Source organism: Podarcis erhardii (assembly GCF_964252035.2).
Source record: "Podarcis erhardii genome assembly, chromosome: 7".
Taxonomy (NCBI): domain Eukaryota; kingdom Metazoa; phylum Chordata; class Lepidosauria; order Squamata; family Lacertidae; genus Podarcis; species Podarcis erhardii.
In genome coordinates this window covers 61,761,689-62,915,121 of record NC_138511.1, presented here as the reverse complement: position 1 = coordinate 62,915,121, position 1,153,433 = coordinate 61,761,689, and the positions used below count along the sequence as shown (strand labels likewise).

The 1,153,433-nt window shown below is 43.6% G+C and overlaps 6 protein-coding genes and 2 long non-coding RNA genes across 24 annotated transcripts; 3 read left to right on the top strand and 5 right to left on the bottom strand.

Annotated features, from left to right (window-relative positions):
- Positions 1-280,517: 280,517 nt before the first annotated feature.
- Positions 280,518-304,924, bottom strand: LOC309347258 (uncharacterized protein C1orf94). Of its 2 annotated transcripts, none has more exons than XM_081871638.1 (6): positions 304,535-304,924; positions 292,299-292,972; positions 290,782-290,951; positions 283,556-283,630; positions 281,811-281,958; positions 280,518-280,949 (listed from the first exon to the last, which is right to left on the bottom strand). In XM_081871638.1, exons 1-6 carry the CDS (start codon positions 304,810-304,812, stop codon positions 280,921-280,923), a joined length of 1,374 nt encoding a protein of 457 aa, XP_081727764.1. In that variant the 5' UTR covers positions 304,813-304,924; the 3' UTR covers positions 280,518-280,920. The 2 variants fall into 2 exon arrangements, with proteins under 2 accessions (XP_081727764.1, XP_081727763.1); XM_081871637.1 differs by having other exon boundaries at positions 281,774-281,958; positions 304,535-304,923.
- An 83-nt stretch (positions 304,925-305,007) lies between these two features.
- Positions 305,008-324,931, bottom strand: LOC309347259. The gene is made up of 4 exons (XR_014158888.1): positions 324,807-324,931; positions 324,110-324,211; positions 322,733-322,924; positions 305,008-305,723 (listed from the first exon to the last, which is right to left on the bottom strand). It is a non-coding gene; the product is annotated as an uncharacterized lncRNA (long non-coding RNA).
- On the top strand, positions 312,247-818,680 carry CSMD2 (CUB and Sushi multiple domains 2). 10 transcript variants are annotated; one of them, XM_081871627.1, is made up of 71 exons: positions 312,247-312,667; positions 374,061-374,277; positions 407,241-407,353; positions 450,763-450,957; positions 466,613-466,820; positions 570,380-570,492; positions 573,305-573,382; positions 582,702-582,789; positions 594,633-594,757; positions 602,759-602,880; positions 614,574-614,677; positions 623,314-623,426; positions 641,730-641,912; positions 663,660-663,986; positions 673,310-673,504; positions 679,862-680,000; positions 680,539-680,726; positions 682,471-682,659; positions 683,641-683,757; positions 692,606-692,821; positions 693,257-693,445; positions 697,467-697,636; positions 699,150-699,306; positions 701,791-701,982; positions 703,625-703,751; positions 707,578-707,780; positions 710,262-710,453; positions 712,785-712,923; positions 716,505-716,692; positions 724,256-724,450; positions 725,328-725,444; positions 727,703-727,816; positions 730,461-730,556; positions 732,432-732,635; positions 733,860-733,984; positions 738,652-738,748; positions 741,740-741,844; positions 743,558-743,676; positions 745,043-745,112; positions 746,992-747,108; positions 750,533-750,742; positions 751,913-752,101; positions 754,316-754,493; positions 754,919-755,064; positions 756,103-756,183; positions 757,109-757,222; positions 758,084-758,272; positions 760,003-760,149; positions 763,995-764,183; positions 770,688-770,873; positions 771,687-771,881; positions 776,795-776,968; positions 778,261-778,434; positions 780,038-780,211; positions 781,950-782,138; positions 790,187-790,360; positions 792,977-793,162; positions 797,977-798,153; positions 799,094-799,273; positions 800,357-800,530; positions 801,661-801,834; positions 802,739-802,812; positions 804,230-804,341; positions 805,766-805,945; positions 807,130-807,195; positions 808,214-808,375; positions 809,632-809,744; positions 811,339-811,426; positions 811,869-812,001; positions 812,648-812,826; positions 813,690-818,680. In XM_081871627.1, the coding sequence occupies exons 1-70, from the start codon at positions 312,511-312,513 to the stop codon at positions 812,805-812,807; spliced, it is 10,791 nt and encodes a 3,596-aa protein (XP_081727753.1). In that variant the 5' UTR covers positions 312,247-312,510; the 3' UTR covers positions 812,808-812,826; positions 813,690-818,680. The 10 variants fall into 10 exon arrangements, with proteins under 10 accessions (XP_081727753.1, XP_081727755.1, XP_081727756.1 ...); XM_081871629.1 differs by lacking the exon at positions 663,660-663,986; XM_081871631.1 differs by lacking the exons at positions 312,247-312,667; positions 374,061-374,277; positions 407,241-407,353; ... (1 more) ...; positions 466,613-466,820; positions 570,380-570,492 and adding an exon at positions 572,496-572,626.
- A 96,604-nt stretch (positions 818,681-915,284) lies between these two features.
- On the bottom strand, positions 915,285-966,224 carry COL9A2 (collagen type IX alpha 2 chain; the record flags this gene model as incomplete). The annotated part of the gene is made up of 32 exons (XM_081870385.1): positions 966,013-966,224; positions 962,515-962,589; positions 959,399-959,434; positions 958,757-958,819; positions 955,831-955,884; positions 955,369-955,404; positions 954,266-954,289; positions 952,457-952,510; positions 949,855-949,908; positions 949,448-949,495; positions 948,177-948,233; positions 945,994-946,047; positions 944,866-944,919; positions 942,738-942,791; positions 942,532-942,585; positions 940,468-940,521; positions 938,167-938,220; positions 937,940-937,993; positions 936,170-936,223; positions 934,626-934,670; positions 934,356-934,409; positions 932,878-932,931; positions 932,392-932,445; positions 931,194-931,265; positions 930,295-930,330; positions 925,219-925,263; positions 923,012-923,044; positions 921,802-921,948; positions 920,097-920,151; positions 917,618-917,806; positions 916,782-916,859; positions 915,285-915,490 (listed from the first exon to the last, which is right to left on the bottom strand). The coding sequence occupies exons 1-32, from the start codon at positions 966,082-966,084 to the stop codon at positions 915,285-915,287; spliced, it is 2,073 nt and encodes a 690-aa protein (XP_081726511.1). The 5' UTR covers positions 966,085-966,224.
- A 3,136-nt stretch (positions 966,225-969,360) lies between these two features.
- SMAP2 (small ArfGAP2) lies at positions 969,361-1,000,125 on the top strand. Of its 3 annotated transcripts, none has more exons than XM_081870418.1 (11): positions 969,361-969,815; positions 970,608-970,726; positions 985,181-985,314; positions 986,568-986,653; positions 988,100-988,178; positions 989,004-989,084; positions 989,638-989,716; positions 992,649-992,743; positions 993,638-993,803; positions 996,525-996,844; positions 999,056-1,000,125. In XM_081870418.1, the coding sequence occupies exons 2-11, from the start codon at positions 970,624-970,626 to the stop codon at positions 999,179-999,181; spliced, it is 1,269 nt and encodes a 422-aa protein (XP_081726544.1). In that variant the 5' UTR covers positions 969,361-969,815; positions 970,608-970,623; the 3' UTR covers positions 999,182-1,000,125. The 3 variants fall into 3 exon arrangements, with proteins under 3 accessions (XP_081726544.1, XP_081726545.1, XP_081726546.1); XM_081870420.1 differs by having other exon boundaries at positions 969,752-969,770; XM_081870419.1 differs by having other exon boundaries at positions 969,361-970,726.
- On the bottom strand, positions 980,120-985,174 carry LOC309346591. The gene is made up of 2 exons (XR_014158699.1): positions 984,146-985,174; positions 980,120-983,977 (listed from the first exon to the last, which is right to left on the bottom strand). It is a non-coding gene; the product is annotated as an uncharacterized lncRNA (long non-coding RNA).
- Positions 1,000,126-1,003,809: 3,684 nt separating the features above from the next.
- Positions 1,003,810-1,067,008, bottom strand: RIMS3 (regulating synaptic membrane exocytosis 3). Of its 3 annotated transcripts, none has more exons than XM_081870426.1 (7): positions 1,066,691-1,067,008; positions 1,031,179-1,031,443; positions 1,016,720-1,016,861; positions 1,015,539-1,015,651; positions 1,012,694-1,012,795; positions 1,011,754-1,011,893; positions 1,003,810-1,009,325 (listed from the first exon to the last, which is right to left on the bottom strand). In XM_081870426.1, exons 1-7 carry the CDS (start codon positions 1,066,745-1,066,747, stop codon positions 1,009,113-1,009,115), a joined length of 1,032 nt encoding a protein of 343 aa, XP_081726552.1. In that variant the 5' UTR covers positions 1,066,748-1,067,008; the 3' UTR covers positions 1,003,810-1,009,112. The 3 variants fall into 3 exon arrangements, with proteins under 3 accessions (XP_081726552.1, XP_081726553.1, XP_081726554.1); XM_081870427.1 differs by lacking the exon at positions 1,066,691-1,067,008 and adding an exon at positions 1,045,678-1,045,930; XM_081870428.1 differs by having other exon boundaries at positions 1,009,218-1,009,325; positions 1,011,728-1,011,893.
- Positions 1,067,009-1,075,421: 8,413 nt separating this feature from the next.
- On the top strand, positions 1,075,422-1,131,179 carry NFYC (nuclear transcription factor Y subunit gamma). Of its 3 annotated transcripts, none has more exons than XM_081870430.1 (10): positions 1,075,422-1,075,606; positions 1,106,642-1,106,754; positions 1,111,877-1,111,948; positions 1,113,226-1,113,339; positions 1,115,502-1,115,597; positions 1,123,026-1,123,199; positions 1,124,270-1,124,428; positions 1,127,676-1,127,783; positions 1,129,232-1,129,291; positions 1,130,156-1,131,179. In XM_081870430.1, the coding sequence occupies exons 2-10, from the start codon at positions 1,106,650-1,106,652 to the stop codon at positions 1,130,270-1,130,272; spliced, it is 1,005 nt and encodes a 334-aa protein (XP_081726556.1). In that variant the 5' UTR covers positions 1,075,422-1,075,606; positions 1,106,642-1,106,649; the 3' UTR covers positions 1,130,273-1,131,179. The 3 variants fall into 3 exon arrangements, with proteins under 3 accessions (XP_081726556.1, XP_081726555.1, XP_081726557.1); XM_081870429.1 differs by lacking the exon at positions 1,075,422-1,075,606 and adding an exon at positions 1,077,026-1,077,055; XM_081870431.1 differs by lacking the exon at positions 1,075,422-1,075,606 and adding an exon at positions 1,089,458-1,089,701.
- The last annotated feature ends 22,254 nt before the right edge of the window (positions 1,131,180-1,153,433 follow it).

The window sequence follows — 1,153,433 nt, the reverse complement described above, 5'->3', positions numbered from 1 at the left end:
ATATAAGGACCTCTCTGTATGCCTCCACATCAGCTTTATTCAAACCTCTGCCATTATTTAAATCAGCCACTTTCCCCCTCTCAATGTCTCTTCTTTCTTGCTCCCATGCCATGACCACTGTTGTTGTTGTACAACCTGCCTTCACTATTGCTCCGCTGTTTCATCCTGACTTCATGCAAATCCAGGATTGTGATGAGGCACAACAAATCCTCCAATGGGGGTTGCATGATGACATTCTTACTTTTTTATTATATAAAGAGGCATATTGATACTGCTTCTCCTGTTTTATTTGTTGTATTTTCACTACTCTTAGCTGATTATTCTGTTGTAGTTGTTGTACATTCTTTTATTTTTATTTTTTGCTTTACTGCTACAGTTTAGTTAAACTGCTGTGGGATTTATTAAGTACTGCAATTTGAAGATTCAGCTGTTTGCTTATGTGTCTGGGTAGTGAAGATGGAGGGAAGGAGGTAACACATGCCATTTTTACAAGGAGACTGTAGATATTTTTATACGGGCCAGACATTTGTATAAACTTCTTTTAGTTGTGGGTTGACCAGTATTTTTTGCATTTGCATTGTTGCTGTTAGGAACATAAGAAGCTGCCTTCTACTGAGTCAGACAATTGACCTATCTGCATAGCTTAGCATTATCTACACTTACCTTACAGTACAGAATTTCAGACAGGGTTTTCTCCCTGTCTGAAATAAAGATACCAGGGATTGAACCTGGGACCTTCTACATGCAGAGCAGGAGCTCTACCACTAAGCCACACCCTTTCACCTCTTATGGCTTTATTACTACTACTATTACTGTTCATCTATTGGTTGTGAACTGATCTGAGCTCCAGATGGGAGATGGGTGGGACAGAACCCTCTTGAATAATGAAAAATAAAAAAGAAGCTGCTCTGAGCATCTACGTCAGGGAAAACGCAGCCCCATTTTTGTTTTTATTTTAAGCACAGTCGCTGAAAAAGTTACAAAGCCGTTCTTGCACATGATGGGTTTTCATTATCAAGACAATAGATTAAGATGGTGGCCGGGGCAGTGTCCTTCTGCTAGATTCAAAGTCAAAGCAGATGAGCTGAGAAGAAGCTCTGGAGAAGCAGAGTGCACACATTTTCCACCTGGTCAGCCAGAGAAGAGAGCAGATTCATTTCTCTTTGTCTCTGCAGCCAGTGGGTTTCCTTTCACGCCTTTGTGTGTGTGTGTAAAGCAGAACATCAAACACACTTATGTCACCCCCCCCTTCTCTTTCTGACCTTCATCTTCTTAGATGTCTCTCGGCAAAGAACAAAGTAGACAGAAAAAGCCAATTGAAATCTGTTATCATCCGTGCCTACTAATATCACACACACAAACGTTCTTGTTCCGTTGCAAAAACAAAGCCCAAAAGGAAATTGTATTTCCAGTTTCTTGTGGTTGGGCCATCCTTTCATCCGGTTAAGATATTCTTCATGAAAGAGGGCAGTGGTGCAGATACGATTCCAGAACAGAAAGCAGTAGGCCGGCCTCGTGTAATGGACAGCATGCCTTCTCTGTAGTTGTGTAGGAGAAAGAATTTCAGTAAGGACAACTTTTTCATCCCTTCAAGGACCAAAACAAAAGAGCCTTGCTGGATCAGATCAGTGGTCCACCTAGGCCAGATGTTTGTTCCCAAAAGTGGACAGACGCCCACCAAAAAGGACTGAGGGCAGCAGTTCTCTACTTTTATCATCATCATCACTCATCTGGTATCTTGAAGTATACATTCCCTCAGTTCCACCTAGCTTTGATGGCTACTAGCATCTGATGACATCCATGAATTTATCTAATCCCCTTTAAAATGGGGCTGGGTGAAAAAGTCCTCCCCAAATTCTCTCAATCCTATCTGTCGGTATCAGCCTATTTTCACTAGGTGGCAGTTTCACACATTTTCCCTCATAAATCTAACCAGTCTCCTGTAGATTGCCAGGAAAATATAAATGAAAAAACTGCTCATGAGTTGTGTGCATTTCCCCCTAATGCACAACATCTGCGAGTGCAGAGGCACCCACAGGACCCAATTTTCCCTACCTCCTCTCCACACTGAAAGAAGGAAGATGTCTATTGTAGCCAATAGAAGTCCCTTCCCCCACAAATAATAATAATTGCAGTGCATGAGGACAATGGGATGGGGTTACCATATACACTCCTAAGCTGTGGCACTTCCACAAAAACTAATGAAGCTGTGTTCAGATGTTATGCTTGAACTGGAAAAATTAACACAAGAAGAAGGCAATGAAGATGCATCGATAACATACCTGTTCCTGGCCACATAGTTCCCAACCATTCCATGTTGACTGGAATTTTCTATTTGCACTCAATTAAGTACAAAAGAGGAAGATGTTGTATCAGGCAAAAGGCCCATTTAGTGCAAAACTCTACTTTTACCGTGCCCCACCAGATGACCACGGGAGGCCTGCAAGTAGGACCTGTGTAATTCCCAGCAACTGGTATTCAGACTGGTATACTGATTCTGACAGTGGAGGTTGAACATATTTATCCTCCATGAGTCTGTCTAACATACTTTTAAATTCATCCAAACTGGTGGATATCACTGCTTCCTGTGGGAGTGAATTGCATAGTTTAACTACACACTCTGCGAAGAGTGCATAGTTAAACTTTTGTCTTCCAACATTCGGCTTTATTGAATGCCTACAGGTTCTAGTAGGAGGAGAGAGGTTGAGAAGCTTTTCCTTCCACTTCCTCCTTACTATGCATAATTTTATACACCTCTATCATGTCCCCTCTTACCTCCCCTTTTCTTTAAGCTAAACTGCCACACATGTTGTAAGCTTTCGTCATGGAGGGGGGATGGTCTCTCCATACCCTTGATCATTTTGTGATATGATTGTAACTGTACACAGTATATTCCAAGTAATGTCAGGCCATAGATGTGCATAATCCCATTATGATATTGGCAGTTTTCTATACACTGGGACTGTACTCTGGAACACAGAGGGAGGAAGGTCAGTTAATAAGCTGTATTGTGTGTTAATAAGAGTTGGTGCTCTTTTAAACTGCTTTACGGCTTTCCTCCTTTCCCCAATCTCCTCCTCAACTGGGCAAGGGCTGTAACTCAGTGGCATAGGACCAGCTTTGCATGAGGATTCAATCATCCTGGATTCAATCCCCAGCACCCCCAGGTACAGACAGGAATGTTCCCTCCCTCAAACCCTGAAGAGCTGCTGCCAGTCAGTGCAGACAGTTCTGAGCTAGATGAGCCAATGGGTTGATTCAGTGTAAGGCAGCTTCTGAAGACTCTTGCTCTTCTGGAACTCCCCCTGCCATCTGGAATATTTGCCACCTTGATAGGAATGCTTGAAGTAGAGAGCTAGCCCCCAAGGAGAATGCCTGTGCTAGCCTAGTTCATCACGGGACGGGACTAAAGCCCATTGCACCCTGGTTTCATGCAGAAGAAGTGCAGATTTAGAAGGATGGCTAGGTTTGCATTCACATATTGTGTTGGCAAGTAAGAATCAGGTCGGTTTGCATTGGAATTCAAACCTTATCAAATTTCTCCCCCCATGCTTACAGTCTAGGCTTATAACTGGGCCCTCTCCCACACTTGCTATTCAGTATTGGAGGCAGAGGTGGAGAAAGGTGGGTGCGGACCGCCCCGGGTGCCATCCCTGAGGGGGGGTGACATCGCCGTGCTGCCCCCGATGCATGCCATGGGCAGCGCACCCCCTGGGACATGAGCGGCGGCCGGAGCATCCTCTGGAATGCGTGCGGCAGCTGGAGCACCTCCTGGGACCCGTGCTCTGCCACTGCGGGCGGCTACCCCCCCTCTCGGGTGCATGTCGCTTCTGGCGCTGGAGCAGGTAGCTCCACCTCTGATTGGAGGGTCTAACAAATGGAGCAGGTTCACTCAGTGATGGAGTTTCATGATCAGGCATCGGGGGGGGGGGGGGCGGAGAGCAGGAAGGGGCCGGGCTAGTGCGTGTCCTGGGGGTGTGGTGCTCAGTAGCACTGGGCTTCTCTGCAGGATCCCACTCCTCCTCTTCAGATCTCTCCAAGCTAGTTTCGGCAGGATCCTGACAGATGCTAGTTCTTTAGACAGGTTGCATTTTGAAGGTAGAATGTATGAAAAGCATCATTTTCAAGGCAGTCCTCAGGCTATAACCTTAGCTTGACTGAAGCCAAAAGGTTCTCTCCTCTCCTTTTTATGAAAGAGCACTGGAATAGTGAGTCTTGCTGACAGATGTATTATTTTTTTTAAAGCTTAGCTTGAGGGGTGGAGGAAAGGAGCCATTTCAGATGTGTTGGATGAAAACTGTTATAAAATATCAATACAGTATAATTTTATCTACCTGGAGAACTGACAGGCATTTTTGACACCAGACTATTTTCAATTATCAGTCCCACAGCATATCTTCTCTTTTACAATTTCAGGGAAATCGCTTGTCAGGAGGATGGAAGGAAACCTCAGATCTTTTCCTGCAGACAGGCAGTCCCATTTGCTGAGCAATCTATCCTGACCTCTAGGAGCCACTTCATACAATCAGAATAATCAAGTGGAAACACTTCCCTTCTTCTTCAGTGGTCTCATTTCATAGAATTGTAGAAACCATTAAGTTGGAGGAGACCTCAGATATAATCTAGTCAACCCCCTGCCAGTACAGGAAAAAAAATTAAGATGCCAGAACTCTTGTGTAACACTATAATTTGTGGACAGCCAATGAAGTGGAATGTTGGAAGATTCAGGAATGAGAAAAGAAAGGACTTCTTCACACAGTGCATAGTTAAACCAAGGAATTTGCTTCTACAGGATGCAGCAATGACCCCCTACTTGGGATGGCTTTAAAAGGGGAGTAGTCTAAATCATAGAGGAGAAGACTGCCAATGGCTACTAGCTATGATGGCTGTGTTCTACCTTCACTGTTGGAGGCTCTGAATACTAGCTGCTGGGAGTCACAAGTTGAGAGAGTTGCTGTTGTGCTCAATTTCTGCTTGTGGCATCTGTCTGGCCACTGCAAGAATAGGAGGCTGAACAAGATGGGTCATTGGCCTGATCCAGCAAGCTCCTCTTATGTTAATAAACCCATTAATACAGCATTCTTTATCGGTGGCCATTGAGGGAGATTGTCGCTTCACGCTTGAGTATCCTCCTTTCCACTGAAAAGCAAAAAACTCTCCACACTAACTAGCATCACCTAATAGGGCTTTGCACAAGTTTTGACCCAGCTGAAACAGACATAATTGAAGAGCCTTGGACAAGTCAGGCACACACAGCGATGGATTGCTGCAAGTTGGTTTGGATTGACCCAGAGCAATCTGTTGCTGGGGGTGGGGGAAGGAAGTGGTCAAGCAAGAGGGAAAAGAGGGCAGGAAGGGTGGGAAAACCATGCAAGAAAACCTGATGGGCAGCTGCATCTTCCTGGAGTGCAGCACCAGATCCTTAACAGCTTGTAAGCAGGAGAATCCAATCCTGTGCAGTGCTGGCTCCTCCTCATTTGGGAGCAGCTTCCCTCGAATGCCACTCATGAAGGAATAGCAATCAGCACTATGCAGGATTAAAACAAAATAAAAAAATTCCTTCCAGTAGCACCTTAAAGACCAACTAAGTTAGTTCTAGGTATGAGCTTTCGTGTGCATGCACACTTCTTCAGATCTGAAGAAGTGTATCTGAAGAAGTGTGCATGCACACGAAAGCTCATACCTAGAACTAACTTACTTGGTCTTTAAGGTGCTACTGGAAGGAATTTTTTTATTTTGTTTTGACTATGGCAGACCAACACGGCTACCTATCTGTAACTGGAACTATGCAGGATTAGATCATCCTGCTTAATAGCTGTTAAGTGGTAAGAGCCAATCCTATGTGGTGCCATGCACTCCCCAACCTTTTAAAACCTGTATCTTAAAGGTCTTTCCCCAAATTATTGTAGGGATGGATCCATGGTGGGGTGGGTGGTTCCCCAGGACAGCACAGGGCGAACTGCCACAGGGTAGCCTAGGGAGTCTATGCACAGCCCTGTTTTCGGATGATGGCCAAGTCAAACCTTTGTACTTGACCTCCAAGCTTTCTAAGTGGAAGGGGTGTTTTTATAAGAGAGATGTTTTTATAAGGGGTGTTTTTATAAGAGAGGCCAAATGTGCTACAGTCCAGGAAAATATTGTCTCTGTAATGTAACCCTTGACTCTGTAAAGCAACTTCATACGTGCCTACTAAATCCTAAATACACTTGAATGGCGATTCATTTTTAAAGCACCTAAATATTTCTAAGTAGGGGTGTATATGAAATAAAGAACAAAATAATACATGGTGTCAGGTTTATAAACTGAAATACATGACACAAAAGGGAAGGGGGATGGTGAGGGGAGAGGGAAAACAGCAAGCTCAGGAGACACCAGTTCTTAAAGTTACCAGATTCTTATAGTAACCATATTGAATGGAAACCTTTCTGGGAAAGGAGGAGCCAAAAGGCAGCTAGTATCTCAGTCGAAATGATGGAGTGGGACCTGATGTCCCATTTCTGCTCCTGCTGCAGCCATGTGGAATTGTTGTTGACCACTGAGTGCAAAGGTGGCTTGATATTGTCTGCTTCAACAGCCCCTGAGGACAATAAACCAGCCCTTTAAAATTTCTGTGCAGAATTAAACCAGATTCTGCATTAAATGCAGCTTCCAAGAAACCTTCTAATAACAAGTTTGAAAGTAAGTGTTCTGTTAGTCAGGAGGAGGGGGAGTGTAGAATTTAGCAATCGTATAATAGATTTGTTCCCCCAAGATTCTGTTGAAGGCAACAAAGGATAATGTTTTCTAATGTTTTTTTCATTACAAATCTTCAGCTTCTTGTGTGCACAGACCTCTGGGTATTATAATGCCAGCTGCAATAATCACTTGCTGCTAGGGTATCCTTTATATTACTCTTCTCTCTCTCTCTCTCTCTCTCTCTCTCTCTCTCTCTCTCTTTCAAATATAGGAACTAACCCCCTACACACACACGCACACAGTAAAATGGCTTAATCAGTTTTGCTTTTGGAATTTCTTGAGATGTGCAATTCCAACTGACTTTACAATATAATGGTATGGGAGGCATTCTTGATATTCAGTGGAGGGGGAAGCATCCAGGGGCTATAATCATGGCAAGGTTTTCTCATACGCATTTGCATTAATTAAGTCATCGGTGGAAGCAGCAATTCCCTAATCCACATCCATGATTGTGCTTTTGGAGGAAGACTCAGACAATTTAGATTACAGGGACTTGGTAAAAACACACACAAAGAAACTCCCAAAATTATGGAAGATTATGACTGATAGTTATAACATCTTCCCCTTTAAAAGTTTGGAGGGAGAGGGACTGAGGCCAAGGGGGAGTGGCTTTCTTGACCCATTTCACAATCAGTTCATGACTCAGGTGTTATTTGAGTTGTGTTTTAGCTTGCACTCTTATTCCCTTGGTGTCTATTCAGAATCAACTTGGCAAATGGAGCTGTTTCCCAGGGAATGACTTGGTTTCCCCAATTCTGCAACTCCTTCACACTAGAAGGTAACATTGATCATTTCCCCATTAATGCAGGTGAGCATGGCTTGGATGAAATGACCTCGCAGGCCTAATAAGGAGGCTTTTCAGAGATTTTCACTGAAGCCTTGAGTTAGGTATGGGGCTCATTTGTCCTCATGCTAAATGGGTCTTTTATATATAAAAAACTCCTGTTCCCCCCTTTAAAACCTTATTTTTAAACATTGATTGATTAAGAGGTCCCATAGTATCTCCCTAGTTCTATCTGCAGAATATCTCCAGCTCCTAGGCTTCACATCTCTCTGTAAACTCATGACCTCCCTGACACCAATCTTCCTCTGCTATTGTTACTGAGCATCCCACAGTGATGGCTGGTGCCTCTTGGGACCAGTAGGGCAGAAAGCAGAGAGAGCAGCAGGAAGTAGTGCCAGAGCCAATTTCACGCAGAGCCAACTAATTCAAACTTTGCCTCCATCCTCCTCCTTACGTGGGCCGACACTGAGGCTAGGGAGGAGGAAGCTGACGGTCAGAGCCACCCCCTGGACAGGATGGAAATAAGAAGGCAGCCTGGTAGGGATTGGCTGAGGGCAGACTGAGCTTGCTGGAGCAGTGCCCATTTGTCCTAATGAGCCAGCTTCCACAGGCATCTCAGTTGTGCTTTGTTTTCCCTAGCACTGTGCACTTTCCACCACCATCACCACCTGACCCAGGGACTATCTGCCTCACCCCAGATCCAGCCCCAATGGGGTATTCCCCCCTCTTTAAACCAATTAAACATACAGTAAGGAGTGGGAAGGTGCTTGCACCCCACAGGACTCAGTCTCTTGGGGCTCTGCTTTCCCAGCACATTCCCTGTGGGGAACACACACTGGTGAAGCAGACCCCTGCAGCCTTTCTGCCCCCTGGCAGCCCTGGAACACCCTGGGCAACTCAGCCCAAGCTTGGATCCTCACAGAATTGGTCCAATCTAGTTCAGGCTGTGGCCAAAGCTGTTGACAGCCCTCGTTTTCTTTTCTTGTTCCTGGGAGATAGTTTTCTTGTTCCGTCATCCCTTTGCCCAGTGCATTCCTCTGTCTTGTTGCCCTGTCCTCCGATGCCAGCGATGAAAACTCTGCGTCTTCTTGCTTGCCCTCCCTTAAGCGTCATTCATTTGGACCACTACGGACAGCTCAGAGGGGATTGGTACGTCAGGACGAAGTGCTCTCACACAGCCTGTGTGTTTGAAGTACAGAATTGAAAGGTTGACTCAAGGTATCTTTGCCCACAGCTGGAACCCAGCATGAACATCTGGGAAGTGACAGAAATGGTTTGCGGTGAGGTTCGTTCCTGTAATGAGCATAAAGCAGGGAGTTGATTAAAAAAGGAGCTTCCTTTTACATCAAAGCAAACCTAAACCGTAGGGTGACCAAATGCAAATGAGGACAGGGTTCGCACACCTTTAATAGCGGTGAAGGAGAGGGAGTGAGGAATATCATAGGAAGTTTTCTTATACCCAGTCAGACCACTGATCATTCTATCCTAGTATTGTCTGTGCTAGCTAGCTGTGACTCTCTAGGCTTCAGGCAGGATTATTTCCCAGAGATGCTGGTGATTGCGTGTGGGACCTTCTGCATGCAGATCAGATGCTCTGCTTCAGAGATATGACCCTTCCCTTTTGGGGGGCAGATACAGGTTCTCTCAAGCAGCACTTATCAAAATTAGATGGTTCAATCTTTTAACTTGGCAAATTATAGGGAGCTCAGCCATTACCTTTGTGAGTGGGCAAAATCCCTTTCCACTCTAACTGTGATCTGCACAGCATGCAAATGCAAGAAATATATAGGGCTTGAATGTCCTTTCTATTCTGTCTGCCACTGATGTCTTTGTGCGTCAACCCAGCTATGCAGATCTGGACATGTATCAATTGCTGGATCAGTAAACATTGATGTAAACTGGTGCTGAGCTGAATGTCATCCAGGTTCAACTTTCACCTTGAAAGCAGTGGGGATTTTCACTGCATATTGATATTATTTTTAGTTTTTCACTATTCTCCCCATAATAGCCAAATTATAACAATAACAATTAATTCCAAAATTATACATTTATAAAAATGCCAATCAACTACCAGTTAATACATTTTAGTTAAAGTGGCTCCCTGCATGGTGGTTTGGGTGCATTTCTGATCTTAAATCACTGCATTCCCTAATCTTAATTAATATCAGTTACATTTCAGTTATAATAATAATCCCTTAGTCAAAAGCTACATAATTAATGATTTCCATTTGTGATGTTACAATATATAAATTTATAAAGCTTTAAGTGAAGAACTCAAACTATTATCTTTATTCTGCCCTGCGTGTGAAAACTTCTATATCCATGGAGATCCCTTCTGCCCATATATGGTGTTGTCTCTTTCAGTTCCCAGCTGTTGTTTTCTCCCACCGTGGCTTGGGACAGAACTGAATCTTGAAGTTTCTCAGCGGTGTCATCTCTCCATCCCTTGCTTTGATGTTTCGGAACAGGCAGCAGTCTGCTAGAAGCCATTCTGTCTCACTAGAAAAACATGTTGCAGATCTTCGCCATTTCCCCCAAGATCCAATTAAACCAAAAACCTCTGCTTCTTAATGGTGGCATAGGAGGGTTTTTGCCAGGCAAAGTGCTTTTGCACTCAATGCCTCCCTGCCACCCACATTCCATGCCAGAGTGAGAGCCAGGTACCGAGACGAACTGCAAGTGAAGCCCATCCCCCCTGTCCCTGAGGGGACTTTGCAAGGATGATTTACCCTCTGTCATCCTTGTTTTTCATTTACTGACGATCCCCCGCTGTCGTAGGGGCTACCTCCATTAAAGCAGGCAGGACCAGAAGCGCAGCTACACTGCACACCCATCATTTCCAGCACACAGAAACCTCTGCTGCTCAATTGGCAGCTGGTTTTTCTCAGTGTTATTCTCCATTTACTGATCACAACCAGTGAAGTTTCATGTACTGGCTGTGGAGGCATCGTGGCACTGGGTTGTTACTGTCTATTTGTAGGCCACCCTGAGAACTCTGTTATACAGCACCCAGTGAATGGATGAATGCAACCCATGAGATTAAGATACTTGTTGATGTCACTCATGGTTAACTCAAACATGTTAGACAGGTCAATGCTTTCTGTTTAAGCCACATCCTAGTCAATCACACATCACCATAATAACTGGGCAGTTGCTCAACACTTTTGGAATGATCTCTGGGACCAAGGTGCTGAAAGGAGATTCTGCCTCTCAGTTTTGCCTAGGGATGGGTGATTCTGTTAATTTTGGTTTCTGTGTTTTTATTTTTTCTATTCGTAAGTCTAATTCTCCACATTGCCATATCAGTTTGTGTGTGGTGTTGTTGTTTTTTAAAGTTCTCATGAAAATGCATCAACTGTTCAGTGCAAATTTCTCCTAATCTACACATTTTGTTATGCACTTTTCTCTAATGCACACAAGTGCAAGTGATTTGCTTGTAATTTTCACCAATGTATATATTTTATGCACACTTTACCCTTATACAGTGGTACCTCGGGTGAAGTACTTAATTCGTTCCGGAGGTCCGTTCTTAACCTGAAACTGTTCTTAACCAGAAGCACCACTTTAGCTAATGGGGCCTCCTGCTGCTACCGCGTCACCGGAGCACAATTTCTGTTATCATCCTGAAGCAAAGTTCTTAACCCAAGGTACTATTTGTGGGTTAGCGGAGTCTGTAACCTGAAGCGTATGTAACCCGAGGTACCACTGTATATACATTTTTGCCCACATTACATGGCTAGAAAACTGCACTGCAAAATTCAAAAGATGGTTGTGTTTTGGTTTGCATTCAGAAAAGGATTAATTAGATAGGTTCGCCTTTATATGCAAACTGAAATGACTTTCTTCCCCATCCCTAGCCTGATGCACATATTTATGAAAATGCCTTCCTGACTTTGGCTCAGCACTAGAAAATCAGAGGCCATCAGAGCACACATCCAGTTGTGGCTACCATATAACTTTTGCTTCAATAGGATGAACATTTGCATGCACATCAGAATAGATATTTGAGCTAGAAAAAAAATGCTTTATTGGGATATGCATTTGAATGTGCATTGCTATCCAGTTTTTGATGCAAGCTCTCAAGAGTACTTAACTTTTAAAAGAATTTCTGGAACTGGATTGGGGTAGTTATTTGCTGCATTTGTCTGTGCACAACCAGAAGAATTGAAGGCCAGGGCTTGTACAGTGGGTTTATTGTCTTCAGTCTGCAAAGCATCGGTGATGTCCTCAGTTGTTTTGACCTTTGCTCTATTGACTTAGCTCCATGTAGCCCCATGGAGAGAAGATTTCTTTATTCATGAGCTTTGTTGGGAGATGAGAGAAACGGGGGAGAAATGAAGGCTGTGACAATGACCTCCGGAAAATAAAATAAAATACAATGCTTGACATGGTTTGCCCAGAACTAAGGCCAAGGGACTGCGATCTTGTCAAGGACTCGAAACGATGTGAACGGCAGTGTGATTTCATTCACTGACATCTGATCACTACAGAGCCATCTCACATGCTGACAGGCATATGCGCGTGCATGCACACACACACACAAACACTGCCCAACAGTGAGGTGATGTCAACATGATGTGGCATTTGTTCAAGTAGGAATTCTATCTGTGTTTACAACTTTGTATAGATATATACAACAAAGTCAGAAAGTAGACTTTCCAATGGAAGAAGGTGAACATCCATTCAACTCATATGTGACAGATATGAGGCCCTTGAGAAGGTTCTTAAGAAGGCTTCAGTTGGGGTGGGGAGTATACCCCCTCCCCATTTCTCAAATGAGAGCACAGGGACTCGATCCTGTGGGGTGATGCTTCACAAGAAGCACACACACCTACTGCAGCTGCAGCTTATATGGGAGGAGGGGTGATGCCAGGAAATTGTAGCCTTGATGTCGGTGGCACCATGTCATCTCTTGCACAACCATGTTTACATCCGTCCGAGCCCATACAACAGCCTACTGCACAGCACAGAATTTTTTTTTTTAATTCTTGAAAATTGGCATCATGGATACATAATGAATACAATGTGGTGTAATGGTTAGAGTATTGGACTAGGACTTGGGAGACCAGGGTTCAAATCCCTACTCAGCCATGAACTTCACTGGGTGACCTTGTGCCAGTCCTCATCTCTTAGCCTAACCTACCTCACAGGATGAAATGGGAAGGAGGAGAACCATGTCCACCACCTTGAACTCTTTGGAAGAAAAAGGTGGTATATAAATGCAACATATAAATACAAATTTTTTTTGCTAAAACTAGAATGTGACTTTTGCCATTTGTGAATCGTTCTATTGGTGGCATTTGAAATCAGCATAATGGCAAGTTGCTCCCCATCATTCAAAAGTCAAGCAGTATAATGCTGCCCATCACACATGCAATAGGCTTGATTGTACAAGGTCTAGCATTCTGCAAGTCTGGGTTAAGGCTGGGTATTTTATATGTGGTTGGCTTCATTTGCACAACATCCCTCACTTTGCCAAAGGAAAAACAGAACTGGACTAGTAGCAGAGGATAAATTTTATTCTGTTCACATTTTAATGTGAACCTACCTAATTCACACCAATGAGTAAGCTGAATTGCAGAAAACCTTTGAAAGTTATAATTGTCCAAATTTTGTGATAGAGTTCTCCAAACAGAAAAAAGTGGGGGAATGCATATATTAAGGGAAGTTGTTTGTAAAGATTGCATATTAGGCAAAACTGGATACACAAATGTGTGTATCTGGAGAAATGTACATGAAATCTTTTTAAGTTGATGAAAAACAAATAAATCACAAACCAATGTGGAAATGGGATGAACCGAACTGAAGTTTGGAAAAATGAGAAGCCGAGTGAAACCCAAACTTGATGGTTATGTCCATCTCTAGTTAGGACTGGAATGGTGTGAAGGGAATGGTGAGGCATGAGAATGAAAAAAAAAGACAGAAGGAGGGGAAGACACAGGGGTGTTATAGAGCACATTGGGAGCAAGCTTTAAGTCAAGAGAACAGAATAAAATAGCTGAAGAAACTAGATAAAAAAAGCATTTTAAAAAATAATATTTTACAATGCAAGTCATTTTTAGTGGTTCACACAGCTTTTCATTCTTCACCAAATGAAGCCTGCAAGGAAGGGGTGGGGGCTCATCATTAATGCAGAGATGGGACCTTGAAAATCTCTATTACAGTTATGAGGTCTGGCAAGAGAAGCCGAGTTGGCAAATATTCCCATCTCAACTGTAAAGAAGCGCCTCATTGTGTTTCTAGTGTTGTACTTTTCAATTTGGACTAGATAGGGGTGATTTACAGTGGAGGAGGACGAGTCTGATGTCTCTTCCCCACCACATCTCCCTCAGTTCAACACCCACTGGTGTAAAGAACCAACAGAAACTGAATGCTGAGTTTAATGGCTCACGAATTTTGCTGTGATGTGATCCTGCGTGGGATTTTTTTATTTTTTATTTTTGGAGGGGCGAAACAATTTCACCTTCATTTTTAGAGATGAGGCAAGGTGAGGGACGTAGCAGTCAGAATTGGCTCCTCTGGTGGTCTGAGGCAAGTCCTTACCTGCTTAGACAAACAGGCAACAATCTGGATGATTTTTTAGGAGACAGGGCAGGGATGGGTGACTAAACTGTGGCCCTCCAGTTGTTTTCAGCCTGTGACACCCATCAGCCACAGGCAGAACAGCTAATGGTCAGAGATTATGGAAGTTGTCGCCCAATAGCACCTGGATGATTAACCACTTCTGGGTTAGACACTATCACCTGGCCCACTCAGGCCTATAAATGCAAGGAAGTTGTTTGGGCTGATGTGCGTAGTAGTTTCCCGCATCTACCATTCCTTCCTTTGTTCAGGCTCAAGTGGTGAGGCACACAAGTTGAATCCCTGCCTGAGCTCCAGTCTATGGTTCTACATAAGGTTGACTAGCCTCGTGCAGCCACCGTAACACCATTGCCACACAGTGGACAGGGTAGTGAATTAGGAGAGCTGCATTCAATCTCTAATTAGTCACTAAAACCACTGGATTATCTCGGCCAGCCATTATTTCTCAGCCTCTCCTACATCACTGTGTTGTTGTAAGGACAGAATGTGCAGGAGAACCATGCACACCACACTGAGCTTCTTGGAAGAAAGGCAGGGTAGAAAAAGCAGCAGCAAAGGACAGATCAATACATTAATGCCACTATGTGCAGCTGTGCTCATTCTGCGTGCCTATTTTATAGTTTGCTTCCCTTTTCTCATTTTCTTCTGTTGTTACAATTGTTCTCTCTGTGCTATATATATTACAAAATGAAATAAAAATCTTCACCTCCCCACAAAAATACACAAATGCCAAACTGAAACATCCTGCTTTATTTCAGTCATTTGAAGTGGAGGAGCCCTTGGAGATGGGGTAAGGGCAGATGAATGTCATTGAACCTTTCAGTTTAGGGAAGGGTTTAACTTATCCTGCCTCAGGGGTAGGGCGCCTGTGGCCCTCCAGATGTTGCTGGACTACAAATCCCAGCATCTCTAACCATGAATGATCCACTGGTGCAACTTGGAGGGTTGCAGGTGCCCCATCCCTTCCTTGCATAAATGGACATTTGGGGCCAACACCCAGTAGGAATCATATCAGGGGCAGAGGTTTCCAAAGTTGATTTGTACCTGTTCAGGGGAAAAAGTATATCAGCATCTCATTTAGGTAAATTAAGACTAATCCTCCCTTAACCCCCCCCCCAATAGTTCAGTGAACATTATCTCATCCCTGTGTTGCATCTCATTTTATAAGGCATGGACCATCTTCTTGAAAATGGGGTGTGAATTTCATTTTAGTACTGCGATAAACCAGCCATTGGAAACCTGATGCCTAGGTTGGTGAGGGGAGCAATAATTCATGCAATAATTTGTGCAGAAAGGTGCTGTTAAGAGAGTCAGTGTGGTGTTGCTGTTAGGGTGTCAGATTAGGACCTGGGAGACCAAAGTTCAAGTCCCCACTTGGTCATAAAGCTCAGTGGGGGACCTTGAGCCAGTCACTGCCTCTCAGCCTAATCACAGGGTCGCTGCAGGGATTAAATGGGGGTGAAATGAGTTCCTTGGAGAGAAAGATGGGGATATAAATACATTAAATAAATACTAATAAGGTGCCAACTTAAACGAAATGTTACCAAAATTCCACAACTGGTAAAAGCTGCAGCCTCTCCATGGAGGAATCACCCTGGTGTGTCATTCAAAAGAGAGACACTCTTAAAATGACAATAGCGCATCAAGAAGTCATCTGTGAATTGCTCCCTGGTTGATCAAAATAGGAAAAGGCTTATTGGCACATGGCTCACGCTGGAACCTCTTCAACAAATCATTTGCAACGAGGGTTGGAAGAGATGATGTGATCGCAAAGCCTGTACCAGTTGGAAACAATTGTTAAACATGATCCCCGTGGAGCAGAGGGTGTGCGCTTCATGATCCATCTCTTTCTCGGTGCATTGCCTTTGAGTTCATTTCACTGGGGTATGAGGAGGAATTCCTAGAGATAAGCAATTAAGCCTCTAATCAATAACTTTCACAGTTCTGGCTCCTTTGGGAGGCTTAATTGGCAACTCCAAGTCATATGGGAAGAGAGGCCAGACCTTTGAAGGGAAAGTAAGCATAATCCTTTGGCTTCAGAGTCAACATGGCAAACATCTTATGCCCAAATTAGGTGGTTTCTGTTCTGCTGGGGCAAAATTATTAAGTAAAGGGAAGATCTAGATGTGGTGTGATCAGCTCTGATTCACATTAGGACAAGTACATCAGCTAACAAACCCGTTTCATTTTTAATTCAACAACCAACTTGAGTAGCTCTCATATTAAATGAGGGGTGAAGCTAAGCTTCACAAAAAGTCAAAATCTTCAAAATTTAAACCCTTCAGTTTAGACTTTAATATTTGATTATCTCCTCAACCCAGGGGGAACTCCTGGCTCTTATGGCTGACTTGCAAAGAATTATCTGGCTTTTAAAGCACCGCATACAGCATAATGCCCTTGTAAACTACACGTAGAGCTGACCACTGGAATTTTGCTGAAATTAAATAGATATGTGGGGTTGGATCCAGAGAAGACATGAGAGAAACTGAACTAATGTGTTGGGGTTTTCCTGGCTTCAGCTCCCCCCACCCATGAGTGTGCAAGGCCCCTCTGGAAGGATGTAGGGCAGGGCTGTAGATCGGGGTGGGGAACAGGATCTGGCAAGTAGCTGGATCTTGGTGTTCCTGACCCATTCTCATCAGCTCTTTTGACAAGTGAATAGAAATTCCCATCTGTCAGTCACCTTATGTCACAATGATGTCAGGTTAACCAAAACAAAACAAAAAAAAACTGTTGAGGGTGTGGCTCAAGATACACCTACAGAAGAACATCCTTTACACTGCTGGCTTTTTCATTCCAGTAATGGGCAAATGTACTTGCACTTACAGAAAACCCCACTTTGTCAGTACAGATCAGCTGTCTGGCACTTAAAGCAAGGTAGCTTTGGGCAGGTGTTGGCTGTGCTACGAAGTTCCCCATCAGGAACTCTGAAGGGCAGCCAATCCCAGTGGACTTCCTGCGAGCACCAAGCTCAGTGCTTCCAGTTAGCCCACTGAACTTGGTTGCACTACAAAGTTCCTGGTGAGAAATTCCATAGTGCACTTGTTTGCTGCTGTGGTTTGCTCCCACTGTCAATCAGTTGGTTGACAGTCAGCTTCCCTGACCAAGGAACTATAAGGAAAAATGGCCTCATGGACCAAACTGGGACCTGTACTCGACTTAACTGGGGCTTGTGTTGAGGTGCATCCTGCAGATCAGGAAAGGTACCACAAGGACCAAGAGGATGCCTGGGTGGTTAATAAGCAGAGTCAAAGCAGCCGTTAGAGGTAAGAAGGCTTCCTTCAAAAAGCTGAAGTCTTGTCCAAATAAAGAGAACACCAGTTTTTGTTTTAAGGATCCAAGTTTGGAAATAACAGGCCAGTTAATTTATTGTCTGTCCTATGAAAACTGGTGGAAAGTATTAAAGATAAAATAAGCAAGCATGTAGAACAACAAGGCTTGTTGAAGCAGAGCCAGCATGGGCAAGTCTTGTCTCAAAAACCTATTAGAGTTCTTTGAGGGTGTCAACAAGCATATAGATAGAGGTAATTGACATAGCATATAAGCAGGAGACAAACAAAAATTTCTCCCCAGTAATGCAGAGTTTTGAAACAATACAAAATACTCTTCACCAAAGGAGAAAGCAGGCTGAGTTGACACAGTCTGGGCAGCCACCCTTCTTTCAAATTGCCTTCCACTCCAACCATCTGTTGTCATTTCTAACCATCTGTTGGGGAAGGGCCATGGCTCCATGGAAGAGCATTTGTTTTGCATGCAGAAGGTCCCAGTTTCAATCCTTGGCATTTCTAGGTATGGGTTGGAGATACCCTGGAAAGCCAATACCAGTCGGTATTAAAAAGGTAAAGGGACCCCTGACCATCAGGTCCAGTCGTGGCTGACTCTGGGTTTGCCGCACTCATCTTGCTTTATTGGCCAAGTGAGCCGGCGTACAGCTTCCAGGTCATGTGGCCAGCATGACTAAGCCATTTCTGGCGAACCAGAGCATCACATGGAAACGCCATTTACCTTCTTGCTGGAGCGGTACCTATTTATCTACTTGCACTTTTGATGTGCTTTCAAACTGCTAGGTTGGCAGGAGCAGGGACCGAGCAATGGGAGCTCACTCTGTCGTGGGGATCCAAACAGCCAACCTTCCGATCAGCAAGTCCTAGGCTCTGTGGTTTAACCCACAGCGCCACCCGCGTCCCTCCATAGACTAAATTACTAAATACTAAATTAGATGGACCAGTGGTCTGACTTGGTATAATGCATCTATTTATTTATTGGATCAGCAGGAGGTTAGACTAGAAGATTCTTGAGGTCTCTCACAACTATGCATTTGATTGTAGGTATAATTGTAATTTCAGTTCAAGAAGAAAGAAAGCAAAATAGGTACGCCTATGTCTCCTTCCAACTGAAATTTGAGCTGAATGTTCACTTTCAGCTCAGTCTTAGGCATGATACTAATGTCACAATCGGTTAAATAACAGTCCATGTTCTGGGTTCTAGGGGCCATGACTCTTTACGGAGCATCAAATAGCCTGATTCACAAAAAGTGTGTTCTGCTAAGCTGTCGCTTCCTCCTAATCGTGGTCTCCAGCAGACACAGAAATTTGTCAGTCCAAAAGTGATTTCTGTTTAAGTGTTTAGAGACAAGTGGCTTCATTTAGCTTGTCACTGCAGATTCCACCTGGGAGATAAATAGGCAGAAATGAAAAGCAGATTAAATGAGGGATGGGGCGGGGGAAGAAGAGAAATATATTAATATATCAGGTTGCCACAAGGGAGATAGCTTTGTAATGGGCCTGTGGAGACTGATTGTCATATACAGCCCCTGGGTAAACATATTCACTTCCACCACCACCCATCCCTATCACCAATAATTTGAAGGAGGCTTCTCTTGTATCTCTGGGCACAGCTGGGAAAGGGAATCCAAACAGCTGGTTTCAGCATGGCTATGTTGACTCTTCCATAATGAGAGAATAGAAACTAGAGAATGTTAATTGAGTGGGTGGAGAAAGCAGGGTCTGTTCTGGAAGGCAGGACACATTTGCCATGCTGCCTGGAAATAAATGGAAAAGGAATAAACTGGCAGAAAAGGAAGGGGAGCCCTTTGATTGGCAAGGAAAGCAAGACCCTTGTACAAGGCTACTGGGCTTTGGATTGCGCCACAGCTGTAAACCTGGGTTCATTTATAGGATTTATATACCACTCAGGGCAGATCCACACTATATATTCAAAGCACATTCACCACATGTTTAAAGCACATAACTTATGGGAACTCTTGTTTTGTTAAGGTTGCTGGAAATGGTAGCTCTGCGATGAGAAAACTGCAGTTCCCGGGATTCAGCGGGGGGGGGGGGGAGGCATTTCAACACACATTTCAACTACCATCAAACAATCCTGGGAACTGTAGCCTATATCAGTAGGCAGGGAGTTCCAAAGTGTAGGCAGTGCCACACTGAAATATTAATTCTTTGCAAGTGCGGAATGAACATTATAAAGCATTTGTAAAAGTGCCAGTACCCAAGGTTCTAGAGTCTAGGGGATGGAGATGGAGGTGAGGCTGTGATGCAGCAGGATAAGCAGAAGATTCTGTTCAGTTGGGCAGGCAAAGGGGCAGGGAGGCTATCTCCCACTGCCCTGAATACCCACACTATACCAGCCTTCCTTATTCTGGTGTGTCCCCCCCCCCATTGTTGCTGGATTACAACTCCCATAATCCATGAATGTTGGCCATGCTGGCTGAAGCTGGAGTTGTAGTTCAATGACAGCTGGATGGCACCAGGCTGGGCTATAAAATGACAGTTCAAGTATATATTTCCAAATATTCCAAGTTCACTCCAGAGAGCCTGTCTCTTTGTATAGAAGTCTTTAGCTTTTAGCTGTGATTCCTGCGTTGCAGTGGGTTGGACTAGATGACCCTTGGTGTTTCTTCCAATTCTAGAGCTCTATGATTCTGTTATACTAAGTATGGTGCCTTCTAGATGATTGGGACTGCAACTACCATCACATGTAACCAGAAAAGGGGGGGGGGGAATCAACTTGCTTATTTCCCCAAGTCAGTCTAAGGCTCTAAAAGACAGTCCCTTGGCAAGTAATGGAGAGATGCTTCCATAGCTTCATTAGGGGGGTCGTTGAAGGACTATATATATATATGTGTGTGTGTGTATGTGTGTGTGTGTGTGTGTAAGTGTGGGCTACAAAGGGGTCCAATTAGGTTGATCCTCATGGGGGGGGGGTGATCCTAGGGGTAAGAGGACCCTACATGGAGTAGGCTTTGCCCCGTCTGTTTTCCTGAAATCAACTCTTCCAACGCTCAACATGGAAATCTTCTCTGCTCAGATTTTAATCTAAGCCAGAGAAAAAAATTGGGAATTTTTGTAGGGGCATGTGGGGAGGGGGAGAATGTCTGCTTATTCTCCTTTTCCTGAAGAGATGGCCTCTGCTTATTCTCCTTTTCCTGAAGAGATGGCCTCTCACTGCCCTGCAGTTGCTCAAGATGGGACAGATACTAAGTCCCCAAAGCCCTCTTAAGAACAAGACTTGCACGTTTCACCCATCTCTGTACCTACCTGGAATTTTACATTGGGCATGTAAACAGTGTCCATTGAAGAGGACGATAAGAATCTGACTGGCATTTCCCATGTAATCCAGAGTCAGTCTGTGCCATTATGGTGTGGTACTCTGACCCATAATGGAAGCCCCACTGGGTCAGACCACAAGGTCTGTTCTGTTGCAAAAGGGCACTGTGACACTTGTTCCAAATGGAGGCAAAAGAGCAGAAGCCAGCCTTTTCAATAACACATTTTGCTTGTTTACAAGCGCAGACGCCCATTAAAGGAAAAGGCCAGGATGAATGCAAACAGAGTCTAGCAGAGAAATGAATAAATGCTAATACATACTCTCATGCTCCACATAAATGACTCTGCATACATTCAAAGCTGGTCCATTCATGTGCGTGCTCACATTGTGCCCCCTTCCCGTTATGCACACATATACAAAGAGAGACATGCTTACGTCAGTGGGCAATTCTTTGGCATGACTGCCGAGCCAAATTGTGATTTCGTTTTCAGATGAAATGCCACTCTGGAAACATCCAGTGCTGAAATGAATACAGTTTTGAGCAGGTTAGGGGGGGGAGGGAGGGAAAGGAACGTTTTACATGACTTCTCTGGAGAGTTAATTGAAGCCGTAGATCAAATTGCAATAATGAGGTTGGAAAGTTGCATCATCTTGTGAATAAACAATTGGGTAGCAATGTGGATGAGGGAGCGTCCAATAGGCAGGGCTGACCCAACCCAAGAGGCAGCAGAGACAGCTGCTTTGTGAAGCAGGATTCTAGGGGTTCCAGCTAATTTGGAAATCCCCCAAGGGAACCTCAATTCTTGACACATCACTTGGATCAACATGGCCTGATAGGGCAATCATTACTTATAATGCTGCCCATTTTCTTGACCATAAGTCCCTTTTACCTGCTCCTTTCAAATGGATGGAGTGAAAGCATATGTGCACTTTACAAGGAAAATGGGTTGCAGACTGGGAAAATTCCTTGCAGAGGGAACATACCCCTTTGTTTGCCCCAGACTTTGTTGCCCTAAAGATAACTTTGGACAAGAACAAAGGAAGGTCACTTTATAAATAAGCCACAACATTACTAAATGAAATAAGAAGGTAAGAAGAACCTCTCTAGACCAGCATCCTCTGCCGTTGGCCAAGCAGTTGCCCATGGAAAACCTGAAAGCAAGATTTTCCAGCACTTTCCCCATTTGAAATTCCCAACAACTGCTGATCGCTTGCCACAGACACTGCCGATCGCACACCTCACTGCAGCCACCAATTGTCTGCCTGCTCGCCACCACTAACAGCCCACCTGTCCAAATGCCGCAGCCACAGCCAATCTCCAGCAGGCCGTGCCACAGCCACCAATCACCTGCCCAATCATCGCTGCCAATCTCCTGCTTGCTGCTGCCATTAATCACACGTCCCCCCTCTGCATTCACTATGTGTATAAGACAACACCCAATTTTTGCCCCCCCCCCTTTTTAAGCAAAAAGCATCATCTTATACACTGAAAAATATGGTACATCTTGTGGGAGCAAATTCCATAGTTTTCCTTTTATGTGGCCCACTGGTCTTCAGAAAATGGCACTTTGACTTGGAGACTCCGCTCCCTCCTCAGTTTGTGCTGCTTTGAGACAAGTGCCTGATCTTACCACAGCTTTACATAAGAGGGCCTTCAACATTTCCCCATAAAAAGTATACATTTTATTAAGCATTTTCCCTTTTTGTGGAGCCGAGAACCACAAAATCCAGAGGAATCTGAAGGGCAACTGCATTCTGGTCTGCATAGTAGTTCATGCGGTACAAATTCGGTTGGCTCACTTCATCTCAACTCAAAAAAGATAGTGTTGGGAAAGATCCAGAAATGGGCAACCAAAATGACCAAAGGTATAGAGCAGCTCACCTAGGAGGAACAGTTGCAGCCTTTGGGACTTTTTGCATTGCTCTGAGGCAGCAGGGCTCTCTTTCAGTCCAATAGTCATCATTTCCACCTGCTCCCTGATTGGCACGCCCTTTCTCTTAAGTGGTAAATTATACTCCCCTTGCCACAAAAGGCTCCATCCTTGCTCAGCTGAACTCCAACAAGACTTAAACAATTTGAATGGGAAAGGGATTATTTATGGGGAAACCTATTGTTGGGTCTGGCTTGATTTATTTTAATGCTTGCCATTAAACATCAGAATGGTAGTCTGCTTCCCCCAGCCCTCATGCTGCGGTTCTAGCTGAGGAAATAATAACAGCCCTAGTTATTGGTGCTGTGAGACTGCAGCTGCCAATTACATTGAATTATACATTTCGGTTTGGGAATATAAAATAATTAGTTTCATAAGGTCGGAGAAAAATGGCTCATTCGGTAGGAAGAATCCTCTTTCTAAATGCCCAGGATGTTTGTTACGGTTGTAATAAAGGGGATCTATGTATAGTTTGGGGCCTGCATTAAAAAATGATTTCAGTGTCTTTCGTGATTGCCCTGGTAATATCTCAAGTGGGAGGCTGTTGTCACAGCTGGCTGAGACATGAAGCAAGAGACCTTTGCAAAACCAGGTTCAAGAAGCTAGGTTATTTTCCTTGTCGGTGTCACATTGCACCACCTAGAGAAGACAAGGGCTGAAGCTCTGTGGCAGAGAATCCGCCTTGCATGTAGAAGTTTCCAGGTTCAATCTGCAGGCACCCTGGAGAGCTACTTCCAGTCAGTGTGGACAATATTGAAGTAGATGGATCAATGGTCTGACTTGGTATAAGGCAGCTTCCTATGCTGTATGTTCCACTGTCCATTTCTTCACCCAGAAACATTCGATTTGAGGTTAAATGTTTGGCCCAATTGATTGACTGATTGGGTTTTATTCCCCAGCCATAATTACTATCTAGAGCAAATTGGGCTCTCAAGCCAGGTAACTGAAATAGTAGCATCCAGACCCAGAAGGGGAGATGTCAGAATGGCAGATGAGCTGGGTGACCAGAAGGGACAGCTGAAAACCTCGTATCATAGTCATGCTTGCACAATTAAACAATCCTTCACTTAAAAGAACCACAGAAAATGTTTCTCCCCCCCATAATCCCTTGTCTGAAACCTTTTCCAGCCTGAGGACTGCATTCCCTTCTGGACAACCTTCTGGGGGCCACATGCCTGAGGCAAGGCCTGAGGCAAATGTAAGTAGAGCAATGGCTGCAGCTATAATCTTGCGCTACAGGCTTCATTCCAGCTACAGAAAAATCAGAGTTTTCTGCATGTATATGTCTGCACATACATCTCACTATCCAGGCAAGAAAGGGGCATTAGGCCCAGTCCACCCATGAGGCAAAGTGAAGCGACTGCCTCAGGTGGCAGGATCTTTAGGGACAGCAGATCAGGTCTTCAAGGAATGCACTGCTTGTTGTTGCTGCTGGTGCCACTGTTGCAGTGCACTCCTTGGAGGCCAGATCTGTGGTGTGCTTGGCGGCGCCTCACCATGCTGCCTCTGTAGCAGCTTTTCGGTGAATAGGGCTCACTGCTGGTCTCCTCCTAAGGAGGAAGTGGCAGACCCTTCGGGGTCTCTTGGGCTCTGTGCTTGCTTATCGTGATCCAGAGTGATCTGGATCTTTCCCTCAGGTGAGTTTGGTTTGATCCCCCCATGTTTCCAATGTAGAGCTTCACTCACCCCTTCTTCCCTAGTGGGTGGAGAGAGCATGATTTTGGGGTTTGCTTCAGGTGCCAAAATGTCTTGGGCTTAACCCTGAGGGGCAAGGACACATTCCTCTGGGCTCCTTGGGGAGGAAAGGCAGGATATAAATTAAAGATAATAATAATTCCAGCCAAGCAAAGTACTTGAGGAGGTCTGGAGCAGGGCCAGTGAGAGGTGTGGCCTGATAAGAGGAAGTGTGACTTAGTGAGAGACCTGAGGACCAGATAAGTGAGAGACCTGAGGACCATTTAGCCCACAAGCCTGAGGTTCCCTGCCCAGGCCCTAGGACCTCCCTTTGATGGCATCTTCACAAGGCTTTATTGTCATTTGTCATCAACTCACCACTTGCCAGGTGTGTAGGTCTACTCTACAAATGGGGCAGGTGTGGTCAGGAGACTTTTTTGAGCATAATTGTTAATGTTATTACCTCTCCCCAGAACCGTTTGGAGGGGTATGGGAGTCAAATATTATTTAGAAACGAATGTGTAGGCACTCATTCCTGAGAGAAGCTCTTCAAAACAGAGAGGATATAATTACCACAATGTCTCAAGACAGCTGGCATAGTTTCCTTAGGGGGCTTTTTTGCCTCCTGAAATTAAAATGACTTTAATTGAAAGGAGTCCATGCTTTTGGATTTATATAGCTGTAACTATATAACTAGGGAAATCTTATGAAATGGGGGTGAGGATAATTCCTAGTCCCACACCATTTAATTCTGACATATTCCTTAAAATTAAAATGCTTTTAATTGAAGGGTATATTAAAAATAAATAAATCAGCGAGCCTCTCTCCTAACTCAAGCAATATTAATTGCATATCACTCTCTGATTTTCATTTTCTTAATTGACATTTTACTCACACACATTTACTTCCGAACTCCCTGAAAATTTCCCTGTACCTTAACCCCACCCACCTCTGCCCTGCTCAAAAGACCTAAGCAGTACAACATCCTTAATCTTAAAGGCAACTGAACATATGCTATTCTGAGCAAGTTCCATAATATCCAGTGTCCTTTCACAAAGTCCAAAGGATAAAAAGAATAATGGCAAGAGTTCTTTCAAGAACAGTTAGGATATTTTCCCATTAGTAAAAGGTATCTGCTGCTCCCAAGCTGTGAAATCAAGTACAGTATATTGTGAATATATCCATATGTGTAGCAACCAAAAGATTCACTTGTAGTTTTTCAGATGCAGATAGATCTGTTTCAGATTTTCTCCATGTCATTCTTTTTTGGATCCAAATCTGATCTGTTAAATCTAAAGCTCTGTTTATCTCCATCCCCTCTTGACTATCATGGAGAATCTAAAAACAGCTATAACTATTTCCCCCTTCTTCACTAAGTGGGTATATTGGATTTGATATTGTTGTTATACTTGCAGTGGTTTTAACTGTTTTTATTGTATTGTGAATTTGCTTTATAGGAAGCAATTTATAAATAATAAACTACTACTACTACTACTGATGATGATGATGATTACATCAAAGGAGCCCCTCCAGAGTGGATTCAGCCTGCCAAATTCCAAATCCACCTGGATGTTTTCATGTAGGGAACCTTTAATTTTTAATATATTTCTTTTTTTAAAAAAAGAACTGGTGCAAATTGGAGAGCCATTTGCCCTTCTGAGGGGAGGGGAGCTTGCTGAATTTCAGCCGGATAGCTGTAGCAGTTCTCCTTCAAGTGTGGAAAAATAGAAAAGATGTTCTCCCCCACCCCACCCCATATTTACTTACTTTTACTTATTTACCTATTTGGTGAGCAATCAGTTTGAAAACTGGAGGATTTGAAGAAGGTGCTCCTGGGTAAGAAGCTTGTCAAGGTTCAGACAAATAGTTCCTGGGGTTATCAGATGATTTTATTTTATGTTATATAAAGCTGGAAAAGTCACCATTTTCTCTCACCCCTCCCCATCCCAGAAAATCTGTCTGTGAAGAAGAGAGTGAGAGCTAGAGATTTGCAGGGGGGAGGGTCCGAGGGTGTGACTTTGGCAAGGTTTGAGCTGGGCTATGTGTCCTTAGCAGTGCCGGATTTACGTATAAGCTAAACAAGCTATAGCTTAGGGCCCCAAAAAAATTTAAGGGAAAAAAACCCTGGATGTATATTTCCAAAATATAAGATAAAAAACAAATAAAATAAAACCTGCATACAGCAACAGTGTTTTGTGTTGTGTAGGCTCCTCTGATGTAAGTAATGGGCCCCGCCTGCTAGCCTGCTCCTTATTCAACACAAAAAACAGTGACAATTTGTTGTTGTCAAAGGACAGCTGGACATATAAAGGGCCCCATTACCTTCAGTAGCTTAGGGCCTCATCAAACCTAAATTCGGTCCTGGTCCTTAGTTGCACCATCCGCATTCAGATGTTTGCATGATAAGTACAAAGCTTGGAAGTGGTCGTTTGTTTACTTATTGCATTTCTTAGTCAATTGTTTTTTAAGAGTTCAGGCAACTCTCAACTTGTGCTGGGGTTACATTCCAGGGATAGCAGGCAAAGCCAAAATTGTGTCTAGTTAAAACACTTTGGGTTCAATGGTGGGTGGAATTCCCAAAGGTTTCCCCCCCCCAATGCTTGCCCACTTTCCACCCCCTTTTGAGTTTTTATTTCTGCCAAGAAATGTAAGGCTGAATGTGCACAAGTTAAATGTGTGTTGTGAGTTACCTGTAAAAGTTGTGGGTTACCTGTAAATGACCCAAAGCTACTTATAGAATAATACCAAGATTAAAACCATTGTTTCAAGTTGTGTTAGTTATTATTAAGAGCCAGGCTGGAGTAATATAAGACAAATAACTTGCATTCTCTCTATTACTTGTGCTAAGTCAATTCCTGGTTCCCTTAATCTATGCTTCCCCTTTGCGTAACTAAGTTTATCTCCCCATCTTGTGTCCTAACCCTTTTACTTAGTTCCACATACATCTATAACAGCCATGGACAAAATTTTGAAAAGTGCCCTTAATCGAATATACACAGAAGCCTCCTTGAAAATGGCAAACTTTGGCTCATCAGGGTTTTCGTTCACAGGGTTAGTTTCTAAGCACCTTTAGGTGGATACTCCTTTAAAAAAACCTTCAGACCTTTGCGCTAAAAGTGCATTGGCCTGAACATGTGTTTAATGTTCTCTAAATACCAGGGCTATGAAGCTTTCCTGGGTGGGCAGACATGTGCCATTGCCAGTCCCCTCCCTCTCCTCCCCTCTTCCGCCTCCTCCACATCTCTATGGGCTGTGCGTAATTAGGCTCTGAGGGTCACATGGCTTTTGTTTTTCCAAATGTCATTTCCCCAAGCATTTTTAGGTAATTTCATGCCGTGTTGGTCATTTGTTCTGTTTTATGATCTTTTTAATTATCTTATCATTTTATGATGTTCTAATAATATTTTTGCAGACTGCTATGGTTTTTAAATGAACTGATGGTTTATAAATATTTTTATAAACAAACAAATGTGATCCACAAGCCTTAGTTCCCCAGCATGGTTATAAAGGGTTTTATTGATTTGTCTGGCATCTCTACTTCCTACCAAATTGGGCTAGCGTCTATGAACCAATCCTATGGCCATTTAAGGATTTAATTTTTATTCCCTTTTTTGTTTTGCTTTTCAAATGTTTTGGCACTTGATGGATAAAACCCCACCTTCCTGTTTTCCAGCTGTTTGCATTACCCTTGTCTCCTCCCATAAAACTTAAATGCTCTTCTCATTTTATTACAAAAAAAAAAAAAAAGGAGGAGGAGGATGGAAGTTTAATATTCTTTTCTCCCCCGAGAATTTGCTTCAGGGCTTTGTCACTCAGCCTTCCCTATGAGAATCTGATGAACTCTTTGGTTTAACAAACTTTTCACATTCTAATCATATTCCCCCCATACCAAGAAAAATAAGAAAATAACCAAAACATATTAAAGAGACAGATGGAAATCTTTGCAATGCCATTGCAGATACATAGGGGGAAGTAATAAAAGAAAGGATGAGAGGCATGGGAGTGAGGTTTTTATTATGACAATTATAACTCTAAAAACATTTGAATGAGCTGGCATACTAGCTTACTGTTTCTTTGCAAAACCAACTTTTTATTTGAACTGGCCAAGAATGGGTCTCTGACATTTTAAATCCCTGCCCCACCCCATCTCCCAAACCCCTTAAACCTATTTAACTTTAGGAACTGGTGCTTGAGGTTGCTTTCTTCCTCTTTCCTCCCTCTCACTTTTTTCCTTTTCCATAATTTATTTTAGATTGCAACCCTATGAGCAGTGAGTTCTGGTTTTAACTGACCATAAGGTAAGTAAGCTGCTGTAGGAAGCTTTGTGGCTGAAGAATGGATTGTAAATACTACAAACAAAATACAATACAATACAATGTATTGGTTTGCATTTTTAAGCAAACCATCCTAATTTGCTGGTTCCAATGTAAATCAGAATGCAGTTGACAAACTCTACACTTCTCTGAATTTTGCAATGCAGTTTTGTTTCAAAAATGTATAAAAATGTGAATCTTAGAGGGAAATGTGCTGAAAATTACACACATGCATATTTCAGGGGAAGGAATAATGCATATAGAATGAGTGCAATTCAAATGCCCATTTAACATGGCAGTGTATTTTTTAAAGTAGAGGTGATAAAGCATGTGGGAAATGGTGGGGGTGGAGTATTGTAATAGGAGGATGAAACTACTCACCCCATTTCATTCCATTTTTTTAAAAAACAGCATCCATTTCCTTTTTTTTGTTTTTATTTTTTGTTTTTACAATGTCTCTGGAAATGCTATGCAATTTTGTTTCAAACAAAACTAAAGCCAAAACTAGTCTTAAGGTTTCAGTCAGGTATTTTACACACAAAAACTTTCAGTGGATTCCTAATTTCAGTTGCTGCCTTGATACATACATGAGGAAAGCGACCCAGTTTATGAGAACAGCAGTTTTACTGGAGCAGTCAGTGTGTTCAAGCAATCAGAGGGACTGTCTCTGGAGTAAGGAGCTGAATTTGCACACACTGTGGCTCCTGCCATCAGCCAGGAGCTCAAGGGCCATAGGGAAGCTGCACCCTCAGCCTCCCAGGAAGAACATCATAGAAAGGAGGAGAACAGTCTGGCCCTGGCATGACCCTGGCATCAGAACCCCCTTCTTCAAGGAAAAAGACTCTTGAGGCAGAAGTTGGTGGCCATCACTGCCTCATGGGGAAGTGAGTTCCATAGTTTAACTAGGTGCTGCACAAAGTACTTTCCTTTATCAGTTCTGAATCTTCCAACCTTCAACTGCATTGGATGCCTAAAAGTTCTAGTGCTATGAGAGAGGAAGATTTTTTCTCTCTACATCCACTTTTTCTCTATGCATAATTTTATAAACTTCTGTCATGTCACACCTTGCTTGGCCTTTTCTCTAAACTAAAGGTAAAGGTCAAGGGACCCCTGACCATTAGGTCCACTCGCGGACAACTCTGGGGTTGTGGCGCTCATCTTGCTTTATTGGCAGAGGGAGCTTCCGGGTCATGTGGCCAGCATGACTAAGCCGCTTCTGGTGAACCACAGCAGCGTACAGAAACGCCATTTACCTTCTTGCCAGAGCGGTACCTATTTATCTACCTGCACTTCATGCTTTTGAACTGCTAGGTTGGCAGGAGCAGGAACCGAGCAACAAGAGCTCACCCCATCACGAAGATTTGAACTGCCAACCTTCTGATCGCCAAGCCCTAGGCTCTGTGGCTTAACCCACAGCGCCACCTGCGTCCCCAAATGCTTGCAAAGAAAATGCTGAACCCTCTCCTCATGGATGGGTTGCTCCATCCCCTTGATTATTTTGTCTGCCCTTGTGTGGACTTTCCTACCGCTACAAGATCCTTTCTGAGGGCTTCATTGAGGATCACTGCGTTTCCGACTAACCAGAAACTTCTCACCACCTTCCATCAACTCAAGCAGAATGAAAACATAATCAATATTAACATCTAATAATAAAATTGTCATGATGGAAGCAATACTCATGAAGTAGTATATGTGCAAGATTAGTATGTAGGAAGAAATGTAATATTTTCATGAATACAGCAATGAGAGTAGGATATTCAAAGTCTTATTATTGTTGCTAGGAGCTAGTGTGCTTGCTTTATGTCCCCAGCTACCATAAAATATAAAAATTTAGAACTGCTGATAGACCAGTTGGCTCCCCACCAAGAAATTTGTGTTGTAATATTCTTCTGGAAAAGTCCTCCATCTCCATGCGCTATAAATTCGCACATTCCACTTGGGGAAAGCAGAGAAAAATAGAATGATGTAAATTCTCAATTTTTATGTTGTTTTGCTTGGATCTCTCCCCTTGTTATTCCAATTCATCAAAAGGATTTTCAATTTCATATATATCTATATATCCTGATATGGGGGGGGGGGGGCTTGGCCTTGGGTGAATTGCTGTTGCGTTGCAGAATGTTCACAAACATTCTAACTGATGAATGCAGCAGCTGGAAAGGGTGAAATGAGCAACAGCGATGGACAGGAAGGAAATGAAGTTTGAACATGGAGATTTAGGACAGGATACTAAGAAGTCTCTCATATGTGTGTGTGTATATCTATAGCTATCTATCTATCTATCTATCTGTCTATCTATCTATCTATCTATCTATCTATCTATAATATTAATGCTATCTGAGACTCTGAACTTTGTCCATGTTTGGACAACTTCAGTATCTAGTGCAAATAAAATTTGGGGACCACTTTCCAGCTCAATATTCCGGCTTCTGCCACTGACCTCAGGGATCATGGGATGGAGAACACACTTGTCAGGTTTAGCTTGGCCATGGCACATGCAGAGATTTAAGAAGGCAGCACTGTTTCTATTCCACTGTAATCTGTCCTCTTCCCAAAATTACTTTACAGTGGTACCTCTACTTGCAGACATGATCCGTTTCGGGGTGCCATTTGCACCCCGAAAAGTCCACAACTAGAGCAACGCTTCTGCGTAAGCTCGGAGTGCTATAGAGCGCTTCTGCACATGTGTTTGCAGCGAAACCTGGAAGTATACACTTCCGGGTTTGCCGCGTTCACAACCCGAAAAGCCGCAACGTGAAGCAAACGCAACAAGAGATATGACTGTATTAATATTGCTGTGTACTGTAGGAAATTTACATAATTTATGTAATTAGTGGGTAAGTTATGCCAATTATGTTGGCATTATGTTATTTTGGTGCAAAGAAAACTCAGTGAAAATTAGGCAAAAAAGTGATTGATGATGTATTTTTGTGGACTGAAAGCAACAACATCAGTAAATACTGATTGTATTTGCTGGATTGATTTCCATTCTGAACATGGGATGCATAAGTCAAACACTGGCAAGGTCCGCTCCCATTTTCATTTGAGTCAGAATCCTCTGACATCCTTAGACAAATGTCACTTCTGGCCCCCATAGTTTAAACTGGTCTTAGTCCTGTTCTCATGTTCTATGCACTGTCAAAATGCCACCTCGTGCTTTTTCCGCAGCTTGATGCACAGTGCAATGAACATCGCCTAAGATTATAACCATGAGAACCTGGGAAGGCTTTCACTGTCCCATAAAGGTTGTCTATGATGATTACTGAGAATCAGAGTTTACTTTGGAGATTCAAATCGGAAGTGCAAAAGTGGCTTGATTTGGACCTAATTTGGGTCATATTCACAGGCGCCTCCCCAAGGAAGTATCACCTCGAGCCATAGGCAGGGGGAGACCAGATGTATTTCTGGAATTACTGATTGCCTTGCAGGAGGCCTCCCTCCCCGTGAGCCTTCCCCCCCTCAAGGATTTCATCATATGTAGGCATTGATTTCAATCACTAACCTATTTCCATGTATAACTCTCGCTATTTTTAAGCCTGAATAGTTCATAAATAGCATCACAATTTTTTTCCTTTGCTACCACTGGATGGGGAGGGCAGAAGGTGTGACATACTGGTGTCCTACTTTTCTCCTTTTTTAACTTTAGACTTCCCCAGGTGTTAAGCTTGCTGCAGCTTTCTCCTGCTTGCCTTGAAGAGACACCAAGGTCACAAAGTCGCTTATAAGATCCAGTGGTACAAGGTAATGTCATTTCAACAGAAAAACATCCTCTTGGGATAGCTTTTGCCTCACTGAGCCTGCGTGACCCATTGATACACTCAAGGCACAAACCCATGTTTCCACCAAGGGTTGTGAATCTAAATAAATAAATGTTGACTTCTTTGCTTAGCTTGTTCAGCTTCCAAGACACAGCACTTGAAAGATCAGTTGCAGAAGGATTGAGAAACAAAGATGGACAGAGGCGCATTAAGAAGCAGAGAAGCATAGATGGGATATTGCTTGTGCAAACAGGTGCTGAAATCTCCTCGGGCTCCATCTACATTAAAAGCTGGGATTCTTCCTGATTTGCTGTTTAGGATGGCCGGCAAGGGCTGGTTTTAGCACCCTTCTGATTCCCTTCCAAACAACCGATCTCTGGGCACAGTCCAGATTGTTAAAGAAGGGTCATGGTCATGCTGCTCTGCTTGATGTTTTGGAGCAGGGCCAGAAACTCAAAATGTGCATTTTAGTATGTCAGGCAATGTACTTGAAGGAGCCAAAGTGGCATTGGGGATGAATGAATCTGTCAATTTCATCATAGCTCATTTTCTCAGCTTTCCAATTTTAAGTTCAGTTTGTCACATCTCTGCATCAGTTTGGTGTTTTGTATTTTTTTTAAGTCTTTCTTCACACAAAAAATCACCAACAATTTAGTGTACATTTTTCTTAATACACATATTTTAAATCCCTCCCCCATCCCTGAGAATAAACCCTTATCCTGCTTCTAGTAGCAACTGATATGCCGTAATCATGAAAAGGAAATGTGGCCCAAGCTGCTACTTTATGATTCTCAGTGAGGAAGATCCAGCTGTCAGCAGACTGGAAGGATGCTTCCCTTTATAATTGCCAGTGTGGTTCCATGTTATAGACATCCTTTGGCCAATAGCATCTTAGTTGGCCCTGTGCAGTTGCCATTGCTGCTTTGCTTGCCTCTCCCTCTGGGCTCAGTCTACACTATGTCTCAAAGAAAAACGACAAGGCATGAGGGAGGTCCTCTTCCTTGCTACTCGTTTGGAGGGGGCAGCTGCACAGGCAGCAACAGGAAGAGGGGTGGGCCTCGACAGGGATCCAGTGTAGTCGTTTCCTGACTCAAGTTCTAATAATGGCTCAGGTGGGACTGATCAAAACCAGTAGGTAGAAAAGTAAGCCTTGTGTCCAAACCAAGAAGCAATGGAGCAAGGAGAAGAGGCAGCAATATCCAGGCCTGTGACCTCCAAGAGTTAAACATGAAGAAGAAGAAGAGGAGGAGGAGGAGGAGTTTGGACTTGATATCCTGCCTTTCACTCCCCTTAAGGAGTCTCAAAGTGGCTAACAATCTCCTTTTCCCTTTCTCCCTCACAACAAACACTCTGTGAGGTGAGTGAGGCTGAGAGACTTCAGAGAAGTGTGACTAGCTCAAGGTCATCCTGCAGCTGCATGTGGAGGAGCGGGGATGCGAACTTGGTTCACCAGATTACGAGTCTGCCCCTCTTAACCACTATACCACACTGGCTCTCATGAAGGATTGTTGGTCACATTGTAATTATAGCATGTGCCCAGGATCTCTGATAGGCTTGCTGGGCATCAAGGTCTGACTTGACCTTATAAGGGTTTTCGTCTCCTTCTCAGAGGCTTCAGGGGAAGGAGGGTAGAATGAAGAGGGGTAAGTCATTTCACACAGGGCTTCTCCTCAGCCTCCTCTCTCCATTTGAAAACTTAAACCAACTTCCCTTTTGCAGTACACACACTCAATCTTATTCCCAGGTAAGTGGGGTTAGAAATGCAACCTAAGTCTGCAATCTTAGTTACTGCCAGTCACTTTTCATCATATATCTAAGCTTGCTGTTAACATAGAATGAACACTTCTTCAAAATGAATGTTCCAAGCAAATTAAAAAGAGAGGAAAAAAATATGAGTCTTTTTCTTCACTTCTAAAGTTGGTTTTAAATTTAAAAAAAAAAAATAAACTTAATGTTAAATAGAAACATCCAAAATGTGTGTGAATGTGATTTGGTAACCAAAAGCTGCTGCTAATATGACATCTCCACTTAGCCATTCAGAGAAAGGTGATGTAGTAGTCAATAACTGCGACTCTTAGGTACAGGCAGCAGCACATCCGGTTCAACCTATTACTCCTGCTCAAGACTGGCAGCACAAAATGTTCAATGTGAAGTAGTAAAAATGCAATTCCTGTCCTCCTTTATGCATTTCTCAGCTTCAGCAGATTTATCGTTGCCATTGAGTAAATGAGTGGTGGAGAGATGTTTCCTTTAATAAACATGAGATGAATAATGTTCCTCGGGCTCACATCAGAGAAAGTCTTGAAATAAAGTCACCTGAATGAAACTCTTTGACAAGGAAGGCTGGATATTGTGTTTACTGTCCTCATGAATTGCAATGAAACGGACTTGTTGGTGTGCAATTACTGAAGTGCAAAGCTAGAGGAGACGTGAAAGTCATCGATGCCCAGCTTCTTTTCTTGGGAACCACCACATTTGTGAAATAGGCTATGGAGAAGCGAAAGCTATTGATTGCAGCTGAAGATCACAAAGGTTAAAATAAATGTATTGCCCTGTTTTTGTGATGGAATCTTGTATTCTGCATGCACTTATTCTGATGCATGCTTTTGCTTTGTTATCTGTGTATTACCAGTATGTGTGTGCATTGGCCTGGTTGGCCAAAGAGCAATAAACCATTCATCCATATATGCATTTTTGCAGAAATCTGGTTGCAGAAATCCACACCAGTATTTGGAGAAGTGTGAATTTCAAAGGGCAGCTGCGTTCCACTTGGCATACTGATTTGGGAAATGCGAATTAGGTAGGTTTGCAATAAAAAAAATGGACTGAACTTAGTTTCTCTCCCATCTCTGTTCCTAATATGGTGATAGCAGGGTGCTGTACAGGTGCTGTTGGACTCCAACTCCCATCAGCCTCAGCCAGCATGGCCAATGGCCAGGTATGATGGGAGTTGGAGTCTAGCAGCTTCTGAAAGTCACTGCATTGGCTACTCTTGATTGTTGGATGAATGGTACCCAGATGCACTCCAATATTCAGGCATTATGGCAGTTGTAATCTATCAACACCTGGAGATTTGCAGGTTCCCCATCCCTGAACTTGAAGTTAAATTGCTGAATGGGGCAGGGAGGTGCATTTTGCTTCTAGTCCATGTGGGTGGAGGGGAGGTATTGGGCTATATGGACCTTGTGGCTGATCCAATGAGGCTCTTTTAATGTTCTTATAGCAAATGTTTCTCAACGTATCTGGCATGCAACTGTTCTGTCACAATATAAACAAATCCATTATGAGATTAAACATTGTGTTAAACATTCACAAGCTACCGCAAAAAGGACATTTATGGCCACACTTATGCTACAGAAGCCAGTTTAGGATGGGATTGCAGTGTAAACAAAGACAGCATACAAAAGGGATGAAGTGTGGAGAAGGAGCACTTACAGCAACGTGTCACAGTAAAGAGGGAAGTTATACCTAGACAAGAGTGTTGCTCCCCTGTTTTCTTCTGAGGATGGCAAGAGGAACCTGGTGGCAAATTCCTGCTCCTCTTTGCATTTGTTCCCTGGGGCCCGAGACAGTCAAGGCTGCTGAGTAGGGGAGGGAAGAGCTATAATATCCTCTCAAGTCCCAGTATGGTGGCACTGTGATCTTAAGAACAGTCTGCTAGATCAGGCCAGTGGCTCATCTAACCTGTGGCTTCCAGCAGCTAGCATTCAGAAGCATGACTGCCTCTCGCCGTGGAGGCAGGAGATAACTCTTATGGTTTATAGCCATTGATAGTTTTATCCTCCATGAATTTGTCCAATCCTGCACCTAAGGCACTCCTGTGGGAGCAAGTTCCATAGTTTAACTAGGCATTGGGTGAAGAAGGACTTTCTTTTGTCAGTCCTGAATCTTCCAATATTCAACTTCAGCAGATGTCCATGAGTTCTAGTGCTTTGAGAGAGGAAGAAAGACTTTTCTCTATCCATTTTCTCTATGCCATGCATCATTTTATAGATGTCTCTCATGTAATCTCTTACTCACCTTTTCTTGAAACTAAAAAGCCCCAAATGCTGCAACCTTCCCTCCTAGATCCATTTGCTCCATCCACTTTATCATTTTGGTTGCCCTTTTGTGAACCTTTTCCAGCTCTACAATTTCCTTTTTGAGGTGAGGTGAAGTGAGCCAGCCAAATTTGCATCTCATGGTGTGATGTGGTTCTCAGCTCCAAAAACAGTGGAAATGCTTACTAAAATGGATGGGCTTTTTGTGTTTTTTTTTTTTTTTTTAAAATGGGGAAATGCTGAAGGCCCTCTTATGTAAAGCTGTCTTAAGATCAGACACTTGTTTCAGAACAGCGACAACTGAGGAAAGAGGAGAGTCTCAAAGAACAGTGGGCTATGCAAGAGAGCGGGCTATTTGTTCCCACAAGATATAATGGATGGCTTTGGACAATTTAATGGAGGATAAAGCTATCTATAATATCCTTTTTGAGGTGAGGCAACCAGAACTGTACACAGTATTGCAAATGTAGTGGTACCATAGTCATTGTGTTATGCTATCGGCAGTTTTATTTTCAATTTCTTTCCTAATGAATCACTAAGCTGAAATTTGCATATATATATTTTACATTTGCCACACACTAGTTCAAATCTTCATTGAGCTATCCACTATGACTCCAAGGTCTCATTCCTGGTCAGTCGCTGCCAGTTTAGACCCCATGTGAAAGTAGGATTTTTTGACCCAACATGTATCACTTTACCCTCATTTACACTGAATTGCATTTGGGTTTATATTGTTGTATCTAGCTCAGTACTGTATACACTGACTGGCAGTGGTTCTCCAGGGTTTTAGGCTCCCTGCCTGGAGATGCCAGGGATTGAACCTGGGACTTTCTGCATGCAAAGCAGATGCTCTGCCACTGAGCTATGTCCTTATGACAAGTCCACATATTTCTGAAACAGAAGATAAATATCTCCAGAGCTGACTCCAAGCTCTGAACTTCATGTGACCCTGGCACGTGCTCCTTCTTTTGGCTGCAGCTCCTCAAACAGTGAAATGGAGCACCTGGTCCTTCCAAGTGCAATGTTAATTGAAACACAGAGCTGTTTTTCCATGGTACAGCATATACAAATATTATTCCTCCTACTGGAACATTTGAACAACCGGAACAAGGGGGAAGATCGATAATTCTTCTATTAGATAATTGAAACATGCCACATGATTTACGCTAATGTACTTGTTAAGCAATAAGTAATCAGGCCCAAGCAAGCCTTGCATATGAGATGGAAATCTTTGATTTAACACTCTGTAGAAATGCCCAAAATGAGTTAGTCTGGGAACTGCATGTTAGAGATCCCACCAAATTTCACCTGAAGTGAAATTCAAGGAGAATTTGAGGTGGGGCTTCCTTCTCAGGAACAGCATCTGGGGGATTTTCAGGGAAGCTATATTGATTACCCCAGTGTGAATCCACCAGGGCATATATGCACACATCTGAAATTGAATGTCAGCAATAAAAGTTTGTTGACCCCTGGTTGAAGTGGTATATTAGTGCTTTAAATCTATGGTGTGGGCAAGCCTGGAGGGTGATGAATTCAAGGAATTAACACTTCTGAAGAAAGAGGGGAAAGGAGGACTCCCCCACACAAATGTTTGGATTAATTATATCTAGAACTTCAACATCACACCCCATTTTTGCTCCATTATAGAAACACATCAGGATATGCCATAGCTGTCAACGTTTCCCTTTTTTTAAGGGAAATTCCCTTATTCTGAATAGGATTCCTCGCAAAAAAAGGGAAAAGTTGACAGCTATGGGATATGCAGAGAGCTACAAACAGAACCACCATTGGAAGCTTTGAGGGCATAAGAATTTACATAAGGTTGAAAATGAATGGATCCAGGTGGCTATTTTGACCAGATGTGCTGACCCAGAGTTCCTTCTCCCCTTGTTTGTGCAGCTATTTGTCTCTAATCATATCAGATAATGGAGTAAGTCCCTTTTATGACTCTTGTTAGGAGGTTACACCAGTGACCCTGATGCATCACAGTTCTCTCTCTCTCTCTCTCTCTCTCTCTCTCTCTCTCTCTCTTCCCTGAGAAATAAATTCATTCCCCATCTATGGAACAGCAAGGAGGAGGGTGTGTTTTTTTAAAAAAAGACTGGTCGTGGCATGCAGCGCATGCACATCAAATGTGAGGCCAGTAATGAAGCTGGGCCTGGTGGGGCCAGGGAGTTAATTTCTGCTCTGCAACTAATGAGATGGCAGACAGGCGGCAAGGAAGACGCTGAGACCGTGGGACCCACACAGGCAGCATAATTAATCCTTGCCTCATTAAGAAGTGGTGGCACCTTCAGGACATGCTAATAGGATCCTCTGCTTCGGATTGCCCTGCATTTGTTTTGACCTGTGCTTTCAACACTAGATCTTATTAGCAAAGGGCTTCTGTCTTATATCTTACTTGTAAGACATGGCAATGTCAAAGGTGCTTTTTAGAGCAGAACACACAGTTCATATGAATGCCGCCAAGGCCTTGAAAAACACCTTCCCATTATTATTTTATTTATTTTATTTTATTTCTGACTTTTGTATACCACTTTTTTGTCATAACGACTCCCAAGTAGCTTTCATGTATCAATAAAAGCAACCACACATCCATATTAGTCAATGCACAGTTTCATTCCATTTCCTGATAAGAGCAACAATCCAGGTTGAAATTTTGTCTCCCTAAAGCTTTAGAAAATAGGTGGGTTTTCTCCATGTTGCAAAAACCCATAAAGGTTGCCAAGGGGAGGGAACTGCGTGATTGCAGTGCCACTGTGGAAAAGGTCCTGTTCTGGATCTGGAGCAGAATTGTTGGCAAGTCTGCCAATTTCTCTGTTTGGGTCAGGCTGTATGGATAGAGGCATTCCATCAAACACTAGGTCCCATGTCATGAAGAACCTTATTGTTTAATGTTTGCACCTCAAATTGGGCCTGGTAACATACAGGCTGCCAGGGCAGAGTCCTCAGAATAGGTGCTTATATAACACAACACCACAGTGCCGGTCAGTACTCTCAGGGCTGCATTCTGTAGTAGCTGTAGCTTTTAAAGGGCAGCCCAATTAGAGTACATTACATTAGCCTATACAGGAGGTAACCAGAGGGTCATAACTGAGACTTTTGGTTGAAGATGGAAATGGGTAAGGCTGTTCATCATTAAGCTTCGCGGCCTGTTTTAATTTGTTTTTATTTTGAATAGTTTTAAAGTCAGTTGGCTCAGCTGTTAATGTTAATATTAAACGCAGCATGCAGGCAAGGAGCATATCTGTTTTGTCTTTTTTAGTTTTATGTGGGCTTAAAAGCCATATTTTTAATTGGAGGGCAGGCGCTGGGAACGCATCTGTTTTGACTCAGCATTTAGTATTTAGCTGATAAGGAAAGATTAGAAGCTCATTAGAAGCATGTTTCTCATGAGTGGGTGTCACCATTAGCCGTGACAACAGGACATCTCCTTTCCTCCCCCACCCCCAAGGTTTCCCACCACCACCACTACTGAAAGTGAAAGCAGGAGGACCTGTACTGGCAGCCTAGAAATACTGGGTTGTACTCAACATAGTGCAAAGGTGAATGTTCCATTAACACAAGGATTTTTCCTGCACAAAGGAACATTATCTGCCTCTCCTCTCCCTGTGTGCCCCCTAAATCTATTCTGAGTTGTTCCCTCAACCCTGAAGCAGATTTGGGGATGGGGTGGGGTGTGCATGTAGGGGAGGGATAAATTCCCTTGTGCTGGTGCTCATTTTTGTGTGAGTGCAAGAACTTAGTTGAATACCACCTATCACCTTGAACCCAACCTCATTCTGGGGCATCAGAGTGGCATTGGGGAGGGGGAAGTGAATAGCAACCACCACCCAAAAGACAGATGGGAAACAGATGGGATAAAGAAAGTTGCCTTTCTTTAAAAATTAAAAATAAAATCTCAGCTATGTTCTCAGGAAAAGGTCTACTGAAAATTTTTGACTCAGCACAAGCTTGTGTGTTGGGTATCTTGCCAGAATACTGGGAATTAGATATCACCTTAGTTCATATAGTTTGTCAGCCAAACAAATAGCTGATTCTACAATTAAATGTGTCTCCAAGGCCCTCTACAGTCTAGCTTCTCCTTCCCCATCTCTCCCGTGCCAGCTGGGCATGGATGCTAACTTGATTATTGGGTTCTGTTTCCTAGACACTCCCTCTTAGAGCTATCACATCAATTCAGCCTAATGTGCCTTGTATTTGTACATCCTGGATGCTGTGCTTGCTTGTTAGAGGAACCCTAGTGGAAAATCAGCCCCTCCCTGCCAGCCAGCCACTTCCACCCACAAGCCTGGGGATTTGTGTTGTGATGTGTCTGATCTCCTAGCACTAAGATATCCACAGCTGGTGTGTGTGTGTGTGTGTGTGTGTGTGTGTAGGTTGGCATTTGGTGCTTATTTTTCTGTCTGAACATGTGAGTTGCTGCTCTGGATGCTCTGCCAGACAGAGAGAAAATCAGTAATGAGAACTGCAAAATAACTGAAGAGCGGGGGGATGTTGGATGGATGACAAATATCAGCAGAGCCAAATAGAGTGGAGATCTAGTGGTGCAGGGGCACAGGCAGAATTGGAGAGATACAGTAAATAATCCAGCAGGGGTTCTGGGGCTGAAATAGAGCAAGGCTGGGAGCCGGATCAGCACCTGGGACTGGCATTTTGGGGAGATGTCTAGGCCCGGGTATACTGAAAGGGCTCACAGCCCAGACTTTGCTTACATTTCCACTAATCCCCACCATCTCCCAGAAGGAGGGAGCAGAAGAGCAAGCATGTATTTGCTCCACTTCCTTGCTGCTATTGACTCACCCATTGGCTTTCTGAGTAACTAACTGAATGGTTGTCAAAAGCCACTGAAGCTTGACATCTCTATTTTGCTATGTCTATTTTGTATTGTTTTAGCTTTAAATGTATTGATTGAGTTTTGTTGTGATTTTAACTGTTGTTGTTTTTTTGCTAAGTTTTTTACACATTGCCCCGAGACAATTTTTGGGTTTTGTGCCGCTGAATTGTGCCTTGGCAATTTAGTACCCTCGTGACCTGGGCTGTCCCTGCTTACCCAGACTGGGTATTGGCTCCTCAAGGGCAGGAAGGGATAAGAGAAGTCTTCCTGTTCCAGGTGAGTCTTGCTTGAGAAACCAGGTCTTCCTGAGCTTTGGAGCTTTCCAGTGTCCTTGGTTGTCATTCGGTCCAAGCTTTTGGCTTCTTCTTCATTCCCTGACTTCTGGTTAGTCCTCCAGTTCTGACTTGCTCTTAGATACTGATTACTACTAACTGTTCCTCAATTCTTGACTAAACTCAGATTGCTTCGCATAGCTGAGCCCTGAGAAATGTCAATGCTACTGGGTCCCCTTACGCATATGTGACAACGGTACTTGTCAGATGCTTCATAGAATTATGGTGTATCCTCATTTACTCAACAGTGATGGTCTCCATCTTCACTAACCTCTCAAAATTCTCAACCCTTCAGTTGTCCTTTGGCCCTGATGCTCTGGCTTAATCCTCAATCCTGCCTCATGGTTTGATCTTGAATCATGGGGAACTATTTGATCCTTCCTACTGGCTTCATGCCACAGCTCCTGGTAAGGTCAGCCCTGAGAGTAGGATGGTGATGATGAGGGTGAACTGCTATCTGCTTGCTCAAGTCATCTGCCGTGGATGGGATAGGAGTTCACCAAGAGGTATCTTTCTGAGCACCTCCAGAATCAAGCATCTAGAATTTGAGGATGCTCAGAATGATTCTGCAGATTCTAGAGTTAGCCCTAACTGTGGGTAAGAAGCAGAATGCCCACCAACATTTTGATACGCCCAACAATTTTTGTGTGAGAGCATTTGTGTTCTTATTTGGAGGTTCTAGCAGGGGAGCGCAGCTATCGTATACCCTTGACCGAAGAACGGTACACTCCTTCTATCTGGGATGGTCGTCCTCTTCCACTGAGCGTGCAGCTTCGGGAGGGACACACATGGAGCGGTGAGGGAGGAAGGGGACACCCGCCTAGCCAGCCAGATCAGCCGAATCAACCCTGGCGATCAATGGGGTGACAGATGTCGCAGCCAGATCCCTTTTGGGTAGCCTGCCAAGGGCCACACAGCAGTGGTGGGTGGCACCAGAGGCAACAGGGGAAGGCACAAGGAAGGTAAATGTTACCTTTGTACAGTAGGCCAGTTTCTGCTTGCACACACAACGCCCCTCTACATCCTCCCTTTAGAGACACAGTCCAGCCAGGCAAAACATGCAAGGAGAGTGTGGAACATGGCTGGGGAGCAGCATTGCCTTGGTAGAGGGTGTGTGGTCAGGGAAAAGCTCCAAGAGCCAAAAGGGAAGCCCAGAAAATTGCATTTGACCCACAAGCCTGAGGTGTCCCTCCTCCCACATTACAGCATGATGTGGCAATGAGATCACTATAAGAAAGACTTCCTTCAGTTTGCCCAAGTATACCCTCAATATTCTAAAAAAGCTTTTGTCTTCTGGAAATTGTGTCATTTCACCTTTACATAGAATATTTTGCTATTGCACCTAACCACCACCTACATTTCTATCCCACCTTTCAAATACTTCCCAGGACAGCATTTTTCCTCCACAGAGCCATGGAGCTTTGACCAATCTCTCTGTCATGGCTCATCATGTTCAAACAGAGGCCTTCTCTTCCTGAGGCACCAGCCTTGGGCTGCCCTTAGCTAATGTCATTTTGTCAAAACAAGCTGATGGTCTCTGGATCCAACTCCTCCTTTTCCTCCATGTTGGACAGGGTGAGACTGGAGTAGTGAGAGTCATCTGGCAAAGAGCACATGTCCCTGGGGAAGACAAAGCATTGGCGATTAAGTCTCTCCATGTTACTGACACTTCCCTCTGTCTCATGACATGAGCCTTTATTATAGCCAGGAACCAGCTGATCCAATCTCCTCATTGCCCCTGTTCCAACATCTCTGTCCTGTCCTCCGTCTAGCGTTTTCCACAGGACAATTCAAGTGGACTGAGCAATGTAGATTTTAGACAGTAGCAGTGGGTGGAGTGGCAGCACTTGCCTGGCCTTCTGTTCTCATGATCAAAATGTATCTTTAAACACGGATTTAGTAAGCTGGCAACCTAATAAGCAGAAGCCCTAGGCCCAACTTGTGTATTTGTCAACCTGGCAAGTTAATATCTGTTAGTGATCAAGGCTGGGGGTTGGACTTGATGATCCTTGGGGTCTCTTCCAACTCTACAATACTATGATTCCGTGATCTATATGTTTGCACTGTGTTTACCTCACTGACACCTCTCCCTCCCAGTAAGTTACAGAAATGCTAGTGTTGGAGGTCAAGTAAGCACACATACCCCTCCTGCTACTGAGATTAGGATATGTGAAATTTCCCCCAGAAATGTCCTGTTGACACACTCCTCACCCAGCAGGAGTGGCTCTCCAAGCAGTTGTTCTTTGATCTGTGATGTGGAGACAAAAAAAGGAGGAAGAGCCTTGTGATGGGTGAATCTGCCCATTTTGCTTTCTCTCCATTCCTCAGTTTTTCATTCTGAAGTTCAGTTCTCCATGTTTCCACATCAATTTGTGATTATTATTACTATTTTTAAAAAGCCCTCATGAAAACTCATCAACACCTTAGTGATCCCCCCCCCCAATATACATGTCTTTGTAGGCAATTTTGCCTATTATACACATTTTGCAACAGAATTTATCCTTATATAATGCATTCAAAACACGATTTTCACTAATATATGCAATTTTATGCATACTTTACCCTAGTGTGTGCATTTTTGTATGCAGTTTGACTGGAGAAGTGTGCAATTTTAAGGATTACAGTGGGCCAATAGGCCTGACTCAGTACAAGGCATTTTCATGTTCATGCGATGACTCTAAAAGGGAAAGAAAACATAAAGGGGGAGGGAGAGAGAGAGAGAGAGAGAGAAGAGGAAGAATAATGAGAACACAGTCAATAGCTATAGTGGCAGGGAAAGTTGTATTCATTTGAAATCACCAACCAACCATTGGGCCGTAGGTACAGAGAAGGTATGGTTTACAGAGAAGGGAGCTTGTAGAGATGCACTGCCAGGGGGAAGAGAACTCTTCCCTGCCCTTTAAGGAGTCACACAACCCTGCTTATTTAGGCTCCCCCAATACAACAGGCTGACTTGGGCTTGGAACTACGATCGCTGCCACAAGCACATGTGCTAAATCAAAGACAGCCATTCCACTGAGACAGGAAGCTGACGCAGCATCTTCCTCCCGTCACTTGTGAAATGGGCTGAGTGACACGTTTACAAGGCCGAGTGCAGTCAGGTCACCCAGCCATGCTGAGGTATTGCTGAAAAGCTGCCCAGTTTGCATGGATGGAAAAGCTGTCCAACTTCAGTGCCCTGCCACTGCCTGACATGTGTTTACTTTATCTAGTTCCTTTCTCTGGCCATGTCCTTTGCGTCAAGAGTGATCGACACCCCTCCGGAATGAGGTCAGGGGGAGGCCAGCTAGATTAAACTCTGTAGGGAGAAGACAAACCTGTTTTCTGGGGGACGTGCTATGCAAAATGGGTTTCTTCCAGTGGGCAACCAGAGGAGTGCTATCAGGCAATCAGACTTTGAAACTATTTTAAGCAGACCCTGACCAGGGGCTTTGCATGTTTAGTTTATCCACTCATTTTTCATTATTGGAACCTCTTTCTTTAGTTGGTCATTCATTTAGCCAATCACACCCACCTTTATTATTAGATTTGATTTAATTGCTCCTGTTTCCCATTGCCTTCAATGGGTGACTCAGATGCTCTTCAGCTGCCTGCAACTTGTGTGTTTTTATTCAAATTAGTATGGCATATTCAGGCATGCCACTGCCTCTCCAAGGGATTGCTCTGCCAAATTTCAGACAGGTGTAAAACAAGGACTCTTCATTTTAAATTTAGTATTTGGGGGTGGGGGGAATCTACATGGACACATAGCCTAACAACTACCTAAAATCATTAGACTGGATTCAAAGTATAGCTGCTGGCCTTTGCAAACTTTCCCAGGACTAAGCTGCATTAAACTGCAATATACTAAACTGCAATAAACTGTAATATATGTGGAATATATTGTATGCCCAATACCACAAAGAGTAGCCCTGTCTCCAATACAGTGGTACCTTGGTTTACAACCATAATCTGTTCCGGAGGTCCATTTGTAAACCAAAACAGGTTGTAACTCAAGGCGCGCTTTCACCAATGGGGCTTCAAAAAAAAATTGTTCGTAAAAAAGAAAAGAAAAAAGGGTTGTAGTCCAAAAAAGGTTTGCAAACTGGGACACACACTTCTGGGTTTGATGTGTTTGCAATCCAAAATGTATGCAAACCAGACTGTTTGCAAACCAAGGTACCACTGTATTGCACCCTCCTCTTCCAATAAACATACATGCAAATGGTAACATTTATAGGGAAAGGGCCTCTGAATGCATACACACAAAGGCCCACTGCCTACAGACATTTCTGGTGTACTTGTCGATGTCAGGTGGAGGCCTAGTTGGGTGTGCATGATGTGAGGGTGGGGCCCCTCTTTTTGATCCCATGTTGATGAACACAGGAGTTATAATTCCTACATATGGCTTTAAATTGGCTCCAGACTGTCATTGTTTTGCAGGTGTGATTCATACTCATACCAGAAATGTTGGTTTGGCAATTAAAGTGGATTAAAGCCCTCTGCCACTCTGGTAAAACATATCTACTTAAAAAAACAACAACAACCCTGGGATTTTTCGGATTGCAAAAGCAATGGGGAAATGCACTCAAAAATGTGGGATGAATGAATGAGCAACAGAAAGATGTGGAAACATCATACAAGGAAATTGGGATGAATGTTTGTTGTTGTGTAACCTCCACACAAAAACCTCCAGCACCAATGCTCCAGACACCCTGTTTATTGAGCATTCATCCTGATTTGTTTGCAGGGAGATTGGGGAGAAGCAGCCTCTCTTTTCTTTGCTCTCTCCCTCTGCGTACAAATGGGACCCAAAGTGAGAGGCCAAACATATGAGAATTGGTGACATCCGTGAGAAGAGCAGGGCCCACTGATGACATCTTACAATGGGAAAGGACAATAGTGTTGCATGAAGAAGGCCTTATGTTCAATCCCAGGCATCTCCATTTTGGACTGGAAATATCCCCTACCTGTAACCTTGGAGAGCCGCTGCCTGTTGTGGTAGACAATACTAAGTCAGATGAACCAATGGTCTAAGTCAGTGATAATCCCTACCTGATGCTGCAAGGGCTGTGCTGCTGCTGCTGCTCCCTTGGGAGTGGCTGAGAAGCAGATGAAGCCTCCTCCTGGCTCCCGTTGCCCTTCCTTCTCCTCTTGCTTTGGCCTTGTTCCTTGGAGCCCACTAAGAGGAACAGCAGTGGGACCCAACTTTGCCTGGCTCCCCATCAATATGCTTTGCAGCACCACATTGTAATAGCTTTTACAATAGCACCGATATCAAACCCCACTGAAGGCGTCATCAGTTTGAGGAAGATGTGTTTCTCATTTGATTTTACATCTTGTACATGATTTCTTGCCATTGTGAGCACCTTCTCACTAACCTCCTCCTTCCACTCTTCTAACATGAATAATATTGACTTTTCTAAAAGAAAGTTCATCTTCATTGGTCTGTTGAAAATTAAATTTTGCTCTAACCACCTGCTGTTGGTTGCTGTTATCTGTCATATCCAGACTTCACTACTGGCCCTAAAATGTTTTGAAGTTCTGCTATGTAAAGATTGGGATCCAAGGGAATTAAAATACTTTATACAGTGAAGTGATGGCATTGCACTCAGAGAATCACCTCCTAGCCCAATATCTGCTCTTACTTTATTTTGAGCAACCAAGGACCCAAGCACCTTGCTGCAGTTCTTCCCTCCTTGAGAAAGATCATTTCCATCCAATGTATCCAGGCAGAGGTGACACTGCAAGTTCAAAGGAATTCACAGATATTGCTCAGGGACTCTGGGTAAGCTCTCTGAGGACTCTTGTCTCCCACAATCGCCTCCATAAAATGAAGAACAGAACAAAAAACTGCAAGCAAATAATAATAATAATAATAATAATAATAATAATAATAATAATAATAATACTATATTATTTATACCCCACCCATCTGGCTGAGTTTCCCCAGCCACTCTGGATGGCTCCCAACAGAATATTAATAATAGAATCAAACATTAAAACCTTCCCTAGACAGGGCTGCCTTCAGATGTCTCCTAAAAGTCAGGTAGTTGTTTATTTCCTTGACATCTGGTGGGAGGGTGTTCCACAGGGTGGGCATCACTACCGAGAAGGCCCTCTGCCTGGTTCCCTGTAACCTCACTTCTTGCAGTGAGGGAACCATTAGAAGGCCCTCGGAGCTGTCCTGGCTGAACGATGGGGATGGAAATGCTCCTTCAGGTATACTGGGCTGAGGCCGGTTAGGGCTTTAAAGGTCAGCACCAACACTTTGAATTGTGCTTGGAAACATACTGGGAGCCAATGTAGGTCTTTCAGGACCGGTCTTATGTGGTCTCAGCGGCCATTCACATTTACTTAGAATATAAAAAGAGCCTGCTGGATCAGTCCAGTATCCCATCAAGTCCACCACCATGTTATACTTGTGGCCAACCCACAAACAGGACCTGAGCACAAGATCACTCTCTTTTCATCTGGTTTCCAGCAACTGGTATTCAGAAGCATTTCTGCCTCCAACCATGGAGGCAGAACATAGCTATCATGGTTAGTAGATGTTGATAATCTTGTCCTCCATTCATCTGTCAAATCCTCATTTAAAGACCTCCATGTTGGTAGCCATCAGCCCCTCCTGTGGGAATGAGTTCCATCTGTCATGAATATGAATCTCTCTTGAAGTACAGCATTAGATTCAATGGTTGTTGCAGCTAGGAGTTGTGACATCAGAGGCAGGGCTGAAAGCACAACCTATTTAGGAACAAAGGAAGCTGCCTTCTACCAAGTCAGGCCAATCGTGCACCTATCTCAATATTGTCTATATTGATTGACAGTGACTCTCCAGGGTTTCATAGTGGGGTCTCTCTCAGTCCTATCTGGGATTAAAACTGGGACCTTCTGCATTCAAAGCTGATGCTCTGCCATTGAACTATGGTCTTTCCTCACTGAGTTGTGATCCTTTCACACATAGGGTTATAATCTAGGAAGTAGGGATGGGGGAGAAATTTGTTTTTCTTTTCAGATTAACGAGAAACCACCCAATTTGCACTTCTCGCAATAATATGCAAACCTAAACCCAGCTATCCATAAATTCTCCAGCTTTTATGCTGCAGTTCTCTAACCAAACAAGGCATTTATTGGAAGAAAGTGTGCATGGAAATGTATGTGAAAAAAATAAAACGAAAAATTATATGCAACAATGCATTCATTATACTGGGGGAAATGCTTACAAAAATGTGTTTAGTGGTCCAAAATGCAGACAAAATGCTCTTAATAGGAGAAATGTCCACTAAACTCCTGGTGAATTTTCATGAAGCTGTGTTTTTTAAAAGGGAATTGTTGCAGAAATGTGGGGAATGGAATTTAAGATTGGAAAAATGAGAAACACAGAGAGCAGATACTGACTGATTCATCCATTCATCCATTCTTATGCAGCGGTTATGTCCACACAAATGTCACGTGAATAGGGCTTATGTAATAACCCTTCAAATATTGGCAAGGTTAGAAACTGAACAACTTGTCTTTGCACTGGGTTGATTTCTTCAGGAGATGGAGGGTGGGATTTCACTTTGCTTCCTATAGGCATGAATTACCTGGGTGCGTAGTGTATATGAGTAGTCTTCAGCAATTTCAGAGCCAGGACCCACTTTGAATCCAAACGTGCATTTAGGGACCCATTTCTTAATCCTTTGCCATATATTTGTAAGGTAGTAGGGCTGCTGTGGTGACCCATCTTGGATCAAGCTGTGCCCCACGGTGGGTCCTGACCCACCAGTTGAAGACAAGTGGCATACATGGCAGTGTGCCTTCTGGGACGTTGTGGGGAAGAAAAAGGACTCTGCAGATCCTTAAACCAATCCTTTCCTGAGTATGTTGCTGTATCGTCTCTCCCTCTGCCTCCCTCTCTCACACACATACCCTGCTGGAGAATTTTAAATAACACCTCAACAAGTCATTCGTAAAATAAATGGAGACTGTTCAAGGGTGGAATCCAATCATTCTTCTTTTTCTCTATACACAATGATAAAACAGAATGCCAGCGGACTGATTCTCCAGAAAGGATTTTCTCCAGAACAGACACCACTAGCACTTTTCCTGCTGAACTCAGGGAAATGTTTTCAGCAGAGGTGGGGTTGGGGTGGGGTGGAAGAAATTGGCAAATAATAGAACTGCTATCGCATACATTTCAGGTCTCCTGTTGATTCATTAAACTCCATGGGAGTTTACATTCATTCCAGAGACCCAGGTGCAAGAGAGCTGAAAAAGTCAAAACAAAGCTCTCGAAAGGTAAAGGCAGAATCAGGCTCTTGTCAAAAGTCAGGCGGGATGAGAAATTTATTTGGAGTTGTACTCAACAAAAGTGTTGGAATTCATTAATTTATTAGCATTTATGGACCTCTATTGCCATTTATTCATTTTACTGGGTCTCCTCTGAGTAGGACTAGCATTGTTTACAACCCTGGACTGGAATTAAGAGGGATATGCATGCAAGGATAGGGGTACCATCTTGAATAAAATATTGTGTGTGTGTGTGTGTGTGTGTGCAATGATCTCTGGCAGGCAAGCAAGCCTCTGAAAAGAAGTAATGACTCTCGGAAAGTTTATGTACGTTTATTTACAAAAAGACACATCCCAAGCCCACCTTCTCGCCTGCTAAAATTTACATTTGTTGCGCAGTCTGAAGTTTTGCTGCTCCCACAGCAGGAAGGACACCAGACTCCTGCCTTTCACCTCTTGCCCTTCCGTTGCCATCTGATTTTATCCCAACGTCTAGATTGGGGACTGAGAGGCTGACATTCCATCTCCTCCCCACTCTCACTCGACCCAGCCTCAGATTCCTGCTTATCTGCTGATTGCCTAGCAAAACCCTGACTGCCTTCCAACTCTCCCTCTTCTTGAGAGCTAAAAGAGTCTTCCCCGTGAAGGGGGGCCAGACAACCCTTTATAGATTCTGTCAGGCAATTCTCATCTGCAGAGTCGATTCCTCGTTCACTCTCTGAGTCTAAATCATCCCCTGCACTCTAGGGGGCCATGTTCCTGATTGGGGGGACCCAGGTAAGCCCCACAGATATACAGATGTAAATATACAAATCTTATGCAAACCACTGACCTCTTTTGTCCTCTTTTCTGGTGACACTGCATCTCTGATGCTGGGGTTTAGAAGATGCCTCAGTGGCCATGCTAACCATAACTATCTGGCAGTGGGTTGACAGTCCTACTATGCCAGTGTCCTCTGCTGGTGCCTTGTAATCATCCCTCCTCCCGATCCTGCCCCGGTTAGCCTTCAGGAAGAAGGGGCAAAAAAACCCTTGGAGAGCCACTGCCTCCAAAGGCATTCAAGAGGTCAACTGATTTCCAATCTGCCCTTGATCAATCTCCAGGAATGTGAAAAACAAGCCCCTTCGAGGAGCATCTCCTCCATAGGCCATTTATCAGCCTTGGATCCGGCACTCTCTTTAGTCTTTTTATTAGTTCTGCTTGTGGGAGACATTCACACACAGAGGCCTTGCTTAATGCGGCGAGTGCAGTACATATTTCTGTGTTAGAGGTAGCCATTATTCACTAGGCGGTGGGGATGTGATGGGGAGTTAATGAAGCCCTACAACGAAAAAGAAAATGCCTCTTCTGTCTGCCTCCTCCCTGCCACCACCCCATCCCATGCCTACAGTTTCGTCCACAGCCTGAGTTTTCTTTCTAATCCTCTTTCTGCGGACTCCTCTTTCCCTTCAGATCAGGGATGGAGAACCTTTTCAGCCCAAAGGGAGGCGTTCCCTCCTAACTGAACTTCCAGGGGCCATTTGCCAAGGGCCAGAGGCAACTGTAGGCAGAGCAATGGAAGGGATTTGATACCTTTGCATCAGCAGGCTACCCTTCAGCTGTTCAAAAGTCAGAACTCACCCTTTCATATCCAGGCAAGTAGGAGGGATTATCATAATTCAAGGACACATCTCAGCCCGGCCAAAGCATTTGAGGAAGGTGTAGCTGCAAATAGCATTTACGACAATGAATTGGTCTGATCTCCCCTTTAAAAGTTGGAGGCCATCACTGCCTCCTGTGGGTATGTGTTCCACAGCTGAACTGTGTGCTGTGCAAAGTAAGTAGAATAATTTTGGTTTATTGTTTCTCAGAATTATTGTTATAAGACTGGATATAATATATCCTCTGTGTAAGCCTTCTGCAAGCAAATCAGGATAAATGCTCATCAAGAGGAGCTCCAAGACAGTTTTCTATGTTTCTATGTTCTTTTCACTGTTATACTGATGCAGCCTGAGCTCATTAGTACACAGGAATCTCAATACAACGGTACATTTGCCCCATCAGGGTTGCTTTTTAGCAGTTTCTTATCAACACATAGAGGCACATCAGCAAAGAAAAGAAGGTACATAAAGGCACAAATGAACTAAATGAAATGAAAGCTATGTACAGCAAAGCACAGGCACAAGTGCTCAGTACTTAAGTATGGAAAACAATGGGGGCTGGGAGTTTTCTAGTTCAGCCTTCTCCAACCTGGTGTCCTCTAGACTGGTCCTGATGGCTGGGGTTGATGGTTATTGGAGTTCCAAACCACTGGAGGACACCAAACTGAGAAAGGCTGACATATGCAATGGTTCCATTTCAAAAATGGATAGTTCAAAATCCAGGCATAAATGTGAACAAGGAGAATTTACAAGCATCCATAAAAAATAGTTGTGAGAAAACAAGGACTATTCCTGAAAAAGTTCCCATTTAAATATTTGCCATCGCAAAGGCATCTAAGCCAAACAAAACCACTAGTTTTGAAAGTGGTGCATAATCTTCATTTGAACTCAACCATGTAGGGAAAGATCACATTAATGGCAACACTGATTAGCTAAAGCAGATAAAGCAAGCTAAGTGATATAAATTGGTCACAAGGAAGCACACCTTCAATTGAATAATCAATAAACACTCAATTGAAGAGGTAACGGAACAGTGATGATCCCAAGATGCTTAAAATCCTCCCGGGGATGAATGTGCCTCTTGCATAAACCCCTCACAAGGCAGGTAGCAGCAAATGTCTAAGATGGCAGCAGTACACAAAGCATTTATATGCAATACGCACAGTGGATCGTTGCTGCTGCTTCTCCTGAGAAGAGAGACTGAGCCACTTAAAAAAAATACCACACTTTAATTAAAATCTGATGGGACTGCAGGAAGGGATGAATCTCACAGAAGGCAGTGATGGCCACTAACTTGGATGGAATTAAAAGAATAGATAAAGTCAAGGAGAAAAAGACTATAAATGGCTACTAAATGTGATGGATATGTTCTACCTCCACTGACTGCCAGTTGCTGAAAACTGTAGGAGAGAATTGTGGTGTTGCACTCAGGTCCTACTTTCATGTGGCTGCTGTGAGAGCAGGATGCTGAATTAGGTTGGCCACTGGCTTGATCCAGGAAGCTTGTCCTATGTTCTTATGTACTACTGAATGTGTATTTTAAAAGTAGGATGATTTCTAAATGTAATACCAGAATTGTAACTTCTTCTTCTTTACTCGTAGCTGAATAAGATGGTCTTCCATGAACATGGTTTTAACAGTGAGTCCATAAGTGACTGTGGAGGGCAATTCTGGATCCACACACCCTTCTGTGGTGCCACAAATCCAACTTAACATTGGAAAATGTTGATCACTTCTCCTACCTGTTATCTTTCCACAAGGTGCCGAAATCCAGCATCGCCTGTGCTCTGTGAGTGCAGCTTTCTCCCAATTGGAATTGTAAAATGCACATGACCTACATGACCTTTGCACACCCCTGGCCACACCTATATGAAGCTTTTGCTGGTCGGCTAACCCAGAACAATTTAACTCCTCAAGGTCAGCTAACCTCCTGCTGACTCATCTCATCTACGATCAGCAAGTTGCAGGGCTGAATTGCATGGCTCTTGCTCATGTTAAGTACGCTCTATATAACGTCAAGTTTATTTATCATTACCAGCATCGCAGCATCTGACATTTTGTAAGTGATGTACATATATTAAAAGATAAGCCCTTTCCGCGAGCTCACAATCTGATAAGGCATGATACAAAAGAAAAGATGGACAAAGAGGGAAAAGAAAAGCACGCGTTGCAGCAGCTGCTGCCTCACTGGCCAAAACTTATCCTATTGCGTGTGACAAGCTGTGGAGTACATTTATTAAGAAAGACTGTGCCAGAGAACCATATATTTGGATTATTTCTCCAAGGGTACAATACTTGCTCCTCACTTTAAATGAGTCTAGTAAATTGTGGATGCAATAATGAATAAGTAACATTTAAGGCAATTAGAACTGCATGTTGGCTATTCCAATTATTATTATGAATGACACTAACAGTTCTTAAATAATCCAGTGCAAAGTGAGATATTACAAAGGTATTGGCTCAGCTTAATTTATTTTAAATGATATTTAACAAGGAAAAATGGAAGGAAGATGGGCTGTGGGCACCAGCAATCTGTTTTGTGCAACTTGAACGCACCTGCCGTTTCGCTGCACAGATTCCCTGGCTCTGTATATTTTAAAAACCAAGTTTCAAGTCCTCATGAAGGGATGTGGGGGAAGTCAGACTGAAAGTGAGTGAGCTGTAGAGGAATTTCAGACCCAACTAAATTCTGGGGTTGTGCTCCCACAAATCTGAAAGTCAAGCCCCAGAGGAATTTTGCTAGAAGCTGCATAAAGAACCCATAAGCCTTCCTTCCATTACCAAGTTGGAACTAACTAGGCTTGCACTAAGCCCTGTAATGCTTACTAGAGACAGAGCAGTGTATTGAGTTTATACACTAAGACTCAGCCAAAATTCCTCACATGAAAACTTTGGATTCAAATAAGGAAGGTGAAAAGTGGGAAAGGCATCCCCTGGCTAGCTTACCTTTTCTTTCTCTCACGGCTGGTATATCAGCAGGTGGCAGCAAAGCTTTTTCTAGCTTCTTCTACCTGCCATTTTTATCATGCAGACCCCACCATTGCTACATCAAGGGGGCTTGGGGGGGGGGAATTGGGGTTGCCAGTAGGTGCCACTATTCCCACCTCCATGAAGCCCCTTTGGAATGATGCTACAGCATAAGAATGCCTCCTGTGGTGCAGTGGGTCTGGCTGTTAACCAGAAGGTTGGTGGTTCAAGCATACCTAGAGACTGCTGTGGGCAGGATTCCTGCATTGCTGAGGGCTGGACTCGATGACCCTCCAGATCCCTTCCAACTCTACAATTCTATGATTCTAGTCTAGCGTCTGGGCGACCAAGATCATCAAGGGCCTGGAAACCGAGGACTCAGCTATAGTGTGTTATAAAGTGCAATATACAAATGTGACACTAGATGGCAATGGTGAGCTATGGCAAATTCAAAATATTTTTTTCAAAACTTTTTTATTTATTTATAAAAAAAGCATTTTCATAGCGTTTTTTTAAATGTGTGTGTAGATTCTACCCGAGTCTTATGAGGAACAGTTGAGTGAGCTGAGTGTATTTCTAGCCTGGAAAAGAGAAGACTGAGAAGGGGTGTTGCAAGGAAGATGAAGCAAGCTTGTTATTCTGCTGCTTTGGAGGGTAGGACCTGTACCAATGGATTCAAATCACAAGAAAGGAAATTCTGACTAAACATTAGGAAGAACTTTCTGAGGGGAAGAGCTGTTTAACCGTGGAATGGACTCTCTTGGGAGGTTGTGGACTCTCCTTCACTGGAGGTATTAAAATGGAGTGGATGGCCATCTGTCAGGGATTCCATGGCTGTGATTCCTGCATTGCTGGGGGTTGAACTTGATGGTCTTTTGGGTTGCCTTTCAACTCTACAATTCTATGTTTCTATGGTTCTATAATTCACGCATGAAGTGGCTTATCTGCAATCTATTTTGTTTCTCTTCACAAATGTTTTATCGTCACCTACACGCTCACAAAAACTGGAGCCGCGTAAATCAGATTGGATGAGAGTAGCAGGTTTACCGTTGCCGTGATGTCCATAGCTGGAAGGTTTTATGGTGCGTTACTGAGGAAATGGCTACTTATATTTAATACGATGCTTTGCAAAGGACAACAGGACTCCATGAAACCCAGTCAACCACCAATGTTTTGCCTGAATGCTCCATGCTGGCCTAGGAGCAAAGGCAACTGCCTTTTACTAAGTCAGACCATGGACCATCTAAATCCATATTGCCTATACCCATTTTCCCCAGTGTGGAACTCATGAACATCTCCCCTGGGGCCCACAAGGGTCCCTGCCACCTCCCAATTAAAAAAATTTGATTTTTTTTTTATGTGGTTGGCTGGATGCAGTGCAAAGCAAATCACCACCACCCAACTAGCCACTATCTTCATTTCTTCAGAATACCTCTGGGTCCCACATTCCTCTGTCCCCTGCCCCAATACATGGACCTGCCTAGTCACTGAGGTTTTCCAGGTGGAGTCTCATGCTCCTGGGGTCTTCTGCGGAGGTCCCTAGAAAAAGACCTTCAGCATCATGGTTCTTCTTATAAAGAACATTCTCCCCACTGATATAAGACATGCACCATCAATAATGAGCTTCTGATATTATCTGAAAACCTTTTTTGTTTTATTTCTGTAAGCTTTCCCAGAGGACTGATGCCAGCCATTGACATTATTGTCACTGTAATGATACAGACTTGCTTTAAACATTGTTTTATTGCATATTGTTCATTTTTATTTTTTATTTTAGTGCACCACTTAGGGATCTTTTGACATGAAAGTGATTTATAAATATTTCAGATAAGGATTTGAACATTCTGTATTCAGAGTTGCATAAACTGATGCATCTGTGGACATACTTCTCAGACTTAGGGTTGCCTGAAGACTGCACATGCAGCTTGTAAGCTTCAGCCTAGCAGAAGAACTTAAACCATTCTGGCCAGAAGCAAATAGTCTAGATTAAAATCTTCCTAACCAGGCTCCCTAAGCAGGTGAGAAGCAAGGGTTCCTTCATTTCAGCTTCTGGGAACCCCCCAGGTATCTGAAGAAGTGTGCATGCACACAAAAGCTCATACCAATAACTAACTTAGTTGGTCTCTAAGGTGCTACTGGAAGGAACTTATTTTATTTTATTTTATTGTTTCGACTACGGCAGACCAACATGCTACCTACCTGTAACTGGGAACACCCCCTTTAGCTAAGGTTTCTGAATGTCCAACCAGTGGCATTTTTGCTTATTTTAAAAGCATTGTGTTTTTTTATTTGAACGATGTGCTCTTGGTGACTATGCTTAATGTATCCTGCTTAAGGATGTGACCAGGGCCTGACCACTGTGACTTCACCAGAGGCCTCCCTTGGTCTCAGGTTTGGGCCCTGAAATCTCAAGAATTAAGAAGCTCCGGAGCAAAAGAAAAGAAAAAGAAAAGAAAAGAGGGAGAACACTGAGCTTTAAAGCATGATTGTGCCTGGAAAGAGTGGAGGAAAGGTAAGTGTGGATAAGCCCTTTATTATCTTAGTGTATGTCTTTGTTGTGAGTAAATAGCTTGCCACAATCCGCTTCCCTGCTTTTGAGCTGCGGATTTTGGTGGGGAGGGGGCATGTGCCCTGCGGGTTTTATTTTTGACATTAGTTACCTTAACAACCTTTCCTTTAAGCCTCAGAACACCTCCAAGGAGATGGAATCGACATCCTCGGGCGATAAATAATGCCTGGATCATAGCAGCTCAGGACCTCACGGCAGTAATTTTGAGCAATGGCTTACAAGGTCGAAATGTTCCTTCAAAAGCCTCTCCTTCCCTGGGCTGGCACTACCACAACCCATTGGCTGCTGTATTTATGTGACAGCACACTCAGCCTGAGCAGGAAGCAGGTCTATCCCCGGTAATGAAAGGATCTTTCATGGGTGCTTCTCTCTGGCTTACTCTCCTTCCTCAACTGCTTTTCATCTTCACCCTTTTTGTCCTCGGGGAAATATGACAGATCTCCTTCTCTCCCGTTCCCCCTGCTGCCGCCACCTACATTGTGATGGATATGCCCCTGGAATGCGGCTGGAATATGTGGAGTCTTGCAATAAAAAATTAGTCTCTTCTTCCTCACCCTAAGCAGGGACCTTGTTGGTTCAGCAATGGTGGCTCCATTCCTCACGGATTTGACGGCTTAGGGCAGAAAGTTGCTTCACGCAGCCTGATTCTTTGTCATTGTGGTGCCTGCTGTGGTTACCATCACAATGGAGGACAAGTTCTCATCCTGCAGTAGTCCGGTGGTTTTCAAACTTACTACCTGTAGGAAATGTGTTGTTGTTTATTAATGGGGGGAGGTGAATGGAGTTGGAATCAAAGGAAGTTCCTGTTGATTTAATCACATGGAGATCAAGTTAGCATACCACCACTGACTTCAGTGTAATGTGACCACCTTCCTCTGGAACCATCCCATTTATTATAGCATATAGTGTGCAACTTTGGGTGTCTTTGGGTCAAAAAGTGCTATTTATTAATTATGATTATCATCATCATCATCATAAAAAGGTGCCATTACTCACAATGAAGTTGTTACAGTGCCACACTTTTAACATCCGAAAAAGCAAATGTCCTGGTACTTCATATCCTTCAGTACCTCCAGAAAAAAGCACTGATGGTGATGGTGACGATGATGATGATTTCTACACCAGCTTATCTCAGAAGAACTCTTATGGGTCTTGTTGCAGAAGTTTCCAGGGTAGGTTCTAGGTAAGTGACCCTGCCAAAGTTCTAAAACAGGGTTAGGGCACAATTTGCAGCCCATGCACTTCACAGTCCTGTGCATGGACCCTCCCAATCTGATTTGTGACTCTAATTTGTAATGTGGATTGAGCCCGATCCAGATGCAATCCAACTCAATGTAGATTCAAATCCACATCCGAATCCAGATTTTACAAATCTCTGTGTATCCCACTGACTTCCATTGCAAATTGAATATAGTTATTACCTTCTTGGTTGTTTTTTTTTAACATAGGGGTATGAAATTCATGGACATGTTAGCCCCTACAGTATTTCAGAAGTGTAGCTCCAGGGGTTTTCACCTTTCAAAGCACCTTTAAAGCTAAAAATGTTTTTGAAATTAAAATGGACATATCTTTTTTCCCCCACATAGGGATGTGAACTTTGTTGAAATGGTAGACCATACAGAGGGGAATTGACCCTGCCAAATTCAGGTGAGTTGCTCAAGGGGTTTCCATGCTAGTCACCTTTAAAGTTTGCTTTTGCAAAAAGTTTGTTCTCACCGTTCAAACTTTGCCAGTTCTCATTTTCCTGTGTTTACTCTGTTTCTTCCATCAAGATTTTTAAAACATTTGAGAGTTCTTAAAAAAAAAAAAAAAGGCTTGAGATGGCATTAGAGATGGTATAGGGAATTTCCCTAGCAAGTTCTTACCTAGGAGATTTGTATCTTGTCTCTCATAATGTCTTACAGGGAAGCATGAATTCTCCTGGAAGATGCTAACAACAACAACAACACCACCCACCTAAGAGGAGCCTGGCTGAATCAGCACAACACAGATCTCAGGGCAGAGTAGACAATGATCCAGGGAAAAGCACATTTTGTCTAGAAATACTTTTTCCCTCAATGCACACACCCCTCCAATTTTCCTCCTCTTGAATTTTTGCCTTACTTACCCGTTTCCAGAAATAGTCATCCAATTGGGTCTTATTAATATAGGCCCTTCATTAAGAAGCACATTTTCTTAATGAAAATATCTCAGTGTTGGATTTAATAAGCTCAGTGGAATCAGCATCCTATGAAAGCTGAAAGAGCTTCTGTAAACTGAAAAGTTAAGATTCCCTTGACTTCCCACCACAAGTTGGTAATTCCCCTCACACAGAGTGTCAGAAGAGGAGACAGTAGACAGGTAGACATTTTGTGTGCTTTTCAGAGTGTCCCCTCCTCTTTTAGTATTTTTGTATGCATTTCCCCATAAAATATACAGTTTTACACACCTTTTCCATCCCCAAATTCATTGCAAAATTCAGAGGAGTATCTAATCTGACCCCATCTATGTATAAGGTAAATACGGTTTTCTTCATATGTGGACTAATCAAATTCATCCTTCATTCTCTTTTTTACTTTTATTCTTCTTATTAAAAATGAAATATTGACCATAGCTGCACCACTGGACCCAGGAGTATCCAAAGCAGACACAGACCCTCCAAGTGTCCCTATTTTCCAGGGACAGTCCTGGATTTACAAAAGCTGCCCCAGTTTCTGATTTGATCTTGGAATGTCCCACTTTTCCTTAGGATGTCCCTAGTTTCACCAGAGAAATGTTGAAGGGTATGGTAGAACGTCCCTATTTTCATTGGAAGGTATATAGTTATGTGAGCCAGGGAGACAAGTAACTATGCAACCTTTAGAAGACACCTGGAGGCAGTCCTGCATAGGGAAGTTTTTAATGTTTTGTTATGTTTTTATATATGATAGAAGCCACCCAGGGTATAAATAATAAAATGATGATGATGATGTGATTGGACATCTCTATTTTCATGGGAGAAATGCTGGAGAGTATGCTGACAATGCATTGCCTCAAGATCAGCTGGACTCCAAACACCCAGCATCTCAATATTAGCTAAAATGTGTTCAGATTCATTGCCTCTCCTTGAGCCTACCGCTGCTGCTTCAGAGAATCCACTGCTACATCTCAATTCAGATGCAAAGGAGAAATAGAGGTAAGTGTCATCAGCATGCAGATGATACCTGGGCTCCATCACCCCCAGCACATCTGATGCCATGAGGGATCTAGCAAAGTCAAATTCAAACAAAGTGTTAAAAGAGACCTCCCTCAATTTTACTATATGTGACACTATAGTCCAATAGCCAAAAATACTGTAAAGCAGTGGTGGCCAAACTTGGCCCTCCAGCTGTTTTGAGACTACAATTCCCATCATCCCTCACCACTGGTCCTGCTAGCTAGGGATGATGGGTAGTCCAAAAACAGCTGGAGACCCATGGTTGGCCACCACTTCTGTAAAGGAAGAGATTGTGGGTGTTTTTTTCCATGAGAACCTTGTTAATTATTACCATGTTTGATACAGCATTATATTAAAATGAAAGCAGCATTGGAACAGATTAATACTCTTTTGCATCAAATTAGCAATTCTAGTTTGGATGCTCTTAGAAGGACTAACCTTTTCATCTTTCTTACAAAACTCTTGGGCAGGCATCTCTCCCTTGAATTCTGATATGATATCATTTGTTTAACTTACTGAGTAAAGTAATTAATACTACAGAGCCTTGGCTGCTTGGCAGAATACATTGTTACAGCTAACAAATTTTTATGTCTTTAGGCTTCACAGAAGAATTTGATTTAATTTGTCCCAAGGTTAAAATGGGGGGGGGAGCGAGGCAGGGGAAAGTCTCCACTTCTCCTTTAACTGTGCTCTTGGAATAATTTAAAATATATTATGTATCACATGGACAGCACTTACTGGACTAGTGACTGGGAGCGGCTGCCGAGACCACATAACACCGGTCTTGAAAGACCTACATTGGCTTCTAGTACATTTCCGAGCACAATTCAAAGTGTTGGTGTTGACCTTTAAAGCCCTAAATGGCCTCGGCCCAGTATACCTGAAGGAGCATTGCCACCCCAATCGTTCAGCCCAGACACTGGGGTCCAGCACCGAGGGCCTTCTGCAGTTCCCTCACTGCGAGAAGCAAAGTTACAGGGAACCAGGCAGAGGGCCTTTTGGTAGTGGCTACCGCCCTGTGGAATGCCCCCCCCCCATGAGATGTCAAAGGAATAAACAACTTTTTAGAGGACATCTGAAGGCAGCCCTGTTTCGGGAAGTCTCTAATGTCTGATGTGTTATTGTATTTTTAATATTTTGTTGGAAGCCGCCCAGAGTGGGCAGGGAAACCCAGCCAGATGGGCAGGGTATAAATAATAAATCTAAATCTATCCTATCCCAGGTTTAGATGTTTGCCTAGTGATATTTGTTTTGCCCTCAGGTGCATGTATATCTGATTTAACCATGTTCATCTGTACTTACACTGTCCAACACAGGTTTTGTGGGGTGTTCCCAGGCCCCAAAGATATAGATAGCAGCAGGGAGCATAAGACCATTATAGACCCAAGGTGATCTGTGGCATCAAGCCACACCCCACATGAGTTAGTAAAATGTGGTCAAAGCTAAGAAGTGATGCAAAGCATTTGACTTACAAAGGGTTGCTTTTGCATAGATATGTAAGGAAGAGCTCGCTGGATCGGGACATGGTTCCACCTGGTCCAGCATCCTTTTCTCACAGTGATCAACCACTGAAGCTGACAAAAAGAAGCTGAGTGTGACAGCAACTCTGCCCTTGTGATTCCCAGTAATGGGCATTCAGAAGCATTTGCTGTTGCCAACGGTACTTGTGGCTAGTGGTCCTTGATAGCTTTTCCCTCCAGGAATTTGTCCAATCCTCTCTTAAAACCATCTGTGTTGCTGGCCACCATTCCATGTTCTGGGAAGAAGATACACATTTTGGAGTGAAGTCCTTCTTTAGGAACTATAGACTGAAATAGACAATATTAGTGCCTCAGTTTTTTAAAAAAACATAGCACGTTGTATATGTTGAGTAGTATCCAATGCTAGAGCTACTCAGAGTAGACCCACAGAAACAAATGAGCCTGACTACCTTGGGTCTATTCATTTTAATGCTGTCTACTCTGTATAGTGGGACGCGGGTGGCGCTGTGGGTAAAAGCCTCAGTGCCTAGGACTTGCCGATCGAAAGGTCGGCGGTTCGAATCCCCGCGATGGGGTGAGGTCCCGTTGCTCGGTTCCAGCGCCTGCCAACCTAGCAGTTTGAAAGCACCTCAAAGTGCAAGTAGATAAATAGGGACCACTTACTGGCGGGAAGGTAAACGGCGTTTCCGTGCGCTGCGCTGGCTCGCCAGATGCAGCTTTGTCACGCTGGCCACGTGACCTGGAAGTGTCTCCGGACAGCGCTGGCCCCCGGCCTCTTAAGTGAGATGAGCGCACAACCCTAGAGTCGGACACGACTGGCCCAAACGGGCAGGGGTACCTTTACTTTTACTCTGTATAGTATGTCACTGGAAGCAACACATACAATAGAAAGTTACATAGTTCAAAAATCTATCTATCTGGGACCAGGGATGCAGGTGGCGCAGGTGGCGCTGGGGACTCAGGTGGTGCTGTGGGTTAAACCACAGAGCCTAGGACTTGCTGATCAGAAGGTCAGCGGTTCGAATCCCCGCAACAGGGTGAGCTCCCATTGCTCAGTCCCTGCTCCTGCCCACCTAGCATTTCGAAAGCATGTCAAAGTGCAAGTAGATAAATAGGTACCGCTCCGGCGGGAAGGTAAACGGCGTTTCCGTGCGCTGCTCTGGTTTGCCAGAAGCGGCTTAGTCATGCTGGCCACATGACCCGGAAGCTGTACGCCAGCTCCCTTGGCCAATAAAGTGAGATGAGCGCCGCAACCCCAGAGTCAGTCACGACTGGACCTAATGGTCAGGGGTCCCTTTACCTTTACCTTTACTCTGTATAGTATGTCATTGGAAGCAACCCATACAATAGAAAGTTTGCATGGTTCAAAAATCTATCTATCTGAAACAAGGTGTCCTGCAGATCATCAGTTTCCATCAACCCTTTTGACCACTGGCCATTTTTCTGCAGCTGTAGGAGTAGTAGTCTAAAACATCTGGAGGGCAGGCTGGTTTGTAGCACTGAAATATTTCAGCTTTAGCTTTAGCAGCGGCAGGGACGTAAAGGATCCATTAAGAGCATTCTATTGCCTTTCATTGTGAAACCATTCATAAGGTGGTTTACAATAATAAAACCAGTACAATAAAATAACACTAAAACATAAGCCACAACATCTAGAGTTTAGTAAAGCCAGTACTAATGACTAGAGAGTAGAGGTGCCTGCCTGTATGAACAGGTAAGTTTTTACCTCCTTGGAGTTCCTTAGTAGAGTGTATTCTTTGTGCCTGTTCTCTGCTTGTGGTTCAGATGATGACAGCTAATTAATGTGGAGCTGGTGAGCAGAAGATCCTGCTTTTGGGGAGAAGAAGCTGGACTTGATGACTACAGTTCCTTTGCTTGCACTGTAGCTAACTGAATCTGATCACACCATTACAGTGTCAGAATGTAGGGACTGTAAGGGTAGAGTGGATCTCTGTGACAGAGCTCCATTGTATTATTAATTCACTAGGTCTGCAGCAGAACTGTCCAGGGGAGAAAGGTTTTAGACTTTACAGGGCCTAGCAAGCAGAAATGAGGTCTTTACGTGAACTGAGATGAATCTACAGTTGAAATAACAGGTCACTGCAGTCTACTGCAGCACATATATTTAAAACTAGTCTTGTAACCCTGAGAGAAAGAGAGAGCTGATTTAGTTATGTAAAAGCTTCTTAACCATCTCTACATTTTAATTTAACAGGCATTCTTATATGCAGTACGATTTGGGCAAATCTCATTTGCAGCCTTTTATTTTAGATCATGTTCATTTTGCTCTAATTATACAAGGGCATTCTGTGTTTTGGAAATTTTTCAGCAAACTGTGAAAGTGTTATGCAGTGTATATTTCAGGGGGGGACATTAAGTGTAATGTATTATTCCTCTCTTTATGAACCTTGGGTTGTTGTTTTTCTACATTCTACAGATTTTTATCAATGAACAGCAAAATAAGCACCAAAAGTATTGGGGATTTTTGTGTCATCTTTTGACATAAATCTGCCTTTCCTCTTGATTCCACAATCAAGAATTCACCAAAATCCAAGTCAACTGTATTTTATCAGAAGTACTATAACCTTTTTTTTTTTCCTTGCAAGTCTGGGCTTTGGCTGGGGTGACAGTCTTGAAAACAGAGTCGCCAACTGACAGGGAAATATGATTTTTTTTAAAAAAGGCATTTGTGAAGGATGGCAGAAAAGAAAGGGGCAATGCCATGAATTCCTCTAGGGGAGGCTGCTTCACTGTCATTTTCCTCCCAGCTGGATCCTTCTTCATGGATTTGTCACGTGTATGGATGGTGCCAAAGTTTGTTAAGAGCAAGCAAAAGAACCCCATCAAAGCTCATTCCCTAACACAGAAACCAAGCAAAAGAACCCCATCAAAGCTCATTCCCTAACACAGAAACCAATCTCCGGCCTTACATGCAAGACTTAGCGAGCAGTCTTCGATACCGATCTTTTAATACTTTCATCCCGAATTTCATGTCACTGTTCTCAATCTCTGAACTAACTTGTAACTTTGCTCTCTGTTATTGTTTCTGTGTATTGGAACTGTCTGTGTCTCCTGCAGTAGCAATACACAAGAAACTTACAGAAGACCTTTTTTGAAAAATGTACCAGCAATGAGCAGCATGCTTTGCCAAAAGCAGAAAAAGAGAGGTATAAATTCATAATCATGTACCTGCATTCTATGAATCAGCGAATATGTAAAGATATTTTTTATTTTTAAAAAATCAAGGCTTTTGGCCAATAGTCTTATGAAGTTTTGACTCTACTTGTTTTAACTGTAATATGTTATAGTGTTGTTTTATATTGTTCTTTGGTGTGTGCGTGCATGTGTGTGTACACCAAACGTATTGAAATTATGAATAAGTGAATCAATCACAAAATCTTTGAAATCTCCAGTGAAGGAGAGTCCACCACCTTCTGATGTAATATATTCCACTGTCGAACAGCTTTTACCCTCAGAAAGTTCTTCGTAATGTTGAGTCAGAATGTTCTTGTAACGTGAATCCATTGGTTTGAGACCTACACCCTGGAGCAGCAGAAAACAAGCTTGTTCCACCTGACAGTCCTGCAGATATTTGAAGATGACTATCATATCATTTCTCAGTCTTCTTGAAGCTAAACATATCTAACTTATTGTCAATATTATTTTAAAACCGTGGTGCTTTGAACTGGGCAGAGTAGTCTAAGTGGGGTCTGACCAAGGCAGAATAGAGTAATACTATTACTTCCCTTGATCAGGACACTATACATTTTTTTGGTGCAATCTGGAATTGTGTTAGCTTTCTTTGGTGCTACATCACACTGCTGACTTATATTAAGCTTGTGGTCTACTAAGACCCCTAGATCCTTTTCACACGTACTACTGACAAGCCAGGTGTCCTCCATTCTTTATTTGTGTACCTGATTATTTCAGCCTAAGTATAGAATCTTACATTTGTCATTATTGAAATTCATTTTGTTAGAGCTGAAATCAGTCACAACATTAAGCTGGAGATCAACATTGTGGCTGACAGCAGAGTCAATATATCTGCTATGGGCCAAGTGAACTAAGTATTAGCATGAGCTGAGCTAGTGTGGTAAGAAGCACAACATGAAAGGGGCACAGACAAGCAGTGAACCCCATCCCTAGTCACATGGGTAAGCTATAGCAGACTGGACTTGCCCTACCATAAAGTAGAGTGAAACAGCTGCTGGGGGCCACACAAAGGAGAGAATGGTGTGTGCTTGCACTGCTGCCCTGGATTGTAGTGGATGGTGCTGTCCAATTGCCAGTGTCAAAGTAACAGTAGTCCATGGACTTGGGGTGGCCATCTTGTCCTTTGCCTCAGGTGGCAAAACATCTTGGACCAGCCCTGAAGCTCACCAGGGATTATATGGATGGTAAAGAGGATGATTTCACAAGGATTTACAGGTAAACAAAGTTGGCTATGTGATGACATCACTAAGGGCAAAGCCTTCTAGTCATATAGATGATCCTACCCAACCAGGGATTAGTCACTGAATGAGATATTATGAATCAAATATGGCTCTTCTTTCCAACACCGCCTGAGTTAGTCGTTTTCATCCAGTCTAGAGAGGCTCCTGTGCCTTTAAATTTTATCCACTTTGGCCAAAATGGAAAAACTTATCCATTTTAGTCTCTGCATTATAGTGGATAGAGGACAGAGACTTTTTAAAAATATTTTTGAAACATTTATATTTTTTACTTAGTATTCAAGAAAGACTGTGCTACAGTAGGGTTGTAAACCTCATTCTTGTGGTGAAGAGAATTTATTTCTGCAAAAGAGTTCAGATCAGGAACTTAGTTGCACAACTTGTAACACCATACAGACCCAGCTACAGCGGGGACTGAGACAAGTGTTTTCCCTCTGTGTATGTCAGTGGAGACGTAGTCTGGCTGCTGAAATATAGCCAGCAATGGAGAAACAGATATGAATATTGAAGCTAGCTGAGGAGAACTGCATGCTGTTTGCTTTTGGGAAAACAGAGTCTGCTTTTTGCACTATCTGCATCTGCATGCTTGCTTGCTTCATGCTATGACATTTGTAAATAAAGAGATACTACAAAAATACACAGACACAAAATCCTAGCCTTCTTTCTTCAGAAGGACACTGATCTTGTAGCAGCTGCCCCTTCAAGCTACCATTCAGGGAAGCCTGGAGTCCCTGGCACAGTATTGTTAACTGCTCCAAGCCCTGGGGTGAATGAAATATCAATACAATAAATAGTTACAAGGGCAGCAGGAAATAAAAACGCAGCTGCCCTTAAAAGAAAAGAAAAGCCTGCACCTAAAATGACAAAGTCATTTCTTGCTTTCTCTGCAACAGACTTGCCCAATAGACTATAACTTGCAAAGGGCTTTTGTGGAATACCGTTCTGCTCCAGCCTGTGTAGAGAGCAGTCAGCCGAAGGAATTAACCTTTTGAAAGAGCTCACAAGCAGGTGCCTTGTATCCCCACGGGCCTTGTGTAAATTATTGACAACATGACTAAAAGGACGCAGGATTTGCCTTAGAGATAGACCAGAGATGGGTTCTGCTGGGGGTTGCATGACGCATATCTAATGACATTTGGAAATCCAGGCAAGATGCTGTGTGCTGCCTGAGCCATCAGCTACTAAAGCTTAAACGGGATTACTATCAGAGGTGATCCAATTTCTCTAGGGGCATGGTCTATACTTACATATTTCATTCTGTTTACTAATCATGGCTTTCCACTCACCCCGACCCTGGCAATTGTATTTGCAAGAGGGGCTCATGGGAAACTTCATTATTATGATTATTTTTTTTATATTGTTGCAGGAAATTCCAGCAAGAGACTCGAGGACTTCCAGTGCTTATCCATCGTTTGGTTTCCTTGGAGACCTGAGTGTCTTTGGGATATATGGTTTTATTTGCACATACACACAATCAGAGTATGGGATGGAGGGGCTCACAACATTAGTAATACCCCTGTAGGTCTTTATCCCCATTGGAGTTTCCAGGGAAGCCCCGAACTCACAGCCTTGGGTCTAGCACAGAACAGATGTGTTCTTCAGCATCCAGCGTCAGCCCAACTCACACACATATCTGACATATACAGCTCCCTTTGGCCTATTGTCCTCCAGCCAGATGAGCCAGGAAAAGACCCACCCATTTCTCTCTATGGCAGCCTCTTAGCACATATAAATAGAAGTACTTAGCTGGTCAGTTTGGATGGTTCAGCAGGTTTCTTCTTATACATTCTTCCCTCACAGATAAAGGATCTCAGGTTTGGAAGGGACCCAGGGAATCATCCAGACTGAACCCCCACAGAAAGACATAACAATATATTTAGTGCATCCATAATAAATAAATGCTGTACATAAATCAAGTCTAGGGCTGTGCCCAACATTCTCCAGCTTTGATCTGCAGATCAAAAATACTAACTTCAAAGTGAAAGACACAGGGTAGACATGCAGCACAAAGCCCACAATTAAACTATGCAATTTGCTTCTACGAGATGTAGTGATGGCTACAGACTTGGGTGGCTTTAAAAGACAACTGGATAAGACTATCAAATGCCAGTAGCCACAATGGCTATGCTCTGCCATATAACCTCTGGTGTGGAGGAAGTATGCCTGGGCACCATAGTTTAAGAAATATATTAACAAGCCGGAATGTGTGGAGAGCCACCAACATTATTAAAAGTCTGGAAACAAAGCCATGTGAGAAATGACTGTAGTTGTATATGTTTAGCATGCAGAAAAGAAGACTGAAAGAAGACTGTCACATGAAAGACTGAACACACTTGTTTTCTGGTAGGACCAATGGATTCAAATTACAACAAAGAACCTTTTGATGGTATGAACTGTTTGACAGTGAAATAGACAGAAGGTGGTGGATTCTTCTTCACTGGAGTTTTTCAAGTAGAGGTTGGATGGCCATCTGTCAGGGATTATTCAGCTCTGATTCCTGCATTGCAGGGGGTTGGATTAGATGACCCTTGGTACCCCTTCAAAATATATGATTCTATGACTTAAAGAAGTAGTCTTCAGCTCAGTTCCCCTAGGATGATTGACTTAAGATCAAGTTGTTCCCTGACTCGGTGCCCTGTGTGCCATGCCACACCCCTTACAGTTTACCCTAGGGTCCCCCACCCAGGAACCAGCCACCTCCAGCATATTCACCACAGCAGGTCTAGGAGACTCTCATCAGTAGGGCCCCCTGTTAGGATGTGGGGCATTGGTAGAACACTCAATTGCCAGCAATGAATGAAGGGTAATGAGAACAGCCAACCCACAATGACTTAATGAATGCTGGGTGTTGTGTGTGTGTGAGGGAGGGAGGTCACCAGTGAGGGAGGGAGCACACCAGGGTGTGCTATGTGTCAAAGGTGGTGAAAATAGCCCCACTCTGATTGTATATTATACTTTTTCATAAAATCTTTAGAAGTTCAGGATCAAAAGGCCCGGTAGCAATCACATTTATTCATACATATCGCTGATGATAAAACATTGAGATAAAAACTATCTGGTGATAGGTTATCCTTCTGCTCCAACCCGGTCGTCTTGTCACACTATGAGATTTTCCCTTTCATGATGCTCTTTTTGGGTGATGTTTCAGCCTTAGAATGTTTGGAAATAGACATTGTAATAACGATTGCAATCAGCCCTTTGTTAATCAGCAAATTACAGGCTTGCCTTGTATTACAATGCATTTAAGCGCCAGCTGCTTATCAAAGCATATTTATGCGGTAACAAGTCTGCCAAGCCGATTCCCCGTCTATTACTGAGCTGTTAAGACTCGGCAAATGTGGTCTTAATGACTGGCTGCCATTTATTTAGGACACGGTAACCCGCCTGCTACAGCATATTGAAAAGAGACCCGCAGGTGAGTGCATTTAAGGGACCAAACTGGAGAGTCTATTATGGAAACAATGAATGGGTCTGAATGCAGACCAGACTAGTCTGACAGCTGTGCAAGGGGCAAGCAGGGAAATGGATAAGGCACTGCAGGGTTTGGGGGTTTTGCCTCTGGGGCACATCCAGCATGGAATAAATTACACACATACACACAGAGTGAGAAAATCACAGATATTTATAAGACTTTGACAAAACTGCTGAGTTATTTTTTAAAAAAAGGACAACAGTTTTCAGTTCTCTTTTTTTAAAATAACTCAATGTGGCATGTGAGTGTGTGTGTAATTTGTTCGTGCTAGATGTGTACCATAAGCAAACCCCAAACCCTGCAGAGCCTTCTCTATTTTCCCTCTTGCCCCGTGCACAACTGCGAAAGCAGCCCAGTCCACGTTCAGCCCCATTCATTGTTTCCATAATAGACTTTCCAGTGTGGTCCCTTAAATAGACTCACCTGCAGGTCTCTTTTCAATTTGCTGAAGCAGGTGGGTTACCATGTCCTCAATAAATGCCAGCCAGTCATTAAGACCACATTCACCAAGTTTTTAACAGCTCAGTTTTCAAAACTGTTTCAAAACAGTTCATCATGCTTTATAGGTTTTCCCACCGACACACACTCAGTTCATAGTTACTCTGGCTAGAGTATTGGATGCCTGAAAATTAATTTGGTCTACAGGCTTGGTTAAGCCATCACTTAATTTCTATTTTGTTTTTAGAATATCTGCAAGCAACCTTGTGATGCCAAGCCAAGTGCAGAGCAGCAATTGGAAAAAAAAGATGCACTGAAAAGCCAGGGGTTGTTAAGGATGCTGCCTGTGAGGAAGGGCTGTCACTCAGTGGCAGAGCATATGGCTTACATGCAGAAGGTCCTGGTTGCAATTCCTAGCATCTCCAGGTACAGCTGGGAGAGAACCCTTTCTGAAACCCTGGAGAGCCACTGCCAGTCAGGGGAGACAATACCTATGTTCTTACTAGGATTGGTGATGTAATCTCAGCTCCTGTACAACCAGGCTCTGTTAAATGCAGGGCAAGCAGGGTTGCCATTCCCCCCCTCCCCACTGCCAGTTCTCATTGCCAGGGGGCCTCTGATAGCACCTTGGTTTGTAGGCAATAACAAATGGTGACGTTTATATTTGTTCTGTAAAAACCTCCACATGCAAACCTCTTCAGTTCAAACTGCTAGGCTCAAGAGTAGGATATGTCTTGTTTAGTTGGCAACCCCTCGGCAGCCTAAGGGAAACTCTTGATTGGAAGGGAGAAAGTGCTGCTCTAACATTTATCTAGTGGGTACACCAGACTGAACAAAGGGCATAAACTGAGGAGTGAAACTGAAATTGCCCAAGTCATACATCTGGTAATTATTTTTCACCAGAAGGTGTGGGATTCCCCCCTCCCCCCTCAAAAAACAACAAGGGATGGTTTATTAATTTATTTATTTATTTTTAAAAATATTGCTTAATATAAAAAACCTCTATGCAGTTTACATAAAAACAATAAAAATGTGACATTCAATATACTTTTCTAAAAACTGGATAAAATCAAACCACATCTGCATATCACAAAGAAAAATGAGCAGTGTGCAAATTTACAAAATCCAAAGGAAAGCTTGGATAAGCATACATCTTTAAGAGACGTTCAGAAGGGAGGCAGTATGGTGCTGTGGTTAGAGTGCTGCATTAGGACATGCAACGCCGGGATTAAAATTCCCACTCAACCAAGTCCCTCAGCTCTAAGTAAGTCGGACAATTTGGCAGCAAATGGGTTTTGTGCCCTGCTAGCTGGGTCCTGTGGCCCTGAGTGCAATGTCTCAGAAATCCCCTCTGAAGCCTTGCCTTTGTTCTTTCCTGTCTGTGTTACATTTTCCTGTACCCCCCCCCCCCCGGCCATAATAGCCAAAACAACTTGCTTAATGTACCTTTAGATACATCCAAGGTACTAACACTGGGTGGACAGCATAGACTAGGTGAATTCACTGTTAAACTATGCCAATCTGGTAAGCAAACAACAACAACAACCCCCTACTAAGCTCATTTGCAATCAATTAATCCTATGCTGTAACCCTAGCCTGGAGTGTGGTTCTAAGAGAGCAGCAAAAGAGAGCTAGTTGTGGGTGCTTAAATATTCCACCGGCCTTCTCACCTCAACCATCATTTGTGTGAAATGTTTGTATACACATGCCTTGCCCATATCCCAGGTGGCCATAAGGACTGGCCCAGCCCAAATTAATTTGCATCAGGAGGAATAAAAAAAAGGGGGGAGGTAAAGGACCCCTGGATGGTTAGGTCTGGTCAAAGGCGACTATGGGGTTGCGGCACTCATCTTGCTTCAGGATGAGGGAGCTGGCATTTGTTCACAGACAGCTTTCCAGGTCATGTGGCCAGCAAGACTAAACTGCTTCTAGCACAACTGAACACCATGAGGGAAGCCAGTCCACACAGAAATGCTGTTTACTTTCCTGCCAGAGTGGTACCTATTTATCTACTTGTACAGGCATGCTTTCAAACTGCTAGGCGGGCAGGAGCTGGGACAGAGCAATGGGAGCTCACCCCATTGTGTGTATTCGAACCACCGACCTTCTGATCAGAAAGCCCAAGAGGCTCAGTGGTTTTGACCACAGCACTACACACGTCCCTTTTACCTTTTATCAGGAAGAATATGCAGGTGCCAGTGCCTCTTTCTTCTGTTTGTGCGTAGATTGTTTCTCCTCTGAATATGCATCCAGATCCATTATCCAATGCATTCCAGAAAAGTCGATCAATACGAAGTATTAAATGAACCTCCTTTCCTCTCAAGTGCCTTGAAGGGACAGATGAGATAATCCTCCTTTGGAAAACATAGCAATGGTTCCCACCCTGCTGTCAATAAACAGAAGAAAGGCAGAAAGATATGTGCCTGCTTCTCTCTCAGAAGCTACTTTCTCCCAGGAAAATCAATGGGAAAGTGTTTTCATTGGGTGTGAGCCTGAGCCTGATTTCCTAGGATCTGGCCCTTCTCATTAATTTCTATTGTATGGTTTGAGTTACAGCATCCTTCTCGTCATTGTTAGTTCTGCTGGGCTGCCAGGTCACTTGACCAAGCTGAATGGGGTTAGGATCCAGCATAAGTCTGTCCTGCTTGGTCCCACCCCCACCACTCCCCCAGGACACCCGGTTTTCAGGACCTACAGCAGTTTAAGATCCACTAGGATCAGCTGAGCCAGATATGTTCTGTCTGAACTGAGCTTGGAGACTTATTCTGGCATGGCCAGCTGAGCCAGGACCCAGCCGACTGAGCCAGAGATCTTCTGAATCCTAACTCATCCCAGTGGATCTAGGGATAGGGTTGCACTTTAAATTAGGTCCATTAATTTCAGTGTGTCTACTTGGAATAAAACCTAGTTGGCTGCAACCCTATATGTCCAAGAAAATGTATGTATAATCATGCTAATGTTTGTTAAAATAATAAAATTGCATATATCTGCTTTGTTCCTCTTTTAGAGAATATAAAGTACTCAAAAACCAAAAATGAGACTGATGACGACTGTGTTCCTGGAGACGGAAGAATGGCCATTATGTTCTGCTCTTAAAGCCATGAGAGCTAAATTGGCAATGCGGACCAAAATTGCAGGCATAACATTTGAAGATATTTATTTTTAAAAATGTGAGGGGTGGGGTGGTTACAGATGAAAATATTATTCTGAGCATGATGGAAAAGCTGCAGGATTTGGTGCTTTTTGATCAAGCCATGAAACATTTTCCTTCCGCTATTACTCACTTTTTGAAAGCTAAGCCTTTTTTTTTTTCCTCGCTATTTCATAAGGCAGGAAAATGCTTTACTATTAGCTCCCATTAGCCAACCATTCTGAGCCATTAAACAGCAATCTGCCTAACAGTGTAACAATACAAAGGGAGGGGGGCAAATCAAATGCATATTTGCATATGAACATGACAAGAACCTGTCGAATGACCCAATCAGGCCAGCATCCTGTTTTCACAGTGGCCAGCCAGATGCCTGTGGGAAACTCTCAAGGGGGACCTGAGCACAGTGATAAAGGTAAAGGTAAAGGGACCCCTGACCATTAGGTCCAGTCGTGACCGACTCTGGGGTTGCAGCGCTCATCTCGCTTTATTGGCCGAGGGAGCCGGCGTACAGCTTCTGGGTCGTGTGGCCAGCATGACCAAGCTGCTTCTGGCGAACCAGAGCAGTGCATGGAAATGCCGTTTACCTTCCCACTGGAGCAGTACCTATTTATCTACTTGCACTTTGACGTGCTTTCGAACTGCTAGGTTAGCAGGAGCAGGGACCGAGCAACAGGAGCTCTGTCGCAGTCTTTTTAATGTGAGCTATATACAAGTATTTACAAAAGCAGTTCATACAGAGTACCTGCACCTTAAGGCAAACGAATATTCTCCACCACAGCACCACCACACTACAGCACAACCACACCACAACCACACGTACTGTTGAACAGGCTTTCCTTTTAAAACAGGTGATAGCCAATCACATTCCTGCTGAGTCACTCTGACCCAGCACTTCACAGAGTATTGCATCAGCCTGTTGAAGCCTGCAGACTTACTCATCATCCTGCGAATCCCAACAAGCTCACCCCGTCGCGGGGAATCGAAGCACCAATCTTCTGATCGGCAAGTCCTAGGCTCTGTGGTTTAACCCACAGCACCACCCACGTCGAACACAGTGATACTCTCCCCATTTATTCAACCCCCCCTTTATTCCTGTTTCCCTCCCTGCTTTCTGTCTAGCTGCCCTACATCCATCATCAGACTGTAAGCTCTTAGGTAGGGCTATAGCTCAGTGACACATCATCTGCTTTGCATACAGGAAGTCCCAGGTTCAATTCCTGGAATGCCAATGTAGAACTGAGAGACATCGTGGTCTGAAATCCTGGAGAGTCACAGCCCGTCAGTGTGGACAATGCTAGGCTATGTGGACCAATGGTTCAATTCAGTATAAGACAGCCCCCTATGTTCTTATGGGTCTTGTTGCTAATAACAATGTACGAAGTTGCCAAACATATTTACATAATTCCTTTCTCCTCCATAGCTTCTAATTAGGGGGCAGGGACAGAAGTCAAATACCTGGGTTCAAATCGCAGCTCTGTTGAGGAATTTACTGGATAGCCTTGCCATCAACCACCTTCACTCATTCAACCATGTATCACAAGGTTTCCATGCATGGATAAAATTGCTTGGCTATATCTCCTGCCCGGAGATCACTTGAGGAAAATCTGGATATAGAAAGAGGAGAGAGAGAGAAAACCAAGCCCAATCATTCAAAATATTATGTCATTCCTAGGAGATTGCTGTGATTGTTAGCACTGAAACGCATCTGTTGTAAATTGACTGGCAGGGAAGAAAAAAGAAAGTCCTTTACACAATGCATAAATATCTCATGTGGCTTTCACTACTATAACTCCCAAACAGAGCAATGAGCTGTTAGCTCAGATAGCTTTTCTTAAAATATTAGATAAGTCTACCAATGACCACTGGCTGTGATGGGCATTTGGAACATCTGAGTCAGCCTTCCTCAGCCTGGGATGCTACAAATGTTGTTAGACTACAATTCCCTTCACCCCTGATGGCTGGGCAGGCTGGCTGAGCTAGATGAGCCTTCAGTCTCACTTAGGAAGGCAACTTTGCAAGAGAAACTTAGTTGGATGCATTTTCTTTCCCCATTGGCCCCACGAGATCTTGCTGAGCCTGTTGGAGCCTTTCTGAGTGAATCTTTGTGGAGGATGGGTGGAGGAAATCTATGTCTTCATCTTCCTGTGAGCGTTTGGCCACTTTGCCAGCCATAAATAATTGAGATAATACTTATTTTAATTATATCTGGATAGAATAAATTAGAAATTCAATTACTGTGCTGCGTGCTGAAGAGGCATTCAAAATGTTTGGGCTATTAGTTGAACAAATTATCGGTAAAAGACAACAGCATTTGTGGAGACTCACCCCAATGCCCTTATTTTAATGAGAGTGAGTCAAGGCAAAAAACATGACTAAGCAGATTTCTGTACAAGAGGACTCGGGTGCCCCTTCACCCAGGCTTTGTTGTGGGAGGGGGAAACCTAAGGATCTCGTGTCTACAGTTACCTTATTCCTTAGCTTGTAGTTTCACATTTGTGGTTGCTGCTGCTATGACCATAATGCAGGAAAGAAGAAGACAAAACAATGGGAAGTGGGTACAACATGGACTGCATTTTTAACTAGGGAGATTTGGAGGGTGACAATCTGTGCAGAAAGCTAAATACAGTTCAACTGCCATTTACTTGGTGAATTTGTCCCTTGTTCCTTGAACCCCACAACTCTGAGCAGGTTCAACAAGTTCACCCAAGAGATGATCCTTACCCTGGCCACAGACCCTGTGTGTTTATAATAATTGTCATTTTAATTACTGGATATTGAATTTGGTTGTCATAGAATCATTAAATTGTAGAGTTGGAAGGGACACTAAGGGTCATCTAGACAAAGTCTCTGCAATACAGGAATATCAACTAAAGCATCCATGACAGATTGCCATCCAACCTCTGCTTAAAAACCTTGAAGGAATGAGAGTCCACCACCTTAATGGCATAATGATGTAACTGCAATCTTCTTAACAGGGAGGAGGACAGCAGAGCCCCCTGTTCACTGAGAGGCCACTGTAGAGGTAGAAGATCTGGCCTCCAAAGAGTGTATTGCAGTCCTTGCTGCCACCACGTGGGCAACAGTGGGCAACACATTCCCTGGAGGCCAGATCTGCTGCCCCTGTGGATCCTGCCACTTGAGGCAGTTGCTTCACCTTGCCTCATGGGTGGGCTGGCCCTGTCTTGTTATATTTATCATTCTGAAATGTTGTTTTAGATATATGTTGTTATATTTGCTATCACGTGGCTCTTTTCTTATGTTATTCTTATGTTATTATTCTCATCATGTTTGATTTTGAGATGTATTCCTCTTTTCTTTGCTGTAAGACACTTTGAGCATGATTCGTGTGTGTGTGTGGGTGGGTGGGTGGGTGTAATAGAGGTGTAAAAATAAAATTATAAATGCATGAGAGCTTTAGGATGACGATTATGCTTTTCTGGCAAACCTGTAAGCAAAACACATACCTTTTGGGAAGGGGGCATGGTTGTTGCAGTGTAAATGCAAGGATAGGAACTGAAGAACCTACAGCAATGTGTTGAAGGAGATAGAGTTGGCAATGTATGGGATCAGGAGCATTAAATATGTATCCCGCTTTTCATCTGTGAAATTGTAGAGGGCATTCTTTACCAATATGGCCAGAATGTGCATTTCAGCTCCCTACTTGCTTAATTGCCTATGGTAGGGATGGGGAACCTGTGGCCACCCAGATGTTGTTTGACTCCAGCTCCTATCAGCCCTATCCAGCACAGCCAATGGTCGGAGATGATGGGAGTTGGGATACAGCAACATCTGTAGGGACACAGGATCCCCATCTTTGGCCTATGGCAAACCCTGAGCAACTTAAAATGGAGAGACGGGATTGACACTGAAGGTTCGAGAAGAAGGCAGTTGTCTACCATGTCCTCTGCACAATCTATTGCTTTAGCAGAGGCCAGCCCCAGGAGCTGTCATCTGCAGTGGTGGGCGAGGAGGTTTTTTCAGGTGGGATTCCTGGACTTTCCACTACTTGGGGCCCACAGCCAACTACTTGGAGGAAAATCACCCCAGTCAGACATTGTTTATTATCCCTTGCTCCTGACTGCTGTCGCATGCGGCCTTGCAAGTTTCTCTCTGGACCTGACCCAATGTGAATAATGCATGAACTACCCATTGTCTCGCTTGCTTGCTGAACTGTGGCTCTCTCTTTCCGCAGAGGCAATGTGGATGGCGTTGGTTTTAATATTTATTTCTTATCCTCCATAAATATTTAAATGCTCTGCCTTTTGGAGGCCAGCAGAGCTCATGAAGGGGAGGGAGGCAGGGAAGATGACCCATTTGTTCATACTAGTGACTGCCCAAGCAAAACCTCTGCTGCCTTAGGGCAGTAATATTCCTCAGTAAACATGGCTGAGGGGTGATGAGGGTTACATCTTCTGAGAAACCTATGCAACTCAGTTTGCCCCAGGCTGAGGAAGACAAACACATCAAGGAAGGTCTGGCAAATGGGGTGGGGGGTTGGTCTCCAAAGGCTTTAAAAGAATTCTCAACCAAAAACCACAGTCTGAATAGCAAATACGATTCCCTATGCATTTCAGTCCATCATTCACGATGCTCATTCAGCAATAAGCTATCTGCTTGTAGACTGAGGAGCTTTCTGAAAATAACTCTTTGAATATCTTTCACCAGATCTTAATTTAAACCATGGTCAAGTAGAACCTTATTTATGGTGCCAGGGCTTCAATTATAATGTGGAGTAAAAATTAGTGTTTTTCCTTAACCATTTAATAATGAGGGAGAGGGGGGGGATTTAGGATTGTGGGAAAGGGCAGCCAACTCAATCCATAAATTCCCCTAATTCCTCAGACTAATTCCTCTAATTTAGATTATGATAATGTTGAACATTAAGGATGGTGTGGTTCAGTATTCCATTTGGGAATTGTCAGGGACTGGGCAGAGGAGGAATGGTGGAAACCGCCTCCCCATCCTGACCCTTCCAGGGAGGAGGAAGGGGAAGACAGTATAGATTTAGAACAGGGATCTGAGGGAGGTAGCAGCTTAGAGGCAGATGAGGGGAAAAGCTGGGAAAGCATGGGACAGCTGGAACAATAGCCACCTGACACATTGTCATTAGAAAGCATTCCAGATCCTCCATCTCCCAGAACCCGATGAGCCTTAAAAGTAGGAAAGCAAAGAACTCAAAGACAGAGGGCCTGTAGAAGAGATGAAGAGAATAATGAATGAGGGAGTGGGAGAGACGGGAATGGGGTGGGGTGGAGATTCACTCGGTACAATGCCATTATCCAAGAGGCTGGGTTCTATAGCCTCTCTCTGTAAATGATGAAATAAAAAAGGATGGTAGTAAACTTTCCCTTGTCTTTATATTTTCCTGGGCAACAAGCTGGCACCCGCTGACAGCATCCTGACAGGTATCATGTTCTGGATGTTGTGTGTGCATTCAGATCTGCATATCCTTCAACATTTCTCTGATGAAAACAGGGACGTCCTCTATTCCATACTTGCCAATATTTCTCCTATGGAAATTGGGATGTCTTAAGGAAAAGCAGGACATTCCAGGATCAAATCAGAAATGGGGATGGCTTCTGTAAATCTGGGACTGTTCCTGGAAAATAGGGACAATTGGAGGGTCTGGACCTGGGGAATATTGCATTCGTTTTCCTGATTACAATGCTAGCATTTTTCTAATGTTCTTTGCATCCTGCAAATACCTGTTGTGCTATGGAACTGTGGCTTTTCCACTGATACACTGGCATGTTGTACTAAATGTCATTCATCAGTGTCTGCCGTGCCCTCCCATGTGTAACGACTGGAGAATTCCCCCTCCTCCTGGAGAAATGTGGTGAAATGTCCCCCCTCCCAGTTTGCATGCTAAGAAATAGGATGTAGAATTTCAAGAGGCCATTTGCACACAGCTCTAACTCTGAACCTACTGCTAAGTAATTTCACTGGGCCGTTCTGAGTTGCAGTACTATGAGAAAGGTATACAAATTCCTTCTACCTATGGAGTCTATGAACAAAATGTGTGTTGTGCTATAGTTAACTGAAATGAACAAGCAGAATTCTGACGAAGTCTAATAGCTGCTGGAGTTTATGGGTCTGGCGCAATGCAACTCGCCATGATCTGACAGGTTAAGTATGGCATTAAAGCTGAATCGTCACCATCTACTGCTTATGAGGCCATCTTCTGAATCCTGTCAATGTGGTGGTAGCAGCAGGATAATAGAAAATTAGTGAGCAATAAAAATATTCTGGGAGCCTGGACAGCTGCCATGTAACAGTTCCACTCCATGAATGAACTTTGCTAAATGTTTAGAAACCCAGATACACTATACAATTAATTGAGCATAGCACACAAAGCAAATATCACTGTGAAATGGGATAAAACAGAGACATAAAAATAAAAACAGCCAAATCAAGGCAATGTAACTGGTGCACAAAATAGCCAAGGAATGAGTGTGTTAATGGATACTGTAATAAATACGATGGATGACATAATAAAAATATACCTAGACATTTTCCACAGATGGCCAAATTGCAAGACAGGAGAGTAAAGGCCATACAATGGTTAGCCTGGAGGGTAGCAAGACCCCTCAGAAGTTCCAAGGTGCTTCTACTGACAGTGTTAACAGGTCCTAGTTTATGAATTCTTTTTGCTGCTGTCTGTGTCAGTTTGTATTTCTTAGCGCAGAAAGTATTGATCTGATGTGTAGAGATCTTTCCTATTCTACTTAATTCAAAAGGGTTCTGGAAGCTTCTCTGTGTGAAAGAAACAAGCAGAAGGTTCATGATGTTTGGGTTATACCTTCAGAGAAACTGAGTATAGCTGGCTTAAACTGGTTCTCTTATCTTCTTCTGTCAAGGTCATGCTGACTATAAAAGTAAGGTCAAAAAGAGCCTGGCTTTCACTTTCTCTTTCTATCTCTTTTCCTTCTGGTGTGGTGTTCTGTACATAGCATGCTTAGTGTTAAGGTTTAGACTTATTATATATTTTTTAAAATAATATTTATTCAAAGTTTAAGAGTTACAGAAAGAAAAAAAAGAAAAATACAAAATACAAAAAAAAAATACAGCAGCAACAAAAAAAGAAAATACACTCGCTTGAAAAAAAGAAAAAGAAAAAAGAACAGATTAAACCTTTGCAAAACTTTCTTCCTTTACTTATTTCCTTGACCTCCTCACACCTCCCATTTTTGTATTCTAGTTCAAATCGTTATTTCTGCAAATCCTTCCAACCTTATTTTCATTTAAGTAATTTAATTTATTTTAAAAACCACTTTTACTTTATCCAATCTTAACTCTCATCCAAACCCATATATCAATACTTATTCTTGAGACGTTTCTCTAAGGTCGAAAAAGATTCCCTTCCACGAATTTCCCAACTCTCATAAAAAACAAAAAAGCAAATTATATTGTATGCCCTTTGAGTTTCCAATTTCCATTCCACCCATACCCCCTTCCCGGTTTCAGTCCCCAACATAAGTCCATCAATCTCAAAAAACCATTAGCCCGGAGATCTTACATCCGAGGCTCTTAAGTCTCTCTCATGTCCCCTCTGCCAGTCTTTTTGATAGTCCTTAATATTGAAAGCCAAATCTCGGGGAAGCTCCAACCCAACAGCATCCACATTCCTTCCAGCCAAACCTCCGTACTTAAAAGTAAGGCCTATGGGGTATTCCAAATCTTGTTTCATTCTCCTTTCAAATCCAAATTTCCCCAAAGCTCCAACTTCCACCTGAATCAAATTTATAATCCTAGGGTCATCTGATCTCCACATAAGGAGATCTCTCCATCTTTCACTTTCCAATTCAGGCCAAGCTTCCATCTTCAAAAATTTATTTCCCCTTGTTGCCATCATGTCAGGCCTCAAATTGCAGCTCTCCTTTCGCATCTGCAGGGTTACGGCTCCCCCTTTCTTCTCTTCAGAGACAACATAATTCTCCTTCTCAAATTTCCCTGTTTGTTCAGTTGAATAAAATTCCTGTGCCGAGTTCTTATGAAGTTCAATGATGGAACTCAGTCTTGTGTCCAAAATTGTAACATTTGTAGTCAAAACACCAATTTGACCTTGCAACTTTCCCAAGAGAAAGAATGTCCTATTCAGTTCAGACTGGATTTCCTTTCCAACAGCCATTTTCTGCAACATCCCAAAGCGCCCTCTAGGGGAATTTAAGTTTCTTTTTACTCCTTTCAGCACAGATCCAGAAGTCCAGTTAAATTGTAACAGTCCTTCCTTCTTTTCAAAAGCAAGCTTGTAACAAATGTAAACAACAGAAACAAAGTCCTCTTTTTGCGTCTTGACAGTTAGCTTGACAGCTGTCAAATTGTTCTATACTTCATCTACGGGCTCTCATTGACCACTCCTGGGTCCGGGGGGGTGGGGGTGGTGGCACATCAATTCCCAAATTTAATTCTTTTCCTGCAGGCTCCCCTGCTTCCAAATAGAATTTCTTATAGTGTCAATCCGTAGAATTAAAGTCCTTTACAGAAAAAAAGAAAAAAAAATCTCTCCACGACCTTAGGTGACAGGTTCTTTGCTTTAAATTATTTACAGAAAGGGGAGGCGGACTTCCTGTTTGGACCTTCCCCGATCGTGCCGAATTTAAGAATATTTTTAAAAATCCAATTTCTATACTACTCACGGGTTGTTGTTTGAAATCCGAATGTCCACAAAAAGAAGTCAGCGCTCTCCGACAACGGCTGTGCGGCTTCACTCCGCAAAAATAGCAGTCGATTCGAGACACCGCGCCACTCACCCCGCGTCACTTCGGAACCCCCGAAAAGGGGTTTCCGTGTGAGTAGGGGGGGGCGCTCCTGGTGTGAGCCGAATCCCACGTTCCCAGGCTTCCTCCGCCTGGGATTTTTAGAGGGTCTCCGCCTTCGCCACGGCGGCCAGACCAGATTTTGGCGGAGCGGGTTCCTCTGAATCAGAGGAATTCCGCCATTGCCGATGGCGCTAACCCGGAAGTCCTCGGTTTAGACTTATTATAAGCTATTGTAAGTTTAAGTTAAGTCTGCTGAAACTGGATTTCCTATGGGCAGTGCCAATTCTGAATATATTGGATTTGTGAACATTATGTTCATTTGCCATCAGTAGCAGTAAAGCTCTACTGGATGAACTATAATTGCCTCTTGTCTATTTTTTGGGAATCCTGCAACGTGTTTAAGTTTTTATTCTTCCAGCTATACATTGGAATCTGCTCTGGATTGATATTGAGGAGAATTCCATGACAGCCTGTGGTGGTAGTGGGGTTAAAGATCCTTGTGGTAGCCATCATTCTTTTCCCCCCTCCAAAGCCTCTGGATGATGCAACAGCAACAGTTCTGGGGTGCTGCATTATTTCAACATCATTATCTTGAAATCATTCTCTCTTATTAGAAGCTAGACCTGTCAATCAGAGGAGCTCCCCGCTCCCCACAGCATGGGGTTTTTCCTTATATGTCATGCATGGGGAGAAATATTTCAATTTTTGCATGCACACGCTGTTGTTTTTTTTTTTAAACATCTGAATCTCTGAAACACTCCACAGCACTCCAGAGATTCGCACTTCAGCCTGGGATGCTTTGGAGAGATCTTGCTTCAGCTCTGACAAGCTCTGAATCTCTCCAAAGTGACTCTACTTTGGTTCTTGATTTGGGAGTTATCCAAACCTTTTGTATATCCTACTGGAAACCCTGAGATTTTGAACTGAACCAGCTTTGCAGATTGTGCACTGAATCTCAGCCAACAAAAATATTCTGCACTCAGACAGTTTCCCATAATATATTGCAGCATGGCTACATTTTGTCCATATGGCTTATTATATTAAAAGCTTATTACACAATCAGTACTGCAGGGAAGTTGCCCTTTGCGTATGTTTACTGTGTACTCGTAAATCCCCAGTGTCCATATGCTCAGCTCAGCCTAATGGCTCCAACAACAGACCCATCAAATACTGCTGTTTCCAACAATGTGTTCCGGGAACGGCTGTGACAAATGGAAATCGGAAGCTGCCTCCTTCTGGAAAACTCTTTCATCCGAGTGGTTGAGCATTAAGTACTATTCATCCAAAGCAGCCTACAAATCCCATGCATCTTATCAAACACAGTCTAAACAATCATACAATCACAATCTAGATCTACTTCAGCATGGAGTAGTCCCCAGGGCAACATCTACATAAGTTCAGGGGAGACAACAGTGCTTTCAAGGTGAGGACTAACCTGCCACACACTAAGTTGGAATGTGAGAGTGTGGCAGTCATTTAATCAGGGATGGAGAACCTCTGCCCTGATGTTGTTGTGCTCCAACTCCCATCAGCTGCAGCCAGTATAGTCCTTAGTCAGTGCTGATGGGAATTTTAGACCAGAAAAATCTGCTGGCCACAGATTCCGTGTCCCTGCATCCCAGGGTGGGTCTGTCCCCTGCCCATCTCCCTTGCATCCTTTGCATTGGAACAAATTTATTCTCTGACTGAAGCACTAAATATTTTTAAATCCTTTCATGCCCCCCCTCTCATAATTCCACCTCCTATAGTGCCGAATTTACTTGACAGATATAAGGGCATTTTCATTTGAGGATGGATTATAGAAAGACACACTCCAAGCCAAGCCCTGCTGTATTCAGAGAAGCCATTATCTGAAGGAACAGCTAAGCTTAATAAAAAGAAAGAAAGAAAATCTTCAGGAAATAAAAGTGTTCGTGGCGTATTTAACCATGATCTAGCCTCCGGTGTAAGTAAAGAGCAAGGCAATTAATAAGGTATATTTAGCATACAGCTGAGAAACATGGGTACCCAAGTGGATTGGTGGAGCAATTTAAATAATATTTATCTTTAAGATCATTCTAGCTGTGACTAGTTCAACTAGAACCTGTGATTCTGTACAAACCTGACTTTTCCAAACCCCCCCTCGAAAAGAAAAGAAATTGGAGCATGTCTCCACATGAGGATTAATATGAGGGCCCCATTGCCTTGCTCTGCCCCGCCCTGCCTTGCTTTTGAGTCTGTTAAGCATTCATCCAAATACTGGTGCTACTGACCTTCAGCTGGAGAAATGTAGCAGCATGCAATATGTTACAGGCAGAAGAGTTGGGGTAGAAGTTCTAGCTGCCACTAGGTGCTGCCTGTTTGGCACTGACTCATGGCAAACCCTTCTCAGGGGCAGTTCCCCATTTGTGGAATGTCATCTCTGGTGAGGTGTTTCTGTCTCCCATATTATTAACATTCAGGAGGAATTTAAATGCACTTCTGTTCACCCAGGCATTTGATGACAGTAAGACAAGGCTCCTGGCAACCTTGAAATTACTAGGTGTGAGGGTATGTGACTGCATTTACATGTTTTTAATTCTTCTAAAATGTCTTAAATATGTTATTTCATTTTTAATTGCATTGCCTTACCATTTTCCCTCCTGGGCTTCTTTGGGACGAGAAGTGTAGGGAAGTTAAAAAGGCTCTGCCTCTAAGCCTTGAGCTGTGGCATCATTTAATGGCCTTCAACTGCATCCTCACCCTGCTCCATCAAGGACCCATGGGAGACCAAGCTTCACTGGTTGGTAGGTTGCTTGCTTCAGAAGTCAAAAAATTGGAGCTCCTCCTATCAGGTTAGGAGCATAGTAACTTGTCTTCCAGTTCAGTCAGGTGTTTGGAAGGGTGTGGTATTCATTCATTCATTCATTCATTCATTCTATTTCCATCCTGCTTTTTATGGGGGGTGGGATGCTTTTCCAGTTGAATACAGTAATGGTGGCAAGCACAGGGCATAAGTAAGGCAGACGGACTGTCCTCAGCAGAAATGATAAGACACACAAATGAAGAGGACTAGAGGCATAGTACAATGCCAAAATGAAGTGACTTTCCCTCCTGCCAACACAGAAACATAAAAGCTGCCGGATACATGTAGCTCAACCTTGTTTGCACTGCATGGCAGCAGCTCCCCGGGGTTTCAGCCAAGGTTCTGTCCCAAACCTGGTGGGAGTTGCTGCAGACTGTGCCAGGGTCCCTTTGTATGCATGTCTGGGCAGAAGAGGTGCAACTGTTAGAGCCAGGTCAACTGTAAAAAGGTAAAGAAAAAGGACCTCTGGCAGTTAAGTCTAGTCGCAGACGACTCTGGGGTTGTGGTGCTCATCTCACTTTACAGGCTGAGGGAGCTGGTGTTTGTCCGTAGACAGTTTTTCCAGGTCATGTGGCCAGCATGACTAAGCCGCTTCTGGTGCAATGGAACACCGAAACCAGAGCAGAGCACGGAAACGCCATTTACCTTCATGCCGGAGCGGTACCTGTTTATCTACTTGCACTTTTTGGCGTGCTTTCAAACTGCTAGGTTGGCAGGACCTGGGACTGAACAATGGGAGCTCACCCTATTTCACGGATTCGAACTGCCAACCTTCTGATTGGAAAGCCCAAGAGGCTCAGTGGTTTAGACCACAGCGCCACCTGCGTCCCATTAGGTCAACAGTAACATGTTTTAAATGCCTGTTTAAGAAGATGTGTTTCCCTAAGCATCATGGGCTCTGAGGCTTGTCTCCAATGTAGCACAAAGTAACTGTTCCATCAGTGCAAGAGTTTACCCTTGTGCAATGGGGCTTCCCTGCCTTTCCTTTTCCTCCTCTTGTGTGGGGTTGATGAAAGTCACAGTTCAGAACATCTGGAGGGCACCACATTCGCAAAGGCTGCTCTAGAGCCCACTTGGCTCCCAGGTACCATTTACTGAGTCAGATTTTCACTTATTTTCCTTTCCCCCTTTTTATAAAAAGAAAAATAATAATAATCCCATGATAGGATGAATAGCCTCTTAAAATAATAACCAAATGGCTGGGCTGATTGACTTCTCACCCTGACCTTATCCACCAGTCATTTCCCAGCTTTCTTTATCTGCTGCAGGGATGCAGAGAGCTCTCCGTCTCGGCATGATTAAAGCTGGCCTATTTGCGGCTGGTAATAAAATCCTCCACACAAGGGCTTTATTACAACCCCACCAAATGGGAAAAGGATGGTTAAGAGATTTAGGAGTGGAAAAAACAGGAGGAGGAAAAAAGGCCTGATCTCAGCAAAATCTCTATGCAAATGAGCAGTTAAAACTTCCAAGACTTGACATTATGGACCTAGAAGCAAAACGTATGAGAGCCATTGTAAAGAGTTAAGCGTCTTTTCCCCAGTGAAGAAAGTGAAGTTTTGAAATGAACAGCACTGGGATGTTCTATTAACGATCTTTATTGCCTTGTAATTTATGGTGATCATCCCCCCCCCCTTGAGGAATTGTTTTGGAGGAAAAGGGACATCAGCCTTTCCTCTCTGCATGACATATGCCCAGCCCCTTGCGAGTCCAGAGGGTCAGACAGATAGACCTGAAGGGGTGCATTTGGTTACAGAAATGCAGCCCTTCAGGGCCCTTCCCAGGCTGCCACCACCCCTCACTCTGCTGCATGTCTGCTTTTGCCCAACTAACTAGCTACCCTGCTGTTAAGTATTTTTTTTAAAAGTAAACTCACAGGTGTCTCAAACATCCTTCTCTACCACATTGATGAACTGCTAGGACAGTAGCTTGATCACTTCCTTGGCTTGGTGGCAATTAAAAATATAATTTGGTAGCACAAGCGACATTGCCTCTCCACAAAACTCACCTTGCCTGCTTCCCTCCTGAAGCCAGTTCATAGACTGAAGGGGGAAGAACTAAGAAATGGATCTTCCTTTTCCACTTAGGTCAAAGTGTTGCCCTATTGCCCAGCACTGGCAACCCTGGGCAGCTGACAGAGCTCTCCTTCCTTGGCAGGTTTCACTGCTGATGAAGACCACACTCTGCCTTTTTGTTTTGCTGTTCTGGTAGTCCCAGCAGTCTCTTTTTTAAAAAAATTTTTTTTTTTATTAACAGGCCAATCGCATCACATTATTCAAATCACATTAGTTCCAAATTATACAGCCAAATTATAATTTTTTTTGAGGGTACCCATACATCAAGCTCCGCACGAGTCCAAAATTCCGGATAACGCCAGGCATCACATATTTTACTGCTTTAATTAGACAGTTCTATCCAGTTCGATCCGCATAGTCCTTTATTACTTTCTTTCTCATCTTGTTGTTATCATATATTCCTTTCTTTGCGATCTCTGATGATTCTCACAAGCAGACTGAAAACTGGCATCTCTGTGTGGGTTTTGTACTCTTCACAAACTATCTCATTCAGGGACAGCCTCTGTTCAACGTTTCCATAAACAAAGTTAACCTTCGGTCTGTCCTTTATTTTTTCTCAGGCTGGCCAAATAAATCAGACAAATCAGGGGGCTCTGTCAGGTCAAACTTGCATTCCAGCACTCCTTCTCTTTCGAACGATCCTGATTCTCCTCCCCGCTGTCCTTCTTTCTCCGGCAAGCCTGTCTTGGCGAGACGCCATTTTTTAACTGCGTCATAAAAATTTTCCTCTTTCTCACCGTTCACCAGTCTTCTCTCCTGTTGTAATCCTTCCCCACACAGTTCTTAAAATCCTGCTTATGATTAATAAAAACGCGATTGTCAGAGCCACCCGAGGTCCCAGCTCACAAGAGACCAAAGTCCAGTCCAAGTTATGTACAAAAGGATTTATTGAAGATCATTGTAGCCATTACATCCCAACTCCGTGGCTCCGCATCTGTTACCCTTAGATGTTAGAAGTCCCCTCTGAGTCCGTCCCTCCCCTGCACCAATTTAAGAGGCTTGTACTGCTCCACCTTTTCCTCTCTTTCCTTTTCCGCAGGGTCTTCCTGCCCCCCTGTCTTCCCTCTTTCCGGGACTCCCCAGAGGCTGAGTCTTCTCCCGCCTGCTCCCCCCTCCTTCGTGCTTTGGCACCAGGCTCCTCCTCAGAGCTCTCCTCATTTCCGCGCGCCTCTATATTTGAACTTGGCGCGCGTACGTTGCCTCTGACCTTCCTTTCTACAGTTACGCTGCTCTCGGTACTACACTCCTCCCTTTCAGGCAGGACGTCTTGCTCCGAACTCCTCCCCCTTCCTCCTTCCTGTCCTGCTCTTTCTGACACACTGGCAACTCCCCCCCCTCCACTCCATTCCGACGGGGAAGCTGGTCCCGCTTTGCCACTCCCACTGGGGATTCCCTCTTCGTTCCCCTCTTTCTGACTGCTTCCCTCTCTATTGCCCCTTGGCCTGACCAGGGGGGCTCCCTTCTGGGAATCCTCTGATTCGCTAGACGGACTTTGGGACAACCTCGGGTCGTTGTCGTCCTCTTCCTCGTCGCCCTCGCTCTCTGTCTCCTCTCTCCCTAAAACCCTGACAGCGATGATCTTATTTCTTTCTGGGGTGAAGGGTTATTAATATCACATCGTGTAAAGAAAAAAATGGTTTTTTCCTCCACCCCCCCTTCGTTCCAAACATACAGTCTCCTAGTGGTGATTCATCAGAAGATTTACTTATCCATCCGTCACTCCCGGTCACAGAGATCCATTAATCAGCAGCCTTATCTATCGAGCTTTACTTGATGTATATGCTTCAGCTTCCTTTCCAATCGTATGTTTCCAATTATAATTCCGAGCTGAAGCAACCAGCACGCGCTAATTGGAATCTGCGTCAGGAAGAGCTGACTTCACCGAGGGCTCGTGCCAAGTGTTCGGCACCCCCATCTCTCGGATCAGGGGGTGCATTGTGAACACCGCTGACAAGACAGGATCCCCCCACATCCTGGGGGGTAGGGAAGGCTGCATACTTCCCATAGCAGCCCCTTAATTACCTCGTATGTGAAAAATGTTGGTCTGAAATTAAGAGAGACTTGGACAGTTGGACAAAACTGAAGCTTTCTTTGTTAGGCCGAATTGCTGCTATTAAGATGAATGTATTGCCAAAAATGTTGTTTTTGTTTCAAACACTACAGATTGTGGACAAGACGGAGTGCTTCCGGAAGTGGCAGAAAGATATTTCTAAATTTGTCTGGCAGGGCAAAAAGCCCAGAATTAAGTTTAAGATATTAACTGATGCAAAAGAAAGAGGGGGCTTTGCCCTGCCAGACTTAAAGTTGTATCATGAAGCCGCAGCTTTCTGCTGGCTAAAAGACTGGCTACTTCTCGAGGACACTGATGTACTGGATTTGGAAGGTTTCAACAATGCTTTTGGTTGGCATGCATACTTATGGTACGACAAAGTTAAGATCAATAAGGCCTTTAAGAACCATATTGTTAGGAAAGCAGTATTTAATGTCTGGACAAAATACAAAGACTTATTGGAAAACAAGACTCCGAGGTGGCTTTCGCCTCTGGAAGCTAAGGCCCGAAAAAGACCCAATATGGAGGCCAAATGGCCAAAATATTGGGAAATATTAGAAAAAGATGGAGACAATTGGAAACTGCAGAGTTTGGAGAAAATGAAGGATAAAGTGCGAGACTGGTTACATTACGCTCAGATTAAAGAAGTTTTTAAAAATGACAAAAAGTTAGGGTTCCAGGTGGAGAAATCGAAATTAGAAACAGAATTGTTAGAACCAAAGACTAAGGTATTATCTAGAATGTATAACTTGCTGTTAAAATGGAATACACAAGATGAAATGGTTAAATCGGTTATGATAAAGTGGGCACAGGACATTGGGCATAACATCATGTTTGAGGACTGGGAAAGGTTATGGACCACTGGGTTGAACTTCACCGCATGTAATGCTCTGAAGGAAAATGTAATGAAAATGATATATACATGACCCCAGTTAAACTTGCCAAAATATACCATTCATCTGATAATAAATGTTGGAAATGTAAAGAAAATGAAGGAACATTCTTTCACCTCTGGTGGACATGCCCTAAGGTGAAGGCCTTCTGGGAAATGATATATAATGAACTGAAAAAGGTATTTAAGTATACCTTCACTAAGAAACCAGAGGCCTTCCTCCTGGGTATTGTCGGCCAGAAGGTGTTAAAGAAGGATCGAACATTTTTTATGTATGCAACAACGGCAGCAAGGATACTCATTGCTAAAAACTGGAAAACTCAAGATCTACCCACACTGGAAGAGTGGCAGATGCAGCTGATGGACTATATGCAACTGGCCGAGATGACTGGCAGAATCCGAGACCTGGGAGAAGATGGAGGATTGAAGAAGATTGGAAGAAATTTAAGATGTATCTACAAAAACATTGTAACTTGGTAGAAAGTTAAGAAGGATGCTAGATTATAAAAAAATTGGCCACCAGTAAACTAGATTTGAATTCGATGATAAGTGAGATTAAAGAAAATATAAATTTTTTGGAGAATTGCTAGATTATATTTAAATGAGTGGATATAAGACCGTAAACAAGTTGATAATTTGCTTGGAAAAACCTTTTACGATGAAAATGGGAGCGGGAGACGTGAGGGAGTCCAAAGAATTGATGAAATCACGTTATGATATAAGTAAGGTTGTTTATTATTTGTGCATTTGTATTCAAAAACTTTAATAAATATTTATATATGAAAAAAAAATTAATTACCTCGTATGGGTCAGAGAGATGTTATTGTCGGCCATCTTCCAACGCGCCACCTGGTGGCCCCTGGTAGTCCCAGCAGTCTCATATGTAGGGTTGCCACACTTCCGGAATTTCCCGGAGATATCTGTAGTTTTCACTGTTTGAAATATGGCAACCCTACTTGTGTGGTTGGATCTACCCATTCATTTAAAGCCTCTATTCTAGCATCACTCAGGGAAATTGTGGGTAATTAAAAGTGTAACTAGATCCACCTGTCTGGTGCTGCACATGCTGTCCAGTCAAAAAGAAATGAAGAATTGGGTAGGGCAGGCATCAGCAGTGATCCCTGACAGGATGCTGAAGGCCTGACAGCTGCCTGAGGATGCCAGGTGAACCTGTGCTATTATTATTTGCTTCCAGTATGTTCTGGTCCCTTTCTAAACCAGCGCTTTGCTCTCAAGCCAACAAGAATGAGCATCAACTTACAACTCAACTAGATGAGATACCATTAGTGCAATTAGCTGCTTGACATGCTGCCACCACAGCCAGGGGGTCCACAGCAGGGCACTTTGCCCAGGGCCCTCTGAAACAGGAAGCCATCCCTGCTGTCATCAGTCTCCTTACAAAAACTAGGATTAGGTCTCAATCATTGTAAGGGAAAGGTTCCAAATTATTTCAGCCACACAATAACAAAATTCGGTCAAACGATTTATCAAAACAAAGAATGTTTACAAGACAATAGAGGTGGTCTCACAGAAATCTTAACTGCAAAAGGTCAGTGTAAAGAGGTGCCTCTTTAGCAAATGAAAAACTTTATAATGAGGAGTGGAGAAGGAGTCCTGAGCATACAGGGGTTTAGCTCATGGGCACAGCCCACACACTTTAAACAGGTTTGTCTCCTTCAGAGTATATCATAGGAACGTAGGAAGTTGCCTTATACCAAGTCCATTTAGCTCTGCATTGTCTACACTGACCAGCAGTGTCTCTCCAGAGTTTCAAATGGGATATTTGCAACCCAACCTAGGGATGCCAGTGATTGAACCTGGAACCTTCTGCATGATTTGTTCTACCAGTGCCCTTCAAATGTGTGGTGGTGGTGCTGGGCAGGATAGGTGAGCATTAAGGAAATTTAGCCCACTGTGTCAAGGTAAAGGTCGCATCCATTACTCTGCCCACTTTTGCCTCTGGCCTCATCCATCCCCGGAAGTTTGCCGTGATGTTCGAAAGTATATGCAAATAATGTCATGTGTTAATGTAATGAGATATTAGAGTAATGAAGGTAAACTAATATGTGACAAATGTGTCGGTAAATATAATATGTAAATCATAGTGTTTGGTTGATATCAGTGAGGGAGTGTGCTTGGAATGCTGGAAGTCAATGGAAAATGGATAAGAGTTTGAAAGGGAGTTTGAATGTTTGTGGGAGACCATTTAGAGAGACAGTTGAGTTGAAGCTGGCGTGAGAGTTGTATGTGGAGAGAGTGTGTTTTGAGGGAGCAGGGTCAGCATTGTTATTAGTTGTTGCTTTATATGAACTAAAGTAACTGGTAAGGAAGTGCAAAACTGGAACAATATGCTTCTGTACTCTGAGTTACCTTAAAACCTTTTTATTGTTGTTGTTTAGTCATTTAGTCGTGTCCGACTCTTCGTGTCCCCATGGACCAGAGCACGCCAGGCACTCCTGTCTTCCACTGCCTCCCACAGTTTTTATTACTTCTGTTCTAATAAATTGCTGTATCATATTCTCATGCCTATTGACTGGTTGTATTAGAGGTAGGAGATATTCAGCTACTTGGTATCTGTGGTGGCAGTCGAAACAGAGTTTAAGAATACCTATTAACAAACCCAGCTCAGGACTGTACACCTTACAGAAAGAGGGAGAAGAATGATGGTACAAGGGAGCTGAGGTGATTCCATGGGTAGTGCCAGGGCACCCCATAGCTGGAGTGGGGGTGGCATGAGAGTTGCCTATGAAAGAATGCATGCTTCAGACTGTTCTAACCAATTTTTAAAAAAATCTTAAATACACGTTGAAAATGAATGTGGTATACTTTTGAGCCAAGAAGTATACTGCAAAATTCAGATGAGCATAAAGTACAGTGGTACCTCAGGTTACAAACACCTCGGGTTACAAACACTTTGGGTTACAGACTCCACTAACCCAGAAGTAGTACCTTGGGTTAAGAACTTTACCTCAGGATGAGAAGAGAAATCGTGCACCAGTTGTGTGGCAGTAATGGGAGGCCCCATTAGCTAAAGTGGTACCTCAGGTTAAGAACGGTTTCAGGTTAAGAACGGACCTCAGGAACAAATTAAGTTCGTAACCAGAGGTACAACTGTAATTAAGTTCTGATAGCCACATTAGCCTGAGAGGTACAGCTTTGCTCAGTTCACACAGGAATTCATAGAAATCAAATTCATCAGACATCCCTAGGTTGGATAAAAAAAAACAGATATTGTGTATAAAGAGATATCAGTGAAACAGCCCAACAGGATATGACTCTGTGGCAGTGCTTATAAACAGCTATTTTTGCTCCCTGTATGTTAAAATTTCTTTCTGCAGCTCTAGGGATGGCAGTCACCTTCTGCCCTCTCTTTCCCCCGATCTAGCAAGGCCATTAAGAGTTTCTCCTGGAATTGTACCAGAGTATTTGTCTCCTTTATAGCAACTGCCACCCAGAGTATACAACCTACACCAAAGCACTTCTGACCTGGCCTCTGTGAGTGAGAGGGGAAATGGTGGCACGTCGCATAGAGGCAATAACAATACTTCGTGGTGTTGCAACTCTGAGGGTTGTTGGAAGTGTTTTACAAGCCATAGATTTCAGAGGCTGAAAAACTACAAAGTATATAACATTTCTCTCTCTCTCTCTCTCTCTCTCTCTCTCTCTCTCTCTCTCTCTCTGGCATACACACTGGAAGCTATAACCAAGGCCATTCAGATCATGCAAGTATAAACATGCAAAATTAGCTATCTCTTTATCTGCAATAATTTTAACCCCTCTCCCTTCTGTCCTCACAACCACCCTGTGAGGTAGGTTGAGCAAATACTTCATGAGTGGCTCAGACATAAGCAGACTTTCAATGCAAGAGGAAGTCCATTGCCAGCATAGCTCATTTGAGTGGGGACAGCCATATTCTGTGTCTAAATCCATTTAAAATGGATTCCTCCTCCCTCCCTACAACAGACTGTAGGAGCCAAGCATTAGAGGACTCACACAATAGCCTAGAAAATTATCAGGATTCCCACCATCCTGCTTTTCTTTAAGCATTTCATTCTGCAGCACGGTCAAAGCTCATGAAGTATGGACCTGATTTGTGCTTAAACATGAGACCACTGGGAATCTAGCTAAATTGTGCAAGGACTTGTTTATTTCAAAATTACATTTGAGTTTTGTTGTTATTGTTATTAGAGATGCCATTCATTTTGTTATTCATTAAAATCATATTTGGTCTCTTACATGATAATTAAAGTCACGTTTGTTTCATTACATTCATTCTTCTTTCATATGTTGCTTCCCCCACTCCTCAACCCCCTTCTTTCGGCCAATTAAGGCAACATTGAAACTGATTCCATTACCTGCCCCTTGGAGGCCACCATTTTATTTTGCCAGATCCACCTGACATGACATTGTTATGGGGAAATCTGGGGGTGAAATGGTGGCCCCTACTGGTGGACACCATTCCCCCACCCCACAGAATGCCCCAGAATGATTCAACACAAAGGGCAGCTAGATAAAATAGAATGGTTGCCCTAAAGAGACAGCCAGTGAAATCAGTTCTACTGATCCTAGTGAAGAGATGCCACCAAATATGTTTTCTAAATAATCTACAGAATCTTTTAAAATCAGGGGTCAGCCTCCCAAAGTGGTCAATAACCAGGGATGATGGGAGTTGCAGTCCAGCAACATCTTGGAGGGCCACACATTCCCTATTCTGTCTCTTAAATAGTGGGCACCACATCAACATGGACCAGTTGCTCCTAGAGTGTTTGATCAGCTACTGCTGCCTGGGCCACCGTAACTCTCCTACAGTTTTTCTGGTGTAATGCCAATGTCAGTGAGATGAGGTGCAAATTCAGAAAGACTCTCCCCATTGCCACTCTTGATGGTGCAAAAACAGGGGGGGCATATTAGATTGGACTCTAAGCCACAAGCACTCCACGGAGATTGTACAAGACTGACATTAATGAAAATGAGATTGGATGCAAATGCAGAGAAAGTCCACGGGGGGCAGACCAGAGTGACACCACTATAAATAGGATGAGATGTAATTCTGGAGTAACTTTACCTTGGCTTACTATCGAGCGACATTAATGTTCGGGTTTTCAGATGGATACATGGGAGATCTTTTCTTCTTTACTCTTTTTCCAAGATGAGGTGAGATAAATCACCAGCCCTAACTTCACAGCTTCATTCATAATCTGCAAAATCTGCACTTTTTGTCAATTTTTGGGAAAGCTACAAAGATTGGTGAAGTTGTTCCATAAGAGCCTGCCTAAGCAAGTGGTCAAAGTTACCTTATTGTTATATTTTGCTTTTCCTCCAAGGAGCTCATGGTGGTAAACATGGAGGATAAAGTTACAGATAGGTAGCCGTGTTGGTCTGCCATAGTCAAAACAAAACAAATTCCTTCCAGTAGCACCTTAAAGACCAACTAAGTCAGTTCTTGGTATGAGCTTTCGTGTGCATGCACACTTCTTCAGATACACTGAAATAGAAGTTTCCAGACCCTTCTATATAGTGAGAAGGTGGGGAGGGGTATTACTCAGAAGGGTGGTGGGAATGGGTGATTGGCAGATAGCTGTGATGAGCCTGTTGACGACTCTTAACGACTGCAATAGGTCTTACAGGAAAAAGCAAGGGGTGAAAAGGTGAAAAATGGCTTTGTCATGTATAATGAGATAAGAATCCAAGGTCTTTGTTCAGACCAGGTTTCTCCATGGTTTTGAGTTTGGTGATAAGTTGTAATTCAGCAGCTTCTCTTTCCAGTCTATTTCTGAAATTCCTTTGTAGTAAAACAGCTACTTTGAGATCTTGTATAGAATGTCCCGGGAGATTGAAATGTTCTCCTACTGGTTTCTCTGTCTTGTGATTCCTGATGTCCGATTTATGTCCGTTTATTCTTTGGCGTAAGGTCTGGCCTGTTTGTCCAATATAGAGAGCTGAAGGACACTGTTGGCATTTTATGGCAGGATATTTTATGGAGGATAAAGCTATTAGTGTCTACTAGGCATGATGGCTATGCTCCGTCTCCATGGTTGGAAGACACAGGTGGCGAAGGTGCTCTTGTGCTTGGGGTCCTACTGTTGGATTTCCCACAGATGTATGGCTGGCCATTGTGAAAACAGGATAGTGGACTAGATGGGCTATTGGCCTGATCCAGCAGGCCCTTCTTATGTTCTTAAAGGGGTCAGGCTGGTGATTTACCAGCTTGTGTAAATAAAGGAAAAGAAAGGGAGGATGCTGGTCACTAGTCACTGTGGTTAGTTGGCCCCTCTGCTCTCATAATTGGCCTCATTACATGTTCCTGTGCTGCAGAGCTTCTAGACCAGGGGTTGCCAACATGGTGTCCACAATCCTCTGAGCCCCCCCAATCAGAGGGTGGCAAACTTTCAATCCCTTGAAAAGTACATCAAACTGAAAGAGGAAGTTGGAAAAGTTCAACAGGGGCAAACACTGAAACTTTGGAGGAGCAGGAAGCTTGGGGCCAGTCCCACCGTCTGGATGATTGCAAGTAAGATGGCAAGAAGGTAGGCACTGGCTGGGGCTAATGGGCATTGTAGTCCAAAACAGCTGGAGGGCACCAGGTTGGCAAAGGCTGGCATCACTCATCCCCTGAGTTGCCAGTGTCCAGCACTCATTTAACTGCAATTAAAAGGGGTGGAGTTTTGGTGTAAATGTTTGGCTTGCCTCTTTTCTAAAGCCTCCTCCACTAAAGGTCACTTGAGATGAGATAAACAGGTTGTCACCAAGCTGGACCAATTCTGTCTGAGTTTTGAGGGCAATGTAAGACATGGCTTAATGGAGCCAGACAGAGTAGGTGAATCACTGGAGCAGATAAGCCCCATCCATAATGAATTTTCTTCTTTGTGCCGAGCTCCTCTTCCCGCCAGGAGCCCCCTAACGCCTTTAATTTAAAAGCTCTGTAATCTATTCCCTTACCTGCTGCTTCTTAAACTTGTGTTGATTTCCTCCTCTGGGTCTCTCAGGCAGCCTGACATTCTCCACTGTCTTCTGCTTCTCCTTTTGTTTGCTTTCCCTTTCTTCCTGGTGAGTAGCCGCAGGCCGCCCTATTCCCTTTCTGTTGAGGTACTTACAACAGGCTCCCGTCCCTTCCTTTCCTTTTTCTTCATTCCTTTCTCTAATGCACAGAGACATGAAATCTGCTGTGAGTGTGTACATTAGGTTTGGGTTTTTTTGCATATTCCCGTCACACCAAGGCCACATTCACACCAGACATTTAAAACACTATTATATCACTTTAAACAGTTGTGCCAACCCCCAAAGAATTCTGGGAGCTGCAGTTTGTTAAGGGTGCTGTGAGGTGTTAGGAGACCCCTATTCTCAGAGCTCCCTGTGAAGAGGGATTGGTTGTTAAATTACCCTGAGAATAGTAGCTCTGGGAGCAGACTAGGGGTCTTCGTAACAAGAACCATGACTTTCAAGTGGTATGGTCCTATGGGTGTATAGAGCAGATGTGGTGTCAGTTGTTGTGAGGATAAAATTGGATAACTTAGGGGAAACGTGTAGAACCCCTGTCCTAAGTAATCTGTTTAGTCTCTGTAACCCTTTTTAAGTTTCTCTTAAGGTTCCTGAGACATTTTACTTTGGGATGCTCCCAAAATCACGTTAAATTTCATTCTTGCAAGAAACTGAGTTAACTCTAACCTCATGGGTGCTGCTGACTGCTTATAAGAACAGTGAACTACAAACTCCATGAAAACATAGCTGGTTGGGCTCCCAAAAAAAATCAGATGGGTGAAATCCTATAATGAAGAAACTGCCTTATACTGAATCAGAGCACTAATATGATGCTTAATATTTCAAAGAAAAAAAAATCTCAAAGCAGTTTACAACACACTAAAACATCAGATAAAACAATCCATAATAAAACATTATGGAAGAAAATCAAATATAAAGTTTATATTCAAAGCAACATAATTAACAGGAAACTAAAATATTATCTTAAAGATTTCAAAATAAAACATTATAAAGGAGATCAACTACAGAATGCATATTCAATACAGCAAAGTTTGCAACAAATATCTTAAACATTTCAAAAGAAAACATTACTAAAGGAAGTTAGATATCAAATGCACATTTAAAACAGAATAATTAACAAGAGAATAAAATATTATCATAAGCATAGAACACACAGTATCTGCTGATCTTGCTGCCAGTCCTGCCAGTGGTGGTTCATAGTGGGTGGTGGCTGTCAAAGCTAAGACTGCCAATATGGTCTTTGGCCTCCCTGCGGGGATGGGACCCTGACTGACTCCAACTACAAAAGCTAGGACTGCTGTAGTTGGAGTCAATCAGGGTCCCATCTCCCCAGGTCAGGTGGGAAAAGCCCTCAAGGCAGGAAGCAGGTTTTCCAGGACTCACAGCCAAGATGGTCCAGCTTATCAGATTCCAGCTGAGTGTCTGCCAAACCTCCCCATGCATAACTTCCTTGCATAGCTAACACGAAAAGGCCTATAAACAAGAGATGTTTTGTTTAAAAAGAATCTGAAAGTGAAACCTCTTCTTCTGTCTCAATGACCCATCCAAAATCTAAAGCTCTAATTGCTGGGTGGGCATCGCAGCTGGATACCGCTTAAATTGGTTATTATGCCAAGAGAGAGAATTGTTCCCTTTGATGCAGAATATGCAACCAGATGAGACAAACACTTTTGAGAAAGCAAAGCTTTCTTTTCTTTTCTTTCCTGCATGACAATCCATAACAATAAAAGAACATCAGGAGAAGATTGAGGCCTAAACCATCCAATTAGCTATATGGATGCCTTGTAACATCCGCAAGGAGACATCCCTTCTCTTTGTGTTTCCTTAAAGAGTCTCTTTGGTCATTTAAAAAAGCTGTGGCATTTCCATGCATTTGAATCATCTCGCCTTTGGGACCCAGAATTTGGTTTAGCTTCAGCCAGTTTGCTTCTGAAGCAAGAGTTTAAGGTGTTGAACAACTTGGGCTCTGGTTACCTGAGAGAGCACTTGTGCCTGACTATCAAGATCTCAGGGTGAGAATCTCTTGCTTGTGCTAGAGCCAGTGGATATACATCTGGCAGCTACCAACAAGAGGACCTTCTCTGTAGCAACACCCAGTTTATAGAACTATCGCTACCTAGAAATAAGGCAGGCATCACTGAGTTTCGGAACCTGCCAGAAAGCACATTAATCTATCCAGAACTATCTCCTCCAACATTTGGCTTATGAAAATTGGGACACCCATCTTTTGGTTCCCAGCACCAAAAGATGGGTGTTTTAATTATTATTTGATTTCCTCACCTCAGCTCTGGCCAACTCTGGCCTCTGAACTACAGGTTGTGGTGGCGGCAGCTTCTGCTGCTCCCGTTGAGGAGGAGGCAGCTCCAAGTCTTGGCTGGTCTACAAAGCATATGGCCAGAATCAGCGGACAAAGTGGCTGGAGCTGCACAGGGCCTGCCATTCCTGGTACTGAACTCAATGTGGCCTTCAGGCCCATTGCCAGGAGCACCCAAGACCAACACTCATGTCCCTCACCTTGGGATTCTTCTTAAGGAGACTCTGCATTAAGGATGTCTAGAGATCTTTCGCAAAGCCATTATTTTCTCCAGCCATGCAACAGAAGCCTTAAAGACGCCCTGCCCTCTTGCTCTGCATCCACCTCTTTGATTTGAAAATAGGGAGGCATGTCTTTTGGTGTTGCTGACTAATTTGCGGGGAGCAGGTGGCAATTGGAGGGCTCTACAATTCCAGGCTGTACAATTTCCTCCGGCAGAAAAACTACATTGATCAGCATTTGGATTTATGCAGGTAATTATAATTACCCTTACTGCCCCCTCATCTCAATGTCATTCGGAAAGTGGGAGTTCAGAAAGGCGATAATAGATCTCCTGCTCAATTCCTCTTCTAGTGTCAGTATGGAGTTTCAACATGCTACCACAACTAGTTCCCTGTGTGACAGAGACACCTTATGTGGCCCTCCTATGGATCCCTTGAACTAGCATTGCTATAAATCAGGGATGGAAAACCACTCTCAGTCTGAGGGCCATATACCCTCCTAGGAAACCTTCCGGGGGCCACATGCCAGTGATGGGCAGGCCTCACACACCTCTCCTCAATCTCACTCCATGCAAGTAAGAAGCATTATCAGAAGTCAAGGACACATTCCAGCCAGGCAAAAACATTCAAGGCATGGGTGGTGAGAGCTGTGACTGCAGAGCTTGTGTGACCTGGGGCCGGACAGAGAAGCCTGGAGGGCTGCATGTGGCCCCCAGGCTGGAGCATCCTCATCCCTGTTATAAATGCTTCTGGATAAAGCTTGGGGTTTCTTTGGGCAACAGTGAGCTTTGACCTTATCTGCCCACTGTTATCAAGGGCCCTTTGGGTAATTCCTTTGCCCTTGGGTGTTTGATGGGTGACACCCCAGGAGAGGGGATCCTCTATGGCAGCCCTCGAGTTGTGCAACTCCCTCTGGCTCCTTGTGTAGCTTTCATCACCTGTACCTCTTTACCCTGGCCTTTGACAGCTGAACGATATCTATAGGAGTCACCTTGTCCTTGTGATGTAAATTGTTTTAACAGATCTTAAAATTTTATTTTTTTAATTGTTGCAATCTACCTTGGGACCTAATGGTGAAGAAAGGAAGGTAGGAAATCCTATAATTAAATGAATGAATATCTGTCCTGGTTTGACTGAGGCTCTGGTCCCAGGCATCCCTACTCCTCACCCTGCAAATCTATAACCTGCCTACAGCCAGGAACATCATGACATGAAAACACAGTCTCTTCATTAAAGGAAAATGAAAGTTCTCTTTTGTTGAGCCATGGGCAGAAAATTGGGATATAGATGTATACAACAAATAAATGTGAAAGAAGCAATAGCTTCATTATTATTTTTTACTTACTATTTTTAACTGAATATTTGCAAGCAAGCCATGGAAGTCTGTCATCCCCTTGCTTTTTTATTTTATTTATTTTTAAAAATGGTCCCAGCACAATTAATTATATATAACATGGATGTATCTTATTAATTCTCAACAGGGCCTTAAATATCTTGTGTAACTGGGATAATTCAAGGTAATGAGCACCAATCTGTACCTATTGTGGCCTGTACCTGTAGGATGTTATTTGAAAGAGGACTTCATTATTGCTTTTGCTATCATCATTGGCTCTGTAGTATAGTAATTATTTGGAATGCAAGAGGTTCAAGTTCAATGCCTGCCATCTCCTGAAACCTGGAGAGACAGGGTAGGCAACACTGAGCTAGATGAGAAGGTCTGTAGTGCCTTTGCACAGAGAGGGTCTCCAGTTCAGTATTGTCTACACCCCTTTGCCTTCTAGATATTGCTGAACTACAGCTCCCACCAGCTCCAGGAAGCAGAACCAATGGTCATGGAAGATGTGAGTTGCAGTTCCACAACATCTGGAAGGCCATTGATAAGGTTGCCATGTGTCCTCTTTTTCCAGGACACGTCCTCTTTTTCAGGGATAAAATATGAGACAAATTGCATTTATTTGCTTTGAATGGCCATCATAGCGTCCTCTTTTTTGCTCTTCAAAATATGGTTTTGAACCTAAAAGTTTCCCTTTCCTGGCCACGTAACACTGAACTAAATGGACCAGGCTTCGTATAAAACAACTACCCATCCTGTAAAAATTAGGAGCCCTTAGAAGGGCTGTGACTCAGTGGTGGTGAAGCACGGGCTTTGCACACGAAAGGTCCCTGTTTCAATCCCAACATCTCCAGGCAGGACTGCAAAAGCAACATACCCTGCCCAAAATCTTGGAGAGCCCCTGCCACTCAGTGTAGTCAACACGGCACTGGATGCACCAACACTCTGACTCATTGCAAGGAAGCTTCCAGTGTTCCTGTGTGTGTGTCTGGAATGGTAAAAGGCTGGCATTATTAAGTGTCTTTAAGTGGACCAGGCCCAATAATGCTTGGATCTAATTAGTTACAAGCACTTCTACTTTGGTGACAAAGCTGGATTTTAACACATGGAATGCTCCATTCCTGGCATGGCGATGCATGCTAATTACTGGCAGCAGCTGCTGAACAGCAAAGCCTGGCGCAGTTGTGATAAAGGCGAGGTCTGTGTAAATCCAACCAGACTCATGCCACTCAGGCCTAAATACTTTGTTTTAATATCTGTAGCCAATCCCAGGGTTTTTTTGGCAAATAGTATTTTGTAAGACATAAACAGGGGGGGGGGTAGAAGGGAGGGAGGGAGGGAGGGAGGGATAGGGAGAGAGAGAGAGAGAGAGAGAGAGAGAGAGAGAGAGAGAGACTGTCCCAGAGCCTGTCCTCGCTGCATCTTGAAAAGAGGTAATAAAAATGAATAGACTTTATTCCCCTGGGGGGCTCATTCGATCTCAGCCTCCATTCTTCTCACACATGCTTTCTCGTCACATCTTTTCCCTGGCCTTGCAAAGATCAGGACTTGAGGAGAGGAAGAAGACAATTTACTGCGGAGGGAGCAGGAAGTTTTTACAATGGGCTGATTTGCAGGTCCAGAGGGCGGAGTGCAAGCCAGATTCTTTCAAGGTTTGATACTTAAGTCTGATTGGGTAGAGACTGAGCTGAAGCTGACACTGAAAAATGCTATAGAGAGAGAAACCAACTCCCAGTGTTTGTTATTTCTGCAGTGGCATCCTCATCCCCTGACTGTTGCTGCTGGCAGGAGGGGGTAAGGATATGGCCAAGGAAGTTCCTCTTCTGCAGAGGTCCCCGCCAAACCCAGCTTGGTGGGATGTCATTGTTGGCAGCAGAGAGAGCCTTTGGTCCATCTAGCTCAGTATTGTCTACATCGCCTGGGAATGACTGAACTCTCTGTCCCAACTGAAGAAGCCCATGGTTGAATTTGGGATCTTCCACATGAAAGCAATTTATTTATTTTAATTTTATATCCTGCTCTTCACATGTGTCTCACCACTGATTTACTAAATGTAGTGTTGCGCGCACCCTAATCTCCAAATGGTGAGAGACTCCAGGGGTTGCAATGCTTACCCAGGGTTTGATTTCCTTGGAATGAAGATCAACAGAGACTGTGGTGTCTTTAGGATATATGGTTTTGTCTACACATATACACACCCTGAGCATAGGATGGAGGAGCTCTCAGCTTTAACACCTCAACTGATCTTGCGTCCCCATTAAATTTCATAAGAAGCCCCAAGTCATTGCTCTTGAGTCCAGCACAGAGCATATCTCTGTGTCTGCAGCTTCCAACCTCAGCCCCAAAGCTTCTCACACACCCTACACTCCCATTCACAGCCCCTCTTGGCTTATTGTTCTCCATCCTAGGATGAAATGGCATCCATCCAGGTGAGCTGGGGAAAGGCCAGGACTCAAAACTTATTCCATAAGTTTAAGGATGGAGGAACAGACTTTCTCACTGTCAGGACTCTTCGGGTCAAACAGGGGGCTGCAGAGGGGACTCAAAGCCTCTTCCTTCAGATCATGGATGCCAAGCCAGTCACATGCATAGATTACATAGCACCCCCCAAAAAATCATTTTGTCATTGGGACCCCTAAGGTTCTGGGGCCACACAGAGGGCTGTGGAGACTTGAAATCTCACCCACATAGTCAGGAGCAATGAGACAATTGCATAAAGGAGCCACAACCCATCCCTAAAACCAAAACAGCACTTTCAGGGGAATTCTATAGCAGTTCTAAAAGAAAGTGAGACTTCTGGTGAAATGTGAGAGCGACACCTGCCTTTTTAAAGTCTGATGAATGGCAATTCTCTTCCTTTTTTCTGGTTCAGGAATGTCAGCACTGACTGGCAGTGGCTCTCCAGGGTTTCAGGCAAGAGATGACACCTGGAGATGTTACAGATTGAACCTGGACCTTCTACATGCAAAGCAAACCTTAATCCACTGACCTAAATCTCTTCCTCAAAGGTAAGAACATAAGAACACAGGACACTGCCCTATATTCTCCAGGATTTCAGACTGGTGTCTCTCCCAATTCTATTTGGAGTTGATGGGGATTGAACTTGGGACTTTTTGCATGCAAAGCAGATTATCTACCACTGAGCTATGGGCCTGTCCCAACTTCTGGAGGGCCACAGCTTCCTCACTCCTGTTCTAGAGGCAACTGATGGTCTGTTGATGTGAAAAGAATGACAGATTACATGTGTCTTAGTCTGGTCCAGCCAGGCATTTTGTATGTTCTTATGCCATGTGTGGCTGTCACTGGGCATCTGCCTGAATTTAAAGCAGGCTCTCGGGTCCTATGGCCTTTGGCTCAGTTCAGCAGCTCTAGGCATTGCCCTTCTGCCAATGGAGCAACACTGCAGGCGTCAAGGTCAGGGAAGACGTGAAGCTGCTTCCATGATATTAATATTACATTGAGAAGATGTAATGGAGAATGTGAATGAAGGCTATCAGTCACCAGCTCATAATCCATCACACAGAGGGTGGAAGGTGACAGTGACTTTTGTTTCTTGTACCAGCTCTCTATGGCAAGAAAAGCACAGGAAGAATTTCCCCAGAGTGAAGCCTGTTAACTAGTAAAGTGCAATCAATATAGGTGTGAGTCACCCCAAACTTTCCATCCACTGGTTTCAATCTGGTAAGGCTTAAGTATAATAGCAGCTGGAGGAGGAGAGGGCAAGAGGCTATGGAAAGAACTGTGAGTGGAGGGGTGTCCTTTCCCCCATCCTTGGGACCCCCTGGGAAACTCACCAAACCTGCTGAACCTGAAAGTGTGTGTGGAAAATGCAGCTGGCTGCTGAATTAGACTATTTGCTATTGTTGTAGCAAAGCAACGTAATTTTTTTTATTAAAAAATGTAAATGAAGCTTCATAAATAGTTTTTTTTTTTAATCTTTCCCTGTTGTGCTTTAACACCAACAAAAAATAAAGAGCTCTTCAGTGCTTTGCAGGCAATATTTTGGAAAGTCTCACTTTTTGTAAGCTAAAACCCATGGACCTAGAGAAACAGTTATGAGTGCCATATAGCTCTGCATTTCCTTATAAGTACAGCAATAGCAGAGTTCCACAATGCTCTATGGGGGCCCTATTCCACCTCAATTTGTATAAATGACATGGTGCTTTGACTCAGAAGGTGGGACAGACCCCCAAACAACCCCGATTTGCCTGATTATTTGGCCTACAGTCAGAGCTGATGCAGACTCCTAATGCATATTATTATTAGGAAAGAAAAGGGGAAAAATAGAAATTTAAAAGACTGTGCATTGTTTCCATTTACTGAAAACTGCATTCCATGTTTGGAAACAACTAACTCTTTCTGTTCCAAACAATAAACAACATCCATTTTTTTACCCAAAAAATAAATCTTACCTTAGTATCCTTTTGCCTTTGATCTCAAAAGGTGTGTAACATTTGCCACTGAAATGAATGCATTGCTATATTTAACTTTTAATATCATATTCATCACCTCATGATATAGATTTTCCAGGCAACATATACAAGAAGTTAAATGAAAACAACTTTATATTGTTATTTGTTTGGGAGTTCAATCTGGATGGTGCCCATGGGTTCCTTCCCAGGCCTGTTTATAATCTTCTAACAGAAGAAACCAGTTCCTTCGGCTGACTAGTTAAGTACTGCTATTTTCCTTATCCAAATAGATTGCTCTTTTGTCTATTGATACAAATGGGTGGACCTTTCCACACCTCACCTGGCTGGATGTCACCTCATCCTAGTTTGGAGAACAATAGAACAAGGGGAACTGTATATGGGACAGTTTTGAGTGAGAGTTTTGGCTGATGCTGGAAGTTGGATACAGAGACACCTTTTGCTCTTGCTAAACCCACAGTCAGCTTTGGGGTTTCCCTAGAAACATAATGAGGAAGCAAGGTCTACTGGAGTCTTAATGCTGTGAGCTCCTCCATCCTTTGTTCAGGTACTCTATCTGTGTAAATAAAAAGATATATCTACTACAGACTCTGTTGCCCTTCATTCCAAGGAAACTGAATCCTATGTTAAGTTCATGAACCCCTGGAGTCTCTTGCTACTCAGTGACCGGGACGCATGCAACAATATTTAAATATAAAGTTGCATTTGTTTAACTGTGTTGCATGTTGTCTAGAAAATCTATATTATGAGGTGACTTGTGCATCAAACAAACAAACAAACAAACAAACAAACAAACAAAGTCAATCCTACTTTGTCTTCCTTCTCCCAATGTACAATGACCACCCACTCCTCCCTCCCTCAGCCCAGGGGACTGCCCCAGATAGCGATCTCAAAATCTACAATTTGTGCAGATGGTTTTCCCATCACTGACAAACCTGCACACAGGAGCCCTGTTGCTTCGAATCCCTTAAATGCAATTACCACCAAACAGAGCCCAAGCCGCAAGAGTTCAGGCGGCTGCTACTCCTGTTGAATGTACAATTAACAAACTAATCTGAAGATGTGATAATTGATGTCACTTCATACCAAGCCTACGATAACAAAAGAAGCCTGAGAGATCTCTCTCCCGTCCTGCCAGTGACATGGAACTGGGAAATTTAATCGCATCAATACGGGGGGTCAGACACTTGGAAGCCATTTCCATATTTATTGACAAATTTAATTTACACCCTGAATTTTCACTTTGCCAAGTGTAATCTTTAACAGCAGAATGTATTGGTCTTTAGCAGCTGGCAACCCTCCCCCCTTTTGTCTTTCAGACTTTTTTCTTCTTTTTAACACAAAGGTGCTGATTTTTTTTATTTAAAAAATCCATATGGTTGTAACAATTTCAAAGAAAAAACCTTTAAGTGTCCATTTTAAGAACTGAGATGCAAATTAATTGCAGCACACAACAATCTGGGAAGGAAGCAGCAGAATAGGAAATTATATGGTTGTGAAGCACTCATACACATTCTTTGACTGAAAGAGGACTCTCAAGGCCTCTTTCTTATCAAGAACCGTGTGTGGTCCATGCTGGTTTCTCTGAAGCTGGAGATTTGATGATTTTCTGTTATTTTATTGCAGGGGTGGCCAATTAGGTGCCCTCCAGACTGTAGCTCCCATAATCCCTGATCATTGGCCATACTGGCCAAAGTTGATGGGAGTTGAAGTCCAATAATATCTAGAAAGTCACAGGTTCCTCATTTTGTGACCTAGACTGTGGAACTCATTCTTTGAAAGGACACGGCAACCATCTCCAAAACAGGCTATTTCAAAATTGGTTGGTATAAAAGTGCAATCCTGTTTTTTAAGCACCCTTATGGTGCTGGAGGAGACTCTTGAGAGTCCCATGGACTGCAAGAAGATCAAACCAATCCATTCTTTAGGAAATCAGCCCTGAGTGCTCACTGGAAGGACAGATCGTGAAGCTGAGGCTTCAATACTTTGGCCACTTCATGAGAAGAGAAGACTCCCTGGAAAAGACCCTGATGTTGGGAAAGATTGAGGGCACAAGGAGAAGGGGACGACAGAGGATGAGATGGTTGGGTAGTATTCTCAAAGCTACCAGCATGAGTTTGACCAAACTGCAGGAGGCAGTGGAAGACAGGAGTGCCTGGCGTGCTCTGGTCCATGGGGTCACGAAGAGTCGGACACGACTAAATTACTAAACAACAACAAAACAAACTATAGCTCCCAGAATTCTTTGAGGGAAGCCATGACTATTTGATACAGTGAAGGTTGAGGTGCCTTGTTGCTGTCCTTGGTCCTGCAGACCAAGTTGGAGTGTTGGTTACTATTTCCTCCAGTGGAGACTCCTCTATTGGGCAAAGTGGACTGTAACCTTTCCAAGATTCTTCTGCACATCTCCTCTGCTAGAGGGAATTATTATGAAATCACTCTGGGAATTGCAGCTCTGTGTGGGGAACTCCCTGCACTCTTAAAGAACCACAGCTCCCATAATTCCTAGTGGGAAGTCATGACTGTTTAGGATGGTATCATGGTGCTTAACTGTGTGGTGTGAATGTAGCCCACGAGTACTGAAATTCCTTGTTAGACAGATCAATCTGGAACAGATTACCAGAGGTTAGGATATTTTGAAAAAAGCATGTGTAAATCCACAACAGTCAAATGCTCTTTTCTGATAGATTTTTTTGAGGAACATTTTTCAGTTTTCATTTCCTATTCGCACACACTTGTTCTGTCACATTCTGCCATTAATCTCTTGTTAAGCTTTAGGTTTCTATTTCTTCTTGCCGTTCCACACACAACCATCAAAGAGACAACAAAATGGATCCTGATATGTAACAAATAGGAAGTGTTAAGGTTACCTGATAATTGCTTTCTTACTAAGACATGGTCCATGCATCTCCCTAGCTCTGAGAGGAGACTCTCGTTGAAACCTGTTGACAGCTATTTCTAACCACCTCAAAGGTGCTTTGAACCTGTCCGGAAAGTTCGGGGGGGGGGAGGAGAAGGACGGTCTTATTTCTAAATGTGATTTGCTCTTCTAGATAACTGAGTGACGAGCAGAAGATATAATGCAAGTCCAAAACTTGCTTTATGGCAGGTGTGAGGAACCCTTTTGGCCCACCTTGCAAGTCAATTTTGACAGGTGAGAGGGATAACCCCCCTGCCAATCAAATGATGCCATTATGACACCATGATTGACATCTGGCTGTTGGGCACTTGGGAACCACATTGCAAAGGGCATTGCCAGTCCTATATCCAGTGCTTTGGGAAGCTCTGAGCAAAGACCTGGCAAAGCACTCGCCTCACCCTCTTGCACATCAGCTGAGTTCATGAATGACAGCAGGGTATGGTTGGTTTGGGGGAAATGGTCACAAGGGCCAGATTGGATCCCCTTGTAGGCCAAGATTAGCCCTTGGGCCAGAGGTTCCCCACCTCTGCTTTATAGTGTTCCACTGGGCCATTCAACTCTGCACTGACTGGTAGTAGCTCTCAAAGGTTTCAGGCAGGGAACATTCTCAGCCCTACCTGGAGATGCTGAGGATTGAAGCTGATACCTTCTGGTTTCAAAGTGAGTGCTCTACCACTCAGATATGCCTCTTACTTTAAGAGGAAGTCCCTTAAGGTTACTCCCTTAAGGTAGGATGGCATTGGGGCAGGAGCAGAGCAAAGTTTTGCGGTGGTCCTCATTTGGATTTCCAGGACTGAACCCATCAGTAGTTCTGGTGCAGTGCTTTCTTTTTGGCTCCAGGAATAAATAAATTGCCTGCTATAAAGGGCATGCCACATAGGGCCATTGGGGTGCTTCCTTGGGATTGTGTAAGTGGAGATTACTATTTATTAAGATGTTTTTAAAAGGGAATTTCTCGTTCCTCTTCCTAGGCAACAAAACATGCTCTAGCCCATTACCTGAGCATTACCTTCCTTGAGACAGTCAATAATTATGGGACAATGTTAACAGCCAGGCTATTCCAAAGGATTTTAAAGATCAGCAATATGCCAATGGCCACTTTCTAACCCAAAATCCATTAAGACATTTCTGTTCTGCTGTCCCTAGGAATAAAATCCTCGAAGAAGAAATTGCATCTCCATTAAAGAGAAATAGAGGAGGGAGGGAAGGGGAGACTACTTATGATCAGTCCCTTTGCTTCCAGCTTAGAACAGTTATCGGCCTCTGCAGGCCGCTTTCATGTCAAGAAGGATGCTATAAGACATCAGTCTAGAAAGTAGACTGGGTCTGGTGAGGACTACATAACCTTTACTTTCCCTGTTGCACTTAACAGTTTTGACTTGTATTCTTCTTGCAGAAAGGAGATGACTATCGGCTACAATCCAGGACACAAGGTGAAACTGTCAGATGTTTTATATTGAGCCTATATTGAGCTCTGTGTGTGTAAGCAGGGAAGGAGTTGGGCTTCGGGGAAGACTTTCTTCATGAAGGAGGACCAGAGGGCCCTTCATTAGAATTCCCAACAATATTTCACCTAGGCAAACTTAGGTCTCTCTTTCTCTCTCTCACACAAACATATCAGAAGTGAAGGCATGGCGAGGGGAATTTCTCCATTGTGTTACATGCAACCCAAGGTGGTCTAACGTGAGAAGCAAATGTTTGAGGTTCTTCCTCAAGCAAAGCATTTGAAGAGATCTTGTAGAAGCCAAAAGTGTGCAGATAATGAAGCCTACTGAAAAGACAGGGTGGCTCACATGTCACTTTGACCTTGGCTAATCTGTGAAAAAGCTAATCCCTATGGTGGTAATTCAACTGTGGTTTGCTCAGAGTAGACCTGTTGAAATTAAAAGATGTCTCAGTCATGTGCATCAATTTCAATAGCTCTGCTTGAAGTAAGTATTCAACTAAAACCTCCCCCCATTTCTCTAGCATTCTCTGTGTTCATGCTATACAAAAGAGGTAAGGAACCAAATGTGGCAATTCAAGTCTCTCTTTCTGGCCCTTGGAAATCCCCCCCCCCCCAGGCCACACTGCTCACTTGCTCCCCACTTGCATGTTTTTGCCTGACTGGAATGTGTCCTTGAACTCTGATAATACATCTTGTCTGGTAGAAAGGAGTAGAAAGCAGGTAGAAAGGAGTCAGTGGGTGTGCGTAAAAGCTAGCCTGCTTTACAAAGGTGAAATTAGCATTTGTTGCCCCACATATTTTTGCCTCTGGTCCCACCCAGTGGCTCTCAGAAGGAAAAGTGACCCTTGCATTCAAAAAGTTTCCCTGCCCCTGCTATACAGAGGGAAAGAAGCCAAAATACAGGTTTTTGCCGCAAAATGAGTTGTGTGAAGGAAAGGAAGGGAAGCCAAGGGTAGCAAGGGTAGGAGGATGTTGGCAAATTATTATTATTGTTAATATCATTATTATTATCATTATTTTGGAGTTATCTGCACACATGGCTATGATAAAAATGGACAACGTCTGCATTCACTATGGATAACAGCTAAATGCACCCAAGCTTATTTTTTTCTTTTTAGGGAAGGGCATAGATAATAATAATAATAATAATAATAATAATAATAATAATAATAATAATAGAAGAAACAATAATAATGACAGATTTGTCCAGCTCTACTTTGTAATTCTGCCCCAGGAAGTCAGTATCAAAGCTAAGGGGCAGCGGGTGATTCTGAAATTCACATATTGAGATACCAGCCATATTTTTGCCTGCAGGGTTTTAGTTATTAATTGGTTTTTAACCACTGTAAGCCATGTTGAGCATTCAGAGACAGAGCAGGTTAAAAATACCCAATCAAATCAATCTATTGTCTGGGCAACCAGAAATGCATTGATTCCACATTCGTTATCATGCCTGCTGGGTGCAGCTTAAAATCATCGACTTCGGAGGCATTCCTGCTTTCAGCTGAGGATGTATTTCTCCCCCCCCCCCAACTTCTTGCTACTCAAATGCACCTTTTGGCAAACCTGAATGTTGACAGCTTGGTAAGCGAGTGAGCATCAAGAGAGGAAGAAATATGTGCGCAGTTGCTTTGTCTTGATTGGTGACTGAAATATGACACCCAAGGCTGCAGTCACAAACAACTGTGCACCTGAGTGATTTCTCTGGCTTTCTCTGCATAGAGGCCAGGCATTGTGAGAGGAGGTAGACCCTGGATTTTTCAGTTTCATTTTTTGATTCAGTTGCACAATGTGGACTCAGGCTCTGTTACTTCCACCCAGAGCTTTAGTGAAGTTTATTGAAGGGCCATAATTCACTCAAGGAAGATTCCAGGTTCAATTCCCAGTGTCTCCAGGAATAACTCCTGCCTGAAACCCTGGAGAACCACTGCCAGTCAGCGCAGACCTTACTGAGCTATATGGACCAACTTATTTGGAATAAGGCAGCTTAATTGAAGGGCTACAGCTGTGTGGTAGACCACAGGTTTGTATGCAAGAGGTCTCACTTTCAACACACAACATTTATGATTAAAAAGCAAACTGAGATTAATGCTCAATTAAAAAATGGAGGAGCTCTAATATGGCATGGTGGATTCATCACAGTGCATATTGCATCTCTGGACTGTTTTAAATCTGCTAGATTTTAGAATAAATTCCCGAATCTGTTTCAGAGTCATTCCATGATGGGCAAAGCTATAATTTGCCACTGACTTCTAGGTTTCCCAGTGGTAACCCAAGATTTTCTCCTAGAAATCTGTTCATCTCTAGTTCATTCATGACTGATTATCTCAGCAGCACTGGTTCAGGCACCAGGCATGACTCCTTCGCAAAGCTACTTGTCCTGGACAATGATGCTGATCCACCACACCATATCAGGTGCCATCAACAGCCAGCGGCGTAGCGTGGGTTGTCAGCACCCGGGGCAAGGCAAGTAATTTGCGCCCCCTAACCCGGGGCAAGGCAAGTAATTTGCGCCCCCTAACCCGGGGCAAGGCAAGTAATTTGCGCCCCCTAACCCGTGGATTTGCGCCCCCATACCCTACAAATCTATGCCTATGAATGATGGCCCCCCCCTCTCTCTCTTTCTCATATTCCAATTGATTCCCATTTCGGCCGATCGATCCCCCAAGCTCTCACCCAGCGAAATTCGTGCGTAATTACGCTTCGCCATCCCTAATCCTGCCGCTTCCACCGGGAAATCATGACGGTGCATTTCTCCTCTCCAAACTTTCCCCGGCCCTTTGCCGGCCGGCGCAGCCCTTTTGGCTACGAGCTCCCCTCCTTCTCTGCCCGCTTCCGACCCCACCTCCCCGTCCAGCCTCCTTACCTCCTGAAAAAAGGCGCCGGCGCCGAGCAGGACACCCCCGCGGCCATCGGAGAGAGGCGGGGCCGAGGGAAGCAAGCGAATGGGCGAGGCGGGGGTAGGTGGCCACGGGGGCGGGCGCTGCCGCAGTCCTCGGGTGGGCAAGGTAGGAGCAGGCGGAGGCTGGCCGGCCGCTCTGACAATAGGGGCGGGCCGAGGGCACGACGGGGCTGGGCCCTCTGGACTCGCGCCCCCCCCCAGATGTTGCGCCCGGTGCGGCTGGCACCCCCGGCACCCCCCACGCTACGCCACTGTCAACAGCAGCCACCTCACCTAGGAATACCAGGACACAGCTGGATGTATCTTTGTCCCTCCATTCTGCTCAGTGGGCTTTTACTTTGGTTGGCATGGCAATGAATCAAGCAGGGATTACTCCAGGAGTAGGAAAGATGAGCCCCCTCCAGATGTTGCTGGACTACAGTACCCATCATCCCTGAATAATGGCCTGGCAGGTGGAAGTTGTAGTCCAACAACATCTGGACAGCACCAGGTTCCCTATCCCTGAATTAGACCCATTTGTTATGTGCAAAAAAGGTCAACCAACCGGACCACTTGGAATTTCACCTGACGCAAAAGAGCCAGTGTGATGCAGTAAGACCTCAGAGGCCAGAATTCAAACCCCTACTCGGCCATGAAGCCCAGGGTGACATTGGACTAGTCACTCAGTCTTAACCTACCTCACAAGGTTGTTTTGTCAATAAAATGGGGAATGAGAAAACCAAGTATGTCACTTTGTGCTCCTTGGATGAATGGTGGGACATCACCACCACCACCACCATCCTATCCATGTCTGCTCAGAAGTAAATCCTGTTGAATTCATTGGAGCTTATTCACAGGTAAATGGAGTTAGGAATGCATTGATCTATTGCAGAATATGCTTTACTTGCAACCCCCCCAAAAAAAACTACAGGAGAAAAGGATTGAGAGGAATGTTAGACATTAGAATGCAGCCCTGTTTTGGGAAGCTTTTAATGGTTATGGTTGTTGTTGTTGCTGTTGTTGTGTCTTACCTGTACTTTTGTTGGAAGCTGCCAGAGTGGTGGGGACAACCCAGCCAGAAGGGTGGGGTATAAAAAATAAATAATTGTTGTTGTTGATATTGTTGTTGTTGTTATTACAAAGTTATCCTGCTTTTAAAAATGTTTATATAAACTGTATTCTTACAATATGCACTAACTCATACATAAAAATAATGTAAATGGAACTTTGATCTTTTCCCAGTATTTTGCCCAGCAAATCTTCATAGCCACAACCATTTACAAGATTGGTTCACGAGACTGTGTAGGAAAATCTTCAATAAAAGAGAAACAGATTCTGACGTCAGTATCAATATGGGTTTGAAAAGAATAGGGGTCTAGATACAACACTTAAATCTGTAGAGCAGAGAAAAAGAAGTTGTGTTCAAGGCAACTGTGTCTACCTACAGTACAACTTAATTTCATTTATTTTTGTCATTTAGATTGGCAGGTACTTTTTAGAACTACTGGGAATTCTTGTTGACAATAGTAAGAGGGGACAGGCTATAAGCACAGCAGGAAATGGGAATTCACAAGTCCTGTTTTCTGTTCTATCATTTACAGTAATGGACATGGCCAAGCTAGGCTATGTTCAATGTGATGCAGCAAGTAGTATTTAGTTAGAGCTGATGGATACCGCCAAGATGAAATTTCCTCCCAACGCATTTTGACACAAATCCCATTTTGCAATGACAAAAATCTACTCAGCCTTGTAAGATGCCCAAGGCTATTTGCTGGGACATGAAGATACAAGAGACCATCTTCCTATCTAGCATGTCAAAAGCATCAAAACCAGCTATGCTTCTGGGCATGCTGTGAATATGTTAAGAAATGCACACCCTGTCCCTTGAGGGCATGAAGAACACCTCTGTGAAATGTCGCTGGAAGAGTTTTGACACTCCTTCCAAAATTTGGTGGAATTTTTTTTTCAAAGAAGGTTCTCTGAAATTCACCTTGGGGTTTTGCATTAGGCTAGTATATGCCCAGATATCACCAACTAGATAGGAGAGACATTCCTCCACCCTGCACCAGCTCTTGTGGGATTGGTTCAGAAATAAGTCATTCCATTTCCCACTCAGCTTAAAGGTAAAGGTAAAGGGACCCCTGACCATTAGGTCCAGTCATGACGACTCTGCGGTTGTGGCGCTCATCTCGCTTTATTGGCCGAGGGAGCCAGCGTACAGCTTTCTGGTCATGTCACCAGCATGACTAAGCCGCTTCTGGCGAACCAGAGCAGCACACGGAAACGCCATTTACCTTCCCACCGGAACAATAATAAATTTATCTACTTGCACTTTGACGTGCTTTCGAACTGCTAGGTTGGCAGGAACAGGGACTGAGCAATGGGAGCTCACCCCGTCGCAGGGATTCGAACTTCCGACCTTCTGATCAGCAAATCATAGGTTCTGTGGTTTAACCCACAGCGCCACCCACGTCCCTCCCACTCAGCTTACTTTTAAGCAAATCTAAGTTGAGCTTCCAAAGTCATCCTCTATACAGAAGCCTCAGCTCTCAGCCATATCCACACACAGCTCCAAAGTCCTGGAAGACCTGCACCCTGCCTTGCTGGCCTTTCCCCATCTGGCCTGGGAGAGTGGAGTGCTGACTGACTCCAGCTACAAAAGCTGAGACTGTTGAACAGATTCTTGGGCTGGAGTATTGTTTAAGTGGGGTTGAGAGAGCTGGTTGCTGTTATTGATATTATTGTTGTATCTTTAGTTTTAGATCCTACGATTTACATGGAAATTGTTTCCATTTGGTTGTGTACTTTTTGATGTGTTTTATTTATTGTTTATGACTTCTGTTATGATTGTACTTATGTTAATCTTGTCATGTTGTAAGCTGCCTTGAGCATAGTTTCAACTTTGGAAAGGCGGCATACAAATAAAATGGTGGTGGTGGTGATGATGATGATGATGATGATGATGATGAAGTTCTCATTTGTAGCTAGCAGTCATGGAATAAGATGGGACAGGCTGAACTGTGAAAGAGAGTGGGGTAAAAGCCAGACCCTCCTCTAGTCCTCACTTATTGCCATAGGAGATGGGCACTGACATCTTTATTAGTTAATCACAAGACAGAAACAAAGCCTGCCCTGTCTTGTTCTACGCATTTTTAAAAAATTATAAAAATCACAAAAGGCCCAAACAGGGGTGGAGAACCTCAGACCCAGGGTCAAAAGGGCCCCCAGACCCTTCTATCTGACCCTTGGGACTCTCCCCAGGCCACACCCTTCACTGGCTCTTCACACCCTCCTTTTGCCTGGTTGGAATATGGATAAATTCATGAAAGTAACATATTAGATAAAACTGTTTTGCAAAAATGTGTATATTAGGCAAAATTTGCACACAAAATGCAGACATTCAGATAAATTCTCACAAAGATGCTAATGAATTTCCTTTAAATAAAAAATTGCAAATTAAGGTGGAAAGGTGGCAAACTGAACTTAAGACTAAAGAAACTGAAACTGAAATGTACAGATTTGAATATCCCTATCTGCAACCTTGCGCTAATATTTTCTGTGAGTCATTTGGTGGGATAGCTAGAGAAACCATTTAAGGAGTTCTTGGGATTAGAACAGGAGTGTGCAGCAAGCATGGCTATTGCATAGAGGATTAACTCGGTTGGAACAAGTTGCTGGAAATGTCAGGAAGCGAGAAGGGACTACATCTACATGTGGTGGAAGTATAAGATTTTCATATAATAAAAAACCAAATTATACAGATTTTAGGATATGAGATCCCACCACACCCTATATTCTTTTCGTTTAATTTCACAATTGGTGAAATTAGAAGACCAAGAGATGGTTTCTTAAATGCTCACTATAGCTAGAATTCTTTGTGCTGAATATTGAATATTCCAAACTATACCAACAGTCACTATACCAACAATCAAAGAATGGGTTGAGAAAACGGGATTAACAAACTTTCTAAAAGATCAAGAAAGAAGACAGAGTTGACGTAATTGTTTGGCAAAAGGGCAGAAATGTATGGGGTATCGATCCCAACCAATACTTATGGACTTAATGTGTATTAATAGTACTGTGGAAAAATGAATAGAAATACTATTAAAATTTTAAAATTAGTCCTATAGAAAGTAGATAAAGATATGATTTATATATTAAGAGATTAAGAAAATTATGGAAATGGTGCTTTATATTAATTTGAAAATCAAATGGGTAGGAAGATTAAAGTTTACCTTTTGGATAAGCTTTTGGTTATTAAAGGATTATTATTAAGGGATCAATGTTATATTGTTTTATCTGTTAGCACAGAGCTTTCCAAACTGTGTGTCGCGACACATTAGTGTGTTGGCTGCAGTATGTAGGTGTGTTGCACAAATGATCCCTGTGCTCCTCCCTGGGCTGGAAAGAGGTTAGTTTAACCTCCAGTTTGCTGGTAAACTGAATTGCTGTGTCGTGGAACGATGCACGTCTAAAAAGTGTGCCACCAACACAAAAAGTTTGGAAAGCTCTGTGTTAGCATGAACAATTTATTCATTTTGTGATATGATTATGTATGCTGTTATGATAATAAATTAACTGATAAATATATTTTGCTGTAGGTTGCAGGTAGGTATGTGTGGGGCACTCCCAATATGAGAAAAGTACCCCCTGAGGAACAAAGCCTACTGACAGGGTGGAGAACCTTTTCAAACTGAGGCATTCTCATCTGGGCAAATTTCCAGAAGTCGCATGCCTGTGGTGGGCAGGGCATGCGAGACAAAACTGAGGGGAGTAAAAAAAAAATGCAAATTTTGCTTTTCTACAGTAAACTAGTTTCTACACAGACTCATGCACCTCTTTCTATCCTGCCACCTAAATAAAAGAGGCAATATTGTTCAACTACTTATTTCAGACAGGTAAAAATAGTTAAGGAACATACTGGTGACAGGAGTGGCATGGGGGAATGGCAGATGCCCTGGAGAGAGACCTGAGGGCTGGACAGAGAGATCTGAAAGTCTGGATTTGTATCCTTGGGCCTAGGGGTATGAATTGTATCCAGCTATACACAATTATGGAGGGCCGCATATACATAATTATCAATTATTTCCAGTAGTTGGTGAAGGTAGCAAGAATAGCATGTTGACCACAGTAATTTGAGGATTTCACTTGGAGCCAGTTCCCAAGTTTGGGGAGCTGCCAAGTTTCAGATGAAGTACAAAGTCATGTTCCTGTCTGGTTCTCTGCTGTGTGTTCAGTTGAAACATATTTTCCAGCTAAGAAATTGCTTGGTGCCAGGATGCCAGATTCCTAGCCTGTTGTGTAGCAGCTGCTCTTATATGCCTTTTTCAACTCTTTGAACCAAGGACAAAAGTGGCAACCTTTGGTGAAGTGAATAGCACCTACAAATGAAGAAGGGAATCCCCATCAGAGATGCTACAGGGTGCTACATTGGCTATCCCAGAGGTATAGGGAGGATTACATTATTATTCATATGTTTGAAAACTTGGACTTAGCAAACAGATGGGGAATATCTGGACTGAGAACAGAGAGGGGAGTGTGAGTGTTTGTAGAAATCAGTGCAAAGGTTAGGGACAGGCATAATATTGGACGCAGTTTGCATTTAGAGGCAAACCTCATTAATTTGCACTTTTTAAAACAATAAGAAAACTGAAATGCAGCCATCCTTTGAATTTTGCAGCGCAATGCTCCAGCTCAGCACCAGGTACTAAAATTCATATACAGGTACTAGGATAAAGTGTGCATACAAATGCATGTATAGTAGCGAAAGCAGTGTACAAAGAAGCATTGTATTAAGCAAAACTTCTTAGCAAAAATGGTATTAGGCCAGTGTTTCCCAACCTTTTTTGGGCAAAGGCACACTTGTTTCATGAAAAAAATCTCGAGGCACACCACCATTAGAAAATGTTTAAAAAATTAACTCTGTGCCTATATTGACTATATATAAAGTAACTCTCTTTAATAGGAATCAAATAAACACAAAGAAAGTATTTTATAATTACTTTATTATGAAATAGTAAGTACCGTATTTTTCGTCCCATAGGATGCTCCATCCCATAGGACGCACCTACTTTTTTGAGGGGGGAAATAAAGGAATTTTTTTTTTCCTTTATTTCCCCCCCAAAAAACCAGGTCGGGGAACAGTGGGATGGCGGTGCTGCGCCTCCCCGCTGTCCCCCGAGCTTGTGGGGCTGGCCCATGTCTGCCTGGCGCGAGGGGCGCTCTGCTTCAGGGCGCCCCGCGCGTCCGGCGGCAGGCTACAGTCCACAGCATGGGGAACCCTCTGTTTCAGGGCGCCCCATGCGCCCCCCGGGTGCGCAAGGCTTGCCAACACGAGTGCGGAGCACGGGGCGTCCTCCGAAGGGCGCCCCGTGCTCCGCGCTGCCAGCTGCCGCCCGCAAGCCTTGCGCTCCTGGGGGGAGATCCCCCGGGTGCGCAAGGCTGGCCAACACCAGCGCGGAGCACGGGGCGTCCTCCGAAGGGTGCCCCGTGCTCCGCACTGCCAGCTGCCGCCCGCAAGCCTTGCGCTCCCGGGGGGAGATCCCCCGGGTGCGCAAGGCAGGCCAACACCAGCGCGGAGCACGGGGCATCCTCTGGAGGGCGCCCCGTGCTCCGCGCTGCAGGCTGCTGCCCGCAAGCCTTGCGCTCCCGGGGGGAGATCCCCCGGGTGCGCAAGGCTTGCGGACACCTGCGTGGAGCACGGGACGTCCTCTGGAGGGCGCCCCGTGCTCCGCGCTGCAGGCTGCTGCCCGCAAGCCTTGCGCTCCCGGGGGGAGATCCCCCGGGTGCGCAAGGCTTGCGGACACCAGCGCGGAGCACGGGGCGTCCTCCAAAGGGCGCCCCGTGCTCCGCGCTGCCAGCTGACGCCCGCAAGCCTTGCGCTCCTGGGGGGAGATCCCCCGGGTGCGCAAGGCTTGCGGACACCTGCGTGGAGCACGGGGCGTCCTCCGAAGGGCGCCCCGTGCTCCGCGCTGCCAGCTGACGCCCGCAAGCCTTGCGCTCTCAGGGGGAGGTCCCCCGGGTGCGCAGGGCTGGCCTACAACAGCGCGGAGCACGGGGCGATGGGATGTGGGAGGGAGCTCGCTCCCCGCCCCGCGTGTGCTCGCCGCCGCCGCCCCGCCTCTCGCCGCCCGACTCGCCCGCCTCCCTCCCACGGCACACCAGGCAATGTCTCGCGGCACACTAGTGTGCCGCGGAACACCGGTTGGGAAACACTGTATTAGGCAACACTGCATGCAAGCATGTATATATTAGAAATTCACAGTAAAATGCTGGTGAATATTCACGAGGAATTTTTAAATAACTTCATAAATTTCATGTGGAAATGTGGCAAAAAGAACAAGATTGGAAATGTGCAAAACAAAGAGAAACTGAAATAGATAGATTCAGCCACCCCTAACAATGTAACATTTACATCCATCACTCCAAATTTGCCCCAGGCCTCACCCACCACCATTACCTAGAAGGGAATGAGGTCTCCAGGTTGCAAAAAGTTCCCCACTTTTACCTTAGGGCACAGTGTCCCACCAAACTAAACACTGGGGATTTGCTGGCCACTTTGTGGACCACCACTGATATCTGTTCAACATCTTGCTTCTCACAGTAGCCAACCAGATGCTTCTGGGAAGTTCAAAAGCAAGGCACGAAAAAAGGCCATATTCTTCCCTGCAGTTCCTACCCAGAGGCAAACTGCTTTTGAACCTACAGGTTCCACTTTGCTATCATGGTGACTAGCCATTGACAGCCATTCCCTCCTCTGTGAACTTGTCTCATCCCCTTTTAATGCCATCTAAGCTATTAGCTATCACTGCATTTAGTAGCGATGAATTCCATAAATTATGTATTGCACAAAGAAATACTTTTCTTTTGTCTGTCCTGAATTTCCTGTCAATCATTTTAATTGGATGGTCCTGAATTTTAGTGTTACAAAACGGGAGGAAAGTTCCCATTTAGCCACTTCCTCGACACCATGAATTGTTTTTTTTTTTTTAAAAAAAAAAAAACTTCTGTCATGTTCCCCAGTACCACCACCTCCCTGCAGTTGTCAAAATGTCAACATTTGCTGCACACACAAACATGCAAAAAGAGAATGAGCAAGTGTGAGAAAGAGAATCCCATATACACAATTCTAGTAGGAACGGGGTCTGGCTGCTTTGGGAAACAGGAGTCCGGCCTGAAGACAGAGAGATCCCATTGCTTATGTTCCAAAATCGGGTTTCTAACAAGAATTAATCTGAGCTTGAACCAAGAGAACATCGGAATCTGAGAACGAAAACAGATTCATTAAACTCCTCACTGTTTAAAACCTGCTGACATGTTGATCAACAAAATTTTGAAAAATTGAGGTTTCTTGTTACTTCTTTAAAAAGGAACCCCCCCCCCCAAAAAAGAACCCCCACCACATTTATTTAGGAAATTAATTTTATTTAATTATATGAAGAGACCCTGTATGTTGATAGTGGAATTGTCGAACCACTTTATGTATTGGCCCACTGAATTAAAGCAGACGATTGAGGATTCCTGTTTCTTAAAGCCCACCTTCTAGGAAAGACCCCCTCTTAGTGCAGCTTCCAATATTATATTTTTTTGGTTAAAAACAAGAACAGGGCTTATGTGGTGATGGTGGTGATGATGCATTTTATGTGGGGCTACCTTTGAAAAGTGCTCAGAAACTCCAGCAGTCTCAAAGAGCTGCAACCAGACTGTTGACCAGGATCCTTATATAAATCCTCTGTTACAACTGCTTCAGTTTCCGGGCACAATTCAAAGCACTGGTTATGACCTGATATGGCTTGTGACGTGGGAGAGGGCCTTCTTGGTGGCTGCTCCCAAGCTTTGGAACTCCCTTTGTAGAGAAGTTAGGTTGGCTCCCTCCTTGCTCCCTTCCACTGGCAAGGGAATACATTTCTATTCCAACAGGCCTTTGGTGATTGACTTTTTGAGGAAAGGGCTGATGCAGTAATCGTTGTGTTTTTAATGGTTCTTTGATATTACTTTAATTTTATTAGTGTTTAATTAAATTTCCATGATTGTCTTTTGTATGTTTTTAGCTTGCTCTATTTCATCTGAGGGAAAGGTGGGATGTACTGTAAATATAACAATATAAATATATGAACATAATATATTATAATATAGTATATAGTATATAATATATAATTATATTATATTATATTATAAATATATATAATATAATAACAACAAATTATTTATACAACATATAATAAACACTTGATGGCAAAGCACTGATTTAACACCAAGCATGGAACCGCATAGGCATCTGTACCAGACACCATACAGCTATGTTCTGGTTTAGATTCTTTCTTTTATATTACTCTCTCTCCAGCCACCAGCTGCTTGGACATTTGTTCTCCTTCCCAACTGACAAGTCTCCAAGCGGCAGGAGAGCCACCATCTGGAAGGTCAGGAGAAAAGATAGTTTGGGAAGTGCAAATGAGCTGGCAGTCTTTCATCTGGTGCCTGGGAAATGGCAACCGCTCCCGACTCACTCAAGCAGGCCTGGGAAACAGGCCGTGCCACGTTGGGGGCCTGAGGCCTGAGGCCTGGTTGGAGAGAGAGAGGAGATGATAGGGAAGACGGGAGCCTATCAACATCCCCTTGCACTGAGGGATGTCTTGCCATCTGTGAGAGATGTCCTGCTAAGGGAAAAGGGGTTAATGAGGAAATGAGCAAGTTATTCATGTAGGACACAGTGGATGCAGGAAGCTCCATGGCAGTCATGTTTTGCCTGCAGGACAGAATCATCATTATTTATTTATTTTGCAAGAATATTTATATGCTACAAAATCATAAGAAAGGAATTGTCCTCCGTTCCCACTACTATTTGTTTTAATTTTTGAGCCTCTGGCACTGCACTTGAGGACTGTGGTGGGAACACAGGGGCTCCTGACTGGTGAAAAACTATACATTTTAGAGACGAACTCAGACAACATGTGCGGGTTACACTCATCCAATTCACACAGCTATGATTCTGAAAGAAAAATGAGGGGCGGGGGCAGGGATAGAGTATAATTTCTGGCTTGAAAGAGAATTTCCATAAACTAGGAGTTATGCTCATTAATATTCAACCATATATACAGACTCCCCTTTTCAAGCACTTCCAGTTTGGATACCCCCCCAAGACAATTGGCTTTATGGAAAAAGAAACGAAATAGCATACCCTGCAAGTGTCCTGGAAAACAGGGACATTCTGTTTTCTCGCACAAGAGCACAGAGGCCATTTTGGGTGCTGTAATCTCACACAATTTTGAGATGAGATCGCAAACTGAAAAAAAGCGGGGGTGGGGGGTGGATGTGTTTCCGGGGCTGCAATCTTGCATGCCACCCCAAAATGCACATCTTTTGGCACTTTGTAAGCATGGCCACCCCAAAATGCATGTCTCTTGGGCTCCGTGATCTTGTGTGGGAGCATGGATGGCAAGATGCATGTCCCAGTTTTGGAACTCAATGTGTTGGAGGGTATGAAATATGTTTATCTTTAAGTCTAGACCTTTTTTTTTTTTTTTTAAAGAGCTTTATACAAGACTATTGGCTGGTGACTGGGGAGTTCTGAACCTTGCCCATTACTATTATGCTTGACAATTAAGTCACATGTTTTCCCTGATAATAGAGAATGAAAGTGATCTATGGATGCAAATGGGAAATGTGAAACTGGAAGGTACCTTGCTCTATGTTTATCCATTCTGGAAATACAAATTTTGTTCTACAAATTGGTTAACTAATATATTTTCATAAACAATGTTTAGCCTCTGGATTAAATGGGTAGAACACCTGGCACCTGGCATGTTTCCAGTCATTTCATTGCAACATCACCCCTTGTTCAAAATTAAAAGTAGACCTTACAATACTGCTTCCTGGAAAATCAGCCACTTAGTTTGCTGGAGTTTTGTGCAGAGGGTGCCCCTTTTTCTATAGCAGGCATAAAATACCATATAGGTAATATGCAGGTCCCCCTATTTATTTTGGCCCACAAACAAAAAGGGATGCAACCAGTGTGGTGTGAGGGGGCGTGGGGAAGAGAGAGATGGAAATGGGAGTATGGATTGCCAACACCACAAGGGGAAGGCTGTGTCTGGAAATCTACTGAATTCCCTCAAAACCAGGAGGTTCACCAGCAAACTCAGCTGGTTGGTGGTGCCATAGCTTAGCCCCTGAGCCATGTTTTTACAATCCAGTTGAGTTTGCAGCTTCTTGTAGCTGAGGTTCACTGAAGGATGGAGGCTTTACGATAAACCATTCCATCACTTCTGCTATAAAAACTGGTTCCAGGTCACTAGAGCCTGCAATGAACTCAATTGCTGGAAAAGCTCACATTGAATTTATAAAGCTATTTTAGCTATTGACAAATGAAATTGTTTTCATAACAGGGGAAATGAGAGTCAGTTTATACCCTCCCCCCCAAAAAAAACTTTCACCATCGCCATCAACAACAACAACCTAAAAGATCATCTCACACCTTATATATCCAATTTAACACTGTGCTCTGCAGGTGGGGGTGTCTTGCAGATACCAACCTATCAGGAAGTCCATTCTACACAGTATAGGAATTGGGTCTTCCCAGTTTGTGTTAAATATTAGACAAGCGCAATCTTTGCTGTTGTTTTTGGTGCCTACTGAGATCTTTCCAAGTCTGCAGAGATCTTTCTCAGTCTGCATCTATATTGGATTTATTTTTAGAAGTTTATATGCCTGCTACCCTGACTCTTCTCGGAGGAAGGGTGGGATGGAAATTTAAGAGGAGGGACAATAATAAAAACAAAAGGCTCTTCCGGAACCTTACCACTTCCCTATGCACACTATTTTTCTATGTCCAGGGAATTTTATTTATTTTATTTTTACTCCCCTCTTCCTCTGTGGAAGCTTGCAACATGGGCCACATACACACCATACATTTAAAACACTATGATACCACTTTAAACACCCATGGCTTTTCCCAAAGAATTTTGGTAACTGTAGTTTGTTAAGGGTGCTGAGAATTGTTAGGAGACCCTTATTCCTCTTACAAATATTCACATTCAATATTCATATTCCCCATATGAATATCCATACTTGGATTGGACTTAGGCCACATTAAATGTGCGTTTTGTTGGTTTTTCAGACAGAATGATGGACCAGATGCATGTCTTGTATACCTTTGTCATGAACTGGCTGGATGCAAAGGAGTGGTGGGAGGCACCAGCTGGGGAACCCCCAAGGGAAGATGGCTCAGAACCAGGTGATTGGTGGTGGGATGACAATAAATGATCAGGTGGAGAAGAGGGAGCAGAGTGGGAGGAGGAGGTGTCAGGAGCTGAAGGGGTAACAGGGTTTGGTGAGCAGGAAGAGGCTGTGGCAGAGAGCAATTCAGAATCAAAGGCAAAAGCAGAGACTGGAGGAAAGGGGGCAAGAGGCAGATATGAGGCATTATGCTGAAGAAGCCAGGGGGTCTCACCCTCCTGCTGTGACCAGCTTCCATTTCCCACCCCAGAACACAGAGAGATATGAAAAGGGTGGAGCAAAGACAGGCAAGACAAAAAAGTCAAGTCTTGAGAAGGACCTGGGGGGGGGGGAGGAGAAGACTTAGGGAACAGTCCTCACAGCTGTCTCATTAGGACAAAACTTACTGAGAAGAGTTACTGTGCTCACTAGGCTTTTGTTTCTTTGAATAAAGAGTCAACTTCACTGGCACCTTGCGAGTTATTGCTGACTTGCACTCTGCTCTCGCCTCGACAACCATCCCACTATTGAAAAATCCAAAGAAGCTTTTCATCATTTGGGTACCTTCATCCTAGCCACTACAAGAAAGAATGTTAACAACACCTAGGGATGGGCGAGAAATGTTTTCAGTTTTAAAGGAAACCTACCTGGTTCATGCTTAGGAGAACAATGCACAAACTGAAACAAAGCTACCCTTCAAAAGTCACACACCTCCAAATGTTGTGATGTAATTCTCCAACCAAATAATGTGCACAGAAATGTATGTATTACAGGAAGGTTGCATAAACATGCATATAGGAGTGACAGTAACATAAAATTACGTCAAAACAAAACAAATTCCTTCCAAAGGAATTTGTTTTGTTTTGACTATGGCAGACCAACACGGCTACCTATCTGTAAATAAAATTACGTATAAGTGAAATTGCTTGCTAAACATGTATTGGAAAATTGCAAGCAAAATTGAGTATATTTGGATGAATTTGCACTAAAACGCTGACATGTTTTCATGAGGATCTTTTTGTTTTTGTTTTTAATGCAAACCAATGCAGAAATTTGCCTAAGGCTAAAAAGTAGAGAAACCGAGAGGAACCAAAACTGACAGATTCATCCATCCCTAGCAGGTCCTTAGGAACCATTATCCTAAGCATATATGGACAGGCGAGATCAATAAAGATGTTCTGTCTCTATCCTGTTCCAGGCAGGGTGCAAAGGGAGAACAGGGAGAACACAGCAAAAGTTCAGACAAAACAGTCAAGCTAAACAAACCACCGGCTGCTATTCTGTTCCACTGTCAAACAGCAGTTCCTAATGTTCAATCAGACTCTCATTTCTTATAATTTGAATCCCTTGGTTTGGGTCCTACACGCTGGAGCAGCAGAAAACAAGCTTGCTCCATCTTCCATGTGACAGCCCTTCAGATATTTGACAATGGTTATCATATCACCTCTCAGTCTTCTCTTCTCTAGGCTAAACATACCCAACTCCCTCAACCATTCCTCATAAGTCTTGGTTTCTGGACCCTTTATCATATTGGTCACCCTCTTCCGCACATCTTCCAGCTTGTCAATATCTTCTTTAAACTGTGGTGTCTAGAACTGTACACAGTACTCCAGGTGGGGTCTGACCACGGCAGAATACAGTGGTACTATTACTTCCCTTGGCATCGAGCCATTGGTGAGCACTCCTTGTGTTTGGACATTCAACCAGCTACAGACCTGCCTGAGAGTAACATCGTCTAGACCACATTTTACCAGCTTCTCCACAAGGATATCATGGGGGACTTTGTCAAAAGCCTTACTGAAATGAAGATACATTACAAGCTGTAACTTTGTTCAAAACCAAACATGGTAATCCCAGCATCCTTTTCTAAGTGTTCACAGATTGCCTCCTTAATTGTCTGTTTAGGCCCTTTCCTGGTATGGATGAAAGCTGGCCAGTCAGTAGTTGCCTGGGTCCCCTTCGCCCCACTTTTTGAAGGTGGGGACAATATTTGCCCAACTCCATTCTACAGTGGTCTCATGTGTTTTCCAAGAACAAGGCTCCCCCTCTCACCAGTAATTTTTGCAATGCCCAGAGATCTTGATTCCTGAGAAAATATATTTTCCCCATTTACAGATGACTTCTCTATTTACCAGAAGATATGACACTCTGTTAGCATGTGTGTGTGTGTAGTGGGGAGAGGGAATCAAAATTGGCTGTGGAGTGAAAACATATTTACATTTCATTCTACGGGAAATAAATCTAATGACCATGTAAGTGATTCAAAATTACATAAGCAATAAAAGCATAATTACCTTTGTATTAATGTCTCTACTAGAGTAGGGCCTCCCCCTCCCCCCGACAGCAAGTACCCGCTGGCGCTTGACCAGAGTGATATGGCGAGAAAGTGATTAGGAGCAGGTAATTGTTAACAGAGAGATGGGTAGGTATTAATTAATAATTAACTGAGTAAGTAGAATTCTATAGGAAAGTGTAATTAATTCCACCTGGGTTTTGTGGGACCAGCACTTATTAAAATGTAATAATGAGCTTCCAGAATGCCAGAGGCTCTTGCTCTGTGAATGTGTGTGTGTTTTAAAAAAATTCTGGACTAGTATCAAGAGAGCTGATGGAGGATTCAGCATCAAGCTTAGTTTTAATCCCACTAGTCTCAGAGCTAGAGCCGATACTAGCATCCAGCCAAACAGGAAGCAAAATTATGTTATATATTCTGTTGGCTAAAAAAACCCCCCATCCCTCACTTTTCAAATGTTCCATTCTGCCCTTCATTAAATTGTAGATGTTGTTTGAAAGATGAACTGCCCAATGATTCTTGGGTGTCGCCTGAAGCAAAGGACAAGATGCACACACACACACACACACACACACACACACACAAAATTCTATTTCAGAAGGTGACTGACAGTTGAATCTTCCTTCAATACTGCCAGCAAAAGGGTCCTGAGAGCAGGAGACTGGATACAGAGGAGCAAGACAGAGAATGTGGCACACACAGCCCTGTCTTCCACCCAATGGGTGTGGCCAGTAGACTCTGGAGGAACAACTATGGGAGTAGTTGCCTTACTGTGCCTAATGGTAGGGCCGGCCCTGACAATACTGTCACAGTTATCCAGGGCTGAACCTAGGGAAACTTTCAACAGGCAAAAGTTGTTCTCATCCAGCTCACCTTTTCAGACAATGACCACCAGTTTTGCTGTGGTGGCCACATTTCTTCTACAAGTACAGACACGCCACCTGTTTACCTGGACAGCGAGCAGCTGCCATCCCCTTCACACTTAAAAGTCACCAGTGAACAATACAGTGAAGGGGGAATCCTTTTTGCCCCCTGCTGGGCAACCTTCCAGGGGGCACATCCCAACAGTGAGCAGGGCCAGAGGCAAAAATGGGTAGAGCAATAAATGTGAATTTTACCACCTTTGTGCAGTAGGCTAGTTTCTTCACTTTCACACATTGCTCTCTATTCCCCATTCAGGGAACCAAGAAGCATGATCAGAGTTCAAAGACACATTCTAGCCAGGCACTCATGGAGGGTGCAAAAGAGGCGCATTTTGGGAGATTGTGTGGCCTAAGAGCCAGACTGAGAGGCCTGGAGGGTCACAGTTGGCCCGTGTGGCTGAGCTTCCCCATTCCTAGTGTACAGTCTTGACTCCCATGTTTGCCAGGCTTGGTATGAATGTATCACAAATAGATTTGCACTCTTGGACTCAGGGGCATATGAAGGGGGGTGCGGTGGGGGTGGTCCACCCCGGGTGCCATCCCAGAGAAGGGTGACAAAATCCCTCCTGGCGGATTGCGCCGCCTCGCTGCAATTGGCCCCCCGCCGGAAGAATCGTGCCACCACACTGCGTGCCACCACACCCCCGCTGGGAGGATCATGCCACCTCACCATGATTGGACCCCTGCCAGGAGGATTGCGCCACCTCGCTGCAATTGGCCTCCTGTCAGGAGGATCACACCCCCTCATCACGATCGGACCCCCTTCCCCAGGATCATGCCGTTGCCCCGATAGCCCCATGGGCAGATTGCCCCGCCTGTGAGCAGATTGCCCCACCCCGTGAACGGATCGCCCCACCTCACTGCTCCAGATGCAGGAGCAGCTAGCTCCGCCACTACTTGGACTAAGCAAAAACAAAAAAGCCCAGATAATTTCTGACTTTGGAGTGCTCTGGTGAATGACCTAGCTTTGTCCTTGAATTAAATTGATAAATAATGCACCGAGGACTAATGTTTTTCAAAGTGTTTTGCATGTAAAAATGAAACGCAACCTGGGATTGTGAGGAGCGGAGTGGGAAGAAAGAAACTATCGAGCTCTCTGGGCCTTTGTTTATGCATCTGTTGAATGTGTGGAATCAGATGCTCTTTAGGGAGGCTGTGGTGGGCTTAATTATTTTCTGTTTGCAAAGCTGTTTAAGATCCTAAGTGAGCAGCGACACAGGAGCAGAAGGTATTGTGGTGACATTAGAGCTGGCACTGCTGCTGTGCCAAGTTCACAATAAGGCACAAAACCAGGTCTGCAGTGGGAGAACAGAGAACCGTGGAGATATGCTAAGGAGGGATGCTGCCAAGTTTTGCAATTGTGGGGTTCAAAAACAAACAAGCACCCACCCACCCGTCCAGCAAAAAGAAGCTTTTTTACATTCCAAGTTAACACACACACCCTTTTGGATTTTAGCTCAGCTTGTAAAACAGTTTTGCCCATTCTAAGCTGTTCCTTTCCTTTCCCCAAAATTTACCTCCCAGCATTCTGTGGGGTGGTAGTGGTGGTGGTGGTATGGAGTTGTGATGAGGAAGGTTGTTCATGCCATTATTAGCCCCCAAAGCCCTACTAATAGGAAGACTAGGGATGCTCAAATATTTCATTCTGTCTGCATATTTAAATGATGCCACTTGAGGCATTCTTTCTGGACTGATACATTGTTCAAAACAGAGTAGAAGTGGCTCGCTGTTTGGGGTGGGGACACCATGCTAACTTCCCAGCAGGTGGGTTGCTGTTGCATACCAGGAGGGGTGAGGTGGTGGGAAGGTAAGAATAGTGCAAATGCACTGACAGGGCTGATCTGCCAGTGTGTCTGCACTGTGCCAACCTCCCTGCCATTTCCCCCTCCCTTCTGGCAAGCAGTCCATTCCCTCCCCACATGCCCTGTCTCTAGGTGGAAGGGAAGAGAAAATCTGCCCCCAATGAAAGCTAAGTGGATGGCATTGTGTGTGTTTTGTCAGTGATTTTGAACCATAGAGAAGTGGCATGAATTGTTAGTCAATGAAAATCTAAATGAATGCAAAACAAAATAAAAAGGCACAGCCCCTGCCCTCAGACTTCTAATATGAAAGGCTTGAAAGAGACAACAGAAGATGAATGCAGGGGGAAAGAAGACGATCAGTTTGAGAAGAACGTGAGTTTCACATCACAATCCCATGGCTGTTTACTAGGGCTCTGTGTGTCTTCCCCCAAATATGATCCAGAGCCCAATCTGAACTTTGGATCAGCCCCAACACAAGGTGATCCAGAGCCAACCCAGCCCATATCTGGGACCCTGAATCAATTTGGGGACAAGTGCTTTAATTAGGCTTTAATTGGGAGCAATCTGAGCTGTCTCATTTCAACCTGATTTGGCCAAAGAATTGATCCACCCAGAACTGTCTGAATTGGTTCGGGATCCAGGTTTGGACTGAATCCAGTGCACATCCCTACTGTTTACTCAGAAGAAATCCCATTGAGTTCAAGGGGACTTCCTCCTTAGTATGGTTAGCCAAAGGTTGTGGGGCCTTTTTGCTGCTCCAGCAGGGATCTTACATTCTTACATCCTATAAGCAAATTGAAGAAACAACTGGATACCCCAACAGCCCCCCCAAGTGCAGTGACTGAGTTTTGTTGATGTTTTTGTTTGTGTGTGTGAAGTTTTGCCACCAAGGATGAGTTGACCAAACAGAAAGATGTACACAACTATTCTGATTACCCAAGCTCCATAAAAATGTAAGAGCCTGATGGATCGGATCAATGGCCCATCTAGTCCAACGTCCTGTTGTCCCAGTGGCCAGGCATACCAATGGGAGACCAGCAAGCAGGCCCCAAGCACAAGAGCACTCTCCCCTCCTGTGACCTCCAGCAATTGGTCTTTAGAAACATTACGGCCTCCAGCTGTGGAGACATGATGATGGGTGTTAAAACTAGCAGTGGGGTGTGTGTGTGTCAGTGACAGCCAGTGGTTCTTTCCCTTTAGAAGGGAAATGATTCTCCTTTGCTAGAGCCATCCCTGGCTCTGTGCCGTAATGAAGGCATCCCTCTCCGGTGGTTGTCTTTTGAAGTGGCTAATTATGTGGCATGGCTGATGGGCCAACACGCCTCGCTTGCGTATTGAGTGGGCCACGCATATCGTACGGCGAATTACAGACTAAGATGAAGTGCCGGGAATCATTTGAAGATGAATGTCAGGATAAAGAGCTGAGTAGTGATCTCAATTAGGCAGCCCAAAGATCTCCTGAGGGATGTAAAGAACAAAAATCCATAGCTTGAACCATTTTAAATTGAAGAGGATGAAGGAAACCATGGGTGTGGAAGTCAGTATTTGGACATTTACTTATCTGTTTCCAAATTTCTGCATAAGCTGGTCAGCATTGCTTTAGTTCTGGGGGGAAAGTTTCCACCTCCTGTCCCTGTTCTCTCTTTATGTGACAACTATATTTTCTGCTGCCCTCCCATCCTGATTCACTTACCTCTCTTTTCTCTGCTTTTGCTCCTCCACTGCCCCATCAGACCCTCCCCAAGTTACTGAATCTCCGCTCTTTTATCAATCCAGTGTAGAGTACCTCCCACCCCTCAAAGGTGATAGCCTGTATATTTTTTCATCCCCTCACATACTGTTGGGACTCTACATGTATATATTGTCTCTTTGTCATAGTGTAGTGTGAGCAAGTCAGAAAAGCCAGAGTGAGACAATGGCGATGAAGCTGAGAGACTATATAAGCAGCAGCAGTCGGTGGGGTGGGACGGTGTGGTTTCCCTGGCTTCCTAGGAGAGACGTAACTACTGGCAACCAAAAGGGAGAGGGCCATTGTCCTGATCCAGCAGATTCTTGTTACATTATTATGTTCCTATGATTCCATTTACATGGAGTCTTGAGCTTGAGTTCATGAAAACATGGGTAGAATTCCCCCATCAAACCTTCTACCGTCAACATGGGAAAGTCAGATACTGAGGGGGCAAGGATAGACACACTGAGGTTGAAGGTGGCAGGCTCTTTCCTGTTCAGAACTGCAGTTCAGAAAATGCAGAGTTGGGCTGGTTCATCTAAAGACCCATCAGCATAGTGGCCAACCAGATGTTCCAGTGGGAAGCTTGCAAGCAGAACTTGAGCACAACAGCAACTCTCCCTACTTGTGAATCCAAGAAACTATTATTCAGAGGCATTCTGCCTTTGGCAGTGGAGGTAGAATGTAGGCTAGAAGCCAGGGATAGTATTTATGCAAACATTAGCTTGTTCCCATAGAATAAGTCTGAGCCTTGTGAAAACGTTTGGTCTGGAAGATGAAATCATGCTCTAGGAAGACCTTCCAGGTCTGGAGGGCAGCAAGAAAGAATGGATGGAGTTGGTTAAAAGTGGCAGCCCTAGACATGCTTACCTGGGAGGAAGTCCCATTGAAAGCATGTGGGATAGCTCAATTGGTGGAGCATGAAACCCTGAATCTCAGGGTCATGGGTCTGAGCGCCATGTTGAGCAAAAGATTCCTGCATTGCAGGGGTTGGACTAGATGACCCTCATGGTCCCTTCCAACTCTACAGTTCTATGATTCTGTGATTGTTCTAGGGTGGCCAAGACAGCAGCAAAGATCACTGGCCTGGATTTAACAGGAGGAGTCATAATAGATTGACTCTAGATGGCGCAACTGTCTGCACTCCCAGTGCAGTTAAAGAGCCATGAATGAAGTGAGGTTTAAAGCTTCCAATAAATGAGAAGAAAAAGACTGAGCACCGTAGTCTCTTCACTTCATTCTCCTATCATTAATAGCCTCTCAACAACCTTATTTGCATCCTCTTAAAAGGCAGCAGAGCGCATTAAGCCCCAAGGAACTGTGTGCTAATGTGTCAGGGTGTGAGCTAATGGAAAACTCAGGTGAGGTTTCAGTTGCAATCCTGTCTTAAGGGCAGCACTTTGAAAATAATTCTCAGTGCCATGTTTCTCCAGACTATCATCATAATACTACTTCTCTACCTACACCTCCCTCCCCTGCCTCTTCAGTGACATACCTTCCAAGATAACAGCAGGACTCTCGATCCCTGGCCCAATGGGCTTTCAGGAAGGGTTAGCTTCTGCTAGCCAACAGGCTCTCGGGAGCTCATTTTGACATTGCGGGTGGAGAGGAGGAAGGCACCATTCAATTATCTCAGGGCAACGTACAATAAAAACAGGAAAAATCTGTTGAATTTTTTTTTTGGGGGGGGGGACCTAGTAATTTTAAGTAGGGCATAATTTCTCCAAATAAACACAATGCAATCCTATATTCCATGGGTTAGGAACTTCAGATCTGGGGGCCAAATATGGCCCTCCAGGCTTCTCTATTTGGCCCTTGGGACTCTTCCTAGGCTGAACCAGTCACTTGCCCTACTTATAACTCCCTTTTCTTTCATCATGGAACTGAAGGTGACATACATGTGGCTCCCAGGGGGTCACTCATCCAGACCCAGGCTCAGACATGTTTAGCTGCAGGAAGGTGATGGACTCAGGTGATGCCTTCAGATACCTTAGGGTTATATTGGTAGGATGACAATCTGTTAGGGCAATGTATTTATTGAATTAAACATCTTTTGGTGTTGTTTTGAAATTGATGTTGTCTTGTATTAGTAAAGATGGAGGGTGAGCATGGCATTTTTCTACCTCTCTTATAAGACATAATACTCCTGGCAGATCATGTTATGAGTGGCTACTAGCAACAATGGTTATTGGCCAACATTGGAGACAAAATGCCTCTGAGCAACAGTTGCCAGGAATCACAATTAGCATGAGTGCTGTTGCACTCATTTCTTGCTTGTGGACTTCCCAGAGGCATCTAGTTGTCCACTGTAAGAATATTATGCTGGCCTGATCCTGCTGCAGGCCCCTTCATGTTATCCTGAGGGCAGCTAGTCTTGTCTCCTCCTTTCATAGTATTCTTGCAGGAAGTCAAACCTTCCTTTTCAGGAATGCTTGTGGGTCAGGAGTGCTCATCCTAACATTTGAATCGATTTCACTTGCTAAAAGCTGTCTGGTTAAAATTGTGTTTAAAGTCTGTCTGGTTTGTTTTTTTAAAAATACAATACAATAAAATAACTGGCTAAAGAACAACGATTGGAAGCTTGATGCAAGGACGCCCATTACCAGCAAGAGAACAGCCTGCTTTGCCCAGATTATTCAGAGCCCATGTGTCAATCCAGGGTTCAAGCTGGGATTTCATCCTAAAGCCACCACACATGACTGCTCAATATTAGCTCGACGGCTGGAGTCCTTGCTGCCAATTATTTAAAAAGCACTCTTCCACTCAGGCTCTTCGTTACTGCTCCTGCTCTCTGAGGCAGCAGATGTAACAAATGCCAGGGGGATTCTAGGCAGAGGCTGGACCGCGTGCCCTGAGGCAGACCCTAGAATGCATACAATAATTCCTCCATGATGTGGTCTGGTCCCTGCACTGCCACTAGGATGCACACTTGCATTAAAATGTAGTTCCAGAGGCAAAGTTGTCTCCAGCTGGGAATTTAATAAGCAGCTTCACCTTTTATTAAAACCTTCTTGAAGGTGAGCAGCTGGGGTGTGGGTGGGTGTGTTAATATGTGGGCCAGTTCATGCACAACTCCATGAAAAATGCTCTATACGGTGAGAAGCCTCTGAGTGACTGTAGCAGTTAGCGGTTCATATGTAAAACATTAAGATGGTATTTGGGAGCAGTTGGAGCACTTTTATCAATATCCTCGCAATCATCCTTACTCCAGCCTATGGTGAACCAGCGGGATGGGAATCCATTCTGCATCTGAGAGAGTGAGAGAACAGTGGTTTATCAAAAACCACCTAGTGAGCTCTAGCAATGGATCAGACTCCCAGATATTTGAAGGTTTGTTCCTAATATTCTGTGTTGGTGAGATGATCCATTTCCACCCAGGGGTGGAAACTGTAATTAGGAAGCGATACATTTTATTTTGCACGTGGGGGCCTTTCATAGTGCCTTGTGTTGGCTGGTCCTTTGCCTACATGGTTTCATTTCAAACTCTGTGTGTGGGGGGGGGACTTGTGGGGCCCCCCACCTGTCAGTGACCTGTCAATCTTGGCAGGGCCGAATTTAGGTTTGATGAGGCCCTAAGCTACTGAAGGTAATGGGGCCCTTTATATGTCCAACTGTCCTTTGTCAACAACAAATTGTCACTGTTTTTTGTGTTGAATATATGCTATATAGTAATTTATGGACCTAATAGGTATCTAAAGCCATTTGCCACTGTTGCTGTATGTCGGTTTTATTTTATTTGTTTTTTATCTTATATTTTGGAAATGTACATCCAATTTTTTCTCTCCTTTAATCTTTTGGGGGGCCTCCAAGAGAGTGGGACCCTAAGCTATAGCTTGTTTAGCTTATACGTAAATCCGGCACTGAATCTTGCCCACCACCCAATCCACATCCCTACTCCAGACCTAGTATTACAGAGTATAGGGGGCTATTGCCATTGTACAGTCAGTTTCCCGACCAACAACCAATGCAGTGGAGTAGAGACAGGGAACTCTCAACCACGCACCTCCCACGGCATCTAATTCTGGCTTCTGTATTGCTATATTTCCAGATGGCTTTACTGTTTCCTTCAGTTAGCTGATTCCTGGCAGGGTGCTTTGCTTCCTTATGCTTTGGTAGCTTTCGTAGGGTAGACAACTTCACAGACTCCCTGGAGGTTAGAGGATGCAAGAAAAACTGCCATTCCTTTTTGTCATTGTCTTTTCTTTGGGAAAAAACAAACTTACTGGGGGGAAACGAACCATTTTAAATGATGCATGCAAAGTGTGAGAGAAGGAGGCAAATCAAAAAAAGTGGATTCTAAATAGGTGAAACTGACAACTTTCCCCCCAGTCCTGCCATGTCCTAATAAGTTAACAGACCAGAGAAAGTTTGTCACCATCTCTTAAGAGAAGCAGGAAAGTGGAACTCTTGATATCTATCTTCTTGCCTTCACTCCTTCCAGGGAGAAGTATGCAAGCAGCATTGTAAAGATGCCATTTCTGAACTCCAATGGCGATGGTGAATTTTGGGGTGGAGGGGAATCAGAAAGAAAGATTGGGAATTGCGTCGCCCCCATGGAGCAAGCTGTGCTTGAGCAAATTGAAAACTATAGTTCCGTGGATTCCTGGTTGCAACTGAGGCTTTAGAATAATAATAATAATAATAATAATAATAATAATAATAATAATAATAATATATTTATACCCCACCCAGCCACTCTGGGCGGGGAAGGCACTCTGTGCTGAAAGGCCTTCATTGCTGCTAGAAACTCAAGGATGAGACTTCCTGTGTTTCTGGTTTTCCTCCTCCTAAGTTTTAGGAATGAGCGGATCAAGCAAGGAGTTCTGCAAGTCAGTGCCTGCCACCCTAAAGGCTCAGTCTGTGGTAAAGGCCAACCAAACCTCAGGGGCATAAGGAATCAGTGAAAGACAGTACAAAAATGCACATTTTCATCGATGCACACATTTCTAAATGTATTTAACCCTAAAAAAACATTTTTACACATTTTCAGTTCATACACATTTTTCTTCATTTTTTTGGAGCAAAACTCAAAGTGTGAAATCTGAATGGTCATTGGTATTAGTCTAGGAGGTGCAAATTGGGCCACTTTTGCTTAAAAGTAGAGACCAGACTAAATTCTCCTGGAACATGAGGCTGCCCTTGAAAACAACTCAGAAACTTCAGTTGGTCCAAAATGAAATAGCCAGATTACTGGTTGAGGTTCCCTTTAGATCTCACATGATCCCTTTTTAAAAACAGCTTCACTGGTTGCCAGTTCATTTCTGGGCCCAATTCAAGGTGTTCATATGAGAGTTTAAAGCTGTAAAATGGCTAGGGCCCCAAATACTTGAAAGCATCCCTATTATATTTATTTACTTGGAATATTTATGAACAACCCTTCCTCCAAAGGAGCTCAGGGTGATATATAACATGCACAGGAGCAAATTAAGTCAACATCAATAAAACATGTGCAAGTTGTTGTTTTTTAAAGCAAGTAACAAAAATGTATTTTAATTTTTTTTAAAGAAAAATTTCTATAGGGCAGCTTCCTCTGGGAGCCTCTCATAGATAGCTTCTTTATATCAGGTCTTTGGTCCATTTAGGTCAGTTTCGTGTACACTGACGAGCAGCAGCTTTCAGGCAGGAGTTTTCCCCACCCCTAACCTGATGATGTTGGGGACTGAAGGCAGAACCTTTTGCATGCAAAGCAACTGAGCTACAGCCGAACCTCCAAGGATAACTTGGCAACCGAATCTCCAGTCTGAGATGTACATTACTAGGAAAAACAAACCCCCGTGTTCTGCAGAGGGGAAGCAGAAGAACGGGGAAGTAATTCCTTTTGCAATCAGCTGCCCACATGAACTGAAACACATTCTCATCTTTCTCTCTCTCTTTTTAATAGTTTGGTAATATGTTTTCGGAGTCAGGTTTGGTGGTGGAGTGGAGGTTGGGAGACTGTGGGACTCCCAGAACTGTTATAAAAATAACAGTGTGATGAATGACCCCACACTCCATTAGATGGGAAGGAGGAGGGTTCCCCACCCCCCAGCACAAGATAAATTGTGCTTGTCATGGCAGGTACTGTACCGATTTACCTGCAGTATACCTAGGCCAGCTCACCAGTGACCTGGCTGTGCCAGCTTTTATCTCAGAAAGGGGTATCTTTATTGGTCTGGTTTGTAATGGAAATTAATATAGTTTGGAGATAGGAAGGCAGCTCTGTAGCAAGAGGTGCAAGGGCAAACCAGCTATTATGCCTCTCACACAGGGACCCTTGGCCAATCATTTGGCTGAGGTGAAGGAAATAGATGTCACTTCACCCCCATGTTCAGAAGCAGACCCCTTTAGCAAGTAAATCTCATCAACCTTTTCAAGTTCTTTGAGAGTGTCAGCAAGCATCTAGATAGAGACAGTCAAGTCAACATTGTGTAGGTAGGCTCTACACAACACACTGCTATAGTAATAATGGTAATAATTTATACCCCACCCATCTGGCTGGGTTTCTCCAGCCAAGAGAACATTAAAAACAGAATAAAACTTCAAACATTAAAAACCTCCCTAAACAGGGCTGCCTTCAGATGTCTTCTAAAAGTCAGGTAGTTGTTTATTTCCTTGACATCTGATGGGAGGGCATTCCACAGGGCGGGGGCCACTACCGAGAAGGCCCTCTGCCTGGTTCCCTGTAGCTTCACTTCTCGCAGTGAGGGAACCTCCAGAAAGCCCTTGGTGCTGGACCTCAGCATCCAGGGCAGAACGATGGGGATGGAGATGCTCCTTCAGGTATACTGGGTTGCGGGCAGGGGGACTTTCCACACATGCACTCTGGTATGTGACACTAGGATGTATAAGTTAAGTACCTATCCTTTCCATCTTAAAGATCAAGCTATGTTGCCATAGAGATAAATGGGTGGGCCTTTACCCACCTCACCTGGTTATATGTCATTCTAACCCTAGGATTAAGAATGATAGACCACCGGGGGGGGGGGGCTGTGTGTGTGTGATTTGTGAGAACAGAATGCTGGACTAGATGAGCATTTGGAGTGATCCAGCAGGACTCTTCCTATGTGCAGCCCTGAGCCACAAAACCATACCATTTTACATGAATTCATCCTTTTGGAAAACAGCAAGCATCAAACTGTATGCAACTCAATAGTCTTTGTAAAATGTTAGCCAGAATCAAGCCAACAGACTATTCAAGCCTTCTAAAGGATCATTATAAGGAATTCCACCACCCAGGAGCAACTGTAGCTTTGAAATGTTTTCTGTGAGCATGTCTTTAGGCATGAATGTTTTAAGGAAGTTTGAAGAATTGGATTTTTATGAATTTCTGGCATGAACTGGCCTAATTCTGCACATTCCAGGAAAATAAAGAGCAGATTGGAACCCAGTTATCTGAATTTTTCACTTTTCTGAAATTTGTGCTAACAATCTTTTGCTCAAAGAACGTACCAAAATACAAAATGTGTACTTTAGGATACAATATATCTGGAAATGTATAGATTGAGATAAAGTACATATTTAAAAATGTGCCTCATGAAACAACAATCAGATTAATGTAGCAACAGAATGGAAGGAGCACATGTGAAATTTATACGGAGCACAGAAATATATATCACCACTCCTAATTTTAGAGAACATTCCTTCCTTCCATGCAGAAGAAATCCATTTCATCACCTAACATGAAATTATAAAAATTCACAAGAGACATTATGGAGGCTTATTTTTTAATGTTGGAGTTCACCTGGTGGTGACATTTACATTGTAAAATACCCATTATGTAAACTCACACTAAGTCTCACTTTGTAGATTTTCAGCAGAGGAGGAAAAGCTCTGCATTAACCCATCATACCCACTGCATGAACCATACTCCATTCTTCCTCCTGGCTAAAATACAATGAGCAAGCCACTTGTATGCAAAAGGGAATGACATTTTTATGACAGAGTCTCTTCACATCTTGGCTGAGTAGGAAACAACAGCTGCACACAAGAGACATGAATAGCCTTCTTGCTTGACTCTATACAAATCCCCACCCTGAGTTTCCACTTTTGAATAGTTGCAAGGTTGGTCTTAGAATAACCATTATCTGTATCTGTACCTTTCCTTAGACAGCTGGCTCACAGCATGGCCTAATGGATGCAGATATTCTGGTTTCTAGCTAAGAGGCTCTTAACAGTGTTATTCCACCAGTGTGGTGTAGTGGTTAAGAGTGGTAGTCTCATAATCTGGGGAACCGGGTTCACATCTCCACTCCTCCACATGCAGCTGCTGGGTGGCCTTGGGCTAGTCACACTTCTCTGAAGTCTCTCAGCCTCTCACCTCACAGAGTGTTTGTTGTGGGGGAGGAAGGGAAAGGAGAATGTTAGCCGCTTTGAGACTCCTTCGGGTAGTGATAAAGCAGGATATCAAATCCAAACTCTTCTTCTTCTACACATGTTAGCTCAGAAGGGACTTACTCCTAGATAAGTGTGTATAGGATATTCAGTGGGACTTACTCCCAGGTAATTGTGCTTAGAACTGCAGGTTTAGTTTGTTCTCTTTGAGAACTTGAGTCAGCCACCTTCTATAACCAAGGATTTCATAGAATCATAAAGTTGGAAGAGACCACAAGGGCCGTCGAGTCCAACCCCCTGCCAAGCAGGAAACACCATCAGAGCACTCCTGACATATGGTTGTCAAGCCTCTGCTTAAAGACCAAAAAATGGGGGTTTTTTTGTTTTTTGTTTTTAAAAACCTATTGGAATCACTTCTGTCACAACTGACAGAGCCCTTCTCCCCTATTTGAGAGGGGGAGAGTTGGAAGAGTGGTGCTTACATGGTAGGTTTGCTGGGCTCCTTGGAAAAACTGAGTCAAATCTCAACAGGTTCTTTGTCTGTTTTTAGTTGTGCTGTACTGAAGTCTGCCCTGCAGTTTTGCAAAAAGTTAATTCCCCTGCGAAAGAGGCTTCCATGGCTCTGCCCAGTTCTTGAGTCACTTTAGAATTTTGTTTAGAATTTCAGACAGTGAGGGGTTTTGAGCTTAATTTATCATTGTGAGATGGCTGAAGGTGGCATGTGTGCTTTTCTTCCTAGTAAACATTTCTCCAGCACTCTGCAGTCTCCCTGACTGCAAATAGTTTCTTAACTGAAGAAGCCCTACGGAATAAAATATCTCATGATGCTTTCCCCTGGACTTCCCCTGGACTTCCCCTGGACTTCACCTCATCTCCGTATTACCTCACAACAACCCTGTGAAGTAGGTTAGGCTGAGACAGTAAATGACCCAAGGTCACGTCTTGAGCTTCATGGCCAAATGGGAATTTGAACTCTAGAGAAATGGGAATTTGAACTCTAGAGACTGAGGTCTTAGTCCAACACTAACTATTATATCACACTGCAAGTGAGTGTAGGCAAGGCACAGTTACAGTTGCTATTAAAGAGTTTGTCAGTGAAATAATGAATACTAGCAATGTTGGCCCTGAATATGAATCTTTCCTGGCAACAACAAGGTACAAAATGGCTAATAACAACACAGTTGTTTTTATCAACAGGTTTTACCTTGTGAGAGGCAGCATGGTCAATGCCATAGGCCTGGTTTGAATGATAACCAAGACTCTTCCTGAAACCCTTAATGCAAAACCACTTTCCTTCTAAACTTATTAAGTGGACTTGGTAAATTATGCAGAGACTTTGATGTGGGGAGGTTTTCTTTTGATCAGTACCTTGAAGGGTCACTCAATGAGGTAACCCATGCCAAAAGAACTGCTGAGATGAAGTCAGTGTATTGTTATGTAAATGATGTCAGACAGATAAAATCAGTGAAAGACATTCTGGCCAACATGAACACCAAAGCTGAACTAACTACTTCGTTAAGAAAGTCATCACCCATTTCCATAACAATCAACAGAAGATGCTGGCTGCTTATCAAACTGTCATAAGGGACAATAGCCGCCTTTCAGAAATTGTCAGAATGATAATTGTGGAAGGGTAATTGTCCTGGTGGGCCCATTGCTGAAGGATGCACATGAATCCTGAGCAATCAGTGAATATTACTCTGAATGTGACTCCAGATCAAGCTAACCTCACATCCATACAAATGCAGTGCAGATCACCCCAGAATGAAGACAAAAACCAGAAGTGGAATCATCAAAAGGTCACAGCTAACGTCACAAACCATTCTATTTCCAGTTTATGTTCCTTCTACATGAGTGCTCTCATAAGTCTATTCCATCCTGTTTCACATTAATCCACTTTAAAAAAACAACAACCTCCAAACCTCCACCCAAAATACATTTAAATACTAGGGGTATGCAAAAAAATCAGATAAATCCCAAATCAAGAACTTAAACAGGGTTGCTGTAGACCAGGCAGGTCCAGGGAGTGTCCCTGGTCGATTGCCTTAGTGTTCCAAAACCAGAAAGAAAGAAAGAAAGAAAGAAAGAAAGAAAGAAAGAAAGAAAGAAAGAAAGAAAGCTGAACAACTTTGGCAAAACCTCTCCTAAAAAAAGCTCAAGAACTTTGGTCAATCCTCCCCTAAAAAAACTCAACAGCTCCTGGCAATGACAATGGGTAGATCACAGCCAGTCTTTTTATACTGTGAGTAGATTGCAGTCTCTTGGGAGTTGGACATGCCTGCTGTAGACCAAATTGGCAATTGCTGAAGTCAATGGAGGAACTCCTCAATGTTTTGCCTAGCAAAGTGTGACCTCCAAAGTGTTTTGAGAAGCTTCAGAAAACCAGATTTATTTATTTATGCAAAACCCAAAACTTTTCTCCCAAAGCTTGCCATATAAGGAAAAATGCTAAGTTGAGGTGAAGGAGAAGGTGGAGCTTTTTTCTTTTGTGATGGATGGGTCTAATTTCTAGTTGGAGGGAATGATTTTACCAGGGCTCTGCACTCAAGGTGTTGAGAGAAGGATGTTGAAGCAACATATTACCTGGTGAACACAACTTTTCTCTGTACACTTTATTTACGCTGTGTGTTCATCTACCCATCTCTTATCAGAAGTCCCTCTATACCAGCTTTCTCTGTAAACTAAAATATACCAACTCTTTAGCTTGTTCTCATGGGGAAGATGCTCTGACCTTTTGATCATTTCCACAACCCAGGCGTGAAGAACATTGTTCAGACCAATTCCCATCTGGGCAAGCTTTTGTGAGCCACACAGCAGTGATGGAAGCAAAGAATGGAATTTTAACTTTATATGTTATGGTAGTTTCTACAAAGACTCATGGAATCTTCCCTATCCTCCATCCAGACAACTGGGAGACATTATGAAAGTTCAAGGATGCATTCAGGTCAGGCAAGACACTCAAAGAAGTTGTAACAAAGACTGGTAAGGGATGCAGCCTTTGGAGAAACCTGAGGGCCAGGCAGAGAGGACATTTGGCCTCCAGGCCCGAGGATGCTTGCTGCTGGTGTCACTCTTTCTAGATGCTTTTTACAAGCTCTGCAACAATCTTTTTGAGATGGAGGGAGAAGAACTGTGTTCCAAATGCTGCCACACCCAGGGAAGACTGAACAATCTGGTCATTGCAAATTCCTACATGAAATGGCTCGATTTGTATCTCTTGGGTTAATATGTCCAAACTTAGATTTCCATCAGTTTCTGCACTTCTTCAGATGTTTTGATGCTAGTCTGGGCAGTTTGAACATATCAAATTGATGCCTATTTTGAGAGAAAATATACATTTATAATATGTTTTTTGAGAATATTTGTTTTTTAAAAAAATTAAATTCAGATTAACCTGGAAACAGAAGAAGAAGAAGAAGAGTTTGGATTTGATATCCCACCTTTCACTCCCCTTCAGGAGTCTCAAAGCGGCTAACATTCTCCTTTCCCTTCCTCCCCCACAACAAACACTCTGTGAGGTGAGTGGGGCTGAGAGACTTCAAAGAAGTGTGACTGGCCCAAGGTCACCCAGCAGCTGCATGTGGAGGAGCGGAGACACGAACCCGGTTCCCCAGATTACGAGACTACCGCTCTTAACCACTACACCACACTTGCAATAAAATTATGGTAAAAATATGCTAAAGTGGTACAGACCAGAAATATATAGATTTATATGTTCCTAGACACTTTTTAAAAATAATAATAATAATAAATAAATAATCTGTCTATCCTAATACTCTCTAGTATAACAAGGAAAATCAATTCCATCTACTGGAATCCCAAGCTCACCCCCCCATACCCCTTATAAAAAGAAATTAACCACTGGGATTGCTTCCCTACCAGGTTCCTATCTAGAGTCATCATGTTATCTAGACATTGCAGGAGTTTCTTAGAATGTGGCATCCTCATCCTTGTTCACAAGCTCAGGACCATTTTTGAGGTTCTGCGGTTGCTATAGCAACTCAGCATCACTATCAATTGCAATAGGTCAAAATGCTGGGTAGCATCAGAAATGTAATTTTCCTGCCGCGCCTCTCTCTCTCTCTCTCTCTCTCTCTCTCTCTCTCTCTCTCTCTCTCTCTCTCTTGTGACTGTTTCAAAGGTTTCAGTACAGTGACAGCAACATCTGAACAAATTCGCATGTGGGTGGGGGAGTGGGGAGGAGACCTGGACTGTGTTGCTGTTAAACATTATCGATCAAAAGCACAGTTTGTCTCTGCACCTACCTTCATTTTTCATCTGCCCCTAAAGATGTTAAACCAAAACAGGGAAGCAGAGCAGAGGATGGGGCCATGTTGCAGTGTGCGCAAGGAGATGTAGGTAGGATCGTTAAGGACAAGCTAAGCACCTCTTATTCTAGGGATCCTTCTCCACAACACAGTGAGTCATCCTCGAGGCCAAATATACCTTTCAGAGAAGGCAGAGTTGACAAGAGCTTGTGCATTAAGGGGACACATCGCAAAATGGCATATGTTAAACACAAACTGCTTGGCACATATTGTAATAGTTTGAATTAATTCTGATGGGTTCTTAAGGTGGCTGCTGTTCCTGCTTGTGGAAAGGGGCATTATTCAGTGAAGGGCCATAGCTCAGTGACACAACACATGCTTTGTGTGCATGAGGTCCCAGGTTGAACCCCAGCTTCAGTTCCCAGCATGGCAGGGAAATGCCCCTGTCTGAGAAATCTAGTGAGTGCAGACCTCGGATGGCTAATCTGTGGTCCACCAAGTGTTGTTGGACTACAACTCCCATCACCCCTGACCATTGGTCACGCTGCCTGGGGCTGATGGGAGTTGCAGTCCAACAACAACTGGAGGACTATCAGTTCCAAGTCCTTTTATCCAGAGCGGATAAAACCTGCCAAGTTAGAGACAAATAGGTGCAGGATTTTTTTTTGTTCTGGGCACATTTAAAATTTGCTCTCTCTCTCTTTAAGTCTATTTCTTTTTTTGTTTTTGAACAGAATTTGATAAAATTTGTAGGCACATCAGTTCCTTCTGAGGAAATGGATTCTGACAAATTTTAAAATGGTTTCAACATAGTGACAGCTGCTACAGTTTAGGGATAGTTAAAAAATGAATCTCTCCCCTAGTGTTCTGTGGAGAATTGTCATAAAAATTGCAGAGCGCTGAATCCTTCAGTAAGAAGGCTGACAAATTGCAGACAAGCAAGTCCAGGGGCTTTTGTACTAGGCACTTTTAAAGTTTACTTGGGTGTTAAGAACTAAAGGGGGTGTGCCTTCTGGGTAAAATCATTCCCTCTGATTACAAGCTTGACCTGCGAGTCACCACAGAGTTCTCCCTCTGCCTCTCCCCATGCCAGTGTTTGCTCTCTCTTCTTCCAGAGTCTCCAGGCTGAGCCCTGCATGGAGCTGTCCATGGTGCAATTGAAGTCTTCCTTTGCCTTGCCCTGTTGAAACCATTGCTTGCTCAGAATTGGTCACTGAACTCCTTGATGCTATAGTTAGGATATAATTTTAAGAAAAGAAATACATAAGTGGACGAATCATTTGTTGAGAGGGGGAAGAGGGTCAGATTGGGAAGTGCCTAAACCCACCAGAGATTCCTTTATCCTACAGTAAGAATTAAGTGCAAACCAACAAGCACTCTAATCTTAGGACGTCTTTTCACAATATTTTGTGTTGATTCTAGCTATCTTCTCTATCTACCTATTTATCATCTATTTATCATCTATCTCTATCTATCTATCATCTATCTATCATCTATCTATCAATCTATCTATCTATCTAATCTATCTAATCTATCTAATCTATCTATATCTATCTATCTATCTATCTATCATCTATCTATCATCTATCTATCTATCATCTATCTATCTATCTATCATCTATCTATCTATCTATCATCTATCTATCTATCTATCTATCTATCTATCTATCTATCATCTATCTATCTATCTATCATCTATCTATCTATCTATCTATCTATCTATCTATCTATCTATCTATCATCTATGTATCTATCCATCGGTCTACACAATCTTTATTAGTTTTTTAAAAACAATCCTTCCCTTAACAGAAAACCCTCTTGACACAACAGCAATGCCATAACACAAGGTTATACTACTCCCAGGCCAGAATCCAGACTATGAAAAGAAAAGTCAGAGCAACCCTCCCAAATTTGAATGCCTTAGGGAGTGTATGGTTGACCTTATTTATGTAAGCAATAAAGCAATACCTGCTGGCTGTAAAAGAGTCTTCTCACAATATTTTGTACTTGGGTGCCGATTTCTAAGAACAAATGCCTGTACTGGATCCCGCTCGGTCAACAGGCAGGCTCTTTTGCTAGAAGTGCCTTTTACCAACTGCAATTGGTACAACAGGTATGATCATTCTTGGACCATGGAAGCTTGATGACAGTAGTTTGTGAATTGGTTAGCAATTAGCTCTGTTCGTGGCTTCCTTTGCACCCGATCCAGAAGCTGCAGTTAGTGCAGGATGCTGCAGCACCACTGCTGAGAGAAGCGAGAGCTTGTCAGCATATAATACGTGTGCTCGGGGATCAGCACTGATGACGGATTTGCTACCAAGACAGGTTCAAGGTGTTACTTTTAGTATATAAAGTCCAGTTTACCTACAAGATTGCCTTACCCCATATACACCCACCTGACTGCTTCGATCTGCAGAACTGGAATGCCACATGATATCTGTTCTACATTTGTAAGAAATCAATATTTTAGTGTGGCAGCATCTACACTCTGGAACTTCTTGCCTATTGACATCAGGCAGGCACTTTCACAGCATTCTTTTAGACACCTGCTAAAATCATTGTTGTTTAGACAAGCCAAACCAGACTTGTAGAATATTTATGTATGTTTTAATCTTCTCATTGCTAAGAACCACCACCACCACCATTATCATCTCCAGTTGCTAGTCACAAACTGCAAAAAAGGATGCTGTCAGAGTCACCCGTGGTCCCAGCTCACAAGAGACCAAAGTCCAGTCCGGCTTATGTACAAAAGTTTTTATTGAAGAACATTCTTAGCTTCACAGCCGAGCTCCGTGACTCTACGTCTGTTACGCTTAGACCGCTGAAGTCCCCTCTGAGTCAGTCCCGCCTCTACACCAGTTTAAGAGGCTTGTACTGGTCCACCTCTTCCTCTCTTTCCTTTTCCGCAGGGTCTTTCTGCCCCCCTGTGTTCTCTCCCTTCGGGACTCCCCAGAGGCTGAATCCTCTGGCGCCTCCTCCTCCCTCCTTCGGGCTTTGGGACCAGGCTCCTCCCCAGGACTCTCTTCACTTCCGCGCGCCTCCCATTTTGAACTTGGCGCGCGTACGTTGCTCCTGACCTTCCCTTCGACAGTTACACTGCCCTCGATACTACTTTCCTCCCCTTCCGGCAGGACGTCTTGCCCTGATCTCCTTCCCCTCTCTGCTTCCTGTTCTGCTCCTTCTGACACACTGGTCACTCCACCCCCTTCACTCCGTTCCGGCGGAGCAGCCGGTCCCGATCTCCAACTCCCACTGGGGGTTCCCCCTTCGTTTCCCTGCTCCTGACTGCTTCCCCCTCTAGCTCCCCTTGGCTTGACCAGAGGGGCTCCCTTTTGGGAGTCCTCCGATTCACTGGACGGACTCGTGGACAATCTTGGGTCATTGTCGTCCTCTTCCTCGTCACCCTGGAATCCTTCCCCCTCGCTCTCTGTCTCCTCCCTCATCTGCGCCTCTCTCCCTGAACCCCTGACAGATGCATTATGTGTTTTATAGCCAACGGGGGTTACACAATTTTATTATATTTTTTAAAGTCAGTTAAAGCTTGTGGGCATATCAATTAGCCACAGTCTTCTGAATTCAGGATGATGATCATAATGCACGAGAACTGGCATGACTGTACACTCATAATTTTTTTTTTTTAAGGTGGTTAGCATGAAAACCCCTGGAGCTACATATCTGCAATTTGGGAAGATTTAATCCCTCTACAGAGGCTACCATGTCTCCAAATTTCATGTCCCTGGGCTAAAAACAATAATGTTATGGCCATATTTTGTTTCTCAAAACATGTCAATGGGATTTCTGAAGATTTGTCAAATCCGGATCTGGATCCAGATCAAGTCAGACTTGATCAGGCCTAATCAGGTTTTACGAATTGGAGTCACAAATATGACCAGATGGCCTATACACAGCCCTAGTAAATTGAACTTGTTTTTTGCTGGACTCAGTTCTGAATTCACAAATCCTGCTATGTTTGTTACATATCCAGCAAGAATGTTGCCTCTCATATCCTCTTCTTCCTCTTGTGGCCTGGTGGAGCTCTGGAGGCCTCAGTAGTCTCTTCTGTCTTTCTGTGCCTCTTTTTACTCCTTCCTTCCTTCCTTCCTTCCTTCCTTCCTTCCTTCCTTCCTTCCTTTCCTACTTCCCCTTCTCTCTGCTATTAAGAATGTTAGTATCACAGAAACAAGGGACTTGTTTTCCCAGGGTACCAATGGGTATGTGTGGTGGGGCAACAGCCTACAACAAAGGGTAAATATCTTCTCCAGTTTGGGTTACGATCAAAGCCAGAGAATAACTATCAAATATTGATGATTGCCCCATAATGTATTTGAAGTTCTCTTCCAAGCCAGGGAATAAGCAAACTTCATTAGCCTCACTACACACAACACACAACGGAGTCACCTTTGCATCAGTATATGGTGACTGTTGTATGTTGGGAGGGGATCTAATGCCAGAGGACTGCTTGTCTAAAACCAGGTGGCCCTTTAGGCATTGATGACAACAAGTCCCATCATCCATGACCATTGGCAATGCTGGCTGGGCCTTGTGGGAGATGACATCCCACAACAACTGCTGCGCCACAGGTTGTGCAACCTTTGGTCTAAGTCACTAGTCCATAAGGTATTGCTCTTGACATATGGAGACATCTGAGCAAGTTTCATGACCTTCAAGGGTTTCCAGTTGGAGGCCTAGATACCCAAGTCCTCTAGACCTCTGTTGCTAGCTGTGTACTTCCTATTGCATTTTTTTAAATTCATCCTTCTCTCTCAAAAAGAGATATAGCTTCACAGCCTCCAGCACAGCATGACTCCATCAGACCAGAGCATTCATGAGCAACTTGGTTGTTCAGTTTGTTTTGAAACACATGTTCCCCAGGCCTCCTTAGGCTTCCTTTAACCCAGCAGGGTCAAGATGCTCCAGTTCTCTTTGGTGCAGTGGGAAGGCTTAAGCAATAAAAGCAAATCAATACACAGGATGAAGATACAAAGTGCCCCGATGCAGCTCAGAGTTGTGTCTGACACGCGTCATTCACAGGCAGAGAGAGAGGACTGGAGGGAAGAGTCAAGGAGCCGGGCCTCCATGAGAGAAAATTTCACAGCTTCCTTACACACACATACGCACACACTCCTTCGTTGCTTGCAACAGCTGTCAGAAGCATAAAGCCGTTTGATTTAAAATCAATTGCCCAGTCAAGACATACCCTTTCAGTTAGAGTGAAATATAACATTCAAAATGCAGAAGTGAAGGCAAAGGAGGCAAGGGAGCTTTTCTTTTTCATTGCTGAGGGCTCCTGCGGTTTGTGAAATGAGTGTAAAACCTCCCAGTTAATCTGATCATGCAAGTTGGGGTCAGCTTCAGCAAACAGAGTTCAGAAGAGTGCCAGAGTTCAAGCAAACAGATGATAATGCTGTACAGCAGACTTTGCGAAATGGACCCATTTGCTTATTTGGAATCATAGGAACCAACTCCTAGTGGCCGAGGTCCCTTCAGCCCCCCAATAAAACATTTGAGGGGGCCAGGCTCCCCCCAAGTTGATGTGCATTGCCATTCAAATGGTGTGTGTACACCTCGTCAAGTGACTGATTAAGCAGGGTGGTGCAGGGCTTACCTGCCCCCCTCCAATATTTTATTCAAATTGGCACCTCTGTTTGAGAGCCAGTGTGGTGTAGTGGTTAAGAGTGGTAGACTCGTAATCTGGTGAACCGGGTTCGCGTCTCTGCTCCTCCACATGCAGCTGCTGGGTGACCTTGGGCTAGTCACACTTCTCTGAAGTCTCTCAGCCTCATTCACCTCACAGAGTGTTTGTTGTGGGGGAGGAAGGGAAAGGAGAATGTTAGCCGCTTTGAGACTCCTTCGGGTAGTGATAAAGCGGGATATCAAATCCAAACTCCTCCTCCTCCTCCTCTTCTTCTTCTTCTTCTTCTTCTTCTTCTTCTTCTTCTTCTTCTTTGAGGGGTGGCTTGTAGTAGGTGGGTAAAACTGGGGGTGAAACCAAAGGACTTTTTGAGGGGGGGCAGAGCAAAAAATAAAAATTGGAGGTGAGTGTGTGGGGGCTTATGAATAAGGCTTGGGCAGTCTTGCTTCAAATATCTTTTAGATTTTTTTTTTAGGAAAGCCAGCTTGAAACAGTAACGGCCCAGCTGAGTTGCCACATCCTCCAAGCTTTTCCCTGACCCATATTAGTCACACTTCTCTGAAGTCTCTCAGCCCCACTCACCTCACAGGGTGTTTGTTGTGGGGGAGGAAGGGAAAGGAGAATGTTAGCTGCTTTGAGACTCCTTCGGGTAGTGATAAAGCGGGATATCAAATCCAAACTACTACTACTACTACTACTACTACTACTATCCTCCTCCTCCTCCTCCTCCTCCTCCTCCTCCTCCTCCTCCTCCTCCTCCTCCTCCTTCTTCTTCTTCTTCTTCTTCTTCTTCTTCTTCTTCTTCTTTTGCTCACAACATAAGGTAAGGCTGGAAGCCTGTGACTGGCCCATGGTCCGCACATGAACCTCATGGCTGAACCCTGGTCTTCCAGGCCCTAGTCCAACACTTTAACCATGACACTCTAGCCAATATAATCAGAAGATCCCAGGTTCAAACCTTCACATCTCCAGTCTTAGAGATCACTGCCAGAAAGCAGCTCCTCCTGAGTGCTGCTGCCAATCTGAGTAGATAATACTGACCCAGCAACTTCATATGTTTAGAAAAGAAAGCTGCAAGTGAATCAGTGGCCTGGTGATGCTTGAACTAATCAGCCTCTAAATCCCAAATATCTGTGTCTTTCATATTACTGTAACCTAGAGCACTGTGTGTATCGCTGCTGCCACAGTATACATAATAAGCTGCAGTAGAAATAATAGCATCAGTAACCCCGGGGAAAATTACCCCATATCAGATAATTTCACTTCCTAGGAATGAAGAGCCTGAGGTGCATGTTGGGTGGGGAGGATATTCCTGACAAGGTCAGCAAGGAAGAGAAAAGAATTGGCCACAAGCAAATCAGGGAAACTTGTGAGCAGCAGAAACCCAATAAAGGGTGGTGAATTACTTCCAGACACTCAAGTTAAAAATGAAGCCACATCCCCCCCCCAAATATGTCATGGCATTTGCACTCCTTCCCACCTCTTCCAAGAAAAAGGGGCAGGCCAAGACATTTTGCAAGGAGCATAGTATCCAAGGCTGGTCAACTAGTTCACTTCGCTAAACCTTTATTAGGCATTACAAGTACAGGCCATCATAAAGCATCCATATATAAACTTTTAAAAATGTATACAAATAAACAGGGCTGGTCAACTTACTTTGGCACCTTAGGTAGAAAATCCCACCACTGCCTATAAAAATACAACAATAATACATTAAGTCACCAACAATTTGCTGTCTTTTCATGACATCTCAAGTCTCTGCCTGAGAATGGTAGGGCTAACCCCATCAAAGAGCAGGAGTCAACTTGTCTCCATCCCTTTGAAGAGGGAAGATATGGAAGTGTGCCAGGTTTACTGCTTCGTGCCCACCATGTAACAGGAAATACCTGCTCTAGAAACAGGAACCATCCACTCTCTGTGTGGCTGCTCCCTGAGGTAAGCTACCAGTGAACGAGAATGTCTCAACTCCTATTATCTCTCTGTTAGAACTCCATTTTGTTTGTTAAAGCTCCATATTTGATATTAGAAGTGCTGTTTAACAACCCATGTATGAACTCTAAACCAACCCCTTCTAGTTAAAAAAAAGAGAGATTGTTTCAAGTACACCCTGTATTCTAATGTTAAAAACACCCTGTATTCTAATGCGAAAGAATGAAAAGTTGAGAATATATGAAAGGAGATTGGCTAGGCAGAACAGTATAATTGAATTTAAGTTAATGTAGAGAATGGATGTGTTAATCATTGATTATTAAGAATAGATGTTTGTAGACGTGCAAATAATAGAATAATTAATCAGAAATTAAATTAGACCTTGAAGGATGACAATGTGTGATCACACATTAATGAGAAAACTGTGGATGGCTAGTGAAAAGAGCTACTGATGACTATGGGTTGTAATTTCTATGGGAAAGTTGTAATCATTTGATGGGTTGTTTAGAAATCATGTGTGTAATCTGGAAGTGTACAAGAAACATTGCTTTGGATGTTTTTCTCAGCCTCCTCCTTATTTTTTAAGCTGTCCCTATTCACATTTGTATTTCAGGAAAGACCTATCTTTCCACTTGGAGCCTGCATCCTTTTCTTTTGAGTTTCTGGGTGGGATATCTTCAGTCTAGAATAAGGTTACCAGATTTTTTTCAATGAATCCGGGAACACTTTTCAACTTTCTACTAAATAGATGGATTTTGTCAGGGGACTGATTTGTAAATCCGGTGACTGTACTGGGAAATGGGGATATCTGGTAACCTTAGTCTAGGAACCCCTTTTCATTTTCTCCAACACTCCAACTGTGACTTGAGAGTATTGTCCTGGGCAGAATAGTGTCTGTGGGTTCTAGGATGGCTCCACCCACCCAGGCAAGCCATTGGGTGCTTTTAGACACAACTTTGGAATGTTGCCTGCAAACCAAAGGGCTTCCTCACTCTGGCGTGTTTTGGTTTCCTTTATTGGCTTTGACTCTTGATCTGCTGGCTTGAGCCCTCAACTCTGACACACCCTGCTGGCACAACTCCTGCTTGCTATCTCTCAGCTCAACCTGAACTACAGCTGAGCCTGGTGGTGGGAAAGTGGTGTGGCCCTTTTTTGTCTGGTGTAGCTCACCTGGTTAACACAAGGATATGACCAAATCCACCCTTTTCCCCACTTCTAATTTGTTTTAACAGCTTTTAATGTTGCATATTTATATTACTGTAACCTGTCCTGACACCTTATGGTGAAAGGGGGAGGGTAATGTTTGAAATCATCATAATCATCATCTGACTGTCACAGGTATATACATTAAACCTCTCTTTTTCCCTTCCCTTTCTGGAATTGACTGGAAAGGGGGGCAGTTTTGTTTTCTTTGCTTGACATTACAGATTAATTATTGGCTGTTTAACTGCATTAATTAAAGAGGTCACAAATGAAGCATGTGCATGTGTTTGTTGCTTTTTTATTCATGCTCAGTTGTTTTCCTCCTTGTTTTGGTTTACTTTTGCAATGTTGCATCCTCTTCTCTTCACTTTTAGGATACCTGGGATTTCATTACACTGAATTGTTGTTGTCCTTTGTTATTAATATATTAAGATTTTTTCCCCTTTTCCCTCTCCAGGATTGGTACTTTCCCTCCACTCAGCCAGGCCTGCCTGTCCCATAAATGAGCTCCCAGGTGTGTTGATCATTGCCAGCCTAATTACCCACCTACCCAGAGGCATCTCTCACGTCACCAGGTTTTCAGAATGATTGCCCACAAAACACATGGGGAGGTAAGAGATTTCTGTTTTACCAATTCTGCAATGCTAACTCCTGCTCTTGCAGGAAAACCACCACACTTATCATTCTGACATTTGTCAGGCTTCCTCCCCTCAGAAGAAGCAACCACATCTGCAAATTGCATCTATGTCTGGCAGAAAATAAAAAAAAGTTTTTATTTAATTTTTTTATATAAAGTCCTCCACATAAAAACTTGTGGAAGGGCCTGCCTGTAATTTGGAAGGTTCAACCACTCCATTGCCTAAAAATTTCATTTACATAATAATAATAATAATAATAATAATAATAATAATAATAAGCACATGAGTGAATACCCACCTTCTTGCATGCCACTTTCCCAATCAAGATCAGGTACCTATCCAGTTGCTATAAATTAATGGACAGGAAAAGAAGAGGAGGAAGAAGATGAAAAGGAAAAGACTGGCGTTAAGCACACTTTATTTTAAAAGTATTTAAAAGCCTTCATTTGACCTTTAGTGCATTCTAATAGGAGGAGCCCACTTGACAGCAGTGATGCTACTCCTGAAATATGGCAGCCACAGAGAGAAAGAACTAAAAGCCCTTTAAATGTGCTCATCATTTACACTACGTAGTAATGGGTCGGCTTTGTTTTCAGATCTAAAAAGTAATTTCTGAGACTGCTTCCTTGTGCCAGGAGTTCACATAAAATTGATCGGTGTCTCAGCCCAAGAAGCAACCTGGGTGTTAAAAATTCCAGAGATACAAAACAATCTGGTTATGAAATATTTTCTGGTTTGATTTTGAATCTCCTCTTCAGGTCTCATTAGTGTCCTTTGGAGGTCCAAAAGAATCATTTGACTGCAGAAGTGAGCCGGTTTGTGGGGGGTGCTGCTGCTGCTTCTTGCTCTCTTTCCAAATGTTTGCCGCATGCTGCGTACCCTTGGCTCCCTTGCCATGCAGGACATGCTGTTTCTATTTTTTTATCGGAAGGAATAAAAGGGCAATGGGAAACAGTGTGTTTCTCAGGGTAGTAACTGCCATTTTTGCAGTGCTGGACCAATAAAAGAAAGGGCCTTGAAGGGAGCCACAAGGGAGCTGGGAGGCCAAGCTCCCGTCCATGCTTTGTTTGCAGGAGGCTGAAATCCTTAATGACACACCAAAATAGAAAGGGCAACCATAAAGAATATGGGGCTGGAGAACTGTGCATATCAATTGGGATAGTGAATTGAGGACTTCTTGGTTTGGGGAAATGGTAGGTAACAACGGTAGGGACTTGTGGTAGAACCAGGAGAAGCGAGAGAAAGTTCTCAGCCCAAGGGCCATATTGATAACCTTCTAGGAGCTGCATGCGGTGGGGAGCATGGCCAGAAGCAAAAGTGAGTGGAGCAACAGATGTAGTTTTTCCCCTTTGTACAGTAGCTTACATACCCCTCTAAGCACACAAGCCAGAGGTTTCTACACACTCACACATTCTTCTCTCTCCACCTATTTAAGCCAGAGACATTATCAGAGTTTGACCTATTCCAGCAAGGCAATAACACTGAAAGAGTTACTAGAAACTTGGGCTCACCCAACCCAATGGGTTGGCAGGACATTCGGGGCAGAGAAAAGAAAGTATGTAATGCATCCTTGACTTAGGAAATTGACTTCCACAAAGTGTGCTGTTGGTACACTTAGATCATTTCAGAGGAGAAACAGAGGCAAAAGGTTTAATGTTAGCTAAACAGAAGCTCTAGATCCTGGCCCCATTCACACCATATATTGAAAGCACTTTGATACCATCATTACTCCCCCCAAAGAATTCTGTGAGTTGTAGTTTGCAAAGGGTGCTGAGAGTTGTTTAGGAAGCCACTATTCCCTCCACAATTCCCTGATTGATTTAACAATCAATCTCTCTTCTCAGGGGAATCTGTATGGTGTGGATGTGGCCCCAGAGCCATCTATTAAATTATCTTTGGGAATGCTTAGGTGTGTGGGGAGGGATCCTATTTCACTCCATAGTGATGGTCCCTGAAGAAGACACACTTCCAAGAGAGTGGAAGCTTAGTATGCTGTGAGAGGCATTTTACAGGTGAATCCAACTCCCAGCTACCTGCTAGCTCTTTTCCTTGTTGCTTCACAGGAAGGAGTTTTTCCACTGCCCTTCTCCTGGAGTTTGTACCTCCAAACCGCTCAAGCCCCCCCCCCCCGCCCATTTCCTCCAGGGTTGGATGAGCCTCTCTGCCACTGTGAGATCAACAGGCCACTGATAACTCTGCCTCTGGGGAAAAAAGTATTTGCTGCCAGACACTCTCTTTGCTCACCCACAGACTCATCATTCCTTGCTTCTCCTTCAGGACTTATATGCCTTTTAGAGGCACCACAGCTCATGCTACACCACCTCCTGACCCCTGGCACCCTTTTCCTGCTTAACATCTAACCTGAGTTTGCCATTAGAGGCAGTAATGTGTTTTGTATATTGCAAGCTGTTTCAAATGCAATCACTTTGGTTGGAAAGCAGCACAGAAATTAAAGCCTAATCTAAGTCTAATCTGGGACCTAAGAACATGCCCACCTGCTACCTAGTTGCTACATTCTCCTGTCATTTAACCCGGCAGCTGCTCAGTCTTAAACACCATCTGATTGTTAACACAGCAGGCTCAGAGCAAGGCAGAAGACTGCAGCCATGTGTGAATAAAAGGTCTGTCAAAGAACAAAAGGAAAAACCTGTCCATTGCCTAGAGGAGATACACCGCAGTGTAAACAGAGATGACACATTAGGTCCATCTGGAACCTCAGACAGGAGCACACACATATGCACGTATTTATCTTTGGCTGTATAGCAACTAATTCTGCCAGTCCTGCACAATGCTGTTTTGTTGGTTATTGGTAGGAATGCTGCAAATATTTGCACCTGTCAGGCCACTTGTCAGTGTAGCTCAGTATTCCCTACATTGACTGGAAGACAATCTTCAGGGCTTCAGGAAGAAGTCTTTCCCAAACCTGGCTGGACATGCTGGGAAGTGAACCCTAGGCCTTCTGCATGCAAATCTGATGCTCTACCACAGAGCTACATCTCTTTCTCCAACTGATGGTCTAAGCTCTGGCAACCTCATGCTTAGATGACAATGCACTTTACTTGATATATGTAATTAATTAGGAAAATAAGGTAAGTTACATAATTATGCTGCAGCAGACAGTGAGATGAACAACATGGATTTTGGCAGAAGCTGAACTGCAGTGGAATGGAAACAGTGCTGTATGAGACAACTACAGGGCAGAATGGGAAAACAGTGCCTTCTTACAGCCCTACCATAAAGTATCCAATAAAGTAGTGACATTCTTACAGAGAAGGGGGACAAAGTTCTCCACATTCCTAGGTTCCATCCAATCTTTAGTCCCCTCTTAACCTTTGGAGCCAACTCAAAAGTTCCTTGCCAAGCAAAACATCTGAGGAATTTTGGGAGATGTCAAAAGAGTTTTGGCAAGCCTAGCAAAATCCGCCTGTTGTACTGTGTTGATTCTCAGACACTGATTCAAAGCTGTCAACCAATTCTTTACATACCTGTCTTTACCATTTCATACCACATAATCAGCCACAGTGTAGTGCCTTGCAGGAGCGCAGAAACAAGGAACGCCCTGGTATACCTGCATCAGCACAACCGGACACCTTCATCTGTCCCAGTTGTACAAAACATGTCTTTCCCATATCGGTCTCTACAGCCACAGCAGACACTGTAACTCTCCAGTGGTTTGACTTCAGACCCGAAGGCACACTCTACCACTGTCTCCCAAGACAGACAGATGGTAAACAGTGCTTTGTATACAGAAGATCCCAGGTCAAATCCCAGTATCTCCAGGTAGGGCTCGGATTGTTCTCCAGCCTGAAGCCACGGAGAATCTCTGCCAGTCTGTCCCAAAACTCCCCACCCCCTTTTGACCACTTGAAAATTACTTGGTGGAACACTGAATCATTTTTATGCCTGTTGTTTAGAAATTGTAATGTGTTGTGCTACTACATCCTAAGTTTTTTTAAAAAAAGAAGTTTACTACAATCAATCATTTTATCTTTCCTAAGTTAAAACCATGCTCACTGCAGCTTACAACATGTAAAAAAAAACCTACAGTTACAAACATAACAGTAGTCATAAACAATAAATAAAACATCAAAAAACCCCACATTGAACAATTTCCCCACAAATCTTAAGAAGTTCTAAAATAAAGATACAACAAATTAATATCAATAACAGCAACAACAACACCCCCAAGAAGAAAAGAAATCCTAAACAATTCCCAAGCCCAGGACCACTTGAATAAAGTTCACTAACCACTGGTGGTCTGCAAACCAAATTTTGGGAACCCTGGTCTAGAAAGTACTGAGTTAGATGGACCAATGGACTGATTCAGAATAAGACAATTTCCTATGCTTCTATATCTATGTAGATCTGTTACACAATTCCCTTCTGGCCTATATTGAAATGTTACCCTTTTTTTGCTTTTGTGAGATTCTTCCAGCTGGTGTTTTTGCAGAGGAGGAAATGTTGGAAGGAGGAGGGGGAGACCACAACAACCTTCAATCACACGATAAGTATTGCCAAATGGGATCATAACCTTTCCCAAAGAGCTATAAAGAAAACATCCAGCTATAATTTATTTACACACAACTAGGGTGAATATGAAATTGTGTATTAATCACCATACAGAGGAACAAAAACTGGAAGGAGGTAGCTCATTACTGTGAAGGAGATACAATTCCATTACTTTTCCAGGCGCTGCCCCCTGCCTTCTGAAAGTAAGGTAATGTTTTGTCACTGCAATCAAGAATGAGTTCCCTATGCAAGTGAGGCCACAGGAGGGAGAGGAAAATATTGTTGCTCAGCAAGACCTATAGCCAGTCATCAACTTATTTTGCCCTTTGCACAGACAAGCTAAAATGTAATCCTATACATGCCTATTCATAAGCTCCATTGAGTTTGATATGACTTACCCTCAGGAACACATGCATAGGAGCGATGGGAAAATGTTTTCAGGCTGAAGGGGACAATGCCTTATGGTCAACCTCACAGGCGCCACCTGATAGTGGTGAGTGGAACAAGGGACAAAACGTGGGTGGAGCAAATGGTTGCAATGAGAAAGTAACTGTACTTACAGTATGTACAGTGGCCTACATTCCAGTCATGCAAAAGTCAATGGCTTGTGTGTGTGCGCACAGCCCCCCCCCCATTAGGGATGGAGGAGAAATTTGTTTGTTCACATTTAAAGGCAAAGCTACCCAATTTGCACTTCCCAAAATGGTAAGAGATCTGAAACTAAGCCGTCCTTTGAAACTTACATATCTCTGAATTTTGCAATGCTGTTCTCCAGCCAAGTAATTTGTACAGAAATGCATATTTATGGAAGTGAGTCATGGACAACTTACAACCATCCAGAGTGATATCTCAATACCTTCCAGATGTGCTGTGTCAGGAAGATTTTGGGCATCACATGGCAGGACAGTGTCTGAAACAAAGATATGCTCTCCCAAGCCCACGTTCCTAGCATGTTCACACTCCTGTCTATGCTGCCTTTGTCATGTCCACAAAATGGAAAATGGCAAGATCCCCAAAAACATGCTCCACAGGGAGCTGGCTTAAGGCACTAGGGCCCATTGACAGACTAACTCTGTGTGTCAAAGATGTGTGCAAAAGTGACTTGAAGGCTGGCAACATCAACCCCATCATGTGAGAATCCCTTGCAGATGACCACAGTGCCTGGAAACACATAGGTTTTGTATCCACAGCAGTGACGTGAGGAAGAATGACTGCTGGGAGGAGCACCGAGAGAAGAAATGCCATGGTGTATCTGCAGCGGCACAACTGGACACCTTCATCTGCCCCAGTTGCAACGAAACATCTCGCCTGTATCAGTAGAGTACAGCAGGCACTGTAACTCTCCAGCGGTTTGATTTTACCCCCGAAGGCACAGTCTTCTATTGTCTCCTGAGACAGACAAATGCATACCCTCCAATTGTCCCAATTTTCCATTGACCGTCCCAGAATTACAAAAGCCATTCAGGTTTCTGAATTGATCTGGGAATGTCCCTATTTCTCCTGCTAGTGCTGCTGCTACCAAGCTCAAGGAAGAGGAGGAGCCAGGGCTTGTCCCGAGCACTTGTCCTGCATCTGCAGCTGCAAAGGAGCATCCCATTACCTCTCCATGGCCGCTGCTGCCAGCCTCCTCCCTTGGGCGGCTCATAGCAGCTGCTGGATAGGAGGAGGAGAGGCTGCCGCCACCATGGCCCAGCCTTGCATGACATGCCAGCTCTGAGGGGCAGGCTGAGAGCAGGGCCACCCTGGGTGGGAAGAAAAGGGAAGCAGATCTCAAGGAGTTTTGTTTCTTTATCAGCGTCTAATCTTGCCCCTGTCTAAAATTTATTTTTTGGTATGTGTTTTTCTTTTTGGAAATCTACCAAAGAATAAAATAACATTGGGATTAAGGTGTTTTCACAGAACAGTGGAGGGCATGTGCGCCATGTCCCGTTGGGGTGGTGGCACACACCTTTCTTCTGACACGAAATGCTCTGTGGTGGGGGGCAAAAAATGGGGTCATTTGGAGGGAAGTGAGAACTCCTACTGGGGGCAGAAGCACAGACATTGAAGGGGCAGCTGCAGGGCAGAAGAGAGATGGATGCAGAGATACCCATCCACATGTCACATGATCCCATCTGTGGGATGAACAAAAGGGGTCCCATTCCCAGAAGTACCTGCTCTGGTAGTGAACGTGCTGAATCCCATTGGGTAATGATAGCACTTGCCCTTTCTCTAGTGGAAAATGTTCTGTGTGAAGGTTGGGGGGATCCAAAAAAGTGGGGGTCATTGAGGGCCAATTGGGGGGCAGTGAGAACTCCTGGGGAGTGGTGGCAGAAACACAGATGCCCAAGGGGCAGCATACCCCCCAACATTCCTCAAATGAAAATGTCCCTATTTCCATCTGAGGATTATTGGAGGGTATGTGAATGCCAACAAAAAGCATATTAGGAAGCAGGGGTGCGGGCTAAGGAGAGGGTGTGTGGTGAGGGAGCAGACACAGACTGAGAGAATCCTGAGAACTAGACAGAGGGGTTTCGAGCACCACATTCAGCCCCTCCTGCTCCCCACCCCATTCTTGGTTGTTGAGGATGGCAGGCTCAGGCTAGGATCCTTCACACACTTACCTGGGACTAAACCTCATGGAAGTGAACCTGGCTTATTTCTGAGTAGATGTGTACAGGACTGCACAATCAGTTTCCTAAGAATATCACATTTTTATTTTTATTTTTTTTAAATCAAGCTTTTAGTCTTCATGGTTGCAAAGATATGATGATCCCAGGAAATTCAGAACTTCAATATCCCAGGAAAAATTCAGGTAAGGAGGATTTCTCTTAAGAACTGTTGTTTTCTCTTCCATGTCCCAGCACTATTTTATTCACCTGGAAAAGGGATTTACAAGTGAGGTTCATGTTCCAAAGCATGCTTGTCAATAAATCTCATTGCGTGGAAATAAATCCAGAGAGATTAATCTCAGACAGTCTAATGAATGTTATCAAGATGGCTTTCTAAGAAGAATTTCAATGAGTGCTGGGAGGAAAGTGCACTTGTATTCATGGTGACTTGACAAACAGCTAATAGTGGGAGCCACAATGGACTTGAAAAGTTGTGCAATTTAGGGTTTGCAATCTGAAGTTTCAGACTTGCCTAACTCAAGAGTCACACTGCAGATTTATGTGTTTTCAACCTGAAAAAATTGCACTTTCTATTACTACTACTACAACTACTACTACATTCCTTTTCAGACTTTCCTACGAAGAGATCAAGGTGGAATTTATGTTTCTCTCCCATTTTATTTTTACAACAGCCCTTTGAGATAGGCTAGGTTGACTGGCATGCATATTTATGGTATGACAAGGTTAAGATTAATAAGAATTTCAAGAACCATATTGTCAGAAAAGCAGTGTTTAATGTCTGGACAAAATACAAAGACTTATTGGAAAATAAAACTCCAAGGTGGCTTTCACCATTGGAAGCTAAGGCCCGGAAAAGACTCAGTATGGAGGCCAAATGGCCGAAGTATTGGGAAATATTAGAAAAAGATGGAGATAACTGGAAATTGCAGAGTCAGGAGAAAATGAAAGACAAAGTGCGAGATTGGTTACATTATGCTCAGATTAAAGAAGTTTTTAAACTTGATAAAAAGTTAGGATTCCAGGTGGAAAAATCGAAGTTAGAAACGGAACTGCTAGAGCCTAAGACTAAGGTACTCTCAAGAATGTATAGCTTGCTGCTAAAATGGAAGACACAAGATGAAATGGTTAAATCGGCTATGATAAAGTGGGCACAGGACATTGGGTATAATATTATGTTTGAGGACTGGGAAAGGTTGTGGACCACTGGGTTGAACTTTACTGCATGTAATGCTTTGAAAGAAAATGTTATGAAAATGATATATAGATGGTACATGACCCCAGTCAAACTTGCAAAAATATACCACTTGTCTGATAATAAGTGTTGGAAATGTAAGGAAAATGAAGGAACGTTCTTTCACCTTTGGTGGACTTGCCCCAAAGTGAAGGCTTTCTGGGAAATGATATATAATGAGCTGAAAAAGGTATTTAAGTATACCTTCCTTAAGAAACCAGAGGCCTTCCTTTTGGGTATTGTTGGCCAAGGGGTGTTAAAGAAGGATCGAACATTTTTTATGTATGCAACAACAGCAGCAAGGATACTCGTTGCCAAGCATTGGAAAACTCAAGATATACCCACACTGGAAGAATGGCAGATGCAACTGATAGACTATATGGAATTGGCCGAGATGACGGGCAGAATCCGAGACCTGGGAGAGGAGACGGTGGAAGAAGACTGGAAAAAATTTAAGATTTATTTGCAAAAATATTGTAAATTGTATGAATGTTAAGCAGGATGCTTGATCATAAACAATTTGGCACCATCGGAACAGATGAAGTGAATTATGAAGATAAGTTAAATTTACGAAAAAATCAATTTTTTTTAGATAACTATTAGGCTAACTTATTGTTTTAAATAGAGTGAAATGAATATATCTAAAATTTAAGATATAATATTGGAAAACTAGATTGTAAGGTGGGGACAAGGTGATAAATTTGCTGGATTAATTTTTATAAATTTGGAACGCAGGAGCGGGAGATGTGAGGAAGTCCAAAGAGGATAAGAAAATATGTTATAAAATGTGGTATTTTTGTATGTTTTGTCTTGTGTGTTGTAACAAAAAAAACCCTTAATAAATATTATAAAAAAAGAAGAAGAGATAGGCTAGGTTGAGAGAGAGGCAATACCAGGTGCTAGAAAATGTATTTTATTGAAGACCCAGTGCATCTTGGAAAATTCCTTCTTCTTCCAACACAGTTTTTAGAAACAGCTATCTTATCTAAGTTATACTGCAATAATACAGGTATTTCCAGCAGCTGCAGTCGTCGTCTTCTTCTTCTTCTTCTTCTTCTTCTTCTTCTTCTTCTTCTTCTTCTTCTTCTTCTGACCTGGGATGATATTTGGGAGTGGATAAATATGGCACTTTCACTTTCTCTCAGTTTTAAGTTCCATTTGTTGTATTTCTGCATCAATTTCACAAAAGAAGGTAACAGGTTCCAAATCCTTGTGTTAGGAATTTTTTTTAGTAAAAAGTCCTCATTCTATTAATATTTTTCATAGCTTTTTAAAAGGCTTGTTTCCCAGGGCAGGATACTTGGAAGGAAGGATGCAATGATGGTTTTTATTTCCTGGAGGAAAAATAAATGTGTATATGTCACGATGTGAATATGATAAGGGTACTGAATTAAGCAAAATAATATAGGTGTACAACGGGGGGAACTATTTTGAGTTGTTTTCATTTTTTAAAGCCACATTCATCATCTTTTGTTTTTGTTTCATTGACTTCGTTTTTGTTTTGCTACTGATTTCAATGGAGGCCCATCCTTGTCTCCTGCTTCTTGATAACGTTTGCATTTTCCATTCAAATGGCACGAATTTTTCAGGCCTTCTGCTGTTCCCCCTCCCCAATCTCCGCCAGGCCATCAGAACTATTAAATTCCAGACAGATGGAACAAAAGGTCCTCATGTAAAATGAAGGTGAAAGGGAAAAGAACCACAAGTGAATGGAACCACATGTTGTTTCTCATTCATTCTTGAAAATGAATGCACACTAAAAGAATAGCATCCTGGACATTTTATTGCAGTTCCATGGTGGGAAATGCAACACTTTGTTGCACATCGAGACTGGCCCTTTGAGCAATAGCTGGCACCTGCTCAATAGCAGACCTGTCAGTCTTTTGAATGGGAAGCTGTGATGAGCTGTAACAAATTGGTCAGGATTCTCAATGGGTAACTAGATGAGTAATGGACAGTCAGTGCTGTAAATAAGAAGCATGCACAATTAAACAATTTCCCTTGCCCCCACGATCCAGAAGAGCATGTTAAATTTGTTTAAAAGGGTTGGATGTGCACACATACACTTATGGTTTTAAAATTAATCCATGTGCCTTTAGAACAGAGATAGAGGAACCTATTGCCCTCCATATGTTGCTGAACTACAACTCCCATCATCCCGACCATTGATCAGACTGAGTGGGTCTGGTTGGAGATAGAGTCCAACAACACCTACAAGGCCACAGGTTCCTTCCTCACCACTGCTTTGAAAGGATGGTAGACATTGCAAAGTAATGCTACCATCTGAAATTACATGCAAATGAACAACTAAAAACACACACACCTGTCCATGCATATATTGCAGCCTGTTTCAGCAGACCCAAATATGATGCCATTTTCTCACCACGTGGAAGCATCTGGAGAAATGACATGTGACAGGCCAACTCCATCAGGTCTTCTCTCTCGCACCTTTCACCAGAGAGCAGTCATTTAATCAGACTGCATCAGTGGAAGAGATGGGAAGCAAGATTCATTTCATGAGGCACCTCCTACTCCTACTCCTACTCCTACTCATGAGGCACCTCCTACTCCATGAGGCACCTCCTACTCCTGAGCAGTGTCACCTGGGCATTTATAAGAACACCTGTTTCAGAATTGGTGCCAGAGTTTGATTCCCTTACCCCATCCCTCACCCCTCTGTCATTTTCCCCTTGTCTTTTTTATTGCAAACTTTTATATTGTAAGCTAGCAGACAGGGACTGTCTTGTTTTAATTGAGTGGTGTACAAATGCAAATAATAATAATAATAAGCAGAGTTTGACACGTCACAAATTTGTCTTTGCCATCTTTGGGGGTGGAACTTTCTTCTGTGCCCCTTCAGGATTGTTATCAAGGAGAACAGAAAAGCAGAGCATTTGAGTAGAGGGTTTTTGTGGGTTATTTTAATGGTCCCTTCTGAGATATAAACTGCTTTCTAAGTGAATCAGCAGCTCTGAGTTCCCACAATCCTTTAATCCCCAGAGTAAGATCCCCCACTATCTCTCCAGTACAAGACACATTATTAATGGATTATGTTTGCTGCAGGTAAAGGTCATTTTTTTAATGCTTTTAATGATTTAAACCTGGATCTTCCTTTTTGGATTTACTGTATTCAAGTGGGCCAGCTGTGAAATCCCCACTGAATAATTATTTTTTTATTCAAAGGGTGGAGATGCCACCCTTTCTTAATTCTCCAGCAGAACCACTTGGAACAAAAAATACAGTATATGTCACAGCCAATTTACCCCCTTTCCCAACAGAAATGCTCCTCAGATAACAGTGTTGGAGAATTCAGTTTGGTCAAGACTGTAGACAGATAGCGTTGGAATAACTAAACCAGAAGACTGATAAGTAAACCAATTTCAAAATGATGCATTTTAAAAACATGATTGTGAACATGCTCCTTTATTTTGCAAAAGTCTTCTCTCCCCACCCCCCACTCCTCTCTTTCTGCTCTTCTATAGCAGATGTTTATGGACAATAAGATCTTCATTAATAGACTCTGATGGCTTGTAGCTCTTCCAAGCCCTTGGAACCTGTGTCCCATAGATACCAGTAGCAGATGTGCTGCTCTCCTGACTCTCTAGCTTCACTGCTGCCCACAAGGACCAAGAGTGGGGTGGTGGAGTGAGGCTGGTGCAATGCAAATGCATCACCAGAGACAATCTTACACTCTTCCCAGCGCATTTGCAACAAACTCACCTCTCTACCACCACACCCCTCCCTTTCTTTCTCTCTTTTTTAAATTTTATTTATGCTTTTCAGGTTTATACATTTCACTAATTTTACAATCATTTTCACATTTCAAAACTTGACTTCCTTCCCCCTCTTTCTGCGGTTCCTTAAATTTATTTTTAATATCTTCTGCATATCCAAATTGACTTAATTAGCTCATTTATTCATCTACTTTAAATGTACATGCTTATAAAACTGTAGGTTATTACAATAATCCTGCCAGTGTTCTTATCTGTTTACAATTTATCTGTAAATATTCAATAAAACATTTTCATTCTTTTATAAAAAATCTGTTATCTTGATTTCTTATTCTTCCGGTAAGTTTCGCCATTTCTGCATATTCTCCATAAGTTTTTGTATCCATGCTTCCTTTGCTGGGACTTCTGCTTCTTTTGATTTTGGGGCAAGTAACATTCTTGCCAGGGACGTGGGTGGTGCTGTGGGTTAAACCACAGAGCCTAGGACTTGCTGATCAGAAGGTCAACGGTTCAAATCCCCGCGACTGGGTGAGCTCCCATTGTTCGGTCCCTGCTCCTGCCAACCTAGCAGTTTGAAAGCATGTCAAAGTGCAAGCAGATAGGTACTGCTCCGGCAGGAAGGTAAACGGCATTGCCGTGCTCTGCTCTGGTTCACCAGAAGCGGCTTAGTCATGCTGGCCACATGATCCGGAAGCTGTACATGGCTCCCTCAGCCAATAAAGCAAGATGAACGCCGCAACCCCCGAGTCGGTCACAACTAGACCTAATGGTCAGGGGTCCCTTTACCTTTACCTTAACATTCTTGCCGCTGTAGTAGCATACATGAATAAATTTCTATACACTTTCGGTAGCCCCCCCTTTCCCTATCCCAGAATGCAGCAGGGACTCAGCGAAAGGAAGGTCAGGTGAGTGGTGTAGCCCCACCATGCTGTCTGCTACTGGCAGACAGTATAACTGCATTCACCCCATACACTATGATACCACTTTAAATAGTCATATAATATCCAAATAATTATGGGACATTATAATCTTTTAAGGGTGCTGAGACCCCTGCCCCCCAGCAACAATTCCATGAGTTTGCTGGGAAGAGGGTTTGCCTGTTAAACCACTCTAGAAACTGTAGCTCTATGTGGGGAATAAAGGGTCTCCCATACCCTCCAACATTCCTCTGATGAAAACTGGTGCTGTGCTTGCATGTGAGCCAGCTGAGAGCACAGCACCACTGAAAGTAGACATGGCTAGGGTGTCTCTGGGAAGCCCTGTCTGAATAAAAACAGACCCATCTAGTGGTACCGTATTTTTCCGTGTATTAGGCGAGGTTTTTTTTTACTCAAAAATCATGTCAAAAAACTGGGGTTGTCCAATACACGGATAGTGGCATGGGGGGGGGCGGGGGCGGAAGCAGCACACCTGTCAGCCAACCAGTTGGTGAGAGCACAACTTCCCCCAATGCCACTGTGCACGGGAAACGATCTAGGCAGTGTTTCCTGCCCGCAGCTGCGTGGGGGGAGAAGTTCAACAACTTGGGCCATCTCCCCTCATTTTCTTAAAATGGAGTCCCCCCAAATAGGGGGGTGTCTTATACATGGGGGCATCTTACAGACAGAAAAATACAGTAATTGTAAAGGAGTCCAAGTGTCTTTGTTTTAAAAATGTTTTAAACATTGCATTTTACTTATTGTAACCCACCTTGGTGAAGCACAGTTAATCAGTTGTAACAGTAATAAGTAATAATAAGTGTGTTCTGAGATGTTCCATAGAAGCAAGGAACATCTCAGAACACACTGGATCACAACTTCGCTGATGGGTCTGTGCTGGCTGTCAATATGGTGACAGGCCAGGTTTAAGGCTTCAGAGTTAGTAAATAAACTCCTTGTTATAGAAAGATCAATGTCCTTGAGAAACCACCTTATTCCACATACCCTTGCTTCTGTCCCCTGGTTCCTGGCTCCACTATTTACTGCTCAGCCATGACCCTATAGAATCACAGAATTGCAAAGTTGGAAGGGTCATCTAGTCCAGGGGTCAGCAAACTTTTTCAGCAGGGGGGTGGTCCACTGTCCCTCAGACTTTGTGGGGGGGCCAGACTATATTTTGAAGAGAAAAAAAATGAACGAATTCCTATGCCTCACAAATAACCCAGAAATACACTTTAAATAAAAGGACACATTCTACTCATGTGAAAACACGCTGATTCCCAGACTCTCCACGGGCCAGATTTAGAAGGCGATTGGGTCAGATCTGGCTCCCGGGCCTTAGTTTGCCTACCCATGATCTAGTCCCACCCCCTGCAATGCAGGAATCTTTTGCCCAATGTGGCACTTGAACCAGCCACCCTGAGATTAAGAGTCTCATGCTCTCCCAACTGAGCTTGCACTTTAGTCTTCCTAAAGTATACCTGTTTACTACAAATTCAAGTTTGTATCAAAGCACTGGGCTTTGGACTTCACTGAATCTTCCCCTATTCTACCCGATGGGAGACTGTCCAGAGTTTGTCAGTCATAATTCGCTGCCCTGAGGTTGGACTGCAATCCCAAGATAGAAAGAGAATGAAGCATGTGTCATGGACAATCACCACAGGAGATGTGAGCCTGTAGCCCTTCTCAAAGTTGCTGGACTCACGTGAGCTCTACTCAGCATGACCAGTGGCCAGGGTTGATGGAAGCTGTAGTCAAACAACATCTGGAGATCCACAGGTTCTGCATCCCTGCTGTGAAATAAACAGGCGTATGCTATATTATATGCAGGAGTGCTAGTTCTCCCTGGAACACAGGGAGTATAAATTTAAATGCTCTGACTGTGGTCAGTCTGTAGCATTGAACAGGGGCTGGACCATTTTCACCCCCTTCTCCATCAACATGCTCTTGGCAGCAGAGAGGGTGATAATCTCCCTTTCTTTGCCTGATGGAATCTTTAGCTAATAAATAATCATTAACAACATTTTTATAGCTTCTCTTTAAAAGGCTCTTTATTGCATTGAGAATTCGGGAGGATATATGTTAGTCCTCGCTTCCAGCTCCCCTTGTCTCCTTTCTCTCAGCCACCATCTCTTCCTCCCCCAACCCATCAACAATTACAAAGCTTCCTAGCATTAGCAAAGTCCTCATCTCAGAAAACCATATTGCCTGCTTTATTAATAATAAAGATATAGAAAATTAAAGTACTACATCATTAGGGGCCCATAGCTCTGATGGAGTGTGGCTACAATGCGTCATCCGGGAGGCTGGAAGCAGGCATCAGAATCCCAAGGAGACAGGCCTGTCCATTATGTAGGGGTGTAAATCTTTACATCTAGCCCCCATGTGCATGCTTGGGTGTTGCTGAAGAAGGAATGGAAGTCTGAGGTAGTGGGAAATGAATTTTGCAGGCAGGAAGCAGATATGGCACAATCAAGTTGCCGTTGCAAAGATACGAGACCCTTAGGGTAACTCATGCTGCTGTACAGCTTGAACTTGCCACAACGCTTAAAAGAACCATGAATGGATGCCTCAATAAGATGCTACCATAGTCAGGGTTAAGTGACTGCCGGCCAAACCAGGGCATTCATTTAAACACAGAGAATCATGATTTCCCACTAGCTTAGCAAAAAACCCCACACATTTGGTGGAGCAGATAAGGGCTCCAGCAAGGTAGTAGTTGTGTGGTGATTATCGTCACAACTTAGGGGAAGGGGTGGCTTGATAGCTCAAGGCTTGCACATAGAGCAAATTGTGTTTAGGGTGTTTCAGATCTGCAGTGATATACGCTGCTGCTCGTGTTTCTGAATGTACAATTCTGCCAGTAGGACATACAACTCAAAACAGTGGTCCTTATCTGTGTTTGCTGCCATGCTTTCAGATTGGGAATATGATAGGCAGATAGATGATAGATAGATAGATAGATAGATAGATAGATAGATAGATAGATAGATAGGCAGGCAGGCAGGCAGGCAGGCAGGCAGGCAGGCAGGCAGGTGGAGCAGCAATGATTTAGTGCAGCAATGATTTTGATCAGAACTGTGAAAACTACATACAGACACACACACACCCTGTTTATGTGGGGGTTACATTTCAAGGCACCACAAGAGTCAGTGTAATCACATATATTCGAAACACTACTGGAAAACCTCCTGCAAACACCTTGTTCTGTCCCCACCCAATTCTGCCCCTTTTTGTGACTTTTGGAGTCACTTCCAGGTTTGGCGTGATGTGTGTGTACATGGTCACACACATATTGAATGTGTATAAATTCAGGTGGGGTGTTGCCTGTATTTGTTCTTCTGTAGAGAGTAGGGCAATCCAAACCCTCAACTTGTCACTCTGGGGTGGAGGTGTTGGATAAAGTCGAAGGGTCCCTATTCCCAGCTCTGCAGAGGAGCAGCATGCTCATATAGGTCTGCCATCAAAGTGCTCCCTGCTTCACTCACCTCTGTCACCCTAGTAATAGGGTTGTCAAATTTGCAGATGACACAACCGTGATTGGGCTCATCTCTGAAAGGGAGGGTGAAACAGACTATAGAGATGAGGTGGAGCGGCTGACAGAGTGGTGCAGAGCTAACAACTTGCTCATAAATACAAGGAAGACAAAGAAGCTTGTGGTGGACTTCAGGAGACAGAAGAGCAATGTCTCCAGCCACTTTTGATTGATGGGGTCTGTGTGGAGAGGGTAACAACGTTCAGATTTTTGGGTATTGAATTACAAGAGGATCTGTCCTGGAGTGTCAACACAAGGGGGCTTGTGAAGAAGGCGCAGCAGAGACTGTACTTTTTGAGAATCCTAAGGAAAAACCATCTTCTGCAGAAAGTGCTGCTTGCCTTCTATCACTGTGCCATTGAGAGCGTGCTCACTTATGGCTTATGTGGTACGGAAGCTGTACTACCAAGGATAGGATGGGGTTGTGCAGAGTTGTGAAGGCAGCAGAGAGCATTGTTGGCTGCCCACTCTCCACCTTAGAGCAGATTTATGCCACAAGGTGCCATAGGAAGGCACTGGACATAGTAAAAGATCCATCGCATCCTGGTCACTGTCTCTTCGAGCTTCTGCCGTCGGGACGGAGATACAGGACGATGAGGACAAGAACGAGCCGTCTCAAGAACAGCTTCTTCTCCAGAGCGATCTCGGCCCTGAATGGGAAACCTGGACTTTGAAAGTCATCTAATCTTCCTTGCTGTATTATACTGTATTGTTTTAATTAGTGTTTTTATAGTTGTTCTGATTTTGTGTGGAGTGCCCTACCGGGTGGATGGAGCAGCCAAGTAATTTTCGTTGTCCCCAAGAGGGGGCAATGACAATAAAGATATTATTATTATTATTATTATTATTATTATTATTATTATTATTATAACTGCAGGTTGGTGGAAGCTACTGTTGATGATATCCCTGCAGATGGCAACCAGCTTTTCTGGATCAAAGATAAAATGATTATGGGAGTGGAGCTGGGCCAGACCAGGAACTGCTGAATCCTAAGTTGGTCAGGCCTAATATGGCTTCTCTGTTGATGCAGAAAACAAGCCCCACCTTCTACACTGACTGGTGAGCCCCTGGGTGCATGACCATATTTTAAGCAAGCAGGAAGATGTAAATATTTGGGAACAGATTTTGCATACTGCCAATCAAACATGTAAACCGGATCATGGAGGCTTAACAGGAATTACACCTGAAGCCAAGCCTGAATTTAGCACACCAAAGAAATGGTATCTGGTTAAGAAACCAAACTGCTGTTTCTTCCTCTTCCTCTTCTCATGACTATTTCTGGAAATAAGGTAAGCAAATCAAGTTTGGCCAGCTTAAATCTGGGCATGTAGCAATTCTGTTTCTGCCTCCGATTCCCTCTGCCCCCCAAAGCTATTTCGTTTGTATATTTCAAACTGTGACGGATTACACTCCAGGGAAAGCCAAGATTTTGTTAAACCCTCTCAACATAAATAACAATTAACAGCCATGTTTTGACTTGAAGGCACTTGTTGCTAAATATTGTTTGGAGAATCTCATTTAAAGGCTGGGCTCAGGCACCCAGGAAGCCAACCCAAAAGTAAGAAACATTTTCCGCTCCTTTCAGCCTTTCACGATGGGCTTTTCAGTATCAAGTAAAAGGCTTTGGGGGTGGGGGACCTGGCTCTTAAAACAAAATTTACATCTGGAGACAAATTTTACTGGTTCAAATGTTTTTTTCCCTTATTCATAAGAGTTCTTTCCCACTCAGTCGAAACGTTTGATGATAGGTTACAAAATATTTTATCTTATTTGCTTCCTCTATAAGCAACCTCATGCTCTCCCAAACACCAATCAGCCCCAGTCAATGAGTTAGAGTCCAAAAGGTCTGGAAGGGGAAGACTTCTCTATACCATAATTTCTAATGGAAAAACTTTGAAGCTAGATACAGTAATGCCCACATGGTCATTGTCACCAGTTTCTAATAGAAGGGCAGCCATGGGAAGCCTATTATGCCAGTGCTCTGAACTGACTGCTATTCACCTGTTTGGTGCAATTTTAAGGGACCTACAATCCTGATATTTTGTCATCTACTGAAAATGTTTCTGTTTCACCAAGTATTTAATTGTTCTTCGATAATAAATTAGATTCTTAGACAGCTAATTTGAATAGGTGTTGGTCATTTCTTCTGTACTTTATGATTTTATTACATTTTAATGACTTCATTGCACACTGCCTTAATACTGAAATGCTTTGATGAATAAATAACTTGAAAAATTGTATTATATTTGGAAAATTACATGCATTTTTAGGAGAAATATGCACAAATTTTCACACGGAATTTTTAGGGGCAAGGGTAGGGGGTTCATAAACTGATTCAGAAATGAGGTGAATGGAACTTAAAGCTGGGGAGAAATGAGAAAATGAAACAAACAAGTATGCTTAGTGACTGTCCATCTTCCCCAGGCAACTTGCCAAGCCTTTGCCTGCTCCAAAAGTAGTGTACATTCATACTGATTTCAGTCAAGTCTGGACTTAAGGAGCAATGAGGGTGCATGGTAGGAAGCCAATTGATCCTTACTTTAAACAGCTACCCTGTTCTCATGATTGTAATTTGCTTTAAGCTGCTTTTAATATTGCACTTCAAATTGTTGTGATCTGCCCTGGGACCTGAGGGTGCAGCGTGAGTTATGCACTGAAGAAGAAGAAGAAGAAGAAGAAGAAGAAGAAGAAGAAGAAGAAGAAGAAGAAGATTGGGGAGGGGAATCAAGCATTAGTGGGAAAACAAAGGTAGACTCTGGGTAAATTCAAATTAAGAGTGTCATTTTAAAAAATCATCATGATTATGCACTGTCAGCATGGAGAGAAATAAATTCTAGCTCAGGGAAGTGAGGAGATCTTGCTCGGAGTCTTGGCAAGGGAAGACCTGGAATTTTGCCTAATGCAAAAGTCTCATGAAAGTGGAGCCCGATTTCTCAGCATCCCTGAAACAGCTTGTTTATGGACAGTGCCAGCACAATTTCAATTTAATGCTATGATGAGCATTAAAGCAGAAGAAGTGCCCTGCCGGATCAGACCAAGAACCCATCTAATTCAGCATCTGTTTTCCAACAGTGGCCAAACAGATGCATTTTCTCGGGAGCTCACAAGCAGAGCATGAAGGCAAATGGTCCCACTCTGCCCGTGTTTTTCCCTGGCAGGTGGTACTCAGATGTACATTGCTTAGAAACTGTCACGTTCTGGTCCGATGACAGAACCTATGGAGAAAACAGCAAGGCTGGTTGCAAAGATGGTCAAAGGTCGCCTGCCCATGGATAGCTCCATGTGAGCAATTTGTCCAGCAAAGTTTGCAAGAGCTACTCTTTGGATTTCAAAAATTGGCACCTGAGTTTGTTTCCATTCATCTTCCCTCCTTGTCCCTTTTTTTCTTTTTGTGTTTTGTCTTTTTGATTGTAAGTCAACAGCCCAGGGATTATCTTACTTTAATTTATCGCATTTTTATTGTTTATTTTTTTTTTGCTGAAGGGCAAGGTATAAATGTGACTGACAAACAAGCAAACAAACAAACAAACAAACATCTGTTACCCCCACCCCCTAAAGTCTGAAATACCATGATCAGACTAATGAAGCTCCAGAGAAACTGGAAAACATCATGAATTAAGGGGAGAAGCTCCCCTATTAGATGGCAGTCTTTCCAGCCAAGTAAAATCGTAGTCTCTTTTCCTTGCAATGAACCACTAACACGTCTTTCCCCTGCCTTTGAAACACCTCACCTGTTTCTCTCAAGAAGGAACCTCCAGATTCCACTAAGCATTGAGCTTTAGCTGAAGGCTCATGGCAGTCCTACTTGACCTGTCCTGGCCTCTGCACTTTTGAGGAAAATCATGTATTGCAATCCTGTGTGCAATACTCTCACATTTTATCTGCAGCGTGCCGGCTGCTAATGTAACCCCAAATACCATTTTGCTTTTTAGCAAACGTAAGGAGATTAAAGTGGCTTGCTAAGGAAGATTTATGCCTCTGCTACCTTCATAAGTCTTGTGAGTAAAGGCATGTCAGGTTGTACAGAAACCCTCCATTATCCAACACAGCTCAGCCTATGGGGGCCAAATGGCATTTTAAACAGCTTGGGACATAAGTGAGTAACTGCGGTATTATTTGTAGCCGAGTGAGATTTAATTGCTCACCTTCAACGGATATGTTTTTTGTCTTGACAGAGGTGTCAAATTTAACTCAAGGCGTTCTGAGAGCATTTCTCTCCTCTGTCCTTGCTGAGGGGGAAAAGTGGGCAGGGGCAGAAGGAGAAAAGAGGCAGAAGGAAGAGCAAGAACACAAAGATGGTTAGGAAGCTTCAACTAAGGCAGAATGTGCAGCATGAATGTTTGTTAGAGGCAGGCATTCATTCTAGTTACATTATCTCTACTCTGCACATTGCATAGACTGCCGATTAACTTCTAAGCCCAGTTTAAGGCGCTGATACTGACTTTCCAAGCTCTAGTTACAGATAGGTAGCCGTGTTGGTCTGCCATAGTCAAAACAAAACAAATTCCTTCCAGTAGCACCTTAAAGACCAACTAAGTCAGTTCTTGGTATGAGCTTTCGTGTGCATGCACACTTCTTCAGATACACTGTGATTTTCACAGAGTAGGGCCAGACTATCTAAAGAAAGTGCTCTTCATCCTTGGGTGTCCCTTGGCTAAGCTGGCTGGGAATGATGGGAATTGTAGTCCAACAACACCTGGGAATCCAAGATTGAAGAACACTGATTCAAAGGACTATGTATAGACATATGTATGAACTAAGGGTGTGCACATGACCCAAGTTTCACCTTATGTCTGTGTGCTTTTTAAAATTGCCTTCTGTTTCTGGGTCTCTCTGTGCTCCCTCAAGCTTTGATCTTCAATTCAGTTCCTGAGTCGCTTCATATGAAACAAACCTCCCCATTGCTTATAATGGGGAATCTAAAGGTGGGCCAAAGTAGCTGAAAATCACAGGCATAGTTGTGTTGGTATGTTTTGATTCTATTCAATTCTCTGCATTCCTTTGTTGTTGTATACTGACCAGCAGAATAAGACAAACAGGTTCTCCATCAGCTGGATTTTAATAAAAGCCTATTGTATTTTAATATTTTGTTGGAAGCCACCCAGAGTGGCTGGGGAAACCCAGCCAGATGGGCGGGGTATAAATAATAATAATAATAATAATAATAATAATAATAATAATAATAATAATTAGGTGAGCTGGCCATGAAAGGCTCTCATCAATCTAACATCTGCTGGGTGGAACCTCAAGCCCAGTCTTAGCACTGCTCATCTGAAAAAAGAATGGGATTCTACCCCTCTGCTTACCTGGAAGGACACTGACACCCTGTCCCGTCACTTCAAGCTATTGGGTCGTGTGATGTGAGGGATTTCCCAGGGCAAATTTCCAGGTGGTCGTAGAAACAAATGTGAGAACATATGACGAACCTGCTGGATCATGCCAATGGCTCATCTGTTCCAGCATCTTGCTCACACAGTGGCCAGCCAGAGGCCTGTGGGGAATCCCTCAGACAGGAGCAACGCACAAGAGCACTGTCGCTTCCTGTGGTTTCCCAGGAACTGGTATTCAGAGGCATTTACTGGCTAGTAGCCTTCCACAACCCTCTCCTCCATGAATTTGTCTAATCATCTCTTAAAGCCCTCTAGGTTGCTGGCCATTGCTGTCTCCTGTGGGAATGAGTTCCATAGTTGAACTCTGCCCTGCATGAAGAAGTAGCTTCACAATCAGCTTCACTGGGTCTCCATGAGTTCTAATGTTATGAGGGAGGTGGGGGAGGGACTTTGCTCAATTCCCTTTCTCCATGCCATGCATAATTCCATAAACTTCTAATATGTCACCTCCTACGTGCTTTTTCTCTAAACTAAAAAGTCTGAAGCGCTGCAGATCAGGACAGGATCTGGGTGGGGGGATCTTGGAAAGAGCCACACTGAAATTATTCCCATTCATTGTTTTTATGCCCATTCATTGTTCTGATTTATGCAGTTGCTCAAGTCTTGCATTTTTAATATCAGATCTTTCCTCTGTGTTGCTTTTGCGTTTGGTTCAGTAGCACTGGGTTGGGGAGTCCATTATTAACAAGCTGGGTTTTCTAAGCGCCCTGCCATAATTTTAGCAAAGTGAGCCTTCTTGGTTAGGGAAAAAGGAGAAGCCCTGTTGTTTATGGGCCAATCCCATAGATTATTCATTGCAGGGTTGCCTGCCATATGCACCTTGTGTGATTTAAAACCTTTTCCCGTAGCCACTGTGGATGGAGTCACCCTGAGCGAAAGGAGAAGAAAAATAATGAGAGGTGGGGGAGGAGATACAGAGTGTGAGCGGGTATCAAACAGAAAAAAGAAAAGGTGCCATTTAGAAAGCGTATTAGCATTATGTACTAGAAGCTGATGTGGTGGGGCACACTGCTTAGCTAGATGGGGCTGGAGTGGGGGAGTACTGCTGCTTTTTATCTGGTTATTGGAACAGGGCTCAAATGGGGCATTTCTACAGCTTCCCTAGATGAGACTGGAGTGGGGCAATGCAGCAATTTATCTGGATGGGGCTACCACACGGCCCCCCTTGGGGAGCCAGTGTGGTGTAGTGGTTAAGAGCAGTAGTCTCGTAATCTGGGGATCCGGGTTCGCCTCTCCGCTCCTCCACATGCAGCTGCTGGGTGACCTTGGGCCAGTCACACTTCTTTGAAGTCTCTCAGCCCCACTCACCTCACAGAGTGTTTGTTGTGGGGGAGGAAGGGATAGGAGATTGTTAGCCGCTTTGAGACTCCTTAAAGGGAGTGAAAGGCGGGATATCAAATCCAAACTCTTCTTCTTCTTCACTTCAGTTTACATGGATGGGGCCAGAGTGGGTCATTATCTGGACAGGGTTGGAACAGGGGCAAACGAAGGCTAACCGACACCTGGGGCAGGGCAAACCGTCGGCTGCGCATGTGTTGTACTGCTACAAATGATGCATGTGCGGAGTCACTATGTACAGTGCATGTGTGCGACACCGTGCATGCATTATATGTAGCGGTTTGGCATAGGCGCTGCCCGAGCGCCATACGAACGGTGGCGGGATCCTTTGCTCGTGGCTGCAGCGGCTGCGAAGGGATCCTCCACTTGCGGCTGTAGTGGTGATGGAGGGATCCCACCGCCATCCATATGGTGCTCAGGCAGCACTGGTGGCAAACCGCTCTGTACAGCAAATGTGTGGTGTCGCTATGTACAGCGCATGCGTTGTACATAGTGGTTTGCCACCAGCACTGCTCAAACACCATACAGACAGCTGCAGCTGCAAATGGAGGATCCTCCACATGTGGCTGTGGTAGCGTGATGGCTTCTCACGCAGCCTTGCCCAAGGGCTGTGGGGTGAGCACCCCGTGGGGTGCCTTCTTGTCATACACACCCCAGACATGGCACCCGGGGCACCCCCCCTTGCAATGCCACTGGGTTGGAATGAGACACTGATATAGCTTCCCTAAATGGGGGTGAAGTGGGGCATTGCTGCAGTTTGACAGGATGGGGGGGGGGACTCTGTGGATGTACTAACAGGAGTGTTAGATTGCTTCTGCCAATGTACCCACACATCACCCCCAGCCCCACTTCCAGCCCCATCCAGGTAGGCTGCACCAATGCTGGTGAAGCTCTGTGCTACCAGATTGGCTACACTACCACAAAATGTTTTAAATTGTTTTTTAGTCTCTTTACTCATAAAAATGACTCAAAGCAACTTACAAACACAATAGAAATACTAAAAACTAATTACAACAAACAGAATCAATAAAAACTTAACAAACAAACACAACTATCCAAAGACAAGTCTAACAGATCCCACCCAAAGAAAATAGGTCATAAATACTTAAAATCCCTTCAAACTAATGGCCAGAGCCCTGGTAGAAAGGTTTTTTGTTGTTGTTGTTTTTTGCATGGTACCTAAAACTAAAAGACAGAGCATTCCACAAGTGCATAGCTAACAATGAAAACATGCTCCCCCAAGCCCACATTTCTAGCATGTTCCCACTCCTGTCTCAGTGATGTCTACATTGGCTTGGTCAGGTCCACCGAATGGAAGATGGCAGGATCCCCAAGGATGTCCTTTGTGGGGAGCTGGCTTCAGCCACCAGGCCAACTCTGTGTTACAAAGATGTCTGCAAGCATGACATGAAGGCTGGCAACATTGACGCTGCCCTATGGAAAACCATTGCAGACAACTGCTGTGCCTGGAGACAGACAGACAGGTTGTGTATCCACAGCAGTGACCTGAGGAAGAATAACTGCAGAGAGAAGAAATGTCATAGTGCAACTTGAAGTAGTACAATGGGACACACCCATCTGCTCCAGCTACAACCAAACATGTCTCTCCAGTCTCAATCTCTTCAGCCACAGCAAGCGCTGTAACCTTCCAGAGTTTGACTTCACCCCGAAAAGAGCACTCCCCACTGTCTCCCAAAATAGATGAATGCCAACAACAATCCGCATTTGTTCCACCACTAGAGGGCACTATTAAGATGGCAACACCGTGTGACTTAGAATTTGCAGCAGCAGAATATTGTTCCCCTAGCCCAGAGGTTTTCAATCTTTTAGAGTCCACAGCTCCCTTGACCAAGTACATTCTTTCTGCGGCACCCCTGTAGGGCAGTGGCATGTGGTCAGTGGACTAGGGGGACTAAGCTAGTCCTCTAAATGTTCCCAGTAAATTAAGAGTATTGAAATATAAAAACCTAGTGCCCCCTTTCTAAAGCCTGGGAAGCTTCTGCCTGGTTTAGGAGAGCACGATGCTATGTGAGTGACGTCCTGACGTCCCCCTACCCCGTAATCTCCCTCAAGCTGGTGCCTCTAGCCCTAACTGTTCCCTTACTGTGGGTCTCAGGAGCCCAGCTATGTCGCCCCTTGCCTGCAGAGCTGGCAGCCTCTCATCCTTTTTCAAACACCCTCCCTTGTGAACTATTCCCTCAGCCTCCTCTCCTCTCCCCTCTACTTGGGAGTTCTCTGTTGCTGCCCCTGGTCTCTGAGCTGCCCCCTCTGCCTCAAAGAGAGGTGCCTCCTTACATTGTCCACAGGGGCCTGGGACTTGTCTGTCCATTCCCAACAGCTAGGGCTGGGTGTGTTAGTTCTCTTGGCTGCTTGCTTGCTTGCTTGCTTGCTTACTCTGAGGCTGCCTCAGCTCCTGGCAACCAGCACCCCTTGGCCAGCCCCAGAGGCACCATTTGCCTGGGGAGCTTGTAGCCAGGGCTGCTGCAACAAACAGCTGTGCAAGCCTTTGGCAGGCAGAGATGCAAGAGGGCATCAGAGCAGGGAGGGAAGAAAAGAGGGGCAGAGGCCAGTGTTGCCCGTGGCACCCCTGACCATCATTCAAGGCACCCCAGGGTGCCCTGGCATACTGGTTGAAAATATGGGAATGTTCAGGGATGCAGGAGAGGATATATTGTTTGATTATAGCCTTTCCAACTTGTGTAAACAAGTTCACAATTTAGCAGAGTAACATTCCCCTTTTTAAACTCACAGCGGATGTGTTTGCTCAGGCTCGCTAAAGCCTCTATAATAACTGTTCTGGTATTTCCCTCTTATTCCCTCATAAAAGTTGAGACATGACACAGTCTTCTATAAAAGTATAAAAAGATTTTACTCACTCACATTCTGTTCACAATTGGATCCCAGAAGGCAGACTTAGCTTAGAAAAGTAACATACACCTGGAAACTATCCCATAAAGAGACAATCCCTTTGTCCTCTCTTGGCTGGAGGCCAAGAGAGCATCTTTGGCTAAGCAGATGTTGCTTCTTCTACGAAAGTAGTCATAGAGAGAGAGATGGCTGCCCTGCCCTGTGCTTTTGTCATTATCTGCACAGGTGAGGCCACACCCACCTCTAGTCACATACAGAGGATGTCTGTCCCAGCCCAGAAGGAAACAGGAAGTTTACCTGCTGGCTGGACAAACATTCCTCCCCATGTGTAAACATGTTCACTCTAGGAATGTTGTACTTGACTGTTCTTGTTGTGTTTCACATCTCACAGAAAACCACTGCCTTAGCTGATGTCCTGGTAGCAACCAGTATTTAGCAGGCTTTTACTTATGTGTCTCCCTTCATAAAAGGATGTCTGAGGGTTCCTTTTTCAACACGGCTCCCACTCATTGCTGGATCTAGTCCCTTCATGCTGAGGGGAAGTATCTTCAAGGCCTGGCTCAGCCTAGACATACAAAGTCTACGACACATTCTCAAGATGGAGAGTGAGGGAACAGCTGCAGTCACCTGCGGTTCCTGCACAATGTTTGCCATCTTGCCAAAGGTTGCAGGCAGCTTTACCTGCAGCAATTGCATGTTGATTGCATGTTGATTGCCCTCTTAAAAGACAAAGTCCAGCAACTGGAGGAACGTGTAGCTACGCTCCAAAGAATTAGAGAGCTGGAGCTCTTCTTGGAAGCAACAGAGCACACCATCTCCACCAAGGAGGAGACAGGGGACTCCCCTGAGAAGGAGGCTAGTTCACCAACACAGGAGCCAGATATATGGAGAAACGTGACTCAAAGAAGTAGGAAGCCCAGGGTTCGCTCTGATTGTTTAGAAATACACAATCGCTTTGAGGTCCTCTCCCCTAGCATGGAAGACGAAGAGCAGACTCCGTTTGAGAATCTCTCCCTCATTACAGTCGATCAGGTATATGAAGACGAGAAGCAAAGTCAGTCTTCAGGGAACGTGCAGGCGACCTTGGAACGGACAGCTCACGGAAGAACCCCGACCAAACCTAAGAGGAGGCGTGTAGTGGTGATAGGGGATTCCCTACTGAGGGGAACAGAAGCAGTGATCTGTGGGCCTGACAAGATGTCTCGGGAAGTGTGCTGTCTCCCCGGGGCTAAGATCCAAGATGTAACTGAACGACTGCAAGGAATCATAAAACCCACTGACAAATACCCCTTCCTCTTGGTTCATGTGGGAACCAATGACACTGCAAGCAATAGCCTCCAGAAGATCAAAAGAGACTATGAGGCTCTGGGCAGGAAATTGAAGCAATTAAATGCACAAATTGTCATCTCATCTGTCCTCCCAGTTGAACGACGTGGCCCAGGGAGAGAGAGAAAAATCGTGGAAGTGAACAGCTGGCTTCGCAAATGGTGTAAACAGGAACGTTTTGGATTCTTAGATCACGGACAGCAGTTTCTTGAAGATGGACTTCTGGCAAGCGATGGGCTGCACCTCACAATGGTTGGGCGGAATGTTTTTGCCAAAAATCTCAGAAACCTCATCAGGAGGGCTTTAAACTGACTAATGTGGGGGAGGGAGACAGTGCTCCTGAAGGTAGGAGTCCAAATGTCATAGACCAAATGGAGCAAACAGCACGCAGACCTAGTGATGGGAGGAAAAAATCCTTAAATAAGAGACACGGGGGAATGATTAATGGACTTCAATGTCTGTACACTAATGTGCAAAGCATGGGTAATAAACAAGACGAGCTTGAGCTCTTGGTACAGCAAACTAAATATGACATAATAGGCATCACTGAAACCTGGTGGGATAAGTCCCACGACTGGAATGTAATAATGGAGGGATACAATCTATTTCAGAGAAACAGACCAGACAAGAAAGGAGGAGGAGTGGCGTTATATGTCAGGGATGTGTATACCTGTGAAGAGATCCAAGATTTAGAACCTCAAAGCCAAAGTGAGAGCATTTGGGTCAAAATTAAGGGAGAGAAGAATAACAGGGACCTCATTGTGGGAGTTTACTATAGATCCCCAAGCCAAACGGAGGACATAGATGATGCCTTCCTGGAACAGATGGCCAAGCATGCAAAAGGAAGGGAGATAGTAGTAATGGGGGACTTCAATTACCCAGATATTTGCTGGATGTCAAACTCAGCCAAGAGCATAAGGTCAAACAGATTCCTCACTGGCCTTGCAAACAACTTCATTGTCCAGAAAGTGGGAGAAGCAACAAGAGGAACAGCCATTTTAGATCTGGTCCTAACCAATGTTGATGACCTGGTTAGTGGGGTAGAAGTGGAAGGATCATTAGGCGCGAGTGATCATGCTCTTCTGAAGTTTACTATACAGCGGAAAGGAGCAGCCAAGCATACTAGGACTCAATTTCTTGACTTTAAGAAAGCCGACTTCATAAAACTTAGGGAAGTGCTGGGTGAGATCCCATGGACAGTAATACTAAAAGGAAAGGGAGTTCATGATGGCTGGGAGTTTGTTAAGAGGGAGATAGTAAAAGCACAACTTCAGGCAATACCAATGAGACGGAAACATGGAAGGTGCCTAAAGAAGCCAGGGTGGCTATCTAAAGAACTTTTAACTGAGTTAAGATTAAAAAAGGATGTGTACAAAAAATGGAAAAGGGGGGAAACCACCAAAGAGGAATTCAAAGAAATAGCCAGCACGTGTAGACACAAAGTCAGAAAAGCTAAAGCACAGAATGAACTCAGGCTTGCTAGAGAGGTTAAAAGCAACAAAAAAGGCTTTTGTTTTTTTTTTTTAAAATAATTTTTATTGATTTTACAACATAAACAAAAAACAAATAAACATAACACGACTTCCCCAAACCTCCCCTTCCCTGCATCCAAATTTTAAAAATTTTTAGCAATTCTTCATCCCATTTTTATATTTAATTCTCTTTAAAAAAAAAATTCTATTTTATAAATTTCAATTTATAGCTGTAATTCTTTGTATCCAATCCCTTGACATCTTAACATTCCGAAATTTTACAACAATTTTTAAGATAGATTTTAAATTTTTTCCAGTCCTCCTCCACTGTCTCTTTCTTCTGGTCACGAATTCTGCCGGTCATCTCTGCCAATCCCATAAATTCAGTCACCTTGGTCTGCCATTCTTCCAGAGTAGGTAATTCTTTAGTCTTCCAATACTTCGCCAAAAGGATTCTTGCTGCTGTTGTTGCATACATAAAAAAGGTCCTATCTTTCTTTGGTACCAATTGGCCGACCATGCCCAGGAGAAAAGCCTCCGGTTTCTTTACAAATGTCCACTTAAGGATTTTCTTAATTTCATTATAGATCATTTCCCAGTAGGCCTTAATCTTTGGGCAGGTCCACCAAAGGTGATAAAAAGTTCCTTCACATTCATTGCACTTCCAACAATTGTTATTGGGCAAATGATATATCTTTGCAAGCTTGACTGGAGTCATGTACCACCTATAGATCATTTTCATTATGTTCTCTTTCAGGGCACTACATGCCGTAAATTTAATACCTGTGGTCCATAACTGCTCCCAGTCAGCAAACATAATATCATGACCAATATCCTGTGCCCACTTAATCATAGCTGATTTAACCGTTTCATCCTGTGTATTCCATTTTAGCAGCAGATTATACATTCTAGACAGATTCTTGGTATTGGGTTCTAGCAATTCTGTTTCTAACTTTGACCTCTCCTTCTGAAATCCTAGTTTTCTGTCCTGCTTAAAAGTTTCATTGATCTGGAAATAATGTAACCAATCTCGAACTTTGGGTTTCAATTTCTCAAAACTCTGTAGTTTCAACTTTTCACCATCATATTCTATAATTTCACAATATTTTGGCCACTCTGTATCCATGTTCAGTCTTTTTACCGCCTTAGCTTCCATTGGTGACAACCACCTGGGGGTTTTACTTTCAAGCAAATCTTTATATCGGTTCCATACATTATACAATGCTTTCCTAACAATATGGTTTTTAAAATTTCTATGTACCTTTACCTTGTCATACCATAAATATGCATGCCAACCAAAACTATTATCATAACCTTCCAGGTCCAGAATGTCTGTATTCTCAAGAAGTAGCCATGGTTTCAGCCAGCAAAAAGCCGCTGCTTCATAATAAAGTTTTAAGTCCGGCAGGGCAAAGCCCCCTCTATCCTTTGCATCAGTCAAAATCTTAAATTTTATTCTGGGTTTTTTGCCCTGCCAGACAAATTTAGATATATCTTTCTGCCACTTCTTGAAACAGTCCATCTTATCTAAAATTTGCAATGTCTGGAACAGAAATAACAATCTCGGCAATACATTCATCTTGATAACAGCAATTCGGCCTAACAAGGAAAGTCTCAATCTTGACCATATATCGAAATCTTTCTTCACTTCGGCCCAGCATTTCTCATAATTGTCTTTAAATAGGTTCACATTCTTAGATGTTAAATTCACCCCCAGATATTTTACCTTTTTAGTAATTTCCAAACCAGTTTCTCTTTGAAAACTATCTTTTTCCCCCACCGTGAGATTTTTTTCCAACACCTTTGTCTTATGTTTATTTAATTTAAAACCTGCTACCTGACCAAATATTTCAATAAGTTCCAAAACTCTTTTTGTACTGGTTTCTGGCTGTTGTAATGTCAAGACTAGATCATCTGCAAATGCTCTTAACTTATAATGTTTAGTTCCGACCTGTATACCTTTAACCAGCTGGTCTCTTCTAATCATATTTAGGAAAACCTCCAGTACCGATATAAACAATAGAGGGGAAATTGGGCATCCCTGTCGTGTCCCTTTCTCTATTGGAATTTCGTCCATAACCATACCATTTACAATTAGTTTGGCCTTTTGCTCAGAGTAAATTGCACTTATACCATTTTCAAAGTTTTTGCCTACCCCCATCCCTTGGAGATTCCTCTTCATAAAACTCCAACAAATATTGTCAAAGGCTTTCTCTGCATCCACAAAAATCAAAACAGCTTTTCTATTTATGTCAGTTTCCAGAAGTTCTAAAATGTCTATAATATTCCTCACATTGTCTGACAATTGCCTGCCTGGTAGAAAGCCAGTTTGGTCCCTGTGAATCTCCTCTAACAAAACTTTTTTAAATCTTTTTGCTAAAATGTCTGCAAAAATTTTATAATCCACATTCAAGAGTGATATAGGGCGGTAATTCTTAACTTGATGTTTCTCAGTTTCTGTCTTCGGTATAAGTGAGATGAATGCTTCCTTCCACGATTCGGGAGCCTTTTTCCCTTCCAAAATTTGATTGCAAACTTCTTTCAATGGTTGTATTAACCAATCCTTCAATGCTTTATAGTATCTCGCAGTTAGTCCATCTGGTCCTGGTGATTTTCCCAGCTGCATATCCTGAATGGCGCTCTCTATTTCTTGATCTGTAATTTTCTCATTTAAACTCCTTCTATTATTTTCAGAGATTTTTGGTAGGCCGTATTTTCCAATAAATTCTTCTATCTCCTGTTCGTTTTTTGGCCCTTGTCGCAACAAAAAAGGCTTTTGTGGGTATGTTCGTAGCAAAAGGAAGAACAAAGAAACAGTGGGGTCGCTCAGAGGAGAAGATGGTGAAATGCAAACAGGGGATACCGAAAGGGCTGAACTCCTCAATGCCTTCTTTGCCTCAGTCTTCTCTGATAAAGAAAACAATGCCCCTTCTGAAGAATTTGGAGCAAATGATTCAGCAGAGGAAACACTGCCCAGAATAACTAAGGAGATAGTACAAGAATACTTGGCTAGTTTAGATGTATTCAAGTTTCCAGGGCCAGAGGAACTGCATCCAAGAGTATTAAAAGAACTGGCAGATGTGATCTCAGAACCACTGGCAGTCATCTTTGAGAATTCCTGGAGAACAGGTGAAGTCCCGGCAGACTGGAGGAGGGCAAATGTTGTCCCTATTTTCAAAAAGGGGAAAAGAGAGGACCCAAATAATTACCGCCCAGTCAGTCTGACATCAATACCAGGGAAGATTCTGGAGCAGATCATTAAGCAAACAGTCTGTGAGCACCTAGAAAGGAATGCTGTGATCACCAATAGTCAGCATGGATTTCTGAAAAATAAGTCATGTCAGACTAACCTGATCTCGTTTTTTGACAGAATTACAAGCCTGGTAGATGAAGGGAACGCAGTGGATGTAGCCTACCTTGATTTCAGCAAGGCATTTGACAAGGTGCCCCATGATATTCTTGTAAAGAAGCTGGTAAAATGCGGACTTGACTATGCTACCACTCAGTGGATTTGTAACTGGCTGACTGACCGAACCCAAAGGGTGCTCATCAATGGTTCCTCTTCATCCTGGAGAAGAGTGACTAGTGGGGTGCCACAGGGTTCTGTCTTGGGCCCGGTCTTATTCAACATCTTTATCAACGACTTGGATGATGGACTCAAGGGCATCCTGATCAAATTTGCAGATGACACCAAACTGGGAGGGGTGGCTAACACCCCAGAGGACAGGATCACACTTCAAAACGACCTTGACAGATTAGAGAACTGGGCCAAAACAAACAAGATGAATTTTAACAGGGAGAAATGTAAAGTATTGCACTTGGGCAAAAAAAATGAGAGGCACAAATACAAGATGGGTGACACCTGGCTTGAGAGCAGTACATGTGAAAAGGATCTAGGAGTCTTGGTTGACCACAAACTTGATATGAGCCAACAGTGTGACGCGGCAGCTGAAAAAGCCAATGCAATTCTGGGCTGCATCAATAGGAGTATAGCATCTAGATCAAGGGAAGTAATAGTGCCACTGTATTCTGCTCTGGTCAGACCTCACCTGGAGTACTGTGTCCAGTTCTGGGCACCACAGTTCAAGAAGGACACTGACAAACTGGAACGTGTCCAGAGGAGGGCAACCAAAATGGTCAAAGGCCTGGAAACGATGCCTTATGAGGAACGGCTAAAGGAGCTGGGCATGTTTAGTCTGGAGAAGAGGAGGTTAAGGGGTGATATGATAGCCATGTTCAAATATATAAAAGGATGTCACATAGAGGAGGGAGAAAGGTTGTTTTCTGCTGCTCCAGAGAAGCGGACACGGAGCAATGGTTCCAAACTACAAGAAAAAAGATTCCACCTAAACATTAGGAGGAACTTCCTGACAGTGAGAGCTGTTCGACAGTGGAATTTGCTGCCAAGGAGTGTGGTGGAGTCTCCTTCTTTGGAGGTCTTTAAGCAGAGGCTTGACAACCATATGTCAGGAGTGCTCTGATGGTGATTCCTGCTTGGCAGGGGGTTGGACTCGATGGCCCTTGTGGTCTCTTCCAACTCTATGATTCTATGATTCTATTCTATGATTCTATGAAAGTCAGAGGTCTGGATACTGTAGCATATGATACAATGTCCAGTCCCAGCCCAGTCAAGTAAAATATTACTTGCACTCTGCAAAAACAACTAGACCCCACTGGAACCAGAAAGGAAACACAAAATCTAAGAAGTACCAGGGTGCAACCCCCCCCACACACACTTTGGGAATAGGGCAAACTGGAGAAACCGTCTCAAAGCACCTGGGTTGTTGTTCTTGTTTTTTGGAGGGGCAGCAGAGGCCCTCTTCCTCCATGAGGCACAAGCAAAGAATGTAACAGTTCTTGGCTGCACCTTGCAGAGGCTTGTGGCTCAAATTGCAAACAACACAGTGGTTTAGGTATGGCCCTCTCTTTTCTCCTGACATGCTTTCTTCATATTACATTCTGCCTCTGCTTTCCTGGAGGTGGTCTGACTCTGAGGGAGGGCCTGTGTCAGAGTAAGTGATTCTTAGATCAACTAACACTTGCTCAGCTTGCCTCTCATCACTAACTGTTAGAAACTTGCCTGCTCATGGCACAATGAGCTTGAAAGGGAACCGCCAGTGATAAGGGATTCTAGCTTTTTTCCAGCACTGTTGTGGAGGACATGAACGCTCACCTCCTCTTCAGAATTTCAAGGCAGCTATCCAGGAAAATCTCTCTTAATGGCTGCTTATAGTTTAGTTCCCTGAAGTTGCAGGGTGCCCTAAAAACAGAGTCCTTCTTACTGAATAATTATGTTGTAAGGGGAGCCATCACTATGGGCCCATGGACCCAACGCCCTATGGGCCCTCTCAAAATCATCAAGGGAAAAGGGGCGATCAAGATTCAGGCTTTTAAACCAGCCCACCAGGAAAGTGGCATATCTGTCCCCTTCCTCCCTCTTTCCCTTGGACCTCACTCACTCTAAAATTCCTTCCGTGCTCCTGTTTGGAGTGCTCCTCTAGCTTCAGCTCAATGTCAGCATTCACCATTTTTAATAGCTCCAATTCAGTTTGACTGTCTGAAGCCAGTAATGTTGCCTCATTAGCAGTTTTAGTGATTTCAGCCACCTGGGTTGAAACTGCTTTTATTTCTTCCTCTGACCATTGGAGGGCAGTGGCCCAATCAGCCCTTCAACCTCTTCTTATTTTTTGCACTTGCTCGTCCTGCTCTTCCCCTTCTTTTTTTATTTTTTTATTTTTTTATTTATTTTTTTATTAAGGATTTTCTTGTTTTACAGAAGGGTAGTGCCTCGTATTTTTTTTTTCTTCTTCTTCTTCCATGTAACGTTTTTACAAATCCGTTTCATTTGTTGAGGCATTAGGGGGAGAAGAAAACAGAAATAAAAAAGAAAGGGGGGGTGGGGAGAGGGGGGGATGGATGGGGGTGGGGTCGGGTGGCGGTGTTTCTATTATGTTTAATGTATGTAGAGTTTGGTGTCAGCGTTGCTTGTGTTGTTCACTTGTGTTCCTTTGGTGGTGAGAGAGGTTGGGGTTGGCTTAGGGTGTGATTGTTTGCTTGTGATTGGCTGTGGTGATCTTTGTTTTCGTGTGTGAGTGAGGTGGGTGGGTGTTTTGGATCAGGTTAGCCATATTGATTTGTATGCTGTTGGTGGATTATTGTCATTGTCCTGTTGGGCTGTGTATGTGATAAAGGGGAGCCATACCGGGGTGAAGGCATACCATACCCTTCTGTTAAGGCATTTGTCAATCCCACACCCGTAAGCGTCATTGAGGAGCCTCATGCCTTACTGTAGGCCTCCTCTTCATAAATCAGAGCATGAACACTCAGGTCAATTTCTCTCTCAGCAGATAACCTCAGCAACTTCACTTGCATTCCCTGGTTCCTTTGATTTATTACCTTCACAGAGCTTTGGAGAGGAGTGAAAAAGCTCAAGAACTCTGCTGTCCTAAGCTTCAAAGGCCCTGTGGGTGTGGGAAACTTAGATTTAAGCTTCCATTATGCTTATGTGCGAGCCAAACACCTCCATACAGTTCCAAGATCACCCAAAGATCAGCACTGATTAGGTGACAAGTTCTCAGCCTCTGCTTAAAACTGTCCAGTTTCAGGCCCAAACTCAAAACATATTTCTTATAGATTACAGGTCAGTTCCAGGAATAGCATAGCCTGGGAATGACCCCTAGGCATGGCATGGCTCTCCACTCATTAACTGGGCCATGGTGCAGGTTCACTTTCACCACTGACTCCACAGTGACCTGGGTAGCTCCACAAGCTACAAGCGCCAAATGGACTGCAACATTCACTCTCAATTTAGAAGTCCACTTCAGCAGTTTTTTAGCAAAATTGGATCTCTTTTGTTCTGCTAAACATTTATGAACTGAGCTTAGCAATTCTGCCTATCCTTAGACTATCCCATTTTTTATTTTTCACAAGAAGTTCAAAGATTTCATAAGTTATTGTTTGGTTTTTAAAAATATTTTTCCCCTACCTGGGAAAAATAACTTGAGAATGATCAATCCCAAGCTCCCCAATGCCTGTGGTGAAATAGCAGCATGCCTTATCATTTTGTCTTTGAAATCAAATATATTTATTTGTTCAATGTGGCCGAGAAAGTCTCTAAATGCCCTGTATAACTTTACAGTGTTCTGTAGTCATTGTGTGTGCTCAACGCTGCAGTAGGTGGGTTTTGTGTGCTTGTGTCTGTAAATATTTGTCTCTTGTTGGATATTAAGTTCTGCTGCACTGGACTTCACTAAACATTCCGATTCAGAAAGCTTCCTGGGCCATAACCGGGCTCTACACGTTCTATCAGAATGAGGACTATAAAAGGTAATGTTGGACGAGGGGATTTTATGAGCTGCCATTGGAGCTGGTGTAATGCACAAAGGTCAGCGTTTGAAAGAAAAGGGCCTTTCTCATATTGCCCATCAGTTCCAGATTCATACCTGCCAAGTGCATTTGGCAGTGTCAAGCAGGAATGCAGCCTTTGGCTGCTGCCGTCTCCATGAACCTAGCTATGACCTCCAAGGTTTGACCTTTTGATCCACTTCTTTATTTCTAATCTAGGAAGCACTGCCTATTTTATTTTATTTTTGTATTATTCAAACTATAAATCTCTTACCACTGTTATACTACCTTAACCATCTGAGCTCTCCAGGCTGATCAACTATATATTTGGCAGATATACTTCAATATAGGCACACAAAACCTGAAGATGTGCAGAAATGTAGCTCTGCTTCACAGATTCAGGTAAACCACGTGAGTACTAGGAACACAGGAAGCTGCCTTATACTATGACCACATTCACACCATACATTTTAAGCACTCTGCTACCAGTTTAAGCAGTCACACCTTCTCCCAAAGAATTCTGGGAATTGTAGTTTATTAAGGATGCTGAGAGTTCTTAAGAGACCCCTGCTCACCTTCCAGAACCACAATTCCCAGAGATCCCTGAGAAGAGGGATTGATTGTTAAACCACTCTGAGAATTGTAGCTCTGGAAATGGTAGGCAGCTAGCAAGAGAAGCTTGCCATGCCATAGGGCTAAATTTGTTTCTGACCTGGGCTAGGGGGCAAGCTGCCCTCATTAACACATGACACCACACTGGATTTTTATTTTTATTTTTGAAAACGTAAGCTGCCAGCAACATAATGGTATTCTTGGAATATTTGTTATTCAAAGAATAGTCAGTGACCTGACCAGCACACCAACCCAAATCTCTTGTGATTGCTTTTATGAATGGGTCACTCTGCTCTTACCTTGGATATAATTGAGATCTGCAAAGAAATATCACAGGCCACAATTCATGGTTTGCAGGCACCAGTATTTATAAGGCACTTTTCTCTGTGCCCATGTAATAACGTATGTGTGTGCATCTGTCTATTTGCCAACAGGTGATAACTCTGCAGGCATTTAATGAAGTGGACTCTGCCTTATAATTAGTCTTTAAAATGCTGCAGGATGCTTTAAAGCACAGACCTGTGCCTGGAAAGCAGAGGGCAAAAGGTTGGGTGTGGCCACTGAGGGCTCACCTACACTTATCTTCCTATTTCTACTTCAGGAGTAGCCAACATGGTGGTACCCTCCCAGTGTTGCTGGATTACAAATCCCATAATCCCTGACTATTGGCTATGCTGTCTAAGGCTGATGGGAACTGATATCTGAAAAAGCACCTCATTGGCTACTCTTGTTCTGTTTCATAACAGCTTTGAGAGAACTTCAGAAGTGGCATTGAGGAGAAAATAGATATAAAGTCCGAGGAGAGGATTATATAAAACAGGAGGCTGGGTAGCACAGAAATGCATGCCACAATTTTATGGAGAAAACAGATCATATATATGGTGTCACGTGTGCGTGCAGGAGCCAGGCCCTGTGACCAATAGGACTTTGCAGGACTGGGGCCTTCCTAAGTTTGTTCTGAAGAGGCAAGGCGCGGCCTTACAGGTGAGGCCGATTGGTAACTCACAGCACCTGGTGGCAAGAGCTGGGAAGTGTTATAAGGTCAGCATTTCCCTTCAGCTCTTTGCCACAACAACACATTTTCTGCCTTACTGCGTTTGGCTTCTTGCTTCCTGATCCTTGAACCTCGGCTTCTTGACTCCCTGCTTCTTGTTCCTCAGACCCCTGACTTTGTGATGCCTTGCTTCCTGACCCTCGGACCCTTGGCTTCCTGAATCCTGGCTTCTGGACCCCCGTTCCTGCTCTCACCCCGCCATCTTGCCCCCGGTCCTGACGTCCCCTGCCGGGACTTCAATCGCCTGTGAACTGGACCATGACATATGGGGTGTGTGGGGGGGGGTATAGGTGCACCATGCTTGGTGTGGAGAAAGTGGATAGGGTGGCAAAAGCACATAATATTAGAATTTAATGAAACTGGATATTGGGAGATGCAAATACTTCTGCACCCAGTGCATACTTAAAACTATGCAGTTCACTCCCCAAATATGTAGCGATGGCCACCAACTTGGATGGCTTTAAAAGAGAGTTAGACAAAACCATGGATGGCTGCATTCTACCTTCACTGTTGGAGGCAGTATGGCTGTGAATACTAGGAGCCACATGTGAGAAGGAGCACTGTTCCACTCAAGACCTGCCTGAGAGCTCCTCGTAGGCTTTTGGTTGACCACAGTGAGAACAGGATGCTAGGTTAGGTGGTTCTTTGGTCTAATTAAGCAAGGTTTTTATATCAGGGGCAAGAATTGAGGAGAGACCAGTTGCTTGTCCTCTTCAGCAAGGAGGGTGCACTGCCCCTCACTAGCCCCCCATTTTAACATGTCAGGGAAGATTGAGCAACTGTGTTCCTGCACCCCTCCTTCCCAGTGAACCTTGGAAATCGGTTGCATATTAATAAGCAGGTTGGATTTTTTTAAACACTGGCGACAGTTCACTGTATTCCTTTGACTGCCGGCTTCAGCCAGTTTATCATGCAAACCAAAGCCATGCAATCCAAAAAATTATCGATTGCTTTACCAGGCCTTGTACTACACAACCGGACAATTTAATTCATTTCTTTTCAATAAGTTACCTTGAGCTACCTCTTTGGCATAGCAGGGAGAAAGCTGACATGTTGTTCACAGAGTACATGATAATGATACAAAACATCCTATTTTTACATTTGTTTCCAACAGCTGCCAAAACCAGAAAGATCCTGATATTTATGAAAGCAACCCAAGGAGATGAAATAACTTTATCATCCATCCTTTGAAGAACAGGGTAGTATGAGGTTGCTTTTTTAAAAACACACACACACACACACACACACACACACACACACAAACCAAATATCTAGACAGCTTCTTCAGATGGCAAAAAAAGACTCTGTTGCTCCTGTCAAGTTTTGGACACAGCGATTTGATTACCACCCCCTTCTCCTATCCCTTCAGAAGCAATTCTTGTCTCTCTCTTTTTGATTTTATGGTGTTCACTGAAGGAAAAAGACGCATTATCAGTAATAGGGTCTGCCCATGATGAAATCTGATTGATGGACTGTACTAAAAGATATTATAATTCAACCGGTGGCTCTGAGAAAGCGACCAGATATATCAAAAAGGTGCAACAATAAAAATGGGGGGAATGTCTGCAGAAAAATGATTATAGCTTTTGGCTACGTAGCTATTTCTTTCCATCCACCTCATACAGAAAAAGGGAAGGCACCAGTGGGATAAAAGAGCAGAGCAAAAGGGCACATTGCTTACCAAAGGCAACTTTGCTTGTGCAAGTGAAGCTGGTGTTGTTAACAAGGCCATTATCATGGAAATCAGGAATCCACAAGAGCTGATGGGAGCTAATAAGTAGGGTTGCCACCTTTGTCCTAGCAAAATACAGGACAGGACTGCTGGGGGTGGGGGCACTGGGGTGATTTCTTTTTTCACCTGGTGCTGAAATGACTTCAAAACAATCTATTACAACCTATTGCAGCCTAACTGGGCAGCCCCTCTTGAAGTCCCCCCCAACACACACCAATTTGCAAATCCGTCTGTGCTTTACTACCCAGAGCTGAAATACACAGCCTTTCACACACAGGTAGTACTGTACAGCCCAGGGCAAAACTAAAACTAAATAAAGAGAGGCATATTCTGATGAGGGGAAGAGCTTTGTTCCACATGTTAAATTTCTGAAAGAGTGAAAAAATATTAGGCAAGCCTTGTGGGCAGCTACTTCTCCCCCACCCTCCTGTCTCAAATATCATGCAGATAACTCACAAGATAACAAATAGGTTGAAGGGGATTCTGCAAGCACTCAACCCTCACCCAGCAGAACTAAATACAGTGGTACCTTGGGGTTAAGAATTTAATTCATTCTGGAGGTCCGTTCTTAACCTGAAACTGTTCTTAACCTGAGGCACCACTTTAGCTAATGGGGCCTCCTGCTGCTGCCGTGCGATTTCTGTTCTCATCCTGAAGCAAAGTACTTAACCCGAGGTACTATTTCTGCATTAGCGGAGTCTGTAACCTGAAGCGTCTGTAACCTGAAGCATCTGTAACCCGAGGTACCACTGTAAGGATGAGGCACTTTTAATAAAAAACAGGAACTTTGTTTACACTCATAGACGTAGCTTATTGGTTACTTTTGCAAGGCACAATATTTTATTTTAAATATTCACTTTTAACAGAGATGTTTAATAACTGTCTTAACACTTTCAATCTGTCACTGAGCAGTGAAATTCTTTCTAGGATGGCTATTGGCTTATATTATCCCTAGAAACCTTCCAGCCCTTTCTACAGTGCTAGTAGCCTTTCCCTTAGGTGGTTAAACCCTTGTCTGGGCATAGATTGTTCCTAACTCTAACTGAGAGCCACTAAATGAACTGTTCCTTCTAACAGATAAATCCTACCCAAGTATGGTCAGATAACCAAATACCCCTTCTGCCCACCCAGACAGAAAATCCCTATTTTACCTACCTAATCCACAGACAATCCATGCTTCCACTCTCTCAGACAGTCCTTGTCCCTATCTGACTGCTAACTGTGAGCACCTAACTTAAATTCTACCCCTCCCCCCCTCTGGTTGGCTGATCTACTCACATGTTCCCACTGATTGTTGGGTCCCAAGGAGGGAGCTCCAAGGTCTGTCTGTCATGCACCTTGACTAATTGAGATCATGGGAGAAGGTGGTAGTATAACAATGAGGAAGGCAGAATATTTCAAGCAAATTTCTCTCTCTCTCTCTCTCTCTCTCTCTCTCTCTCATTTGAAAATCCACAGGTGTTTCCCCTATTGCGCGGACAGGCGGAGTCCCCAGATCCCAAGTGGTCCCCCCCGTCATGTGGAATAACGACTCTAGACAACGTGCTATGGGATTAAAATGGCCACAACTTTATTAAATTTCAAATGTGGGTAGACCTTGGCTCAGGCATTGGGCGTTCTCCCTCCCTAGTCCCCAGCCGGGGACCTAGGGAGCATCAGGGTTATCCAGTGTGTGGGGGGGGATGGGCCGGCTCTGGAGAACATATGTTCAAGCAGAGATAGCCGCCCCCATTACGCCGCCGCAGGGGAGAGCAATGACGACCTTTCGGCGTACGGCCAAAGCCTCCCTTCAAAAACCCCTTTAACGGGGAACCCTGGTATCGCCGCCGCAAAGAGGAAGATGGACTAAAGGATTCCGCCCAAGGCCTGATACCGCCAAAGTTGTGACGTTTTGCTACGGGAAAGGCGAAACCTGCCAATGCAGGGAAATTCCTTTCCGGCCCTTTAACAGCGACCTTATCGTAGCAGCGCCCGCATACCTGTGGAGACAGGTTAACCTGCAAAACCTATGAAGAAAAGTTAACCTGCAAAAGAAGACATTAACTGAGGGTGGGTAGGGTGGGAGAAGCTCTGGAGCCAAGTGAGGATTACCAATTAAGATCCACCCTCTATTGTGTGGGCAGGTAATCCCTCCCCTTACCTGGCCTGGTTTCCCTGGCAACGCTTCCCCCAGGTGGGATTGGACAACTCACTGGGGTAGGCGGGGACCTCCAGGTATCCCACCTGAGGGAAGGCAAAGCCTATGCTGATGGGGCCACTCCAGATCCAGGGCTGCACGCGTCCACGCAAAAGGCGCACCCCCGTTTTAAGTGGGGAGCGGTCATTGCAAAAACTTTTACATCCCCCTAAAACATTTGTTGCTCTAGGCAAACTTTGGTAGCAAGTCTGCTCCCAGTTCTGAGCCAGTGTGGTGTAGTGGTTAAGAGCGGTAGACTCATAATCTGGTGAACCGGGTTCGCTCACCTCACAGAGTGTTTGTTGTGGGGGAGGAAGGGAAAGGAGACTGTTAGCCACTTTGAGACTCCTTCGGGTAGTGATAAAGTGGGATATCAAATCCAAACTCTTCTCTTCTTGTTCTGTATTTCACAGAGATTATCACAGCTACATGCAAGGTCCAAACAGGAACCCAGTGCTAACGGCAGACAGTGAATGCAAACCTATGTAGTGCACACTTCCTGAAACAATACAGAAACTGAAGCAAAGCTGTTCTTCAAAATTCTTACTTCTTTGAATTTTGCAATGCAGTTTTCCATACAAATAATGTGCAAAAAAGTGTGCATATAAAACTGGGGAACAAGTTAATAAAATTGGATATATTAGTGAAAATGAAATACTAACATGCATCATATTAGGTAAAATGGCTTATAAACGTATGTATATTAGGCAAAATTACATTTTAAAAATAGTAGGAGAAATGCACAATGAATGAATTGCCAATGTTTTTTGTTTTTGTTTTACTCTAAAAATTTGTAAACAAAAATTTGTAAACTAGCAATTAAATTAATAAATAATAAACCATCCTTATTCTGTGGCGTGGCAGCAGAACTATTATTCTTTTTATTAAAAAATCAAAAAGAAAAAGGGATTGGGAAACCTTTTTTCAGCCAAGGGCTACATCTTACAAGGGCTGCATGCCAGGGTCGGGCACAGCAATAAATGCAAAGTGGCTGTGTGGTGCAGTGGTTAGAGTGTTGGACTAGGACCGGGAGACCCCGGTTCAAAGCCCCACTCAGCCATGAAGCTCATTGGGTGACCTTGGACCAGTCACTGTCTCTCAGCCTAATCTACCTCACAAGGTTGTTGTGGGGATTAATGAGGAGAGGGACTACCATGCATGCCACCTTGAGGTCCTTGGAGGAATTAATAATAATAATAATAATAATAATAATAATAATAATAATAATAGTTGCCTTTGTACAGTAGGCAACCCCTCTCTATCCTCATCTAGGGAAGAAAGAGGTATGATACATTCCAAGGAAGCAGAAACACACGCAGCAGGGCTAGTGAGGGACATTTGCTGGGGAAGAGTCCCAAGGGCCAGATGGAGGTGCTTAGAGGGCCACATTTGGCTCCCAAGCCATCCCTGTTTTATAGAATCATATCTCTCCCCCCCCCCCCCCAGTGCTGGAGGAGAAGAATCTTTTATTTTAGAGTCTCCTGTTCCACAGTGACAGACAATGGTGCATATGTGTATGTATAACCTGATATCTCATCTGCTAGTGTTGGGAAGGTTATTATTAACTTCATTATACTCCCACAACAGGGAACCCTCTTGCAAAATGATGCAGACAGAGAGAAACATAAGCAAAAGACTGCATTTCAGCACTTGCCCAATTGGGCTAGGAGGCAGGAGGCATAATTTGAAATACAGACACATCTCCCAATTCTTTTGCAATTTTAGAGGCCTCTCTTGCCTTGGTTTGTTGACAACAGCTCTGCCTGTCATGCATTTTTCTTACCATTCTCCCTTGAATTTTCTACTATACAGACTAATTGCATTGTCAGGACTCAGCAGCTAACAAGACATCATGGCTGCTGCCAGTCAGTGTAGAAAAGGCTGAACTAGATGGATCAATGGCCTGACACAATGAAAGGCAGCTTTCTGCGTTCCTAACTGTCTGCAATCAGGGCTCCTAATTCCATGAAGTGCCTGCATACATATAGCTGCACACACATAGGCATCCCTGTGCAGGTGTGCCCCGAAACATGTGGCTCTCAGGGACAGATAGGTGTGACAACATCCTAAGAACATAAGAAGAAACCAGTTGCATCTGGCCAAAGAAGAACTCAGTTGCATCTAGTCCAACTTCCTGTTCTCACAGTGTCCTACAAGTCAGACTTGAGCACAACAGCAGCTCTCCCCATTTGAGATTCCCAGCAGTTGGTATTAATAGACATGCTGCCTTCGACAGTGGAGACAGAATATAGCCATTGTGACCACAAGCTATTTTTACTATTGATGCCCTTATTTTCCATGAATTTGTCTTTCTTCTTGTGAACACAGAATCGAGACACTCCAAGTGTCCTTATTTTCCAGGGACAGTCCCAGATTTACCAAAGCTGTGCCAGTTTCTGATTTGATCCTGGAATGTTCTGCTTTTCCTTAGGACATCCCTGTTTTCATCAGAGAAATCTGGGAGGGTATGGAGTTATGCAACCCCCCGAGCCAAGGAGATAAGTAACTATACAACCTTTAGAAGATATCCTTGTACAGGGGACGCGTGGGTTGTGAACGTGATCCATGCAGGATGCATGCTCGCAACCCACAGCGTTCGCAACCCGCAGCGGCGCACGTGCGGGTTGTGATTTGGCACTTCTGCACATGCGCAAAGCGCAATTTAGTGCTTCTGCGCATGCGTGACTGCTGAAACCCGGAAGTAACCCATTCCGGTACTTCCGGGTTTTGGCGGTCCGTAACCTGAAAAAACACAACCTGAAGCATCTGTAACCCGAGGTATGACTGTATAGGGAAGTTTTAAAAAAATGTTTAATGTTCTGTAGTGTTTTTATATATGTTTGAAGGGCTTTTCCTTGCAGAGCCTCACCACTCCCCTCTCTCACCAATCTTGTCACAATGGCAGGGCATTTTGCCTTGTGTGCCAAAGTGTGTTGGCAGGGGTGGGGGGTGGGGGGGAAGCTGTTCCCTCAGACCAACCTTTCCCTCATCATTCTTGCCTTCACAACACTTCTTAAATAAAAAGGGATGCATCTAAAATGATCCAGATGCCACATCTTAAAAGAGAAAATAACTAACTTGAACAAGAAGGCTGTTTGAGAGACATCTGTTTGTTTCCAATATAAAAACAAAACCTCCACATTCCAGCTTTAGGATCAGGAGAGGCTATAACAGATGCCGTCGTCTGCCCTACAGCAGAGGCTGAGAGGACCATTTTTATAAAGTGCCTTTTTAATTATTAAAATCAGTAGCGTGGCATATTTATCATTGAAGCAGCCTGGGCAGCATCCAAAGGAAAAGAAGAAGAAAAAGGCTGCAGTATTTCTTGGAGTGGAGAGTGGTGGCAAATTCCAGGAATGCTTATATTGTTCCCAGTGGATTTATTGATTTATCTCATTGGCATCCCATGCTTCCTCTAAGGACTTCAGAGAGCAGCAGAAAATGGTGTTTTCTCCCTCACAATCCCCTGGGTGAGAAATGTTAGAGGAAGTGATGTAACCAATGCTCTCGCCATGTTTAGGAATAATGGCTGGTGTCTTCTTGGGGCAGAAGGCAGGGAAGACAACAGTGGGTGGAGCGAGAGCCAATGACAGGTGGAACCTGAACCAGTGGCAACACCAGAGGGGGGAGAAATCAGGAGAAGAAAAGGGGGCACAAACAGAGGCAGATTGAGAGGAGCGTGATTGGTTTGGTCACACTGGGTGTGGAGCCTGGGGGGCGCCACAGAGAGCTCTGCAACTACGAGATTAAAAAGGAAGACAAGTGGCAGGGGGCGCTGAATTCTGGTGTCACACAGACCCCAAGGTCCACTACTGGCACAAGCCTGGGCAATGTGTCTGTAGGTCCCGAGCTGCTCAGACAACAAGACCCCCCTCTCAGCTTCTCTGATGTGGTCCAAAGGAAAGGAAAGCAAAACAATTGGCACCAGCTTGGCTGCAAGAGTTGCCAGAAGGAGGCATAGAAGGCGCCAGCCAACTGCCTTAGGGACTCCACTTCAGATTTGTGTAGGTTGTGCTTAGAGAAACCTTTAGCTGAATGTAACCGATGCAGAAAAAAAGGGATGTGGGTGGCGCTGTGGTCTAAACCACTGAGCCTCTTGGGCTTGCCGATCAGAAGGTCGGTGGTTTGAAACCCCGCGATGGGGTGAGCTCCCGTTACTCGGTCCCAGCTCCTGCCAACCTAGCAGTTCGAAAGCATGCCAGTGCAAGTAGATAAATAGGTACCGCTACAGTGGGAAGGTAAATGGCGTTTCCATGCACTGTTCTGGTTTCACCAGAAACAGCTGAGTCATGCTGGCCACATGACCTGAAAAAACTGTCTGCGGACAAACGCCGGCTCCCTCGGCCTGTAAAGCGAGATGAGCGCCACAACCCCAGAGTTGTCTGTGACTGGACTTAACTGTCAGGGGTCCTTTACTTTTACCTTTTAACCAATGCAAAAAGGTATTATACATGTTGCTCTGCCCCCAGTGGCATGTAGTTCTTGGAAGGTTTTCCTTGGGCTGTAAAAGGTTCTGCATGCCACTTTGAAAAGAGATTAGCAATTTGCATACATAGGATGTTGTCTCATTAAGCAATGTTTTCCACCGTTTTTTCTGAATGGCAGGTTTATCACCGCATGGAGCAGACAGAGTTGGTGGGAGAGAAACTAGAGCAATGCCTCTTACTGCATGATGCTATCCCTGCTGCAGGATCCAAATGCTTTTTGAACAGCTCTGTGGCTGAACATGGCAGCCTTCTAAATGAATTCAGCATAAATATTTCACACGGTGCTATGATCAGCTTCATAGAAGGAGGGGGAAATTGGGTGGGAGATATTTGCCATAATCACTGAAAAATTGAATTGCATTTGATAACTTTGTACAGTCACGGCCACAAATGCTACTTTTTCCTGGCACCTTCTTTTGTTGTGGTGTTTTATTTTGTTTTTCAGTATACCGGTACTTGAGCTGCTAAGTTGTTGGAATGGAAACAGAGCTTGGCTGTTGGATGCAATGCAAGACAATCCATCCCTGCAAGGGTCAACAAGGGAAAATACGGTAGGTAGAGCTATTCACAGAGCTCAACATTGTATTCCAGCTGGGAGGTGGATTATATGGGTAGCACTGAAGATAAAGTTGCATGCTGGCTGAGCTGCCCAACCTTCTCTTCCACAAGATGTTGGGATGGCCACCAACTTGGATGGCTTCAGAAGAGAAGTAGACAAAGACATGGGAAACTGAGAGGTGAGAGCCATTCTGGCTCTGTTCTGCCTCTTTGATGTTTCTTCTACAAGGAAACAGTATATACATTTTATGAAATAGGTCAATTAAAAAAATTACCTCCGCTGTTGAGTCCCCACCTGGTTTTGCAGTCTTTGACTTCTGCAAGGCTAGGGAGACAGAGGTACTGCAAGAAACTCATCCTCTGAATAAAAAAAATAATATATAAATGGCCACAGGGCTGCCTTCTGCAACATACACAGTTGGTGGTGCATAATACTGAAAATATGAGACAATTGAGAAGTATCTAGAATTTTGCTAAGAATATCAACTCAGTTAAAGCATTTCTGAATGGGTTGTTGTTGTTTTGCTGGATGCTGTTTAATTTTCCCATGGCTATAGTTATAGTTTCTGTGCTATTATGTGTAAACAGCACAAGAAGAGGTTCCTGCTGGCAGGGATCTCACCAGCAACACTTCTGCCTGCTCCACATCAGCAGAGTAATGCGGATGTCACTCTATGCGCAGAAGCCAGTGGAGATTGTGAGAGCTGCAGGGGGTGTCTGCACCCAATCTTCCACCAGGCCAGCATATAGAAAATTTGAATTGCACTGCCAATCTGGATCCAACCCATTACTTGTTCATATTTTTTTACATTTATACCAAGCTTCTTACAAGCTCCACGACTACAGAAATTCGGAATTCTGATTATATTAAAAATGAAAACATGGCCTCTGAGACTGTATTGCAGAGCCTCTAAACAGATTCCCAAAGTTCAGTTTTCTCAATTAATTTGAACCACTCCCTTTAATAGCAGTAAAGCAAAAGAAAAAAATTGAGAATCAGACAATGAGATAGAAAACTCCCCAGTGAAGAGAAGTCTGCCTACCTTCCAATTTAATAAAACAACTTTTTTTTTTTTACTGCAAAGATTAAGAACAAAGAGAAAACAATTTATATCATTCCCTGGTTTCATGGCAACCTCTGGGATCAGTGTTAATGACCACATACCTCTCACTTACGATCTACTCACAAGCAGGAACACCTCATTCCCCACATTCATTGGGACTGGTGCTTGCAAAATTGAAAAAAAGATGCTCATAAAAGCATCATAATAGCCTATCATTTCTCAAATTCTTGAAAGGAGCATCCAGATGTTAGTTATACTGAGTCATGAGTTTTGGTATTTATCACATAGCCCATATGTAAATTCTCTCCACTTTATTTTTCATGGGATTTTATTAGCTTTCTGTTCTCCCTTCCTCACTCATTTCATTCTGTAATGTACCTCATAGACCAGGTATTTTCCAGCCCCCCCCCCGGCTGTTCTCCCTCAGAGAGGAGAAGGGTGAGCCACTTAACTTGAACACATGAGGTGGCTGTGGGTTGCTTCATTTTTTAAAAAAACCTTGAAAAGAAACATACTGCTCATAACAGTGTGAGCTCCTCTACACCAGCTCCTGTCATGGTCCCAAGAGTCCAGAAGCAGTAGAGACTCAGAGGCTGCAGAGTCTCAGCTAAGGAACCAGACCAGGAGCAGGACCCAAGTCTGCTGCTAGAGATCAGGAGACCACTGAGCCTGAAGCTGATGGACATGAGCCACCAGAAGAACCTGGACCCTCGTGGACAACTTCCCCTGGGCCTGAGGAGCCAAATGCCTCCCACAGGACCTCATTGTCTAGTAGCACACAGAGTGCACCAGGAAGGGGTCTACAGAACTGAGGAGGAGCGTCCTTCTTCAGGCCAGAGGATTGGTCCTTTAAGAATCCACAAGGAGGCAGAGCCTGAAAGAGGTAGTCTGCAGGTGTAGGCTTACAAAGGCTCAGTCTGGTCTCAGTGGTCGATGGAGCACCTAGCTCACTTGGCGCTATCCAACCATGATTCACTGAGTAGCTCTGGAGCTGAAGCCCTTCTAGGAAGCATGGGCAAAAGGAATGATGCTATTGTGAACATCACAAGCCCCTTCTTTGAATGCAGGTATGGCCAGCGTCCTAATTTGGCCTATAAGGCCATTTCCCACAAACCACACTTACCTGTCTCACATTTGGCATTATATGTGTTGCCAAGTGTAGAGCCGATAAAAACCTGGCTGCAAAGGAATAGTAGGGAGCCTGATCATTCCTTACTGCAATTGCCAAGTTCCTGATCAACCATTCCCAATTAGGAAATCTGTAATGCAACTGATTGCTGCCAAAAAGCAAGGTAAGGATGAGTGTACACTGTGGCTGAACTGTACAAATCAACATATGTGCACCCATTCTGACTAGGGTTGCCATGCATCCAGAATTCCTGGACTTACCTGGAATACTGCAGTTGGAAGAATGCCTGGCAACCCATGTCAGCAGCATGGTTTTTGCCAATAACTCCACCTCCACCTCCCCAATGCTCAAGAACACTGCCAAAAAAAGCTAAACAAGCCCCACATATTTCCTGATGCACATGGCTTCCCAGCACACTGCTTTTTTCCACAGGATTTTGGTCTATCATTGCCTCTCTTTCTACTCTCAGCTTAGTCAAGGCTCTCACATTCCTTATTACTTTTTATCTCCAAGTTAATAATCCCCTTCCTTAAGAATAATTCGTACAAGATTGTACACCAGCTGCCAGTATGTAAAATTCCTTAGGTTTCCTGCAGAGCCAACAGACCACCTACTTCTAAGTGAACAAATCATTCTTTTAATGGGTATTTGCCACATATTTCTTTTTGCCATCCCAAACTACCCTACTGGGCTCAGGATGCTGTCCTTGTAAAACACTTTCAATTTCAACTTTTGTTTGACGATGCAGGAGCTTTAGATGCAAGGCATTTATGAGCTCCACAGTTCACCCATTGGGTGGTAGCCCACTCATCTGAATTTTACTGTCTTAATTTAACTTGTATTACCATGACAGATTGTTTGCAAATTAGTGTTCCATTCTTTTTTGTCTTCTGCAAAAGATAATAAAGGATCTCCCTTGAGTCTAACAACTGGAGTAGTCTCAAACTTGCAGAAAGCCTTGCTCCTCCACGATCATCACTACAACATCATAAATTGGGTTTATTGATAGGAAATTGTGTTATAGAAAATAAAAAGAGAGAGGGAGAAGGAGTTGGAAGATTTATCACTGTTTTGCAAATGATCCCACAGCCCTGGGCTGCAACTGGTGGCTCAAGACAATAGTAAAAAAAATATTTTGAACTAAATATGCCAAGACTCAGTTGTTACTGTCACAGAGGTGCTTGGGGCTCTTACCATATCATATTGCAGACAGGGGTTCACATGGTTAAATATTCCTTTATTGGAGGCAGTTGGGGGAAGGGCAATTGGTCTTCAATTTACACAGACCCAGAGGCCAGATTCAACCTAATTAAGTCTAATGGGAAGAACTACGACCCAAATGATGTTTTACAGTTTCTTGATTTCTTTTGTGGGGGTAGAGTTAGGGCAGCATATAACAAAGGCTAGCAGATGAGCTGGCCAAGGAAAAGGCTTCACAGGAGGTGCTGTGATATGTGAGATTTTCTCTTTAGATGTATGAGCCAAATTATTATTATTTTAAATATGTCACTTAATTTATTGATACGTCAAGCCATTGGCAGTAAGTCACAGGCAATCACTTTCCCCAAAACAGATCCTTCATTCCTTTTTTAAAAACTTTTATTTATGCACTTTTAACAGCCTTTATACACGCATTGTACAGTATCCATCGCTTATCTCATTTCCTAAGACTTTCCAGTCGATCTCTCTGTGGCATTCTAGGGAAATCTTGATCTGCTGCATATCCTGATATTTCACCCATTATCATGTCAAGTCTTCCTTTTTTGTTGTTATCTGCTGCTCATATGTTAACTCCTACTTGTAGGTTCAATTGTATATTATACCCTCTAAGATAATCTCCAAAACACCTCCACTGTTCTCTTATCTTTAACTCATCCTTATTCCTTAGCTTCACGGTCATGGTTACTAATTCTATGCATTCTCTCAATTTGTTCTGCCAAATTTCCTTCATGGGTATCTCTTCTTCCTTCCCTTTTTTGATTTTTGTTTTTGCATATACTATTCTAGCTGCAGTGGTTACATACAGAAATATATTGCTTTTTTTGGAATGTCATCATTTATTATCCCTAATAGAAAGGCTTCTGGTCTTTTGGGAAATGTGAATTTTGGAATATTTTTTTTAATTCTGTGTGGATCATTTCCCAATACTCTCTAGCATATTTACACGGCCACCACATATGGATCAGGGTTCCCTCCCCCTCGTGGCACTTCCAGCATAAATTAGACCCCTTTTTTCTACATCTTCACTAATTTGCTGGAGATGTGTGAGACAAACATCCAGTAACAGGATGACCCACTTGCCAGAGTCCTGTAGTAAACATCGACACACGTCCGAAAGACATGTGCATGCTATGAGACACCAACAGAGTCAGCAGAAGCAAGATTGTGCAGGAATTGTGGCACCAAACATTTATTATTTACAGCAAAGAAAACAAAAGCAACATGGCATGCAGTGTGAGCTCCTTCTCACAAATCTTCTCTGTCCGGAGAGAGAGAACAAAGAGCGGACATTCGTCAGCCTAACTTCCGCTTATACGCAGAGTGAGAAGAAGTGGAAACATTCAATCATGTGACCCTCTGCAATAGTAGCAGTGAAAATACTAGTTACAGGTGGGTAGCCGTGTTGGTCTGCCATAGTTGAAACAAAATAAAAAAAATCCTTCTAGTAGCACCTTAGAGACCAACCAATTTGTTATTGGTATGTGCATGCACGTGAAAGCTCATACCAATAACAAACTTAGTTGGTCTCTATGGTGCTACTGGAAGTGAAAATACTGACACCCAGCACCTCTAAGAGGCATGGAGCCACAATATGCAAGTAGTCACTGTCAGAGCGAACAACTAGTTGCAGAGAAATGAATCTTGCTGAGGCACTTTCCTTATCTCTTACATGCACAGGCTGAGAAACCAGCATAAATGAGTAATTACTCTGCCTATCTGTGGTATTTATCAAACCATTAAATAATCAATAGTCATCTTGCATCAGAAGCTTTCTTATTAGACTTATACATCTGCATTCAAAAGGAGACTTGCTTTCCAAATGTCATAGGATGTACCTTTTTATTTGAAGAAGCTTCACAAGTCTCTCTTCCCCTTCCTAAGGAGACCCGTTGAAATTCAGCACCCACTCCCTAAACTTTTAATTCATTGCAGTGGGACAATAAATCTGATACTTCATTTTATAATGAGGAACTGGGGAGGAGGGAGGTTTACTAGGCCTTCAGAATCAAAGGGGAAGTGAAAGCAAGTATCTCATGTGGAACAATTAGGGCCCCTCCAGATGACCGATTTATTCAAGATTCATACTGATTTGCTTGCACATCAGTCTTTTTGGAGCACTCATTCTCATTTCTTTGCAGGACACTTATATGACAATGAACATTCATCCTTCCAGGGTATCATCCAATTAATCATTCATTCATCCTACACTTTTCAATGCATTTCTCCATCACTTTCAACCACAAAAGTATTTGTTTTTAAAATGGATCTGTTGTGTTAGGGTGACAGCATCCTCTAATTCACTTTAAATGTGCAAACTTAAAGTTCTGGTATGTACTTCAATCCTTCCACAAAATACAGGAAATCTGGAGGCATATTTTGTCACAGAAAGGTTATGTCAACAAGGAAGTACTCTTTTGAAAAGCTTCTGATTCCGAACTTCAAATGAAACAAGGGCAAGGGGTTTCAGCTGCGGCTTTGCCAGTTAGAGCTAACTGACCAGTAAGACGTGAAAGCACTTGATTCACTAGTACATATGGCAAGCTTGTGCAATTGGTAGGTGCCTCTGGGGTACCTGTTGCCCTTTGAAAGCAGGTGCAGCATTCCCTCTCAACTGTTTCAATTTGCTGTCCCTATTACAACATCACATCATCATAACCCATGGCCCAATTGGTGTATTGGTTAGTGAAATGAGAATATGCCACATCCATAGTTCTCTTTATATGCAGTTGCATGAAGAAACAAATACAGGTACAAAGGAGCTGTAGAGCCACACATTTAGTCCTGTCCCTGAAGTCAGATGGTTCCTCCAAAGTCAAGCTGTGCATTATAATAATACTACACCAGTGTGGTGTAGTGGTTAAGAGCAGTGGACTTGTAATCTGGTGAACCGGGTTCGATTCCCTGCTCCTCCACATGCAGCTGCTGGGTGACCTTAGGCTACTCACAATTCTTTGAAGTCTCTCAGCCTCACTCACCTCACAGAGTGTTTGTTGTGGGGGAGGAAGGGAAAGGAGAATGTTAGCCGCTTTGAGACTCCTTCAGGTAGCGATAAAGCAGGTTATCAAATTCAAACTCTTCTTCTTCTCTTCTTAATAATAATAATTTATTATTTCTACCCTGCCCATCTGGCTGGGTTTCCTCAGCCACTCTGAGAGGCTTTCAACAGAACATTAAAACCAGAATAAAACTTCAGACATTAAAAACTTCCCTAAACAGAGCTGCCTTCAGATATCTTCTAAAAGTCAGATAGTTGTTTATTTCCTTGACATCTGATGGGAGGGTGTTCCATAGGGTGGGTGCCACTACCAAGAAGGCCCTCTGCCTGGTTCCCTGTAACCTTACTTTTCACAGTGAGGGAACTGCCAGAAGGCCCTTGGAGCTGGACCTCAGTGTCCAGGCAGAACAACAGGGGTGGAGATGCTCCTTCAGGTATACTGGGCCGAGGCCGTTTATTTTGCAGTTATTTTGATGGTAACTCCAGGCAGGCCAGAACTCTGGACAGCTCCCTGTGGCTTTAAAAGATGTCTCAGCAGCAGGAGAGAGAAAGAAGGAAGAATTTTATAACCATGTAGCTCCCCACTCTATTGAGAAAGCTGAATGAAAAGGGTTGCCCACTTCACAAACTATCCCTCAACACACAAGGGGGTGGGAGGAGCTGTGAGACCTTGGGGTGGGGCTAAGGCTAAATGCATGGAGCTCTACTCCCTTTACATCCATATTGTGGGAGTCATGTGTAAGGAGGGCATCTTAGCCTGTGCATGTTTCAGCAAAGGAAACTGTGTTTTTCACCTTTCTCCCTGCCCAAGTAAAAGTCATGCTCTATCCAGGCTTCGTTGAACAGTCGGGCAAAATATGTGCAGTTGTAAAAGAGTTGGCAGTATCTTCGCTATCTCATAAGACATCATAGGCAAAGGAAGGAACCGAACAGATAGGGGTTATCTGTGAGTTAAGATAATGGTGGCTATCAGGCAGACACTTTCCTGACTCAGGAGCACTTTGAAGAGTTTATTAACCTCCCCAGTAACTATGCGGTTTCTCTTGTTGGCATTTTCAGCCCAGCAGAAGTTATAACAGCTGTCAGGCTCTGAAATAATACTAAATCTTGATTGATGCCCTCCTGCCTCCCATTGTATGCAGGAGCAATGGTCTGACACAGAACTGAAGGATAATGTTTGAGGTGCCAAAGGCATCATAAATGCCATTGAGTTAATACAGAGATTGGCAACAGGAGGCCACACCTCTATTAGCATCAAGAAGGATGAAATCACCATTGTATATTGGGGAAAAAATAGGCCAGAATCAAGGTATGTGTATTGAAGGAAGATGAATTATGCATGTATCTGGCTGGTCCACCCCCTTCCCCGAAAAAATCCCTTAGAAAGTTTCCAGGAGTCCAGCCCAGGTCAGTGCTGTTTGTTTGTTTGATCAACTGTTTTTCCCCAAATTCCTCACAGCAACCCTGTTAGGTAGGTTAGGCTGAGATGTGGTGATTGGCCCAAGGTTACCCAGTAAGCTTAATGCTGGGTGGAGATTTGAACCCGTCTTCTAAATCCTAGTCTAACCATCACACCATACTGGCTCTACTGCAGACAAGAAATAGAACCTGCCACCAAATTTCACTGAAAGCATGTGTGCATGCTGCATAGATAGGCAGATGAATTCAGGGCTTCCTCCTCAAGCAAAACTGAGTTTCAACAAGACTAGTGAAATTTATCAAAGGGTTGGACTGGAGATTCTTCACAGCTGATGAATATGTAGCTCGACGAGGCCCTGAGCAGGTGAGTAAACACTGACTGTTGTCAAAACAACCTAGCTGTGTGAATATATATTTTGTACAGCTGAAGGAACGGATCTCATTATGTGTCTAAAGGGGGGGGGGGACCTGAAATTGTCATTGACAGATTTTTGTTTTCCTAGAGCTTTAAGAACAACAGCATCATACATACTAGGGCTGTGCACCAGAATTGTCAAGGGCTCAAGCCAAGCAGAGCATATGCAGAATGACTTGGTCATCGGAAAAGTTGGGTACAAGAAGCCATGGATCACTATAGGTTGGATAGCCTAGAGCAAGCCATGGCTATAAGAAGGCAAGGCATCAGACAGGAAGCCCTATGAAAAGGCCCACACCTACCCTGACTGCCAGCTGCATCTTCATGGGAGAAGACAGAGTGGCTGGGGCAACCCAGTCAGATGGGCCGGGTACGAATGATAAAATTGTTGTCATTGTCATTGTCATCATTATTATAGGAGCCCACTGCCTGACTTGCCTTCTTTCTTGAGGCCAGTCCTGGAAGCAACACCATGCAGGATCAATGGCTCCAACAATGGAGGCAACATTCCTGCATGATGTGGGTTCTCCTTTGCATAGAAGCCACTGGCAAAGGAGCACCTTGCAGAATTGACCCCCACCTCGCTGCTCTCAGTTGGCAGTGAGGAAAATATAAACATTGGACCCAACTCAAAAGTAATCCAATATCAGATCCAGGGTGAGAGCTGGTGGTCCCCAGGGTAGTCCAGGATAGGTCAGCCTGCTTGGGGACCCCCAGATTGGGACCTTTGGGTTTACAGTGGGACCATGCACAGCCTAATATATGTGAATAGCAGTGTCATTCTCTGAGTGCCAGCCCTGATGTAGCTAGAAAGCCATGTCCATATCAAAAAGGAAGGTCTCAGTATGCTCAAGAGAACCCTCGCAGTTTGGGGACAGCCTTTTTTTTTTTAAAAAAAAAGAAAACATTCAGGAAGGAAAACTAAAAGGGGAAGAGCCCGGTGAGGATGAGCAGGCTCAGTAGTCACAGAATGCAGACTGGGAATGGATGGAATTGTCGGGATCTCCACTCGGCTAAGCTGATAAGGCTAATTTTCCTCCAGCCGAGTCCTCCGATGATAATTAATGACCTGAGCCTTTGATGTGGCCTCAGGAACATTCCCGTTCAGCAGAGTTTCCAGCACAGGGAAGTGATGAGATTTATGGCTACATCGCTATGCTTTATTTCTTACTACGCAGGCAGCAAAGAAATATACATCCTCTCTCTATGAAAGCAGAGAGCAACTGAAACAAACAAAGGAACAAAGGAACAGGAAACCAGTACGTCACATCCGTCTCCCGTCTCCCGTGAGACTTCCAACAGTATGGAATCCCCAGGAATGTAAACAGAGTCCTGTGACTCCAAGCACTGCATAGTGGCAACACACAGAAACCAACAGGAATACCATGTAAAGGATCCCTTTGCACTGCATCATTTTGTTGCAGGTCCTGCTTGTGAAGTTCTTAAATAAGTAATTTTTCCAAGCTATTTTCTGATTACCCTGTCTAGGCTGACAAGAGCCACCTGTGCATCTACCAATGAATCCCTGCATGCTGCAAGAGGATTTGGAGCAATTGTCTAGGGATACACACACACACACACACACACACACACACACACACACTCAATCCATGGAAGGCAATGAGCCAGGCCTATATCTAAAGCACACCCAACAATTCCACCAAGACTTCAAATTCTAGAGAGCGAACAGCAGCAGTGAACAAACTGTCTTTCAGGAAAGCTCAATCGTTATTACTGCTCTTATCATTAGGGAACCTCCTGAAGCTACTAACGAACCACAGGATTTCCTACGAACATACTTCTGAAAACCAGCTTTCTTAAATTCTTTCCAATTAATTGCATGATTTATATTCATAGTGCATATGAAGTGTGATTTAGTTACTAAGGTAACTAAACAAATATGAAATGATAGAATGAGCACCTTTGCTCACCCTATCTCTCTTTTAACTTACATGTTGCATTTTCAAAAATTATTTAAAAGCATTTGAATACTTCTTTTTTGTTTTGTTTCTAAAGAGAAAGAGCACTGAGAACCATGCTATGCTTCTGAATGAAAAACTGGAAGGAGATGAGCAAAAGTTGATTCTCCCTACCTTTCCAAATGTTTTGCCTCTGACAGTCCTCAGCTGCCTTGTTAGCAAATAATAATTGCAATTGGTATAATTTTTTAATTTCTACTATTGGCAAGGGAGCGACTCGAGGCAGAGGGAGGGGAAACAAGGAGGTGGCTGGGAGAGAGAGAGAGAGAGAGAGAGAGAGAGAGATTGCTGCCTGACATTGGGTGCAGCCAAGCTTAGAAGCCAAAGCGTGCTTCTTATTAAAGAGCTTGCTCTCAATTCTCCTCTGCCGAATTTTAGTCAATAAAGCCCTAACGATAACAAATGGCAACATGACATGTGTGTGGGACTTTTGCAGCTCTGTACGTGTTATGGAGCCAGCAGTGAACTCTATCAATGTTCCACTTTCTAATTGCAATGTGCCTGGCTCATATCTTTTCCTTCTGCTTCCTTGTTTCCAACACACACACACACACACACACACACACACACACACACACACACACCCTAGCATCATGGTCTATGGAACTGGAAGTGTTGCAGACACCACATATTACTTATGCATTTGTGAGAAATTACTCTTTTAGTGGGTAGCACCCACAATTTGGAACTCCCTCCATACTGACACTGGGCAGGCACCTTCACTGTATCCCTTTTTGGCACCTGATAAAAACAGTTTTGTTTCGGCAAGCCTACCCGGATATGTAGAACGTTAATATGTGTTTTAAGCTGGTTTTAATGTTCTGCAAATTGGGGTGGGTTTTTTTTTTTACTGTTTTTATTGATAATTTCATTATTTTATTAAACCACTTTTATGTGGTTGTTTTTACAATCAAGTGGTACATTCAATCTTAATGATAAAATAAATAAATAAAAATATTTTGGGAATGTTTGTCAACAAAGGTTGATAAGCAATTTTCACAGTTGGATCCCCCTACCCTGACCTACTAGTTCAGGGGTCTTCAACCCGCGGCTCCGGAGCCGCATGTGGCTCTTTTATACCTTTGCCACGGCTCCGGGGCAGATACTAGCGAGGGGAGGAGGCGCATTGTGCGCCCCGACACGCCCCACTGTGGTGGGCGCTGTACTGGCTATGACGTCGCATGGGGGCGGTGTGTGCATTAGTCACGCACCGTCCCGATGTCACCTTCCCGCCCGCCCGCCCGCTACATTGTAAGGGGCATGTACGCTGGTCACTGCATTGAAAGGGGGCATGTACGCTGGTCACTATTTTGAAGGGGAGTGAAGAACACACACACAAAAAAAGGTAACTTGTTAATTTAACGTTTATTTCTATGAGGAGGAGTAATTCTGAGGGGTCAAACAAAGAAATAATAATAAAAAGTGACAAAAAAGTTATTTTTATAATGACGAGTTTTGCGGCTCCCAGTTTTTTTCCCCTTCGGAAACGGGTCCAAGTGGCTCTTTTTGTCTTAAAGGTTGCAGACCCCTGAACTAGTTCATGTAGATTAGTATATAATCATCTTAATAACTGTGATCTAGAAGTGCCTTCTTCCATATGTGGTGGGAATGTGGGGAGATTTGGCATTTGCGGTCTTAAGTCTTTCCTCCATTATATGCTATTGCAGGTAAAACTCTTGTTTGAGGCCCCTCTTTAGCTCTGCTATCTCTGGAAATGACCTAGAATCCTGAAGTCAAACAGAAAACATTCGTATCTTTGCTCTTCGCAGCCACTAGAATGACAGTGGCTAGGCACTAGAAATATTCTACTCTTCCACTGCCAACAGGCAGGTTTCAAGCACTCTCAGAGCATCTCACCCACCATCCTAGAGTGCTTCTGGGGGGCACTAAAAGTACCATTTTGATTGTGTGCCGTATCAATTTATCACTTATATAAGCAAAATGGAAGAAGTGCCCTGTGCTCCAGCCACTCACGTGTCAAAGTGCAGAAGTTATTTTGGTGTACATTAAAAATATAAAGGGAATATGATCATCCCTTCCCTTCCCCCTCATTTGTTTATGATCTACTTACTTATATTGATCTGTTTTGTGCTACAAGTCTGTAAGCTCCACTGATGTTTTGGAAAGTGGTTACTTCCTCTCTTCTTTGTATGCTAAGAAAGAAAGATCATGTTGATCAACTTGCATGTGTGCACGGCTCCAGGTAGGCTTCATGTGGCATGTTGCTTACAAGTTTCCATTTTTGCAATCCACAGATGAATGAATCCCTCTCTTTCCAGATCCTGTCACAATCACAGCCCTAGCTTTCAGCTCAATAGTCAGGAGGAAAAGCTGGCCTCCTCATAATGCAAGAATCCATGACTTCCGGTCGGCGCCAGCGTTTGATGGCGGTCCTAGCCTCGAGCTTCGAGGCAGGACTGCTCCGTAAGTTCGGGTCTTACCCGCTACGGCAAGCGGGGGACCCTTAAAATCACAGGCGCTGAAGCCTGTGAGCAAGGAGATTCGGTGGGCACCTTTGCGCCCCCCCGGCATCGTGAAAGAGCCTTTTTAAAGGCTCCGGAGCGGCATCGGGGTGAGCGCGGTGCTGAGGATCGCTACCCAGCTTACGGAGTGAAGCCGCGTCGCCATTAACGGAGAGCGCCGATTCCTTTCTGAAACTAAAGATTGGCAACAACAATACCCGTGAGTAAGAACGCAAAATTAAAAACGGGACTTAAAAATCTAGAAGATTTGGCTGAAAACGGGAAGGCAAAAATTAAGGAAGTCAGCCTCCCGGATCTGCATGATTAACGGAGCAATGAAAGACTGAGCTGTGATTAAACGGACTTTCCTTTTAACTCTTATTAAACCAGACATCGAAAGGATCTCCCCCCTGTAGTGCAGGAGAAGGGGGGGAGGAAACAGAATTAATTTAACCTGCAAAAGAAAGGGATAAGGAATAAAAAACCTCTGCTGCTGACACTTCTGGTCAGGCTGCCGGAGCAGCGATCGCCTGAAAAAGGAACTGTCAAGTGAGCTGTCAAAAGACAGTGGTTACAAAATAAGACTTATTTGAAACATATTAACGGGACTTTGGTGGATTACAATTTTAACAGTAAAGTGCTACAAATTAAAGACTCTTAGTGGGACTTTTGCCTTTGGACTTTCTGTTTCTTTGTTGTGGGTGCCTTTGGATGGTTACAATTGCCTCCTCTAGAGGGCTTCAGTTGTATTACGGTGTATCCAGCGGGATTTTCCACTTGCAACTTTCCTGTGTGAATGACCTTGAGTTATGAGCAACCCGCCAGAAGAAATTTCAACAAGAAGTAAAACAAAGCAGGCTCAAAAACAAGCTCAAAAAAGAGGTTCTTTATCAGGAGCAGCAGCTGCACAAGAAAAAATAACAGCAGCATCAATGGAGTCAATGACACAGGCTCTGCTCAAAATAAATCAGTCATTAGAAGTACTCACCAAGCAATCTGCAGAACTTACTAAACAGTCTACAGAGAACTCTAAGAAACTGACGGAGCTGACAACAAGACTAGACCTGAACACAACAACAATCTCATCTAATACAGATTCTATAAACCGTTTGGTTCAAGAGTCTACGGAAACAAGGAGAATAGCTGAGAGTGCTAGGTCTACTGCCGAAGAAACCAAAGGAAAGTTTGCGCCTATTGCAAAAAAAGTACATGAACATGATACAGCATTAGCCCTACTAGAACTGGAAAGGAAAAGCAAGAACCTGAAATTAAGACTGGTTCCAGAAGAGGAAGAGGACAAGCTTGGGGAATTCCTCACAGATAAATTTCAAGATTTTTGGAATGATGAGTTAGATGGAGAAGAAGATGAATTTGTGATAACCTCAGCCTTTCGGATTGGCAGGAAGCAAGGGAAGAAGCCAAGAGACTGTTTAATTACCTTGGGATCAAAGGAACAAAGAGACAAAATACTGAACCTACATTTCCAGAAGGCCTTGGTCATTAAAAATTCTCAGATCCAGATTTTCAAGGATATTCCTAAATACTTTTTGGAGGTTAGATCTCAATTTAAAGAATTAGTTGATCTACTTAAACAGAATAATATCCCATTCAGGTGGGAATTTCCACAAGGGTTGTCCTTTAACTTTAAAGGGAAGAAAATTAAAATAAAAACAAACCAGGATAAAGAACTCTTTTTGGAAAGAAATCAAGAGGATCTTCAGAAAGGAACTGTTAGTGAGGGGGAAGTACCGGACATTTCAAATCTATCATTTGGACTGAACCGAGCACCGACCGAGGAGGAACAACAACTTGGTGCAGTCGGTGGAAGAGCTACCCAGTAACAAAAATGTCTCTGCAACTCTTCAGCTGGAATTGTAATGGTTTGAACCACCCTCGAAAAAGGGGTCAAGTATTCCATCTATTAAAGAAGGAACATCTAGATGTAATCTGTCTACAAGAAACTCACATTGCCAGGACACATAGAAAACTTTTAACAAATAAGAGATTAGGACAAGAATTTATTTCATCAGATAGAGTTAAGAAAAGAGGAGTTGTGATCTATGTCAAGGAAAAATTTGAACCAAAACTGATCTTTAAGGATGACCAAGGAAGATACCTGGCAGTGGAAATTCAAATTCATGGAGAAAAGATTTTGATTGTTGGAGTATATGCACCAAATGAGGGGAAGGCTGAATTCTTCAAGAAGTTGCATGAGACTTTAATGGACTTTTTGGACTTTAAAATTATAATGATGGGTGATATGAATGGAGTTGTCTCCACAAACATGGACAAGGCCCAAAGACAAACAATATCTAATGATGGAAGACTACCAAAGATATTCTTTGAACTGACTGACACTATGGACCTGATTGACATTTGGAGAACTAGGAACCCTCTGGAAAGGGAGGGGACCTTCTTCTCTGAAGCAAAAATGACATGGACTAGAATTGATCAAATATGGACTTCTAGTAATCTGGCATCAAAAGTTAAAAAAGTAGAAATCTGCCCAAAGACCTGTTCTGACCACAATGCTGTCAAGATGGAAATGAAACTGACAACAGCTGGAACCTTTAGATGGAGAATGAATGACACTCTCTTTGGAGATGAAGAAATTTGTAAAAAGGCTCAAAAGACACTTAAAGACTACTTCGAGATTAACCTGAGATCAGACACTGAAAAAAGAGTTATTTGGGATGCAAGTAAAGCCGTGATGCGTGGCTTCCTAATACAACAGAATTCAATAAAGAGGAAAAAACAGAATGAGAAGAAAGAGAAAATTTGGAATCTAATAAAAGAAGGGGAGAAGAAATTGAGATCTAAGCCTAAATCTCAAGAGATATTAAGAGAAATAAAATTTTATCAAACACAATACATGGAATTGATGAATCAGGAAATAGAATGGAAAATTAAACAAATGAGACAAAAGACTTTTGAGTCCGCAGATAAATGTGGGAAGCTACTGTCTTGGCAATTGAAAAAGAGGCAAAAATTGAATACAGTGACATCACTCGAAGTAGATGGGAAGTCTATTAATAAACCAAATGAGATAAGTAATTGTTTTCAAAGTTTCTTCAAGAAATTATACAGACAAGGGCCAAAAAACGAACAGGAGATAGAAGAATTTATTGGAAAATACGGCTTACCAAAAATCTCTGAAAATAATAGAAGGAGTTTAAATGAGAAAATTACAGATCAAGAAATAGAGAGCGCCATTCAGGATATGCAGCTGGGAAAATCACCAGGACCAGATGGACTAACTGCGAGATACTATAAAGCACTGAAGGATTGGTTAATACAACCATTGAAAGAAGTTTGCAATCAAATTTTGGAAGGGAAAAAGGCTCCCGAATCGTGGAAGGAAGCATTCATCTCACTTATACCGAAGACAGAAACTGAGAAACATCAAGTTAAGAATTACCGCCCTATATCACTCTTGAATGTGGATTATAAAATTTTTGCAGACATTTTAGCAAAAAGATTCAAAAAAGTTTTGTTAGAGGAGATTCACAGGGACCAAACTGGCTTTCTACCAGGCAGGCAATTGTCAGACAATGTGAGGAATATTATAGACATTTTAGAACTTCTGGAAACTGACATAAATAGAAAAGCTGTTTTGATTTTTGTGGATGCAGAGAAAGCCTTTGACAACATTTGTTGGAGCTTTATGAAGAGGAATCTCCAAGGGATGGGGGTAGGCAAAAACTTTGAAAATGGTATAAGTGCAATTTACTCTGAGCAAAAGGCCAAACTAATTGTAAATGGTATGGTTATGGACGAAATTCCAATAGAGAAAGGGACACGACAGGGATGCCCAATTTCCCCTCTATTGTTTATATCGGTACTGGAGGTTTTCCTAAATATGATTAGAAGAGACCAGCTGGTTAAAGGTATACAGGTCGGAACTAAACATTATAAGTTAAGAGCATTTGCAGATGATCTAGTCTTGACATTACAACAGCCAGAAACCAGTACAAAAAGAGTTTTGGAACTTATTGAAATATTTGGTCAGGTAGCAGGTTTTAAATTAAATAAACATAAGACAAAGGTGTTGGAAAAAAATCTCACGGTGGGGGAAAAAGATAGTTTTCAAAGAGAAACTGGTTTGGAAATTACTAAAAAGGTAAAATATCTGGGGGTGAATTTAACATCTAAGAATGTGAACCTATTTAAAGACAATTATGAGAAATGCTGGGCCGAAGTGAAGAAAGATTTCGATATATGGTCAAGATTGAGACTTTCCTTGTTAGGCCGAATTGCTGTTATCAAGATGAATGTATTGCCGAGATTGTTATTTCTGTTCCAGACATTGCAAATTTTAGATAAGATGGACTGTTTCAAGAAGTGGCAGAAAGATATATCTAAATTTGTCTGGCAGGGCAAAAAACCCAGAATAAAATTTAAGATTTTGACTGATGCAAAGGATAGAGGGGGCTTTGCCCTGCCGGACTTAAAACTTTATTATGAAGCAGCGGCTTTTTGCTGGCTGAAACCATGGCTACTTCTTGAGAATACAGACATTCTGGACCTGGAAGGTTATGATAATAGTTTTGGTTGGCATGCATATTTATGGTATGACAAGGTAAAGGTACATAGAAATTTTAAAAACCATATTGTTAGGAAAGCATTGTATAATGTATGGAATCGATATAAAGATTTGCTTGAAAGTAAAACCCCCAGGTGGTTGTCACCAATGGAAGCCAAGGCGGTAAAAAGACTGAACATGGATACAGAGTGGCCAAAATATTGTGAAATTATAGAATATGATGGTGAAAAGTTGAAACTACAGAGTTTTGAGAAATTGAAACCTAAAGTTCGAGATTGGTTACATTATTTCCAGATCAATGAAACTTTTAAGCAGGACAGAAAACTAGGATTTCAGAAGGAGAGGTCAAAGTTAGAAACAGAATTGCTAGAACCCAATACCAAGAATTTGTCTAGAATGTATAATCTGCTGCTAAAATGGAATACACAGGATGAAACGGTTAAATCAGCTATGATTAAGTGGGCACAGGATATTGGTCATGATATTATGTTTGCTGACTGGGAGCAGTTATGGACCACGGGTATTAAATTTACGGCATGCAGTGCCCTGAAAGAGAACATAATGAAAATGATCTATAGGTGGTACATGACTCCAGTCAAGCTTGCAAAGATATATCATTTGCCCAATAACAATTGTTGGAAGTGCAATGAATGTGAAGGAACTTTTTATCACCTTTGGTGGACCTGCCCAAAGATTAAGGCCTACTGGGAAATGATCTATAATGAAATTAAGAAAATCCTTAAGTGGACATTTGTAAAGAAACCGGAGGCTTTTCTCCTGGGCATGGTCGGCCAATTGGTATCAAAGAAAGATAGGACCTTTTTTATGTATGCAACAACAGCAGCAAGAATCCTTTTGGCGAAGTATTGGAAGACTAAAGAATTACCTACTCTGGAAGAATGGCAGACCAAGGTGATTGAATTTATGGGATTGGCAGAGATGACCGGCAGAATTCGTGACCAGAAGAAAGAGACAGTGGAGGAGGACTGGAAAAAATTTAAAATCTATCTTAAAAATTGTTGTAAAATTTCGGAATGTTAAGATGTCAAGGGATTGGATACAAAGAATTACAGCTATAAATTGAAATTTATAAAATAGAATTTTTTTAAAGAGAATTAAATATAAAAATGGGATGAAGAATTGCTAAAAAATTTTAAAATTTGGATGCAGGGAAGGGGAGGTTTGGGGAAGTCGTGTTATGTTTATTTGTTTTTTGTTTATGTTGTAAAATCAATAAAAATTATTTTAAAAAAAAAAAAAAACATAATGCAAGAATCCAGGGGAAGGGACAGAATCATCCAAGCAAGCTGCATGTTGGGAAATTCAAGGCAACATGAAGCATTTCTTTGCACAGTGCACAAATTATGGAAATCTTTTTCAGCCCAAAGGCCACATTCCCTTCCGGGCAACTTTCTGTGAGCCACATGCCTGTGGTGGGTGGGGCCAGAGGCACAAGCAGCTAAAGCAATTAATGTAAATTTTACCATTGTGCAGTTGGCTAGTTTCTACACACACTCATGTGCTCCTGTCTAGCTTCCATCCAGGCAAGCAAGAGGTTACATTGCAGCCAGGCAAAAACACTCGAAGGTTAATAGCAGGGCCATTATGAAATGTGCCTAGGAAGCAGGGTGTGTGTCTGAGGAAGAGTCCTGAGAGTGAGATATAGATGCTCAGAGGCTTCTCCCCTCCCACAGTAGATCCTAATCTGAGAAAGAGGTGGCCATCTCATTCTAGGTACTAAATTGCATCTTTGTTATTCTTGTTGCTTTGTGTTTACATTTAGTTCTTGGGAGTCACCCAGCTATCTCCATCATATAGAATTACCATAAATGCTATTGAAAAAATAGATTCATTCACTGCTGAGATAACTGAGCACCCAGCCTGTCTCACAGAGTCAGCAGCTGTTGAGGAAATAAAATGTAATTTAGTGTCGTTAGTTTAAAAATAACATTGTTATATCAGATTATAAGATAAAAAGGAAATGAAGAGAAATAAGAGTTCTTAATTGCGTTACAGTGCAGTCCTAACCCATGCTGTTGGGCATGGGTGGGGGAGACTAGTTAGAATTGTTGGAGGAACTGGACATGGAGGAAGGGGTTAATTTCCTTCATGAGCACAAATCACCTTATGGTTGAGATAAGACAACAGGTGCAAGGTCAACTAAGCCAGTTGCTAAGCCAGTGATGGTAATACAGGTGATTAAGGCACATCAGCTCATTAGGTCTGGGGGTCTTAGAATAATAGAATTGTAGAAATGTAGAAATGTAGAATTGGAAGAGACCCCAAGGGTCATCTAGTCCAATCACCTGCAATGCAGGAATCTCAGCTTAAACATCAATGGCAGATGGCCATCCAACCTCTGCTTTCAAACCTCCAATGAAGCAGAGTCCACAATGTCCCGAGGGAGACCATTCCAATGTCAAACAGCTCTTATTGTCAGAAAGTTCTCCCTGATGTTTAGTCGGAATCTCCTTTCTTGTAACCTGAAGCCATTGATTCAGGTCCTACCCTCTGGGGCAGGAGAAGACAAGCTTGCTAGGTTGAAATGGAGCCCCACACCCTTGTATTTAAATCAGCCTTCCCCAACAATATGCCCACCAGATGTTTTAGACTACAACTCCCAACATCCTTGACCACTGGCCATTCTTGCTAGAGCTGATGGGAGCTCTGTCCACACCACACCACAAGGTGTGGTGTGCTTCAGTATGCTGTGCTCCAAAACTGTGCCTTCAATGCTGTTTAGCTGAGTATTGCACAAATTGACTAAAACCTGGTAGCTCCATCAGTGCTTGCAAAGACAGCAGCTCGCAGTAGATCAGGTGTGGAGAACCTTTGGGCGTCCAGATGTGGCTGAACTACATCTCCCATCAGACCAGCAAGCATAGCCGGCTTCCTCCCACTTGCAGTAGACAATACTGAGCTAAATGAACCAATGATCTCACTCTATACGGCAGCTTCTTTTGTCCCTATGTACCTATTTCTCTGGCTTCACTTGCCCAGACTGGCTTTTGTTCAACAATGCAAACCTTTGTTGATATCACTGGAAGAGTTAAGCATTTGGTTCCATCACTCCCATGGAAATCAATAGAACTTCCAGGTGATCTGGTTAGGGGTTTGGGAGATGAGTTTTTAAATGCACATGCTAGTTTCCCACAAACAATTGCATTCTAAATGGCTCCGAATAAACGCACACAGAAACCCCGAAAGCAATAGCAATTTATTGAGGAAAATATATATCAGCATATCGGTAGACATTTTGAATCTAATTAATGTAGGAGCAATATAGCAATATAAGCAAAAGCAATAAAAAACAAAGAAATCTAATACCAGCAGGAGCCATAACAATAAAACCAACAAAGCATCAAATAGTAAGGAAGAATACAGATACCATCACAACACAAATACAGATGGCAACTAAAGAGCAAATTGTTGTTTCCTATCCCACTTGGAAGTCTGCACAGTTTGGGTCACTCGCATATCCAAAAATCCACACACACACACCTCATGCCAGTAGAATCCTTATCCCATTAGCCCACACTCTCCCATGAAACTGAGAGGCTATCATCCCAATCTCCAGATGTCCCTATAGGACCTACAGTATGTGCAAAAATCCAAATGTTCATATGCTCCTCATATACGATCCATGCCATCCATTCTGCAATGACACATTGCATGTCCAGAGCCTATGCTCATTAGGACTTCAACCCAATACCAGTGAGACCTCGGCCATCTGGAGGTTTGGGGTGAGGCTAGCAAGCATGTTCCTGACTCGCTATTTCCCAGCACATTCATTCATACACAATTTTGTCTCCACATGGCCAGCTTATATCCTTTTAATGTCCCCTGTTTCCTTCTGCATGCTTCAGTGGAATATAGTTTATTCTCTTGGCTCTGTTTATGACGAAATTTTGACTTAGGGACAGCATAATTTTGTACCAAGGGGAAAAAAAAAACTTCAATACATTTTGGTGGGTGGGGCAGGGAATAACAGGCCATCCATCCAATGGGCAGAGAAAAGAGACCACTATTGGAGAGGACCCACCCTTTCACTCTGGATCATAATCTGGCTTGGGAAGTCAGAAATTGGTAATGGGGTGGCCTCACCATCAACCAAGGGTGAACTTCTCAGTATGCTAAATTTTGGCTGGACCATGCCTTCTGGTTTTGCCTTGCTGTTTGGACAGGGAACACACCCTTTGAGTGTGCAGGTTGACTTTTATGGGTTTTTCTTTTTTTAATTCCACCCTCTGTTTTCTGAAAAACACAAACACCTCCTACAACAGGCACCATCTTTCCTTCCCACTTTGTCCTTGAGAGTAGATGCACAACTTCACCATTCTCCATTCCACCCATGAAACACACACACACACACACACACACACACACACACACACACACTTCAATACATTTCTGCCTCTGATAAATATTGGATATTATTATCGTGTCTCTGCTGAGATTTCAATACATCACTGAACAAATTATTAGCTGTAAGTTGTCTTGTGCTTTGATTATACCAATAAATAATGCCTCGTAAATTAAACAAAAGAAATTAGGGAGGGGGAGAAAAATACAAATCTTCCCAGTGGAGCCATTACAATTAAGCTATTTTGACAGCACAATTAGGGTTAATCGGTCTCTAAAAAAGAAAAAGAAAAAAAGAAAGCATGATTATGCATCTATTCCATATGCACTTCAACCAAACAATATCATTACCACCCAGGCATGCAGTTTCTCAAGAACTGAGATGTTTACCATGTAAATACAGTGTGCCACACATAAGGATCACTTCAAATGGAAGCCTTCTTGCAAGTAGGTCTACTCATGAGCAAGGCAGCTGAAGGGCATTCCAACATGGCCAGAGGGAGACATTGAGTTAAAGTTCCACTAATGCAGCAGGTGTCATGTGACATGTTTCTCCTGGCCCTACAAAGCCTCCCACTCCATCCTGGGTCTTCAGTCTGAGCAACTTGTCCTTAGGAAATAGTCCCTAGATGCTGCTAGATGGACAGGGTGTACCTGCTTGTAACTTTGTTTTGCCTAGCATCACAGCAGTGCATCCCGTCTTCCAACTGATTAACTGATGGCAATCACCCTTCTGTTGCTCAGCTCATCCATGTCTGAGCCTCCAGGCCACCAGACATGAGAACAAGTAAAGTTTTTTTTTTAAAAAAAGGCACACTAAGAAAAATCAAGAAACGTCCCCTCTGACCAGAGGGGAAATTTCTTCTACAAATATGACAGATGGCAGCCTATAGGGCACTTCCAGGGTGATGCCCTGGCATTTGAAAGCATTTCTGGAAGATGAGAGCTTTCTTATGTCTTAATTTACTTCTGTCTCTTTGCAGGCTATAAGTGGATGTTGCAGAGAGCTGGAGGTAATGATAGCTCAAGGTCATTGAAAAATGCCAGGTAGTCAGTTTTATTCCTCATTCTGCTATGGGTAAAATGCTACTAAAGCAAATAATTGACAAAGGGTTCCATAGCTCTTACACCTCCCTCCCCCCATACACATATATCTCTTCATCCATCGTGCATGTGTGAATACTTCTTCCTCCCTTTATCTAGCAAACATAATTATCTGCCTAATGTTTATTAAGTTTCAAGGTAATCATAAACTAGGTATCAATGTGGTGGCAAGTTGTCATGTCATGAGAATGGCAACAGAGGGAAGGAAATGGCAGGTATCCCAGCAGAGGCCTAGTTGTTTGAGCATAGCCTCTGTGCAAGTAGCAAGATTCTCAACAAGGTCAAGCCATTCCACTTCCTTTTTTCCTCCCGCTTCAAAACCACCTCACTGTCTTCAAACCATCCCACTTTCCCACTCCACCTTAGTCAAGCAGAGAATCACATCAATTCAGAATCAACAGGTGAAGGCATTGAGTGTCTCTCTCTCTCTCTCTCTCTCTGTGTGTGTGTGTGTGTATGAGAGAGATAATGATTCATACTATTCCTTAATCATAGCATTTGTTCATTTTTGGAAAACCAAAGAACTGAATTTTCAGAATTTTTGTTAGTCCTTGACAACCATCCATTGTTATCAGATAAATCTAACCTTTGCTGAGAAAAACAACAACATGAAATTCCACTTTCACTGCAAATCACTTTGATACTGTGATTCAGAAGTTTTCCTTTGATGTTCTGGAATCACCAGATCAAACCAGAAGAGAGAAGAGGGAAAAAAAATCTCTTTTAACAGCTAATAGTTTACACTAAAGAAAGTGCAGCTCCATGAACCAACTGATTTGGCTCTTTCCTACCCTCCAAACACTTTAAAGTTGAACTCTTTGTCCAATTCGAACCCTGATACATGGATTCATTCAAGGTGAGGTGACACCCGAAGTGTCAATTTTTAAAATGTGACTATGTTTGTGTGTGAAAGTACAGTTTAATAGGGACATTCCGCCCTCCAGAATTAAGACACAAAATATATTATATGGAATTATTGAGAGCAAATGTGGTCGTAGTGATCACAGTGTTGGACTAAGACCTGGGAGACCAGGGGTTTTGTTGGATCTTGACAATCATCCATTGAGAGCAGGTAAATTTAACCCTTGCTAGGAAAAAATATTAAAGGCTACTCTCACTTCAAATCCCCACTCAGCCATGAAGCTAAAGGAACAGTCACAGTTTCTCATCCTAACTTATCTGGAGGGAAGCAGAACCATGTATGCCAACATGAAAACTGGGATCTCAATGTAATAATAAATTTTAAAAATAAGCTGGGCACACTATGAAAACTCGGTCAAATATTCAAAAAAGGGGAAGAAACTCAAAAGATGCTGGATATCAAACCCTTTTACTAGACCCAGGAACCACCAACCCACAATACCTCCATCCTGTCAGGATTCAGTACTTTGAAATGTTCTTATAATCTGCTTTCCAAGATATATAATTGACTGATTAATATTCTAAGATGTTGCTTGGTGTACATAGCTAGCTGAGAGAATGACTGAAAACAGCAATTAGCAGGAAGATAGATAGATATGGACCCATATATCCAACTGTTTGCTATTTCCAGCAATTAAAGAATGGCAAATTAAATGACTTTATCAATCATGATTGACTCTAGAAAATAGCAAACAAACTGAGGGTTGCTGAATGGAGGAATTATGTTTGGTAGGAAATTTGCCAACAATTATTATGGAAATGGATTTATCATCATTGTACACTTCAGCCAAGAAGATATTTGTGCGAGAGAGACATATATGGGATTATTATATTCTATCCTCATGACAGACCATAACCACTTTATATTTCAAAAACAAAAACATCTTAAAGGCATTTATAACTTAACTTAAAGTATCAAACTGAGTGTTACAAGATACAGATTTCTCCCAGTAAATTTGTAGCCCACCTTTTCTATCTCCTGATGACAGTATCATGCTGGTTTATTGGTCCATCAAGGTCAACAGTGTGTGCTCTGAAGGGCAACATCTTAGACAAACTGAAGACTTTCTTTCATTTCTTATTTAAAATATATTTTATTGATTTTCATGAGAAAAATTGCCCCCTCACTCACCCACACAAGAAAAAGCAGCTGAATAGCTTTTGAGGCTATCCAAAGCAGAATAATTTAGAGTCCAAATGACAGAGGACATTTCAACCAGTGTTTCACAGTCTCAGGAAGGCAGCTAAGTGATGAAGACCCTGTATATGCCCCTTAATGTATTCCATGCTTGGGCTTTGGGTGGAGGGAGTCAAAAGGTTTTAGCTTTCCTTTGGCCAATTTTATACTGAACATCAGTTTTTCTGCAAGTGCGATATACAAAGGTCCATAGAGCCAGAACATACACAGATGTCTGAAAAACTATGTACTCATACACACCCCACCAAAAGACAACAACAACTCTTCTACATTTCACATTTGTATTTTTTCGTACTGCTTCAATGTCTGTCTGTGGCAAATAAGGTGATTTGGTTTGAGATACCCAACCTGACAAAGCCACATGGTAAGTGGGCTGCTGATCTACTGCAGCACTTAAGTGGTGATGTCATCAAATCACAGTAGGGCAAAAGAATTTCTGCCTTATCAACTCCAGTCTGCCATCAACCAGCCCCTATCTGCCTGCCTGCCTTGTTTACAGCCAGGCTGTAGGTGCTGGCAGTCAGCATTCTCCTCAGTCTCAATGTTGCCCTTGTAGAACTCAGCAGGACAAGGGTGGGGACAAAAATAAAAATAGCTAGCTCTGGCTCTCATGGGCTTTGTCTCCAGCTACTGCCTTCTGCCCTGCAAGCTTCAGTGGACACCAGCCACCACTGATCAGGGTCCAACAGAGAGCCATGAATGAGTGGAACCTTCTCCTCCTGTACAACTTTCCAGTATGTGCTGTTCTTTTGCTGGATCAACAGCTCTCATACCATTTCCCAAGCTTCAGCCTTCCTGACCTGAGGAAACGGACCCCCCCCCTTTTGTGTTGTGCTGTGATGCGGTTCACTGATTTTGGATGATTGGATGATGAGAAAACAGCTTGCCCAGAGATTTCTGTGTCCCTTCCCTCCTCTCCACTCCCCCTGCCTACCTCTATACATTTATCTATATGAAATCAATTCCCTTATTCAATGGACCATAATACCACTATCACCCGTAAAACGGAATGTATACAACTTTATATAGACATTTCTTGCCCCATTAAACCATTCTCTCAATGACAAGAGGCTATGAATAAGTTATAAGGTGTTTAAGGCAACGGCTGTTTTAGGACGTGGCTCCTTGTAATATAATAAAACTAAAGGAATATATAATATATCTGAACGCATCGCATCCCTCTAATCATGGGACGCAATAAAAAATATATGTAAACCAATTACCTCATACGTATTAAGAGGAGGTAGAATTATGTCGAGGGCCAGTGGCCAAAGGCCATGGGGGTGGGAGGGTTGCAGCATGAGGCAGAGAAACCAGGGGCCTGACTCTGTTCTCTCACAATACTAGAACCCAGGACTACCCAATGAAGCTCAGTGTTGGGATATTTGGGACAGACGATAGAGAGTACTTTTTCGGATGGCACATGGTTAAACTAGCCACATTCATGATAGACTATCAGTGGCTACTAGCCACGATGGCTATGTTTTAGACAGGCAAAGAATAAATCTATCTTAATTTAATATATTCGCTCATGGGGCCTGAAGTGGCAGTGACTGACGAGGAAGGAGATCTTAGGGTCATTAGGATATGAATTTAAAATAAAACTGCCAATATAATTCCACTACACAAATTGATTGTGCGACCACACTTGGAATACAAGGACAAGTAGGAGCAGAGGATACACAGGACATTTCCAGGTCAACAGTTTACAGATCATTAAGCCATATTTGATTGCGCAAAGTTTTCAGGGAGGTTATATGACAGCCACTATTTATTGTGCATTGATTCTGATTTGTTTGAGGGGAGCTAATACAACATTGCACCAAGCTTTTCCTGTCACTTTTCTTATTGCAGAAGGTCTGGGAGGGTTGGATTGTTGCACAACACCACCAAATCCACTTTAATTGTGTGCCCTGAATTTGCCAGTATGTGATAGAATCGAGCCTGGAAATAAGGACAGCCTGGAAACTCCCCAAACTTCTTGCATTGATTTGAAATAAATGGCGGCACTTTGGGCTGTAGGTTCCACTCCAGTTTCTAAAACTTTCCCTGATTCACGCTACAGATAACAATGGATAATTTAAAGCAGCAAATGTCAATCTGTTTGAATCAGTGCAGAACAAATACATCATCCCTTATTATAATAGCAGACGACAAGATGCTGATGAGAGTAAAAAGAGAAGCAAATACCTTTACATCCCAGTTTACCCACCAAGTAATCATCTAATCATTTCTTTAGAGAAATGGGAAATGCTTTGTGTTATTCTTCCACCCCCCTGCACAAACATACTCATTATCCTCATGTACAAAACACAAGTGCTACTTTGATGCTGTCATGTTAAATAAGAGGCCAAATAACACACTGTGACAGTTTCCTTTCCTTTCCCATGTGAGAGGCACATATTTTTAAACAACTATGTTTAAGGGTTTATCCACACTTCTTCTTGTCCCAGTGCTTTTCATCAGAGAAAAGCTCTCTTTAGTGCTCAATCGGAGCAAATGGCATTTCAGGTTTTCCCCGGATTGCCATTTGTTTTGAACTATGACTAGAGAGTGGGTTTTCCCTGGGAAAGGAGTGCGGCAATGGAAAAACTTCTCAGACCCATGCCTTGGGCTTTCTAGGCACAGAACAAGTGAAAGAGTGGGGGAGCCTTAAGTAGACCCTCCACCTTTCAAAAGAGGGACTTCCAACCATCTCTGTTGACTCCTCTTTGTGATAACAAAGCCAGCTTAAGGCCAGTCCTACATAATCTGACATAGGGAGAACTTGCCCTGCCATCTTAGACCAATTGGAAATGGACAATGTTATCCACCTCCTACAGAAATAAGGATGCAGGGGGAAATCCATCCAATCTGCATTTAAAGGGAAACTTACCCAATGCACTATTTTCTAAAACAACATGCAAAAAGAAACAGCCATTCTTTGAAATTCACACTTCATTGGTTTCTGTAATGCAGTTCTCCAGCTAAGATGGCTACAAAAATGAATATACTAAGATAAAGGATACAGATTGGGATAAATTTGTAGTAAAACACTGATGAATTTTCATGAGCACTTGCTTCTAAAAAGGAGGGAGGGAAAAACACTATGCAAACCGATGTGGAAATGTGGAGACCTAAGAATGGAAAAACGAGAAACCGAGGGAAACCAAAATGGACAGATTCACCTATCCCTACTACAAATGGAAATAGTGTGTGTCATATCTCAGAAGGTTCCACGTCAGTCTCTACGGCCACAGCAAACGCTGCAACCTTCCAACAGTTTGACTTCACCCTCAGAGGCACACCCTTCCATTGTCTCCCGAAACAGCCAAATGCCAAGAAAAACCAACGTTTCTCATTTCAACTGCAAAATCTCAGAAGGCACCTAGTTTCCGGTCTCTCTACTTTTGATTTGAAAATTACTCCCTACCAGCAGGAGCAGCAGCTGGAACCAGCCAAGGATGAATCAGGGGTGGAGTGGGGCAGGGCAGAATCTTTGGGTCAGGATGGAGTTAAAAAAGAGTCTAGTAAATCAAGGGTGTAGCCTTAGATTGAACTTGATAGGATCTGGAGCTTACTGTTTTTTTGCAGACTCCACTGCTGGTTATCTAACAGAACATGTTTTTACTGGTTGGGCCACTAAAATATTTGCTACAGGCATTCAACATGTCCATACTTTAATAGTATTATTATTATTGTTATTATTATTATTAATAATAATAATAGTTTTTATTTATATCCCGCCCTCCCCAGCCGAAGCCAAGCTCAGAGCGGCTAACAGTAAAAATAACACAGTTTACATAAGATCACAATCAATTAATTAAAATACATTCTAAAATCAATTCATTCTAAAATCAATTCAAAATCAAATTAATGGTAACCATTGGGCTAGAGTGCTATGAGGATTACAGAGGGAGAGGGTTCAGACTGCGCCTTGGCCAAAGGCCTGGTGGAACAGCTCTGTCTTGCAGGCCCTGCGGAAAGATGTCAAGTCCTGCAGGGCCCTAGCGTTCCACCAGAATTTAATACTCAAATTGTAATTGGTGGCCCCCTACCTTTTGTGTCTGCTATCCTAGATACTATTTTTAGAAGTTTTCTGTAGTGGAGGGTATTATTTTGTTAAAGGGGGCTGAGGGAATAAGTCACAACAGGGTCTAGAGATAACATGAAGAGCCCCCTACCACCTTGTGAGTCAAGTACTACCAAATGATCATGGCAAGTTTAGTTATGTCTTTTAAGACTTCCTTTTCGTGGCACAAATGTGTGTGTGTGTGTGTGAGAGAGTGAGTGAGAGAGAGAGAGAGACAGAGAGAGAGAGAGAGAGAGAAATACTACAGAGACAGAGTAATTGGAGCATTTTATGGCTGTGTGTAAAAAATGAGTAGAATGTACATAGCAATTGCTGTCATGTTTCTATTCCATACCAACTGTTTGAGGTGTACCTGAGCCAGACAAAGGTGTGTTAAATGGAAACAGTCAGTGCGTAAAAGCTGCAACAAAACCTGATCCCCCTCAAGAGATGCGCCTGAAACAGCATATTGTTTGAGAAGCTAAGGGATGGAAAATAAACAGAAGGCAACTGATTCCCACAATCTAATTAAATTCCCATTGGTCTTAGTAGAAGAAGCTTTTTCCACTTTGGAAGCATTGGGATAAAATATGTGGAAGAGACAGAACTGTTAGTAGCCACTAAAGACCAGGCAGAAGGGAGCCATTGTTTGATTTTTATGGAAATTTTGCCTAAAGCAAGAACTGAAGCAAACTGGGAGGTCCTTCTCAGCTGAGAAGTTGAGGACTTCTGGCAAACTAAACATAAACCTTGGGGGGAAATGAGAGAAACTGAAACTGTCAAATTTGCCCATCCGTCCCCCTGTCTTAGGGACAGGGGGGTATCTCTGTTTGAGGGGTATCAAAAGACTTTTGAAAAGCGAATTGCCTTTAGATTAAAACAGCCTAAAACAAAATTCAAAGCAAATTTGGGGGTTACTCTTTTGGGGGAAAATACAATGCGGGTGGCACTGTGGGTTAAACCACAGAGCCTAGGACTTGCCGATCAGAAGGTCGGCGGTTTGAATCCCCGTGACAGGGTGAGCTCCCGTTGCTCGGTCCCAGCTCCTGCCAACCTAGCAGTTTGAAAGCACGTCAAAGTGCAAGTAGATAAATAGGTACCACTCCAGCAGGAAGGTAAACGGCGTTTCCGTGTGCTGCTCTGGTTCCGTGTGCTGCTCTGGTTCGCCATAAGCGGCTTAGTCATGCTGGCCACATGACCCGGAAGCTGTACGCCAGCTCCCTCGGCCAATAAAGCGAGATGAGCGCCACAACCCCAGAGTCAGTCATGACTGGACCTAATGGTCAGGGGTCCCTTTACCTTTACTTACAATGGATTGCTGAGGAAAGTTAGATGAGTTTCAGGAAGATTGGTAGACTTTTCCCAATGGGCTTCAAAGCTCCATAATAATGATCTAACTTTTGGAGGATATAAAGTCTCTCCTGAATTAAATACTCTTCACTTGTACTTAATAGGGCCAGCTCATGTCTATGGAACAAAACCCTGCCAAGGTTGGTGGGCTCAGGTCTTGGGCATGTATTGGAACTGCAGTAAGAGGGCCCTTTCTCAACTCTGTTGATACAGGAACCTTGCTTGGTCCCAACAACTAGGTTCAGCAGCCAGGCCCAATTCCTGAACACCCGCTATGTAATGTGTCACACAAAAAACTGGCAGTCACTTCACTTCCTCTTGTCAGCAGGTTGCAGCAAACTGTCTAATTCAAACTTATTCAACTGGAAAAGAATGTAATGATATGATATTGAACAATGTATGTTTGGGGCCTCAGGCACAGATGCAAGTACCCCTTCCTATCCACACAGCACATATTGCAGTCAATCATACGAGTGTGGCTAAATCTATAGCTCTATTAAAGACCACTCTGTAAAATTCACATGCACAGTTCTTCCGCCCAAAGAAATAGTGCTTTTTTTGGTCTTTGTTTTGCAAAATGGGTATAAAACTGCCTAGAATATATATCCATAGTTGTACACGAATTGTCACTACCTCCTAAATTATTAAACAGCAATGAAAAAAACAAATAGGGAGAAAATTCAATTATGATAAAGAAATACATTTCCTTGGCTCATTTTGGTTCAATGGGAAGCTGCAAGTTTCCTTATTATGCCTTCATTCACAGCCTTTCCAGTGTTTGGGTAGGGAGCTGTGTGTGAACAGGCAGGAACTATGCACCACAAGGAGTTACACTAGGGATGGGGAACCTGTGGCTCTACAGACATTGCTGAACTATAATCCCCACCACCCCTGGACATTCTGGTCTGTGCTGATGGGAGTTGGAATCCAAAGACATCTAGGGGGACCATGAGTTCCCCATCCCTAGTTTATACCATGACGAAAATAACATTGTTATGAATTTGGGGGTTTGGATAACATCTGACATCCCTTTAAGACCTGTGATCTTGTGCCTGTAAGACAGAATCCAAAGGAGGAAATCAGCCAAATTAGTTCCTATGTTAAGGTAATGGCCTTGGCTGGTCAGCTAAGAGTTTGGATTTGATATCCCGCTTTATCACTACCCGAAGGAGTCTCAAAGCAGCTAACATTCTCCTTTCCCTTCCTCCCCCACAACAAACACTCTGTCAGGTGAGTGGGGCTGAGAGACTTCAGAGAAGTGTCACTGGCACAAGGTCACCCAGCAGCTGCATGTGGAGGAGCGGAGACGCGAACCCAGTTCACCAGATTACGAGACTACCGCTCTTAACCACTACACCACACTGGCTCTCAGCAGCTAAGTGCTGCTATTTAGGATATCCAAAGAAGCTGCTCTATTGTCATAGAATCAAATGGGTAGACTTATTCCTCTCTCACCTGGTTGGATACCACATCATCCTAGGATACAGGGAAAGCAGAAATGTGGTATTTACCTTATCTGCACAAGGGTGGGAGCATAAACCTTAAACTTTTTGCCACATCTCACTGACAAAGCCACACAATTTGAAATGCAGTGTGGAGAGGCTGGCTGCTTTTTCATAGACTCATTAGAGTTGATCTCCCAAATTCTGCTTAACGTGACATTTTAAATCATCTTTGTTCTGAAAGAGTCTTGCAGAGATGAGCAGAAATTCTCAAAGAGTTGATACGTCTCTATATTTCACACAAAGCACAAATTAAGAAATTCCTTTTCGGGCCAAACCTCTGACAAATTTCACAGGGAAAGCAAGAGTGAGATAGTGATCTGAGCCAATCTCATCTCAACATGGAAAACCCCAGAGTTTTCAGATCATCCCTCCTGTACACTTCTCCTGAGCTCAGATGTTTCATATGAAATTACTCTAGGCTCAGAGTACACAGGATGAAATGCAACTTCTTCATCTCTAACATACTAGGAGTCATGTTGTCTTTGCTGAAGTTGAATTGGGAAGAATTTGTGATGCTTTCCTGAAGGTAACTGAAGCACCTAAGCTCTAGAGGAGTCCACAGTACATAATAAATCAATGGTAAAGGGGAGTTCCCCAGATTCAATCAAAGTTGGTATCAATCTTGAGCTGACACTCACATGAAGCAAAGGCTTTAATTCCCTTGTCAATGTTGAAATGCTGTTTGTAGATTCTAAGCATCATATAATCTCTAAAGCTTCCCGAATGACTTTTTTTTTGTAATCCTAATATCTACACTGCTTTGTACTTTCTCAGTGGTGCAGAAAAAAGACTCTTGGATCTCAGAATCCTCTAGTAAGATTCCATTCCTGGCTCTGTGATCTCTCTTTCCCTCCCTCTTTCATAGACACAAACATTCACACAGACACCACAGAACTGAGTATATGTTTGTAACATAGCCTTTGTCTAAATCAGCTGATCATCAATGTTTGCAAAGGACTGTGCAAGTGGCTTTGCAGGTGTTGCCAGATAGACAGTGACTGCAAGCCCTCTTTGGGTCCAGCCAGGTCTTTACCTACCCCAAACCTGATGACATCAACTGTGTAGGGGAGGTAGCAATAGTTTGGCCAAAATAGCATTGTGGGCCAAATGGGGAAGCCTACCAGCCTGATTAGATCCACTGGATGATTCACACTGATTTAAGAGAGAAATGGTAGATGGTTGGGAATTTTCAGTGACATGAAGAATCAGATTTCACCATCATCCCTGTGTATCACAGTCCCTACCCTGGTTAGCAAGTGTGCACACACTTTCCCCTTTTTTTTAAAAAAAAGTATTGGGTAGGCAGTCACATGGCAAATGTATCATTTTTTCCAGGTCTAAGTGAATGTCCAAATAGAGAGTTAAACCTTTCGGCTTTTGCCTTCATCATTCACACAGTTGGGATTTCAAATGCACACATGCAGAAGATTCCCCCTCCCAAAGGAAATGGAAGTCAATCGGTTAAATAGAAATTGTGTCAACTTCCAGATTAAATCCATGCCCAACCCCCTGCAATGCAGACATCTCAACTAAAGCATCCATGATAGATGGCCATCCAACCTCTGCTTAAAAACTTCCAAGGAAGGAGAGTCCAACACATTCTGAGGGAGTCCATTCCACTGTCAATCAACTCTTACCATCACACAGAGCATCCTGACATTTAGTCAGAATCTGCTTTCTTGTAACTTGATTCTATTGGTTTGGGTCCTACCCTCTGGAGTAGCAGAAATCTGAAAGCCCTTTAGATATTTGAAGATGGCTCTCATATCTTAGTCACCTCTTTTACCCAACTTCCTCAACCATTTGCCATAAAGTTTGGTTTCCAGACCCTTGATCATCTTGGTCACTGTCCTCCATACATGCTCCAACTTGTCAATATCCTTTTTAAAATGTGGTGCCCATAACTGGACCCAGTACACAGTACAGGTGTGGTCTGGCCAAGGCAGATTAGAGCAAGACTATTACTTTCCTTGGTCAGGACACTATACATCTGTTGATGCAGCCTAGAATAGCATTAGCCTTTTTTGCTGCATCATCACACTGTTTACTCATGTTCAACATGTGGATCCTTTTCACATGTACTACTAGCAAGCCTGGTGTCACTCATCTTATATTTGTGCAACTGGTTCTTCCTGCCTAAGTGTAGAATCTTACATTTGTCCCTGTTGAAATTAATTTTGTTAGTAAGGTCCCAGCTTTTCAACCAGTTAAGATAATCTTGAATCCTGATGCTGTCTTCTATGGCATTAGCTACCCCTCCCAGTTTGGTGTCACCTGCAAATTGGATGAACATCTCCTCAATTCCTTCATCCAAGCCATTTATAAAGATGTTGAACAACAATGGGCCCAGGACAGAACCCTGTGATACTCCATTTGCCACTTTTACCCAGGATGATAATGAGCCATTACTGAGCACTCTTTGGGTTCAGTTAACCAGCTGCATATCCACCTAACAGTTACCTTGTCCATCCCACATTTTACCAACTTCTCCACAATAATATCATGAGAGACTTTGTCAAAAGCCTTAATGAAATCAAGATACACAAGATACACTACATCCACAGCATTCCCCTGATTCACCACGTTTGTAACTTTATATATAAAAAAGAATGAGATTTATCTGGCATGGCTTCTTTTTGAGAAACCCATGCTGGATCTTAGTAATCACAGCATAATTTTCTAAGTGCTCACAGACAGTTTATCTGTTCTAACACCTTTCCTGGTATCAGCATCAAGCTGATTGGTTGGTAGTTACCTGGTTATTTCCCACATGGCACTTTTTGAACATGGAGACAATATTTGTCCACCTCCAGTTCATAGGGACCTCACCTGTTCTCCAAGAATTCTCAAAGATTATAGACAGAGATCCACAAGCTCCTTTAGTACCCTTGGGTGCAGCTCATCAAGCCCTGGAGATCTGAGTCATATAAAGTAGCAAGGTGTTCCCTTACAACTTATTTTCCTATCTTGGGCTGCAGTTCCCTCCTTGCATCATTTATACTGTTATCACTAGGTTGGGCACTGCTTTCCTATTGGGTGAAGACAGGCAAAGTAGGCATTGAGCAGTTCTGCTTTATGTCTGTCACCCAATAGCATTTTTCTATCTTCTTCACACAGAGGACCTACTACTTGCTTGACCTTCCTCTTGCTTCAAACACAGATAAAGAAACTTTTAAAATTATTTTTAACCTCTCTTGCAACCCTGAACTCATTCTGAGCTTAGGCCTGCCTAACCTTCTCCCTGCAACTGTTGGCTACTCATGTATACTTTTCCTTCATGATTTCCCATTTCTTCCTTTTATTATACATGTCCTTCTTAAATCTCAGCCCATCTATATGTGAAATGCATGTGGTTGAATAAATATATTTCTATGTGCCTGGAGACTTCTTACTCTTGTTCCCTGGCACTTTTATGCACCAACTCCAGGAACTCTGTCTGTGGTGTAGATATTTGGCAGTAGACTTACCTCTGTCCACCCAAGTGGAGGAGGAGGCCAGCCAGGTATGGAGATATACCAGTGGAGGCTGCTTGATAGGGTGAAAGTCAATTGAAAATATGTGGAAGGAAACAGATGGTGGTGGACTCCCATCAGTCCCAGCCAGCATGACCAATTTGCATAATATGCAAATTAACTGATGAAGTGATTAACACATATTATTAACACCATTAGGTTCATAACTAACCTAGGGGCCAAGACTGTCACAAGGGTGGAGAAACTGAGGCCTGTGGGATGAATATGATCCTCCAGTCTTCTCTGTCAAGCTCTTAGGACTGTCCTCAGGCCATGCCCACCTTCTGCCCTGCTCCATGCCTTCATCAAGTGCTTTTGCCTGGCTAGAATCTGTCATTGAACTGCTTTTGCTTGGCAGGCAGAAGAGAAAGCTTCTCGCTTTTGAACTGCTGGAACATAGTCTACTGTACAACTGCTTTTGACACCGGCCATATCCACCACTGACATGCAGCCCTCAGACTGGAAAAGTTTGTCTTCACTTGGGCCAAGAACACGGCTGCATACTCTTAAATTGGAATCCTACATCTGCTTCCTCGAGTGTAAGTCCCATCAAACTCAGTGGGAATTTGCATGATGTAAAAGCCACTTCAGGAAATCCAGCAGAATATAGCGGATGTTTAGCACTCATTTCTATGTTAATTCATTCTGACAAAATTCATGTGCAACCCCATTAACTCAGAAAATTACAGGAGTAACGGGATGAAATTTGGAGTGGGATACCAACATACAGCTGTTTTAATGGATGAATCATGGGGAAGCAGGAACATACATGTGTGAATAGGGAGGGGGCGTAGCACGGCTGTCCAAAGAAGTTGGTTGCCATGTCCCACCACATCCACTGGATGTGAATAAATTTATGGAATGACATGCCAGTATTTTGCTCAAAATGCCATAGTTCCATAACACAAAGGGTACTGCAGAGTGAAAGGACTATTAGAAAACAGAAAATAAGTGCTAGCATTACAGTCAGGAAAACTAATGCAATATTGTCCATGTCTGAATGCACCCTTACGTCTACAAAAACACACATAGGTTGCACCATAAAGTTTCATTAAATTCATGATGAATCTCATTTCCATTCAGATTTCTCCACTTTTATCCTGTACTCTTGTGGCTGCGCTGACTGGGACTGTTAGGAGTTGGAGGATACCAGGTTGGTGAAGGCTGTTTTAATACAGCAAAATATGGCCTAACAAATAGATGGCCATTTTTGTCCTTTTTTAAAAAAAATGCCATGCACAGCAGATCTATGCTGTCTGGTTTACTTGGCTTCCATCCCCCCCCCTCGCCCCAGAGCCTTGACAGAAGCTGACATGTAAAGATGCACTGAGTTTGACATCCAGTATTTTTGAAAAAAAGATAAGTCCCGTCAAATAGCCTTACAGTCTCCGAGAGATGTGAAAAGGAAGAGTTAGAAGAGCAGCGATGGAACTCAGGAAAAGGCATCTGTATGTCATTTCCACAGCCCCAGCAACAAAGAGCTTTGAGCCACAACGTTCGACGGGTAGAGTTGCCAGCAAGGCATACTGAGGTGATTTGGAAGGCCTTCACATAAGGAATGGGCATGAAGCCTGCTCAGAAGAACCTAACCTGACATCTCCCATCTCAAACTATCATCTAAAATGCAGAGGTTTCCTCTTTAAAGGAAATGAAAATCTGGAGGTTCCTGTCTGGGCCAAACCTCTGGCAAATTTGCAAGCAGAACTTGGAAGGTGTTTCAAGAAGACAGCTTAGGGCCAGGTTACCTGAAAGACCGTCTGCCCCTGGGTAGACCTGTAAGATCACATCTAGGGAAATTCAACCCATGGTGCCATACCATGAAGAACAGCATAGGGTGGTGACCAGAAAATGGGCATTTTCTGCTATTGTTCCTGCACTGTGGAGTCCTTTTTTAAAGCCATCCAATTTGGTGTCATAGGGTTCTACCCAGTGTTAACCATACTTAGAGTATAATAAATGCACATGACTAACTTTAATCTCAGTAGATCTATGCTAAGTGGAACTTAGTTGGGTGCATTTCAAGGGGTGCAGGAGTTTGCAGGGAGAGGAGGGAGGGAGGGAAGGTAAAGGCAAAAACTCAGGGAACAATAGAAGGCAGAGAGGGGGCACTCTGCAGGTAACCATTTCATTCCCCTGGCAAGAGCAATCTGTGTTTCTCCTGTAAGCCCCTTGGATGAGGGAGGATGGGGAGAAAGCTTGGGCTGGAGAGGGAGAGAGAGAAGGGTGGCAGAAAGTAGAGGGAGGGTGAGGGAAGGAGAGATAAAAGGTGTGGCCTCACCCATCCTGACTCAGGTGCTGCCCACTTTTAGATCTGATCTACCTGCCAGGGTTTTTGACCCAACCTGTCATGAACATACACCCTCTGCATTTCCTCAGAATACCACTGAGGAAATGCAGCCCTAGGTCATATCCACACTGTCAGGGGCTCAGGAGCAGAGGCACAGGAGAGGGAGGAAATGGAGAGCGAGGGGGAGGAATCCGAGGGGAGCGTAGGCGGTGACAGTGGTCAGAGTGATTCCATGAGCCTCTCCAGCGAATCGGAAGATTCACAGAAGGGAGCGCCGATGGCCAGGGCAAGGGGGGTGCCAAGGGGGAAACACCAGAAGGAAGGGGCCAGCGGGGACTCCCAGAGCAGCAGTTGGAAATCAGGACCAGCTTCCCCACCAGAGCGCAGTGGGGGGGGAGGAGTCCCAGGCATCGGGACCAGTGTTCTCACCACCAGCGAGAGGAGATGAGTCAGGATTGACCACGCCTCCATCGGAGAGCGGGGAAACGGTCAAGAGGAAAGTTACCGGCTGGGCGCGCGCGCCAAGTTCAAATGTACAGGCGAGCGGCACAGCAGGTAGCCCGGATAGGGAGCCAGGTCCTAAAGCCCGCCGGAAGGAGGGGCAAGACTCAGGGGGGTCAGCGTCAGAAGAGTCCAGAAAGGAGGAAACCCCAGGGGGCAGAAGGACCCAGAGGAGGAAAGAACAACGGAAGAGGTGGAGTAAGGCTAGAGTCTTAAACTGGTGTCTAGGAGGCGGAGACTCAGATGGAGCTTCGCCGGTCTAGGTTCTAAGACGTGGAGTTGCACGCTGCGGTTTGGAAATGGAAACTAATCTTCAATAAAGACTTTTATAAGTTATTACTGACTAGCGTTGGTCCTCTGTGAGCTGGGACCTAGAGGCAACTCTGACACACACTTAAAGCACATTTGAAGTGCATGGCTTCCCCCAAATAATCCTGGTAATGGAACTTCGTTGAGGGTGCTGGGAATCATAGCTCCCAGCTACAGTTCCAAAGGTTCCCAAAGCCATGACTGTTAAAGTGGTATAAGCTGTTTTAAATGGATGGTAAGGATGTGACCCTTGATTGTGTGTGTGGGGGGGGGGGAGTTCCTCACCATGGCCGTAAATGAATGACTCATTGTATGAAGAAATTTGTGCTGCCCTGCATGTAAATGCCAATTAGCTTTTTGGGTGACTTCCAGTTTTCATATCATGTGGGCAGCAGACAAAGTCCCTTTCCTGCCACTCTCCCTTTCTCTCGGTGCTACACTTTTTTTAAAACCTCTGTCATCACTGCTTACTCTTGTCATGCATGAAGCCCAAGCCAGATTGTCACCATGGCCCTTTCCAGCTTCCCAAACTGTTAGCAATCTTATTGAGTAGCTAGGTCTTTATCCAGACCAATTGTTGCCAGTTTTTTTGGTTTTTTTGCAATAACCCAATTGAGGAGTAAATAAATAAATTACCTGAGGTGCAACAACCCCTTTTAAAATAAGGTTACAAAAGTTGAACGCAAAACAATTTGCAGCTCCTGTTGTACTCGAGTGATATTTGATTATATCCCCAATAGCTGAATGGGCAACAAAATCAAAAAGCAATTTCACAGAGCAAATGCTGCACTACTCATTTGCCATGATGGGTCGCCCTGGAAGTGAAAGGAAGGTCTTACGCTTTGCGAAATAAAATAAAAATAATTAGCCGGCCAGTTTCTGCAGTGCTAAAAGTGAGACCTATCACAGCTAGAAACTAGCAGACTGGATTGAATATTAGTTATTTAAAGCCATCAAGAATCTAGTAATATTTAGAAATATACGGATCATAGGAGCCAATAATAGCTGCAAAGCCTCTTCAGACTACTGCTACCAAGAAGGTCATTGCAAGATTTGCACCAGGAACCCTACAGGGTCAGGTAACCATTCCTCACTTCCTCCGGCAGCAGAGCTGATGGATGGGGAAGGGAACTGCCAGCAGATCATGCTTTAATGCTAACACCATAAACCAGAATGCTCCTTGTTCCAGGAGTTTGTTGATTCTTGAGCAGCCTTTGCCAACCTAGCATCCTCTAGATGTTTGGAACAACAACTCCCATCAGTCCAGCCAGCACACACAGGGACTTACTCCCCTGCCTCTCTCCTGATAAAGGGTGACCAAAACTGTTTAGGTGCAAAAAATAAGCCTTAAAGCAGACTGAAATGGATCTAGATAATCCAGAGCCAGGAAATATAGACCTAGCAAGCAGAAAGCTCTTGGTTGATCATGCAAGGAGAGGCATACTTCTTATATTGGGAAAACCCAGAGGTTTTGTACTCTCTGCCCATCACAAGGGTAAAAGTTGTCAGGTTAGGTCTCAACCCCAGATCCAGAATATCTCAGAAACTAACCAACGGCACCATGAGATATGTCATAGCTCAGCAGTAGAGTGAATGCTTTTGCATGCAAAAGGCCCCAGGTTCTATTCTGGGCATCACCAGGTAAGGCAGAGAAAGATGTTTGTCTGAACCCCTGGAGGGCTACTGCGGTTGCTGTATAGAATACTGAGCTAGGTGGACCAAATGTTTTGACTTAGTGAAGGATTAAAAAGGTCAAGGTAAAGGACCCCTGACAGTTAAGTCTAGTCGCAAACTACTCTGGGGTTGCGGTGCTCATCTCACTTTACTGGCCGAGGGAGCCGACGTTTGTCAGCAGACAGTTTTTCCGGGTCATGTGACCAGCATGACTAAGACTCTTCTGGTGAAACTAGAGCAGCACACAGAGACACTGTTTACCTTCCCAGCAGAGCAGTAACTATTTATCTACTTGCACTTTGACGTGCTTTCGAACTGCTAGGTTGGCAGGAGCTGGGACTGAGCAAAGGGAGCTCAGCACGTTGCGGGGATTCGAACTGCCAACCTTCCGATCAGCAAGCCCTAGACTCAGTGGTTTAGACCACAGCGCCACCTGCGTCCCTCCCATGTCAGCTTTGCTGGTGCTCAGTCATGAGTGCACTCAGTGCATTTTTTGAAAACCACATTTATGTGGCATAGAGCTAGTGTGGTGTAGGCATTAGAGTATTAGACAAGCACCTAAGAGGCCGGGATTCGAATAATAATCCTCACTGGGTGAACGAGGGTCAGTCACTGTCTCTCAGTCAAACCTACCTCACAGGGTTGCTATGAGGGTAAAATGGGGTGGAAGTAAAGAATGTGCACCACCTTGGGCTCCTTGGCTGAGATATATATGCAGTAAATAAAATAATTCTTTTTTTATTTATTGAGGGGAGGGGTGAAACTGCATCACACAAGATGAAGAAGTGATGTTCCAATATGCACATAATTTGAGGTACATTGAATTGGCTTGGTCTGCTGAAAAAAACCCACACAAATCATGCACAGTCCTCCTCCATCCCAAAATAAATCAGAACATGTGAGGTTCCAGCATACCAATCCTATGAGATGCCACTGCTCTTCTGTTGCCTCAAGTGATCATCCTTGCTCAACAAACTGAACACTAGTTATTGTCTCCCATGTTCAGTAAGGCAACTTATATGAGACAGGTCAAAAGGAATTGGCCAAAGACACTGGCCAATAGAAGCAGACCTACTGCTTTTGGTCTTAGAGCTCAATTGCACCAAATCTTTGCAAGTGGAAAAACCCAGTGTCAGTTTCCTAGGAACATTCCACCCCCCCCCACCCCTGTGGTTAAGATGGTGGGGTATATATATAATATTTTGTTTCTAGATTACCTACAGAATATTTCATTGCAGTCCCAAGCTTTCCAGCTGTCATTTCTGTCATTTTTAGCACCTTTGGACTTTTCGATGATATGCCCTTTTCTGACAAGGAAGCAGAAGGGCTGTCAGCCTCATACATCAAATTGGCTTCCCTGGAATTATTCAAAAATCAAGGTGCCTCTCCAAAAATAACAATACAAGAAAGACAAGTTTGAGCTGCTCTTTCTTTCTCCCGGTGCCTTTTAATTTCATGATAATGGGGACCAATTAGCTTATGGAAGCGCTCATCTTTGAAACGTTCCCCAGGCTGCTATAAAATAGGCTTCAGTTCATCTTGTCCATTTTTCTTCTGCAAAAAAAAAAGGAAAGGAGAAGAGGGAAAGAAAAATTGGGAAATGTTCTCTTCTTTTAAAAAAACAGGGGAGGGAGAGAAGGGTTGTGGACAAGTGGATGCTTTTATCCTGATAACATTTGGGTTGTTTCCCTCGCAGCAACGTCCATTCTTTAAAACAGAGAATGAATCAGGGTCTCTAGATTGTTCAACACCCAGATCAGATTTTCACATGATTTTATTGCTAATCCAGGTATTGACCTTGCACTGTGTTTAGATCTGTCACCTTGCCATGAACACCGCATATTTCAAGTTTCTCTGTTTCTGTCTCTTTTCTTCCTGTTTTGAGAAGTTGACTTTTATCTGGTCCCATTTGACACTTATGGAACTGATGTGAGTAACGTTCACTGGCAATTAAAGATTAGACCAGACAGATAGGCAACCATGCTGTCTGTGGGTTCTCCATCCCAATGGAGGCATTTTTCCTGGATCTGAAGATAGAAGCTGAGGCCTACAGTGCCTAGAATGCAGATAATCTAGAGACCTGGTTCATATTAAGACTCTGCACTGGATCACAAACAAGGGTTTGGGCAGATCAGTTTGAGGCAGCCCTGAATTGACCCAGCTCAGATTACCCAGACTAATCTGGGGCTATCAAAATGGGGTTGGCTTGATAATGAGGAGAGGGGAGGGACAGATGTGCAGGCAGCCTAGGCATATCTCCTCCTCCACCCACTTCACTGTGCAAGGCCCCCAAATCAGTTCAGAGGTCAGGTTGCCCCCAGATCATCCCAGGTTGGTTTGGGACCATTCCAAAGTGCCTGATCAGGCCCTGAATCAGATCAGGGACCCCAGTGCACAACCTTAGTCTCACACTGAGTGTGAATGAAGAGCTGACTGGGAGGTAATGGACTTCCAGCCTCAAGGGCAGAGGACTGCTTCTTAAAAGAGCACAGCTGTGAAAGGGAACCCTGTGGCCCTCCTGATGTTGTTGGGCTCCTGCTCCCATCGGCTCCAGCTAGCATGGCCAGCAGTCAGGGATGATGGGTATTGTAGTCCAGCAAAATCTGAAAGGTCACATGTTCTGTACCCCTGCCCAAGGGGGATAAAAGGTCTCAGTTGAGTATCAGATTAGAATTTCAGGACCTTGGGCAGCTCTAAGCAGACACCTTCCTCCCCTAAGGTCTGTTGCTCACTTGAAGCCTTGTATCCCTCTTGGGCCAGACCAGTGGAGGTTCGTGCAGACAAGACTTGGTGGGGGGGCGGGCTCCTAAGAGGTCACAGAAGCATAGCCAATAAGGTCACAGTGATGTGACCAAATTGTTTTGGTTTTCTCCCCAGCCTCCTCCCTTGCAAAAAATACTGTGAGAATTTAAGCATTACACTTTTAAAAATACTTATCAGTAAACTGAAAAGTGTCTTGCTTTGATTCAGCAGGGTTCCTGGTGTCGAGAGAAAGGTTGTGTGAGTCCAACCCTGTTCTGGTTCTCTTCCTATCCTCCTCCCTTGCAAAGAAACAGTGGGCACTTAAAACATTGCAGTTTTGTTCATACTTAGCATACAAGTACCATAGCTTGGTTCAGAAGAGGTCCCTGCTGCCACCGTTTCTAGTGTGGGTTCATGCCAAAGAAACTACATTTCTCAGAAGTAAGCCCCACTGAATTCCATGAGGATTGCTCCCTGATAAGTAAGTACAGGACGGCAGCCTGAATTGGTTAGTATTAAAGGTTCCACACAGGGTTGTTAACATGGGAATCCATACATTTTCAAATTATCTTGCTGTTTTAAATCATGATTTCAATTTGCTAAAGTGTTTTATAGTCTTTTTAGCCTCATAACAACCTGTAAATTGTAGGGAAACATCAACAGGTATAGTGCTAGCACCTTAAAGACTAACAAATTTCTTTTGACATAACCTTCATAAAATGTATCATTCTTGGCAATCATTTTATGTAATAATACCTTTATGAGCCTCTAAGGTAGTACTACTATTGTTTCATTTTTGCTTATACTAAGTCAGACCATTGTTCCATCTAGTTCAGTATCATCTAGACTGACAGCAGCTCTCCAGGGTTTCAGTCTGGGGTCTCTCCTCACCATGCAATTTCCAGAAATAATTGAGATCCACCTTGTGAAAAATCACATCTGCTTTTGTTGATAGGTCTCGGGCCAAGTCTGTACTTCCCCAGCCAGTTCTCTTCTTGGGATCTCACTAAGGCAAGGGAGAGTGTTTCTTTCCATTGCAGTTGCTGCATTGGCATCCAGGGATGCGTTCCTTGAGTAGATTATAGGCTTGTTAGTATTCACACGCCACAACGCCCTCTTCAAACAATGACCCCAAGCATTAATATGCAAAGTAAACAGCAAAATAGTTCCACATGGAACAGCTGGGATGCTCACTAACCAAGAACTTCCACAGTCAATGTTTGCCATTGGTACAATCTGCCAGCAATGCTGCCAGCCATTTTCAAATCAAATCAGTAAACAGGCGATGCAGCTGTTTATAATATGTGTAATGGTGAAAAATTGCTTTGGGTGAAATTGGGGGCACTTCTCATATTGTTGCTTTTCCTTTTTTGTTTTTGGTTTTGTTTATCATCTTTTCACCTAACCCTCTTTCCTTCCCCCTTTCATCCAAGCAGCTCAGGAACCACATAAATGGGTTTATCAGGTTTTAACCCTGCCATAATCCTGCGAGGTAGATTACACTGCAAGAAAAAGAAAAGCAATGTTCCCACAATCACCCAGTGAACTTTGTGGTTAAGCAATATTTGGATTTCCAGTTAGCACAGTCTCCAGAGTAGGCACAGGGGAGAAAAATTGACTCAGTTTGCGTTTAAAGGTGGTGTTAACTAATTCACACTTTACAAAACAATGTGCGAACTGAAACCCAGCCACACTTCTAAATTTGCATTTATCTAAGTTTGCAGTGTAGTTCTCCAGTCAAGTAATGCATACAAAAACACATACACTCAGGTATGTATGCATTAGTGAAAATACACACCATTAACATGGGAAATTGCTTCGCAAAAATGTGCATGTTATGAAAATTAACATACAAAAATGTGTCTAAAAAGAGAAATTTTCCCTACAGTGATAATTAATTTTCATGAGGGTTTTTTTCTTTTTTCTTTTTAATTGTGAACCAACATGGAAATGTGGAAAACTTAATTTAAGACTGAAAAAAAAAGAGAAACTGAAAAGAACCCAAATCTATATCAGCTCATCTGTACCCAAGTCTGCCTCCATAGATTGTACCCTGCTCTCACAGCCAAAGTGCTGAAACAACCCATATGAAGACCACCTTTCCTGTAAATCACTGCAACTGGAGTGCACTGAGACAGTAATTCACTGTGGTGAAATGCTAGCTCTCTTTGCCAAAATGAAATATTCCCCAAGTCTCCACCCCTCCCCTCTCAAGGTCTGGGCATTTCGCAGCTTGATTCTGTTTCTCATAAAATCAAAGGGTATGTGCTCGAAAAACAGAGGTAACAAAAGTATTGAGATGGTTGGAGACCGCCTTAACATGCTTTATTAACAGCATGATCCGACTGGGAAACATGATATTCTGCTCCAAATCACCCAATCTGCCCAGCGCTCATGTACATCATTATATATCCAATGCCCTATGGCCAAACCAAACCTCCCCAAAGCAGTTGCTGCTCACCTCTGCTGTAAAGTCACTTACTGGCAATGTTGAAATCATCCAAAAGGAGTGCTGGAAGAAAATGTCACAGTATTGCATCTTCAGAAACTGGCAGCTGCTTTGAATATGCAAATTGTTCTCCTAGCTACAATTCAGACCTGTGCTTCCACAAATCCAGCATAGGACATTTGACAGGACTGGGAAGAGGCTCCTAGACCACAACTCCTGAAAACGCCTCTTTGAGCAAATAAAGGTGATCGCTGAAACTGAAGAACTGTCACTGAAGGATGCTGGTGAATTGAGTGGGTCACAGCCTCTGACAAAACCACAGAAGCTGTAGGAACATAGGAAGCTGCTTTGTATGCCTTAGACCATTAGTCCATCTAACTCAGTATTTTCTACAATGGCTGGCAGCTTGTGAACAAACCTTATGTTGACCTGTGTAGTTGAGCTAAGTTCCCACCTGTCTGTCCAACATCTTGCTTCTCTGCCTTTGTCAGGTGGCAGCCATTGTCAGTGTCTGCAGCCTGAAATGAAGAAAACCATGCCAGGGAGCTTGGGCTATCAGCTCCTCAAGCGACAATCAGTCTTTCATGCTGTGTTTTGTAACCGTTCCAGGTTTGGTAGTGTGTTGTCCCCAGCAGATGTCTAACCTTGGTGCTGCATCTTTGCAACATTTATTTCTTTTAGTACTTAAAACTGTAATGCATCTTGGGTGACAACTGGCAAGGCAGAAGCTAGGGTTAGCACCCTTGCATTCAACAGTGCCAGAGTAGCATCTAGGCAGCAAAAGCACTACAAGAAGGAAAAGCAATTCAGAACTCCTCAGTGGGAGCTATTGTCAAAGTGGGGTAGTGGTTAGAGTGTTGGGCCATAAATGAATGGAGAAGAAACATATGAGAAATTGCACTGCTGGTTGTTGATTCATGGTTAAAGGTAAAAGGAAAAGGGACCCCTGACCATTAGGTCCAGTCGTGTCCGACTCTGGGGTTGCGGCACTCATCTCGCTTTACTGGCTGAGGGAGCCGGCATACAGCTTCCGGGTCATGTGGCCAGCATGACTAAGCCACTTCTGGCAAACCAGAGCAGTGCGCGGAAACGCCATTTACCTTCCCGCCGGAGCAGTACCTATTTATCTACTTGCACTTTGACATGCTTTCAAACTGCTAGGTTGACAGGAGCAGGGACCGAGCAATGGGAGCTTACCACGTCGCGGGGATTCGAACTGCCAACCTTCTGATTGACAAGTCCTAGGCTCTGTGGTTTAACCCACAGCACCACCCGTGTCCCTTCATGATTCATGGTTAATTATCAATAATTCAGACCACTGGTATTCCCATACATGGCACATCACCTTGCTTGAAAAAATCTCACATAAGCTGAATGTGTCTTGGCCAAAGTGCTTGAGATTTCTTCTTTGCCATGTGGTTTAATTTTATTTCATATAGAAACACAAGACGGTCAGGTCTGATAAGTCTGTGTGAATGTCTGGGTTTAGTACTGTTTAAGGTTACCTTTCATTTCTTTTTTGAAATAAAAATTTGTAGTTGATTTAGACTATGGAACCCTTTTTAATTATACACTACCCATGCTTTTCCTTTTGGTATGTTTTATTATTGACTCAGTAAATTGCATAGCTGTATCCTGTATTTCCTTTATTGGCAATTGTGGTAACTTATAATTTTTTTAATGAATTTTGTTTCATCCCAGCCCCCCGCAATCTGCCAGTTGTTATTAAAATTCAATGAAAAATATTTGAGGAACACAAAGACATGCAAAGAAATCACACTGTTAACCAAAATTGGATAGCAACCAGGAAGCTCTTTACATCTTGAACAACAACAAAGTGCGAGGACAGAATATGGCAACACATTCTGCTCCAACAAGCAATAACAAGCACCAATCCATTTTCAAAAAATGTGCATATTTTTGTATATGGGAAGGAAAGGTTTCCTTTTGGAGACTTCAGAGAACTAAAGGAAAGCAGATGTTTTTTGCTTTGGTTTACTTTGCCTAAGTGAATGAAATAATTGAGGAAAACATGGCTTGTGGAAATATCATGTGATATTTTGTTTTCCTTGCTTTCTCTGCAAACTAAAATTGTTAAGCAAGGTAATAAAGGACTATAATGCATATCACCCCCTTAGCTCCATCGCTCACAGGTTAGGTCACAGAAGTGCTTAGTATTTCAAAGGGAAATATAAACACTAATGGTGAAAACATGAATGCTGATTAGAAAAGAACTATTTCTCACTAGCTGGCATTTTTAACCTTGTTTCAAATGCCTATACTTAATAATTAAAATAATTACAATGATGTGACTAGAGACCAGTACTTATCCTCTAACAAAACACCCACCATTATGACAGGTGGGGGAGTGTTTTGGAAAGTAGAGAAACAGGAGGAAAAATAAGAGTAAAACACAGCTTGAATTTCTGGTGAAAATTGAAAGCCAGAGACCTAGTGGAGATGCCAGAAAATGCATATTCACCACCCTAAATGCAAACTCCATGATCATGCCTGTGGTGGAATTCAAGGCTACAGTTTCTCAATACATATAGTTGTCACTGCTTGAATGGCAGTGTCACATAGCTCACTTATTATTACAGTATTTAGGGTGGCATAACATCTGGATTTTTCTGGACATTACCGGGATTTCAATTGCATTTGTGACGTCTGGGGGTTCATCCTGGATTACTGGTAACATAACCAAAAAATCATGGTTATAAAAAAATAGCCCAACAACCCCCCCAAAAAAATAGCCCAACAACTCAGTTTATTTCTCAGAAAAAAAGCTCAACAAATTTGGGTCAACAATTTATTGAAATATGGCAACCTAATATTATTCATTACATTTATATATTTAAGGGGGGAAATCTCAAAACAGTTTACAATATATTAAAACATCAAATAAAACAATTCAGAATAAGACATTACTGATGAAATTCAAATATGAAATATACATTTGAACCAACTAATTAGCAGTAAACAAAAACATTCCAAAGGAGGTCAGCTACAGGTGGGATCCCAGAGCATCAGAAGAGTCAGGATCAGGCCAAGGCTCACATTCTCCAAGACCCTGTTTTCACAGTGGACAATCAGATGCCTGTAGAAGCCCACAAGCAGGACCTGAGGACAAGAGCACTCCCCTGAACTGCATTTCCCAGCACCTGGTATTCAGAAGCATTACTGCCTCCCTCTGGATCAGGCTACTCCTGATTAGAAGCCATCAATAAGCCTTATCCTTCATGCATCTGTCTAAATCATCTTTTGGGAATTGTGACAGCAAATTCCATATTTTAACAATACACGGTGCAAAGTACTTTTGTTAGTGCGTCCTGAATCTTCCAACATTCAGCCTAATAGGATATCTATGACTTCTATTGCTATGACATGGGGAAACACTTCTCTATCCACTTTTCCCATGCCTTGTATAATTTTATAAATCTTTATTGTGTCACCTCTTACGTGTTCTCTAAACTAAAAAGTCTCAAACGTGGCAACCTTTCCTCATAGGAGAGTTGCTCCCTCCCCATGATTACTTTGGTTGTTATTTTCTGAAACTTCTCCAACTCTGCAATATCCTTTTTGAGGTGAGGTGACCAAAATTGTACACCATATTCCTGCAGTCACATTTGAATGCATAAAAAGCCATTATGATATTGGTAGTTTTATTTTCAATTTCTTTCCTAATAATCCCTAGCATGGAATTTGCCTTTTTCCCCACAGCTGCCACACACTGAGTCTACATCTCCTTAGACCAATCCATTATGACTCCAAAATCTCATTCCTGGTCAATCATTGACAGTGTGAGCCTCATAAGCAAATCCATGAAATTAAGATTTTTTTGCTCCGATATGCATCAATTTACACTTGTTTACAATGAATTGCATTTGCCATTTTACTGCCCATCTACTCAGTTTGGAGAGCTCCTTTGGGAGTGCTTCACAATCTCTTTTTTGTTTTAGCAACCCTGAACAATTTAATATCATCAGCAAACTTGGCCACCTCACTGCTTTTCCTAGCTCTAGGTCATTTTTGAACAATTTAAAGAGCACAGGTCTTAATACTGATCCTTGAGGGACTCCATGTTCTGCATCCCTCCATATGAAGGACTATTTATTCCTGCTCTTTGCTTCCTGCTACTTAACCCGTTGCTGATCCACAAAAGTACTTCTCTTCTTGTTCAGCTCAGCTTACTCATGAATCTTGGGTGAGTTGCTTTTTCAAAGGCTTTTTCAAGTCCAAGTACACTATGTCAACTGGATCATGCCTTTCTATGTGGTTATTGACACTCTTAAAGAACTCTGATAGCTTTGTGAGACAGAACTTGCCCTTGAAGAAGTCATACCAGTTCTGCTTCAGCAATGCTTGTTTTTCTATATGCTTGGTTATTTCATCCTTAACTATACTTTCCACCACTTACAATCCTCAAGGGAATTTGTAATCATCAGACCTGGTCAATCCACTGTAAAAAAACAGAATGAACAAATTCTACCTCCATCCCTATCCCTGGTCAGAGAAATGGAAACAGAGCAATAGTCATAAATGAGATACTGCATGTTTAAATTCTTGTCTCTCACGCAATAATGCACATTTCATCCAGGCCACGAATTTTTTATGCCAGCAGATAGGGATGTAAAAAGGCATTGTTTTCTGTACTACCCTGCATTTGTAACAAGCAGCGCTGCTTTCATTCCTCTGTGGTTTCTCTTCACCAAAAAAAATACCTTCTTTGTCTCTTTGTTAGCTGCAGCAAAATTATGTACTCTATATACCTTATATAATTAAGGGTGTAAATTATATGTTACATTATCTTTGTTATTCCGCCCCATTCATTTCAGTGCAAAGGAAATGGAATGTAAATAGAAATGGGGAGTAATCAATGATGTATCATTTGTGAACTGAAAAACAAGTTTGCTTGTTTGCTGGATTATATTCCGTTTCAGATATAGGATGAATAGGTGAACACCAACAATTTCTGGTGATTTTGTTAGAATTCCCAGACACCCTTACTGCTTGCAAAATGGCACAAACCATTTAATCTCTCGGCAATATTTTGCACATTACATCCACACCACCATAAATGAAACCTCCAGGTGAAGGAAATTCCATAAATGAGGAGCACATTGAAGAACACTTTTTTATATAAATGCACGGCACTTGGAATCAGTGCACAGGATATATGATTGGTGGTATTGTTATCATTGTAATTTGGACTGATTTGATTTAATTTGTCATTAATTGGAAGATTGTGATTGAAAATGAATATTTTTTTTAAAAAAAAAAATCAATGCACAGGTGGTACGGTTAAGTGGACCTTCTCCATTAATCTCAGTGGTGTAACAAACTGGCCCTTTATTGCTTATTTCTGTAGTACATGGGGGGAGAGTAATCCATCGATCTGCCCCAGAATTAGCAGCTGCTAAAACACTGCCTTTGTGGCCTTGGTTATTTCCCTCTTCACAGCCTAGACTTCAGCTGCAAGGGCTAAATCGTTCTGTTGATGAAGACATTGAATACCACAAAAGCAATTAATAACAACCATGCCAAAGTGGTGCAGCCAGGCTAGCTAGAAATGCTGAGAAGGTCTCATGCAGGGCAAAAGGGAGGGTGGAAGTTGAGACTTAATTAATTTAGTTTCAGAACTCCAGCAATTTCTGGTCTTCAGGAGGTTTCATATAAATGTGACATGATTATTATGAGTGGCATTACTATGCATTGCTTATTCTATGCAGGATCAACAGGCCAGGAAAGCCAAGTCAGAGAGCCTCTTTCAAAAGAAGCAAGCAGGAGGCAGAATGATGTAACCTGAACAACAGTGAAACATCAGGGGTGGTCTCAGAGCCCCAGAGGGGCCCAGCATTGTACAGCAGCAGAAAGTCCTGGTGCTGGTCGCAATATGGCATGCTGTGCAAACACCAAAAGCAGTTAGAGAGAGAGATGGGTTTGATAATATTAAACTCTGCATGTGTACAGGGGATGGATCAATTTATCAGTTTCAGCTTCTCATTATTCTACTCTTATGTTCAGTTCTCCACATTTCCAAATTCAGTTCAATAAGTTTATTTTGCTAGCCAAAGGCCATAGCAACTGCATTATAGTGTACCAAAATACAAACATAATAGCAGTATAACAAACATCAACAATATAAAAGAACAGTCAGAAGTACCACCAACTAACTCACCTTCAGATTAAACTCCACAATCTCCAGAACAATTTATAGCTATATTAACTGACATTTCCATGACAGTTTGGGAACTTTAAGTCCTGGTGAAAATTCAACAGTGTAAAGTTATCCTAATATGAACAATTTTGTTTTAATTTTGCCCAATATACACATTATCCCTAATGTATTTTGGTGTTATTTTCATTAACATATGCATCCTTATGCTACTTGTCTCCAGTATATTCATTTTTATAGACATTATTTGGCGGGAGAACTACATTGCAAAATTCAGAAAAGGAGCATTTCAAAAGATGGCTGTGTTTCAGTTCACATATTGTTTTGGCAAGTGCAAATTAGACTGGTCTTCCTATAAATGCAAACTTAAATGGAATGTCTGCCCCATCTGACTTGAATGGCTTTAAAAGGGTCCATATGATTCAATAGCGCGCGCGCTCTCTCTCTCTCTCTCTCTCTCTCTCTCTCTTTATAAGGGACAATCCTGAATTTCCAGTAACTGTCCTCAGAAAATTCCTGCCTGTCTTGTGCCTATAAGGAGATTTGGGGTAGACTTTTACAAATGCTGTTAGAGTTGTCACTAGAGGTGCCATTTTCCAGGATTCTGCCCACCCTCGCTGGATTGAACCTGGACCCTTCTGTATACAAAGCCACTGAGCTATGGCCCTCTCCCAGACCTCTGAACCTGACAGGGCAATCCTATGCATGCTAACCTATTGAGTTCCCAAGTTGTATGTCGTAGGCATGGAGGAACCTTTTTCCTGTTGAGGACAATTTTGCTGTGAGGGTAAAAACCTTCCAGGGCGCATGCTGGCAATGGGTGCTGCCGGTGCCCAAAGTGCTCTTGATTAGCTAGTATGGTGTATTGCTGTGAGTATTTTGAGATTAGAACTTGGGAAACCAGGGTTCATATCCCCATGAAGCCATGAAGCCTACTGGGATGACTTTGGGTCACAGTCTCACAGAGCTACCACACAGGTGTGTTGTGGGGATAAAATGAAGAGGAAGAGAAGCAGGTATGCCAGCTTCAGCTTGGCGTATAAATATAGGAAGGCAGGAAGGAAGGAGTCTAGAATAAAGACAGCAGCCATCCTTCAATTTTTACTATAGCTTACTCTGATACTACAGTATTGTTAATGACTCCACCTTTGTATTTCTTATGTGGAGGGGGGTGCCTTCCACTTCCCCCATTCAGTCAGATAAAAGACCTCATCACCCTCCCGTGGTGCAGTGGCCTGCTTTCCACAGGCCTGGTACTTGACATGCAGCTGCTCTCCTGCCGCCTGCCTTTGTAGAAACCCCACCTGGACAATTGAACACTTCACAGAGGGTTCTGCATCCCTGCTGAGCCACTGCGTATGGACAGGGCTGTGGACCGCAGCTTCATATTATTTCTTTCCTAGTCGGTGCGCAGCCATTTAGTGGGCCCTCTGAGACTCGGACAGCTTCAGATCTCTCCCATTTCAAAGGGCAGCATCGTGGAGGGTGGGGGAGGGAAGGAAACTTTCCAGAGCTTTGTGGCAAGAGTGATCTGTAGAGTGGATAGGGCAGGGCCCCATGGCCGTAGCAAGACTGGATGTGGGCTGCTTAGCTGCTTTTGTGTTTTATTGCTCATCTTCCTGACAATAGCTCCATTTCAGATATGGAAATGGTGCTCACAGGAGGCGCATCCAAGCTTTTCGCCTCCCAGTCCAGCCACTTCCTCTCAGATTCTTCCTCTGTTACACTAAACAGACCAATAAAAACCTCTATATTTACTCTTATTTCTAGTAGTAATAAGTTCATTGTGTTTAATGTTAAGAATAATTTTAATTATTTAAAAATGTTTATGTACTGTACCACGTCCATTAAAACCATCGAAAGTGGAGTACAAAATAGGGCTAGATCAGCAATAAAACACCCAATGTCAGTGAAGTTAACTCTTTATTCAAAGAAACCAAAACACTGCAGGCCTAGTAATTAGAGCAACTCTTCCCAGTAGGTCTTACCCCAACGTGGCAGTTGCAAGGTCTGAAGGCCACCATTCTCTAAGGCTCCTTCCCCAGCAGCCTAAGGCTCCTTAATCCTTGTCTCTCTTTTCTCCACCCTTTTCATTTCTCTGCATGTTCTGGGAGACCAGGGAAGAGAGGAGCTGATCACAGGATGAGGGGGAGCTTCCCTGCTTATTCAGCAGCCTGCCTCCACTATGTCTCTTGACCCCCCTCCGATTCTGCCTCTGATTCTGAACTGCTCTCTGCCATAGCCTCTTCCTTCTCATGAAACCCACTTGCCCCTTCAACTTCCGACATCTCCTCCTCCCAGCCTGTTCCCTCTTCTCTCTCTGACCACTCATCATTGTCCCACCACCAATCCCCTGGCTCTGAGTCTTCTACCCCTGGGGGTTCCCTTGAGGGTTCCCCAGATGGTGTCTCCCACCACTTCTCTGCATCTAGCCAGTCCATGACAACAGCTGTCCTGATAATACAGAAGCAAGGGGAAAGGACATTCTGGCCCTACCTATCAGCCAGCAGCCAGACCTACTCTTAGCCAGAGCGAGGCAGCAGAATGCAACTTTATGTGTGCCAAAGGCCTGTCAAGCATCTCTAAGCCTGTTTCCACCCATGTCCCAGGCTGTTCTCACCCATGTCCTTCAGCAGGCCTCCTCTCCTGGGGTGCCTGGCTTCCATGGTGTTGACCTTGCCAGGCTAAATCCAAGACTTCTATGCCTCCCTGTGAAGGAAGTGGTGGGCATGCTTAAAGGGCAAGGTGTCAGCAAAGGACCAACAAGCCCCAGAGACCTATCACAAGATGGCAAGTAGATAGCTTGCATATTGCAAGTCAAGCTAGGGCAAAAATGGCTTCACACTGGCTCAATTCCCCAAACTTTTCTTTCTCTCCCCCACCCTGGACCCTCCCCCAATGTTGTGAAAGCAGCAGCAAAGGGTGGGAGTGGGAAGGGAGATTTTTCCTGCCTCAGTAATCAGATTGAAGAAGCAATAACCCCTCTCCACAGTGGATGTGCATGAAGAATCAGGGGATTCCTGCTCCCATTGGTGATCCCGTTATCTCCACAACCATATACTGGGCTCTGGCAGTGGATAGAAGGATAGATTGTTCAAAACAACAACAGCAAACACTATGGAAACAGCTTTGTGATAAGTATGAAGTTATTGAGAAGATGGAAATGAACACTCTGGTCAGTGAAGGCCACCAGATTCTTTGCATGAGTTAATAGTAGGAATAAATCTAATTCCTGAGGCAAATTTAATGAATGACTGTCATTTTAAAGAAGATTAAAGGAACAAGAAGGGCTCAGGCTACTCTTAAGTGGTTTAAAGTCAAAGCAAATGTTCTGACATGTTGGAAATATGTAGAGGCCAAAGCCTTTGAAGAAAAAACTGGAGGGATCACCGATAGTTTAATTACAGAAACGCAGAAGGGGCTTTGCTACAAGTGAGGTTAGCTCCAGGCCTTTCCTGTTTTAAACCTTCCTAGTGCAAGTTCAGGTGGAGGTAGCTCTAAGTACACCAGATCTTTTAAATGAGTCTGGGATTAGAAAGTCTAATTTTCTCTCATTCAAGAGAGGCTAAAAGGTCACAGATAGGTTATGAATTCTGATAGATGGACAATTCTTCTGCATGCAGTAATTTAGGAAAGAGGGAGGACTCTATATATGCTTTGGAACATCAGGAAGGATTCAGTTGTATGAGGTTGAACTCAATAACTTTAGCAGTCATATATTGTTAGCAGGAGGCATTCATAGCTGCTGTTTAGCAGTATTGCACGGACATTAATTTATATTGGTTGGTAAGGTTGTCAGCATCACCCCATATAATGGGGTTTGGGTTTCCAACCACAGTTTGTCGTATCCCATTTAACAGTTACTGTTACATGTTGGTTATCAAGTAACTGGCAAATTTCAAATGCCATTGAAGGTCAATTATCACATACTTTCAGAAAGTAAATTCATTTATTTCCATCTAGAACTCACATGACCCTTGTTTTAAAACAGCTGCACTGGTTGCTAATTGGTTTCTGAGATGAATTCAAGGTATCAGTTTTTAAAGCCCTAAACGACTTAGGCCCCAAATATATGAAAGACTACCAACTTTCCTACATACAATATCAGGTGTAAAGAGTGTCAGAGTGTTCTTTGTGGCAGCCCCTAAGCTGTGGAATTCCCTCCTCAAAGAGGTGTGTCTGGTACCCTGCAGATGCACCCTGGCTTTTAACACCTGAGAGGCCCATCTTAGGCCCATCCTATTCTCTTGACTGTAATCTTTTTTCATTTGTCTTAATGTTGTTGTTGTTGTTACTACCCACTGTTGGAACCTCATAGTGAAGGACAGGTAAGGAACATAAATAATACCTTTCCCAATTCCTGACCCCACCCACCACTTACTTGTAACCCTCAGAAGGTTTTCCCACAACGGAATGTGGTCCTCAGGTGCAGGGCCATTTTTAGCAGATGTAGCGCCGGGGTGCAAATAGCCACCCAGTACCCCCAAATTACCACAAATAGTGTTGGGGTGGATGTAGCTGCGCACTGCCAGCCATCAGGGAGCCGCAACTCTCCCCATGCTGCTGCGGGAGAGCGGTCCCCACAGAGGCTTGGGAGTGAAGTTGCGCCCCTCCCAAGCCTCCGTGGGAGGAGAGTGCAGTTTCCGTCCCAAGCCTCCTCGGGAGGAGAGCGATCCCCACAGAGGCTTGGGAGGCTTGGGAGGCTTGGGAGGGAAGCTGCATACCCGCCAGCCATATGGTTGGTGAGGCGCAGCTTCTATCCTAAGCTTCTGCAGGGATTGCTCTCCTCCTGAGGAGGCTTGGGAGTGAAGCTGCACTCTCCTCCCGCTGAGGCTTAGGAGGGGTGCAACTTCACTCCCTCTGTGAGGATCGCTCTCCTCCCGAGGAGGCTTGGGAGGGAAGCTGCATGGCCGCCAGCCTTATGGTTGCTTGGGTGCAGCTGGCAGGCATTCAGGGAAAGGGGAGGCCTCCGGTAAAGCTTCACAGCTCCCCTACTTGCTGGGGTGCCCCTAAGAGGCTGGTGCCCTGGCACGATGCACTACTAAGCCATATGGGAAAGATGGCTCCGTTCAGGTGGCAAAAAGTTTTCCCTTCACTGTGTTACAAAGACTCACAGGCTTTCAATTTCTTTCCTTCTCTGTAATTGTTCTCATCAAACGTTCAATGTCCTTCATGCCTTCATTTGTTCTGAGGAGAGGGCATGTCCCTGACTGTCCTTCATGTAGAGAGCTTCTATCCCTCATTTTGATGTCCAGGGGTTGAGAGGTATCCCCATATGGACTCGATTTTGGCACACTTTGTCAAGATTGTTGGCTGAATGCTAAAAGAGCCAACTCCAAAACTCTCTCTCTATTTGCTAAATCCTCTTTCCAAGGGTCTTGCTCCAAACATGACGGTTCAGCATGAAAGAGTCCTTAATTTCTGTGTACGTTTGCTGTGGCCCGCCATAAATCATTTGGGAAAGTTACTGGGAACGAGCACAAAAGAAATGGACTCAGCAGCCTTTGAAAACCGTCTTTCACAAGAGGCCTTTTGATTTCTCTGTGTGGGTTAGAACATGTTTCCATCAGCCCAAATCCAAACCTGAGTCTGTCGACAGTTTGAACCATCTTAATGAGTGCTACTCATCAAAATTGTGCAGGAGATCAAAGTGATCCCCACCAGCCCCACTTTCATTGGGGAAAGGGAATGCATCAAGGTCCCTGTTATCCAAAGGTTAGATTAACTGAATTGATATTTTCCTTCCCACAATAAAAAGCCATGATATGATTTATAACAAGAATGACATAGAGTGATAAAAAATACATCCATGTTTTAAAAGCATAATGAGAGTAAAAACCTCCAATCACTAAAGCTGCCCAGATGTGTAAAGGAGGCTATATCTGGAATTGAATTTTCTTTGTAAAACACCTTTGTGTTTCTGCAGGCAGGTATTTGCACCAAACAGAAGGCCAAATTGGAGTGATATATTCCTCACAAGGAAAGTACGATGCAATCCCTTTCATTTATTTCTTACAAATTCTTGTTCCATGCAGGTGTCTGGCATATAGCTTACAGCATTGTCAGTAAAAACTCGGCACTGTGACTGTGGCATGCAGGGAACTAAGGGCTATATTTAGAAGTCATTTACACTTTCATCAGTTAAAGGGGAGACATGATTATTTATGTACAGGAGGCATCCTCCATTACTATGGAAGAAGAAGAAGAAAACAACCCATGCATCTGTTTCCTAGTCAATTCCTCCTGCTTTGGACCCCAAATATCAGCTAAAGTGGAGTTTGCAGCAAATGCTGATGTTTCTTTTTTATCTAATAGCCAAGGAATTAGTGGGGAGGGGGACAAAAGTATTTCAATATTAGGCAAATTTGGGGTAATGAGCATAGCACCAGTAATGGATCATTATGTGATCTTGCAATCTAAACTTTGCATTTTTAGCTGCTGTTTCACTTAAGAACACAAGATGAGCCACACTAGATCTCACTGATGGTCTATCTAGTGCAGGAATGGAGAAACTTATTTGGCCCAAGGGCAGTATTCTCTTGTTGGCAACCTTCCAGGGGTAACATGCCAGTGGCTGGTAGGGCAGGAGACAAGGGTGGACAGAACAACTTTACCTTTGTACAGTATGCTACTTCCTACACACATCTACCAATCCTCCAGCCAGCCAGGCAAGAGGCGTTATTTGTCAGGCTTTGAGGAATCAGCTTCTCTCCCCCACCCCCCACCCCGGCAGTATATAAGAAGATCAAATGAAAAGGAACGTCTTACCAGTTAGAATCTTTAATAATCACAGTGAGAGGACAAAGAACACGTCTCCTAGAAATGGCGGTGCTCCCAATTAAGGGTAACCCCACGGTCCCTATTAATCTATGTCACTCCTTTGTTTTGTAATCTGAGTTTGTACCCTCTGCACTTTCTGTTCTAACACTTTCCGAGCTCTCCGTGACTTTGGAGAAGGGGGGGTGAATGCTGTCCAGAGACTGTGAATCTGTTAACCCTCTCTCTTCTAGTGTTTCTTCTCCTAGCTGTTCCCCAACCAGTATTTCCCAGCTTCTGCCTTCTGAACTATGCCCCTCTGCAAACCACTATTCCAAATCTATACTGTCCTCCTGCTCCTGGGAAGATTCACTATTCTTCCTCAGTGCAGCCCTCCTCAGCACAGTCCCTGACATTATTAGAGTCCTCCTTTCCAGCCAGGCAAAAGCAAAGGCACAAAAGAAGGTCTGGTGAGGGATGTGACCATGGGAGAAGGTGTGTTTCCTGTGGAGACTTCTGATGGCAAGATGGAGAAGCCTGGACCATTTGACCCTTCCCCAAGGTCCCCCTTCTCTGAACTAGTGACTAGATTCTAGTTCATCATGTTTCTTTCCAACAATGGGCAAACAAATGTTTCAAGGAAACCCACAATACACGAGGGCCACCATCTTCTTTACTGTTTGTTCACTGAATACTCTCTCTGTTCCATTTTAATTCCATGGACAGTAGCTGCTAATAGTCCTATCCTCTCCATGTGTGTCTTAATTCCTTTTAAAGTCATCTAAACAAATGATTATCAACACATCTTATTCATTCTGTGCAAAAAATATTTGGAGAGAGGGGTGGGTCTAAAAATGCTCTGCTTTTTGACATTCCTTGAGAAATATCCCCTTCCTATTAATTTACATTGCCATGGTTTTCTCCCCCTCCTCCCTCACTGGGCACCATCAGCCCAGTGATACCAGCCCCAATGTCAGCTTCACTGCACATCCATGTCATCTCATTCATGCATGGTGCCTGACTGATTGGGTTGAACTCTGCGACTGATCCTACAAAGAGAAAGCAGTGGCAGGAACCAGAGGGATTCACTGTGAGGGATACTCACAGTGTTTAATATTCACATTAGGTAAATATTTCATTGGAAGGGGGTATATGCTATATTCCTCTGCCCCACTAAAATCTCTACTACTAAGCCAAAAATCCAGACTTGTGAATATTCAGCAGAGGCATTTGAATAGATAAACATTTCTGCTCCAGTAAGAATGCATAAATGAAGGAGCCCTGCTGTTTTGCATGCAAAGACCTCTTGCTTACTCCTGTCACTGCAAAGGTAGGTTGATTCTCTCAATTAAGAGCCTTTTATTTTATTTATTGGTAGACGTTTGCAGTTGATGAATGCCAGTTGGTAATTAATAGCACTGAAAGAAGGTCACACTCAAGGACATTCCCCAGCAAAGGTCACTTTCCCCAAAGTCAGTACTGGCATAAAGTTGGCTCTAACCTCAACAGAGGATGGGAGAAAATAATATCAAGGAAACTGGCAACAAGCTGTTTGAATTGTGCAAATTCTCAGGTGACTGTAGGCTTTGACCTTTCATTAAAAATAAAAAAATAAAAAAATTGCACCTTTAATTTAGGATTCAAGGCATCATTCTGTCTAAATAGCTGCCAAGTCAACTTAGATGCTTATTACTCTAATTGAAGGCTGTTACATTCAATCTGGTTGGAGCTGAGGAGACAGCAATGCCATTTGGTAAGTGTGGATCTCAGGTAGCTACTGGAATGCTTTGTGGTGGAGGATTTGCTGCTGAGCAGTTTGTGAAGATATCACTGTGCTGAAGTATACAGTTACAGATAGGTAGCCGTGTTGGTCTGCCATGGTCAAAACAAAATAAAATAAAAAAATTCCTTCCAGTAGCACCTTAAAGACCAACTGAGTTAGTTCTAGGTATGAGCTGGTTATAGCATTATAACCAGAGCTGGTTATAGCATTATAACCAGACACTGGTTATAATGCTATAACCAGACTTAACACAGACACTGGCACCAGAGCCTGCAATAAACCCAGATGCCAACTTTGCTGCCACATACACCCGGACAACACCATTACTGGCCCCAACAACATCACACATACCATCTCGGGACTATTTAATTGCTCATCGTCTAACATTGTGTATGCCATCAAATGCCAACAGTGTCCTTCAGCTCTCTATATTGGACAAACAGGCCAGACCTTACGCCAAAGAATAAACGGACATAAATCCGACATCAGGAACCACAAGACAGAAAAACCAGTAGGAGAACACTTCAATCTCCCAGGACATTCTATACAAGATCTCAAAGTAGCTGTTCTATTACAAAGGAATTTCAGAAATAGACTGGAAAGAGAAGCTGCTGAATTGCAACTTATCACCAAACTTAAAACTATGGAGAGACCTGGTTTGAACAAAGACATTGGATTCTTATCTCATTATACATGACAAAGCCATTTTTCACCTTCTCACCCCTTGCTTTTTCCTGTTAGACCTATTGCAGTCGTTAAGAGTCGTCAACAGGCTCATCGCAGCTATCTGCCAATCACCCATTCCCACCACCCTTCTGAGTAATACCCCTCCCCACCTTCTCACTATATAGAAAGGTCCGGTGACTTCTGTTTCAGTGTATCTGAAGAAGTGTGCATGCACACGAAAGCTCATACCTAGAACTAACTCAGTTGGTCTTTAAGGTGCTACTGGAAGGAATTTTTTTATTTTATTTTGTTCTGAAGTATACAGTGTTACCTTAGTTTAAGAACAGCCCTGTTTGCGAACGATTCGGTTTATGTACTTCGCAAAACCAGAAGTAATGTCTCCTGGTTTGTGAACTTTACCTCGGTCTAAGAACGGAATCTGAACAGTGGAAGGGCACCGGCAGTGGGAGGCCTCATTAGGGAAAGCGCACCTCGGCTTAAGAATGGTTTCAGTGTAAGAACGGACTTCTGGAATGGATTAAGTTCGTAAACCAAGGTACCACTGTATTGTACTGTGGGATCTTCAGCAAGATCAAGGTGAAAAGCAATCAGTTTCTGTGGTCTATTGACACAACATCAATACTTGAACTTGGATGCCACTATGACCAGATCAGCTGGAATTTGGCCCAGGAGCTTCCTGGAGAGCCGCCAGAGGTCACAAAAAGGGAAAGAACGGTCAATATTGCCTCTTTCCAGGTGTCTGCATGGCTCCATTCTCCACCACACCCAAGAGGAAGCCACTGGTTCCTTCTGAACTAAAGTTGATGAGATATTAAATGCCAGATAAAAGCAGTCAGGTGGACCCCGTAATACATCACAAAGGTACGGGGAAAATTGGAGTGTGGTTGTATCTTAGTAGCACTGCCTATGTTCCAACACTCACATATCCACCTTATTGTCCTCAAATGTTTCTCCCCTACCCCACCCAAGTACATCTACTTGCTAAGTCATTTTGAAGATATTAAGAACATAAATGTTGCACAGACCATACAGCTTCTAATTAGGTCAGCAAAGAGGAGAAAGAGTTCATTTTGCTTTGCCTTGAGTCCCTGACTGGCAAATAATACCTGTCTAGGGGCATGTATGCGAATTGATGAAATGAGAGTAGAGGGCGGAAACACCAAGGGAGGGCATGGGCTTAATCTAGAGTCAGAATAACAACAAAGAGAAGAACAAGAGCAAAGATAATGAGCCATATTGACACTTCCCATCCCGCTTTCAGAGTGAACAACTTAGCCTTAGGGTAGCAGAGTTAAGAGGCAGCACCCAAAGAGAGGCAAAAGTAGAAAAGGAATTTGAAGAGTGGTGCCATTTTTGCTATGAAAGCAGCAGCAGACCAGCAAAAATACTGCCCTCACCCTAGACAAGATAATAAGGGAACAAGAAATTGAGACCGAAGAATGAGGGCAAATATATATAGCAGGAGATTAGTAGGTAGAACACAGAGTTAATGACATGCCTGGGTGTCGTGGCTGGTTGGACTCTACTAAACTTGCTTAAATGGGGGGCATTTTATGGGAGATGCAAATGTTTCTGAGCTCTCTCCCATTTCAGCTCATCCCAGCTTCTAATGCTTCCCAGCCTCCCCGTCTAACTTAATATTTAAATAGTTTCAACAGCCTCAATATTTGAGTCATTAAAGAAAAAGTGACTTCTTGCATCATGTGGAAATCGGCTCAGATTTTCTAAGGCCTTAATATGTACATCTTTTCCTACCTCACAACCACTTTTCTCTGCTCACTCTCCGTTTAAAAAGTTACTTGCTTCACTCTTGATTTTTCGTCTCTAGGGACATTACTTGAGGCACACACACAAAAAGGGTGAATTCAGCTGTGCTGAATAATGAATATTATATTATCTAAAGTGAAAATGAAATACAGTCAAAAAAAGATTCAGTATTTCACAGTAAAATGTTTTCATGTTGACAAAGCCATGGATTGCACTGGGATTTGTAAATATTGATTTATCTGTTTAATGTAGTGCAGAACATGTGGCATGGATGTGGAGTTGGAATTCATGATTCACAGAATTGTAGAGTGGGAAGGGACCACAAAGGTTCATCTAGTCCAACCCCCCACAATGCAGGAATCACAGCTAAAGAATCACTGACAGATGGCCCTCCAACCTCTGTTTTAAAAAACCTAATGAAGGACAGTCTACCACGGTAACTGCTTTTAGATGTTCTTCATTGTGATTGGTTTTATAATGCTTTTGCAGAAGTTTTCTGCCCTGGGCTCCTTGAGGAGGAAGGGCAGTGTATAAATGCAATAAATAAATGATTATAATTCTATACTTCTTTCTGTTGACACCCCAGAGTAGTTTCCAAAATAGTCAGAGTAATACCAGTACAGTTATTAAAACAAATGGAAATAAAATCACAATGTAACAATAATCAGTGTGGTATATAGTGTTTACGGGACGCGGGTGGAGCTGTGGGGAAAAACCACAGAGCCTAGGACTTGCCGATCAGAAGGTCGGCGGTTTGAATTCCCTTGATGGGGTACGCTTCCTTTGCTCTGTCCCTGCTCCTGCCAACCTAGCAGTTCGAAAGCACGTCAAAGTGCAAGTAGATAAATAGGTACCGCTTCGGCAGGTAGGTAAACGGCGTTTCCGTGCGCTGCTCTGGTTCGCCAAAAGCAGCTTAGTCATGCTGGCCACATGACCCAGAAGCTGTACGCCAGCTCTCTCAGACAATAAAGCGAGATGAGCGCTGCAACCCCAGAGTCAGTCATGACTGGACCTAATGGCCAGGGGTCCATTTACCTTTACCTATATAGTGTTTAGACTAGGACTTGGAAGATGTGGGTTCAAAACCCCACTCAGCCATGAAGCTCCCTGTGTAACTTTGAGGCAGACATTGCCTCTCAGTCTAACCAACCTCATAGGGCTGTTGTGAGGAGAGCCCTATATGCCACTTTTCCTTGGAGAAAAGGTGGGGTAAAAAAGGTAACAGTAAAAGAAAATAAGCAATGAGACAGTAGCAACAGAGCAGCTTAAAAGGGCTCCTGAAAAGCCCAGGGCAAACTGACCAGCTCCTCTAAAGGCCTAGGAGAAAATATAAGTCAACAGCATCTGTGACTCTGAGGAGGAAGAAGTTCCTAAGCCAAAGCACAACTACTCATAAGCCCTGTCCTGCATTCCCACATGATGAAATACATTTGCTGATGGGACCACAAGTGCACACTCCTCAAATTGATCTCAGAGCCAGAATTGGCTGATCTGGAGAAAGTGGTGGTCCACCAAAAACCCAGGTCCCAGGTAAATCGGCATTTTAAATGCAAACAGTAACACCTTGCATTGGACCCAGTAACATATCGGCAGCCAGTGAAGATCCCACACCTTTGGAGCATCTGTTGACACCACATTTTATTTCCATCCTTGACCAAAAAGCAAACAAACAGACAGGCAAGATTTTCCTTGCTGGCAGGCTTTTGTCCACAGAGCAAAATGTGTTGTTTTACTTGCTGTTGTTGTGTTTTTTTGTTTTTTTTAAAAGGTATCGTTTATAATGTGTACACACACACTCTCCTGGTTTTCTAGAAGGGATTTGTTACAATGCCGAGGTAAACAACGGCTGCTTCCGATGAGACCGGCTTGAATGAATAAATAGCATGTCATTTTATTTGTGTCTCCCATCACTTGCTTGATTTCCATGCTGTGCATGTTCTTCCATGCCATAGCAACATCCATTCTGTTTGCTGGATGAGTAAGTCCTTATCCACCGTGTAAGGTATTTGCTAGAGCAAACGGGCTGGCAGTAATAACCAGCCAACCCCACTGCTGCTGCTTGCATAGATCTGTGATCATTTCATGTCAATAGCTGGGGTTGCAGTTTAGGGCTATGTAGCCTCAAGGTGGGAAACGCCCTGGAATAGAGGAGTGTAACATTGACCCCTACGATAGGCAAGCCCTGCCATTTTCCATTAGGGATGGAGACAGTGTGAACCTTCAAATGTCTCTGGATTCCAGCTCTCATCAGCCCCTGCAGTAACTGCTGGTGAGTTGGAGCATCATTGCTCACCTGGTTTTCCAACATGGAAGTCACAGATGATAACTGTCAGGCAGCAAAGGAACCAACCCGCACGGCAGGTTGCCAGGAACAGATAAGACAAGGAATCTGCATTTATTCAATTATTACCATCTGCATTTATTCAATATTTACAGAGATAGGCTTGAGAATGCAGCTTCTTGGAATAATGGTGTTGTCCCAAATAAATCTCCACCCCACTTTTCTCCCACTTCTCATTCGTCAACAGTTGCCGCTTAGGGTCATCTGTCTCCGAGCTCTTTGCTCTCCTACTTTTAAGGCTCACCAGGTTCTGGGAGATGGTGGGTCTGGAATGCTTTCTAGTGATAACGTGTCAGCCAGCTGCTCCGGCTCTGCCTCCTCCTCCTCCTCTCCCATTATTTCCCAACTCCCCCCCCATCTTCCTCTGAGCTGTGACCTTCCTCAAACCCCTGTTGTAATTCTGAACTGTCTTCTTCTTCTCTGGAAGGGTCAGGCTGGGGAGGCAGTCTCCACCATTCCTCCTCTGCCCAGTCCCTGGCAATAACTGAGAAAGAGATGGACATGGAGGTTGGCGCAGTGCAGGCATAGTGGCAGGAGTGCTGGATTGGCTCCATTGCTGCACCTGCACTTCTTTCCCTGCCACCTTACCCCTCTCCCTCTTGGTTGCCTCTGTGTTGGGAAGCCAGGTGAGCCACACTACCCTGCTCTGAACTGCCACTCACTATGGAGCCCCAGCCAGTTTGATTAATGATCAGGGGGTGATGGGAATTGCAGTCCAGTAACGTCTAGAAGGCCACTGGTTTCCCACTGCTGCCCTAACCTGTTGGATCATCCAAGGTAAGGGTGACTGCATCACTCCATGGGAGGTGTGGTGCAAAAGAGAGCTGGTGTTGAATCATGGCCTTGTTACATCAGACCCAAGGAAAGGAATTTGCACACAAGGCTGACCAGCTAGGCAACAAAGCAAAACTGTTTGATTTCTTTGTGCCAGACTTCTCTTAAGGATATAGGAGTACAGCTTGCTTAAAAATATGGTAATCCTAATCAGATAGATCGGCCAGAAGGGCCAATGGTCAGGGATGGAGAGAGTTTAGATCCAACAACATCTGGAAAGCCAAATGGTCCCCAACCCTGTTTTAAATCATAAGCTTGTGGCTAAGGGCCATTGCATTGTATTGCTGTACAACAGTGACTAGTATATTTCTGGAGCTTTTTAAAACAATCAGTTGTTTCTCGTTGCAAAAAATAAAATAAAATGTATATATTTAAAAGGTATCCCACTGTTCCTCAAAAAAAGCCAGAGCATATGATATAATTGAATGGCATCAACTCAACATATAAACCAAAGAAAAACAAAACAGAAAGAAACAGAAACAAATCAAAAGCACTGGAGGGTAAAGTTCCAAGATAATGCTCAACCTAATCCTTCATATGATTTTGCTAACAAGTTATGAGTATCATTGAGAGTCAGCATCTGCTTATGTTTTTGGTATATGTCATGGGACTATATGCAGGTGTGTGTATAGATAGATGACAGATAGACAGATATCCCTTATACATGTATCTTTCCTTTTCTGTTATTCTTTGCCTTTTTCTTGTGTTCTTGTGTTCTCAATAGGAATATCAATAGGAGTATTGCATCTAGATCAAGGGAAGTAATAGTGCCACTGTATTCTGCTCTGGTCAGACCTCACCTGGAGTACTGTGTCCAGTTCTGGGCACCACAGTTCAAGAAGGACACTGACAAACTGGAACGTGTCCAGAGGAGGGCAACCAAAATGGTCAAAGGCCTGGAAACGATGCCTTATGAGGAACGGCTAAGGGAGCTGGGCATGTTTAGCCTGGAGAAGAGGAGGTTAAGGGGTGATATGATAGCCATGTTCAAATATATAAAAGGATGTCACATAGAGGAGGGAGAAAGGTTGTTTTCTGCTGCTCCAGAGAAGCGGACACGGAGCAATGGTTCCAAACTACAAGAAAAAAGATTCCACCTAAACATTAGGAAGAACTTCCTGACAGTAAGAGCTGTTCGAGAGTGGAATTTGCTGCCAAGGAGTGTGGTGGAGTCTCCTTCTTTGGAGGTCTTTAAGCAGAGGCTTGACAACCATATGTCAGGAGTGCTCTGATGGTGTTTCCTGCTTGGCAGGGGGTTGGACTCGATGGCCCTTGTGGTCTCTTCCAACTCTATGATTCTATGACTCTATGATTCTATGATTCAGTATGATTTTGCTAATCTCATTCTTTATTCTGTGATATGATTTGGCATGTTTTATACCGTAAACCTTTGCATTTTCTCAAGTCCAGGTTTTTCTTAGAAAAACCAAGAGCAGCATAAATAAAAAAAAATAACCACTAAAAAAAATCAGCAGGTCAACAATAAAGAGGGAAACATAATCCCAAGGCAGCAACAAAAAGAAAACAAAAGTAAAACAGCCTGCAGTCTCCATCAAAGACCTCTCTCTCTAAAGAAGTCTCTGCCTGATGTTTAGAAGCAGGGCTGACCCTACTATTAGGCAAAGTCGGATGACGGCATCAGGGGGCAAAAGCTGGGTGGTGGCAGTTCCCAGCTGTTTGTCCTGAGGTCCCAGTCTATTTCCTTCTGTTGCCACTTGGTCTGTTCTCAGAATCCTAATTTGTCCTATTCATCAGATGTGGTAGAGGATGAAATCCCATCGACAAGACTTGAAGTAAGGGTGAACTGCCAGTCCATTCAGCTTCTTTACATGGAATGGTGAGGGGGTTGGGCATCTTGTACTTTGCCTTGTGCCCCAGCAATAAAAGTAGACACCCACAGCAGAGACCTATTTATCCAGCTGGGAAAGCTTGTCAGGACAGAAATGTCTTGTATCATTTCTGGAAAGTGCAGATAGTGTGCACTGGTCACATCCCAACAGAAATGATGATCCATAGAAGAGGGGCACCAGAAAGGAAGCTCTGATCCATGTTACGGTGGAGTGGGCACCTGGTATTTTGGAACTTGGAGGAAAAGCTCACCCACAGACCACTGTGAAGCAGTGGCAGAGCTTCATGCTCCGACACCGGGGGGGGGAGAGCAGGTGGGGCTGGCGCATGTTCCGGGGTGGGGAGCACGTCCTGGGGGTGGGGCACACTGCAGGGGCAGGGCGCTCAGCGTGGGCGGGGGGGCAGGCGTGATGGCACCATACTGGAATCGCGCTGCCGGGGGCGGTGGGCTCCCCCCGCACTCCTGTTCCTCCGCCACTGCTGTGAAGTACTGGGTATATATTTATGCCTGCTTAGAACATGTTCCTGATTCCTCCTTTGGAATTTTGTATTGTAGCTTCGCCAGTCCATCATATGACACCATAAGACATCACATAATGGAATGGGCAGGTGGTTATGGGTTTTCTAATCAAAACCACTTGATGGGTTAAATAAGGATATCTAGTGGGCCAAAACAGGAGTAAGGCTTCCCACAGCTCCCTAGTTTGAGGGCAGATGTTTTACTCTGCAATATAATTTAACCATAGTTCCAAGGATAAAAGACTAATCCAATCTCCCACAGGAACCAGCAAAATGTTTCTGGAAAGGTCAGGAGCAGGGCATGATATTAAGAGTATTTATTTCTCACATTCATGTACTTTCTTTCTTCCAAGATGGATCTCAGTGCAGCTTTCCCCAGTGGTCTCCTAAATGAAAACGGACTAGACTTGAGACTGTGGTTTGACCTCAGTATCTATATACTCAAGTATATTGCCCTGTACATACAGGTTAGTTGCCACAGCAAGTTCAACCAGCAACAAAATATTGCAGCATATCCTCACTCCCTCAGCAGTTGTGGCTGATGTCCTTTGGGGCTAGCAGGGAGGTCAACAGCAGGTGGAGTCAGAGTCAATGACAGGCAGAAGCAGAGCCAACTAATTCTAGTTTTGTCCCCATTCTCTTCCCTGTTGAGTTCTACAAGGGCAACACTGAGACTAATGAGGAAGAAGATGATCACCAGGGTTGGTGGGGCAATGCTCCCTTCACAGTTCCCAGGCTACTACCCCAACAAATGAAATGTTCCCCACCCCTGCTTTTTTTGAAAAGGGATCAATTATTGCAAAAACACTCTTTGTTTTCCAGCAACTTCTCCAAAACTCAGGTAGTTCTGCCACTGGAACATCAGGGACGTGGGGAGTAGGGATTGGGGAGAGATTCAGTTCACAGTTAATGGTGAATTTACCAAATTTGCACTTTTTGAAAAAAACTGATACACAACCACCATTCAAAATTTGCACTGATCTGAAATTTTCCATGCAGTTTTCCAATGAAAAAAGTATTACAAAAATGCATGTATTCGGGGAAAGTCTGCATAAAACCAAATACTGTATATTATTAGTATTATTAGTGAAGATAACAGACCAAAATGCATTCTATTAGGAGAAGCTGCTTGCAAAAATGTGTTCATTAGTCAAAACTGCAAACAGAAATGTATTCGTTGGGAGAAATTCATTCTAAAATGCTAAAGAATTCTCATGAGGATTAAAAAAATAATAATTTGCACAAATTGCTGCAGAAACATGGAGAGTTGAATTTAAGATTGAAAACAAAGAAAAGAAACTGAGAGACACGAAACTGGCAGATCCTTCCATACCTAGTGGGGAGTGTTGGTGTTAAAAGTATAGCTACAGCAGCTAACTAAAATGTTGGCAACCTTAGAGTGAATTGGGAATGGGTGCACATCCTCGTGGTGGCCAACAAAGGAACAAATAAATCTAATCCACCACCAAACCTCTGTGCCTGCAAGAAAATCCCCACTTCCTTCCATACATGGCTTATCTGTGTATTCCTTTTCTAAAATAAAAGCTTTAATTCTCAAGTCAGGTTTTAGCTTGTGCCGGTTGAGTGGAAGTATAAATGTTGCACCATATCTTATTATACATTCCAGCTCCCTCCTCCCCTTGCATCTATTACTTGGGAAGCAGGGCCCTCACAGAATGTATGCTGCTATGTCCACGGGCACAACAACACGGATGCTGGTGTAGCCTATGGGTGCAAGACAGGTCTGTAAACCAAGACAGGGACTTGGACAAGAGTCTTCCTCAGTCTCAACTCTCCATCTGCAACTGGTGGCCAATTATACTGACCTGCCATACAGGGTTGGTTGGTTGGTTGGTTGGTTGTTTGTTAGCTAGCTGCAACACTAAGTTACAGATAAGCAGGCAGAGGGCCTTCTGGGTAGTGGTGCCCATCCTGTGGAACATCTTCCCATCAGATGTCAGAGAGATAAACAGCTACACGACTTTCCAAAAACATCTGAAGGCAGCCCTGTATTAGGAAATTTTTTATGTCTGACATTTTGCTGTGCTTTTATTATGCTGGCGATTGTCCAGAGTGGCTGGGGCAACCCAGTCAGATGGGTGGGGGATGAGTACAGTGGTACCTTGGTTCTCAAACGCTTGGTACTCAAACAACTAGGAACCCAAACACTGCAAACCCGGAAGTAAGAGTTCCGGTTTGCAAACTTTTTTTTTGAAGCTGAATGTGCTCCGTTTTGAGTGTTAGGCTTCTGATTTGAGTGCCACACTTCCATTTTGAGTGTTATGCTGAGGTCTGTCTGTTTTTGATATTTATTTTGCGTTTTTGTTTATGCGGCTCTTTTTGTGTGTGACACTGTGGAACCCAGTTCAGCTACTGATTGGTCAGTTGTGTGACTGCAGTGCATTGTTTATTGCTTCATTTTATGGATCAATGGTCTCATTAGATAGTAAAATTCATGTTAAATTGCTGTTTTAGGGGTTGTTTTAAAAGTCTGGAACAAATTAACCCATTTTGCATTACTTTCTATGGGAAAACGTGCCTTGGTTTTGGAACGCTTTGGTTTTGGAACAGACTTCCAGAACGGATTAAGTTTGAGAACCAAGGTACCACTGTAATACATTATTATTATTACTATCATCATCGTCATCATCATCATTCCACAATGGTTAACTGATGTTATAGTTTTACATTTTTATTGCTATAAACCGCTTTGATACATTTTTTACTACACAGTATACACATATACACAGTATACACATATTTTATCAATAAGTTAATAAAAATGCTGGCACTGATGTTGCCTCATTATTATTATTATTACTGCTGCTACTACTACTCTAGTTTCTTTTCAAGTTATTATTATACATTTATATTTCAATTTCCCAGTATTCTTTTCTTTTTCTTCTTCCCACTGTTCTGATTTACCAGATACAGGACACTGGATAGACTCCAAAATCTACTTAGGGAGGGGTGGATGGGAAACTTTCCCATTCCGAAACCATAAAGTACTACCACCACTTCATCTCTATAGATCCTTTTCTTTCCAGACTCTCCAATTGTATCCTCCGAGACAATGTGAAAAAGAACAGGGGGGGAAATTTCCCCAATTAATAATTTAGGCTTTTGTTTAAACATTTATCAGTAAAAAATGAACAGTCCTCTATCTGAACAGAATTGATTGCCTAAGCTGATATTGGAGTCTGTCTGGGGGATGGAAAAAAAGACGAGTGATAGTAATGCAATTGCAGAAATATTTGGCTGGTTATAAAACTTGAAGGATTGGAGGAAGAGAGGTTCTGGGAGAAGCATGGAAAATAAGACAATGAGGATCCTGGAGGCTGAATTATACTTTTGAAGACTGATTGAGCTGGCCAGAGTTTTCTGGGTTTCTGGGCATAGCTGTACTTCAGTAATCCAACATTATTCTTTAACTTTTATACAGTGGTACCTCGGTTTACAAACTTAATCCATTCTGGAAGTCCGTTCTTAAACCAAAACCGTTCTTAAACTGAGGTTGCACTTTCCCTAATGAGGCCTCCTGCCGCCGGTGCCCTTCCACTGTTCGGATTCCGTTCTTCGACCGAGGTAAAATTCTCAAACCGGGACACTATTTCTGGTTTCACGGAGTTTGTAAACCGAATCGTTCTTAAACCGGACTGTTCTTAAACCGAGGTACCACTGTACTTGCTGCACACCCTGCTCATTGCTAGCCACTTCATAACAGATCAGCAGTTCCCTGCTTGTTAGGAACTGGATGGTTAGATGAGTTTGAAACCCATTTAATCTACAGTAGCCATGGTTTTTCACATTGCAGTTGCACTGATATGGTAAGCCTCCTTGTGCAGTGGCGTAGCGTGGGGGGTGCAGGGGGGCCGGCCGCACCGGGCGCAATATCTGGGGGGGGGGCGCTCGCCGCCTCCAGAGTCGCCGAAGAGCCTCAGTCGCGGGCTGTAGCAGAGCCCCATGTCTCGCAGAACCAATGAGCTGTGCGCGCGTCTGGGCTGAAGGCGTCCGGCAGGCAGCGGCTCTCAGTGCTCACCGTGGTCCCCGCGCGTCAGGGCCGCAAAGGGCGCGCCAGGCAGCCCCTCCTCACAGCCCCGCCGCCGCTGCTGCTGCTGCAGCGGCTGGGCCATGTTGCATTTTCCTCGCCTCTCTGCCCTCCTCCTCCGGGCAAGCGGCGTCGTTTGGGCGGCAGCCCCAGCCCCAGCGCCAGCAGCAACTCGCCTCAGATCACCTGACACGGACCCGCCACCGCTGCCATGGCTACCTTACCGTAAATACCCCAGCCCAGGCAGCAGCAAGAAGAAGCTGGCAGCAGCGGAAGGTTAGGGGTTAGGGGCGCAAATTACTTGCCTTGCCCCGGGTTAGGGGGCGCAAATTACTTGCCTTGCCCTGCGTTAGGGGGCGCAAATTACTTGCCTTGCCCTGGGTGCTGACAACCCACGCTACGCCGCTGTCCTTATGTAGCCAATGTTGCTGCAGGCTTCTGTTCCTATGACCTTAACAGTGGCTTGATCTGTAATGCTGCTCTGCTCAACTCCATAAAGCTGTGCCTGGTGTTTCCTGCTAATAGAAATAGAATAGAAATACTTTATTGTCACTTTATCACTTGTTTACAATGAGATTAAATGAGCCCTCCCTCCCCCCCCAATCTCTCAGTCCTTGTTACACTCTGTGTGCTGTCGTACGATCACCAACCCCGAACGTCATCTGCAATGTTGCTGTCTTCCATTCAGTAGCCTCACAGCCCACAGGTAGAAACTGTTCTTTAATCTGTTGGTGCAGCTTATCATGCTTCTATATCTCCTGCCCGAGGGCAGGAGATTAAAAAGGTGCTGGCAAGGTTGTGAGTCATCCCTGAGAATGTTCCTCGCTCTTCTGAGGCAATGGTCTCCTGCCGCTGCTAAAGGCAAGGGAGCAGGCCAGGACATCCCCACCCAACCCCACCATTCACTTCGCAAACCTGTTCCAGGCTTTTTGAAAAGGAATATTTGAAAATGGTGACTAGAAGAAGGCAAGTGGATTTATATCACTGCGCAATCTGATGAACACACCTTGGACTGAGAACCTCTCAAGAGAAATGCATGCCATGGTAACAGTCTAAGAGCAGAAGGGGGTGGGGAAGAAAACAACAGACATATAGAGGTTCCAGCACAAACAGAACCATTCATATAACCATTCAATGAAAGCTGCCTGATTTTGTGCTTGTGTCAGAGCGATGCCGAAGCATGAAGCAAGAACAAAATCTACCTCAAAACATTAATGGTGTCATTTCTACTCCTAGTTTAGCAAGGGGTCAAAAATAGGATGCAATGCCCACCACCCATCTAAACGCAGGGTGGACATGTGCTCCAACCATTATTGTTTATTGGGAACTGCCCCAATAAACAGATACCCTTTCCAGAAATCTGTTTGGTGATCTAGATTGTGTGTTTAGCTTTTCCTTCTGTTTATCAACATATTACAATGTCTTTCTTTTTTCCTATGTTGGTTAAATAAAAACAACAACAACAACAATATTTTTTTAAAAAAAGTTTTCCAAAACATCCCAGTCCCAAATTGCCCACCCAGTCTCTGACAGCAAAAGTTGCCAATTGTCTTTTGAGGTTTGGGTACCAACCCAAATCCTGTGCTTTTTCACAGCAGCCAGATATGCAGTGGTCAAGGGGCTTCATCTGCTCAACTCCTTCGTATTACTTGTCCTTCGGATCAGGCTGGTGGTGAGACACAGGAGAAGGCCAGTAAGAAAGAAGAAGTTAGCAAGCCTTCCAAGAGTCTAAAGGAAATATAAGTGTTCAAAGTCCATTTTAAGAGAAATGTAACATGATATAAATACTTAAGGTAGCTGCTTCGCAATCTGGATATGATTGCTGAAAGCAGAGGTGGCTGGAAAAATGTATATCCTTAAGTCCAAATTCTTGGCACGGATTTTCATTCCCTCCCACCCACCCAGCTGTGTGCTTTGCAGAGCTCCCCCCTTCTCGTCTGCAGCCTGTCCCTGTCTCCTTCCATCCTTCTTTACTTGTTACAAAAGATTCGTTGAAGTTGCCAACAGCAAGCAAATATATAAAGGCCCCAAGTGGTCAGAAGCACACACACACACACACACACACCCCAGCCTCCCAGAGCTTATCAGTCCATGCCTCCTCTCTCCAGTCACAGAGATTGTGAAGACCTTGACAGCAAATCATTGTTGTTCATCTCTTCCAGACTAGGAGAAAGCTGATGGGTCAGAATGATTGCATTTGGACTCCTATCTGTGTGTGACATTGATGGATAGCTGGAAGGTGCTGATGGAGAGATGGAGACCGAATGGCAACCATTCCTAATCAACACAGGCGGGGGGGGGGGGAGGAATATGCAAACTTTCCGCCCTCCTCAATAAGATCTCACACAAATAATTTCTTCTGGATGCACTTTGCTTCTTCTTCACCTCCAATGAGAGGTGAGCCTGGGACTGCAAGAAGTAAGAACACACAGGTTTCTGGTCCACAGTGTTTTCAAGTAGCCCACATGGCACTTAGTTATTTGTGGGTGCTCTCTCTGTGTGTGGGGTATGTGGGGGGGGGGGGTGAGAGAGAGAATGATAATGAATTAGTAATAGGCGCAAAATTCAACTTAGTTTGCATGAAAAGGTGAATGTTCCCAATTTGCACTTTGCAAAGCAATATGCGAATTGAAACACAGCCATCCTTTGAAAATTACATGCAAAAACACATTCTGATCTAGGAAATTGCTTTGCAAAAATGTGTATACAAAAATGTGCCTATTATGAGCAATTCATACTAAATGTTGATTTTTATTTTTTTTAAATCACAAGCTGATGTATACTTAAGACTGGAAAGGTCAGAGAAATTGAAATCATAGCTTGTGATCAAAGTCAGAAGACCATGTGTCACTGGCTTTGAAACCACTGCACTGGCTGACAGAAAGCAAGCACCCAAGTCAATGTATTAGTACTGGTATATAAAGCCCTAAATGGCTCAAGACCCAACTACCTAAAACAGCACCTTCCTGACTACTAACCATTTCGGACCCTTCAGTCAGCAGTTGGGACTCTTTTAGTGCCACCCTGGAGCAGTCCACTTGGCATTGACCCATGACAGAGTCTTTTCAGTAACAATTCCCCACTTGTTGAATCCTAGTAAGGTGCAACTTCTCTCTCTCATTATTGACTTTTAGGAGGAATCTAAAAACATCCCTGTTTACCCAGATCTTTGATGACTGAAGAATACTGCTCCTGGAAACCCTGAAATCATGTTTCAGACTGTTTATGGAATGCTTTAAAAATGTTTTTAGTGCCGATGTGTTTCCCTGAGCTCCTTCAGGAGGAGGGGTGAGATATAATTTAATAATAATAATAATAATAATAATAATAATAATAATAATAATAATGGAATAGGGTTTAAACTAGATCTGAAGTCAGCAGCACCAACTTGAGCCCAAGTTAAGCAAATGCCAGTTTGACTTCCTGTTCTGAATGCAATCTGCTGAAAATCACAGCAGATTTGCCATTTGCTCATCTGTGCTGGATGCCCCAGTCTCCCAGGAGGCACAATCTGAACCGTGAGGTGAGGGTTGAGCACCAATTCAAGGAGACACTTAATTTCTGATCAGCCTCTTTGCATAAGCATCCCAGGAAGATTAACTTGCAGGCATGTTCATAAAAAAGTGACTATGCATATGGAATTAGATTTTTATATCAAGGTGTCGGATGCTATTCCTGAGCATCTTTTACTCTCCTCTAACCATTGCCATTCCCTAATGACAGCTTTTCTCTTATGCTTCAGTCACAAAGATGGATTTAGCCATTCAATTCCATTGACAGCCCCCTTTCTTCCCCTCCCCTTTCTAAGAAGAGTAATTATGCACAGAGATTGATAAATACCTCCTCAGCATCTACAAGGTTTCAGTCCCTGAGGCCTGTTAACAGTACAATATGCTTATTACCTGTGTCTATCATAGCATGATCGAGTGTTAAGAGGTTAATCTGCAAAGTACTGCTAAGAGTCAGAAAGAATTAAAGGCATGAAACTTGGTTTCTGATTTATCAACACACAAACAAATGAGCTTCGCCTTAGTTACGAGACTGACTAGCATGGTACTCCAAGTGTGTGGAAATGTGTGTGGACAGGCTGTGGATGCAATGCTGATCAGGTCTCATTTCTTATCCCTCTTTCCTGTTCTCATTTGTTTCTGCTTCTCTTCTAGGCCCTGTGAGTCTCTTCCCTGGTTCTCTAGTATGCATCAGCCCTACTTCCTCCATTCCTACACCCTGACTTGACCCAACTGCCATCGTTGGCTTCTGACCTCACCATGCCTCTTTCCCCAAACTTCTCATTTTGATCCAGGTTCACCTTTCCTTGCTACAAGAGGCCCCCTGTTGCCACAGTGGGTGATAGCGCCAGCCAAGCCAAAATACCTCAACCCAAGATTGTAGTTGCTTACATCAACTCAGGTGCATCTACCCCACGTGATGGCCACCAAATGTAGTCTGGAATAGGGTTCTTCTGAAGCTTATCTGGCATACCTCAATGAGAAGATGGTTATGGATGGGCAAATCTGTTCCAGTTTCTCCTAGTTTTTCATTTTTCCAATCTTAAATTCAGTTCTCTGCATCAGTTTGTATTTTTTATTTTTTTACTTGTCAGCATTTTAGTGCACGTTTCTCCTAATACACACTTTTTGTGTGCCATTTTGCCTCTTGTTATTGCAAAACAATTTCCCCATATAGAATGCATTTGTATATCTTCTTTTCACTAGTATATGCATTTCATCAGCATATATTATGCTAATATATGTGTTTTTGTACACAAGACTTGACTGGAGAAGTGCATTACAAAATTCAGGGCAGTGTGAAATTCAAAAGATGGCTGTGCTCCAGTTCACATATTGTTCTGGGAAGTGCAAAATTTCAAAGTGTGAAGGTTCACCTTTCGTTTATATATAATTTTTATTAACTTTTCTGTTTTACAATTTAAAGCACTCATTTTTACATCCTTAAGATATCAATGACTTCCATTCTTCTCTTTCCATGGTTCATTTTGCATATCATAAATCCCTGCATATTTTACAAAAACTATACCATTCAATATTCCATTGTTACCTCCATCAAAATTTATTTACACTGTTGAATTTATCTTAATGCTGCCAGCATTTTCAGCTGCACACAGTTATTTCCCATATATTCAATAAACTTTTTCCAGTCTTCTCTAAACGTATGTCCTTCTTGAATTCTTATTCTATATGTTAAGTCTGCAAGCTTTACTTTTCAACACAAACTGAATTGAATTTCTCCTCTATCTCTGAATTGGCAGGCAAGCTCTCCTGAATAACCATTTATGGCACCTGGTATCCTTTGTTGCAATGTGCAACTGTGCTGCAATTGGGTGCACTCTCAGTAAATGTTGGGTGATGAAACTGATGTGGTGCCTTCCAGATACTGCTGGGCCATTAACCATGCTGTCTGGGGCTGATGAGAGTTGGAGTCCGGCATTATCTGAAGGGCACCACCACACTGCTGGTCCGTGTTATAATGTGAGATGGTGATAGGGAAGGGCTGTGGCCCAGCGATAGAGCACATGATTTGTGTGCAGAGTCAATCCTCAGAAAGTCTAAGGAGGAGTGGCTCCTGCCTAAAACCCTGGAGAGCTGCTGCAAGCTAGTATGGACAATACTGGGCTAGATGGACCAATGGTCTGACTTGGTATTAGTTAAGATTCCTATGTTCCTTACAGTGCAGTCTGAGCCTGAGTGAACAGGCGATACCCCAGAATGCTAAACAGTGTGATTGGAGGCTCTGTGGTTGCTCAGCAAATAAGTAGGCACAGAGAGGCAATAGAGCATTTGAAAGCTGCAGCTTTGAACAAATGCTCTCCTTATCCCACTCTTACCGCTCCTTGAGATAAAAGCTCCTGAATCTTGACTGTTTAAACAAGCAATCTGCAGTGGTAAATGAGATTCAAAAATAATAAGGTGATAGCTAGAAAGTAGGTTCCCAACTATTACTGGTGGTGTCTTTAAAATTCATCCATTTTCACATTCCCTCTAAAATAGCATTTTTATGCAGTCTGAAATTGCATTTTTTTTTCTTTTATTTTAAACAGGACACTGGTCTAGATAGAGCATGGGCCTGATCCAGCAGGGATCTTCTCCTTACATATGTTATGCCTGTGACAGGGCCCTGGGTGGCATCCTGTCCAAGACAGACTCTCAAGTCAGTCCTGGCTGCTATAGACACCTGTCCTAAAGGATGCAGCGGTGTAATAGGATCCTGCCAGAGTCCCAAGCTTACATCTTTGCAGGCTTGATGCACCCTAAGTTCTCATGACTGTGGGCCAGAAAGCGAGCCATGTGACCACAGAAGGAAATGTGGAAATGAACACGGCTCTGCTAAGTGGTTTTCAGTCTGTCCTGCCGTTTGATAGATGAGAGTTTTTATTGGACGCTCTAACTTAATGAACTCCTATGTGGTAAAAGTAATTCAATAACAAATCAGATTCCTAGTTTGTCATCAGCCCTTCGCTAAAGGAGAAGCCGAGGTGGAGGAGGGATGTAATTTGACTTGATGATTGCTTTATCTCATTACTTAAATTGTGTTAGGAATCCCGGAGAATAATGGGTAGTTGTGAAAAATTCCCCCAGTATTTTGAAGCAAAACCCAGTCATCATCTCCTTCATAACCTCCACACCAGCACACATTACAGAAACATCAGCCTCTGGTTCCACTGTGTTCCTTGGACATTTGTCCGCAACAGTGACTTATAGGCAGCAAGACCAAGGAGCATTTGGACATGGGCAGGGCCGGCCCAAGACATTTTGGCACCTGAGGCAAACCACAAAATGGTGCTGCCCTCCCTGCCAGGGAAGAAGGGGTGAGTGAAGATCTATATCTTGGGGCTCGGGGTTAAAGGTCTACATCAGGATCTGCTACCCCTGTGGATCCTGCTGCCTGAGACCACCTCACCTAGCCTCATGGGTGGGCTGGCCCTGGACATAGGGAATACTGCATTCATTTATAATAATAATAGTAATTTTATTATTTGTAACCTGCTCATCCGACTGGTGTTGCTCCAACCACTCAAAATAATGCCTCAAAATCCACACTTTTCCAAATTTTGTGATGCAGCTCTCCAGTAAAGCCAAATGTAAACAAAAACACATGCATTATGATAAAGTGTGCATAAAAGTACAATATTAGTGAAAATTACATACAAAAATGCATTATATTAGGGGAAATCACTTTGCAAATTGTGTACATTTACTAAAATGCACACCCCATATTTGTCAAAGTCTTTTCCTATATCAACCCTTCTAGGCACTGTGTTTGGTGTGTGTGTTGGGGGGATGGTCTTCTCACCATCCCTCCACTGGGTTTTGCCTGCTGAGTGGTGACACAGGATAGGGCCTTCTCTGATGTGGCTCCCCAGCTTTTGAATTCCTTTCTCTTGGAGAGAACGACAGCAGAGACCTTAACCGATTTCCACCACCAAAAAAAAATAATTTACATTCTCCCAGGCACTGATGGTTAACCAGCGAGAGCTGCCATTGTTATTGGTCATTGAACTGCTACAGCAATGTTTCAATTTTTATTGTTTGTTCCATTTAAAAGTCATTTTAATTCGGTTGCTTCTGTGTTGGAAACTGTCCTGGGGTTTACTGATGTAATGGACAATGGTCGATAAAAACTGGCAAATAAAAAAAAAATGCAGACAAATTTTTGTGAGGACTAAAAAAAATAATCAAACTGGTGTGGCAGTGTGGCAAATTAAATTAAAGACTGGAAAAAAAGAAACTAAGAATAATTAAAGTTAGCAGATATTACTCTGAAGTTCCCTTGTTTGGCATGAGATGGTCACCCACAGATTGACTTTCAGCCTAATATTTGTCAGCTCAGCAACTAAAGAGCTGCTGTATGTTCCAGTGCTGACAGAAACACAGAATGCCATGCCAAAGACAAAACAAAGAACCAGGGGATCACCCCCCCCCCGGTAAACAAGCATTAAAACAAAACAAAACTGTTTTTTCTCAGCCCTCATTTTTTTCTTTGAAGGTGAGGCTTGGGTGTCAAAGACATGTCTGCCCACCATGCACAACTTTTAAAAGTTACAAAAATGGGAAAAAGGGAAGAAGCCCTCCTACCTCCATTGTTACATCTTTCCTTTAAAAGTGTTTTAAGATAATGTCATCAAAAGCCCTGAAATGGCACAAATTCCCTTTCTCTCCATTTCAGGATTTACCCTAAATCTGGAATGGGGAACCCTGCAGCCCTCCAGATGTTCCTTAGACTTCAACTCCCATCAGCCCCAGTCAGAATAGCCAATGGTCAGAGATGATGGGACTTGTAACCCACCAATATGAGAGGGCCTGCAAGTTCCCTAGCTCTGCTGCAAATGATAACCCATAAATTCAGGTCAGCAGTCAAACAGTTAATCTCACTTTGAACATTGGCTAAAAGATATCACTTCTATTTAAAACAAAAACAAAACACAATGGGATCCTTTCTTCATCAGCCATCTTTATTACAGCAAAATTCAACTTTAAACAGTTTCAATAAACTTTTTATTATTATTATGCCTCTCTCTTTCATTTCAAAAAATAAAAAACAAGTTTCTTAAAAGTACCTGAGTGTTTCATCCATTTCTGCTAAACAAATTTCTGGGTTTTTTTTTTTTCCAGATGAACTTGCTAGCCTATTTGCCCTGAATTTACACTGTTTGCTGTTTGGAATCAAATTATTTTAACTTTGTTCCAAAATGTTCAAACAGAAATAAAAAACCCCAAGGATTTCATACTGCTCCCAAAATGTTCCTTTCTCAAAAAAAACCTCACCCTAAAAACAGTGCTGGCGGATCTAAAAACTGTTGCCACCTCCATTGGAAGAGAAGTAAGGATTGGTCCTTACAGGTCCAGCAGTAGTAGATGTGAACCTGAGAGTAAAATAAACAGATTGAGCTCAGCCTCCCTGAATAACAACCACTATTTTATTTTTTCTATTGTATGCTGCCCCCTCTTCCAATTCATGAACATGTCTGGATCCTGAAATCATCACCTATGAGGATTCCAAAGATACAGATAGGGCTCTGTTTCTTCAGCAATTCTAGGGAATGCAGATTTGCCATTGGTATAGATTTTCCCGCCAAATCTTGCGGTGATGGCCGCTGCCCTCCTTTCCTTCTCCAGCATACTTTCCCAAAGTACTCTGATAATGAAAGGGTGATAATGAAAGGGTGGCAAGGGAGCCAGGGAGCCACACGGTGCCCTCCAGATGTTGCTTGACACCCCAACTCCCACCAGCATAGCCAACAGTCAGGGTCCATGGATGATGGGAGTTGTAGTCCAACAATATCTGGAGAGTGCCACATTATGCTTTAAAAGTTACCCAAAAGCGTGGAAATGTAAAAAAAAACCTCCCTGTCCATTTTAAGCCCCCTTCACTATTTCCCAAAATGTGTTTAAGAAAGGAAGAAGCCCGTCTGTCATCAAAATCCTCTTTCCAAAATTGGCATGAATTACTTTATGCCACCCTCTTCTCCCCATTTCAGGATTTTCCCTACATGTATCTTCATAATTCATCCTAAACGCACCCCTGACCCCCAAAGAGGAAGAGGAAGAGGAAGAGGAAGAAGAAGAAGAAGAAGAGGAGGAGGAGGAGGAGAGTGAATCCTGAAACAGAGAGGAAACTATCCCTAAACATGCAAATTGATTTCCACCTTTGACTATTCTGCACAGCCACTACAAAGCACAGACTCACCCATAGGAAGGAGAAAATGGATACTGTGGACCATCACCTGCCATTGCTGGGGGATCACGTACGCTGCTGGATGGCTTGGTCGGGTTCCTCTGCTGATATGAGTAACCTGGCTGAACCAGTGGGATGTAGCTGAGCACAGGTGTGTAAGGTGAGCGGAAGATTTGCTGCGGATTGTAAGGAGTGACCTAAAGAATCAGGAGGGAAAGAGGAATGGAAAGGGATGATGCTTTGAGGGAAGTGGAAATTTTTTAGAGTTCACAATGGCTTGAATAGACACACCAGCATTAATGGGCATGACTGACTTAGGCCATTGATTTCAATGGGTCTACTCTGAGTAGAATTTACTTGGCTACAACTCAATGTCTTAAATTGTTATACCTGTTCAAAATGGGGCTGGGATCACAAAAATCAGCATTATTTATGGAGGGGCATGTCCGAGGCAACAGCCACTACATAAAGGGGTGGCATATCTTGGTTCACCACCTGAGAGATCTCACCAGAAGCCACTGCCACTTCTCCTACAGTGGCAGAGGCAGCAAGGTAGGCAAGGTGTTCATGGGGCTGCTGCCTCTTGGGTTTCTGCCACGCAAGGTATATTTATGCTGCCTCTTGATTGCCTAACTTGGCCTTGATCTTCCCACTTTGAGAAAGCTCCCTTCTCTCCCTCATCATCCTCTCCCTCTCAACTTACCTAGAAAATCCATATGGATTCTAAACTTGCCAAACATCTTGAGCCCCTGCTTTTTGCCCTACTCCAGCAGAATAGTCTGCAAACTATGTACAACTCAGTCTCTCTTACTGATAAAAAATCATCTTCCCAGGCTGGCCATACTTGATCTCCTCCACTTGTTAATATTGCCTAGGTAAAGGTAAAGGGATCCCTGACCATTAGGTCCAGTTGTGACCGACTCTGGGGTTGCAGTGCTCATCTCGCTTTATTGGCCGAGGGAGTCGGAGTACAGCTTCCGGGTCATGTGGCCAGCATGACTAAGCCGTTTCTGGCGAACCAGAGCAGCGCACGGAAACGCCGTTTACCTTCCTGCCAGAGCGGTACCTATTTATCTACTTGCACTTTGACATGCTTTCGAACTGCTAGGTTGGCAGGAGCAGGGACCGAGCAATGGGAGCTCACCCTGTCGCAGGGATTTGAACCTCCAACCTTCTGATCAGCAAGTCCTAGGCTTCGTGGTTTAACCCACAGCACCACCCTAGGTCTACTTTAGAGAGAATTCACTGCAGGAGGAGCCCAGAATTGGATTCCTAGCCATGTCACTGAGGTGGGCAGAGGAAAATGGAGGAGGAAGAGAAATGGCCTGCTTAAGCCCCTATCAATGTATAGTATTTTGGAAGGGGGATTAAACCATTAACTCCATGTGACAATTCCAGAGAACAAATATGGGACTTAGGTCAATCCTTCTGCCCTTGACAGCCATCTAGCTCCAAGGTAGCAGTGAAGCTTGGACTAACCAAGGCCAGATGACGTTATGCCAAAGCATAATAACCCCACACTTTCCACGGCATATCCCCATCACTTTCCTTATTGCAAAAAGTCTAACCATTTGGGGAAGCAGTTTTGTTGCACAAGACCTCCCAACCAAGTATAACTGCGCAACCCAAATTTGCTGTTATGTGATTGAATCCCACCCCATTCTGGAATCACCAAAAGGCTGCAAGAGATGGACTTGCTTAAAGCCACTGAAAGCTGAAACCATATTCTTCCTCCCCATGCCCAGCAAATCAACAGCCTCTATACTGATTCATGCTAGAGTACTTATGCCATACCTGTCTAGAATAGCATCCCAACTGAGGATGTAGCGTCTGCTGGTATGGGATCCGTGCTCTTTGCTGATACAAACTCTGTTAAAAATACACAAGGCAGGAAGTGACCATTGTAGGCCTCAACTTATTATTCTTATGATTATGATTAACCAATTAATTTTGGATCTCACTCCAGTGGTGATCTGTGTTCCGATATCACATGCTGTTCTGAGGACCTCACCGTCATATCTTATAGGAGTGGGCAATTTTTTTGCTTTTTAATTTGCTACTCATACAAATTTGAATAAATCTGCATCTTGCCAGACTCTAAGACAGGTCCTTTTTTAAGAAACTGAGGGAATCATAGAATCATAGAATTATAGAATTGGGTTATCTAGTCCAACCCTCTGCAATGCAGGAATCACAACTGGTAAAGGTTGGTCTATTGGAATCCTTGTGCCCTCATCCCTGACTCACAGTGCAAATCTATACATATTTACTCAAAAGTAAGCTTCACTATGTTTAATGGTCCTTACTCCTAAGTAGGGATCATGGAGATATTTAATTATGTTTGCATTTACAGACAAACTAACCTAATTTGAGCTTTTCAAAACCACACAAGAACTGAACATAGCCATCGTTTGACATTTCCACTTTTCCGAATTTTACCATGTTCCCCAGTTAAGTCATGTGCCCCAAAATGCATATACTGGAGTAAAATGTCCAGTAAAATTAGTAAAAATAGCATACAGAATTACATTTTATTAGGGGGCATTGTGCTGCAAAAAATGTGTATATCAGGCAAAAATGCATACAGATGTGTATATTAGGAGAGATTCACATTGAAATGCTGACGAATTCTCATGAGGATGCATTTTTTAAAAATCTCAAACTGATGTGGAAATATGGAAAACTGAGCTTCCGACTGGGAAAAGAAGAAACTAGAGAAACTGAAATTGACATATTCACCCATTCCTACTTCTAGGTAAGCATGTATAGGATTGCAGAAGGTACCACCTTAATAGTAAGGATGGGCAGATCAGTCTGTTTTTAGTCTGTGTCAATTTTGCACCTATTTATTCATAAATCCATTCTGTCCTGTTTTTGCATTAATCTGTGATTCCGCCCCCCACCTCCAAATCAACATGACGATTTAAATAGGTCATATTACAAACTTATTTAGCTACGTATTCTATCTTAACATAGACATTTTAAAGTGTGTTTTATCCTAAAATATGCATTGTGGGGAAATTTTTGGTCTTTCTTTTGAGCTAAAAATATTCAGTGCAATCCTAACCATGTCTACTCAGAAGTAAGGCCTACTCAGTTCAGTGGGGCTTACTCCCAGGTTAGTTGGGTTAGGATTTGCAGCCTGTATCACAAAATTCAGAGAAGTGATCTGTACGTTCCCAATCCACACACGAGTCTGGCAGGTGTGAGTCAGGTTAGTTCACAAGGGAATGCATAGATATCATATTCAAGAAGCTTCACCAGCTGCTAGATGGAAAAGACATCTTTTCTTCCCCATTCTGTACAACAGTAACACACCAAAACCACAATAGCTCCCAAATGTGAGCAACGTGCCCTTAACCTCCAATTATCCAAGATAAATTTTCCCCTCTGATTAAACCAAAGCTTTAATTAATATATAAATGGAAGGAATTAAGGATTTTACCTATTATTATGGCTACTGCTGCTATCCTTTCCCCCCAGCTGTGGCTGTTGCCCATTGGGACTGGTAGCACAGTAGGCAGAGAGGACAATAGCAGATGGAGTCAGAACCAATGATAGGCAAAGTCCACTATTTCTAATTTTGTCCCCATCCTCTTCCCTGCTGAGTTCTCCAAGGGCAACACTGGGTCTAAGATGGAGGAAGCTGAGAGAGGGCCATCTGAGGTGCATTGGGCAGTGCCCCATTAGCCTTAACAGATCAGCCTCTGCTGCTTCTTTCTGTGCTATGTATAGAAAATTAAATAAACATGGCAGTGATTTATATTTCTCAAGTCATGTTGACTTTTAATTTGGGAGGGATCATCAGTAGACACATTGGGAAATCATTATGTAGACATGAGATAATAGGAATCATTATTATTGTCATTGCAGTAATTGCTGGGGCTCCCCAGGTTGCTGCAGCTTGGATCTCTGCCCTGTATTTTCTGCAGTGCTAAATTGAGAGGGAGAATAGACATGGCATTCTCCTGTCCATTTTCTCCTTGCCTAGAGAGCTTCAGGGAACAACAGGAGCTTTAAAGATAGCGGGGGAAGGTCCATGTTGCATTGTGCCATCACACAAGTTACTGTCATGATGTTGTTGTTTAGTCGTTTAGTTGTGTCTGACTCTTCATGACCCCATGGACCAGAGCACGCCAGGCACTCCTGTCTTCCAGTGCCTCCCGCAATTTGGTCAAACTCATGCTGGTAGCTTCGAGAACACTGTCCAACCATCTCGTCCTCTGTCGTCCCCTTCTCCTTGTGCCCTCCATCTTTACCAACATCAGGGTCTTTTCCAGGGAGTCTTCTCCTCTCATGAGGTGGCCAAAGTATTGGAGCCTCAGCTTCACGATCTGTCCTTCCAGTAAGCACTCAGGGCTGATTTCCTTCAGAATGGATAGGTTTGATCTTCTTGCAGTCCATGGGACTCTCTAAAGTCTCCTCTGGCACCATGGTATTATGATATTTATATGGAATTCTATCTTCCCTTCTATAGACACTCCAATCCAGGGCACATACATTCCCCACTGGATCGGGAATCAAACCTGTACATCTCCTCTTTCTTTCTTTCTTATTTATTTTCCATAATTTAAAAACATCAACCATAAAAACATTTACAGATGTAGAGGTGCTACCATGCTAAACCCTGACCCCTACACTGAACATAAGGATCTCCTGATGAGATGGTATCTGCAGGAGGTCTTCTACCACAGAGCACAGTGGTTGATTGGGTATATAAGGGGTAATTTGATCATTAGGTGTCCTGGTGCCAAGTTGTATAGGGCTTTGTACACTAGTACTAACACCTTGAACTTAGCCTGGCAGCTAATTCGCAGCTAGTGTAATTCTTTTAGCAGCAGTCTGATATGATGGTTTATAGTCTGCCCCAGTGAGAAGTTGAGCCGCTACTTTCTGCACTAGCTGCAGCTACAGGGCCAACCGCAGGGGCAGCCTTGTATACAGCACATTGCACCATTCCAACCTGGAGGTTATAGTGCCAAGTCAACAGTGTTCAAGCAGGCTATCCCCATGTAGAAACAGCTGTAGTTGTCTTACCAACCAAAGCTGATAAAAGGCATGGTTCACCACTGAAGTCACATTAGCCTCTGGTGCCAGAGATGGTAAACAAGTCAAGGATGGGAATTTTTGGAAGTTGAATCACCACCTCTTTCAAGATGGCCAGAACTACTCCATGGTGCAAGAGTGTGCTAGCCATGCACTGGATCCATTGATTTCTGAAAACTACCACCCAGTGTCAAATACCTCATTTGGGGAAGTTGATCAAGAGGACCATGTTAGGACAATTGCAAACACACCTGGATAAAACAGAAAATCTTTACCCAATCTGGGTTCTGGCCTGGTTCTGTGGCTGAATCAGCCTTGGTCATGCTGATGGATGAATTTTATCAAAAGGATGTGTGTGTGGTGCTGTTATTATTACTTAATCTCTCAATGGCTTTTGATACCATTGCCCACGGTATCCTCCTGAGCTACCTTGATGAGACAGGTATTGAAGGGTATTGAAACCATGATGTTACAGTGGGTGTTGCCCTGGACATCTCAATGCTGTAAATGTGAGGCCAAGATCGCTACAGAGATGAGAGACAGGACCCTCAAAGTGCCTTTCAAATAACACACAATAGGCTTCCAATTGGTCTAAAACTCTATTCACTGGAGATGATGTTTATAGGCCCTGGACAATACAGAAAAGCTCCGCGGGATGGCTACTTGAGGATGTGATGAAAGCAGAGAAGTGACCCATCTTCCCTGTCCTCAATACCATGTGATAAACATGATTGTGCTGTTTAACTCATGTTGGGTCAGCTTCCCAGTGCATCTTTTGCTACTTGCACTCAGTTGTCCAGCCTGTTTCATCATCCTTAGTGCTCTGATATGCAAAGGTGCAGAACTGGTTCTGCAGTGCTAGAGGAGACACTTGGGTACCCCCTGTCAAGAGCTCAATGCATCTCCCCATTCTACAGTGAAACAAGGGTCTCAAAAGGATTGCGTGTTCACTGGAAAAACTCTGAGAGCATTCAGGAATCCTTCCATGTCTAGACCACACCTTCCTGCAATTGTAGCAAAAGACTTAACTGAAGACACCCAATTATTCCTGCTTTTTCACACAAGGTGTGTCGCCAAGGTCCTCTGTTATTATTAGTGGCCTCCTCTGAATCCGTTCCCCTATCAACATACACCATGAATGGGCATCTTCATGATTTTCAGGTCCTCTCCAGCATCCTGAAAACTTGAACACGTGGAGATCAGGAACTGCTTCAGTGTTCCCTGTGCCACTGAGACTCCTGCCCTCTCTGACTTACTGCCTCTTATGCTTCACACAGCCTCCCACAATGCCTATCTGGTGCTACTAAAGATGGAGGAGAAATTTGGTTTGCATTTTAATGCGAACCTACCTAGTTCGCGCTTCCTGCAAAACTGCTGTCCTTCACTTCAGTTTGAACTTCTCTTGAATTTTGTAATACAGTTCACCAACCAAAAAATGGGCACAAAAACACATGTTTTAGGGAGGAGTATGCATAAATATGCATATATTAGTGAAAATTACATATAAAATACATTATACTACAGGAAATTGCTTGCATTGCAGAGTAGCATGTGTATATGAGAAATGAGCACTAAAATGCCAATGAATATCCATTAAGATTTCTTTCTTTTCTTTTTTACATTGCAAACTGATGTAGAAATATGATGAACTGAACTTAAGATTGGGAAAATGAGAGAAACTGAAACTGGCAGATCCATCCACCCCTAGATGCTACCTCTTGTACTTCACATTACTCTAAAAATGCCCATAATGTCCCACAATTCCCCACAATGTATTGGGCACAACTCTCCAAATTCCCATGCCTTGATGCAAATATGTCTACAACTAAAGCCAAATTCACACCATACATTTACAGCACCATGACACCAGTTTAAACAGTCATGGGTTTCCCCAAAGAATTCTGGGAGCTGTAATTTGTTAAGGGTGCTAAGAGTTGTTAAGGGTCCCCTATTCCCCTCACAGAGCTACAATTCCCAGAGTTCCCTGAGAAGAGGGATTACCGTATTTTTTGCTCTATAACATGCACCCGACCATAACACACACATAGTTTTTAGAGGAGGAACACAAGAAAAAAAATATTCTAAACGAAACAGTGGATGTATGATTTTTGTGGTTCATGCTGTGGCCACAGACATGTGATCTGACAGTGAGTTTGGAGTAGCCCAATGCAAAAATCCTGAGGATCCATGTGGATCCATGCTTTGTAACTACGTTTTGCACCACTGCGATCCCAGGCAACAATGGGTGCATGATTTTTTTGGTGCAAGATGTAGCCATGGACATGCTATGTGATCTGATGGTGAATTTGGGGTGACCCAGTGCAAAAATCCTGAGGATCCATGTGGATCCGTGCTTTGTAACCACGTTTTAAGTAGGGAGGGAAGGAAAAGCACTCAAGGGACAAGGAGCACGCGTGGGGTGGGTAGAGAAGGATGCTGCTAATAATGAAGAAGAGGGGTATAAGGGGAGAAGGCTCCTCTCCTCTCCCCTCCCCCTTTGCTCCATTAAAGCAAGCAGGCTCTGCTTTTCTTCCTCCTCCCCGCTCATCCCCGGTTTAGCGAGCTGAAAAACTTTGCTGCTATGTAGCGAGCTGAGTGGGGAGGGGAGAGGGACAGAGAGCCTGCTTGCTTTAAAGGAACCAACCGGACAGGAGCCGCTTACACTCTCTCCTCTCCTGCTTTGCTCCTTTAAAGAAGCAGGCTCTCTGTCCCTCTCTCCTCCCCACTCAGCGGCTCTTCTTCCACTTTGCTGTTTCAAAGCGAGCCACGGAGGAGGGAAGGAAGGGGAACCAGGGATCCTCTGCTCACGACTGCAGCAGGTCCCCCCCGCCACCCGTAGGCATTCCCTCCATAACACGCACAGACATTTCCCCTTACTTTCTAGGAGGAAAAAAGTGAGTGTTATGGTGCAAAAAATACGGTAATTGTAAACCACTTGGGAAATGGCAGTTCTGGGGAAAGGGATAGGGGACAACTTTCTGCACCCTTAATGAGCTACAGCTCCCAGTGTTATTTGGGGGAAGCCTTGGCTGCTTAAGGTATATGGTGTGGATGTGGCCTAAATCTAAATAAGCTGATAACCAAAACCCTATTTAGGCACTCAGAAATTGTGGTGGCAAAAAGCACGCAGGGGCTGAGGGCACATAAACTCTGGTCTGAAGGGGTTTTGGAATTGCAATGTTTTCCCCAAATTCACTATAAAACCTCCAACCAGGTGGGAACCCTAATAAAGTTCCTGATTGTGGGAAGGTTTCTAAACATTTCCAACTGAGCGTGCATAGAAGCCTCCTTCAGACCCTCACACTCAGCATCGCGTTGGAGCAGGCATACCTGGCACATATGGGGACACTGGGGGCAGGGTGGGTGTACATGCCCTCGACCCTATACCTGCTTGATCTCCTCATGCTTCCAGAAGGAACACAGAGTTGGGCTCCAAATTAAATATGTGATGAAATCAAATATTCTTTCCCTGTTAACCACTGCCTCTCCTTCCCTCCCTGTTGTCTCTTGTGTGTCAAATTTTATACTGTAAATTCCTTGAGGGAGGGACCTTTCTTCTTGCACTAGGGAACTGATGGCAGCAGCAGCAACCGGGGAGGAGATACCACAAACTAGAATTCATCTGGTCATGAAAATCAGATGAGCATGGATGAGCCAATCCCAGGCCACGGCCTGCCTTATGACTGAAACATTTGTTGCACATGCCTTCAATCTGGATTCTTCATTGAAGGAATCCATAGTTAGGTTTTCTGGGCTTCCAGAATGTCTAGAAGCCCTCTTAATTTATATTAATTGCCACCCTTCCAGATTTGGTCTTGGTCTGAATCTTGACACTTCAGGCTTGGTTGCCTGTCGGTGTTTCTAAATCTGAGTTATGCAACCTCATAGCTCTTTCTTTCTTCCTCACTGCCAGCCTCATTCAGTTTTGGAGCTCTTTCCACACACCATTCATATGGGCTTGTGTCATTCATTACCTGATACTGTGGGAAGCTGGAGTGGTTTGGGAAAACAGGAGGTGGAGGGTAGTTAAGGCTAAGCCACATTGGCTGTTTTAATGAGGTGGCCGTCGAGTTCGTCGGGAATCGTGGGGTGAAAACATTCCCACTGTATTTAAGGTTGTTCTTATCAATGGCTGTAGAGGTTGCTGTGGAAAATACAAAACAGAGTTAGGCACCATCAATGGGGGCTGTTTGATAGAACTCTTAACATTTTAATTATATGAATATTTGCCTCATATCTGGCATTAGTCAGGAATTCTAGGAAACCAAAGCAATTAGCACAGTTTTGAAATCAATGCTTCAAATCAGTGCACAGTTGAAAGGTTGAGTCCGCTATCTTGATCCCAATGGCATTCAGTTGTATCCTGTACAAAACCAGTTGTATCCTGAACAAAAACCTGTTCTTTGATCTCAGGAGCCATCAGTGCAAAATTTGATTATGGTAGCTTAAGAGGTGTCCAAATGTATAGTGAGCAAGCAACTTTCTAAAATAGATAATAGACCTCTATGAAACAGAGCATTTTTGCAGCTGAAAGAGAGGGCCACTGTTGTTGTAATAAATAATAAGAAGAACAATAACAGTAGTAGTAGTAGTCAGAACACTGCTCTACCAAGTTCACTACTGTGTTCTCTGACTGCTAGTGGTTCTCCAGGGGGTCTTTCTCAGCCATCCTTGGAGATGCCAGAGATTGAACTCAAGACCTTTTGCATACAAAACTTGTGCTTTGCCAATGAGTTACTGCAGTTGCTCTGAACCAAAGGAACAATAAAAGGAACAATAAAAGAAGGTAATTGATGAGGATCCTCTATCAACCCTAATCCCTGACCCCACGGTGTTATCCAAGCCTGGCTCTGCCTTTCCTGTCCACAGCTCAGAGCTGACAACCCCCCTACTAGAAGTGACCCACCTGTAAAACTGAAGATTGAGCAAGGATGGGCACCTATTTCATATAGACTTTGACTGCAAAACAAACGGGAACTCCTGGGATGCCAAAGGAAAGAGGATAACAGGAGGAGTGGGTAACAGGAGTTCTCTCAACTGACTCGTCTGTTTTAACCAGAATGCTACATAATAATATAAGAAGGGCCCCACTGAATCAGAACTATGGCTCATCTAGTTTAGCATCTTGTTTCCTACTGTGATCAATCAGAGGCTTTTGGAAGCCCTCTGGCAGGACAACTAATATTCAGTAGCATTCTGCCTTGGAACATGCAGGCTTTATATAGCCAGCATGAGCTGTAGCCATTTATAGACTGATCTTTCTCCATATACTTGTCTAATACCCTTTTAAAGCCATCACTACATCTTTTGGCAGAGAATTCTGTAGATGAATATATGTGAACATGTCTTTCCTGAATCTCCTATCAATCAGTTTCATAAAACAATGATGATAAGGAAAGCATTTTTCTCTGCACATGTTCACCACACACCTTGGGTTCCTTTCCCTTCATAATTCCCGAATAATCATCACTAGTTAGCCCACAACCCTTACCATTATTTTGACAGAGCCCATCAGCAACTAGTTCAGGGTCAGTTTTTGAGCAGATCTTGGCAAATACTGGGAGCTGTTTCTTTTGCACAGATCCTTGACTTTCCATGACCGCCATTATTGGGGATGGCCTTGTTACATTGTCTTTGTGGGCTGCAGATCCAAAGACATTGTTCTGCAGTAGTAGGTCCTTGATAAACTTGGTTTCTTCTGTCACCGTTTTGGTGTCCAGAGTCTTGGTGGCCTCAACACGTTTGAGTGGGAACTGCGCCAAAAGCTTGGCAATCTGAGTGTTGGAACCCATCATATTACTGTTTCCACTTTCTGTACTTTTGGCATTCTTGTAGATTAATTTTGCAGGGAGCAAGATCCCTGTGACAGTGGACTTAGTGGACAGCTGGACATCGCATATGGACCTCAGTTTCACTTCCCTTTTGTTTCCAGTGAGTGCTCTGTAGACATTTTCCATTGCATCCCTCTCATTTAACATCTGGTCTCCATCAGAGGGCATTGTGAGGTGGTTGTTTGCTGGGGCCTGACATGAAGCAGCTGGGGTGGCCTTCTCATCTTCAGATCTTTGCATCTCTAGTTCAGTTGCATTCTCTTGTGTAAGGCTCAAATACTCTTGCTCAACCAGCATGGATATTTCATCTTTACAAATGCTGTTTTCCAAAGATCTATGCGAAACAGGGAAAGAACCATTTATGTAGGATTGCACAAATTGGATAAGAGGAAGGGCTGTTGCCTAGTGATAGAGCACATGCATTTCATGAAAATCCTTGACATCAGTATGTGGGTCTAGGAAAGACCCCTCTCTGAAACCTTGAAAGCTACTGGCTTTTGTCAGCTTTTGTCAGCATGGACAATACTGAGCTAGGTAGACCAGCTCCCTTTGATCATAGAAAAGGCAACTACCAGTGTAGTTAAATAGAAAACAAATCCTTCCTTCAGCCAAGTTTGATTGGGGGAAGTATAAAATGTTAAAAGAAAACAAACAAAAATATTCTACATATTATATTTATACATCACCATTCAGCCATATAGGATCCTAAAGAGGCTTGTCCAGAAATGCAAGACTATTCACATCAATTAAAATACTAAAGTAAGGGCCCCTTCAGACATCCTTTTATTGAGCATTCACGATAATTTCTGCTCATTGTGGTATTGAAACAGTTATTTGCAAGGGGGGGGGGAGAGTGTGTGTGAAAAACTAATACTCAATGGAAAAGGCTGATTTGTTGGTCACCAATTCCCACCTGCATTTTTCCTAAAGAACTGTTCTGGTCCTGCAATCATTCCTTGATAATACTTGAAAAGCCTCCATGGGCTTGGTGACTACTTGCAAGGAATGTTTACCAAACCCAGATGGCAGACCTCCTCTCCTGCTCATCATTCTACCCCCTTTGCAACTAACCTTTGTAAAAGGCAGCAAAGTTACTGGTGGTAGGAGAAAGCCTTTGACTATGATCCAGACAGGCCTGTTACCCTGGCTGCCCAATGGATCTAAAAGTTGAAGCATCATTTTCTCTTGGGATCAGCAGATTTGTAGGAAATATTGCTACCCCCTCAACTCGCACTACTATTAGGGATTAAAGAAGACATTGTTTCCCATTCTATCCTGTATTTGTTGCATGCAGCACTGTCTCCATGCTGCTGCAGTTTGCCTTCTGCCCAAAATTACATCCATTATCTTACTTTCTGCTGTGGTGAAATTACAAAAATCACATAATTAAATACACAAATACCAGAAGTCTCATTGTCATTAAGTTGTTCCATCGCATTCATTTCAATGCAGAGGAAACACAAGGCAAAGTGTGGGAGGATGTAATCAATTACATATCCTTTGCAAACTGAAAGCAACAACAGTGAATACCAATCATATATGCTGGACTGATTCCCATTCTAGACAAGGGATGAATAAGCAAACATCAACAATTTCTTCTCTCGCTGCTTTTGTCAGAATTCTCTGACATCGCTAGTTACTCCAGAGCTCTGATATTATTTGGAAATATAACAAAAAGGGGTGAAAAGAATGATGTGGCAAGTGAAGTGAAGGTGCACTGTGGAAAAGAGACAAAAGAATAACTAAAGCAAGGGAGTCCATTTCCATACTACAAAAGAGGGCCACAAAGATTAAGCCTTTGCTTTTATGCTGTCTGAAAAACGAGGAAGAAGCCACAGTAAGAGTTTGTACAACTGCACCATCTGGCAACACAAACAAGAACTTTGTTTGGATTGCCAATCCAGCTTGATCACTCATTACCGATTGCCATTAACAGCATAAATGTAGTTTGTTTGTTTTTTACTTACTTTGTTACAGGCTCTGAGGATGGAACAGCTGGTGCTATAAACATGCACTATGTATGTACTTATCTATACATATAAATATTGTGTCAAAATTCTTTGTAAACTGCATATTACTTAATTATCCTCTAATTATGGCATCACTGTGTAATTAGAGCAGCCTTTATTATTTTATAAATTGAACCAATCTTCCATTCCATTTCCTTTAGAGCATCTCTGAAATGTTGCTGGGTTGTTGTTTTTTAATTCAGCGATCTTTTCTCGGTATATATCTCCTGAAATTGATGCAAAAGACTGAAATACACCCCTAATCGTTAACCAGAGAAATTAACCCACCAGACTCCTGGGTGGTCTGATGTGACTGTCAAAAGGGCTAGTTGTCTCCATTCCTCCTTTGCCTCTTGGGATGTGATGATAGTGGGGTAAATGTCAGTACATAGGAAACTGGAATTGGCCAAGGGACACTGTCAGGGAACTGCCATCGGAGAGAGAGGTGGTGGATAAGTTCCATGAGAATAGGAGAGAATCTGCAGCAGAAGGAACCAGCAGGGGGAGTGCAGGAGTCACAGCGGAGGGGAGGCTCTGGGATACTTCCAGTGACGACAGCGAAGAGGTAACAAGACCCCCGTTAGGAACTCCCACCCTGCGCCGGAAACTGTCACGCAGAGAGTCACGAAAGCGCATGTCTGTCAAACAGCTTTTATGTTGGCGTAGGTTCCGTAGACGCCCACTGTCAGATTCTACCAGCGACTAACGGAGTCATGCTTTGGGGAGCTCCGTTAGTGCCTAGGTTGGGATGACCAACCAAACCCCAGAGGGATCAAGCTTTACGCACAAGCAGCTCATTATCCCATCACAGCAATCTGACAGTCTCTGAAAGCAGCTTGTGCAAGCAGAGGGCATCATGAGCGAACCAGCTGGAACCGGAGGTGCAGGAGCTGGGGCTGGAGGAGGTCCAAGCCTGGAAGACAGGTACAGGGCGTTGGAGGTCCAGCTCGCGCTGCAAACGGCGAGGCTCGAGGAGAGGAGGGCTCAAGATGCGGATAAAGGGAAACCCACCCCACTTGCCAGAAAGGTGCCTGGATTGGTGCAGAAATTTGGGGGGGATCCCAGGAACTATCAAGCCTTTAGGACAGAGATGCAATATGCTCTTAACCTACTGTTTGATGACTTCCCTGATGAGAACTCTAGAGTGGCATACGTGATCGGCCATCTAGAGGGAGGGGCGAGGGACTGGGTGCGGCCCCTGATGGCAGCCAATAATGAAATCTTAAAGGACACTATGAAGTTTTTTCGCGCCATGGACTTGATGTTTTCCAGTGAGATTGAGCAAGGGGTGGTGCGGAGGCAGTTAATGGCGTGTAAACAGGGGAGCCGATCTGTACGTGAGTACTGGACTGAGTTCAGCATGCTGATTCATAGACTGGGGTGGGACCTTGCGAGTGAACCTATTCAAATGCTGTTTGAAGAAGGGCTCTCTCCGGCAGTGAAAGATGAACTTTCCCGGGCGCCCAGGGCGGAGTCTATGGATCATCTGACTAAATCAGCGCTGTCCATAGGAGCGCGCCAGGAGGCAAGGGCTTTGGAAAAGCGGGAAGGAAAAGGGGAACGTTGGAAGGATTTCCGCATTCCAGAGATTCCGGAGCAGCCTTTCCCGCCAGCAGAGCCGATGGAAATTGGAACAGCGCGCGCGCGCGCAGTTTCAAACACCAGTGAAGGGCGGAAGAAGGAGGGGAAGGGCGCCAAGAGATGTTATCTCTGCCAACAGCCAGGTCACTTTGCCAGAGTCTGTCCGCAAAGGAAGGAATGGCAAGGAATGGCGGGAACTGTTGGGGGGAAGGAGGAAGGAGAAACAAGCAGCGAGCAAGTAAAAGCCAACGCCTGGCTGCCAGCATCAGGGCACCGCAGTCAGGCAGAGGAGAAGTGAATGTGCCCACGCCGGAACCTCCAAGACCAGCGCTTGTGATAGAGGTGTTGCTGGAACTGTCCAATGGACACCCACTAAAGATAAAAGCGCTATTGGATTCAGGCAGCTCCTGTAATTTCATGAGTAAGGAGTTTGCAGCTGAACACCAGATACAGACTATCCCATTAAGTAAGCCTTTGCAGGTTACCACGATTGATGGGAGGGAACTGTTGGGAGGAGAAGTGAGCCAGCAGACTGTTCCAATGGTAATGAGGGTGGCAAGACACACAGAACTGATAGCGTTTAACGTAGCCACTTTGGGAGGAGCTCCCATTATTTTGGGAATGAGCTGGCTAGCACTACACGATCCTCTAGTAGGCTGGCATCAGAGAGTGGTTTCCTTTGGATCAGCACATTGCCTAGAACACTGCAAAGAGGGAGAGGTTCAGGCAGGGGCCAGGGCCACTCTAGCAGGGGTGGAAGTGATGGGCAAGGGCAAGGTGCCACCACAATATGCTGACTTGATTGACGTCTTTAGCGAAAAGGAAGCAGATAGACTGCCCCCGCACAGACCCTTTGACTGTCAAATTAACTTACTCCCAGGAGCACAATTGCCAGTGGGCAAGCTGTATGCAATGTCAGACAGTGAAATGCAGGAGTTAAGGGAGTTCATTGACAAGAATCTCAAGCGAGGTTTCATCAGAGAGTCACGAGCGGTGGGGGGCAGCCCAGTGTTCTTTGTGGACAAAAAACACACGGGCAAACCGAGGCTTGTATGTGACTTCAGAAGCCTAAATGCAGTGTCAGAACCAGTGACTTTCCCTATGCCTAGAATTGATGACATTCTGACACAGGTGAGAAAAGGGAAAATTTTTACCAAGCTGGACCTTAGGGGGGCATATAACTTGATACGTGTGAGAAAGGGGGATGAGTGGAAGACCACTATGTTCACCCCCTTGGGGGCTTTTGAGTATTTAGTTATGCCTTTCGGATTACAAGCGGGCTCCGCCTGCTTTCAATCATTCATGAATCACGTCCTGGGGCCACTGCTCTACAAGAACTGCGTAGCGTTCTTAGATGACGTCCTGGTGTACTCAGCGAATGAGGAGCAGCATGTGCGAGATGTAAGAGAGGTACTGAGCAAGTTGCGAGAAAATCGGCTGTGGGTGAAACTGGAGAAGTGTCAGTTTCATACCAGGGAGGTGGAATTCCTGGGGTACCGGTTGTCTGACAAGGGGTTGGCCATGGATCCCAGCAAGGTTCAAGCGGTACTGGAATGGAAAACACCAAAGACCAAGAAGGACGTGCAAAGGTTCCTGGGCTTCGGAAACTTCTATAGGAAGTTCATCAAGAACTTTGCCCATTTGACAGCGCCTATCACGGATTGTCTTAGTAGCAAAAAGAAATTTGTTTGGACGGAAGAAGCGCAGCGGGCGTTCGAACGCTTAAAGCAGGCGTTTGCGTCGGAAGAGCAACTGTTGCATGTGGATCTACAACAACCAATGAGAGTGGAGACTGACGCGTCAGACCGAGCGGTGGGGGCCGTTCTTCTCCAGCCGGGAAAAGATACGTCTGAATGGAGACCGTGTGCATTCTTCTCGCGGAAGTTGAACAAATCCGAGAGGAACTACACAGTATACGACCGAGAACTGCTCGCCATTCATGAAGCCTTCCGGAAATGGCGGCACTTGCTGATTGGGGCGCAGCACAAGGTTCAAGTCCGAACTGACCACAAAAATCTGGAATATTGGAGAACAGCCCGAGTGCTGAACCAGAGACAAGTACGATGGGCCCAGGAGTTCTCCAAATTCCACTTTGAGATTCGTTACGTGCCCGGATCCGAGAACGTGAGGGCGGACGCTCTTTCCAGGAAACCTGAGTACTTAGAGGGGGAGGGAGCGCCCGAGGCAAGGCATGTAATCCCTGAAGACCGCTGGGTGTGTGGGGCGGCATTGGTGGGGCAGAGGGAACTGATAGAGGGTACTGAGAACGATGAATACGCCCAAGGGAAACTCAGAGAGCTCCGGAGGGCAGAGGAGAACACAGGGGGGTTTGAAGAAAAGAACGGGGCGTTGTATTACAAAGGGGCACTGTACATACCCGACGGGGAACTGAGGGGCAGAGTACTCAAGCAGTTGCATGACAGCCCCACCGCGGGACATTTTGGACAGCACAAAACCATGTGGTTGGTTACCAGGGAGTTTTGGTGGCCCAAGGTGAGGGAGGACGTACGGGAATATGTCAGGGGTTGCGTCAGGTGCCAGCGAGCAAAAGGAGAGAGGGTGGCGCCAGCGGGGCTATTACAACCCTTACCCACGCCCGAAAGGCCATGGGAGGCAGTATCCATAGATTTTATGACGGACCTGCCAAAATCCAAAGGCAAAACAGCTGTCATGGTGGTGGTAGATCTATTAACCAAGATGTGTCATTTTATAGCTTGTTCACATGCAGTCACAGCGGAGGAAACCGCCAAGTTGTTTGTAGAACATATTTTTAGGTTGCATGGCGCCCCCTTGAGGGTTTTGAGCGACAGAGGGAAACAATTTACTTCCAGGTTCTGGAGGAAACTGATGAGCTTATTACACGTAGAACTCAATTTCTCAACTGCTCGGCACCCAGAAACCAATGGGCAAGCGGAAAGGGCAAATGGGATTTTACAACAATACCTGAGGTGTTATGTAAAAGACAGAGAAAATGATTGGGTGGATAAGTTACCTCTAGCAGAATTTGCCTACAACAACGCGGAGAACGTGTCCACAGGGATGAGTCCCTTTCTGGCAAATTATGGGTGTCACCCCCGGGCATTCCCAGGAGAGGGAGGGGAGAGGTGGAGCGTGCCGGCGGCGGAATATTTTTTTGAAGAGATGGAAGCGATCCACCGTCAGCTTCAACTTAACTTAGAGAAAGCCAAGGAAGAATATAAGAAGCAAGCAGACAAAAATAGGAGGGAAGGTGAAACCATAAGGGTGGGGGACCGGGTGTGGTTATCCACCCAAGGACTACCGTTCAAAGGAGGGTGTAAGAAATTGAGACCCAAAAGATTGGGACCCTTTGAGGTCATACAGCAGGTCAACCCAGTAGCATTCAAACTCAGGCTGCCCAGTCACATGAAGTTACACCCAGTATTTCACAGGTCATTACTGTCGCCGTACCGAGAGGGACGTGAGTGGGGGGAGCATGAGAGAGAGGCCACCCAAACGCCCGTGATAGAAGAGAGAGAGCGCGACATGAACGTGGCAGGAATCATTGATTCCAGGTGGAAGGGGAATCAGGTGGAATATCTGGTAGAATGGGAGGGGGAAGTAGAGTCGGAAAACACTTGGGTACCAGCAGAGGTAGTCAATGACGAGGTTTTAATAGAAACATTTCATCAGCGTTTCCCAAGAAAACCGCAACCCGTGGCACGATTTAGAAGGGAACACTTTGGTACCACCGATGAGGAAGGAGAGTTTGAAGGGTTCCCTGAGTCAGGGGTGGGTGAGGAAGCCGACTCAGACGAAGAAGAGGAAGACGGGGAGAGAGACGGTACGCCGTGGCTAGAAGTGTTTGAATCCTCGGACGACGAGGAGAGTTCCTTCAGGGGCTTTCCGTCCTCACCGCCAGTGGGAGAGGAGGCGGGAGGGGGTGAAGGGGGCCCTGGGGGGGAGGTGGATGTCAGGGAACTGCCATCGGAGAGAGAGGTGGTGGATAAGTTCCATGAGAATAGGAGAGAATCTGCAGCAGAAGGAACCAGCAGGGGGAGTGCAGGAGTCACAGCGGAGGGGAGGCTCTGGGATACTTCCAGTGACGACAGCGAAGAGGTAACAAGACCCCCGTTAGGAACTCCCACCCTGCGCCGGAAACTGTCACGCAGAGAGTCACGAAAGCGCATGTCTGTCAAACAGCTTTTATGTTGGCGTAGGTTCCGTAGACGCCCACTGTCAGATTCTACCAGCGACTAACGGAGTCATGCTTTGGGGAGCTCCGTTAGTGCCTAGGTTGGGATGACCAACCAAACCCCAGAGGGATCAAGCTTTACGCACAAGCAGCTCATTATCCCATCACAGACACCAATTGTTGAATCGCTGCTCAAATTGCAAGGGCATGGTGAGGATGTCTGAGAACGCCAGGGAAAATGGAAACAAAGGTGGAAATTGCTGGTGTTTGTTCATTTGTTCCATGTCTGGAACGGGAATCAATCCAGTCAATATGAGCGATATTTGGTGTACTTGTTACTTTCAGCCTGCAGACAACAAATAATTGATCGTGTTCCTCCTTCCCCATTCACATTGTTTCCTTGGTATTGAAATGAATGGGGTGGTATAACATAACGACAATGTATTTTATGTAGTTAATTACTCAAGTTACATAATTTTGCCATAAAAATAGACAGTGAGACATATAATGCAGTTTGTAAGAACATAGGAAGAGCCTGCTGGATCAGGCCAATGGCTTATCTAGTCCAGCTTCCTGTTCTTGCAATGGCCAACCAAATGCCTGTGGGAAAACAGCAAGCAAAACATGAGCACAAGAGCATTTGCCCCCTCACAGTTTCCAGCAGCTGACACTTGGAAGCATTGTTGCTTCCACTGCTGGTAGTAGCCATTGATAGCCCTCTCCTCCATGAATTTGTCTAAACCCCTTTTAAGGCCATCCAAGTTGGTGGCTAAACCCAGATACACTATGTCAACAGCTTGTAACTCTATCAAAATAAATAAATAAATGAGATTTGTGTAGCATGGCTTGTTTTTGAGAAGCCCATGCTGGGTCTTAGTGATCCTAGCATCTGTCTCTAAGTGCTCACAGATTGACTGCTTAATTATCTGTTCTCAGACTTTTCCTGGTATTGACATTAAGCTGACCAGTTGGTGGTTGCTTCGGTCTTCTGCCTCCCCTTTTGGAAAATGGGGACAACATCTGCCTGACTTGTCTATTCAAGTCAACACCTGACTAAAATCCTTATACAGCTAATAGATAGTAACAAAATTGATGAAAGCCAGTACTCAAAATGGATAAAATTGCAAAAAAATAGTATAATATCAATTTCACTTCTCTAGTAACATCAAAGTCTGATCAAAATCCAATAAACAACAACAAATACACACACACACACACACACACACACACACACCCCTTGGGTTAAGAAGTTTGCTTCAGGATGAGAACAGAAATTGTGCGGCGGTAGCAGGGCAGCAGCAGTGGGAGGCCCCATTAGCTAAAGTGGTACCTCAGGTTAAGAACAGTTTCAGGTTAAGAACGGACCTCCAGAATGAATTAAGTTCTTAACCCAAGGTACCACTGTATATGCGGCTTTCATTATTTGACGTTTCAAAATACTTTTTGTTTAAAATTATTTGATATTAACACTATCACTCTGGATATTATTATTTTTATTTGAAATTGAAAAGTGAGCTCCAAGTAGCCTAGATAAATCAACTCAATTTGGGACTGCCGTTCTCTGCTACTAGCACCTATATCTCTCAGTGCCTCATTTTGTCCTGAAAACCTCCAGAAGGAGACACAACCCAGAAGACTAGCCTGGTTCTCCCTCCTCATGTGACTTCTGCAAGGCAGTGGGGCTTGTCTTGAAACTGCAGAAACTTGAGAAATTTCATATCACCTTTCGGGGACTGTTTCTGATGAGGGAGAAAAAATTCGGCATGACACAAGCCAAACTGTGTGTGTGGTGTGTGTGAATTCTGGTCAGCTTCTACTGAGGCATGTGATTAAATCTCACTGAATAAAGTGAAGAGAATTTTGATCTTGTCATTTTAAATTCTCTTGACCATGGAAGCAGAAGCCTCCATGACAAACACCTTTGATTCATTAGAGTCTTCCTAAAGGGCACAGTTTTGTTGTTGTTCTTTGCATCCTGCCACTGTCCTGTTTAGATCTCTGCCTACACTTGCCTGCCAAGGATGGAAGGTGTCTGTTCAATTTGTCATCTGCTGCAACATTTTGGGCCAAGATTATACCTTCTGCCCTTTTGCTTGATCCACGGCCTTTAATTATTTTAACATATTGACTTATGCAAATAGGATGCTCCAAGTCCAATTTGAAAGCGCTCTGGAATCTTTTGAACAAACAACAAAGATTTGCCTTCCTAGTCTGGGGTATTTTCTTTTACTTAGTGTTATTTTGTAACCACAAAGGGATGAGAATTAGGAGAATTCTATCACAGTGTCAACATTATGGCATCTCTCAGCCTTAATGTAATGAAAAATAATTTAACATCATGAATCCCTTCTGTCCCCAATTTGTTATCCCTTCCTCACTGAGACTGAAGTACAACCTTTCCCAAAACTTTTGATATTGAGGACACAGTTTAAAACTAGAGGCACACACTCAAAAAAAGATGTATGTACCTCTGCACTCATCTTCCTTGTAACTGAATGGCAGCCTAGTTATTGTTGCCCCACTCTTTGTTCAGTCAGTGAGAGTTCAGTGGTGGACAATACTTTCTGGGCAGTGAGGCTCCTACTTCTGGGCAGGGCTAGTGTCCAAGCTGATGGGCCCCATGGCACTGACCATCCTGCAAGACCTGGTCCCTGATTTGTCTGGTGTATTTTCAAACCAGGACAGTTGCTAGTTGCCACTAATCAATTCACATGCTTACAAAATTGCCTATAATCTTCCTACTTTGGCAGCATCCTAGAGAATGAAAATATAAATATAAATTCCTCCTTCTCCCTTTCTCTTTTCTACCTTCCCCCTTGACATCTCCTCACCAATGGAGGCTTTGGTAAAACACCCCCTTGCCAAATCTGGCATTTCAGAAAAGTAGATCTTTTTAGCCACTACCTTTGAAACTCATTTTTGTTTTTAACTTCTGAATGCTTCCTTTCAACTTTCCCCTTGAAATATTTCAATTTTAAAAATATAAATGCACAAGCAACTATGGGGACTTGTGGTTGTTTCCAGTATCACAGATGTAGGTTTATATCACAAGGAGCCAATTTTTACAGTGGGGAAAATTATTCTGCACCTTCTCTTTTAATATGGCATTGAAGCCCTCTCATAGTGTGGTCAGATTTCACCCTAAAAAAGATTTGAGTCTAAATGTGCAGCCAATCTGAATTCCACACCCCTACTTTTGAAATCCTCTTGGGGTTTGACTGTTTTAGATCTCTGGAGGAGAGTTCTAAAGTTGAGGATTAGCAGCTAAGAATATCTTTCCACATGCATAGGAACATAGGAAGTAGTTTTATACTGAGTAGGACCACTGGTCCTTCTAGCTCACTATTGTCTATGCTGACTTGCAGTGGCTCTCCAGGGTTTCCCAGCCAGGGAGTCTCTCCCAGACTGACCTGGAGATGCCAAGGATTGAATCTGGGATGTTCTGCATTCAAGACAGATGCTCTACCACAGATCTATGGTCCTTCTTACATGCCTTTGCCACATGGCAGTGGTGGCCAACTGTCAAATCTCAGCAGCCCCAGCTAACATGGCCTCCAAGGAAGATGGCAGTTGTATTCCAACAACTTCTGGAGACCCAACATTAACCACCCCTGTTGTATGGTCTTGGCAGATGGAGCACATGGAACACTTAATGTCCAAAAATATGAGAATGTGTGGCATCCTTCCTACAGCCATAATTTTGGGCTAAGAAGTGTTACTGGTCCAGGGTGCCTGTGGTTATGACAAGGCACTCAACAGATGCTCAATATTTACTTTCCACTCTGTTATTAATGCATGGTTCTCTGGCATTCAAAGAGGTCCTTGAATTGAATGCTCACAGGTCCAGGCTCAAAGTTAGACTGAGAACAATTTGAAGAGGGTTTGACCACAAAAATTGCAGTTGGGTGCATGGAAGAAGATTGTCCTTGGAGCATGTGAAGCCCATGGGGACTGATTAGGGCATTATACAATTAAATAAATGAATTACATAAACACTTTCCCATTATTTCAGATTAACCGCTATGAAATATATTCTCCAAGACTCCAGTTTCAGCTAGATAGGTAGAGCTTCTATTGATCTGTGAGTTAAGTAAGATTCCTCCTCTCCTTTTTGTTTTGTTTTGTTGAGGTGTTTTGTTTTTTAAACACTCACTCTTTTTGGGAGCTGCTGGTGGTACTACTGCTATCTTCTCTGAGAGCCTCTGAAGATGTGACAGGATGACAGCTAAGTTGGAGAAGCGGTGATGAGGATCTTGGTTGGAGTTCCTCAGGGAGGCCTTGGACCCTTTTCCAGATCTCATGGCAGGCTTTGTCCAAGCTGTCCTGGGGAGTGTTGTGATGGATCCAGATGTGTCTTGGAAAAGGGCCTAGGGGGAAAGGACCTTTAGGGTTGACTGTTGAACACTGAAGGCTGCTCCTACCAGTCAGCATCCTGCCTTGTACAATAAAGAACAGGGGAATTAAAAATTAAAAACAGGAGAGCTGCCTAGACACCTTTGGGTAGTGTGTTTTATTTATTTTTATTTTTTTAAAAGGTGGCATAGAATGAACTAGATGGCAACAAACTGTGGTAGCCAAGTAACCGTAGAACCCTTGTGGCATAGCAACTGTTATGAAGGATAACAACTGGATGGAGCTATACTGAGTCCCAAAGACCCAGCAGCAGCTGAAGGAAGATGGCACATAAATAAATTTAAAGGAGCTCAGTGTCTCAAAGTGATATGTCTGGAACATATAATCTGGGATGCTGCTTTCAGTCTTGCTGGCTGGGACTGATACAATCAGCTCCACTTGTAGTCCAACAACATCTGGAGGGAGGGCACCACATTGGGAAACAGTGTTCTAAGCCCAAACACATAGAAGCACATTTGGGCAAGCAAATCCATCCCTTGATGCTCTCTTTTCTCCTCCCTGCATTCTACAGTTGGTTTCTTCTGTCAAAATTAAGTTGTAAGCTTTTGCCTGTTCTTGCTAAAAACAAACAGGTATGTTATTCTGTTGAGTACAGTGTGCAAAGGTGGTACAATATTTATTATAGTAAACAACAATAGATGGAATGTTTGTCTCATTGGATGCTGCCCTACTAATCCTATCAATATATATCAACAAAGATAAATACCTGTGTTAAACCAAAGTTTCCACAGAAGAGATCCAGAGAAGCAGTTTGAAGGGTGGAAGCTTGCAGCAGCTCTCCATGTAAAACTTTTCAACAGATCCCATATCTGTGCCTTTAAGAGGCATTTGACCGACAGGCAAGTGATAGGTAGCTTCATAAGAGACGGGGAGCAGTCATTGCTTCTTTATCCCAGAGTCCCAGATGTATAGCCTGGTATCTTTAGTTCCTGGAATTGGAGGGGTTTATTCAGCCTTCAATTGCTGTATTGTTTTGGGTAGGAGTTTCAAAACAGGAGGAATCCTTTTCCACTTGCTTGTTCCCGTTATTATCTTTTGACTGTAGGTGGCACTGCAGAGTGATCTTGTTTTCTTTTTTCTTTTTACAACTAGTCAAAATGGTTATGAGCTTTTAAATATATTTCTTAGCAAAGTAAAACACTTACCAATTAGGGTTCAGGACAGAGAGATCTAATATGGATTAACCAAAAGAGAGAAAAAAGAGAGAGTGTTTGTGTGTTATTTGGGATGTATGCAACCATTTCCCTGGGAAAACATTCACTTTCATAAAGAAATTGAAATTAAGTAGGCAGGGGTTTGTTGAAAGTTAATTTCAAATGCTGGACCCATAACCATAGTGTTATATTGAAAGGAACAAAGGACAGGCAGCAAGTAATGAAAGTCTACCCCCCTCCAAGGAACAGGTAAGGGCTTAACCACACTTCTCATTCTGCTGCTTCTCACCCCGCCCCACATCCCAGGGGAAACCACTCTTTAGCATTCAGTCAGAGCAAACAGTGATTTGGGTTTTCTCTGGATTGATGTTTGCCCTGAATTTTGCCCTGATTTAGCACTAAAGAGCAGGGTTTTTTGTGAGAAAGGAGTGGGGCAAGTAGAAAACCACTCAGACCCATTCTTCCTAGGCATGGGACAAGCGGAAGTAAGGACAAACCCCACCCCCTCATTGGCACTGGCTTTGCATTTACAGCAATGTCATGGCTTCTGTTCTCCCCACCCATAAATTTGTTCAGGCTTGTTTTCTTTCGCTGAAAATCTCAGATCAGGTTCCATTTTTAAAAAATAAAATAAAATAAAGCACATAGCCATTGCATTTGCAAAAGACAGGAAAGTCACGAATCCTGTGCATGCATGCATGCTCTGGCAAGAGTCCAGACATGCATTCCAATAGAAAGTAAGCAGCCTGTTGAATTAACTTGTTTAAGTGCCAGTAGCAAGGCCCATTCAAGTCTGTAGGATGCATTTCTGAGTTAAATGTACACAGGGGCTAATGGGAGGAAATCCCACAAACCAGTCCCTATACAGTGGTACATCTGGTTACGTACTTAATTCGTTCCGGAGGTCCATTCTTAACCTGAAACGGTTCTTAACCTGAAGCACCACTTTAGCTAATGGGGCCTCCCGCTGCTGCCACGCCGCCGCCGCCGCCGCATGATTTCTGTTTTCATCCTGAAGCAAAGTTCTTAACCCAAGGTACTATTTCTGGGTTAGCTGAGTCTGTAACCTGAAGCATATGTAACCTGAGGTACCACTGTATTTAGAACTTGCTACTAGAAGCCCCTGCCTCCAGCTGCTAGCCTTTTCCTAGTTCTCTCACTACATGACCATGTTCTACCTTCTTTGCCGGAGGCAGTATGCCTCTGAATATCAGTTTCTGGGATTCACAAGCGCAAAGAGTGCTCTCATAATCAGGTCCTGCTTGTGGGCTTCTGATGAGTGCATCTGGTTGGCCACTGTGAGAACAGGATGCTAGATTAGATGAGCCTTTGGCTCAACCCAGTACCAAGGGATGTTCTTATATGAGTTGCTTTGTTACCCAGTGTGAATATATGATCTAATTCCAGGTCTGGCTGCTCACAATCCGAGACTTGTTGGATTTTGGTATATATTGCAGCAGAGTGCAGAAATGAAAAAATCTGGGAGAACTGCTGGTTGAAAGACTCAAGGAACATTTGCATTAGGCATGGGAGGTTTCACTCTGGCAAATGCAGCAGAAAAGGGTGGATGTTTCTGTTTCAGTTAGGATAATTGATTGCACATCCTGGAAATCTGATATGCAGATCTCTCACAGTAGGAAAGTGGAACCTGAGAAAGAGATGATGGAGCCAGTAGCAGTAGTGGCTCAGTTCCTCAATGGTGATATACCTAAGCATATTGCTTATGCACGCTCTCTCTACCTAAGCTCTTACCTAAACTCTTATTTCCATATGGAGCTTGGAGATGGAGCAGAGACAAAGGTAGGGAAGCTTTTTATGTTGGGTTGCACCCCTTTGTGGGTAATCTTTTGGGAGCCTCTTAGCTGTGGTGGGTGGGGCTGAACACAAAGTGGGCAGAACCACCCCTTCTCTCTTTCCTTATCTCATATGAGGGTGAGCAGAGATCCCAATGACCAGCAAAGCCAGCTCATTCTGGTTTCGTCCCCACCCTCTCCCCTGATGATTTCTACAAAGTCAGCAATGAGACTACAAGGAAGAAGCCAACAGCCAAGACCACTCCTTGGACTAGTTGTAACTAAAGAGGCAGGCAGGTGGTGGTCAGCAGAGGGGAGACAAAGGCTGGTGGGGCAGTGCCCTGTTCACCCTAATGGAGCAGCATTCACTGGCGAGGAAAAAGAAACTTGCCTCTGCTTTGCTCAGTGCTCTGCCTAACACTTGCTCACTCAAACAATTGCTGCAATGCAGCAGTGGTGGCACCAGTATGTGGCACATGATCAGAACAATGCATGTGCATGCACAATGCCTGCTGGAGTACATGGGCTGGGATGGCTCTCTGCCTATTCAGTGATGGGCCATTCCAAGCAGTGCTGTTGGTGAGACACTGGGAGAAGACAACTCAAATCACTTACAGGCATGCATGGCACCGAAATCACTTACAGGCATGCATGGCACCGAATCAGGACAATGGGAATTGGGGGAGGGCAGGAGAGAGTACAGGAGCAGCACCTGAGAACAGGAATTGATACCTTTCACTCCCACCATAGCATCTGCTGCCTCACTTTGCTTAATGATAGGCCTGGCCCTGGCCCTGTGCTTAGTTTTGCACATACAGTACAATTGCATCATGCAGGGGTTTGGTTCCAAGGGTTCCACCTATATACAAAAACATGTATAGTCAAGCACGACCATCTCTAGCCTTTTGGAGATGGTGTGCTGAGCGGTCCTTGCAAGGAAAGCAAGGCTTAAAAGCTCTTTTCACACTGGGTAACCTAAGTGAACCTAGTACAAAAAGCTTTTAAGCTCTCTGCCTTGCCTGTCAGGTGAGGCCCGCTCAGCACACTAGCTCCAGAAGGCTCACAGAGGAACTCAAATGGTGACATGAGATCTCATGAGAGCTTTCACTGGTGCACCCCAAGAAAGACAGGTTTTTTCCCCCCAGAGAAAAAAAGAGCTCTTAAGCTCCCCTGCCTTGCTTGCATTTAACTTGCAGAATTTCAGCCAGCTGGCCTTCAACAAGGTGTGGTTGAAATTGTGCAAGTTAAATGTGTGTAAGATGTGGTTGTACTGTATGTATGTATGTATGTATGTATGTATGTATGTGTATTGTAATTAAATGTGAAAGGTACAGTCCTTATCTCCCTTCCTTGCAGTGGTGTAGCATTTGGGGGGGGGGGACACAGGGGCAGTTGCCCCAGGTGGAAAATTCTTAGGGGTACAAAATTTCAACACCCGTTGCTGCCTCAATACAACTGTGCTCTTCTGTCACTGGGCTCCTATGGAAATGGCTTCTCTGAGAGAAGAAGAAGAAGAAGAAGAAGAGTTTGGATTTGATATCCCGCCTTTCACTCCCCTTCAGGAGTCTCAAAGCGGCTAACATTCTCCTTTCCCTTCCTCCCCCACAACAAACACTCTGTGAGGTGAGTGGGGCTGAGAGACTTCAAAAAAGTGTGACTGGCCCAAGGTCACCCAGCAGCTGCATGTGGAGGAGCGGAGACACGAACCCGGTTCCCCAGATTACAAGACTACTGCTCTTAACCACTACACCACACTGGCTCTCAAGAGAACCAGGAGGTAACCTCTGCAGACAACAGATCAACTCTTCTTTTCTTATCTCTGCAGCTGCGATCTCCTGGGTGACACAGAGGCCATTACAAAGTTGGAGGCACACCCCTACTCCATCCGTTCCCCTCCCTCCCACCCCCCTTCATGTGGCTCCAGGCTCTGGCAACCCACACTATGCTATTGCTTCCTTGCATGTAGAAGGGAGGCGGGAAAATCATATTTGAGGATGATGGAAAGCTGGATGTAAGCGCCAAAAGTGGAAACTTCACCATATGGCTGGTTCTTTTCCTGAGGTTCAGACCTTGAGATAGAAGGTGGGGCTTGGGAGCTCAGGGGTGGTGTTTTAGAGATTAGGGAATGGATCTTGGTAGGGCAGGAAATGGAGTGCACTGAAGGCACCTAAGTCATTAGCAGCAGAGCCTGGTGGAAGGTAATGGACTGATAGGCAAAAAGCTCAAGGCAGCAGTTCCGTTCACACACAAACTTTCTGGAAGCCTAAGCTTTAAAACAGTGGCAAATGGATTGGTCCAGGGCAAAACTGCTTACTTACAGCACAATACTTGCTGGCTACAATGGCTATGCTCTATGTCCACAGCAAACTGAAAGCTGTTTCCTGGAAAGAGAATAGTGCTCAGGTCCTGCTTGTGGGCTTCCCAGAAGCATCTGGTTAGCCATTGTAAGAACAAAATCCTGGATTAGATGGGTATTTTGTTTAATCCAGCAGATTGTTCTTATGTTCAGACCTAGCCATGTCTGCTCAGAAGCAAGCTCTATTGCATTCAGTGGTGCTTACTCCCAGGTAAGAGATTAGAAATCCATTAAAATGACTGGCTAATCAAGAAAGTTTAAACAGCTGCAGAAGGCCTGTCATCACAAAGAGGTCTTCAAGAGACACCTGGAAGTCAATAGTGAGGATTCCTGCTGAATCTCTGCTTGAAGAGGAGCAAACTGTGTGTGACCAGTGACCTGAAATACCCAACTTCTAGTCAGGTCTTTGTAACAGAAGAAGGGACAGTTACTCTCTCTGGGAAACAGTCCTTGCCCTCCAACCCCAAACAAAGCGAGGTAACTTTTACATTTAATGCAATAGGCTTGCAAGCCTAGAACGTGTGCAGAATACATGCTTCCTCGGAAGTAATCGCTCCTTTGATTTTTGCTGGCATTTACTTCCTCGAGCATAAGAGGGCTGCACTGCAGCCACGCGTTTACTCAGGAGTAAGCTGCACTGAGTTAAGTGTTACTTAAGAAAAAAAAAGTGTGCATAGTACAGTATTGCAAGCCAGACCTTGTTGTTTGCCTTGATTCTCGCTGGCGCATTGTCTGGAGAGGCATCTTTGCACCTCAAGCGCGTTTCCCACCCGAATCTCCGCGCGCGCGCGCATACACTACACAATTTCTCATTCATATTCTTTCTCCTGGTTTGTATTTTTGAATCTGATCTAATATTACTCCCCACAGCACCAGTACACTTCTCAGATAAATAAGAGGGTGTCTTCCCTCTTATCTCTTGTCGGAGAGGGGACACTGGGTTCGAAATGGTCAATGGAAAAGCCGTGTGTCTGTCTGTGTTGTGTGTGTGATGTCTGTGTGATGCCTTTTGGAACGAATCCGGAAGCTTTTGGAGTGTGGGGGGAATTGACAGCCTGACCATTTCCAGCCTCCTCCGAAAGCTAATCAAGCCCCCCACTGTTTCTTTAATTTCCTTTACGTTCGTCCTTTTGCATTGCATAGGTGCGCCATCTGAGGGGGGCGGGAGGGGGGGGGGAGGGAGAGAGAGAGAGAGAGAGAGGGAGGGAGGGAACCTCCCCTCCTCTTTCCCCAGCAAGCCGTTCTCCTCTCTGCAAAAGGACACTAGTACCCGAGCCCAGCATCATTTAAGGAGTACTCGGCAGGGTAATGGCCGAGATTTCTGAATCCCCTTTCCGTCCCACTCAAAGCCCTTCCAAGAGCAGACAAAGTCGCCTGCGAAGGCGGGGGGGGGGGGCGGGGAGGCTCCGATTCTTTGTTGCGGGGGGGGGGGAGAATTACCTTGTAATTCCTCGCTAGCTCTTGCAACATCCTACAAATGGTTTACAAATGCAGACATCTCGCCCTCGCCCTCCCGAGCGAAAGGGGTGATTTTCTCCCCACCTTCCCATCAATGCAGGGCTTGAACCTTGTCAATTCAACTCAAGGGTCTGTGGATTGTTCCCTGGAAGAAATGGTGGCGTGAAACTGGCACGCTTCCCCGGCGCCCCCCTTTCTCCTTAAAGGTGGTGATGAGGAAGAGATTTTGCAGGGAATTTTATTCTCATCAAATCAAGCTAATGCAAGCTGGATTGGAGGGTTTTCCTTCCCCGCACGATGCGGAAAGCGCTGGGAAGTTAACGAACCTTTCAGTGGCCCATCCAGACTTGAGTCCCCCTCCTCAATCTTCCCAACCCCCAGTATTTAGTGTTTGTTTTAAAGGTAAGAGACCATTAAAACTAAATCCCCAGCGATGTAGCGGTGATTAATCACCTGGAATTTAAAAGAATAATTCCCTGGGGAGCTTCAGCTGTTAATCCTGAAAAGCTTGATCCAAGATAGGCATAAAAAAAAAGACCGAGGAAGAAGAGAAGGGAGGGTGGAAAAGGGGGAGAGAGAAAGAGATAGCCAGTTCTCTCCCCAAGCTACGGTGTGAGTTGGTTTAGCCCAGCTGCAGCAGCTGGGAGGAGAGAGAAAAAAAGCTCTCTGTGCATTCGGATCTTTTTTTTCTTTATGAGCAAATATGTATGTATGTATATATGTATATAAGATTAAATAAGCGCCATCCTGACCCCCCCTTTAAAAGAAGCCTCCCTTTCCTCCTATCCTAATTATCCCATTGAGCAAAGGAAGGGGGGGTTAAGACGAAAATTTCAAACCAATCACCCATCTCTCTCTTCTCCTCCCCCCTTTCCTCCTCTTCCACCTCCTCCTCCTCCTCCTCCCCGTCTTCCCTCCTCCTCCAAGCAAATCAACCCCCCAACCCCTCTTTGACATGCAACCCTCTTTCGGTTGGGACAAGCCGGCATGCCACTGCAGCTTTAAACGGAATTGGGGAAAATTGGGGATTTTTGCTCTCATGACGGTGGAGGTGAGCTACTGGAGCCGGATTCTTCTGCTTTCGGTGGGGGTTTTGGCAACATCAGCCGCCGGTAAGTGGGACCAGAGGAGGGTGGCTAAGTTTGGGAAGACCTTTCGAGGTGTGGGTGGCGGGTGACTTTGGGCTGAGGCTGGGGGTTCCCCCAGTCCATGGAGCCACCTAAATTCTCATGCATTTTTCAGCTGTGTGTGTCGGGGCGGGGGGGGGGGTAACCTCAGTGCTTAAGGAAAGCCTTCCTAGGATCTCTGCTTTGCAGTTGTTGTTTTTACAGCAGGATGTTAAAGTTTGCAGGGATCTGGTTGTGAGAGCAACGCTCCTCCAAGGGAGATTTGCTTTTGGGGGTGGATGGGTGGGTGAGATGGGACGGAAATGGACAACTCCTCTTTTCAGAATGTCAAATAAGCCTACAAACCCCCCCCCCCGCCCCTTGCAAGGCAGGGTGATAGCTCCATCAAGGTGGGTAATTGAACATGTTTCATGGCTTTTTCCACCCGCCACCCCTCTTGATGATCCCTCGCCAAATGTTGTGTCTGTAAACCTGTAGTTCTTGAATGATGATAGAACCACTGTGTGACACATCACACCTCCTCTCCCCACATTATAAGGACAGAAGGGTTAAGGATGGGCTCCTTCCTATTTTGGCCCTGGTATTTTTGATAACCCAGTCTACCAGAAGAGGTAAAAGAGTAGTCTGATATCACAAATGCCCCCCTTTTCCATCCTAGCCCCTGACTGCTTCTCCTGTAAGTGCCCTTGCTGCAGAAACCAAGCAAAGAAATCTATTGCTGAAGTTTCATTTCTTGATGGAGTGGGATTGAGGGAAGGAAGAAGTGGTGGTCAGTTTTCTTCCCTAAGAGGGCTTCCCTAAAATTTTCTGTTACTGTCTGGAATAATGAGGATGTCTTCATAGATGGCTGCTTTTGGCACTCTTCCCTACCAGAATCATGAAGGTATTCCTCCCTTCTCTCCCCCCACCCTACTTTTTAAAGTGGTGGGCCACAATCCTAAACATACCTTACAAGGGTGAACATAATGAGGATTACTTCTGCAGAAAGAAAAAATAACAATGTAGGATTGCTCTGTGGATAGATTTATATGGTTGGTCAACTTTGTGGTTGTAATTGAAATTCAGCACCGAGGTCTTTCCATAGGGAGAGTCTCTCGGAGAGGACATTGGCTGACAATTAACTGTTTGTCTGAGAGTATCTTTTGGAAACTCATATATGGATGGGGGTTGAGATGGAGGGGGTGCAGAGAGAGTCAACTAACTGAGTACGGGTAGAATATTCCTTTTCACTTGCTGCAGGCACTTTTTCTTCTTTGCAAAACCTTTGTGGGTCTGTGATGGTGAAAGGGAAGAAAGCAGTCAGATCTGGTTTATCCTACAAGTGGGACATTGGTTAGCCATGGCTGATGGATTGTCATATGGGTCTACTATTCTCCTCCCTTGATCTCCATTGTTTCTTCGCACTGGCTATTTCCAGTTTTAACTTCTGTGATCACTTGATGTTCCCAATTTTGCCTATTCATGTGCCTTTTTAATTTATTTATAAATGGATGCTTGCTTTGAAGTCAAACAATACTTTGGATTGTGTCCAGAGGTACAGTCTGTACTACTGTCTCTTGGTTCTCCCTTATGCTCTCCTGCCACCTCCTCAGTCCGTGGTCTCCGTGGACTTCAGTGAGTTTCAGTTGGGTTCCTTAAATCCACACCTATTGAATCCACCGGTCTGGTATTTTTAAAAGAAAAAAAAAATCTATCCTAGATTTTAGGAAGAAAAATGATATTCCTTCCCCAAGGGAACAAGTTATTACTGCCTAAATAGATATATAAATGAACACAGCGATTATTTCATGCTTGCTCCCTTGCTCCTTTGTTGCACAGATGTTACTGTTGCCATCAAACTGTTGGCATTTTTCAAGGCTGCGGTGTGATGCCGGCTGGTTAGTCAAAGGATTAGGCACTATAATGGAGCAAAATTGGAACCTCAGTGGTTTGACATCTACCTGGTTCTTTTTCCATGGAAAAAGGTGCTTTATTAGAGAGTAATGACCAGGAGTGCCCAAAGTGTGGCACTACAGTTGTGTGAATAAAACTACCAGGAAGTAGTTGTAGCCTGTATTAAATATATAAATTCAGTTGTGTATCTAAACCCACCCACCTTACTAGTGTTGCGTTAACCTTCTTCTAATTATTGAAACCTGTCAATATTTTGAATTGCTTTTGGAGTTTTGTAAATGTGCATTACAAAAAAAGGGGCAAATACACCAATTCTCTCTGCAGATGTTAATGGCTGGAGGTGATCATGAGTACAGCCAAATCCTGAGATGCATAGATAGCTTATTCTATGTAAGGTTACCTCTGATTTGGATTGTCTGTCAAAATAGCTTGCTTCTTTTGCATACAGATATTTTGGAATAAAGCATTCAAGGGGGGAAAATACAGTTACAAGCTGTAAGAAGGGACAGAGTTTTCCTAGGGTTGAAATTTTTCATTTTAACCTAATACTCTGCTCTAAAACAGGATATTCTATACCTAATTTATTTGTGTCTTTCCAGTCTTTACTTGCAAATCAATACAGGAGAAAATGATAGCATATTTCATTGCTTCTGACAGGGTGTAGTCCACAGGAAACTGCATTTATGAACTTATCCTGTTATCAAAACAACCCTGTGAGGTAGGCTAGGCTGAGAGTATAGCAACTCAACCAGAGTCACACAGGGAGTTTCATACCTGAGTATGGATTTGAACCCAACTCTTGATGGTTCTTATCCAAACATTCTGTCCGTCACACCAGGCTACCCTCTTTCAACCCAAGGATACGTGAAAGGCTGGTGAGTTGCATATGGCTCCGTGGGCTTCAAAAGCATGGGGCCATGCTCTCCCACCATATACATCCAGCCCTTCAGGGTGGTGGGAATGTTGCTAGTTTCTATAAAGGTCACTTGCTGGATTCTACTCCTTGGTCATGCTACAGAGCAATGGAGTAACTGAACTTTGGGATATGCAGGTACGGAAAGATTTACTTCTCAAACCAAGGCAGATGTATTGGGCCAGTGGCACATCTAGTCTAGCATCCTGTTCTCACAGTGGCCAGCAAGGTGACTGTGGGTAACCTGCAGACCAGGACCTGGTTGAAAGGGTGAGGAAAACCTGCCTAATGTAATTCTGCCAGAAGCCCCTAATGCCTAATATACCACCATAGAATTGCAGAGCTGAAAGGAACCCTAAGGATCATCAAGTCCAACTCCATGTAATTGCAGGAATATGAGCTGTCCCATACATGGATTGAACCTGCAACTTTAGCATTATCAGCACCACACTCTAACCAACTGAGCTATCCAGGCTGGATTGTATCCTTACATGTTTCTATTAGCCTTTCAGATTGTAGGACTATTTAAAATTTTGTTATGTCTTCTAATTGTTAATGAAATATCTTACATAAACTTCCTGATGCTGTGAGCCACTTTGAGCATGGTTTACCATGGAAAAGCAAGATACAAGTAAACAATGATGGTGGGTATTTTGTTAGTCTCATCATAATTCTTTTCAGCCGTTACTCGTGAATTCTGCTTTTCCCATACAGACCATTGTCGTGTGTTGTGGCTTTGAAGTGGGTATTTCGTTTTTGTTTTTATCAAATTATGCAAATAATATGCTGGTTTCAATCTGTGCATAAGGGATATGAGAGAGCTGACTGATTGGGGAAACGTGTCTTTAGTCTGATACATCTTAGATCCATGCATGATTGAAACAAATTATTTACATGATTCAGGGATAAATCTGAAGTAGAAAGGAGGAGTCAAGAAAAGAGCTCCTGAATAATTAGGGGTGTTGGAGTCATCTTTCTTACCAGTTGTCTAAATCATCATTTGGCCACAACACAGTTGGTGATGAGACCAGAATTTGCAGAGATCCTGATAGCAGGTCCTGTTGTTTCAGTTTTAACAACTGCTTGATAATTTAACAGCACATTGGATATAAGGAAGCAGGACCAACTAAAGGGGGGTGGTGAGACATTTGGCCTGGACATCAAGTGCAAAGGGAATGGCAATGAAACAGCCCAATTTGTACTTTGTATGTGTGTGCCTGTGCATGTGTGTGTTTAATTGTAGTTTTCATTTGATTCTCTGTTGTTTTTCTTTTGTGTTACCTGTTTTTGTGTTGTTGAATTATATATATATATATATATAAAATGCACTTCTTGATCTTTTGGCATTCGATAAGCTTACTGCCTTTCATTTACTTATATCTGGCCAAAATGTGGCACACACTCTCAGTTTAGAGCAGCAAATTTAAACAAATAAGAGATGTGATTTGGAGATAGATCAATATGCTAACCAATGCAGATTTTGTCATATTACAAGAGGTCAATTAATATTCATGAACATTTTAAAATACATCCATTCTGATGGCACAAGATTAGACCATGATAATTGTGTCCTCTCTGATCAGCTGATTATATAAACCAGTGGTTCCCAATTAGCTAATTACTGAGGAACCCCTATTTTTCAAAAGCTAAGCCACGGACCCCATACTTTTGAAAATTTTGATAACTCTATGGTAGTTACCTGAGCAAAGCAGTTTTCTGAAGAAAATGTGGGGTGGTCCCTAAAAAGCAAAGGGTTTTAGGTATACAGTGGTACCTTGGTTTGCAAACAGTCTGATTTGCATATGTTTTGGATTGCAAACACATCAGACCCAGAAGTGCGTGTCCCGGTTTGCAAACTTTTTTTTGGATTACAACCCATTTTTTTGGATTATGAACAAAAAAATTGGAGGCCCCATTGGCGAAAGCGCGCCTTGGGTTACAACCTGTTTTGGTTTACAAACGGACCTCCAGAATGGATTATGGTTGTAAACCAAGGTAAACGGTAAAGGGACCCCTGACCATTAGGTCCAGTCGTGACCAACTCTGGGGTTGCGGCGCTTATCTCACTTTATTGGCCGAGGGAGCTGGCGTACAGCTTCTGGGTCATGTGGCCAACATGACTAAGCCACTTCTGGCAAACCAGAGCAGCGCATGGAAACACTGTTTACCTTCCTGCCGGAGCGGTACCTATTTATCTACTTGCACTTTGATGTGCTTTCAAACTGCTAGGTTGGCAGGAGCAGGGACCAAGCAACGGGAGCTCACCCGCTGGGGATTAAATCCTGCGGGGATTAAAACCGCCGACCTTCTGATCGGCAAGTCCTAGCTGTGGTTTAACCCACAGCGCCACCTGCATCCCATGTAAGTACCACTGTACTAAAAAACAAACCGTAAAATTTGTGCTATTACCACAAATTGCCTATCCCCAGACAGTAGGAAAAACTTGTCTCCATTACTCCACTACAACTTAATTTTTAAAAAAACAATTATGTCCCTAACTTGCAAGTGTTCTATATGCAGAAGTCTTTTTACATGAAAGAGTATTCAAACATGCTATTCCTTACTTGTAATCTAAGATGGTACATCTTAGCAAAACTTTAGAAACATATGATTCTGCTAACTGAGGGATCTTGCACCTTCAAGTCATAAGTGATGGCTTCGTCAGGGATTGATAAAATATTGCTGAAGACTGAGTAGAAAACAGCTGGAATTTTGTAATGTTCGTATTATTATTATTATTAGTAGTAGTATGCTCAAAGTGGCTCACGACATCAGGAAGTTTATGTAAGATATTTCACTAACAATTAGAAGACATAACAAAATTTAAACAGTCCAACAAACTGAAAGGCTAATAGAAACATATCATAAATATAAGAATATAACCCAGCCTGGATTGTTCAGTTCGTTAGAGTGTGGTGCTGATAATGCTAAGGTTGAAGGTTCAGTCCCCATATGGGACAGGTATATATACCTGCATTACACGGGGTTGGACTAGATGATCCTCAGGGTTCCTTCCAGCTCTACAATTCTGAGGCCTCTTCCATCCCCCAGCTGAGCAGTTTAGCAAAGCCCCAGTGCTCCTCAACTCACACGTGAGCCCTGAGAGGCATCAGGACTTGCTCACTGTGTAGAGCTGGGCCATGTATTTCTGCTGCTGCTTCCTTCACTAAGGAAGGCCTGCCCTAGGGGAGGAAGAAGCAGCCGAAATAAATTCCAGTCATTGTGATATATCAGCATATACCAGCATTTAGCTGCTGATATATCACGATGTTGAAACGAAAGTGTCACCCAGCCTGAGCACTAAACTAAATCATCAGAGGGTGAGCTGTTGTGCTAATCATTGTGGCAATTTGCTTAGCTATTTCCTCTGTTGGGAACATGAAGCCCAAACTCATGAGGCAAGATTCAGTGAAAACCGTACTGGTAGAGTGCTCAAAGCTTGATAGTTGTTGAAAGCAATGAAAGTTCTTTTCAGTTAAAAAGTAGAGAGCAAGGGGAAGGAATCCCTTACATTTTTTTTTAACGATAAGCATGTGAACTGTTTGGAATCTCTTCCCCCACCCCTCCAATTGCAAGAGCGAGCCTTAAGAAACTGCATCAGAGTTTGTTCCCAATCCCAGCTCACTTGACATCCAGCAACTCTTTCACAAGTTTTTTCCCTGCAAGAAAGCAGGCTCTAATCATGAGCAGTGTCTGGATGATCTGTGGAAGGCTTTCAATGTGCAATTAACAAGGCCAGGGACCCCCAGTGGTCCCCAGGCCCCTAACTGGAACCACTGATATAAACAAACCACTACAAGAGTTTTTATGATGGTTAGAGGCCTTAAAAGCTGGACCTGGAGTTGGTGTTGGCTGTAAGCAAGTCTAATCTTCAGCTTCAAATGAATGTGGGAAACTTGGTTCCCAAACGCCTTGCGAGTCAAACATTTTGGCTCCTGAACGCATCAAACCTGGAAGTGAGTGTTCTGGTTTGTGAAAATTCTTTGGAACCTGAATGTCTGACACGGCTTCTGTGGCTTCCAATTGGCTGTAGGAGCTTCCTGCAGCCAATCAGAAGCCACATCTTAGTTTCTGAACGTTTTAGATGTCGAACAGACTTCCAGAATGGATTTCGTTTGACTTTCGAGGTACCACTGTATTAGACTTCACTTCGATGCAGGGTAAGGCCCGAGGCCCAGTCCTGATACCATGCCTTGTACAGATAAGGAAGAGAGGTAATGTTCAAACCATCTTGAGGGAGGAAGTTAAAAGTGATGGAGGAATATGAAGTCTGCTTTAAAGTGAAATATGTGGCCCTGTTTCTCAAGGGAAGAATTCAGGGTCCCCAATCCGCAGAATGAGCCCCCTCAAATGCATTGCACATGACCATCTAAAGAAGGAGGCCATTAGACCACCAAAGGTCTAAAATGGCCTGCCTGAGCCGCTTTATTGCAACTGTGAATGCAGCTTCTTCTGTCTCTAAAGGAAAGAACTATTTCTTCATATAAATAGCCAAGGTACCTTTTGAAAATAGTCAGTGTAAATATATTTCCTTTTTTAACCTGGTATTTCTACCAGCAGTGATTCTGTGATTTGATTTCTTCCTCAGGTTTCTGATTTATTGTGCTCGGTGTCCTCTTTGACATGTAGGGCAACACGATTGCCGGCATGACCTACTCTCTTTTATGTAGAGATTTTATATCCAGAGATAACTGCATCGCATTGATTATCGCCATTCCACCAGGCATCTTACATTCCCACTATATCAGCAGGTGCTCTTAAGTCACCCATCTTGGCTTTGAAGATTCTGGTATGAAATGTGTTTCCCCTTTCATCTGGAATCTTCCTTTCCTTTTGCTCTCCCTCCCGCCACCTGCTCTTTTCTCAAGGGTAGGGGTCAGCTACTGCAGGCCCCTGTCAGTGCACCTCCATTATCTCCTCACTGCCCACCCAGAGGTGGATGAAATAAAAGAAAAGAAAAAAGGCTGTGGTGCTTGCGGCAATAGGATCTGGCAGCAGCTGTTTGGATTGGGTGGGGTTGCAGCCCTGGCCTTCCGTTTCTTATTCCAGGCTTCACCAACCATGTGCCCTCCAGATGTTTTGGAGTAGAACTCCCACCAGCCCTGGCCAACACAGTTGATAAGAGTTGTTGTCCCAAACATCTGGAGGGTGCCAGGTTGGTGAAGACTCCATTCTCAAAACTGTTTGCTAGGGAACCTGATTGATGACCATAGTTTCTAAGACTTCGGAGCACATCCAGCATCAGCACGCAGCTTCCAGGATGCTGTGAGATATTAAAATGGCCAATAAGCTATTGCTGCCACCAAATTAGCTTAGGAGGTGTTTCACCAGAGTGCCTTTGGCCAAGGGCCCCCTCAGGCCTGGATGGATTTAGGGACTGGTATGACCAGGAAATCAGCCCTGAGTGTTCACTGGAAGGACAGATCCTGAAACTGAGGCTCCAATACTTTGGCCACCTCATGAGAAGAGAAGACTCCCTGGAAAAGACCCTGATGTTGGGAAAGATTGAGGGCACAAGGAGAAGGGGTGACAGAGGATGAGATGGTTGGACCGTGTTCTCAAAGCTACCAGCATGAGTTTGACCAAACTGCAGGAGGCAGTGGAAGACAGAAGTGCCTGGCGTGCTCTGGTCCAGGGGTCACGAAGAGTCAGACACAACTAAACGACTAAACAATGACCAGGCTAGGAAAGATGAGTGTTCATCCCAGTAGAGGTCATCCCCAAATAGTCTCCTTATGAGGAAATGGTGGGTGGAAAACCATTCTCCTTATGTTGGGACAGGAAAGAGATTCCCTAAGACCTAATAGGTGACCCTGGTTTTTTTTTTTTTTTGTGTGTGTGTGTGTGTCTGTGTTTTAAAAAGGGCCATAGTTCAGTTGGTAAAGCAGCAATTTTGAAAGTAAGAGGTTCCTTGGTATCTCCCGTTAAAAGTATCAGCTGATTACAGTCAATTATTATTGCTTCATTTTTTTTATTAAAAAAGAATATTCAAAATGGCTGATAAGAAAAACACGACTGATTGACCACTGTGAAAGACCTTTGCCTGAAATCTTTCAAAGCTACCAGTAGTACACAATACTGGGATGGGCCAATGTTTTGACTTGGTAAAAGAGACAGAAATACTTTTGGAAAGCAAATAAATATATTTGGAGGGAAGGTATGACACAGTCCTATATGGTCTGCATGTGACTAGGCTCACTTACTAGAGCTATCTTGTGCTAGAACTAATGAACATTTCTGCTCCTTTGGTGTTGTGATTTTATTTTATTCCTACTCCTTGCTTATACTCTGAATTAGTTCACTTAATCTGTAATAAGGTTGAAAGTGCAGTGTCCTACTCTTGGGGGGGGGGTAAACTGGCTGACCTTCCCATTAATTCCAGTGCTAAGATTAGAATCTGGGGGTGGAAAAGAAGTATACAGATGTCCCAGTTGCTGAATGCTAAGATTGAGAGGGGAAAGAAAGCCAACTGAGGTTCAGATCCACTCTGAACATCTTGAAACAAGTAGAACTTGCCTCTTGGTAGACTGTAAAAGCATGAGAATTGCCTCAGTAGCTTTTCTAGTTCAGCATTTTGTTTCCAAGAGGTAGCATACATTTGCCTCTTTGGGGTTATAAGCAAGATGTGAAGGTGATAGCATTCCCTCATTATTTGTGCCCAGAGTATGAGATGTAGGTGTTCTACCTCTGTATTTGAAGGCTTAACTTTGCTTCAATGGCCAATGGCAATGGATAGGTTATCCTCCATGAAGTGGTTCACTCTTTTTTTATTACAACACCCTGTGGCATCACAACAGTGTTATGCCCTGGGTTAATTCTGTGTGTGTCAGGTACCATTTTAGTTTATGAAACAGTGCAACTCAAGAGCATCTCAAAAAGGGCTGTGGTGGAACCTGCTGTTCTAAATTGGGATTTGGGAAATGTCGAGGAAAGTCTTCCCTAGCCTTTCCAATCCCCACACCAGTACATGGCAAGTAAACACTGGGAGTTTGGGGGTAAATAAATCTGTTCCACAGAAAGTTGTAGTGAAGATATACACAGTTTAATTTCCAGACTATGCCCCTACAGTTTATTTTATATCTCTGTGTTAAAATAAGGGGACTCTTCCCCCCCATCCCCCCCTCCCGAGCTCAGGTTTGGGAATTCATTGTCACATTAGTACCACAAAGGCTGGATTATTAATATTTTAAATAATAGCAGAAATAGCAATAGCAGTGGCAAATGCCACTGTCCAAACAGCATACCTTGGTATTTGATTCTTCTGGTGGTCAGGCTCACACATCCTGGTGTTTCAGTAGTACAAACCTCGTCAAGGGACACCCTGGTCTCAGGATTGTTCAGTCTGCCTGCTGAGCTTTTTCTGCAGAGCCACTGATGGGAAGGAAGGAAGGCGAGAGGTAACCTTGTGTTGCCGTCTTCCAGTTGTCTGGGAGGTTCTGTCAGAAGGAGACACGTATCAAAATGGGTGCATGGAATATGATCCAGGCACTCTGCCATGGGATCTCGGTCATTCATGTTCACTGTCAGGTTGATTCACTGTTGAGAGTATCACTAAGCAATTTGCCAGGATGATGTCCCCCTCTTCTCTTCCCTCCCTCTATCTTGCATCGAGCTCTTTCTTACAGTCATTGGTTTAGACGCTCTAAAGGAGCCTGACATTTGATGGGGCTCCTCCTCAGCCATTATTTATCAATTAATTAAAACAATTGATTAAATGGCTAATTAAAGGAGCCAGTGTTGTATAGTTTTCAGCCATGAAATTCTCTGGGTGACCTTGGGCCGGTCACTTTCTATTCTACCTCACAGAGTTGCTGTGAAAGTTAAAATAGGGGAGGCAGGAGAGCCATGTACATCACATTAAACTTCTCAGAGGAAAAGTGGGGTGCAACCGTCATGATTGATATATCACAACAAGTTGTGACAATCTATCTCTTATGCACAGGAGGGCTCATATTCAGGGTTTCTGTTCAGCAGTGCTCTTTCAAGATACAGTGGTACCTCACATTAAGAACTTAATTCGTTCTGGAGGTCCGTTCTTAATCTGAAACTGTTCTTAACCTGAGGTACCACTTTAGCTAATGGGGCCTCCTGCTGCCGCCGTGCGATTTCTGTTCTCATCCTGAAGCAAAGTTCTTAACCCGAGGTACTATTTCTGGGTTAGCGGAGTCTGTAACCTCAAGCATCTGTAATCCAAGCTAGCACTGTAATTGAAATAGAGAGCCAATGTGGTGCCCTCCAGAGGTTGTTAGACTACATCTCTCATCAATCATGGCTATTGGCTTTCCAGCTGGAGCTCATGGGAATTGAAGTCCACAAACATATTGAGAGTGCCACATTTGCTATACCTGCTAGACAAGGCATCCCCAACCTTTGGCCCCCCAGATGTTTTGGACTACAATTCCCATCATCCCTGACCTGGTCCTGTTAGCTAGGGATCATGGGAGTTGTAGGCCAAAACATCTGGAAGGCCGCAGTTTGGGGGTGCCTGTGCTAGACTGCAAAGAGTTCAATCAAGGCATTCCACCCTCCACTACTTTTCTTTCCCATCTGATGCTCAGCATTCTGTGGATTGGTTTTTTGTTAGTTTGTTTGTTGGGGTTTATTTGTAGACTTAAACAGACCTTTATTTCAGCAGACCTTGAAGTCTCCCTGAGTATGCTGGATTCTTGTTCTGCAGTTACTCTGTTTTGGGTTCACATTCTGTTGACACTCACCACCTGAGTCTGCAGTTAGAAGGAATGATAAGTGGGTGAGAAATTGGATCCTCAAAGGCGTGGTGGTTTCAGAGAAGAATAAAATATAAATGGAAGCCTGTCCTGCAGTCACACTCCGGTGTGAAAAGTAATGGAGCTCTGGGTGGAGCTGTGCAAATGAAAGGTCAGGGCTATGCAAATCTCATGTGTTATATTTCTTAGCTCTTAAGGTGTTGTTGTTGGGGTTTTGTTGGGTTTTATTCCCTATACTGGAGAACCTTGAAGGAAAGTGATTTTTCACAGTCTTATTTTGTGTCGTATAAGACAGTACGGGAAACGAATACCTTTTTCTAAATGTTGTGCCAAAATTGATCCAAAAACGGATGTCCTCTCTTGAGGAAGTTTTGCAACTCCATACCCAGCACTAAATGAAAAGTATCTGCATTTAAAGATTTGTACAAAGTCTTAGGTGTGTGATAATGCCAGCCAAGCCATTGTTTCATGCATCACAGCACAGAGCATCCGTTGAATTGCTGTGTCTCTTAAAAGGCTTTCTAGAAAACATGATAGTAATGCCTCCCCGCTCCCCGCACCCCCCCCCGCCCTGCAAGACCCTTTGTCACACCTTTGCTTAAATCAGCCATTTATATCCAGGCAGGGAGAAGAGGGTTCCTTGGCTGAAATTAAAGCCTAGGCTGCTACTTTTGACCGAACATAGCTTGTGCGCCTTTAAAAACTGTCAGTTCAAGGGCAGTTCTGGACAAAAAAAAAATAATTCCGATTACTTCAGTTGTTTCCTGAGAAACTCTTTACCAGTTGATGTAATATTAAACACACAGAAGATTGTGCTGGATTCATTGGTGGATGAATTATGGTCTTGGGCTGATTTATTACGCCTTACATAGCCAGCACCCACAAACATAGGTTTAGGGGGCTGGTGTCACAAAGTGGAATGAGAGGCTTTTGAGCAAATGTGAGAACTCTCAGTCTTGGATTTAGAGAAGTTCAAAGCATGTGCAAAGACTGTTTCCTGTAGTGAAAAACAGCTGTAACCAGTACCAGAAAATCTGGTCATCTTGTGGTCAATAAGATTGCATACAAACAAACAAATATACCTTCCTCCAGGACCAAGTGTGCGTTTTTCCATTGTGCTTCCTCCTGCTCTCACTCTTCTATCCTTGGCTCAGATGACAGTGCAGGCATTTATGCTCACCTCCATAAGTCTCTTGGCTATTTTTAGCTCCCCCTAGGTGCTGGACATGTTTTTATTTCAAACATTTATTTGGTGTGATCATTGATATTATTTGAAGCCAGCACATTTTTTAAAAGACTTGAAACATTGCTCTTGATGGAGCAGAGGGGGTTTGGAAGGGGTTTCATGATTGTGGTCTGCACATTTCCGGGGGAGGGGCAGTTTTGTGTTCCCCACAAGGGCCAGACAATTGGTGTTCTGAACATTTGGCTTCTCCTGGCAACAGGAAAAAGCAGTTACTCCTGAGCTCAATTCAGTCTGGAAGTTTGTATGTACATCCCAGGTGTGGTGACTGTGGCTCTTCAGTGACGTCTCTGCTTAAGCGGTGAACGACTTAAAAAGTTCAGGACTTTTCATTCAAAGGAATAGCAGCATGAGCAACTCCTATAGAATGTGGATATTAGGACTTGATTTTTGGTGGAAATTCTCAGCTCCTGATGTGGGAACAAGCAATGGGATTTCCTGAAGAGGTTCAGCAGTTCTCTTTTCACCCACCCACCCACACAGAGTTTAGATTTTAAAATACCAAACTGGCTTCCTGTTGTGTTGTTGCCTCTTCTGTCTTTGTTGACTAGATAAAACACGATTCTCTCTCTCTCCCCCCCCCCAATATCCTTGTAAATACTTGACTAGCACTGGCCATGTAGAAGAGTGCTATGGCTGTTGGACTCTCTGTCTTCAGGGAGTCATTTCCATTGTGATTTGTGTGCTGAATTACCCCTGCTTATTTGCCATGGAATCCCAGTGCAACAACAGTAAATTCTAAGTGATGTTCAAGGGTGCATGTTGAATTTGTGTGGAGCACAGGCTAAGCCTGGTGGGCTTTGTCAGGAGTGGGGAACTGGCTCCAGCCTGTGTGCTGAACGCTTACCTCATCTATCTCATGGGACACATTTAACAGGCTGGTAGGGCCACCCGCCTGCAAATGCCTGGCATCGTTGTAAAGGGCCTCACTCTCAGTGCTGATCAATGCTGAGTGCAAGGTCCATGTGCTGCATTAGGGAGTTACCCATTAGAAATCCTGGTGCAGCCAATCTCAAGTGGTCAGTCAATGAGTCCTGCTTGGCAAGGAACAATTAGGAATACACTTTAGAGACTTACGGTTGATCTTTTCCAGCCGTGTCTTTACCTGCCATCACATATGTTGTGATGTCATAAACCAAATTGGAGCTATTGAGGAGCCTAATGGGTCTAATGAGGAGTTTCTGCACCACTGAAATATGTAAACAAAGTGCAATTTTAAACACTCTTAATATTCATTGGTAGTTGCGTATTATTGGGAAGATAGTGTTGGGCAAGCTTCCTTTCAGAGATGCTTGCTTTCCATGGAAGATCTGATTGAATAACTCTTGAGATGCTTCCAAAGCTGAAGTAAAGAGTCAGCATTGTCAAGCATCTACAGAGCCCAACTGGGTGCCCAACAAGAGTCTTCTAGACATGCTGCAAGGAGGAGGTGGACTCACTGAGAGAGAAAGGCCCATGGAGGGTGACTTGCCAAAAGACCCTTCAAAAGCTGGAGTTCACTCTGTAAATCTCTGTGTAACTTTGTAAGACTCCTGCAAGCACATCTTTGAAGCCATAACAGAGTGTTGAAATTGCAGTGGGCGTGCCTTGGATTCAGAATCCTGCTTAGTGACAAATGGCATTGGTCTAAACTTTTTCTTTCAGCCTGCCTACCATGCAGGATTGTTGTGGTGCTAAAGTCAGGCAGGGGGTGGTGGTGGAATCCCATGTATCCTGTCCTTAATTACTTGGAGAAAGCCTGGAGAAAGTTTTAAGGTTTGAAGCTTTATTCTGTTCTTAGTGTTCTGTTGGGAGCTGCCCAGAGTGGCTGGGGAAACCCAGCCAGATGTGTGGGGTATAAATAATAAAATTATTATTATTATTCCAAATGCAATAAATAAAAACAAGCATCTGTGGGATTAAATTCCAGTGTGGTTTAAATAGCCTAACCCTTAAGCCTTTTCTTCTCATAGCTTTCCAGAAGCATGGACTGATTGCTTCTGGATAGAACTGTGTTTTCTTCTCTGCAATGAAAAATAAATCTCCATGCATTTTAGTTGATGGAGTCATAAATATTCATAACCTGCCACAATAACATGTGACCTGTGGTGTCCTTGACCTCAAAAGTCAGATACGGTTCTCTTATGGCTCTTCCTATTACATAATAAAGCAGGTTTTAAGTTGGTGCTGCAGTTTCTGTTTTAAGAGATTGTGAGTACAGGTGTCAGGCTCTGCAACTGAAATCACTTTCAAGCAAGTGAATGTTATTTGTAAAAGAGACACTTAATATAACTGACTTAAATGCAAGCACACACATATTGTAAAGCACCCAGTTTTAGCCTCCCTCCATGCAGGACAACACCACTTGATGGGCTGTCACAGCATCCACCAGCCTGGAACTGTCCAGATGTTTTGGACTCCAACACCCATCAGCCCCAGTTGGAGTCAGAAAGAACTGGAGGGCACCAAGTTGGAGAGGGATGGGCTATTAAAATCTGCAGGAGCTCCTTGTCCATTTACTGTCTCTGGCATTTAGAATTGCTGCTGAGCCCTGCTTGTTGTCACATCAACAGGTATGACCCATTTGAATAGCAGGGCCTTCTTTGTGGTGACGCCTGGAATGCGGAACTCCCTCCCCATTGAGTTGCAGCTGTTCCCCACATTGTTATCTTTCTGTCAACAGTTAAAAACATACTCAAGTGTCTGGGGAATGGTGATTGGGAACGATTGCCCATTATTTATTTCTACTGTATACAGCATGGCAGATTCTTACTGTTTTTAATATTAGTTTTATACTATGACATTTAAGGATTTTAATTGGATTGATTTGGTTTGTAGTATGCAACCCTAAGCTGTGGCAGAGAAGGGTGGGGTAAAACTGTAACAAATAAATAACACCCATGTGTGAACCAGTCCTGAACTGGGTGGATAAGGAGAGCCTAATGACACAGTGTGCTATATTTATTTACCCCAACCGTTCGTTTCTGACAAAATATGAGCATGCTTATAATATGTTCATGCATACACAAGCAAAACCCTAGTTATGAGAACAGTCTACTTGTGTGAGCAGTGTAACATCATAAGTAAGAACCACATGTGTTTGTGTCTCTGCTGTTTTACCATTCATGTGACTAGAGTGCTTTATGGTTGCTGGTGCATCCTTGGGTCTTTGCTGTCAGAAGCGTTCATGTGTCCTTGCTTTGTACTGGCTGTGCCTGGCTCGAAACAGTTAAGACAGCATGTGAGGATGTTGCCTAGCAACAGCACCACTGGTTCCCTCATTATCTCCTCCGTTTCCCATGGATAGCGGTTCCATCAGAGCTATGGGAGAAGGAAGAGGGATGCATTGAGGGAGAGAATTGTGGGAGGCAAGTTGTCTAGGAGGAACTTCTGACTGCTTTCCTCTTTTTCTTGCTCACCTCACTCTCTGTCCCTTGGTCATGTACGGTTGCGGTTGGTGAACACAGGGAACTGTTAAATTCCAATTTGGATCATTGGCTCCTCTTGTTCAATATTGTCTGCACTGGCTGGCAGTAGTTCTCCAAGGTCCTAAACAGCATCTTTGTCAGCCCTATCTGGCACCCTCTGCATACAAAGCTCTTTCCACTTAGCCCCCTTTCCATTTGATTACAGAGGACTGTGGCACCTAACAGACAGTGTCTGTAAGTTCTTTTGCACCTGCACCTTCCAATTTGTTGGGTGCAGGTGCAAAGTGCTTCCCTTGCTTGAGGCAGCATGAGTAGCAGCACATACATTAAGCTGGATAGGTCTCTTCATCCCACCTACACCAGGTTTTTGCCCCTGTATTCTATTGCACTAACACAGGTGGTGCTTCTGACATGACAGCTATGGCTCAGTCAGTAGAGTATGAGACTCTTAATCTTAAGGTTGGTGGGTTTGAGCTCCACATTGGGCAAAAAGTTTTCTTCATTGCAGGTGGTTGGACTAGATGAGCTTTGCGGACCCTGCAACTCTATGATTCTATGACTGGCATGCAAAATCTTCCTTTCTACAAACTCATATTATCAAGAAAGTGACTTGGCACTTCTTAAGACACTTTTGTGCAAAAGCAAATTTTTATGAGGGTTGGATTTTTTTATATGGTTTCTTGAGATGCTGTTTTCGGGTGGGAAAAAGGCAAAGTCTACTTCAATCTCCCTGTAAATTACTGTTTCACAAAGTTCTGGCTGTATTTAAGTGTCTTAAATATAGTCATAGTTTTCCAAACACTTATTTGAAACTCAAAAGATGTGATTTTTCTTGAAAGCAAAGAGTGTAATTCTTCACTTGAGACAGCAAAAGACTGGGACAAATATTTTATTTATTTCATAAGTGCTCCCCTTCCCCCTTATATGATGACAAACACCAGATTGGCTTGCTAGTAAAAATCAATAAAAAACCTCACAGAAATAAGATACCACAAAATGCAACAACAGCAACAACAACCCACAGATTTACCATAACCACAAGCACTACAATACATCAGGTTGAAAATCTGAAGGGAAGAATCAAATTAATCAAAAACATGCTGAAAAAAACTAAGGCTTATTCAATATACATCTTATACCCCACCTCCCACAAAAATCCCCAGAAATGTTAAGATCAACTCTTTCTAGCCTGTATGCTGAGCTGGTGCAGATCACACAAGATTGGAGTCACATGCACCTTAATTTTAGATGTCCTCAAGGTATATGTGCCTTTGCCTTCCCCTTTAGGCAGTTGTGAAAAAGGCAGGTGCTAGGGATCATTAGGAAAGGAATTGAAAATAAAACTGCTAGTATCATACCTTTATACAACTCTATGGTGACACCACAGTTTGAATACTGTGTATAGTTCTGGTCACCTCACCTCAAAAAGGATAGTGTAGAGTTGGAAAAGGTTCTGAAAAGGACCTTTTCAGATGAAGACATCTAGATGTCTGAAGACACTAGATGACTCACAGGGTCCCTTCCAACTCTACAATTCTGTGATTCTACGGACACTTCTGCAAGCAATTTCCCCATATATAATCCATTTTTGTATGCTGTTTTCACTAACATATGTGAGTGTTTCCCTAGTTTTTGGTTGGCGAAATACACAGGAAAATTCAGTGAAATACAAAAGTCAAAGGACAGCTGCATGTTGGGTCACATTTTGGATGGAATTTAACGTTGAGCGGACACAATTGTTCCCTCAGTGCAAGCGTTTCTGCTTCCAGGAGGACTGATCTCCCTTCCTCCCCCTGCGTACTGTTCCACGGGTTCTCCTGTCCTTCTAACATGGATTTGGGGGAGGCGGGGGGGTGGGGTGGAGAAACTCTCAAGGTTGCAGTGTTCAGTGTTTTTATATAAAGAAAAGGCAAGTAAGAGATGACATGGCAGAAGTTTATAAAAATACCGAACTCCCTCAACCATTCCTCATAAGGCTCAGTTTCCCAACCCCTCATCATCTTCGTTGCCCTCCTTTGCACATGTTCCAGCTTGTCAATATCCTTCTCAAACTGTGGTGCCCAGAATTGGATACAGTACTCCAGGTGGGGCTTGATCAAGGCTGAATAGAGCAGTACTATTACTTCTCTTGAGCTGGACACTATACTTCTGTTGTGCAGCATACAACAACATTAGCTTTTTCTTCTTCTATTGCTGCTGCATCACACTGTTGACTCATGTTAAACTTGTGGTCTACTAAGACCCCTAAATCCTTTGCACATGTACAGCTGTCAAGACAGGTGTTCCTCAACCTATTCAGATTCATTTTGTTAATTCTTGCCTAGTTCTCCAATCTGTTAAGGTTATCGTGAATCCTGATTCTATCTTCTGCGGTATTCACTACCCCATCCAGTTTGGTGTCATCTGCAAATTTGATTAGCAACCCCTCAATTCATTTGTCCACATAATATATAAAGATGTTGAACAACATTAGGCCTGGGACAGAACCCCACATCACCTTTTTCCAGAATGACCAGGGACTATTGGTGAGCACTGTTTGGGTTTGGCCAGTCAACCAACTACAAATCCACCTAACAGCCCACATCTGTGATACAACTCATTTGTGGTATTCTCTCACTGTTAGACTTATTCATGTGGCTGCCTTCACACATTTAATCTATGTGTGGAGGGGTAACAGGCACACAGTTGCTGGTCATCATCTCCCAACACCACATACATGCTGCTGCCATCATGCACACATCAGGCAAAATGTATCTGTTGTATACATATGGACTTGGCACATCATGGAGAAGCCAATCAGCAAGAGAGGCTGTGCCCATACAGCACACTGAGCATGTGGGTGTTGGGGCTGGGCCAAAGGAGCACATGACAATCAGGTGTGGGACTAGAATGAATGGTTGCTGTCTTCACCTCCACATACAGACTAATCATAAGGAGGTGATGGGGTCAGGGTTGCGCCTTTGAAGGTAGTCAAAGGTGAGACAAGAAACAGAAGCTGTGGGGCAAGTCAGAAGTCAGGACCAAAGTACCAGTGCACACTAGACCAACCCTGCTGGATCAGGCCACAGGTCCAGTTAGTCCAGCATCCTGTTCTCACAGTGGATAGCAAGATGCTTGTGGTAAGCCTGCAAGCCAGACATGAGCACATAGAAGAAGAGGTGGAGGTGGAAGAAGAAGGCCTTAGAATGTGATCTGAAGGTACACGATGCAGCAGCCTTCCAAAAGACAAGCAGGTCTAGCTGGTCAGTGCCTGGATGGAAAATCACCCAAGAGCCATTGCATATGAAAGGCTGGCTATACATGTAAAAATAAACTCTCTTATTTTCTGAAAAAAATGAACTTACTGCTGTCTTAGAAGGGCAAGGAACGACCCTGGTGGGGATGAATGAAGCAGGCTTGGCTGCCTGTCTCTTAGGGTTTAATGTCCTTGTTAAAAATGGACACCTTTCTCTGAATTGATATGATGAGTGTAACGAGAAAAACAAAATCTGCCTGCATGTTTTTCTTTCTTTCCGATCACTGTTTGTTCTCGCACAGTGTGAGCTGCTGCTCTGTGGCAAGCCTCATTCCTTTGGTAAATGTTGCTGCTGTGTTGTTTGGAGATGGTGGAGAATGATTGTTACGGGTTGTCAAGGTTTTCCAACAGTCCCAGTTGCTGTAACATGGGAAATGGGTAATTATTACCTGGTGCTTTGCGGTGCTGTCTGATGTGGGGTTAGGAAGGAAGCTAGTTCAGTGGATGGCTTTGGTTTTGTTTTTTTAAAAGAAGCAATTAAATGAGGTTACCACTCTAGCTGTACCTTCTATTTATACAACTTTCGTTTCTTTTCTTTTTTAAAAAAGAATTGAAATTCAACACATTTACGTAATTCAGTGAACTTGGCTTACGATAAACACTGCATGGTAATGTGAAACCCATATCTATACTGCAGCAGCCTGATCTGATGGTGTTTAATGTGTAATTGGGAAAATCCCGTTGACTAACAGAATTGTTTTAGCACTCTTTTACTGTTGATGATCTGTTACTCTGGGCATATTGCTGGATTGGGCAAAGATACTCTGCTGCTGTTTAAGGTAGTGCATATATTTTATGTGAGCCTGCCAGCCTGCAAATGGAAAGAAGCAAATCCAAATGGGACATTTGGTTCACATGGTTACTATTGCCATGAGACTATTAATATAGATACAGGAATGGGCAAATAGTTTGTTTTTGGTGCATGCCATTTTTTGCACATGTTCACTCTATAAGTCTGCTCCATCCCGTGTTCCTATTGATCTGCCGTTATTTATTTAATCTGCATGAAGATGTCTGGCAGATACAGTTCAGAATTCACAGAAACTGAATTCCCTAGGACCTGTCTTTGGGTAGATACAGATATCTACACTTAAACCTGGTTACTGGTTACCTGCAGTGTCTTCTCCCAATCTCCTTCCTGAGTTATAATAGTATTACAGAATGAATAGTTTAATTAATAAGGAGGAAGGGTCAGTCAGTGTTGGCAATTAGTGCTGCTGTGAGGGAAACTTAATTGGTGGGTATGTTAGGGCCAAGGGTCAAGCAATCCCATCGGCTGCTTAGGGAGTAGAGAAGCTAAACATGGGGGAGGGGTTCAGTGCTGGGGTTAAGGTGCTTAGGAATTGAAGGGTGTGTCAGTGGTGTGTGAATAGGGTCTGCATGGTGCCCCCCACTTGGGGGTCCTATGGGCAATACGCACTGTGGACCACTGAGCTTTCTGATCAACTTCCTGGTGTTCATGATGAGATTATCAGAAATAGTGAACCAAGTTTCCCTGAAAGATTATTTGTCCCCAGCTTCTCCAGCAAATATACCTCCACAGGTGAATGGTAGGGGTGCTCCAGGGCTCATCCTCCTCTGTTTTCTTGGAGCAATGGTAAAGCTTCATGGTCTTCAACAGGATTCCCACGTGTCTTGAGTGTGTTCTTTGTCCCAGATCATGACTCAGAGTCCTCTACAACAGGAGGGGTTCCATCACAGAAAGGGCTAATCATTTGACTGCCCCCAAAGGAAAAAAAAGATGTAGCTAATTGACCAATCAACTATTTTTAATGCATTAGTGTTATGGGCACAACAAAGTTTTGTTTGATATCTATGCTAATCATAACAAATGAGAGAGCTATTGTGAAACAATTACATTGGATTGCATCCAACTAACTTTTACTCAGAGTTGAAATTAATAGACCTAAGTTAATCATATCCAGTCATTTCATTGGGTCTACTCTTATTAAACATTAGTTCACTGTAATCCACTAATTGTAATGAATTGCTCGTTTTTATTTTATTACATATTTTACAGCACCATCTCTCCTCTACTCCCCAGAACTCAAGCTAGTTCCCTGTCCCCCTTTTGATCCTCACAATAGCCCCATGGAGTAGGCTAGTCTGAATGTGTGCAACTGGCCTTTAGAAGCTTTGTGGCTGTGTGAAGATTTGGACCTGGCTCTCTCAGCTCCTAATCCATTACTTTTCCCACTAGGACAGTCTTGCTTAACCTGGTGCCCTCCAGGTATTTTGCATTGTAACTACCATCAGCTCCAGATAGCATGGGCAGTGATCAATGATGATGGAAGTGGAAGCCCAGGGTTCTGTCCCAGGCAGTGGTCCCTGCCACAGGACAGTGCTTACACACAATCCAGAGACACCAGTTCAAATACCACCAGCACCAGTTCTAAATCTAAGAAGCAGAATCAGGCCAAGCATAGTTCAGGTTCCAGCAAGGCAAGGTCAAACACAGCAGAGTGTAAGTGCAGATAAGCAAGAGGACAAAGTCCAAAAGGCAAGCAAAGAAGCAAGATAATTAGCACCCTGGATAGCTCCAAGAGTTTCCTCAGCTGCTGGTGAGATGAAGCAGACTTGGATATTGCTCCAACAGCCCACAAATTCTGCCTGACCCACAAATAGACCTTCAGCTTCCCTTGAGCGACTGCTGTCACCTCTGATGAGTGGAGCCTCTTCTCTTTTAGGGTCATGGACTCCAGCAGCACTGGATGAGCCATGGTTCTACTATGGCTTCTGAGGCCTCTGAGTCTGATTTCTTTAGGTTGGAGAAATGCTGGTATTCCTCAGGTGCTGGAACTTCTAAGAAGGAAGGGGTATCAAAGGCTGAGGTTCAGAGGGTGCATCCTCCTCCCAGGGAGAGATGTCCTTTGAGTCTATGACCTCTTCTCCAGATAATGGAAATTCAGAATTATGACATTTGGCAACAAATGGAAGGCACCAGGTTGGCGAAGGTTGCACCTAGGTATTTTCCACTGGTATCTGTGTTATTGCTTGGAAATGTGTTCATTTCTAGCAAGTGGCCAGCAGGAGAAGCCCTTCCTCACTGCTGGAAGGTCAGGGGCAACACTGTCTTGATTTCTGCCCTTCCTAACAAATGACAACAAAATACAACACGAAAGATCAGCTGCCATCTTGTACAGACATTTGCAGAATATTTTGACCATTGTCAAGTAATGGCTTTTACTCAACCACTTGACAGATAAATGGACTGACAGTCCTTGTTGCAGATGATCAGTAGTATGTTGGCAGACAATTGGATGTGGATATTCAAAAGCTGCTGGGCCAGGGAGATGCCTCAATTTGGAGAGCTCAATTTCATACACCAATTAGAGGTAACCAGCCAGATCTTCCAGCTTTTGTCTCATTTATTCTCTTGGTGCCAGTTAGTGTACCGAATGCAGAGGTAACAGTTCATCTTCCACGTTAGACGAGCAGCAATATCTTGTCAAGAAACTTTCATAGACAGTTCTTGCTTCTGAACCGTCCATACATAAAAGTGCTGTTAGTACACAGCCCCCTTCTTGAGATGCTTCTGGCCACCATAGATTACATGAATAATCCTGATCTAATTTGCAGGAACCTATTTGCCCCCATTTTTTATGTCTACAGACTCTGTCCCTGTAATGCTGACAAGGTGAACCCAGAAGTATAGGAAGCTTTGCCTGAAACTAGGAAGGAAATTTCATTTATAACCCCACCCCCCACACTTTCTCTAAGGAGCTCAGGGTGCTTTATATGATTTCCTTTCCAACTTTCTCCTCACAGCAACCCTATTTTTGGTAATTTAAATAGTATTGGAAATGGTAACTAGTTTAAGGTTACCCACTGAACTTAATGACAGAATGAGGATTTTAACCTGAGTCTCTCTGGCTTTAGTTTGACATTCTAGTTGGGGTAGCCAACACAGTGCCTTCGGTATTTCATTGAACTACAATAGCCCCTATCCCTTCTCATTGGTCATTCTGGCTAGGATTGATGGAGTCTTGTAGAGAACAGGGGCAGCTGTGTTTCCCCTCTGTCTAATTTTTCCTGAGAGTGATGGAAGGTCATTAAATCCCATTGCTCCCCAGAGACTTTATGTATTGTATTCAATGTATGTGGTGGCAAGAAGTTCCATATGCTGGCTACTGTAGGCAGCTGGATTGCTTGATTTTTGTTTTGTTTTTGTTTTTAAATGAGGAAATATATTTTAGATTAATGTAAAGGGATCTGTGGATTTGGAAGAGGACCCTTGATCTGATCTGCCAAAATTAAATCAGATGAGTCTGCTTTGGAATTGTGAGTTTGGTGGATCCCTTCCTCACTGTCAGCTAGAAATTTGTTCTCTTTCATTTAAGTATTATGTTTTGTGTGTGTACAGAATTTTGCAATGCATGCTGCCTGCCTGTTAGCATTTTGTGGAAGAAAGCAAGTTACAACCTTAGTGCAAAACTGTTGCAATCGTGGGCTTTGGGCTCTCAGATTTCAACAGCCTCCTGTGTGACACTGTGTGCCCACTTTGAAATTTGCAGAAGTACATAACATCTATAGGGGGGGGGGAAGTATAAGGGGTGGGAACACCTAACACCACCGGATAGTTCAGTGACAACTTTGCATTCTCATTGAACATGGAATGTTGACTGACTTACTGTCTGTGGAGTAAGGATGACGGAATGCCAAGGGAGTATGGAATGGAGTATCCTGGAAAAGGGCATGGCTGGCTAGCTGGTATACAGACCTGCAGCACTCCGTACTACCACATTTGTTGCAGATATCACTGGTTGTTGATCTATAAGTGTTATATAATTTTTACTTTGATCAATAGCAGACTTTTCTGACTGATCATTGTTCCCATTCAGCATTAAAGAATGGGTTTCCCTGGAGAAAGTGGCAGGGTACAAAAATTGAAAATAATTCGGACACAGAGCTTAGACATGGACTTTTGCCTAGTAAGTGCAGGGTGGGGCAAAATGAGCCCTTAATGACATTCAAAAGCCACTTATGTTGAGGTTCAGAGAACCATGCAGATTGAAATTAGCCCAGGGCAGAAGAGTTTTCAGTTTAATAAATAATATTTCATTGGTGGACAATCCCAGCCTCTAAAGACTGTGTGGATTTAGCAGAAAAACATTAGCTACCCACTGAAGTATCTGTGTATATATGTGGAGTAGAGAAAAGGTAAATTGGCTTTCTTCCTAAACAGAATCTTAAATTACCTTAAATATCATGTGGTGGAAACTACAGGGGGAAAATGGACAGAGCAGCTTAAACCTGTTAAGGAAATGTGTAGTAACTAGTGCTTGCTTTATGACTGTGGCATGTGAAATGACAGTCATCAGCAGAAGTTCTTTCCAACTGGCCTGTTCAAGAAAATGACTTTGCATCCCTGTGAAAATGAAGGAGGGCACTGAAGAGAACTTTGAGCAGCTGGAGAGACAGAGCAGCTGTGAGGAAAATTATGTAGACAAAGATTTAAATAAATGCAGTGGCTCTTCTGAAGTAGTTCAGGTCTGGAGGGACATGATAGAGGTTTATGAAATTTCGAATGGCAAGAACGGAATGAGAGGAAATTTCCCAGCTCTCTTAAGGATCAGCCAAGTTGATTTGCAGCAGGGTCTGCTGGGTAAAGAGAAGAAAATGCTTCTAGGTGCAATGTGTTGAACAGAGGCTTAATCTGGTTCAAAATGCACTTGCCAAGTTATTATCTAGGATAGGGGTGAGGAGCCTGGGGGACTTTTACCTCATAGGCAATGTACCAAGGGTCACAAACCGGTGGGGGTGGGGAGAAAAGGTAAAGTAGATGGAGCAATAGAATAGACTTCCAGAGGTTTCTACCCTCTCACACACCCACCTCCTGATTTAGGGCTAGTAGGCCAAGCCATATTTCTCCAGTATTAAGTCATCTCCATTGGTAACTAGTGTGTTTCTGGGCCCAATTCAAAGTGCTAGTTCAGACCTTTATTTATCTGTAGCCCAACTCTCATGATCTTGAAGTAGATACAACCAGTGCTTGGGTATGTGCGTAAATATGAGGTGCTGGTACTCAGATCCCAAATAAAATGCTGTGGGTACCAGCACTCAATGGCTGCCACTGGCAGCAAAAAAAGAAAAGAACTGCCAGTATTTTGTACCTATGAGCACCATCAGAAAAAGCATTGGGTACAACGCAATCAGAATCCAACAAATACATTAAAACAAACACAAACCAAAAAACTAAAACAAAACTGTCAACAATAAGACCAAGTGAAGACAGTACTGTATTTTCTGGCGTATAAGACTACTTTTTAACCCAGGAAAATCTTCTCAAAAGTCAGGGGTCGTCTTATACGCCGGCTACAGCAGCAGCTCCTGCAGCAACTCCCCACCAAATGACAAAATGACAGCAAATTAAATCAGAGGACACCAAGCAGAAATACGCTTGAAAATTGGCCCCAGAAGCCCCCCCCCATCACCAGCAACAGAATGACCCTAATCGCACCCCGTAGTAAACCACGTGATCCAAAATGGCAGCCTTGCCCTAGCAACTAGACACGTGGCCGCTGCCTCAGCCCAAGCAGCCCCTGCAGTAAAAGAAAAGGAAAGGCTCACAACAAAGGCAGGGAACCAACAACAGCATTAAGCGCACACCCAGCCACTGGGAAGTGGAGCTGATTTCCGAGCCGGACTGGAGACAGGTTGTTTTTTTTAAAAAAATGATTTGGTGTGTGTTGGAAGAGGGATAGTCTTATACGGCGAGTATATCCCAAACTCTATATTTTAACTGGAAATGTTGGGGGTAGTCTTAAACGCCCAGTCGTCTTATACACCGGAAAATATGGTAATTTGAACCACAAATCCTTAAAAATACTGATCCTTAAAATTTCAAAGTAGGCTGCAAATGAAGAGTAGGGCCTTTTTTGCTGTGGTGCCAAGAATTTGAAATGATCTGTGGAGGAGAGCCCACCAGGCTCCACTCCTTAGTGGCCTTCAAGCATGTGGTGGAAGATAATTTTATTTCAATAGGTCTTTATTGATTCTTATTGATGATCATTGTACTGCATATGTTTTATCTGCAATTTTATTACATTGTATTTATTATGTACCTTAAATTTTGTAAGCTGATCTGAGTACCTATGGAAGAAGAACAGGGTGAAAATATTAAGAATAAGTAAGTTCCAAGGGGATTGGATGACAGATGCATGCAACTGAAAATCCAAGGCAGGTTAGCGAGAGTGTTGGAAAAATGGGTGTTAATTGGTTAATGCTTGTGTAGTGCATTAGAAGTGAGAAATAGCTGAGTAATGCCTGGGGTTATCATTATGCTGACAATGATTATGCAATGTACTAAGGGACCCAATGGAACCGATTAAGAGATGGTTAAGAGGAGGAAAGTTTTTAAAAGGTAAATTATGTCCCCAGAGAAGAGGCTGTGGTGGTCAAAGCTTGATAAGTTCTGTGATGTTTGCCAGTTCTTCATCTGAATTCTTACATCAACCAAAAGTGTGCAATAACTTATGGTATGTGTTGCTTGGCATCCACCACATAGGTTTGCTCATTTTGTTCATTTTTTTATGAGTTACATCTCACCTTTTGATCACATTATTATTAAGGCTGCTTACAGTGGGTTGTAATCTGATTTGATTTAATATTTGTCTGTCATTTTCCAACAATGATGCAAAGCGTCAAGTGGCTCACAAAGAATTCCTAATTTGCAAACGTTTCTATCAATATAATCATTTTTTTAATAAAATACCAACAATACCATATAAGTAAAGGGGGGGACACACACAAGCAATTAAGTAACCAACTGGTGCAATTTAATACAAAGTCAGAATAATTCCAAAATAGTTTTTCAGAAATGGTTGCTAAGCACCAGGTCAGCACCAGTTGACATATTCCCTCTGGGAAGGGGGCTTCTTCACCCAATGCAAAAGCAGTCCCAGGCAGAAGGTTTTTTCATAATTCTAGTCACAAGGAAGGTGGGGCTGGTCTCTCAGCCTTGGAATGGACAAACACTCTTCTAATAATGCAACCCCAGTTCCCAAAGTACACATATAAACACAACCCAGCAGCCCTTAGTCTGCTGCTTGATGGATGGAGCCAGAGCCTGTTTCCTTTGGGTTCTGCAGTGCCAGAACAACTAGCAAGTGAATTCGACCTGCAAGCTCTCTAAAGTTTGCTGTGTTAGTTTTCCTTATTTTAGCTAAGCAAAAGAGGGTGCATGTACTACCTGTGGACTAATTTAAGTGTGTTTTCTTGGGCTCTTTCTGAACAAGAGGGAAAGGGGGCCTTATTCCACATATGATTCCAGGAGGTGTCATCAATGGATTTGCCTGAGTCTTGTTCCCAGCAGGCCTTTAGTGGTTAAAGGTTTTAAGGAAAACTGAAACAAGGACTTGTAGATCAATGAGGTTAAAAGTTTCCCCAAAGGGTGGGTGGAATATACTATACGTTCAAAGGAAGTCAACAGGTGACTGATAAGAGTCCACCAGTTCCAGACCCATTTGGGTCTTGGAAATTACTACAATAGCTGTAGTTTTCCAGGTGTTCAGGACTCAGCCACTTTCCTGAATATCTAGGAATAATTTTAATAAGAAGGGAATGTATGGATTGCCAATGGCTTTATAGAAGCTTACAGTGTAGCCATCAGGGTGGGTGGATTTCAATGATTTCAATTTTTTAAATTAAGTTTTTTAATTTTTTAATTTTTTAATTTTTTTTTAAAAAAATCTATGGAGAAGGCCTGATTCAGAAAATTATTGTGGTCAGATATCAATTTGGGTTTATTGAGTTTCTCAAGATGGTATTCTACTTTTAGTGTTGCCTTTTTATTTGTGGAGTGGGAAGGAGCCGGGGGTTAAGGCACCATCTTATTTAGAGATATAAAGCTTTAAGTTATTTTTATGTGACTGAAATTTAGACTTGCACAACCCCTCCTTTTTTCTTCTCTGATGTGGTCACAAATAGGATATGGGAAGTGGCCACTTTCATTTTCAACTAAACATAGTTTGTTGCTTGGTCTGAACTGGGTGGTTGTGGTGGTTAGTTTCAACTATAGCTTATCTGAGCTTACCATTATTATTTTTTTAAAAAAACTTGTAGATGTGAACAAACTCCAACCAGTGGTTTGTGATATTGGCTTATTGAATAAACAATAGCTAAAACTAACCACGGTTTCCAGTTTGGACAAAGTGACAAACTGTGGATAGTTTAAAATGGAAGCAGATGTTTCCAGCCAGGTAGGCTTAGGAGGGGAGGGGAGCAGACTTTTGCAGATGGCACTTATCTGTGCTTTAGTGTGTCTCCAAGCTAGGTCAGTACCAGGGACTGTACCAGGAAAATAGGGAGTGTGCCATTTTAATAAGAGTTGTTCAAATGTATGCATTCCCCTCTGTGCATTAGTTCTGTTCTGCTCATATTTGTACCTCCAATACCCTGAACTCCTGGTTGACCACGCCAGAACACACAAGGTTGCATCCCTTCTGGCATTTTCATGTAATCTTCAGGGAAAATTGCTTGCAAATTGAAGGAAAGCCCTAGGCATACAGTCAAACTTGAAAGCCCAATAGGTTTGTAAAGCAACACTGTGTCCTGCTGAACACCCTCTTAATCAAGGTACATTGTGTGATTTTGGTTTTGTGAATTGTTGCCGCTGCTGCCTTTTGTTTTTATTCGTATTTGTATTCATGGCACTTACAAATAACAGATATGACAGGTCACAACCCCCAAAGCGTTTACAATTTAAAAAAACAAACAGAGAGAATCAACGGAGGAAGGAGGGAAGGGAAGCTGGACGGGGACAGAATATGATATTATTTTAATTCCATGTGCTTTGCCCTTAGTTGCAACAGGAATCTTCTGAAGCATCTGGTATGACTAGGGCTTTCTCACTTTGATCCCAGTTTTGCTACAATGAGGGGTGCAAATCAAACTGATCTCCCTTTAAGACACCATGATAACAAAATAAATAAATACTTGTCAGAGCAATTAAAGATAACCTTGGAGAAATTCAAAGGAGTTTCTCTTATGGGCCACCTGTAAATGGAGGCAGTGATCCATTCTTCCTTGAAAATCACAGAAGTGTAGAGTTGGAAGGGACACGGGGGGACATCTGATTCAACCCTCTGCAATGCAGGAATCTCAGGTACACCATACATGACAGATGACCACCTCTGCTTAAAAATCTCCAAGGAAGGAGAGTCTACCACCTCCTGAGGGAGACTGTTTCACTGTTGAACAGTTTTTACTTCCAGAAAGTTATTCCTGGTGTTTAGTTGGAATCTCCTTTCTTGTTTTCCACATACTGTCCATTTAGGAACCTCGATAAGCTCAGTGAATTTTACCCTTTGTTCCTGGAAGGCACAATGTTTGGTTTGTTCTAGACACTTCCCTTATCCATTCACCTCTCAGGTGGTGAATCGTCATAGTTTTCCCCGTCCCACTCCATCTTTCCTCACTTGGCTGTGCTTGTGGCCAAGGGTGGGACAGAGAGACCTTTTCCTGCCTTCTAAGCTTTATGTGCTTGCTTTATACGCCTTGTGTTCTGCAATGCTACTGTTGTGAAGGACAAGGTCTGTTGCACCTTGTGTCACATGGGTCTCTTGTTTGCTGCAATCTGAAATGATAGTCCAATTTGGTATTGATAAGGCTGCATTATTCTTCTGCACTCACCCACCTGCCCTTAGCCTTGACTGTGTTCATTGTTAGTAGCCTTGAAATCCAGTGATCATTGCCAGGCTGTCTCTTGTGACATCCGTTCTGTTTTTAAGTTCAGAGTTTAACTGAATTTGGGCTTATTGGTGATAGCCACAGCTCTGCTGATCTGCATTTGTGACACAGGAAGTGAAGCAGGGCTGGCCCTAGGCTTTGGGGGTGGGGGAGGTCCTGGACAAACAGTGTGTCCTCTGGTGGCTTCCCTTCCTCTCTGAGTGGTTTATTTGCCTGTGATGGAAGTGCCCTGAACAATTCTGGCTGGCTGGCACTAGCCATCTTTTTTATTTCCTACAATGCCCCACAGAGATACTAATGCAAAAGAATTAAATGCATGACTAAATCTAGCAACCTGGATGGCTCAGAGTGCTGGACTGGTGTTTCTTCTTCGACTCTGGTCAGCCATTGGCAATGGGCACTGGTTGGGGATGTTGGAGAGTCCCAGCAAAAACAGAAACAGGAATGGAAATTGCTGATGTTTACTTATTGACCATTGACAATGCTGGCTGGACCGGATGGGAAGTGTGGTCCAAAACGTCTTGAGGCTCCAGATTAGAGATACATTTTCATGCTGATATTAGCTGTTATATTCTGTGTTATTGTGAGCCTCTTTAAGGATAGTTTTCTGTGGAAAATCAGCATATAAATTAATCTGATCTCCTGGGCCAGATGAAGCAGGGGTCTGACTCAATATTAGGCAGCTTTATGTTTCTCTTTCCCCTGTAGTTTTTGAACAAGAAATTAATCTCCCAAAGATTGAAACTCTTATCGGGCTAAAAATCCAGTTTAGAGTTTAGCTCTTCATTCCATAGCTAGGTGGCTTATACCGGGGTACAGAACCATTTTCAGCCTGAGGGCCTTGTTCCCTTCTTGGCAACCTTCCAAGGGCCACATGTCAGTAGTGGGCAGTGCCACAGGCAAAAATGAGTGGGGAAATTGTATTTATTTTACCTTCATATAGTAGACTAGTTTCTACACCTACACACCCACACACACACCCCTACACCTACACCTCTATCCTCAATCCAGACAAGTAAGAGGCATTATTAGAGTCCAAGAACACATTAAAGCCAGGGGAAAATATTCAAGGAGGTATTCAAGGCAGGCCTAGTGAGGGGCATGGCTTTGGAGGGTCAAACAGAGGACTGAATTTAGCACCTAGGCTTGAGGTTCCTGACCCCCATTTTGTCCTTTCCTTGCCCTACTCCTGTTCTGTATTTGCCTCTCTCTACATGGTCAGAATCCATTGGAGTTGGATCTGGGAACTCTTGGATCGGGTTTCCAGCTCCCTGTGGCTACTTAGCCCCTGACACACTCTCGTCTCTCTTTGCAAAAGGCCTTCTGTCCTGTGATATACCAGACTGCACTTAGTGCTGCTGAATATTGATGATCTGGGTGCTGCAAAGGCAAAGAGGCAACAGACCTGAGTTGTGGCGACCTCTCGGAATGCAAGCCTGAATTCGCCAGGGATTGTTTATAAGCTGGTCACTGGTTAAGTCGGGGTTCTCCTCCCCTTCCCGTCCTCCAGAAAGCCTTTGTTGTTTATTTAATCACCCAGGCCCGGCTTTCATTTTTATTTTATTTTATTTCAAAGCCCGTCCTGCCATGGAACAGCTCAGCAGTTTCCTGTGTGCCTTTGCCTAGCAACTGTGCCTACCAACGTCATAGCGTCACAGCAAAGAATCCATCACAAGGGGATGAACCAGGCTGGCTGTCAGGGAGCTGGTTAGAATGGTAATTTGTAATGAAAGATATTCAGGCCTCCTGCGCTGGGCTCCCGTTTCTTGATCTTCAGTCCTCCTTGAGTGCTTGCAGAAGACTCACTGCTCTCACGCTGTGACTTGCCTGGCAGAATCGGAGGATGGGGCCGCCCCCACCTATGCAACCCTCCTGAATAGACTTGAGTTGCTTTAATAACAAAATAAAGCAAAAGGAGGGCCATCTGCGGACCTTCGGCTCTTTTCAATGCAGCCATGTTACTACGTGAGAGAAAAGGCCACTTGTAGCATGGAGATGTTTTAAAAAATAAAGCTCTGTTTTGGCTAGTTTATTCATTGCTGTGTAAGTTGTGCCAAGTGGGTGGGGTGTATAGGAGTGATGTAAAGGAGGGGCATGTAGAGTTCAGTGGGCATGCAGAGCACGTGCCTTGCATGCAGAATGACCCTTTGTGAAATCCCTGGCATTGCCAGGTAGGGCTGGGAAAGACTCCTGTCTGAAACTCTGGAGAGCCAGTGCTCATCAATGCTGAGCTAAATGGACCCAATGGTCTGATATGAGATAAGGCAACTTCTGGCCCTTCCCTTCCAATGTGAATGCTGGAATGCTTCATTTGTTCCAGGTTTTTATTTTGCCTTTTCTCTCCAAAAGGCTAAGGATGGGGGAGAAATTCATTTGGCCTGCTTTTTACAGCAGACCAGCTAGACCCAAAGCTCGCAAACTTGCTTGAAGATTGGAACGCAACTCCCCACCCAGATGCTGTATTTATCTGGATTTTGCCATGCAGTTTTAGTGCGTAAGAAATAATGCATTTTACATTAAACATGTATATAAAATGTATATTGTACAGAAAAAATGTGTATTTTTTGAAAAATGCATTTTATGAAAAAAATTGTATAATTCCCAGTCAGAGATGAAATATAAAATAGTTTTGCTTTGCCTTTTAATGCAAGTCCACCTGATTTGCCTTTCCTGAACCAACAGCAGAACTGAAATGGAGTTATCCTTCAAAAGTCACATTCCTCTAAATTTTGTAATGCAGTTCACTAAGCAAAATGCATACAGGCCCTCCACCCAAAAATCCCCTTACATGTGATCAACTCGCACATGACCACCCATACATGAAGTGCCGGGAAACAGATAAATAATTCAATTCAAACCCAGAAATGGCAGGAGAGAGCTGGAAAGTCCCCATGGCTCGTGAGGAGACCCTCTCCAGATGTCAGTGGAGTGGAGCAAGCCTCAAAGAGGTGATAGGGAAATACCTTACTCTGCCTGAAACCTAAGGGAACATCTGCAACTTGATGTTCTCTAGATCAGTGTTTCCCAACCTCCAGTCTCCAGCTGTTTTCAGACCACAATTCCCATCATCCCTGACCACTGGTCTTGCTAGCTAGGGATGATGGGAGTTGTAGTCTAAAAACAGCTGGAGACCCAAGGTTGGGAAACACTGCTCTAGATGATGTTGGACTCCAACTCCCATCAGCCCCAGCCAGCATGGCCAATGGCATAGGATGATGGAGTTTGTAACGCAGCAACGTCTAGAGGGCACCAGGTAGGGGAAGGCTGGAGTAGACAATGGTGAGCCAGATTGGCAAATCATGTGACATGGTATAAGACAGCTTACTTTGTTCCTAAATGAGTTATGTTAGCTGGGGCTGATGGGAATTGCCATCCCAAACATTTGAAGGGCACCAGGTTGGCAAATGCTGCTCTGGACATTTTGAAAAATACTTTCCAGTGTAAATTATTCTGATGTTCTTCCATAATCACTAGCACTAGATTATTACTATTTTTAAGGTGAGTTTTTCATTCATTTGTACTGCATGGAAATGCAAAGTGGCCAGCTTGTATGCAAACACACTAGTAAAGAGGAGTTGCTAAGGCTCCAAACGCAATGTCTCCTTCCTTCCAAATGCTGGCAGAATCACAGTGATTCTGAATGTAGAAATTGGGCTGAATGGTTTTCCTTCTTTACTCTAGAAATCTTGCTAAATGATGCTTAAGCCTGGATTTCTCTTATGATCTGACTGACCTGTGACATGTGTCCTCCTAACTGGTGCAAAGTCTTCAGAGTGCTGTTTTGCAGTCAGCGTCAAGCATGTGTGTCCCCTGCTTTCCCCCTTGTTTTATGGGGCAGAGGGGAGGGGAGAGAGAGGTGTGGGTGCTGTGTTGTCATGACAACCGTGCCTGAGGTTCTCTCAATGTCACACTGAGCATCTTTTATCCAAAGGCTGCCTTTAAATGCTGCACCCTCCCCACCCCCATACACCCAATTTGACAGCGGGGATTGTTGCTCTGTTGTGAATGTGTGCAACACTCTTCTCTATCATCCTCCTTTTGTAATCATCCCAGTTTCCTTCTCACCAGTGTGGCTCTGGTGGCTCTGCAGGCTCTCCAGACAGCCCCCCAATCTTAAACAACTCCTAACCCACAATAATACTATAACCAGACTTAACACGGACACTGGCACCAGAGCCTGCAATAAACCCAGATGCCAACTTTGCTGCCACATACACCCGGACAACACCATTACTGGCCCCAACAACATCACACATACCATCTCGGGACTATTTAATTGCTCATCGTCTAACATTGTGTATGCCATAAAATGCCAACAGTGTCCTTCAGCTCTCTATATTGGACAAACAGGCCAGACCTTACGCCAAAGAATAAATGGACATAAATCCGACATCAGGAACCACAAGACAGAAAAACCAGTAGGAGAACACTTCAATCTCCCAGGACATTCTATACAAGATCTCAAAGTAGCTGTTCTATTACAAAGGAATTTCAGAAATAGACTGGAAAGAGAAGCTGCTGAATTGCAACTTATCACCAAACTTAAAACTATGGAGAGACCTGGTTTGAATAAAGACATTGGATTCTTATCTCATTATACATGACAAAGCCATTTTTCACCTTCTCACCCCTTGCTTTTTCCTGTTAGACCTATTGCAGTCGTTAAGAGTCGTCAACAGGCTCATCGCAGCTATCTGCCAATCACCCATTCCCACCACCCTTCTGAGTAATACCCCTCCCCACCTTCTCACTATATAGAAAGGTCCGGTGACTTCTGTTTCAGTGTATCTGAAGAAGTGTGCATGCACACGAAAGCTCATACCTAGAACTAACTCAGTTGGTCTTTAAGGTGCTACTGGAAGGAATTTTTTTATTTTGTTTTAAACTAAGAGAGTACACTGTAGTCTCTGTCAGGAGGCATTCAGGGCCAGTGTTAGGGGCTGGCATCCTCAGGCAGCTGCCAAGGCCCATCATCCAGGGAGATGCGTCAACTGCTGTTGTTTGCTTGCAGACACAGGAGAGTTGTATGCCAGCCAGTGCAGACCAGGAGTGGGGAAATTCTGGTCCACGGGTCTAGTGAGGCCCAGCAGGGGACCTAATTTGTCACACAGGGCCATTTTCCCCAAACCACGCCCACCTACCCCAACCCTGAAGTTGGGTGGTGAAGCAAGTAAAGGTGTGGCTACCATCCCTTTGAAGTTACTTTCCAAGTAGTTTGCATAGAAATTGAAATGACTTTGAAGGTGATGTCTCTTAGTGCTGATTAGCTGATGGGCACCAGGAGACATCACACTGAAGTCTTTTTGCAAACGGCTTGTATTGCGAAAGTGTTTGGAAATGGACTTTGAATGCGAGTCCCATTCAGGTTGTCAGCAGACGTGACAATGCCATCAGGTGACTGTTGGGTGGGTGGCCTCACCCACCTATCCAAGTTGCCCAGGGTGGGGTGGTCATGCTAGCTGGATCAGTCCCCCAACACTGGTGTGGACAGTACTGAGCAAAATTGACTTACTTGAAATAAGCCACATTTTCATGCTTCAACATGAATCTCTCCATTCCTGTTAAGGCTAATCCCACTCCTATCTGGAAGGAGAGTGAAGGTGGCAAATATACCTGACTCTCCTTGCTGCCATTACTATTCACCTGGGAGAGCAAGGAGGTGATGATGGCTATATGCAGCAGCCTGCTGTCTCATTTCTGGTACTGGATTGGGCCAAGAGGATGAAGAAGAGTACATGCCATGGACAGTGGTGAGAAATGGCGGGGCACCGGAAAGCATCCAATAATCTGATGGCATTTCTGCCCCTTCAGGTAGAAGAGTGGTGTGCGTGGTTGACCTTCCAAAACTGCTGTTCCAAAATATCAATCAGAAATGTGCTGGAAGGATCCCCTGGCTGTGAAATAGTTGCTGTGCTTGGATGTTATGCTATATCACAGGTGTGGAACATCTGTGTGTGGCAACAGGTGCATTCCCTAGGGTGGCAATTTGTCAGTGGCCATATGTCAGTGGTGAGTGAGGCTTTAGGAAGGGGGTGGGGTTAGGTCCAAAAGTGGATATGGGACCTCTCCTCTCTTTCTTTGCCTACTACTTCCCCTCCCCCCTCCTCCTCACCCCCATGAAATTAGGACCAGGGCTGCATCAGCCCCATGCTAAGCCATAGTTCAGCACGATGTGAATGAACCTAGGTGACATTCAGGTTTGTATGATATCCCTGTCCTCTCTCCTGCTCTGGCATCCCTGCAAAGAGTCTGGAAGATTTGCTTCCATCTTTGCTCAGCCGCAGCTTGGCTTGTTGTCTGAACCAATATACTGTGGCTTATGTTTAACCATGGTTCCAAGTTGGCTGGCTTAAATGAAAGCGCAGACAACGTGTTTGGTCGATCAGGATTACACAATAAACTGTAGTTAATAAAAATTGGAAGTGTAAATGTTTCAACTTCTCACAGCCATGCAAGAAGAAGAGAGGATGCATATTAAAGCTTGTTCACATAGGACTAAACTATGGTTTACCCTAACATTAAATGTAGCTTGTGTGCTCTTTTTAAAGACTATCTTTTTGAGAGTTTGTATGGAAATCCAGAGCAAATCAAGGAGTTAATATTAGTTGCCAGTTAATGTTGTTTGTTCTCTTTTTTGGGGGGGGGGTTCAGTATAGCAGATTACACCCTACCCCTCCTCTGCTTTTTGCTTTTCTCTTTCTCTTCTACCTTTAGGCTTCTTATTCACAGAGCAAATCATTGCCTTTGAACGATGCATTCCTATACTTAGATTCCTCCTTGGATCTTTGCCAGCCACAGGCATTGCTGTGGAGACGTTGCTGCTTTTTGAAACCCAGTGATAACAGAACTGAATCTGTATCATTTTCTCCAAAGCACCGCAGACCTCTTTTGATGTTTTTGAAGCCAGATTTTGCAGGAAACTAGGAAGGGAGACTTGTGTGTGAACACTGAGCTGCTTCAGCTGCATTCTGAAGCCCATTTACCCGGGAGTAAGCAGCATTGAATTCAATAGGACTTTTTGGACTGCATTTTTCATTTCTTATGGTTTGTTTGCTGGCCAAAACATGAGCAGCAAGATAATCTGTAGACTCACAATGGTTCAAGGATTACTAGGATCATAAACACCAGAGGATAGGAAGGAATGGTTTCTGCAGTATCTGAGCTTGGAATTTTTAGATGTTACAGGTAAGGTAGAGGGAGAGGATTGGTCTACAGGTTGCTGATGTCACAGCAGTCCAAAACTCATGTGAGTGAGACATTACTGTTGATCCTAGAGGGCTGAGACACTTGGGAGGAGGGTGCTCTCTCTCCCAGATGAAGATTCAAGTAAAGCATTTATAACTATAGCATGTTGATTTCAACAGAAATCCTCAAATGACCCTCTGAGATAGCTCAGGTTGCGAGTGTGTCACTGTTCAAGCATGATAAGTGGACCTCCACTACCACCCTCAAAAAAGCAAGCAATCCTTCAAGAGAATGAGAGCCTAGTGACTTGCTTTGGCTTAAAAATAAATGAAACGAGTGCAAAGGTCATTGAGAATCCTTGTGTCGTGGAAAGGTTTGCAGACAAAATTCTGTACTGGCAGGTGCAGAAGTCTGCCTCGGGTCTGCCCAGACCCCAGTTGACTAAAGGTCCAGTTGGAGAGATAGCTCTCTGCCGTCCAACCAGAGGAAGGAGAGTTAAAGACATAGGACGTCATTTTATACTAAGTCATGCCATAGGCCCATCTAACACAGTATTGTTTATGCTGATTGGCAGAGGCTTTCAGACAGAAGTCCTTCCCAGCTGATGGGGAGCCTGGGGGGAGCTGGCTGGATAAGGGAAGAAGCTAGTGGAGTAGTGATGTTATCTTCCTTGAGGTCAAAGGCACTTTTCAGATGTCCGGGGAATGGCTGAAGTAGAATTCTAACAGCCCACGTCTTAGGATCATAGCCTGTGAACTGGGACAAGCGTTTAAACAGCATGAGGGGAGCAATGATAGTTATGTAGAAAGCACTGACCATTGTTGTACTTTTCTCTAGCTGATTAAAAACCCCAATTTGTGCAGCATGAGAATTAAATTAAAGGCTCCAATAATATTCACCAACAATATTGCCCATTGCTTCTCTGCATGATTTGCAGCTCTAGCCTTTCCTCCTTCTAGTCAGTTTTTTTAGTTAGTTCATCTGCTTTACTCCTAATTTTAGAGTTGCAGCAAACTCTGTCCATCTTTGGTGGGAACTGCCTGTTGCAGGTGTGAGGAACCTGTGGCCCTTCAGATGCCATTGAACTACAGCTCCCATAATCCCAGCCAAAGTAGGGTGCCTCAGAGGGGCCAATGGAAGCAAAGGCTTTGAAAAGACTCAATATGGAGGTCAAATGGCTGAAATATTGGGAAATATTGGAACAAGAAGGAGATAAATTGAAATTGCAGAGTTATGAGAAACTAAAAGATAAAGTGCGAGACTGGCTTCATTATTACCAGATAATGGAGGCTTTTAAATTAGATAGGAAAATCAGCTTCCAGATGGAAAAATCAAAATTGGAAACAGAATTGTTAGATCCTAAAACTAAGAATTTGTCAAGGATGTATAACTTGCTGTTGAAATGGAATACTCAAGATGAAACGGTGAAGTCTGTTATGATTAAATGGGCACAAGATGTTGGACATAACATTATGTTTGCTGACTGGGAACAGTTGTGGACCACAGGTATGAAATTTACGGCATGTAATGCCTTAAGAGAGAATATTATGGAAATGATATACAGGTGGTACATAACCCCAGTCAAGCTTGCAAAAATTTATCACTTGCCCGACAATAAATGTTGGAAATGTAAAGAAACTGAAGGAACATTCTTTCACCTTTGGTGGACGTGCCCAAGGATTAAGGCTTTCTGGGAAATGATCTATAATGAACTGAAAAAGGTATTTAAATATACCTTCCTGAAGAAACCAGAGGCCTTTCTCCTGGGCATGGTCGGCCAATTGGTGCCAAAGAAGGATAGAACATTTTTTATGTATGCAACAACAGCAGCAAGAATACTCATTGCGAAGTATTGGAAGACACAAGAACTACCCACTCTGGAAGAATGGCAGATGAAGGTGATAGACTATATGGGACTAGCAGAAATGACCGGAAGAATCCGAGACCAGGGAAAAGAGTCAGCGGACGAAGACTGGAAGAAATTTAAAGACTACTTACAGAAGCATTGTAAAATTAATGGATGCTAGAATGATGTTGGATAGAATTTAAGTGGTTACCAGCTGTAATGTAAAGGCTGAGAAATAAGCTATAATAAGCTATAATAAGTTATAATAAGTTACAATAAGGATTTGCTGAGCTAATAATTTGAACTGGAATACAAAAAGGGGAGGTGAGAGCAGTGGCGTAGCGTGGGGGGTGCAGGGGGGGCCGGCCGCACCGGGCGCAACATCTGGGGGTTAGGGAAATCCACGGGTTAGGGGGCGCAAATCCACGGGTTAGGGGGCACAAATCCATGGGTTAGGGGGTGCAAATTACTTGCCTTGCCCCGGGTGCTGATAACCCACGCTACGCCACTGGGTGAGAGGATGTCTGGGAAACAAGTTAATAGAAAATAAGTAATGGAAATTGTATCTGTTTTTAATTGTTTTCAATTTTGTATTTTTGTATTTTTGTATTTTTGTTATTTTTTGTTATTTTTTGTTTTTGTATTATTTTGGAAATGCTAATAAATATTCTTTGAAAAACAACAACAACAAAGTAGGGTGCCTCAGAGGGATTTGTGGCTTGTCTGAGGCAAAGTGGGATTCACAGGCCGGAACAAGGACCCCTGAAGCTCTCTGTGACATCTCAGAGATCCAGGCATTAAAAAATTGCATGCAAAGTTTGCTAAAAGTGGAACTATACACCTAAACGTACATAGTAAGGGAACCATCAAAGCGGGTGGGTGTGAGTGAGGTAGCAGCTTATTGAAAACAAAACTTGTTTAAAAAAGGCATCAGGATGGGGGAGAGGGAACTGCTTTGTAACTGACAGGTCTAGATTGTAATCTGAGGTAGCTTTAAATCAGTAGTGAGGAACCTGTGACCTAGTTTACTTGAGTGAAGAAATGAAGTTTTCCTTCTGATTTTAATTCTGGAAAAAAGTATGTGTTGGGTATCAGGACCAAGAAACACTACTCCAGCTACACCTCTTTTGCTGTTCCTATGCAGAACCAAACACCAAGACCAAAGACACCCATCCATGCTACAACCCCCGTTAATGCTCATTTCTCCTTCCAGACATAGACACGCACAGAGCGCGCGCGGGGGGGGGGGGGGGGAGAGAGAGAGAGAGAGAGAGAGAGAATAGAGAAAAGGTGTCTGTATGCCAGCAGGTGTTACGATTCAGCAGCCTTGTGGTGCATTGTGATGAGTACTATCCTTTGTGTTTGCTTGACATCTTGAGACCTCATGTTTCTGTTGCTGAAGAAAGTGGGAATCTGAGCTGTTCAAAATAGCAACAGCGATGACAAAAATAAAATAAGAAAAACGCTGCCATTATTAAAAGCTTCTCTTGGAGAGGCTTCTTTTGGGAACTGCTCTCTCTTTTGTCTGGCTACGCTGGGTCAATTTATCTGCTTGTTTGTGTGCCTGAGAATAGACTGGTTTAATACAAGAAGGATAGGGGGGTGGGGGCTCAATAGGATAATGAAATTACCGATGAGTTTCTGGCTGCTTCTGAGTTGCTCGTTTAATTCTCTTAGCCAGGCCGCCTTAGCTGGGGAATTTGCCTCCTGACAAAAGAAGCGCAATTCTTGCCTATTGGAATGATTGAAAATGCTGGGCACCTGAACCCTTCTTAGAGCTATTGACCGTGAAAACATTACAAGCTTCATCAATTATTTGTTGTCATAAAATGAGGACTTACGTGGCCAAGCTTTGTGGATGACTAATTGTGAGCTTCAGTCATGCTGTGGTTTATCTGCAGATTACGCCATCAAAACCAAATGGGAATCTTCCGGAGTGAAGTTTTGAGTGATTTTATTTTAGTTTAAAAACAAACAAACCCCAAACTTATTTTTAAAATAGCAGACCTGACAGTTTTATGAGGCATATGAGGGCATATGAAACTCACTGGGTTGTGAATGCTTTATGGCTGCCTTCTCCAACCTATGTCCTCCAGATGTTTTTGACTACAACTCACATCATCCATCACGGTTGGGATTGGGTGAGGGCTCATTTATGGATATGACTTCATCCTTTGACAATGAAGTATTACTGTTGCATTCTGTGTACTATGAGGCTCTTTAGGGACATTTTCCTATGGAGAATGACCTGCCCCACTCCAGACAACCCACTGTGTGGGAATGAAGAGAGCTCAAGAGATGGAGGTGGCAAAAAGAGGGAGATAAAAGAGATGACCACAACCACTGCTGGTTTTGTTCCAACCCTCTGCTGCTATGTGGTCCCCAATAGATTAAAGGTAAAGGACCCCTGACAGTTAAGTCCAGTCGCAGATGACTCTGGCATTGTGGTGCTCATTTCGCTTTACAGGCTGAGGGAGCTGGCATTTGTCTGTAGACAGTTTTTCCGGGTCATGTGGCCAGCATGACTAAGCTGCTTCTGGCGCAATGCAACACCGAAACCAGAGCAGCGCATGTAAATGCTGTTTACCTTCCTGCCGGAGCAGTACCTATTTATCTACTTGCACTTTTGGGTGTGCTTTTGAACTGCTAGGTTGGCAGGAGCTGGGACCAAGCAATGGGAGCTCACCCTGTCACGGGGATTTGAACCACCCACCTTCTGATTGGCAAGCCCAAGAGGCTTAGTGGTTTAGACCACAGCACCCTTCCCCAATAGATTACTCCTGAGCTAATATGGCCCTCAAGCTAATATGGCCCTCAACAACAACAAGAAGAAAAGGTTCTCCACACCTGTACTAGAGTAACTAGATGGAGCTTTGGTCTGATCCGGGTGGACTGGTCTTATGTATTGAATTTTGAAAAAAAGCTGAAACCCTGAAGAAAAGCACCTTGCAGCTGCAGTGACAAGCAGTGGCACAGGTATGCATAAATAAGACACAGGGATTAAGTCTCAAACTGATGCTATTATGAACTTCCATTCCATCCTGAAAAGACTCAGTGCAAGTTTTCCCAGTTCTTGGAAAGACTATCAGTCAATGAAACATTGATTCACCCCCATTTAATGTCACCAAGGAAAGACTCTCAGCATCAAAGCACACATATCTGTCAAAGTTGGTTTCTGTCGGTTTCTCATTTTCCCCAAAACCTAAAGTAAATACTCCACATTTCCACAGAAATCCCTGTGTGTTTTTTAAAAAACCATCATGAAAATTTGGAAGCAATGTAGTGTGAATTTCTCCTAATATGGACATTATTGTTTGCAGTTTTGGCACTATACACACCTTTTTGCAAGCACTTGCCCCATTATATGCTGCATTTTTTTTTTATATTTTCCCCACTGATATATGCAGTTTTTTGACCACTTTCCCCTAATATGTGCACTTCTGTGCACACTAAGGAACCACATCACAAAATTTGAAGAAGTGTGAATTTTGAATGAAGCTTTGTTTGAGTCACATATTGGTTTGAAATCTGATTTGTGTAGTTTCTCATTAGAATGCAAACAGAACTGAATTCTACCTGCCAACCTTAGTTTAAATACTTGAACATGCATATCTCAGTGACTCCAAGGAGTGAGACTAAGACCATGTGGGGTAGACCTGCTGGTTCCTGGATGTGTTCCCAAGAATTCACTGGCATTTTTCCTGGAATGCTGTGGGGTGTATATTAGGACTGTGGCAAAATCCCTGAAATGAAGTATTTTCTCTAAGGAGGGGCATTTGGAGGTTTCCTGAAATGGGAACTATGATTTTCAATGGTGTATATGTCTCGGGTGTGGGCAAAACAATTCAGCTGGTTTTAAGAGGGAAAGGAGAGATATCTTATTAATATGGTGACACTGTTTTTAACTTCTTTTCAACTTAAAACTCACTTGATTTTGAGTTTTTTAAAGCCTGAGAACCTTATTGGACTCTACCTCTCATCACCCAAAGCCAGAATTACCAATGATCTGTGAAGCTGGGAGTTCTAGTCAGGGCTAATGGGTCACATTCCTGATTTAAACCATGGAGTCCAGAGCAGATTCATTTGCTATGTACCCCTTCCCATGGTTGCTGCTATTCCAAAAGGAGAAAAGCATGGCATCTGAACAAATGAACAAAAAATCCCCCCCAAGGGCTCTCAAACTTCTAAGGAAATTGGGTCCTTCCTTAAAGAGGGCACATGTTGCGGTGAGACCTGGCAACCAAACCCTGTGTTGTGGGTGGGTTTGATTGAATAGCCACAACACCCAATTGGTAGGTCCCTTGATGCTGGGTTTAATCAGGCCAATGGGACGCATGCTAAATGGATCAAGGGACCTATATATACCTATGCACGTGACCCAGAGCTTCCTCTTTTGGTGTGTGCATCGGAACACCTGCCCACCTCTCCCTATATTTAGGGCTTGTGTGCTTGACCTTGCTATGTCGTCATGTGTCGCCTGTCATTGAGACAGGGGCACAGCAGGAATTTTCCCACTTGGCGGATTGGCTGTTGCCATTTGGGTTTCGCCTGCCGCGTAGCAAATTGTCACAACTTGTAAGGTTGCGGATAGGCTCTGGTTCAGGTGATAGGGATGGGAGAACGCTCTCGCCATCCCTATGTGTATTCTGTTAAAGGAATCCAGGGACTCAATGGTTTGGTCAACCCCTGTGAGGGGGTTGTGCCCGTGCCTGAATCCAGGGGGGCATTTGGGTGGCGGAGATAGCCTGTTCCCGGCTTTCCGCTTATCCAGATGTTCACCCTAGGCTGCCCTATGTTGGTGCCCTGGGTCAGTGCTACCTGCAACGGTGCAGGGAGCTAGTCGAACCAGAGTCTATGCAACCAGTCACTTTCTGTAATCAATAAAGTTGTGTTCTAAATTCTGCCAAAAACCAAACCAAAATTTGAGTCTTGTCTGAATTTATTTAAGGGGGAGGTTTAAAGGTCGGAATACGCAAATGTTTAAAATGAGGAAGCTGCCACTAGCACGGCAACAATGTGCACCCCCCCCATACCATCTGAATCATTTAGCCCCCCCTTCTTCTGAAAAAGTAACAAAATGCCCTCCCTCAATTTGCCACCTGCCATGCCTCAACGTTTCATTGGCTGTATACCAGTTTAACTGTCAGGGCTGTCTCACACTCCCAAAGAATCCTTGTTATTTTAGTTGCATAAGAGTCATGACAATTTTCTGTTATAGGTCCCTATGCTTGACCCCTCCCTACAATTCCCACAATTCCCTGAAGATAAATAAATATTTGTTAAACCAGTTTAACAAATCTCCACACAGTTTGTCTCCACACAGAAGTGACCACATATGGATGGGCAGGTCTGTCAATTGCAGTTTCTCTTGGTTTTTGCCGTCTTATATTTCGTTTGCCACATTCTGACATCATTTTGCTGTTTATTTATTTTACAAGTCCTTACAAAAATAACTAGCATTTTAGAGTGAATTTATCTGGATATGAATATTTTTATGTTATTTTCCCTAATACACATACTTTTGCAAGCTATTTCCTCTAGGATAATTATTTTTCTTTGCTATTTTCACTAATATATGCATTTTCATCCACACTTTACCTAGCACATGCAGGGGTTTTTTGCACATTAAAAGGTAAAGGGACCCCTGACCATTAGGTCCAGTCATGGACGACTCTGGGGTTGTGGCGCTCATCTCGCTTTATTGACCGAGGGAGCCAGTGTACAGCTTCCAGGTCATGTGGCCAGCATGACTAAGCCACTTCTGGCGAACCGGAGCAGCACACAGAAACGCCGTTACCTTCCCACCAGAGTGGTACCTATTCATCTACTTGCACTTTGATGTGCTTTTGAACTGCTAGGTTGGCAGGAGCAGGGACCCAGCAATGGGAGCTCACCCCGTCGCGGGGATTCGAACCACCAACCTTGTGATCAGCAAGCCCTAGGCTCTGTGGTTTAACCCACAGTGCCACCCGCGTCCCTTTTTTGCACATTACTTGGTGGAAAACTCCATTGCATAATATGGAGAAGTGCAAAGTTGTGGCTACACTTCGATTTATGTCTTGTACTGGGAAGTATGAATTAGGTGGGGTCGCCTTTAAATGGGAACTAAAGTGGATGTTACCCCCATCCCTAATTGTACCTGATATTTCTTGGGCAGGTGACCTTGGAAAAGCTATGGAAAAGCTATGTATGTTGTGAGTTGCCTTCCGGCGAGAAACAAAGAAATTCCTGGCTTAGGACTGATGCATACCACTGAATGTTTTACATGTGTTTTCCTTAAGAGATAGGGAAGTACTGAACAGGCGAAATGACAACCGCTTTCCCCTTGATGTTCTTCTCTCTGTACTGGTGAATTTTGATTAAAAGTTATAGCAAATGGAATTGTCCTGCATTATTCATTACCCAGAAGGCTCCTGCTATGAGATTGTGGGCTAAGTAGAAAGAGCAGCAAAAAGTCGAAAGCTTTAGGAGAAAGGAGCCGTGAAGAAGCCCCAGCAGAAGGGCTGTTGGCTGTGATATGGTGTGCCTGAACTAGGTCTAATCATATGCAGAGTATGGAAATAAAGACCGTAGATTTACTAGAAGTCACAAAACCAACATTTGTGCGCATGTGTGTACACACACATATTGTGCACACACACGCATTGTGCGCGCGCACACACACAGGGCAACGTTTGCAAGCAGGCTTTGTGATTGCTATAGCAGAAACATAGGCGAGTTGTTGCCAGATATGCGTTGAGCTTCAGGGCTTGAAATCCTGCTGAAGCACAGCATGCTTTTTGTGGTTCTCCTGTTCTGAAGTTTGTACCTTCTAAATATACATTCCCTTTCTTAGCCTTTGGTGAGCATGATGCTGAGCGTAACAGGGACAAGCTCCTGGCTGCCATCCTTGCCACCAATGTAGTTAGGTGATTTTAGACTCTGGGCTGGGGACAGATGAATTGGTCAATTTGAGTTTCTCATTTTTCCAATTTTAAGTTCACTTCTCAAAATTTCGATATCAGTTTGTTTAAAGACCCCATGGAAAATGATCAAAATTTTCATGATTTTTCCTAACATGCTCATGTTTGTATGCAATTTTGCTTAATATACACATTTCTGAAAAGCGCTGTCCCAAAATAGAATGCCTTTTAATGCTGTTTTCATGATTACAAGCATTTACCACTGTGCATGCAAAGCACTTGCTGTGTCATCAAGTTATGGCTCTTTCCCCAGTAAAAGAGAGGGGGAGGTGCAATAAACCAGCTAAAACCTATGGACCCTTATCACTATATCCTTGATAAAGAAACTGAAATCTTAATATCTGTAATATCTGATGCAGACTGTTTCGATTGTGTGGACAAAGCTCTCCCTGATGTTTGTGGTGAATGTCATTGCCACATGACTGAGTTCAGAGGTAGCAAAGTGATCCATTGCAGTCCTAATTTGTCAGGCTGGAACCTGGTCATCCAGTTTAAAATCCCATCATAGATGGGCTAATAGGAAGGAGGGTGGAAGAGTCATACAAAGCTGAATGTCTGAATTCCATCCTACATTTTTTTTGAGTTTTGCAACTGTCCCTGTTCTGGAATTTTGGAGGTTCCTATCAGCAGAGGACGCATTGACTGTTCTTGTGTATAACACTTAAGTCATGGTTTGTTCAACCACAGACAAGCGAACTGCTGTGGCTTCTTTCTCCAAAACTTTGTTTGTGTTCCAGTTGCTGTTGCATTATGCCTCTATAGCTTCTATAGATTGGCAAGTGTTTGGGGTGGGGTGAGACTACTGGGTTTGAACAGAACTCTAAACAGCAGTTAAAGCCACCATCCAACCATAGCATCACATCAAAAACAAATCATGGCTTCACACTGCAGATTGTTGCTAGAGAACAAACCGTGGTTAGTTTACTGCCTGGGTTTGTATATTCAAGTAATAATAATAATAATAATAATAATAATATTTTTTATTATTATTAAACCAAATTTGGATAAACAAACTGTGACTTGGCATCATGTGCAAATAAGGTAACTGAGTGAAGAATAAAATTGGGTGGGGTGGGGAGTTTGGCACAGATGAGGACCATCAATGCATGACCTGAATATTCCTTTGCCCCGTGATATGGAGCTTGTGTCATGTAAAGTTCTCCCCACCACACTATGTGTAATTATTACTTCTCTTTGCCTCTTACCTGGATGATGTAGATTAATCTGCAGGTGGCTGGCAAATGGGTGATTAGTGATAAATACTTGGACCTGGTGGGACTTCTGCCCCCTTCCTAACTGTTCGATCTGACTTCCATGCATATAAACTCTGTGCAGCTCCTGTTTCTTTCCCCACCTCTTTGCCAGGCCTGCTGCCTGCCCCCACCAGCCAAGAGTCCCCGCTGCTCTAGGAAATTGCATTTTGCAATCGCATTGGTTCTGTCTGCCCTAGTGTTTTGCTGGCATCTGCTGTGACGATGATTTAGCTTGATCAGGCAGCTCTGAGACGATTTGTGGGGACAGTGTAGGGACACGCTGGATTTATGACAGGCATTCAGTTTGGCCTAAACTGTAAATGGCACAAACAAACTCTTGCTTCAGAGTTTCTTACAAGGCATTTTCAGACAGGTTTAATTCTCTGTGGATGTATTCACTTGATACTTGTGCAGAGGTTATTAAGGAGACCATGCCTTACGACTATGTTGTGTGCACATCAGTTATAGGCCTATGCTCTCCACCATTGCATGGTGGATCATGCTCAGTGAAGTAATGATGTCTGGGATACCTCAGGACTTGAGCCACAGTGAGCACTCACACTTTACATTGTGGGTGCCCTTTGCAGGATCACACGTGGTGCTGCAGTTCCCAGGGAACATTATGGCAAACAGGGACTGGCCTGCCTCTCAGTGTTATTATTTGGAGGTTTACACCCAGCCTCAGTAGTCAAGTTTCATTGCTGGCAGGTGGGGCCAGTCCCATTTATATACAGTGGTACCTCAGGTTACAAACGCTTCGGGTTACAAACACTTCAGCTTACAGACTCTTCTAACCCGGAAGTAGTACCTTGGGTTAAGAACTTTACCTCAGGTTGAGAACAGAAATCGCACGGTGGCGGCGCAGCAGCAGCGGGAGGCCCCATTAGCTAAAGTGGTACCTCAGGTTAAGAACAGTTTCTGGTTAAGAACGGACCTCCGGAATGAATTAAGCTCTTAACCAGAGGTACCACTGTATAGGGGTTGGAGCTGACAGTAGCCAGGCAGTTGGCTCAGCAGATTCACCCACCCTCCCCTCTCTTAGTTTAATGTTTTCTTGTTTGCATGTTAACTTTTTTTTCCTGTTTAGTGGGCGCTGCTGTGGTCTTTGGTTGCTGTTGAAGGACCAGGATGAAATTTTCCTACATTGGCAGGATTTGTCTTCCCCGTAGCAATTCATCACAACTTTGGCGGCTATGGCGTTGGGTGGAATCCTTTTGTCTTTTCTTCCCTATATGGGGGGGGGGGGCATGAAGTGGTGACTCACCCTCTGTGGCATCAATTCCAGAGTCCCCTCTTAAAAGGGGTTATATAATGGGCATCACTGGCCATACACCGAAAGGGCAATTTGAAGGAGCTGTAACTGTAGAAGCTTATGAGTGTGTGTGTGTGGGGGACTCCTTGGAGACTGCCCTCTTGTCCCTAAATTCTCTCTTTGTGGGAATCTCCCCAAAAAGTGTTTATAGGTGCAGCCCTGGGGAGCTTGCAAGTGATCCCTGACTGCTGTTCGTGTGAGAGGGGGTGGGGGTGGTCAGATTCAGAGTGGCTTGGAAATAGCTGTTCCTCATCTATCATAGTTGTTTAAAAGTGACTTAGCACATTTCTGATCCCGTCTGATGTGAGCCCTGGGTGGTTTGTCCATTTCTAGTTCCAAACACATTATGAGAGCAGACTCAGCATGGAAGTGGGTAGGACTGGGGTGCGGAATCAAGTCCTTAGGCATAAACTTCTGGTGATTAAAAAGTGAAATGAGATTTATTCATGGCAATCAGGGTTTATAGGCTTCAAACAGATGGAGGGAAAGATGGGGGGAAAGATCAACAAGTAACATGAAAACGGTCCGTGCTTAAATACTAGCTTATTTCTGAACATTTGGCAGAGGGGCAGAGCAGGAAGTTTCATTTCTCAATTGGAAAAGGTCATTTCAAAAGTTTTAAAGCCCATCCTTAAAAGAAAAATAGTTGTGGACACATTCGAGAGGAGAGTGAGGAGTTCTATGTGATATTCTCTAGCAGCCTTCTCCAACCTGGTGCCCTCCAGAACTTTTGGATCACAACTCCCATCATTCCTGGCAATTGTTCATGCTACTTGGGGCTGATGGGGATTATCTAATGCTTTCCCCCCCTAAATTGATTTTTAAATTTTATTGTTATTCATGTTTTGATACTGTATTTTATGTTGCTTTTATAATTAAGTGTTTTAAATTTGTTGTTAGCTGTCCTGAGCCTGGTTTTTGAACCGGGAAGGGCGGGGTATAAATAAATAATTGTTGTTGTTGTTGTTGTTGTTAGGGGACCTGCTTGCATGTGGACGATGCCTGGTTCATTCCCTTCCATCTCCGTGTAGGGCTGAAGAGGACTCCCTATCTGAAAGCCCTGGGATCCTGCTAGTCAGTGTAAACAGGGATAAACTAGGTGGACCAGTGGTCTGGCTCTGTATAAGGCAGCTTCCTACATCATCCAAAAATAACAAAGTATCAAAACAACTCCCAACTTATTATAGCAAAACAGTGTAACAGAAAAAGCAGGGAGAAAAATATGTTTTGGAAATAACATAAATGCTGTGAAGCTTTATTGGTTTTGACTGAAAAACAGAGGAAGGTGGACATTGCCCATCAAGAGGAAAATGTACAAAGCTCCCTTCACCATTTTGAAAGTATTTAAGTATACTTAGGCCATCGGAGAAGAAATTGAAAATATTTGAATGGGCAACTGATTCAACTTCACACAGGGATGATAATTGAGCTACACAGAGAAAGAGAGAGACCAGGCCTGAGCAAGTGATAGGTTTGGAAGAAGGCTGGTTGGCTTTCCAAAATAAAGGTTTCCGTCCAAACCTTTAAAGTTGTACCTTAGGTTTTCTGCATTCTCCTGATGCCTGTGGATGCTTCCAGGTTAGGCTTGCTCATCATCTGGGCAACAAAGAGCTGTTGTTCTCTGCAGTAGACCCACCTCTGTTTCCGCCCTGCCCTGCCTTTGCCTTGCCCTCTCCAGCATGGGGAGGAGCAGCTTCTGACAGTGAGATGGGAGGTGTACAGTTCTGTTGCTGCAGTGATGCTCTTCAGAGGCTTGCAAGGAATGTGTCCTTCGGTTGCTAGGCAACTGCTTTCTGCATCCTCCTCTCCCCTCCCTGCACCTGGCCTGCCTTAAGAGCTGAAGCATGCTGGTCACCCAGCAGGTGGGGAAAAACATGTACATCTCGTAACCTGACAGCTCTCAAAAGGAACTGCTGAGTTCCCCCCAAGATCTGGGGGCTGAAGTTGTATCTGGTATTCTCCCTCCCCCCCATATATTCTCAGAACAGTCACAAGAGGAGCAACAGCCATACATTGTCATGTGCAGTCATTGTGGGAGTCCAGGGATGCATGCTGAATGTGTGGCCTGCAGGTCTCCAAGGTGCTGGTCTGGGATTTGCTAAAATATAAATTCCTTTCTGTATTTAACAAAGGCCGCTGGAGAGGAATAGTGGGGAGAATCGTGATGAACCTTCACAACTCTTCCCTCCAACCCTCTCCTTCCCTCCCTGCTTTGAAATGCAGAATTTTAAATTGAGGATGGCTGATCAAACTCAGACTGAGCAACCACCAACCCAAACCAGATTATTTAGTGTGAATGAAGTCTCCTGTGGCTCCTTCGTCTCTTTCCCATGCCTTCTGACTGGTCTCATCACCATCCAATATAATCCAAGCTCCTGCCTATTACAGCTGATGAAGAATTTATTGCCTTCTAGGTTGTCAGCTTTGGGGAAAATCTATTTTCCCTCTCCCCCCCTTTTTTCTATTTTCCTCTGCAGTAAGAAATTCTTCTTATGGACAGATCCATCTGCAAAGTGCTTCTTAGCCAGGATTGTGAATGCAAAATTATTTTTAGTGGATTGATTGGAAAAGTAAGGTGCTCTGTTTTTCTTTTCCTGTTCTTAGACACTGTGCCCTCGTGTGTTTATTGTTTTCCATCCCCAGTGGCAGCGGCTGTTTATATCCCTCCCACTTTATATCACCAGAGGATACACAAAGGAGCTTTACAAGAATTACAAAAAAATGCCCAAGTATGAAAATCAAATGCATGATACAAAACTATTGTAAAACCACAATAAAAGCAGGCAGTATGAAATCGACTTGTAAATATCCCCACCAATTTACTAGCCTACATATTCTTTATTAGTTTGCTAAGAGGAGGGAAGTACCCACCTGCAAGGACCAGGCTCCTAGTCTCTTATTATGCTGATAAAACATTTGCTTTCTACCAGTTGGACTGGTGCAGGGAAGATGAGATTATCCACAACCCACTGTGCTTCTGTGCTGGTTGTGGTGAAAGAGGCTTTTCTTTCCTGAAAGAAAGTCCACATATCAACTAAACAGGCTGGTGGAAGAGAGAGTGGTCTGTTCTTTCTTCATCAGCTCCAGACTGGTTTATAAAGCCAGCAACCAAACTAAAACCAGGAAACAGCCATTCTAATACTAAAAACAAGCAAAAGTACACCATGTAGAACCTTGTGTCCTCCAGATGTTTTAGACTACAACTCTGTCACCCTGTTCGGGACTGATGGGAGCTGTACTCCAAAACATCTAGAGGGTACCAGGTTGGGGAAGGCTGAAATAGCCCTTCTGCCACTTGGGTGATCGTGTGTCCTGCTTTCCAGAAGGAAGCTGTCTATTTGAATAGCTGTCCATTCCAAGTCCACTATAAAGATAAAGGACTCTAAAGAAGGGAGAACAGGGGCCTTGAAGTAGTTTCCTGTCAACAGCGAGCATCTGGAGAACAGACTGAGCAGGCACGCGGGTCATCTAGTCTTCCTCACTCTGGTGAGATGCACTTCTTATTCTAGTAATTCTAAATTTGCATCTATGCCTTGCATAATGCCAATGCACAGTGGTACCTCGGGTTACATACGCTTCAGGTTACATACGCTTCTGGTTACAGACTCCGCTAACCCAGAAATATTACCTCGGGTTAAGAACTTTCCTTTAGGATGAGAACAGAAATCGTGCTTTGGCAGCGTGGCAGCAGCAGGAGGCCCCATTAGCTAAAGTGGTGCTTCAGGTTAAGAACAGTTTCAGGTTAAGTACGGACCTCCGGAATGAATTAAGTGCTTAACCTGAGGTACCACTGTATATCTTCTTTTTTGGGTGGTGCATAATTAGGCACCCTGCTTGGAGTAACTGTTCCCCAACACTTTGCAGATGCAAAGGAGAAATAAAAATTATTTGCTGCTGCCACATAGTAGACTCCAGTGGAGGGGTGGGCCATATTGCCAAAAATGGATGTGGTCAGAGCAACCAATGCTCCCCACATCTTGCAAAAGCTCAGCAGGGTCCAGTATGGTTTCAAACTGGATGGGGGACCATGTGTTGAGATTTCCTGCATTGCAGGGGGTTGGACTTGATGACCCTCAGGATCCCTTCCAACTGTACAGTTCTATGCTTCTATCATCCTTCTGTATTTACCACTTTTCAGAGAGAACATTGTATCAAGAAATTTTCTTCCAACAATTAGCTCCCCAAAGAGGCATAAACTAGCCTTACAGGCCGATTAAGAAATAGTAACATTCCTTTGTCTATTCCCAGGCTCTGCTCAGGTATTGCATTAGAGCAAGAGCATGGTAACAGTCTCATTTGCAATAACCAGACAGTAAGCCCAAAACAATATAATGTAGTATAAGATTATGAAAACAACCACTGAAGAGAAAAAGCACAAAATACATGGACACAAATTGTGTCTTTAAAATAATCTATAACAAAAACTGAAAACAATCAGATATAGAAATTACTGGCAATTTTGACTCAGAACTTATGTTCCCTTCATTTTTTGAAAACATGGTTTTTTATTATTTTTCTCCTTAAACAATATTTTCAACAATACAATAAAATACACATTTACTTTCAGCTCTGCCGAGCCTGTGGCTTCCCTCCCTCCCTTCAGCAGGTTTTCCACTTTCAAGTCCTATCTCACACTTTAGCTCTTTAACCTTTTGTCCACGTTGTAGGATTTATTTCAGTCCTGCTAGTGTCTTCAGATTTTTGCAATTATTATTCAAATGTACAATAAATTTACTCCAGTCCCTTTGAAATTTTTGATAATCCTGGTCTTGAATCCTGCAGGTCAGTTTGGCCAATTCTGCAAAGTCCATCATCTTTGCCTGCCACTCCGCAATCGTTGGTAATTCCTGTAACTTCAACTTTGGGGCCATTAAAGTTCTTGCTGCTACTGTGGCATACATAAATAGTCTTTGGTCTATCTTTGCAATTTCCATTCCCATCAAACCTAGCAAAAATGTTTCAGGTTTTTTGGGAAAGGTATATCTAAATATCTTTTTAAATTAATTATAGATCAGTTTCCAAAATGTTTTCACTTTGTCACACATCCGCCACATATGGTAAAAGTCTCTGTCTGCTTCTTTACATTTCCAGGATGTTTTATCTCTCATCCTATACATTTTAGCTAACTTTACTGGTGTCAAATACCATCTATACATCATCTTCATTACATTTTCTTTTAATTTCATACAAGCTGTGAATTTCAAGTTTTCATTCCACAATAAAACTCAGTACTGTGCCCAAAATCTATTGCCCATTTTATCACCACTTCTTTGATTTCCTCATCTTTTGTATACCATTCTAACAACAAATTGTACAACTTAGATAATAATTTACCTCTGCTTTCCAGCAGATCGATTTGAAATCTTGATTTTTTTATTTTCAAAACCAACCTTCCTCTTATCAACGTTAAAAATATTGTTGATGATATTGCACCCAACCTGTAAAAAAACCTTCAATTTGATCATATGGTTTAAGTTTTAGACTCTTATCGGGTCTATATTCCTTTCAATAATGGTGGTCCAGTTTTGAGGGCTACAGTGAAGAACCTGCCTATGTTATCTGCAAACTTTTGTTGAAGTCTGCTATTAAAATTAAAGCATGGAATTCATCTGTATTCCCCACATGTCAAGAAAGTTCTAGAGAGATAACTTGGAATATTTTATCCCCATAAATGTTGCATTATAGAAGAACATGGGCTAACATTTCAAATGAGCTGCTTTACAAGGACAAACTCTCCAATGGCAAGTAAACCTGATAACCAATATTTTAAATATTGTCTTCTCATGAACATTTTAATATATTTTAAATATTTTAATATCTTTTAAATATTGCCTTTTCCTGAATCTATTCTATTTGTATTGAATGTTACATGTTGGGACCCCCCTCCCCCAATTTTATCTTTGCAGAAAGTCTGAGAGGAAGGTTTTTCTGAGGTACAGGGGCTGACTCAAGGTCATCCAGCAAACTTCAAAGCTTGGGATGTGATTACTGGTCTTCCCATGAGTCCAAACTGACTTCCTTTACGTTTCCTCTGAAAGTCTGAGGAAAAGAGTCCAAGTAGCAGAAAGTTTAGGATTTAGTGCTATTCTGAGGAAATCCAGCTTCACATCCTCAAGATAAGACCAATCCCCCAGTATACAGTAGTTTGGTTGTCTGTGGTGTTTATGTCTAAACCCACAGCCTTGAAATTGCAGAGTTAACGCCATGCCGGCATCTGACAGACTTCTCAGCAGCTCCTCTGGTGACGCGGCCTTTGTAAATTGCTACTTTCTTAACATCTTTTTGACATTTCCTGATGATTGAAATTAAAAGTATGCTGTAGAGTCAAATGGCTTCGTTCGACTTCGCTCGCTGAACCCTTGCGCTGCCGTCGCGGATGTGACAGGGATGGGAATGTGATTTGACAGTGAGGCTGGAAAATTGAGGGAGGGGGTGGCGGCTCCCAGGCCTGTTTGTGAGGCCCTGAGGAAAAGAACGTACATGTTGTCTATTTGCTTGAAGTGATATCTGGCAGAAGGGCGGGGGCACCCCTTTGAAACCATCACCAAGGCATCACAGACAGGTCTGTGAGCCCTGTGAAATAGTAGCACACTCCCTCCTGCTCCTTCTTTTTTTTTTGTAGTCTTATCAAAACTTGTTTAATTTTTCTTGACAGTCATCAGCTGTTTTTCCCAAGCAGGAACTTCCAAACTTCTTCTCAGAATTTTGCTGTAGGTGGAAGTTGAAGGGAACTGAATTCTTTCCCTTTGAGAATTTGTTGTTCCTTAACTCTTGGCTATAGAATCGTAGAATCGAAGCGCACCCGAAGGGCCATCTAGTCCAACCCCCTGCAATGTAGGAATCTCAGCTGAAGCATCCACGACATATAGCCATCCAACCTCTGCTTAAAAACCTCCAATGAAGAAGAGTCCACAATCTCCCGAGGGAGACCATTCCAATGTCAACAGCTCTTACTGTCAGAAAGTTTTTCCTGATGGTCATTTCAACACTCTTCTACCCTCCTATCCTGCTGTTCTTCTTGCTGGAAGAGGGGCCTCTAAATTTGCCACAGATTGCTCTTCAGGTGAAATTAGCCTTTCATTTCAGTTTTAAAGAAAAATGTCATCTCAGTCTGTCCAAGGGCCCCAGGAGCTCAAAAGTGCCTTGAATTGACTCTGCTGTCAACTCACTGTTCCTCTCCGCTGGCCATTTTAGTGGTGGGCAAGTGCCTGTGTTGGCTCCCATTCACAGTGGCCTCTTGCCAGCTTAATTTATCCAAAATGCAATGCCCCAGTGTGTGTGTGTGTGTGTGTGTGTATACACACACACACACACACACACATATATATATATATATATATATATATATATATATATACGGAGCAATGGTTCCAAACTACAAGAAAAAAGATTCCACCTAAACATTAGGAAGAACTTCCTGACAGTAAGAGCTGTTCGACAGTGGAATTTGCTGCCAAGGAGTGTGGTGGAGTCTCCTTCTTTGGAGGTCTTTAAGCAGAGGCTTAAAGGTGTGCTCTGATGATGTTTCCTGCTTGGCAGGGGGTTGGACTCGATGGCCCTTGTGGTCTCTTCCAACTCTATGATTCTATGATTCTATGATTATATATATATATATATATATATATATATATATAACCCAGCCTATAGATCTCTAAAATCTATAGACCTATACAATCTAGCATTTGGGGTAAATACTGTGCACTTGAGGTTGTGTCATAATAATAATAATAATAATAATAATAATAATAATAATAATAATAATAATTTATTATTTATACCCCGCCCATCTGGCTGGGTTTCCCATCTGTCATGGGGTGGTGGGGGTTTAGCCCATCACTGATACTGTGCCAAGGGCCCCTTAATATCCGAATAGACTTTCGGCAGCCTGATGCAGCAGTCTCTTGCTGATTTCTGTTACAGAGAATCCGAGCTAAGTGAGCTAATGTCCTTCTAATGTAACTTTGTAACTTTGCCTGGATATGTGAAGGCACATGCTCAGAAGTGCTCCTTTATTTTTACTCCACAAGACTGAGTCCCCATTTAGCTAAATGCATATTAAAGCATTAGGCTTTAGCTTAATGGACTTTTGGTAGACTTTGGTGGGTGACTATGACAATTCACCCCCCCCCCATTTCCAGAACACCCTTCTCTCCACGTGGATTGAGGACTAAAGCAAGGGCATGGTCCCGATCTGTGTGTTGTACTGATGACCATTTGAGAAAGGCCCATCATTGCTATGGAGGCCATGAATTCCCAAGCCAGACCTGAGGCATCCTCAGCATGGATGTAGAAGTCACCCAAGACCACAGTTCTGGGTTCCTTCAACGCAACACCCAAGACAGCCTCAGCCAGCTCAGTCAGTCAAATACTAACCTGTCTCTCTGGCCCCAACGCCAGATGCAAGCCCTCCAGTTCCACACCAAGAGAGAGGGGTTTCCTGATGGTATGAAGTGAACTCCTATGGATTACAATAACACAACCTGCACCACCACCACAACCCCATTCCAGGCTGGGCTTTGGTTGCACTGAGTAACTGGGTGGGAAGAGCTGAGTCAGATTTGGCCCACCAGGTTCCCCCACCCAGATCTTGGTGATGCACACCAGGTCACCAGGTCAAATCATGTATCAGCATGTTTTTTATTATAGACTGGCCAGTTATTCAGCAGCAGGACCACCCAACTGTTACGGGCAGTGTTAGAGCATCTATTGCATGCCCAGGTGGAGACCCTCAACCCCAAGAGCCACCTGGAAGAAATGAATGACTCGTGACAATGTGTTGTGGGATTAAATTGGCCACAACTTTATTTAAACTTTCCTTGGCTTATGAATTGGGCATGTATCCCTCCCAGTCCCCAGCCGGGGATCTGAGGCACATCAGGGTAATCAGGTCTGTCTGGGAAGTGGGCTGGCGTCTGGAATGTCTGGAAGACATTTGTTTACTCAGAGCGCCCGCCCCCATTTCACCGCAGCACTGGGGAGTGCACTGACCACCTTTCAGTGTATGGTCAGTGACCCCCCCCCCCACTGACTCAGCCCCTTTAATGGGGAACCCTGGGATCGCTGCCGTGGGGGGGGGGAGGCATCACCACTTCACCCCTCCCCCACATTTAGGGAAGATAGACTATGATTCCACCTGAGGCCTAAAACCGCCACAGTTGTGACATCTGCTATGGGGAAGGCGAAACCTGCCAATGCAGGGAAATTCTTTCCCTGTCCCTTAACAGCAACCATCCTAAGACCGTAGCAGCACCTGCATACCTGTGGTGGGGGATATAAGGCACAAACACCAATTGTCATCCCTTCAATGTCTTCCTCTGTAATGCCTACCCACTTAGACTCAGTATGACCCATGCAACTGTTTGGCACAGGATGCCATTATGGCCACTCACATAAAATGGTTTTAGAAAAAAATGAGATTGATTAGAGAAGGACGGGACTTCTTTATGGCTGCCAGTCAGGAACTCCAGAAACACACCTTCCACTTTCAGCCACAGTATGGATCTAACTTGGGAATGCTTGAGGAATGCAATCTTGCAAATTGTGACATGGACTGACCTAATCTGCACCTTCCAAACTAATGTGCAGATCTGAACATAGCTGTCACCAACTTTCATACTCATCCAAATGCTGCGACTCAGTTCTTGGCTCACAAAAAGCATCAAAATGTGTTTAGAAATGCATATTCAAATGTGGGTTTTCATGTGAGTTTTATTTAAAATGCAAATTATCGTGGAAAAGGAACAGAACAGGTTTATGAGTGAACACATTTACGAGTGACAGACGGATTGGAAAGAAACTGATCCTGTGCCTAATCTGATTTAGGGGAGGGATCGATGATACCATTGTGTGCTTCTCAGCGGCTTGTGGTTGGCTGTTGTCAGCAGATAGAATGCTGAGAAAAATAAAGATTTCTTTTTATTGGAACAGCATCTAGCAAGCTATTTATATATCGGTCACCTTGGTACATTTCTGTTGTAAAGGCACTGTAATTTCGCTTTGCTGATCTGACTTAACTGTGTGACTCATTAGTGTCTTGCCCCTCTGGAGCAATCCTAATAAATATGATCATTTGCCTAATCCAACTACAGACAGGCTCCCTCCTTGGGATAAATATGGCAACTGAAGATCTATGGAGGGGAGCAATGGAAGTCGAGCAAGCAGACAGTCACGGAACTGGAGTCAAAGCTTTCAAAAGACAAATATGCACCCTCCCCACCAAAAGGGACATAAAGCTATGGGTTTCTTTTTGTGGTGCCAAAGCAGGTCAATCAAATTATGTCTGGTTCTAATGAATGCTCACATTTAGTTAAGTTCCTTGGTGTGTTTGTGTGTGTTTTGGACGTGGTGTAGTCAATCAGCCTGGTGTTCGTAACTCCACTGGCAATGTTTATGAAAAGCAGCAGCAGTAAGCAGAAAGAAATATTTTAAAAAATGCCATCACTGCCACAGATCAATGCATTTTAAAATTAAAATGGCTCAGCATTTATCATGTGCAAGGAGTGAACCAAGCCAGACTCATGGGTGAAGGGGAGACAGTAGTTATTGCATCAGGACAAAGCCTCACTGTGGCTTTGGTTTTTTTAATGTGGTTAATTTTTACAATGTGTCTGTTTCACTATTTATATGCTGCCTTTCAGTGTGCATTTTGTTCAATGGCAGAGATCCTGGTTTTGTTCCTGTTGGCAGGAGTATTCCCTGCACAGATTTACACTCATATGCAGCGATGCCAACAGGATTTCCTGGGCCCAGTACACTGTGTGTGGATTGGGCCTCCGGCATTCCACCCCCTCCCCACATCCGTTAAGAATTGCTACATATGTACACGTAACAACTTAACCTAGCCTACCTCACAGGGCTGTTGCAAATTTAAAAGGGGGGGGAGGAGGAAAACATCCACAACCTTGAGCTGCTGGGTGGAAAATCAAGATACAGATCTATGCCCCGCTTGGCAGCTTATGCTCACTAGACCTGTTGGGCTGCTAGGTGGTTACAGGGATGTGGCTAATGATAAATTTTAAAATGCTAATAATAAAAAGTCTGTTTCCTGCCTGCCTTTCTCTGATTTTGAATGGGTGTGTGGGATGGGAGGCAGGTTTGGAATTAGGAAAAAAAAGCCCTAAAAATCAAGGAAAAGGGAATCTGGGACACAACCAGACATTACATGTAGATCCGCAGCAGATCTAATGTGTAACTGCCTGCTGGGACTAGCTTGTATGAGTGAGGCGTTCAGGCAGGTGCAATTCATGCTCCCCTGCTGCATGTAGTCTTTGCACACTTGAGTTCTCCTTTGAACTATCCTCTTTTTTCTAAGAGCGTTTTAAATTTACCATATTGTTTTATAGTCTCTTATCCTTTCTTTGGCGATCACTCGTAGCTGAGTAAAATTGTCTTCCATAAACACGGTTTATCCTTACAGCAGCCCTGTAAAGTAGAATGTAGTGCAGCTTTAGCAAAACAAAAGGAACTGTGACTTAAAGGCTAATAAATGGATAAATATTGTGGCATAAGCTTTATTTGGCTATTGGATGACTCATTCCTCATAATCTATGTATGTTTATGTAATTATACATTTGCTCACCTTCAAATTACTACCGGGCTATTGCTTTATTTCTGCTATCCCTTTGGCTGATAGGGTGCCAGAGCAATGTAACAATGAGTAATGCATAATGAGCCTGTGGCAGCAGAAATGTTTAATTAGGTCTCTGGATCTGATGGGCTGACTTAAAAAAAGTTTAAAGACAAGACTCTTGCCAATTGGCTTATTGAGAAAATTGATAGGGCTCATGAGCAAGATAGCGCTATTACACTCATGCTCTGCTTGTTAGCTTCCTATAGGCACCTGGCTGTCCACAGTGAGAAGAGAATGCTGGACTGTAGAGGTCTTTGTCTGATCCAGCAAGGCTGCTCTTATGTTTCTGTGTTCAGAAAGCAGTGAAACAAACAAAGGCATTTATGATGGCTGCTCTCCTCTTATAGCACTCTCACTCCAGAGTCTCCCAAATTCAATCCAAGTCCACAACTTCCTTGTGAAACTTACATCTTTAGGAGTGGTCCACATTCCTTCCTCTGATTGCTTCGCAACAGCAGTGGATGTTAGCAGAAGTTAAGAACTGCCTTCATGCTTTGTTTTCCAACATTCTTTAGAAACAACCAAATGATTTTTGAAATTGAGACCTAAGAGTCTGGGGCTTCTGCTGGCCTTGGACGCCCCCAAAGTGTGACCTCTTTTTCACATCTGTCAGTGGTCCTGCTCATGTGGTTCCCATACCAGTGAAGGATGGGGGCGGGGAGAGATGACTGTTGTTGATTCCCTTTTCAGCCCCTTGCATTTCCACAGATTAGAGAGAGGTGGCACAAGGAGCTGAATGAACAGGGGGGAAATTGCCCCTCAACAAGACTTTTGTCAGCAGGATCTCCTGCTCAGTATGTTCATGAACAAAAGAAACACTTGCCTTCATGATAGTCTAGTTCAGATCAAACCCATTGAAATCAATTAGTTGTTTTGTGGCCTTTGAGTTTATGGGGGAGCTAGTCATTACTATGATTGGGCTATAATCTCCTAATGATTCAGTGATGGCTCTTGTGTTGCCCAGCTAAAATCCTGCAGCAATAATGCAGCTTCTGTCATATTTTCTCCTTTCCTCTTCTCCCCAGCCCAGAACTGCAGTTACGTTTTGCGAGGTCCAAACGGGACAATACAAAGTCCAGGATTCCCGTACGGCTATCCAAATTATGCAAACTGTACATGGACAATCACCGCCAAGGAGCAGAACAGAGTGCAGCTTGTATTCCAGTCCTTTGCGCTAGAGGAAGATTTTGATGTGCTGTCTGTCTACGATGGGTTGCCTCAGCAGGGAAATCTAAGAACGAGGTATGAAAAAGGAGGGTTTTAAAAAAATATCTGTCATTCAGAGAAGGGAAATGTTCACAAGCACATTAAGATGTCTGTTGGTTGGATTAGAACACTTTGAATGAAGGTTTTATGTTTCAATAAAAGCAGGTCCTAGCTCTATTTCTGTAAAGTTATCTCAGCTGTCTGGATTTCACACACTTGATAAGGCCTCAAAAATATTGCTAAGCATGTTCGATGGCATAGTGTTATCAGTGCAGTTGCTGCCTGAGACATCTGGAAAAGTTAATTAGAAGTTGTTGCTAGAGGAACTGAGCTTGGAGAGGAAGCTTTCTAAAAGTCAAGTCCCTCCCCTCCCTGCAACCCCATCTTTAGGGATAGCAGATAAATAATTGGCAATTTGTGAAACTCTTAAAATTGAGAGGTTTTGCACCCCCTCTCCAGTCTTTGAAGTCTCCCTCTTCAAAACCTTGTACTGTTCATTTTATATAGTATTTCTGTAGCAATATATCATAAAATATCAGGGTGCTTTGCAGTTAAAATATAAAACATAGAAACACAGTGTTGTTTTTTTAAAAAAATAAAATACAGATAATAGTTAAGATGATTGGGAAATCATTTTTTAAAAAATAAAAATAATAAAATCCACAAAGGTGTGTCACCATAAAATGGTTTTCAAGAGATGCCTGAAAGTCAAAAGCAAGGATGCCTGTGAAATCTCTGCTGGAAGAATGTTACCCAAGAATGGGGCTAACAGCACTAAATCCCTGATTTCTACTTGAAGTCTGCCCCCCTGTAACAACTAGCAATGCTTCAGATGGTCTAAGCGATCAAACTGGAATATAAGAGGTCATGCTGGGATATATCAAGCTGAGATGTATGTAGTCAGGAAAGGTTTGGCTTCTTGGACTTTGGTTTCCACTTCCTGGAGGAAGGACTTCTGGCTAGAGATGGGCTGCATGCTGCATCTCAAAGCAGCTGGCAATAATGTGTTTGCTAGGAGTCTCATGAACCTGATTAGGAGAGCCATAAACTAAATCCTGAGGGGGAGGGAGACAATATTATAGATAATAGGGGAACACATGGTACTGGAGATAATAGCTTCATTGTTGCACAGGAAACTGAGATGGTGGTACAGAAACTTGCCAAAGGGCAGGAAACTATAAGAAGGAAGCAGCTTGTGGTGTTAGTTTTCTCTGTACTAATGCACAGAGTATGGGAAACAAGCAAGAAGAATTGGCGCTTTTAATGCAGGATGGCAAATATGACCTGGTAGACACCACTGAAACCTGGTGGGATGAGACTCATGACTGGAATATATGAATTGAGGGGTATAACCTGTTTAAAAGGAAGAGACCAAACAAGAAGGAAGGAGGAGTAGCATTATATGTAAAGGATGTGCACACTTGTGAAAAGATCCATGACCTGGAGCACAGAAGGCAGATTGACAGTATATGGAGGAAAATTGTAGGAGATGGAAACATTACTGTGTCACCTCCAAGCCAGACTGAAGAATTAGATATTGCCTTCCTAGGGCAGATTATCAGACTTTCAAAACGGAGAAATATAGTAGTCATAGGAGACTTCAATAAACCTGATATCTGTTGGAACTCAAACTCTGCCAAGAATGTTAGATCCAACAAATTCCTAAATTTCCCCACTGACAGTTTCATTTACCAGAAGGTGGAAGAAGCAACAAAGGGAACATCTATCTTGGACTTGGTCCTCACTAAAAGGGAGGGTCCTCAACAAAAGAGAGAAACTGATCGATGAAGTGGAAGTACTGCAAACTGTGGGAAGAACTGATCATGTACTCTTGGGTGTCATGATACAGAGGAAAGAGAAAGCTGAGTGTAATTGGATGTGCACTCTTGTCTTTAAAAAGCTTCAAAAAGCTGAAAGAACTACTGGGTAAGATCCCATGATCAAAAATACTACCAGCCACATGATCCTCAGTGGGCAATGATTCCACACAGGCCATTTGCTACTGAGTGTGCAACCACTTGGGGAAGAAGGGGCCAGGGGAAAAAGAGTGTTGGCTAAATTAAATTAAGCTTTCTAAGTGCTTGTACTGAACACATGAAAATCCCTCAGAGCGGTTTTGAGCATGGAGTATGGATCACTTGAAGAGAACAGTTTGTTGTTTGGGACAAGCAGCAGGATGCTCACACATTCCTTGTCAGTACACCAGCCCCCTACTTTGTTTCTTGGTTCTTTCCTCAGAGTTTAACAAAAGAACGTTAATAAATAATAATAATAATAATAATAATAATAATAATAATAATAATAATAATTTTTATTTATATCCTGCCCTCCCCAGCCGAAGCCGGGCTCAGGGCGGCTAACAACAATAAAATAATACAACATTCTAAAATCATTTCATTATAAAATTAATTCAAATCAAATTGATGGCAACCATTGGGCTAGAGTTCTGTGAAGATTGCCAAAGGAGGGAGTCAGGCTGTGCCCTGACCAAAGGCCTGGTGGAACAGCACTGTCTTGCAGGCCCTGCAGAAAGATGTCAAGTCCCGCAGGGCCCTAGTCTCTTGTGACAGAGCATTTCACCAGATCGGAGCCACAGCCGAAAAAGCCCTGGCTCTAGTTGAGGCCAGCCTAACCTCTCTGTGGCCTGGGACCTTCAAGATGTTTTTGTTTGAAGACCGTTTATGCCAAGTTTATTACACAACTGCATTTGATTTGCATTTCATTCAGCTTGCAGAGTTTCCTAGTGTGAGACTCCATGTATAGTCCAGCAGATGATTTCCAAATATGTGTGGCTGTAGCTCAGTAGTGAATCCCATGCTTTATGTGCAGAAGTTCCAGCCCCAGTCTTTGACACCCCTGTCTACATGGACCTCAGGCAGCAGAGCTGGAAGACTGCCTGACAACTTTGATAATTGCTGCCTATCAATAGTTTGACAGTGTTGGTGTGAGATGGGCCACATGTCCACTTTGTACAGTAATCTGAGGAGCAGCATCCTGAAAAGGTCCAGGTGGAAGCTGCAGACTGCCTTTAGCAGGAAAATTTCATTGAAGAACTGAGTATTTTCAGTCCTCTTGGCACATCCTCATGCCTTGGCTCCCTAGCCGATGGAGATCTCACTATGACAAAAACTTCAGAACCAAGCAAAAGCTATGATAATGGAGGGCCATGATCTCCCATCATTGATTTGAGGCAGGAATTAACTGGGTGGATTTCTGTGTGACCCAATTATGTGCACAAGGTCAGATGTTGACAACTTTTAATGGTCCCCTCTGGCCTTGAAGTACTTTGAAAGTTATCATGTGTTACATTATACAGTAAGCCATTTGCTCTCTGGTGTAACTTCAGAACAAGTCCCACAACCTTTGAGTGTCTCTGTTAGCTCAACCGGAAGAATCTGGGTTAAAGAAGCAGAAGTTACAGTGGAAACCAGCTGCTCTGCTGGTGTGAGAGATGAGCAGAGCAGTGCCAGTAAATAAATTATACCTTTTGCTTATGACAATGGAGCATTCACTTCCATTCTTTTTATTATCTTTAAGATCAAGTTTGTGCAAATTTCTTACTTTATTACTTAATTCCTAAAAGAGAAGGGCTGTAGCGCAGTTTTACAGCATCTGCTTTGCATGCAGGAAGTCTCAGGTTTAATCCCCAACATCTCCAGTTAGGGCTGGGAAAGCCCCTGTCTGAAATCCTTGAGGGCCACAGCCAGTAAATGTACTAGACCAGGCATCCCCAAACTCGGCCCTCCAGATGTTTTGGGACTACAATTCCTATCATCCCTGACCACTGGTCCTGTTAGTTAGGGATCATGGGAGTTGAGGTCCCAAAACATCTGGAGGGCCAAGTTTGGGGATGCCAGTACTAGAGAATACTGAGCTAGATGGACCAATGGTCTGATTTGGTTTAAAGCATCTTCTTTGTCCATGTAGGTGGTGGCACCTTATTCTAAGAAGGCCTTTGGTGGTATTCAACACTGACAATAATAATAATAATAATGGAATTTATATATCACCCTAGACTCTCAGGGCGGTTCACAGAACAAAATCAAAATAGAAAACCACAAAATATATAATCAAAATAAAAACAACAACCCACATCCCCCAACAATGAAGTCTAGTTTCCTTTTGAGTGAGGTACAGTAATGAAGAGGGACGCGGGTGGCGCTGTGGGTTAAACCACAGAGCCTAGGACTTGCCCATCAGAAGGTCGGCGGTTCGAATCCCCGCAACGGGGTGAGCTCCTGTTGCTCGGTCCCTGCTCCTGCCAACCTAGCAGTTCGAAAGCACATCAAAGTGCAAGTAGATAAATAGGTACCACTTGAGCGGGAAGGTAAACGGCGTTTCCGTCCGCTACTCTGGTTAGCCAGAAGCAGCTTAGTCATGCTGGCCACATGACCCGGAAGCTATACGCCGGCTCCCTCAGCTAATAAAGCAAGATGAGTGCCGCAACCCCAGAGTCGGCCACGACTGGACCTAATGGTCAGGGGTCCCTTTACCTTTACCTTACAGTAATGAAGATGCCCGGTGTCTTTTTGCTACATTTCTTACTTTCAGATATACAAGCAGATTGGAAGTAAGGGGACTCATAAAAACAAAGTGGAAACCCACCAAATCTTACATTGGATTCTCATCATCAACAACTAATAATCAGCTCCCAGTCAGTGAACATAAACTCATCAGCACTGAGCATTAGCAACTAATCAGCAGGAATACCTGGTCATCCTTGTTCTTCAGCAAACGTTTTGACTGATTCTCTTGAAGAACATTAGCAATGAGAGTCTCCCAAGCATTGAAGAGGACAGATGGGAAGTAAAGATGCTCATTCAAAAGAGGCATTCTTGAATATGTGCTTTCAGTGACCCTCGTTAGTATGGAACTGATTGGACTTTGAAACTCACTTGGGGTTATGTAGTTGGGTTTAGTTATTCCCTTGTTTTATTGAACCAACCATAACCAAGCTGTGAAGTTGTTTATGGTATGTGAGTTTCCATATTAACAAAATGAGCATGGCCTCCTAATTTTTCACCTGTTTTGGTGACAGGGAGCCCCGTGCACTAGCTGGCTGCTTGTAGGTGACTTAAATCACTTTTAAAGAACAACAAGAGTAACATGCACTGCCCCCAGCCCCATCCTGCAAAACCACTGAGGTGAATGTCAGTGATGGTGCTACCAGAAGACCAGCCCCTTAGTGCCACGCCAATCACTCCTGAAGAGAAGGCAGGCAGGCAGAGTTTAGCTAAGCACACAAACTTCAAATTAACTTGCAATCAATCATGGTTTGAATTACAATAATATTAGCTAGGGGCCATGTAAGGCTTGGTGCACATCCAGTCTTTTCAAACCCATCAGGTTCACTTTCTAAACTGTTATATATTTGTGACAGCACTACTTAAAGCAAAATGTATTTTAAAATATCTCTTTGGGTTTTTTTTCCCCCCTGAAGGGGGAAACCTTTGTGTATCCCCATGTTAACCCTAATCCTCTATGTGGTTACCTGGAAGTTCCATTAGCTTAAATGAAACAGACAGAGCAATCGAAACTATAGGCATGATTTATGTCTTCTGGCAACATCCCAACTTAAAAACTTCATTCAAACCCCGTTCAGAATCATCTGGGAGGGTCTGATGCCAGCAGAAATCACCTGAGCCCAGTGGAGGAAACACAAAGATTAATACAGCACCCACAGCAACACCACTGATGTCACAGAATCAGCACACACTGCTCACTCGGCATGCACAGCACCCCCACCACACACAATCATGAATGAACATGGACAAACACCCTCCCCATGTACAGGCAAACAGGTACAAACAGGTATATATGGCACAGCCAGAACACATATACAAACAGCAAGACCAAGCAGAACATTAAACAGACACAGACCTGCCCAAAGTCCCTAGTGCCCAGTGATGGCAGTCTCTCGCACACAGGCCAAGGAACAAACACCACAGATGGGGAGCCATTAAAGTAAGGTTTGCTGCAAGCATGGAAGGCGATGCAGCCCCCAAATGGCACAGCAGCTCAGAGCAGAGACAGGCAAATCAAACACCCTCTCTCACAGCAAGTCTTGACAAACATTCATCAAATTCTGCTGCAGGGGACCAGAATGGCTGCAAGAGGCAGTGACTGTGCTGCAAACCCTCTGTAAGAAGGTTGCTATTGTCTGCAGCTGTATCTTCCCAACGCCCCCCACAGTGTGTTGTCAGTGCCAAGTTTAAGTGGTCAATCTCCCCACTCCCCCCTCTTCCTTTTTGAGGGTATGGTGATGCTGAGAAGATCCCATGGGCGCTGACAGCATACATCTATGCCAGCATTGGTTTTCCTCTGCTGGATGGGTGATCTCTCTCTCTCTCATATATATATAGATACACACACCAGCATACCTGGGGCTTTAGTTTCCTAGTAAATATACGTAAGATTGCAGCTTTAGTTGATGTCCCATCCTGAAAAATGAATTTTAAAAAGAGTTTAACCCATGTCTCATTGTTCTGTGCTTTATCAGCATTTTGATTTTGGTTCTACTAATATTTTTTTCTACATCCTTTCTTTATAAAACTTTTTTTTAAAAAAGAAAAAAAACTCACTGCTGTTGCCAGTACAGAATTTTTGTTTCTTTTCTAAGCTATCAATTTTACGTGCCCCCCCCAACTTCCTCTCTCTGCTTTCCAAATGTACTCCATTCATCATCTGCCTGCTAGCCTTGAAGATGGATGACTGTACATCATTTATCAAAGCTCATGCCACCAACTTGCTGGCCAGAAAAGGGGAGCAGGGGAGGACTATAGAGGAAAGTTTCTGGAAGGAAAGATGAACAGGTCCATCGATGAAACATGCTCCAGTCAAGTGTATAGGATGAAGCCCCATCTGCATTTGATTTCTTCTTTTTAATGGAGAAGGTTGCTCTTTGGAGCAGAAATGTGGCAGAAGGGAGAAAGTGCATATCCCTTTTCAAAGATTGTTTTTCTGGTTATAATTTCCCTGCCCCAAATGCTTTCCCTCTGTGCATCTCCTTTTCTTGCATAGGGATGGGGGAGAAATTTGATGTAATTTGCATTTAAAGGTGAACTTACCTAATTTATACTTTGAATTGAAACATAGGCAACTTTTGAAATTCACGCTTCTCTGAATTTTGCAATGCCATTCTTAAGCATTGTGTACAAAAGTGCATATACATTGCTGGTAAAGTGCACATAAAAATGCATGTTATAGCAAAAAGATGCAAAATGTGTTATGTTATGGGAAATGGGCAAAAATGTGTATATTAAGCAAAATTTCCTATGTAAAATTAGGAGAAATAAGCACTAAAATGCAGATTGTTCTTGATGAGAACTGAATTCAGGATTGGAAAAATGAGAAACTGAGAATCTGAAATTGGCTCAGGGGAAGATGTCATGAGGTAACTCTCCTCCAAGAGAATCTTTTTTGGGTTAGGAAGAAAACAAGAGAGACAGTCTGGGTAGGTTGCAAAGCACTGGATACATTTTAACGAGGAAACACACACACAAAGACACACACACACAACATTGTCAACCACCGTGCAGCCATATGGTAAACTCAATTCTGCACACACCAAGATTCTAAAGAATTTCTAAAGTCCCCTGTACACAAGGCAGAAAAACATAAGCCTCTACATATGAGGTCCACTCAGCTCTTTAAATGACAAATATTAGTAAATGTTGCAGATTTAGTTTCTAACAGGAGCGCACCTTCTCAGAGTGCCAGCCAGCCAGCCATTCCCTCTTCCAGGTTACTCCACTCTGTTCTTCACACCCCTTCCCCATTTTTCTTTTCCAATTGACTTTCCACATCATGTCCATGGCTACTTAGCATGCTCCATCCTCCTTGGACTGTTTGAGGGCATAGTTCCTCCTTACACACTTAAGATTAATTGTTCTTTTTTCATTTGTGGTACGTTTGCAGCCTCAGCTTCCCCAGGCATGCATTTACCTCCTCTCGTTCCCTTGTTTCCCTGCTTTGGTTTTTTTCCGTTGCCAATCACCACCTGACACCTGAAGAAGGAAATGATGGAGCCATATAAATTGAGGTTGGAACAAGAGCCTATGTTTTGATATCCCTTCTCCCTTGTTGTCCATGTTCTGATTATGGACCCTGACATCAAAGAGGAAACATTTGCTAGCACTGCTACTGTAAGATTAGAGGAAACAGTAAAATCTCTTATCCATTATTCAGTGAGCATCTGTTGGCATTCGTGTGCTGTTCAATGGCAGCCGCTGAGCCTGGTGCCAGAAACATACATCATTTGTTAATGGAGAAATGCCCTCGTCAGATCTGCGAATGAGTGCTATTGGCTTTAGAAGTGTCTTAAATGCTTTTGCAGCTGTAAAACTTGGCCTCCTCAGCAGTGTGATCAACCGACGAGAGACATAATTTTATTATTGTTGTCATTATTGTTAAACAAAACTTTTATTGTGTGATTGTGTGAAGGGAGGATCAATTATTAACCAGGTTGGTCAGTGTAAAGATCATTGGCAAATTACCTGTTTACTTGTTTGATTAATCTTGTAGTTATTCTTGCAAGAGAATTGGGCTTCAATGATTTTCAGTTGTATGTGCTGAAACCTTGAAAGTTTTCAAGGATAGCCCCAGATAGAGTCCACTGGAATCATATAATCAAGAGGTTAGTAGAGGATGCACGACTGTAACTAAGCCATTTCAGGAACGGCAGTAGCTACTGAACCAGCCATAGCTGGGTAAAGGTGCTTCAAGACATTGGAGACAGCTGGGCTCCAAAAAACACCAGTGACTCCAAGAGCACCTGCAAGCTATAAACCTGCTTGCTCAGCAGGAGTGCAACACTATCCATAGCAGGCTGTCTACCCAATGCATGTACTTTTTAGTTTGGAGAAAAAGGTGAGTAAGAGGCAACATGATAGATGTTGTAAAATTAAGCATGAGGTGGAGAAAGCAGAGAAAAGCTTTTCTCCCACTCAGTGATGAAATTTGTGTACCTATAGTGAAACTGAATGTTGGAAGATTTGGGACAGATAAAAGAAAGTACTCCTTCATGCAGGTCATAGTTAATCAACTTGGATGGCTTTAAAAGAGGATTAGACCAATTGATGGCAAGTAACCATGGTGACTAAAGGGACACAGGTGGCGCTGTGGTCTAAACCACAGAGCCTAGGGCTTGCCGATCAGAAGGTCAGCGGTTCGAATCCCTGTGACGGGGTGAGCTCCCGTTGTTCGGTCCCTGCTCCTGCCCACCTAGCAGTTTGAAAGCATGTCAAAGTGCAAGTAGATAAATAGGTACTGCTCCGGCGGGATGGTAAACGGTGTTTCCATGCACTGCTCTGGCTTGCCAGAAGTGGCTTAGTCATGCTGGCCACACGACCCAGAAAAAACTGTCTGCGGACAAACGCCTGCTCCCTTGGCCTATAGAGTGAGATGAGCGCTGCCACCCCAGTGTCGTCTGCAACTTGACCTAACGGTCAGGGGTATCTTTACCTTTACCTTTAACCGTGATGTCTATGCTCTGCCTCCATGGTTAGAGGCGAAAATGCTTTTGAATGCCAGTTGTTGGTATCATTTGCACTTCCATTTTTGAAAAGGTTTTAAAGGCTGCAAGATCCATGATGGATCTTGCACACCATGTCTGTTTTGGCTTTTAGGTACTGCAGGATCTGGGAAAGCTCCCAGGAACAGTAGGAGTTGACTCAACAAAGCCCAGCTGAGTCCTTTTATCCACAAGCAGGGCTGCACTCTTAGAATTCTGGGTCCATGCTGCGTGCTTTGTCACCAGGGAATCCCTTGGATTGTGTGCTCTCTGCCTTCATCTTTGGGAACTTTGAAGAAACAGTCGTGCTTCTTGAATGGTCAGTTGTTGCTGCCAAGTTTGCCCTCCACAGAATGCTGCTGCTCTAATAGTGTGTTTGGGTTCTTCAGGGGCTATGAGACCTCTTCAGCAGATGATGTGAATCTGGGTCTGAATCAGAGAGGTCTGGGTTGTAATCCTGTGAAATTTCCCCACTATAGATTTGGAATGACATCATGGTCAGCCATCAGTAGCCCATGTGGATGTAGATTCATGATGAGCAAGGGGGCCTGGGTTCAGCACAGTTCATCTGGCAATCCTTTAAGTTCCTTGCTAAGCTGGAGACTGAATCTTTACCTCTCCAGTTAAAATGAATCTTTCTGTGCTATGGATCACTTAATTACTTAACTTGGCTTGCAACCTCTGCAGAATATACAAAATAGCTGTATTCAGGGAAATTATATGTGTCTGCATTAGCTTTTCTGAAATACCAATCTTGCTGTGCTGGAGGGATGTGGGGAGTTTATTGTTTGTCATGTTGCATTGGCTTGCCGGGAGTTAAATGCACTTAACATCTGTGTGCTGCTGTTGGAAAATAATAAACTATGCACTGTTTGTCTCCCGCACATATTCACCTGAGAAAGGTCAGGTAATCAGAGGTCCTGTCATATCACCTTAGGGAGGTTCTGAATATTTATATATGACTTTGACTCCTGCTACTGCACAAGGCAAGAGACAGGAAGGACAGTCAATGTTGGTCTGGGGAAAATGATTCGGCACTTTTCTGCAATGGTGAAAAATGTGAGAGTGCATGAAATCAGGCTTTATTTTTCTTATTTGTATAAAAGGTGTTTAGCACCCCCACTTTAGCCAAAGCTTCCAAGGTAGCTGACACTTTTCAAGAACAATTTAGCACAACAGAACTGCAATTAAAGTCATAGTGGGAGAACCACGAAATGAACATAAACCCAGCATAAAAATATGAAAATTAAAACCAGAAGCTCTCAAAAGTTATATATTAAATGTATGGGGAAAAGGTTGTCACCTAGCTCTGAAAAGATAGCAAAGGTAGCTAGATACCAGCTGAGTGTTCCTAGAGTGAGCATTCTACAGCTGGGGCACTACCACAGAGAAGGCTCTGTCTCTGTAGCCATGCACCACACAATAACAGGTAACAGTAAGGCTGCATAGGACTCTGAATTGTACCTGGAAGCAACTTGAAAGCTAATGAAAGATCTCTCTCAATTAGTTCCAGCCACCTGGAATATATCTAAAAGTAACTCTAAATTTGTTTGATGTATTCTGATCCAACTATAGCCACTTGGTAGGCTCGACACTGAGCTCTAACCTGTGTCTGGTCGGATTCAGAATGAGTTTTCCACCACCAATGCTCTAGCCGTCTCAGCAATTGTTTCATCGCCCTCAGCCCTGGAGAAAACCATGGGGCTGTCCAGGCTCAATGCAATCGGAGAGGGCGCTTCAGTAGCCCTGGTTAACTCCGCATTCCAGTGGGCCACCAGGGAAACTGCAAACAGTTACAATTAGCAGCATCAGCACTGGTGTTGCCCTTGGCCACCACGTCACATCCTTTGCAATGCCCAGGACGTAGCATCCATCTGGGCCAGTGTGTATGTGTGTGGCAGTGGCTGCCACCAAAAAACCGTGGAGAATATTTATAGAAAATTCTGTAAAGTGGTCTTTTTTTTCCTGGGAGGAAAGGGACTGAATAACTGCTCAGAAGTCCAGCCCCACTCAAACACATGTGTTTCATGACATTTTTGGCTCAGCTCCAGTCACAACTATGCCCAAGGTGTAACATGACAGCTTAAGGATGGTGAAAGGTAGCAGAATCACAAGTTTTTGTTTATTAGATTTCTGTACCTCAGCACTGATTACCTGGCAGAACACAGTTTTACTGGTTGTGCCAGTCAAATGCTGGCTGGCAACCCTAATTATTTTTGTCAGTTGTCTGGGAGCAAAATCTCCCCTCCTCCAAACATTCAGATTTGTAATTTATCTTCATCTGCCCCTGCCTCTAGCCTTTGTTAGCCATTTAACCTTCCAGTACCATATTTTTCCTCATCAGTCAATGGAAGCACCCGGCTCCCGAACTCTGAGGTGTCACTGTGCTTGAAGGTTTGCAAAAAAACCAAAGACCCTCAAAGTGGTATGAATAGGATGTATTTTTAGCTTCTCCCTTCTCCCATTTGAAAGGAAGGGTCTCCCTAATGCTGACCCCAAATGCTTGCTGCTAGCAGATTTTGCAAATTGCTGCTTCCACACTTAAAAAAGAGAGAGAAAAAGCTGAACAGCTACTCTGTTGCTGTGAATGAATGGGGATTTAGATCATTTTATAAATGTCTCTGTTCCTCTTACAGCCATAAAAATGAATTGTGTTATATAAACACACATACCTGATGATCATTTTGACCTTCAATTAGTGTGGTTAATGAGAGAGACGGCTTGTTGGAGGAGAAAAATAGAACAGGAGATGCAAAATTACTGTTAAAAAGGTCTTGAGAGGAATTATGTAGATGGTTAATGGAAATGGAAGCATAGACTGTAACACAGGCTGTGTATGCTAGAAAAACTGGAATTCTGCACTAAGCAGGGCACAATTCTGCAACTTGACTTGGCCATGGTGCCCAAAATGCTGGTAAATTCCAGATTGGATTATTGCAATGTACTCTACTTGGCCCTTGAAGACGACCCAGAAACTTCAACAGATCCAAAATGCGGCAGCAAAATTATTGGCAGAGGTTGCTTTTAGAACTCATATAGCCCCTTGTTCTAAAACAGCCACATTGGCTGCTAGCTCATTTTTGGGCCCAGTTCAAGGCGTTGACATTAGTGTTCAAAGCCTTAAATGACTTAGGCCCCAGATATCTGAAAGACCACCTCCTTCCATACAAACTCAAATAGGATCATTTTTTATTCTGAAAAGATGGAGATACCGGGGAGTGGGAGTAGATGTAGACCCCTCCCCAATAGTATTCAGAACTGCACCATTTGTAAGGCTGTTGCAGAGCTAGTCCTGAAACTGGCGAAGGGGGTGGGGTCGGGAGCAAGTAGGTAGTCCAGGTCAGGTGAAAGTTAAGATCCAGAGCACCAACCAAATTTCTGAGGGGGCAGTGGCTGGTTCATAGTCAAGCTCAGACAGTTGGTCAGATGGTATGACAAGGCACAGGAGTCTAGAACAGCTACAACTTCTGACAAGTTACGTAAACTGAGGAATCAAACCCAAGGCAATGTTTATATAAGGCCAGCTGGACTCCTATTTGCTCCCCAGATCACCTGGTCTGGCTGGGCCAATGAGTAGCAGTACCCCCCTCCGACCATTACCTAGGTGGCACAACAATGTCCCAAAGATCATGTCAATAGCTTCTTTCACCTGACAATTGGCCTGGTGGTACAGGGGATAAGGAACCTGGCTCTTGCTGCCAGAGTCTCTGATGTGAGCTCCCTGGAAACTTACATCGCCTTAGTTTCTCCTATATAAGTGAATGGAAGCCAATCCTTCCTTTGGGGAATGGCAGAATGGAGGCATTAGGTCACAACATGACTACCGCCCCTGACAGTGGATGGTCTGACCAACAGGTACCCATTTGGAGGTGCAGGCTAAGACCCTGTATATCATACTGCAGGCATCTAGCATTTATTGACAGTCTTAAATGTTGTGGGAGGCATGTGTAGGCCTGCTTTTGGGGGAAGAATTGTAGCTCACTGGTAGAGTACATGCTTTCTGTGCAGAAAGCCCCAGGTCCCAGTCCCTGCCATCTGCTGGTAGGGCTTGGGATAGGAGAGACTCCTGTCTTGAAACCTTGTACAGCTGTTGCCAATCAGTGTGGATCAGATTAAGCAAGATGCACCCATTGGATTGACTTGGAATAAAGCAGCTCCCTATGTTCTGTTGCAGGATGATGGTGACCGGCTCTGAATTTCTCCCTCTCCCTTTCTTTGCCTGCCAAACATAAAGGGTCTCTAGCTGGTAAATAATATGTGCTATTCCCCAGTGATGTAATTGCTTCTTAAATGGAGAAACATGAGCATAGATGCAATGGGGTTTCTGAATGGGCATCACTAAAGTAAAAGGGGTGAGGTTACAAGGGCAAAACCAACTGTCCGTGTAAGAGATGATTTGATTTCCCTCCCACTACTGACACCACTCCTTTGGCTTTTAAGCAATACAGATGGTTAATATTGTACTATCATTGCATATAACTGGAGTTCTATAATATATCAGAGACAGAGACTGTGTAATAGAGAAGTTCAGTTATTTCTCAATAAATGATTATACCAGCATAGATGTATGCATATTTTTGTTTCATATATTATGTGGGGAGAATGGGAGTGTATGCAGGGACGTACACACACAGTAGTCGTGACTTTCAGAGTTTCCCAAGGGAGGCACCTCTTTAGCTGCTATATTTCCCTTTTATCAAAATTAATGGCCGCCTACGAGAAGCAATGCAATCTTAGTAGATCATTGGAGATACAATGAAATTGTGGAGTGCTATTGCTAGAGATATCAAATTGCTAGAGATATCAAATGGAGAACTGACAAATCTTTTGCACCCATTGACTTTAATTCATTGCTGCTGCTGGGCTCTCTAAGGGGAGGGAAGAACAATGCAGCTTTGAGAAGCAGCTTAAGAATTGGAAAATAGTGCTCAGAGAGGCAAGCTTCAAACAACCTTTTCTTTATTCAGTATAGAAAACAATCGTTGGGTTTTCAGAGCTTTGAAGAAATGTGTTAGCAGCCTCAACTGATGAATGCTTTCTTCCCCGATCCCCAGAAGGTAGAAGGAAGGTGTCTGTACCTTGAGACCTCAGGTGGAGCTGGTAATGGGTTTGGAGTTTTCACAGAAAACCTATGGGAACCATTTGGTTTCATTTTTATTTAAACATTTATACCATGCTTTTTGGGGAACTGCCTCCACAAAGGAGCTTGCAATCTCAAATAAAAGCCAACTCCATCTGAAAATAAAATATAAACAATACAAGATACAATTAAACAATAAACCAGCATAAAATGTGAAGGACAGGGAAAAAATGTAAAGCAAAATACAGATTATAGAAACAACATGAGAACTAACTTTTTTTTTTTTAACACTGTACAAATAAATAGGCTTATCTGGGAAGGCTTGGCAGAAAAATGATTTTCTATAAACACCAAAACCACAAGAAAGTTGGGTCTTGCTGCTCTTCTTAGGGAAGAGAAATCCAGAACTGGTGCCACAATGCTAAAAGTTTGTCTTTGAGTCACAACATGCCTTTCCTATGGCACCTGCACCATTAAGCCTAAGTATTGGTCACTCCATCCCTTCATGATTTACAGCTAGGTTCTGGTCCAGCTGTGCACTGGTACTGGCTTCCCCCTCCTGCCAATTAATACAATGCAAGGGGCAGCCACATGCAGTCAAGTGGGCTATTTGGTGTTTCCTCTGAGTCTTTCCCTTGTTTGGTGTCATCTCTGCTCCTGATATCCCAGGAGAGAGAAGGGAGAGCCAGAGTTGGACTCAGGAAGGCAGCTCTGAGGTCAGCTGATTCCTGACAGTGACCCACTATGCTGAGGATGGAATGACACATGGCAAAGAGTCCAAGCTGTCATTGAAAATGGCAGCTCCATGTCCAGTCACCTCCCATGCCCTGCTTCACAGTGTCTACTTCAGTTTGCCTTAGACTAAGTATGAGAGAAGCGCTGAGTTAGGCACATTCAGTGGCAATTGTATTCTTTTCTCGACTTCCTTTCCTGTCTCCTTGTCCTGGTCCAGCCTTGAGAAGGAGATTGTTGCATCTGCTTTTAGAATAATAATAGTTTATTGTTTCACCTGACATGGAGGAACTCTAGTTAGCTGAAACTATGATTCATTAACAAATTGGAATGAAAAATCATGGAAACAAAAGCTTGTATCTCCTAATGACCATGTCAGAGGAGGAAAGGGGACAAGTGAGCAGCTGAACCTGAGGGTCACTGCTTTTTGTTCTTGTAATCCTAAACCATCATTAAGTGTAGGGATGGTGAATCTGTTGCCCTCAAGATGTTGCTGGACTACAGCTCCAATCATCCCTAGTATTAGCTGGGGCTGATGAAGGTTGGAGCCAAACAACAGCTGGAAGGTCACAGGTTTCCCACCTTTGTCTTAGCTCGGGTGCAAAACAGGCCATCCTTTCTGGCTTCTTTCTTAAAGTTTCCTGATACATATCCGATTCCTTGGAACATCTGCATGGTGTCACTGATCTCTCTTGAAATGCCTCTTCAAAGCCCACCTTTTCTATGAAGTCTTTGGCTAAACCTCTGTTTCTATTCATAACCAAAACAAATCCCAAGGAAACACAACTGTGTGTCCATCCTTTCCTCCTTTTATTCTGTCTTCCAATCCCAAAGGAGACGCTAGACAACCATTCCAAGAATGATATAACAATTAAAATAATTATTTAAAACACACAAGCAGAAACAGCAGTATGAAGCATAAGAAAGATGCCAAACGGATTTTTAAATACCTAACAGCATAATAATAATAATAATAATAATAATAATAATAATAATAATTTATTACTTATACCCTGCCCATCTGGCTGGGTTTCCCCAGTCACTCTGGGAAGCTTCTAACAGGAGATTAAAATACATTAAAATATCAATCATTAAAAAACTTCCCTAAACAGGGCTGCCTTCAGATGACGTTTAGATGACGTCATCTAAACGTCAGATAGTTGTTTATTCCTTTGACATCTGATGGGAGGGCGTTCCACAGGGTGGTAGCCACTACCGAGAAGGCCCTCTGCCTGGTTCCCTGTAACTTTGCTTCTCACAGTGCAGCCAGAAGGCCCTCAGTGCTGGACCTCAGTGTCTGGGCCGAACGATGGGAATGGAGATGCTCCTTCAGGTATACTGGGCCGATGGTGTTTAGGGCTTTAAAGGTCAGCACCAACACTTTGAATTGTGCTTGGAAACATACTGGGAGCCAATGTAGGTCTTTCAAAACCAGTGTTAAGTGGTCTTCAGTCCAGCTGCTGCATTCAGGATTAATTGTAGTTTCCGGGTCACCTTCAAAGGTAGCCCCACATAGACCGCATTGCAGTAGTCCAAGCAGGAGATAACTAGAGCATGCACCACTCTGGCGAGACAGTCCACAGGCAGGTAGGGATGGAGCTGATAGACAGCTGCCCTGGACACATAATTGACCTGTGCCTCAATGGACAGCTGTGAGTCCAAAACAACTCCCAGGCTGCGCACCTTACACAGGACCTTCACAGCCTTCACTGGTTCTGAATTGAAAGAGAGGTAGAGCTGGGTATCATCTGCATACTGATGAACACCCAGCCGAAACCCCCTGATGATCTCTCCCAGCAGCTTCATATAGATGTTAAAAAGCATGGGGGAGAGGATGGAACTCTGAGGCACCCCAAAAGTGAGAGCCCAGGGGTCCGAACACTTGTCCCCCAACACCACTTTCTGATCACAGCCCAGGAAGATGGAGCGGAACCACTGTATAACAGTGCCCCCAGGTCCAGAAGGATGTTATGGTCGGTGGTGTCAAAGGCCACTGAGAGATCCAGCAGAACTAGGAAACAGCTTTCACCTTTGTCTCTAGCTCTCCAGAGATCATCAACCAGTGTGACCAAGGCAGTTTCAGTCCCATGATGAGGCCTGAATACCCTAATTACTTCTTAAAATCAGCCATCATGTTTTAATCAGTAATGGGACCAAGTGGGTTCTTCCTTGGGAGGACTTGCTGGAAAAAATACCATGGCCCAAAGGGCATTGCCCTGCGTGCTCACCTGTCCCATCTCTGAGCATAGCAAACTCCAGAGCAAGGCCTCAGATGTTCACCTGACAATATCGGTAGGCACAGATGACACAAAATGTCTCTTCATGTATTTTTTTCCCCTAAATCATTTTTACTTTGCTTAATTTTGCCTCTGTTGTCTTCCCACACTCTGACTAAATTTAGATTGTAAGGTTTTTATTGGGGGGGGGCAGGCAGCTGTCATTTGCTTTTATTACTCTGCAAAAGGCATCTACACAAATGGTGCATGTTAAATAAAAATGAGATGATGATTGATATTATTAATAACAATAATAATTATTCCATCTCCTCTGCTGAGAGAACAGCTGTCTTCAGCTCTCCCTTAGTCATTACCTAGTGGCAGTCTCCCATCAGGCTACCTGAACTGTTTCCATCCCAGCTGGTAGTTATGAGAAGTGGAACTGTAACTGGTGTCTGAGCTTGATTTTTTTCACTCTTCCCTTCCCATCCCCATTTTTCCTTTTATGTTGTTAAGATGATAACCCCAAGGCTGGTACTGATTTTTTATTTATTTTAAAGCTTTTATTATAAGAAACAGATAATATTCCAAAACAACATATACAGCATAAACAAATCTAAGCAGTATATATAACGACAACATCAAATCCTGAGTGCAGGTGGGAGGATTTCTATATTTTCTCTCTCTTAACTTTAGGCTCTTTTGGGGACTATCCTTAAAAGTAGCATCTCCCAGCTCTGGACTTTTGTTACAAAATTTAATGAACCTTTTAAGAACTCCAAATCAGTGCATGCTTGCTATTTTTGTAAAAGGCTCTGGGGTACTTTTTGGATGAAGAGTGGGGCAAGAATGACTGGACAGAAGAAAGAGAGGGAACTGTATGGTGTGGGCCAGAGCTACATTCACCCTTCATTAGCAGGCCGAGCCATGGTCTTCTCCCATTGCTCCAATCTTTTTCAGGCATAGAAGTTTATTTACTGTGGATCATATGCAGTGCTGACAGAAGTGAAGCATCTGACAGCAGAGCTACGCCTACACCAGTCACATATTTATGGAGGAAGCCCGTAATAGCTGGCAAAATCCTTGTTTGCTGTGTCGATTTGCACTGTCTATCCATATTTATTTCAGCCATCAGCTGCTGTTCATCACAGCGAGATAGGATGCTGTTGTCTTAATCCTGAGTCTATGGTTAATGGCCTGTGTGCATGTTTTTCTATCAAGCTTAGAAACTGAGTAAACATACATTTCTCAATTTTGGTTCTTAATCACCCTGGTGCCCATGAATCACAAATACCCTCCATATGGGAAGAATGGTGCATGGTTCATACTATTTTTAAGAGTACTGCTTCTGCTTTAGCGCTTTCTTATGACTTTTTAGTCACCTTGCTAGGATCTCTGGCTGTTCACACCTGTCTAAACAGAAGTCCTCAACTTCTGTAGTGTGCAGGTGACACCAGAAGTTATGTAAGAGCCACTCAGTGGTAGTGCAGATGAGAGGCAGGAGTGTTTTTCAGGGCTGAATTCAGATTCAAAAGCTGAAAGAAAGGAACTGGATGGGAGAGAACATCTATACATCATTGCCCATGACTACATGTTGGTATTTTCTATCTCCAAGTAGCTCCCTCATATTCTTGAACCACCATTGGGAAGTGTCAGCTAGGAATGATTGGAGTGGTGTTTTTCCTGGCACAGTGGACAGCTCCACAGAGTGTTTCACTTACACTAATTAGACTGGTTATGTGTTGGGTGTTGCGCTATTTTCCTCTAATCCAGGGCTGGGAGACCTTTTTCAGCTTGAGGGCCACGTTTGCTTCTTGATGACCTTCTGAGGGTCACATGCCAGTGGTGAGTGAAGCCAGAGGCAAAGGTGGATGGGGCAACACATGTAAATCTTACGTTCGTACAGTAAGCTGGTTTCTACACACAATCACGTTATTGGGGTGGGTTGGTAGAAGAGTCTGCTGCATCAGGCCAGTGGCCCATCTAGTCCAGCATCCTCTTCATGTGGCCAACAAGATGCCTATGGGAAGCAGGACCTGAGCATAACAGCTCTTTCCCCTTCTGTGATTTCCAGCAACTGGTATTCAGAAGCATTTTGTCTTTTATGGTGGAGGTAGAGGCTGGTAAGGAGTCTGTTGAGCTAAGATGCCACAATTCTCATTGGTTCAGGAAAAGTAGAAGCAGACCTCCTATCCCCCCCTGCCAGTGCAAAATGAGACGTTCTGTTCCACCCTCAGCATAGGTGCCAAGTGTCTGGGGCCCTGGGTGTTCCAGACCTCCCAACATTCCACATGAAGGGGCCAGGCACCCACAATTTTTTGTGTTGGGGCTGTGTGTGCCATGGGTGTGCAAACATCAGACACCCACCCACCCGTGGCATGCATAGCCCCAGGCACTCATGGCCCCGGTGCCAAGTTGGCAGGCGTGACTCTCAGTAAGGTGCTAAGGAAATACAGGCCATGTGAAAGAGTAGGGGCACAATTCAAGAGCATTGGGGATATTCTGTGCATCTTGCTTCCTCATTGGACAATGAGGAGCACTGATAGTCCCTTGTCCAGGCTTTCAAATCCTGCAGTAGACCCTGCCACTGTTCCAGTTCTAAGGGGTCGGGACAGTGGTGTACAAAAATATGTGACCCTTGCTAATCTATGTCCTTTCTTGCTTAGATTGCTGCTATCTCTTTGGGTTCTCTTTTGACATTAGCAGGTGTAGTTTGATGACATTTTCACCCCATCTGTTAATCTAGGAGAGTGCTCTTTTGCTCAAGTCCTGCATCCAGGTTTCCCACAGGTATCCTGTTGGCCACTATGAGAAAAGGGTGTCAGACTAGATAGGTCATTGGCCTGATCCGGCATTCATTATTCTACCAGGACTTCCTTCCTTCCTTCCTTCCTTGACAATAGTCATTCAGCCCCCAATCCAAGCATTAGAACACAAGAATGCATGGTAATTTGGACAAATTGGTAAACAAAGGTGTTTTCGGGAGGGGGAAAATAATTCTAAATGGAACTGTTACAAAGCTATTACGGAGGGAAAGGCAAAGAAGGGGGAGAAAGGAGTAAAACAAAACAAAACCCTGAGAATCCTTGAGTAGTCTTGAGTGGGGGTAAAAAAAAAAAAAAAAAACCCACAAAAATGGCACAGCATGGCTGTCATTTATCCCAAACTGCTTTAAATTGTTGATTGGAAGGATTTAATGAAAAATACCAAATCATAAATGAAACCATTTCATTGAAAAATGAAGAGAGAGATTGAGGGAAAGTGAGCCATTTTGTGGCAATGGCCCGTAGGTAGTAATATCCCCCCCCCCCCTTGACATTATTGATTGTATGCCGCATATTCTCCTGGCAAGAAACATAATTAACCATTCTGTCAGGCTCACTACATGGAACCGCTTGTCAAAATTTGTCAGATTGATGTTTTTGTTGCTTAGGAGAAGCAGAAATAGAGCCGAAATAGCCAGAGACATCTTTAAAAATAAATAAATAAACAAAACAAAATAATACCTTTTGCACGCTTGGACTCCGCAAGCAAATTCTTAAATGGGGGGGGGGGGGAAGCATTCCATGGAGGTGTGTCTCAGTTCTTGAGGCTTGGCCTGCCAGGTGCTAATTTTTAACAGTGGCCAGAATTTTTATCCATTTAACAGAAGCCCGCACCAGAAAACATAACGATGACTAACTTGGATGGCTTTAAAACAGTCATTTAGAAAAATTCGTGGAGAGCATAAGAAAAGCCTTGCTGAATCAGACCAGAGACCCATTTAATTCAGCATTCTGATTCCACAGTGGCTCACCAAGTGCCTGTAGGAAGCCTGCAAGCAGCACATGCTTGCAGTAGCCTTTCCATGCATGTTTCCAAGCAACTGGCACCCAGAGACTTGATGCCTCTATTACTGGAGATAGTAGCCAGTAGCTAATTCATCTTACTCCTCTTTAAACCATCCAAGTTGGTGGCCATTGCAAAAGCTTCTGGTAGTGCCTTCCATAGTTTAACTGTGGGTGAACATGTACTTCCTTTTGTCTGTCCTGGATTTTTCAATATTTGGCTTCACTGAATGGTTCTAGTACTATGAGAACAGGGTGAAGGCAGGATGACTAGTCCCTGTCCACTTACTTTAGAGTATTTCCCCATTCCCAGGGATTTGTTCATCTGCTTGGCATAGCCAAAACCATTTATTTTTCTCCCTTAATAGAGCAGTTGTTCCAGCCCGATTATCATTCTGGATTTTCTTGTCCAATATCCTTTTTTACAATATCATTTTCGAGGCACAGCATCCAGTTCAGTGTGTAATATTCCAAGTGAATACACACTGTAGATTTGTGTGATGCCGTTATGATATTGGCAGTTTTATGGATAGTAAGTTCATCAATGGGTGTGAGCCATGATAGCTGGAAAGGAAACCTCCATAGGCAGAGGCAATATGTTGCTGATTAATTTGTGGTAGGGCCAAGTGTGCTGGGCTTATACATTTTTCAAAGTTTATAGCTTTTCCATGTTAAGTAATATTAAATGTTTCCTACTTTTAAGTATAGGTATTCCTTGATCAGACCCAAATCCACCCAATCCATCAGTTTTTGTATGAATACCAAGCTAGTCTGCATATTATTAAACCATGGTGCTATTGTCGTGTGCTAACACAGCCACACATGGTGGAAGTGTTGCCAGTTCTGATGTGTCTTTGCCCAGCCTGGATTTAATCATGACAAATTCTCCCCCTTGTCTCAATTTCTGTCCCTAGGGCACCTTGTTTAGGATGTCAATCCATGTGGGGGCAAAATTTGTCAGATCCTATCAGATTTATTTGTCGCTTCATAATGCTCAACAAAAACCTTGGTTAGTTAGCCATTTTGGGGTTATGGTCACATGTTCTTTTTGCATAAACCTGCCTTTGATCATCATGATTTGAACTGAGGAAGCAACCTAGTACTCTGTATGGTGGAAAAGTGATAGGCATCAGAGGCAGTGCATGCTTTTTAACTTCCCTGATTATGCAATAATGTGGTTTATTGATATTCAGAGTATTCAGAATATGTGAAGACTTTACTTGTGTAGTCTGAGATCCCTGGCTGAGGGTGCTGTCTTGTCTAGGAAGGATATCCCCCCAGATACAATTAAACTGAATGCAAAGATCCATCCACTATGAAATGTAAGACTGTCCCAAGAGACAAGACCATGTTATTTGGTTAATGGAGTGTTTATTATCAATGTCAGACTAATAAGCAAGAGGGCAGTTTGATACATTGCTTTTGGTACATGGAAAAACAAGGTGGGGGTTAAAGGGGGTTATCTGCAATATTGACATTCAGGTGCTTTATTTATCCCATTCCATATTTGCTTCGGGGTTTGATGCAAAGAACACACTGGGAACCAGTGTGGTGTAGTGGTTAAGAGTGGTAGACTCGAACCGAGTTTGCGTCTCCGCTCCTCCACATGCAGCTGCTGGGTGACCTTGGGCCAGTCACACTTCTTTGAAGTCTCTCAGCCCCACTCACCTCACAGAGTGTTTGTTGTGGGGGAGGAAGGGAAAAGAGAATGTTAGCCGCTTTGAGACTCCTTAGGGTAGTGATAAAGCGGGATATCAAGTCCAAATCCAAATCCAAAAAGAAAGGAGGAAAAAATGACAAATAAGCAAATAATGCAGAATAAACAAATCACACCTAAAATTAGAGAAGAGATTAAGGCATGAGGTGGGGATGTGATATGTGTTGTTGACTTCTGTCTTGTGCTTCCTTTCTCACTTCTCTGTATTTTCACATCACTGCTGTGGTCATACATGGAAAGATAGGAATCAAACTTCTGTTCCACATTCCTAGGTTCTTTATGTGTAATAGATAGATATAAGGGATCAGTTCAAATTGAATTTATGTTTGTTTGTTTGTTTGTTTAGAGTACTTAGGGTCAGTTACCTTGTAGAGAGTTGCATTCAAAGGGGAGTATGTGTAGAATAATTACAACAGTGGCAGCAACTGATGTGGGGAAAGGTGTCACCAAAGTAATCATGACCTGCCACCAAAATTGCACCTAAGGCAAAATGAAACTATGAAGAAAGCCAAAAGAGTTTCATGGGAAATGATTAAAATGCTTTGGGGCAAGTTCTGTACGTTGTTCATTCAAGTGGATTTTCCAGGAAGGATATGGAAATTCTCAAAACGGTCCAGATAATATCCAATTCCGCCATAACAGGATTGTTTTGCATGCATGTCTTCCTTTATGGGATTCATTCCAGAAACACTCCCTTAGTAACAAACTTCATGTAAGAAGAGGGTCTCAAGTCAAGCTTTCGGGAAGTGAAGTGGAAGGTTGAGAGATGAGCATAGGATGAAAGAGGATTAACTTGGCTCACATTAGCAACTACATTGACTCACAGTTGTACATTCTCTGTGTGTACTGAAAGGAACAAGTATATGGCTTGCTGTGTTTTTCTTGCAACGTGTCCATGATGGAAGGTGTTGGTTCAGAGATCTCTGTGCAGCTTGACTTGAAATTAAAGGAGGCCTGATTTTGGTCATAAATCATTCCAATACGCTGGGCTTCCACCATCTCTCATTTCTACTATGAGTGCAATGAGCCTGTTTCCTCCCTAACTTGTAGAATTAATAGGTTCTTAAATTAATAAAGGAAAGGAAGAGATGACTATATGTTTGTTTGTTTGTTTTTGCATTGGAAACCTGAAAATATGTGGGTGAGTGTCCTATAGGGATATGCAAATCCTTTCCCTTCATTTTCATGAAGTTTCTCCCCTATGGCCTGAAATATCAATGGAAACTCTACAGAGTGTCTTAGAAATCCATACTTGTGTGTAAATAGGAAGGGCTATGGGAATGCACATTGATATCTCAATGGTGCCCATTGCTTTTAGTGCACATCTGGATGCACATCTAAATGTAGATGCATTTCTTTGCTTTGAGTAAGAGGCCCAATTGGATGTGAACCCCTATTCATAAATTCCTCTGTGTGCAGTTGCACATTCAACCGCTGATAATTTCCCTACCCCACAATTGTCTTCAGAAGTGGAATTACTGTGCCCAGGTTGTAAATCAGGCCTTCCAGATTACTGACATCTGCAATGGTTAGTAAGATCTGCTCTAATTAGTTAATCTATAGTTTACCAGTGAAAACACTTGATTGTCTGTTGTGGCAGGGGACACATATCACTGGCACTTGCGCAAGTGGTTTCAGGTGCTTGAGAGCAGGCAAGATCATCCTTTGTCCTTTAGGTAGAATGTGACCCTGTGATCCTGGTGGCTGCCTTTGGCTCTCTGGATACGGTTGGACTCCCAACTCCCTTTAGCCCAGGCTCACACCACTAATGGGCAGAGATGACGGGAGTTGTAATCTAACAGCATCTGAAGGGCCACAGGTTTGACGCATCTCTGCCAGGACAATGACTTTCAAGCTTTCTACATGTGTGGATCCCTTTCCACATTCTGAGGAACTCCTATGTATTACACAGAATTCTTGATTATACTCTAGCCATAGGCGCCGACTCCATGGGGCCTGAGGGGGCCCGAGCCCCCTCAAAAATTCGTTTGGGGGGGCTCTGCCCCCCAATAATTTAAGAAAATTATTAGTTATATTATGCTTTGTAAAATCACAAAATTATGTTGGTATTTTTTATTTTCCTTGTTTGACGATAGCTACGTTTTAAAATACATTCAGTAATGAGTTAAAACAAAGCCACTCCCGATCTAGAGAGGGGGTGGGGTTGCGGGCTCTCGACCCATCAACAATCTCGCGGGGCTGGCGTCAGCCCCGTGAGAAGCGGGGATTCCCCCTAGCTCATTAATATTCACCGCCCACGGCGGCAGCCAATCGGCTGCCGCAAAGGGCAGGCCCTCACAGGTTCACTTAAGCTCGGGGCAGCCCGGGGCTCGCCCCTTTCATTCCCCCAGCAGCAGCAGTTTGGAGGTCTTGGCCCCCCCCCCAATATTTTTTATAAGTCGGCGCCCCTGACTCTAGTCCCATGTTTGGCTCTCTCTTTCATTTGTTTGTCTTTTGCGTGGAAAATCAACTGGAGGGATTAGCCTAATCATTGGGACAGGGAATGAATGCCATCAAATAAAGACAAATGGCTTCAAAAATCTACACAAAGCCTTTGCCTTAGTGTGTCATAACAATATAATTTGAAGTTGGCTGAGCTTTGTGTGGCCCAGAGCACCGTGTCTGCCTCCTGGGAGCAGAGATTTAAAGGACAACCATCCGTGTAGCGCTCCTAAGCTCAGCCTGGCAGACAGCACTGCCCTTTAACTGATTCCATATAAGGCAGTGCGGCAGAATTTTGCTTCGTTTCCGCACTGAGCTAATTTTCCTTCTTGATTAATGAGGTTATTTAAGATATCAATTATTATTCTGCCAATATAAAATAATGTCACTCTACAAATCTCATTGTAATGGCTTGTAGTATTAAAAATTCAAAGTAACAACTAGGGGGCAAAAAAAAAAAAAAAACTTTGAGAAAAATGGAAGTCATCAAAACTTACAGTGAAAACTTTTGGCTGTGCTACAAAAGGCTACTCCTGACATGAGGTTTTCCTCAATTTCACCACTGGCGGCCAGTGCATTGGCAATCTGTGTGCCATCTCTTTATGGAGGGAAGCGGAGTTGCATTTAAAGCAGGGATGGGGAGCCTTTTTCAGCCAAAGGGACACATTCCCTTTTCTACAGCCTTCCAAGGAACACATGAGCAGGGTTAGAAGCAAAAGCAGGTAGAACAATCGATGCCAATTTTACTTTTGCACAGTAGGCTGGTTCACGCTCATCACATACCTCTTTTTGCTCTCCATAGGGACAAGCAAATTACATAATCAGAGTAAAAATACACGAGAAAAGCACGAGAGGGGAAGCAGTGGGGCCTGGAGCAGGGCTGGACTTTGGAATTTCAAATTTCAGCAGCACCCTGTGCAAAGGCAAAATTTGGTGCCTCCCCTTCTGCCTCTCACCTTCCATTCTGTTTAATTCACTACATCATAGTTGTGACTCCCTTAGGCGCTCCTAGACTTAGCACCCAGTGTAGCAGAACCAGATGGGGAACTGTGACCCTCCAGATGTCCTGTCACCTCTGGCACTTGGTTGTTGCTGGCTAGGACTGATGGGAGTCAGAGTCCCACAACCACAGGTTCCCCATCTTTGGGACAAAGCTTTGAAGTGCCCTCGGAGTATCACTTTGAGTGCAGCTGTACAGGCCCAGTCTCTGTTAGGCTATAACAACACCCATATGATGGCTAGAGCTGGATCTGCAGTCCTACAGCTCAGCCAGGGCCAAGTTACTTGAAGAGTCAATATGGGCTGGCTGGCTCTGTATAACTCTATATAACTTATGCTCCAAATCATGTTAGTCTGAGTAACTCATCTTTATGCATAGTAGTAGCAATCTCCTGCTGCCTTCCCTTCCCTCATACCTGTTATCCAGCCTATATCTGACGTCATTCCTGCCTCCAGCTCTTTAGCTTTTGTTTAACCAACCATCAGCCTGTCTTTTGACTACATTTTCTGTAAATGGCTCTGACCCAGCAGCTTTTCTTCTCATCCCCATTTTTTTCTGGGTGCAGATCTTCAGCTTCTAACAAACTAATATTGGATAACACTGTTTCCAATATGCACCCTGCCCCTTGGGAAATGGGAGGGTAACATTCCACCGGATGGGATTGTCTGGCCAAGAGAGTCTCTTGTAGGGGTAGGCTTTGTCCTACACTCAGATTTTGTGTGTAAGTGTGTGAGCTTTTCAAAGCAGGTCCCTGAGAAAGCAACAAGACATATCTCTGCCAATTAGCTCTTGGTCTAAGTTCATGGTGCTGATTTTGCTCTATGAAGCTGTAAATTGCTTGGGGCTGGATCACCTGAAAGGTCATCTCACCCCTTATATACCCAATTCATCACTGTGATCTGCAGGTGAAGACCTCTCCTTAACCAGGAGCTCTGTTCTGCACCATGCAGGAACCAAACCTTTATTGCACCAACCCTTTGGGATTCCCTCCTTTAAAATATTAGGTGTTGCCTCTGTTTTCTTTTTGGCACCTTCTGTAGACCTTCCAACAAAATGTTTAGGTAGAGCTCTTTCCCAGCCTGTGTCTATATTGGGATTATTTTAAATATGTTTTTATTGTTGTATTGCTTGTTATTTGCTGTCCTGGACTCCTTTGGGAGGAAGAGTGGGAAATAAGTTTCATAATTATCATTACATAGTATAATACATACAAGACAAAGGTAGATAATATAATATTATATAAATATTTGCTTGGCTATAGGCAGATTTGAAGAGCTGCCCTGGGGAGATGGGAATGAGTCCAATGGTCTTAGTCCAATGGTCCTCTGAGGGGTGCTGGCTTTTGCTTTTGCTCTTGCTCCCAGTTTTACTGGGGGCAGCTCTACAATTCTGCTTCTAAGCCAACAATGGAGAAAAGGGGACATGATGACTGGAACAGTCACCAAAAACAAATACACCAAGGTACAAGTGGTTTTCAGGGGAAATTACAGCTCCCTTTCCAAAGCACATCTTTCATCCTGAAGACTGAAATGGGCAAACATTTGGCACAGCCATAGTTCTGCTGTATGCAGTTCACAGATAGTGAGACGTGAATTGCAAATTAATGAAGGAAAAACTCAGAAAATTTATTTTGCTGTTCATTTCTGGAAAGGATCTCTGGTTAGTCTTCATTACTGAATGAATGCTGAGAGGTCTGCTGCCTAATTAATATGTGGATTATAAATGTTTCAAAACATTTAGTATCTGTTTTGCTTCTCTTTAAAAAGATGTTTTCTTCCAACTTTGCAGTTTTTCCTAGAGTAGGTAGCCTTGTTCTGCTTTCCCCCACAAGACCCCATATCATATTAACTGCATATGGCTAAAAGCAAAAGAAAAGCTAATTTGATGGGGAAATTCTCATTAATAGGCAACATTTAAATTTGGTGCGAGTAAATGCACTGGACTATGAGGTAGAGTAATTTAATGCCAGGTTAAATGGTGCATTCCACTGGATTTTCATTAGAGGAAGTCGGAAAAGTTTGGAGAGAGCTCCCTGGCCTTCTGGCTTTTAATAGGTTAGTCACCAGGAGCAGTAACTGTTTGTTGTTGATTGAATTGATGATGAGAACCGTATCAGAAAAAGGGGTAATGGATTCCGTGTTATCACAGAGAAGTTTTAGACTTAGAGGAAGGAAAAGGGGGCACTTATGCTTATATTATATTTTGTGATATGACAGGATATCTCTCTATATTAAAGTTTCTGGGAAACTTTGCTAGACTTAATTAGAACTCTTGATTTCCCTTGGAATTATCCATATGCATAATATAAGAGAGAACCTTCGAATATGTCTCATATTTAACTATAGACATAATTCAGTAATATATTTTTTAAAAATTACTCCTGGATTTTTTTAATAGCTGTGACAAAACTCCCTCAAAATTTCTCAAGCGTTTTGCTTCAAGCAGAACCCACAGGTTTGCTTCAATTTCCACTTTAGGCAAAACGTTAATTGCCTTCTACCATGATGCCTTCTTCACCAACAGTACAGAACAGTGTGTGTGTGTGTGTGTGTGTGTGTGTGTGTGTGTGTGTGTCTGTAACATCTTTATTGAAAGTTCAGAATGTACATAGTTATATGTGCACTAAACATGGTAAGCTGTAAATAAAAGAGAGAGAAAGAAAAAGAGAAACAGCACCCGTATAGAAGGAAAAATAAAGGGGGGGGGAACCCAAAACTATATACTTTACAAAGTTGTTATTGTACTTCACCAGATCTTAACCTATTACAGTATTTGTAAGAATGGACAAATATAATAATGGAAGTTAAACAGACCACAGCCGTTGCACAGAGATCAAACCAATGGCACAAGAGAATGCCAGCCAGGCACCTGAACTGCCACACTCTGACCAGATGGTTGCCTAAACACCTCCACCAGACCTGCTCAGCTGTGGCATCAAGTTTGGAATGGGTGAGATGGACTTTACTTGAAAGTTTTTGCAAAACTCTTACAATGCGCTGCAGAGCTGGGTGCATTGGAGACTTGGGGTGCACTGGAGACAGAGAAGTAAGCTTTCTTTGCTGCCGCATAGCAAACATGACTATGTGCTCTGTTCTGTCACACTCACCATGAGATTTGAACCACTTGTGCTGTAGCTGTCTGCTATATAGTCCAATTGTAATCACTACTACAATGCTCATTGCAATGGGAAGTGAGCATACTGCATAATGCTTTTCTCAAGTTGTTTGAAGGATGTATGAGGGGTGATGACAATATGACATAGATGTTACTAAGAAACCCACTTTATTGACAAGAATGTTTTCCCACTTACAATATTCTTGAATCTACAAGTGTGTACCTGTGTGTTGCTTTAGCAACTAACAGAGGTCAATGTGCTCGCCCTTATTTCACCTGTGATATGAGTTGATGTGTGTATCTGGAGGGTGAAAATTTGAGAATGGAGGATGTGAGCACTGGTAGACTCTCATACTCCATGCTATTATGTGATGCATTTGTGGCAGTTGGTCATATCTTTATCTAATTAAGAGCTTAGTAAAAAGGTAAAAAGGTAAAGGACGGTTAAATCCAGTCCCCTGGATGGTTAAGTCCAGTCAAAGGCGACTATGGGGTTGTGGTGCTCATCTCGCTTCAGGCTGAAGGAGCTGGCATTTGTCCACAGACAGCTTTCCGGGTCATGTGGCCAGCATGACCAAACTGCTTCTGACGCAACAGGACACTGTGACGGAAGCCAGAGTGCTTGGAAATGCCATTTACCTTCCCGCCACAGCAGTACCTATTTATCTACTTGCACTGGTGTGCTTTCGAACTGCCACGTTGGCAGAAGCTGGAACAGAGCAATGGGAGCTCACTCCATTGCGGGGAATTGAACCACTGACCTTCTTGAGCTCGGTGGTTTAGACCACAGTGCCACCCGCTCCCCTAAGAGCTTGATATTGGGAACTGGGCTTCAGGCAGCCTTAACAGAACCTGTTACAGATAGGTAGCCGTGTTGGTCTGCCATAGTCAAAACAAAATAAAAAAATTCCTTCCAGTAGCACCTTAAAGACCAACTAAGTTAATTCTAGGTATGAGCTTTCGTGTGCATGCACACTTGGTATCTGAAGAAGTGTGCATGCACACGAAAGCTCATACCTAGAACTAACTTAGTTGGTCTTTAAGGTGCTACTGGAAGGAATTTTTTTATTTTGTTTTAACAGAACCTGTCAGGGAGTACTCTAGTTTAGGAAGGTCATGTGTACCCCAAAGTCCAACTTTGGTACAATGGAGACTTTGTTACAATCCAGCAAACTTTTATTAAGTGTAAATGGCAGCAAGTGAGAAGTCTGGGGGTGCTGTGGTATTCGCAGGCACTGCCTTGCCAACTGTAGACACATATGATATATATTGCATTGCCAGGGTGGTGCTCGTGGGCACACCTGTGACCTCAGAGGCCTTCTCTGCAGCCACAGCCCCCTGCTGAATTAGGCTTGAAATATGCAGCAGGTTGTGGTGTGTCCTTGATTGTGGGGGAGGACATAACAGTTTCTGTGGTTTGTATATGTGCCCATGGGCCTAAAATAGTTGACAAACCCTGGACTATATGACTACAGGAATATAACTTTAAATGAGAGCTATGGTTCTGAAGCTGTAGTCAAAATGAGAGAGCTAACTTTTTTAAAAAAAGAAAAAAGAAAACACCACACAATTTAAACAGCAGAACAAAATATAATAGAAAAAACAACAATAGCAGAAAAAAAAATAAACTCCTCTTCTCCCAGGCCTTTGACTAATTAGCACTCTACAGCTTTTCAAACTGAGGGGGGGGGGGTGTTGCTTTGTTTGCTATTATGTTATGTATTTTTGTGTTTCATACTGCAAAACCACCCTGTGATCCTTGAATGCAGGGTGGTATATAAATGTAATAAACCAACCAACAGACCTAGGGAACTGCTTTATTCTAGGTAGGCGGTGAACAGAACAAGTAATTCTGTCCTTTGTCAGTTTCCATGATTCTTAACCTCAATTTGTGTGGACTTTTTGAAGGAACACATTAAAAGTGTGGACATAAATTGCCTGTACAGCTCCTTTTACATAAAAAACACACAATTTTCAGTTTTTTGTGTGCATCTTTTATTTAGCATGGGGTACACACATTTTTCACACCGAAGCTGCATCATGAAATATGCTGAAGAGGGTTATCCGACCAAGAGTCATGTTCCAGTCCAGAAAGAAGTTTGGTACCATTGTGTTGGGTCAGCCCACTGGGAAAAGTGGACCAAATGAATTTTCCCCTCGTTCCCACATCTGAGTCCAGTTATGGGTCCTTTTATCCTGGTGTTGCTTACACTGGCTGGCAGAGTCTTCAGTGCCTTCCTCCAGCCCTGCTTGTTGTGGACTGGACCTGGAAACTTCTGTGTTCAAAGCTCTGCCACTGAGTTATTGCCTATATCCAATGTTTTTATGTAGTATAATTTTAGGTGTTAAGCTGATGAAAGCAAAGAGAGAGAGAGAGAGAGCACTTTAAATTAAAATCCACATTTAAAGCTTTTTTAAAAAAATAAATTGCCTTAACCAGGTGAGAGGCAATAGGATTGGAAGATAAAACTGTAATTGTTCGTCAGAAATGTACATCAGCTATTTCCCAGCTGTGTCAATAGAACAGCTGGGAATTAATACCTGGGATATCGTAATGCCAGTTCAGAAATGATTGCTGAACAAACCTGTGTTAATAAAATTAACAATTGCCATCTAGCTGCGGAAGAAAAGTCATTCAGGGATGGAACCTAGGAGGGCTGCAGAATGCCACCAGCTATTATCTTTAATTCACATATCGAGTCAGCCTTTGTCAAGCTCATTGAGCCTGCCCTATGAGTTACTTTGACGGCAAAGACATAAGTGTTGCTTTTTTTATCAGCGTGAATGAACATATGAAGCTGCTGTAATTGTCAACCATTTTGTTCATCTACTATAGCTCTTGGGTAGGCAATCTTTTTTTCATTCTGAGAGGTAGATTCCCTTCTGGGCCTCTTTCTGGGGCCAAATGCCAGTGGGAGGGGAGGGCAAGGGCAAAAGTGGATGGAACAATAAATGTAATTTTTGCCTTGTTTCTACACACACTTGCACAAACCCCTCCCCCCCTCCTTCCAGGCAAGCAAGAAACATGATCAGAGTTCAAGGGCACATTCCATCCAGGCAAAAGCATCCACAGAGAGTGCAAAGTAGGGGCTACTGAGGGATGTGGCCTGGGGAGAGTTATGGTCTGGGGAGAGTTTAAAGGGGACCCAACCATTGTGGGTGGCAGTCATGTTGCACAGGTAGTGCAAAGACAAGAGGTCAGGCTGTGCCACAATCTGAGTAATCCCCGTTTTACAGTATTACACCTTCACTTAAAAGGAAGGCAGGAGATGGTTGGGCAGGTTGGTAACAGGATGGTTCTGTGTTACATGTTTAATAGGAAGTGCCTGGTGTGATTCTTCCCATTGTGATCTCTTTCAGGTTAACAGGATTCCAACTGCCTCCTCCCATCGTGAGTACTGGGGTGGTGCTGTCCTTGTGGCTTGTAAGCGATTATGCTGTCAGTGCTCAAGGATTTCAGGCAAACTATGAAGGTAGGTCAGCTTTCGGTGTCCAGCCTTTGCTTCTGTACAGGAGGTCAAGATCCATTTGGGTTTTCTGGGACAAATTATGTTTTGCAACTCAAAACCATTGTCTTTTTTCTTAAGGGTAATTCTGTGAATTATGTACTTTGTCCTGTATTTTGCTGCAGTTCTGTCCTGGTTTTAATTGTGGTTTTTTTTGTTTTTACATTACTGTTCACAACCCTAATATGCTTTTTTTGGGGGGGATATATAACTATATTTTTGCTTTGAATCTAAAATTGGACCAATACAACAACAAAGAAACTCCATCTACTGTGTATGTTTATCTATCAGTCTACACACACACACACAGAGAGAGAGAGAGAACAATGGCTAAATTGACAAATTATGTGTATGTGTAAGAAAGAATCAAAATGTTGAGTAATTCCATGGAAATGTCAACCCATTTTTCATTTTCATCTATTGTTAATATGCTCTGTAACATTTTAAATACAATTTTCCGAAGTTTCATTATCTGGCAACAATTTTTCAAAATGGAACTTTACATGTGAGTAAAATAACTAGAAGCGTGACATCCAAGATGACAAGACAATAATTTTCTTCTAATCTTCAGTTAAAGGTATCTCCAAGCAAATAGGCAATAGATTAATGATCCTTTATTATATTTATAGCTTTGTTTTTTATTTGGTAACAGAGAAGAAGTTTTATGTTAGTAATAAGATCAGAGGAGCTTAGGGCAATCAAAAATATGTTGGCTGAGTGTGTTATGTTGGTCACAAAAGCACATGGAGTGTGAGAGGTGTAGGGGCACCAAATTCTGGTGTTGAGGGAGCTGCTGAAATTTGAGACCCTAAGGTCCACCACTGTTAAATATGCCACTGAACAGGTTCATCCCACTTGCAGGAAAGCCTACTTGCTTGCACAATCCCATCTCTTAAGATGTGAATCATGCCCTGTGCCCACCCCGCTCTTCAAAAGAGAAGCCCAAGGGGCATGTCCAGTGAGGAGACAAAGGTTTCAGCTTGTGCCTATCAGTGTATCTTAGAGTTATGTTTAAACCATGCCCTAATTCTTGGGTAGGCAAACTAAGGCCCGGGGGCCGGATCTGGCCCAATCACCTTCTAAATCCGGCCCGCAGACGGCCTATTAATTAGCATGCTTTTACATGAGTAGAATGTTTCCTTTTATTGAAAATGCATCTCTGGGTTATTTGTGGGGCCTGCCTGGTGTTTTTACATGAGTAGAATGTGTGCTTTTATTGAAAATGCATCTCTGGGTTATTTGTGGGGCATGGGAATTTGTTCTTTTTTCCCTTCAAAATATAGTCCTGCCCCCTACAAGATCTGAGGAACAGTGGACCAGCCTTCTGAAAAAGTTTGCTGACCCCTGTGCTTAACTTATGGAATAAAGTCTTTGGGAATAATCGAGTTGAGAGTCAAAGTGCCATGAATGAGAGTGGGAGCCTGGACAATATGCTCTAACTATATGCTCCCGGTGGTCAGGGATGATGGGAGCTGTAGTCCCAAAACATCTGGAGGGCCGAGTTTGCCTATGCCTGATATAGAGAAACATGGATTGCATCTCTGTCTGTCTCTATATCTTTTTTAAAAAAATAATATTTATTAAAGTTTTAAATGTTACAAAAAGAGAAAGAGATAACTCCAAGTTAAACAAAAACTTGACAACACATCACAATAAAGAAAGAAGAGAATAGAATTTTTTTTATAAAAAACAGAAAAACAGAAAAATAGAAACAATTAAAAAACACAACGAACCTTCCCATAACTTATCTTTCATTTACTTGTTTCCTTGACCTCCTCACACTTCCCTTTTTTGTATTCTAGTTCGGTTAGCTATTTCAGCAAATCCTTTCCATCTTTCCCAATTTTTATCCTATAATTTATCTTAATATAATGTAACTTTACCTTTCCTCCTTTCATCCATTAACAATCTATTTTTACTTAATCCTTTATAATATTTCTGCTAAAGCCACATAACTTCATTCCAGCCTCCTTCTAACATTCCTTAATTTTACAGTGTTTCTGTAAATAAACTTTAAATTTCTTCCAATCTTCTTCCACCTATATCTTTCTATCCATCACAGAGAGGCTGCACTTGCTTGCAGACAAGCAAGTGCTCTTAATACCCTTCCCTGAGGATTACGTATGCTAGCCATGTCGGTACGATGTGAAATTAATTACAATCACCTCTACAGCATACCTGATGAATATATGGTGAAGTGACATTTAAAATAAATTGAGGGAGTGTTTTGCAGTAAATGGGAAATCAGTATGAATTCCGCACCACATCCTGGTTAATACCAACAACAGTTCATCATAGCAGAGGACGAGGTTTTTTGTTTTTTTAAAATAATCACATTAATACCGTGTGCATGACAGAATTGCATTATAATTTATAAACCGCTGCCTCTTGGCTGTGCTGTTGTTTGCGTGGAGGGCATGAGTAACAAGTCAGGGAAAGCTAAATGCAGTGATGGGAAGGTTTGTTCTTTATCATAAGGCAAATAAAGAAGGAGCAGTTCTATAAAACAACAAGCTGGGCTTAATAAAGTTTCAGAGCTTTTTGTGCTGATTTCTGGTTCAATGTTTTGAAGCACTAAGCTGGGCAACATGCTGTCTACCATGACTGTCTGGTGCTCTGATGGTTGATGGTGGTCTGTCCATTGGATAAAGAAAGTAGCAGCTATACTGTACCTTTGATGTGTTAATGAACCAGTCCATCCCACTTACTGATAAACTAAGCATAATGATGGGTTTTTTTAAAGAAAGAAAAAAAACACCAAGAAGAATTTGGTGTTAGAATTCTCTTTAGGACTAGGAACCAATTCATTTCAAACATCCTCAGATGTTGAAGGAGGTGTGAAGTGGAGGGGGTGACTTGAAAGATTTGGGAATTGATCCCACCTAGGCTTGGACCTTTCTGTGGTCTCCTAATGCTTTTTCAGACGTCCCCTTTGCACCAGGATGAAAATCATATGTAAAATGATGATGACATTGAGATCTCTTTGGAGTTCCCAGTACGGTGCATCTTAGGGACAATTCAAATTGCAGTTTCAGTTTTAAAACTCACATTTGCACAGCAGTTGTATCTGCTTTTCCTTCCTGTGTGTTCACTGTAAAAGAGAGACACATACTTACTCCTCGTTCCAATACTGGCTCAGTTGTCTCTTGCACATTATCCCTACATCATTCTGACAGGCTGTCCACCTTTTTTAATGTCAACCTTTTTAAAAAACAAATGCATGCTGTATTCAGTTTAATGCTCGTTTAGCAGGCTATGTCTGGGGAAAAAAGTTAGAGTGTTTAATCGGTTAATCCATGAGTAGGATACCTTTGGCCCTCCAGATGATGTTGGATCTCAGGCCCAGTCAGCATGGCCAATGCTCAGGGGTAGTGGAAGCTGGAGTCCAACAACATCTGGAGGCAGAGTGAGGCCTACTATGAGCTTCATTGAGCCACTTGACTGAGGTGGCAGACAGGAAAGGGTATGCTCCCCATTCAATGCTCACTGGTGGAAGCATGAGATACAGTTGAGTTGACTCCTTCTCATCCATGGTTGCTTCAGTCCCACCAGTCCCTCATAGCCCACTCACTGAGTACATACCCTCCAACATTTCTCAGATGAAAATAGGGACGTTAATCACTCCTCCCCCAACTGACCCTCCTTGACTCCCCATTTTTTGTGTCCCCTGCCCCACAGAACATTTCCTATCAGAAGAAGGGCAAGTGCCTGTCTGGAGCTTGTCCTACACTCGAGTAGGACCCTGGCAGAGACACATGCCCGACTGTGATGTTCTCTCCCTCCTGGTCGTTCACTCGGGAGCTTCAAAAGCTTTCTTCTGCCCAAACATCACAGCGACCAATGCCAACAGACATCGGCACACTTAGGGATCCGCAGAGTGTTCACAGTTTGTGTGACAGACCTCAGCAACTCAGCATTTGGGGTAATCTACTCTATTTACATATAAATACACACAGTGCACTGCAACATGGCTCCCTCTCTCTCTAGCATCAGACAGCAAAGAGAAAAAGAGCAAAGGACAATAGGCCCACTTCACGGAACACAGGAACACAAACATCCTGTCTCCTTCACTTCCCACTCTGTGGAGTCAAAACATATACCGTCATGTGATAGACAAAAATCCCATGACTGCAATCATGGAGCAGGAATTCTAACAGTGCCACCACCACTATACCAATGGGACAGAGCAGACATGTCTTCCACCATCTTGAGAAAACCCCTTAACCCTGATTTTATTTTTTTCTTTGGTGGATTTACAAAACAAAAACACAAACCAATGAATGAATTTTAGAAAGGGCAAGATTAGACAAGGACACACAAAACATTCCCCCACCCCAATCAAGACAAGTTATGCTCTGCTCCCCCTTTCTTCCCACCAAGGGCAGCTCTGCCCTCTGCCTGCCCCCTCAGAGCTGGCATGTCATGTGGGCCTTTGCCTTGGCGATGGCCCACTCTCCAGCAGCTGCCATGAGCTTCGAAGGGAGGAGGCCAGCTGCTGCGGTCATGGAGAGACAACAGGGTGTTCCTTCTTAGCCGTGGCCATTATCATCATTCGGGACAAACTCTGGCTCATCTTCCTCCCCAAGCTTGGCAGTGATGCTGCTGGTGGGGAAAAAGTTACATTCTGGGATCAAGTCAAATGGTTTTCATAATTCTGAGACTGTCCCTGGAAAATCAGGAGGGTGTGTGAATATGTGAGTATCTCCAGCGCCTTCTGCTAGTGCACCCACTGCTGACAAAACAGAAGTGACACTGATCTTCCGTGACTCAGTATGAGGAGTCCTTTGTGGATGCGCTTGTCCAAAAAGCACCTGCGCTACTGAAGGTCTGCCACAATGGCTGCAAAGTACTATTTAAAGATAACTAGCTTTCTAAAAAGGACACGGGTGGCGCTGTGGTCTAAACCACAGAGCCTAGGGCTTGCCAATCAGAAGGTCGGCAGTTCGAATCCCCGCGATGGGGTGAGCTCCCGTTGCTTGTTCCCTGCTCCTGCCAACCTAGCAGTTCGAAAGCATGTCAAAGTGCAAGTAGATAAATAGGTACCGCTCTGGCAGGAACATAAAGGGTGTTTCCATGTGCTGCTCTGGTTTTACCAGAAGCAGCTTAGTCATGCTGGCCACATGACCCGGAAACTGAACGCCAGCTCCCTTGGCCAGTAAAGCGAGATGAGCGCTGCAACCCCAGAGTCGTCCGTGACTGGACCTAACTGTCAGGTCCCTTTACCTTTACCTAGCCTTCTAAAAGAATGTCTGCTTACATTGAAAAAGGGTGCTTCTTGATTCAGAAATATTGTTTCAACCCATATGCTAATCTAACTGATATATCAATCAGCCACTCAACCAAATGCATATGATTAATCAATTTCACATTTCTTTATTCAGGTTGCAGCCACAACATTCATACTGAAGGGAAATCAAAGAATGAAACAACTAAAACATGACCAATTTAATTTTAAGAGGTTGAAAAACTGGTGGGAGGACAAGGATAAGAAGGTGGTATTCTGTTGTCAAAGCTGCCAGTCAGTCAGAGCAACATGCAGCTGAGTCATGCTACAAACGAGCAAAACTTGCATTTCTTCAGTTTAACCCCAGAGATTGTCAGAAAGCAATGTGTGACCTTCCAAAGTGCAGCAACTGCTGTTTTGATGTAAAAACAGCCTGCCTCTTCAGCAGTCCAGGAGGCAGCAGTGGATTGCTCAAGGAAAGTAGAAGGTTTCAGATGAAACTCCCTTCTGTGTCACAGTGAGTGAGACAGAGTTCTGGGTACATCCTCTGGGTCATGTGGAATGTATGTGGTGATGGGGAACAGTAGTATTATTATCATGCTCCTTCTGGGGTAGTTTGTTCACCTTTGGTCCCCACCCTGCATCCAGCTCTCATGTGTGGCTCCTAGAAGCTGTCAGCATGTGACAGCAGCCACACCTTAGGAAACAGCTTCTACTGGCTGGCTAAACTAGGTGGAGGTAGTCAGTGGGTCTCAAACCCTTGGTGGGTTAGGGACTTTCCTTGTCTTTTGAAGACAGGCTCCAGCAGTTTGAATGAATGAGTCCAATAGTGGGTCCAATGGTCAAGAAGGTGGTTTCTGCCAAACATGCCAAACATATTGCTCTGCTTTCCTTTAGACCACATCAGTGAGGCTGGGGGCAGGGGCAGGTCTTGTTGCCTGGGCAGCTCAGGACTTCCATATACATTGCCCAGGCCTGTGCCCCAGAGGGGTCACTTTGGTGCTGCTAATGTATCAAAAATCATGCAGGAGGCAGCAGTGATGAGTTACCAGTCTCCACAGCCACAGCGATTCTGCACTGGTTTGACTTCACCCGGAGTCAAACCAGTTGTCTCTCCATTGTCTCTCAAGGCAGACGAATGCCAGCAACAATGTGGGGAGGGGATTCCTAGCAGAGCTGTGTGGCTACCAGGTGGGGCAGCAGTGGTAAGCATGGCTGGCTCACATGGCAACATGAGCCTCCCACCCCTGAATGAGTGGGGGATTATCCGAACCTCCCTACTCTCAGCTGCATATGTAGTGCTTTGACATGCAAACACCTAGCTTTATTAGAATGTGGCTGTGGGTTATTTTCACAAGGACTGATCAGATTTGACATTTATTTGCTTCCATTTTTTAAAAGTCCAAACTGCATTTTAAGATTTTCTAAGGCCAGTCCTAAAGGGCATCTGGATGAAATTTACATTTCCTTTGTTTAAGCCTCTCTAATCTACACATGGAGTAAGTTTGGACCTTCTGAAGACTCTTATTTTAAATGTTAATAACTCTGTTAGTAGGCATAGGTCGAGATGAGGCGACAAAGCTCTGGTGCATATCTGTATCCATGACTTCCCCCATTCTAATTGGTTCAGGGACCTAGAGGCATGGAGACCTGGTCCCCTTATGTGGAACTTTGTTAGTTTAAAAATATGGTGGGACTAGTTCTCTTTGGCTTCCTTCCTCTTGCTACTTTCTGCCTGCATATGAGAGTCTTTACCAAGTCAAGCAATTAGTCTATAAGAAGCAGATCTCAGGCAGAGCTATTCCATTAGGGGATGGCGTAGTCGTGATATGGCCACAGATATGGACATCATTAAGTGTTCTGAACAAAATTAAACTGCTACAAGCCGAATAACTAAAGCATGTATCTAAGGCAGCGTGTACCAACTTTTCGTACCAAGTGGGCTGCAAGAGTATTTCAACACAGAACTCACAGGCCACACACTGTCTTGGTGGGGGGGGGAGGAGGAGGGAGGCCAGCCTTCTTTTAAAGCCATCCAAGTAGGCGGCCATCACTGCCTCCTGGGAGAGTGTGTTTCAAAGTTTAACAATGCACTCTACTTCCTTTTATCTGTCCTGAATCTTCCAACATTTAGCTGCATTTGATATTCACGAGTTCTGGTGTTGTATATGTGTGTGTGAGAGAGAGAGAGGGAGAGAGAGGGAGAACGTTCTTTTGCATTGTTCTTATCAGGGAAATCATAGCATTGAAAGGGACCTTGGCGGTCTCTTTGTCGAACCTCCTGTTCAATGCTGGGCTTGAAATCTGTCATGCCATGGTTCAAGCTCATTTCCTTAGGTGGTTTGTGATGGTTGTGTACTATAGCATTCAATCGAGAAAAGTGTGGTGCTTTGTTATCCTGCTCCATAGAGGCGCTCTGTTCTGAAAGTAGGTGAGGATTCATTTTCTTGTGTTGTGATTCCAGCTGTGACAAATTTGATGGCCACAAACATCAACACTGAAAAGCTTATTTTAAGAAATTTGAAGCATTTACATACAGAGAGAAGCAGCCTTAAATAAATGACAGTCTCTCTCTCTCTCTCTCTCTCTCTCTCTCTCTCTCTCTCTTTCTGTATGTGTGTCCCTCCCTCCATCTCTCGTTCTGTTCCCCTCCCCCAAGCTTTCCTTTCCTTTCCTTTCCTTTTTTGCACAAAATGTTTTATTTGTATTTTTAACAAGCTGGTTCTGTAGCACTATTCAAATTGTCTTCATCCCCCACAAGTGTTCCTGAAGCCACTCTGCTTTCTGCTCTCTTGCGTACCCATCAGTTTGATTTGCAAGCCTATCTGATTTTGCATGCCTTCTAAGACTGCATTATTTTAACTTTAGGAACACATGGTTCAGTTACTAGATCACTTTACCATCTCTCACAATATTAGAACTCAGGGTCATCTGGCGAAGTCGATTAGCAGTACGTGTGAGGGACAAACTGACATGACACAAAATTCACACATAGAATTTGCTACCGTGAAATTGTGGTGGCAGCCTCTAGATTATATTGACTTTCCTTTTAAGGACCAGATATATTCATGGACCATAGGTGTATTGACAATCAGTCATGATAGCTTGGTGGAACCTTTATGTTCAGAAGTGTTATATAAGCAATGCACCTTTATTATTTATTATTTATTACCTTTGAATTATAGATCCTGGGGGAAGATCCCAGGGACAGATCATCACTTGCATACTTTGTCTCCAAGTGTCCTCAGAGCACATGATATTTCACAATTGGAAACAGAGTGCTGGGTGAAATGTTCTTAACCTTACCCACATGTGCCCACTCAAAAGCTTCAGCAGAATTGGCACTACTACAGAACTCAGTTGTTTGGTGTGGCAGCATCTGCACTTTGGAACTTCCTGCCTATTGAGATCACTCTTTTCTGTGCCTGCTGAAAACATTCTTGTTTAGACAAAGTCTAAAAGGAAATTTTAATCAGTTTTAGTATTTTAACTTTTGTATGTTTTAAAGTCTGTTCGTGATTTTTTCTTGATTTTCTTCTTTTATCTTTTTTTTTGTAAACCACTTTGAGGTTTTTTAACAATCAAGCAGTGTGTGTGTGTGTAGAATTTTTATGAAATAAATAACCTGGCTGTATTACTCCTACACATGTGCGCTCTGCTGGATGAACTTTGAAGTCTTTTCCATAATAGTTATCTTATAAGAACATCTGCATCTTTCACAAATTTAATGCATTTAAATGCAGGCAGATTTAACACCAAACATTGTTGGTTGTACAGTTTCTACCTGGTGGAGAGGAGATAAATTATGAGGCTGGTTAAAAAATAACAATATGCAATCCAAACAGCTATCTTGATTTATGACAATAGAGATAGCACAATGTGAAAGTGAATCTGTCACGAGGTTCAAATCGGGAGCCTTGTGGGCAAGGTACCAGTTCTTGCACTGCTAGGGTTTATGCTTGAAGTAGAAAACTATAATACTATAGAGCAGAGTTGGAAGCTCTAGGAGAGCAAGTCCCTTACCACTACCAGCTATATAAATCTTTGTGTCAAACTCCTTCCTTCAGTAGTATTTACTGCCATGAGTTTAGGTACACTTTGGCTTCCAGGTGTTCTACCTGCTGCCTACTCAGTGGCAGACCTACATTTTGGGAGCCCTGAAGCTTGAACTGTTATGGGGGCCCCTTTGCAACCAGCAGCGAGGTCTGGTTAACCACTGTCATCTTCTACAATGGGATTGTTCCATGACTTATTGCCACATATTTACAATTTACTGACTCTCAAACTTTGGGATTGTTGAAATATATACATCAACAAAAAAAATAATCATTTTGAGTCATGCGAATCAAATTGGGTCTACAGTGGTACCTTAATTTGTTCCGGAGGTCTGTACTTAACCTGAAACTGTTCTTAACCTGAAGCACCACTTTAGCTAATGGGGCCTCCTGCTGCTGCCACACCACCGGAGCACGATTTCTGTTCTCATCCTGAAGCAAAGTTCTTAACCTGAGGTACTATTTATGGGTTAGCAGAGTCTGTAACCCGAAGCGTATGTAACGTGAAGTGTATGTAACCCGAGGTACCACTGTACTAGACCAAAAAAAATTATGCAGTGTAGACCAAAGTCGTTTGGGGGCTCTCTCCGGGATTAGGGGTCCTGAAGTTTAAGCTTCATTAGTTTCACAGTAGATCCGCCCCTGTGCCTCCAAGTTGTTGCTGTCTACAGTTGCCCCCTAGTCAATTCCTTTACCTATGCAATCCTGTCATCTGTTTCTGGTCCTGAGAACCTTAGGAATTGCTGTCTGGGCACAGCCCAGTCTCCTCTGCAGCCTAATCAGTCCCTTGAACTAATTTTCCCAGCGCTCTGTACTTGGCATCTAAAAATGTAGACCCTTCCATGTCTTATAAACCAGAAGGTAGATCAGAATCTACAGGTAGATCTCATGGCTCCCTGCAGAAGACCAGCAAATGTTTCTGATTTGCAATAATCTAGTCATAGAAAGTAATATTACGAATTATATATTTTTTAAATTAAAAAACAACCACACCCATTATCTGCCATAGCTGGCCTTGTGCTAATCATTTACCTCTTAGGCCACTTCCAGATGTTCTGGAATTATTATCCCAAGCATACCAGTGAATATTTTTGTAAATTTTCTTATTGAAAATAATTATGATTTGGGGAGGACAAAGTGGGTTTGCTGCACAAGAGTGCCAAATAAATGTTCTGTGTGCAACATCAATTTGCCAGATTGTTGGAAATAGTAATAATCTGGAAGCACCTTTAATCTCACCAAGCTGTAAAATAAGGGTATTGATTGGTGCCTCTGGCCAAGTTTTTTATGTAGTTGTCCTGGTCAAATTTTAGTGTCTTTTTCCTCAATTCTCTGACCAGTAGCAACATATGGTGGGGGCGGGGAAGTAAAATGAGAGGTCGAGTTTCCTGCGCCTTCAACAGTAGGGTCATGGAAGCTGCAACTATAGAATTTCCCCTCTTCCACACAACTATTAAATGTGCACAACTATTAAATGTGTCATTTTTTTTCAGCTAGCTAACCTTCAATCTAATAAGAGATTTGTATTTGTATATGCAGGTTACCCTACCATAAGACTTGATGGATGCCATATGCAATTGGTCCTGCATGTGGAGCTACCATTTTACATTTAGCTACAGGAGGTGGTGCTGTGGCAAAAGAAAAAGAAAGAAAGAAGGCAGGAAAGTGTATCCTATTAGCTTCACATCTGCCAACCTCTGTTTGAAATCCACCTTCCACCTGACAGTGGCAAACACCCAAGACCTCTAGGCAACCAGCACTGACCATCCTATTAAAAAGCTCCTCTTGCTGCTGTTGTGTTAGGTTAGGAGAGGAAAAACCCCTCTCTCTCCTTATCAGTGCCCCAAGACCATTTCATTTGCCTGATCGGCTGCAGCCTGTTAGGAAGCAGCTTAATGTGCTTAAAATAACAAATGACCTGCACTCAGCTGCATCCCTCTTAATGCCTTAAATTATTGATCAGCCTCTAAAGAGCGCCTCTTTCTTTTCAACTTACCTTCCAGATGGCTTGAGCCTTTTAGGACCTAGAATATGTCATCAGTGATTTTCATAAGAATATAAGAAAAGCCCAGCTACTGGATCAGACCAAAAGTCCTTCTTCCCCAGAATCCTGTTCTCACACTGGCCAACCAGATGCCTCTTGGGAATTCTATAAACAGGATCCCCCCCCCCATTTACTGGAGCATGCAATGTTCAATCCCTAAGAATTTGAGTACATGTCTCAAGTTTTTGAACTTTTCCACCCTGTGTACAGACAGATAAATTGCAGGGACCATTTCTCTGAATTTCTCCATGGGGAGGTCAGATTATCCACCAGTTTCTCCGTAATAGGGCTCAACATTGGCAGAAGCAGAGCTCCTTAGTCTTTTTCCTAATGCCCCCCAACCACACACACAGAGAGCAAGTAGTAGTGGTAGTAGAAGAAGCTTGTCCATCATTTTGCATCCTCCACAATACCCTGGAGCTAGTAGTGTTCTGGACTTTGCAGATGAGTCAGTAGGAGGGTTGTGGAGGGGAAGAAACAGAAAAATCTTAGATTTGTTTTATGCCAGTTAGCCCTCTGAGAGTTTCTCCACTTCCGAAGCCATTGCCGGTGATTAAATACATCAGCATAGGTGGGGCCTGTTCAGGCAATTCCTGGGTCTCCTTGTCTCCTGTATACATAAGAAATACAAATGGGCCTGTAGCTTTTTTTGTTTAAGCAATGACCGTTCTCAGCCTTCAATACTTAGAAATTCCCTAGCTGATGAGCAATTTCAGTTTGCATCTATGCCTGAGGTAATTTAAATCCGCATAAACAGCATTCAGATCCTCAGGGATGTTTTAATCTCTCTTTCTGAATTTTCATATTCTAGATTTTTTAAAAAAACCATTACACACCGTACAACCAGCCCTCACCTAGTCTTGCTTTGTTTGTTTTATCCTGTCTACAGATAAATCTTGTGCAGGTTGATTGCATTTCCCCCACTGATGTGCTGAAATATTTATATTTAAAAGGTGTTCTTCGGTTCTTTAATGCAGCACGAATTTTCATATCTTGGTGCCCAGCTTCTTCTATGTGTCATAGTGCAATCCCTCACATCACCAGAGAGTACTACTGTAATAATACCATATGTGTGTTTTTTGAAAGTCAAGGACAGAGAGAGAGAGAGAGAGAGAGGGAGAGGGAGAGAGAATGGTACTCTGAGCTAGGAAAGAGGCAGACATTTTATTTGGATCACATTAAAACACTCATAGGTTTCATTTCTTATTAAGATTCTGCCAAATAAATAATAAATACATTTAAAGGCACACCAAAACAATATAGAACCAAAACACAACATTTTTTTTTAAAAAAAGTTTGCACTTCTCTGAATTTTGCAATGCAGTTCTCTAGCCAGGTAATGTGTACACAAATATCTATCCATCTATCTGTTAGGCAGTCGTTGCCAACCTTTTATTGGTCCACAGACAAATATGGGATTTGGAATAGGTGCCAATGGCACAAGTCACAAAATGGCTGCTGCCAGGGGTGTGGTCTGACACAAAATGGCTGCTGCCTCCAAAAGAAAACAGAAAGAAAAAAGTTGTTCTTGCTGACAACTAATGAATGAAAAACTTTGTTCTTTTCCAGACACTGTTAAGCTTTGGTTGTTATGTTGTCTGTTGCTAGTGTGCTGCTGTAGATCGGAGCTGGGAAATAAAAGATACTTGAAACTAGAGATAATTTTCAGTTACTGCAACCAGCCATACACATCCACAGTAACAAATAAAAGTAAATATATTAAGGAATAGAAAAGGATAGAAATACAAAGAAAATAAGCAGAAAATACATCATCATCATCAATTTCTTGTTGCAGATTTACTGTACAGTTGTCCTGAAACACATGCAGTTTATTCATGTGATCACAGGTTTGCAGGTGTTGCTGAAACATAGATAGATAGATAGATAGATGATAGATAGATAGATAGATAGATAGATAGATAGATAGATAGATAAGGGGCAGGAGACGGGGGGAAATGTCAAAACGGGTTGTGAGAGATCTTACAATAGCCTTCAAAGCTTGGAAAGCAAGTTGGAAGGCTTCAAAAGTTCCTTCCACAGCAGGAAATTTTTAAGCCTTCCACCTTGCTTACTGGCCTCTAGGAAGGTCCTATGGTGCTCCCAAGATCTCACCCGCTCAACGCTTTAGCTTTGGACAGATAGATATGGTCATGGAGGAAGGAGTGGCAGTTCCAGGGGTCTTCCCAACTTTATGTGATCTTGCTTTTGTGCACTAACTCCACCCCACCCCAGAATGTAACCCTCGCATAAGTTTCAGGCCTACTGCAGAGACAACAGAAACCATGAGTCTTTGTCTACAGCTGCTTCCTTATTTTTCCCTGCCCATTAGCAGGTTCCTGTACCCCCCATCCCACCCCTAGTGAACCCTATTACACCTTTGGGGCCTGTATGCTTACTGCTGTGTTCCTTTGATCCCTCTCTGCTATCTTCCTTCACCTTCAATAAGTTGCACAGAGGATAGATAGGTGCTAGCTACAGACCTTCAGAGAACCCCATGATTAGGACTAAGACTGACAGGGATCCAGTTTGGATCAGCCTGGATTATGGATGGGTGAGATCTGAAATGTATCCTGGCCGGAAACCCTTCCTTCAGTTTGGCATTTGCTAAAAACATCTTGAGATGTAGGTTGCTGCATTTCCAGACTTTGATCCTGGCTGATGTGTGACTCAACTTGATGGGTAGCAAGCAAGGATAAGCTGGATGGGCAGGGAAGAGGAAAAAACAGGCTCCTGCTCTTATGTTTCCGGTTACTTGGTCAACTGGACGACTTCAGTTGCTGATCACCCATCATTTTGTTAATTAAAAAAATAAAAACACAAAAAATTATTTCACTCTGATGAGTGGACCTTGTCTCTCTCCCACCTGTCTCTCTGCATCTCCTAAGAGGGTTAACATATCTTTTAAAGTCTTTACGGGTAAACAGGCATGTTGTATTTTGTTCCAAGAGACAAAGATCTGTTTGCCAGAAGAGTGGGCATTTCCCGCTTATCTCTGCCATTATGTCCTGTGTGCTGGGTAATACTGTTAGTGTTAGCATCCCATTTCAATAAGCAATTCAAGCAGATGCCCTGATTTCCCCCTTCCTTTTTCTTTTCCATTACAACTTCAGATTAAAACAACTCCTGGGGGGCACTTGGAATCCAGCCTCATCCACGTGCATTTTCTTCTCCTCCTCCTTCCACTTTGTTAAGCTACACAAAAACGATTTTTATTACTTAAATGAGCTCCCAGTCAGTGTGGCTTAATATACTAACTAATTGATTTTTAAGGCTGGGAAAGCAGTGAAGTTTAATGGCATTTGCCGAGTCAGCTAGAAAATAGAGAGAGAGACTTTGCTTGCAGACATGAGTGAGAGAAACCCATTTGCAGCAAATGCAGCACATGGCCTCCAAGCACTGGGCCAGCTTTCCTTTCTTACTTCTCCAGAAAAAAAATTCTATCCCTTTCCCCAGTAAGCTATCTTGCAACAGTTAAGCCAGCTAATTGAAGTGTATTGGTAGCAGATTGCACCTGCAGCCTCACCATTGTTTTTGTTCAGGGATGTGGGGAACCTGTGGCTGTCTAGATGTTGATGCACTCCAACTCCCATTCTCCCTAATTAGCATTCCCACCATATTTATATCCCATAATGTTAATTCCCACAATGATTATATCGCCATCTCAAGTCCAAAGACAGGAAACACAACCAAGTCTTTGTCTTGCCACCTCTACAGATACATACTTACATATCCTATGTTGTTTTATGGATATTGCTGGATTCACCCAAGTCGCTGCTCTGCCCACCTCATAGCACATTGGCTGAAAAAGCCGTGGTTGCGGATCAGGGACGTTGGAAGTTGTAGTCCAGCAAAATCTAGTAGGACACAGTTTCCATGTCCTTCTTTAGACAATCAGGAGTCAATTGCGGGAAAAAGATGGTATCTTTCTCACTCTGTGGCTCTGAAGTGCTTTTACAATTCAGGACTGATATTCTAATTTGTCTGCACTATCAGATACCCATTTTGCAGATACTCTCATGGAGCATATTTGAGTGGCAGATGAAATAATTCCATTTCTCCTCTGTGGTCTTGCTTTGTGGAACTATATTTATGCACAGGTGAGATTGTCCCCTGCCTTGGATGAACAAACTATCCTTTGCTCTTTTTGGACTGGACTGAAAATGGACCCAAACAAACAGAAATGGGTGGGGGGCATGTAGTGCATAAACCATGGAACTCAATCCTGCAGGAGCCAGTGATGAACACCAAGTTAGATGGCTTTAAAAGAGGATTAGATAAATTAATAGCTACATTCTACCTACACTGCCAGATACATCATGCTGGGGATCACAGGTGGGGAGTGCTGTTATGCTCATGTCCAGCTAGCATACTTCTCATGGGCATCTGGTTGGTCGCCGTAAAAACAGAATGCTGTCATATCATGTCATAGTCTAAAGATCATTTCCTGAGCCAGTTGGCGGTGGGGTTCAGGAGATGTCCACCAACCTGCAAACTTAACTACAAGGAGGGAGTGGAGACTTTGGTGGTAGCAGCAGCATGGAGAAGGCTAGTTTTCCTCCGTAACAAACTGGGCAGCACATCTGGACCAAATGAGCCGCACTTGATCAAAGTCATTGCAAAAGCTATGACAGGTAGATCTTGAGAGGTCTCCAGTTTACAAGTGCAACTGCTCTTCCATTCCTGATGCACATTGGAGCATTTTAGGATGGCCAGGAGGGAGTAGGTGCAAGGATAAACATGCAGGGAGGATTGTTGTGAATCCTTTTCTGGCTTGGGTATTGATTCAAGCCAAAAAGCTTTTGGGGGGTGGGTTCTTCTTTTTTTAAAAAATGCAAACATTACAGAAAGAAAAAGATAGAAACATTGTCAGTTGACATGAAGAATAAATATATGCTATTGATTCTGGCTTAAGCATCTAAAATAAGAACCACCTTCCAGATTAGGCCAATGGCTTATCTAGTTCAGCATCCTGTTCTCACAAGAGCACTCTCTCCTTGTGCGGTTTCCATTAACTGACATTCAGAACTTCACTGTGCTCTAAGGTGGCAATGTGCACACTCCCTAAGTCTCTGCAACCCTAAGGGCTTTCAGAGTCCACTTTTGTGATGCCATCTGCGTCTTTGCAGGACTTAGAAGCACACTTTTCTTTCAAGGAGCCCTTTTAAGAACAATCACTCAGGTGAACTTCTCTCTGGTACCCACAACATGGGTCGTTCTTTGTATGTTCGCCACAAGCCCTTTCCTTGCGGAAGAGGCAAGCTGGAGAATTATTTTTTTTTAATGAAGATGTAAATGGGCTGATTCTTCAGCAAGTTGTGAAATCTTCTTAAAAAAAACCCTCTCTGTCTTCAGTATTTCTATCATGATCTCAAGAGCCAGGGGCAACAGATTATAGTTCCCAGATTGCAGTTTAAGAACAAGAGGTGACTATTAGTATGAACTAGCCCAAAGCAAGGGATATCTGAACAGTAATACACTGTTGTGAACCAGAGATGGAAGTGCCCGGTCTTAGTTAATTTTGCCCCCAAGTATTTCCCTCCCCCTTTGTCTTTCACACAACCCTACTCTTTGTTCACTCTTGAGTTTATTTTTTCAGATCATACAATCATTAAATGTGTTTGAATCTGGTAGAAAAGGCAAACTCTCCAATATTGGTTACCAATTAACTGTGATAAAACATCAGATTCTCTGCCAAGACAATTTGTTTATAAGGCTCCTCCCTCCTTCAGTACCAACTGGCTTGTGCAATGAGGAAACAGGTGTAAATCACAGAGACTGGAGAAAAGTAAAGGATGACATCCCATGATATCAAATCTTTGGAAGAATGTGCCCCCTCCCTGGTGGATGCTGTACAGCTGCTCCCCTCCTTTTAATTTTTACTTCATTTTTGAGTTTTATTTTTATCCTCCATATGTTGGGTTCCCGGCTATATTTCATCAATGGAACTGAGCCATCAAAATTAGGAACGGAGCTGCTGGTGTTTCCATCCACATGGCGAGTTGGCTGAAGCTCTCCCCCTCCTCCTGCTTCTAATTTTATCCAGTCTTATGTTGTGTGTGTGTGTGTGTCTGTCTCTCTCTGTGTGTGTTTAAGTATAAAACATGGTAATGTCTTTTGCAGAACAGCCACTTGCCCACTAAGCTCTGGCAGATATCAATTGTCTCCAGCTAGAAGCGAGTTGGCTTGTGTGTAGCCTTTCAGGCTGTTGATCTATTGTCAATGACTTGCACTGCTTTGCATGAGCAGATGGGCTAATAACTGTGGTGGATTTATCTGGTCTTTTTATTTCACCTCCCTCCCAACTTTATATCCATTGACATAGCATTTTCTTTTTATATGCAAGCACTCCTGACCACCCTTGAATGTGTCTCTGTACAGGGAATGTAATATATGACCTGGGTATACCACAGCTACAGCACTTCCTGGGACCATGAGGGTTGTCCGATTAGAGCTGAGGCAAAAGAGCTCTCTGAAGACCTGTTGCCTTGAAAGTGTTTGTGTGTGTGTGTGTGTATGAGAGAGAGAGAGAGAGAGAGAGAGAGATATGCGGGGATGGGGAAGAAGGAAGTAAATGGGCAGCCTCCATCAAATTGTGTGGGTCAGATCTGAGATGGGTGGGGGAAACTCACCAGGCAGAACACTTACTCTGGGGGTTGCTAAGTTTAACACCAAAGTTCCCATAAAGGAAATTTGAGACTCATAACTTGATCTCTCCCCATCTTGGTTATTGAAAGCCGTCAGAGTTGGGACTTTGACTTCTGTGCTTGTGAATGCCTTCATGGGTGGGGTGGGGTAGGGGGCAAGTTTTTTTTTTTTTAATGAAGCAGTATTGTGTGACCTTTGCTTAAATAAATTATAAAAATCTACAAGTTCTATGAACTTGAACAACTACCATCATGCGAAGTCTAATATTAACTTTTGGGTGTTGGAGAGGGTGATGGCAAAGTATCATACAGTGGTGCCCCGCAAGACGAATGCCTCACAAGACGAAAAACCCGCTAGACGAAAGGGTTTTCCGTTTTTCGAGGCAGTTCACAAGACGAATTTCCCTATGGGCTTGCTTCGCAAGACGAAAACGTCTTGCGAGTCCTGCGAGTTTTTTCCCCTTTTTTCCCTTTTTCTAAGCTGCTAAGCCGCTAATAGCCGCTTAGCCACTAAGCCACTAAGCCGCCAATAGCCGCTAAGCCGCTAAGCCGCTAATAGGGATGCTTCGCAAGACGAAAAAACCGCTAGACGAAGAAACTTGCGGAACGGATTATTTTCATCTTGCGAGGCACCACGGTAAATCAACATGAGAACATTGCTACAATTTCAAGTAAGAGACCCTCCCAGATTACATACCTGCTCCTTCAAGGGGAGCTCAACCCCACCCAGAGCAGGCTGAACTGTCATTTCCTGCACCACAAGAACCAACCATCATCAGCGCTTCAGTCTTGATGGGATTCACCTTGAGAATCTTAATGTGATCCTGAACAATCAGGTCTGGATTGGTAGTGTTTTATGCAAATGAAAGGAAGGAGTTGCATTCCCCAGTTTTAGAAATTGTCCTATTTCGTTCAAAATTCAGGAGGAGTAAAATCCAGGGCACAGTGAACTAGAGGAAAGGGGTGAGGGAAATTATTTTAACCCTACTCACAAACCACTCTCATTGTAGCCTGATTGTGCCCTTAATTCACTAGTTCTGCTTTTCCTAACTCTGTCCCCTGGCATCACCAAGGAAGTCCACAATTATTTTTATTTCTTTAACTGAAAGTTGTCAAATCCAGCAAGAGCTGCTTGCACTGAGAGTGAAACAGCTCTGGAAAAGGTAGCCTTGGAAAGGCTTTCTAGGAGAAACCTAGAGCTTGGTCCAGACCAACCAGCCTGCGTGGTGTGAAGTTTGCAATCTCATAAGTGCTAGCCTTCTTTTAAAAAGGAATGCCTCAGATGGATTCCATGTTTATTACCTTGATCTCCTTGTGTTTTTACTTTTGTATCCTCTCCGGTACTTCACCATTATTTCTTTTGAAATGTCAAGTGGGTGTTTTCTATAACTATGTTTTAATTGGGTTCTTTTGTTTTAGTTTTTTACAATATTGCTTTTATGGTGCTCCTCCCCGTCCTTAACCTACTCTCTTCACTTCAGTGTGTAAAGTCATTTTCTTTTTATAACATTGGCTATTATTGCTTTGGCCTTGTAAAGCGACCAAGGAGCCACAAAGTGCTTTGTGATGCTCATCCTTCAGGGGTCAGTAAACATTTTCAGCAGGGGGATGGTCCACTGTCCCTCAGACCTTGTGGGGGGGGCGGACTATATGGGGGGGTGGAAATGATGCAACAGCAACACGAGCCCCGGTGGCTGCTTACCTGTGTCTTGCGAGTGGCAGGGACTGGCAGTGGTGGAGGGATGATGTGAAAGGGCTCCAGAGAGGGGCTGCTTAATATGGCGGCCACTCAAGTGCTGCTGCTGCTGGCACCAACAAAGCCCAGCCCCCTTCCTCCTCTAGGCAGGGCGGGGAGAAGCCAGGAGGAGGGAGGGTGAAGGTTGCGGTGGCTGCGTGTGAGGGAGAGAGAGGGAGAAGGAAAGAATTTGTGCACTGACGATCCACGCGGCAATTCCCAGACTGTCTGTGGGCTGGATCCAGAAGGCTATTGGGCCTGATCTGGCCCGTGGTCCTTATTTTGCCTACCCATGCTGTACATCCTGTTCCCACTTTCTTGGGGTGGTGTGCGGATTTGGTAAAGGAGAATAGAAGAAGCAAATATTGCTTGAAAGACATGCTCAAATCCTTCTGCTGGTACTTGTGGAGCAAGGGAAAATGCAGCTGCAGAAAATCCACTTCTGCCAGCTGATTTGGATCTAAGCTACTTGTAAAACATCTCATCTCAATCCGCTCAAATCCGCCTGGCCCCTGACTGGTACTTTTCTCTCCTCTTCTTCACCTGGTGGTGTTTCTTTCCATTTTCATGATTAAACTGTCAACCACTCCAGCAGAGCCTGACTGTAAAGGAGCCATGAACTTCAAAGCAGTTTGTCCAATATGTGCTTTCCTAGCCAAAGGATTAGATATAGTTTCATTTTGCAGTCCTTTCAGCTGGTTTGATGTTAGTAAAACAAAATAAGGGGGTGGGGCGGGAAATCATTCCCTATCATGTTTCCTCTGCAGAGTATGATGTGGGGAATCTCCTATCTTCCCCTGAAGAGGTGCATCTAAATTTGCATGGGATGACCATGGTTTCATGTTCTAATGTTACCACGGAACCCCTACATCAATGGTAGCCAATGTGGTGCCCTCCAGATGTTGCTGGACTACAACTCCTATAATCTAGCTGGACCTGCTGAAGAGTTGATGTCCACCAAAATCTAGAGGGCAGCACATTGTCTACACCTGCCCTCTGCAATTAAGTGCCCAAACCAATACAGGCCAGCCCCTCTGGACATATAAGAACCCAAGCTGATGACAATAAAAGGAATCAGATTGTACCTGGGGCCAAAGACTTATTGTGGCATCAAGAGGTGGGACAAGGGAAGTAAACAAAGCTGCACAGTGTGAGGCAATACAGTTCTATGATGCTTATGGCTTTTTTCAGTTGGGCCATTTATAAATAGAAGGGAATGAAAGCCACACTCTTAGATGATGGTGGTGGAATCGCATGCATTTGGGCAAAAATCTACATTGTATTCCTTTTGGAAAAAATAATGTTGGAGGATGGCAGCTACTGAGGGTGACTGCAGAGTGAATCCATCTTAATTCAAATTAAATGACTTTAATTAACATAATCTCCACTTCCAGAAGCAAGTTTGTGCACCACATGTTTATCTGTGTGTGTCTGATTATGCTGCATTTCACCTTGAACAAAATTTTATTAAGAATTGCAGGACGATTAGCCGTACTCGGTTTAAGATAAAGTCTGGGCCAAAGGAATTGTAGTGGAGGTGGGAAGAGAGTGGGGGAATCTTCTATTCATCCAGGATGTGTTTTACATATCCTACATACTAATAGTAAACTTGTTCTCCAAATGCTGTCTTTATGTAGTCATATTATGTAGCCAATCAGACACCACCCACACTTGTGAGAGAAGTATCTGAGCACTTGAGGAAATCCCAAGATTTGCAGAAGAAGAAAGAAACTCTACACACACCAGTCCAATGAAGACCCAGCATGCTCAGTGGCCACTCACACACTCAACAGTATTACAACCCAAATACAAAGGGTCACTGCCAAGCACACAGAAATAAGATACACTCCAAATATATGAAAGAACAATGGACTTATGCTCCACCCCCACTGGATCACCTAATACTCCTCTCCCATTTCTCACCTGAGAATGACCCCGATCTGTACCATAACAGGCTCGCACCGTAGAGGGCGTTGAACTACTTCCAGGTATGGAATCATAACATACATGGTACCACATAACCCCAGCACCTGTTAAAGGTCAACCAGTCAATCATCTGTTGAACTTAGGTAGTTGAGGGCCTCACTTTTTTGAGCATAACTGGAGTGGCAGTTGCTTGAGGAGTAATTCTCCCCCCACCATATACTCAGCAAACAAAGCTTAATGGATCCCAAAATTCATCTGTAGAAGATATTGGTGGACCAGAGGGAGAGGTGCACATTATGACCAGCAAATCAGGTGGTGTGAACCTATCTAGAGCTCACATCCAACTGAAATATGACCTGTGAAATATTGGAATGAATTTTATAATTGTTAGAAAAGCCAGAGTGTCACATAGCTCAGTGTTGTTGTTGTTTTAAACTGTGTTCTAGAGGACTCCGGAGCTCCTTGAAAGCTTTACAAGGGTTTTTCAGTTACGGAATCAGAAACTGTATTTTTAAAAAAAATTCATCTAGTTAATCATTGACATTTCTAACCAGTTTACATAAATATTACAGAAAGCATACAGTAGGTAAAAACAGTTGGAATTCATAAGGAAAATAGAAAACTTCCTTAAAATATCTGCTAAAATAGATAGGTCTTTGTCAAGATACTGAAATTCAACAGATAGAGGGTTTTCTGATCTCAGCCAGGAGGAAGTTTCAAAGAATTGGGACCATAATACTGAATGCACAGCTCCTGGTAGATACAAGTCATGCATCTGAGGCATAGGTGACACTAACAGCGACCCTCTCAAATATCTCAGTAATCAGACAGAGATACAAGGAATCGGGCAGTCCTTAAGGTATTCTGGACTCAAGTTGTTAAGGGGCCTTGCAAATTGATATGAGAACCTTAAACTTGACCTGGTGGCATATGGGCAGTCAGTGCAAGCCTTTCAGCACTGGAGTTAAGTGCTGGTATTGGAAGCTGCATTGTACCCAGCCTCCTTGTTGTTCCATCTCACTCATTTACACTGACTGGCAGGGGCTTTCTGATATTTCAGACGGGTCTTCTTCCTCAGTCCTAACTGAAGAGGCCAGGGATTGATTCTGGGACTTTTGTGTGCAGGGCATGTGATCTACAATTGAGCCATGACCATGATCCTTTCAGTGGCAGATCTGCCATTTATAAATGCAAGAAAGTTGAGATAGCTCTATGTTGTGTTATTCTAGATCATGTAAAGTGATGCCCAGTGGGTCTCAGCAACAAACGGCATAAACTGGGCACACAACCTAAAATGGATGTCTGATTACTGAGATACTGAGTTGGCCACTGCGAGTACAGAATGCCGGTCAAAATGGGGTTTTGGTCTGATTTAACAGGATGCTTCATGGTCTACTTGTATGATCCACTTATGAGTTTAAATGTAGAGTTTGTGGTCAGCATCTCCTAAGAGCTTTGGACAGGCATAATAAATCTATGTTCTGTGCATCCTGATAATAGCCCCCCTCCTTAAGTACACAAATGCCATGCTGGATCAACCCCTCTAGTCCAGCATTCAGTGCAAGAATAACAACAACCAGTATTTAGTCCACCATTGTTTGACCACAGTGTACACCTTGCCAACCCATACCCTGGAGTGTGCTCCCATATCTTCTCAGCACGGTGCTTTCTGTGGCAGATGTTGTGGGAGGAAGTGGACAACAGAACATGTCTGGTGAAAAAGAGTGTTTGACTAGGGTTCAAGTTTCCACTCAGGCATGAAGCTCACTAGATGACCTTGGGACAGTCATCCATCAGCCTAGCTCAGTTCATGGGATTGTTGTGTTGTGAGGATAAAATGGGGAGTGGGGAAGCAATGTACACTCCCTTGAACTCCTGGGATATAAATGTATTAATAATAATTGTGGGAAATGCTCCTTTCTAGTACTTAGTGGCCAATGTGCTCCTTGGGTACCTCAGGTAGCACAATTAGAACCACAGAAACATGGAATTGCAGACTTGGAAGGCGCCCAAAGAGTCATATAGTCCAGCTCTCTGCAGCTGTGAGTTTGTGGCATGCCTAGACAAGGCAGTGAGACCCAGTAGCCTAGAGTTTGCAATTAAGCATGTTCTGGGTCTGTTTTCTTTCTGGAATGATTATTGGCATATGCACATGAAAAAGCAGCAGCTTTAGTCACACACACACACACACACACACACACACACACACACACCACTTCCCCGTGAGTCTTGGCTCCTGCTGCTGAAGAAGACTGTTCTTTTCTCTGCTTTTTCTGGTCCTACATTGTTCTGTTATTTATTGTGCTTGCTGGCACTGGAAGGATGAAATTACCTTTAAGAAAAGATAATTAATGCTTTTAAGGTTTGAACCTGAGACCGTAAGTGTGTGTATTTGTTTTCAAAACATCTTGCAATTTCTCACACAAAAGATGGAAGGAGGGGAAGGAACCTTTTCCGACAGCCTCTTCCCATGCCCACCAACATGAAAGCAGTCACACAGCTCCCTTCCCCGCCCCTTTCACATTCTGAGAGCTGGATCACAGTCAATGCGGCGCAGAGTTGAATTCGGATGTTGTTTTTCTGGGTTGTATCCAGTTGGGTCCTGCCTATTAAAATAACTGGGCCTAAGCTAGTCACATCCATTATGTTTAATGTGTCTACTCTGAGTAGGACCAATTTTACTTATTTATTCCATAAAACTTATGCAATGTTCATTGTAAAACAATCAAACCCTTAAAGCAGTTTACCAAAAAGGTAAAACAACAAAATGACCAATAATAGTTAATAACAATTCAAGACTTTCGAGAAGTTGAAATAACAATAGGCTAAAAACAGATTAAAACTTTCTAATGTTAGATACACCCCTCTGTGTTTGAAACTCTTCATTAAATTTTATTTGTTATTTTTTGGTTTTCGTCTACTCAGTTTACTGTTGCACAACAACTCTGTGAGGTAGTTTAGACTGTGAGACAGTGACTGGGCCAAGATTGTTCAGTGCCTGATTTGACTTTCCAGGATAGAGCTGTTCCCTAAACAAAGATGGCCACTGCCAGATTGTGGAAGATGAGAAGGCTATTAGCTGGCAAGTATTTTGGGGGAAGCCTCTCTCTCTCTCTGTGTGTGTGTGTGTGTGAAAGTGACAACACCTGGACCATTTAGAGAGGTCTTGATCACTAAGTAAGAAACTGAACATTTAATACACCAATGAAGCATTTGACCACAGAGCCTAGGACTTGCTGATCAGAAGGTCGGTGGTTCGAATCCCCGCAACGGGGTGAGCTCCTGTTGTTCAGTCCCAGCTCCTGCCAACCTAGCAGTTTGAAAGCACGTCAAAGTGCAAGTAGAAAAATAGGAAGGTAGGAAGGTAAATGGCATTTCTGTGCGCTGCTCTGGTTCGCCAGAAGCAGCTTAGTCATGCTGGCCACATGATCCGGAAGCTGTATGCCGGCTCCCTCGGCCAATAAAGCGAGTTGAGCGCCGCAACCCCAGAGTTGGTCACGACTGGACCTAATGGTCAGGGGTCCCTTTACCTTTATCTTTAATTAGCAGGAAATGCTTACAGTAATAATGAGCACTGTTTGCTGTGGTGGTCAGTGTTTTTGTACTCTCCATTCTCCAAATGCACTGCAACTTTTGACATAATGTTTATATAAATATGTTTTGTTCCATAATTTGAGACTCAGTGGTAGATATTTGTCCCAAACCTGTCAGAGAGCTTCGTGGTTGAACGTGAAGCTGAACTTGAATTTGTCTTGTATGAATCTGCACTCCTTTCAGCTTGAACAAATCATTATTAACATTATCATCAATATTATCTACTATATATTTTGGGAAGTTGTTCCTGTCCTCTTTCTTTGCAATTCTTTTTGATTGTTTTTTCATATTTTAACCAATTACAGTGGTACCTCGGGTTACAGATGCTTTAGGTTACAGACTCCACGAATCCAGAATTAGTTAAGAACTTTGCTTCAGGATAAACCTTGGGTTAAGAACTTTGCTTCAGGATGAGAACAGAAATCATGGGGTGGCAACAGGAGGCCCCACTAGCTAAAGTGGTACCTCAGGTTAAGAACACTTTCAGGTTAAGAACGGACCTCCAGAACGAATTAAGTTATTAACGTGAAGTACCACTGTATATAAATGTTTCTGTCTGTTCTCTATGCATTTGGACACCTCTTGTTAGCAAATTTGTTTGATGGAACCTGAGATATATATTTTTTGCTCAATGGGTGGGGAAGAAGGGGAAAGGGGTTGGGTTAGGATTTCCCCCCTATGTACTATCTGAATTTTGTACTCCTATGTTATCTTTCACATTGTATCTTTCACCATGATTCTTCAACAGCTTTTGTTCTATGTTGGAGAAATAAGATGTCCTTTGAGCCATCTCTATTGCTGTTGTTGAAATGGGAATAAATACAACCTTCTTCCCAGGCTTGTTATGTGAAAGGTTATGAGGAGCTTTTGTAGGTGGGCAGACCAGAATTCAACATTGTGTGCAATTAGTCCCACATCACCAAGGCAGTTTCAGCAGCCTGCCCTCGAAGCAGAATGTTATATATTTTTATTTGATATTCTATTGTATCTTTTTCATGGCTTTTTTCCTTCAATGGAAGTGATGCATGTGTATGCATATATAATACAGAAAGTTGCTTTGTTTACAGTGGCTGCTTTTAACATTGGGGGTGACTTTGTTAAAGACCACACGGCTGTGGGGATTTGGGTAGGTGGATTTTTTTTTTATTAATGGTGGCTTCATTCATTCATTTATAAAACATATTTATATGCCTCTATTTATTTAAAGAAACAGAATGGTTTAGAACAATTGTACACAAAACCGTCAAAGCATTAAAAACAGTAAAATCAAAAATCCGATAACTATTGTGGAAAGATTTACTGTCAGCGAAAGCCTGATGGAATAGAAAAGTTTTCAGCAGCCGTTTAAAAGTCAAAACAGAAGGTGCATGCTGAATCTCTATTGGGATAGTATTCCAGAGGCTTGGGCTAATGACCCTCAGTTTCTTCTTGTTGTCAAATGAACCTTGCCAACGTAGGGAATGACTAATGATGTTCCTGCAAATGCTCTCGGTGATCGAGTTCAGGCAGTCCCTGAGGTACCCTTTACCCAAGTTGCCCATGGCTTTGTAAATTAATGCCAGGACCTTGAGCCTTTGCAGTAATGGACAGTTGTGTAAAGAATACATGTCCACAGAAAGTGAGATGTGCATATATATATTTTTGTCCTCATCCCACATATAGCTGCCTACTGAGGGCATGATACACCTCCTGCTGCTGCATTTTTTTACCAGATTAAGCTGTGACACCTTATGGACAGAGGGGATCTGGCCATCATTATCCCTGCACAAGTAACCTTGAGGCTGTTTATCTGCTTGTGATTTCACTGGTGGTTATTTTTTTGTAAATATTTTTATTGATTTTCAAAAGTACAAGAAAACAAACAAGACTTGAGTAATATCAGTTAATGTTCAACAAAGTTAGCGTATGCTGAGCAAAATACAGATATAGTACTGTTTAAAGTTTAAGAAATGAACCAAGTTGCTCAAGTTTTTTGGACATATCTGCTCCATAATGTAGCACGCAACATTGGTAGGAAAGTATTAGTTCCACGCCAAATTATGTAGCTGAGAAAGGGAGCAAGCCCCATTGAATCTGTCATGTTTTGAAATATCTTTGACTACCCATTGGTGTTCCATCAAGCATTCAGATAGCCATATCTCCCTTAAAATCCACATAAAACAGAATGGCAATAATGGGGTGTGTGGAGAGGCTGATCTGTCCATCCCAAGTGTTGTCCACATGCTTTCAGTGTGGCTGAAGGCTAGAAACTTATTATTTTTTTAGAAATGAAAGAATACAGATTCTCATGAAGTCAAATTCTGTAATCTTTGCTTCAGTGGAATTGTGACACCCATGTGCCCCCTCCCCTTTCTATTAAACCAGCTGAAATTTTAATAAGATGGGGAAAGAAGGTCAAAGAATCCATACACTCAATTCAGAATAATATTGTCCTCAGGCTCAGAAATCAGACGAGATAAAGAAAATCTTTATTAAAAAGGGGGAGGGGGTATTTTCACAGTAATTTCATCTTCTTGTCATTGTTGTATAAACAGCTCCATCCTTTCCTTAACACAAAAGATCTTCGTGTTTTGTTTTGTTATGCCTTAGGGAACAGCAAATGCATTTTCCTTGTATTTTAGTGCTGACAAAGATTAATTGGATAAAAATAAAACACACACTGATGGGTGCACAAATGCATATATTTGTAGGTCCTCAGATATCTAAATCTGCACAATCTTATCACAAACCCTAATTTCCATTTTCTCATGTACAACATGATTGACCAAGATTCGCCACCACTAACTTGCTGATTCTTATTGACTGAAAGTGCTGGTTTTTGTTTAGTTTTTAAAATTCCACATCATCAATGTGTTGGATTTGTTTAGGTTGCACCCATCTTTGTTCGCTAGCTAGCTTGGTGCTTGACTTATGAGAAGCGGTAGGGAAGGTCTTAATAAAACTCACCCCTGCCTCACCCCCCCCATTCCATTAAGGATTCCTAAAGTAGTGGTTTCTGCATTGCCAAATAAGAAGAAAAGGCACCACACACAAAAATGCCGAAGGAAGAATTGTTTCCACAAAGATAAACACAGATTTAGAAATAAGTACTGTAATTGAAACAGAAATGCAGCACATCTCACCATAGTGACCTTTTGAACATAGGTTTGCATGTTATTTTAGTTAATGGCTTTGCCTTTAAGGTCAATTCACCATGTCCTCCCATCCCCAGGGCATCTGTAATGGTGCTCAGGAGGCAACAAAATGGTGATGCTTTGTTTCGGTGGAAGTGCAGGAGCAAACAAGGAACTGGGTGTGTGAGAGTTGACAGCGCAAAAAGGTGCAACCACTGGAACTGGAATTAAGAGTCCCATAAAGGGAAGCCATCATTCAGTTTTGGGGCCCAGTCATGTGAAACACTGTGGAGTCAATAGGACCATTCAAGGGCAGTAAAATAATATGCTTGATGGCAGTTTGCAAGTAATTGAGCCTTAAATCAGATTTGTTTTGTTTCTCCTTGTCTTCTAGTCTTTCTTTCTCTATGTTGAAATGCTTCTGATGATGAAAATCATTTAAACTGTAAACACAAGAAATTTTCCTGGTGCAAAGTTGGCAACATCCCTAGCTAGGAGCTATTTCTATGTGTGTCTTCCTTTCTTGAAAACATTTATGCTAGTGCTGAATATAATATCCTGCAGCGGTAGGTTCCACTGTTGAATTGTTTGAGTTACAAAGGAAGAATTAATTGCATCTCAGAAACACATATATTGGAAAAATTAAATGGGCACCATGGATTGATTTTTGTATTGGACATTTCTCCTTCTGCTGACTTTGTTGGGTTTGGTAAATATCTTTCTGTCTCTGCGGCAAATTGGATGTTTAGTCATCTGTTAAGTGCTCCCTTTTGACACAAAAGTTGATGTCTGTAATCATGGTGAACTTGGTGAATAGCCATGCCTAGAATTTTTTCATCTCCTTATGTTTCTTTTAAATATTGTGCTGTGAGTTTCATAGGTTATTTACAAGTTGTACTAGCCTTGGAATATGAACAAATCCTAATGAGCCTTGAGTAAAACTTCAGTTTGAATCTCAGAATCTCAGATCTTGCTGTTAACTCAGGGCTTAACACATTTAACTTTCCTCTGTGCTTTCCAGGCACGGTCCACACTTTAAAGCTCTGTGTCCAATCACTTTTTCTTCTTCTTTTGCTCCACAGCTTTCCCTTAGAAAACCCACTCTGAATCAAATAATGCCAATGCCTGTGGGTTTTCACGGGGAAAGCTCTGGGGTGCAAAAAAGAGCACTTGGACAGAGCTTTAAAGCTTGGACCTGTGCCTGAAAAGTGTGGCGCAAAAGGTAAATGTGGATAAGCCCTCGATCTGTCCATGGCCAGCTTATATAAAGCAGCCTTAGTCACAAACCACTGTGATTCTACCACTGCACAGGAAGAGCATCTGAGCAACTCTTCCACGTTTCAGTGGATGATGTTTCTAAAACATCATGGGGAGATATATTGCAGCAGTGACAACAGAAGGTGGCCTTGGGCTATAGCTCTTGCCCTGGAGAAATGTCCATCAAAATGGAATAGGAGGATGATAGATAGATAGCAGAAGTGCATAGCAAGCATCATTAGGTACACATTTTGGGCTATTGTGGTTCATTTTCTAGCATACAGCCTACTGCTGACTTGTTGATTTAAGACTATATGCTTTTTCCAAGAGAGAAGTCTGAAGCATGGTTCTCCTCACAAGAAGCTTAGGCAGTTTATTTAGAAGTATGAGCATGTCCCTGGTCCGTTCTTTTGTACCTTGTCTGCATGTCACTAGGAACATCTGGACAGGGTATAAATAACAAATTATTATTATTATTATTATTATTATTATTATTATCGGAAGAATTAGATTTTTGAAATGAATGGTCTGCTCAGAACCCTTTGCATTAATATGCACATTGGAATTTCACTGTCCACCAGATTGAAGATAGGTTATAGTTGAATTTAAGTATATCAAAATATACTGTACTTCTAAAATATATCTTTTTTCTGGGAGAGAGACAGCTCATATTTAAATAAACATCTTAAAAGGGATCCTTTTTTTTTTTTTTAAAAAAAATGCAGATTAATGCATCAGTGGAGTGGAATGATGGTTAAAAATATGTGCGAGTGCCATGGCCACTGGAACGTTGTGTGCCTACCGTGGGTCACAGGGGAGGGGTTTTGGGGTAGTTTTGCATAATGGCATTATAATATTGCTTTACAAACCTATGATGTAACTACATTTGGAATACAGTGTACTATTACAGTTGGTGCACCTCCAAAATGGCTATGTAGAGTTGGAAAATGTGCAGAAAAAGCAAGCAAAATGACCAAGCAACTCTCCTATGACAACACCTGGAGCTAAAAGGCGAGTAAGTGAGGACATAGAAGCATAAAATTGTAAGGTTGGAAGGGACCTCAAGAGTCATGTAGTCCAACCCTCTGCAGTGCTTGAGTCACAGCTGAAGAATCCCCCACAGATGGTCACCCAACCTATGTTTTAAAACCGCAAATGAAGAAGAGCCCACCATCTTCTATTAGATCATATCTTCACATGTGATGGGGATGTCATAGGGTTCAAGAGTTTGGGAATTTGTTTTTGTTTTTGTTTTTTGTCAATGAGCATCATTAGATAATGCTCCAAGACCTAGGAATGGGTTTTTGCCTATTTCTGGAGGAGGGTGTGGAATATAAAATGCTTTATGGAGCAGGGCTGAGCAAGAGATATCAAAAGTGCTGTAAGAATTTGCATTAGCACAATCAAGGCTGAAGAAGGAAAGTGGGGGGTGGAAAGGTTAGAGAAGAGTTAATCAGCTCCGTTCTATTCCGGGTTGAGCTGCAGCCTCTTTCTTCCCACCCTTATACGTACAATTCTCTTTTAAAGGCCTTTAAGTGGAGAAGATGTTCTGTTTCCATGACAATGTTTATGAAATAGCCTTTCTATTTTTTCCCCACCTCCCTCATTTCTACCCCCTCCCCTGTTTTTGCAACAATTCCATGTGGCTTTCTTCTTTTTTTGGAATGCCAGCAATGCCCTTGTCTGTGGAACACTACTGAAGGGCCCTCGGGAGCTCCTCTTGAAACTGAGTAGGGTACGACAGTGCGTAGATATTGGGGAAACTAGTGCCAGCTTAGATAATTGATTTACTTTCCACATGTCTCTCTCTCCTTTAAGAACACAAGAAAGGCCCTCCTGGAGCAGGCCATGGCCCATCATTCAGCATCCTATTCTTCACAGTGGCCAGCCAGATGCCTGTGGGAAGCCCCAAAGCAGAACTTGAGTGAAACATGTGTGATTCCCAGCAACAGACGTTGAAAGGCACAATGCCTTTGACAGTGGGAGTAGAACATAATAAGAGTCATGTTGGATCAGACCTCCTTACCAGGGACTTATGAGTTCAGCTGAAGGGAGCTATGATTTCTTTGCCATCTCCTATACCTAAGACTGGGGCTAGAAGCATATTTATCTGTTTATTTAATTGATTTCTACCCTACCATTCTGTTTATAGAATGTATAAAGTGCCTTGCAATAAAACTGCAAAACAACATATGTTCATCCATACGAACAGCATAGGAAACTGCCTTCTACCAAGTCAGACCATTGGTCTATGTAGCACGGTGTTATCAGCACTGACTGGCAGGGACTGTAGGGTTTCAAGCAGGGATCTCCTAATTGGAAATGTTGGACAATGAACCTGGGACTTTATTCATGCAATGGAGGTGCTTTACCACTGACCTATGGCCCTTCCATCTATCCATGCACTCTAAAAACCAAGCATGTGATGAAACCAACAACTCAAAGGTGGCATAAAAGCATGATGCCCATAAAAACTGAAGCAATGCTTAGTAGGATAGGACAGTCCTGGAGTGATGCCTGAAGGTGTCTGCTGAACTGCCTAAGGGATGTACAGTCTCCCCAGTAGCCATCCCTTACAAACTTCTGATGGAAAAGGGTCTCACTGCACATCTTAAATAATGGACAAGTTAATATGATGGTCCTGTACGTCTGTGGTCAAAGGCCATTTAGGACTATTTAGGTAAGATCTAGCACCTTGAATTCTGCAGTTAATGTGGAACATACATCTCTGGTCTGTCTGTGCGTGAAGAGACTTTGAACATGGATTGTTTCAGGTAGCTCAGTAGGCTACACCTGAGTGGCAGGCCAAGCAGTTCCCACTTGAAGCCTCAAGAGTCCCTAACAACATGGAGCCTGGAAACTGCCACTTCCTCTTGTTCTCTACCCCACCCCACTCCTCTGACCACCTTTGGCGTGTAGGCCCCCATGAATAACCCTAGTAGTGAGATGCAGAGCCCTTAGGCATGTTTTTATGGCACAGTTATGCCATTTCAGCTTTGTTTGCAGTACAGCATAATAGGATTTCTTCTTGAACTTCATACTCTCCTATTTGATGATCGTTTATGACTGCATATTATGTCATCAATCTCCCAGACTCCGTGAGAAAACACCATAATCATTACAACAATGCAATGGTCTGGCGGCCTATTCAGGGGAAATTTATGTGACCTTTTTGCATTGTAGCATAAGCTGACTTGAACTATGAGCTCAGCATTTCTGGTGCACCTTATTAATGAGTCTCTAAGAGAGAACCCACAACACACACAAACCCTTCCATACAAACACACACTTTTCCTTTAGTGCTTGCAGGCTCCCTGCTGTAAGGTTTTGGTTCATGGACTGGAAATGTCAAAAAGGTCATGTTTTCTATTACAGTCTGATCAAATGCTGTCTGAGATTCCACAATAATAACCTTGTGAGGATTGCCTCCTTTGTATACCCCACTCAGACAAATGAGGCTTACTTGAGACCATGTTTTGGAGCGGGCAAATTTTGCAATAGTGTGATGCTGGAAGTGGTGGGGCGTGATGCAGCCAAAGTTAAGGACTTTGCTTCCACTCCACACCCCCAGCAAGGGGGATTTAAGCATATTCTTAATTTCCCCACTGAAATCAATGTGACTCCAAAGTTCTTGGCTGGTTCATACCCATAATGTATGAGTATACGATGTATAATGTATAATGTATAAATGAAATTCCCACCTGGAAAACATTCAGATTAATTCACATGCATATGATATGCAAGTGTATATGTACATTTCAGACTCGAATAGTATGCTTTATATTATTTTGGAGACTTAAGATGCAATCCAAGCCCACCTTGCACTGGATTGTGGGGGATTTGGATTGAGTGGAAGCACACACACACCCCGCTTGCTTCGGCTGACTTACCTAGGCATTCTGAGGGTGGCGGTGTTGGCTATTTGCAGTTTAGTAGCGCTGCAGAGAGCTTGCTGGGGAGACCATGCATTAAAAAGGGACTCAAAAATAACTTAAACAAGGTTTTAATAAGAAAAACAAAAACTCCATTTACACTAAATACATCAATAAACCAGACCCAACCACCAACCCACCCCCCAGGGTAATGGGAGAGCTAGGTGCTGCTCCTTATATACTACACCCAAATGCTGACACAGCTTAATCAATACAACTCAGCAGCACCTGCTATGTTTCACAGCTGTAAAGCTGGGTCTTGTTAGTTTGCTCTGGCCCCTTAAAGACATACACATCGGGTGGAACAATGATGAACCTTTACATTTAAAGAAACCATTCAACAGGCGGGTCTGCTGGGTTCTGAGCCACTATCGCAGCTGGCACCTGCCAGCATCAGGCCTGAACCTGGCTCAATCCCTGCACCAGCCCGGAGCTGCTATGGAGGCCAGGACCAATCTCCCTGCCCTTGCTGCGCTTCCACTGCTGCTGCCATGAGTGACCTGTCTACCAATGCAGCAGGGTTGCAGTGCACTGCAAGAGCCCCCACTGCAGCTGCAACTGAGTGTTAGGACTGATCTGTTAAGCTGAGAAAGTGAGATGCTGGCTGTGGGTATGTTTACATCCAGCTCAGTGAGTCCCATGATGAGAGTCCCAAGAGAAGTTGCATTATGTGCCTTGAAAAAACCTCTAAGGCACCATATTGTATGTCTGCTTGAGCAGGGAGGCACTGTGCAGTGTTCCTCACCCCTTTTCTGTCACTATTTGGGGATGGTGATCACACAGGGATTCATTTAGTCAGCCTGAATTGCAGTTTACACTTATCAGGAATGACTGAAAGCACCACCATTTCCCACAAAGCCCAATTCCAGCAATGAGCTCTGAATAACCACGTAAAGGAGTGTTGGGAGGCACACCTGGAGAATGTTGTAGTCGCAAGGAAGATGGCTGCCCATTATTTGGGGAGCTGCTGATTCAGAAAATATTTATGTAACATTTCACATGTGAGAGTAACATGTGTCTCCCATTTTAACCAGTGTGGTGGTGATGGTGGAGGAACCCAAGGAACAAAAAAGTATATTGAAACACTGGTCTAAATGATCAAAACTGATTGGTGAGTTATCTATGTGCAGCACATAATGTTGAAAAGGTATTGATATTTTCAAAGGAAATATAGGGAGGCGGGAAGGAATTTATCTGTACTCTAGTCATACTTTCATCTTCTTTGCCTGTGTGCAGATGTTGTGCATGAAATAGGGCCTTCTTGGTGGTTGCACCACAGCTGTGGAACACTCTCCCCGGAGAGGCTTACCAAGCAAGGTACTTCATCGGATAGCGTCTGATGACATTGCAAGGCTCTTCTATTCACAGGAGGCCATTATAAATTATTTTTGAAGGGTAGTTTTTACAATCTGCTTTCACTGTTTTTTCCATAGTTGGTTCATCTAACAGTTAATTTAAGGAAGGGGATGTCATGTGGATTTTTCTTCCAAGCCATCCAAATATCTTGGGCCCAGGATGCCTTCACCCTACCCTCTTGCTATCTCACAGCTTTTACCTTTTGAGAGAGAAATGAAAGAGGGGAAATCCACATAGCAAATTACATCTTCACTCAGTTTGATGAATGCTCCCAGCCATGTTCTTGGCAAGATGTTTTGTTCTTCCTAGCCAAGCAGTAGCGAGGGAAGGTCAGTGAGACTGCAAAGTTTTCTGACTCCCATAAAGTTGTAAGCTTCTGAGTATTTTCATGATCAACAAACAAAACCTCTTGGACAAAGGAGGAATCTCCAGCATATTATATACAGTGTAGATCAACACTGGCCCCCAGTGTTTGGATGAAATAATTTCAGATCTGAACCTCTGTCTCTCTGTCTTCCCCCTGCTGGCAAATCAAGGTGTAAAATGTTCTGATCATGTCCGATAGCTAGAATCTTAGAAGGCAATGTTTGTTGACCCATGCGGCTATTTGCTTGCCATGATGCTAGCCCATTTGGGGGCAGATATAGAGGTTCTGACTCAGGCAATATAACTGAGAAAAGCATCCTCAGGAAAATCATCTGAAGATTTTAAATGAACCTAAGAATTTGATGAGCAAAGTTTCTCAGGAAAATTTACTTTTGCCAGAAAAGAGGATTTTCACCAGTAAAGGACAAAAAAATGTTTATGGTAATTAATATGTATAGACACATATTTAGTAGTAATTAGTGTAATTTAAATAGAAACACAGTACATCTCACTCCAGTGGCGAAGACACCAGGTGGCTTGTGTGGCTGCAAGTGCTGCTAGCCATTGTTGGGTGACTCCTGTTTCTTTCTTTTGATGGTTCTTTCCCTTTAAACCAGCCTTGGACTGGACAGCCCACAAATAGAGGACACCTTTAAATAGCAAGCTATCCTCTGAAAGCTCATGAGTAAATGCAGGCTTAGGGCAGACTTTTGCAATAGACTGTCCCAGGCTGCTGGGACCCTGACATCTGCCCATAGATGCCGAGTTCTGCCTGGGAGGAATTCCTCTGAACACATTGCTCAAATTTATTTAAACATCCTGAAGTTTCTGTATGCCTGTCACTGTGTTTGTTAAGGAGGAACATCTGTGCTGCAGTGGCAACTACCAGGGTCCTAGGCTGCAGGAACATCCCTAGTCCCCTCCAAGCATTCAGGTTCTCCATGGTAAAGAACATGGTGGCCTGGTGTGTGTGTGTTACTCTTAATGGAGAAGGTATCCTGGAGGTCATGGCCATGGACTAGAAGGAAGGAAGGCTATTTCTGTGAGAAATCATTGTGGCGGCAGTTCTAAATACATGCATTAGGGAGTAGGGATGTAAGAAGGCATTGCCTTCCATCCCCCGCGGTATTTGTTGCATGCAGCACTATTTCCATTCCGTTGCAGTTCATCTTCTGCCAAAATTTACAATATTCGCCTGGCTGTCTGCTCTGGAGAAATTACATAACTTAGATACGTTATCTAATTACATTATGTATTTTGGCTTTGTCTTACTCCACTGCATTGATTTCAGTGCAAAGGTAACACAATGCAAATGCAGAAAAGGTAATCAGTTGCATATTATCTGCAAAATGAAAACAACCATGAATACTGATGATTTGGGCTGGAACGAATAAGCGAACACTGCTAATTTCTGCTCCTGTTTCTGTTTTCGTTGGAATTTTCTGACATCTCAATTAGCGAGTAATCCCCATCAAATGCAGTAGGGCTGTGTTCCAAGTAACCATGCCTAGGATTTTGTTCGATTTGTACTTTCAATTTCCTCTCCTGTGCTGGTAGATTCCAGAAGTGGAAAATTGGAAAAAGTGGGTTTTTTCACATACCCCCCCTTCCCTCCCCATATCTACAAGATGGATGATGTCACATTCAAAACCATTACATTTGAGGGTGGGGGTGGAGAGAGAGGGAGAGGGGAGAAAGTATCTTTCTGGTTGTTGTTTTTAGTGAACAAAGAAATAGAGAAGAGCGAGAAAATAGTTTCCATTTAGCTTTAGCTTTCTTGGCCATACTGGAAATGAATCATGACATAAAAGGGGGATAAAATGAAATGAAAAAAGATACCATTTATTTCCTCTTCTGTAGAGCTCGCTGGACACTTATTCTGAAGGTTAAAAAACTTTGCTTTGGCACTGAAACACATCACATGAAGATCAAGATAAAAGGCTCTCAAACAGCCACAGCCTTACTTAGCCAAGAATTATGGCCACAGATTGGGGAAAACAAATTTATCTGCCGACAAAGCTAGTATGGCTTAAGTGTTTTTAGAGGTGGTAGCTTTTTTGTACAGAGGTCATCGTAGATGAATGGCCATGCATGTTTGCATGCAGAAAGCTCTGGGTTCAATGATAGGCACCTCCCATTAAAATTTTTCATAGCCACTTTGCATAGTAGTAGGTGGAGGAATAACACTTGCAAAGGAAGGCTCTATCCATCCTACCCTTCAATATCAAGATGCTCAGCTTCCAAATGCATATCCATTTGTGTGTATTGCTCAGGAAACCTGTACGGTCTTGGCATAAGGTTACCTATTCCTTAGGTGCTGGAGAACCAGTGTACTCACAGTGACAGTTGTTGGGGGACCAATGGTCTGACTTTCCCTCAAGCCCAAATGTCCTCCCCCAAGTATTTATGATTTAGAGCACCTTTATCCCATGCTTTAGCCAAAAAGGTTCCCGCCAGAGCATCTTGCAAACACCAGTAATAAGAATGTTATTTCTTATTTAGGCTTACAGTCTTGATTGAAGACATGACACAAGGGGGAAAGGATGGGGAGGGAGAAGGCAAGGAGGCAAGTCAGCTCAGGCAACAGTTATTGTAACAACCAACTTGGAACCCAGGGCATCTGATGGAATGACTCTTTCTAGGTGGCAGCTCATGGAGGCCTAAAGACAGCTAGTCTCTCAGCAGTAGGGATAGGATAGCCTTTCCTCTCCTCTCCCCTCCCCCTCTGTTCTGCAGCCTCGTTATCATACATATATATTACATATTACATTTTATATCTGGTTCAGCAAAAAAAAAAAAAGAAGAAGAAGAAGAAGCTGAAAAAACCGGGTCTTGCTATATAAATTGTCCTATTCGGTATCACATCCACCATTAATGATAATGCATCTTTCTCTAGAGAATCAGACCAGTTTTTATTTTTTTAAACTTAATAATTATTAAAACATTGCACTTTTTAAAGGGCAAATGTGTTGAAAGATTCGCCTCTTCCTCTCTTGGCATACAGATTTTATGCTATCCAAACAGCTTGGCTTTCCTTTCCTTTTTGGTCAGGGTGCGGAGTTGAAGAAGACTGTTAAAGCAGCAAAGAACACTCCTTTCCTTATATGCATAAGTCCTTGGTTTTTTCCTTTGAATTATCATTAATTATTATTAAAGTTAATCTGATGTTTCAGTATTTTGACCTGACCTAAGTCCTTAACTGTGAGAGTACGTTGAATGAATGAATGAATGAATGAATGAATTTCAGGAAGCTTCATCCACCCCCGCTCTTCGAAAGTGAATTGGCTGATGATTGAGGAAGTTGTGTGGGAACCTTATTTCCTAAAGGCAAAGGATGTTTCTCTCATTGATAAAGCTTCAAGGTTGGAGCCACAATGGTGTTTAAAATATAGCTGTCTTAGGCTGCCACAAGTAATTCAGGCAATAAAGTATTTCTTTTAGCCATGTAAATAAGGCAATAGGCAAGGCTGAGGAATGGATATCTATGTGCAAGCTGTGCAGAAGAGGATGGAGACAGAACTGTAGATTGATCTGGAGAGAAACTGGGGAAGACATTTAATCGGAATGGTAAATGAGCAGGGGGTAGTTTTCTCCCACTGAAAATTATCTGAGATGGTGCTGTTCTTGCCAGATTTGTTTATGTGAGAAACACGGGAGGAAGCATCTTTCTCAGCTATGTAAGGAAACCAGCTTCAAGCTTCTAGTATCAAAAATGGCCAGGCATATGTGCCCTTTGGGCTGCTTCTGGCTGGAGTTTAGATTCCATCTGACAGCCACTGTTCCACCTGCTGTGGCAGAGGGAGAGGTGAAAAAACAGGGCTCGCCTCCATAAGCTCGGAGGGCACCCTGAATAGCCACCCTGCTAGAAAGTTTTAGTGCCTGAATTTTCTTGTTCCTGTTTGCCTTTCTCCTCTCCCTTCCCTGTTTATATGTGAACATGAGGTCTTTGTCATTTTGAGGGGGGGGGGAGCAGAGGAGAAATAAATAATATGTCCCAAAGCGTAGGTGGTGCCACACTAAAGATCAATTTCTTACAAGTGTGGAACAAATATTATGTGGCACCTGTAACAGTTTGATCGAAGCAGTGAATTGGGCTAAAGATGGGGAAGGCACCTTTACACATAAACTGGTTCCAAGCTCTTGGGGACTTTATACACTAATAATAACACCTTGAACTTCGCCTGGGAGAAAATCAACAAGCTGTCCTGGTGTCTGAGCAGAGCTGTTATATGCTGACAAGGTCTCATTCCTCTCAGCAGTTGTGGCCATTCAGACATTACAGAGACAGGTGTGTAAGCATTTTCATCTTTCCCCATCTTTTTTTAAACATCCAAAGTGGTCCTTTTCCCCTCCCCCCCTCCAACTGTTCTAGGAGACATCACTGAGCAAATATCTGCACGTATACCCCTTTGCTCCCTGCTTTTAAAACATTCAGCAAATCTTTTGACAACTCCCAAAGGTTTTCTTCTTTTCTACATCCATTAATTTGATGCATCAGGCAGAGAACTGGATTTTTATTTGCGAGCCAATAAACAGGGCTTTTATGCAGCTGTATCTATCTCTGTCTTTTGCCTGCCTTGGCTTCCATATAATTACGGGAAGGGAGACTCTTTGGTTGGTTGTTAGCAGAAAAGCTTTTATGGAGGGGGACCTGTTTCCAAAGGCTGTAGAGGAATTGGAAATTGGCTGGATCCAAAGGCTTGATGTTATTATTACACTGCACAGCATCTGATATAATAAATAATATCTATGCCTTAATCTCAGCAGCAGCTGAAAAGGGGACAGCTCTGACAATCAGGCAAACGTAAGCAATAATATTAGTTCAGAGGACATTTGTGGTGGTGGAATTTTTATGTATTTAAGTTTATATGCTGCTGTATCCCAGGAACTCTTGGTGTGATTTACACTGCATTATAAAACATGAAAATATACTGTTCCTTGGCCCGAAAGCTCACCATCACTGAGAGAGCATGTGGAATTATGAAAGCAGGGAAGGAAAGAAGAGGGGAGAGAGGATGGGCATGCACAAAGGGCCCGTTACATTTTTGCATGTGCTCCAAGCAAGGCACATGCAGGAACACAGGAAGCTGCCTTATACCAAGTTGATCTATCTATCTCAGCATTGTCTACATTGACTGGCAGTGGCTCTCCAGGGTTTCAGATAGGGGGCATCCCCAGTCCTCCCTTGAGATGTTGGGGATTGAACCTGGGACCTTCTGTATACAAAGCAGATGCTCTACCACTGAGCCATGGTCCTTCATGTAAAACAAGACCCTTCAAAGAAGGCACCTTTCCCACTGCCTTCTCTCTCTTATCCTGCCCACTTCCTGGGTATGTTTCTGGATCTGTGAAGGTGGATGTGATGGCAAGCACACATGCAGTGTGGGTTGAACAGGGCCCCATTTGAACACACCTCAACAAAAGTATGAACCAGGGTGGAGATTTTGTGGAAGTTCCTGTATGATTTCTCATGTCATCCCCATTCCCCTGTCACTCAGCGCTGTTTTCATGTGAGTCACTTCTTCTGAATATGCCTGTGAAAACTGAAGGAAAGACATCTTTACTTCATTAATCCAGAGCAGTTCTTCTCTGGGTTTGCTGCTGGCAGATGCCCTCAAAAAAATGTGGTTCTCAAAAGAAGAAGAAGAAGAAGAAGAAGAAGAAGAAGAAGAAGAAGGTGGTCAACGCCTGCTGTAAACACATTCCTAGAGACAGGGAAGGGTAAGCAGGGGTTAATTCCAATTTGCCTCTAATCCAGAGGTGGACAGTTCATGACCTTCCAAATCTTATTGGAACATTGACTGTCTTGGTTGAGACTGAAGGGAGTTGGGGTACTACAACATCCCAAGGACCACAGACACTCCCCACCTGCTTAACCCAAAGGAAAGACATACTGAGTATAACCATCATGGGATACAGGGCTAAACCTAACAGCGTAAGGCTGGGTCCTAGCCTAATGAGCTAGCCAGAAGTGGCCTATGAACCCTGGAGTAGTATCAGCACCTGTGATTGGCAGACAATATAAAATCCCAGGATTGGCTATGCTTGCTGAAAATAAGAGGAACATGGTCTTCTGATCTGGTCAACTGAACAGAACTTTCTGTCTTCTGGGTCTCAGATTCCTGCATAAGCCGATGTTCTCAGTTAGGGAATACACTTACTAGGCAAGGCTATATCTGTCTGCAGCCCCAGCCCTGCCCATAGCCATCTTACACTGATGTGCATTTTACAACGTTGTAATGTGCACCCAAGCCCTCAGGATGTGCATGTTGTCTAGAAGTGAATATCACATTTGCTAAAAGAGGCAAATGAGGCGGAATTTGTAAACGAGATTCTAGTTTTCCAAATATTATGTGTAAAGAAGCAAGCAGCCTCAACCTGCGTCTTATCTTAACAGTTCATTAAGTAAAGAGCAGAGAGTGTTCAGTGGTGACCTTTTTTAAGAAAAAAAAAGAAGATAGATTTTTACTTGGAGTGACGTTTCGGTCATTAATTTCAAGCGAAGAAGGCTCAAAAGCCGGGAACAGGTTCAATTTTTGTTGCTGCTGTTTTAAAAATGACATCAATGATATAATTAAATTGGGTACTGGAGTGTCAGTGCAGAAAATGAAGTGCTCATTTTGTGCTGCTCCTCAAACCATTTGTTCATTTTAAATGGTGCCCCTATTTGTGGGAGCACTGGAGGATTCTTGCCTCATTTCCCATGTGATGGGGTGCCACAGTAATGCAGTCATTCTTGGTGGTATCTCTGTATCATGGACTGGCAGAACTACAGGGAGGAGGAAGAGAATCCCAGTGAGGGGTGTAGCTGGGACTGGGACACACAGGGGTAAGCTGGGGAAGGAGAGGTTGGTGTAGGAAGTACTCATAGGGTGACAGAACTAGAGCAGCAGGACCCATCACCAGAGTCAAAGGGGAACGTCTTCATGAACATGGCTGGTGCTAATGTATAGGAAGCAATGGGCTGGGCATTCCAGGAGGCTAAGGCAGGCAAGGGCTCAAAACCCAGCTCAGTAGCTGACCGGGTGGGGCTCGCTAGCTCTGGGAGGAGGAGTATAATTTCTCAGCTGAAGTAGGCTTGGAACAGGTGAATGTCACCTGCCTCATCAAGTCCAGATGCTGCAGTCAGCATGCAAAGTATAGAAGGGCAGCAGAGTTGTGTCTACTCAATTACCCATGTTGATGGACCTCAGCTTGGATGCTCCAGGATCTCTGTGGGACTGTGCTTCAGTTTGGACTTTGGATGTATGGATTGACCCTGGACTGGGGGCTTGACATACTGACTTGCTGCCAGGTAGGCCAGGTGTTCAGGACACTCTAGTGGGCATCCGTCTGCCTCTGCAGATGGTGGAGGAGTGTGCCTTTGGGGGTGAAGTCAAACCACTAGAGAGTCATAGTGCCTGCTGTGTCTGTAGAGGCTGAGGAGCACATTTAAACAATTGGGCTATTATAGGACGTTGAGCAGAGGTGCAATTAGCCACAACAGCATACATTAGGTGCTTGGGAATTGCCCCGCAGAACTGCTTCCAGGGCTGGTGTCAGCACTTGACAACCATGGGAACTACCAGAGACACATCACCCTGGTGGAACCAATTGTGGATGACTGCCCCACCCCCATTTCTTATTTTCATCACTATGAACTGTGCCAAGCAATTGGATTTAGCCATCCTTTTAACTCCCTACAATGCGGCAACTAAACTCCATCTTGGGGCATTCTGAGACATTTATAGACACAGCCACCCACTGCATCATCACTGCAGTCAGACTGAGACATGAAGTGTGAACCATGGGGAAATCACCCCTGTACTCATTTCCACCAATTCCCTGGGCCCGGAGCTCGGAGCTATTACAGCTTATCAAGGAAGAAGTTGTCATGTCACAATTCCCATTGTTTGATGCTTTGCATGGCCTGACCTGAAAGGTCTGGAAGAGGAAGACAAGACACTGCTCCTGTACTCTGAGTCTTTTCAGTGATGTGGAATAATGGGAAGGCAAGCGAGAGGGTGGTGGAAGAGGGCAGAGCAGTAAATGAAGCCTGTGTTTGCAGAAGGGACTGAACATTTGATTGATTATAGCTTGGTGCTTTTGACTAACCAAGTGTCATTCCTTCTTCCCCTGCTCTCCACTCAGTTCTGCCAAGTCACACATGTGGAAATCCAGGAAGGCTGCAGAATGGAATCCAGCAGGGGACGACATTCAGTGTTGGCGACAAAGTGCGTTACAGCTGTAACCCGGGCTTCTTTCTGGAGGGTCATGCACTGCTCACTTGTCACTCCAGTTCAGAAAACACTGCCTCCTGGGACTTCCCTCTGCCCTTCTGTCGAGGTAAGTATGCTTCCCTTCCATTTATTCTGGGGAAGGGATGGTGTGTTAAATTCAGTTCTCCATATTTCCACATCAGGTTTTTTTTTTCCTTTCATGAAAATTGGTCAGCATGTTTGTTTGAATTGCTCCTAAAATGGACACTTTTGTTGCAATTTTGTCTAATATACACACCTCTGCAAGTAATTTCCCAGAATGCTTCTTATGCACACTTCACATGGCATATGCATTCTTGTATGCATTACATGGCTGGAGAATTGCGTTGCAAAATTCAGAGAAGTGAGAATTTTGAAGGATGATTAAATTTCAGTCTGCATATTGTTTTTGGAAAGCAGGAATTATGTAGATTCATCTTTAAAGGCAAACTGGGTCATTCCCCCCCCCCCCAGTCACTATTGTTGGGTCATTCCAGTGTCTAGGTTCCGACTAACACTGTAAACATTTCGAAGTTGTTCTGTAGGGAGGGGACAATACTCAGACTGCATTTTAATGGGATGTTTGGTTTTTGGTGGGGGGGGGGGGAGAGAATCTGTGTCATTCAGTCCAAATTCTGCACCAAGCAAAGCTGAATTGTGAGGCCTGCATATATAAACTAAGCTGGGAATATTTGAGTATTTTATTATGTATAATTTATTATGTTTCTGCTGAGCAGGGGGAGGAAGGGAAGTCCTCCTTATTAAAACCACTAGAAATTCTAATATCCAGTCATCTTACTTGCTTCCACAACTTCAGCTGACACTGGGCACGTAAATATAATTTGGTACCCATAATGGCATGAAACTTGGTTTTAAGTAAAAGGGAGAATGCATAAGAACCTAAATACTACATTTTGCATTTCCCCCCATGCACTTCCACAGAATTGTGACATAAAAATAGTCCGCTTATACTATGGAATGTATAAGGAGGGTTGAGGGGGTATGTCTATTTTCATTTCTTTTATGCATCTATAGAAAAGCTGTGGGTACAATTGTTTGAGAAGAATATTGATAAGCTGAAAGGTGTGCAGAGGAGGGCTCCCAATATGATGAAGGGTCTGGAAGCCAAGCCTTATGAGGAATGGTTGAGGGAGTTGGGTATGTTTAGCCTGGAGAAGAGAAGACTGAGAGGTGATATGATAGCCATCTTCAAATATCTCAAAGGCTGAACTAGATGATGCTTTGGGGTCCCTTCCAACTCTGATTATATGAAAGCTTCCCAATACCCCCCACCTCACATTTGGGACTAGCCAATCAATCTATAAGTAGAAGCATTTGAATTGATACACAGTAATAAATGTCGTGAGAATTCTGCCTCTCTCCTCCATTCTATCATGTATCCTATGCGCCCTTCACTCAATTATCTCATATTGATTCCTTTATTGATTCTTTGTTCATGTAATCAATTAGCAATCCTGAGCTGGAACATACATCTTATATTTAAATTGAGCAAAGATGGTTTGCCTAGCGATGCATAATTCCCGGTGCTTTCCTTAGTTTAATTCTGATATATGCAGCTGGCTGCATTTTTGTCTTGCATTTATCCATTCCTACCCATTTTTGTTGCCAGTGCTCTGAGTACGGCTAGTGCAGCTGGGGTGATACCAGAGAGGGACCATTCTGCCTCCTTCATTTTTCTTCTCTGAAGTTAGCATCATCCATCTTGACTCCTTAGTGGAACTTCATGCTGAGTTGGTGCTTCCACCGAGAAACCTTATTTTTCAACTTGGCTGTAGGAAATAATCATTTTATCTCGGTGCTCTGCTCTGCATCATGTTTTATTTTCTTGCAAGAATAAGGAGGAGAACACTGCACTGGCAGAGACCAGTGTTGTATGTAGGACTGAGCCAAACCTACTTGCTGGACCCACAAAGTTCATAGAATTGTAGAGTTGGAAGGGACCCCAAGGGTCATCTAGTCCAACCCACTGCAACACAGTGGTACCTCGGGTTAAGTACTTAATTCGTTCCGGAGGTCCGTACTTAACCTGAAACTGTTCTTAACCTGAAGCACCACTTTAGCTAATGGGGCCTCCTGCTGCTGCTGCACCACCGGAGCACAGTTTCTGTTCTCATCCTGAAGCAAAGTTCTTAACCTGAAGCAGTATTTCTGGGTTAGCGGAGGCTGTAACCTGAAGCGTATGTAACCCGAGGTACCACTATACAGGAATCTCAACTAAAGCATCTGACAGAAAACAACACACCATCGAGGACTAATGTTGCAGACACAATTGCCTAGGTGCAATTCAGCCTCTTGATAATCATGAAAGCCCTGGCCTCACTATGGTTCATCTCCCCGTGGAAGGCAGACCTGATATTGTCACTGCTGAAGAGATGCTTAACTGATCTGTTGACCCAGCACTCTATGATGACGTCTTTGATGAACCTGGGCAACACCAAGCCTCGCAAGTGAAAACTACACTGCCAACAGGCAAAGATGCCCCCATCACAGAAATGCAGCCACCAGGTGAAAGTGGGGTCTCTGAACTGTGGGAGACCCTTTTGGGACCACTGTCTTCTATCTCACCGCATTGTGGAATGAATTTTTTAGAAGCGTGGACTCACTTCGCAAGGAGGTAACGGGTCTCAAGGCCACTACTGAGAGACCCTTGTGGGACTTGTTGAAAATGGCATCTTGATTGCAGCCCCTCCTTCCAACCATGAGAACACGGAATCTGGAGCCTTAAATGACCTGTCACTGCATTATATTGTGGATGAGCAAATGCTGTTTGAGGCGTTTCCCAATGCGGGGTTGCTGGCAACCAAGGATTCAGGGCAAGCTGGGAGCCCTTGACTAAACATTATACATATTCAGCAGCCCTTGCTGCATGCTGTTGCTGCTCTCTAATGGCTTTTAACCCACCTGTTAGGGCATAGGTGGCAAACCCATGGGTAGAATCTGACCTGTCAAGCTGTGGGAAATGGTCTGCCAGGCCACACAGCTTTTATCTTCTGATCCTAGAGCGGTGGTGCTCAGTAATGAGATCCAGAGATAAGGCACTCTGCCTGCTCTTTAGATAGGAAAAAGAAAATGAAGCATTTCACCCCACCCCAGAGCCATGTGGTGGTGCGGGTCCTTTAAACACTGCAGTCACAGATCGTATTGTGAAGACTAAAAAGCAGCATCTCCCAGCACTCAGAGAATGCTGTGTATGTGTGTGTGTGCATGTGAGTTTCTGTCCATGTATACAATCAAGCGTTAAGGCTGCATATGTGCAATGAGTGTGTGTGCTGTGTATGTGGATTTGTGTGTACTCTCTTTCTCTTTTTTTAGCCACTCTGGGCAACAATGGGAGCGTCAATTATGCACTGCCACCTGCAGCCCATTAGAGGCAGAATTGCCCAGAGAATACTCATCCCATTCTGAAAATTCAGATCACGTCCCTGCATAGCCAGCTCTGAATCTGTGGTTCTCTTATGGCTGTTGATTATTTTTTCACAGTGATCACGTTCCTTTATCTCTTTTGCCTGTTCCAATTAGCTTTAGTCAAATTTATCTTCTGCGCCAGCATTATACTAACTTTCCTCACTTATTAGTTTGCACACCAGTGGGAGGAATGGCAGTGTGCAGGCATTTGTGCCTATTAGGGGAGCAGCCACAAGAAGAACCTCAAAATCACACACACACCCCAGCATCATGCATTGTGACAAATTAGACTTGCAGAGATGAGACAGTAAAAACAAATACCCATCTCTGGCAGAAGTGAAGAATGTGGCCTTCCAGATGTCTATGGGCTATAGCTCCCATCATCTCTGGCTGTTCACATGCTGACTGGGGCTAACTGGAACAGCTGGAGGGCTGCAGGTTCACCATATCGGATCTATAGCATCTACACTGTTTTCATACTTGTTTCTAAGTTGACTCGTTTGCCAAGGAGTTCCTGCTCCTGTGTCATGGGGAAAAGTGAAAGGATACCTGTTGCAGCCAAAGGAAGATTCACAGCATTTTGAAAAACTGTTGCTGTTGGAGTTGCCACAACCCAGGGTTCCAATCCCCCCTTTCTCAATGGAAAAGGTCCCAGAAAGTGTGCATGGACAAAAACAGATCACCTGCTGTCATTTTGCTGTGCAAACACCAGTGATCAGCTGATTGTCTGGGCTTTCAAAGCCCTACACACAACACTTGTAAGCCCCCGTGATTGGCCAAAAACCTATTTAGAGTTTGCTATCAGTCCAGTTAAGCCTCTCTGGTTTCCATCTCCATTCTGAGCTGTGCATGGTGCTGCCAACTTCCTTGGGTTCTGCCCATCGGAGACCTAACCTCTGCTTAGTCTGACTACATTTCTAGAACCCCCTCCTTTCTGGCCATCCTAGAACTTGACCTTTTGCTGTGTCTGCCTGTGCATATTGGAACTGGACTCCTGTTTGCTGACCTGCCCTTCCAGACATCAACCTAAAATTAAATGACTCTGCTTACTGCACCCTGGGCATGGAACCCATTGTTATTTCTCCCACTGTAGCTGTGCCACCACAGACCCTTTCCCCAACAGAGACTGCTGCCTCAAATAAAACAAGAGTGCAATCCAGTTCTTCCTTGGAGGCACTCTTGCTGGGAAAACCTGGGGTTCCTCAGACCATGTCAGGGGTTATTTAATTAGAAGATCAGTAATGGTAGACAAGCTTCCCTGAAAGACAGCTCCCCCCACCTCCCGCGTTGTGTGAAAGTAGGTGTAGGGAGTGCCAGGTGTGTTTTAGGATGGGAATTTAGTTAATACAGGGTGGCAATGAAGCCAACTGTCCTAATCCCCATGTTGTGTGAAGTAGGGTATGAGTGGAACGTTTCTGGAATCCTCTGCAGCTCTCAAGAGTCTTCAGATGTGGAAAGAATTCTCTTAAGATTTAAAGTTTGAAAGCTCCTGCCTTGGAGGAAGACTCTACTGACGTGGGGAACAGGGCTGTTAAAGAAAAGAATAATGGAGATCCTAATAAACTGCTGGTCAATTGTTAAAAGGGCCAAGCAGGTCAATAAGTTGATAGTAACAACCTATCATGCCTTTCACTGAGCGAGTCCAGAATTGTCTTGTCATTGACATGGTCTGCAATTTACAGCACAAGCTGATGCGTGCTTCCTTAAAAACGCATTGGGCTGCTGTGTCTTGTAGGGCTTTCTCCCAGGAAAGTGTGCATATGATTGAAGCTTCAGTAGCATGAGAATCATCATATAGGGAGAAAGACAGATCCAGTGTCCTGCTGCCTATGGTCATTCAGCTGGAAGCCTCAATACATAAATAAAAATGGATAGAGATGTGGCACCTAGCTGTAACCAGCGCAGGTCTTGCTGAAAGTGGCTTCACTGTATACAGAGGCCCAACGTTTCCCAGGAGGCGCATTTTCGTGGGTGCAGCTGCTGCAGCATTGTCAGCTCTGGCGTGGAAGCCCCATTATGCCACAATTGATTCTTGAGCTCTGAGCTAAAAGAAGTAATAAATCCCTCAACTGCACAGACTCCCTGGTTGAGTTATGGCTATCATTTGTTTCGTAGTGGAAGGAGGTTTTTTTTTTTTAAAAAAAAAAAAGCAGGGCAAGAAATGCGCCAAAAAATGAAAGAGGGTTGCTCCTTTGGTCCACAGCAGTGACAGCTGGCACAAAGGGCTGGAGCATGGGACATCTTCCATTGCACAGTTTGAGAAGTGGTGGGTTGGTAGCTCCTCCTCCCTCTCCAGGGGAAACCCTGTTCATGTTATTTTCAGAGCTGCTGTGTTAATGGATATGACTCTATGATTTTGCAAAAACAAATCAAAAAACAAACCCACAAAATAGATAAAAGGGTGAGGGCAAGGAGCAAATAACTACGCTGGAAGCAACCTGTCCTGATCCCCACTGAGCTAAAATAACATCATGTAAAATATTTCTCTTTTAACCAATTTTATTGTAAGACCTCCTCTAAAAGCACCTTCTGTCACCTTCTTGCTTTCTGCAACTTTCACCACCTTTCTTTCTCTACCTCAGGCCTCCTCAGACTCAGCCCTCCAGATGTTTTTGGCTTACAACTCCCATGATCCCTAGTATTCAGGGATGATGGGAATTGTAGTCTCAAAACATCTGGAGGGCCGAGTTTGAGGAAGCCTGATCTACCTCCTGCTGGTGCCCATTTCTCCATCTACCTTCTTTTTCCCCCCCTCCTCCTGCCCCCAACCCCCCGCTCAGCCAGATGGTGGTTGCCCCCCCAATCTACCTTCTTGAAGTATTTGTCCTCTGTTACCTGTTTTGCCTTTGTTTTTCCCTTCCTCTCACCTTCCTCTCCTTTGCCTCTTTGCATGTTCTCAGTTCTTCCTCTGCTATATTTACTGTTGCCTCCCCACCCCACAACCCTTTCTATCATCAGCTGTCTGCCTCTAGCTTTTTTCCTTGCGCCTTCTTCCATATTCTCTTTACCTTTTTGAACATTTCTCTCCTTTCTTTTTTCACCTTCCGCTTCCTTTTACCTGTCAGCAATGTCTTTACGTCTCCCTCTCATTTTTCTTTTATACTCTGCTCACTTTAATTCACCTTATCTGCTACTTCAGTTCACCTCTCTGTGATCCTTGGCCCCTCCTAATGTCAGCTTGCCTGGAAAAAAAAAAATCAACAGGATTTCTTGGGGAGGTCACTCTCTTAACTTAACATAGGCAGCAGCTGTTCTTTGTTGCCTCTTTGCGGGATGCTCATGTTTGAAGAAACTTGTTTCTCCCACTCTGAAGCAACACATCGTTGTTCCAAAACAAGAAGTTTCTTTTCTTCTAGTTTGCAAAGTCTTTTCATTTTACAGTTCTTTTTTAAAAGCAACTAAATATTAATGCTCCCAAATCAGTGCTGAAATATTAAAGATGCAGTCCTGTGTATACTTGAGTGAGCCCTTTAAAAATAAATGGGCCTTACTTCTGAGTAGACTTGCAGAGGATTTGCTTAGGAATTCAATTAAGGTTAAGTAAGAGTCTCCCTTCCTAAGGAGCCAAATCTCCCCTACCTTTCCTGCATTCCCCCCCCCCCCATCTTTTATGGATGCCCTTCCATCTGCACTTTTCTTGTGTCAGCCTACCTAAAATCAAATGTATCAAAAATAAATCTGGAAAAGTTTCAATACCCTCATAACCTATTATAGGCAGCAACTGTTTGCTGCTGTCTAACACCACTTGCCAGTAATTTTGAGTTATGTCCCACATTCATTTAAGGCCCAGTTCTTTCAGTGGAGTGCCCATTTGCTTTCCCAGTCTAAAGGCACTGTGCCCATCCCATTCTTTAGAAGCAAAGAAAAAGGGGTGTTCTGTTCACTGGGTCACCGTCTTAGCTTGCATAGCTATGTTGTTCTGCTGTGCCTTCAACCCTTCACCTTGCTGATCTGCACTGTACTTATCTGAGCATGAAAGATGCTGGCAGAAACCATAATCCAAGTTCAAGTTCTTCATCTAGCAAGATCCAGGACAGTACAGTGGTACCTTGGTTTTTGAATGTCTCCATTGACAAACATTTCAGTTTTTGAACACTGTAAGCCCAGAAGTAAATGCTTCAGTTTTCAAACACACCTCGGCAGTTGAACATACCACACGGCTTCCATTGAGTGCAAGATCCTGAGGCCTAACTGTCAGCTGTTGAGTTTTTGGTTTTCAAATGTTTCAGAACTTGACCCGTCTTCCAGAATGGATTACATTCGAAAACCAAGGTACCACTGTATTGAGCTATATGAACAAGTATAAGACAAGTAGCAACTTGTCTTCCTAAGGTCCTGGAAACAGAATTCTAAAATCAAGTGTGGCTGATATGATTGCTTTGCCACCTTCAGTTCAGTTTAACTTAGCCATAGGTAATAGTGATCAGCACAAAAGAGCTGACATACGCAGATGAGACAGCATCCGAAGTTACAAGCATCCAAGGGGAAAACACCAGAGTAAAACCATAATTAAAATATTATGTCTGTCAACCTGTTGCAGGGTGATCGTGCATATAATTGCAAAGCATTAGGAGGAGAAGTAGTCAACAAAAAATGGATACAGAACCAGCCCAATAACAAATATATCTGTTTTGCCGAACCTCTACAAAATTTACCCACTCTCTCCAAATACCTGTACTTTCCAAAGATCTTCAGCTCTTGAGAGGTGTGTCATTTGAATCCTCTCATGGCTCATTGCCCTCATGGTTGAATAGAGATGCCACCACACCATCTTCCATGCTCTAGGAGGAATAATAATAATAATAATAAAACCTTCCTCCCGCCACATAGGCAAAGCTTGCTAAGTGAAAAACACCCCAAACCCTTTGTTAGTTAGTTTGCTGAATTTAAGCAGAGCTGATGGGTTTATGACTCCACTTGGCAGCTGAGCACAGATTCAGGAAGCCAGCCGAAGGAGTTGAGAACATTTGTAATGCTGCTTTTTAAGCATATCAAATACGCATTATCTCATTAAATGTGCCCTGGCCTATTAGAACTCAAACAGTTGCTTGGAATGCGCTGTGCACAAAGTGTGTGTTTATGTTTTGTTTTTATTTATTTATTAATCCTGGGCTCTTGACAGGCACTTTGATATGTTGTAATAATAAGTTAAAAATAAGCTCATCAAATTAGGGGAAATATTAACAAGTAGTGCTGGAAGCTCTTAATATTTTAAAAGGATTTTTTAATTAAAGTTTCAAGAACAAAGGGGATAATTCTCCAGAAAAGGAACCAGCTGGTTTATACTGTTTTGGTATCGGGTCTGACATAATGGTTTTATTCAGAGAGAGTACCGTGGGATGATTTCCATGAAGAATTTAACGGAGAAATGATTTTCAGGATGGAAAATCGACTCTTTAATTGGGGCCTTAAAAAAAAGAAATATCCACATTGTCTCTGTCATCAGTATTCCTACTGTCCTGTTTCTTAAATTGTCTGTCAACAGTCATGTCATCCAGGCCTCAGGAACTTGAACTACAAAACTCATAGCCTTGGGCTGTGACCTATCTTGGTGCGTTACCTGGGACCATGTGTGCTTAGACCTCAAAGCACTCTTCAGTTGTGGAAAGGAATGCTGCTGCACAACAACTGCTACTGTCTAAAACATATTGATTCACAAGCACTGGGAAGCCTCTGGATTGGGCAGGCCTACTATGTGGACTGATAACCTGACTTTCTGCTCTTTACTGGTCAGCACAACAGAAGGAGATGGGGCTGTGTGTAGCATCCACCTCTGTGAATATGGCAGGCAGCAAGAGGCCTCTGGTTTGGCCAATCAAATATACTATAAACTCTAGAAGTTGCCCCAGCCTGTCTGGAAGAGCAATGCCTTATGCCAGCTGAAACCCAGCTGTTCTGGCTCCAGCAACTGACCTTAGGGATCCTAAGATGGAGAGAACACACTCTAGTTCTGGATTATGAGGATGATCACCACACAACTTTGGCCTGATCATGATATCACGAGTACCAGAAACTTAGTCTGATTTACCCAGATGAGGATGCTGGAAATGGTTCAATGAATGCAGCGTGTTATCTGGAAAGCCCCTGGTTTTGAAGAAGATTGCCTCAGCCACAAACTAACCACTATTCCTCTCAGCTTCAGTGTCTCCCTTCCTAATTATGGAGAGAATACCACTGGCCTGCCTTAGAAGGCTGTTGGAAGGGTTCCTGAGGTACTTTATGATAAGCACTTGAGCATTAGACATATATACAGTAAATACTTAAAACTAATTCTGTTATTACTCATTCTGTTCTAAATGGAACTTGGGCTTTTGGAAGGCCAGTAAAGGATCGTGGTTGTCACAGTTGAACTCTGCCTAGACCTTGAACTTGAACTGTCCTCAGAGGAGGAGCAAGAGGAGCAGGACTCTCCAGCAATCTCCATAATGCCAATGTTCCTGAGGAGACCTTGTCCTAAGGAAGCCTTGCCTCACATCAGCTGCCTGGATTCCTGGACTACTCTCGTCTCATCCAGAACCACAGGGATAGAGGAGGCAATAAGCCAGGCAGAAACTTCAGAGCCGAAGTGCCCTGCTAGTTGCCTGCAAGGCTACTTGGGAGGAGGCTGAAGGTCACTGAAGCACCTGTTTGGATCAGGGCCTGTCAGCAAAAGCACCTTCACTGCTGAACCTCTAGCCTTCCTCACATGGGGAAATGCATAATGGACTCCACAGAAGTGATTAAGAAACTCGCATGTCCATGGCTTTCAGACACTGTTCCTGTCCCCCAAGTGGCTGTAGCAATTATTTGCCAGTTTGGCTTGTTCCTTTTCAAAATGCAGACAGAATTGTGGTTTGGGTTATTTCTGCCCCGAGTACCAGCTGTCACACACAGGGATGCAATTTGTACTTACGCAATGTGTTTGCCTCACCGGCTTGACACAGTTGGGCAACAGATGGTCATAAGAAATCTGAGTTGGCGTGAAGGGGAGCTTCTTTCCTCCTGGAGTTTACAGCAGTCATTTCAGGCCCTGCTCATTGAGATGGTGGCTGAATTGTTCAGAAACCAAGATTCTACCAAGCCATATCATAACTCGGGCTCAAAGTGTGTTAAAGATCGCTTCCTTCCGCTGGATACCGTTATAATATTTTAAGGTGCACAGAGAGATTCCTCTTAATGATGCTATCCATGTACTAGATTCAGGCAGCAAATGTGGGGAAAGAGATGTTCTCAGTGGATCCCACCCCCTTGGGAATCTCCCTTGCTGGAGCATTTAAGTTTGTGTCCAGCTTTTATGCACACCCAGTACCTTGCTCCAAGCGTAGCCTCAATTCCAGATGACAAATGATGATCTGCAAGCTTTATTAAGGCTTCTGATTTCTATTTGTGGCTCCCCCTCTTTTTAAGACTGTTTGAAGTATTGGGGATAAGATACTGATGCAAGAATTCTCCTGCACAATGTGGCCTAGTGCTTCACTATAAACTTCTGTATACCTACTAATATTACAATTCCAGAGATGCCAAATCCTGAGCACCTTTTGGACCAAGTGTCTTAAATTGTACCTGTTTGGACTGGCCTTTGGGGCTGTGGATTAGCTCAGACCAAAGCCTTTGGCACAGATTATGCAGGAAATAATCAAGATAACATTGTGACAATATGCCTTGGTGGTAAATATTCCAAGACCAAGCCAGCTGTCTCATATTGTGAAAAGGAGAGTTCTGCTGATTTGACCAAGGATCAGTATAGAGCAGGGGTAGCCAACATACTGCTCTCCAGAGATTGTTTTCCTACAACACTCAAGCTTCCTGACCATTGGCCATTGTGTCTGGAGCTGATGGGAACTGTAGTCCAGCAAACACTAGAGGGCACCATGTTGGATATCTCTGGTCTAGAGAAGAAAAAACTGGCAGAACCAAAGAAGCAGATAGAAGCTTGTCAAGTCATTGTGGGATAAGGTAAGGACAGTGCAGGTTTACAGGTACATTTTTAAATCCCTCTGCTGGGTCTGACTGAAGGCCCATGTAGTCTGGATCCTGTTTCCTGCTTGTTCTCCAGTAGTTGATGTTCAGCAGCAGGCTGCCTTGACTCATGGTGAACCTAGGTATTGTGGTTAGTAGCCAATAATGCTTGCCTACTTCATGAACATGTTTACTCACTTTTTAAAGATGTACAGTAAGCTTGCAACTTACATCCGGGGATCATGCCTAAAGCCAAAATCGTGCATAGTCAAAAACATATTGGGTGCAATGCATGTGGGATTGCTGAAGTCTTTTTTCCTGGATGCCCGGCCCCTTTCCACCCCCTTTTAATTTATTGAGAATATTTTGCCAAGAGCCTAAAGCTGAATGTACACAAGTTAAATTCACATAAGTTGCAAGCTTGCAGCATATGACATCACAACAGCTTCACCTAAAGTAGGAAGGCAATCTGATGAGCTGCTTCAATACCCTAATGAGAAGTGTATAGGGCTTAGCCTATAAGAGACTGATGTATACCTAAGATGGCATTGGGCCTTGCAAATATTTTCCACTCTTCAGTTTGAAGAGGACACCCAGGGAGTAGATGTGTTGGGGGGGGGGGGAGTTAAGAGGCTGTTTTGCTGCTGGCATAGTATTGTGTGACCCAAAGTTTCCAGATATAGGACTGATGAGTTTGACGCAACAGTGCTGTAAATGTTCAAGTGGAGATGACCTGTGCCTTCAACCAGAAGTCTTTTGAAAATATAATGACAATATTTATCCTTGGGTTTTAAAGCTGCTTGAGACAAATAGGTGTTCACCATGTAAAGCTGGAGAGAGCCCCTTGACGAACGCATCTGCAATGCTGTTCTGTAGTGTGCATTGTAAAGTTAACAGGCTTTTGTTGGCGCCTTCTCAATAAATAGTGCCGCCTTTTGATGGCACTCCAACATCCTAAAGTGACACACTACCACAATGCAAGTCAAATTAATTCTTCACTTCCCTTTATCTTCTTCCCCATGTTTTTCGTCCTTGATCCTCCTACTTTATTTGCTCTAATAGCTTTGCGTTAATAGAGTCAGCTTGTACAGGAAGATAACCTGTGGCAAGCCATGGATCCCGTTCTCTTTCTGCACAGTAAATGCTGTCAGCTTTACTGAATGACTCTGTGTGTGTGTGTGTGTGTGTTGCTTATTTAGAGGTGGGCGGGACCTGCAGCAAAACATTGCAGTGTGGAGTACAGTACTTTTGTTTAGGATTCCAACTACTCCAGTCCATGAAAAACCCTCAATTCAGGTTTTTCATGCCTCTGTCCTCATTTCAAGTCAAGTTTTGCAAGTCAAGTCAAACAAATTGGCCTAAACCCTGAAAATCTTCTTATTGGAACTCTGAACAAGGCTAAAGTAATTATCACTCAGAGACTCTACGATGTCGAATTACAACAAGAAGACGCCCTACTCCCGGAGACGTATAGATCTTTAAAAGCTTGGTCCTCATTTCACTGTTTTTGGGTCTGGTTATTTCCCCTTCAGTATTTCTGTCCTTCTGCAAACCTTGGGATTCCCCCAGCCTGCTGATACCTTTCTTTTATGTGTGGGCAGTGCTGATTTGGCTACACAAGCAGCAATAATCACAGACTGAACTTGGAACTAGAGGAAACCCACCCAATATTAATAGTGGTTTAATAGCAAAGGTGAGCAAATGCACCCATTCCGTTCCTACATCATCCTTTACTATTCAGCCCTCCCTTACTGCATTCATTGCCAAACTCCTAATGCTTTGGGGATGAGGCCTTCGATATTGAAGAGATGATGGAGTTTGGGAGGAAGGGAGAGAATAATTTCCCTTGCACCAGCCTTGGATAACCCCACTTCCCACCCCTCGAGCCCACCCCTCAAGCAGGAGCCCACCCAGTGCCAGCGGCATGGACAAGAAGCAGTGAGAAGGGCGCCAATCTCTGTCCCCTGCTCGGATCACCATGGGACCCAGGGCCACCCACCAAAGAAGCGGACTTCTTAGACAGGAAAATGGCAATAAAGTGTTTATTGTTTGGGCTGAGAGTTTGCGTGAGCAGCAATGGTGCTGCTAGTTCTGCACCAGATGATCTCCATGGTCTCTTCCAGCTCTGCAATTTTATGATATGTTTTTCAGCTCTGGTTCTTTGTTTTGATGCTCAGCTCTAACTTGTTTGCAAAACTCCCATCTTCCTGCTCCCAGTCCCTGTTTCAGCCCTCAAAGACCGAGGAAAATGCTGCAACTCCTATCTCTGGGGACTGGAGAGCCTTTGCTGTGAGATACTTACAGAACAAGAACCCAATTAATATTTTTCAACAATTGTTATCAACTGATGGCAATGAAGACATTATTTTTGGTTGCTAACATAATATATTTCTGAAATATGGAAAGGGGGGAGACTTGTGGTATTTTCTCTTTTTTAATATGCATGTTAAGCAACGGAAAGGATTACATTAATGAATCAGTCATTTTTAAGTCGTTTTTAGCCATGAGCTATTACAAATAATTGCCAGTCATATATGCCACTTGGCACATGCACACACTCTATGGCATAAGCAACAATAAACTAAATAGAACCAAATATTTGACTGTGACTTGTCAAAAATTTAAATAGATTAAGTTTTAAAAATGAAAATGTCCAACATGTCAACAAGAGATAACTCAAATTACCAAATTCTTCTGAAATGCTGTGGAATACAAGATTACTGTATATAGAATTCAGCTTGCAGATAGCTAAATCAATCATTTGTCTATTCTTCTGTTTTCATTAAAGCTACTGCTGCCTTAGTATTTTTGCGTTTTGCCACCTTGATAGAATACTTGTGAACTGTTTCCTTCAAGCTATGTTCAAGCGCACTCCAGATTTCATTGCACTCCTATTTGTTGTTAGTTTTGTGAGCTTGTGGCTGAGAAGGGGTTTCAGCCAAGGACAGTAGGCTTACATTATAGACAGTAAAATGAGCATTGCATCCAACTCCACAACCGGCGTGATGAAAAACAAGGACAAAGCAAGCCATTTCATGGAGAAAGCTGCCTTGGGTGCTGTTTATGTTGAATGTCAGAATATAAGCTATTGCAAAAAGAACAATAGTGGTGAATTTTTTTCCAAAGCAGAATTGGTTTTTTGCCCCAGTGGAGGGTGGTGCCCCACTAACGCACTAATGCTCAAAGCCCCATGCCCGAGTAGAGGGTCCTAATGCCCAGTGGCGAAGCACATTCTTTTCTTGCAGAAGATCTACAGTTCAGTCTCCAGTGTATTCCATTAGAAGAATCAGGTTCTCGTTGGTGATATGAAAGGACTTCTTACTTTAAACTCTGAAGAGCTGCTGCCTGTCAATACTGGACTCGGTGGACAAATAGTCTGACCTGCTATAAGACAGATTTCTATGTTCCTGATTCCACCCACCTTCCAGATTTGCCCGGTCTCTTCTATCTGTTCTATTGCTCCCTTCCAAGCTGCATTCCCTCCCCCTTGCTATCACCTCCAAGGAGTTTTACATTAAAAACAAACCACTATATCAGGGCGAAAGGTCACTCACATTTCTGCCATGTATCGTTTGAGCCTGAACTGCCTTGTGCTAAATGACTGTGTGTCGGAAAGAACCATATAGACATAATATTTCAGCTTTGGCAAACTGTCATCACTTTGCTGTGCCCTCCCATGGGGATGAGGGATATACTTTCTTGATGGCATTTACAACAAAGCCCCCAACCTTGTAGAAGCCAGAAACACAAATAAGCAGACTAAGGACTCATCCAGCCCTTGCCCTGCAGCTTTCCCCCGCAAGGAAACCTGATCTTTACTGCTGAACTGGAGCAAATGTCAACTGAGTTTGAACGGGATTTCCAGGGGAAAGTGGAGAGGCAAGGGAAAACTAATCAGACCTGTGCTTTCTAGGCAAGGGACAAGCACAAGTTTGTATGAGCCCTAAAGTTGGATCGTGGAATATGCGTGAAGAAATATAAAATTTGCTTCTAAGCATGCACAGACTGCCTTCCCCACACGATGAAGCACCTCCAGCCACACTGTTTTAGAGCAGGTCTTCCGAGACCTTACGAAGCTAGAGCCTGGAGTTTGTCCTTAAGTTGTGGGTGCCTAGGGATGGTGGTGGGGCAGTTCAGTTTGACCCATTTCCACATCCATTTGCATACATCATCATCATCATCCTCTTCCTCCATGCAAAAATTGGTCTAGGTAACCACCCACTAAGAGTGCCTCAGTATTATATGTACTTCTGTGCAAACCATTTTGGTTGGAGAACTACATCACAAAATCTGTAAGGAAGTGAGAATGACATAGGTTTGCCTGAAAATGCAAACTGAATACATCTTACTTCTAATTCAACTTCATATTTTGCCTTCAGCTGATGATGCCTGTGGTGGAACACTTCGGGGGCAGAGTGGGATTATTTCAACCCCCCATTATCCTTCGGAGTACAGCAACAATGCAGACTGCACATGGACCATTCTAGCAGAGCCTGGGGACACCATCGCTTTGGTATTCCTGGATTTCCAGCTAGAAGATGAATACGACTTTTTAGAGGTTACTGGAACTGAAGGGTCCTCCCTATGGTAAGATGATGGCTATGCTTTCTTATATCTGTGGGTTATCTGCCAGTATATCTCTCAACTTTGGTGAATCTGTGGGGAAAGAAAGCTCCAAGCCTCTACGTGTGTGTCCTTGCAGACTTAAATCAGACATATCTCTCAAGGCTTCCAAAATTAGTCTATTTTTAATGCAGTCTTTCATTCTCATTGGTTGTTTTCTTTTAACACTGCTTTGTGACCTGTATTATGTTTTATATTCTATTTCTGCACACCACTCGCGTACACTTTGATGTAGAACAGCAGATGAGTTCTGAAATAAAATAAATAAATAAAAGTAGAGGTATTTAAAAAGGGCACTGCGAGTCTTAAAAGCTGCAATATATCATAGGGGTTGAGGCAGCCTCTTTGATAGTCTGGGTCCAGATTTTTTTAAGGATTTGTGGGATGTATCTCACAGTAGTTACACTCAGAGTAGACCCACTGAAATTAATGAACATGACTAATTTAGATTTATTTCAGTGGGTCTTCTTTTAGCATAGCTGATGTTGGATACAACCCTTTGCTGTTAGTTTTTGTGGAGTGCAGTTAAGTTCTGATTTTCTGTACTGCTCACATTGGCATACAGATTTAATTGTATCTGTGCATTTATGATTTTAACTCTGAAATGAAATGCAGGGTGTCATCTATGATGCACTAAAGTTTTGCACTTAAAGGGAAGATTTCATGATCAGGATTTGCAGCTTGTTATAGTCACTATTAAGAGCTTTTTAAAGCATGCAGTAATGAGAAATATCTAGATATTTTTGATAGCTTGGTTAAGCTTTGCAGCAATGGGTTTCTGTCTTTGATACATGTCCTTGCTGATGATTTCCATAGAATTTAAAGTGTAGGATGTAACGGTCCGTAACCTTGCTTTTTAGAATGGTGTGATTATTTTAAAATGGGTTGCTGTCTCTGTTATGGGAACAGTGGTGATCTTGCTAAAATTAGGTTTGCTCTGAACTGTGGCTTGGGATGAACCTCAGGCTCCTGTAGACCAGTGAATCTCCCTTCCCTTTGGAACGCCACCATTGCCTCTGTCCATTTGTCTCTGTAACCATTGGTGGCGCTAGTTAAGCAATTAGGGTACACAATCCCTTGTTGACTTGGTGAAACTCTGAACTTCTGCCATGGCACCTCATCCTCACCCCCAGAAATTGTGAAGGGGAAGAAGATATTTGTGCTGCTGGAAATGTCCCACTGTTTTAGATTAAGATGTACCAGCAGTAAGAGGAGCCATAAGACTTTTGAAGCCAGGTGGTCTCAGTGTTCATATGATGCTGTAACCGAGGTGCATCTTGGAGGTTTCCCATAGTCATCTGGTTAGCCGCTATGAGCACAGGATGGTGGGCTAGAATGTTGTTACGTTCAAGTAAAATGGGGGTTCTTGGAAAGGCAATACAAATGTGTTTTGGAGAGGAACTCAAAGCAGTTTTTTGTTTTCTAACTGCTCTGGAGGATTCTAGGGTGGGGAAATAGAATGAGACATGGAAACTTTAATTGCAATGAAATAATATTTAATCAAATATTAAATGGGAAGATGAAAGGAAGATACGTGAAGCAATTGGAAGCAGCCATGTGTCTTTTGTAGTATATTGCTTTTGCCTTAATTTCTAATGTGTAAGTGTACCCTGGGCCCGTGTGACATTGACAAAGTATTTTTTATCAAGGCCCCCACTTGGGCTGCAGCGGCTGCTGACTCCAGGGCTTTACATTGCAGGATGGGAATGCAGTCTCTTCAAAGACAAGGTCTTCCTTTTGGGCTCTGATGGCAGGATTAGCATTTTGTCACCTATCTCTCCGCTCTCCCCTCCTGCTGTGTTACAAGACACTGTGACTGAGAGATACCCAGAATAAAAGATGCAGAGAATCATTCATGAAGGAGTCTTAAAATAACACAGGCTCCATCTGCTTAGAGCAAAATAAATCAATCTTCTCTTGTAATCACAGTTGTGTTTCTTTTTTATTTCCTGTGGTAAATAATTCTCAGTGGGGAAAAAGAGAGCAACCTTTGCATTTGGGGCTGGACCCGTGCTTTCTTTCTGAAAGGAAGGAGGACACAGAGGGCATGTCTTGAGGTCCAAGACAGGGTGCTTGTGAAGTATCTGAAGAAGAGAAACCAACTTGGGTGGAGTTTAGTGGCTGCCCAAATAAAATGCCACCATGACAGTGGAAATGACCACCACCACAATAAGCAGCCAGTATGTTGGACTGAAACAAATCTACAGGTGGCTAAATTGGAGAAGGAAGATGTTTTGTAAATTGGGGTGGGTGTGATGGAGGGAGGTCTTATTAGTGCCAGCAGCATTGGATGTCCAGTAGCCACCAACCCCAACCCGCCCCCCAAAAAAATGACTTGGAATGATGCCGAATCATGGCAGCCACCCACTGTCTGCCATTGGCAGAAGAACCTGCTTCCACCACAGATAGGCTTGGTGCACATTCACACATTTCTTGAAATTTTGCAGGTTTGGCAGCCCAGAGGTTTCACTTACTTCTAATATTTCAAGTTCCAAAGTCCTGTTGAACATTACTGCTGCATTGATAAAAAGAGAGTATAAGTTCTGGCCCTTTGGTAGCTGTGGAATGAGCATCAAGAGCTGGGAGCCACACACAGTAGAGTAGACACTTGTGTTGCCCAGGAAAAATCCCAGCCTGATCCAAAAGCCAGATCAGAGAGCCAGTGGTCAACTTGGGTCAATCACTCCAGAGCCTACGAGCACTTTACCATCCAGGGAATGCTCCAACCTACAGCCTCAGTGGTTCACCAGATAGGACAGGAGAACACAGGCCTGCAGGTCCCCTGTTCTAGACCTGAAATCTCCATTAACTGCAAACATTCTTTTTCTCAAACATAATGCTGTAAGTGATTTGTGGTAGTTAGATGGTGAAAAGGAGGTGGTGGTGGAGAGGAACTCTTTTCTAATTGACCAGATCATCCTTTCCTTGCCTTGTCACTCATAACCAATCCTTAGTCATCATAGGTGACCAGGCAATTTACACGATGTTTGGGGGGGGGGGGGAGGCCATTATTTCTACACTCCAAATCCTCTCAGGAAGGGGAAAGGTTGTCAACTGCTGACATAATTAGAGATATTGCTGGGTATTAAATTAAAAGGTAATGTGTTTACCACAGTTGTGTCACCATCAGAAGTAAAGACGTATTCATGTAGCTAATTTTATACTTGCCTGACAAGCTGTTTGGGGGGAATTATAGTCTGAGTTGTTGCAAAGCTATTAATCTGGGATAGCTGCCATTTAACTCGTACCCAATTGTTTAATGTTCCTGGAGCTTGCATGAAAATTAGATGTTGCTCTTTTTAATGCAGAAATGGCATTTATTAGTGTACGTTAATACTTTAGGGGGCAGTCACTTTCATCAGGTGCTAGCAAACTTCACAAGCTATGAAGCTTCTGAGACTATTCAGGCCTTTGGCTTGTCTTGGTGTAATGCTGGCAGCAAGTGTCTGTTGCAGGTAGGAGGGAGGTGAGCTTCTCCCAACAGCCTTTCTGTCCTGTTTCTCTTCCCTAAGGACAGAGAAGAGCCCAAGTTTGCAGCTGGTCCTGAATATGGGGTGGTATTATGCTACCATCAGGGGAAGGGCTGTAGCTGTGCTGTAGAGCATCTGCTTTGCATGTGAAGGTCTCTGGTTTGATCCCTGGTATCTCCAGGTAGGGCTGGAAAAGACTGCTGCCTAAAACCTTAGAAAGCTGCTTCTAGCCATTGCAGTCAGTATTGAGTTAGGTGGACCAATGGTCTGACACAGTATAATGCAGCTTGCTATGTTCCTGGGCAGAGATTTCTCCTGGGTATTTTGGATCTGCAAAATCTTGGTTAACAGTGATTAAGACCACATCAAGTCATGTGACCAGTTCTGATCTCTATAAGAGCTTTCAGATTATATCCAGTGAAGTGAAGTAGGGATGGGGAACCTGTGGCCCTCCAGATTTTTTGGGGTACAATTGGCCAATGGTACGCTGTCTGTGACAGATGGGTGTTGAACAGCATAAATGAGTCAAGGAGAAGACTAGCAGACCATCTTTCTGTTATGCTTATGAAGGACTTCTTCCTGGTGCATTATGCTATGTTAGTGGATACTGTGTGGATCCCCCCCCCCTCCCCAGGGACTAGCTGCCTTGGGCTGCCTTTGGCAAACCTCATTATTTGTAAGAGTCCCTTTTCAGAAAAGGGCCAGGTCTCTGTTGTCTAAAGTAAGCCAGAGGGCTTCTCTTTCCAGTCTACTGGCCTGGAGAACTCCCCATGATTTCAGCATAATTTAATTTTGTATTCATAAGAAACTAACTTCTCAAGTTCTAGGCACAGACTTGGAAAAGGCTTTTCAAATTTTACTTTTGAAAGCTGCCAAAGAATACCCAGAGGTTGGTAATTAAATTCAAATGATTCATTTCCCCCCTTCTTTTTGTAAGTAATTTTTGCCAGTGGGGGTGGGGGTGGAGTGGGCTGAGAGAGAGAAGAAATCTGGTGTTTTGTTTAAAATATGTTTATGATTCTGTTTCACAATACTGCTAGAAATCATTTCCCCTTTTGCCTTTTAATTTCCTTTATTAAAACAAAATAAGAGCCATGATTTTAATTATTAGCAACATGCCAGATAGACTCAAGGCCAAATTATGCATTCTGACTCAAATATTTAATAAGAATTATAAACAGCTATAATTAGGTCAAAAAACTCATAGAAAACACACAGAAAAATTTGAACCATCCATGTAGCAAACTTGTGTTGGATGTGGTGCCATGCTTCAGGATGGAAGAGGCACAACCATAACTGGAGGCAGCATAAAATCAAAGAATTGGAGGGTTGGAGGAATCACAACAGAAAAAAATTCCTGACTGATAGCCACCCAACCTCTATTTAAAAACTTCTAAAAAATGAGTCCTCCACCCTCTGAGGTTGTCCGTCCCACCGTGGAACAGCTGTTACCATCAGAAAGTTCTTCCTAAAATTTTGTCAGAATATCATTTCCTGTCATTTTAATCCATTTGTTTGGGTCCCACATTCTGGAGCAGCAGAAAACAAACTTGCTCCATCTTCTATGTGACAGCCCTTCAGATATTTGAAGATGGATAGCATATCACCTCTCAGTCTTCTCTTCTCCAGTCTAAATGTACCCAACTATGTCAATGATTCCTCATAAGTCTTGGTTTCCAGACTCTTGAACATCCTGGTCACCCTCCTCTGTACATGTTCCAGCTTGCCAGTATTATCCTTAAAATGTGTTGCCCAGAACTGGACACAGTACTTCAGGTGTGGTCTGACAGAGGCAGAATAGAGCAGTGCTATTACTTCCCTTGATCAGGGTACTATACTTCTGTTGATGCAGCCTAGAGTGGCATTAGCCTTTTTTCTTCTGCTGCTTCACACAGTTGACTCATGCTAAACTTGTGGTCTCTTAAAAACCCCATATTCTTTCCGCATGCATTGTTGTCAAGTCATATTTTTCCTGCACAAGTTGAGAACCTTACATTTGTTCCTAATGGAATTTGTTTTGTTAGTTTTGGCCCAGTTCTTTTGTCTTGAATCCCAATTCTGCCTTCTGCAGCATTAGCTACCTCTCCCTGGTTGGTGTCATCCTGTATCCAAGTCATTTATAAAGATGTTGAACAACATTGAGTCCTGGAAAAAACCCTGCGGCATCCCACTTGTCACTCTTTTCCAGAAAGAGGAGGAAGCATCTGTACGCAAAACAGCTTGACAGAAGTTTTTAAGCCTGGAGACAACAAGAAAGAATTGGCAGCGTGCTAGTAGCTCATTCTCGAGCTAGGACAATTTTACAGTGCCAGGTGGGATGTGTTTTGTCTCTGCCCCTCCTCATCTTTCCAAAGGCATGAGCTGCTTTAGTAGTCTCCTTATGTGACAGTCCAGTGGTGATCAAGCAAGGCCCTCCAGCTGCCAATTTCCTTCTGGTAGAAAAAACCAATGTGCCTGGGCTGCATGGCCAAAGTTCCAAGTCTGAGATCCCAGCTACCTTAAATCTTTCAGAATTCACGTCCAGAATAACCCCCTCCCTCAAAAAGAAGGGCTTGCCTAATGAGACTCCATCACACACAAAAAAGTCTTGCCTTAACTCACTTTTGTGTCACGACTCACAACTGACAGAGCAGGGCATCACATCAATACTTGCCTTGGGAACCAAGGTTTGGAAGAAAAATGGGCACTTGCAGGCAAGTCTTACAGCTTCTACATTTCCCATTTATATAAAGAAATTAGTGTTGTTGTTGTTGTTTTCAAGGCTGCTACTAGCAGATTAGTAGTGACTAAATCATGTACCCTGCTAAGTCATTAGTGAACTATTTCTTCCCTCTTGTTTCTATATAAAAAACCTGTTTCTGGCTTAAGACTAGAAAGTTACCTTTTTAAAGAAATTAACCAGTTTAAAATTTATTCAGCCAGGCTTAAGATATTCACTCCTAATGCCTGGGATGGTGTGAGGGAGAAATGGTCTCGATACATAATAACAGTGTATTGTGGCTGTTCCTAACACAAAATTGGGGTGCCATTTTGGAGGAGTAATTGCTGCCCCCTCTGTTTATGTCTGTATACAATTATGTCTCAGGATAACCTATACATGCCAGCGGTCTGGTTCTACATACCAAGTGCTAAGAGACTGAGTTATGAACCAGGTGCCCTCTTGTCTGAATATCACTTCTACCATGAACTCAGTAGACAAGCCTCTCTCTCTCTGCTTCATTCTTTCCCATCCACTAAAACTGAGGATAATAATAGTGACTTGCCTTACAGGATTATTAGAATTAGGACCAGATAATGTGAAAAAGTTAGAACACTAAAACACTATACAAATGTTAACTACTAACAGCAACAAATATTAAGTAGCAGTCATAGTCATAGTTGTTGCGAAGTTTAGGTTCATTAAATTTATGTATCACTTCCCACTAAAAAGTCCTTAAGTGATATATAAGCAAGTAAATAAATGCATGTCAAAGGCACAAATCGATTTCTCCCCTATATGCATAAAAATATCAGACTGTCACCATGCTGCAGTTAGTGTGGCTGCCAGTAGGTGGCCTCACACCTGCAGTGAGGTTTAATGAAGGGGGAGGCACTTCACGTAGCAGTTTAGCAAGCTGCTGTACAAAGCACCTCTCCAATTCCATTAAAATGGGGTAGGGATGAGCTGGGAGGGCAGGGGGCAGGTGGTGAGCTTGTGGGTATAGGCAAGGGGGTGGATGAAGTGGAAAGTGAGAAGGTTTGCTTAGGTGTGGAGGAAGAGTGGTTGGCAAGGTAGGGTTTGCAAGTGGAGAAAGTAGAGCAGCAATCCTTTAATAAAAAGGATGATAGTTTGACCTGCATTAGATTTAATCCCAAGAGTGAGCTTTTGAGCCTTGTTGCAAATTTTGTTCCTCGGCTCTACTCCAGAGTGAGTTTCTCTATACATCAGGACAGCTTTGTTGTTCTTCTGCAGATGAAATGAGAATGCCATAGATGGGTCATGCAGCTATTGCTTCAGTTGCGAGAAAGCAGGATTTTGCTAAACTTCTTTCTGAGCTTGACATGTGCTAGGGCATTTGTTTGCTTCCTGCATTTGACCTCCTGGCTTTTGGCTCTTATCTGCATCAGGCTCACATGGATATCATGTTACCAGGTGGGTGTGAAACAGGCAGTCCAGGAGTGGTTCACCACATGCGGATCACCTAACAATGACACTTCACACAGCTCATGAAACAACACTTTTTACAGCCCCTTTAATGGCAATTGCACTGTTTCTGGTGAGATCTTGGGCCCTCCTGTTTTCCTGAAAAGTGTGAAATGAAGCTGTAATGGAGATGGAATAAAAGTAGGAGAGAAGCAGTGAGGGGGAATGAAAAGCCTTCTAGCCAATTAGAAATGACAGTTCTGGGTTTTCTCGCCTGGTAGGGAAATGTTGGCAACATATTCTAGTTCAGTGGGCCTTCCCTAATTGTGTTTTCTCTTGTAGGGAACGGGTGAACAGGCTTTATAGAAGAATAGAAAACAAAAATACCATATATATTTTCTGCCATATTGACCCTCTCATTTTCTAAAGCTATTGTTTCCATCTCTCAGCCATCACCAGAACACAGGGATATAAACAGGCATCAACATTCACCTCTCCTAGATTTCTTGTTGGTTTAGACCAAATTATTGTCAAGCTGGAAAGATGAAGCGGGAAAGGTAGAAGGAGGCTTCACAATAGTAAGGAGAGCAAGTCTTCAAGTTGCTTTAACTGTTGCACTGCACTGCTCAGCACAGATGGATGCTCAGGTCAAATGTATTCTGGTCTGCAGAATTTTCATGTGTTCCCCCATTAGTTGGTTCCTTCTTGCATCTGCAATAAGTTTGCCATAAAAAAGAACCTGCTTGAAAATTCATATTAAAAACAGATTTATTTATTTTTTTAAAAAAAATCCTCTCCAATTTATGCATTTAAAAACGTATTTTGATATACTTGTGAGTTGAGAAATTACTTGAACATCCTTAAAGGTAAAGGGACCCCTGACCGTTAGGTCCAGTCACGGACGACTCTGGGGTTGCGGCACTCATCTCACTTTACTGGCCGAGGGAGCCGGTGTACAGCTTCCGGGTCATGTGGCCAGCATGACTAAGCCGCTTTTGGCAAACCAGAGCAGCTAATGGAAACGCCGTGCATCCTTCTTAGCTACATCCTTACTTAGGCTAAATGTCTCTTATTAGGATTTAAGAGATATAGCCTATAATGCCCCATATGAGTTTCTCTGGCCAGCATTCTTCTTATTCTGAATTCTGGTATAGTTAGGAGAATTTCTAGAATTAATTCCAGCACTGAAGTATGTGCAGTTTGCTGCAGTTTTGGCTTCCTCAGTTCATTTGCATCTCTTCCCTAAATACAGTTTTCTGTATTTAGAAATTTTGGTAGTTGGGCCACGGTAGGCCATCACTGAGGCATATAGATTGAAATGGATTATAGAACAATGCTATTGTCCCTGGGAGCTCTCCCTGGTCCTGTAGTACCTAAACTGGCCAGTTGCTGTAACCAACTCTCTAGCATCTGAGACCTGCTCCTTGTTGCTTCATCCTAATGCTGATTTCTCAATAGATCATCTCTCCTCACCTTATCCATCAAATAAAATCTGGAGTCCAATACATGATTTAGACTTTAACCCTTGGGGCCAAGTGTGCTCCAGTATCAAAAGTTTAATCTAACAAGATATCTGAATTTGCCATGAACTGCAAGCATAGAGATATTTTGCTTTGGCTTTTCCCTTGGAGGTGAATTTAACCTGGAATAATTTCAGGCACTTGAAATAAGGTTGGGTTATTCATTAATTGATAGCCTCTCCATCAAAATGCTGTCAATGCAAGCCATAAAACCAAACTGCAATAGCTTGCAGTTTCTTAAGGCAAGTGTTCTTAGATATTGCAATGATGAATATGGAAGTTAAAAGTGTAATATCATTTAATTGATTTTTATAACTTTTGGCCAATTGTCATTAAACATTTAGCTTTCAGGGGGAGTGTAGGGAAAGAGGCTCTGGTGGTTAAATGACACATTTTTACAACTGTTCTGTCCCCAGAATATGAACAGCTTCCTCATCATAGTTAATTATTGCTTTGCCACTGAACAGTGTCTTCTGTAATGATGATGAACAGCTTTTGATTTTAGTACTGTTTAAGGACATATAGTTGGAAGATAAAATTGGAGACCAGCTTTGAAATGTACTTTGCAAAGAAAAGGGAAGAACTTACAAAGTGATCCTTATGGGAAGCTAAGTGGTAGAGCAGCTGTTTTAAATGCAGAATGTCCCAGGTTCAATCCCTGGTGTCCCTGGGTAGGGCTGGGAGTATCCCCTGCCTGAAACTTTGGAGAGCTGCTGCCAGTCAGTGTAAGCAGTACTGAGCTAGGTGGACCAACGATCGATCACACCCTGAGTGTTCTCAGGTAGCTTCCTGTGCTCCCATTCTGGTAAGCAGTATTGATTTGTGAACTAGTAGATTATAACAAAAGTCATTCTAACAGAAATCCTTTCAGAGGGTTAGGCCCAAAGAACATTGCAAAAGTGTCTGTGTCACTCTGTAATAGATGTGTTCCACATCAGTTTTGTGTGTGAGGTTGTGCAAATGGTAGAACACCTTGCACAACTTTCTAGTGTGAGGTGCAAAACAACCCTTCCGTGAGCAAGCAGAATAAGATACTATGTGATCAGGGCACATTGATGATGTTGATTTAAAAAGCACAAACACTGAAAACAATTTGTACAACATGTCCTCAGAAATAAAGAGCAGCTGTGAAACTAAAGGATTTCTGCAAGATCCACAAGTGCCTTGACCAGAGAGAGCCTAGCTGGTGTCCTCCATATGCTATTTTACGACATCTGTAACTGTTGGAGCTGGGGTTGATGGAAGATGGAGCCAAGAACACACTGCCTATCCCCAGCCTAAGGTCTTGCTGTATAGTTTTTTGTTTTTTAAAAAATAATATTTATTAACATTTTAAAGACTACAAAAGAAAGACTACAAAAGAAAGAAAAAAATTAAACAAAACAATACAATACAAAAACAAAAACACCACACAACACCAACCCCAAAACATTAAATTAACAAAACCAAACACAATTTAAAACACATCTAATAAGTTCAGTATCTTAACTTTCATTTACTTGTTTCAACGACCTCCTCACACCTCCCTTTTTGTATTCCACTTTAATTAACTGTTTCAGCAATTCCCTTCCATCTTCCTCTGTTTTCTGTCCTGTAATTTATCTTAACATATTCTAACCTTATTTTCCCCTTTAATATATAATTGTCTTAACATATTTTAATCTTATTTTCCCTTTAATACTCTAATAATCTATTTGTACTTAATTCCTTATAACATTTCTACTAAAGCCATATAACTCCTTTCCAACATTTTTCTAACACTCATTAATTTTACAATATTCTTAGTTGGTCTTTAAGGTGCTACTGGAAGGAATTTGTTTTGTTTTGAATATTCTTATAAATAGTCTTTAAACTTTTTCCAATCTTCTTCCACCGACTCTTCTCCCTGGTCCCGGATTCTGCCAGTCATATCCGCCAATTCCCTATAGTCCATCAACCTGGTGATCTTCTGTCCGATGCTCTTAACTCTTTTCCAAGTCCCTTCTGCGAGTCTTCTTCATATTTATACATGAGCTTTACTTTGTCTTCCACTGATCTTATTTTCATTTTCCTTCCTTTGAGGCTAAAGAGTAGATCTCGGGGAAACTCCCACCTAAAGATGATTTTATTCCTTCTCGACAGGGCAACCAAATCTCCGTAGTTAAATCTAAGATCCAAAAGGTATTTCGGGACGTCTTTCAAAATTTCCACTCTTGACTGTTGTTCTTCTAAGTTCTTCTGGTAGTTCCAACAGTCTCTTATCTTGTTCTTCTCTTTTTTCCCTCCTCTTCCAAGTCCGAAGGCCCTCACAGTTTTAATCTCTTCTTGACCCAAGTCCCGGTCCCAAAAATCATCAAATTCCTGTGTGAGGAAATCTATCAAACTTTCCTTCTCCAGTTCAGGCAAGGCTCCGATCCTCAAAATCTGATTCTCTTCAAACTCAATCATAGCAGACATCAACTTATGGTCATCAAATTGCATCTGTAAGGCTGGGACTCTCTCTCTCTCCAATTGTGTTACTTTAGGTTCAACGGCAATAACTTTCTCCCTAGCCTTCTCCGCAGTTTGCCATGTCAAAGTAGATTCCTGTGTCAGTTTCTGAATAGTTTCTGTATTGGTGTTCACTTTTTGTCCCAAATTGTCAATTTTGGTAATTACCACATCCACCTTTTTGTGAAGCTGTTCCAATGAGTCACTTATCTTACATAATACATCCATTAAGGCCTCTTCTGTCAACATTCTTAACCGATTCAAGGTCCCCAGAATCTCACAGGTTTTTATCTTGCAGCTGGGAATTCCCACAGCTCAACTCTTGTGACAGTTTCAAAGGCTTCCTCTAGAGGGAAACAGTTCCTCTAGAGGGAAACAGTTTCTATTTGTATTAGTCCTTTTAAACTCAATTCAAACAATAAAGTTAGTTTCAATTTTCTGTTACTTTTACTCCTTTTTAAACGCAGACGGAGACAGTGGAAACAATGTATTCCTTATTTAACTAACTGTAAGTGAACGTTCTAATCACGATCAATAAGCATTCCAGAACACGTCAGTCCTGTTGGCAGCCCGTTTCCAGGATCGGAGCGGTGGTATTTTAACTCTGTTCGCTCTCTCCTGCAGGTATACTCAGTCCAAAACTTTCCCCCCTCTTCTCCTGCCACCAAGGGGGGTTTAGTATTTTTTACCGATGGAAATTTAGTCCTTTACAATAGGCTTTCCGAGGCTTCAGCTTGCATCCTCATTGCTTCAATCTATTTACAAAAGGGGAAGGTGGACTTCCTGTTTTAGACCTCCCCGTTTCGACACCAAATTAAGACGTTTAAAAATCCAATTCTCCGCTCTACTCACGGGTAGTTGCTTTAAGATCAAATTGTCCACAGGAAAAAGCCAGCGTTCTCCGGCAACAGCTATGCGGCTTCGCTCCGTGGAAGAAGCAGTCAACTCGAAGCACCGCGCCGCTCACCCCACGTCGCTCCGGATCCCTGAAACTGGGTTTCCCCGTGAGTAGGGGAGGCGCAAAAGGTGCCAGCCGAATCCCACGTTCACAGGATTCACCCGCCTGTGATTTTTAGTGGGTTTCCGCCTTCACCGTGGTGGCCAGACCCAGATTTCCACGAGGCAAATTCCTCCCGATCAGAGGAATTCAGCCATTGCCGGAGGCGCCAACCCGGAAGTCCGGTCTTGCTGTATAGTTTTTGTCAGCTACTGAGAGGCTAGAGCTAACAGCACTGTAGGACTTGTATTGCTATCCTGATGAAATTGCAGGCAGTTCCCACCAGACCTGCTGCACTTCTGTAGCTTGGACAATGGGTTGCTATTCCTCTGCATGGGCATCCTTGCCTCTGGTCTTTCCATCCCAAATACTTGCCCAGACTTTGATTTGAGAGTCTGACAGCTCTCACCAAAAAGTGCTGGAAAGTGAGTTGTAGGTTGACCCTATCCACATGATCAGTTCTTGGTCTTTATCCCAACTGGGGTCAAGCAAATCAGTTGTTAGAAACTTTTCTTTAAACACACAGGTTTTCTCTCTGTTGCTGCTTGAATGTTAATTACCATCTCGTAACTGTGTGGAAGTCAGTTCAGTATGTATGATGTATCTTTAAAATAACAGTGCAAAATTAGATCCTAAAGCCAGTGATTATTTCCCTGGCTCCCATAGCCTTGCCTGTGCTCTTTTGAAATTTGTCCTATTCCCAGGTAAGAGTTGTGATCTGAGAAAGAGCTTCGTTTGCCCAGGGTTGTCTGATCCCGGTCATGGTTGCCTTCTTTCATTTCTAGTGCTGTGAACACTTTACTTAGATTAAGAACTGGATAAAGCTATTACATAGGTGGTACCTCACACTGCTTAGGTTGTCTGCTTAAGTTAAAACACTAAAAAAAGGATTAATATCTCAACTTTCTAAGCATCTAGGTAGGCATGTCTAAACAGGAATGTTTTGAGCAGGTGCTGAAAGCAGTACACCGAAGGCGCCTGCTTGGTCTCAATAAGCAGGGAGTTCCAAATTTTTGGTGCAGCCACACTAAATGATCAAGTTCTTAAAATGAGGAAGGGGTGTCATGTGGCACCTGTAGTAGTATTTGAAGCAGTTGTGTAGGCACATCTGGGATAAAGCAATCTCGTAGGTACAGAGGTACCTCGGGTTATATATACTTCAGGTTACATACGCTTCAGGTTACAGACTCCGCTAACCCAGAAATAGTACCTCGGGTTAAGAACTTTGCTTCAGGATGAGAACAGAAATCGTGCTCTGGCAGTGCGGCGGCAGCAGGAGGCCCCATTAGCTAAAGTGGTGCTTCAGGTTAAGAACAGTTTCAGGTTAAGAACGGACCTCCGGAACGAATTAAGTATTTGACCCGAGGTACCACTGTAAACTGGTCCCAATATGTTAAGGGCTTTCTATACTAATAGTAACACCTTGAACCTCGCCCAGCAGCGAATCTGCAAACAGTGCAGATCTCTGAGCACAGGTGTTTTATGCTGACGAGACCTCAATCCTTCTGGTTCAAGTGTGAGGAAACCCAACATAAGGAAAATTATATGGACTGGACAATTGCCTGTCTCTAGAAATATTGTGTCACTAAACTGCCACTTTTTTTTTAACTCTTCTTTGGTGAAGTTTGTCGCACATGGAAGGGTCAGAATTTTGTGCAAGGAACCATCTCCAGCAAGGTTTGCAAAGGAGCTCTGAATGGGAGTCTCTGGAGGGTCTCTGGGCATGTAAGTGGCTTTGAAGATGCTATTAGCTACTCACTCGATCTTCCTTTTCCTCCTCCCAAGGGTGTGCACAAAGGCTGCCTTCAGGTGCCTCTAGCCCCTTCAGTAGGTTTCAGAACTGTGTTCTTCCGATTGACATTACAATAGCAAATTGCAAGTCAGTGAGCTGAATACTGCCTGATGGGAAACAGCTGACCAAGTTCCCTTTCCATGTTTTGCTTCACTGTCTGCTGTTTTAACAACTTGAGTTCATCGACAGTGCCATCAGAAAGCCTTGCCTCTGGCACTGAGGGACTTGTCTTACTAAATGTGTATATACTAGACACTCTGTGTATATGCTACAGTATATAGACAGGAACCCTGGAAATCAGGAATCAGTACCAGGAATCAGTTTTGCCTAGAAACCATATTGGGGTGGGGCAGGGAGGGGAGAGAGATGAATTTGGTTATTCAAGAATGGGTGCCCTCTAAAGGGACCCAGGTGGCACTGTGGTCTAAACCACAGAGCCTAGGGCTTTCTGATCAGAAGACTGCGACAGGGTGAGCTTCTGTTCCTCGGTCCCTGCTCCTGCCAGTCTAGCAGTTCAAAAGCATGTCAAAGTGCAAGTAGATAAATAGGTACCGCTCTGGCGGGAAGGTAAACGGCGGTTCCGTGTGCTGCTGTGGTTTGCCAGAAGTGGCTTAGTCATGCTGGCTACATGACCCGGCTCCCTCAGCGAGTAAAGCAAGATGAGTGCCACAACCCCAGAGTCGTCCATGACTGGACCTAACGGTCAGGGATCCCTTTACTAAACATGCTCAGAGACACCCACATTATTATTGCATTGTATTTTAGAGTAAAAGTCTCAAGATGAGAGGCAATTGCTGGAGGCAAATTCTGGTTAGCCATCACAAAAGATTTTATCTCCAATGCTTCTCTCCCCAATGTCTTTCACTGGAAAGGGCATTTCTGACGTGTCAGGAAATGTGATGTTGATGTAGTCTACCTGGAATCAAAGGCCTCAGATGAAGGAAATAATGTCTGCTATCACCTGATTCCTCCTCTTGGTTCTTTCCAATGCTACCCTAAGGCATTTTGTTGTACATGACTTTGCAAGGACCACTTGTGAAAATACTTGTACCATTCAGTCATCAATTCCTGCCTTCATCTTCCCCCTCCCCCCACAGTGGTGTTTCCTGTGGTACCTATTTATCTACTTGCACTGGTATGTTTTTGAACTGCTAGGTTGGCAGGAGCTGGGGCAGAGCAATGGGAGCTCACCCTGTCTTGCAGATTCAAACTCTTGACCTTATAATCTGCAAGCCCCAGAGGCTTGGTGGTTTAAACCACAATGCTACCTGTGTTCCCAATGGCGTTTTCCTGTGCTCTGGCTTCTGTCAAGGTGTCCTGTTGCACCAGAAGCAGTTTAGTCATGTTGGCCACATGACCCGGAAAAACTGACTGTGGACAAACACCGGCTCCCTCAGCCTGAAAGCGGATATGAGTGCTGCACCCCATAGTCAAATTCGACTGGACTTAACCATCTGTCCAGGTGTTTCCTGAAACAGACTGCTTCACCCTGTATCATAGGTGGGTTGCTCCTGGTTTTCCCATCTATTATAATGGAGCCTTTGGGGATGGCTCCTTGGCTGTCCTCTGTCTGTCTGCCTCTTTTGCTAATTGCCAGTCACACATGGTTCCTATGTCTCGCCTGAAGCCTTATGAAACTTGCAGGATCCACCTTTGTTTGCTGGAGGCTGTGGCTGTTTCTCTGTGCATCAACAGATCATGCCAGCTTCCACCTTCCGCCTAGGGTGAAGCTCACTCCACCACTTGATTGACTGATTGACTGACTGACTGACTGATTGAGTGATTGATTTAGGATATATTGGATTTCTTTTACAACCCCCTCCAGAGCTTAATTGTAACACCCCAGAAGCCTGACTTTTGCACATTGTTTTTGAATTCTGCATCATGCCACACTGGGTTGCAGGTGGAGGAGCCCAGGGTGTCATGGATGGGGTGCTGCATGTTCCATTACTGTTGAATCCTCATGTGCACCATCAAACTTGCATTCATTCTGAAGCTTGAAATCCAGTTTGTTGGCAGGAGCTGCCCTTCCAGACAGCTGTCTTGGAGAGAAGCCACAATCCTGCTTATTAAAGTCTTAGCATGGCCTTCCCTTTTTCATTCTGGTATGGCTGGAGGGTGCATTACACTTCTGCAGTTGGGCCGCGGGTTCTTTTCCCATCCCCCTTCCCTCTGGCTGTCTTCGCTCCCCTTCTGCAGCAAGGCAGTTAAGAAAAAGAATTCACAACACATTACAGTGCAGAGACCCTTTGACCTTTCCTGCTTTGTTTCATTCAATAAAACATGATTAGATTTTATAAAGTGTTTCCTGACTAATCTGATTTCCTTCACCTCCCCTGCTCCTCAGCATACTTGAAATATGATTAATTTAGCTTGCTAGATAGGCCAGGGTGTTTTCCCCATGAACACATACACCAGCCTTCCCCAACTTGGTGCTGTCGAGATGTTTTGGACTACATCCCCCATCAACTCCAGCCAACAATGTTGTGGAGTTGACTTACTGGGGTGATGTTGTGGTGCAATGTCACCACAGTGCCATATTTTTATCTCTATTTCCTGATCCTACACACTTACAGTGGTATCTCAGGTTAAGTACTTAATTCGTTCTGGAGGCCCATTCTTAACCTGAAACTGTTCTTAACCTGAAGCACCACTTTAGCTAATGGGGCCTCCTGCTGCCGCCGTGCCGCCGGAGCACGATTTCTATTCTTATCCTGAAGCAAAGTTCTTAACGCGAGGTAATATTTCTGGGTTAGTGGAGTCTATAACCTGAAGCGTATGTAACCCGAGGTACCACTGTACTCTCCCATGTATATAGCAAGCTGCCTTGTACCAAGTCAGACTGTTGTTCCACCTAGCTCAAGATTGTAGCAGTGGCTTTGCAAGGTTTCCACTGGGTTTCTCCAGGGTTTCAGGAAAGAGACATTCCCAGCCCCACATGGAGTTGCCAGGAATTGAACCTGGAATGTTCTGCATGCAAAGTGAATGTTATGGGACTGAGCTTATAGCCCTTCGACAATTCTGGGACAATTGCTATGGTCCCAGTTCATGCCATTCTTTTTGCTATTGGTGCTAGGTACATGGCACCCTTTATAGGACAAATTCCCCAGGAAACACTGGCTGCTGATAGCATCATTATAATTTTATTTTCAAATACACTGGTTGAGCAGGCATTATCAGGGTCGAGGAGCAAGCTTACAGGCTAGCAGTGCTAGTCCCAATACAGCATTAGTTCATTGCTGTTGCTGTTGTTGATGATGATGGTGAAGATTTTAAAAAGAAATTATCAAAGACATGACCTCAGTGAGCTGAAAAATAGACAGACGTGTTGTTCATAGTATGTTGTGGATTGTTGTTGTTGTTTAGTCATTTAGTCGTGTCCGACTCTTCTTGACCCTGTGGACCAGAGCACGTCAGGCACTCCTGTCTTCTACTGCCTCCCACAGTTTGGTCAAACTCATGTTGGTAGCTTCGAGAACACTGTCCAACCATCTCGTCCTCTGTCTTCCCCTTCTCCTTGTGCCCTTCATCTTTCCCAACATCAGGGTCTTTTCCAGGGAGTCTTCTCTTCTCATGATGTGGCGAAAGTATTGGAGCCTCAGCTTCAGGATCTGTCCTTCCAGTGAGCACTCAGGGCTGATTTCCTTCAGAATGGGTAGGTTTGATCTTCTTGCAGTCCATGGGACTCTCAAGAGTCTCCTCCAGCACCATAATTCGAAAGCATCAATTCTTTGGCGATCAGCCTTCTTTATGGTCCGGATTACCACTGCTCCTAATTTCGCATTAGCGTCCTTGGTCTCCATCAATAGACATAAAGAGGATGGCTTGTTATCAATACACTAACTTAATTTCTAATTTACATAGTTTATGGTTTGTCGGCTCTGTCTCCAAATCCATGGCATTGTGAGAGTGTACAATGTTGAGAGTATAACAATAAGAATGTCAAGCTGGAGGAGAAGTATTTAAACATTCCCATTTGCTGGTTCTCCACCCCTCATCCTTCTGAATCTTACCCTTGCTTCCAAAAATAAATTTTTACCTGCAGGCTAAAAAAGAAATTATTGGCAGGTTATGCAAATGTAGCTCCGAGAGAGAGAGAGAGAGAGAGAGAGAGAGAGAGAGAGAGAGAAATTGGATGGAAATACTGCTTAAAGATGAATAGCAAAATGAAATCCTATAGACATGTGGAGCTAGAAAGTGGGGAACTGGAAGTCTACCCTCCCTAAGAATTCAGTAAAATTCATAGTGAGGTGTGCCCAATGTCAAGTAGTAGTAGGAATATGTCTATCAAATCCAAGGCTATTGTGGTTGAGCCATGGGTCTATGGAGATGTGGTTTAGGACATGTTCATAAAAGGACATGGGAACATAACCCAATGCATAACCTGTTGTTTTTCTCCCCTCTCTCTGAACATTGAGAAACTTAATGAGGTCAATGACACATGGCTTGCCATGTACATGTGAAGAGGATCTAGGGGTCTTTAGCAGACTACAAGCTTAACAAGAGTCAACAGTGTGATGCAGCAGCATCAGCAACAACAAAAACTACCGCTATTCTAGGCTGCATCAACAGAAGTATAATGTCTGGATCAAGGGAAGAATAGTACCACACTCTTCTGCCTTGGTCAGACCACACCTGGAATGCAGTGTCCAGTTCTGTGCACCACAGTTTAAGAAGGGTTTTGACAAGCATGAACACGTGCAGAGGAGGATGACCAAGTTGATCAAGGATCTGGAAACCAAACCTTATGGGAAAGGGTTGAGGAAGTTCATTGTGTTTAGTCTGGAAAAGAGGAGATTGAGAGGAGATATCCATCTTCAAATATCTAAACGGCTATCACATGGAAGATGGTACAAGCTTGTTTTCTCCTGCTCCGCAGGGTAGGACTCGAACCAGTGACTTCAAGTTACAAGAAAGGATATTCAGACTAAACATCAGGAAGAACTTTCTGGCCGTAAGAGCTGTTTGACAGTGGAACAGTTTCCCTTGGGAAGTTGTGGACTTCCTTTCCTTGGAGGCTTTTAAGAAGACGTTGAATGGCCATCTGTTATGGATGTTTTAGCTGTGATTATTGCATTGCAAGGGTTTAGACTAGATGGCCCTTGGGGTCCCTTCCAACTCTACAATTATGGGATTCTACGACCCCTCGCCACCCCTGTGCCCCATCCCAAGAGTCAGCAAAACAGCATCTTAAGCACACAGTGCCTAACAGGGCCCTTACAACTTATCACTGTCACTTTACTTTGGTCAAGAATTGCAAGTCAGTTGGCTCAATAAGGCCACCACACCATTGCTTTAAAATTCATTTTGGATTTCAAGATGCTAATGCTTCTCTTGTTCCACAATTAAGTCCCATCTCAGACTTCCTCCCTTGTGGAAGGTAAGGTGAGAGAAAGAAAGAGAGAGAAAAAGAGAGGGACACACACACACAGAGAGAGAGAGAGAGAAAGAGAGAGAGAGAGAGAATGAGAATTGTTTCTGAAAACAAATCTGAAGCTCAGGTGAGGCAGATGTATATGAATGAGGAATGAGGCTGGAAAAAAATGTACCAGAAGATTAATGGCATGTCTCTACAATTTCAGCCTGAACACACCATGAAATGAAACTCTTCCTTCTTCCATACTTGCAATTTATTCTTTTTCTTATATATGTATTAAACTCCCTACATATGATTTTCCACATACGCTTTTAGAATGGCTCTTCTCCACAATCAGTGTCTCACACAGTTGGACATTTCCTGAAGCCCAGAGACTGTTGTGGGATCTTCGCCCGGTCCTCAGATACTTCAGTGCTAGCAGGGTGTATATTTGATTCTGCTGGAGTGTCTGTCATTTTATTTGGGTGTTTTGCTTAGCTGGGATTTGAGACTTGGTTGTGCTGCCACCAAACTCCATTATGTGAAACTAGAGGTTCTGGGGTTCATGCCTACCTGTAAGTTATTGTCTTTACCCCAAAAGTCTGTTCTCCCTATCTCAGATGTTTTGAGGCTGGCTGCAGGCAAAGAAGTATAATGTACTTTATTTCATATTTTTTTTATTCTAATGTTTTAACATCAAAATAGGCCTAATGTCAGGGGGTGGGCATTGACAGCCTTTTGTCCAAGGGCCCACAGAAACCTGGGTGTGTATCACCTTAGAAATTCTGCTTTAACTATCAACACACTCCAGGCTGAGCCTTATCTACAAATTACATGTGCCACCATGCTGTTGCCATCCTAGTATTACTCCTCAATGGCAGGCACTTGTATCAGTAATGGTAAGAGTTCTACATTGTATGAGTCTACTGGATGATGTACACACTTCCTCCATCAGCATTAGCAGTTTGAAGGAGGTGCATCACTTCTGTTGTTTAGATGTATGTATGGTGTGTGTAGATGGCCACTTTCAAATTGCCAAGAAAGAGAAAATGCATAACCAAGAGGGCTAAAAGAGGACACAGATTTAAATTAAATGTGCATAGTCTAATGCATATGTATAGATGCAAATTTAGAAATAATTACTGTAATGCTAATGGAAATAGAATACTGTTATAGGCTTGGTGTCAGACTGGATGATACCCATGGGTACCTTCTAGGCCTGTTCATAATCTATTAGAAGAGGATGCTGAACAAGCCAAACCAGTTTCTTTGTTAAGGTAATATCTTTAGCTGGCCAGTTAAGTACTTATGTTTACCATATCCAAAGAGGATGCTATAGAGATAAATGGGTGTGCTTTTCCCCACATCACCTGGCTGGATGCTGCAACATCCTAGGATGGAAGGCAACAAGCCAAGGAGACCTGTGTATGTGAGAGTTATTTGACTGATGCTAGAAGCTGGAGACACAGGGGCATATCTTGCCCTGTGCTGGACCCAAAGCTGTGGCTGCGGCTTCCCTGAGAACTTAAAGGCTAAGCAAGATCTGTTGGAGTATTAATGTTGTGAGCCCTTCCATCTTATCCTCAGGTTGTATATATGTGCAAATAAAACCATATATCCTAAAGACACCACAGTCTCTTTCATTCCAAGGAAACCTAACCCTGAGAAAGCGCAGCCACCCCTGGAGTCTCTCACCATCCAGAGTTAAGCATTGCACACAGCAGTGCATATCACCACCATATGACCAGCTAATCTGTGTGGCTACTCAGTCTACTATCCAGGCAGGTGCTAACTTTTGATTGACAACTGACTGGGAGCCCTCCCCCATCTCCTTTCTTTCTTTGATCAGGCAGCTCCTGAAACTGAGGACTATCCTCTGTGAATGGGACACATGATCACCGTTTATGTGTACACTCAGTGCTCTGGCTTCTGATCTGTTCATTAGCTGCCTGTTTGGTTTTAATTTAGCAAGAGGGAACAGGGAATTTGTTGCTCTGTGCCAGTCAGTCCATGCAGGAGACATATCTGCCTTTTGACTTGAAAAGGGTTGAGAGTCAAGGCACTGAAGATAGAAAGATGCTCCCTACTGTGGGAGGCCACTGGTTCCTCTGGCTCAGCAATTGGCAGTGGCTCCCCAGTACCTCATGCAGGGCTCCCCACCCCACCCCTCCTATTGGAGAGCTTTTTAACTAGATAGAAACTGTGACCTCATGCAAAGCTGCATGCCCTGGTTTGGGTGAAGAGATTGGGGGACCATTGCAGGTAGTTCTTGCTATAGGGTATATCTTATTGACTCTTCCATATGGTTGTGGTGTCTGATCAATTTAAAAGAAGATGAGAAGGAAAACAGACCATGATGACCCAACTGGATCTTCATGATCATGAACAGTATGTAGCTGAATACCACTTCCTGTAAAGGAGCTGACAGCAGGAAATGGCTGTAACTTTCATGCTCTGTTTGGTGGCTTCCTTGGGGCCTCCGATGTAAACTGTATGTTGGACTGGATGGATCCGCAAAGCTTCTTCTTACATTCTTTTTGCATGTTTGGTGGAAGGAGCTGCCATCTGTAGAGGTTGTGGGTAGTATTCAGCTAATGAATTGCATCAGCACAAAGATTTATGCCTGTGCAATAGGACTTTCTCCTCCCATGCACCCTGCACCCTCCTCAAATCTGCTCTGGGAAATCTGCTGTAGAACAATTTTAGAGGATGCATGGGGGAAGGTGAAGGTCCCATTACCAAAGTGGAAACCCTTGTGCTGATGGAGGTGTTATTTAATGCAACTTTGGATAGAACCCTATAATTTGGAATCTGGGGGGTGGCTTTTAACTGGAAATGCAACTTTATTATGAAATAAAAAGATTCCCTTAAAAAGAGGTTGTGGGTTTTTTTGGGGGGGTGGACTCTTCTGTGCAACCTTTTCCTTGTGACGCTACAGTAAATCTTCAGATTCTTTTATTTACACTGAGGCAAAATCAACCCTCTACAAGTGTGTTAAGTGCCCAACCATTTCATCTGCACAGATACTGTAGGTATGCCTTTGTAACCATCCCCACTACCCTGAATTAATTACTCTTTTTTCATGTGAAATCCTCACTTCAAATGAGAGAAAGTGATTATCTTTGTTTTCCCCCCAAAGACAAAGCCAGATACCTTTCCCATTCATAAAGCTCCCTTTCTGGAGACAGGAAGCTAGAATGAAACAATGCCTGAGTAATCTGGCAAAGGATGAGCTACAAAAGCATTAATTAACTGTGCAGAGTGGAGGCCAAGCTTCATGTGTCAAGAGAGGTGAAACAAAAGGAACAGCATATCCTAGTCATCTCTCTGCCACAGCACAAAAAAAGGACTTTTAAGATGAAGGATTAGAAAATATTTGGAGCTAGTCCATTGCTGCTCCTTACTTCACCACATTTTAATAGGTTGTGTTTTCCCCTCTTGCCAGCCTTCTGAAGTTCAGCTTGACAAGGCCACTGCAAATTAGGAGGGGCTGTTGTCCTTGAGTGGCTTCCTCTAAAATGCACCAGGTTGAGTTATTCAGAAGCTTTTTGGGGTTGTTGCCTTAGTTCCATACCAGGGGTATTATTCTTTAGGAGGGTACATTCTTGTGAGCATCAGTTTACCATCCTCCCAGAATGCAGACGCTAGATAAAGATTCCCAGCAGAAACTGGTTGCAAGTAACATTAAATAAAGATAAGGTGAAGGAGAGGTTAAACCTCTCCTCTCTGATAAAATAATACATGGAAGTGGCTGGCAATGAAAAAAAAAAAAAATCAAATATAAAGATATTGTGTTCCATGTTCAATATAGCAATAATACTACCAAGCTGCTGCTAATCCTGCTATCTGCAGCAGGGCATACAGTTTCTGGTACTCTTACTTGGATCCTCTGAAGGATCATCTCAAAGGGTTGCTTTCGCTTACGCATCTTCCTCAAGGCAGTCTGTAGACATGAATGATGACAGTCTCTATCTGTGGTATCATTGGCTTATATTTCGTTGTGTAAGGCCAGCCTTGGGAGTGCTGTTTCTAAACAAGTCCTTCCCTTTGCCCTTTCAATCCACCTCTTCAGTTTTTCACCACGGGTGCTGTGCCACGGGCCACGGGCCAAAGGGCCAAGGGTCCTTTGGTTCTTGCCTTTTGGATTGCACCAAAAAGGTCCCCTGCCAAAATACCTGCTTTCTACGTCCATAACTTGAATGGAGGCTCCTCACCCCTGCTATAGAACAAGGAGGAATTTCCGGAGAGGGAGTTGGGTGCTGTGTGGAACAGGGGCATAGTGTGGGAGGGGCCAGGGGAACGTAGCCCAGGCCACACGGTTTTGGGGAGGTGTGAATCATAATCCCTTTGCCTCAGTTTGGTTGACATAGGAGTGTGTGTTTGTGTGTTGTTGTTTGTTTGTTTGTTGTTGTTTTTTTTGTGTGTGTGTGTAGTATCTGTGTGGCTAGGTAAAGGTAAAGGGACCCCTGACTATTAGGTCCAGTCATGACCGACTCTGGGGTTGCGGCGCTCATCTTGCTTTACTGGCCAAGGAAGACGGCATACAGCTTCCGGGTCATGTGGCCAGCATGACTAAGCCACTTCTGGCGAACCAGAGCAGCACACGGAAACACCGTTTACCTTCCCGCTAGAGCGGTACCTATTTATCTACTTGCACTTTGACATGCTTTCGAACTGCTAGGTTGTCAGGAGCAGGGACCGAGCAACGGGAGTTCACCCCGTCGCAGGGTTTCAAACCGCCAACCTTCTGATCGGCAAGTCCTAGGCTCTGTGGTTTAACCCACAGCGCTACCCATGTCCCTATCTGTGTGGCTATTGAATGCTAAATAGGCCTGAATTTTTGCCTTATTCGCCACCTGCACCCCTAGATGCAGTGGGTGCATCAAAATCCTACCCTGGTTCCCCAAACTATGCTGCAGCAGGCTGTATCTTGATCTTTCCACATCTGATGCAGCTTATGTTGACATGATGAACTGCAAGTTTGGAGACAGCAAGTATTAATCTGCTAGGCAGCAAACAGAGATTTTTTTTTTGGAGGTTGAAGTGACTGGGTGCCCCGAGGGACTGAACTCTGCCAACTCTTTGCAGCTGACAGTCTAGGAAAAAAGAGGCATTGTAACATTGTTGGAAATGGGCATTCTTCAGAATTAATGTTATGACTAGTGTTTTGGGGAGTGACAGGTAAGAATTTTCTGCCTTTTGGTCAACCTTCCTGGGACCACCTGCCAATAGTGAGTGGGGCCAGAGGCAAAAGTATTATCATTGTATTGACATAATTCTTTTGATGTTTATGCTGAGTTGTGTGTTGTAAACTGCCTTGTGGTCTTCTGATGAAGAGCAGTAGATAAGTATAATTAATAAATTAATCAACAGTACTAATAATAATAAATTGTGTGCCAACTATGTGCATTCCATCACGTCAACTTTTAGCAACTTTTTAGTTTATTTTTTCAGTTTTTTATTCATTTGACAATCATACAGATTAGTTAGATTTTCCAGTAAAAAATATACAGTTTGACCTCCCTCCTCCTTCTGTAGTTTCATATGTTTTAATTTTCATTACTGCATCTCCCACTTAATTCTATTTATTAGTTATTCCCTATGTTTTCCTTAAAAATATGTTTAACTGCTTGTTTTAAATTAATCCTACTAATGAAGCCCAGCCAGATGGGCATGGTATAAATAAATTATTATTATTATTATTGATGTTGTTGTTGTTTGTTTACAATAATTTTTCAAATAATCTATGAATCTTCCCCATAGCTTTGAGCATCAGTTCTGTGTAAAAGATTGAATATTAATGACCTCAACTCCCAAGGTTGCTCTGAAAGCAAGACAATTAGCTATTTCAAAGCACCTTGTGAATGTGTGTGATTTTGCTGGGATATCACAGCACTTCATTGCAGTGTTTGTTGAGCCCTTTAGCCTTCGCACACTAGAGAATTTGCTAACATTCAAGATTCTCCTTTAATGCCATTTTTGCTGCTTCCTCTACTGTAATGGGCACCACTTTAAGATCCCTATGAATGTCAAACTGTGCCTGGGAAGCTTGTCCGTCTTTTCTTTCCTGGGCTTTAAACTTTGAGTGCTTTTGTCATTTTGAGGGCAGCTCCATGAGCATCTCTCTCTTTATAATTCTCCATCCCCAGAGAGCCTTGGCAGCTGGGGAAAGAGCACTAGCTAACAGCAGGAGAGCTCTATGAAGGTTACATCCAGTTTTCAAAAATAATTGCTGGCAAGCATCAGACCCAGGAGGTTGCAACTGAAGTTCACAGGCATCATCATAGGTCAGGGCATATGCTGTGGCATCTAGCTCACATTGGCAAAATAAGGCTTATTGCCCAAGGAGCTGGCAGGCCGAGGCTTAATATAACACAAATCTGGACAGGGAGATATAAAAATAGTATACATGTTAAAATAGGTGGGGAACCTCAGACCTGATGGCCAAATGTGATCCTCTAGGCCTCTCTATTTTGCTCTTGGGACTTTTCCCAGGCCACACTCCATCTCCCCTCTCCCTTGTCTTGCTTTCTGAATTGTATGCTCATTTGGGACAGAGACCCCTCTTCCCATTCTTCATGTTTGACACACTATACATTCTTTGTTGTTGTTGTTGTTGTTATCAACACCACAAGCAAGCTCTCATGTCACCTTAAGAACAGTGCCTTCATGGGAAATTAGTTCACACATTCAGCTTCAACTTATCAACAGCTGACTCCTTCAGTAATAAGCATGCACGAGATGTGCATGAATGTGTGAACTGGCTGCTAGCTGACTTCGTGTCAGGAAGAGCTTATCATGTGGATAAAAGTAAAGGGACCCCTGACCATTAGGTCCAGTCGCGGATGACTCTGGGGTTGTGGCGCTCATCTCGTTTTACAGGCCAAGGGAGCTGGCGTTCGTCTGCTTCCGCAGACAGTTTTTCCAGGTCATGTGGCCGGCATGACTAAGCCACTTCTGGGGAAACCAGAGCAGCGCACAGAAACGCCGTTTACCTTCCTGTCGCAGTGGTACCTATTTATTTACTTGCACTGCGTGCTTTCGAACTGCTAGGTTGGCAGGAGCAGGGACCGAACAATGGGACTTCACCCCGTCATGGGGCCTCGAGCCACCAACCTTCCGATCAGCAAGTCCAAGAAGCACAGTGGTTTAAACCACAACACCACCCATGTCCCCCTATCATGTGGATACTTAATGCAAAATTCAACTAGTTAATAAGAAGGAAGAATCACCTGTATACATTTCCCTCTTTCCCCTTGCTGAATTTTTTTTAAAAAAATGCATTCTGCTGATTGTCTTTTAGGTAATGAAAGGATTCAAATTAACTCTTTTGGCAAGCATTCCTTGCATATTAAGAAACCCTTTTAAAAAAGCATAAATGTAATTAATTGCATCAATTATAATAATGTGGCTGGGCCCCTGTTAGTTTTCTCATTATGAAGCACAGTTTATTTAATGTCAGCTTTTTTTTCAAAGGAAAGGAAGGGAAAATAGCTCTAGGCAAGGTGTGTGTCTGTGCATAAGATGGTTTGGTGTAGACACTTTGAATATGTTTATTAATGGGGTGTTCTAGACAAATGGCTTTACTACAGTTGCTGAGGCAGAGGTATAAGAAGTTGGACGAATACCTTTGGCAATAATTAGACCACTCTTATTAGAGACTGGCTACTGCAGTAACATTAATTGGGCATTGTAGAATGCTGAGATCCCCAACCTTCAACAGGGATCTGTGAAAAAATATAATGGGAGTTTCATGCATAAAAGCAATAAGTCTTGTTCTTGTTGAATCCAAAACATGCCTGTTCCCCTCCCAAGTCAGTGTCATGGACTTGCTGGATGCCACAGGGGAAGAAGGCTCAGAGCCAGGGGATTGGTGGTGGGACAATGATGAGTGGTCAGAGGGAGAAGAGGGAGCATACTGGGAAGGGGGGTCGAAAGCTGAAGAGGTAAAGGGGTTTAGGCAGAAGTGGGGACTGGAGAGGAGGGGGGCCAAGAGGCAGAGTATAGGCAGGCTGATTAAGAAGCCAGGGAGTCTCCCCCTCCTGCTGTGACCAGCTCCCTTCCCTCCTGGTCTCTCAGAACATGAAGAGGAATGAAGAGGGTGGAGCAAAGAGAGACAAGACAAAGGAGCCATGGGTTGCTGGAGAAGGAGCTGGGTGAGGACAAGACTTAGAGAACTGTGGGAAGGCAAGGACCTTCAGTCCTCACAACTGCCTCATTGGGGCAAGACCTACTAGGAAGAGTTGTTGTGGTCATTCTGCCTGAGCTGTTTCGGTTTCAAATTACAGTCGTACCTTGGAAGTCACATGGAATCTATTCGACTTCCAAAGCATTCAACTTCCAAAGTGCAGCTTCTGATTGGCTGCAGAAGCCATGCTGGAGGTTTGGCTTCCAAAAATCATTTCAAAACTGGAACACTCACTTCTTGTTTTCGATCATTCGGGAGCCAAAACATTTGAGTTCAAAGGCGTTTGGCTTCTGAGGTTCCACTGTATTAGAAAGAACTTTCTGACAAACAGAGTTGCTTGACAGTGGAACAGACTACCGTATTTTTCGCTCTATAACACGCACCTGACCATAACACGCACATCGTTTTTAGAGGAGGAAAACAAGGGAAAAAACATTCTGAATGAAACAGTGGATGTATCATTTTTGGGCTTCATGCTGTGGCCACAGACATGTGATCTGATGGTGAATTTGGGGTGACCCAATGCAAAAATCCTGAGAATTCCTGTGGATCCATGCTTTGTAACCACGTTTTTGCACCATTGCAGCCCCAGGCAACAGTGGGTGCGTGATTTTTTTGTTGCAGGCTGTAGCCATGGACATGCTATGTGATCTGATGGTGAATTTGGGGTGACCCAATGCAAAGATCCTGAGAATCCCTGTGGATCCATGCTTTGTAACCACGTTTTTGCACCATTGCAGCCCCAGGCAACAGTGGGTGCGTGATTTTTTTGGTGCAGGCTGTAGCCATGGACATGCTATGTGATCTGATGGTGAATTTGGGGTGACCCAATGCAAAAATCCTGAGGATCCATGTGGATCTGTGCTTTGTAACCATGTTTTTGCACCATTGTGGCCCCAGGCCACAGTGGGTGCGTGATTTTTTTGGTGCAGGCTGTAGCCATGGACATGCTATGTGATCTGATGGTGAATTTCGGGTGACCCAATGCAAAAATCCTGAGGATCCATGTGGATCTGTGCTTTGTAACCACGTTTTTGCACCATTGTGGCCCCAGGCCACAGTGGGTGCGTGATTTTTTGGTGCAGGCTGTAGCCATGGACATGCTATGTTATCTGATGGTGAATTTGGGGTGACCCAGTGCAAAGATCCTGTGGATCCATGCTTTGTAACCACGTTTTTGCACCATTGCAGCCCCAGGCAACAGTGGGTGCGTGATTTTTTTGGTACAGACTGTAGCCATGGACATGTAATGTGATCTGATGGTGAATTTGGGGTGACCCAATGCAAAAATCCTGAGGATCCATGTGGATCCGTGCTTTGTCATCACGTTTTAAATGGGGAGGGAAGGAAAAACACAGAAGGGACAAGAAGCACAAGAGGGGTGTGCGGAGAAGCAGCTGGCTAAGAATGCAGGGGAGGAGTTTAACGGGGTGGGGGGGAGGAAAGGAAGGCAAAAGTCCCCCCCCCCAAGCCAGCCCTCTCTCTCTCTCTCCCACCTGCGAGTCCCTAGAGCACGGAGAGGAGGAGGTGGTGGGCTGGAGCCTGCACGCAGTGTTACTAGGAAAGAATTAGAAGGAAGGACTCGATCCTTTCCTTAACCCTCTGCTTGCCAGGAGGGCAGGGGATTCCCTGCTCTTTGTTGAGTTTGAGCAAACGCAGCAACAGAAGCGGGTGGGCAGTAAGACCCTGAGGCAGAATGCAGGAAAGCAGCAGCTTCCGCCTTTCCTCCGCCCGACCGCCCGATCTTATTTTTGCCTGATTTTTGCCTATTTTTGCCCCTGCGCTCCGGCGAGTCAGCTCCAGGGACCACACATTCGCTCAATAACACACACAGACATTTCCCCTTACTTTTTAGGAGAAAAAATCTGCGTGTTATAGAGCGAAATTTACGGTATTTCCTTCACTAAAGGATTTTAAACAGAGTTTGGGTGGGCATTTGTCAAGGATTCTTTAGCCGTGATTCCTGAATTGCCCTTGGTATCTCTTCCAACCCTACAATTCTATGGTTCTATGGAGGTGTCATATGGAAAGAATAGAGAAAGAAGGAAGGAGACAGAAAACAGGAAATTGGATGTCCAGAGTGTGTGCAAGCACAAGTAGGGTAGAAGTGGAATAATTTTTATAATCTGTTATGTCGTGAAAAATGTTACATCCTTGAAATCTGAGCTTGTTAAAGCTATGTGAGCTTATTAAGGAATTGTTAAGGCATTTTCTCAGGCTGGGCCTATAGTCCTTATTGGGATTTCTCTCCCCAGTTTACAAGACAAGACCCTCCTTCCTTTTTGCCAGACTGATGCAGAACTTTTCTTGGCCGTTTGCCTAGGTGATATGCAAAACCTATCATTTTCTTTCCACAGGCATGGCTTGGGACAGTTATTTGCAAGAACAGTTTTTGCTATTCTTGCATTGCAGATCCAAATAACTGTTGTGTGTTTCATGTGCATTAATAACCTCAGTGCCCCATCCAAATGTACTCAACTCTCTCTCAGGGCAGTATTATGCAGATTTGAATAATATTTGTGTACTGCATATACCATTGGCTTAATTGGGCATCCTGTCTTTCTTCCTCTGGGTAAATCTGATCATAACATTCTCAAAACTGCTGCTTGTTCAGGATGTTCACCAGGCACATCAAATCTGCTGGTTTTGTTCTCTTTCTTCTTGCTCTTGTTTACATTGGTAGTTGAAAGAAAAAGAAGTATTTTGGATATCCCAGTATTTTTACTCATTGTTTCTTTGTAGTGAATAAGAAATCCTGTTAAGGCACTTGTAAAATCTACACTGACAGGATTGTGCACTCCATTTCTCTACAAGAGTCTTCCTTCTGTTAATAGCATCTGCAAGCTCCAAGTGCTATCAGAGGTGAATCAAAAGTGTTTTTCAAAGGCTCACACATACAAACTCTTTTGCACTCTCAGTTTCCCTGCCCTAAGCCTCCAGACCCAGACCATTGCCGCTGCTTCCTCTGTAAATGCAGTTGTTTTTGTTCACATTTGGCCTTGCTTTGGTATTCTTCATTTTGCAAAACTGTGACAGTGACGAAGACTCTGAGGCAGATCCTATTGCATACGGTCCCAGGAGGGATAACTGCAAAGCAGGCTGCCTCCCATGAGGATGGCAGAAGCCTTATCCACACACACGCCCTTCCATCCTTGAGAGCTCTCTTGTTGCCAACCAGCATGTGTCCAGGGAGAAGAACTTGTTTCATAGCACTTAGATCTACAGAGACCTTGAAGAGCTTAAATTCCCAAGGAAGCGTAAGATGTCAAGCCATGCCCTTTGCAGTTGAGAGAATTGGCAAGTGAGAAGGGAGTACATTACCTCTCCTCTACCGCCACCAATAGCCTAGTAATGTCTCCCTGACATCCATTTTCTACCTTTAAGAGAGCAAGAGAGTGAGTGATGATCACCAAGGAATGAGGGTTGCAAGGAGAAAGTGATGAGTCTGGCAGAGGTAAACACAGACACACACATGCACAAAACGGTGCTTCTCAATGAACGCCTTACTCTGTATTCATGTTATTCAGCAAATATGAGAACAGGTGCCCATTAGACTATCACTATAACAGATCCATTATGATGTAGTGGTTTGAATGTTGGACTCTAGCCAGGGAAACAAGAAGTCGAAACCTCACTCAGTCATGAAGCTGACTGGGTGACTTTGAGATAGTTGCTATCCCTTGGCATAACCTATATCATAGGGTTGTTATGCTTCTAGACTCCATTTACCATCCCGAGTTCAGTGAAGGAACAGTGTGATAAAACTGTGCTGGAGCAATTAAAAAGCAAATGTATTCTAGTCTTCCTCCAAAGATCTCAGAGTCAGCGTATGGAGTCTTCTCGTGATAGCCTCACAACAGCCTAATGGTGGCAGGTTAGACTGAAAAAGATAGTGGCTGTCCCCAGATCTTCCAGGGACCTTCTTGGCTGAGTGATTACTTGAACCTAGCGCTCACTGTCCCAAACCTGTGCTTGCCAGTTTCACTTACCCCCTGCTTTGAATTGCTATACAACCTTGCTCGAGTGTATCTTGAGGGAGTGGTCTCTCTGCTTCCGATTCAGAAGGTTCCAAGTTCAATCCCTGGCATTGCCAAGCAGGACTGGGAATCTCCTGCCTGAAACCATAGAGAGCCGCTGCCAGCCAGCATAGACCAGGGTCGGCCAACATTGTCCCCTCCACATATTGAACTACAACCCCCATCATCTCTGACCATTCATTCTGGCTGGGGCTGTTGGCAGTTTAGCAACTTCTGGAAAGTACCATGTTGCCTACCATGTGTGAAGACAGTACCAAACTAGGTGGACCCAAAAGTTTCACTTGGTATAAGGCAGCTCTCTATGTTCCTAGTTTTAGTTAATGGGATATCTGAGATGTCTTGTACAACATCAAATAATTTATTTATTTATTAAATTCAGTGGACCTGTAGAATGAGTAATTTCCAACATGATGTTAGTTTAAGCCAGGGGAAATAGAAGCTGCCTTTGATGAGCTTTCAAAATTTGTTGCACCAACCTTCCTTTTGTGTGAAAGTGATGGGGAGAGAGGGGTTAATAGGGAAACAGCTGTGCTGATGATAAAAGTGAAGTGATCAAATGGTGGATTAATAACATTTAGAACTTAATGGCAGTTGGCACATACAAAAAGCTCTTCCAACACCAGCTAATCACTTCTCCTCCCTCCCTGTTGTTTTCCTCCCCAGCCACTGCCCAACTAGCTCAGTAGACACAAACCTGAGGCAAAATGCTTCAGAAATGTACAGAGCACTTCATATCCATGAGATTTTTTAAATCCTTACAATCCTCTTTTTCAAATGTATTTTTATTCATTAACTGATATACAGAACACCGTTTAGAGCACAAATGTTCACTTTGTAGTGCTGAATAAGGGTTCATAGAAGCAGAGCAATAATTACAAAGTATCATGCAAGTAAAACTACCTTACACTTTCTTAATATTGAGCAGTGCCAATACAGTGGCACCTCAGGTTAAGTACTTAATTCGTTCCAGAGGTCCGTTCTTAACCTGAAACTGTTCTTAACCTGAAGCACCACTTTAGCTAATGGGGCCTCCCGCTGCTGCCGCGCTGCTGCTGCTGCAGCACAATTCTGTTCTCATACTGAAGCAAAGTTCTTAACCCAAGGTACTATTTCTGGGTTAGCGTAGTCTGTAACTTGAAGCGTCTGTAACCTGAAGTGTCTGTAACCCGAGGTACCACTGTAAATAGATCAGCAGCAATATTGAAAATGACATAAAAAGATTGAAGTAGAAATGTCTACTTGTATTTCTTACATCTTATAATGTGTATTCTCATCACAAAAGCTTATGCAATAGCAAAATACGTTGGTCTTTAAGGTGCCACAAGACTCTTGGTTGTTTATATAAAGTAGGTTAGCATCACTATGATTTCATTATAGATGAGATTTGGACTTTTAAATATACTGCATCAGAACTAGATTTTTTATTTCATTTCTGCATTGCAACTCACATCTGACTGGTTTGCTGTTGTGCACTTGTCCTCATTAGGCAAGAATGCATTCTAGTGGCCTGCACATGGCAGCCCTCTTAAATATGGCAGGGTGCCCCTGTGCCCCTGCCCTGATTGGCCTTGTGGGTGAGGCCCACCCCAAATGGAGCATCTGGCATGACTGGAGTTGTGTGGCACCAAGTGACCATCCCCTCCCCTGTCAGCACAAGAAGATGCCCCACCCCCTCACTGCCCCAGGATCAGCCAAGTGGCAAATGCTCTCTGGTGAGTGGATATTTTGAGCTAGGTAGCTGATGGCCTGACTTGGTATAAGGCAGCTTCCTAAGTTTTTGTTTTTTAAGTCTAAATAACTGCCAAGTGCTGCACATATGTTATCAACAACAGACTGAACCTTAAGTGGTAGAGCATCTGCTTTGCATACAGAATGTCCAATCCCTGCCTGGCATCTCCAAGAAGGGCTGGGGAGTTCCCCTGCCTGAAAACTTGGAGGGCCAGTGCCAGTCAGTGAAGCTGCGTAGATAGACCAGCGGTCTGATTCAGTATAAGGCAACTTCCTCTGTTCCAATAGCAGTATGGTGGGTATTTAAAACTTCATTTTTTCTTGCAGATCTTCCAATACTTTCTTTTTGGAAAACATTAGCTATTCTAGAGCATCCATTCTGTTAGCTTTTGGGGTGTGATTCTTTGCTTCCTGGAGGGTTTCTGAATAGTTTACATGTGGTTGGCCTATTGTAAGCTGCTGTTCTTCTGCTCTTCATTTGCCACATGTTAGATACCTATTTTGAGACAGCCCCGTTGTGGGTAAGAGACTCGGCTGGCATTCTGGTATTGCACACTGATGAGGGCCTGAGCATGAAGCATAAAGAACTGAAGGGTAATGTGGATATTTGAAGGTTGCCCAGGGGCAGATAAAACATCCTGTTAAATGCCTTGAACAAAAGGCAGCCTACAAAGAGAGTCAATGAGTCAGACAACTCACCCAGTGAATGCGGGGAAATTGGCAACAGTGTCATTGCTCAGCACTTAATCGTAGTAAGTGCTTTTACTACATCCAAGCACTGTGCGCAAGTGTTTGTTAATCATTGAGTAATACAGTGGGATGCTGATGCATCAGGCAAATTGCAATGTCTGAGAAAGAGGGGAGGAGAGAACTACTCCACATATTTTTCTGAGTCTTCCATTAAAGTCATTGGGCAAGGATCTCTCTCTCTCTCTCTCACACACACACACAGAGAGAGAGAGAGAGAGAGAGAGAGAGAGAGAGAGAGAGAATGACCACCAGTTTACATGAGTTTCCTCTGTGGTCTTGCTTAAGCAACTCTGTTCAAACAATGCACTGGCCAGCACTCTCTAAGAACTTGTTTATACAATCAGTTGTCCTGAGAAAATAACCTTTTTCATGTCATTTTAACATTTCATTAGTTTACATGACCTTGGAGATGAATCAGAAGATGAAGAACAGTTGTGATGGCAAGCTCAGGAGGCCCTGACTCATCTCTTTTCGGTTGTGACCCATAACTCGAAATTTATCCCTTTATTCTCATGGTGGCTGGTCCCCTTGGGAACTTCCTGCAGAAGGCAGGGAGACCAACAGTAAGAGAAGCCAGGGCCAACTGATTTTAGTTTTGCCCCCATCTTCCTTCTCCCTGCTGATTTCTGCAAGCGCAACGTTGATATTAAGGTGGATGAAACTGGTAGGCAGTGCTATCACTGGACTGGCAGGCAGGTGGGAAATGGTTGATGGCAGACTGAGGTTGCTGGGGCAGTGGCCTGTTTGCTGTGATGGACCAGCCTCCCTCCACTTCTTTATTCCAGTTTCTATTTTTGAAGGCAGTTGAATGCCTTATGCATACTCAGTGCTTTTTTTCTTAAAAAAAATATGTTTAGGGGTACTTTCATTTTCCTACTCATATTGAAATACTGCCCCTCAATGAGGCCAAACTTAGATTCACAAAATGTTTAGGGGTATGCATACCCCTGCATCCCCCCAGAAAACCCCCCACTGTGCATCCACTCTGGCCCATAGGCAGCCCATACAACATGAAGGGTGAGTCACCAAATTTGCCAGAAACCCAGAACCTGAAGTGGAAGTCATCACTCAGAAGCAGTTGTACAGAGAGAGGTATCAGGACTGAAGCCAAGATTTCAGTCTGAAGGGAGTGGAAGAGAGACATGTATAAGTCAGCCTAGTTGAGAACGGCAAGAGATAGAGAGCAAGAGGGCAATGGTGGGTCAGACAGAAGAAGCCAAAAATAAGGGACAGGGCAAAGCTGGCAGGACCTAGAAGCAATTTATTAGCCAGGCCACAGGTTAGGGAGAGCCAATGAGCTGCTGTGGGGCTGGATCCATATTGGACCCCGAAGAAGGTTATTCCTTCCTCTACCCCACCTCAATTTTGATGCCTTGTTTTGGCTGCAAAGGGCCACAACCCAGCAGAGTTATGGAGCGGCAACATATCCGTAGCCCTAGTACACATGGTAGCCAAGGTGGATGGAGTAGGGGGATAGGCAGATTACAACAATGGCCCCAGATTGGTCCTGGCTCAGGATCCAATGGGCCCCATGCTATCTCAGCCCTGCATCTGCCTTGCCTTCTTCCCAGGGGGAGCTGCATGTAAGTGGGCTGACACTGGCGTCCTCTCTACACAGCCTGGGATGAGCTGAGGGACTTCTCTGTCCCAAACACACTCACCACTTCCATCTCCTCACAATGCAGATTTGGATTACTCTGTTAGCTTTCACACTTCCCAAACATCCTGGCACAACTCTTAGCTCAGTAATGTACCCAAATGCATTTTGAAACATGCATTTTGATGGGAAAATATGCCTAAAATATTATATTTCGAGAGAATTTTTTTAGCAATATGCACTTAAATATGAATTTTCATGTTCATTAAAATATCTGACATGCTAACGTGGAACCAGGCAGAATAGGCTAAGGAGTGAACATATGTAAAATTGACATGAGCCAGTCTTGGCCTGATTTGTCCATCCTTGCTGCTACTTGACAGTGATGCTTTGCTGGGCGTAAAGACCACAATCCTAGGCTTTATAGATATTGACTTTGTATCATTGTTAAGCTATCATACAGTGATATATATGTGGAATTGTGAGAATGGCTGGGCGTCCAAAGATGCCCCTAAGGAGCCTTATCCTTTTAATGACAAAGGGCTCAGTTTAATGCTTGCCAGGAGTTTACTGAGGTTTTTCTGACCATCCTAGAAGCTAAAAGAATGCAACTTTCAAGTCATGTTAATTGTTTTTAATTACAGCGAGACATGCCCCTAGGCAAAAGCACAGAAACTCAACCTAGAACTAAATCATGTGGCATTTAGTTCTGAACATTAGCGCCCCCCACAATGCCCATTGGGCTTCCTCCCAACTCTCTCTCTCTCCCTCCCTCCCTCTCTGTACTTTGTACACATATAAATGATTGCTTGTTTGTGCTGCTGCTGTCGCTAGTCTATAGGAATTTTGCCACAAATGATGAAGTCTTCAAGCGAACATGCTTATTTCAAAGATTTGCCAGCATGTCCCTCCCTTATTTGAAGATGTGCAGGGGTGCTCTCTTGATGCTTTGTTTACCCCCTTACAAAATGGGCAGATTTTAGCATTGGGGGGTGGGCTGCGTAATTGCCTTTTCTTGTGAAAATGTGTGTGAGAAATAAAGCCATCATACAAATTATGCCACCCTGGAATTTCTGCAAACCTTGAAGGCTTGCAATTAACACTTGTTTTTGAAGTAAGTGGAAGGAAGATTTGTTAATGCTTAACACAGCTTTATTGGTGTCATTCTTTACAAATTTGGAATAATTAAGTCCAAGGGGACAATATGATAGATTATGCACGTTGCTGGGTAACAGGGTTTATTATGCTGGCAATCAATTAGTTGTTGGCATGTGCCTCTCTTTCCTTTCAGAGGAAGATTTTTTTTTGTGTGTGTGTGTGTGTGGAGGGAGGGAGGGAGGGAGGGAGAGAGAGAGAGAGAGAGAGAGAGAGAGAGAGAGAGATTTTCAGACATTTCCCACCTCCCAAACAATTAACAACTTAAATATTATTTCCAGTTGCCAGAACTACATATGTTTTCAGTCAGGGCAGTCAGGTGCTTTGACTTACTCAACCTTTGATGAGAGTTTCAGCTTTAGCTGCTGTTGGGGTCAGCATTAGCAGTTTTTCCTCCGCAAAGAAAAATAACAACTTCCTCAGCACAGACTTACATTCATGTATAGCACTGTGCAATATGGCTGGGTCCCTGGTTCAGTCCCAAACATCTCTAGTTAAAAGAAGAAGAAGAATTTATTATTTATACCCCACCCTTAGGAGGCCTAGCTTCTCTTCTGGGGACCCTGGGGAGATGTTGCCAGACAGAGTGCATTGCAGTAGAATGGTCTGACTCGGTTTAAGTAAGCTTTTGTTCCTGTTTGTCTGATCAAAATGGTGGCCCTTTGCAAACTCAAGTGAGTCCACAGCAATGGGCACATTCAAATGTTCCAGAGGTCAGCCAGGGCTTCAACAGGAGCTCCAGTCTCATCAGCCAGGAAATCTCCAAGAGCTGACTGGAAACCCATTGGATCTATCAGCCTCCAAGGGCAGACCATTTTAATAGTTCCCCCAACTCTGCAGAGGGGGAAAGGTGCTGAAAGCCTGAATCTCAACACAAAGTGATCTGACTTTAACAAGGAAGTGATGTCAGTATCCCCCACTTTCGGATTACCCTCTTCCTGCTCATGTGAGAAGACAATATCCAAAGTGCGGCCTGCCATATGCGCTGGGCCAATGACATGTTGGGACAGCCCCATGGTTGTCATGGCAGCCATGAAGTCCTGAGACACCCCAGAGCCAGTTGCCTTGGCCTGGATGTTGAAGTCCCCACAAACTGGGAGTCCTCAACACTGCCTACTAGACCAGCTCTGTCAGCTCAGTCAGGGAGACTGTAGGGCTACAAGGCAGGTGGTAAACCAGCAGAATCCTTAATCTGCCCTGATAACCCAGTGCCCAAATTAGGCACATTTGTATTCAAAGAATTGTATATTAGGGTAAGTTTCCACTAAAATGCTGCTGAATTTTCATGATGACTTTTTTTTTTAAGAAACAAAAAGCTGACTGATATGGAAATGTGGAGAACTGAACTGGGAGAAACTGAAATGAACAGATTTGCCCTTCCTCAGGCTTGAATAGTTCTCCTTTTTTCAATATCAAGATTCACACTGTTACTGACCTGCCCAGACCCCAGTTATGAGCTGTTCTGCTCATTGCTGAATCAAATTCTCTGCCTAGTAGCTTAAATGGCTTTTTAAAATAAAATAAAAATTAGATAACCTGATGATGGAACCTCAATGTCCAGGGGCAATATATCTCTGAGTACTGAGTGTTGGGACAAACTTCAGGGGAAGGTTGTAGCCTTCATGCCTGCTTTTGAGCTTCCTGTCAAGCCACTGTTGGAATCTGAGTGCTGGATTTGTCCTTGATTGAGACGATGCAGTTTTTATGAATTTGGTTCTCATCTCTTGCTAGTCTTTTGGAATGTAGGGATTTTCTGTCTGCACAACCACCCGTAAAATAAAATGATAAAGATTGCACTAATTCTTTTGCATTAAAGTGGCACTTAACCACCCACAAACACTTGCTCCCCAGCTGCAAAATGTGCTCTTTTAGTGTTTAATGCAATTTAACTGGGAATATTGCTAATACATTACAGGCAATTGTGGTGGAGAGCTTGTGTGTGGTGTGTGTGTGTAATCTCTGGCATGAAACACAAGGCTTGAACTCTGAGAGAATTTTTAATGGCCTTTTATTGATGGATAGAGGGGGGAAAGTTCATCTACGCTGTGGCTAATTTTGGCCATTTTCTTGAAAATTTGACTGTGGCATAGCAGTAATCACAGCTGGGGAGCTATGGAATGGCTTATAAGTAATGCCACTAATAAACCGATTAGCATATTGTGCCTGTTTCTGCATGGTAAAAAACTGCATTGTAAGGCTGCTTGGCAAGCCTGTTGTCTCGGGCTAATTGGCCAAAGGATGACATCAAATCACTTTGAGGGGAGCTCATTTACTCCTTGTAGGCAAAATTGGCTTTTTAATATGCATATTTTTCGAGATGACCCCCTCCTCTGGAGCTGAAGACTCTATAAACATTTGCTCCAGCTTTTTAAGAAAACAAACCACAGCAAATTGTCTTCCAGAACCCTTTTGATAAACATTCCTTTTGGCAAAATAGCCTCTGTTTTTCCAGAGGAGCAGATGGACTCTGCAACTGAGTTATGTGGAAATGAAACAGATGGGGCTGGGGGATCTGTATGAAGCAGGGGCAGGCAGGTGGGTGCAGGGCTTAACAGTAGAACACACACAATGCTTGTAAGACATTTTTGCGCTGTGTTACCGACTGTCCTTTTGAAGGATGTTGGATGGCAAACTTGATCTCTGCTCACAAAGGTTTAGAAAATTGATAGTTTTCACGTTTTGCATGCAGATAGTCTCAGCTTCAAGGGACGCGGGTGGCGCTGTGGGTTAAACCACAGAGCCTAGGACTTGCTGCTCAGAAGGTCGGTGGTTCGAATCCCCACAACGGGGTGAGCTCCCGTTGCTCGGTCCCTGCTCCTGCCAACCTAGCAGTTCGAAAGCACGTCATGTGCAAGTAGATAAATAGGTACCACTCCGGCAGGAAGGTAAACAGCTTTTTTGTGTGCTGCTCTGGTTCACCAGAAGCGGCTTAGTCATGCTGGCCACATGATCTGGAAGCTGTACGCCGGCTCCCTCAGCCAATAAAGCAAGATGAGCACTGCAACCCCAGGGCCGGCCATGACTAGACATAATGGTCAGGGGTCCATTTACCTTTACCTTAGTCTCAGCTTCAATTCCTGGCATCTTAAGCTAGGGCTGGGAATGACTCCTTCCTGGAACCCTGGGGAGCTGCTGCCAGTCGGTGTTGACAGTACTGACCTAGATGGACCAGTGGTCTGATTCAGCATGTATGTTCATAACAGCTGAGAGGGAAAAGACTCAAGGTCTTCAGTCAAGGGAGGAAGTTGTCATATCAGCCGAGACATTACGGCAGTGTCCCACACACTTGTTCCATTAACTCGGGGATTTCCATTTGAGTAATGGAGCTCCTGAAACTGCTCTGGAAGGTTGAGAAAAACCCCAGAACAGTTTTACGGGGTGCAAGAGCACGAGAAGATGAGAGGGTGAGGAAGTCCTTGCACTGATAGGCCTCTGTTCAACTGATTTGTTGTATGAGAAGGCCTCTATTTTGCCACATTGACTAAACATGACTCGTGTATGCTGGTAATCAACATGTCATGTCTTTCCTTGCCCTTGGCAATGGCTGCCAATTACATGGGAATAGCACTTGGAAATTCTCCAGATGAAATATATACAAATACACAGAGAGGGGATAAGTGAAACTCAACACAGGCATGCTGGTAGCTATGGGCTGCATAGGAGGAACTCTAGAGGAACAGCCAAATTTAAATACAAATTTGACCCACAGCTGTGAGGCATTTGCGAACTTTTTTTGCGGAGAAAGTCTTGCTGTTCTGCCGTGACCTCCCTGCCAATTTGGATACAGTAACAGAACTGGAGGCCCCTCAACTGTCCTCAGGTCCAGTATTGGACCACTTTGATCAAATACTCCCTGCCAATGTAGCCAGATTCCTCCGAGCTGGAAGGCCCACCACTTGCCCCCTTGACCTGTGCCTGTCTTGGCTGATTAGAGTGTGTCCAGATGAGGTGCGTCCCCCCCCCAGTGAGATCATCAGTCAGTCCCTTGCACGGGGGCTTTCCCAAGGGAGCTGAAGGAAGCAGTGGTACATCCGCTCTTAAAGAAAAAATCTCTAGATCCTTCAGATCTATCCAATTACCGCCTGGTTTCAAATCTTCCGTACCTGGGTAAGGTATTTGAGAGAGAGGTTGCCAAACAGTTTGGTAGGTTTCTGGATGAAACATCGGCTCTGGACCCATTTCAGTCCAGCTTTCGCCCTGGTTACTTTGGTCGCCCAAACAGATTATCTCTGTAAACAGCTGGATCAAGGCGGATTAGGACTGCTGATTCTCTTAGATCTGTCAGCAGCCTTTGACATGATCGATCATAAGCTTTTGGACCACCACCTTGCCGACGTGGGGATTCAGGGCACAGTCCGACAATGGCTGCGCTCCTTTATCTCAGGTCGGGGACAGAGGGTGGCACTAGGGAGGGAGTTGTCACCACGGCACTCCTTGGTGTGTGGAGTCCCACAGGGTGCAATCCTTTCCCCGATGCTTTTCAATATCTTTATGCGCCCCCTTGCCCACATTGTTCAGAGCTTTGGGCTGGGTTGTCATCAATATGCTGATGACACCCAGTTTTATGGACGGCCACCCTGACTCGGCCCTGGACACGCTGACCAGATGCTTGGAAGTTGTGGCTGGATGGCTGCATGGGAGCCAGTTGAAGTTAAATCCTTCGAAGACAGAAGTCCTCTGGTTGGGTTGGGACAACACGGGGTTGGGGAGCCAACTCCCATCGCTTGCGGGGGCTCAATTAGTGCCAATGCCTTCTGTCAAGAGCATGGGTGTAACCTTTGATGCCTCCCTTTCCATGGAGGTGCAGGTTGCAGCCACAGCAAAGGTGTCATTTTTCCATCTCCGCCGTATTAAGCAGTTAGTCCCTTACCTTTCTCGCCCTGATCTGGCCACAGTGATCCATGCGACGGTCACCTCCAGGCTTGATTATTGTAACTAGCTCTACATGGGGCTGCCCTTGAAGCTGACCCAGAAATTCCAGCGCGTGCAGAATGCCATGGCGAGGCTCCTTACGGGGTCCTTGCCATGGGATCACATTCATCCATTGCTTTACCAACTGCACTGGCACCCGGTGGAGAACAGGGTCAGGTTTAAGGTGCTGGTTTTGACCTTTAAAGCCCTATGTGGCCTAGGATCCACATACCTACGGGACTGCCTCTCCTGGTATGTCCCGCGGGGGACCTTAAGGTCCACAAATGACAACTTTTTGGAGGTCCCAGGTCGCAAGGTGGTTAGATTGGTCTCAACTAGGGCCAGGGCCTTTTCAGTACTGGCCCCAACTTGGTGGAATGCTCTGTCACAAGAGACTAGGGCCTTGCGAGACTTGGCATCTTTCCAGAGGGCCTGCAAGACAGAGCTGTTCCGCCTGGCCTTTGGTTTGGACTCAGTCTGACCCTTATGTTTCCCTCTGCTTATGGTTTTGATCTATGGGCTACTTTTAAAATGAGGCTTCATTTTAAATTGCATTTTAACCTGTATTTTAAATTGTTTCCCCCCCCCCCCTTATTGTGTTTTTACTGTAATTTTACTGGTGTTAGCCGCCCTGAGTGGGGAGGGCGGGGTATAAATTATTATTATTATTATTATTGTTATCATTATTATTATCATCACTCCTCCCCACTCTCTCCCAATTTTGCATCAAATTTCACAAAGCACCCTCCATGTGGATTCCAACCTATAGTAACACTGGTGTGGAGAGGAGCCACAGTCAAAGAGAGGGGCAGTGTTCTATTGTCCAAAGCTTTTGGCTTGGTGATCTGAATTTGTGGAACCCTTTATGTTTTGCACCAGGAAATAAAATAAAGTCCTATTTCAAAGCTCGAATCATTTCATATTATTGACCATGCTGACTTGGGACTGATGGGAACTGTAAGCCAAAATATCTGGAGCGCATTGATTGATGAAGACTTAGCAGTGAGCTAGGTCTTTCAGTAGCCGCAGGATAGGAATTTGTGATTCTGCATGACAAAGTGAGAAGTTGCAGTGGCCTAAGTGTTTTTTTTGTGACAGTCCTGGCATTTTGGGGGCAGTTGGAGACTATGCATGGAAGGCTGGAGGAGAAACTTGCTTCAGTTCACATTCAAAGTTGAACCTGCCTAATTCACACTTTCTGAAACAATAGGAGAACTGAATGATATCTATCATCAAATAACAAACAAAAATGCTTCATATTGGGGAAAATGCTTTACAAGCAAAAATTGCATTCAATTCAAAATCCTTTATTAGACATAGCACACCACACATTGACAAACAACATATACAAACTGTATAAAATACGGGTACAGCAAACACAATTTATCCTAGTCCTATTCTTAACTCCCAGAAATTAATGTACATGAATAATATAATACAATTTAATATGAAATAAAAATACAACACAGCAACGTCACCTACCATTAGAAACCACTAAATCTCTTTATCATGGCCCATTCTTTCATCATGGACAGCTCTCAAAAATTCGGCCACTATTAAAGTAACTTGATCATCGCCATCCGCCAGCATGTCCTGGACCGTTGGTTGAGTACAAATCTGTTTTTTGAATTTTAGGGCCTCATATAATTGTATTCTGGCATAACTACCAAAATCACAGGAGAAGAATATATGCTCCAGAGTATCGAGTTCCCTTTTCCCGCACCTGCAGAGACGCTCAGACTCTGGGATAGCTAAATATCTTCCTCTCACTACCACCGAGGGAAAGATGTTGAATCTGGCCAACATAAACAGCCTACACGATTCATGATTCTTCAGATTTGTCATGTATCCCTTTTGGAAATCTCTACACAAAGGGAGATTTAAGTGAATGGGAGAGCAGGTGCTGTGCTTTGCAACCTCAAGCATGGCAAGAGCACTTTTTTCTGTGAGAGTCTTCCTAATAATTTCCCATGTATCTTTGGGATCAGAGATTTCAAAGTCAGTTAGAATGAGCCCTATAGAATCCAGTTTTCTCCTACATATCAGTGATAGATTGTAGATTGCACTATCACTTAAGAGATCGTAAAGTAGAGAATTAGGGGATAGGGCTCTATAATGGAGGAAGATCCAATATTTCAAGGTCCTCAGCCATGCTCTAACTGATAAAGGCAATATTCCCAGCTCACAACATATTGTTTCATATTTTGCTGAGTTTGCAAGTCCTAATAATGACCTCAGAAGGGAAGCGTGAAATTTATCCAACCTCTTGAGGTCACCTGAAATCCACACTGGTGTGCCGTAAAGAAGTTGGGCACACAGTTTCATATCAATCACTTGCAATACAGCTGGGATGAATCTGTTTCCTACTGGAGGAAAAAAAAAAGGATTTTATATGGTGGGCTGTCACTTTGGCCTTAGCTATAGCAGCACATATATGTGTATTCCAATTCATATTATTTTTGAATGTGATTCCCAGATAATTGAAGTGCTTAACTTCCTGTATTAGATGTCCATTAATTATACATCCTTTTGGGTTCCCTCTCTTTCTGAATTGCATAATCTTTGTCTTCTCATAATTAATTTTGAGATTATTAAGAGAGCAGTAGTTTGAGAAACTCTTAAATAATTTTTTTAAACCCAAAACAGAGAGTGAAATAATTACAGCATCATCTGCATAAAGTAGTAGAAAGAGTGGGCAATTGTTTAAATAAGGAGTATGAGTGGTTGCGTTTTGAAGGAATAATGGTAGGTCAGATAAAAAAAGATTAAATAGGGTAGGGGCCAATATACAGCCTTGCCTAACTCCACGATTATTCAGAATAGGACCTGCAAGTCTACCATCTTTAGATACTTTAACATATATTTGGTTATTAGAATGTAAACTTTGAATCAGTGTAAGTAAATGTGGGTCAATACCAAGGTGTTCTAGTTTAGTCCATAGTTTGTTGCGGTCAACCGAATCAAAGGCACTTTTTAAATCCACAAATGCCACAAAGAGTTTCCGTTTATTTCTCATGACATATTTATCCACAAGATGACTTAACACTAGACACTGGTCAAGAGTTGACGAGCCTGCCTTAAAACCAGCCTGCTCTTTACCAGGTAGGCCTTTTGTCAGCATCCATTCTTCCAATTTAATAAGCAGAGATTTGGCATAGATTTTGCTTGTGCATGGTAGCAAACTTATAGGCCTGTAATTCTCTTGGCAATTCCTATCACCTTTTTAAAAAATCGGTACCACTATTGAGTTGTTCCACGACTTAGGTACAAGGGCTGATTGATAGATAGAATTAAAAAGCGGCACAAGTTTAATGGCCCACCATTCTATATCTAATCTCAACAGATCTATTGGGATGCCATCCATGCCTGGTGATTTCCCTTGCTTAAACGAAAAGATTATCCTTTTCATCTCCTCAACAGTAATTTGGAATTGTGTGGTTTTTGCCAAAGAAACTTTAAAATTTTCCTTTTTACAAACTTGGTGATCATAAAAAACAGCAATAAAATGTGAAATCCAAACCTCATCACTTATATTAGGGAGCTCAGTGGTATCTTTTATTGAGAGAAGTGACCAAAAAGTTTTAGTATCTTTAATTTCTAATGCAGTAACAATTTTAGACCATTTGGCTAGTGCAAACTCAGATTTTTTTCCAGGAGTACGTTCTTAAAAGCATTTTTCATTTCAAAATAAGTCTTCCAGAGACCTTGAAAGTTGGTAATGTAGGCTTCTTTTAGACAAGTTCTAAGTTCTTTCTTATAGTTAATACAATCTTTATCGAACCAGTTATACTTATTTAAAGGTTTGTTGCTGGACTGAGAGTCTAAAAAAGAAGAAAATAATTCCTGGATAGTCTTATAGTAACGATCATTATCCTCCAAGGGCAACAAATTTTGGTTAGCCACAGGTTCTGGAAGAACTGGGTTATTTTCAAATACTGCTAATAGATCCTCCCTATTTTTATCACTTATATAAATTCTTTTGGCATAAATAGTCTTATCAATACTAATAGGAGGTCTAATATCATTATTTCTAGGATTCCTGTACATCTCTAAAACTATTGGGAAATGGTCACTCTCTGAGCGAGGTACAACTGTAAAAGAGGCAATTTCATTTAACATTTCAACGGAAACTAGAGAATAGTCGATGACGCTCCTACCCCTTTTGGAGCTAAAAGTAAAATTTCCTGGAATATCCGGCCACATTGAGCCATTCAAAAATGAGAGTTTCAATTCTAAAACCAATTGTAGAAGTTTTCCTCCCGCTTTATTAATAATGATATCCTTAGAATTCCTCCCTATTCTCAATGGGAGAGGGGCATCTTCAGCTAGATTTGAGCCATAGCGTTTATAGAGAGCTGTATAGTCTGCTCCAATTCGAGCATTGGTGTCTCCCATTACAATCAGGGGAATATTTGGAAATTTACTACGTATTAAATACAACTCTTCAGAGACCAAATTCCAACCATAATCTGGTCTGATTTCCAACTCTATGGGAGGAAAATATATATTTAAAAGAAAAATTTCCCTGTATACAATAGTAAGTGATAACAGTTGTGCATACTGTCCAATATTTCTGGTATAATTAATTTTAAGGTTAGAAGACTGTTTAATACCACAGATCAAACCAGCTTTAGGGCGACCTTTTGTTGACATTTTAGTAGCGGGTAAATTATAGGTAATAAAATTAGGAATATTTAAAGGTTTAAGAGACCAGGTTTCCTGCAGAAGTATTATATCATAAGGTTCAAGAAAATTTAAAAAATCAGGATCAGCTAGTTTACTTGAAAGTCCAGCTACATTCCAGGACATAATAGAAAGAGTTTGGAGAGAACTTTGATTTAAGGGTGCTAGTGAGGTATGCGTGGTGCATTCCGAATGTCACACCAAATTCCTCTGGTTCTTACTATTATCTGGTTCAAATGCTAATTCAATGATATTTGAAGATGTATTCAGAATGCTCACATTTGAGGAGGGTGGAATGCTAGGGTTGCAACCTGGTGCACCCATGCTGGGCACTTTATTTGGGGAGCCCAATTCAGTCTCATTTAATTCTCTCATTTTATCCCAAGCTAATGTAGTGACCAGGTTTGCCTCTGGGATGGATTGCATGCGAGCTGGGTTATGGGAGGGGCATTTCAGCTCCAGGATCTGAGAGGATGGATTCATCTCTGCAGCAACCACTAGACCTGGGGTAACAGAGGGTTTCTCGGCCCATAAGTCCAGCTCGTGACGATAGAGGCATGAAGCCTGATCTGAGACATACTCAGATATGTTTTGATTATATAGTCCCGGTTGGTCCTTCGTCAGATTTGTCAAGCAAGAGCGAAGGTTATTCAGTCTATAAAGTATTTTGTTCTGAGTTTCTTGGGGTAGTGCGCAGTAGGAGTAAAATAAATTATTTTCAAAACTTTCGAACCCATTACCTTGGCTCGCCTCATATAAAGTCCCGGGCGAGTCTGGTCTTTGAAGATCATTAATAAGTAACTCTGGGTGGTGATTAGGCGAGTCCTCGGTGTCTTTTATATCAATTAAAGTGTGGTGTTCAGCCATTTGATGAGGTGTTACAGTCGAGGTCGCAGGACTGGTGAATAGTGGGATAGGAGAGGCCTCATTTTTAAAGTACCTTGATATTTTTACACCACTTGTTTTCAGGTGTTCTCTCTGTTTATATATCAGTTTTGCCATTCTCCGATCATGGAATGTGACCACCGCCCTGGCAAGCAAGCCATCAAAATATAGATATTCCACTTGATCCAGCTCCGAGGTATTACTCAAAGTACCTGGCATATACGCCTTAATGAAGTTCAGTAAATGGACTTTGCGATCCCCTTGAGATAAAAATCCTGGAGGCTTAGGATAGCTTGAGAAAACAAGCTTGTTTTGAAGCAACACCAGCTTCCAGTTCTTATTTGTTGGAATGCTCTCCTTATTTGATTTGGAGTTGTCTATAGTTAAAACGTAGGACCATGGATCTTGGGGCAACAAATCTTGCTTCGAGCCTGGGGGTGGAGTAATCATTGATGGTTTTAGACAATCCAGAGCTTTGTCATCACAACCGTTTGGGGGCAAATCCTGTTTAACTGACTTCTTGGCTGAAGACTTCACCAGGTTCCCTCTAATCCCAGAGGCTGTTGTGCTCTCTAGTAGGTTAAAAAGCTTTTTAAAAACCATTTTTTTATAATGCACTATCTTAAATTTTTTTATGTTTTTACTTTTTTTAACATTTTTTACAACTATGGATCTCCTTTTACAAGCATTAGCTCTGCAGGCTTTCTTACCCTTCCTTAAAGGGCCACTCCTACAGAGGGTGGGGGCGAGGCCATGATTACTTTCCAATTTTGCAGGCATTCCGACGGGTTTTCTCCAAAGAGTTTTACAGGAGTCAGCCATGATGCTAAGAATTTTTGTGCAAATGTCCAAGTAGGACTTTATGGATTGCATTAAAATGAGTATATAAGGAGAATTTACACACTAAAATTCGGATGAATTTTCATTAAGGATATGGAAAAGCTGAGAACTGAACTTAAAATTAGAAAAATGAGAAACTGAGAGAAACCTCCCTTTTTATAGATTTGATTCTGTAGAACTTTTGGTGCTGTGGCTTAAAGGTGTAGAAGAGAAAGATGTTGTTAATAGAAAGCGCTGATGCAGCCATAACTCTGCCGGTTAAAATGAGTATAGCTACAAATAACCTCCATTAGAGGAGTGGCAGGGGGCTCACTTGGAGAGGCATTTTAAGGTTAGCTCACCTCTCCTTCCATAGTAATTCACTTCTTCTTTCAACAATTCAGGCTGCTTGGGGTGTGTGTGTGTGTGTGTGTGTGTGTGTGTTTAATTTGACCTTGTTGTTTCCCCATATTTTTTTGAAGACATACATAGCTCCCTTTTTTGGAAATACCACTAAAGTTAATAATAGACCTTTGTCTAAAATTTAATACATCTGCCAAGGGAATCTTAATCGTGTAAAGTCTTCCTTGCAAGGGATGCTTTTGACCTTCAAAAATGGTGTGTGCGTGTCAGTCATACATAGCTTCCAGAAATGCATTAGGTTTGTCAGCATCTCACAATCTCATCTAAGATTCTCAGTGCCCCTCCCAGAGAGTTTCAGATTGGTTTTGTTTCAGATCAAGTACTTCTATGCTTTGTGATGGGGTTGGGGGCTACTTTGGGGGTTACCATTTTTGGGTTGGCCTCCAGGGACAGATGTGCCTTTCTGCTCTTTCTAAAGGTCCAGTCTGGCTAGCAGCTTGATCCCTGGTTCAGGAGTTGATCAACCCAACAGGTAGAAGAAGCCATAGCTTCATGGTTTGCATGCAGAAGATCCCAGATTTAATTATTGGCACCCTTAGATAAATGAAGAGGAAATGCCACTGGCTGAGGTTCCACAAGCCCCAACTTCTCAGAGTAGATAAATCGGGGAGTGGATGGGACCAATGTTCTGGCTTTGTCTAAAGCAACCTAATATGATCAGAATTATAGATTTCTTTCAGCTCTGTGAATGTATTGCTTTCAGATTTGGGGTACAGGGACCAAACTGACTCTTTGTCTTTTTTAAATGCCAACATGACCTTCACATGAATTCACAGGACCTATTTTAAAAGCACTTCTCGGGAGGGAATTGTTACATCAAAATAGCAAACTTGTTTCAGATCCAGGTTGTATTGTGTACAGGTTATCCGGTGCCTAATAAAACTTTAGTGCTTTCCTAGTGACGCTGTGAATTGGGGAAGTGGAACGCAGCTTTACAGTGGAGAACAGAACCTTTCTGAAGCATTTTGCTAGTTTTAGGGACATTTACCTGATTTTGCATTCATTGTGCTGGGTGTTTTGTTTTATGCAAATAGCTTGAGAGATGTGTATGTGTGTGCAAAGTTCAGATCAGCACCCTGATGCTGGGGGAAGCGGGATTTAGCCATTTCCTCTGCACTATTTTCCTGATGAATAAAGGTAAAGGGACCCCTGACCATTAGGTCCAGTCGTGACCGACTCTGGGGTTGTGGTACTCATTTCGCTTTATTGGCCGAGGGAGCCAGCGTACAGCTTCCGGGTCATGTGGCCAGCATGACTAAGCCGCTTTTGGCGAACCAGAGCAGCGCACAGAAACACCGCTTACCTTCCCGCCGGAGTGGTACCTATTTATCTACTTGCACTTTGACGTACTTTCAAACTGCTAGATTGGCAGGAGCAGGGACCAAGCAGTGGGAGCTCACCCCGTCGTGGGGATTCGAACCGCCAACCTTCTGATCAGCAAGTCCTAGGGTTAGACTTCCGGTCGGCGCCAGCGTTTGATGGCGGTCCTAGCCTCGAGCTCCGAGGCAGGACTGCTCCGTAAGTTCGGGTCTTACCCGCTACGGCAAGCGGGGGACCCCTAAAATCACAGGCGCTGAAGCCTGTGAGCAAGGAGATTCGGTGGGCACCTTTGCGCCCCCCCGGCATCGTGAAAGAGCCTTTTTAAAGGCTCCGGAGCGGCATCGGGGTGAGCGCGGTGCTGAGGATCGCTACCCAGCTTACGGAGTGAAGCCGCGTCGCCATTAACGGAGAGCGCCGATTCCTTTCTGAAATCAACGATTGGCAACAACAATACCCGTGAGTAAGATCGCAAAAGTAAAACGGGACTTAAAAAATTCAGAAGATTTGGCTGAAAACGGGAAGGCAAAAATTAAGGAAGTCAGCCTCCCGGAACTGCATGATTAACGGAGCAATGAAAAGACTAAGCTGTGTTTAAATGGACTTTCCTTTTAACTCTTATTAAACCAGACATCGAAAGGATCTCCCCCCTGTTGTGCAGGAGAAGGGGGGGAGGAAACAGAACTAATTTAACCTGCAAAAGAAAGGGATAAGGAATAAAAAACCTCTGCTGCCGATACTTCTGGCCAGGCTGCCGGAGCAGCGATCGCCTGAAAAAAGGAACTGTCAAGTGAGCTGTCAAAGGACAGCGGCTACAAAATAAGACTTATTTTGAAACATACTCGGGACTTTGGTGGATTACAATTCTAACAGTAAAGTGCTACAAACTAAAGACTTTTAATGGGACTTTTGCCTTTGGACTTTCTGTTTCTTTGTTCTGGGTGCCTTTGGATGGTTACAATTTCCTCCTCTAGAGGGCTTTAGTTACATTACGGTGTATCCAGTGGGATTTTCCACTTGCAACTTTCCTGTGTGAATGACCTTGAGTTATGAGCAACCCGCCAGAAGAGATTTCAACAAGAAGTAAAACAAAGCAGGCTCAAAAACAAGCTCAAAAAAGAGGCTCCTTATCAGGAGCAGCAGCTGCACAAGAAAAAATAACAGCAGCATCAATGGAGTCAATGACACAGGCCCTGCTTAAAATAAATCAGTCACTAGAAGTACTCACTAAGCAATCTGCAGAACTTACCAAACAGTCTACAGAGAACTCTAAGAAACTGACGGAGTTGACAACAAGACTAGACCTGAATACAACAATAATTTCATCTAATACAGATTCTATAAACCGTTTGGTTCAAGAATCTACGGAAACAAGGAGAATAGCTGAGAGTGCTAGGTCCACTGCTGAAGAAACCAAAGGAAAGTTTGCGCCTATTGTAAAAAAAGTACATGAACATGATTCAGCATTAGCCCTACTAGAACTGGAAAGGAAAAGTAAGAATCTGAAATTAAGACTGGTTCCAGAAGAGGAAGAGGACAAGCTTGGGGAATTCCTCACAGATAAATTTCAAGACTTCTGGAATGATGAGCTAGATGGAGAGGAAGATGAATTTATGATAACTTCAGCCTTTCGGATTGGCAGGAAGCAAGGGAAGAAGCCAAGAGATTGTTTAATTACCTTAGGATCAAAGGAACAAAGAGACAAAATATTGAACCTACACTTCCAGAAGGCCTTGGTCATTAAAAATTCTCAGATTCAAATCTTCAAGGATATTCCTAAATATTTTTTGGAGGTTAGATCTCAATTTAAAGAACTAGTTGATTTACTTAAGAAGAATAATATCCCATTCAGGTGGGAATTTCCACAAGGGCTGTCCTTTAGCTTCAAAGGGAAGAAAATTAAAATAAAAACAAACCAGGATAAAGAGTTCTTTTTGGAAAGAAATCAAGAGGATCTTCAGAAAGGAACTGTCAGTGAGGAGGAAGTACCGGACATCTCAAATCTATCTTTTGGACTGAACCGAGCACCGACCGAGGAGGAACAACAACTTGGTGCAGTCGGTGGAAGATCTACCCAGTAACCAAAATGTCTCTGCAACTCTTCAGTTGGAACTGCAATGGTTTGAACCACCCTCGAAAAAGGGGCCAAGTATTTCATTTATTAAAGAAGGAACATCTAGATGTAATCTGTTTACAAGAAACCCACATTGCCAGGATACATAGAAAACTTTTAACAAACAAGAGATTAGGACAAGAATTTATATCATCAGATAGAGTCAAGAAAAGAGGAGTTGTGATTTATGTCAAGGAAAAATTTGAACCAAAATTGATCTTTAAGGATGACCAAGGAAGATACCTGGCAGTGGAAATCCAAATTCATGGAGAAAAAATATTGATTGTTGGAGTTTATGCACCAAATGAGGGGAAGGCTGAATTCTTCAAGAAGTTGCATGAGACTTTAATGGACTTTTTGGACTTTAAAATTATAATGATGGGTGACATGAATGGAGTCGTCTCTACAAATATGGATAAGGCCCAAAGACAAACAATATCTAATGATGGAAGACTACCAAAGACTTTTTTTGACCTGACTGACACTATGGATCTGATTGATATTTGGAGAACTAGGAACCCTCTGGAAAGGGAGGGGACCTTCTTCTCTGAAGCAAAAATGACATGGACTAGAATTGATCAAATATGGATTTCTAGTAATCTGGCATCAAAGGTTAAAAAAACAGAAATCTGCCCAAAGACCTGCTCTGACCACAATGCTGTCAAGATGGAAATGAAACTGACAACAGCTGGAACCTTTAGATGGAGAATGAATGACACCCTCTTTGGAGATGAGGAAATTTGCAAAAAGGCCCAAAAAACACTTAAAGACTACTTCGAGATCAATTTGAGATCAGACACAGAAAAAAGAATCATTTGGGACGCAAGTAAAGCCGTGATGCGTGGCTTCCTAATACAACAGAATTCAATAAAGAGGAAAAAACAGAATGAGAAGAAAGAGAAAATTTGGAATCTAATAAAAGAAGGGGAGAAGAAACTGAGATCTAAGCCTAAATCCCAGGAGATATTAAGAGAAATAAAATTCTATCAAACACAATATATGGAATTGATGAACCAGGAAATAGAATGGAAAATTAAACAAATGAGACAAAAGACTTTTGAGTCTGCAGATAAATGTGGGAAGCTACTGTCTTGGCAACTGAAAAAGAGACAAAAACTGAATACAGTGACATCACTCGAAGTAGATGGGAAGTCTATTAATAAACCAAATGAGATAAGTAATTGTTTTCAAAGTTTCTTTAAGAAATTATACAAACAAGGGCCAAAAAATGAACAGGAGATAGAAGAATTTATTGGAAAATACGGACTATCAAAAATCTCTGAAAACAACAGAAGGAGTTTAAATGAGAAAATTACAGATCAAGAAATAGAGAGTGCCATCCAGGATATGAAGCTGGGAAAATCACCAGGACCAGATGGACTAACTGCGAGATATTATAAAGTATTGAAGGATTGGTTAATACAACCACTGAAAGAAGTCTGCAATCAAATTTTGGAGGGGAAAAAGGCTCCCGAATCGTGGAAGGAAGCATTCATCTCACTTATACCAAAGACAGAAACTGAGAAACATCAAGTTAAGAATTACCGCCCTATATCACTTTTGAATGTGGATTATAAAATTTTTGCAGACATTCTAGCAAAAAGATTCAAAAAGGTTTTGTTAGAGGAGATTCACAGGGACCAAACAGGCTTTCTACCAGGCAGGCAATTGTCAGACAATGTGAGGAATATTATAGATATTCTAGAACTTTTGGAAACTGATATAAATAGAAAAGCTGTTTTGATTTTTGTGGATGCAGAGAAAGCCTTTGACAATATTTGTTGGAGCTTTATGAAGAGGAATCTCCAAGGAATGGGGGTAGGCAAGAACTTTGAAAATGGTATAAGTGCAATTTATTCTGAGCAAAAGGCCAAACTTATTGTAAATGGTATGGTTATGGATGAAATTCCAATAGAGAAAGGGACACGACAGGGATGCCCAATTTCCCCTCTATTGTTTATATCGGTACTGGAGGTTTTCCTTAATATGATTAGAAGAGACCAGCTGGTTAAAGGTATACAGGTCGGAACTAAACATTATAAGCTAAGAGCATTTGCAGATGACTTAGTTTTGACATTACAACAGCCAGAAACTAGTACAAAAAGAGTTCTGGAACTTATTGAAATATTTGGTCAGGTAGCAGGTTTTAAATTGAATAAACACAAGACAAAGGTGTTGGAAAAAAATCTTACGGTGGGGGAAAAAGACAGTTTTCAAAGAGAAACTGGTTTGGAAATTACTAAAAAGGTAAAATATCTGGGGGTGAATTTAACATCTAAGAATGTGAACCTATTTAAAGATAACTATGAGAAATGCTGGGCTGAAGTGAAGAAAGATTTCGATATATGGTCAAGATTGAGACTTTCCTTGTTAGGCCGAATTGCTGTAATTAAGATGAATGTATTGCCGAGATTGTTGTTTTTGTTCCAGACATTGCAAATTTTAGATAAGATGGACTGTTTCAAGAAGTGGCAGAAAGATATATCTAAATTTGTCTGGCAGGGCAAAAAACCCAGAATTAAATTTAAGATTTTGACTGATGCAAAGGATAGAGGGGGCTTTGCCCTGCCGGACTTAAAACTTTATTATGAAGCAGCAGCTTTTTGCTGGCTGAAACCATGGCTACTTCTTGAGAATACAGACATTCTGGACTTGGAAGGTTATGATAATAGTTTTGGTTGGCATGCATATTTATGGTATGACAAGGTAAAGGTACATAGAAATTTTAAAAATCATATTATTAGGAAAGCATTGTATAATGTATGGAATCGATATAAAGATTTGTTTGAAAGTAAAACCCCCAGGTGGCTGTCACCAATGGAAGCTAAGGCGGTAAAAAGATTGAACATGGATACAGACTGGCCAAAATATTGTGAAATTATAGAATATGATGGTGAAAAGTTGAAACTACAGAGTTTTGAGAAATTGAAACCTAAAGTCCGAGATTGGTTACATTACTACCAGATTAATGAAACTTTTAAGCAGGACAGAAAACTAGGATTTCAGAAGGAGAGGTCAAAGTTAGAAACAGAATTGCTAGAACCCAATACTAAGAATTTGTCTAGAATGTATAATCTGCTGCTAAAATGGAACACACAAGATGAAACGGTTAAATCAGCCATGATTAAGTGGGCACAAGATATTGGTCATGATATTATGTTTGCTGACTGGGAGCAGTTATGGACCACAGGTATTAAATTTACGGCATGTAGTGCCCTGAAAGAGAACATAATGAAAATGATCTATAGGTGGTACATGACCCCAGTCAAGCTTGCAAAGATATATCATTTGCCCAATAACAATTGCTGGAAGTGTAATGAATGTGAAGGAACCTTTTATCACCTTTGGTGGACCTGCCCAAAGATTAAGGCCTACTGGGAAATGATCTATAATGAAATTAAGAAAATCCTTAAGTGGACATTTGTAAAGAAACCGGAGGCTTTTCTCCTGGGCATGGTCGGCCAATTGGTACCAAAGAAAGATAGGACCTTTTTTATGTACGCAACAACAGCAGCAAGAATCCTTTTGGCGAAGTATTGGAAGACTGAAGAATTACCTACTCTGGAAGAATGGCAGACCAAGGTGACTGAATTTATGGGACTGGCAGAGATGACCGGCAGAATCCGTGACCAGAGGAAAGAGACAATGGAGGAGGACTGGAAAAAATTTAAAATCTATCTTAAAAATTGTTGTAAAATTTCGGAATGTTAAGATGTCAGGGTATTGGACACAAAGAATTACAGCTATAAATCGAAATTTATAAAGCAGAAACTCTTTTTAAAGAGAATTAAATATAAAAATGGGATGAAGAATTGCTAAAAATTTTGAAATCTGGATGCAGTGAAGGGGAGGTTTGGGGAAGTCGTATTATGTTTGTTTGTTTTTTGTTTATGTTGTAAAATCAATAAAAATTATTATAAAAAAAAAGCAAGTCCTAGGGTTAAACCACAGAGCCATCCCCTCAAAAGTGTCATTTGGCCCTAAGGCACTTTTTGGTGGGTGGCAGGATGGTGGTGGTTAGATCAAGAAAATGGCTCAGGAGGAAATGGCTGGCACCTCCACTGCCCACCAGTATCTTAGTCCCTGTCTTGATTTCTGTGAGCCCTTAAAAATAAGGGGATATCCTTTCCTGGATCAGTGGATTAAGCATACTGAAACACCAGTATTTTCTTCGGCTGTGTCAGGTAGCCATCAAAATTAATCCATTCTCTACTCCACTCCCCACATACGCACACCACCACTCATTTATCTGCCAGTGATCCAAATTAATCCATTTAGCCTGTCTCGCTAAATTTAAAGTGGCATTGCTGCTGATTTTCTTCGGCAGAACTTAAAAGGTATTCTCTTTAGTCATCTCCTGCCTCTTAGCAACGGTAACAAAGGCCGCATTAAGCTGTATAAAAATGATATTACAAGATCTATTATAATGTCATTTTCATTAGTTTGGAGCATATGAAAAATATGTAAAGTGTCTCTCCCTGCTGAAGGCTGTGCATGTGAGAAGGAGCGATGGTCCCAGATTGAACCAATATACATTGAATTCGGAGTCTGCAAGTGTGCAGGGGAGCCTTATTATCATCATCATCCTGTTGTGTTGTTCGTAAGATGTTGAGTGGTGTTGTGGGGAGGATGTAGCCCTGCATATGTTGCTGGGCTCCCAACTCCCATCAAACCCCAGCCAGAATAGCAAATGGCCTCTAATAATAGGAGCTGTAGTTTAGCAACTGCTGGAGAGCTGCAGTTTATCCACCCTGATGTAGACAGTGACTAAGTTCCAGGTTTTTGATGAGAGCTCTGTGAGAGCAGAATGTGATAATTTGTCCCTTTCTTGAGAGTGCCCTAGGGGCACCTCTTTTTCTTCATGATGCAGGTACTAAGGGTTAGAAGGGGCCCTGAGGGTCATCTAATCCAAACCACCTGTAATGCAGGACCATGCAGCTGTCACATACAGGGATCAAACCTCAACTTGTTGTGTAGTACTTTCAAATGAGACTCAATAGGCAGGAAGTAGGTGGGCATTAATTCTTGTCCTTTCTGCCAATCTTGCCCAGCAAATCCTCTCACCAGTTTGTAAACTTGTCTGCCAAGCCTGGCTCAGAAAATAGAAGTGAGCCTGTCTGGGAGTAGGGATTTCCAGAGGAGATTTGCCTTGTTCAAAAGAAGAAGAAGAAGAAGAAGAGTAGTCTGGATTTGATATTCCGCTTTATCACTACCCTAAGGAGTCTCAAAGCGGCTAACATTCTCCTTTCCCTTCCTCCCCCACAACAAACACTCTGTGCCATGAGTGAGGCTGAGAGACTTCAAAGAAGTGTGATTAGCCCAAGGTCACCCAGCAGCTGCATGTGGAGGAGCAGGCAATTGAACCCGGTTCACTCCTCCCAACCCATTCCATTCTTCTCCTGAAAGCAGACCCCCTTCAGTGTTTGGTGTTTTCTCTGCAAACAGGAGGATGGGACTGTGCATTTGCCCATATAATGGTTGCTTTGGTGCTTAGGGTTAAGTTCTTGTAGGATCAGGGAACAGTTAGAGGCTTAGCTCAACCTTAGCTAGAGAGAGAGAAATTGCAGCTGAAATAGGACGGAGTAGGCAGAGGAGTCCCAAAAGATCTATACATTGTTAGAAGTTATGGTTGCTGTCAAAGGGGCTTACATTAAGTGAGGTTGTCAGGACTGATGGAATTAAGACCCCTTGATACCCAGTGGCATAACCTCAGAGCTCCTAGAGATAAAAGCCTGGGCACAGGGATTCACTCTGCAAAACTCCTATTTGAAACCACCTGATCCACATCTCTAAGATTTATGAATGGATCAGAACTCACTTGAAACAACCTGTTCCACATCTCTGAGAATACCAAGCGGATCATAGGAACATAAGGAAGCTGCCTTGTACTGAGTCAGACCATTGACCCATCTACACTGACTTGCAGCGACTCTCCAGGGTTTCAGATAGAAGTGTTCCCCAGCCCTACCTGGAAATGTCAGGGACTGAACCTGACACTTTCTGCATGCAAAGCAGATGCTCCACCACTGAGTTTTATCCCTTCCCCAAAGAAGCGGAGCCACCTACCTGATTTTGCACTTCTCCAAATGCTGTAAGACAGTCTCAGCAGTTTATCAGAATGTGCATTGGAAACCATATGTTGGGGGAAAATACGCATTACCATATGTAGTATAATTAGGGATGGACAGATCGGCCTCAATATGGTCTGTGCCCGTTCCACACGTGACCAATATTAAGTCCTTTGGGTCTAGTTTGAAACAGCAAGTATAGGGCCCTCCCCCCTGTAAAAATGCACTTTGTAACAAACACAGATTCCGCCAATATACTCACAAAACATTTATAAGGTGGTCTGAGGGCTGTATTTACATCTTTCTAGATACCACAGCATCTGCCGCACAATTTGAAGTGGGCTGTGAGGGACAGAAGGTGATGCCATTGTCTCTCACGGGGCAGCCATCTCCCCTATAGTGTCTCTGTGAAGGGCCAGATCCTGCTTTTAAAAGAAGGGAAGAGTTTAAGATGTAGCCCTTCGACTAGTACTACCTCACAGATCTCTTTGGGAGGAATACAGATTCTGATGCACACCACATTCCAGTCTACACATTGATTTGGTTGTTGTAGATCAGATGAGTTATCTCTAGAAGATGGAACTCCCCCACCCAAAGTCTTCCCCCACTCCTAATTTATAACTTTAAAACAACAGAACGATGGGCAAAATCCTGCAAAAGTGGCAAAGACTAGAAATAGACAGATTTCTCTATCCTGAGTATGGCAGCCCAGCCCATTTTTTCCTGCTGCTGTTCAAGAGCTGCAGCAGCAGCCCCAAGGAAAAATAATACCATATCCTCCTGCTTAAGGTGCACACTTGCCTGCTGAGGTATCCATCCACATCTGCCAGAGGACCCTTTCCTGCTTCTGGGGAATCTGTAGAATGTTCCAGGTTGTAATCCTAGTTGACAGTGGTTGTGTGACTGTTAGGCTTCATTATTACACTGAGTGAGCTGAGATTTGTGTGGACAGGCGGAGTCCCCAGATCCCGCGCAGTCCCCCCAGTCATGTGGAATAACGATTCAAGACAACGTGCTATGGGATTAAATTGGCCACAACTTTATTAAATTTCAAATGTGGGTAGACCTTGGCTCAGGCATTGGGCGTTCTCCCTCCCCAGTCCCCAGCCGGGGACCTAGGGAGGATCAGGGTTATCCAGTGGGGGGGGGGATGGGCCGGCTCTGGAGAACATATGTTCAAGCAGAGATAGCCGCCCCCGTTACGCCGCCGCCGCAGGGGAGAGCAATGACAACCTTTCGGCGTATGGTCAAAGCCTCCCTTCAGAAACCCCTTTAACGGGGAACCCTGGTATCACCGCCGCAAAGAGGAAGATGGACTAAAGGATTCCACCCAAGGCCTGATACCGCCAAAGTTGTGACGTTTTGCTACGGGAAAGGCGAAACCTGCCAATGCAGGGAAATTCCTTTCCGGCCCTTTAACAGTGACCTTAACGTAGCAGCGCCCGCATACCTGTGAAGAAAAGTTAACCTGCAAAATAAGACATTAACTGAGGGTGGGTAGGGTGGGAGAAGCTCTGGAGCCAAGTGAGGATTCCCAGGTAAGATCCTCCCTCTATTGTGTGGGCAGGTAATCCCTCCTCTACCTGGCCTGGTCTCCTTGGCAACACTTCCCCCAGGTGGGATTGGACAATTGACTGAGGTAGGCAGAGACCTCCAGGTATCCCACCTGAGGGAAGGCAAAGCCAAGCCTATGCTGTTGGAGCCACTCCAGATCTAGGGGCTGCGTGCGTCCCCACAAAGGGTGCCCCCCCGTTTTAAGCGGGGAGTGGTCATTGCCCAACACTCCCTTGAGAGTATGCCTTGCAGGGGGGAGCATTCCGAGTGATGCGGACTCTGCCTGTTAGTAAAACTTTCCTGACATCATTGATCTTCTATATGCTTCAAAGCATCTAGGTTCCCTTGAACATAGACTGCCATTAAACTGATCAAACATATGTTACTTCCATATCCATTTGCTGAGTGCTTGTGAGCCACACCTTAAAAGAATATAATTCTAATTATATTAATTTGCATTATTTCCTCCCATTACCACATTTAGGGGAGCACAATGCAGTTTTAAAACATGCATTTTTTAAAAAAATAAAATAAAACAAAACTTAATAGTCTTTCAAACATTTTTAGCAGTATCAGTGAAAAATAACCCAAGCAGTTACCCTTCTGGAGTATGGCTAGAAATAGATTTTAATGAATGGAGACTGTCAAGATGCTGGTGTCCCATTAGGGTGATATTTCCTTGTCCCTGCTCAGTTAAATACTCTGCCACGAAGTCATAGAATAGAATAGAATTGGGTGGTGGTTGTTTTTCGCTCAAGATGACAGTGGCATCTGCAACAACAAACTGTTGTTGCTTCTTAAATTCTCTCTAAGGCAAAATTGTGTCCATCAGAATTATTCTCTTGGCATCAGAGCAGATGGTGTCAAGTTTGTTCTTTTGAGGGGGGCAGGACTGACAATGGGGAAAAGGGGAGAAAGTCATATGTGGTGTATTAGCTAATTTCCAGGGAAACCTAAGTCAGTAAACTAGTTTAGAATCCTATCCCTCTCTGCTCAGTCCTAATGGGCCAGACCTCAGGCAGAGCTCACCTGACAGATGAATGGGAGGCTGAGGGAGGCACAGTTCATAAATGCAGTCCTGGAGACTCTGAGATACCAGGCTCCAAAGTGAGATCAGGAAGCAGAATCGAGTGGTGGGTTTGCAGAACCAAGGGCAGCTCCCAGGTAACAGACAAGTTGCTCTGATTGAGCCCTTGTTTCCTCCATCATAGCCCATCTTACTAGTAGGGGCTGTAGGTAAACCTGTTTGTTACAGGGATCTTCACACAACAATGCTCCCTCCCAAAACATTCACTGGATGTGCAAAGGGGATCAGGATTGTGCATGCCAGCCTTACCCTAAATTCTGCTGGCCATGCTGCTCCCCAATGCCCCACTATTCCTGCAAATTCAGTATCTGCAATGGTGTGTGTGCATGGGCACACCCCTTTTGATCTGTTCTGGTGTGCATGTTGGAATATAAGCCAAGGTCTAATCCATCCACTGGGGGTTATGTTTGCAGTGTGCAGCATCAGACCACTGAGTCATACAGCTCAGTGGCAGTGCACATGCTTAGTATTTGGATGGTTGTAAGTTTGATTCCTGGTATCACCAGTTAAAAGGTGATGATAAGGGCCCTCTTCTCTGCCCAAGACCCATGAAGAGCTATATCCAGTCAGAGTAGCCAGTACTGGGTTAGACTGAGCAAATGTTCTGACCTGATATAAGGGAGCTTCATGTCTTTGACTGCATATTTTATGTATTTAGAACAGCCATTGCACCTCGCCTTTCTCTGTAAACAGCAGATAAAAATGAAGCAATCCAAAACAACAACACTTCATTGAAAATGGAGCAGACAGTTAAAGCTCCACTAAGTAGAATCAGAGTTTATCTGGTCTTAAAAACTGCTGGCTTCTATAGCTGGAATTGACCTAATGTGAGCATATAAGGCAGTCACCTCATGTTGTCTAATGGTAGGGCCAGTCCTGTATATAAATCCTCAGTTGCCACTGGTGTAGCATCCTCTGCAGGCCTGCTTCTACTCAGGTCTTTTTGGACGGCTTTCCCGTGTAGCACTAGATCCTCTCTCTGCCAGACGACACACCCCAACCCCACCCCAAATTTACCACCTTGTTTGGGAGATCAAATTGGGAAATCTGGAGTTCTGAATCACCTTAAACCTTATAGCCATCGCTAGAAGAAGTTGCATACCTGGCTAAGCAAAATCATCCCCTCCCCCCGCCAACAGCTTATTTCTTTTGTAGAAAATAATTCCACTCATAAATCAGTACACTAGCTAGGGATGTGCCCTTAGTTTTACTCAAGCGTTAACAGAAGCTCTGGACATGGTGGGTGAGGAGCTGTCTTAAAATGGCTTCCCAGACTTAGCAACAGCCCAGGCGTTCCAAGTCTCTCATAAATCCGGAGCACCTGCCTGACTTCTTCTTCTTCTGATTCTTGGTGCAGTTGCCCTTGCCCTTGCCCTTATGGTACTGGCTCCACAGCTGAGCTGCTTTTTTCTTGTACTTTTCTTTGTCAGCAGTGGACTGCTGGTGCCACATAGTCCCCAACCGTTTGGCCATCTGGACCACAGTCCAGTTTGGATGATCACACCTGAGCGAGGGACGTTTGTCTGCCATGAAGAGGAAGAAAGCAGGTAACGGCCTCCGTCTTTTGGAGTGATGTTTCCTCCTCTTTGATCTTGTTCGATGTCTCCTGTGTGACTTTGTCACACTTCTCAGCCGACTGGATCTTTGCCTTTTCTTTGAGCAGTGGGTCCTGTATCCCTTGGCCATGTTGTCATACTTTCCTTTTCTCACACGTTTCTCGGGCAATTTTCTCTGCTGTTTTCAGCACCTCTAGAAACAGCTCAATGAAGTTCAGCCTGTTGGACTGCTCCTTGAAGATGATTTAAAAAGCCGCCTATGATGAGACTATGCCCCTTGATTCCGACATGCTATACCGGACTGTGTCTATAAAGGGGTGTTAACGCATGATGGCGGTCATCTTGGAGGTGTCTTCCTGGTTGCACACACACCCCTGCTACTGTGGGCCTTCAAGGCCTTCCCTAGACCAGCTTGTGCATTTGGATGATATACCATTGTTCCATAAGAGAGTGTGATTGTGTCTTCAACTTCAAAGTGAACCAATAAGGACAAAGCCTGACTTTAACCATTTGCATACCTCAGGCCTATTGGCCCATTGCAAAGTCATAGTTACAAGCAGGAATGTACCAACTCATTACTGATATAAGCCATGTTTTATTTGCCAGTATAGCCACATACCCTCAAAAGGTAGCTTAAGTCCTTCCAGGCTTTTCTTTGCAGGCCAAGGGTCTGCTAACTGTAGCTAGTTTCCCTAGGGAAATGTAACCAATCTGGTATTCCCCAGATGTTCTGGACTACAATTCCCATCAGCCCCAGCCAGCTTTGCCAATAGTAAGGGATGGTGAGTGTTGTAGTCTAAAACATCTGGAACATGCACAGTTGGCTACCCCTTCCCTAGGGTTCGAGAAAGCAAAGAATAAAATTTGCTTTATCTTTGGAGGCTGCAAATGTCACTGCAGCCTTTTTTTGCACTGTAACCTAAACTGCGTCTAAAGTTGAGATGGAACAGGAAGGGTGAGATATTTTCCATTGACTTTTTTCCTGCTGTGCAAACTCCCACCTATTTTGGCAATTGGGATGTGTGTGTGAAAACGTTCACCTGTTGTGAGGTGGGAGCAGACTATGAAGGTATTGATCTTACTATGCACGTGGTGGAAGCATGCAAAAAGTGGAGCCAGTGGTGCCTGGTGCCTGTTGGGAATGGTAGGCTGGAAGACCAGGAGCCCAATAGCAGGAGTAGCCAGAATCAGTGAGAGACAACTCATTCTATTTTTGGTCCATCCTCCCAGCTGAGTTCTACAAGGGCAGGACTGAGGAGGAGAAAGGTGACAGCAAGTTCCGGCCCCTGGAATGGTTGAAAGTAAGAAGCAAGCAGGTGGGGGCTATCTGAGGGGTAGCTGAGGTTGGTGGAGCAGAGCCACATATGCCCTATTGAATCAACCTTCACTATGTAGAGCCACTGCCAGGCCACAATGAGCAGGAATGGTCAGGTATTGATCTCAATGGGCACATGATGGAGGGCAAGCATGCAAGAGGTGAAACCGTTAACATTAAGCAGGTTAGTGTTTGTGGCTACAGCAGTGGTCTCATCCTTCCTCTGATAGCCACTTAGACTACATCTACAGTCCCCAGCTAGAGAGTGACGGCAATATTTCCCACCCTCGCTCTGAACTGGCTTCATTGAATCATCACAAAGACCTAATCTGCTTTGCTCTGTGGTGTTATTATGCTCACAACTTGGTCCATCTTACTGTGAGAAGGAAGCAACCCTAGTTGGGGGAGAGAGGGAACCCACAACAACATCTTGCTATCAAAGCAACTGCTGTGATCTGTAGGAAAAGAGGCATGAAGAAGGGGAACCTTTTTGAGAGGTCATTCAGGGAATATTCCTGCTTTCTGAAAGAGCCCTTTGCACACCAAGCGTGTTCTCATTCACCCTCTCTCAATACATTCCTATAGGACCTGTGGTTGTCACTGTTTTCATTTTGAACTTTTCTGACATCCCTCCCCTGCCCCTGAGTTGGGAACTTATTTCTTCTTTTTTATCTAGGGATGAGCAAACCAGTCTATTTCTGATTTGTGCCCCTTTCACATCTGCTCAGCCATAAGTCTGTGCTGTCACATTTCTATATTATAAATAAAAATCTGCATGCAAATTTATATTTAAATACATGTTTTAAAATGTGTATTTTCTCTTAAAATAAACATCTTTTAAAAAGTGTGAAAGCCAGTGGAAAACCAACAGCACAATCTTAACCACGTCTTTTCAAATGTAAGCCCTATTGAAATCAGTGGAGCTTACTCACAGGTAAATGGGTTAGGCTTGCAGCCCAAGTTCCCATCTGCACATTAGTGTAGGTGGTGAAGTTCAGATCTATTCATATCAGATTTTGCAAAGATCATTTCTCCCCCCAAGCACCCTTGCTTTTATCACAAACCTAAATAGCCTCTTTTACCTTCTCTTCATATGTTTTAAACTTCATCTCATTTATAAAGAACTGCACAAGAAGACCCGTTTATTCAGCATTCATCTTGTTTTGCTTGGAGAAAGCTTATGTGGTTGGTAGACCATGTTCAGTCTTTGAAGAGCATTTGCTCTGATTTGTTTACAGGGCAGTTGTATGACAATGAGCATCAACCTGCAGTCATCCTGATTTCCATATGGAGTGTTTTTTACAAGTCTTCCATTATTCATTTCAATGCATTTCCCCACCACATTCCAAACTGCAAAAAGTCTATTTGCTGCAGATGGCCATCACATTGATGGAGTATTGGTGGTGGCAGTAAACATGCGGGTGGGCCTTTATGGCATCCAGCAAGGAAGACCTGCTGGTGGAGGACTAGGAGGCAGGTTGAGCACCATAGGCCACATCCTACTAGAAGGCACCCATGGCTAAGTAGCACAAGCCCAGGAGACCTTCTGGAGCAGAATTCCTCAAACTTGCCTCTACTGCTTTTTTAAGACTACAACTCCCATCATCCCTAGCTAGCAGGACCAGTGTCAGGGATGATGGGAACTGTAGTCCAAAACCAGTTGGAAACCCTGTTCTAGAGCATGGGGATGACCCTGTGGGCAGGGATCTGAGTTTGCAGGTGGGGAGCCAGCATCAGGCAAAGCTTCTTGATGGGCTCCTTGTCCAGCTAGAAGTACGGACAGGACTCCAGGTTGGCCAGGAAGAACTCACCTAAGCAGGTAGACCCACAACAATGCATTCTGCTTTTCACATGGGCAAGCAGGCAGACAGCAAGGGAGGCTACATACAAGTCACACAAGTGCAACAAGGGATGTGGCAACAGAAGATACAGGTGCTGGTTGGGCCTCTTGCCCCTAATATGTGAAACTGTGGAAAGGGATGGCACTGTGAGTGGTTTAAAGACACCTCCTCCCTGCCCCTGCCGTCAGCCCAGGTGAGCCATCTTCTAAAAGGCTCTGTGCTTTGGTACAGTCCCAGGGAGCTGCTTGCCTGTGCAGCTAATGGTGCCTTCCTTGTGGGGTGTGCCCCACTCGTCTCCCCCTACTGTTGTCCCCTGCTTCTCTGGCTAGTGTACCTTTGGGGGAAAAACAAACAAAACAACCTTCTTTATCTTTACAGATTTGTTTACATACAAAAGCGAAAGATTGTGTCAGCAGTATAGCAGCTCCCCTCAATTTTGAATTCCCTGGGGCTAAATATTGTATTCCATAATAATTATGTGGGAGACGTCTTGTGTTCCGTTACGGATTTCTTGATGGGGAAAAAAATGAGAGTAGTCCTTTTGAATTAAATCATAAACTATCTGCCTTTTAATTGGACTACCCAGGGTATAAATTTTAATAGCATTAGTTGTGAGTAACACATAAAAAAGGCATCAGGAGGAGAATTGAAATAGAATCATAGAATCATAGAATCATAGAATCATAGAGTTGGAAGAGACCACAAGGGCCATCGAGTCCAACCCCCTGCCAAGCAGGAAACACCATCAGAGCACTCCTGACATATGGTTGTCAAGCCTCTGCTTAAAGACCTCCAAAGAAGGAGACTCCACCACACTCCTTGGCAGCAAATTCCACTGTCGAACAGCTCTTACTGTCAGGAAGTTCTTCCTAATGTTTAGGTGGAATCTTTTTTCTTGTAGTTTGGAACCATTGCTCCGTGTCCGCTTCTCTGGAGCAGCAGAAAACAACCTTTCTCCCTCCTCTATGTGACATCCTTTTATATATTTGAACATGGCTATCATATCACCCCTTAACCTCCTCTTCTCCAGGCTAAACATGCCCAGCTCCCTTAGCCGTTCTACATAAGGCATCGTTTCCAGGCCTTTGACCATTTTGGTTGCCCTCCTCTGGACACGTTCCAGTTTGTCAGTGTCCTTCTTGAACTGTGGTGCCCAGAACTGGACACAGTACTCCAGGTGAGGTCTGACCAGAGCAGAATACAGTGGCACTATTACTTCCCTTGATCTAGATGCAATACTCCTATTGATGCAGCCCAGAATTGCATTGGCTTTTTTAGCTGCCGCGTCACACTGTTGGCTCATGTCAAGTTTGTGGTCAACCAAGACTCCTAGATCCTTTTCACATGTACTGCTCTCAAGCCAGGTGTCACCCATCTTGTATTTGTGCCTCTCATTTTTTTTGCCCAAGTGCAATACTTTACATTTCTCCCTATTAAAATTCATCTTGTTTGTTTTGGCCCAGTTCTCTAATCTGTCAAAGTCGTTTTGAAGTGTGATCCTGTCCTCTGGGGTGTTAGCCACCTCTCCCAGTTTGGTGTCATCTGCAAATTTGATCAGGATGCCCTTGAGTCCATCATCCAAGTCGTTGATAAAGATGTTGAATAAGACCGGGCCCAAGACAGAACCCTGTGGCACCCCACTAGTCACTCTTCTCCAGGATGAAGAGGAACCATTGATGAGCACCCTTTGGGTTCGGTCAGTCAGCCAGTTACAAATCCACTGAGTGGTAGCATAGTCAAGACCGCATTTTACCAGCTTCTTTACAAGAATATCATGGGGCACCTTGTCAAATGCCTTGCTGAAATCAAGGTAGGCTACATCCACTGCGTTCCCTTCATCTACCAGGCTTGTAATTCTGTCAAAAAACGAGATCAGGTTAGTCTGACACGATTTTTCAGAAATCCATGCTGACTATTGGTGATCACAGTATTCCTTTCTAGGTGCTCACAGACTGTTTGCTTAATGATCTGCTCCAGAATCTTCCCTGGTATTGATGTCAGACTGACTGGGCAGTAATTATTTGGGTCCTCTCTTTTCCCCTTTTTGAAAATAGGGACAACATTTGCCCTCCTCCAGTCTGCCGGGACTTCGCCTGTTCTCCAGGAATTCTCAAAGATGACTGCCAGTGGTTCTGAGATCACATCTGCCAGTTCTTTTAATACTCTTGGATGCAGTTCATCTGGCCCTGGAGACTTGAATACATCTAAACTAGCCAAGTATTCTTGTACTATCTCCTTAGTTATTCTGGGCTGTGTTTCCTCTGCTGAATCATTTGCTCCAAATTCTTCAGGTCGGGCATTGTTTTCTTTATCGGAGAAGACTGAGGCAAAGAAGGCATTGAGGAGTTCAGCCCTTTCTGTGTCCCCTGTTTGCATTTCACCATCTTCTCCTCTGAGTGACCCCACTGTTTCTTTGTTCTTCCTTTTGCTACGAACATACCCATAAAAGCCTTTTTTGTTGCTTTTAACCTCTCTAGCAAGCCTGAGTTCATTCTTTGGGATAAATCTCTCCCCTGATATATATCAACCAACATTACCCATCTCCAGAATCGTGCTGACTGTATAGGATAATCCATATACTCTTGTGGCTCTCAGTAACTCCAGAAAAACAAACAAACAGAAACTTCATGCCTAAAGCAGAACCCTACTCCTTTCATGTGCTTCTAAGCCACATCCATTTGGATGTGTTATCTTGCATAGGCATATTATAAACTGCAGGGAAAGAAACTTGAAAACTGTATTGAGAAAATTCCTCCCCCAGGTCTAGATATACCCCAGTTAGTATTTAAGATTAGTAAGGTTCCTTAACAGGATAGTGTCAATACAATTGTACCTGTCTAAACAAAATCAGGGAAACATAAAAACCTGCATCTGCATGTCCAGTAATGAAAATGCCCCAAAGACAGTATTAAAGCAGCTAGTAATATAGTCATATATATAGCAAACAAAGGAGTAGCCCAAAGATAATGAGTGCATTAGATTTCACTGTAATGTCCCTTCTGTGAGTAGAGAAAGAGCATGGTGGCCTCATAGATTTCTGTGCTTCTCCTTGCTTGTTAAAGCATGGACACCTTTCTCTAGGTGTCACTGTTTTCCAGTCTCTAGAGTCTTGCAAGTCCATAAGTCATCATCTCCACTAAGTTCTCTGTCAGCTTTCAGGAAAAAAAACACCACCCTGGATTATTGGAGAGGGCGTTATTCCTAGGTGTAGAGCTGTGTCATCAGTTGCTTCCACTGCCTGTGGTTTTTTTGTGATAGTTTCTCCAGCTGATCTTTTAGCAGCTCAAAGGCATTCTGACGTTCTGAAATTAGAGAGGCAGTAAGTTGTTTTACTTGCCCTGTGACTGCTCCCATCATAGCCATTGCTGATGGTGCCATGTTTCCCTGACCAGCCTTTGTATTTCTAGCTGCCGTTTTGGAATCACTTGGTTTAAAATATTTACAAAGCACAAAGCTAAGATAAACCCCAAAAAAGTGCTTTAGATTGTCTTTAACGTTATAAAATATGCAGCGGGGTTGGAGCTGCTGCCTCAAGCGTCATTCCTGCTTTGTGTGCACATACACCTGTCTTGTTAGTTTTGATACATTTCAAGCACTGGCAGTATTGTGAAGTGGAGACAAACCCCCTCCCCACCTGAATATTTATCATACCCCAGTGAGCAAATGGAGGAAGCTAGAAGTCCAAGCACACTTACTTGGCATGGTAAAACATGAAGTCTTACTGTTAGCCCTTGAGAAGTGGCAGCTGATAATGTAAGAACTGGTTGCTGCCCTAAAAATAATTGTATGTGACAACTGTTCTTGGTTGCTGTCAGCCTAACTACTGTAATTTAAATCTCTAGCACTTGGACTACAAGTCTAATTTACTTGGGTGGACTTTTCATTAATTTGAAAGGTTCTTGGGGCTTAAAAGCCTTCATTAATTACATTTTAGTAAATGAAAATGTAATAAGGTTCAAAAGGGAGCACAACTATCTCCCCACCCCCACTGTAGTATTTGTGTGTGTGTGTATGTGTGTGTGTGTGTGTGTGTGTGTGTTTCAATTAAGACAATTTGCCTCCTGGGAAAATACAGATGTTTCTCTTCTCCCTTTGACGTCATGGTTTCCTTGAGTGATTTTGTATTGCAGGGAGATGTGTGGTGTGATGCAATGAACAGTGTTGGGCCTGTATGTAGTATTGGGATTTCAGCTCCAGTCCTCGGAGCTGATAAGGCTCATCTTCCTCTGAGCCCTCCCAGCAGAGCATTAAAACAACACCACAGTGGAAGGATGAGATAGGTATGGGCTACATTTTTATGCTTTATTACTAAGCTATGCAGAGAGCAAAGAAAATATACATCCTCTCCCTGTGAGAGCAGAGAGCAACTGAACAAAGAAAACAAAGGAACAAAGGAAACAGGAAACCAGTAACATCACATCCCGTCTCCCTTTCCTGTGAGACTCCAATAGTATCTGGACTCTTTGGAATGTAAACACAAGCAGCTGCACAGTGAGAAACAGAAACTAACATGTAGGAGGCCCAAGTTCAAATTTCTGCTCAGCCATGAATCTCATGGGATAGTTTTGAGCAAAACCAACGTTGGGGGTGGGGTGTTGCACCTTCATCTTCCTGCCAGTGTTGCCATGGCTGCTGGATAGGGATGAGGCAGCATCACTCCTTCTGGTGCAACTGCATTCGCTCAACCTCCCCACCACCCAACTCCATCCAGGTAAGCAGCGATGATGTCAGTGTCAGGAGGGCAGTTCTGCCCCACCACATGAACCACTACTGCTACAGTCCCTTTATCAGCCTCATACATCTCAAGTTGCCAGCAAGCTGTGAGTTTGAAACAGCAAAGTTTGTAGAGACTCCGTCAACAGTGATTAAAATAAATCTCTACGAAACATTGCAAGGGACCATTTGCAAGAAACAGTGTTCAAGTGAACATAAAGGGCCTTCTCTTGTTTGGTGGGATAATACCTTGGCTCACCAATCACATACTTAGAATGAAGCTGGGCCTGCACTTTCCCTCTTTTGCCTTTTCAAGGCTGGAACATGCCATTTTTGACAGGTGAAACTCTCCATAGCTTCTGCAATTCTGATCAGTTGGCAGCCACTATTTTGTTGCAGCTACCATTTCATTTCCAACCCAAAAAGGAAAAAAGAAGAAGGAAAGAATGCCTTGCAGAACAGATCATTCTGGGAAAATCCAAATGCGGTACAGCAGTCAACTGGCGGGGGATATTGTTTTTGTTTGTTGCTGTGGTATGTATTTTCATCTTTTATATTGCAAACTGCCCTGTGATCCTTGGATGAAGGGTGGCATAGAAATATAATATATTATACAGTCATATATCAGCTACCAAATGCCTTGGGAGTCGAACATTCCAGCTCCTGAAAATTGAAATAAGTATTCTGGTTTATAAACGTTCTTTTGGAAGCCAAACATCTGACAGGGCTTCCACAGCTTCTGATTGGCTGCAGGAGCTTTCGAATGTTTCGGAAGTCGAACAGACTTCCGGAACAGATTCCATTCAATTTCCAAGGTACAACTGTAATAGTAATAATTTTCAGATGCTCTGTTGATCTACCCATCCCTGAAAACTGTGTGCCCTGTGACCCTGAAAAAATGCCCTACTCTAGTTTTGCAGCCTGCGAGTGAGGTAGCTAAAGGGGGCACATTTCAGAGCAGTCCTGGAATTGCATTATTCTTTAAGTGGTAATTGAGAGTCCCGAAGGAAGAGCCAAGTCCCAACGCATCAGCTTTGTTTGCGGGTTGCCAAGTTGCAGTACATTTGCATTTTGTAGCGGCTGCTACACAATGTGTGTGTGTGCACTTGAGCATGTGTGTGTGTGTGTGTTGGGACTAATTCACAAATTGAATTTAGAGGTGTCCATGTTTAATTGCCTTGCATGCACATCTAAAATGTAAAATGTGGCTGTGTTAACTAACTGTGTGTTTGAAATCAAGTGTATTATGAAGGTCTTGTCCTCAAGGAGCTGTGATTAGTAGGAGCTTCTTGCTGAGCTTTCACTTAGCAAATGTACAACTCAGGTTTCCCATTATGTAGTTTGTGAAGGGCCCTGGAGATTTGATTCATCCTTTGGGAAATGCAGGGAATGTGGTGGTATCCATATCAAATTTAAACTTGGTGAACACCACACATTCAAGATAGTGAAATGCAGACATAATAATTGAAATAATACAGGGGTGGGAACCTCCAACATCTGGGCAAACGTTGGCCCACAAGGGTGTCCAATTTGGCCCCCAAAACCATTTCCCTCAAATCACATCCATCCACCCACCCATCAGCTGACATCACTGGTGATAGGCAGAAGGACAGGATTTAATCCTGCATTGGCTGTGTGCCCAGTTCCCAGAAGGGAACAGGATTGCACAACTAAAGCAGCAGGATTTAATCTCTGCTCATCAACTGATGAGTGCAGGTTAAAGCCTTCTCACAAGCATAGCTCCTGCACTTGTGCAAGTGGGTAAAAGTGGGGTGGAGGGGGCAAGAGTCTCCCATGCCTAGTGGCAGACAAGATTTTGGGGGCCCTGAACTTGAACTTTGATGGGGGGCCCTTTGCAACCAGCAACAAGGTCTGGGTAACTGCTGTTATCTACTTCAATGGGGATGTTCCATGACAAATCACCACCTTTTTAAAAAAATACTACTACTACTCAAAAGCACTTTAAGCCTTAGCCCTAAAACTGTGCTGACTTCCATTAATATCCTTCAAATGTTTTCCTTGATGAGAAACCATGAAATTTACTTGGAATAATGTCACTATGAGCAAAATTTCAGTCTCTAGCTGCATTGCCATTGTGGATTTGGAATAATCCAGTCTGCAAGAATCAAGATGTTTTCTTCCCAGTTGTGAACTTTGTGAAACCAAGCAGACAATCCCCTGTTGACCTATAGTACACATGTCCCAAAGGTGCCTTTTAGTAATGACCTCACAACAAACAATAAAATGTCTGATAACCCACTCAGCCCAAACTACTTCAATAACAGAACACATTTCTCTGCTGTGATTCTTGCATGTTGGGATGTGTTGGGTCATATATATATTCCTTTGTTTTGTCCTTTTGTCATGCTGCCCCCTCTTCCTGCCATTCTTCAGAGAACGAAATAAGCATATTTGATTATTCTGAGGCAGCAAAATAATTTGATTACGGTCCCTTAAACAGGTGTTTTATTATCTCACTAATTCAGCCTCAACAATGTTTCCAAATTCCCTGTTTCTCAAGAGTTCTAGGTAGCTTCTTCACCTCTCACTCCCACTGCCCCCCTCAGTTTCTTCAACCCCTGATTAAGCTCATTTAGCCTCATTTTCTTGGAGTCATTTCCACTCTTTCCCCAGGAACCTGCAGCATTTGTAGTGATGATCTTAGGGAACGAGAGAAATGGAACCATTTGATAGAGGTCATGTCTAAAACGGCTTTGGAGATGCAGCTCTTAATCTCATCTTCAGCAGAGCACTTCCCATTGTCCCCAGATTTAAGTAAATAATTTAGCAAAACAGGCAACCTCTGTTCAGAAGAGACTCGTGCCCAGAATAATAGAGCTCAGAAGCACTGACTGCAGACATTGCTACTTCAGACTGCATGTGGGGACTTGAATAAGGTGAATGTTCCTCCATCCACACACATGCGCACAGAAGAGGGGAAAGGGAAATCCCACACATAGCAAAGCAGCGTATATCAGAGAGAAAACTAAGCAAAGACCTTTCCCCTGCCATCTAGTTTTCTATGTGCAGTATTGGAAGGGATCCAAGGTTCATCTAGTTCAACCCTCTGCAATGCAGGAATCACAGCCAAAGAATCCCTGACAGATTGCCAACTTCTGTTTAACAACCTCCAATGAAGGAAAGTCCACTACTTTCTGAGGGAGTCCATGCCACTGTCACCCCTTAATACCAGAGAGTGATTTCTAATGTTTAGTCAGATTCTCATTCCTTGTAATTTGAATCCACTGAATCTGATCTTACCCTCTGGAACAGCAGAAAGCAACATGGCTCCACCTTCCATGTAACATCCCTTGAAATATTTGAAGATGGCTATCATACACTCCTCAGTCTTCTCCAAGATAAACATACCCAGTTCCCTCAACTGTTCCTCATAAGGTATGGTTTCTAGACCCTTGATCATGTTAGTTGCTCTCCTCTTCACAAGTACCAACTTGTCAATAGCCTTCTTAAATTGTGGTGCCCAGAACTGGACATACTACTCCAGATGTGGTCAGACCAAGGCAGAATGGAGTGGTACTATAACTTCCCTTGATCTGGATGCTATACTTCTGTTGTTGCAGCGTATAATGTCCCATTGAAATCAGTGGGACTTAAACACAGTGAGAGTTTTTGGGATCACATCCATTACAATGAGATGTCTTGGCGATAATAAACTATGACATTCCTTTATGGATTGGTTTGCTTCAATAGCGTCAATATGGTCACCATGGGACTTCACCAGAAAGACTGTTTATTGAGCATTCATCCTGATTTGCTTGCACTAAACTTACACAGAAATTAGACGATGACTAGAGATGGGCAAATCTGACAATTCTGGTTTCTCCCAGTTTCTCCCAGCTTATTTCCCGATCTTACATTCAGCTCTCCACATTTCTACATCAGTCTGTGAATTTCTTTTTTCTTTTTAAGTCCTAATATAAATTCACCAGCATTTTACTGCAAAGTTATCCTAATATGCACATTTCCACAAAACAATATTTCCCCTAATATAAGGTGTTTTTTGTACAGTATGTTGCTTTCACCAATAAATGCATTCTATATGCATTTTGTAAAATTTACTTGGCTGGAGGACTGCACTGCAAAATTTGGAGAACTGCAAACTTAGAAGGATAACTGGGTTTCCGTTTGTGTACCATTTTTAAATGGTACCTTGGGCAGTGCCATAGCTACAGGGGGACTAGCCAGGTTTATTGCCCCAGATGAAGCCTCCAGAGGGGCACCATTGAGGCTCCCAGCCTGTTTGTGTATGTGTGTGTGTATGCAAATGTGTGTGAGTGGGTTTACCAAACTGGATGTTTGACCTGGGTGAAATAAAGCCTAGCTTTGCCCCTGCCTTGGGTAGGTTTGCCTTTAAGTTGGAGCCAAATTGAATTTCTCCTCCATCCCTGTGACCTGTCTTTCCAAAACATTTGTTCAGATTCATTTATGGTAAGGTCATACAACAATGACCATTCAACCAGAATTCATCCTGATTTGCTTGTGGCGTGTTATACACCTTCCCGTTAATCATTTGTTTATCCCACACTTTTCATTGCATTTCTCATCAATTTCCTAACCACAGAAAATCTGTTGGTTTTTTTAAGTGGATTTGTTGAGATGGAGTGCTTTAATCCCTTTTAATTGTACAAACCTACATTTTGGGTATGCGCTTGACTCCCTTCTGCAATATACCAAAGGTCGGGAGGTGACCTTGATGGTTCTTACAGTCATCCAGATGAGGACAAGGTACTGCCTCTTGAAGTTCATAACATATTGCTCTGTTTTGGACCATGTCTCATCACCTTTCCATTGTCTTTTGTCAACAAAGCTGCTGGCTCTCTAGGTGAATGACATTGATGTCAACCCTTTTACATCATGCATACTGCCTTGGTTTTGTTTTTTCCCCTTTCCCCTCCCCACTACAGGTTTTATATTGATGTCCACAGTTCAGTCTGAGTCTCTCTTTCTTTTTCTTTCCATCGTAGGAATGGCATTTCATACTTGTCTTAGCACCTGACAGCCTATCTTTTGCTAGGAAAACTTTTGGCATTGGGTTGTTGTTGTTTTGCTTGCTTGTTTGTTTTCCCTGTCAAATATGATAAGTCAGTAACATCACAATAAAATGGAACAAGGAGTTATCTGATAGCGGTTTATAAGGCGCTATAATTTTAAAATGACTGGCTCTGCCCGAATACAAAAACAAGGTACATTGAGCTTGCTGTATATACTGATAGAAGAAACTGGATAAGGAGAAACCTCAGCTCCTTAATATGTTTCTGTCTGCTTTTCTCCCGGTTCCCCACTCTCCTTTTTCACTGCTGACTTAAAAGCTTAGCTGTATCTCCTTGGAGAATCTGGCCTCTTATTTCTTTACAGAATAAATGTCTCTGAGCTTTTTTATAAGGGGGTTATTCCAGCTTCTTCCTATCTGTTGTTTAGCTGGCAAGAGCCAGTGCATGATGGGATCCCTGGTATTTATGCTGAGGAATGATGAAAGGTTTCTCAAGCTTTGAATTTCAGGGGAAATTTCACTTCCTCGTTGAATTTTATTTTCGACATACTGTAATTGCTTGAGCTGAGTGGTGATCAGTTTCTGAACAAATGCAGAGCTCTTTTTGTAGGGGTGAGTGGGATGGGATGTTAAATCATCTTCAGTCAGTTTCACCAGGTAGTCAGACTTCTAGGTTTGTTTGTTTTGAGCTATGTGGCAACCAAGAATAGGTCCTCTGCATATACTATACTTGTTCAGACAAGTCTGAGTACTGGGAAGTGTGGGATAATGTTTTTGGAAGAGCTAGACTGAAAATAGTAAGTGGCTATTATTATTATTATTATTATTATTATTATTATTATTATTATTATTAAAAATTAGCATTTTGGAACCACTTTTTTCAGTGTTTGGAGCCTTAGTTTAGAACATTTCACATTAATCTTCTAAGAGATCTTACAGAAAAAATATGTAAGATGGTAATCATTGCTATTAAAGATGTGCTGAATATTATACACATGCAGTTTTGTGGGGCCATTCACCCCCAATTATCATAATTAAAGTATTGATGAATATTTTGGTTATTTTCAGGGGACAGGTGAGTTAAATCTTACCACTAAACCAGAGATGGGGAATCTGTGGCTCTCCAGATATTTCAGAACTTTGGTTTCCATCATCTCAGATACTTCACCATCCTGGATGGGGCAGGTGGGCATTGGTGGGCCACAAGTTTCCTATCCCTCTTCTAAATACAAGGTGGTTGAGGAAGTACTTTCTGATGGTGTGTGGACAATGCAACAATGAAAAAGACTGTTTTGGGAGGTGGTGCTCTTCAGCAATCTTTTTTCAGCCTCTCTTCTCAATCTGCAACACAGGGGTAGTGGTATTGGTCTCCCTTTCATGGTTAGCTTTTGGAAAAGTCAGAAAAGGTACTGTGGAGGTCTTTGCATGTTCAAAAAAAACGGGAAATATTAAGTATTCTTAGCCACTCTAACACAAGGGATAATGCCCTTCTATTTTACAAATGTGGCAGATTGTCTTAAAGAGCAATTCTCATCCACTGACACTTACCAAGGTAAACAGTCTTGTGCCACAAACTAATGTCATTCAGCAGCCTGTCTCTGCTTGTGATAGTCCCTGGCGCTCAAAATAAAGGTGGAAGGACTGCACAAAAGATAATATATGAGGAACAGCAAAACCCATCCTTCTTGACCCTAAAAGATAACAGCTTTCACATAGCAAACGGCTATGACTCTGGGGAAACAGAGCCTGGCTTGGCCACATGGACTTTCCAAGCAGCTTCTTTTGAGCAACATCTTGACAGTTAGGGCCAGCTCAGAATGAATTACCTTGCATTATCATTATGGATGATGCAATTAATTAAAGAAAAGTTAACAGCAATGTTTAGCCAACCTTGACGAGTGTCCTTTTGTTAATGTTGGACAGTTTTTCAGTTTTCAAGACTTTTGTATGTCAGCCGCATGAGACAACATCTTGTAGTTGTTAGACCACAATTACTATATAAGACTGCAGTGGCGAGCCCTACCTTCATCACTTGAATCAGACATGTATCCTACATGGGCATTAGTATTCTAGCTACTATGCCCTCTTAGGATGACTGCAAATATGTATCATTTTAAAATTCTAAATACATTTAGAGGGTCTAATTCAGGAGTTGCCAGTGTGGTGCTGACAGGCTCCAGTTTGCTCACCAGTGCCTCTTAGGGTGTCTGTGAAGGGTGTAAGCAAATATCCTCTCAAAAATCAACAGTACATGCAAAACTGTTGGCGTTTCCTGCTCTGTTACTTTTTGCACTGGTTCAGACTTTTCTATGCTGAGCATGCCAACCCATCATTGGATTGGATGCCTGATCCAGTGGGTCAAGATTGGATGCCAATCTGTTTTGAATAGAGGAGAGGTACAAATAAGTTTTCTCTTTGAACAACTGTGGAGGCAGCTGATGTATATACCCTTTCCTACATCACAGGGATATGCTCACACCATTCTCTGATCCTGTCTCTTTCTCTGCTCTTTTTTAAAGATGTAGCAACCATTATCTCATGCTCCCACAGCATCCCTTTTGTAATATTGCATACCTTCACAGCAGCCATTTTGTTTTATGCCATGCCCACCCCTGCTTCTCACACTCACTTAATGTGTCCTTGAACTATGAGAATGGTTCCTGCTTTGTCTAGAGAGTGATGTGGGACCATGAAGAAACTAGCCCAAGGTATAATAAGTCCAAGGTATAATGTCTGTCCACCCCGGCATGTGCCCCCTGGAAGGTTGCCCTGTAGAGAATATAGTCCTCAGGATGAAAAATGTTCTGCACCCCTGATCTCAAGTGAAACTACTGAACTGAGCTGAATTATAAGGGAGGGTGCTCCAGCCCCCGGAGCAGCATATGAACCAGGCTTTAGGGTAGATTAAGATGGCTTGTTAAAAACATAAAACTAGCCCTACTGAATCATCCCAGTGGCCCATCTAGTCCAGCATCCCATGCAACAGCCTCCTCCCCTCCAGCAATTTTCAGCACCTGGCATTCAGCAGCATTAATGCCTCTGGCAGTGGAGGCAGTTAGCTTCATCACATAGATGCCATCTGATGAAGACTATTCTTCTAGGGTTGCCTCACTTTGGCACACATTTGGATTTAAGCTCCAGCCTACCAGGAAGCACTGTGATAATTGCAATCATCTTGTGACTACACAGCCATCTAAATCCACCCTAAATTTGTATACATAAAATCCCCTTCCTTAGGCACTTTTATTTTAATTTATTTTACTGCCTATACTTGTTAGAAAAGAACCAAGCTATCTGCAGGTATCCAGTGATCTGGCTGCATGTTTGCATGGAATGGCCTCCTTACTTTAAATATGCACATTTTCATTTTTTTATTTTTTATTTTTTGCAAGAGAGACCACAGTAAAACCCGTCTGTTCCTGTTTGGTGTGCTAACACATTACAGCAAATATATCAGTGTCTACTTCTCAGGGAGTGGAAGATGCTCCCGACCCTTTGAGATGAGATGGTTTATTTACCGTGAAGTCACAGAGTGCTCCGTCAACACGAAACCGTTTTGTTGCACCAGTCTTTGAAGAATGGGTTGCTTAAATAATTCACTCAGGTGATAGGACCCAGGCTTGTTCCGTATTCTTCTGCTCTAATTATTCATCTGCTTGCTCAGTAAATATACATGATCTTACAAGCACAACTTCAGGGTGCTGCTTTGGTCTCTTGAAGAAGATCTGAGCCCATTAACATTGCCCTCAACAGCAGGGAGGGTATCTGAGAGATCAAAGAAGGACCAAGGCAGACCCTGCCACAACCCGGGTGACCTCTTATTGAAACTCTTATTGCAAGAGTGGTAGTATTGCTACTGAAATACAACATTGTTGAAATTAATCAACTGAATTTTTAGGCCTGCTAGTGTCAAGAAGTAACCTGTAATGTCTTGGTTTATAAAATCCCATCATTTTGTCTGTCTGTCTGTTTAACGACTCTCTTACTGAAGATCAGTAGTGACCTATATTCTTGCAAGTGTAGTATTATTGCTCTTAAAGTTCACCGTTATTGAATATGTTGAATTTTTTGATCTGCATGCATTGAAAAATAGCCTGACATTTCTTGTTGCTTTATAAGGTAAAAAGGTTAAGTCCAGTCAAAGACGAATATAGGGTGCGATACTCGTATCGCTTTTCAGGGCAAGGGAGCCGGCGTTTGTCCACAGACAGCTTTCCGGGTCATGTAGCCAGCATGACTAAACTGCTACTGGTGCACAGAGGACTGTGATGAGTGCCAGAGTGCACAGAAATGCCATTTACCTTCCCCCCACAGCTGTACCTATTTATCTACTTGCACCAATATGCTTTCGAACTTCTAGGTTGGCAGAAACTGGGACAGAGCAATGGGAGCTCACTCCATTGTGCAGATTCAAACTGCTGAACTTCTGATGGGCAAGCCCAAACAGGCTCAGTGGTTCAGACCACAGTGCCACCCACGTCCCTCTGTGTGGGGAACCTTTACAAACCAAGGGCTATCATGGACAACCTCATCATTTGTACAATGAACTAGTTTCTACGTAGACACTCACACCTCTGTCTATCACCTATCCTGGTAAACAAGAGACATTCTCAGAGTTCATATGACACATTCCAGCCAGGCAATGTCATTCAAGGCAAGGCTGGTGAGGGTCATTGTGGGTGTATGAATACTGATAAGAAAATGGTTGTTTTAAACAATGACAGAGTTTTGAGTAGAGCCAGCAAGGGGAAGCACTGAGGGGTGGAAAGTGGCAGTTTATAACATTGGTTATAATAATAAAGGGTTGGGAAAGGCTGTGTTGTGTTAGCTTTTTGGTTTTAAATTTTGTTTTGTACCCCTCTACTATTTTTCCTTGTCAAAACTGGTTTGTTTGTTTTCGTAAAAAAGCAACCACTCCGTCTCTTCCCATTGGCTTTAAAACTTTCATTTTCCTCTCAGTGTCCCTCCACTTTACTTGGACTTCTGTCATTGTTTTAAGCAGCCACTTTTCCCCCTTCAGTGTTTCTCTGCATAGCTAGGAATAACTCAACCCCTTGTGAGTAGAAAAGAAAGTTTACTCAGAATGGTCACTGTCCTCCCCAATTATTATTTTAGTATCCCCGGGACATCTTTATGGCTAACATAATCTTAAAGTTAAACTATTGTGTTCTACTTCAAATGGGTTTACCATTGATGACACTCTGAAAGTTCAGATTGATGCCCACTGCAGTGATCCATATTGCCCCAGTCTTCTCTGTCTGCTTTGGCTCAGAATTTCCTTGAGGCATAATTCAGCATGCTACTTCTGGTCTATAATACCTACTCATCTTTTCTCTTGTGTAAGGAAAATCTGCCTCAGTGCATCACTGTTGCATTGAATTTAATATATTGACAATTTACCAAGAACCCTTAAAAAATAAACAAAAATAAACCGGGACTTATGTTAAGAATAACAGAGCTTTAAATGCCTGAGCCTAACCGTGTGAGGAATCTGCTGGGTTATAAAATAGTTCCTGGCAATGAAGCTATAGATCACATCCCTATAGCTGTTGCAGAAATTACCACGGGGACCAATGCACGTTGCCTCCTGCCTCTTCAACATCATCGTTACTGTATCTTCACACCTTCATAAGCATCCTTCTTTGTCATAGTGCTGCTAATTTTGCTGCCACAGCCTGCTTTTCCATGTATGTATTACCCTAATAAAGCAGCATTATTAATGTGGCTCTTTAAAGAGGTCTTCGTCGATACTGCCTTCATCAGGCTGCTCACAGAGGGTGGAGAATGAGGCTGTAGGCTGCAGGGGGTCAACAAATCGCTCCAAAATTCTTAGGAGTTGTTCAAAAACACAATATTAGAAGCACAACTGGAGGTATGCAGGGGATCAGGAAAAAGTACTATGAGGGACAGGCAGGTGTCAGCATGATTAACAAACAGTCAAAGAAGCTATTAAAAAAACAAAAGTCATAAAAGTCTCTCTTCACTTTCCTTCTCTAGCCATTTCTTCCCTCCCTAGCCCACCTTAATCTATTAATCTCTTTTCTGTCTATCCATGCTGCTAGCCAACAGGGGCTCCAACATGCAGCAGGCTGGGTGGGGGCTTGCCAATAACCTGAACTCCATTCTGCTTCACAGCAGCGAGGTGGCTTGGCTTGGCTGAGGCCTTAGCCAGCTTCTTAAGGGGAGCAACCTTGCAAGCAGCGGTGGCTGTGAGACGTATCACTGCCTCTTTCCGCAGCTCCCAGAGGGGAGTGTTTGTAGCAACAGCGGCTGCCACATGTGATATAAATAACTTTTTGTCCAAGTGCACGTATGTGTATTAATAGCTGGCATGGTGCTGGTGCTGCTGCTGTTGGTCTGTTTCTTTTCTCTGCTCTCCATTAGCCCCTGTTTTGGAGGCTATCCAGAATCCCAGCCTTCGTTCAGGGTGTCCTGCCTTTTATAGATTTTGCTCAGATGTTTAATAATATTTGATCTTTTATATTTTAATATATAGCACGCAAGTATTTCACTTTTATGAATCCTTGGGGAGGCCTCATTTACCGAGTGCCGGGCAAAGATGACCTTGGAGGGCAATTTAATTCTTTCTTCCCGCTACCTGCCTGAAGTCATAAAAAGCTGATGATAGTTCTCGCTAGGTCTTGGAAGCTGCTTATTAGGAGTGAAAGGGAGCTCATGTTTAGTGTTGTGATTGCATTTTTTCTTAATGCTGATTTAGAAATCATATCAAGCCACAAACAGGGGGAGTTCCCTGACTTCTGTGGGGCGAAGGGCTCTAGGTTTGCTTTGTTTTTAAGTATACTTTGGCTTCTGCTATTTGTTTGATTTTTTTTGTTTGCCATAGGACTCAGGGGAAGGAGATTGGGGTGTGTGTGTGTGTGTCTTAAACATGTTTGTGAATTGGATTTCATTGGGATTCTTCCCTTTCTTTGCGATCTCAATATCCAAAATCCCTATGCATACACTGACAATTCATGTGCATCTAGGGATGTACCAAAATGGCCCCTTTCCAGTTTTACCACTTTGTTTGTAAACTATAAAGATGGGGATATTTGGGCAAGTTTCTGGCAGGACCTGTAAACAGGGTTATAGTACTGTAGTGGGTAAACTTAAATGCAGCAGCATTCACATGGAACCCATAATCAGGGAGCATGGCTACCACTATCAATATAGCACAGAACAGACTTTGGCAGTGAAAAAGGGGAATATGGGGCAGGTCTTTGTGAAGCGTCTCACTCTCTCAACCCCCCTCACTCCTACATTCTCCTTTTAGCAAAAAGGTTTGTTCACTAATTTTGATGAATACGTTTGTACATGGACTTAACATTTGTATTACAATAGCTTCACTTTCATCCTTCACCCACAATCAGCACCAATATAGTAAATATTGCTGAATACATGTAAATAACAGCTATTTCATAATAACTGCAGCCAAATCCATTGTGAGATTGAGATTCCATTTGTCAGCTCGTATTGCCAGAATGCTTAACACAGTCTGCTTCAGAAGCCCACACAGACTTATAGCAGAGTCAATGAATGCATCATTCAGTAGGTGGAGAAGAAACTTCAGCAATATATAGTGGGAATATAATAAAGGATTCAGCCACAGAGGGCTTATCCACACTTACCTTTTTGCCCCACTCTTTTCAGGGGCAGGTCTGTGCTTGAAATCTGTGCCTGAGCATTTTTTTGCTTTGCCTCAGAGCTTTCCGTATGAGATTTGCTCTTTAGTGCTTAATCAGAGCAAACATCCATTCAGGTTTTACACGGATTGTTGTTTCCTCCAAATGAGCTTTAAAGAGCATGTTTTCATGGAGAAAACTGTATCAGTAACAACAAAAAGTGCTTGAATGTGTGGAATGTGCCTGGAAAGAACAGAGGAAAGGTGAGTGTAGCTAAGCCCTGAGTCTTGACATGAGACATCTCAGCAGCAGAAAACACATGATTCCCAGCTCATAGCCATTAAAGGTTGGAAAGAATGTGGTTTTCTTTATTGCTGTCTCCACTTTATGGGGTACGTGTAAGTTTTGATTAGCACTGGAATAGAATTTGTATAACTGTTCCAGATTTTATTTTTTTTCAAATGGAGAACCTCCATTGCTTCCCTGTCCCAGACAAAATAAAAAAATCCTTCCAGTAGCACCTTAAAGACCAACTAAGTTAGTTCTAGGTATGAGCTTTCGTGTGCATGCACACTTCTTCAGGTATCTGAAGAAGTGTGCATGCACACGAAAGCTCATACCTAGAACTAACTTAGTTGGTCTTTAAGGTGCTACTGGAAGGAATTTTTTATTTCGTCTTGACTATGGCAGACCAACATGGCTACCTATCTGTAACTCTTCCCTGTCCCAGTGTGCCTCTGCATGACCCAAAATCTTTGGGATCATCTGCATATAACACAGGTCTTACAGTCTGTAAAGGGTTTCTTCCATTACTCTCTTAATACTGAAACAAAATGCTCCTCATAAAGGCATTATTTTAGAATCTTTGTGAATTGTACTTGTAAGTGAATAAATTGTTAGTTAGTTATTTTCCCTAGCACCTCCCAAATCTACCAACCATAGGCAGGTTAGAATGGAAGAAACTAGGAGAGGACTGTGGATCAGCGGTGTAGCTAGCTGCTTGGGTGCCTGGTGCGGAGGCATGTCCTGCAGCCGTGGGCCGCGCAATCCGTGCCCACAGGGGCAGGGCGATCCACCCATGGGAACGGGGCGAGCCTCTCCAGTGCTTGGAGCCTCTCCGCCACCTCCCCCTCAGCTGTAGGGCCGCTGAGGGAGAGGCAGTAGTCAGACGCAAGTCGCACACTGCCGTTTCAGGCGGCGCGGAACCTGCAGGTGCCTAAGCCACTATGTCACTACTAAAAGGCTTCATGAGCCCTTTTTTTTTTTAAAAAAAAAAAACAACCTCATTTTGTCACCCCACTCAGTGATGACACACAGGGTGGGCCGCACTCCCCGCTCCCTCTTTCCTCCGCTACTGCTGTGGACTTGGTGGTTAAAGTATCAAGCGGAGTTGTAAATTGATTTGGATCCTTTTTTTCTCTTTATAGTAAGTAATTAATGGGTGATAGCCAACTAAGTCAGAGTATGCCCAGTGATTTCAGTGGATCTGCTTCAAGCACCTCTAACATTGGATCTCACCCATAGTGTTATAGGTTAATTGAGGGAGGGAGGGATTCTATACCGTCCTTTAACAAACAGTCATAGGGCAGTTTACAAATTTATTTCCAGCAGGTTGTGAGGCAGCTCGAATAACTGTCCAAATACCTGTTACAGATAGGTAGCCGTGTTGGTCTGCCATAGTCATCTGAAGAAGTGTGCATGCACACGAAAGCTCATACCAAGAACTGACTTAGTTGGTCTTTAAGGTGCTACTGGAAGGAATTTTTTTTATTTTGTCCAAATGCCTGTCTCTGGGATTTGGTGACTTTGGGTTTGGGGTGGTTCCCCCAACTCCTCCAACTCCTTAACCATTTACTAGCTTCATTACAGTGTAGAATATTGTTGGCTCATTCTCTCCACTAGACGGCAAAGAGCCGGCAACTTTTTTCTTTTTCCTTTGCATCCTGCAGCTTTTGAATGTAAGTATCCAAACCAGGAACCTTGTTCCTTTCAGTGGGTTTAGCTTTCCAAGCCCCCTAAGTATCTTGGCTGCTGACCTCCTTTGTCTTCAGTTCCTGAAGCCTGCCAGGAGCCAGAGGAGATAATGCCTCATTAAGCTTGACGTGTGTGCACAAGAGAGAGGGAAGAGAGCACAAGCATGCAAGGATGTGCATGCATGTGCAGGTTGAGCAGGAAAGAGTAGCAGCGAGGGAATGGCAAAGAAGGGTATGGGAATGCTTAATGCATATTCCCACTGCAGCTGGACTTTGAACAGTCACTGATTATAATTAAATCACTCTTTTTCCTTGGCAAGTTAACCATTTCTGAAATTGGCTCAGACGACACTGCTGTCTTACATGGTGACCTGTTCAAGGGATTCTAGACAAATGGGAGTGCCGAACAAGGAAGGGCACCTCAAAGTACCTCAGGGAAGGTGGTCTTGCCTGTCGTGAGAAGTAAAAGCTTTAGCTTGCATGCTCTGTGGGTCTTGAAGTGGACACTCTGACAAAAAGAGCCAGAGTCCCCAGACCCTCCAGCTTATGCTATAGAATTGGTTACATGAAAATACAATCAATAAGATACAATAAATAATAATAATAATAATAATAATAATAATAATAATAATAATTTATATTCCACCCATCTGGCTGGGTATTCCCAGCCACTCTGGGTGGCTCCCAATCGAATATTAAAATACAATAATTCATCAAATATTAAAAGCTTCCGTAAACAGGGCTGCCTTCAGATGTCTTTTAAAAGTCAGATAGTTATTTATTTCCTTGACATCTGGTGGGAGGAAGTTCTACAGGGCAGGCGCCACTACTGAGAAGGCCCTCTGCCTGGTTCCCTGTAACCTCACTTTTCACAGTGAGGGAACCTCCAGAAGCCCCTCGGCACTGGACCTCAGTGTCTGGGCTGAACAATGGGGGTGGAGATGCTCCTTCAGGTATACAGGACACCTATGCTCTTTTATTTTATTTTATCATATCTTGCCATAGCTCTGTTCATATGGTGTACACATAAGGAAGCATAGGAATTAAGATCAACATTTTTGTTTGATCCACCATGCATTCCACATAATGGTATTTCCCCCTCCGAAATATGTTGATATATTTGTTAAACCACAACAATATTTGTGCTGTATTCATGTTCTTTGCCTGGGTTGATGCTGCAGAATGCTTTTTTCCCTAGTATCTTCTCTCTCTCTCCTCTTTTTTCTTTTTCCTTCTCTTATATTTTTAAAACTTTAATAAAAATTCTATGAAACACAATAAAAAAATGCATTGGATGAGTAAAACTCTTTAATGGCTGCCCTTCTGCACTGTGAGTTGTTCTTTACTCCCTTAGTTCATCCTCTGCATACTCAGGAGTGGGAATAGGTTCACTATGTGAGCTGGAAATCCCCTGAGAGGTGAGGTGGTAGACAGACTAATATTTCCAGATAGCACAAGTGGTAGCACTCTGATAGCTACTGGGATAAGCGTGGCTAAAGATAGCAAATAGGGTGGACACTCCTGAGCAACCTCAACACCTCAATTAAGTTGTCATCTCAAATGGACAGATCCCTTCAGAGATTAAAGGGGTGGCACTCTGATCCACGGTGTCTCTTTCCTAGCACAAACTGTCTTCAGTTACCTTCCTGTAGAGCAAGAAATTGGTGCCTGACCTAGAATGTTGACAAGCCCAAATGAGCTCTTTGTGGCAGTGATGCCATTTGAGGTCATTACTTCATTCAGCCTACAGATTTGCCTGGTTCAGAACTGTCAGATGAATTGGGCCCCAGATATTTGTTGGACAACTTTCTCCTGCCTTAACTCACCTGCCCACTGAGATGGTCTTCTGAAACTTATTTTTCCTGGATGGCTCCTTGTCTTTGGAATGCCCTCCCTAAGGTGGCCTGCCTAGATATCTCATTACCTGGCAAAACGTGCTGGGCAAAACTTCCCGTGCCCCAGGCTTAAAAAAATTGCCAATTTAAGCCTTTTAAATCTTAGATCAGTTTCATTTTAGCACAGCTGTTGCTGTTCTAGTTTGTTGCTTTAAAAATTCTGTGTTACTTTGTATGTATTGCTGTTTTTATATTTGTTCCTTCTTGCAACTTTTTTAGCCTCCTTGGGAACATAAACATGTGTTAAAGGTGTGACGTATAAATCTATATGTAAGAAAGCAAAGCTGAATTGAGTTTTGTGGACCCTCCCTCTGAAACAAAAAGGTTATGTGTGCTCTGCATTTCATGCAAACATGCAAGCTCTTTGATTTTAGTCCCTCACTCCTGATGAAAGTCTGACTGACTGCAGTTGTGCAGGGTTTGGAAGGAGAAACATTGAGTTTCCAAAGGCCTCTCACCATGGCTGGGTGTTGTAGTTGTGACCATAGAGCTGGTGAAACCAACTACAGTTCCCAGGGTGCAATGCAGCATTGTGCATGTGCATGCACAGCCACATCAACATTTATGCACCCACACTTTGGAACTCCCTGCATAATGACACCAAGCAGGGGCCTTCAATGAACTCTTTCCAGAGGCTGCTAAAATATTTTTGTTTAGGCAGGTGGCTTGCCACAAGCCTATCCAGACAGGTGGAATATTGACCTAGGTTTTCATGTACTACTAATTTTAATCGTTGTTTGAATGTTTTAAATAGTTTTTTTTTTAACTGTGGTGGGGTTTTGTTTTTTTACCTGATAATTTTATTGCTTTATTCTTCTTGTAAATTGCTATGAGATTTTATTACTATCCAGCAGTATATAAATCTTGTGAAATACGTGCATACATAAATCCATATAGTCAGCTCAAGGAGAAGCTCAGAACCCTCGTTCTGATTGCTTGTTTTAAGCCGATTCTGACTGAAGTGCTGGGAACTTTACCCAGTGTTAATGTGCAAGTGTTTCAGTAATCAATTTCATATATATATTTTCTACCAATAAAGTCAGGTTCTGATGAGCTGAATGAGTTGGGCATATACTAAACATAGCTGCACACATTTGTTTTCTCTCTCCATTAATCATTGAGATCCCACCCCACCCACTGCTTGAGCTTCTGTGGGATGACAGAAAATGTCCACCCACACTAAAGGAAATTTGGCAAAAATTTAATGATTGCAGCATATTAGTCACAGTGTGAAAGACACATAATGTTCAATAATCTCTCTTTTCTAGCTTCCTGCCTTTGGCAAAATGGGGGCTCACATGAAGTAAATCAGGGACACAGCTTATTGCAAAAGACCTGCTGGAATGTGGAAATAAGCAAACCAGCCCTCCCCCTACAGGCAAATATCCAATAGGTTTAGAAGGGAATTTCAAAACAGGCAGTTCTAGAAATGTATTCCGAAGTGAGCCCTCTGAGGAGATGAATGTAAAAGATGAAGTTGGATGTTATAACTATAAAAGCATGTGTGAATATACCGGAAAGGAAGGGAGGAGGCTTATTCTTAGTGGTAACCGAAGGTAGAACAAGAAGCCAATTTTATAGCTGTCGGGACGATTATTAGACAATAGAGTAAGCTGCCAAAGGGCCAGCTTGAATCACCATCACCAGAAACATTCAGAGGCTTAAACATAGGAAGGAAATGAGAATAACTTCCCATTCTTTCTGATCTGGTGTGAGCAGGAAGGCCATGTGTACAAATAGTCAGCTATTAGATTAGCTTGAGGAGATGGCTAGGAGAAAACACAGCTGTGGCATTTTGGGTCAGGGAAGGAGTGGATCTTTTTGGTGATTCCTGAAATGTTTCTCCTTCTTACACCAGGACAAGGGAAACTTTTTCAGCCTGAGGGTTGTATTCCTGCAAGAGCAGTTTTCCAGGGATTGCATGCCAGTGGTGGGCAGGGCCATAGATAGGCAAGAAGTGACCAGAATGTCAGTCTTGCTTTTTTACAGCATATTACATGCAGAAGGAACTAAAAAAAGATGCTTAAGTGCACCCCCCCCAAAAAAAGAAAAAATCTCCTAGAAGCATTCCTGTTAGCAGTAGTAGGTCAGGAAATACCAAAGAAAATTAAAAACTTGTTTCTGTATGCAACGGTAGCTGCAAGAATACTATACGCAGAAATGTGGAAAGAGAAGTCAAGTCCAACAAAAGATCAATGGCTGCATAAACTAATAGGATATGTCGAACTAGGAAGTATGACAGCCAAAATAAGAAATATAGATGGAAAGACAGTAATAAGTGAGTGGGAACAACTTGAAGATAAATCTACAAGCAGGGTTGACCCTATGAACAGCAGTAGATAAAACAAATGATTATGAATGGAGGGAGAAAACAATAGACAATAAAGGAAGATGTGGCAAGCCAACAGAATGTACAATAGGATGTCAAGGAAAGAGTGTGGAAAAAACATGCAAAAATGTAATAGAAAAAAAGTGAATGACAAAAGTTTTATTATGTCAAAGGTAAATAATATGTTAAGGGTATTTAAATATAAGGAGGAAAGATGGGAGATATAATAGAGTGATTTTAATAATTAGAAATGATTTCTGAAAGAGGGTTAGAATTTGCTGTATTTGATTGGGTAAAGAGGAACACAAAAAAGGGAGGCGTGAGGAAGTCAAGAAATAAAGTTATTCAAGTATGAATTTAAAAGCTGGAGTTTTTACTTCTTTTTTATTATTGTTAATTTTATTTTTCCTGTATGTTGTCTTTTTTCTTTGGTTCTGTTTTATGTGTATAAAAACTTAATAAATATATTTAAAAAAGGATGTCAAGGAAAGATAGGTTGGGAAGTATATATATATACACACACACATACACATGATAGGATGAAAAACAAAAGTACGTATAATATATATGGAAAGTGCAACAACAACAACAACAGATTACTGTACATCCAAAAGTCAGAGATTTCTACAAACACACATACCCTCAGGCAAACAAGGGACAACATCACAGTTCAAGGATACATTCCAGCCAGGCAAATTCCCCCAGGAGGGTGCAAAGCTGGGCTAGTGACCTATGAAGAGTTGTTAGAGCCAGACAGAGAAGTCTGGGGCTTCCCAATACAGTTTGGCACGTTCACGTTGTGTCAGTTGATGGATCCTGAGACTACCCATCCATTCTCCTTAATAAGACCTCATTTGAAAAGTGTAGCAGTTTATGTGGTAAATGTTCAGACATGGAATGGGGTCTGCACAGGGAGTTTCCTAGGGCAGGGCTCTTGATGAGCTATTCCCACCCATGTCATCCCTACTCCCATTTCACTACCATCATCCCTTCCAATAAAACAAAACATTTTTTTTCCCCTGCAACTGGAATGCTGTTCATTAAGGAAATATCTGTATGGCTAAAGTACATTATTTATATAGCAGTATGCTTTATGCTGCAAAAAATGTAGGCTTGTTGAATTCCAGGCTTTGGTTACAATTATTTTTTTTAATGCACCTACCTTGCATGCAGAAAGGTTTGGTCCCTGGTTTGATCCCCCACATCTCCAGATGGGGCTAGGAAAGGCCCCTTCATGAAATCCCAGAGAGCCACAGCAGCCCATCACTGTAGTAGACAACTAGATAAACAAGTGATCAGACTATTTGGAATACCCAAATTGCCATTTGTTCCAATTCAACGTTAAAGAACGGTTTTTCCTGGGGCAAGTGGTAGGGCCAGAGAATCCACAGACCTGTTTCTAGAAAGTTCAGGGAGGGAGAAGGTAAGTGTGGATGAGCCCTTAGGATAAGGCAGCTTCCTGTGTTACATCCTCAGCTAGTCATAAAGGATACACAAAGTTAATTTACATTGAATCAGACAATTGGTTTGTCTGGACTAAACCCAGGCTCTTGTGAATGCAAACCACTATGGTCCTGCAATCCCTTCTGGGTCATGGGAACGTGCAAAAAAGGATGTGTTTTCTGGTATGGTGCTAGAAAATGCTAATGCAGAACATACCTTAGGCTCATTCAGGCATTTGCCTGCATATATAAAGGTAAAGGGACCCCTGACCATTAGGTCCAGTCATGACCGACTCTGGGGTTGCAGCGCTCATCTTGCTTTATTGGCCGAGGGAGCCAGCGTACATGTGGCCAGCATGACTAAGCCACTTCTGGTGAACCAGAACAGCACACGGAAAAGTTGTTTACCTTCCCGCCAGAGCGGTACCTATTTATCTACTTGCACTTTGACGTGCTTTCAAACTGCTTGGTTGGCAGGAGCAGGGACTGAGCAATGGGAGCTTACCCCGTCGCGGGGATTCGAACCGCCGACCTTCTGATCGGCAAGTCCTAGGCTCTGTGGTTTAACCCACAGGGCCACCCATGTCCCTTTGCCTGGATATAGGTGTGCTCAAATAGAATATGGGAACAGGGGTGCACATACACATCACCCCATCCCCAACCACCCCATCTGGCATGGGGCATCTCTTGAATGCCAGCATGAGGAAGGGCAGGGAGTAGAACAGGGCAGGGGTGCCCATGAGGATGTTGGGGGCAGGGCAGGCATCCCTATCCCTTCCCACACTGTGAGTGTTCATGAACACTCTTGAACTAAGTGTAAACTAGCTTTGTTCCACTTTTGTTGTTTAAAGAGGCAGCTGGTGTTTGCAGATGCTTGCCACATTGAGAAATCCGAGGGAGTTCAAATTGCATCTTTTCTTCTTTAAATTAAAAAAGCATGAATTAAGAATATCACTGTAAATCTTTTGCAATGGAAAAAAAATTGATTGGTTTCTTTCTCTGTTTTTTGCTTTGTTTTGTTTTTGGCCAGCCAGTGTAATGCGAGAGTGGATGGTAATTAAAGCTGACAGCCCCGGCTGATTCTCCTTGTTCTGTGCAAGCCTTTGCATCTTTTATGGGAACTAACTCCCCCAAAGTGGTCGAGATAATGATAAACACTATCTCAGGTCACCTCTAGTAAGAAAGGGCCTTTGTTCCAAAAGATGCCTTTTAAGAACAAGGTGCTGCTGACTTAGAAGACTTTTGATTTGCAGGTGCTGGGGGAATTGCTCTGCTGGGTGCTTGCTTGTTCAGTAAAGATACAGGGGTCATCCTCTTGAATTGGTTTCCTCGCAGACAAATAAAGCCCTGAAGTACCGACCACATCTCCTTTCAGACAACTAGAAGTTCTACCTTCATGAGTTAGGTGGCTTCATGTCTCATCAATAAATTACCTATTTCTACCTTCAGTTCGATCATGCAGCTATTGTTCCATCCCCTCCAAGTGACGCAAGACTCCAGGGGTACCGGCATGTACCCAGGGTTTGTTTTCTTGAGGATGAAGATTGACAGAAACTGTGGTGTCTTTTGGATACATGGTTTTATTTGCACATATATGCAACCTGAGCATAGGTTGGAGGGACTCTCAGCATTAACACCCCAACAGATCTTGCTTCCCCATTAGGGGTCTAGTGAACTCAAAACCACAGGTCTTGGGTCTAGCTCAGAGCAGACATGTCTCTGTGTCTCCCCAGTTTGTAGCAGCAGCCTAGTTCACCCACCCACACCTCTTGGCCTGTTGTTCTCCAGCCTAGGATGATGTACTATCAAGCCAGGTGAGGTGGGCTAATGCTCACCCATTTGTTTCTGTGGCAACAGAGCTCACTTTTTAAGATGCAGGTGATGGGCACTTAACTGAGACCATAACCTTGGCAGTGGTCTCTTCTAAGCTGCCTTGAGACAGACTCATGGGCCTGGAAGGGATTTATGGATATCATTCAAACTGACCCCCCATAAACCTGTAGTGCTATAAATGCTCTGAATGTCCAAATCTGCAGAACAGGCTTGAAAATGCCTAGGATTGGTGAGAAGGAGTGAATTACGCTTCAAATATTGTCATGAATGGTGACTTCTAATAGGAAATTCAGATTAACACAGCCTTCCCTAGTCTGGTGTCCTCCAGATGTTTTGGAAAACAACTGCCATCAGCCTCGGCCAGCACATGCTGCAAAAACTCCTGCAGCAAAAACCATAAAAAAGACTTATGGCACCTTAAATACTAACAAATTCATTATGGAAAAAAATCTTGTGGACTCAGCCCCACTTTGTCAGATACATGAATGCAAAAGCTTAGTTGGCAGATTATAATGTACAGTATAATGGAGAAAATTGTAAGGTGGGAGTTGAATGGCAGTGAGATGCCAGAATTACAGTCGGTGATAATTAGATTTCAAACGTATGCTAAATGGGCACACCTTTATTTTTTCATAGTAGAAGATTGGTTTTTTTTATAAATATTTTATTAAGTTTTAGGAAAGACAACAAACATAAGAAAAAACAAGAACAAATACACAAAAATACAAAATTATAAAATACATAAGAAAAAAGAGAAAATAGTTTCAAAAAAGAAAAGAAAAAACACATTTTAAGAAAAAACGAAGAAAAAACACAAAAATCCCTCTTTTTACTTCTCATCTTTGATTCACTTATTTTCTTGACTTCCTCACATCTCCCTTTTTTGTATCCCTATTGAGAATTAATTCAGCAAATTCATATCCAATTTGTCTAATTATCCATCCAATCTTATTTTTAACCTCGTTGCTAGAACCCCTTCAGTTCATTTCAATGCCATTAACATTCAAAAATTTTACAATATTTCTGTAAGTAGATTTTAAATTTCTTCCAATCTTCTTCCACCGACTCTTCTCCCTGGTCTCGGATTCTGCCAGTCATTTCCGCCATCTCCATATATTCTATTACTTGCATCTGCCATTCTTCCAGAGTGGGTAGGTCTTGTGTCTTCCAATGCTTTGTGATGAGTATTCTTGCTGCTGCTGTTGCGTACATAAAAAAAATTCTATCCTTCTTTAACACCAATTGGCCGACTATGCCCAGGAGAAAGGCCTCTGGTTTCTTAGGGAAAGTGTACTTGAGTACCTTTTTTAGTTCATTATATATCGTCTCCCAGAAAGCCTTAATCCTTGGGCACGTCCACCAAAGGTGAAAGAATGTACCTTCTGTTTCTTTACATTTCCAACATTTGTTATCAGGCAAATGATATATTTTTGCAAGCTTGACTGGGGTCATGTACCACCTATACATCATTTTTATAATGTTCTCTCTTAGGGCATTACATGCCGTAAATTTAATCCCAGTGGTCCACAACTTCTCCCAGTCAGCAAACATAATGTTATATCCTATATCTTGTGCCCATTTCATCATAGCAGATTTTACCTTTTCTTCCTCAGTGTTCCATTTCAACAGCAAGATAGTAGAAGATTGGTTTTGAATGCTTAACTACTACACAACATACCCTCTCTTGCACTGAATTTGTGCAACTTATAGATGAAACTGGTTATGAGATGTTTTGATTATATTACACAGTGATAGCTCATGTACACTTGTAAGATTTGTTAAATGGCCAAGGTGTAATATGGAGCACAATTAAGCTACCATTGTTAAGGGGCAAAGCATAAGGAGCAAATGCCCCAGCATATACACTGAAACGTTTATTGGGGGGGGGGTGTCATTGCCTGTGCAAATGGCTTGAATGGTTTCTGGACTGCAACCTGAAACCATAATCCCTGAATCAGTGACAGCCCCCCCCCCCATGCCCTTCAACCACTGGAACTCTGGCTTCATCAATTCCTGTTTGGAAACAAGATGGATCTATTTGGAGAAGTGCTCTTGCTCTTTACTCCTGTGGCTTTTAATCTTGAAGAACAACTTGACCTAATTACTTGTTTTCCTTGCAGAAGTCCAGCCCTGGCGGGAATTTTCTCATCCTGCTGGTAAAATAAAATGGGAGGTTGGGTGGGGGCTTTGCCCGTGTGCTTTATTAAAGAGAATCGCCTAAAATAACGTGCTTTTAAATTAAGGGCCATCTCTTCACCTCTTCAGATAATTAGACTGGAAGTTCGGAGGGAAAGGTTAAGGGGTAAAAAAAAGTGAATACAGTAATAAATAATGATGTAGAGTTTGTGAAACACTGTCTCTTCTGCTTACTGAAAGATCGGCACCCTCTCTTTCCCTCTCTTTTCTGTAGGTGAATTGCTTAATGGTGTGGTTTTCATATTTAATAAGCTTTGCAGCCATCAGGTGCGATAGCCATTGCAGGCGTTCCTCACCAAGACAAGTTTGTTCTTAGAAACATGAAATGTGTTCCCCTTTCCCCAGTTTTGTTCATTACGATTGTTGTAGAACTATTTCAGATGTATGCTGTACTGTGCATACATCTCAAATCTAATGTATAACTGATAAAATAAAAACTCCCCCAGAGAAAGAAACATGAAATGTGAAGACAGTAAAATATTGAGTCTAATGTAATATCTATTTTTCTTTTTTCTTTTAAGAAAAAAAGGGGGAAGTCTGCACTATTATTATTTGTTTTTGTTATTTTACCCCTGTCACCTGCCTCTCAGCTGTGACCCACTTCTTCTCCCTTCCCTTTTTTATCCTCAGGAGAACTCTGTGAGGTAACTTAGGTTGAAAGACCGGCCCAAGGCCACCCAATGTGCCTTATGGCCAAGGAGGATTTGAACCCAGGTCTCTCTCCAACATTAGATCCAAGCTTAGATTGCTACATCACACTGACTCTTGAAGTGCATGCTTGTTCAAGCCCCTCTATCCACTACCTAGAAATGTGTGTTATCTCTGAAGACCTACTTAAACATAAGGACCAGGAACTTGAAGCTGACATGAAAAGATCTTGTGTTGCTCCCTTTTGTTTCAGTTGGTCTTATGCAAAGGTACTGTGAATTGCTTCATTCATCCTTGGAACGACACCATATTGTAAAATCACTGTTCTGCTTGACTGAGTGCTGGCAATAATCTACCATCCCATGCCTTGAGAAGTGGTGTGAACCTGGAGCAGAGGAAGCAACTGGAAGGCAGGCAGCTTGGGAATGAAAAGTGAAGGCCTCATGGCTTCTTGCAGCAAGGAGTTGCTCAGAGTGAGGGAGCTCACCAGAGCTTTATATTAGGCTCTTATGAACCTGGAGGTGGATCCTTTGTCTTCAGGGGACAGGGGTGAGGACTCTGAAGCAGAAGGGGAAAGGCAGTCGAGGTTAGCTCCAGGTGGGCTTTCACCAGATGAGCCTGTAGTGCCAGCACCCTTCTGGCTTGAGGCTGAGGTGTTGCTGTCCTCACACTCAGAGGGCTCTGCCACTGAACTCACCCCATAACTCTTCCCTGATCTACCAGATTAGAAGACTGATGGAGCGAGTGATGGCACCTTCCATGGGCAGCCAGGCTAGTGATTGGGATGCAGATGCTGTTGCTGTTGCTGCTGCTGCTGCTGCATCATAGCTCAACTCTCTTATAGCACATCTGGAACCCTGTCTGGACTTGCATCCAGACTGAGCCTGGCCTTACACCAAGCCTCGCCTGAGCTCAGCACTCTGCTCACAACAGATTGGCTCCCTTGGGTCACCTGATCCCCAGGACCAGGACAATTGCTCCAGGGTGACCCTCTTGAGATCTCCAAGCAGTGTTCCTAGTGGGAAATTGGTTGGGAATTATTGCTGGGCTTCTCATTGGAATCCCATTGTGAACACAACACTTCGTTTTTTGTTTTCTTGTTTCTGATGGCTTTATTGTTGGAAGCAATTTAGTACATGAAAGCAAACAAACTCACATCTACAAAAGTAAGTCTAAAGAGACTGGGACCTCAGCCCAAGGTCAACAGAAATATCTTGGAGTCTCTTTAAATTGTTGGAGCATCATGAATTGGCCACTGAATTAGAGCTGCACTGAAAATTACTCTCTTTTTTTCATCCATCTGATGGATGGGGATAAAAGAAAACCCTCCTGAGGGATGGTGAAGGGGTGTTTGTGTGTATTTCTCAATTGTGTAGGAACGGGTTAGAGCTTTTGTTGTTTAAACTTATGAAGCAGCCAAGTGCTTTCCAGTCCGCGCCCCTCCCCATCCTATTTAAGATAAAAGCCCCATATTGCTCATAACAGCAGAAAGCTAAATTCACAGCTTCCTGCTTGCATCACTTCTTAGAACACCTTTGGAGCCATGTAACATCATGTCTCCTTGTGTTACTTGAAGGCATCCTGGGAAATGTTACTGACAGGAAGCAGTGCAAGGCTGAAGAATTGCCTCCTGAACATTTAGGAGCCTACCCCCAATGTTTGCATGGAGAGAATATTTTTGAGACCCTGGGGCTGAGGATTTTGGGCCAGCATTACACTGAACATATCTGGATAGATAGGAAATAGAGATATGGTTGAAGTTTCCTCCTCTCTCCCAGGTTATTCCTCCTCCCGTGGAACATCACACCCTTGTTTGGGGAGTGGGGCTAAGATGCATTGGCCTTATTTGGAAACAAGAACCATCTAAGTACATCTTCAACTTCCTAAAGATTGCAATATACTAATTGGATATCCTCATGGGTTTGGATGACTAGCCGCCTATTAAGATTAAAGTAAAAAATCAATAATCATTACTCACTAGTGGAAGTTCAATAGCCATTCTAAATTAAGGCCTCTCTGGGGGTGCAGGGTTAGAGAGAAAGAAATAAGCTGTTTAGATCATCCTTCCCCAACCTGGTACTTGCCAGCTATTGTGGGCAACAAACCCTGAGTTCAGGAGTTGTGGTCCAAAACATCTGGAAGGTACCAGGTTAGGGCAAGTAAGCACATAGCTTAAGGCAAAACACAAGGACCAAGTGCATTTAAGCCACTAAGCCACTGAGTTGTAAGTTTGCTGAGGAAGCAGTTTGGCCAATGAACAACAAACAAGCCTAGAAATTGCCTGGAATTTTGATGAAATATTTTTGGTCAGCGTGTGTGGAGATTTTAGCATGAACCACAAAGATTTGAGACTAATATTTAAAGCCATGCCAGGTGATGACAGAGGTAAAGCATACCATATATATAATTGTAGCAGTTAAAGGTAAAGGTAAGGTAAAGGACCTCTGGATGGCTAAGTCCGGTCAAAGGCGACTTTGAGGTGTGGCACTCATCTCGCTTCAGGCCCAGGGAGCCAGGGTTTGTCCACAGACAGCTTTCCAGGTCATGTGGCCAGCATGACTAAACCGCTTCTGTGGGTAATGATCATAGTAAATAATTCTATAAAGTCTGTATATATCATAGGAGCCAACTCCTAGGAGCCGTGGGGGCTTCGGGCCCCATAATAAAATATGGCATTGCCATTAAATGGCATTTGAATAGTATGTGTGCACCATGTCATGTGTTAGATTACTTGGGCCCCCGCAATATTTCATTCAAGTTGGCATCCCTGGTATATATTAATACTTCATCTTGGAAAGTAGACCCAGATCTTTTCAGTCTGCCCGGAGCTTGGCAGGGTTATGTGGGGTGATAGGATGTCATCATATTGGGTGTCAAGCATCCTTGTTATCTTTGATTGACAGTGATTGGGAGATGCACAGACTGATGACATGTCGCCATTTATAGTATTAATAGGGCACATTAGCAGAGCATTTAACCCATCATAGGATGGTTATATGGCTTCAATTTTAATGCTTTATAAATAACATCAATGAACTGCATAAGACCCAGATAACGTATGCCCCTATGAGACAATGCTACCTAAAAATATGCGACTCTTACTTCCGTTTGCAAGATCTATTTTATTTTGACATCTGAAAAAGTGTACTAAACCTTCTGTTCATATTCCAATTGCAGTATGTGCTCCACACATCCATTTTTATTTGTTACTTTAAACTTGTTTTGTCAGTATATTGTTATTTCTGAAAGCTCAACAAACCCATCTTTTTAAAAATATACAGGTCACATTGTGAGGAAGCGAGGGCAAAGGGCCATGGAGTGGTGGTTCCTCCATGTGTTTTACAGTGCCCAGTTCCTTCCTGAGGGTGGGAGCACTTGCCTCCTGTTGCACTGGAAACTTGTATTATGTTAAGCAGCAAGAGAGACTTTTCTCCCCTAAAGTACGCCCTTGAGCTAAGCAGCTACTTGAGTTCTGTGTGTCTTTACCTATAATTAAATAGCCCATTATGTTAGGCATTAAAGCTTCATCACCATTCTTTTTAGCCCTATGGAGATCACAGTCTTTTGTTGTAAAAATTAACAGTTATCAATCAATGGACTCATTTAAGATATGTATCTCATAGTGATCTTCTTGCTCATCGTATTCAAGTCGTGTCCTCCATTGCCTCTTTCTCCATGCAGCAATTGATTCTTTCTTAGCTGTGGCTGAGATGGCCATTAGGGCTCTATGCTTCACCCAGCCTCTCTAAACTGGAATCTGTAGAATCACAACTGGGTTGAACATGAATGAAAGGATGGGTGTTCAATCAGCTGCTGAGCAAACTATTCAGGAAGGAGAAGCTTCTGGTAGGACTTCAGCTGCCTTGGGAGGCCTGCATAAGGATGTGTGAATTCCCAAGAAATTTCCCTTCTCTCATCTAACTACTCTAACTTCCCTTGAAATTCCTCAGGCCTTCCCCACCAAGTGGACACAACCCTATGGGGAATAAAGCAGAACATAAATTTCAGATAGGTGTGGGTACATGCACCAAAACGCACACACACACACACACGCGCGCACACACACACACACACACTAAAGAGGTATTAAAGCAGATTGAGCAACTAGATCAAGACGTGAGAAGTTATGCAATTTCTAGTCACACAACAAAGTTTTCAGGCATCAATTCCCGACATGCATAGTTTTCAGCGCAGATCAATAGCAGACAGCCACTGCCACAAACATTCCTTTGCATCGCGTATTAATTTATCCCCCTGGGTCTTTGCATTGGGTTCTGAGATCAGCACAGATGCATCATCTGCCAGAGATTGCCTTCTAAGCAATTAGTCTAATTAAAAGGCAAAGTGTTTCTTTTACTAGTTTTATATCACCCCTACCCAAGCCAGAAGCCCCACCCACACAGAATAGTTCTAGATTTATTTTGGGTCGGGGAACGTAATGATTTAAAGGCTCTTTGTGTCATTCTTAAGGGAGGATTAGTGAAGTCTTGCATTGTGACAGAAAGGTGGCATTACCCTGTTTGAACATATGAAGCTGCCTTCAGCAGAATCAGACCATTAGTCCATCTCAACCAATACCTGCCTGGCTCAGATAATCTACACCATGGTATTTTCATGAATGAGCTGTACTTTGGGTTCCTCTTTCCATTCTCCATGCGTGAGGAAAGGAGAGTAAAATCACCCATTTGCACTTCACACTAAACTAATTTTAATTTACATATGCAGGTGGGAAATTGCAGTTTATGAGTTTTAAATGTTGAGAAAGGGCAGACCGTGGGTACCAAAATAGACCCAGGCAAAAGGTTGCAGTGTGTTCCTGCCAGGGGTAGAGGAAAGGGGGTGCAGTGGGGGCGGTCTGACCCAGGTATCACTACCAAGGGGGGTGAAAAAATGCTGGGCGGCAGTCACTGCTGGGCCTGCAGCATGCCCGAGCCACATGTCTTTCCTGGGAGTGACATGGTGGCTTGGGCACCTGCAGGCTCAGCGCTGCCCCAAACAGTCCGCCTGCCACCTCCCCCTCAACTGTAGGGTGGCTGAGTGGGAGGAGGCAGGCAAAGCATCCTGCCCTGGCTGGCCCCACCCTGTGGTGGCTGGCCCCGCCCCCACAGGCATCTGGCTCCACCCCCAGGCGCAGGGCACACATGCCGCCCCAGGCACCTGATCGGCTTGCTCTGCAGCTGGTTCCTGCATACTGGGGAATGTCTGCAACATGCAGGGAATTACTGAGGACCTCCCCACCCCACCCCAATGGCTGTTCATGTGGCATGCAAAGAGGCAGGAGAGTGCAGGTGCCATTTCTCAGTACTCTACTTACGTTATTTCGTTAGCCCAGAGGTGGGGAATCTTTTTTCAGCCCAGGGGTTCATTCCCCTCTAGGTATCCTTCTTCATGCCATTGTTGGGCAGGGTCAGAGCAAGGAATGCACATTTTGCCTTTGAGCAATAGGCTCGTCTATATGCACACCTACCATTGTATCCTCCATCCAGTCAATTAAGATGCATTGTCAGAATCCAAGGAAACATTCCAGCTTGGCAAAAACACTCAAGGAGGATGCAGAGCAAGACCGTTGGGAGGCAGGGCATGGAGAAAGGGTGTGTGTTGTGGGAGAGTCCTAAGCACCAGTTAGAGTAGCCTAGAGGACTGCATTTGTCCCCTGGTCCTGAGGTTCTTTACATCTGGCATTAGCTCTATCCACACATTAGCTCAGCCTTTCTCAAGCTTGGGTCTGCAGATGTTGCAGAACAACAACTCCCATCATCCATAGGCAGCAGGGCAGCAGTCAAGGGTGATGGGAGTGGTAGTCCAACAACATATGGGAACCCAAGGTTAAGAAGCCTGCATTAGCCAGATGAAGGGTGGGAGTATAAGGGATCCCCACTCCAAAGTTCAACCTACACAGCTGGTATCACCCATCTGACCATACATTCAGCAAAGGTATGGAGGGTGAGTTAGCTGGACTGGGGTAGACTCATCCACTCAGTTAGGAAACCTGAATTATTAGAGCTCCGGGTCACCTATGCAAGGTTCTGAACCTCTAAACACATGAGTATGGTGAGGTGGGTGGGGTAGGGGCAGTGCCAGGATGCATGGTACACCTTCCCATCCATATGTTACTTCTTCATGCAGAGGGTTAACTGCTGAATTGGTCTATTATCTCAGACGCATCCTCAGTAGATTATTCTGGTGATTGTACTTGGTTGCATATTGATTTGGTGATTTGTTCTTGCAATGAGAGCCGAAAACCACAGTCTCTTCAAGGGCAGAATATGTGGGGTTTCTTGTCATTGCCTTCTTCTTTTTTACGCTGTTCTTGAAACACGGAATTGGTCTTAGAATGCCAATAGCATATAACTAATGTGACACTGTCTCTAATAAAATGTCTGAAATGGACTTTGGTTAAAAGTAATTGGATTCTGTAATAGCTCTTATCGCATTAATGTTGTTTGCACTGTTCTGGTTAAGGCCATTAATTTTGCTCTCATATACCCCAATTTTCAAGGGTGCTTGTGACTATTAGGTAAACATTTGTTTCCGACAGAATCCTTGATGGCTTGGCCAAGAGTTCCCTCATTATTATTAATTCCCTATCCCCCTCCAAGAAAAAATATTCATTGCAATTCTTTTTTTCTCTCCTTTTGTTAAAAAGCGAATATATAGTATTGAATAAGTGAGTAGAGAGTTGTGTGGTTTCATGTTTAATTGGATCATCAATAGGATGCTTAATGCTGTATGGAAATACCAGTGCCATTTTAGTGCTCCCAAAAGTGAGCCATGGATAATGTCTCTGTGTGTTTTTTCATGGCCTATCTCAATATGTTTTTGTTTCTTTTTCTTGTTGACTTCAGCCGCATTCACACCATATAGTTTGAGCACTACAATGCCACCTTGAGAAGAGATTGCTTCCCACAAAGAATTTTTGGGTCCATGATTTAATGGTGAATGCCTTTGCACAGGGAACTCTGGGAATTGCAGCTCTGTGAGGGGAATAGGGGGTCTCCTAACAACTCTCAGCACCCTTAACGAACTACAACTCCCAGAGTTCTTTGATATGAATATATGGTGTGAATATGGTCTTAGTCAAGAGGAACCATAACTGCTCAAAGTATCTGCCTCTAAGAGCAGTGATACCATTGAGCAGTATTTTCCTGCATTCAGAACTGGATTCAGGCTCTGCCTCTGCTAAACATATAAACAACTTTATTTATTTATTTTTTAAAATGTATGGACTCCTGACCAGTAGATGGAATCGTTCCCTGCATGTTGATATCATTATGATTTCAAATTTACAATGCAACCTTCCTCCCCAAAGGAGTCAAGGGCAGCTCCTGATAATAAAATGTCATAGAAACAATTTAATACATCACAACAACATGATACATATATTAGTTAAAACCAGGTATGTAAAAATGATGAGGTGTGAGGAGGAAGGTCGGTGGGGTATTTTTCCTTTTACTGATTTCTATATGTTTTGGAATGTGCTTTGTCTGTCTGTTCTCTCTGCATTTGGACCCCTCTTGAGAAGGTTCCCAAGATGGAGGAGCTGTCTTTCATCCATGTTTCGATGCCACTGGATGCCATTTTGAATCAGGATGGCAGACAAAATCATTCCAAACAGCACTGATTAGAATAGCTCTGAAGGTGTTGTCAACCAATTAGGTGTGACAGTTCCTGAGATTGAATCTGTATGAAAGGATACATCCTCATGCTATATTGAATCAAGATGGCAGAACTTTTAGGAATTCTTGAGCAATGCTGAATCATTCTACTACTGTAGTATATTTTGTCCCTCTCCCTTAAAATTCTCTGAAATGGGTTGGGAAGCTGTGGAAGGGTAGCATTTTCCCTTGTTACAGAGATTCAGCTCCTGGTGATACTCTATGATGTATTCATTTCAACTTCCTTGCCTTCACTGGGGTGGAGAGAGACCATCTGAAGGCAAGGAAATAGCCACACAAATCCACTGACTATGGGTGTGGGTGGAATTTGAAAGACACTGTTACAACAGGAACTTCCTCTACATCTTCAAAGAATACTTTTAAAATATATATAGTAATAATCCACAGAATTTTGACCTTTGCTGTCTTTGTTTTGTCTTCCTTTTTTGCAGGTTTACGGGAACAAACCTTCCTGCCCCTGTAATCAGCAGCAAAAACTGGCTTCGCATGCACTTTATGTCAGATGGCAACCACAGGCAGAAGGGCTTCAGTGCTCAGTACCAAGGTATTGGCAGTCTCCTGATTTATTCTGCCCAGTCCCCTGCTCCTCCTGAATGACCAATGAACAGTGGGGATCCCTAAAACCAACTTGAGAATTGGAGTATGCATTGTTTGCTGCAGCTTTCAGTTTCTCTTGTCCATTTTTCCATCCTATTTAAATAGACTTTTAATCAAAATGCAGATATCTAAACATAGTGCTTTTTTTTAGTTTTTGCTGATTTTTTGAGCTGAGAATTTTGTCAGAATATTCAGGAAACGTGCAAGCTGGCAGGTAGCCAAATCTAATCCATAAATTAGTCTGGGAGGGGAGGATTAAGTCAGCTCTTATTGATATTCACCAATACTGGAATCCCTCAAACACCTAGCGGGCATTTGCTTGCTCATAACCACCTCAGTGGGCTGCATTCCAGAGCAGATCCTGCAGCATTCCTTGGGTTTATCCATTTCTGTCCCCACCCTGCTGATCAACTCTTTGCAATTATTTTGAAACAGGAGACAAAATTATAGCTTAACACAGAGCTACAAATATTGTATTGAAATATTCTTTTCCACACTGCCATGGCTAGCAATGGGAACTGCTGTCCACAAATAGGGCAAGGCTGGTGACTCTTGCACAGCCTGCAGACCTCAAATTTGTCTGGCATTTGCCAGGAAGGAAAGTTATGCCAATGTGACCATAGCTCAGTGATGGAGCTGCCTCTTCGCATGCAGATGGTCCAAAGTTCAACTCCTGGCATCTCCAGTTAAAAGTATCAGCTGGCAGATGATGTAAATCCTTTGCCAGAGACACTGAAGGGTGGCTGTGAGTCAAAACAGACAATACTGGGCTTGATTGACAAATAGCATGAAACAGCTTCCTGTGTTCTTCACATCAGAACTTTTTGGGGAAGGTGGATTGTGTCTACAACTCAGCAGTGTAGATTTTCTGGCCCACAGGACTACTTTGCCTTCCAGGGTCTTAATTTCATTCAGGAAACCATTTCCCCCAAATCATACCCATCTTGCTCTATACCTGCAATTGTGTTAAATATGCAGCCTCCTACTGAAATCGGGGTTTGCAGGTACTGCGGATATCAAATTACTCGGGCAAAGGAAAGCACTTCACCTGTGATGAAGTCAGGTGATTGGCAGGTGGGTGCCCCTGTTCACTAGTCAAAATGGCATGCAGGTTTTGTGGGAGGTCAGAATCCAGAGCACCAGCAGGATCCGGTCTCAAACCTCTGCCATGGTGTGTCTGAGATGCATGGTGCTTTCAGAATAAGGCGTCATATGTGTTAATTCAGACTGGGTTCTCCTCCCCTCCCACCACTGTGTTCTGCGGTTAAGAAACTCAGGTTGTGATCTTTATGAATCATCTTTCAGATTTAATACCTGAAGCTGTTTAGTCATAATTTTAAATTGCCCTGATGCTGATTTTTTTTTAAAAAAAAAAGGAAGAGAAAAGGGAAATCAAAGTCATGATTGCTGCTTTGCTTATTAAAAATACACCTGCCTGAATCATACCTTTTTTTTCCTTTTTTGCAAAAATAGTCAAGTAAAGATTAATGTTATAATTTCCTCTCTGATTAAGGGAAATGTCAGGGGCTTCTAATCCAGTAAGCTTGGTTAAAAAACCCAAAAAAAACCTTAGACATAATAGTCTGAGTGTTTGCATGTTGAGTGCTTTAAAAGATAAATTTCCAAGAAGCCATTGCTCATATGGAAGAGACACTAGGGGGTTCCGAACCAATTTCTTGTGTTACTTTTTAGAGACAGGTTTATGTTTAGACAGATGACAGAAGATGCTTGCAAAGGACAGAGAGAGCTAAATTAAACCTTACTATTTCCCTTACCCTTTCCTTTATATTTGTAAGGCTATAGCTGTGGGTGGAAGGTGTATCTTAACCTTTTCCCATCCCTCTATTTATCTACTCAAAACACCACATCCATCTGCTTTCCTCCCAGCAAGAGAAAGTGGATGGAATTCTCAGTTCCCAGAGTTCCTGGTCTTCTAACTGCTTTGAGTACCCTTAACAAACTACAGTTCTCACAATTCTTTGGGGGAAAGATGCTGGCAAGGCATGCACTAAGTATGTACAGTCCAATGAAGATTCTATTGCCTGCTGTTTCAAGGGGATCTTTGAGAGGGTGAGAGACAGGTGAGGTTCAGGAACTGAGTGGCAAAGAAGGAAACAGGGGGTAATTTTACTGATGTGGGTCATTCATCCTGCTGAGAGCCAGTGTGGTGTAGTGGTTAAGAGCGGTAGTCTCGTAATCTGGGGAACCGGGTTCATGTCTCCACTCCTCCACATGCAGCTGCTGGGTGACCCTGGGCTAGTCACACTTCTTCGAAATCTCTCAGCCCCCTCACCTCAAAGAGTGTTTGTTGTGGGGAAGGAAGGGAAAGGAGAATGTTAGCCGCTTTGAGACTCCTTCGGGTAGTGATAAAGCGGGATGTCAAATCCAGTCCAAACTCTTCTTCATGATCTGGCGCTTCTGGAGAAAATTATTCCAACTGAACTGAGAGCAATTTACATGTAAAAGTCTGCAAGAATAGCAGTCTTGTGTTACCTTAAAGGCAGAGACATTTTGTTATAAGCTTTAAAAGATAAAGTCCATTTTATCAGGTGCATATGGTGTAATCCTCAGGGGTGAGGAACTGAAGAAGGCTGTAAACATTGTGGGTGAAATTCCTTTGGGAGATTGAATTGTTCTTCCACTAATTTGCATGTTTGATTTGCATCCATTGCAAATGGACTGAGCTGCATAAAGTCTGTTTCTTGGCAGGTTGCAGTCCATCTTTTGCTGATCTATCTTCCATTTTGTTACCTCTCTAGTCAAAAAACAAATGGAGATGAAGTCCCGGGGAGTGAAATTGATGCCGAGTAAGGACACAAACCAGAAGACATCTGTGTGTAAGTTTCACCCACCGTTGCACGTTCAGTGAGAACTAGCGCCTTAAGCATTCCATGACTCTACAGCAATCTCCAGAACGTTGCCACTCTTTCTCCCAAGTTTTAATGCTTGTTACCCCCACCTCCTACCCTGCATTATCGCCTCACCTCCTTCTTCTGGTGCTCTGTTTGCAAGCACCTACTAACTGTCAAGATGCGGCCTGGATGGGTGGGAAGGGGAAAGCCATGTGTGTGCAATCTATAGTGTTAGCAAGCCTGTGGAGGGCTTTGGGAGACTCGGATATCTCTGCTTTTTGTCACATACTCTATAGAGTCATCACGATGCAAACACATTTTTTGACAACCAGATGTATTTGTCTAGCATGAATGTAAGAGGACTTGGATCAGCGGTGAGGAAGCAAGCAACAAAAAAAGCTGCAGTAACTCCACTGATAATCTGAAATGAGATCTTTCCTCTCTCCCATTCCTGGTCATTGAATTTCACTGTGCCTAACTTAAAGAAAAAGACAAAAGGAGAAAATAGTAATATTCACCACACTTATTCTGGATGTGCTTTTTAGTTTTTCACTAACTTTGCCTTTCTTTAAACAAACAACTTGCTAGAAACAGACCTAGAATAGACAGTTTGTTTTGTCCTGGGATTGTTCCTTTACTGGTGTTAGCAGACTCCTTTGGGTATTTTGTGTGTGTGCGCGTGATCTTTTGTTTGTACATGTGATCCCTTATACACACAAAAAGCATTAGATGCACTCCTTTGATAGGTGTGTGATTTTGAAGTGGAGCGATCCTTGGGTGTGGATTCCCTCCATAGAATTGCATTGGAATGGAAACTGAGCTGGGATTTTGCAGTTGGATGTCAAAGGTAGATTTAGAGGAGTGTGATCAGTTTGCCTGCATTGGGCATTGAGCCAAGAGGGTGCCACAGGGGGCGCTGCAACAGTGATGAACAATGGAAGACGAGCGAGCCTGGAGGCAGCCAAATTTTGGCATTACACAGAGCATCACTGAAATTTTAAAGCACAAAGTCTACCCCTGCTGGATGTGGATAGAAACAGTGCAAGAGTGGGCATCTGGTGGTGTGAATGGCTGTGCAGTAAAGGTTTGTGTCATTCCTAGACAGCGCAGAAGTGCCTCTAGGCTTACCTTTAACGTAGGATCAGAACTAAAAACTCACTTGGTTCCTTGGGTCAATATACTAAACACTGACATCTTTCAAAGCGGTATGGGGAAAGGTTACTTGTGCTATTTGTGTGGTTCCGTAGCATTATGGGATGCAGACTGCTTTAAAGTAATTCCATTTGGGCATTTGTATCAGAAAGAAAGACAGCAGGAAAAAACCAGAGTGGTTTTGAATTGCTCTTTCAAAGGGCATTCTACTCTTCTGCTCATTTCTGGCATCCGAGCTGCGATTGCACAAACTGACTGTAGTTTGGCTAGTGGATGAAAAACAGGATGTAGAGTTAAAGGAACATTCTCAAGGTGAAGGGGTAATAATACCTGATTCAGATGGTGACATAAAATTTGATTTTGATCTAGTCCAACTTATTTGGCTGGGAATATTGCTATTAACTACTCATCCCCACCTGTGCTCTGTTATGTGTTATCTATTTCACATGGTTGTCTGTGTGGATAGTGGGACTCTTAAGAGATTGATGAGCAAGGAGAGACAGCAGCTGAGAGATAAGCTACAGTTGTGACAGATTGTGTGTGTTTAACATGGCAGAGTAAGTCACAGTGCCCATTTCTTCAACACAAATTCATCTGAAGCAGCACAGTAGTTTATATTGGGGCGCATTCGCTTTCCCTCTGCTTTGGCAATACAAAGCAAAAATAAATAATAATTTGTGTTCTTAATCGTGTTGTAAGACACTGGTTGGGCATCCTGCAACCAAGTGACTCTTAAATCAGATATTTAGTTCAGTGACACACCATGTTCTCAACATGGCATGGGTCTTTCTAAAAATGTAGGAAGTTTAAGAATAAAAATATAATATGCTTGATCTTCTCAGCCCAGATTGTATCAGGAGCCAAAATGTCAAACTATTTCTTCCCAAATAGATGTGAAGGTGATTGTCCATTACTTCAATATAGTTTTTGCAATGGCTGCTAATGCAAGGTGCAATCAGATCTTGGCTTTCTGGGTCCTCTCCTCACTAGCAGCAATGATTCCTGCAGACATATTTCTAGTGGCAAGAGAGTTTGTTTCACATGTCCACATAGGCAGTTCCTGCATCTGTCTCCTTAGAAGGACCACATCTTGTCTACAAGCAGCTGTCTATCCTGACTCCCAGCTTAAGAAGAACAAAAACTCAGAGAATGATTCTTTCCAAAGGCTTTAATATTGAGATTGGTGTGATACCTATGCAAATCTCTGGTTTGTGGCGCAGCAGGCAATACACATAGTTAATCCAAGGCACACAGGTATTCTAAGCACTCAAAGGTTAGACTGTTGATCCAACACTGGCACACCCCTTGCTGTATTTTATAGAGGAATGGTGTGGGCTCAACATAATGCAGTGAGTGGTTCTGCTCCTTAGCAAGCAATCTAGCAAGAACCAGCCTGTAGCCATAATGAGCTGAAGACTAAGATTGTCTAGCACCTGGATGTGCAAAGGGCCTCTCCAAGATTTTGTTGAGTAAGATGGGGTCCACTTCCATGTACACTTCCATGTGCAGAAGCTGAATGAAGTGGCAATTGAATGGTCTAATTTAGTGTATGTGTGGCATACACAACTCTGTCCACTTCACTACTAGCTGCTCCCCATTCCCCAGCATCTGCAGCCCAAGGTGGCTGCCTGACTCTGCCTAATAATAGGACCAGCTTTGAATGGATATGTACAAAGAGTAGTTTGCATGTAAAGCAAAGAATGGATTTGTTTAAATAGAACTGTGAAATGGCATTTTTAAAATTAAGACATGAATTATAAGTATATGGGAGGCGAAAAGGCCTCCTAGCGACAACCAGGCTTTGATCTCATGCTTCTCAAAAAGTGCCTTGCCACATGGTGAGGCATTTTTTTGCAATTTAAGAGAGTCGCTGGTGATTTGTATGTCTGCTGTTTAAGGGGAGGGTGGTTAGCAATCCTTCTGAGCTCATCCGTCCAACCATACTAAGAACCTGTGGGGCACCAAGCTAAGTTTCAGTTCATACATAACAACAAATTGCTTGTTGTTGCCAAAGGCATGAACCTCAGGCTCACATATACCCCCTTCCTCCTTTCTTCACATACAGGTGGAGAAAACGTAAAGCATTTCATCAAAGTTCATTAGAAAAAGGCATTTGCAATCTGAAAATAGAAGACTGTGTTCTATACAAAGCACAGCAAGTTAACAAACCAGAAAAGAAAACACTTTGATCCTGGTTTAGTACTTTACTTGGTTAATTGAGTTTGTACAAACCACAGTTTCCTTGTTTGGATGCAACAGAAACTTCAGGTTGTTACAAACTGTGATGAGCAGCATTAAATCTTCTGCACATGTATGTAAGGTGAGGAGGAGGAGCACACAAACCTAAAATACATTGTGTTGTCATGACATGAAACAATGATTTATTGGTACAACTGAATCAGTCTAAACCAGGGATGGGAAATGAGTTGCCCTCTGGATATTGTTAGACTACAATGTACAGTTACAGGTAATATGCAGCAAACTCCAGGACTTGAGCAAGCTTCCAAGGAAAGCAGATTGCAACCAACAGATTTTAGTGTTCACAACTGAGCTATTCTATACTCATGCAGGGCCTGATGACTGCCAGAATTTCAAGGGCCATTTCAGAAAATTTAAAAGACCAGTTTTCTCGCTGTTGAATGGCCTTGGGTTATCGGCCTTTGCCAGGGTGAATCTCTAGAAGAGAGAACAGAGGTGGGTGGAGCAATTCAAATTTTGGAAAGACTTTCTCAGTCTGGTGGATTTCATGTCTATCGATCCTCCCAGTCGGATGGTCATGGCTCTGTGTTAAGATGAACAATTCATGCAGTGTGTGTGTGTGTGTGTGTCACGTTGGTAGTGCTCTTTGGACCCTGACAGTTGTGTTCCTACACTCTTGTTTGGTTGTGTACACACTCCTGAGAAGGGTTAAGACCAATAGTCCTATCTTCTGACCTCCACACAGGCAGCCTTCCCCCCCAGCACCCAGCTGTGTATGTGAAACTTTAGGATAGTTTATCATGGAATCAGTTGAGGCCCTTAACATGAATGTCCTCTGTTTGTTCACAGCCATGTCCTTTTGTGTTTTCTAAGTGTTTTATTGTACATCTGCCAGACCATACAAAACAAAACAACAGAGTCTTTGAGGAATAACAGGCCAAAGCTAAGCTTTTTTAATGGGAGGGCCAGTTTTCTTTTAACTAAAGATCCTGCTTCCCCAGACAATATGAAACTCATTTATCTTCTAGCTGATATTAAAAGACAACCCCACCCCCAAGGAAAAAACGGATCAATTATCCCTTTATTAATGCTGTGTACAGAGGGAGGGAGGATTGACGAGGGTTTGCCTGGCCTTTGAGTAGCTGAAGTAAATTATCACAGCAAACAATGAAACCATAATTGGATACATTTAACACAGAACTGTGGATTGGCAAATTGTATTTATTTATTTTGCAGAGGAGAGATTGGCTAGCTAGGATCTAGAAGGAAAAGACACCTCCAGCCCCCCCCCCCCCCATCTGCATGCACTTTGGACTGTCCTTCAGGCTGATGCAGATGGTTGGTCCAAGAGGCGAGGACAGGATACACGTCAGTGTCTAGGCAGAGTGGGGAACCCTTTTCCAGCCTGAAGGCTGCTTTCCCTTCTGGGTAACTTTCTGAGGGTCATCCATTCCAATCGCCTGCAGTGCAGGAATCTTTAACCCAATGTTTGTCTTGAACCCACAACCCTGAGAATCAGGGTCTCATGCTCTACCGACTGAGCTATCCCAGCTCATAGTCTGACTTAGAGTCACTTCTGAACCTAGGCTTCTGGCTTGTTTCCTCTCTATTTAATTTATTTATTATTACAGTCATATCCCATCTTTTCTCCAAGGAGCTCAACTATGGTGTACACAGTTATCTCCCCTCCATTTTATCCTCATAACGACCCTGTGAGGTAGTTTAGGCTGTGACTGGCCCAAGGTGACCCAGTGAACTTCATGGTCAGGTGGGGACTAGAACCCTAGTCTCCCAGGTCCTAGTCCGACACTCTTAACCACTAAACCACACTTGCTCCTAAACAAACCATGAGTGATAACCAAAGCTTGTTCTAGACTTATCACTCATGGTTTGTTTGAAGAAAACAAATCATGGACATAACATTAGGCCAGAGCATGACTTGTTTCCTGACAACATGGCAGCATCAGAAGGACCGAGAAGGAGCAAAGCATCCACAATTTAGGAGTAAGGCACCAGCACACTCTGCATTTACATTATGCCATAGTTTATTTTAACTATGGTATAATGTGACATGCAAACAGAGCCACAGTGTCTTGACTGCCTTGATTTCCAACCATCCTTAAAACCACTTCTTGGTTCCGAGGAACCAATGTGTTCTGTGACCGTGACTAGCATCCAGCATAGGAACTGGATCTGAGCCAAGTGATTAAAATGCTCAATAAGTTGAGCCAAGTGAGGATTAAAGAGTTCAATAAGTTGCTGCTAACTCAACAAGGGTCCAGAAGAGATGGAGAGAATTATTATTATTATTATTATTATTATTATTATTATTATTGCTGCTGCTGCTGCTGCTATTATTGCTATTATTACTATTAATTACATTTCTATACCACCCTTCATCTGAGGATCACAGGGTGGTTTACAATATAAAAACAAAACTGCATAACATAGTAACTAACAAAAACACACACCCCACCCCCACAAACTGTCAGCTTCTGCTCTTCATCGTCAACTGCATTGTTCTCAGCTGGATCTTCTCCCTTCTGCCAAGGAGTCATCTAGTGACTTCTGGCAGCCAAATCTGCATTCCTACAGTGACTCTGAGCTGCCACCTTTGCTTTTGAGGAGCAATCCTAGGGAGAACAAGGGATCAAGGCAGGTTGGAAGGGTTAATGGCGGTGAGTCTGGATCAAGTAAAATCCTGACACCTTCTCATGGTTATTGTGATCTATATTCTTTTGTTTACAGTCTCAGGACTCTCTAAAGTGCCATACACACTGACAGTGATGCAGTAGTAGTAGTAGTAGTAGTAGTAGTATTGGGTTACATTGGTGTTCTCTTGTTTCCCTGACAATATGATGATTGCTTCACCATCACAAGACCTTGGGATCTTACCCAAGTGCCCACAAAGCCTCTAGATTGCTCCCTCCTGCACTGCCACATTGGTCATAAGGTGGTGAAGATGGTTACTTTTTCCTCCTTTATAAGGTACATGGAGTTGAAGGAGGAAGTTGGAAGAGTGCTGCTCTTTCCCACTTTCTCTTTCAGCTCTATGTGCTTTTGAAGGCTCAGATAAATTCTGCTGAATCTGGCTTTTTCCCAAATTCCCTGGAAAAGCTAAATGTGTATCTGCATGCATTCTCTCTTTTTTGGGGGGGGGGGGTGGCTGATACAGGGAGGGGAGAGAAAGCAGTGGCCAGAGAGGGTGGCACTCACTCAAAAATCTAAATGTGTCCATGGGCCTAAGAAAGGTTGGTGACTGGAACCAAATGGGTGGACCAAGCATGTGATCAGTGGCTTCTAAATAATATAGCTGATGGTTATGGTGCTTCCACAGAAAAAAAGTGTTGCATCCATATGTAGTAGCTGCAAGGAAATTGTCTCCCACTTGGATGATGAGCCCATCCTTGTATATGGATGCGGCATTCCGAATCTGCCTTTCATCTTCTGTAGCAATTGTTTTGGTTCATGTATACAGAAATGGTTTGTGGACTGGGCCTTCCATGCAATGTGCTTGAAAAGAAGGCCCAGAGAGGTGATACTGGGTTCATAAAATGTTGTGGTTCATAGGACGACCTGCAGGTTGGTTGTATGAATGGTTCATTCCTTAGGGAAATGTCTGTGTAGGCAATGCACAGAACTGAATAGCCCTCCTTTAAGAGTTTCAAGATGGAGTGATGGATCGGTGCCAAAAAGGCAGGAATTGCGGAGGATGGATGATAGGATTTGCTAAGGGAGGTGGTGGGGGTGAGCCTCCTATTACAGAAGTGAAGAAAGAGGCAACATAAACACTCTTTTAGAATATCAGCTATAAAGGGATGTTACCTAATTATTTATTTTTTTAAAAAAGATTGCATTGAGTTGTTGAGGTCTTTTTTCATATGTGTGCTCTTGGGGCTTGCGTCTTGTTTCTGAGAATACAAATGCATTCACAATACAAGGATGAATGCTGATAATACTGCTTCAGTCTTTATCCCACCATAGCAACTGGGGGTTGCTCCACACACCATGATCATCATCATCATCATTGTTACTAGTGTGCATTCAGAAAACATTGCGCACCCCTCAGAGTGAAATGTGTGAATGTGTCAAGGTCTTCTAGGCTGAGTCAGGAAAGCAGTTCATCCAAGTCAGCAAAATTGAAAGTCAGGGTCTCTCAGTCAAGGTGGGAGCTATCTATCAGTACCAGCAGAGTTACTGGAAGTCAGCGGCCTTGAGGGACAAGTTTTGAACACAATGGGGTGGAGTTTCCCAAATGTTGCTAGGGTTAAAAACCTGGAAGTGAGATAGATAGATGATAGATAGATAGATAGACAGATAGATAGATAGATAGATAATAGATAGATAGATAGATAGATAGATAGATAGATAGATAGAAAGATAATAGATAGATAGATAGATAGATAGATAGATAGATAGATAGATAGATAGATGATAGAGGATAGATAGATGAGAGAGAGAGAGAGAGAGAGAGAGAGAGATATGATAGATAGATGATAGATAGATAGATAGATAGATAGATAGATAGATAGATGATAATAGATAGATGTTTTGTGACCTCAGTGTCATTCTAAGGATGACCTGATCCCAGCCTCTCCCAGTCTCACTATGTGCTGGGGTCTGTGATATGGCTGTCCTCTAAAGAGATCCTGTCTGGTTCTGAGTGCAGGCACAGCCTATCAGAAACATATGTGGTTGCAAGCTTATGTATCTTGCCGAGTACTGTTGTCCCAAAGCCAACATTGACCATGGCTCCCTGTTGAGGGCTCACTCTGTGGCATATCTCAGTTCTATGTGCAAAATTGATATACCTGTACTTTTCATCATTGTTATTACCGTTGGCACCCAGTCTTCTCCAGTGATCTTCGGCGATCTGCTGAGACAAATGGACACATAGTGTAGATGTGTGTGTATGTGTGTGTGTGATTTAGTTAGCCACTCAGCAGTGGGAACTGGGCATGCTTATTCGTTTTTTCATGCTCTGTGGCTTATCCATTCATTGCTAAAGAACTTTCACATTCTTCTTCATCCACCCACCCACCCACCCACCCACCCACCCACCCAGTGCAATGTCAGAAAATTAAGCTGCATCAAATAACAGAAGGGTTGGAGGAAATAAAGCAATGACGATTAAGATGCATGACATTTATGCAGTAGAAACTATTTGTTTCTTTGTTTATTACTTGGGGGGGGGGTTAAAAAAAGAAGCTGGTGTACAGTTGAAAGACCAACATATTTTCTCTTAATCTCATTTCATCCTGGTTTGATCCCTGCTGTGTGTGTTTGTGGCCAAGAGGAGTGCAAGACTGCAGTGGGTGGGATGGAGTTAATCTTGGTCCAGTTGACTTTTCTTAATCTTCTGCTAATAGGAAGAGGCTTGCTCTGTTGCAGATTGCCCCACATTCAAACTAAATCACCAACTTTGGAACACTGAAACCAGCTTCTGACCTCTTCTCCCTTCATATCTCTGCACACTTTTGATGTCACACTATACAACTTATTTATTCATTATTTATTTATTTAAGCTGTGTCTTTTTCATTCACATCTGTGTCTTGGTGATGGTGGGCTTTTTACAGATATTCTGAATCATTCCACAGGTGTCCTTTTAAATAGCTGGTTCTGGAAATGTGCCCTTTAATTTGTGTGTATGTGTGTGAGAGATAGGCAAAAACATGCTCCGCATCAGGGCGGGGGGGGGGGGGCAGTGATGGGTGGATCTCAGAGGCTGCTGCATAGACTGAGCTAAATTAAGTCTTTCCATTGCACTTATTCCCTTAGTAGACATGTAAAGATTTTGTTGCTTTTTTAAAAAAGGGAAAACATACAAATTAAATGCATTCCAATTTGTAATTTTCCATTTTCTCTTCACATTCACCAACAGAGTTGATTTTTTTTTTTTTAATGATTCTGTCTTCTATTCTATCTCTGTATATGCTGTTTTTTGCTTTGTAGTAACACAGGTTGGTGTGTCCCAGGGACATAACATGTGTCCGGACCCTGGGATTCCAGACCAAGGCAAAAGGATAGGCAATGATTTCAGGTAAGAATTTGTTTATCTGTCCCCCAACTCCACTGGTGTGTGTGTGTGTGTGTGTGCTTCAGTCTTCATCAGCCCCTGCAGATGTTTCAGCAAAGTACTGCTCTTGATTCTTTGAAAGTCTGTTCAGAGCAGATCAGAGGTAGAAGCTTCTTCACCCTATGCACAGTTAGCTTCTGTTATTGGATGCAGCAAGGGTGGTTACAGATATGGTCTAGCAGGCTTTTAAAAAGGAATTAGACAAATTTGTGGAGGGGAGTTTTACTGACAGCCATTAAGCATGATTATTACATAGAATCCTTACAAGAAGAGGCAATTTGCTTTGAATATCAGTTGCAATGGGCAAGGGCATGGCTAGGGAATGCTGTTGCCTTCGTGCCCAGCTTTTCCTGAGAGAAATTAGCTGGCTGGTGTTGGAAACAGTATGGAGTGTGTACTGGCAGTGACTGACCTAAAAATGAGATGTTGGGAGATGTCTAGCTCCTGTCCCAGAACACAATGATGGTGGCACTAATGTCAAAGTAAGAGATTTTTATTCAAGTTTACCCACCCCCTTAAAGTCCTTTATTGGGTTTTTACATATTACAAAGGAGAAAACGTTGATTTTTCTGTGAACCGCCCTGAGACCTCCTGGTATAGGGTGGAATATAAATTCAACAAATAATAATAAATAATGATAAGACAAAAAAAGAAAAAAAGAAAACTACCCAAAAACTCAAACACCCACCCACTTACAGAGATAAATAGGATCCAGATGCAATCCAAGGTGCAATGTAAACATGACAACACAATTAATATAAACTTAACAAACTGTCAAAAGCAGTGCTTGAATATTTAGATACTTTCTTCCCCTTCTGTTACCTTTTTACAAAATACAAAATTTCTAACTAGCAACTACAGGGGAAAAAGAGATTAAATATTTTCCCTTCCAAAATTTTACTTTTCTCCACCTAGCCACGATAAGATCAACAAGAAGCTCCTTGTTCTTTTAAAATTTATTTGGGCCATCAAAGAGTTTCAATAATGCCAAGCTTGTGGTAAGCATATAGGTTCAGCAGCAAGCACAAGGTCCAGGAGTCAAGAGTTCAGAGTACATGAGCAAGGCGAGAGATTCAGAACCAAACAGAAGCTACGGAGATGTCCCAACAGTTTGACGTGCCCCTCCCTCCAAGCTTTCAAAATTGAGGTAGGGCTTGCTCACTCATAAGACCTTCACATAAGACCTATGGAGCTTCCATGCATGCACTTGCCCACTCCTCCTGGGTGAACACAGCTGATCCCACTTATAAAAGCAGCACCGGGCACAATACCCTGCCCCTTTACATTCAACTCTTCTTCAGTTCCTCCCTCTGGCTGGTAGAGTCCTCCCTTGCTGCCTAATAAGTCTCTGTAGTCCACGTGAGGGCGGGTGGCAAGAGCAGGCAGCTCTGCTCCCCCCCCCCTGTTGTCTAGAGTTACAAGGGACTCCCATCTGCTCTCTCTTGGTCCTTCTTCTCTTCTGTCTGGGGCTGCCATAATCATGGGGCTTGTGACAGAAGATCACAGTGGAGAGCATGGAGAAGATGCTGACCCTGTGGGCAGCAGCTATCAAAAAGGTAAAAATTGTATGCCAGGGTTAATTAGGAAAGGGATTGAAAATGGAATTGTCCCTATCATAATGCCATTAAGCAAATCTGTGGTGTGACCACCGTTGGAATACTGTGTACATTTCTGGTTAACTCAATTCACAAAGGATATTGTAGAGCTGGGGGGAAACTCAGAAAAGTACATTCAAAAATATCAAGGGGCTGGAGCAACTCCCCTTTGAGGAAAGGTTACAGCAATAGGGACCTGGTATAAAAAAGTGAGTAAGAACATGATCAAGATGTATATGAATGTTGAAGAGAATTCCTCCCCCCCCCCCGCACTCTCATAAGACTATATAATTCATGGATATCCCATGAAGCTGAATGCTGGGAGATCCAGGACTTCTTCACACAGCACATAGTTAAATGTAAAAAAAATAGCTTCTGTAAGATGTTGTGATGGCCACAAACTTGCATGGCTTTAAATTCACGGAGGAAAAATCTGTGAATGGTTACTAGTCACAGTGGCTATGTTCTTCTCACATGGTTGGAGGCAATATGCCTCTGAAGCTAGCTGAGAAGAATTATAAGTGGTGAGAGGGCTGGTTGGCAACTGTGAGAACATTTGGGCTGATCTAGCAGGACTCTTCTTTTGTTCTTAAGGAGTCAACAACATACTTCATAATGTTCTTTTTCTGCACACACACACACACACACACACACACACACAATATTTCTGTTATCAGCTGCCCATGCGAAATGGGTGGAAAACAAAGCTCATTCAGTTGGACAAAGTGGATTATTCCATAAGGAGTGATTCACAGATGGATCTGTTGAAAAAGTGATTAAGGTAACCCAAGAATGTGCTATTTCATGATGGGATGAGAGTCTACACTATTATTAACATGGTGAGCTCTTCCAATCTGAATTGAGCCTTGCAACCTCATTGCAGCCATGTTTCCTTCAAGCGCAAGCATAGTTGATCTCATCTGCAGTCACTTTCAAGAAACTGCTTAGGATTGCAGCTCAACATGGGGGCCACACTAGCTTGAATCCATAGGTCGGATATGTAGGCACCTACAATCAGATATGTGGTGTGTCTCAGCCCACGCCGAGGCCCCACTGATCTACACAGCTCTCTTAATTGCTTGGGAGTGTCACAGGAGAAATGTTATATTTGTTTTCCTCCCACTCAAACTCTCTGATGAGTCTTTCCACATTGCTGTATCTGCTAAATGGCCTCTGTGAGGTGCAGAGGACTTTGGGATATGTTCAAGGCCAGCCCCATAGGGTGAAGGTCTTCAGGATTGGTGAGGTCTGTTATAAAGCTGGGGGAGAAATTAGTTTGGTTCAATTTTTTATGTTAACCTGCGTAGTTTGTACTTCCCAAACCACTACACAAACCAAAACGTAGCCATTTTCTGGATTATGTGTTATTTTAAAAGTGTTATTAAAATGTGTGTAATGAAAGTGTGTACTGAAATGTGTACATTAGTGAATAAAAAGTACAAAAAATCATAATACTAGGGGAACCTTTGTAAAAATGGGCAAATGTGTATTAGAAAAAATGTGCACAAAAATGCATATATGAGCTGATAAAAAAAAATACATCCTTAACTGGTGTGAACTGAATATGGGGGTGTAGGGGGGACTGAGAGTCTGAGAAAGTTGGAATCGACAGAATTTTCTTTTTTGAGTGCCCCAGAGTTCCCTCACTTCAAAATGCAAGTGCACTCTAGAATGTGGCAACACACTCCAGCACCCTACAGGGTATTGCAGCAGATGGGTGGTGGTCTTAAGTTGTAGTTTTCTGGGAGCTGTCCACTGTCAATGATCATCTCATTGGTCAATTCCTAATAGCATTCTGTGGAGCTGCAGTGTTCCCCAGAACAGAGTGTGAAAACCAGTGCATTATAAAATAAAAAAATTCCTTCCAGTAGCACCTTAAAGGCCAACTGAGTTAGTTCTAGGTATGAGCTTTCGTGTGCATGCACACTTCTTCAGATACACTGAAACAGAAGTCACCGGACCTTTCTATATAGTGAGAAGGTGGGGAGGGGTATTACTCAGAAGGGTGGTGGGAATGGGTGATTGGCAGATAGCTGCGATGAGCCTGTTGACGACTCTTAACGACTGCAATAGGTCTAACAGGAAAAAGCAAGGGGTGAGAAGGTGAAAAATGGCTTTGTCATGTATAATGAGATAAGAATCCAATGTCTTTGTTCAAACCAGGTCTCTCCATAGTTTTAAGTTTGGTGATAAGTTGCAATTCAGCAGCTTCTCTTTCCAGTCTATTTCTGAAATTCCTTTGTAATAGAACAGCTACTTTGAGATCTTGTATAGAATGTCCTGGGAGATTGAAGTGTTCTCCTACTGGTTTTTCTGTCTTGTGGTTCCTGATGTCGGATTTATGTCCGTTTATTCTTTGGCGTAAGGTCTGGCCTGTTTGTCCAATATAGAGAGCTGAAGGACACTGTTGGCATTTTATGGCATACACAATGTTAGACGATGAGCAATTAAATAGTCCCGAGATGGTATGTGTGATGTTGTTGGGGCCAGTAATGGTGTTGTCCGGGTGTATGTGGCAGCAAAGTTGGCATCTGGGTTTATTGCAGGCTCTGGTGCCAGTGTCCGTGTTAGGTCTGGTTGTAGTATTATTGTGGGTTAGGAGTTGTTTAAGACTGGGTGGCTGTCTGTAGGCAATGAAAGGTCTTCCTCCCAGAGCTTGAGAAAGAGAACTGTCATTGTCCAGGAGAGGTTGTAGATCTCTGATGATGCGTTGTACTGTTTTAACTTGGGAGCTGTATGTGATGACTAGAGGTGTTCTGTTATTTTCTTTTTTGGGTCTGTCTTGCAGCAAGTTCTCTCTGGGTATCAGTCTGGCTCTGTTGATCTGTTGTCTAACTTCATCTGCTGGGTATTTTAGTTCTAAAAAGGTTTGCTGTAGATCTCTTAGGTGAGAGTCTCTGTCTGTAGAATTGGAGCAGATGCGGCTGTAACGTAGTGCCTGGCTATATACAATGGACTGTTTGGTATGTTTGGGATGGTAGCTAGAGGCATGTAGATATGTTTGTCGGTCAGTTGGTTTACGGTATAAGGTGGTGTCTATGCGCCCATCCTGTATTTTTATAGTAGTGTCCAAAAAATGTATTTCTTGCATAGATTGATTCATTGTTAGGTTGATGGTGGGGTGAAAATCATTGAATTTCTGGTGGAAGGTGTCCAGGGTCTGTTGACCATGTGTCCAGATGATAAAAATATCATCAATGTATCGCAGGTACAAGAGAGGTTTGAGTGGGTAGGAGTTTAGGAAACGTTGTTCTAAATCCGCCATGAAGATGTTGGCATACACTCAGCCCAGCTGAGGAATCAGTCCTTTCACGTGGACTGTCATTCTGCCCTGCCAAATCCCCACACATGATCCAGTTCTGCGGGGACTTGGAAGCATTTTTCCGCCGTTTACGCCTGAAGGAGTATTTTCAACACACACAACAACAAGACAAAGCAGAACAAGCAACAACTTCACAACCCACTGCAGAACAACAACCACCCTCCCAACAGAACACTGACCACCAACTACCACCGAAAAAGTGTTACACAAAAAGGGACTCCACATGGACCCCTCCTGATGGACGCAATACCACACTGGACTTGTACATTGACTGCTTCCGCCACAGAATCCAAACAGATGTGACCAGAAAACACCATCGCTTACAACAAAATCTAAACCATGCCGAAAGGAGAGCCATAGATAATCTCAGAAACAACCCAGACATTCTAATTAAAGAAGCGGACAAAGGTGGAGCGGTCGTCATCATGAACAAAACTGACTACATTCAGGAGGCTCACAGACAACTTTCTAATACCACCTTTTACATAAAATTGGACTCAGACCCCACACAAGAATACAAAAAAGAACTGAACAAGATTGTTAAGGAGCTACCCCCACACATCCAAGTACAGATCCTCACAAACACACCAACAGAACCTCGACCAGGAACTTTCTATCTTCTACCTAAAATACACAAACCAGGAAATCCAGGACGCCCCATCATTTCAGGTATTGGCACTATTACAGTGGGTGTCTCCGGTTATATGGACTCTGTTCTGAAACCATATGCCATCAGTGCTCCCAGCTATGTACGTGACACCACAGATTTTCTGAGGAAAATACAATCTTTAAATAATCTTCCCAACAATACTATACTAGCTACTATGGATGTGGAATCTCTGTATACCAACATCCCACACAACGATGGTTTACAAGCTATAAGGAATACCATTTCAGATAAAACCACAGCGGACTTTGCTACCAAACTCTGCCAATTTGTCCTTACCCACAACAACTTCAAATTCGGTGATGACCTGTTCCTTCAGATCAGCGGCACAGCAATGGGCACCCGCATGGCCCCACAGTATGCCAACATCTTCATGGCGGATTTAGAACAACGTTTCCTAAACTCCTACCCACTCAAACCTCTCTTGTACCTGCGATACATTGATGATATTTTTATCATCTGGACACATGGTCAACAGACCCTGGACACCTTCCACCAGAAATTCAATGATTTTCACCCCACCATCAACCTAACAATGAATCAATCTATGCAAGAAATACATTTTTTGGACACTACTATAAAAATACAGGATGGGCGCATAGACACCACCTTATACCGTAAACCAACTGACCGACAAACATATCTACATGCCTCTAGCTACCATCCCAAACATACCAAACAGTCCATTGTATATAGCCAGGCACTACGTTACAGCCGCATCTGCTCCAATTCTACAGACAGAGACTCTCACCTAAGAGATCTACAGCAAACCTTTTTAGAACTAAAATACCCAGCAGATGAAGTTAGACAACAGATCAACAGAGCCAGACTGATACCCAGAGAGAACTTGCTGCAAGACAGACCCAAAAAAGAAAATAACAGAACACCTCTAGTCATCACATACAGCTCCCAAGTTAAAACAGTACAACGCATCATCAGAGATCTACAACCTCTCCTGGACAATGACAGTTCTCTTTCTCAAGCTCTGGGAGGAAGACCTTTCATTGCCTACAGACAGCCACCCAGTCTTAAACAACTCCTAACCCACAATAATACTACAACCAGACCTAACACGGACACTGGCACCAGAGCCTGCAATAAACCCAGATGCCAACTTTGCTGCCACATACACCCGGACAACACCATTACTGGCCCCAACAACATCACACATACCATCTCGGGACTATTTAATTGCTCATCGTCTAACATTGTGTATGCCATAAAATGCCAACAGTGTCCTTCAGCTCTCTATATTGGACAAACAGGCCAGACCTTACGCCAAAGAATAAACGGACATAAATCCGACATCAGGAACCACAAGACAGAAAAACCAGTAGGAGAACACTTCAATCTCCCAGGACATTCTATACAAGATCTCAAAGTAGCTGTTCTATTACAAAGGAATTTCAGAAATAGACTGGAAAGAGAAGCTGCTGAATTGCAACTTATCACCAAACTTAAAACTATGGAGAGACCTGGTTTGAACAAAGACATTGGATTCTTATCTCATTATACATGACAAAGCCATTTTTCACCTTCTCACCCCTTGCTTTTTCCTGTTAGACCTATTGCAGTCGTTAAGAGTCGTCAACAGGCTCATCGCAGCTATCTGCCAATCACCCATTCCCACCACCCTTCTGAGTAATACCCCTCCCCACCTTCTCACTATATAGAAAGGTCCGGTGACTTCTGTTTCAGTGTATCTGAAGAAGTGTGCATGCACACGAAAGCTCATACCTAGAACTAACTCAGTTGGTCTTTAAGGTGCTACTGGAAGGAATTTTTTTATTTTGTTTTGACCATGGCAGACCAACACGGCTACCTATCTGTAACCAGTGCATTATAGTTCTGTTCTTCATGTGATTTGTCCCAAGCATCCTCTCATCTGTCCACTTATGGGTTTGCTTGTTTGCCTTCAGAACACACAGTTGTCTACTCCCTATGGATCACATTCCATGGTAGTCCCAGCTATAGATCACTCTACCAAGCCCTGAGCTGGTTGAGGCTCTGACATTTGAAATGGGAACCTCAGAAATCTGGGATTGTGGATCCTGAATTGAAGAACACTCCTCCTGGGTATCTTTCTTGGAATGGCTGCCTATAGCTCAAATGCTATCCTGGTTATTTGCTGCAGGGTGTGGGGAACTTCCTGATGCCCTTCAGATGTTTTGGACTGCAACTCCTATCGTAGTTGCAGAAGTTATGGTCCAAAACATCTAAAGGGCACCAGGTTGGCAAAGGCTGGTGTAACAATATCCCTGTGTTGTGTTTAGGGCCTTGCCATGTCCACAGGTAAGCAGGGTTGTGCTTTCAGCATCACCCCCAAGGTCCCTACTCCTTTCTCCAACCACCACATGAAATTATAACACCTGCAGGGGCTTTGCAAAATCAGGAGACCTACACTACCAGATGTTCCTATGCTAGTGTCTTGTGGAAGCCAGTTGTTAGTCCACCACACCTCAACCCGTGTGATGTATCAGAAGGGTCTGCAGAGATTTCCTGCTCCCAGAAAAACAGCTTCTTCCAGAGTCTCCAGTTAAGGGAAAAACTCCTCTCCCACACAGTTCAAAGTAACAATGTGTTTATTGTCTCCAGATACAAAACAAAGCTAATATACTATACAGTGGTGCCCCGCAAGACGAATGCCTCGCAAGACGAAAAACTCGCTAGACGAAAGAGTTTTCCGTTTTTTGAGGTGCTTCGCAAGATGAATTTCCCTATGGGCTTGCTTTGCAAGACGAAACATCTTGCAAGTTCTTGCGAGTTTGTTTCCTTTTTCTTAAAGCCGCTAAGCCGTTAATAGCTGCTAAGCCGCTAAGCCGCTAAGCCGTTAATAGCCACTAAGCCACTAATAGCCGTGCTTCGCAAGACAAAAAAAACGCAAGACGAAGAGACTCGCGGAACGGATTAATTTCGTCTTGCGAGGCACCACTGTATGCAGTTACAGTATTCTGGTCTTTGAAGTAAAGATACTTATGTACAGTTCCACTAACAGTACCACCATGCTAGCTAATGCTGCTGTGTAAAACCCACAGCCTCTTCCTCTGACTCTCACAGATTCAGAACCTGACAGCAAATAGGACAGAGGACATGAGAAAGGAAACGCCCTAGAGACTGGTGTTGCTATGGTAACCCAGTGCATCTCAGAACATGCAGACATGGGGTGTGTGCCACTCAGTACATGAGACCAATCGCTGTGTAATTTAGCCTGTTGTTCACATTACACCAACACCCTCCTTATGACCTCCAGCAGATACTTCCATGTTGAAATTTCACTGTGCACAACACACGTGGTTGTTGCAGAAAGTAATAGTGAAATGGGGTGGGCATCTCAACATGGCAAGCTCAGCACATGAGTAACGTGTGAATGGGGCCTCTCTCTCTCTCTCTCTCAACATGGTGAGGGAAAAGAAAGGGAAATACTGACAAGTCACCACAGTGGGGTCTGTGCTAAAGTTTCCTACTGACTGGATGTGTCCCTAGAGATAGTAGTTTCTATGTAAATTTTTTAGTATGGCCACAACTGTTTACAGAGAGTTATCCCATATCATGTAATTATCACTTCTTTTCGAAATCACTCTTCTCCTTCCCCCCTTCCCCCCTTTTGTTTCAGAGTCCCTTGAAAAGGAGTTATTCCTGTATGGAGGAGCCCTCAGTGAAGGGTTGATGTGGGATTTGAACCCACAGCTGCATACACACTATATAGTTAAAAGCACCCCCCCCAAAAAAAAGAATACTGGGAGCTGTAGTTTGATAAGGGTGCTGTGAATTATGCTTCTGCAAGGGGTAAACTAAAGTTCCCATGATCCTTTGGGCAGGAGATTATGTGTAGGATGAGTACACAGCCCAAGTCACTCTCACACACCTGAATTCCTGACGACTGCACAGCTAATTTTCCCCAGGCCACAAACACTCAGGCTGTTTCACACATTCTCATGCACATTAAAAAGGTAAAGGTAAAGGTGGTGCTGTGGGTTAAACCACAGAGCCTAGGGCTTGCCAATCAGAAGGTTGGCAGTTTGAATCCCTGCGATGGGGTGAGCTCCCGTTGCTCGGTCCCTGCTCCTGCCAACCTAGCAGTTCAAAAGCATGTTAAAGTGCAAGTAGATAAATAGGTACCGCTCCGGCGGGAAGGTAAACGGCATTTCCGTGCGCTGCTCTGGTTTCACCAGAAGCGGCTTAGTCATGCTGGCCACATGACCCGGAAGCTGTACGCCGGCTCCCTTGGCCAATAAAGCGAGATGAGCGCCGCAACCCCAGAGTCAGTCACGATTGGACCTAATGGTCAGGGGTCCCTTTACCTTTACCTTTTTAATGTGCATGAGAATGTGTGAAACAGCCTGAGTGTTTGTGGCCTGGGAAAAATTAGCTGTGCAGTCATCAGGAATTCAGGTTAGATGGTGGCTAAAATATAAAGTGCCAATGTCTGTCCTTGTGTAAATTGAAAAGCTGCATGGATTTAACAATCACAGATCAAATACCACAATCAGTCAGAGCTTACATCCCAACCCCAGCAAAGTGCTTCTCAATCCAGACAAGTGGCTGGCACCAATAGTTGTCAAGCTACAAATGTGTGTGTGTGAACCAACCCCTTTGATGGACTTCTCCAGCCTGGTGCCCTCCAGATGTTTTGGACTAAAACTCACATCAGCCCCAGCCAGCACAGGCAAAACATCTGAAGGATACCATGTTGGGGGAGACTACCCCATGAGGTTGTTTGAATTGCATGAGTGGCTTCCCATTGCTGTGTTGCCATCTCTTCCCTTTGGCTTAAAATAAGCCAGTCAAGCTCTTCACATTGTGTGTGTGAAGGGTGTGGGGGGGGGGGTGGATCAATATTTAATCTAACTTCTCTGCCAAGTCCTGATTTGTTCTCTAAAAATGCCTTTCAATTTTCACCCCAAGCCTCTGTCCATATTCTCCTGGAATCTGGGTCAGAACCAAAGAAATAATGATGTCCACTGAGGGATATGATGGGGCAGAGAGGGAGCAAACACACAATCCCATCTAAGAGTATTTGGAGACACTATAAGACCTGCAATCTATATGCTACATCAAACGTAAGATGCACACTCAGACCAGCTGCTCTCCAGGACCTCAACAGAGGCTTCTCCCTGTTCCATCAATGACATCCTCTCCCCATTGAACCAGAACATAAGTCCTTAGGATGTGGTGAGCTGATTGCTGTGTCAGTGAAGTGCCAGTTGCCAAGACACACCATATGCTATGCTGATATTTGAGGCAGGTTAAAAAGTGCAGGTACAGTGGCACCTTGGTTTGCATATGTCTTGGTTTGCATACATTTTGGATTACAAACTCATCAAACCAGGAAGTGTAAACCTTTTTTTGGATTACTAACAAAAAAATTTTTGGAGGCCCCATTTGCAAAAGCGTGCCTTGGGTTACAACCTGTTTGGGTTTACAAACGGTCCTCTGGAACAGATTATGGTTGTAAACCAAGGTACCACTCTGTTTAATATGTGTTGAAAATGCCCCTTTGAAATGTCCCTGGTGGAATCGTGAATAAACCTTAGAATAATAAAAAATTGATATATATCATAGAGCAGGGGATGGGGGACAGGATTTGACTGGCAGACCAGATCCTTAGCTCCATCACTCCTGGCAAGCCACTCAGACAGTTGGATGGGGCCAACCACCTGTCAGTCACCTGACATCACAATGATGTCAGGTGACCCATTTTTCCTCTGCAGTTCAGCTTGAGTTCAAGCGCCAGTGCAAAGGAAGATCCCTGTTGATCCAAACCACCTGTAAAGTCACCACCAATCATTTGGTCAGTGCTGTTTTCACTGTCCACTTTTGGCAGGGATCAGCTGCACTCATGAGCTCCAAGTGGCAGTCTCTATTAGTAGTCTCCCATGGCCCAAAGGCATAGCTTGTAGCTACCACAAGCCATGCATTCAGTATTGTGGACCCAATCCTGTGGACTCCTTTCTGAACTCCCTCCTGAATTTCAGGCACTTTACAAAAACTTCCATATTTCAGCAGGCTTCTTAAATTGTTCTTATTCTTTGTATGCTTTTTTATAATGAAGTACTCTGCTTAGAAAGTCTGGATGTTGAGGAGCAAATAAATAGATAAATGGCCAGTCAGCTGCCGCAATGACTTCCTGACTGGAAACCAGAATGCACGAAGAACAGCTTTTAGTTCTTATTGCTGATCCATTTTCCCAGAAGCTGAAAGCAATGCCATTTCTATCTTTCAGGTTAGGATCCAGCATCCAGTTCACTTGCAACGAAGGCTACGATTTGCAAGGTTCCAAAAGCATCACCTGTAAGAAGCTAAGTGGTATGATAGCAGCCTGGAGTGACCAGAGGCCAGTTTGTAGAGGTGAGGCAAGTAACTGTGCAGTGCCAAACACTCCAAATTGGGCAGGAAACTGGTTTCAATTTCCACCTTCTTGGGGGTTCATTATAAGCAGGGAAGGGGGGGAAATATGATGCTGTGAACTGTATCAAGTTCACTCGGTAGGGGTCTCTTTTCAGGGTAGCATCCAATAACATCCTTGCTGAGAGCCTTGGTTGGCCCATTAATCCTGCAGCATGTGTAGCCTGCAGTGGGGCTGGGAATGGTTTAATTGCTTCTCCTTGTTTAATCTTCTAAACACACGTTTCCCTAATTGTAAGGTGGGGCTCAGCTAAAGAGGTGCAGTCACTGAGTTCTTCCTCCAGCTGTCAAACTTACCTCTTTGGCTGGGACAGGTGTGAGCAACATTAGGCACCAAAGCCCATTTTCTAAGTGTTTTAGTGTCCCAAATCAGCAGGAATTGGGATGGTGGGGTCAGAGTGTCCTTCAAGATCCAAACAGTCAACAGGTGTGATCTCCCAAATCCTTTATGCTTAGGCTAAAAGCAAGGAAAGGTGACAGTCGCTGGTTCATGGGGGTTTTCCATAGATGTTTAAAAGTGCAGTTTGAACATTCCATGTTGTCATGATGATGCTATACTGACTAGCCTACACAGAACTGCCACGTGCCATGTTTACTGAACGTAACAGGGAAACTTGCTTGAGGTTAATATATTTATGTACTTATTTATTTCATGGAATCATAGAATTGCAGTGGAAGGGACCCCAAAAGTAATGTAGTCCAACCCATTGCAATGCAGGAATCACAGATTGCAGGAATGACAGAGGACCACCCAACCTCTCTTTAACAGCCTCCAGTGCAGGAGAGAGTCTACTATCTTCATTTCTAAAGAAACAGTACATGTAATGAACATAAACTAAGGGCGATTAAACTGTGAACTTCAGATGTTGTCAGACTCCAACTCCCATCAGTCCCAACCTGCAATAGCGAATGGTCAATGGGGGTAGAGTGAAGTTGTAGTTCAGCAACATCTGGAAGACCACAGGTTAGCCACCCCTGGCATAAGCAATCAACGGGGTGGGGGGGACATACGCCAGAGGATCAGTGCTAATAACGCTTAGGGCTCATCCACAATTCCACTCCTGAAAAGCATGGGTCCAAGCAGTTTTCCTCTTGCCCCACTCCTTTCTAAGGGAAAATTCACTCTTTAGTGATAGATCGGAACAAATGGCAAACTAGGGGAAACCAGAATTGCTGTTTGCTCTGACTGAGTGCTAAAGAGCACACCCCCCCCCCCCAGGAAATGTGGATAAGCTCTTAATGTCATCACCAAATAGGGACTCCAAGGGCTCGTCCACACTTCTGCTTGCCTTGCACTTTCTCCTGGAGAAACCTGTTGTTTACTGCTGAATCAGAACAAACATCTATCGTGTTTTTTCCTGCAGATTGATGTTTGTTTTCCGATTCAGTGTTAAACAGTGGGTATTCCTGGGGAAAGCATTGGAACAAATGAGAAAACACTCAGACCCATGCCTAGAAAGGGCAAATGGAAAGCCTCTCTGATCCATGCTTTCTGGGCATGGGACAAGTGGAAGTGTGGAATAGCCCTAAGCAATTGGAAGGAGAGGATGTATGGTGTACTGGAGATTTCTGTGCCCCATGGGGCACATACAAGGTATTTCTCTGGGCTTACAAGACATTCAAGAAGGAAAGAGATGAGGCAAGTTTGTGCCAGAGATGTCCTGGAGATGGAAGTTGAGAGTCCTGTCTCTTTCTCTATCTGCTGTAATATTTAGTCAATAGGGAACATCACACTTTCCACTTCACTGGATCTCTCCGTCACAAGTCTTTTTGAACTATCACTGCACAGCTTGTGCATTTCTGCTCTTTCCTTTTTTTTCTTGGTACTTGCTTGGCACTGCAAAATCCCGGCTAATTCCCTGATGTGTGGATGAATTAAATCAACATAAGAGGATATTTGGCATAAATATCTGACTCTGCAAATGAATTCTATAGCAACCTTTCATTTGAAATAAGGGAGGACTTGCCAGTGCCATTGTGACAGTGTTAATCATTAATTTTATATACAGTCACAAACTCCTTCCTTTTAAAATTTAGACTTTTCTTATCCCTGTAACTATTTTTTTTATACTGTATTTTGGGTTTGTTAGGTTTTTTATTTTTAAAAAAAATAAATTTCAAATGTTGAAGTCTTGCCTTTTTGATGAATTGCATTAAGAAGTGAGTTTGGAGTCATGGAGTTACCTGTCCTTGAAATATCTTGGTCCACAAGTACCTCATGGTCATAGCAGATGCTCAACTGGGGACCTAAGGAATGTTAGCTGGGTAGTCATCAGGGCTTCCAAAAACCTACTTTAGTCATTTGGGGCAGGGGAACTACAGGGGACCAGTGAGGAAGGCTCTTGAGAATGATTGTCCATAACAGTACATACTGTGGAACACCCTGAGTGCTATAAAAATGCAAGTCTGACCAGCTAGAAGGGCTCTGATCAATGGTGGCTAGTGTCCATTGTAGAGCCAAAGGCAATGACAGGTAGAGCCACTCCCTGACTGGTTGGAAGGAAGAAGGCAAGCAGATAGGAGATTTCTAGGGGGTTGGTGGGGCAGAACCCCTTTCACCCTAGTGACTCTGCTAGACTAGGGAAGTTCAAGCAACACCTCCCCATGTGTTCACTGACTACACTGGGGAGGGGGCAGTCAGATTGCATTCACTGTCTATGCCCCATGGCCCTAAATCTGACAGAACTTACTTACTTACTTACTCACTTACTTATACATACCCCATCCATCAGGCTGGGTTTCCCCAGCCACTCTGGGCAGCTTCCAACAGAATATTAAAAATATGATAAAGCATCAACCATTAAAAACTTCCCTAAACAGGGTTGCCTATTATTCACTTGACATCTGATGGGAGGACATCAGTTTGTAGAGACAGTTGTTTGCTTGTATGAGCTCCTCTGGTCAAGTGAGAAAGCAGATTAGCCAGGGATCTGGCTTATCCAGCAAATAAACCTGTATACACTTTGGATCCATTCGCATTTAGGGGTATGCTTGTGCCCCTCCTGCACACTTTTACGGAATACTTGCTGGGGATCTTTTCAGCATCTTAGACACTGCAGTATACTTTCTAGGTCTTGACTCCCTACCCCCAAATTTTGCAGAAACTGGATCTGATGACTCGCTTCCCCCATGGCCAAACTCCCTGGGTGAACGCCGTGTGCATAGGTGTGTTCTCAAATATGCCATAACATCTTCCCCCTGCCCTGCCCATTTCCCAGTTAGATACATTTACTTTTCACTCATTGGATGCCCTTCACATTTGACATTCATTTTTTTCTTAAATACACACAGGCACCTACCTTTTGTCCCTTGCTTTACGTTGGCCATATTCTTGTCATACATTAAAATTGCTATGATACCATGTTAAACAGTCAGGGCTTCGCCAAAGAATTCTGGGAGCTGTCGTTTGTTAAGTTCTCTGGGAAGAGGGATCCATTGTTAAGGCACTATGAGAAGTGTAGTTGTGTGAAAGGAATGGGTTTCCTAGCAACTGTCAGTGTTCTGAACAAACTACAGCTCCCATAATTGTTTGGGGAGGGAGCATGACTATTTAAAGTAATATCATCATACTTTAAATGCATGTAGCCAGTTCTCTTGTTCCTCATTTTCTCTTTTTGCTTCTCCTGCTCTGCCCTTCTACATTCAGTCCCTTCTTCCCCACGTCATGCCTGAGATGTCTTCCTCTGTCTCCTATCTCCATCTTTTTTTTGCTAAATGAACCATTCCTGTGGGATGTCTTGGCTCCTGACATACAGACATCTCCATCTGTCTCTGTATTCAAACAGCTGCTGAAGACACTCTTCTTTGCTCAGGCAACTCCTCTGTGGTCATTTCTTCTTTCGTATCACCCTCATATTATGTTGCCCTTGTTTCATCTGTAATGTGTGCAAGAAGGCCGGACCTGTGCTTTCCTTTCATTTAGGGGGAAAAAAAAAATCTGTGTAAATTTAATAGATTCTTCAAAACTGCTTTTATTATTACCAGTAGCAGCAATTAGTCATTATTATTTATAAGAGTAAATATTGTTAGCATTTTGAGGATGGATCCAATTTAGTGTGTGTGCAACACTTGATTTGTTTGGTTGGGGCAAAAGTAAGGATAGCACAATAGGCTTCCAGGAATTGCTTCAGAGAAGGGATTTATCTCAGTGATGTGGCACACAATTTGCATGGCGAAAGTCGCCGGACATCTCCAGGTAGAGCTGTAAAAGACTTCTATCTGAAACCAAGAGATCTGTTTCAGAATAAAGCAGCTTAATAGTTTGGCGAAGGGATGTAGTTCAGTGGTAGAGCACACAGAAAGAAGTCCCAAATTTAAGTCAATTCAACTTCGATCCCCAGCAGCTCCAAGTACCGTATTTTTCCCTCTATAACACACAGATTTTTTCTCCTAAAAAGGAAGGGGAAATGTCTGTGCGTGTTATAGAGCGAATGTGTGGTCCCTGGAGCCGAAAAATCAGGAAAAAATCAAATCGCCAGGCAAAAATCAAATCGCGGCGCTTCACAGAGAAGGGAAAACTGAAAAGAGGAAGCGGCTGCTTTCCTGCATTCTGCCTCAGGGTCTTACTGCCCACCCTCCTCTGTTTCGTTGCTGTGTTTGCTGAAACGGAACAAAGAGCAGGGAAAGCCCCTCCCCTCCAGGCAAGCTCCGGTGCTGCTGGGGGAGAGGGAGAGAGAGGGGGGAGGGAGAGAGAGGGGGGAGGGGGAGGGAGAGAGAGAGGGGGAGGGAGGGAGGGAGGGAGGGAGGGAGGGAGAGAGAGAGAGAGAGAGAGAGAGAGAGAGAGAGAGAGAGAGATATGGCTGGCTGGCTGGCTGGCTGGCTGGCTGGCTTGGGTGGGGGAAAACTTTTGCCTTTCTTTCCTCCAACCGGTTAAATCCCTCTCCTGCATTCTTAGCCAGCTGCTTCTCTGCACACCCCTCTAATGTCCCTTCTTTGTTTTTCCTTCGCTCCCCACTTAAAATGTGGTTACAAAGCATAGATCCACATGGATCCTCAGGATCTTTGCATTGGGTCACCCCAAATTCACCATCAGATCACATAGCATGTCCATGGCTACAGCCTGCCCCCCCAAAATCACGCACCCACTGTTGCCTGGGGCTGCAATGGTGCAAAAACGTGGTTAAAAAGCATGGATCCACATGGATCCTCAGGATCTTTGCATTGGGTCACCCCAAATTCACCATCAGATCACATAGCATGTCCATGGCTACAGCCTGCACCAAAAAAATCACGCACCCACTGTTGCCTGGGGCTGCAATGGTGCAAAAACGTGGTTACAAAGCATGGATCCACAGGAATTCTCAGGATTTTGGCATTGGGTCACCCCAAATTCACCATCAGATCACATGTCTGTGGCCACAGCATGAAGCCCAAAAATGATACATCCACTGTTTCATTCAGAATGTTTTTTCCCTTGTTTTCCTCCTCTAAAAACAATGTGCGTGTTATGGTCAGGTGCGTGTTATAGAGCGAAAAATACGGTAGGTCTGGGAGAGATTCCTGTCTGTAACCCTGAGCAGGTGATGCCAGTCAGTGTAGACAATGCTGAGCTGGAAGGACCAATGGTCTGACTTGATATGAGGCAGCTTCCTCTGTTCCTGCTCAGTTCTAAGAGACACTTACAAGAAATTCCTCGTATGTTGCCTCCCAAAGTGGTGTTCAGAGCATTTAAGGTCTAAAACTGAGCCTTTCATGAATCTGAATCCTAATCAGAAATGAATTTTGATGCTGGCATCCAAACTTATGGATTTCCCCATGAACCCAGAGAGAGACACTTTGTGTCCACCTTTTCTTCTTAAATCTTGCCTTTTTATCCTCTCTTTCATCCAAAGTGTTCTTCAGAAATATTCTCCATCATCCCAGAACCTGTGGAAAAGCCAAACTTAATTTGACTGCCTTCTATTAAATATTTACAGAGCTGGGATTTGATTAGGCCTTCAGGCTGAGCGTGGGTGAAGGAAGTTAAAGCCCACCTTACTCTCTATCAGGAAGCCATACTGCAAAACAAATTTGATAGTGTTGCCAATAGTCTGCTTAGCTGCCAGGTATGGCCTCTTCTCCCTGCTCTTTTTTGAAATAAATTGATTGCATCTTGAGATATCTATGCCAAACCACCTTCTCAGTTTCATAAGTGCAGAGTTATATGCACAATTTGGTAAGGTGCTCTGCATCTTTTGAATCCCAGCTTTATTTCATTTTTATTTCGTTTTTCTTCTTGTAAAAACAAGAAATATAAAATAAGTTTCTAGCTCTCATTGGTGGTGGAGCTAGAGTTTGTAAATGAACTATGAAGGGTAAATAATTTATAATGTTATTGCCTTAGAATTCGGCCACAAGACTTTAAGGTATGTTTTGCTTCTTTGTTTGTTTTGTATAACTCAAGTCTTACAAACCAACACTTGAACATTTTTTTAAAAAAAAACTATTTTAAAAAATGCACAGGGCAGTCCTCGTCATGTCTATTCAGAAGTAAATCCAATAAAATTTGATGGAGCTTACTCTCAGGTAAATGGGTATAGGTCTGTAGATTAGATTTGTGGGGGCAAAAGACGAAAACACTCAGCTTTATAAACACCCCCTCCCCATAAGTACAGTTTGGGTTTGTTATTTTTGTGTTAGGGAGGGGGTTGGTTTTATTATTATTATTATTATTATTGAGTTAATATCCCACCCCACCCCCTTTCTGCTACTGTACTTGTGTGATTACTCAAGATCCAAAATGCATTCAAGATCCAAAATGTGGGATGATCCTGCCTTTGGGCAACCTGTTTACAGTAGCCCAGGCCCACACAAGCTGTGACCCAATAAACCAGCTGGGGCTGATGGGAGTTATAGGGGACTGGGAAAGGAACTCTGGAATCAGCTAGATGCAATGCTTGGGTCAGATTTTGAAGGACTCACTCCTGCGCTTCGCTCAGTGTGGCATCCCTGCCACTGTGTCCTAATACTACTGCAAAGGTGGAAAGTTGGGGATAGCCCTCAGGTTGGCTAGCACATAATTCATATGCAGAAGGTTTGATCCACTGGCACCTCTGAGTAAAATGATTTCAAACAGTCTGGCTTGGAAACACAATGGAGAGCTGGCACCCATTGGAATAGGCCCAGCTTTTCCAGCTGTTCTTCTTCCAGGTGTTTTGGACTACAACTCCCATCAGCCCTGGCACCATATGTCTGGGATGGTTGAGGCAGGTGAGAGTTGTGGTTCAACACATCAGGAGGGCACATAGTTGACAAAGTGCTGGGCTAGATGGACCAATGAACCCATTTGTGGAATACTCTCCCCAAGGAGGCCCATCTGGCACCTTCATTGCATATTTTTAGGTGACAAGCAAAATCATTCCTCTTCTCCCAGGCCTTTGGCTAATTAAACAATCTATGGCCTTTTAAACTCGGGGGGGGGGTATTGTTTTGTTTGTTAATATGCTATACATTTGTGCTTTTATACTATAAAAGCTCTGTGATCCTTGGATGAGGGGCCATATATAAATTTAATTAATAGTAATAATAACCCGAAATATCTGGAGGGTACCAGGTTGGCACAGTCTGCAATCAACTGAACACAGGCCACCAGCCTTGCATTGAAGTCTGCCAGGTTCTTGATAATCCCATCCCCCTTACAGAGTCAAAGGCAGGCAGCAGAAGCTGAGCCCTTGTGTATTTCCATACATGACTAGTGGGATGCATTCAGCTTGGTGGTCTTGTGATGTGTGGGCTGGGAGCAGATGATCTTCAGGTGCTTTTTCAGTTTGTTCCTTTTGTGATTCTATGACTTGGTGGGTGGAAAGCAGAGTGGTGGGGTGGGATGAGGAAACAGCAGATAAAAGATGACACCTAATTTGCAGCCTGTGCATTCCTGGCCTCTTAACAAAGGGGCCACCCCAAGCTTAAATATTCCCTCCACACATACTCCTTGCTTTTTGTTTTCCTTTCCCCCCACCCCCACAGCTAGGATGTGTGATACGTACCTCCGAGGCCCCAGCGGCATTATCACATCTCCAAACTATCCTGTCCAGTACGATAACAATGCCTACTGCGTGTGGGTGATAACAGCAGTCAATCCAGCCAAGGTAGGTCTTGCAGATGCATTGCTGGGGGGGGGGATTGGGTGTGTGCCCTTTTTGGGAAACCTGAGCAGCGTGTTTGCAAAGTTGGGCTCATAATTCAGCAGCAAACCTGGTAAAGGGCAGGAAGTTGCATCAGCAGCAGGTGAGAGGCATACGAAAGTAAGGCGAGTCAATCATGTTCCAAACTAAATGGCTAAAATGTAGCTACAGGCTCAGCCATGGGACAATCCAGCTAATGCTGTCTTCCCCAATCTGCTACCCACCTGATGTTTCGGGCTGCAGCTGCTACAACAAAATACAGCAATGCTGGCTGGGGCTGATGAGGGTTGTAGTCCAAAACATCTGGAAGGCACCAGGTTGGTAAAGGCTGAGCTAATGCAACCAAGGAAAGGTGTGTTGCTTTGTAATGTGATGCAGATATGCCCTACACAGGTCAAGAAGGCCTTCAACTGGCAACAGGGAGGTGGGATGGATGCAACAAGGTCTAGAGTTTCTGTCTGGCTGTTCAGACAGACCTTTAGCATTTAGCTTTTGGTCCCAGCAAATGGTCTGAAGGCACTCAAGCTAAACAAGCCTGAGTCTAGTTAGTCCCCAGAGAGGGAAATGCTTGGGAACATCATGAATGCTGCCTTGGGTTCCATGATGGAAGAATGGTGGGATATAAATGCAAGGAAATGGTACTTAAATGAATAAATCTAACCTGGAAGCATTTATAGAACTTGCTGGCAGTGTGAATATATGCATGAAAACTTTTGTTATGTCATTTATTCTTACTTGTTGTTGTTGTGGCCCATCCTGAAAATTAGAACTCTATTTAAGTAAATCAACATAGCTGAAAAGGGATGCCCATTTTTTTGAACCAGTGGGGTTATGGTTCCCTGTGTATTCATTATGTATTTATAGCACTTTACCCTGAAAAAAGCCCCCCACAGCAGCTTACAGATTTATATATATATATATATATATATATATATATATATATGCAGGTTTTGGTGTCCTCGGGTGTCTTCCCGTGTAAAAGTTGGGGTGTCTAGGCGACGTTTCGACGAGGTCTCACTCGTCATCTTCAGGCTGGTGCTTTCGGCTTCTTGTTACTGGAACAGAGCAGGATCTCAGTGTTTGAGTTCCTATAAATACTGTAGAGGGGGTGTGGTGTATAGCCTCCAATGTTCTGGGCAGAGAGGAAATTCCCAGGCTAGTGTGCCTTTTCTTCTTTTGTTCCTTAATTACTTGAGAGATATCTTGAGTGATTTCTTGAGTGATATCCTGAGTACCACTTAGGTGGGTCATTAGGTGTGGATTAGTTGTTAAAGTCTTTGTGTCTTGACCTCTTGAACTTTGTGAAGAGTTTTCCTGAGAAGATGGCTGTACTGTACTTAGTTGTGCTCTGGCTTGGCTTCGTGTATAGGGGCGAGCTGTGGTTTTGTGGCTTGTGTCAGCCAGATCTGTGTAGGGATTGCAGGGTGGTGCAGCATCCGGAGGTGCCACCATGGATTGGCTACTGGATGGTGTCTGTAATTCATCTGTGGAGAGGGTCTGGGTTTGGGTCTGGTGTGGTTGATTGGTGTTGGCGTTCTGTGTGCCTCTGGATCTGGTGTCAGTTTTTGTGGGGAGGGCTAATTTCCAGATGTCTGGCAAGCGGGATGTGTCGTCACGCTTGTTCATGTTGTGAGGGTGTTTCTCTATCTCGATGGCTTCCATGATTATTCTCTTGTGGTGATGTTCCGTGTTAAAGAGCAATTTGGAATCTGCAAAATTAATTTCGTGTCCTGTTTCTTTCATGTGTTGGAAAAGAGAGGAAGTTTTTTCTTCTTTTTTGACGGCATTCTTGTGTTCTGCGATACGTGCATTTATTCGTCTGTTTGTTTGTCCAATGTACGTGGCTGGGCAGACTTTGCAGGGTATTTCATAGATCCCTTGGTTTTCCAACTGGATTTTATCCTTGGGGTTTCTGAGGATATTGGCTATTTTTTGGTTGGTGCAAAAGGCTGTTTTGATATTGTGTTTATGGAGGATTTTGCTAATTTTATCTGTAGTGCCCTTGATATAAGGAAGGAGGGCCATGCCATTGTTTTCTTCTGTGTCTTGGTTTTTGGGGGGTGTTTCCTTTTGGATTAGCTTAGAAACACCCTCACAACATGAACAAGCGTGACGACACATCCCGCTTGCCAGACATCTGGAAATTAGCCCTCCCCACAAAAACTGACACCAGATCCAGAGGCACACAGAACGCCAACACCAATCAACCACACCAGACCCAAACCCAGACCCTCTCCACAGATGAATTACAGACACCATCCAGTAGCCAATCCATGGTGGCACCTCCGGATGCTGCACCCCCCTGCAATCCCTACACAGATCTGGCTGACACAAGCCACAAAACCACAGCTCGCCCCTATACACGAAGCCAAGCCAGAGCACAACTAAGTACAGTACAGCCATCTTCTCAGGAAAACTCTTCACAAAGTTCAAGAGGTCAAGACACAAAGACTTTAACAACTAATCCACACCTAATGACCCACCTAAGTGGTACTCAGGATATCACTCAAGAAATCACTCAAGATATCTCTCAAGTAATTAAGGAACAAAAGAAGAAAAGGCACACTAGCCTGGGAACTTCCTCTCTGCCCAGAACATTGGAGGCTATACACCACACCCCCTCTACAGTATTTATAGGAACTCAAACACTGAGATCCTGCTCTGTTCCAGTAACAAGAAGCCGAAAGCACCAGCCTGAAGATGACGAGTGAGACCTCGTCGAAACGTCGCCTAGACACCCCAACTTTTACACGGGAAGACACCCGAGGACACCAAAACCTGCATATATATATATATATATATATATATATTAAAGTGATTTACATACCACAGTTAATTTAGAGAATCCCATAGCGGTATCAGCAGATACTCAACCATAAGACACTCCTGCCTTCACTTATAATATAAAATATCACAATATAAAAGGAAAGAAGATCAAGGAGCAAATTTGCACACAGGCTCCTACATGCAGAGTTCTTGTAATGACCAGCTGGTTTGAAAAGATTTCAAGGAGAGGAGGGTTTGAAAGTTGCTGGTTTCTCAGTGGAGCCTATTGGGGGGGGGGCTGCAATCATTTCCATATTCCTCTCTTTCCTGGGGGACAGGCTACCAATGGCTGTTAGCTATGATGGCTAATCACGCTTCTGAGTAATGCTTCTGAGTACCAGTTGCTAGAAACTGCTGGTGGACAGTTGTGCTCCGGTCCTGTTTGTGGATTTCCCATGGGGATCTGGATGGTCACTGTGAGCACAGGGGGCTGGGCTAGATGGAGTGTTCATAGAATCATAAAATTGTAGAGTTGGAAGTTACCCCAAAGGTCATCTCTTTCAACCCCCTGCATTGCAGTAATCTCAACTAAAGCATCCATGAGAGATGGCTTTTGCTTAAAAACCTCCAATGAAGGATAGTCTACAATCTCCCTAGGGAGTCTGTTCCACTGTCAAACAGCTTTTACCCTTAGAAAGTAATACCTGATGTTTAGTCAGAATCTTATTTCTTGTAGCTTGAAGCAATTGGTTTGTGTCCTAACCTCCAGAACAGGAGAAAATAAGCTTGCTACATCTTCCACGTGACAGCCCTTAAGATATTTGAAGATGGCTATCATATCTCTTCTGAGTCTCCTCTTTTCCAGACTAAACATACCCAACTCCCTCAACCATTCTTCATAAGACTTGGTTTCCAGACTCTTAATAATCTTGGTTGCCCTCCTCTGCACATGTTCTAGCTTGTCAATATCCTTCTTAAGTTGTGGTGCCCAGAACTGGACACAGTATTCCAGGTGCGGTCTGACCAAACAGAATAGAGTGGTACTATTACTTCCCTTCAGGTGAACATTAGACTCATGTTGATGCAGCCTAGAAAAGCATTAGGTATTTTTGCTGCTGCATCACACTCGACTCATGTTAAGCTTGTGGTCTACTAAAACCCCTCGATCCTTTTCCCATGTACTACTTGCAAGCCAGTTTTCCTTCATCTTATAATTGTGCAGCTGTTTATTCCTACTTAAGTGTAGAACCTTACATCTGTCCCTATTGAAATTTATTTTGTTAGTTTTGGCCCAGTTTTTCGATCTGTTAAGGTTATCTTGAATCCTGATTCTGTCTTCTGTGGCATTATTACCCCTCCCAGTTTGGTGTCATCTGCAAATTTGATGAACAACCCCTCAGTTTTTTTTCATCCAAGTAATTTATAAAGATGTAGAACAACAACTGGCCCAGGACAGTACCCTGTGGCAGCCCATTTATCTCTTTCCCCCAAAAATGATGAGGTACCATTAGTGAGCACTCTTTGGCTTGGGTCAGTCAATCAGCTACAAATCCACCTAGCAGTAACCTCATCCATTAGCCTGATCCAATAGGCTCTTATGTTCTTATAGCCTAGTGGAATGGTGGCACCAGGTGACAGTTGATGGAGGACTCTGGTGGAGCTGACATTTTTCCAGAGCCAGCAGAGTCCCATTTCTTCCTCTGCTATAGCTTGCTGTGATAGTTCCTTCCCCTTGCCTATGACTAACAAAAGGAAAGTGAATTCTGTAAAAATATACATCATCCATTGCACAATATAGGGAAAATTATGCAAATGGACACTGATCTCAGAATTGCATTGAGTATATGCAGCCCCAACTATATGGGTCTAAATTGTCTTGTGCAGAACAAATACTTGATCAGTAGAAGGGTTGTATCTCAGTGGTTCGAGATGTCGGAGAATTCCATCAGAAACAGAAATCCCTGCAATTTGTTCATCTGAGATCAGGAATGAAAAATCATACTACTGAATATGAACATTATTCATTTTTGTTAGTTTTTAGTACATAAATATTACACAAATAATTGCATTATTTTCTGCATTGTTTTTGATGTTTCCCTTCTATTGAAATGAGTTGAAATTAATTACACAACTAATTATGCTACTAATTGCATAGGTGTTAACCATAGCAGTGAGTGATACAAATAATGTAGAGTTTAGTAGAAACCGAACTATAGGAAAATGGAAATAGTGTGGTGATGAACCTGGGCCCTGATAGAAACCACTGCCTCCTTGCATGCCTATCAGTGGCACAATATCTGTTTTGGATGCAGAGGTCTTCAAATTCAATGCCTGGCATCTCCAGATAGGGCTGTCAGAAACTCTGGAGAGTTGTTGCTAGTCAGTGTAAATGGAACAATAGTCTGAATCAGCTCCAGGATTGTGGTAGTTATTAGATCAAGGCAGGGTTATAAAGTAGCATTCATGAAGCTGGTGCTCTTCAGATGTTCTGGACTACAACTCCCATCAGCCCCAACAAATACAGCTGTGTTGGCTCTGATGATGAGAGTTGTAGCTGAAAACTTCTGGAGAACACCAGGCTGTTAAAGGTTTTAATAAATAATATTTGGAGTATCCCTGGTTCCCCCCCTTTCTTTGAAGTAGCCTCTGCTCCCTTGTGTTTATATCTCTCTCCACCTTCAGAACTTGTTGAATGTGGGCATCTCTTTTTGTGCTAGTAGAGTGGCTGCAGAAAGGTTGAGTGCTTTTTCTCCAGTTCTGGTGTGGGTGAGAGAAAGAGGGAGAGAGAGCATATACAGGCCCCAGAGAGAGGGGGAGATATTGAGCATTTACAGGACCCACTTTTCAAGAGAGAGAGAGAAATCCAGTCACTGGCCACCCACAGGTTTCAGGGGTATTGCTACTGCCACTATAGTGTTGTTGTTGTTGTTGTTGTTGTTTAGTCGTTTAGTCGTGTCTGACTCTTCGTGACCCCGTGGACCAGAGCACGCCAGGCACTCCTGTCTTCCACTGCCTCCCGCAGTTTGGTCAGACTCATGTTTGTAGCTTCGAGAACACTGTCCAACCATCTCGTCCTCTGTCATCCCCTTCTCCTTGTGCCCTCCATCTTTTCCAACATCAGGGTCTTTTCCAGGGAGTCTTCTCTTCTCATGAGGTGGCCAAAGTATTGGAGCCTCAGCTTCAGGATGTGTCCTTCCAGTGAGCACTCTGGGCTGATTTCCTTCAGAATGGATAGGTTTGATCTTGCAGTCGATGGGACTCTCAAGAGTCTCCTCCAGCACCATAATTCAAAAGCATCAATTCTTCAGCGAGCCTTCTTTATGGTCCAGCTCTCACTTGCCACTATAGTAGATTAAGCTAAAAAACACTCAAGCACTCTGACATGGAGTTTTAAAGTAAGAACCCGTGCCTAGAAAGAACAGGACAAATGGTAAGTTAGAATAAGCCCTCATTGAGGGATAGCCTGTCCAAGCAGACCAAGGAAAGAGCTCTTTTCTTGCGTGGCTGTTGATCCAAGAGGGAGAATGGTCCAGGTGGCAGTTGGGCCAGGCAGATGAATGGAAAGACCCTCTCCATTGACTTTTGTCATGCTGTATGTTTAATGTGGGGTAGGGGCTGTAGGGCTGTAGCCCTACAGATGTTAATGGACTACAAGTCCCATCTTTGACCTTGCTGGCTGATGGGAGTCCAACAACATCTGGACGGCCACAAGTTCCTCACCTCTAGTTTAAGCATGAAGTGTGACGTGTGGAGAGTTGTACCCCGTGTAAGGAACATGAAGGATTACAAGGAGAAGATGCTGTCATCTTTTGTTGGGACCCTTTCGCATTCCTGACAACTAGCAGACAGCACAGGAAACTTTCCCTGGATGTGTTCCAAGGCCCTCCTTTAATCCTCACTGTCCTTGTTCCTGAGAATCAGATGACTGGCCAGAACTTGTATTGATGGATTTTGAAAAAGTGCAGCTATGCTCATTTGTTACCACTCAGCTTGTTGCTATTAGTTTGAGAAGTTGTTCCACAACTGATGACTGATATCTTCCATGTGTTTAAATAGCTGAGGATATTCCTTACAGTCCTGTGGGCTTCTCTTGTCAGGCGCATGAGGGGGAAGAGAGAGAGAGAGAGAGAGAAGGTGGAAAACAAATCAATTCCTTTTAGCATTTGAGTGCTGTCACCAGAATCTGCAGCAATTGCAGAAAACACAGCTGAACGAGTTTAGAGTGTGTCAGAAAAGCAAATTGTGTGTGTGTTGAAGATGTGGGTGGCAGGGTGATCTAGAGAGAAATCTCCCACATGTGGGTAGCTGGAGACTTCTTCTGATGGGTTACATTACTGGACTAAAAATCACCCTCTCTTGTAGTCAGATAAACAGATATACCCTGAAACAGTAAAAATGCTGATGACAACTCATTAATAGGGATGCATTGTATATAAAATGTCCCAGGTTCAATCCTGAATATTTCTAGTTAGAATAACCCCAGGTGGCTGGTGCTGGGAATCTTCTCTCCACCTGAGACCATGGGAGAGCCACCGAACAATGGTCAGACAAAGACCAGTGGTCTAACTCCATGTAAGCTACCTCCTGTGTTCAAAGGCTAGCAAATTGTGTAGCCCTAAAACAGGAGTGGGGAACCTCTGACCTTCCAGATGTTGTAGGACTCCAACTCCTATCATCACTGCCCATTAGCCATACTAATTTTGGTTGAAAGGTCCTGGATTCCAGCACTATCTGGAGGGTCACTTGGCCCTAGCAGATTGTGGTTTGTGGAAATATTCCTAGATATGGAATTGTAAGGATATGGAATTTCTATGGCCTGCATATGCATGGACACACACACCAGCAGATCTGCTAAGCTGAAATCTTATCCTTGGTTGTCAATAACCAGCCAACTAGTCTGAAGTAAAGTGAGCCATAATGACTATTGACAAGCCTTAATAGCTGGGCCCATTGAAAACTGCTCAGCAGATCTCACCACATCTCATGTTTTTTTGCTACTTGTTTTAGTGACTTTTGAAAGGCGGGCTTTATGCCATCCATTTATCTATATTTTCTAGGAGGTCTCTTGTTATTTAATGACTCATTAAATAATTTTCAATTTTTAACTAAGAGCAAAAGCAAAACTAGGGCAAGGAAGAGAGTGGAAAGGTAGGCGGAGGAAAGAATACATAAATAATTCTTGGACTCCAGAAACTTGTGTCTCTGCAACAAGGTTATGGTCCACAGTGTACTACAATGTAATTAGCTATTTAATTAGGGTCAGACTTGTTAAAATGTAGTTTACTTGAATGGCTGCTTTAACTAATGATGTGTGTCACTTAACAACCCTTTGTTCTTTGCATTAATTACATTATTCAATCATTACATGGTTTTTAATAATATTTTTTTTTTTTAGTACAGGTTCATACTAGGTGGAGGTTTAATGCAACAGTGTAGGGAGAATAGTAAAAATAATTTGACAAAGCCTCTTGGGGGCCAAATGCATAAAGCAGGGAGTGGAATTGTATGTATTTATTTGTTTGCTGCATTTATATACCACCTTTCTACCAAGGAACCCAAGGCGCTTGACAATTTTAAAATATTATAATAAATAAAGCAGGCCCTGGTGTAGTCTTTGCCTGCTGCTCTCACTCAGTTCTTCCTTGCCAGAGGGCAGAATGTGCCCGCTCCCTGTGCCCCCTGCAGGTTGACATGAGTGACAGCCATGTCCTTGGGTTTGCCAGCAGTGTGGGAGGGGTCTCATGCAATAGGAGCCTTTGACATGCACACCGAATGCATGACCATTCAGTGGCATGACTAGCATGTAAAGTGTGTGGCTTGCTGGATCCTATGACACTTTTCTCTTGCATGTGTGGTACCCATATGAACAGGATGCATGAATGGGCTACAGCCATCTTTGAGAAGGATTGCGCTCTTTTCCTCCCATGTACAAATGCAAACCCTTTTACCTTCACTTTGAAAAAAGTGTAAGAACTTTCACTTGGTGGCTGAGGAGTGTGGGGAGTGCTTAATCAAATGTACCACATTATATTTGTTTGCCATTTTTCCAGTGATATATTATTACTTGGGCAGGATTGAATTTTTTTGTTTGTTTTGATTTCCACATTGAGAGTTGCTCTTTCAGTGAAGTGTAGCTTTTTCATCCTGACATATGCAACCTGGTGGGACAACCATGGAAATCTTGAGTTTGTGGGAGCAAGTTGCTGGCCTCCCACCTCCTCTCTGAGACTCCACATGATGCCCACAGAGGAGTTCACCAGCTCAGAGACATAGAGGCTTCAAGTCTGAATTTGGGCTGGTAATGCTGATGCAGCTGTGGAGCTCTCTCCTCCTGCATTTTTAAAAAATATCTTGCAGAAGTGGTGGTGTTAAATTTTGTGCTGGATCCCCAGATTAAGCTGTTTACAGGATTGTGTTTTCCAAAGTGGCATATAGCAAGTGAAGTGCTGGGCCATACATTCAGTAAGATAATTAAAAAAACCCCACAAATTTGCAGCCTAGACCTTCAGGCGGTGAGCAAGTCTGGGCTAAAGGTTTCTGTTGTTTCCCTGAAGGTTTCTCTTCTCCTGCCCTTTATCTATTTTATTGGTTATCAATAAATGTGAAATAGTGTTCCCAGGGGTCTGCTATCCAAGGGACTGATCAAGTACACATCTGCTGAGTTTCAGCAATGCTGGGACTACCAGCACAGTGTTCATGATCCTGAATAAAGACAACAACAGCAACAAAAACCAATAAACCAGCTTTCCCCAACCTTGTACCCTCAAGTTGTGTTGGACTACAATTCCCATTATCTCTAAGCATTGGGCATGTTTGCTGGGGGCTGATGGGAGTTGGAGTCCAGCAGGATGTGGAGGTCATCAGGTTGGAGAAGGTTGATTTAGACAGTGCCTATTGCATGATACTTTTCTTATTCCCATAAATACAGTCAGATACTTTGAAGAACATCCTGTGGTGAGTGTTCACCATGCCTTCTCTTCCAAAAAGACACAAACATATTTCTCCCACTTTTAAAAACTTATTTTTATTTCTCTCTTCTTTAAATCAAAGTTCTGAGGAACCAGGGGCAAGTGTGTAATTAAGGTCAGCTTCGAAAATGCAGCAAGGGCACAGGACTAGCCGGTACAGCTGCTTCATTCAACAAGTTGGTCTGGCTGGGGAACAAAGTTTAACACAGCAGTTAAAAATAGCCAGTTGGCTCTTTATATCATGTCACCCAACTGGACTCTGTATATCATGTGACCCAATAGGACCTGTGGTGTCCTATTTTGGTCTTACAGAGGCACCCATAGAACATGGCAGATCAGGTGTCAAGTCAGCACGAAGGAGAGTTCCTAATGAGCTACTTACTTCAAGGGTTAGAAGTGAACTGGCCCCTCTTGAACCTCTGCCTCCAGCCCACATTTCCTAGGTTTTGTCCTATTCTAGGGTCTCTTAAGGGCCAGCCCTCTTACCTGAAGAAAGGCACTTCTGCTCCATGGCCTCCCTCCTGATGTGCTCTTCCTCCGCCACTGGACTGGCAAGATACTGTGGGAGGAACTTAGCTCCTTAGACCCAGGGAATGTGCCTGTGAGTCCTGGTCCCAGTTCTTCATTCCTTGGTGATGTGGGAGCTGGTTCAATGGATTCCTGCTAGCCAACCTCAAGTTCAGTGGTCCCATAATCATCAGCATCAGGCTCAGAACCAGAGACCAAATCTGATTCTTTAGCTCATAGCACTGCAGCCTCTGACTTGGTGCCATGATCTCTGCTAGGCTGTAGGGTTGCGGCATGCAGAGCAACAAGGTTGATGCCAGTCTACCTGAGAGCTTCCCAGATAGTGCAGAGATTAAGGTGCCTAGTTCCTGCTGCCAGAATACCCTGTTTGGATTCAATGATTTACACTTGCTTAAAGCAGTCAGTGATGCTATTTTTTGGTCAGCTGTACCAAAGCTGCAGTATTGTCAAACAAGCACTGTCATTTCCCAAGATCTAGGGAATGTTAGACAGCCTGGTACTGTACAGATTTGCAGCTCCCATCAGCCTAAACCAGAATGGCTAATGGTCACAGATTATGAGAGGTGTAGCTCAACAAGAACTGGCTTCCCCTGAAAAACTGACATGGATGCAAGCAAATTCATTCTCCTCCTCTCTCAGCCCTCCCCCCGCTTGACATTCAGCCTTCCTAAGTGTGCACTGAGTATGCTCTGTCTTCACAGGGCTTTATGGGGTGGGGGGCTGCCTCCTTTAAAAAAAAAAAAAATTCTAGTTCTACATCCTTGGGGGATACTCATCCTCACCTTCTTTCCCAGTGGCTTAATTTAGGCTCCCTTTTCTGTTGACCCACAAGCCCTGAGATTGCTTTTAGGGGGAGCAATCTCACCCTTTCTTCAAGGAGCCCAGGGCAGCATATATACTCACAACACTGCTGTGAGGTAAATTAGGCTGATTGGTCCATGGTTACTCAGTAAGTTTCATGACTGAGTAATAAATTGAACCCAGTCTTCATCTGATGCTGTAAGCACTACACCATGCTGATGCTCTTGATGTTACTGTGAGCAATATGGCTGATTTACATGATTGCACAGCTTGAATATAGTTGGGGGTAGAATCACTAAAGTTGGCTTCCTGATCATTCATTGTATCACTTCTATAACACTGGCTGTTACCCCAGATGTTCAGTGTTGCAACAACCTTTAGAAGTGGGATAGACTGAAAGATTGTCGCTTTCCAAGACCCACCCAGTTTCCTTTATGGCTCAGTGGGGATATGAACCTTGGTATAATGCACCCCAGCTCAGCACGCTAGTCACTACTCCATATTAGCCCCAGTTTGTTCGATCCACTCCTTCTGTTAACCTGGTTCCTCCCTGACATTTCAACCATTTGTTCTAACACCATGTGTCTTTGGTAGGTCATCAAACTCAACTTTGAAGAATTCGACTTGGAGAGAGGTTATGATACGCTAACTGTGGGGGACGGTGGTCAGGTCGGAGACCAGAAGAGTGTACTCTATGTGTAAGTAGGCTTTTCTTCATGTGATTCTGATTGGGTTTTCCTGGAGTGTGCATGTCTTCATCACTGTAGGCAGCTTAGACTTCTTTGGCAGAATGCACATGCTCACTTTTGTATATTAAATAATTTTCTGGGGTGGCCTGGAACAGAGAAGCAAATGTGTGTTACTGGAATGGTCACTCTGGTGGGAGAGAGTTGCTGGTGTTGGATTGTGGCAAGGGTCTCAGGCAGGTAGCAAGTGATAACGGACCTAGATTAAAGAGCTTATTCTCTACAGCAATAAGTTATTTGTTTTGCTAGGCCTTGCAGAAATGGTAGCTTACACCACTTCTTCTGCCTCAGCTCTGTAACCACTTCCTCTGCTGAGATGCCACAGGTCTCTCCAGAGACCCACACCAATGAGTCTGGGTGGCTGCCTGTTCTGTATCACCTATTAATTTTCAGTATATTGAAAGCCTGTATACATAGGAAGCTGCCTTATATTTGGTCCATCTAGTTCAGCATTGCCTACACTGACTGGCAGCAGCTGCCCAGGGTTTCAGGCAAGGGTGTTTTCCAGCCCTTCCTGGAGATGTTGAGGATTGACCTGGAAACTTTCACATGTGAAGCACATGCTGTTCCCTGAGCTACTGCCTTTCCCACTGGGCTTGATATTATCTTGATATATGTGACGTGGGGCATTCTTAGAATTTGAAATATCTGTCTTGGGGAAATAGGCAGAACAGTGTCCATGGCCACATACTATGGGTTGAGAGAACCAAGAAGAAATGGAAAGATGGTGGCTTCTTCCATTTACACAGCTGGTGGTAGAGGGCAGCCATTTATCAAGCTGAACCCTGCATTTGGTGTGCCATGGATTGGAGGCAAATCAGAGTCAACAGTGGCAGTCTTCCCTCCCCACACCTACCATCAAGTTGTGAAGTGGGTTTTGAGGAAGAGACATTTGGTGGTTCAGGTTTGGAGCTATCCAGTTGTCATTTTCCGAATGCAGCTATTGGACTAGTTAATGTAGCCACTGGGGTAGCTAGTACATCTGTAGGATTTGGTGGCATGGGTTGTTATGGAAATGTTTTGATATAATTGTGAGTGATTGCAGCTAGAGACAAGGCAAAATAGATTCCCCCACTCACCCACCCCAAATATAGCACCCTCAGTGGATGGGGTAGTACTGAACATTTTAGGGTATTGAACCCAAATTCCATATTACATGGAAAAGCAGGAATGCTGCTGAACAGTGTGTCCCTGGTAATGTGTTGATGAAAAGAAGTCTGTTCTGACATCATCACGTTCCCATTTTCTTCTCCCCTTCAGCTTCATTGGCTGTCAGGAGGGGAAATACTGGCACAAATGATGTCAAATCGAACACACTGAGGAAACACAGGGCATTTTCCAAAAAGCGTCTTGGCCATATTTGGAGCTGTGAAAGAGTTTTCCCCAGCTCCCAATTGCAAATTGCTCATCAAAGGTTTGGCGTCTAGTTATTTGGATCCTGTTTCATCCTTTGATCTATGTGGCTTAACATAACTCTAAGCAATAAAAGCAATTCAAGTTCTAAAGTATGCAAAACTATAACAAATAAAACAAAGCTGTGCTTGGAACAACAGACAGTTTAAAGAACTTTCTACACTTAAGTGGAGGATAGAAATCAAATAAGCCTTTTCACAGAGTTCCTGTTTCTACCAGTCACGTTGAATTCCTCTTGGTTCTTATGGAAAAGTTAGAGTGATTGTCAAGGAAAGGAGGTCACCCCCATAGTGTTCCCCAGTCCCCTTCTGCTAAACAGAAGCTCAAGTTGACCTTGAGGCTATAAATGCATTTAGTAAGTGATCATTCAAACCACATTACACTAACTGCCTGGGAAAACAAGTGCATTAGATTGTGCCAGCACTGAATTATGGGGGAAGCTAATGCCATTACTGATTTCACTCTCAGCACAAAGGAGTAAGCAGACTTGGTCTTTATTTGAAGATGGGTGGACAGATGGACAGATGAATTATGCATTGAGAGAAGCATGGGGACAAGACACACAGAATCTGGGAGAGGGAAATATTTTCCTTCTTCCAACAGGTTAACTAGTTCCAGTTCAGATGACCCTGCAACAAAATTTCTGCTGGGAATTAAGTTTGGACAAATGAAGAGATTCCGCTGTAACTTGGAAGTGTCAAGACAGACACTGTGCAAACAGATGATTTAGCTAAGTGCACTGAAGGTGTCAGTTTATTGTGGTACTCCAGAGGAAATGACAGCTTTCATGCCATTTACATTTCCCGTAGGAAATTAGAGAGCTGAAAAAGGTGGAGGAAAGGGCAAACAGAAGTACTGCAAGATGCAGTGATGGCCACCAATTCAGATGCATTTAAAAGGGAATTAGGCAAATTCATGGAGCATAAGGCAACAAGCGATAATGGCCATGTACTTCTTTCAATGCTGGAGGTAGTATGCCTCTGAATACCAGCTGCTGTGAATCAAAAGCAGGGCAAGTGGACAGCATTCAGGACAAGTAGTCCTTCACAGTCAGCTACCGACTAGTAGAATTTGCTACTGAAAAGAGGATGCATGATACAGTTATCAGTGGCCACTAGCCATGATGACTAAATGTTCCCCCCAGATTCAGAGGCACCACCATGCCTCTGTATTACCAGTTGCTGAAGAACAATCATGGGAGAGGGCTGTTGTTTTCAGGTCCTGTGTATGGGTTTCCTAAAGGCATCCAGCTGGCCAGTATGGGAAGTGTGATGGTGGACTAGATTGCTCTGACCCACCCAACAGGGTACTTCTGATGTACCAAACTTGAAGGTCCATCTCATAGATTTCTTCAGTTCCATAACATGTGGCCCTTAGAGCATATCTGTGAGAACAGATGCTGGGCTAGATGGGTCATTGGCCTGATCTAGCAGGCTATTATTATTATTATTATTATTATTATTATTATTATTAAGATTTGTTAGTCGCTTTATCTTGCCCAAGGCAACCCAAAGCAAATTAAGTTCTCTTAAATTTGTTAAAAGCCTCTGTTGTCCTCTAAAAGGTTGATTACTGAATTTTATATGAAGCACTTATATGCAAGATTCACTACTGCTTTTAGCTCCTTTTGCATCTTCTCTTCCCACCCCCCTTTCATTCCTGCCATGTGCACATTTTGAAATCTACTATATAGCTTGGAAAGTGGTTTGACTGTCTCTTCGTTATGCATTGGGACATCTCTTAAGATATTGTAACCAAATTTTGCATGATGATTCCTGAGATCAAGGAGCATGTTTTCCTGTGAATGCCATTTTGAATCAGTAGAGTACTGAACCTTGCAAAACTGACTTCAAATCTGCAATGATTTTGGGGTTTATTAGAATTCCTGAGTGTTACCAGGTACAAAACTGCTAGTAAATAAATATAATAAAATCCTGACCTTCTCTGTCTCTCTAGATATATACAATAATATGAATATTGTTTTTCTTATCAGGTGCCTTACCAATACACTTGAGCATATGCACGTGTCAGTAAAATGCATAAGATTAATTATCGAATTAGAATATCCACAAATTTCCACCACTTTCAGCATTGAAAAGCAATCTTGATGGGTTCATTTGTACCGTCAAAATATTCTCCTCGTGTAGATCAGATTTCAGGGCAAAGTGATATTCTGAAACAATAAATGGACAAAGAAGAGGAAATTATCCTCCTCCTCCCCTTCTTCTTTGTTATTCCTTCAGAAACTCCAGGTCTGAGTCACAGGTCCCCGGGGAATCTTGGCTGAAACAAAGCCTGAGTTCTGGACTCTGGTTTTGGGCACATATTTTAAATGTTGCCCCACTGTTAATATTTTGCACTGGCTACTAGATTGTTTACACAAACAAGATTTAGAGGATTTATCTCAGAGTTGCTTTCCTCCATTTAAAACAAGAACGAAATTCAGGTTGGTTCAGCTACATCATCCTTCAGGTTGTCTTGAGCCATTTACTGGTTGCTGTGACTGAATCTTCACACGCAACAGAATGAGATGGTCATCCTCAGGTGGTAGAGTGAGCCATAACAGTTCAGATTGCAGGTGAGGGAGATCAGTTCACCCAATGCGACTGTATAAAAAACAAACCAGAACACACACACACCCCCGCCCACCAATAGAAGGCTAGTATGGCCTGGGACCTTTCTCCTCATTGTGTCGCTTTATTTGCTTGTGGGGAGTTTTTACTAGGGGATAATTAAAAAGTACACTTCTGCATTGAAATGGTACAGGCCATTCTACCCCCCCCCCCAAAAAAAATTCTTCTTAGTTAGGTCTGAATTTACCTTCCAAACCTATGGCCTCCTCTCACCAGAAAGAGCCTCACAGCCATGCCAAGGTTAATATGATAAGTTGCTTTAAGACAAGAGATTGTTTTTACAGCAGAGTCAGTATACCCAGAAATTACAAGAGAATATAAAGAGGTGGGAAAGAGGACCCTGACCAAAGGTCTCACAGTCTAAAGAATCTTGAGAAGTGGTGTAGCTCAGTAACAGAACATGTGCTTTCATTCAAAAGGTTCCAAGTTCAACCCCTGGTAGAGCTGGGACAGACTCACTTTCTGAAACTAGTAGTGAACACTATAGAGCCAGGTGGATCTGAGTTGTTTAGCTCCCTGGGTTCCTGTAAGTCTGATTGTGCTAGAGACACTCTCTCTTCCCTTTCGATACCTAAGTCAGAAGCTGAAGTGAGTTCAGGGGCTCTCTTCACAAAACAACATTTTCTAAATGGAGTGAGAAGCACTTGTAAGTAAAGTGTCCAGGGAAGTTGCAGAGCAAATCCTCCTGGACTTTCATATTGGAGTATTTCATATTGGCCAGGAATAACTTCCTCAGTGGTCCTGTACCTCATCTTTCTTTTGACAATTGTTGTTCAAGAGTACTCAAGCACTGTAAGGACTGTGAGTCCAGCACCTCTTGGGACATGTATGTGCTTTTGCTGGGAGAGAGACTAGAAGGATCTGGACCCTCTTGTTCTGTAGCAGCATAGTCGGGCCCCTGCTTCAGATTGAGGGCAAGATGAAATAGCCGTTCAAAAGACTTCAGGTTAATTCTGGAAAGGCTTTCCAAGTAGAAGTTCCCAGTGAAAGGATAGAAGCAAGTGCTGGGGTTTTGCTGACAACAGCCAAGGGGCAAGGCATGCAAAGATTGGGAACTGTGAGCTGTACATGGAGTTGTTCATTTGCTGGTCGAAATGTGCAGTACAGGGGTCAGTAGAATTAACAGCGAACTGTTTCAGGCAGTAACTGGGATATTGACAGTCTGAAGCTGTCTAGATAAGGCAGAAATGTTTTTGGTCTGGAGGTCTGAAAACTGTACCAGGATTGGATGTTAGAACATCAGAAGAGCCTGCTGGATCAGGCCAGTGGCCCCTCTAGTCCAACATCCTGTTCTCATGGTGGACTATCAGAAATCTGCAAAAAAGACCCAAGCACAAGAGTACTACTCCCTTCCTCATGGTTTCCTTAAACTGGTATTTGGAAGCATTATTGTCTCCAGCCATGGAGGCAGAGCGAATGCATCAAGGCAAGTTCCCAGGTATGCTAGCATGCATCACGACTCATTCCCAGGTGCCATCCCCTCAGGCACTAACCAGACCCAGACCTGTTTAGCTTCATCAAGGTGATGGCTTCATGTACCTTTAGGATCTAAACTGGGACCAGGCTACAGCGACTGGCCCAAAGGTTATCCAGTGTGCTTTGGGTTGGGGGATTTAAACGTGAGTCACCTCAGTCCAAACCTGAGGCTTTGTCAACTGCTCCACAATTGCCTTACTTGCACCTGCTGTTTGACTCGCACATAGTGTGGGACTTTTGCTTGAATTGATTGGAGAGATTTTCCTTCTCTTTACTTTTCTAAAAAAGTTTAGGCTGCTTTTCCACAATTCAATGCACAGGAGCCAGTAAAGGAAACCAAAGGAACAATAAACCAACGCTACAAATATAAAAGCATTGAAATCAATAAAACAACCATCAAGCAATCACAAGACTATCATAAAAACAACATCAAAATAATATATTACAAAATCCACAGGAGTGCAACAACAACCAGACTATTATCAATCAAGATAGCAGCAACATAATTGGTTCAAATCTGCTTCCCCATAAACCTGGCGGGAGACAGAGATTTTCACTAACCACCTAAACTTCACTGTGTTATAACTGCAAGAGGTTCCCTGAGGAATGGATGCTATGGAATTCCAGGGGCATGAACCCCATCCCTTACCATGCTGGGTAATCTTTGCTTGTGCTTCCTGCTTGTAGGGCACTCTAATCTAGGTTAACAGTAAACAGATTGAGATCTATGGGTTTTTACAGGTCAAAAGAGATTACTGACGCAGTTTAGTTGTTGCTATTGCTAAACAACTGAGTTCTCCATCCACTCTACAAAAAAAGGGGGGGGGGACACTTGGAGACAGTACCAGAGTTGATGATGTGGTGTTTCTCATGTAGTTTGCCTCCTGTGACTCTTTTAAACCCACCCACACCTTGAAAAGAAAACCCAGCAACTAGTTGGGAGGGGTTAAAGATAGATCAGGACCATGTCACATGGTGAAAGGGATTTAACCTTTCGTCTCCCGGCATAGACACTGTCATTTGGTCAAGGGATAAATGCATCTATATATGGTGCCATGAGTATTTTCTTCTCATTGCAAATAACAGGTGCAAGGGGGAGGTTTTAATATGGGGACAAAGCATTAAATCCCCCTAACACACACAATGCTCCAAATCCACCCCACAGCTTTTTCTTCTTTTCTTTTTTAATGATCGGTTAAGCAAGGGCAAACCAGTCACACATTTAGTTCCCACCTTGGGTCTAGAGTTATACTTTAGTGTCTTCCCCTCAGTGCTCATTTTGCAGGGTTTTAGTCTCAAATCTGCTCATCCTTTATCTTCTTGTTAGATGTGTCAGATTAGTTAATCTGGCATGAGTCAGCCTAACCTTGAAGCTAGGGATTGGATGATGATCCCTTGATTTATGATTCTGTGAACTCCCTGGGAATTACTTTGTTGCTCCTTGGTGGATCATGAATCCATTGACATGGAATCAGGCAGCATAGCCACATCCCTGGGTCTTTGGTCCTGACTGAGCTAGGAAATACATCTGTTTGATGTCCCTCATTCCCACAACAGTGAAAATTCCAAATGTTTAAGAGTTCTTCTTTTGATGTCAACAGAGGCTTGTCTTTTGGAGAGTTATGCCATAACATTTATCTGGAATGACCAAATTGACAGGGATTGATTTCAGGGCATTTGTAGGCACAGACTGGACAGAAATGAGGGACAGCAGTGTGTAAGATACTTGAGATAATGCCTGTATTTTAAACTAAGGATTTACAGCGCAATCCTAATCATGTCCACTCAGAAGTAAGTCCTATTGAATTCAATGGGGCTTATTCTTAGGTGAGTAGAGGAGTTAGGAGTGAAGCCGTAGAGGCGGTTGGTCTGGTGGGTTTGGTTTGAGTATTATTTTAACCTAACGTGTTAGATTGGGTTACATTCCCCATGTTGACTAAGATCTGTACCTGCAGAAAATATTGATGCAGGCCGTCTTTGGCAAGGAAATTATATTTTGCGCTCTGAAGAGACTGCATTAGTTTGTGAAAAGCATAGGGTTGCCAACGCTCAATTTTGAGAGTTCTGTTACTTGGATGAGGCCAGTGGAAATGGGGGAAGGTTTAGGGGCAAGACAATCTGGGGAAGGGGATGTGATAAGAATCTCCCCAGGTGCTGTTGCCATATTGCCATACTACACTGCCACAAACCATACAGCCTTTCTTGACTCAACAGATTAGGAGCAGGGCAGTTAGGAAGCACCCATACATTCCTGTTCCTACTGTGATATTGTACACAGCAGTGTATGAGTAGTGTATAGCAGCCAAGTTTGGTGGCCTTGCTTGTTCAAGAGTTGGCTACACAATTCATGTATGCACAGTAAGGAGAAGGGACGCGGCTTGCTTTTACTGAAAATCTCTGGCAACTGAGCCAACCTTACTAAATAAAATCCAGCTAGGTCATGCTCCCTCATCCCCAACTGGGTCCTGTCCTGGTCTTGAAAGGGTGCCCAACAAAGGAGGAGAGCAAGGTAGTTCAGGTGCTGCAGCACAACAGAGTGAACAACTTGCTCCACTGAAGGCTAGAGGTGAACCAAGGCCTTTTTGAGCCTGTCTCCAGTCCATCTCTTCTAGGTTCCACCCCCTTCTTGAGTACTACAGTCCTTAAAGGGTTAACACTCTGGCCTGCAGATGGGAACCTCTTTTGCAATCCTTGGCCTCCTAGTGCATTTTCTGTACCCTTGGACTGTGAGGTAGGTCAGGAAGCATTTCTCAGCCCCAGGGGCTCTGAATCTGTGGTGCTGGTGCTGTTGGATCTATTCCAGAAGGCTGCTACCTTGGGTTACCAGAAGTTCAGGAACCTGGTCTGGCTCCTTAGCTATTGACCCTGAAACCTCTGCTTCTGTGTCTGCTGGAATCTGTGGTCAGGACAAATCAGTTGCCCTAGTAAAATCTTTGCTCCTTGCATTTTTATTTTTATTTTATTTTATGCCTCAGGAGGAACTCCCACCCCAAAATTCAGTTAAATTGTTGCCTTCAGTTGATGTTACTGTTGCTATTACCATTCCTTTGTCTTCTTTGTTGACAGTTTAACAGGCACAACAGTCCCTGATCTGATTGTCAGCACCCAACATCAGATGTGGCTTCTGTTCCAGACAGACAGTGTGAGGAACTTACTGGGATTCAAAGCAACATATGAAGGTAATCCAGGTTAATATGTTGATTAATCCCCTCCTGCAACTTCCCTGAAGTTTTCTTGTCCAGGTGAATCAAGGGTTACAAACATAACACAGGGCAGTGCATACAATTGTACCTTTTATGCAGTTCTTGCAAAAGTACTGCATATTCTTCTCAATTCTTAGAGGTTCAGAGTTAAATAACTAGATATGTGGCTTCCAAACTTTCCACCTTCAGAGTCCCTTTTCCCCATTGACTTGCCTGCAGTGGAAACCAGGGCTATTGGGACCCACAATCATGCTGTGTGAATTAAAAGAGCAACCTAGAACACACTCAATATTATAAAATGAGAAGAGAAGAAATAAGTACGGTCATACCTTTAAAGTCGAATGGAGTATCCTATAATTAACCTTTGACAAAAGAAAACTAAAAGATTAAATTTGAGATTTGAATATTGGGAAACTTTAATTAGATAAACTAAATTAAGTTAATAATTTGCTGGTAAAACTTATGAGTCTAGAGAGTAGGAACAAGAGGCATGAGGAAGTCCAAGGATGTTTATGAAATGATGATATCTGAAATTGATATGTTTTTATATATATTTATTGTCAAACAAAATTTAATAAATATTATTTAAAAAAATAAATAAATAAAGTCGAATGGAATCCATTCCAGAAGTCTGTTCGACTTCCAAAATGTTCGAAAACCAAATTGCTCCCTACAGCCAATCAGAAGCCGCGGAAGCCCCGTTAGACGTTCGGGTTCTAACAGAACGTTCACAAACCAGAACAATCAATTCTGGGTTTGCAGCGTTTGGGAGCCAAAATGTCCGAGTTCCAGGGCGTTCGGGATCCAAGGTATGACCTTATGCCACTTTGAGTTGCTTGGGGGAAAGGCAGGATATAAATATAACAAATAAATGCTCCTCGGCATTACAGGGGCACATCAGTAGTGGTGTTCCAGATAGTGGCTTCAGCCAGATGAGGATGTAGCCCAAGGTGGGGCAAGATGCTAGGTACAAGTATGTACAAGCCTTATGTTCATGTTCTAGTCAGGCAACATCATGCAAAGTATAGATCATGTTCCAAGAAAAGCAGGCAGCACCTTGGACAGCACCCTGTGAAACACGAGCTGAAATGTTGCTTCAGTAGCAACCAAAACTAGACTAAGACTTAAATGGAATTGCAGCTCCATAGATGATTAGGTCCACCTCTGAAGTGATGGAGTTTAGGCTGCTTTGGTAGCCATTGCCTCCAGTAGCACAAGGATTTCTGCTGGGGCTTCTGAGCAAGAATCTAAGGAAGGCACCATGAGCTTCTAAGGCCAGAGAAATTCTGGCAAAAGAGGCTCCTCTTGCAGTGGAGTTTCAAGACAGCGGGAATGTCTGGGGCTAGTTCTGAGGGAAAATCCCGCTCCCTATCCCTCTTCAATATTTCCTCCAAATTTTTGGCCACATCTCCTAAAGGTGGGGAGTCAGACCACACATTCATGGAAAATGATAAGCGGCTTTTCAGGGCAACTTCCTGCCATCACTGTTTCTTTTGGTGAAGTACTGCCAATGGAGTCTACAGCTGTCTCCATTCACCATGTGAAAACCAGTGGCCTCAATGAATGGCTGGGTGCTAAGAATACACAGTTTAAGGGGGATTTCCAGTGCATACAAATGTATACGAGGTATTCAAAGGAAGGCACCTGCAGGGTGACACTTTAGTATTCAGCGACTATTAAAAAAAATCAAAGAGTGTCTTTGTGCTTGACTATGCTAATATGTTCCTTAGCACAATGGGAAACAAGGCAAGACAAAAGAAAATTTAACATGGAACAATTAACCACTGAGAGAGAACTTGTCAGGAGGTTTGCTGAGGACTATGCCACACAATCCAACATTTCTTAAGGGAAAGTTTCTTACAATTTTTGGGTTGTGTTTTTCTTTTCTTTATAAAAAAATTGCTTCTGTTCCTTTCCCTTTTGTCATGGTAATACTGATCTCCCATCATGTATCTTCTGAGTGGTAGGAGCTGGCCAAAGTCTTGGGAAAAAGTCTTCCCCAGCCTAGCTACTTGAGTTTCTTTAAATGGGTATTAGGGATTGAACCTAGGACCTTCTAAATGCAAAATGTGTACTCTATCACTGAGCTCTGAGACCTCCCTAACATAAGGAGAGCCAGGTCAAAGGCACCCTATCTAATCCCTGTCTATTCCAGCAGCCTGTTCTCACAGTGGATAAGCAGATGCACATTGGAAGCTTGTCAGCAGAACCTTAGTGCAATAGCACTCTCCTCCCTTGTGATACCCAGCAGCTGGTACCAGCGGGATACAGCCTCCAGCTGTGGAAGCAGAATGTAAACATTGTGGCTAGCAGCCACTGATAGCTGAGTATGCAAACCTATGCAGCTTCATTATACTGTTGGTCCATTTAAATCAGTACTGTTGGTCCATTTAAATCAGTATTTTAGGGCCAGCTCTAAATATGGGATTATGCACCAAAATGTATATTTTGATGAAGATAATATGCATAATAATTTTTATGAGGATTTCTCCCCCCCCCCTTTTTAAAAAAAAGTTCAAAAATTGATACAGAAATGGGGCATACGGAAGAGTGGAAAAATGAGAAACTCATATATATAGAAGTTATCAGATTCCTCCATCCCCAATGACCAAACAGCAGACTGTTGTTGTTGTTGTCCACTTGTTTGTTTTAGTTTGTTTGGATGCCAAGTATCCTGCTTTGTTTAACAAAGCAAAGTACAAGGCTCAGAACTGATACTGTGTAAGTGGAGAGGAGACGGCTTCTCAGAGCATAGGCTAGGTCATCTTGACCTGCTATTTCGGGCGATCACCTGTTCCTTGTGCCTGCTGCTTATTGTTGCTGCTGACAATCTGGTCCAGGTATCTGGCTCCACTTTCTGTGCAGAATTGAAAGAAAACATAATGGCAGAGAGTGTGTGTGCTGAGAGTTGGTGTAAACAGCTGAAAAGGTTGTAGGGAGCAATGGGACCATAGTTCACTAGTACAGTCTATGAGAGCCAGTGTGGTGTAGTGGTTAAGAGCGGTAGTCTCCTAATCTGGGGAACCGGGTTCGCGTCTCCGCTCCTCCACATGCAGCTGCTGGGTGACCTTGGGCCAGTCACACTTCTTTGAAGTCTCTCAGCCCCACTCACCCCACAGAGTGTTTGTTGTGGGGGAGGAAGGGAAAGGAGAATGTTAGCCGCTTTGAGACTCCTTAAAGGGAGTGAAAGGCGGGATATCAAATCCAAACTCTTCTTCTTCTTCTTCTGTGTATGCAGAAGTTTTCAGGGAGTTTCATCCCCTGGCATCTCCAGATTTCCTGGCATCTTCTATTAGAGACCCTGGAGAGCTACTAGTAGTATAAGGAACATAAAAAGCTGCCTTTACTGAGTCAGTCCATTGGTGCACTGAACTTGGTGTGCTGACTTGCTGTGGTTCTCTAGGGTTCAGGCCCTTGAACCAGGAGATGTGCCTAGCATGTACTATGCCACATCCTGTATAAATAGCCACTCAATTGGCTCCTGTACTGAGTAAGAAAATCACCTCTAGGAGACCAGAAAATAAGTTGTTTTTGCAACTTATATGGGTTTATTCCATCCCCTATTAGTCTGTCAGTGTATGCTACACATAATTGACAGAGCCTTTCCACCCACACAAATTTAACAAAACAAACAACATGTTGACCAACAACTTCTGTAGAATTATTTGCAAAATAGCACAGCTTGAAACATAAATGGGTTTTTCATCTTGCTGTGAGACTTCAGAAATCACACATCCCTCCTACCCTGGGAGGAGGGGACCAGAATTAGTGTTGCTATGCATTGTTTTGAGTTTATGTTTTGGCTCTGGAAGTTGTTGTTCAGGTGCACATGGGCACAAACATGTTTATCATCCTTCCACTGTTTTGTGTGCTTTTCCATGCTTGTGTGTAGTTATAAGGTTGTAGCCAGTGTTAGTCCTACTCGGAGTAGACTCATTGAAATTAATGAGCATGACTGACATGGGACTACTCTTGAGTAGAACTTGGTTGGATACAGCTCATAGTTTGCAAAGACTGTGGCTGTGATGCAACCACCGCCACAAGGAATTCTATCCAGTCGGTCATAGTACCACAAAGTTGTCCATGCAGTCCAACCTTTTACTACAGAAAGTTTCCAACTACCTCCAGCAAGGGAAAGCCCATCCACCCTTGGCCCCATTGCTGGAATGCGCTTACCATGAAGAGATGCTGCCTAACGCTCAATCAAAATTTACCCTCCCTTAATTTAAGGCCACTAGATCTAGTCTTGCCCTCTGGGGCAGCAACAGAGAACAAGTCTCTAAACCTAATTCCAGTTAGTCCTCATTGTTCTGACTTAAAAGGGCTTTGCCCAAATCTAGACATGATGCTGAACCATTCAATCAGGGATTGTATATTGATCACAATGATAAAAGTACCATGCAGTTAATCAGATTAGTTTTGATGCTGCTAAGTGCAAATGAGGTCCACCAAATTGTCCTTGCTCTGTGTGTAGAGAATGCATCCACACTGTCTCATCACCAATATTAGTGTCCCCTGTTTCATCAAGCTTCAAGACTTTCAGCCTCATCCAACTCTGCTTGCACTTATTTATATGTGGACTAGCTCGGGGTTGGAGATGCACATCAAGATGCAGACACCATCCTTGGGATGACCATTCAAATGTCCATCCACATTCTGCTCAAATGAGTCAATTATGTGTGACTGGATTGGGGTGAAAGAGAGTTAGCCCAGTTGTCTTAGCATAGGTGTGGCCACCCTTCAGTCTGGGAACCAAATGGGGCTCTCTAGGGCTCTATGTTTCCTGTGGGACTCTTCCCAGGCCACATCCCTTCCCAGTCCTACATCCTCCATTCCCTGGCTCCACACCCCCTGTGGTCCTGCACTGCACTATCCTGGAATGATTTTGCCTGGCTGAACTGTGATAATGCCTCTTGCTTGTCTGGATGAATGATAGAGACTTAGGGTGGTATTCAACTAAGTTCTACTCAACATAGACCCATTGAAATTAATGGACCTAACTTGGTCATGTTCATTAATTTCAATGGGTCTCTGCTGAGTAAAACTTAGTTTTACTGTACATGCCTATCAGTCCACCTCTTCTGCCTTCACCCACTGCTGACATGAGGCCTCTTGGAGGATGTCCTTGAGGGAGTGTCACCCTTGGACCAAATATATACATGTATCCAGTCAACACATCTTCTACTCTACTTGCAAACAGCTTTGCACTGTTCTGCAAAAGGGGAGGGCACACAGCAGTGAGCAACGTGTTTGTGAAACATGCCCCCTCCTTCAGCTCTAGTGTGAATAGCAAAAATACAGAAAGCATCACATGTAACCTGCTGGGAGCCTTCCCTTGGGGGTAGCCTGCTGCTAATTGAACCAGCTGTGTGCAAGGCAGTGGGGAGTGTAGTGGGGATGCATCCTGCCTTGAAAGCGTTTTTGAGTTGGAGCACAGAATGAGAAATTTGTAGAGGAAAGCAGCAATTAGAGGGCTGCCAATTAGGTGATGAAATTATGTGCAACATACTTGCAAACTGGATGTAGTTTTACAGCCAGCTTGTCTGAAAAAAAGTACAGCTAATGGATCCTTGTTAAACCTAGATGGAAACGGGGGTGGGGGGAACCTCACCAGAAATTAGCTGGGAGAAAGGAGAGATATTGGCTTCTGTAGCATGTTTAAATAGCTATATATCCTGGCAAGGTTCTCCATCCTGGAGCACCAGTCTGGAAATGTAAGTGTTAATTTTATTCCTGATAATAAGGTAGCAAAGGAGAAGAAAGACACCCAAGGGTAAAATGGTGAGGAATGGGGGGGGGGGGTGGAGGAAACACACTGGTCCAGCAATAGTATTGCTTACTGTTGTCCAGAAAATAGAATGTTGGCCTCAGATTTAAGTATCTCCCATTGCCAAAAAATCAATTTGTTACACCTACTGTGGGTTAAGGATTGGGGAAACATTCAATTCAGTTCACATTTGAAGGCAAACCTACCTAATTTGCACTTTTCACAACAATAAGCAAACGGAAACACAGCCGTTCTTTAAAATTCACACCTCTCTGAATTTTGCAATGCCATTCTCCAGTGAAGTAATAGGGGCAAGAATTCATTTACTAGAGTCAAGTGTGCATTAAAAATTCATATATCACGAAAACAAAACAAAGAAGTATATATTAGGAGAATTAGCATGAAGATACAGCTGAATTTTCATGAGAACTTTGGAAAACTAACATGGAAATGTGGAGAACTGAACTCAGGGAAGGCAGGATGGTTATATATATATATATACACGTATTTCACAGCGGCCTTGTATATCCTGACAATGGCATGAATCATCTTTCAACTTACAGAGTGTCTCTCAGTTGGTGAGCAATACAGTCTGCTCACCCTGAGGCAAAACTTGCAACCAATTTTACTCAAACCAGTGACTCCAGATTCCTAGATTCATAGCAAGCTGGTTTTCACTGACCTAAAGTCTGATGCAGGTTATGTGAGTCTATGATTGCCCTGACAACAGGCCATCTTTATACTGGAGCAGTGTGTGGCTTTAGAAATAAAAACAAAGATCCACATGCAGTGGGGCTCATGATCAAGGTCTTGCCTGAGTCACAATGAGGTGTGGAGGTTTCCCCCATGCGTGGAAACCCTTTCTCTCTCCCCACCCACAAATTTACCACCAGCTGGGCAAGGATTACAAGCAATATGCTTTTGGAGATTGGTCAGTAGTTGAGCTCACTGCATGGGAGCCAGTGTGGTGTAGTGGTTAAGAGCGGTAGACTCGAAATCTGGTGAACCGGGTTCGCTTCCCCGCTCCTCCACATGCAGCTACTGGGTGGCCTTGGGCTAGTCACACTTCTTTGAAGTCTCTCAGCCCCACTCACCTCATAGAGTGTTTGTTGTGGGGGAGGAAGGGAAAGGAGAATGTTAGCAGCTTTGAGACTCCTTCGGGTAGTGATAAAGCGGGATATCAAATCCGAACTCTTCTTCTTCTGAAGATGATTCCCCCCCCCCCCATTTTGAGGATAAGGAGGGAAAGTCTTCTCATGACACCACCAGGATGTCAGACATAGATGTGAAATGGGATCTCAGGAAAGCTATGATCTACCACCAGTGGCAGACTTTGGGCTTTCAAATTTAAGTGGCAGCCCTTCCTCCTGCCGCCTCTTGCCTTCCATTCTACATCATTGTTGCAGGGCCCCTGCAGGGCCCTCTTGGCTTGGCACTCAATGTGGGCGAACCGGTATCAGTTTTCCTCTGGTACCGCAGTGTGAGAACCTGTGACAAAAGTGGGTCATATAAGAGTGTAGGAGTTGCCTCAGGCAGTTTGTAGGTTTCTGCTTGGGTGAGCTACCTGAGGAAGCAAAATGTATTGCTAAGGTTAGCAGCATATCACACATGGAGGGAAGGGGTGTTGGCACAGCCCTAAGTCCCCACTGAGGTTTTCCTAAAGCAACGTCTTCCAAGTTTAATCTGGATGTTCCTGTTCAGGCACATTTGTGGGATTTCAAGAGAAGCAAAACTAGTATAATTGTTAATATGTTTTCAAAAGCCATAGCCCACCGCTTTATCAATAAATTGAGTGTGTTTATTACACTTATATTACATCTTTCCTCCAAGGAGCTCAAGGCAGTGTACATGGTTCTCCTCCCCACAGCATTGTCACACAAAAAACCTGTGAGGTAGGTTAAGCTGAATGATAGTAAATGTTCCAAAGTCACCCAGCAAGCTCTGTGGTTGAGCAGGGTTTCATACTTGGGTCTCCCTAGCAACTAGCTGCTATCCTGCAGCAGCTTCTCAAAGTGGCTTACAACTCCCCCCCCCACACACACATTACAAGAACTGCAGAATATCTCAAGTGTTGGAGTGGCTTTCACACAGACCCACCAAAAGTTCATCGCACCTTGCTTAACAAAGTCTCCTGAATACAATACCTTGATCTTATACCAATGTAACATGACTATCCAGCACACCTGTCTGGAGGTGGGTGGAAGAGAAGAAAGTAGTGAGCATGAGGTGTATGGGAGGGGTGAGCATGAGGTGTATGTCAGCTTGACTCCCCCTTTCATAATCCATTAAGATTGGCCCTCTCGGCTGGACTTCATTATAGTAGCCGAGTACCTTATTTAATCCGCTAATTAAAGTCTTTAGCGGAGCTGAATTTTCATATTGAAATGTAATTGGATAAATAATAGACTTAAATAAGCAAGTCTCTGAGGGGGAAACTGTGTGTGTGCGTGTGCGCACGTGCACGTGTGTGTGTTGGGTTGGGTTTTTTTTTTTACAAAAATACTTTCTCCTATTCTGTTATGTTTTCCAATTCTTTGGTCATGTAAAGCCAATGAATTTCCAAAATTCTCAAAGTTCTTGAATTCACTACAGTTACAGATTATTTGGTTACTAGGGGCTGTGCCCCTGCTTGTTTTGCTTGCCAGCACCTCTGCCATTCCCCCTAGAGCTTCCCTTTCCAACCACGTGCAACTACTATGCTCATTTTTCACTTTCCCTCACTGATTTGTTGTTGTTGTCTTCTTTAGAGTACCACCCTCCTTAATTTTTAGCCACCACTCATTTATCACATTTGTATCCTGGCTTTTGTCCAGGAACTCAGCGCAGTGTACATCAGGGTCTTTTCATTTCTCTCATTACCAGCAAAGAAAGAGTTATTGCTCAATGCTATCCACTGAATATTATGGGGGAATAGGTGGGAATTTGAGGCCGAGCTCAACACACATTCCACTGCATCACACAGACTCATCACCCACCCATTGATCCATTTTTTAATGCAAGCTCTTCCAGTTCTGGCATAGCCATCCTAGCCACAGCAAGGACATACAGACACCTTCCCATCTGCCCACCTCTCTGGCAAACACAGCAGGGAAGACCTGGATTCATGGATAGTTCTCCCCCAGCCCTTCTTTCCTCTCACTGTAAATTCGCACCCCCCCCCATTTGCTGTACGTATATATTCCTTTTAAAAAATGAAAATGAAAAGCTTGGTTCCTGCAGTGTTTGAATGTCATCTATACTGTATTTCCACCCCCAATACCTATCAGGAAAGCTCTTGTTAGCATCCTTTCCCCCATTCTTTTATTGTGCTGACTCTTGAAACAAATATAACCCCCCTCCTCAGTATTTAAAGAGCACTGAATCAATTGAACACACCAGTCTTTCTGTTTTCTGCTACAGCTGCTATGGAGGTTCTCCTGTGTCTTATTTAACTTAAAGGACAATAATTTAACTAAGTGAGAGCTCCTGTGGATTATTCCTCAAGAGGGATGAGCTGCATTAGCAATTTAGCACAACCATAACTGGACCATCTTGCAATGACAGAGTATTTGCTTTGCATGCAAAAGGTCCTCTGTTCGGTTCCCTGCAAATCCAAGCAGTGCTAGGAGAGTCCCCTACTTGAAACCATGGAGAGCTGCTGCCCAGTGTTGGTGTAGTACTGAGCTAGAGAGATGGGTCATTGGTCTGGCTTGGTATAAGGCAGTTTTCTATGTTCCTATTTTCTCAGTCTTTTTTTTTTGGCAGGGTGGTGGTGGTGTTAAAAATTAAAATGTTTCTTATAGCAAAATGCAGATGCACTCCTTCCCACTGTTACCACCTGGGACTCTGGGAGTGCAGCCAGATCTGGGAATGCTTGCACACACAGACACACACAGACACACACACACAGAGAGAGAGAGAGAGAATCTGTAGACCTGCTCAGAGGAGCAGGGACATCTGGCATCGCCTGCTCACCAGTCCCTCAATATGAGCTCCACCCAATCTGCCACCATCACCTCTGTTCATGTGCCATCAACCCGGGGCATCGACCTGCCCATTATAGTTCTGGGGCATCAGCTTGCACATTATATTAGAATAAGATAAAAGGGAAGTGAAAAGGTGGAAGATCAGGATACTTCAATGAATGTGACTGTTTAGGGAAGTTTTTAATGTTTGAAGTTTTATTCTGTTTTTAATGTTCTGTTGGGAGCTGCCCAGAATGGCTGGGGAAACCCAGCGAGATGGGTGGGGTATTATTATTATTATTATTATTATTATTACAGTCATACCTCGGGTTATAGACGCTTTGGGTTGCGTGATTTCAGGTTGTGCACTGCGTCGAACCCGGAAGTACCGGAATGGGTTACTTCCAGGTTTTGGCGCTTGCGCATGCACAGAAGCGCTAAATCACGCTTTGCACATGTGCAGAAGCACCAAATCGTGACCCGCACATGTGCGGGAAGCACATTCGCAACCCGAGCATCCACTGTATTACTGTTGCACTAAAGGCAGGTCCCAAATTCTAATTCTCCCGTATGTTCATACTGAGCCATGCCATCCAGAAGGTACTCCTACTGGAGTCAGTAGGACTCAACATGCTTAAAAAGTTTTAGAGGTTTGGTGCAAGATAGTTTCAGTGTAAGAAGATGGGGAGGACCAAAACTCAGTGGTAGAAAACATGTTTTGTATGTTGAGGGTTCCAAGTTGGATCCCTGGCATTGCCAGGTAGGACCAGGAAAGACTTTGGTCTGAAACATAGGAGCATAAGAAGACCTGGCTGGATTAGGCCAGTGGCCCATCTAGTTCAGCTTCCTGTTCTCACCGTGGTGATTCAGATGCTGGTGGGAAACCAGCAAGCAGGATAACAGCACTCTCCTCTCCTGTAGTTTTCAGAAACTAGTATTTGGAAGTATACTGTCTCCTTCACAGACTGTCAGTAGTGCTTCAAAGTACTGAGCTAAAGCTGCTCCCTATTTTCCTATCCTTAAGGGGGTCTGTGGATTGTTCTGTCTGTCTCAATGCAGGGTTGGCTGGCAAATATTAATGAAGAATAGGAATGCAGATATCACTGTATAGCATGAAAAGAGACTCCTGCCCAGCCCTCTTCTCATGCAGCTGGAAGTACTGTGGCTGTTTAGCAACCTGTGGGTCTGGAGCTAGGGATGAGTCACTGAATGAGGCGCTGCAGTGTACAGAAAGTGAACACACTGGCCGCACTGCTATGTGTCCAGCAGGACAGTAGTGCATTCAGCACCATGGACAGGGCAGGGGAGACTATAGTGGGCCTCTGTGATCCACACCCAAGCCCTGCTCTCTGCAGGTTAAGTCAGCAGAATAATGCCCATATACTTGCAGATGTATTGCGCTGCAGATATTCGACTAGCCTTCTTGCTGTATCAGATGATTTCATCATCTAGTTTTCAAAAGTAGGTCAGAACAAATTGTTTTCTCTGAGTGCTACATATTCCACACACACACACACACACCCTTGTTGGCTCTCTGCCAAAACAGCTTTATGAGTTCGCCGACCTTTGTAATGGATGTTTGCTGAATATTCAAGGGATGTTTATTTTTTAATGTACTTCTCTCCCCACACTCGCCCCTTTCTGTCGCTCCGCCTCCAGACTGACTGCTATTGACCCCTCTTAACGACTTTAAAGCTTAATGGAGTGAAGACTAAAAGGGGGGCAACATTTCACGTTGCCAGTTGACATTTTGCTTAAGCCATCTGGAGTTCGCTTTTGCTAAACTTTTCTTCAATGCCTTCCCCTTCATTGTGCTTAATTTGCATATCAGTTACTGGAAACCACAGGAGGGGAGATTGCCCTTGTGGTTGTGGCCTGTTTGCGGGTTTCCCACAGGCATCTGGTGGGTCACTGTGAGAACAGGATGCTGGACTAGAGGGGCCATTGACCTCATCCATCAGGCTTTTTTATGTACTTACATTAATATTGCAGGTCCCAAATTAATATTGCAGGTCCCAATTAATATTGCCTACAAGTCATACACCCCTGATCTGCCAACCCCACAGTGCAATCTAATGCTTGCTTACTTTCCTTTCTGTTACTTGAGGCTGTCAGTAGTTGTTTCAGCTCAAATCCACCTACTGTTGATGCTGTGAGTCTGCACTTACCCACCCCTTCTGCTGGGTGGAAGAGCATTTTTGAAAGGTTGCAGGCACTCCTGAAATGGTTTGGAAACCTGTCAAGGGTTCCTAAATGAGAAGATAAGTCATGGCAGGCAAACCTTTTTCCTAAAACAAAGCATGTGCCCTCCATTGCCTCTTGCAAGTATGCAGTTGTTGTGGGGTGCTGATGTGTTTCAGTTCATGGGAGTCAGCAATCCCAACAAGACTGGCTGGTGTCCTACAATAAGGTTAGCAGATGTCCCTATTTCCCGGGGACATTTCCTGGGTTCACTGAAAAAATCTGGTAACCTTATCCTACAAGGGGCTCCATTATACTCTGCAGTGTGCATAGCTTTCATCAGTTGACTCCAGATCGTCCTATCCATACACCCAGAACTGTCATTGGAGTCCTACCCTTAGCTTTCCTCACCAACAGGGGCAAGTGGGGATAGGGCATTCAAATGTTTGCCCCCTCCCACATTTATGGAGCTCTGACCCTAGGGAGGGCCTTTCCAATGGCAGACTGAGTGCTGTTTATTTCCCCAGACTTTTCCTTCTTAACCATTATGCTTCCCCCCCCACCCTCTGCAATAACTCTATGAAGGGTTTTATTTTGTTCCTTGTATATTTTGTTCTTCAGTGTTTTTAATGAGCCACCCTGAGAATATTTATGGTGAAGGGTGACAAATGTTTATTTATTTAGGAAATATATAAAAATTGAACAGTCAAATACAGTCAAATAATGGTCAAGCCTCTTTAAAAGCATTGACTTTATTAAAACCAGAGCACTTAACAATAGCTTTTATACACATTGTTTACAAATACAAATTAATTAAACTAGTGTTGTATACAACATTTAAAAATTGCACTGGATTATTACAAGAGTTTTGAAATTGTGTTTCTATTTTTATGCACTGGAATGGAAATTGGATAACATCAATCCTTACTTCTTCTTTTTTTACAAAAGAGCATTACATCATCAACTACAATCACGTTAAATAGAATTTGATCAACTTGAATGGAATTCCTGTATTATGGAATGCCCTTTCCTCTGCTGGACATGAAGCCGCAACCAGTTGCTTCAGATGTCTTTTAAATCCCTCCTTTTTTTATAAGCACAGGCTTTGCCTGACCAATGAGATTGGGCCCTGTTTTTATTGGTTTGAATTCCCTGAATTTCTGCTTTCATTTGTTTTTCTATGTTTTATACTACTGTTTTACTGGTTTTATGTTGTTCATATTGGACTGTGTCCACTGTAACATGAAGTAACTTGTACCTTCAGCGCCAGGATTTACACTTGCGCAACAGACCATTCCCCTCTCTTGTCCTCCTATGTGCCGATCTGTTCTGTGGGATCTCCCAACCCTCTGGAAGAGATTTGAGGGGTGTGTTGTGTGTGCATGAGGGGAAGATGGGGGTAGTTTTGTTGCACAAGCATAAATCCCTGAACTGACAGAACAAGTGTGTAGGATACCACTCTACGTTTGCTGTTTTTATGTGTTGCACGGCTTAGAGGTTATTTTTATTATTTTAAAACATTAAGTTGCTTATAAATGCTTTTAAACAAATAAGCAGGAGAAGAGTGTAATCCTGCAAAAAGTCTTTTGGCCAGAAGCATGTGTGCTGTTCTTCCAGAGAAGAGGGAAACTCTTCTCTGATCATAAGGTTGGTGGTTTGAATCCGCACAACGGGGTGAGCTCCCATTGCTCTGTCCCAGCTCCTGCCAGCCTAGCAGTTTGAAAGCATATCAGCGCAAGTAGATAAATAGGTACTGCTGTGGTGGGGAGGTAAATGGCATTTCCATGTGCTATGTCTTCTGTTACGGTTGTGCCAGAAGCTGTTTAGTTATACTGGCCACATGATCTGGAAAGCTGTCTGAGGACAAACACCACAACCCTTTGACTGGACTTAACCATCCAGCGGTCCTTTACCTTTACTTTTCTGTTCTGTGCTGTTCTGTCAGAGAAGAGGGAAACTCTGGTAGGACAGCACTCAGGGAAGTCTCATCAGCAGTGTTCCATTAGTAACAGAGACTAAAACAAGGTGTTCCAAGAGAGGCTGAGCATCCAGGTACACCCTCAAAAATAACCTGAAACTAGGGGCATTCCAGAGCTCACAATTGGGAACTCCAGAGTGTAGCCAATACCAGCAGTGCTTGAAGTCAGGGCTGATCAGCACTGACGTCAAACCCTGCTTTAATTTTTACCTGTCCCACACCTGTAGTCACATTTGATGTGAGGTGTGGAGCAGATGTATTGGGGAAAACAGCCTCACAGGCCCATTTAGTCCCAGAGTCCCCCCCCCCCTTTGCTGGCTTAGGAGATCATGGTGTTGTTTGGTGATTGCCAGTTGGGTAACCCTGACCACTTATCAAAGTTTCCCACAGGAGTTGGGGGGAGTTCTTCAGCATTAAGTAGCTCAGAGTTCCTGATGAATAAACAGTTAATCATTTTTTTTAATGTCCTGCGTTTGGTTTTTAGCTATGGTGGGGCAGGGGCAGGTCAGAATCCAGCCTGTTTGAGAACCTGTGTCCTTGACATATTATCAGCAGTGACAAAATTGAAAACAACAAATTGTTCTATTTTCACCACCTATGAAGCATGTCTCCATCTTAGTTATTTGGCAGAGAGTCCAACCTGCATCACTGCCTTTCCAGAGACAGTTCAGCAGTGGGAAAATCTCATTGCTGTTCAGCCTGCATCAAAACAGGAGCTGGATTAATGCAAATCATGGATTATGTAATTTTCTCTGTAAGGAAGGTGTCACAAAAGATGTTTCAAATTTGCTATCAAAAACTGAAGGAGGAGGAGGAGGAGAAAACAAAGAGAAACATTTAGTTTAGTTTAGTTTTTAAAAGAAAGGGCAATGAAAGCAAGGTGGTTGATCACAGATGAAGGGGATAAAAAATGGCCAGAGAAAGTGGAAAATGGGAATAATGTGACACAGATTAATAACAGGAAAGTACTGGAGAAGGTATGAAAGGGAGAAACTGCTGGTGTTAATAGCAAGAGGGAGAAATGAAATTCTTTAGAAATGAAATGGTGTGTAAGCAGATAACTGGGACTGGGGGATGACTGCACACAGGCAATATTCCTGGATTCAGAATGCTATTTATCTCCCCAAGGCTTGTATATCTCTGCAGAAACACAAAAGGGTGTTTTGCCTTGGTTTTAGAAATGAGAGAATATTTTACGCTAGGTTTGGGGTTGGTTTGTTTTTTTACAATCAATCAGTATATAAACTTTATGAAATAAATAAAATAAATGAGATGATCCTGCGATGGTCATGCAACACAAAACACACATACACACACATACACTTTTTCTCTCTTCCATCATGATTCTGCAAAAGAGCTGACACCCTGCATCTCTTCACACTTTGATTTGACATTTAATTTAGTAAAAATGAGCCAGCCAGCTCCTCAGATCTGTTTGAGATTTTTCAGGGGGCAGGGTGTGTGTGTACAAGAAGTCATGGGGGGGGGGGGAATCTTTAAGTCAATCCAGGAGCTCAGAGACCCAGCAGATGACATGCTCAGCCCACCAGCCATCTTCCCACCCCTCAATCCATCATATTCAGCAATACAACACATTAATCAAAAGAGTTCCCTTCCCCATCTGCCTCTTGCTTTCCCCCTTCCTCCTGTAGTTATTTTAATCAGTGGGACCGCATTCGGAATACTGTGTGCAGTTCTGGTTACCTCAGTGCAGAAACGATATTGCAGGGTTGGGTAAGGTTCAGAAAAAGGGCATGCATAATGAACAAGGAGCAACACTCCTATGAGCAAATATTACAGCATTTGGGACTTTTTAGTGGTGACATGATAGAAAATTATGCATGGCGCAAAGAAAGTGGAAGGAGGAATGTTTCTCTCCTTCTCTCATAACACTAACTCATGGACATCCAGGGAAACTGAATGTTGGGAGTTTCACGCAGAGTTAAACTATGGAACTAGCTCCCACAAGAGGCAGTGTTGGCCAACTTGAATGTCTTTAAAAGAGGATTTGATGAAGTCATGGAGGATAAGGCTATCAATGGCTGCTAGCCATGATGGCTGTGCACTGCCTCCACAACCAGAGGTAATAATGCTTCCAAATCCATTTGCTAGAAACCACGGGAGGAGAGAGTTTTGTTGTTCTTAGATCCTGCTTGTAGGTTTCCCAGAGATGGCTGGTTGGCCACTATGAGAGCAGGAGGCTGGACTAGATGGACCATTGCCCTCATCCAGCAGGGTCTTATGTTCTTGCGATTGCAGGAACCCTTTGAGAAATCACAGCTCTGATGGTTCTGCAAGCCTGTCCTAGTAGGGGTGTTCACATATTACGTTCTGTGTATATACAGTAGGTGTACACAGTCGTTGAACTGTAGAAACCAAGAAGTGCACACTCACACAAACCTTTTTACTTGGATATGCTTGTGTACAAGCTGTTATCAAGGCATGAGGGCTGGGGGGACCTCTCTGTTTGATTTGAAAAGTTCAAGTTTGACAGACACTTTCAGTTCAATGCTGAGTACCAGCTTGGACAGCGCCAGTGGCATCACTATTGCTTAGCCTCATCGGTGTGTGAAACTCTGCAGGATCCGAAGCTCTTCCATGTTAGGTGAGCAGAGCAGGGAGAGTGGAAGAGACACAGAATTTACACTGAGCAATCAAGACTGGATGAGAGAGGGTTAGGTGGGATTAATCAGAGGAGCGTTGGGAGTGCTTTACAAAAAGTGTTGCTGAAGACGAGGGATGTAAGAAGGCAGCCGTTTCCATTCCCACCTGTATTTCATAATGGTTGTTGCTGTTTCCACTCTGCTGCCATTCTCTTTCCACAGGAAGACACTTTATCTGGCTTACTGTTCGCTATGGCAAACTTTAATGTAATTAATAACTTAAAGGCACCTGCATGGGAGTCAGTTCCTGGGGCTGAGGTTCCTTCCCACACACCCAATAAAATATTTGAGGGGCCAGCCCCACCCCAGTTGATGGGCATTGCCATTCAAATGGTGTGTGCTGTGTCATGTGATCAATTATGTGGGACAGGGCTTACCTCCCCTCCCCCAAAATATTTTATTCAAGTTGGCACCCCGGGGCACCTGGTAAAGGGAATTGCCTTGATTAGCAGAACCAGGTATGCTACTTTAAGCCAGTTCACACAACCATAATTTTTAAGGTGGAAAAGTCACCGCAAGAGAAATCCACCAGTGCCTCAGTTCCCTGTATTTACATGATAAAAGTTACTCAATGGAAAAACTGGGACAGAGGAAGCATAAGTGACTTGCACTTCCTCACCATTACTCCTGTGCTGCTTATTTTCATCCTCAAAATGGCTCTGAGCTTTGGAAAATTCTCTTAGCAAAGTGACTTTTCACATTGTTCATACAGCCATGTTCACAAAATGAAATAAATATTCAGTTCCCCTGCAGGGAGTACAAAAACGCTGCCTAGGAAATGTTTCCTCCCTCTCTAATTAAACATCCAAATGCATTTGAGGTGATGACAATAGTGGCTTAAAGTGGGCCAGTTAGGAAGGCAGATAGAATGAGATGAACTCTGAAAATAGATCCAAATGTATTTTTAGCAATTAATCTGGCAAAATACCACTTACACTATTTGGCCCAGTTTTATAGGTGTTCTGGTCCTAGCCATTCTCTCTCTCTCTCTCTCTCTCTCTCTCTCTCTCTCTCTCTCTGTGTGTGTGTGTGTGTGTGTGCTGGGCTGAGGATTAGCAAACAGCTCATTCACTCTTTCAGATGTTGGCATTTCTCTCTTTGCTGCTATCCCACCCCCACCCCCATTCTGTATCTAAAAGAAAAACTTACAGGAAAGACTGGGAAACAGCCTGTACATGATTGCAGGTAACTTCCCCTTCATCCTACACTTTGAGCTGCATTGTTTCAGAGAAGGCTTGAGCCACTCCCCCCCCCCCACACAAAAACCTTTAGATCTAAAAACTTGCTTTTTATACCAAGGAGTGGCAAGCCAGAAGCCCAGAGGCTGCCAAGATCACATCACTCTTGGCTTTTCTCAGCTCCCAAAGTTGCCTTCCACATCAGATTGGAAACATGAGGTTCTGCAATACTTCTGAATTGCCAGACTCATTTCCCAGGAAGGGGAGCAATGAAGCCAGAAGGGGGCAACAAGGTCATGGAACTGCAGGAGTCAAGCACATTCTTCTATAGAAGTGTTGACTGCCACTGGAAAATTAGAAGTGTCCCCCAAATTATTATTTAAACAAGGAAAACAAGCCAGAGTTCCCTAGTTTAATCACAAGTGGTGGTGTTCTTTGTTGTGTTTTAAAAAAAACGTTCCTAGCTTTACAAGAATAAAATCCAGGGATTGTAAAAAGAAGTTGCACCCAGGTCTCCTTTTGCCCTCCCCACTTCTCTTCCTGTCTCTTTCTTTTTGTGTTTTTTCAGAAATCGACCAGGGGAGTTGTGGAGATCCAGGAGTGCCAGCCTACGGCAAGAGACAAGGGTCAACCTTTCGCCACGGGGACTCGTTGACGTTTGAATGCCAGCCTGCATTTGAACTGAAAGGACAGAAAACAATCACTTGTCAAAAGAGTAGCCAGTGGTCCTCTCAGAAACCAATCTGTGTTTGTAAGTCAGAGAGAAGGAATGCAGCCTTGAGCCATTTGTGAGGGATGGCAAAGGAGCTGTCGACATTGCACATTTTGGAAATGGGTTATTATGTGGGATATTGAGAAATGGAGGTTTTGGTTCTTTGTTTAATCCAATAACTCTGGAAACATTTTTGAGCAGGTTGAGGGAGGGAGTGAACCTGCAGGCTGCATCCTGAACAAGTAGGTCAACTGGGGGGCGGGGGCGGGGAATGCTTCAAAGTCTCAGCAGTTTAGATTCTCAGCAGCCCATGCATAGATTGTCTGTGGGGGTGTCAAAACCTCAAAGTTCAACAATGACACAGACATGGAGGGTGAGTGGGTCTGGGGAGGGAGTGGACCCAAGCCCACCATCCAGACTGAGCCACCTTGATAATAAGAAACAATGCTACTATGTGGAGGGGCCATTTCATACAACATGTAATCCTTGTCATGTCGTAAGACCATCAACCCCATTTGCTCCTGAGACAATCAGGTGTCCTGGTCTGAGTCTGAATCACACATGAGAGCCTGGTTGAATGTTGCATTCATGTCAACAGAGGCCGCTTGTTGAAAACAGATAAGATTGAACAACAATCTGCTTGCCCTTAATATGAGTTGGAATCTCTCAGACACTGAAACTCCTGAGGAAAGTGATTGATAGTCATTGGGAATGCTGATTCCTTCCTTATTCCAACCCACCCCATGCCTGCTTACTTCTTCTTTCTCCCCCACTGCCCCCAGTCTGTCCTTGTCCAAGGCTTGGCATGGGGACCATATTGGAGGCCAGGCAGGTGTCATCTCCTTGGATGGATCATACCCACTGCATGTATGAGCTTGCAGGCTTCCCATAGGCATTTGGTTGTCCACTATGAGAACAGCATGCTGCACTAGACTGGCCCCCTTTGGCTTGATCCATGCAGCTGGGCTCTTCTTGCATTCTTATGTCCACCTGGCTTCCTTCTTCCATTCTTCCTCCCAGAGTGGTAGAAGATGCAGCTGGCATCCTGATGTGGTGGCAGCTACTTATACCCTGGATTTGGGACATTGATCTCCCCATCTCTGGCCATTAACATTTTGTGCTGGGTGTGTGTGATAGGAATTGTGATCCCAAGCAGAAGTAGACTCCACAACACCAAGATCCTTGCTATATTTCAAAGCAAGAATTTCATAGAATTGTAGAGCTGGAAGGAACCACATGGGTCATTAGCCCAACTGCATGGTCACAAGGCCAGGCAGCCCCATTGCATCCAAAGAGCTGCCTGGCCCCTAAGGTAAGCATTTGACCATGGAGTGGGGGAAGTGCAATAGACTAGTATTAAGACTGTGTGAGAGTAGAATTAGGTCAGGCAGAGCACTTGTAGTGGGCTTTACTTTCCATCTTGATTCTCCTTTTAGGGGCTGAGTTGAGGCATTCACCTAACGTAAGACCTGCCTTGGTTTCTTGTGAAATCCTTAGCTGAAATTTCTGAGCTTTCCCTCAAAAAATAGGCAAAGTATTTTTATTTATGCAGCTTAATTTTGGGACATAGCATATCACTGATGCTCACAATTATTGATTGTTAAACATTGTAGAGAACAGGGCATTATATTGGGGAGGGGAGGCTGAATCTATTAACATGTTGCATCTAAAACTGCTCTGGAAACTTTCTGTTAGCATTTGGGGCTGTCTTCAGGGCATGTTTCCATACCAGAAAAACTGGTGGGCACCACAAAAATGTGCACACCCCACAACCAAACAAGTCTAGCCACCTATTCAATTGGCTTGAATTGTATGCAACTTTCAAGCCTAGTTTCAGTAGAAAGAGGAGACCCTTTGGGCTCCTGTAAAGGCCTCTGTGCTTGGGGTGGGTGACAGGTTGGTGACCCCTAGTTTAATTTATTCATTTAACTAGTACAGTTGAAATCTGTGTGTGCTTTTAGATCCAGAGTTGGTGGGGTTTGTTTTGGTATGTTTTGGTTTGGTTTCCAGATAATCCTGGATTATTTTCTGATGGTTCAGTAGCTGGATATGAAGCAGTTCAGGGGGAGGCTTAGAGATGGTAGGAAGGCGTCCATGCAAATGTTTGATCAGGAATTGCAGCAAAATTGGTCAACGTATTAATGAAGAAATCAAGTGTGTCTTTCTCTGCTCTTGATACCCTTTTGCATGAGATGCCACCAGTGAAGGTTTGTTCATAGTTCTAAATGGCCATTGCTAGAATGGGGCACTGCCCAACCAAACTCAGTCTGTTCCCAGTTAACCCCCACCCGCCTGTCTTCTTTCTTATGGTCAATCCAGGGGGTAGAGCTGACTGTCAGCTTCCTCCTCCTCAGTCTCAGTATTGCCTTTGTGAGATTCAATGGGCAGGACAACTAAAGCTAGAATTAGTTGTCTGTACCTGCCATTGGTTCTGGCTCTGCCACTCATTTGCTCTGGCTCCACCCACCGTTGGCCTGACTGCCTTGTCCCCCACCAGTCCCAATGTTAGCAGCCACCACTGCACATGATACCTGATTGTACATGAGGCTGACCTGTAGCTCTGTAGTTGTGATTCAATATTATTTGAGAATAAGAAGTAGAAGTAGATTAGTGGTGATGGGAATCTGGAGGAGGAACAAAGAGAGTGAAATGTTTAAAAGTGTAAATAAATGCATATGTGTGTGTTATAACATTTTGCCATATGTAGCTTCTCCATATTTTATCATCTGAATAGCTCTGGAACAGTTTGTGGACTGCTTTGGGCTATGTTTGTTCCACAAACCTTCTAAAGTTCATGAGCAGGATTGGATCTGGGCCAAGGAGTGTCACAAATGATCTGGTTCTTTACAGGCTGAAGATTTGGGGAAAGCTTCCATGACATTCCATGGACCCTTAATGTCTTGGGAAATGTGCTGAGTAGAACTATGGGTTTCTTTCAAGCCCACACATGGGATCAGAAGGTCAGCCAGATAACCAGGAAGCCTGTGATACCTTCAGTAACAGCTTTGAGCACCCTGCTGTGTCTTGCTTAGTGCCCACCCCCAGTTACTCTACTGTCCAGGCATCTGTAGTCACTTCCCAGGACTGGCAAGACAGTGGCGTCTTGATCAGGTGGGGAGTGGTAGTTCAGTCCATCTGGACTTCCAACCCAAACTTACTCACAAAGCTATGAGTGGCAGTCTTACAACTTGGGGGCTGCATGGGTGTGTTGCGATCATATGCAGCTGACTTGGGGGGGGAGGGTAAAACACATTACGATTGTGAGGAAGAGGTCCAGGGTCTCAGCTGGCAAGGGGGGCAGCATGTGCTAGGGCTGGTGGCATTGTCTGTGGGCCTGCAGTTCCCTGCCACTGGGAATGGCAGGGGAAAGGGGAGGGTCTTCCTAGTATTAAACACTGTGGTGTTATCTGCCTCTCATTTTATGTGCATATTGCAAGGGAATGTGAGTGGGAAGCAGCGTGTGTGTGTGTGTGTGTGTGTGTGTTTTCAGCCACTAACTCCCAAATTGCAATGAACTTGTCTCAGCTGAGAGGGAAGGTGGGGTGACAGCTAGAAGGTCTGGAGCCTCAGTAGAGTTGTGAGCCCCACTGTCAGTGTCTTGCCCAGGTGGTCACAAGTCTGCTTTTCCTTGTTGCCATGTTCTCTTATGCAATCAGCAAATATTAATGAATCAAAAGAAAGGTAGTGATCACTTCATCCTTCTGTGGTGGAACTGCATTTGACTGATTTGTCCATGATTAATGCTCTACGTTTGGCCGCATGATAGGCTACAACTATCTCATGCCTGCACACTCAACAAGAAATAAGCTTGGTTGTCTTAATTGGCTAAGATCCTTGTTTAGGTCTTTAAGTCGTTGTTGTTCTGCTAGAATTTGTAGTCTGTTGGAATTTGTGCATCTACTTAACTTTGCAACCCGAAGTGGAAACTAGCATTTCCAATCCAAAATGTGGCTCTTGTGATATAGCATTATGATTGTAATTTTTATTTTATTTTATTTTTTATTTTATTGGTATTCTGTGAATAGCTGTGATGTGAAAGGTACATATGATGTTGCTTTCTACTTTGAGCTGACATAGCATTCTGGCTTTCATGGGAGGATATTGTCTCTGGGTTAACTGCACGTTACATGAAGCCTATGGCTCTCACTGCTCTGCGTCCCTTTGCTCCCTGGCTTCTTTGTAACCTCTTTGTGAATGAGTATAATGTGTGATGTAACACCAATTGCTGAGCACAGATGCTGAGAAACAACCCATAAAGACAAGCAGCAAAGTGTAATGATGCCACACAATGTGTTGATGTTTCCCTAGAGATTATAAGGCATACTGCTTCTGAACATGGAGTTTCTAGAGGGATTCACATGTCAGGATCACTGATTTGGTCAACAAACCCTTATACAGTGGTACCTCTGGTTACGTACTTAATTCGTTCCGGAGGTCCGTTCTTAACCTGAAACTGTTCTTAACCTGAAGCACCGCTTTAGCTAATGGGGCCTCCTGCTGCTGCTGTGCCGCCGGAGCACGATTTCTGTTCTCATCCTGAAGCAAAGTTCTTAACCCGAGGTACTATTTCTGGGTTAGCGGAATCTGTAACCTGAAGCGTATGTAACCTGAAGCATATGTAACCCAAGGTACCACTGTATGATGTTTGTGTTTAGTTACTTTGGTGATGCAACTTGGGGACTGGCGTGGAGTTTTTTCCACTATTGACCCCATCTATTGATCTCTGAGGGGAGGTTCCTTAATTTGTTCTGTTTCCATCTACTGTATTTTAATTTTGGTTGGCTGCCCTCACTGTAATTGTTCTTTCTTTTTTACCTCACGATTATTTTGAAGCCTTTATGAGGACTAATTAGTTAGAAACTGAATACATAAATATGGAAATGTGTGGTGAATGTGAATGGTTAGGAACCTGGGATGAACAGCATTCAAGAAATGGAAGAAGCTATATTACCTATCTCTGAAATGGAACTAAAATGTCAGCAAAATCAGAGTTTGACATACAGCTCTAATCCTGGTCATTTGCAGCTTAGGGAAAAACCATTAACTTGTTGATGCTTGGACCTGCTGTTCAGATTAGAGTTGCCCCCAGACTGTCACTGTTTGGTAGGAAGGATTAAATAGTATACTTGGAAATTTAGGTTTGTGCAATTAAAGTGGATTAAACTGCTCAGGCACAGCAAATTTACTAATGGTGTCCAGTTACAATGGGACATCTAAGGCAACATGGCATTTATTTCCACTTTCCCATTTCAAAAACTACATTCCCAGCAAGGTGATGTTAGAGACTGTGTGTCCCCAAATGTATGCTAGATAAACTTGACTTACAGGAAGAAGTTGTGGGAGACTACTCAGAGCTGTCAGATAAGGCCTCTTGACTCCGACATGAAGAGCAGAGGTTGCCACTCACAAAAGAGCACAAAAGAATCCTCACAATGGAGGAGGCCCAAGAAGCAGATGAATATGTCATTAAAATTAGCAAAAACTTTTCCTTGGACTGGGCAACTACCTTGTTATCACTCAAGTAAGAAAATAAAATAAAAATGGAAACACTGAAGAATCTGATTTTGAACATTTCCAAAATGGCAAATGAGACTCTTAGTCAGTCAGTTGGAGACAAGTCCTGCAAATGGCAACTGATGACCTGGCATTAAAATTTATTTGCACCCTTGTAATTGTCAGACAGTCTGGGATCAGTGTAACATAAATACATACCTTTCCAAGGTTAAATTAAAGGAGCTGCCTGACAAGCAGATAGAACTTTTGAGCTGCCCTGTAACTTGGGAGGAGGTGTTGGAAGTGATCCAAAAGCTCAAATCTGGGAAATCCCCAGAGACTGATGACTTCATGGTGGAATACTCCAAAGCTTAAGAAGAAGAACTCTTGTCATGCTTGATTAAACTGTTTTATTTTATTTTGGATGGGAGCAAAAATCCACTGATGTGGCACAACTCCAGACTGTTGTTATTGTTCAAACCCAGAGCTCTGGGCTCCTATCACCTCATCACCCTCATAAATGTGGCTGTGAATTTACTTACTTCCATTATGTTAAAGTGCCCTACCAAACTGGCTTCATGCCCCACAGGAACATTTAGTAAGGTAATAAACTTTATCAATGAAGTCAACTCTACCCGCTTCTCTGCAGTGTTGGCCTCATGGGGCACCAAATTCTGAATTTGACAGAATTCAGTGGAACTTCCTAAGTCTACTACTTTCCAAAATGTGGTTGTGGTTGATGTTCCTCCATGTGATACAATTATTCCACTCCACATCCCATGCAGTGATCTCCATTAATGGGACGATGCTTCAGCAATCAGCCTTCTGAGGAGCAGTAAACAAGGTAGCCCTCTCTCACCCTTGCCATTTGCTCTGGAGGGGGTGATGCTTTGTGGAGCAGAACATTGTGGGGAAACCCAGCCAGATGGGTGGGGTATAAATAATAAATTATTATTATTATTATTATTATTATTATTATTATTATTATTATTATTATTATTACATAAGGTAAATATGTTTGTGACTAACATGCTATTAATGTTGCAAAAGCCCAGACAAGCCCTGAAACCACTAAAATCACAGCTCAGTATGTTTTATCATATAGCAGGACTGGAATCCAATACACTAAATGTGTTGTTCTCCCAATTAACATGTCCCTGGCCATTCACTGCATCTGCTTTTACTCCAACCCATTTTTTTGTGTTGTTCTTGTTGTTTTTAAAAAATACTTAGGTCTAATTCTTATGTCAGACCCTAATCAATTGTCAGAGCCAAAGTTTGGCCACCTGTGTAGATAAATCTTGGCAGAATTAAAAAGGTGGAGCCGTCTTAATTTGCCTCAGCTGCATCACAGCAGTAAAAATGTCTATTTTGCCAGATTTCTGGATGTATTCCAAGTGATTCCCATCCCTGCTCCCATTGCAAGTCTTAAACATTGCCAAAAACTGTTAAACAATTTGTGTCCCAGGGAAAGAGATGGAGAGTAAGCCTCACTACGCTTTATGGACCCAGCGTGGAGGGGGGGCGGGCTGGGTGTTCCCCATTGAAGTCCTACTATAATGCATTCCAAGTCAAACACTTAATTCCACTCATCAGAGTCTCTCTGGAGACCCCTTGGGTACAGCTTGAGCTCTCTCCCTCCTCGCCATCCATTAGAGCACTTCTCTTTCTGTGGTTCTCCAGGGGAGCAGTGAGGAAAATGAATAACTCTTAACAACTTTCTACCTTGGAGGGAGCGGGGCTCCGTGTTGGTCCTGGGTGTATCCTCCCTTTACCCTGTTGTTTGAACATCCCACATTTAGTCATTTAGATAAATATCAGCAATTTTGGGCCTGAGAATCCATTGAGGTATATAGAATTCATGATTTAATACATAGAGGCCAAGCCACCAAGAAGGAGGCTCTTAGAGGACAGCTAGAAGGGCTGCATGGTTCCAGCTGACCCAGGCATGCTAATTTCCAGTCTACCTCTCTTACGCTATTTGACTCCCTATGCACTAGATCAAATTTAAGAAATAGAGAAGTGGCCTCAGTGATATAATGTATACTCATAGATCACACCTTGGGCACCTCTGATGATTTTCACCAGGTCTGGGAAGGATACCTTGAGATACAAATTGATGGACATAAGTGGGAAAGGGTGTGGTCCTCCCCCCCCCCACATGGTTAGGATAACCTTTGTGTACCTGCAGTTGGTGCCCCTCAAGGTCCTTCACCGACGGCACTGGACCACAGTGTGGCTCTCCAAATTAAACAAAACCCTATCCCCTTTGTGCTGGAAGGACTGCAGGGGACATGCTTCATTTTTTTATATATGTTGTGGACCTGCAACAAAGCGCAAAAAAGTGAAGCATGGATTTTTGCCATTGCCTCTTCCATTATGGCCAAAGTATTGAAACTAGCCCTGCTATCACTGCAAAATGACAAAAATCCAGAGATCAAGCACAGAGACCTGGTGTTCTTTTTTGTTAACAGTGCAATTGGTTGTTGCCTATCACTGGAAATCTAACTCAGAGCTCCTGATGGAAGCTTGGATAAATAGCATCTCAGACGTAGCTCTTTTGAATAGCCTCATGCAGCACAGAAGGATGACAAGAGGATTATCTAAGAGGAATAGGTTTGAGGAGATTTTGTTTCCATTACTCTCTGTATCCCCTGGCTTCCCAAGCCACCGTGTGGAGAGGTTGTTTAAGTAGCCCACTGGCTATGATGACCTGACCTTCAGGTATTTAGGGCAAGATTAATATTTCCATGTTTATGAGCAGATCATTTTTGCTATCACCTTAATTAATGCTTCCCTTCTTCCTATGCTGGGCTTCACCCAATATATCCATAAAACTGGAAAAACTTCGTATAGTTTCACGTGTTGTTTGCATTGTTGTGTTAAAATAATAATAAAAAATGCTGGGGGGTGGGAATGCAGTGACAGGTAGATTCACTAAAATATGTGGTATAAATACTGATTGACAGGAAGATGTATAATCATCATTTAAAGAAAACAGAATGGATGCTCAGTAAAGAGCAGACATTGTGTAACCTCCATGCAAGCTTTGTTCAAGTGGGCAGCCAGATTAATTCTTCTTGGTTTGTTGATTTTGGTTTCCCTGCTGTTGCTGTATGCTTCTGTTGTATTATCTTCTTTGGCTATTGTATTGGTTTTATTTCTGAGCCATCATATAGATTTTTCGGATCAATAGGCAGGATATTAACTTTCTTTTTTGTAAAAACAAAAGAGGAGAGGATATCCACCGAGAATACTGACAGCCTCTGCATATTATTTGTGTCTAGAATTATCTGTTTCATTTACAGTTAACTCTCTGTGTCCAGATGTTGCCTGGTGTTTTACCTCCATGGAAAACAGGAGCGCCTCATGTTCATTCCACCCTCTAAGGGCATTTTCACACCTGAGTTTTTAAATTTGCTTGGGCTTCAATAATGTTGCGTGAATTTACAATATCTGTCAGCTAGCACAGCACTGGGGAACCCTTGGTTCTCTAGATGTTGCTAAAGTACAACTCCCAACAGCCCTCACAACCATGGCCAGGGATGATGGGATTTGTAGCTCAGCAACACCTGGAGACCACAGGTTTCCCACACCTGAGCTAGAAACTTCACTTTCCTGTTTCATTTTGCATTAGTCACAGTTACCCATGATGCAGTAGGCACCTGAGAGGCCTAAATTCACTTTTTAGATCTAAGTGGGGGACTATTTTTAATTGCCATTTTTTTAACAGCTGCAAAAGTTTTTCTCCCCTTCTGAAGTCTCGTTTCTCTGCTAATCCTCCTCTTAGCCCTTCCTCCTGTGTGCCAAAATGGATTCTTTCTCGTGCATTAATTTTGCAACCCTTAGTAGTAATTACCTGTTCTTGTTAATCCCATATTGCCTTATTATACCTGCTGAATGATCCCAGGCCCCCATAATAAACAGGCTGCTTTCTGAATGTCTAGCCTCTTGTGCTCACTGCCCCATGTATGCTTTCAGGATTATAAGAGGGGAATTCAAACTGTGATCAATGGCTTTCTCCTCACAATGTTTCCAGAGTCACTATATAATTTCATGTTAACTATGATGAGCTTTACATTCAGCTAAAAATTAACCTGTCTCTTGACTATTACTTTCTTTCCCAACTTTCCTTCTCTCTCTTCTTCCTTCCCATAATGCACAACTTCATACAGAGCCCCAGAATGGCAAATTGGAGAAATGAGTGATGGGAAACAAAACAGTGGTGGTTATGCTCTGCCTCCACAGCTGGGAGGCAATAATGCTTCTGAATACCACTTTCTGGAGTTTTGCTCCTGTGCTTGGGTGCTGCTTTGGGGCTTTCCAGAGGCATTTGGTTGGCCACTGTGACAACAGGATGGTGGACTAGATGGGACATTGGCCTCATCCAGCCACTCTTCTTACATTCTTCACATATCTTCTCTTGGGTTTTGGTAACAGGCATGGCATGTTGTTTGGCAAAGGAACCAAGATAATGGAATTGTCTCCAAAGCCAACTCAGTTATGTTTGATCAGCATATGCTGGAGCCTAGTTTCAGCCTCCTCTTGATTTACCTTGAGTTTGCGGGAAAGGTGTAGCCGTTGCTAGAGCTGTGGGGTCACAACCTGGAATCAGAAGTCAGAGTCAGTCACAGGAGAAGCTGCTGTTGCCCAGAATAAATCTGAGCTTGACATGGATGCTTTTCTAGCCTTTCCAGTTTAAGGGGAGCCAGTGACTAGACTGGATGAGTTGAATTGCACCAAAATGTGGTAACGTTTTGCCTGTCCATGAAACACTCTGATCTGTAGTTTCTTACTCCAAAGGGACAGAGGCAGACAGATCCTGGTTCTATGTCAACATAAGTTTCTGCTTTTCCACAGTCTGGCTGTGTACAGTCAGGGTATTTTTCTGTCAGCAATGGCAGATATGGGGATGCCCAAGCCACAGCCATTCCATCAGGCTGCAGCAGAGGAAGAGATGGGCCTGCAGACCCCAGTGCACTGGCCCTACTGAGAGTTCAGCTCTTTTTGGCTCCTCTTTCTGAGCAGTTTCCATCCCAGCTTGTCACTACCAGTGCCTGAGTTTGCTTTTTTCCTTCTCCAGCCTCATCCCTTCATCCTTTTGTATTGTGTCTTTTAGATTGTAAGCCTGAGGGCAGGAACTATCTTGGTTTAGAAGAAGAAGAAAGATTGAATTGAAAGGTTATGCTACTACTGTATTAACAAATATGCTAAGTGTGTGTGTGTGTGTGTGTGTGTGTGTGTGTGTTGTGGTTTCCCTCGGGAGCAGAAAAATGGTGGATGCTCACAACACCTGTGTGTAACATCTGTTAATTTGGGAAATCTCTTTGTAGGAATCTGTTGAGTACAAATATTACATAACATTGTGCTGAGGTTGTTTATCTGTTTATTTATTTCCATTTCTGAATTGCATCCTATGAAACATCTCAAAACAATTAAACAATAAAAAACCTTTCCTTGTAATTTGCCAACTTCCACTAAGGAATTGAGGAGTAATTGCCTGCCTGTTGTTTTATGGGTTGCGGTATTTTAAAAAGAGTTTGTGGATTCTGCTTTGAACTTCAGGAGAGAACTGCAGAAGGAATATGTAGTGGATTAACCTCCCGCAGGTTTGTGCCAAATCCCCTTAAGCCTAGTTACATTTGCTGATGTCCTGAAAAATAAACTGCCTGCTGCAAAGAGCAGTCCAATAAATTGTAAGCAGAGCATTTCTAGAATGAGTGGGTGGGTATGTGAATATATTTGCAACCACATGCATGCCCAACAAATTCTTCTGTTTACTGCACAAGTTCAAACATCGGGTCTGTTCAGACTTCATCATCTTGAGAATCTTGTCTTTCATTGGTTTATTGGAATGCAGATTATAAATCCTAATTGTTGCAAAGGTAATCTTGACCTTTCCCCTCTCCCCTTCTCACTTTCTTCTCCACCCCCCTTGTAAATCAATTATTTCATTTTATTGCAGTTTTGTGTATTATGCTTCCTCTTTTCGGCTGAAGATTGTGTACATGAGCTTTCCCTATTTTATCATCACAACAGCTCTGGAAAGTAGGTTATTCTGTACTATGAGCCGCATACATTGAAGGTATAAATTAACAAAACCTGGGTTAGTCTGATAGTAACTGGCCCAAAGACACACACACACAGACACACACACACAAAAAGAGAACTTCATACAGGAGTTTGAACTCATATCTCAACAACCTCAGAGTACAAGCATTTTATCAACTAATCTCCAACAGCAGTGGCAGACTGGTGCCCTGTGCGATGCTTAAATTTGGTGACCTTCCCCATCCCACAACACTGCTGTGGTGCCCCCTGCAGCACAGTACCCAGTGCTGCCACACCAGTCATGCCACCCTAAAACCGCCTCTGCCAACAGGATAAAACAGCTGAATCTTGCCTAGGAACCACCTTGGCCTGCACATGGAGGTGGGTTTTAGAATGGCTAATCAGAAAAGGGTTAGAGACCAGGTGGCTTAGCTTTGACCCTTCAAATGTTGCTGGACTATAACTCCCACCACTCATGATTATTAACCATGCTGGCTGAGGCTGATGGGAGTTGGAGACCAACAACTCCTTTAGGGCCACAGCTTAATCACCGCTAAGTAAGAGGTTTTGGGTTATCGAGCTGGGATTGGAGGGGAGAAGGTGCAGACAAGTGTGCTCTACTCCGCATGTGTTCTTCAGTGTTACCTCATGAAAGGATGGTCTTGGGGATATGTATTGCATTGTCACCTTTTATCTGTTGGTCCCTTCATAAGACTGTCCTCCATCAGAATCACACCACAGAGTCACTGCAGATATCATGTTTGTGTCAAAGCTTTGTGAATTTACTTGAATTTCAGGCCGCAATGCACATCTTCTCCGAGCTTTGGCTTTATGCTAACCCAGGGATGGATCAACCCTTCTGGGGATTCATGTCAAAGTGAGTGTGGCCAAAATGCAAAAGCAGGCTAACCCATGCTGACCTAAACAACCCCACAGTGAAGTGGTTCACATGGATTTATGATTCAGTACACTTCTGCTCAGGGGTGAGCTGGGTTTGCTTCTTTCCAAACTTCATGAGTAGTGGAACACATACTCACAGTTAAACAATTGGGTCTTAATGCTGGATAGTCCTTGGGCTATGATAATTCCTCTTGTTTGCCTGGATCCAAAATTGAAGGTGGGTGTGCAGAAGCCTCTGGCTTTCGTCTCTCTATATAATGAAAATGCATGCATGTCATCACGCAGCCCCCAATGGAGGATTTGTAGTGCCACATCACAATCCTTGATTTGCACAAAGTATATTTCCATGGATATTTATCTGTGTGGTTGTGTATTAAAGCGGTTTTGTGATGGTGGTGTTCACAAAACAATTGGCACTAAGTGGCTGAACTTCTCTAATGTCATGGCAGGGGAACAAGGCAGACAGTGTGAGAGTCTCTAGCAATGAAGTTGCCTCTGATTCTAGAGATGATCAGGGCAAGCAAGAGCATGAAGGGGGAGGAAACTGCAGAATGTGTAGAGAGGAGAGGTGCATGTGCCAAGAACTAAAGGCATTTAAAGCCAGAGGTTGGCTGTAGGTTTGTTGTTGTTGTTTAGTCGTTTAGTTGTGTCCGACTCTTTGTGACCACATGGACCAGAGCACGCCAGGCACTTCTGTCTTCCACTGCCTCCTGCAGTTTGGTCAAACTCATGCTGGTAGCTTCGAGAAAACTATCCAACCATCTCGTCCTCTGTCATCCCCTTCTCCTCGTGCCCTCAATCTTTCCCAACATCATGGTCTTTGCCATGGCTGTAGGTAGTTCATTGCATTTATTTTACATCCATATCCATGTGATCAATTCTCTGTTTCTAAATCAAACACTAGTTTCATCCTTGTACTACTTTCCTGTCAACTGCTATTATTTCCTCAAGAGAGTTTAAGTGTAACTCATTCTGATTGTGGACTAGTATATTTTCTTGTAGTGCAGGGGTGGGAAATCTCAGGGCTGAGTGCCAAATGCAGCTTTCCAGGTCTCTCTAACTGGCCCTTGTGACTCTTCCCAGGTCATACCCCTCACCAGTCCTATTTCATACCCTGCATGAGTGTTTTTTGCCTGGCTAGAATGTGTTCTTAAGCTCTGATCATGCCTGTTGCTTGCCTGGGTAGAGGACACAGAGGGGTGCATGTAGAAGCCAGCCTACTGTACAAAGGGGAAAAAAATTCTCTGCCCCCTTTTGCTTCTGGTTTTTCCAACCACTGGCATGTGGCCTCCAGAAGGCAGTCCAGAATGGAATGCAGCCCTTGGTATGAAAAAAGATTTTCCAACCCTGTTGTAATGAAAGGGGCAGGCTGAATAATTCCTTGACCTTACTGTCATTTGGGTATATGTAAGAGCTGAACTGTTTAAAGTTTAGGTGTCATTTTGGCTCCTTGCCTCCCCCTCCACAAAAGTCCTTTTCTAGCATTGTGTTTCCATGAAGTGTCATTCAGCCATCATACCGTAAAAATTAAACCTTGGCCTGGCATTGGCAACTGGCACCTTTGAACAACTGCTTCTGTTCAATGCTCACCAGCACTGATGACTGCCCTGCTCCCTTCCACTAGGCAGTCAAGTGTGAAAGCTGCCATTTTTAAGTTCTCACAATTCCCCCAGACATACTCCTTCTCCACAAATATAAAATAGCAGCCACTGGGCTCCATCTCAAACCTGAACACAGTTCTGAAAAATCCCTTTCTTAATATATAATAAAATTGTAATGGCGTTGTCATGCAGCTGTTGCTCATGCAGAAAGGGGGAGTGAGTGGACAGAGAGAACAAGCAGTGCAGGTGGTGGGCAGCCCAGGTAAGCCACACAGGGACAGACTGGGGCAGCTACTCTACAACCATCCTGCTATGCTATGCTGCTGCTTCCCCTGTTAGTGCCACCACTAGTGGGTGGGAGGGAAATGAAGAGGAGAAAATCCTTGTCCCCTTTGTAAACCACCCCCATGCTTCTGATACTGTTGTGATGGCTGCTCTGGAAAGGAGAAAGTCACGTTCACCACTAGTTTTGGGGAAGGGAATGAAGTGTAAAATTGGTGGAGAGCTGTAATGGTGGGGGGTTGGTCAAGTGTAAAGGGAGTGGGGTTGGCAAGAATATAGGGGTTGCAAAGGGTGGCAAGTAGGTGGGCTTACTGAGCAACATGAATAGGGGTACAGCTCCTAGTCTCCAGTAAGATTGCATGAGTTTCCAAAGGCCTACGATCAAGTTTCATGTCTGGAGGGGTGATGCATAAAGTGGTATTTTTTTGGGGGGGGGTGTCAATGTGTGCAGAAGCTTTGGAGGAGAGTTTGTATTACTAAGGTGGGTGTGGAGATGTGTTGTGCACGTACATATGTCTTCTGTTACCTTAAATTTTATTCTTTATTTACTGTGTTTCAAGACAGAGATGTGTAAATGTCTAACTTGGAGAACTTTTTTCAGTAAATAAGTTGCCTTTGTCTATACGTTCAACCACTTTTCAGGTCTTTTAGGTGGTATGGAAGTTCACCAGCAATTTGGATACTGTTGTGAATTATTTGGTCCTGGAAGCCTTTATAAATAGAATTGCTTGCCTCTGCCAGTGTAGGACAACTAGTTTAACACTTTTCAGGGGCCTCTCTTCCTGACCTTCATAACTCTCTGTTGGCCACTCAGCTGCACCACCACCCTTATCCCTGTCCCCTGTCATTCTCAAGTTCTTTTGCCTGGCAGTAAAGTGTTGTTGGCCTGTGATAATGCATCTTGCTTGCCTGGATGCAAGCTGAGGGTGTGTGTGCAGAAACCTCTGACTTTTGTCTCTCTCTATGATAAAAAGGTAAGAATGTCATCACACAGCTCTCACTGGAGGATTTGTAGTGCCTTGTCATAATCCTGCAATTATTTGAAGTGAAGTAGGGAAACAAAAGTGAAGGCCAGTTGCAAAATAGCAGTGGCCCTGGCATGGGAGTGAGAAAGGAGGAGCACTGGGGGAGGAAAACTGGTGTCTTAAAACACTGGCAGAAATTTTAGTAAAGCAGAGATGGGGAAAACGGAGAGGAAAATAGCAGTTTTAAACAATGGCAGGGGTTTGAGTAAAGTTCCTTCATTCTAGGAAGGTACTACAAAATATTTGAAGGATCTACATCCCTATCTCTTTCACATGTGCCAGTTGAGGAAAGGAAGTGGGAAGCATTTGAGTTCAGTGAGAAGGGAGGAAAACTGAAAAGAAAAAAGTGGTTGTTTTAAACAGTGTCAGAGGTTTGAGTAAACTGGAGCGGAGGGATACTGGGAGAAAAAGAGGTGGCCATTGTAAACAACAATAGAGGTTTGAGAAGAAGAAGCAGAAAGTAACACAGAGGGAGCAAAGTGACAGTTGAAAACGAAGTTTGGGTAAAGCAAGGAGATTGGAAAAGCCCTGTTGTATTAACATATTTTGGAATGTAGCCTATAGTACAAAGATGGGAGGTGCATCTATTTCTCTGCCCAACCTTTGCTTCTGGCCCTGCCCATCACTGGAATGTGGCCGCTTGAAGGTTCACTATCAGGGAATCTGGCCCTTGGGCTGAAAAAGATTTTTCACCCATGACTTAATTGCACCACCAAGTTCTTTTGTCCTTGTAATAGAACTGCTTCCCATTTCCTCTCTCATTTCAGAAAATGGCTAGACCAGCAGAAGCCCTTATAGATTAAAAAATATTATCATGGCATTATAAGCTTTGGTGAGAGGTGTGGGAAGGTGGAAAAGCAACGGCATAAATAATAATACAGTTCTGTCTTTGGGAAAATATGCTTGATGAGCCTTTCCTTCTGGCCGGCAATTAACATGAAAAGGTTTTACATACTAGGTGGAAGGGGGGGGCGGGTCCAGAGGGTATCCAGGAGTAGGAGGTGAAGCGTCGCAAGCCAGTTTGGATGTGTATGTGGTGTTGGTGGGGGCATTATTAAATCAGTAATGTGTTAGACAAGTAGTAGACAGTACCAATTAAACAGCCTCCTTACTATGGGAAGCAAATGGACCCTGTCAGCTGCAATGTGGAGGGGGGGGGAATCCCTCTAGACAGCTAAAGGGCTCCATGTTCATTGTTGTGCTTTAAACATTTTCCTTAATTGCCTTTACTTTTCCAGCATCTGGCTTCACACCTGGTTAGCTCAGGCCCCTGGCCTGCTCATAAAGGGAGAGGATGACAGGCAGGGTGGCAAATAGTTGCTCCGTAGCGCTTCAAAAGTCTGCATGTTGTGAGTTGGAATTCTGTGGTTCACCCGTTGCTTAGAATATAAGAAGGAGCTGCTGAATCAGGCCAGGAGCTCATTTAGTTCAGCATCCTGTTCCCACAGCGGACAACCAGATTCCTGTGGGAAACAGCCTCCAAGTGGCAGCTTCTGCACACTACTTCCACAGTGTGCAATGCTCCCCCTGTCCACTGTTTTCTGATGTCTTGTGTGAAGCATTTCCACCCACAACTGTGCGCTGTCTACAGTGATGTGTAGAATGCACTGGCAAGGAAATAATTCATACCCTGTACAGTGGTACCTCGGGTTAAGTACTTAATTCGTTCCGGAGGTCCATACTTAACCTGAAACTGTTCTTAACCTGAAGCACCACTTTAGCTAATTGGGCCTCCTGCTGCTGCCGCGCTGCTGGAGCCCGATTTCTGTTCTCAACCTGAAGCAAAGTTCTTAACCTGAAGCACTATATTCTGGGTTAGCGGAGTCTGAAACCTGAAGCGTATGTAACCTGAAGCATGTGTAACCTGAGGTACCACTGTAATAATCTTACGGCAAGTGTCTTAGATGTAGCTAAAATGGACATGTGAACACTGACAGTCCCAGATTAATGACTGAAGATGCATATATGCCCCCCAAAAAAAACTTTTTGGGAGACACTGCAATTAGGCCTCATGCATTGGGTGATTTTTGAGTTCTGCTTGCCCCAATTTAAGCAAGGAGGTGTTCCAGGGATGTCATGCTTCCCTGATATTAGTTTCCTTTGGAAGGTGGTCAGTGGAGGCTTGTGGCATTTTGAGCTTATTGACCAATACAGTTGACTCACAACTTACACACATTTAACTTGTGCAAATTCAGCCTTGCGTGTCGAGACCCCGAAGCCACCCCCTCATTGAGAAATAGCACACACAAGGACACAGATATTAGGTTAATGTTATTGGGCAAATTTTGGTCACAACTTTATTGATTACAGAATGTGAGCAGTATTGGCTTAGGCATTGAATGGACCTGACTATATCTGACTCCTACCCGATGTGCAGGGAGTCCGGTAAGGGTAAACCACCAGAAGGGGAAGCCCTGTTGATGCATACCAACTCGAGCTCCCCCTGGTGTTCCCGTTGGGATTGTGTCATGGCCCTAGCCCCCAACCGGGCTTCGGACAAGATCAATACCCCCGGATTCCCTTAACAGAATACCCTTAAGCTTGGAGGAGCAAGTGATGGCCACACCTCCCCTCCCCCATTACAAGGTCAAACAATGCCTAACCACAACCCTAACAAAGTTGTGATGATTACTACGAGATAGGCGAAAACCAAATGACCTGTACCAATCCGCCAAGTGGAAAAATTCCTACAAGGCTGCTCAACGGCGATCAACCAAGGTCCATAGCAAGGCCAATGACTAAAACCTGCAAATAGGGAGGGAGGGCGGGTGATTGAGGAAGCAAGCCAAAGAGGAAGCCCTCCGGCTCACACCTCTGCTTAAATGGCCCCAGTCACACACCCCGGCCAGCGGATTGGCTGGACAGTCGCTGATGTGGCAGGGATCCCCCAGGCAACAGGGGACTAAGTCCCCCGCCCCCGGAGGAGAGTGGGTGGCCACGCAGTCCACCGCAACTCCTCCCCACGGGGAAGTGGAGTGGATTTACATACTTGGCCCAAAAACATAAAAATAAAAAGGGGTCTGGCATCCTGGGGGAGGGGACAACAGCAATCTCACCTGCCACTGCATTCACCTTGGGAGAGCATTTGCAGGTGCAGGGAGAGTGTTTAGTGGCCTTGAAAGAACATTCGGAGGTGGAGGTGGAGTGTGATTTGACTATACACAATTTTGGCTTCATGTGCTATCCCTGGAACGTAAACCCTATGTAAGCGGAGAGTTGGTTATGCCAGGGGGAGAGGCTGTGGCTCAGTGGTAGAACATCTGCTTCACATGCAAAATGTATTGCGTTCAATCCCCAACATCCCCAGGAAGGACTGATGAAAACCCTGAAGAGCTGCCACCAGTTAGTATAGATAGTTCTGATCCAGATGAGCCAGTTGTTTGATTCAGTATGAGACAGTGTCCTTAGGAAGGGACTGCATGCAGATGTTCCCAAGTTCAGTCCACACCATCCACAGCTAGGACTGAGAAACACTCCATGGGAAACTCTGCAGAGCCACTGCACACAATATTTACAGCTTGTCTGAACCACCTCCTGTCCCCTTACAGCTCGACTGACAGTAGGTGTGAGGAGGGCAGCAGCAGCAGCAGTGCAGGACAGATGTTGGGGAGCTGCTTCAGTCTGTCCTGACTGCTCCTCTGTGGCTTGCCTGGGGCCACCTACCCTAACCGCTTACCTGGGCAACCAGCTTGCGAGCCTGGACCGCCCATTCACTCACTCACCCCGGCTGTCCCTCCTCACTCTCCAACACTGCTGAAATAGCACAGCAGCTCTGAGAGCTCAGTTTGTTGTCACGCCATAGTTTGAGGCAGCACCACCTGTTGTCAGCTACGCAAACTGCAGCATGGCAACGCTGTTACATACTTACTACAGTGGTGCCTCTGGTTAAGAACTGAATTCGTTCTGGAGGTCCGTTCTTAAGCTGAAACTGTTCTTAACTTGAAGCACCACTTTAGCTAATGGGGCCTCCTGCTGCCGCTGCGCTGCTACCGTGTGATTTCTGTTCTCATCCTGAAGCAAAGTTCTTAACCCGAGGTACTATTTCTAGGTTAGGGGAGTCTATAACCTGAAGCATATGTAACTTGAAGCATCTGTAACCTGAGGTACCACTGTATATGTAAGAATAGGTGAAATTGCATACAAACATATGCATACTGGCAAAAATGAACACTAAAATGTTGGTGATTTGTCAAGAAGACTTTTTATTGAAAGATGATGTCAAAGTGTGGATAACTGAACTTAAGATAGGAAAAATGAGAAACTGAGAGAACCCAAAACTGACAGATTCACCCATTCCTACTGACTTGGTCAAGGAAGCTTGTATGTTGCTATGAGCTAAGGTAGCAGCACAACTTAGTACTACAACTGGCAGCTAAATACACTGCCACACATCACACACACACACACACACAGACACACACACACACACACACACAGAGAGAGAGAGAGAGAGAGAGAGAGAGAGAGATACGTAGTTCTGCATTGCCTAATGCCGTTAGTTTAAGGACACTGCCCCTAAACCCTGTCATCTGCCCCTCTCCCAGACTGCCCTCTTCAAAAAAGATATTGATAAAGATATACGTTTCTTTTGTTTCAATCTCCAGCTACCTTGCCCTCTCCCTCTGGAGGGGGTTGGAAGGAAAAGGTCTCCAACCATCTTCCAGCCTCCTCAGGCCTTTTATCTGTTGCTCCCCTGGCAGAAAATGGTTTTTATCAGAACCACATGATGGGTTCCCAAACACCTTACAATATGTAAACAAACAAACACATACATTAAAATGACATAAAAGGAAAACAAAGATAAATCTGAAATACTTTTTTTTAAAAAAAAAAGGAAAAAAAGAAGGCAGGTTTAAACGTCCCACCCGCTAAAAGAGTTTATAGATAATTAATAGCAAAAGGCCTGGTGAAAAAATAAATGTTTTTGTTGGGCATCTAAAGCTATGCAATGATGGCACCAGGTGAGCTTCCCTGGGAAGAGCATACCACAAATGGGGAACCACCTCTGAAAAAGCCTGTTCTCTTGTTGTCCACCCTCCAGACCTCTCAAGGAAGGGGACACATGAAGAAGAGCCTCAGATGAAGATTACAGCATCTGGGTCCATTCAAATGGGGAGTCATTGGGGTATTGGGGTCCTGAGCCACAAAAGGCTCAATAAGTCAAAAACAGCACTTTGAACTTGGCTCAGAAAATGAAAGGTTCTCTCTCTCTCTCTCTCTCTCTCTCTCTCTCTCTCTCTCTCACACACACACACACACACACACACACGTTATAACTTTATTTATATATTTTTAAAGACCTAGCTGCAAGACAGAAGTCTAGCAGCATAGCTAATGAGGTACATAGGAGAGAGGGGGGATAAGTGAATAATAATATTGCCACATTTTCCTTCATTTCATTTTATTTTATTTTTAATTTCTAAGCTGCTTATTGTGTTGATGCAGAGGCAGCCAATTTTCATCTGTCCCCCCTTTCTTTTCCCCTTTCCTTGTATTGCCTTTGAAATACTGAGAGATTATTAGTTTGCATGACTCCCCCTCTTTCTCTCCTCCCCAAAATCTCACATTCAGAAGTCTGTCCCCTGTTTAGCTGAGCTGCCTTCTGTTTCTGCAAGGCAGAGGGTATTTTTCGCTATGGCTCCCCAGCTTTGGAATCCCTTCCCTGAGTATTTATGCTGGCACCAGTACTCCAAGGTTTTCAGTGCAATATCAATACCTTCCCAAAATAATTTTTGTTTGTTTCAATTTGTGCTTTGGTTGCTTCGGTTCTACATTTGTCCCCCCCACCCCCTTATATTTTGTTACAGGTGTTTTCCTGGTTTAAAATTGGAACTTGAATTGGTTTCTATTTACACTTTTGTACAAAACTCTGAGATCTTTAGATAAAGGGCAACTAACAAATATTTTAAATTTTTTAAAAAATTAAATTAAAAATAAATCAAACCAGTTTGATGCATTATGGCTTGTCTGACATTAGGAACGGGGGGTGGGGGAGTGGGGTGGGATTTGTTAAAGTGCACTTTCTAAAACAATACATGAACTAAAAAAACACACCCATCATTCAAAATCCACCCTCCTCCTAATTTTGCAGTGCTGTCTTCCAGCCAAGTGATTTGTACCAGAATGCATGAACTAGGCTAAGGTGTGCAGTAAAATGCATATATTATCAAAAATACAAAAATTAATTGCATTAGAGGAAATTTATTTGCAGATTTCCACAGCAGGAGAAATTGCATACAAATGCATGCATCATAGGACAAACTCATACTAAAATGCTGATGAATTTTTACAGCAGAACATTTTTTCCAAAAAATCTCAAACTGATGTGGAAATATGGAGAACTGAAATTAAGACTGGAAAACTGCAGGAAACTGAAATTGACATATTTGCCAATGCTTAACTGACACCAACCTTCACTCGCACTCTCGTTGCAGTTTCCTGCTTCTTCAACTTCACCACGTCATCTGGCATCGTGCTCTCTCCAAACTACCCAGAGGAATACGGCAGCAGCCTGCACTGCGTTTGGTTAATCATTGCAAAACCTGAAAGCCGGATCCATTTGGCCTTTAATGATTTTGACGTGGAGCCCCAGTTTGACTTCCTGGCTATCAAGGATGGCGGGACAGCTGAATCACCTGTCTTGGGAACATTCTCTGGGAGTCAGCTGCCATCTTCTCTGACCAGCAGCGGCCATGTCGCCAGGCTGGAATTTCAGACTGACCACTCCACCGAAAAGCGAGGCTTCAATATCACATTTACCAGTAAGTGGGCAAACATGTTCATGTTGCATGGACTTAAGGTGAAGGTCCTGTGTGAGTGCCTGGAGGCGGTTGGAGGATGGATGGCGGCTAATGGATTGAGGTTGAATCCTGACAAGACAGAAGTACTGTTTTTGGGGGACAGGGGGCGGGCTGGTGTGGAGGACTCCCTGGTCCTGAATGGGGTAACTGTGCCCCTGAAGGACCAGGTGCGCAGCCTGGGAGTCATTTTGGACTCACAGCTGTCCATGGAGGCGCAGGTCAATTCTGTATCCAGGGCAGCTGTCTACCAACTCTACCTGGTACGCAGGCTGAGACCCTACCTGCCCGCGGACTGTCTCGCCAGAGTGGTGCATGCTCTAGTTATCTCCCGCTTGGACTACTGCAATGCGCTCTACGTGGGGCTACCTTTGAAGGTGACTCGGAAACTACAACTAATCCAGAATGCGGCAGCTAGACTGGTGACTGGGGGCAGCCGCCGAGACCACATAACACCGGTCTTGAAAGACCTACATTGGCTCCCAGTACGTTTCCGAGCACAATTCAAAGTGCTGGTGTTGACCTTTAAAGCCCTAAACGGCCTCGGCCCAGTATACCTGAAGGAGCGTCTCCACCCCCATCATTCTGCCCGGACGCTGAGGTCCAGCGCCGAGGGCCTTCTGGCGGTTCCCTCATTACGAGAAGCAAAGCTACAGGGAACCAGGCAGAGGGCCTTCTCGGTAGTGGCACCCGCCTTGTGGAACGCCCTCCCATCAGATGTCAAAGCGATAAATAACTACCTGACATTCAGAAGACATCTTAAGGCAGCCCTGTTCAGGGAAGTTTTTAATCTGTGATATTTTAGTGTATTTCTGGTTTTTATGGAAGCCGCCCAGAGTGGCTGGGGAAGCCCAGCCAGATGGGCGGGGTACAAATAAATTATTATTATTATTATTATTATTATTAAGGGTCATTTCCACACACACCCACCCTTTATTCAGGGTTGCAGCCTTTGGTGTTTTTTTAATTGTTTCTATTAGGTTTTCATTTTTACATCTCAAAATAAACATCGTACATAGAACCATACATTCAGTGACCTCCTTCTCCTTCCTTATCCACCATTCCTGCATATTTTACTATAACCATTTTATTCAGGGTCTCCAATCTTACATCACTCAAGTGTTTTATACTGTTGAATTTACCTTAATGCTGCCAGCATTTTCAACTATGCACAATTATTTTCCATATACTCAGTTTTTCACTCTTTAAATACATGTTCTTTTTGCTCTCTTATTCTATATGTTGGACCAGCTAATTTTGCATATTCTATCATCTTAAATTGCCAATTCTCTTTACCTGGGACCTCCCTCACTTTCCATTTTTGGGCTAACAAAACCCAGACTGCCAATGTTGCATACATAAATAAGTTTTTCTGGCACCTGGGAACCTCTGTCTGAACTATTCCTAACAGAAATTTCTCCACTCTTTTTGGGAAAGTTGTTTTAAACATTTTTTTTTCATTTCATTATAAAACATTTCCCAATAGTCTTTAACTTTTTTACCTGCCCACCACATATGAAAAAAGGTTCCCACCATTTCTTTACACTTCCAACACAAATCTGATTCTACTTTATACATCTTAGCCAGTCTGCTTGGGGTTAAATACCATCTATGAATCATTTTCATTTATTTCTCTTTCAGTGTGTAGCATGCAGTAAATTTCAAATCATTCTTCCTAAGTTTCTCCCAAAGATTTAGATCTATGTTATGCCCTATGTCCATTGCCCAGTGTGTCATTGATGCTTTAACTAGTTTGTCCTTTGTTTCCCATTCCAATAATAATTTATACATTTTAGAGAGTAATGTGTCCTTATTCTGTAATAACTCTCTTTCAGATTGTGAGTTTTGGTCCAAAACCCCATTTTCTTATCTTGTTTAAACATATCATATACTGGTAACTGGTGATACTGTAACCAATCTGTAACGTGGTTCCTTAAATCCTCCATTGATTTCAGTCTGGGTTCACTTCCTGAAAGGTTCAACAAGTCTCTGTAGGTTACCCACTGTCTATCCATATTAATTCTCTTGATTGTAATTGCTTCAGGGGGGGATAGCCATAGAGGTGTTTTTCTTTTCAACATTTTTTTCTTTTTTTGGTATTTCTTCCAGACTTTGTACACATTTCTCTTAATAATGTGGTTTATAAGGGTTGCAGCCTTTGAATACTTAAGGCCAGTACTTAGAAGCCTGTTTGAGAGGCAGAGGAACTAGAGACCAAATTTCAAACCTGTGCTGGATTATGGAGAAAGCTAAAGAGTTCCAGAAAAACATCTACTTCTGCTTCATTGACTACTCAAAAGCCTTTGACTGTGTTGACCACAGCAAACTATGGCAAGTTCTTAAAGAAATGGGAGTGCCTGATCACGGGAAGCAGTGGAAGACAGGAGTGCCAGGTGTGCTCTGGTCCATGGGGTCATGAAGAGTTGGACATGACTAAACGACTAAACAACAACAAAGCTTGTTTGAGTTAGAACTGGTTCATTTTTCTTTCTGAATAAGTAGTTTTGCCCCTGAATGATATTTTTCTCTTCAGCATGTATGTTTAGGGAGGCAATGGTCACCTCCAAGCTGTCATTAATTTGCAGGAGGGATCAAGTGTATACCAGGAATTTAAGTTTGCACAGTTAAAGTGGGTTTGACCTAGCACAACAAATCCATTTCTAAAGGACTTTTTGCATTTAGGAAAGTGATGGGAAAATGCACTGGTATGTGTAAAATGAATGAATGATTAACAGGAAGACCATGAAACTATTTCACATGGTACTAGATGGTTGCTTGAAATACTGGCCTATTCTACATTCTTCCTTGTCCTAGCTTCAGGCACAGTATCTTATGCAATGATTTTGGTAATATTCACACCATACATTTAAAGCACTGTGATACCATTTTAAACAGTCATAGCTTCCCCCAGAGAATTCTGGGAGCTGTAGTTTGTTAAGGGCCCTGAGAGATGTTGTTGTTGTTGTTGTTTAGTCATTTAGTTGTGTCTGACTCATCATAACCCCATGGACCAGAGCACACTAGGCACTCCTGTCTTCTATCGCCTCCCACAGTTTGGTCAAACTCATGTTAGTAGCTTCGAGAACACTATCCAACCATCTCGTCTTCTGTCGTCCCTTTCTCCTTGTGCCCTCCATCTTTCCCAACATCAGGGTCTTTTCCAGGGCGTCTTCTCTTCTCATGAGGCAGCCAAAGTATTGGAGCCTCAGCTTCAGGATCTGTCCTTCCAGTGAGCACTCAGGGCTGATTTCCTTAAGAATGGATAGATTTGATCTTCTTGCAGTCCATGGGACCCTCAAGAGTCTCCTCCAGCATCATAATTCAAAAGCACCCATTCTTTGGCAGTCAGCATTATTTATGGTCCAGCTCTCACTTCCATACATCACTACTGGGAAAACCATAGCTTTAACTATACGGACCTTTGTCGGCAAGGTGATGTCTCTGCTATTTCAGATGCTGTCTAGGTTTGTCATCGCTTTTCTCCCAAGAAGCATGTTAGGATTCGCCTATTCCCCTCCCAGAGCTAAATTTCTCAGGGTGGTTTAATAATCAGTCCCCCTTCCCTGGGAATTCTGAGAGTTGCAGTTATGGGAGGAGAATAGGACCTTCCTAACAACTCTCAGCACCCTTAACAAACTACAGCTCCCCAAAAAATGTTGTGGGGATGCCGTGGCTGCTTAAAGTGGCTTCAGGTTGCTTTAAATGTGTGTTGTGAATGTGACCTCAGCTTCCTTTCTTCTTTTTCTTCATTTTTGCGTGTGGATCCATAAATGTTTGGAAACCTGTCACTTTATTAAAGAATACTTAGCAACAGTCTGCAAATATGTGATTTTTCACTTCTGGAGACCCTGGATATTCATTGCATATTTATTTAGTGCCCCAAATATTACTGTTTGAATTAACATGGCCCCAATGTACTGTGCTTTCTTTGAGTATACCCTCAGAACCGCCAGGCACTGCATAAATGAAAGGATAAACTTCGTTGCATAGAATAACAGAGCAGGAAATATTTTTGGGTCCTCTTAAATTTGAGCCATGAATGCCAGCTTCCCATAGCAATGTGCTCTCACGCGCTCTCCTATAATTTTCTAAAGAACACGATTACATTGGCTTGGCAGGAGTGATGAACGACCTTTGTTATAACAGTGGTTAACAGCTCTGCAAAATTAATGGTATTTCTGGTTGGCAACTGCAAACCGGCTATTATTAAAAATAATTTGCTGGGCTAGATTAGGGGACAGGTTCATCAAAGTCACCTAACCTGTTGGGGAGTTTTGTGGGGGGAGGTTGCCAGGGGCTTAATGCCTAGTGTTTAGAAGTATGGATGTGGAATTTGTTCACCCCACTGGGAACAGAGGGGTAATTCTGGGTCACATCATGGATTGAGCGGTTGCTCTCTGGGTGTTAGTCAGCAAAGCAGTTGCCGTTGCAAATTTAGAGAGGTGGAGAAATGGTTTGGTAATGTATTAACGGAGGATGCATATGCACTATACATTTTTATATGTTCTTTAAATGTATGGTGCATAGACAGTCTCTGTTAATTGGGACTGCAGTGTGCCCCTCACAGAACTACAATTCCCAGCACTAAAGTCAGTTTCCTAAGCATCTACAGTCATACCTTGGTTCTCGAACCCCTTGTGACTCAAAAGTTTTGGCTTCTGAACGCCACAAACCCGGAAGTGGGTGTTCTGGTTTGCGAATGTTTCTTGGAAGCCCAACATCCAACGTGGGTTCCACGGGTTCCAATTGAGTGCAGAAAGCCCCTGCAGCCAATTGGAAGCCACTCCTTGGTTTTCAAACATTTTTGGAAGTTGAATGGCCTTTCAGAACTGATTCCATTTGAGAACCAAGGTACGACTGTATATAGGAAGCCAGGTGAAAAGTCTGTGAATTTTTCAGGGAAGTCAGCAAAGCTATGCTAAGCCCAGTAAAATTTACAAGGGAGGAGGGTTAGGCCTGCACATTTCCATCCAAAACATACAGAAAATGTGAATGTAGTTTGCTGTTTGAGCTGTGTTATAGGGGTCATTTCTGGAATTGTTCCCAGATTAGATGACTGTAACAAACTCTGCATGGGGCTGCCCTTGAAAACCATTCAGTTAATGCTCCGACCATAACGCTGTAAAGATGGAAATGAAATTGACAACAGCCGGTTCCTTTAGATGGAGAATGAATGACACCCTATTTAGAGATGATGAGATTTACAAAAAGGCCCAAAAAACCTTGAAGGACTATTTTGAGATAAATCTGAGGACAGACGTTGAAAAAAGAGTGATTTGGGACGCAAGCAAGGCCGTGATGTGAGGTTTCCTAATACAACAGAATTCTTTAAAGAGGAAAAAACAAAATGAGAAGAAAGATAAGATTTTGGAAAGAATAAAAGAAGGAGAAAAGAAACTGAGGTCTAAACCAAAGTCTCATGAGATTTTGAGAGAAATTAAGTTTTACCAGATGCAGTATATGGAACTGATGAATCAAGAGATAGAATGGAAGATCAAGCAAATGAGACAAAGGACATTCGAATCAGCAGATAAATGTGGGAAACTTCTATCATGGCAACTGAAGAAGAGACAAAAGTTGAACACAGTCACAAGTTTGGTGGTTGAAGGAAAGAATGTTACCAAACCAAATGAGATTAGTAATTGCTTCCAGAGTTATTTCAGAAGGCTATATGCACAAGGGCCGGAAAACGAAGGAGATATAGAAGATTTTCTTACGAAATATGGATTACAAAAAATTTCGCAACAAAGTATATTAGTTTTAAATGAGAAAATAACAGACCAAGAAATAGAGGGTGCCATTCAAAATATGCAATTAGGTAAATCTCCAGGACCAGATGGACTAACCTCCAGATACTACAAAGCTTTGAAGGAATGGTTAATACAGCCGCTGAAGGAGGTTTGTAACGAAATATTAGAGGGGAAAAAGGCTCCTGAATCGTGGAAAGAAGCTTTTATCACACTTATACCAAAGTCTGAAACTGAAAAAAACCAGATTAAGAACTACCGCCCTATATCATTACTTAATGTGGATTATAAAATATTTGCTGACATTTTAGCAAAAAGACTGAAGAGGGTGCTGGTGGAGGAGATTCACAAGGATCAGGCAGGCTTTCTCCCGGGAAGACACTTATCAGATAATGTTAGGAACATAATTGACATTATGGAAATGTTGACAGTAAATATTAATACAAAGGCAGTTTTGATATTTGTGGACGCAGAGAAAGCTTTTGACAATATTTCTTGGAACTTCATGAAGAAGAATCTCCATGGGATGGGGGTAGGCCAAAGGTTTGAAAATGGTATAGGTGCAATATATTCTGAACAAAAGGCAAAGCTAATTGTAAACAATGTGGTTACTGATGAACTTCCTATAGAAAAAGGGACACGACAGGGGTGCCCAATATCCCCACTACTTTTTATATCAGTCCTGGAGGTGTTGTTAAATATGATTAGGGGGGACCAGCTGGTAAAAGGAATTCGGGTCGGAGCTAAACAATATAAATTGAAGGCATTTGCAGATGACTTAATATTGACTTTACAAGAGCCAGACACTAGTACGAAAAGAGTTTTAGAACTAATTCAATTCTTTGGCCAGGTTGCAGGATTCAAGCTGAATAAACAAAAAACTAAAGTCTTGGAAAAAAATCTAACAAATGTTGAAAGGGAGAAGTTTCAAAGTGAAACTGGGTTAATGGTGGCGAAGAAAGTGAAATATTTGGGGATTAATATGACATCCAAAAATGTGAATTTATTTAAAGATAATTATGACAAATGTTGGACAGAGGTAAAGAAAGATCTAGAAATATGGTCGAACTTGAAGCTTTCCTTGTTAGGCCGAATTGCTGTGATTAAAATGAATGTTTTGCCAAGAATGTTATTTTTGTTTCAGACATTACAAATAGTGGACAAACTAGACTGTTTCAAGAAGTGGCAGAAAGATATATCTAGATTTGTCTGGCAGGGCAAAAAGCCCAGAATAAAATTTAAGATATTAACTGATACAAAAGACAGAGGGGGGTTTGCCCTGCCGGACTTAAGACTGTATTATGAATCAGCAGCTTTTTGCTGGTTGAAGGATTGGCTACTTCTTGAGAACACAGACACCTTGGATTTGGAAGGTTTTGACAATAGGTTTGGTTGGCATGCTTATATATGGTATGACAAGGTTAAAGTCCATAAAGGCTTTAAAAACCATGTTGTTAGGAAAGCATTATACAATGTTTGGATTCGATATAAGGACTTGTTGGAAAGTAAAACTCCTAGGTGGCTATCACCAATGGAGGCTAAGGAGGTGAAGAAACTCAATATGGAATCTAAATGGCCAAAATATTCTGAAATCTTAGAGCAAGAAAGTGGCAAGTTTAAACTACAGAGTTTTGAGAAAATAAAGTCCAAGGTACGAGATTGGCTCCATTATTATCAAATAATGGAGACTTTTAAACAAGACAGGAAAATTGGCTTCCAGGTGGAGAAATCGAAACTAGAAACAGAATTGTTAGAACCCAATACTAAGAATTTATCAAGAATGTACAATTTGTTGCTGAAGTGGAATACAATAGATGAGACAGTCAAATCAGCAATGATTTAATGGGCACAGGATATTGGTCATGACATTATGTTTGCTGACTGGGAACAGTTATGGACCACCGGTATTAAATTTACGGCATGTAATGCCTTAAGAGAAAATATTATGAAAATGATTTATAGGTGGTACATGACCCCAGTTAAGCTTGCGAAGATTTACCATTTGCCCAATAATAAATGTTGGAAATGTAATGAAATTGAAGGTACCTTTTTTCACCTGTGGTGGACCTGCCCAAAGATTAAAGCCTTTTGGGAAATGAGTTATAATGAAATTAAGAAGGTACTTAAATGTACTTTTCATAAGAAACCAGAGGCATTTCTCTTGGGCATGGTTGGCCAATTGGTGTCAAGAAAGGATAAGACTTTTTTTTGTATGCTACCACAGCAGCAAGGATACTTTTAGCAAAGTACTGGAAGACGCAAGAATTGCCTACACTGGAAGAATGGCAGGCGAAAGTGATTGACTTTATGGGATTGGCAGAAATGACCGGCAGAATCCGTGACCAAGAGAAAGAGACGGTGGAGGAAGATTGGAAGAAATTTAAAGTTTATCTTAAGAACTGTTGTAAAATTGATGAATGCTAAAATGCCAAGGGAAAGGAAGATGCAGAATTGCAGCGGAAATTACTTGATGAATTAAGATGAAATAGAGAAAGAATAAGTTATAAATAGAATTGGACTAAGGGGTTGCTGAAAAACTGTAAAATAAGGATGCGGAGAGGGTGAGGTATGGGGAAGTCGGGGAAAGAAGGTTTATGAAAATGAGGATATGAAATTACACTTGTTTGTATGTTTTTGTTTGTTGATGTTTTGTTTGTTTTTAAAATTGAAAATCAATAAAAAAATTTATAAAAAAGAAAAGAAAACCATTCAGTTAACACAGATGTGGCTAAACCAGTGCCTTCCAGTTGTTTTGAACTCCCATCAGCTGGCCAATATTCCCATGGCCAACATTCAGGGCTGGTGGGAGCCTAGATTCAACAACAGGACATTTTGGAAGTAAGAGTCAAATATTGATAAGGTAGCCTTGCCTCATAGAAGCATGTGTGATGCAGCCTTCTATTTTAATTTATAAAGCATATACAGTAGTACCTTGAAAGTCAAACGGAATCCATTCCAGAAGTCCATTTGACTTCCAAGATGTTCAGAAACGAAGGCGCAGCAGGAATCTCCTGCAGCCAGTCGGAAGCCATGGAACCTGCATCAGACATTTGGGTTCCAAAGAACGTTTGTAAACTGGAACACTCACTTCTGGGTTTGCGGCGTTCGGGAGTCAAAACGTTCAACTTGCAAGGCGTTCAACTTCCGAGGTACCACTGTAAACAGAAACCCTACATCATCAAAATGGTCTTGCTTTACCACCACTCTTAGAACCCTCGTGTGATGAGTTAAACACTCAAACAAGTCAGCATCCCACACCCTCTCAAACCATCCTAGATGAACCTAATGCAGACTTTCACTGTTTGGTGATTTCAAGTCTGGCTGTAGCCAGCAGCAGAGCTAGCAGCTCCTTGTGAACAAGGATGGGATGTACATCTCTTTCAGTGGCCAGAAGAGTTAGTGTTGGGTCCAGGATTACAGACTGGTTTGTTACTGCAGAAAGATCCATGAATGTAGACTGCCTATAAGCTGTTGGTTATTTGCACTTCCACCGGAAGGGAAATGCTTTTGTTCATCTGCCATCTTGTTGCTTCCTTCCAGCCTTCAGACACAACGAGTGCCCTGATCCAGGTGTGCCAGTTAACGGCAAGCGTTTCGGTGACAGTCTGCAGCTTGGCAGTTCAGTGTCCTTCCTGTGTGATGAGGGATTCATCAGGACACATGGCTCGGAGACCATCACCTGCGTCTTGAAGGAAGGCAACGTGGTGTGGGACAACTCCGTGCTGAGATGTGAAGGTGAGCTGCCAAACTGGCATGCCATGTTCTTGATTGGGGTACAGACAAGGTAGGGGGCCTGGAGGAGTTTGATATTTGCCTCTTCCAGTACAGACTCGCCTGGGTGTGGATTTGAACTTGTTTCTCTGATGGCTTTCACACTTCTCAAGTGGTTTTTCCCCCCTCAAAAGGCTTTTCAACATACAATTCAAAATGTGTGTTTTGAAATAAAATGTGTATAAATATGCGTACTTTGAGGAGAAGATACATTTGGAAATGTGTATTTTGGGAGAAATTGCATTTAAAATATGGATTTATTTTAAATGCACCCATGCATGTGATTCCCCCCCCCTTCATGCGGCAAATGAGTAAAACAAATTGTAAGAGGCATATGGAAGTGGGAAGAGAAAACTATAAAAGAAAACAGACGTCTCTATTTATAGCAAATTCTAAGTGGGAAGGTTGTGAGACCATCTCCAGAACAGATGTATTTACTTCATATGACAGAAACAGAGCTATGCAGCTCTTTGCCACAAGAAAACAAGGAAATTTAGCCATTCCCAAAGATGGATCAGTAGAAAATGACAGCAGTACAGGTGTCCTCAAACTTTCTACCCTCAGGGCCCACTTGAGATTGCTAACAATTAGAGGCCTAGCAGTCACAAAGGGACACAGGTGGCACTGTGGGTTAAACCACAAAGCCTAGGACTTGCCAATCAAAAAGTCGGTGGTTCGAGTCCCCGCAACGGGATGAGCTCCCGTTGCTCAGTCCCTGCTCCTGCTGACCTAGCAGTTCAAAAGCATATCAAAGTTCAAGTAGATAAATAGGTACCGCTCCGGCGGAAAGGTAAATGGTGTTTCCGTGCACTGCTCTGATTCACCAGAAGTGGCTTAGTCATGCTGGCCACATGACTCGGAAGCTGTATGCTGGCTCCCTCGGCCAATAAAGTGAGATGAATGCCGCAACCCCAGAGTCAGCCACAACTGGACCTAATGGTCAAGGGTCCCTTTACCTTTACCTTTTAGCAATCACAAAAGGTTGACACAGGGGCAGAGATAGGCCAAAATGGAGGCAGATGCAGCAAGTTTGGCATAATCAGCTGGCAATTACCGATATCTAATCCATCTTTGAAAATTGCATGTTGGATATTCTAACATATGCACGTAGAACATCCTATATAGTAATAGTGAATTCCTTCTCCGAGTGTAGCTCCTTATGCAGCTAAAAGAGCCCCACCCACACTTTAGAGGGCAGCATAGGGAAGCTCCATTCCTGGTCCACAGTGCAAATAATAATAATAATAATAATAATAATAATTTATTTATACCCCGCCCATCTGGCTGGGCCTCCCCAGCCACTCTGGGCGGCTTCCAAAAGAATATTAAAATACTATGATACATCAAACATTAAAAGCATCCCTAAACAGGGCTGCCTTCAGATGTCTTCTAAAAGTCTGGTAGTTGTTGTTCTCTTTGACATCTGGTGGGAGGGCATTCCACAGGGAGGGCGCCACTACCGAGAAGGCCCTCTGCCTGGTTCCCTGTAACTTGACTTCTCGCAGTGAGGGAACCGCCAGAAGGCCCTCGGTGCTGGACCTCAGTGTCCGGGTAGAATGATGGGGGTGGAGACGCTCCTTCAGGTATACTGGACCGAAGCCTTTGCAGTGGTAGTATACAGAAAGTCTTAGTCTTCACATTAATAAACTGTTGGGGTGTATGTACCCTTTTCTTATCTTTCTGGTTAATTGAATAAGAGTGTTTACCTTCTGACCCTTTAAGAATAGTTGTGCATTATTCCAGAGCTTGATATTCACACCAACACACAGAGTGTGGAAATTAATAGACCTAACTTATTCATGTTCATTCATTTCAGTGGGTCTACTCTGAGTAGGAAGGGCATTGGATACAACCCTCAGTGTCTGGATGTACATGGCTGCCGCTACCAGAGTAAAGTTTTCAGGGATTTGTTCAAGGGATGGATCTGAAGCTTATCAATGGCCTTAGGACATATCTGAAGCTCATAGCTTTTGGCATGCTGACGTTAGATATCTTGTGATCCATCACTCTGCATTGCGGGCATACAATTTAGGAAAGAAAGAAAGAAAAAAAGAAAGAAAGAAAGAAAGAAAGAGCAGTTAAAGTGATAGCAAATTAAAGTCTCTGATAGAACATATCCCCGCTCCAGCAAGCTGCTTTGCGAGCCTTAACATTTTCTGTTACAGGAAAACCAAGTGAAATGAAAATAAGTTGTTACAAATTTAAAGGCTTTCGCCTGCCCTTTATTCTCTGAGAAAGATGCCAGTGCATGATATCTTTGCAATCGTTTGAATACAGATGTGCCAAATTCTTGAGAAATAATTCTAGTAATTGGTTCTCCGAGTCTTTAATGTCAATGGGCAACATCACAAAGTGTGGGACGCTCATTAGGAACCATACCCTGATGCATGGAGGGATCTGTCCTTGCTTCATAGTACCAGAACAAGTCAGTAACTAAAGGGGGTGCAACAGCAGCAGCAGCAAAAAAAAAAAATTTAAAAAAATTACTACAAAGGCCCACCCAAACCATCTGTGTTGCTGCCCATTAGCACACATTTTAGAAACACAGAAACTTTCCTGCAATTGACCCTTGCTTAGCTGGTCACCTGTATTCATCTTATGTAAGCTGATTTAACCTTCCTACATAATTAGTGCACCTTATACCCGTGGTCCTCCAGACACCCATCAGCCCCAGCCAGCATGGTTTGTGGTTGCGGATTAGGGCAGTTGTGGTCCAGCAACATTGGGAGGGCCCCATGTTGCCCATGCCTGATTTAATGAGAACAGAGCTGGCCCTACCATTTGGCAGGATGAAGTAGACATGCTCTACCTTCCACATTTTGGAATGCTAGGAAGCACCAGACAATTAACTGAGGTATCAGATGATGAACTGCATCAGTGGGTCATACTGTGATAGCTTGCCAGAGAGGCGGTAGTTCTCATCCAGTTACTGGAATGATGGAATTTGTTGTTTTGCTCTCTTCTCTTTCATTTCTATTCCAGAATACCATCAATACTGTCAGAAAATGCCTGTGGCTTTATTTGTTTACTCATTTTAATTACTTTAATTCACTTAATGTGAATTTTTACTCCCCCTCCTCCCATCACTGCCTTTGGTATAATATTGCATACACCTACCTCCTCACTTTCTCTTTAAGTGGTGGGGGGAAATGAATAATATATTTCGAAAAAATTAAAACTGCTTTTCATCTCTGGGAAGCTTTGATAACCCCACCAATATTAACGTGTACTCCTTTATCGCCCATCTCATTGACTCGCCTTTGACTCGCCCTCCAGTGTGAGCTCAATTAAATGTGAGTCCTAATTAGCTTCCTTTTTTTAATTAAGTAAGAGGGGAGAAGTCTGTCTAGAATATTTAAAGTGCTGTTTGACATTTGAATAAAAAAAATCAGCAGAGAGAACCAGCAAGGTTGATTGAGATTCCGTCGGGAGAGAGGATAGCGTAGCCACCAAAAATTATCCCGGGTTTCTACAAAAGCTAAAAGGAAACCTGTATAGAATTTGGAAGCTGTTCCTTACACCACCCATCTGGGAATTTCAGTAGAGGCTAGAGGATCTTCAATAAGATGAGTGATTCCCCACCCCTCATAGATATTCTAGGCACCCCCCAACTTGTCATCTGATTCCATGCACATCCTGCCAGCCAATAAAATTTGAATTACATTTAGACTGTCCTCATCATGTGAAAAATCAAGATCAGCCAAAATGTTAAGATTACTGAAATGTCTCTGGTGTGGTTTCACAAAGCTGCAGGTGGGACAGAATCACTTAGGTGGGCCCACCTCAAAGTTTATAGGTTTCTGCCTTTGGGGAAAGACTAACTTTGCATGCAGGAGTTCCCAGCTGCAATCTCTGGTATCTCCAGGTAGGTCTGGGAGAGAGACCTATTGACTGAAACCCTGGAAAGCTGCTGCCAGTCAGTGCAGACAGTGCTGAGCTAGATGGGCCAATAGTCTGGCTTAGGATAAGATACCGTAGTTTCTTATGTCCTTAATATGGGGAAGCTATTTATTTATTGATTTATTTAGTCATCTGTATCCCACATTCTTCTTCAAAGAGCTCAAGGTTGCATGTATGGTTCTCCCTCTCCTCATTTAAACACCACAACAGCCCTGTGAGGCAGGCTAGTCTGAGAGGCAGTGACTGTCCCAAGGCCACCCATCAGCTTCATGGTCAAGTGGGGATTTGAACCCTGGCCTCCCAGGTCCTAATCTGACACACTAACCACTACATCACACTATAAGGACACCATGCTTCTCTGAAACTATATGAACACTCTTATAGGGATATTTCCTAAATCCTTCACATGTACACCTCACTGGCTCTCTGCAGGTAGAACAAGGAATGTTCTCTTTCTGAAACCCTGGAAAACTCTCTGCCACTCAGCATAGATAATAATGAACTCGATGGACCCATGGTCTGGCTCAGTGTACAGCTGCTTCCTGTTTTCTTATATTGGGAAGAGAAGCATCCTTTTGTGGGCTCACTATGTGGCAGAGGTGCTCCCTTTCCAACTGTTCCATTCCTGACAGAATAGTTAAAGCAGGAGCAACAATCTGGTGCCCTCCAGGGGTGTCTGGACTACAACTCCCATCATCCCTCACCATTGCCAATGCTTACTAGAGCAAATGGGACATCTAGAGCAGTGTTTCCCAACCTTGTGCCTCCAGCTGTTTTTGAACTACAACTCCCATCATCCCTGACTAGCAAGACCAGTGGCAAGGGATGATGGGAATTGTAGTCCAAAAACAGCTGGAGGCACAAGGTTGGGAAACACTGATCTAGAGGGCACCAGGTCTCCAGTCCTGAGCCACTGGACAGTTTTGAGCCATGTAGCTGTGAGGAGCTCAGCCTACACTTGAGTAGGACCCTGGCAGAGACACATGCCAGACTGCCATTTTCTCTCCCTCCTGGTCTTTTGTTCAGGAGCTTCAAAAGCTTTCTTCTGCCCAAACATCACAGCGACTGATGCCAACAGACACGGCACACTTAGGGATCTGCAGAGTTTGCGCAACTTGCATAACAGACCACAGCAACTCAGCATCTTGGCTAATCTACTTTATTTACATATAAACACACATGGAGCACTGCAACATGGCTCCCTCTCTCTCTGCCATCAGACAGCAAAGAGAAAAAGGACAAAGGACAATAGTCCCACTTCACGGAACACAGTAACACGAACATCCTGTCTCCATCACTTCTCACTCTGTCATGTGAAAGACAAAAATCCCATGACTGCAATCATGGAGCAGGAATTCTAACAATAGCATGGTAAATAAGGTGTGAATCAGTAGACCCAGGAACCACTCATAAGATCAACCTATAACACATCTGCAGTTCTGCAGTTCTGCTAACCATGCCAGATGGGGGCAGAAGGCAGGGGGAGGGAGCTCCAGCTGGAGCTAGTACAACAACCATAGCTGATGCCATCATGTGACAGGAGCGGGGTCAACTCAAGATCCAATGGATCACCTTCTCCCTATGCCTGGAATGCCCCATTTGGCAAATGAAAGGGAGAGCTCTGCTCTGGTGGAGTGACACTTCTGCTCAATCCATGCACAAACCAGCCTGGCACAAAGAGAGTTTGGATTGCTCTATTACTGTTTTTAGGTTTTTCTGTTGTAACCCAATACTCATGATTGATTGTGAGCTTAAAATGGGGTGGCCCACCTCCAACACCCCTCTGTTTACCAACTCCACTTCTGATCTTTGCATATGGAGTGACATTGGGGGTGAGTCTTGCATGCCCCCCATATTAAGCCCCCACATGTTTAATTAGATACTTTGTATAAGGGTTACCCTTCTTCTGAAGTGTTAGGATGATCAGATGAAGATGGGTCCCTGTCTTTTAACACAAGCATGAAAGGGGAGACTTTGGAGGAAATACAGCTTGTCAGATGTGGGGTAAGAGGTTGCTCCAGCAGAAGTTCCCTCCTCTTCAGAACAATTCAAACTAAATGACTTTGGTGTAGTTTTGTACACACTGTGTGTATAATGTGTGGTTCCTATTTTACCGCACCATTGCAGGCCATGCAACTGTGAGGGAGAATTTAAGCAATTCTCAAGGTGTGGCCTTACTTCTGCCAAGGTTATTCTGAGAGGCAGCCTGTTGACAGCCACCACTTTTCCTCTCCAGAATCCCCTTTGGTATGGTGGTATATAAAAATGTGGGGCTGTTCTGGACATTTGGGGTTGAAAGTGAATAGTGGTTATTGGGAGCCTTCTGTGAAGTGGGGGAGGGGCATAAATGTGAGTGTGCGGCTGGCACTGATCTATTGGCCTAACATTTGTATTTTTGCTCCCCTCCCCACACACGGACAGCTCCATGTGGTGGTCATCTGACCTCTCCAAGTGGAATGATCTTGTCTCCTGGCTGGCCTGGATTCTACAAGGATTCTCTGAACTGTGCGTGGGTCATAGAAGCTCAGCCAGGATACCCTATCAAAATTACATTTGACAGGTGGGTGCTATTATGATTTATTCCAACCAAATCACTTTAAAAATGCAAAAAATAAATTTTAGAATAAACTAAAACAGTGTGGTTGCCAGAAACCTGAGAACTGTGTGTACCTGGCAAGCTTGAGATCCTTGGACTATTCTGTTTCAAATGAACTTTTGCCCCTTTAAGAACATACAAAGCTTCCTTATTCCAAGTCAGACCATAGTTCCATTTAGGTCAGTGGTTCTCCAGCATTTCAAATGGGTTTCTTTCGCTGCCCAACCTGGAGATGCCAGGGATCAAGCCTGGTATGGTATGTGTGCGAACACCTGCCTTTTGTGGGGTTGGAATGCAGCCTACTGTACAGGATTTGTATCTGTGGGTCCTCCCACTTTCGTCTTTGGCCCTTGCCCCTACTGGCACACAGGCCCCAGAAAGCAGCTCACGAGGCTCCACCAGCTGAAAAATATTCCGCAACCCTGGTTTAAAAGAAAGGGACGGGCAAATGGGGACACAGGGAGTTGTTGTTTTTACAGGCACGTCTCTCGCCCCATTGCAGATTTAAAACGGAGGTGAATTACGACACACTGGAAGTGCGCGATGGCAAGTCCTACTCGTCACCCTTGATAGGCGTCTATGACGGCACTCAGGTCCCCCAGTTCCTCATTAGCACCAGCAACTTCCTTTACCTCCTCTTCACAACTGACAAGAGCCACTCTGATGTCGGCTTTCAAATCCGCTATGAAAGTAAGTCAGGAAATGCAGGCAATTACACCCTCACCAGTGTCATAAAATTACTCCTTATAGCTGTCTGGAATATGCCCCCCCCCCATTCATCTTCTTTGCTTGGTTTGCACTATTGATACCAAATGTTAGAAGACCTTGAAATTCTTTAGTGTCAGTCACAGCCTGTATATGGGGGACTCAGAAATGAAGCTTGATGTAGGGTGGGGACTTAGTGTTGAATGGAAATGAGAGTGTGATGGAAATATTTTATAGATTCTTTGGCTCCTGGGTCCAGTCATGTGGTGATGATATCATCCTTCATCATAGCTTTCTAGATCAGTCTTCCCTAGCCAGATGCCCTCCTTTTTTTCTTTCTTGGACTACAATTCCCATCATCCCTGACCATTGGCCATGTCAGCTGGGATGATGGGACGCTGTAGTTCATAATATCTGGTGAGTTCCAGGCTGGGGAAAACTGATTCCAAACCAGATTCAGTCTATATTATTTTGAGGATCTCAAGTAAGCATTTTACAAAAATAATCTTTCCTGATCAAACTTACATCAGGAACGATCCATCTCTCACTAGCTGGCTCCCCTGTTTGATTTAAGTTTCAACACTCTCCCCAACACAAGAGCAACATTTTGCAGAATCTTGAAATGAAATGTCAGGACAGCTTTATATATAAACCTATATCTAAAGATGTTGGAGAATTTTGGCAGAAACAGAAATGAAAGAATGAAATTCCCAATGTTTGCTTCTGGAGCAGAAATCAACCCAGCAAATGTGATCATAGAGTTGTAAAGCTGGTAGGGACCCCAAGAGTCATTTAGGTCAACCCCCTGCAATGCAGGAATTGCAGCTAATCATAATTCACAATTATTGTTGTTTTCAGCCCTTAAATGCTATGCAATGATATGTAATTGATCACTGCTCCCACCCCAATTTGCATTGTATTTCCCTTGCATAGTTTCAGGCCTTTTTTCCATTTCATGTTATATTACCAGATCAGAATGAAAGCAACCTCATATCCAAAGTGCACCCCTGTCCCATTAAAGATCGGCTGGCAGCCCAACATGATGCATATTTACTCAAAATTAAATCCGTTGAGTTCAATGGGATTTAATCCCAAGTAAATGTACAGAGGATTGCAGCCCAAGACAGAATCCTAAAATCATTACCTATTGACAAAGCCAGCCCACCCATGACACAGGGTGTAAGCTCCCACCTCAGGTGGCAGAAGTGCAAGAGTCAGCACTCTGCCCACCCCAACACTTCCACCAACTAGAGGGAGGGGTTCCAGCATGTAGCATTTCTGCTCATCTTCCCTGCCCTCAGACGGAGAAGCCGAGAGAACAGCCATACTTTGAGGAGGACCCAGGTTCCCGCCAAGTACTGTGGAACTGGGGTGCAGCAGGGCAGCCCAGGAGGCAGCAATCCCTATTTTGCTTCAGGTGGTGAAACAGGGTGGGCTATCCCTGCTTATTGTGCAGAGTTATATCTATCTCTGAGGTGTGATTCTCTCCCCACCCCCACTTCTGCCTCCAAATACCTTGAAGCTGAGTCAATGTGATAAGCAAGTAAATTTAAGACAATGTGATATCCAATTAAACTTAAGTGTTTCTCTTATTTTGTTATCACTCTGGTATTTTTTGGTTGTGAAGTGGCTTATAAATCTGCAAATAAATAAGTATAAATGTTGCGTTCAATGGCCAAATATGTGCCCAGGACCAGCAGCCAAACCTCTCCCTCTGTGTTCTTTGCAGCAGTAAAACTCCAATCGGACCACTGCCTGGACCCTGGGATTCCTGTCAGTGGGCAACGACATGGGGACGATTTCTATGTGGGGGCCTTGGTGACCTTCAGCTGTGACGCAGGCTACACCTTGAGTGACAGTGAAGCTTTGGAGTGCGAACCTAATTTTCAGTGGAGCAGGCCTCTTCCTAGCTGTGAGGGTAAGAGCTGAGTGTTGGAAAGCTAAAAAGTCTGGGCTTGAAGAATAATAACAACAGAGCACTATGCCATTGGTCCCATCCATCCATCTCTCCTGCTCACCATGAAGTAAAATGGCTCATAGTCTTGTTTCCAAAATAGCTTCTATGTTTCTCTTCTTTTTTGCTGTTTTCTTCATTCTGCTTGTTACCATAACTAATTCTTATTTGTGTAAACCCTAGGGAATTAGGATTATCTAATTCAAGTATCCTGACTCTTCAGGGGATGAGGCCAGGGTTCAGAGTGGAGCAGAGTATTGCCATCAGGCCCAGTCATGGATTATACGTACTAAACCAGAAGCACTTGCGTCAGAGAAGGTGCCAGCACTCTCTTGACTCTCTGTTGCTTTCCTCTCTGACTTGGAGGCCACAAAACAACAAAATGATCAGTAGAAGCAGTATTTAAAACATTGAAAAATAAATAAATTAAATGATGAGCTAAAAAACAGATTAAAACACCGGCCAGCTTTCGGCATACCTAGGTAGACGTGTGTAAACAAAACAAAAAAAATGTTTTTAGCCGGTGCTGTAAAGAGTGCAGAGAAGGTGCCTGCCTGATATGAATAGAAAATTGGGGTAAGTGGACACTTTAAAACTTCATGAAAGTAAGGTGGAAGTAAACCAAAATTAACTGAGAGAGGATGGAAAAACAGGGCAGTGTCAGGGGCCACCTATGAGATCGCCTTACCTCACATGTGCCCACGACAACAACTTCAGTCAGTGGAACAACTTCAGTCAGTGGAACAATTCAAGCAGGTGCCTTCAGTACTGCTAAATTGGCATAAAGGCTGTCCAATAGCATCAGGCTGCCTAGCCCAAGCAAGGCTGAAAACCAGGCAGTGGCTGGGAAAGTGCTTGGGTCTTTGCTAAGCAACTGCTCCTCCCTCCCCACCTCTGAGAGCTCTGGCTTTTAATGTCTCTTCTTCTTCTCTTGCTTGATCACAGCTCTCTGTGGAGGCTACGTCCGTGGTTCCAGTGGCACTGTGCTTTCTCCAGGCTTCCCGGATTTCTACCCCAACAATTTGAACTGCACTTGGATTATAGAAGCTTCTCACGGCAAAGGTAACTCACGTGACATGCTCCCACCTTTCATCCCACGGGGGGTGGAAAGAAAGGATCTAGCTTTGTGGGTCTCCAGTTGATCCTCAGAGCAGGGAGGTGTCCCTCCACCACATTTTCTGAGGTTACCATGAAGTGGAGGGACTAAAAACTTACTCTGGAGTAACATAGTGCAAAAGGTAAATCCCTCTGTGGTTTAAGTCCCAGAGCAGCCTACTGCCTACTTCTGCAGTATGGAAATACCAATAAAACAATGCTGTTGTAATAGGTGTCAGATAATGTATTGGCTTTGAAATGCACTGTAGCATTTATAAATACGGTGATATTGATAGTAGCTCCATGAATGATAAAACTGAAAGGATAGTAGTTTCCCTTGTTTTATAAGAAAATGAAAGGATGTACTCAAAGACAGCATGAAGCAAGGAGCTCTGTACCTGCTCCCTGTCTTTTGTGGCATGCCCCTCAATCAAGAATCATCTCTCTCTTATTTCCTAGTTCCTCAGTTTTTCACCGTGCTGAAGTGGAATGGAATGTGGAACTGCAATAGATAGGCAGGAAATTCCTGCTTTTTTAAATTTTTGCAATCTTCCAACACTGTTTTCATGACCTCCTCACTGCTTTGCTTCTAATCATCTTTCCCCTGTGATGGGGTGCAGTCCTGGGCTACGTAACCTCTGCCACACCCTTTCACCTGTACCCCTCTGGCTGTGGTATTAATCTGCTGCAGGCCACACTAGCACACCCTGCCCTCAATGCAGTTCCTCAGCTGCACAGGATTTGCTGGTTCCTCTGCTAATTCATGCTGATTTGGGACAAAGTTGGGACTTGAAGAAATGCTGCCGCAAACAGCCAGATTTTTTAAAGGGGGAAGAGAGAGGAAATCAGGCACATAAGTGCACATTAATTTTGAGCTGCATTCAGCAGCTCTGCTCTTTGAGTTCTGCTAGATACCAGCACAATGGGAGCCACTATCAATCAGTTCTGTGATGCCAATTGTATTAAGGCAGATAAACCAGTCACTGAAAAGCACAACGCATTAGTGCAGGCGTTACACACTGTGCAAGGTACCCCACAGAGCAGGAGCAATCCACTCTTCATTAATCCACTCAGCCCTGGATTCTCTCTTCTGATGAGAGGCTTCCCATTATCCTACCGCTATGCTTAACGTGCAGCACACAGAGCCTGACACTCTCCCGTAAGATGTAATCCGTGCAGCTCCTTGTTTTCCTGAAGATCAAAGAGCGGCTTCCGACCACCCTATGTGAGCAGCGTCTGCAAGCCATGTGGGGCCATGTGATGTGGATCCCAGGACACCTTTGCTTGAAATTGTTCATTTTGGGAAAGGCTGTGGGGCCTTTTGTATCAGCCTTAGGGGGCTAGAGTGAATTATGAATAGTGGAGCCGATATGGTTGGTGTAAGCTGTCGTGTCCCAAGGACCATTCAAAAGCCCTTGGGAGGCAGATGGAATCAGAAGTTCACGAAGGGGGCAGAAACTGGCAGTGCAGGCAAGAGTCCAGTTTGTTACTCAAATCCAGGAGCACGAACACAGGATAAATATTGAAGGCAGACAGATAGAGAGTTTTCAGGACCTTGGACAGGTCAATGGAAAGTTGATCACTTGTTCCAAGGACATGTGAGCTCAAAACTGACCCAAACCAGCTTTCCATGGCCCCAACTCCATCCCTGACTTGGGAGAGGAGGACCTTTAAGGGCCAGTCCTTGATCCTGAATCCAAGTACTCTTTCACCTATCCACCTGCCCTCACTTGGAGCACTACCTGCATTGAAGAGCAGGAACGGGAGCCCATGACATACCTAGCAGGGAAGGTTCTCATCCCATGGAAAAGTTTGGCTTAAGCAGTTTCTGGGGTGTCCTTGTTCAAGGGTCTTGTGCCTTTTGGTACCTTCCAGTGCATGAGTCTGTGCTAAGGAGTATAAAGGCCCATCAGAATTGGGAAGGGACAGCTCACCTTAATCCAGGGGTGTGGAACCTGTGACCCTCAAACTGTTGTTGGCTTCCTGTTCCCATGTGCCACAGGTAGAATGGCCAGTGGTCTTGGATGATGAGAGTTATAGCCTGACCACATCTGGAGGGCCACAGGTTCCACATCCCTCCCTGAATCCCATTGTTGGGGCAGAGCAGATCATACCATGAAGTGCAGCAACCAGAAGGTCCTGCTCTGTTGACAGGGCCATGGGAGAAAGCCAGTCTCCTGGAATTATTCATATCAGGCCAGCTAATCCTGAAGCTTTGTACTGCCAGACAATCTGTCAGAGCTGAGCTGCAGGCAGCCATTGAGCAGGAGCCAGGAGTTCACACCAAGGTCAGAGACGGGTGTCAAGAGGGAAAGCAGAATCCAGTAGCAAGAGGCCAGCAATGATGATTGCTGCTCAGGCAATGTCTCAGCCTGAAGAGGAAGGTTTTATTAGTCCCTCTTGTTGAGGAGAGCCAGGCCCTGGGGGGAGGGGCAGGATAGAGAGAATGTAGGCAATTAACTTGGACCTCACCCATGAAGAGGGTGAAATAAAGTGCAATGTTGCTGTTTCCCTCCCAAAAAAACAATCAGAACATTTTCCCCACTCCCAATGTAATAATATGGGTCAGTGTTTCACCCAGTTGCAGAAGTAATTTCAGTGTTTTGAGTTTTCCCCCACAGCTCCATTTGCTGTGCTGTTGACATGAGGATCTGTCCACTGGCCTGTTGTTCCACCAGCAAACATAATCAACATTTAGTCCAATACACTCCATCCCTCCTCTCCTCTGCTGATTGACTGATACCTCCATTGACCTGTCCTCCAGCCAGGCTGTCACCCCAGCCAAGAACAGCAAGGGACGCTTCCTGGCTCTGCCACAACTCTTGACTTTGTATCTGATGTGTTTATTAGTTGATGAAACATGATCCCAGATGTGGGAGAAATCCTGCTATTTGCAAGGGACATTTTCTGCTTTTCTCTTCCAGTTTTTGAGACATTCGGTTCTTATTCAAGCATTCTACTCATCAATTCACCCAGGACACAAAGGGGGTGGGAGGGAAGAGGGGTGGGCTATGTAGTCTCTCCTCCCATGCTGCAAATGTCAGCCTCCCTCCCTCTAGTGTTTCTGCATGCAGTGCAGATGTCTGTGGGCATGAGGCCTTTGTTCACACGGATGCACTTGCTAAGGCTTTCATGCAGTTGCAGCTGGTGGGCCTTCATGACACCCTCTCTTCTGTTTTCAATAGTGTGTGTTGCTGCCGATTACTTTTTAAAGAAGTGTTTATTGCGTTTTCAGAAATAACAATACCTGTCTATCTAGGTGTGCTTGTTTTCCTGAGAAAATAACATGATTTTGACAAACAATGCAATGAGAAGGAATTAGTGCAGGGTGGGGCCTTTAGCCTTCAGGCGGATTCTCAGGGCCTTAAAAGGGCCAGAGATACACTAGCCAATCTGGATGGACAGACTCATTCTAGTACCTGGAAACGCTTTACCTACTAGGGAGATATTAAAAACTGCAATCCTGCCTGCTCACCATACAGGGGAGCTGTGCACCAACCTCCACAGGCTTCCACTGCCCAGTTCTCAAAACAGAGGCATGTATTCTCCTTTTCCCCTCTGTGTCTTAAGAAGGAACTAACACATAGCTCCCCTCCCCTCCCGCACACATTTTCCTAGGGCCATAGTCTTGCTTTTTTCACTTGGGGTTTTTACCTGCTTGCTTAGTCTTTCTGTCTCCCCATCTGTCTCCCCCCCCCCCAGCTTGACTTGCACAGACTGTCAGAGAGGTTTGATGTCTCATGGTCTCCGGGAGGTACAGCAGAATCATGCCCATTTGCATATCAAGGATCTTGACGTCTCTGATCCAACCTTGCAAATGTAGCCATGGCTGCCTTTGAAAACTAAGAAAGCAAACTCTCCTTCTTACCAACCTAAAGCTAAGCACGGTGCTTTCTGTTATCCATTGGAATTAAGTTGCTAGCCTTTTAAATCCTGTGCTATCAAAGCTTTGAGGCTGCCAGCTTTTCTTCCTATACATGGTTGCTTTACAGTTAGCTGCCCCCTCCTCCTTGCTACTGCTGAATGGTTTTTTTGATCACAACGGTCCCCAGGCACTGATCAATCCCTAAGAAGGATTGCAGCCCTTCATAGGGAGCCACTATTGGAAGACAGAACACTGCTGGTTTCAACCCAATATGATAAGAAACAGGTTTTTATCCCCAGGCAAGGAATCTTCACCCTTAAGTAGTGTTCTGCTTTGAGTGATGTCCTCAGCAATAGGGAAGGCAAGGCTATGTAGCACCCTGGACAGCTCCATGCAGGGCTCTGGCTGGAAGCTTCATGAGCACAAAGCTCAGAGGTTGCTTCAGCAGGGATCATCCTCAAAACTGAGCTTTCAACAGAAGTTGCAGCTCTATCTCAGTTACTAACTCATCTGCCCTTGATGAAAAGAGCCTCTTCATTTGCAAGGGCCCAGTTTCCTTTAATAGTCCTTGACTTTAATGGAGCAGAGGAGAATGTGGTTTCACTAAGACTTCTGAACTGGAGTCTTCTGTTAGTGGAGGACAGCATAGCAAGCTGGTGGTACTGGCACAAGGACACTTCTTCCAGATGTGCTTTTAGTTCGCTATGTATATCTGGGGCTGGCCATGATGGCAGTTTCAAGGCTGAATGCATCATTAATATCAGACAGGAAGAACCCACATGATTAGCTGGGCCTAGGTGATTCAGACACTTGGCACAGCCAAATGGAAACCCCACTTCACCGGAAAGCAGTTCTCCAAATTGATTGGCAAGGTGAATCAGTGGAAGCAGATAATTAAGTAGTATTACCCTAAAATAGGGGTCATGGCTCTCACTCAAGTGGCTTTTTTTAAGGATCAGAAAAATTAATACATTGATCTATTAGCAATTAATTCATGGAGCTTCCATTTTCATAGGTAGTATACCTTTGAATACCAGGTAACATAAGAGAATTGACAAGGGCAGGCTATTGCTTTCATACCTCATGAGCTTCCCAAAACCATCTGGCTGGCAGCAGTTAGAATGATGGATGAAATCGACCCTTGGTATCTTGATCCCCCAAGTCAATTATAAGCATGAAGTTCTTGCAAAGGAGTGATGGGAGAATAGCATAGATGCATTCTTGTAGGGCTCGGACAGGACAATTATTCATCAAAGGTTCCTAGTCCTCATGGCTATATATTACCTCCAGAATTAGAGGCAATATGCCACTGAATGCCACCTGTTGAGGGGCAAAGAGCAGGACAGCACTATGCCATTGGCTACACCTCATTGTTAATGAAGAGAGAGCTGAACCACAAGTTCTAGTTTGGATAGCATGCTGATATTGGCTTAGCACAGTGTGGTATGGGAGTGAAAAGAGAGAGAGAGACCAGGGAGGTGCAAAGTATTTGCAAGCTCCTCTCCCAGAGCTTACGTTTTCACACTGTCCTGGTAAGCCATAACTTTCTTTTGCAAGCTTCTGCTTTAGCACTGGTAGCCTCCACCCACAACTGCTCTTCTCTCCCTTTCCCAATCACAAGTCACATATTTTGTAGTGACTGAGGTACCATCATAGCACTCCCTAGCCTATCAGATCCTGCTTCACAGTGTTGTCAGTGAGGGTAAATGTGGGCAGTATGAGTAAGAGCAATGCTTCCTAGAGCAGTCATGCAGGTGATCCAAGCCAGTCAGATACATAGTGAATATGAGGATGTCGCTGTACTGCATAACCAATCAGATATTTCTACATGCTATCATGGAGGGCACCGACAACAAGTGACAATCTCAGTATGCAGATGGATAATTCTTAAGGAGTGTTGGGGCGGGGGAGATGTATTTGGCACAGTTGATCATTTTTTGTACCGACCGTGAGTGGCTTTGGCTCAGTCCAAGGTTTTACTCATGTTTTAGCACCGTAGAGATAAGACTTTCCCCCATGTTCGCCTCCCAGCTGTGATTCTCTGTGCTTTTAATCTCTTTTCTGTGTGGCCAAGAGAACTTATCTGCATTATGGACTAATGAGCTGTAAAATTACAGTTTAAAAATAAATCTATTTTTAAGACATTAAAATGCATCAGAAAGAAAGAAAGAAATCCCAGTATATTTGTAAGAGATTAGATAGCTAAGAATCCAGCTCGACCAATTTGTCTGGCAGGACCCGGGTTTGCTAAGAATAAAAAGCAAAGCTCAGTTTCAGCAAGGAATGTTGGACCTGTTTTTAATGCCAATGGCCGCTCTCTGAACATGTGAAATATAAGTAAATAAAGAAGGGAATGCCTTGGGTCATGTGCAGAGTGCTTTTGTCTCCACCCTTCACCACAGTGTATGTTCAGAATGATGTACCTTACAGTATTGTTCAGTTTTTACTTCCCTGTATATCACTTCTATGACAAGCTGCTAAGTGTGTCAGCCAACTCCACAGCCCTGGTGTGTGACCAGAATACCCTTTTCAGCATGCTTTGATCTGTGATGAATGGGTGTTTAAGGGAATAAGCTGCAAATCAGGACATCCCTAGTTCAAATGTTGATATGATCCTAAACTCACTCAGGGCCTTAGGCAAGCCACAACCTCTCCCCAAGCCTTCCAACTGCAGGATTGTTGTAAGAATGAGTGATATAATGTAGGTACAGCAGTTGTGAAGTATTACTAATTACGTTTCTATCACGCATCTAAGTTGCCATGATGATGCACTGGCAATATCATAGAGCATTTCTTCCAGCAGCCTTTGAGCTCAGGGACCTCTCTCTGTGGGGTTTCCCAAAGAGAAGCACACTGCCTAATCCAGGGCATATTTACCCAGAAAGAAGCCTCAGTTAGATTAATACTAGAGATGTCAAGAGGATTTTTCTAGATCCAATACACTGAATGCAATTCCCACCCCCACCCCACGTCATTCGCAAAAGCGGATGCAAATTTGCATAACATTTTCATATGTTGTGTGCCGTGTGTGCATTTGTACCCTTTTTCACAGATGGCTGGAAGGCCCCAAAATATATCGGCAACTACATGCAAATAACGTGTCTGACAGACTGAATCTCAGGAGGTGAAGCTTTCCCCCATAACTGTACCTCCATACTAAAAAAGAAAGAAAGAAAAAAGGCTTCGTCTGTTGAATTTCTGCCCGATGCACAGCTATTAAAGGCACATGGCCAGGCATGGCATTTGCCATATTCAAAGGTGGCAGGCGTATATGTCAAAAGAGATTTCAGATTTACAGCAACTAAGGTTCAGATGGCCGTGCTTGGATAAATTGAAGCATAAATTGTTAAAAAGCAAACAGTGTATCCTAAGAGCATTTGTAGTGGTTATTTATTTATAATGGGTAATTACAGCGATGTTATGAGCATGGGTCAAACAGCCACCCTTCCCTTTGCTTTGCTTTTTTTCTCCTTTTTCTAGCAATAAAAAAATAATAAAAATCTGGGGCCTTTGAAATGGGCATACTCACTTAGGCATTTATACCAGCAGCACCAATCCACCCCCAAGGAGCCCCTTGTTTTTCCCAGGGGTGGGAAAGCAGTAAATCACTCCTCCCACATTGCTGCTATAATCTGTTTAATATCTCCCCAGCTGCCTCACCCCCCCCCAAAAAAAAAACCTAATTTGACATGAGACCAGATAGAAACACTGAACTATACTGCAGGGGTTTTTTCTCTCTCTCAGCCCTCAACCAGCAACACTGGACAATTTTGCAGGGCTGATGCAACCAACTCTTTCTCAACCGCAGCTGCCTCTGCTTGCAACATGGAGGTCCTAATGGTGGGCTTTATTTGCATTAGAATTTTTTTTTTTAAAAAAAAATGTTTGCACACTCAGGACAGAAGTAAAATTGAACCTTAGTTGGAAGGAGCGCGTGTTCCTGTCTGTGCTGCTACCTTTTGCTTTCTCTACCAGGGAAGATAAAAATGCAGTTTCTGTCTGTGGAGTCCCTTCACAGGGAGCCAGACGACCTCTTTTCTAATGTCTACTTCTAGAGAAAAGTCATAGAGTGACACATGCATCAAGGCAGACCAAAATATAGCCTTCAAAAAAGGAGTCAGGGAGTCTGAACTCTAGAGATGGGACTTCCTGGGTAAGGCCTAGAGACTTGCTTTTTTTAAAAAAAGACCTTTTTAGGAAAGAAGTGAGAATGAAATCTCAGAGTCTGAGCCATCTTCTGACTCTGGGCCCAGTGCAGTAGTGCTTCTTCACTGTATCTCCTCTCAAGCCCCAAGGCTTTTACTCACATGCAAATCCCACCCCTGACAAAGCATAGCTGCATCTGGGTTCAGGGCTCTGTGTGAGCTGTGATTCCACACATGAGAGTAGAAAAGGAGTGCAGGTTCCACATTATGTTATATAAAGTGCATAGTTCATGAGTATCTCATTATTATCATTTGTTATTTGTTTAGAAGTCAAGTTTCTAATCCGTATGACTGAAAGCAAAAAGTGAGAAAGGCCCCTAAATAAGGAACAAAGAGGATGAAATGTCCCCATTTATTTTTATTTTTATTTTTGTTATTTATTAACTTTAATGCAAGCACTGCTCCAATCAAATCAGCAGCTCCAACCTGCAGCTGCTTCAACTTCCTTTACATATCCCCGATATCCCATTTAGGTTTCCAGTGTTTGAGGCCAGCTCCTTGTCCTGTTCCATAACAAGAATAAAATATGCAAAACAATAAAATAGAAAAGCAAACTTTCCTTAGACTGTCTTGGCTGTCGTCTTTTCGGAGTGAAAAGCTGGTTCTTTGAAAAACGCTGTGTACCATGGAACTCAGTGGCTCAGTGAATGGTGAATTCAAATGCTGCTGCTGCTGCTGCTCAACCATGTTTCTCGACACATATATTTGAACTGGGGTGCCTCCCTGCATTTGTGTCACTCCACAGGTGTCTTCTTCACCTTCCACACCTTCCACTTGGAGAGTGGCCATGATTACCTGCTGATCACGGAGAATGGCAGTTTCAGCCAGCCACTGAAACAGCTCACTGGCTCCCACCTGCCTGCTCCTTTCAGCGCTGGCCTCTTCGGGAACTTCTCTGCTCAAATCCGCTTCATTTCAGACTTCTCCATTTCTTATGAGGGCTTCAACATCACCTTTTCAGGTAGGCACTGTTTTTCCTAAGGGTAGCTAACCTACAGCATTTATCTACCTTCCTAAATATTTTGTTGTAGCTGTCACACACACACACACACACACACACACACTTTTCTGCTTCCTTCTCAACTCCACAATCCTTACAACTTTATTTGTGTGTGTGTGTGTGTGTGTGTGTGTGTGTCCAAAATGCCTCCAGTCACCAAAAATCAGGCAACTAGTCTTTCAAAGGAACATTTGTTGCCCCTGCAGCTCTGATGTGACATGAAGGTGTTAAGTTAAAAGCTCAGGAAGCAGGAAAAGCCTTGTGGGAATGGGCGATGCTGGATCCTTATGGAGAATAAAGCAATGCGCTCTACATGGGGCTGCCCTTGAATCATGGGAGAAGAAAAACTCTTGGCTTGCTCAGTAATGCCATGCCTGCTTTTTGTCTGTCTGTCAGAATATGACCTAGAGCCTTGTGACGAGCCAGAAGTCCCGGTCTACAGCATCCGCAAAGGCCTTCAGTTTGGTGTGGGGGATGTCTTAACTTTCTCCTGCTTCCCTGGGTACCGGCTGGAGGGCGTCTCGCGCATTACCTGCCTGGGCGGTAGACGGCGTGTGTGGAGTTCGCCTCTGCCAAGGTGTGTTGGTAGGTGGTCACGTGCTTTAATTTTGCTTGGGCAATCTACCATATCATAATGTTACACGGGCAAATAGCTAGTCCTCTGTGGGGTTGTGGGCTTTCTCAGTGCCAACAGGCAGGAAGCGTTGGAGGGACAAGGTGGGGCAAGGCAAGTGAAAGACGTATTGGAGGATCTGTCTTGCATTCTGTTGCGCCACCCACATGTGGATTTTCTCTGACAACAGGGAGCTGGAACATGTGCAGAGGAAGGTGACCAAGATGATCAAGGGTCTGGAAACCATGCTTTATGAGGAATGGTTAAGGGAGTTGGGTATGCTTAGCCTGAAAAGAGGAGTCTGAGACGGGGTATGATAGCCATCTTCAAATAGCTAAAGGGCTGTCACATGGAAGATGGAGCAAGCTTGTGTTCTCCTGCCCTGGAGGATAGAATCCAAACCAATGGCTTCAAGTTACAAGAAAGGAGATTCCAACTAAACATTAGGAAGAACTTTCTGACAGCAAGAGCTGCCAGAAAGTGGAATGGACTCCCTTGGAAGGTGGTAGATTTTCCATCAAATGTTTTAAGCAGAGGTTATGCACATCTGTGGTGTATGCTTTAGCTGAGATTCCTGCAATGGAAGGGGTTGGTCTAGATGACCCTCAGGATCCCTTCTACAATTCTATGTATCTATGGACAAGGAAATACCTGGAGAAAGCTGGGTCGTCACATGCAGTTAAAACATTAGAACAGCTTTCCATCTGCACTGTCATTCCTCCTAAGCATAGGCAGGTGAAATCAGGACTTGGAAAGCATAGGTAGCTCAAACCATATTGGCAAAACTCAGCAAATTCTTGTGATCAAATCCTGACTTAATAATCCAGAACATGAACAAGTGGTGTGCACCTGGTCCAAGCCGCTTTCTGGAAGATTCGTTCCTTCCATCATGGAAGCAGGTGAACAAGCCAGAGCTTTATCAGAGCTGCCTGTTCTGTGCAAACCTAAAAACTATGGTTAATGGTCTACAACAGAGCTCTTTTTTTCCAGATGAAGGGCTTCGTTATCTAATAATCAACTCTCTGGGTGTGACAAACCTGTGGTGGGCAGGATCAGAGGCAAAAGATGGGTGAGACTAGAGGCTGAAATGAGTGGTGCAAAATATGTGGGTTACTTTCTACAGGAGGCTACAATCCAGCCACACAGTTCTTCTCCTTCCGCAGCTCTAGTGTTTTCCTGCTCATTAATTGAGGCCTATTCAATTGTTAGTTTGCTTATCTGCATCTTCTTTAGACTCTGACTTCAGACACAATAGCCTCTGGATTCCCCTCCCTGCCATCCTTTTGCTCAGTACAGCTAAGTCTTTTCAAACTGCTAGTAGTTAGCTCTCAGTGGGAGGTTAGCCAGTTTTCCCAAAATTTTTTTTGTTAATGATCAGCTAACAATGGATTTGTTCAAAGGGCTTCTTTGCCTGTACTTAAATAGGAAGAGGGGGGAATCCACACACCCCCAGCGAATTGCAGCAGCAAAATTGCAGCCTGTAAAGACATTAGACATTGTCTCTGCACCAGCCACCCCACATTCAATGGCAGCACCTGCCACTTTCAGCTCAGTTATGGCAGATCTTCCCAGTTGGCCAGCTTCTCCTGCATCTCAGAGCCAGATCAGGTGGGCCCATGAATTCCCCTCCTTCTGGAAGTACTCTACTTAAAGGGGATGTTACAATGGAAGGTCAGCAGGAGGCTCTGCTTTTGCTTTGGTTGAGGAGCGCTCACTACACAGGGAGAGGAGGACAACAGAATATCTCCCTGATGAAGGAGAGCAAGCAGTTCACCAGCTCAATATCTCACAGGGAAGATCTTCCTCAGCAGAATTTAGAGGAATTCTTCATTCTCTGGAAACCTCTCTCTGAGCTACGGTGTTCATGCAGCTCACTCTAGCATGAATTCGGTGTTTCAACCTCATTACACAGCTATCCAAAAGCAGCCTCTACTTCAGAAGACAGCATTGTTAATTCCTGAATTTCCTCCAGATATACTGCAGCTTCTCAAGGAGGCTCTATTAGTAGAACTAGCTAAGGAAGTAATTCTTCCCTCGGCTACCTCTCAGTCTCCAGGTGTTCTTCACCAACAATCTCTATTTGCTGCCCCCACTCCTCCACTTCTAGGAGGCAGCCTAGAGTGTGACCTTCATGCAGGGGTCCTGGTCCCACCTCAGGTGCTCTGTTTCCCTTGAAGACCTTGACTCATATCATCATCATGATGGTGATTATGATGATGAATGCAGTGATGAATCAATGCCATGTCTACTAGGTATAAGTAGAGCAATTAGGAGACTGAGACCCCTGTAGACATGCCAGAACATTTACTGTGAGCACTGGAAAATATGTGTGAATGTATCTGTGGACTGTGAAGCCTCAGAACACAAGTCTGTTCAGGACCTGGAGGTTTTCTTTTGCTGAAGATTCATTTTCCTGAATTAAATATGCTGAAGTGCTCCCTCGGTAATTTTGCCACTCTCAATAACCAGGAGCCTAATGAGTTCCATAAAGACACATGTCCTAATTGCACTTCTTAAAAGGTTGTGTTACACCAGATGCTAGCAATCCCTGGGTTGGCTGTAACATTGGGTGACTGTAGGAGACTTACACAAGGCAGCACATTGAAACGGCCAATGAAATGCTTTGCCCGCAGTAAGTGGCAGATGCAGATCTCTGTTCCCACTTTGGTATATGCCTTCCACAATCTGGTGCTCTCCAAGCATTTTGGACTACAGTTCCCATCAGCACAACTCTTCCTGAGGCCTTGGAACGTCAATGCCAATCTGAGGTAACAATTCTGAGTCGCATAGTCTGACCTGGAAGAAGAAGGTGTCTTCCTATGCTGTCAGTGGTGAAACTGTGGGGAACTATCAGGACCACTGTCTTCCTGTTGCCTTCCCTGGTCACCTTGGCTGTTTGCAAGGGAATCTTGAGATTGGCTTTGCTTTTACTGGAGCTGGGGGATATGGCTGGTTGGATATTTCAGTCAAGGTGAGGTTGTTTCCAGTCCCTCTGCTGGGCAGCAGGCTGGTCTGCTATAACTTTGAGTGCTATAACTTTGAGTCCTGAGTTCCTCAATGTGTTTGTCATGGCCGGAAGGAGTTAAATGGTGTTATGGGAACTTCCCTGCAGAAGCCAGTTCTGAAACATGCAAATGCTGTGTGCATCAGTCTCCTTTCTGTGTTCCCAACCTCCTCATGTTGAATGAGGTCTGCAGGTCTAGTTACAGGTAGGTAGCTGTGTTGGTCTGCCGTAGTCGATACAAAAAAAATAAAATTCCTTCCAGTAGAACCTTAGAGACCAACTAAGTTTGGTTTTGGTATGAGCTTTTGTGTGCATGCACACTTCAGATACAAGTGTGCATGCACATGAAAGCTCATACCAAAACCAAACTTAGTTGGTCTCTAAGGTGCTACTGGAAGGGGGGGGGGGAAATATTTTGTTTTGAGGTCTGCAGGGTTGGGGTTTTTGTTCTTGTTTTTTACTCACATTTGCCTGAGCTCAAATGGAAACCTTCTCATGAGCAGATACTGTGCTTTATCAGTATCCTTTGCACAGATAGTTCTGCCTCTGTTCAAGTAAACACAAGAACCCCCTGCAGATCTCCCCCACTCAGTGGGGACGTTTGGGGCAGGGTTTGCATGTGCACCTCTTCCACTGGGTTTTCATGCTCAGGGAAGTGCCTGAACGTGCCCTTGCTTACTTTAAAATGTGGTAAGCTGGTCCTCTTGGGAATGGAGGAAACACCATCCCTGCTTACCCTGCTGTGGGTGGGATCCTGAACTTCTTTTCCAAAGTCCTGCCCCAATGGCAGTGCTTTCTTTTCTGTGGTTCATGGGAGTTTTAGCATGTGTTTGTGTTGGATCTAGAATTCTGTGTATGTGTGTAGATAGGAGAATTTGTGCACATCCCAACATAGATAGGGAACATACCAAAGGTGTGTGTGCTCATGCTTTATACTAGTGGCCTGTTCTGGAAATATTAAAACCCAACCACTCTGCATCTCTCTGTAGCTGAATGCGGCTCCTCTGTAACTGGCACTCAAGGCGTCCTGCTGTCCCCAAACTACCCTCTGAACTACAACAACAACCACGAATGTATCTACTCCATCCAGACACAGCCAGGGAAAGGAATTCAACTCAAAGCCAGGACTTTCAGCCTGGAGGCCCGGGATGTCTTGAAGGTAATGGCTAAATCTGGTGGGCAGATGAAAGGCTTACAATGAGGCTTACAATCCAAATGGATTAATCCTGAGCAGAATTTTCAACCCTGCCAAGCAGGAACCAGCTGTCAGAGTACAATTGCTTCCCAAATGTTGACAGCCTAGATTTTCTCAAACTTTTGTCAGAGAAAACATCTTCAAAATGGTGGTTGATGTTTCAATGAAAAGTTCTTGGGAAAGCATATCTGCCACTTGAAGAGGACGGGATGATGTTGGTGACTGGGCTTTGGGTTTCTGTCTTTTTCCCCAAAGCGCTATCCATCTATCATTTTATTTCATTTCATATTTTTTTATAAAGTGCTTAGTACTAAGGACTCATCTTTACCTCCATTTGCCCTGCCTCTTTCATCTGGGAAAGTGAGTTTTCTTTGTATTGCCATCTGTTCCAGTTTAATGCCAAAGAGCTAAATTCCCTTCAGTACATCCTGATTCACAATATACAACACTTTTCTTGGATTTGGGGTGAAGAGTGGGGCAGGGATGGCTTCTTATGAGGTGGTTTACCACACAGCGAAATACAGAGCACCTTTAACACGACCTGAGGCCCCGGGCACTCTTTTTCCTTAGTTTCCACCTTACATGTTCATCTTTCTCCTCACTTCTCATTCTCTTCCTGTCTTCTTTCTCCTCTTCTGCCTCTCCCTTTCTGCTTCTTAAAAGACCAAGCAAAACCCTCCAACAGAAAAATAATGTAGCCACCAGGGGAGTTCCAGTGAACACTATCTAATACACTTCTGGGCCATTCACTGCAGCTTTTCATTGATTTATCAGTTTGATTGATTGGATGAAACTTTTTATTTGACTGAAAAGCTGCCCCCCTCCCAGTTAATCACCCTTTTTATGCAAACATTTTATACATGCATTTAATTGTGCTGTTTTAGTACTGACATGTTTGCTGACCTGGAAGGGCAGGATATGAATTTAATAAATAATAATATAAGCTGCAGCAGCTTCTCATTTCACCCTTATCCCAGAAAGAATGTCACTTTTAATATTGTGATTCCTGTGAGATATATTTATTTCCTCAATCATATGCAAATTTATGCTAATTTAACAAATAATCTGATTAATCCATTAAAATGCCATTAATTGGGTGATGAGGGGTATTATTTCAACACCCCATGATGACATCCAATTTCCCACAAAAAGAGTGGGGCATTGTGGGAACTCTGCACTAGACACAGCTTAGCAGAACTTTGAAATCCTCTGGGAAATCTCACTTCTCCAGCAGCCCCTGAAAACCACAAAAAAAAATCTCCCATTTCACAATTAATGGGACTAAGAAATTAAGGAGGGGCATTCATTCAACTCTAATTGATATAATGCCATCAGTGTTTATAGGTAAGAAAAGCAGAAAATGAGCAGAATTATTATCCAGAAGGAGGCATTGGGTCAAGACAATGCAAAGGCTGGGGGTGGGCAGAATTGTGGGGAGGAGCCCATCCTCAGTTGCAGTTATTTTTCCCTTTTCCAGATCTATGATGGCAACAATAACTCTGCCCGCCTCCTGGGCACCTTCAGCCGGACAGAGATGTTGGGCCTCAGTGTCAACAGCACCTCCAGCTCCATGTGGCTCGAATTCATCTCAGATGGCAACAGCACAAGTCAAGGATTCGAACTGCAGTTTTCTAGTAAGTCCATAGACAACCTTGCTGTGACACAAGGCATAAAAGCTGGGTCATCATCATATGGGACTCCTACGTTTCATGCAGAGGCAGGAAACTGTTTCCAGCCAGTGGACCGCATGTCTTGTTCCCTAAACCCTGTAGGACATTTTGACAGGTGGGGGGGCTGCCCACTAGGTACATTCAACTAGCAGCCCGATGTTCCAGCCTCTGAGCACAGCCCCTAGTTCCCTCGAAGGCCCCCCCCCAGGTGTTATTTTGTAGTGCTTTCTCTCGATATGTGATCCCAAGCACATCTTGGGATCTTTAAACACCTGGTATGAATATCAACAAAGCTTCTGGCCATAGTTCTTCCCCTTACTGGCCTCAGCTTCAGCCTTGCTTGTGTTAGCTAACAAATAGGAATGGGGCTCTTCCCCCTGGGGAGAAGCTGGTTAATACACTCTGGTTAATAAGGTCTTTTGTCTGTATCCTGACTTAAGCACAGGACAACTTGATAGGCAGAGCTAGCATGGTTGAGGCTGCTGATCAGTGAAGCAGCATTGCACTTGGAGTGGATAAATGTGTGGTTTAGTGGGCAATGCAGCCTGTGCTTTGGGAGCAGATTTTCTTCTCTCCCGAAAGCAGCTGTGAGGAACCAGAAGGCTGCATTTGAGAGCTTGTAGGTCACATTCAGCTCAAGGGCTGCCAGTTGCCCATCACTATTTTGGGTCCTTCAGCAAATAGCAAGGTTGTGTGATGTGGTGGATCACCAGTGCTTTATTTTCTAAAATAGGAGATGGTTACCCAGAAATTGGCCTGTCACCTACTCCAGATCTATTGCTGTTGCAATATTTATGTACTCAGCTGCAAACTCTTCTTTATTATTACTTGCCTGTTATTGCTCTGCTTTCCTTTGGACCACATCAGTGAAACTGAGAGAGGGGTCTTGTTGTCCGGGCATCCCAGGACTTCCATACACACTGCCCAGGAATGTTCCCTGGGGAGGTTGCTTTGGTGCTGCTAAGACAGCGGTTGGACTTTACTCCCAAAGGTGCCCTCCATTGTCCCTAATAATAATAATAATAATAATAATAATAATAATAATAATAATAATTTATTTATACCCCGCCCATCTGGCTGGACTTCCCCAGCCACTCTGGGCGGCTTCCAAAAGAATATTAAAATACTATGATACATCAAACATTAAAAGCTTCCCTAAACAGGGCTGCCTTCAGATGTCTTCTAAAAGTCTGGTAGTTGTTGTTCTCTTTGACATCTGGTGGGAGGGCGTTCCACAGGGAGGGCGCCACTACTGAGAAGGCCCTCTGCCTGGTTCCCTGTAATTTGGCTTCTCGCAGTGAGGGAACTGCCAGAAGGCCCTCGGTGCTGGACCTCAGTGTCCGGGTAGAATGATGGGGGTGGAGACGCTCCTTCAGGTATACTGGACCGAGGCCGTTTAGGGCTTTAAAGGTCAGCATCAACACTTTGAATTGTGCTCGGAAACGTACTGGGAGCCAATGTAGGTCTTTCAAGATCGGTGTTATATGGTCTCGGCGGCCACTCCCAGTCACCAGTCTGGCTGCTGCGTTCTGGATTAGTTGTAGTTTCTGGGTCACCTTCAAAGGTAGCCCCACGTAGAGCGCATTGCAGTAGTCCAAGCGGGAGATAACCAGAGCATGCACCACTCTGGCGAGGCAGTCCGCAGGCAGATAGGGTCTCAGCCTGCGTACCAGGTGGAGCTGGTACACAGCTGCCCTGGACACAGATTTCACCTGTGCCTCCATGGACAGCTGTGAGTCCAAAATGACTCCCAGGCTGTGCACCTGGTCCTTCAGGGGCACAGTTACCCCATTCAGGACCAGGGAATCCTCCACACCTGCCCGCCTCCTGCCCCCCAGAAACAGTACTTCTGTCTTGTCAGGATTCAATCTCAATCTGTTAGCCGCCATCTATCCTCCAACCGCCTCCAGACACTCACACAGGACCGTCACCGCCTTCACTGGTTCTGATTTGAAAGAGAGGTAGAGCTGGGTATCATCCGCATGCTGATGAACACCCAGCCCAACCCCCCTGATGATCTCTCCCAGCGGCTGCATGTAGATGTTGAAAAGCATGGGGGAGAGGACAGAACCCTGAGGCACCCCACAAGTGAGAGCCCAGGGGTCTGAACACTCATCCCCACCACCACTTTCTGAACACGGCCCAGGAGGAAGGAGCGGAACCACTGTTTGACAGTGCCCCCAGCTCCCAGCCCCTCAAGATGGTCCAGAAGGATGTTATGGTCGATGCTCTTTACTATGGAGAGCATTCTGCAAATGTGGAACCACTACTGAAAAGGCCCTGTCATGGGTCAGTGCCAATTGGGCAGGCCCTGGTGATAGTTCTACCAACAAGGCCTCATCTGCCAGTGGAAGTTGCAGTTGTGAGCAGGTTCTGCTGATGCAGTGGCATGGATTGGGCCAGGCAAGGTCTCCAAAATAACAAGTTTCTTCTCTCTTCTGCTTTGAGGTTTTGAGCTGATCAAGTGTGAGGACCCCGGCATCCCGCAGTTTGGCTACAAAGTCCACGACGAGGGGCACTTTGCGGGCAGCTCGGTCTCTTTCAACTGTGACCCCGGCTACACGTTGCGAGGGAGCCGGGTGCTGGCTTGCTTGACTGGGGAGCGGCGAGCCTGGGATCAGCCACTCCCCATCTGCGTAGGTATGACTCCTCCCTTTGGTGTGACCACCCACCCACTTGGGTCACTTTTAGCATGACTGCTGTGGGGCTATTGTCTGAGGAGCTGGATGATTTTGACAGTGGTGACTGGTGCCATTTGGGGCTGCTGCGGTGGAAGGCAAGGAGCCCAGACAGTAGGAGGTAGGTAGAGCTAATGACAAACAGAGCCAATTAATTTTAGCTTTGTCCCTGTTCTCCCTACTGAGTTCTGCAAGGTCTGCACCTGGGACTAAGGAGCAGGGGGGAGTTGATCAGTAGAGCCATCTCCTGTATTGGTTGTAAGTAGGAAGGCAGTCAGGTAAGGAAAGTTTGTATGGCAACACCCCTTTATGAACCAGTCTCCACTGAATTCAGAACAAGGGTAGCCAGTGATGTTTTTGACTACAGCTCTCAGAATCCCTGACCATTGGAGTTGTACTTCAAAACATCTGGAGGACACCAAGCTGATCTGCCCCTCATTTAGAACAATGACTTGCCCACTACAAAACAGTTCTACAGATTACCTGTCCTGAGTGTCAGGGTCTCTGGGGTTCACATGTTTTTGCTTGGTTATCAGAGTAGGCGCTCCTGATAGCACCTTCTTCAGCTCAGTCTGCTGAACTCATGGAGCTTGAACTGCAGAGCAACATTTCCAAGTCTGGATTTGAGTGCCGCTCTGACGCTCAGTCTGAAATCAGCTCTGAATGAGCCAAGTGCAATAGGAGCTGAGCCCCAGCTCTAATAGTGGGAACCAATCAATGGAAGGGCTGTTCCAGAAGATTTACTCACTTGTGCTTCATCCAGTTCAGTTTTAAATGCTGGCAGTAGTTTTAATTGCTGCTGTTTCCATTCCAGGTTTCGCACCAGCCATTTTCCAATAACCTTCAGGTTAACTAGCCAATCAATAGGAGCGGGGCTGTTTGTCTCCTTGAGTATACAATGAGGATATAAATCAAGCCCTCCACTTGTTGCAATATCTTGTTTTAATAGTTTGGCTACATCTGTCCACATAAGAAAATCTGTCCTTTTAGTTTCCAGCCACACAAGAGAGGAATTAGTGTCCATTCATTTGTGGAAGACAAAAGATAATTAATTCATAGAGGGTGTTCCTTTTTTAAAAAAAAAAAAAAAAACAGAAAAATAAATAAGGGTTACATAGAAATCTGCCTTCTGCCATCAGGCCACTGCCCTGTCTAGTTCAGTACCGTGGTCAATGACTAGCAGTAGCTGATGAGGGTTTCAAGCAGTATCTGTCTCAGCACTAAGTGGGGACACTCAGGACCGAATATCTGAACTTTTAGATGCAAAGCATGTGCCCTGCCACTAAGTTGCAGCCCTTCTCTTTAGAAGGTTGCCCTCGCCCTGAATGAAGTGGAGGCAGAGGACGGTGGCCCCTTCAATATGGGGGGGGCACAGCCCTCTACCCACAAATATTGAGGGCGTGAAGCCCCTTCTCCCCCCTATAGTTGGTGCCCCTGTTCTCTATTATCACCTCCCTTGTATTTTTGTCTATGTACTGTATGCAGTTACTATGATCCCTTGCCTCTTGAACTCAAAGGGTTATATGGGAGAGGTGGGGGTAGTTGCCAAAGACTACTAAGCAACTGCAGAGCAGCAATAGAACCCCAGTGTTGCTATTTTTCAGCGGAGTGTGGGGGCAGTATCAAAGATGAGCCTTCGGGAAGGATCCTGTCTCCCGGCTACCCAACGCCCTATGACCACAACCTCAACTGTGTCTGGACTATTGAAGCAGAAGCTGGTTGCACAATAGGGTGAGTTCATGGAAGAAAAGCGCTTCTTCACACCAAATTCTGCTCCCATAAAAGGCATTGATGACCACCAACTTGGGTGGCTTTAAAAGAGGATTAGACGTATACATGGGGGAGAAAGAAACAATCATTGGCTACCAGCCACAATGGCTATGTTCTAACTCCCCTGTTGGAGGTGCCATGCCTCCCAATACCAGTTGCTGGGCTTCATAAACAGGGAGAGAATGGTGCTGCATTCAGGTCCTGCTTGTGGGCTTCCCATGGGCATCTGGTTGGCCACTATGAGATTAGGATGCTGGACTAGATGGATCTTTAGCCTGATTCAGCAACATGGCTTTTATTAATTATAGAGCTGGAATAGACTAGATTAGATTAGATTAGATTCACACTTCTCTAATCTAAATAGATTAGATTAGATTAGATTCACACTTCTCTAAAACAGGCTCACAACATGAGATAGGGCAACCCACTCAACTCCCCTTCCCATGTCCCCTGGTGATCTAAATCACATCATGCTATATGCAGGGAACAGGTGCCCCTGTGTAGACCTGTTTGTGCTCTGCAATTAAACATAAATAAATAGATGAAAAAGCCTGTGCCAAAATAACCCAAAATCTCTGGCAAGAGTAGCTGGGTTGTGCAATGTGTGTGAATTATGCAAATTGACCATATTTGCATGATTTCTCTTACTTTGCATAATTTATTTTGCAGTGTTTACTATTTTGCATAGGCAGAAGGTTAAAAAATAGGACCTCAAGCTTCATAATCAGTAAATTAATCAACTATTTTGTTTCTAAAAAATCTAGTTGATTAATCAGTGGCGGGTGGGCTAGCTTTACTCATAGAGGCAGAGAGTTAATGCCATACCTATTGATTCTTTTGAGGTTAGCTTATCTTTGTGCCTGTTGCTGTAATAGGCACTGGGAAAAGAAAAGAAAAAGGTACCAGATTCCCAACCCTGCAAAAAAAAACTGGTTGTCATGGTGGGTGGCATGCAATTAAGTTTTATTCAGAGAGGACCCACTGAAATTAATAGACCTAAGTCATGTTCATTAATTTCAGTAGATCTACTCTGAAAAGAGTCCTTCCATCCAGGCACCAATCAGTTTTATATATTCTGCAGAGTTTATAGCAAGGATTACTTCTGGAAAGATCTATGTTCCTAACTGCAGTGTCTGCAGCCCAGAGGCTGAACATACTCTAAATTGTGATTCTGGCCTAGGTGCTACAGTAAGGTTACCAGATTTTTTTCAGCGAATCCAGGGACACTTTTCAACTTCACTGGATTTTGTATGGGGATTGATTTGTAAATCCGGGAACTGTCCCTGGGAAACGGGGACGTCTGGTAACCTTACGTTACTAGCAAAAGGAAGTCTTTGAGTGCCCCAAACAGGAATTCAAAATACCAAAAAGAGGTTTGGGCAAAGAATGCTGAATCCTTCCTTGTCTGCCCTCCCATCATTTCCTCTGCAGTTTCACCCCTTCCACTCAATGTTTTCCCAGTCTACACTTACTTCTAATATTAAAACCTAGCTGGTGGGGTCAGGGTATGAGTGTCATGACACTAAACCAGGGTGCCACAGTGGAAGGGCCCATAGAGCCCAAACCCTCACAGGCACCTTTCCCTGGACGCAAGGAACTGAGGGCTTCTCACATCACTTTGCTAGACCAACAGCACACGGAGTGCACCAGATGTGGGGGCATGTGGAGAAGTGCTTGTTTTCAGGCCAGAGGGATGGCCCTTTTAGAGTTTACAGTCCTCCAACATAAGGGGTGGAACTGGAGGCAGAAGTTCAAAAGACTTCACATCCAGCCCTCCACAGGTGTAGTTGCCCTATTGGGAGCTCTCCATGGTGCTGCCTTGCCATGAGGTCACCACCTTGGGACCAGAAAAGGGAAGGAGGGGGGAGGGCTTCAGCAAATGGACAGCAGGGGTTTCAAATGGGGTTAAGGAGCTCTGTGCACCCTTTTGGTGATGTAAATGATCAGCTCCCTGTCTATGCTGAATAAAAATCCATTGATCCCAATATACTACTGTAACATTGCTATTAGCCAAAATCACTGTTAGTATTTTGCACCTACGTTAATCAAAGCAATCAGCCTATCATTTTCAGCCCCTGGATCTCTTGCCTCGCCCATAGATCTGTGTGCATCTGGTGTCAGAGGAGGGTCTCATCAAGAGGGCTCTGCTGCATAATCTCATCCCACCTGCCATTCAGATTCCTCTTCCTCAGGTGGCTCCCACTCTTTGTCTGAATCAGAGTGCTTAGAAGGAACCATGACAGGACGGTTGATATATGTATCATAGTATTTTAATATTCTTTTGGAAGCCGCCCAGAGTGGCTGGGGAGGCCCAGCCAGATGGGCGGGGTATAAATAATAAATTATGATTATGATTATGATTATGATTATGATTATGATTATGATTATGATTATGATTATGATTATGATTATTATCATCATCATCATCATCATCATTATTATGTCAAAGGATGCCCCGTGTGCAAATCATGGCTGGCAGATTCTCCTATTGTGACATCACGAAAGTGGGTCTTCTCTGTAGTGACACTGACCCCTTAGAACGTCTCTTCCCTATGCAAACCAGAAGGTGCTCACTGTGGCAGGCTTTAAACAGCTACTGAAAACTTACTTATTTTGTCAGGCTTTCCCTAGGACTTGGTTTTCTGAACTCACTGCTCAATATCTGGAGAAGTTGTTGGACTACAGTTCTCATCTTCCCATACCATCCATGATAGTGGCTGGGGCTGATGGAGTCCAACAACAGCTGGAGGGCTGCAAGTTCCCCATCCCTGTATTAAGTAGGACAAGTGTGTATGAGAGAGAGAGAATAGATACATACTGATGGATAAACAGATTCAGTCACTGTGAGCAAGCTGTGAGTCCCCTGTAAGTTCCCTCAGCGGGAGGAAGGATGGGGTTCTTATCTTTTAAGACGTTTCAGAGGAGTGCCAAACAATAGTGATGGGACCTTCTTCAAAGCCTCACATCTTCCTTCACTGCTTTTCCTCAACGTTTTATTGCATCTCGAGTACAAACGTTGGCGAAAATACAGATATAACAAGCATATTCAATAAAAAGTCAGAGAGGTTTGGGCCGCCTGAAAAAGCAGTCAATTAATAACCATGCAGTTGTCTGACATATATAATGCATTGCCACAGTACCCATTATCTCGAAGATGGAATTAAAATATTGAAAGTGCCGTGCCGCTGCGGCCGCCGCCTAACAAGGTGGAAAAGAACACCAATAATAAAGAAAACAGAAGTGGTTGTTAAACTTGGCTTGAAGTGTGTAGAGACATTTGGAAAAGGCAGCTCCTTTTCTCCTTGTTCTTTTCTGCTTTCTGTAATGAGCTTATCTTGAATTGAATCTTTTTGTGACTGTCCAGTTATCCCTCTTTCTTCGTAGCAAATACCCAATTTCCTGTCACCGTGAACTGTGCTCCTGTTTGTGTTCCTTTTAACCAGCAATCTCATATTATTTTTCCACCCTAGTGACTTGTTTAATGCCAATTCCTCCCCAACAACCCAGGAATCCTGAGGACAACTGTGCAGTGAAGGGAGTGGGAGGAGATATGTAACAAAGTTTTGGGGGCATTCTGATCAGGCTAGAGTTGACCACTGTGAGAGCAGAATACTGGACTGAATGGGCCAATGGCCTGATTCAGCAGACTCTTCCTATCTCCTTAGAGTTCCCAGGGCTCTCTGGGGGAGCCAAGGTAGTTGCAGTTTTGAAACTTACAACAAGTCTATAGTGCAGATATAGCCTTATTGTATCTGTTCTCTCCTCCACCTCTCACTTTGCATGGCAGCCTCCATTTCATGGTTTTCCACACAGAGGAGTTCCATGATGTTCTGAGGATCTGGGATGGGCCTGTGGAGAAAGGGATTCTCCTGAAGGAAGTCAGCGGTTCCACTCTGCCCAGTGACGTCCACAGCACCTTCAACTCCGTGGTCCTCCAGTTCAACACAGACTTTTTCACCAGCAAGCAGGGTTTTGCCATTCAGTTTTCGGGTAGGTCTGATAAACAGTACTAATCATTTGAGAGTGTGAGGAGGGCAAGAATCAGATGGAAGCACCTTTCCTCATCCTGTCATGGGCTTTAGACCAGGTGTCCTTAGGTGCAGAATCTTGAGCACTAGCAGCACACCAGTAGCCCTTTTTTAATTTGTACCATACTCTGCACTCTGCACCTCAGACCCATCAGAGGCTCAGGAATGTCCTGAGGAGTGCCTCCCCTGCAAAAAAACCCATGAACACAAAGAATCAAACATCAGCATAGAAAAACACTGGTCCTTTAACTCCCCAGGTGCAACTCTTGAGCAGCGTGGCAAGACAGGGGATGTTGGCCTAGCTGCCTCAGCAAAGGGAATGTGTTCCCTTCTTCCCACCCTCCCATTTGAAGTGAGGGCAACACAAGGGCCTCAGTTGCCCTCAGTCATGTCACCAGGAAGCTAAATCTGGATATACTGTGCTGTGATGTTATTTGCAAACAGGTATGAAAAAATAAAAAACCTCTAAGATAGTAGAGAACATTTAATGACCTTTGAAAGCTCATTTCCACAATGAAAATTGCATTCTGAGATAGTGTCTTACAAACCAAGTAAGCAGAAACACATTTGCACAGGAGAGGATATTGAGAAGTTTATTTGGTGCACACCCAAGGGTGCATGGGTCCCCAGCTATGCCTCTTGGGCTCCAGGATCAGCCCAAGTGTGTCATAAATGCTTTCTAAACCCTCAGCACTTTTCCTCCACATTGCAGCGAATCGTCAGAAGACTTGTATAAGGCGCTGAATGATCTTATTTGAGTAACCCCTGAGAAGCACCTGGGGACCCTCAGTGTTCCTCCAAACAAAGCCATTGCTTTGTTTTATTTTTAATAAGCGTACTTTGGAGTCCCTCTTTTCAAGGGGTTGCTTGCTGCTTTCAGCACCCCCTCCAATTAAGAGGTATTCTGTCTGTTTTTAAAGCCTTGGGCACTGGAAAGAACAAGAGTGGGTTTTCACTTAACATAACATCAGATTTCCCAAGTTCCTTCCATAAAAAGGTCAGGCCCATGACTACCTCTGAAAGCTGGCGGCAAAATTCCTCTCCATCACTTAGTAGGAGCATCTTTTTGCAGTACAGTTTATTTGAGAGCATATGGTTGACATAAGATTGTAACAAAATGCCATGTAGGATTAGCAGATGCCCAGGCTTATTAAGTAAACATGAGCGAGTGCAAATGTACATCAGGCTGAACTCCATGGAGCACACTTGAACTTGTCATCCCCTGCAGCTTTTTCCCAGCTGCAGAGGCAGATGTCATCTGTGAAACGAGTGATATTGTGTGCTTGAGCACGCATCCCTGTGCAAGCTCACACACGTGCACACCAGAGTTTGACGTGAGGATGTGCAGAGTCAGCAAAGCCTGTTGTCAGTACCAGGCTTTATGCCTTACACTGAAACAGTGACAGCGCATCTAAGCATGTGCAGAGTGTACTTCATTGCCACCGAGAAACCAAAAACAGAACATCTAGGCTGGGAGGAAGGGCTGTCTGCAGTTTCAGGCAGTGTTGTGGAATGGGAACACCAAAGGGGACCATGTAGCATAGATGGCCTGGCATTGTTGTTGTCCTCAATCAGCAGGAGGCAAACGTGTGCAGAACTTTTGAAGTGTAGGAATGCTGATGTCGCCTAGTGGCTAACTATGGTGACAAAGGGAGCCAGTGTGGTGGAGAGGTTAGAATATTGGACTAGGAGTGTGGATATCTTGCACCACACTTTTCTTCCATTGAGCAGGATGCAGGGAAACCTTGCAGCCTCATCCTTCTAAGTCCGGAAAGTGGCAGGCAGTATAAATACCCCCAGATTGGCTAAGACTGGTATGCACTCTAGGAACTTCCCTTGAATGACAAGTGACACGTTCAGTGTCTGAGATGCGCTGTTCAACAATGTCAGACTATGGGTGGAGGTACCTGAAAGGAGAGTCATGTTCTCCAGCTCAGGATCCCCCACATCTGGACTAGAATGGAAACAGAACCAGGGAAAGCTACGGTGAGTGGAAGCCTCTGTTCTGTTGACTAGGCAAGAATAGAAGCCTGTGTCCCTGGTATACACTGGTATTAGTCAATATTGCCTGACAATCACATGTGCTCTTATTTTGATGGCCCTTCTCCCTTTGCTGCCTGCAGGGAACCTTGAGCACCTCCAGTCCACAGTACCTCACTTGGCCTTTCTAGGTTTAAGCCATGGGTGGGAAACCTTTTTCAGATCAAGGGCTGCATGCAAGTGTAGGATGGGGCCCGAAGCATAAGAGAACAGGGCAACAAATGTGAATTTTGCCCTTGAACGGTAGTCTTTTTTCTACACACACTTGCACACACCTCTCTAACCTCCCTCCAGCCAAGAGGTTCTCGACCCATGGTTTGAACTGTGGAATCATTGAGAACTGGTTAATATATGAGAAACGCTGTTGCCTTAGTTCACTCACTTTTTCCCTTCTTGTTTTCAGTGTCCACTGCCACCTCCTGCAATGACCCGGGTGTCCCACAGAACGGGAGCCGCAGTGGCGACAGCAAGGAGGCAGGAGACTCCATCATTTTCCAGTGTGATCCTGGTTACGCCCTGCAGGGGGACGCCAAGATCAGCTGCGTGCAGATTGAGAACAGGTTTTTCTGGCAACCTGACCCCCCCACTTGCATAGGTAGAGGCTTCAACTTGGCTCCCTCTGAAGTTGCCCAGCAGCTAGAGACAGTCACAGTAGAACCAGCAGGAAAAGGAAGTGCTTAGCCCAGCTTGGATCGCTTCTCTGCTTCATGAGAACTTAGTGTGGAGCAGGGCCAGAGCTGCAAGTGAAGTGATCTTTCAATCTAGTGTAGTAGTAGTAATAATAAATGAATAGATAAATTATTATTATTATTATTATTGTACATTGTAGCACATTATTGTGTGAAACAGAATATTCTTAATCCTACCTGTAGAATATACAGTGGTACCTCGGGTTACATATGCTTCAGGTTATATACGCTTCAGGTTACAAACTCCGCTAACCCAGAAATAGTGCTTCAGATTAAGAACTTTGCTTCAGGATGAGAACAGAAATCGTGCTCCGGTAGCGTGGCAGCAGCAGGAGGCCCCATTAGCTAAAATGGTGCTTCAGGTTAAGAACAGTTTCAGGTTAAGAACGGACCTCCAGAATGAATTAAGTACTTAACCCGAGGTACCACTATATTGTGGTTTAAACAAATACAAGCTGAATCTTGAAATGCATTTCATGGGGAGGGGGGAGGATAATCTATATTTATATTTACTTTTGTAATACAGTTTGGTATGATTTTTATTTTTATTTTTTAAAAAAGATGTTTCACAGAGGTCTTTCCCCTTTGAGCTGGCAAGTCAAATGAGTTGGGAGGAGAGGACCCAGTAACTCTGGCAGTGCTGAAGCTGCAATTCCCTCTCATCTTCCAGGATTTTGTGTTGCAAAGAGATGATTGTAGTTGGTGGAGGGGGAGCATTTTCAGTGACTGGAGGGAGTAAATATTGTGAGGAGCGGGATGAAGAGCACAAGAGCTTTTGTCAACTGCCAGTCACTATTATTTTCTTCACCAGAATGGCCCAGTATGATGCTGTGTCGTGAGGTGGCATCATTCTGGGGCATTCTCCAGAAAAGAAAATGGTGGGAGCAGTTTGGGTGAATTCCACATCACCCAAATTCACTGAATTTCGAAACAGTGAAAGAGGAAAGAGCAGTGTTACCCCTCTTTTTTCACCAAACCTGCCTCCCCGTCCCCAGCCAAAAGTTAAATGCATGCACACACAGGTCCACACTGTATTAAAATTGTCATGCCAAGTACACCGAAGCAATAAATGTTCAATTAATGGCCTAATTAAATGTTAGCTGTCTGTGTCATCCTCTTGTACTTAATTTGTATTTATAAAATATAATCCCAAGCAAGGGAAATTAATTAATACCCTTTCATTCTAAAACTAATTTAAAAAGAAGGTCAGGAGTTTTCTGTTTCTTTTCTTTCTTTCTCTGTTTTCACTGGAGGGCAGCTTATGGGTTTCATTCCTTTGTGAGTGACTAACTTGATAATTTGATACCCAACCCAACCAATCGTAGCCAGATAAACCACTGCTTTGGAAAGTTTTGGAAAGGTGAAACTATACATTATTTTGGCAAACGTGCGCCAAAAAGCATGGAAATGCCTTATGGGTTGGTTCAGGACCCTGGACCCTCCAGATGTTGTCATGGGAATTGGCATCTGTCAACATCTGCAGGGCCCATCTCAGCCTTATAAGGAAAAGAACTGTAAGCAGGGAGAAGGGCCACATAACCATTCCTATGAAAATCCCTCTTGCCGAGACCAACTCACCCCACAAAACCTCAACTGAGCTCTGCTTTTTTCTGTGTTTTGAGCCTGGCTGATTGTAAATTATTTCAAGTCATGTTGTTGGAGGGAAAAATGTCATTAGCAGCAAACCTAGGAAGATACAGGGGTTGTAGAGGAGGAAGCTGCTCCTAAAGTTGTTAGGTAATACTCAGGTCCTTAAAAAGGTAAAGGTAAAGGACCCCTGACAGTTAAGTCCAATCATGAATGACTGGGGTTGCTGCGCTCATCTCGCTTTACGGGCCAAGGGAGACGGCCTTTGTCCACAGAGTTTTTCCGGGTCATGATGCCAGCATAACTAAACTGCTTCTGGCAAAACCAGAACAGCGCACGGAAATGCCATTTAGCTTCCCGCCGGAGCGGTACCTATTTATCTAATTGCACTTTGACGTGCTTTCGAACTGCTAGGTTGGCAGGAGCTGGGACCAAGCAATGGGAGCTCACCCCATCACGGGGTTTTGAACCGCCGACCTTCTGATTGACAAGCCCAAGAGGCTCAGTGGTTTAGACCACAGTGCCACCCGCGTCCCTACTCAGGTCCTTAGACTGCTCCTAAGTTTTCTAGTACCTGAAACAGATGCATTGCATGTGTGTATGAGAAAGAGACTCTGAAATATAAGCCTCATGTATGCCTTCTCTTATAGCTCCCTGTGGTGGGATCCTGACTGGACCTTCAGGAGTGATCTTGTCACCAAACTACCCAGAGCCTTACCCCCCAGGAAAGGAGTGTGACTGGAAGCTGACTGTCTCTCCCGATTATGTCATTGCCTTGGTATTTCACACGTAAGTTCTCCAAGTTTCTCCTTCTTACCAGGTAAGGATGGGAGGGGGGTGCCTTCTTCAGTTTGCTGCTATGCTTTGAAATTCACGCTTCACCAAACTACGTGATGCAGCAGCTTTCTCGTGTATATGAGGAGAAAGCACTCACAAAATCTGAATATTAGAAGAAAACAATTTACAAAAATGCATTACAGGAGAGGGAAATTGCTTGCAAATATGCAGACACTTGGCAAAATTAAGTACAAAAAATTAGAAGAAATACACGTGGAAATAAGAATTTCATGTGAAGTTCTTTTTTTAAAAAAAAATGCAAACGTATTTGATAAATTGGGGGGAAATGGAAAGAAAATCATTTGGAAAAATGAAAAAAAAGGAGCAGCCCCCTCTGTGTTAATCACTATGTATTTTCTCTTTTCTTCTGCAGGCAGAGTTTTAGGGTGCCTGGGGCACCACCGGTGCTTTAGTGATCTTACATGATTCTGTATTCAATTTCCAGACTTGGTTCTGACCATAGTGCAAGTTCAGTTTGACATATTTTTTCAATGTGCATATTTCCTTTCCTTTTTCAGGTGTGCATGAGTGCATATGCAGATTGAGGAACACATCAGACGTAAAGGAGTCTTGATGTGATTATGTGCTCACATCAGGAATCTGTCTTGTGTGGTGGTTTTAATCTATGTGCTCATGCACATCTCTTACCTGTGTAGGGAGGGAAAGACACAGGTTGAAAACTGTGCATGAACCAATTCCAAAATACATTTTGAAAGGAATTGCAAAAGGGGGAGGGGAGGGGGGAGGGGTGTCATTAACATCAGCAGTCCTCCTTAAAACAATTGGACATCTGCATTTCTGCATTGGCCCCTTAGCTACAAGTATGATATTCTCAGTCACTGACTTCTCCCCACTTAGATAGATGCATTTTTTCTGTTACTGTTTTTTGCAAATTTGAGCAAGGAGGAAAACTGGAATGAAGCTTGGGGTTGTTCTTACCTTCTTGTAGATAGAACATTGAAATAAATCAAAGATGGGTGTCCTCTGCAACACCCACACTGAAAACTGAACGCCTTTGATCATATGAGATGTTTTTTTAGCCACCATCCAAAATGGCTGCAGGCATTTGCTGGAACTTCAGCTGTTAGAAAACCTCCTTACTGACAAGGCTCTGAGATCAGACAAAGAGCTTTTGTAACATTGGTCAGATTTTAATTCTGCTTTTGGCAGGGTGAAGATTTTGTCAACAATGATAAATCTTTTTGGGTGGGAACATTCCTCATTGTCACGGTGCAGATTTTTGTCAACAGTGATAAATCTTTCTGGGCAGAAACATTTCTCAGCCTAACTTTTGAGTTCAGTTTCAGCTGCTGCAAACTTGGAAATGGAGGTGGGAAATAACCAAAGGGTTGTAAACGTTGTTACACAGATATGCTTTGCTTTTTCTTGGAGTATTTGTTAACCAGTGTGTTGCCAGCGTGATAAACACATTAGACCAAGTTGAAACCCCAGCTTGTATTATCCCTATTTGTTAAGGCCCTAAAGATGCTATTTTGCTCCCCGTCTCTCCTCACCACCTCATTTCCTGAAGTGAGAACAATGGGATGGGAGGCACAGTGTAGATCCTGCTTTGCAGTAGTAGCACTTTACAGATCCACCAGGAAGCCTTTTCTGCTGCCTTTTTGCTGGCAAGTGACAACTCATATTTTTCCTACAAGTATTCTGAACCAGTGGATAATACATTTGTTTACATATATATCTCTCATATATATATATATATATATATATATATATATATATATATATATGAGAAATTGGAGATATATATATATATATTTGTTGTTGTTGTTGTTTAGTCTTTTAGTCATGTCCACCTCTTCGTGACCCCATGGACCAGAGCACGCCATATAATTGTTTATTAAATCAGTATCCTGTCACTCTTCCAAATGAATCCCAAGGAAGCATTCTTTGTATTTTCCTTCATGCTGCTTTTATTGTGCATCAGTATAGTGTTGTTTTAATGTGAGAGCCCTTTTTATGTAAGTGGCCACATGAAGGGCCAACACTATAATGAAGCAGGGGATGAAGTGCTTTGCCACTGGCCTCATCTCCAACCTTCCATGTCTCCTTGACTTCAGTGCATTGGGGGACGAAAGTCTGAAAGGGGAGGTGGCTCTACCTAGGGAGGCTCCACAGCATGATTTGGAGCCTTGCACAAATTAGAGTTCCATATTGTGTGGAGGAGCCTTTGCAAGGACGTCTGCCTCCCCTTTAAACTTTTGCCAAACACGTGGAGCTCAAAGGAGCAGGGCAGGGCAGATGCATGACATTGGGGTGTGGTTCAGGAGGCACAATCCTATTCCTCTTCCCCACGGTATGCCTCCACATAGAGGGCCAATGACTGTAGACTCCATCTCAGTTCCAGCAGATCTTCAGGCCCTTTCTGAAGCTGGTGTTTACATTCTGAGGCTGCATTTTTTAAAATCAAAACATTCTATTTGATGGGCATTTTTTTTTTTTCTATCGAGTGTTGTAAATCTTAGCATGACCATAATAGAACCTCCTACCAGCTACCGTTCCATTTTGCAGGCTCTGAGAAACCTTCACAACCATTCACTTTTAAGCCATGCCAGCAGATCCCACCAGGTTCCATTGGCACAATGAGTTTGTATTTCTGGAGCTTCTGCATTGGAAGACCTTCCACATTAATGCAGTTCCCCTTTTTCTATCTTGAGTCACACGCTCCAGTTTCAAAGAGCTATTTTATCCTACTTCCAATTTCTCTGTTTAAAAAAAAGTTAAGTTACCTCTTGTATGACGCAAACTCTTATGTGACCCATGGGGTTTCTCTCTACACTCAAGAATCCAAGTAAAAGGGTAGTTAATTGCCATGGTGATGTTTCAGTCATTGGTATATTGAGTCATTGGTATCAGACTTGGTAGTTAATTGCCATGGTGATGTTTCAGTCATTGGTATATTTGGATTTGATGCTATTTCGAGCAAAACTGAAATTAAGTTTCAATTTTTAGTTGCTGTTGTTTTCTTCTCCCCTATTTTGAACTTGAATTTTTATTTATGATGTTTATCTTATGGCTGCTGGCTGAAAACGATAAAGGTTTGCTGTGCTGAAGCCTGTCGTTATTTTCTGTTTTGCTTGGTGGGTGAACCTAGGCCAAGGGGCCAAATGCAGCCCCTTCTCTTTGCTTCTCAGGACTCTGAGCTACACCCTGTCCTGGCCCTGATTTGTGCCCTCCATGAGTACTTTGCCTGGCTGGAATGTGACCCTATACTTTGATTATCCCATTTCCTTGCCTGAATAAATGATGGAGAGATATATGGGGTGGGGGTGGGTGTAGAATTCTCTGGCTTCTGCATGGCCAAAATGTAGCCTTCTATACATGCAGCGCCCCGCAGAAGGTTGTGCTCAGACAGAAAAATATTTCCCAACTCCATTTTAGTTTATCACTAAATTCTAGTGTCATTTTAATAGAGGGACAACTAACTGAGAAATATACTTGGTGGCAGTGGTGGAAATGGTAATAAATCTAACACAGATGGGTGTGGTTTTTCCCCCTCCTACTTTCTTCATCAGCTTCAATTTGGAACCAGGATACGATTTTTTGCACATCTATGATGGTCCCAGCTCGCTCAGCCCCCTTATTGGGAGTTTCTACGACACTCAGCTACCAGAGAGGATTGAGAGCAGCAGCAATAACCTCTTCCTGGCCTTCCGGAGTGACGCCTCCGTCAGCAACATGGGATTTGTAATCTATTACACAGGTGTGTGTCAAATTCTAGGAGATAGTTCCGTTGTTATTATCTCTACCATTTTTTTTATCCTGCCCTATCTTTTGCTACCAGTCCCTAGTCGCATTTAATTCAGCAGACATCTATGTTATATTACCATTGTGGCAGCGAAGACTTGTCATGAGCATTGCATGGGGGGGGCAGGGGGTGAGAGAGACAGGCGTGCGGGAGAGAGTGAGAGAAGAATGGGAGCTTGCGCCATGACTGAGGGAAGCAACAGAAAGCAGTGGGGCAGAGGAAGCTGAGCTAATCCATTGGTCCAGCCAGCTCAGTTTTGCCTATACTGTTTGGCAGTGGCTGCCCAGGGTTTCAGGCAAGCGTGTCTTCCCGACACTACCTGGAAATGACATGGATTGAGCTTCTAGTCTCATGTAAAGGCAGTGTGGTGCACATTTAGAAGGAAAGCCATCAGAATTTCAAAACCAGGAATGATTGCAGCTCCATGAGCAGTTTTTGTTTTAAAGGAAATATTAAACACTGCTGATTTTCATGTATAAACCTGCTGCCATTTAGCTGAGAATCACACCGTCTAACATTTTCAAAGGGGACAAGGGAGCAATTTATTTTTTTAAACAAAAGCATAATCTCCTAAGTGGATGCCTGGTGAGGAACATCTGCAGAGGGAACGAAGTGGGATTGTACAGGTGTAATATATTCCATCTTCTTTCCCCTTCCATTTCTTCTCTGCATTTGACTAATCCCATCCCACATTTGCAATCCTTCAAAGAGCAGAGTGTGCCCTTTGCAACTTCCTCTCAGCTTTCAGCCTCCAGAGTACTTGGAGAGCACTGGGGGGTTAACCAGGTGCACCTCTCTGTGTATTGCAGCAGGATTAAAGATTTCTTCACATGGGTTGTTAGCTCTCTCTGGAGGGAAAGGGTGGGGGAGGGGGTAACCTCTCTTGACTTAATGCCTAATGCATGGATGTCATTCTTAAAAAGGAATTTGGATGCTCTGCCCCCTCTCTCTCTCCCCTTCAACTCTGGCTTGTTCAAAGGGAAAAATTAACAAGAAACTTTGCTCCAGAGTCAGACCTCTCTGTGGTGAAGTTAGTTCCATTTGAGAATTAATGCAGTGTGGCTGTTGAGAGAATGAACTGTAATCTTGGGAGTCCCGATTTCAAGTCTCACCTGAGCCCCATCACTCCCTCTAATAGCAAACTGAGTTGTTGCGTGCTGACAAGACTGAGAACCAAGAAGGAATTTAAGAAGACCCCAGCTGCATTAGAGACTGCTCCATTAGGGCAAATGGGGCATTGTCCAACCAAGCTCAGACAGTCCCCAGGGCTGCCCAGGATGTTTTGCCTCTTGAGGATGGTGATTCGTTTCCAGAGAATCTGTAGCTCTGTCTTACTCCCAAAATCAGTTATGCTTCTCAGGTTTCACCAGGGCAGAAAGGATGACTGTTAAATTCACTGGACTTAAGCCAGTTTAAATACGTCCTGTGTGTTTCTGTATCAAACTCCACCCAGCAGAAGTCTCATTATTCACGCCATAACTTACTCTAGGGTGAAAGAGAGTGACCCCTGTCTCCCCACCCCACTGCCCCATCTATGCCACCTGTTGCCGATTCTGTTTTAACACACTGTCAGTCTCTCTTTCACTTCTTGAACATGAGCCTTATGTGAGTTTGGGGGCTGTTAATCTCAGGATAAACTAATCTGTCAGCAAGCCCCAGGTTAGTAAGCCATGTATTAAAATACACTGCCTGCCCCCTCCCCATCTCCAGACCTAGCAATAACAAAAAAAATGGGGGGGGGGTTAAAATAAAAAAACTCAATTATTGATTATTTACATCCAGCCAATTAAACCTGTTTAGCTGTTGCACCTTTTAGGCATTCACTTAGCTCTAATTTTAAAAAAGGCACCCAAAATGATTACAAGGTTGAAGCTCCTTCAAAATGAGAAAAAAGTGTGTGGCCACTAGTGCTGGTGCTAGGAGTGCTTGTGATGTCCTGACCCAGGATGTTGGTCTTCATAAAACTGAAGGTGAGGCTGAACTCCCTGCATGCTTGTGCAAAATGGTTTATGAGTCGCTGTAGAGCAGCGGTTCTCAACCTGTGGGTCCCCAGATGTTGTTGGACTACAACTCCCATCATCCCTGAGCTCTGGCCTTGCTAGATAAGGGTGATGGGAGTTGTAGTTCAACAACATCTGGGGACCCACAGGTTGAGAAAGGCTGCTGTAGAGCTTCCTCTGAGTGCGCTGTCCAGGCTGACCACGGCGATCTCTCCCACCAACAAAGACAACCCATAGCACACGTACCATATGCCAATCAGGTAGAGATTATAACTCATGACTGCTGGCTCTCGCATTGTTTTCGCTACTTTTGCAGCACTGAAGTGACCTCTCCCAGGCACAAGCCTGGGTGGTGTGTCTGGAAGTCCTGGGGTGCCCAGCCAACAAGATCCTCCTCTTCTTGGCCTCACTGATGTGGTCCAAAGGAAAGGAAAGCAATACAATACATCAAATTTGCAGATGACACCAAACTGGGAGGGGTGGCTAACACCCCAGAGGACAGGATCACACTTCAAAACGACCTTGACAGATTAGAGAACTGGGCCAAAACAAACAAGATGAATTTTAACAGGGAGAAATGTAAAGTATTGCACTTGGGCAAAAATAATGAGAGGCACAAATACAAGATGGGTGACACCTGGCTTGAGAGCAGTACATGTGAAAAGGATCTAGGAGTCTTGGTTGACCACAAACTTGACATGAGCCAACAGTGTGACGCGGCAGCTAAAAAAGCCAATGCAATTCTGGGCTGCATCAATAGGAGTATAGCATCTAGATCAAGGGAAGTAATAGTGCCACTGTATTCTGCTCTGGTCAGACCTCACCTGGAGTAATGTGTCCAGTTCTGGGCACCACAGTTCCAGAAGGACACTGATAAACTGGAACGTGTCCAGAGTAGGGCAACCAAAGTGGTCAAAGGCCTGGAAACGATGCCTTATGAGGAACGGCTAAGGGAGCTGGGCATGTTTAGCCTGGAGAAGAGGAGGTTAAGGGGTGATATGATAGCCATGTTCAAATATATAAAAGGATGTCACATAGAGGAGGGAGAAAGGTTGTTTTCTGCTGCTCCAGAGAAGCGGACACGGAGCAATGGATCCAAACTACAAGAAAGAAGATTCCACCTAAACATTAGGAAGAACTTCCTGACAGTAAGAGCTGTTCGACAGTGGAATTTGCTGCCAAGGGGTGTGGTGGAGTCTCCTTCTTTGGAGGTCTTTAAGCAGAGGCTTGACAACCATATGTCAGGAGTGCTCTGATGGTGTTTCCTGCTTGGCAGGGGGTTGGACTCGATGGCCCTTGTGGTCTCTTCCCACTCTATGATTCTATGATTCTACAATTAGCACCTGCTTGGCTGCAGGAGTTGCTGGAAGGAGGCATGCAAGATTCCAGCCGCTTTAGGGACTCAACTCTGGATTTATGAATGTAATGGAGCAATGTCACTTCATTTCATCCAGTGAGGGGAAATTAAAGACTGCAGGAGCTAAAATCGAGGGTTGTGAGCGGCAGAGACATAGCTCAGTGGTAGAGCATCTGCTTGCATGCGGAGGCTCCGAAGTTCAATCCTCAACATCCCCAAGTAGGGATGGGAAATATTTTGAACTGAAATCCGGGAGAACTGTTGCCCCTGATTGCAGATGAAAATGATAGCAAAGGTGACGGGAAGAGTCAGAGGCCAAACAAAACAAAAAGTCCACAAGGAATGGAGAATATTTAAAGAATATTTGAAGAACCATGGTATAAAGGGTAATCTCCTGACAGACCTAGACTGAGCCTTGTAGTATGTAAAGGTAATTGACAATTTACATAGAAATATGATAAAAATTAGAAGAAATAAGTAACTGTGCCATAAAAGTGTATTTAACAGATAATATACAATGAAAATGTTTGGAAGTCTTTTTTGAAACCTCAACTACTTTTTCTTCTCCTTTTTATTTATTATTTATTTATTTATTATTTATTATTTTTTCATAAATTGTACTGTCATGTGTATTGTGAGGTATACAAAACATCTTTGCTTCAGTTGCCATCATTCTCTTTTTTGTTACAAACAAAAACAGAGTGTTGTATAAATGCTGTATAAATGTATATTTTTAAAAAATGATAAAGATTGAATAAAAGAAAAAAAGAAAAAAAGAAAATGAGAGGATGGACCAATGACCTGACTCATAATAAGGCAGCTTCCATTGTTCCTAAGATATGAGGGGGGTTGCTGTTCTTTTTTGTGATTCTTTTTAATGTGTAATTCATATATACATAGTACTTAGATAAGTTTTTTTTATCACAAAATGCTCAATTAAACATGCATTTTATCTCAGTGTGCACATTTCTCAACATATTATAAACACTTTTGAGCCACAAACTGTATCTCAACATTCAGACCAGTGCAAAATCCTGAAGGATAATTACTGTCTGATCTGCGTATTGGTTCAGGAGTTTGCAAATTAGGTCAGTTTGCTTCAAATGCAGATCAATTGACATTCTCCTCCATCTCCAAGCTAAAGAAGGAATGAAAGTGAAGAGAGAAGACATCTCCATGAGAAAGCTAAGGGGGTGGGAGGACAGTTGGTCAAGGAATATCCCCCTCCCCACCTCTTTTTCCAGCAACAAAGCACAACATTGTGCAGTATGGTTTCATTTCATTTTTTTCTCAAAGGGAGCGCAGAGGCAGAGATCAAGAGGAAGACCTAAGATGCCTGACAGCTGAGTGGGAGGCAGAGTGTCAAGCGGTAGCTGCTTCAGCTCCTTACATGAAAGGCACCACGGCTCTTCAGAATAACAAGTGGGGAGGGGAGGAGTGAGAAATAGAGGCACTGAATGGTGGCAGGAAGCCTGTAGGGGTGAGAGTTTCTTTAGCGTGGAGAAAGGGCCTGATAATAATATCCCTTAGAAGTCAACACTGCAGACAAGAAAGGCAACATTTTTATTTTTACTTTGTGGCTTGGGTCTCTCTCTCTCTCTCTCTCTCTCTCTCTCTCTCTCTCTCTCTCTCTCTCTCTCTCGTAGTCAGAGGAGGCTGCTCCACTGGGGCAATGGGGTGCCATCCCACCAGCTACAGTCTTCCCTCAGCTATTCTCCACTCGCCACCTTCTTTCTTACTGTGGCAATTAGAGACCTGCAGCTAATCTTGCACCAAAGAGTTGCCCCTTTGTATCAGGAAACATTAGGGATGTGGGTGGCGCTGTGGTCTAAACCATAGAGCCCAGGGCTTGCCGATCAGAAGGTCGGCGGTTCGAATCCCTGTGATGGGGTGAGCTCCCGTTGCTCGGTCCCTGCTCCTGCCAACCTAGCAGTTCGAAAGCACATCAAAGTGCAAGTAGATAAATAGGTACCACTCCGGCGGGAAGGTAAAGGTGTTTCCGTGTGCTGCTCTGGTTTGCCAGAAGTGGCTTAGTCATGCTGGCCACATGACCTGGAAGCTGTACTCAGGCTCCCTTGGCCAATAAAGCGAGATGAGCGATGCAACCCCAGAGTCGTCCGCGGCTGGACGTAATGGTCAGGGGTCCCTTTACCTTTATCAGGAAACATTCTGTCCTCAAGGTACCAGGAAAGGCCTTACTTCTTATCTTGTTACCACATACCATATATGTATGCACAATACAGAAGAGGCCCACGTGCTGCATGAAGGTGCTCAGAGAGTCCTTTGTTCGCTTGCTTAATTAATATACAATTAACCAGAGTCCTTATAGTAGGGTGTTATCCCAAATGATTGGAAGGTACTCCATGCATATGTATAGTCTTAACTGATAAGGGGAAAGTATATTAAGAAGCCCCCTTCTTCAGGAGGGTGCTAAGTCCTTTTGGATGTTAATCCACTGAGCCTGTCTGTCTGGCCAGCAAAGACAATAAATGTTCCTTTGTTCTTTCATGCAACAGCAGTGGTATTTTCCTTTCAGCCTGTTAATTTGCAACATTACAACCATTCCAAAGGGTCGCTCTGGCTGTCAGCTTCCTCCTCTTCCTTGTCAGTGTTTCCTCTTGTAGAACTCAGCAGGGATGGGGATGGGGACAAAACAAGACTTAGTTGTTTTTGCCACTCGTTGGCTCTCTGGCTCCACCTTCTGCCTTCTGCCCTTCCAGTCCCAAGGGGATGGAGCTGCTCCTGGTCACAGGCTATATCCGAGCGATGCCCTTCTCATTCACGTCATACAGCAGCTCCACCTGATGCCATCGTCATGGCTCGGGTGCTGAACCCTGTCTCAGTGAATGAACAGGAAGCCATTGCTTCTTCAGATATCCTGGCCCCAAACCATATAGGACTTAATAGGCATGTGAAAAGCTGTTTGCAGACATCCCATATGGATCTGGTCAGCTGCTGTGAAAACAGGATACTGGACTAGATGTGTCTTTTGGTTGATGCCACAGGGCTCTCTTATCTTCTTTAGTTTGAGACGGGATAGACTCCTTTTTGAAACCCTGGAAAGCCACTGCCAGCCAGTGTTGCCAATACTGAACTGGATGGGTTGTCTGACTTGGCACAAGGCAGCTCCCTACATTCCTGAGCCATCTGATATATCCAGTTCTCACTTTCTTGTCTAATGCCAGTGGTTGTTATCCAGATCCAGAGCCCCTTGCATGCAACTGGTTGAATGAATATGACTGTATGCATGGATCTCTCCACATCCACCTTGGAACAGGTGGTTGCTGCCAGCTTGTGAGGGCTGAGCTCAACAAATTTAGACGGTCAAATGGTTTTGAGGAAACACTGCCTTAGAGGTTTCCTATTTGGGGAATATGGTTTCTGTTTGTAGTTATTGGAAACTCAGTTGAGGCTGTAAATAAGCAGAATGAGCTTAGCTAAGGGAACAGAAGCAAGGGGCAAAGAAGATGAGGTGACAATACAGTATCCGACTTTTTATACCTAATGAGGACATAAGATCTTGGATCTTTTGTGGGAGAATAGGTGAGGTATGGGGGGAAGTGGTGGGTTTTGTGTGTGTTTTTTCAAGAACCATGACAATCTGATTTCAGGGCACATTTTCTTATTGTTCCAGGGCCACAATATTCACAATTAAAATAAAATACAATAAAAAGCCCTGGGCTTTTAATGAGCAATTTTCAAAAGACAAAAGCTATGGATTAATCAAAGCCCCTAATTATATTTCATGCATACAAAAATCAGGAGGAGATGAGGGGAGAATAGAGAAAAGGAGCACACTTTTTCTGGATTCATTTCCCCCCTGAATTATTTATCTATAAATTGAGACATATTTCAATCCTATGGAGGTCTCTTCAGAAGGAAAGCCTGATGGAATTCCATAGGGCATGTTTCTCATTAAGTGTGTATAGCAGTGTGTATTCCCTAGTGGAATAGAAAAGTTTTCAACAGGGATTCAAAAGCTGAAGCCTGCTGAATCCCTGTTCCATAGGTAGTCAATAGGTGCTCCAGAATATGTTTTCCATAAGCCATCCTGCATTCTTTCCTGAGAGGATCCTTTGGCACTTTGTTTTATTCAGAAAGACAAACCAGGGGTGGTCACTAGCAGTAAACAGTTAACATCCTGGCAATTTATTGTTCCAGAAAACCCCAGAGAATCTTGCTTCGATCCTGGTTCAATTAAGAATGGCACCCGGGCTGGTAGCGAGTTGAAACTGGGATCCACTATCACCTACTACTGTGGCAGTGGCTACGTGATTGATGGGGTGTCTACCTTGACATGCATTATGGGAGGAGATGGAAAACCTGTGTGGAACAAACCAAGACCTACGTGTACAGGTGAGCAGGGTAGAGTGGAAGCGGACTTCTTTCCGTTTAGTTAGTTATCACCTTCTGCACACGTGTCTCAAGGCAACGTGCAATAAAAACAGCTTGAAAACAGTTGTAGATAGCTGGTATATTTTAAATAAAACAATAGATACAAAATAGACACTTATGGCAGAGACCCATTCATGCAGTTGGGAAAGGCTGTCAGAACAAAAAACGTATATGTTTGTTTACAAAAAGTGCAAATACTGGGTGCCTGTTGTATCTCTACTGGAGTGCAGTTTCACAGAGTGGGCAGCCACACTATGAAAGCCCTGCTCCAAGTTACTGTGGGACTGGATTCTGAAATCTCTGAAACTTGCAGGAGGAGCTCTCACACAGACCTCAGTGACCTACTAGATATATAAGGAAAAATTATATATAAGGAAAAATTATCCCAAAGCTGACCAGGGCTGCTTCAAATTGCATCATGTGAGCATTGATGTTCCACGGGTACAGATAGTTATGCATCCAAAATCATAGCAGAGCAGTTCAAGCAGTTACCACCCATGCGTATCCCACTCCACTTCTCAACAACCCACATAGTTCAAGATGGTGCTCACACCAGCTTTTGAGATCAAACAGGCCCTACATCATGGTGATAAACCTTCCAGTTGATGGCACAGAGTTTGTAATGAAATATGTATCAGGCACAAGTTCTGCTTAGGGTGGATTCCTTTTTTTCCTCAGTGAGATACTACAGGGTTCCTACCGCTTGCTGGACATTGTATTAAGAGAATGCATTGTCTGACATCTTTAAAAACAAAAGGGGGGAGGAAAGAGAAAAGCACGTACTGCAGGACAGACAGACAAATTGATTGTTGCTGTTGTTGTTTTTCACCCATTCCAGCACCATGTGGCGGTCAGTACACAGGATCAGATGGTGTCGTCCTGTCTCCAAACTATCCTCAGAACTATACCAGTGGACAAGTGTGCCTGTATTTCATCGTTGTGCCCAAAGACTATGGTATATTCTTGGTGTTCACAACCCCTGATGGTTAGATTGTTGTTACATTGTTACAGTTCTGCCCGGCAGATGACATATTTGTTTCCTGAGACAGGAAATAAAAGTGCCACTTGATAGGAGAAGTACAATAAAAGAAGCAACATGGCTGGCAATTTTCCCTCCAGAAGAATATATTCCACTGGTCCCTAAGGCTGTTGGAAGGAGTAGTCTGAAACACCTTGAGGCCACCAAGTTGTTGAGGACTGGTCCAGTGGAATATTTTAATCTGCATGCAGCAGTGTATACACTTTATATTGGAGAGACCCAAGGATTAATTTTACATGTGTGGGAGCAGTGTGGCCATTCACTGATGACAAAATGGCACTCATCAGTTCAAAAGTTCAAAATGTTGTGTTGTTTTTCTCTGACAGAAAAGGATTGCCATATTGTCAAGATTAGTTTTGCTTTAAAGGCCAAGAGGGATGAGGAGTGTGGTTTGAGAGGAAAGCAAGGGAAGAAGGAGCCCACTAAAATCCTGTGCCCCCAGAAACCTGGAACCAATCCTGGAGATTCAGCTCCCTTCCCCAGTGGTCCAAACTTTTCAGCCAAAAGTATTCAGTGGAGAACTAATGCAGAGGTCTAAAGCCTCGACTCTTTGAGCTCTAGAAATCTTACAATTGTCCCCTGCAGCCACACTTTGTTGGGGAAGATTGATACTTCCAGGGTTCCACAGAACAAGGGTCACCAGTGTGGTGCCCTCTAGATGTTGCTGAGCTACATCTCCAATCATACTTCACTGCTGCCGGCTATGGGTGTTGGGAGGTGGGGTCCAACACCAACATCTGGAAGGCACTAGGTTAGCTACCCTTGCAGCGTGAAATCAGGACTAGCAACTGCATGTGGCATCCTTGGGTGGTTTCAGGTACTTCAGCATCCCAATGGGGCCTACCTGTGATTGAGAGATGCTGTGATGGGCCTACTGTGGAAAATTAAAAAGGTGTCTTTTCTCTTGACACTTACTGGAGACTGCTGCCACCCACCACCACCAGATAGGCCTGCAAATGTGGCCCAATGGCTTAGGAAGCAGCCCACCAAGGATTGCAATTCCCATTGCCCCCAGCCAGCCTGGCCATATGATGCAGGGCCTGGTGGGAGTAGTAATCTAGCAAGCTCAGAAGGACACCAGCTTGGACCTATTGGATATAGCATTATCCAGGCTTTACAAGTTGTGCCACAAAGTCTGACAAGAAAGGAGTGTGGAGAAGCTTCCTTGGAGGATTACCTGAGGGGGCATCAGAGAAGATTGGGGCTCCCTGCAGCATTTCAGCACAACATCTGATTTTGCAAAGTTCACAAACATTGCCGCTGGCTTCACTGCTAAAATTTCCTAACAAGAGAGCGAGGCACTTGTGAATCTGTAAATGGGCATTTACAAGCTGCAAATAACAAATCTAGCATGCAAAAAAAAACAAGCGACAACAACAAGAACTTGAGCCTCAGGGTTTTGAGTCAGAAAACCGCTGTTATGCTTTGGAAAAAAAATAGATATGCATAAATAACCCAAAGCCCTCAGAAGGTAGTATTTTGAAAAGAAATAAATAAAATGGACTAATGAGCTGCCTGTTATTTATTTCCCTCTCATTTTTGGAGGGGGAGGAATCTGCTAGATGTATTTACAATGAAAGCATTTGGGGGAGCTGATGGGACTAAACATTGACTGCCTTTTTCTGGGAACAATCCAGACAAGTGCTGCTTCTGTGCAGCTTCCATTCATTTCCAGTGGGGCTTCTGGATCTTAATTTTGGGCATATTGAGCACCCATAGCTCCTCCAATCCACAATCTGTGTTCTTGCACGTCAAGATTGATTTTAAATATTTATAGTGTGCCCTTCATCTGTGTAGATAGAAAAGGGCAGAGTTATACAATACATAATACACACCAGCCATACAGTAAAATATAAAATAATAAAGCCCTACATCATGGTCAGGGGTCCCTTTACCTTTACCTTTATATCAGTATGGACAGTGGTAGCTGAAACCACAAAGGGTTTTATCCAACTAAGGCTCCATCTGTGGTATACATTCAAAGCAGTACCACATTAAATAGTTATGGCTTCCCCTAAATAATCATTGTTAGTTGTTGATTTTTTGTTGCGATTCTACATACTTTGGGGTATGCCAATACTACTCTGTTGTGTCTCTGTTGCTTCATTGGCGTGATGGTAAATGTTTGCTCTTTAATCTGCTGTTTAATTGCGCCAAATGTGCTTCATCGACAGTGGTGTTTGGTCAGTTTGCCTTCTTCCAGACCGCTCTCCATGATATCATCGAAGTGCATGATGGACCCAACCAGCATTCCCGTCTCCTCAGCTCTCTCTCTGGTTCTCACACAGGTAAGAGTATGTTCCCCCTCTCACCCATCTCCCTTTTGGAGATAGAAAGGCTCCCTAAGATCCTAAGCTTGCTTGGGCCATACATACTGCTCAGGCATCATTCAGTAGCGTGGAGAGAAAACTGAGGGCCACAGCAACAGGTAGCCCTGAGGAGATGCCCTAACTAAGTGATTTTGACATATGCAGCTGAATTCCAGTTGTTGGGGGAAACGAGCGGGAGAGTGATATTGCCCTCCTGTCCTGCTAGTGTGCCTTTCAGAGCAGAATGCTCGACTGGATGGGCTTTTAGTCTGATCCAGCAGATCAGTTGCTTTGTTCTTGTGAGGGAGTTTGTTCCATTTTATGTTGCTTCCCACTCAAACACCCTGAAGCAATTTACAACCAACGTATTTAAACCCCCGCACGCAATAAAAATCACATAAACATTAAAAACAGATTTAACGGTACAGTATCCTAATATCTTATCGGTGGCCTCCAGAAAAAGAAAAAGAACATCTTTGCCTGTTGCCGAAGCAATGATAAGAGGCTTGTTCATGCAGTGCACTGAGCGCAGGTACAAGCTGTCTCTACACATGTGCAAGTGTTTGTGTAAAAGTGTACGCTTGTTGGTTTGCACTCTGTAAAGTGGGGTGAGGGGGAGAACGAGTAGCTGCTATAGACAAGGCCTTTTGTAGAGGATGCCTGGTACATTCGTGCCTAGCATAACTGAAATCTGGGCTACACTTCCCTGGGGTAGACATGGAAGGCATATATGGAAGCTTGACTTGTGGGAAAGTCCTGAAACTAGAGGGGAGATGAGAATAGGATGGATGTGGGACAGGGTGTATGGCCTACATAGCTTAGTGGGCAGTCAGGAGAAGGTCCATAACATACTTGCCCTGCAGTAGAGAGTTGTGAAGCTCCATGCTTGATGTTTAAGCGCTGTGCCAATAGGAAACAGAAATATATAACGTTGTGAATGCTTCCAGCTGCATCATCTGTCAGGGAAATTGCATCCTCTGTGAGAATGGCTGAGCCCTGGAACCTTTGCACAAGTAGTTGCTCTTGCAAAAGGCTTCCTTTATTTGTTGTTGTTGTTTAGTCATTTAGTTGTGTCTGACTCTTCGTGACCTCATGGACCAGAGCACGCCAGGCACTCCTGTCTTCCACTGCCTCCCGCAGTTTGGTCAAACTCATGTTCGTAGCTTCGAGAACACTGTCCAACCATCTCATCCTCTGTCTTCCCCTTCTCCTTGTGCCCTCCATCTTTCCCAACATCAGGGTCTTTTCCAGGGAGTCTTCTCTTCTCATGAGGTGGCCAAAGTATTGGAGCCTCAGCTTCATGATCTGTCCTTCCAGTGAGCACTCAGGGCTGATTTCCGTAAGAATGGATAGGTTTGATCTTCTTGCAGTCCATGGGACTCTCAAGAGTCTCCTCCAGCACCTTACTTAAGGTGCAGAGGTCAGAGCAGCAACATTGCGGCAGGATTAGAAGTGTGACCCCACTTCCAGTAGTTCATGAAGGTGCCCTACACCTGTGTGAACATGTGACTATGGCACAACTTCTTAGTATTTTGTTGATCAACCCCATTGCCATATGGGAAGTAGCCTCTTGCCATATGGGAAGTAGCGTCCCACTGGTACCTATATTGGAAGCCCAATAAGACACAGACCTTTATCCCTCGCAATACAGGAATGGGGATACATTGCAATCCTTTCTTTGTGTTTTGGGCTCTGCACACCCATGCGACAAAAGATATCTGAATTACACAGGGACATGTCAGCTGTGTAGTGTGATCCCACCAAATGGGGGCCAAACATTTTCATAGTTTATGACCCATAGGCTTGCAGCAAGTAGAGACTTCCTGTATAACTCACTCCCCCTCCCAGCCTGAGTTGCAAGAGGGAGGGGAATCAAAACACCTGGAGCCACCCTCCACCTTGCTCCTCAGGTGCTTACCTCCACTCTTCTTGCTGGGCTGGTAGAGAGCTCTGGGGCTGGGCCAGCATCTGAACAGTTGACTACAGGCTTGGCAGACCCCTGCCCCCTGACCACATCCAAGCTTCCAAGCAAGGAGGAAGCACTCTGTGCAGAGAGTATTATCAGGAGCTCCTCCAGCAATGGAGCAGCATGGTCCTACAGCTTTCCCATCCAGGTAACTTTCCAGATGCCACATCACCATCATCATATTTATATCCTGCCTTTTTTCCTGACAAGGGAGTCAAGGCAGCTTTTAGATATAATAAATACAGTCAATGCCAGTGCTGGATGCGGTCAAAAGTGGGTGGAGCAAAGACTTAAGATTTGACATTTTGCATAAGCTGCTTTCTATTCGGACACACCTCTATCCTCCATCTAGGCAAGCAAGGATATGTTCCAGCCAAGCAAAAACACTCAATGAGGGTGCAAAACCAGACCAGCAAGGAATGTAGCTGGGGAGAGAGTGTGGCCTCAAGGGAATCTGACAAGCAGGATAAAGAGGCTTGGAGGACCTCCTTTGGCCTCCAAGCCTGAGGTTCCCCTCTCCTGCCCTACAAAATTCAAATTGCCACCTTATTGGCTTGCTGCACCAGACCAATCCTGGCTTCACTTAGGTGAGAATTGTGCTTTATTGTATTTTCTTTTGGAGTTGTTATTTTTGTTGTGTGCTTTCTCCTTCCCTAGGTGAATCTTTGCCTTTGGCCACCACCAACCAAATCCTCATCAAGTTCAGTGCTAAAGGTCAAGCCACAGCCAAAGGTTTCCATTTTGTCTACCAAGGTAGGCAGAGATATCAATAAGCAAACTGGAATGGAGGCATGTGTTGGGTGGTGTGGAAGCCATCAAGGGAGGGTCACTCGGGAGAGTGTTATTTGGGAGGATCATAGCCTAAATCTCACCAAGCAAAGAGGAACATGGTTGTGCAGTATATTACAAGGAGCAGTTTTAAATCCAGAACTAATCTGGGCTGAGTGCTCTAGTGTTAATGCATTTATGCCAGTCACTCCTGCTGTCCCCATCTCTCCTCAGGTGTGCCCTGATGAGAAGACCACTCACTTGTAATTGTTCTTCATCATTCCCTCTAGTAGTGAGCTCAGCTTGTGAGTGTTAGCAGAATTGTAGCTCAGACAAGGAAGGCCAGGGAAATAGAGAAAGTGACCAGCATACTCAAGGGAATGAGGAGGACAGAACACAGTCAGCTGAGGACCAAGTATGCTCAGTGGCCAGAAAATGCTAGCTGTCTGTTGAGTAGGGATACAGAAAACCAGAGAAGGAAGTGAATGGAGCATCCTGGAAGAGAGGATATGGCTGGCTGGAACCCTGAAGAGGAGCGCTCCACATTGAAACATTTTGTTGCAGGTCTCACTTGTCTATTTTTCTTTTGAAATGCCCACTCCCTTTCCACTAAAATATGCTCAAAGCTATATATATATATATATAGCTACCCCTGACTAGTCACAAATTTCTGCCTCATTCTGAGCGTAACCAAGAAACAATAAGCTACCTTGCATCCCAGTTTGGAAGAAAAGCAAGGTATTCTAGCTATGTATCTCCATATCCAGGAGGGACAGGAAAAGCCTACTGCCTGAAACCCTTGAGAGCTTCTGCCAAGTCAGTGCAGGCCATACTGAGCTAGGTAGACAGAGACTCTGACTTGGTTGCTTTGTTTCAGCCATGGCTTCCCTCCGCAGAGAACAGCAGGGTTAGGAAGGTGCCCAGTTGTATGTGCCTCTGTGGAGAGGAGACTGCCTCTGTGTGCTTGCCTTCTGGCTTTGGTCTAGCTACCTCTCTTATTGCGAGTCAAAACACTGCTTTTATATTCTTTTGACAATTTTACTCTAAGGGAAGGAAAAATAAATCTTTCCCTGTGGTGTTTTTCAAAAGCTTAATTGGGAGCCCATAATTAATGACAATTCTGGTGTGCATGATTTATCCCAGTAGGGAAAGCATACAAAGTCATCAGATGTTCCTCCCTCAGGAGGGCTTCATAATTTTTGATAGCCCCTAGATATCCTGGGTAGCTCAGCTTAGTTGCAAGCTTGAGCCTCCGCAGGAAGGCTCGACCCTGATTTCTTTTGATGCTTTTTTGCACTAATCAGAGAACCTTTCAGTTGACTCTCGTACCTAATTATGGGGGAAGAGATTTTGATAGCAATTGTTAATGATTTAACCGAATCAAAGACTCTGATGAAGTCAAATAAAAATTGCCGCCTTCCCTCCAGAGAGTTAATTGCAGCCTCTCCTGGGCTGCACAATCGTTTCTGATTGCCTTTTGGAGAGGAATAGCAATGGGAGCAATCCCCACCCAGCATCTGACCTCTCTTAAGTCCACATCAAACACCTTTCCATTTGGACGCTGTCTGCTTTGATGGCTAGTTCTTGCCTCCTTTTGCTGGCCACATGCAGGAGTGGGTGGATGGCTTTAGCTGTATCAGTGTGGCACGTATGAGAAGTTTTCAACAGCTGAGGATTAACTCCAACAGCAAGGCAGGGAGTGAATTTCTTGTGTCTGTCTAATGTGTGTGGAGGGGTGAATCAACCTGAGGAGCCACATTCATTCGAGAGGCAACCTTCCAGGATTATTGCTTTAAGGATTTGCTCATCTTAGGCATGTATTCTGCTCTGTAACTTTCTCCCCCTGTCTGTTTGTTGAAGCTGTCCCACGAACTAGCGCCACGCAGTGCAGCTCTGTGCCTGAACCCCGCTATGGGAGGCGGATAGGCAGTGATTTCTCCGTGGGGGCTGTGATCCGGTTTGAGTGCACTGCTGGTTATGCCCTCCAAGGATCCCACAGCATTGAGTGCCTGACAATGCCTGGAGCCCTCGCGCAGTGGAATTCCTCTGTGCCTACTTGTGTTGGTATGTACCTATAAAATCTGGAACAGCACTGAACATGACTACAGATTTGTAATCTGCTCAGTTCCAAGATTCCTGGAGGGTCTTGGGCTTAAGCTAGGATTTGAGCTGGTGCTGCTAGCACAAAGGAACAGGAGGCAGGGACCCCTGCTTTCATTAACCACGCAAGGGAGCAAGGCTAGGCACACCATGCTGATAAACAGACATATCCTAACCTTTATGTGTAAGATTGAAGGGGAAGTTGGGCTGCTTACTCTTCTTTGGCATTTTCTCCGCTGTTTCTGATGTGAATTCCATTCCTCCAAAAGCACCTGTGCTCTTGACAAGATACTTTTCGGAAACCAATAATTCTGAAGGCTTGGTTTCTTGTTGATCATATTGCCCCTGTCATTAGAACTGGCTTCTAGCCCATTTCCAAGTGCAATTCAAGATTCTGGTACAACCCTAAAAATCCTAACTGCCTTGAAGACATGTTACCTGAAGGTTGGCTTCCTCTCACAAATACCTATTCAGGCCTTAGAACAATCTTCAAAGGCCCTTCTCCAATAGCTCATGCCAAATGAAGAGCGAGAACTTTTTCTGATACATAATGAATGGCTATATCTCAGGAGTACAGAATTTTCTTTGCATGAAGGAGGTCCCAAGCTTAACTCCCAGTATTTCCTGGTAAGACTGGGAGTGAACTGTGCCTGAAACCTGGGTAAGCTGCTGCCAGTAAGTGTAGACAATATTGAGCAAGACTGACCATTTTTATTACTTAGGATAAGACAGCTTAATTGTCCCAAGGGAAGGATGCACAGCATAGCTGTCAACCTTTCCCTTTTCTTGCGAGGGATTCTATTTGGAATAAGGGAATTTCCCTTTAAAAAAGGGAAACGTTGACAGCTATGATGCACAGCTCAGTGCTTTGCATGCAAAAGGCCCTAGGTTCTATTGTAGAAATTCTGGTGTTGCTTTAAGCTTTGTTGCATGGATGTTATCTGCGGCTGCAGGCACCACACTGCATTAGATTTTATGGTTTTATGGTCTAATTATTTTTTAAATCTTTTTGTAAGTGTCCCAGAGAACCATTATTGTTGGGCTGCACATGAATATTATGAATAAATCTTAGGACTTAGGGGAAAGTGAAAGCCGATAACAGTGTTGATAGAGAGTAGTAGCAGCCTGCTAGCAATTAGGAAGCCTCATATGGAATAGACCTGTAACAGCCTCTCTTCTATGTTTCAGTGCCCTGCGGTGGAAACTTAACTGAGCGAAAAGGCACCATTTTGTCCCCTGGGTTCCCTGAGCCCTACTTGAACAGCCTCAACTGTGTATGGAAAATAACCGTCCCTGAAGGAGCAGGAATACAGGTAAAACATTAGAGGAATGCCCTGTTTGGTAAGCTCACTTGAAGGACTTGTACAGCAGTCCCAGCCCAAATATCCCAAGAGCAATAAAAACTCCCTCCTGATGTAGCCAGATATGTCAGGATGCTAAATGGGACCAGGAGCTGAGAACTTCTGAGGCCTTCATGTAATGAGCTCCGCTGACTGCTTGTCCACTTCCAGGTGCAATGCAAAAGGTAGTCAGCAATGCAGGGGGGGGGGACCCAGAACAGGTCTAGGGTTGCATAGGGGAAGGGGGTATGTTGTACAAGGGTGAATCATTGCACTAATATAATGAGAGACTTCACTCTTGGCCAGAGTACAGCTGCTTACTTTTAATGGTCTAAACAGCAGTGGGCCCAGGTATCTGGAGTGACAGTTGGAGTAGTGTGCATTCTCCAGCCCAGGGTCTCTGGAGTCAGTTGCTGAAGATGCTGGGGCCAGAGTTAAGGTGTGAATTTGAGCACAGGTGAGGGCAAGGAGCAAACTGCAGAAGGCAGAAGATGCTGGCTGTGCTCTGCCCCACAGTCAGAGGCAGCAATATTTGTGAATACCTCTTGCTGGAAGACACAGGAGAAGAAAATGATCTCATGCTCAGGTCCTGCTTGCCAGTTTCCCACAGGTATGTGGTTGGACACTGTGAGAACAGATGCTGAACTAGATGGGTCATTGGTCTCATCCAGCAGGCTCTTCCTATGTTCTTATCTTGACAAGGAAAAGTCAGAAGGCCAGTGTCTTTATGATAGGCCTGGCCAACACAGAAGTCCATTTTGCCAGCTGTCAAATTTGGTGCATGAGGCTGATCTTGATATCTGGCCTGTGGAGCCAAAAAGGTTCCTCACTCCCGGCTTAGGAGAAGAATGAATCAGTCTGATCAAAGCTATCTAAGGCCCTGTTTTTATCTGCTTTCTGCTTTGAGTCCGACTTTGATTGAACAATGGTTGGGCACTGCCTGCTTCCACTATGAGCCTTGGGACTCATCTACATTAGTTACACCAGATGGCGCTGTGGAGTTCTGTCTTTCATCAACTTGATTTCCCCCTTTGAGGTTTACAACGCATTTTTCTCAAACACTTTTCTGATGTGTCTAGATCCATAGAACTGCACTGGAGTTACTCCACAAGCTACATAACTTTTCACATTTATTTCAGTGGGACTTAGATGCAACTAATTTAACCTAGATCCAGTGCATTATGATGCCGCTATACTTGTTTGCAATATTCTTAATAATAAAAAATGTATTATTATTATTTCTTTATTTATAGCAACTGCTCTGCTTTGGTAGGCAGGGAAAGGGAGGCAGAGGAACAATTAGTGCCAGCAAGTGAAGCTTTTTACAACTGCCGAACTAGCAACTGGCATGTCTTTCTGTGGGTGCTCCAGCTAATTAACAGATCGGTTTTGTTCTGGGTTTGTTTCCCCTCCTGCTATGTTTAATTTTGCCCTGGATATCTTGTGACTTGTTTGCATTGTTATCAGTATTTCCCACAGGCATTGCAAAGGGGAAAGAGAGAGGTGGGGGGATACTCACTTTAGCAGAGCAAAACTGTTGGAACAGTTGAGGTGGAGTTGCAAAGCATTTGGCACTTGCAATTTCAAAAGGTGATCATTCATTCATTAATTTAAGCAGGGAGGGAAAGAAAATGAGGAGGAGAGAGAGCAATATCCACTAATGAAGCACTTCTTTTTCTTTGCGCCTTTTGTTTGAAATGCAGTGGAGAATTTTGAGATTATCCTCAGCGAAGCTGCTAATGGATTTTTGGAATATATGCAAAAAGAAAAAGCAGGGCTGGATTAAGAACTTTAGAGGCCCTAAAAATTTAGAAGATTGTGGTGCCCCCATAATTCAAATTCTATTTAAAAAACAACAACACAATAATAAATGGTAAAATAAACTTTTATTTTTGAAAATGAAACAAAACCTATAGTAAGATGGAAGGGAATGTCTATTTTTTGTATACGTCCACTTTATTTATATTTGAATTTTTTTCTCTTACCTTTTCTAATTGCAAAGTATTTGATCAGATCCTCAAACCTAATCTTATGTAACATGTCTGCTTCTATACTTAGTAGAGATAAGGCACCTGAACTGCCTTGTTGCATAGTAGTTCTGTTGGGATTTTCAACTGAGAAAAGGAACATTCAGCTGAGTGATTTATGATGATTAATGTTAAAAATCTGGCAATGGAAAATTTCTGTGGTGGCCCCCTTCCCTTGATGCCCTAAGCACATGCTTATTTCGCTTAATGGTTAATCCAGACCTGGGGAAAAGTGAAACATTTAAGCATAACATGACTTTATTCATACAATAGAACTCTCTTCCCACTTCCTGCAATACCACTGCAGCGATTTTCAAGTTTTCTCCTGGAGAAAGCTACCTAGTGTTTTTCAGAAGCTTATTAAGGGCTCCTAAATGAGCAGATCAGTCGTGACAGATACGATCTCCTAAAAGACAGCTCGATCACTGCTGCTGATCCTCCTCTGCCATGTGTAACCAAAGGGGAATGTTGAATGTGTTCTTGGAAACAGTTCACAGAGTGCAGTGGTGAGGCCCAGAAGTCCTGGCCAGCCAGTCTTCTGTGTGACCTGAGTGTGGACTCTTGAATATGCTTAACTATCCATTTCTTCTGTGCAGGGCTCCTTCAGCTGCCTAGCTGAAGTGCTCCTCAGAGGTAGAAAGTACAAAAGCTGCCACAATCATCAAACCCTCTTATAGCAAAGTCAAGTCACTTTGGAAGCTAAATGGCTGTTGCTTCTGCATATTTGGGGGTGCCCTAGATAGGAAGAAGTACAGAAGTTTGAAAGCTGAAAGGGAAAGGATTGGTTCCTTTTGAAACAACTCGCTTGATAGCTTGTGAGCTTACGAGATGTTTATGGCAGCTGAGCCTATAGAGATATCGGACGGGGGGAATAGTCTGCAGAAGCTAGAATCCAGCTTGACTTCATGAGCCTTGTCAGGTTGAGAGCAACTGAGACCCAAAATGTTTTGAGTTTCACTCGCCCAGAGAATAGGCATGTAAGAGGCGACATGACAGGAGTTTATAAAATTATGCATGGCATGGGGAAAGTAGGTAGAGAAAAGTCTCTTCCCCTCTCATAACACTAGAACCTATGGACTATCAAAGAAACCGAATGTTGAAAGATTCAAAAGAAAGCCCTTCTTGGCACAGCACATGGTTAAACTATGGAATTCATTCCCATGGGAGGCAGTGAGGGCCACCAACCTCTCCCTTATACCAGTAAAATGTTCTGGTTTAGGGCTGGCAGACTTCCAGTGCCATCAAATGCAGAGGGTTGTTCTGTGCTTTGAATGGGTGCTGGTTTGGAGACTCGCAGAACATGCAGCCAGTGTCTAGGACGAGGCCCAGCTCCATCGGTGCCCATCCCTTTAGACAGCTGTTAACCCCTGTTTTGTACCGCAGGTATAGGTTAAGTGGTGACAAAACAAGAGGAGGCATTGGAGATGAAAGCATTCTTGATAGCACAACAGAGGCAGTGTCAGGCCAGTGAGGATTTTATGTAATCATCCTGCTCACTAGCACTTCTGGTATGAATTATTCATCCCAAAGGCAGCTCTTCCCGGGTGAATTAATTTAGATCCCTGGCAGAAAATACAGGCTGATCCTTCGTGAAATCCTGCACATGAGCGTCAAATTAGAAGCTTACAATGTTCGTGCCCTTCCAGTGTGGGGAGGGGAGCTTTGGGGGTCAGATGGGATGGTGAGAGGGAAACCCCCCAAGTCTTGTTTCTGTAACGCATGAAATTATTATTAGGGGGATAATTATGCAGATGCTGATTTGGCTGGAGCAATTGGTAAAGACTCGGTGGAGGTCATTAGCATTTCAGTGAGATGGATTCTAAAGGTTTTCATGTTTTTGCTTTTGCTTTAAAGTCCCTGCAAAGTTGTTATTCAGGATAAGCAAGCTAGAATGTCAGAGATAATGGTTTATTATCACTCTTGTGACACACACCTTTTCCCTCCGTGGCTTTTGGCAGAAGAGGAGGAACTTTGCACAGCTGTAGCATGGATCAAGCACTTCCTAGAGAATGTCCAGGAAAGGCTGAGAGAGACCAAGTTGGGGCTGGTGTATACTATCGTCAGAATCAAGTGGTGAAAATTAACCTGGACTTGTACCACACGAGGCTCCTAGGGGAGCATGTCTAGTATCCTGTTCTCGCAGTAGCCAGCCAGATGCACACAGGAAGCATGCAAGTGTTTCAGGGAACCCTGAGTATCTTGGGCATTTAACACGGTTTCCTCAAACAGAACATCACTAACGGCAGGCAAGCTTCCCTGGGAAAAAACACCACTGGCAACTGCAGGGGCCTGCTTAAGAGCATGCTGTCAGCTTTGGTCTGACAACAGGGAAGCCCAAATGACCACATGCTAATCAAGTCTGTGCCCTAGAACGTACACTTGCTAGTCAAGGCTGTGCTCGACAGCAAAGCTTTTCAATGCACTTCAGAGTGCCCATCAGGATCCTGACAGATAGTTCAACATGGAAAGGATTCTCTGTAGGCAGAAAAGTATGCCAATGGCTACCTCAAATGTTTTGTTTTGTTTTTACAAAATTTAATTTGGTTTACTAATTAAAAGGCAACCCATATCATATTTTTTCAGTTCTTTTCTTTTCTCCCTCCCTCTTCCCAGATTCAAGTGATCAGTTTTGTGACAGAACAGAACTGGGATTCCCTAGAAGTCTTTGACGGTGGGGATAACACAGCCACTATGCTGGGCAGCTTCTCAGGTGAGTTCTGAAGTGGACACAGAATGGGCCTTCACTAACCTGGTGCCTTCCAGATGTTTTGGACTACAACTCCCAGCAGCCCCAGCCAGTTTGACTTCAGTCCAGAACATCTAGAGAGCATCAGGTTAGACTTTGCAGCTCCAGTGTTGACCATTCACCAGGCTTGCCACCTCCAAAGTAATGAAAGAACACCCAAGACAGACAGAGGACAGAAATATTCCACTTTCCCTCCATTGCAACTTCTCCTCCAGCTGGGCTTTGAGACTTGCTTCCACGGTCAAGCACAGAAAAGCCTTTTCTTTGGCGGCTCCCTGCTTGTGGAATTCTGTACATAGGGAAGCATGCTTTTTGTAAACATCGCTCTTTTTTTAAGGCACCCAGGCCGCTGGTCCTTCATTGGGAGGGCAACTAGTTACACCTGTGAACTCTTTTTGTGTTCATGCTTTTAAGTGGGGTGTGGCTAGGATTGTGTTCCTTTTCTATGTATGTATATATAAATATATATATATTTGGGTGAGCAGTTTAGGTCTAATTTTACTGCTGTTTTTGTATGTTTCTTGTTTTCGCTATTTATTGAACCCTTTGATTCCATTGAGACGAATTATGTTAAAAAAGGATGAACAAATATAATAATCTATTAATTAATGACAAAAGTACAAGGCAGCACTTGCACAGTCAAGGCGAAGAACAGGTTGAACACTCTTACCCCCATGCACAGCCTCCTCACTGCCACATACACAAACAAGTTTCTCCCTCCCATGCTTTGCATGTTAGAAGCAAGCACAAACTTGGAAATACTACATTTCACTCCAAATACTGAATTCCAGCCCAACTTTATGGCTGCTTGAGAAGGGAAGCCTTTTTGTCATTACTCTTGCCAACACAAACTAGCTAGCATCCTGTGGTCTGGTTTAGGCTTGGAGCAGTGCCAACATTTCCAAATTTAATACCCCTTATTTTGAAGGGGTCAGTTGTGCTAATATTCCCCATCTTGTTCCCTACCTGACTTCTGTGAATGATGTAACTTGGGTGAAGGACAAGAACTTCCTGACAGTAAGAGCTGTTCGACAGTGGAATTTGCTGCCAAGGAGTGTGGTGGAGTCTTCTTCTTTGGAGGTCTTTAAGCAGAGGCTTGACAACCGTATGTCAGGAGTGCTCTGGTGGTGTTTCCTGCTTGGCAGGGGGTTGGACTCGATGGCCCTTGTGGTCTCTTCCAACTCTATGATTCTATGATTCTATGACAGTGTCGTGTTCACTTGAGAGCAGGGTCACACTTTTTGCCCTACTTCCAACATCACATTTGCCACCTTCAACAATGGTGTGTTGTTTGTACCAGTTGTGTGAACTCTTGTTTGCACATAAAGGCGCCACATGATCAGGACACCTGTACAGCTGGGTCTCTCAGTTTTGTAGGGCAACTGCACATGATGAAGAGTTTGTGCCTTGAAGTTGTTTTGCAGGCATCCATGTGCAGTACATGGTTCTTGGAGGAAGCAGATGTGATGTTGGATATAGGGCTTAAAGAATTGTGTTGTCCTATATGTCAGTAATGCATGAACAGTGCTTATGTGGAGTAAGAAACTAAGTGGGCAGTGGATTTTTTCAAAACAGGAAAGTGCATCAAAGAAGCAAAGCTGAGAGTGAATCCGTTTGCATTCCTAAACCACAGTTGGAGTCTCTTGTCAAAGCTTTCTGAGCCATTTTTCCACAGAGTTGCATCCATTCCCCTCCAGAGCTGCCTTATTCCTTTCATTTCAGGACCCCAAGCTGTTATTCAGCCAGCAAAGAGGGGAGAACAGTGCCATGAGGGGTCCTCTGTGACTCCCCCCCCCCGGTAACTTCTCATCTCCAAATCCTTTTCTATATCTGTTAGTCCAACCGGATAATGCTTTCTGTGATGAGAAATGTGTCTCTGCGCTTTGAAAACTACATTTCTGAGTATCCCTCTGCTGGCCTCTGTGGAGCTTGATCAAAAATGAACCATGCTGCCAAAGTTAAAGGCTGCCTTCTCAGACACACAGATGCAATCTCTGATGTGTTCTCAGATAAGAGTCAGGCTTTGCCCTGCAGTTCTTCAAGACCAATGGGATAGAAGGGTGTGTGCAGAGCAGCCCCCTAAGTCTAATTCATTCTTCATCCTTTTAATACAGATCTATTATGGGGACATCTGCTGGTAGTGTGAAACGATTGTTTTACTGGCTCAGTAATGAGCTGTTGAAGCGCTAACCTTCAGGATGCTCACACCTTTATAATTGTGTGTGCACATTAGGGATGTTGGAGAAATTTGGTTCAGTTCACTTTTTAAGGTGAGCCTACCTAATTTGCACTTCCCGAAACAAAACACAAACTGTAATGTAGCTAGCCATCAAAATTTGCACTTCTCTGAATTTTGCAGTTCTCCAACCGACCGACCAAGCAAAATGTGGTACAAAAAGGCATGTGTGTGTGTGTGTGTGTGTGTGTGCGCGCACACACACACACACACACACACACACACACACACTGTATATGGAAAGTGTGGCTAGAAATGCATATATTAGTGAAAACAAAATACAAAATGCCTTATATTCGGGGAAGTTGCTTGCAAAACTGTATAGGGCAAAATTGCAAGTCTATTAAGAGAATGTGCACTAAAATGCTACTGGTGTGAGGACCATAAAAAGAGAATTGCAAATTGGTGCAGAATTATGGCAAACTGAAGCTAAGATTGGAAATAATGAGAAACTGAGAGAAACCAGAAATGACAGATTTGTCTCTTCCTAATGCACAAAAGACCTGCCTGCCTCCTGTGCTAGATGGGGCCCCACCGCCGCCGCCAAATCCCCTCTTCTAGCCTTACTTTCCAGGGTTTAGGGGTGGCTGGAAGGAGTGGAGGGAGGACACCTCCCCAGATATGGTGAGTGGTTCTGGAAATGGTCCAGATCCTCTCCAACATTTCTGAAACACCCTGGTAACGTCTCTGCCTCTTGTGTGCATGTGTTTCTCCCCTAGGAACCACAGTCCCTGCACTGCTGAACAGCACCTCCAACCAACTCTATTTGCATTTCTACTCCGACATCAGTGTCTCTGCTGCAGGATTTCACCTTGAGTACAAAAGTAAGGATTCTTCTTGATGATGCTGTTCCAAGATGTCCAGGTTGTAGCTTCTGCTGCGAGAGCAATTACTTTCAGGGTTGTGCACACTTTGTCGCAGTGATCATGCAAATACAAGATTGAGAAAGGGTATATGATGTGGAATTTAATATAATTTGAAACTTCAGTGTATAAAAGTTAAAATAAAGCCAAGCTTCCAGATCTCATGACTAAAGAAAGGGGCTGGGGGATATGCAGGTGGTGACTGGGGAATGCTCAGAAATCAGAGAAGATCATTGGGTGGAAACTAGAATGGCCATTGCATAAGAGTAGTCGATTTCAACCACTGAGCCTTCGATAATGTGCTACCAAAATGAACATATTTTTTTAAAAAAGGAAATAAAGTAGCCTTCATAAATAAAATGGAAAGGTAGGCCAGTAGCCAAGATGAAGAGCATGGTGAAAATGCTAGCAGCCTTCCCCAAAATGATGATATTCCAAGTTCTAATATTTCTGAATTAAAATTGGGGGCATTCTTCTTTGATTCCTGCAATGTTTTATTTCTTAGGTGCTCCAGGCAGGAATGAGAGATGTGGCTTGTTAGCTGGAGATGGCAGGGAATGTGTTTTATGCACATGCTTCTTTATGTGTTTTAATGCATGCATAAACCACCCTTGATCCAAAAGAAGCAAGAAAATGGATTTCAAAGTGGTCAACAGGAAAATTTCAAGATTCCAAAAATGTAACACAAACCAGCAACACAATGCAGCTAACAAGTGGTGCAAAAATCACCTGGTGCAGACAGCACAACTCCATGAGGCTTTAAAGCTCTTGCCAGTTCCCTGGCTGATGCACCATTGATCACAAAGACGTTAAGTCCTGCAACTCAGCTGCTACTTTCACAGCCAAACGTCTGGCTGAGAACAGCAGAGCAGCTAGACTGTGCCTGCTGCGCCCGTCATAGTGGCTGAAAAGTAAAGTGCCAGTGCCAACCGCTGGAGGGAGTCCCAAGGGAGAGGTCACTTTCAGAAACGAGAGCAGCGTTCTGTTACTTTTCATTCACCAAACGGAGATCAACAGCAGACATGATACACACAGTTCCATATGGAATGTGTACAGGCTTAGTACATCTGGTGGTGCTTTAGAACTGGAGGCTCACTTCACTTAAGCCTGGTGGGGGAGTTCTTTTTAGGGCCAAACTGGACACAACGCTATCACGTCAATGCAGTTAGTGTGTCTAGTTTGTAAAATGCAATAGCTGCTGCAGGGTCCTGCTTGAAACTTTCCCACAGGCATCTGGTTGGCTGCTGTGAGAACAGGATGCTGGACTAGATGGGCCGCTGGCTTGATCCAGCTGCCAGTTCTTAGGTTCTTATGAGCAGCACCACTCTAGACTTAGCTGATTAATCAGCTGTGTGCCAGTAGGGATGGAGGAGAAATTTGTGCATTTAATGCAGACCTATCAAATGTGCACTTCTCAGACCAATGCATGAAGCAAAGCACAGCTTCCTCAGTGGCAGCTAGGTCTCTGTTGTCAGGTTGGTGTGATTTGGGGGTAATGGCCTCATGGGCCAAATTGAGACTCATGCTGGGACTGGTAAGGCCAGAGGTTCTCCAAGCCCCAATCTACATCCTGATTTGTACACTTCTGGCAGAATTATTGCACACACACACACACACACACACACACACACACACACCAGCTACCCCCATTCACCTCTTCTTGCTTTCTTGCAGCTGTAGGCCTCTCCAGCTGCCCAGAACCCACTGTCCCCAGCAGTGGTCTGAAGATCGGGGAGCGATACTTGGTGAATGATGTTGTCTCCTTTCAGTGTGAGCCAGGCTACGCACTCCAGGTAATGAGTGTTATTGAGTCTGTGAAGTGTTTCACTTTGCAGTGAAAACTGTGGATATGTGAGCTGCCCATGTGTGAGTTGACAGAGCTGACTGAAAGAGATACACAGGGATCTGTGATGTGACAGATTCAGGGGGAAACAGGATGGTTAAGGCATTTGAGCATTGCAAATTCTTATATGAAGTGACCCCAGCTTTGGTTTGAATGTTATAAAGCATGAGTGTCCTGGGCTGCAGTAATCAGCTTGATTAAATAAATATTCCAATCTAACGTTCCATTAGATGCTGTGATGTACCTCTTGAGATTAAGACAATATATTTCACTCAAACATTATATACTATAACTATGGGCAGAGTTTTATATGCCAGATCATGGGAAAGTACCCATAAACCAATGGGTGGATTTGATATAGTTGGGCAAATCTGGAAACAGCCGAATATAATGAATTATAATGAAAGTAGCAGTGTTCCTTAAAGACGGTGAAATATATAGTGAGTCAATGAATAGATGGGTTTAAGTAACACGATACTTTAAGAAGGATTTGGGGGGTCTAAGGAAGGCTGATGAAGTTCTAGGCCTAATAGACAAAACAAAAACTCACTGGATGGCATCCACCTGAGAGTTCTCAAACAACTCAAATGTGAAATTGCTGATCTTCTAGTAAACATACGTAACTTGTTCCTCAGATCAGGTTCCATACCTGAGAACTGACTTCTTCATTCAGTGCATAGTTAAACTGTGGAATTTATGCCTACAGGTAGCAGTGATGGCCACCAACCTAGATGGCTTTAAAAGATGATTAGACCAATTCATGGATGGCAAGGTTATCAATGGTTACTAGCCACAATGGTTATGTCCCACCTCCACTAACAGAGGCAACATGCTCAGGTCCTGTTTGCACTCGGTTCCTGTTTGAGGGCTTCCCACAGGCATCTGGCTGGTTGTTGTGAGAATGGGATGCTGGACTAGATGGGCCTTTGGCTTGATCCAGCAGGCTCTTCTTATGTGATAGATTATATGACACAGATTAGGAAATTCCAGATTAATCTGACAACTAAATTTTATTTTTGGGAAAGAAATTGAACTGGATTATTTAACCATCCTTTTAGCTGCCTAATGTATTCATGTTTATATATTGTTTTGGTCTTTAATGTGGTTTTGTACAATTTATAAATACGTGATTTATTTTTTAAAAACACACACCATGTAAATTAACTTAATTTAGGATTCAAGTCTGTGTATATATCTTTTTTGTTTTGGTAGTGCAAAATATAAACTTGCTTTGGTGCTCTCACTTCTCATTAGGACTTTTTTCAGTTCTTTCTCTATCCCACCATCTCATAGTCTGCTTTCCTTCCTTGATTCAGGGACATTCTCACATTTCCTGCATGCCAGGGACTGTCCGGCGCTGGAACTACCCTCCTCCACTTTGCATCGGTAGGAAAAGTCCACCATGAAATTTATTTTAAGACCATCTCATCCTAGAGGGACACCCTTGTAGCCTCCTCACTATTTACTATTTGTTTTTATTTCATTTAAAGGGAGCTTGGTGATGTCCTGGCTGCTTAAGGAATCCCTTGGGGGAACCTAAACTGATAATCTGTTCTGCTTGTTGATTCTGTTATAATGTTGGGGGACCTCTGGCCCTTTGGTCCAATTAGGCTCACCAGGCCTCCCTGTTTTGGCCAAGCGACACACACTGCTCTATGCCTGACATCATATATCACAGGTCTGGGCTGAAATATTGTTTGTAGGCACCACCAATCAGCTGGCGGACACTTGCAAAGCCTTTTCCACAGTGCTTCGCAGGCTGAATGCAGAATTTCCTCCCAATGTAAATAGCAGCTTCAGAGGAATGGTTTTCTCAGGCCCACTGGGGAGAATAAAGGGTTATAAGCTCTTTTCCCCATTCAACCTTCCCATTCAGCACAGCTACACTGGGGTGCAGAAGGAGCAGAGTTTTAACCCAAAAGCCTGATAAGTAGGTTCCCATTTGCAAAACCACAATGTAAGAAGGTCCGATGGTCTGCAAACCAATATTGCAAACTAGAATATTGGTCTGCAATGTAATTGAGTTAGGCAATTCGGCTTTATAACAGCTGAAATCAGAAGCCCATTTTCCCACGAGAGTTTATCTTTCATTGCTCCTTTTGAAAATCAGGATGCTTAATTTGGTGCATAAATATGCATTTGAATCTCAATCTGTTAGCTGCAGATCCCGAATGAGAAATTGCCTTTGACAGCTACATACACAAAGGCGCACACCATTTCATAGCAGAGAAACTAGATTGGAGATTTTTCAAATATTTTTTTATGCCACACTTAGAAAGGCAGAAGCGATCACACTTTGGTGAAATGTTCATGAGTCCCTACAAGCTCGACTGGCTGTTTCTTCTTCTTCTTCTTTAATCCAGATGTTATCCTTTTTTAATAATTGAGGAGGAGTTCCATTTAAGTAGACATCAAGAGGGTGGGGAGTTAGAGACTAGCAAAGTCAGCAGAAAAAAAAATACATATAATGAGCCATTAAATGGAGGGAAATCTGTGTTGTCAGTGTCAGCATAGATTAAAAGCACAGGCCTCCATGTTCTATTTTAGACTGTGCAAGGGGGGGGACCCAAGAGGATTTGCGGAGACTTTCATAGGTGAATGAATATAGAGGAATTAGGAACAGAGAGAGCCCTGAATTTAGGTTTGGGAAATGAAAACTGGACTCTGCGGTTCAGGTGAGAAGGGTTATGGTGGTGGAGCTAAATCTCCCGAAATTACCCACCTCCCAAAAATCAGTAGTGAAATTGGGAGGGTAGGGGCATTATGCCATATATTCTCTCAGAGGGCTGGATTTTACAGTAGTCTGAAGTACGGTGCAGAAGAAAATAATTTGAAATGGAGATGTTGGGGATTGATCCTGAGACATTCTTCACACAAAGCATGTGTTCCACTGCTGAGCTGTGATCCCTTTGCCTGTGTCCTCAGGATAAAGGGCAAACAATATTGTAATAGGTTTATTTTTAAGTGGCAGCCTTGTGCCTGGTGTTGCTGGGGATTCCAAGAAACGAAATAGTGTAGTTTTGGAATTGGTGGTTAAAATCAGCGCTGTTTTAAAAGGTTCAGTCTGCCATCTTGATTCCGAATGGCATCCAGCTGTACCCAAAAATATATGAAAACCTGCTCCTTGATCTCAGGAATCAGGAATCATCATGCAAAATTATGTTACAATGCCTTAAGATGTTTCCAAGGGTTTTGCAAACAGATAAACAGCTTTCCAAAATGCAGATATTTGTTCCTGGCCACCTTCTTCTTGCTTATCTAACAGCTCAGTGTGGTGGGACCATGGAAGAGATGGAAGGTGTAATTCTGAGTCCCGGCTTCCCAGGAAACTATCCTAGCAACAGCGACTGTACGTGGAGGATATCCCTTCCGGTGGGGTTTGGTAAGAGAGTGCCCTGTGCTGTTTGCATCTCATCAAGAGCCTAATGAATAAATCTATTTGCACTTACTGTTGTTAGGCTGGCCTCAGGTTGAACAGGTTTAGGTCTTGTCTACACAAGGCTTATCCAAGCTGACCTTTTCCACCACTCTTTCCAGGCACAGGTCTCTGCTTAAAAGCGCCATGACTGAGGGTTTTTTTTTGGGGGGGGATGTTGCCCTTGGGGGGGGGGATGTTGCCCCAGAACTTTCCCTATGAAAATCTGCTCTTTAGCACTCAATCAGAGCAAATGTCTATGGGTTTTAATGGGGAAAACTGGAGCAAAAAAGGGGGGTGCTCAGAAATGGAGCTTTCAAACACAGGCCATGCCTGGAATAAGCAGAAGAAAGTAAGTGGAGATAAGCAATAGTCTGAAGTTGTAGAATGGGTTGTACCACTTAAGAGAGCAAGGTGGGGGGTGCCATTTTTAAATGCTCATCCTTTTATATAAAAACCCTGTGCAAGCAACTGCTGTGCAATTAAAAAATGAATAAATTAAATAATAGAAGAAAATCATAATGGTATGGAGAAATCATTCTAACCATTCTAGCCCATCCTCCCTATCTGAATCTTTTAAATTTTCTTATGCAGGGAAGCATCCAGAAATGGAATTCTCCACCTGCAGTTTGACATGGTGCAGTCCATTATATCATCTCAGGACTCCTCTACCTTCTTTCTTCTGCATTATGTAGAACTTGATGGCTTAAACCCAACCTTTGCCAGACTGGTTTCCCCCAGATGTTTTGGACTACAGCTCCCATCAGCCTCAACCAGCACTGTGCTTGCTGATAGGCTCTGTAGTCTAAAACATCTGGGGAAACCAGGTTGATGAAGGCTGCTTTAAACGCCCCCCCCCCCATTCTTAGAAACTGTCCTCCCTTCCTTGAGGGTTTCTTTTAAAAATGTAGTGGCTGTTACATGCTATAATTTACATGTGATCTCTGAAGCTAGAGAAAATCATCCGCTCTAAGGGCAGGGCATGCCTTTGTCCCATATAAATCAACTTTTTAGAAACAAAACAAAAAACTCATGATCAGTTAGCCAAACTTGGCTAGACTTAGCCATTGTTTTATGAATGCTGTATGTTTGTTTATGTGTCTGTTTACTTACTTATTTATTTTATTCTTCAAATTTTGGGCCTATCATTTACCTTAAGGTCCCAGGGCAGGTTGTAAGGAAACTATGGTACAATTTAAAATCAAATAAAACCAATAGTTAATACAACACCAAAACTACAATTAAAAGGAAGAGAATAAAGGTAGTGTCCGAAGCATATATCTCAGCTATCAAAAGGCCAGGGTAAAGAGGTACACATGTGTAATCAGAGTGGGTAGGTGACAAATTGTGGTAAAAATAAGAACATTTTCAGTTGGATGCAAAAGTTTCTTATAATTAGCTATCTACAATATGAGCACCAAAGGGGATTGTGCATCCCTCGACCCAACCCCAAATGCTAAGGAAGCTCCAACAATCTATATTCAGAGGAGGCAACAGATAGAAAGCAGGAAAAGAATATGGAAGTTCAAAGTAAGGGTCTAGTGCAGTGTTGGCCAAACTTGGTCCTCCACCTGTTTTGGGACTACAATTCCCATCATCCCTGACCACTGGTCCTGTTAGCTAGGGATGGTGGGAGTTGTAGTCCAAAAACAGCTGGAGGGCCAAGTTTGGCCAACCCTGGTCTAGTGGCTTCCCTCAATGACAGACTGCCCAAGACTTGAGGGAGAGCAATCATCAGAGAGGCAGCCTCTCCAGAAACATCTGGTTCCCAGGATCCAAGATGATAATGTTCTCTGACAGTGCTTCCCTTTTCACTCTTTTAACCATAAACCTTTTGGACTTGTGCCTATATTTTTAACTGTGCATCCATTATGCTCATCACATTTGCAAATGACACCAAACTGGGAGGGGTAGCTTATGCTGCAGAAGACAGAATCAGGATTCAAAATGACTTTAACAGACTGGAGAACTGGGCACAAGCTAACAAAATGAATTTCAATAGGGACAAATGTAAGGGTCTGCAGTTAGGCAGGAGGAACCAGCTGCACAAATATAAGATGGGGGACACCTGGCTTGCCACTAGTACATGTGAAAAGGATCTAGGGATCTTGGTGGACCACAAGCTTAACATGAGTCAACAGTGTGATGCAGCAACAAAAAAAGGCTAATGCTATTCTAGGCTGCATCATCAGTAGTGTCTGGTTCAAAGGAAGTAATAGTACCACTCCATACTGCCTTTGTCATACCACACCTGGACTACTGTGTCCAGTTCTGGGCACCACAATTTAAGAAAAGATATTGACAGGTTGGAATGTGTGCAGAGGAGGGCAACCAATATGACTAAGGGTCTAGAAACCAAACCTTATGAGGAACTGTTGAAGGAGCTGGGTATGTTTGGGGGATTACAGCCAAATTATATACAGTTTTCACAAGATCTACCCACCCGGGAAGAATGGCAGATGAAGGTGATGGACTACATGGAACTGGCGGAAATGACTGGCAGAATCCGAGACTAGGGAGAAGAGTCGGTGGAAGAAGATTGGAAGAAATTTAAAGTTTATTTACAGAAACATTGTAAAATTAAGGAATGTTAGAAGGAGGCTGGAATGAAGTTATGTGGCTTTAGCAGAAATTTTATAAAGGACTAAGTAAGAATAGACTGTTAATGGATGAAAGGAAGAAAGGTAAAGTTACATTATATAAAGATAAATTATAGGATAAAAATTGGGAAGGATGGAAAGGATTTGCTGAAACAGCTAACTGAACTAGAATACAAAAAAGGGAGGTGCGAGGAGGTCAAGGAAACAAGCAAATGAATGATAAGTTATTGGAAGGTTCGTTGTGGTTTTTTTTTTAATTGTTTCTATTTTTCTATTTTTCTGTTTTCTAAGTTTGTGTTTAACTTGGTGTTTTTTCTTTTTCTTTTTGTAAACTTTAAAACTTTAATAAATATTTTTTAAAAAACAAACAAACACAAATTATATACAGTTTTGTTGAGCCCAGGGATAGTTGAGGAATTTGATCTTTGCAAATCTTTCTGAAGTGAGCTGATCTAAACTGCACTTCCCATACTAACATGCAGATCTGGACATAGCTATCTGTTGAATTTTTGTTACTTTTCTGAATGTCACGACACAGTCCTCATTTCAAAAAAGTACTGAAATACATTAAAAATGTGTATTGAGGGGCACTTGAAAATAAGTACTGTATTTAAATGTGAATTTTTATGCATATTTTAAAAATAACCATTGCAAATTAATGTGGAAATGATCTTAAAGTTGGGCACATGTGAACATGAGAGTGGCCTGTACTCCTAGTTGAGCCACAGTCCACTTTCTGGCTGGGACCCTGGAATATACCTCCTTTCTCCCTCTTTCCCCTTGTCATACAGGTGCCCACCTCCAATTTTTGAACTTTTCCACCGAGCCTAACCATGACTTCGTTGAAATCCGTAATGGACCATATGACACCAGCAACATCATCAGCCGGTTTAGCGGGAGTGACCTCCCAGGCTCTCTCCTTTCCACATCCCATGAAACCACCATGTATTTCCACAGCGACCACTCACAGAACAAGCCTGGCTTTAAGGTAGAATACCAAGGTAAGGAGGAGGGAGCCAATGAAGCTGTGGATGATGCAGCCAGATTGCCCTTGAGGCTCGTGGAAAGAGTGCTCAGAATGCGAGAGCCACTTCTCTAATTTTGAAGTCATATCTCGAGGCTTTAATCCAAGCAACTATAAAAGGGTTACACAGTAGCCTGGCTTAATCCTAATAGCCAGGGCCTGTTCACCCTGCCGACACAGACAAGTTAATTCACAATGTGTTTTCCTGGAGGGCTTCTGCACTCTGCCTGGGGTTTCAACCTGACCTGAATTTCTTAGGTGCTTGGAGACCTCATAATTGTTGCATCAGAGGAATGCTCTGTCCCAGTGGTCTTTTGTCCAGGCTTTTTCCTGCCGCTCTTATTCTGGTTCTAATTAGAAGCACAGAAAGCTTTGGTGTCTGTCTACAAGTTTTTAGAATTATTGTTGCTCCTTTCTAAAGAGCCACTACCCCAAAAGTAAGCACCCACGCACACCCCAAAAGATTGCAAACTAAATTTTTGACACTGGGAGAGAAAAGAGGGGAGTAGAGAGGAAGGGGGAAAGATAATAAGGGGGAGATATATGTGAGCCTATGCAGTTATATGCCCTAAAGCACGGATTTGATTGGGAGTGAGACCAGGAGATTTAAACCCAAGAGAAAAGGTGGGTCTTGAAAAGGGACTTAGGTTGCAGTTCAAACCTAAGATCTTCCAGGATGAGTGGAGTTTGTAATAAGTGGATCTTCCACTGAACCAGCTATTCAACCAGGGCTATGCCAACTGATGTCCCCCATCCAAGCTCACCAGAGATACGCTGGTGTAAGTCCTCCATCCCAGCTCAGTTGAGGCAAGTCTCCAATAAAGGGCATTCCAGGGGAGTGCCAGGGGTGGGATGGGACAGTGGGGTGAGGAAGGCATTCAGAGGGTACATGCTACCATGGATGACTTACTGTCTTCTGACACACTCAACAGTTCACTGCATTATTAGCAAGGTTTCTTCTAGTGATCTTAGTGTACTACAGAGCCATTGTAAAGGGAAGTTGGTCCTTCAGCATCCCTGACACCAGAGACTCCGCAAAATAGACTGTGTGTCCCAGAGTTGCTTGTGCCCCAGATGCCTCTTATGAAGCCATGCTAATAAATGCTTAACTTAAAATATTTCACCTCTTGTCTCATTTGATTTCCAGCTTATGAGCTACAGGAATGTCCTGACCCTGAGCCCTTTGCCAATGGCATTGTGAGAGGAGCCGGTTACAGTGTGGGCCAGTCCATCTCCTTTGAGTGTCTCCCTGGCTATCAGCTCATTGGCCACCCAGTATTGACCTGTCAACATGGAACCAATAGAAACTGGGACCACCCATTGCCCAGGTGTGAAGGTATGGCTTTATTGAGTCACTTCCCAAAAAGGAAAACACTAAGTAGAATAATAGAAGCATAGCCACACCACCACACCCACCACTCCCGTCCCCCTCTTCCCCCCTTTTCTTCTTCTTCTTCTTCTTCTTCTTCTTCTTCTTCTTCTTCTTCTTCTTCTTCTTCTTCCTAATTGTTTAAACCAATTCATAAACCAAGAACCCATACATTGACCACTAATATTGAAACATATGTTGTAGGTATTTTCCCACATTTCTTATGCTATTTTTGTGATATACATATGACATGAGAAAACTTGGTATACTTATTTGTATAACATTATTATTTTTGTTTATAAAACCCATTTTTTAAAAAAGGAAATTCCTTGAGTGGGCACAAAGGAAGAAAGCTATGTCTCTCCCCCCTTCGCCAGCAACGTTTTATCTCAGTATTTGACTACAAGGAGAGCCCTGCTGGATCAGGCTAGAGGACCATCTAGCCCAACACCCAATCCTCACACTGGCTAACTAGACGCCTATGGGAAGCCCAGAAGCAGGACACAAAATATAGCCGTCCTGACTATGAGACTTCTGATGTTCAAAGTGTGGGGAAACTGGTTGGTTTAAACTCTGGTTTGTAGAAACAAGCTAGGTCATGCCATGGTTTATGATCCCATCTCCTGTTACAAACCAGAGTTTCAACTAACCAGAGTTTTACTCCATTTGAACAAAACCAAAAATGCTGGTTATTTTAAAACAGGAAATTGATCCTTCCAATCTTCTTCTTGTGGCCACACTGTGGAGGTGAGAGGAACAGAGAAAACACAAGCGGAAGGCTTGCTTCTGCTCATACATGTAACACTAAGCTATGGTTTAGCATCAAGTTTGGCCCTACCATTAGGCAGAGTCAGGTGGCAGATGCTGGGAGGGGGGCAGTGGTTGGTAAAGTATTGGAGGGTGAAAATTTTTGTTCCCTTGATCCCCTAAACTAACCTACTTCTTTCAGGTGTGGTAGAAATTGGCTTTCCAGTCACCAATGTAGAAGCAATATTAATCTGCCATCCCAATTGGCTTCTCTACATAACATGGAGTGGGCACCATCTTGATCTGGCCCTTGGGCAGCAAAATGCCTTGAGCTGACCTTGTTTCACATTACATCTGAAATAAGCCATTATATTTTTCCCCGAGATACAACTGCTGAACCCTTCCCCTCTCCCCTATGAAGGCAGCCTTTCCTTCCTGATCTCTCTCCCTTCTTCTCCTTTTGGACACCCCCACCTCCATTAGGATGATTAGAGTGGAGTTTTATTGTTCTAAGTGAGCTTTTGCCTTTTCACATTCAATCAGCCATCAAAGTCTGAGCAGAACTAGAAGCCAAGCAGCAGTATAAATAAGGTGGAAGGAACGGGGCTTTGATCACCTTCTTGCTTTGTGCCTTTGACATCCATCTTGCTGTGCTGGAGTAAGTTTAATGACTAACTCCTTGCTGCTCCACTTGCTGAGAAATGGCTTTCCAGCAGTCAAACCCCATGGATTCGGGGATGGCTTGTCAGCACACGCTTCTCAACCACCCAGCGTGGGTGACTGCCATGATTCCAAAACACTGCTAACTTTTTGGTTTTATGAGCAACATATCCTTCGGACAATCTTTTGATTAAGGAACTTCAAGGAACTGCACAGGGAATTTGTCCCCCTCAGCCACTGGGATGACCATACCTCCCCTGTAAAGTTGGAGAGTCGTACCTAGGATGGTGAGCTATCCCTAAATATAGGGATATTCCGGGACATCCCTTTAACAAGGTTTAATGTTCTCCCTTCTTATTCATTAGAAGACAGATACAATGAAGCCCAGTAACAATAGTGACAGTACTGAAATGGAATCTGTCTTGCATCCCCTTTTTACTGTGGTTTCTCTCAAGGTCTAATATATCCCATTATACAATCCCTTCCTAGCTGCTCTTTTGATCACTTTGCTTCAGTAAGTCAGCCACAGGGCAAGAGGCAAAGTTTTTGAATATGACCATTCTTATTAGACATGATCCTGACTAATGAGTTGAAAGTTCATGGAGAGAAAAGGTAGATGATGCTGTACCAAAATCAGGCCACTCCTGATTTGGAAGGTTATTTATTTATAGAATTGTAGAGTTGGAAGGACCCCTGGTGGTTGTCTCGTCCAACCCGCTGCGACGCAGGAATTTACTAGACTTCTTTTTCTGTTTCCTGTCAATCAACATGCAGTTCCTTGTGGAGGAAACATCACTGCACACAATGGCACTATCTACTCTCCAGGCTTTCCCAATCAGTATCCCAGTTCCCAGGACTGCACATGGCTTCTTACGGTGTCGGCTGGATATGGCATCTACCTCAACTTCACCTTGCTGCAAACGGAACCATATAATGACTTCATCACCGTCTGGTAAGAAGGACATGCGGACTGAGAAAGCCCAACAATGGTAGTTCAACTTGAGTAGAGGTCACATGAGTGTGGAAGAGTCAAAACCATGGTTGATGTGTTTCATCAACACAAGGACTTCTGCTTGTGCAGTGGAAACCCACACCCTACACAAACTCCATGCCCTCTCCAAATCTGCTCTAGAGGTATGGAAGGAGGAAAAGGGCAGGAAGCCTGCATTATTGTGACCCTGCACAGTTACAGTTCCCACATCCTCTTAGAAGGCCCTAATCCTGCTGACAGTCATTCAAAGCTGCAATAAATAAGGCATCTGGAGCTTTTGGGTGGGAGGCACAGGGAGCCAGCCTCTGATGCACAACATTCTCACTTTGACCCATGCAGTTGCTGTGCACTTGTTTTTTCCATTCATCTTTCTTCTTTCTCTTTAGGGATGGTCCTCAGCAGACAGCCCCACAACTGGGTGTTTTTACAGGAAACTCTGCTAAGAAAGCCACCCAAAGCTCTTCCAACCAGGTCCTCCTAAAATTCTATAGTGACGTGGCCAACGGAGGAGTCTTTGCGATTCACTATTACGGTCTGTACAGCTCACTGACATGCTGACATCTGCTATGATATATATGTCTTTTTAAACCATTGCATGCAACATTTTGTCGGGCACAGTGTCATTTACATATTTATTTAAGCATTGATATTTTTTTTAAAAAAATGATATTTATTAAAGTTTTGAATAAACACATATAAACACAAAAAACAATAAAGACATAAATGAACAAACAAACAAATCAAAAACAAGTATAAGTTCAAACCATATTTTCTAAACCTAATTTCGCCGACCTCCTCACACCTCCCCCTTCTGTATTCTAATCTCATTTATCTTGTCAGCAAATCCATTCCCACATTTCCCATAGTTTTTATTAATTCTATTCTTTTTCCTTAATCAATGCCCCTGCAAACCACTAATTTTTAAACCCATATCTTTTTAGCCTTCATTAATTTTGTAATGTTTATTAAGATAGTCTTTAAACTTCTTCCAATCTTCTTCCACTGTCTCTTTCTCCTGGTCTCGGATTCTGCCAGTCATCTCTGCCAGTACCATGTATTCTGTCATCTTCATCTGCCATTCTTCCAGAGTGGGTAGATCTGGTGTCTTCCAATACTTTGCGATGAGAATCCTTGCTGCTGTATTTAAGCATTGATAAGCTGCATTCCTCATTGAAAAGTATCCGCGGCCAGAGCATACAAAAGCCCACCCTTTGCTAAACTTTATCAGCATGCCCAGTTGTCAGGGATGATGGGAATTATAATGCACCAAACTTCTGAGGGGCACAGGTTTCACATGCCTGGCATGACTTGTTTCTATAGTGCTACAAACCTACTTTTTTTAAAAAAAATGTTTTGTCCTTGCACAGCAGCAGCAACAACAAAAAGATGAAGCAGGTTGCATTTGGAGGTGGGGATGGGTAGGATCTGTCTCAGGTAGGTTGGATGGTGATAGATCTTCAGACCTATGGTTTCTGGTTTCCTTGCATTTAAACAGAAAAGGCACATGCAAATCCATATAGCTAGCAATCTGGAATTGCGACATATCTTGTTCATTCCCCTCTCTTCTCAGCCTATCAGCTTTCTAGATGCCAACCTCCAACCATGGTCCCCAATGCTGAGATCATCACAGAGAATGAGGATTACAACATAGGTATTGACTGCATGACTTGCATCTCTGGCACTTGCTCTGTGGTGTTTTCTGTATTTTCCTTAACAGAATACAATTCCCAAGATACTTTGGGGGAAGACATGGCTGTTAACGTGATATATGAGTATTTTAAATGTACGGGGTGAATGTGGCATTTGTCATTAATTAACTCAGGTTGAGTTGCCTAGTTGCTGTCCTTGGTCCTGCAAACCAAGTTGGCAGGTTTTTCAGCATGTCAGGTTGTGCTGAGAGTTGTTAGGCAACTCCATAATAGTGTTTTGCATGCAAGGTAAAAGTGATTTACATGTTTGGACCATTCTAGCAAGCCAGGACTCACCCACCTCATTCAGCTGTTGATTTAGAACCAGGCTTGGGGGATGGATCTCCATCGTTGCAGCAGTGGCGGGATTTGGAAGATAAATGGGGCTGGGGTTGAAGGAAGGTGAGGGGAAACCTCACCAGATGAAGACACAGAGAGCAATGAGGCTTGACTAGTGAATGTTTGGTTGCCGCAGACAGCTGGGGAAGCCATTGCAAAGTAGCTCAATAAATGTTACGTTGCTGCCTTTTGTGGCAGTACTCTCTAAGGGCACAACTGTGGGGCAAGGATTTCTTGCATTAAAAAAGGTGAGGAAGCAATAATGCAGGAGGACTTTTTTGCTTGCAAAAATGTCTATATTAGGCAAAAATGCATGCCAGTATGTGGAGAAATTTGCACTAAAATGCTGATGAATTTTCATGAGGACTGTTGTGGAAATGTAGAGAACTGAACTTAACACTGTAAAAACTAAGTTGAAACCAGAATTTACAGATTTGTCCTTCAGTAAGTCATTCTTTCTAGTTTGACCACAATCTGATTTTCTTCATTGGGGGATTTGCCCCTTCTGCTGTTGAAATGCATTTTGAACTCCCTTGTCTCCTTCCCCAGGTGATATCATTAGGTATCGGTGTCTTCCTGGCTTCACCTTGGTTGGAAATGAGATCCTGACTTGCAGGCTTGGTACTCACCTCCAGTTTGAAGGGCCTCCCCCAACTTGCGAAGGTAAGTCTTTTAGAGGTTACTGTGGCTCTTCGAAGGGCCCTGGGGGAGACAGGACCTACCAGGCAGCACATGGGGTTCAGTGGATTTTTTTGTTAGTTTTAAAATCTTTTCTAAGTGTACTAAAGGCAAAACAAACAACAGCTATATTAAACACATAAAAATATCAAAAGATACAGCAGTTATACAGAAGCTCGACAGAAGAGATTGATGATACCTTAATTACAGTGTTCCTAAAACTTGCAGACTAATATTCTCTTGTGGAAATTAGGAATAAAAAGAAATTTGGTATAATTTTATACATGATCCTTCCAAAGTAGGAAGGGCCCATGAAGTAGTGATGGGAGAGATATTTGATTCAGATTGCACTAGGGATGAACCTAACTGATTAGCATTTTCCGAAGCAACGTGCAAACCAAAATACAGTTGTCCTTCAAAATGTGAATTTCTCTGAATTTTACAGTGCAGTTATTTAGCATAGTAATGTGTACAAAGCTGTATATAGTTGGATAAAGTGTGCATAAGATTGAATATGTACTTTTTATACATTTCTGAAAACTAAATAAAAAAATACTTGGGGAAATTGCATTGCAAAATGTATATTAGGCAAAATTGCATACAAAAGGAGAAATCCACACTAAAGTGCTGATGAATTTTCATGAGCAATCCCCCACACAAATATTTTATTGTTTTCACTACTTGCTTTGCATACAGAATTCCCTTGTTCCAGTCTAGGTAGACCAAGGATTTGACTTCCTATGTCCCTATAAGACCCTTGAAGGCATATTTACTGTCCTGCTGCTGTTTCTCTGTAGCACTGGCATAAAGCCACATTCTGTGTTTGCTTTCTTTTGCACCAATCAGTTCATTGCCCAATGAATGAGGTCCGCACAGACTCCATGGGGGTGATCCTGAGTCCGACCTTCACAGGCAGCTACCCTCACTTTCAGACTTGCTCTTGGGTGGTCAAGGTGGAGCCAGAATACAACATCACCTTCACTGTCGAGTATTTCTTGAGTGAGAAGCAGTATGATGAGTTTGGCATCTTTGATGGTGAGTCACCAGGTTGACTGGGAAATTTTGAGCTGTTCAGGTCATTGAAAGAAAAATAACTTACAAAGTAGAAGGTATACAGCCTTATAAAATCTAAGAATTGTGTTGAGAGAATAGCTGGCAGAGGCATGTGTATTTGCCTCTGTGTACTTTCTGATTTACAATGCAAGCAGGGGTGCTTTGGGTAAGTCATTCACATTCCTGAGTTGGATTGCATTGTTAATAAGGCATTTCAAGTTGGATCAGGGACTCCCTAAAGTCCCATGCTGCTCTGTGGACTTGGGCACCCTCCCCCCACCCAAAAAAGCTACATTTTTAAAGTGACTGCTGCATTTTTGTTTTTATTTTAAAGCAAAACCAAGCTGACTAAGGAAGTAATTGCGTGGGGAGGGAGCAGAGAGTGGCATGCAGGTGCACAGCAGAAGAGGAGGCGGCAGCCGACAAGCGCAGGAGATGGAAAGTGGCATTCTCAAAGGCTGGATCTGCCCTCTATCAGCTGCCCAGAGCCTGCTATGCTGAGGCCACTGCCTCAACTTGCCTCATGGGCAGGCTGGCCCTATGTGTCTTTCATTTTGACATATAGGTCTAATCTCAGTGAATGATTTTCCCAAGGCACTCCAATCACAGTGTTTTGGGGGAGGGAATAAGACTGCCATCTAAAATACCCAAGATCTTCACCAAAACCCATTATCTTAGTCATGTCTAAGCAAATGCTACACATAAGCAAAGATCTAACAGTTCTCAGCAAGATTCACAACCCAATTTTCCTTCCTTTCTGATGAGCATCTGTGATTACCTCATTTTATTAAGACTAATTCCGTACTGTTAAATCTCAGTGCCGATTCTCTATTGAGACAGCCTTTATGTATATATATAAATTGGTCAAGCTTTAGTTAGTCCTGGTTTGGGGCTTTTCAGGAAGCATCTGCCATGTCTTCCTTTTTTCCCCCTCCTTACTCTTCTAGCTCAGTGAGATCATTTTGCAATACAGCCTTCTTATTTGAAAGTACTCAAAGTTGTAAGCACATAAAGCAGCCTTATCCCCATTGGCCAGCCCTCCTAAAACAGTCAGTGCTCTTGGTCACACTTCCCCTCTCTTTGTGACATTCCCCATGCATAAGGTATATATGTGCCTATGAGCCTACTGTACTTTGTGCTATGCACAACATAAACACATCTGTGAAAGTGTCTGTTTACCTAATAATAATAATAATAATCTCCAATTCTGTCACATTTAAGTCCTTTTTCCTCACCAATTTGCTGGGCTTAATCCACTCTGCAAATGTCATCTAAATTACCAGCAGTTTTTAGGTTCCCTAAAGAACGTTTGTAGTTCTGCAAAACTTGAGGATCCCCTCAAGCATGCTGATACCTCCCCCTTGCTTTCAATGGCCATGTTTGGGCTTCAAATTAGTTGGCCCTCACCATATGAGTTTGCTATTAGAAGGAGAAATTAAATTAATTCATGGAGGAAGATGGGTCTATCAATCAGCATTAGCTATGGTAGCTAAGTGAAGCACCCACTTTTGGAGGCTTCCTACTCCTGACTACCAAGTCCTAGAGACAAACAAGAGGAGACAGCTGTTTCATTAGGTACAGTTTCTGAGCTTCAAGAGGCACTGGCTGACCAAGCTTGAAACAAAATGCAGCTAAACTATATGCATCCATGGCTTGATGTGGAAGGGCTTATTATATATTATTATGTTTTGTTTGTCTGATCTTTCTTCAAGGTCCTTCAGGCCATAGTCCATTATTGCTGTCCCTAAGTGGGAATTACTCTGCTCCCCTAACGGTAACCAGTTCTGGCAACAGAGTCTATCTCCACTGGTCCTCTGACCACGCCTATAGCAGAAAGGGCTTCAGAATCCGCTATTCAGGTTAGTAAAAAGCAGGGATAGAAATGGCATGTGTATTGATGCATAAAGTAGTGATAACGAGCTGAGAAATTTATGCTCAGTTTTGTTTGGGGCTTTTTTTGCAATCTGAAGTTATTAATAGAACTCCAGTATCCTGTTCTCGTGCACAAAAATAGCTCAACCCATTTTCTTTAGTTAAATGATTCCCCATGTAACTGAGACTGCAAATCCTATACATACTGTCTTGAATAAACCTTGAGGCTGGATCACTACAATGTGCTCTATTCGGGGATGCCCTTGGGCCTGGTTTGGATGCTCCAGCTGGTGCAAAATGCAGTGGCCAGATTGTTGGGGGGGCGGCACCTGGCCAATAACATGTTAAAGCATGGGTAGACGAACTAAGGCCCCGGGGCCAGATCCAACCCGATTACCTTCTAAATCCAGCCGGCAGACGGTCCAGGAATCAGCGTGTTTTTACATGAGTAGAATGTGTCCTGTTATTTAAAATGCATCTCTGGGTTATTTGTGGGGCATAGGAATTCATTCATCCCACCCCTCACCCCCACCCCCGAAAAAAATCCAGCCTTCCACAAGGTCTGAGGCACAGTGGACCGGCCCGCTGCTGAAAAAGTTTGCTGACCCCTGTGTTAAGGCATCTGCACAGACTGCCCATCTACCACCAAGCCCATCTTCAAAGGCAGGCATCCCCAAACTCGGCCCTCCAGATGTTTTGGGACTACAGTCCCCATCATCCCTGACCACTAGTCCTGTTTAGCTAGGGATGTTGGGAGCTGTAGTCCCAAAACATCTGGAGGGCCAAGTTTGGGGATGCCTGTTCAAAGCCCTTGTATTAATTCACAAATCCCTGAACAACTTAGGTCCAGGGTACCTTTGGGGCCACCTGAACCCTTATATCCCAGCCCAGTCACCTGGATCAAGCCTGATGTAATGTGTTTACGGGATGGGAGCTATTAGTTTGTTTGTTTTTATTATTATGTATTTTGTGTTCTCATTTTGAAATTTTATGTTATGAAACACTCTGTGATCTTCAGATGAAGGTCAGCATACAAATTTAATATTAAAATATATATATATGAGAATTATAGCTTGTTGGGGAGAATAGGTGGTTTCTCAGCCATTCCCAGTACCCTGAACAAACTACAGCTCTCAAAATTGCTTCGGGGAAAGTCATGGCTTTTTAAAGTGGCTACATGGTGCTTTAAATATGTGGTGTGAGTATGGTCCCACTCTCATTGTTTACAGGTTATTATAAACCTGTTGTATATTTTAAGATCCTACATTTTCTTGTTCTCAAACTTGGGGCCACTTTCTGCCTCTTATCCCCCCTTCCTCTGCTTTGAGCCTTTGAGGTGCACAGAAATACTCTGTTTGGGACTCTAAATGGCAGCCAGGAGATGAAAAGTAACACACAGCAATCTCGGAGGAACAAAGCTTCTGTGTTCATTCAGCAACGCAACCAAAACATAATTTCTGCCAATTAAATATTAATTCATTCATTTATGGAATAACAGTATTAACTTATTTATGACACATTTATACGTGTCCCTGCGCCGAGTTTGATTGCTTTTCATTAAGTAATTAAAATATGCTTCATTCCAAGACTGGGTTGTTTAATTTTAAAGGGACTCTTTGCCAAACACCCGGTAATTGCTTTTATACAGGCGGAGTAATTAAACTTCATATGAAACCAAGACCAGTGTAAAAAAACACCCACATTGAAAATGTTAATGGTGAAACTAGCTGCTGTTTCTCTTTTGGGAATCCAATTCCTTTCCTTTCCTTTCCTTTTTAATTGGCAATTTATCATGGCATTTCACCCCTCCCCCACAACACAACACAACACAACACAGAGGCACAAAAGCAAATTCAAGCAGAAATATATCGGATGCCATCTCAGGCCTGTTTATGTTATATAGCCGTGTCTGTTCTAATATTGTCTTTCTAGACTGGGGCTGGGGACATTTATTTCCGTCCAATGGCCACATTCTCTTTGGGGAGCCACATACCATAGGTGGTCAAGGTCAAAGGTAAAAATGGGCACAGCAACAGATGCCCATTGTACAGTAGGCTAGATTCCAGGCACATACACCCTCTCCAGTAGAAGCTGGTGCATGAAGGAAAAAGGGGTTGTGCTCGACCAACCTCAGGATGCCCTTAACCTGAGTCCCTTCCCTGCCATATTACTTAAAACCAGCCAGGAGGTGGCTCTGCCTGTCAAACACTATTATGCCTCTCTGTCCCCCATCCAAGCAAGCAAGAGGCATTATCAGAATTCGAGAGCAGATTCCTACCAGGCAAAAGCACTCAAGAAAGGGTGTGAAGGCAGTGAGGTGTCTGGCCTGAGAAGAGAATGTGTGGTGGGGAATGGCCTGTGGTCTGGACAGAGTCCCGAGGGGAAGATGGCTGGAGGGTCACATTTGGCCCCTGGGCTTGAGGTTTCCCACCCCTGTTCTAGACCTTTTGCTGGGCACTAGTTATTGAAGCTAATAACTAAATGCTAGCTAGCTAACCAGTACATTTCTCATTTCCTTCTCCTTTCTCTTCCTCTCATTGTGGTGTCTGTTGAAACAAACAATGAAGCCCAAGCTACATGTTACAGGGAGATGTGCTGGGAGAAGTGAAAATCAGAAATCAACTAACTATAATGTGGAAAGATCTATCCCATATTCCTCCTCTCTTCATACTCCACACCTTTCCCTTCCTTACATTGCACCAGTCCAGATTAATCTGGTGATCTTAACATACACTTTTGACTTCCTTGCTCCAAAATGTTCAGCATACATCTCACAGGCGGGGAATCTTTTTCAGCCCTCGTTCTTCATGGGACGGAGGAACGGGACATGGCAGTAGTAGGTGGGGCCAGGGCAAAAAAAAGGCAGATCAAGGAATGTGACATACCTTTGTACAATGAGCTACATTTCGCCATGCAAAAATCAAAGGTTTCTCCAGACCCACACCAATCTTTCCATCCTCCATCAAGGCATGATGCAAGAGGCATGTTCAGAGTTCAAGGACACATTCCATCCAGGAAAAAGAACTCAGTGAGGGCTAATTAGAGAGGTCTAGAGAGCTGCATTTAGCCCCCACACCTGAGGATCTCCTCTACTGGTACATTTCCTGACATTTATAATAAATGTTCAGCCGCAGTTGTAATTTGTGCTGCCACACTTCCTAACATCATTGCATTGTTGATACAGATGCCAGATATCCGCATTTTTATTTTTTACTGGTTTTATGGTTGATACAGTGACTTTAATTGCTTGAATTTAATGGTCTGAGCAGTTGTTAATTTTATTTTTATTACCTCTTGTAAACAAGCTGGGGGTTCCTTTCTGACTGGAGGGTGGGGCAGAAATAAATACATATCTGGATGTGTTGGGTACAGTTCAGTGACAAGCAATCAAGATACTAAAGGGCTTTGAAAACTAAACTAAACTAAACTAAACTAAACTAAACTAAACTAAACTAAACTAAACTAAACTAAACTAAAGAAATTGTTCTGGACAACACAGTTATGTGTGTTCCAAGGGTTCAGGGGGTTGTGTGACCCCATGAGCTATGCTATTCCCTGACCCCAAGGCATCCAGTGACCACACCCTCTGCCATCAGCATGTTTGGCAACCATCAAAAGGAGATCTATGTGTGTACCAATGTACAGAGACCTTTCACACACCAGCTGAATACATAGGAGGCAGGGCCAGCCTGTGGCATTTTTTCACTGCCTGCAGGTGGGGTCATCTGAATCCAGCTTCTGTGTAGCAATATTGATGTATATGTGAGCAAGAGCAATTCATGTTTTTCTCACGCTCTTGTGGGTGTGTTTTCTTCCTTTCCCCCTTGTCTAGCCCCTTATTGCAGCCTCCCTCCACCTCCTGCCCATGGTTCCATCCTCAGCCACACTGGTTTGCAGCCAGGAAGCACCATCCAATTTGGTTGTGATGCCGGCTACCGCCTTGTTGGTCACAGCTTTGCGACGTGTTCAAGGCACCCACAGGGTTACTTCCACTGGAATGAAGCCATTCCTCTGTGCCAAGGTAGGCAAGGGAGAAGCTGTGAAATGAACACATTATTTCTATTGTTTATTTAGGCTTATGATTTACCCTGCTCTACATACGGTATATTTTTGGAGTGGGGAAAAATAGGCTGTTATATTGCATATATTAGAGGTCTGAAGCACAAGAGTTATCTTGCTGAAGGTGTCCAAAGGTTCACGACCACATCTCTTTTTCTTGGACTTGCAATTCAAGTAAAATGATGGTTTTCACTTTTCGTCTTCCCATTTTTTTTCTTCTTGTTGCAATATTGTTATTAATATTCTGCTCTTACACTCCAAGTTGCCACCTACCCAGGGGATCCTTCAGATCCACAGCTGCTTAGCTTCAGCAGTGATCCAGCCTCAGGTGTTATGAGACCATTTGCTTCAGCCTACCATCCCATTTTCTCTGCCACAATTGCTGTGTTTGTGTGTAACACTAAGCCATGCTTTGTTTAAGTTGTGGTTTGTTTAGTCATGGGTTAATAATGAGTTGTCCTAAACGTGACTAAACAAAACATGGTTTCTTCTCTAAAGCTTGGCTTGTTCTTGCTCCATGCTTTTATAGTTTAAAGACCATTGGGGTGGGGTCGCCAAACAAGCCATGTTTAAGGAAATGTCCTAGGTTCACATGTAACACTAAGCTATAGTTAAAACAAACCCCGGTTCATAAGCCTCCAACAAACTATGGCTTCAGCCTGTGGTTTGTTGACAGTAAACAAACCATAGTTAAGCTACTGGATAGGGTCCAGAAGATCAAACAAATATTGGTTTAATAAACCATGGTTTGGCTGACTAAACTTAAAGCCAGAAGTAAAAACAACAACAACAACCAGGAGACAGGAGAGTGATATTTCTCAAGGCTGTCCCAAGTTCTCACCAGTCTCTCAAGTTACAATCCCAATCTAAAGCAAACTTCGGTTGTTTTCCTCACATGAAACATTTTGAGGGAAGCCCCCCAAAAGGAGCAATCAGCCTAATGGAATTTTCCAGGAGGAAGAAAGATCCAACCACCTCTCAGTCATCCGCAGCTTCCCCCAGCCCCCTAAATGGGAGTCAACATGAATTTGAAAGTTCCTCCTTGAGCAAAATCTACAGGGAAGTTCAAGGGAATTCAAAAAGAGTTTCTGCTAGATCAGCAAAATCCATTGTCACACAAGAACAACTGGATTATCAGATCTTTAATCAAGTGTTTCTGACTAAACATCCACGAGTAGTCTAAGTAGGGCATCGCTGCAAGAATCTTACAGTACCCTCCTTCTCACTGAAAAAGGAGAGAGCCCAGTCTAACAGAAGTGGGATGAAAGCAGCTAGTTTTGAGTGGAGCAGCAGAATTGGGCGGTGCGGCCTACTCAGCACTAGGCTGGGGTTACCATGGTAACTGCAACTCTTTCAAATCCCACTGGGAGCAACATGTTAAAAAACCCACCGGTGCGAGCACATCTCCACCTGTGAAAGCAGGAATTAATTATCAGTGTCTTCTGAAATGAAGAGCCAGCTGATTTTTAGCTGCTGGAACCCAGGGCAGCCAAGTGATAATGTGCAGCAATTATCATCCCACCATCCCCAAAGCACTGACTGCCCTGAAAGGGCATATTCAATTGAATAATGCCAGCTCCTGAGAGGTTATAAAAAGATTTTTTAAAAAAATCAAGTGGCAATGTGTGCCACTTTTGAGGAATGAAGAAAGTTCCAGCTGAGCTTCCTACAGTTATAGTTCACACAGCAGCACATGAAATATCAGAGAGAAAATTATTATTATTATTCTCAGACTAGGTCAAGCTGTTGCCAGTGGTCACTTTTGCTGCTTACTGAAAACTCTTTCCAGGTTTCTCTGGACTTGTGATTTACCTTGGCAGTTTTGCTGTGAAGTGTGTACTTCACTGTCACAGCACAGTAAAGTCACAAGGCATTGCATTTGGTTGTGGCTAAATGATCTACATGCAAGGAAGTGCTTGGGATTTGATGTGAGTGAATGTGCTGTCTTGGAGGAAGGAAGGAAGGAAGGAAGGAAGGAAGGAAGGAAGGAAGGAAGGAAGGAAGGAAGGAAGGAAGGTTGTTTAGTCACCAGCCAACTTGCTTTCTAGGGTAGCAATGGAGGAAAAAAAGCCCCTTTCCCCAGAACCAGCATGAAAACACAGGTGGACTCCCTCCCTCTTCCAGACCAAGGAGGACTGAGTTTCCCCTCTGCCATAGCCAGCATGCTAGCTACTAGCCTCTTGGTGGGCTAGTAATTTGCAGGCTTCTTTCTAAGTCTCTATCAATTGCTACATTTAAAAAAACCATTTCAAAATCTGTATTTAAATGTGTATTTTCTCTCAAAATACATATTTATATGTGATGGGCCTCTTCTACTTCTTTGGCGATCATTTGTAGCCAAGTAAGATTGTCTTCCATAAACATGGTTTTAACAATGAGACTGTAAGTGACTGTGGAGACCAATTCTGGATCCACACGTCCTTCCACAGTGGGGACCCAAAGCAACTACTCTATTCTGATAGACCTCAGCTTCCCCAGAGCCTGATGCCTTCCATCATATCTGACCATTGGCCATGCTGACTGGGGCTGATGGAAGTTGGTGTCCAACAACCTCTGGAGGGCTCCAGGTTTGAAAGCAGGTTGATGTAGCCCAAGGAACAAATAGACACCACTTGCCATGGAATATAAATTCATGCACTCTCAGTGTTGAATAGACAGAAACCTTTCCCATTTTTCTTTTGAGAGTCAGTGTGCTTCATTCTGGTGTGGAGTAGGATCAGTGAGGGCTGAGCTCCTTGGCTCCATGGAGCCTGAATTATCTATTTAACCCACACTTGGTTTGAAATGAGCCAAGAGAAGCTGCCTGCCGCCAGCCAGCCCACTTACCCTTCCTAGCAGTTCCCTTATGTCTTTTTCAAGAGCTTACACTGCACATGGAAAAGTAGTTGAAACATGGAAAACATAGAAGCCAGTGCCTCCTGGCTCAACAACCTCCTCTGGTTTTTTGGAGTTTGCTAGTGGCTTATTGGCACTTCCAAATCTGTGTCCTGATTCCTGATCCATTTCCTTAGCACATCACAGTTAAAAATATCACTATGCCAGCAGGTGTCTCCCAGCTGAAGACTGTAGGATCTCTTTCTGAGGGAAATACCCACTCTAGCTTCTCCCCTCAAAAAGCCATATATTTTGGTCTGCTTTTACATCACTCCCGGAGAGCAGTACTCTCTGCTGGGTATCGTGGAGGAGCAGATGGGAAATTTATTACCATCCTGAAAAACCAGGTTTCTCTGCTGCATGTAAGCAAAGACTCTTCATACCACATTCTGCCAAATTTTGCAAACTGGGATGTCATTTTGATGCCAAAGGGGTGCCTCCACCTTCTCTGACGAACCAGTAGCAGAGTCCATTTCTGCCTGACCATCTGTGGTAGAAATGAAGTGGATGGAAGTCAAGGGCCGCCTTTAGTGGCTTAATGAACTTTTTGGTGAGCTGCAGCTGGTCTGGACAGGCCTGCGCTCAGACTAACTAGGTTGTATATTGACATAGAATTAGTGGAGATCATCCAACTGGAAGCTATGCAGGGCAATAGAAGCAAGCATGCCAGATGTTAAAAGATGGTTAATTAAAGTGTGGAATATCACAGTTATGGAGCAGATAACTCAAGAGGGGCCAAAATGTCTGCAGTCAAGTAAAATTGTGATCATTCATTCTGACTTTTGGTGGGGTGGGGGAGCGGGGAATGGTTTGGAATTCAGATTTCAGAACACCGTTGCTGGGGTTTTTTTTAAAAAAAAGAAAAAGCTTTTGGGCTGCTGTAACAACTTGAGGAAAGCCTTTATTATAACAAGCTAATAGTATTCTCATTCTCTCTCTCTCTGTCTCTCTCTATATATAATGCACCACAATATTTATACCATTTATATATCTAAAGCATTTTACCTTTGCTCTTAAGGTGAAAATGTGCTTTCCAAAGCCGCTTACAAATATCAGTGATAAGACAGCCCATGCCCTCAGGGACTGGAAGGGAGGAGGAAAAAAGGGGGGGAAAGAGGGGGGGAAGGGGGGAGAGAAGGAAAAAGCAAGCTCAGGCACTAATTTCTAGTTATGAAGTTCAAGCTGAGAGACCAAGCTGAGCAGCATCATCCTGATAGTTTTGCACTATGGTTTCATGTATGTATATTAAACAGCATACACAAATACCTGGGCTGTCCACTTATACAGATATTTGCATGTAGTGTTCAACACCTGTATAGCTTGTGTACAGAAAGGAAGAAGGGTGGGTGTTGATGGCCCCTGACTTTGGCCAGTGCTGTTAGGGATGGGGGAGAAATTTGATACAGTTTGCATTTAAAAGCTTCTTTAATTCACGCCAGTCTGCTGCCCTTGCATGAATAACAAAATGGTCTGCTGCAATTTGGGCTTCAAGCTTTGAGTGTTAGCAACTGACTGAGGGGTGCTGAGCTGGAGAATATATGTTCCAAGTCTGGGTTCAGGTACAGCCGCCGCCGCCACCATCCGGCCCTGACACTAGTGTTTCCTTGATTTATACGGATGAGGCAAATTCCCCTCTGCCTGCTGAGCAGATGGCCTGAGGGACAGCGTAAGCTGTCTACTGTGTGAGCTCTGAGAAGATATTTCAGAACACAGAAAGCTGCCATATGCTGAGTCTGACCACTGGTCCATCTAGCTCAGAATTGTCTACACTAACCTCCCCATGGTTTCAGGCAAAAGGTGCCCTTGGGTATTGAACCTAAGACCTGCTGCATGCAAAGCAGATGCTGTACCACTGAGCTACAGCCCTTCGCCTGGGCCAGCTCCACAGTTGTCCTGCCCTGCAATCGGAAAATGGCCCTCTTGGTTTGCATGGACAGGATGTACAAAATGAGTATCTAAAAAAGAGAGAGAAAAGAGTCTGTGTGCAGAAGTCCAGAAGAATGAGGCAGAAAAGTGATTTGAAAGAAAAGAAAAGGAATAGACTGTATGGGGAGGTGGGGATAAGCTGCATACCAGGCCCTCCTGATTGTTTTGATCAGATAACACCTGAAGGTTAAAGAGATTACAGCACTGGAGCTGGAAGGGGCAAGGATTCCCAGGCGCCTGTTGCTGTGCTTGCTGCTGTTCCTGCTGCTGCTGTGTGAAATTGGTATTCATCACAAGCAGCCGTCTAGACGCCTGGCCTTGCCAAAGGATTTGCTGAGCTCCTTAGTGGCTCAGATGACATGCACACAATTATCATTGCAAAGCCAGAATGCGACTGATGACCCTTGTGCTGGCCAGTGAGATCCGTTTGTGCAGGCCTCTCCCCCCCCCCCCATCCCAGCTGCCACTTCATTTCATCCTAAGTTTAAACAACTCTCGTTCTTCTTATGCCAAGGAAGAGTGGGGCATTTGGCACTGTTTCAAGTGGATGGGGTGGTTCTAGGGGCCCCACTGTAGGGAATGAGACCCCAGGGGTGAAAAAACTGGGCTTTATTTCAACCTGGTCAGAGACGCAGTTTGGCACACATACACATGCATGCATTTGTGTACACACATACACAGCCTGAGAACCTCAAAGCCACTCATCTGGAGGTTTATCCCAGGGCAAAAATCCCCCAGCTAGCATCCCTCACCCCCATAGCTATGGCACTGTGAGATCCTTACAGTGTACTTTCGCTACCTATATGACACTCCCCACTGAGGCGCTTATGAGAATTCTTCCTCAGATGTCCATTCCTGTCTACGGTCTGTTGTCCATTTGAACTCGGTCTGGATTTTTGTGTCATGCACTTGAACTCTCTTTTTTGCCTTCATTTGCCTTTGAGACCAGATACTTAAACATCATACAAGCAGGTGTAGTTCTGCCAACGCCACTTCCAGATCTGGAATAGTACAGATCTTCTTTCACTTCATTTTGGGCATTTGGATGTGGGTTTGGGGGGTGGCAGGGGAAACCCACAAAGCAAAATTAAAAAATGGGGCAAAATGATTTGAGCAGCAATAGGACTAGGGTGGGAATTAATTCCAGCTTACTTTTAAAGATGGACCTACTTAATGCGTACTTTCCTTGTTTGAAGGGAGGGACTTGTAATTATGGAGAGTTCCTTTTTTCCTTTTGAAAAAGAAAAGAAGAAAGAAAAACTCCTTCTGCACTGTAGCTGCAAGTTCCCTCTTCCCCCAAGCCCCCAAATTGTTTCATGGTTGAATCATGACCAACACAGCTGCCCCCTAATTTTTATTTGCCTGCAAATAAGGTGCTGAAGTGGGGCCAGCTGTTTCAGACCCCACCCCTTTCTTTGGAACCACTGCTTAATCGTTGGTCAAAGTTGTTGGGGAGGCAAGGAGAAGGAGCGGATTACCTCTACCACTTGCATTGATCTATATTTTTATTCCAAATTTTGTAATCACAGCATTGCTGTTTCATGTACTTCTGGGGTGGGAGGTTTGTGGATAGGCAAGAAGGGCTACTTTTGGAATAACCCAATTAGAGAAGCAAAAAACTTGTGTAAGGTGCAAATGATGGCACACCTCACCATTTCCTTCCCAGCCCTCTCCTGCGGAGTTCCCAAAGCGCCAAAGAATGGGGTTGTTTTTGGCAAGGAGTATACAGTGGGCACCAAAGCAGTGTTCCAGTGCAAGCAGGGTTTCCACCTTCAAGCCCAGGAAGCATCCAGCATTGAGTGCCTGACAAACGGGCAGTGGAGTAATGGCAATAACCCTCTTCCATGCGTAGGTAAGTCCCCTTTTATGTAATGTTTCCCTTTTGAGAGTTATATGTTTGTTGAACTAAACATCTGGCATTATTTAAGAAGAATACAAGAGCTCTGCTGAATCAGACAAACGGTCTGTGTAGTTCAACATTCTGTTTCCATCAATGGCCAGTCATTCCTCTGGGAAGACTTGAAGAAGGACATGAAAGCATAAAACTTCCTTTGTAGTCTGTTCCTATCATCTGGTGCGCAAGAATAAGGAGATTCCCTTTTCAGTTTGCATGGCTAATTACCTCTGATAGACCTGCCCTTCCTTGCCATTTGTCCTCCTCAGCATCTGGTCTGGATGTATATTTCCTCCGATCACAGAGTTTCCAATAAACTGTTCATCCATTTAGCTATTTCATCTTCCTTCCTTCCTTCCTTGTTTGTTTGTTTGTTTGTTTGTTTGTTTGTTTTAGAACTTAAAAAGAAACAAACCCAAACTTCAGGCAGAAAAAGGTTCCCAGTGCATCTTACAAACCATTAAACAATGACAAACTATGTAGTGTCACTACATAGCATTAAACGGTTGGAATGAGGGTGCAGTATCCTAACTGTGATGTGCTGCCTTTTGCTCCCTCCAAGCATCCCTCTCTGTGACCAACTCACTTTCATGCATTGCCAAATATTTGAGCTTAGTAACGGTGGCAGAAGCAGCCATTTTGCCTTACTTGTAAGCTTCATCAAGTCACACAATAGGTCAACGTTCAGCTGTGGTGGTGGATCTTTGGTCTGGTTTCTTGCAGGTAATTTTGTTAATTTTGTTTTCTTCTCTTTCCATGGCTGGTGCTCAGCGGTTAGCTGCCCTGATATTGGCAGCATTGCTGTGGAGCATGGTAGATGGAGGCTGATCTACGAGACCCAGTACCAGTACAATGCACAACTAATGTTGATCTGCGACCCTGGGTACTACTACACAGGTTACCGTGTCATCCACTGTCAAGCCAATGAAACCTGGAGCATAAGAGAGCCCAAGCCAACCTGCAGAAGTAAGCTAGCTGCCACCTTGGCATTTTAGCTGCTCAGAAATGAGAAGATAAAGATGATGAGGGATGGACCAATATGCTGCAATGTGTTCCAATATTCATTTGCACTTTCATCTGGTATATCCTGTTTTGCAGCACATAGTTGATCTCACTCAGTTGTTCCGTTTCATTCACTAATGCAGAAATCTATGTTATGTAACACACAATGGATATTCATATTTCATAGAATCATGGAACTGTAGAGTTGGAAGGGACCCCAAGGGTCATCAAGTCCAATGTCCTGTAATGCAGGAATGTCAACTAAAGCGTCCATGACAGATGGCCATCTAACCTCTGCTTAAAAACCTCCCATGGGAACCCATTCCACGGTCAAACAGCTTTTACTGTCAGAAAGTTCTTCTGGATCTCCTTTCTTGTGACTTGAATCCATTGTATTGTGTCCTACCCTCCAGAGCTTGTTCCATTTTCCAAGTGAAAGCCCTTAAGATATTTGAAGACGGCTGTCATTTCTCCTCTCTCATCTATTCCTCATAAGACTAGTTTTCCAGACCCTTGAACATATTGGTTGCCCTTCTCTGAACACATTCCAGCTTGTCAATATCCTTCTTAAATTGTAGAGGCCAGAACCATAAACATTATTCCATGTGTGGTCTGGCCAAGGCAGAATAGAGCAGAACTATTACTCCCCTTTCAGCCATCAATAGATATTTGCAAATCAATTATCTCCCCTCCATGTTCCCTTTCATAGCTAATAACCATGAAACCTAACCGTGTCTAGTCAGAAATAAGCCTCTTTGAATTCAGTGATGCTTACTCCCAGGTAAGTGAGGTTAATATTGTAGCCACTCTCTCTAACTTAGTTTCACAATCTCATTCCCCTCATTCAGGCATCAGGGAAGGGTGGGAGGAGAAGAAAAGGAGAAGTTTAATTTTAAAATGAGTTTTTAGAATTAGCAGTCAAATTCAGATGGTTCTCCCCACTTTGACAACAGGCTAGGACTTTGAGGAGCAGAGATAAAATCTACAGCTAACAAGGGATAATTTATTTTCATATGTAAAGAACAATAATGAGTGATGCATTCTACTGGTTTTTTGAAATTCACAGTAAGAAGCAGAAAAAGACCATCATCCTAACCCCACTTACCTGGGAGTAAGCTTCACTAAATTCAATGGAATTTACTGCTGAGGAGACATGCTTAGGAGTGCAGTCTTAAGTGCACATCAGCTGCTTTTGGCAGCAACCTTCAGAAACTGGAAGAGTGTAAATAACATACACTGCAAATTAGTTTAAATATCTATTTACCTGTAGGCCTAGCAGGGGTTTCTAATACAGCCCACAGTGTCATTTCCCCCAAAATCACCCCCAGCTACTCCATGATATATCTTAGGTGGGGCAAGGAAAATTGGTGGCTGCAAAGGAATAATCAGGACCCCTGAAGTGCACTCCTGGTTGTTCCTTGGCAAGCAAGATGTGCTGTCAGTACTGAACACATTTTCTTGACACATACAGCAAATCATTTGCCTGCATGGTTGGATTGCATACAGGCAAAGAAAGCAGTAGCCATTGAGTATCTGATCAGCATCTGCTGCAAACCCCATTCATTTGCCCCTGCGGTTTGATTTCAAACCACACAGACAAAAGAAGCATAAGAGAAACACTTCCTTTGCCTGTGCAGTTTGAAAGCAACCTCCCTGCTTTCATTAGTCTGCACAATTTGATTTCAAACCACAAGAGCAAAGGAGAATGCTTCACCTCATGTCATTGTGATGCTCTGCCCACATGTCAAACTAGCCCATAGGAATTGGGAGAGGTCTGGATTAAGCCTGCTGGGCAGATCCAGTTCCCATTCCTGTTCTAAGCAATAATTCTGGGAGTGGTTGGTCAAGCTGGAGTTCCTGAGCAATTGCATAAGTGAGAACAAGCGTTGACCATTCAGAGCAACTTTCATTTTATAGTTACAGATAGGTAGCCGTGTTGGTCTGCCATAGTCAAAACAAAACAAATTCCTTCCAGTAGCACCTTAAAGACCAACTAAGTCAGTTCTTGGTATGAGCTTTCGTGTGCATGTGTATCTGTGTATCTGTGTATCTGAAGAAGTGTGCATGCACACGAAAGCTCATACCAAGAACTGACTTAGTTGGTCTTTAAGGTGCTACTGGAAGGAATTTGTTTTGTTTCATTTTATAGACAGATATCCCCCCCCACACACACACACCTGCCTTTCACATTGATCCATGTTTGGGCAAGGGATGCCTTTCACTGCTGACAGAACTGGTCACTAAAAGCGCCCCAGCTCAGTCTTCTATAAGCACTGCTTTTAAAAACAAATCAGAGGGTGTAGTCTGTCACTCACACCAAGCTAACAAGAGCAAAAGCTGTGACAGCTGTCTTGTAAGCCCTGACAAAAGTGTTGTGTTTTAAGCTCAGCATTTATGAAAAGTGTTGTCATCCCCTCTCCCCACTGCCCTCCCGTAAAAAAGGCTTCATATATATATAAAAGAACATTTTCTCACTTTTGCAAGGACATATACTGTACTGCATAGCTATTCTAGCTTCTCCATTTTGTGGTGGGATAAATGAAGCCAAACCAAACTGTCAAGTAGAAATTGCTACTTAAATTAAAAAATCAGTTTACTATCCCAATCCCCATGAGAATCTGCACAGAAGCATAGCTGAGTGACAGGTGAGCTTTTGTGTAATGAGTAGGAATTGGGGGTGGGGAAGATTTGGTTCAATCGGCATTTTAACTGTGAATTAAAACACAGCTAGTCTTTGAAACTCTCACTTCTCCAAATGTTGCAGTGCAATTCTCCAACCAAAAATTGTGTACAGAAATTCACATTGCCCTTTAATATTTAGGGGAAAGTATGCATTAAAGTACACACATTAGTGAAAAGAATGCATTATATTGGGGAGAAATTGCTTTGCAAAAGTCTGTTTATTATGAAAAATGCATACTAAAATCCTGATAGTTTTTTTGTGGGGACTTTTTAAAAAAGCAAATTAGTGAGTGAACTGAATTTCAAATTAGAAAAATGAGAACCTGAAAGGAACAAAAATTAGCAGGTGCATCCATCCTTAATAGTGAGCAGGGTTCATCACTCCTTTGCCAGTTGCTGTGGCATAGATCTTGAAGAATATGCCTCTTTTTCTTTGAGGTCTTCACTCTACTTGCTCTACTCAACTCACTCTACTCACAGGTGCCCAAATCTGTCATATTAAAACTGTTCAGTAAGTTTTTGCCAGACAGATCTGTTTGTTGCTTTCAAAAAATTACCAAACTATAAATACAAGAATTCTTGATAAGAGAATGCTCTCATTTGTAGGAAATTCATGTCATAAGATGAAATGGAAGTCTTACAAAAGTATTTTGCACTCTGGATAACACATTTTCCATATAATTACTGCTGAGACGAGGGGGGGGGGAGAGATTTTGGCAATTGGATGGTGTGTGCACATTTTTGTCCTCCTTCCCTTTGTCTCCCCAATCCTCAGCTCTGAAACAACAATATTCCACAAGCTTATTTGGTTTCTGGTCCACAGGGCATCTACAACCATTAGATCATCCAGAATGTGATCTGTTGATCTCATGGGCACATGGACCAAGTCAGTAGTTTAGAAAATGTGCATCTAGTAGCAATTTTTTGCCGCTTTTGAACTCTGTATATACTAGGCAGAAATGTGGACATCACCACTATGGATTCATGTGGTCAGCAAGCCAGGAGCTGTGCTATGACAGCCTCCACTAACTTGGTGCCTTCTAGATGTTTTCTAGTAAAACTCTCACCAAAAAGAACAACTGGCTGGAGATTGTAGGAATTATAGTCCAAATAACCAGAGAGCAACAGGATGCTGATGGCAGTGCTATGATAACACTAAGATATCTTCTTTGCCAGCTTTTCATAGCAATGGAGTATTTTTTTGAGGAAAATATAGGGCTAAGGGAAATTATTTTCACGTAACAAGTTATAAAATGGCATGTAATGTTGGTTGTGCTATATTAGATTGGCTTCAGTTTTAATTTGGGGTTTTTTGTATTCCTAGCTATATGCTGCACTGCTCCTTAATCCTAAAGATTATGAGCATTGCTGGGGGTTACTACCAGTGTATGGAGCCTTAAGGGAGAGAGAGAGAGAGAGAGAGAGAGAGAGAGAGAGAGAGAGAGAGAGAGAGAGAGAGAGACTCTTTGGATTGTCTGATTAGCTCTATGTGAACACTAATTGATTCCAAAACACAGACTAAAAATAGCTGCGTATGCAGTGTCTCATTTTGTAATCTGAGCTGTAGAAGAACTTTGGAGGGAAATAACCTTTGATCTGTATGATGGGACTGGCAGAACAAGATTATAATTAAGTGTTTTGGTGGCATCAATAGCAGTTTCTGTTTTGGTGTACAAGCCTAAGGTTGCTCTGGCTCTTTTAAACTTCTGCTGCAAATTGACAGCTACCTGCAACTCATTTTATTTGTTTTCCTGTTCTACATACCTGTGTATGTGTATGTAAAAAAACAATGTGAGCTTCTTCGGAGATCATAGGTGATGAATCCATTAAGTGTAAATTGTGGACCACAGCACACCGCACCAGATAATTTACCTATTCTGTCAAGAGCTTCACACCACACGTGGACATTTGTGCACACACACAAAACCCATTTGTGGTGCCTGCCTTGGTCTGCAAGAAGCAGTATATAATTGTTCTGTTAATTAGATTTTTTTAAAAAAAAACTTGTGGATGCCTTGAGTGAAGCATTCTCCAATGTTCAATATGGTAGAAACTTCCTCCAGAAAATGAACTCTTTATGTAAGTGATCATTAATCCAGCTTTGTGAGCAGAGTATTCCTAGCAGGAGACCATTGCTTATTCTTTCTACCCAAGTTGCTTTGTCCTTCACTCGGATGTTTCTCCTCTCCCTCCAGTTATCTCCTGTGGAGATCTGCCTGTACCACCCAATGGGAACAAGATTGGGACCCTAACCATTTATGGTGCTACTGCCATCTTCTCCTGCAATACCGGTTACACCTTGGTGGGCTCACGTGTGCGGGAGTGCATGGCAAACGGCCTCTGGAGTGGATTGGAAGTGACATGCCTAGGTAGGTGCTTGAGTAATGTTTTGCTGCTTTTGAGCCGCTAAACTGCACGTTGTTTGTAACTCTGATGAACACCATTAAAGCTGTATTTCTGCAGCATGTAGATTTAGAATGGAGGCTGCAAGCTTAAATCAAGCCAATAGATGAATCAACTGAAGCATTGGTTGATTAATCTCTGGTTGCCATTGCTAACCAGCTGGTATCTAAAATGCTAGATTAGCATGCACAGTAAAAGAAAATATGTGTGGTTTTTCTTACTTGCTTTACAGTATTTAGTTTGTTTATTTGTTTGTTAGATTGAAACGTACCTTGAACTTCCTTTATTATCTCTCCCTGCTGGGAAAAGCCAATGAATGATCTTAATAAAGCAACTAAGAGAATTGTCACAAATCCCTGCAGTCCTTCTGACTACCTGATTGGGATATTTCTAACATTCTTGTGAAAGAACGGTTGCTTTGAGCATTTCTCCCCAGATGTTGGGGTTACCTGATATTTATCCTTGGAGTGGGATCAATTTATTAATGATAAGTTAATGATATCAGTCAGATTCTTATTGTTTCTAGCCAATAGCCATTATAATAAAAATTTAAAAAGCAAGGCAATCCTGGAGTAAGTTCAACATAACAAGTTTTGGAACTGCAAATAATCTAAATTTAAAATGAGAAAGTTCCCCAAATCATTTAGACTTTTAAAAAATCAATCAATCAATCAATTTGACACTGATTTGGGGAAAAGAAAAAGTATGCTTTATGTTTCTCACTGCTAGCATTACCCTATATGTAACAAACTACCCTACATCTGCCACAGATGTATTAGAAATGACCTATTCTTCTAATTCTTTTTATTTCCAACCTTTTGTCTGATTTGCAGGTGCCTATCCTTCTAGTATTTTTTTCTCTTAGGGGTAGGTAACCATTGTAGCGTCCTCTAGATATTTTGCAGTCCCATTGCCATTATCCCTGATCACAGCCTACACTGGTTGGGACTGATGAGAGTTGGGAGTCAGGAGTCAAGCAACATCTGGAAGGCACCACAACTGGGTACCCACACTAGTTTAGCACTTTATGGTCTGCCTCTGCAAAATAAGCTCAAGTTCTTTTTCAAAACATACCCCAGGATTGCAATTATTTATACATTTTTACCTCTTGATTGTAGTAAAAAAGGAAGCAGTTTACAAAGAGATATTAAAATTATTAATAAAAACATCAAGTATAGGTTCAGAGGACCATATTCTGTTCTTAGGGTAAACCAGTAGCTCTGGCTGATTTTTCCCCCCTGGTTTGGTCTCTGCCTAGCGGGTCACTGTGGTGAACCTGGCCCCATCGTCAATGGCCAAATAAATGGTGAGAACTACAACTACCGGGGCAGTGTGGTGTACCAGTGCAACCCTGGCTTCCGACTCATTGGGATGTCTGTCCGGATCTGCCAGCAAGACCACCACTGGTCTGGAAAGACTCCTGTCTGTGTGCGTAAGTATGTTGCTATCTTTACTATAGAGTTGTGTGTGGTGCAGTGCATTTCCCATTAGAAAGGGGCAACAGGCAGGGTCAGCAGTGTTGGGCAACCAGTGGGCCCACTAGCAGGGGCCCTGATGGACCTGCATTTTGAAGGGGCAGAAAACTGTTCAGGATTTTGTGAGGCGGGGTAGGTTTACCATTGTAGGGATGGGGAAGAAATTTGGGTTTACTTTTCATCATGGGGTAAACCTACCTAATTCACACTTCAAACATGAACCAAAATGCAGAAGTCTTTCTAAATGTGCACCTCTCCAAATTTTGCAATTGCATTTCTCCAACCAAAAAACTACAGAACAACGCAGGTATTTGGGGAAAGAGTGCATAAAGTTGCATGCACTCATAGAAATATTAGGAAAAAACAGGAATATGTTAAGATAAATTGCTCCCTAAAAATTGTAGCATACAAAAGAAGTGTAGCAAAACGTATATGTTAGGAAAAATGCACACCAAGGCGTTGGACAAGTGGACTTTAAAAAAAATAGCGTGCTGATGCAGAAACATTGAAAACTGAACTTAAGATTGGAAAAATGAGAAACAGAAGAGAAACCACAGTTGGCACATCTGTGCATCCCTGCTGGCAGCAGTGGTGGCAGCAGAATAATTTCTTTCCCTTTTATATTTATATTTTTTAAAATATCAATTTTGGTTTAAACTCTGTCACTGCTCAAGTGCTGCTCAGAGTAGAGCCATAAAAAATAATGGAACTAACTAAGCCAAGTTCATTAATTTAAATGAATCTACTCTGAGTAGGAGGGATGCGGGTGGCGCTGTGGGTTAAACCACAGAGCCTAGGACTTGCCGATCAGAAGTTTGGCGGTTCGAATCCCCGCGACAGGGTGAGCTCCCATTACTCAGTCCCTGCTCCTGCCAACCTAGCAGTTCGAAAGCACGTGAAAGTAGATAAATAGGTACTGCTCTGGCAGGAAGGTAAACGGCGTTTCCATGCGCTGCTCTGGTTTGCCAGAAGCGGCTTAGTCATGCTGGCCACATGACCCAGAAGCTGTACGCCAGCTCCCTCGGCCAGTAAAGCGAGATGAGCGTGCAACCCCAGAGTCGGTCACAACTGGACCTAATGATCAGGGGTCCCTTTACCTTTACCTTGCTCTGAGTAGGACTGACATTGGATAAGTTATGTTATGCTACTGTTTATTTGCATGCTACTTTTTGGCTGAAAAATCCCCCCGAGGCAGCTCACAAAGAATAATTGCAAATAACAAACAATGCAAATGTTAAAAATTAAAAAAATGAAACCTTAACATTTCAAAAGTATTAGAAAACCAAATACATTCCGTTCCTACCAAAAGGGCAAAGAACATTCCCTATTTATAAATGTTAAGAAAGAGCAAAAGTAAATACTTAAGCATTAGTGGTGGGGCAAAGAAGGGGGAAGAACTTGCCCCTTGATGGTTCCAGGGGTCTCTCCCCTGCAGCAATCCTCTGTGCTTGAAAAAGTTTGTGCATAGCACCTCATTTCGTTCTGTCCCTGTCCAAAAGCACCCATACTTCAGCCACACAGCAAGGGGGACTGGCTAACATCTCAGCTTTCTCACGGCAGCCATAACCTGCGGTCACCCGGGAAATCCAACGAATGGCCTGACGCAAGGCAACCAGTTCAACCTGAATGATGTGGCCAAGTTTGTCTGCAACATTGGGTACCGCCTGGAAGGGACATCCAAGTCCCAATGCCTGGCAAATGGCCAGTGGAGTAATGCCCTTCCCATCTGCCGCAGTAAGTCAACCTTCTCTTCTTCTTTTCATATTCTGTCTTTGTGTCTGCATTTGTTAAACGTGTAAATTGATGTCAGGGCAAAAACATTTAATTTCACATATCCACTCATGAGGTCTGGACTGTTGGCGACAGACCAGGATCAAGAACTTGGGGCAGTAGTGGACCCAGCTGTGAAAGAGGAACTGAAAATAAAACTGCCAATATATCAAAATGCCATTTTACAGATCTATGGTGTGACTGCATTTGGAGTACTGTGAACAGTGCGGTTCACCTCGCCTCCAAAAGGCTATTCTAGATTTGGAAAAGATTCAGAAAAAGGACAACCAATATAATTCATGAGAAGGAATAAAAAGCAGATCAGGGTGTGATAGGGGACACTTCATCCTGGTATCTCAGGGGCCTGGAGTCTTGTCCCCCCAGACTGCGCAAAGGAGAAGGCGGACAGGGAGGCCAAAAGAATGCAGGATAGTAAGGTCTCACGTCTGAAGCTGGGAAGCATCAATGTATTTCATAAAGAATATGCAGTGCCTTTTTCTCACAGGAGCACAAAAATGAGTGAAGTATATTTAAAAATGGATATTAAAACCAACTGAAAGTGCCAAAGCAAATACTGAATAGCTGACTTTTGAAAGAATATATAAATGATGCAGTATGTAACTATGGTGAAAATTGCTTTACCCTTCCAGGTTGTGAAATGTACATATTATCACTTACATGATGTTGCATGAATGTTGATCAGTAAATAGCTTGAGTTGTTCATGACATTTTAAATAATTTATACTTTCTATTTAAAAATCTGATATTTATGGTGTGCCCATCCCTTCCTTCCTTCCATCCTCCCTCTGGACCAACTTCTTGAAGAGGTGCACAGCCCCCGACCCCCAACCCTGGTGATTTTCAGGAAGGGCTGAGAGTTGTTCTTTTTTAATTGGGGGGTGAGTTTTGCAGATGGTTAAGAGATCGGGAGGGATGCTTTTGCATTTTAATACGTTGCTGACCAGTGTTTAATCTACTGATTATATCATTTTTCTATTGAAATTTGAATTGTTTTGGCAGCTTGATTTGTAAGCCACCTTGATGGTATTTGGATAAAGGGATGTGTAAAAAAAAAATGAGTGCAGGAGGAATGAGTGCACATTTTCAAAGGTCATGTCAGCCAGGCACAAGTGGAGATATTTCCTATCTCAAGGTCCCTCAATGTTGTTCCTGTTATTCAGCCCTCCAGGGCTATTCTATCAGCTTGTAGCATTATATATTTTATTAAAGTTCACTTCTCGAATTCCCACCCTTTTGCCTTTCCCCCATCTTGGGCACACACACCCTTCCCTTCCTTTCTCTCCTTCCTTCCATATCCTTGTCAAATATTTTCCCCCACACACATCTTGACAAGGTCTTTTCTCTTGATTGGGGTTGAGGTTGGACCCCAATCCTGGAACAATCCCACTGGCAATGTATATTATAACCCTCCATTTCTTTTCAGGATTGGGAGCCCTCTCCCCTGTGAATGACCGTATTTACTTAATAAAAAAAATCACATTATAATTAAACATTTTTCAAAAAAAACACAAAAAACAAACCATGACAACATTAATTTCAATGCATTGTGGAAAAGAAACCAAATTTTGGAAAAGTATTATGTAAGAATTTAACACCCTTTTTTAGTTTTGAAAGAATATTTCCCCCTTTGTTATACCCTCTGTTTTTCGTTTTATTTATTTTTTCTGTGATTTGCTTGCAGTTGTAAACTGTACTGACCCTGGGCACCTGGAAAACAGCGTCCGACAAGTGCAACCGAGTGGGCCTCACAGATACAGCTTTGGAACAACTGTCTCATATCAGTGCAACCATGGATTTTACTTGCTGGGCACCCATGTTCTTACCTGTCAAGGGGATGGCACTTGGGATCGGCCCCTCCCAGTGTGTCATTGTAAGTTCTTCAGTTTCCTTTAGAGGCTGAGTTCCCTTATGGTGGTACATGTTCTGAAAATGTCCCCCCCCCCTTTTTTTCTGAGATGGTGATCTCCCACTGCCACATACACATCATGTTACAGCTGACCAATTGAAATGTAGATGCCACCAAACAACCCAAATCTTGCTAAGGAAATTGGAGTTATTTGCTTAGTTGGGTCAAAGCCTGCAATGCACATTGGAAGGTTTTGACCAAACTTTCTCTGATGGATCTACTTGGAACACAGTGTTTGAGATTTTATCCAATTAAGATTCATGAATAATAAGAATGGTGAGCGGAGGAATATTTAGCTGTTTGGTTTCAAGTAGTTAAACCTTTCTTAAAGTGAAGCTGACATCATAGAATCTATACATTAAAATGGTTTAGGGTGAGTAAAGAGATAAGTAAGGTGATGCACAACTGAGTGGTGAACGTTTAAGGTGGTTTGCAACAAACTCAGATAAGCAATCATTTAGGATTCTCTACCTATCCCATTTTGTTTGTTTGTGTTTGGCCCCAGCTTTGGGCAGCATATACAACTTCTCTTGGTGGAATTCCTCTTCATTATCCCTCACTTCTGAGGGTTACTTGGCCTCCACCCGTGTCAGTCATTTTGCAGGCCCAAGGGAGGGAGAATTTCAATCTCCTCTAATATTTCCTGAAAGTTACTAGGACAAGGAATAATTAGCCACTGAAGATGATGACCAGAGATAAAATCATAAAATTGCAGCATTGGAAAGGAGCCATATAGTCCAACTCCTTGGAATGCAGGAATCAATGTCTGTATGGCATTAGAGAAGTTTGTGTGTTTGATAACTTAATAGCAACAGCAACAGATGGTGGAGAAAAGGCAACTAGCACCTTACGTTTCTCTGTGTGCTTGCCTGGCAGGGGCAGAGGGCTACTTTTGATGCCCAGGCTTTTGAGACTTCTCAGCCTCCTCCTCTTGCCTACTAGAGCTAAAATCAGGTGTAGTTGCACATAGTTGTAGAAGGTGTGTAGAAGGTGAAAGCTGAAAGTATCTCCAAAATTTAATGGATGGAACCCACGTATACATATAAACCCCTGAAAAACTGGACCAGTGGATAGGATTTAGGAATGGATAAATCTGTCTTTTTTCAGTCTGTATCATGTTCGCATGTTTCCCCTGTCCCATTCCATTTCTGCTCATTTTTTTAAAAAAGTATATCCATACATATTCTTAAATGTGTAATATCTACCAAAAATGCAGTTTTAGATGTGTATTTCAGTACAGATAAACTTTTGAGTGAAGCACTGCAAAATAGCAAAGTTCAAATTTGAACATTTGTCTAATAGGTCCATATCTTGTCATTTATTTCACAAAAATCCAGGTCCTCAGCCATCATCCCTAGTAGAATTAGGGGGCAATGGAGACAAGAGCAGCCCTGCTTAGACAATATTTTTCTTCTTAGGACAGACACTGGTTGCACCAACAAATTAGAAAATCATTACTGCCTGAGAAAAGATACCAACCAGGACAGCCCAACAGCTTTACATTTCATAAAGCTGAGATGGTCCAAAGTCTCACCCCTTTTGAACAAGTTTTAGGGTTTTTTTTAGTTTTATTTTTTCCTCTCCCTTCTTCCCCTCACATTAAGCAGTCTTTTTAAACACACGCACACACATTTTTGCACCTTTTGTTTCCCCCATGTTATCAGCATGCTACCTTGCCACTGTGTGCAAACCATGGGAAATTGATAAGTGAATCCCACATTGGTATTCTTAAGGGTGATGGGTAAATATTGGACAAATGGCGTTAAACAACTGCTCTTTGTAAGCAACCAGCAAGCAACATTTCTGGGGAAATGTGAAGATTCCTACACATCTGAGAAATTTCAATGAAGTGAAAGGAGTTTTGATGAAACTGGAGCAACCTCTCAGAGGTTACTGTATACCTGAGACCTGCAGAAAACACTAAAGCAGGCTATTAGACAAGTCCTGCCTCTCACCAGCAACATATATGGCCTTTTGGGAAGCCTGGAATTGGTGAAGAATATCTCCACACAGTGGGGGAATTTCAGAAGATCTGAAAGTAGAACCACTCAACAATTTTACCTAAGGCAAAATTCTGAGGTGAATGGAGTTTTGTGCTTGGCATTTTATATGCAGGGTGTTAAAGTGATTGATGGAATTATAAGCAATCAATAGGTAAGACTAACAATATTTATCAGGGCCTTGATGGGTGGGCGAAGGGATTGCACAATCCCATTCTGGGATACTGCTGGGGAAGGGAGTGTTGCCTTGAAAGTTCATCAGAGGCTATATCCTGTTCCGGGCGAAGTCTATTGAGAAAGCAGGAAAAGTGGAGGAGGCTTTGAGGCAGGGGAGTGGAGCCACAGACAGCTTCAAGAGGAGCTGGGAGAAATTCAAGTTCGAGCCTGCCCTGTTCTGAGGAAGTATACAGGGAGGACTGGGAAGGCAGAACCAGTGGTGTAGCATAGTGGGGGCCACAGGGGCAGTTGCCTCAGGGGCAAAATTTCAACACCAAGTGCTGCCTCAATACTGCTGCATGCTTCCCTTGCTGGGTTCCATTGAAAATGGCTTCTCCATGCAAACCAGGATGTGACCTCTCCAGACAATAGAATGACTCTTCTTTTCTTACCTCTGTAGCTGGGTGATGCGGATGCTGTTAGGCAGTTGAATGTGCATGTGTATTCTGTGCCTCCCTCCCACCCGCACCCGCCATGCAGCCTCGGACACTGGCAGCCCACACTACACCACTGGGCAGAACAAGAGTTCAGGCACAGAAGCAGAACCATGGATAGCTTTGAACAAAGCAAAGCACTTTTTAGGGTTGTTACAGGCACTGAATGGCAACAGATGAGGATGCCAGTCCAGCAAAGGTCAATAGCTACCTGGAAGGAATACACTGCAGGCATGTCATGACTTCTAAGGCTACCTGCAAACAGAGAGCCATTAGTACTTAAAGTGGCTGCACTTGATTCTTCAGATTGACTGAGGTGAAGCTGGGGGTTCTTTGGCTCTGCTGTAGGTTTGGAAATGGAGTCCTCAGAGCCTTCTCTTGATTGTAGTGGTCTTGACCTACCATCATGACAAGAGCCCTAGCTTGAGCATATTTTGAAAGTGATGCCTCTGGGAGTTTCACAACAGATTGAGGAAGCCAGCAAAGCAAAAAGGTCCTTTCCCTACTGTAGCAAACGTAAGAACCAGACTCGCCTACCCTAACAGCCCAGAACATCATTTTAAAAAAACAACCCTTAAATGCAAACAAAAGCAAACACCCTAAAAAAATTAGAAAGCTGGAAATTCAGAAGGTACTTATTTATGTTTTCATACCAGCACTTTTCAGTGGCTTGTGTGTATGTGTTGATAGATTAGATTGAGAGAGAGAGAGAGAGAGAGAGAGAGAGAGAGAGAGAGAGAGAGAGCGCCTCTGCCCTCCGGCTTAAGGTTGCTGTCTTAGAAAAGCAGAGAGAGAAAAGGCTGTGTAGACGAGGCCCTCAGAGACCTGCTAGGGAGATTCCACTCCCATCATGATAGTTCCATTGCTATTACAGCAAATGAAGAACCCAGAAGAAGAAGGTGTTGTTGCGGAAGAGAGAAATAGTCACTTGGAAGGGACTCATTTTTTATATCCTGATATTCTCCCCATTTCTCAAGTGGGGAGCCTTCTCCTACTTAGGATACACCTCCAAAGAAATTGCTGGGAATTCTAGTAGGACCTGTAAGAAAATGTCACAGTGTTGGTTTTTAAAGGAACCTTTATTCTATTTTTAACAGAAAATAGCAGCAAGTAGGCAACAATAAAGAAAAGAAAAACATACAGGGAAAAGGGGGGAGGAGAAAACAACAGTAACCTGTGCATTGTTCCAAGCTTGGGTGTTTTCTGAAAGAAAAGGTACAGAGACAGCATATGGCAGTCAGCTATAGGTATCAAACATCCCAAACTTGTAAAGGTTATTGTTGAGAGAAGGTGGTGCTTGTTGTGTAGGATATGAAAGAATGTCATACCATATAAAAAGAATTTAGAGATTCTGGTCCCTGCCTAAATTTCAGATTATGAGTGATTTTCCTCCCATCTGTCCAATATGAGACCCTAAGCCATTTTCCACTGGGTTGCGAAAACAAGGTGAGCTGCTAATATCATATAAGTCATGAATTCCTTTCATAATGTGCTAGCATTTTCATCATCAAATACATTTAATACCATCAGTTGAGAGCAACCAATAAGCCATCCCACAGAAATTGTACACATTTCAATGTGAACCTGAGCCCAAAACTGTTTTACCAGATCACAGTCCCACCACAGGGGCAAAATGGTGGGCAAGACCACCGTCAGAGTAACTGCAGCATGTGTCCTCTAATAAAGCTGGATCCAATTTTTAGTGGGTGAGTTTCCCCTATTTTGTTCTTGTCTTGACTCCAGATTGTTTTACCTACATCTGACTTTTACATAATCACATGTAAAAAAAAACCAACAACGACCCCAACAACTTTGATTAAGGAGCAACCAATTTATCTGATTGTTATTAAAGAGTAGCTTTAATTATTAGTGGTTGAGTAGCAGAGTAGAAATCCTATAAAGGGGTAGAGACCTTTGACTTTCCAGTTCTTAAATTGTGCTTCTCTACCTGATTGAGAAAAGAGCAGATGGTATGCTATCGGAATTACCGTAGAAATAATCTATGCCAATTTAATCTGCCATTTTTTCCCAGACTTGTACTGTGCTCTCTGGAAATGGGCTTGATAAAATTATTTAGCCTTTTTGAGTGTATCAGTTGAAAAGGTAGTGCTTGAAATGAGGTATTGATAATTAATTTTCTAATCTACCCATTGCCTGTCCCATTCACCTTAAGCAGTTGTAGAATGCGATTTGCTGCTTTTTTTTTTTTTTAGTGGTAGCCAAGTGTAGGATACCATCAATTTTCATACATAAACAAAAGGGCCATATTGTATTTTATCTGCTTGTAACTTATCAGTGGCAGGTCATGTTTCTGTCTCAGAATCTTGGCGATCAGAGTGCTAAGATTCATTTTTTTGTCACAAATTTATCTCTGGTAAGAGAGACCCCCACCCAAAAAACCCCCAAACTATAATAGCCCTAGATACTGCTGCCTTTTTGGTTTGGGCTTCAGTGTGCTTTCTCTATGTCAGAATGATTGACAGGGACATCAGGTAAATCTGTTGCCCACCAGGTTATCAGAAAATTCACATAGCCAGGCAGATCTGAACAGAGGAACACCACCTCATCCATCCATACCCCTGGAGTTTGGATTTCTCTACTCATCTATTAGGCTGGGGAATATTTCAGGGTTCCATTGCTCAGGCATGGTTTGAGCATAGAGTAAGGCTTAGTTGGAGGAAGACCCTGTCTAAGGTCATGGGGAGAGGCATTTGTAGTGACTGGCCTCACATCTACCAGGAAGAGCAAAAAATGTACAAGTAAGGCAAAATTCCTGTTTAAAACCAGTTGGTTCCAACAGCATCAGTTAATGGCTGGCATCCACATGTTTATATAAGGCATTCCAAATGGAGTTAATATATCTAATTTTTGTGGTAAGGGAGAGATTATTGCTACATTCCAGCAATTTCTAGTTTTAAAAGACCCTGCTCAGGAAGGTGAATTATGCATTTGTGAAATCTGGCACATTGTACATTGTTAATCCTTAGAAGTGCTGTCGCTGAAGCAGGTTTTTAGCTTAGATGTAATTCCTGGAGGATCAGTTATTAAATTATTTGCTACAGCCTGATTTCTTGCGTTGGCTGTCAGAGCATTGGTCTGGAAATCTTGGCACGGTCTCACTCACAGCTCAGTGCCAGGGTCTTAAAAGACAAAACCAAAAATGCTCATGTAGGCAAACACATTAGTTCAATCTTTTATTTGTTATTAAAAAGTACATTTTGCATATTCCATCTGGATGTTGCCAATAACATTTTTAGAACCCATCAAAAATGGGAGAGGGGTTGGGGGAGGCTTCCATGGCTAATATTCCTTTCATGTTAAGAACCCTTCAACTTGAGAACAGATTCATTGACTCTTGCAGAAGTTAGGATGTTTGTCAATAGCCAGCCTACCACCCTCTAATTGCTGAGATAATATGGTGGTGCTGCATGGCTTTTTAAAAGCAGTTTTAGACTAGGCAGCACTTGGGACCTGCCTCTGTTAATTTCTTCAAGAACAGCAATCTAACTGGACAAGTGCAAATGAGTTCACACAATCACGTATGAACATAGGGAGCTGACTTATACTGGGTCAGAATTGGTTCATCTAGCTCAGTATTGTCAGCACGGAAAGGCAGCAGCTCTCCAGGGACTCCAGCTTTCTCAACCTTACCTAGAGATACTGGGGATTGAACCTGGGACCTTCTGCATGCGAAGCACGTAAGTTGTCACGCCGTGTTGGTGATTGGAAAGTTTGGGACCAGACCAAAAGGAAGCAGGCTTGCACCTAGCCCAGGACTGATGAGAGATAGACCCAAATCTCTTCCTTGTTGTGACATTAAAGCAGGCCTTAGGCTTCAGCTCCCTGATGATGCCCCCATTTCCATATTGTTTTCCCTAAACCAGAATGAGATGCTAGTGTTGACTTCACCATTTCAAATTATAGGTCAAGGGAAGGGTGCCAAGTACCATCCTGTACAAGTAGCTTGCCAGCCGCTGAATCCCTGTGGTTACTTTTCATATTCAAACTATTTTAAATTGTTTTATCAAACATATAATACATGAGACCAAGGGACAGACAATAGAAGGAAATTCTAATTAGAAAAGTTCATGAATCTGCTTAACAGAGAAAGTTTAATTAATAATTATCTCAACAATAAACTAAGTAGTTGTAATCTAACACTTAAAAATACAATTTAAAATTGTTAGGATTAAAATGTTACATTTCTTTAAAAGGAGTTATTTTAATCTTTTGTTCATACATACAGAAATTCAATGTACAAACTCTAAGGGAATCATAAACTGGAGATTAAAACAAAGCTGCAACCCTAAGCACCCTTACTTGTAGTTTAACTCCGTCAAAATCAATAGGATTTTCTTCAGAGAAAGTATGTTTAGGATGGGAGTGTTAATGTGAAATGTACCATTATTTCTCTCTTAGAAATAAAAATCTATTTCCACCCAGTGCATTTTGCCTTCCTTTACCCAATAGCTTCTGGTGCTTGTACTGGTGTTGCCAGTGGCATAGACTAGGCTGAAGGGTAGTCATGGCATTAACACTTGGCAACCTGGAATAGCTGCCAGGGACCAACTGCCCCAGCAGGACCCACCAGAGTTCACATCTGATGTGGACCCTCCATGCTCTGCAGCTAGGCTGTGAGCTACCATTTTAATTTCCCAGAATTCTGCAGCATTCCCCCTCAAACTTAGAGCCAGCTGTGTCTGAGAGCTAAGACAGGACAAACTGAAACTCCTCCAAGACATAGCCTTCTTGGTGTGCTAGTTTTGCATATGTAGGGAATAAGTATCCATACATAACTACACACACAAACACACACCTGCAGTCTAAAATGGCACAGACCACCAGCAGATATATCACCTTCAGTTTATGCTCATGGCTTTAAGGACTAATAACACCATCACATCTTTTTCTTACTTTGTATATTGAACTATGGTCAAATCAGTTTTAATTCCCATATTCACTGAACTTCAGGATGTTGGTATGGCCTTCTAGGTGGCCTGCATGGACTTCTGAGTTTCTGTTTCCACTGGGTTGAACTAGATGATCCTTTGGGTCCCTTCCAATGCTACAATTCTATGAGTCTATGTTATCAGTCCATATTAGGAAGATGTGTTGGGCGATGTTGAGGGAGGCATGAGCTGGATTTCCCTTTGAAACACAAATTGAAATCCACCGGAAATGTCAGGTCAGGTTGGGCTTACCTTATGAGAAATGGTTCTATCAATTGACTACTTTTGGGTTAGGACCAAAACTGCCAACACTATTGACGAGGTGGCTTTCCAGTTTGTGCCCTTTGAATGTGCTGGAAGGCTAATGCTGTGTCTGCTCAAAACCTTCTTGTCCCCCTCCCACCTTGTTTCAGTGGTCTCCTGTGGTCATCCTGGATCCCCGCCCCATGCCCAGATCTTGGGTGACGTCTACACAGTTGGCTCTGTGGTGCGTTACAGTTGCCTGGAAAGGAGAAGCTTGATTGGCAATTCCACCCGTATGTGTCAGCTTGATGGGCGCTGGAGTGGGTCTCTCCCTCACTGCTCAGGTGGGAAGACTTGGCCACAAGGCACAGTTGATGCTAATGATGGTTTTATTTATTGCCTCCATAATTCGCAAGGTCACCAACTGCAGTTGTTTATTTCCTTCCTGCTTTTTTATCCAAGTTGGCCTTTAGAAAAAAAAATAATTAGGACGGTTGTAGACAAATAGATGGATGACTTTGAAATTGGATGTTGACAGAAGAAAAAAATCATCCATCTGCCATCTGAAAAAAAAAATGAGGTGGTTGCACAGAGGTGTTGTGTGAGGCAGTTCAAAGTAGAAAGAGCAGCAAAGGGGAATGGGCAGGGCAACAGACCATTGGAAAGTGGGCTGAGCCATTTGCTAAATGTGAGAGCAAAATAATTGCCCTTTAGCTCAGACCTGTGCTTCACCTAGCCCTGCATTCTATTTCCCACAGTGGCCTGCCAGCTCATAGAAACAACGTGTTGCCTTTGGCCTGTAGCAGCTGGTACTCAGAGGTCCATCTAAACAAGGAGGGGAGCCATCAGTTCAGATGGGCCTTCTGGGGCTTGGTTTCCAGTGCCTCTGGGAAGCTTGTAAGCAGTGTACAAAGAACATGGCATTGCCACCCCAGCAGCTGGTAAACATGTTGTAGGATGTCCTACATGTTGTAGGATGCAGTGAAGACAATTGTGATGAAAGGGGAGATGTTCATTCCAATACAGCTTTCCCCCAACCTGGTGCCCTGCAGATGTTTTGGACCACAACTTGTGTCAGCCCCAGTCAGCACAGAAAAATGGGGAGGAGAGTCATGTGATAGAATATATTGTTAGTGCAATTACACATACATACAGATTAGTTACAACAGGGACTAGGGGGGATTATTCAGATGCTTCCCAGAAAATGAGAGTTTCCAGGAGGGACTTGTATGGGTCATGGGTTGGGAGCTTGTATTCCTCCCATCAGTCCCAGCCTTAGGCAGCAACATGCGGAGGGGCACAGGTTTGCCAAGTCTGATTTAGATGCAACTTGTGTAAAAAGAGAAAAAAAATGAAAAGCCTCCCTGCTTGTGGCTCACTGTGATCTTTATTCTGGCAACGGCAAGCGAAAGGCCTAGCCTCACAGCACAGCTTGGGGAGTTGTGGGCCTTCAGATCACTTTCTGATTCTGTGAGCTCCCACACCAGAGGATGCTTTTATTCCTTGTTTGCAAACAAGTCATTTTACAAAAGATTTTAAAAGTTCCCATTAGGTGTTTACATGAGACACGGATAGTGCAAAGCTGCTAGGGAGGGTCTTGTAGCCCAGTCACTGAGCTGTGCCTTCAGAAGATCCCTGTTCAGGCCTTGAAAGGGATGGTGGCTTTCACATGAGAAGCACAGTGTTCATGCTTTGCTGACTTTTGTGTTTGTAAAGCTAGTTGGTGGAAAGAGCCAATAACAGATGGTTGCCATGCCACAAAAGGAACAGGCACATCTCCATCTCTCAAGGCAATCCCGCAAGGTGGCCTCCTTGGCCTCCTTGCATACCTCTGTACTCTGCGAGCAAATGACTCGCTGGCTCAGTGGTATGTCTTTTTTCTTCACTGGATTCCCAATAAAGACAGCAGCTCTGAGTCAGTGAGGACAACAGGTGGCTTTGAAGCATCTTGTCATTTTCAGTTTGAGGAGACCAGAGCTGGCAAACCAAATGAAAAAATACCCAAACAGCAACAGCTGTTGCTGTGTACATCTGGCTGGGATTGTACTCAGAGCTACCCAAGGGTGTTCTTACACCTGGTGATTCAACCATTGGTGTGTCATTTCCATCCTTGTGTATGTACCATGTGAGCATATAAGACTATCATAGAATTCTATCAAAAACAGAAGTGGAAGTTTCCACTATTTGTGTTTTTGTTGCTGGTCTGGAACAGAAATCAGTATTCACTCACAACCCTTTTTTAAAAGCCCACAATTGATATGTAATTAATGGCTTTTTTGCATTGTTTTATGTTTTATTTACATTGAAATGAATGTAATGATGTTAAATAATCGTATAAATTAATAGCTTCAATAAATAATAACGTAAATTACATTAAACAGAGGGCAACAGTATGACTTACATAGTATGTGGCAGAAACCACATTCTGGCAGAATGGAAACAGTATGGAATGGAATGAAGACAGGCTGAAATGGAAATCATCTTCTTACAACCCTACAAACTCAGAAGCAACTTTGCACAATGCAGTTTTGGGCACAGAATTCAGCTCTCTCAGAATACCGGCTTCCACATTTGTTTGATATTATTATTGATATTATTACTGTTCAGATTTCTAGCCCTCACAGCTGCAAAAGCAGGCTTTAAAGTTTGTGGGCAATGCCTGCTGAAGTTAAGAGAGGTGACCCATTGATAGCCTATGTTCTACCTCTGAATACCAGTTTCTGAGAATAGCAAGTGGGACAAATGCTATAGCATCCTGCTCCGGCTTTCAGACTGCTCACGAGCATCTGGTTGTTCATTGTACTAACAAGATGCTGGACTGGGTGAGCCTTGGCATGATCCAAGAGGTCTCTGGTAGCTTTCTCCTAGGACTTTCTGCTTTATAGCATCAGCTAGACGTGGAAAGAGAAATGAAAATGGGGACTACCTGAATGACAGTACTTCTGCTTTCCTCTTGCCAGGAAGCCTTGAGGGACTGTGTGGCGACCCAGGAATACCTTCCCATGGCATTCGGCATGGCGGTAACGAGTTAAGTGTGGAGAGTACCGTCTGGTTCAGCTGCGAGCCAGGCTACACCCTCCGGGGTTCACTGCAGAGAATCTGCCAAGCCAACGGTTCTTGGAGTGGGACTCAGCCAGAATGCGAAGGTCAGTGCAGCGAATGAGCCACATAGAGCACTACAAGCACAGAGGATTTGGGGGCGAGCTGCTGGTGGAGCAAATTATTTGGACAGACTACATACCCTTGTTCACCTCCAGGACATTTTTATATTAAAAGCAGTTTATTAATTATTAGTATTATTATTAAAAATGTTGAGGGAAGCAACTCCATTAGAGGCTTCTGTGTCACTTCATACCCACCAAGGGCACAGCAGCAGTCTAGGGCAGTGGAGCCTCTTTTCTGTCAAAGGCCTCATGGCCCTTGGGGTAAATGTTTCTGCCATTCCCTTTTTTTCTGCCTTCTCTGCCCCCACCCTTCTCTTTTTGCCCCCTTCTCTTTACCCTTCCCTCCACCCCAGCCCACCCCCCCCCCCCCCAATGCCGATTAGGTTTTAGATTAGGTAAAATCCTCGGAAACCTAATTGCTGTGTGGGGCAGGGCAATTTGGCAATTGTGGCATCAATTAGAAAAATAGGCCCATTCTCACAAATGCAACTATTCTGTTTAAGCCTAGTTGCTGCAGTAGGGAAAGGATTAGAGGCAGCACAGCTCCACTCCCCCAACTGTCCCCCCCCTCCCCAATGTGGCCTCCAGAAAGGTCACAAAAGGCCATAAGGCCACAGCCCACCGAAGAGGATGCTGGACTAAATGGGCCACTGGCCTGATTCCTCAAGATCTTCCTATGTCTTTAAAAATGCTGCATTGATTGATTTATAACACATACACAAAATGAGTCATTTCTAGAAATCTATGAATTCTTTCCTCGGTTTAGGCAGGCAGGAAGAAATTCAGTCAAAAGAAGGCTTTTGCATTTCCCCACTGCCATCTCACACCAGACTAATTTACATTAAACGTCCTGTTAGAAGCCTCCTAAACATTTATATGCAGATACTTATTTTTTTTTAAAAAAAAATCATTTTGTGTCGACTGTTGTTACATATAGAAAAGAAGAAGTAAAATCAGGTAATCCGGTGTGATAAACCTCAGGCAACCTTTTCAGGCAGATGCTGTTATAGAAATACTTAAAAATCAATCAGCAGAAGCCACAAAAGCCGGAGAGAGGCAGGGAAACGACACGCAAGAAGACCCAAGCGAGCTCATGCGTCTCCCTGGCTGATCAGAAAGCCGAGCACTTTGCAAATGAGTTGGAAATTTATTCTGAATTGATGTAGCCAATGACGCTGTGTCCCATTTATTAATATACTGGGGTCTGAAGGGTTTGATTCCTCCCCGTGCTATCAAAAATGTTCTTTAAAAAAAATTGCTTGAGCTAGGGAGGAGTTATGTACATTAATCCCAGGATAAATAACTTGTCAAGTTCAAAAGCAAGCAGGAATACAGATCCCAGGCAAGACTTTTTAATCACAGCTTTATGAATAATAGGAATATTATGCCCCTAATGCGGATCCTTTAATGTTAGGCGCTTACCGATCAGGGGACAGAAAGTAATTCATAGTGATGTGTAGTTCACGGGCTCTTCTGATTTGTATTCAGGACAAAGAGAGCGGAAGGAGAAGGTATTCAAAGGGCTGATGTCCAAATGTGAATCACAGAAGGATGCTGTTAGCAGGGAACCCCAAAGAAAACCACCTAGACCAGCTCTCTGCCTTTACTTTCCTAGGCCTGACCTGCTTTAAGCAACTCAGAGCTCCACAATGGCCATGACCTCCCTCTCTTCAGCACCTCATTCTTTATGGGCTGGAAACAGGGGTGGGGAAGGCAGAGAGGTTGGCACGGCACAAATGCACTGGCAGGAGTGGCAGAGGGGCTTCCCCTGGTGCTTCCACCCCACGCCAGCCTCCCCAATGTCTCACTCTTCCCTCTCTTCCTCCCAGTATCCACAGTGGCTCACCTGCCAGGAAGCTAGTTTCTGTGTCAAGTACTGGCTGGCCTCAGGTCCAGTGGAGGGCTATGGCCTGTCCGCAGCACTGAAGTCAGATTCAACTGTTAGTAAGAAAAAAAGAGCATGAATTACATGCTATTCTTGTTTTGCGTAGGAGTTACATTCAAGAACCATATGCACATTAGCAGAGCACACCTAAGCCTGCTCTGCCCTGTTCCGCCCCCCACCCTGTTCCACCCCTTTTTCATGACATCTTTATGACATTTTGGGGCTACTTCTGGGCTCAGTGCTGTGCCTAAATTGCCTGTACTCCTAACTCACACAGTTTTGTAGGCTATTCAGCCTAATATACACATTTTGGCAAACCAATTTTGCGTAACAAAATACATGAGTGCATGTTATTTTCATTACTACAGTGTATTTCAATGCACATTTTACCCTGTTTATAAACACTTGTATACACATTACTTGGCTTGGGAACAGCATTGCAAAATTCAGAGTAGTGTAAATTTTGAAGGATGGTCGTGTTTTGGTTTGCGTTGTGCTTCACGGAACTCGGATTAGGTAGTTCCAAACTGGGTTTCTTGTCCATCCATGCTTCTGCATAGACATGGTTAGGATTCAATTGTAAACCCCCAGACTTGTAGCAGTCTGGCATCAACCCCTATGACTTTAAAGCCCTGAACGGCCTCAGCCCAGTATACCTGAAGGAGCGTCTCCACCCCCATCATTCTGCCCAGACACTGAGGTCCAGTGCCAAGGGCCTTCTGGTGGTTCCCTCACTGCAAGAAGCGAGGTTACAGGGAACCAGGCAGAGGGCCTTCTCGGTAGTGGCACCTGCCCTGTGGAACGCCCTCCCAATGGATGTCAAAGAAATAAACAACTATCGGAAATAAAGAAATAAACAACTTTCAGAAGGCATCTGAAGGCATCCCTGTTTAGGGAAGCTTTTAATATTTGATGAATCATTGTATTTTAGTATTTTGTTGGGAGCAGCCCAGAGTTGGTGGAGTATAAAGCAGTTGGTGGGGAGATGCAGCTTCCCCTAGACCAACATCTCCTGCTGCCCCAAACCCTCTGCCTCCAAGTCATAGTGAAATGGCAGGGATGGAGAAGGGGCCGTAGCTCAGTGGTATGCAGAAGGTCCCAGGTTCGATCCTGAATGGCATCTCCAGGTAGAGCTGGGAGAGCTACTGCCAGACTTGGTAGACCACGTTGAGCAAGATGCTCCAATAGCCTCACTGAGCATAAGGCAGCTTCCTACATAGGGATAGGCTTCCTTCTGGTCTAGTTCATCTGCAGTGAAAAGAACAGCACTTACTCTCTTGTGGGATTATTAATTTGAAGTCTTTTTTCTATAATTATAAAAATTCACAGGGAAAAAAGGATTTCTTTTTTTAAGGTGGGGGGGAATCCCAATCAGTATTTCAAAGGCCACAAATGGTTTGAAATGAAGCGAGTTAATTAATCGCTCTGCATTAGAAGTCTGCTGTATTATCTTCTCTGCTTTATGAGACAGAGACTGCCTTGTATCCCAGACCCATTTTCCGTGCGCAAGTGTCAGGCTTCATTTAACTTTAATTTCCAGCAATTTTTAAACATGGAAATGGACATTTTCCTTTTTAAAACAAAAAACGAGTCAGCCAGCCAAAGCTGTCCCCTGTCCTTCTCCCAGTTTCTTTCATCTGAGCATGGGACCAACTGGGCCAGTGGTGTGGGGACAAATGGACATCACGGGATCTCACAAAAATAGTTTTCAATCGCTGCTGCTGCTGTTTTCATCGTTGATTTGCACATTCATACCCCCGACTGGATTTTCAAAGCAGACTTTTGTTCAAAATCAAACCCCTTGAATGCCACAAAAAGCTGAACACATTTTGAAATCAATGCTGCTGTGTTCTCTTTCAATTGGCAAATGTCTCCCTGCTCCGTATTCTGATATGACCGTCAAAGGTACATTTACATTGCCCGAGTGTGTTGCTGTTGTTGTTGCCATCCCTCTCCCCCATGCCGGCATGTCTTGCTTTGCATTTCAAGCAAAATGTAAGTTAATGTTTAATTTTAAAAGCGTGTGAAATAGCCAGCTCCAAGCAAGGACTTTAAAGGGCGCTGAAGGCTTTCAACAGCATTTTGTTCCAAAGCAGGCTTTCAGCAAATGCATTGTAGTGTCTTGTTAGGGAGCAATTGCAGGCTGTTGTTTCAGCAGCAAGGAAAACATAAAGGGGAGCGTGTGGGATCAAAAATCCTGAATAAGGATCAGGTAGAAGGCCAGATTTCATGTTCCTGAGCCTTCTAGGTTGATAATCTTTAATACATATGTTTAACTGAGGAGGAGATGAAGGTCATATTTTCCACAACTCCTGTGCAGAAGCTCATATTCTTTAAAAGTCATCTGATCTGGAGGAAGCAGCATTTGGAACCTTCAACAGGAGTTCTAAAGCCAAACTTCTCAGTACCAAAATGTGGCTGGACTGGCTATGTCACCTTCTTGCTCTATTGAAAAGGATGTTGGCATGTTGAGGAAACTTAACTGGGCAGTTACTATATATAAAGGAGAGAGGGAACCTGATTCCTTTGGGAAATAAAGGAGACTCTTGTTGTACACAGCTGTTCATTTATTTGTGTTTTCCTATACATTTTTACAGCTGTTTGGTCCTACACATCTTGTGCGCAGATGCAGGACTCATCCAGACTTCATTTTGCACCATGCTTTCCAGGCACAGGTCCAAGTGGTTTATTTTCCTGTTTTTGGACCTCAACTGTCATCGTCAATGGCTAGCAGGACCAGTGGTCAGGGATGAAGGGATTATGGGAATTGCAATGCAAAAACAACTGGAGACCCAAGTTTGGGGAACCTTGTCCTAAGTCAACTACATACGCCAATCCAAATGCTTTTGGACTGTAGCTTTCATAAGTAACCTTTGACACTTCTTGTTTGACCTTTATTTGCTCATTGCAGTTATATCTTGTGGAAACCCTGGGACTCCCAGCAATGCAATAGTGACATTTAATGATGGCCTGGTGTTTTCAAGCTCCATCATTTACAAGTGTCGGGATGGCTACTACTCTACGGGGGTGCTCAGCAGGCATTGTACGGTCAATGGGACCTGGACTGGAAGTACCCCAGAGTGTACCGGTGAGTAGCTCGAGCAGCTGTGAGAAATCCAGTAAGGCATTGTATATATACACTGACCAAAATTTCATCCACCTTGCCTAGTCCTCCCTCTTCTTCAACACCAGTTAGCCAGATGCCATTGGAAGAGTCCAGATCAGGCTCTTAATCTTAATGATGAACAATTGAATAGCCGCTCTGCAGTTTATTTGCATCCACCACTCCCATTTGGTCCCTTCTTTTTCTATATCAGCCCTCTCCAACCTAGTGCCTTTCAGATGCTTTGGAATGCCATCAGCCCCAGGCGGCATGTACTCAAATGGGGGGGTGGAGTTTGAATCATAAGAGGGGGTGAAACTCTACCCCCTCTCTCTTGTTTTTTTTTTGGGGGGGGATCACTGCGGCTCCTTTGAAGATCTAGTTGGCTGGCAGCTGCAACCTTCACACATACAGAGATACAAAGTGCCCCCGTTTTAAAGGACTTTGGGGGCAGCTGCCACTAAAATATGGCCACTTTTTCCTGGCAACCACAATTTCCTCCTAGAATACTCCCTGCAATTAGACTTTTTTTTAGTGAGGGGGCCAGGGGGGATGGCAGACACCAGCTAATCAGAACCATAAGAGAGCTTCAGTGATTTTCATCTGCTAAAAATCACATAGGCACCCAAAAATCAGTGAAATGCTTCCTTTCATTTTTGCAGTCTGTGAATAGGGCCACAAATTATTTAGGTGTATGTGGCATTTTAGCTTAGCCTTACCCAGCACATCATTTAGGAATTAGGCAAATGACCATTCTCTGCTTTCACCCACCCAAATCTGCAATCTGGAGAAAATACAGATTTATATTTAGAATTGAAGTGAAGATTTGCTCATTATCTCTCATTATTCAGAAGCCAGCTTTGCAACTTTGCTTTGGAGACATTCTGATAATGTAACCACTTTATGTGTTTTTCTTCCCGCCCAGTTATTAACTGTGGGGATCCTGGAGTGCCAGCCAATGGCATTCGGTTGGGCAATGACTTCACCTACAATAAGACTGTCACGTTTCTGTGCATGCCTGGCTACATGATGGAGACAGACAGAGCCTCTGCTTTGACCTGCACCAAGGACCGGACATGGAATGGAACAAAACCTGTCTGCAAAGGTAAGGCCTATTTGTTCAGCATCTTCAGGATTTGTTTTTAAGACACATTGCCTAGGAATATGCCTAGGAATGTAATCTGAGATTTTCCAAAGAAATTTAGATTGCAGCCCTTGATACAGACAACCATTTACCATGGTTGCACACACAGTAAATAGGACAAGGAGAATATTACTATTCCTTCCATGAGTTTCTGACTGGGTGTGCATGTGTGTTGAAGTCCACTTTACCATACAACAGGTGTTCCAGATGGCCATCTTACAGTATGGCTGGTTGCATGTATGCTGTGGTCATCTTGTCCCCTTGTTAATGGGGGCCATCTGTATCCATGCAGTGTTTGACAATCCCCTTTCCCAAGTGGAAAGGGCAGGCTGGCATTTGTGAAGTCAATTTCCTTTGGAGGAGAGAGACCTGGTGGGTTTTTGCTCTTCTCTTTTAAACCAATGAATGTCTATTTGCGAGGGCCGCCAAATGAAGCAGTGCTGGTTTTGATGGTTAAAGCTCCAAACAGTTTGGGGCCATGTTATCTGAAAGATCACCTCCACTAGTATGATCCTGCCCCAGGCACTAAGTTCAACCTCATTGGGCCTGCTTGCCTCCCTTACTTTTTTCCTCATGGACAAATTTCTGGGGACTGTGTACCAATGATGGCTGAGGCCAAAGATAAAAGTAAATTGAGCAGTGAACGTGATTGTTGTACAATAGGCGGCATCCCAGTCATGCTAAACTTTGAGGTTTCAATGCATGGACACCCCTTTCTCTATTTAGGCAAGCAAGAAACATTACTGCAGCCCTTTCAGCCAACCAAAAGTATTTAGAGAAGGCATGGAGCAGGAAAGGTGAAGGATGCTGCCTGGGGGGGGGGGGGAGCCATGGTTTGGGGAGAGAGTCCCAAGGGCCTGACAGAAGCCTGGATATGACCCCTAGTGTACTTTCCCACCCCTGGCATTATTCATTCTGGATGCTGAGATCTAATCTGGATCCATTCCATTGTCTGCCATAACATTAGGGAGTTGAACCACTGGATTCTGCTCATCCCTGATGGTTACGTGGGACTGAATGTGCCCTTTTGTTCTCTCTGCCCAGCTATCATCTGCAAACCTCCTCAGGTTGTCCCCAATGGAAAAGTTGTGGGGTCAGATTTCAGCTGGGGATCAAGCGTGAGCTACAGCTGCCTGGAAGGATATCAGCTATCCCTGCCTGCAATTCTGACCTGCGAAGGGAATGGATCATGGAGCGGAGAACTCCCGCAGTGTTTTCGTAAGCATGCAATCTCAACTGTGCTGTAGGGGAAAATTGGAAGTGGAATAGGTGGGACATATTTCACTCCAGACATTACCTGCTTTGGGCTAAGGCCAGGACCCAGAGGCCTGTGGAAGGACCACTGAAGTAACTTGAGCCCAGACTTCATGCCATTTCCCAAATGTCTCTGTCTATCACAGGCAAAGGGGGTAAGGTTACTTGCTTTCCCAAAAGGGAATCAAGGCAGGGTTCAGGCTCTTGCAGCAGAGTGGGGGAACATGTAAGTACTCCCTTGGTTCAAGTGGCCAAGCCTCAGCCCACCCCACTCTTCTTGTGAGTCCTACTTAACACACAAACCGCTGATCCAAAGGTGTCATCAAATCCACAATTTACAACCCATCCTCTTCGTTCTTGCACCAGAGGGAAATGTTGGGTGGCACTTGCTGACCCCTTTTCAAACCTGCCTTTCATTTAGACAGAAAATGAGAAGCTAAGCTCTGTTTGCAGACTTGGCCCTTGATGTTGAGGAAGTGTTTGAAGGCTTGCTAGATGCTAAATCCTTCTCCAAGAGCAAACTGTGTGTGATTGAACAAGCTTTGATTGTTTCTGTGCAGAGAGAGTTTCATCGGCCCACACCGCCGCTGCATTGGGTTCTCTTAAAATAACTTGCCACGGCAAAGCTTGACATTAAGGTGCCTTCTTCCCACCTCCCTCCCCGGACAATGGCCATCAAAAGATTGAGGGTGGGGGAGCTCATGTTCTGCACACCTCCCCTCACCTGTTGTAGAACAAAACAAGATTTCTTGTTTAATGTGGTGCCACATGGTGACTTTCCACTGTACAATTGAAGATACATTTTAAATGTAAACCAAAGCAGGGGTGAAAAATAGAAGCTTACCTTTCATTCTCCCTCAACCCTTCTGCTAGGAGATGGTGGGTAGAAGGAAACTAATTAAACAGTAATTGGTGACAAGGCAGAAGTGTGCTGAATGATGCTCGCCTACCCCTCATGCCGGAAGCTGGTTTTTCTTTAAAATTGCAGCTCTACGTGGGATGTGTCTATAATCGGAGGATTCATTTGAGTTGGGAAGTGTTTACCTTACTGAACTGGTGGCCTTTGTTAAGGTAGCCTAACTGCTCTTTTACAGCCGTTTTCTGTGGTGACCCGGGAATCCCAGCTGAAGGGAGGCGTGAAGACCGGGGCTTCACGTATCGCTCCTCTGTCTCGTATTCCTGTTTGCCTCCACTGGTTCTGGTGGGATCAGCAAGGAGGTTCTGTCAATCTGATGGATCGTGGAGCGGAACACAGCCAAGCTGCATAGGTAAGAGGGCATTTTGGTGGGGCATTTCACCAATGAAAGCTATGAGCCAGTGAGTGCTGAAAGTCTATTATAGACAACAAAATGTCTAGGTGTGCGGGGAGAGAGTGAGAGAGAAGAGGGAGAGTGATTGGTATGGTTGCTAGACCAGGGTATGAGACACTTGACTCCTTGTGTGCCTCCCCTACTGCAGTTGGTGGGATCTTCAGTCCTCTCCCTTTCCCAGCCAACACCTGAGATAAGATCTCTGTTTCAGGCTACTACTTTAAATATCCAGACACACAAGATTGGGGGATGGCTCATGGAGCCTTGTAGTGCAAAACTGTCAGCCCAGAAGTTCCCAGTGCAACATTCATCAGAACCATAGGGAAGAATAGCAAACCAAATTCAGTTTGGTTTGGATTTAATGGGAATCTACCTATTTTGCACTTCCCATAACCATCATTGAACAAAATCAAAGCTATCGTTCATGACTCATACTTCCTTGAATTTAATGATCCAGTTATCTAAATAAACATTGTGTGCAAAATTGTGTGTATTAGGGGGAAATGTGCTTTTTATTATTAGTGAAAATAGCATAAAATTGCATTCTGTTAGGGGAAATTGCTTGCAAAAATGCACATATTAGGCAACTTTGTGTATAGGAGAAAGTCACACCAAAATGCTGGTGGATTTTCATGAGGGCTTCTTTAAATAAATCACAAACTGATGTGGAGAGCTGAACTTACAACTAGAAGGATGAGAAGCTGAAAAAATCTGAAATTGACAGATTCACCCATCCCTTTGCCACAGCTCACTTGTTGGAATTAAGCAAGATAAATGGAGATAAATAATGCTAGATTAATAGTGCCATTAACTCTTCCTTGCTCTTCAATCTTTTACCACATTTCTGTCTGCTTCTAATCAGACTCAACACACACAACATGTATAGATCCTGGTGTGCCCCTTTATGGAATGCAAAACAACTCCCAAGGTTATCAGGTAATTATTATTGCCTCTTTATTGATCTAATTTTATTCCCTCCTTTCTCTAAATGAACTCCTTTATCTGCCTGATGCATAGTATCTCTCGATCCTTCCATCCATCTAATCTAGTCTCCCTTCCTCCCTCCCTTCCACGTAACATTTCCCAGACACAGAATGATTCCTTTGATTGAACTGAAGTGCAAATATGTTGCATAAGAAGACCCTACTGAATCCAAACGAAAGGCTTACCTCATGCAGCATCCTGCTGCCCACAGTGGTCAGCGAAATGTCTCTGAGAAGCACATGAGGAGCAATAATTGTTCCCAGCAACTGGTGATTCACAGAGATGTTGACTCTTTGTGACTAGTGGCCGTCACTACCATTATCATTCAGGGATTTGTCTCACCCTTCTTTTGAAACTGTTAGCTGTCAATATATACTGTGGCAGCAGATTCCATAGGCTAGCCAGGTACTGTGTGCAGAAGTACTCCCTACTGGTCATGGTGGTCACCTGTGATCTCCAGGATCAGAGGCAGCATCCCAGTTGCTGAAGAACAACAGTGGGAGGCGGGGCAATTGTGGTCCTGTTCTGCTTTGTGGATTTTCCAGAGGCAGCTGGTTGTCCATTGTGGGGAAACGGGGTGCTGCGTACTAGGTAGGCCTTTAGTTTGATGTTGTGGGGCTCCTCGGGTCCCCTGAACTGAGGTAGGGTTTAAACCAACCCCTGCATCTAATGACTCCTATTCGCTCAGAATCAAATCCCCTCCTCTCCTCCTCCCTTGACAGTGGGATGCAGGCGCTGGTTCTCACAACTTCCTATTTCTGTTGCCCTTCCCTTCATGTGCTGAGCACCATCCTGGTATATATACCTGTTTGTTGATTATTACATCTTTATCCAAGGAACTTAGAGCAGCAAGCACTAGACACACAATCCAAGGCTGAGATAGAATGAGTGGCTCAAGGTCACCCAGTGAACTTCACGGCTGACTGGGGGATTGAATCCACATCTCTGCAGTCCAACATTCTGGCTACCGCTATGCATGGCCTTTCGTAAACTGGGCTGGCACAATATATTGTGCTGCTACCACTGCCCCCGCCCCCCTCCTCCTCTTCGTTTTAGCCCACTTTCCCCCTGCTTAGGTTATTTCTTTCACCCTACCTTTAACAGTAGAGTCCCTGCTGCACTCTAAAAAGCACCAATTATTATTATTAGTTATTTGGAATACATATATCCTTCTCAATAGCCCAGAAAGGCTCCCAAAGCATCATTCTGTGAAGGGTGGCTGCGAGAGTGCCTGAGCTGCCTAAAGATGCTGCCTGAAGTTTATTGGGCCACATCTCACAGCTTGGAATTGCAGGCAGGTTCCAAGGCTGTAAAGGCTGTAAACCCCTTTTCTTTCCACCGCTCAGTCTCTGTTTCTCCATCCCAACAGATCGGGAGCATCGTCTATTTCAAGTGCCACAAAGGATACCTGTTGCAGGGCTCCACCACACGGGCTTGTCTCCCAAACCTGACATGGAGTGGAATGCAGCCTGATTGCATCCGTGAGTCTTGCAGCCTGATGTGAAGCAGAATGTCTTGGCTGGCTTTTGGGGTGCAGCCTGCACTAAAATCCTGGGGTTTGGGGTGTGCAGTGAAGCAAGTCTCCTAAACTGCCTTCAGATTTTATAATGGCCCCATGGAAAGTGTACGGGTTGGTTGGTCTGGAAACAATGGCTTCCATCCAGGCAGGGAGTCCAGCTGGGAAGAAGATGGGCCAGAAAATGGTGAAGCAGGGATTGGCATTCTGAAAGCCGTGCATAGGAAACTGCCTTGCTTAGATTCAAGAGTACGCTGTCTACACTGGCTGGCAACTGCTCTCCATAAACCCAGGCAGATGTCTTTCACAGCCCTACTGCTGGAGAAGCTGGGGGGTCAAACTTTGGAGCCTTTATATGCAAAGCATGTGCTCTGCTACTGAGTTCTGCAGCCCGTCTCCTTATCTTCCTCTCATGGTTAGTGAGCCTAGTGCTCAGAGTAGCAGCACAATAGCAAGGGGAGCTTATGACACTTTTGCCCTTGTGACATCTTCCACTTCCACTCTGGCAAGCAGCTAAGCTTTGATACAGCAATAAGGTCTGGGGGATAAACAAAATTCGCACTGGCCATTCTTAGTTTAAGTGCTCATCCACACTTACCTTTTGCCGCACACTTTCTAGGGACATGTCCACGTGTTCCATGTCCAAGCACCTTCCTTCCTTCCTTCCTTCCTTCCTTCCTTCCTTCCTTCCTTGGATTTTCATGTGGAAAGCACTGGGGCAAAAAAAAGTGCTCAGACACAGAGCTCTGAAGCACAAATTTGTGTCTAAAGACATGGCACAAAAGGAAATAGGGGTGAGATCTAAGAGGTTGCATTTATCAGAGGGTGTGCTTTAAGCCAAAGTCTTAAAGCCCATGTGCTTTGTGGCTGAGCAACACATTGCTCTGGCTGAGGCGGTAGGCCAGAGGCAGCAGCTTTAACCCCAGAGCTTACAGAGATTTTTGCTGCAATACCACTCTCTGGCCATCCACACTGGCGGCGCTGAGGTGCAGCTGCTCCCTTACCTGCTAAGCTGCCATGATGGTTCAAAGAGTAAAGCTATTGTACCCTGCTCAGAAACGACATCATTAAGTGGTATATAAATAATTAAAATAAACAAATAAGTTTCTGAACCCCACTACCAGAGACTCCTGGCATCTTACAATGAGCACCTCTGCCTGACTGATCTTAATAGGACCGGCTTAAGCAGCTAAATCATTTTTTGGTAAGGGGGGAAGCTCTAACCAGTGGGTCATTTGCAGCTCACAGGACCTTCCCATCCAGCCCAGCAGCCTCTCCTACTGGGCCCTCCTGCTCCTTAGAAATAATGCCCATCTCCATAACTGTGTAGAGTTTATGTAGGTGTAAAGTGTGTTGAGTTTTCAAGGTACTCTCTTTGTATAACTCTAGCTCACACTTGCAAGGAGCCAGAAACCCCATCCCATGCCAACGTGGGCGCTCTGGACCTGCCCTCCCTCGGATACACCCTGATCTACTCTTGCCAGAGTGGCTTTTACCTCACCGGAGGATCAGAACACAGGACCTGTAAAGCAGATGGCAGTTGGACAGGGAAGCCCCCTATTTGCCTTGGTAAGCATTCTGTGATGAGGCTGAAATTTGTCCTTTGCCTGCAGACTCAGAGAGAGAGAGAGAGATCGCAAGATCGCATTTACATCCTTCACTATCCTGGCCATTCATTTATTCACTCTTCTCCCCCCCCACACACTCATTACACCACCCATTCTTGCCTCTGGCTCCACCCAGTGCTGGGCCATGCGTCCCCTGACCTGCAGGTTCCTCAAAAGATATGGGCATCCATGGTCCGGAAAAGCTTCCTTACTCCTCCCATAAATTGATCTCTCCTCTGTGGATTTGGCTAGTCCTTTTAAAAAAAGTGATTTAAGAAAGGCCATGTCTTCTGACATAATTGAATTATGCACTACAGAAAGAGTTACTTCCTATTGCCTGTCATACACATATCACCACAGGGGAAGAAAATCCTCTGTCTTGTCTCTCCCCATTCAGTGTTGCTTGCGTCCCAATCGCCAAGAGGTGAGAGACACTAGGTGTTCCACTGCTTTCCCAGGGTTCAGTTTTCTTGGAATGATGGTCAGTGAAGACTGTAGTGTCTGTAGGATATATGCTTTCATATACACGTAAATATAGCTTGAGCATAAGATAGAAGGGCTCACAACATTAATGCCTCAGCAGATCTTGCTTCCACATTAGATTTCCAGGGAAGCCCCATGTCACAGCTTTGGGTCCAGCACAGAGTAGATAGGCCTCTGTGTCTCCAGCTTCCAGCACCAGCCGAAACTCACAAACCAAAAACTAACTCCTAGGATGACTTGATGCCCAACAAGGTGTGTACAGAGGACATGGCTATCCCCCTCCTGGAAGCATATTCAGTTGTCACTATGGCAACAACTCTTCTTAACTAACTTAGCTGATGAGGCCGGTCAAGACCACCTTGAAAAAGGAACTACTTTTACTGATTCAGCAAGCTCCCTCTTATATATTCTAGACCTCACTGGATTACAGAATCACAGGCCTGGAAAGGTACCCAGAGTCATCATCAAGACTGACCCCAAAACCTATAACAACAATTTTATAGACCTTTACCAAGAAAGCCCCTGTAGTCTTTCACCTAACCCTTCCCACCCAACAATGTTCCCCTTTATTCGGAAAGGTCCCCTCGTATCCTCACATGTTATGGCAGACCTGTGTGTTGCGCTGCTTAGAGAACTGACCTATGTTTGTCTCTTTTTTTATAGCGGACATCCGTCCCAGTGGGAGACCAGTGGGCACTGCGAGGGACCTGCCTCTTCCCAAGGTGTCAGGTACTGCTTCCCTTTATTAAAACCTTAGTACCAAATTTAGAAAATCAGCTCAAACAAGAAACGGCACAGAACCCATTCCACTCACCCACACCCCCAACAGAATCAGTGCTTGCAAATTTATGCAAGTGGAATCAAATAATTAACTGATTAATAGATCAAAACTCATTCCATTAATCAACTAAAATACTTTAAATGAGTGCTCTTAATTGAAAGTAAAGGAAGATAAATTCACAGATAAATGAAGCTTTTTTTGCCCCATATGCGCATTAAAGTTGTAAGCACCAGTATAAAGTCTGTGTGCTCGGTGTACTGAATGATCTCAATGTAAGAGGACCAGGTAGCTTTAGTGAGCAATGCAGAATTAAAGGGTAAGCCATCCCTTCTGCTATCCTGAACCATATCCGAAAGCTTGAGTCCTATTTGCCCCATATCAATATGCCTTATAATAATTCCTCTAAGTTATGTCTCTGCAGATTTCCTAGCAACTTTGAACCCAAGTGGTGAGCAAAACCCTTTGTTTATGCTCATAGATATAGCTCTGAAGGGATGTGTCATCTGCACCCTTTGCTAGGCTGCCAACATTTTATAAAGTCCTGCTTGCCTATCCTTGTGCTCCTACTTCACTTAGTTCACTTCACTGGGAAGGGCTGGCCTAGGGGTGCTAACCAAATTCTCTTTAAGAACATAGGAGGCTGCATTTGTCAGAGCATTGGTCCACCTAGCTCAATATTTTCCACACTGAGCAGCAGAGACTCTTGAGGATTTCAGACAGGGGTATGTCCTAGCCTTACCTTGAGATGTCAAAGATTGACCTTGGAACCTTCTGCATGCAAAGCAGGTGCTCTACCACTGAGTGGTGCCTCTTGTCCTAGTTGCAATGCGCTCTGCATTCACACACCAAACCACAGTTCCATGGAAACTCCATGGACAGCTTCAATTAGTATGAAACTGAATGTCAGGCAATTTTGGCCAACTGTTGACATCTTCTTGCAAATGTTCTGCCTTGCATTGTTCCTAGTTCCCGCTGACGTCTTTGCAAAGAACTCCTTTTGGAAAGGCTCTTACGAGTACATGGGCAAGAAGCAGCTGACTATGCTCTCTGTCACAAGTTTTGACCCAGTCACCAGTAAAGTCAATGCCACCCTGAAAGACCACAGTGGTGTGGAGCTACAACTGTCTGGTAGGTCAGCTTCTGTATATCCTCATTTGCCACAGGTGATGCAGTCAGTTGCCCATCCGTGTTGGGTAATAAAGAAGTGGAAAAAATTCCATATTTCACTTAATTAGCACAATATGCAGTGTCCTACAGATTTGGTTGTAGTGCAACTCACAGCATCCCTGACCATTGGCCATCTGGCTGTGGATAATGGGAGCTGCAGTCTAATAAAGCCTGGAGAGCACCACATTGGCTACCCTGCAGTATACAGTACAGCGAATTAATAGTGTATTAATGGTGCCAGGTTATGGCTAAAAGTGTAGGTAGCTATCTCCCTGCCAAAATAAGGGCAGCATTTGGCCAAGGCTAGGGAACCTGCAGCCTTCCAGATGTTGCTGCACTCAACTCCCATCATCCATTGGTCATGCTGGCTGTGGCTGATGGGAGTTGCAGTCCAGTTGGAGGGTCCACAGGTTTCTCATTCCTGCATCAGACCAATGAGGACCCAGAAACTGCCGTTTCCTTGGGTCCCTTGCAATAAAGTGTGTAGAGTCATGAACTGCCGTGATCCTTAGTCCTCACTGCTCAGGCATCTAACCAACAGTCAAGGCAAAACAAGTGATCAAAGAGGCAAGCTGAGGTCAGCTTCCAGATAATCCACTGAAACTCTATTCATGGTTAGGATTTTTTTGCCTCCATCGCTGCACACTTACTTGCACTTACCTTTGTCTAATGTTTCATCACTCATCCACCTTGTTTGGAGTGAGCTTTTTGGAGCTCTTAGGAATTTCACCATCCTGAATAATTCAGTGATGCCTGAAGACAGGAACATCTGAAATAAAATGCATCTTAACTCTAGCATTGTGCAACAGGAGAGTGCAGGTCCAGTGTGTGAAAGAGCTTGCAAGTCTTCTTCTCCAATATCACTGGGATATTACCCACCGCTGTCACTTTCATTCTGTCTCTCTCAGGGCTTGTCCACACTTTGGCTCATCCTCTGTCCAGAAAGCATGGGTCCAAGTTTTCCCCTTGCCCCACTCCTTTTCCAGGGAAAGCCCACGCCTTAGTGTTAAATCAAAGGAAACGGAAATCTGGAGGAAACCCAAATTGTTGTTTGTTCCAAATGAGCACTAAGAGTGATTTTCCCCAAGGAAAAGCAATGAGACAAGAGGAAGTGTGAATAAGCCCCCCCCCCAACACACACACACACACTTTTCTTTTTGCTAAGAGAAGCCACAAGCTCTTGAAGGACCAACCTTCTTATTGTATTCTCTTTACAGGTATTTACAAAAGAGAAGATGTCCATCTGCTCCTCCAGGTGTACCAGATTACAGGGCCGGTGGAGATCTTCATGAACAAATTCAAGAATGAAAAGTGGGCTTTAGATGGTCATGTAAGTATTAGCACAGCCCAGTATTGTCTTGTTCATTTGGCCCATCCACACATTACGCTTTCACAATTTGTCTGAAGTGTTCCAATGCCAAATGTATAGAGCTGCGGAGGGCGGGGGGGGAGTAGGGATGGGAACAAGAAACAGCAGGAGCCATTGCACTGGGAGTCTGAAGAAGCAAAAGTCAACATAAGATTACTAATTGGAGTAGTGACCTCCCCCTGGTTACTATAGTTATGGAATATCCTCTCCAACACGACTCGCTGGATTCTATTCCACTTCACCAGATTTTTAGCTCCTAATCTAGTATGATCACCAATGGTTTCCCATCATCTTGGAAAAAAAGTGATGTGGGATGCTGCAGGGTTCTGTCCTGGGCCCGGTGTTGTTCAGCATCTTTATAAATGACTTGGATGAAGGAATAGAGGAGGCACTCATCAAATTTTCAGATGACACCAAACTGGAAGGGTCAGCTAATACCTCAAAAGATAGAATCAGGATTCAATATGACCTTAGCAGATTGGAGAACAGGACCAAAATTAACAAAATGAATTTCAGTAGGTACAAAGATAAGGATATACACTCAGGCAGAAATAATCAGATCCACAAATATAGGATGGGGGACACCTGGGTTGACACCAGTAAATGTAAAAAAAAGAAGATGATCTAGGGATCTTAGTAGACTACAAGCTTCAGATGAGTCAACAGTATGATGCAGCAGCAAAAAAATAATGAATGCAATTCTAGGCTGCATCAACAGAAGTGCCCAGATCAAGGCAAGTAATAGCTCTGTTCTATTCTGCCTCGGTCAGACCACACCTAGAATACTATGCCCAGTTCTGGGCTCCACGGTGGAAGCCAGGCTTTCTGAGGAACGGTGGAGGGAGCTAGATGTGTTTAACCTGGAGAAGAGGAGACTGAGTGGTGATATGATAGCAGTCTTCAAATATCTGAAGGGCTGTCACATGGAAGGCAGAGCAAGCTTGTTTTCTGCTGCCCCAGAGGGCAGGACCCAAACCAATGAATTTAAATTACAAGAAAGGAGATTCCAACAAAACATTAGGAAGAATAGTCTGACGGTTAGAGCTGTTCAACAGTGGCGATCTGCAGGGACTCTTTAGCTCTGGTTCCGACATTTGTCTCTCTGACCAGCATAAGCATGAAGCACATTGACAGAGGAGAATCATGCATACTCAGTTTCTGTGCTGGTCAGAGACTAGGAGAAGTACCCACCTATCCAACCAGCATGAGCTGAATCAGTGCCCTTTGGGTGGCTGATTGAGCACCCAGACCCAACACTACACTTGAGCAGTTTCAACATTTGAAGAGACTACTCAGGAGGGCTGGATTTGCTTTCGGGATGAGCAACCTGCTGTGCGTGATCAGTTCTCTTTGCTGTGGGCTCCATATCTTTGCTGTCAAAAGCTGTACTTTCATCATTTTTGTACTGTTACATTGTTTCATTGAATAATTATTTGGGGGCTTTTGGAGAAATAGTCTAGCAATCTATGCTAAACCACCCTGCCGCCAAAGCCAAAAATCTTTATGCAATCAGAAACATGGGATTCTGCAGTTTGTTCCTCCTTCCCATACACAGGTCACTCCAGAATCATCGAGTGGGACGTTTGTCTACCAGGGGTTTGTGCATGGCAAAGGCTTTGGGCAGTTTGGCCTGCAGAGGCTAGGTAAGTTATCCTGCCTTCATGCAAAAATCCTATTCTTTAAATTTTTTTACTTGTACATTATTTTAATACCAGTATAACTATTTTTTCTGTAATTTTTATACAGCAATGCAGTGGGGAAATTTTCAGTTCAAGCTGTAATGTATAAAAGGTTTGATTCTGATTGGCTAATAGAGGGAGTCTAGGCTGAGACAAACATGGGTGCTTTCTGCTTGCCATAGTCTTTACCTACCTAACCTTAGCTTTGGCATTTATTCCCCTTTCTCTTACATATAAGAGTTTCCAGTTATCTGCCAATATTTTCTGCATAAGTTATGCGAATTGAGCAAATATCTATGCAGCAGTGGGCACATGACGAGGGATGGACCATCCAGACTCAGAACCCCCAGCCTCTGTCTCCCAGCAAAGCATGGCATGCGATTTAATGCCACATCTTCCTTTTCAGACATCATTGAACGAGATGCCGAGTCTATAGGACATCCATTTGCATCCAACAGCAGTTCAGTGGCAGCTGCTATCCTTGTGCCTTTCATTGCCCTGATTATTGCAGGGTTTGTGCTCTATCTCTACAAACACAGGTGAGCAAACCTGGGAGCAAACGGAGGGAGGCAAGAAAGCAAAATACAAATTTTGTATTGCTTTCCTATCTCTGTGTTTGTGTATGTTCTTAACCAGTCTGCCAGTCCGAGTGGAGGGGAGAAAAGCAGAGAGAGGCTGCATAACCTTCTTATTTATTAATTGCTTAAATGGGCTTCGAAATCGCTTCCCGCCAAACTCTGTCCCTTCCTGCTGGGGAAAAGATATGGGCACCAGTCCATGGAGAGCCAGTGTGGTGTAGTGGTTAAGAGTGGTAGTCTCGTAATCTGGTGAACTGGGTTCGTGTCTCCGCTCCTCCACATGCAGCTGCTGGGTGACCTTGGGCTACTCACACTTCTTTGAAGTCTCTCAGCCCCACTCACCTCACAGAGTGTTTGTTGTGGGGGAGGAAGGGAAAGGAGAATGTTAGCCACTTTGAGACTCCTTAAAGGGAGTGAAAGGCGGGATATCAAATCCAAACCCTTCTTCTTTTTACTCTGATCTGGGGCGGGAGGGACGCTTGCCTAAAGGAACTCCCCATGAAGAATAAGCAATATCTGATCAACCATGCTCAATCAAAGTAGCCTCTCTGCTGGCATGCCCTGCAGGGCCATCTCTGACTCCTCTTTTTGGTCTTGTCTGGTACAGAAGGAGACCGAAGGTGCCATTCAATGGTTACGCTGGGCATGAAAACACCAATGTTCGTGGAACGTTTGAAAACCCCATGTATGATCGCAACTTGCAGCCGACGGATATCATGGCCAACGAGGCAGAGTTTACAGTCAGCACCGTGTGCACTGCGGTATAGCACTTAACAAACCTGCGCAGTAAGTGCCGTGCTGTTCAGCTGTTCCCAGGTCACAAGTGATCTAGCGTTTTTAATTTGCAAAGTATTTGCTGGAGTTTCCCAACCTTGTTATTGGTGACTCAACACAGGCCAAAGGCTTCCTATATCTGGGCCTGTGCAGTAGGACATAAATTTCAAATAAATAGGGACGGGATGCCCAGTAGTGACTGGCAGGCCGGTGCAGGTGGATTGCTGCATTGCCGACCTGCTTTCCTAACATCGTGCCTTGTTGCTGCTTATCCAGAGGGAGAGGGAGAGGGGCGCAAGGCCGCAGGAGCTCAGCGTGGTGTGCCTGCAGCAGCAAAGCCAATACAATGCTCCTGCCCACACTGTGCCAAGAGGGAATGATGTAGGGTGTTGGGAAAGCAGAGCAGCAATGTGGCCACACACAAATCCCACCAACTATTACTGGCTATACCATAAATCACTCTACTTCTTAAGCTTCCTCACAATCCCCATTTAGGTTATTTTTGTCTCCAGATGACTATGCTTGGTGCTTGATGGAGTCCACATTTGGTGTTACTTTTATGATGGTTTGTAGACACCTCAAGGTCTCCTTTCTATGGTAATATAGATGCAACATAAATATTTTCATAAAGAAACGGCTGTTTTGGGTAAAATTACTTGGTTTATTTAGGTTCCACAAGGAAAAAACGGTAATCAGATTTGGACATGACTGGACATAATTCACACCACTTTGGAATAATAAGCAGGCAAGGATTAGTTATAACCCTTTCTCAATTTTAGAAACGTAGAGGGAATTAACAGCTAGCCCATTGATAGCGGGTTAACTCTTTTGTGCTGTGGATCCAGCCTTGCTTCTTGTTTTCTCTTCCTCTGCAGCATTCTCCAGGGACGGGAGTCTCACCAGTGCCCGATGTTCCTCCTGGTTCATCTTTGCCCATGATCATCCCTCCCAGAAATGTTGGGGCTGTGGAGTTGATATGGTGCCTTTGAGTTGATCCAGAGAGAGAAAGAGAAAGAGAGTGACTGCCTTGCTGTTTATCACCGCTCCACATCCTCATTGCCTTCCGTTCCGCCCTGCAGCCGATAGTCAAATCAACCAAAGCACCCACTCCAGCCCTTGTGTTACGACTACATGGGAGTGGATCCACCAACACGTCCCCCACCTCTGAGCCTTTTTCTAGCTGATTCTGGCCAATTTTACAACCCAGAGACCAGAGTTGTCCAGCTGCTTGTTTTTGGTTGATTATCGCCTTCTGGGGAATACATCGTGAGCTGGTAGGGAAATCTAAGGGCATTAAATTACCAGAGGAAGTGAAAGACATGTAAGATGAAGTGGCTGCATTGGGGCTGACGAGACTTCCTGGATGCAGAGAGTATGGGGCACAAAAGCACCCATCACATTGAACTAAAGCAGCAGGTTTAGCAAATGGAGAAATGGTTGCTTCATATGTGTTCATTCTCTCCTTCCTCCCCCATCTCATGTAGGTACTTCATGCTAATAGCCTACTTCAAGGACTGGAGGTTTCTGTAAAACCTGACACACACACACACACCCAGACCCAACCCACTTCATTCTGTACTTTAAAATAACCTCTGCTTTATTCTGTCAAGGTCAGCTGCTTGTCTTTGTTCCAGGTATAAGGCCAATTCGAACCCTGCCTTTTAAACCACAGCTGCCATTGTTGCTTTGTCCTTGCTAGCGTTGACAGGATTGTTAGAGAGTAAGGACCATGCCAAGGACCTTTCTTGGCATAGGGGATGGGCAGCCTTATTTGCACAGTTGTCAAAGTTGAAATCAAAGCATCTTTCCCTAGCTAACACATTCATTGCAGGTCGGTCGCATTTTGCCAGCCCTTGAACTACAACATTTTGTCGCTGGGGAACAATTTCTCACAAATGCACTTCCCCTGCTTTTTTGAATAATGCCCTGAGGAATATGGTAACATGAGAGTCATTAAGTCCTTTTGGTTACTGTATGTGGCCTCACCAGTGTCTAACGAGACTAATTCATTTTGTTCTGACCCCCTCCCTCCTCATTTAGATTTCTTTTAGGGAAAAAGAGGCTGAGCCCCCACCCCACCCCCAAAATCTGTACCACCATAGTAGGGTTGCTCACATTTCTTTTACATTTATTTCAAAAAATATGGCAAATACGTTTGCCTGCAGCGTTGTGAAACAGCTCTCTTCTCCATTTTATTACATTCTGTGCTTCCTGCTGGAGTGCACAACTGCTCTACTGAAGTGAGAAACTGAACGAACCCACTCAGCCCCCATCTCTTGCTACAAGGACAGAATCTTGCACTACTAGTCTAGATTGGATTTTTACTCTTGGCAATAGACTAGAGACTTTGCATTGTCTAGAGCAGTCCATTTGTCACATGCAGTCAGATCCATCTAGCTCAGTGCTGGTTACAGTAGTAGTCTGCCAAGAAGAGAGTTGGTTGAAAATATTCTCTTTGACATCTATTCACCTCACCCCCACACACATGCAGGAAATTTTAGACAGTAGAGGGATAGGTATAAATACAGCCCTGCAATGCCCCACCTGCAGTCTGAAGTGGTACAATCGAGAACACATGTTTGATGTGCCTCATCTACTGAGCAGCCATCAACAAGCGATCAAAGGTATATTACAGTTACCATTTGTGTAAACTAGGGTGGATGGGCCCCATATTTTCCCAGACAAAACAAAATTGGGATTTGTGTAGGCATTTGGGGGATGGTTTAAAACTGGACTTTACTCTGCTTAACAAACTTGAGGCAAAAATCTGATTAAACTGGAGCATGCTTAAGTCATGTCCAGAAGATTCTAGATGTAATCCTGGATCCACCTGAAAGCATAGAACCATAAAATTGCAGCACTGGAAGGGATCCTGGGGGTCATCCACTTCAACCCCCTGCAATGCAGGAATATCACCTAAGCAAAACTTCACTTAGCATCCATGACAAGTGGCCATTCAACCTCTGCAAAAAACCTCCAAGGAAGGAGACTCCACCACCTTCCTATGGAGTCCATTCCACTGTCAAGCAGATCTTACCATCAGGAAACTCTTCCTGATGTTTAGTGGGAATCACCTTTCTTACCAGCCTTTCAGGAGATTTTTGCAGTAGGAACTTTTGAACAGCAACCCCATGATAAGAACTCTTTGACCTTTCCCCCAAATAACGTCTTATATAATTTCTATGCCAAACGGCTTTAGAATCCCAGAGGAAATTCAAAGTGCAGGATTGTTTTACTGTGTGCAAATACCATTACATTTTTAATCCCTACAAAGGAGCACAGGTGTTTGCATTCTTTGCCATCCACCCCAATAAAAGGGAGAAACCGGCAGTGTTGACTTTCACCAGTATTGTTGGGTTTGGTTCATGCTTTCAACCTGGAAAGCATGCTTTCGTTGGAAGACGCCATTTGGTGATAGTTGAGGTTTTTTAGCTGAGACTCACAGCAAGGGGGAAGACATACTGGTGCCTTAACACACACAACCAGGTTTGGGCAGAACCAGGGACAGTAAAATCACAATCATGCCTTACCCCCCCCTTTTTTTTTTTTTTTTTGCAGGGAACAAGTAGATTTTGAGTAAATTTTCAGAGAGCTAGTATTGAGGACTCCAAATTACTTTTCAGCCTTTTTATGTCAACAGAAAATATATGCTTTGAGCAGGAATGTAGCCTAATCAGGGTGAATGTGCACCTTCAACCCTTGTATACTTCTTAGCAGTCTAGCATTCTCCAAACACTGATTTGGTGATATATTTTTGTAGTAGTGCTGATTTCTCTGAGCTGTTTAGAACCGAGAGTGTGGGCAGTTCAGGAAGAGTAGAGTCAGTGTAACTACTTTGGGCATTCTGTGTAGAAGCTCCCATCAGCTGGGGACAGAGCAGAAAGGAGCAGCTTTCATCATAAGAAAGAAACAATTTGCACATAGAAAAGTACTATAGTGAGTGTCAAGAGAGAGAGCGCCAGGCTAGGGATCTTTCCCCTAATGCATAGGTTTCTACATGCAGGGCAGTTTGCTTGGTTTTAAACCAAGTAGTGAAATATTTTCATAACCCTGGGAGGTAACACAGTACAGCTTGTTTAAAAGGGCAAATTTGGACACTCATTCTGCCATATTGAGCTATAACAAACCTTCAAATTTCACTAACTTTTCATGCTAAAACCCAAAGTCCCCTGCTTCCCCAACTGAAGCCCTAAATTAATGGTGATTCGTAGAACAGAATCATAGGGTTGGAAGGGGCCTTGTAGATCATCTAGTCCAAATCTCCTAATCTGCAAGGCAGGCTATAGATACAACATCATTCACAGATGGCTGTCCATTCTCCTTAAATTCCTCCAGTGAAAAGAGACCCCAACACCTCCTGAAGCAGTCTGTTCCACTCTGGCTTGTTACCATTTTTCTCCAGAGGACAATGAGTTAAAACTTCAGGGATTCTGGCTAAACTTTTGACATGGGTAACAGAGGGCTAATAATTGCATGTGGCAGTACGAATGCTTCCAAACCCATCCAGCACCATGCAGCAATACCCCTGAAGTAGCATGTTTAAATTATTGTCTTGAAGGAACTTTGTTCCACTCGCCACTGTTGCCATCATGGGTTTGCTTCAGAACTTGCCTCTCCTTTCCCTGGCTTTTGGGTGACTCGGGAGCTACTTGGCCAAAAGCTGTGTTCTCTTTTACAAATTCACCTGCTCGCTGAACAGCATGGCCCGGGATCAGGGAGGATGGAAGCTGTTGTCCACCAACATCTGGAGAGTACCAGCTTCCCCTGCAATCATCATCTTGCATTCTCATAGGGATTAAAAGCAGGGGACCTTCTCAGCCTAGCCTGCACTACACTTCTGAAACTTGCTGAGATAATGCAATAGAACATGGTTTCCAAACCGCTCTTCAGGACTTCTCCAAAGTTCCTCAGGAAGATCAGCAATGGTGAGCAGCTTGCCCACAATTACTGATCTCTGGTGTGTACTAAAGGCATAGTCTCAGTTTAAGTGGTCAACAGGCCCTTATGGACTGAGCTTAGGCCCCAGAACCCATTGCCACATGCAGTTGAGGGGAACTTAACAGAGCAGCCACTGTGAAAAGTTACCTTAAGGTAGAAAACTATGAAAACCACTGCCCTGGGAGGCTGGCTAGTATAAAGCTGCAATGTCAATGTTATTTCTTCAAACCCTAGGGCAGCCTTCACTAGCCTGGTGCCCTATGGATGTTATGGACTAAAACTCCCAACTGATGGGAGTTGCAGCCAAAAACATATTCCAGGCACTACGTTGGTAAAGGCTGACCCAGAGCAAGGGGGCCCCTGCTGCTGAGTATTCTCCCACTGAAAGCTTGATTCTTTTTTATGAATTCCTTTTCTCTTATCAACGTGGGGGGGGAGGGGGCAGAGACAGATACTTTTATGTCCCTGTTGCCTTTTTGAAAGCTGGACAAGGATCTTTTCATTTTCAGTGCCCATTGGACTTGCATCACACAGTTTAACAGAAAAAAATGAAGAAAAAAAAGAAAAAAACTTTTTTGTACAGAGATATATTTTTATGAAATAAAGGTTTGTACAGTGGAGAAAAAGACACAATGTAAATTTTCTTTTTTCATTATTGTAGTAAAAAGTAGTGGAAGATTCAGCTTTTTTTGTAAATGTAATAAAATGTATAAATATGGTTTCCATTTAAAAAAAAGAAAAAGAAGGAAAAAAAGAAAACCAACTGTAAATATGTATTCTACATAAAGCTGGCTTGTCTGCAGTATATAACATTTTAAGTTATCCCGTCTCTGTATATGAGGCTTATCCTTTGTGTCTCAGCATACTTTACTGAATTTGAGAGCTATTTTAAATTTTTGAATTAAAATAAAATATAAATTTTTGCATTGCTTTTCTTACATGGTGTATTTTTTCTTCCTCGTTCTTTTATGCAGCAAATATTCAGGGGTGGGCAGAAGTTAGACCTAGCCGCAGTCTGCAGGTTGACCACCTGATGCTTGTGGGCTGTTGGAATTCTTCCTAAGATTGCTGAATTAGCTAAACCATGGCCTGATCCAGCAAATACATCTCATGCTTTCAACAAAGGGCTTTTTGATGGACTCCTGCCTATGGAAGCCCATTAGATAGCAACCTCCACTGTGCCTGTGGCAACAGGCTAGTTTAGAGTCACCAAGACACAGTCACACAGATGTACTTGGTGGTGGGCTTCTTTTGGCTTGATGAGCACAAAGGACTTTTTTTCAGCCTGAACTTGCTGGGACTCAGTTCCAGCACCTCTCAGATGGGCTGCATTCTAAGAGAACAAGGGAGGTGTTCATTGTGAGTTCCAGCACCATTTTTTCTAGAAAAATAGCACTGGGTCTATCAAGCATCAAAGAGGATGCTTGACATGTACACAAGTTGAGCACATTATGGCTGCACTTCCTTTATAAATTGGAGATTATTATATTATATTATATTATATTATATTATATTATATTATATTATATTAATAATGGCACTCATCCCATTAAAATTCTCACAAGGTGGGAAGTTAAGAAGAGAGCTGATCCCTTCCAGTTTGCCAATCTTGCCCTTTTGCAGGTTCTAATTCAGCAGCCCACAGTAGGCATTTACCCAGCTAATTAACAGCAATTTATATACTAGTTCTTTGTAAATTGGCGATTAACTCCCAGGGTATCCTACACATCCAGCCCTCCCACTCCTTCATTCTCTGCTGCTTTTATAGAGTTTAAGCATTTATGCAAGGGAAGCATTTGTTGTTCTTTGTTCAAATCATTTTTTAAAAATTGCTTCATAGCTTCCTTCCGTGATCTAATTTTGCTTCCTGAATTCATCAAGAGCAAACAAAACTCATGTCTATTCATTGTTTCTGCCTTTATCCCCAAATGGCTAGACTATCTCATCACTTCTGCTATCTTCTTGCCTGTTTCCCCTGACCAAAATACATTTCCCATTGTGGTGGGTTAACTACCTTGCCAATCCAAATTTCCATGGCAAGGAGTGGTAGAAGCCACCAACAGTCAAGAGCTAGACCTCATGTGTTTATATGTACTGAGCTTACACTACAGAGATTCAGTCTTTAGAGCATGGATGGCCAGTGGCTTCCTGGCCCCCTATTGTTGACTGCATTCTCTTGAGGGTAATCTTCTCAGAACCACATGTCATCATTGGGCAGAGCCAGGGCTGATTATGATGGAGCCTGATTAAGTGTACTGGATTAACTAATTCAAAATAAAATCAGCCTTCTTACAATTTTCATCACTGGTATCTTAGATTAGAATTCCCAGTCCTGTGCTGGTCTACTCAGTAATTCTTTTCAAACTGTAGTTTCCTACATATCTGAAGCCTACCAATTTATTCTCAGAAAATGCAGGGCAGATGTCTTTCCCAGTCATGTAACCAGAAATAAAAAGGTTAGAAACATATCTAGCCAATACAGTATTGTCCCAATTGTTAAGAAAGTCTATAGAAATGGAGAAACTACTTTTAAACGCCAGGAAAAATAAGGAGATAGGAAATGAGAAAGAATCATTGTGGGAGATTGGAGTCACTTCTGGGTGCATTGGAGGGCCACATAAACTGAAGTCATGGGCCACAGGTTTGCCCATTTCCCATGCTTTAAACCACAAATAGATGCCAACATTCCACACGCCAGTTTGAAAGGTGGGTCAGTCACCTGATGTCAAATGCAGAGGAAGAATTAAGAATGTTCTCCAGGTGCACTCATGAGCTTTCTTTTACAGCCAAAACTTGACACTTTTTGAATTTGATGTTTTTGTTGTGCTTTTGGCACCTTACCAAATTCAAAATGTACCAATTTTTTTCTGCAAAAAGGGCGGGGGTGAATCAGGAGCATACTTAGAATGCATTCTTCTTTCTTCTTTTGCAGCTGTGGCTTCAACCTATAATACACGATCAGACCCAGGAAAATAGGATGTAAGTCTCACAAAATGTCCTCGTAGGCTAACTCTCAAAGCCTAATTAAGGTCCACAGGCCAGAGATTCCCCACCAGCATTTTTAAACCATGTCCACTGGTTACTAGAAACAAATGGGTCACCCACAGACATGGCTGAAAATAACTCTCAAGCTGTTCTATACTTCCATGGACGGCGGAGTCTTTTTAAAATGAACCTCAAGCCCTTTCACACAGACTTCAATTAGAGTGCAATATTTTCCTAGAAGGGACCTTGGAATAAATCTACTACACTCCAGCTGGTGCCAGGCGTTTTCTGGACATAGCAATTCTATCCCCTGAGGGAAATAATCCAAACCTTGTGCCCTCAAGATGCAGTTGATAATCAGCCCTGCTCAACATGGTCTATGGCTGTTCTGAATTAACTATGTGATCTACACAGAAGTGAGATGCTTTACTACTGAAATAACATGGGCCTAAACTTCTGCCTTTTTGAAATGATTACCTAGTGTGTTATCAGACATTGCATCAACTCAATGGAAACTATCCAACCCCCCCTTTTTAATAATATTTAATATACAAGTTTTATTTTTGTCCCCTTTAAATCCAGAAAGCAAATAAGGCCAAATTTATCCATTTCAGTTTCTCTTTCTTTTCTTTTTTTTCAATCTTAAATTCTGTTTACTACATTTCTGCAGCAGTGAAATAGATAGATAGATAGATAGATAGATAGATAGATAGATAGATGAAAGATGAGAGATATGCTCACAAAAATTCATCAGCATTTTAGGATGCATTTCTCCTAATATACAAACATCACTGGGATGGTTGGGGAAACTATTTCATTTTTATTTTTTTTGAATAATATTTATTAAAGTTTTCCAATTAATTACAAATTAATAAAACATCCAATTTCAAATCTTTTTCCAATTACATCCTTTCAGGACTTCCCCTTCCCTCCCCCCCTTGTATTCCAAATCTCTCAAATGATCTCAACAAGTTCTTCTCCTCAATTCAGACTTGTTATCCTTAACCCAATTTTTTTTTTAAAAAAAAAAACAACATTATTTTCCATTCCCCTAAAATCGGCTTATTCCCACCACGAGTTCCCCACTTTAGAATACCATGTAGATGTATATAGCCTAAATAAAACATAGTTTACGCCCTTTGGATTCCACATTTCCCACCCCCCCCTTTTCCCGGTTGCGTTCCCAATGTTCCTCAATGTCCGATATTTCCACGTCTCTCTAAGTCATAGTCCTTTGCCAGTCCTCTTTAGTTTCGAATGTCCAATCATGGAAGGATTCTGTCTCAAAGAAAGGCCCATTTTTTCCATCCAGATTTTTATATCCAGGAGTGAAAAACTCCAAATTATAATCCTTAAGCTTGTCAAATCTGGATGTCCCAAACGTCCCCACTTTTGACTTGGTCCAATTCTTGTTATTTTGTTGTTCTTATTGATCACACTCCTCTTTCTATTTCTTTCTGTCCCTGTTTTCCTGCACAAATGTCCTAATTCCAAAAGTTAGTTCCTTTACAGAGGCTTGTTATTCAGAAACAAAACATTACGTCAAGTTCCTTTCATTCCACAACAGATGATTCCATTGTCTTCTTCGGTGTAGTGGCCTCTGTAGTCATAATAATGTTCCATTTCTGCAGTTTCCCAGGAGATAAACAGTTCTGTTCCAATTTCCAGCTAAAACCACTTGTAATATCCCTCGGCTCCTCTAGGTGGATTGCAAAAACTGAGTTCTCTTCCAGATCGCGTCCATTAGCCCTAGTAACTTTATAATCCTTATTTAAAACAATTTATATCCAATTTATAACAAATATAACCAGCAAAGTCCTTGTAACATAGTCTCTATCTTATTTTCCGCTTTGACAGCTCTTTGACAGCTGTCAAAACTTGCCTTTCTCCTCTCCAAATTCCGTCATCGATCGCTCCCGGGGTTCCAGGGGGGGTTGTTTTTAAGTCCGAATTCTACTTTCCTCCTCCAGCTCAATCTCATATTCTTCACTCGTGAGGTTAAAAACTTGCCAAAATGATGTTACTCCGATCTTAGTTATCAGATCCTTTGCTTTGACCCTTCTACAATGGAGGGGGTGGCTGACTTCCTTTTTTGCGCCTCCCCCGCTCGCTCCGAAATTTTTAAAATTTTTGTCCCTCTTTTTAGTCCAAGTTCCAATTACTTACGGGTTGTTCTTTTAGGTCCGAATTTTCAAAGGAAAAAGCCAGCGCTCTCCGCCGAATGGCATGCGGCTTCGCACGGCAGGGATAGCAGAGGACTCAAAACACCACGCTTCTCCCCGGCACCCGATCCGTAGCCTTTAAAAAGGCTCCTTCACGAGTCGGGAGGGCGCTAACGGTGTCAGCCGAGTCTCCATGTCCACGGCCCCCGTGGCCGTGGTTTTTAAGGGTCCCCGCATCGCCGGTGCGGTAGGACCCAGCCCCTGCCGTGCAGGCTCCCTCCGGAGCTCGGAGGGAGTCCGCCATTCGGCGATGGCGCCGACCCGGAAGTCCCGGTTGGGGAAACTATTTCAACCTAGTAGGAGACTCTGAATGTGACGGGGAGCAAAACAATTTCATTAGGAGTCTGCAATGTGAAACCTGTGCATTTCAATACATTGGGAAGTTCAGTGCTATCACTTGTTAACTGAACGGATACAAAGGATTTCCCCCCTAATCGCATTGTGTGTGTTAATTGGCTTTCCAATGCAAGATGTCTGTGTTTTCAACAACTATTTTCTTAATTACTATGGTTAATTACATAATTATCACTGTGCTTTTCTGCATTTCATATCCCTTTGAAAATGTTTACAACCCCCGCTTCCAATTCACGTTTGTACCTGCGGCTCAAAGATAGCACTTCATGCACCTGATGAGAAGGGCTGTAGTCTTTCCAGCACCACAATACTCTTTCTTACAATGCTTACCTTGTATTTGAAGTTAGAGGTGTGAAACTTCAAGGTTTGCATACAAATACAACAGCATGGGCTGCAGTCTGCACCGTGATAGGGAAGGGAAGCAAGCTAACTAGCCAAACCAACCCTGGCTGCCTTCTCTGGCTGCTTTCACTAATCAGACCTTTAGCTTTCTGGATTAGACTGACCTATTCTCATTACCGGGTAGAGCAGAGTGTCATCCGGGCATGTGGTGAATAACAAGGCATCAGACCATTTCTCCCCCAAAACAAATTATGCTGAATGCATATATCCTGTATTTGCTTTCACATTTTAAGTTCTCTGACTGTAAAACTAGATGCAGCAGAAGCCAAGAAATACCAAAAAGGACCCAGGAGCTGAAGGGTGGATATTAATGAGAAGTATTGGCTTTATTAGGAAAACCATCTAAGACAGGAATAAATGGATGCATTTACCTTGTAAAGTGTTTAAACCCTTTCCTTCTCTTACAGCTCTTCGCCTCTTCAAGTTACTGGTTTCTGAACTTCCAGACTTACTTATTTTCTAGCTTGACTTGTATACAATAGTTTTACTTTCCCTTCTAACCTTTTGGCGAATCAGGAAGTGAGTAGAGTTTTGACTACATTTCTGTTTCCCCTTAACTGCAAGGTTTCTAGGATAAATCTCTGACTCTCCTGTTCAAAACATTCTGAGCAAAACAGCTGCTTTTAAACTTTTGGCCCTCCTGTGTGGGAGAACCTTTAAGGCCAAATGCAACCTTTCAAAAACAAAGTTTCCATCACACAAAACAATGGAAAGCCCGGTTTCTTTGCATTATTCAACTCTCTCCTCCCTCCAAGGGCACTTGATGCTGGTACAGTATCAAGCCCAGAGCCAAATCCAGTGCCGGATTTACATATAAACTAAACAAGCTATACCTTAGGGCCCCACTCTCTTGGGCCCCCCCAAAAAATTCACTATTAATATACTTCTTTTTAATTGTATTTCAGTTCAACAATTACTTTGATAAAATACATATTTTGTTATGTGCAAATGGTTTTAGATACCTATTAGGTCCATAAATTACCACATGGAAAATATTCAACAAAAAACAGCGACAATTTGTTGTTGACAAAGGACAACTGGATGTATAAAGGGCCCCAGTACCTTCAGTAGCTTAGGGCCTCATCAAACCTAAATCCAGCCCTGGCCAAGTCCTATGTCAGGAGGAGGAGAAACATGATTTCATTCCTCAGCCCCATCACTGTTGCTTCTGATGGAGTTATATCTCAAGGTAAGTGGGCAACTTAGAAGGAGGTGGGAGGGGTTGGAAGCTTTCAGTTACATGGGGTGGGGGGGGCAAAGAGGTCCAAAGGAGGGAGAGGGAAAGGGGGTGGTGGTCACCATGGAGGCATGGGGAGATATCAGATATTGTGGTCTCAATAAGCGGCTTGAACAAGTCATATTTGACCTGAATTTTCCTGAACAGAGCCATGCTGGCTGGCAATGATGGAAGTTGCAATTCCCAGCATCAGACTGAGGGAGGCTGCTGTAGTGCTGGATACACTCATATTCTTTGTGCCTCTGCCCAAACTGCTTTTACAAGCTTGCCAATAACATTACACTGCAAAAACCTGCTTGGAAGACATGCTAGCGAGTCACAAACAATGTTTCCATCATGCCTCATCAGCTCTTGGGTGCAAGAGAACTTCTCCCAAAGCTCCAGCCACTAAGCAGAAAATTATGAAGAGTTTTATAAATTAAAGCTGAGTGATGTGTGTTACTTACCCTACTTTTCTCTCCACAAATTCCATCATCCCTTCTCATCAGCAAGTCTGCTTGCCAAGGTGGGAGTAGCCGTCAGATGGTAGCATGCATAATCTGCCTTCTGAGAAGCTTGTTCAAGGTGACCATGATGCTCCAGGAACAAAATTGCAGCTGCCCACTTGAGTGGTGCCTGTTCAGTGTACCTGCTCAGAAGAAAGAAATGGTGATCAGGGAAAGGCAAGGCAGCTGCAGTTTCCTCACTGCTCCTTGCAATTGGGGGAGCTAACTTAGGTGGACACCTGAGAAATCAGGATTGGGGGAAGAAAGCCTCTGGGAAAGGATGTTCAGATGTCTACTACTGATGTAGTAGCAGGGTGAGCCTGGGATGTACCAGGAAGAACAGGAGTCTGATAAACACTGTGCAGAATCCTGAGCCAAATGTCCGAAGGGCTGTATCTCCTCCTACATCAGACCATAAGAAGAGGGTGCTGGATTAGCCCAAAGGCTCATCATTCTCACAGTGGCCAACCATATGCCTATGGGAAGCCTGCAAGCAGGACCTGACCACAAGAGGACTCTCCACTCTCCAAGGGTTCCAGTAATGGTTATTCAGGTGTATTCCTGCCTCTGATTGTGGAGACAGAGCATAAGCATCATGGCCAATAACCTTCGATAGTCCTCTCCTCCATGATAGTGTCCAATCCTCTTTTAAAACTTTTCTAGGTAGGAGCCATCACTGCCTCCTGTGGGAGCCAAGTTCCATAGTTTAACTATGCACTGTGTGAAGGAGTACTTTCTTTTATCTGTCCTGAATTGTGTGGTTGTCTGTGAGTTCTAGTGTTATGAAAGAGGAAGTAAAGCTTTTCTCTGGCCAGTAACTGATGCAACACATGGAGAATACGTGGGAAAGTCAGAAAGAGTCAGAAAGGTTACTGGAGGGGTATGGAACCATTTCCAGCCCATCTGGGGTGGGGGCAGCAGCAAAAGTGAGCAGGACAACAAATATAAATCTTGCCTTTGTGCACTGGGTTCATTTCTACCCATATTCTCACACCCCTCCAGGCAAGCAGGAGATATGATTCAAACATACATCCTAGGCAGGCAAAAACACTCAAGGAAGGCATGAAGCAGAACTGATGAAGGGCATGGCTGGGAGGGAGCCCAGAGGGCCAGTGAGAGAGGCTTAGAGGGCCACACTTGGTCCCTGGACCTGAGTTCCCCATCTTCCTATGGGGTATCATAACAAGAGATGGCACAAACAGCCCTCCCTGTGGCTCCATCATCATGACACACTTCCACGAGAGCTGGATGAACAGACTCTGGGCCCATGTGTCTAGGTCAATAGCGTTGCTCTAGAAAATGCTTCGTAAATTTGTTTCTCTTCCTGAGGGGCCTTTCCCCACTTTCCGTTCCGGTCTGTTCCCTCCTCCCTGCCACGGTGTCCCTTTTCTCCTCCATGTGCCTTAATCATGTGAGTTGCAGCTTCTGCTTGTATCTCCTAATTGCAAAATTAAGGCTGAACTTGGAGAATGGCGCTGTGATGGCAAAATTACATTATTCAAATAACGCCAGGCTATTAATTATGCATGTCCTTCAAATCTTTCATCTCCTGATAAGCTTCTGCTGCTGTGGGGGGAGGTGAGTGGGGAAATAGAGCAAAAAACAAAAAACAAAAACCTACACAACCTCCTAAAAATAAAAAAACACAAACAAAAGGGGGGGACAAGGGGAGTCTGCAGAATTTAATGAGGCAGAAGCAAGCCCAGAGAAGGGGTGTCAGGGGGACACAGATGCTGTTGACGCAGTTTTCAACAGAGGCAAAGTGTGTGCAATTTGGCTTATGTCTGAGATGCGCAATACGCTTACAATGGGAGCCATCAAGTCAATATGAACGTGGTTTTCCCCCCAAAGCAGCATTGAAGTCAATGGCTGAGCATTTGCACTTTCTCTCTTATGATCTGGAGACAGGGAACCTTTGTTCAGCCCAAAGGTCACACTCCCTTGGAGCAAACCTGGGTGCTGCATGCCAGTAGTGGGCATGTGCAGAGGCAAAGGTGATCCAAGTACCTCTTGACCCTAATAAAGGTAAAGGGACCCCTGACCATAGATCCAGTCGCGGACGACTCTGGGGTTGCGGCGCTCATCTCACTTTATTGGCCAAGGGAGCCGGCGTACAGCTTCCCGGTCATGTGGCCAGCATGACTAAGCTGCTTCTGGTGAACCAGAGCAGCACACGGAAATGCTGTTTACCTTCCCGCTGGAACAGTACCTATTTACCTACAGTGGTACCTCGGGTTACATACACTTCAGGTTGCAGACTCCGCTAACGCAGAATAGTACCTCGGGTTAAGAACTTTGCTTCAGGATGAGAACAGAAATCATGCTCTGGCGGTGCAACAGCAGCAGGAGGCCCCATTAGCTAAAGTTGTGCTTCAGGTTAAGAACAGTTTCAGGTTAAGAACGGACCTCCAGAACGAATTAAGTATTTAACCCAAGGTACCACTGTACTTGCACTTTGGCGTGCTTTCAAACTGCTAGGTGGGACCAAGCAACGGAAGCTCACCCTGTCGCGGGGATTCAAATCGCTGAACTTCTGATCGGCAAGCCCTAGGCTCTGTGGTTTAACCCACAGCGCCACCCACGTCCCTTGATCCTAGTACCCTGGTAAGATGCACAAAGATTCAGAGGTTTCTGCACACACATCTCACAATTCTCCACCCAGCCAAACAAGAGAAATTATTCTCTTATTTTATTCTCTTATTCTCTTGTTTATTATTCTTACATTTGCACCCCATCTTTCCTGTGACAGGATTCACAGGGCATGATGTGGGGCAGATGAGGGGCATAGAGATGGCTGCATTCAGCTCCAGACCTGAAGTCCCCACCCTGTGCCTGGCCACCAGTAGCTATATGGCTGCATCAACATCTGTTATTTACCCTGGAATCCCAACCACCTTGGCTTAGGATAATATAGATTGGTTAGAGGACACACTCAGTGTCAGAAGCATCTCACGCAGTCAACAGAATTGCCGCCCATCAATCGCCACGCAGATCATGGGGGACTTGAGCCTAAATCAAAGTCTCAGGTAGTAAAGACAAAGAAAAGAAGCATTTCTAGCCAGACATTTTTGTTACCAAGAAACACAGCAATTAAAGATGCATTGCAAAGCAATATGTGTATAGTGAGGGGGAAAGCAAATGTCAGTACTTTATTCATCTATTAAAACACTCAGCATTCTGCACATGTGTACACCTGATGGCACATGTGTGTTGGGAAGTGTGTAAAGTCTCAGCAGATCGCTCGAATTGTGAGCTACCCGGCATCTTGGCTGGATGGACACAGCAGTTTCCCCAACTGCAGAGGTGAGCTTTTCCTTTCACCCTGGCGTTAAGGGTGAATGGCCATCATTTAAAGGTAAGAGGTAAAGGATGTGCTTGGAAACAGATGAGAGCTAAACTTGTTGATGGTGGTCACAGCCTTTGAGAATCAGGTCCGCAAAGCCACGTTCCTTCATCTGCATAGTCTCAGCAGCATGTATCAGGGTAAACTGAAGAATACAGATGCAGATTTTAAGCTAAATAATGCAGACACAGAAATTGTTTGCATAACTGTAGCAACAGATAAAATGAAAAAAAGAAGGGAATCTGTTGGTTATCATTTGTTAAGACTATTATGCCTAAGTAAATTGTTATTTTTCCACATTACACACCCTTTCTTACATCTTTCTTTATTCACATATTCTTTATTATGGTCCAAAGACAATTTTTGTATTTCTGCTGAGACGCTTAAATTTATTCAATACAGACTTAACTTGGGATGGACCTGGACTCAATAACCTTTATCATAAATCCAAATCTTTATAAGTTACTGTATCAAAAATATTCTTATTAAGTTTAATCTTTTTATTACCTCAAAGTAATTTCTGCAGTGAAAATTCTATGATATTATATTTGAATATTGAGATACCCAAATATATTCACAGTTCATAAACCATGTTATACAGTCTGTAACATATAATAATTTTAAATTAGGAACTAGAAGTCCTCTCCTCTTCCTTTCTTATCACACAAAATTGTTGTTTTCAACCTTGATCTTTTATTCCATATAATTTTTCTTATGCCTTGTTGACACATCTTCAACTAGTTTGTTGGTAGTTTAAGTAGTAGAGGTTGGAATATATAAAAAAAGATTTTTTTGGTATTGTAATCATTTTAACTTCTGCTATTCTGACTGAGAATGATGTTAATTTCTGCCACCCTGCCCTAAGTAATTGGCAATCCTTAACTAACACCCCATAATTATTTTCATACAGATCTTGTAAGTTCTCAATTACCTTTATCACCAGCTCACAAATTTTCTTTGAACATGAGCATAAGGGGAAACTGGTTTAGAGTATGAGCAGATGGCATATTACTCCAAGATAAATAAAATTAGCAAGAACTACTCACCCTTCTGCTAGAAATGTCAAGATGAGTTGGGAGATTTTTTAAATATATCTATTTTCAATAAATACTGGATGATTCTAAAATATGAAGTTATAAAGGTTTTAGGCTAGGAAAGCCCTTTAATATAATATAATAATAATAAGGTACATGGTAAACAATTAGAGAGGTCGAAAGACATGCTAACAGCAGCTAAAATTCTCTATGCAAAACACTAGAGATAAAAAATGATATCCAAAAGACTCAGAGCGTGGTGTGAAAAAATTAGGGATTTTGCCATCTTAGCCAAACTGGTGCTCTTAGCTTGAGAAATAAAACAGAGGCAAGTTTTTATTGTTGCCAGCGATATCTACTGAGAGTCTATTTCTTATGGATACTTTCTATCAGCCTCTTTTTATGAATCAGATACCTATTTTGTAATGAAATATCACTTTATTCAATTAAACCCAGGCATGGGGTAGCCAAGTGGGGCAGAAAGGGACAGCTGCCCCCCAGATCAAGAAAAACAATAGAAATACTTAACTGACCAATCACATTAGTTCTGCCCCCCAACAAAAGTCCTGCCCTCTCCCCAAAAAATCCTGGCCATGCCCATGATTTCAGGCCAAAATAGTACACAGAGCAATACCTAGTCCTTATTTCCCCCTAGTCTACCTCAGAGACCATCTCAAGTCACAAAGCAGGACATTCCTGACAAGTATATGTTTTCTAGCCAAGCAAACCTGCCTAAAGGGAATGAATGAAAACAGGCCTGTGACAATGGATTGTGGAGTCAAGGTATTCACCATTTCAAAAATATGTCTCCTTTCATTTAATAGTAATCATCATCATCAACATCTTCATCATCATCATCTTGCATTTAAAAGATATCTTAAAAGGAAAGGAAGGGAAGGAAAATGCATTTCACACTTAGATTTAGCAGTAATTAATTGAGTCAAAGTCATGAGATTTATTAAGATATCTTTGAATGTGCAACGGACAAAGGGTTTTTATTATTATTAAATCCTTTTTGAAAGCAAATTATGCTAGGGGCTCTTTAGACATCAAGATGTGGCCAACTCTGACAAATTAACTTTTCTTCAGCACAATGTGCAGAATGCACCTATTGCTCTTTCTCTTGCCTGTAGCTGTCATTAGGTGTGTCCTCCTCGGTTGCCTTTTCGCTTCCCAGGAGTCTTGGGAATAGATTCGTTTCCTTAATGAGTTTATCTAAGTGGCACTCCGTGGGAGCTAGCAGTGTGCAGAGTGTAGCTCCTCTTTGTGCATCTGATGTTTTTTTGAAACAACGCAACAAAACATACATTTAGTGCTGGAGCAACTGAGTGCCAATTACTTAATAAGAGCCATTATGCTCTGCCTCAGGTAAAATACCATCAAGCTAGAATGAGGTGAAGACTTGAGGGGAAAGGGAGCAATATCTTTGGCTTCCTGGAATTTCTCTCTTGCACTTAAAAAAGGGTTTGCTACCATGTTGAAATAAATTGGGGGTTTGATTTGGGTTTTTTTATTTTATTTTATAGTTAACGATTACTTGTAGTTTAATGGTGAATGTTGGACATAATGGAGATGTAAAAGATTTGGATTATCATAAAAGATGCAGGAGGAAATGATTAACAATAGGACCCACAAAGGGGAGGAGGGAAGTCCAGGAGATTCTTTGGAATCTTGTCTTTATGTTGTATGTTGGATATGTGATTGAAAAACTTTAATCTGAAAACCAAATAAATAAATTAGAGAGAGAGATAGAGAGAGAGAGAATGATTACTGTTGTTGTTGTTAAGCAACAATATTAACAAAAGCGCATTCTAAAATGTTAAAGAGGCAGTTATCATTACATCCTTTTGTCACATGCAGACATCAACACTTAGAACTAATGTTAATAAAATACACAACAAACCCATAACTATTTGCTGTAGTCTCATCAAACAAAGGACTCTTTAATCTTCTTGATGTCTTCATGCATTACAAGACTTAAGCCCATCATTTCAACCTTCATTAGTCATTCTCATAATGAACCCAATATATCAACATGTTGACATCCGATTTGCATTAATCATAGAATTGTAGAGTTGGAAGGGACCATGAGTGTCATCTCGTCCCACCGCCTGCAATGCAGGAATCTCAACGAGATCATACACCACATATGGTCATCCAAGCTCTGCTTAAAAACCTCCAAGGAAACAGAGTCCAGACCACATTCTGAGGGAGTCGGCTCAACTGGCACACAGTTGCATGCCCAGACACTGTCTGCCCACTGCCCTGATTGTGTCATGCATGCAAACATAGAAAGGACCACAGACAACATTATTGGGTTCAAATGAGGCAGCAACTTAGTTGATTACAGATATAAGTGAGATTTGTCTTGGCATTGGGTATCACCTGGCTCACCGACTGGACAATTACCCGTGGTCAGACCTAATATAGGGCTGATTCTTAACACACATCAATTAGGTATAATCCTGACAGGATCACTGTGTAGAGGAGTGCTATGGCCCCCAGCCCTTGCATGGGCATATGGACAGAAGCACCTCTTCCGGGATCCCTTTAATGGGCTACCCGACAGCCTTGGAGGGGAAGGACATCTCCTTGCATCTCCCCCTCTGGCAATGACAAAGGACCACACCCAGTGGCATATCTGCCAAAGTGGTGATAATTGCTGTCGACTCAGGTTAAGCTTGTGTTTTGCTAAGACCCCCAGATCCTATTCACATGTATTAGTAGCAAGCTATATCCTTCATCTTATATTTGTTCAACTGGTTCTTCCTGCCTACGGGCAGAACATGACATTTGTCCCTATTGAAATTCATTTTGTTAGTTTTGGCTCAGTTCTCCAACCTTCTAAGGTCTTTTAAGGTCATCTAGAATCCCGTTTCTGTCTTCTGGGGCCTGTCTTCTGCAACATTAGCCAGTTTGGTGTCATCTGCAGATTTGATGAGCATCCCCTCAATTCTTCAATCCAAACAGCTGGTTTGAGGATAGCGAAGGAATGGGGATGAGGTGCTAGAAGTTCTGAATTGCAATCCAAACCTAAATCATTTTGATTTTTTAGGAGTATAAACTGCCAATTTTTTTAACCCAGTGTCTAATGAAATCATTAAGACACATTAAAATTATCAAATCATAAAATGTGTTTGGTGCAAACCCCTGTTATTTATGAGCAAAGAAAGATTACAGCCAGTGGCGTTTGATCACCCCAGAAGCCTACTGCTAAAGCTATTTTGACTCAATGTGTGAAATTTGACTCTCTTCGCCTTTCCATCCAAGCTTTGTACTTTCCCCCCAACCATCTGCTTCTCTTCTCCCCAACCCTTTCCAGATCCATTTGCCTCAATAGCTGCTCTGTGACATCATAGTATCCAGCCAATTACTGCCAGGCAAGATCAGTTTGTGCTGGTCTGCAACAGCCCAGAATGAAAGCTGCAAAGACTATCATTATGCCCCACGATGCATCCCCTCACTTCTATCAGATGCTGGGGGCCAAAGAGCAGCCAACCAACAGGCGCCCTACTTCAAGCTCTATTTTTGTACATCCCTGCAGCATCTGGTTGGCCACAGAATGCTGAGCTGGACAAATTTGTCTGGCAATTCTGAAGAGTTTTTATCCAGGCAGATTTAAATAGCTACTCTGGCCTCTGGATTTATTCACCCTGCACTTTGCTGTTCTTTCTTTGGAACTAGAAATGGGCGAGCTTTCAAAAGATCCTCTCAGATTAATTTGGAAATCATCTTGAGTGCTTGATGGCAGAGAAATAGATGGGGGGGGGGAATGAGCAATGTCTCCAAATTAAACCAAGATTTTGGAAAACCTCACAGCACCACCACCCTTCTCTCTCAAGCAAAGTGAGAGAGACTCTTTCTTCCCAAAGTTGCTGACCTACAGGTGTTTTTGGACTACAACTATCAGCCCCACCCAGAGCATCCCTTTGGACTATGGCTTCCAGTTGCCAGCTATGCTGGCTAAAACTGCTGGGAGTTGCAGCTCAAAACACTTTGAATGGCATCAGGTTGTGGAATAAAGGGTGGGAGGAGTTGTATTACCCTGTACTTGAGCGACTAAAAGAGGCTGTTGAAGCAAAATCAGAAAGGAGAGAGAGGAATTCCGGGGCTTGTCAAGCTCTCCTCTCCTTTGAAGGGGGATTTAGTAAGAGGCTGAAATCATTCCCTACGTCTGACTGCCTCGTATGGGATATCCCAGCAATATCTGAACAAGTGAGGGCCCCTGAATTGCAGATCTAGTAGTGTCAGATGTGAAAAGGTAAATCAAGAGCAAAACTACTAATAGAAACTCAGGGACTAGGGCAGGAAGATAATTCAAATTCTATTTACCAGGCCAAATGCCTTTTTCAAGACACTCTTCCATTTTCTGTCAAGTTGCTCCACATAGAATGGCTAACTGCTACTTTTTTCTGCTTTGCTACTTTTCAGCAAGTCACTAGTTCCTCTTGGGAGGTCTTGTTAGAGTCCTTTGGGAGTGGCAGGGGAGGGGAGCAGAGAAAGCATCTCCATGCTACAGTGCAGACATCCATCAGCTGCCCTGCTTTTTATTCCCCAAAGTCTCCACTGGGATTCTGTTCTCCCCTGCTGTCTCACTGAGAGCTAACATAAAAGTTGCAGGTGCTCTGTGCTTTAACAAGACTGGGAAGATGGGGAGGGACAGCCACACAGAACTAAGAGACACACAGGCTCCAACCTTTGGACCAAGGTGTCCTTTTTGTTTATCTACACTCCTTGAACTTAGAAGGCTATTTAAATATTAAAGTACATATCAGGCTAAGAAAGTTTGCCTAGAGGTTTGAGGAACTAGGAGAGGCATACAACAACTTTTGCTTCCAATCTCTGAAAACTAATATTTTGCTTTACAGGATTTGCAATGGCTGTATATACATTGTCTTTAGAAGGCATCAGTTTTCATTCTGACCCTTGCTTGTTGCATGCAACATGGTTTCCATTCAGCTGCAGTTCAGCTCCCAGCAAAAACTAAATTGTTCATCTTGATATCCACTGTAGTGGACTCCTACATAGTTAAACAGCCATGCTATCACCATGTTATTCCACACAATTCATTTCAATGCAAAGGAAAGGAAATGCAGTGCAAATTTTAAAAACAGCAATAGTGATGCCTATCATATTTGGTGGATCAATTTCCATTCCAGGCACCGGATGAACAAGAGAACATTGGTAGTTTCTGTCATAATTCTGAAAACATTCCTAGTTACAGTTTCAATGATGATGTTTACATGTAATAGCTGGGGACCCAGGTATCCAATAGAGAGCCTCTGTCGGCACCAGGCTTTGAGATCAGAAGAGGGTGCCCTACTTGTCCCACCAGCAAATGTTGCTAGGTTTTGGGGATGTGAGATGGGATGCCACTATTGAGTGGGCCTAAACTATAGAACTCCCTTTCCTTACTGGAATAGACAGCCACATTCCTGCCCTATCTCACAGACATTTGTGGTGTTTTTGTGGTGCGGCTCTGTCTGCCTCCTGAATTAGAATGACACACCTAATGAGTCAGCCTCTGCCACCATTGCCTAAATGCCACTCAAGCAACTTACCTAGTTACCTAGAGCTTGGTTCCCTTGTTGACCGATGCCAATAATTAAGTGCAAGGGAACAAAGGCTGGCAGAGCCTTCAGCCTCATGGAGATAAGGGTTGCACAGGCATGGGCTTTAATGGCCTCTAATGAATTGCCATGTAGTTGTGGTAATGGAAACAAATTGGTGTCAGGTTAAGGAAATGCAAAAGTGACCTCTAGCTGCTGCCTTAATTGCTTCTCATTTTTGCTGACTGGTGGATATATATGAGCTTGTCATAACACAGCCTGTGCTTCAGAAAAGTCCCTTTGTTCCAATGAAAATCAATTTTGCTGTGATATACCACAGGCTCAGTCTGTGCAAAAGTATACTGGCAAGGAGAGGCAGTTGCTTCTTGCTACACTACACTAATACAAGGGGAGTCAATGACTCTGTGGTCAAATGCATGCTGGGAAAGATGGACCAGTGTACAGGGGTGGGGAACCTGTGACCCTCCAAATGTTGTTCTACCTAGGATCTGTCTTTTTCTGTTAACACACTGTTCTTCAACCTGGGATCCCTACCTGGTGGAGTACAACTTGCACTCTCCCTAGCCAATTTAAACAAAGGTACCATGCATATGGATGATGTTATATAAATAAAAATAAGTGAGACCTGCAAAAAAATGTTGCAGCATAGAGTTCTCTAGTTCGGGGTCCACTGAGCCATAACCCTCTGCAAATATTCCATTCCATGCCCACCCACTCTCAATTACCTAAATGTTTCCATCTCAGGATCTCAGTCAGCATTCTTTGGCTACTGAGCAAGTTTAGTATTCCTTGGGATGTGCTCCCCCACCTTAACTGTCAATTACTAAATATTTCTTGTAATTCTACAATTTATTACCTAAATATTTTGTGTGCCTTTCTTGTTTGTAGATTACCCCTATATAAGTACCCACGCTTGGCAAATGAGTTTGCTATTAGTATAGCAAATAGTAATATAATTGTGGTCATGATGGTGCTATGCGCTAGTGCAGGAAACAATATATATGCCAGTTTTTTAGTCTGCATATGGTATTATACAATCATAAAAGAAAATAGAACAATAAAGAGATGCAAATGCTCCCTTCACTTTACTTGTTTGGAAATGTATTACTTCTCTGTCAGGAAAGCAGTGTTTAACGTCTGGACAAAATATAAAGACTTATTGGAAAATAAAACTCCAAGGTGGCTCTCACCTCTGGAAGCTAAGGCCCGAAAAAGACCCAATATGGAGGCCAAATGGCCAAAATATTGGGAAATATTAGAAAAAGATGGAGACAATTGGAAATTGCAGAGTTTGGAGAAAATGAAGGATAAGGTGCGAGACTGGTTACATTATGCTCAGATTAAAGAAGTTTTTAAAAATGACAAAAAGTTAGGGTTCCAGGTGGAGAAATCGAAGTTAGAAACAGAATTGTTAGAACCAAAGACTAAGGTACTATCTAGAATGTATAACTTGCTGTTAGAATGGAATACACAAGACGAAATGGTTAAATCAGCTATGATAAAGTGGGCACAGGACATTGGGCATAACATTATGTTTGAGGACTGGGAAAGGTTGTGGACCACTGGGCTGAACTTCACCGCATGTAATGCTCTGATGGAAAATGTAATGAAAATGATATATAGATGGTACATGACCCCAGTTAAACTTGCCAAAATATACCATTCGTCTGATAATAAATGTTGGAAATGTAAAGAAAATGAAGGAACATTCTTTCACCTCTGGTGGACATGCCCTAGGGTGAAGGTCTTCTGGGAAATGATATATAATGAGCTGAAAAAGGTATTTAAATATACCTTCACTAAGAAACCAGAGTCCTTCCTTCTGGGTATTGTCGGCCAGAAGGTGTTAAAGAAGGACCGAACATTCTTTATGTATGCAACAACGGCAGCAAGGATACTCATCGCAAAAAACTGGAAAACTCAAGATCTACCCACACTGGAAGAGTGGCAGATGCAGCTGATGGACTATATGCAACTGGCCGAGATGACTGGCAGAATCCGTGATCTGGGAGAAGAGAAGATGGAGGAAGACTGGAAGAAATTCAAGATGTATCTACAAAAACATTGTAATTTGGTTGAATGTTAAGAAGGATGCTAGATTATAAAAAAATTGGCCACCACTAAATTAGATTTAAATTTGATGACAAGTGAGACTAAAGAAAATATAAAAATTTTTGGAAGAAGTGCTAGATTATATTTGATTGAGTGGACATGAGATTGTAAACAAGTTGATAATTTGTTTGGAAAAAACTTTTAACGATGTAAATGGGAGCGGGAGACGTGAGGGAGTCCAAAGAAGTGATGAAATTATGTTTGTGACAAAAGTAAGACTGTTTATTATTCGTGCATTGATATTTAAAAAACTTTAATAAATATTTATTTAAAAAAAAGGAAATGTATTACTTCTCTATTCATCCATCTATTCAGATGATACAATATACAAACAAAAGTAAAATATCCGGCAGATTTTTTTATATATTAAAAAAAAAAAACCTAAAATGCACTGCTAGTCCTAATTAGAGTGCATCTATTGAAATGAATAAACATGTTTTTAATAAATTTTCACAGTGCTTGGTTGTTAAAAAAAACCCTGTAAATAGTTTGCAAAAAGCACAAAACAATAAAATTATTGGTATAAACAGATATTTAAGACATTTTTTTAAACCCAGAATCTGCAATAAATTAAAGCAAATTAAAACACTTATCAACATTCTACATGTCTAGGTAAACAAATAAACAATAAATGGTTAAGTCCAGTCAAAGGCGACTATAGGGTGTGGCGCTCATCTTGCTTTCAGGTTGAGGGAGCCAGCATTTGCCCACAGACAGCTTTCTGGGTCATGTGACAGCATGACAAAACCACCTCTGGTGCAACAAGACACCTTGATGAATGCCAGAAAGCACGGAAATGCTGTTTACGTTACAGTCACAGTGGTACCTATTTATCTACTTGCACTGGTATGCTTTCAAACTGCTAGATTGGCAGAAGCTGGGACAGAGCAACGGGAGCTCACCCCATCATGCAGATTAAAACCACCCGCCAACCTTCCGATCAGGAAGCCCAAGAGGCTCAGTGGTTTAGACCACAGTGCCACCTACGTCCCTTCCAATATCTGGGTAGGCTTGTTTGAACAATGTTTTTATCAGGTGATGAAATAAATATGGTTTATTTCTAATACTTCTAGTTCCTGCACTAGAAGATAGATTCCTTGCAGATATGGAACAAATATTATGTGGCAACTGCAACAGTGCCAATTCCTCCAATCAAATGTCCCCCTCTCCTTGAAATATTTCCATTCTAGCTGGGGTTTCATTCTGCCTCCTCCCTTCCAATTGCTTCTCTTTTTGTGCTGTGTCTTTTTTATTCTGTGCCCGAGGGCTTTGATTGTCTTATCATGGACATTTGTAAGCCACTCTGGGAGCCTTGTTTGACTGAAGAGTAAGGGTAAAAGTGCTTTGCATAAGTAACTAACTAGCTAGCTAAATAAATAAATAAATAAATAACTGTTGTGAATTGTCCTTCCTCCTTTGGCACCAATTGGCCAACCATGCCTAGGAGAAAGGCCTCTGGTTTCTTCAGGAAGGTATATTTAAATACCTTTTTCATTTCATTATAAATCATTTCCCAGAAAGCCTTAATGTGAATTGAAGTGTTGTTGTTAGAATGATTTTACTAGTTTTAATCTCAGCACAAGTCAACTAACCAGGAACTTCAAGATCAGAGGACTGGGAAGAAAGGAGACCTTCCAATATGGATAGCAACATATCTGAAGCATTCACTGCCTGATCATCTTCAAACTATTCTCTATGGAGATTTAAAACCAGACCCTCTCCTGGACTCAAGGTCCAGCAACTGCACACTACTGCCCTTCTTTCTGGAAATAATTTGCACAGAACAACTGTGCAGTATTCCAGCACTAGCTACCATTGTCTGGCTGCTTCACGCTCACAGGAGGGAAGTCAAGTCACTCTGGACATTTTTTCCCCTCCCTTTCTCCTTATCTTGCTCTGTGTCATTCAAAAACAGAAGACATCAGCAACTTATTTGGAAATGGAGATGCAATTGTGAGTGTAGTATGCTGGGATTAATTGCTGCACTGATTAACTATCTTTTCCATTAGCCTTTCTTCTTTTGCAGACTTTCTGCTATAAAACAATGCATCTGCCCTTAGAATAGGCTGTTGTTTGGTCCAGATGGTTCGTTAATTAAAAGATGCTGACTGGACTTCTCAGAGGGGTGATGACATATTGACACAGCAGCCCTTTGGGGCTACCTGGGCTCCATGGTAGAGAGGCTGGACTTACAAACCTTTATAAATACAAGCCCCCGGAGTGGTTGTTTTCTTCTCGCATTATTCCTTTCTGCTTCCAGGATTACAGCAAGGTAGAAGGAACTAGTACCATGGACAGCAACAGGTGAAACGTTAGTTTTTCAAAATAGAGCTGGAAACTGATAGTAGTCAAGACAAGTTGAGGGGGAAACAGATGTTAATCTAAGCATGCAGCTGGATGAGTAAAACAGCAAGATATATCTGCTATCATATCTCACACAGTATTCAAAAGTGTAAATGCACTTTTGGATCATGGCATTGGGGAATAGGAGCTGAATGCTTTCCACACATACCATGTCTCCAGTCTCAATTGCCCCCTCCAAAAGCTAATTGAATATTAGCAGCATGTGTGACAGTGATTCAGATTAAGAAGATGGAGCAGGAGGAAAAAGCAGCTGCCAGCCCATAGTACCTCAAACCAAATCAAGACCCCAAGCAGCTGCATTTAGTCCAGGAGGGGCTTGCTGTGACCCTCCTTGCTGGACCATGATTCTCATCATCCTCAGGTCACTATAGCCAACAGTCACGGTGATGGGAGCCATAGTCTAACAACTTTTGGAGGACCACAAGTTAACCACCCCAATTTAGTCATTTAAAAATACAGAGGCCCATCCATTCATAGATCTCTGAGTGACACGTCTAGTTTGACTTCAAACAGCTGGTGACTGCTGAAACCAGGGCCACTTGTCCAGCTCTGCTCTCCCACTTCAATGCCCAGCATTTAGCACAGGCATAGGCAAACTCAGTCCTCCAGATGTTTTGAGACTACAATTCCCATCATCCCTGACCACTGGTCCTGCTAGCTAAGGATGATAGGAGTTGTAGCCCCAAAACATCCGGAGGTCCGAGTTTGCCTATGCCTGATTTAGCACCTGCTAATCATGTAGGGAAGTGTGGAAGACCCATAGATTGGTGGCAGAACATCTGCCCTACATTTGGAAGGTAACAGATCAAATCCCTAACATCTCCTGATAGGGCTGGGGGGGGGCTGAGACCCTGGAGAGCCACTATGAGGCACTGTAGACCAATGACCTGCCTAATGCCACATTCACACCACACTTTTAAAGCAACATGAGACCACTGCAAACTGAGGCTTTCCCCAAAGAATTCTGAAAGCTGTAGTTTGTTAAGGGTGCTGAGACCGCTATTGCCCTCACCATGATTCTCATCATCCCCAGGTCACTATAGCCAACAGTCACGGTGATGGGAGCCATAGTCTAACAACTTTTGGAGGACCACAAGTTAACCACCCCAATTTAGTCATTTAAAAATACAGAGGCCCATCCATTCATAGATCTCTGAGTGACACGTCTAGTTTGACTTCAAACAGCTGGTGACTGCTGAAACCAGGGCCACTTGTCCAGCTCTGCTCTCCCACTTCAATGCCCAGCATTTAGCACAGGCATAGGCAAACTCAGTCCTCCAGATGTTTTGAGACTACAATTCCCATCATCCCTGACCACTGGTCCTGTTAGCTAAGGATGATAGGAGTTGTAGCCCCAAAACATCCGGAGGTCCGAGTTTGCCTATGCCTGATTTAGCACCTGCTAATCATGTAGGGAAGTGTGGAAGACCCATAGATTGGTGGCAGAACATCTGCCCTACATTTGGAAGGTAACAGATCAAATCCCTAACATCTCCTGATAGGGCTGGGGGGGGGGCTGAGACCCTGGAGAGCCACTATGAGGCACTGTAGACCAATGACCTGCCTAATGCCACATTCACACCACACTTTTAAAGCAACATGAGACCACTGCCAACTGAGGCTTTCCCCAAAGAATTCTGAAAGCTGTAGTTTGTTAAGGGTGCTGAGACCGCTATTGCCCTCACAGAGCTACAATTCCCAGAGTTTCCTGAGAAGGGAGGTTGACTGTGAAACCACACTAGGAACTGTAGTTCTGGGAGAAGAATAACAACTCTCAGCACTCTTAAACGACACCTCCTGGAATACATCAAAGATGTAGGATGCTCCTGGATTTCTCTAGCTAAAGGCCAAACAACATGTTTTCCTCCACGTTTTGTTGGCATTACAATACCAATCCAGCCTGACCATTGGCCATGCCAGCTGGGACTGGTGCTAGTTGAAGTCCAATGATATATAGAGGGCACCACATTGCTTGCCCATCCTCTAGTTCTTAACAGTGGTTCAGCTGAAAACCGTAGCAAAGCACTTTAGCGCTTCTTTACCTGCCTCTTGGCTTTCTCTAATGTGTCTGCCAAACCCTTAATGCTTTAAATTATTGCTTGCTCTGCATGCTGTCAGCCTGTCTCCCCAACCCCCACAAACAGCTTCCCAGAAACACCTCAAACACACTCCCTTCCTCCTGCCTCACTCAGAGCAAGGCCATTAGAGCACAGAGACACAATTTCTCTTCCCATCAGCAGGAGAACTCGCCAGATATTATCATGTGCCATTTCAATTCCAGTAAAATGCAACAAGACTTCCAGGTCCTATAACAAGGAGGTAACACTGGTGCTGAATTTAAAAGTGAAAGCATAGCCTAACTATGGGCAGAGGTTTGGGGAGCTAAATCAAAGACCATGTTGAATGCAAAAAAATATTATTACAGAGAGGATTGGCTTTCTTGACCTCTTCACATTCTAGATTTTTAGTATGCACCTAAAAATACATGAGCCAACCTGGTGCCATCCAGATGTTTTGAATGAAAAAGCCCATCAGTACACTTCTGTATAGTGTGTGAAAAGGCCCTTTGATCTTTGGTGAAAGGTGGTTTACCATGTTAGTGGTGGGGTTTGGATGAGCTCGCATGATTCAAACTGACACCCAAAGCAGAGTTTCAATCATTGCTATGATAACATTTCAGCTTAACACATCAGTGATGAGCTGCACTCAAGGGTACTAAAGGAGCTTACTGATGTAATCTCAGAGCCACTGTCTACAATCTTTAAAACTATTGGAGAACAAATGAAGTTCCTGCAGACCCAGCATAGATTCCTCAAAGAAGTCATGCCAGATGAACATCATTTCTTTTCTTTTTTACACAGAATTGCCAGCTTCATGGATGAGGGGAATGCTGTGGATGTACTGTATCTTGAAATCAGTAAAGCTTTTGACAAAGTCCCCCATGATGTTCTTGAGAAGCTGGCAAAATGTGTGCTGGATGAGGTGACTGTTAGGTGGATTTGTAGCTGGTTGACTAAGTGTCTTAGTAGGGATCTATCTAGGGGTCGTAATAGTGCATAATGGGTCCAGTGGGCAAGAAGGTGGTTTCTGCACATACTGCAGAGGGAAGTGAGGGGCAGATGGGGCTCATCAACCTTGGAAAGTATTCCATCTAGTAGAAGGAAAACTCTCATCCTAAACCTCCAATGCCTTGCAGGATATCTTCAGGAGAAGAAAAGGCTATGGAGTAAACTCTGCATAAATCCAGAGTGGAGTCCCTAAGATGGCTGGATGGTGCCTTTTACACCTCCTTCCAGCATCTCCTGCAACCAAGCTGGTGCTAAATGGATATCTCTTCTTTGCTTTGAACCACAGGATGGAGAGAAAGTGGCAGCGCAGGGTTTAGAAAGTGAGGTCTGTGGAAAGGAGAGGGCAGGATGATGCGAGGGCTCCAGAGCCAGGACCTCTTCCAATCTGACAGGGATCCTGATATTCCTCTCCCTGCACCCAAACAGGACCACAGCTGCAGTCTATCTCAGAGCAAGGCCAAGATGTGAATTGAATGAAATAACAGCAAGATCACAAAGTGATTCCTTACTGGGTGAGAGAACTAACTGAACTAATTCTGGACAGAAGCAGCAGCAGGCATTTTGGATGCTTTCCCTCAAATTTGAAGGGAAGTAAATCTTCAACTGACCTGGGGTGCATTGAAATGGCTCACAGGATTCAGCTACTTTTAGCCGTCATCTTGGGCAGGCTGAAGGTGACAGAATAATGAAGGCAGAACATTCCAAACATATTACAGTTCCTTGTGTGAACCTTAGCATGTAGATACTATTCAATTCCTTTCCCTCATGGAAGAGCCTTTCCCCCTTTTGACAATCTCCCCCCACCCCCCAAAAAGCCCCTCCTCAGAAAATAATAATCTAAAAACTCCACCTCTTATCTTCTGCTCATAGGTGGGAGGCTGCAGATATTTAAGAGAGAAATAATTGTCTCCAATACAAAGCTTGCTTGTCCCCCCGCCCTTTCTAACATGGAGCCAGGTCTGCACAGTGAGTTATTACTGCCATTAAAACTAATGAGATCCCTTGTGGTATGAGCTTTTCATCCCACCGCATTCCCCACCTTATTGATTGCAATTGTACAAAAGGCATAACCATATATCAGCTCATTGGAAACAAAGCTCGCTTGCATTTTTTTTAACTGTTCACTCCTTTGCGGTTGTAAAGAAAACATCCTCCATGTAAAACAGTTTTCCCTTTCATGTGATTTTTTTTTCAGCATTCCTTCTGAAAACATTCACTTACCTGTTTAAGTTGCCCTTACGCCTCAATCCCCTCATTTGCTCTCAATGATGTCATCACTTTACCAGATTTAATTGGTTGTTTCGATCCATGTAATTCTATTTACTGGCATTCAGATGACCTCTCAGTGGCAGGCAACTTGCTGTGACCTCATTCTATTCACTATGAGATCCCAGATTGTATGGGACTAATTCTAGGATGAGGAAGGAGCAGAAACAAGTGGGGAAATATACCCACACACTTTCGAAAATGTCAATAGCCATGCATTCTGTGTCAGGGATGGGGAACCTGTGACTTTCAAGATGTTGCTAGACTACAATGCCCATTACCCCTGGCCCATGTGTGTGAGACCTGAGCCACTGTCCATCTTTATTTTGCCTGAGGAGAAAAGCCGTATTAGATCTTGAACAAGACTGGTTTTCATTTTAACATGTACACAAGCAGCAGTTATTGGTGGGGTAGAAGAGCCAATCCAAATATAGGTGTTTATCCACTGCAGTGCTAAGTATGTGTCCCATTAGTGCAGAGGTTCCCACGCATGCGATGGGGCTTTCTCCCTCTTCCCCACTCACCCAAACCCTAAATCTGTTCTGGGTTTCCCCCAAACCGTCTGGAACAGATTTGGCAAGGGTATAGAGGGAGGAGACATGGGAATCTTTGCATTGACAGGATGTTGACTTAGTGCTTCATTGCATACGAGACACAATGTACAGCACTCATCAAATCTTGTAGGCATCCCATAGCTTCACAGGTGGCTGGTGCCCCTTGGGTGGAAATCAGGAAGCCCAACATTGGGTGGTACTAGAGCCAATGACAGGCAGAGCCAACTAATTCTAGTTTCATCCCCATCCTCCTCCAGTTGAGTTTCATAAGGGCAACACTCCAATTAAAGAGAAGTGAGCTGACAGCCAATGCCACCCCTTGGACTGGTTGTAAGTAGGAAGGAGGGCAGGTGACAGCTCTCTGAGGGGCAGGCTGAGGTTGGTGGGGGAGCAACCCATTTGCCCAGATAGACAAGAGTAAGACCTAACAGCAAGAGTTAGAGTTATTCCCCTCCCCCCAAAAGTCTACTAATTTTACATCTATGCATATAAATCAGTATGTGCCGGTTTTATTTGGCGTTTTGCCGCAGGTGTCTGCCCCAAGTCTTTTATTTACCTAGGAGTGCTCCTGGTGGCACCCCACATGCTGCTTCTCTCCAGGTTGATGAGGAGCCATTCGTTAACACACTTTAGGTACGGTTCATCAATCGGCAACAAATCCACTTAAAAAGTAGCATCAGCTTGCCCACATGGTATCAGCTTGCCAACAAAAATTTCATGGGGGACCTTACTGAAAGCATTGCTGTAAATCAAGGTATGCTTATGTCCACAGCATCTTCCCCTGATCTCTCAAGCTCATCATTTTGCCCCAAAGGGAGATGTTATTCTGGCACGACTTGTTCTTAAAGAACCCATTTTGCATCTTCATGATCACAATGTTCTAAAACTTTTCAAGACATTGTTGACCAACCTCCTTCATTGGAGGTTTGTAAACAGAGGTTGGATGGCCATTTGCCAGGGATGGATTCTTTAGCTATGATTCCTGCATTGCAGGGGGTTGTAGTAGATGACCCATTGGGCCCCTTCCAGATACTATGCCATTGCATAGTTACCCTTTTCTCCTCTTTTCAAAGATGGGGAAATTTCTTAACTACCAGCCTTTCAGCTCTGCACCTGTTCTCCAAGAATTTTCACTCAGCACTATTCCTGTTCTTTAGCTCAGGTGTATCAATTACTTGTGTCTCCACGGCAGACAGAAAGCAAAACCATCCTGAACTATCAGGCCCAGCTGCCTTTATCAGAAGGGGTGGCACGGCTGGTTCTTGGGTTGCTTTCCATGACACCAATCTAGTTAAGCTCATGGCTGTTGATTCAAGGCTGTTTGCTCAAGGCTGTCAGCTTTCAGAGCCCATCTATTATGAAAGATTTAAACATTGGGGAAGATCAATCTGCTGGCAATCACAGTTGCAACGCCTGCTACAATTCTCCAAGTATCCCAACATAAAATAGTTTCCCCTCAAATCTATTTCTTCCTTCCATTGTCTCCGGGGTAGGGTTGGGGATTGCTCTAGAAATTGGTGCAGGCCAAAGACATTTCCTCACGACTTGCAGCCCATCTCCAAATACTGGGGACGCAGGGGAGTTGAACAACAAGGCAAATAGTGGTAATACAGGAGTATTCCCCCTTCCAGATGTCCTTAGAATTGTAGAGTTGGAAGGGGTCCAGAGAGTCATCTTGTCCAATCCCCTACAAGTTGGATCAAAGCCCCCACTCTGATGCTCTGTTTTTCTCTATAGAATAGTTGCCTGTGTCCATATACCCCTGTGTTTCTTTAGGTCCCTTCTTTTGCAGGAAGTGAAGCTGCCCAACAGGATGAAGAAGTGAGCACCAGAAATTTCTGATGTTCTGAATTCTCTGACATTCCTCCTGCCCATATGGCAACATTTTGCCGCGGAGCTCTCTGCTAATAGCCATTGATATAGCTGTCCTACATGAATTTGTCTCCATATATGTTATTGGCTCCATCAACTTTTTTTTCAAGTCATACCAACCCACCGCAAATACTGTATTTAGTTTGGTAGCAGCCAGTGAGGTAAGGAAGAACTATGGAACCACTCTCCTTTCATTGGCATTGCTACAGCTTACTTGCATGGCATGGGGGCAGGGCAACAGCAGGGGGTTAAGCCTGTGTAGATGCTATGCTGGGCATGCATCCATAGAGCCCCAACCTCATCACATCTCCCTGCTGCACCCCAGCACAGAAACATAGGGAGCATTCTTATACTTGGTCCATTTAGGTCAAGGAAGATCCCATTGGGTTTGAACCTGGGACCTTCTCATTTCCTTTCATTTCCATCTCACTTTTAATTTGTGTGCCGCTTTTCTGTATTGCTAAACACACAGCAGCTTACAAGCCATAGAAACCAACAAAATGTACAACGAAGTCCACATGTCCTATAACAATCTGATCCAATGCAAATAATTTTTTTAAAAACTGACTTTAAAATAAGCAACTTTATATCAAATAAAGCAATGTTCAATAATCCAATTGGACTAAAACATTGCACAGTAAAATTAACTCACAAAATAACAACAAATAACAGACAACGATTACAATATATCATCACCAGGCTATAATCAATGAAAATAACAGCTAAGTCACAATGCATCCAACACCACGATACACAGAAGGCCATCTAAAAAGATTGAACTGAGTCACACAGCTTATAAAATTACAAAGTCAATTAACATAACTGGCAACCTGGTCACAAAGCAGACCCAGTTTCTTTCACACTCAGTGGATTCAAAGCAAAGCTCACCCCTCACCATCACCTTCCTCGTAGTCCTAACTGGCAAGAAGAAAAGAAATCACCAAACCCCTCACAATCCCATTTTAATGATGAGCGGCCGCATTCCATTAGGGAAAGCTGGGACTTAGTGGTCCTTTTGTGTTCTGCTGACAGGCCACTCCACTCCAGCAGATGCATATAACAACACCAACAGTAATGAGGCTTTCGGGGGTGGCTGTGTGGGTTTCTCCTCTTTTTAAAGGCAAGTACTAGGCTGCTTTCGGGGGAGGGGGGAAGGTTTGGCCATTTTCAATGCAGCCAGCCGAGATGTTCCTGAGTCTGTCGTGAGCCCAGTCCCATGAAGAATCTCCCTCCACAAAAGTATCTGACAAGAAACCCAAGGTTGGGGAGAGAAATTTGCTTTCCAAACCTACCTGGTTCACACTTCCCAGAACAATAAGGTAAAAGCTAAAGGACTCCTGGACGGTTAAGTCCAGTCAAAGGCGACTATGGGAGGGCAGCTCTCATCTCACTTTCAGGCAGAGGAAGCCAGCATTTGTCCATGACTAAACTGCTTCTGGTGCAACGGAACACGATGATGGAAACCAGAGTGCATGGAAACACTGTTTACCTTCCCGCCACAACAGTACCTATTTATCTACTTGCACTGTCATGCTTTTGAACTGCTAGGTTGGCAGGAGCTGGGACAGAGCAACAGGAGCTCACCCTGTCACGGGGATTTGAACCGCTGACCTTCTGATCAATATGCACATGTGAAATGCGCAAAGCATGGGAAATAAACAAGATGAAATAAACAAGAAATAAACAAGATGAGCTTGAGCTCTTGGTACAGCAAACTAAATATGACATAATAGGCATCACTGAAACCTGGTGGGATAAGTCCCACGACTGGAATGTAATAATGGAGGGATACAATCTATTTCAGAGAAACAGACCAGACAAGAAAGGAGAAGGAGTGGCATTATATGTCAGGGATGTGTATACCTGTGAAGAGATCCAAGATTTAGAACCTCAAAGCCAAAGTGAGAGCATTTGGGTCAAAATTAAGGGAGAGAAGAATAACAGTGACCTCATTGTGGGAGTTTACTATAGATCCCCAAGCCAAACGGAGGACATAGATGATGCCTTCCTGGAACAGATGGTCAAGCATGCAAAAGGAAGGGAGATAGTAGTAATGGGGGACTTCAATTACCCGGATATTTGCTGGATGTCAAACTCAGCCAAGAGCATAAGGTCAAATAAATTCCTCACTGGCCTTGCAGACAACTTCGTTGTCCAGAAAGTGGGAGAAGCAACAAGAGGAACAGCCATTTTAGATCTGGTCCTAACCAATGTTGATGACCTGGTTAGTGGGGTAGAAGTGGAAGGATCATTAGGCGCGAGTGATCATGCTCTTCTGAAGTTTACTATACAGCGGAAAGGAGCAGCCAAGCATACTAGGACTCAATTTCTTGACTTTAAGAAAGCCAACTTCATAAAACTTAGGGAAGTGCTGGGTGAGATCCCACGGACAGTAATACTAAAAGGAAAGGGAGTTCATGATGGCTGGGAGTTTGTTAAGAGGGAGATAGTAAAAGCACAACTTCAGGCAATACCAATGAGACGGAAACATGGAAGGTGCCTAAAGAAGCCAGGGTGGCTATCTAAAGAACTTTTAACTGAGTTAAGATTAAAAAAGGATGTGTACAAAAAATGGAAAAGGGGGAAACCACCAAAGAGGAATTCAAACAAATAGCCAGCACGTGTAGACACAAAGTCAGAAAAGCTAAAGCACAGAATGAACTCAGAATGAACTTGCTAGAGAGGTTAAAAGCAACAAAAAAGGCTTTTATGGGTATGTTCGTAGCAAAAGGAAGAACAAAGAAACAGTGGGATCACTCAGAGGAAAAGATGGTGAAATGCAAACAGGGGACACGGAAAGGGCTGAACTCCTCAATGCCTTCTTTGCCTCAGTCTTCTCCGATAAAGAAAACAATGCCCGACCTGAAGAATTTGGAGCAAATGATTCAGCAGAGGAAACACAGCCCAGAATAACTAAGGAGATAGTACAATAATACTTGGCTAGTTTAGATGTATTCAAGTCTCCAGGGCCAGATGAACTGCATCCAAGAGTATTAAAAGAACTGGCAGATGTGATCTCAGAACCACTGGCAGTCATCTTTGAGAATTCCTGGAGAACAGGCGAAGTCCCGGCAGACTGGAGGAGGGCAAATGTTGTCCCTATTTTCAAAAAGGGGAAAAGAGAGGACCCGAATAACTACTGCCCAGTCAGTCTGACATCAATACCAGGGAAGATTCTGGAGCAGATCATTAAGCAAACAGTCTGTGAGCACCTAGAAAGGAATACTGTGATCACCAATAGTCAGCATGGATTTCTGAAAAATAAGTCATGTCAGACTAACCTGATCTCGTTTTTTGACAGAATTACAAGCCTGGTAGATGAAGGGATTAGAGATTAGAGAACTGGGCCAAAACAAACAAGATGAATTTTAACAGGGAGAAATGTAAAGTATTGCACTTGGGCAAAAAAAATGAGAGGCACAAATACAAGATGGGTGACACCTGGCTTGAGAGCAGTACATGTGAAAAGGATCTAGGAGTCTTGGTTGACCACAAACTTGACATGAGCCAACAGTGTGACGCGGCAGCTAAAAAAGCCAATGCAATTCTGGGCTGCATCAATAGGAGTATAGCATCTAGATCAAGGGAAGTAATAGTGCCACTGTATTCTGCTCTGGTCAGACCTCACCTGGAGTACTGTGTCCAGTTCTGGGCACCACAGTTCAAGAAGGACACTGACAAACTGGAACGTGTCCAGAGGAGGGCAACCAAAATGGTCAAAGGCCTGGAAACGATGCCTTATGAGGAACGGCTAAGGGAGCTGGGCATGTTTAGCCTGGAGAAGAGGAGGTTAAGGGGTGATATGATAGCCATGTTCAAATATATAAAAGGATGTCACATAGAGGAGAGAGAAAGGTTGTTTTCTGCTGCTCTAGAGAAGCGGACACAGAGCAATGGTTCCAAACTACAAGAAAGAAGATTCCACCTAAACATTAGGAAGAACTTCCTGACAGTAAGAGCTGTTCGACAGTGGAATTTGCTGCCAAGGAGTGTGGTGGAGTCTCCTTCTTTGGAGGTCTTTAAGCAGAGGCTTGACAACCATATGTCAGGAGTGCTCTGATGGTGTTTCCTGCTTGGCAGGGGGTTGGACTCGATGGCCCTTGTGGTCTCTTCCAACTCTATGATTCTATGATTCTATGAAATGCAGCGAAACTTTTCAGAATGTACACAACTCCAAACGTTGCAATACATTTCTCCAGCCAAGAAATAAGGGACAAAAAGGCATTATGCTAGCAGGGGGAAATGCTTGCAGAAATGTGTGTGTTAGGAGAAATGTGTGCTACGTGTGATAGAAATGTGTAAAAGGAAATGTGTTTTTCCTTCTCTCTTTAGAACTCATGTTCATCCCTTGAAGCTGAATGTTGGACGATTCAGGGCAGATAAAGCAAAGTCCTTCTTCACACAGCGCACAATCAAACTATGGATCTCAAACCCCCAGGAGGCAGAGAGGGCCACCAACCTGGATGGCTTTAAAACGAGGATTAGACAGATTCATGGAGGAAAGGGCTACTAGCCATGAGGGCTCAGCTGTGCCTCCACAGCTGGATGCCATAATGCTTCTGAATGCCAGCTGCTGGAAACCACAGGAGAGGGAGAGGCTTCTTGTGCTCATATTTTGCTCACTGGTTTCCCTCAGGCATCTGGTCGGCCACTGTGAGAACAGGATGCTGGACTAGATGGGCCATTGACCCAATCCAGCAAGCTTCTCTTATGTTCTTAAAATGCTGACAATCTTTTTGTGAGGAAATATTATTATTATTATTATTATTAGAGGCAGCAGAATTTAAATTGAATTTACCTGATGCGGGGAGTCTTGAGGCGATATGCACACATTTTTAAATAATAATAATAAAGCTTACAAACGGATGCACAATGCAGCAGTTGAAACTTAAGCTTAGAAAAACGAGAAACTGAGATAAACTCATGTGTGCATCCCTACAAGACATGGGTTCAGTTGGCTGGGGCTAATGGTCCTGGTTTTGATCTGAAACATCTGAAGGGCATCGGGCTGTGGAAAGATGGTCTAGATATTTCTTTTTAAAAATAAAATGGGGTGAGGCAGCAAATTCACAGGCAAAAGTGAAACTGTGCAAAACATTTGCCTCGTAACATTTTATGTAGTTAAAATGTAAGCCTTTTCTTCTTCTTTTTAACCCTCCCCCATGCAGATAATTCATTGTCCCCAAACATTTACTAAAAGCTGGGGGTGGGGGAATGGATCTGGATGCAGCAGGAGACAAATAGCTCCCTAGGAATAAATTTTCTCCCTTGCGGTTAATGAGGAACACAGTAGATGAGATTAGATGTACTTACACTGTTGCTTTCTCTGAATTTTTCTTGGCGGCACATCTTGTTCCGCTGGCAAGACCCTGTCAGATAACATGCAAACAAACATTTGACATATTCGCATCCAAAAGGAAACAATTGCTACAAAATACACATTATGGTAAATGTGCTAGCTACTGACAGATAGGCATACACACATGATTGGTGGCGGGGAATGGGACCTGGGCCACTTTTTCTTCTGTTTTGTATGTCAGGGAGAACGGGGGACGAGGCTCTGGCACTTATGCGCCACTAATGTAGACTTAGGAAGATACAACCAAGAGAACATTTGTAGAAACGGCAAAAGTGGCCCTTCTTCAAAGCTACCATGTTTTTTTGTATTATTCTGGGTGAATAAAATGGTTTGCATAAAAACTAGTTCCCCACCCTGGCATTAAGTCTTAATGATTTATGTGAGGCCAGGTGTTGGAAAGAGTTTAAATGCAGGCCCAATGGTCATGTGTGGGCCTTGATAGTGATGTCAACCCCTGGTGCCAGGCTCACCAAGGACTCAGTTCTGATAGCTACCACATATTCCAGCTACTGTAACTTTTGTATTTGCATTTCTGAAGTAGTTTTTTTTTAAAGCTATATTCTCTTTCCTTTCCATCGTACTGTCAAGTTCCATTACGGAGTGTCTTGTTAACGTCAACGAAAGGTATTTTTACACCTTCCAAATGGTAAACGAGGTATAAGTTAATTGAATCTAGACTCTAAATAACTCACTGGCCTGTGATAATAATACTTCTTCATCTGCTGTTACATGCAGAAGGATCTGTAATCATTATTTAGGGCGGCAAGATTTTTTTAAAGTGAGGTTTGTTCATTTTCACTCTCCCCATCCCCTCTCTTCAAAAGGAAAGAAAGGGCTTTAGAAAGGGCTGGATCAGCACTTATGTGCTCTCATGGAAAATGGAAATACGGGTCTGAATTGTACAGAGCTGGGGATGAAGAATCCAGAATGTAGTCCTTTGGTCCTAGCTTCAACACTGCCTTATGGGTTTGTTTGCACTTATTTCTAGGCAAGATGGCCTGATTACAAAAAACAGAGTGATTCACATAAGCACTCCATCTCGTAGGCTCACCTTAGAAGCATTTATATATGTAACTCCCTTTCTGCAATTTGCCTTTAATACAGAATATGCTGTGTGCATAGTTCTGTTACTGTTTACATGGTTATATGTTAGTTTGCACATCTCTTTAAGACAAATCAATTAAAATCTTTTTAAAGAGGGCCTGACCATAGGCACCCACAGGGCAATGGGGGGGGCAGCCCCCACCTCACCCAGGTAAACCGTAATCTCTGGATTCCCAGCTTTCATTTTTTAAATAAAATATTTCTTTATGCTTTCATAATTGAAGAAATCTGTAACAAGTAGTGAAGAACCAGAGGTGGACATCACAATATGAAATAAGGACGGGGAAACATGCTACACAATAACAATTATCAGATTATGCCCTGCCTACAGACAGAGAAACAATGAGGGGGACAAATGTCACAGATACCCTTTGCTGTACATTCACTGAAACTTGCATGACTGTAGGGCAAAATCAAGGTAAAGCTGTATTAATGTATCAAGGGGAACCAAAGATGATCAATTTTATCTTTCCTAGACTGCCCCTGTATCACCCTACTAAGTTGCATAAGGTTTTTTTTTCCCCCTGACAGGGCTATTTCCCACACGCTATCTAAGCCCTCTCTTAATCAATAAATCTCCTACAGTTTTTCCACTGAAAGGCAATCTCTACATGGGCTGCTGCTCCCAACTTTCTTTCTTTTTCTTAAGAAAGGGGGGAAGTCTGTAGCATTTATAGAAAGTGAGATATGAGGCAAAATATGCAGGCGTCGTTCATCTCATGTTTTTGCAAGGAACAAGTGCTTTACTTCCTAATCCTCCCCTGGGCCTGACACGCCTACTCTGCCAAAATGCTTAATTCTATGTTTGTTCACAAAGAGCTGAAGTCCACCCTAATTCGCCATTTCTGAAGCAACAGCCAAACTGAAACACAACAAACTTTCAAAATTTGAAATACTCAGAATATTGCAATGCAGTTTGTCAGGTAGGTAGGGTGTACAAATATGCATGTGTGTGTGTGTGTGTGTGTGTGTGTGTGTGTGTGTATTTAAGTAACATGGAAATGCATCAGATTGGGGATATTTGCTTTGCAAAAATGTGTATATTAGGAGAAATTCACACTATGAATTTTCATGATGACTTTTTGAAAAAACAAAAGCACTGCAAAGTGATGTGGAAATGTGGAGAACTGAATTTAAGACTGGAACAATGAGAAAGGCAGAGAAACTGAAGCTGACAAATTTGCCCATCCCTACCAAGCAGCAGCAGCAGCTTAAAGCTGAGGAAGCAAGATGAGGTGGCCCGTTGTGATGCTTAACTTAATCCCCCTTCCACCAACTCTGTTATTTAAGAATAAGAACAATTGGACAGGGCAGGCACTTCCCTCGGGCACCACTCTCTCCAAGATGCTATCTTCATTTGCCGGTGCAGCTGATCAATCGTTCCCATTTGACACACTTTTTTAAAAGCTACTGCAAAATCCTGGTGAATTATGATTGCTGACAGACAAGCTGCAGAGCCCTGTCTAGCATGTCACCATGGGGCAGCTGCTTGATGAGACGTCACAGCCCTCATCCCTGCAGCTTTCGCTTTGCTGCCTGCTTTTGAATGAGCCCTTTGCTGTGATTAAGGGGGGGGGAATCCACATGTACATGGCAGCGAGAGACCTAACACCTACTTTCTAAAAGTCCTCTCCTTGTTCTGGGGACAATTTAAATACAGTTGTCTACAGAAGACACTTTCTTGCCTAGACTTTGCCAGGATGGGGACATTTTGCTGGGTATAAGCAACCTTCCATGCTTCCAGTCACTAGAGGGCTGAGTTGAGACAACAGATAGCAAGGGAAAATACACTTTTGGTTTCACAGTAAACCCCTCAGCCAGAGCTTTCCAGACTTCTCAGGCTGGTGACACACTTTTTAGACATGCATCATTTCGCGACACAGTCATTCAGTTTTACTCGCAAACCAGAGGTTAAACTAATCCCTTTCCAGCCCCAGGAGGCAAATGGGGAGAAGTTGCACGACACACCTGCACACTGCAGCTGACACACTCATGCAAGGGCCAGCAACCTTTTTCAGCCATGGGCCGGACCACCACCCCTCAGACCATGTGGTGGGCCAGACTATATTTGGGGGGGGGGATGAACAAATTCCTATGCCCCAGAGATGCATTTTAAATAAAAGGACACATTCTGCTCATGTAAAAACACACTGATTCCTGGACCATCCACGGGCCAGATTTAGAAGGCGATTGGGCCGGATCCAGCCCACGGTCCTTAGGTTGCCTACCCCTGCACTAATATGTCATGACATACAGTTTGGAAAGCTGCCCCTTGCTCTCTTTCTCTTCCCCTTCTCTCTTGCACGAGGATGCATTGCCAGGAAACCAGTTTGGTCATGTTTAGAATCTTAGCTCATCCTTGTGAAGTAACTGGAGTAACTGTAAGTCAGTAACTTTTTTCTTTTTAACCACTGGGACTTGTGTAAGTTTTATTTTTGCCTTTTAAGCAATGCCGGTGATGTGTGAAAAAGAGACAGAACAGGAAGGATATTTTGTTTTCCTGGTTTGATCCTGGAGGGCCAAGAAGTGGTCACCCAGAACCCAAATCTCTGAAGGATGCAGCATTCTCTGTAGAGCAGTTGTGCCTGGGCCTCTGGGGCAAATGGGGCACTGCCCCACCAACTTCAGTCTGCCATCAGCCAGCTCCATCCTGCCTGCCTTATTACTCCCAACCAGTCCTTGGGGTGGCCCTGCCTGTCTTCCTCCTCCCCCTTAGTTTCAGTGTTGTCCCTTGTAAAACTCCGAAGGGAGGGTGATGGGGGAACTGCCTGTCATTGCCTGTGTACTGCAGAGCAGCTATTAGGCCAATCACTAAACCATCTTGTTCTCTTCTTATAAGATAGGATGTGCCTGTGTACACACACAGACACAGAGAACAACTTGTTGAACTTGTGTTGCTGTTCAGTTGTATTCAATATTTATTTTATTCTAGTTACAGATAGGTAGCCGTGTTGGTCTGCCATAGTCAAAACAAAAAATTCCTTCCAGTAGCACCTTAAAGACCAACTAAGTTAGTTCTAGGTATGAGCTTTCGTGTATCTGAAGAAGTGTGCATGCACACGAAAGCTCATACCTAGAACTAACTTAGTTGGTCTTTAAGGTGCTACTGGAAGGAATTTTTTGTTTTTATTTTATTCTATTTATTTATATTTTCGGGGAAATATTTCAAAGTCCATATTATTGTGCACATATATCCAATGTGATATCCCTCCATTGGAAAACAGACACTTTTTTAAAGCCAGTAGATAGAATAAGATCTGTTTTGTATTAGAGATTGTAAGGATCAATTTATGCACAAAATATATTAAAGTTCAGGGGTGGGGGGTGGGGGGGAATGTGGCAGCCAAAAGGAAAATGTGCCTAATGTCTTCTTTGGAGATCACTTGTAGCCAAGTAAGATTGTCTTCCATAAACACGGTTTTAACAATGAGCCCATAAGTCCATAAGTGACTGTGGAGGGCAATTCTGGATCCACACGTCCTTACACAGTGGGGACATCGGTTTCCGGGCAGGAGTTGATCACGGTGTGGATTTGCCAAGTGTGCCTTCCTCTTAGCACATTTCCCCCTTGCATCCTGAGTTCAAGTGTCTTCAAAGCCCATGACACCTTTGGTAAAGGCTGCACATAAACACCCTGATGCCACCATAGGTGCAAATAACCATGAATGCACAATAATAATAATAAACCAGTGTCCATAGGAATCAGAACTCTGAGAAGAGAGAGACTGAGATGAAGAAACCTCAGGTCAAACCCTGGAAACCTGATGTTGTTCCGAGAGCTTATCAAGAAAAATCCATAACCATTTTCCTCAGAGCAAGCTTGAAGAACTGGGGCTTTTCCAGAGAACCAATTTAGAGGACATCCATCTGGACTTGTTTGCGAGGAGGGGAGGTGCCATTGCTTTAGACAAATGTTATCCTGCACTTTGCCCATCATTTTCCTTCTCACAAAAACTCTGATCTTTCAGGGAAGCAGGTTTGTTGCAAGGACTTCTCAATCAGCCATAATTGCATAACATGAATTTGCCTGTATATTGTTGAATTCTGCCCCAAAATAGTGGCAGTTTGGACACACCTTGGATTAGAAGGTGAGGAGGAGGAAGGAGGCAGTCCATAGAATGAAGGCATTAATTATTATTATTATTATTATTATTATTATTATTATTATTATTATTCTACCATCTCAGCTCTCAGTGTGAAGACAGCACCAGAGCTAAATATGGAAAAAATATTTTTAATATAAAAGAAAGAATATATATCCATTGAGTTAGCATTGGCATTGTGGCTGACAGTGATCTGGGAGGATGGGAAGCCAAAGAATGTTTGGAGCATCTCGCTTTCTCTCTGACAAGGGAACTGGGGGTGGAGTGGGATAAGGGGAAGAGAAGCTGGGAAAGGAACTTTGAACCAGAGCTGTTTGGTAGGCAGAGAATCAAAAGGTCTCTGGGCAACTTTGCAAATTTAACTGGTCTCAGTTCAGAGTCCACCTATCAAAAACCTCTACAGTTGTTGGGTGTTTGTTTTTTTACTTTTTAATGAGACATTTTCATACTTTAACAGTTCATTACATCCACAGCCATGAAAACCAGAGACCAGTCCAGTCTTCGACTTCTGGAGATAACCATTGGCACAAGTCATGGATGCCAGCTGACCCTCATGCTGGAGGGCAAACACAAAGCACCATCTCTGAGAAGGATATAGTGCAGGCACGGCCAAACTTGGCCCACCAGCTGTTTTGGGACTACAATTCCCATCATCCCTGACCACTGGTCCTGTTAGCTAGGGATGATGGGAGTTGTAGTCCCAAAACAGCTGGAGGGCTGAGTGGGCCTATGCCTGATATAGAGAGAGCTCCTGCAACTTTCCCGTCACCAAAAGAAGGCTATGCAAGACCAGGTGCTGGAGAAGCCTGGCTTCCTACAGTTTACGAAGGGGCAAACCTACCAGTTTCAAATTCTCATTTTTTGAACCTTAATTTCAATTCTCCACATCAGTTTGTAGCTATTGGTTTGGTTTTTTAACTCATCAGAATTTTACTTTGAATTTCTCCTAAGTTGCACCTATTTGCAAACCAGCTCCCTCCCCCAATATAATGCACTTTGTGTGTTATTTTCACATGGTTGGCACTGCAAAATTCAAAGAAGGATGGCCACATATCGGTTTCTGTACTGTTTCAGAAAGTTGTGGATGAGGTCCGTTGCTGTAGTCTCATTGCTGAGAAACAACAAGCAGAGCTCAGTGGCCAACCAACCAGAAGAGTCTATGAGATGTACTTGCCTGGAGGCAGAGTCAGCATCCCAAGTCAGGTCCAGTCCCAGGCTCAGGAGAACAGCAGTCCACTTGGTCAGGCAGCCCAGGGGTCAGGGAATCCAACGATCATAGGGGTCAAGGATCAAAACAAGCAGGAAGCATCAAAGTAGGACCAGGAACTACAAACATTGTTACCAGCCTCTGACTGCTGCTGAGAGCTCTGTTTAAGAAGGCTGGAGCCAGCTGGTTCTCATCAGTGCCTTCTTTGTGTCCTTGAAGGCTGATCAGCCGCAGGTGGAGTCACTTCACCTTCTCCCCCTTCAGGCTGCTGTTCAGCTGGCAAACCCTGACACTGGTTCACATTTAAATGTGAAATGAATCAAATTTCTCCCATCACTCCTAGCTTCTTATCGGCATACGTGTAATTCAAATCATGATGGCTGACTCCTGCCCAGGTCCCCATATATATTTTTTAAAATTGTGCAGATTATTATGCATAGCTGTAACTCCTTGACAAGCTGAATAGGTTGGGGGGAACCCTGGGGGCAAAAAGAATGAAGCGGGTGGAGAAAAGAAAGGGATTTATACCTTGCAATGTTGAGAATAAACAGCTTAGGAGCAGGGGATGTGGACTGTCTGGAGCCAATTCTATGATTCTATGTGGTTTGTCTGATGAGGCCACCATAGGTCACAGTTAAAAGACTAAAGTGGCACACCTGAAAGATCACCTTGCATCTTATATACCAAATCCATCATTGTGCTTTGCAGGAGAGGGCACCCTGCAGATATCATCCCACCAGGAGGTCCAGTCCACATGATGTGGGAATCAAGCATTGAGTGGAACTCTCATTACATATGGAACTCTCATTACATATCAGACATGTACCATCTCTGTTGTCTTTTTGGTGCCTACTGAAAACCATCCTTTTCTCACCCGTCTTTGAAGATTCATATCCCAGACTACATCTGTACTGGGTATTTAAAATTGTGTGTGTGTGTGTGTGTGTGTGTGTGTGTGTGTACGTGTGTGGTATATTTTCATGTGTGTAGATATAGTTTCATTGTCAAGCACCTCAGGATGTTTCAGACGAAGTGATTCATAAATGAAGTGAGAAGAAATAAATACAACCCTTGAACTTCTGGCAACCTCCATTTTTGGTGGCGACATCCAGACTTAAAGATGATCGTCAAAACTAGAGTGATGTGCAAGCTCTTCTGGGACTTCTGGGAATGGCTAGAAATGGCTGTCACCTGGGCTGCTGAAGGCTGCAACTTCTAGGTATTCGTTAGTCACATCTCAACAATGCTTGTTAAGGCAGGAGTGGACATTTTACTTTGCTGCATGTTTTGTGATCTTAAATCTCTGCTGAGGTTCGCTCACCAAAGAATACTTGCCCCAAACCTGGATCTTAATCACCCAGGGAATTCTCTTTTTATTTACTTTATTTACTATTTATTTTATTATTATTATTTTACTTTATTTACGTTCCCAGCCAACAAAACATTGGTTGGGAGATCATCCAGCTCATGGTTAGTCCATCTGCCTCTTGTAAGTGTCCTGTCTGTGTTTGCTTTGACCCCAAAGGAAAAAAAGTGATTTCTGTTGATCCTCCTACTCTGCAGCTGGCAAGATTATCCATTCCGCCTCTGCCAGCTACGACTCCTGCAGAGGCATAGCACAGTTTATGCAGCAGCCCCTTTTAAAATCCAGTTGGGACATTTATTATAAATCCAAGTTAAAATAGGTGAAGGATTGAAGCTGCTGTTTTTCTGCAGGAATGGCGTTTGTCAGCTAATGGCACGGGGTGGAGGCGGGGGAGAGATGAGGCACTGAGCATTTATTTGGAAGGCTGAGCACAAACCTTATCATTGGCTTCTGCTGCCCCCTGCTGGTTGTTGCCTGTGCCTGCTGGGACTCCAGTTGCAACAAGGAACTGTAAAAAAAAAGACCACTCCTGCCTGGCACTGTATGAAAAAAACACATTGCTTTTCACTTGCTCTCTTATATTTTTTTGGATGAACCATGTGAAATTTATACTGATCAGATGATTTTTGCATGGCTAACATCCAGCTTTCTTCTAAGTGGCAGTAAAATTGGTAAGGTTTCAGAACAGATTGCATGGTAATTTGCCTGGCGACGTGCATTTGCCATATCACAGTTTGGGGGCTATCCTATTTTGTTCCCTTTCTCTACCATCCTGCTCTGAGCTACTGCTGCCAGCACCCACTGCAGCCAGTCTCAGCCTGCTTCTTTGTTGTTGCTGCTGTTCATTCCCGGGTACAACATCCTCTCTTTCCTGGGTGGATTTACCTGTGAGGAAGTCCCTTTGCCTTTAATCATAAAATCATAGAATTGTAGAGTTGGAAGGGATCCAAAGTGTCATCTAGCCCAGCCCTCTGCAATGCAGGACATACTTCTGAGTAGGAGCGCCTGAGACTAAGGAACACAGGCTGGGTTGTCCTCGGTTCATTTGTAAGGTTACCGGTAGTTCTAAGGACACAAAGTTTAGTTTTTTCTTGTGACGCTGATCAGTGAAACACATCGTTAGCTGGATGCGAAAACGTTTAGTTGGCGCATCTTTGCAATCTAAAAATGTCCCCAAAATACCAGCAAGGGGGGGGGAGCAAGCAGAGCACCTGCGTTTTCTCTATTGCTACTGGAAACAGCAATAGAAGGGAGTGGCAGTGGGTCTGAAGGGATGCCCATGGGCAGAGTTGTTGCTGTTTTTTAATGAGCAACAGAATAGCTCAGTCAGTAGAGCATGAGACTCTTAACCTCAGGGTCGTGGGTTTGAGCCCCATGTTGAGCAAAATATTCCTGCATTGTGGGGTTGGACTAGATGACCTCTGGGGTCCCTTCCAACCCTACAATTCTACTATTCTATTGAGCTAGATCCATAATACAAATAGGCAGGGTGTCTGGCCCTGGTACAATGATATGTAGGAACAGTGAGCAAACTGGATAAGTGATGTGCCCAAGGTATGTGTGCTTGTGTGTCCGTCTTCCAATCTCTGAAATATGAGCAGGCCTGCCCCAGTGATTCTGTCTCTGTCTCTCTCTCTCTCTCTCTCTCTCTCTCATGAGCAGGCCATGGTAATTCTTCATAATTTTCTAGCTGCCAAAGGGAAATTACCAAGCAGTAGGGGCTGAGTAGACAGGCCCAAAGCCGATGGTTCTGGATGTGGAGTTAACTTGGCAGGAGGCTCAGGAGAAGAGAAGAGGTGAAGGATTTCCTTATCCACTCAGCATGTCCTGAGCAGGACTTAATGTGTGCAAAGCTTTGCAAACCATGGGAAGCTCCTCTGTTAGTCCCACCAAACTCAGCCTGCCCTCAGTCTGCTACCAGTTCCTGCCTTCTTTCTTACAACCAGTCTGGAAGGGGCTGCTGGTTGCCTTCCTCCTCCTCTGTCATCTCTGTGTTGCCCTTTCAGAATTCAGCAGGCAGGAAGAGGATGGGGAGCAAGACTAGAAACAGTGGGCTCCACCTATCATTGGCTCTGGCGCCACCTACTGTTGGCCTCCGTCCCCACTGTCCTATCCCCCCCCCTTCATTATCATTGATTTGAAGTGTTGCAAGGTCAAGAGGTGAGGAATTGAATCTGTATGTTTATTCTATTTCTTCTAAACGCCTCTGGACTGAGCCAGATTTTTTTCTACCTCAAGAGGAGCAGCTGTGCCTTTAGGACAACAAGGAGGCATGTGGCAAGCCAAATACATTTGACTGCCTGAAGCAAAGTGCATGACACTACTTTCCTCTTGCACCTACAGAAGCCAACTGGACTGGCAATGAATCTTACTCCAACAATGAAATATTCTCCACCACACAGGGATGTCAGAAGGCATTGATTTCCATTCCTCGCTGTATTCATCACATGCAACGCTGGTTCCTTTCTGCTACGGTTCGTCTTCCACACAAAACTACATTGTTTGTCACGCTGTCCACTGTGGTAAAATTGCATTAATTACATTGTTACTACATTACATTTCAATGCAAACAAAACACAATGCAATTGGGGGTGGGGGAGGTAATCAATTACATATTTTTTGTGAACTGAAAAGAAGAAGAACAACCAGTCGTATTCATAGGATGAATATGGTGAGAACCGGCAATTTCCACTCCTGCTTCCATTCCCGTTGTAGTTCTCCAGCCTCCATACCACCAGGCAGGAAGAGGCCTCAAGAGAGGGAGACAGGCAGCAAAAAGCAACAGCGAACATCACGTAAGTGGAGTCAAGAGGCGTTCTGGAAGAGTATAGCATCCCCCACCCAGCACCCCTCCCTTGCATCCCTGGATAAATGGGTTCCACTGACAGGTGATTGACTAGAGGCTTAGAGAAAGCTGAAGGTTATATTACTACTGCAGTATTGATGATCCTTCTCTGAGGATCGTGGCTCTATGTCTGCATCTTGCTGGCAAGGAATGATTGAGCAGCCTGAAACCCAGCCTGCGAGGAGAATAACTCTCTTTGAGCTGGGCCCTAAAGTGAACTGGTGACTAAGTGTGTGCCTGCAAGAAAAATCCTAACTCCCCCCCGGACTTTGACGCTCCATAAAACTTTAGCGGTGGCATCAAGTCACCTCCTGTATTTAAGGGACGATTCACTCAGCTATTTCTCAAGTGGTGGAGACTTAGTGCCAGACCTGATTGCCATTCAAGGGAAGGGGGAGCAAAGAAAGCCTTCAAGCTGCAAGAGCAAACTTCTGAGTTGCCGAGAAGATGGGGCAGATCTGCTGTGGAAGTCGAGGAGGAATCACCTGACCTGTAGAAACCAATCAGCATTGAGAGTCTTCCTTGGCCAATCTGCATCTTCTTCTCCCCTACTCCCAATTCTCATTAAACACTGTGCAATTCAGTTTGAAGCCCAGATCCAGTTCGATCAGGGTCACTCCAATTCAGAAGAATTGTCCTTTTAGCTCATATTGTTTACACTGATGGGCAGTGGCTCTCCAGCATTTCAGAGGTTATCTCCCAGCCTTTACCTGGAGATACCAGAAATTGAACCTGGGACCTTCTGCATGCAGGGCAAATGCTCTGTCAGTGAGCTATGGCCCTTCCCTAAGTGAATTTCCAATGCACTGGCACTCTGCCTTGCCAATAGTCCTCCAACCCACCAGTTGCTTGGCAATAGCATTCGCAGTGATGGGAAGTTGTTGTTGCATGATTGGTGACTCTGCTGCAGAACTGATCTAATGAGCTGGGATTTACTGATGTGCCACTCGGAGCCAGAAGCCTCAAAGGCATCTCCCTTAGCAGTTCGTTGTCAGGCCAGGATGGCTTTCTGCCTGCTAGCGACTGGCCAACAGTTTGGATCAATGCACTCCAGCTGGGCACCCACACTGGATTAAAATGCTTAGCTGTTTTCACACACACACACACACACACACACACACACACACACACACACACACAAAAGCACTTATGATGATATAAGAAGAGCGGACAGGCAGAGCCAGTCTATTGGCTGAGATAGGGGGAAATCCATACAGCAGCTTCTATAAAACTGAGTTCATGGGTGCAGTTAAAGAAAGGCTTGTAGATTTCGACCCATTGATTAGTGCCTGCTGCTTTGTGAATTGCAAAATCTATAACAATGTACACACTTGGTGTGTATGAAAGAGAGTGAGAGCTGCACTCCTGAACCCCATTATCGGGGGGGGGGGGTGAGAGAGATTTGCCAGTGTGACTGGTGCTCACTAGACTGGATGAAGCTGCAAGGAGTTCTTGAGTGCCTGGCCAACAAGGTTGCAGGGGTGTGGCCACGCCTGGTTTTTCACCATTTTCATCCCTTTCAAACACACTTTGGACACTTAAGCACTGCAGTTTCACAAACAGCACCTAACTAAACTATTTTGGTTCAGAAGTGGTTGCTGCTATCACCGTTCCTTTTCCAGGATAGGAGAAATGCTGTGTGGTCTCTCTCTGTTCTGGTTCTTTCCTTCCCCTCTCCTCCCCTAAAAAGAAACAATGGATTCTTAAGCATTGGAGTTTTATTAATTCTTAGCAACTAACAGAGCTTTAGGCCAATGCTGACTCTCATGAGCATGCACACAAATAAGGCATCCTTCCTCAGTAGCCAACAGAAACGCAGATCTCTGCTCTCAGTCCTGTTTAAACACACACACAGAGTGAGCAAGCTGTTGGACACTCACATTTTGTAGCCCTACACAAAAAAGCTCAACAACTTTGAACCCCTAAAGGGGGGGGTGGTAGATCACTGCCAGATTTTAATTCTGAAAGTAGATCACAGTCCCTCAGGAGTTGGCCACCCCTGGTTTAGACCACAGCGCCATGCGCGTCCCCCTCAGAATATAGTGGGGCTTATTTACTTCTGGATAAACTGAATAGCATTGTGTTAGTAGCCCCCAGCGATTGGAAAGTTACCTTTTAAAAGGAATAGAGTTCAAGTTCATCCAAATGCACATTTTCCCTCACCATAATTTCAGCCAGCCACACAGCTGTTAAAGTGCCTAAACCACGCAAAGAGCTCAAATTTAGGGTAAAAATAAAAGGACGTACCTTTTATATCTCCTCCTCAGTGTAGTTAACCATTGCATATGTTAGACTATATCACCCAAAATAGGTCTGCTCCCAAGTGGACTACTGCAATGCGCTCTACATGGGACTGCCCTTGGTCTCTAGAAACTGCAGCTGGTGCAAAATGCAGCTACAGTGGTACCTCGGGTTCAGTACTTGATTCGTTCCAGAGGTCCATTCTTAACCTGAAACTGTTCTTAACCTGAAGCACCACTTTAGCTAATGGGGCCTCCTGCTGCCGCCGCGCCGCCAAATCACGATTTCTGTTCTCATCCTGAAGCAAAGTTCTTAACCTGAAGCACTATTTCTGGGTTAGCGGAGTCTGTAACCTGAAGCGTATGTAACCTGAAGCGTATGTAACCCGAGGTACCACTGTATTAGGTTGGAATGTGGGCAACCCAACTGGACCGTGAGTTGCCAGTCATGAAAGAACTGCACAGGCTTCCAGTGAGCTACCAGGCCCAAGTCAAAGTGTTGACCCTGGTGCAACAAGCCCTAAATGGCTTGGGATCCATTTGGTACTTGGGTACTGGCCTAAAAGAGCACCTTCCCCCAATATTTGCTCTCTCGGGTCCACTGCTGGCTGGGGCTGGTGGGAGCTGTAGACCAAAACATCTGGAGGGCACCAGTTTGGGGAAGGCTCCTTTCAGTATGCAACCTCACCTCCTTCTCTGTGCATCAATGATGTGACTGCAGCATGATTCCTCCAAGATGCCACCCCTTCGGATACGTTGCACTCATCATGGTATTTACTATAAAACAGGAGAGAGATTTGCAAGTGGATGTGTGCACCAGAGAAAGAAAAATGAGACGAACTCCACCTTGGGCATCAATTACTTGCTGCTGGCCCACTTATTTCTGAACAATCCCCTCCCCTGGCAGGCACCAGTAATATATGGCCAGGAGCACTGCACCATCCAGCCAATAACACGCCTATGAGAGCTCCATGCCCTGGTGCAAATTGCTGCCGACAGTGATGTATAGCTGAGTTCAGTTCCTATACCAGCATTTGCCTGTTTTTTCCTCTCCTCTGGTGGGAGAGGCTTGCCTCAGTGCTTAGGCAAAAGGCCACACACTCCTTCAGTGTCACATGTTGCCCTCATCCGCAAGAAACAGGAGATTGCCATCCTACTTCAGAAACCCAGTAGGTTTTCTTGGTTAACCCACTGGGTTAAACTGGGACTTAACTATGTGGGTCTTTGCCAGCCTGTGCTAATTGTTTATCAGTATAATTATCAATACCAAAGTAGTCTTCTCAGTGGTTTTAAAGTATAAAAATCCTATTGTGCAGAGCATAACCACCCATAATTAAAATACACAGTAAAACAATCTCATAAAAGTACTTAAAATATAAAGATCCATAGTTAACACACACACAAAAAGGCAATTGCATTAAAACACAGTAATGAAAACAGGAGAAATCAAAGGAATACCTGTGTAAACAGGTGCATCTTCAAAAGCCAGCAGAATGCCAATACAGATGGGGCTCTCATATCTCAGCTTGGAGACACTGGGGTCTCCCCTCCCTCTTTAATAATGTTAATAATTAGCACAGAGAAATCACTTTTTAAAACGTGTTTACTAAAACAGGGTTTGGTTTAGATAGAATGTATGTGTATGTGGGGTCATGTAAATTTGAAATATTAAGTATCAGTTGGTGGCTGACAGATAGCTGTTATTTACTAACAGAAGACTGGTCTGAGGAAAACTGGGTTCTTTAAAATACTGAGAGGATTCTAAAATCACACCTGATTGGCTTACTGGGTAGCAATTCATGGTCACTCACTGGATGGGAGAAGTGGAGGGGGAGCATTCTATGCCAATTCAAAGCTGATTGGTTGAAGGATAGGCTTGCTAGTAGGCGTATTATGTTGAGAGACTTTGGAAGAGAAGAGGAAACAAGAATGAAGAAGATGACAGAGAAACACTGGCTGAGAAGGAGATGAGAGAGAAGTCTGGCGCAGAAGCAAGATAGACAAGAAACTATTGAGGTTAGGGAAAGCCTGGTGGTATGATCTGTCACGATAACCCGAATCATCAGTTTAAGATGAATATTGGCAGTGTGGCCACATAAGGGTGTTGAGCAGTAAGGAGAATTCAGCAGTGAGCTTCTGGAGCAGACCAGAATGAAAATTGCTTGCAAGCCTGGCTTTTTAAACTGGCAAGTGAATATTTATATTACAATATAGTTTTAGGAACACTTGTGATCTGCGTCTTGTTTTGCTTTTGTTGGCATCTGTCTGTCTTGAGAAACCATGGAGTGCACCTCTGGGGGTGAAGTCAAACCATTGTGTTACCACCACTAAAGTGACCTCCATGGGACACAAGCCTGGCCAGTGTATGGAGGTCTTGGGCACCCAGGCAACGAGACCCTCTCTTGGCCTCACTGATATGGTCCAAAGGAAAGCACAGCAATGTGTTTGCACTAGCTTGGCTGCAGGAGTTGCCTGAAGGAGGCGTACAAGGCACCACTCCAAATTTGTGTAGGATGTACTCCTTAGCTTTTCCTTCTCCCAAAGGTATCATGCAAAGTGTGGAGGTTGAGGATGAGAGTTTGATGGACTACCTTCCAAGGTTGGTGAGCTTATTGTCCTTTGGATCCACTATTGGTCTTATCTGCTCAATCCACTCAAATGTGTCTTTGCATGCAAAGGAAATCCCTAACTTACTGAGGATTTGAGACCCATCGGCTACCCACATCTGGTTTAGCTGGCCAGTCAAAGCGGTTTCCCAGAGTGTGGCTGCTGTCGCACTCTGACAGCTTCCAGGAGCCACAAGTGAGAGTTGATTGCCAGGTGGGAACCAAAGGTGGACAAATTCCCCCAGAAGGGGCATGACATTTCCCCCACCAGAGGTACTGCCGCCTTTTTTTGATTCCTATGGCCCTCCTAACCTCATCTCTCACAATTTTTAAAAAGTGTTTTACCCTCTTCCCCAACAATAATTTCACTTCAACTCCCTTGTGCTGTGAATGTTTGAAATAAAGACCATTTGGCACAGCACTGATGCCTAAATTTCCTCCCCGCTCCACCCCAATCTCTTTCCCTTTCCTGTTGTGTCTCTTAGATTATAAACCTGAGAGCAGGGGCTACATTGATACATTAAATAAAATAAAAGATTGATTTGGTGATTTATTAATTCATAGTGAAGAATGTTTTGATGTTCTTGGCTTGAAAGCACTTGTAATGTATATAAGTGCATATCTTCTCTCTCACTCCAAACATTTGTCAGGGGTTAATATGGGAAGGATGCTCCAGATCTTTAAACTGCTGTGTAATTGTTGTTGGGGTTTTTAAAAAAAATAAAATAAATAAATTTGGCACACTGTTTTATTGGCCTTGCTAGTAGCCTGTAAAACAGTGAAGAGAGGCATATTGCTGGTTTTATACATTTTTAATAGCTTTGTTGTCTCACGTCTCTGCTAATGAGCTGGTGATGGCAAGTTGTTAATAGACTCTTAATAAAATTTGACTTTGAGCTTTTTTTTCTGTAAGTGCCCATTTAAAGCATCCTGGCTCTCTACTGTTGATGATGCTATAATTTTGCAATGTCGGCAGCACATGTGACACTGGATAAGTTAGTTTATAGCGCAAGCCTAACTCATGTCTACTCGAGGGGAAGTCCCGTGGAATTCAGTGGGGCTAGTTCATGTATGTGGGGTTAGATTTGGAGTTATAGAGTTGCATTCAACAAAGTTCTCCTCAGAGTAGACCCACTTAAATGAACGAACCTATACTAGTCATGTGCATTACATTCAGTGGGTCCACTCCCAGTATGACTGTTGTCTGCAACCACTTCATACCCTCCAACATTCCTCAGATGAAAATAGGGACATTCTATTCTACATCAGTATCACTGCTTGAACATTTTCAAGCAAATGGTCAAATTCAAAAGTTATTAGAGAAAACACAAAAAACTGAAGTATTTTGAGCACAGAAATCTTTGAACTTATGTAGAGTGTTGCATTTAGAGAAGCCTGAGGGGGGAAGAAAACCCCAAATGAATAAATACAACTCTCTCTCTGTGTGTATAGACCAGGCATAGGCAAACTCTGGCCCTCCAGATGTTTGGGACTACAATTCCCATCATCCCTGACCACTGGTCTTGTTAGCTAGGGATGATGGGAATTGTAGTCCCAAACATCTGGAGGGCTGGAGTTTGTCCATGCCTGGTGTAGAAAATGCAATGTCATATGCATTTATTCTGGAAGCATAATAACTTTATACAACCATTATTGTTACGATTGTGCAGGTGTAGGATATGGAGTATCCCAATGTTTATTTTGGTGTCCGGGGACATATAAACTCAGCACATTAGGAATATGCAAGCAACTGCAGCACCCTAGTGCCATGGTGTATTCTGGATGGCTTAGATGCAAGGACATAGCTCCCCCCCCCCGCCTCAGCCCCCAGGATCCCTTTCCCCATCTGCACTGGAACTCCCCTTCATACAAATGCAGAAAATGGGGAGATTCAACAGATTTCAGAAGGCATCACCAATTTGGCTCATGGGAGACATCTACATGCTTTGGACTTCAAATCTAATCAGCCCTGACCACTGAGAATGCTGGTTGAGGTTGATGCGAGTTGGAGTCCAAAGCACTGGGATGCTGGTCTGGCATCTGATGAAAAACAAATGTATTTGGGGTGGCAAACACTTAAAATCCAGTGTCCCGGCCCTCCACATCAGAGGTTTTCATTTTCCTTTTCGTTATATTTATTTTCCATACCAAACTGTTTTACAACAGTAATATTGATTGAAGTAGAAATACTCCATCAACAGTACAGGTATTTCAAAATTCAGGTTACATTTAAAGCACAATATATTCTACAAGTAGAATTAAGAATCTTTTATTTAATTTAATGTTTGAACTACTATAATAGATCATACTATTTTTTCCCCTTTACAGCGTTGATGGTTTACTATAACCTTAACTCCATTAAAAAGATTCGCATTTTGTTGTCCTTAATTCATCTCACCCTTCTTCAACTGATGCTATTTCCCTTAAAAAGAACAAACAATTTTATATGCAGTTGGAACTGATCTCCCAGATTCCTGGCTACTTATAATATTAGTAGTCAAATGCCTGCCTTCCAAAAACTTGTCTGTGTTTCTTTGACCTCTGCCTTACTCGAAGTTTGCGAGACAATCTTTCCAGGACAGCTATTGGCCCAAACTTTCCTGTAACGATATTCTAGATTCATGACCTTAACATTTTCCCCCCTCTAATGTTTAGCTATTGTCGCCCTTGCTGCAAAAAGGAAGTGAGTAATCAGTTCCCTCTCCTTCAGATCTTTATAATTATTCCTCAAAGAAGTTCAGCAAGGCATGTCAGAGTTCAGCACGTTACTATGCGACCGGGAAGGATAGATGGATTGGCGCCTCCTAAACACAAGTGGAATTAGAAGTCATCACAATGCAGCTCAGCGATGTGTCAGCCTGCCCTGGTTATGCGCTCCTTGTCTTTGTGCTCAGGGTATAAACCGCATGCCATCAGAAGAAATTGGCCTCCATGTCACGTGCTGCATGTTTCTATCCTCTGTCCCCCGGAGGCCCACTTTAAATACACTTGGAAGAAGCAAGCAGGGCTAGAATATATATATATATATTCTATATATATAGTACGAAAGCATATATATATATATATATATATATATATATATATATCTCCTCTGGATGTGGTTCCACTGGCACTTTTCTCTTTTCTTCTTCCTTGTTCTGCCTTCAATCAAGAATAAAGTGAAAAGCTGCCAATTGATCAAAAGAGCAGGTGATTTTTCCCTCCCTTCCCTCGCAGAAAGGACAATCTGAATCATGCAGGGTTGTGTTCCTTTAAAAAAAGAAAGAACCTAAATGGCTGTATATTTCAGCTGCCTTAAGCCACCATGATTAGAAGTATTCTTACACCAGGGACAGCCAAAATGAATAGCACCGGCACTCCTGCTACCCCTTTCAGAGTAGTGTCAGTGAGGGAATATTGACGAGCACAGACTTGTCATATCACTGTGCCGCAGGCAGGGGGGGTGGAGAATTTCTCTCCAGTCCACATTTTAAAGCAAAACTTACTGGCGGTAGGGTCTCCGTGCTTTCAGACTGTCCTACCTGGAGAGGCCAGGGATGTAACCAGCTGCCCAGAACAGGCCATGGCTGAGAACTAGGACAGTGTGGAACCTCCAGCTCTCACTGGACTGACCCGATTCGAGATTGGGACAATCATTTCCTTCAAGCTATTTCTGAATGGTGTGATGGACAACTGTGCCCTTTCAAGCTCTGATGGATTTCTTAGGGTTTGAGCTAATCCTCTCTTGCCAATGCAAAATTACTGATCCTCCACTTTCCCATTTCCTGACATTTTTGTTTGTGGGGTGGGTTGCTCTCCTTGGGGAAAAAATGGATCAAATTCTTGCCATGCTATTAAAGTGCTGCAGCACAAAGTGGACTCAGGTTAACTCCTAATGAATAAACACCATCTGCATTGCTGAGCAGATTCCAAATGGTCTTTTTCTGGTTCCCTACTTCTTCTTTCCCCTGCTCTCAAACATACCCCATTTTGAAACCCTCATAGAATGCAACATCTTGTTGGGGTTGCAGGGACATTGGTTTGGTTTGGAAGCTGACACCCACCCCCCGCCCGCCACCCCTTGGAACTGAGTTCCTTTCCCTATGGAAGAGAAAGGCTGCCAGTGAAGACTAATGAGATGAGCAAAAAAGCACAGGCCACCCACTGCCTTTTTTCATTCTCCTCTGGAAGTGTTAATATTAACACAATGTGAACATTATGCTCTGCTGGTCTGAGTTAAGCTTCATTCTCCTCCATCGCTTCTGACACTTTGAAAGCGTACCAACTGCTCACAGCCCGTTCCAATCATCTGCCGTGGCAACTCTATGAAATTAGACTTGTATCAAGGGGTTGGGGGAGCGGAGGAGAAGGGCAGTTTGGCATCTGTCTCTGGACACACAGCGCTAGCAAGCTGGAGGGCGCTTAGAACAGGGAACTAAGAACAGGGAACTAGATGGGCACTAGGAAGCCAGAGACACTGGCAATATGGCCACTCAAAAACAGAAATTGCAAGGAATGGTGATATTGGTGCACGCATCCCAGTTTTGAGGAGTGCCTTCATTTTCCTTGGAATGAAGGTCAATGGAGATCTTAATATGTGGGACAAAACTTGCCCACCTAGAAAAATACTCTCCCCCTTCTGTACTCCCTCCTGAATTTTTTTTCTGGTGTTGCCACTGCATTGTAAGACAACCAGGTGAATGAAGCTCTGATGTTGTGGATAACGTTATTAATTCCTGTAATAGTGGTGCCAGGGTAGAGATGGGGCTAGAGTTGGCATCTGAGTCTACTGTTGAATGGCCTGTTGTTTCTAGTAATTAGCTCTTTTATGTTCTGTTCCATCAGGTTACAGGAGAGGGAGAGATATGGGACTGCAGGGCACCATTACAGGAACTAATAATGCCATTCACAACATCATTCCCCTGCCTGTCTTTCCAATATAATACATCAACCAACAGTGGCCTTTCTGCATTCTCCACAAGACAAACAGGACAGTCTCTATGCAAAAGAACAAATGGGCACAAATCTGAGATCAGAAATATAGAGAAAAGCCTGTGGGGTAACGTTTTAGCCTCCCAGGATACTCCTCAGCTGACTTTAAGCTGCCCATCCTTGAACAAAGAAAACTCAAAGGGAGGCTGGAACCAAGAATATGTTGAATTGCAGAGCATCCAGAGGCACTGAATCAGCACACTGGGTTTTAATCACACTACATGTGTTAATTGGCTTACCAATGGCAGAATGCCTGTGTTATTAACTGTTGTGTCTTCGTTTTGAATGCAGGAGGGTGAATGTTAACAAGGCAATACTTGCCAATCTGTCTAAAACTCTGGAGAACTGAGAGCAGCCTGTCATGAGCTAGATGGCCCAGTGCCCAGGCTCAACATCCCATGGTCCAATGGCCATGACTAAGCAGGGATTTGAACCCAGGTCTCCATGGTTCCTCCAAACCACACTGGCTCAAATATTCAGGGAATATGTCACATCAAAAAGCACATGTGGGAGAGAATTGTTGGTTTCAGCTTCACACAATATTTCTCTTAACCACCCACACACCAACCCGGTCCCAAATCTACAGTTTCTTGTGACTCAAATAACAGTTTAATAAGACAATCTGAACTTCATCCCATGGCTGGTTAGCAGGAAGGTCATTCTAAGTCAAAAGGATGCGAGTGCAAATTGTATACCCCTCCAAGAGAATTCTATCGGTCCTTTGGGCATTAAAACACATCAAGATTAAATATGTTCTATTTGACCCCTTAATTTAATTAGAGTTTTCAGTCTTTGCTCATCCATGCCGTGCTTGTTAGTTCAAAGAATCAGCTCCCTGTCCCTTCCTGCAAAGGTGCTTAAATCTTAATTATGACCTCTGTTCCAGATCCTGACTACGATACCTCTAAGAGGGCCATTTGAACCCTGCCATAGATGATGCTCAAGACGTCCCATCTACGTTAGCAGAGGCAATCTTCAGCGATCTTTTAATTGAATGCTCAAACTGCAGGGTCACGTAAGGCAGCCTGACACTGCCAAGAGCAACAGCAGCTGCTTAAACACTCACACAAGCCCCATGTAGGCTTTGTGGTTTTTAAAGAGGACGTTGTCCAAAATATTCTACTGGTTGAGCAGAATGCATTGAGCAACGTTCTGACATTCTCCTATTGTTCATTAGCAACTTGTTGGGGTGGGTGGGTTTTGCAACCCTTCTCCATCAACTGAAGTGAAAAGAAATTGCATTTTGGAATTGTTTAAAAGGAGATGGAAAAAATGGTAAAATTCTCATAGGTGCACTGCAGGGTTTTATTTGCTTTCTTTCTTACTTGTTTCGTAAAAGATAGATACCACTTGATTGTAAGAACATGCAAACCAGTTTACAAAAAGAAATGAAACAATAAAATTATCGGTAGAAATGATTAAAAACAGCTATTTAACACCCACAATAATAATTAAAATCAACATGAAGATTCAAAAACGCATTGACATTCTACATATCTGGGTAGGCTTGTCTAAATAAAAATGTTTTTAAAAGCTAAAGGGAAAGGGACTCTGGGGTTGCGGCGCTCATCTCGCTTTATTGGCCAAGGGAGCCGGCGTACAGCTTCCGGGTCATGTGGCCAGCATGACTAAGCCGCTTCTGGCGAACCAGAGCAGTGCACGGAAATGCCGTTTACCTTCCCGCCAGAGCAGTACCTATTTATCTACTTGCACTTTGACGTGCTTTCGAACTGCTAGGTTGGCAGGAGCTGGGACCGAGCAACGAGAGCTCACCCCGTCGTGGGGATTCAAACCTCCGGCCTTCTGATTGGCAAGTCCTACACTGTGGTTTAACCCACAGCGCCACCCGCATCAAAAAGATTGCAGTGAAGGCATTTGCCCAATGTCAAAAGGCAGGGAGTTCCAAAGGGCAGGTGCTGCCACACTAAATGGCCAATTTTGACAAATGCAGAATAGGTCTTGTGTAGTTTAGTTGTGGTTGCCTTACTTTTGAGGTGGCTGACAAGGTGTTTGTGGTAATCTTTTCTTTCCACAGAGATTTACACTGAAATAATGAGGTGGTATAAGAAAAAAAATAAATGAATAAATAATCTTGGGTGTGGATGGGGCAAGAGATGAGGCTTTTGCCTTTGTACAACAGGTTTCTGTGCACAGATCTCTTCCATCCAGGGAGGTAGGAGGCGTCATCAAACTCCCATGACACAAGCCACCCAGGCAAAAGCACTGGGGTGGGGTGGGGCAGGTTCATTTAGGGGTGTGGCCTGCAGAGAGAGAGCCAAGGGGGACATATAGAGAGGTTATATTAGCTATTAGGTTCCCTACTTCTGCACAATACCCTGACTAAAGCTGAGGAGTTTGTGCAGGGGGTACTCAACTGCTTCTTCCCTCCACAGCTGCTCTTATATCTGCAAAGCACCAGATGTATCTTCGCTCTTGTTGCTAAGGCAAGCTCCTACAATGAAGTCACACACCTGGAGTTGCCAACGTGGTGCTCTTGGGCTCACTGGTGCCCTTGAGGTCTTCCCCTGGCACCCATGAACCCTCTGAGCCCCCCTTTTTCTCTCTTGGGCATGAGGTAGTGAGGGTACTTACCTTTCTCATCCTTGCAAAATAACATAGCAGAGAAGGTTGGCGGAGTGATGCTCTTCCCACTTCCTCTGTCAACTCTTATGTCCTTTTAAAAAACAAATGGTATTTACTGAATATTTTTTTTTTAGCAGAGTCACCCATATGGAAAAAAGAAAATGGAGACAATGCACGGGAATCCAAGAAAACAGGAAATGTAACACCAGTCCATTCAACTGCAGAACCAAATTATCCACCATGTTCCAGTAAGTGCAAAGGTTTAACCCGAAATATTCTTCCACAAATCACCCTGAGTGATCGGAAGATGGCCATGGTGTTCTTTGATGGCAGCATAAAGTTAAATCATGCCAAAGGGATTCTGCCTTCCTGGTTGTTCTTTCTCCATAAAGGTTTGTCAGCTTCTTCATAAGAACAATGGACCATAATTGTCTGAGTCACCCATCATGGGAATTCATTCATTCATTCATACAACTTCAGCACATGCTGAAAACACATTTTTGCACATAGACTTTTGTTGTCCATTAATACCAACAGAGGTGGATTTGGGGAAAGTTTGACTGATTCAATTGCACTGGGCACAGAGAATCAGGGGCACCACAACTATGATTTAGAATGGTGCATGAGAGATTGGGAGATGCTGAATTTTGGCATCACACAGGACATCACTGAAATTTGAGACCCCGAGATCCGCCACTGATACCTATTGGATTCTTTTAGCTACCTGTGTTTGTTCTGGCAGTGGCTGTTTTATTCTGAACATTGTCACTTTATTGCCCTCTTGCTTTCCTGCACCACTTTGTTATGCCTAAAAGTCAGTCAGTAAATCTTTCAGTTCATTAACACAAAGCATATCTGTCAAATTCACTCTGTGTTCACCCATCATCTTCCGCCTTCGCCAGAGGATCCTCTGAACACCAGGATACTTTTACTTCACAGTGTGCTGGGTTGGGACCATTGCTACAGAAGCTCAAATGCTACAAATTTCCTTTTCATCACTGAACTCCTCCCAATAGCATGAGCTTTATCTTGCTTCCTATCTCTACTTTCTTATTTTCCACCCATCTCCTGTTATAGGTTCACCACTAGGACTCCCCCCCCCCAAATCCTGACTCTGTTTCTTGTTGCTTTCTTATTTGTTCAAAGTCATTTTTCTACTCTGCTCTTTCTTTCAGTGCTGCTTTAGAGGGCTCCACACAGGGCCATCTGAACCCGGGCGTGCAAGGGGTGCAGGGCACCTGGGTGCTGAATTATGGGGAGCACCCGGCGCCCACCACTAAAGACGCCTAAGCTCTTAACTATCTACCTGTTATGAAAGAATAAATAATTTTGATCAAGCTAGAAAAACAAAATACATATATACCTAGGTAATACCAAGGTAATACCTGTTGTTGTTTAGTCGTTTAGTCGTGTCCAACTCTTCATGACCCCATGGACCAGAGCACGCCAGGCACCCCTGTCTTCCACTGCCTCCCACAGTTTGGTCAAACTCATGTTGGTAGCTTGGAGAACACTGTCCAACCATCTTGTCCTTTGTCGTCCCCTTCTCCTTGTGCCCTCAATCTTTCCCAACATTAGGGTCTTTTCCAGGGAGTCCTCTCTTCTCATGAGGTGGCCAAAGTATTGGAGCCTCAGCTTCATGATCTGTCTTTCCAGTGAGCACTCAGGGCTGATTTCCTTAAGAATGGAGAGGTTTGATCTTCTTGCAGTCCATGGGACTTTCAAGAGTCTCCTCCAGCACCATAATTCAAAAAGGTAATACCAAAATGTATACCTACTGTTTCACTAAAAGACTGTCAACTTTGTGTGCTCATTTACCAAAGGCACGCTGTGCTTGTCAGACTTAACAACGGCGCTTGTCATTGACAACTGTGCCATGCACGTGAAATTAACTCTCACATCAAAATATTATGTTACGTATTGTACTGAGCTGCTATGCGGCAGTGGGGTCAGTGGCACCTTTGACACGACTGATGTTTCTCCTAAGTAGGTGCCTAAACAATACTTATAAGTTTAAGTGTGGCGGTGTTGTTGTATACTTAAGTATAAGTGTGTTGCAAATAAATGAGAAAATAAAAAAGTTTGTTTCTTTTTCATCTCTTCTTTCATAAACAAGAGATAAGGCATAAGTGTGGTGTCTGACATAAGCATAATAAAAGTTAATTTGGGGGCACTGGGAAGATCTTTGCGTCCTGGCGGCGCATATGCTAAAGGCTTTGCTGGCTCCACCCTCTTATCTCTGTTCCCCCAAACTACTCACTCTGCAAGTGGCATGAAATGCACCCTGCCAACTCCTTTCCTTCTTTCCACTGTCCTCCCTCTCTCAATTTTCTAATCCCATGCTGCCACAGCACCCCAAGTGAGTCTGCATTATCTCTGCATGCTGAGAGGAGAAGCATGATCTCTAGCCTGACCTGATGGGTTGCTGTTGGGGGCTTCCTGCAAAGAAGCATACAGACACAGCAGCATTGCTGCCTCCTCCTCACAATGTGCAATAAGTTAATTAACTAATGTGTACTTACATAGGAAACAGCTTAGGAGTGTGCAATTAAACAAACAAAAACAAAACAAAACAGTGAGTTGTGGAAGGGTTAAGCATTTCTTCCCCACCCACCCAAGATTTGCTCTTTTCCAAAGTGGCTTGTTTTGAAACAAAAAGCATCCATCAGGGCTTCACTGAACACATTTACACATCCCATGCAGTTTCAGGATAGTTAATGCCATAATTGCCTGAGCTTTTCCACCCCATTGCTAGTGAAGATTCCTGCATTCCTCTCCATCCCCTCTCCATCTATTCTGACATAGCCTGGCCAGATCTGACTTCTGAAGTACAGGCGGGTGGAAATGCCCACAACAGTTTCCTTTGAAAGAATGAAGCCTTGAATATTTAATTTCACAATGATCTGATCATACTTATTACAGAACAGATGCAGCTCAAATGCATTCAGACAGATTTACTCTCTGGATAGGCAGTCGCAGAGGATGGGAAAGGAATCACAGCTCATTTTGAGCCCATCTGCAGGCATTCTTCAGTATGAACATGTAAAGCTATTAATTATAGAGCAATCTGGCGACTCAGAGGTTAATCTCCGTTTGCAAATCCAGGCACTTATTCCAAAAATTAACACATTTTACCCATGGTAGGGAAAGGGCTGTATGGTTGGGGTGTGGGGGGGACAGAATGCAGCATTTGTGTGAAAGGGAAGTGCTATTAATTCTTTCTTCAATTGATGCATATTCAGATTTCATAAGTGGAGCCCTCGCTGTTTCAATTAGCATTAATGCACCATTATATTTTTCCCCGCCCTCTATATTTATGTCACTCTAGCAGAGACACAGGCCACCTCCTTCCCTTTTTACATTTGTATGTTAATTTGATGTTTAAAATAGCCTTCTTTCTAAAACTGGTTTCCCTGAGCAGTAATGTGGGGAGAAGGAAAAGGAGGAAATATGGGTTGAGGTTTCATGACCTTGCAGACCATGGTTCCATCGTGCACTGAAATTACTTCTGGGGTGAGGAAAAGAATTCATTCTGTTGGGTGCAGCTGGGTGCAAGGGAGGACAAGGAGGAGGTCATGGTTGGTAGGCAACAAAAGGATGTCCTCTGAACTACTGGGAGTGCAGGGAGTTTGCAAGAGCATGGGCTGGTGGAAGATCCTGTAGTGAGCTCCGGATTTAGAGAATTGTAGAGTTGGAAGGGACCCAGAGGCTCATGCAATTCAACCCTCTGCAATACAGGAACCTCAACATGCAGTCCCCCATCCAAATGTATCCACAATTTTATTGTTGCACCACTAGGAGAAGGGGGATAGAGAGAGATAGAGAGAGATAGAGATAGATAGATAGAGAGAGAGAGAGAGAGAGAGAGAGAGAGAGAGAGAGAGAGAGAAATGAGATGTGGGGGAATGGAAAAGAAAGGGCATGTTTTCTCCATCTCTCATAATACTAGAACTCATGAACATCCAACGAAGCTGAATGTTGAAAGATTCAGGACAGGTAAAAGCAAGCCCTTCTTCATAAAGTGCATGAATGGAACTTGCTCCCACAGGAGGCAGCAATGGATGGCTTCAAAAGAGGCATAGTGACAATGGCTATACACCATGGAGGCAGTCATGCTTCTGAATACAAGTTGCTAAAACCAACAGGAGGGGAGGGTGCTTTACTGTTTGGGTCCCGATTTAGTTTCCCACAGGCATTTGGTCAACCACTGTGAGAACAGGATCCAGGACTACATGAGTGACTGGCTTGATCCAGCAGGCTCTTCTTATCTTATTTTTTTAGGGTTCTGACTCACCGTAAGGCAGCTTCTTGTCATTCCATTCCATGTGCAAAGAGGCCTTCTCACCTGTTTTGTGCCTATCTTGTGCTGCTTGGTAGGTGGCAAGCTACATAAATTGGGCTTAGTGATGCCCATAAAATCCATCCTAGAAAATAACTGGCACAGGAATGTCACCCACTAGCTAAGGGACCACGGGGGGTGGGGCAGCCTGCTGCCTTCAGGTTTGACTGCTCACTGTGAGATTAGATGAGCCTTTGGTCTGATGAACTTATGTCCTTATATGTTTTGCCTAAAACGCAAGATAATGGAATGGAGCCTCCATGTTCAGAAACAGAATATGCTTCTGAACCAGGTGCTGAGGATGAACAAGGGGTTGGTATCCTAATCACCACCATGATATTTACAGGAGTTTACCAGAACTTACTTTACTGGGCTTCTGCTTCTAATGTTGTGCTGATCCCCACTCCTGCATTTTCCCCAAACTCTGTTCCAAACACACACACACAAAGAGAGAGAGAGAGAGAGAGAGAGAGAGAGAGAGAGAGAGAGAGTTTAAAAATAATCATAATGAAATGTTGGAAAAAGAACTCGCTCTTCAGAGCCTTTTCCCAAGAGATGTTTTTAAAAGTTGCAGGGCCGTTAAGGCAGGTGGTGTTACTGCTTCCTCTCTTTTTTTGCACTGGCAAAATTATAACTGAACAGGTGTGTGATAAATGAATCCTTGGTTATTTATTATATTTTCATGGTCGATGGGTTCTGGAGATGAGAATGTACCAGGAGGGAGCAGGATGGCTCACAAAACTACATCTGCTGAAAGTGTTTGGGGAATGCAAGACTTTCAACTGCCCCGCCGGGATGTAAACAACTTCTGAGTCTTCCCCAATCCCTTAAACTAAGCCTGAGTCAGAGTGGCCTCCCAAATTCTACATCCTCCCGCAGGTGGAAAAATCAGGTAGGAGACATTTCTCCAAAAAGTCTCCTTGGGGCCTTGTTCTCCAAGGGTTTATGGAGGACACAGAAGAACATTTGAAGAACAGTTCTCAGAAGAATGATCTTCTGAAAATAAAAATAGGCTCAGTTGTAATATGCACTACAATGAAGTTGATTGAGATGTAGTGATTACGCTATGTCACAAGTCCTGAAGAGACATTGTGGAGGGACTGGTCAGATCAGGGTGGGGGGGCGAGTGGCCTGTTGACAACCCTGGGGGGTTGTGTGAGGGTCCTAAGAGACAGAGGAGTCATCTCTAATAATATTGCTTGTGGATCTGTTTATTTAAACTTTCGTAATGTTTTTAATGGAATTGTTACTTTTTGTGAAAGTTGTCAGCCATGCTGGGGATTCCTGTAAAAAAATAGTGGGACACAAACCTACTTTATCATTAAATAATAAAGAAGCTGTTAATGGTGCAACCTTTGGAAAGTGTTGGGAACTGTAACCAATGGTATTTTTGTAAGTCTTCTCATCCAAATTTCTCTCTGGATTTTGGAGTCCCGAATTAATTAGGCATGTTTCCAAAAACAGAGCTGATGCATTAGGAATGCTACTTCATTCTAAAACAAGCAAACAAATAAATTCAGTTGTTGCACAAAGGACTCTGAATGAACACCACCACTTTTAATTTCTTCATGTTGCTCCCCCTCACTTTACATATATATGTCTGTATACTGTATAGCATAATAAAATACACACACGTACAAGCAATCCTGATGGCTTCTGCACATGATTGCTGCCCTGGGCTCCTTTTGGAGGATGGGAGGGATATACATTTAATAAATAAAATAAATAATACATTGTTACATAAAGGTTCATTTGGTTTCGCAGTTTCCCAGTGTACATCTTCACTTCTGCTCACTGATAACGCTATGCAAAGAAGAAGAGGAAGCTTGACCTGACTGCAGATTTAGTTGTATCAAAGTTACTTCACTGCAGTTGTTTTACCAAATGTACAAAAGCACATTTGAGTAACAATGAACCACTGGAACTTGGTGCAATCATATACATGGTCACATTTTGAAAGATCTTTTTTGAAGCGTTTTATCCATGCACCTTAGTAACCCAGAGGGAGATGGCAATGTCAATGAGATGCTAACAAAATGAAAGCTGCAGCTGAATATTCCACACCCGGAATCCCCTTTTAGAGGGTTATCAAAATATTTGGTTGTCTAGACTATAGTGTAATACATTGCACACCATTTCCACATTTGCCATGCAGCTCCAGCTCTTAATTTAAAGGTGCTTCACCTATGTGCCTCCAGATATTGGTGGACTCCCATTAATCTTAGCCAGCCTGGCCAATGGTAAGGGATGATGGGAGTTGATTACCAGGATAGGAAAATATTCCTTCTTTTCCACCTTACATTTCCCCCTTTTGGCCAGCCCTCATCTCTGACATGAAAGCATTCTCTTACTAGGACAACCACAGCATTATTTTGTATATATAGACAAGAAAATGACATCAATTTTTTGATCTTGTTGGAAGCATTTGTGTGTGGTGGTGGGTTTGCTTTTTTAAAAAAGTCTGAATAGTAGTTAAACAGCTTCCCCCACCTCTGGCACACCAACTGGGAAATGATTGCCTCCCTGTAGGTTCTTGTACATGGAATGTATCAGCTCCAGGATGACCTGCTTTCAATTCTTTCCATACAGAACTAACATAAATCAGATATTGATTTTAAGAAGCCTTTGAAATAGATGCCAAGAGAGCTGGTTGTAGAATAAGCACAGCGGGAGAAATGTCTCTCACAAAAGAACGTCCCTCTTCAAATTAGACCCCACTGGAAATATATGCTAAGACCATTGCAGCCCATTGTTGCCTTTGCGAAACAACAGCATCTCAGTAGGGTCTCAGACAAGTGTTTCGCCCATCTGGAGACGCCAAACATTGAACTTGCACCTTCTACGTACAAAGCAAAAATTCTGCTATTGACTTTCTCCAAGGGAAAAGTGTAGCGTTTAGTTTAACCCACTAGCTTGAAAGTCTCCTATTGGATCTCTTGCACAAAGCTCTGTCAGCCCTGATTCCTGAGAATGCTGGCTGCTGAGGAGTCCAAGTAAGAAGTTGTTTTATACTGAGACAGACTGTTGCTCTGTCTAGTTCAGTATTGGCTACAGAGACTGGCAGCAGATTTCCAGGATTTCAGACAGGGAACTTTCCCAATCCTACCTGGATTGGATTTGGGACCTTCTGTATGCAAAGCCGATGCTCCACCATTCGGCTACAACCCTTCCTGCATTGTGGTTCCTGCATTGCTGGGGGCTGGGCTAGATGACCCCCACTAAAGCATCCCTGAAGATGTCCATACAACCTCTGTTTAAAAATTCCATGGATGGAGAGTCCGCCACTTTCTGAGGGAGAGAGACCAGTTGACTCGCAAGTGCCAGCACCACCAAAAGAAATGTGTCCCAATTTTAATCAGCAGAATTTTGGAGCTTATACAGTTTTCTCTGCTGTTTAGCAAGACGCACTCCTGTTTACATTACAGAAACTTTCCAAATATGCAAGTATACCTAAAAGAGTGCCCCCACACCCAGTATCAGTCATGACTGGGAGGGGAGGTCCTGTTGTTGGTTACCCTGTTGGGCATTCTTGGTGGCTGTTCCTCATTTGTGCAATTTGTTCCCTGGTGACATGTGTCTGTCTCCCTCATGATTAGTGTTCAGGAGGAATGTAAACACATTCCCATTCACCTGGGCATCTAATGGCTGAAAGGGGCTGTTCCTGGTAAGCTTGCGGTTATCAGGGTATGCGATTGTCTTTAGACGTTTTTGGCACTTTTTGTTGCTTTTGACTGTTTTAAATACGCTTTTATTTTGGTTTTAATTGTGTTTATATGTTGGTCTTTGCTGCCCTGAGCTCCTTTGGGAGGAAGGGTGAGGTAGAAATGTCATAAATAATAACACAGAATAATATGCAGTTAAATTAAAACATACAAATTTGTCCTTGTCTTTCGGTGATACATTTCCTTTCTTTCTTTTTTGCAGTGCCTTTTGAACCCTCCTTCCTTCCTGTCTTGCTTCCTTGCTTACAAATAGGCCCTTAATTATGGGCAGACAAGCCCTCTGGGGCAGGTTGGGTAGGCGGAGGGGTTTGGACACAGCCTCCATGGTGGGGTTGCTGTTTTCCCTTCTCAGCCTTCCCTCTTCCCTCGGCAAAGCATTCCTCAGTCCTTTCCAGTATGTTTTCCAGATGTTTTTCTGCCCAGGTAATACACCCCCCCCTTCTCTCCTTGAATTGTGAACTGATTAGATTTTTCACTTGACTGATCAGCGTCTTTGTTATTAGCTGAGTAATTGTGGCAAATAAAATTTAACAGCATAATACAATAGAGTCAGTTTGGTGCATTGAGAGAGCAGAGACCCCCTAGAGCAAGAAACTTACTTAAAGCTATGAAGTTAGTCTATGACAGGGGTGGGACTTTGAATCTGGGTTTTCCAGCTCCCTATTTGCCTGTCTGTAGTAGTCAGAGGCTCCTTCATGGGTCAGTGCCTTGACGTGGCGAAGGGACTTGAATAACTCAGAGAAGCTATGAGCTATGTCATGCAGGGCCACCCAAGACGGACAGGTCATAGTGGAGAGTTTTAACTAAACGTGATCCACCTGGAGCAGGAAGCGGCAAGCCACTCCAGTATCCCTGCCAAGAAAACTCCATGGACAAAAGCAGCAGGCATATAAAAGTTATGACACTGGAAGATGAGCCCCTCAGGTCGGAAGGCATCCAACATGCTACTGAGGAAGAGTGGAGGACAAGTATAAGTAGATTCAGAGCTGATGAAGCGGTTGGGCCAAAGCAGAAAGGTCGCTCAGTTGTGGATGTGCCTGGAAGTGAAAGGAAAGTCCAATGCTGTAAAGACAAATATTGCATAGGAACCTGGAATGTAAGATCCATGAACCATGGTAAGCTGGATGTGGTCAAAAATAAGATGGCAAGAATAAATATTGACATCATATCTACTGCTGTGGGCAAGACTCCCATAGAAGAAATGGAGTGGCCCTCATAGTCAACAAAAGAGTGGCAAAAGCTGTACTGGGATGCAATCTCAAAAATGATAGAATGAACTCGATACAAATCCAAGGCAAACCTTTTAACATCACAGTAATCCAAGTTTATGCACCAAATACTGGTGCTGAAGAAACTGAAATTGACCAATTCTATGAAGACTTACAACACCTTCTAGAAATGACACCAAAGAAGGATGTTCTTCTCATTATAGGGGATTGGAATGCTAAAGTAGGGAGTCAAGAGATAAAAGGAACAACTGGCAAGTTTGGCCTTGGAGTTCAAAATGAAGCAGGGCAAAGGCTAATAGAGTTCTGTCAAGAGAACAAGCTGGTCATCACAAACACTCTTTTCCAACAACACAAGAGACGACTCTACACATGGACATCACCAGATTGGCAGCACCTAAATCAGATTGATTATATTCTCTGCAGCCAAAGATGGAGAAGCTCTATACAGTCAGCAAAAAGAAGACCTGGAGCTGACTGTGGCTCAGATCATCAGCTTCTTATAGCAAAATTCAAGCTTAAACTGAAGAAAGTAGGGAAAACCACTGGACCAGTAAGATACAATCTAAATCAAATTCCTTATGAATACACAGTGGAAGTGAGGAACAGTTTTAAGGATTTAGATTTGGTGGACAGAGTGCCTGAAGAACTATGGATGGAGGCTTGTAACATTATACAGGAGGCAGCAACGAAAACCATCCCAATGAAAAGGAAATGCAAGAAAGCAAAGTGGCTGTCCAACGAGGCCATACAAATAGCGGGGGGGGGGGGGGAGAGAAGGCAAGCAAAATGCGAAGGAGATAGTGAAAGATACAGGAAATTGAATGCAGATTCCCAAAGAATAGCAAGGAGAGACAAGAAGGCCTTCTTAAACGAGCAATGCAAAGAAATAGAGGAAAACAATAGAATGGGGAAAACTAGAGATCTGTTCAACAAAATTGGAGATATGAAAGGAATGTTTCATGCAAAGATTACCATAATAAAGGACAAAAGTGGTAAGGAACTAACAGAAGCAGAAGACATCAAGAAGAGGTGGCAAGAATACACAGAGGAATTATACCAGAAAGATATGGATGTCTCGTACACCCCAGGGTAGTGTGGTTGCTGACCTTGAGCCAGACATCCTGGAGAGTGAAGTCAAATGGGCCTTAGAAAGCACTGCTAATGACAAGGCCAGTGGAAGTGATGATATTCCAGCTGAACTATTTAAAATTTTAAAAGATGATGCTGTTAAGGTGCTACATTCAATATGCCAGCAAATTTGGAAAACCCAGCAGTGGCCAGAGGATTGAAGAAGATCAGTCTACATCCCAATTCCAAAGATGGGCAGTGCCAAAGAATGCTCCAACTACTGCACAATTGCATTCATTTCACACGCTAGCAAGGTTATGCTTAAAATTCTACAAGGCAGGCTAAAGCAGTATGTGGACCGAGAACTCCCAGAAGCGCAAGCTGGATTTCGAAGGGGCAGAGGAACCAGAGATCAAATTGCAAACATACGCTGGATTATGGAGAAAGCTAGAGAGTTCCAGAAAGACATCTACTTCTGCTTCACTGACTACGCAAAAGCCTTTGACTGTGTCGACCACAGCAAACTATGGCAAGTTCTTAAAGAAATGGGAGTGCCTGATCACCTCATCTGTCTGCTGAGAAATTCTATGTGGGACAAGAAGCTACAGTTAGAACTGGATATGGAACAACTAATTGGTTCAAAATTGGGAAAGGAGTATGACAAGACTGTATATTGTCTCCCTGCTTATTTAATTTATATGCAGAATTCATCATGCAAAAGGCTGGGCTGGATTAATGCCAAAACAGAATTAAGATTGCTGGAAGAAATATCAACAACCTCAGATATGCAGATGACACAACTTTGATGGCAGAAAGTGGGGAGGAAGTAAAGAACCTCTTAATATGGGTGAAAGAGGAAAGTGCAAAATATGGTCTGAAGCTCAACATAAAAAAAAACTAAGATCATGGCCACTGGTCCCATCACCTCCTGGCAAATAGAAGGGGAAGAAATGGAGGCAGTGAGAGATTTTACTTTCTTGGGCTCCATGATCACTGCAGATGGTGGCAGCAGTCACAAAATTAAAAGACGCCTGCTTCTTGGGAGAAAAGTGATGACAAACCTAGACAGCATCTTAAAAAGCAGAGACATCACCTTGCTGACAAAGGTCCGTATAGTTAAAGCTATGGTTTTCCCAGTAGTGATGTATGGAAGTGAGAGCTGGACCATAAAGAAGGCTGATCTCCAAAGAATTGATGCTTTTGAATTATGGTGCTGGAGGAGACTCTTGAGAGACCCATGGACTGCAAGAAGATCAAACCTATCCATTCTTAAGGAAATCAGCCCTGAGTGCTCACTGGAAGGACAGATCCTGAAGCTGAGGCTCCAGTACTTTGGCCACCTCATGAGAGGAGAAAACTCCCTGGGAAAGACCCTGATGCTGGGAAAGATTGAGGGCACAAGGAGAAGGGGACGACAGAGGACGAGATGGTTGGGCGGTGTTCTCAAAGCTGCCAACATGAGTCTGACCAAACTGCGGGAGACAGGGAAGACAAGAGTGCCTGGCGTGCTCTGGCTTCATGGAGTCATGAAGAGTCAGACCCGACTAAACGACTAAACAACAACAACAAAAGTAGTGAGAGGAAGTATAGTTTTCCTTTTTTTTTTTAACATTCCCCCCATTTTCAGTCCTATCGTTGTGCCTTTGCAAATCAAATGACCAGGGAGATAACAAGGGCTAGAAACATGTCTTTAAAAACTGAAAACTTTTTTTTTTACTGATACCAGATGTGCATTGTGGGGGAAAATTGAAGGGATTCATTTAAATATAAAGGCGCACACATTTCTTGGGATCTGCATGGTGCCATTTCTCTGCTACCATATTTATTCTGGGGCTGTGCAAAAAAAAAGAAGCGCCTATCAGTCTAGCACAGGCAGCTGTCTTTCCATTTGCTAGACCCACAATACTAAAAGAGGAAGGAGGGAAAGGATATGGTAGCTTAGGTAACCTATCTCTTGACAAACAGCAGCTATGCTTTCCTATCTAATGAAATGGAAATAACACCCTAATAGCACCCTGTGTGGAGCTGGGGGTATGTAATTTGCTGGGCAAATGTGTGCAAGAAAACTCGGTGGCCAGTAAACATCCCCTTTCTGCATCATTTCTCCAACCACCAAATTATACGTTGCCGGAATGATCTTTTTAGACAAATGGGCAGGTTAACGGTCAGGAGAAATAGAACCGGCAATGCACCAGTCCTGCCTGTTGTGATTATGTAAGCAGACTCATTCTAGTTGCCATTCCCCCCTCCCAAACACCCCCTCCCCTGGCAAATGTTTTTTGAGAGAGAGTTTAAGGACATCTGGAAGGGCATGGGAAGGAGGCTCCCAATTGATGGTGTTTCTTTCTCAATCAAAAAGTAGCACTCACCAAGCGATAGGTGGGTCGAATGGAACATTAGTGCCAGGTGCCAGATCAAAACCCCAGAGAGAACACCTGTGTGACGGCAAATGCCAGCTCTCAAGCCAACTTGGTACACGAATTCAGTTTCCATTCAAGTATAAGACAGAGAAAGCAAATAATATACAGGTACGTGTCAACCAGTTCTTATATGAGGTGTGGCTGGGTGAGAGGCAGTTCCAGTGAGTGCAGGAACATAGTACAAAAATGTAGCATTTGTGTTTAGGCTGATAGCTTGCTAATAGTCCAGAATAATTGACTGATATTTCATCACTGGGAGCTAAATTTCTGGATGCAGTATCTATTGGGGGAGGTAATTACAAGCATTCAGTTACTCTTACAAGGGAGAGTGAAAACAGTTTGGAAGGCCATTTTCCAGCGCTGTCTTCTCTAGCCCTCCTCTGCCATAGGTGAGATTTTACACCAATTGCAGAGAGAATTCAGTATTTCAGAAGTAGGAAGGCCCCAACTATGGAATGACCTCCACAAGGAGGTCTTGTGCCAGTATTGCTGATCATGTCACCAGGCTAAAACCTTTTTGTTTTCTGTCGGTTTTGATCTGTGCCCATTTTATTATTAATGTTGCATTATTTCATTTTGTCGTGTCTTGAAGGTTGTCAGCTGCTTTGACCACTTTCTCTTAAATGGAAAAGAGGATATCTTGTGCGTATGCTGGATTATGAGGAGAATCTGGGTGATTCAGGGAAGGTTTTCATCTTTGGGGAGGGGGTCAGATTGCACCCTTAACAAGGCACCTCTGGAATATTTTTATCTACAGAAAGGAGAACTGTTGCCTTGGCCAGGCTCATTTCACAACTTGAGTTGTATCCTCTACTGGTCATTTCAGAAAGACCACAGGTGTTACTATTGGTATATCAAGCCCTTAACAGATTGGGACCAGTTTCATGTAGGATCGCCTTACTCTAATCTGCACACATGGCACTCTTTGCAAGTGCCACATAATGCTCATTCTGCACTAGTAAGAAATCAATCTTTGTTTAGGTAAGCTTGTCTCGGCACGTTGGGGCATTTTAAGCTTTCACAGTTAATTTTAATTATCTTTTAAATATTTTTATTTGCTTGTTTTAAACTGCTGAGTTGTTTTTCTAACTAATAATTTGAATATTTCTTGTAAACCACCTTGAGGTTATATTACAATCAAGCAGCAGTATATAAATCTAGTTTAAATAAATAAATCATATACATGAGATAGTTCTGTATTTTTCATCTCTCTCTCTCTCTAGATATATGTATATATAGAGAGAGAGATTTAGATATATCTGCAAGAGGAGTCCAGAATTCCCCTCCTGACAAAGTCACCAGCTGCAACCGATCTTATATATCTGCCAAGGCAAGGAGAAGGCGGTGCATCATCCGAATTAGTTCCCTTGTGTTCTGTGACTTGGCAGCCCCACAACATGTCGGGTTTTTTACATGCCCCAAAGAATTCTTCAGTTGCCATGGATTCAGCAATTATTATTTTTTAAATGACACCAATGTTATTTGTGGGTACTGCAGCCTCTTGTTTTTATATTTAGGTACTTCTTGGCTTGAGGAGAGCTAAAATTGCCCTTAATTTGATGTCAGGTTGGAGAAGTCATTCTAACTTTTATGCTGGTCACCACTTAGAAAAAGAAAGTTGTCATTAGATTTCTACCAATTTTCACAAAAGAATTGAATTTGTAAATTTATGGGATTGCTGCTGAGTAAGTAACATCTCCTTATTATTCATTGTGTAGATTGCTGCTTACAGTTGAGAGGAATTCCCTTGCGATCGTCCAGTCTGGCCCATACAGAAAGGTAGCTGCTGACAGGGGCATTGCTGGATATTTAAAACACTCGGTCAAAGGCCCATGGTACAAATGAGCATAAAATGTGCACATGCTACTTTATATGTATTGGTGCATAATTTAATATGACTCTCAAAATTCAAAATGTGCCCACTAGTCTAAAAAGGTTGGCAACCTCTGACAAAAAGGTTTGGTATTGAGAGGAATTTGACTTTAATATCTCAAATCACTTAGGGAAATAGCAAAATAGATAAAGCAGTAGATATACATGGGGCTACTTCATCAGATATATTGGTTTTCTAGATCTCTCCTTCCTTGCCTGCAGACACATTGAGGAGGACAAACAGAGAAAATAGCATTATAGCTGCTTCCCAAGCATGTCAAACAATAACCAACAGCTGTTCATTTTTGTGTGCTTGCATTGATTTCCCAGAGGGCCTAAAACCAAAACAAAACAAAACCGGTGGTTCAAGCTACCATCTGTAGGTGAAATTCCATCACAGGGGCCTTGGGGCAACTGTTCTGCAATGGTGGATATATTTTGACCAGGGGAAGGGCTGTAGCTCAGTGGTAAAGCAACTGATCTGCATGCAAAAACTCGCAGGTTCAATGTTCAGCATCTCCAGTTATGGCTGGGAATTTCTCCAGTCCACAACCCTGAATAACAACCTCCTGTCAATACTGAACGTGAAGCCATCAATTCTATCCACTACACCACAATGGCTCACAGGTTCATAAACCATGGGTCACCAACCATATTGGACCTGCACAAAATGGTTGCAATGAAGGGCATGGCATAACACAACATTAGAAAGAATGGAACTTTTCCTATAGTTGGTGATGCTTTTACCATAATCTTATGTCCATGCTGGAAAAGGTTTATCCTGCCTGCCATGCTGTTAAATGCAACAACTTTTATCCAATGCCAACAACAAACCAAAGTCTGGGCTGCCCATGAAGGCCTCTACTGGCACCAGTGAACCTACAGGTGCCCTGTCCAAAACTATAGCTTTGGTTTGGTTTTGGTTTGGTTTATATCAACAACCTCAGATATGCAGATGACACAACCTTGATGGCAGAAAGTGGGGAGGAAGTAAAGAACCTCTTAATGTGGGTGAAAGAGGAGAGTGCAAAATATGGTCTGAAGCTCAACATCAAAAAAAACGAAGATCATGGCCACTGGTCCCATCACCTCCTGGCAAATAGAAGGGGAAGAAATGGAGGCAGTGAGAGATTTTACTTTCTTGGGCTCCATGATCACTGCAGATGGCGACAGCAGCCACGAAATTAAATGAACGCCTGCTTCTTGGGAGAAAAGCAATGACAAACCTAGACAGCATCTTAAAAAGTAGAGACATCACCTTGCCAACAAAGGTCCGTATAGTAAAAACTATGGTTTTCCCAGTAGTGATGTATGGAAGTGAGAGCTGGACCATAAAGAAGGCTGATTGCCAAAGAATTAATGCTTTTGATTTATGGTCTGGAGGAAACTCTTGAGAGTCCCATGGACTGCAAGAAGATCAAACCTATCCATTCTGAAGGAAATCAGCCCTGAGTGCTCCATGGAAGGACAGTTCCTGAAGCTGAGGCTCCAATACTTTGGCCACCTCATGAGAAGAGAAGACTCCCTGGAAAAGACCCTGATGTTGGGAAAGATGGAGGGCACAAGGAGAAGGGGGTGACAGAGGACGAGATGGTTGGATAGTGTTCTCGAAGCTACCAGCATGAGTTTGACCAAATTGCGGGAGGCACTGGAAGACAGGAGTGCCTGGTGTGCTCTGGTCCATGGGGTCACGAAGAGTTGAACACAACTAAACGACTAAACAACAAATCCTGATTTTATCATTTATGTTTCAGAACATAAGGAGAGCCTGCTGGATCAGAGTATGCCCTGTCTAGTTCAGCATCCTGTTCTCACAGTGGCCAGCCGAATGCTCCCATAGGAAGGACCTGAGCACAACAGCCCACTCCCAAGCATCCTTGGCTAAATGGGCAGAGAGGAATGGTAAGAATCTTGGGATCTTCTCCCACATAAGTGTCGTCAAATTTCCATTTGACTGGAAGCCATCAGCAGAATGGAACTGGCAGGGGAAAGAAATGGAAAATTTAGAGGTGTAATTAACTCATTCAAAAAAGAAATGTTGGTATCATTTCAAATCTGTCTCTCTGGAGAATCTTAACATGGCAGACAATTGGCTGAAATTGCCCAGCCTGTTGTTTATTCAGACCCTGGAATCTCATTGTACAGTTTTTTTTATATTGATCTGCTCATGTCAAACATGACTCTGCAAAGCAACAAATCTTCTGGGCCTCCCCCACTTCCTTTTCTTCTACAACACTTGTTGTTTTTAAGTGGCAGGTGGGGGTGGGGTGGGATGCTGAGAGACGATGTCAAGGAACAGGCATATTTTGGAGAGTGTTGGGACCTTCCAAGGTCAGGAAAGGCCTGCAAGCAGTCAATCAGAAGGACCAGACAGAGACAAGTAGAAAACAGCAGTCCAGAGGAAGGAAAGCAAGGCGCAGGCATCTGTAGGGATAGGGGGAGGAATTCATTTCAGATCACATTTAAAGGCAAACTTACATAATTCACATGTTCTAAAGCAATATGTGAACACAGCCACACACTGAAATCCGAACTTCTCAAAATTTCGCAGTAAAGGAAATCAAGTAATGTGCACCAAAACACGTACACCAGGATAAATTGTGTGTTTGAATGCATAAATTTGTGCAAATAACCTTCAAGAATGCACTCCATCAGGGGGAATTTGTTGGGTTCCCATAGGCATCTAGCTGGCCGCTGTGAGAACAGGATAAATGGACTAGATGTGCCACTGGCCTGATCCAGCAGGGTCTTCTTATGAAACTAGGGCCTCAGCAGGATCACCTGCTCTGGCCACTGGAAAACCCCTCAGAGTAGTCAAGGAATTTATCAGATTCCATCAGTCTCCAGGGGTGGACCATCCTAACTCGTCCCCCAGACTTGCAGGGGAGAATTGTCACAGTGAAATCCAGAGTCTGTGATTTGTGTCGCCACTTCCCCTCCAGGAAAGCCTGCTCTGTACTGTTGAATTAGAGCAAATGCCAGTTCTGAGGATGGATGTCTGCCATGATTCAGCGACAGGGAAACAGCTCAGACCAGCGCTTTCTGGGCCTGGAACAAGCAGAAGTGTGGACAAGCCCTGAGTCAGCCTGGCTGAGAGAAATGATGGGGCCAGGAGACCAGGGCCTTGTGTCACAGCCACCTGAGAAGATGAAGTTTGGAGTCTCTCATACCTGAAACTTTATCTGAATCAGAAGAGCTGTTTGTAGATATACAACTAATTTCACCAACATTTTCTCTCTCCTCTGATGATTTTTGAATACAGCTCTTTCCCCCAACAATTCTCAGTCATCGCTGTTCCCTTATTACTTGTAGATTTGGCACAGCAATAAATATTACTGAAGACAGGTGATGGGGGTCTGGAAGGGCTAAAAATGGAGGCCTGGAGACAACAGAGGAAACTTGAATGCAAATGGCAGGAGTCTGGGCCATGCAAGTATAGAATATGATTTGTTCCAGGTGGGTATAAGGAATAAAAATCAATCAAGTGCCTCTTTCCTCAGGCATAATCCCTGCAACCTTTAGTGCTGAGAGGTTTTCATGAGTGGAAGAGAAGCCTGAAGTGGGGAAGTTAATTATGAGAACACTGTTGGCCTGACCTCCAATGGTGTCTCACCTCAAGCCAAAGAGGAATCCTTTGTCTTCCAAATTGCAGCCAGTTCCACAGAAGTGACATTGCCTCTTAAAGGACAAATTACTGGCTGCTGCTCCGAGGTAAGGGCATCATATATGCACCAGAGGACAATTGACTGGCTGTCATGTCCTCCTTGAGCTCTGCTAGCTTTTGTTGTCAATTCCCATCAAGACAGGCGTCCATCAACAGCCCTTCTTTGCAGGGACTTCATTACCCACACATTATTAAGAATTGACCTTAGGTTTGTTTGAGGGTTTGGGGTGTGTGTGTGTGTGTATGCTTTTTTAAAAAAAGAAAAAGGGGGAAAGGAAGAGCACTGCAGCGAGAAATAATCTCAAAGATCAGGTAGGTCGAGTAAAGCCTTTCCCAGTTGCAAGATGACAGAATGTACTAGAATATCTTAACATACCTGGGTGTCCTGATGCAAGAGATATTTCTGAGATGATTAAATTGCCTCTGAATAAGTTGATAATGGAGGTTTGTAGTGGTTTGGAACAACAGGCATTACTTATATATAGTGTCTGGGAGTAAAGTTACTGTAATACTCTAAAGATTAATATATTTCAACAGGTAATATATGTACTGCATGGTGTTTCATTATATATTCTCCAATATATACACACACACACTTAAGAGAATGCCAGTATCTGAAAGGTGCTTTTAATTTTCCAGATATTAGCCTATATTGTAAGTCGGATTTGTTAGCACATAAAAATGACTGCCAAGTTTATTCTTCCTTCAGTATCCCAGCTTGGTTTATTTTAGAGATGGTTTATTTAACACCTCTCTTTGGATGGTTAGTGATGGGGTCTAACAATTGTAAAAAGGAAGGACCTAGACTACCTTCAATTTTAGCAACGAGAGAGATAGTGCAGCTTGACATGTCAGCTACAATTGGACACATATGCTCATGTTAAATTAGCTTCATGGGGTAATCCAGTTCTGGAGACAGAGAGGCAATCCTTTTTGTAGAAGAAATGGGTGGAATGCAGGATATATATGTTAAGGGAAATGCAAGTTGAGTGATTAATGTGCATAATAACTGGCTATTGTGCACAATCACCAAGCCTCATGGAGAATGAACACATGAAGTGGGAACTGTTAACATTTCCTAGTCTATGTATTCCCCAACAGGTATTGGGGAATATGCATAGAGTGACTGAATGAATTTTGTACATTATGGCCATTATGTATAATCTCCAGCAGGCTTTGGGTGGTGCACATCTCTCATCTCTATTTTGTACATTCTCTGTGTAATATGCACATTCTCTGGTCAGTATGCATAGTCGTCAAGAAACATGCTCTTTAATTTCTTAAGGGTTCTAGAGTTAGGAGTAACCCATTTTGCTGATGAAACTAAATTATCCAGGGTCATTAAAACAAAAAAGAGAATGTGAAGAATTCCAAAAGGACCTCTCCAAACTGAGTGAATGGGCAGTGACATGGCAAATGCAATTCAATGTAAACAAGTGTAAAGTCATGAATGTTGGGGAGATATCTTAATTTCACATCATTAATTTCACTCATGAGGTTTGAACTGGTAGTGACAGACGAAGAACAAGACCTTGTGGTTTTACTGGGTAGTTCAATGAAGATGTTGCCCCAGCGTGGGGCAGCTGTGAAAAAGGCAAATTCCATGATAGAGATTGTTGGGAAAGGAATTGAGATTAAAACTGTCTAGATTATCCTTGGGGGTCCTTTCCGACTCTGTGATTCTATGGTTTTATGTGTATAAAATTATGCATAGCATAGAGAAAGATTTTTCTCCCTCTTTCAGAGCACTGGAACTCATGGACAACCAAGGAAGCTGAATGTTGGAAGAGTCAGGACAGAGCAAAGCAAGTACTTCTTCTCACAGTGGATAGTTAGTCTATGGAACTCACTGCCACAGGAGGTAGCGAGAGCCACCAACTGGGGTGGCTTTAAAAGATGATTTGACAAATTCATGGAGGATATGATTATCAGTGGTTACTAGCCAGAATGACTATGCTCTGCCTCAACAGTCTTCTGAATATCAGTTGAGGGAAACCACAGGAGGGGAGAGGGCTCTTGTTCTTGGGGCATCTCATTGGTCAGTGTCAGAACAAGATGCTGGACTAGATGAGCAAGTGTCTTGATCCAGCAGGCCTTTCTTCTGCTTTTATGTTCTTCTTTCCTTTTGAATGGTGTCCTTTAGGACAGGGACTGTTTTGCTATTGTTCATGGTGAGCTTTGTCAGGAGCCTTTTTTGACTGAAGCTCAGGGTGATGAAAGACTGTCATAAATAAAACTGATCAAGGTGAGTCTGTCCAGGTCAGCCTCCTGCTTCCCACAATAGCCAGAGGTCAGCTTGCTTTCGCCTTTCAAGCCCTCCAAGGTCATAGCCAGGGCTCCATCTTCTGACAGTGAATTCCATAGCTTGATGCCACCCTGCAGGAACAATAACTGGCCAAGAAAAGAACTGCTGCTTTCTTCCTGCTGAAGACCAAAGCAATATTTATTAGAATAGTTTCCTCCATTTTCTCCTTCCTTCCTTCCTTCTTCTTTTTTGCATCTCCACCACCAAACTGTAACACTTTGGTGACCTGGGCAGTCTTCGCCATCACAACATTTTGCCTGACAGCTGTGAGCTACACTGGAGCTTTAGACGCGGGTGGCTTTTGCAATGGGCTGGGGACTCTGGCTGCAAATTAGCTCTGCTAATGAAATGTCAGGATGAGTTTGTGAGCCCTTGTTTCACAAAGGGGTCAGGGTTGGCGGTGCTTGAGAGAGGCTCATCAGTCCCTCTATGCAGAATCTTGCTGAATTATAAAACTGGAGGAGTAGAGGAAAGGAGAGGTGATTTATAGGATATCCTGCCTTGCAACCTCTTGTGTCCAGACTTTTCAGAAGATCTAGGGATGGACGAATCTGTCAATTTCAGTTTCTCTCAGGTCACAGCCACGCTATACACTTTTTAAAAAAATCACTTTAACATTCATGGGTTGGGGAAGGACTGTAGCTCAGTGGCAAAGAGTCTGCTTGTATGCAGAAGACTCCAGGTTCAATCCCTGGCATCTCCAGGTGGGCTTCTCAGCCACGTGACTGTCATTGCATGTTTGGCTTGATCTAGCAGCAAGGCTACTATGTTCTTAACAGAGCCTATGGAGACAATACATAGCAAGAGTCACAAGTTGTACTGGGAGCCTCTAGCTTAGATGGCTTCAAAAGAGCATCAGACAGATCCATGGGGGAAGGACAGGCCTATCCATGGGTATTAGGTGAATGGGACATGGATGGTGCTGTGGTCTAAACCACTAAGCCCCTTGGCTTACCTCTCTCACCCTGACCTAGCCACTGTGATCCACGCGACGGTCACCTCCAGACTGGATTATTGTAACTCGCTCTACATGAGGCTGCCCTTGAGACTGACCCAGAAACTCCAGCGGGTGCAGAATGCCGCAGCGAGACTCCTTATGGGGTCTTCGCTGCGAGATCACATTCATCCGGTGCTATACCAGCTGCACTGGCTCCCGGTGGAGTACAGGATCAGGTTTAAGGTGCTGCTTTTAACCTTCAAAGCCCTATACGGCCTAGGACCCTCATACCTACGGGACCGCCTCTCCTGGTATGCCCCACAGAGGAACTTACGGTCTTCAAATAAAAACATCTTGAAGGTCCCAGGCCACAGAGAGGTTAGGCTGGCCTCAACTAGAGCCAGGGCTTTTTCGGCTGCGGCTCCAACCCGGTGGAACGCTCTGTCACAAGAGACAAGGGCCCTGCAGGACTTGAAATCTTTCTGCAGGGCCTGCAAGACAGAGCTGTTCCACCAGGCCTTTGGTCAGGGCGCAGCCTGACTCCCTCCTTTGGCAATCTTTACAAAACTTTAGTTTATGGTTGCCATCAATTTTGATTTTAATTAATTTTAATAATGTTTTTATAATGTTGCACTGTTTTAGTGTTGTTAGCCGCCCTGAGCCCGGCTTCAGCTGGGGAGGGCGGGATATAAATAAATTTTTTATTATTATTATTATTATTATTATTATTATTATTATTGGGCTTCCCAGTTGGAAGGTTGGTGGTTCAAGTCTCCACAATGGAGTGAGCTCCCATTGCTCTGTCCCTGCTCCTGCCAAACTAGCAGTTCGAAAGCATGCCAGTGCAAGTAGATAAATAGGCACCGCTGTGGCAGGAAGGTTAACAGCTTTTCTATGCACTCTGGCTTACGTCACAGTGTTTTCTTGCACCAGAAGCAGTTTAGTCATGCTGGCCACATGACCTGGAAAGCTGTCTGTGGACAAACGCCAGCTCCCTCAGCCTGAAAGCGAAATGAGCGCCACAACCCCATAGTCACCCTTGACTGGGCTTAACCCTCCAGGGGTACTTTACTATTTGTTTGTTTGTTTGTTTTTGTTTGTTTACCTAGATATGTAGAATGTTGATAAGTGTTTTAATTTGCTTTAATTTATTGCAGATTCTGGGTTTAACCTTTATTAGGTGAATGGAGCATCCCTGTCCAGAGGCAGTGTACCACTGAATACCAAGTGTTGGGAGCAAACAACAGAGAAATGCATCACCGTCATAGCCTAACTGTTAGCCTCTCGGGGCTTCTAGTTGGTCACTTGCTGGAAAGAGAATGCTAAACTAGATGGTCTGTGTCAGTAGGAACCATCTTAGTTTGAATGGCATCTCACAGCGCAAGCACAGGGAATGTGCATAAATGAAGATAACCTTTGCATATAAAAGAAGTCTTTAATCCTCAGATAAAAAGGAGGTCTGGATTTATTAGCACTAAGGCATCCCTGTTGGAAATGATCATGAGTTGCCAGCCTGTTTTCCCCTTCAAGTACCACCCTCTTAAATCTAAAGCACCCCCCCCCAGCCCCACAACCCCAGTTGCCCTCTCCCCAATCGCTCTCTATCTGCACAAACCAATTAAGTTCCTAAGGCATCAGACGATCAGCTGGCGGCCCACAAGTCATTGTGTTTAATCATGTACTAATGGTGGTTTCTTGGCAATAATTACAAGATAACAGTGTTTGCAGGCTGTAATCAGAATGATTTCCATAATTAAGACAGCCTTTTCGCAGTGCATTCTGTATCATACTCCCCCCCCTCCCCGCCCCACTTTTATCACATTGATGGCAGCAAGCATCAGAGGGCCCTCTTCAAAGAGGGAACAAGCAAGCTCTTAAAAGCTCCCTCTACTAGGACAGGGGGTCACTTCCCTGTGGTTGATGTGGCTAATTAAAGCACGATGAAGGTGACACTTGGAAGATGTGCCGGAGGTTGCTGGGGGGCCTCGTGAGTGAAAAGGATTTCAGCTTTTGCCTGCAAAGACTGGGGTTGTTGATGAAAGGCCATAGCTCAGTGGCATAGCAGTTGCTTTGTACCACGTTCAATCTCTGGCATCTCTAGGTAGGGCTCAAAATCTCTCCTGCCTGAAACCTGGAGAGCCACTGGACCAGTCAGTGTAGGCAGCACAGAGCTAGATGGACCATTGGTCTTGTTGGGGAAATATTGGGGTTGGCCCACAAAACTGCAGGCAAGGAGACATATTCTGGTGCCAACCCTCAACTACCTGTTGGTTGAGGTTGTGTCACACTGGCCTTGCTGTTTGACCAACCGTTGGAGATTGGGTCTTATTGGCCATTCAGCCTGGAACCACAGAGTATTGAACATTGAATCCCAATATTTCCCTAACCATCTGACAGTCTCCTGTGTTCTTAGGATCCTATGTGTGGAATCAGGGCCAGCTTTGTCCTTAGGCAAGCTGAGGCGGCTGCCTCAGGTGGCCTAACCCCCAAGGCAGCAGCCGGGCAAGTGCTCCACCTTCCCTTCCACAACTGCCACAGAAGTGACGCCAGTATCAGCTGAAATCACATCCAAAATCTCACAAGATCTTGAAAACGGGCAAGATCTCACCCGAAATCTGTGCCAAGGCACTGCCACTTCTTCGCCAGTGGTCGAGGTGGTAGGACAGGTGAAGAAATGGTGCCAGCAGTCACAGGTATGGTGGTAGCAACAGCAGAGCAAGGAATGGCAGCACTTCCCATTTTGCCTCAACTGGCAAAGCAGAACATGCCACCCTTGTGTGGGAGGATAAAGTAGAGATGAACAATTCTTTTCCTTGGGGTGGATCTTGGAATATGCTAAGTTAACTGAACGGTTTTCTTGAAAGCTCAGAAAAAGACCTGTTTTTCTAAAACCCTTTTAAAAATCAATTTCTATTTTCTGAAATTGAATTTTAAAAACAGGGTTCAAGTCCCTAGTTAACCCTCAAATACTGACCCTGCCCAACCTTGCCCTGTCTTCTGAGCCCTTCCATGTTCCTCAGCACTGGGGGTTGTAATTACACCCACCCCGTAGGGATGGGGAGCTGGGGAGAGAAATTGGTTCAGGTCATATTTTAATGAGACTGTATCTGGAACTTTCGCTTCCAGAAAAAAATATGCAAATCAAAATGCAGCTGAGATTCACACTTCTCGCAGTTTTGCAGTGCAGTTCTCCAACCAGATTACATGCATGAAAATGCATATTTTAGTGAAAATAACATGCAGAAATACATTATATTAGGGGGAAATGCATACAAACATTTGAACAATAGGAGAGATTCATAGTAAAATGCTAGTAATTTTTTATGAGTGCTCTTCAAAAATGACAAACTGATGTGGAAATGTAGAGAACTGAATTTATGATTGGAAAAAATGAGAAATGGAGAGAAACCAAAACTGGCAGATTCCCCCCCACCCCATGGTCCCTGGTGCATGTTTTAGGGAGGGGAATAAAATCTCCCAGCCTCCTGCTGCAGCCACCACCAGGACAGGTGAGTGGGAAGGCCAGCGATGGAGGGTGCAACTGGGTGGGGGCTGAAATATGAAGCTTCTGCTTCAGCTTGGGGGGAAGAGGTCCCAGAAAAGGGCCATGGAAATCCAGAACTGCAGATTACTTGGAAAATAACTTGACATGTGGTGAAGGGATGAGTATGGTAAGGGATTACTGGGACACAGACTTTGCAGAAATCTCTGCTACTACAGGGCAAGTGATGCCCCCTTGACCTGCCTTTCTATGATCAAGTGGTCAGAGGATACTAAATTCAGGCACTGGTGCTTCTCTTGGTCACAGGTGTGTGCCTGAAGCTCGCCAGTCATTAGATGACACCCTCGTTTTCTGAGAAATGCTGACTGGGTGGGAATTGGGAAATTGCACTCTCAGAGCACTTGAGGTATCATAATAAATTTCTAAGGGGTTTTGCCAAAAAGAAAAGGAAAAACCTGGAGAAGGACATGTTCAAGATAATTTCAATGCCTTTCTTGGCTTGTGTGAAATGGAATAGATGGCTATTACAACCCTGAGTGGCTCAAGCAAAACTGCAGAGAGGTTTCATACAAAACAAGACCCTCTAATGTTCATAAAAGGATAAATAACAACTCATAATTGGACTTGCATTCTTTGCTCTGTTTCAATTATCTGTTGTCAAGCATGTACTCTGTGCATTAGGTGTATTGCTCTCTAGTAGAGTTTCGAAAAATAATTATTATTGTACATATTATTTTAAAATCCCACACCTCTCTGGTTTCCTTGAAACTCATTCTCATATCATAAACTAGAGAGCAGAGCTCTAACACTGAACATACGCTTGGGGGCTAAGCCACAGCTGATAGACTCAGGCTCAAATCAGGCCATCGCTGCCTCACGTCAGGATGTTCTAATGCCCTCCAGGGATGCTGAGCATATCACTTTCCAGGTGCATGGATCAAATCTGATTACATCCTTGGCTATGAAGCAATATTCAATCTGTCTCTTGGAGAACATGAATTAATTCAAACAATCACAAACTCAAGGGCAAAAAGGTGAACAGTTAAGGTCCAGTTAAGAAAGACATGGGGTCCTGCATCATTAAGCCTATAAAGTCAAGAAAGATACAAGTCAGTGATATCAGGTATCAACAACCACTGCCCAAGTCACGTTGGCGGAGGACAAGGGCAAACAGCTGGAGAGGGTGAATGGCTGCAAGGATACTGGGCAACTTAGTTCCTCTCTCCCATTTAGATCCTCTCCTTTCTCATCCTCCAAGGAGAGCAAGCTGGCATCTATGGGGAGTCATTCCATTTCATCCCCACAATGACCTGTGAGGTTAGTTTGACTGAGAAAATGACTTTACTTGCTACACCAGGAGTGTGAAACCTGTGGCCCTCCAGATGTTTCTTTATTTTATCTAAACTTCCCTGGGAGGGAGGGAAGGAAGGAAGGAAGGAAGGAAATCAAACTAAGTTGTTGAAAGGTTTTTTGTTTGTTTTCCCTATACAGCCTTGTGCAAATTAATTGAAACAAACAATGAATTTAGTAGTTTATTGTACAAAATTCACATGTACATGTACAAAACTCACATATACGTACATTAGTAACGGATATGACCACTGCTATTTTTAAGCAGCATTTGAACACGGTTTGGCATGGCGTCTACTAGTTTCAGACATTCACTGTTGATTTTCGGATCCCTGTACCACACTTGAATCAGCGCCTGAATGAGCTTCTCCAAAGCTGTACAGTCTACAGCATGGAGGCAACTTTTGCATATAGCCCACAAATTCTTTTCTCCACTGGTCTTTCATCCATTCCTTGTACTTTTTTGCCCATGTATACCACTTTTCTGTCTTTCTTTCTTTCTTTCTTTCTTTTGGTTAAAAGCTGTTTATTGACAGGTCTTCTGGGTTTTTGTCTGACTGCAATAAGGCGCCTGCGAACTGTAGAGGAACTGATTTGGATTCCTTTCTCCTTCCAATCCATATTCAGTGTGTTACTCATCTTGCGGGGATCCTTTTTGCTTTGCCGAAGCAAGAAAGCATCATCTCTAGGAGTGGTTTTCTTCTTACAACCACACTTTCCTTTATGTCTAGGAGAAACCGATCCGAAACTTGATGACACGGCTGACAGTTGCTAAACTCACACCAAGCACTGAAGCAATCTCTCGATATGTCTTAGCTGTGTGTTCGTGCAGAGGTACGATCTTCGTACATTTCCTAGGTGTCACATCCATCTCAAACAGCGGTCGAATCAAAAGCTGATGAAATACTGTAGCTGCTGATGTAATGATTGCATCATACACTACGGCGGTCAGACAGGATTCTATACTCTGATGCACTACAGTAGCAGCTGACATAATGATTGCATCATTAAAAAGTAAAAAAATTGATCAAACTGACTTTTCGTCTTTGTTTTGAGTACAGGATTACGAGTAAGATAGAAAACATGCTTTGTTTCAATTAATTCACACAAGGGTGTAGGTACCCGACTGTTTTCTAAGATTAGTTTAAACTACAACTTCTTAATAATCAATGTATCTGAAGTAGGTTTGCCACTCTGTTCTGGAAAACTGACCCTATTCCCAGAATCCTTTATGGAAAATTCTATACTCTTCTGATCCACAAAGGGACTAAAAGGTAGAACTTTAAATAAGTCCTCTATATTGATATAGACCACTAGCACCATCTAGAGTGCTTGGGAACAAATATCCTTGGTTTTATCTCCAATCCACTTTCCCAATTTAGTCCCTCTTTTTCTCTCCCCCCCCCCCTTTGCAGTAGCCCAGCTATCTTTTTTGTAAAGGAAGTTCGAAACTATTAAGAAGGTGGAATGATCCTCTAAGTAAATTTCTGATTGGTTACTGTGATTCCACTTACATGGAACTTGGTTTGGCATTGGTCCAACCCCTTTCCATCTGAGGTGGGATGCCAGCTTTCATTGGCTTTAAATTCCCATAAATGTGTGGAGTATTGCTCCAGTGCTTGGTCCTCTATGGGGAACCACATGTTCTGAGACAATTTTTCAACCAGGAAAAGACACTTTCAGCCAGGATAATGTTTTTTTCCAATCCTGTTAGCTGGATCAGTTATCACAACTCTCAGTTGGAGCAGAAGAATTGCTGGACCCTACTTCTGCCACAAACTGGACCACTATATTCATAACCCTTCTTCTTCTTTTTCATCGTGGAAAAGCGAGTGAGGGATACCAACTCACCAAACACCTCCTTGCATTAACAAAGAGTAAGGCGACAGGATGTAGACTTTCGTTTGCACATCTAGACCCTGGGTGGAAAGAACTTTGGGATATCCTTGTCTATGCTACATTTTTGTTGTTGCTGGCATTGTCAATTTGAATAAATAAGGTAGTTTAACCATCACTCAGGTGTGTATGGCGGGTGCGGGGAGAGACAGCTACCTTGTCATTCAAGTTGGGCTTCTGGTGGAGGCTCAGATAAGAACCAAATATAACAGAAATAAAATATAGACATGCCCCCCCCACGTCTTTTTATTCTACAATTTTATTAACTCTGTACAGTACTTGGAAAATTTCATACATGAAGCAGTATACAGTGGTATCTCGGGTTACATACACTTCAGGTTACAGACGCTTCAGGTTACAGACTCCGCTAACCCAGAAATAGTACCTCGGGTTAAGAACTTTGCTTCAGGATGAGAACAGAAATCACGTGGCGGCGACGCGGCAGCAGCAGGAGGCCCCATTAGCTAAAGTGGTGCTTCAGGTTAAGAACAGTTTCAGGTTAAGAACGGACCTCCGGAACGAATTAAGTACTTAATCTGAGGTACCACTGTATAAGTGTTGTCAATGTAAATAAAAAAAAAACTTTTTCTTTTTCTTTTTTGTTTTGCTTTTTTAAAAAGGGGGGAGGGGGGGACAGGGACAGATCTAAGACCCAACACAAAAGTCTCACTGTTTATCAGTGTCCCAGATTCCACTCCTGAACTCTAGGAAACCCTGGGCTGAAAGGTAGCTATGCTGCACATTTGATGAGAATAAATGCAACCCAGCCAGGAAGGCAAAACATTTAAAAATGCATTTCCAATTTAAGAAGCTGAGGCGTGACGGTCTCATTTCTCTCCCAGCTTCTCATTACAGAAATGGAGGAGAAGAAGAAAAGACAACCCACTCCTAAATTGAATGTAACAGGCAATATGATGTGATGCAGTCCACACGGTCAGCAGCAAGTTCAGCTAACAGTCATTTAAATTTTAAAATTGTGTGTGTCTATGTGTGTGTTTGAGCTCAGTAAAAGACTGTTATGGAGAGAATTGACTGGAATATTGTTTTTATTTGTTTTGTTTTGTTTTTGAGGGGGTGGATGCAGCTTTCCCTGTGTTAAAAGTTGAGCTGAACACCCCATCTTTATATAATGGAATGCAACAACTTTGTATGGATCTACACAAGCCCTTCATTGGCTACACAAAGCCTTTGTTGGATGCCCTGGCAAGTGCAGCCTTCCTTAACCTGGTTGCATCTAGCAGTTCCCATCAGCCCGTCAGTATGGGTGGCAGGCCAGGAACTGTAGCTCCCAAAATCTGGTTGGGGGAGGCTTGTCTAGCAGTTAGAGCAACACAACTGTCAGTGGATTCAGTTGCTATTTGTGGGCCTTTTTGCAGTTTGCTTTCATTTCTCTCCCCCAGGACCTCTTCACAGCATAAAGAAAATGCTAAAGTTTTTCCCAACCTCCCTGCAGTCCCCCAGAGTGTGGAAAACAACAACAGGCTTCTTCTCCTGACTACATGCGTGTTTATTAGAATGTGTTCAGATTTTCTAATGAATGTGTATAGGGTGGGAGCACAGCCAGACCCTCACTCCCCCCCCCCCCATATACACAGGCTCTGGAATATAATATTTGAGGCTGCAGCTGGGGTGCATATTTGAAAACTCCACAATTAAAATTAAAGGACTAGCATGTCAGGAGGAAAGGTGGGCTGGTCCTTTCTCCCGCACTTGATGATTTTCATTCTGCAGGGAATTTTTCAGTGAGATAGGATTCCATAAATAGACACACATCCCTCCCCTACCCACAGCCTACAGACGAATATGGTTGATATAGAATGACTTTGGGCATTTGAATATTCCAATTACTTTCCCTTGGTGTAATAGGGCTGTTGTTTTGTCTAACCATTATGACTGTGGTATATACAGTTTTAGTTGCTACCTTCCACGCATTCACTTACCTTATTTGCTTTCATGCCCGTATTTGTTCAACAGTGATTTGTCATTGTATATGGACTGTGTATACTGCCATCAGATCCTGTTTGATAACACTGTGTTTTGCAGAATTTTGTACAATATTTTTTTTTTGAAAATTTATAACAACAACAATGTCTAGCTCAGGCCCTGAGACATGGATACAATGATGTCCTGATAAGTCTTTGAGCATTGGTATGCATTACAATGGCATCCGCTGCCCTCCCCCCCTTTCTTCTTTTCCTTCTGGTTGTTCCAAGAAAAGAAACGAAACAGGGCTCTTTTTGTATTTCTGTGTGCGAAGCAGGAAGCAATTATTTTGCCTGGTGCCCCAGAAAGAAGACCATTGCATCCACAGCCCCTTGAGTCAAAACATGTCTGAACATGAAGTGGATGGAGTGTGGGGCTTCTGCCAATGCAAACTGCAGCCTGCCACCCGTCCTGGAACACCCCCCTGCTGGTAAATGCTCACAACTGGGTGCCTTTAATTACAGAACACTTCAGCATCCCCAGTTCCTATGGCTTTCAAGAGAGAGTACAGAAATAATTAATAATCATGAGCGCGTGCACACACACAGAGAGAGAGAGAGAGAGAGAGAGAGAGAGAAGGGAATTGGAAGAAAACTGTAATCCAGGGCAGGAAGATCACTCCCAACAGACTGTTAATCCTTTAGGTTCTGTACTGGAGGTGATGGGGCCACATGTCCCTTGGGGGGCCTAGATCTGCTAGGCCTCCCAGCTGTCACCAGTCTGCTGCCTGAGGCAACTGCCTCACCAAGGCTAATGTGTGGGCTGGATCTGCCTCCTTTGTTTGGTTAAATGTTCTTCGATATTTTCCAGACAAAATAAATAAAAAATTGTCCAGGAGCTCAGCACAAACTTAGCTGGTCTCTAAGGTGCTACTGGACCATTTTTTATTTATTTAGACTGTGTCATACCAACACAGCTACCTACCTGAATCTTTTCCAGACAGATTGTGGAACTCTGGAAGAAGAGAGACTCCGAGTGCTTTATATGCAAGTTTACTCAGAGGAAAGTCCCACACACTGTGTACAACCTTCAGGTAATTAATGTTCCTCCTAACGTGAGCCTGGGTGAGAGGGTCAATGTCATTCCAGAGCTTGAAAGCTCTCAGTGCTCATTAGTTTGTACATCAGAAGTTTTATAATAGACCTGCTATAGTTGGTATGTTTTTAAAATTAGCTTCTATATATGCCATGAATTTAGTCCAGTCGTTAATAACTAATAACCAATATCAGTGGTAAAAGTGATATTTTAAAAATTAGAAATCCGAAATCAGAAGGGAAGGAAGTCAGATAGTGTGTGATATGTATTGGTCTAATTTTTATTTTTTATTTTTTTGACCTATCCCCTTTTTTCTTTTTGTGATGGTGCCCTTTTACCTTTTATTCAATGTTCTGTGTTTTACTTTTTTGTGGGTATGTGAAGAATGAAACTCAATAAAAAGAATTTTTTAAAAAAAGAAAGCTCTCAGTGCTCCACAACATGCCTTTCTCGTGGCCCATTTCAGCTCTGTGCTGAATGAGTCTGATGCCTGAGTTCAGTCAGCAGCTGCAAATCCAAGAACGAAAAGGGAAACCTCGAAGACGAGGGCAGTGGAAGATATCAGCTGGGTCCTTTTGCATCCTGGGATATCCCTGCAATATCAAGGTTTGGCGAGTCCCATTTGGTCTGCATCAGTGAAGTGACTCAAGCCAAGCTAAGACATGCACTGGCAAAGGGAAAGGAAGAAAGACATTGAGGCCTCGGCAGCTACTTTAATTAAAACATAATCTTTCTTAATCTGCTCAGGCACTGTCCTTCCAAATCAATGCCTTGTTAAAGTTGTGGGGAAAGCTCTTTAATCATATCAGCTCGGTAGCCTTCCATGAGCTGGGGCCTCTGAAGATTGGGCCAGGCCTCCAAAGGGTAAGCTTTGCATTTTCATTAATCATAAGCTTGTGGAAGGGTTTTCTCCTACTCCTTCTTTCTCTGCCATGCATTTTGTTAAGCCTGGGAGGGTCTATGAACACAAACATCCTCCCAGGCATCTGAAGTGGATTCCTTAAGTTAATTCTGCATTGCATGAAGGAGGACATGCTTTGGTCTCTCTTGAAGCTGCAGGCAGTCAGTTTCATCAAGTGATCTCTCCCATCCTCCATACTAGTTATGGTATCAAAGGTCCAGAAAAGGAAAACCGAAATCATCAACAGGTGACTCCCCCACAAAGGTTGCAGCGTAAGTTTATAAAATTATGAATGGTATGGAGAAAGTATATAGGCTAAAGCTCTCTCTCCCCCCCCCCCCCGATATAACACTAGAACTCATGGACATCCAATGACATAAAAGAAAAGACTTCTTCATGCAACACTTTGGTTAAACTATGGAATACTCTGCCACAAGATGTAGTGATGGCCACCAACTTGAATGGCCTTGAAAGAGAACTGGATGAATTCATGGAGGATAAAAATATCAATAGCTGATTGGCACGATGGGTGTGCTTAGGAATACGAGTTGCTGGAAGCCACAAGAGGGGACAGGGCTCTTGTGCTTGCGTTCTGCTTGCAAATTTTCTGCAGGCATCTGGCTGGCCACTGTAGAACAGGATGCTGGACTAGATGTTCTTATCATGAAGTGGGAGTTGGGAGGGAGAGAAGAAATCTCTCCAATTCCTCTGGCCCATGTGCAATTTTATAAATGTCAATCAGGTTCCCCCCTTAATCCTTTTCCTGCCTTCTTCAGCAAAATGCTCCAAAGCATTTTGCCTTTCTTCATAAGGATCCGGTGCCTTGATCTGTTTTATTTCAGCTTTACTGAGGACACTTATAAGAGTCATGTCTTATAGCAGAGGCTGCCAAGAGACCCAATGCTGCTGGACTACAACTCACATCATCCCTCATGGTGGCTGAGGCTGATGGGAGTTGGAGTCCAACAACACCTGAAGAGCTATAGGTTAACCACCCATTGGACAATTTATTCATTTATAAGTGGTAGCTTATGATAGGCGGATGAACAGAAGTCAGATAGTCAAATACATAAGCTAAATAATCAAAAATATTTCTAATCTCGTTTCTGTATAGCTCATTCCAATAATCCTCCAAACAGTTCCATCTCTCTGCAGCTATTGAAATCCATTTCGTGCCTTCTCTTTTCTGAATTGCATCTGTTAGTTTATCCATCGTTGCCAGTTCAACACATTTCATTAGCCATTCCCAAACGGGTGGTAAATTCCGGTCCTTCCATTTTCTTGCCTGCATGATTTTTGCAGCCATTAATAAGATAAAACTAAAAATATTACAGTCTTCTCCACCTCATTTCTTTCCAATGACACTGAACAGGACCAGCAAAAAAAAGTAGCTCCTATTGTAATGTCCATGATGTCTGGCATACATTGAAAAATTGTTCTCCAGTAACATGTAGCAGTCCAACAGCCCCACCACATATGACGAAAGTGAGCACAATCAGCTTGGCACTCTCAGCATTTAAAATAATTAGCCCTGTAGAGTCTATTTAATCTTTCTAGTGCTATGCGTTAGGTACCATCTGAAGAGCAATTTATATTGCTCCTCTTTTATGGATACACTATATGACAGCTTGTCAAACTGGTTCCACACTTATCTCCAAAATTGCTCCGTTGCATCCCTGCCTAATTCTCTTCCTCATCTCATTCTACACACTATTTACTTTCACAATTTTGTTTATTTATGTTTATCCCGTTGCATATGTATATCCCACCTTTCTTCCACCCCAACACCCAAGGCAGTGTAAATGTGGCTCCCATACAGCCTCTCATCCAAGCACTGACCAGACCCAGACCTGCTCAGTCTCAGTAAAATGATATCATCTGCCTACAAAGCACATAGCCTTCACTGCCTACTCTGTGAGGCCTCATCATCTGCCACCTGATCCTTTTGCTTGCAATGCCAAATACTGAACCAGGACCTTCTATACTGAAAGCACAGGCTCTACCTGTGGGTTACATCTCAGTAAGCTAAGTAGCTTCAGATCCATACAAACGTTTGGGGTTGTCACAACACCCAGGGGGTGGCCACCACCCTCCTTAGGCCCTGCTTATGAACTCCCAACAACATCTAGCTGTCCACTGTTAGAAGCAGAAAGCTGGGCTAGACGTATCTGTAGCCTGAAACAGCAAAGACATTCTTATGTTCATCGGCTGGACTGTTTGTGTATGTCTTTCCCACTTTGATATACTCTGCTACTGAAAGCAGGTCTCCGATTTAAAGACCTGTCCATAACCCACGCGGTGTCGATATTTGAGAATCTTTGAGCAGCAATCTAATCTGAAAGTGGGAGAATTTCAGGGGCACTCGTACACCTTGCTCCCTTCCCCCATTTTACTAGTGCTCTGTTCACTCAACCAGTCTGATCTTGGTCTTTTTATTTTTCATGCCACACAAACTCTTATGCTTTGCAGTTCATCTTTGGAAAGCAAACAGTGCCCCCTGGTGAAAGAACGAAAGAACGAAAGAAAGGAAGGAAGGAAGGAAGAAAGAAAGGAAGAAAAAGAGAGAGAGAAACCAATGACTGCAAACATTAAAACTTGTCTGTTTGGGGCTGGGCTGTAGTGCAGGAGCAGAACCTATTCTTTTCTTGCAGATGGTCTGAGATTCAAACCATGCCCCTCTGTTCAGGATGATATGGGAAAGAATCCTGCTGGAAACTCTGCAAATTGCTGCCTGTCAGTGTAGAAAATATTGAACTAGATGGGCAAATGATTTGATTTGGTATAGGACAGCTTTCTGTGTTCTAGCTAGGAGTAGATCAGCAACTTCCTCTTCTAACAAGCTTCCACAGCAGCATAGAGGCTGAGGCACCAGGCTCTGGCTGCCAGAGTCCCTAAGTTTGAATACCTTCTGCTGTGCTCAGGTCTTTCTTTTGGGCTTCTCATAGACACCAAATTAGCCACTATGAGAAGAAACTATTGGGCTAGATGGGTCTCTGGCCTGATGCAACAGCCAGGCTCATCTTATGCTCCTACAGTTACTCTGCCAAGTGCATCACACACCAAAGCATTATTCGTACACTCAGGTTGTAAGCGCAATCTTCATGCATGCAAGCGAGAGAGGGAAGGAAGGAACAATGCCCCTCTGGCATGTACCCTTCCTGCTTTTCATCCCCAGCCTCCACAAATGACAGCAAGCTTGAAGCAGAGAGCCTCCTGAACCACTTGGTAGTCCTGAACAGTAAGCGGTAGGTTAATATTTGAAACAGACAGACAAATGACGACAACTGCACTTACGAACTGATTGCCCTAACAGGCTGAAAGTGCCAATTTAAAATCACCATTCTATAGCAGCAAAAGTGGGGAGGCACTTTTTTGAGGAAAGGTTGGCAAGATGCAGCAGCACAGGCCTCCCCTTTGCCCCTTCTTCTCTATGGGCTCCGTGAGATGACCTGTATACTGAGTGTTCATTCCAAGGTTAGATGCTGCCTGGTATTTGTTGAATAGTCTTTCTTCTTCATTGCTGGGCCGTTATATGGCAATGAGCATTCATCCTGATTTGGCTTTGGGGTGTTTGTGTGTCTTCTTGTGAATCATCCATTTACCCCAGACTTCTCCATGCATTTTCCTGTCACTTCCCTAACTTCAAAAAGTCCCATTCTTTTTTTTTAAAGCGAATTGCACAAACTTAAATTGATGGTCTGTGCTGAGTCCCTCGCACAAAACACTGATGGTCTGCAGGCATCCTATAAATGTGGTGCTCCAAGCATTGTCTGGGGCTATCTCACCCCACAATGTCTCTGCAGAAAAGCAGTGACAATGCAGCATCCGGTCAGGTACATTTGGGGGTTTTTTTGCAGCTGGGGGGCAGGGGCGGACCCTGGTTGCCCTCAGTGGAACCCTTGGTGGAAAAAAAAGTTGGGGTGGAGGTAAACGTAAAGGCACCCCTGACCATTAGGTCCAGTCATGGCCGACTCTGGGGTTGCAGTGCTCATCTCGCTTTATTGGCCGAGGGAGCCGGCGTACAGCTTCTGCGTCATGTGGCCAGCATGACTAAGCCACTTCTGGCGAACCAGAGCAGCGCACGGAAACACCGTTTACCTTCCCGCCGGAGTGGTACCTATTGATCTACTTGCACTTTGACGTGCTTTCAAACTACTAGGTGGGCAGGAGCAGGGACCGAGCAATGGGAGCTCACCCCGTCACGGGGATTCGAACCGCCGAACTTCTGATTGGCAAGTCCTAGGCCCTGTGGTTTAACCCACAGTGCCACCCGTGTCCTGAGTGGTGGAGAGCATGTCCATCAAAAAATTCAGCCTCCAGCCTCTGAAATGGCCAGCCCACCAAAGATTGTGGGTTTCTCTCCCCACAAAATTTTTATTGTTCCTCACCCCAGGGAATGTGCCCAAAAGAAAAGAAATCAATTCAGAGCTTTCAGCACAGCATTATCTTACACTGAGCTGCTATATAAATTATAATGTGCAATTTATTAAGCTAACTAGGGAACTCGTTTTTCTTTCCGAATCAGTAGACTTGTTAAGCAGGTGGTTGGGGCTGACTTGGGTTATATTCCCACGTCTTCTGTTTAGCTGCCTCTGGCCACATTAATTAATATTCATAGCACTTCATTCTAAGTGTCCAATACAATTAAAGCACCAGCAGGTCTTTGTTTAATTTTTTTTTAATAAAAAAAATTGGCTAACTCTCTTTTGATTTACCCTGAAGACTGAGATGACAAAGATGACAGGACTGTTTCTTATCCTCCTTGTGCCAATGATTTATTGTTATTTGGGCTGAAGTTTGGCCAGTCGCCTGGCCTTTTATTCCTGCAGAAACACTCTGATTTCAATCTCTCTCCCCCCCCCCCGGCCCCCACTGCTTTCATGGCATCCAATCTTCTATTTATACAATGAATATTTATGAAGGCCCTTAATGAAAAAGATGGAGCATGCGAGGGGGAAGAGGAGGGAGGGGGAAGAGGGTTTTCGTTCATTTTTTCCATTTGTCAGATGCATCGTGGAGCCTTGTTAGTATGCAAGAGGCTTAATTTCTTGATTAAATTTCATCTTACAAATATAATATTGGAAATTAACTTCCACCTATTTTGCCCAACTTGAGGTGGGTGGCAGAGAATCAAGGAAGTGGTCCCCTGGGCGTCACATGACAGGACTCACCAGTGATGGTACATGCCCATGTCGCTATACTGGCTGGTCTCGCAACAACTTCTTCCTTATTAGTCCCTCTCCAATCCCCACAGAAGCTAATGATACCTGGACTTATATTCTGTAAAAGGGCACAATGCAATAGCGATGAGAAATCTGTGATGGTTTTATTATGCATTCAGACTCTCCTACCAAACCCTATGATTGGTAAGACGTGCAAGCTGGCATATTGCTTCCATACTGAAAGAAGGGCACTGCCTATTGTAGTCTGTGGTAGCGGTTTTGTCCTTCAAAACTGTACATCAGGAGTAGCGAAATCTTTAAAGCCAATGAGCACACTTGGAATTTTGATGACGTTCTATCAGCACCAGCCACAAAATGGCTGCCACAGGGTGTGGCATAACTGGAAATATTTGCCATGACACCATTTCTTATTCTGGTTTTTGTTCTAAAATAAAGAAATGGTAGAATAAATTTCTTCCCCACAAATAAAAGTAATGTCACTACAAATGCTCCTGTAGAGGACAGCTGTGAACATTTATTATGGTCTTATACACAGAGCCTCAAGTTCAAGAAGTGCTTGGGATTCCTATTTTAAATAACCTGTACAGTTCTGCTGTTCAGGACCTCGGAGAATTCAAGAACACTGCCATTCCCTACAACCACATCCTCCTGCTTTGAAAGTTGAATTGTAAGATTTCAAATTTGTAGATCTTACAGCTAAATTTGTTATCAGATATATGAAGTGGTAGCCTCAATTAACTGTTTTTTAAAAGTGGATAAATTGTCAAATGAGAATGACACAGGGCTTCAGAGTTTGGGTAGGGGGATTTCAAGTTTTGGTTAAAAATTCAGTGACAAACTACGGAGAAAACAGCCTTGTGTCACCTTAACAACTAACAGATTTATTGTGACATAAGCTTTTGTGAACCAGCTTTCATCAGATGCACTGAACACTACCCTTGGCCAAGTATTCTTAAAAGACTGGAATAACTTTCTAACATATTTGAGAGGCCACTGTATACAGTTGAAATCACTGGCAGGAATACAAAGACACTTGTAAAGTAACATGAATTTAGGACACTATGATTATATAATAGATTTAGACTTGGAACCCATGGAAGGAAGGAAGGAGGTCTGAAGGTTCGAAAGAACCTTTTTTCTAATGTTGAAAATGTTGCATTTGTTATGTATAACTTTTACCTAAAACCAATAAAAAAAGCCCATGAAAGCTTATGCCACCAAAAAATGGTTGGTCTTCACAGCATTTCATGACTCTCCATCGTCCAGTATAGCTCTCCCCTAGAATAAATGATGTAGCTAAAGTCCTAGCATTAAAACCTGAGATTCATCCCTGCACACACACACACCAAACACATTTCAGAACTGGAATTTGAATCAAATTTGGAAAGTTAGGTACATTTCAAGCCCTTCCACAAAATGTGGACAATACGGTATCTAAAGGATCACAGAGCCAGGTTGGTCCTCCAAAGTAATCCATTTTATCTCCTGAACAGAAGCAAGATCCAGTAAATAAATCATGAGGATGATTAATTAGCCACAAAAGATAATTATTGAAACACACACTAATGAAAAGCAAATTTTTACAAGTCTATTAAACCCAGAGAAGCAATTAAGTTAATTGGCATTCATTCTTCATTTTATTGTCTTGTTTGACTAGCTATTTTTTGTGGAGGGAAAAAAATAATGATTTTTAATTAGTACTTATAAAATAACATTATTTTACAAAGATTTACAGCTTTGTAGAGATGATTTGGGGTGACTCTGATAAATAATCAACCAAAAATTGTATCTCATAAAAAGTACAATAATAATGCAAGTAGAAATGAGGACAAATTTGGAGAGTTCAATCCTTCCATGCAAATGCAATATAATGTGACAAAAAGTTAACAAATTAGAGATTTAGAAGGAAAGGGGCTGAAAGAGTAAAGGGGGCCCGGTGAATCAATGAAATAATTAAAGAATTATCAAGGGATCAATTGATAAGCTTGTTCTTAAATTCTTCTGATAGCAAGCTTTGCTGTGCTATTTACACATAGTGAGGTGAAGAAAAACTCGGGTGGGTAGGGAATGATGAAAGACTACATTTTGAAAAATCAAATGCTACTTTTTAAGAAAATTCATTCATGCGGTAATTCCAATTTTTCCTCACTGTGGAACTATTCCACACAAACACCAACAGAGAGAAGTCACTGTCTGTACTCTACAGAAGCTTACTCCCAAAAGGATGGCTTCAATTTTTGGACTACATCTTCCATAAGCCCCAGTCAGGACAGCCATGATGTCTAGGGCTGATGGGAATTGTAGTCCAAAACATCTGAGGAAACCGGATTAGGGAAGGCTGCTCTACAGAGTCAACAAATTATAATATGATTTGGGGTCAAGATAAAGGATAAAATCCCCTCCCCTTTGCTTTTGGAACCATTGACAACATCCATCTAGACAAAACACACACTTATTTTTATGTCAGTGAGATGGGGTCAACAATTACCTCTACGTATTTAAAAGAGGAACAGTCATTTAGTGAGGTTTCATGTGCAATTTCAATCCAAGCTATTAAGACAAGTTTTGCATTTCTGCGAGTGAGGTTTCATGTGCAATTTCAATCCAAGCTATTAAGACAAGTTTTGCATCTCTGCGAGTCTCCATGGGCGCCTTTTAATTCACCTCGATTCAGGCTACTCACAGTGGCCAAGTTTTGTCTTCTCATCAGCAATGGACTGTTGCCCAAGCTAGACAGAGCCTCCTCACTCCATAAGAGCTTTTGATTGGCCATTCCCCGTCTCTTTGCTCTCAAGTCCTGGTGTGTTTGGTCCCTCAATGCCAGTGGTGGAGCTTTTGCCAGCTCGATGCAACGGAACTTTTCCCTGACCACATTTAGTACGAAGGTCCTTTGACAGCACCTGGTTCAGTCAGGCGGGCTGAAGCGTAGGCAGAGGCTCCTAGGCAAGCGGCTGCCTCACAGAGCCCAGGAGAACCAGGAGGGCCAGGTAAACCAGGCCGCCCGGCTTCTCCTGGAACACCTGGGGTGCCTCGCTCTCCCTCTTTGCCATTCGTGGCTTGGCCAGGGTGTCCTGGAAGACCTAGAAGAATGAAAAGAGGCATGGGTAGTTCATGCTTGTGCACCTTTTGTGGGCAAAAAGTAGGTCAGGACCTACTGGTAGGTCTCTGGCTGATTTGCAATAGATCACCAAGTGTTTCTGGCACCCAACCATTTAATGATCACAACAACTTTTGTTTGCTGAAACAAAGACAGATTTTTGTGTGATAGAACTGTGATCTCAGTTCTACTACTGAGAACAATTTCCTGGAGGGAGACGAATTTGGGAGTGCCCGCATCCACTGCCACTGCCTCTTTCTATGACACTATTTTGCATTTGGCTCCAGTTGGTGGACCTCAAGGCTCTGGGAGAAAAGCAAAGGAGATTCCCATGTGGCCATGCTGGCTGGGGCCGATGGGAGCTCGAGTCCAACACCTGGTGGGACACAGTTTCCCACACCTGTAACAGTCTTACACACACACCCATCAGGCAGCCAAGTGCATTGTTTCAGATGTGAAGCACACAATTAACATTTCTCTTCTCCTCTCCGCTGCCCTTCCATGCTTCCCAGCTGATTCCACATTCTTGGTATGTTAAAGCAAACAGAAAAACCCAAACCAGGTTACCAATCGTAAAAGAAAAAGGAGGCAAAGTAGTTCCATCATGACTGTAAGAATAAAATGGTGTTTGCTTTTCCTAGTCTGGTGCTAAACACCTTTACCATAAGCACCATGGAAATGGATGATGCTCTTTAAAATAAAAATAATGAAAAGATCATCTGTAGCCATGGGCATGCCCAGTTGGCTGCCCCTGACTATCAAAGGTTTCTAAAAGAAATAAGAACAAAAAGATGTCACAGCAACCGGGGTCAGCCCTGGCATACCCATGGCAGCCTAGATTCTGATGCTGGGCCTGTTTGCTGTGACCTCTTTATTCTCACGCTTTCTGGGTGGGCATTTTGGGGAGGGGGCTGGGTTGTGGGATGCCAGCCTGTTGGCAAGACCCTTGACAATGCTGCTCAAAGAGACAGTGGACTGAAAGGTAGGCGCGATAATTGATCTGGGATCATGCTGAGTGGCCATGGAGCATGTGGTGGGGTAGATCTGTGGGGCCTAAAGGGAGCAGGGGCAAGGCAGTGTGGTTGTACCAGTTTCCTGGCCCCAACCTCACTACTGCTTCATTCCCATCAGGGGCAAAGTGGGCACCAGAAGGCACCTCTGCCACACCACATGTACCACTACTGCCCCAGGCAACTTGTATTGATGTCATGTGGGAAGTCCCTGACAAGCCTTCCGTTTGTGATTTGCCCTTGGTGCCTCTGCAGTCACCTTACCTGGTATTCCTGGTGGCCCTGGCATCCCTTGATGTCCACGGCCGGGCTCTCCCTGCTCCCCTTTCTCGCCCCTCTTTCCTGTAGAATTGGAAGGGGGGAATAGTGAGAGACTTTTAACACTTCATGCACACACCCCTCCAGGACTGACAGCAGAGCAGCTGATTCTGCATTGCTCTTGCTGAAGAAAAGCTCTTATAAATTTATAAACCACTCGGTTGCAGTGAAAACCTCAAAGTGGTTTACAAAAATTAAAACATTGAACTTATCAGTAAAAGGCAGTTTAAAACAAGTTTTTTGAAGACATACAACGGTAATTAAAATCAGCAATAAGCTATCACAAAGGAAACTGACATGATTCAGCTCCCCCCCCCATTGCCAGTTATGCTTAGTTATGCTGCGATTCCACAAAGAAAACCCATAGAATGTGCAAACGTGTGCAGAAGTCAGTTTCTTCAGAATCTCAGCTTTAAAATTTGAGCAAGTTTCTAGCCCTCATGGCTGAAATCAGCAGGTGGTTGGAATCTGATGGGGTTTAAGTGCCCACACATAGCTCCTTGCCACCCCTCCCCATGACTAGCAAAACTTGAAACTATGCAAGACAGTAAACACTGTAGAACATGTCAGAGAAAATAGTCATATTTGCAAAGTTTACCAAGGGGATTCTGATACTGGTTTGGGGGGCAAACACTAACCATATTTTGCTGGTTTGGATGTCAGAATGAACCATTGCTAAGCACTGAAGAAGAGGCAGCATGGGGAGGAGGAAGCATGCCACATGTCATTTGAATTGAGCCACAAAACTCAATGATGCTTTTCATGCAGAGATGGGCTCTTACCTTTAGGTCCAGTGTTGCCAATTTGTCCTACAGCTCCTAGGATTCCTGGGATGCCTCGAGGGCCAGGGTGTCCATGTGGCCCTTGCTGACCAGGTGACCCAGGTGGTCCTGGAGGTCCAGGTGGTCCCATCACACCTGCCCCACCTATGGCATCTCTTTTAGCACTCACAGCTAACTCAGCCAGTTGTTCTGTAATGCAGAGTGAGTGAGAGAGAATGAGAGAGAGGCGTTGCATGTACCTGGGGATCCTCCATCCTTATTGGCTTCAGCAGATTCAGGGCAGACAAAAAGAATGTGCTTTTCGTATGTATTCATACAATACACAATTAACACATGGAATTCACTATGGCTTTAAACAAAATTAATTCAAGGAGGATGGATCTATGAATGGCTATTAACCTCCACAGACAGAAACTAAGAAATAGGGATGGGCCAATCGGTCAATTTTAGTTTCTCGCAGTTTCTCATTCTTCCAATCTTGAGTTCAATTCTCCACTTTTCCATATCAGTCCTCATGAAAATTCATCAGAATTTTCATGTGAATCCTAATATACACAATTTATGCAATTCCCCCTAATATAATTTATTTTGTATATTATTTTCACTAATATATGCATATTTATACACATCCCGTGGCTAGGGAAATGCATTGCAAAATTCAGAGAAGTGGGCATTTCGAAGGATCGCTGAGTTCATGTTTTGGTTTAGAAAGTGCAAATTGGGTAGCTTCACATTTAAATGCTGGACCAAATTCCTGCCCCTCTACTACTAAGAAATGGACATTTTGTTACTCCAAGCCAAATTCCAGTGTGTCTTGGAGTGATAATATGTGCTAAATGTGTCAGGAGAAAGACCAGGTTGTTTTTTCCTTGAAAATAATGAATGGGACACTTTTCACATTAGCATTATTTAGGACAAAAAAACATACCCCAGTAGCCAAATACAATAGATTTTATTGCAGAATAAAACTGCAAAAGTGGCTGAATTTTGAGGACATTATTTACTAATGTGCAGCTGATGAAACTATAGAAAGACTACACTGTATATCTTTCCTTCCTTCCTTCCTTTTTTGGACATACACCTCTTCAAGTTCTCACCATTATTTTCTGTTGTTTGTTTCTTGCAACCACGTAAGCCCTGCTATGAGTTTTAGATCATCAACCCATCACATAGGTGGTCATTCCCGTGGTCATTTGAAATTGTAGTGCCTCCATACTAACATTGCTAATTTCATCAGCCTGAACAGCCTCTTACCACATGTCCTGCGTATGGCCATTTTAATTTTGTGGCCTTTTCCACTACCATCCATAACTTTCAATCTATGTCACATACAATTATTAGTTTTTCTATATGTTAATGATATTCTTAACATTGGGCATTCCATGCCATATTGTTTTATTCTTACATTGTTTGTGCTTCTGTGTGTCATGGTCCATTTCTCGGCAACATAACACATCACAGGTAAAATGCACATATTGAGCACTTTAGCTTTAAAGCCTAAGGAATTTTTTTTCATTATACAGTTTCCCAAGGCCACCCACAATTGTTTTAATCTCCACTTTATGTCCACTGTTTGATTTTCAATTCTCAGTATTATTCTTTTGGCTTAAATAGACGTTATTCAATTTGCTTTATTTAATTTCTAATTGTATATCACTCTCTTCTTTAAACATTACTTTGGTATTTGCTAGATTCATCTTCAGTCCTACCTTTTTATACTTCAATTAGTTCTGCTGGCATTTCTTGCACTTTTTGTCAACTTTTGGCAATTATATATCATCTGCATATCATAGATTATTTAGGCACTTTCTGTTGATGTTAATTCCTTTTTCTGACCATAACAGCTTTTTAAACACACCTTTCAATGCAAGTGTAAATAGCTTGTGTGATAAGTCATCTCCTTGCCTTATGCCTCTTTCTAAGGGTACTAGGCTGGTCTTTCTGTGGATATGATACATTGCTGTTGCCTTGTCTGCTATTTCTTGCAATAGCTGGTTGTATCTGGTGTCAATTCTTCAATTTCATAATGCTCATTGTACAGTCCAAGTTTCAACAGCATCAAAAGCTTTTTCATAACTGATGAACCCAACTTATATAGGGCCGCTATATTCGTTGCATTTTCCTATCAATATTTTCATAGTTAATAGATGATCTGCTGTGGAAGATCATTTTCTAAATCCTGCCAGTTCGCTAGGTTGATAGTCATTGTATATCTATATCTGTGCAAATGCTGTGTGAATTCTGTGATGGATTTCAACCCTGGGGTTTTTTTTAGAAGGTATGGGACTACCAATTTCAGAGGCAATGTGCCCCAGAATGCCAGTTACTTGGGGGCAAACAATGGAAGGGTGAGGCTGTTTCATTCATGCTCCATTTGTGGGTTCATAGGACGCATCTGGCTGGACATTGTTGTAATCTAGACACTGGTTAAGGCAGACCCAACTTGTTCAGATCCAGTAGGTTCTTTCTATGTACTCACCTTGTAACATTTTTAAGGCCACATCAATAATGTGCTGATCTCCTGTGTCCCTGCCCTGGAAAGTGGAAAGAGAGGAGATCTTGTCACGCACCACAATTACAATCACAGTAGACCTAAGAAAAGGCCCTGGTAGGTCAGATCAAAGGCCCGCCTATATCAGTATCCTGTTCTCATACCAGCTAACCAAATAGCTATGAGGCACCCATAAACAGGACACAAGCACAGTATTCCTCTCCTGCTGTTGTTTCCCAGCAACAAGTATTCAAAGGCATAGGCTCTGATACCAGAGATTATACACAGCTATCATGACCAATGACAACACTCTGAGTCATTAGGGGGTACAAGAGGCACACAGACTGAGCCAAGACTTGGAAGAAAGCCCTACCAGGAATCCACCTCAGAATGGGTCATCCCAAGAAGAGAAGGGCGGGAGGCACTAACATGGTTGGGAAGTAGAGCAAGCAGAGTGGAACCCTCTAGTCTATCATATATTTTGAAAAGTTGTTTGTCTCTTTGCTATGCATCTGACACCTCTTAAAATATCATAACTAAATTTTGCATGATGACTCCCAAGATCAAGGAACAGGCTTTCATCTGTGTTTGGATAAAATTGGACACCATTATGAGTCAAGACGGTAGACTGAACCTTTAGAAACTGCACCAATTTTGGGGGTTTCGTAGAATTCCTGAGCAACACCAGCTACAAGGCTCTTAATCCTTCATGCATTTGTTCTATTCACTTTTAAAGCTGGTGGTCATCATTCCTCTTGTGGTCATGAATTCCATAGCCTAACAATTTTCCCCCGTTGAAGCCTGCACCAATTTTTTACCATCATAGTTAGCTCTGGACTCCTGAAACCTTACAGGCCTGCAAGGTGATTTGTTGGTTATCACAACCAGGACTCTACATGGAGGAAAATATCTGACTCATGTGCTATCAGACCTGCAACCTAAATAGAGCTGTGCAGCTGTGCATCTACTTGCAATGAAGGACTGGGAGTGGGGGACAAAAAGCCATGCAGAATGCTGACACCCCAGTCACTAAACCTGGAAGGTCTACTCGCCCCTCTTTGTTTTATCAAGCAATGCCCAGTTCCAGGGTGCCTTTTCCAGTTCTACTCTCTGCTTGTGGTACTGCTGAGATTCTGTGTGCAAATCAGTGGAAGAGGAAGCAATGGGCAAATATCAGTGCGTGATAGCATCTCCTTGGAGAGGCAGTGTCTACACTACTTAGTGATGGCCATGAGAGGGTGCTGTGCCCTAATTCAGAGCATCCAAAGTATCAACAGCAGGGCATGCATCCTGACATGAAGGAGGAATAATCATTCATGCAGAGGTGTAATAGGCCAGTCTCCTCAGTGATCCAATTGCACCTGACGCAGGGAGACACAGACAAGAATTATTCACCTCTAGAGGAGGGTAACGGGAAGAAGGCAAGACCAGCACAGAGGGGCATGAAGACACACAGTGAACTGCTTCCTCTGTGAGTTGCCCCTTTGCTTTGCATCCAGGAGAAGCCAGTTCCAGTTCCTAGTACCTCTTATTTTAAAAACCTGCTAACAGATTGTGAGAACAGGATCTCTTGGACAGAGCCTGAAGAGCCACTGCCAGAATACACAGGAATCGGTCTTATACTATGAGTCGGACCATAGTGCTGTGTGGCTGTTTTCTGTAGTAGCATGAAGCATTATCAGGTTTAACTCACCGGAGCACCTTGAGTCCCAGGCATTCCAGGTACACCGCGCTCCCCAGGTAGCCCTCGGGGCCCCGGAGGTCCTAGGAAGCCTCTGATACCTGGTGCGCCTGCATCCCCAGTAGGTCCAGGAAAACCAGGCTCCCCACGGACACCTTGCTGTGAAAGATCAGATGCTAGTTAAGAAGAGGCCCAAGACTCAAAAAAGCCTGGAGAGCTAATGCACAGTGATAAAAATGGCCTGGTGGACAGGGGCATAAGGAGGCAGAAATTTATGTCCCATCCTGTGTTCTTTACAGTCAGCACTGTTTCCATTCCACTACAGTTTGGTTTCTACTAAAACCTAGGTTATTAATCTCACTATTAAAGGCGGAAACTAACATTCAGTAATTATGCAATCAATTCCAATGAATTTCAGTGGAAGGAAAACATTAAAAACATGTGGAAAGTAAAATAATTATTTACGTAACATTGTTATTATTTAGCATGCAAATAATAGTGAATACTGCTTGTATCTGCTTGCATGGTTTCTGTTCTGTCCTTGGAGAAACATAAGCATTGCAACAATTTCCACCCCAGTATCTATTTTGTACAGTATTCTCTGGAATCCCTAATGGTGGGTAAGACCAGCTTACTGTTCCATGTTTCAGTGACCTACCAGATGCCTCTTACAGTTAACAAGCTAGGCATGAGGGTAATATCCACCACCACCCCATTGTGAATCCCCAAGTAGCCATAGAGGATTCTATTTTTGATTAAAATGTCTAATTGCCCAATAGCTTCCATAAACCCATCTAAACCATTTCTTCAAAAGAAAAAGAGTTATGAAAATGGCCATTAGGGCATCCTCTGGCAGTAAATTCCAGGGTTAATTATGCACTGCACGAAAGAGGAATTCCTTGCGATTGCCTTAAACTTGCTGGCCATCAGTTTCCATAGCGCTTGCTTTCTAAGCGTGAGAAATTATTGGTTCTATTCCTTGCACTCTCTTCATACCAAATTCTATCCACATAACTTTTTAAGTCACTAGCATGTTTCCCCTTCATTGTTTTTTCTTACCTAAAAAAACTTCAGTTAGTCACACACTTTGCCCCATAGGTAATGCAATCCACCCTCCCCAATCATCATCAGAATAAAACATTCTTATTTTTTGTATTTAAAGGTGTAAACCGACCTAATTCACAATGCTAAAGGAAATGCATATTTGTTTGCAAATAATCACCTGTCCCTTTGGTCCTGGCTCACCCGATTCACCCTACGGATGAAAAGCAGAGACCAAAAATAAAGATCATCCACTGTTTTTTCTTAACAGCTTGCTTGGGCAATCTCTAAACATCAGTTGAGGAAAAACTCCCTATGTATATTTCATTCACACCATAATCAACAGTCTGCCTAAACTGGCAGTGGGCAGCACTGCTCTGCGGTGCTTCAAATCCTACTTGGACGGACTTGCCTAAGATTTCTCCATGTTGTCTGACTTACTTTAAGTTTTATCAAGTTTTCCTATTTTACACACAGAAGTTCAATCAAAACCTGCCAATGGATTGGTAATTTGATAGTGTTCTTTTACATAAACTCTGTATATGTCCCATTCTCTGATAGATTTTTCATCTGCAACGCCTCTTAACCTTGCTGATAATCTCACAGGTTCAGCATATTCCCTTAATTTGTTTTGCCAATCTGATTTAGTTGGTATATCCTCTCCTTTCCAATCTTTTGCAATTAAGATTCTGGCTGCTACAGTGGCATACATAAAGATTCTCCTGAACTTTTTTGGAATTTCATGACCCATAATTTCCAGCAGAAAGACTTCAAGTTTTTTAGGGAAAGAGCATTTGAACATTTTCTTAAGCTCGTTGTAAATCATTTCCCAAAACTGTCCAATATTTTACAGTTCCACCACATGTGAATCCATGTGCCTATTTAAAGAACTTAATCAGGGAACGAAATGGGAGGATAGGAGGTCAAGTTAAATTGAATTACAAAACGATGTACAAAGCAAGTATCAATTAAGGAATGAAAGATTGTATACTCTTATTTTTATTTTGTTTTCAACATCAACCAATCGTTTTTGTTATGTTATGCAATTTTCTTTCTTTTTTTAAAAAAAAAAAAATTACTAAATTTTCCACTTTAACAATCCAATCAAATCACATTAAATATTCCAAATTATACAAATACAAATCGTATAGTCCAAATATTCTGCCAAAAAATATATATTTTTAAGGACTTCCCATGCTTCAAGTTCAGGGGGGCTCTGATCGTCTCATATCTCTGCTGTCTTGATGTTATGCAGTTTTCAACCCAACCTATAAAGCATTTATTTATTTTAAAAATCCTACTTGGACAGTCGCTGTCAGAGGGTGGTGTTTGGGAGTGTTGATCAATCCCATGGAGCTTTCAATGTGGAGTTTTGCAGCGTTTGCTTTTATCCCCCATGTTGTTTAACATCTACATGAAACCACTGAGTGGGGTCATCCAGAGTTTTGGAATACACTGTCAGCAATATGCTGATGACACACAGCTCTACTTCTCCTTCGCATCTGCAGGTGTGGCAGAGGATGCGCTGGACCGATGGTCTTGCCTTGGTAATGGACTGAATGAGAGCCAACAAACTGAAGCTCAATCCAGATAAGACTGAGACACTGCTAGTGAGAGGTTCCCTAAACCCGGTGGATGGGAGGTTGCCTGCTCTTGAGGGGGTTACACTCTCTCTGAAGGAGCGGGTGTGCAACTTGAGGGTACTTCTCAGGTGGTCTCAGTGGCACTGAGTACCTTCCATCAGCTTCGGCTGGTGGCCCAGCTCAGCTGCTCCCCTATCTGGAGAGAGATAACCTAACTTCTGTTGTCTATGCTCTGGTAACCTCTAGTTTAGATTACTGCAATGCATTATACATGGGGCTGCTTTTGAAGAGAGTACAGAATGCCAGCTGGTGCCTAATTCAGCAGCCAGGCTGCTCAACAGGGCAAGACCTTGGTCATGTGCTTCAACAGGTGTGCTTAGTCCAGCTGCTTTTATTTAGAGTAGGGCAATAGCTTTGGGCTTCAAGCCCGTTTTCTGCCAGAAGCACTCCCCAGCTGGCTACTGCTTGCTGCTGAAGATGATGTTTGCAGTAAATAGCACTTTTAGGGACAAAAAGGAGTCAAAAGGGATCATTTTTCAGAAAGGACACAAGGATGCTGTAAGGGAGGGATGTCTAACTGGTGGCCCTCCAGATGTTTCCAGCTCCCATCACCTCTGACCATTGGTCATGCTGGCTGGGGCTGATTGGAGCTGGAACCCAACAACATCTGGGAGTGCCACAGGTTCCTCATCCCTGCCATAAGGCCATAACTGAGCCAGCTCCAAAAAATGCTCTACAACATTCTGCCCACCAGACAATGTTGGCTTTTGCAAGTCAAGAGGCACAGTTTTGGAAACTATCTTACCTTTTCCCCCTTCTCCCCTGGAAGGCCTTCAACGCCAGGATCTCCCTATAAGGAAGGAACAATAGCTTTATTTTCTGGCCACAATAGCAAATGATCATCCCCAAACTAACACTTCCTGTTTCCTCTCAGTGCTCCACTCCCTCATGTCTTGCATGCGCCTTTGTCTCTGAATTGCTACAAAGTCCAGTCTTTTACCAGCTTAGGCTGAGCACCAACTGAAGCCACTAGTGCACAAGAGATAACTTGGCCATGGTAATCTATGCTCTGACAACCTGGCATTTGGAGAAATGCAATGCATTGTATATGGGGCACCCTTTGAAGACAATCCAGAAACTGCAGTTCCGCATATACTGCAGAGGTGGCCCTTCAGTGAGGTGAGGTGAAGCCATTTGCCTCAGGTGGCAGATCCAACCTCCTCTCTGCTCCCGCCCTGCCATTGTGCTGCTACCAGCCATGCCAGAGCTTTGCCCATGCAGCTGCCACAGCGCTGTTGCCCTCCCTGCTGCCACTGCCCCCTCACCACTGCGCTCTTGCAGCCACAGATGAGGGTGCAGTTGTGGTGGCGGGGTCAGTGGCATCACAGGCATGGTGGTGGAGGCAGGGAGGGGGAAGTGCAGGGGCCTGGATCTGTGGCAGCAGCGGCAGGGCATTTTGCCTACAGTGGCAAAGCATCTCAGACCAGCACTGGTCACACAGGGCCAGGTGGCAGGTTCATGCCTTGGTCTATTTCCCAGCTCAGTTCAAAGTGGTGTCTGTTATCTTTAAACCCCTCCCTCTTGGGCTGCCTTCCTGACACCAATGCCCTTAGCTACTAAGGTCATCATCTGAGGCTCTTCTCTAGATTCCTCTGCCCAAAGAGAGGGTCTTTTCAACTGCCTTTTGAAGACCCTCCTCAGGGAGACTCACCTGGCACTTACACTGCTTCCTTTTAGGCCCTGGGGATATGTCCCCCCCCCCAACCTTTATCTTCCAGGCCTTCTAGATATTTTAGCTTTTGTATAATAATTTATAATAATAATAATTTATTATTTGTACCACGCCCATCTGGCTGGGTTTCCCCAGCCACTCTGGGAGGCTTCCAACAGAGATAAAAAATACACTAAAATGTCACGTATTAAAAACTTCCCTGAACAGGGCTGCCTTCAGATGTCTTCTGAATGTCAGGTAGTTGTCCATCGCCTTGACATCCGATGGGAGGGCATTCCACAGGGCGGGCGCCACCACCGAGAAGGCCCTCTGCCTGGTTCCCTGCAACTTGGCCTCTCGCAGTGAGGGAACCGCCAGAAGGCCCTCGGAGCTGGACCTCAGTGTCCGGGCAGAACGATGGGGGAGGAGACGCTCCTTCAGATATACTGGACCGAGGCCATTTAGGGCTTTAAAGGTCAGCACCAACACTTTGAATTGTGCTCGGAAACGTACTGGGAGCCAATGTAGGTCTTTCAAGACCGGTGTTATATGGTCTCGGCGGCCGCTCCCAGTCACCAGTCTAGCTGCCGCATTCTGTATTAGTTGTAGTTTCTGGGTCACCTTCAAAGGTAGCCCCACGTAGAGCGCATTGCAGTAGTCCAAGCGGGAGATAACCAGAGCATGTACCACTCTGGCGAGACAGTCCGCAGGCAGATAGGGTCTCAGCCTACGTACCAGATGGAGCTGGTAAACAGCTGCCCTGGATACAGATTTGACCTGTGCCTCCATGGACAGCTGTGAGTCCAAAATGACTCCCAGGCTGCGCACCTGGTCCTTCAGGGGCACAGTTACCCCATTCAGGACCAGGGAATCCTCCACACCTGCCCGCCTCCTGTCCCCCAAAAACAGTACTTCTGTCTTGTCAGGATTCAACCTCAATCTGTTAGCCGCCATCCATCCTCCAACCGCTTCCAGACACTCACACAGGACCTTTACCGCCTTCACTGGTTCTGATTTAAAAGAGAGGTAGAGCTGGGTATCATCTGCATACTGATGAACACCCAGCCCAAACCTCCTGATGATCCCTCCCAGCGGCTGCATGTAGATGTTGAAAAGCATGGGGGAGAGGACAGAACCCTGAGGCACCCCACAAGTGAGCGGCCAGGGGTCTGAACACTCATCCCCCACCACCACTTTCTGAACACGGCCCAGGAGGAAGGAGCGGAACCACTGTATGACAGTGCCCCCAGCTCCCAGCCCCTCAAGACGGTCCAGAAGGATGTCATGGTCGATGGTATCAAACGCCGCTGAGAGATCCAGCAGAACTAGGAAACAGCTCTCACCTTTGTCCCTAGCCCGCCGGAGATCATCAACCAGTGCGACCAAGGCAGTTTCAGTCCCATGATGAGGCCTGAATCCCGACTGGAAGGGATCCAAATGGTCCGCTTCTTCCAGGCGTGCCTGGAGTTGTTCAGCAACCACTCGCTCAATCACCTTGCCCAAGAATGGGAGGTTTGAGACTGGGCGATAATTGGCCATCGTGGCCGCATCTAAAGATGGTTTTTTAAGAAGCGGTTTAATAACCGCCTCTTTCAGCGGGTCTGGGAAGGCTCCCTCACGGAGGGAAGCATTCACCACCCCACGAAGCCCATCGCCCAGTTCTTCCCGGCTAGCTTTTATAAGCCAGGATGGGCAAGGATCCAGGAGACAGGTGGTTGGCTTCACTCGTCCAAGCAGCCTGTCCACATCCTCGGAGGTAACAGATTGAAATTGATCCCACACAACTTGACCAGACAGGACTCTAGCACTCTCCCGCCCCGGCCCTGCTCCCACGGTGGAGTCTACTTCTTCCCGAATCTGAGCGATTTTACCTGCAAAAAAATTTGCAAAATCATTGCAGGAGAACATGTGGCCCGTACTGGGCCCCGATGTTACAGGTGGTTCCGCTAAATTGTGAACCACCTGAAAGAGTCTCCTGCTGCTGTTTTCTGCAGATGCAATAGAGGCGGTGAAGAAAGTCTTCTTCGCCGTCGCTATCGCCACTTGGTAGGCTCGACGTTGAGCTCTAACCCGTGTCCGGTCAGATTCAGAATGAGTTATCTGCCACCGGCGCTCTAGCCGTCTCAACGATTGTTTCATTGCCCTCAGATCCGTGGAAAACCACGGGGCTCTCCGGGCTTCATGCAATCGGAGAGGGCGCTTCGGAGCCAAACAGTCAATAGCCCTGGTTAACTCCACATTCCAGCGGGCCACCAGGGAATCGGCTGAAAGGCCATCAACATGGGATAAAGCATCCCCAACCACTCTCTGGAAACCATTTGGATCCATTAAGTGGCGGGGGCGGACCATCCGAATCGGTCCCACCTCCCTGCAGAGGGGATGGGTCGCGGAGAAGTCCAGTTGCACCAGGAAGTGATCTGACCATGGCACTTCTTTCGTTTCGCTTTTACTTAGTGTCAGATCACCAACATCCGTAGAGGTAAACACCAGGTCCAAGGCATGTCCGCGGCTATGGGTTGGGCCAGACTTATTCAGGGACAGCCCCATGGAGGCCATGCTTTCCACGAAGTCCCGAGCGGCCCCTTGTAAGGTCGTGTCGGCATGGATGTTAAAATCCCCTAGGACGACCAAGCTAGGTGTCTCCAGGAGAACATCCGCCACGACCTGAAGCAGCTCGGGCAGGGAATCCTTGGTGCAGCGGGGAGGTCGGTACACCAAAAGGAATCCTGTACTGCCCCTATTGCCCAACTTCCAGAACATGCACTCAGAAAACTGGGTCTTCCCAATAGGACGCCTGGTGCAAACTAATGACTTCCTAAAAATCACTGCAACCCCCCCTCCCCGCCCACATGACCTGGGTTGCTGTGCGTAAGAGAAACCTGGTGGACAAGCAGCGGCAAGGACAGGCCCATCTGCTTCATCCAACCAAGTCTCTGTTACACATGCCAGGTCAAGTCCTCCATCCATGATCAAGTCATGGATGGCAGTGGTCTTATGAATCATTGACCTGGCATTGCACAGCAACACTTTCAGGTCATGTGGGTATCCCTTGCTGATTCTAGTATTCATCCGGTCAGGACCAGACCCAGAGGCAGGGATAGTCCTCAGACAACGACTAAACCTGCCTCCTCTGTAATGACATGGTCTGGTCTTAGCGTAACTCCTCCTCCTACCCGTGATCACTGAGATCGGTTGTCCCAGTGCATTCCCCCCTGTGAAGCATATCCCAGCCATTTTGTGGGCTGGGGCCCATTCCCCGGCAGCCCTGACCCCTCCCCTTAAGAACAAAATAACCCCTTTAAGAAACAAACAAACAAACAAAAAACCACAAATAAGACAATATAAACAAAAAACAATAAAAATTACAAAAATTACAAAAACATAAAATCAAACAAATTCCCAGGCCCAATAAACATCCACCGCACACACACCCCCACATACAAAAAATCCAAAATAAAAATTTTAAAACATTTTAAAAGCACTCTGCACCCCTCCGGCAGTAACAGCAACTGTTCTAGTGAGGCCCGTCAGGCCCTGCCCCAGGCCAGATGGTGAGTGGCAGGAAGGAGCAGGACCCCATACACTCACACAGGAGAGTCCTCCCGGGCAGCAGAGTCCAGCAGTCCTTTATGAGGCTTCAGGCCCCGCCCCAGGCCAGATGGTGAGTGGCAGGAAGGAGCAGGGCCCTCAGACACTCACACGCAGGAGAGTCCTCCCGGGCAGCAGAGTCCAGCAGTCCTTTATGAGGCTTCAGGCCCCGCCCCAGGCCAGATGGTGAGTGGCAGGAAGGAGCAGGGCCCTCAGACACTCACACGCAGGAGAGTCCTCCCGGGCAGCAGAGTCCAGCAGTCCTTTTCTAGATTTGTTGGGATCTTCCAGACAACCTAAGCTGGTGGGTTTTTTGCCCGCCTTATTTACTTATTGACTGACTAGGTTTTATCTCCTACTGTTTGTCATGTTGTTGATTTTTATGGATTAATTGCATAAGACTTTTTAATATGGTTTGTTAGCTAGCCTCTGGGAGCATTTTATACTCAAGGTGCAAGATGAAAAATATAATTAATAAAATATGGCAAAAGTAGAAGGCAGTAAATTTCCAGCTGCTCACACCAATGTAACCCTATAAACAGAGCAGTAAAAAATAGACAAAAATCAATCATAAAGACTTACAATGTCACCTTTGGGCCCAATTTTTCCTGGAAAGCCCTAGAGCAGACAAGAGGGAAATGCTGAGATTCAAGAGATGCTGAATTCTATATAAATTTCCAGTAATAGACCACCCACTCCAGCTTAACACTGGAGATAGAAAAGACAAATGACTCATCAGCCTCTCAAAAACCTTCCACAAACCAGACCACAGTGTGTGCAGGCCCAGTTTCAACGGAAAAGGGACTTGCAGAGTAAACACCAGTGAATCAAGCAAGATGCTCTAGCCCTTATGGCTAAGAAGATATGCCTGAAAATAAGCTGATGATAGTGAAGACCCCAGACACACCTCCATGAAGAGGGCATTTTGCAACTTAGGGGCTGTCACAGAGAATCCCCTTTCCCAGGTCACACACACCATGGACCTCTGAGGGAGGTGGGACTACCAAGAGGTCCCTTCTCCCTGCTGATCTGTACATTTGGAGGGGTCTGTACAGAAGGAGGGGGTCTATTAGATATTTTGGGCCTAAGTTGTTTAGGATTTTAAACACTAAGTTGGACCTGGAACTGAAGTGGAGTTAGAATCCCTGGTGTAGATCTGCACTCATGTACACAGGCCATCACACTGTGTGGATCACTGTGTGGGAACTAGAGCTTTGGTTCATCTCAGTGGAACCCAGGCCTGGCATAAGAAGCCTGGTGCATTCTGGGAGATATTCCTCTTTGCCTCCTCCCACCCATCCTCATGTCCACATCTATGCAAAGTATGTGTGTTTATGCAAATCTGCTCCGTTTGCAGGATCTGCTCTAAAAGCGGCTTTGGAAGTTTCAAAACCTGCTGTCACATTTCCAGAGTTGCAGAAAAGCCAAATGTCACTCCATCCTCAACACCACTCTGCTCAAAGAGTTCAAGACAATGGTACCTTGCCGCCTTTAACTCCTGGGAGACCTTGTGGGCCTGGAATTCCTGGGGGGCCCTGCTCTCCTTTGGGACCCTGGAAATAAAGAAAAGGATAAAACACATTAGGAGGAAAGTAAGTCACAGTGAAGAGGCTGATATCCTAGTCTGGCAGGGGTATCTACCAGCCCTGCTTGGAAATGCTGCCAGGGACTGAAAGTGGACATTCTGAATGCAAAGCAGGTGTTCCAGTCCTTCCACAATCATGAACCATGGGCTGCCTGCCACAAACAGAGATTGTCCAGGCATTTATTTATTTGGAAGTTATTTATACCCTGCCTACTAACCAAAGTTCTTGAGGCAGCTTACAATATATTTTAAAAAACAATAAAATAGTCAATGATACAACAGACACTACAGCAGGCTCAAAGTACAGTGGTATCTCGATTTTTGAATGCAATCCATTCTGAAAGACCATTCGAGTTCTGAAACATTTGAAAACTGAGGTGCAGTTTCCCATAGAAAGTAATGCAAAATGGATTAATCCGTTCCAGACTTTTAAAATCAACCCTTAAAACAGCAATTTAACATTAATTTTACCATCCAATGATACCATAGAGCCACACAGTCACAAAAACAATCTGGCTGCAAGAGTGCTCCTGAGGTGAGACGAGAACAGATATATTTCACACAGTCACCAAATAAGCCCAAATATCACCTCCGTGTCATGCAGGTGCTTAGGACTCAACAGCCGACAGCTAGGCCTCCAGATTTTGCACTCAGCAGAAGCTGCGTGGCATGTCCAACTTCTGAGGCGTGATCGAAAACCAAAATGTTTGTCAGCGGAGACGTTCGAAAACAGAGGCACAACTGTATATACAAGTTGGCCTAGGACCTGGGAGACTTGAGTTCAGATCCCCACTCAGGTATGATGCTCCCTGGTTGACCTTGGGCCAATCACTGCCTACAGCACCTGACAGAGTTGTTGTGAGGATTAGATGAGGAGAGGCAGAACCATGTACGTCACCTTGAGCTCCTTGGAGAAAACATTAGGATGAAAGTTTGATTCTGATGGTCTCTTCTGAGGCGAAACAGAGATAGAAGTGCCCGGAGGGGAGACCACCATCCAACGGAGCTCTTGGAAAAGAGCTCTGGTTCTTTTTTCAGAAGAAAGAAAGAGAAGGAATGCATTTGAATTCAAGGACTGAATTTTTCATACTCACCACTTTCCCCTGCACTCCTGGAGGACCCACTGGGCCTCTCTCACCCCGATCTCCCTGTGAAATAGAAGGGGAGAGGTCAAGATGTTCAATTCTGCCATAACTGTGAGCTAAATATGTCCACAGGGACAAGACATCCTTCGCCCTGCCTGACAAGGCCTACACCAGCCTCCCCCAATCTAGAGGCTATTGGACTCTAACTCCCACCAGCCCCAGCCAGCATGGCCAACAGTCAGCCATGATGGGATTTGCAGTTGAGCAACATCATGCAGGCTGAGGAAGGCTGGTCTGCATAAACCTCAGATTCTGAATGGGATAATATCACACCCCCTGAAGCAAATACTCTACTCTGAGGAATCATTTGCCTCAACTGCAAAAGGCTCTAGGGATGCACTGATATTAGTTGAGCAATTCGGTCTGCTGCCCCCACTGCCATAATGCTTCCACATTATCTGTACCTTACAGAGAAATTAATTTTAAAAGACTTACTTTCACACCAGCAATCCCTTGCGGCCCTGCTTCTCCTTGAGGTCCTGGCTCACCCTGAATGGGAATGACAGAACACATCAACTGAAGATCTGGTTTTAAGGAACGAACAGCCCCTTTTTGTGCATTGATGACAATCTGCACTCATGATGGTATCAGGGCAGCGATACGCAATCCCACTTTCAATAACGTTTGTGCCTGCGAAGGTTCTGGGGTGGACATACTGCTTCATTTCCATTCAGTGCGTGTCCTGCAACTTTTTATACCACTAATGCTCCAGTTATTTTTTTCTGTACCACTTTTATTGTGCTATAGCACAAAAGTTCTCCTCCAGACAGCATGAATGTGGTAACAGCAGATAAGCATTGCAGAACAACTCACAAAGTGGAACAACGTGAGGAGGGTCCAGTATAAATCCACCACTAGTTCACTATTATTGTGTCAATGACAGGTCACAGAATACAGATAGGTAGCCGTGTTGGTCTGCCATGGTCAAAACAAAATAAAAAAATTCCTTCCAGTAGCACCTTAAAGACCAACTGAGTTAGTTCTAGGTATGAGCTTTGAAGTGTGCATGCACACGAAAGCTCATACCTAGAACTAACTCAGTTGGTCTTTAAGGTGCTACTGGAAGGAATTTTTTTATTTTGTTTAGGTCACAGAATATATCTGCAAATCACACCAGTCCCAGACATAAGTCTGGTGAGGCCTGAAGTCTGCTTTGTTGCAGGGCTGGGGGGGGGGGTTGAGAAAGATTACTCGGCCATGGAAGGAAGCTAAAAAAAATTACTGCACAGAATTACAGTAATTCAATATCATTATATTTGCACTTCTTTCAAAGCAGCACAACCTTTACTTGCTTTTAAGAATTTGATAGGCTCGTGCTGCCCCCTGCTGTCCACAGCAGGAAAGTGCAAGCACCAAAAGCAACACCTGCTTTGCCCTGGCACCTCTTTGCCATTCAAATGCAAGCATCTGATGTCCGCAGGTGAAGCCATATTGGACCTTCTCCCCCTGCAGTGGGGAGTAACAGGAGCCCAACTTCATTTATAAATGTTGAATATTTTCATGGGATATAACCAAGGCAACTAACAGAAACCAACCAACATAGAGATGTCATTTACATATACATTATTAATAGCAGAAGCATCATTAATGTAATAGAAAGTGCTTGTGAGTCCAAGAAGACAATTTCTCTCACTCCCAAAAAACCCCACAGCCTGCAGAAGAGAAAATGAGGTTCTCCAAACAGCAAAAGTGAAAAAGTGTGTGTGTGAGAGAGAGAGGGGGGGGAATAAATAAAATAAATTAACAATAAATTATGAGAAAGGTGGCAGGAAGCAAACACCTACTGGATAAGCAAGGAAACCTCAGAGACTGGGATATATTGCAGAGCTCTTAGTGTCTGCTGTTTTAAAGTGTCTATATTTTAAAGTTAAGAAACAAAATATAATGGGGGGCGGAGATCCCTTTTTACTTACAAGTTTCCCAGGTGCCCCCGATGAGCCTGCCAGTCCACGACCCCCTGGTTCACCCTGTTTAAAACATCAAAAGACATAATTCAAAGCATTTGATGGTTCCTTGATCCATCAATGTGCCTACGGTGGCCATCTGTATATGGTTTATAACAGCCTTCCTGAAACTGTTGCCCTCCAGAGGTTTGGGACTACATCTCCCATCAGCCCCAACCAGGGGAAGGCTTGTTTAAAAGGAAAGAGGAGCAGGTGGTATTATTAAGTCAAGGCACTCACCTTCTGTCCTGGGCCACCTTTGGTTCCAGGTGTGCCTGGCAAGCCCTGCAATGAAAGGAAAAAAAAAACAGCAACCCCAAATTATCTATTGTATGATAATTTCATATTTATTATACCAGAATTTCTTCCCTTCTTTGGCTTGGGGAGGGGTGGGTTTCTCGGTCCAAATCCAAAGAGAAATTCTTTCTGAGAGAAACTAGATAATGCATTACCACAGATGGTTGGTGGATGTGGCACTCAGCTAGATAAGCCACGTGGATCATTTTTATAAGCAGAGTTCTGCCAACATGTGGCAGCCGGGATAGAGTGGTTAGAGTGTGGTGCTGATAATGCCAAGGTTGCAAGTTTGATCCCTGTGTGGCACTGTTGCATAATCCTGCATTGCAGGGTGTTGGACTAGTTCAGGCATAGGCAAACTCAGCCCTCCAGATGTTTTGAGACTACAGTTCCCATCATCCCTGACCACTGGTCTTGTTAGCTAGGGATTATCGGAGTTGTAGTCCCAAAACATCTGGAGGGTCGAGTTTGCCTATGCCTGGACTAGTTGATCCTCAGGGTCCATTCCACTTCTACAATTCTATGAATCTATGGTATGCTTATGGTTTGTTTTTTTTAAATGTTAAAATCATATGTTATTGGACGTAAAGGTAAAGGGACCCCTGACCATTAGGTCCAGTTGTGACCGACTCTGGAGTTGCGGTGCTCATCTTGCTTTATTGGCCGAGGGGAGCTGGCGTACAGCTTCTGGGTCATGTGGCCAGCATGACTAAGCCACTTCTGGCGAACCAGAGCAGTGCACGGAAACGCCGGTTACCTTCCCGCCAGAGTGGTACCTATTTATCTACTTGCACTTTGACATGCTTTCGAACTGCTAGGTTGGCAGGAGCAGGGACCGAGCAACGGGAGCTCACCCTGTCGTGGGGATTCGAACCGCCGGCCTTCTGATCGGCAAGTCCTAGGCTCTGTGGTTTAACCCACAGTGCCATATGTTCCCCTAATTGAGGACCTTTACAGCTATTGCTCAAATATCTAACAAAGGTGTGGGTAACCTTTGGTAACCTATTTGTTGCTGAACTACAACTTCCATCATCCCTGATGGATCCCTTCCATCATTCCATTCCATCCCTGGCCATTGGCCATGCTTGTTGGGGCTGATGGGAGTTGTAGTTCAGCAACAGCTGGAGAGTCAAGGTTTCCCCACTCCTGACCTAAGGAGCCCATCTCTGCAGCAGTTCCTGAGAATTCCCAGTTCCCATCCACAGCCACATTATCCAGTTAACCTGTCCATTTCAGCTAAAGATTTCCCAAACTACCCAGTAATATCCAATTTTCTAGTTTGAATCACAATCTTCAGTGTTCCCAACGCATATTCAATAAGAGCTTTACGATTACACAGACGAGAAGATTTTGTTTGTTTGTTTTAAATGAAATACAGCAGTGGCAGTTTTTCACCAGTGGATAAATTGACTGGGCTGATTCTAAACTAGGAAGGTTGCCAAACTACCTTCAGGTGATATAATAAAATGATTTGAAATAATACTTACAGCTAAGCCTCGGTGGCCTGGAGGCCCTGGAAGACCTGGTTGCCCTGCACTTCCCTACAAGACAGAAGAATAGCCATTAATGGGAGGCAGGAAAGAATGAAGCAAATATTGAGAAACAGCAAGACGGGACACGGTTGCAGCACTTACAATTTTGTCTTTTAAAAAAATAAAACTTCAGTAGCTGTAGGAACACAACTCCAGGCTCACAGAAGGGAACACCATCTTACTGCTTATACAGAAAGGAGACTCATGGGATCTCACAGGGACCTAACATCAAGCAAAGGTCACACCAAGATCTCTTTGCATTCTGAAGACTGAACCAAATATTATGAGGCTCCCAGTTTGAATGTTCCTCCTGCCAGAACTTGCTAAGTGGCCTCAGCCCAGCAATTCTCAGCCTCAGTCCCCCCAGTCCAGAATATGGTGATATATTCTATAACTAGAATATAATAGTAACAGTAATACTAGTGATACTAGTAATAATATAATAGTAATACTGAATAAACTTGCAGGGTTGTTGTAAGGACTACAGCTAGATAATGCACTTTGAACATCTGAAAGCACTACACAAATGTTTATCATTTATTACGATATAATTCATACATAATATTGTGTTTTAGTTATGGATAATTCCAATAATTTCTGATATTTTAAAATGTTATAAGGTTAGTGTTAACAAAATGAACTGTTCATTTAGATTATTAAGCAGGGTGCTTCCAATGTCAGTCCTACCCAGAAATGACCTATTGAAATTAATGGATGCAAGTATCTTAGGCCCATTAAGTTCAATGGGCCTACTCTTGAGTAGAACTTAGTTGGATACAACCCATTGCATATGAACCGAATTAGGATTAGACTCTTGGTTGTACTAATATGCATTGTTGTATTGTTGTTCTGGTGTCATGAACTACTTAGGGCACAATTACGGGGGGAAATAAAATAATACTGTTACAGCATCCCCAGCCTCTCTGTGGCCTAGTACACAAAAATTACCTGCGGGGGTTGTAATTCTGGGAATTGCTAAGCAAACACAAGCGATGTCTGGGCACCTGCGAGGCCTAACAACTAAAAGGACAACATGGGCTCTGTGTTGCTTAGCAACTGCTACAAATGGGAAAGGGAAGAAGGAGAACAGGCCCATTCAGACATGACATGGTTGCCAAACAGGAATGAGACTGGGAGTAGGTCTTGTGTAGTGGTGGCACCATAAAAAATATGGAGGGGAGGTGTCACATGTGCTTGGTGGTTGTGAAGGGAGGACTTTGGTCCATAAATTAGCTTTCTGAAATAATATATATAAATATATATATACAGAGAGAGAGAGAGAGAGAGAGAGAGAGAGAGAGAGAGAGACTTGATAGGTATAGCTGCTTTGCTGCCCCTCCCATCAAAAAACCCTCACTCAGGCTGGATTTAGGTTTGATGAGGACCTAAGCTACTGAATGTAATGGGGCCCTTTATATGTCCAACTGTCCTGTCAACAACAGATTGCCGCTGGGGTTTTTTGTGTTGAATAAATGCTATATGGTAATTCATGGACCTAATAGTTATCTAAAGCCATTTGCACTTAACAAAATATGTGATATTTTAGGGAGCAGACTAGCAGGTGGGGCCCATTACTAACATCATAGGAGCCTACACAACACAAAACAAAACATTGTTGCTGTATATAGACAAACAAGTTACAATTGTGACAGAACAATAAACAACACAAAAGAAAATGCATACAGAACAAAGAGTAAATTACATCGTTTAAGGGCATCTTCTTACCTTCACCCCAGGAATACCTGGGGTGCCATCTTTGCCATCAATCCCAGGAAGACCCTACAGCAAAGGGGAAAGAAGAAAAATGTAATACTGTTTCTGGATGTTTACATGTTTTCAGTCAATTTGGAAGCTGATTTCCAAGCAGGAAATCAAGGAATCTTACTTTCATCTTTCTCCCCCAAACACCATTGGACTCCCAAGATGGAGGTCAGAAAAAAGGAGATACTTACCTGTCCCCCTTTTGGCCCCATTCCTCCTTGAGGGCCCCTGAAACCACGAGCACCCTAAAAAAGTAACCCCCCAGAAAGACCCATTGTTAATATACCAAGGAAATGACAACCACAAAAATCTGAATGAGCTTCTGGCTGTGTTTTCTGCACTGCTTATAGCTGCCACCAACTGACCCACCAAACTTTAACAAGACATTGGATGTGCAGAAAATCAATGGCTGGCTTTTGAATGCAAGAAGGAAGGGAATTCCTGTGGCATTAAATTCCTCTGGGGTTTCGATCGTCAAGTAACTGCACATTGTACTGGAAATCAAAAGCATAGCTGTGAACCGATGCTACCAATTAGCTAAGTGGAACTAAAAGCCAACCAATTTTATTTTTTTTTTAATAACCTATCATAATAGTACCTTAAATGCATGGTGCTGATGGGGCTGAAGGTTCAACTGGCCATAGCCAGTCCAATATGTTTTGGCACCTGAGGCAAACCACACAATGGCGCCCCTCCCACTACCGACGATTGAAGTGGGAATCAAAGGCCGTTGGGGGGACAGGACACCAATCTGAAACCCACTGGCTGGGTGCAGAGCCCATGTGTCTGCAGAGGGCTGCTCCCGCCATTACACTAGGGGTGGAAAGAGACCGGCAGTGCCTCTTATTCACCAAGGGGCTGTTGTAGAGGTGGCGGGGGGACTACTGTGGAGAAGGCAAATCCAGCCTTCAAAGAGCGTGCCACAGCTTTCGTCACCACCATGGCAGCAGCGGTGGCAGCAGACAGTGCATTCTTGGGAGGCCAGATCTGCTGCTCCTGAGCTTCACCTTGCCTCATGGATGGGCCAGGCCCAAACTGCCAGTCCCATCAGCTTTAGAATCCGGACCAGGAGGAGGGTGCCATTTTGTTTTTCACCTCAGGCAGCAAAATGTCTTAGGCTGGCCCCAGGGAGTGTGTGCGTGAGAGACAGGAGGAAAGTAGTTGGATAAATTTCAAAAGCAAGGTTCATGATACAAGTTTAGACTCCAACTCCCCCCTCTCTTCAGCTACAGCAGGGAGGCTGGAATCCCAGTAATCCCGTTTGTACTGAAGGCAAGTCAACATGCATCTTGATGATGGCTGAGTTAATGAGCCAGTGGAACCTGGAAGGAGCTGAGGTTTTTGTTGCCCCGGTGAAATAAAGAGGGAAGGAGCGGTATTGTTCAAACATCACAGCTGGGGGGAGGGAAGCATAGGTCAGGAAGCTCTTCCCTTCAGGTTCTTGGGAGAGTTTCAAAAAGCAATTTCAGATGCAGATTACAGAACTAATTCTAATTGAACATGCCCTGCCGTCTCTAAGAGGCCCAGTTCCAAGTGAATTTCCAGTGCTATTGGGAACATGGGAAGTCAGACCCTTGGTCCATACAGCTCAGCGCTGTCTCCCATGATTGGCAGCAGGCACCTTTCCCAATTCTACCTAGTGATGCCATTGGGGATGGAGCCTGGGACCTTCTGTATGCAAAGAGATGCTCTGCCACTGAGTGACAGCCCTTGCCTTGGTCCAGTATATCTGAAGGAGTGTCTCCACCTCCATCGTTCTACCCGGACACTGAGGTCCAGCGCCAAGGGCCTTCTGGCAGTTACCTCACTGCAAGAAGCCAAGTTACAAGGAACTAGGCAGAGGGCCTTCTCTGTAGTGGCACCTGCCCTGTGGAACGCCCTCCCACCAGATGTCAAAGAGAACAACAACTACCAGACTTTTAGAAGACATCTGAAGGCAGCCCTGTTTATGGAAGCTTTTAACGTTTGATGCATTAGTGTATTTTAATATTTTGTTGGAAGCCGCCCAGAGTGGCTGGGGAAGCCCAGCCAGATGGGCAGAGTATAAATAAATTATTATTATTATTATTATTATTATTATTATTATTATTATTATCATCATCATCATCATCATCATCATCACTATTATTATTTCCACATCTAGAAGAGCCAAATTCAAATTCCCTTTCAGCCATAAAACTGGCATGGATCCACTGGCCTAGCCTACCTCACAGGGCTCTTGCAAGGATAAAGGGGGTAGGGGGAGAAATATATGCTCTGCTGCCCTGAGAGCCTTAGAGGAAAGATGGGATATATAACTGAAATATCTAAAATCAATGAAATAAATTAATGAAATTGAAGTGAGAGTTGTCACATGCTCTTGAGCCCCTGGGATAGGGTGGTGTGGTGTGGGTTTATCAAGAGATCAAAAAAGGTCAAAGGAGCACCCTTATCATGAAACTGCTTATCTCCTGATGATTCAACTGAATGCTGCAGTCAAATGTTTTACTCACAAGGTCTCCCTTCTCGCCAGCCTGTCCTGGTGGCCCCCTGGGTCCTTCTTCCCCCTACAACAAATATTTTATTGTTAAAATAGAAAATGAAAAAGAAAGTGAACATTTTCAAGCCTTCCTAAAATTAACACGTGGCATTAATATTGCAGGCAGTTTACTGAGATATCACAAAATGGTCAGTGGCAACAGAGGGTTTTTTAAAAAAATAAATAAATAAAGAGGAGCAGGGATATGGGCTGACCTTTTTAATGCCAATGAACTTGGGTGACACTGCACTGATCCCACAACATGCCCAACTATCTGGAAGCACTCTACTGATCCTTCCCAGAGAACATGGACTCCAACATGGATCCTTCTAATGTCCCTGAAGCCTGATTCAATTTGTTCATGGAGAGCCAGAGAGCTGGGAAGAGCTTCTGATTCCAGGTGATTATAGATAGACAACTTACATCTTTTGAGAGTGGGGGAGTGGCTAATCCTGTAATCCCTATGCTTGCTAAATTGAGAGTAAACCCTTTTGATAATGAGTCTGATTGTGCAGTAAGTGTGAGAGCTCCAAACCAAGAAGTTGCTGGTTTAAAAGAAACAAACAAAAAACCCTTAATCACAAACATACTTAGGCAAGCCACTGTCATTTTAAGGCCCAGTACTTCTTCCCCCACATCTAAGATATGCAAATAACACAGAATAACCAGCATCAGGCTCTACAGTTCATTATTTCTTCCTCATTTTTCTGTCAAAGCAATCCAAGTGGCATATATCTATGTGTGTGTAACACAAAGCAATTAAATATATATCCAATAAAAGAGCACACAAAAAACCCAGCAACTGTTAAAGCACCCAAAGGACAGCAACAGGAAATGGTAGAATTAGCCCCATTTGACCAGCTTTGTGAGGTTACAAGACTCTGAAAAAGACTTAACACGGATACCCCCTAGAAAAAAGTTTAACTGGTTAACAACAGACCAAACACAAAATGTGAACACTGGTGGAGGAAGGAGGTGTGGTGGGTGCAGCCCACCCTGGGTGTCATCCCTGAGGGGGGGGTGACATCGCCACCCCACCCCCCTGGGGCGCTCGCCCTGACCCCAGGTGCACAGCATGTGCGCCGTGCCGGGTGCCGGAGCAGCTGGCTCCGCCTCTGAATGTGAAGAAGATGGTTAGCTGAACTCATGTACAGCACACACTTTGAAAATTTGAAATGTACACCATAAATGCAATGATTTATTGAAACCCTTGAGGGAGCCACTATTTGAGTTTAAGAAATGGCTGCATTACATGCTGTGTTAACCATGTTCGCTAGTTCAAAAGAGAGCAGGGCAAAATGTTGTTTCTAACATCTTTTATGAATGCTTCTTTCAGGGCCGGTAACTCCTACGAGTTCCTTTTAGCGTGTGGTGCACAGTGGAACATGGGTAAACAGCCAAGCCCTGTGCTCCAGGAGAAGTTGTGTGGGGTCAGGGAACTGATGTCCTTTGATGTCCAGCTCCTGGGACATGTGCTCAGATTATCCTCTAAGAAAACTCCTCTAGCAAAAACCAAGGAAGAGACTTCTGCACCCACAATCCAGTTTCCATCCATGCTGTCAAAGGCAGTAGCGTGCAGTCAGTGGACATGGGGAACTAGGTTAGTTCCCTAAATTAGAGTATTAAAGTATTAAAGCTTGGCGCCTCCTTCCCAAAGTCTGGGAAGCTTCTGCCCAGCTAAAAGAGGGAGGCTTGATGCTCTGACAGGATCCAAGAGCCCTTCCTCCACCTTCCCAAAGCCCATCTGGCTTTGGCAAGGGGGCAACAAGGCTCCAACATCCTGTCAGAGGCCTGGTGCTTCCCTCCCAAAGCCTTTGAAGCTTCTGCCTGGCTTAAGGAGGGAGGCACAACGCTCACACGTGCGACGTCAGGACATCCCCCTCTCCTGCTAATCACCCTCGCAAGATGGCGCCATCTCTGTTCCCCTATGAAAAAATTCACCAAACACCACTGGTCAAAGGCCTCAAACATGGGACCATAGTGAACGTGTAGGGTTAACCAGAAAAACAATCCAAGAAACGAAGAATAAATGAGTTACCGGTGGCCCTGCAGCCCCAATGGTTCCAATCATGCCTTTATAACCTTGAGGGCCCTATGCAAACACAGAGTTAAAAGAAGCAGACGTTAGGACTCATAGCAAACTCTTTGTGCTCCGATGACAAAAGTAAACCCCCCAAATGGTGTCCCGCTGAGTTGTGACATCATCAGCTCATTCACCATTTCCCTTCTGCCTAGTGTACCTACAATCTCTCCTTTGGGGCCTGCCATTCCAGGATATCCTCTGAGACCTTGTGGGCCCTGGAAAGAAAAGGAAACCAAGCCTGGATTAATTACCTTACTTCTGGGTGAGGTCTCATCTCGTAGCTAAAGCTGTTCAAACCCCCAACCCATCTGTCATCTTGAAAAATATCCATCCATGGATGAAGCGTGGGAAGTCATTACCCATAAAGATTAATCACCAGTTTCCTCACCACCTTTTCTGTCTGATTCACTGATTATCACCTAATGCTGATATTTCCTGCCCACAACCCCATACAGGAGTCGAGACATTAGTTTAATGATTATATTAAGTGAAAGGACCATAACATTTACTCAAGCAAAGACAAAGTTTCCACCCGGCTTCAACAAAGAATTCCGTCCTGTTAATTCCTTCTTATCACCAAAGCAGAAGAGCTTTGAACTAATGAATTCGGTGGGAAAGTGAGCTCTTTGTAGACCCTGGGAGCAGAATGCCTCAATGGTAATGCGATAAACTAAGATGGATTGGCCAAGAATACAGTCCCAAATTGACCCTCCTCCCACTTTGCCTTTGAACTCTAGAGTCTGCCTAGATGATACACCCCACATGTCAAAAAGTGATCACTGGTAATTAATCAGGCTCTGACTGTTAAGAATTATGGTCCTTCCCAGACTGTCACTATTTCGGGGTGGAATTAAATCTGTTACAGGTTGTCAATTGTAGGTGATTTTGAGAGGCCTTGCGCAACAAAGGTGTTTCCCCCAAAAGATTGGACTTTCTGAGATTAGAAAAGTGATAGGGCAGTGTATTTCAACCTTTTTTGGGCAAAGGCACACTTGTTTCATGAAAAAATCACGAGGCACACCACCTTTAGAAAATAATAAAAAAATTAACTCTGTGCCTATATTGACTATATATAAAGTAATTATCTTGAATAGGAATCAAATAAACACAAAGAAAGTATTTTATAATTACTTTATTATGAAATAGTAAGTACTATTTCAGAACTATAAGTACTATAAGTACTATAAACAGAAATATGAAAAATTATAAAATGCTTTATTTTTAAATCTTTCGAATTTTTCAATTTTTCCCACGGCACACCAGGCAACATCTCGTGGCACACTAGTGTGTCGCGGAACAGTGGTTGAAAAACACTGTGATAGGGAAATGAACTGGAATGTGAGAAAGCACCTGCTTTGATGCAGGTACTCTAAACTCAGGTTATCAGACGTTCCCATTTTCCAGGGACAGTCCCCGGATTTACACATCAGTCCCCATACAAAATCCATTGAAGTTGAAAAGTTTCCCCGGATTCATTGAAAAAAATCTGGTAACCTTGCTACAAACAAATCAGGATGAATGCTCAATAAACAGGTCATCTGGAAGTGCCCTGCAAAGACTCTTCCAGAAGCAAGCATTGAAAGCAGCAGGGGATTGCAGGCTGCATTCCAAACACGAAAAGCATTATATACAATTTACAGCTCAAGCCTGTACATATCTATTCAGAAGTAAATTTTATTGAGTCCAATGGACTTGCACCACAGGTGAGTAACAAATAAAACAGTGCTATGCGTATAATATGAAGTTTAAAAACAAGCAAACAAAGCCTTATTTAGTTCCCCACTCACTCACCTCACTGGCCCCCCAATAAGCCTAGACTGAAGCGGCTACATCATAAGCATATTTTTCTCCAGCCATTTCTCCCCCTTTGGCAATTAGCAAGTAGAGAAACTAAAAATAGAAACCATTAACCTAATACTAAGTAAAAATGAAGGTTATATTAATTAACCTCATAAACTGTATGGAAGTCTCAATATTATCTAATACAGGGGTATAAACAATAGCATATCTGGTCCCCTATGGTAAGGAATGAACATCTCTCTAGGTGACCAGGTGAGGTTGTATGTGAACAGATACACTAGTAAACCCTTTCGTGGACTTATTTGCACAACCGAACATGCAGGAATAAAAGAGGAAATCCGTACTTCTAGAAAAAAGTGTCCATATTAATACAGTTGATATAATTACACTGACCTGGTGGAAAGACAAAATACAACATATAAATTATGTCCCCACAGGTCTAAGATGAAAACAAGAACATTAAGAAACAGAAATAAATAAATACGTTACGGGAGGGCCAGGAATGCCTTGTTCTCCAGAGAGGCCCACATCACCCTTCGGACCCTGAGGAAATGAAATTAATTAATTAAATAATAAATAAATAACAGGAAGATGTCAGAGCTACAAGTGAAACAAAAATGCAAAATAGCTTTGAAATGTGGACTTTAAGCTGTACATTTGATTCTATGGTAGAATGGAAAGGATTTTAGGAAATCTACATTCAATTCCATGCTGTCAAGGTACAATAGGTCTTCCCTCATCAACCTACACAAGTCTGCCTTTATCCTTGCCCTTGGTATTGCCATGCTATTTTCATGTCTTCCCTTGCTACTTTCTGCCTTTAAAAAAAAATATCTTCATCCCACAACTTCTTTTTATCTGCTTCTCTCTTTTCCAACACCTAACACTGAAACTGTTTCCGTTGGGTTGCCATATGTCCTCTTTTTCCAGGACACGTCCTCTTTTCCATGGGTAGAGTCATCATAGCGATTCAAAGGTAAAAGCAGAAGTCGGTAAATATGTCTTCTTTTTTGCTCTTCAAAATATGGCAACCCTGTTGCTATTTTGCAGGTGGGATTCAATGTTATAAAATTTTAAAATAATAAAGGAAGCAGATTTGGTGTACATGTGCTTCCATAAAAACAACACCACCACCCAGCCTTTTCGCAGTAAGGAAAGTGACAGAAAATCAAATGGGGGGGGGGATAACCATCACTTGACACAATGTAGTACAACTTCCACACACACTTCGTGAAAACAAATAAGGGTGAATGTTCAATAAAAAGGTCACCTGGAAGATCCCCGAGACCATGCTAACAACACTCTAGATATGAAGATCTCAGAACCTGGGGCTGGTTCACACATGATGTGGGGTTTTTTATGTTTAAAGGATCTACACATTGGGAAAGAAAATGGAGTAGATGGGAACAGCCTTAATTTTGCAAATGTGTGTAACATACACATAAACTTCATGGGGAGCCCAGATTAGATAGAGGTTCCAGCTGAATGTAATTCCGGTTGCCTGGCTGGGTTTGCTGTTGTGTAATGTGTGAAAAGCACTTCAGTTGTCCAGGCTGCACCCTTCTTCTTAAAATCAACTGCAGGTATCGTGAAGAGATAGACCAAGTATGTACTCACTGGTCTGCCCTGTCTGCCAGGCTCTCCCAGAGCTCCAGGACGGCCTTTGTGTCCCTATAGAGAAAGAGAGCCAACATTTTAAAGGCTGCCTGAGTCTCACATAGAATGAATAGTTTCCTACTCTATAATCAATCAGCATGCCACCTCTCCAACCAATTACGGTGCGATTTGCTAGTGGTTGTTACATGGGGTTTGACCACATGAATGCACACACGCGCACAGACAGAGACGAGAGAGAGAGAGAGAGAGAGAGAGAGAGAGAGAGAGATCTCAGGCATACCAATAAGAAGTCCAAGAATATCCCAAACACATCTTCACAATTCCAAGCACAAGGACAGAAAGACAGAAAGACAGAAAGACAGAAAGACAGACAGACAGAAAGAAAGAAAGACTACAATGGCTATAAAATTTGTTTTGAAATTTCAAAAAGATGGGTCTCAGATAAAAACAATGACATGCCAGGATTGTTTTATTTAAAGAAGCAACAGACTCACAGAGCAGGAAAAGGTATAGCAGATGCCACTCTAGGGGAATCTTGGTCCTCTATTTAGTGTTGGACTACAGTTCCCATAATCCTTGACCACTAGCCATGCTGGCTTGGGCTGATGGAAACTGGAGCCCAACAGCATCTGGAGGGCAACAGGTTCCCTATCACTACATGAGAAGATAAATTACAGCATCACAGCTACAGTACTGCCTAGCAGCCACCTCTAGAGGACCATATCCATCATGTTGCTTAGCAACCACAATGGACAGGTGCTCCATAGACTGTGTTCCCTTAGCAACCATCGTTATAAGCAGAGACGGAGAGAGAGCCACCATGTTTTTGTGGCCTAGTAACCACCACAGAAAAAGGATGGAGTACTGCCATTTCTGTGTGGGCCTAGCTCACCATTTGAGAAAGAGAACGGGCAAACAGTGCTCGTTTGCCTATTATTTCAGCCTTTGCCAACCTAGTGCCATCCAGTCTGATGACTGGGCATGCTGGCAGAGACTGATGGGAGTTGTAGTCCAACCACATCTGAAGGGCAACAGGTTGGTGAAGGCTGTATTATTTAATAAGGTTTGAGCAGGGAGGTAGCTACTGTGTGTTAGTCTCTTGAAGCAAAAGCAAGTTTTCTAGTTACAGATAGGTAGCCGTGTTTTCTAGTACCTTAAAATCTGACAAATTTGTTATGGCAAAATGCTTTCATGGCCCAGAATCTACTCCAACAGAAACATTTGATGATTATACTCTAGTTCCACAAAAGCTTATGCCACCATAAATCTGCTCTAGTCTTTCGAGGTCCTACAAGACTCTTTGCTGTTTTCATTAATACAAGTTTTGTAACCCACCCTTCCTCAAGAGTTATTGTTGCCTCACAACAACCCTGTGTAGCATATTGTCCTGAGAAACAGCAGCTTGCTGGCTTCAGTGAACCGTATGTGACTGAGCAGGGATTTGAACTGGTGTTTCCCACATCCCAATCCAACCCTCTGCAAAGCAAAGTCACTTAAATAACACAGACGGAGTCCAAAGAGGGGGGGAAATCCTGCTAATACTTTACACAGGAAATTGAACAAGAACAGTATAATTTGAGAAGAAACAGAGAGGTTTTCTCTTCCTCACTTCAGGCCTTGGGTGTATAAAGTGTTAGGGGAGGGGTAGTACCTCTGGTGGGGGATATGTTGTGCTCCTTCTGGGGTAGTTTGTCCCCTTTTGGTCCCCGCCCTGCACTCAGCTCTCTTTTGTGGCTCCTAGAAACTGTCAGCATGCAACAGTGGCCACACCCCGGGAAATGGCTTCGAGACCAATAGTGGGTTCAATGGTCAACAAGGCAGTTTCTGCACATGCTGTAGAGGGAAGTGAGGGGCAGATGGGGCTTGTCTACCTGGGAAGGAAAACTTTGATCCCAAACCTCCTACACAAATCCAGAGTGGAGACCCTAAGATATTTGGATGGCATCTTGTCTGCCTCCTTCTGGCAACTCCTGCTGCCAAGCTGGTGCCAAACATATTGCTAGGATTTTGGTATTTCTGTTAGTGACAGAGAGTAGAAGGTGATAGCTAATTCAGGTTCAATCACCTCAGCATTTAAGGGTATGTGGATAAATTAGCTATCTAAGAGCAGCTGTCCAAGATTCCCCAACTCCTTGAGGTTACTGTAACCACTATCAACCCCAAAACAACATGCCATGCTTTACCTTCAAGCCCTGTAATCCCTGAGGGCCTTTGGGTCCAGCTGGGCAGTTGGTTGGACACTGTGTGGGGAGAAAAGGGAGGGAAGAGGAGATTATAGGTCCGTCTCAACTGAGAAGGAATTTAGCAGCTAGGAATAAACACAAGCTAGTCCTCCTAAAGCCCACATTACCTGGTCTTTCACAAGATCTCCAGGTAGTATCCTCCTCCAGGAACCTTACAGTGATAAACTAATAGGTTTATACATGGCCTTATTTTTTGTGAAGGGCAAAGAGGAGGAGAACATCAGGACAAGCAAAAAGAGTTGATGAGGAATCCTCCTGTTTTCACAGTGACGAACCAGATGCAGGATCTGAGCACAGCATCACTCTGCCCACTTGCAATTCTCAGTAACTGGTATTCAGAGGTATTACTGCCTCTGATGGTGGATGTAGAACATAGCCATCATAGTTAATACACTATCCTCCTGCATTTGTCTAGTCTTCTAAAGTTGGTGGCCATCAATATACTGTACAACTTGTGGAAGCAACCCTCTTAGTTCAACTATGCACTGTGTGAATATTTACTTTTGCAGAGAGGCAATGAGGGTGAGAAAGAAATTCCCTTCCCTCTGCTCTGAAAACCCATAGCAAGGATGGAGAAGCTGTGGTTCTCCAGATGTTGATGGACTACAACTCTCAGCATCTGTGCCCACTGGCCAGACTGGCTGGAGAGGACAGAAACTGGAGTCCAACAAGAACAGCTGGAGAACCGCAAGTTAGCCATGCTTGCTTTATGGTGATGGCCACTGGGCTGAAAAAGCAGAAAGCACAAATTCATGGTGGATAGGCCTATCAGCAGATATGATAGCTACATGAAGTTTCTGTATGCTATGAGTACCTTACCCTGCTTATAAGCTTTCCAGAAGCATGTGTCTGGCAGCCACTGTTGGAAACAAGGTGCAGGCGCTAAATCCTTTAGAGTGATTCAGCAGGGCCCTTATGTCCTTAACATGCATCTGCATTCAATGTGCCATGCACCATGCACACCAAACATCATGGATTCTGACTAGTTATGGCTGTGCACACTGCCACCCTTAAAGGAATGGCAAAACAGGAACCGCCAAGCTCTGAAAACATCTAATGAATCTGTGCCAACAAAGGAATCCAAGCCAAAATCCCAAATACACTTCCTATCTTTTGCCTTCTACTTTTCAAGCATCGTGTACAAGATGGGTGGCTTTCCTTTTTTTTTTTTTTTTTAATGGAGCACGGCATGTAAATGCAACCTTCCTTACCAAGAAATCTGCACTGCCTTCAACTCCTTGGATGCGCCCAACGGGGCCCTGCAGAAGAAAAGAAAAACAATCAAGTATCCAAAAAGGCAATATGTGCATCAGCCTGAGAAAGGGAGAGGAGGACTGTCCCCTCTCATTTTTAACCGGAAGAAAAGATTTAAGATTCAACCAATAGAGGTCACAGCCTGGAGCAGATCAAAAAATAAATGTGCATGGTCAACTTGCACAGGGAAAGGTGCTTCCCACAGCCCACAGTAGTTACTCATTTTTTTAAATAAAGTATCACACTTGCATGGCATCATGGGCATTGTAGTCTCTAGCTGTCAGCCAGGGCTGCTTCCAACCTTGTAAGTGTTTCCCCCTCCAATTCTATGGAAATTACCCCAAGTAGTAGCAATAAAACTTACAGGTTTCCCAGGAGGCCCTGGAGGCCCTTGTGGCCCTTCTGGTCCACGTACCCCCTGAAAAAGAGACATGAAAGTCAAGAGACTAGCAGCCTAACATGTGAAAAAACAATCCAGAATGTTCCCCTTTAATACTGTCAAAGTCCCTATGCAGGGAAGTTACTAAATGTTGTTTTTTAACATGAGCCACTGACAGCCACCAGAAGAAGACATGAAGACCCAAATACCCAAAGGTGCTGATGGGCAGGCAAGAGTACAGTGACTGCCGGTAAGGTAGCATCAATATCAGGGTGAAGATAATGACTGTGACAGGAGTTGCTGAGTTAACCGAGGAAGGAAAAGAACAGAGGCTGTCTTTGGTGAATAATGGCTTAGCAGATGATGGGAACGCACAACCTGGCTTGAACACAGGAAGCTGCCTCATTCATAGCAAGCCAGGCATTGGTCCATCTAGCTTACTGTTGCCAACACAAAACAAATTCCTTCCAGTAGCACCTTAAAGACCAACTAAGAGTTGGTCTTAGTTGGTCTTTAAGGTGCTACTGGAAGGAATTTGTTTTGTTTTGACTATGGCAGACCAACACGGCTACCTATCTGTAACTGTTGCCAACAGTGACTAGTAAGCAGCACTCCAGAGTCTCAGTCTTTCTCAGCTCCTGCTGGAGGTGCCACTAGGGATTGAATCAGGGACCTCATGAGTACAAAGCAGTTGCTCTTCCACTGATCTGCAGCCCTTGGATAGACTGCTTGGCCACTTAGGAAAAAGGGGAATTTGAGAATGAACATACAGTGATAAGGACAGGGAGGAAAGGTCTTAGGCCAAGTTGTGTTTGCGCCGCAGTTCTGCAAAGCGGCACAGAGGAAGAGCAAAACATCATGGGGAAGCTGAATACAAGTTTCATTCTAAAGAGTATGTTTCTTATGTTTACAAAGGCATATTGGAAAGTGTGCATGGGAAACCCATTTAGAGTGTGTTTGAACGGAAAGGGATTTCTGAATTAGGTGGAAGGGAACATTTTTCTCGCCCCTGCTGCCTTCATGCCTAACAGGAAAAAGCATACATTTTGCAGAATACTACAAAACAACAACATGCAGAATACATGTGCCACATAGTTTATACAAATATAATTTTGCATAATTTATGCAAGTTGTAGCTTACAGCACATATTGATACAGAATTTGGCAGAGAAGTTCAATTATTTTAGCATACACAGTCCTAGTGAAACAGAAGAGGATGAGAGAATGGAAGCAACTGGGAGAGAATGGAAGCAACTGGGAAGAGATGTAGCTGTTTTCATTTTATGCTGACATATTTCTTTCTAGTTACATGTATCTAAAGAAGCGTGTATCTGAAGAAGTGTGCATGCACACGAAAGCTCATACCAAGAACTGACTTAGTTGGTCTTTAAGGTGCTACTGGAAGGAATTTGTTTTGTTTTGTATATTTCTTTCTACTTCTGGATCTTTTGTCCTCTCCCCTCTCCTTAGCACATGAGCCCCTCGGCTACAGGGGGACCCACCCACCTGTTTATGTTTAGATTTGCATATTGTTGCAGCCTTGCTGATTCCCACCCCAACCTGACTTGTTTGTGCGGCATGGTCTATCCATTTGAATACGCAAGTATAAATCACAGAAGCTCTGGATGCCAGTGAGCACTGGGTCTAAGGCAGGCTTCCTCAAACTCAGCCCTCCAGATGTTTTGGCATACAACTCCCATGATCCCTAGCTAGCAGGACCAGTGGTCAGGGATGATGGGAACTGTAGTCTCAAAACACCTGGAGGGCCGAGTTTGAGGAAGCCTGGTCTAAGGCCTGGCTACGTGCTACAGTCAATACATGAAAAATATTTATGCTCTGACTATTCAGAATTCTAAAAATTCATTAGGAGAAAAGCAGAGAAAGCTGGAGACGATCACAGTGCCCCTAGATGCCTTTCTGCATCTCAGGGTCACCTTCTTCCTCCTTTAGGGGCAAATTTTCATTAAGAGTTAGGAGGGGAGAGATGAGGATGAGTGAGGCAGTTGAGGTAAATAACAGGTATATGGAGGGAAGCAACACGAGAACAGGCCTTTTCAGCAGTGGCTCCCCATTTGTGAAATGCTCTCCTCAGGGAACCTCCCCTGAGGCCATCATTACATATCTTAAGCCGGCAGGCAAAAACATTCATTTTTCTCCAAGCCTTTGGTTCTTAATTAACTATAACCACCTTGACTGGGTGGGATGTTTTAATCCTGCCTTTAAAAAACAGGACTGTCTTTTAGATTTGTCATTGTTTTATTTTATGCTAGTGTGAGTTTGTTTATTGTTGTAAGTCCCTTTGAGTTACATTTGTTTTGAAAATGACTAATGTTTAACTTAATTAGTAGTAGTAATAATAAAAATAATAATATGCTGTACCGTTAAGATATGGCCCTCCAGCTTTAGCTTTCCCTGTGCTTGCCTGTAATCCCCTTCAGTTTTCTCTGCACATCTTAATTTTCAACAGGTAAAGCCTATCTACTTCTGACAACTGTAGCAACATATAGCCAGGCTCTTATTGCAGAGCAGGCCTAGGAAAGTCAACAAACCCCAAGTAGTATTCACCCATCTCAGCTGGATCCCTTACCTTGGGTCCCAGAGCTCCAATTTCTCCAGGGAGTCCAACCTGGCCTGGAGAGCCCTTAAGAGAAAGAAACAGAAAGGGGAGAAAATGTTCTCTTTCAGTCATATGATGGGAACAGCCCTTTGTTCATCTGTTCAGGCTCTGTCAGATGTCTGCGGTGGCAAAGTGTTTGCTAGGCTAACAAGCAAGAAGGAGAGATGAGCATGCACTCTATGGCTAACAGCAAATGATTCCATCTATGTCTGCCGAAAACGCAGCGCCTCATTCTCCCGCTTAAGTGACACGTTAGTGAACTTACGTGCCCCATGACAGCACAAGTACAGTGGTACCTCTGGGTAAAACTTAATTCGTTCTGGAGGTCCGTTCTTAACCTGAAACTGTTCTTAACCTGACGCACCACTTTAGCTAATGGGGCCTTCCGCTGCTGCCACACCACCGGAGCACGATTTCTGTTCTGATCCTGAAGCAAAGCTCTTAACCTGAGGTACTATTTCTGGGTTAGTGGAGTCTGTAACCTGAAGCGTATGTAACCTGAAGCGTATGTAACCCGAGGTACCACCGTATGTGCACATGTAACAGGTGAGAGAGCTCATCTAGAGGCCCTTTGGGTTTGCATTTTCTAATTCTGGCCACTGACCAAGCAAGGAAAAAATCTGTTTGATCCAGCAAAAGTCTGGATAGATATCAACAGATAAGGCTGGTTTATTTTACGCTGAGTCAGATCGATCTAGATTCTAGCCCAATACTCTGGCAGCAGGTCAGGTAGGGAGGGGTCATTTTCCCATCACCTGCTAGAGGATTATTTTAACTGAAAATGCCGGAAACTGAACTTCAGACATTCTGCACACAAAGCAGGTACTCTGCTACTAAGCAAAATTCCCACTCCTTGCTGTCAGTCAGCATCTGGTGCATGCAGAGAAGCAGTGCCTCATGGGCCAAATTAGGCCTGCAGGGCTCTCATGGGGCTATTTCCCCCCAAGCCACATCCCCTTGTCCCACATCTGTCATCATATATGTCAGTTATGGGACAGGTAAAGATGTGGCATTGACCACAAATAATGAACCACAGATATTCCTGCAAATTTATTATTCATTTTTTGTGATATACAAATGACATTAGAAGACTTGGTCTATTTATTTGTTTCATTTGTTATTCCTATAATCTTTGTTTATATGGAGATATATATATAGATAGATATATAGATATAGATATAGATATAGATATAGATATAGATATAGATATAGATATAGATATAGATATAGATATAGATATAGATATAGATATAGATATCTCTATGAGAGATGTGGCTGCAAAGGAACAACTGGGAGCCTTGAAATGGGCTCCTGGTTGCTCCTTGACAGTCGGTGCTCCCAAGTGGAGTCATACTCTGCTGAGTGGTGCTGAATTCAAGCCCTTCTCAGATCAGCAGGGATCTTTGTTTCATGATGCCATGATGACACCAAGTGATTGGCATGTGGGCATCCCTACCTACCCACCAAAGTAGCTTACAGGAGCAAGGGAACCCAGGATTTGGCCCACTGGCTGGAAAAACTCCACCCCACCCCCCGGTACGACTTGGCTCAAGATCCCTCTTCCAAATGGCTGAACTAATATTATTTTTTTTAAAAAAAATTGCCAAACCAGTGGCACATCACTGCTCACAACGCTGTGACAGCACAAGACCCTTTGTGTTGGGTCACTGCCCCTTCCTCCAAGCCAAGCTATGAGCACACACTCCTGTAAGCACCCCTCACAAATCCAGCACACTGCCTCCCACCAGCCAAACCCAGGCTCACATGAACAGCACTTACAGGAGATCCTTTCAGCCCAGGCCCCTGAAATGAGAAGACAGCCACAGTAAACAATCATGCTGCGTTGAAGAAACCAGCTGAAAAACATGAAGGCTGCAGCTGAGGCATCTCCCAGAGGCAGAGCAGCTGTCTCGTTTTCCCAATCTGATTGCGTCATATTAATTAACTGCATTTCTGAGTCACCTGCCCCATAACCAGGGTTCTCTTTGGGTGATAGACAGTTTAGGCAAATAATAACAGTTATAAACAAAAAACCAGCAAACAGATCTACTATAGCAACTGAGCGTGCAGCACTCAAATCCATCAAAACCACAATGCAGAGGCTTAAAACAACTTACAGTGTAAAACACACCCTCCAGTGAAAGAGTCCACCACCTTCTGTCCACTCTACTTATGAGTAGAGATGGATGATTAGGACTGAACTGTTATCCATGCTTAGAGTAGCTCTACTTAAATCAATGGGACATTAATAAACAAATGACTTAGTTATTAGTATGTTTGCCTTCTATCTCTCTTCTACAGGGCTTAAGGTTTCATACATAGCTCCCCCACCCCCACTCCCCATTTTATCCTCATGACAACCCTGCAAGGTAGGTTTGGCTAAGAGATGGTAATTGGCCCAAAGTAGCCCATGTTGGCTACACCTGCCCTAAACTATAGCTTAGAGCTATAGGAATGAGCCTTGATAAGCCTGAGGCTCATATGCTCCCTCCTCTGGCTGCAAAGAAGAGATCGGAAGCACTTGCTTCCACTTTTAAACTAATGAGAGCTCCCCTCTGTGTCTGAACCTGGCGGGTCTCTGGCTAGTTTAAACTACGGATTGTTAACAAGCCAGCACCATAAAGGACAGCTTCATTTTGGCTTGTTTCAACAAACCACAGTTTCCCCAAGTCCAAAGGTAACAAGCAACTGTGGTTAGTTTAAAAGTGAATGCTATATAACTCCTCCTTACTGCCGCACTAGAGGAGATATGGGGAGTATGCAAGCCCACTCTCATCACACTCAACTATAATCCAACACGTTGGTGTGATTGTGTACACTGGATGTGTTCATATAGGATATACTTTCTTGACAAATACAGCCAATAAAGAATAAACACTTACCGGAAGCCCTGGAGGTCCTGGAAGTCCAGTCTGGCCCTGAGTGAATGCAAGAGGGAAGAGATATTTGGTATAGCAGGATCCACACAAGTGGAATATGACTTGAGCTGCAGATCTACTTCATGGGACAGATCCAGATATGAGCTCCAAGGACCCAGCCCTACCAGATAAGATTGAACCTCTTGTGTTTGCAGGTGCAGTCTGGACAGTATTGTTGTCTGAATTCACCTAAGCCCTCTGTTACCTTGCACAGGCCAATTACATCCCCTGTTTCCCCCTGTTGTAGTTGCTGCGGGATGTATACAGTGCATACATGCATCCAAAACCACTTTGAATCATTTTGTCCCCCAATGGTCCTCATTTGGAGGACTTCAGCCCCCCACTACAGCATCTGCAATGCACAGCTGTCACAGTCTTAAAAGAACCACTCCATCTCCTCGAGTCACACAGAAAGCAGTCACTCACTTTGGGGCCAGGTCGCCCAAAAGGTCCTGGTTCCCCTTTTGCTCCCGTTAGGCCCTGTAAAAAATGGAAAGAGAATTACAGGATCAGCTTGCGGGACATTAACTGGCATCTGCAATAAAATAGGTAAAAACACCAGGGCTGGAAAAGAAATGGGTGAAGCAGCGAATTCAAACCAAAAATCTTTGCCACAACTGCAGAGCATCCAGAAATAGAAACTGCAGGTGTAAAATAAAGTTTTTGTGGAAATGCAGGCATGTGAGTATAACTTTCACTGCTAAATCAAGGAATAAGCTAGTCATCTAAACCAGCATTTCGAAAAAAGACCTCAAATGTGCATTCCCTTACCAAGATTCCTAAATTACATACTTTCTGGTACTAATCCCAGTGATCACAGGCACAGCCAGGTTTTTTTGGGGGGGCAGACTAGATGCCTCCCCCACCTTCTCTGTCCTTTCCATTCTTATCTTAAATATATGAGGTGACCAAGGGTAAAACTAGCAAAAATAAATCAATCATATAGTAAAAAGTGCTGGAGATGTAAGGAACAGATAGGAACATACTTCCATATGTGGTGGTCCTGTCCATAGATACAAAGATTTTGGAATATGATTTATGAAGAGATAAAGAGATCGATAGAAACTACATTTAGCAAGAAACCGGAAGAATTTTTATTAGGAATTGTATCAAATAATATTGCCAAAAACAAAATCAGGTTATTTATGTATGCGACGTCAGCAGCAAGGGTTATAGTGGCAAAACACTGGAAAGATACAAATACACCCACTAAAGATGAATGGGTTGTTAAATTGTGTGAGTACTTGGAGCTCGCAAAGCTGACAGATGCAATAGGAGATAAACCTAAAAAGATGGTGAAAGAAGAATGGGAATGTTTAAATAATTATTTGAGGGGCAAGGGTTCATCAATAAAGACCTGGTTATGTTTAGAATGATACCGCATAGGGCAATGTTCCCTGATACCAAGATGAGGGACTCCATGGAATGCAGATAGAGGGAACTGATAAAAATAATGATCTGTTGTGACCTTGACAGAAGTGTACAATAGACGAGCCTTCTTGTGTTTTGGCTCGTTTTTCTATTTTCTTTTTTTCCTTTTCTTCTCCTTCCCTCCTCCCCCCACCAATAACGGCTCATGTTTTGCGCCATGCATTTTGATATTTTTTGTAGTTTTGTATCCCTTTTTACTATTATTATTGAGGATTTCTTTTTTGTAATTTTGGTTCTTTATATTTACCTGTATTTGTTTAAAGCAAAATAAAAAACTTTTTAAAAAAAGAAGAAGAAGGGTCACACATAAGCGCCCATTTCCCCTACCCAGCACTTCCTACTTAAACGGGTTTCAGAGTAGTAGAATCTGAAGCAGCAGCACTGCAGGAAGTGCGGCAAGGTGGAAGCAGCCAACTATATTTCTGAAAGCATGGGAGACTGTTCAGACACTGAACTGAGGACTATTATAAGAAGGCGGGCATGCAGATAACTACAGTTGTACCTTGGTTTTCAAACAGCTTAGTTCTTGAACGTTTTGGCTTCCGAATGCCGCAAAGCCAGAGCAAACTATTTTTTGAAGCCAAATGTCCGACAGGGCTTCTGATTGGCTGCAGGAGCTTCCTGTAGCCAATCAGAAGCCACGCTTTGGTTTCCGAACGTTTTGGAAGTCAAACAGATTCTGCTTGACTTCCAAGGCACAACTATATTTTGATAAGAGATGGAATCCCTTTATTATGTATTGGTGTCACAAAATACAGGAAAATGCTAAACCACTAATTCAGAATCTGGGAATACTATAAAAATGTTATGTACCGGTACTTCTATTTATATGTGTTCTCTCTCCATCTCTTGTACTTTCTCCCCATTTATTTCCTCTATCTATCTATCTGTTTCTTTTGTACCTGTATTTATAGTTTATAGCTTTTGAAAACAAAGCTTATTTCTTAAAAAAAGAAAAGAAATGCTGTGAATAAATAAAAAGGTTTAGCTTTGGGAGTGATTGGGAGTGATGTGGGGGTGCCGTTTTTACAAAAAAAAAAAAAAAAGATAGCACAAGTTGCAGTTCTTCTGGCTTCAGCCCCCACATCTCTAGCTAGCAGTTCAATCTCTGAGCAGGAGGCGGCTGCATCTCCTTGACAGTGCATCTGCCTCTAATAGCACATGCAGGAACACGGCGGCACCAAGCAGAGTAAGCAGTTTGCTATTTCACCTGCTGCTGCAGCCCCTGACATGTTATCAACAGCTCAAGATGTAACTGAGGACAATAGTGTTTTTCTAGGATATCTTTAACCAAAACAACACGCCCTCTTTGCTTTTTAAATCAGCACAGGGCAGGCGATTGCAAAGTAAACAAATAGAGCAGGCAATGCTCAACCTCCTGTAGGCAGGATGGGGCTCAGGCAGTGGGGCCAGGAGTCTTACAAATACAGAAGATTTTCCCTGTTTTAATATGTCTAATGGAAGTAGGGGTGACAAATAAACAAATATAAAGCGTGAGTTGCTAAAGTATCCCGAGTGTGGTGCAAAGCAACCAGTTTCTGCAGCTCAACAATTTGCCCAATTTTCACATTTCTAAATATAGCAACTCTACCATGGACAGGCTGAAAATGGATAGTCAAACCTCGGATCCTGAATGCCTCCGTTTTGGAACGCTTCAGCTCCCAAACGGCGAAAACCCGGAAGTAAATGCTCTGGTTTTCGAACATTTTTCGGAAGCTGAACATCCGACGCAGCTTCTGCTTGGGTGCAGGAAGCTTCCTGCAACCAATAGGAAGCCACATCTCAGTTGTGGAACATTTGTGAAGCCAACCGGGCTTCCGGAACGGTTTACGTTCGACAACCGAGGTTTGACTGTACTAGCAAAGCATGCAAATCACACCAGATTTGGAGTGAGCAAAGGAGGACAACCATTTGTACTCACATCAATCCCAGGTTTCCCCGGAGGGCCATCTGGACCTGGAAGGCCGGGGTCTCCCTTGGCCCCCTGTCACACAAAAACATTTGAGGAATTAAAAGTGTCCTTAGGGAGAAAAGAAAGTGAAAGCATCACAGTTGCACACTGCCACTCTGGGGGATGTTCGCAGGGCCGGCCCAAAGGCTCTGTCCAACACTGCAAGCTCAGTTCCACTTGCACAATGCAACTCCCTCTTCCCTCTCCATATGCCCCCCAGATGTGCTCTGGAGGGTCCCCCAACCCCCTGGAGCAGACTGGTGGGTTGTTGTTTTTTAGTGCAAAGTAATTTGATTTCCCACACGATCACAACCACAGCTTTACAGTGATAAGGTCTGATACTACTTACAAACAATGCATATTAAAATGAAGGCCGTCTTTCTTTCCAACAGTTACAAAACAGGTCTTAAGCCTCCCACAACAGTAGCTTCTCATAAGCATCTTATTTGGGGCTCTGCATTCTAGACCTAATTCTGACAACTCAAAGCTGGGAGACAGGTACTGTATGTAACCTGAAAGTGGTTGCAGCTTTTTATTAATACTAATGTTCACACTATAAACAATTTATAAGCCCAAGTAACCCCTGCTGACATTGCTTGCTTAGATACTCACAGGGCTCCCTGCTGCTCCTGGTGGGCCTTTATCGCCCTAGAGAAAAAAGGGGGAAATAGTTAATAGCATGTTCCTCTTGACTTCTTCAAATGATTGCTGTCAAAGCAACTGGAAATGCAAAGTCACCAATACGCAGTTCTGGGGGGATATAATGAGCATATCTGCTCCCTGGTCTTGAAAGATATGTGCAGGCTGCCTCCTTGGAACCAATTCCAGGTGTTAGTTTTGATGTGTAAAGACCCAACAGCCTTAGGACCTGGTTACTTGAAAGAACATCTCTCCTCATATTGTCCTGTCTGGGCTCTGAGATTCAGCAGGGATGGCACTCTCAGCAATGCCAGCATCAACTGATCAGTGCCCACCCCACAAAGCCTTCTCAACAATGGCACCCCCAGTTGCAGCACATCCTCCTTCCATCCATTTGGCTGGCATCAGCTGAAGACAGTCCTCTTTCTGCAGGCCTTTGAAATACGGTTGTTTTGCCTGGCACACCCAGGTAGAAGGTGGAAGGCTTGACACCCCAGGTGGGTGAGAGCAGTTTGAAAGAAACCTTTTTATTAAGAAGACTGTGTATGCAGCTTGCAAGCATCAGCCCGGCAGGAGCCAGCTGCAGATTACTACACAGACTCTCAAGAGGGAGGGTGTCTGAGGTTTCTATCTTAATTTCTAAGCAGTGATATATTTGCTCATTTGTTAGACTTTCAGTTTTTAATTTAATGGCATGCTCTCAGAGACTGTGGTTATGGCTTAATTTGTCAGGCTCAATGGCATCACCGTCCCGTGACGTCACTGGAGATGACCCCAGGTCTCAGATTTGGAGCCTTAAATCTGGGATGCTCCTGACCTGGCAAACTTACTCTGAACTGGCCTTCTGAACATGTAATATAATGCAGATGGATGTGCTGGTATGCCGTAATTCAGGGGTCAGCAAAGTTTTTGTGGCTTGGGCTGGTTCACGGTCTCACAGATGCCGCAGTCAGCCAGAGTGCACACGCACACATGCACAAACACTATTTCCGGAGCTCCTTCTGGCATGGTGGAGGTGTGCGCAGCTTCCCATTGGCTGCAGAAGATTCCTGCAGCCAATGCGAAAGCCGGCTAGTGTCACGGAAGGCGGTCCCCGCTCTGCTCCATGCCAGTTTAGCCAACTGAGTGGGTGACGGGGGTCCATGGGACGGTTAAATGACCCTCATGGGCCACTTGTGGACCATGGGCCTTAGGCTGCCGACCCCTGCCTTAATTGAATTTTAAATTTACAGTTGTATTTTAAACAACATTTTTTTTAAATGCCTTTTATATTGTTGTAACCTGCTCTGAGATTTGCATTTGAAGTGAAGTGGGGGATAAATCTCATAAATAAAACAAAAGTTTTCAGGTTTTCTTTTCTTTCCTTCCTTCCTTCCTTCCTTCCTTCCTTCCTTCCTTCCTTTCTTTTTCTTAGTAATACAAAATATATGTCTCACCCATTACAGAGTGGCATGGGTCCACTATAAAAAAGACACATCAACAGGAGGAAAGGTTTAAAAACAGCAATTATTTGTAATGCTGTCAGTAGGGGCCAGACCTGCTCCTGGATATTAACAATAAGTCACAAAATCATACCAAGTGAAAATAAACTTATCACCGGAGAGACATGGAGGGAAGTAGATACAGTGGTACCTCAGATTACATACACCTCAGGTTACAAACACTTCAGGTTACAGACTCTGCTAACCCGGAAGCAGTACCTTGTTTGGGGACTACAACTCCCATCATCCCTAGCTAACAGGACCAGTGTTCAGGGATGATGGGAACTGTAGTCTCAAAACATCTGGAGGGCCGAGTTTGCCTCCGCCTGGTGTGGGGTATTGCATTATTAGAAAAATTGGCACACAAACTGAGAGTATGTAGAGGCCAATGCAAAAGTGTTAAGTTTTGTTTTCTTTTAAAATAAAGTGTCTAGTCCATATGATTGCTGGGGAAACATGCCACACTGCTTGCTGTGGGCTGTGGGGCCTGGTGCATCTCAGAAGCCAGAATGGTTATGAGTTATGGTCACCTGTACAGACTCTAAAATTAAGAGATGGAAATTAGAGATGGGTCCATGAGAAGGGAAGAACCACAAACAGCCACCATGGTAGGGAGTCAAAAATTGCATCCAAGGCACTAAGACTCCAGAACTGCATACTGGAAGTCCTCTCACGCCCTGGGCAACTGCAATTTCACCCCCTCCAAGCTTTTTGTCTGCAGCCATAAGGACTAGAAACTTACACTTGGAAATCAAAGGTGCCTGTATTACCAATGGACAATCCAAATATCCTGTTCTGAGTTTGCACTGCAATCCCAGAATCACATAAGCGTGCTAAGAGTTACAAGCAAGGGGGTGGAAGACTTGGATTAGGCCCCACCCCATAGGATCATGGCATCATAGAACAGATTCCCCTCCACATCATCATCATCATCCGCCCCAGTTTACATTTTTCCATCCCTTCTATCCCACCACATCCATCTCCCCTCGGCCAACTCCTTTAGGCAGCTTCGAAATAATAACAGGAGCCCAACACCCCCCCTCCCCAGGAAAAGGCAATGCTGATGCATAAAGCCAATGAATGAACATTCCCACTCTAGCCATAGCTCTCCCCAGCATTCCAGGGAATGTTTTTTAAAGATAAGCCCACATATGGTGATAGGGTGTTATTGCGGGAAGAGAATACAGTGGTACCTCAGGTTAAGAACTTAATTCATTCTGGAGGTCCGTTCTTAACCTGAAACTGTTCTTAACCTGAGGTACCACTTAATCTAATGGGGCCTCCCGCTGCCGTGATTTCTGTTCTCATCCTGAACAAAGTTCTTATCCTGAGGTACTATTTCTGGGTTAGCAGAGTCTGTAACCTGAAGCGTCTGTAACCCGAGGAACCACTATACCACTTAGAGATGAATCAGATTCTGGTCTGTACTGTAAATCAGATTTGAGAAAGCAAAGCCCACTGGCTCCCTCTAGCCTTTTTGGATGGGCACTGCACCTGGGATCCTGTATACAATGCCTTCTTTTGTACCCAAACCATCTCCCCCCCCCCCCCAACACACACACACACACCATCCCTTCTGCTGCTCAGGTTCCTGTGCGGTGTGCTTACATCAATGCCATCAGCGCCTGGCACTCCTGGCGGACCCGGGGGCCCTCGTGGTCCAGGTTCTCCTGGAGGACCTTGCTAAGGAGAGAAATCAAACAAGAAGCAAAGTTATTTTGGTGGAGAAAAAAGGTCACCGAAAACCAAGAACCAACAAAGCTGGACAAGCTTGTCTCACAGTCACATCACAACCCCAGAGAAGCCAAAGATTGAAAGCCTCAACCTCTTCCCAGGAGAGCTGGGTTGCAAAACAGAGGTGTGGATAGGAGTGTGCCTGAAGCCTTGGGATGGGCAGACAGATTTCCACACTCCCCCCCCCCATGCCTGATCATATTGCCAAAAAAAAAAAAAAAAAAAAAAAAAATCAGCTGAAAATAGGTGAAGCCAACCATTGAGAAGCAGGGTGACAATAAGGGATATGGTACAGATCATGATAGATCCGAGAGATTTGAGATTAAAATCCTCAAGCAGGTGGGCAAATCACTGAGCAACCTTAGACTAAGCACCGTCTATTGGTCTGAGCTACTTTGCAGGGTTGTTGTAATGGTAAGATGGGATAATCTACTAGCCCATGCAAAAGGGCAACAACAGACAGACAGAATTTTGTTTGGAAAAAGAAAAAGGTTTGGCTGCAGCTTTGAAGCCCTTTTGATCAACCAGTTAAAGAGGCAAAGAGATCTTGTTTCCTCCTCCTTTTCCTCTCAGATCTCAGGGTGTTCTAGAATTGGACACAGGATCTTAAGACAGCATGGAATTTGGCCTCAATGAAATTTCCCCTCAATATGAATCACTGGCTTCAGCTGCCTACTTGTCCAACACATACAGCTTCATAAATTGGACTGCGGCAATGCCCTCAGGCACCCAAACTTTGGACTGACATTTTTTAAGTAATATCAACAAATTTTAAATGCTCTGTTCAACTTGGCCTTTTGAATTTGTGGGAAGATCAGACAGCAACTCTCCAATCTAAGGAACTCCTTAGGAGGATGCTGGCTGCAGCGAGAACATCTTTGGCCCCAAAACGAAAGACATTACAGGACTTAAGCTTCTCGTTGTGGTAAAAGGATATGTGAACCCTGGCGACTGCAGATAAAATAACTCACAAATCACATGTTTCTAAGGGTAAGGAAGAACCAGAACATTTCTATGCCATTCGGTGGCACTGCATTTCTTGTGTGTCAAATCCTCTCCCCTTACCACCAAATTGCAAAATTTGGTTTCATTATGTGTTTTGCTGCATTACAGGCTCTGTGCAATTTTAAACCTAGCTTGAACAAACATGCAGAAGTTGCTCAGAACTCTGGTTGGATTTGGTACCTCAAATTCCTTTGAAATTCTAAAAACAATTTAGGGTTCCTCCAGAGCATTCATCCCGATTAATTCATGGGGAGGTTAGATGACATTGCACCAAGTGTTATCCCATATTTTCTAGTCCATTTCCCCATCACATTCTTTTATCGCAAAACACCCAATTTTCGGGCGAAGCAGGTTTGTTGCACAAGAGCGCCAAATCGCCTTTAAATGCACAACCTGAACTTGCCTGCATATGAATGAATCACATTCTAACGTGTTCAGTACATAATCTTTCTGAATAGATGGCTGCATACCTGAATACAGACAGTAATAAGTCAGCCCAAGATTACTACTGTGTGTAAAACAAGGAGCTACTATGAAAGCACAGGTCCTTTGGTATATTATTTATAGCTTTCGGGGGTTGGCCTGTGTTTCCCCTCAATGATGGCATGCTATAAATAATAGCAATAATAATAAGTAAGGCTGATTGAGTTTCAGTATGTGAAGTGCTTTCAACAATAAATGCTAAGGGAATGATAAATGTAAGCACTTTGCAGTTCCATTGATTTCAGTGGGGTTAAGCATATGCATAGTAAATACATTCCATTGAAATCGATGAGATTTCAAAGTGCTTACATTTTGCAACCAGTATTCTTATTTAAGGGTTTGGATGGTAGATGATTAGATTGACATTGTTTGAAATAAAACAAAGCATCCCTGTCTGAAGTTTTACTAGGTGGTTTGGTTAGTAAGTACTGTATCATCTTAAACGTCTCCATGTATGATTACAGCCAGTGCTTTTTTTCTTAAAAAATGTTTAGGGGTACTCTCATTTTGACTCAAGAAAATCACCATTTTACAGTTCAAATCAGGGAAAATAAATACAGTAAATGGACAAGAGTACAGAGATTCACAAAATGTTTAGGGATATGCATCCCCCCAGAAAAAAGCACTGAATACAGCAAATTGAGTCCAGGCCCCTGTGAGCCTTGTAACTACATAAAACAAAGCGGTCCAGTCACATCCTGAAGCAATCTGAGGCCTCTGGCTTTATTTCCCCCACTTCTCTTTACTTTAAAATGTGACATTGTAGGGTCTGGACTGATGCAAATAATATATGTACATGTTCCTAAATAAGGCATTGAACTTATAAAATACCAGCTTTGCAGTCACTGGGGATGGAAGCTTCCTGAAGGCATTCGCTGAATGAATAGGCCCCTTTGTCCCTCAAAAAGGGTGGCAAAAGTTTCTGTGTTAAGGTCCTGTGTTCTTTTCCAAACCAAAAAGAAGTTGTAGAAAGGACTGCATGTATCTCTGACTGCATGTCACTGTCCCTAAGGTGAGACCCAATATTCAGCAAATCAAGGGCTTTCCAACCAACACCACCAAATAACTCAAAGCATTATCTTCTGCTTCAAAAACTGTTTTTCTTTTTCTTTTCAGAATTAACCAGGGACTTGGATTTTTATTTTAAAACATCCCATTGCCATCATCAGATGACCAGCCAAATTTCTTCAGCTCCTTTTGTTTGCAGTCCACAGAGAGTACCAGTTGCTGGACATACCCTGTTCATCACTATCAGGATAATAATAACACATCTTTTGCCCCAAAAGACAGATCCACATAAGTACTTTTTAATTTGGTTCCCAAAAGGCAAGATGTTTTTCTGCAGCTGCCCAGGGCCCTACAAAAGGCAACATTTCCTGCCATAATACTTACAACCACCCTACTCAATATAATGGTATAATGCAAGATCTCTTTTAGACATCTGAAATCACTTTTGTTTTGCTTCTTACAACATTGCTTCCACAAATCTCTTCCACAGATCTCTTCCCTGTTCACTTCCAGGGAGTAAAATTCTCCAGGAGTCTCAGTGCAGAAGCACAGGGAGACCCCTGAAAACAACAAAAAACAGTTTCGCCAGGAATAAAAGGAAAGCTCTTCTCTCCTCCCCTGACCCAGCCAAAGAAAAAGAAAAAAAAGAGAGTATGTTTTATAATCCCAACAATCAAGCTGTGCCAGTTCCCCTCATTATTTTAAGCTTGCAAGAAAAGATAGTGTGTTAAAACTAATTATTCAGACATTGTCCTCCAGCACTGGATCCCAAACTGCAATCAAGTTTTGTTGTTTTCTAGGCCCCCACCCCATCTGGCTCACCCCCCCCACACCTAGACATTTTCCAGTAGAATAATAGGTAAAAAGGAAACTTACGAATTGTGTCACGGAGAAAGAGATGGTTTGGAGGAGAAGGCAGAATTTGAGGCTACCCAAAAAACTAGCCATATTGAGGTCTTCAGGCTAGCTGGACGAAAAGTGGGGGCCCGCCAGCCTCTGAATGACTAAATCTTTAGATCCAACAGGAGCAGACAGAAAGGCAGAAGGGAGGAGATGGTGGGTCATTAATATGTAGTATTTTGGTGAAAGGGGAGTTAATGACCTGACTGGGAACTCCCCTCCCAGCCCACTGACATATGAGACGAGAGGAGCTGGGCTCAAAGATGGAATTCATGGGCCAGGTGAAGGGAAATTACTGTAGGCATCCTGCCCTTTTGTCTCCTCTTGGACTGTGGGAAAGTATAAAACATTCATTATTCAGCCCTGTTTAGGGAATTTTTTAATGACTGGTGTTTTAATGTATTTTTAATCTTTTCTTGGAAGCTGCAAAGAGTGGCTGGGGATACTGAGCTAGATGGGCAGGGTATAAATAAATTATTATTATTATTATTATTATTATTATTATTCCTTAGCACAGAGGTGGGAAACCTGTGGCCTTCCAGGTATTGTTTGACTAAGACACTGAGGGCTTTTTTTAGGGAAGCCCTGTTTAGGAAAGTTTTTAATGACTGATGTTTTAATGTATTTTTAATCTTTTGTTGGAAGCTGCCCAGAGTGGCTGGGGAAACCCAGCCAAATGGGCGGGGTAGAAATTAGAAATAATAATTATTATTGTTTTTTTAAATGAATTTTCACTGGTGAGGAGGGGGATGAACTCAAAATGGCACTTTAAAATCATGCAAAGGGGTATTTTTAATCTTTATTTTAAAGATTATTTAAATATTTATTTAAATAAACAAGTACTGCAAGGCATTCATTTTAATTAAATTAAATTGTAAATTACTGTGATTTAAATAAACTGAGCATTTAAAACTCCACAACTCCAAAATAGTTTATTTTATTTTATTACAAAATCCCACTGAACATAAACCTATGGAACAGGCCTTCGTCATCTCCCGCCTTTGGTTGAAAGAAAGTAAAGTACAGCGGACTAGGCTGTACCAATCCCATTCAAAGCTGTGTTTAGCTATTCATTAACTGCTTGTGTTGTCATACCTCTTCGCATGTTGCCTGCTACAAGGTTATGCAGGGACACAATTCTTTCTGTCTGCACTGAGCGTGGTGAGGGAGCTGCAATTGCTTCCAAAAGGTTTTGCACCGTGCCAGAAGATGTGGGCAGCAGCTGGCGAAGACATGAAGACATTGTACAGCCTATATCACTCCCTTGTGGGATGTGGGACACTGCAGAAGTTATTTGCCACTGTTCAGGTGCTTCCGTCCTTAGGGCTCATCCCCACTTCTTCTTGTCCCATGCTTTCGATGTTTTTCGTTTGCCCTGCTGCTTTCCCCAGGAAAACCCACTGTTTACTGCTCAAGCCTAACAAATGCCAATTGGGTTTTCTGTAGACTGAAAGTTGTTCTGAGTCCGCAATAAACGGGATTTTCCTGGGGAAAGTGGTGGGGCAAATGAAAGCTCTCTAACCCATGCCTCTAAAACATGGAACAAGCAGAAGTGTGGGTGAGCCCTCGGGGGGGGGGGATTCCCCTTCTCCAGCTTATTCACTCCTATATCTTTTTTTTCTCTTGGAGGTGAAGTCAATATTATAGGAACTGGACTAGGACCTGGGAGACCATGATTAAATTTACCACAAAACTAATGGTGAGGCCTTGGGCCAATCACTCTCTCTGCTTAACCAGAGTTGTTGTGGGGAAATGGAAGATCATGAGTGCCGCGTGAACTCCTTGGAGGAAACCAATGGTGGCAGAGGTTTTTAATGTAATAGAGAAGATCTCCACCTTGTCTGCCCCTGTCCCTAAAGCGGAGCAAGGTTTGAAATACAACAAAAACGAAGCAAGCTTGGTGTTGAAGCCATAAATCCTGCCTGAGTGTCCGTCTTAAGATGGACAATGGGAACTGCTAGGTTCATATTTTTATTGCTGCAAACTACCTTGATATTTTTGTTTATGCTAGAGGTATATAAATATTTTTAATAAACAAATAGCTAAATAATATGATGAGAATGCAAACCCTTGGAAAATGGTGTTTGAAAAAGTTTCTGCTATTGTGTGAGAGGTGATACTGCCTGGTCTGAGGCTAGCTTTAGAATGTAGTTCTTATGGAGAAACTGAAACACAGTATTTCAGAACAGCAAGACCAAAGATGATTTTGAAACTGTGTGGTAGCTGTTTATTCAAAACACTGGAAAGGTCAATATACCCTCACCACCCATAGCTCACTCTGAGTCAATCTGTTAAGATGGAGAGTTAAAGACACTTAACTGATATAATCAACACTGTGACAGCTGGGGCTAATGGGAGTTGTAGTCCAAAATATCTGGAGAAACCTAAGCTGGGGAAGGCAGGTCTAAAGCGTCTCCTGCATGGCTATACACATTCAACAGCTTTCCCTACCACCAACCACTTGTGACACTGCCTCTGTGTTACTCACTTTTCCTATAGTGTCATTTCTTAATTAATCCAATTAGCACCTCAAATTGAGACTTCTGGGATCTGAAAGCTCAGTGCACACACACAAAAAAACATTGTGTAGGTTTTTAGTCTTGGAGGGCAGCAGTATTACAGTTTGGAGTATAAAAAGCTAAGGATGAGGAAGAAATTCAATTCAGTTTGCACTTGGAGGTGCATATACCTAATTTGCACTTGCTAAAACAATACGCGCTTTGAAATTCCCACTTCGCCAACTTTTGCAGTGAAGTTTTCCAACCAAATAACGTGTGCAGAAATGTTCGTATGCCTTCTGCAGTGTGCAGTCTGCAACATCTGCAGCATGCAGCCTACACTGGCAGGCAGCAGCTCTCCAGGGCTTCAGCAGGGCTCCCTCCCGGCCCTGACTGGAGATGCTGGGAATTGAGCTTTAGGCATCTGACAGGCAAAGCAGCCCCCCTTCCTCCGAAATTCCCCTCCATGGATCAACACAGCAGTTTCCACTTCTCCTGAAACAAAAACCACTTTCCTCTTCCCCCGCCCCCAACCCATTTATCCCCCTCGCCGCCGCCCTCATTCATTCACTCTCCCGTTCATTCATTCTTGCCTCACCCTTTCCCCCACCGACTTCGCCCCGCCCCTCCGATTTGATTGGCTCTCCGTTCGACGCACGCGCCTCTGCAATCCGCTCGTCGAATAAACCGAGGTTTGACGGGTTTAAAGTATATACAAAAAAACCCCTCAGAAAAGCCGGTGGGCGTGGCTTATATCACAGCCCCGCCCACCTCTCCCGGAAGCGTCTAGCGGCGCTATGTGTGTGTGTGTGTGTGCGCGCGCGCGCTGCGCTGCCAGGAGGCGGCGCCGTCAGTCGCTGCCTGGAGACGCGCGCGCGCGCACGTCTTTTTCCTCTTCCCCCCTTCCTTCCTCTTTTTTCTTTCTTTCTTTCTTCCTCCCTTCCCTCCCCTTCCCTGCCCGCCTCTCTCCGTACCTTGACAACGTCCTCCTTCGCCACCGGTGGCTGGGGGTCTTTCGGGCTCCCCCTGCTTCCCCTTGAGGGGCCAGAAGGGCTTTGTGTGGGAGGGGAGAGCTGCGGCTGAGGGGCTTTTTGTATTATTATTGGGGGGGGTGACCTTTGCTGGAGTTTTAGGCGCGGTTTTAAAGTGGCCACAGGCATCGCCTGTCCCCTCCCACGAAGGGGAGGCTCCGGAGTCCCTCAGGAAAACCCCCTCTTGAGTCGCCCAGGGTCGAAGGTACACCTGAGTGCCGGCACTGCATGTATATCTGAGGAAAGAGAGGTATTTATTTGCCAGGTGCTTGGCAGGTCCTGTAGGGCCCCTTCTGTCGTGTCTGCTGGTGAAGGGAGAAGAAGAGGTGTGCTTGGGACATGCTCCTTAGCTCCTTTCAGGGGTGACCCTTCGCTGGTCTAGGTTGGCGGAGGTAGCAAGGGCATTCAGACGTTCGGGGTGCTAGGTGCCTTTGGGGAGGCTGAGTTTTGGAGCCTTGGTTTCCAGAGAACTTGCCAGGGTAGGGAAACCTTGGGGACTGTCAATTGAGGTGGTGGTGGTTGGGGGAGGAGGAACTGGCAGCTGCAGCTTATTTAGTTTTGGTGTTGGGTTTTGCTTCTTATGTGGAAAGAAGGGAGCCTGACCTGGCCTCTGCTTTCGGTTCGGGAAGTGCTTGAGGGATGCTGTGACCGGAGGGAGGCCGCAGAGAGGCTTTATTACGGAGCGTAATCCTTTGTAGCATGTTAGCGTGCTTCTGGGATATTATTTCAATGGGAAGGTCTGTGGAGGGGTTAAAAACTGTGTGACAGTCAGTTGGGGAGGAGTGCTCGGCTCAGCATTGCAGAAGGCCTTTTTGGCAAAGAGCAAGAGGGGAAGTTGCATTGTTGGGAGCTGAGAGGCCGTTTTCTCTCTAGACCTAGATCTTGATTATGTAGAAGGGTGTGAGCTGAATTTTAGGGTGGGGTGCACTTTATCAGAGGTGTGGAGTGAAGGAGCCTGGAAAGGCCTGCTTTAGAGAGCTAAAGGAAGGAAAGGACATCTCTCCCTTTTTATTTTTTTTATATTTTTTGCACTCCTGCGCAGCCATCTCTTATCTGCAATGACAGGCAAATCGGTCCGGGATGTGGATAGATATCAGGCTGTCCTTGCCAATCTGCTGTTGGAAGAGGAGAACAAATACTGTGCAGACTGTCAGGCCAAAGGTAACATGCGGAACCGGTGAACGTATTGTGGGGTTGGGGAAAACTCTGAGCTTAGCCTTACCGTAGGGAACTGTGTGGCAATGAGTAGGTGGGATAAGATTGTGCCACTGTTGGTGGATGATGATTATATCTTCATTGGTGTGTGCCAGAGTGTAAATATTCATATGTACATAATATGCATACATAATATACAAATACATGTAAGGTTTTTTTAAATTAAAATATTACTAAAAGCATTATAAAAATGTAAGCAGCAAATGCTGTGAATTTCAGGTCATCTTCATTAATACTGTGTGGTATCAGGATGAGACTTCCTCTTAGGCAGAAGTATGTACTGCAGGTTTCTTTGTCAAAAATTCTAGCTCCTTGGATGCATACGCTCGTGCCCTGCCTCTTGAGTTGGATGAGGGAGGAAAAGCAAACAGGTGGTGAAAATCGTCCCTGATGCTGGAAAAATCAAGTGGCGGTATGAAAGGAAGGTTGCTGGCAGGCTGGCTGGCATTTTTGTAAAGGGGGGGAGGGAACCCACGCCTAATGCAGGGGGTACTGCATGCAGTTGGTTACATAATGGCATCAACTGGGCAAATTGACAGCACAGACTGTATTATAAATTCTGTATCTAAAGAAGGTACATTGGGGATGAATTCTTTCTGGAGGCTGATAAGGCCAGATCACATGGGAAGGCCGCATCAGAAAAGAGAAGGGAAGGATGATTCACAAAAAATACAGATTTGGGAAATGTATATGTGAGCCATGGGCAGCATCTGTCTTCTGGAGTCTAGCATTATGTACTCCCAGGCTCCTGTTAACATTCCTGTGTCTCAGCTTCCTGTTAAATGCCTTAACTTTTTAGCTCTTCGGGTTGTAAGGAAGTTTGAAAAAAACTTAGTGTCTGGAAGGGTCGCAAACAAACATGTTGGTAAGGCAGCTCAATATTTATTTCAAATGCCTCTGGTTCCAAAGTCTATTCAGAGTTCTCAGGAAGGCTGACTCATGATATCATCAAAAACTGATTTTGGATAACTCTTTGGAAGGGGAATTGCCATATCTGGAATGGAGAAGATGATGCTTCCTCCCCCAATCAAGCTAGCTAGAAAAATGGAGCATGTTTGGCTTCTTTCATATATCTTTGCCCCCTTACTTCTGTTGCCCAGTGCTGTTTGCTCTGCAGTAACCATTCTGAAAACACTCTGCTTGTGTGCCTGTGTTCTTGTTGCTACCCAAACCAGCTGCTCAGGAAGCAGGACCCAGTGGCCTTCTGGTTGCTTTCATGATGCAAGGCTCCAAAGCTTATGGTTAAGAATAGTAATATAGATTACAATTGAGAACCCAGTATAAACTAAACATGTTCCAACAAACTCTGCTCTGGGGTCTAGTGGTACTTTGCAAAATGCAATGCAAAATTGAGAAAAGATTAGCTGCAGTCCAGATTGCCCAACTCTAAGTAAAGAATGTTTTTGCTCATTTGGTTCAGTCCCATCTGTGCTTTAAGCAGAAAGATTCCTGTATTTTGGAAGTCAAGTGGATTTCTTGGTGGATGTTGATGGCTTGAAGCTTGAGTTACCAATGATTTAGGTCATCCTGCCCCAACCTGGTGCTCTTCAGATTTTTTAGATTATGAATTCTCATAGGGGTTCATAGTCTTGGAGGACAGCAGGCTAGGAAAGGCTGTTTTAGGCTGTTTTAGGTTTTACCCCTTTCTTTGTGTTGCACCAAACTTCAGAGCTTCTAGGCTGGGCTACAAAGAACATGTGAAGAATTCCCACGTGTTTGCAAACAGAATTGGGTCATTAAGTGAAATTGATTGGAAACTCAAGGCTGGTGGCAGGGGTAATACCTCTTCACAAAACACATCCTAAAAAGATGGAATTCATTGCCACCAGTGATGGTGAAAGGTTAAATGGAGCCTCCAGGTTCAGAGGCAGTATAACTCTGAATACCAGTCGCTAGAGGCATGATTTCTGTCTTGCTCTGCTTGTCTAAGGGCATCTTGTTAAAAATGTGCTGGCCTGTTTGGAATGAACCATTGATTCATATCCGGCATAAGATCTGTGTATGTCTGAGAGAGAAGCATCTTGTAAAGTCCATAGGCACTTCTTATGTTATCCCATGTCAATAAGGGTTCAGATCTATAACACCAATGACCAATATTGCTGAAGACCTTTGCTTAGTTTCTTGTTGGTGTGCCTGCCTCATATTTCTGTCCACTTCCTGTTTTTCTGAGTTTCCTTTCTTCATTTGCATAGCTTCCTGTGTGCTCATAGTCCTTGACTCCAAGCAGCCTACGCTAGCCTCCCCGTGGTTGAGCGTTGGAAGATATTTCTATGACAGTTCCCTGAGAAGCCAAGACTGATAGTTTTGCTCTCTATGATACTTGGCTGAAACTGCTTTCTAAAAGGTTCCCTAAAGTCTGTACAGTATTTAATATCCACTCCCTGACCTGCCAGCATTCATTTTTGAGTAGCCCATAAAACAGCAAGCTACCTTGGTGGTATAATTAATGTAAAATTGAAGCGTGCCATTAAAAATGTAAAATGTACCACACAGCTAACAAATTTCAAACAGCCAGTGTCCCCGCAAAACTGTACAGAAAATTTTAAAAGCATGGAGACAAAAAGGAAACAAAAGTGAAAAAGGATGCCTAGCACGAGAAGAAAACTGGTTAGGTTTGACGAGGGAAGTCTGCGGTTAATACCTGATAGATCCATGATTTTCAGACTGTGATCAGGGACTCTTAGGGTTCTAAGGGTGTCTTATAACAGTTCTGGATCCTTAGTGCCAAGTCAGTAATGGTGGGCAACCCTTCCTTGTGTTGTGTACTTCTAGGATCCATTCACAGATATGTTTGCCTTTTTGCAGAGTAAATGGCAAGACCAAACAGGCTTTGCTGTCATCTCATATGGGCTGTGTATGTGACCTCAGACATTTTCCAGAATCCTCTGTATCTTGTAGGAGGTTTTCCCTCACATTGGTAGGGCTTCCAACTTCGCAGGTGAACTTAGTCAAAAGTGCAGAACCTCAGACTGGAATTATAAGTGAGTAGAGCCTTAGGTGGAGAGATATGGGTGGGGAAAGTGACCTTTTGCAGTTGCCTGAGTTTGACTTAAACTCTCCTTGGTAACGTGGTTTTTTTCCATTTGTCTTCAATGGAACAGTCTCCTGAGCCATGTTTTAACATTGAAATGACACCTGGCCAGATAATTGACTGTGAAGATTGCTAAGCACATCCACAGTGTGATCAATTTAAATATCTCTTGGGATGACTTCGTAGATAGGGTTTTCTTAATGCTCACTGCTTGCTTCCCTGCCATATTTTGGGCCTGAAACAATTTCTCCCTAGGGTCAGATTAACAACCCTAATTTGGGGATTTGGCGGCTGTTGGTGGGGTGGCAGGGGGAGAGAGAGGGAGTGTTGTGCCTTCTGTTGCAGAGAGTTGGTTTTCTTCCTTAAGTTATCTGAATATACTCTTCTATTTCGCTTGCAGCACTCTTGTTCTTTCTGCTTATAATACTACATTTAGCAGTCTGGTTTGCATCCTCCACAGTAAGGGCTTATGCAGGCTAGTTAGGTGGAACTTTATTTATTTACATACTGCTTAATGCTAAATTTGGCTTCTAATTGGTTTACAAAATATAAATATGGGGACTGCAGAATTGGGGACATTAGCATTTGAGTTGAATGCTGGCAGAAGCTGAACCCTGTTGGAGCAGCACACTTTACTCTGGATACAATCACATCAAGAGTCTGGTTTTAAGAAACTAGGAAAGATATTTATTATTGGAATAAATGTTGGATAGGAAAGATGCTAGTTCTGTCTTGTTAAGGGAGGGAAGAGAAGTAGGAAGTAAGATCAGGTCAGCAATTAATAACAACAACAACAACAATCATCCACCCTTCACCCTAAAGTCCCAGGGCAGGTTACATCATTAAAAACACTAAAAACTTACAATCATACAAATAAGGTGGGTCCTAAAAACATGCGCCTCAAGTGTCAAAAGCCAGGGTAAAAAAGTGCATCTTCAGCATTCTCTAGCGACTGTATAATGAAGTTACTAGATGCACCTCCATAGGGAGGCAGTTCCACAGATTAGGGCCCACCACAGACAATGCTGTCTCCCAGGCGTCCCCCACCCCACCCCCGCCTGAGTCTCTATGAAGGCAGAGGAACTACCAAGCTCGTCTTCTTTGCCTATCTCAGCACCCAAGAGGGTCGCTAAGGAAGAAGGCGGTCTAAGTTACCAGTAACGCTAAAGGAAGAACAACCCAGGTTGGGATAAGGACAGTCTAGGAAACTTGGCGCTTTCTCATACAGATGCATCGGCCTACAGTGCAAGCTAGGTTGCACCCCAATACTTCCAAGAGGTTCATCCTGATCAAGATGGAGTAAAAATTAGTGATTCAGCCAGAGTGCCTGGCAGAAGTCAGAAGATGACGGTGGTACAGGAAGATTGACCTCTTCCCGTGTTCCTCTTCTGTATATAATGGTCATTGAGATTTTGTCATTTTTTAAAGCACTTCCCCACTTGGATAATGGTATCTAGTACAGGCTTGTAGCAATTTTGTTTCATGGGAGGTTGCATTTGGCTTGAACCTGTGTTTATGTTTTTCTATCGATTGCAACTGGGGCATAAGGCAGCACAAACGCTGCCACAGCAACCTTGAAGAGGGAAAGATACCTTGTAGAAATGGGATGGCAGTGAACGAGGAGGTTTTATGCCTAAGCAGGCATATAGACTTCAGTGCTGAGAAAATGGGACAAAGGCAACAACAGAAGATCAATCAGATTGTGCATAACATGGCTAATTGCAGGGTGTCCATTTGTGTGTATACCTAAGGTTGTTCTTTTGGCTTTGAGCAAACTTGATCTGCCTGCCTGCCTGCCTGCAATACTTGAGTCTGAGTGAAGGCAGTTTGCGGGGCTGTTGCTGTGTTCTAACATTTATGTAGTGCAGAATGTGCTCAGTGCTGTACATATTGCAGTGATGATGACACTTCTTTTGCTTGATGAGCAGCCTGACCCACTCACTGATTGCAGTGGAACATACTTCCCAAATTTTTGGTGATTAAGAACTTGAACTGCCTGTGCCTTCTGGGATGTTACAGTTGCAGAACACACTAAGGAGGCGACAAACCTTTTGCAGTAAACAATGGCATGTTTAATCTGGTTGAAACTTGAACTGGAGCCACTATAAACAAAGAAATAGATCCATGGGCAGCTTATTCTGGTTCATAGCAGCTATCTGAGTTTTTCTTGAGGGTGAGGGGAAAGTATGGCAAATAGAGGAACTGAAGGGCAAAGGCTGTTGACAGGTTTTTTCTCCAGACCATAAACTTAGCTCCTGTTTCTTCAACCACGCTTGCTTCCTTTGCCTTGCTCAAGAAACCCTCCAACTGGCTGTAGCCAATGCTGTCATCTTCAAAAGGTCCTGTTGCGTTAACTTCCTGTGACTACACAGAGAAATGATGAAATTGTCCTTTATCGTTCCCAGTGCTTGATGGTAAAGCTGAGTCAAGGCTGCTCAGTGTGTGTTAATAAATGTGCTTGTTGAAACAAATTCATTTTGTTTTCCAGGCTGGAAAAACTTTTTTCATGTGGCCCCTACGCACAAAGGTTCAGTGTAAGGTAACACTGCCACAGCACAAAATGGAATTGCTTAAATTGCAGTGATAACTTATACTACTGTTTTTGCAGTAGCGCTAGAAAAGTACAGAATGTAGTGTTGGGTGCACAATTCCATTTTCCTAGAATCAGGACTATTATTTTTCGAAAAGCAAGATTCCAGCCCTTATGGTTGAGAATATATGCTTGAAAGCATGCAAACTATGACTGTGAACTCTCAGAAGTGACATCTAACATGACCTTCCATGGCCCCATTGTCCTGTCTAGTGGATATAGGGCAAACTGCAAAAAATATGCTTAAATTTGCATAATTTATACAGGATGTAAAATGTTGGTTACCTTGGAATAATTTGGGTTCTTCTTAAGCAGGGGTGTGTGCATTCGCACGTAATATTAAAATGCACACACACACCATAAACCAGGCTGTAACTCTGACAAATCAGATGCTTTACATTCAGTAGTCCTGGGTCCAATCCCCAGCATCCTCATGTGGGGCTGGGAGGAAACCTTATCAGATCCTATAGACCCACTGCCAGTAAATACAGACAATACTGAGCTAGATGTACCAATAAGGCAACTTCCATTGTTCTCCTTTAGCCTGTCATGGTTAGGCTTACTCTAGCTGCTGTCCCTGGCATGTCCCTCTTTAGTTAGTTAGTTTGATTGCTGCTTTGCCTTGGGTGGGGTGGTCCCCACCAAAACATTTGTTCGCAGGACCCACACCTGTCTCGGCTTCTCCCATCCCCAAATGCCTTTGCGACCCAACTCTCTTCTCTGCTGCCCATGGCAGCTCTTGATACTCTGTTCTGCCTGCCTACCATGGTCACTTGTGGTATTTCATATGCACGCGAAGTGGGTTTGAATGCAGTAGACCCACAACTTACACAGGGGTTACATTCCGGGGATAGCACATAAAGCCAAAATCACACATAGTCAAAACACATTGCGTGCAATGAAGGGTGGAATTGCCATTTCCTCCCACCCTCTGGATGCGTGCCCCCTTTCCACCTTTTAATTAAAAACAAAAATCGCCTAGCAAGTAAAGCTGAATGTGCACAAGTTAAATGCACATAAGTTGCAGTTTTACTGTATTCTTGGATGCTACTGTGTTTTTCAGGATAGCTGCTTTGGTTACATTGTTCACATGCAAATAAAGATGGGTAGGCTTGTCCCACTGGTCTCCAGGAGCCTCGCATAACCAGAAAAGGGCATTGTCTTGGGCCATGTTGCCTTGGGCCCAACCTGCCTTATGATTTGTATTAACCCTGCTGTGGGGTATGGATGCTGAGAATGGTTTGTCAAGCTAACATTGGAGTTTTCTAAGCATGTGTGACATTCTCTGGCTCGCTTGTCTTTGAATCTTTAACACTAAACTGATCACGCTGCGCAGATGTACTGTATCTGATACTTCCCCTTCTCCAAACTCTTCCTCTCTACTTCCAGATCCACATCCCTTCTTTCCCACAGGTTCCTTTGGATCCAGAGCCACAGGTGACAAGAGCTGCAGGTTCTTCCCCAAGTGGAGCCCTCACCAGCTGATTATTGCAACTTCTGCTGTGTCTGCTCATCAGGTCTTAAGGTTGCCCCCTAATTCCTCCTTTGGTTTGTCCAAACATCATTCCCCTGCCTTCCCCTGCTTCCTTCTTGCCCCAGTGTGTTGTGGGAATTTTCCCTTAAGTCCCTCTCTGAAATCCAACCCTCTTGCAGCACATTGCCAGGTAGATGGGAAGACCTTACCCTTCCTTACTTTTGTGATGGCGCACAGTTCTTGGTATTTAACCATAGCATTTATTCATTGCTTTTATCATGGGTACTTCCCATAAGCAAGGTTGGGAGAGTATTTCAAATTCCAAGGCACAAGTACTTTTTTCCACCCTGGGAGTGGAAGCTTCTGGGCTACGGCCTTGGACAGACCTAAATAAATATTTCAGTACTCCTGGATGCCAGCTTGATTCAGATTTCTAGGTGGCTGGTAGCTTTTCAGCTTCTGCCTTAGAGCCTCTGATGCAGTCAGTTAACATCATATGTGGTTACCAAATCAGTTGTGCAAAGGGAGAAGAGATGTCTGTTTTCATAGGCTGTTACCTAAGATGTGTTTCCAAAAGTATATCTGGAGGGCAGATATTACCTGCTCTCAACTTGGGGTTGTCTTCTGGAGTTCCAGCTAAGTGCATAGCATTTGAGGGCTAAATTATATGTGCAGCTGCTCTTGAAGTGGTAAGGCTGGAAACACCTTTTGTATTAGTTTTTGTGTGGTTTTATTTTCAGTGTTCCACCCTGCATTCCAAGCTGTGGAAATGACAACTTTCTACATCTGCAATCTAACTGCCACTGTGTGGTTTCATTAGAGCTAGAAGGCAAAGCCAGTGATGTTTCAGAGACAGCAACATATCTAAAGCATATATAGGTGGTTTGATAAGGGAATGGCATGTGTGTGATGTAATTGTGTGACTGTCCACCGTTTGTGGAAGATTTGATATCCTAACTGAGCTGTACAGCTCAGTGTTCCCTAACATTGGTTGCAAGCCATTTGATGTTTTAGTTGGTCTTTGCCAGACTCCATTTTGCAGATGCCCTGAGCTACCTGGTTATGAACAATGAAATGTATACATTTTTTTTCCTGAGCTCATAACATGGGCTGTATTGTGAAACTGGAGCCTCTAAATTTGTGTTTTGTGTGAAAGACAGCTGCTTTCTGTAGAAAATTGAACTTTCAATTTAATATTTTTTTCACAAAAAAACCTGGCAAGTTGCCATAGTGATGAATGTATGAAATCCTTTCGGGAGATGTCAAAACGCCTTCATAAAATCCACATTCGTGGATGCCTCTTTCTTTTGAAACAGAACCTGCTTGGAGTTTAACAGAGAGGCTTGTCTGTCTGGGGAGTGATGAAAGCAAAGATTGTTTTCGTAAATATAGTCAAAATCTGACTTTGGGCAGCACACATTATGAGCATATTCCTTGGCCGGTGAGAGATTATATCAGTAAACTTGTGTCACTGTGATGGTGGGCTTTAACCATGAAATAATCTATGACCTGTTAAGTGGGGTCGGGGGGGGGACTGTTATCATGACTATTTTATTATTATGCTGTCAGTATGCTTTATATTATGTTTTTTATTATTGATGCTCCATAATGTGTTCTTAATGTTATTAAGGACGAGATATTGGGGTTCTCTAATTAAATTGTTTCCCAACTTTGGGTCTAGCCCTGTGGGTTCAGAACTGGTCAGGTTCAAGCACGAGACCAAAGCTAAGTTAAAGAAACAAAACTAACAGCTAGTTAAGCCTGATCATTTATTGTTGCAACAAGGTTCCAACTCCCAAGCAAAAACAAGGAAGAAGAACCCTGAACAAAAGGTTACATGAGTTACAAAAGTTCCCACAACTTCTCATAATACATTTCACACAGTGTCATCAAAACATCATAGCTACTGTTTTATTGCTGATTACAGTTCAAATCCTACTTGTGTGTTAATCTGATTATTGTTATGTTTCTTCAAATACTCAGCAAAGGGCTTTCACTCCTCTCAAAATATAGATTCCTCCTGGTCTCTGATTTTTGTTGTCAAACCTGCCAACTCCATATACTCTGTCGGCTTGTTCAGTCGAACTTCCTTGGTTGGCATATCTTTGTCTTTCCACTTTTTTGCATATGTTACTCTTGCTGCTGTCGTTGAATACAAGAATAAATTAAGTAGCTTCTTAGGGATATCCAATTCCATTATTCCTAGAAGAAAGGCTTCTGGGGTTGGTTTAATTTTTTTTGGGGGGGGGGGGGAACGTCTTAAACATCTTCTGTAATTCAATATGTATTGTCTCCCAGAATCCTCTAGCCTTTTTGCAGGTCTGCTGCATGTGGAAAAATGTGCCTTCCATCTCTTGACACTTCCAACATAGGTTTGAACCATTTTTGTACATCCTGGCCAATTTACTTGGGGTCAGATATCTGACCCTGAAGGCTCATTCCTCCTAAGTATGAATTAGGTATGTGCTTAAACTTTCTGCTGGACCTTCATAGATTTGAATTTTTTTCTGGCAAATGGAGAAAAGGCCCTAGTCTATTGCTCCAGTGGTGGATCAGCCACCCTTTAAAACAACCCATTGTAGCCTTTAAAACCACTCAAAATTGTAAATTGGCACAACCCACAATTTAAACAACCTTTCCTTCCCTCCCTCTTCTATATATACAGTTGTGCCTTTGGGATTCGTTCCATTTGAAGGCCTAACAATGTTTTCTTTCCCCCTTCTTGACTTGCCCTGGAAAACACGATGAGTATTTGAGATCATAAAATTGTAGGATGATATTTACCCCCTGCAATAGCCTTTGGTTAATATCTGAATTGTTGCTGCTACTTTGATTTAAGGTATAGGGAAAATGTGCATCTTTCACAGCGTAAAAAGCTGTTTCTTGGAATAACAGAGTTCTCTACACCAGGCTTCCCCAACCTGGATCCCTCCAGAACCACTGATTCCATCACCCCTGATTATTGGCTGGATCCAAAATATCTGGAGGCACCAGTTTTGGAAAGTGACTGTACACACTGTTTTTGGAGAAACATGTTAAGAAACTTGCTAATTTTGTTTTTTCTCTTGGACACTTGGGTCTTTTCAAGGCACAGGAGCTTAGCAGTAGGGATGCAAAGTCAATTTAATTGTTCCTTAGCAGCAAACATTAGAATCTCTTTTTGTTAGGAAGACAGTCTACTAAGGGATTCTTCCACAGCCATGGCTTGAATGTTGTTGAGAAGCCCTCAAGATTAAGCCCTCAATCCAACTTGGTTTCAATAATATCCTTACTGTTATCCTTTCCCAACAAGAGCAGGTACATACTTTCCATAACATCCAGATAAAAATTGTGCTGTCTTCCACTTCCCCTCACACCAAAGTTCCAGCATACATGCATTTTTAGTGCTGTGCGGCACCGTGAGAGGTTGGCAGTACAGTTGCTGTTTCATTTGTGCATTTTTAAGTTGCTTTCATGGTGGAGCTGGCAGGCAGAGCTGCTTGTGTTCTGCTAATGTTTTATTTATATAGAAATCTTTCTCCACTTCCCAGCCCACTGAAGCCTGCCCACCTATGGCCTAGTTAATCCCGTTCAGGCATTTCTCTTGGATACTGTGATGTTCCTTGCTTCTTGTGTTTTGAAACAGGGGTGGGCAGCCTTCGACCCAAGAGCCAGATGCAACTCTACAGGGCTATTTGCAGGTCATTAGCATCACTGGTTCTGCTTCATTCCATCCTCTAGTGCTTTGGCCTGCCTGCAATGTGTCTCTGAAATGAAGTGATGCCTCTAGCATACCTGGATGGAGAAATGGATGTCTCTATAGAAACCTATGATTTCTGTGCGGCTGGAATGTGGCCTGCCATACTAATATTGCTTCACTCTTGACTGCCATGCAGCCACTGGAATGTTGCCCATGAGTAAATGGGGCCCCAGACTGAAAAAGGTTCTCCATCCCCGCTCAATACCTCTGTGTTGTAGATTTCAAGTTATTCTATGGAGTCATGAAAATGCATCAACACTGGAGAGAAAGGGGTTGGCGGTTATAAATTTTGTATTTTATGTCACGCTTTCCCCAAGCATTCACAGTGGTGGTGTTGGCCATGGTTTTGTTTCTCCAAAGTCTGGCTTGTTGTCCAGTGGTTTGTGCATTTGTTGCTTGTGAGCTTGTGGGTTGGGCTGGACAAATAAAGCGGAGCCCAGGGTGGTAAGAAGAGTGGCAACGCAATATAATGAAAGCCTATTTTGGTATTAAGTGGTACTTCGAGTTACAAATGCCTCAGGTTACAAACTCCGCTAACCTGGAAGAGTTACCTTGAGTTGAGAACTTTGCCCCAGGATGAGAACGGAAATCGTGTGCTGGTGTTGCAGCGGCAGCAAGAGGCCCCATTAGCGAAAGCACGCCTCTAGTTAAGAACAGTTTCAGATTAAGAACGGACCTTCAGAACGAATTAAGTTCGTAACTAGAGGTACCACTGTAATGTAATTTAAAATAAATTAAATTTAAGAGCATTAAAAACATTTATTTGCTATCCTGGGCTCCATTGGGAGGAAGGGAGGTATAAAAATATATTTAATTTATTTATTTATTACAGTTGCATACCCTCATAGCTAATAATTTCAAAGTTGACAGGAACAGCACATTTCAACCATCAACTGCCTGGGTAAGCAGGAATGCTTTTAAAATTCTGCCTGAATGTTAATAATGAGGGAGACAAAATTCACCTCACCAGAGATGGTTTTGCACAGATAGGGAAATGCCACAGAGAAAGCCCTATCATGGGTTAATGCCAAGAGGGCAGCACCCAGCAGTGGTGCCACCACCAACAAGGCCTCCCCTGCTGATTGTAGGTTCAGAGATAGTAGATATTGGGGGGGGAGCCCCTTTTATGTATATATTGATTTACTGAGTAGCTTTAGATTCTGTTTTTTATCCAGCGCCTTCAAAGCTGCTCTTACATCATTTATAAAATAGAAATGAAACAATAAAACAGACTTCCTGTTTTAGACTGTGAAGGATAAGGAAGAAAAACACCTTTAAAATCAACTTAGTTGGTGGCAGTTGATCTCTCCCTTAAGTTTTGACTCTTGTGCCTGCAGAAGCCAAGATGCTAAACTGGAAATTGCCTCTTAGTAGTAGGACACAATTAAAATAGTTAATGCTTTCATTATGTCTGCTTAAGCTTTTTCAATAGAACTGTGCATGCAGGTGGTGAAAAGGAAAAACAAATCTGCCCTACCAGCATGATATTCTGAACTGGTGTATGTCCCCCATCTACTGTCTCAATGAAGGGGGGGGGTCAGATGTTTCCAACATTTGCATCTCTTAGCGCAGGCTAGAGCTGTATGTGAATCAGTTGGTGCTAACCCTCAAGGTGATGAAACGGCTTTATCTAGATTACTAATCCTTTCCAACAAAGTAAATGCTAAATATAACAGGGACTTTAGACCTAACCCTAAATGATTCCTAGCTAACTTTCAGGGCTAAAAATAACTTATAATATGTGGTTACCTGGGTTCTCTTTTCATCATTCAAACGCTTGACTTCTCTGGCGTCTGAGGTTTCGTGTGCAGGCATGCCAACAGGACTGGACCCCCTGCATCTTCCCGCTAGCTAGGCAACCTATTGGCAGGAATAAGCAACCTATTGCTGCTTATTTTAGCCTGGCCTATCTCACAGGGCTGCTGAGAAGATAAAAAGTGGGAGGGGAGAAAAATGTACACAGACTTGAGCTCCTGGAAGGAAAAGCCAGGGCCGTCTTACCCATAGGCGCTAGGGGTGCAGGGCATCCGGGCGCCGGTCTCTCAGGGGCGCCAGGCCGAGAGTCTGGGGCCCGAGAGTTGAGTCCGGGGAAGAGCCCATCCGTTGGTCAGAACGCCACAGCGGGTTCTTCTGCTGCGGGCGGTTCTGCACTGCGAGTTCAGGGGCGACCAAGCCAGCGAGGCGCTGAGGTGGCTGGCCTGCTCTGCCCTCCTGCACGCCAGGGACTGGGCAACCTGGGGGGGGGGGCGCTGGGTGGATCTTTGCACCCCGGCGCTGCATATGCTTAAGACAGCCATGGGAAAAGCAAGACATAAATGTAGAGCCAGCAAGAAAAGTGAGGTGTAACACTGAGAGCAGCAGCTCTCAGTGGCGTAGCGTGGGGGGTGCAGGGGGGGCCGGCCACACCGGGCGCAACATCTGGGGGGTAGGGTTAGGGGGCGCATATCCACGGGTTGGGGGCGCAAATCCATGGGTTAGGGGGCGCAAATTACTTGCCTTGCACCGGGTGCTGACAACCCACGCTACGCCACTGGCAGCTCTGCAGGGTTTCAGGCAGGAGTCTTTCCTGGTCCTATGTGGGGTTGCCAGAAATTGAACCTGGAGCCTTCTGCATGCCAAGCAGATGCTCTGCCACTGAATTGCAGCCCTTCCCAATACTGCTGCACTCAACTGCCTCTGTGGCTGGACTTGAAGACTTGCGATTCTATTCCTTTAAGGATCTGCCTGTGCAAAGCAGCGTAGGCGAGAAACCGTTTCTGTCCCACACTGCTGGTTGTATTCAAAGCAGCTGATTATTCAGTTTCAAGGGCACATGAACAAAGTGAGCAGCACTGTGCGGCCTTGCGTAGTGACTCCTCTCGTACTCTGCAGCGGACTTCCTAGTTTGCTTGTGTGGGAAAGAGTTGTGGTTGGCTTTGCAATGAATGAAACTCAATTAATATTTGGGCGGGGGCTCCCAAATCACAGATTTCCAGCAAGTTTTTTTTTAATGAGGTGCATCCCCCTCACCTGCAATCTGCACCTCAGTCTCTTCACATGTGTAAACTAGACCTAAGTGCAGATGGGAGCAGTGTCTAAAAAGTGTCCAATGTCCTTCGCCCTGTGATTTATGCATATCTGCTGCAGAGGCCTTTGCATACAGAGAAATCTTCCACTCTTGCCTTTGAAAACGAGTGTTTCTTCTTGTTCTAAGATGGTGCTCTGAAACTCATGCTTTTCTTATGGATTCCTACTCAATGTGGTTGGAATAGACAATTTTTTGGACCTGTTAAATAAAAAAAATAAAAATGAAACTGTCTTTTCCTGCCTGCATCCGTTTTGTCCCCCACCTCTCCAGACCTGTGCCTGTTTTTTAAGATAGAAAGCATGGTCAGATTCTTTCCCAATCCCTCGTTTCTCCAGCATGGTTGTGACCTTTGGTAATGAATGTGTTAAAGCCAGCCTACATTGCAGATGGAAACTCTTCAGCCCCTGCCTGGCTTGCAGCAGTTTTCAGGGCAGAGCCCATCATAACTAGCTTGATGCTCAGAAGTGCTCCTGTGACCACTTCCTTTGTACTTTTGCAGGGCCAAGATGGGCGTCATGGAATATTGGTGTTTTCATCTGCATACGTTGCGCCGGAATCCACAGGAACCTGGGTGTCCACATATCCCGGGTAAAATCTGTCAATCTGGACCAATGGACACAAGAGCAAATACAGGTTAGTAACAAAATACTATCTCCCTTGTATGTGGGCTTCATTATTGAGGACGATTCAGCTTCTCTGCAGTTCTGTATCTCTGCTTATATTAATATGGGGAACCTTGGCCTTCTTTTCTCAAATGGCAGATAAGAAGGGAAGACGTGAGCCTGGACTACTGGGGTGCTCCTCCATACAATCTTCCCCCCACTCCCTGCCCCCAATAGTTAGAAAACTCATGTGCTGGAGCATAGCTTTGTGCTGGAGTGTAGCTCTGTTTTTTGCTTAGAACCCCAAGAGCTGCCAACCAATGCAGATCCAACAAGCCTGAAGTCTGCCCTCCAGAAGGGATCTGGTAGGTAGTGCTCCTTAAGGAGAGGAGTCTGAGCTTGTGTGCTATTACTCAGAGATTGTCATTGACATGCTCTGCAGTTCAGCTCTTGCTTTTTATCACTGTGCTTCAGATCTAGGACATCATTGTGTTATGCAAATCAGGTTATGCTTGCTGCAGTGCTTACACACACTGTAGAAAGTAAAAAAAAAATGGTTGTATTACACACAAACAAAATTATCCAGCCTGAATCAAACCCTAAGTATTACAACACCCTGCCCAATCTGTACTTCAGTTGATATTCCTAATTCTCGAGTGAGTGAGGATGAACTTCTCTCTCACAAGTACTGAAGAATTGCAAATGTATTCCTGGCAGTGTTCTCTGTTCCTTGCCTTGACTTTAATAAAAACTAAAATTGAATAACTGTGCTGAAAAAGCAGCATCGTCAAAGGAAAGCTGAACTGTGGGACGTTTGAGGCAGGCAGCGATATGAATGGGCGAGACAAATACAGATGCAGGCACTTGAGAATATATCAGGCATCCACTTTGGAAGGAGAGAAGAATTAAAGTAAATCTGTCCTATTGCAAAAGCAAAAAGTGTTCCTTGTTGAAAGAACAGAAACTGCAAGAAGCCTGCTCTTTGTAGCCATTAGGAGCTGCAGCCATTTTCTGCTGATCTGTCAGAAATCGAGGGCATGAATTAACTAAGTCACCGTTACCGATGACTCTGCAGATTGGTGTAGGAGCACCTTTCAGAAACTGCTTTGGCAGACTTTGAAAACTCTCATCTCCTTCATATCAGCACAGAGCAGGCTCTGTGATACTCCTGCATTCTGGGTTCCATAAAACGTTTTATGCTCAAAGTGAAATGATGGCAAGAACAGCCTAACTGGCAGCACCCTATGCCATGCCATTATTGAAGGTTTCTTGCTTCTGTTCCAGTGCATGCAGGAGATGGGGAATGGCAAAGCAAATCGCCTCTATGAAGCTTACCTTCCGGAGAACTTCAGGCGACCTCAGACGGACCAGCATCCTTCTTCTGCCTCTCTTCTCCCAGCATATTGTTGGATGGAGGGCATCTCACTAATCTCTGAATGCATACTTTTGAGGGGAGCAGAAGTCTACCTTAAATGGAATGTATAACTTTTTAAAATATTTGTTAGAATCTGTATTCATTGAGGCCTCTCTGTTACTTGGCACTTTTTGGAAAATTAGGCTGCAGAAGGTGCTGTTGCTAGAGGGGTGACTGCCCACAGCAAAGCAGACAGATGCAGCGGGTTTGTCCCATTTTGTGACTATGGGTCTTGAATGCAGGGCCAGCAGAACAGGTGGTGAAACTTCATTGGTGGTTGCCTTCCTCATGACTGTGACCATGTTTCAGTTCTGCCTGCATTCCAGTGCACACCCATCTGCTCTCCCCTCCCTGCAGTCATGATCTTGCTCCCACTCCCACCGGGTCAAACTGGGGGTTGCTACCATGGTGCCCATGGGTGCAGTTGTGCCTTTGAGGTCTTCCCCAGCACCCATGATGCCTTTGAGCCATATTCCTATAAATCCCCCTTGGTCATGAGATGGACTTTTCTCACCCATGAAAAGTCCATAGAGCTGGAGTTGGAAGAGTGGTGTTTTCTCACTTCCTCTTTCAGCTCTAGGTGCTTTTTTTAACGCTCAGCTTAATTATACTGTATCCAAGATTCCTTGGAAAAGTGAAGTGTGTGTGTCTCTCTGTCTCTTTGCGAGGCAGGGGGGCTGATCAAAGGGACGGAAGAGAGAACTGACTGGAGTGGGTGGTGCACAGCATTCGCTCAAAAAATCTTGGCATGTGTTGCGCATTCCAAGGCTATGGCCTCTGAATTTCTCATTGTCAAGCTCAGGCCCAAGGGACTAATGCAGCCCTTCTGTCTAGCTCTCAGACTCTCTCCAGGCCACACCACCTCTGCATGCACCCTGAGTGTTTTTGCCCAGCTGGTACATCCCCTTGAACTTGGATAATGCTTCTTGCATGGATGGAGGATAGAGAGGGATGTGTGTGTAAAAACTAGCCTACCATACAAAAGTAAAAACATTTGTTGTTCTGCCCACCTTTGCCTCTGGCCTCATCTGCATGTGGCCCTCAGAAGGTTGCCCAGACGGGAATGTAATTATTGGGCTTAAAATGGTATCCCCACCACGGTCTAGGTAGATTGGAGGCGAAAGCACCATAAAAGGCACTGGATTGCTGCTGGATCTGCACATGTCCTGTAGCTCATACTAGAAAGGCACTGTTACCACTTGGCTGGCAAGCACAGCTATAGCGACTCAGCCAAGGATCCTTGTTGTCACAATGTCTACCTTTTCAACAAGAATAGAGAAGGTGTGGGTCAAACCATGCCATGACAGAGGTCTAGCTTGGGCTAGAATCTTGCTGCTGCCTGACCATGTTGTGCACAAGCTGTCAACCCTTTCTTGTTCTTCTTTAACTGACTTCCGTGCAGAGCAGTGGAGAGCTTTATCAGGGACAAATACGAAAAGAAGAAGTACATTGACAGAAGCCTCGATATCAACGTGTTGCGAGTGAGTCTTAAATGCATTAGAATGCTTGCTGCATCCTGAATATATGATGTCCATTAAGTCCCATCTAGCCCAGTCCTGTTCATTCTGACTGCCAGTGCTTCTTTTAAGGCAACCTTCCCCAGCATAACACCCTCTGAATGTTTTGGACTACAACTTCCATTACCTTGTGCCAGCTGGGGATGATGAGAGTTGTAGTCCAAAGCATGGAAGGAACCACACTGACTACCCCCAGTGTAAGACCTCAGACAGAGAGGTGTCTTTTCCAGCCTGGCTTCCCAAGATCCCTGGATTTGAATCTGGGATCTGCTGCATACAAAGCAGTGGTATAAATTCAAAAGTATAAAGCCATAATCTGGACTAATTTGTTAGCATGAGACAGCCAAACTGTTGATGGCCCAGGTTTTGGAAGAATTTTCATCTAAACTGTCCTTTTATGGTAGAAAGGATGAGAGTTCTTCACCTCCCCCCCCCAAAAAAAAAGAAATCCAGTTGAGCTTGCCAGAGGCTGCCATCTTGGTCAGCACACTGGGACTTTAGACTACCTGAACCTTTTTTGCATTTGCTCAGCAGCCAGATGTGGCTACTGTGTCCTCTTGCACATTGGAGAAGTTGAAAGGGAATAAGCACCAACACATGTCCCATTTCTGACATAATATGGCTGGAAACTAGGAATGCTTCGCTTCTGTTGGGGAAGTGTGGTGTGTTTTAAGGGGTTTTACATTTGCCAGACGAGCTGGGCTTTCTGTCCCACTGGCCTGGAAAATACAATGTCATGTTCAGCTACCTTCCTCACTCTCTCACTGCTTCGTTTGATTGTATACACAGAGAGAAAAGGATGACAAATGGAAAAAAGAGACAGCCTCAGGGAAAAAGCTGGAGCCAATAATCTTTGAGAAAGTGAAAATGGTAAGACAACCCTTCCTTCTGCTGTGTGTGGTTGTTCCTGAACTTCAGATGGACAGATGGGGGCGTGTTAACATCTGGGACTGTAATTTTATGCTCTGTGTATCTTTTGTTTTGTTTTTTGTTGGGAATTTGGGTAAACCCTCTTTATGTACAGAACTAGTATGTGTTATTTTACTTTGGTAGTAGGCAACCAGATGCCCTTCAAATGTTGTTGGACTCCAACTCCCAGGCAGCATGGCCCAGTAGTCAGGTATGATGGGAGTTGTAGTGTGACAACATCTAGAGTGCTCCATATTGCCTGTCCCCGATTTACTTAGTAGGTTTATTTTCTGCTTTTCAAACAGCCTCCAAACATTTGAAAAAGCTTTTCAAACTGGAGGCAGCTTTTGACAACATGTAAATGAAACATTTGGCAACCTGGTACCTTCAAGACGTTTTGGACTACAACTTCCATCAGCCCTAGCCAGCATGTAGTCCAAAACGTCTGGAGGGCGCCAGATTGGCGAAGTCTGCATCAAAGTAACTGAGGGGCTTTTTACTCTATTTGGCTCAGCCTCAGAAGAAAGACGACTCTCATGCCAGGAAAAGTCCTTCCAGATCTTCTGAGCCCGTCATGGACTTGCTGGGACTTGGTAAGATGATGTGCGCTTTGGAGCTTTTTCTTTGTCCAAATGCACCTTGGTGTCATGTTCTATACATGATAAGACACACCATAGGTGCTGGAAACAGGTTAAATAGCTGCCACAGGGTATTCTGTCCACTCTTGTGTTCCCTTGAACAAAGGGCTTTTATCCATAAGGAAAACACACACATGGCAGGCAAGCCTCTTTGAAAGACATCTTGTGGCTGATTTTACTGCCCATCCTCTGCAGTGTGAGATGTGGTGGAGCATATGGTGTGTTCCTATATGCTCCCAAGCTTATGCAGCTTATGTAGTCAGGCCCTGCACCACCCTGTGTGAACTGTGTGTCACCCAGAATCCTCTGCAATGCATCAACACGGGAACCAATCCTGTTTGGTTTGGGTGCACAAGCAGGTTCTTTGCTGGGAACTCACTTGTGTACCTGAAGAAAGCAGGATTGAATTTCCTGCTCATCAGTTGATGTGTAAGGAGTTCAAGCCTGCTGGTCGCTCACTATCTCTCCCCGCTATAAGAGGTGGGTGGTCCCAACCACCTGTTAAAATTGGCACACATGATGGGTGGAAATAAATTTCTGACCCACCAAGCCAAAAAGGTTCCCCACCCCTACTGTAGACAGGGCTGAGATAGATGGGCAAATGACCTATCTCTGTATAAGGCAGCTTTCTGTGCTATACTTCTGTGTTTCAGTGAAGCATAAAAATCACTGCCTTCAAAGTTCCAAGACCAACCCCTCCTATAAAGACTCTGGCCTAACCTTTTAATCCTTCATTCTTCATCCTTGACTGAAATGGAACTGCATAAACGACATTTGCTGAAACACTCAGGAATGAGACTGGGTGTTCCAAGAGAGCCCATGGCTCAGTCTGTCTCCCTTCCCACACTCCTGGGACTGCCTTCCTCAAAAGATCCACTTTGAACACAACATAAAACACAACATCCTTGTTCTTGCCTTTTCCCCCTGCCTGCACCATTGCCAGTCAGCAGTGTGGGTGGAGAAGAGCACAGCAAGGTGATGTCATACTCTGTGTGGTATTAAAACTAGGCATTCGTGAGTAAGAGGAGGCAGAAATAACAAGTGCTGCTCCCTAGAGAGGCCACAGCAACAAATCCTTTGGGGTGTTTCAGTGCTACCTCTACCTTTCAGTAGATGTTCCTGGATCTACTTCCATCCATTGTTTCTTTTGGAAGAGATCTGGTGGCTTTGGTAGATGGCAAAGCAGATTGTTAGGCAGGATTTGCAGGTATACCTGTGCAGAAAGGGGTTCTTCAGGTTCCCTCAGGTGAGCATGCTCCTGGCAGGTGGCCTCTTGGCAGCATGGATCACACCATTGGCATTGGCAATAGGATTCTTTGATCTGCCTGGGTGTTGGGCTCCAGTGTAGTATAACTTGTCTCTGCCTCTACATCATTGTGCTTTTGCATAGGGGTTTTGCACACCCATAACCTGGCAGGTGCTTTAGCATGCAGAAGACCCCAGGTTCAGTCCCTTGTAAGCCCTATCAAAAGGGCTTCTAGCAGAGTAGTTCTCTCTACCTGAAACTTTGAAGAGCTGCTGCCTGTCGGAGTAGGCTTTACCGAGCTAGACTGTTGGTGTAGGGCTGCCTTTGAGCTTAAAGTGAATTAGATATTCTATTCTTCTGTTTTCTGCAGCTCACATAGTTCTATCTGGCACCAAGGTTTAGATCCCAGCCCATCTCACTGCTGTTCTTTAAAGATGATGAAACATTTAAGGGAGGGGGACGACAAAGCAAAACTGCAAGCCATGCATGAAATTCCTCTTATCCTGGCTGCAGCAGCTCACCTCCCTCTTAATGGGGTTAAGGAACAGCTGCAGATGTTGCTCTCTGCATTACTCTCCCTTCTGCACTTGCTCTCTTCTTTGCAGATTATGTAGCATGTAATATTCTGCCTTTGCTCCCCAAGAGTTGTCCCCTGATGGGAGGTGGACAGGAACATATCCTTTGAGGTACTGAAAATCTGCCTCTGCAGCAGAAATCACCGAATTGAGTCTTCTCTGAACTGCAGCTGCTACCCAGCACTGCAACAGAGCTTGTGGTCTCAGTTGCTTCTGCAGGATCAGCAAAGTGAAGAGCGTAGCTTGGTTTAAAGGACACCGTGGCCCAAATTAACACACACCATGAGCCATTGGGGTTGGGTTAGTGGTGGGTGCCTAGTTTAGGGTGGAGATCATGACAATTCCAGCCTGCCTTTTTCAAAAAAGACAGATGACTGGGGGGGGGGGATGAGCAGCACTAACGTTTGTGGCAGTTTCTCCTTTTATATCCTGAAGCCAATGCTTTGTGTCTTCCCCGAGTCCTGCATAGATTACAGTATATGGAGTAAAATTCAGCTTCCTAAGAATCTTACGTTTCATGTAAAAAAATTAAATCAAATTTGTAGCCCCTCAGGCAGGGATGGTGAATCCCTGTGGCCCTTCAGACACAATTGGACTCCCAACTCCCAATATCTCTGGCCATTAGCCATTCTAGCTGGGACTGATAGGAGTTGGGAGTCCAACAACATCTGGATGGCCACAAATTCACTGCCTGCTGCCAGCATAGCTGCCAAGTTACACTTGTACATGTGTGAGCAATGCCTGATGAAACCTCGGAAGCCAGAGGTAACGGGGAGGCTGAATAGGATTTCATTTGGTCTAGGTGATGGGACTTTGCTCTGTGTAGCTCCTTGCCCTCCATGTGAACACAGCGACAGAAATAATCCATGGTGAGAGAACTCGCCCTAATTTGTGCAATTTTTATATAGCTAGAGGGATTTGATACATCTTGTTGTTTGGGGTCAAAAGGCCCAAGCAAGTGGCGGGCCAGCTGGTGATTGGGCCGCTGGCCACTAGTGGATTTTTACTGGATTCGGATTAGTTAGCCCCTCTTTCAGGCTGTTCCCATTACATTCCTCTTTTCCAGATGTTCCTGTTTCAACAACCCTCCCCAATGGCAGATCAAGTAGCTGTTTAGAGAAGGACTTGGACCTGTTTGCCTCCATGACCTCTGAGAGGAAGGTGAGAAAAGTAGAATACCCAACAACCCAAGTTTTGAAAGGAGGAGGAAGATTCATGTTGATGGGCTGGTGTACCCTTGCAGCCAGCTTCCAAATGCTTGTATATTGTTGCGTCTCACTGTTGTTAAATCAAATTGACTAGCAAAGAAAGCTTGGCTGACATGTCTGCTTTCAGTGTTTGATTGCAACATCTGCGGCGAATTGCTAATACAGTGGAACCTTGGTTGTCAAACGCTTCGGAAGCCGAATGCTGACAACCCGGAAGTGAATGCTGCTGTTTTCAAACGCGCCTCAAAAGTCGAAAGGCTTCTGAGGCGCGTTTCTCTATTTTTAAAAGGAATTTGCCAACCAGCAATTGCACCTCGGTTGTTGAACGTTTCGGAAGTCGAACGGTATTCCGGAATGGATTATGTTCTACAACCGAGGTTCCACTGTAACTAGATTCTGGTTACACATTACTTAACAGGTAACCCTGTGCAAGTCAGGCTGTTCCTCTTGAGAATTCTGAAGATCCTCTCAGGCAGGCAGAAAAGCTAAAGGCTGACTGTGGAGCTGCTGACCATCTTTCTCTCCATTGTCTATCTGCTCTTATTTGTCCCTGATGGACTATCTGGCTGAGATTTCAAAGAGCAGCAAATCCACTTTTCTTTTGTCCTCCGCTTTTCATCTGTTGCATGGGAATGGCAGTATTGTCCTACCATGCAGGGCTGCTGTGTAAGGGCTGTAAATTGGTTTGCTGTGCATTACCTTGAGGGCCTTTTTGGTCACAGAGAATGAGGTACAGTATCTCAAATATTTTTGTGAAATGCTTTTGAATGTTTAGGAAGAATGCTGTATCCCTTGTTTCCTTCCTCCCTCTGCCATTGGGAATAAACATGGTACATTCTCTTGCCAGGTTGTTGGCTCTATGCCCACAGCTGGGAGTGCTGGTTCTGTTCCTGAAAACCTGAACCTTTTCCCAGAGCCTGGAAGCAAGTCAGAAGAAATGGGGAAGAAGCAGCTCTCAAAGGATTCTATCCTCTCCTTATATGGTTCCCAGACCCCACAAATGCCTGCACAAGGTACCCAGTGAGGGATGGGAAGGGTAGGGGAAAGATCCTGTGGACAGTTATCGCTAATGCTATATTTGAGGAAGGCGAATGAATGTAACCAGTAAAGAATAATTTTGTAAGTGGTTAACTCATTTGCTGGGTTTGAAGCATAAAGTTGCATTGTTTGGTGCAGCTTCTAAATTTAGGAAAGGTTTTGTTCAAGTTAGTAGACTGCATGGAGATGTTCTAAAGGTAAAGCTAGGAAGGCTTCAGTTACAGATAGGTAGGCTTCAGTTACAGATAGGTAGCCATGTTGGTCTGCCATAGTCAAAACAAAACAAATTCCTTCCAGTAGCACCTTAAAGACCAACTAAGTCAGTTCTTGGTATGAGCTTTCGTGTGCATGCACACTTCTTCAGATACACATCTGAAGAAGTGTGTATCTGAAGAAGTGTGCATGCACACGAAAGCTCATACCAAGAACTGACTTAGTTGGTCTTTAAGGTGCTACTGGAAGGAATTTGTTTTGTTTTGACTAGGAAGGCTTGTTGAATATGCAATTGGTTTTCTTGAAGAGTTTATGTCAATGTTTTATGTTGGTTTTTTATGGTGCTGGGGCTATGACAGGCGAGTAAAGTGCTTCTCCTAGATGCTGTGGGTGATATCTAATGTTCATCATGCTCAGAATAAGCCCACTGAAATCACTGGAGTTAGGCAATTTAATAGTAGAAATTGATGGACTACTTGTTTGATTTATTGACCATCCAGTACAAAGCAGCTCTAGGTGGGGGGGGGGGGAAAGTCTCCATGAAGTTTAGCAATAAAGCCGTGCCCTCTCTCTCCTATGCTCCACCCCAAACAGCATTAAGCATGGTTATCGCAATCCTACGAAAACATGGGAGAAGAGATATTTTGTAACTGGGCACAAAAAGTTATTAATTTTGGCACCTAGTCCAGGCAGTCCTTGCCGGGGGGAGCATTCTACAGCCATTTGCAGTGGGGGAGGGACAGCAGCTGAAAAGGGTCTACTCTGCATCGGATTTAGTTTGATATCCTGTATTTGGATAGCAGTGGTGTGGCTAGCATTCTGATGCAGCCCTCATCTGACACTGTTAACTGCTTCACCACACTGCATGCAAAAGAAGTAGTTGCACTCTCCTCCTCCCACTCCCTGTCTCCATCATCACAGACTGTTTTACGTCATTCACACCCTTTGAGAGCACTTTTCTAGGCTGCAGAGGAGGAATGCATTACTAGTCTTTCGTCCCAAGGTTAGTTCCCGATTTGGATGTGCGTATGCAAGAGGTGATTGTCTCTTCCTCTTGCCCCACCCCCAATTCCCAACCTTGCTTCTTGATTACAATCGGTGTGACTCACACAAAATGTCAAACTCTGATGCCCATAGAATGGAGTAGCAAAGAAAGGCTGCCTTGTGGGCTCGTCAGGCATAAAGACAGCATGTGGTTGTCACCAATGGAAGCGAAAGCTTTCAAAAGACTTAATATGGAGTCCAAATGGCCAAAATATTGGGAAATTTTGGAACAAGAGGGAGACAAATTGAAACTGCAGAGTTTTGAGAAACTAAAAAATAAAGTGCGAGACTGGCTTCATTATTATCAGATAATGGAGGCTTACAAATTGGACAAGAAAATTGGATTCCAGGTGGAAAAATCGAAATTGAAACAGAATTGTTAGAACCTAAAACTAAGATTTTGTCAAAGATGTATAACTTGCTGCTGAAATGGAACACCCAGGACGAAACGGTGAAGTCTGCTATGATTAAATGGGCACAGGATGTTGGACATAATATTATGTTTGCTGACTGGGAACAGTTATGGACCACCAGTTTGAAATTTACGGCATGTGATGCCTTAAGAGAGAATATTATGAAAATGATTTACAGGTGGTACATGACCCCAGTCAAGCTTGCAAAAATTTATCATTTGCCCGATAACAAATGTTGGAAATGTAAAGAGACGGAAGGTACATTCTTTCACCTTTGGTGGACGTGCCCAAGGATTAAGGCTTTCTGGGAAATGATTTATAATGAAATGAAAAAGGTATTTAAATATACCTTCTTGAAGAAACCAGAGGCCTTTCTCCTAGGCATGGTTGGCCAATTGGTGCCAAAGAAGGACAGAACTTTTTTTATGTATGCGACAACAGCAGCAAGAATACTTATCGCAAAATACTGGAAGACACAAGATCTACCCACTCTGGAAGAATGGCAGATGAAGATGATCGACTATATGGGATTGGCAGAAATGACCGGCAGAATCCGAGACCAGGGAAAAGAGTCGGCGGAAGAGGACTGAGGAAATTTAAAGACTACTTACAGAAATATTGTAAAATTAATGAATGTTAGAATGATGTTGGACAGAAATTAAGTGGTTACCAGCTGTAATGCAAAGGTTGAGCAATAAGTTAAAATAAGTTATATTAAGTTACAATAAGGATTTGCTGAGTTAAGAATCTGAACTGGAATACAAAAGGGGGAGGTGAGAGGAGGTCCGGGAAACAAGGTAATGGAAATAAGTAATGGGAATTATATTTGTTTTGGGTTTTTTTAATTGTGTATTTTTGTATTTTTGTTATTTTTTGTGCATTTTTTGTTTTCTGTTGGCTTTTTGTATTAAATTGGAAATTCTAATAAATATCTTAAAAAAAAGAAAGAAAGAGAAATCGAAATAACCCAGACTCCTCCCAGGACTCCCTTCAGCACTAACACCTTTTTTTTTTAATCTCATCTAGGAGCTGTGTTCATCACCCCAGCCCAAATGGGGTACCCTGCAGCATACCCCAGTTTTCCAGGCATGCCACCCCCCAGCAGCATGATGGGTGGCATGATGGCACCACCAGTTGGGATGATGGCACAGCAGGGAGCAGCTGGCATGGTGGCACCCATGGCCATCCCAGCGGGTTACGTAGGCGGCATGCAGGGAGCAGTCATCGGTGTCCCCAATGGGATGATGCCAGCACAGCAGGCTGGGTACGTGGCTGGCATGGCACCCGTCCCGCCCCCCGTGTATGGGGTGCAACCAGCACAGCAGTTACAATGGAACATTGCCCAGGTAAGAGGGGGCATTGGGGGCAAGGGTGGCTGCTGCATAACTCCTTTGGGCTTGGGGCAAGCTCTCTTGCTTCCCACAAAAACAAGCTGCCTGCTCTTACAGTTAATGTAGAATTTAGTTTTTACATTTCTAGCCTACTCTTTTTTCAATGAATTGGGAAGTCTGAGAAATGGGTGTAGGGATACAGGAGATCAAGGATGAGTAAGGGGAAGCCTGGGATGATGCAGCAATCTTTAGTCAGTAGAGTTACCGTACTTTTCCTTGTATAAGACTATGTTTTTTTATTCCAAAATCATGTTCAAAATTAGGGGTCGTCTTATACATGGGTAGTGCATTGTGGGGCCGTGGGATAGGTTGTTGCCACGAGTTGGAGATTGTGATTGGTGGCTGCTGCAAGGGCTGTTGTTGATTGGCTGTCGCTGCGGCAAATGGCTGGTCAATTTGCTGCTTTTTTCAGCAATGGGACAGAGGATAGGTTGATTTGGTGACGCGCGCGCACGGTATTGTTGGTCTGCCGTCTGAGCGTTTTTTGGCGTTTTCCCCTTAAAAAAGCTCAACAACTCTTGCCCCCCCCTCCAAAAGCTCAACAACTCCCCCAAAAATTCTGTTAATCCTCCCCCAAAAAGTACGTACACAGAAAAGTACAGTAGTTGACAAATAAAATTGCCTCTCACTTTATGTGTATTCTCATTATATAGGTAGTTCTCTGTGTAACAGTTCTCAAAGTTTCTTAAATGAAATGCTTGAAACAAATGTAATTGATGGAGGCTGGGAGTTAAACAGGGTGAGCTTTTCTGGCTCTTGTGTTCTACTTGTAAGAGGAAATGAAAGGAGATACTAAAATAGGGTCTCTCATATAGGTGCCTTTCGGGACTGAGAGATACAGTGGTACCTCGGGTTAAATACTTCATTTGTTCCAGAGGTCCGATCTTAACCTGAAACTGTTCTTAACCTGAAGCACCACTTCAGCTTATGGGGCCTCCTGCTGCTGCCGCGCCGCCAGATCACGATATCTGTTCTCATCCTGAAGCAAAGTTCTTAACCTGAAGCACTATTTCTGGGTTAGCGGAGTCTGTAACCTGAAGCGTATGTAACCCAAGGTACCACTGTAGAGGTTTGGGTAATATGCTGACTGAATCCTTCAATAACCTGGTAGCCCTAACTAAAACATATGGAGGGAAATGCAGGGTTTTAACTAACCTACTGCTTGTTTTCCCTCTTCGGCTGCTTCAGTAGCCTCTCCCCACCCCCATAATCCCAGCCAATTGGGGATCATGTACTGCGTGTGATGACATCACATCTCTTATGTGCTGATGTCATGAAGGGCAAATGAAATACGTTAGGATACATTGGTTGCTTCCTTTTATAGCTACAGGGTTCACTAAGAACTATTTCACAGTCCCCTCAAAACATTGCTGTCTGTGTGTTGGAGGTGGGACTGAGCCTGATGAAGCTTCATTTGGCTCAGCCCTACCATGCACATGTGATGTCTGGCCTTTGCTCAAGGCTGGGCATTGCAAGAAGGCATTCTGCCTCTCTTAAGCAAAGAGGCAGCCACCTTCTTGGATGGGTTGGATCCAGAGACAGAACATCAGGCTCCTGTGGCGTTCAATCCATCAGAACTCCAATCAGTAAGCTCATGGAGTTAGTTGCCAACATATTCTGAAAATGGATATTTTCATAACAATCATGATCTCCCTGTAAAGGATAAGAAATTGTGGAAGCTCATTAAGTCCGTTCTAAGAACCACCATGGTCACTAGCAACTGGTTATTGGACCTAGATGCTAGCAAGTCCAGAAAAATGAGAGCAGCAAAGGTGTCATAGCCAGCTGAAATCTGTTTACAGAGCAGGAAATTTAAAAGGTGTGTGTAGGACAGGGATGAGTATCCTCTGCAGTGCTCCTGACCGGCCTTCTCCAACCTGGTACTCTCCAGATGATTTGGACTGAAACTCCCATTAGCCCCAGCCAACATGGCTTAAGCGCCAGGGGTGATGGGAGTTCTCAGCCAAAACATATGGAAGGTACCAGGTTGACGAAGGCTACTTTAGAAGTTGCTGGGCTCCATCTCCCATCATCCTGGTTATTGGCCACGCTGGCCACTGCTGATGGGAGCTGTAGTCAAATAGCATCTTGAGGCTCACAGGTTCCTCATCCCTGGTATTGTAGAATGGGCCTTCTGACCAATTTCTTGCCTTCTCTCTCATTCAGATGACGCAGCAGATGGCTGGGATGAACTTCTATGGCACAAATGGAATGGTGGGATATGGACAGTCTATGGGCAGAGGAGGGGCCCAAGGAACCAATCAAACCCTCAGCTCCCAGGTGTGGAAATAATACATCAGGATTTTGGACCTTTTGTTTCTTCCTTTGCTTCTGTTTTCTTGTTTGAGGGGTTTTTGTTTGTTTGTTTGTTTTCCGCATTATTAAAAAGTTGCTCCCTGAGGTTATTTTAAGGTTTTGCTTTCCATTCTGGTGATCTTGGCTGGACCTTCCCTGTAATAAGGGAAACCTTCTCTGCTGCTTTCCAACTCCACATCCATGGAACTGATGATGGAACTGGATATTTCACTATCTTGGCTCTTAAAACTATGTGAGCGTGCACATAAGGTGGGAGGTGGCCTGTATTTCAGAAATCAAGCCCCTTCTCTGAGGTTTACGATCTCTTCTCCCCCCCTCCCCCATACCAAAAAAAAAAGTTATCTTTCCTTCATCCTTTTGCCTTTTTTCTACTGAACATTCCATTTCCACACACACACTATGGAGTTTTCCAGAACTAGTTCCACCTTTCATGAGCTTGAAATTTATTACCCTGGAACTGGTAGAATTCCCCTGAGCACAAATCTTTTTTTCTGGAACTGTGAACAAGGTGGGGTGAAATTGGCGCCACTTTGAAACAACTGCTTCTTCTTTCTAACCACCAGTGGTGGCGACCTATTTAAACAACCTCTCCTCTCCCCACTTGCCCACCAATATTTTCTTTCTTTTACATTTTAATGACCTAATTGATCAAAGGGCCAAGACTCTGGCAAGTTTTCTCCTTGCACTTTTTTTTTGCACTTTTTTGTTTTCCTGTGTAACACACACACTTGCCAGCCTGAAAGTTTTAGTGGTAGAATACAAACTATGGGACTGGGGTGGTCCGACTCGCCTCAGCAACTACACAGAGGAAGAATATCCAATCTGTGGTTTTGAAAGAAAGCATAAATGAAAGCTAGGCATCTTCTGTCTACTTTACCTTGTGTATATGTAAATTCCTTAATAAAAATATTGCAGTGAAACCTTGTTTCTCTCTATCTTAACTCATTGTGTTAAAATTATTTTAATACTTCTACACATGTACCCAAATGCATTAAGCATTTATGCTGAGTGAATTTCAGTTGTGTCTGCTAATCAGCAACTGTAAGAACTATGCATTGGTTTTTGGTTTTTGTTGTGTGTTTTTTTTTGTTTTTTTTTGTTTGCATGGAGCATCCTGTGTATGCTTTTTTTTTGCCTGCTAGGTAGAACCCATGCATGTGTCCTTGGTGCTGTGAGCTTCTGGCTCTTACGAAAACAAATCCAAGGTGGCTGACCAGAGTGTTGTAATCCCATAAATATAGTTGCAAGGTCCTGGCAGCCAAATTTTAGGATGTTAAGCCCAGGACCTCAAAGGCATTGCTTTCATTATCACTGCCTGGACAGGGTCTGACAAGCAAATTAACAATGAGGCTGGTGCTGGGAGGAAGGACATAGATTTGGTAAGCACTGAGAACATTTTGGGACATGTTGGACTTGTTGAAGGAGACAGGCTTCACTCACTTGGAGATGTTATGGGTTTTTAAGCTGTCTGCTTGGAAGAATCTGGTTTGGGAAAACGCACCCTTTAGGGATGGTGTTAAGTGTTTCAGATCCTCAAACTAGGGAGCTGAACTTTGGCAATGAGCATACAGAAACAAAAGAGTCACAAGAAAAGTTGTGCAGTTAAAAGAAGCTTTGAGGGACCTGAAATCTGGTGAGGCAAGCATCGAAAAACCTCCCAGGAACAGGTGTAAGTGGACAATTATCCAGAAAGTCCACCATGGCCACAACTAATTTCAAAACAGAAACTTCTTCAACATGAGACTAGTTTAAAAAGGAGGGAAGTAAAATTCCTCAGTGTAAATCTGTTAAACATTTTACAAATGACACAGTATTGATTCTGTATCTATCAGGAGTCTCTCTTTCATCGTGGCAACATCTATTACTCTGAACTTCCTGCCCATTAACATTAAGCATGCACCCTTGTTTATACTATTTTCGATTCCTGCCTTGTGATTATTTTATATATTGTCTTGTTTGTGCTGCTCAGGTGTACTTTCATTAAGCAGTTTATAATTTTTTTAGATGGATAAATAATCAAATGCAAGAAGGCTTCCTTAAAGAAGTGGAAGTCCTGCCTAAATGGAGATGATAAAAGAGCACAAATTCCAGAAAAACAAATGCATGCAGGTTGACAACACAGCAAGGGGGGGAAACAATTTAAAAGCTAAAAAAACATGTGTTAAAGCAGATGCTTCAGATGCAAGAAACATTAAGGAAGATCATTGAACCATTTGATGACAATAGTGTGAAAGGATTAATGAAGGTGGGATAATATTGTGGAGAAGTTGAATGAATCACTTCCATCTTTAGTATGGCGTACACACGGCCACATACATTTATCTGCAAGAATTATGGTAGACTCCTATTAAAACCAAGTGTGAATTTATGCAAACACCTACCTTTGGCGCTTATTTGCGTGGGTGCATGTACTGGATGCATGAAACGTGTAGTCAAGAACTGGAAATACTATTGGCGCAACTTTTCCAAACACAGTTTGCAGTCAAAACAGTTTTCAAAACTGGCTTTAATTGTCTTCACTTGCTGCCCAAATACTGTACATGCATTTAACAAGCCAAATGGAGAGACATTAACTTTTTTTTTTAATCCATCTTGTCTCCTTTGGAAAGAGGAGAAAAAACTTGTCAAGAATGTTTATACAAAATTGAGCGTGCACCCTCAAAGCTGTCAGTCCTGCTGCATATAAACCCACAGAAAAATACAAGAGTTCTACATTTAGGAAAGACCACATCACATAGAAAACATTACAGAGCGCAGGTATAAAATTGCCATTTGTGTGTTAGTGTGTGTTATGTTTCTTGGTTCGTAAATAATCAAATTTTCCACTGCCCATCACAAGCTCATCCCTTCTTGTGCTCAGTGTGACCAGGAGATTTTGAACTCTAATCTCCAAGTGTGGGGTTTTCCCTTGTATTCAAACTTTGTGGTAATTCTATCATTTAAAGCAAAGGCCATTATATAGTTCTTTTCTAAAAAAAATGATAGCCAAATAGGAGAGATTTGAAGGCAGGTTGGCAGTTGTATTGGTTGACTTAGAGCAAGGATGGGGAAACTTTGGCCCTCCAGATGTTGCTTCAGCATCAACAAGCATGAATAATGGCCAAGGATTATGGCAGTTGTACCTCAGACACATCTGGAGGGCAAAAGTGTTCTCCACCTCAACTTAAGGAATATTGACTTTCTACGTACTTTAAAAAACACACACCCCAAAACCACAATTTTAAAAACCTGATTTAGAAACCTTTTTTGTGCTGTATGGTGAAGACTACCATAGCTATTCCTTGAAGGAGAACTATATTTGGTCCATATCTTTAAGCAAAAGATTTGCACCTCCCAGACAAATACACTGATTGGAAAATAATCATCTTTTGGCTTTCGCCCTGGTCCAAATTTTATTATAAAGTTATCAGCTCAAAAAGTGTACCAAAATTCATATTTTTGGATAAAATATATCTAGATGAAATACTTATTTAAGTATTATTTTTTGTAAAGATCTGAAAATAAGTTGCGGATTAAAGCCAAGAGAGGGGGAAATGGTTATGTGAAACTGACACAGGCCAGAAATAGACTGATCCCTGCTTCCCTGCCGTATTCTAACTCCTAGTGATTGTTCGTGTCACCCCTGCTTAATTAAGCATTCTTTGCTGTGATTGTGTCACATGCATACCCCTTCTGCATTCCTCAGTCATGTCAGGCTTCTAAGTCAATTTTTTGTTCCTCATCTCCCTGTCTCCATGGAAATGGCCCATGGCCCATGCTACTTTATTGACAGAAGGAAACGTGGGTGAGGTGACGGATGTGCCTGCTTCCCTGTTACTGCCCTTGAAGCAAGTCTGAAAACTTAAGCTAGAGCAGAAAGCTGCTGCCTGACTATTGGCAGATGCAACGTGCCACAGTCGCATTACACCTCCTTGGAGAATCTGCATTGGTTGTTAACCTGGCAGGGCTAACCTGTGTCATTCCAGATGTTGGGGCTCCAACTTCCATCAGCCCCAGTCAATATGCCCTGTAGTCCCACATGTTGAGGACCAAATGTCAGCCACCCCTGGTTAATGAGCTCAGTTCAGGGTTCTGTTTTTGACCTAAAGAACCATAAATGGTTTAGGTCTAGATTCTCCCATGGGGAATCTGTTTCCATATGAACACCACCAATTTAAGGTCTACTGCTGAAAGTATAATACAGTATATAGAAATCAAGTTGGCCTCCATGAATCAGGGCTTTTTTCTGTTTTAGCCCCAGAACTTTTAGCCTATTTGACTCCCTCTCTGTCATCCCTTTTGAAGCAGATTAACATATTTTTCTGTTATGCATTTAGAAGTGGCATCTGCTAAGATCAGGAGTAGGCAACCTAAGGCCCGGGGGCCGGAGGAGGCCCAATCACCTTCTCAGTCTGGCCCGTGGACGCTCCAGGAATCTGTGTGTTTTTACATGAGTAGAATGTGTCCTTTTATTTAAAATGCATCTCTGGGTTATTTGTGAGGCATAGGAATTCGTTCATATTTTTTTCCAAAATATATTCCGGCCCACCGCATGGTCTGAGGGACGGTGGACCGGCCCACGGCTGAAAAAGGTTGCTGACCTTTTTTATATAATGAAAAGTGACATAAAACTGCAAATATATTAATTCCTGCACCACATCTGCCATGGGCAGCAATTCTGAAGGAATCATATTCACAAGGACTCTTTCCTTCAGGGAAGCATTAGGTCTCATTTTAAAGCAATGGCAATATAAAGAGTTTCTAAATCAGGTTTGCATTTATCAATGTCTCTTTTTATTTAAATGGTCATTTTGGGAGTGTTTTTTAAATTGTCTTATGAATAGATCTCAGGCCTTACCACGATTCTAGTTCCAGAACAGCTCCAGGCCAAACAGGATTTAGAGGTAGAATCGCCTCCAGTTTCCATTGTCACACTCTGGGAATTCAGTGGGTATCACCTGTGCTATTTTGCTAGTTGCTTTGTTTAAAAGGGATGGGAAGACCAAACTGATGGGGAGGTGAAGGATTTTCATTCAGTTAACAAATACGGTACAGTAATAAGCCCTTTTTTAAAAAAAGAAGGAAAAAAACCCCAACAAGGCCACCAACATCAAAAGTGCTAACAGTCCAGAACTGTTCGCTACTAGGCCAAAGCCAGGTGCACAGTCTTGGGGGAGACTATTGCACCCAAGCCCAGTGAGAACAAGCTGTCATCTCTGGCATCAGGAAAGCATTGCTTCGAGGTCCTTGCTATGAATATCGGAAATACAGTCCTCCATTCCAGCAAGTGCTTGGAATGTCTAATTGACAAACATCTTTCTCTCTTCCCCTCCCACCCACCCACCCCCTAAATGTGGACAGAGACCAGTGACTTAAAAACAACCTCAATTAACACACACATCACCCCTTTGCCAACACTCCTCAACAGTTCTGAGGATGCTTTTTCAAGCCAAAAACTACTACTACTTTTTTTGAAGTTGTGGAACGGACAAATGGCTTCTACAAGACCTACTTCTCAACAGCAACTTCAATATGAACTCTAATAACCATTGTTATTGCACATGTGTGCTGACTGCGTCCAAAACATCTGGAGGGCACCAGCTTGGGAATGGCTAACCTAGTGGCTGCCTTTTATACAGCTTGTGCTGAAGTGCTCATAATTATCTGATATTATTTCAATTGTGATTTTATTGTGGTTCTGTGGACTCCTTTTTTGTAAACTTTTTTAAAAAGTGAAATATACATGATGGCAATAAATAAATGCACACTAGTAGACAAACTCTGAATCTGTATCTACTCACGGGCAAAGCAAATGGGGGGAAGAGACGTGCTAATGGAGGCTTCTCACAGCTGTTTCTCAACACCCACAGTTTCCTTTATCAGACAGACAAACACTTGAAACAAGTCACAACATATTAGTAATTAAAATAATGAGGTATACAACCAATAACTAGCAGTTAACTGAAGCAGCTAGTCTTGCACTATTAATTAACAGCACAAGGCCAAGACTGTTGCTGTTCACCATTTCTACTCCCAGAGGAAATATTTCAAATGAGTCGCCCCCCTCCGGCTTTGTTTTAACCATAGATCCCAATTTTACTTCCACCTTCATGCATTTCCTGTAACCTGGATTAACGTATGGGGCAAATAAATACCAAATTATTCATTCATCAGGTATACTTTCACCCTACAACCCAACTGTCCTTCAGGATGTGCTGGGGAAACTGCTCAAAGTCCCATTTATTAGTGGAATAAGATTAGGAATGCAGAGTAGCTGCTTCTTGGTAGCTTGGTTTCCGATGAAAGGAGCTCCTATGAACCCATCACCCTTGGTTTGCATCAGCTTTCTTTCCTACAGTATTACTGCCACCAGAATGGGTTGTGTGTCCCCTAGAAAATTGTTTAGTGCAAGAGAATCTGGAATGTGTTTTTTTTTTCAAATACCATTTGAACCTTTATATCTTCTGTCCATGGATGCAACCCCTTGCCTACAAAGATGAGCCATTAGAAAAAAGTTTTAAATGTGTTGTGTGTTTTTTAAGGTCTTTGAATGCATGCATGAAACTAATTGCTTTTTTCTTTGGATGCCGGCCAATGCACTTATGTTTGGAAGCAGACATTAAAATATAGAGCTAATCTTAATTCACACATTGCTGAACAAATGTGGGTTGGGGTTCTTCATGGTAAGAAAAGCAAAGAAGATATCCCACCGCCACAGTTTGTTATGCGCCAACTGATAAAGCCTAAGCCCATATGCTGACATGTGGTTTTATGCCCCAGTTTGCACCTGTGACTTGTCTTCATACCCTTCTTGAAACATCTCCCATAGAGACCAACCTTGATGTTTGGTGCAGTAATTGTGGGTTGAGTTAATGTACAGCATAGCAGTCCAATGATTGTGCTAACGTGCGGTTGACTGCAATGTGAAGCAGGTCAGGTTTTTCATGCCTATCAGCACTGGCTCAAGAATACTGCGTCCATCTTGGAAACTGATTTGTCATGACTTCACCATGTGGATGCAAGAGGAATGGAGAATCATTGACCTGCTTTCTGTCTGCTGCCAGGTGCTTTCAGCCTAGCAACAATGTTCCAGTTTCATCTGAAGAAATATCTGGTGAGATGTGTTTAGAAGTGATGCTCTCTTATTCTTGTTTTTCCAGAGCATGAGTGCCATTATGAAAACTTAAGCCATGTATTACAAGAGAGTTCCTCCCTATTCTGGCCCAGAGGCATTATGTGCTTCATGAATATTCTTCCAGCTGGTGTGACTTGCGGAGCAAGTCAACTGGTCCACTATCTCAGTGGTCTTTCCTACTTCGCTCACAAACAAACAGTGGGCTCAGTGATGCCTTTGGCAGCAAATCTCATTATGGCCCTCGTTTGGTTTCAAGAAATAGGTCTATTTGGTTGCACAGTTCTACTATTGGCACAAGAAAGTAGGTGGCTTGGACAGCCAGTTGAATAACTTTTATGTCATGACCTAAGTGGTGATTTAGTCATTTTTTTCCACCTCCAAGCAGATCTGTTCACTTTTCTGCAAGAGCAAAGTTGGATGCATTGGTTGTCATAAATGCTGATGGACAAAATAACTTAAAGTAGTTCATGCTTTGCTATATCTTCTGCAATGCCCACACCTGCAGGTACAGCAGGAGGATAGCAGAAAGCAATCAATACAGATGACTTGACTAACACATCAGTGAGCATCAGTTCCCCACCCCTGCTGAAGACTTTCTAACATTAACCAGAGAATGAGCACCTTGGGTGCAAACCAACATATTGCTTATTCTGGGGGTGGGGTGGGGGTGGCGAGGGGAGCCACAATGGACAAAATACTGGAACAAAGGCATGAAATGGCCAAGAAGAACACCCAGACCAATGGAATTTCATCAACTCTCTGAAGGCTGCAGGTTTTCTGAAATTGTACATCTGATGCCTTAAACATGAAAGCACATAAATTACAAATCCAAAAGATCAGAAAGGTTTAAAGTTGCTGAAAGAGGGTTACTGTGCAGATCTTTGTGCCTTGTGAGGGCAGAGACAGGATCCCTTCAGATCATCATCAACAAAAGGTTGCCATCCACTTCATTTCAATGGTGGAAATGATTCTTTGCTGTTTTCTTATCTCTCTGACTCTAACTCTTCTTAAGAACTTGGTTGTTTCAAGCTTCGCTAGAGTAACAGAAGAACCCATATCTTATCTTGTGCATTATATATAGGATTATGAAATTTCTTTGTGAAATGTGCTCCTTACCACTATTTTTTAAAAAAATCTCAATTTGAGCACTGTTGGATTGAATATGAAACATCCAAAGCTACCTGGCAAGCAGAAATTGTCCCAAAACTTCTTGTTTGCTTCTGCAGTGACAAGGGGTCCTTCTGTTTTAGATCTCCTACACTACGGTCAGTGTGAAACTTAAAAAACATAGGAATAATGAAGAAGAAATAATGATTTCCAGTAGTATCTCCCCTGAGTATTTTCATCAAATTTTAGTAGGCACCTTCATTAATTCTCAGTTTTGCTACAGGAACTGGCCCTTGCTTTGGGTGCCAGATTGCTACTTAAAAACACATGAATACACAACTAATAACCCAGACCTATGCAGGTTTACACAGGTGTAAAACCCCACTGGGAATTCAGTGGGGACTCACTCCCTAGTAAGTGCATTTATGACTGCAGCCAGAACGTTTGAAATTCAAAACAGTAGATTGACAAGACCACATTCACCCTTATGAGAAAACCACAATGTGCTATTCAGATATGCCCACCAATAGGGTTTCAAAGAGGCATATTCTACCTTGTCCAGTGAAAGTTTCACCTTCTATTTGAATGCCAGTGGTTTGACATCCTGCCTCTTGGGTTGCCAACTGGACCCAGATGCAAAGGCAAAGATCATGCAAAGATGAAACTGCAAAGGACACCAATCTCTCTGGCATTATCTTGTGTGCATCTCTCAGCTGAAGCAATGCAGCACTACTGGGCTCTTGCACAAGCCCCACAATTCCAGTGGGGCTTGGATGAGAGATTGGATTATGCCCAAAGGCTAATGCCTTGGTTGGAGTAGGAGAAACAAATTAAATTGTTCATAAGATGAGAAAGCAAAACAGGAACCTTAATATGCTTTAAACTTAACAGTCATGTCAAATGCACCATTTATAGCTCCCCCCCCTCCACTTCACAACTTTGGCAGAATCACCTGTCTTCCCACCCTTTATATGCAAGACAAACAAAACTCTGATTGCCTGCTCAACATTTCCAAGGCTTGCACCCAGAAATTCAGGAGGAAAACTGTCTACCCATATATTGCAGAGAGAATTGTGAGCACATGACAGGCTACATAATGTCTGAAGATGCTACATTCCTTTTTAAAAAGCTGAATAGTGCTTGATTTCAGTCAGTCTTTCTTTTTTCTTTTTTTCTAAACAAAAATGAGAAAAGCTCTACTTTCTCCTTCAGAGATATGGAAATGAAACAATATGGAGCAGGAAAGAAACATATTCAATTAACATGCTACTTGCAATGGGATTAACTGAGTCAGGTTTGAGATGTGTCCCCCAAAATGCATTAGAGATGTGAGAAATGGGTGACTCCTTTTCAAAGGCAATTTGTTTGAAAGTGATGCAACAGTCTTGAAAATGGGGAGCCAGTCGCATGACTTGCCTTTTATCACATGTTCCTTTCCTCCCCCCCCCCATCTCCTTTTAATTCCTCCCCCACCACATTCTGGAATTATCTCTTCCTTTAATCGCATACCTGCAGGGTGAGTGAGGGAATGCCTAAAATCGTTGGTAGCAGTCTTCCCTCTGTGAAGAAGTAGAAGGAAGGGTGATGGGAGGGAAAGACATGGGATATTTACAAACCATGCTACCAAATTTGTGGCAGAGCAGGGTGTCTCCTCCTTTGCTTTCCTTCTTTCCTCCCAGTCCATCCTTAAGGGCAAGAAGGACTTATTGAACTCTCTAGAGAGGACTGGGAGAGACGTCGCGTAAGGGGTCCGATGGTGGAGTCCGCCAGCGAGGAGGTGGGAAAGAGCTTGTACCAACCGGTCACCACACTGGACAGGTCCAGCTCTTCTAGAACGATCTGGGCCATTCCCATGAAGCACTTATGGTCCATGCGCCCATAATCTCCCCAAACAATCACCTAAAATGAAGGAGAAGGAGGAATTGAACTGCCAACAGAACTTCACTATGGGGAGTAAAAAGTAAGGGGGAGGCCTACCAGATATGCCACTTAGAGAAGTTGGGAAGGAATCTGTCCGCCTTCTGCTTTTTCAGACCACATGATTAATCCTTAGGAGCCCCTATGTTTCTAGCCAACTCCCTAGTTCTACACATTGGGTGCATTCGCACACCATCCTAAACCATGATTAGTGTTTCACAGAGAACATGAAGATCTTCCCCAAAAGCATTGCATTTCAACCAGGGATTGTGGTTTGTTTCGCTCCAAACAACCCATGATTGGTAAGCCAAGAACAAATATTAGCTTCAGATCATGGCTTGCTTGAACCCTGGTTCAGATGTAATACTAAGCCAAGGACTGTGGTTTTTTGCTCCTTCTCCCTAGGGGAGCAAAGTGGGAGTGATCTGTACATAGTGATAAACCATTCACCCCGGTTTACTGTGAGGTGCAATACAGCCGCTGAGTGACAAAATAATCCACAGGACAGTCCTAACCATCTTCACTCTGAAGTGAGTCATGCCATTCAATGGGATTTATTCCTAGGCAAGCATGAAGAGGGATTGCAGCAAAAGCAGTTTAAGCTCTGCAATCCTATGCTGACTTACCTGGGAGTAAGTCCCAATGAGTTCAGTGGAACTGACTAGGGAGTCATTTGGTTAGGTTACTACCTAATCTGCAGTTCCTGAAATAATATGCAAATCAAAACATAACTATCCTTTAAAATTAGCACTTCTCCAGATTTTGTGACCAAAAAAATGTGCATATTAAGGGAAGCATGCATAAAATGCACTTATTAGTGAAAATGGCACACAAAAATGTATGAAATACACACTCCTGCAGACATGGGTTTTTAATATTCTGCTGGGAGCCACCCAGAGTGGCTGGGGCAACCCAGTCAGATGGGCAGCATATTATTATTATTATTATTATTATTATTACTACTACTACTACTACTACTACTGAATTTGTTGGTAAAATGAGAAAAATCCCTATTTATGAGCAAACATGCACAGAGAGTATATTAGACATGCGTAACAACTATATCTTCTATTTTTTTGTGTACTGATTTTTGTAAGCTGCTAGCCAGCCTTGAGGATGTTCCCATCAAAAGGGAAACTTGTAAATTCTATACATAAATAAACAATTAAATCCCTGTGTTCCAAAATGGGGAATATATGTGCAACTGTTTGACCTTTGTGGTTAACATTCCTATGTCAATTATGAAGTATAAAAATGTAACCACAAACATATAGACTTTGGGCTTATCTAGACTTCCTTTTATGCCGCATTTCCAGGCACAAGTGTATACTTTAAAGCACTATGTCCAAGCGTTGTTGTTGTTGGGTTTGTCTTTGCCCTGACACTTTCCCCATGAAAACCCACTCTTTAATGCTGAATCAGAGCAAACAGCAATCCACAAAAAAACAAATTTCTGTTTGTTCTTATTCAGCTTTAAAGAGGAGGATACAGCACTTTAAAGCACAGCCTGTGCCACCTGTGCCTAGAAAGCACAGGGGCAAAAGGTATGAATGAGCCCTTAATGCTACTCTCCTTTCCTTTTCTGTCTACAATCTATTTTGAATATATTGAAGAGCAGGCTTTTAACATCAGCTCCTTGGCCCCATATGAAATCTAAAATGACACCTCTAATTTCTTTGTATCTGAACTGGATTCTGGACATTTATACACACAGGAAAGCAGGAAATAGAATAGTATATGCATGGCTCATAATAACAAACAAACAAACAAATGTAATTTGTATACAGTCAGCAATCCTGAGCTCCATTGCCTTTAACTTGCTGACATTCATAAACTATATCCCTTTTAATCCCTCCCTACAGAGTCAACCAAAGGGCTGCTTTATGCAAGAAGGACCATAGTTCAATGGCAGAGCATCTACCTTGCAACCAAGAAGGTTCCAGGCTCAATCCCCAACTTCTCCAGGTAGAGCTGAAAATGTTCCTTCCCTGAAACCCTGAACAGTGGCTGCCAGTTCCCCTGTTGTGTGGGGAAGATCTGTAAGGAGCTTCCACTTGCATTGGGGGACCCTGAGAAAGCAGACTTCTGGGAAAGAAAAGGGACTGAGGAAATGCTCATTCACTTTCAGCATTTGTGAATGCCTGAACATGCCTAGTACAATATTCTACCCACTACACCACCCTGGCTTTTTTATTGCTGCCCACATGCCCACACAGGCCTACTGAGCCCCTCCCCATAACCAGGGCATTTTACCTCAGCAGAAACTTTCACTTTTCCCCAATGGGTTGCCCTTTTATAAAAGCTTGTAGAATATTCTTTCCCTCATGTCCCACCAGGACATATTCTGTCCGAGGGAAGATGAGCTGTGGTAGTGATCCTCTTACCCTTTAAAGAGGAGGAAAGCAATCACCTGTAGCACTTTTCCCTGAGGGCCCTCGTCGAAGAGTAGGGCCTGCTGATAGAGCGGGTCACAGGTTTTTTTGGCAGTCTTTGTTTTCTTCTTGGCCAAGCAGGCGCCATTTTCTAGCAGATAAACCTTGATGTAGGTGGCTGCATTGGCAGAGAGAGAAAAACATGAATGGCCTGTTATAACAGCAGCTATGTCTCGGGGCTGGTTTTTGAGGCGGTCTAGCAGATGAAACACTTTTGAGGTCTCTGGGGGATAGGGCTTGAGGGGAGACTTTATTCTTACATTAAGGCACTTTCATTTGCCCTTATGGTTAAACAAAATTATCCTGTGGCAGGGAAACTCAGATAAAATGTTGCCTTCTGGTAAAGAAAAAGGTAGAAGCTGGGGCAGGATTAAAAAGGAACTGCCAGATATTTAGGCAACAAAGGTATAATCAAATAGCACTTTATGAAAACATCTCATGAATTAATTAAATGTTAAGCATTTATTAGCACTCTTACTAAGTCAATTTATAATAATAATCTCTGTGTTCAGAGTTAAAAAATATATGTTAGAGAGAATTGGGTGTCTTAGTGAGACTAATGATGGTAAAACTCTTGGAAGGAAAAACTAAGTGAGGAAGGAGTTACTGGAAAAGACCCAGTCTTCCCTGTACTTTTTCCTCAAAATCCCAGTTGCCTCTCTACAAACATGAACCCCATTTTACATATTCTTTCTACTTCTAAAGGAGGCAGAAGGATGTATAATGACCAGGTTTAGCACTCTGAAAAAAGTAAACAACTAGAAACAACTCAATTAACTCCTCCATGGGATACCTCTGGTGCATGGACCAAATTTAGTCCACTAATCTGTTTTCCCCAAACCACATCCAATTGCTCCATGCCGGTTGTCATACGTGATATTTTCTATCCATACGGCCTTCTCTGATGTGGCTACTCACCGGGAACAGACTTGGATCCTAGCTTTGGACTGAGTCCCCGGGCCTCTATTACTTCTACCTCCAGCTGTCCATTCCTGTCAATCATTCCAATGTGGACATCACCTAGAAGAAGTCAGAGAAGTCAGCATGGGAACATACTCACAGTCCTGTGCCGGTCATGTATCATCTCTGCAACTTGCTTTATGCCACCTTGACATTTCTGTAGCATATCCACATTTGGAATACTGTGACACCATGGATTGGATACAGGTTAAAGGGCAGCAGAGGGTGGTCTCTAAAGGCAAATGGGGCGCTGTCCCACCAACCTCAGCCTGCTCCTACCCTGCATGCCTCTTACTCAAAACCAGCCCTGGCTGTCAGCTTGCTCCTCCATCTCAGTTTTGCCTTTTTATAACTCATCAGGCAGGAGGATGGGAACGAAACCAAAATTAGCTGGCTTTCCCTGTCATTGGCTCTGGCTCCACCTACGGTTGCCCCCCGCCCGCCTTCTGCCCTACCAGCCCCAATGAATACCAGCCAACACTGCTAAAGGGGGGGTTCAAAAATCCAGACACATCAGAATCCTATAATAAAACAACAATATGGAAACAAAACAATATAAAATGGAAGCAGGGTTCACCTGATGAAAACATTTTCCCCCATCAGTGCAAAGGGTTTACCAAAAGTGGCCCCTCACCAGGATGCATTCCCTTGCCAGGATGCTTTTGAACAGGCTGGACAGCTTAGGAACCTAGTAATCTGGCATCTACTAACTGAGTTCCTTGTTTCCTTGAGTTCAGGAATTGCTTACAGCAGTGACGGGGAAGCTGTTGCTCTCCAGAGGTTGCTGGGCTCCCATCCACCTCCTAGCCAGCATGGCCACTGATCAGGGATGATGGGACTTGTAATCCAACAGCATCTAGTGGGCCATAGGTTCCTTGCCACTGAGTGGAAGAGGCTGTCCAGGGTCTCCCATTGTCTTACCTGCAGACGATAGGAACTGAACCTGGGACCTTCTGCGTGTAAAGCAGATGCTCTACAACTGAGCTATGATCCTCTTCAGAAAGCACCAAAGAGGACAATTCAGTGCTGTATCCACAGAACTGCATGGTCTTGTCCTGCCTTTATGCCCTATTCACACATGACTTGTGTACAGGGAATACATGTGTAGAAAGCAGGGCCATGCATTAAACGCTGCCCCGACATTGAATCTCCCTGCCCCATCCACCACATGTGGGCCTCAGTTCTGCAAGGAGGAAGTTCAATGTATGAGCAACTGCTAATGAGTGGGGGCTCTTCACATCAGGACATCTGATTGTGCTGGTATTCTGATTATGCAGAGCCCTTACTCACAAGTAGGAAACAAACACCAAATGTGACATCAAGGGTGGAGCTAAAAGCACAGCCTGTTGCTCTCTGTACACATTTATCCCCAGTGCTATTTTTCAAGAAAAAGAGGTGCCAGAACTCACCATGAACACCTCCCTTGTTCTCTTATAACAGCAATGGCACCCACCTGAGAGGTGCTGGAGCTGAGTTCTGGCCAGTTCTGGCTGAAAAAGCCTTGCTTATCCCACACGTAATGTGTGAACAGCACAAAGCAAAATTGTCTTGCCTGTTCATGTGAATACAGCCCTAGGATAGTTGTCTATGCCCATCATTCCTGTTTTTAACCAGCAGAGGGCAAAAAAGAAACTGGGTTCTCCATTGCTAGGAGTGCAAAAGGATAGACGACTCCTTTGTGATATAATTGTAGAAGAGAAGAATGAGCCATCAGTAATCTCATATCTTACCACTAGAGGGCACGGTTTTCAGGCTGAAAAGGCAAATTGAAATAAAATAAAATAAAATAAAATAAAGCAGGACAGAAGGAAAATAAAAAAGATGAAAGCAGCACAAGAAACAGAAAAACAAAAGGAGCTCTCCTTTTAAGAAAACTTCTGTTGTGCCAACAGTGCATTTTCACAGTTGCTTTATCTTGAACAGTATGCTCAAAGGAATTTTTGTAACAGTGGCACATGGAGCTGATAGGAAGTGAGAACAGGATCTTGAACAGAACAGTTTTGGGGGAAGTGGTCCTTGTTCTGAGCCAGAGCTCAGGCTTGGAACATGAGAAAAAATGATGTAGAAGCACCTCTGAACATGTGCAGATAGACTTTTCCTCACTGCTTAACAACCACATCCTAGTCTCATATAAAAAGACGAGAGGAATTTTAAAAGGCAGGCTTTCAAGGAGGGATGGTTGAATCTCCCAGAAAACCTTCATTTTCAAAATTAAGTACTGGAGTGAAAAGATTCAAGGTTCACACCTGAACTGCAAAGCAACAGGTGTATTTATAGAGCATTTTGTTATACCTCATAATAGCAAGGTTATCAACACAAGGCGATCACAGATCCCCTCTTAACAACGACAAAAAGGGAATTTGTGGCTCTTTTTTGGCACACTTTCCTGGCCTTCTTTGATTGTTTCTAATAAGAACCACTTAAAGCAGAGGTGGGGACTTGTGACCCTCCAGTTATTGCTGGACTACAACTCCTATCATCCCCGTCAGCCATGTTGCTGGTGGGAGCTGGAGACCAGCAACATCAGACAGGCCAAGCATTTGCCACCCCTGTTTAAGCTATCTGGAGAGCTTCATAGCTCTGTGAGGATTTGAACCTGTGATTCCCACATCAAAACTCAACAATGCGCCAGAGGAACAGCACCATTCTGGTCAGTCTGAGAAGAGCTCAGCGGGAATCCGCCCCTGTGCCATGCCTGCTCAACAAAAGACGACTTTGATAGCATGTTAACTGCACAAAATCCAAAGGAGGTGAGTGTTCAGGTGACCTTGTAGCACTGAGTGCCTAGAAGTGGTTCGCTCACCCATTGGCGGAGTAGCAAGTGTCTGCCGTCCTACGATTTGTGCTGGCCCCAGCCCATCCAGGAAGTCACTGAACTGGCTTTCAGCTCCCAGCCTAGTTGTAGGGAAAATAAACCTGAAGGAAAGGACAAGAGAGTTAGGGAGTGAGGGGAGAGAAATGGCAGTGTGGAAATACAGTGAGCAGGTGCTACACTGGACATTTGAGAGGTGAAAAGAGAGAAGATGCAGAAATGAGATTCACTGTTATCCCTGAATCCCTTTGTCTAATGGAAAAGACGCAGTGCCAGCCCCAAGTTTTGGCAGGCCCTTGGGCAAGATGCCATCAGTGGGACCCCCTCCCTCAGCAGACTTACTCCCCTCACTACCTCTGTTGCCAGCAGCTACTGCTCCCCTGCCTCATCAGTGCTACCACCTGACTGGTTGACAGACAGAGCCAAGCAGCCCGTGGCAGCAATTCTGCTTCCATCTCACCACCATGATTCTTTACCTGCTCATCCTGCCTGAGAGTTGGGTGAACAAGCAGGTTGTGATGGGAAAGAGGAGGAGCTGGCTAAGAGGACTCTAGTCAATGGATATGGGCCTTCAACCATGTCAACCTTTAACACTAGGTCTGGAAAATGCACATCTTTTCCATGAGGAACAAGGAGGTCTCCTGTGTGAGGACAGAGTATGTTCATATCTCCCTCAGAAGAAATGCACTCCCTTGCCTTCATATGAAGCCTGGCAGGGTAAGGCGTGTGAGTCACTTCTTCATTTGCCCCTTCCTTCATTCCTTCCTCATGCCACAGGGTGGTTTCAGACATGATGGTAAAGCAAAGTGGGAAAAGACAGGCCAACTATCTCATGTTTCATTCACTTTTCTTGCAGAAGCTTCTGTTGAGGAATGTGTTTTTGATAATGCAGAGGAGTGGGGAAACAGGAAGCACCAAGGCATCATGCTTCCTGTTCCTCTTGTGCCTTTTTCCCATTTATGAGCCGCCAACAGTAGATCACTAAAAGAAAAAACCAAGTCACTGGGGAACGACTGTGTAATCTGTCTCTCCTGTGCTTATGTTTATTTATGTTTATTTTATTTCATAACATTTATATAACGCTTGATTGTAAAACCTGAAAGCCATTTACAAAAAGATGCGGGACATCTGCCCTATATAGAAAAGTGGCCTTCACTGCCACTGGGCCTTACGTCCCATCGGAGCTGTTACTATTGGTGCTTCCATCAGTTGACTCCCGACTGCCTTGCCGGGTGACCCTGTTCCTCATCTCCACAGCAATGCCAGTCTCCGTACTCCTGCGGATGTTACTACGAAGCTTTTTTGGCCCACCATCTGAAAGAAAGAAAGAAATATACTTGGGGGCTGGGGCAGTAGATTTCAGAGACTTAAAAAGTGCCCATGGTTGGGTTATTATTGGTTTCAAGACACCTTAAGGTCCATCAAATTATTGAGGATTGCTCTTTACATGCATCTACGCCACAATGCTATTTATTACCATAATTAAACATTTATATCCCGCCTTTCCATTTGAAAATTACAACATCATTAACATCCAATACAGACTTAAACTTAGTTATTGCTTATTAACACCCCACCCCCACCCCCAGACAGGGAAAGTCTGGTGGGGGAAGCTAAACAACAAAGAATTCTCATCAAATGACAACTCCCAGAATTATCTGGGGGTAACCACTAAACTGGTATAAAATGAATATGTGTTATAGTATAGTTTTGCATACTGTAACAGAATGTCTAACACACTAAGTTAGACATTTCCTTTTCCATCACCTGTCAGTTTATATACAGATTTTGACAATCTGTTTATATTTTAGCATGATCGTATCCCCCATCCCATGTTGCAGACTGAGGCATGGTAAACTAAGGCTGAGAAAATGGGGCAGGTTTGCAGAATCTGTGACCACCAAGTTATACACAGCCCACCAGCACAACTCACTCACAACTCCATGGTCTGTGGTGTCCCAAGGAGGGAGCAAAAATGTTGATCCCCCAGTGGGCTGCCTTCATCTTGGTGGGTGAGAGGCTAGTTACACAAGTGTGGGACAATATCATGCCTAAGGCTAGCAAGTGAATTCATTGCTGAGGTTAATATTCACTCAGGGATTTCCTGGTTCACAGTTCATGTTCTGCACCACCATAGTGGGGAGAGAGGAGCACCTGCTCTGTGCTTGTGTGCTTTAGGTGTTAGCAAGTGATGCTTTTCAGAACGGGGATAGAAACACCTCCAATTCATCTACTGCTAAATGTACAAGGGTGGGCTGTAGTTAAAACAGGGCTGCCATATGTCCAGACATTACCGGGATTTCAAAGGCAGAATTGACGTCTCGGGAGAATTTCCAAAATGTGGCACTATGTCCTAAGTTAAAATTAAAAAGTTGATAACTCTACTGCACAACCACAACTGAAATCAGATGGCTAACCAACCTCAGAATCCACAGCAATTAACCTGGGGGAGCAAATCTGTCTCCATTAGTGTGTCCCCCACCCCCATCCCCTGTGGCCAAGCTGTAATTCTCAGAGAGTTACAAGAGAGTGAATTTCCCCTCCTGATGGCTCACCAAAGCAAGACTCCGCTTTGTGCTTCAGCTATGCTGTTTACCTGCCCTTTACAACTGACCTTTCCCTCAGATAGGGACAGTAGAGCGGACAAGATTAACAGTCCCTGACTTGCAGACCCCCAGGCTCTGGAAGGGGAGAATCAAGGGTGGCATCGCTTGCGAATACTTGAAAGCAGATTAGAGCAAAGCAGATTCACACTGCGCACTCCCTACAACAGATTTCTGATCCCTGCATTGCCAGTCCCTGGCCCTTTGATAAATTATTCACAACCAATATTTTTTATATTAAAAAAAAATGTTCAAAAGGCCTTTAATGTGCTCAGTTGATCTTTCAGTGATGAAATACTTAACATTGCCCTCTGGAACAAGCTCAAAATGCTTGGATGTATGATGAAGTGAGCTGCATTTGTCCTCCAAATTCTTTGCTGGCTCAGAATGAAAAACAAGATCCTGCACGTGCACAGTCTCATTATGCTAGAACTCAGCTGGGGCCATGCAAGAAAGCTGAGCATTGGAAGATTCAGGACAGGCAAAGAGGTATGTTTTCTTCTTCTTACAGCACATAGTTAAACTGTGCAGTTCTCTCCCACAGGATGTGGTGATGGCCAACAACTTGTATTACGATTGCACAGGACAATGGAAAGAGAGGGCTTGCAAAGGAACCTAAAGCCTTATACTAAGCAAGACCAATACACCATCTTGCTTGGTGTTGTCTATGCTGAGTGTCAGTGGCTCTCCAGGGTTTCAGAAAGCATTTTTCTCAGCCCACCCTAGGGATGCTGGGGATTGAGCCCAGGACTTTCTGCCAGCAAAGCATGTGCTGTGCCACTCAGGTATAGCCATGGATTTGGGTGGTGGAGGAGAAAAGGTCTCCAGAGCTGGTCATGTCTGCAGTGATATCATCAGGAGTGTGACAAAACTTGGGAGTCTCCAGAATAAAGTGTAAAGGGACATCTGACCATTAGGTCCAGTTGCGGACAACTCTGGGGTTGTGGTGCTCATCTCGCTTTATTGGCCAGAGTACAGCTTCTGGGTCATGTGGCCAGCATGACTAAGCCGCTTCTGGCGAACCAGAGCTGTGCACAGAAACGCTGTTTACCTGCCGGAGCGGTACCTATTTATCTACTTGCACTTTGACATGCTTTCAAACTGCTAGGTTGGCAGGAGCAGGGACTGAGCAATGGGAGCTCACCCTGTCGTGGGGATTCGAACCACCGACCTTTTGATTGGCAAGTCCTAGGCTCTGTGGTTTAACCCACAGCACCACCCACATCCTAGTCTCCAGAACAGACCCAAGCTATTCAAGATCAGTCCAAAGAAATCCCAAATCAGCTCATTTTATGTGACTCAATTCAGAACTGAGCCTAAGAAAACTTGCCCAGCCCTATTGAAAAGGCTTGCTTCTGTGCGAGAGATTGTACTTCTTTCCACTCATTAGCAGCCTCCTCCTCACTGAGCTACCAGCAGCACTCACAATATTTGGGGGCTCAAGAGCAACTCGTTGAGGCTGTCACAGATTGCGCAATGAAGCCTCACGCGGACAAGCCTCCTGCCAGGCCTCTGGAGAATCCAAAATAAAAGAGCTATTTTTAAACCCTTCCAGCTCCAAACTCAGGCACTTCTGTGTGTCTCGGAGCCAAACAAAGAGGAAGGTGAGCCCATCTTATTGAAAATACGTCTCCCTCCTCTAGATCTTTGGTGGCAAAGCGGCATCTAACCTTGGTGTCTTCCAGATGTTTTTGACTAAAATTCTATTCAATCCTACCCAGCAGAGATAGCAATTTGGTCTAGATCAGGAGTGGGGAACCTGAAGCCTGGGGGCCAAATGCAACCATCTAATCCTCCCTAACTAGCCCTCATTTCCCTCCCCAGGCCACACACTCACTGGCCCTGCTTCATGCCTTCCTTGAGTGTTTTTGGCTGGCTAGAATGTCCTTGAACACGATGGTGGTGGTGGTGGTGGTGGTGGTGCTGCTTCTCATTTGCCTGAATGATGTGTTTGTTAGGGTTGCCATACATCCGGCAAAACCCGAACATGTCCTCTTTTGGGGGGCCAATATGCCTATCCAGGTGGATGTTTACATTTTAAATGAAATGTCTGGGTGTTGGAGGGGGGATTGGGCTTGGGTGGCTTGTGCTCAGGCTGCTCTGTACACTGCGGCCACTGCCAGCCCAAGTCAGGAAAAGAGGCAAGTGGTGTGGTAGCCCCCGCACCTTTTTTCCCCACTTGGGCTGGCAGCGGCTTGGGCTGTCCTCTTTTTTGCTCTTCAAGATATGGCAGCCCTAGTGTTTGTAGACCTTGGTGACTTTTGTTTGGCTGGAATACAACTCTTTGTATACTCCTCACTGTTTCTTTGACCATTTCTTCCTCTGGCCCTGCCCACCACCTGCACATGGCCCCTTGGAGGTTGCAAATGAGGGAACCTTGGACTGATAAAGGTTTGTTCTCCCTGGCCTAGATGCTAAATCCAACTTAATGTCAAATTCCAACAATGCAAGGCACTAGCTTTCCAACTTCTGAACTAGCCACCAAAATTATACCTTTAGCAGCAGTTTGAACTGTTTATCAAGCATCAGTTAAAAGCACAGGAACAGAGCAGGCTGGTTTTTCCCTGGTCAGGTGGCAATCCTAGAGACAAAAGAACCTGTTTGGAGTCTTATGCCCATCTCTCCCCTTAGCTCTTTTGTCCTTCTCTACCTCCATCTGCAGCAGCCTTTGACCTGCTGCAGGAAGGGATGGAAAGCAGAGGGAAGGGTGGTGTGGAGAAGAGGCAGGAGTGGAAGAGCACACAGCTCCTGCCTTGTAAGGGCCCAATTCAAGGTTTCAGGCCTGACATGCAAAACCCTAAATGACTTGAGACTTAAGTACCTAAAAGAGTGCCTCCCCTCAGTACCAACCATCTCAGGCCCTACAAGCAACACAGGAGGCCCTGCTGGAGGTGCTGCCACCGGGTGCTGCCCAGTTGGCACGGACCCATTACAGGGCCTTCTTGGTAGCAGCTCCTTTGTAGAATGCTCTTTGGTAAGGTGTCTCTTTCCCTCATTATTGGCTTTCAGTTGGAATTTTAATATGTTTCTGCTTTCCCAGACATCTTTTAGCTGAAAGACTATTTCTGGCAACCTCAAAATTGTTAGCTATGAGGGTATGTGACTGTTTTACGTTTTTAAAATTGTTTTTATTTCACCACTTTTGTGTTTGCCACCCTAGGCTCCCATAGAAGGAAGGGCATGATGCAAATGTAATTACTAAAACAAGCCGACCAACAAATAAAAGGCAAACAGGGCTTTCCAGTTTGCATCTGGGTAACCTTAGGCTTTAAGGCTTGGATGCTGTGTTGTCTGATGTAGGGGCCATCCACATGACTGCCTCACACCAAGGCAGATGTGATTCAGAAGCCAGCTGGTGTTGACTCATGACCATGCTGCCACAGACTGAGGTGTGGGCAGTTGGACAGCAAAACAAAGCTGCTAAATTTCTCTTACAGATGCAGGAGCACAGCCTGCTTTAAAACGGGGCGCCCCTAGAGAGGGAATGAAGGAGGCTGGTGTAGATAAGGATAATTTTCAGAACAGAAGCAAAAGAAGTTGTGTGCACCACTGAGCAAGACTATCCAGGCTCCTTTGGGCCCCCTAATTTCTGTCCTAATCAGCACTTCACGCAATCATTCACAGAGTTGCCATGACAACCCTTCCTCTCCTTGTCAACCCCCTCCCCAGTACCTTCCTTCCTCCCAGAGCAGGCTTATGCTCTCTCTTTTGCTCACTAATACTAATCTGTCTGTGCCAGCATCCTTCAGCAGGCTGTTCCCCAGGGAGAGTCTGGCATAAACCATACCGCCAGGCCCTTATGGGAGGAGCAGGCCTGGAAGAAAGGACAAAGCGGAACCAGCGATGGGCTTAGGGTGACCATATGTCTTGCACTAAAGAGGACAGTCCTCTATTTGAAAGTGTCCTGTTTCAAGATAAAGAACCAGAGACAGGAGAGAAGGAACCTTGAAACTGTGCATCAACTTTAGTGCATTGCCAGCAAGCACACCATGCCCCCAGGTCACAGCCTTCCCCACTATGGGACAGTGCACTGGATTTTCGTTTAAATTATATTGGTCCCAAATTTTCAACTATATAAATGATCTGCATATGCAAATTTTACACAGATCTGTTCTTATATGGCAACCAGCCACCCCCAACCTACAGATGTTTGGACAATTACTCCAATAATCCATGACCACTGACTGTGCTGGCTTAGGTGGATGGAAATTGTAGCCCAAAACATCTGGAGGGTTCCAGGTTGGGGAAGGAAAGTGTTAGCTTCTGCTAATCAAAGCTGACCTTAGTTCCCCTAGCTATCTTGCATCACTCAAAATGTGTGATGCAGCAGCAAAAAAAGCTATTGCTATTCTTGGCTGCATCAAGAGAAGTATCGTGTTCAGATAATACTGCTTTATTCTCCACACCTGGAGTCCTGTGTCCAATTCTGGCTGCCACGATTTAAGAAGGATGTTGACAGTCTGGAATGTGTGGAGAGAAGGGTGACTAAGATGATCAAGGATCTGGAAACTAAACCTTATGAGGAATGGTAGAGGGAGTTGGGTATGGTTAAACATCAGGAAGAACTTTCTGGTGGTAAGAACTGTTTGACAGTGGAACGGATTCCCTAAGATGGTGGTGAACTCTCCTTCCTTGGAGGTTTTAAGCAAAGGTTGGATGGCCATCTGTTTTGGATGCTTTAGTCGAGATTTCTGCACAACAGAGAGTTGGGCTAGATGACCCTCAGGATCCCTTCCAACTTCGCAATTCTATGATTCTTTAATTCTAGGATACTTTCTAATGTGGCTCTTTAGTCAAGGAGCAGTACAAAATGCCCATTATGAAAAGCCTGTTGTTCTCCATCAAATACTTAACTATTTAGAAACCTAGAGAGGATTCCTTTTGTACAACAGAATAACTTATTGTGTTAATAACAAGCATCTGTGAACCTTTGCGCTAGACTGGAGAGCCCCCTCACTCCCATCTTCATTCACGGTTACCAGACAATTTGGTTTACAGTCACTCAGGAGGCATTTCTGGGAGAATTTAAACTAGACCATTGCAGGACATAAGTCAACTGATTTAAAGGTCAGGAGAGAATCTGCTGGAGTCCACCACCCACACACATCCAGTACCACGGCAAACAGCATTGTGGGAGGAAGGAGCAGAACGTGGAGGCCGGCTGCTTTGTTTCTTCTGAAGCGTAAGCCTGTCATGGGAAGGGAAATGAGACGGGCCAGTGGCCTGATCTGACATGGCAGTTCCTCTGGTCCTGTTGACTGTGATTCATCCCCACAGAGCATGGCCTGACTACCAGCTGCTCATGACTGCACCTCCCTCCCTCCCAGAGTTGCTCACCAGCGGAAGGAATGCCAGCAGTGGGGAGCCGAACCATCCCCAGGAATGTTGGCATGCCAAGTCTCCCTAGATCAGGGATGGGATATCTGCAAACCTGCAAATGTTGCTGAACTACAACTCCCATCATTCCCAACTATTGGCCATGGGGATGGTAGGAGTTGGAGCCCAAGAGTATACAGGTATCCCATTCCTACTGTCGATCGAGAAATCAACCCCACAGATACACCCACAAAATCCAGACCATGACATGCAGGAGGGAGACTTAAACACCCCAAATGCCAAGAAATCTCCAGTGAGTGTTCTGAGGAAACCAAATGACACAATCAGTGCCTGGACAGGATTCCCTTCCTAGTATGATGCTCTCAGGCTCCTTCAAACCTAAGTTAGGATCCTGCTCAAGCCAGTGATTAAGCCATGCGGGAGGGGGCAAATACTGTAAGGCTCATACTAGGAGCACCTGGTCCACCAGTGCTGCTGTTCCTGAGAGGGAACTGCAGCTAGATTGAGTTGCCAGTTAGAATGAAGCAACCTGCCCAAATCTGGTGCCCTCTAGGTGTCTTGGACCACAGCTCCCATCAGCCCCAACCAGCATGAGCAATGGCTAGGGATGATAGGAGTTATAGCCCAAAGTCCAGAGGGTAGACCGTACCAGGCTAGGTGGATCAATGGTCTGACTTGGCATAAGAGAGCTACTTCCTAATGAGTCATGGAGGATAAAAGTCCTGCCACCCCCATTCTATTTTGCTTCATGATCAGAACACAGTGTGGGCAAATCCATGGCAAGGATTAATTAACCCCATTTGCATTGACACTAATTTACAGCTGAACCTCTGTTCTTCTTTTTTCCCCTTCCTTCATGCCGCAGTTTGCCTGGATTCAAGATTTGCAGGGTGGGAGAATAAATAGAGTCAGAAATGAACTTTCCTGAAAATGACTTGTATGCAAACAGAGCAGGAGCAGTTCGAGATTCTGGGCTAAATCCAGGACATTGCAGCAAGTGTGGGGAACGTTTGGCCCTCTGGATGCTCCTGAATGCCAAGTCCCAACATCCCTGACCATTGACCATGCTTTCTGGGGCTAATGGGAGCTGTAGTTCAGTAACATCTGGAGAGTCAAAGGTTCCCCACACTTGCACAATAGTTTGTATTTGTTGCTAGGCTTACTCAGAGTAGGCTCATTGAACTGAAGATGCCTAACTTAGACCCATTAATTTCAGCGGGTCTACTCAGAATAGAACTTGGTTGATTACAACTCTATATCTCAGAAGACATGCATTCCCTACTTATAAAAGTTCAGCACCATGGACAGCAAGGCAAAGTGTTACTGATTTGTAACCCCTCTCCCCATTGGATGAGATTGACAGGGGAGGGGGAAAGGAAGGCACAGATGCTTCTAGTTTTCTGCTCAACACTCAAGAGGGTAGAAACTCAAAACTGCTGCTTTCCTGTCTGGTCCAGTTCCCTGTAGGTGGGCACCTATGCCATACAAACAGCCAGCACCCTCGGCCCATGCTAATTCAGCAGCTTCAGAGTATGGGAGGGTTGCAAGCACAACAGAAACTGAATTATGTCTCACTTCTTTGCCCCAGAGGCTGTGCAGCTCATCTAGAGCAGGGGACATAAGATGTAATAATACAATACTGAGCACCAAGGGACATCAGCTCAGCTCTAAGCTTCTGACCTTTTCTAGGTGGCTGCTAGGATATTGGCAAAGCCATTGGATTCAGGAGAACGCCTAATGGGCCAGAATTCTGTACTCATTCTGTAAGAAGAGATGTTTGGGCATCTTTATATATTGCCACTTGGTTCCTTATTTCCCTGAACAGCAAGAAGTTCAGGGGCATCACTGCAGAGTTCACTTGCCTATGGATTAGGACAGTGATCTATTGACATTTTTATAACATATGTTTTAATTACAAATATTCAAGCTGAGCTTATTGGAAACAGATACTCTCCAGAAGGCAGAAAATCTGCCAGATTCCCAGGGAAGGCCACAACACCCACAGCTGCTTCATCATCAGCCAACTCTAGACAAAAACTCTCAGTGCTATCTCTCTCTCTCTCATCTCCCATCTCCCCCAATCTCTCTATCACTGTGATAATCTCTGCCACATTCAAATTGTTTCTCTGTCCCCACTTCCAAGAGCTAGAAGGTGTTAGTGCTCAACCCTAGATGAGTATTGCATTCTAAAATCTGGAAAGAGATCCCCACCTTTTGTGAGATCATGCTTCTCAAAAACCAAAGTAGGCAGGTGTTTTTTTCCTTTGAAAAATGGAATGTCTAGGGACATGGGTGGTGCTGTGGGTTAAACCACAGAGCCTAGCACGTGCCAATCAGAAGGTTGGCGGTTCGAATCCCTGCAACGGGGTGAGCTCCCGTTGCTCGGTCCCTGCTTCTGCCAACCTAGCAGTTTGAAACCACATCAAAGTGCAAGTAGATAAATAAGTACCGCTCCGGCACGAAGGTAAATGGCGTTTCCGTGCGCTGCTCTGGTTTGCCAGAAGCGGCTTAGTCATGCTAGCCACATGACCTGGAAGCTGTATGCCAGCTCCCTCGGCCAATAAGGCGATATGAGTGCTGCAACCCCAGAGTCAGTCACGACTGGACTTAATGGTCAGGGGTCCCTTTACCTTTACCTTTACCTAGGGACCAGGTATTTGAAGGACCATCTCATTCTGCATAAACCTTTGGAGGCTGTGTTATGTGTTTTACTACCAAGAGATAATTTGGTTGTTCATGAAGCAAGTTTCAGTGGTTCCACATTCTCTGTAGAACTGCAACCCCTTCCCCACACACATGCAAGGGACATTAGAATAGCACTTTAAAAAATGATTTTTAGGTGGAAAGATGAGCTTTTTTCCACCAAGCTTCTCACTTATTTTAACACATACTTGTTTTTGGTTTTTTTATAAAATTTGCTTTTTATTGGCATGTTTAATGTGCTCTGGTTTAATTTCACTGTGATTTTAAAGCTATAAACTGGTCTGGGAGGTTATTTTGAGGCTAAAAGACAATATATAAACCAGACATGGGCAACATGTGGACTCTAACTCCCATCAGTCCCGACCACCATAACCAATGGTCAGGAATGATGGAAGTTGTAGGCAAAAATCATCATCTGAAGGGCCATAGGTGCCCCATGCCTGATATAAATGGTTTGATAAATAATTTCCCCTGCTGCACAATAATTATTTGTGGAAAAGAGGCCTTTTCCCAGCTCGGTCCCCTCCAGCTGTCCTGGACCCCATCTCCCATCAGCCTTAGCCAGCATGGCTAGAGGCTAAAACAACTGGATGGCACCAGTTTGGGAAAGTTTGATTCGCCTCCACCAAAGGTGAACCTGGGTTGGTGTCTCTGCTCCTTGTTCCATGTGTGCAATGAGCACTGGAATTTTTTGTTCATATCTAAAATTCCTATGCATCACCTTTTCTCCAGCTAAACTGGCAGTATTTCTTCATATTCAGTAGAATTTGAGAATGTTGCTTTGGGGTTCCACATTACTGAGCTATGTTCTTTACCATTTTAACTTATTTATTTTTGCTCTTTCTTTTCTTAGCCTTTCTGTGGATAATTACAACCCTTTGGATACATCTCAGATGTGCAAGTCTTAAAAAGCTCCAAATAAACTCCTTCTTTTCAAATCACAGCTGAACCATGAAATGCCAGCAAATACCAGAACTATAATAATGCAAAGGGATGACTTTGAAAAACTGCCAAGATTATAATGGGCTCTTCATATTATTATTTTTCAGGCTTTCCCCCAAATATCTATTTTAGGCAAATAAAAATTTCCTGAAGCTGTAATAGTTGACAAGCCCCTTTTCTTCTGAAAGAGCATTTTCCACACCCCTTCAGCAGTTCCACTTGGTGGTCTCTTTTGAAAATTCATGATGCCGAATGCAGAAGGGCAGGTCACAGAAGATACTGCCCACTGTCCCATGCCTTGTAGGTATTCAAAGCCAAAAGTTTCAAAATCCAATTGCATAACAAAAATGACTTGCATGCAATTGCTGAATGCATGAAAGCCTTTTTGTTTATTTGCAAAATATGCATCTCTACTGAGACATACCGTATTTTTCGTCCCATAGGACGCTCCGTCCCATAGGACGCACCTAGTTTTTTGGGGGGGAAATAAAGGAAATTTTTTTTCCTTTATTTCCCCCCCAAAAGCAGGTCAGGGAAACCGAACCAGGTCGAGGAACGGCGCTGCGCCTCCCTGCTGTCCCCAGAGCTTGTGGGGCTGGCCGATGTCTGCCTCAGGCGGCAGGCTGCTATCCGCAGCGTGGGGAGCCCTGCGGGGAACTCCTGCAGGGCTCCCCACGCTGCGGATGTCTGCCCGGCGCGCGGGGTGCTCTGCTTTAGGGCGCCCCACCCGCCGGGTGGCAGGCTGCTATCCGCAGTGTGGGGAACCCTGCGGGGAACTCCTGCAGGGCTCCCCACGCTGCGGATGTCTGTCCGGTGCGCGGGGCGCTCTGCTTCAGGGCGCCCCGCCCGCCGGGCGGCAGGCTGCTATCCGCAGCGTGGGGAGCCCTGCCGGACCTCCTGCAGGGCTGCCCAGGCTGCGGATGCGCTCCCGAAGCACCGGGCGCTCTGCTTTCAGGGTGCCCGACACTCCGGGAAGCAGGCTGCTATCCGCAGCCTAGACATCCCTGCCAGACCTCCTGCAGGGCTGCCTAGGCTGCGGATGTCTTCCTGAAGCCTAGAGAGCGAGAGGGGTCGGTGCGCACCGACCCCTCTCGCTCTCCAAGCTTCAGCGAAAGCCTGCATTCGCCCCATAGAATGCACCCAGATTTCCCCTTCATTTTTGGAGGGGGAAAAGTGCGTCCTATGGGGCGAAAAATACGGTATTCCCCTCTGCTTTGATCTCCGGCTCAGTTATGTTGCATGTGTTTTTACAACACCCCTTCTCTGAGGCGTTCAGTGCCCCTTTCTATTCTTGCAGCAACAACTCTTTAAGGTAGAATAGGCTGAGAAACAGAGTCCAAGATCTTGAATGATCCAAGATCATTCAGTGAGCTTCAATTTGAAGAGCAGGAATTTGAACACAAGGCTTTTCAATCCAAGTTTACGCACAATACCACACAGGCTCTTCCTTCAAATCCCCCTCAAAACCCACCCATTCTGTGATGCCTTTGTTGTATCTCCTCAGTCTTTGGTCCAACCAAAACAAGTTCTAGTATCTGTTTCAATTTGCACAGGTATATCACTTGTTACCTTTGCCACTCATGGGAACATAGGAAGCTGCCATATACCAACTCAGATCATTGGTCCTTCCAGGCTAGCATTACACTGATTAGCAATGGCTCTTCAGGTTTCCTGGGACTGAACTGGCAACCTTTGACAAGGAAAGCAGGCCCCTCTCCACCACATGATTTTGATTAACTGACAAGGGCACCAGACTCCTAGCCCCTTCTCCTTTATTCCTCTGTACAGATGATGGAGCAGGCATGCCTTCCCCCTTTTAATTAAGCCATTCAGGTGGTCCTCAACTCAAATGGTAAGAAGAGGAGCAGCTCCCAACTTCCAGGATTCTTGCCAGAGTGAAAAAGGCCATAGTAGCTGGAGCTGATGGGAGCTGTTGTACAAAACATCCAGAGAGCACCAGATAGAGGAAGGCTGCTCTAAAGTGTTTAACTGCTGATAGATACTGTTATGTGAAATGAGAGGAAAGATTTCAGGCTTGTTTTTCACTAGAACCCTGAGATCCAAAGACCAGAGCCTGGTGCAGAAGACAGACAGACATCAGAAATAATGAATTCTGAGCCCAGTAATTTGTTTTAGCTAGAGCTGAATGGAACCCACAGTCCCTCCACACAAATATCCAGTCCTAGGATGGAAGACAGAGATTAGTGCGGGTGTGTGTGTGTAGAAGTTAGCCTCTTGCTAGTTTACATTACAGTGATACCTCGGATTAAGTACTTAATTTGTTCCAGAGGTCCGTTCTTAACCTGAAACTGTTCTTAACCTGAAGCACCACTTTAGCTAATGGGGCCTCCTGCTGCCGCTGCGCCACTGGTGCACGATTTCTATTCTCATCCTGAAGCAAAGTTCTTAACCCGAGGTACTGTTTCTGGGTTAGAGGAGTCTGTAACCTGAAGCGTTTGTAACCTGAAGCATATGTATCCCGAGGTACCACGGTAATTGCTATTCTCCTTTATGCCTCTGGCCCCATCCACCACTGGTTTCCAGAAGCAAGTGTGGCCCTTAAAATGAAAGAGACTCCCTGTCCCTCAAACAGAGGAATAAACACACTGATTGCATGCAAAACAGAGTGAAACTTTCTTTGGCTTTGAGAGTGTGGCAGGGCCTTTCTCCAAAGTCCTTTGGGGAGGCATGCTGTGAAACCTTAGGGATGTAGCTCAGCCACTTGGATTGTTCGGTATCCTACTGTGAACCCTTTTGTGTGATTTATATACAATGACTGGAGGGGATTTCTTCCATCCGATGTTAGAGGTTACAAGAAAAAGAGAGAGGGCAGAAGAGAAAGAGGACAGACGGGAATGGGATTTCCTCTTATTAAATGATTATAATTTGATCACTGTTCTGGCGAGAGATGGGACGAAAAGGGGCAGGTGGCTGAGCCAGCGTGAGCTGTCCATTATGTGCTAACCCTTCCTAACTCCTGAGGACAAGGCAGCAGCTTAGCAAGCATGGTGCCAGATAGCAGCAGCTGACCCTGATGCCTGTAGCCGAGCCGAAGCAAAAAAAAAGCATAAGCTATCTGCTGGGGAGAGCAGTGGCATGAAATTTTGCAAGGAGAAACTATTCCACAGGCAAAAGAAAGGGCAAAATGTGCATGTAAGAGAGAGGGGGGAGTTAATTGACTCTGCAGAAGAAGCAGCAGCAAGGAGCATCATATGAATGTACGAAGAGGCCTTATACCAAGTCAGGCCATTGGTCTATCTAGCTCTGTATTATTTATACTGACAGGACTATTTACTAGCTCTACCTGTGGGGTGATAGGGATTGAACTTGAGTCCTTCTGCATGCAAAGCAGATGCTCTACCATTGGTGGGGGAGGAAGTTAGATGGAACTTGCAACCTTGGAGGGGGCAGGTTTGCCTCCCTGCTGGTGGTATATATGTAAATAAAATTAGATACTGCAACAGCAACAACATAAGCCTCCAAATCTCCTGGCATTTCTCACCACTCAGGGAATTGCCAAGCACCTAACTGTATCTCGAGAACATTTGCTGTGGTTACTTTTTTAAATCAGGAAAGAGTAACTCCTTCTCTAGGCAGAGATGCTTGTCAATTTGACATGCATATCGGCCTGTTTAACAAATGGTAACTATAGTCACTCAGTGGCTTGGCTGAGCAGCCTTCCTCAACTTGGTGCCTTCCAGATGTTTTGGACTACAATTACTATCGCCTTGGCTAGTACCTGAGGATATCAGGTAAGAGGAAGGCTGTCCTTGAGCATATCTACAAGTGTCATTTATTATCGCGTAGCATGGGACTTGGAGTTCCTTCTGCTTCCTGAAATGAATAAAATTTCTGCTTTCTGGCAGGAAATGATGCCCCTGAGCATGATCAAAAGCAGTGTTTTCACTTAAGGGGAGTCCTCCGAGGCTTCCCTACTCAGCCCTCCATACATAGAGACTGCTTAACTCTCAGGTCTATGAAGGCTGATTCCAGTCTCCCTCCCCTGGTATCTCGCAGCACACAAAAATCCCTGACAGCCTCCCTACCAGGATGGTTGAGCTGCATTGTACTCTTACTCCATTGGGACAGCCCCACGATAGCCACCATCTTGGCCCCCAGGCTGGATCGCCGCTTCTTATTGGATGAGAGGCTAGCTGAATCCGGGTTGCCTGCATTACTCTTCTCAATGTTGTACATCTCTCCACTGATGCTGGAGCTCCGGACCACATTCCTGGCTGAGGAAGAACTTGTCTCCCCGTTAAGCATGGTCACCTGAGGCGATCTCAGTGGCTCCTTGCCAGCAGGGTGAAGCTGCAACAGAAGACAAAGGAGACATGAGTGTCCAAGGAAAGAGACTGTCAATGTCTCAATGGTTTTTTCACTTTGAACATTATAATTACCTATTTTAAAGGCTGGGATAAGACCAAAAGTCCCAGGTTCTAGAATTATGGGGGGGGGGGACATGTCCTCATCCCCTTACTCACCTGTTTCTTAAAAAACTAAAAAGGACCAAGTGATGGCAATCCCGGCTGTCAGCTTCCTCCTCCTTAGAGCTCGTCCACATTTTCTCTGTGTCCAGAAAGCATGGATCCAAACCATTTCCCACTTAACCCACACTTTTTAGGCATGGGTCCAAGCAGTTTCCTCCTTGCCCCGCTCCTTTCCCAGGGAAAACCCACTCCTTAGCACTAAGAGCAAACATCAATCCAGAGAAAACTCAATTTTCTGTTTGCTCCAATTGAGCACAAAAGAGTGGTTTCCCCCCCCCCGGGGGGGGGGCAGAGGGATGAGAGGAAGTGTGGATAAGTCCTTAATCTCAGGTTTTCTCTGACAGAACTCAGCAGGGAATAACAACAACAACAACAACAACAACAACAACAATAATTTATTTATACCCCACCCTCCCCAGCCAGAGCCGGGCTCAGGGCGGCTTTCACCAGTAAAATTACAATGAAAACATAAAAGGGGGGGTGGGGGAACCAATTTAAAATACAGGTTAAAATGCTATTTAAAATGCAGCCTCATTTTAAAAGTAGCCCATAGATCAAAACAGTAAAGGGAGGGAAAACATAAGGGTCAGGCGGAACAGCTCTGTCCTGCAGGCCCTGCGGAAAGATGTCAAGTCCCAAAGGGCCCTAGTCTCTTGTGACAGAGCGTTCCACCAAGAAGAGAGGGAAACAAAACCAGCATTAATTGGCTCTGCCTCTCATAGGTCCTGTCTCCATCTACTATTTGCCTCCGTGCTTTCCACCCTGCCAGTCTCAAAGGACACCAGCTACCACGGCCCTAAAGCTTTGCTGAGTGTTGCTGTCTGCCCCACCCCACCAGAGCTGACCGCCAGCTTGAACATTAGAGCTGTTTTAGCTCTCTCGCGTGGCATGGATTAGATTTAGCTGTGCCTAGTCAATGGCATTTGTCCCTGAATTATGACAGTACCAAGCAGTACACACAGATGGGGTCTTTAGAAAACAGAGATGTTTTGCATCTCAGACCATAATTGTCTTTAACAAAAAACAAAAAAAAAGCAGCAACATAAATCATGCAGGATATTCTTATTTCTCACACTGAAGAGGAGGATAACAAAAGGTGCTTTTTGGAGCCTCAGCCACAGCGTAATTAGGAGAAAGACCCACTGGACTCCACGGGACACTTTTGAGTACATAGAAACAGTGCTCTTAATAAAATATGTATCATTTCCTTACTGAAAATCTAGTCAAATCCTCCAAACATTTCCTATAGCCATATTTTTACCTGTTCAATGAATACCCAATGGCTATATCTACATTTGAAAAGTCGTATTAGATGGTGTAACTCTCAGTCTTATTTTAGAAACCAACATTGTAACACCCAGAAAACAAGTTTCTGGGAAGCTCTTGAATCATTTTTGTTGTCCTTGATGCCCAGGAGATCTATTTACCAGACCTCAACTGTGATTTTCATATAACGTAAGCAGGTCCTTTGGCATTGTCTTCTGATATGTTCTTTCATTTACCACCATAATTAAACAAAGACTGACAGCTAAGGATATAAAATGTTATAATGGTTATCACCGTATTTCTTTTCTTTATTGTTAGCTAATGGCAGAGCCTGCAAGTGGGCTGGCAAAGCCAGCTAGAAGGATATCAATGGCCATGTTGGCTGGGGCTGATAGGAGTTATAGTCCAAACTGTCTAGGTTGGGGGAGGTTGCTTCCAAGACTTAGAGCTGGGAAAGACCTTTCTTTGACTATCACCCATGTAAGTTTAGCTGAAAAATTGAACCCTCAACATTTTGCATGCAGTTCTCCAGCCACTGAGAAGTGAGTTCTCCAGCCACTGAGATACAGTTTCCTCCCTATATGCACAGATTATACAGGATCTCTTCCTTAGGTTGTCTCTGTGGGAATCACCATCAGTGAATTAAATATTTGATCCATTAGGGGTATGAGTGCCAAACTGATAGAATACAGTAGGCTCATGATCTGCCTTCCTGTCCCTGGCTGCCTTCTCCAATGACACGGGCTCCTCTGCTGCTGTGGCCAAACTGACAGTGGAGTTTATGGGAAAGCAGATGAGATCTGAACTATCCTAAGCTCTTCCAGTTCGCTGTTAGGTCCCCAAACAAAGAGAAATTTGGTCACACTTCTGAGTGTGTCTAAACTTATTGCTTCCCTTTCAGGAGGGAAAATGTTTTCAATGTTATTGTTGTTTTAAATCTAAGCCTAGAAATATCTGGAAGAACACAGAATGCTACTCTATCCACCCCTTCTGCATCTCTAAGAGCAGGCACCCCCAAACTCGGCCCTCCAGATGTTTTGGGACTACAACTCCCATAATCCCTAGCTAACAGGACCAGTGGACAGGGATAATGGGAATTGTAGTCCCAAAACATCTGGAGGGCTGAGTTTGGGGGTGCCTGTCTAAGAGGGTGTCAAATGAGTGGTTAAAGTGCTGTTGTATCCCTCTCCTCTTTCACAAGCTATAGGATTGCACTCTTAAAATAGGAACATAAGCTGCCTTATACCAGGCCAGACCATTGCGTCCATCTAGTTCAGTATTATCTACATTGACTGGCAGCAAATCAGGATTTCAGAAAGGAGTCTCTCCCAACCATATCTGGAGAGTCCAGAGATGGCAGCTAGGACCTTCTGCATGCCAACTAAATGCCCTGTCACTGAACTATGGTTTTTAATACTATATTAATAATGTTGTAATAACACATTTTTAAATAATACAGTATTAGCACGCAGCACAAAACAATACAAACTAGAATGGCTCGATCTGAAAAATTAAAACAGTTTAAAACTGAAAGGCCCAGACAGTGATACAGAAGTTAAAGAACTGAGAAAATAGGAAGGTTCTCTTCTGATCATAAAGGCAAACATCTGTGGGAAGGCTATTCTAGAACTGGGGTGCCTCTACTGAATGAAAAGTCCCTTCCCTTAGTGGTGGCCTACCTCATTTTGTTTGGTGAGGGCACTCAGACTAGGGTTTCTGAAGATCTTAAGAGCTGGATAAGTACTTACAAGAAAAGGAGGCTCTTTCAGTTAATCTGTTCCCAAGTCATTAACAGCTTTAAAAGCCAAAACCAACACTTTAAACTGTGCCCAGAAATGAGCTGACATTTCACAGGCATAATATGGTCAAAACACTCCATTCCAGTTATTTCCCAGACATTTTCTGATATGTGTCTGTCAGGGAACTGCCAACAGGGCCGGCGGGAGAGAGCGGGCTCCAGAGGGGTCCCAGAGAGCATCCCGGGATGGGGAGAGGCAGCCCATCTTCTGGGGAAGAGAATCAGCGTAGCACCAGTGGAGAAGGGGGGCAGATGGGGGAATCGGCGAGGCGGTCCCATGACTCATTGCCAGGGACCAGCGGGGAGAGTAAGGGTCCTCCGCTGCCTACACCCTCCTTGCGCAGAAGGCTTCCGCGCAGGGAGAGTAGGAGGAGACTAGGCGTCAAAGAGCTTCTTTGCTGGAAGAAGTTCAAGAAACGCCCACTGACGGATTCTGCCAGTGATTGAGACAGACCCATGGCTGTCCGGACAGAAAAGGTTCACTCAGGCAACCCAGCCAGGTGTAGCCCCAGTTTATGCACGAGCAACCCCTAGAACCATTACAGTGTCCTTTGGGACTCAGAAACTAGAGCTTGCTGATGTCACAAGGCAGAGGTCTACACACACAAACACACACTCTTTCCAGGCAAGTAAAAAAGCATTATCACGCTTCAAGGAGGGTGTGCGGCAAGGCCAGTAACAGGTATGGCCACCACTCTCAGCTCCCAGAGAAGAGGGTCCCCACCTGCAGCCCCACTTAATTTCTTTGGCAGCTTCTGCCATTGGGATAGCCTAGGTTTTAGTCACATTCCCAGTAAATGTCTCCTTTTGCCCATTCTGTGCCAAAGTGGCTCAGCCTTGCCATAGGGACCGTAGTGGGACAGGCTGCAACCCGATGGCGGAGCATCCACTTTGTGCACAGATACTCTTTGGTTCAATCCCCAGCAGAATCTCAAAGTAGGGAATGGGAAAAAATTCCCTGCTTGGAATCCTGGAGAGCCCCTGCCAGTCAGTGCAGTCAGCACTGAGCTAGATGAACAGACAGCCTGATTCGCTATAAGGCAGCTTCCAACGCTCCTCTAAAATGCCCAAATGCCTAACTTGCTCACTCTTGCTTTTCCCTGCCATGAATAATTCAGCCTTCCCATGTGATGGGATGCATCCATCATCTAGAGGAAGCTAAATTATTCATTCCCTGCCACTTTGTAATAAGAGGGGAAGGCGGCTGCGCCTTGGAAAACAATTCCAGGAAAGCGGTAAGAAAGAAAAAAGTGGGGATGAAAAAATAAAATAAAGATTAAATATGAGCAAACTCTCTAAATCTCTAGAGATGACATTTCTCACTGGCCTGCCAAGTTACCAGCTGTGCCTGGGTGGAATTGGACTGCTTTTGTGTGGGAAAGGTTTTGTGCTGCACTTTTAGCTGGTTGGAGCTAACTGGGAGACAACAAATTCCTGGCATTTTATTCAACATTGTAGCAACTTGTGTGGCATCCTTGTGATTTTGGCGTGATGATTTTGGTGATGTTGATTTATTGGAGGGGTCCTCAGTCTTTCTGGGTCCTGAGGGCACATTTGGAAAGCTAAGGCTCTGTCATGGGCACATCAATATACTCATTCCACAAAAGAAGAATAAACAGTGATGTTCAGACACTCACCCCAAAGAAGAGACAAAACGTGAATCCCTGAACAAATAATGCACAGACAAAAAACAACAACAGGCACCCAACCAAACAACCCCTACCAATGAAAGCCTTTTCTTTCTTTTTTTAAAGAGAAATGCAGTCTTGGCAGATGGTGAAGGCACAACTTTGGGAACCCCAGATGTATTGATAAAGGTTGTTAGCTGCCCAAGGCTCTTTCTGAGGAAGGGCAGGTTTAAATACATACATTTCTCCTCCTTTCTGGTGGCAAACGTAATTTTGGACGCTAAACAGCACTAAGGGGCAAGGAAGAGGGTAAATAGCTTGTTACTGCTGGTCCAACTTGAAATACTTTGATGCTTGGAGTCAGAAAGTTCACAGGCCACCTACTTGTAGACCCTGATGAATGTGAGGCGCAATCCACGAAGAAATTCCACAGCACAAACCTCACTGAAATAGTTGGGTGTTGTACAATAACATTACTGTGGCCTTCTGCATCCTCCATTTGTTTCAGTGGAATTTGTGTGGGAAAACATCCCAGATGAATTGAATTCTGTCTAGCCCACTGGTTCCTCTAGGCCAGGGGTCGGCAACCCGCGGCTCCGGAGCCGCATGTGGCTCTTTTACACCTTTGCCGCGGCTCCACAGATCCTCAGGGACCCTGAGCAGAAAAGCAGAAGTGCCAGAAAGAGGAGGGGGATGGAGCTGTGCAGCCGAGCCGGGCAAAGCAAGGCGGCAGCGGCAGCGGAGCTCGAGAGGCGGCGGCTGCTGGGATGGAGGAGGAGGCGGCGGTGGCCAGAGAAGGGCTGCTGCTGCTGCTGCTTCTGCTGATGGAGGGAATTTCTGCCTCACCTGAGGCGAGGGAGAGAGAGCGCGTGCGCTCGAGGGAAATGGCGGGGCAGGGTGTGGGGGGGGTGGCGGTGGTGCTTCGGGATCCTTTTCTGTGCCTTGCTTCTGAGTGACCGCCGAGTTGAGGGAGAGCACCTGAAGTGAACCACAAAATGGGCCTGCCCCCCCTGTCAGGGAGGAAGGGGTGAATTATGTCAGTGACAAGGAGGGGGTCCAGAGGTAGCCAGCAGGTGCCGTGATGCAGCATCTCGGCCTCAGAGAGAGGCGGGGGAGCACGAGAGCAATTGCAGAGCAGTGGCGTAGCGTGGGGGTGCAGGAGGGGCCGGCCGCACCGGGTGCAACATCTGGGGGTTAGGGTTAGGGGGCGCAAATCCACGGGTTAGGGGGCGCAAATCCACGGGTTAGGGGGCGCAAATTACTTGCCTTGCCCCGGGTGCTGACAACCCACGCTACGCCACTGTTGCAGAGGGAGGGGGGCTGTTAGGCACCAAAATCCTGCATGCGGGATTTCCCCCGTTCTCTCGTGCCTATGCAATTGCTGCCCTTCTCCCTTTCCCCTCGAGATTTGCTGCAGAGACAAGCAAATGAAGAAGAAAGGGAAGAGTATTAGCTGACATGGCCCCGGATCCCATGGAAAGCACCACAGATTCCTTTGCTTACCAGCTCTTTTTATTTTAAGTTGGCTTCAAACCTGTAATTGTGTAGGTGTATGTATGTATACAAATACACGCATAAATATTCATATCTCTTCCCTCTCACCTTCCTTTCACCCAGTTTCTCTGGCACTGGTTTATAAATGCTGCTATGTAGAAATGATGAGAAAGTTGCACCAGCAGAAGGAATGGATATGTGCTGTTAGTACAAAGAGAGGGAGTTGAACTGCAGGGAGGGACAGACACTTTTCTATGTATTAATTTGTATAATGCCCTCTATGCACATGGTGCTTTGCAAAAAATGGATATGAGAGGTACCATACCCCTCTTTGCTATCTGAAATAGACCCAGGGAAAAGAGAGAGAATGGGGGAAGGGGAAGAATGTGTGGTTATTTACATTTGGCTTGTTTTGCAGCTCCCAGTTTTTTTTTTTCCTTCGGAAACGGGTCCAAGTGGCTCTTTTTGTCTTAAAGGTTGCAGACCCCTGCTCTAGGCCAATATTTTCTACACTGACTGGCAGGAGCTCTCTCTCTCTTTCAGATAGTGGTCTATCACAACAGGGGATTAAACCTAGGGTCATTTCCTGGCAAGGCAGATGCTCTGCCATTGAGCCATGGCCCTTTAGGCATGATACAGCAACACACGAGTCTCACCTCAGCCTCGGAGACAGTAAGAAAGCAAGAAGCCGGGTAAGCATCCCTGTTATTTACAGGGCTGGCCCAATACATTTTTCTGCCTGAGGTGGAGCTGCAAATGGTGTCCCCCCTCCAGTAAAGATGCATTGTACCCAAAGCCTGCCAAATTATTTGGGCACCTGGGGCACAAAATACCACAAGCAGCAAAAAGTGGACCATGATAGAACTAACAATCTGCTGCTCTTTCATGATACTCAAAATCAGCCGCCTGAGGTAGCCACCTCACTTTACCGAATGGTAGGGCTGGCCCTGATTATGGATGGCTGGAGAAGGGAGGCTTCTGTCCCAGGTCTCCTTTCCAGGTGGCAATACTGGGCAAAGGGATTACTAACCTAGACCTGAGTACAGAGCACCTTGAGGTTATAGAGAATAGACTGTTTCTCATCAACCTAAAGGAGAAATCTAGTGGTGACACAGGAAACCTTACTCTGAATCCGATCATTGGTCTATCTTGTTCAGAATTAGCTACGTTGAATGGCAACATCTCTCCAGGGTTTCAGACAGGGAGTCTCTGCCAGACCTACCTGGAGATGCCAGGGATTAAACCTGAGACTTTCTGCATGCAATGGGTTTGCTCTGCCACTGGAACATTGGAAACTGCCTTATATATTGAGTCAGGCCATTGATCTAACAAGCGCAGTACTGCCCACACTAACTGTCAGCGGGTCTCCAGAATTTAAGGGAAATGTTTTCCGCTGTCCTATCTGGAGATGCCAGGGATTAAACCTGGGACCTTCATGTAAAACAGATCTCTACCACTGAGCTAAGGCTCGTCTATAAAAGTGAATGGCAGCCATTTGCTGAAAAGCATAGAGAAAATGTTGGGAGGAATATGCCCCTTGCAACTCAGGTTTGTGGAGTGGAGGGGGGTAGCTGCCCCCCTTTCCCTGACAGTCTACCAATCACAGAAGTAAATTAAAGTGACTGAACCTTAAGCCTGCTTCTATCTGCATAGGAACCCTGTCCCTTCATCTGATCTGATTCCAGAAAGAGTGCTTGCCAACATTGCTGTTTGCCTGAAAGAATTACAGATTACTTATCATAGCGGGGAAGCACTTTTGGCCAGAGGGCCAGATCCCCTGTCAGTCATCTGGCATCATATGATGTTGGGTGGATCTAACCTCTGCTGTAAGCAGCACAGCTTGCATTTTGTGCCAGTTTTAAACATTCTGAACCAAACTGTGCTTGCAAAAGAACAACTGGAAGAGCTCACTTTAAGGCTCCCATTGTTCCTTTGCAGTCACAGCTTTACCTGTCCTGCACCTGATGTCAGGTGACTATTGGGTGGGCAAAATAGCCTTTTGGGTCAAATTTGGAGGCCCAGCCATGACCTATCAGTTTACTTTATACCACAGGGGTGGGGAGGCTTTTCTGGCAAGACCAGATCATTATCTCCCCACCCCTGGTCAAATTTGTCAGGCAGAGCCACCCACCTGCCAATCATCTTGCATCAGATGATGCTGTGCTTTGAAGCCCTAACTCTCATGACTTCAAAGCACAGTCCAGAGCTGTTTGAAGGCCTTTTTGCAAACAGCCCTGCACTGCTCTTTGAACATTTGGTTTTTGGTTTTCCCAGTGTGTGCAGGAGACACCAGGCTACTCACGCATCTAGAAACAGAGGTGCTGAATAAAAGCACCATTCACTGGGAAAAGCTCCTGCACATGAATGGCAGAAGTTCAAGAACATGGTGTCCATGTGCTTTCCCCATCCAGTTCAATGAAGTTTCTGCAAGAGAACTCCCTTGTGGATGGTTCCCCTTGACTTTGTTCCAATCATATAGTGGGGGCAGGATGGGGAGTCAAAGGGAAGGACAATGATATTGGATAGGAAACTGAATTCTCTCTCCATTCTGCATATTTTAAGCCCCTGGCAATGCAAGTTAACCTTGAGCAGCCACAATATCTAAGAAGCCCCAAGGTGGAATGAACAGAATATTAAAAGGGCAGGGTATTCAATCTCCAGGGGACTCCCTTCATTTGATTTGCAGAATCTATTCAGGTTGCAGAATCAGGCTTTTCTCAGTTCAGAATTTGGATGTGAAATTGAGATTTTCTTTGTGGCCCAGAACAAAGACAGTGCTGGCTATAGGCTGTTGGCCAATGATCTCTATTGTCAAGGAGCAGGACTCTGTTTTAGACAGGCATTGTGCGGCAAGTTTAAATCATTGCCAATGCCACCCCAGCCCTCAATTAGTCCTGCAAATCAGCTGTTCCCCAGGAAAATTAGATAAATAGACCTCTCTTGCCAGCCTTTCAATAAAAGATTTGGCTGTTGCTCAAGAGCGTTAACCAGCTCCTAGTAACAAAATGGGTTAGCGGGTCGCTTTTCTATTCTCTGAAAATGAACGAGGCAGGGGACCTTTCCTTCAAGCCAGCCATAAATGGCAAAGCAATACTTAGCACAGTGGTGAAAATTAAAGAGTAATGTAATAGTCAAAATAATGAGATCCTTAACTGTATGCACACACTTTTTGTAACGTCCTGCTTTCAATGGTATATAATTGAAGTTCTCAGGGTCACTTCACATATTACATTTTAGGTGCACTTCACTAGGGTCGTCAGAGAATTCTGACTAAAACTGAAACAGGAGCAGAAATTGCCAGTGTTTGCTTATTTGTCCTATCTGTCCCATGTCAGAAATCACTCCAGTGCAAAGCAGTTGCTTTAGCACTGAGCTAAAGCTCTTCTCCTGTAGTGATTGGCTGCTGTTACCTGTAAAATGTTAGCAAACCTAGGTATTCAGCCATACAATGAGGGAAAAGTTGGTTTCATGCTACTTCAGTGGCTTCTCCCAAAGAATCTTGGGAACTGGAATTTGATGAGGGTGCTGATAATTCTCTACCATAGATTCCTTGGCCCTACACACAGAACTACTGTGCCCAGAATTCCCTGCAGAGAAAGAATAATAATCCCAGCACATTTTAAGCATTGGTACTCATATTCACAAGTGGCTTTTCAGCTGCTAGCAAGTGCTTTCTACTGCAGCCTCCTGAAGAGCACCTCAAATTTGCCTGCCCCCAGTTAAGAACAGCTCAATTTGAAAAACTTTGCCTTCACTTTATCACATTGGCAGCAAATCCATTTTGTGAGTTTTCATCTCCCTCCTCACTTCGTGAGTTGGTGCAAAACCTTTCCTACTTGCACTGCAAAGATCTCATGTTCCTATACTGGTGGCCCTGAAAAGATTGTCTCTTACCACTTTGCTTGGGCCTTGTCAACAAAAACATCAAAAGAAGACGGTCCCCACTCTTCTGATAGCAGGAAAGAGATCCTTGTTTTTTAGAATGCTCTTTCATGCAAAGACTCTCTGTGATCAGCAAAGTAGCACACTGGGAAGAAAAGCTCTAGTTTTGCTCTCTCCCTAAAAACAGTGCCTATTTGCTATTCAAAACAGGGAGAGTTTTGAATGCCCTGTGAATTCCTTCATCTGCTGCCTGAAGTGGTACAGACTTTGTTCTGCTCCATGGAAATGCAGTGTACTGTTTTGTTTGGCTAGCACCCCTGACAAAGAATACATGCTGATACAAATTGGGTTGAATAAATGACATTTTAGAGTTCCTCCATCTAAGGCCACTGCCATGGGACAACACCAGCTCCTTAAGATCACAGTTACATGGAGAGAAGTCCAGGTATAAAAAGCAAGGTCAAGGCTGGTCAGTTGACTACTGCCTTTGTCATGGCAGGTTCTAGGGAGCAACAATCAGGACCATGGATAGTTCTATGTACCCTCTGCTAGCTGGGCTATAGAAAGATGTTTTATCAGCAAAGGACCAGAATTATGTGAAGGCTTTAAAAAGCTGCCGGATCTCTTTTTCCAGTGACTCTGCCCACCTCTCACAGGAAAGCTGCCTACAACCCTTAAAGGGCCCATAGTGGATTCCAAACTTGTGTGTTCCTACATGACTGTGGAGCTAAAGAAGCTACAGGGGAGTCATGAAGGGAGTATGAATAAGATGGGAGAGCCATATCCCCAGCCAGAAGAGTGCATAAGGAGGTGCTAAGAGCCCAATTTGATCCAAATGGGATCACTAGTGATTCATCTGAATGCACTTATAGCAACACTGAGACCCAGATATAGAGTGAAAGACACTTAACTCTCCTTAGATTTACAAAGGAGGCTGCTGAGGTTTCTGAGGTAGATCCTTTGAAAATTCATTATGATGCCATACAACACCAGCACAGAAGCTATCCTAACACTCCTTATTCAAGTTCTTAATAGGTCCATCAGCCAATTAACATAACTCTTACCTGATAAGGGTTTTCTAATTCTACTTTATTAGCAAATGAATAAAGCAATACCTCTATGAGTAAATAAGACATTTTTATTTGTGTTTAAGTGTTGTCTCTACATGTCACAGCAGCACCCAACTTACAGTCATGTGTGAAAGAGAAGGGGAAACATCCACTTTAAAACGTTGTCTGCCACCTACAGGTTTTGCCCATTCTGGTGTTAAGACAGTTAACCACTTTTTTTAAAAAAAAAACCTGCTGCTTTGTTCATTGGGGTCAGCTTTTTAGTTGACTAATCTAACAAATGACTGGTTGAAGGTTGCAACCTCAGTTCTTAACAAGTTAAATCCTTTTCAACTTTCTCTTAAGCAACCTACTAGTGATGCACAACTCTTTCCAACCAGCCATCTAGTCCAACCCTCTGCAATGCAGGAATCCCAGCTAAAGCATGCATGGCAGATAGCCATCCAACCTCTGTTAAAGGAGTGCTAAGCCCTGTTGGCTGAGCTAATGAAAATGTTGTCTCAGCAAAGGACCAAAGTCATCTGAAGTCTTAAAGTTGGCAAGCGAAGCCCACAGCTGTTTCTGCAGTCGCATGCTCCTGCAGGGCCATGGAGCAGGAGAAATTACAGAAGGCTTATCTGATGAGTCTGAGGATGATTGGAGAGCAATGCCCGCAGGTTTGGGTGGTATCGAAGGGGGGCTGCTGGCGAGTCATCTCCAAGCCCCACTCAGAGCAACAGTGGGGACATGGATGCAGCGACATGATAGGCACCAACTGCAAGTGATGTGTCTAGGTGGGTAACCTGTGACCCTCCAGATGTTGAATAGAAATAGAAAACCCACAAGCCCCATACAGTTTGGTTAATGGCCAACAGCATCTGGAATGCCACTCCTGGTTTAGGGGACACAGGTGGCACTGTGGGTTAAACCACAGAGCCTAGGACTTGCCGATCAGAAGGTCAGCGGTTCGAATCCTTGCGATGGGGTGAGCTCCCGTTGCTGGGTCCCAGTTCCTGCCCACCTAGCAGTTTGAAAGCACGTCAAAGTGCAAGTAGATAAATAGGTACCACTCCGGTGGGAAGGTAAACGGCGTTTCCGTGCGCTGCTCTGGTTCGCCAGAAGTGGCTTAGTCATGCTGGCCACATGACCCGGAAGCTGTATGCCGGCTCCCTCAGCCAATAAAGCGAGATGAGTGCCACAACCCCAGAGTCGGTCATGACTGGGCCTAATGGTCAGGGGTCCCTTTACCTTTTTATAGTTTGGCCACTAGACTACAACCCTATATTCACTTAGCTGGGGGTAAGAGCCATGAAACTCAACGGGGCTTGCTTCCAGATAGGCATCCAATAAATTGCACTGTTGGTCTGCTTAATTCCCACACCAAGCACATGTTGGAACAACTAATTACCACAGTTCTTTTTGCTATCATAATGACAACACTCCACAATGTTAAGTGAAATTGTGCTTCAGGACAGGGCAAGGCACGACTGGCAGAAAGATGTGGGGTGCAATAATCCTTCAAACCTCTTGTATTCATAGATAGCTAAATGAGGGAACATTTGTGTTGGTAAAAGGGCTTGCTTTCCTCTTTCAATAAGACTTGCAAATGGAGATTTTTATCCCAATCGATATCTGCATTGGATTTGAAATTGTCTTGTATGTTTTTATTGTATTGTGAAATTGATTTGATATGCTTCATTGGGAGTGATTCATAAATGAAGCAAATTATTGTTGTTGTTAATCATAAATGAAACATAAATCAAAGCAGCCTTCTCTAAAAGCAGGTAGAAAGGACCATGTCAGTTGCCTCTTCCGCCCTGCTCTTTATTTGCTGCTGCTGAGATTGACCAGACTAGGGTGGGTGCAGAAAGTAGATCATTATGCCACAGTGAGGCCAGTAAGATCACTGGCAATGCAACATGTGAAAGAGAAGGTGAGGCAAAAAACTGAAACGGTGGGTGCTTCTTTGCTCATTTTGGAACACAAGAGGAGGCATCTATTTTTCTTAGCCTGTCTTTTCGGTTTACCTTTTCCTCAGCTCTCCCAGGCTGTTTATGCCTTTAAGATAGTTCCAAAAAAGAAACCCTGAGAGTTGCACTGCTAATTTAGCTACAGGGTGGCTGCTGTAAGACCCACAACAGCTAATACCATCATTCACTTCAGCATCCCAAAACCAAATCACTGTTTGTTTCCTCATCATTTCTCTCCAAATAAACAGCAAGAAGAGGGGAAGGTTTGCAAGAGAAGCTCAATCAGTTCCAAACTCTTGCTGTCTTTCTCTTGCAGAAGCATTCTGTCCCTCATCTTCTGACTTTTTAACAAATTAAAACATTCTCAAAGATACCAGGTTCCTAAAATCATGAAAAACTTATTTCAAGAGAACGGGGAGGGGGGAGTTTGAAGTGAGGCAATCACCAGCTAACAGGATTACAGATGCTTGAGCCGGTTGTAATTATACATCCACTTACCTGGGAGTAAGGGCCACTGAACTCAGTGTGTGAGATTTGTGCCTCCAGACACTGTTCTGAGATTTCTTTTAAATCATGCATCCATTTCACATTCCTGATGACCTGTCATCCCTGCCAGGACCCTTAGGAAGCAAAGAGGTGGCAGGACATCAAAAGAATGCATCTTTTAGCATCCTTGCCTCATGATGCCAGCTTGGTTGTTCTTTGAAAGAGCCATGCATGCAAAATGCAAACAGAAATCTTCCTTTGTGGCAAGGAAAACACAATGCATAGACCCAGTCATTTGGCAGAGGGGGACGGACAAATTCCTCACTGTATCTGTTTAAACAAATTCAGCTTTGCCAGCCCAGAATTGACACTGCCAAGGGTTATTGCAAAAGTAATGCTACACCCCTCCCCCTCCCCCCCCCATTTGCCCAACATCAATGAAAATAAACATCAATGCTGATGGGAAGAAGGATGCTCCTTACCTAGAGATGGACGGGTCCTATATTGCATCCAAGTGTAAATGGAGTCACGGAAGCAGCTCAGCAACCCGCCCTCCACCTCCCCTCCAGAAATAGATCAGAATAATTGTGGCCCCCAAATGGAAGGGATTCAGGCCCCAAATCTCATTGCTGGAGCTGACAATCTAGTTAATCTGTAATGTAAGGGTTTCTGGAGGGAGGGAGAGAGAGAAGGGGAGAGGGAGATGGTGGGGAGGGGGGCTGGATTGTAGACTCTCTTTGCTTAAGCATTACCATGGTTACCTTGCTGACCCAATTCTCCTCACAGCCAAAAGTTGGAGGGGGGGGGAGAGGGAGAAAAAAGGAAAGAAAGAAAGAAAGAAAGAAAGAAAGAAAGAAAGAAAGAAAGAAAGAAAGAAAAGTCCGAGCATGTGGGAAGCAGTCTCTGGATTTCTTTCCCCTCCAGAAATGAAACGGGTGAGAGAAATATTGTGTCTCCTCCTCCCCACCCCATTAACTCTATTGTCATGGGCGGGGTAGTATACAGTGACAGGGAGGGATTAGCCACAGAGGAAATGTAGAGAGGGGCAAGAATATGCTGAACCCACACGCAGCATTCACCCCCACCCCTGTACCACTGATACGGCGCTGGGTCTGAGCCAGTGCAGAAAAGCAGGCAGTACAGTGCTAATGGTTCAAGGTTCAATGGAAAAGGTTCAAGGTTCATCGGAATACACAGGATATTTATCCATATCTTCCAAGTGTTCTGGATTTCAACCACAGCAGTACAAATCACTGGCTCATTATTCCACAGTGTTAATCAGATCACTGACAAGTGGTGACCCACACAGCACATGCATCCCTATTACCCTCACAGTTTCCCTAAAATCCTTCCAAACGGGCTCCTCTTCTTTGGAATTTGCCTGCCGCTGTGAGTTGCTGCAAATGAACACGTTCCATCTTCTGATGGCGGCGACATCAGTGATTGTATCATGCATGAACATCACAGATCACATGCCACAGACAGAGCTTCAGCATCACCTCACAGCACCTCAAACGCAAATTGCCAGGGACGAGTGGGAGTGCACCCCATTCCATCTTGTTTTCATTCTGTGGGTTTCTGGTTTGACTAGAATGATTTCTAAAATTAATTTCAGGATTGGTAGGTGCACAGTTTGCTGCAGGTTTGCATAATGTATTTTTCTTTCTTACTGACAGACCACCAGGTGGAGGAGAGCAAATGTGCATTGATCAAAACGCCAGGCAACATAGGGACCTTGATGGGTTTGTTTCTGATGCTGTAATTATGTATAAGTACGTTGATTAAATCACAACAGGAAAGGAATCCAGATGTGATGGTCTCATTACATCAGTATTCCTTTTTAAATGATATGTTAATCAATGCACATAATGTTGCTCCTCTGCTTTGGTAATGACAGCACTGCCTCAGTGCTGATCCACAAACAAGATCAGGTGAATTGAAACCGTAGAATCTTGGGTAAAATTTGGATGCCGGGAATTTTGTTTGTTTGTGACATTGAGCCGAGAGTCATAAGGGATTTGTTGAGTGATTAGATACCAAGTGACATTTATGCTTGTGTGTACTGGGCCTATGTCTAATCGGATTTAGTATTTGAGAGGTGACAGTTTATGAGGTTTGACACCTGCCCAAATCAAACTAATCGAGAGATGCCAACAAATCTAACTGAAAATTGGACTCATTTAAAATTTCACACAATGTTTAAATGTGAGTTTCAGGTTCAAAATTTTGTACGTAAAATTTGTCAAATGAAATTCTGGGGCGAATCTGAATATCTGCGTACTATTGTTTCAGTTCTAACAAGCACTGTTTTTGTTGCTGTTGCTCTGTTTTGCAGAGCACTTGATTCTTAGGCTGAGTATAAAATAGCCCATGCATCCAAATGTCCGTTTGTCCATGGTGCAGGAGACAAAGGCGGCTCCAGAATTAAGATGTTTGAAGACTAAGGTGAAAACTCTGGCTCCAGTGAAGACACCTGGAATTGTTTCATTGCCCACTGCTGAACAATAAATTTACTCCAACAGCATTCCTCAGGAACCAAGGAAAATGTAGCCTCACATATCTTTGTCCCAAGTTTCATGGAGGATGGAATAGATGCTTTCTCTTAGCAACTTAACAGGCTTGTCAGTGGACTGAAATTCCCATTTAACTGTAGAGTGAGGACCCAGAAAAGGAGGTGAAGTAGTAATGGCAGCAGTTGCTATAGGGAAATCCTGGCTTAGATGTCCAGGGCTTACCAAGAGAACACCCATTCCTTAGGACTGACTTCTTGACCCAGAAGAGCTCATATATTGCTTCTAGCCCAGGGATGGGGAACCTTTTCCAGCCCAATGGCCCCTCATGGGCAACCTTCCGGGGTGGGAGGGCCAGATACAAAAGTGGGCAGAGCAATCTTTCCATCCTGACAAGCAAGGGGCATTATCAGAACTCAAGAACACATTCCAGCCAGGCAACAGTACCTTATGAGGGTGCAGAAGTGGGCCAGAGATGGATGAAAACCAGAGAGGCCTGGAAAGTCAACCACGAACCAGAAAAATTCTGTAAGCTATGGTGTTCTACACTTGGTTCATCTTTAAAGCTTATCAAGTTTCTGTGTCTCCTCCTTCTACACCCCATGTTCCAGATTCAGTCCTCCACTGGACAAAGCCAAAGTTGGTCACAAGTGCATCTCTTGCCCTCATAAAGAAAGGGTAAAAAATAATAATATCAAGTTTGGATTGGGTTGCACATCTGTTGATTTCTTTACCTTTGATTACCACACACTTACAAATGACCCCTGAGAGTGGGCCTACAAATTCAGTAGTCCATGTGCTTAATCATCGCCTAGAGGCAGTGGTGAAGTGGATTAGGATGAATAAACTGAAGTTCAGTACTGACAAAACAGAAGTACTGTTGTTGAACGGTTCATTTGTCCAGGGGAGTGTTACTCAGCCTGTTCTGGAAATCATCACACTTGCACTAAAGCATCATATTTACAGCCTGGGGATGCTCATTAGTCCAGCTCTGTGATTAATGACCCACAAGGCCTCAGTGTCATGGAGCACCTTCCACCAGCTAAGGCTGCTCTGCCAGCTGCAACCCCTCGTGGATGGAGATAGCTCAGCTGCAATTGCCCACATTTGGGTAACTTCCAGGTTAGACTACCGCAGTGCATTGTGCATAGGGCTGTCCCTGAAGACTGCCTAGAACGTTTCTGCTGCAATTGCTTTTTTATTGCTGCAATAAAGTGTTTTACTTATTGTTGCAAATGCATTGTATTTTATGAGCCTATTGAAAACTACTCTAGATCTGTTTAATTGAAGGGCAATGTAGGCATGTTTCAAACAAACAAGCAAGCAATATGGTGGTAAAATGAGCTGCATCACTCCTGGTGGGCCAATCATATTTTTTTTACTGCTTTCCTACATCAAGGAGAAAAACCCCTCCTTGCAAACAGAAAGCAGGTACAGGAGGGACAGGGTTAGGCTAGAATTGCTCTCCTCAATGTTCTTTATTTCAATTAACTGGGAACATGGGGAGTATTCAAAAATGGTAATCTCCTTTCCACATGCAGTTCAGTTTCTTATTCTGTTGCCTCAGCATTACATCAACTCATGCTGCTGAATATGAAGACTGAGCCCAAAATCTTGAACATAGTGGCATAGTTCTGAGGTTCTATACTGGACTACACCCCATCAGCCTATAGGTGGTGGTGGGGACTCCATGCAAGTAGAATAGTTATGCAACAGCACACTGGACTAGAAGCTTCCCTCCCAATTTCCTTGTCAATTGAATGAAGTTTGGGTTTGGTTGGTTTTTAACACATAAGAGACCATTAACAATGGTACCTGCCCCCTACCTGAAGTCTGAAGTGGCACAGTCCATTCTGCCACTGCAGGATCACACCACCCCACTCTGCCACTTGTGTGGCCCTGGCTTTTACAAACTCTATTGAAAAGCAGTGCATTTAAGTTGATGTCAGAAAGCTTCAGTGGTATTCTGTGCATTGCAGTCATCAAAGGACATGCATACATGTGTGAATCAGAGCTTTCTTATCTTTCTTCTTGTGAAAGAAAGGCTCCCTGTGGCTTAGACATCAAGAGAGCACAGTCGTACCAACAGGCAATACCAGTATCTTCCGGAGCCTTTCTTTCTCCTAAGACAGAGCTATTCTCACTGCAAGGAAGCGGGGGGTGGGGGGGTGGACAGGATATATTAGCAGCCAAGAAACAATTATCATGTTAGAGAAGTGGCTAACAGCTCTGGCAGTAGGTTCTTAATCCTGAAGTGCAGGAAGGGTTGAGACCTCCATCAAATGGCTGATTAACTTTCCTAATCCAATTCAGGATAAAAGAAGAGGCTGAGAGCAATCTTTGCAGAGCACAGGTCAGTGAAGAGGGCTGAAGTCTACCCACAACCCATCACACAAGGGAGGTCACCAAAAATGGGGAAGGCCAAAGAAGAGAAACATCATATGTATATCAGACCTAAACACTAGCATCTAAGCTGGAATTGGTCCCTTCATAGAATAATAATAATAATAATAATAATTTATTATTTATACCCCGCCCATCTGGCTGGGCCTCCCCAGCCACTCTGGGCGGCTTCCAAAAGAATATTAAAATACTATGATACATCAAACATTAAAAGCATCCCTAAACAGGGCTGCCTTCAGATGTCTTCTAAAAGTCTGGTAGTTGTTGTTCTCTTTGACATCTGGTGGGAGGGCATTCCACAGGGAGGGCGCCACTACCGAGAAGGCCCTCTGCCTGGTTCCCTGTAACTTGACTTCTCGCAGTGAGGGAACCGCCAGAAGGCCCTCGGTGCTGGACCTCAGTGTCCGGGTAGAACGATGGGGGTGGAGACGCTCCTTCAGGTATACTGGACCGAGGCCGTTTAGGGCTTTAAAGGTCAGCACCAACACTTTGAATTGTGCTCGGAAACGTACTGGGAGCCAATGTAGGTCTTTCAAGACCGGTGTTATATGGTCTCGGCGGCCGCTCCCTGTCACCAGTCTGGCTGCTGCGTTCTGGATTAGTTGTAGTTTCCGGGTCACCTTCAAAGGTAGCCCCACGTAGAGTGCATTGCAGTAGTCCAAGCGGGAGATAACCAGAGCATGCACCACTCTGGCGAGGCAGTCCACAGGCAGATAGGGTCTCAGCCTGCGTACCAGATGGAGCTGGTACACAGCTGCCCTGGACACGGATTTAACTTGTGCCTCCATGGACAGCTGTGAGTCCAAAATGACTCCCAGGCTGCACACCTGGTCCTTCAGGGGCACAGGTACCGCATTCAGGACCAGGGAGTCCTCCACACCTGCCCGCCTCCTGTCCCCCAGAAACAGTACTTCTGTCTTGTCAGGATTCAATCTCAATCTGTTAGCCGCCATCCATCCTCCAACCGCCTCCAGACACTCACACAGGACTGTCACCGCCTTCACTGGTTCTGATTTGAAAGAGAGGTAGAGCTGGGTATCATCCGCATACTGATGAACACCCAGCCCAAAACCCCTGATGATCTCTCCCAGCGGCTGCATGTAGATGTTGAAAAGCATGGGGGAGAGGACAGAACCCTGAGGCACCCCACAAGTGAGAGCCCAGGGGTCTGAACACTCATCCCCCACCACCACTTTCTGAACACGGCCCAGGAGGAAGGAGCGGAACCACTGTATGACAGTGCCCCCAGCTCCCAGCCCCTCAAGACGGTCCAGAAGGATGTTATGGTCGATGGTATCAAACGCCGCTGAGAGATCCAGCAGAACCAGGAAACAGCTCTCACCTTTGTCCCTGGCCCGCCGGAGATCATCAACCAGTGCGACCAAGGCAGTTTCAGTCCCATGATGAGGCCTGAATCCCGACTGGAAGGGATCCAAATGGTCCGCTTCTTCCAGGCGTGCCTGGAGTTGTTCAGCAACCACTCGCTCAATCACCTTGCCCAAGAATGGAAGATTTGAGACTGGGCGATAGTTGGCCATCGTGGCCGCATCTAAAGATGGTTTTTTAAGAAGTGGTTTGATAACCGCCTCTTTCAGTGGGTCTGGGAAGGCTCCCTCACGGAGGGAAGCATTCACCACCCCACGAAGCCCATCACCCAGTCCTTCCCGGCTAGCTTTTATAAGCCAGGATGGGCAAGGATCAAGGAGACAGGTGGTTGGTTTCACTCGTCCAAGCAGCCTGTCCACATCCTCGGTGGTAACAAGTATGTGTGAATGGCAAGTATGTGTGAATGTACACGCAAACCCGTTGCATCTGAGGAAAGGTTTGTAATGATTTCTCAGTATCCTAATCCATGTGGGTTTTGGACAAGGTTTGTCATCTCAGAAGGGATGGGGGAGAAATTAAATGCCCAATTCACACTTTCTGAAACAATAAGGACAAAAATGCAGCCATCATTTGAAAACCACACTTCTTCAAGTTTTGCAATACCGTTCTCCAGCCAAGTAATGTGTACAGAAATGCATCTAACTTAGTCCATCTAACTCAGTATTGTCTACACTGACCAGCAGTGACTCTCCAGAGTTTCAAACAGGGGTTCCAACCCTATCTAGGGATGCCAGGAATTGAACCTGGAAAGCAAATGCTCTACCACTGAGCTAAAGTCATTTCCCAAACACTGTTGTTTGGGCAGAGCAATGTAATCCTTTTTCCTCCTATCCCAGTCAACTGCTTTTCCAGACAGACATACTTTGTACTTCAGTAGCCAGGTCAGGACTCACTATTGCAGAGTAAATTATCAGCAGGCAGAATAAAGCCTATAGCAACATGTGAGGGTGGGGGTGTTCAGGCAGTGCTTCCTGGAAGGAGAACAGGGGTGTGACAAGTGTTCACTATGTGAAATGCCACTGTCTAAGAGAGATTTTGCGCTTCTAAAGGTCATTACTGAAGAGGGTAAAAGGTACCATTCAAGGTAATTCAATGGCAGCCTGATACATGGCTCTGAGCCAGAATAAAGGGAGGGAGGAGAAATTCAGTTCAGCTCACATTTAAAGATGAGCCTTTCCCGATTCACAGGTTGCAAAAAATAAATAAATAGGTGAACTGAAACACAGCTATCCTTTGAAATTTGCAGTTCTCCAAATTTTGCAATGCATTTCTCCATCTGAATAGTGTGTACAAAAATGCATATGCTAAGGTAAAGTATGCATAAACACAACTAGTGAGCATAAGGGGGGAAATTAGGGAAAGTATGTTTTGCAAAGATATGTATAATTAGGCAAAACTGCATACAAAAATGTGTACGTTTAGGAGAAATTCACATCATACGCTGATGAATTTCCATGGGGATATTTCTTTTTTTAAAAAATAAAAAATAAAATCACAAACTGATGTGGAAATATGCAGAAGCAGAAGCAGTTAGGAAGCATAAAGAAACAACAACAAAAAGCAGCTCGCCACCTTGATTAAAATAGAAAAACTCTTTGAGCACATACAGTTTCACAGTTAAAACTCACTTAAATCATAGCGCCATGATTATTACACTAAGAAGATGGAATGTGAGACCATTTAAGTAATATTTTAGTTATTTCATCATGTCATTTGCTGTGGTTATATTGCCCCATTGCTATCAAGGTTAGCATGTAACCAGACTCCTGCTTTTATCCTTCTGTATTGGGGTTGAGAAACTCAGCCCCAGAGGCCAAATGCAGTCCCCCAAGACTCGCCCAAGGTCACAACAGCCACTGGCCTTGCTTTGTACCCTCCTTGCATGTTTTTGCCTGGCTGGGATATTTCCTTCAACTCTGATAAGACCTCTTGCTTTCCTGCATGGAGAACAGAGAGGGGTGTGTGAGTTGGGTGTAGAAACTACCATACTGTACACATCCATTGCTCTAATCACTTTTGCTTCTGGGTGGGGGTCCAAAAGGGATACACCCCTTTGGCTGAAGACGGGTCTTCATCCCTGTTCTCTATATATCTTGCTCTCTGTGGGAGCAGCTCAGCAATCACAGCCCCCTTAATCTGAAGCCACTGAGATGCACGTCTGATGCCCATAAGCTGATCTGCCAGAGCATCACACTTCTGACATAGTAACAAGAACCAACGCTGCAATTTACATGCGGTTCTCTCACTGGGCATCTTCTAGGACTTTGCAGTTTGTGCTGCCCAATCACAGAGAAGCATGCAAATGATGAAGACTTTTAAGGCACACGATGCAAATCCCAATTTTTCAAGGGAGCAGGAGGGAAAAGAAAAGAGGACCAGTTAGAGGCAGATCCACTACAATTGTCACATTAAATCATTCCACCGAGGACCTATTCATACGTCATCAGGGCAATATCATTACTGCTTCCCAGTAATCCACGCTGCTAAGATTGTATTTGGATAGTGGAATCAAATGAAATCAGCAATCCATTATACATAATAAAATTACATGTTAAAATGGCATGTTAAAATTACATGCCTGGCTAGGCTTGCTGAAACAAAACCGTTTTTAGCAGGTGCTGAAAACAATATAGCCAAGGCATCTGCCTACTATCAAGGGGCAGAGAGTTCCAAAGAGTAGGTGTTGCCGCACTGAAGGATCAATTACAAGGGCGAAACAAGCTTCTGCCCGCAAGGCCCTGATGGCACCACTGTGCTCCCCTCCTCTTCCTCCCACAACTTCTGCCATCCACTCACTTGCTTTCTCCCTCTAGGCTCAAGGCGCACCACAAATCAGAGGTAGGGATTTGATTCAGTTTGCATTTAAAGGGTTGTTCAAGTAAGCATAAGAAAAGGGTTTCAAAAAGTAGAGGTTTGACAGAGGTGTCTTGACCAATGGAAAAATGGGCTTCCTTGGGGTATTTTTTATTAAAACTAGAACAGTTATTGACTATTAGCAGCATTGTGTACATAGTCCTTTACAGAGTAATTTAAGCAACAACAAAAAAGTGTGGTCCCTGCTCTCTCTCTCCCCTCCCCCCCCCCAGCCATGCCCTTATATGCTAATTTTCAACTGAGAAGAGAGAAAAAAGGGTGTGAGAACAAGAGCCTAGGCAGGAACTGGCATGACTCATTGGTGTACTACTGAGAGCATGAGCTACACATCTTAAAGTAGATTCCCAGCCACTCCCTTTTCCCAGGAACCTTGGGAAATGCAGTTCTACAAGGCCTCTAGTGATGAATTCTGGGCGCTTTTGGCCAAACTTCAGTTCGAAGGATGCTTTTTGGGAAGCCATTGTATTTTCCATCATCAGGGTTATGAAGCAAGGCCAAGCACCGGGGGAACTGGGCTTAATGGAAGCTGCCACCAGGATCAATATGTAATCAGACCCAAGGAGCTGCACAAACATATCTCAGTGGAACCGAGGGAGAATGTGGTGCTTGTTGAGTCGCAGGGGAGCTGCTTGGAAGCCCTTGAGTTGCCTTTGTGCCTGGCAGGTGTGTCGCATGCCTGGTTATTTGTTTGCAAGGTACTCTGCTCAAACATGTGACTATTGTATCACTTTGCATTCCCCAATGTCCTGAGGGGGTAGACATTTTCAGCAGGGAGAGAGAAGAGTGTACTGAAGACTTCGGGCTTTTTCATAATACCTGTTTACCCGTGGGACTATAATGAAATGTTGCTGTGTATCCTCATCCCCTAACTGCTAGGGCCCAATAGAAGGGCTGCTGTTCAAATCCACAATTCCTTCACCCCAGAATACTATAAACTGTTAGTTAGGGTCTCAAACACTAACTCTCCTCTCTTCAATCTCTATTTCCCCTTTTTCTTTTCCAACTGACACTCAACGTCCTGTGTCTGATGATGTTCACAGGCCTCAGAGCATACTCAGTCCTTGATGGGCTATTTTGGGGGTGGTGGGTTGCCTCCTTGGTTGGTTTTCCCCCTTTGGGAAGGAGGTGGGAGAGCTCTAGGACCAGGGCCGTCTTTACTCGGGGGTGCAAGAGGTGCAGGGCACCTGGGTGCCAAATTCCGGTGGGCGCCAAATGTGTAACTACTGTATACCGGTCCCTCTCAATCGGCGGCAATGAAAAGCAATGGAGCGAAAGTCCCCGCCCCCTCCTCCATCGCTCTGTTACTCCGTAGCTTCAAATATTCCCCCCCCCCCAATTTGGGGTGGCTAAACTAAATTTGGGGGCACTGGGCGGATCTTTGCACCCCAGTGGCACACACGGTATGCTAAAGACGGCCCTGTCAGAGCCCTCATTGCTCCTTCCCATAACCAGCCACATGCTTACTGGGCACCCTCTCTGCTTGGGTCACGCTGCCCTAAAACCACCTCTGCTGGTTACAGACTGAGCTCTTTAACCACTCACTGGTCCAGTCCACCTGTTCACCAGCTTGGAAGTGACCTCTGCTTAGCAGCTAGAATCCTGGGATGGCAGCTATAATACAGTAGTATCAACAATATATACATATGTTCAATATTCTTAAGAGAACTGATCTAATTCACAAGTCCCAGACTAAAAACAGATAGAAATGCAATTATCATTTGGATTTTGCACATCTCCAAAATTTTACAATATAGTCCTCAATTTTTTAAAAAGTCAACATTCATTTTTATGAAAATGTATACTTTAAGATTAAGTATGTTTAGAAATGCACACACTGAGATGAAATATGTACTCTGTCAATTTTACATGTGCCAGTTTATAAATCCATTCTGTCTTGTTTATGCTTTATCCCAAAGTATGTGTTTATTTTATTATTAATTTTTTTTTGGTGGAGATGCTGGGGATCGCAAAGTATGTGTTTATATTTAAATACCTATTTTGTAACAAAATAGGCATTTAAATACAATTTTCACATGGAGATTAATGCAGATAAATGCAGAAACAAGTATGGAATGTAGTTATGAATAAACACATGTGAAATTAACATAACCAGAAACAGCTTAACCCTAACTAACAACCCCTCTACCTGGGCAGTGATCTCCAACAGCCCTCTTATGAGGAATGAGGGGTGGGGGAATCAATGCAGTTTCAATTTAAAGGAAAACCTACTTAATTCACACTTTATGAAACAATTCACAAACCAAACACAGCCAGCCTTTGAAATTCACACTTCACTTCTCTGAATTTTGCAATGCCAAGTAACATGTTCAAAAAAGCTTTGAGGAAGTGTCTATATTAGGCAAAATTGCATACAAAATGTAAATATGCGGAGAAATTTGCATTAAAATGGACTTTAAAATATGTAAACTGATGGGGAAATGTGGAGAACTGGTTAGAAAAATGAGAAACTGAGACAAACAAAAATTGACAGGGTCATCCATGTCTAACCTCAATACCCTTCACCTGCCCTGGGGAAAGCTGTTGGAGGGATCAAGCAGCGTCCCCTCACCCAGAGAGATCAGTTGCTGGGCCCTTACTTGATGGCTTCTTAGTCATACTTTGCTCTTTCTTGCAAAGCAGAAGCTGATCTCTGCAAAGCAAGTGCTTGGGTTTCATTAGGGCACTGCAGCCTCATCAACAACAAAACTTAATCTTCCCTTCGGGAGAACTCCAAAAGGCTGGCAGCAAACCCTGGAGAAGATTGTGCTTACCACAAACAAAAGAGAAGCTCTCAAGGAGGGAGGGGTGTCCCTATGGGGCAAAAAGAGTGTCTGTGTTTTAGAAATGGGGGAAATTAGTGAGGTCAGCATGGGGGAAATCAGATAGCAAGGCATCGGTTTTCAAATGCAGAGAAATTCCATGCCTCATCAGTATATTCAGACCCACCAAGGCTTCAGCAGACATGTGCATAATGTTGAGACTGCCCATGCTTTTCCTTGCTTTGGCCTCTGCTTAGAGGTTCCACAAATACAGGATTTCAGTGAAGGATAGTAGAGTTTTGGCCATCAGCCCTCTGAAAGTGCCCTAAGGTTTGAGAAGGCCAAAAACAAGCAGATATTCTTTTAAAAGTTGGATGTACCCCTATCTCAACAGAGATAGCCTGGCCTCAGTTATCCATGTTCCAGTAACCTCCAGTTTAGGCTGTTTTGATGCACTCTATGTGAGCCTGCCTTTGAAGTCTGCTCAGAAACTGCAGTTAGCACAGAATGTGACTACCGGAGTACTTAACTGGGACCAGGTACTTATGTTCACATTATACCTGTGCCCTGTGAGCTACGCAAGATCCCATTCTTTTTCCAGGCTCAGTCCAAAGTGCTGTTTTAGATACAGTGGTACCTCAGGTTAAGAACTTAATTCGTTCCGGAGGTCCGTTCTTAACCTGAAACTGTTCTTAACCTGAAGCACCACTTTAGCTAATGGGGCCTCCTGCTGCTGCTGCGCCATCAGAGCACGATTTCTGTTTTCATCCTGAAGCAAAGTTCTTAACCCGAGGTACTATTTCTGGGTTAGTGGAGTCTGTAACCTGAAGCGTATGTAACCCGAGGTACCACTGTATTTAAATCCTGAGGACCAAGGAACTTGAAAGAGTGTGTCTTCTTCTGCTCCTGCCTAGCCATGGAGATCGTCAGTGGAGGGCATCCTTGCAGGTGCCCCACCATCTGACATGAAGCAGGAGGCTACCAGAGGGCAGCCTTCTTGTTGGTGGCACCCCAGGTGTGCATTGCTCTCCCCAGAGGTGACCACCTGGTTCCTACCATCATGTCTTTTCAGCCTCCAAAGACCTTCCCTTCCAAGCTTTTCAGACACAATTTTAATCTGAAAACTGGCTGTTTTATATTTCTGTGGCCTTGGGTTGAGTTGTACTGGCATTTTAATTGTTTTCTTTTTTCTTATTTCGCCATCCCTCCCTGAGAATATGATTGAAGGGTGGTATAAAAACATCTAAAACAAAATGAATAGGTCAGACCCCCCCCCCTTTTTTTTTTTTGCTGCATTGCAAGACATCCGTTTCTAGGGCAGAGACTGTGTGTTCAAAATTCAAACCATTTCCAGCATGAATTACTACGGCCTTCTGCCACCTGGTGCCTCCAGATGCTTTCGGCTTGGCTGTACTGGCTGGGGCTGATGGGAGTCATTGCACAAAATGTCTGGAGGGCCACTGGCTGAGGAAGATGCTACAGAGTATCATCTTCTTCACCCAAAGCTGTGTCCCTTTTCTCCCCACCTCCATTTGTCCAGTCCTGGTACACTGATGCAGACCCATGGCTTCAGCCCATGCTAGTATCCCTGAACCTTGGCTTCAGTCCAGATTGTTTCCAGACATCTGGCAAAATAATCCATTAGATTAAGATAATTTCCAGTCTAAAACAAGTCTTGCACACCCCTAAACCAGAATTACTGACTTCATCTGTGTTCTGGTTTGCTTTCAACCTTTCTTGCAGTTTCCTAAATGATTTCCAATTAAGTCATTAGCCTCTAGCACTGTTGCTTTTACTCCCTCTAGCCCTTCATCGTCAATTATTATTACTATTATTTTGCTACAGCATGATGGAAACCTATTGCCTTTGGCAACAAAAGAAACAAGAATTAAAATCATCTTATAGTTCAGTAAGAAAGCCCAGACTTGGATGAAGGTGGTCAACTCAGGATCTTGTGGAATAATGCTAAAAGAAGAATTATTCCAGCTTTAAATTCCCAAAGAGTTACTTTCAGCCCATGTAAACACCACCAGGCTAGATGGTTGGATGGTCTGACAGTATCAGACAGCTTCCTATGTTCAGGACCCCCAAGAGGCCCTTTTTCTATTTATGTCGCTAAATTCATGTTCTCTTGTGCACTACTATGAAAGATAAAATATTGGTGTTCAGTCTGCTTTTCTTCTTTCTTTTTTTTGGTCCCCCTACATTAGGGATGGGGGAGAAATTTGGTATTGTTAACATTTACAGGTAAACCTACCTATTCACTCTTCCTGAAACACAGCCATCCCTTGGAATTCACTTGCCTCCAGACTTTGAAATGCAGTTCATTAGCTAATTAATATGTATAAAAATACATATAATGGAGTAAAATGTGCATTAAAATGCACATATTCATGGAAAACAGCAGTTATATTTACGTGATGGGCGAAAATATATTTATTTGTTCAGGTGTTTTGAGCAGGATGAAGTCGATGCCGATTGGAGCTTAGGCTTAGTGCTGCTGTTTTTTAAAATAATGGATGCATGGTTTTCTTCTGTTTTATTTTATATCACTGTTCATAATTTATGGTGCATATTGCAAACAACCTTGTGCTCAGATCTGAAGGAAAATTGGGGTATAAAAGCTCTGAAATAAATGAACAGCTATGCTAAAGTTTTCATTCTGAAATTAAGCAGCAGGGCACCAAAGAGTGCTGTTGCGCTGTGGGCTGTATAAACTGTATAAACTCTCTCAGATAATACAAGGCCCTGTCGTGGTGCTAATGAAATCAGCCACTCTAGACAAGACACTGTCTCAGTACACTGAGTGATGTAATACAGTGCCAGGCTAATTGCTTGTTTAGCATAGCCTTGAAGGTTCGCTTAAAATGCCTCCTTGTCTGAGAAGTGAAAAAAACAAGAAGCATTTATGCATAATCCCTTCCATCACCCCTGTTCTAGTTATTGATCTGGAGTAATACTATAAAAACGATTCCCAGTGTGTTTATGCAGATAATTTTAATTGCAACACAGTCTGTTCTAACCTTCCCTTTCCTGAAGCCTCAAAGTGGGTGGGTGACAAAAACTGCTCCCCCACCCTGGTCACTGAAACTTGATATTTCTAGTGATAAGTGTACCCACCCAAATCCTCACTAGTGTTAATCCAGAGTAGCTGGATTAATCTCCTGGATGGACACGTGAAAGAGTGATTCAGATACCACACCGGCAGCTATTGTAACATGGTTATTTCAAGCAATAATGTGGATGAAACCCCAGATTAACCAAGGAAGGTTGGCACTGTGGTCCAAACCACAGAGCCTAGGGCTTGCCGATCAGAAGGTTGGCAGTTCAAATCCCTGCAACGGGGTGAGCTCCCGTTGCTCGGTCCTTGCTCCTGCCAATCTAGCAGTTCGAAAGCATGTCAAAGTGCAAGTAGATTAATAGGTAGTGTTCTGGCGGGAAGGTAAACGGCATTTCCATGCACTGCTCTGGTTCACCAGAAGCAGCTTAGTCATGCTGGCCACATGACCTGGAAGCTGTACACTGGCTCCCTCGGCCAGTAAATCGAGATGAGTGCCGCAACCCCAGAGTTGTCCGCAACTGGACCTAACAGTCAGGGATCCCTTTACCTTTACACAATGTTTATGCTAAGCCAGAGCTCACCATTACTCAGCCTTGGCCATGGGGTTTTTCGGTTCCAGAGCTCTACCACTCAACACCTGGATTACATGCAGCAGTGCCCCAGAGAATATGCAGAGTGCTAAAAGAACACAATGCATCCCCACATGCCAAGGACCAGGGAGGATAAAGTTTCCAGCACACCTCTCCTTTCTTTCTATTTTGTTGTGTTAACCACCAGAAAGTGTCAGTTCCATGTGCTTCCTTGTTGGCTGACAGGAGGAGCTGTGGAAAGTGGGTTGCTTCACCTGTTGGATTTCTACTGGTCAAGCAACTAAATGATGTAAAAAGATGCAAAGGTGGTGCCCCGGGAGCCCTCCCTGCATTCCTCATTCTTGGCCTTGTGCACTCTACATGCATACACCACCCCTGTTCCATTATCGGTTTTACATTCCCAGCATTTGGGCAAATCATTTAAGTTTGCCGCCAATTAGTCCAAGCCACATTTCCCCAAAGGGAGCTGCTGCTGTCTTATTAAAGCTAATTGGAAGAGAGCTTCTGGCGGCTGAAGGTAGCCTGTTAACTCCTGGCTGTCTGATCCTTTGTTAAAAGTTTCTTGGACCTTCTCCTCACCTCAACCCAGCAACAGGGGTGAGGAACATTTTTCAGCCTGAGGGTTGCATTCCCTGTTAACAAGACCTCTGGAGTTGCCCCATTTTCTGCCCCCAATTCATCTCTAGATAAGGCGATCTAAAATTTATTTCCCAAAATTAATATTCTACACCGGAATTCAACTCCCACAACACATGCAAGTGGTCGGTGGGGCCAAAGTGGGCATGGCCACCACACACAACACTCTCTCTCTCTCTCTCTCTCTCTCTCTCTCTCTCTCTCTCTCACACACACACACACACAAAAGCGCTCACACACACGCGCGCGCGCGCTCTCTCTCTCTCTCTCTCTATATCCTAACCCATGAGTAGGCAAACTAAGGCCCGGGGGCTGGATCCAGCCCAATTGCCTTCTAAATCCGGCCCACGGACAGTCCGAGTATCAGTGTGTTTTTACATGAGTAGAATGTGTGCTTTGATTCAAAATGCATCTCTGGGTTATTTGTGGGGCATAGGAATTCATTCATATTTTTTTTCAAAATTTAGTCCAGCTCCCCACAAGGTCTGAGGGACAGTGGACTGAAAAAAGTTTGCTGACCCCTGGCCTAATCTTTTCCTCCCCAGCTGTGATGCTTCTGCAAACACCTCCATGTTCCGTAGTATTTTTGGGAAAAAAATCCTCCTAATGGATCCAGTAGAATACTTTTTTCAAGCCTAAAACCTGCACAGGGTGACAGGCAGCACAAGGAGGAGGCAATGCAGGCTAGATAGAGGCCACCCCCGGGGGCCACATTGGCTTATGGGTCACTGGTTCCCCACCCCTGCAAAACAAGGTTGTGGATACAGCTTTGTTAGTGGAGTAGGAATGGATTTCTACTCTGCAACTGTCTACCCACAGGAATTTCAGCTGTGTGACCTTCAGTGATTCATTTCAAAGAAGAGGTCTTCTGGACCCAGTTTGTTTGGATGAGAACTGGAATGACCGGTCTTGCTTCCTGATCTGTGCAAACTGGTTGTGGAGAACTGGCAGTTTGGATAGGCATGTGCTCATACAAGTACTTTTTTATGAAAGCGCCATGGCTAAATTTTAGTACTGGGGGATTTAGTTATTAGGGTTTTACTCTCCACCCCAAATCAATGTGTAATTGGAAAAGCTTTGCAAAAATAAAGAATGTCTTTAAATTTGCCTGAATTCAAGTTCCACTGATTTCCACAAGTGAAACACATGCTTAACTCTCTCCCACTGAAATCACTGGGCCCTAAGAGTTCTTTTGGCTGGATTGTGCCTAGCCAAAGTTGTCATCCTAAACAGGTTTACTAAGAAACAATCTCCGTTGAGCTCAATGTGATTTACTTCTGAATATTCATACTTATGATTAGGCTGCACACTTCCATAGAACTCAGACCATACTGAATACAGTGAATATTACCTACAGACACACCTGTGTGGGATCTGGCTGCACCTCATAGGAATGGAATGAAAAGAAAGCTTGCCAACTTCTTGAACGGCCCCTGCTTTTTTGTGCTTTTAACAACAGCCTGATCTCCTAAGGTTAGCAGATGAAAATGCCATGTAAAGCTTCACCTGCTAACTCCCAACTCTCCAGCTCCTGTCTGGGTGCTGTTAGGGGTGGTCATATGGGGCACAGGCTCCAAATCTTTTCCTATGTGCCCCAAGTGTTCCGAGTGTGTGTGTGTGTGTGTGTGTGTGTGTGTTGGAGTGGTGAATGGGCAGCGGTGATCTGAATTATTGCATAGAATATTAATTTGGTAAAATAAATTTAAGATCACCTTATCTAGAGATGATTTGGGGGCACAAAATGGGGCAATGGAAAAAAAATTTATTTATAACAGGATCTGTTGGGAAATTAATTGGGGCAAATGAATAGAAAAGTAACTGGTTTGGGGGTAGAGTGCAAAATAACCGAAGAAGAATTAATTTGGAAAGTCAGTTGGCTTGCCTTTTGTGATATTTAGATTCTAAATTCGCACCCACAATACAAATGAGCATATTCAAATTTTCTGCAAATTCTGCCTATGGACATAGGTCTCAAATCTTTTAAGTACCTGGGAATGGCTCTGGCTGCTGTTCAATTGAGAAAATCAGCCAAACCAGCTATTTCCTGGACATAACAGCATATGAGCAGCCTTGGTGGAACAAACCAAAGGCGTATGTGGTCCAAATCCTGCTTCTGACAGCAGGCCACCAGATGCCCTTGGGAAGGAAGCCCGCCAACAGGATATGAGCACAATAGTTCTCTCCAGCTGCTAAACCCCAGCAAGTGGTAATTCAGAGGCAAGCTGCCTCTGACCCTGGAGGAAGCATATCACAACTCAGCCAGTAAAACACGAAACTCTTAATCTCAGGGTCGTGAGTTTGAGCCTCATATTGGGCAAAAGATTCCTGCATTACATGGGGTGGACTGGATGGCCCTTGGGGTCCCTTCCAACTCTACAATTCTATGAACATGAACAGTTGCTGCTTTGCATCCTCACCTTCCACAAGTTTACCCACTCCCCTTGATAAGCTGGCAATGCTAGCAGAAAGAGGTATGGCACAAGATCTATCAGTAGCCAAGCATGCTCCCAGTCAATTAGGAAATCTCCACCAGTTAATCATATGAGTTTCAACGGATTCATTATCTGGTTAAAGCTGCATAAAGCAACATTATGAAGGGCAAAGGTACTGCATACAGTGCAGCAGTAGAGTGGTCACAGATGCGGCCAAAATAAAAAAAAGGAAGTGCATTCACACACACCCCCACTACAAAAAGAGAGTTGCATAAAACTGAAGAGGCTAATTTATAGATTCAATTAGAAATAATTACTATAATTTAAATAGAAACATGGTATGTCTCACCATAGTGGGGAGTAAGAGTATAACCAGGTGATCCGTTGTGTGTGCCTGCTTAGTCAGTTGCCCAGGTGCTGTTCACTACTGATGGTGCTAACCACTTTGAGCCCCTCTCCTGGTCTCCCTTCTTGCAGTTATTTAAACAGAACGTGGACGGAATGGCCCTTCAAGTAGTGACTGACTGATAAATATTCCCCCGCTAGCAGATTGCAAGGTGTGGGAAACCCTGCTTGTCTTGATACAACCTTGATCCAGGATGGGGACCTGCAGCTCTCCAGATGTTGTTTGACTTCCAGCTGGAGTCTCAGAAGATTTTGAGGGCACTAGGTTGGAGAAGGTGGACTTAGGAGAACATTCTCCAAATGTTCTGTCAAATTTTTCAATAGACCAACTGTTGAACAACTGCAGGAGGACAGTCCACCAGTGACACTGGGTATCCAAACATGATTTTTATTGTGCATTCATAATGATTAGTGCTTATGATGGAATAGGAGCAGTTGTACACAAAATCCCACTATGAGAAGATGTGCAGATGGCCCAGTGTAAACTAATTCAAAAGCAAAACAGAACAAAACCACAGTCCAGTATGGATGGTCCATCAGCTCAGTTCATCCCAAGCTACCTAAAACTGTCAGTTCAGAGGTTGCAGCCCAATACACACTGACTTAGGAAAGAATCCCATTGAACTGAATGAGTCTTGCTTCCGAATGAAAATGTAAAGGACTGCACTGTAAGGCAACAATCCTATGTATCCTTACTAAGAATAAACTTCACTGAGCTTACTAGGCTTGCTCCAAAGTACAAACATGAAGAATTGGGCTGTATGCTTCCCACTAAATTGGACAGCTTCATGTCTTCCTGTGTTCCATGGACTGCTTTAATGTGGGGAATTAGCACAGGGGGCAGGACCTGACCTCTTCCTTTTGCACAGAGGCCCCAATCCAAACCACACACACACACCATTATTTCTGAGGACAGAAAAATTTGTTGGAAGCTCCAAACATGGAATTCCTACATAAATCTAGCTGGGTAGCTAGTCGCAATGGACTTTGGCTGGACTTTGGCTACGGTTGCCAGTTCAGCGGCGGGAAGGACTGACATGCTCTTCTGCCTTTAATAACAGCTATAGAAACCAGCAGGTGAAACACTTGACAACATGGAAATTATCATTATTTATATATTTAAATCATTTTTACCCACTGTTTAAAAATAGAAAATTTTATCTCAATGTGGCTCCCAATATTAGAACACAACAAGAATACATCCAGAGAATTAAATATAAAAAGTATATAAAGCAGCATTTACTCATTAAAAACCACACAGAAGAAAAAAAGCTATCAAAACCCACCTAAAGAGATTTATACTTGTCAATGCATATGGATCAAACTGTTACCAAAGGTACTGTAACAAAGAGCAGTAAAGATGTTAGCAAACCTGACTGGTGATTGTAAGACGATAAACAAAATATTGTGTAGAGGATTTTGGGGTATTAATTTATGGCAGAAACACATGCAACCCAAACCTATGCCTTGTTACTCAGAGATAATACCCACTGAGCCGATTCCCAAGTAAACCTGCATAGGAGGACCACTGCCTTAATTTGCATGATGAGTTATTTATTTCAAGCTTCTAGGAGTCTCTGTTTGAAAAAGGATTCTAAATATTCTAAACATGAAACACTGATGCATATTTTTACACTGTTGGCAGGGAAACACTTGGAGTAAAAAGTACACACACTTCAGGGGGGGTGGTTTTTTCCCAGAGATAGTCACTTCCAGTTGGGTTGCCATGTTTGTTTTTAACTCACTCTGCTGCTGCGCCTAAAACAGCCACCCAGCATGCAAAACCACAGCAGATGCAAGCTTTTCCAGTTGTGGAGCAAAATTAAAGATGTTGTTAGATTATAGCTCCCATCAGCACCAGCCAGCATAGCCCATGGCCATGGGAGCTGTCGTCTAACAACACTTGGAGGGCCACATGTTCCCTATCACTGAGCCAAGTGGCGGGGAGCATGTTATGGGGCATGGACGGGCAGGCTGCTGCAAAAGGCATAAGATCACCAGGATCAGTCACAGAAAAAAAAAGTCAGAACTCTTCCTGGGAGTGGGTTATAATGCACTCCTCCATAAAACTGGGAGGGGGACATCTGCAGAACTGATGACCAACAGCCCTCTGGAGCGCATACCCCAGAATTCCTTAGGACCTGTAGGAAAAAGACAAGTTCTGTGTATGCACACACACCATTCCCCACCCAGTCCCTTTAGTCCATTCGTTGCTAGGAGTGGGGTTGAATTAAAACCCAGGCTGGCCCTTTGTGGAACTTAAGAGAGTATCACAGCCGAGAGTAAATTGCAGCCGCTTGAATACAGCCCAGGAGACCAGAAGGCTGCGCACCCTTCCTAGACAACAACCATATTGTTCCCAAAGAGAACATCTCCCGCCTTCAGTAAGAACAAATGCCTCCCCCCCCCCCACAGAGCCGGCTGTTAGTAGCTACTCACCTCCCCGCTTCTCCCTGCTGCCACTGGCGAAGAGCTGCTCCCCGCTGCCTCCTGCATGCATCCACCTGTCTCTCGCAGCCTTTCCCTGCTTCTGCTGTTGTAGAAAGATGCTTGCCAGGATCTGACGATGCAGCCTTAAACGAGCGGGGTGGGTACCAGCTGTCTCTCTCAGCAGTGGCAGCACAGCATCCCCTTCTGGAAATCACAGCTGGGGCGGAGGCAAGGGAAAGCCCAACTGTTGGACGGTGCTACTCTGAGCTGTGCTGTTCAGGTGCAGCTGCTGCTCCAGTTAAGAAAACACTGGGTGCGTGTGCACACACACACACACACACACACCCCTGTCTCCACCCTGCAGTTTTGCTTCCATCTCAGCATGCAAATCATCAATTGCCTTTTTTGCCTGGTGGGGATATCAACTCTCGTTGTCTGGGTACCAGACTGGAACACAGAATCATAGAGCGTCAGGTTGGAAGGATGGCACACCAAAGGTCCTCTAGTCCAACCCCCTGCAATGCCAGAATCACAGCTAAAGAACCTTTGGCAGGTGATCATCCAGCTTCTGTTTAAAAAATAGCAATGAAGGAAAGTCCAACACCTTCTATACTGCAGGAGTGGTAAATCCTGTGGCTCTCCAGCTGTTGCTGGGACTACATTTCTCACCGTTAGTCAAGCTGGCTACAGAGGCCGATGGGAGCTGCAAATGCAAAACATCTGCAGGGCACTAGATTAGCTTCCCCTGATATACGGATGACCAGATCACCTTATTAAATAAATGCTAGCTCATCAAATAAAGCTTAAGGATGCATTACATATATAGATCACCATAAACCGCTACAGTTCTGAGTTAAATCTCTTATTCTTTTATGGTGTTTTGTTCCTCTGGACACGTATTTTAAGTACACTTAATTAGTATATTGACTGTTAAAACCCCATATAGGTCGTTTTTATTGTTTATGTAGAGAATTATGCAGAATTTCTGGTTTAATATGCTGGCTGTTTGCCGTAACAAACATTGACTGACTGAAACATAGATCCGCTCCTGATGGCTAGACTGTTTTGCTTCCTTAATACTTATAAAAATGTTTATATTTTGCTATTAATAATAATAATAATGAGGAGTCGCAACAATTATACATAAATTCATGCAATAAAAACCAGTGCTTTTTCTGGGGGTACTCCAGGGTACTGGCACCCTTTTTCTCCCTTTCAAATGTTAAAAGTGTGGCGCTTACTATAACAACTTCATGGTGAGCCCTGGGCATCTTTTTTTCTAAAAAAAAAAAAGAAAAGAAGAAACAGCAGCACTTATAAAAAAAGTATCAAAAAGTTAGAATCGGAGCTCAGCCAGCTGTTATGGAAATACGGTACATGTTCTTTAATAGCCTGCATAAGCCTGATGGAATCAAAAAGTTTTTAGCAGGCATTTAAAAGAAACAGAAAGCGCCTACTGAATCTCTATTGGCAGAGAGTTCCACAAGACACTGCCAATGACACTCACTGCCAGCTGGGCTGGGCGTGCCAGTTTTCCAGTGGGGGTGGAAAACTAGCCCGCTCTTGTGCCTTTATCAGAAACTTTGTCTGCAAGAATATCACGAGCTGAAGCTTCCAAACACAAAAAGAAATGTTAACACCCACTAACATTATCTGTCGTTACCTGCTACGAAGCACACAACTAGAGTCGCCGGTTGAAATGTTGGCAACTCCAAATCTCAGCCAGTTTGATAAATACCATTTGAATTTAAACTTTATTGTTGTAGACTCAGAAGGGATCCTCAAGGGTCATCTAGCTCAACTTGCTGCGATGCAGGAATCTCGGCTAAAGCATGCCTGATACATGGTCATCCAATCTCTGATTAAAAGCCTCTAATGATCCTAGGGCCGTCCACCACCTAGGGAGTCTGTTCCACTGTCAAAACAGCTTTTGCCATGAAAAAGTTCTTCCTAGGGTTTAGTCAATATTTGAATGTTTAATCAAAGTCTCCTTTCCTGAGTTTTCAAGGATGCTGTGCTTACTCAGAAAACATTCCTTAAAGCTAAGCCCCTTTTAAGAAGAGAGGAGTGGAGCCCTGCAGGCCATCTTTCAGCTCCCCATAGGTCTCCTTGTCCACAATGTGACCGGGGATCAATTAATTAATTCCTCACAGCTGGCACAGCTGCAAATCCCTCAATTCCGGCCAGACTTTGTTCTGTCCTTCCTGTATGGGCCAGAAGGAGAAACTATTAACTATTTGTGTATTTTTTAGCGCCCTTGCCAAAACCATGCATAAGCAGGATATTCCTTTCCTGGAAAATGCTTTATGAAGATCATAACATATATTTGTCTTACTGAACGAACCTGCTTTTCTGAAACATTCTAGTCAAAGCAGCTATGAGAAATAAATAAAAATAGCACATAAAATGTACAAAAACATTGAACGTGGCTGCACAATATATGCCACAAGAGTTTGAAAGTTAGATAAAAGATGCAAACAGGCACTCCAACCTCTAATCAGCAAGAAACTCCAGGGGTTCCTGTGCTTCCTCAGGATTCAGTTTCTTTGGAATAGTCAACAGAGACCAACAGTTACACATATATACACCCTGAGCATAGTATGGAGGGGCTCGCAGAATTAACACCCCAGCAGATCTTGCTTCCCCATTAGGTTTCCAAGGGAGCTAAACAGGGCCATCTTTACCCGGGGGTGCAAGGGGTGCAGAGCACCCGGGCGTAAATTCTGGGGGGTGCAAGGCACCCGCCGGTGAAGCCACCTAAGCTCTTAACCATCTACCTGTTATGAAATAATAAATAATTTTGATCAAGCTAGAAAAACAAAGTACATATATACCTAGGTATATACAGTGGTACCTCGATTACATACTCTTCAGGTTACAGACTCCGCTAACCCAGAAATAGTGCTTCAGGTTAAGAACTTTGCTTCAGGATGAGAACAGAAAATCGTGCTCTGGCGGCACGGCAGCAGCAGGAGGCCCCATTAATTAAAGTGGTGCTTCAGGTTAAGAACAGTTTCAGGTTAAGAACGGATCTCCAGAATGAATTAAGTACTTAACCCAAGGTACCACTGTATACCTAGGTAATACCTAGGTATATACCCAGGTAATATATACCTATATACCTAGTAGTTTATGCCTAGGTAATACCTAGGTATTACTGAAATGTATACCTACTGTTTCACTAAAGGACTTTTGACTTTGTGCGCTCATTTACCAAAGATGTGCCGCACCAGCAGCGGCACTTGTCATTTACAATGGTGGCGCTTGTCAGACTCAACGATGGCACTTGTCATTCACAGTGGTGGTGCTTGTTAGAGTTGGGGGCTCTGGGCGGATCTTTGTACCCCGGCAGCGCATATGCTAAAGACTTCCCTGGAGCTGAAAGTCTGGCACAGAACAGACATGCCTGTGTGTCTGGAAATCTGAGCCTCACTCCAAAAGCTCAGACACACAACTCTCATGTACCCAGCCACCATGGCCTATTGTTCCCCTTCCAACGAGGGTGTGGCATCTAGCAAAGAGAGCTGGAAAAAGGCCCACCCACTTGCCCTGATAGTAACATCTGGAGGAACACAAGTACTCCACAACTGTTTTAAACTTCAGAGTCTTACAGACTCTGCTCAGCTCTTGTATATGGGATCAGTGCGCAGAAGAAGCAACAGTGGTAGGTCCTTTGCCTCAGGCTGCAAAATGTCATGGGCCAGCTCTTCTAACATAAATCAAAATAAAGAAAAAAGAAAAAACCTAGACTGTTCTGTAGGCCTAAAGTTCCAGAGAATCTTAGATCTTTTTCAATCTCTTGATTCAAATCATTCTTTTAAAGCTTGAGAGAAGCTGGATCTTTGCCACTTCCTGGCAGTGATCACTGTCAGTTGGTTCTCTGCAAAAGAAACGGCATGGCTTTAATAGGATTAGCCTTCTGAGACATGTCTTAAGAGGATTCAAGGAGGGCTTCCTTGATAGGCTTGACTCCAAAGCCCATCAACAATCTGTGAACTGATCTGGAGTGTTTGAAGAGCTGGTGATGCAGGTAGGTCTGGATGCTGCCTCTGGACAGATGGCATACATGTATTAATTTATGGGTCCCCTTTAACGCACAAGGACAAACATACAAAATGAAAGGGATGGAGAAATGTTAGCATGCTGCATAATCTTATTTTACAGTAGGAGACTTTTCTCAGCTTCATACCGAGAGCAACTTAGTAGAAATAAGATAGTAGAAATAACTGAGATAGTAGAAATAAGATCTAGGATTTAACCTAGATCTTTACCCTCCCAGGTTCTACCAAAGCTTCCAAATTAATTTCCAATGAAGCCAATGGCTTCTAGGGCAGCCATTTCAAGCTCCAAAGTGAAACCTGAAGCACCTGTTTGGTCTCAGACATGCACAGATCTCCTGCATAGTGCAGAGTCAACTTGTGACATTCTGGAGGTGCACTGGTGGACGAATGGGGGTGGTCCGCCTGGGTGCCATCCCAGGGGGTGCTATCACAGCTGCCCGTGCCCCCCAGGATGCTCGGCGCTCGCAGCGCACCCCTGGGTTGCTCACCGCACACACCCCAGGACGTGACCACTTGCCACTCCCCCCCCCCCGATGGGCGCCATGCCCCCTGGGATGTACGCCAGGCACACCCCCAGATGTACATGCTCCTGGTGCCAGAGCAGGTAGCTCCGCCACTGTGGAGGTGTCTGTGCATCTAATAAATTCCATTTTAGTTGCTTTCTAGCAGGAAACTTACCCTGCCAGGCCATTTCCCCAAAACCATGGTCACATGTTACACCACATGTATGGGGAAAAGAAAGCATGGCTGCTAAAGACATGGCTGATAAACAAGAAGTTCAACCCTGCTTTGGGTGTGCCAGCTACTTTGCATTTGGCCACAGTCCAGTATCCCTGCCTTTCCAGATTGAGTTCTGCCCAGGCCGCTAAGCAGGGTCGAAAACTTTTCATACCTGAAGGTTGGGACCAAAAATAGACTAGGATCTACTGGCAGATCTCTGGACATTTTGCAGTGGCATAAAAAATATCATTTCCCTTGCATACCAAATTAGACTGTTGAAGCATGGACTAACTAGGAGTCTGGGTTTCAACAAACTTCTGGTACTGAAAATAAATTCTGAGTCTCAGAATGTGCTCACAGACCACCTAATTCTTTTACTTCTTGCTTTGGTTGGTAGATCTTGTGGTTCTGTCACAGGAGCATGCCGGTCAGTAATCACACAGTTCAAAGATGGAGTTGATTCTTTATTAGCAAAAACACAATCTCCACAGACTTGATTGTCAGGCCTAATGAGCAGAGCAGCACATTTCCTGGCTGGATCTACACTCACTCTTTAAACATTCTTAGAACAATGTTTTTGATATTCTAAACATTAAGGCATTCTCTTTCCCCCGCTTCCTTTTCTACACGGTCTATCCACTTACTGTATTTGAAAGGGGAAATTATGCAGCGCCCTCTGGTGTCACATTTTAATAACTCATTATTGAAGTTTTAAAAGAACATCATATGGCTATAAGATTATCACAACCCTTTTGAAACTCATTTTTAGCATTAAAAACCATGAGTTCCTCCGTGAAAGTGGAGACTGAAAGTCCCTGCCTCCTCTGCCTTTTTCCTGCCTCTTCTGGTTCTGGGAGACAAGGGGGAGGGCAGCTTGTTGCAGCAGGAGAGGGAGATACCATGACTCTTCACCAGTCTGACTCATCTCTACCTCATGGCCTCCCTCATCTCACACTCCTGCTTCAGCTTCTGCCTCCGATTCTGGAGTTCTCTCTGCCACAGACTCTTCCAGCTCACTAAGTCCTGTGACCTCTTCAGCTTCTGAAACCTTTTCCTCCCAGTCTTCTCGCTCTCACCACTCACCGTTGTCCGACCACCACACACTGACCTTTGAGCCTACTTCCCTCAGTTGTCTCCCTCTGCATCCAAACAGTCCATGACAGATTCTAGTAAAAAAGAAAAAGTAGATCTGGCAAGCCTGAAGTTTGCCATGCTAAGTATGGTCCCATCCACTCTTCTGTTTGCCCTGTCGCTTTCCCCAAGGAAAACCCATGGTTTACCACTGAATTGGAACAAACAGCAAATGGATTTTCACTGGATTGCCATTTGATCCTATTTAGCACCAAAGAATGGGTTTTCCAGGGTAAAGCCCCAGGGCAATGTCCAAACTGCTTGGACCCCTGCCTAAACAACATGGGACAAGCAGAAATCCACTTGGACCCATGCTTTCTACACACAGAACAAGCAGAAGTGTGGATGAGCCCTATGCATTGTGCTTTTCCTCAGGCCACATTCACACCACACATTTAAAGCACCATGATACCACAATAAACAATCATGGGTTCCCTCAAAGAATTATGGGAGCTGTAGTTTGTTAAGGGTGTTAGAGACCCCTATTCCCTTCAAAGAGCTACAATTCCAAGAGTTCCTTGGGAAGAGGGACTGAAAATTAAAGCAGCCTGAGACTTGTAGGTCTGGGGGGGGGGGCGGGATAGAGGGCTCCTAACATCCTCTCAGCACCCTTAACTGATGGGAGCTGGAGGGCACTGGCTTGGGGGAGGCTGTTGAAAGCTGCCCCCAACAAGCCATTGATTGCTTGATTACATATTAATTATTCCAGTGTGTTGGGAAAATTGTGGTTTCAGCTGTGGTGGCCCTGGAGCTAGCATTTTTGAGTGGGCTCAGTTTTACAACACATCATCATAATCTCATTCTGCAAGGTAACTAAAGCAGTCTGAAGGATGAGGATCAGTGTTTGCTCTCTGCTTCCATCTGGAGGCAAAAAAACAACAACACAAAAATATATTGTTTCCTTACTTTGCACATAGGGGGGTTCATGACCATCAAACTGACCGTGAAAACTCTGATTATTCTGTTCAAGGCAAATTATGCAATGTGGAACAGCAGATTATTGTTTTTCTAAGTGCCTATTTTGCAGGGGAAACATCTTGTACTTTGTTCCCCCATACCCATAAATCTACAACTTGGAGTATGCAGACTTGTGATGTTCTATGCTCTGAAATTAACAATTAACTTCTGAAGAAACAACTCTCTTTTTCTGTGTTTCAGCAAAGGCACCATATGAGGTGCCAGACAAAAATGCAAAAACAAAAAATGCTGCAGACTTGCAGACATTGCTCTATCATGAAACTGACAGAGGAGAATGTACAGTGGTACCTCAGGTTAAGTACTTAATTCGTTCTGGAGGTCTGTTCTTAACCTGAAACTGTTCTTAACCTGAAGCACCACTTTAGCTAATGGGGCCTCCTGCTGCTGCCACGCCACCGGAGCACGATTTCTGTTCTCACCCTGAAGCAAAGTTCTTAACACGAGGTAATATTTCTGGGTTAGCGGAATCTGTAACCTGAAGCGTATGTAACCTGAAGTGTATGTAACCCAAGGTACCACTCTATTTTGGAATGTGCTGAGTGGGGGTGGGCAGAAAACTTCACTTTTGCAAGCTGCAACATTTCAGGCCTGCCTGGCACACACAGACCTTGTTCTGCAAAAGGCGTAGTGTTTTTTGTACTGCAAGCTGGCCATTCTGTTGAAGCAATGGCTTTCATTTACTGATACAGAGGCTGTTGGGTAGGAAATGGAGCATTACTTGATGAGTGGTAGAGAATGTAAGATATAAAAAGGAAAGTGGGTGGACAGAAATCTCCTGAAGCCATCTGGACTTCTCAGATGGTTTGAAATAAGGTGCTGGTCTGTTCTAAAAGGGCACCAGGGAGCAAATTCAGCAGCCCCATGAAGACTCGCTCTTCAGTTCTCAGTCAGACAAACGTCAGTTCGAGTTTTAAGCAGATTGTCCTTTGCTCAGATTGGGCACTAAAGAACAGGTTTCTGGAGGGGGGGGGGACAAAAAAAAAAGGAGCTCAGACCTAGAGCTTTAAAGTTTGGACCATGCCTGGGAAGAGGGGGGAAAAGTAAGTGTGGATAAGCCCAGAGACTATGCTTGTTTCCTGCACTCTTGTTGTCCTATAATCCGCGCCAAATTTTGGCCTCGCACAGGGCGCTGTATTACAGAAGATTACCAAAGCCCACCCCTGCTTTTATAAGCATGTCTGCTTGGAATTACAAGTTGATGGAAGGGGAGGGGGCTGCTCTGCTGGAGTCGTGTTTGCAGGCTTCTCATAATGGGCATCTGGTTGGCCGCTGTGAGAACAGGATGCCGAACCAGATGGACCATTAGGCTGATCCAGCAGGCTCTCCTTATGTTCTTGTGATAAGGAATGAAGCAGGAGGTCTGCCCTAGGTCTTTTGCCGATGAGGACAGTACGTATAACCACCATTCCCGGACAAAACGATGAAGACAAAATTTCGTGGATGCACAATAACGAGGACGGAGGGAGACACCTCCTACTACCATACCCTACAGGTAGCGGAAACCAATTCAGGAGTTAACCCCACTGAACTAAGAAATGGGATCTACGCCTAACTAAGTGTGCACAGGATCGTATCGCGGTGCCACAATCCTCCTTGGCTCACTTCTCCTGTTACTCCTTGGGAAACGTGGTTCTATTTCTTTGTTACGTACAATTATTACCTTCCGGGGAGGTAGAACAAAAACTACAACTCCCAGGCTCCCACGCGGAAAGAACGCGCGTCGCTCGCGTAGGGCAAAAAAAAAAATCTCGCGATACCGAACGACTACGAGGAACGTGGAGAGGGGGGGGAAAGAGATTTGCGCCTGCGCAGTAAGTGGAAGAAGTAACAAACGTAGAGAAGGGGCGGGGCTCCCCCTCCTCAGTCCCAGCCCCGCCGCCATCTTGTTTCACCGCCACTTTGCGCTCGCTCCGTCCGTCACATCCCCGCCCCCCCTTCCTCGTTGCGTCCGGGAGCGCGCGGGCTGCGGTTGACGCACTAGCACTCGCACCCGCCACCGGAGCGCAGCGGAAGCCACGGACTCTTGATTAGCTTGGTGAGTCTGGGATGGATCTTTTTTGTTGGTTGGTTGGTGGGGGGGTAGATTTCGTAGAGAGGAGTAGCAGCAGTTGGACTCTGTTTTTCCCCTCCCCCTCGCTCGGCGCCGCCATTCCCTCCCTCCCCGCTTCTGATTGGTTGGATGGGCCCTCCGGTGTTGCCTCTGATTGGCCGGCAGTGGGGTAAGGCGGCCGCCCGGAACTCCAGCTCGGCGATTGGGTGAGTGCCGCCGGCGGACCGTGGAGAGAGCAGGATGCAACGGAAATCGCGTGTTTTCCCCGCCCCCGCCCCTTTCTGATGCCCTTAAGCGCCCAACGGTATTGGGGCGGGGCTGAGTGCGAGCGCGTGCGTCTGAAAGGGAATGCATGGAAGTTTATGGAAGTAACCAGGATAGAGGGTGGGAGGGAGCGGGAGAAGTTGTCGGAGTGGGGCTGAGGGCAAGGTGATCAGGGGAGTTCGGGCTTTGGAGTCTCAGTAGACCTTGAGGCATCAATATCCTGTGCACGCTTAAGGTGGTTGGACAGAAGGAGCCAAGTGGGGCCTCAGAGTAAGCATGTTATAGGGATGCAGGACCTAGAATCCTGAGAAAGAGGCAGTGGGCACAGTAGTTAGAGTAGCTCACATCTGTCAGCCATGAAGCTCAGTGTGTGACCTTGAGCTGTGTGTTCTCCTCTCAGCCTTACCTACCTCTTAGATCCAGTGTGGTATAGTGGGTAGATTATTAGACTAGAACCCAAATTCCTATGCAGCCATGAAGCTCACTAGGTAACTTTGGGCCACTCGCTGTCTTTCAGTCTCACCTGCCTCACAGTGCTGTTGGGGGAATAAAATAGAGTGGGGGAGATAGATGTATGCTAATGTGAGCTAGGTGGAGGAAGGATGAGATATAAATGTAATAAAGAATAAATGAACCAGGTTGTTGTGAGGATGGGGAGAGGGGTAGTAAAGGGCCATGTTTATTGCCCTGAGCTCATTGGAGGGCTATTGTGATATTTAAATAAAGAACGAAGCTGCCTCGGTCATTGTGTTCGTCCTTTTCCCTTCATAAAAGCCTTGACTTTATTTTTGACCTGATTTTATTTAAAGCATCTTTGTACCTTGCTGTTCAGCCGAAAATATTCCTAGATAGGCAATACAGGTTTATAATCTATAAAACATTAATGATGCACATGGAAAAGGGATTGAGGAGGAAAGGAAGAAAATAAGCAAACTCTGCATAGAAGCTTTTATTATATTTTAAGACCCAAGGAAGTTATGTTCAGCTGCTTTTGTGATTTCCCTCCCTTTGCTGCTCTGATAGATTTTGTGACACTTCTTGTTTAACTTTGATAAAACGTTTATTGTGCAGGCATATCTCATTTTATCGCACTTCACTTTATTGCACTTCACAGATACGAGGATGCAGTTACAGGCAGCTTTGCTGCTTCCAGGGGAATGAAGCCCTGTGGTGCGTAATAATAAATTATTATTATTATAAACAAATTCCTTCCAGTAGCACCTTAAAGACCAACTAAGTCAGTTCTTGGTATGAGCTTTCGTGTGCATGCACACTTCTTCAGATACACTGAAACAGAAGTTTCCAGACCCTTCTATATAGTGAGAAGGTGGGGAGGGGTATTACTCAGAAGGGTGGTGGGAATGGGTGATTGGCAGATAGCTGTGATGAGCCTGTTGACGACTCTTAACGACTGCAATAGGTCTTACAGGAAAAAGCAAGGGGTGAAAAGGTGAAAAATGGCTTTGTCATGTATAATGAGATAAGAATCCAAGGTCTTTGTTCAGACCAGGTTTCTCCATGGTTTTAAGTTTGGTGATAAGTTGTAATTCAGCAGCTTCTCTTTCCAGTCTATTTCTGAAATTCCTTTGTAGTAAAACAGCTACTTTGAGATCTTGTATAGAATGTCCTGGGAGATTGAAGTGTTCTCCTACTGGTTTCTCTGTCTTGTGATTCCTGATGTCCGATTTATGTCCGTTTATTCTTTGGCGTAAGGTCTGGCCTGTTTATCCAATATAGAGAGCTGAAGGACACTGTTGGCATTTTATGGCATACACAATGTTAGACAATGAGCAATTAAATAGTCCCGAGATGGTATGTGTGATGTTGTTGGGGCCAGTAATGGTGTTGTCCGGGTGTATGTGGCAGCAAAGTTGGCATCTGGGTTTATTGCAGGCTCTGGTGCCAGTGTCCGTGTTAGGTCTGGTTGTAGTATTATTGTGGGTTAGGAGTTGTTTAAGACTGGGTGGCTGTCTGTAGGCAATGAAAGGTCTTCCTCCCAGAGCTTGAGAAAGAGAACTGTCATTGTCCAGGAGAGGTTGCAGATCTCTGATGATGCGTTGTACTGTTTTAACTTGGGAGCTGTATGTGATGACTAGAGGTGTTCTGTTATTTTCTTTTTTGGGTCTGTCTTGCAGCAAGTTCTCTCTGGGTATCAGTCTGGCTCTGTTGATCTGTTGTCTAACTTCATCTGTTGGGTATTTTAGTTCTAAAAAGGTTTGCTGTAGATCTCTTAGGTGAGAGTCTCTGTCTGTAGAATTGGAACAGATGCGGCTGTAACGTAGTGCCTGGCTATATACAATGGACTGTTTGGTATGTTTGGGATGGTAGCTAGAGGCATGTAGATATGTTTGTCGGTCAGTTGGTTTACGGTATAAGGTGGTGTCTATGTGGCCATCCTGTATTTTTATAGTAGTGTCCAAAAAATGTATTTCTTGCATAGATTGATTCATTGTTAGGTTGATTGTGGGGTGAAAATCATTGAATTTCTGGTGGAAGGTGTTCAGGGTCTGTTGACCATGTGTCCAGATGATAAAAATATCGTCAATGTATCGCAGGTACAAGAGAGGTTTGAGTGGGTAGGAGTTTAGGAAACGTTGTTCTAAATCTGCCATGAAGATGTTGGCATACTGTGGGGCCATGCGGGTGCCCATTGCTGTGCCACTGATCTGAAGGAACAGGTCATGCATGCACACGAAAGCTCATACCAAGAACTGACTTAGTTGGTCTTTAAGGTGCTACTGGAAGGAATTTGTTTTGTTTTGACTATGGCAGACCAACACGGCTACCTATCTGTAACTATTATTATTATGCCACCCCTCTTTGGGCAACTTGAGTGAAGCTAGCTGGGGCTTGGGCAAGGTTTTTCCTCTCCTGCCCCTGCAGCCGGGGCGGGGGCTAGCTTAATAGACTACAGTATAGTGTAAATATTACTTTTTATATGCACTGGGGAACAGAACCAAAAAGGGTGTGAATCACTCTATTGCAATATTTGCTTTACTGTGGTCGTCTGGAACTGAACCCGTAATATCTCCAAGGTACCCCTGTATACTTCCCAAGCTTCACCCAAACAATTTTCATTGTTTCCTCATAACTTGATTTAATCCTCTTGTTGTAAGTGGCTTTGAATACGCTTTTATACATTGTCTTATAATTTTTTTTACTGTTAAAATGCAATAAAATATTATTTTTAAAAAATGAATATGCTATCTGATAGAAAGGCATAGAAATGGGAGCATATTTGCATGGGAGCAAATAAAGGTATCTTAATAGGAACATATTTTATGACAGAGTTTTCCTAGCAAACCAGAGGTTAAACTAACCCCAGGAGGAGCTTGCAGCCGACAGTGTCATGACACAGTTTGGAAAGCTCTGCTGTAATGCATTGGAGGAGAGAGATGGAGGGGCAGTTGCAACTGCCTTGCAACATTCCACATTTTAGCCTTTAAGCTTTTAATCCTGTGTGAATATGAATATAGTCAGCTACTTTTAAATGTCATTTTTGAGTAAATGTTGTTTTGGAGGTTACTACTACAGTGGACACGGGTTGCGAACATGATCCATGCGGGAGGCACATTCGCAACCCACAGCGTTCGCAACCCGCAGCACCACGTCTGCACACGCGCGGGTTGTGATTTGGCAATTCTGTGCAAAGCGTGATTGCCGAAACCTGGAGGTAACTCGTTCTGGTACTTAGAGGTTTCGGCACGTCAGTAACCCGGAAAAACGCAACCTGAAGCGTCTGTAACCCGAGGTATGACTGTACTTAGAGATATTAGCAAATAGATGAAGCATTTGGCATGTTTTAGCTGCTCTTGCAGCAAGTAACACGACACTGGGAATCGAAATACAGTGGTACCGCTGGTTGTGGACGGGATCCGATCTGTAGCTCTGGTCGGATCCTGAGGTTTCCACAACCAGAGGGACTGCTTCTGTGCATTCATGCGGCACGGTAGAGTGTTTCTGTGCATGCGTGCGGCACGGTAGAGTGTTTCTGTGCATGCGTGCACGGTGAAACACTTCCGGGTTTGCTGCTTTTGCAACCCGAAGTTTACGTTACCCGAGGGTAATGTAAGCCGAGATGCAACTATAATTATTTGCCTTCCCTTAAAACATATATATAAGGCCCTTTAATATTAAGTTCTTTATGAAGATGTTTTTGGAAAAGCATTTAATAATACCATTCATATAAAGTCTTTAAAGTATTTTGTACAATTAAAGTAAATAAGTAGGGTAAATAGTGATAAATTACAACACTTCAGCTATAAACATGTAGAACTAGGTGGCTGTTTTCTAAAAACAGTACATGCACTATGTGGGAGAAAACACTAAACTTGAAACTCCAGATTTTATGTTAAGGGAAACATTACTACACCTTGAAGTGTTCTGTCAAGCAAGTTTCCAGCTTGACTGCTATTATCTTCCTTTAATGTCCTGGCATTAACTAGGCAGCCCAGGGCTATATTTGACTCATAGTGACTTTGCTTGTGATTTCTGTGTCCTTGTCCTTCCCTACACAACACTGATCTATTCTCAGCAGGTAGTATTGTCTAGTTAAAATGAGCATGTGCTAGGAATGCTGGTGGGTGTAAATCAGGGGTTGGCAAAGTTTTTGTGGCTTGGGCCGGTTCATGGTCCCGCAGACGCCGCGGTGGGCCAGAGTGCTATTTCCGGTGCGGAGGAAGCGTACCCAGCTTCCCATTGGCTGCAGGAGCTTCCTGCAGCCAATGGGAGCCAGCCAGCACTGCGGAAGGTGGTCCCCGCTCTACTCCACGCTGGTTTAGCACGGCGCACAGGAGCCGACCAAGCGGGTGGTAGCGGTCCATGGACTGGTTAAATGACCCCCATGGGCCGCTTGTGGCCCACGGGCCTTAGGTTGCTGACACCCTGGTGTAAATTGAGGCAGTTCAGTTGCATTAGAGGCAATGGGAAAGGTACCTGTGTATTCAATGAACCTCTGAGCTGCAAGGCATTCTTGCAGTAATGTTGCTGCATAAGCCCCATTGGATATGTTTTTGTTTCCAAATGCATTTTTTTCCACACACAAAAAGGAACCTCTGACCCATATGCCAAATTTAGCTTGCTTAGACCTCCTCATTTGACCTACCAGGCAATTTCCCCCAAACTGGATCTTTCACAGTTGGCCCCTGTATCTCTCCCCATCTCCAAGATTTGGCCTGCGAAGCCCAAAAGATTTCCCACCCCAGCGATATAAACTTACCTCATAAATCTCAGTAGACTTAATAAAACTTATTTTTGAATAGATAGACACAGGATTGAACTGTGAAATGGCCATAAACTGATTTCTCTGACACATCATTATTTCTCACACTAAGCTGATATTGAATCCTCTCAAATTTGTTTGAAAGAAATAACAAATTCCATCCTACCTATCTCTTTCCTTGTTTTCTATTCTAATTTCCATTTGAAGGTTGTGTTATACTGTGTAGTACACTTCTGTGCGCTATGGCGTGAATCCCCCTGAAATCAGTGGAACTGACTTACTAATAAGCATGCATATGATTTTTGCAGTTCATCGCATTCAATTCGCCTACTACTCTGATGCAGAGGTGGAGAACCTGTGGCCTTTCAGATAACTCACTGGTAAAGCCTTGCGTACAAATGGTCCCTGGTTCAGTCCCCAGAATCTTCAGACAGGGCTGGGACTGTTTCTCATTTGAAACCCAGAGAGCTGCTGCCAGTCAGATAATGAATGAATGAATGAATTAAATGGATTACTCGCCCTTCACCAGCAGGTTCTGGGGTAGTTTACAGCAGCTTGAAATTCATTGTTAAAAACAGTTAAAACATATCACAGGAAACACATATTATCAATAGCCAGGGTAAAGATGTGCATCTTTAGCATTCATCAAAAGCTGTGTAGTGGGTTGGGAGATGCAGCTCTATGGGGACGGAGTTCCACATCTTAGGTGCTGCCACAAAAAATGCTGTCTCTCAGGCTGCCACCACCTGAAACTTCTGAGAGTGGCAGAGTTACCTTGGCTGCTCTTAACTCACGAGAGGGTCTCTAGGGAAATACCTCTGATATTTGGGGCGTCAGTTGTTTACAATTTTAAACAGTAGCATGAGCACCTTCAATTGGTCCCAGAAACAAACTGGCAGCCAGTGTGTAGATAATATGGACCTAGATGGAACAATATCTGACTCTGTATAGGGCAGCTTCCTATGCTGGTTTGCAGTTCCTATTATCCCTGTCATTGTCCATGTTGACACTGGCTGATGGGAGTTGGAGTCCAACAACATCTGGGGGCACCATCTTCCTCACTCTAGCTCTAATATAATCTGACACCATAATAGCTGTCTTAAGAGTTTTTTGTACTGTCAGTGCAAACAAACTATTGATTCTGGAGCAGGAAGAGAACATGCAATGTTTCATCTTATAAAAGCTCGTTTTCAACATCTGTCACAACCATGAACATTATTCATCTAAATAGTTTGACTAGCACAAGGACTTCCAATGATGCAATAGAACTTTCCTTTCTCTGTGTACCTCCTGCATGCCTGTAAATCTGCTCTGTAGGGTTGAAGGAACTCCTGGAACAGGTTTAGAGGAGAGGAAGCAGGCAGGAAAGTTCCATTATGCAATTAAAAGTTATTGTGCTAGCAAAGCTGTATAGTTGGATTCCATCCCATGTTTTAAAATTGGGATCATGGCCCTGTTTGACTCTTATTCTTTGTTGATAACAGTTTCTGCCTTGGAGGCATGGATTATGGTTTTTTTTGTTTTCTATTTCCAAATCATCATGCAGTAGTGTCTTAGCCCTAAATTTTTGCCCCAGGTTGTCCAGAGTAATCTTCTTCTTCACTGTCTCTACTTGGTTTATTCTTCTGATCTTGTTGAACATCTCGGCATCAGTTTTTGAAGTATAGGCCTCAGAGGCCTCCCATTCTTGATCTTGGATTTTCTGTTGTAGGATTCCTTTTTCAGCCTCTGAGATTTCCAGATTGCCTTTGAAGATCTTTATTACTCCACTATATTGATTTATTTTCAGCCTCAGCCTGCCTCAAATTATTTCTCCTGCAGGAACTTCTGATTTTCTTGGTCATATGATTGTCTTGCCTCAAGATGTCATAATAGTGGCTCTCTGTACTTCTTCTTTTCTTGTGGCCGTGTCAGCTACATATCTGGATGCCCTGCTTTGAAAGGGATTTCATACAGTTATTGGGCTAATACTTTGTGCTGGATGTGTTTCACACTATGAGGAAAGGATCAAAACCAAACACAGTGAAGCTTTCTAATGGCCCTGGAGGTCCATTCTCCTCCAAAGTAGATCTTTTGGGCAACAGTGTTCGAAACTCCCATTGTTCTAGGTGCATTTGGCAACAGGGAATTTAATTAGCGTGAGCAATTTCTGAGCTCTGGGCACAGTACTGCACCTAAAATTTCAGTGGGAGGAAAGGAGGACCTTTTTCTGCTTCCCCAATTCCAGCTACTCTCCAAAGACTGGCAAAGAGACCCTCTTAAGATTATTAGGGAGGTGGGCAGGGGAAGGACTAGACCATGTGCAAAATGAACATAATATTTTAGCTGCAGTTAATTCATTTTCAGCTTTGTGTTCTTTTTTGTTTTTTTAAGCGTGCCTAGACATTCTGTTGTTGCACTCATAATCTAGGTTTAAGGTGCCATTTAGCTCCTAGCCTTCATATCTCAGTTTCTAACACTGGTGGGCAGACTTGGCCTGAAGCTATCCCTCTTTTGTAACTAGGGTTTGCTTTTTCTACTAAACCCATATTTCCTATTGCTTACTCTGCTTTTTCTGTCAGTCCATGTAGAGGTTCCACTTTGAGAGCCTTGCTCTCCTCCAAAATGTGCCTTATTTCCTCTGAGTTTTTTGTTCCCCTTTGGTCTTTTTCTTTACTGTTTCTTACACTCTGACCTTCCCCATCCTCTTTTCTTCTCCTGATTTGGTCTGTTTTTCTTCTCCAGAAGTTAGGGGCAAGTTTGCTTCTCCACTGCAGTCTAAAACTCCCGCTTTGCCTCTTGTTTCTCTTGACCAAGCCACACAGTTTAGTTAGATGTGAGCTGTGAAAGCAGTAGAAGTAAATAATACTTCATAGCAGCCACCTATGCTTAAAGGTATGCAACCTTTGAACATGGGGAAGGGCCATAGCTCAGTTGGAGAGCATCTACCATGCATATACAGAATGTTCTGGGCTCAATCCCTGGCATCTCTGAGAAGAGTTGAGAATGTCCTCTGTCTGTAACTCTGGAGAGCTGCTGCCAGTCAAAATAATACTATGCTGAAAGGGCCAGTGGTCTGACCCTGTGTAAGGTAGCTTCTTAGGTTCCTATCGCCAGAGCAATTTCAGTGGTTATTGCCAATGATTTTAATCTGTACTTTGGACCCATGAACAGAAGTTTAAAAAGTTTATTCTTCCTTCCCTGCTCCTATTATCAACTTAACATCACAGTGTTTCACAGAGCGTTATGAGCCTTAAATACCCTTTTTATCTGTAAACAGTGTGATAATGCACAGTAGCCAGCATGGTTTTTATCTGTGCAAGCAGCCACTTTGTGCGAGTTATTTCCATATGTGGACTTTTCCCACTAAAGCAGGTATTTCGTTGAAATGAAAGGCGACATACAAATTATTTTAATCAAGTAAATGAAAAGCTACAAATAAACAAATCTACGTGTTTGCATTCCACTCAAAGAACCAATGTTGGCCAAGGGTCCATTCTGTGTATCTTCCCCAACCACACAAGTTCACTAATAATAGTAAGGCATTGCCTGCTTGGACAGCTTAGCGATACATTCCCTCCCTCCTAACCCTTGGATATTGGAAGGTAATATGGCTATATCATTGTTACATTTCCTCCCACCCTTCTGCTATAGAACATAAAATACTATACAGTATGGAATATAAAATGTTGCTCTCTTGTGTCTCCCTGTGCTCTTGAGGGAACGGTATCCAAGAAGGTTTCCAATCTACACAATTTATATAGCTGCCCTAAGAGTAAAACAGTATTTTGTTTACTTGTAAATTAACACAATTTAGTGATCAGATGTGCAACTTTGTTTAGGAAATATATGAAGAATCATTGGCAAACTTGATTTAAATCTGAGATCTAAATCAGCTTCCTTTTCTGATTTAAATCAGTCCGTTCTGGTGGAGGGTTATGCCAATTATTAGGATTAACAGGTGTGATAAGGTACCTCCCCACTCTTCATAAACTTCCTTCCATGTATAGCTTCCTACTAAACCAGGCATAGACAAACTCTGGTCCTCCAGATGTTTGGGACTACAATTCCCATCATCCCTAGCTAACAGGACCAGTGGTCAGGGATGATGGGAATTGTAGTCCCCAAACATCTGGAGGGCTGAGTTTACCTATGCCTGTACTAAACCTTCTGTGCTACAGTTGTACACCCTCTTTTCTTTTTTAGTCTGGAACTCTCTGCTTCCAGGAAACTTCTTTTTCTCAACTCCCTTGTTAGGGATGGGAAATGAATGGTGAGGAGCCCCTATTCTTTTCTAACATTTTATATTTCAAGTTGAAAACATCCACTTTAAAAAACAACAACGTGGAAACTAGCTTCTTAACAAAAATGAGTATTGTTCATATAAGCTAACAGAGCAAAGACAAAATCGCATTGTCAGACTGTTTAGTACCCTTATTATGAACAGGAGAATGTACTTTTTAAGGCTTCCATTGAGTTTTTGTTTTGATCTGGCTGACTTCCGAGCTGCAACTTGGTTCTGAGGAATTGCACGAGATCATTTAAAAATTATGCTTCTATACATGTTCCTTCTAGCTGTGAAGATTTGTGCAAGTTGGTAGCTGCACTGACAGGAATATAGTAGCAGGTAGCTTGATTTAAACCAAAATGATTTAAATTGATGATGTACTGTACTAAGTTCCAGTTACAGATAGGTAGCCGTGTTGGTCTGCCATAGTTAAAACAAAACAAATTCCTTCCAGTAGCACCTTAAAGACCAACTAAGTCAGTTCTTGGTATGAGCTTTCGTGTGCATGCAGGTATCTGAAGAAGTGTGCATGCACACGAAAGCTCATACCAAGAACTGACTTAGTTGGTCTTTAAGGTGCTACTGGAAGGAATTTGTTTTGTACTGTACTAAGGTCAGGGTGCTAGTTACGCTGCATAAAGCCTTAAAACAGCTTGGGACCAGGATACCTTAAAGGCCACCTCACCTGCTATATATACCTGGTTGATCACTGTGCTCTGCAGGTGAGGGTCTCCTGCAGATACCATTTGATGAGGAGGTCCGTTCTGCACAATGCAGGAATCCAGCTTTTAGTGGTGTGGCACCTACCCTTTGGATCCCCCCCTTTGAATATTAAACTAGTGCCATTTCGGTTGCCTTGACACCTACTGAATACCTTCATCTTTCAATAAGCCTTTTAAGTTGAGATCTGATCCAACTGCATCTATATTGGAATTGTTTTTGCTTTAGTTTTTATTGTTTTATCACTTGTTTGCTGACCTGGACTCCTTTGGAAGGAAAAGCAAAATAAATTATTATTACTACAAAACAATCAGTAAGAAAAAGAATTGATTTAAATCAAGTTTCCTATTGATGCTTGTTTCCAAAACATTTGCCTTTGCTTGGGGACTTGCTGCTGTCAACTTTGTACCTGTCAAAGTTAGCCTTAGCTGTGGTACCCACTGGACCATAAAAGTTCCCTACCCCTGGTATACATGGCTGCAGCCTAAACTCTGTTAATTTACAATTGAATAGAGTAGTATTTGCAGTGTTTCATCTCTTTGCTGCCTGTGTTTGGCAGGTAGAATGTAAAGACTCATACTTTAGAAATGACCAAATTGTTTTTTCAGTTACATAGAAAAGACTCATTTAACTCAATGTATTTGGTAGAGGTATTACTTTTAGTTTTGAGATTAGGGCTAACATATGCAAGTTATTTTATAGTAGTGGGAAGAGCCTGGCGCTGCCCAGAAATTTGAAGAAATTTGTTAAAATGTGATTGTAAATGGATAGTGTTATGTGTGAGTTTTAAGGAACCAGGCCTGAATCAATTGGGGAGGGGGAAGCCAATGGTTAATTATAGTTAATTTTGTCCACGGTCTTGAATCAAAATGGCACTTGATGTCCAAACATAGGCAAATATTTCCACCTCCACTTCTGGAACTTTTGCTGATTCCAACCTGTCCAAATTGGTGCAGAGTGGGACTGTCAGGTTAAATTTGTTGAAGACCTGCCAAATGGGACGACAGTATCTTCAGAGGTGTCCAAATCAGCATAGTTTGTACCTGATACACACACAAAAAGGAAGAAGCCACACCAGTCAGGTTTCAGTCCATTCATTCAGAATGGCACCCGGCACCCAACTTTTGACAAATATCACTGAAGGAACCCTTGTGCCAGGTTTGGTGATGTAATCTCAAGAGGTGGCCAAACCTATGCCAAAAAATAGGCAAAGCCATGCCAAAATGATGTTTTGGTCTGCCATCTTAATTCAAAATGGTGCCTGGCATCACCTAAGTCTGCCACCGTCACCTTGGAAACCCTTGTGCCAACTTTGGCAACAATATCTCAAGAAGTGCCAAACTCAGAGAACAGACAGATAGGCCAAACCGTTTCCAAAATATATAGAAGATTGTTTTATTTTTTAATGTTGTTTTTTTAAAAACCCATTCACATTTGTGTTTGGGGGCTGGGGCTGCTTGGCATTTTGTATATCAGATTGTGTAAAGTTCATATCTAGAGTGACATATCTAGATTGGCAGAAGTGAATGGAACAGCAAAGATTCTCTTCTGCCAACCCATTCATGGCTGCTGCTTCTCCCACCACCCCTTTTATTAAAGAGATATTAGAAGCAAAAGAATTCAGCCTTTCATATATGCACAGAATAATTGGCTTGCTTGCGCAACAGGTTGTGCACATTTGCCTGTGAGTTGGGATGGCATTATTATATTGCTATATTGTATTACAAAGAAATTGTATTACATTGAAAACTGATGTACACAGTTAATTTAGTACTTGGTCGCAGTTCCAGGTCCGCAAAACAGAAGTAAAGCTTGCCTGTTAGGTTAGCCACTTTCCACCTACATTTGTTCAGTGAAATACTGTGTTTTATTACAATTCAGGTAAAGCATTGTAATGTTGCAAGAGATTATGATGGTGTTGGTCTTAACATTGTTTAGCTGAGTTACTCTAATGCAGGCATAGGCAAATTCGAATCATCCCTGATCACTGGTCCTGTTAGCTAGGGATGATGGGAGTTGCAGTCCCAAAACATCTGGAGGGCCAAGTTTGCCTATGCTTGCTTTAATGTCATGGTGATTGTGGAGGAAGCACAGCTTTGTTGCCATGGTCTGAGCCACTCAGAGATCAACGGAAGCAGGAGAAGGACATGGAAAAAGAGAAAGAGGAAAAACTTAGGAAAACAGGCCTGAGAGGGCAGCAGCCCAAGACAAGCGGGCAGTATTAGGAAAGGAGGGTTTGGATTAGAGAGAGGGAGTGGTGTCAGGGAGAAGCAGGAACCTAGAAGAGAGAGTGGCTGCGGGTCATTCAGTAGATAGACAAATGCATCTGACAAAGTAGGCTTTAGTCCACGGCAGCTTATGCTGTGTTAGGGAAGGTACCACAAGGTTCTTATGCGGTATCTGAATGTTCTCATGAAAAGCGTGCAGGTGTAGGTGCATAAAATGATTTCACCTGCCTTTTGAATTATTATATTGGCATGTCTTTGGCAGTTGCAGGAAGCTGAGCTCAGTTGCGGGCATGGAAACCTGCCGCATTTCTGGCAATTGATGTGTAACTGCTGATGTGTGGGAAGCGTTTGTGATGACTGTGTGCAGTAAGGGAATCCCTTGATGAGGAGCTAATTTTGCCAGAAGACCACTCTGACAAGAGGGGTGGGTGGGAAGAGAACCAGCGCTCCTAAACCTCAAGTCTGCTGATGAGTCCTGCTGCCATAAGGGCGCCTCTATACTCTAATAATGATATGTGCCCACTGTTTCTCCCCTCCCCTTTACTTCTGAGCAACCCTAGGTGCTTGCTGTTGCTCTGTATTTCAATGCCGGTGAAGCTATACTGTATATGGACAGCCTGTGGGGCCAATAGGCATGCTGTGAAAATTACAGCTTTTTTAAAAAATGATTTTTTTTATTACCTGTTTTTAAAAAATCCTATGATTAGCAGAGCCAAGTTTTTATTAATATAATGTGAAGGAAAGGGCCAGAAATGTAGATGTTACTGTGCTGGGTACAGACAAAAAAAGGGGGGAAAGGCTTGCCTTTCTTTTTTATGATTTCCTATTCTCATTGCTAAAAGTGTGTCTTTGCCAGGAATTCCTTTTATGTAAGTTGTTTCTAGCTTGAAGTCTCCGTGTCTGACCCCTGTTCTGCATCTCAAGGTAACTTTAAAACAGGAAGTGTACAAAGGAGGTTAGTGATGACTGGAGCAGCCAATCCAGCCTCTGTGATCTTCCTAGATAAAGGGGCTTAGCCAATGAGATGCAGGCGGAGGCGAGGTTTGGTGTCAAATAGCATGCTAGATTGAATGTCTTTGACTGTTAAAGTGGAAGGAGGCTGCACAGTGTTTCATTGGAGTCTCTGGGAGTTTTTCACTGAGGCAGGGGTCAGCTGAAAGACAAAGAAAAATGGCGAATAGTTTGTTGGGAGGGCAGCTGTTCAGTTTTGTACCACAGTGGACACTCCAGAGACCTTTTCCTGCATCTCCTGCTGCCTTTGTTTCCTCTTCCTCCACCTCTGGTTTTGTGTGTGTTTGTGTGGAGAAGGGCTAGGAATGACTTAATTAGCTCTGTCAGAGGAAGCACAATTAACTGCACATAAAATAAACGCAATCCCTGGTAAGTTTTTTAAATTGTTTTTGTTTTGTTTTCTATGTAGCGATCCTAGCTGTAACCAAGAAGCCAAGAGTGCAGATAAGTTGAAACTGTCTCAGAAAATGGCCCCTTTGCATTCCTTGCATACCTTACGGAGGAGCACCTACGTTACCTTGCTCTCCTTGGCTTGTGCATGCCCTTTAGCTGGCTCCCCGTCCTCCCCCCCACCCCCCCGCTTGCCCCCACTTCTGTAGCTGTAAAAGGAGATGTGTGAGGAAAGAGATTAATTTGTGCAGAGATGCCTAATCTTTTGTGCAAGATCTGGGTTGAAAACCTGGAACTCTTTCTCTCCCCCCCCCTTCCCCCTCCTGATAATTTGTCTTTGTTCAAATGCATTGAAGCTTTCATAGAAGGAGAAAAACATAAGGGAGTTGTTCTTCAAATGCCCTTTTGATTTTGGGAAATACAAAGAACATTGGCAACACATTTGGAGGAGTGGGGGTGTAGGGAGGAGAGTTAGCATTAACCTGCTCCCTTGCTATATACCATTCAGTCTTTAATAGCTGAGGCCTTAAACTGATACATTACTCTGTACATATTAGAGTTAATGTAGGTGCCATGCATTTGTAAATCTTGGCAACATTTATCACCTGTCATCTCTTCCTCTCCCCCCCCCCCGCCCCCCAGTGTTTATAAAGCTTCAGTGAGGGGGGGTTATTACTTGCTTAAATCACCATCGTTCTGAGTGGCAGCTGTCATTCTGTATTGTATTGCATGTATCATAAAGTCAGTTTCCATGTGCTGTGATCTGAAAACCTTTGCAGCAACCACATTTTGTTGATGTGGGAAAGTAAGGGGACAGAGAAGGGTTTAATCTCTTGCCCTTGTAGTTTCTGCCTCTTATCTAGGTTAAGTGAGACAAGTTTTTCCTTTTTGTCACAGGCTACTAAAGACTTTGCTGTGGGTACCAAAAGACTTGCATCTCTTTTGCAGACTTCTGCTTTCTTTTGACAAGTATTAGATGGCTTTTGCTTTTCTTCTTAGTTGTAAGTAGATGATGAAGGTCACTGGGATGTTCCTGCCACTGAGATCAGTCATCCTTTACTGGAAGAAGGGGAACAAGTGCACTCTGGAATGGGTTACCTGTTTGCATTGAGTAAAGACTGACACTCATGGCTTTTTTATTTTTTACATTTCTCCCTCATAGTTGGAATGGTGTTGCAGTAAAAGTTGCTGGAGCAAGGCCTTCCTTTGCTAACAAGAGTGACCTTGAAGCACTGCTTCTCTGAGTTTTAACGATTGAAGGACAAAGTTTGTTTATGCTGTTCTTAGCTATCAAGAAGCATCTGGATTAGGAGGAGGCTGAAGAGTTATTTGTAATACCTGAGCAAAACCATCGTTGGTATAAGTAAGTGGAAGACTGAAACTGAAGCCATTTAAACAAAAATCCTTGAAATTGTTCTCCCTCCCTCCCTTTGCCTCAGTCCGAAAGTTTCCAAGGGATTGTGATATTTAAGATGATAAGGAATGTTGTTTTCTGTCCTTATATCCTGCCTAACCTTTCTCCACTGGCTTTGGGAGTTAAATTTTGAGCGTTCAAAGCAGGTTGCCAGCCACCCCCCAATGTAATGGGATGATGAGCAGGGGCACAACTTAATTTTGCATCAACATTAAACATAGTGTTAACATAAGAGTGTCTTTTGGAAATAAACTTTACCAAGTGTTAGTTTCTAAGGATGGATTTTACACCACCCTTCAAGAATCAGCTGTTGATGACTGAGGGTGGCAAGAATCCAGCCACCCATTAGCCTTGTTGCCTCAAAATTGGCCCTAGTGTCTTGAGTTGCTGAAGGGGACAGGAAGCATGTTTCTCCTCCTCCACTGCCCTGACCCCATGTATGCTGCTGCTGGGGTGGGTGGGTGGGTGTGTGTGTGTGTGTGTGTGTGTGTGTGTGTGTGTGAGAGAGAGAGAGAGAGAGAGAGAGAGAGAGAGAGAGAGAGAGAGATTGCAAGATTGCTGCTGTCTTCAGCTACCTCTAACTTCATTTGTCCCCATTTGCAAGCAGCAACCCCTTGCTGGACATAGATCTCCCAAACAGATGCTCTTGTTGCCCAGTAGCAGCTCTCACTTAACTGCAAAAGCAAGATATCCCATTTCATGGATGTCCTCAGGTCTCCCATCCCCCCCCCCAAGCTGACACTGAAGTTTTGCAAATGTCTACACATCCCTGTTTCTTCTGTAGTTAAGAACTTAGGGCACATTCCTGAAATGAATAGCAACATTAGTGGAGCTTGTACAGTAGAGCTTCCTTGTGGACTGTGCCACTGGCATATTCTGTGTACATTGCTACACTTATTCCTTCCAACTAGCTTCTGTATTGCCCCAGTATTAGCTCCTCATGGAAGGGACTGATAAGATTCAAGCCAAGCCTATTGGTCACCACCATCCTTAAATGCATAGACTCTGCTTTGCACGTATAAAGGTGTGTTAGGAAACTGCAGAACTGGCCTTTTTATGAATCATAAACCAGGCATTGTTTTGCTTTTATCCTAGCACCCCAGTTTCTCAAGATTGACCCTGTTTTCGCTAAAGCTTGCAGTTCTGTGTCCTAGATAAAATGAAAGCATGCCTCCTGTCCCTTTATTCAAGTCATTGAACCACCTGGCAAATAGAGGATAGCAGTAGATCTCCATGTAAAGGATTGATGATGTCACTCAAAATGTGGTTGCCATTTTAGTGACATTAACAAGAGTATTGCTCTTTTCAGGCTTATTCAGGGCCTTGACTGAGGTCTTCACTTCTGTTTGACAAAATTTAGGCTGTCATTAGGTTGTTATAGAGGATTTGGAGAAGATGAGGTTATTGAAGTGCATTTTTGAGGGAAGTCTGAAGGAAGTAGGAGTCTTGACTATGAGGAGGACATGTTTAGAGAAAGGCTACATGGAAAAGAATGATGGAACATCAGAACTATTTACCATGGTTTTTAGGCTGCTTGATGCTTTTCAGACATGCATTCTAGGGAACCTTGGGGATCCTTGCAGCTTTTTAGGTGTTCTATAATGAGATGACTAATAATGGCGGACAAGCTCATTTTCAGGGTATCTTGCTCACTACTGCCATTTTCCTCCCTCAGTGTTTTGTGCTAACCATAGTTTAGAACCCAAGCCATGGTTTGAGCTTCCCCAAAGCACTAGGCAAACCTGTCTTAAAGGTGCCTGTCTGTTTTCATTTCCCATGCACTCAGCTTTTTTCGATGGTGTAGTAACCTCTGATATTATTGTTCTATTACCTCCAATATGGTTTGTTTATGTATGCTAACACATAGTTGGCATAGACCATGTTTTGTAAATGCACTTCATTTTATGGTTTCTGATAAATAGCTTATGGAACATTTATGTGTGGGCATTGTCAGGTGTTCATAATATCAATAACTTCTTGTATCTCTTCAGCCTTGTGAAAGCATTTGGAAGCATACATACGAAATAGTTGCTATAACTATTAAACATACTTATTTGCAGCTATATAGAGCCTTCAGTGTAGCAGCATTTTAGAATGCCTTTCATCATTCAACTTATGTGCCTTTTATACTGCAGAATCACTGCTGCTTAGAGCTAAGGAACATATTTCTGTTGACTTTCTTTGTAAGGATGCTAAGCAAGAGCACTTACATGAAGGCTGAGGCTGCAATCCCATGCCCATTTTTTCGACTAAGTCCTATTTGAATACAGTGGTACTTCTTTCAAGTAAGCATAAGATTGAGTTGTAACTGTTCCAAAAGTAAAGACTAGGAGTTACTAGGCAAAATAGAATCTCCGTGTGATGCAAACTTTTAATGTCCATGCTTTTGCTTAGTAGAGCCAGTGTTAGAAACTTAGATATATAAGCTAGGTGCCAAATGGCTCCTTAAACCAGGGTTATAGTCGCCAAAATGGAATGTCTAGTTGCCATTTTGGGGCCTGACAGCTCGAAAGCCCTATTTTTCAATACAACTTTTTGGTTCCTGAAATTCATTCTGATTGTGCAGATAAAATATAGCAGGTTGAATTCTACAGGATGTATTGCTAATGCATGAAAACAGTCAAAATCCAAGGATCCCCAGGCATGCACCTCCAGAAGGTGGAGATGTAAGGCACCATACTGGTGCCCAGGCGTCTTCAGTTGGTCGCAAGTAGTCGAAAGCCAGGTGCTAAATTTCAATTTTCAATTTCAAATGCTGAGTAGAGTCATAATTTCTCCATTAGTTCTCCATAATTTATGGAGAACTATACATGTTGCACAGTTCAAGTTGTTGGATGTGCAATTCCTGGTTGCTAGTCCCTGAGTCCAGTAGGAAATCCACATGTATATAGCATTTGTTATAACTGCATGTTAGAATAATTAACCTAAGTAGTTGGATATCCTCTCCAGTGATTCTTGTTTACATAGAAAAAACAAATTTTAACACAATGTTTGATAGGTGGAAATGAATCAGTTTTAAGACTGTGACTGTGTTCACATGGTCATGTCCTGGTTTATTATTATTTAGTATGCAGTTCCGTTGCTCCTCCCTTTGCAAGAGTGGCAAAACAAACCAGGAAGCTGCACGTAGCCTTAGTTTCCCATTACAGTACATACAAATGGAAATTGTGTTTAATGGCTTCCAGCCAATTCTAAACACACCCTATAACAATTTGCATTAAACTGATACCCCATACCCTGCAGATTAAATGTTTTGTATGTCACTTTGAGAGAATCTTATAGATAAATTAAATAGAAAATTGACAACTAATCTATGATCTGGAAATATTGTACGTATAACAGACTCTCACTAGCAGTGTAATGTTTGAGACATAGGTACGCATATACATATGTATTTAATACCCTGATTTCCATTATCCTTGTGTCTGTGTGTTTGGATGGAGGAGGATTGCAAAACTTGGGCATTACACACAATGCTGTAAGTTCAAGAGGACTACGGTAGTGGTAGGAGGTGGTGCACATAGAATCTGACACCCGAAAACACGCATACCCACCCACCCACCCACATACCCACAGAGTACTCCCAGATTGCAAATGTGCAATTTGGCCATAAAAGGAAGGGATGAATTATAAGGAAAAATAATTGGCCAGTGTTTGAAACTTGCATTGTTCTAGGCACATTTTGCGACAGGGAATTTCATTAGTGTGAGCAGTTTCTGAGCTCAGGGCGCATTATGCGCGTAAAATTTCTGTTTAAAACTGCAGAGTGGAAGGAAGGGGGGGATCTTTTCTGCCTCCCCACCCCAGCTACTCTGTGAAGACTGGAGAAGAGACCCTCTTAAGAGTATTGGGGGGTGGGCAGCGAAAAGACCGGACCATGTGAAAAATGAACACAATATTTTAGCTGCAGTTCATTCATTTTCAGCTTTTTGTATTCTTGTTATAAAAAAGTGTGCCTAGACATTATGTTTTGGCACCCATAACCTAGGTTTAAGGTGCCATTTAGCCCCTAGCTTTAATATCTCTGTTTCTAACACTGTAATTGGCTTATGCTTTCACTAAATGTTATTCTGTCCTTTAGTCCTTTTAACACAAGCCAATGAAAAATAATTAGAATAATTACTTTTTCAAAAAAAAAAAAAAAGAAAAAAAAGATTGGAACTTTTCAGCATACAATACCATAACAAACTAAAAAAAAAAATTAGAATATTTTACACCATCTGCAATCATAAAGGATAAGGGATTACAAATAATGTTTAGCCAGCTTTGTAAAAATCAAGAAAATCTACATTTGTTGAGTGTGGTGCTTAAGATATGTTTTGAAAACATAATTCTCCCAGAGTCCGAGAATGAATTGCAGAGAATGGAGGAAGCAGTCTGTACCCTCTACAGTTAGAACTTCTTAGAGCTTCCATTAAATGCAACATGGAATGAAAAATAACAGAAGTTGGACTCACATTGCTGTGCTTGCTGTGGTTCAGTAGCTGGTTCAGAACATTTATGTTTTCAGTTGTTATAATCTGGTCATTGATGTTGACCTGGGCCAACTTCTTGAGTTGGTATAGACCACCTACAAGATGCTCAGATCACACAATGGCCAAGGGTGGCCAAAGTGTAGATCACAAGACATGTAGTTGGCCCTCTCATTGTTGCAGTACAGCCAGTACACAATTACCTGTGGAAATGTGTGGCACCTTGTACTAAATTTGGATGACTTGGGAAAGTGTCTAGGAATAAGCAGCTGTGAGCTGTGTGGCTCCTGAAGGTATACTAACTCTTTAATTGTCCACTCAGAGGTTTGATGAAAATTCTAGCTCCCATGTTTTCCTGAAATGATACAGTAAATATGTTCTTTTAAGAGGCCACCAAGAAGACATAAAGGAAGCTACCTTATACTGAGTAAGACCAATATGACAGAAGATACCTGACAAGTGACTTGTTCCACTCACCTGTCTAAGGTCCTTATGGAGTGCTTCCGAGTTGTCCATCAGCCAGCTGGTTGTCAGGTATTTGCAACAGCTTTGGGTTCAAACCTGTTTTCTGACGGTGTCAGCTGCATAAGTCAGTTCTCTACAAAAAAGCTAGGTTTTAGCAGCAGTTTCAATACAAACTTGTGCTATGATAATAACAATAACAATAACAATAATTTATTTATACCCCGCCCATCTGGCTGGGTACTCTGGGTGGCTCCCAATCAAATATTAAAAACACAATACAGCATTAAACATTAAAAACTTTCCAAAACAGGGCCACCTTTAGATGTTGTTTAAAAGTAGGATAGTTGCTTATTTCCTTGACATCTGATGGGAGGGCATTCCACAGGGTGGATGTCACTACTGAGAAGGCCCTCTGCCTGGTTCCCTGTAGCTTCACCTTGCAATGAAGGAACCACCAGAAGGTCCTCGGCGCTCGACCTCAGTGTCCGGGCTGAACGATGGGGGGTGGAGACACTCCTTCAGGTATACAGGACGGAGGCCATTTAGCGCTTTAAAGGTCAGCACCAACCTTTGAATTGTGCTATTGATGGGGGCAGGAAAGTGTCTTGCTCCACCAAAGGAACAATTGGGAACTCATTAAGCCCCTAATAGTTCCTTAGTAGCCACATTGGTACCTGCCTCACACCTGATGTCACGTGATCCATTCCAGGCCAGATTTTGCCCATGACCTGGAGGCATAGCTGTCAACCTTCCCTTTTTTTGTGGGAAATTTCCTTATTCCCCGCTGCTATCCCGGATTGTTAGATATCTCGTAGACTGACCCCGGGACAGGTGAGGCTGCTGATCCCTTATTTTCAAATCTGAAAGTTGACAGCTATGCCTGGAGGTTCCCCACCCCTGGTTTGAACTGACTAGCAGCAGCTTTCCAGGGTCTCAAGCAAGGGTCCTTCCCAGCCCTATCAGGAGATGCCAGGGACTGAACATGGGAACTTTTGTATACTGAATGTGTGCTCTGCTACTGAGCTACAGCCGTTCTCCCCAATAGGAAGTTAAATCTTACCTATTTCTAAAATGTGTGTGTGTGTTTTGTTTAGTTTTTTTGGAAAATGTGTATAAAATACTGCTCAAGATTACTGTTTTTAAACAGTGTCTTAGGGTCGAAGAAACTAGTCTCTTAACACTTTGGAAAGATGAATGGGCAGGAGGAGGTGCAGATTAGGGTGGGATCAGTGTGCCTTAAGCATGAGGTCTCCTGTTTTTCAGAATGTTATCAGCTTAAAAGAGAGCACACCACAGAATTCACCCTCAAATCACAAAACTTAAAGAACAAACCACACCACCTGTGTACTATTCAGCACATGACATGCAGTGTTTCACCCCTGAGTTTCAGTCTTTTCTGACTTGCATTTAACAACATATCTAAATTACAGTGTTGAATCAATCTTTTCTAAGGTGGTTCCACATTTGGAAAGTACCTTGCTAACCTGGAAAATCTGAATGGTTGTGAGGAAATGTAAAATAATGAGCCGTTTGATAAACTAGACCCAGTAAATGTTTAACTTTGGAAGTACCATTTTTATTTATGTCCTTGAACTGCTCTGTTTAAAGACAACTACAATAGATGGAAATAGCGATGCCAATGAGTTTTGCTTTTCTCTTAATACATTACTTTTTAAAACTAGCAAGTGAAGCATTTTCCAAATGGACTGTGATTGTGGTGCGGCACCAGCAAAAGGTCATTTCTTCTCTTGGTGAGCATTTAGCTTATTACCTTTCTTCTGGAATTTTGCTGCATGCTGTTTCTGTAGCCACTTGTGATTCCTCCGTCTGCTTGTAAATTGAAAATCCTCCGACCTTGCATGAAAGAAACTGCCAAGGCAACTATGTTTCACCAGTGTATCAAGTTTTTGAGTACATGAATTGGATTATGTATGGTGCAGCTTTACTTAACTTCTTATTCTTTATTTTGTGGGCACAACTTGTGCTTAGCTACTCTTAATTGTGTGGATTATAAACACTTAACAAAAATAAGTTAGTGAATGTAAACTTTTCCACAAGTTAACAGCCAGGTTAAGAGCCACAGATTCTTTTTCATATATGTGGAAATGTTAGCACTTGAGTATCTATTTAAGAAGAGATGGTTATAGAAGCAACACAATAGAACCAAATCAGTTATGCTTCTAAGAGGCAGTGCCATGTCTGCACCTTGAGAGATTCTATGATCAGAATAAACATGCTGGTTACAAGTTCCTTTTTCAGTACCCCTCTTGTGTTCCCACTTTCTTGGTCTACTTCATGCATCTGGTGGGAAGTTGGTTGCTGCCTATAAAAGTTTACTCTGGCTTTTTGCTGTTTTGCTCTGACTTATTTTCCAACTTCCTTGTGCAGCCATGAGAACTAAAAACGATCTTAAAAGTTGAAAGAGTCAAGAAGTCAATTACTGTGCTGCCCAGTGCATTTGTAGATGCATGGGATACACACTTCACTGCCAATTGAAAATGTCTCTTGCTAGATGATAAGGACTTTGCCAGACCTAGCCAATGATTCCTGTAGGCATGCGTTTTGTTTCCAAGAGTGGACAGCCATGTGCTTCTGGGAAACTTGCCTGAAGGCAATGGCTCCTCCCTGTTGCTTTCCCCACCCATCACTTGAGGTATATGGAGGTTTTATTTATCTAATGTGACCTGTAACTGTTGATAGATCTATCCCCCATGAATTGCCTAGTCCCTTTTTAAGGCCGTCTGGCCATAACCACATATTTTACTTTATGCACAATGGGGGAATGGAACCAGGACTAGGCATGCTTGCCTTAACACATAATGACATGACACTTATTTCTATGTTTTTATGCCATCCTCTGTGTGTACATAAACCTTTTCTCTTGCTTTTTGAGGGCAAGGTGATTCCCTACTATGTGTGTAGACTTTCCAGCCAGTAATTTTGTGGACAAAATTTCAGTTTGTGTAGCTGTAGAGGTGCAAGTAGCGTTGGAAAAAATAATTTGGGTCCAGCCATGGAACTCCATCCTAAGGGAAGTCAGGCAGTTCTCTCCCCCGCCATCCCCACCCCCCCTTTCCTGTATTCAGCAAACATATAAATACTTATTTGGCCAATATTTTTATGAAGGATTGTACTGCTTTTAACATCTGTTTGTGATGTGTAGTTTTGAATTGCTTTTACATAATTTTATTGTGAGCTGCCATAGTCTCCTTTTGGGAAGGAAGAGTGGAATATAAATTTGGAATAAATTCACTTTCTAGATATCTGCTTCAGCCTAAGAGTTGGGTGGCTTTGTCACAAGCCCTTTTTAGCCTGGGTGCTTTCTAACCTTCGATGCAGATGTGCATATTTATATATCCCTATGCATACACACAATTGGCCTCTAATGGGAAGATCAGCTTTATATTGAAAGTTCATTTGCATTGAGTATGTAAAAATAGATCCCAATGTCATCTTCACATGAGATGTCAGACTTGTATGGGTTCTTTCCACTGCCACTGCAAGTATGTATAGAGTTTACACATTTTGACTCATGTGAAACTACAATGAAACAGTTGGAGCTAGCTGAGACTTCCCAGTAAATACATGGGGTTGATGTGGGATTGGGACACTATGTCTTCCAGACCCAAGTTCCGTTATCCCATTATACGGTGCTATCTCTTTAAAAGAAAAACAGGTGCATTTATTCTTTCTGCATCTAAATTTTGAATAAATTAATGTTAAAGCAACACACCATATTGTCTCTTGTTGTATTTTGCATTTTTAAATATTGGCAAGCCCGAACTATTTCAGTTCAGTTTCCTGCAATTTAAGGGGGGTGAGGGAGAAATCTGATTGACATTGGCAATGGCCCAGTTCACACATCACGGTAAGCCATAGTTAATTACTTACCGTGAATGAGCAGCATGCTAGCATGTACTGCCTGATTGCTCTCACTTTGCTCTTCCCCAATAGCATTTGTGTTGGTTGCCCTTGCATCCAAACTGGAGGTCATAGTTTGTTTCTCCCTGACAAACAGTTATCATTAAATCATGGTTTATTCTTGGCTTCCTGATCATGGTTGTTAAGGATAAACAAATGATGATCCCAGTTTGGACATAACAGCAATCCAGGCTTCATCACTTGTTACTCCTTCTTGTGGCAAAGGAACAACAAGCGGAGTGACTGGGCACCATGTACCCTGCTTGCTCACAGGGAGCCATTGACCATGGCTTCCTGTGATGTGTGAACTGGGTTTGAGAAATACTTTTACCAGAGGTAAGGGCTGAAACAACAACATGGTGCCTTCCCAGATGTTTTGAAATTGCACTCCCATAAGCCACAGGCAGTAGTCAGGAACGATAGGGACTAGAGTCCATAGTATCAGATGAGTTCAGGTTGTATGGTTTAGCTCTGTCTCCTATGCATATTGTGCACAATATCTTGTAGACATAGTGTGCCTACAACAGTGTAGGTTGCTTGTGAAAGTGAGCAGGAATGGGGCCAGGCTTGTAGGAAGCTTGTAGGCCAGACTTGCACTGAAGGCATTGGGGGAGCCATAGTTGAACAGCTGGGCTACAGTTGAGTAACTGTTGTGCAGCTCTGGATGGAGGAACTCTTGTCCTTTCAGCAAATAGCATGTTAAAGAACCAAATGTTGTTCTTTTTCCTGGCTTTGCTGCTATAGCATGATACTGTTTAAAAGAAATAAAATTAAGCTTCAGTTTGGGAGAATCATATGTCATGTAGATGGTTATTGATACTGAATAATGTTATCTGATAACAAAAGTACACATTTTGCTTGCTGTTTCTCACTGATTAGGTCAGTTGCTAAAAAGAGAAACATTGCTTGTGAATTTTGCAGAGTGGTATAAAGCTTGAAGCAAACATCCTTGGGACTGGTGTATGTGTCATTGTATGCTCAAATTATTCCCCTCCCATTCTTTTTTCCATTTATTTGTGTTAGGGATGAAGAGAGAAACCAGTATAAGAAAAGTGAATGTAAAATGAGCCCATATTTTGGAAACTCCTATTGCTGAGAATATGCAGCAGTTTTCAGTGTTGTTTTTGTAAGATAAATATAGCATAGCACAGTTCAACATGGAAAATTAATACACCCTTTAAAAGCATCTACGTATATATGCAACAACTGCAGAATGGGAAGTGGGATCTCATTTATATGCAGTTCCAAAGCAATCCAATATTTTTAATATAAGCAAATAAAGTATGTATGTTGCATTCTTGCCACCACCATCTAATGATGTTGGAAACACTCTGATGGTGTTTCCTGCTTGGCAGGGGGTTGGACTCGATGGCCCTTGTGGTCTCTTCCAACTCTATGATTCTATGAAATCTTTCTGGTAGCCATGTCCCCTCCCAACCTTTACTAAGCATTTCCCCATGTGTTCTCAAACTTTTGTCATTTGCACTGAGAGCTAGAAACTTTTCTTACTGGTATTGAAAATGAAAATTTTAAGCTTAAAGAGCATATGTACCTAGCAGTCTTCAAGGTACTGTTTTTTGAAATTCTGCCCAGGGAAACTAGGGGGTTCCTGAACGAGAAAATCAGTAATGTTGGGAAATCCTCCCTGAAATGTGTGTCGCCTACAGAAGTCGGGCACAGTCGCAATTCAAGTGGGCTGATGGCGAGGCTGAAGTTCCTCAGCAAAGATGTGGAAAATGTTCTCTGAAGGTGGAAAGTTGGAAAAATCACTGTAAGCAATTTAGTTTTGTGAGCAGAGGTGTGATATGTTAAAGCATTCACCCAAATGTAGGATGCAACAATGGGGGCAGGAATGCTATTTTGCTATCTCTTGCTATTCTGTGATTGTTGAATGGAAGTTTCTAGTAGACTTTTCATTCTGCAGACAACTTACTAAACCAGCCTCCATTTCTTCTCCCTGATACTTTTAAAGGAAGCACTGATGTTTAGGTTTTAAAGCATCATGTAAAAACAGGAAACTTTTTAAAAGAATACCATAATGTAGAATAATGTGGCTGTTTTTGCAGGAATGCCATTGCCTACCTGACTTCCAGTTCTTGCCAGCATGTAGCTGATGCAGGAAGACACAGATTTTTGTCAACCTTCATAATCCCCTCCCCCAGCAATAAGGGGATAATGATAATGGTTTGTGTTAAGATGGAACAACACCTTACACTCAGCATAATGCTGCCTCTGAAAATGGCAGCTCTGTTGAGTTCTGTCTCCCCTTCTTTCACATTTAGGCTTGTTTCCTTGTGTGGGAGTGACTTCTTCATTTCATGTGTTTCCATGCCAGTGACAACCAGTGTTGCAGGCTAGGGAATAGCACCATATGATGATATACTACACAGAGAAGTGTGCCTAAGCTTCTGCAGAGAGGGTGTGGTGGAGAGAAACTTGAAGTGGGGCCATGCCAAGGAGAACATGGCATCTTGATAGAGTTAACAATTCTGGAGGCAATGTATGTGAAGTGCTTTAAGATCACCAGTAAGGCTGCCCTGCCCTGCTCTAGTCCACCTGTCGCTTGACCTAGTAAGAGAGGATTGAAGCACTTTAGTCTCAGGGACACTCTGTGTCAATAGGCAACTTAGGAAAACAAGTACACATTTTCAACTATGTTAGAGAATAGCTAGGAATAAGAAGATTTGCTTTATGTCACCCCATATTTCCTAGACTCATTATGGGAAAAAGAAATCAAACTTCTTCCTCTCTTCTCCTGCTCCACACATTTTGTGCCAGATGCTTTTACTTCAGTCCTAAACTGATTCTGTTCCATTGCTGTTCTGTTATTTTTTTCTAAATGTGATTTCCCCCCCCCCCAGATGTATCTTTAAAATAGTTTGATCTTTTATTTTTTTGTGAGATATGCCATAAAAAACACCCAAATTGTGGTATAACTGATAGCAAACATTTTTTCAAGTCACTGGCATGTTTTATTCTTGTTCTCTCCCTTTAGCACAAGGCAGAGGTTAAATAGATTGGGATGCAAAATAGCTACTGAGAGGGGGAAATTGCAGGATGGTGGGATCATATATTGATTTTGGTTTTTTGAGTGAATTATATTGCTGCTTGAAAGGAGAAAGTCCTGCCTGGTTCTAGTGTGCTAACATTGAAAGATCAGTTACATAAGAGATTCCTGCCAAGACAGAGCAGATCTGGGGGATTAGTTTGTGTGTCCTTAAATCAAGACTTGCCTTCATGTAGGGAAAAGATATAGGCACGCCTTTCAGTTGCTGATGTTCTTAAAAATTTCTAAGCATCTGAAGGCAAACAGTGTTAATGGTTAAAAGAGATATAAACCCCCTAGTAAATTTTATGCCAGTATGTGTGTGCTCTTGTCAAGGAACAGTCTCTTAACCCTTTTTCCCCCTTTAGGAGAACACTTCCACAAACTAGCTTATTTGCTGAGGACCCCTCTGTTGCTGAGCATTCTGGGGCTGGGACAATATCCTGAGATGTTCTCAGTTCACCTGAGCCATTATTTCTTGCCATCATCCCACAAAAACTGTGTGTGCTGTAAAATACCATGCAGTTTAATTTTACTGGGGGAACTGGTAGCGGTGGGCAAGCTTTCTGGGACGCTTGGTCATCCTTCTTGTACTTCTGTTTGAGAATTCCAGATAAGCCCTTTCTTTACATAAAAGGCTAGAAAATAAAATATAAATGTCTGATGGAAATCTGATGTGGAAATCTGGAATAATCTCCCGTGGACAGTGCAAGACCATAATACAGTGGTACCTTGGGTTACATACGCTTCAGGTTACAGACTCCGCTAACCCAGAAACAGTACCTTGGGTTAAGAACTTTGCTTCAGGATGAGAACAGAAATCATGCTCTGGCGGCGCGGCAGCAGCAGGAGGCCCCATTAGCTAAAGTGGTGCTTCAGGTTAAGAACAGTTTCAGGTTAAGAACGGACCTCCAGAACAAATTAAGTACGTAACCCGAGGTACCACTGTAGAACTATGATGCCAACTTAAAGATGGACTAAAATTAATTTTGGAAGGTGTGTTTTGGGTCATCGTCTATATGATTCCTGAAGTTTTCTTCCCCCACCTCATGGACAAGTGCCATGCCCTGCTGCATGTACCACCACTATGCAGAAATGTCTTTTGGATCCCCCAGGGTGGGGCAGAATACACAAAGTGGCCCACTGGGGTCGGAGCACAATCCACACCACCATATATGACTATGTATTAAGTTATTTCCCTTCCCCAGAGGCCTAATTAGATTCTGCAGTGAGATGAGATGAGATGTTGGGTGGTGTGGCCTTGTCATTTGGACCTGTTTGCTCTGCGGGTGCTTTTCTGTTGCAAGCTTGCTCTGGCCTGCTGTGATATAGATTGCATCAGTAAACAATGTGCTCGCAGCTGGTGGGGGTTTGCCCTGCTTTTGTTGCCCGGGATCAGGCTGCATATTGCCTTGGTCTTTTCAGCTCCACATGAATTATCTATTTGGTATATATTATGGAAATTGCATACACGTGGCAGCATAACTTATTAGGGTTGTCAACTAATTGCATATTTGAGTGGATTGATTACATTTAAATAAGTATGTTCTAAAGAAGCTGCAAGCAATCTTTTATTTTCTCAAGATATTGCAGATGCTGTGCCATTAGGGAGTATTCATCAAGATCCAGTCTTAGAAAACTTAACCAGTCCTATCTAACTTCTGATTTTTCCTTTTCTTTTATAGCAGCAGAATTTATTGTTCTTCATGGAGTTGTATCTGCAAACTTAAGTACTAATAATTTTCCACAATAGAATTATTTAGCACTGTGGTTACTATTTTTTTAAGCAATAGGTTGTTGCTTTACATAGCAAAAGCCAATGTCCAGATGCTAGCTGCCCTAGGACCACGGAATTCTCAACATTCTTTGGGGAGGGGAGCACTCTTCCCTTTCTCGGCCTGAGTAAAAGTCCAAAATAAACCCCACCACACACAATAGATCATAAGTCAGTGGGAATCATACCCACTTATGTTAGAATTGTTCCTGGCCCCCAGCCATTTCCCATTACGCCACTATGCAGAAAGATTGCTTTCTTTAAAAGTCTGAATAAAAACAATCTCTGGTTTTCTTCTCCCCTCTGTGCAAACTTAGGAAGGTATATTTAACACAGTCATTTCAAAAAAACCAGCTGTGGAATTATCTTCTGACTATTCTTAAATTTTCTTACTTACTTACTTACAAACTTAAATTTTCTCTGGCCAACCCAGGCTTTTGTCCCCTGTAAAAAAACTAGTATACAATCTCCTCCTGGAGTTTCTTACCACTTCTCACGTGAAGACAAGAGAGATATATCTTCTCCTTTGGGATATTCTCTTCCATCTAAACAGGAGGCAGGGCCAGCTGAAGATTGGCTTCTCAGGAGGGCTCTTCAGTCTCACTGATAGGCTCTGCCTAGCGGCTGTGAGGCTGGGTCTCAATTTGTTCTGAAAAAGTGCTGATTTCTGTATTTCCCCCTTTTAATTGTTGTTTTCTTCTTCCCTTCTGACATAACTGTTGTAGGTGAGGAAGTACTTACCTTATGAGCAGTACAGTTATGGAGCTTCAAGTTCCTACCAGACTGCCATTCCAAAGAATTCTGTGCCTGATAGCAGCCCTTAGGAAGTTAGGAGAAATGTGCCACCTCTTTGCATCCATTTCGTTAAAGGTCTTTGAAGGGATAATGCTAGGAAACACTTGTTTCCTAGCTAGAATGTGAAGTGTATTCTCATTTTACATTTAGGAATGTCTTCTGTTTCTGTGGCCATCGTGCTATCAAAAGGCATCTTGCTACCAAAAGGCAATATTTCTCAAGGTCATCAATGAATTGGAAACCTTTTCCTCCCACCCAGACCTAAGCTAAGGTGATCTGAAGTTCATATATATCACTTATAAACTTTTTCAAAAAGCATCATACAAAGCACTAAATTTACCATCAAAAATGTTAAATCGACAACATTGAAAAAGCATAACAATATACAACCGTAACAAGTGTCTGCAAGCCAAGAAATGTTAACTTAAATGCCAAACAATCTAGTTATTTATTTTTCTGAAATATTTGCTCTGACAAAAGACCCACAGGGCTCAGTAGAATTTAATACATGTGTATGAGTACTGTACTGAGATTGCAGCCTTGGTGTACAAAAATATCTGAATTAAAATAGTGGAATGTAGGCTTTTGGGGAGACTGTTTTACAATGTAGGTGCTATGGCAGAAAAGGTCTAATGTAGCCTTCTCCAACCCTTCAGATACTGCTAACTAAAACTCCCATCAGCCCCAGCCAGAACAACCATTCCTAATCTGAAGGAATCAGAAGAATCAGGTGGGTTAATAAACTCCCAAAAGTACACTGCTTGGTCACAAATGTAAAATGTAAGATCTTTCTGAAAGGTACTGTATATAAGAATAGAATCTGTGGAGAAGTCCTTTATGTCTTCTCAAGACTCTTAAGGAAATTTTAGTAATGAAGGAGAATTGTGGGAAGCACCCCCAGATTATTGGATAACACTGCAGGCTTTGCATTTGCTCTTCATGTCCCAAAGCCATCTGAGGACCTTTGAAATGTGAACTCTGCAGCTCCTCAAGACAGTTCTTCTTCTAACATGTCTCTTAATTTCTTTCTAGCTTCCAAAATGTCCACAGATGGGGGCTTTGGCTCAGGAGGCAACAGTGATGCCCAGCAATGCCTTCAGTCTTTTTGGCCTCGGGTCATGGAGGAGATTCGAAATCTAACAGTGGTAAGTTATTCCATAAAAATAATAATCAGAACTTTCATGTGATATTTGCAGCATTATTGAGGAGGAGTTATTGTCCACCAGATTAGTTTCATCTACAAGGGATTGCTGATTATTATGCTGCCTTCTCGGGGGGGGGGGGGAGATTGAATTTCTGATTTTTTTTGTAACTGTGTCCTTCTTACCTCCAATAAACTCAGCAATACAAGCAGGGGGCCATAGAACTGTAGAGTTAGAAGAGATCCCGAGGGTCATCTAGTCCAACCCCCGGCAATGCAAGAATGTCAACTAAGCATCCATGACAGATGGTCATCCAACCTCTGCTTAAAAATGTCTGATGGAGGAGAGGCTACCACCTCTCATGGGAGTCTGTTCCACTGTCAAACAGCTCTTACTTTCAGAAAGTTCTTCCTGATGTTTAGTCAGAACCTCCTTTCCTGTGACTTGAAGCCATTGGTTTGGGTCCTACCCTCTGGAGCAGGAGAAAACAAGTTTGCTCCATCTTCCATGCAGCATCCCTTTCACAAGAGAGAATTGCTTCCTGTGCTGCCTTTTTGCGAACCTTTGCAGTACAGAGAAAATTCTACAAGGGACCACATCTGTAGAGTTGGATTCTGTGTAGGGGCAAGTCTGTAGTATTTGCCTTTCCAGGAGTATGATTTGCTCAGTTCTCTTATTGAACAGAACACAAAGAAATGCAGTGTTTTGTGTGTGTCCAGTAACATAACGTAGCCCCATGCCTACCCATAGAACAGGGGTCAGCAAACTTTTCCTGCAGGGGGCCGGTCCACTGTCCCTCAGACCTTGTGGAGGGCCGGACTATAATTCCTATGCACAGTGCAAGCCACCTTCTTCGTTTGCCGCCTGCCTCATTCAGCAAAGGGCTTCCTCCCCACCTAGAGAAAGAAGGCGCTGCTCTTACCTTCCCAGGGGCTGCCGCCACCACCACTGCCGCCGCTTCTCGTGAAGCGGGTAGGCAGAGCAAGCTCGTCTGCTCCGCTCTCTGGCCCACAGGAGCACCAGGGCAGCAGCAGCGGGAGGAAGAGGCCAAGTGGCAGTGGCTCTGCCAATCAAATGCCGCTGAGGTAAACCAGGCGCAGCACTTGATTGGCAGAGCCGCCGCTGCTCGGCCTCTTCCTCCCATTGCCATCACCGGGAGTTGCGGGTTCCGACTTCGCAGCGCGGGCTGGATTTAGGACTCAGGTGGGCCTGATCCTGCCCAGGGGCTGTAGCTTGCTGACCCCTGCCATAGAACTACAAGAGACACATATGTTCAGGTCAGAAAACGTATTGTTTGCCTTTGTGGGTGGGTAGGGTCGTGCAGCTGAGGTGGATGGCAGGTATCTGGTCTTCTGTACAGTTTTCCGTCATTCACCATTCCTTCATGCTACCTGTAGTCCCACAGAAGTGATTGTGCCTGTTGTAGATGCCTCACTTAGGTGGAGTTGTCATCTGATTGCCACCCACACTAAGCATGGACATTCATATCTTTAGCTAGCGCATGTGATTTCCTTACATTTTATTTATTTCGGTTTTTAATTTACCGAGCACCTTCCCATTTATTAAAAAAAAAAGCTCAAGGTGGCAAATTTGAAATGAGGAAAATACATAGAACTAAATATTAGTCATTTTTAGCTACAATAAATACTAAATGTGGCAACACACAGGCTTAAATGCCAGAATAAATCAGCCTGTTAAAATCAGACGGTAAAAGCATTTACAAATAATAAGGTTTTTGCTTTCTGGAGGACTTTGAGTAATGAAGAGGTCTCTCTTGGGAGGCTGCTTCACAATATGTGTGGGATCACTGAAAATACATGGGGCCCATGCCCTCACAAATCACATCTCTCTAATACATCAGTATTGGTGTGATGTATGTTCAGAGGAATTTTGGAAAAGAGGAGTAGACAAATTTGCAGAGGTTAGGTTTTTTAGTGCCTGTTAATCATGATGGTCAAATGAAATCGCCAAGGTGAGAGGCAGTGAGCTTTTGAATACCAGTTAGGAGGGCACAATCTGAAGGGCTTTTCTAGAGCATCCCCATGCTGCAGTTGATGGACCAAACAGGACTCTTGCATTCAGAAAGGTTTTCATATGGCTTATTGGCCTAAGGTCCAGTGCCTTTTATAAATTTGTGAAGGAACTAAACTCGTAACATAGTTGATTCACAGATGAATAAGACGCCTTTAGAGACCTGCATCGCCACCACGTTAGAAAAATTGGATATAATTCTCAATTTTTTGAATATTTTAAATTAAGACACATCATAAATAATCAATTGCAGAAACATACACATCTCTGAGAAAAATCTAAATTTGAATGGTTAGTTAACATGCCTCCTTCTACAAATCTGATAAGTAAAAACTATACTTAGATTCCCAGTCAGGAGTACAATACCTTTTAGACCTTGCTCCCACTTCTTTTTAAATCAACAAATTTATGAAGAAGTTTGGACCTGTTTGTTGAAGAATTTACCTTAGAGATTAATCAGTATTAGAGTCTTGATATAATTGTAAATAAACCCTAGAGCCCACCTTGGAACCAGCAGGCTAAAGATAAATTTCCCATTTGGATCTGATGCTTAGAGCTGCCTTTTTGGAGGCCAGTGGAAAGATATTGATGCATAAAAATCAGAATTAATTATGTTCCTTTAGTAAACATAGCTCTGACATGTAGGAGCTGCAAGTCTGAGATTTCAGCTCAGTGGTAAAAAGTCTTCTGCAGCTTTCCAAAAAGGGGCAGTTTTTTGGTGCGGGTTTTTTGTGTTTTTTTAGTACTCTGGACACGTGAGTCAATTTATTACACTGTGAATGAACAAAACATTGAATGTCAAGCTATAACCCTTCTGCCTGAGTGGAAATTTTAATAGGGACTGTGGAAGAAAGATAATTACAAAAAAGCCCTCTACAGCTATACTCTGTTTATAATCATTGCTGAAATTACGTCTTGTACAGCCAGTCCACTAAATGTTCCTCTATGCAAATAGAGGTCTTGATTTGCCTGTACTGTGCAATTGGCGGGTGTACAAAATGTTCAGATTCTGCTGCTGTTTGATGTGACCTCAGTGTCTGTTGTTGGGCTATATGTATCCAATGAAATCAATGGGCCCAAGTCCCACTTCAGTCATATGCCTGGTCTGGGTGTGAGACAGAGGCATTGGTTTGTATTTCATTCTAGTCCTGCTCAGAGTAGACCCATTTAAATAAGTGAAAATGACAGTGTTCAGCCCTTTAATTTCAGTGTGACTACTGAGTCAAATTGAATTGGATACAACTCTTACTGATGGTATCCCTCTTGGCTGTTCTGAAAGATCAGTAGAAGAAAAACTTTCTTTCTTTCTTTCTTTCTCCCATATTTTTCTAGCTTGAGGAGACTACTTACACATTGACTTGACTGTAGGAAAAAACCCTTCACATTAGCCTGCAAGTTGTGGATGCTTCTGAGACATCCTTAACTTCACATGGCATGTTGCCTCTCACATCAGCTGAGCACTCTATCCTGGAGCACACCTTGTGTTGCAGGGAAGCAGCTGTTTTCAGAGAAACGTGTCTACTCTTTTAACTGAGGAATGGTTGTTGATGTTCCAAGGAATCCTGGTGTTTCTTGAAATACATTTGGGCAACCACTGTCCTAAACCTCTTGGCTGTATTTGACATGCTGTTAATTCCATTATTTGGAATTAACCACAAGGTGTTAATTCCATTATTTGTAGGAGACAGTGGAGATTATGGTAACACAAAGTTTTTGCAATGCACTTTTCCAAGTGTTTCCCATATTATTTTGGTCATCCTTTAACAACCTACTGAAGTAGGCCAACATAATTCTCATGCAGCTAGCATACTACTGTGCTAATTTCTCTCAGAATGCAGCCTGTTGTACATCAAGGCTACCAGTATGCTGAGTTCCTCAAAGTTTCACATTGTCACCTCTGTAATTTCAACATCTGCAAGAAGCTGCTGGGCAAGATCTTCCTGAGCTTTGGTATGCAGTGTCACCTGTATGCTGATGGTGCCAGTGTGTATGATCTAAGCATCTGGGAGCTTCTTTCTCTCTGGAACCAGTGTTTGCTTTGTCTGTGCACACAAGGGTTGACAGTTGAATCCAAGAACAGTGCAGATAAATGTCCATCCAGGTCAAGAGGTCTCCTGCCACTCAGTTCTTTTCACAGACTGCTTATTTGATTGCTGTTCCTCTCAAATGATCTTGATGTTTCAACGGGTGTGAAAAGCCATCACTTGTGAAAGGTGCAGAATCATGGGTGTCTATACTACATACAGTAGCAGCTGTACTGACCTTTTAGATTCTAGGCCCACTTCAGAGGACAGGAGTTGGATCTTTAAAGATCATATTGCACCCTGGACCCTGCATAACTGGGAGTGCCCCCCCCCCATATTAATCCCAATGCTTGTTAAGATTGACTGGTGAGGTTCTGCTTAGAAACATCTCTTCATAAGCAGTCACAACAGCCGGAAGATAAATCAGAATCTCTTTTGTGCTTTTTTAGTGACCCTGAAGCTATAGAAATTTTCCCTTGAACTTTAAAAATGCCTGTCCACTCTGACCTTGGTGGTGGGGAGATAACAGAACATAATTTATTAGAGCAGGATTCATTTTTAGGATAACTAAGAGTTGACATCGCTGCTGCTAAGCCTGTTTTGTTTCTGCTTTTTTGAATTGGGTAATTGTCAGGTGCCTTTCCTGACAATCCCTGTGGAGATTTTGATTTTATTACAGAAGCCAAACTGTCCTTTTCAGATCTGTGGGTCACTTGCATAACCATAGCAATGGCACTCTAATGAAGGGGAGCAGAAGCAGCTCCAAATGTTAAGTGACCACATTTGTCCGTCCTCAGGGCAGCCTTTTCAATCTGGTGCCCTCCAGACGTTTTAGACTGCAACTCCCATCAGCCCCAGCCAGTACAATAGTAGCCCAAAACATCTGGAGGGCACCAGGTCGAAAAAGCCTGCCTAAAGGAAAAATAGACAATCTCCTATACAATATGTTTGTAAGCCAGCTTGTGTTAGCTAATTTTTTTAGTAGTAGATGCCTTTGAATGTCCTTTTCTATACTGAATTGTGTGTACCAGAGTGATACAAAGTCTCGTCTTCTCTGTTGATCTCTGCAGAAAGATTTCAGAGTTCAGGAACTTCCATTGGCACGCATAAAGAAGATCATGAAACTAGATGAAGATGTAAAGGTAAAATTCCTGTCAAAAATGTTGACTTTTGACATTTGCAAGTCAATAAATTTGTTCTGAGCATATTTAATATTTAAAAAAAAAATCCCTGCTGGATACCTCTTCCCAAATCGGTAACAAAGCCAACTCCAGGCACTATTGGATATTCTGGATTATCCAGACCCATTTCAGTCCAGATTAAGGCCCAAGTTTGGCAAAGAGACAACCCTGGTCACCCTGAAATATGGCCTCTGTCAGGAAAGAGCCGGGAGTTTACTCCTGCTTAGTTTATTCTTGATCTCTCAATACCTTCTGATACCATTTACTATAGTTATCTTGCTGGATTGGTTCTGTTGGTTGGGAGACTCAGTGATTTTGGTGGGTCCACTCGTATCTGCAGGATTAATTTCAGAACATAGCACTGAGGGATTCCTGCTTGACCCCATGGCATTTGAGCTTGTCCTCCTTGTCCTTGCTTTTTCACATCTATATGAAACTGGTGGTTGAGGTCATCTGGGGATTTGCAGAGTCATCAGTATGCAGATAATACACAGCTCTCTTTCTCCTGGTCTTTTGGATCAGGAGAGGCTATGGAAGTTCTGAACCCCTGTCTGTAGACTCCATATTAGCTAAATGAGGTTCAATAAACAGAAGATAAAATACCTCTTATGGCATTGTGCATGTACGGTAGTTGTGTTTGTGTCTTAAATGATATTTTTTTTACTTCAGAACGTTTTATTTATAAGCAATTTTAACTGAGTAAACTCATGATTGGCTAATACTTCTTTGACTGACAGTTTTATTTTTACTGTATTTGGAAGCGGTGAGGGTTGCACTGAGGCTGACAGTGTGAAAGGAGACATTTCCTGTTTGAGAGAGGAAGTTTGTCTGTTCTGCAGATGACTTGGGGAATTGTCATATCCGCTCTTAAACTACAAGGGTGACCAACACAAGTACACTCCCTCCCCCCGCACTAGAATAAAGAACACAGAGACCTAACTCCCCCTTCTTCTGTAGATATATTATCACTTGCTGTGACATTGCTGGCCTTGAGACCTTGCATCAACTTGGGTTGAAGAGGCCATGAGGTGCTTTTACATGTAACTCACATGTGCCACTTCGAGTAGAGCATGATACAAATATGATAATACAAAAATGATTTGACATCTCTTTTCTGTACATGAGGAAGTCCTCTTTCTGGAGTCTGAGCAGCAAGACTTAAGGGTGTGTGGGGACAGACTTTAGCATCTAGTTATGTTTTTCTATAGTCAAGAGTAAATGCACCCTTTCCTTATTAGATGATCAGTGCAGAGGCACCTGTTCTGTTTGCCAAGGCTGCTCAGATATTCATCACAGAACTGACACTACGGGCCTGGATACACACAGAGGACAACAAGCGCAGGACCTTACAGGTAATGGAAGACTTATTTCTCAGCTACCTTAAAAGTGCCATGGCTCTTCTGCTCTCTGAATATTTCTCCAGTAGGGGCTGGGGCAGGGGAGTGGAATGGAGAGTAGACTGGAGCTATTTGACTTGGGCATGCAAAACCAAGTCACAGCACCTTTGCTGCAGAGTGGTGTCAGGAGGAGGAGGAGGCAGTTTGCAATGGAGAAGCAGCATTTAGGAACTTAACCCTTCCAGACTTTGTTTCCTTTGAAGATATATGTCAGAACCCCATGGTGCTAATGGGTGAGGATAGAGTTGCAAGGAGAAAGTGGCCCTGAGGTGTCTGCATATGTGAGGTGGCTAGTAATGTGAAGTTCTGGCCTCTGTGTTCAGTACATGTGTGTCCTGAGAACTTCTGTCAAACCTCCATGTCACCTTTCACCTCCAAATGTTTCAGATTACTACAGCAGCAGGGCTGGCGGGACTGATGGGAGTTGTAGTCCAAAACATCTGGAGGGCACCAGGTTGGCAAAGGCTGCTCTATTCAACCTCACCAATGTCATTGCCTTTAGAAGCGCAGCTCAGACATTTGTCGTTGGTGGCCACACTGGTTTGATACTTGGAAACAATTTGAAGGCAAAAAGAATCCCTAACTTCTGGGAGGGGGAAAGTCCCTTATGAAGAACGGCTAAGGGAGCTGGGCATGTTTAGCCTGGAGAAGAGGAGGTTAAGGGGTGATATGATAGCCATGTTCAAATATATAAAAGGATGTCACATAGAGGAGGGAGAAAGGTTGTTTTCTGCTGCTCCAGACAAGCGGACACGGAGCAATGGTTCCAAACTACAAGAAAGAAGATTCCACCTAAACATTAGGAAGAACTTCCTGACAGTAAGAGCTGTTTGACAGTGGAATTTGCTGCCAAGGAGTGTGGTGGAGTCTCCTTCTTTGGAGGTCTTTAAGCAGAGGCTTGACAACCATATGTCAGGAGTGCTCTGATGGTGTTTCCTGCTTGGCAGGGGGTTGGACTCGATGGCCCTTGTGGTCTCTTCCAACTCTATGATTCTATGATTCTATGAAGTGCTCCTCTGCTTCTGCTTGCAGTTGGTTGGCTGCAATAGTGGTTCACCTTTCTAGAGGTTCCTGAGCAAAGCGCATGGGGCTGAATTCTAGTAGTAATCCAATATAATAATCATGGATTTCTTGCAAGCTGCACTAAGGACCAAAATAGACATGATGCTGAAAGTTCCATGATCAGATCTCAGGATCCAGAATTCTCCACCCAGTTTGAGGGTCAGTTATGGGCAAGTGGACCACCCACAACTCATTATAAAGTAGTTGGCTGGTAGTACTAAATGATGTTGCTCCTTTGTGTGAAGCATACAAGACTTGTGACCTTAACCAGCTGATGTAGAGTATCTTTAGGTGGATTTTCTGCCCGGACGCTGAGGTCCAGCGCCGAGGGCCTTCTGGCGGTTCCCTTATTGCCAGAAGCAAAGCTACAGGGAACCAGGCAGAGGGCCTTCTCGGTAGTGGCGCCCGCCCTGTGGAACGCCCTCCCATCAGATGTCAAAGCGATGAACAACTACCTGATATTCAGAAGACATCTTAAGGCAGCCCTGTTCAGGGAAGTTTTTAATGTGTGATATTTTAGTGGGTTTTTTGGTTTCTATGGAAGCCTCCCAGAGTGGCTGGGGAAACCCAGCCAGATGGGCGGGGTACAAATAATAAATCTAATCTAAATCTAAATTTTGAATCACATCCACATAATATTAAATAAGCAGTGCATGTGTCCTTGGGTTGAGTAAACTAGCAACATTCAGGATATCCCTTATTGATTGACTTTCCACAAAGCTCTGAAGTTTGAGAATAACCTTTCCTTCCAGATCTTCTGATAGCTTCCCACTGCTAAGGATTCGCTTCTTCATTGCCAAGTATCTCTAATGCAGCCTTTCTCAACCTTGGATCCCAAGATGTTGTTGAAGTACAACTCTAATCTTCACTGACCACTTGTCCAGCTTGTTAGGGTTGATGGGAGTTGTAGTCCAACAACATCTGGAGACCCAAGATTGAGAAAGGCTACTCTAACATCTGTGAGGTGCTATTGCTTGTTAATCTGAGCCGGGTCGATTCCAGCAGTGTACAGGTGGGCAAAGCTTAATGTAACCACCACCTTCTCCTTGTTGCAGAGAAACGACATTGCCATGGCCATCACTAAGTTTGATCAGTTTGACTTTCTCATTGACATTGTTCCGAGGGATGAACTTAAACCTCCCAAGCGCCAGGTGAGAGTGAACCTGTCTGTGCCCTGTTTTTGTTTGTGGTCTCTAGATTTGGGCAGAGTGGGGCGGGGGGGGGGGATGGTTTGCTTGTGTTTTTTGCCTGTGCTGATTCCTTCCCCCAGGATCACCATACAACAGACAAAAGTGCTTGCCTAGGATCAAGATGTAACTAGTCTGGAAGCATTGCATTGATTCTTAACTAGCTCTGTTTGCCCCCCAAAACATCAGGGCACATATTCAAATCTCTTGTGATGTTGATGAGATGGTGGTGATTTTATTTCATTTATGAATTTCTTCCTACGCAGCACCTGAAGTGATTTACAATATAACCTATATAAAACAATTACAGATATAAAAACAATTGATACAACTGCATAAAGAAAATCAGTTTTAAACAACAAGAGCATTACCTGTTAGACAGCTGAGGTCTTACATGAGCAGCATTTACCACCCTCAAAATTCTCCAGCCTCCGTTATCTACCATTTAGAGCCCATCAGACCATCTTGCAATCAGTGCTGATGTAGCATCCTCAGGTTGGGGAGATTTGGGACAATTGGCACTCTGTAGGTGAGCTTGGTCTGGGGATCTGAATGGTGCAGTGGAAGCAACTTCCAGTAGAGCCATTGCTGCCCTCTCTCCTGAGTGGCCAAGCTCCATGGTCAGACAGAGGCTCTGGAAGACCAGGCACAAAATACTGGGTACATCTGAAACATTGCCCTTGGAACATGCCTTTGAGACAGGCAGATACCTGGAGGTGATGCACAAAGGGTTGGGGGAAGAAATAGGGATAATGACTTGAATGAATGGGTAAGACACAAGATCCAGACAGTGGATGTCATACAGAACCAGATTTTAGACTGTTATATATGAACAAAGTTCAGCTGATCTGCATGGCCGCCAGAGTTCACATCTTCTCCTTTAGTGGGGGTGGGAAAGAGCTATTCACTCAGCTTCAACACTCTACTTTTTGCATATATATTTAAACTGGGTATAGTTAGACTGCCAGCCTATATTAAATGAGGTTTATTCTCAAAACCCTTACCTTTTCTGTCTTGTTGGAGTGACAAATGGTATTGCTGGCGCCTTTTGAGAAGGATAATTGAATGTTTTAGAAATTGTGAAAAGCAGCATGAGTGTTGATTTGAAGTGCTGAGCACACACACATGCACCCTTCCACAGATGCACAATTGGGCACTTGATTAGCTGCACAGCAGGCTCCCATTACATAAGCAATAACCTGTGCACAATGCCCTCAGTTTATGCCAGGTGCTTAGAGACTGGATACATACAGGTTTATGACACTCTCCTCACAGCCATCTGGAACTTTCATTAAGGTGCTGACATCTGACTGGTCAAAACACCTTGTAAGTGTGCTGGTCAAATAGTTCAAACATGGACTTCCTAATTTAGAAGAACCACCGTCTTCCAGAAGACTCCAGTTCCTTCAAGAAGCCGTACAGAGCACCAGCCCAGGCCACATTGAGGGCCCATGTCCTCCCTGCCACAAGGATTGAGCCACCCCAGGAACGTCACATCCCGAATCTTTCTCGGCAGTTGTTGCTCCTGTAAACATCCTTGACTGGAAGCTGTATGGTGCTTGAAGGGGCTTTCAGTCGGATGTTTACAGCGGCAGGCTGCTGCAGTTCTCCTGAAACATATAACGGGTTTGTATTGAAGAGCCACTGTGAGGTGACATTGGGGGTTGGAGGCAACTGCAGTATTAGAGTAGGTTAAGGATCAACACTTAGGTCACAGCTTTACATTAAACCATATATATTTATGGTGTGTGTGTGTGTGTGTGTGTGTGTATTCATTCTCTAACGCCTACAACTATGTTACCATCTTTCTTTACTCATAAATAGACTTGCATTTCTGTACAGATGTTGCTATATAATTTTACTTAATTGAATACTAAGAGCGTTTTGTATTTTTGTATCCCACTGTTTTTGTATTCCACTGTTTCTGAAAAATGCTGAAGGCGGTGCCTTATTGTGCCTGTCTTATAGCAGAGACAATGTCTTTGGAAGACCTTCAGAGAGAAGTTTGCAGTAATGTAGCCATCACTGTACATGGGACATTTGCAGTTTCATGAGCAAAAAAGACAGGTCCCTGGCTCCGCAGAAATTATAAACTAAATTTTGACAGTTCAGGAGGCAACAGGAGTGGAGGAAAGGAAAGGAAAGGCTGAAGCAAATGAAGCTACACATAATTAGGCTGGGTTACACGAACCAGAGACCTTTAAGTATTCTTAATAGCAATGTTGTCAACAACCCTTTATTCAGGAGTGGGGAATTGGTTGCTGGGCTGCAACTCCCATCATCCTTGACCACTGGCTGTGTTAACTGGGACTGATGGGAGTTGGAGTCCAAACATCTGGAGAACATCAAGCTGATGGTCTTCTGCAAGCTTATTTACTGTGTGGGAATGTTAATGTGCAGTTCAAGTGGAGTTAATAGATGGCAGTTGCTAATTTCCCCTTGCAGGAATGCAACAAATCACAATTTAGCTTTCTCCTTCAGGGATGCAAAATGCTGTTCCTTTCTGTTAAACACCTTGGATCCAGGGAGATTCTGGGGCCATCTGCTTCCAAATCAAATCAAATACCTCACAATATAAAATACATCACAATATAAAACATTTCAAATCACTGGGATAATTAAAGGGACAAGGGTGAAGCTGTCAGGGGTTATAGGATCACACTGTGGTCGTGTGTACTTAGATGTTCTGCTACACCCAGTCTGTTTCCCAAGGGGATGGTTCGTTGGGAACCCTTTCGGGTAAAATTGTGGCTAAAAAGGAAGCTACTAGAGCAGTGGTATCTTTGTCCTGATCTGCCTCATTTGATTTCATCTCGTAGTTGTGGGCTGGAAATCCAACATTTTACTCAGCATCAGTTGGCGAGGTCTGCTATGTAAAGGACAATCTAAGAGAATGTGGTCCATTGAATCTGGTACTTCTTGGTTGCAGGCACACAAACGGGCTTGATATGGAGTGTGTGAGAATCTGCCTTTAGTCACTGCAGAAGGGAAAGCTTCCTATTTGGGCAAGGCTGTCACTGGGGAGCTCCAAGATTATCTAAGAGCTTTTACTTGGAAGCTTAAGATAGCCTTGATTCCTCAGCTCTGAGGAAGCTGACTCTCCAGGATTGCTGTAAGGACGGTCTGCTGTCTTTGAAATTCAATCTCTCATCAATACAGCAGCCTCTGTTTCTGTCATCTGACAACCACAGGGAGTGCCTGTTTCTAAATTCCATTACTGCTAGTACAGCATGTATATGTCTGGAATTTTGAAAGCTGCTATAGAATAAACATACAGTAATACTGGAACTATCACCTGCTTTCTGTGATTTTAAAATCCCCCCCCACCCGCACTTCAGAATATGATGGATATTATCTCCAGCACAATTGATAACTCCAGCAGGGGCACCATTTCCAGATGTTCTCATTGGGCTGTTTTGGTAATTCTTTTTCCAAAAGATTTTTTGTTCTTATGCAAACCACAAGGTACCCTACTGATACCTTCCCTCTTGCTTTGTGACTGTGTCATTTTGGGTACGTAAGAATTGGCAGTCACTTCTGAACCCTGGAACTTGTGGTCCACAGCACATACCAAATTCAGTTCCAATATCTCAGTGTGCCGGGGAGAATGTGCATGTTGGAAACACAACTGGAAATGTTGGACAGGCAGTCTGGACCAAAGGCCTTGCTTCCACTCAGCCAGCTGCCAGATTGCAGGGCAGCCCTTGGTTTTCTATCCATAAAGAAAGCAGGTGTGGTGGGAGGGTGAGCTTGCTTAGCTGCAGAGAGATTCCAAGGAAGCTGCTGAGCATCAGACAAACACTAGCTTAATCAGCAGCCCCGGTTCTAGCTGGTTGGGCTGCAACACTCTGAAGATTTTTCTACTTCCTGTCTTTCCCAGGTGAATCCCAAAGCAGACTTTGCTTCAGCTGAGCCTTCACTGCAAACATAGAGTAAGTTAGGTGCCTCAGGAGGCCAAGTGTGGGGAAAGCTGCAGCTCTTTCTCCCTATTGCGATCCAAGGATTGCAACACTTCAGATTCCATGGAGATTTTGTCTAGAATGAAGCCACCCTCAGCATCTTAATAGCTTGCATTCCTAGTTAATATTTTGCAGTGTTCCAAGCAGAAATGGCTTTACATCTACCCCAGTTTGAGTTGGGCCACATCCTGCTGGGAGATGCTTGTTTTCAGCCTATCTACTAGGCACTTAACCACCTCGTGTTTGTCATTGGTTTGAAAGCAAACCAGGACCACCTAGAAGTAAGATAGTAGTTTGTACGTATTTGGTGAGCTCTCTTGGTACATAAGTTTGCAAATTAAAAGATTTTTTGTTTCGTTTTATAAAAAACACAACCAAAACAGCCTCACAAGAGCTTTCACCATGTAATAAAAGCTGGTGTCATTAGAAGGGGAGGGAGAAGAAACTAGGTGTGTGGGAAGAAGAGGTAATTGACCTGCTCAAGATCTTAGCAGTTTATAGTCATGATCCTGGAGGAGGAGGTGGGGTTAGGGTTAGGGAGATGTTTACCCTTGGGTTATAAAAAAAGACTTCCCTCCCTTTACTATACAGGGTTGCTGTAGGAAAAGAAAATGGATCTTTAGCTTTTTCACCCTTCAGCCCCCAACTCTTACTGTATAGCTAAAACTTGCCTAGTTTTGGGACTGACCACCAACCCTGCTCCTCAGCCCTCTAGTGCTATATGGCACAGCAGGGAAAACAGGAATGGTTCTGACACTTGCTCTTTAAGAACATGAGGACATAGTTTAATTGAATTCTGTAGTTAAACCATGTGCTGCATGAATAAGTGCTTTCTTTTGTCGGTCCTGAATCTTCCAACATTCAGCTTCATTGGATGTCGACAGGTCCTAGTATTATATGAGAGGGGAAAGAGCTTTTCTTGATCCACCTTCCCCATGCCATGCATAATTTTATAAACTTCTATCATGTCACCTCTTACTCGCCTTTTCTCTAAATTAAAAAAAGGCCCAATACTGTTACTTTCCCTCATACTCGGAGTTGCTCTGGCTCTTTGATCATTCTTGTTTTTATTTTTTTTAATCCCGTCCAACTCTACCCTTGAGATGAGGTGACCAGAATTGTACACAGTATTCCAAATATGGCTGTACCATAGATTTGTTTAACAGCATTATTTGGGGTTGATATCTAGTGTGTCCTTCAGACAAAAGCGGGTCTGGGTGGGTTGCAGGCATGCATTCTTCTGGCAAAGCATTATCCATTACTTGCGTTGAGATTACTTGAGATTTTTCCTCCCCTTAAAGCAATCAACCCTGGATCTACAGAGTGGGAGAGACCAATAAGTTTACACAAGAGATCCTTACATTATGTTGATGGAATCCATTCCAGCCATTCTTGGCGGTCTTGTCTCTTGGCCTCCACTAATCTACAAGACTACTGGCGGGAGAGCTGGATGACTGTGACAGCGGTTCAGGAGCACAAGTCATTAAAATCCAATCACGGTGCATTCAAAAATGTTTCAGAAACAATGAAAGTTGTACTTGAACTATTTCCGCCCTCCCCCCATTATGTATGAGGATAATTGCTTTGTGTAACCTGTTTGTCTCTGATAAGCATAAGATGTAAAGTTAGCCAGAATAACCCACAGGATCTACAGTTTTGAACACTGGAAGGTGAGGACATCTTCACACCTTCCTTTTTCCTACATGGAGATAATTTACTCCATTTTGGGGAGGCGGGAGAGCACATTGAAGCCAACTGTGGCTGAACGAAAAAGAGTAATGAATGACTTCTAACCCTCAGATGCAACCAACACTCCCAAAAAGGGATTTCAACATACTTTGGGATCTTGTAACTAACTTACAGACTTTTCAGCTTCATATGCATGTCTGTGTACTAGGAACTGGATGTTTGGTGCGCTGCCATTGAACCAGAAGGTAGTTGTGTAACAGCTTTGCAGAACTGCCGCTCAAGTTGGCAATTGAAAGGTGACAAGTGTCCATACCCTGTTTCTTTCTTGACCTTCAAGGATAGAAAGGAAGTCAAAAGAAACTGATTTGCAAGCAGTTTGTGGCGTGTGCTCTACATAGAACCAGAATTTCCCATGCAGCAGCATGTGTAAACATCCTACACTCTCAGCTGTGACTTTGTGGTGGCTGGGAGAAGGTTGTTTACGCCTTCTGCCATGGATTGTTCATCTTCAAACATCTTCATCTTCTACTTCCAAATCATCTCTTACAGGCTGATTCAAAGTGGGGAAGAGAATGCTGTTCTTACACACACACACACACACACACACACACACACACACACCCGAGCCAGGTTTTGATCCCTAGATTATCACCATAATTCATTATTATTAACTCACAGCTTTGATAGGGGCCCAAAAGCAGTCTATGAAAGCTTCCTGCCCAAAGGTTACACTGTTTATTACCCAATGCTGCCCATATCTGCAGGGGACAGCAACACTAGTCCAGATGGTACAAATAATTTTCTCGGCCACATGCTTCCGGAAAGGGCAACCCACCCACCTACACCATACACACTCAGACATTTGAGTTACAGAGAAGTTTTCATCCAGCCTGCAGTGGTTATGATCAAGGAAGTATTTCTGCTCTCCAAACCCACCTTGGAGAATTCAGAATGGGAGCAATTTTTCTCCTTCTGGAGTTCATTTAGCACCCCACCCTTGCTTCAGGAAGCTCAGAGTGGCATATGAGAGGTTGTCCCATTTCACCCATACCTAGGTAGATTAGATGGAGAGATGGCAAGGCAAGATTTGCCCAATGAACTTCATAGATGAGCAATGATTTGAACCCTGGTGTTCCTGTTTCCAGGTCACCATTCTACTGGCTGTAGCACCCTAGATTTTCAGCTAGAGCACTGCCATTTTCTCCACTGCTTGTAGTGACCTTCTAGGACAGGCTTCCTGAAACTTGGCCCTCCAGATGTTTTTGGCCTACTTTCTGCTAAGACCAAACCCTTGAGGGATGTCCCATGTATGCAGCACACATTAACCTCTTGTGGCTTCCTTTAAATAATTCAAATTACAATGTGCTTGGGCAGAAAGCAGGACTGAATGCTGAGCAAAGTGGCTGATAGATGCACAAAACCAATCAAACATAAGGTATCTGGGTTTGTTTGTTTGTTTTGGTGTCATGTTTTTGCATGTAACAAAAAATCAATAAAATAAAATCAATAAAAAAATTGGGGGACGCACACCATAAGGTTTCTGACAGTGGAGAGACAGGGCATTGTTATCTGAGTCCATTGAAGCCCATCATTTTCAGGTCAGTAGGCATAGACTTGCTGCACATTACTTAGGATCTGAACATCCCATTCCGAAGCACTGCACAGGCTGCTGTACTGGATATCACAAAGAGGACTTCAACTGATGAACTCTGCTTTTTCATCCCCTTTTTTTCCTTTGGCACAGGAGGAGGTGCGCCAGGCTGTGACCCCGGCAGAGCCTGTCCAGTACTACTTCACACTTGCTCAGCAGCCTGCAGCTGTCCAGGTGCAGGGGCAGCAGCAAGGGCAGCAGACGACCACGTCCACCACGACCATCCAGCCAGGGCAGATCATCATAGCACAGCCTCAGCAAGGGCAGGTTGGTAAATGGCATTCCAGAGGGCTTGTGCTCTGCGTTAGAGGTGGGCTGAAGAGTGCCACGTGTGTGACTTACCTTGGTACGTTCTGGCCATGCGAAATCGGCTTCACCACACGCACCCCTTTCCATCCTCCATACAGGCAAGCAAGAGGCATTATCACAGTTAAGTGATAAATTCCAGCCAGGCAAAAGTGCCCAAGGAGGACACAGCACAGCTAATAAGGGATGTGGTCAGCAAATGGGTGTAACAAAGGGAGAGTTCTGAGGGCCAGATGGAAAGGTCTGGAGCAGTGCTATTTTTCTAGAAAAAGAGGTGCCGGAACTCACCATGAACACCTCTCGTTTTCTTAAAATGGCAGTGGCACCCACCTGAGAGGTGCTGGAACTGAGTTCCAATGAGTTTCTGCTTGAAAAAAGTCCTGGTCTGGAGGACCATATTTGGTCCCTGGGCCTGAATTTCCCTAGCTCTGACAACAGCAGAAACCACAAATGTCCTAGATAATACCGCAGCCCATTCCACTTCCTAGTGAAAAATGCCAGCACTCTGGTGAGTCACCCAGAAACGTGGCAAGATCCTTTGGCTGCTGGATGGACAGTTCTTTAGAAGTACTAAGACTAGTGGAGAAGCTTAAATTGGGCACCTTAGATTATGGACTGGCAGATGTCTTGAAGTACGTTGACATGGGGTTTTGGACCAATAATAATTTTAACAATAGCAACACCTAAAAATGCAGTCCTTTTTTCAGGTAGAAAGCAACTGAGCTGCATAGATGTGTCCTGATTCTAACCGACTTTCACTTTCCTCTGGGAGTGGAGGTACTAGTCACTTCTGCTTTCGGATTGTTTTTACCACAAAATGTGTAAATCAGAATCTTATCCATTGCATTTCCTTGAAGGTAGTCAGCAGAGAAATTCTGGCAGATTGGGTCATTGCTTGGAAAAAGTTGAGGGTCTGTGGGGGGTTTTTCTCTTTCTTTTCAGTCTGGCTGTTGCAGGGAACCAGCCAGGCTTCAGGTATATTTGGGATACCTCAAGGCTCAGGATGCTTCTCTTGTGCTCTGTTCTTTCAGACCACCCCTGTGACTATGCAGGTGGGAGAAGGGCAGCAGGTTCAGATTGTCCAGGCTCAGCCACAGGGGCAGGCTCAGCCAGCACAGAGTGGGACTGGGCAGACCATGCAGGTCATGCAGCAGATCATCACCAATACTGGAGAAATTCAGCAAATACCGGTAAGGAGGCATCCGACTAATCTTATTCTTTGTACTCAGGCTGTCCTCTTGTGACCCTTGTTCTCAAGAGGGTCTTCTCTCTGAAGGCTGTTGTTTTTGACGATGATATCCTGCTTTTAAGACAACTCAGAAGGCAGAAATGGCACTGTGTTAGGGACTTGTGTTTACTTCTGTCTGCTCAGCACCCATCACTGCTTTGAGTGGGCTTCAGTCTTCAACTTTGGGTTTCCAGAAGCTGTTGGACTGCAGCTCCTCAGCCAACTTAGCCATTGCTCAGAGATTATGGGAGTTGTAGTCCAACAAAATCTGGGACCCCAAGGTTAAAGAACATTGTGCTACAATAAAGAACCCAGTAGCTCCCTTCTGTGTGTTTCTCCCACTTCTGCCATCTGCTGTGCTGCACTTTCAAATACCCACCAACCCACACACACTCGCAAACCATCTGTACCCCTCGTTCCTGCCATCATTTCAGAAGTTCAGAAAAAGCATATGTGGTACAGTGCTCTCAAATCTGAACACTTCTGTAATCCAGCTAAGTGTTTGCATGTTGCAAATAATCGCTGAAATAATTATAACTCTTTTGTCATAAACCACAATTTTCTGTAAAAGCCAACTAATCAGGAAGAAGATTAGGATAGAGCCTGACACCCTGACATGATAGCTTTCCATTTGCACAGCATTCTTTGATGTGTGGGAGCATGCGGCGGCGGCGGCGGGAGGGTGTGTGTCATCCTTACCACCAGCACATATTGGAGTGCTTTCTGGACACTTGACTCTCAAATCTCTTCTGTTTCTCTTCTGTGTGAGCTTCAAGGTCCTTCCATTCATTGCACAGCAGTCTACGTTATGCCTAAATGTCCTCCTTTTTCTTATTCATGCTCCTCTTCTAAATTTATTCTGTCTCCATTTCTTCCTCTCTTGCTGACTTACGCCAGTGGCTCTAAAACTGTGCATAATACTGGGAGGAAGGGTCCAGAGTTTCAGGGAGTGAGAGAGGATCCTCCAGCAGGCAGAGCCAGAGACTTTTTGCCACCAGAGCAGTTGTGCTTACCATGAAAATACAGAGATGGGTGAGGTACAGGTGGGAGCTCCTGGCTCCAGTGAGCTCATTCCCTTCCTGCTTCTTTCACTTGGTGGAATGGGTTAAAGAGGAAGACTTGGATGAGCCATGGTTGTGCTCTTCTGATGCCACTGTTGGCGTCATATCTCAGTCAACAGATCCTTATATACAGCAGCTAATTGCATACATTCATGTAGATAAGTGAGAGTATACTGCGTGCTTGGCTGCCAGAGGGTTGTGAGGCTCTGAAAGTAATTTTTTTTTGGGGGGGGGGACCTGAATTCATTAAATTTTTGAGCATGCCTTATGCCTCTGACAGCCTTCCCTTCTTTCCACCAAGCCAACTCCTTGTCTCTCACACATATCCACACATCCATTTTGCACACATCTTGTTCATTGTCGCATAGGCTGCAAGCCCTATGGCTAGGATTGGCTGTCATTTGTATGTTCTGCACAGCACACTTGGACAATACAGTGGTACCTCAGGTTACATATGCTTCAGGTTAAAGACTCTGCTAACCCAGAAATAGTGCTTCAGGTTAAGAAATTTGCTTCAGGATGAGAACAGAAATCGTGCTCCAGTGGCGCGGCAGCAGCGGGAGGCCCCATTAGCTAAAGTGGTGCTTCAGGTTAAGAACAGTTTCAGGTTAAGTACGGACCTCCGGAACAAATTAAGTACTTAACCCGAGGTACCACTATATATATTCAGTGCTCTTAAGTCAAAGATCACATCGTCTTGCAACTTTTGTTACCAAAGCTGCATTCAGCGCTGAAATCTTCATTTGTCTGCTTTGTACAACCAGGATGGGTTGCAGTCCTTAAAACAACATGAAAAGATATATGAATGCTTTTAAATAATAAACTGTTCAAGTGTTATGTAGAGTCTGTGTGTGTGCTGCAAAGTGTTTGCAAACTATACCCAGCCCACCTTAGGAAAAGGTTTTGCAGGTGCACCTCAAAACAGCTTGAGGCAATGGGATTTAACTTTAACTCTGTGACAAAAGCTTTCTGGTTGTGAGCAGTAGGATAATAGTTAAACCCCTGAAAGTCTGCCTTGTCCATTTCAGAGTTAGCTCTTATGGTTAAAATCTAACTAGGGGCCTTTCGTGGCAAACAGGGTTTTCCCCTGAAGGCAAATTTCGTTGCTGAAAGACAAATGCATAGAGGTGCCTGTGCTCACATAGAGTATATCTGCTACAGGGGGCTACACTTTGCCTGTAACAGGGTGATGACCTTTAGAGAAAAATATTTCATCATGGAGAAATCGGCAAGGGGACAAACTGCAAGCTTCATAGTTTCTGCTCCAAATAGTTTGGGCATCAGTGACAGGTATTAAAACACTTTTTCTGTCTGAAGATCTTCTCCCACCTGCTCCTAAAAAAAAAGGGGGGGGTTTCCATGAATATAGTACACAAGTGTCTAATGTTAAAGGACAGAAAGTTGACTATTTGGAATGCTGTCCCCGGAAAAACACAACTGGCCCTATGACAGTCAGTTTGTAGGTGCAAGGCTAATATTTCCATTTGCCCAGACCTTTGGTAGTCAAGTAGCCTATACCGAGGTGCTCATCTTTTAGGATAGTGGGGTAAGAATTACCCTCCTTATAGTGTTGTACGTTGATTTATTTTTTTTTAAGGCTCTTAATTTATCTTTATGTTTTTGTATTTTTTATTGTTAAGTTGCTTTGAGACTTTTTTGTATACAATTACTGACATGGGTAATAGTAATAATTCAGAACATAACATGGTAGCTTATAGCTCAATCAGAAATGCTAGGTTGCATGTTCCCCTTCACTGAAGAGCAACATGTGGATACCTACCATATTTTTTGCACCATAACACTCACTTTTTTCCTCCTAAAAAGTAAGGGGAAATGTCTGTGCGTGTTATGGAGGGAATGCCTACGGGTGGCATGCCTACGGATTTTCCTCCTCTAAAAACTATGTGCGTGTTATGGTCAGGTGCGTGTTATAGAGCGAAAAATACGGTATATTTCTGCCTGATTCCTTTCATGCTCCTATTGTTTTGCTGTCGAGGGGGATAATGTAAAAGGGGGACATGTGGTCACGTTTCAGCCCTGGCTTTTTAAAACCCTCCCTGTGTAGTATCTCTCTCTCTTTCGGAAACAAGGGTGTAAAGCCTGCATGTTTTAGGTTACCAACTATGTGCCATCTCCTACTGTTTCTAGGTACATCTCAACGCCGGTCAGCTGCAGTATATCCGCTTAACTCAGCCCGTTTCTGGTGCCCAGGTGGTCCAAGGCCAAATCCAGACACTTGCAGCCAACACACAACAGGTATAAACTGAGGTCCAGTGGCTTGTTAATAGCTGTTAAAATGTACCTAGTCTGTTGAAAAGAAGTGGATTTTCCTGAACTTGGTCACTCAGGCAAGGGAGTGGCAGTAGTTTCCTTGGTCTTTTTTCTGCTGCCTGCCTTTTTCCATTTTAAAAAGTACGGAAACCTGTTTTGGACCTACCCCACCCCTTCATTTTTCAAGCAAGGTCCTGAGGCTTGATCTCCAGAATTTCCATCAAAAGACAACTCCCAGAAAACAAATTGCAGTTAACGTGCACTTTCAGGAAATACCTGTCATGCATCAGAGAAAACTACAAGATGCAAAAGATACAACCTGTCCTGGAACACATGCTGGAATACAAATACCTGGCTGTTGTTTGGCACAGGCCTCCTTCAGTGTTTGGCAAATTCAGCTAAATGCTATTCCTTCCCTTTTCTTCCCACTCCCACCTTTCTTGTATAGGTCAGCTTTTCTGTTCTGGCCACCTGCCAGATTTAACACAGCCATTATTTCTGTTCAGTCACCATATCTGATTTCCAGTACTTTGCAAGAACCATTTTTAGTCACTGTTAATACATTCATTAAAAGCATCCTTTACTTTTACGTCCTATATAACAGTATTCCTGCTCTTTCAGGTCTGGGATGCATCTTTAGATACAGCCTAGCAACACACTCAGTTTTTTAAAAAACACATGCCTTTCCCCTCCTACTCCATGCACGCAGTTTCCTTCTCTCAGCTGGCTGTGTGAATGGCCTATAGCAGGCATAGGCAAACTTGGCCCTACAGATGACTACAGTTCCCATCATCCCTGGCCACTGGCCCTGTTAACTAGGTATCATGGGAGTTGTAGTCCCAAAACATCTGCAGGGCCGAGTTTGCCTATGCCTGGCCTATATCAAAGGCTTGTCTTGAGGCTTTCAATATCACTTCCACCACCCCCCCAAGGTGTCTCTACCACTTCCTCCTGTGAAATACATCCATCCATCCATCCAATCTCAATAGGCACCGTGGCATTTTTTGGTCAAATAATTCACACGAGCAAAATAATCTGAAAATCTAGCATGCATAACAAAGCAGCCTCAATCATCCTTTTGTCCTCACCCTTCCTCTAGGCGTATGTGGTTTTATTCTCTCTAATCTCTCTGATGAAGAAAATTTGTTTTGCAAATTGCTGTGTTTTTGTATGTTGAAGATACTTCCATAGAATAATTCTAATCCTTTCTTTTTGCCTTGTTCTGTTAAATGGGGGCAAGGAGGTAGATTTGTGAACCAAAGGGCTCTGATACCAGCCGAAGAGAAGAGCCGCCTGGTGGGGCAAGCATGTCTTTAAAATTAAAATGGTCTCTCTGTGTGGGGGTGCAGTTAAGGCAAGTGGGCTCTGACCTCCTTTTTTGTTTTTACATGGTGGGGCTGCAAATGTCAATAAATCAATCATCTATTTTGTAGATTGCACAGACGGAGGTTCAGCAGGGACAGCAGCAATTCAGCCAGTTTACAGACGGACAGGTATGAGCTTCAGAACCCATGGTGACAGCCATTGAGTTGGATTAAAAGAGGATCAGACAAGGCTATCAGTGGCTACTAGCCATGATGCTACTATGTTCTCCCTCCACAGTTGGAGGCAGTATGCCTCTGAATGCTAGTTGCTTGGAATCAGAAGTGGGAAGTATGCTGATGTGCTCAGGTCCTGCTTGTGGGCTTCTTATAAGCATATTGTTGTCCACTGAGAACAGGATACTAGACTAGATGGGTCATTGGGCTGATCCAGGGGGGCTCTGACATTAGAACACCTTGATGTAGTTCAGAAGGAGGTGAGTCTTCTCTAGCTCCTATCTGGCCATCTTCCTGCCTCTTATTTTCATTAAAAAAAATGAAAAGCTTGGGAAGTTCATGGCTTCTGCAAAGTTAAGTCTGTGTCTCCATTTGATTATTTCAAACTTACAGTAGGAGAAAAGGAAACTGTAGAGGCAATATTTCTCAGTACCAATTGCTGAGAATCACAAGTGGGAAGAGGGCTGTTGCGGTCGGGTCCTTCTGGCAGGTTCCCCATAATGGGCAACTAGATGGCCACTGTGAGAACAGGATGCTGGACTAGCTGGGCCTTTGGGATGAGCAATGATGTTGTTAGGGATGTAAGTGGCTGTGTTAATTCTTCACTTTCATTGAAGTAGGGACTCCTTGAATATCATACATGACCATGGTGTGGGGTACGCTGCATCAGCAGTGTGTTTATTAAACTGCTTGACCTGGCATAGTGGGTCTCACTTTTGCCTATGTAACGGTTGTTCCAAGATGCCGCTATTCTGTATTTGAATGTATCCATTGAAGAGGAAACCTCAGTGGTTCTCTTTGCTTGTTCTCTTCCAACAGCTCTACCAGATCCAGCAAGTGACCATGCCTGCCGGCCAGGACATCACCCAGCCCATGTTCATCCAGTCCACCAATCAGACAACAGATGGACAGGCCCCACAAGTTACAGGAGACTGAGTTGGTTCAGCCCGAGGGCTGTGGGATGTTATGGAAGATACACCATCTTGATTGCTGTACTGCCAACCAGAGGCCCTCTTCAGCTCTTCTCCTCCATCCCTTCCCCAATATATATCTGCATTTGATATAAACCTGCCAAGGGCAGCAATCTACGTTGTATTCTATGAACTGCTTCAATCTGGTGGCAGACAAGGAAACCCCACAAACTGACAATGTTGCAATGTTGCAATATTTTTCTTTTTCTTTTCTTTTTTTAAAAGAAAATGGCAAATTCTACATTGCTCAGCAATTCTGCTTTGTATATAACTGATGAATTTTTATAGGGCTCAGTCAAAAGCAGTGTATCTGTTTCCCTGTTTCTTCATTGGTGCAGCATCTTTTCCTTGTCCCTCCCACTTCCCTGTCCAGTAAACTTCATCTTCCAGGACTTTCATCCTGCAACAACCCTGCGTTGGCTGCATAAGCTGGACATATCCCCATCTTCATATTTCAGTCAGGAAGTGTGCGAGCCTGTGTGTGGGTGTATGTGTGTGAAAGGTTTCTCTTTTTTTTAATGTCCCAGATCTAAGTATTGTTAACTTCAGCTTCTGAGGGAGGGGGCAGGGAGGGGAGTAAACCAGCCCCAGCAATTCTGTATTAAACCTGTTTTTGAAGGCAGCTTTCCCCGATGTGTGGCACCCTCCAGATGTTCTGGACTACAACTGGCTGGGGCTGATAGGGCATTGGGGGTGGGGAATCACGTTGGGGAAAGCTGCCCTATAGGCTTTAACATTGGCCTTGAACTATTTTTTGGAAATACTTTCGGTTTGGATGCAGATATGAGTTATTGGTTAACTGTATGAAGTCTCAGTCAATGCATGTGTAAAATAAAGCTGCATGAAATGCAATAAACTTGTTTTCTATGATAGTTCAAGAGCTGTGTGTCTTCTCTCAAATCAGCAGCCCAACAGCCCCCACTGGATGGTCCAAGACAACTTGGGCCCAGTGGCAGAAGATATAACTGGCATCCTCCCCTGTAGTGGTAAAGTGACAAATCTACTGAATTTCAAAGCTGCCCTAGAATCCACTGCTTGAGGCAAGGTTGCTGCCCTGTTGCTGCCCTGTCCTACAACACTGGAAGGCTTGGCCTTGCCCTAAAAGGAAGGCTGATATCTGCCATAGTGTTCCTGTTCCCCACAAACTTTGTGGTTCCCCTTCCCCCAAGAATGCTGAGATTGCCTACCTGACTGGTACAATTCAGCACCCAAGTTCAGTATTATTAGGAAAGGAATTCAAAATTAGCAAACTTGATGGCATTTCTCAAGAGTGCGGAGTAGGCTGGAGTTGGTTTTGTCAGTACAGGCAGACATTGCTTTGTGGCTATTAACACATTTGTATCCAGGCATCCCTCCCTGGAGAAACTGAGCTGTATATAGCAGACTTCATTCTGGAATTGGTTGGGTCATCACTCCCCAACCTACTGCCCTCCAGATGTTCTGGATTATGATTGCCAGCATTGCCAATGTCGGGCATGGGAGTTATAGTTCAAAACACAGAGAGCAGTGGGGAAGGCTGGGTTAGGCTGGGTGTTGGTGATTGTGCCATGATCTCACAGCTGGGATTACGGTTTAGCAGAGAGCTGAAATTAGATCTTCCTTGGTTGTAACATTCTGGATGGTATGTCTCCCCCCTCTGCATGGCGTAGTTGTGAAAACCTTCACTTTTCATTTCAAAATTGAAACCACACCTCAAAGCATCTCTGAGATGGTGCTACTCCAAAGTTAGGATGACAGTGGCGGTTTTCCCCTCACAGTCTCCAGTTCGGGGGGGGGAGGGGGGACAAGTCAAGAAAGCAAAGTCTTTCACGATTAACATTGTCTTTGTGGGCATCTGGCTATTCCAGAGGGAGCCAGTTCCAGAAAGAGAGAAAATGTCTGCTTAATGGTCAGTTTGTGCACTTGAATAGTCTTGAAAGCTGCCCAAAGAATTAATTTGTTACGGTCTTTAAATTCACACTTTCCAAATCCCTGGATATTTATAGAGTGAAAAGGAAGATTTTCTTCTAAATCTAGTATGGCTAAGATGCTGATGCTCTGGATCTGAAGATTGGACTACTGTAATGTGTTCTTCGGGAGGCTGCCCTTACAGCTGGTCTGGAGTGTAAAATGAAGCAGCTAAGCTACCCTACAGCAAGTGTTCTCAAACTGTGCTCTGCAGACCACCAGTGGCCTGAGGGATTCTTTCAGGTGGTCCATGGCATGTCTAACCAATGCCACTTACAATTCTATGAATTCCAAACTGTAATACAATAAAATTCAAGACATAGAAGAAGCAATGAAAATACCATCAGAAATCCTACAGTTATCTGAAGCCTTTCTGACCTGTGTGCTTATTACGATTGGGTGTCCCAGTCTTTGGGAGCTCAGTTGGCTCTTACGCCTAAAAAAGGTTATGTGCTAGCCTGTGTAAAGATTTAAAATAACCCACTCACCCCGCTTCAGTGGAGCCCCTGTCTTTGTGCTTCAGTGAGAACGATGGTTGCTTCCTAATTGGAAGGAAGAGTGACCTGGGCAGGAACGCAACATTAAGCTTCCCATCCCTGCCAAGCAAGCTGAATTGATGGAAGCAGGACCAGAGCAACAAATCAAGCAGAGACACAGCAGGCAGCCTCCTCAGTGGGTGCATATGCTGGATTTACAGGAATCAGTCATTATTTAACTGCTTGCTTTCTCAGCATACTGTAGCAGTTTTACCCCTGGCACAGTCACACACCGCACAGTCTGGGAGACTGTAAATTTTGCTCTCGCTGCTGTAAATTTTGCTCTCGCTGCTTCTCCCAAAAGAGGAAAATGTACCCTCAGACCTAACAACATGCAATTGGGCAGGATACGTTTCCTTTAATCCAGGCATGTCCAGAGTCCATTTTGGGGGCCCTCTTTGAAAAAAGTTTGGACACCACTGCCAGTCATTCCATGACCATATTTGTCTTCCATCCAGTGAATAAAGTTTGAAGCCAAAGGTGGGGAACCTGTACAACAAGGGCCAAATTCCGCTCTGGGCAATCTTTTTTTGGGGGGGGGGTACCAGAGGTGGGCAGGGCCTGGGTCAAAACCAGGCAGAGTAATGAATGAAAATGTTGCCATTGTACCACTTGGCTAGTTTCTACACACTCTCACACACTGTCCAAGTGAGCGAGAATGGAATACAAAGTCCCATTACACCCGGAAGAGTGTGAAGCCGAGCTGATGACTGGTGAAATTCCCCAAAGGCCAGACAGAGAGACCTGGGGGACTTCATTCAGCCCCTGAGCCTGAGATTACCCATCCATGTCTTATACCATCTAATAAAATAAGGTCTTCTAAATTAAACCTCCCTAAGTTTGCATCGGACTAAAATGAGGTGCTTTGAAGGTGCTTCAAAACACATGCACATCACAGCATCAACTTAGGAGAGTGATGGGAGAATGCCTGGCTCTAAGACAATGTCTGAAGCACTATCTGCAACTTTCAGAAGTCCTTTGAACCTAAAGCTTTAACAATAACATATGTAACCTGATTGGTTAGGGAGCACCTTTTGTTTAACTAGTCTCTTTAAAATTTAAGTTTGCAACCTTAATGTGTAGTTAAAGACTTCTTTCAGTCTCAAGTTCTACTGGAGCACCAGAGTCTCATCCTCAACCCCACTCTGGTTTCTGAGATCTCCCAGGGGCATTGCTATACTGGCAAGACCTGCTTGAGAACTGAAAAGATGAAAGTGGAGGCCTTTGTCTTTTGCACCTTTTGTGTTTTACAATTGTAGCAGCTGGTCGACCCCAGAATGTACAAATTGTATCCCTCTTCTGGTCACTAGAGGGCGCAGGACTCATTTTAATTTTTTTATTCTTCTGGCGACAGTAGCATCGAATTGCCCACTTTAAAGATGGCTGGTTAAACGTTACATAGTTATGTGACTGAGCTCTGTCAGATAAACATGCAGGGGACAGCTATATCTTCATTCAATCTGAATGGGTGGAAGATTTTACCCTTCTGTCTGTCTTGAATCCTCATTCAGCTTCATTGGATGTTCCCAAATTCTGGAGTTATGAGGGAGAAAAACTGTTCTCTATCCACATTCTCCATGCCATGCATCGTTTAATAAACTTCCAGCATGTTTTACTCACCTTTTCTCTAAACTAAAAAGGCCCAAACCCTGCAACCTTTCCTCAAACAGGAGTTGCTCCACCCCCTTGATCATTTTGGTTCGCCTTTTCCAACTCTAGAATATCCTTTTTGAGGTAAAGGCAACCAGAACTGTACACAAGATTCACACTGCATATTTGTATTATTATAATATTGGTACTTTTATTTTCAGTTCCTTTCCAAACTATCCACAGCATTGAATTTGCCTCCCCCCCCCCCCCTCACAACTGTTAAAAATTAGGTTGATCAAGCTATCAACTAAAAACCCCAAGGTCTCCTTCCTGGTCAGTCACCGCCAGTTCAGACCCCACAAGTATACATGTGAAATAAAGATTATTTTGCCCTCATGTTTATCACTCTATATACTTGTTTATGTAGAACTGTGTTTGCCATCTTATGGCCCATTCCCTCAGGTTGGAAAGGTCCCTTCTGGAGATCTTCAGAATCCTTGTTTTTTTAAAAAATAATCCTTAACAACTTAGTTTCATCTGCAAACTTGGCCACCTCATTGCCCCTCCTTAACTTGCTTATGAATAAGTCTAAAAACTGAAGTCCCAGTAACTATCCTTGTGGGATTCTACTTTCTACCTACCTCCATCGTGAAAACTATTCACTGTTCCTAACCAATGCTTCCTGTTACTTAACCAGTTACTGATCCACAAGAGGACCTCTCTTCTTACTCCATGACTGCTAAGATTACTCAAGAGACTTTGGAGTATTTTGTCAAATAAGGTGGATGTCTAGAAACAAAGCAAAAGACAGGGGATGGGGAAAATGAGTGTGCAGTCTTGCTGCTTACAATTCTGGTCCTGGCTAATATAAAATAACCCTTTTCCCCTGGTCAGCTGACAGCCAAAAGTAATAAAGAAATTCCATTTTGTTCATGTTTATGTTTTTCCTTTGCCCGTGAGAGAGGGTGGAAAAGGTAAATTTGGGAACCAGCACAAAGGTAAAGTGATGCCGGGTATATTTATATTGCCAGGAAGCAGAGGCTGCTAAAAATAGTCCGGACTCAGGAGCGACAACCTCTGAGTGAAGACGGACCAGGCCCACTGTGGGAATGGGCAGCCCTGTGGACGTCACAGCTCCAAACAATAAATCAAGGGCCCTCTGCTAAGATGCCCAAGCGGCAGGCCGTCTCCCAGAGCACCCCTTGCTGAATGTGCCTCCCTTGCCTTGTGAAATTATATCCTATCAAAAGGACGAGTTTGGTGGAAGCAAGATGACGGAAGGTGTTGCCAAGTGGAATGATGTTTCAATTGTACGGGGACGGAGGTGTCTCCGCTTCTCAGCTGAGATCAAGGGGACGTTCTGACGCACACAAGGGCAAGATTTTTTAAGCTCTGCTAAAAGGAAGCGAGTGTCTCCACTCAGCAGAAAACTTGGGATACTGTTACTGTGGGAGGTCACCTGGGTGCCATCCCTCAGTGGCTGTGCTGTACTCAATCCATTTTTCAGACAGGAAAACTTGCTCTTGGCATTTGCTACTCCAACACAGAGACCTCCAGGTATAGGGCGGTATATAATTTCAAATAACAAACAAACAAACAGTAACGCTACCACCATCACTGCTCAGAGGCCTCACTGCTTTCTGATTCAACTCTGCCCATTCTCTCTGGCTGCCCTGCACAGGACTCCCTCCCTGAACACTTCAGCTCTTCCTTTCCCTTCAAATCTCTCCTTTAAACCTGCAGTTTCATCAGGCGCAGCATTCTTTGAGATCACCACAGGGGAATTAACACCCATCCCTAGAGTACGGGTGGCACTGTCCATTTTGTTTTCTCTCCATTTTTCATTTTCCCAATCTTAAATTCAGTTCTCCACATTCCTGAAGTGATTTGCAATGGGTTTTTTTTAAAAAATGCTCATGAAATTTTGTCAGCTTGTTAGTTTTTGGAATTCATTTTCTACCTCATATACACATTTTTGGCAAGCTGCCTTCCCTAGCATAAGGCATTTTGGTAAGTTATTTTCACTACAGTACTATGTGCCTTTTCATGCACACTCTCCTCTAGGAGAGAGAGGTGAGTGAGCTGGCTGGTCCTCACCTTACCCAGCTGTGCCTACCTGGGTACTTGGTACATCAAACTAGACTGGGAGCAGGTTGCTATTGTCCATAAAAGCACCATCTCCTTGACCATAAAACCTCTTTACCTTAGGAAGGGCTTAGAGGATCTGCACTTGGTGTTGCACCAGAGAAAGCAACTGGGGATGTTTCTGATCTATCTGCCCCCTGTGGTCCAGCAGCATCTCGGATCAGGCTGGCCAAGGTAGTCTCTAAGAAAAGGCCTGCCTTTTAACCCTTCCTGTGAACCTCCTCCAAATTCACCTTGCAATGTCAACTTTGTGCCAAATCCAGTGACAATAAAATGATGAAAGTCTGGCTGGCCTGAAAAAGATTTTCCTAATCTTACTGACATTCATTTCACTCCACTTTAAATCCTGCAGCTGTTTTGCCTCAACAGGACCCTCCAAATCCAGAATCATTGTTGCCTCTGGGTGAAATTGGGAGGGACCTCTAATAATAATTCCTTCTCCCTGCTCCCCCCCCCCCACCTGCTTCCCAGGCACTAGCTGCTCTTTCTGCCGTTTGCATCCTTTCTTCCCTAGTTTATGTGTGCCACAGATTTAAATAGCTCCAGCAGTCATTCTCTCTCCCCAGGGAAGCCTGGGAACTGTAGCTTGTGAGGGAAAATAGTGGAAGAGATCTCTTAGGAAGAATTCTCAGTCACCTCACACCTACTGATAATTCTTTGAGGTGCGTCGCAATTAGCTAAACTGCTAGAAAGCCTATGTAAACTTTGTTGCTAAACTCTAAGCCTGCAACCCTATGTATGCTAATTTGTTTTTGTTTGTTTGTTTGTTTGTTTAACTTTTCTACTCAGCCTTTCCTCCAGGAGGTGCAACATGGCATGCATGGTTCTTCCCTCCCTGCTTCAACCTCCTCAGAACAACCCTGCAAGGTTGTTTCAAATTCAGAAACTTCAGTAGGAAATATGTACCGCAGGGGGTTCTGTTCCTGCATTGCAGAGGGTTGGACTGGGTGGCCCTTGTTCTGGGAGTCTAGTAAACATTTCCATGTGCTCCAACATTTCTCCAATAAAAATATGGACATCCAAAGGAAAAGTGAGGGATGCGGGTGGCGCTGTGGTCTAAGCCACAGAGCCTAGGGCTTGCTGATCAGAAGGTTGGCAGTTCGGATCCCTGTGATGGGGTGAGCTCCCATTGTTCGGTTGCTGCTCCTGCCAACCTAGCAGTTCGAAAGCATGTCAAGTGCAAGTAGATAAATAGGCGGGAAGGTAAACAGCGTTTCCATGCGCTGCTCTGGTTTGCCAGAAGTGGCTTAGTCATGCTGGCCACATGATCCAGAAGCTGTATGCCAACTCCCTTGGCCTGTAAAGCGAGATGAGCGCTGCAACCCCAGAGTCGTTCACAACTGGACCTAACAGTCAGGGGTACCTTTACCTTTACCTTTAAGGAAAAGTGGGACATTCCAGGATGAAATCAGAAACTGGGGTGTCTTCTTTAAATCAGAGACGTCCCTGGAAAATAGGGACATGTGGAAGGTCTGCATTTCATTTGGCTGTATAGGAACATAGGGAGCTGCCTCACACCAAGTCAGACGACTGGTCCAGCTAGCTTGGTATTGTCTCTATACTGACTGGCAGTTCCTTTCCAGGCTTTCAATCAGGGGTTCTATGCTGGAGATTGAACCTAGGACTGACTGTGTACTCTGCCTCCCCCAGACAATTCAGCTGCCTTATCCCGAGTCTGGCCATTGGCCCCTCTACTTCAATACTGGCCACATTGACTGGCAGCAGCACTCTAGGGGTAAGACCTGGGTCTCTCACCACCATACCTGGATAGGTTACTGGGGACTGAGATCTTCTGCTTTCAAAGCAGATGCTCTACCACTGAGCTATGGCCCTTTCCCTGGTCACACCCTGTGCACAGCTTCCCACATGTTAAACCCTCCCCTGGGGTCATTTGTCTGCTCCAGTGGCTGTGCCTACACAGTGATAAATAGGATATCTCAGGGACACCACAGCTAATTCCGCTGGCAGTGCTTGTAAAAACAAAAGGGGTTTTTTATAATTGGAATGAAAAAAAATGAGGAAAAAGATTTGTGCCAAATTGAGGAGATGGAGGATTGCAGGCGGGGGGTGGCGGAAGGAGCCAGCCAAACGATTAAGTGATCGGATTTTCCCTCGAGATGAGATTGTAGCTTTAACGGGTGATCAGCACTCTTAAGCTCTCGCTGGCGCAGCATTTAAAAAGAGCAAAATCTGTGTGGTAAAGAACTTTAATGAAAGTTTCTCGGTTCCCAAAGCAGCAGGCCGAGGAATGCCCGATTTTAGCACTAAGAGCACGGGGGTGGCTGCTGCTGCTGCTGCAGATCCTGCCTCTGTGATGTCTCCAAAATGGTGGATTTTGGGCAGGGGAAGGGAAGCAACCATGTGCAGAAGGAAGGCCGGAGACCAAAGTTGTCTCTGCTGGTTTCAGATGTGAAGCTTGGACTATTTCTAGACCTCCGGGAAGGTTATGGAGTTGCAAAGAGCGGGGTGAAGAGAGAAAGTGTTGTGAAATAAATGCGTAAGAACCTACTGGATGAGGCCAGTGGACCATCTTGTTTGGCATCCTGCTTTCACCTGCCGGTTACAAGCAGGACCTGAGCACAAGAGCCCTCTCTCCTGTGGTTTCCAGCAATGTATGCCTCTGACCATGGAGGCAGAGCACAGCCATAAAGACTAGCCCTGTCCTCCAATAATCTGCCTAATCCTCTTTTAATGCCATCTTAGTTTGTGGCCATCACTGCCTTCCATGGGAGTGAATTCTGTAGTTTATGTGCTATGTGAATAAGTCCTTTCTTTTCTCTGTCCTGGATCTTCCAACATTCAACTTCCTCGGATGTTCATGAGTTGTGAGAAAGGGAGGAAAACCTTCCTCTATCCAGTTTCTCCATGCCATGCATAGTTTTATAAACGTCTATTACATTACCTCTTCCTCACCTTTCTTCTAAACTAAAAAGCCACATACACTTGCAACCTTTCCTCACAGGACAGTCACTCCATCTCGATCAGCTCCAAAGAAATACTATCGTCTTTTCACAAAAGGATGTCATCTTCTGCTGCCCTGATGCTCAGCACATTTACCTGGGCATAACAACCATTTTGTTGCAGAAAAGAATAGCATGTTTCTGCAAAATCCCCAGCCTCTGGCAAAGGCAGTTTTAGGGTAGCATGACTGGTCTGGCCGCACTGGGGCCACGCTGCAGGGGGCACCACAAAAATGCTGTAGAATGGAGCGTGAAAGGGGGGGGAGCACTGAATTTTAGTGTTGCACAACATGCCACTGAAATTTGAGAGCCTAAAGTCTGCCACTAACTCTCTGAGCAGCTGAAGACTCCAGAGGTTACAGCACTTCAAGGTTTTGTTTCCTTGGATTGAAGGTCAGTGGAGACTGTGGTGTCTACGGTATGTTGTTTTATTTACACACACACACACACACACACACACACACACACACACACACATTGTGCATAGGATAGAGGCAGAACTTCCAAATGTCCCTGTTTTCCAGGGAAATCCCTGTTTTAGAGAAGCCATTCTGATTTCTGATTTTATCCCAAAATATTTCACTTTTCCTTAAAGGTAAAGGGACCCCTGACCATTAGGTTCAGTCGTGGTTGACTCTGGGGTTACGGCGCTCACCTCGCTTTATTGGCTGAGGGAGCCGGCGTACAACTTCCGGGTTATGTGGCCAGCATGACTAAGCCACTTCTGGTGAACCAGAGCAGCTCACGGAAAGGCCATTTACCTTCCCGCCGAAGCGGTACCTACTTATCTACTTGCACTTTGACGTGCTTTGGAACTGCTAGGTTGGCAGGAGCAGGGACCGAGCAACAGGAGCTCACCCTGTTGCGGGGATTCAAACCGCCGACCTTCTGATCGGCAAGTCCTAGGCTCTGTTGTTTAACCCACAGCGCCACCCACGTCCCTCACTTTTCTTTAGGATGTCCCTATTTTCATTGGAGAAATGTTGAAGGGTATGGAGTTCTCTAACCCCTGAACCATCTGAAGGCAATCCTGTATAGGGAAGGGTTTTTTAAAAAATGTTTTCTTAAGTTTTTATATATGTTGGTAGCTGTCCAGAGTGCTGGGGCAACCCAATAAGATGTGTGGGGCATATATAGTAAAATTATCATTATGGGATGAGACATCCCTATTTTCACCGGAGAAATGTTGGAGGGTATGATAGAGGGGCTCACAGCATTAACATGCCAATAGATCTTGCTTCCCCAATAGGTTTCCAGGGACATCTGAAGCCACAGCTTTGGGTCCAGCACAGAGCAAAGTGTGCCTCTGTGTATCCAGTTTCCAGCATCAGCCAAAACTCATACACCAAAAATTTAACTCACTTGGCCTGTCTTTTCCTCCTTCCTAGGATGACAGGGACATCCAGCCAGGTGAGTGGAGTTGGAAAATGCCTACCGCTTTCCTGGACAGCATCACCACTGAGTTTTCGCTGTGTCCCTTAGCTTACTCTTTGAGATGCTGCAGAGAGCACTTAACTGGCCAGCTACAGAAATTAGCCTGACTGGTTCAGTAGTTGCTTCTATTGTAAATGTCAGGCGTGGAAGGAGCCCCTAATCTAAATTGGGGCTTTAACCATTACCCTCCCCTTGTACCTGTTATTTAATTTTTCAGGTGCCATTCACACAATCGTTTGTTGTGTCTACTGTGGCCTTGAGTGTTGCCCATGGAGAGGAGGAAAGAGAAGGAAGAGGAGGTTGGGGTTGGGCCTGAGCTGGGGAGGGGAGAAAAAAAACGGTGAGGGAGCTAGCAGGGATTTCCACATATCCAATCAATCCGGTGGGTATTCATTATGTGATACAAATTGGGGGCCTGCGTTGGTAAGTGTCCTGAGCCCCTGGCCTACCTTGCAGCAAGTCAGTATGTCAAGTCCTCAGTCCAGGATCAATCCACATATCCAAAGCCCCACAGAGATCCTGGAGTATCCAATATGGGCAGTTGAGCAGACCCAGCACTTGCACTCTGCTGCCCTTTTATACCTTGCATGCTGATTGCAACATCTGGGCTTGACAAGGCATTCCTCACCTGTTCCTACTCCAGCTGAGGAATCGCACACCTCCCCCCAGATCTAGTGAGCCCCACCTGGCCAGCTAGGGAGCTGGGCTGTGGGTCCTTGCCTGCCTCAGCCTCCTAGAGCGCCCTTCCTCCTGCTGCTCCCTACAGCTCAGAGCCCACTGTGTTCCTGGAGACAAAGGTCCCTCTGGCTGTGAGTATTTCCTTCCCCATCCACCACTTGCCCCAGTGTGTCCCAGTCCCGGCTAAACCCCTTATCGGGATCCTCTTCCTCCTCCCCATTGTCCTGCCAGTTCATGACAGTAAGAAAATGGAAGAGGAGGGAAAGGAAGAGAAGTTTGAGTAACATGGATGCAGGGTTGGAATAGGTCCAGAGTTTCCTGCACATATCTGGAATACTGCAGTTGGAAGCAGTGCCTGGGCAGCAATCGCTAAAATTTTCGGGAAAATCTGGACATGTCGGCAGTGGTGATGTCCCTTAAAAATAGCTCAAAAACTTATTTTCTTTTGGCAAATTTGTTTTTTTTAAAAAATAATATTTATTAAAGTTTCAACAATTACAGAAAGAAAAAATAAACATACCACATTAAACAAAAACAAAACAACACACCACAATATAAAAAAGAGGAAAAATAAACAAACAGAGAAATAAAGCCCATTAAACAAAAACAAAAACGTAAAAAAGAAAATGCATCAGATCTCCTCATTACCATTCTTTCATTAGCTTATTTCCTTGACCTCCTCACACCTCCCTTTTTTGTATTCTAGGTCTATTATCTATTTCAGCAAATCCTTTCCCTCTTTTAAAATTTTTGTCCTGTAAATTGTCTTAATATAATGTAGCTTTACTTTTCCTCCTTTCACCAATTAACAGTCAGTTATTCCCAAATCCTTTATATCCTTCCTGCTAAAATCATATAATATTGTTCCAACATCCTTCTAACAGATATTAATTTTACAGTGTTTCTGTAAATAGTCTTTAAATTTCCTCCAATCTTCCTCCACCGACTCTTCTCCCTGGTTCTTTTGGCAAATTTGCCAAAAATGCTCAACAACCTTTCTGTCCGGATTTTCACTCTTTGAAATATGACAACCCTGATGGATGGTCAGCAACTACAGAGGTCAGGAAAGCTGGGAGTTCTGCAGTAAGAGGAACACACACAAATATTCACAGCTTCCTGTTTCTTTCTGGATTCTACAGAAAGTGCTGGTTTAATTTTAACCGCAAGTTCTCCATATTGCTCAGGACTTCAGTAACAGCCAGACTTGTGCATATTTGCGATGCCATTTTCACCCTATTGGCTGTGTGATATTGCTGCTTCCATGATTTTGTCATGTTTAGCTTGCTGTGGAGTTGTTATTTTTTTTGAAGGGGCAGGATTTTTTCTTTGGCCTTAAAATCCCATTAGGGATGCATGTTGGAGCAAAACGTTTTCATTTTGCATATACACTCATGGGATCTGAACTAGCAGTGACTGACCAGGAATGTGACCTTGGGGCCATAGTGGACAGTTTGATGAAGATGATATTTGTTTTTAACAGAGCTTTGGACCAGATTTGATCCCACTTGTGTTGAAGTATGAATTCAGCTGTCAGTTTGGCTGGCTTCTTTATCTGGAATGGATGGCAATGTCTTACCCTTCTCCTCAATATGGATGGAAGGGTCTGTCAATTTCAGCTATTTTCTCAGTTTCTAATTCAGTTTTCCAAATTTCCACATCAGTTTACAATTATTTTACTTTTTTTTTAGGCCCTCGTGAAAATTCACCCACATTTTAATGAGAATTTTTCCTAATAAGCACATTTGTTGTAGGCAGCTTTGACTTACATACAGATTTTTGCAAAGCAATTTCCCCTAATATAATGCATTTCTGTATGCTATTTTCACTAATATATTCATTTTTACGCAAACTTTCCCCAATACATGCATTTTTTTGTTGCTGAACTGCATCACACAATTCAGATAAATGTGGATTTCGAGGATGGCAGTGTTTTGGTTTGCATGTTGTTTTAGGAAGTGTGAGTTTGATAAATTTGCCTTTAAATGTGAACTGATTTGAATTTCTTCTCCATTCCCATTTTTTCAGGCCACAAAATGCTGTAGGCCTGGCATCCCCAAACTCGGCACTCCAGATGTTTTGGGACTACAACTCCCATCATCCCTAGCTAACAGGACCAATGGTCAGGGATGATGGGAATTGTAGTCCCAAAACATCTGGAGGGCTGAGTTTGGGGGTGCCTGCTGTAGGCTGATCCTGTTTTCTGGGGAGGGGGCTGTGTTGTCTCCTAGCTAACTAAAGGTAAAGGGACCCCTGACCATTAGGTCCAGTTGTGGCCGACTCTAGGGTTGGGGCGCTCATCTCACTTTATTGGCCGAGGAAGCCGGCGTACAGCTTCTGGGTCATGTGGCCAGCATGACTAAGCCACTTCTGGCGAACCAGAGCAGCGCATGGAAACGCCGTTTACCTTCCCACCGGAGCGGTACCTATTTATCTACTTGCACTTTGACGTGCTTTCGAACTGCTAGGTTGGCAGGAGCAGGGACCGAGTAACAGGGGCCCACCCCGTCGTGGGGATTCGAACCGCCGACCTTCTGATCAGCAAGTCCTAGTCTCTGTGCTTTAACCCACAGTGCCACCCGCATCCCTTCCTAGCTAACTATCATAGTCTTAATTAATTAAACAAAATACATATACTCAGTGCTATTTTTCTAGAAAAAGAGGTGCCGGAACTCAACATGAACACCTCCCTTGTTCTCTTATCATGGCAATGGTGCCCACCTGAGAGGTGCTGGAACTGAGTTCTGGCTGGAAAAAAGCACCCTGCATTTACTGCTTGAAAGTAGTAGGAGCTCTTAAATTTCTAGAGTTTACAAGAAATATCAATGAAAAGTGTGAAAAACCATTAAAAGCATTTAAAGTTAATTACAATTAACAGTCAAAGCAATTATAATATGTCTACATCTACCATGTCTTGCCTAAACGATAGTGTCTTAAGTAGGTGCTTGTCAGCTTCATTATATGCAAAAATAAAAAAAATTAAAAAATCCCTTATGAACCTGCACCTGCTGATCATTGTTTTGAGTGGTGGCTACCTGTATTGGAGGCTGGGTTTTCTGGTTTGCTTTTTGCCTCCTGCTTGCATAGAGTGTGCTCTCTGGGCTTTGCCTTTCCTCTTTGTTAAGGTCCTCTCAACCACAATATATGCTATGAATTAAGATAAGATTGCAGAGAGCTGCTCTTGCAGGATCAGTGCAAAGCACTTTGCAAAATATATCTTCTGCCAGCTAATGAGATTAAGCCTTGTCTAAAGCTAAACTGCTGGAGCAATGGGAACCTTGAAAATCTATTGCATTTTTTTAAAAACTTCCCTATAGAGGAGTGCCTTCAGATGTCTTGTGGGTCAGATAACTCCATACCCTCCAACATTTCTCCAGTGAAAATAGGGACATCCTAAGGAAAAGTGGGACATTCTAGGATCAAATCAGAAACTGGGATGGCTTCTCTAAATCACGGACATCCCTGGAAAATAGGGACATTTGGAGGGTCTGCTATTGTCCTACTGTAAATGAGATTAAATGTGACTGATCCTGAGCTGCTAGTGAACCAAGATCAAAGGTCTTGCAAGCACAAACTGCAAAATCTAAGGATCCTGGACAATTTTATGTGTTTGTAGTAGCCTGTTTACTATCATCCAAGGTCAGAGAAACAGAGGGTAGACAAACAGAGGAAGTAGAAAAACAAAGACTCTTGAAACAGCTTAATCATTCAGAAGTTGATCATTAAGACTTAATGCTTTCAGCATGCATTTAGGAATTTGATGAATGCACATATTAAAACATTGACACTGGTTTCCTTGGCATTGCTTCCACTGTGGCTGAAGACTCCAGTGGGTGGGACTCCAAACTCCTCAGATGGAGCTTTAGCCACTCAGGGGGTCAGAGGCCTGCCTGAGGCTGCTTTGATTCCACCCCTAGCAGAGGGTGAGCCATGTAAGTGCAGCCCTTGGCGTTTGATGCTCCATGGTTTTTTTTCCGGCTTGCACTCAAGCTTTGTGGATGGCCTGTTCTATTCATTATGTTGGGTGGGGAATCCCTTTTCAGGCTGAGGTCTGCATTAAACTTCTGGGGGCCAATATGCCCCTGGTGGGCAGGGCCAGAAGCAAAAAGCAGGCAGAGCAACAAATGTGATTGTAACCTTTGTACAGTTTATCCACACACCCCTTTCCATCCACTATGTAGGCAAGCAAGATGTGTTATCAGAGGTATATCCCAGCCGGGCAAAAACACCCCAGTTCCGAGGGCCAGACAGAGAGGCCTCAAGGGCCTGAGGCTCCCTACTCCTGGATTACACTCTTCCTTTAGGACTCTTGGAATGGCTTCCAGTGTCTTTCAGGCCTCACCTCGCCTCTGGATTGGTGGTGGACAGAACCAAGCCACTGGATTGGGCAGTCCTGGTTTAAATAATTGGAGCCTGGCCCTCAGCCAGGAAGGCTGCTGTTTTCTCCCCCCCCCCCCAGCTTTCAACTACAGACCTTGATCTGCAAAGCAGACCCTCCTGGACTGGACTCAGGAGTTGCCTCCCACAGTTCTGGCCTGCTCAGAAACCACCCAGATGTGATCCAGTCCACCACACACAGTGGAGACTGTCGAATGAGGCGCTGGCCACTTTGGCAATTTACTGTATTTTTTGCTCTGTAAGACTCACTTTTTTCCTCCTAAAAAGTAAGGGGAAATGTGTGTGCGTCTTATGGAGCGAATGCAGGCTTCGCAGCTATCCCAGAAGCCAGAACAGCAAGAGGGATCACTGCTTTTGCTGCACAGCAATCCCTCTTGCTGTTCTGGCTTCTGAGATTCAGAATATTTTTTTTCTTGTTTTCCTCCTCCAAAAACTAGGTGCGTCTTGTGGTCTAGTGCATCTTATAGAGCGAAAAATACGGTAAATCCCGCTTCCCTCAAAGGTGGTCTCCCTCACCCCCTGCCATCCCAGTTGTGTGTGTGTGTGTGTGTGTGTGTGTGTGTGTGTGTAGCTACTCTTACAGGAAACCCTGAGGATGCCATTTCTGTCCTTAGCGCCATGCCAGGAACTGAATCCTCGTTCCCAGGAGTGGAGTGGGCTCCAGGCGCTCAGGACTCCCTGTTCTTATTAGCTCAGGCCTTGGAAAGCCTTTTTAAAGTTTCATTGAGGGGAGGAGGAGAGTGCTGAAGCCCAGTCCAACCAGGCAACATTGTGGCAGCAAAAGAGATCAGGCTGGCTTCCCGAAACCCATGACAGATCTGATGGATAAGTTGGTGCCATATTGATTTAGACTCTCTGGCTTTGGACCAAGACAAAAACTAACAAAATATATTCTCGGCTATGAAATCGATCGGAGGAGGTTTCTAGGTTCAGAAGAGGCACCAAAAAAGCAGAGGCAAAGATATCCCAGCTGTCATTGTTCATCACGGGTGTGGTTTGTGTGTCCGTGGGCCGATGCCAAGGGAAAGTCTTCCGTCCTCCAACCATCATGAGGAACTGGTTGTCCACAGTCATTTGGACACATGGCTGGAGATGTCTTGATGGCCAGCAAAATACCCAGAGACAGAGGCTCTTCCTATGACCTCAGTGTCCTGCATAATAGAGGAGATGCTCTCATCTCACCAACGGAATACAATGGAAGGCTTGAGGCATTTTCTTGAGCTGAAAGAAGCTCTGCTGGGGATGGTTTAATGCAGGGGTTGGCAACTGGTGACCCATATACTGGTTCCTGGATGCACACAAACAAATTCCCTTTGGCCCAACACCACCACACATTTAGGCTATTATGGAGGACAAAATGAGCCATTCCACTTCAGTTTCAGGAGAGAAAGGAAACAACCCAAAGAGACCATCAACACACTTTGTGCAAGCCTTTTCAGGAAAGGCACAGAGATGTGGAAAACCCCTGGTTGCAGAAACTGATCTGTGGCATACTGCTCCATTCTTACCACTCACAGGAGTAGATTCCTGATCAGCGGCTGGCTATGCTGGAGGCCTGCTTTGAGAATGGAGGTCTTGGTTCTGCTTGTTTATGTAGCCTGCTGGCAAGTGCCATGCCACAGGGGTTGCTGACCCCCCCAACTACTACATTTATATATACAACCTCTCTCCCAAGGAGCTCAAGGCCACGCACATGGTTCCCCCAACCCACATTCCATTTTATTTTCACAACAATCCTGTGAGTTAGGCTAGGCTGAGACCAGAATGTGAAATCTCAAGCTCATGGGCCAAATGTACTCCTTTCTGCCTTTGAAACTCTCCCCAGGCCACACCCCTTTCTCCAGGCCATGCCCCTCACCAGCCCTGTATTGCACCATCCTTGATTGTATTTACCTGACTGGAATTTGTCCTTGAACAGTAATACTGTGATGTTTCTTGCTTCCCTGGATGGAGGATGGAGTGGGGTGTGTGCAGAAGCTACTGGGCAAAGGTAAAAGTCATACAGGTTGCTCTGCCCCCTTTTGCCTCTGGCCTCACCCACCACTGGAAGGATGCCCAGATGGAAATGCAGGCTTTGAACCAAAGGCGCTTCATGTCCCCTGGGCTAAGAGAGAGCGGCTGGCCCAAGGTCACCCAGTGAGTTTCTCAGGTGAGTGGGGATGTGAGCCTGGGTCTTCCTGGGGCTAGTCCAAAGCTCTGACCACTGCACTGCTGACTCTGAGTTCTCTGGCCTGGCAACTGGGAGAATGGCTGCAATATCCCTCTCAGGACCAGCTTTGGCCCAGTTGCTAATCCCATAAAGCAGACTAAGCATGTGAACTGTTGATTGTGCAGATCAGCAGGCAAAGGAACAGCTCAGCTGTGTCTCTCCAGAGACGCCCACCAGAAAAGATCATCCTGCCCTTGTACATATGATTGTTTATCCTGAAAAAGCAAGGTGAGTCAAGGGCTGAAAGCTACTCTGCGTGTTCTTTGATAAAGAAAAATCCTGCTTCAAGCAAAGGTGATTTCTGTGGCATGTAGAAATTAGGCAAACGAAGAGAACTTGGTTGTTTTGCATAGCTGACTCTGGTCATGCTAGTTAGGAGGAAGGGCACAGAACTAGGCAGTCACATTCTTTAATTAGTGAGATGTCATCGGGCAGCCTTTCCTAAATATATCCTCACACTAATAAGACCTCAAAACCTAGTTCTCTTTTCAAATGAAAGGTGGAAACCATATGTTGTGTGTCTCCATTCTCCTATAGAACTGCAACATGCAGAGTTAACAGCCCTGGTCAAGAGTTCCCTGCTGCTACAATCAAGGAACCACTGATTCTTCTTCACAGAATCTGGAGTTGGAAGGGATCCTGGAGGACATGTAATCCACCCCCAGTGCAACACGCAACTCTGATCCTCCTCCTTAAGTAAGCGAACAAAATTAATATAATCTTGTACTTAATTTATCTCCTGCCTTTCTTCCATCATGAAGCTCAGGACAGCATAAATGTGGTTCTCAGGTGGTCTCCCCTCCAGGTGCTGACAATATCCTGACCTGCTCAGTTCCAGCAAGGCTGAGGCCTCCTGGGCCTTCAGACTATATGCTAAGCCTATGAGTTCAGTTCAGAGTTTGTCAACCCAGGGTAACTGAATGTGTAAAGGAGTGGGCCGCCTTTGACAGGTGGGTTCTCATGTTCCCTTCCAACTCTACAATTACCATACATGTCTCTATCCATAAGTTTGTATTCCTTCTGTGAAATGCAAGATACACAAACCATCTATATTACAGTGGTACTTTGGGTTAAGTACTTAATTCATTCTGGAGGTCCATTCTTAACCTGAAACTGTTCTTAACCTGAACCACCACTTTAGCTAATGGGGACTCCTGGTGCTGTCGTGCCGCTGGAGCACAATTTCTGTTCTCATCCTGAAGCAAAGTTCTTAACCCGAGGTAATATTTCTGGGTTAGCGGAGTCTGTAACCTGAAGCGTATGTAACCTGAAGCCTATGTAACCCGAGATACCACTGTATTTATATCTTCTGCCCATCAGAATGTGATTCGCCATTTCTCCCTCATTGTGTTTTATTGTTTTCTAAAGTGTGTGCAAAATTAATAAAGCGTATTTAAAATAAAATAGAAAGAAAGCTAACTGAGGTTCTCCTTTAGCATAAGATGGGCAGAGCAACAGTGAATCTCTGTTGTTGTGGGGAGAGAGTGCTGGTGCCTTCAGGTCTTGCCTGCAGGCTTCCCATGGACACCTGGCTGGCCACCGTGAGAACAGGTTGTGGTGCTCCTTTGGCCTGACCCAGCAGCAAGGCTCCTCTTATATTGAGGGCCCAGGAGTAAATAGGGACATTTGAAGCATGTGCCTTGACCAACCACTGGTCACCTTTTCCTGGACGTCAGGAGATTGCTTCTGCTCCAGTTTTTCCTACCAAGCCCCTTTGCTGGGAGGAGAATGTAGGTGGCAGAGGTATTACTTATTGATGCTTTTATGGCCCACATCTCTAAGTGCCTTCCGAAAGCAGCGACGCTCATTAGGACTGGGCATCGGTGCCAAGCCCCTCAACCACATATTAAATAATTCACTAATGCATGAGCCTTTAATTTTCATTCTTGTTCCTTGTGGCTTGGAGCAGTTGGGATCCCGTGGGTGCATTTGGAGGAACCAAGCCCGTTTTGAAAGCATAACAGACCCAACCTCCTGTGGGATTAATCTGTAGGTGGGGAAGTGGTTCCATTGGCAAAGATTTAAGGGGACGTAATCTGACAGTGCCACAAAAATGAAACTGGTTTGCCATGACCCTGGGATTGGAGTCTTCTCCTTCATTATGATGTTAAAGAATGAATTAGAAGGGAATTTGCACACAGGACTAGTCTCAGATGCAAGTCTGCAAGGTGAGTCAGTGCTCATCCCACCTCTGGCCTGAGGATGTTGCATCTGCTGGTCTCTGATGGCAGACAACTCCATCACAGAAGCCCAGTGCAATCAGTCTCCCCTGCTCTGTAAGGATAAGTGTGACTATACCCTTAAGGGCATCTGTCACATCTAGTTTAGGAGGCCTGGCTAGAAGCATAGTGGGAAAGCAGTTGAAGGGAGAGAAGACCAGTTGTGCATGGCTCTTTATTAGAACTATTTCATTTTCAACTTAGAACCCTAGAACTTCAGAGTTGGAAGGGACCACAAGGATCATTGAGTCCAACCCCCTGTAATGCAAGAATCTTTCACCTAATGTGGGGCTTGAACCCACAACCCTGAGATTAAGTGTCTCACACTCGACCGACTGAGCTATCATGATCTCTGACTTGTTCATCATTAAAGATAGAACACTGCATGCTCTGTCAAAGACTGTTGGAGTGGGCTGGGCCTCTTTAACTGAAGAGGCACCTTTCAGTAAAGGTAGAACTTACATTTGAGACAGGACTGCTGCTCCACCGTAAGGCTAAGAGGCTGGCTGTTGCTGAAAAAACACTGGAGCATTGCTCTCTTCTAGTATATCCTGAGTCTTGCCTTGAATGAGGTCAGCGCTTGCAACTTAAGTCATTTTGATGACTGGGCACACTCCCTGTTGGACAGTTAAAGGCTAAGAGCTTGCAGTGAAGAGGTCAAGTTTGTGATGGCACCAAATTGTTCAGGATGGTGGTGGGGTGACCACAAGTGGACTGCAACGAGATCCAAATGGACCTGTCCAAAATAAGTGAATGAACAACAAAGCAAGGAAATGCTGTTTGATGTAAATAAGTGCCAAGTGATGCCCACTGAGACTAAAATAAGAAACTGAACTTCACACAAATACAGAGCAGGATTTGAACTGGCAATGGTTAACTAGCAAAGAGATCTGGCATCAATGAAAATGTCAAACCAGTGTATGACAGCTGTGAAAAAGGCAATTTTCAGGATAGAGATTTTTTGGAAAGGGGCAGAAAACAAAACTGCCAATACTGTATTGAATTGTCATTATGCAAATCAATGGTAGATCCACAGTTGGAATATTGTGGGCACTTCTGGTTGTCCCAACTCAAAAAAGGAGAAGAGAAGAGAAGAGAAGAGAAGAGAAGAGAAGAGAAGAGAAGAGAAGAGAAGAGGAGCATATTGTAGAAATGGAGAAGTTGCAGTAAAGGAACAGAAAAAATATCAGGGAGCTGGAACACTTTACCTATGAGGAAAGACTAAAATGTCTGGGGCTTCCCCCTGTTTTTTAACAAGGCAAACTGAGTGGTTATATAATAGAGTAGGAATGGGGAGATTCAGGCCTGGGGTCTGAATGTGGCCCTCCAGGCTTCCAGATCTGGCCCTTGGAACTCTCCCCAGGCCACACCTCTCACTGACCTTGCTTGGCACCCTGAATATTTTTGTCTGGCTGGAATTCTCAGACAGTGTCATCCAGGCAATATCAGTAGCCTTGGGGGAACCCCAAGGTTTTTGTAAGTGTAAAAGTATTTAGGACAAAAAATAACCTCAATGGGACAAGGACCCCCGCCTGCTCCCCCCAAAAAAGAATTCAGCACAGTGAGGTTGGAGCAAACAACAACAACAACAACAACTGATAATTTGTCCCCCTTGCTGAGTTCCCACAGAAACCTGACTAATGTTTGTGGGAAGGGGCAGAAAATTGGGTGGGAAACATGTCCGGGTCTTCCTATCAGAAACTGAGACAATTAAAGTTCACACTGGGTCCTTATTTAGTGGTTTTGTGGCTGCTAATTTCCTACTGATCTTCTTAGTTTTCCCCTGTTTAATTTGATCTGCTTAGTACAACAAAATCCCAAACAGAAATAGATGCATCACATAACTAAAAGCTCCCAAGAGTCCAAAGAAGTGCTGCTCACAGTAGAGGCTGCCTGTTGCATCTCTGAATGATTGATTTCTCTAGGCTTGTTGGCTCCATCCAACCACTTCCTCTGGGGAGGGGTGTGTGGAATCAGGTATTCTGCTATTTCTCTACATCAGCTATGACTGGATGATTCCTGGTGCTTCAAAAATCCTTGCCCTCCCTGCCTGGATCTATGGTCTGCAATCTATCTCTGCAGGAGTCTGTGTATGGAGAATAGCCTGTTGCCTCCATTCAGTCATGGGGCACACCAATCTGGCTTGAGAGCCATGTGCCTTGGGACATTAACACTTTTCACTCATATATCACACATACAAGAATCAGGACAAGGAGGCAGCTACTCTGGGCAGCTCCCAACAAATTATTATTATTATTATTAAAGTGATAAAACATCAAACATTAAAAACTTCCCTAAACAGGGCTGCCTTCAGATGTCTTCTAAAAGTCAGATAGTTGTTTATTTCCTTGACATCTGATGACACTGCTGAGAAGGCCCTCTGCCTGGTTCCCTCTAACCTCAATTCTCGCAGTGAGGGACCCGCCAGAAGGCTCTCGGAGCTGGACTGTCCAGGAGTGTCCAGGCAGAATGATGGGGGTGGAGACACTCCTTCAGCTATACTGGGCCAAGGTCGTTTAGGGCTTTAAATGTCAGCACCAACACTTTGAACTGTGCTTGGAAATGTTCTAGGAGCCAATGTAGGTCTTTCAGGACCAATATAATATGGTCTCAGCGGCCACTCCCAGTCACCAGTCTAGCTGCCACATTCTGGAAAAGTAACAATATTTCAGGTGAATTGAGCCTCCCTGCCCAACTGATTAAAATTCTCCTTTTTTGTTTGTTTTTGCTGATTAAAGCAGTCAGCTGTCGATTAATCTACCAATTTACTCAGCCTATTCCATTAAAATGAGCACGCTGCTTTGGATGTTTTCCCAAGGGCTCTTGCAAAACCACAAGGAGGCAGGGTTGCCAACTTCACAGCGCCCCACCGTATCTCTGCCTCTCACAAGAAGCTCAATCTTTGGAGAGACATAACCCGGCCAGATGGCTGGGGTATAAATAATAAATTATTATTATTATTATTATTATCATTAAGGCCCCACCTTCGGACCAATGTTTTATTCAGGGTGTG

Bases quoted from the DNA above. Each gene is read 5' to 3' on its own strand.
- CSMD2 (XM_081871627.1), top strand. From the start codon at position 312,511: ATGCAACCCTCTTTCGGTTGGGACAAGCCGGCATGCCACTGCAGCTTT. The intron at 752,102-754,315 runs GTATGGCTTTAT...ATCAACATGCAG, and splicing joins CCCATTGCCCAGGTGTGAAG to TTCCTTGTGGAGGAAACATC. The intron at 758,273-760,002 runs GTGAGTCACCAG...TCTTTCTTCAAG, and splicing joins TGAGTTTGGCATCTTTGATG to GTCCTTCAGGCCATAGTCCA.
- NFYC (XM_081870429.1), top strand. The intron at 1,111,949-1,113,225 runs GTAAAATTCCTG...TTTCCTTATTAG, and splicing joins AACTAGATGAAGATGTAAAG to ATGATCAGTGCAGAGGCACC. The intron at 1,127,784-1,129,231 runs GTATAAACTGAG...TCTATTTTGTAG, and splicing joins TTGCAGCCAACACACAACAG to ATTGCACAGACGGAGGTTCA.
- SMAP2 (XM_081870418.1), top strand. From the start codon at position 970,624: ATGACAGGCAAATCGGTCCGGGATGTGGATAGATATCAGGCTGTCCTT. The intron at 988,179-989,003 runs GTGAGTCTTAAA...TTGTATACACAG, and splicing joins TCGATATCAACGTGTTGCGA to AGAGAAAAGGATGACAAATG. The intron at 993,804-996,524 runs GTACCCAGTGAG...AATCTCATCTAG, and splicing joins CCCACAAATGCCTGCACAAG to GAGCTGTGTTCATCACCCCA.
- LOC309347258 (XM_081871637.1), bottom strand. From the start codon at position 304,812: ATGCTGACTGGTAGGAGCAGCCTTCAGTGTTCAACAGTCAACCCTAAA. The intron at 290,952-292,298 runs GTAAGGGTTGTG...TATTTTCCACAG, and splicing joins TGGGCTCTGTCAAAATAATG to CAACCTCTACAGCCATTGAT. The intron at 283,631-290,781 runs GTAATGAATGAC...TATTTTTAACAG, and splicing joins CCAGCTTCCCACAGTATCAG to AGTTTGTATCAGCAAAGAGC.
- RIMS3 (XM_081870426.1), bottom strand. From the start codon at position 1,066,747: ATGCAGGAGGCAGCGGGGAGCAGCTCTTCGCCAGTGGCAGCAGGGAGA. The intron at 1,016,862-1,031,178 runs GTAGGGAGGCTG...TCTTTCTTTCAG, and splicing joins AATGCAGCTCAACCATCCTG to ATGGTGGGCCAAAAAAGCTT. The intron at 1,011,894-1,012,693 runs GTGAGTAGCCAC...CTGCCAATGCAG, and splicing joins AGGATCCAAGTCTGTTCCCG to CCACCTACATCAAGGTTTAT.